Here is a 1,130,834-nt window from a genome sequence, read left to right on the forward strand (position 1 = left end):
TATATTTAGATTGTAACTCGCTATACTCCACAGCTATGTGTGAGACACTACCCGTGGATGGATTTCGTTGGACTAATGAGATAGACTACAAATACAATCAAAATGATGAGTTTGGATACATTTTAGAAGTTGATTTAAAATATGATAAAAGCTTACATGATTTACATAATGACTATCCATTAGCACCAGAGAAAATGAGTGGCAAATTAATACCTAATTTAAATGACAAAACTAAATATATTTTACATTACAAAGCATTACAAAAATATGAGGAATTGGGTTTGGTTGCTACAAAATACTATAGAATTTTAAAATTTAGACAGTCCAAATGGCTTGCGCCCTATATTAATTTTAATATTGAAAAACGCAAATGGGCTAAAAATGATTTTGAAAAAGACTTTTACAAATTGTTAAATAATAGTCTCTTTGGTCGAACAATTATGAATCAACGAAAGTTTCGTGATATATATCTCAAGGATGAGTCACTATTAACAAAATATGTCACTAATCCAAGGTTTGACTGTAGCAAAAAGTTCGATAACAATTTACATGCTATACATTTAAATAAATTAGTTGTAAAGTTTAATAAACCTATATATTTGGGAATGACAATTTTGGATATTAGTAAAGTAATAATGTATGATTTCCACTATAATTATATGTCAAAATTTAAGAATAAAAGATTTCTAATGACAGATACAGATTCTTTAATGTATTCTATAGTTACAGAGGATTTTTACAAGGAAATAGAATGTGACTTACACTATTTTGATACCTCTGGATATAGTAAAGACCATTTCTTATACTCTGATAAAAATAAAAAAGTCACTGGCAAGTTTAAAGACGAATTAGATGGTCATATTATGTATGAATATTGTGGTTTAAGACCAAAGTTATATTCTTATATTCCTCTAAAATGGTTATATGAAGAAGACAAGCAAGCTTTAGAGGTCAAAAAAGCTAAAGGAGCTGATGGTGCTACAGTTAAACATCTCCTCAGACATCAACATTATTTAAACTGTCTTGCAACTGGGCAAGATTATTATGAGAATGTGACAAGAATTAAATCTACAAATCATCATCTTCAAACCTTAACTATGAATAAGAAAGTACTATCGTTTGACGATGACAAGAGGTTTATTCTGGAAGATGGTATCAATACTCTTGCGCTTGGTCATTATAAAATTGGTCAAACATAAATCTATATTTGCCATTATTCTTTGACCTTTCTTTGTCTATTACGAAAAAACCATATTTAGTTTTATCCCAACATTGATGACAGAGATTTTTAAATTGGTCAAATGAAAAGTCATTACCGACATGATTGTGATATACATGTTTTAAATTTAAATCATCTTGTTTAAATAATATTAGGAAATTTACATTATCACGTAAATGTTTGTGTACTTTGCTATAAGATTGACACAAGTAAAAACAGTTAATATTTTTATGTCGACCCATTGAGAAAAATTGTGTAATATTTGGACTATTTATGTCATCAAATACGACAACTGACTGTGATTCGACATCATTTGGTGTGATTTCACAGTCAGTAAACGTGTGTAATTTTACTTCGTCACACAAACTAAATATTTCAATTATTTTTTTATATTTTTCTTGTTCTAAAGATTTTGATATTAAATATAAATTTGTAAATTTTAATCCTTCCTTTCTTACAATTAAATTATAAATTACAACTGTCTTCCCACTTCCACTTGGACCACAAATAACACATCGAATATTGGTAGGAAAAAGACCCAACTTCTTTGGTATATTTTCCTTAGTATGTACTATTTTAAATTTGTGTTTTTGTTGAATAAAAGACATTTTTTATATAATAAAAATGGTAAAAAATAATAAGAAAACATGTAAAAAGGGCAAAGGTTTATTCTTAAAGCCTTACAGGGGTCGAGGGTTATTGAATACTCTTATAAATAACCTTCCATTTCCACTTCACATACCATCATATCGCTACTGTGGACCTGGAACGAATATACGTGAGAATTTAGCTAAAAATGTACCTCCAAAAAATAAACTAGACTCTTATTGTAAAGAGCATGACATATTCTACATGAATAATCCCGATACCGCTGCTCGGAACAAAGCAGACATGAGATTAGCAGACTTAGCTTGGACTAGAGTAACGGCCAAGGACGCAAATCTTGCTGAAAGAGCAGCTGCTTATGCCGTGACAAATTTGATGAAGGCAAAAGCAAAAATAGGAATGGGATTGAAATTTAATAAAAAAGATGGACAACTACCAGCTGTTAGAGGCCGCAAAAGACGTGCCTCACTTCCGGGGGGTGTACCTAAAAAACGAGCTAAAAAATCTAACACCAAGAGTAAAAGAGTGCGGAATAGTTAATTTAGACAGTTCATCTGGCACACATTGGACAGCATATCGTAAAAATAAAGATATTGTAATTTATTTTGACCCGTTTGGAATCCAACCTCCAAAAGAAGTAATTAAATATTTTGAGGGACATAAAATCTTCTATACTACTGATCAAATACAAGATTTAAATAGTTCTATTTGTGGAATTTTATGTTTATCATTCATAAAAAATTTTTGTTTATAAAAATGGATTCATTTACTATAACATTTTCGGGTACAGAGTCAGAGCTAAAGTCAGTGTTCTTTCCTCCCATAGAATTAAATGATGATTATGTAATTGGATTGGTAGATTTTCAAAGTTATAATTCTATATTTAATGTAAAAAAACCACTTAATACTTTAACATATTACAAAGTAGAGAAAAAAACATTACCAAAGGGAGAGATCTTAGTTGATGATTTAAACCGGTTATTAAATGGCAAACTTAAAGTTATAATAGATAAAAATGGAGAAGCATTAATTAATACTAAATCCAAACTTTTATTTAAAGGGCTTATTCCAAAATTAAATCAACTTAAACGCAACAAATTAACCATTGGAGAAGGTGATGATGTTTTCTATTATGACCACAATGCTCCAGTTACAATAGAAATTTCTGAAGGAACATATGAGGTGGTTGAGCTTGCAAAGGAAATTCAAAAGCAAATTCCAAACTTTTTCCTTACAGCTAATAATAAAACTATGAAAGCGACATTACTTTCTAGCCACGTGTTTGATTTTACAAAACCATGTTTAGGGTCTGTTTTATTGGGATTTAAAGGTGTTTCTACTCCTGGTGTTCAGTTTGAATCTACAAATAAAATAAACATTAATAATGTAAATGTGATTAGAGTAAAATGTAATATTGCAAACGGGTCCTATTTAAATGGAAACAAATCACACACCATACATAGCTTTTATCCAGAAGCTCCTCCTGGCTACAAAATTATTGAAGTTCCAAGAAATATTATATATTTTCCTGTAAATAAGAGAAGTTTGGATGTTGTCAGTATTACGTTTGCCGACCAGCACGACAAGGCAATTGACTTTAACGGAGAAGAAACTACAATTACTTGTCATATAAAAAAGATATGAGAATTTATAAGAATTTATCTATAAGTGTGCAAAATGCTAGGTTCCTACGATCAATAGGACTAAAGTTAAAATTTTCTATTAATAAAAATGGAAGATTTTCTAGACGTTACAGAGAAATCCCAATTCGACGATAGTGTGGTTAAAATTACAAATCACTCCTATGTTCCCCACAACACTTTAGCAATAAATAATTCTGATGAAATTCGAATATGTATTAATAATCAAGATTTGCTAACTCTGCCATGTAGGAGCTATCTGTATATTAAGGGAGAAATTGAAAATCATGATAAAGGTCATTTTATAAATAATGCATTTGCGTTCTTATTTGATGAAATTAGATATGAAGTCGCAGGTAAAGAAATAGACATTGTAAGAAACCCAGGAATTTCTAGTCTTATGAAAATATTGAGCTCTTACAATAAAACTACTAAATTGACAAATGTAGCATTTGATTCTGACACAAATTTAAAAGAGTTCCATAAAGGTGGCAAGTTTAGTACATGTTTGCCATTAGAGTTGTTAATGGGTGTATTTGAGGATTTTAATAAGGTATTAGTAAATGTCAAACAAGAATTGGTGTTGAAAAGATCCAAAAATGATTTGAATTGTATATTAACAACCACTAGTGCTCCAGCGAGTGGCACTGCTGATATGATTCCTAAAATTACACTTAACTCAATTCAATGGGTTATGCCACATGTGATACCATCAGATGGGGAGAAGTTACAATTACAAAAGATGTTATTGCAAAATAAAAATTTGCAAATTGCATTTAGAAGTTTAGAGCTGCATGAACTTCCATCATATCCCAATACTACAAGACATACATGGTCAGTAAAGACGTCTTCAAGTTTGGAGAAGCCTAGGTATATTATATTTGGTTTCCAAACAGCTAGGGATAATAGTGCACGAAAAAGAACTGATGAATTTGATCACTGTAAATTAAAAAATCTCAAAGTATTTCTAAACTCTGAATATTATCCTTATAGTGATTTAAATCTCGACTTTGAAAATGGAGATGTCTCTAAAGCTTATGAGATGTTTATGAGGTTTAGAGAGACTTACTATAATACTATCCCAGATCCTATGATTAGTAGAGCTGAGTTTATGAAGAAATATCCACTAATTGTAATAGACTGTTCTAGACAGAACGAAACAGTGAAGGAAGGAATTGTTGATATTAAATTAGAGATTGAAACTGCAGAAAATGTGCCAGCAAATACATCTGCATATTGTTTGATAATACATGATAAAGTGTTTGAGTACAATCCTTTGTCAAATGAGATAAATAAAATGTAAATAAAAGATGAAAAACATTCAACAAGAATTGGTTGACTCTGCAAATCAAATACGAGAGAAATATAGAGCTTTAAAACGTGGCAAGTTTCTAGAGGCTGAAGAGAGGTTCCAAACATTTCAACCTTTAATTGAGCCATTACAAGAATTAAAAAAAATCACATCAGAGAGGCCTCGAATGGAGATTCTCCCAATGACTCCGTCTAGAATATCAATGATACCAAGATTGCAACCATTACAAACACACACCCCACAGAAATTAGATTTTGGTCTTTTAGCATCAGACTATTTAGGAAATTACCTCAGTAAAAGTAGTATGACAGACACTACATATGGTATTAGACGAGAAGCAAATAAATTTTTTATTGGAAATAAGGAAGTTAATATTGCCAATGATGATGTTACAATTGCAAATAAAACCTACAAGGGGACAAAAGGTTTGTGGCAATTGTTAACTTTAAAAGAACCTGAGGATTATACTCCGGCTGATTTGCAAAATTATAAAGAGATTTTAGAAGCTACAAATGGACATTTAAAGAGTTACAAAGATGGTGCACCAATTTCAAGTAATAGACATACTAAATATCTTAATATAATTAAACCTCTATTTAGATCTGTTGGTGAAGGTTTGAGACAAGTGACTGGTAATAAAATAGACTATATTTATTGGGATGATCCTAATGAGCTTGTAGATAGGTTAAGACTTCTTTGGCTAAGTCGCCAAGCCGGTAACTCAGGAGTGGATAATGAAATAGATTCCATTATTGAGGAATTGAGAGAAAGTGGAATTATTTATTAAATAAAAATATGTTTATAGATAAATTTTATCGTTTATATAATCCATATAATAAGCCTGCAGAACCCAGGGCTAGTAGTGAACCTACTTTAAATTTACAAGACGATAGTTGGAATGGTTTAAACCATAAAATTGGTAATGTTAAAGATGGGGAGTTTGTAGATGATGTATCAACTTTGGGACAGACATTAACTAGAAAAGGTGATGTCTTCTTACAAGGTAAAACTAAATATGAGTTTTTAGAATCCAAGAATAAAAATTGGAATGCTAAAAAACAGAAAATTACTAATGTGGAAAAAGGTGAAAGTTTAGATGATGTGCCCACTTTACAACAGACTTTAATACGTAAAGATGGTGGTACATTTGTACAAGACAATAATAATTATGAATTTTTAGAATCAGAAAATGGTGTTTGGAATGCTAAGAAACGGAAAATTACTAATGTAGAAAAGGGTGAAAATTTAAATGATGTGCCCACTTTACAACAGACTTTAATACGAAAAAAAGATGGTAAATTTATACAAGACGATAATAATTATGAATTTTTAGAATCAGAGAATGGTGTTTGGAATGCTAAGAAACAGAAACTTAGTGATTTGATGGAAGGTACAGATAGTAAAGATGCTGTGAATGTTTCACAAGTTCCAAAAATGGAAGCAGGCTATTGGAATTTTAATAATAAAAAGTTAGTACGTGTTAAACCTGCCATTGATGACACTGACTGTGTTATAAAAGAACAGACTATAACTTATAATAAAAAACTATATTGTTTTGATGCCAGAAATCTATTTATAAGAAATCTACCAAAAGGGGAACATTCGGATGACATTTGTCTAATGTCACAGGCTATGCATTACGATGGATCAAAATTTGTATATGGAGAAAAATTTTTTAATTTGATGGAATATAATCCTGATTTATTAGTTGCTGACCCCACATCTTTGAGTGGATTTAAGTATATAGATAATAGACCATATATACCAGAAAACTATGTATTTAAAAGAATGGAAGATAATCTATTGATTGGGGCTAATGGTGATGTATTTAGAGTTACAGGAAAGGATGATGTTATAAAAAATGAATGAAATTGCATACGAACTTCATAAGCCTGCAAGAAAGAATTTCATTAGAAGGTCTTTTAAAGTATTGGGTATAAACGAAACCATACAAATAGATTTAATTGATATGCAAAACTATGCTAGAGAAAATTCTGGCAATAAATATATTTTAACTTTAATAGATACATTTTCTAAAAAAGCTTATGCTGCTCCACTAAAGAATAAGACAGGGTTAGTGGTTACAGAAGCCATTAAAACAATTCTACCAAAGGGGGTTAAAAACATTCAATCTGACAATGGAAAAGAATTTTTTAATCAATATTTTAGCAAACTAATGAAAAAATTAAATATTAATCACTATCACACATTTTCTACAACTAAGGCTGCAATTGTGGAGAGGTTTCAGAGAACTTTAAAGAATTGGTTATATAGGGAATTTAGTGCTCAGGGGAGTTATAAATGGTTAGATTTACTTCCAAAGTTAATTCGAAAATATAATAATAAGGTGCATAGATCTATAGGAATGAAGCCTAACCAAGTGAATGTTAAGAATAGTAAATATGTGCATGAGAGGTTGCATGAAAGGACTTCTAAAGTAGTGCAAGTTAAAAAACCAAGATATAAGGTAGGTGATAGTGTGAGGATTTCCAAGTATAAACATGTTTTTAGTAAAGGTTATACTCCAAATTGACAGGGGAACTATTTACAATAGCAGAAGTTAAGAATACAAAGCCTGTAACTTATATCTTGAAAGATGAAAATGGCAATATAATCAGAGGAGGTTTCTATACAGAGGAGTTGTTAAAGACCAAGTATAAGGACATGTATTTAGTAGAGAAGGTAATTAGGAGAAAGGGTGATTCGTTGTATGTCAAATGGCTTGGGTTTCCAAGTAGCCAGAACTCATGGATTTCCACTAAGGATGTCCAAGGGAACGCGTCACCACTAGAGACGAGATGTGGGAGCATGGGTCGAGAGCAAGAAGCCTGGAGCATACCCACGCCATGAGCCGGGAGCGCACCCGAGTTCACATACAAACCTCGCACTGTCAAGTTGATGATTTTGAGAATATACTTGTGAATGGATGTGGATTGAAGTTGTACAATGGTATTGAACATTAATATAGGCTTGTATAGGCCAAGAGCTGGATTTTTAAAAAAGTGGTCAAAAAAAGCTCACCATTTCCAGACGTGTTTTTCAGTATTAAAAAAGTAAAAAATTTATATATGGGTGTATAGGTCGAGAGCTAGGTCCTTAAGAAAAGTGGCCAAAAAAAGCTCCTGGGGCTTCGGACATTTTTTTCGCCGAAAATTTTAAAAGTTCTGGGCCAAAAAACGCCGGAAGTGGGGTAAACCCAGCTTATTACCACTACTTTGTTGTAAAAAATGGCGATTGTCATACTTTGTAATAATTTGTACGTATTACTGATATTGCATACACGAGTTTTGCAACGAAGAGTAAATGCAGAAGATTACAGTAGTTCTTTGAAAATACTGTAGACAAAAATTAACATTGTTTTTAGAATCTAAGTTTGACTACTGCAACTAGCTTTCCAAAATCTATTTGAACAACATTTCTATCTTTTTCAAAGCGTAGACAGACTAAATGTGAAAATTGTGGTGAAATCATTGTAATTTTAGTGACCTTTAAATAGATAAATTAGACATATACTATCTTTCTACAACAATTCAACTAACTCAAATGCATTAGACTATTTTGTGATGGAAAACTATCTCTTATTTCCACTAGGGATTGCAACGTACTATACAATTGGTAAAATTTTAAGCTTCAGCAAATTAAGATGCATGCTCCATTACATAGCATGAGATGCAGTACCAGTCCTACAGAATAGCGTAATATTGCACTGAGGAAAAGACAGTTTCAACAAATAAAATACCCCCGCCGCAGCAAACCTGCAGACTAAGCGAATTTCCATTTCCCTGAATGGATTTACACTAAAATGTCTCCTTAAAATTATCACATTTATTCCCTATTTAAATAGAATCAGTTTAAAACATACTTAGGTTTGCTGCAACAGGGAGGGTAATAGTGTTTTTTATGTAAAATGTTAATAGTTAGTAAGAAATAAAAACATTTTCCAAATTTGGGCAAAATATGTTTATAAACAAGCAAACTACAACAGTTTACTTATTCTCCATAAGAATAACATGGGAATTTTAAATTTACAATTTTTTGGAATTTTCTCCGTAACCATTAGGCGCATTATAACGCTTCAATATACTAAATTATTTGTTTTTTTTAAGCTCTACAAAATAGTTTCGAAAGAAATTGCAAAATTTTATGTTTTTTGGGTCAAAAATGGGAAAAACCCATTTTTACCCCATAACAGCCCCCATAAACCCCCGTTCCCATGGTCCGATCATGCTGGTTCGCGAACTCGTTCGAATAAACGTAGGTTTACACATTTGTACCAAATTTCATCAAAATCGGATCATTTTTGCTCGAGTTATCGCGCTAACGGACACATATATATATAAATATATATATATATATAAATATATATATATATATATAAATATATATATATATATGAATTTGAACGGATGATGTTTTTGACCTCTAGGGACCTCAAAACGAAAAAAAAATCGGTCCCGGGTCTAGGTCTTACCGTGAGTACTACGGTAATAGCTTATTCCCTATATGGGAAATTCGCTAAAACAAGGCCACCACAATTTCCATCCCTGATTAAATATCGTTGTTAAATATTTGTGTTAAAGCTATTAAAAAAACTAAAACGTGCCTATGTTATAATCCAGCCAATTTACAATTTGCTGCACAATATAATTAAATTACTTCTAAACTACCACTGCATTTCATTACGTCAATTCCTACACATGGGTATACAAGTGATATCATAGGTGATAAAACGTTACGTTTGTTCACTTTGCTCGTTGTCGACACAACAGGCTGGGCGTAATGTCAACCATCACCATCAATGCAGTTAACCATCTCAGGATACTATTGTCAGGTAATGGAACCAGAGAAAGCATAATAATTACCATTGTTATCGAAATATAAGTGAATTTTAAGTGATTTATGATTTATTGTTCAGTAAGTTTGTTAGTTACCTACTTTGAAAGGAGAAATAAAAACAGGGTTCTTGAAATTATACTATTTATTCGTGTTTGTACGTTTTTGGCACTTTTCAAACTTTTTTTGTAGACATAAATGACATCTGGGTTCAGAGACGCTCTAGTCTGGAATCTAACCAGCGACCTTCAGATTTGAGGGTGAGCACCATGACCCAGGCTAACTAGAATACTGTTTTCATCATAATATTACAATCCCTCAATTTTTATTATACCAAATGGTTGTATACATTGTTTAAACATTGAGTTGGAAATCTAAGTCCATTGTGATGACTAAACCGCTTAAAACGCGACAGGATGATTGTTACAATTAATTTGTACTACAGTATTGATAAGTAAATTTGACTCAACCTGTTTTGTTTTAATAATTTAATTGTTGAAATAATTTACGAAAAATTTATGATTTGAAAACAGCTGATTGTTCTCATCTTACAAATACTTACAACAGTAAAATTCAATCATTATCAATTACTCGTCTAATCCTCTTAGTAAGTGTAATATGTAATATGTAAGCTGTAAGATTATATTAATATAGCGTATGGTTTGTTAAACCTATTGATAAAAGAAATTAAAACATCAAACCCAGAACGATGTAACTAAATAATCCAAATGATAGTATGATCTAGTAGGTCATCCTTACAAAATTAAATAATACAATGATAATACTCAATTCAATGGTCTTTGTACTATATAGAACAATAGTTTATTGAACTAAAATTAGTAATAATTAAACAATAATTTATCAAATGTTTAAGGAATTTTACTATTCTAATTGTAGGGTAGCACTAAAAAATCATTCGTTTATTTTATTATGATAATTAGACTATTCATATCGGGTTGAGTAACATTTAATTTACTTTTTAAAAGAGTTTAATTTTATTGGATGGCTAAAATATATGAAGTTAGTATGAAAACATTACACAAATATTGGTTTTTGTTCTGAATGCAGTTTTCCTTGTGGTATCATTTGTTGTATTACTGTTTATCATTTATTGTACAACGGTCGATCTGTTATCTTTCACCTACTTTCCACACAATATTTCAATGTGTTATACACTTTTGCATTGATTTAAATGAAAATGAATTGTATTTTGAGTGAATGTGTATTAATTTTCTGCTTTGTTTGTAGCTCAATACTTTAAGTCCCCTTTTAATTTGTGTAAAAATAAACTAAACATAATTTTACTCAACTTCATTGTCTCATGGTCAATCATTCATAGCTGATCCATAGCTAATGTTTTAGTAACGTCTGATTTTGGTAATTTACAAAACACGCCTTTTGAACAACTTACACTAGTTTACGCAACACCGCGTTAAGACTTATTACGCGAGTTGCGTACACTACTTTACCTACGACAGATTTTTAATTACTAACAATCACTGAATAACTACTCATAACTTGTAAGAGAGGTTATGTTTTTGTTTATAAACTCTCATTGACACTGACAGTGATGCAACGACTCATTGTACCAACCTATAATTGCACCACTCATTAACAATTAAATTAGACTTAACAGCTGATTAGTTAAATTTCGAAGCATTACAAAATTTCTTCTTCTTTTCTCTCAATCCTTGAATTTCATTGGTCCGTTACTTGTGTTGTCAATAAAACAATGCTGTTCAGTAAACAATGCTGTTAAGTGATTGTTTTTAATTCCCAGAACTGAGTTGAAACGGCTAGTTTAAAAAAGGGTCGTAGGCAAAAGTTAATACTTTTTAATACCTTTACTTTAAAATGGCGTTACAAAACTATTGGACTAAAGTAATAGTACGCTTGATTATACAAAACATAACATCTTAATAATGTTAATATAACATTTTTTATCTTATTAAATGAGGTGATAAACATTTTCAGAAGAAAAATTCCTTTTTCTTGGAAACCCTGCTGATGAGAAACTACTTCAACTCTTTCTCCACTTCACTGATTATGACATCGACAAAGCGTTAGAAAAGGTAAATCAAGCATTTTTAGGACTGTATGAATTCATTTGAGGTCTTTTACCTCAAAGGAAGTGGGTTTAAAAATATATCTTCCGTTGATAAATAATACATGTTTGATTGTGCTTAGGTAAATATTGATTTTTGTGTCTGAAATGACTTATCTGTTCAATTATTGACACAACATTGTTTGGTCACAGTCAACTATTCAGTCTCTTGAATAATCTTCTAAAAAACTATCTTCAGTAAGTTAAAAATATCTCCGTTCAAACAAACCAGCTGTGCTGTATGTTATTCGGTTGCCTTATTGCATTTTTGTACAAAAAACATATTGTGGAACCTCGATAATAATAACAAGTGCAATGTTCAGATCCCCTTGAACTTATTTTACCTTTTATCACATGTTATTGCCAACCTTAATAAGAAGTCAACCTTGATAACAAGTCTTATTTAATAATCCCCACGAGAGTCTTGTTATCGAGGTTCTACTTGTAACCATAAGGAATTTACTCTTAAGCCCTCTATTCTTATAAATAAAGCTTTACTCCCTCCCCATTTAGGTTTGCTGTTACAAGGAACGAAAATTTGGTTTAGGATAAATTTCAACGGCCCAAAGTTGAACCAACGAAATTTGAAAATATTTTTGGGGATACTAAAACAACTAGCAGTAAATATTCGTTCATTTTCCTCCGTAAGGATAGCATGTGAGGAGTACTGTCTAATAAGCATAATTGGAACCTATGGTCATAGGCTACCTAGGTCATATGGCTAAGTCATATGGTTGGTCATAGGGTACTTTTGGACTATTTTTTTAGCTTAACTGTATTGGTTGGTAAAATGTGGTAAAAGGGTATATCTCTGGTGGTACTATCGGTTATAGAATTTAATAGAATAACTATGTAACGTTTTACAATCAATGTATGATAGATTTATTTTTAAATTATTTCATAATTATACATGATCTTACTCAGAGCTATAGTATTTCCGTTCCGTTACAAAGCACATTTTAAGATACTAACATAATAAATATAGTACAGGACAGTTATGCAAAAAAAGGCCCTAACCTAGAACAAATTAGTTCAAAGGTAAACTCTTCTGGAATGTGTTTGGGACACACTCCTTAACATTTCCTGAGAATTCCCAAAAAATCCCACTTCAGCAAAATCCGCCATCTTGGAAAATGGCGGCAAAACAAATCAAACTTGCAAGGTTTTACGGAAAATGTTATAACTACAGATTTATACGACTTATAATAGTCGTATGAAGCTCAAACTACTCTACAGAAAGTTTACTTCAAGAAAATAACACATTTGTTGGTATTTCATAGTTTTAATATATAATAATTGTAGCTTAAATACGATTTTTGTAATTTCAAATGTGCCTAGTTCATTCTTTTTCTGATTTTACGCCGGTAATACATAAATTAGGTATATACCACCCAGTTAGTAAAATGTAGAGCTTTAAATTTCAAACAATATACATATGACTTTTGTGATATTAAGCCAACAATCACGCCAATAATAAGAGTTTGAATGCACCAGTGTGCGCAGCGCGTAGTGCCGTGGCGGCTCGGCACCGCGGCCGACCTACAACAATCATCCGCTAACCACTCCGAATTCGCAGTCAAATATGTGGAAAATGTTGGATGATATGCAATTTTATACAACAATGCATTTTATTATGAACGAAAATATTTTATCACAATCACTAAATACTTCTTATATGATCAATGCTAAGTTTATTGGTTTTTGATCTGCAGGAACCAATTAATTATCAACTATGGTTTTTAAGAGACTTGATGCTAGTGATGGCAATTATACCTTATTACTTGGAATTTTGGAGACATTTACCATTACTTTGTTTGTAATAATTGGCTATGGAAAATGTCTGCAAAATTCCTACTATAATAATTAATTAAGGGAAAATAAGATATTTAATATTTACCTGTAACTGTTGTTATGGTATATTCTTGACAAAGAATTTAGATTTTATTTACATATTTACAATTGAACAGGGTAATTTTAATAGTCTAATTGCCCCAAAGTCCTGCAATAATAACAGTACTAATCCATTAGGCTGAGAAATAATGTTCTTTACATACAAATTTAGTTGAATTTGGGATGAATTAAAGCAAGATTCGAGTTTGGGTTATAAAATGCAGTAGCCAAAATACTGAATGTTTTTAAATAAATCAGACAATGACATATACTAAATTAATTTATTTACCCTGATTGACAACATGCCAGTTTGTTTGTTTTGATTTAACCTCAAAAATTGACATTTGAACATTGAACACATGATCACACTCACTTTCAGCCAAAAAGGTTCATCCTCAAAGATATTTCAACATACCTCAACCGATTCTAGATAAAAAAATTCAACTGTAGGCCTACGTATTTTTGAACGATTTTCGACAACTGGTTAACCTCTAGTGTACAATGATTCAAAGTATCTTTTCATTTTTTATTTAATGTTCAAAATTTGTCTTGCTTTTACAAATAATGTTAATCACTTGGCTTCATGTTGCTTATTAGTTATTTTTCAGTAACCTGTAACAATAACGGTACCTATCCACTATGCTGAGAATATATCATTTTCTTTACTTTTAATTGGATGTCTTGATGCATAAGGGAACCAAGCGACGCAGATGAGAAATTAAGAGTCAAAGTTTAACGTGGGTCCTAAATTTTTTTAAATTTTACAACAATTGTCCTTTGGTTTTTAATAAGTGTAAAAAATCATGAATAAGAAATTCAAATATGAATAAAAATTTTAAATATGAATAAGTTTAATTTTAATAACAATTATTAGACACATTAAGCAATATTTACTAATAAAAATAAACGTATAATTTTATTACAGCTATAAAGGATATTTAAGAAAAACATTAAAACATAGTTCAAAACCGGAACAATAAAGTAGAAAGAAAATTTAAAATACTAAACTTTATTGATTACATGAATGATATTTTTATTCTGTGTGTAGTTTAATCAAGGCAGCTGTCGTAATAATACATCTATAAAAAAAAACATATCATATAACAAATCCCACTGTCATCTTTCATTCATATTCCGGTTAGAATACACAGCCAGTGATGCGTCCCAGTCTTATCTGATAAAATTATCTATGTTGTATTCTTTTTACACGCATTATTGTATAAAATTCACATTATTCACCATAAAGTAATTATTGTATCAAATATCAAAAGATTTAACATGACTAGGACCTATTCTTGTATTTATACAAATAACGTAAATTTATGTTAAATTCAGATTTAAATTTTTAATAGATTTTTTTATTAATCCAAAATGAAAATAAAAGATTAAAGTAAAGAGCATTTATTCTCAGCCTAGTGTATTGGTATCGTTATTATTGCAGGATTTTAGGGCAGTTTTTAACGGCAAGACACAATGAAAATTTTTAACAATGAAAAGATAAAACAAAATTACCCTGTTCAATTAAAATATCTTATTATACGTTAATAAATTATTATAGTAGGAATTTTGCAGACATTTTCCATAGCCAATTATTACAAACAAAGTAATGGTAAATGTCTCCAAAATTCCAAGTAATAAGGTATAATTGCCATCACTAGCATCAAGTCTCTTAAAAACCATAGTTGATAATTAATTGGTTCCTGCAGATCAAAAACCAATAAACTTAGCATTGATCATATAAGAAGTATTTAGTGATTGTGATAAAATATTTTCGTTCATAATAAAATGCATTGTTGTATAAAATTGCATATCATCCAACATTTTCCACATATTTGACTGCGAATTCGGAGTGGTTAGCGGATGATTGTTGTAGGTCGGCCGCGGTGCCGAGCCGCCACGGCACTACGCGCTGCGCACACTGGTGCATTCAATCTCTTATTATTGGCGTGATTGTTGGCTTAATATCACAAAAGTCATATGTATATTGTTTGAAATTTAAAGCTCTACATTTTACTAACTGGGTGGTATATACCTAATTTATGTATTACCGGCGTAAAATCAGAAAAAGAATGAACTAGGCACATTTGAAATTACAAAAATCGTATTTAAGCTACAATTATTATATATTAAAACTATGAAATACCAACAAATGTGTTATTTTCTTGAGGTAAACTTTCTGTAGAGTAGTTTGAGCTTCATACGACTATTATAAGTCGTATAAATCTGTAGTTATAACATTTTCCGTAAAACCTTGCAAGTTTGATTTGTTTCGCCGCCATTTTCCAAGATGGCGGATTTTGCTGAAGTGGGATTTTTTGGGAATTCTCAGGAAATGTTAAGGAGTGTGTCCCAAACACATTCCAGAAGAGTTTACTCTTGAACTAATTTGTTCTAGGTTAATCGCTATCTGTCCTGTACTAATAGAGCTCCTACTCTTACATTGGCAGGTGATATCCTATTACAAGTTAAAAGAAAAGTACAGCGACTTCTACGCATTCAAGAGGGATCCTAAACTACACGATGTGATTCTCAAAAAAGGCATAAACACAATGTTAGAAGATAGAGACCCACTGGGCAGAAGAATATTTGTCTACAAACTTGGTGAGTTTGTTTTGTATATAAATGTGTTCATCTATACTATTATATAAAAATCTAATGGTGTCTGTCTGTATGTGTATTACTAATAGGTGCAAAAACTACTGAACCAACTGGGCTTAAATTTTACAAAAATATATTTACCATACCAAGGACCATTATAGGACTATTCACATTCCGATACTGACCGTGGGCTTTGCCCCTTTGGCCTTAAAAGTTCTGGGGTGAGGATTTTAAAAGTAAATATTGATTGGTCTCCATGGCTGCAATGAGAAAACTCACAATGTTTACATTTGCTTTGACATTTCAATGTAAACAAGAAGAACTGCCAAATTGCATATTTCACATTTTAAGACAGCTGATCCAATGAAATTTAATATAATATTTCATACAATTATGTGGTTGGTTTATTTAATCTAAAAATGTATCAAAGACCATTAATTCAAAAACTATGTCAATGATTATAGAAAAAAAAAATATATTCTAAAAGCATTGCTGCATCAACTCAGGCTCTACTTTCGATTTTTAAGGTGTCTTAAGTGTTATGAAAATAATTTTATTGATATATTTTCATGGAAACAATAAGAAAATTACAATGTATAGATGTTTTATATAAATTTGGAGTCTACTTAAAATATATTCGAACTGCTTAACATCTGTTAGATTAACTTAACATAACTTTCACATCACATTGTTTTTTTTATATGTATATTTAGGTAAATTTAGTTATTGTGTTTTGCTAAACCTATGCTTAAATTAAACTAAAGAATATCATCAATAACTAAATTGTATATTGTTGATTTAAATACTCTTATTTTATCTTAACATAGCTTTCAGTTTACATTTACTTTATTTGATAAATTTATTATTTGTGTTTTGTCACATCACTGATTAAATTAAACCAAGGAAAATATAATTAAACTAAGCAGTACACAGTGTTCTTTTGTTTCTAAAATCAATTAAATATCTGTTACTATGTTTACTTAATGGTAAGTGTGAAAATGTAAAGGCAATAGTCGGTGGAACCATATGGAACTGATTAAAAGAACTGGTATGATATTAAGTTGTTTGTTGATATTTTTGTAGAGTAGAATTAGAGATGCAATGAAGCATATACTGTATTTGCTATTACATTTTGTTGTCATTGGTCCTTGGTGCTTTGATATTCATATTAGTTTTGTCTGCTGTCGTTAATGCTTAATTATTTGTTTAACATTTTTTATAGTACAGATATAGTCTCTTTAATATTTCAAAATACTATCGATAAGGCACAACAATATTTCTAAAGATGATAACAGCTGGCTTAGTTTTGCTAATGATTTATTGTGAGTGAAGAAACTGAATATGGAAGGATATTTGTGATTTAATATAAAGAAGAGTGAAATATAAAAAATGTTCATGGTGGTATCCACTACTTATTAGATTTTAAAGTCATAACTTAAACGTTTCTATTAAGGCCATAATAGTTGAATTTTGTTTCTAAAAGCGTTGGTGGATGTGTAACTATATTATATGCAACAGATGTAAATATACAAATGTTTATATTTTGTGTCCTCTTCCCGTTGCAAAGCACGGGTACAACAGCTAGTATTATATATAGGGTGAAATATGCATGGTTAGTAGCTAACAATTAAATCAGCTGATTGATTTAGCTGACTAGCAGCATTCTAGCAGTAATGTGCACCCTATGAGCGCAAATAGGGCATAAGATATACACAGTATCTTAAACTATTTAGTTTTTTCTCCCTTATTTATAAACAGACTTTCTTGAATTTGGTATCGATAGAATTGTGAGAAAAATTTCTAAAAAAATTAAAAGTATTTTTTCTTACTGGTTTAGTTTTTAACTATACATGACCAATTTTGAAACTAAACACGACCAAAAAAACTTTTCTCAAAATAGGCATTTGCGTTATTAATTCAAACACCAAATTTTAATTCACTACAAAAAGGCGTGTCAGGAATTAAAAACTGGTTTTGTAAAAAAATAGAGGCTGTACTAGTAATTTATTATTTTTGCTCATTTTAAAAGTGATATTTTAGTTTGTCTTTGGTCCAGAAATGATATCTTAAAAGATCAGTACAGAGTTCAGGGGCACCCTGTCATTGCTATACACCTTGTAAGACAATACATTAGATTCGCCATTGGCAATAATATAAAAATTCATGCAGAATTTCTTATGTTGGATTGTTTAATCTTAAATCCTGGGAACTGACCAATGGTTTTAAACCCAAGCCAGGCCCAAGTAGCCAGGAGACACTGGAGACAAGTTCCATCATACAGGCTATAGTGAGAAGGATGTTGCATTCCGGGACCCTCTGGAGTGCCTGTGTTGAGGCAAAGTACAAATTTTGGATGCGTGTGGGAACTTCAGTAAGTAAGAATACATATAACCATAGAATAAAATAATTAAATATAGGCCGACCACTGTGCTGCGGTTAGCATATGTTCTGGCTTACACCGCTGGGAGCGCCGAGTAGTTTCAAAGTACGCGCTACGTAACTACATGACGCTCCCAGTGGTGGATGTCAGAACCAATACTAATCTCAGCACGGCTTTCGGTCTATAGTTCATTCTTTTTAACATTTCAACTATCATTTCGACAGTAAACACTTGAAGGTTTCAGCTAACCTGGTGTACGGCGCTCACGAAGTCCATGAAATGTTCCAAGTGGACGACCTCTGGCTGACCATGGCCTGCGACGAGGAGGAGACCCAGAGGAACGGTCTGGTCATCGTGTTCGACTTGAAGAACTTCCCTTGGAAGTTCCTGAGGAGCTTCACCCCATACAACATTCGGGCGACAACTGCCAAAGCTGAGGTTAGAGGCTGCTAAAGTAGTTCTCAAGAAATTCTAATTGAGCGGAGCGAGCGAAGCTCTTATACGTCGACTTTAATGCATTTCGTAATACGCAAACTCCTCCTAGACGGCTGAATCAATCGTTTTCAAATTTTGGATGATGATAAAGACCATATCGGTGAGTGCCAACATCTATATGGCGTTAAAAATAACTCTCAGGAATCCGCCCCACTGGGTTTCAAAGTTTCAATGTAATCCTTATGGAAGCAGTATTTGACACATAAACAAAGACATATGATCAGCTGTTGACTTTTGAATGCAGTAGATAAATAAATATCTGATAGCATTATTCTACAGATATTAGAACATAAACGGTGGTATGGATCATAAAATAATCAAATGACGACACTAGCTTGAGGTCCGCGACGTAGGAAGTGTTAAAGGAAGTACTAAAGGTGAACAGTCTGGAGTGTGGAAACTGTTTATGACGATTAGATTTAGGTATCTGAATTCCAAAAATTATAAGGGAAGGGAGGAAAACGGGTCCGCGACGTAGGAAGTGATGAAGGAAGTAGTCAAGGCAAGCTGTCCGGAGTGTGGGAACTGCTTATGACCATTATATTAAGGTATCTGCAATCATAAAATGCTATGGAAGGGAGATAAACAGGTCCGTGGCGTAGGAAGTGGTGAAGGAAGTAGTAAGGCGAGCAGTCCGGAGTGTTGGAACTATTTATGACGATTAGATTAAGGTATCTGCAATCATAAAATGCTATGGGAAGGGAGCAAAACGGGTCCGCGACGTAGGTAGTGATGAAGGAAGTAGTCAAGGCAAGCTGTCCGGAGTGTGGGAACTGCTTATGACCATTATATTAAGGTATTTGCAATCCTATGATGCTATGGGAAGGGAGGGAAACATGTCTGTCACGTAGGAAGTGGTGAAGGAAGTAGTAAAGGCGTGCAGTCCGGAGTGTGGGAACTGCTTATGACGATTATATGAAGATATCTGCAATCATAAAATTCTATGGGAAGGAAGGATAACGGGTCCGCGACGTAGGAAGTGATGAAGGAAGTAGTCAAGGCAAGCTGTGCGGAGTGTAGGAACTGTTTATGACAATTATATTAAGGTATCTGCAATCATTAAATTCTATGGAAATGGATGGGAACAGTTCCGTGGCGTAGGAAGTGGCGAAGGAAGTAGTAAAGGCGAGCGGTCCGGAGTGTTGGAACTGTTTATGACGATTACATTGAGGTATCTGCAATCATAAAATGCTATGGGAAGGGAGGGAAACAGTTTCGTGGCGTAGGAAGGGGCGAAGGAAGTAGTAAAGGCGAGCAGTCCGGAGTGTTGGAACTGTTTATGACGATAAGATTAAGGTATCTGCAATCATAAAATGCTATGGGAAAGGAGGAAAACGGGTCCGCGACGTAGGAAGTGATGAAGGAAGTAGTCAAGGCAAGCTGTCCGGAGTGTGGGAACTGCTTATGACCATTATAATAAGGTATTTGCAATCCTATGATGCTATAGGAAGGGAGGGAAACATGTCCGTCACGTAGGAAGTGGTGAAGGAAGTAGTAAAGGCGAGCAGTCCGGAGTGTGGGTATTGTTTATGACGATTAGATGAAGATATCTGCAATCATAAAATACTATGGGAAGGGAGGATAACGGGTCCGCGACGTAGGAAGTGATGAAGGAAGTGGTAAGGCTTGCAGTGCAGAGTGTGGGAACTGTCTTTGGCAATTACATTAATATATCTGCAATCCTAAAATGTTTTGGGAAGAGAGGGAAATAGGTCCACGACGTAGGGGGTGGTGAAGGAAGTAGTAAAGGTGAGCGTGTTGAGTGTGGGAATGGATTAATGTATCAGCAAAGCTAAAACGCTTTAGGAAGAGACTGTAGACTGTAGGTTAAAATAATTTCGAAGCACGAATCGATACATATTTCGATACATGCAATCGTTTATAATAGAAATTTACAACTGAGTTGACAACAGCAGATTTTTTTCCATAGAGGATAAATACTATTTTTACTCCATAGAGGATAAAAACTTTTTTTACTTCCTAAAGAGTAAAATTGCTACTTTAGACCCGCAACGCTTGAATTAAAAACGACTGGTATTACTGCAGTATGACCAAAACAATATAATATAAACCCTTGATGACTCCGCTCAATTTTGTGGATGCCTCTGCGAACGCCACCTAGTAGCTCTTATACGTCGACTCTTATGCATTTCGTAATACGCAAACTCCTCCTAGACGGCTGAATCAATCGTTTTCAAATTTTGCATGGTGATAAATACCATACCGGTGAGTGCCAACATCTATATGGCGTTAAAAAAATCTCTCAGGAATCCGCCCCACTGGGTCTCAAAGTTTCAATGTAATCCTTATGGAAGCAGTATTTGACACAAAAACAAAAACATATGATCAGCTGTTGACTTTTAAATGTAGTAAATAAAGAAATAGCTGATAGCATTATTCCACAGATATTAGAACAGAAACGGTATGGATCATAAATATAATCAAATGACGACACTAGCTTGAGGTCCGTGACGTAGGAAGTGGTGAAGGAAGTAGTAAAGGTGAGCAGTCTGGAGTGTGGAAACTGTTTATGACGATTAGATTAAGGTATCTGCATTCCTAAAATTCTATGGAAAGGGAGGAAAACAGGTCCGTGGCGTAGGAAGTGGTGAAGGAAGTAGTCAAGGTGAGCTGTCCGAAGTTTATGACGATTAGATAAGGTATCTGCAAGCCTAAAATGCTATAGGAGGGGAAGGAAACAGGTCCGCGACGTAGGAAGTGCCGAAGTAGTGAAGTAAGTAGTAAAGGCAAGATGTCCGGACTGTGGGAACTGTTTATGACCAATATATTAAGGTATTTACAATCCTATGATGCTATGGGGAGGGAGGAAAACAGGTCCGTGAAATAGGAAGTGGTGAAGGAAGTAGTAAAGGCGAGTTGTCCGGAGTGTGGAAATTGTTTATGACGATTAGTTTAAGGTATCTGCAATTCTAAAATGCTATGGAAAGGGAGGGAAAGAGGTCCGTGACGTAGGGGGTGGTGAAGGAAGTAGTAAAGGTGGGCTGTCCGGAGTGTGGGAACCGTTTATGACGATTAGATTAAGGTATCTGCAATCCTAAAATGCTATTGGAAGGGATGGAAACAGGTCCGCGACGTTGGAAGTGCTGACGAAGTGGTGAAGTAAGTAGTAAAGGCGAGCTGTTCGGGGTGTGGGATCTGTTTATGACCATTATATTAAGGTATTTGCAATCCTATGATGGTATGGGAAGGGAGGGAAACAGGTCCGTGACGTAGGAAGTGGTAAAGGAAGTATTTAAGGCGAGCTGTCCGGAGTGTGGAAATTGTTTATGACGATTAGTTTAAGGTATCTGCAATTCTAAAATGCTATGGAAAGGGAGGGAAAGAGGTCCGTGACGTAGGGGGTGGTGAAGGAAGTAGTAAAGGCGAGCAGTACGGAGTGTGGGAACTGTTAATGAAGATTAGATTAAGGGATCTGCAATCCTAAAATGCTATGGAAAGGGAGGAAAACAGGTCCGTGGCGTAGTAAGTGGTGAAGGAAGTAGTCAAGGTGAGCTGTCCGGTGTGTGGGAACTGTTAATGAAGATTAGATTAAGGGATCTGCAATCCTAAAATGCTATGGAAAGGGAGGAAAACAGGTCCGTGGCGTAGTAAGTGGTGAAGGAAGTAGTAAAGGTGGGCTGTCCGGAGTGTGGGAACCGTTTATGACGATTAGATTAAGGTATCTGCAATCCTAAAATGCTATTGGAAGGGATGGAAACAGGTCCGCGACGTTGGAAGTGCTGACGAAGTGGTGAAGTAAGTAGTAAAGGCGAGCTGTTCGGGGTGTGGGATCTGTTTATGACCATTATATTAAGGTATTTGCAATCCTATGATGGTATGGGAAGGGAGGGAAACAGGTCCGTGACGTAGGAAGTGGTAAAGGAAGTAGTCAAGGCGAGCTGTCCGGAGTGTGGAAATTGTTTATGACGATTAGTTTAAGGTATCTGCAATTCTAAAATGCTATGGAAAGGGAGGGAAAGAGGTCCGTGACGTAGGGGGTGGTGAAGGAAGTAGTAAAGGCGAGCAGTCCGGAGTGTGGGAACTGTTAATGAAGATTAGATTAAGGGATCTGCAATCCTAAAATGCTATGGGAAGGGAGGGAAACAGGTCCGTGACGTTGGAAGTGGTAAAGGAAGTAGTCAAGGCGAGCTGTCCGGAGTGTGGGAACTGTTTATGACGATTAGATTATGGTATTTGCAATCCTAAAATGCTATGGGATGGGAGGAAAACAGGTCCGCGACGTTGGAAGGGGTGAAGGAAGTAGTCAAGGCGAGTAGTCTGGAGTGTGGGAACTGTTAATGACGATTAGATTAAGGGATCTGCAATCCTAAAATGCTATGGGAAGGGAGGAAAACAGGTCCGGGACGTAGGAAGTGGTGAAGGAGGTAGTCAAGGCGAGCTGTCCGGATTGTGGGAACTGTGAAGGAAGTAGTAAAGGTGAGCAGTGTTGAGTGTGGGAATGGATTAATGTATCTGCAATGGTAAAATGCTATGGGAAGAGACTGTAGACTGTAGGTTAAAATATTTACGAAGCACGAATCTATACATATTTTCGATACATTCAATCGTTTACAATCGAAATTTCCAACTGAGTTGACAACAGCTGATGTTCATTCCATAGAGGCTAAAAACAATTTATACTCCCTAAAGACTAAAAATGCTACTTTAGACCCTCAACGCATGCATTAAAACTATTGTTTTTACTGCAGTATGACAAAAACAATATAATATAAACCCTTGATGACTCCGCTCAATTTTGTGGATGCCTCTGCGAACGCCACCTAGTTTATTTGCACTACTATGTTTACACAAGTTCATTTTGAACCACATACCAGGGAAAGAAGAGCAAATCCCTCAAATTAGTATGTATAAGGTGGGAATTGAACCCATCCCCCTTGCACCGCAGGTCCAAGACACTAAACCAGCTAACATGCCTAGATACCACTGTTTGTCTTGTAATTGGTGGATAGAAACAATAATAAACTGTATCAGATCTTACACATACTTTCTCCCATTCGCTTGTGGACAACCTTTATTGTGAGCAAGCGGAGGGAATAATGAAATTAGGGGAAATGTCAAATGTTGCAATTACTTTAGAACCGTAATTGTTTCAGCAATGGGTTGCACTATTTTTTTGAATTATAAGAATTATAACTCTGTACTCATCCACACATACATACAGACAGACACACACAGACATCACTTCGAAAACTACTTTTTGGGTTCAGGAGGGCCCACAACGGATATATTCCAAAACTCAAACTCTAAAATCTATAGAAAACAATACTTTTTCATGCACTTTGGTATAGGGATGAAAGTTAAATTGAAACTCATATGTTTATTCAAAGTAATAATGCAATAACCATTAAAGGGGTTTTATATTTAGTCTATTGTGTTTTTTGTGATTTTTCAGAGTTTACCTATCGAAAACATACAATACCACGTGATCAACTATGGCTGGGTGGTCGGCTTGTTGGTCAGTCTGGTGTTCCCCTTCCTCAAGGAGGAGACGAAAAACAAGGTTCTTATTCTTATAATGTAAATAGTTCAGAACTATTACTATGGCAAAGCCAAAATACTAGATCGACAAACAGTTCAATAGTTTTAGCTATATTATCGGCTATTATACGGATAACAGAAATAGCTGGTAGTAATACTTTAACTAAAAAATACTTATTCTTTAGGACTTTATTTCCTTCAAAAATTTATTTTTAAGAGAATAAGCATTTTAATTATTTAGGTGGTATATATAACACTTATGTAAAACAAAGTGGTTACCCAATTTAAAACTAAGCATTTTGATAACAAAGGAGTGTAGCTTAAATATTTTTAATATTAAAATATGTGTGGGATAAATTACAGTTAAATGCTAGATATTGTACAAAAAGGAATTAATAATGAACTAAGTATTAACTATATAGGTAATATAGCCATGATCAACAATTCTTGAAACGAATTCTTGAAACGAGAATTGCATGCAATCACATGATTACATCGGTAGTGGTTTTACATTCCTTCAACAATTTTTATCCCCGATTATTCTTTCACCTAATCACGATTTCTTAGTCATTTGTCGTCATGGGCCACCATATCTATGAGTGTTTGATATTAAGTCCAACCTGTTATGATTATTTAAGTCTATATAGTTTTATAGTTTACACACCAAATTTTCCGTCTCAGCTATAACCGTTCCTTGTAGTAGATGATTTGAGGTTTGCTCTTTTTAGCAGGTCCTAATAATTTCCGAATCCCGTGAGGGCCTTTAAATAACCCTTCCTGAAATGTCGTCAAGCATACTCTAAAACACAACACACTCAAAACACGGCATTTACGAAAACTAGGCTTGGATTTTTATAAGCATTCATTATTTTCCCTGATGGTTATGCAGGTATATTTCCACAACTCCATGGAAAGTTTGCACAGTCATGTGTCGCCTTCAGCTTTACCCAGAGAGTACGGGGGTGACAGACCTTCACCAGTGCAGGCGAAGAGGGTAAAAGAATACCTGGACCCTCAAAATACACGATTATCAGGTACAACTTGTTGAAACAAGAACTTTTTAAGTATGGAAAACAAGATCCACCTCTATTTATTTCAAGAGTACTGTACTATTCATCCTAAAAATATTCGTAAGTCTACATTATAATCAGGTATATGAAAATAATAATTAATCGTCTCACTTAAAGTAGGAAACGTTGGTTTTAGATAATTTACCTTTAGCGAAGACGCTATTATCTAGGTGGTATGGTAAGACCTAGACCCAGGACAGATCTTTTTTTCATCTTGCTGCACATAATTTGTAAAATGTGTGTATTTAATTATAATCTATTATTTTTAACCAATATTTCTTTCCTTCCCTGTAGCAGCAAGCCAAATGTTTGTAAATCTAATTTCAAAGGGAATAGGTCTTAAATGTTTACGGAAATGTTTTAGTGAAAATCCAATCAGGCAAATGGAAATTAGTTTAGTTTTGCAGGTTTGCTGTGGTGGGTATGTTTTTCTGTCTAAAATGAAGGAAAATCCGAATAATTTATTTCTTGCAAGTTTGAATGAAATTAAAATGTTGATGGAAAAAAATAACTAAAACTGTTTATATTTCAGATTTATTGTCATACGGATATATGAAGAAACCTGAAGACTTCTAGCGCAAGGCCTTGACGTACTTATTTTCTTATTACAAACTGTAATTGTTAAATGTAATAAATTATTGTTTTTATGTTAACTGTTCCATTTATCTATATTTAAATAAGAATGGGGTTTTGATGTGTTACAAAACACGAATTTGAAGAATGTTTTTACTATGCACATTTCTTTTTTGTGCTTTCTCTTCATACAAATCTCAAGTCCAGGTATAACTAAGGACCATACCATGCTGATATTTTACTATTTATTTAGATTTTTAAAATTTGCTCACATACATTTTGCATGTTTTAAACAAAACTCTGTTTAAGGAAATCGTACACGATTGCAAACACTAGTCAAGGATTTATATTATATTTTATACTACTTTTTCTAATGACGTAAGTAGAAAAAAAATATAAACGCAAAACCCTCCCCTACAATCCTTTATTTTTCTTTATCTCCATTACCTCAAAGTTACTAATTTTATTTTAATTGCTTAAAACTTGCTCACACACGTAATTCTCACATGAATTTAAAAAAAAATATATTTAAATTCATCCGGACAAGTTAAATTAATCAGTCTTATAGCTGTTATAATCCTTCAATATTTTAAGTGTATATTTTTTTCTGTGTCATTGGCAACCTTATTTTTTAAGGCAGTGTTTATTTTTATAAATAAATTCTTTTCTCTTAAGATTTAATTCTTGTCATGCAGCAATAGCATGGATGGATTCGTAATTAAGATTCATAAGTTGTTCTGTTGCGAAATAGAGCGTGGTCATGCGTGTTGATCTTAGAACTTGCTCACTTCAGATTTAATGTTGACAATCACTAAGAATATTGCTCAGTTTACCAGGCTATCACGAAGCGTTGAGAAATCAATGCTAGAATATTAAATTTTCAAACGATTCAGTAGCATAAAAGAAATTTATAAGCTTCGAGTCTAATTTATATTAGCCTTCTTACACAAGTCGGCTATGGGTAAAGCAGATTTTGACGTGCGACATAAAAATACATTATGAAGGTAAAACAGATGTCATACTGTGTATATTTCGTTAATATTTTGACAATGTATCTACAGACTTTTATCAACGGATAAAATGTTTATTACTGTAGCTGTTTACTATATTCAAACGAGGTTTTTTAACTATACATGGTGGACAAATTTATGTGTGGAAGTTTATGAAACGTATTGTCAAAACCCCGTATAATAAGGCTCCATATATATTAGTTTTTGTTATTTTTTATACAATTCTATGTGTGAATGGAGAATGTAATCAAGTATAGTAAAAAATAGTGAAACTACTTCAATATTTGTAGCGTTATTTTCCATTAATTTACTGTACAGTAAACAGTTTTTTTCATTCATATTCTCAGATACGGTATAATCGAACCTAAGGGTAAAACCATTTATTATTTGAAACCATTAAGTGATCGTTAAGTAAACAATAGACTAAATAATCCTTATCTAATTAAAAGTATAAATGAAGAATAGATGACTGTATATAAGATGTTTTATAAACTAATTATTAAAGTGGGGATCACTGTATACTTTATAATACGGAATTTAAAATTTAAAATTCAATTGCGTTAAACTAGTTTTTAAATTATTAACCAAACTTAAGTTAATTTTGAAAAACTCAAGAAACTTGCCCCTTTTTATGCTTTTCAGTTACATCTCTTTGTTGTCTTTAAAATGTCGATTTTGACCCACAACCATGTCTTAGATAACTTTTATTTTATTACACTAACAAAACCTAACTGCACCAACCAAAAATTTAAATTTTCATCAGATCCAAACCATTTTCCAATAACATTTTATGTAAAACTGCTCGACTGTTCATCTCAAAGAAGTCAAAGCCCCGACTGTGGTATGACGCACAGATGGGCCGAGATAGCCCGTGTGTCGCCAGTGTGTAGATAGTGTGACTGGGGGCGGTACTAGTGTTAGTGTTAGTGTGTAGTGGTCACTAGTGGTGTAGTGGACACCATGGCGGGAGAAACGGAGGCTGTGGAAGCTCTCAAGAAACTTGTCGAGGGTAAGTACAAGTTTAAGTTATCATATTTGTATAAAAGCTGAATTAAAATTTACAAGGAAATATTTTAGTCAAAAGCAATTAGTATATATTTTATTGTATTGAACTGCCTGAAAAGATTGTTGAAGATTTGAGTTTTTTATTTGTTACTTAAGTTGTGGATTAGTTGTTCAAAAATCTTGAATTTTACCAGAATATTTTCAAAACTTACTTGATTAAATAGTGTAAAGTTCCAAAACTGTGCATAAATGGGCAAATTGGCAAGTGAAAACCCCTTCTTGGGGCACCCTGTATATTTTCACTTAATAAGGTTTAAAAAAATAATATGCACACTGTTAAGCTGTTTTATAAAATTGTTTTAGAAGGATTGGATTAAGCTTTAAACTCTAAGCCTAAAAAATTAAAATGAAAACTCTTTGGGTAGTGTAGTTAGTGTCTACTGTCTAAAATAATTGTCTCTTGTATGTTTTTTTTTTTTGCAGTATTTTATAGAATCAATTGTAAATTAATACATCGTCAGTTAACAAAGTGCTGATTTCATTAACTTTAAAAGTTGATATTGTAAGACTAAAAAATCCGAAATCAAAATTTGAATTATATTTTACTATACTAAATGAAAACAAAATTTTAATCCTTTTTAAGTACAACTATACTCAATATTACCGAATTTAAATTACATTTATAAACAGCACAGACTATTTTACAACCGGCTGAGATAAATATTGTTTACAATTAAATGAGTGCTATGAACTCACTAGCTCAGCAGAAGTTGTAACAATATAAACAACAATAATCAATTCTATCAATAGGACACATTTAGTCTTGCTGATAAGAGGTTAGATTTCATATCAACTTCAGTTATAATTTTGGCTTGCATGCATTTGTACTATGTGCAATTGTTACCAAAATATCTGCCTCTGCCATGGGTAGCAGGCTAGAGTGGTCTTAAGACTTAGAATACTAACAGTTTATATGTATAGTAGAAATTTATTGAAAATTTTTTTTTGAATCAGATTTTTCAAAATTGGTCACAGAATTGAAGGAAATTAAAAAAAACGTCTACTTTCCCTTGTTTTTTGTTTGTGTTTTCTACTTTGATTTCTTTAACTACGGTTTCAAACCAACAATAACATTGAAGCAATTTATGTTCAGTAATTGGCACTCGTGATTTTTCTTCTTCTTTCTACTACTTAACAAGCCAATTAAGCCACCAAATGAATGTTTGATAAATTAGCTGTTTATGTGTTTTGTTAACTTGAGAATCTTAATTCTCTTCGTGTGGAAAATATATAGCTTTAACCTAACAGCAAACAAAACAAATTGATAAATCCAGCAAAAAGCTTTTGAAATTCAAAGATTTATTATTAATTAGCATTGGAAATTACAAAATAACACATTTGATTAACTCATTAAAGGTATTACAAAATCCAATTAAAAACTTTAAGTTCTAAACTTTTAGTATGATTTTCTAGTCTCTATAGCCATACATTATGAAGATTTCTCTAACTGAACTAAAGTAATCACCAGTGAGTGACCACCATTCATGAGGTAACCTTTTCTTTTAGTATTAAGTAATTCTCACTTACAACACCTGATTAAAACAACACCTGTGTTAAAAAACACCTGATTTACATGACGATGAATTGAAATGTATTTAAATTAGGACAGACTTTGAATGTACAACAACAATCGAAAGTTGGTCAAAGGGTCACTCTGTGGACTTTAAGCTGATAACAGGGTCAAACTAAACGAACCCTAACGATAAAACTGTGTTCTGTCAATATTCTAATTATATAGAAAGAAGAGTTATGTTTACATAAGCTGTTTTTTTAGAGACAATAATAATTTTTTCCTGGGCGCTCACTCATACTGTAGGAGTAGTTTAAAGAAGATTGTTGTAAACAATAAAAATACTCATATCAATGCTGTTTTTAAACTGAATAAGATGGCCTAGTACGGTACAAAAAAACTAAGTACGTAAAATATACAACAGCATTTTAGAAATACCAAAAAATACTAGGCTATTTGATTTATTTTTTATTTTACTTTTTTGTTGTTTTATTTTTATTATTTTTGATTATTTTATATTTTTTTATTTATATAGTAAAAGTTATTGTAAAAAGTTAAAACTAAAACAGCTTCATAGAGTATTTAGAGTGGTAAAGCTGAAACATACACAACCAGAAATAGGTTGATGTTCTGTTTTCAAGGCAAAGATCATTTATTGAATAGGAAAATAAGAATGTCAACACCTTTAACAAATCCATTTGAAAAGTAAAAAAAATCAATATTTTGAATTTTACTGTCTACAAACTGAATTGTAAGCTATATTTTTTTATTCCGTAGAAGCATAGCATTTTATCGTAGAAAGAAAACTATAGGGAAATAGTATAGAAAATTAAATCTTAGAGGATAAATTTAAAAAGAAAAATATCTTTAATTAATATTTACCAAAAATAAAATCTTAATGGAAAGTCAAAATACATGAATAAATACAGTTATAAATAAACTGCAAATATTCATATGTCGGAAAGTACCTACTACCTAAACACAAGTAATAATCCAAATCATCCTAGCAAGCACAACTACATATCAAATATTTCAAAAATTTACTAGGGTATGAAATATCTTGTCCAGTATAACATTTAAGAATTGTGTCAAGTTTTAGAAAAGTGAATACTAAGTTATACACTGCTTTTATATGAAATCGACTTCAGGTCCTCTAAAAGAATGAGCCAGTAAACAGATTCCAACTACTAAATTGTGCTATTTTCTGTCAAATTTTTAAAACTAAGAATAGTAGTGATTTTGACATGTTACAAGTAAACCTTAACTTAAGTATAAGTATGAAAAAATAACCATTATTTTTCTTGTTTAATGTTGCAGGAGAAAACAATTTATACCTCGGAAAAACGACTGATGAGACAATTCTACGGGAGTTCCTCAATTTGACAGACTTTAATATTGACAAAGCATTTGAAAGGGTAAATATAAAACTTATACTATGAACGGTAATAAAAACAATATGATTCCCATATTAAATTTTTTTTGCCGTTTTAGTTATAAATACATACATGAATTACATAGACAAACAGCTCAATTTGAGCTGGAACGAAGTAGAAAGGTATCCCAGGACCAGGTTTGTTTTTTCTTCTTGGGAAGTCTTTTTTCAAACTATTTTTATGAAAGATTACCAAACATAACCCTAGTTAGTTAGTTGTGTATTGGTTACTGTTTTCGTAGTATGAATATGTAAAATTCATAGTGCAAAGTCTATTTGAAGACAGGTTTTATTCAAAATGATCTACTTCAAAACACTTTCAACCGATCCAGATGAGAATAGATTAAAGGTCCAGTTAATATACTAATTTATTACTAATTTATTAATTTTGATACTAATTTATGATACTTTTCAATGACAGAGTAGGGTTCAAACTGTTTCTCATAATGTCACAGGGATAGAAACGAACAAAATATAGTAGATATGGTTTACCAACTGGTTTCAATTTATCATTTTTGTTGACTCAATCCCTCAAGCATCTCCCTGAGTTTAGAGTTCCACTGGCATTCCACATCCCTCTTTTGGCTGATTCTCTCATCAAAATTTCACAAGTCTTTCACTCCATCTTCAAGCCTTCCATCTATGCTTACAATATTTTGAAAATAAGATAGCAGAAAACAGTGTAAAATTAGGGATTGTTGCCTTGGATAAGCTAACGTTCAGTTAAAACTTAAAAGAAGAAACATCAATGTATGAGACACACACCTCGAGATAGGCTGTTTGGCAAAATTTTGCTAAAGAAGTAAAAGAAAGAGTCAAACAGTCTTTTAATTTACTGAATGAGAATGAGCGTCTAGTTAATTTTAAAGTTATTACTTATTCCAGATAAAACTATGGTTCAGACTAAAAGCTCAAAACAACCAGTTCTACGCTTCCAAAAGAGATCCAAATGTTCACGACATAATTTTGAAGAAAGAAGTTCACATGATGCTACCAGACAGGGACCAGCTAGGAAGAAGAGTATATTTGTTTAAACTGGGTGAGTTTTTAAATGTTAAAATAACTACTTCACTTTACACAAAATATTTTTGTTTCTGTTATCCCATCCCAAAAATTAGCCTCTAAAAATGAACTTCCTACTTTATGGGAAGAATATTACTAATCCTATCATTATGTTAAATTTGAAATAATAATTTAGATCAAAAATACTTTCTTAACAAGTAACTGTAATGACTATACACCTCTGAAGCTGCGGACTATACACCAAAGTGCGGAAGCGGTAAGCAGAGTCTCCTCTCCGCTAGTGAATCATCAGTTAACAGAGTTTTAAGAGCAAAACAGTTACACAAATGTAAACTGGGAGTGGTGAGATAAGGTCAATGTAGTATAGACTCTGTGTTTATTAAACTTGGAAGACAAGGAGGAGTAGGAAGAGTTGCTGCTGCATTTAGCGAAGGATCGAACATGTGCAAGTGACTCATTTGTAAGGTGTTAAAATGAAGGAGTGTTCAAGTATCAATAACCATTTAAATTAATGACAAACTTAATTTAGTTTAGTGATTAATTAAGTGATAAATACTTTGGTCCCCGCCTTTTGCTCTCCGCTTTTGCGTCTACAAAACCCCAGCTGTATAGACCGTCAGCTATGTGACACTGACACGAATTTACCAAAATACTTAACTGCACAATAAATCACCCCATAGTTTTCTGGAATGTAAATATGCGATCAGCCAATTTAACAAAAGCAACTGTCGTGCAGGGTACAAGGGAAACCAAGGAGTAACAAAGGGTAACAAAGGACAATGAACTAACTAAAACTTATCTGTTCAGACTGCCTTAGCTGCAGACAGTGACCTGGGTAACATTGTTTGCTACCATGTAACTGTTTCCCTCTGACTGGTTTAAATATGTTAAACAACCTTGAAGTAACCCTTACACTTTTCTGGAAGGACTTTTCCTGCTGAAACTCAAGACTTATTGAGCAGCTCTTGTCATGTTCAGTCGTGAAGCTCTTCGAAACTGTAAAAGACTTCTATTAGCATAGCACATACCATTTTTTCTTAGCCTGGCTTATTGTTTGTTGGATCAATAACTGATTTGGTTTGATTATGTATCCTGTACTAGCTAAACAGCAAATCATTTCATAGCTGGAAGGGTACCAAATGGATCTACTAATTATATTGAAACTGGCATTTACTTGTACCGTAGGTAATCTAGTGTATGGTGCTCACGAGCCCTACGAGATGTTCCAAGTGGACGACATCTGGCTGACCCTGGCTCTCCAAGAAGAGGAGACTCAGAAGAATGGACTAGTGTTTTTGTTTGACATGGACAAGTTCTCTTGGAAGTTCTTGCGATACTTTACTCCACACATCATTCGGTGTTCCACCGCCAAAGCTGAGGTTGGTTCTTGTGAAAACAATGAATTATGTACATTAAATTTCTTCAGTTTTTAATTTCAGACAGGTGTTTTGAAAATGAAAATGTACACTAACGTCTTTCTTTATATTATCGAATCATCTGTGTTTTTTTTTTATTTTGGTAATTGATTACAAGTTAGCAATGAGTGGTTGTCACCCTTTTTCCAAATACCTAACCCATTTTCCATTTATCCATTCCAATTTATCTGACATAAGGACAAGACTATTTGACCAAAACTCCACTTACAACTACTATCCAGTATCTGTTAAGGTATAACCTTTCCAATAGACAATGGTATAACTCAATGTAAACAGCTGAAAGCTACCTTTTGTGTAGTGCAGCACTGCAACCTAGTAGTTAATTTTAGAACTACTCTGCTTCAACTTAGGGTTGAACAGTGTTGTATGTGCAGAAGAAATTATCTGTGGCCGAGCAGTCTAAGTATTGTTTCTCTAGGCAAAAGACTCATCTGTAGATTGAAGGTTTGAATCTAAACTTCGTTTTGATGAGCAACTCTGTAGAGTTCATCTGTTAGTGGCTGAGCTTTATTGATTGATTGATTCTGTCAGGGCGGACCTTGTCCTGATGCACGTCAGCCGCAGATGGGCTTTTTGTGCTCCCCGCTTGGTGCGTCAGAGCCCGTCAAACCTGAGTTGCTTGATGAACTGCAGCATCCTATCTATGAGCTCCTCTTGAGGAAAGTGTGGTGAATGCCCCTTATAATTGTCCCAAGACTGCTTTCCCTTACCTCGTTCAGAGTTGTACAGTCATAGAGTAGATGATCTGCAGTCTCCTCCTACATTTCCTACATGCAGTGTCTTCATTATTGATCTACAAGCGATGCAGGGGCAGTTTCAGGAAGTTATGGCCAGATTCCTGATGACCCTTCCTGGGATCTGTCTAAGTCCTGTCTAATCATAGAGCATTGGAGGCAACTGTTGGGGAAGGGGAGAAGAGAGTGAGCTTGCTTACCCTATATGGTGTTGAAGCCTAACCCATATTTTCCTGTTTTCCTCCTGAGCCATGAAATGACTGAGTGATATGCATACCCACAAGAAGTTCCACAGAAAGGCTGTGGTCTCAAAAAGTCTGAGGCTGACGCGATGTTTGCTAACTTGTCAGCCACCTCGTTCCCTTCTATCTTCTATCCCTGAGTGCATTGCAACCCAACAGATTGTTACCATATTGCAGGGCCCATACTGCAGTGAGGCAGTTCCAGACCACCTTAGACTTGACCTCGCAGGAGCTTCATGGGAAAAACCCACCAAAAATAAACTATGAGAGCTCAGGTGGAGTTGATGCGATGGACACAGATTCAGTGTACATTGCAACTCAAATGAGGCATTTTTCTGCATCTTGCTAATCATTACTGTATGTTTGTGTGTGTATGTGTGTGTGTCTATGTACACTGAAAACTTGTTTTACAGGAATTTAGATCCCTTCAGCGAATTTCCCTGTAGGGAAGAAGCTAATACCGTTTGCGGCAGAGAAAGACCTAGACCTGAAACTGCAAATAAAACATTCAACACTCACACTCACATAACTATCTTAATTTTATAAAATTGAACTATTCGACACCGATGAATATTAGAATTTCAATTGAAATAAATTGGTACCTTTTTGAAATTGTATAGCAACAAATATACACAGTATTTTATACAAACATTGTACAAATGTCTAGGGAGATGCAACTTCGTAATATTATGTAATGTAAGGGAGTTCATAGTTAAGGAGGATTCACCATTAAAATATATGGTTTGTTTCAGAGTATTCCATCGAAGCATATACAATATCACATTATAAAAGCAGGGTTTTGGATCAACACAATTATCACTCTTGTCTTTCCATTCCTAAGTCAAGCAACAAAAGAACAGGCAAGTGAATAATTAACAAGATACATTATTTTTACCATATTTGAACATTATTTTGTATTGAATGTGCTTAGCAATTGACCATATTACAGTATTTTATAAGCAATAAATCTAATTTATCGCCCACAAGCTTAAGCCCATTTTTTATGATAGTGATGGTTAGTTTTTGATAATATTTCAGAATGTATGAAAATATAGTCTTCGAGATTAAACAAAAAAGTAAATTGTTTATGACATTGTAACTTGATTAAAAGAAGTACCGTAGTTGATCAATCAAACTACATTACAAAAATTTTAAGCAGAAGGTTCTATTAATTTACAGGTTAGGTTTATTAAAAAAAGCATTGCCTGAATGATGGGATCCCCAATATCCCACAAACATTTGGGAAGTTGGAACTGCTCGATCTTCAAAGCATTTGTGCATTATTGGTTAAAAATGATTTACTTTGGTTTGGCAAAATAGTTATTTGTGTAACTAGTGGTGAAAGTGGCACTTTGCTGCACACGAGAGCAATGTTTAGGCACGAGCCGCAGGCGAGTGCGGAATGATCTCGAGTGCAGCAAAGGCCTTTTTCACTCGTGTTACACATTATATTTTTCCTACAGTCACTATAAAGCATATAAATAATTAGTCTTTCAAACACTATACAACACGTTTTTAGGTTCAGCTGGCAACACAAATAGGTGCCCTAGAGAAAGTAGTACCCGCGGTCTGTATCACTCCGCTATTTTTCCTCGGCAAGAAATGTGCTCCGCGTTTTGAGAATATAGTTCCGTCTATGTTTTTGTAATTTGAAGTGGTTTCCGCGCCTAAAAAAATGCGTTAAAGGTATTTTCTTGTTTATTAAGATCGTAGGAATGGTTTAAAAACGTTTAAATGAAAAGTCCAGAAAGTTCAGAAATACCTAAACTATAAACACGAAATGACAGGTTAAATCGTAGTTATAATAGTCAATCAGCTGCTCATAGTATTATTATCTTTAAGTGTTGCCAACCTATTTCCAAGCGTACACGGATTACGTGCATAATAGAACCACGCTGTTTTGTGTTGTTTTGTTGGAATCCTGATGTGCGGCAAAGTATAAACCATACGGCAAAGTATAAATATGCAGCAATTAGCAGCTTTCTGTACTATAAACAGTACAAGGAAGCCAACTTTGTTGGGTGACTGTAGGAAAAAAGTATTTCTTCACAGTATTTAGAAATGTTAGCTCTCTCTTCCTTTCTTTTTTACAAACAAATAGTCAACCAACCTCATGTGAAATATAAACTTTGGATTGAATGAGACAGGAATGTTAGCTGTCTATTTTGGCTTGAGATTTCTTACGATCTGTTTACTGTTTCCATCAAATCCATTTTTGTTCACAGAACCTCCTGATGTATTCAAGTTGTACATATACATATACAAAACTTGTTTCTATCTCAAGATAAAAGCTACCTTCCTATTATTATGAGTCAGAAAGCTGAAATAAGGTTATTAAAAAGTGTAAAAGCATTGATCAAATTTTACATAGATTCTTTCTCGTTAGATGCTGCTCATCATGCATACTTTTATTAAATATATGGCTGACCTTATTGCAAATTTTGAATAGACCATCTAACTATCTAGTATCTAACATATGTGATGCAATTTCAATAGGTAAATCAATCAGTTCCCCCAACATTTTATAACCTTTTCCTGAAACAATTCTTTGGGAAAAACTACAAAAGATTATGTTGGAAAACTTATTAACTATTAAAACTTTTTGGAAAATGTGAAACAAGTAATTTATAAACAATCTTATATACTAAAAAACTTTTGCAAAAATTATGACAGCTAGCCTGGCTATACTACTGGACCGAATTACTCACAGTTGATACCAAACAAAAGATAAAATAAGCACAAAAAATGAATTTAAATTAAAAAAAAATAAACATGGGCCTTATGGGTTACCATGTTGGTGACGAAATAACAACAAAACATAAACAGAAAATCAAGACGAATGGAAGAAATTCCAATCACATGTTTTATTTACAGCGTGGGGTGAAAATAGAGAAGTTTGGTACAATACATAGTTTTGGTTGAGTTTTCGAATACGGGGCGAGCTCTCGTAAAAAGCAAAATCACTCCAATACATAGATTTACGACTAACCTAAGTTGACGTTGTTGTCAGGTATTTTTCCACAAGACCAATGAGAGTCTGCACACACACATCACTCCCAGTATACTTCCTCCTGAGTATGGAGGAACTAAACCTCCTCTGGTCCCAGCCCAGCTGGTCAAGGATTACCTCGACCCAAGCACGGACAGACTCAACGGTCAGTTTTGGAAGCAGACTTGTAATTTATTAAGTAATCAGTATAAATCTGAGTTGACCAATGAAATATAAGTTGATTGTTGCGTAATGTTGAACAGAATTGGAAATCCTTGATTGGTGTCACTTGATAGCCAGAGAACCTTTGAGTTTTACTTTTATTTTGTTTTTTTGAGCACATATAAGAATATTAAAGTTCTAGTTCGTATTGCCTTATAGGTGAGCGACTAGCCCTCCCCGGGGGTTAGGGGCACCCATCAGAAAATTCAGTGCTTAAAAAATAATAAAAGGTTAAATATTTGTAGTACTGTCTGTGATCCTGACCTAAATCAGGATCACAAGACAGTACTACAGGTATTCCTTTTATTAGTAAAATACGTGCTACAGAGGCTAAACATGTTAAATAAATTTTTTCAAGACGTTGCACACAAAATGAGAGTAATAATTCATGTTTATTTCAAAAAATATGTCTACATCATACAACATTTTTTTTATTTCTTCCCCCCCCCCCTTATTGTGGCATTCATGTGTTAGTGTGAAGGTTTTATGGGGGTTTGTTTTGGTCATTTGTTTATACTTCTATTGTAGCTCAGTGGTTTTAGTGCTCCCCTAGAAATTATTAAAAAGTCACTGGTTAGATCCTGAGAAAAGTTGGTAGCTTTTTGATGGTTCAAAACTGGACCCAGCTGTTCCTGATCATTGGGCTTTTAATGATCCTGGCTAATGAAACAGCTGATCTTAGTCAGTAACAAAGCTACACAGATCATCTCACTTCATTCTACACTCATCCTTCACTCATGTTTGGTACCTAGGTGGCGTCCCCATCTCTACTAGAAATAATAATAATACTTATTATTATTTTGGTCGTCTATCTCCAGAAAGTTAAGACATCCTTGATAAAATAATTATCTAACTGTTGCAGAGCTTCTTTCTTATGGCTATACTGAGAAGCCCAGTGAATGACCAGAAGAAAGATGGTGCCATAAGAAGCATTCAAGCTGAGAACGACAAACCATCTGTGCCAAATAATTATTACCAAATATGATTTTACTGTATATATTTGATTATATATTTTAAAAGACACTAGATAAGTTTTATATAATGTTATTTGCTAAGTGAAGTGAATTTTGTATCATAGAAATAAATGTAAACAAATTTGGCTTTTTAATTATTTGAAGAAATCTTCCTTAATTTTATTTTTATTTTAAGTTTGCTCTCTTGATAGGGTTATATTGAATCTTTGATTAAAAATACACTCCTCTACTCTGACAATACCTGGCTCGCAACTACCCCCAAGTAGAGGACTCTGGACTTTATTAAACCAGTATCATACCCCGATGGTATAATACCTGGGACAATTTTACCGGGGCCCGGACTGAGCCCCGCCAAACATATACTTATAGGAAAGGGGCGCGGCCCGGCCTAATATCTTTACCGGGGCCTGCAAAAGCTGGGTACGGCCCTGAGTAAAAAACAGGGCTCAGTGATGCAACTGTGGGGTGGCAAAAAACCCTGACAGTGAACGGTTTTGTAAACAACTCTGTTCTTTCCCAGCAGTGGTGTATAGTGGGGCAGGAATACGTCAGATTTTTCCTAAGAAACTATATTGGCCGTGCAGGAAATCTATTATTAAGTGACCCGTATTTTTCTGATACAATAGTTCTTGCACTGGAAAACTTTTGACTACACCAATGCTTACCATGTGGGTTAGGTTGTCTCATCTACAGAAGTAAAAGTTAGGGTTGACTTGGCTTAGATAGCTCTATTCGGCTTTGTAGAAAATGGAACCACATTCTTGCAAACTATTAAATTATTTCAGGTTTTAGCGAATTTCCCAAGTAGGGAATATTTAACGAATTTCCAATTTAGGGAATAAGCTATTACCAAATCCCATGGTAAGACCTATACCCGGGACCGATTTACGTTTTTGTTTTGATCTCCTCAGAGGCCAAAAACGCCATCCATTCAAATTTATTTGTTCATAAAATCAGTCTTTTTTTGTAATTGAAGTAAGAATCATTTTTGCTTGAGTTATCGCCCTAACAGACATATATATATATATATATATAAATGAGCGGATGGTGTTTTTGGCCTCTAGGGACCTCAAAACGGAAAATTAAATCGGTCCCGGGTCCTGTCTTACCATGAGTACTACGGCAATAGCTTATTCCCTATATGGGAAATTCTCTAACACAGCTGATCAAATTAATTACTGATGGTCTATGTAAAATTCCCTTTCAAATGACACCAAGTTAAAAGAAATTAAATAATAAATAGCTGAGAAATAACGATTTTTATTTTTAAGGTCCGGGCCAAAAAAGGCCTTGCAGTCAGGGTTCGCCTCATTTTGCGACAAAAATTGTGATTTCTCAGTTATATTTGTTATTAGATGTTTTTGAACATGGTTATCAGGTGTTGTTAAGATCGGGAATTTTAAATGCTAAATAAAAATGTCCTCAGTATGTTTTTTATAAAATCAGCCTTTTTTTGTAATATAAAAACTAAAAGGGGGAAATGGCCGCCATTTTGAAAGAAAAAAATATTTTGTAATGATTATTTTTCCGTAAAAATTGTATGATAGAAATTCATACCAATTTTCATAAAGATGTCTTAAATAGTTCTTGGGATATAAATTTAAAAACAAAAAACAAAATGGCGGACATCTCACTAAGGAGGATTTTTTTGGAATAATTTTTTATTCTTGATTTTCATCTTATTTTTGACCCAATACACCTATTCCTGGATTCTTGTTCTCAATTTGAGACACCCTGTACATAAAAGCAATAAATATGAGAAGTTATTAGCCAAAAGTTATTCAATAAAGAATCATGAGTAGGCTACATATTGTAGTTGTATTTTGAGGTTATGATTGCTAATCGCGACAATGACACAGCTATAGATATCAGCACTTGACTTATATTGCTGATCCCCAAAATGGGGAGATTTTCAAATCCGATCAACGATCATCCAGAAAAATTACACTATGTAAGAAAATTGCTCTTAACAATGTTAACATCCTGATAAAGAAAACAATATATTATTAGGGTACGAAAGAATGGACCAGATTATCATAAATAATTTAATAATTGATCATGAATCTTAAATATTTTGATGACTTGCACGTTGTATAGTCTTATATAGCTTACTTAATTAAAATGTGTTTTGCGTAAATTAACTGGAATTACAGCTTATTTTTGATTACCGTACGATAGGCCTACTAATTATGGATAGCTACGCTTGACTAAAGTAATAACACAGAAAATACAAAAACAAGTGTAGTCAATGCCTGTAGCCATCGCCTTAACAGTTCCACTAGTTCCAGTTACAATTTCACGAACAAACGAACCAGAGAATCATTGTGTCCACATAACCATCAAAGCCCCAACCTTCTGAACATGCGACGGCAAAGATGTCAAAGTATTCAGGTAGCAGTGGAAATTACAAATCAGCTGATTAACAAAACAAACATAACCTAATTGTAGTTTAAATTCCCGTCACTTGTGACCTCAGGGCCGTCTCTAATCACCAGCTGACCCCTGGTAATCACTAATCACCGATGTTGTTTGTACACCAGACTGGAAGGAAGGGAGGGTAACAATTAGCTCTCAGTACGAGAGTGACAGAGAATCTGCTAGGACATCATGAGATCCCCGCCTTCCGGCGACGAACTTCAGGAGATTGTGAAGGCAGTGAGGAGGCTGGTGGAAGGTAAGCTTTGTTGTTTGTTGTGTGCATTTTAGAGAATTTCCCTATGAAGTAGCTATTACCGTAGGTCTCATGTAAGACTTGAGCCCAGGACAGATTTACTTTTTAATTCATTTTGATGTCCCCAAAGGCCAAAACACTAGGCCTATTCATTCAAATTTGTATATATGTATATGTAAAATATATATGTGTGTGTTCATGAACGTGATAACTTGAGTAATTTTTGTTCGATTTTGATAAAATTTGGTTTAAAGGTGTAAGGCGGAATAAACTTGACTGAGTTCGTGAACCAGCATGATCGGACGATGGGAACGGGGTTTTTATGGGGTAAAAATTGGGTTTTCTAATTTTTTACCATCAAAACACAAAATTTCTCTCAAGAACATTTTAAAGAGCTTAAAAAGACAAATAATTAAGTACATTGAAGTATTATTGTGCAATTATTGATTAAGGAGAAAATTTAAAAAATGGCAAATTTAAAATTCCCATGTTATTCTTATGGATAAGATTGTAAAATGTTGTAGTTTGCTTATTTAAGGATATATTTTGATCAAACTTGGCAATTTTTTAAATTTATACTAAGCTATTAATATTTTACTAAAAAACACACTTTAATAGCCTCCCTGTAGCAGCAAACTTAGGTAGGCCTACTCGTTTAACCTAATGTTATTTAAATAACTGTATATCAATTTAGGCAAATGGAAATCCGCTTAGTCTGCAGGTTTGCTGCGGCGGGGGTATTTGTATTTTGTATAGTAGATGTAAGTTAAAAGTATTTTGGGGGTTGTTTTGGTACCGTGTGATACACATTGCCATTAGCTGTTTGGGCTATTAATTAACAGCTGTGTCTAAGGAATGTCGGTCTTAGTCACTAACAAGACTACAAGATTGTGCCACTCATCCTACACTCATCTCCATTCATACTTGGCTTAAAATACCTACATTGTATGGTCGCCATTTCATAAGAAAGTATAAAGTATAAAGTACCGTTATGCAGTGGTTTTACAGTAGCTCAATGGTAATTAATGGCTGAAAAGTTTAAGAATCCTTGTTAAGTACATATAGTCTGATGCCAATATTTTATTAAATATTTTGCTTATGCTATAATATAATTATTATAAAAATTACTTATTCTAGCTAATTAATTAACTCTTCCTTGGCCCTGATATAATTTGGGAATTAGATGTAAATCTCATCCAATTGTGAGTTTTGTGAGCGATTAATGTCTTTCACTTAAGCCAGTGAAGCAGAGCTTTAGGCATTTTTTTTAGTAGTGTTATTTATTGAGTTGGTTTCCTCATAGACATATTATCCGAGTTGTTGGTTGTTTTTATTGACATTACTGTTAAGATGTGACTCCGTTCTGTGTACTCGAGTACTAAAATGAATAAAGATGATTTGATTTACAGAAGAGCAAACCTTGTCCAATCTCAAATGTTCGACCAGTGATGAGTTTCTTCTTCGTTTTATCCGTGCTAGTCTCTATAACATTGATGCTTCCTTTCATCTGGTAAGAACCACTTATATTTGGCCAGTAAATGATGTGAATCTAGTTTTTAAAATGCAGAATGATGTAGAGGTTTAAACCAAACTAGAAAAATGGTTTTGATACAAAAATCCTGCAAAATATTTATCACCAACAAATTTAGGATCCAGTGTGTTGCTTTAACTCTTGATTAAAACTAAAACATTAGAATTGTATTATGTACATGAGTTAAAAGTCACAATCTTAAACTTTAGTAAGAAAAGAAAAAAATTTAAATGCACAGAATTTTAGAGTACCTACTATAGTGTATGATGGAACTATTGCCCCTTGGTCTACAGCTGGGGACTGGCCAATGGTGTGGCCTGGGCTAGCACCAGTTAGAGCAAACAGGTTTCATCATACAGACTATAATTAAAATAAATATGTATTCACCCATTGAACAGCATTGCATGAAGATTAGCATGAAATTCAAAAGTTGCATCTAAAGGCAAACACATTTTCATAGTTGATAATTAGGAGAAAATACAGCACTTACTGTTGAAGGTGTTTTGAGAGTACGGATAAACAAAAAGTGTTTAAATTTTGATCTTTGATCTTCTTAACTTTTCAAGTGTATGATGTGCTGAGAGCCATAACATAAACTTGAACATGCTGTGATTGCAGGTCAAAAAATACTTCAAAGCGAAGATAGACAACCCGGAGGCCTTCATTGTTCAAAGCCCAGCAGCAAATCTAAAAACGTTGACAAGAAAAGACCTCGGCCTTCCTCTTAAAGACAGGGACAAATGTGGCAGAAGGGTCTTGAATATTAAATTTGGTAAGTTGGAAAACATCGCCAGTTTTTGACATATTATATTCTTTGCAAAACTTGGGGATAAAAGTGTTATGGGTTATTACTATTGAATTTATCTACAACGTAGGTGTACATGGTCATCATTGCTGTAGTATCATCCTAGTCTTGTTACTATCTAGCAATGACCTTTTGTTATATATAACATCATTAATTGATATCCAAATGACAAATAGTATCTGAATCCAGAAACAATCCTGCTTTGAATCAAACCAGCGACCTTCTGGTTTGAAGGGAGAAATATAATCACTCAGTTACAAAATAATCTTAACATAAAAAATGTTTTCACCGGTTAAAAAATTAAAGAGTATGAGTACATTAATCATAGTTTAAACACCTCAAAATAAGGACCAGGAAGTAATGCTGAAAACTGAGGTGAAAGCTTAACACCTGAACTGACAAATAACTCAAAGCTATTTCTCCAGCAGGAAATATAACTGTGAGGACTTTAATGTTGTTGTCAATATTTGGTAACTGTTAATCTAATTGTGTTTATGGCTTGGATAATTATAAGGACTCATTCTACCATTAAGTTACTGCACCACTATAAGTTATTAGATAATAGCAGTTCTAATTTTGAACAAGAATTCTGACATTTTCTACAGGATTTGAAATGTTTATATAACCATTGCACAATGCATGAAACTGTAACAAATTAAAATTGAAGCATTTATTGACAACTATTTTTAGAACACTACCTAGATGAAAATTGTTTGAAGGGAATAGATGCAATGTTACAGAATTTTCCAAACAATGTTCTATGGAAATTTCAAACATTTGTTGTAATTTATATTTGAACTATGTTTGTTTTGTTTAGGCCCACAAATAAGTTTTAACACAGAAAAAAGATTACAAGTTATAAACCAATTTAATTCATAATGTTATACGTATTTATATTATTGGTTGATTTTTTAGAGGTTTTTTATTTGAATGATTATAATATACACTCCCCTGATTATAGACACTCCCATTCTTTTTGAATAAAATGTGATGTTTTCAGTAAAATTTACTGAGAAAAAGCTAAAAACTGGAAAGTCAAGCTCCACGAACAACACGCTTTCTTGCAGACGGTCGCCAAACTACTTGCGAACCGAATATTTGGGGCGCTCAAAGAGCGTAGACTATTTTCCTACCCCATGTCACGTCTAATAGGTTTTAGTAGTCATTGCTGTCACTGTAACCCTGTAACTTATATTACACAGAACATTTATTTGGATACATTTATATTGAACAAACACTGTACTGCAAATTTGTACTTTTCTGCAAAAAAACTTTACCCAGAGTTGATTACACTCAGGACCACGTTTAGGGTTTAGCATTTTTTGACCGCTATGTACCCCGTTTTACTATCAATATTTTTATTTAGTGCCTAGGGGAAATGTTGGCCCTGACAGTATCATGAATTTATTATAAATATCTCAACTCATAAGAGATTCTGTTAAATAATTAAATTAAATCTGAAAAAGCCAAGTATGTTTAAGAATTCCTTTTTACATTAGACAGCTAGACTGTCATTATTTTAGATTGCTTATTCATCCGATATTTGTAGTTCAATTCTGTTAAAAATAGTCATTATTACTGATAAGACGGAAGCAATTAGAGGCAGGATATGGGGATAATCATTTACACAATGTTCCTGGTCCACTGAAAGTTATAGGTTAAAGAGTAAGCAGATAAAAATAATGAGGAAACCTTTTAACTTCATGTTTTGAAGCATAACACCAGGTCAAAGGTGTTAAACTAATACAGTGATATGTAAACACAGTGGAGAAATACTGGAATAACAAATAGTTCTTTAAAACACACTGACATGTTTCACAAACTACTGAAGCTGTCTTCCCCATAAAAAAAGCTTGATTCTTAGCAAATTTTGTACAAAACACATAACAAAGGAAGATTTACTGTTAAAATCGACCCTCATCTTTACTATTTCCCTCTATACATAGTGTATGGAGAAAGTAATGTTTTTGTCAACATTTCTGAGTTTGTGTTATATCCCTGATGGATATTCCTTTTTGGGTAACCCTGAACAAAAAAGAAATTGTTTTTATATTATGTCTAAGTGTGCCTGTCTGTCTGTATGTGGATGTGTATAGAGCTACAGACCACACCTGCAATTTTTCCACAAAACCCATAAAGTAACAAAAAAAAACAAGGTTGAAATTATATAAAATTTTGAAGAAACGGAACGTAAATAAAGATACGTCTTATAACACCTAAAACATATATTTACGCTTATACTGTTACTCACAAGACGGTAAATATACAAAAGATGGTAAGTGGTATAACTGGTATGGCGTACCACTTAAAATCTTTTGTATACTTACCGTCTTGTGAGCAACAGTATAAGCGTAAATATATGTTTTAAGTGTTATAAGACGTATCTTTATTTACTTTCCGTAAATTTAATAACACGTACAATGCAGATCAAGAAGTTATTTAAAATTTTAAACACAATATGTGTCTGGCTCACAAAACTATGTTCTTTCATTGATAAAAAAATTTGTTGGTCCATATGGATCTACAATACTTCAATACCTATCCAAAATAGAATGATAATCAGTAAAATTACTAAGTGGTGCGCATAAATAAGTAAAACGCAATAATTTAATTAAAAATAATTTGTGTCTCTTAGATATTTTCCTAAAATTAGACCAACAGTTGAATTTTGTTTGCTCTTACTCGGTGTATTGTTGTTTTTCCATAAGTTCCAAAAGCTCGTCATATAGATAGGTTAAGTGTTACTGTCCATTTTTTGTATTACAGTACATAGCTTATGTACAGTAATGGAGCTATAAGTACCCGGGACTAGGATTGGAAAAATTATAAAACTAATTGCAGGTGCATTCAATTTATCGAACAACAGACGAGGAGTGGCAGTTATATTATGAATCAATCATTAATTTAATAATGACAAAATTTGTTATATTTATTTTTTTTAATAACCTTACTTTTCTCCCCTCAACCAAAATCAGTTTAATAGAAGTGAGGCTCGCTACCTTAGAAAGTATTACAGAAATCATTACCGGACATGGAATTATCTTTAATCAAGCAAAGCAATAATTAATAAACCAATCAGATTTAGGTACTGAAGAATGTCAGGGGATTTATTTAATTATTTTATATTTCAGGATGTTTAGATCCAGGCAAAGAGAACTGGACGAATATTATTCAATCGATGATGATGTGCCTAGAAGCGTTTTCTTTGGAACAAGATGTTCAAGAAAACGGAGTGGTATTAATCATGGACTGCTCTAACTTTTCTTTAAAAATAATGAAGTGGGCGACTCCTCATAAAATCAGAACAGTGTTGGGGTTTTTCCAGGTAAGAAGATCAAAACAATGCATCAGTTTGGTGTAATTCTTGCAACTTAATGTTGGTTCTGTCATGAGAAAGAAAACGTTTTGTTTTAATAAATGATTTTATTTTCATAACCCATTTTTAAAGGTTTGGCTAAGGGTAATAGATTGATTATTTCAACCCAATCCTTCCTAAAATTGTTTACTGTTCTTCTGTTCGAATATGAAACAAAACTCTTTTACCCATTGAAGAAAAAGAAACGTTATATAAATAAATAAACCCTAAAAGAGTGTGTACTGTATCAAATTTGTGTTCTTGTAAAGTAATAAATTTTAAAATTGCTGTATTACTGATTGTTGAAGTGATAAAAAAATGTATTACTTTTCTTTCTTTAGTGCCTGCAAACATTGAAGGCTTATTTCCACACATTTATGATTCATCGTTGGTATCTAATAACTGTAGGAATGCAAATTTTAACCAACAATTATTACAAGTTAAGTTTAAAATGTTGGCGTTTTTATTGTAGACTGTCACTAGGTATAAAATTAGCTACACCCCTTTCACATTATTTTGCACACACTAAAAAAAAATTATCTTTTGCAATTTTTGTTGGTTTTGTAAAATATTTTCAGAAAACTCCAGATTTTATTTATTTTAGGAGGTTGTTCATAGCCTTAAATTGCTCATCCACATGGGTTTCAGCATTGACTATTCAATGGTTTCAGGTTTAAGTGTTAACCAGGAAAGCAAAACATGTACAGTATTGTAGTTATAATTTACAATGTGTGGCAAGGTTTTTACTGTATGGCTTTGAGGGTCGCCCTGAATAATAAATTCACAAAAAATTCCATTCACAAATGACCAGCAGAAAAACGAGTTAATAACAATTAAAAAACCAAATTGGGATTTGTCACCATACTGGCAACTAAAAAAGGGTTGTAGATACAAGTTTTATTTCTAAAACATACTCTCCAAATTAAGTTCTGACTCAAATACTTGTTACAGGAATGCATCCCACTCAGGTTTGAAGCTGTACATATAATTAACTACCCTTACATATTCAACGTGTTTGCATCTGCGTTGAAACCTTTTATGAACGAGGACACCAAAAGAAAGGTAACTGTAATTGTTTAATCATTTAGAATTTTTATACACAAATTTTTCTTGTGAACTGATAAATAATGTAAAATACATTGATTACAACAAAAAGCTACAATGTCATTAAAAGTGTATTCTGATGAAGTTCAAATGAGGTGCAGCCTTTACTAAATTGAACACTTGTCCAACTCATCACCAAGCACAAACTATGAAAGAAATTTGCTTTCGGTGGTAACGATCTACTTCTTTGTTGTCTATTATCTTAAAATTTCAGATAATTTGGCACAACGAGCTTACATCCCTCGAACAACACATTGACAAACCAAAACTCCCGGTAGATTTGGGAGGAGAACTGAAGCCAGAAGAAGTAGAGAGGTGGTACGAAATGGTTTTAGAAAAAGAAGAACTATTTGCAGGTACAGTTCTCATTTCAATAATTTTCATAAGTGCTATATTGTTAAGTTAGACACCCCCCATTTATTGGTACGTTATTTGGAAATACCAGTACATTATTTGACATCTTAAGAACAGAATATTTATAAATGTTAAAACAGAATTAGTTTTACATGCATTAAAAAAAAATAGATGATGATAAGGTACTTAACTACTCCCTAACTTTCTCCTTAGGCGACTAATTAATCGATTGCAGTACAATCTTAGTGAGGGGTATCTCCAGAACAGAGTTAGTTCTCCTATTCTAAGGGAAGCTGACCTTCCTTTTTTTACTAGACGGACCTACAGTTTAGGGTTGTTTCTAAACCACAGAGTCCAACTTCCAAGCAAAATTGAAGGTGTGTAGAAATTTTTTTTTATCCACCCCTGTGGTGTTTTTAATGGAAGTACAATATCTGATGTATAAAAATGCTATTGGGGCTACAAAATGCTGTAGAATTAATTATAATCCTCCTAATATCTATTTAATAATAGGAAAATTGTTTTAATCTATTGACACAACTTTTCTTTCTATAGTGGTGGTAACATTTTGCTGCAGATTTAATTCATAATTCCTCTTTATCATTGAATTATTTTTCTGTTGAGTTTGAATCCAGGTGGATTTAATTTTATGATTATAACTAGCTTTAACCTGCGTTTCGCCCATGAGGGTATAACCATACAGTAAATAAACAGCGTACAGTATTACAATGCAACTCAAAACAGGTGACACAACTGGGTACTTACCACTATTCTAATTTTTTTTTTAATTTTCACTTTTTATTGCCATTTATGCCTTTAGTTTGGTTACGGTTTTGCTAACAGTTATCTTCAGTGAAGTCATTTTCAATGTTTCAATTTTGAATTGTGTTACAGAGTTCAGAAAAATGGGATACATGAAGTGACTGATTACAATAGTATTAAGAGGAAATCCTCAAATACTCATCTGAGGAAATTACTAAACGGATCGCAAGTTTAAGAATCATGAAGGGATCCTTTAGTAAGGTTTTACTTATTGAAAGCTTTACTGCTATTAGTTTTACTAGTATTGTTTGTTGAAATATCTGTTTTGTAAAAAATAAAGTGTACATTTTTAGATTGGTTGTACTTTACCCTAACTTTAAGCTTTGCTGTGGACTACTCGTATAAAAAAAGTTCTTTAATTTTCTCAAATAGATGCAAACTGTCACTTAAAGATGAATGTAAAAATCACCCTCTCTCTCTATAATGTAGTAAACCTAACTTTCCTGTAATAATTATCCCCTTTATTTTTGAGGTAAAATTCTTTAATGCTTTGAGGGAAGATATCAAATGTTTTCCGGTGTGTGGTTGACTCCCACTAAAACCCCTCACTTCAGGCTGTCATCCAATTTGGAAAAACCTTAAGTTATTAAGCTTTAAAATGGATTCGCTCATGATCCTCGGAGCTACTTCTTCTGAGCCACCCACGGGAAGACCCAGTTTTATGCAGCTTCCAGTTTTTCATCTTGAGAAAGTTAACAACAAAACCCGCTTCCAGTTCTAAAGAGAATTTTCAAACCTTGCCTTCTTAATATTAATTTAATTTATAGTCATCAACAAAACAACAAGAGCGTTAAGGACCTCGTTCTTCTGCATTTCTACAGAATAATGACGCAGCCAATCCCACAGGATTTACAGCAATACAAACAGCGTTACATCATCATTAACTAAAAATGCTAAATAATAGTTGGAAAAAACATCCGGGAATGGAGGAAATATGTATGCATTTAGGAAAATTGCTGCACCTTGAATGAGCCATGAGACTAGAAATAGTAGAGTTGCGCAACTGTTGAAATACGTGGGAAAATTCATTTGCTAATGAATCAGATGCTTGTAGATGCAATGGGACCGGTGTTTTATTGCTTGGCTTGTGTACCAATTAAAAATAACAAGATGGACTTAAGTGGCCGGTTAATTCCTGAGAATTAGGCTAGATTTTATATGTTTAGTAACTAGTCCCGGACCCAGCTTCAAATTAATGATCATCGCTGAACAGATAATTGATCATCTATTTTTAGTAACAAAACAATATATGATCAATCCCTTGTTCATATTTAATTCATATTTGGGCAAATAAATACTCAGTTTTGCTTGATTAAGTAGTTAAATCTGTACAATCTCATAGAATAAAACTGAAATCAGCAGTTGTTTGGATTTTAAATTGATGGTGTTGACTAAAGAATCAGCAATTTTCAACAACCACACATACAAACATCTTTTCAGCCATCCTATAGGCATCCATTGTACCTTCAGTTCCAATTCACTCAAGTATTTCCATACTATTTGTCGTTATATTGATATTGAATATACAAGTTGAGCATGTACGTGATACAAATGTAACCAAGGAATTTTGAGGGTTTGCGCGTATAGCTTCTCAGTTCGCCAGTACACTGCAACCAGGCTCCTCGCTGCTTAATCTGATGTGTACACCCTATGCATGAGAAATTTTTAAAATGATTGAATTTCCCACCGTATGTGAGGCCACTAATACGGTTTTGACCGCAAAAAACATATCCGATGCCGACATTCATCACTAGATGACTGAAGGTAATGGCCCTGATGCAAAAGTGTGGAAATGGGTTAATGAGTGTAAAAAATGGCCAAGAAAACCTTTGAGAAGTTTGGGCATCCATTGAAAACACAATTTATTCAGAAATGGATATTTTTTACAGCCATTTAAAAAATTCCTAACTCTTTTTAGTTTTACTCGCTATAATTGCATTAGTGCTACAAACTTCAATCATCTGGCAATAAAAGTCTGCAGCCAATATGTTTCTTACAGTCAAACTACATTACATATCATTGATATTAACGCAATCGGCAGGAGATTCAATAATTTATAAAAATATGAAGACACACAGCAAAGTGTGCATGTCAACTAAAGAGCTGCAAATGGCAAAATTCTGTTTACAAATCATCCCTGTAAGCGGCGAGGAGCCTTATTGCAGCGTACACAAACTAAGAAGCAATACACACAAACTAAGAAGCAATACACTAACGGCTCTTACTTGAAAAAAACCACTCTAGAAGCTTGGAATAGTTAAAAGAATGGAGGGGGAGAGAAGAGGGCAGTAAGCAAGGTATAAACAAGAACAAACTATTCACTAATTGAAGGAGCTTTTAACAAGAAGTAGGTGATAAAATATAAGTGAAATATAAATCGATAATATTAGTTTAATTAGCAATAGAAAATATGACTTTGAAATGTGTTCGTAAATTCTTTGTGACTACATAGTTTATTACAAAAGAATAAAAACTATCTAGAACTTTGGTGATTTGTATAAGATATAGGCCTACAATAGAAAGGTCATGTACGCCGCCATTTTAGTAGGGAAAAACATTTGTTTTCAATGACAAAATTATTAAAATAAATGTCTTACACTTAATTTTTCATGAGCAAACTATATTAAAAACTGATGAGCACTTGATTTATATACAAATAAAAGCATCCATATTTGATATTTATAAAACTTACGAGAATATTTACAATACATCAAGTGTCAGATTTCTGTTTATCTCTTTTAAAGTTTAAAAAATTAAATAACACTATTTAAATTACAAACCTATTTTTGATATTAATTCTACTTCATTTAGGCTGATCAACATAATTGTTTGTGGGAAATGAGAAATCAAATAGTCTAATACCAAATCTTCTGACAATAACTGCAAAAATAAATCATCAATATACACATATAAATATATCCCAAATTATTTTCTAAATATGAAACTAAAGTGACATATGCAAAGTTTACATTTAATTAAAACAATATCTTTTCACAGTCAAATCATACATCACATACAAAATAGTAAATGCAACACAAATTACACAAACATAACACACGGTTAAAACCATAAGATTCTTTCAATTAAAAAATTTCAAAATATAGGCATACTTTTTGTAAAGAATAAAAACAATAAACAAAGTAAGTCAAGGTATAAATAATGAGTATAAATAGAACACCACAAACATTGAAAACGTTATGTACAAAAATATACAAATTTAATTATCTTTTACAATATCATCTCTAAAGTCTACAGTCTGCTAAGTAAAGATATTATGTACAGAGAAATACTATCAACACCTACAACTAGGTCGTTATTTTGCCAATTTGTGCTGTGTATAACATGAGCTATCTATCATACAATGTTTTTTGAAACAATTAAATTGCTTCTAAATTGTTAATTGATTATCCTAAATAATTAAAATGCGTAAAATCACAATACTTACGATAGTTGTATTTTGTTTACAGTAGGCTCTCGGTACTGTATTCATCTTTTCATCATCCTACTATTTATTCATTTAAGCAACCTGAGAACTTATGTACAAAAGGATCTAGAGACCCTGAACACAAAACTACACCACTTTGTGATCCGTAAATGATGTAAGTTTTAGTTTTGTCCATAAATCACTTTTAATTACAAAGCAATAAACAGAGTGTATATAAATTTTTTTGGCTTGGACAGTGTTTAGTTTTTTAGGATGAAACCAAATTTAATAACACCATCAAAAGCCAAATACGTCTAATTTAATATGTTTTTCCCCCACTTTAAATTTTTAATTGTTACAGTCAACTAGCTGAGTGGTTATAATGCTCGTCTGACAATCAACAGTTTGCAGGTTCGATCCTGAGAAAAGTTAGTAGCTAATCGATAATTCCAAAGTGGACCCAGCTGTTCTTGATCATTGGGATTTCAATAAAATGTTCTCAGCTGAAATAACAGCTGACAGTAACAAAAACTGCACAGATTATCTTACTCCATTCTACACTTGCCTAGCACTCGTATTCAGTTTAAAATACGAACCTTGATAGCGTTGTTGTCTCAAGAGCAATGAAAACAAATTCAATTTCAAACAAAAATTACTTTTCGATCTAAATCCAAACAGATGTAAATGATTTATGTAACTGAACCCTATGCTCATTTTGTTTTAATATACCTAAGTGATTTTTACCGTTCAGATAAAAAGCCATGTTAAAAAGGGAATTTTGACTTAACACGTTGGGTATTATAAGACCCTTGGGTATGACAGGTCATGTAAAAGCTGGGTAAAAGCTAGGCGCAAAAAGAGAGTGCGAAGTAAGCTCTCCTCTTGTCTAAGGTAATTTAATGGTTCTTTTTTCCTAGAAGTAAAGCGGATGACCTATAAAATCACTCCTCCGCTCTGCGCGTTCCAAACCCGCTTATAGGAAAACCTGGCTTAACAGCTAGTGGATGGGTCAACAATGAGTTATTTCATGTTGAATTTGAGTGAGCCAGAATAAAAAATGAATTTAATTTTCGAAAGGTTTAAAAACCCACATAATACTATATACCTGGAACAGAAGGATGGGTAAGGTAGAAAACACTGTAACCTTAAATGAGTCCACTAACTAAATCCCCTGTGGCTGGTTCCATGGCATGTCTGTGATGGCAGGCAGTCTGTCCGCGTGACTATGGTTAGTGGCTCCTCGCATGATGTCGTCTGCTGGGGGACAGTGCGAGCGTGGACCTGGCTCAGGGGTATATGTGAATGTCAGTCCCGTCGCGTAGATGATGCCGTCGTTCCTCACTAGCGAGACAGGGACCTGAGTTGGCTGTCGGACCCACAGCCACTCCCCTCGGAACGATGAGATGTCAGGAACAACACACAGCATGCTCTCTTGGCACCTGGGACAAGAAGAAAATGTCAGTGGTAAATTTGACTTGTTTGGTGGATTGTATATCAAACTTGTTAATAATATGTAAAACGTATTGAAATTAAATTTGCTTGTTTCATACGCCATTATTTCTTGTACACCTCAGAATGTTTTTAAATAGTAATTTCCTTAAGGTGTGTATTGCAGATGTTTTTAGCTAAGACTAATAATACCCTGATAATAACCAATACAAGACAAGAAACAGGTCCTAAATAGGCATTGACATATTCTTAGGTAGGACATATCCAATTAAAATAGGATTAGACACTTGCAATAAGTTACTCTGAGTAAGTTTGGTCCAATTCGATCGGTCTCACACTCAGTAGTTTTATTTTAAATGGTAAAGCTTACCACAGTAGTTGCCTCCTAGGCGTCAAAGCTAATTAAACTTAAATCGGTATTTTAGTGAAATCTAACTAACTGGGACTTTCATTATGTCTATATAAAATGTTAACTAACGAGTTTTTAGGACCTTTATAAACACAAGCGTGCACAATGTTTTTAAAGATTCAAATAACATGTACAGTAGGCCTACTACTTTTCTCTTTAATCTCTATCAACCAACCAAAATCCATCCTTTCTTAAACTAAACTAACCTGTACATAGTCTCGGCCTCGACATCCCCAAACCACACTTGCAGGTTAGGTGTGAAGTTCTCTCCAGACAGCTCCAGCATAGCTACGTCTCCGCCTCCATTCAGGTGCAGACTGTGAACCACAGGAACAGGAGTCACAGGGTCTCTCACAGGGCCCATTCCCTCGTAGAACTGATACTCCGCCTTATCAGTACTGATAATAGTCCAACACGCGCCATCGTTGATCATCTCCTTGTTGGGTTCCTTGGGGCACGGAGTCGCCTGGAACTGGATGATCCTCTCTTGTGACAGACACAGGTACATTCTCTCTGTATCCTTCATGTAGAAGGCGCACTTGTGCAGCTGGGAGACCGGGTCGTCAGCTTCTAACAGTGCCATCTGCTTGTCTACTTTCCGAATAATTAACCTAGGGAGAGCCATACCTGTTACACTACACACTAGTTTAACCGTGCTGCCGTAGTGAACGTAACCGTCGCGAACACTAAACTCTTCACTTTCACTCTCGTCGTCGTCCAGCAAATGAATAGTGAACGCTCCCCACTGAGTGGAACTTGCGTGGAAATTTCCGTTCTCCACGTGCAAATATCGTGTGCTCACCGTTTGAGATCGCAGTCTATTAAACAAAGCGACTTTAGTACCACTGGCTATGCAAAGATCGGCGTTTTTCAACGATTGCTTTTTCTTGGACGGTTTTGAAATCACTTTGATGCGCTTACTGTGAAAGACACCTATGTCGTGGCCGTTGCCGTAGAACATTTTTACAGAGAGCATGAAATGTTTTCGCTTATCTGAGTCCGATATGTACAGAGTTTTAGCGGCACAATACTGTTTACCGTTGTTTAAATCTAGCTGCTGCATGTCTTGGTCGGAATTGCCAATACCGATAAACGCACACAGTTGAGCGGCTTGGTCGGACTCTCCGGTCCGTAGCAGCTTCTCTTGTCTTAGCCGCCAGCCTTCCCCATACAAGTAGATACAAGGCGGGGGACAGAAAAACCTCTTTTCATTTCCATAGGATTTTTGTGCTACTTTGGCGTGTAGGATGACGATGACCATGTCACTTCGCTCCCGCAGATACTTTTCCATCGCATCTCTCGTTAGTCGCTGTCGCTGGTCTTCAGGGCGATAGTAACGTTCAACCGGTGACAAGAGGCTGACTGCCATTCCGTACTGATGAGGCATCCTGTAGAGTATTTTAGGAGATAAGTCTCTTCTTGATCTTCATTATTACAGGTAAGTCAGTAGTAACAGAGTGCTCATTGTTCACAAAAACGTGACTGAAAAAAAAACACTTTAATTATAACATTTAACAACAATCTATAGTTTGTTATATCAACTGTCAACAGATTAAAACTGTAAGAGGTTCGTTCCATATTACCCTAATCATTAGAGAGCATAACATCTCTCCACAAGGGAAATAGGCCCACAAGCAGTGATCCGAGAATAATTTACCAAAACGTTAGAGTCCACATTATCACGTGCTTGGACAGTACCTTAATTCCTTAAAGGAGTAAAAAACAATTTAACTACTTACAGAAATTTATTCTTAAAAAGATGAACCAAAATAGAAACTGGACTGTGTTCAGCTTTCAGCGGAAAAAGGATCTGAGGAAAAATTCCCAAGAAACAATGCCCATTGGCAAGGCCAAGATAAAACAGCATATTATCTTAGGTTTCCCATGGAATAATTAACTGTTCTGTTATCTAAATCACTTCCGCTCCCACGATTTCTACGACAATTGTCCATCTATGGCCTTTTTGAATAACAATTTATTGCACATTTTCCCACAGTTGTACATAGTTGACCTACTGCACAGTTGATTGTTCAGCTTCATTCTTACAGAAATGTCTCAGAAGTTCAGCTGTAGGTTTACTACTTAGAAAACAGTGAGCGGTTGAGATTTACAAAATTTTAGAGTGGGCCTATTGAAACTATCAAATAATCTTTTAAATTAATAGATCCTGGTAATATAAGAGAAGATCTGATACATTGTAAATCTACCTAATAACGCTATTCTTAGAAGGGATTGGATTCGAAAATAAAAAAACATTACGCAACATTAATTACGGTTAGTATGAAGAAACCAGAGGTTGATACCAACATCGTTGTCAATTACATCAAAGTAAAATTCCCAAGCGTTTTTAACAATTTACTGGTAAAACAAAACACCAAAATTTACATGCTTTTTAAAACTAAAGGATAATTCAAGACCCGTGTACTTGAAGCCCTGACCAGTACCTTACGCCCCTTCGAGAAGCTGTTAAGAAATAAACATGTTTCAATATTTGTGTTCATATCTTTTGTATGAATTAAATTTCAGGAGGTGGACAGTTTCAGATTTATTGTATAAATATATTACGTAATTGTTAAAGTGAGACTCTGTTCATAAACATTAGGCCCTTGGTAGCCTATGTATGCTGTATGAATTGTCCCTAGAATTGTAAACTGCCTTTTTAAAAGGTCCACTTGTTTAGACTCCTTTCAAATGGCTAGTGATTAACGCCTTTTCAAATTAATACACATCAATAATTATTTTTGAGCGGAGTGAGCGAAGCTCTTATACGTCGACTCTTATGCAATTCTTAATACGCAAACTCCTCCTAGACGGCAAAACCAATTGTTTTCAAATTTTGCATGGTGCTAAAGACCATATCAGTGAGTGCTAAAAACGCATGTTGTTAAAAAATTCTCCAAGGAATCTGCCTCATCTTCAAAGTTTCAATGTAATCCTTATGGTACCGTAGCAGTATTTGGGACGAAAACAAAGGCATAAGATCAGCTGTTGAGTTTAATTAATTATTGTGACTTTTATCACGGATATTAGAACAGAAATGGATAATAAACAAACATAAAATTGTCTGTGTTTTTGACATAGGCTATTGTTCCTCTTCACTGAGAAACATTTTGTAACTATTTTATCACTCTAAAATGTATCTCTACACAATATTTTATCTATTTGAAATTGTGCCCTAGCGACTCCTCTCAATTTAGTGGACGCGTCTGCGAACGCCACCTAGTAACAAACCTGGGCTACTATGACCCAGCGACTTACATTCTATCTATATTAGGCCTAGTTCATAGAGAGCGACATGCATGGCAATAGGCCTACTGTGATTTCTAAAAATGATTTCTAATGCACAAAAATATTATTAGGCCTACACAATTCACCCAGCACATAATTTTTCTATTTAGTTTTCATAGGCCTACTTATGTCATAAATTACGCTAAGTAAAAGCGAAAATTCTTTATTGAAGAACTAAGTTGTAGCTCAACTTTAAACAAAAGTTTGTGTTTTGGAATGTCTAAATCAGACCGGCTTCTCAAACCATAGGAGATAGGGTGAGACAGATTTTGAAAAAGGTCGATATTTTTCTTAACAAATACAAAACAGTTTAAGATATAGATGGAGGGAAAAGTAAGAATTTTGTAGTTAGCAAAAAGTGTTTTACAGGAAAATGTACGACACTTCTTAAAAACTGTTCTGATGGCTTTCTTTTGTATATAACTTAGTAAAAAAAAAACTCTTTTAGAATTATACACTCACGTCCCCAAACTGCAACTGCATATGAAAGAAAAGGAAAAACCAGTCCGTAGTAAGCCATCACTAGAACTTTAGAGTCCAAAAATGTTGCCAAATTTCTTAATTAGAATATATTAGAACTCAATTTATTACAAACATAATCTTAGAGGTGTGTGAATTTCAACTGGGTGTCGATGTGAACGCACAGGAACTTAGTTTCTAAACAGGACGGAATAAAATGATTGTTGTCTATGAAAATTGCCAGGGGTGCTGTGTTTTCTTTGTTTCTGATATGAGATTTGATCATTTGAGTTTTGGCACTGTTTAAAAACAAGTTATTGCAGCTAAACCGTAATATTGAGCTGATTCGACCAATTGCTTTCATCCTGAGGTCGCGCACGCATGCTGCAGACAACGACAATGAGGTGTCATCAGGAAACAAACATACCCTACCCACAGATTCAGGCACACAACTTGGCAGGTCATTAATAAAAAGGATGAATAAGACTGGACCAAGCACCGAGCCCTAGGGAACCCCTGCAGTGATTGCTAGGGGAGGTGAAAATGCAGATTTTGAACAGTTGTTGTCATCAATGAAAGGAATTTGAACTGCCTGAGTTCTGCCGGTCAGATTTTGATTCATATAACAACAAAATATTCAAATCATTTAACAAATTCTTTAGGTAATGATGATGATGGCAGTTAAATAAAGAGAAGTGATGAAATGTTTTACAAAAAGAAGGTAGCTTACCAACCAGTAGGCCTAATATGAAAAATATATTATGCTAAGGTAAACTCTCTTTCACTGAGTTTAAACTTTAGGACAGAGCAGGGTTATAATCCGCTTTATATGAGCCTTCACTTAGTACTCAAACTTATGCTATGTATAAATGCATTAACTTAGGCCTATGAGAACTTCTTTTCTTGTTGTCTTAATGTTTTTTAAAGATATACACTTTCACAATTGAATAAAGTAGAACCTAGCCTAACTTAGTTTGAAATACGGAATCATAAACATTTCCTGAATTTTAATACATGGGTCTAGGATACGTTGTAATAGGCCTACAATGCCAGTAGCCATCAACAACACCAAGAATCCCACTCAATCAATGTAAGTTAAATCTTGGGACTGGGGAGGTGGTCCAGGGTTGTAAACAGTTACAGGCTAAGTTAGCCTAACTTAACTTATACTGGACCCAGATGTGATTTGACATTTAACCATCAATTAATCACACTATTAAGTAGTCTGTAGGCCTACCTGATAACAATATAAAACAAATGGATATGCAAAGGGTGTATCAGACCTAATAGCCTAATTTGTACCAAACAGGGCTATGCCTAATGCAAGAGATGGATAAGTGTGGTCTTCCAATGGTAAAACTAAGGTATATTACTGAGGTACAGAAGAATGAGTTTTATAAATTAACTAAGGTACAACGGTGTTTAAGGGATTAACTTTAGAAAAGTGAAAAAGTTTACAACTAGTTGAAAGTGTCACTAACATAAAGTGGCATCTCTAGACAGGCATAACCTAACCACAACCGGTGAGTAGCACTACGACTTCATCGGAGAGCTTGGCATTAATTTTAAAGAAAACATAAACACTTTGGTTGAAACATACCTAGAATAAGATAAAATCCACAGTAGCAATGTTTTAATGTAACTTCATTCAACACCAAATGCACTCAGACAGAATCAAAACATTGGAAACACCTGTTCACCCAGAGAATTTTCCGACACTGCTGCCAACACCACAACATCCAAAGCACTAATCGATCCTTCCCCTCACCATAGTTGTTGAGAGGGGGATACTACGACTAGCAAACTCAATTTTTCCGGTGTTGTCACTGTACAAGCGATAGATTTATAAAAACTCAATATTTTATTACCTATTTTGGTCAAAATAACTTTACCAAATAGTTTATTTAGAGAAATGTGTATAATCTAAGAACTTTGAATTAAGCGCGGGGCAATAAGTTAGCCAATGAAATCACAACACCAATCCCCTCTACCACAGTATGCGTACAGCTGTGTGTTCCTACTGGCAGTAGTGAGTGAAGTAGAGTTGCCAACATTGCCTTCCCGAAATCGCGAAGGATGGGTGAGTGAATGATTCAATTCATATGTTATTTTCCCACGGAGTCGTGTGAGAAAGAGAAAGAACATCCGTTCCCTTCATTTGATGCAGTACAGTTCTTCACATTGCTTATCAAATTACTCTCCTTGTTTACTAAAAAAAAATGGCCATCTAGTAATTAATTGATGACTGGAAACCAAAATGTTGGTCTTGCTTCTTGATGAATAATTTTTGTGTGAAAACTAATAACTGTTGGGGAAACTGACTGAAATGTCTGAAATAAGGGTAAATGTATTGTTGAGTTGAAACGTGAAACGTTGAACCGAACCGGCCTTGAGAAGAAAATTAAAGTAGTTGCACCATTTTAACTTGACTGTCACTGTCACTATCTTCTTATGTCATGTCAGAGTCAGATTGTTGTCCTGAGAATTTGCGTGTGTGTTTCGTGATGAGTTAATTTTGGTTTAACCTAACAATATCGATTTGCGCCCGGATTAATTTAGTTACATTTTTACCAAATTAATGAAACTCTAACCTGTAGCTTATGCCACAATGTGAATGTGTCAGCCTGTGAGTGAAGTGTTATAAGAGGTTAGGTAAACAAAAACAATATTTGAGGTTATGATTTCTTTTGAAATAGGACTTGAACTTATCAGTTATCCAAAATATTGCAATGGGTGTTCATGGACTATGGAAACTAATAGAGCCCTCTGGAAAGCCAGTTCCCGTCGAATCGCTTGAAAATAAAGTTTTGGCTGTTGGTATCCTTTTAAGTGAAGTAAATTATGATTTATTTAAGTAGGGCTAGCTGGCAAAACTTTGATCTCCAATTCCATTGGATTATTGAACAACAAGAGCTCACTATCGATTCAATCGATAACCACACTTTAAAGAACTAAGTTAGGGCCTAGGCCTATACAAAACCCAAACTTTCTATAAACTTAGGCCGTTACGCCTAACTTATCGATTGCAACAACCGTTACTTATGGCTCTGGGGAGTGGGCATTTCCACTTTTCCATTGATTCAACAATCAATGATAAGTTAATTTAGGCTTGCGATGGAGTCGAATATAAAATCAAATAAAAATCTGTTTTATTTCAAAAATTGTTTTAATAGGCCTATATCTACTTACATTTTAAATACAAAAAATAAGTCCCGCATCAAAGTTTTGCCAAGTAAGTTAGAATAAATTAGATTAGGATAAGTCATTTGCGCCAGAGACATTACGTGGACATGTCCTCAACTAATGCTTGTTAACTTAGTGAATGTGACCCAAACGTAGAGGTAGATAACCTAGGCTACACATAAAGCACTTCCTTATTTTTTAAAGAACAGCATAGTACATGATGTTCCCGTTTCCCTGAAGCCCTATTATGTAGGTAGTCATTGTGGTTTAGCATTGGGTCAAAACCTAGGATAAGATCCTAACCACTACACTATGGTTTGATCAATAACAACCTGTGATAAGTTAGGTACGCTACTAACTTATAATAGAAGACGTGGTTTCACTGAGGGATATAAGGTACTCAACAGGGTATTTGCTTATTGGGTCTGATGATTAATTGTAGTGTCCAATCATAATCTATCACCACTTACCAGTCGATCTATTTAGGCCTATCATAAGTTAAGTTATGTATTTACAGTCTTGTGAGTCAACAGTTTAAGTTTAAATATTGTATACGGTAAAAAGTGTTATTAAACTTATTGATTTATTTTCCAATAGCCTTAAGTCGATTGACAACACAGTAGGTCCAGGAATATCCAATGCATTTTCTGATCAAAGAACTTCTGTAGCTGTGCTTGGGTGAATGAATGTTTTATGCATTTAATTGTGTAGATATCATTCTTCAATTGCATAAACTGTATTTAAACCTACCTACTTGTTTTAAGTTATATTAATTAATTTATAATAGTGGCCCGATGTTTTCAAGATAGGCCTAACCTAAATCTTTTAGACCTATTGATTTTAATGCAGTTTACTTGATTTTTCTAATATAACTTAACGGTCCATTGATAAAATACAATGGGTTGTAGCTGTACTTTTGAACGTTTTAGGCCTACTTTTTTCTATCAACCGCTTTGATTGTTTTCTTCTGAGTCAAACAGTGAATGGTATTTAGTCAATTAACTGATAACCATACTACCCATGCGGTGCACATTGTATGCACATGACAATAATTTATTTTTGTAAAAAAATACAACCGACTTCAAACCCTCTAAAAAGAATGAAATAATTTCAATAAAGTAAACTTTTTTATTAGACAAGCTCACGTATTTTAAGTCGGAGCGGCTCTATGATGATTTTTGATACAAAATTGAAAGAGGGTGTCCATATTGCAGGTGACTATCTATAACTAAAGATGTGTTAATCTGCATGTCTTTTTCATAGTTATGCGTTAAGTGTTATTTTATTACCGTAATCAGAGATAGGCATTATAGTGGTATTAACGAGTATCTTTAAAAATATAACGCATTTAAATGTTTCTAACTTGGAAAAGTAACGTTTTAATACTAAACTAGCTTCTTTTCCCTATCATAATATCAAACTAAATTATTTTCATATTCATATAGAACATTTGTGTGTGTTATTTTCATAATTCATTTATTCTGAAGTAAACATAAAATACAAGAAAATATTTTCTTTAATATATAAACAAAACAGCTCAGTATGTTTTTTATATATTTATGTTATCCAGCTACAATTTATTGATTTTCAAAATACACACACAATATTTAATTTCAATCATATTTGCAGTTTGAGCCCCGCCGACTTGAAATACGTGAGCTTGCCTAATACAAAAGTTTACTTTATTGAAATTATTTCATTCTTTTTAGAGCGTTTGAAGTCGGTTGTATTTTTTTACAAAAATAAATTATTTCATGATTTTTAGTGACTGTATAATTTTTTATATATTAATTACTTGAGGTTTTTTGATAAGCAAAACTGTTTGAAACAATCAAAAGTTCCACAGAACAATCATTATTTTAAAACTGCTTGAGTCACCTGTTCAGGTTACATAATCAATGGGTATGAAAATAAACATTTTTAGATATTCCTTAGGAAAGAAAGAGTTGTCCATTACATTAGGCCTAATGAAAAACTAATTGTCTTTTCTAGATACATTGAAATATCAGACATCATCGTTTCCTGCAATCGGTGTACTTCTACATTATAAAAATAAATACAGTAACGTCTCAAGCCTTTTGGAACAATATGAAAGTTATTCCTCAGCTACCAGCACTAAAAAATCTCTCAAAAGTGGAAAATGGGTCGTTAACACGTATAGTACCTTTGGAAAATATTATATGAAAGATTGGTTCAGCTAAAAGTGGTGTAAGTCATGTAGGAGTATGGGGTTTTGATTGCTCAAGATATAGCCTAGTCGAAATTGCAAATCATCTTCCTCTAGGACTTTCCGAAGCAGGCATAATAGTATTGATATGATATAGTAACTGGGTAGAGAATATCTATAAACATTCCACATCTGCAAATGCATGTTTAGTAATTAAAATATTTAACACTTTTAAGACAATTGACGATTATGTACTGTCACACTTCTTAGGTCGTATAATTGCATTTAATTTATATTTAGAACTGTTTTACGAATGCTTTGGTTTTCACAATACACCTTTATTTGTCAATATCATACAGCTATTCACTGAAACATATATGTTTTTGTAAGTCAGAATATTCAATACTAAAAACATAATTAGGCCTACTGTATACACAAATCAGGTCAAACGTTAAAATGCCTTTTTTTATAGTAACCAAAACAAAATGCATTTTTCTCAATGTGTCACATTTAGGCTCCATGGCAAGAAATAGTTTATTGATCAATATGAAGCAACTGTTTCATGAAGAATTGTCTGTAGCTTCATTTAAATGGTTTCAACTAACAGCTGTAGGAATGTTATTATTATTTATTGCCTTCTCTGCACAAATGTAAACAATCTGCACAAATGTAAACAAAATAAATGTTGAATATTTAAGGTTTTCAGAATTTTTCACCGAAACAAATATTATACTTAAACATAATATATAAGGTACCAATTAGAAACTCTCCTGGTTATTTTGGTGGTGGAACCACACTGATCGGTAAAAGAATCACAGAGAAATTGGTGAACATACATAGAAAAAAAAAACATCGCCACAAACAAATTGAGAACCTCCTCCTTTTGTTGGTAGTGGGGAAGTCGGTTAAAAACAATAACCCCCCTGTCGAGAAAATCCTGTTTTAACCCCCCTTTTGAATAATTAAATACCCCGTTTTATCTTACATGATTTTTTTTCAATCCCTAAATGTTAATATTTGAGGTACTGAGTGTTTAAATAGTGCTATTATATCGTTCTACAGTAATTTAATCAATTGTGGTTGGTTTTTCTCTAAAATTAACAGAGTGAGTGTTGATACACTAAAGGAGCCTCATATTTCTGCTCTCCCATCCTTTTAACTGGTAAGTTTGGAGGCCTAAACAGAATCTTCTATTTTTTTATGTAGCCTATCGTTACACTTCATAACCACTATAATTGTTTAAATTTTGTTTAAACCTAAAAAAAACAGTACAGTAACTTATTTTTTCCCCCAAGGCCTTCAAAATAAATTTGGACTACAATTTAAAAGTTCTGCTTATTCCACTCTCAAAATTCTTAACTTTTAAATCCTGAATTTTTTTATAGGCCTAGTGTATTTAATTTTTTTAAACTTTGAAATTCAGAGGAGGAAGTGAGCTAGAAGTTTTTAAATAATGAGCAAAAACCCCTTTTTATCTTCAGTAGGGTAGGTAGCCTAATTTTAATTTTTCTTTTAAAAATAAAAATTTGTTAATGTTTTACTATTACAATTAGATAGGAGATAGCAAAGTAAAAAGCGCAATTTAGTAAAATCTTATTGAAGTTTTTAGTTACTATTATAAGAACTATGTAATCATTTCTGTAAATACATATTGATTAAGACATCTCCACAGGTACCACCAAACATCCAATCCATTTAAAATTTAAATCACCAATGTTTTCCCATGGTTGTGGACATTTAAAAATTAAAAACCTCTGTTTACACTCTCCCCTATGTCACGCATGAGGGACTTTCTTGGAGGATGTAGGCATTTTAAATATTTATCAGGTTAATTATTACTAATTGGCATTCATAATGAGTTTGGATGGCAAGCTTGAGTAATTATACAGGGTGCACCACAATGGGTTGTGGGAGCAATTTGAGTTGTAACTGTGGGAGCCAACCACAAGCATTTCCTGAGCTTCCTCTATGGTTCCCACCACAGCTGTTCCCACATTTATAATGCTATCACCATGTGATTATTGCTCTCCATTCAACAACATAACTGGACCAATGTTTTCATGTTTCCTTGCTGTTCTGTAGCTTGAGGTTTCGACATTGTGTGGAAAGTCCGGTCTGCAATTAGATGATTGATGTAGAAATATAACAATAACTTTATTAAGAAACTTATAACTTTAACTTTCCCAGACTGCCTATATAGGCTGTCTATATAGGTTGTAGGCTATAAACACAGCAAAATAATTTTATTTAAATAAAAAATATATTTTTTATATGTATAGTTTATAGAACGTTGTAAACAGTTGACTTACAATTTTGTCCGAAATAATTTTCTTTTATACTTTTTAAATATTTATTTTAATTTTTACATTTTATTTTAACTAAATTTCTTCCGCCCATATTCCGGGAAGGGTCAAGATTTGGTAAGATAAGAAAATTTGAGGGGATTTAAATTTTTATCTAGTTGAATTGTTTTGTTCTGAGGTATTGCCTTTAAATTAATACATTCCCTCTTCAGTTACTGAATAAAACATTCCATAATTTTAAGTTTCATTAACAATACCAGTAACCTTCTTAATAAAATTTAAAAAAATATAATATTGAAAAAACTGAAATACCGGTACGGTAAGTTGTAGATAAAAAAAAACATTTTCCTGTTTTTTACACAGTTATTGCATTTTTATACGTAAAGCCTAAAATTAAAATTACATTGTCAAATTTTGAAGAAAAATGTTACAGTAGCTGGTTATAATTGTTCATCAATGCCTCAACAATCCCTATTTAAAAAAATCAAATGATGACTGGAGCCTGATGGCATCCTTAGATAAATATATAATTTTTTTAATAAATACAATACTCTATATTTTTTGGCCAGAGAGTTCCATAAATTTTCTATGGCCAAGCCTCCATTCATCGACGGTGTTCCATTGGTTCTCTTTTAACGTTGCAAGGAAATCACGGTAGACAACTGTTAATACTGTTCGATGAAATGGCGACCATACATAGTAGGTATTTTAAACAGTATCGCCAAGACCACCAAAACACAGGTGTTTACGCAATTGCTGGAGAAGATCATCGGTGTTTGCTCTTTTCATTGGCCTATGCTAGATTTCAGCAGACCGGAAAAAATCTTCTCGCAGGCCAGGCCTGCAAGCCATAGTTTGGAGACCCCTGGTGTAGTTAAACAAACTCTAATACAAAATATAAATATATTTCATATGGTGTATACCTTAACCAGTAGCCAGACGTGTCAATATGGTTACATCAGCTGATGAAGGGCTACCAAACACCAGCTGGGGCGAGTGTCTCCAACGCATACCTGCTTGGACTCTTCAGCCGAGTCTGCAAACTGCTCTTCACCAATGTCAAACCTGTCTTTGTCTTCGATGGAGGTGTTCCACAGCTCAAAAAGAAAACCATTGTAAGTATGCAAACCACCCACAGTATCTCTTTGTGTGTATAAGAATTCTTATTTGTCATGACAGCCGCAGATCTGAAAGATTCGTAGTCACAACTTGGCTGTAATACGTTTATCTTTGTTATAGGCCTACCTTGTTCCTTTTTCACCTTTTAGTACCTTACTAGTTTTTGAGACATCCAGTCCGCTATCTGAAAACTTCTTGTATTTCCTTAAACCATATATGCCTTCACCTAATGCCTTGTAGTACAACCTGTCTAATTTTGTAATGTTTTGCTAACTTTCAATGGTTGTTTTTTCTTCTTGATAGCAATAAACTCTGTGATATTAGTTTTAGACCTATTAAATAACTTAAAATGCAATTTTTTTTCTTCGTAGACTTCAAAGTACACTTTGTAACACACTTCTCAATTTGACAACTGCTCTGCATGAAAAATTTTTGACTCTTCCAATACATTTGTAATATGTCTTCTGGAAATAAACATGTCTTATGTCTTATGGGAAATTTGCTATAAGTCCTTAAATTGAAAAAAAAAATCCTCCCCAGTTATCGTCCTTGGATTAGTATAGTTTTATCAATAATTGTGGTTGGTACACTATAGTACTGCGTTCGTATTCAAAATTTTTATTTACTATGGGATATATCACTAGGAAAGCTATAGAACATATATACTGGTATATGCTTTATATTTTAGTTAACATTAAAGTGTAAAGTTTTTCCGACATGCCGGGACTGTTCTTTCTCAAAATTATTGATTAAACAAAAATACCTTTAAACAATTAGTAAGATAAACAAATTAAATGCAGCCAAATCGACCATGTAATTTGGTAAAAAAATAATTTATATCAGCACTATTTTCAAATCCCTATTCATTTATATCATAAATTTCTTGACATGTATTTTTTTTTTAAGTACAAAAATTAAAAATACTTTAGTCAAACTTATATTTTAACATCAACAAACAAACAATCGATAATCATGATATGTTATAAGTATTGCATTCAGACTACTACTGTAGCAATAGAACTGTTTTGTACCCTGCTTTCTATTTGCTGCACCGGAGGTGTGACAAATCCTGTGAAGAGGCGTGATATTGATCTTCGTTCCTGCTTTGTACTCTGTGCATTATTTATTTCCTAATTCTCATGCTCTGTGTAAACTGCTTGTTCACTGTCTGAGTGATATTTTCACACATTGCAAAGCCTGGTCTTTAAATATGTCTGAGAATAGCCCTACCTAAATGTAGAAGGGCAGTGATAGTGTCATCTATAGTTGTTGGTTTCACTTTTTTGAATATTGTATTTTTATGTTGAGCAATTATATCCCTTATACTGAATATTTAACTATAAAAATGTGTATCTCATTTTTTGGAGTCCATCTTGTATAAGTTGAGAATTTAAAACAACTAGAAAACTACTATAACTGGGCATTACTTTGGAGATCCAGCAGGAGCAAGTAAACTTAGTCTGGACTAAGCTTTTTAAATTTAATCACAATTATTCGTGAGAATGATCTAATTAACCTATTAACAAAAGATTTTTTTATTAACAGATTTTATCGTGATTACAAAAATATATAAAGCCAAGAAGAGAATTCTATAAGTAAATGAAATAATTAATGAAAAATTTTTAATGTTTGCGTACATTAGGAATTTTAACTGATAGATTGACATGCTACATGCTGCCGTTCTTAGAATTTTGAAATACTTGTAAATTTGCTTATATCCCTTGCTTAGCGTCACTTTTTTATATAGTGCCACACAACGAAATCACCTGCCTTTCCGATCAGCGTGCCTCTTTCGGTCTGCCTATTGCTTTTTCCGAGAAACGGTCAAGGAGCTACGGAATCGAGATTTCCTCCGTCTTGTCTCTCGGCGCCGCTTGTAGGATTAGCTGCCTTCTTCCCTTTTCTCATCTCACCGAAATTCATGCCAACTTAGAAAATAAGATAAATTAAACCCAATCTTCATTAAATTCTGTAACAAAATCAATCCAATTACACGGTCAATGGTATATTTTCAGTTTTCCTTAGCGAAAGTAGGCTAATTGTTTTATCCTGTTACACTGTTCAAAGTTGTATGAAGGAAGGCAGATTGTCTATGTCCCTCTGAAAATTTTACATAAAAATCTATTAATTGAATTAATCATAATATCATGTTGTTTTCCAATCTCAAATAAGACACAAGCAAAAATCACATGAGTATACTGGGAATCGGTGCAATGCCGGGTGTGGGTTTCCCCAGCATTCCTGGTCTTGCATGTTTTGGCTCACCCGCGACCATGAAGGCCGGGTGTCGGGTGACTCGAGACCCGTCTGTCCCAGTTCGGGTTACAAGCTGCATTCCACTGATCATTCATCCAAGGCGATGAAATGTCATTCATTTCATACATGTATGGTATTTGTGAATGGAGATTGTAGAATCCAATAATCCAGAGTTGTTGGTCGTTAATATATACCAGTATATTGTTTTTTGTTGTTGTTTAAAATATTTTTGGTAGTACTTTATTAAATACAATGTATTAATCGCTTTTGTTACTGTTTCTCATTTCCAAGTAAAAGTTCAGGTTAAGGCAGTTTAAGCAGCAGATGAGAGTGTTGTTCAATATAGTTACATACCCTATATTTATATTTCTTCATATTATACTCTGTATACAGGGTGTCTCACGAGAGGTGTCTCAAATTGATTACGGAAAAACGGCTTTACGTAAAAGGATGAAATAAAATTATTTCCCGCTAAATCGACCCCAAGGAATAACGTAAAAATATTTTTAACTTTTTCCCAATACAGGGTGTGCCAAAAACTGAGGGTCACTAGTTCGAATCTCGGAATTTTCAAATGTAAACATATGTCATGTTATACATCATTTTAAAGGTATTTGATAGACAAACATTTTGGCGAAAACAGAAATTACTTTTCTTTTTCCGTTTCGAAATGGCGGCAGTTTTTTTGGAAAAAATCTATATTTTTTTAATACTCTGTGTTTCCTATACCAATGCATTCATCCCTTCTCCGGTTGAATTTTCTTACTCGTTATGAAATTAGCTTTACTTTGTTTATGCTACAAGTAACGGTTTTTTGAAATTAAAAAAATTCAAAAAAAAATTATTTTTGAAAATTTGGAAATGCTCATTTTTCAAAAATTTCAAAAAGCAACATATGTCAAGTGGCACATCATTTTATAGGTTTTTTAATTCCTAACAACTTTGTAATTTACACTTACTTCGTATCTATTTTAGTTTTTGCGTAAATAACAAAAAACCTAATTTTCCTATATCAAATGCATGTAATTTGGGTTTGACGTGGTTTAACACTTCATCAAATTGGGCCTTTGGTGTTAAACCCAAATAACATGCATTTGATATAGGAAAATTAGGTTTTTTGTTATTTACTTAAAAACTAAAAGAGATACGAAGTAAGTGTAAATTACAAAGTTGTTAGGAATTAAAAAAAAACCTATAAAATGATGTGCCACTTGACATATGTTGCTATTTGAAATTTTTGAAAAATGAGCATTTGCAAATTTTCAAAAATAATTTGTTTTTGGAATTTTTATAATTTAAAAAAACCGTTACTTGTAGCATATCAAAGTAAAGCTAATTTCATAACGAGTAAGAAAATTCAACCGGAGAAGGAATAAATGCATTGGAATAGGAAACACAGATAATTAAAAATATATAGATTTTTTCCAAAAAATACTGCCGCCATTTTGAAATGGAAAAAGATAACTTATTTCTGTTTTCACCAAAATGTGTGTCTATCAAATACCTTTAAAATGATGTATAACATGACATATGTTTATATTTGAAATTTCCGAGATTTGAACTAGTGACCCTCAGTTTTTGGCACACCCTGTAGTGGGAAAAAGTTAAAAATATTTTTACGTTATTCCTTGGGGTCGATTTAGCAGGAAATAATTTTATTTCATCCTTTTACGTTAAGCCGTTTTTCCGTAATCAATTTGAGACACCTCTCGTGAGACACCCTGTATATCTTCTCTATATGAATTTAAAACAGATGGTGGTTTTTGACGCTGTAGTAGACATGAAAACTAAAAGGTCTAGGTGTTGCCATGAGACCTAATGGTAATAGCCTATTCCTCTAATGGGAAATTTGCTAATATTCCCTATATGGAAAAATTACTAATACCAAGACAGAAGCTGTGTTTTAGTTTAGTACACCCTATGCTCTCCTAGAGCCTCTGCTCATTCAACTACATTTTCTTTAAATACAACACTAGTAAATGTTGGATTATATGGAAGAGACATCTATTTCACTATATTTAGTTCATGATGAATCAATCTCAGTTTCTTTGTAGGCTTTAAAAACACCTCAAAAGTAGTTCATCCATTTTCCCCTGAACCACCTATCATTGAAATTTGAATACTATTTTGACATTGGTAAAAATAAAATGCATTTTTATAATCTTGCAATATAACGAAAAGACAAGACTACCCATTGTCAATTTATCAGGTTCAGGTACTGTACCACAGTGAATTGTTGATTCCGGGTGCGTTGATGTGTGTAACTTGCAATGCACCCGGTTGTTCCACCCGAACGCACCCGAGCTGTGGGATTGTGCCGCCAAATCGTTCCCAATCACCCGTGTGGATCAGTGGCACAAAAAATCCTCCAGGTCATGGACCCATTGGTACGTTTCACACTACTTCTCACGGTAGTCCTTATCCTCAAGCTGTGTGGAAATACTTTTTACGCCAGTATTTAACTGTGTGAAGGAAATGGTTTGCCAACAATAGTGGTAGAACTGCTAGTCAGACATGTTTAGTCATGTCTTCTCTACAAAAGGTAAAGACAGTGTTGATATGGTACAAGACATGGAAATAATGATCTATTCTAAAGTTGATGATAAAAACAAATAATGAAAATTGTAAATGTAAAGGAATATGAATAGCTTTATTTATTATGAGTAAAAACTATGCTGGAACTGAATAAAATAAATACAGTTTTTTACCACTTGACTATTTACTGTACAAAAGTATTTGTGTGTGTGTTTACATTAATTAATGTTGGTTTTTATTTAAATCAGTAATAAATCTAATAACAGCAACAAGAGAGCAAAATGTGAATTAGGAATATGTCATATGTCTTTCTTTAAATCAGGCCATTATTTTAATCCACTTTAATGGTGCTTTAAAATAATTAGTGATGCCTCAAAACCAAATCTCAAATTTTAAACCACCAAAACTTTGGAAAAGCGAGTTTTGAGATTCAAACTCAAAACCAAAACTGCAGGCATTTTTTAACCGTTTGGCCACAAATTTTGATCACTAAATAAGAGTTTGAATTGATCTCATATTCATATCACTGTTTGCTGTTTAATTGATTTTTTTTTTTTTTTTCTTAAAGTGAATTAGGCCAAGTCACATATTCATGTTATTATTTCAGGGCCATGATTCAGATTTCTTTTAGTTTTGATGGTACATGACACATTTTATTATTATCTGTATTTTTTGCAACCTTAACCAGATGGGTAAAAAAAGTATAGAATTTCGGTTTTGAGATTCAAGATTTCTGGTTTAACCATCACTACTTAAAATTTAGGGTTTGAAGAAGGATGTGAATTAGGCAAGCATATCTATTCACTGTGAGCACTAGTTACCTACTGTACTACAACAAGCTGTGTCAGAAACTGACCCCCCTCATACGGTCTCCCCCTTTAGCTAAAAAACCATTTCAAATATAGGCTACTTCTTGTCAGATTTGCTCTGAAAACCATATTTTTGATTACAAAGAAAAAGAGATAGGTATTGAACAATTTTAATGTATTCACCCACCTTAAGTGTGGGTGAGTCTGATTCTTCCAAAAAGGGATACACTATAGAAACATAGTAAACACTTATTTCTTTTGAATCAAACATTATTTTAGGACAACAAGTTTAATAAGGAAATAGGGAAATAGAAATTCAAGTATCTACAAAAACCTTGTGACAAATTAAAATAATTATTTGGAGACAGTCCATTTCTAACATAGAGAGAATAAAATTGTGATTTTGAGTTTAACACATTTAAAACATGGACTGAAAAATGTCTTCAGATTCTATTTCTCAGTTATACGGCTTTAGGAACTCATTTTAAATTTCTTCCAGGCTGCAAGACAACAGCAGAAAAGCAAGTCTGTCCAGGCGTCGGAAAAGCTGAGAGAGCAGCTTTTGAAGAACTTGTTGAAACAGAAAGCTGTCAGCCAAGTGTTGGAGGAAATCAGAGGACAGACGAGTCCGAAGAAAAAAGCTCCAGACATGTTCGAACTGCCTCCCTTACCCCAAGAAGATTCTGCGTAAGTCTGGTTGTCAGAGTGATACGTTCAAAGAAGTGTTTTTGATCAATTAAATTGAAAAATTAAATTAAATTTTTCATTTTAATTTTATATGGTTGGCTATATTAATTCTTAGTTTTTTTTTTGCTATTTCTTTAAAATATTATGTTTGAGCGGCCTACTAAAAAAAGTTTTATTAGCAGTTCAACTACTTTAATGGTTCAGTATTTCAATTGTATTTCTTTGGCCCCTTGATATTTAAAATATTACAGTAGTTGCACAGGCATTTGGTATACCCCACTGGCTTTAAGTCCAAAATACTGCAACTGTTAAGACTGTTGTAGTGTTTCTGTTTGGATTTCAAGGTTCCCTTAGTTTTAGATATTCATCTGGTCTGATTCATGGGTCATGTTAGATCAGAAGTGGAAGAGATGTCGGAGAGTTCGGAGGAAGATGTGAAGCCAGTGAAGATGAAATACAAGGACCTGCACTGTGTTGATGTCAAGAGTGCAGAGTTCAGAAGTCTTCCTGCAGACATGAGACATGATATCCTGACTGAACTGAAGGAGACTAGGAAGCAGAGCTCATGGGGCCGCATACATGAGATGCCCGAGGTAGAGTAGTTCGATCCTGCCTTTGACTATGAAGAGAAGACTTTTCTTTCCCATGTTTTTTTTACAGTTTTAGTATAAAAATAAACGGTACCAGAAATCTAACGCATACTTTCTCACATTAAATTCAGCTTGTCAACAACCTTTATCATGGGTAAGCGGTGGAAGTAACTGTGATATTTTATAGGGAGAATCACTCATCTTATGTAAAATTGCTCCAAACTTTTTGATCAAAAGATCAGACTGGCAACCTTTTTTATTACTAAGAGAGCTCTCTAAACCACTCGGCTATTACTCAAGACAGCTTGTGCTGAAATACGTATATTCAATATAAATCTGCAGTATAATGTTTTGCTTCTCCGTTAGAATTGTTGTGTTCATAGTCAATTTGTTTTAATGTTAAAATTTTGGACTAATTGGATTGTTTTGTTTGTATACTATTTTTATTGAAATTTCAGGAGTCAACTAATTTCTCAAAATACCAGATGTCCCGTCTGTTGAAGCGGCGCTCAGTTCAAGTGTCTTTGGAGGAGGCAGAGAAGGAGATGGGAGGCCGCACTTTGAGTTTGCACGACGTAGAAGCGCTGATGGCTGAGGGAGGGATCGAAATAAACCCGCAACTGGGCAAAAGGATTGCATCTGACGATGTCACTAGGTTTATATACGTTAGAGGTTAGTGTTTAAATATATATATATATTTTTTTATTGTTATATTAATGATTTGTTTGATGCATACCTAAAATAGAAACTTAAAGTTGCATTTGTATGTAAATACATTATGTATTTCTAATTCATAAAATTGATTACAGAAAGTGACAAGCAGTCCCAAATTCCTACTGGGGAGAATAGTACACAATCTAAAGGTTTCGGAAAAGAAGAAAACTCTCAAGAGCCAAAGAGTGTATCCAATGTGAAGATCAAAGAGGAGATTATAAGCAGTGATGAACTTTCTGATACTGAAATATTGAAGGAAGTAGAAGCAATTGAAACTATACATAGGATAAGGGAAGAAACTGAAAACGTTGCTAATAGAGAAGAAAATAATGAATTTGCAACTGAAGACATCTTTGAAAATGACTCCAGTTCAGAAGAAACGTTTTTAAACGATGTAAACGTAATTTTGAAAGAAAACCGAGGTCTTTCTCAAGAACAAATTTTAGCAATTATCAGAGATCAGAATAGAGACAAGATAAATCAGATTGATCCCAACGCACCATCTACAAGTAAAGAAGGAATTTCAATAGAAGAAAGTTCGTCAGCGCAAGATTTAGAAGTGGGAGATAAAACTACTTCGACAACTTCAGCATCTACAACTAACCCTCAAGAGAAAGCTTCAGACATGCTCTATTTCAAGATGATGGATAGAATGTACGATTTCAAGAATAAAATGAAAAAAGGTAAAAATTCATCGGCCAAAAGAGGAGCAAAAGTTAATAACAGTTTTGTTCCAAATCTTGCTACTGGTAAACGAAAGCCGTCAGATTCAAAACCTGCAGATTTGTCTTCTTTAGCATCAAATACAAGTGATTCTGATAGAGATTCTGATCATAATTTGCCTTGTAATGTCTCGAAGATGGTATCACCAAACATGGCGAGTATTTCTCTCTTTAAGAAAAGACCAGAGAGTAAACTTAACACGGTTGAAGAACACACGGCTACAAACGGAGCAAACAAAGTCGCAGAGTTATCATCTAGTGAATCAGATAATGACTTTGTTGAAGTTAGTCCATCTAAACAAATGGACGAGAGTGTGAACGATACTAAAGAAACTGTTGCTGGAATATCTATTGAAATTCAGCCAAATACGGGTCCTATTGAAAATGACATTTTCGCAGACATATTTTCACAAGAGAATAAAGAACCAGTTAGTTTAGAGAAGAAATTGAATGATAGTAGAATCTTGATCGAAGAACCAACAGAGATACAAATCAAATTAAATCCTATTAAAAGTTCTATTGATGATGATATATTTGTTGATGTACTGACTGAAAATAAAAGTCGTAACAAGGCAAATATGGACTTTGAAAATGTGGATAAAATAGATAATAAAAGCATTGGTGGTACAAATGATACTCTTTTACACAGAAAGAGTATTACACAGAAAAGTATTACACAGAAGAAAAATAACCAAGAGAAGAACAGTGAATCAGAAGAATCCTCAGATGATATGTTACCTGTTACCGAAGATCAGGAGATTGCATCAGAAGCTGAGGAAGAAACTGCATTGCCTAATAAATCAACAGAATACAAATATGACAACCAAAGTGAAACCCAGGACAAAGAAGGAGAGAAAGAAAGGGACAACTCATTAACTTTTCATAGTGACAATCCCCAAGAGTTAGAAGATAGCGAAGTGGTCGATGATCCAGCCCCGAGAGAAGAAATGCCTTCTACTAGTGTTGAAAAACCAAAGAGGAAATTAAATATGAAGCAGTTGGAAAAGTTACAGGTAATTTTGGTTAATCAATCTTTTGTAATTCCTATTTTCTATTTTCTATTGAAAAAGTATTTTCTATTCAGTAAACCTACCAAAGTAACACATATAATGCAATCTGTATTGTTTAATTACTTATAAACAAATATATATATATAGTGGTTTATTTAACTTTACCTCCTGCGATTTATTTTGAAAGCCTCTATTGATGTTTCTGTATGAGACTTACTTTTGGTGTGTCCTGATGTTGTCAAATTATACTCTTCTAATTTTTTGTTCGTTACATTTTGCAGGAAATTTTGGAAACAAAGGAACAAGAAATCGTGTTAGACCAAAACAAAGAAGACCGCATGGCCACTTCTATGACTGATCAAATGTATCAAGAAGCTCAGGTAACTCTTGTTGTTTGGATCAATCAAAGTTTTATAAATTAAAGCTGCACATTTTCAGTAACACCCCATTCTAATAAATGTTTTGTTGTTTGTAACTGTCTTGTTTCATTGCTGTGTCTGTTAGAACAGGAGCAGGATTGTGACTGACTTGTCAATACCCTAACCATGCGGCTTCTGAAATGTTGCTCATGTTGTTAATAAAATTTGGATTTTTGTTCTGCAGGAGTTGTTGCGGTTGTTTGGAGTGCCGTATGTGGTAGCCCCTATGGAGGCAGAGGCCCAGTGTGCATTCATGGACCTAATGGGGCTCACGCAAGGCTCCATCACAGATGACAGTGACATTTGGCTCTTCGGCGGCCGAACTGTCTACAAGAACTTCTTCGACCAGAAGAAGTTTGTTCTGGAGTTTAAAGCAGACAATATTAACCACTATTTCAGTAAGTTGCTTTAGGCCTACAATTTTGTAATAAAATACTTGGAAACTTTCAGTAATGTTTTTGTGTTTGGATAGATTAGTTTTAAACTGCAGAATCACTGCAAAATTGTAGGATTAAACTACAAGATGTATAGCTATTGGTGTAGCAACAGTGAAACTAGCTGCTTTAGCGAGCAAGAATGGGAAGCATGAATGAGCTTTTTTGCGTATTGTTCACAGGTGTGGCAATGTAATCATTTCCATGCAGTGGTAGGAAAAAATGTTATAAGTGTTCAGGGCTGTGCGAATAGTTCGAAAAACGAATCGAATCCGAATCTTTTTAGAGATTCGATTCGGATTCGAGAACGAATCTACTGTTTCTAACTGGATTCGGATTCGGAATCGATATTCGAATTTACTGGTAAGAGATCCGGGTTCGGATTCGATATTCAAATTTCTTGGAAATAGATCCGAGTTGGGATTTGATATTCAAATTTACTAGATTCTGATTGAATATAATTTTCAATATAATTTTTTAGACACTAAAAAACTACTAGTGCACTCCGATTTGCTGTTGACTGGTTCATGTTAGGAACCTGACCAACTTGGTGTTAGGTTTTAGGCACATTAGTGTAGGTCGCATTTGAACCCTATCTTGGCTATCAGTAAACTTAACCTCACAGTGTTAGTTGTTACTTGTAATAGTAATGCAGACATAGGCTAGTGTGGAGGATTAACACCGAGGTGTATAATAGGCTGGGCCTATGTTTTAGACTACACAAATTGGTAGTCCATCACTTTTAGCGAGTAACTTAGGCCTAGGTGGTATGCCTAACTTATGCCAACTTAACCTATTTCAAAACTTCAAATAGGTAGGCCTAAATTTTATAACTTTTTTATTTGGCCCATTTCAAGAAATTTTAAGCAATTCCCTAAGTTATTTCAGCCCCAGAAAATGTGGTCTAAAAATGTGAAAATTGGTACTGCTGACTTTCCTCGGATTTGGATTTGACTCTGAACAGGTTTAAATATTCGGATTCGATAACAGCTTTAAATTTCAGATTCGGATTCGATCCAGGTTCGATAATGGCTGTAAATTTGAGATTCGGATTCGACCCAGATTCGACTCGGGATTAATTAAAATATTCGGATTCGATAAAATCTGTACAGCTATGATTCGGATTCGGATTCGAACTAAAATTTCTGTATTCGCACAGCCCTGTAAGTGTTCATGCTTGCTCCATATCAGGTGCTTTTCGTGTTCCTTTCATGTAGTTTATTTTCTCTGTAGTTTCCTTAAGATGACCTGGAAGTAGGTGTAGCTGGATTTCTCTTTGTTTAGCATAGAATGGTGAATCAGTAGCAGGACTTTGTTACCATTTGTTGTTGTACAAGTGAATTTCTCCTAGTCTTGAGATTGTGAGGATTGTGAGACTTGACATAGGAGGGTAGCCGTACTTCAGGAATGTATAACGGCACAGTAAATATTTTCAGTTCAGGAAAAGGGAAATATTTTCCTTTGGTTATATAAACACCTCAAATAAACCTTTCTTTTAGGCTCTCAATTGTATAAAATTATAACACGCGGAAACCATGCAATGTTCTAGAACTGAACCGTAACGGCCTTGTGTTGCTGGCATTGCTGGTCGGGTCAGACTACACGGAAGGCTTGACGGGGGTTGGCCCCGTCACTGCCCTGGAGATACTGTCCACCTTCCCCCCGCCACAGGGGGACACCCGGGACTGTGGGGAGTTGCTGGCCAGTCTGTTGCAGTTCAAGCGGTGGTGGGAGTCATCAGCACCTGGACATCAGCAGCTGGCCAAGAAACTAAGGAACATTGATCTGCACCAGGGTAAGTGGTGCATCTAGGTATTCTATTACTAACTCATTAGTAAGTAGGCCTACCAAAGAAAGAAGTTTCAAGTTTGTTTACTGTTTTGAGTTGAATGGTGGTTTGAATTGGTGGCCAATAGTCATTGACGAAGCAATCATCTTCTTCATTTAACACCCCTCCTTCAAGTGAAGTCAAGTTGGAGTCAAGTGACTCCACCATGAAAACTTACAACATTTAATGTGTTCACCATAGGTAAATTTTAATATAGTCTAGTAATATAATCTAAACTTTGGCTAGTTTTCTTTCTTTTACAAGTAATGTTTTAGAATTTAAATTCAGTAGATTGTTTTGAACATTTGAATACTTTTAAAAAGTCTATGAAACGTATTTTGACAATATAAGGTATAATCACTGAGACTAATATTTCTGGTAATATAGGCCTACTGTGGTAAAAATTAAAATCATCCTTTAATTCTTTGGAGACTCCTGATTTTCATACTCGTCCTTAAAAAGGTTAAAAACTAAAATAAGTAAATTAATAAAAAATTGTCATACATCAAAAATCTGTCATGAACATACACAGCTTTAAAACACTCTTCCACCATGTTTAGGGTTCCCCAGCCAAGCCGTGGTGTCTGCTTACTTACAGCCGAGAGTCGACGAGTCCAGAGAGCCATTCTCCTGGGGCTCCCCGGACCTCCCCGGACTGCGGGACTACGCTGAGAGAAGGTTTGGCTGGAGTAGGAGCAGAACCGATCAGATATTGCAGCCTGTCATCAACAGACTGTCTCAGAAATCTGTAAGTTTTGAGTTGTCAGTTTTTTTTTTGTGAGATTAGAGGAAGAACAATTTGGCTGGTTTACAAAATGAAATGCACATTTTGGTCTCTTTCTTGTACAAACCTATGACTAGATTAATTCCGCTGTTCCTAGTTTTTTAATGCAGATACTAGTGTTTTCCAATACTGTTAAGATTAAGAGTCTGAAATTCAAGTGGTTAGAGTTCTCACTTTGTAATCTAAAGGAGTTTGGTTCTAGATTGATTCTAAAAATAAAATTAGATACTTTTTGATGGCTTGGAGTTTGACCCATTTGTCCTTAAAGTGCTTAAAGTCTTCAAATAAATTAATCTAGTGAAAGTACTAATTTATTGAGAAAATCATTGAGAAAGCTGTCGCCTCAGTTGTTCAATACTCGTCGATCATCTTTGTCTCAGTGGTTTGTGGCTCGCTTCGTTGGTCTAATTTAGTTCCTTAATTCTAATGATGAAAGGAGGTGCATGAGGTGCAACAAGACATGAGGCGGCTGGGAATTGGAGAGGAGGATGCTGAAGAAAGAGACGGATGGAGGCGCTGTGTTGCTGAGGCCAAGTACCGACTGGGGTACAAATGGCCAGGGCAGTAAGTAAGTAAGTAATCCTAATGATGAAATTCTCACCCTAAACTCAAAAATTTGCTTTGCTTCTTTCAGAGTCAGTTGACCATCCATACATTTTTCGGAGCTGTCCCGAACATAATGGCGCACCGAGAGCAGATGAGTCGAAGAGTTCAGTCAGCTGTGAATAGACTTGAAGGAGGCGGTGAAGACTTTGAACCTACTCAACCTCGACCCAGGCAACCGAGAGGCGGTCGGGGAAGAGGAAGGGGGAGAGGGAGAGGGAGAGGTCAAAGTGAAGAGGCGAGGCCGAGTGAAACAGCTGGTAGAGGGAGAGGCTCTCTGGACATTGACGAGAACTTTGTCAATGGGAAACTACCAGAAGTGATTCCTCAGAGAGAGAAAGACAGGTTGGAAGCTTTGAAGAGGAAGCAGGCAGCAGTGGAGATTTTTAAGAAGCAAAGGAAAGTTAAGAAGAGGAGGAACGTGAGGCAGATTAAACCTGAAGCTGGACTGTCCGAGAGCAGTAGTGAAGAGAATTGAGAAGTTATGTTTCAAACTATAACCATAAAAGCAAAGTTTCTTAGTAGGAGGTTTTAGAGGATCGGCATAACTGTGTGAATCAAATATCAGTATTTTTGCACCAATGGCAATAGCTTAGTATAAAAATTAAGTAGATTTAGGATACTTAAATGTAGATATCTGTGAGGATTATTTTCACTGTGTTTTATAGTTGTTTATTATTGTAAAAAAGTTGTTGGATTCTCTAGATTTAGCTTCTTAAGAATCTAACTGAGATTTGAAACAACTGTTGGATCTCTTAAATAGCAAAAAAGCACAAATGAATAAATATTATCCTACATAAATAACTATAACATAACTGAAACCTGGAATAGCAAATTTTACTTTTTAATAAACGAGTGTTATCTTTTAAAATACCTTTTAAAAGTTTTAATGAGGTTAAAAATTTTACAATTGTTTAATGAGGTTCAATTGCATAATATTATACACAATTGTAACTGTTAACTGTATATTCCTAAAATTTTGATTTTAATTGTTATCTCACATAAACATTTCAGTCATTCAAGTTTTTTGTAAGAACATATTTCCTATTCTTATTTATTTAGTTGAAAGTTATTTATTCAGTGAGAAGGGATGTTTACAAAGTTATTATTCATTGTGTTCAATATGTTATTTGAACAAAAAATATCATCACAATTTTTGTATTTAATATCTTGTAAGATGTTATGTTTGTTCTGGTATTTTTATAAAATAAAATATAGTGTTTGTTAATATTTTATAAATTTGTATGCAAACCCTTGATTATATATCGGCTTTCTCTATTTCATTATTATTCTAATCTTCCTTCTTTTAAACCATTTTGCTATTTACATAGCATAGTATGTTTCATTATAGTCACATTAAATTTGCCCTGGTAGTTTAATAAGTCTATATGTTTTTATTAATTTAATTTTTTTCCAAATTCCTTCTAAACATTTCACAAAACGTAGATGTCAAACGGGAAACTGTGATAAATGATATACCGTACTGTTGCCATAAGTTTTCCGGTGATAAAAATGACAAAAAATCTTATGTAATGTATTGTATTTTTTAACTTTTCTCAAGATTAAAGTCAAGAAATATCCCAGGATAAAAAAATATCAAACACCTTTAACAGGACTTAACATTTAATTTATTTATTGATTCTATGTTTACAGTGAACACTTATTGGAATCTTATTAAATAATTTTCATTAGCAATAACATCTATAGTTAAATTAACACTTAATACATCTTACATTGACTCATAGAAGCTTTAATTTGATTTGGGTGTGAGTACCGCAAACAGATTTGTGAATAATTTTTATTTTTATTATTTTTTATTTTCAAAATTATGGCAATTCTATGGTTTAAAGCTAAGTACTAACCTACCTTTTGGAGTAACAATGAAGAAATAAAACTATTAAAACTTAACAAATCAATTAACACTTATGTTTTACACTAAAATAAGTATTCAGAACATGACTATCACATTCGGTAATGCTACAGAATACTGTACTGCCTCAGATCATTTCTACCTTAGGAGGAATTGTTAACTTATGATACTTGACTGTGAAATAGAAGTAGTATCCTATGTACAGCTATTTACAAGCAGTTGTGCAGTCTTCGTAGTAGGATCAAAACCTGAAACAAGAAACTTTTTATTTAGTTTGAACAAAATTTTGCAGTAAGAAAAAAAAGTTTAAAACATATTTGAGAGCAAAGTTAGATTGATTTCCTGCATTTTACTGACACTAAAAAAGTGTGGTTGTTCTTCAAGTTTCTTATAGTTTAATAATTTTGATTAAAGCATTTTATGACCAAGTAAAATATTAATTCTGGTGTCAATGGCATCAGTTTGAAAACAATAAATAAGTTTAATGAAAAGAAGGTTATTAGAAAGCCTATATCTTCATAACATTCTATTTTATGGTTCTGAATTCTCTGCAGCGGTCAACAGGGATGTCTGTCGCATATGTGCGTCACTTGGTTTGTGGATATGATGATTAGTGACGTCATATGATAGTTGACAAAACTATATTTTTACTTTGCTGCATCACTGGCCCGCAGTCTGCAAGCTGTTAACCAAGTGACACCCGGTCTATGTGTAATATTAAAATGTATACCTCGGGCCGTGCGAATGATTTGAGCTTGAGAGTCACAAATATGTGGCGATCGGTGGCAAACGTGTTAAATGCATGATAATTTAAGTGTATGTGTAGCCAAATGATTACTTACAGTGCTCGCCTTTAAATCTAAACGTCGATGGCTCGATTCCAAGTGCAGTATGAACTTTTCCACACCCAGAAGGCCTTTCATCCGGATATCAATAAATTGTATCAATTAATGATTCTATCTTCCAAAAGCTCAGCGATAGTAGATAAGACCAGTATTTTAACCAATACCTCACAAAAAAAACCTTTAAAATGTTAGTGTGGCTATACACACACTAAAAGAATAATCCTGTATCTTTCTTCAGGACTTGTACTGTTGAAAGCACACTAGAAGTCAGTTATTCAATGCATAAAATTTAGTAAGTAGGCCTAACCTTTGTAACTGCAAATACCTGAATCTTTTTCGGTTACTATTAGTTGCTTAGTACATAATTGTTGGTTATACATTTCGATGCTACATTTCTTACAATTTTTTGTCGTTACTTTAAGTGACAATTTACATACCACTCTTGGTTATACAGAGAAGGCCATGCTGTTCTGTGAGACTGGAGCCAATGTCAGGACACACTGGTCAGTACAGGCTCCGTAGTACATGGTTGGGTTCTCCAGTAGTGGCTTCTTCTGGGTACTCTTTTCACTCTCCACCTCTGCGGGACAGAAATGTCTGCAGGAGAAGTATACCAGGCTGATGACCATCTGGAACAAATTACATTTGATAGAGGTAAAATTATTTGCGATCATCGCATATGGATTTTTTATCATATAATTTGATTTGATCCGTTTTTTCATGCTTTATTTATTTGGGTCATTTACAGCAGTGAGTTGAGTGTAATAAGAGTTATAAAGAAGTAAAACTTTAATATTCATTTTTAAACACCCGATATAAGGATAATTTCAATAATCCATCATCTTGTAACCCAATCGTGCTCCAGATTACAGGTAGCAAAAGATTTATCACTTTAGTACACTACTAAAGTGACGATTGTATGGAATGGTCTTAAAAGGAGACAAAAAGAAATTAACGGATAAATAGGTAAAAAATTTAGTTGAACACATGGTAAAAATTTTTAAATACATAGAACATCAAATTTTTAAATGGCAAGGGACACTAACAGAGTTTTAAACTTGATACTGGAACTCAAAACAGTCTTACCATGATGAAAGTTGAATAAGCCATCCCAGTTGTTAAAATGGGAAATCCATAGTTCTGTAGAGCAAAGCCTCCAACTGTTGGTCCAATCATTTCGCTGAAAACATATTTTATTTAATGAAAGTTAAAATGAAAGTTCTCTGAAATACAATCTAAGAAAAAGTGAGTGTATTTGAAGTCTAAGTTAACACTTGTTATGAGAGTCATAAATGGTTTAGTGTAAGAGTTACCTAATTTGGTTCCTAGGTTCATCAGTCTACCCACTTTTTTTCACACAGTTAATACACACATTAATTTAACACAACTTTTAACAAAGGCATGTATAGCATGTGTAAAGGCAACTGTTCTTGCAATTAATCATAGTGCATGAAGTGTTCAAGGCTTTATAAAGGTGTTCAAAAACACTCAGGCTTATTTGTTTTTCTAATTGACAGATTTTACAAATAGTAGGGTGAATCATGGTTCAGGTGAATTACAAGTTTTCCAACATTATTTTGTGTTGTGTCATTACTTAGCTGCTTTCGTGGAGTAGTATCTACAGCTGTTTTGTATATCACTTGCTGACTATATTCACTACACTAGTTATTCATATGTTTTCACCACACTATGATGTTTTAGCTGTTTTACATACATACATTAATTTGTGGCTGAAAGTAACGTTTTGCTGGCCATGCCAGCTGCCATCGTCATTTGGAGACCGAGCAGGTTTTTACATCCCTAGGGCAGCAAAATCAGCTGCCCACTTACTTTCTTAAAACATGAATGCATATTAAATACACAATCAGTATCCATAGCATTGCAAATTGCAATAGAACTGTTTTATTGTCACCGATGCCTAGCAACTATTCATTATTATTTTTGCTGATTCCTCAAATTATTTCTTCACATAAACTTAGAGTTGTAGCTGTGTTGACTATCAGTGTGCATTATTATAATGGTGAATAGGGTATAGTGGTGAAAAATAGCGTTTGTACCACGGACCGAAATGGTTTTGCAGCCCTAGATCTTTTTTTTTTTGGTGGAAAAACTATCTCGAGCCGGCAAAACCTCATTTTCGGCCCTAGGTACAAAATATGCTATTAAGTACTGTAACTTAGTTTTTTGCTTACCCCAAAGAATACATACAAGACCAAGTTCCGGCAACCAAGCTGTAAGTAGTCACGTGTCTCTTCAGACCTCTCTCCCTAGAGAAACATAATTTTGACATTTAATCTTTCCTTGGTAAACTTTCATCGTAAGTAAATTGCTTACCGTTTATACCTTTGCCTACCTTTTTATTTGTTTTTTATCCACATTATCTAACAAAGATTGCACAAATGTATAGTTGGATGAAAGATCAATTTGATCCCTAACCAAATCGCAGTGTATAGGACATTACCATTACACATTACAAAATAAGTTTGATTCATACATTTATGTACAGTACAAATATTTTAAACACAATTGATACCAGCTGTTATACTACAACTTGTAGCTTAACACCAGTGGCAGTGGCAGATCCATAGAGAGGCGAAAAGAAGCTATAGCTCCCCCCTCGGATGTCCACACACTAGATAAAATTGTATTTTATAGCATAGATTAACTGTGAACTCCCACCTGACCCCTTAGCCACCGTCTGGTATCGATCCTTGTTCAGCCACTGCCCTTTGGAATGTAATTTTGACAAGTCAAACGCTGTTTTTTACATTATAAATTCTAATAGTTTTAGTCATTGTAATGTTTATGTATTTTTTAAATAAACCAACTAGTGGTTCAATTATAAGGTACTCACACTGCAAAGTTGAGAATCGCTTGATAGGTCGGCATCAGAGTCAGAGCCACTGATATCCCCAACACACACAGCGCTACCAGGTCCACCCAGAGGGCGCTGTGACAAACGTTAACATTTAAAATCAATCTAAATGTCTCACGGTACGTCCAGAGTGCACGCCGATTCAGATTTTCCAGGGGAGGAATGGCACTTGCATTCAAATGGGAAGTGACCGTAATGGCTGCTGGTTTGCGAGCCCGTGCAGCCACCTGCTTACCGGAATGAAATCTTTATTCTGGTTTCAGATTCCGATTCAGATTTTGCTCGTACGCATACTATTTGATTAAATAAATTTTGATTTTATGGTAAAATATTACATTTTTTCATCCTTACTTTGTTACTTTTAGGGTTACCACTAAACGCCCTTCAGGAAAATTCTTTTGTAGGTTACAAAAGTTTCTTATAATACAATGTCCAATTTTAATAATAAGTTTCGGTGGTTTCGGGCTTCATTCAAAGCAATATAGAAAGAAGCTCTATGATTCCTATGGGAAAAGATATATACAGGGTGTTTTTTTTAAAAACTTGCATCTTTATTTATGTAAAAACCTCAATAGATAGAAATATGCAGTTTGCGGGAATCATCTATTGAAGTAGGGGGCCCAATTGTTTTGAATTCAACGTTACATTCATATTCCCCCCCTTTCCCCCCCTGCCCCCAACTTATTTTTTTTAAATAGCAAGGTACCCCTTGTGACATATCAAATGAAAGAGCATGAAAAAAGAAAATGTTTGATGAAAAAAAAAATTAAAAATCGGTTAATAAATTTGCAAGATATTTCCCCCCCCTTCCCCGCAACTTGATTATTTTTTTAATAGCAAAGTACCCCTTGTGACATATCAAATGAAAGAGCATGAAAAAAGGAAATTTTTGGTGGAAAAAAATTTAAAATCGGCTCATGAATTTGTGAGATAATCCCCCCCTTTTTCCCCTACCCATAACTTGTTTTTTAATAGCAAGGTACCCGCCCTTGTGACATATCAAATGAAAAATAAATTTCACCAAAAATTTCCTTTTTTCATGCTCTTTCATTTGATATGTCACAAGAGGTACTTTGCTATTAAAAAAAAATCAAGTTCCGGCGAAGGGAGGGGGGGGAATATCTCGCAAATTTATGAACCGATTTTTATTTTTTTTCATCAAACATTTTCTTTTTTTATGCTCTTTCATTTGATATGTCACAAGCTACCTTGCTATTTAAAAAAAATAAGTTGGGGGCAGGGGGGAAAGGGGGGGAATGTGAATGTAACGTTGAATTCAAAACAATTGGGCCCCCTACTTCAATAGATGATTCCCGCAAACTGCATATTTCTATCTATTGCGGTTTTTACATAAATAAAGATGCAAGTTTTTAAAAAAACACCCTGTATAATATCATGAATACAATTTTTCACTGGCTGTAACTTCACAACAGTTTCAGACGTTATGTTAATTCCTCATCCGACAATTCCAAAACAATGACTGACTTGCTTCTTTGCTAACCAAGTCAGTACCGGCGGTGTATTTCCTGCTTCCACTGTGACCACCAACAAAATATCTGACTCAGATTAACCTCGTGCCGAAAATCTAAATATGAATCAGAGTCCACTCTAGACGTACCCTTAGTTTGTTATAAAAAGTTTGAAACTTTTTGCATCCCGTCTATAAGATTTAAGATTTGTTTATCAAATTTGTGTGATTTCATTTTCAACTCTGAAAACATGAAGGGAGCATGAGTGGACGTCTGCTCCCCCATTTTTACAGATCTAACTCTATGCTTTCTTGGAGGTTTTTACCTTCTACCATAGACTAACCAATACAAGTAGACTTTTCATCCCATTGTAAAATTTGAAGCTCGTTTTTCGTGTCTAGTTTATGTATGGTGACACTGGGCAATACAGTGACACTGAGTGTCAACAAAATTTTGATTCTATTATTTGAGGGTTAATTTCTTGATTTGTGGTTTACAGTTAGGTTACATAACCAGGGGACTAAACTAGGGGTTAAACTAGGTTTTAAATGACTGAATTAACAGGAAACAAATTGTAAACAAAACACAACCTCTACAGTGCACTGGACAGAACTGACAATAAAATCGTGTTCAGCTGTTCCAAAAGGATGAGAAATCTACTAAGGGGTCCCTTTACTAAGAAATCTACTGCTTCTACTTCTTAATTCGAATTTCTAACAGTAAGAATGAATTAATTGCAGCTGATGGACTCCTAAAGTTTCAAATTCCTCAACACAAACATGCAATTTATAAAATGTATTAGTTTTTATCAACTTCTGATTTCACATGTCTGCAAGTCTAGACTGTTGTTATTTACATAACAGCAGCGTAAGTGATATTGTTATCAATGTGCACGTTAGACTTGGTTCTAGTGATGATTGTTATGATTTTTTACAACATAACGTTTCATATTATAAATGTTAAATCTGCAACAGTAAATTTTACAAGCAATTTTATATGAAAGCAAATATTTTGGAATATAATGTTATGTTATGTTGGAATATTTTGAATTTTAATGGTAAAAATTCATTCCAAGGCAACATTTATGGAAATGAAGTAACAACACTCTATTGAAAATTAATTGTTCTGTTGACAGGATTAAATTAGTGTTCATAAAAAAAGGAGAAATTGTACTTTTCTTCTGACAAATCGTCGTTTCCAGAGACCTTTTTTTTTCAAGGATGTTTTGTCTCAATTTGGATCACAATATAGCAGCAGCATCAAGCTTAAATAAAAATTATGTGATTTTCAGCTTAAACACATTATAATCATGCATTTGGGACTGTGTTGAATCAATAATCAAAACCATTACGAATATTTCTAATCATTTGCCTTCTCAATCTGCTCAAATCCCTGAACTTTGACTTATTTTGTGTTTATCATTCTCAGATTATGTAAAATTCATGAGTCATGTTATATAAGTGTGTGTTAGAGGCATTTTAAAACTAGGTGAATTATTGGGACTTATACATATTTTTCAAAACTGTAAGGAATATTTAAACATAATGTCCAAAGTTAACAAATTGAATTACTATTACTGTTGGTCTTAAACAAATTACAACACCCCGGGTCCCAGCAAACCTGTACACTTTCATCGCGCAAATTTCAATTTGTCTGATTAGATTTTTAATCAAATATTTCCATAAACAGGTCATATTGATTCCAAGTGTTTTTTTGTATTCAGATTTTTAATGGTGATTATCCTATTAAAACCCATCAAACAACAATGAAAGATCATATTTTCACAAAAACTATTCAAACGATTTCGATTAAAATTTAGAATGTTATGGTCCTTAACTCTAAACAAAACAGTTCAACCCCCAACGCTATAAAATTACGGTTCAAAGTTATTGCAACTTTTGTGATTTCCCCCGTAGAATATCAGTTACACACAAAGCTTAACTATCACTAGGGTTGTTGATAAGCTAATGGAAGAAAGTATGTGATACTGTTTATTTTCTCTACAGTATCAAAGTCAGTAAAGCACTATTTTTCTTCTTGTCGTAGGACAGTATAGGCTCTAGCCAAGTATTGTTTATCATAGTTCTTCAGACTAGGCCTAGGGGTTGCAGCATTATTATTTTTTAGATAAAATCTGTTGGTGATCGGCAGAATTTGAACGCAGGACCTCAGGGACTGAAGTCACTCGCTCTACCTCTAGACTATAACTGGAACTTACTTAGGCTTGGAGGTAAGGTGGGGCGAAGGTCCAAGCACCAGCAGGCTACCTGTTGAAATAGCCAGGCCTACCACCATCATGGACCAATGATTGTTGAGCTTGTCAGCCAGCCAACCCCAGAACAAACTGAACACTGCGTAGACTGAGGAGAACAACAGAAACACAAACCCGACCTGCCGACTGGTCAATGAGAACTGCAACAACATAAACAACACGAACAACAATCATCACAAGAACCACAACAAGACAGATGATTCTGTGTTGTAACATCAGTTGAAAAGTTGTAAAAGCCGTCTGTCTTAAAATAGTTATTGATGGTAAACAAACCACTATATGGCTTTATCTGCTGAAATCATCAAGACTTATCTTTTCAACCTGTCAGTGCAGGGGTTTATTTTCATCTGAGCAAACTAAAGGAGCACATAATCAATGAGTGTTAATTTAATACTTTTCCGTGACATTTGGATTGTTTGCATGACACATGCATGGTGCGGAATGTGTTTTCTGATTGGAACGTGCCTTTGTTCTGTAGATATCCCTGTAGGGCGTCGCCTATAGTGACAGCTACATGGTGAAATCCATTAGAAACTATGTTTTTATGAGTTCTCTGCAAATAAGAGAGCTCTTTCCCTCAACAAAGAATTGAAGTTCATAAAAACACAATTAATAAAAAAGCATTTTAATAATTTTTACATATTCTTGTTTGAAAGAAGTTGATTTATTTTACTTGTTTTGATACTTACCGTCTCTAAATGAGGTTCCAGCACCGGGTCCAAGAATGACCAAACATTAGAGCTGATCACAATGATTATAGAAACAACAAACACAGCTGGGATCTTAACAAGCTTCCAAAAAGATCCTGAAGGGTTGTTTTTTGTTTCAGCTGAAAAAAGGAAAAAAAACAAAAATATCAGTACGATATTTTTTTGGATCAGCGCTAAAGTAGGAGGATAAACAATTTGGGAACCAAGGTATGCATTTTTATACATTAAATATAATAATATATTAATCAATAACCAAGCTTTTTGTCTTTCCTCAATGTTTGTCTACAAAAGTATTGGCTAAAGCTATTTTTATTATGAGTAAGAGAGAATTACATTCCCATTCCATCACTTTTTCTTTTTATAACATCAGTATATCCCTCCCTTCTGAATTCACTCTCCAAATGTGTTTCCCCATGGTAAAAATACACCTCTGTCTTCAAAAATTATCTTCTCCCACCCCCCACCCCCCTCCTGGGAACTCCAATTAAAGTAAGATGGCGACAGAATGTCCCCTTGGTAGAAATCCTACATTCATCTTCCTACAGCAGATATGCATACATATGTTTGTACCTCCAATGTTATTAAAACAACAATAAAACAATGTAAAATTAATTTTTAAGGGTGGTTTACCAGAAGCTGGAGGTAGAACCCATATATCCAGTGGCACAACAATGAACATAATCCCTCCAAGGATGAAAAATGGCAGACCAAACCCTCCAATCTGGAATGTAGACAAAATATAATTACCGTTTTTACAGAAATATCGACTGAAGGATTAAATTAGGCACAGAAGTAAGGTACAGAGGAAATATTCAAGGACACTTTTAAAAGTGATGGTGTCCAGGGCAAAGTCCAACTCCGCCCCTTTCCCTCATGCACTACAACGCTCATGGTGGAGGAAGACCTTTTAGCTGTGCATTATGAATTTCTTTACAGTTCAGGCTCTTCCTTGCGTGTCACAGGTACCTTTCGGGCCCAATATACCAGAGCTGAAAGCGCATGGTCGTCCCATTAGCGTGTTTCCTCGATACCTAACTTCTCGGCGGATTAGTTTACTGCCAAGTGCCAACACATTAGGATACGTTTTGTCAAAAGAAAAGTGAAGGATGAATGTTTACGAATAAGATGTTTTACTGACTAAGATCAGCTGTTTCCTTAAATAGTCCTTTTAACAAGCCCAAAGATCAAGAACAGCTGGGTACTTTTTCAAACCATTAAAAAGTTTGTGACTTTTTCCAGGATGGTAACCTACAGACCACTACGGAAGTGATTGAAAGATGCAAACAATTATTCATCATTAAAAAAATTCCTATTTGCTACATTTATTGATACTTAAGCAAAATCATCAGTGAGTTATAAAAACGCATCAGTGATTAAACCAACTTGACCTGAAACTTGGATAACATGTTATCTACAGGTCAAAATCCTACTGAGCAATCAAGAAATAACAAACATCAGCTCAAACATGTGGTTTTACTGTGTAATAAATTGTTTATTTTAAAAAGAAATATAGAAGTATGGATAATTTTTTTATGAATATTTTGTTTAAGATTGTGTTTAATACAAATTGAAATTGAAAAAGCATTTTGTAAAACACTGGTACTGTACTTGCAATATAAGAGTGGATATCCAATTTTTTTTTACTTACCAACCGTATAGCTTTATAAAATTAATAACAGTTTTGTCTATTTAATATAAGTGTAGTAAGAAGAAGTATGTGGTACTTACCGAGTATAAAATTCCTCCTATTGCTGGTCCTACACTCATCCCTAGACCTATTACTGTCTCCATTACACCCTGCAAAAAATTAATTGGTTAAGTAGAAAAACAAAACCTAATACAATACAATCCGAAGAAGGGGAGGGATGTACCAAAATATGTATTTGTATTTTTAAATTAATCATTCCGATATTAATTTCAACACATTGTTGAAAACATAATAATACGTTTAACACTGATGTTAGACATATTATACAATTTTATCAAACCCAAACAACCTGGATGGGATTTTGCGAGGGTCGTAGAATGACATGAGATGATCAGGAGGTTATAAATCAACACATAGGTACAGATTTTCATAAAATTTGTACCTCAAGTGTGGTCTGTAGCTCTGTACACATTTAGACATATGGATACACATACACACACACTGACTTTTTTCTCTTTCAACTCACCAATATTGTACTTATGTTGTCGGGGAAAGTCTCCACGATGAAGACAAAACTTGAAGTAGAGAAAGCACTTGCGCCCAATGCTTCCATTCCCCGGACTAAGAAAGCCATAACTGTGAAAAGTGTGTAATCCATTATGTGAGGAAGAAGTCTGACAAACAAACAAAAAAACTATTTTATTATTTGAAAATATAACCTTTTTTATTGTTGGAATTATAACCAAATGCAAGTTTGAATATTTTTATCATTAGTATCAAGAAATTGAATTAACTTATATCAGTTTTACCTTCATTGTTGTTCTAGGTAAGGTGTTTGTGTCACCCTATTCATTTCTCCACCTTGAGATGTCTTCAGGGGTCTTCTTGAATTCACCTTCCTATCACCTAGACTATACTGTATTTACAAACATTTTTACTCACACACAGTCATTATAGTATCGTGGTCAGGTCGATCGGATAACATAACGACCACACTAGTGACCTTGAGTATGTGTGTAAATATTTTTGTAGTTATAGTCTAGGGTATAGTTTTAGTGATAAGAAAATGAATTCAAAAAGACCCCTTAAGATGCCAGGTGTACGAATACATTGGTGACACAAAATTCTTACCTAAAAGAACTCAGGCAACAGCAACAAAGGTAAATTTTTTATTATAACCAGAACTTTTTGGTGGGAAACTTATATTACTGTAATTGGAACTAACTCTGTACTCTAGTCTAAACATTATCTTGGTAATTTTAAAGGGTAAAAAAATCACAGTATTGATAAATAATCTTTTAATAATAATAATAAATCAAAAATTTTAAAGAAAATATAAAGATCACATTGACATAGGCGCTTTTAAGAGGCAATAGAGCGTAGCCTAAGGGAGTTATTTCAGCCTCTGTAGAAATCTACACATCAGCAGCACCTAAGAGCTTTCATTTGATACCAATTCAGTACAGTTAATAAATACAGGTTAAAAGGTCAAAATATTGATGAGAAAAATCAATTAATTCTTTCAAAACCGCACCTTAAATAGATTTACAAACAAAATCTCCTTACCCAAACAGAATGTTGCTGGCTGCTGCTAGCATGAGACCCCAGATGTAAAGAGGTTTGGCACCAATCTTAGGTAACTGAAGACAATTGAATTATTTTAGGTTCATTTTCAAGTCTCGGTATTGCCTAAGAAAATTCCCAAACTTAAGAACCTAAAGAAAACTCAGGACAGAGTTGCCAATGCCATCCTCCCTAAAAATTCTAAGAATATAAAACAAAAATCACAAAAGTTTATGATGGTTTTAAATCATAAATTTTATTAATTGATACAAGACATGTGATCAGCTGCATTATTAAAACTGTCAATAAAACATAAAAACAAAATCAAAACAAAACAGAAACAATATTTAAAAGCAACATATATTCTCCCAAGCTAACCTTATCAGAGGAAACTCAACTTTGAGAGAAGCTCCTGCCTAAATATTCGGAAAATGAAAACCACTTTGCAAAACTACAGATCAGGGCCAATCATCAAAATGAGCTTAGTGTATTACGGTATATAAATAGATAGATTTGCATTGGTCTATAGCCTCTTGATACCAATTAATATATTTTCACCACACTATGATGTTTTTGGCTGTATTACATACGTTTATTGGTGGCTGAAAGTTACGTTTTGCTGGCCATGCCAGCTGTCATCGTAATTTGGGGACCGAGCAGGTTTTTACAGGCCGGGGCCGCAAAATCAGCTGTCCGCTTACTTACTTAATGAATGCATTTTAAATACACAATCAAAATCCATAGCATTTTAATAGAATTTTGTCACTGTTGCCTAGCAACTATTTATTTTTATTTTTGCTGATTCCTCAAATTATTTCTTCACATAACCTTAAAGTTGTAGTTGTGTTGACTATAGTGTGCATTATTATAGTGGTGAATAGTGGTAATAGGAAATAGTGTGGTGAAAAATAGCGTTCGAACCACGGACCGAAATGGTTTTGCAGCTCTCGATCGATTTAAGTTCTCGACTTCGTCTCGAACTTAAAAGCTATCTCGAGCCGGCAAAACCTCATTTTCGGCCCTAGGTACGAAATATACTATTTCACCACACTATGATGTTTTTGGCTGTATTACATACGTTAATTGGTGGCTGAAAGTTACGTTTTGCTGGCCATGCCAGCTGTCATCGTAATTTGGGGACCGAGCAGGTTTTTACAGGCCGGGGCCGCAAAATCAGCTGTCCGCTTACTTACTTAAAACATGAATGCATTCTAAATACACAATCGAAATCCATAGCATTGCATAGAATTGTGTTATTCTCACCGTTGCCTAGGAACTATTTATATTTATTTTTGCTGATTCCTCAAATTATTTCTTCACATAACCTTAAAGTTGTAGTTGTGTTGACTATCAGTGTGCATTATTATGGTGGTGAATAGTGGTAATGGAGTATAGTGTGGTGAAAAATAGCGTTCGTACCACGGACCGAAATGGTTTTGCAGCTCTCGATCGATTTAAGTTCTCGACTTCGTCTCGAACTTAAAAACTATCTCGAGCCGGCAAAACCTCATTTTCGGCCCTAGGTACGAAATATACTATTATTGATATTACAAACATCTGATTTACTACCTACCAAAAAAATGCTGAGTTTCTTTTTATAAACAGTTGTTTTTTTTTTTGTTCTATGTAATTCTTTTAGGGAAAAATCTACCTTTGACAGCGCCTCGCGCCCTAAAGAGTAAGAACTTTTAAATTCTAAAACCTTATTGCAAAATTAAAAATTTAGACCTTTTTTTGACCCCTCAAACTTTGAAGTTAGTCCACAAATAAGTGAGAAGTATAGTGTTTAAAAGAAATGGCTTCAACTTACCATCTTGCCCAAAAATGGTGCGGTGAGAGAGACGATGAGAGCATAAAAGCTGAAAACTAGCCCAGAAAGTGATACATCCATTCCTTTCAGGTTTGCCTGGAAAAGATCATTTAATCAAGATTATAATAGTTGTCACACAGACAGTTTCAAGTGTGTTAAATATAATATTTAAAATGAAGATAGTGATGGAACCAAAATTAATGAATAATGAAAATAAGATACAAAGATCATAACTTGTGAACCTAAAATCAAATGTTTCCGTAGCCTGGACCAAAACACAACGATCGAGAACATCTCTGTCTAGTTTACAGTAGATTTGTTTAGATCAAACTTGAAAACCTTCTTAATACAGTAACCTTTTTCTAGAACACCTTAACCACTCAGAGTCCTGCTACCAGAATGTATATTTTCATCCGCATAACCTAAATTTCTTGCCTTTAAACATTGGTTGTTTGACATAGTAAACTGGATAATTTCTAACCTTGAGAAAATAGAATTTATTAATGGTAAATTTACATGGAAAACTAACTGACAATTTAAAAATTGTTATTTTTTGTTTAAGGGCTTCAATTTTACTGAACCTTTTAGTCCTCAAACACAAAAGTTAAAAACCTAAAAAGTAATATAACAGTAAATAAATGATTTGTTTGTTGTATTTAGTTATCTCTTATCTTTCCAATTCACATGGAATAGGTCAGTTGATTAGTCAATGGAACTTTCCTACGATATAGAATAGTAATATTTTATTTATGTTGAGGAAATTGTACAGGACTTTTCTATTTGATAAAGGTGTATTTTATTTTATTTTAATGAAGTCAAAGTGTTAGCCTACAGATGGTTTGGTAGAAAGTTGTAAATAGCCTAAATTAAATATCAATCAAAGAATAGGATTGGTTAAGCAGCAAGGGTTTTATCCAAACAAAACTTAATAAAAACTGTTCTTCAGCAAACAGATGAATTCAATAAACTCACACCCCCACCCCTTCTTTTATAATCTCCCAAACATTTCAAATTTTCCCCTTCTGAAATTTTCTACCTAGAATTTGCTGCTTGAAAACTCACTTAATCATCACCAACAATCAAATTTTATTTTTTTAAACGAACAGCTTACTGCAACACAGTGTAACATAAACTTGTGACAACCATTTACAAAAACCACTCAATCGACGAAGGTGCCATCTTACCTTTTCTATCTTACCTCTTTGGGAAAGAAAGGAGCCAGGATAGACATAGAACAGAAACTGAGAAAGTTCCCTAGAGCTAACGTCAATAACACAAGCACTTGTTGTTTTGAAAACTCGCTAAGCTTCAGGGGTTTTGGTTTGGCTGGGATGTGTTCGTCTTCTTCATCGGGTGTTTGACACACATGATTTTCCGAGGCAGGTTTTAAGACACATTTCGTCTTGACGGAGTGAGTTTTGCAGAACAGTTGTCTCTGAGGAGGTCCGGCCAAGTCAGTCGGAGATCGGATGGACCGTTCCCCAGGGCGGCAGAAATGTGTGAGACGATCGGTAGATTTGGAGTCAACGATCGCTATGACGAGGAGATCATCTCCTCTGTTTGACGTGTTATTGTTTCGGGCTCCATCTTCCACATCACTGTAAAAAAATTATATTAGAAACATTAACTTAAGGATTTTTTTTAAATTAAAATATTGTAGGTGCATTTCCCCCCCCCCCAAAAAAAAACAAAAAAAACTTGCCTACAACAAATCAAATCAAAATACTCTTAATTCCGAAAATCAAACAGTACAATAGAACAATACATTACATGGAATTATTCCCCCGGATAGACTGTTGATCTGTAATCGGGGGAAGAGTTAATTATGTTAGAACATAGCTTTTGATACGGTAGTGCTGTTTCCTAACAAACTTTTTTTGAACAAACCACATTTTCTTAAATGTTATACGCCCATGTAACTGGACGTTTCAACACCTTCATTAGATGGCATTGGAAATAGATTTTGTATTTTCCAAAGTAAACAGTAAAATGGATCATAGTAGAATGAGCATCATGTGTGTATTTTTCACACTTAAACATATTTTCCTACTGTTTTAGGATTGCATACTGAATAGTCAAAGATTTAAGTTTCAAAATTCATTCAAGAGAACTGTGTGTGTGCCTAGGTGTTATGACCTGACCCTTGTACTGTGCTGCCCCCCCCCCCCTCCCACAACCAAAAGGCCATGTGTTCAGCTCCTGGCCGACACAACTAACTGTATGGTTAAACTTGCTCCAACAGAAATGATTATTATATCTATCATTCACTTCTTGTCAATCACACCACTCATCCTACACTCCTTTCATACTTGGCTTGAAATATATTCCTACCCTACATTCCTACATTCGTGTGGTCGCCATTTCAAAGTAAAGTATTAAAGTATTAAAAGTAAATTGAATTATCATTCATCCTCATGTAAAATGAAAACAATTCTTGTTTTTCCATTTTTGATTCCATCTCCAGTTTAAATTCCTAAATTAACAAAGGTTATTTAAAATATTAGCAACCCAGCAGACACACAGGCAGAGTTTGTCTATGTCTGCTGATTTCACAGACAAATGATAAATAGTTACAAAACTATAAAGTTATTATGTTTGTTTTGTTAGTTCTTTTCTATATCATTCAACAAGTTCACAACTTTGTTAATTTTTCTTTCTGTTTTCCTGATTACTTGTTTGTAAAACTTAATAGTTATAGTTAAAATTGTAAACATTTGTACCATGTAGCAAATTTAATGGTAAATCATCCATTCATTCATTCATTTCTTGATCCGTTAGAAAGATTCATTAATTGAAAGCCTGACAAAATGACAAATCTGATTCTAAGATCAGTCATCTTTAGAAACCAGTAACTATGTAGAATTATAGGGTCTTAAAGTGGATACTTAAACCACTCATCGATGTATGCATTGATGAAACCACTATGCCAACTATGACAAACTAAACTCATTTAAACTTAAATTTAAAGTGTTAAGTAATAAAAATGCCATCCAACACCATTTAGGGCTGAATAGGTTTATAACACAGTTTAGTTTGCAAATATTTCAACATAATTTTGGTTTTGTGAATACAATTGTCGTGTTTACTGTCCTATCAGTTCATCAAGTATTTGTACTTTGACACAGTGTTATCATTTGCTCCGAACCTAGAAAACTTTTTACTGTGTTTGATTTTTTTAGCAGTTTACAAATTAACCAGAATTAAGTACAACTAAATTATGCACTGCATATTTAATCATTCTTGCTGTTTAAGAAGGTTGTGATTGATCATTTCAAGTATTCTATTTAGCTTTTGCTTTATGAGTGATGTATTTCCTTATCTATGTTATCATTTATAGTTATAAAATTGCTATTTATCCACTTCAGGTAACACTAGAGTCGCTTATCCTTTGGTCTATTAAGATAAAAACACCGGAAAAGATGTACATAAATTTACAGATATTATTTTGTCATGATGCCAAAAATCAAACCCTTTGTTGTTCAGTTATTACTAATGCATTCAACGCTACTTGTTTGTTTATTTATTAATCTATGAGGGTGCAAATGCTTGAAATTTAACTGTTGGTACACAATACGCATTGACTCAAATTTTCTTTGTTCTTTATTCCCATGAATCTGTAACTGTATTTATTTGAATTGTAAAGAGCTCCTTTCAAAACTGCTCTAGGTCAGTCATATTCTTCTAGCAATCTGACTTGAGTTAATGTGTTATTTAATTTATTAGTCCAATATAATATGGTACATTTTATATTATTTTTAAACATATTTTGAAATATATTTTTTCTTGTAATTCACGATTACATTTATTATTGTGACATAATTAAGCTAGGGAACTTATGACCAGAAGACATTTTGTCGTGGACAGTATTTGTTTTTTTATGTTTTTCTAGAATAACTTAAGTGAAATAAATTGTTGATGAGGGATCCTATATTAAAATGTACCTATATCTTCTATGAGCCATGTCCAACAAAACAGCTATGTTTTCTCTTAATTGTTCATAAGAATTGCAGGGGAATACTATGATTTCTTAACTTGTATTGAGCTAGATTCAAAATTAAAATGTTTCATTATAACATTTGGCTACAAATAATTCAGTTTATCATTCAGACATATTACATAAAATACAAGAGAATACACAATAACTTACTGTGGTATTTTGATGTACATTTTAACACTGACATTGGATGCAAATTATTATTTACAGTGTCTTAAACAGGATTAATCTTGTAAGGCTTCTTATTGTTCTCCCCCTCATACACAGAGAAATCATATCTCACATATGTTATGAAACATATAGAATGAAATATAAAATAAACAGGATTGTTTGTCAATTATGTTACATTTGACTTTGTAATGTATACTAATCCTTTAAACTTTCCTTAAAAACGTAACTCAAAAAGTTTCTCTGATTCAAGTGACATATACTACTAAACAATTAAACATACATACTAAAATCTTTTAGTATGTTTGGTATAATTTTTTATAAATGTATGCATTATATTTTTATTTATTATTGTTGGCTTAGTAAAAAAATACTATCTAGCTCACAGTTAGCTATCACTTTTCATTATTTATCTTAAGCAATTTTCAACCATATCTATATTACTTAAATTCTGATTTTATTACATAATTAATGAATAAGTAAATAAAATATGTCGACCTAATAATCGGTGTGTCCCCAGAAGGCGGCATCTTATACTGTTCAGTTCCACCGTTATCACTCCACTGAAGGCTGCTAAGCACTGAGTAGTACCGTAATCAATAGATAACTATCCACAATGTTCTTCTATGTCTGCTCAAAGCACTGTTGTCTAGTTGTCCATATCATTTGATAACCATTGGTCATTACCGCCCTGACCTTTTTGGAAAAAACTTAACTGATAAGTGAACCCCGAAAACTAGTTAGAGAATATACTGTATTATGTAAATCAAATATTTTCGGTTGGTTTGGTTTTGCAAATGTAATTTTAGGTTAGGAATTCGTTTGTCAATTATTGCTCTGTTGTTTCATATTGATTGAATTTCAATAATTTAAGTTTGATTGTATGGAAACTAGTTTTGAAATATATTGTTCCAAACTTATTAGGTTTCATTTAAATTTGTAGTGTGAGCCAATTGTATTTAATGTATTCAATTAAATTAACTTTGCTATTAATTATTGTACAGTCATACAAAGTTTGATAAACTTTTAATTTCGTTAAGGTTTAATGATTTGTGTGTTTATCAAAACACAATTTAAAACATTTTTGCTCCATATCTGTTAAAAATAAAATTGAGTACCGGGGACTGGTTGGCGTGGTTGAACCATATAGACAAATGGTTGGACGTTGATTGGGTTTAATAGCTTAAAACAATATCATAAATAAAAAGACATATTTTAGAATTTACAAACAACGTTTTATTACAAACCATTTAATTGCTGAAATAAAAACAATTCACATTCAGATTCTTTATTCATCACAATACATTTTCCTCCCCAGCAAGTTAAAACCGGTGGCATATCAAATCAACATCTTAAAACTAAAAGCAAAATAATATTCATGATACAGTATTCTTTTGGCAAATAACTTAATCTTGAATGCCTTAATTTTATATTCATATTTACATCAAAGTGTCACAAGAAATCATTTTATACATTAATATACTTTGTTTAGCAGGAGGAACTGAACTTTATTCTTAAACTTATGATCCTTACCAATATTCTTTATCATGTTTCAATGTTTATGGCAGCTTATTATATATTTTTTCCCAACAAAACTGAGGCAACTTTTCAAAGAAAGTCCTATCTATGAATAGGAAACTGAAAATGACTTCTGTTCATTATTGTGAATATATTGTTGATCTTCCATTATCATATTAAAGTTAGATTTGAAATAAAACGCAGATATTTCTTAATGTACGTGAATGGTAGTGTTGAAGTTTTGAGTTCCTTAAAAATAGATTTACAGAATGTTCTAGAAGTAGAATTGGTCACGAATAGAATAAAATAGAAAAGTGCTTAATAGAATACATATTATGTACAGTGCATTATATCGATTTGATAGTATGATATATAGTGCAAATATTTATTGACAATATTCTTATATGTAAAAGTATGCAATAATAAATATATATGATCCCAAAGGATTACAGAAGTTTTCCTCCCTCTAGTCATCGAACCCTGTGTTGTTCATTTTAATAATTTTCCACGGTTACCAATGACAGCAGATGAAAAAAAAATGTTTTAAAGTAATGTCATCAATAAATACCCCCACCGCAGCAAACCTGCAGACTAAGCGAATTTCCATCTACACATCTGGAATTCCACTAAATTATTTCCTTAAAATTGTCAGATTTATTTCCTATTTAAATATCATTAATATTTAATGAGTACTTAGGTTTGCTGCTACAGGGAAGAAAATAGGGGTTTTTTATTGAAATATTAATAGCTTAGTATGAAGTAAACAAAATTTCATTAAAATATGTCCAAAGACAAGGAAGCTACAACACTTGTATTTATTCTCCATAAGAATAACAATAACATGGTAATTTTAAATTTACACTATTTTGCGATTTGTCCGTAACCGTTAGGCATGCAACAATGCTTCAATATACTAAATTATTTGTTTTTTTGAGCTCTACAAAATGGTTTTGAAAGAAATTGCAAAATGTTATGTTTTCAGGGTGAAAAATTAGAAAAACCCATTTTTACCCCATAAAATCCCCCATAAACCCCTGTTCCCATAGTCCGATCATGCTGGTTCGCGAACTCGTTCGAATAAATGTAGGTTTACACGTTTATATCAAATTTGATCAAAATCGGATCATTTTTGCTCGAGTTATCGCGCTAACGGACACATATATATATGTGAATTTGAACGGATGGTGTTTTTGGCCTCTGGGGACCTCAAAACGAAAAACTAAATCGGTCACGGGTCCAGAGGTCTTACCATGAGACATACGGTAATAGCTTATGCCATATCAAGGAAATTCGCTAAAATCAATAGTTTAAAAACAAACCCAAACAGATCAATGTTAAAAAAATAATAATTTTTAAAAATTTGCAATTGTAGGCCTATACTAGACAATTTTGACGTTTTTAAAAGTGTGTTTTTACTGTAGCATTTTTTAACGAGATTTACATTAACGTAATTTTAAGAGTCCAAAATTAATATTTTTGTGTTATTTGCCATCGTATTTGTATTCTACCATAGGTACCTCGATGCGAAGAGAGACTACCGTCAGCACTTAAGTAGAGTAGATCAGGGAGTATCAGTGAACCTTCGTTTCTTCTGGGGCCACGTAAATTCCATTAGAAACTCTTCCTCGCTGCCCTCACGCATGTTTTACAATGACGCCGAATCCAAGGAGCCCCAAGGGATGTGCGAATTGTTCAGGGATTTTTTCTCCTCAGTGTATGCGAAGCCAGCGGAGGTATTTGTGCCTGCTAGTGGTGATTACCTTGGAAACTCCGCATTTTCAGGATTCTCACACCAAGAAGTATTGAGCAAGTTGAGGAAGCTCGACGAGACCAAAGGGTGGGGCCCTGATGAAATTCCCCCTGTGGTTTTAAAATATTGTGGTGGTCTGTTGGCGGGGCCAATTTGTGACCTTTTCAATGCGTCACTGTCGTCTGGTGTCTTCCCAGAATCTTTGAAGTCGGCATATGTTGTTCCCCTCCACAAAAAAGGGTCCGTTGAAGATGTTGCTAATTATAGACCGATCTCGATTCTACCTGCAATTGCCAAGGTTTTTGAGGACCTCTTCCTTGACCGTTTAAAGCTTAAACTGGCTGGCTTAATTTGCTCACATCAGCACGGTTTCACAAGCGGGAGGTCTACTGTGTCGAACTTAACGTTATTTCATTCCAAAGTACAGGAAGCCTTCACTGTCAATAATCAGTTAGATGCCATATATCTGGACTTCTCCAAGGCTTTCGACACGGTAGACCACACACTACTTTTGAGAAAACTGCTTGATCAAGGATTTGGAAGCACGGAAATTAAGTGGCTGACAAGCTACCTCTCAAACCGGCGGTCATTTATCAAGTTTGCTTCGGCAACTTCATCAGAATTTATTGCATACTCTGGAGTTCCCCAAGGATCGCTGCTGGGACCCTATCTCTTTTCACTCTTCATAAATGACCTACCCGAAGCTCTCCAATGCGATTCACTTCTGTTCGCTGATGATGTGAAACTGTTTTCCATCATATCCACTGAAGAGGACTGCCTACGAATCCAGAAAGATCTGTGTGTGATTGACCGCTGGTGCGAAGATAACAAGATGAAACTCAACACCAAGAAATGTCAAGTGATGACCTTCCACCGGAATCTCTCCCCCATTGTCTACGAGTACAACTTACGCAGTGAGCCCTTAACTCGTGTACTGCAGGTAAAGGATCTCGGTGTCACATTGTTACCTTCATTGAACCCTGAGTTGCATGTGCGAAACATTTGCAGCAGAGCAAACAAAATGCTCGGATTTGTCTTCCGCTTTTCAAAAGGCTTAAGCGACACGGCCTTAAAGACTTTGTACTGCACTTTGGTACGCCAAATCCTTGAATATGGCTCTCCAGTATGGAACCCCCACCAGAAGTTTCTCATAGAGGAACTAGAGTCTATCCAAAGAAGATTTCTCCGAATGGTGGGTGTCAGGAACGGTCTTCCCTATCGTCAGGTTCCCATCGAGGAAGTATCTCGTGATCTCTGGGACTCCAATCTCTTGCTGATCGCAGATTCACGGCTGACGTTGTACTGCTGTCAAAGATCCTTAACGGCATGATCGACTGTCCCGATATGCTGAGCCAGATCCTGTTCAGGACCCCTTCAGCCACTCGCTCCAGAGACCTGTTCGCTAGGCAGCAACATCGTACCAACTATGCAGCAAACGACACGATGTACCGACTCCAGAGATCTGGTAATAGCGTCGCCGACGTCGTTGACTTTTTCTCGGACAGTATACCAGTGCTCAAGAGGAGGATCGCCAGTCTGCATGAGTTGTCTGTCTAGGAGATGCTACAGCGGAGGGAAGACATCTCACTCTGCATAACTTCTTAACTGTAAAGTCAATTGTTAATATTACTATGTTATACATCTCTATGTCAATATCAATCAAATTGCATGTAACCCTTAGGGACCATTGTAATCCCCTATCTGCCCTTCAATAAATATTGCTACATATATATATATATATATATATATATAAAAAAAAAAAAAAAAAGGCAGAAGGCAGAAGGGGACCCCCACAATCACACATTGCTTACTTTATATTTGGCCATATTTAGGCATTTTTAGTTTGGTTAAACATTTATATGCATGTTCGTCAGTATCTTGAGTTCTTTCTTTCTTATTGTTCAAATGTGAAAAAATGGAGTTTTCCGTTGAAATGTAAAATAAAAATAAAATAAAATAAATACCATTGACTTTATATCTCTACACATTCTACCTAGGGCTAGGGTGATTGAACCTGGCCATTCTTTCATATAAAAATAGATAAAATATTATTGAAGAATAATGTTCCCATCGGTCATACCTATATCTCCAGAGAAAATTCTATAATTTTATTCCTTGAGAGATTTATATTCAGTGATCAAAGGTGATACTGTGTATATTGAGTTATATCCTTACTTTATTACGTTGGGTGTCTCCTTACTCTTTGGTAGTTGTTGTCGTTGTCGTCAGTGAGTGATCGTCATTCATGCATGAAAAAGATAACCAAACAGTGAAAGAAAGTGTGTTGGCAGTCGGCAGTGCGATGTTAGTTTTGTGTTAATTTTCGGGTTTAAAATGCCTTTTTAGGCAACATTTTAATTTGTAATAAAAGAATTAATCTAAACACCGTTTGGAAAACTAAACTTTTGAGAGCCAACCCACTGAATATTGTTCTTTGGTGCTGTATTATCTCCCTCGTCGTTTTGTTATAGACTAAAAGAAGAGACGTAATTATGGATAGTAAAGGATCCTCTGTTTATTTTATAATATTGTTATTATATCCTCATTTGTCTCAAGCATTTTATCTTCCCGGTCTGGCTCCTGTTAATTACTGTAAAGTTGGGGAATCATCACCCACTTGCAAAGTAAGTTTTAACATAAGCCTAGCCCTACTTGAATAAGTTATAGGCCTATATAAATAAAGCCCTACAGCTAAATGCTGGTAACTTCCTAGGTAGAGATTGTCACAGGCACAGGCCTCTAGGCCCAATTTTCAGCCTATTTAATCTAAACAGGAATGGGATTGTATAATAGGCCTACCTTAGGCTAGACAGGTCTGATACATGGCCGAACAGTCTCCAATGTTGTCTTCCTGGCCAAGATACTGCAACGTAGAAATAGGGTTCTAATACGGTCTATTATGGTGTGCAACTCAGGAGTTCTCCTGACTGCTTCTTTAGAAATTTTTACTCAAATCAGGCATTTTGCTAATTTATCAAATTTAACTAACTTAAGGTGTGCTATTGAAAACTTATTAGTCTAATAATAGTCAAACGCTAAGATGTTCAGTCAGTGATGCAGCAGTTGCATTATGTAATTTAAATAGGTCTGATTGCTATAGTAAAGTAACTTGCCACACTTCTACACTTCAGAAAGCATAGGACTAGGCTACAGTACAATAAGTTATTTTGTTTAACTTAATTTGCTAAGTAAGTTACTTCCCTGCCACTTATTCAGTGGAAGTATTTATCAATGCAAATACTATTAAAGACGTGCCCCTACAGAATGGTTACCGGTACCTGCTCCTTGAGAATATAGTTTCAGAACTTTAAGTGCGGCGTAAATAATCACATATGTAGGTAACTTAATTCATATTCTAGTAAGTTATCCTTGGGTTTAAGTTACATTTGCTGCTGTACTGTATTTTGTTTTAAAAATAAGTTATAGAGACATTACTCTGTGTTTGTTTTCTTGCAGTCTGATGTTGTGCTGTACGTCAACCGACTAAATACTGAAGACTCTGTTATACCTTATGAGTATCACCAGTAAGTACCTATCCTTGAACTTATTTTTTAAATTAAGTTAATAGGTAGATGGTTTACGTTTTGACTATGGCTTGGAAAAGTTCAGTTACCTTACATGACATAGGGCCTAAGTTACATAACATTCAAAAATTAGTTATTGTTATGAATGCTCAAGTAGTTGTCCCTTCCTGGGTGGGCTATTCAAGTTGAATATGAGTAGGCCTACCTATATTAGGCTATGTAGGCCTACTTACTATTTTTTACCATTGAAACATATTAATAGCCTATCGACACTATCTTTGACCAAGTATGTGTAGCCAACAAGTTTTAAAGTCATGGTACACTAAATATACCATTTTTTCAGCTTCGACTTCTGTGTGACAGATGAAAGTCATTCTCCGGCTGAAAATCTTGGTCAAGTAGTGTTTGGAGAGAGAATAAGACCATCTCCTTATAAGGTAAAGTCTCCTTAAATATAGTTCCATAAAAATATTGATAATAGTATATAGGTATTTGGTAGAAGGCCTAAGGCATGTTAGCATTTGAGAATTATTTTTTATTAGATTTTATAGGCTCCACTTTTGTAAAAAATTGGCTCACTCTAAATCCTTTTTACCACATATCCGAATTTTTCAACTGTGACAAAAGCAATCTGGTGGTAACCATTTGAGTCATTTTCAGGTACACCTGCATGGTTTGTGCATGTTTTCTTGTTTTGTTTTTTGACTAGAGCTTATTTATTTGAATTGTTTGTTGATGGATTTGATTTTGCATGTTTTGTTTATTTAAATGACGAGCCTATTGTACTTGTTGTATTTAATGGCAATAAAGACTTTGACTTTGACTTTAGGCTACCGGTATGTTCATTTTTATTTGCGGAAATTAGCCTAGTTTTAACCCTAGATCTGGCCAAGGCCACACTAAAAAAACAGGCCGTAATGCTCGTCTAGCATGACGTCACGATAGAAGACAGCAATGACGTATTTTTGCCGTTTGTGATCAGCTGCTTGTTTTGATCTTTTCATGGAAAACAAAAATATAACCTTAATTACGTCATTGCCGTCTTCTATCGTGACGTCATGATTGACGAGCATTACGGCCTGTTTTTTAGTGTGGCCTTGATCTGGCGCACTAGAAATTTCCGCCCGGTAGTGGCGGAGTCATTTTATGCACTCGGTACTTGTAACGTATTTTTTGTCGTAACAGATTTATTTATGAATATAAGTACATACATATGTATATATTCTGTTTTAGCATTAAATGTTGAATATAATGATGTAAGAGGTATTTTTTTTAGCAATCCGTTTGGGCACAGTAACAGTTTGTTTGCAAATTTTTGGTTTTTGCAAATTACAAATTTTGAAAGCAACCCACAATAATGCAATCAAAAAAATCCTACACATTTGATTCAAAAGTAAAAGTTGTGGCAAATTTATTTCCCTACGTCAAAATATAAATATATTCTATAAGTTCCAAAAAATAAAAAAAGATATAAAATGTTTTCCAAAACAACTTTTTTCCCCTAAAAAATGAAATTTTTTTCGGCCATAGAAAAAAAAACCATAGAAAATATAAAAGTTTTATCAGAAGTTAATAAATATCATAATTTCTAAAGGAGGATAAAACGGTATCTCAGAAAATATATAGTTTTATACCTTTTGGTTATAAAACAATCAAGATGTCAGAAAGTAAAACGTAAAATTCTTTCTTTCAAAAACGTAAATTTTTGGGCATTTTCAAAAGCGCGTAAAATTTTTATTGGTATTTTTATACAAATTCCAAGATATAGCCTACAAATTGTAGGGAATTTATTGCAGTTTCCAAAAATGTAACATTGTTATGCAAAAAGTGGAATAAAAATGTCTACACGCAAATATATGTAAATGCATACTAAAATTCTGGAAAATGTGTCAGGGAATAATTCCACTATTTTGTAAAATATCATAAAAAATAACAGATTGTAAGTATATATTGTTATACTATCAGAAAGTAAATAAAAAGCTCTTTCAGAAAATATATACTTTCATACATTTGGTTATAAAACCACCGATCTATTGACGTCAGAAAGCAAAACTTCAAACTATAACGCTACCGGTACACAATGAAAGGACACTTCCAAAATGGCGATGGTGACTCGCCAGAGCCAGACTGAACGTCTGTTATTCAAGAAATCAGGGCTGACTTCTCCCATGGCGCAGAACAAAAATACTCGCCGTACAGACCTGCAACTGGTGTCAATTTGACGAACTACTAAATAGCTTTCTTCCCATATAAATATTACTCAGAAATGATTATTTAGCCGAAAGTATAATAGCGTTTTCCATTTGTCAATAAATTGACGAATGCCCATATTCACGTTCGCGAAAATTGACAAAAACATGACATTTTTTGGAATAATATGTCGACCTTATGGGAACGAGATAGACAAAAACGTATAACAGACGAGTTGTAGTTCACGAAATATCCGTTGCTATGATACCACTCTTGTTTTTGTCAGAGAATTCTATAATTTTCTATCAGCCAATGAAAACAGCTGTTTTTTGCCGATTGCACAACTTTTGTCTCCCGCCAGTATACAATTTCAAATCACTAGTTTTTTAGAATACTTTTTTTGGCTAAATAATAATCGCCGGATAATGTTTCATACATGAAAATTAATCCTGAGAACCTCATCTTTCCAATGGTATAAGTTTTATTGCAATTTAAGAGAGTTTACTGGCCGAAAAATTAGGTTGAAACACACCATGTCCTAAACGTCAATTTTTTGACGCTGCCAGTTCACACTTCAATTTCCAACGTCAAAAAATTGACGAATGCCAGATATAGGGTTAATAGGTATGCCCTAGCTGCTGTTACCCGTGCTTCGCAACGGCAAGATGTACTTAAGTTATACCGCGTAGGCCTAATCCAAACACTTGTTAAGTACCCTAGTTCAAATTCATAAACAAAAAGCTACCAAATTTATACAAAAAAGTATTTGAACTACCATTGTAATTGTGGGTACTGTTTTACATCAATAACATTATTTTCATAACTTATAGGCCTACACTTTAATTTAATCAAAAGGGTCAATCCATGTCAAGTGATCAAATACCAATTACCTCACCATTTTTTACAGGATTGATCTTTTTACATTAGATACATCTATGCAAAAGAAGCTTAAATATGAAAAAACAAAATTTTTATCTCATCTCGTTTTTTTGTTATTTTATTTTAAAGTTCCAAAAAAAGCGCGGTTTTGCGCTTTAAGGGATTTACGTTTTATTTAATATTTCAAGAAAGAATAAAGATAGAAAGGTAAAACAAAAACCATTCTTTTCAGGATTAAATTAGCTTTAATTTGATATACAACATGACAGCATTTCAAGTAATTAAAATTTCAACCCCCCAAACTCAAAATTTCAAAAGCCAATCCCAAAAAACGCATATGATTAAAAATTTCCAAAAAAATACCATGGATCCTTAATGTTATTAATAATTTATGTCCAAAAATTCAAGTTGGGATCTCAATGGGATCCATATTAAAATATTTCTTTTGTATAAGCCTGCAATGTAAATAGACAAGTCGTAGGCTACAGGGCTAATAGTTACATTCATTAGCTACCAAAATGTCTAAGTAACGTAACATACAATAAAAAGCTAACAGTCTATAGGCCTAACCAGTTGTACAATACAAGTTCAGTAAGCCTAAAGTGTCTAAAGGCCCCTATTAGACGAGGTAGCCTGGCGACGTCGCCAGCGACAGTAGCTGGCGACGCACTGGCCTGGCCACCAAACCTAGTAGCCAGTTGAGTAGCTAGATCTTTACCGCCGTTACTCATTTTGTTGTGAGTGCTTGTCTTGTACTTGTACTTGTTATGAACGGTATGTTTACAATGAATAATGAGTGATTTAATCTTCTCCTTCTGTCACTTCTGAAGAAAAGGAGGCAGAGGAAGAGAAAAATATACGTTCATCCAATGCTTAGTGCAAGAGAATCGAAAGTGTTATATTACACCCTTTTTGATGAGCTCTGTGCGGACAATATAACATTTTTCAATTATTTTCTTATGTCACAATCCAGTTTCTTCGAGTTTTTAGGTTTCATAAAGGATGATATAACTGGACCTGATACTGCAATGAGCACCTCTACAGCACAGTTTGTTCCAAATACAAGGGTGTTTTTCGATTTCACTAATAAAGTCTTCAGTGTTCAACTTTGTGTCGGCCAACTTCTGACACTTTTTCATGAGCTCTTCTTGCTTTTTATTTGCTTCTTTCTTTTGATCGGCGGCTCTTCTTGCTTTTTCTTTGATTCTTTCTTTTGTTCGCCTTTCGGAGGTTCTTTTTTCTTCATATCTTCGCTAATACCTTCGACTGAATCTGATATAGACATTTTATCAACTGAAGTGAACAATTCACCCACTCACAACACAACAGAACGCAACACAACAGTGTGCAAGTACCCCCGTGATATGAACTGACCGAGTGGCGACTTGATACTGGCGACCTAGTGTAATAAGCTCCATATGCTACAACGCAGCGTCACCAATATGGGTAGCCAGTGGCTACCGCAGTGGCGACGGGGCTCGGTAGCCAGTCGGTCGCCAAAGTGTGGCTGCGTCGCTGGCTACCCTCGTGTAATAACATCCATAAGAATCAATGACCCTTGACAAGCCGAGTAGCCAGTTTGGTCGCTGGCGACGTCGCCAGGCTACCTCGTCTAATAGGGGCCTAAAATTTGGTAACTTCACTTTTTAAATAGGATATCAATTGAAATAAATAGACTGCTATCGAGTCGTGAATCTGCGTAATAATCATTCTGATATTATTACAAAGCTTGTATACTTAATTTCTTCTTTCTCATTGTAATAAACAGCAAATGGAACACAGTAGCTAGGTTATTATTCCAGTGGAAAGACTGTGCCTCGTCTTGGACCACAAAAGAGTAGTTTTCTGAAAAGTCCAAACTTACAACTGCTTCATCCTCTTGAATGTTTTCTTTCAAATCTTTGTAGTAGGTACTTGGATTGCTGACGGGATATGAATGAATGCTTCTTTAGTTCAACAAGCTGTTCACAAAAACTGTACACAAATTCTTCTACAGTCTTGCAAAATGTCTCAAATGTACACCTATCCACAGAAACCCATTGTTTGTGGTCTCTATCATCCCCTCTTCAAAGTGGTTCAGAAGTACTTCTTTTAGTTTTAATACTCCTGGACATTTTACACATTTGTTTAGGTAGCAGTCAGGAGTATTTTCTTGGCACATTATTTGTGACAAACATTGTTTGTAATTGCCGAGATCAGTAGCTTCATCAATCTTCACCTCTTTCAGCTTTCCTCCGACAATCATTAATTTTACATTCTGGTGCGTTTTGCACACGCAAACAGAGTGAGTTCCATTTCCCCCAGCCAAGATACAATTCTTCGGTCTTAAATCAGCGAACTTTGAGAAACCAATTTTCACAGCTGATTCTGTTTTTTTGAACAGTTCAAAGCATTCTTTTAAATTTAACAAAACCAGTCTCTTTTGCACATGTTCTTTCTTTCCATTTACTTTCATCGCTACAAAATCTTTCTTGCCTGGCATAATTCGACTCACATCATCAGAGTTGTAAAACGCTTTGACCTTATCAACAACATTCTGGTCTAAAGTTTTTCCTGGCTTTGGGTCTGGACATGACATTATTCCCTATTCTTTAACTAGCGATTTAGCTATTCTGGCCATCCTATTACTGACACCAAACTCGATTTCAATTTTTTTACAGTCCAACTTTTAGGTAATGTTGTAAGTATCAAGAACTTCTCACTTTTTTTCGTAGTTTTCTGAAATTTTTCTTTCAATTCCGCAATCATTTCTGAATCTGGGTTAACTTGCTCTTCATCCTCAAAGAAGCTTGTATCAAAGGAAATTGATATCTTATTTAAAAAGTGAAGTTACCAAATTGTAGACACTTTAGGCTTACTGTACTTGTATTGTACAACTGGTTAGGCCTATAGACTGTTAGCTTTTTATTGTATGTTACGTTACTCAGACATTTTTGTAGCTAATGAATGTAACTATTGGCCCTGTAGCCTGCGACTTGTCTATTTACATTGCAGGCTTATACAAAAAAATTATTTTAATATGGATCCCATTGAGATCCCAACTTGAATTTTTGGACAGAAATTATTAATAACATTAAGGACCCATGGTATTTTTTGGAAATTTTTAAATCATATGCGTTTTTTGGAATTGGCTTTTAAAATTTTGAATTTGGGGTTGAAAATTTCAATTACTTGAAATACTGTCATGTTGTATATCAAATTAAAGCTAATTTATTTCTGAAAAGAATGGTTTTTGTTTTACCTTTCTATCTTTATTCTTTCTTGAGATATTAAATAAAACCTAAATCCCTTAAAGCGCAAAACCGCGCTTTTTTTGGAACTTTAAAGTAAGATTACAAAAAAACCAAAAGAGATAAAAATATTTTTTTTCTAAATTTTAAATTGGTTTTATGTGTATATTAAATAAACCAAAAACTAACAAGAAAGAAAAACATAAGGGAAAATTTTATTTTTTATTTTGATCACTTGATATGGAATGACCCAAAAGCAGAGCCTGGGTTGATACAGCTATGGAATATTTTTTATTTTGATAATCAATGACATAAGTTTTTGAATAAATAATCTATGACAAAGTTTAAGATTAAATTTAACCTACCCCATAGTTGTGTAAAGCCTAATTTGTTTGTTGCCTGTCTGAAATTGTGAAATAAGCATTTGGCAGTTCTGTTTGTTACATTGGTCAACGCAAAGGTAAACATTGTGAATTAGTCACACATTTGCAATAATGATGAAACAGCATTGTATCTTTGACTATTCACAACTGTATCCAATAGCATAGACTAACCAACACAAGTAGACTTCTCATCCCATTATAAATTTTGAAGCACGTTTTTCGTGTCTAGTTCATGTACGTGACACAAAGGCGCTAGTGTCGATGAAACTTTGTTTCCATTATTTTAGGGTTAATTTCTTGATTTGTGCTTTACTGTTTGGTTATATAACTAGGGGACGAGTTATTGTTTATGATTAGATCGTATTATTTGGTTAAACGAGGTTTTAAATGGCTGTAATAACGGGAAACAAATTGTAAACAAAACACGACCTCTACATAAACCGTACATGTACTAACAATAAAATTGTCTTCAGCTGTTCCATAAGGATGAGAAATCTACTAAGGGAGTATGTTTTATCTATGCCAATAGTCAATTATTGTAACCAGAATTAGAACAGATTAGCAATTTTTTAGTTTTATATCATAAACAAAGAGAAAAAAATATAGACCAACAGCAGTGCTGTGGTTAGCATACCTATGTTCTGGCGTCCACCCCTAGGAGTGCCGTGTAGTTACGGAGCACACCGCTGCAGCGTCTGCTGGTAGCATACGGATCCTCGCCTGCAGCGGTGTGCTCCGTAACTACACGGCACTCCTAATGGCACATCTTGGAACCTTTTTTTGACAGTCTATATTTATTCTATTTGTCTCTTCAAGATAGAATATTTTAACATAGGCCTATTGATATATTTTATTTAAAAAATAAGCTCTATAAAAAAAAGCGAACTTACTTCAATATTTATATTGAAATTAATTAGGAATAGGCCTTTTGCTTACTATGGCTTCAACCTTTGACTTAATTTTAATTAGGCATTTTTTTATTTTGTAAATTTAAGCTGCAGAGAATAACAGCAACATTGTTGGATTGTTTTCAAAGAACCTTTGTTGTTCCAGTTGACTTTTTTGAAAAACGAATCCTGCAAACATTTGTGCACCAAGAGTTACAAATTCGGTGACAAAGATGCGGAGTCAAAACTGAACTTGTTGAAGAAAGGAATGCTTCTGAACTACCAGCACCATTGGATTGTGGGTCAGTATTGCGTTTTTATCACAGAGATGCAAAATAAAGTAGGATACAAGCTTTTGGGACAACCGTGCACTTTACCTCTGGTATGTTTGGACGGAAATATACTAGATTAAGATCAAGCAAGGAAGAGCGCAAACGGCAAAGGCCACATAGAATATTTGTACAGCAGTTGTAGCGCACAGGGTCTTCCTTCTGTGTGAGTGCGGTAGTACGTGATGGTGTGGGTAAAAGAAGAGCGGAAGGGACGACGAATGGAATTTGCTCTAGACACCAGCGACTTGTGCTAGACACCACTTAAGTGTACTATTGAATGTATCCTCTGTGTCTTACAGTACTTCTCTGTGATTTTATGAATGTATCTTAAACTACCCTAAGCAGCAAATCAAGAATTTATATTCTTACCCCTTTGGAATTTGTAGATTTTATAAATAGACACAACATTTTATACTTGCTAGGGACAAATTCAGATTATTGACGGTCCAGATTTTTGACATCCAATCAATTATCGATGTTCTACTGCAATCATTTAAATTATATTTTGATAAATTAAACAGAAATTGTTATAGTGACTAGTAGTTCTCATAGGTTAAATCTCTTTGATTCTCAACAAAATAAATGAACTGCAAGACCATTAGTTTATTTGACCCATTCTATAATTTTAAAAAGAGTAGACCTACTTTTGTATTTAATTTTTTGAATGCTAAATAATTGCTTTTTCCTAAGTGACAACATTTGTGTTTCAATTACGTTACGTTATGTGTTAGAGCCATAACTTGTGACTGCCCACAGACAATATGCCGGTGACTTGGTGTTATCATCTGGACGATGGCCGCCAATACTGCAGTACAGGGTTCCCGATGGGCTGCTACGTCAGGGACCATCGTCACCCTGAAGACATCTGTATGATTAGTGTAAGTTTAAGTTTAATACCTTTTAAAAGGCAAGCAATCTCTTCCTTATTTTTCTCTTTGTTTGTCAACCTAAAACTAGAGTGGTTGTGTTATTCTTGATAAAAAGGGCTATATTTTTTCCCTTGGGTAGGCTGGAAGGGTTAGGCTACTGATTGTAGATTCGTGGTCTTTTACCATGTCAAAATTATATGAAACACTTTCATTCATTGACATTTCAGCCTATGGGTCAGAATTTTAATCTCCGATAGGGTGAAAAATGTTTGACTAAGGGTCTCGAGCCAAATAACACTGCTTTGGAAAGTACTGATTTAATAAATACTAATTGTAATATTACGATAGAATTAATATTTTGCGTAATCTCCCCTATATTGTGGTGAAGCTGTGTCGTGAACATTTTCTGTAGTCACAGCCAAATCAAGAAGATCTGCGGCCACCATAAAATCTTAAACAACTTCTGCGGTTACGGAAAAATATTGATCTTTTTCCAGGTCATAGAAGAATCTAGTACATCTGTGGTCTCGGCGAACTTACTTGTACAAAGACTCTAAGATTTACCTCACTTGAAACTATAAAATTATCACACGGGAAAAATATCAAACCGGCATAAATTAATAGGAACTACTAAAAATTTCTAAGAGGAAGTTAAAATCTGCTCAACACTAACGAGTACTTCAAAAATATTTAATCTTTAGTGATATGTCTATGGCTCTACTCTATGTGAAAATAAATGATTGACTGCCGTGAATGATGTTTAAAGTCAAACATAAAGATTCGTAGTCACATCAGAATTTTAAATTCATTAGCATATGGATTAATATAATTTTTTTTTAACAATTTGTGATCAAGATGCATTTTGTCAAACACTTACACATTAACCTAAAATCATAGTTGCACACTTTTGGGTCTGTAATTGTTTTGTTTGGTTGGAATTGATTTTATCTTGTAACAAGTGGTTGGGTTTGTCCTGAGTTATTATTGCAGCATTGTATAGTTTACACAATGGATGGTCTCAAGAGTGTACTCAGTTTTAGATTAGCCTCTGCCGAAATTGATACTAGAAGACTTGTTTTTTGGGATTGGCTAATCAAGTATTATTTTTTACAAAAATACTACTTTGGTTTACAATAGGCTATACTGCAATAGGTTTACAATAATTATTATGTATTTTTAAAACTTGCTCTGGAGTATTTAAGCCAAGAGTTGTAGGTAGAACCAGAATGCCCAAGACACATTTTGTACTACCTATCTATAGGTACTGTTGATGATCAGAAAATCTTGGTTAGAATTATTAAATTTGTATCTTATGAAACAACTGTTGTGAAACCAAAGATCAGCATTAAAATGATTTATTCTTGACTAAATTGATGCGGATATAGTTAAATTTAGAAGAGGTTTAATAATGATTACAATACAGTGAATAATAGTAATAACTTGTCTATTATCGTGTGATTCCCAGGTTTTTGATTTTCATAATATTCAATGTAAAAAAATCATGTAGGCTATAACACATAATTCAAATAATAATTTCCAACAAAAATTCAAAACAAATAACACAATACAATCAAACTAAATAAATAATTTAAAATTTGAATTAATTTATAGAAAGCTCTTCAAAAAAAGTTCAAGAGCTAATTCATTTAGGAAACATACGATGCCCGTGATAAATCCTTGAGAAAGAAGAGCTTGTTACAGAGTTGCTACAGATAAAAAAACCACATTAAATTTTATTCGGCATCTTGTTGTCCTTCTCGTATTATCTTTCGAGCTACCCTACTGTATAGTATGAAAGTTAGCAGTAGTTCAAACAAAACCGATAGAATCTGAAAAGACTTATCATGGTGAAACTATTTCTTTTGGTAAAAACGTCTTATGAGGTGTTCGGAAAAGAGAAGATCACAGTTTTAAGGGACACTATAAATTAACATGTTAATCACTGGGTGTTAGTTACTACTGTTATAGTTAATTAGGCAGAATTAGACTAATTTTTATTTTATTTATTGCAGAAACTGTACAACCAACCCAACACATATTACATCTTCAACCACGTTGACCTGGTGATAACCTATCATAGTGGGGAGGGGGAGGAGTGGGGCAGCACCTTCAGGAGCAATGGAGGACGGATTGTTTGTAAGTAGACACGGTTACAGATTTTTCAAAAGAATACTCTAAGGTGGAAATATTCATTAACACACAAACCGAAACCCTCGGTCTGTGAGACCCCGCTTTAAAATGCACTAACGCTGGGCTTCTGAGACAGAAATGTTATGAACAAACAACCTGTCAAGGTCATGGCACCCATGCAAAATGAACAAACATTATATCAATAGGTAGGGGAGGAAAAGGGGGGAAGGTATTGGGGGAATGGAATCTACCAAGTTAACAGTGTTGCCAACATGCGTTTTTGAAAATTCCCGTGGGCCTGTCAGACCGGGGTTTCGGTATTAGTGTTAACATGGAAAATGCAAATTAAAAAAAATGTATTGTTTGATTAAAGAACATAATAAAACTTTCTCATCAGTTAAGCCTAGTATAGTAATTTTTAGGTTTGTTGGGTGTTACGTTGACTCTCAGCGAGCAGATTGTAATTTTGTACCCTTTCTTGTCAGCTGTGAAGGTAACACCTCGCAGTATAAAACACGAGAGCTCTGACAGACTCAATTGCAACACGAGAGATGCAGCTCCGATGGCAATACCTGACCACAAACTCAAGGATGGCGAGCCGATCGACATTGTCTACTCGTACAGCATCACATTTGAGGTAAAAATCACTCACTAATGGCAACTTACATACCGCTCAGCGTTGTTTCTGGAAAGGGAGTGTTTTTCAGGTTAGGAACACAGCTCGGTAAATTTTTACACAACAACGATTCACAAAATGTCCCTTTTGTGGCAGTAAATCAGTGATTGACCGGTAATTTGTAACATTATTTTTCCTACAGTCACCTGACAAAGTGGGCTTCCTTGCACAGATTTTAGTACAGAAAACTACTAATTGCTGCATTTACTTAGTTTGGCGCGCAGTTTTTACTTTGTCACACACCAGTATTCTAACCAAACAACACAAAACAGCGTGCTTTAATAATGCACGTAATCCGCTTGGAATGGTTGGCAACACATAAAGATATTACGACTACGATCAGCTGGTGCAGCGTTTACCATTTCGTTTATTGTTTGGATTTAATCTAACCTAAAAACGAGGTGTTCAGTGTTTGAAAGACTAATTATTTATATGATTTATACAGGGTGGCGCAAAAAGGATGGTCGGTTTTAAAATAAATATAACACAAATGATTTTACGCATAAATTTTACTGACTTACGTTTCTGGACACTTTCAAACTCCCAATTACAAAAAAAAACCTTGTAAGTTACAAATTTGCTAGTAGGCTATGTCGATAAAACCATAAAAAAAATTAAAAAAAATATATAAATAGAACGTAGCGGACTTTGAAGTACTGACGCTCATACGGTCTCCATGTTTTGTGGAGTAACTGCCGTCCAGTAGATTTACCACAACGGACCCTGTTGTCCGAGATGCAGTCACCTAACGTGATTTGATCTGCAAACAGGAACCAGTCCCATACAGGCTACGCCAAAATTTTGTCGAAACAGCCGTTTACGAAGAAATAAAAGATTCACTGTTTCTGAAAAAAAAACAAAAAACTGTTCCACAGCTAAAATGCAGTGTTCGACCGTCCACTGCACCATATCGCTACCAATTGGGTACCATGGTCGAGTTACAGACGGCCGGTAGTGGACCCGAACCTTTCCCAACAACCAATACTACGCAGTTCAAAACCGACCATCCTTTTTGCGCCACCCTGTAGTAACTGTAGGAAAAAAATAATGTGTATGACTAGTGCTAACTGCCTTTGCTGCACTCGAGAAACTTGCCACACTTGCCAACGGCTGTTGTGTAAACATTTCTCTCATGTGCAGCAAAGTGCCACTTTGCCCACTAGTTACACAAATAACTATTGGGGGTTTTTACATCATTTCACTATTAATTACATTCCAAACATACACCCCATTTGAACCGCCCTGTCTGAATAGATTAGAAATAGTTCAAGTTGTTCTCATATGAGGAAGTAAATTTTTTTTAAACTTGTTTTTCATACTGATTCTGTGTGTGGCTCTGTAGAAGAACAACACAGTGAAGTGGTCGTCTCGCTGGGACTATATCTTGGAGTCGATGCCGCAGACCAACATTCATTGGTTCAGCATCCTCAACTCCCTCATGATCGTGCTGTTCCTGTCTGGTATGGTGGCTATGATCATCCTGCGGACGCTACACAAGGACATCGCCAGATACAACCAGGTAAGATAAACAGGCTTTAGGATGCTCAGGATAGGTTAATCAGTCATAGGATTTACAAGCTAAGGGTCAGTCATAAAAGATGTTGACGGTGTTTGGAAAAGCAATCCTACATCAGCCCTGAGACTTTAAATGATTTCAGTTTGCTAAGTTAAATTACTCTTTACAGGTATATTTATTTGTACTTTTAGTCTGTAACCAAACTAATCTCATAAAAATTTGCCTGTTGAAGGAAAAAAGTTGAAGACAATAACTTTTCAATTTATTCATAGGGACTTATTAACTATATATTCATATCGACCTGATGGCATTTTGAAAATGGATTTTGATAAGAATTATGACAAATCAACTTACAATATGACATCCATTCACTAATAGAAAAACTAGACTCAAATAAGCTTGAGGCTTGAGTTTTTTTTCCTAAAACCTTAGTTTCCCACACCTCTAAGACAAATATTAGGGTGCACGACATCATCACATCTAAAATTACAATACTTTAAGAGACAGATTTTGTATTTAATTTATTTTCATTATATCTCTTCAGTAATTGCTACTACTGATTGGTAGAATTAGTTCAATCCTTATTGTAAATGCTGTGAGATTAACCAATAATCAATCGTTATTGGTTGTCGATTCTTGATGGCTAAAACCTCCAGTGCTTCTACTACATTTATATGAAACCTTGAAGGATTTAAGCTCAGCTCAAACTCTGCATTTCAGCTCTTCATTGATGTTGCCTCCTATTTTACCTACAAACTGACCTACACACTCTACAGTTCTAGCATAAGCCTAGCTAGAGCAAGGATATCAAATGGACAACTCAATTATTTCAAACAAATATAAACTTACCATCATCGCTAATGACAAATTAAAAAATTAATGAGAATGTAAACTAGACAAGAAGTAACAGTAAATTCCAATAAATGAAATTCAAATGAACATTATGGAACTGGTTCTATCAGTAAGATTGAACCGTCACAAATAGTTTCTAAATTAGTTGAAGTCTTCTTCGATGCTGCTCGATAGTAGAGAGGTTACATTTAGACTCTTAATTAAAGGTTTGACATGTAGATAAAATAATTCTTTTAGCTGGTTTTTGCTATTAAGTCAATAGATTGTAAAACTGTCAATAGTGCCATTGATACCAAAATCAGATGATTTTCAAATAGTTTCCTTTCGAGTCGTTATCAAATTGTATTGTATGTAAAGAGAGAATATGCAAATATATTACAACACAGTTTCTTCAAGGGGAATTCAATTGTAAATCCTTTTAACTTGAGAACACTATATGTCTGCTAGGACCTCCACAATATCCATACACAAGTTGTTGATTATGTAACTTAAGTGTTTTCTATAAAGATTGTGCTCTGGAAGATTACCTTCATTTCATTGTTGTTATTTTCAGTATGTTTCATTCTTGGGGTGTGAAGCAAATTATTCTTTCTACCCTATGTTGCCTTTGGTTAGTACAAGTCTTCTAAAGAGTTCTCTGTGGTTGTGTTTTGTTTTGGTTTTCTCAAGCTTGGAAGGTGAAAGTTTTGTCCTTCTGTAAAAAGTTTGTTTAGGGCTTCTAAGGTTGATGGTTATTTGAAGAAGTCTAGTGAGTGTGCCTGGTAAGAATCGGTTTTTATATGTACATAGGCCTACTGCTTTGTTAGATTATTTTGTTGGATTTTTAACCGACTTCCCCACTACCAACAAAAGGAGGAGGTTCTCAATTTGTTTGTGGCGATGTTTTTTTTTTTCTATGTATGTTCACCAATTTCTCTGTGATTCTTTTACCGATCAGTGTGGTTCCACCACCAAAATAACCAGGAGAGTTTCTATTTGGTACCTTATATATTATGTTTAAGTATAATATTTGTTTCGGTGAAAAATTCTGGAAACCTTAAATATTTAACATTTATTTTGTTTACATTTGTGCAATTGTTTACATTTGTGCAGAGAAGGCAATAAATCATAATAACATTCCTACAGCTGTTAGTTGAAACCATTTAAATGAAGCTACAGACAACTCTTCATGAAACAGTTGCTTCATATTGATCAATAAAATATTTCTTGCCATGGAGCCTAAATGAAATTGAGAAAAATGCATTTTGTTTTGGTTACTATAAAAAATGTATTTTAACGTTTTACCTGATTTGTGTATACAGTAATTCTGTTTTTAGTATTGAATATTCTGACTTACAAAAACATATATGTTTCAGTGAATAGCTGTATGATATTGTTGACAAATAAAGGTGTATTGTGAAAACCAAAGCATTCGTAAAACAGGTCTAAATATAAATCAAATGCAATTATTCCTTACACGACCTAAGAAGTGTGACAGTGCATAATCGTCAATTGTCTTAAAAGTGTTAAATATTTTAATTACTAAACATGTATTTGCAGATGTGGAATGTTTATTGATATTCTCTACCCAGTTACTATATCATATCAATACTATTATGCCTGCTTCGGAAAGTCCTAGAGGAAGATGATTTGCAATTTTGACTAGGCTATATCTTGATCAAACAAAACCACCTACATGGCTTGCACCACTTTTAGCTGAACCAATCTTTCATATACATATTTCATTTGCAGATGTGGAATGTTTATTAATATTCTCTACCCAGTTACTATAACACATCAATACTATTATGCCTGCTTCGGAAAGTCCTAGAGGAAGATGATTTGCAATTTCGACTAGGCTATATCTTGAGCAAACAAAACCCCCTACATGACTTACACCACTTTTAGTTGAACCAATCTTTCATATAATATTTTCCAAAAGGTACTATACGAAAGGTACTATAGTGTTAACGACCAATTTTCCACTTTTGAGAGATTTTTTAGTGCTGGTAGCTGAGGAATAACTTTCATATTGTTCCAAAAGGCTTGAGACGTTACTGTATTTCTTTTTATAATGTAGAAGTACACCGATTGCAGGAAACGATGATGTCTGACATTTCAATGTATCTAGAAAAGACAATTAGTTTTTCATTAGGCCTAATGTAATGGACAACTCTTTCTTTCTTAAGGAATATCTAAAGATGTTTATTTCCATACCCATTGATTATGTAACCTGAACAGGTGACTCAAGCAGTTTTAAAATAATGATTGTTCTGTGGAACTTTTGATTGTTTCAAACAGTTTTGCTTATCGAAAATCCTCAAGCAATTAATATATAAAAAAATATACAGTCACTAAAAATCATGAAATAATTTATTTTTGTAAAAAAATACAACCGACTTCAAACGCTCTAAAAAGAATGAAATAATTTCAATAAAGTAAAAACTTTTGTATTAGGCAAGCTCACGTGTTTCAAGTCGGCGCGGCTCAAACTGCAAATATGATTGATGTGTGTGTATTTTGAAAATCAATAAATTGTAGCTGGATAACATAAATATATAAAAAACATACTGAACTGTTTTATTGTTTATATATTAAAGGAAATATTTTCTTGTATTTTATGTTTACTTCAGAATAAATGCATTATGAAGATAACACACACAAATAAATGTTCTATATGAATAGGAAAATAATTTAGTTTGATATTATGATAGGGAAAAGAAGCTAGTTTAGTATTAAAACGTTACTTTTCCAAGTTAGAAAAATTTAAATGCGTTATAATCTTTTTAAAGATACTCGTTAATACCACTATAATACCGATCTCTGATTACGGTAATAAAATAACACTTAACGCATAACTATGAAAAAGACATGCAGATTAACACCTTTAGTTATAAGTACGTAAGTAGATAGTCACCTGCAATATGGACACCCTCTTTCAATTTTGCATCAAAAATCATCATAGAGCTGCGCCGACTTAAAATACGTGAGCTTGCCTAATACAAAAGTTTTTACTTTATTGAAATTATTTCATTCTTTTTAGAGCGTTTGAAGTCGGTTGTATTTTTTTACAAAAATAAATTATTTCAACACACTTTTCTTAGATTTACTTACGATCATCCATATGTAAATCCCAAAGTACCCATGAAATGTTGAGAAAACTACAAGTCACACCCCCATAAACCATATACTCAAAATGATTATCATGACGAGAAACCTTGCGCAAAACTATCCATTATTTCATATATTGCCCTTTAAGGTATAATTCCTTTTTAAAGGGAACTTTCCATATACCAAATGTTAAAAATACCTCAGCTGTACTTATTTGTTTGTATTACTGTATTCTGTTTTGTTTATTTCAGCTTAACTTAACTAATCAATAGTTTAATAAAACTTATGAAGTCAAACAGGTTGAAGCCCGTGGGTAACAGCTAGTTTACCTCTAAATTCTAATATTCACTAGGGTTTTTCTATTAATGGAGTAAAAAATAAATGTCATCTAAAAATTTAAGAGTTTAAGACTTGGTTTAAGGACTTTAAAGACTGATTAATTTTTGTGTTTTTGTCTTCCCTTAACCCATACATACATTGTAGACCTCCCAAAACTGAATACAATAATATAAGATCCTACATCATGAGTTATGTCAAAATGCCAGTAAATAGAAGCACTTTTAACTCTCTTTCTAAGCACATACTCAATGCTCTGTGGGATTCAGAAGCAAACAATCTGATTGTGTTATAATTCATACACTTGTCTGAAGGAGTCTTGCGGGGACGCAATTTGCACTTTTAATTTCATTTCAATATCTTTTTTTTCAATAATTGTACATTGAATTGTGTCTATATTCTTAACTTAGTATATAAAGTTGTTATAGACAAAAATTACTTTTAAAATTCACTGTACATGCTGGGCTTCATTTGATCACAGATGAAACCTGCAAAAACAAAGTTTTTTGCCAAAGCAAACGAGCTTAAAAGTCTTAAAACATATTTAAAAATTTTCAACTGATTGTGTTTTTGGCCACTGGGGACATAAAAACACAAAAGTAAATTGGTCCCGGGTCTAGCTCTTACCCTGAGACATAATAGCTTATTCCCTATCTGGGAAATTGGCTAGTAATATAAATCCCTCTTTAAGTTTTTTTTTAACTTAAGTTATCTGCATAAAACTTGCTTCAAACAATTGTATCCTTAATATTATACCTGTAAAGACTTATGGAATTCTTAAGTTTGCTAACTTGTGCATTTTGTCCTGATCCAATGTAATGTTTACTTTGTTTCAGATTGACTCTGGGGAAGACGTGCAGGAGGAGTTTGGCTGGAAGCTGGTCCACGGAGATGTGTTCCGTCCCCCCAGGAAGGGAATGTTGCTCTCCGTGTTCCTGGGCTCTGGCATCCAGGTGTTCTTCATGACTCTTGTCACTCTAGGTATTTATTACTCATTGTGTATCTCTGCTTGATTTTGATCAGTTCATACGTGTAAGTTTACAAGGTTTGTTTTTTCTATTGCAGGCGCATTTATTAAATTTAAACCCAAAAATCATGAAGTACCTCAATTCACTGACTTGAGAAAAAAAAGTAAAATATGAAAGAGTTTTTGTGAGTCAGAAACTGCCATTTGAAATACATGGATTATGCACACTCCAAACTGCATGTTGAACGAGGAACGGAGTATAATCCTGCAACTGCCAAACTAAACCGAGCTATTACTCTCCGAACAGCCATCGTCGAAACTAAAGTAGACAGGTCTATTTAAGTGTGAATGGTATCTGTCTAAACAAACATACATTTTAACTGGGAAACAGATGGACTTACACTAACATATGTAAGTTACAAGCTCAATTATTGTTCCACAGTGTTTGCCTGCCTGGGATTCCTGTCGCCAGCCAACCGAGGAGCTCTGATGACTTGTGCGATGGTCCTCTACGTCTGTCTGGGTACTCCGGCAGGCTACGTGTCTGCCAGGGTCTACAAGAGTTTCGGCGGAGAGAAGTGGAAGTCTAACGTTTTGCTGACCTCTATGCTTACACCAGGGTAGGTCTGTTTTGTTTAAGGGCTCTAGGATAGGATTGTGGTTTTTGGATGAAAATGAGCAGCTAGCTTAACTCGGAAAAATCCCGGGTAGAGCCTAAAAGAAAGAACATTTTGTTCTCTTTGTGTGTTTCATGTGTTTTCTGTTTTCATTCTTTATTTTAGTTTATGTTTTTTAACACCAGTTGAATATGAAAGTGTTTTCTTAGGGAATGTTCCAAAACCCTTGTCTTGTTTGTTGTCTATGGCCTACTTGGACTTTCAACTTTCCCTTGTTTTTTTTGTTGTTTTTTTTATTTGTCAAAGGTAGACTAGATATAGAACCACTGCATGTTTCTATACCTGTATGCATAAGATTGTTCTTAATTAAAGTTTTCACTCCGTTTGGCATGCTTTGTACTAAATGTTTGCAACTGCTCCTTATCTCATCATTGTATCACTAATGTTTCAATACAAGTCTTTGTCAAGTCGTAAAATTCTGCGTTTTATATTTTAATTCAAATTCATCTAATTGGTTTTCTTTACACAATTTTAAACTAATATAGGTTTAGATTACCTTGTTTGCTGTCAAAACGACTTGGTGGTAGTCTGGTAGTATGACGACTACAATTTTAAACATAAACAGATTACTAAACAGAAGTTATCAACATCAACCGTATGCCAAGTTTGAGGTTAAAGACCTGTTTAAAAATTATAGCTTTTTGTCGTAAACTCTGTTATAAATGTGTTATACAACAAGTTTACCACTTCCTTTGAAAAACCAAATTTATAATATAAGCAATGAAAAACTGTTAAAACATTTGAAAAACTATTGTTTTTGGATTGTTGTTAAGTTTTAATCTCATAAAACATTAAGCATTCAATCAAGTGACACTTAAACTATGCGGTTTAAATTTTTTCTAAGTTTGACTAAGACTATTATGTTCAATTGATTGCAGGATCGTGTTCATGTTGTTCTTCATCATGAACCTGGTCCTTTGGAGCAAGGACAGTTCTGCCGCTGTACCGTTCTCTACGCTCGTAGCTCTGCTGTCACTTTGGTTCTGTGTATCTGTTCCCCTCACATTCATCGGATCTTTCTTCGGATTCAGAAAGAGGGTGAGTTAAGTTATCTAGAATATTGGTTACAACATACTACTGGTTAAGTTCAACTCCTACTACTTGCAAATGATTTTTTTGTTAAGTGGCAATGTCACATCCTATTTGGCTTTGCCTGAATAACACGAGAAACATATCTAGGCAAGTTTATGATATAAAAATGACATAAAGGTAATCACACTAAAAGGTAAACACAATCATCCCACTACAAAAAAACCTTAGAGGGTGTATCAAAAGATTTTTTTTCAACTATGAAATAGCCTAGTAATTTTTAGCACGTTTGTTTTTAAGTATACTGATAACCGATGTTTCCTTGAAAATTATCATTCACGTTTATTTGACTATTCAGTGGGAATTTTACTTTCATAACTGTAGCCCTAGGATATTTACTGACTTGCCTCAAAATTACGTGGATATACCTAATTTGTGCACAACCAAAGTCAGTGTTAACCGTAATTTGTGTAAACATTAAGAGTTTTATGGCTATCTATGACTTGAGGAGTTTTTTTTTTTTTTTGCAGGCTATTGAACATCCGGTTAGGACTAACCAGATTCCCCGTCAAATCCCGGACCAGAGTGTCTACACACAACCCATCCCCGGTATCATCATGGGCGGAGTGTTGCCCTTTGGGTGTATCTTCATACAACTCTTCTTCATCTTGAACTCCATCTGGTACGTTACACAAAGAAACAATGCTTGCTAGAGATGGGATAGTGAACCAGGAACATTAACTTGTTTAGATACCTGCATTAAAGTTATCCAATTCGTTGCATTATTTGCAACCGGTTTCATCTCCATGGAGTCATCTTCAGGCTTGTAGGGTTATGATTTGTCACTTCATTTGAAGGTCATCATAGTTTAAAAAAATGGATAAACACTTATCACAAACATTGAACATTGAGCACTGATGTTAAACATTTAAAAAACACACACAAAATTACTGAGAAGGGTACTGTGTGTTTTTAAATGTTAAACGTCAGTGCCCAATGTTCAATGTTTGTGATAAGTGTTAATCCGTTTTTAAAAACTATGACGACCTTCAAATGAAGAGACAACTCATAACCTTGCAAGCCTGAAGATGACTCCACCAATTTGAAACCAGTTGCAAATAAAGCAACAAATTGCCAAATTGGATTAATATGCAGGTATCTAAACCACTTTAATTATTATAAAGTAATCCGGAGGCTAACATCCATCAATAGCCTATGAAATTAACTTGTTTGAGGAAGCAATTTTGCGAACTGCGGATTTATTGGAATACCAAATAGCATCGATGAAAATAATCATTTGAGTAAAGTAAATCTGCTTATATGAAAGTCTCATGGAACTGACAATCAATTTTTTACGAAAGATTGGTGGAATTGTCAAACCTTTCTTGGATAAAACTTCTAAGTAAGAGAAACGTTAAACTAGTTATACTTCTGCACACTACATGGTAAACAAGATTTGAGTAATATTCTAGTCAACGTTATTTCAATATTCTGTACCAACCCTAAACAATTGTATCGTCTCCCTATTTGTAAACAAATATGCTGATTATGCTTGTCAAAACACTTAACATAAGTAACGTTAACCTACCAAAAGGTTGACTTATCAGCTATTCACCAATTTTTAAACCACTTTTCCACAGGGAGGGAACATACAAATATTACCATGAACTGCTATAAACTGGTAGTAAATTAGTCTTGATTGTGAGAAGAAATAATTGTAGATTACAGGATAAACAAATAACTAAGTTTTACAGTAGGACTTTTTCATTTCATTTTTATAGCAAATTTGTTTGGGCGTCAAATACAGGACAGGCTGCTGTAGAAATTAATCTCATTAGGGTACTATTATCAGCAAGTTGATATTTTAAACCCTTTACATTTCATTTTGCATGTTCCAGGTCAAATCAGATGTATTACATGTTCGGCTTCTTGTTTCTGGTGTTTGTTATCTTGGTGATAACATGTTCAGAAACTACAATACTGCTTTGCTACTTCCATTTGTGTGCTGAGGTGAGTGTTTAATAATAAGCATTAAAATAAAAATAATAGGACAGATATGTATTTGATTAATCATACTGCACATACATTTTACAACTATTAAGAATTAAGTGAGGGTTTAAAGTTGCAAATTTTTGACTGTAACAATAGCATATAGTGAGTAAAATAATTGAACCTTGGAATAAGTTTATCCTTTTAAGATCCAAAACTATCGCTGGATGCTTTATCTAATTTCCACTATATTTGGTAGTATGGATGTTAATACAATGATCTGAAACGTCTATATAATCAATTTCTGTTTGCTTGTATTATTGATATCACCTTGTTACAACTAACATTAACAAAGTTCTACAAAAATAAATGCTATGTAAATAGGTTTTTACGTGACATTATTCCTTACATACAAGTGTTTTCTGCCCCAAATATTTTTTAGTTCTTGTACCTAATTTAAAATCTTAACTCTAAGGACACAGCACGTAGCATGTAAAACATAAGCTAGATAACAAGATCAGATGTCAAACTCCCTGATATACAAACATGCTAATGAATAAATATAAAGATCTAGTTTGAAATGTGCCTAAAGTTAAAGTAACGTTTGCACCTAAATCGTGACTTCTTAAGTCAACCAGTAACAACTGTAGACGAGAGTTAGTTTTTGGTGACCTTTTTTGTCATGATTGCTATTGGCAGAATAGCAGAATTGATTTAACCAGTGATTTTTACTGTGTTTATTGATTCACAACTTGTTTTTGTGGTTGTCAGGACTATCACTGGTGGTGGAGAAGTTTCCTGACCAGTGGTTTCACGGCCGTCTACCTCTTTCTCTACTGCGTCCACTACTTCGTCACCAAACTGAACATAGAAGATGCAGCGTCTACTTTCCTCTACTTTGGATACACTTTCATCATGGTTTTTCTCTTCTTCCTCTTGACAGGTGAGATGTTTTTGTGTTTTTCTACGTCATGGAATTTTTTCCCTTTTAGGCAAAACTCCAAATTCTGGTCCTGTTACTGTCCAACAGTGCCCACTTGTTACTTTACTTACTTTAATACTTTCTTATGAAATGGCGACCATACGAATGTAGGTATTTTTAGCCAAGTATGATTGGAGATGAGTGTAGGATAGCATCATTAATCGATGCCCAGTAGTGCAGTGGGGCAGAAACACTGTTGCCACTTTTTTCCAGAGAACCTATATGTTAGTAAGCGAACCGTATTTTTTCGCGACAATAGTGGCATTCCCGCACTGAAAAACTTACATCCAAACCACTGAACGAACATTTGGGTGCAGAATCGATCACGCTCAGGAACTAACCAGCAATCTTCAGATTTGATGGTGAGAACAAAGCCGTTTTTAACACCAAAGCTTAAACGATTCTGAACTGGAAATTCTGTGCCAAGAAACAACAATTGGTAGTGGTGTAAATCATTATAAGCACATTGTTAGTACCTATACTTACAGAAGAAACTGATACAAAAACTGAGGATTTGAATAACATGGCCCAGGGCAGGGCCACAGATCAAGAATTCTGAGAATCCCAGAATGATGTGTGAATTTGAAAATTTGACTAGGAAAACCTGATGTCTATGTCATTATTTTTTTAAACGGATTCAAGATGAATTTAGAAGGGTTTAACACCCAGCTATATGTACTGTATTTTCTTGAGCAAACCTCATGAAACTCCACTAGTGCAAAGTGTATATAGTCAATAGTACGAGTGCACTGTTTAAACATCACAAATATCGTATACGGTCTTGTCAAAAATTGTGAACATCTTCCAGAATCATTAAAAAATTTAGCACTTCTTCTGTGGTGATGACGAAATTGAGAACATTTTCTTTTGTCACTACAAAATTAAAAACATCTTCCTTGGTCTCGGTGACATCATCGACTCCCGGGATCACGGCAAAACCGTACACATCACCCAGGATCGTGAAAAAATTGTCAATTTAATCAGTCATCTTCACAAGTGCTTTCCGCTATTGCAGAATTATACGCTCGGCCCTGCTCTACTCCTATTAGAGTTTGGCCAGATAATGAATCCTCGACCCAAATCGATCCCACGGGCCAACCGTTGGCCCGACCCAACCCAAAATATCGAAACCTGTTCACCCCTAGTAAAAAGGTAGGCCTTCACTTGGCGAACGATTTTGCTGTTGGGAAAATGTGGGAAAAAGTCTGAATTTTTTTCCAAGAGCTCTGTGGTCATCCTGAATAACTTCTAACACCTTAAAATATTACAACTTGCAAGTATAGTGAGGCGCTAGTGGGTAAAGGTACGTGAGTAAACCAATTCTCACCTAGATAGTGGGTAGCCATAAAATTACGTACTCCAACAAAATCTAGGTTTTAGTTTTACCATAGTTTTTTATTTGACCATTTCTTTATCATTGTGTCTTTAGATTTGTGACTGCTAACAACTGGTTTACTTGCAGGTTCCATTGGTTTCTTCGCTTGTTTTTGGTTCGTCCGCAAGATTTACAGTGTTGTCAAGGTGGATTGAAGTGCCTAACAAAGACTATTTTACCACCCCTCTATAAACTTGTGTACATAGTTGTGTGAAGTGGATCATCAGGTATGGCTGTAAATATGTTTCATCAGTGATGTCCCGAAAGATCATCTTAATGGCAAATAGCCATTCCTGCTAGTGATAAGCAATTATCTTCATCGAGTAGATCAGCTTTTTATATTCAAAGACAGATCAAATTTGTACATGATAAGTTACAAAGGTTTTGAATTACACTTTGTGGGGAATCATATTGAATACTAGTAAAGTTCATCCTCGAAGTAAAGTAGAATTGTAAAATATAGATTTTATAGTCATGAATTTACAATGCAGTATTGTTGAGTTAGTGTAAATTTTAGAGTTCTAATTATATTTCTGCACTATTGGAATATATAAGTTATATCAAATTATTGATTTTTTCAAACTAATCAAATCAAGTACTTTGTATTTCACTTTTCAATGCTACATTTGCCATAGTTATCTAATGTAACAATATTATGTTCATTATGTGTTTGATTATAAAGATGTTGATTGGTTGAGATGATTGGTTTCAATTGTTTATAAATACTTGTGAATGTGAATGTAAAGTTTAACAACATAAGTGAAATAAAGCATAGAAAATAATGATGGTAACAAAATGATTATAAACCAATTTATTCCATTTAAAAGAGTGATTGATTGATTAAAATTAATTGTTGTGTTTAATTTTTAACCCAAACAGGACAAAGCTTGGGTTGTAGCACAAAATTTATCTATTTTATTTCATGTCATAAGCGTCAGTAACTGTTCTCTAATATAATTTATATTTTTAAGTTATAAAATAACTTATTAATTTTTGCTAAAATAGAATGTCTTATTTATCTTTTTAGGTTTATTCATCCATCATTCCTTTTAAAGCTAGGCCATTTTGATCATGGTTTTCTAACCATTATTCTACTGTCGTAAATGCAATTTCTTACAATCTAATCATTATAGTTATGTTTTGAGATGTATCAAGCATATGTGTGATAATTATCATGTAGCCGTGGTTGATTTTGTAAAAACTAAACAATATACATTTTACAGTACCAACACATTTTATTTCACCCCAATCTGTGAGCTGATCATAAGTTGATTAAGCCTCATTCTCACGACGAACAGTTTGTTAAATCTCCTAACGTGGCTAACATTTTAGTTAGTTTAATTCAAACTCAAATTCTTGATTAGCTCATTACATCGAAGTAACATCTAGATGTAAAGGAGATTCGTCAAGATGAGTTATAACTCCCAAGTTATAACACCAGATTGGTGTTCCTTCATGAAATTTTAAGGGTAGTTTTTAAGAATTTACAGGACAATAAATTTATTTTACTTTGTTACTGATATTTTATAATTTTGTTTTTAATTAGTTTTATTATAATAACAAAAATTTATAAAATATAAAAAAATATAAAAATATAAAATATCAGTAACAAAGTAAAATAAATTTATCGTCCTGTCAATTCTTAAAAACTACCCTTAAAATTTCATGAAGGAACACCAATCTGGTTTGTAACAGGAAAATATCCACTACATTTATGATTTTAACAACAAAAATCAACTAAAAACTAATTATTTTTCATCTCGCCTACCTTTAAAAAAAAGTTTTTTCATGTTACTTTGACTGTAGTCCATACACAGAGGCAAATTCTGTTTGGAAACAATACCTAATCATTTCAGCCCAAAAGTTCCCTCAGTTAAAAATCCCTTCAGCAAAAAACCTAGTTATTTTCCTCCCTTGATTCACAAATTAGCATATTATCTTATAAAATTGTCTTCTTGGATTATCACAAAACCACTTTTTTACAAGTTTAAGGAACTAAATCAGTTTTTACCTCCTTCACGATATTCCCGACTCCCTAAAATACTTGAGTTGCATATTTGTTGTGAGAAACTGGGACTTGTAGATCGTAAATCAAAGTTCTGTCTCGTTGGATTTACGACGTGGTGAGGACCTGATGCTAAATGTAAACACAAGTATGAACCCAAGCTCAGAACCCGTGCATGAATGCAAACAAACTACAATGTGTACAGCTGTGCTGCCAAGTATGTTGTATGAGACACAATCTCAGACTAGAAAATGCAAATAACAGTTTTAGTGTTAACAATCAGTGCTTGAATACTGATGTGGTATGCGATGTGAACAGTTATTACTAGTTTAGAATTTAAAAATGTTTTCAGTCAGTCTTGTATTTTAGCAAATTTCCCATATAGGGAATTAGCTATTATTGTATCAATTATCAATTATCAATTATTTAAGATGGGGACGCCACTATGTGCGTATTTTAACCCAAATTGTAGGTCCCATGTTAATACCTGGACCAGAAAGCAATTATGTTTTTGTTTTGATGTCCCTGGATGCCAAAATTAATACAATACCCATTCAAATTCATTTTTAATATTTGTCCATTAGCCCTATAATTTGAGTAAAAAAAATCATTGGAATTTTATGAAATCTGCTGCAAAGTTTATTCCAAGGATTTTGCAAACCAGCATGATTAAACTAAAGACAGGATTTTATAGGATAAAATTGGTTTTTACATTTTTGACACTCAAAACATAGCATTCAATTTCCCGATTTCTCTCCAAACCTTTTTTTAGAGCGTAACCTAAATCAAATAATTTAGTACTTTTGAAGTGTTCTTGTACCAGTTTTTTTGTTAGACCTACAGAGAAATTTAAAAAATTGTAAATTTAAAATTCCTATGTTATTCTTATCCTACTAATATTATAAATGAGAAAGTTTGGATGTATGTATGTATGTATGGATGTATGTTTGTGACAAGTGAACGCAAAAAATACTGGCCGGATTGGGCTGAAATTTGGCATGATGATAGCTCACATTCCCGATTAACATATAAGCATATTCTTATTTCAAAAATCCTTTCGGGCTCCGCCCCAGTGGCTCTGGAGTTTCCCATGTTAACCTTATGAGAAATGGAATTATTGAATCTTAACAGCTGTTTCAATTAAACAAGTTGGTTCTGTTCTATGATGTTCAATAGCATTAAAGTTACAAGGATTACCAACAGGGTGCAGCACTATTATTTCTTTTACATTTATGACAACAGCTAATTTGCAACCAAAAGGTGAGTGAGCGTAGCGAACGAACTTCAACCTGGAGGCGAGTTAGCGTAGCGAACGAGCTAACCTGAAGGCAAGTGAGCGCAGCGAGCGAGCTCCAACCTAAAGGTGAGTGAGCGTAGCGAACGAGCTCCAACCTAAAGGTGAGTGAGCGTAGCGAACAAACTTCAACCAGGACGTGATTGAGCCATGCGAACGAGATAATCTTGAAAATTAAGAAGTTAAACGGGGCGAAGCCCGCGGGTTACACCTAGTTGAGAATAAGTAAAATGTTGTAGTTTGCTTGTTTATGGATATATTTTGATCAAGCTTGGCAAAGTTATCTATTTTATACTGAGCTATTAATATTTTACCAAAAAACACTTTTTTACCCTCCATAATGTAGTGATCAAACCTTGGTACTCGTTAAACCTAATGTTATTTAAATAGATTTAACTGAAAATCCAACCAGGTAATTCACTTAGTCTGCAGGTTGCTGTAGTGGGGATATTTTATTTTGTCAAGAGTATGCTGTTTTAAAGGGTTGTTCTGTCATGTACCCGTATGCATTGTTTTTATTTTAATTGAGTACGAGTAATGAAACAGCTGGTCTTTGTAACAAAGCTAGACAAGGCTTCTCACTCCATTCTTCTCTCATATTATGGTAAAAATATGCACCTGGGTCCCCATCACAATCGATAATGATAATTATTAATGCTTAACATTTCAATGTTAAAAAACATAATTTTTGTCCCAATGTCTTTAAAAGTTATTTGTGTAACTAGTGGGTGAAGTGGCATTTTGCTGCAGCGAGAGAAATGTTTACTCACGAACCGTAGGCGAGTATTACTATATAAAGCATATAAAAACTGCTTTTTAGTCTTTCAAACACTGAAAAACGTGTTTTTAGGTTAGGTTAAATCCAACAAATGGGAAACACTGCACCAGCTGATCGTAATCGTAATATCTTTGAGTGTTGCTAACTTATTTAAAGCGTACACATATTACGTGCCTATTAAAGTCACGCTGTTTTGTGTTGTTTGGTTGGAATACTGGTGTGCCGCTAAAAAAAACTGTCCAGCAAAAGTAAGTAGATGCAGCAATTAGCAACTTTCTGTGCTTTAATCAGTGCAAGGAAGGCCACTTTATCAGGTGACTGTAGGATTTTTTTACATTTATTGGAGTAGATTAGGTTTGAGAAATCGCAGCTTTAAATCATATTAGAATTCATCGACATTTATTTTAAACATTGTGTAAGTTACATCCATTGTAGATGAGCCCACAGCCTCACGTGTATCACACATTGGCCCTCACAAGCAGCTGACTCGGTAACACCTCCTCACAATTAATTTTGTTTGTATTATTTCTCCCACAAAGCTTATTTTAAGAATACACTGAAAGAATGTAATATTCGTTACTTTTAAACTCACTCGCATTTAAACCTGTTATTGAGAATGTTAGGATCACTGAAAGAAATTATCCTGTTACCACTCCCCCCTCCCCTACTTCATAAGATGACACCTAAATCTTAAAAATCGGTTAAGTGAGAAAAAGGGTTGTTGTAGACTGTAGAGAAAACTTTTGCTGTATTAAATACTGTATATAGATTTATAATCCTACCACATTTATTTACAAAAATCGATGGCATGGCTAAACAGCTGATCAGTAATGTCAATGACATCAGCTGTTCACTTTTATTACTTGGAGAAAAAAAGAACTTTTGCTCTTTAGCACTTAAATTCATGTACTGCAAAGAGAAATTTGACAGCAGCGCAAAAAACATAATACCATTGATTGTTAACCAAACAATGTTAAGACATTTAACTTATACTCTATAAAAAATGGCATTCCAACCATCACAAGTTATGAAAGTCATCGTTGTTATTAGTAAAAGAATTTCAAAACAAAATATTTTCCCTAACAAGTGCAAAAAACGGTGATGCGAAGTTGAGCTTACAAAGGTAAGCTAATGTTTAAATGTGTCAAAGCCCTAGATAGTGATATTTTCAGTACAAAGTAAAAATCCTTTACTGAAAGGGCACAAGAATATGGGTCACACTCGATCCCTTATCAAATGTCTTGTTACCCTAATGGTGCACGACTTCTGTTAGAGAGTAGCCTACTTTCTTAATAAATGGACTGTTTTTATCACTTTACAATAAATCATTTGAATATGTCAAACTATTTCTGAAATTTACTGTGTATCGTCCTTTTGCTAAATCAATATAGTGAATTTTACCTGTTCAAAATGTTTATAGTTTTAGATTGTGTTGGTTTGTAAGAGAATAATTGTGTGATTTTTATTTACTTTTGTACTGAGATTGTATCAAATACATAAAAAATAATGCTTAACTTTGATAAGCAAAGTTTGTATTTACATTAAGTCTTTAATTCCATATTTCTTTGACTAGGCCTTCTGAAATAATTTTGTTATTTGTCTTAAGTTTAATCAGCTTTTTTCAAAACACTTGGTGAAATTCTTATACATAAGAAAACTGTGGTGTAACAGTTTATCTCCAAATTTGCTTTCATCTTAAGAAGCAGGAAACTGATAGTAAATAAGTAGAAATGGTAAAACAAAAGCAAGTGAAGTAAATTGGGGAATTCTATAACAGTCCTTATCTCATTCTCACAAACATCTAAACTTAAAAAAATATAATACTAGTAAGATTATCCCATTATCTAATACGCTAAAAATAATTTATTCTCAAGCATTTACTTCTTAAGGTCAGTGATATAGTGTTTGTGGGAAAAGGAAAACTCATGTTAAATGTATAAATGCCCCCGCCGCAGCAAACCTGCCGTATAAGCAAATTTCCATTTGTCTGAATTGATTTTCAATTAAATCTATTTAAATAACGAGGTTTTACGAGTACCTAGGTTTGCTGCAACAGGGAAACTAATTACGTGTGGTTTTTAGTAAAACATTAATAGCTTAGTATAAAATAAATTAATTTGCCAAGTTTGATCAAAATATATACATAAATAGCTAACTACAACATTTTACAATATTCGTCATAAGAATGACATGGCAATTTTACAATAAAATTTTTTTTCTCTGTAACTAATAACCGCACAAAAACACTTATATATATTAAATTATTTGTTTTTTAAGCTCTTTTAAAAGGTCTAGGGAGAAATTGGGTAATTTTGTGTTTTTATGGTCAAAAACTAGAAAACCAATTTTTACCCCACAAAAATTCCCCGTAAAACCCCGTTCCCATGGTCCGATCATGCTGGTTCGCGAACTCATCCAAGTTTATCCCGGCCTTACACCTTCAAACCAAACTTTATTACAATCGGACAAAAATTACTAAAAATTTGCCAAAACACAAGCAATTTTTAGATTTATTATTGTTAATTTAGACTCTCATTAGGTTTTTAATCTCAACTCCAGCCACGTTTCATTGTTTGTTAATGAAATTAACACTTTGTAGTCAGCACACCCATCAGAAAAATAAACAGGAAATACAGTGGCATTTTTAGGATGATTCGACATTGAAGTAAAAAACACCAATATATATATATATATCTCTCAATACTATAATAGTATAAAACAAAAATTAACAAAAACAACAGCTTAAATGGTGTGGGTTGAAGTTGGGGTTTCAGTTGACTGGCAGACGTAGTAATATGTATTAGTACATGTTATGGACTGCCATGTTAAATCAGTCAAAACTTGCAGACAATGGTACGGAGTTCCATTCGGCTCTCCACTTCTCCAGTTAGTGAAATTAAGGAAGTTTCCATCCGTCACCCAGCGGAATTCTTTATATCTCTCTAAGTCATTACCTCCAAGCCAAAAACTATTACCTGTAACTGAAAGAAAAAGTTTGTTATATATATAATAACAAAATCCACAATAATATTATATATATTATAATTATATTAATATTATATATTTTTTAACAAAATCCATTGTATTTTGTTATCTATTTAAAATCCATTTTAAGATTTATATTTATTCTTGCTCTTCCTCTCCCAAACTTACACTTAAGAGCTTAGTTTTTTGCAAGCCTAACAGTGTCTGAGATACCAATGGGGGCACAGTTAAGTTTTTCACCCTATAAACTGTAAATAAAATACATATAATTGATTTGTAATATTTCTTAAGCTGATTGCAATTAGAACATTTTATTGTCGAGTATTGTGAATGGAAATGTTTGAGTAATAATAATAAACCGAACAGGGAAGTTTAATAATCGTAAAACTCCCTAAAAAGCCATAGATCCTGCAAAATTGTACATTAGTTTGTACTTAAGTCTCATACTGATAATCAATACTATATTTTTATGTGAAATTAGTAAAAAAATGTTATTTCCTACAGTCACCTGACAAAGTGGCCTTCTTTGTACTGATTACAGCACAGAAAGTTGCTAATTGCTGCATCTACTTATTTTTGCCGCACACTTTTTACTTTTGCACGCAAGTTTTTTGCGACACACTAGTATTCCAAACACAAAACAGTGTGTTTTAAGGCACTTAATGAGTTAATACGTGTACGCTTAAAAATAAGTTGGCAACACTTAAAGATATTACGACCAACGATATAGAACACTCCTTCTTGGAGTGTTGTATATTGTTGATTACGACTACAGCTGGTGCAGCGTTTCCCATTTCGTCCAATGTTTGTATTCAACCTAACCCAAAAACGTGTTGTACAGTGTTTGAAAGACTTATTATTTATATGATTGATAGTAACTGTAGGAAAAATATAATGTGTAACGCTATTGCAAAATGCCTTTGCTGAAGCAAAGTACCACTTCGCCCACAACAAAAATAACAACTATTGCCTAGAGCTGTATATGAAAAAATGCCTAGTAAAGAAAAAAAACTCACTGGTGGAATTGTAAGCCGCAATCAGGCTGGTCCATTCATCTTCATTGTTGACTGTTGCCAATTTCATTCCCTGGCTATAGCAGTCGTCGAGAGCATCGAACCAAGATTTCTATAAAAACATGTACGTTAGTACTTCTCAACTTCCCCATACTACCTACCCACTCTTCTACCAGTGAACAAAAATCTTACCCACATTTTCCACAATATAAAATAAAATTCCACTCTAAATTTTTATTTAGAGTTACTTTATGTGATTGAGTGTTTTAATAGTTTTGCAATGCTATATTATTTTGAAATAAGATTTTTTTTTTCGTTGCCGTTTATATATTGTTAAAAATATTGTTTATGGACCTTATAAACATATTGTTTATCAACCTCACCAAAAGGTGTTTTAAAATAATTTTTGTCTTTTGAAATATCTTAAAACTGTTAAAACAAATATTTTGACACTTAAAAAACATACTTCAAGTTGAGGGTGGATATTAAACCTATCATTTTCATAAAATAGTTAATTATATCTAGTGATGTGGGCCGGGTAAATACCCAGTGGGTAGGTAAATATAAATTGGGTATTTACCTGGGTATTTACCCCAGGCCCGGGTAAATACCCAAAAACTGGGTATTTATAATTTGTATTAAAGTTAGAGAAGATTGAGATGTTTTTTTGCAATTATTACCTTGTAAGGATAGCAAAATTATAATAAAATGTTTTAAACAAAATTTCATATGGTCACTACTTGCATTTTACTTCTCGGTATAATATCCATAAATACCCAGGTCTGAGCATAAAGCATAATCGGCATAAATACCCTGGTCGCATGGTCCTGACTACTTATGGTTTTTTAAATTCTATGATAGATAGATGAATTTATTTTATTAAAAGTGAAGAAAAATAATTTGTAAAGTAATAATTATTATTTAGAAAGACAGGAAAATTTAAAACCTAGTAGTGGCCTATGTGTAAACAACTTAAGAAAATAATTTAAATTCAATCTGTAGGATGGCAGGATTTAATAATATTTTTGTTCTAGATCTTTTGTTGGTATAAAAAAAACTAATTTCATAAGCTTGTGATTAAACAAATTTGAATCTATAGCACAATAAATCTTTCCAAATAATAACTTATTATAAGTTAGACCAAAAAACAGGAGATACATTTTTTAGTAGAGGTTTATCCAAATATATTATTGTTTCCAACTAAGCGGTAACACAGAAAAGTTTAATGTAGACTCCCTCTTATCCGGACACCTTTTCACCGGACAATTTTTATCAGCCCATTGGTTTAACCTGACTAGATTGGCAAGAAGTGAGCGGTACTGAAACGACCGTTCTTGTGGGAAAGATTTGAGACCAGTGATCACGTATCTAAATACAATGCTCTCCTAAATTAAAGTCGAATATGACAGTACCGGTACACGGATTCCGTTTTAACAAGTTTTTGGGGACGTCGGTTTAACCAGAAAACCCGTTATCTGGACTAGCCTCGGTCCCGAGGAGTCCGGATAAGAGGGAGTCTACTGTACATTCAATATTCTGCCAATATCAATCAGGCCTTGGGTCTGTCTAGCCTTCCAAGCCATTTACACAATACAAATTTTAACTTTAATAATTTAATAACAGTAGAAGTAGGTTTAGGTTCAATATTTCTCTGATGAGGTGTTGTCTTGATTTCATAAGTGCTAAATCATTAAATAAAAGGTACTAGCAAAGCTTCAAGTTACTGTAAAAGGTGTTATAGACTATCCTAATTTATCATGTAATGATAACAATAACATATTTAGGGGTAAATAAAAATGAATTTCAATCGATTTCATAAATACCCAAAATACCCGGGTATTTATGGATTTTGGGTATTTACCCGGGTAAATACCCAGGGTATTTACCCCGAGTTTTAAATACCTGGGTATTTTACATCACTAATTATATCCCATATCCCTGCAAAGAACAAATATGTTGTTAGTGAATTATGCAATGAATTATTAAATTTAGAATATATACTTATACCAACCGTTGTATTGCTAAAGTGGTAAGTCTTGTTGCCTGTTTTAGATGAACCACCAGAGGGACCTGTGAACAATCATTCTTAAAGTTATTGTAAGAACAAAATATTTTACCATTATTTGGAACTTTTCTTTTAAGAAAAAATTGTTCTTTTAATTTGTTTGGTTTTTACCATAGACAAAATTATCATACATACTATACCATGACGCAAGCAATGCGCAGCATGATTCCCGGCTAGAGCATATTGTCCTAGAAATATCTACTCACCACTGGATTAGCACTTACAGTAAGGCACACACCCGTTGTAGGCGTCCCCGATGAACCCGACCTGGCAAGAGCAGACGGGGTAGTGATTCTTGACATAGCAGTCAGTGTTGTTGCCGCAAACTCTGTCTTCACAAGGATCAACACACTTCTGCAGACGACATGAACGATCGTCTGGGCAGTGGGAGTTAGACTGGCACTCCGGCATGGCTGTGATATGAGAAAACATTACATGAAAACCACACAGAAAACCACCTTAATTTTCTTGTTCATTCGACAATTTGGTCTTTGAGACCCTAGATTTTCTGGGTAGCCAAGTGGTCATAGTGTTAAACCACAGTGTGTGAGGCAGTTTACTTGTGAAGAGTGTCCATCTTTTAGAAAACATTGATCATGTGGTACTATGATATCACTAAAAGTGTTAGCATTTCTTCGAACGTGTTAAGTTAAACTCAGATTATAATTTAGCAAACTCTCTGTTGAAATTGCTATGTACTATGAAAGAAAGTTGATTTATGTTTTAATACAAATTTTTATTCTGTAGCAAATTATTGTGAGTTAGCTTCTTTCAGTGAAAACAAAACAAAAACAAATTAATGTAAACAAAGTCATATGATACATAAAAGAAATTAGGAAACAGTTGTTTGAACACAGCACCTCTCCCCTAAGTTTTAGAATCACATATTCATTCTTGTAACCGGTTGTTTTTTCCTTGAGCTTCTTCTTAAGACAGGGTTTGAGGCTTCACCGTTTGGTAGAGGAGCTAGAGGTTGGTCCTCGTCGCCATCTGCTATGTACTATGAAAGAAAGTTGATTTATGTTTTAATACAAATTTTTATTCTGTAGCAAATTATTGTGAGTTAGCTTCTTTCAGTGAAAACAAAACAAAAACAAATTAATGTAAACAAAGTCATATGATACATAAAAGAAATTAGGAAACAGTTGGTTGAACACAGCAGAAATAGCGTTTCAGACTTCGGTGTTAGGACGGGTTCAATTCCCAGCACATCAACCAAACATTAAATGCGTTTGCACCACTTTCCCTTAATTCGTTTGTGCAGCGTCTTCTATGTGCTTCCAAAATCCATAAGCAACAGGCATAGACGTAATTATATAAACTAAATAGTTAATCTACGGTTAAAAATATCAACAGCACTGACAGTTTCACTCACAAGACGTTGTGCAGCCTTCGTCCATGGTGAAGACAAACCCCGGAAGGCAAGCACACAGGGGACGATGGTTGACCACCCTGCATGCTGTGTTGAGGCCGCAGCCATCTTGGCAAGGGTCTTCACATCTGTTGCTCAAACACATCCGGTCAGAGCTGCAGTCAGAGTTCTTCGTACACTCTCCTGCATTGAACATGAAAAAAACTGAATCTCGACAGATTGATTGCTTTTTTGTTGTAAAGAAGTTACTTTTCGCACTGTATATACCACGTGTGATATTATGGTATTCTATTTTATATAGGTTTTGTTAAACTACATCGTATGTCTTCTGAGAAACTAAATATTTAACTTTATGGTTATGTTCTTATTTTCTATGTAAACACCACAACAATAGATGGTGAGTTTTTCTTAAGTTCTAGAGAGTCCGGGAATTTAACATACTCTTGGACATAGTGAAGAATTCACTGCATCTGGTTGTTTTGTTGTCGCGACACAATAATAGAGGTAAACAAATAATATTGTTAAGTTAAAATGAAATTTCCCAGAAGACATTTCCAAACACAAACACCCGGCTTTATTGAAATGAAACTTTTAAAGAAACTTAATGAAGAACATGTCTAGTATGGCTCAAAATTGAGCTGTACCCTTAACCGTGATTAAGTCCTTTTAGTTTCACCGGACATTCAACGTATATCCTATAAGTTTATCATATAACATAATCATGTCATTTATACACAACTGAAGATTCTTGTATTACTGGCGCTGTCGATAATTTTCCCACACATAATTTTGTGGGGGTAACTTATGAAAAAAATAATTATTTGAGAGTTAAATAACCATCAAAACAAACAAGTCTGTTTAGGTTCAATAGGACATGGAAATTTCTTCCTTAATAAAATAGATAGTTTATTGATAAACTAAATTAATGTGCTGATTGCAATTTATCTCAAATAGTAATTGAAAGTTAACTGATTGAGTGATTGACGTTGATATGTTGAAGTGTACTTAACACTTTACTTAAAACACTTGAAATCCATCTATACTAATTACTGTAAATTCGGCCTCTTAATGGCAGCCATGGACAATGTATTAATAAATCCGAAAATAATTTGAAGCATGTAAGTGTTTTAAGCTTAACTTTTGTATTCGTACATTTGTTTAGTTAGATTCCTTACTACTAATAATGATTGCTGTTATTAATCTGTAATAACTTTGTTTGCTCAGTTAAAAATATAACGATTTTATTTTAGCCAAAATAAGTTTGTTCACTACCTAAAAAGAAAATTGTGACTACAATCTCAAAAGATTTAAATATATATTAGTTTACTTAGATTCTTCCTTAGTACAATTTGGATTAGCATTAATTATGTTTTAAGCTATCGAACATTATCCCTTGATTTATTTGGTTAATTTTTTTTCGAAGAAGGTCTTTTTTAAACCTCTATTACTATATATTCTCCTTAAGTAACAAAATGCAGTACTACCTGGTAATATTGACCTCTTCAGTATTTGGATAGGTACAATAGTGAGACATAACAAGTGTTCTGATACACCTCAAGACATTTGTAACACCGTAAGAAATAATCTTTAATCGTCTCCACGATGGTATATTTCCATAAAACAAAAAATTTTTAAGTTTGTTGAATAAAATAGTACCAAATTGTGAACAAGAAATGTTAAGACATGATTTGCCATTTGCCGGAAAAATGCCATACACCTAATTTTTTGAATTTTCTATAATTATTTTGCTTCGTATTCATGTTATATTTTCTTGCGTGTATTCGATTGGAAAATTGACCGTTAGGCACGAAATAATTGGTTTTGCGATGAAAAATGGAACCACTTGAAGGTGACTGGTGTTTTAAGCTTATATTAAGTATTACTCTATCAGTTTCCTGAAGGTGAGACGATACCTGCTGTACATTCCGTGAAAGGATCTCCCTGATGACCTGGCTTGCAGTAGCACAGAGGTGTGTCGTCTTCATCCACCACACACTCAGTGTTGAGGCCACACACGTTGCAAGGGTCCACACACTGAGAGTCCACACATATCAGGCCTGGGGAACAGTCGTTGTCGTAGGTGCAGTTGCCTGTGGACAAAAATGGCTTCAGAGAAAGAAAACTTTATCAACATTCATTCATACACTCAGCTAAGATCAAGTTGGGTTAGTATTACTGTGTCCTACTTCTATAGACAGTCTATCTTCTAGCATTTTAAAAATCCATTTATGAAATACAGAGCATGCTAGAAGATAGAAAAAGAAAAATCGATAAAAAAAAATCGAAATTGTTCATTGAATATTGTTATTTGTGCAACTGATAAGTAATTTCGTATAGTTCCTTAAAGGAAGATAAAAAATTTACGCTCATGGCTTTTTACGACATGCCAAGTATTTGATTGAAAATCGGTGTTCGGTTAAGAAAACTTAAGTACGCTAAAACAAATAACTTACGCTAGTCAATATAATCAATATATAGCCTTAAAACTATTTTCAACATTAATAATTTCTTAGTCATCATAATCAATTACCGGTACTGTTGTTTAAAGGTTGAGCCGTTGCACTGCCTATGCATACCAACACACATAACCAGATGTACGCCTGCTCCATCGTAGAGGTTAATGGATATTAAGGTAAGTTGAGAGGGTTTAAGTAGCTTTTATTTATATGGTTTCACTTCCTTGTAATTTATATTTTATTATCAATATAAGTAAAATGTCAATCAAATAATCACTTAACTACTCATTCGCTTAGTCGACCCAAGACAAGTATAAGTACCTTAAAAGTGTGTGCAATCTCAAGAAAAAGTCGTTTAATTCATTGCTAAGTGGATTTGCATTGCGAGAAATGATTTGGTAATCACTGATAATTTTCTAGCCGATGCTCCATATTTGACAAGAACATATAAGGGGTTTTTAAAGTTATCAGGTTTTTGTATTCATAAAAACCAATTTAGTTGTTTGTTGGTCCAACAGCAATAATTTTGGTATCCAAAACACATATCAAAAGGAAAATATATAATAGGTATCGTAAAAACATTGTTTTGCAATTTTTATTCTCTCAAAGCCGGGGCCTTTTCCTTTCAGAAAACGTAAACAATAGTGACCTTAAAACGTACAAATAAAAAAAATTATGTTTGAGCAAATGCTGTTTCTCTATTGTGATAATAATTTTTACGATGAGTAAGAAACTTATTTTGGCAGTATTGAAAAAGTTTAACAATTCTTTAACAAATCTCTGAAAACATTTACAGTTGGTGAAATTGAGGGTACATCGACTCGAGAATCAGGCTACTGTCCTTTTGTGATTACATTTCAAATATAACCCGACAAAAACCCTAACCTACCTTAACATCACGTTGTGGTCCCAAGTCTGTTTACAAAGGCTGGTTCTGAATTGTTTACTCAATTCACAAAATACTGCATTCTCGCTTTCTTTATCCAGACATAACGTATTAAGGGTGCTGCTTCATGATAACAATGTTTAAAAATATACGGAACGTTCTACGTTTACAAATAAATTGAAAATGAATTGTATGTAGTTTAATAATGTTTATTTGAGGAAATTCCAGGGTATGAATCTATATATTAATTTGAAACTGTTTTTCTTTGTGAAAGCTATTTTGAGAGAACGGCTGGGCGTAGAAACTCGGTAGGGGTGTCTAAAGAAAGGTCCTGGTCTGTAGATGAGCCATCAAAAGAGAAACATGGAGAATTCCCTCGGGGCTCTGCCCCAGTGGCCTTTAAATTCCCATCCCATGTTATTCTTATGGAGGAAAACGAGGTTTTTGTCACAGCTAATTTGAGAGAACGGCTGGGCGTAGAAACTTGGTAGGGGTGTCTAAAGAAAGGTCTTGGTCTGTAGATGAGCCATCAAAAGAGAAACATGGTGAATTCCCTTGGGGCTCTGCCCCCGTGGCCTTTAAATTCCCATCCCATGTTATTCTTACGACGGAGGAAAACGGGGTTTGTAGGTGAGCCCTCAAAAGAGAAACGATGTAAATTTCCTTGGGGCTCTGCCCCAGAGGCCTTTAAAGTTCACTCTGCAATTTTGTTTACATTTCGACCATATGGATAATTTTACACTACTTTTAATGAACCAGCTGTTAATATTAAAATTGTATTCAAAGGCTTACTAAAACTGTCAAAATTAAATGTTTACATTATTATTTATGATTTTAAATGGATTCTCCACTGCATGGCAAGTTTTTTATAGTTTCAACAAAATGATGAATTTATGATACGTTTGAAATGTTTTGTTCAAAAATCTATGCTTTATTGCTCTTAGAAAATTTTAAATTATGAAATAAGTGTGACTTATCAATTTCAAAGGAACATATAACTATTCCTTATCGGGTTAGCTTATACATATTGTAAGGTTGGCACTTTAAAACCTTTTTTACTACTTTCAATCACCATTTATTTTTAAATTCAAGAAAGAACACCTGAGATTCATTTATTGTTATAACAGTTTTTGATAATCGGGTTGAAAATTGTGTCATAGATGAGTACGTTGAGGATGAGAGCTGTGTTCAAGTTTTGGAATAGACTAACTACGGAGCCTATGATTTTGGTAAAGTAGGTGAACTAATGTCAATTCAGGTATTTAAAAAAAATGTGTACACCGTTTTTACTTTGATGTACACATGTAGCTAGGTTGAACAACGCATCTAAACCTCACTACATACAAAACATTCGGAAACACAACAGTGTTATCACATCTCATCGCATTTGCATAATTTGTTACCAATGCTGGACTAGGTTATGGATTTGGTTCCGCAAATGTTCAAGATTTGTGATACAATTTCCTACAATTATGGTTCATTCCAATCCACGAAATACATGCACAGCTTTATGTGATCTATATGGCCAAGGCAAAACTACCCCATAAGTTAATGAATTATCAAGTAAGAACAGGATGATTACATACATGGGTCGATGTGGCAAGAGAAGGATTTAAAATTGCTGAGATCGAAGTAAGAATGTTACTGCTTTCTGGAGAATCAGATATTTTTATAAAAAAAAAGATGAATATTTACATCTTTTAAGATAAATCCGGATACACTCTGAATGATTTTCCTACAGCAGATGGAATTAGTGGTTAGTAATAAATATTGACTCTTTCCGTAACATTATAGACTAATTATATGAACTCATTCTCCCATATAGTGAAAGTGGCTTTGGTATGAAACAAACTCATGAACAAACAATTATAAGACTCCTAAAAAACCTTTTGGGCAACCTAAAGCCGATAAAAAGAAAGGTAGGAAATATTGTGTTAAACGAATTCATCAATCACGTTTTTTAGGGAACACAATCGTCATAGGCCTACTTATTATTGCTTATCCTCCCTTCATATAACTAAGATTTTAATGACTTTACTCTATCCAACGCAGTTAGCTGAATTTACATAAAACCTCAAGATTAACCGTCGATTTCGACGGGGTTCCACTAGTACCCATTAACTGAAAATTTGGTTTTCACTTGGAAGTATAATATAACTGATTATAAGAGAATGATTTTTAGAGACAACGATAAGTATAACAAAAAACCCTTTCAAAACTGCACTGAAATATAATATGATTTTTATGTAATCATTTTTATGATTTTTATGTATGATTGTATGAATTTTAGTAAATTTATAAGTTTATTAAACTGTACAGAGCTAGCTGTATAGAGAAGTTTAGTATTAACAATAAAGTTACAACATTATAGCTTTGCTTCTGTATCCAATAGTCAATGGTTATAGGCAAATATGAACTAGTTTCTGTAATTGCAGAAAATCGTAAATGTGTATTTGTAATTGCATTGTAGCACAGACAGCTGATTGTGGCAGTATCAGTACCAATTCTGATGGGGACGCCACCTAGATGCGTATTTCAACCCAAATATGAGTAAATACCGAGTGTATGATCATATTTTAGCGAATTTCCCATATAGGGAATAAGCTATTACCGTAGTACTCATGGTAAGACCTGGACCCGAGACCGATCTAATTTTTCATTTTGAGGTCCCTAGAGGCCAAAAACACCATCCGTTCAAATTCATATATATATATATATATTTATATATATATTTATATATATATATATATATATATATATATATGTGTGTCCGTTAGCGCGATAACTCGAGCAAAAATGATCCGATTTTGATGAAATTTGGTACAAACGTGTAAACCTACGTTTATTCGAACGAGTTCGCGATCCAGCATAATCGGACCATGGGAACGGGGGTTTATGGGGGGTTTTATGGGGTAAAAATGGGTTTTTCCCATTTTTCAACCTAAAAACAAAAAATTTTGCGATTTCTTTCTAAACCGTTTTGTAGAGCTTAAAAAAAGAAATAATTTAGTATATTGAAGCGCTGTTGTATGCCTAACGGTCACGGAGAAAATTCAAAAATAGTGTAATTAAAAATTCCCATGTTATTCTTATGGAGAAAATGAAAATTGTTGTAGTTTACTTGTTTATGGGTATATATTGATAAAATTTGGCAAATTTATTTATTTCATCCTATACTATTGACGTATGGTCAAAAAACACTTTTTACCTTCCCCGTAGCAGCAAACCTAAGCACTCGTTAAATCTAATGTTATTTAAATAGGGAATAATATGTCTTATTTATGGAAATATTTTAGTAAAAATGTAATCAGACGAGTTTAAATTCGCTTAGTCTGCAGGTTTGCTGCGGCGGGGGTATTTTTAGTCTATGGTAAAATGGAGTGAGAAGCCTTGTGCAGCTTTGTTACTGACTAATATCAGCTGTTTAATTTAGCCAGGACCATTTCATTAAATCCCCTTGATCCAGGACAGCTGTATAAAAAAATTAAACAATACAATTAGAAAATAACTAATGCAGATAAAATATCTCATTCATAATAAAATCGTAATTTAGAGTGAGTTTCAATACAGAAAACCCAACACAAATTATTGCTGTTTACAACACAATGTGGTGTACAAATTATAATAAGCATTCTTTTAGTGTTGTTCAAAGGTTTATTGCGGACATTTTCCATCACGAATGTAAAAAAACAATACACAACGTTTCGGGATCTGGAATCTGATCCCGTCTTCAGGTGAAAAAACTTAACTAACACATTACAACTAACAATACACAAACGCCCAACCTAAGTTGGAATACACTACCGAGGGTAGTAGTCAAAAAATATGCACTGTATAGCAGTCAAGTCATGATACAACATGCAATTAATAACAAATCACAAAACACTATAATCTATAAAAGGTTTACGTACAAAAAACTCACACAATGGAACACTAACAACACCGTACGCTATGACTCCACCAATGAGACTGAACCAACAAGGCTGACCAATCGGAAACACGGAGACAACAGAAATGGCTTCCGGTCCCTGGAAAAGTAAAACCAACAAAATGGCGGAGCGATGTACGATGCCGCAAGATGGGTGTTAATTATGTTTATTCATATCACGAGTTTTACTACGAGTTAACATAACGTGCGAATTTTGAGGAGAACTCGTTATTTCCCTATTTATTGAACAATTAAGTACTACCCTCGGTAGTGTATTCCAACTTAGGTTGGGCGTTTGTGTATTGTTAGTTGTAATGTGTTAGTTAAGTTTTTTCACCTGAAGACGGGATCAGATTCCAGATCCCGAAACGTTGTGTATTGTTTTTTTACATTCGTGATGGAAAATGTCCGCAATAAACCTTTGAACAACATTAACTCACCATCACCAACAATGAACTTCAAACAAAGAACATTCTTTTAGGTTTTATAGAAATAAGTTTCCAAGTGCCAATAAAAATAAATGTACAACATTCTGTATTGTGTCAAGGACAGATACATCCACAATGTGTACCATTGTTCACATTCGTCAATTTAATTGACCACAAGATACATTCTGTAGGATGAAAAACTGTTGCTGTTCAGCTTATGTAGGTCTACAAAACAAATCCTTCACTTTATGTAAAAAGATTACATGTAGATACGAAAAACTAATACACAGTTGTAATACAGTGATAGCTTGTGAAACAGTGACAGAAAATAGGTTGCCTAATCTATTAAGAGAAAATAGTTATACATTTATTAAGATGCGTAGTAAAAATTATGGATTTCTTAGCAATTAAAAATAAGAAAATCTTTTGACAAACAGTATTACTTGTATTATGATGACATTTTTGAGCAATATTTGAGTTTGAACACAGTAGTCAAGAATTGATTGGGCTGGCACAATAAAAAATATATAAACCTAGGTAAAAAAACGTTAACTGCAGAAAACTAATACAAAATCCCATGTATTGAATGATAGTGCAATATTGTATCGTTCCTACGGTTTAAAAATAAAAAAGTATAAGATCAGTCTATGTTTTCCTAAGGATTTGACGTATTGGTTTTTGAGTTAAATTTTCCAAAATATATTTTTCGTATACTTGTAAATTTTACCGTCACCATTTGAGACTATTCATAACCAATAAATTTCAATATTTTTTTTGACTACAATAATTTATTTACTTACCCCCAAAGAATAACCAAAAATAATTAAGACTAAATCTTACGAAATCAAAATTAAAGAAATTAATTGGATTATATGGGATATTTTGATTTGGGTGGGTATTTGTTTAAAGGAAATTTATACCTTTTTAAAAGTACCTACTGGGATGTGTCCCACTCTGTATAAATGATTCATATTTTTAATCCTATTAAAGTTGTATTGGTTGTATTGTATTGTAACTGCTAAAATTATACAACATACTCTTATTTTAGTACAATAACCCCTAAAACACCACAGGTTTCGGTACAGTCTATAAGCCGTATATAGTACATGTATAAAGTAGCTGTATATAGCCAACATATTCCCTATCGTGAGGTAGCCAATACACTCGGGATCTCTTGTTTTCTGGGGCAGCCTTTAAGGGTGACCCACATTTTTAGAATTGCTTCTAAGTAACTGTTTAAGTGAAACCAGCAGCTTTTGCTCTTCCATTAACTTTATTACTACAGTTTTTAAAATGGGAAATGACAATCATTTTGTTAAAAGTCCAACTTAATACACATAAAAAGTCCAATTGGTTGAAACTATTATACATTTAAATTTCTTATTTATGTGACAGAGATATCTTTTGACAGTCTAGGAAGATGGTAATTTTGAAAAATTGTAACAACACAAATCTCCCAGAAATAATTTTTCATTTAAAACATAAAGTTGTGTTAACAGAATTTGTATGATATTGCAAGCATTATGCAAATTTTCAAGAAAAAAGGGAATTTTATTAAAAAGTAGCACTTACTAATTTGAAATTAAATGAAGTACCCTTACTGTACGCACTTAATTGAGAGGGTTAGTAGGGACATTTGTGGCTCTTTAAATCTTAAAAGCATTTGAGAATGTCTACGACCTTATAAAGGTCTAAATATTTTTTTTCATTTATTGATTGAAAATTTTAATTTGAAAATTGCACCACGCTTAATAGGAGAATTAGAGTATTAAGAGTTTTTAATATTTTTAAAGATTATTTCTTTAATTTCTCTTTAACTAGCTGTAACCCGCGGGCTTTGCCCCGTTTAACTTCTTAATTTTCAAGATGATCTCGTTCGCATGGCTCAATCACGTCCTGACGTCCTGGTTGAAGTTCGTTCGCTACGCTCACTCACTTTTTGGTTGAAGTTCGTTCGCTACGCTCACTCAATTTTAGGTTAGAGCTCGTTCGCTGCGCTCACTTGCCTTCAGGTTAGCTCGTTCGCTACGCTAACTCGCCTCCAGGTTGAAGTTTGTTCACTACGCTAACTCACCTTTTGGTTGCAAATTAGCTGTTGTCATAAATGTAAAAGAAATAATAGTGCTGCATCCTGTTGGTAATCCTTGTAACTTAAATGCTATTGAACATCATAGAACAGAACCAAATTGTTTAATTGAAACAGCTGTTAAGATTCATTAATTCCATTTAAATATGAGTACTCATAAGGTTAACATGGGAAACTCCAGAGCCACTGGGGCGGAGCCCAGAGGTCGGAGGGTAAAATCCTTTCTTAGTGAGCGTCTACTACCCAAAAGGAAGATGCTTCAGGTTCCTAGGTCTTATGGTTTCTGAGATTTCGTGATGAGTGAGTGAGTGAATGAATGAGTCAGTGGTATTTGAGCTTTATATATATATAGATAACTCTAGTAATTAATTTAGGTTCGAATTAAATGGAATTTGGTATGAATGTATAGGGAATGCATACACCTGATCGATTTGGCAATTTTTATTTTACACTATGCTACTGTATTCACATTTGGCCAAACACTTTTTTCCTTTCTTATAACAGCAAACCTAAACCTATGTACTTTTTAAATCTACTATGTTATTTGATTAGAGAATAAATCGTGCTTGTTTGAATCCAATCAGGCAAATTGGAATTCGCTTAGTTTGTAGGTTTGCTGTGGTGGGGGTATTTAATGACTCAAAGTAATTTTACGAGAGCTTACTTCATACATTGTTGTAGCAAATTTGAGAAAATAGCTATCAAGTTATTCAACTATTGTTGAAGCTATTTACAATATACAATGTCAAGGCGTATCTTTCATACGCCTTGATACAATCTACAATAACAGTTTTTACAATATACTTTGACTGAGGGCTAACGGGCTGGAGGGGAGGGGGTTGGAAAAGCCTATGTCAAGGTCGGAGGTTGGTTTCTAGGCCAATGGCGTCACTTGATACCTGAGATGTCTCGTCACTCAAAAAGTCAAGGACGGCGAATCGTGTTACATTGCGGGGAAAAGATTGTTATCTTCATCTACCGAAATATAAGTTACTTTAAATATATGCCATAATGTATAAATAATGTGCTTTCGGGCAATAACTGTGTGTTCATAGGTGCATCTAAAATCATATTATTGTTCTTTCGTGTACAGTAGATGTAAAATATCCAGATTAACCATGGGAATGGTAGTTATTTACTTATTTGATATATTATTTAGGAAATCTTCCATATGTGAAAAACAAAGTTTTTACCAAATTTTTTTACTATAATCGTGGTGGAAATGTCGACAATAATAACGTAAAGTATATAAACTGACAAAAAATAAATTGTAAACCAAGAAATGGTTGTTTTATTAACTGTGCCAGCTGGATGTTACAAAACAAGTTTAGGATTGTAATTTTTAAGGCAATTCTTTAAAGCGACGACTATTTAATGACTCAGCTATAAATATGTTTCATGTATTTATTGTAAAAAAAAAACACACATCTGGTCTATAATGGTACCTTACGTATCACCATTGACTATTTTTAGTCAAAGGTACCACATAGGCTTTTATATTATGACAGTTACCTCGTATTGTATAACATTAGTGATACAACAATATTTCTGTGTACATTCGAAATCGCATTGAGCACATTGACTTGATATCAATCGACAGTTCCTTACTGGAAGTGGAGTATTGGAATTTACTTCATTAATTGTTAAAGCCACCAAACACTTCATCTGAGTTGTTGGATCTGTTAGATGTGTTGATGTAATTATATTTTTGCTTTCAATTAGTTTAGTATCCGTATATAAATCCCAAAGTAGGCCTATCCAAGAGCTTTTGAAAAAAAAACCTAAAAGGCACACCCCCATAATCTATATGCTTAAAATGTTTTTCTTGACGAGAAATCTTGTGCAAAACTTTCCATTATTTCATAAATTGCCCTTTAAGGTCGTAATTCCTTTCTAAAGGGAACTCTCCATATACCTAATGTTAAAAATACCTGAGCTGTACTTATTTGTTTGTTATTCTTTCAGTTATTTATTACCTTATTAAAATCAGGTGTGATTTTTGTTTGTTTGTATTACTGTAATCTGTTTTTTTTTATTTCAGCTTAACTTAAACAATAAATAGTTTTATTAATACTTATGAAGTCAAACGGGTTGAAGCGCGTGGGTAACACCTTATCCTTTAAACTAATGCTATTTAAATAGGGAATAAATGTGACATTTTTAAGGAGACATTTTCGTGTAAATCAAATCAGGCAAATTTAAATTCGCATTGTCTGCAGGTTTACTGCGGTGGGGTTATTTATCCTCATCAGAGAAAAAATTGAAATAATGCTTAACATCACTAACACTTTACTATATACTTGAGTTAAAATTTTAAAGTGGCTTTAAATACAATATATTTGTATGGTTTTTTTTATAAATGTTTCCATAGAAACATAGAAACATTAAATCACTTCGTTGAAAAATCTCAACAATCAACAGAACCAACAATTATCTTAGTAAGTCTCCTTTTTGTCAATTAGTTAACCATGAGTCGCATTCGTAAGGTGGTGGTAGGTGTGGGGGTAGGGATCGCTGTAGGATGGGTAGTGAGGAAAGTATTCGGGGGGCCGCCTCTGCCACCTTTTGGAGGTGTCGGAGTGTTGGTTCCGCGAGTACTTGAACCAATATATCCTCCGACAGTTTCCCTACTCCTGCACCTCCAGCATCCTGGGGGTGGGGCTCTTGGTAGGAAGAAAAGAAGGTGCTAGACGGGGACTAACCACAGCAAAGAATAATAAGGACAAACACAAATGAAAAACAGAAGGAGGCTGCAAACAAGGAAGCCAGGCCTAGGATACGACCCTGGACCCATCACAAGCTCTAAACGGGCATTAAATTCTTATGACTTCGGGTAACTGTAACACCCTCTAGGAATCGAAACAAAAAGAAGATATGCTAGCGGCAAACCAGATAGGCTAGCAACAAACCAGATAGTCTAGCATCAAACTAGATAGGCTAGCAGAAAACAAGATAGTCTAACATCAAACCAGATAAGCTAGCAGCAAACCAGATGGTCTAGCATCATACCAGATAGGCTAGCATAAAACCAGATAGGCTAGCATCAAACCAGATAGGCTAGCATGAAACCAGATAAGCTAGCATCAAACCAGATAAGCTAGCAACAAACCAGATAGTCTAGCATCAAACCAGATAAGCTAGCATCAAACCAGATAAGCTAGCAGCAAACCACATAGGCTAGCATCAAACCAGATAGTCTAGCATCAAACCAGATAGGCTAGCACAAAACTATACCATGGGATTTAATGAAATAACCTTTACAGTAATGACTGGTCAAGACCCACTCGATGAGGGAAATCAAGTGCGGGATGTTGAAAAAACAGAGGAAACCAAAGACTAAGAGGTTGGAATTTAAATACCCAAAGGAATGTCTGGTGGAGGTTCTTAGCTTTGCTGTAGAGTAACCAATAAATACTCCCTTCAATGAACTACATATTTTATTTTTATTTTTGAAGTAGACATAAGTTAAGGGCTCTTTATAAAAAAGGTAATAGAAATGTTTTGAGGATTATCTGAGCATCGTCAACAATTTTAAAATGTGTTTTACAGGTTATGACAAGCTGTAAATATTGAATCATGACCATAATATACTGTTCCTAAATAAATATCACAAATAATTATTATTGTTTCTAATATCATCATCATTATTATTGTTTCTAATATCATCATCATTATTATTGTTCCCCAAAGATGCTGTCTAGTAGAGAACAGTGTTTAAAATTGACCTTGAAAGTGAAAGAACTTGTGTATTGACTGTTAAACAACTCATTCCCAAACACAGACTAATAGTCTACTTGGGAATCATTTTTGCTGTATACACGCTTTTGTATTTACGTAAAAAATTATTCAGGAATAATAATATTTTGATTTCATTTGTACATATACTGTGGAAACGTTAGAGGACTCCATTCTCGGTATATTTACTCTACTATAGACTCTTCTACTGATCGTCACTTATAGCCAGTGAATGCTTTGCATTTTATAGGTATAGATCAAGTTATCGATAGATTCAAAACTAAACAACACAATATTAAATTGTATCTAAAACAATGTAAAATGTAAGATAAATGTAAAAAGTGCCAACATTTATAGTCAAAAATAGTGTATCTAGGTATAATTTTTGATTAAAAGCTAAATTAAATGAGATATTTTGCCATAAGAAACATTTTGCTAGTAGTTTATAAACAGTTATTGAACACCATAAAAACGTATTTTAACATAGTATGCATCCAACTTAACACTAAGGATGCAAAAGCACATGTTATAAGGTTCACATTTTCAATTCGTAAAGGGGGGAAATAATAGAAAGCAGCAAAGCGTATAACTGACCTATATCAAAGCGTCTGCAATTGACAAAGAACCGATGAAGAAAAAGAGAGAAGAGTTGGGCGAACGAGAAAGAGACAAAGTTTTAATGGCTCTCTCTATCAACACACTTGTCAACCTAAGACAATTTCACTTAAAACTTTCAACCTGGCCTGAAAGTGGAGCAAGGATTTTTAACTGTCAACATGTTTGTCGTATATTAGGTGTTTTAGTATGTTATAACCCACTGGTCAAAAGTGTATGACAAGTGGTGTGTTTATTTATCTTATCGTTGGGTTAAACCGTTGAATCAGTGCATAGATTCAACATATCATAAGGAAGTATGTTTTATCTATGCTAATAATCAATCGATAAATAATTTCGATCGATACAATTGCCACAATCGAAATTTACAACTGTTTACATCACCTGATTTTTACTCCCTAGAGACTAAAAATTATTTTTACTCCCCAGAGACTAAAAATGCTGCTTTAGACCCGCAACGCATGCATTAAAACGTATAAACGTATAACGTTCCTACAGTCACCCGACAAGGTTGGCTTCCTTGTACTAATTATAGTACACAAAGCTGCTTATTGCTGAATTTACTTACTTTGTCGCACGGTTTATACTTTGGCGCACACCAGTATTCCAACCAAAAAACACAAAACAGCGTGGTTTTATTATGCACGTAATCCATGTACACTTCGAAATAGGTTGGCAACACTTTAAGATACTTCTAATATGATCAGCTGATTGACTCACTGAGCTATAATAATAACTGGAGTAACCACTCTGTGTTTTAAAAACGTACCACTGTTTTTGCTGGTTTTGTTTCAGAGTTTCGTGTTGTTAGGTTGGCCGGGTGATCGGGTTGGTGGGACTTGTCAAATGAGAGGCAAAATCAAGATGGCGTCATCCTGTTAGTGTTTTGTTGATGATAGTAAAAGTAAACAAAAATCTGCCAACTCCAGAACTCACAACATTATGATTGCAATATAAGTTTATTTATTTATTTTACGAGCAAGAGCAACCCATTTTAACAAGATCATAAACCGATGGTCGTTATTTAATTAAATGCCATAGGGCAATTGGCCTAAACCAATATCTCCAAACCAGGAAACTTGACTAGCCTATTTTCACCACATAGCTTGAAAAGAGGTAAATGAGTTAGTATTTATTTACTATCAAACAAAAACAATGTATAATGTTTCAAAATAACTGTAAATACAGAGGTTTTAACGTGCAATAACTTAAATAAGTTTTTGATACAAGTCCTGAAATAACGGATAGCATAACCCCAAATAAATAGTATGGTTAGGTTAGAATTAATTGGAATTATTTGACAGCATCCCACCAACCGATCACACGGCCAACCTAACAACACGAAACACCAAAAACAACCCAGCCAAAACAGTGGCACGTTTTTCTCTAACGTTTAACCAGAGATTAGTGACTCCAGTTATAATCTATATCTCAATGGATTGACTATTGATACTACAATTTAACCTGTCATTTCGTGTTTATATTATATTTTCGTACAACGCTTAGTTTGAACATAACCTAAAATGTAGTATTTGAAATTATAAACGGGCCTAACATGTTTGAGAATAATAAACTCAGTGATTGTGAATATGTACCTACACCAGAAGAAATATGCAGCAGAAACTGCAAAACATGTTTAATTAAACCTGTTTCCTGAAAAATCAAGTAAGAAGTATGAACGAGCATACGAACTGTTTTCTTCTTGGCACGTAAGTAAGAAAGTAACAAAATTAGTTCTGTTTATACTGATTATTACTGTTTATAAGTGTACTCTTGAAAATAAGTAACACCAACAGATACTACGACTACAATCAAATGGTGATGGTGCAGTGTTTCCCAATCCGTTCAACGCTTGGGTTTATCCTAACCTAAAAACGTATTGTATAGTGTTTGAAAGACTATGTAGGAAAAATAAAATATTTAACACGAGCGCAAATGGCCTTTGCTGCACTCGAGAAACATTCCTCTAAACATCCATCTCGTGTGCAGCAAAGTGCCACTTTGCTCACTAGTTACACAAATAACTATAGAATACACTATGTGACTTGGGGTTTTAATTTATTTTAAGGGCAAGCCACTCATTATATATTGTAGTGTAAAACATGTACGAGTATATTTCTATAATCATACACTAGCTGTTTTCGCATCAGACACGAAATACTGTTTTATTCTAGGCTCATTCATAATCTCGAGGCACGTTAGATAGGACGCTAGTATTAAAAACAAATTAAACAATGAATATTTTCTACACCTAGGGTGAATGACCGAACTGAAACGCACCAATGATAAAACACGGCGGATAGCGGGCGACCAGCCAGACTTGGCTAACTTATTTGTCCGATACGAGGCTGGTGACACAATCCAACAATTTGTTGCCATCGATTTAGCGGCGACAGTGAAAGTTTCGTAAATTCCACCGAAGTTTAAATCCCCCAAAATATTTATCCAACTTCCGAAAACACTGAAAGTTTGTAGAGGCGAGGAAAGTCGTGTTGATGTATTTATTGGTGTAATCTAGTAATTACTACTTTACAAAAGAATTCACGATAGATTTTTTACAATTTTACAAGATAACCAATTTTCATCGGCGTAGCTTTAATTGATTGCTGAATTTCATATTGGCTAAAAAGTTTAACCATTGTTTTCAATATTAGTTAGAAACAATTACGATTTGAGATTGAGTCTATTATTATTACGACCTAGACAATTCTCTTATGTAAAAAATGATTGTGGAATCAAAGTGAATGTAGTTGATTGTGATCTAATGCAAGATATAATTTTCTCCAGACGCTATGTTTAATAACTAATTTAATATTTTACATTTTTTCCTTTTAGCTGGATAAGGTTTAGAATTGTGTAACATGGAAGTTTACATGACCATCATCATTATCATTTGATATTAGCTATATAGACAATCATTAGACATTAGGCCATTTTTATAGCAACACTTTTTGTCAACGCTCTGTAGTGTAAGGTTAGCTGTGCAGTTCTAAATATATAATATAAACTTATCAAATAAATTTCTAAATGAGCGTACATCAAAAAGTTATTTCCGTAACTTAAACCATTTTAAGGGATAAAAGATTAACCAGCACACGAGCTTTGTATCAATATAAGTTCAATCCACCGTAAGTTTAGAATAGTATCTAAAGTACACTAACAGCAAATGACAATGACAATTAGAGATAGTTTGGGGAATTCAACATTTGCGAAAGGGAACACAGTTGAAATCACTTCGTCTAGAAAGAAAACATGTTCGCAGTTTATACAACATCTTTGTATACAACGCAAAAGAGTGCGGATAAATAGATTTGATTTTCGATGGTTTAAAATTAATAACTTCCAACCTCACACAATTTCAACTACTACTAAAACATGAAGAAACCTTTCAGCACATTTGCGTCTGGTATATAAATCCTGGAGACATGTAGTTGCTTTGAACAACGCAGTAACCAACCGTGCAGCAAAGTGAATCATTGAGGCTATCCGTTATAAACTAAAACAGCTGATACACTTATTTGCAATCTAGAACATAAAGCTATCACCGAGGCAAACATCTCATTGCAGTCCTGCAGTCGCATCCGTGGTATTTCTGTGCGGGTCAACCACCGTTTCCCTCCAAAATACACCGAACTCCCGGGGAAATGTCGCCTGCACTCACGGATGTTGATGGTTTAGTATAATTACTTAAAACTCATTCACTTAGGATCTAAACACTTTATGGACCTTGCCTATTCTGGTAAGTTGTCCTATTATGAGCCAAGTTTGCTCATAGAAGCATATTTAAATAGTTGGTGTTTTTGATACGAGGATAGCAAAAAATACAATAAACGACTATTTCTTGAACAGTCTTGTGTTTTTAACATCATCAGAGAAAACTAACTATGAGAAGACATTGTATAAGGGAAAACAATATTAGAAAACACAATATATGAGAATTATCTTGATTTTAACACAACAGAATGTAAGAGGTCATGGATGATTCACGCCCTTACGAGTGTGTGTGTGTATGCGTGTGTAAGTGTGTGTGTGTGAGGATGAGATTACAAAGCAATCTGTCACTGTGGCACTGACGACGAGGACAAGATTTCATTGGGAAAAACTTGCAATGCCTTTATTGCATTTAGCTCGTGTGAATTTACGAGAGAGCACAGAACCGAATTGTAAAGTTATGTCAATGCAAATGACTGTATTTCGTTTGTGTTCATTCTAACACAAAAATTTATTTTGCAACATTTTATTTTCATTTCTACTTTGACTCCAAGACGGATTTTATTTCCAACCACATGGTTAACCACAGATTTTATGGTTAGCCAAATGTTTGGAGATTTAAATAACAATATATTACTCAGTGACCGGGGAGACGGTAGTTCTAGTGGTATAGTGTGGGGCTTCGGAACCCGAGGTCCTGGGCTCAAATCCAGCCAATCACCAATGGATTTTTCCCTGTGATAATGTCGTGACCCTCTAGGACTAGTCTGAAATAATGTTTTAACAGTTCCTAGATAGAATCTAGCGACCTAGGATGTGAAGGTGAAAATTACACTGTGACGAAAAAGTGCACAATGAAACACAGGATTTGAACAAAGACTTCTTATCCAAGTCCCTACTTTCTAATAAGTGTACTGTAAACCCAAGTAAGGTCTTACAATCTTGATGTATACTCCAAAGTGTGATAAATTGATCGATGTATCGATTGCCCAATTATTTGAGTGTGAAAGTATTATAAACGTAAGATTACGTACCCCCTTACCGTTCAACTATTATACACATTCGATGAATATAAGATAACACAATATAAAAGTATCAATATATAATATATAATATATAATATACTATATAATATATTGTATATATTATAATATATACAATATATAATAAAAGTATCAACCGTGATATGTTTTTACTAGAGAACAATCAATAGTAAATAATAGCAAGTGTTCTTTTCGGCCTTGCCCTCTTACGCCGGGTTTACATTTAGCAAAACCTGCTATATAGATTTTGCTATAACATTGCTATATTGCTATAGAGATTTTCCACTTGTGATAAAAACTCAGTTGTGCAACTCATAGAGCAGATAATTGTAATGTTTTTCTCTGCTCTGTGGTGCAACTCCGCGCCGTGCATGCTGCGGTAGGCAAAGTATGTGCAGTATCAATATTGCGATGTGTAAAATGCAGGCGTTGCTCATTCTTTTTGGTCTTATTGTAGCCACAGCAAAAACGGGTGTTTTCAATACGCGTTGCAGGGCTAACGGAGTTACTTTATCCCGTTAAGGTGGAAGATAATCAGCTGGTGTCGTGAACATCAGCTGTACGTTTTTCTGAGTTTGAAGTTGGTTCACTGATTTTGTCGAAGAAGATTGTCCCATTACATTTACATCAAAAAGCTGTTGTGTTTAATATAGCAACACGTTGTTTACCATTGAATTCCGTTGACATTTTGCTTTATCAAATTTTAGACAAATTTGATGAATATGATTTTATTATTGTGTTGCAGAATATTAAGTTTTGGTTCTAAATATCGCTAACAGCTGCTCGTATGTCAATAGCTAAACAAGATGAAAATAATTTCGGGAGCCAACTCCTACTGGTAAAAATAGTTCAAATTGTAAATTTTGTGTAGTTGTTATTTTAAAAAAATTGCAGGATGACAAAAAATATAGTTGAGGCAAAAGTGCCTTTTGGTTTTTAACCTGGGTGTCGATTGTTAAACTTATAATCTCGTGTGGAAAGAGTCACTTTACGCCCTAATGATTTATTACATAAGTTAAATAACATTTATTATAAAAAACACGAAACGGTCTCTATTTTAAAATTTAATCTTTTAAAACATCAGATCGTTTTCTAATTATTCCCTGCTTGGTATTCAACCGAAAATATATTGTGACAATTTATTTCACTTAATTTGTACTGGATATAATAAATGAAATACCGTTGTAAAAATATATTTTATCAATCAAATTATAAAATTTTTAGATTTTATAATTTCAGATTTTCATATTTGGTTACGCTTAAAAAACTACGATAGTTCACAGATTTATTAACATAGTCTTGCTATGTGTTTTAAAGCAAAATGTAGTTTCCGTAACTTTGGTGGATTAAAAAACCCTTTTATTTTTAAGTAGTTGCATTTAGGTTAAAACGAGAGGGATTAGTAACTTAATCTAAGTTTCTTGCCTGATTAACCTCGTAAACGAAAAACTCGGCTAAGTTTTGAAGTTTGCTCAAGTTTTCCCTTTCTTTTTCTTGTTCTCTGTGACCTAAATACTGCAGAAAGTCGTTCTAAGTCTTACAAACATACCGGAGAGAGTCAATTAACTAGATTTGTCAATGTATCAAAGCTAAGTACATCAATGAATGTTGTTTATTAGATATGTAAATGGAAAAACTAACTTTAATAGATACATATTTGTAGGGTATATTTTTGGGTGTTCAATTTTTATAACTTTTAAGCTATACAATGTTTAGGGTTTGAAAAAAACAAGCTTTCTTAGAAATATAATTGGCATTTTATACAAACAATGTTTGAATAGTATTGTCTAACTAAATTACCAACGATGGTATTAAATGTTCTGTTATAATTTAGTGTTTTTTTAAAATTAAGTAAATTTATGAATCGGTATACACAAGAATATTTATAACCAAGATACGAACTTATTTGTGTACTTACATTTTGTGTAAATAATGATGACGTCATCTGAGGTTAGAACGAGACGTAAAACATCCCCCACTACTCTTCCCTATTACTATATCCTAACGCAAACTTTTGTAATGGCTATATAAAATAACAAAAACAATGTTTGTGGAGGATGGGTTATGTAGCTCATGCACTTTCTCCTAGTTACTCTAAATGATTGTATCTATCTCATGTTTACACAATTTTTTCTCAGATGAAAACGTGGTCCTAAATAATATGATAAGTATTAACTTGACATATTTTTCAGGGCCATGTTTTGATCTAAGACAAATTTGTAAACATAAATGTTTACTAATAATTTAAATACAATGTGTAAATACCAGTTTAAGTGCATGACGTGTATGAAGGATCCCCAAGGTGCCTGCTATGTTCCTAAACAGACGAGTTTATTTTATTGAATAAGTCATTCAAGACTACACAATATGTATAATGGTGCAAACTAAACTTGTGGGATGTGTACTCTTGTGTAAATAACTGTCGGTCTATGATTACAGGGAGAAATTATGTAAATTTTTGTGGGGTTAGCTTTCCCAGATATTAAATAAATTTCATACTCGCAATGTTTGAAATCAAATGAATCCTTAAAATAGTGGGGTTTAAGAAAGTTTTAAGGGGCTATAGTTAAATTTATGACGACACCCCTTTGGTCGATAAATCCTTAAACGCTTTTTTATATTTGCTTATGGTTACTTAAACAAGTCTTGTTTTTTTTGTAGGTAATTTAAATTCATTTGTCCTTGTAATTTATTTAAAGAAAAATAGTATAAAATGTAAGAAGGCACATCCAAATTTGTACCTGTGTGCGATGTTAAACCCTTAAAAGAATATTACAAATAATTATCGTATTCATTATTATTTTATAAATATGTGTATACTTTGACAGGTACAAGTTTACAGCTACCACAAAACAAAAATAATTACAGTATTTAATATATTTATCTAAAATTACATCTTTAAAATTAACAATCTACTCTTAAAGAACCAAAGCAATTAGATTACCAAACCAAATTAGAACAACTAAAGCGGACTAATTAAGTTCCTTTCCAACCATAAAGTTAGACACCGAACGTAGATTAAACCAACCAATTAGAGGGGAAAGAAAACAAATCAATTGAAACGAAAGTGAAACTGTCAATGACAAAGCTACCTTGATCGTTTAGGCTTGCTCGTCGCCCCTTGGAAGTGTCGTTGCCCCATGCGTTTGACCTCCCCCCCTCAAAAAACCCTCCACACTTCAACGGATTCTGTTATAAACCGTCCGATATTTCTGCGTTGTTTGCCAATCCATAATAGAAATGTCCCGGAATAAATGTCGGTAATACCTGGATCAGGTTTGTTTGGGTTAGGTATTCGGATTTGAATTGCATTATCTTTAGTATTTTAATGTCAAAGACGTTGATATTTTTGGTTGAATTATATTTAGTTTTGATGTATTTATTAGAACATATTTACGATACAGGTACTACACGGATAGATTATGTTTTAATTAAAATCCATGTAAGTACTAACAACTGTATGAAGAGTGTTAATTATTATGATGTGGCTGTAAATGGTTTTCTGTGAGTTAAAAATTAGATTTATAAATTACATTATCATTTTTAAATTGAAAATTTGTATGGTTTAAAATCATACATGAGGAAATGTACTATACATTTTTGGGGGGGTACTGGATCCTCAAGTATTTGAATTCATTATAATATTTAACAAGGGTAAATTCTATGGTACCCCGTATAAGACGAGAACAGCTCTGAAATACGTATTGTGATAGTTTCATTAATCAGCATAGCAAATATGAAACTATATGTTATTAAAATTAAATCACGGTTTTGACTTTAAGAAGTGTAATACTAGTATAATTACCTGTGAAATTGAAATGTCAATTTATTTTTTTAATCAGTTCAATGTTTATAATTTGTATTTCATTTTAACTGAACAAAAAAAACATAGTGGTCTTTTACAAATATTTACTTATAAATGAGTACAGCTATGGGTTTAAAATCCACAATCGTAAAGACTTACTATACTTACTATAACCATAAGCAGTAAAACAAGTTCACACCAGTCACCTCATTTCTTCATTTCATCTTCAAACCATATTTAACTCCTGGTTTCGTACAGTCAATGGTACTACAGTACTATACAGTATTTATATCTTTAGCATGACAAACTTCCTATTTATTAAACGACTAGCTGTACCCGCGGGCTTTGCCCCGTTTAACTTCATATGTGAGCTCGTTCGCATGGCTCAATCACGTCCTGGTTGAAATTCGTTCGCTACGCTCACTCACGTTTAGGTTGGAGCTCGTTCGCTGCGCTCACACGTCCTGGTTGAAGTTCGTTCGCTACGCTCACTCACCTTTACAGTTGAAGCTCGTTCGCTGCGCTCACTTGCCTTCAGGTTAGCTCGTTCGCTACGCTAACTCGCCTCCAGGTTGAAGTTCGTTCGCTACGCTCACTCACCTTTTGGTTTGAAATTAGCTGTTGTCAAATATTAAAAAAAAAATTATAGTGCTGCACTCTGTTGGTAATCCTTGTAACTTTAATGCTATTGAACATCATAGAACAGAACCAACTTGTTTAATTGAAACAGCTGTTAAGATTCATTAATTCCATTTAAATATGAGTACTCAATAGGTTAACATGGGAAACTCCAGAGCCACTGGGGCGGAGCCCGAGAGTCCGATCAGAATAAAAGCTACTTAGTTTTCCTATTTAATGCCTAAAGAATCAGTGTACCAAATTTCAGCCTCCTAGGTTAGTGGGAAGTGGGAGAATTAGTGATGAGTGAGTGAGTCAGTCAGTGAGGGCTTTGCCTTTTATATATACAGGGTGTCTGGTCATAAGTGTTAAATAAAATTTTGAATTAAACTACATGGTAATGATGACAGAATTTCGCAAATTTGAGGTTCCCAACTTCAACAGTTAGAGAATAACAAATAAATTAAGATTTTTCAAAAATTATTGTAGTTGTTATGAAAAAGGTTATTTTACTCTGTTAAAAATGCACTTACCGTCAGTTTCAATGTCATTTTCAGAATCCTCACAAAATTTTAAATAAATATAACACATAATCGTTGGGGTACGTAAAAATATTCTATTTAAAATTATTCGTTAAACAAATTATTTTTATATCGACGAAAATGTAAATAACATACAGCAATTTATTTCTCGGTTGTTGAGTTCCGGAGAGGTTATCAAATATGACTAAAAACTTCCTTATTTAAAGGGCTTTACAATGATTTATAACAACATTTACCTACTGTCAAATCCATGGTGAATTTTACGCACTATTGTGAAAAATCACGGTCAAGCCAAAACAGATATTGTAAAAAATAATAAAATTTTACTTACTATTTTATGAGCTGACCACTGATGATGAGGGTATGTATAATTTATGATTGACCAGACTACACTTCCATCAAACTAAAGAGTTTTTTTAAGACTTTGGAAAATTTGTAATTAAAAAACAAAACACATTAGTAAAAAACATAATACACACTACAATTTAAATATGAAATGAAAGTTAACCCATTAAACAAATCAATGACATACTTTGTCCGAAGCACAAATCACAGTTTGGGTGTAAAGTGCCCACTGTTTTCCCGCAAGCAGGCCCTAACTCTTTTGCGGATTGCGCCAACTGTGACCTCATACGTCAATTTTTCCCTTACTTTCCCAGCAGCCTCAAAGATTCTCTCCCGTAACTCAACTTCAGAGTTTACAACAGTTGAGTAAACCAGTTTTTTCATGTAACCCCAAACAAAAAAATCTAACGGGCTCAAGTCTGGAGATCGAGGAGGCCATGTCACACTTCCTCCACGTCCAATCCATGTCGGGTAGTTTTGGGATAGCCACAACCGAACGCTTTCAGTAAAATGTGGTGGAGCACCATCCTGCTGAAATATGATTTCAGCTCTTTTTTGAGGATCAATTTCATCCAACAACTGAGGTAGGGAGTGCTGAAGAAAATCTAGATATAAATCACCGTTCAGATTTCCTTCGAAGATATGAGGACCAATTAACCGATCTCCAATCACACCTGCCCACACGTTGATCCCAAACCTTTTTTGAAAAGAAGCTTCTCTGGAGGCTTTTGGATTTTCATTATTCCAAAGATGCATATTGTGAATATTTATCACACCTTCTCTGGTAAAACGGGATTCGTCAGTCCATAGTATTTTTTTAAGGAAGTGATATTCAACAATATCACGTTGAAGAAGCCAGCGGCAGAACTCCTTTCTGGATTCGAAGTCACGAGGCTCCAATCCTTGGACCTTTGTAAAATGATACGGATGGAAGTTATTGTCCTTTAACACTTTATGTACTTTCCACCGGGACATACTAGTTTCAAGGGCAAGCTGCCTAACACTAGTAGTAGGATTATCCATAACTCTCTGAATTACACCCTCTTCAGCTGCAACTTCATGCACAGGTCCTACTTCTTTCTTCTTCTTCTCAACCGATCCTGTTTCCAGCAAACGTTGATGCACTCTAGTAAACACCTGAGTACTGGGGGTGGTGCGATCAGGATACCGATTCTGGTACTCTCTCTGAGCAGCCGACGCATTGCCGTTACACAAACCATAAATAAAATGCATTTCAACATACTCCCGAATCGAAAAAGACATAGTTGACCGATTACTGTCTACATATGACTGATAGATCGTTTTAAAATATGACTACTGGTTCGCTTTGTTTTCTTATCGCTTGGATAAAGTATTGTTATCAGTAAAATACCTGAATCTATTGACTAAATCCATTCAACAAAATAGAAATTCCGGGAGATAATTTAAATCTTATATGAAAATTATACGATAACCGTAACTTTATCACAAACACATTTTACTACTATGTTTCTTTTCTTAGCTGGGTAGTTATAAACAAAGCGTTGCATGCGAGAAAAAAAAATACCAATTATTTGTTGCCTGCACTTAAATGTATTATTCTTCACAATAGATTTTCTTTGCCCTACCATGTTTTTTTCACAATAATGATCGAATTACATTAGGAAATTTGAAATACGGTAAAAACTATTATACACCATTGTAAAGCCCTTTAAATAAGGAAGTTTTTAGTCATATTTGATAACCTCTCCGGAACTCAACAACCGAGAAATAAATTGCTGTATGTTATTTACATTTTCGTCGATATAAAAATAATTTGTTTAACGAAGAATTTTAAATGGAATATTTTTAAGTACCCCAACGATTATGTGTTATATTTATTTAAAATTTTGTGAGGATTCTGAAAATGTCATTGAAATTGACGGTAAGTGCATTTTAAACAGAGTAAAATAACCTTTTTCATAACAACTACAATAATTTTTGAAAAATCTTAATTTATTTGTTATTCTCTAACTGTTGAAGTTGGGAACCTCACATTTGCGACATTCTGTCACCATTACCATGTAGTTTAATGCAAAATTTTATTTAACACTTATGACCGGACACCCTGTATAGATTTAATCGCTCAGCAAACGATAAACAATGGATCACGACAATCTACACGTGAACGTATAAACACGTGAGTAGACACGTCATTCACAGCTGATGTAAACACACACTCAAACCTACAACACATGTACACACCTACACTGACTCACATACAGTAGTTTGTTTATAAAATTATATGCTGCAGTTAGGAGGACCTTTAATAATTTCACTGAGTTTACGTGTTTTGAAACAATAGTAAAATTTGACAGCTGCAATAATTTGTTGTGTAGTTTAATAACAGCTGAAGAACTCATTCCTCACATCTTTAAACGTTCACGTAAGACAATACGTGTAAGAAAATTTTAAATAATTTCTTCAAACCTGTTCTGTACCTGTTCAAATAACCAAATGCTATTACTACATTCGAACCTCGTTATTACAAACATCGGTAAAACACATTCCTCGATAAGACGAATTTTCAGATTTTCCCTTAAAACTATCATAAAGGTAAATGCGAAAAACATCTCTGTACAACGTAGTAATTAAGTTAAAACCCTCGCTAAGACAAATTTGTTTGTGACATGGGCTGGAACTGATTAACCTCTATGCAACAAATATTCTGTGCACAAAACCTCTACAAGACGAGTTCGACCTCTATAAGACAAATTTCTCATTTTTTTACCTCAATACTACGTAGTTTTCAAAACAAACAGGAGCTTGTCTCAACATGAGATGCCCAACCATCCCTCTTCCTTCCTCAGTCATCGTCTCAGAGCGAGAAGAAACCTCTATAAGACGAATAATGACAGTATTAAACCTCGATAAAACGAACCTCTTTATTAAGAATACATCGATAATACGATTTTTCCCTACCCCTTGAAATTATTCTTATAGAGGTTCGACTATTTAGAAAACTTCTTAAGAGTACAAACTATTCACTAGTAACTATTTATAGCTTCATGCTTTCGGTGAAGAATAGAAAGAGAAAGGTGTTTGTACAGTATTTGTACAGTAAGATGGGGCACGCAGCGTTCTCAATGTAAATATTACAGCTTCGTCATCGTTGCCATGACAACCACAACACGTGGCATTGCAGGCAATCAACAAACTTGCAATGTGCAATCCCGGCCTTTGTGTGGATTATTTCCTAGTGTCGATATAACCACAGGTCTACTGCTCTCTCCAGTTTGATTTAATGGTAACATATGATGTGGATTTAAGTGGAAACTCTAATAGAACTTCATCCATAGAAACACATTGAAAAGCAATCGATTTCTATTGGAGAATCCAATTATTCTTCTATCTAATAGGCACAAAGAGTCATGAGGTGTCCTTAATCAATCACGATTGGTTAATAGAAGTCCCAGAAAAGTACTTATCTAAATGTACAACACCTTAGTCTTGACTTAAATTATAAATTTATCTTTTTTACAAATCTTCTAAAATTTAATTTGTTCAGTATTTCTATTTTATTTTATTAATTACTTTTAGATTTTTTAATTATTGTGTGTACGAAGAATATCCTTTATTTATTCAAATGGTTTATATTAATTTAGATGTTTGGCATTTAATCTTCACACACATTTAACAGCTTTCCCAATTGTGATAATCTTTACAAATGAATGGACCTTTTGTAATTTTTTTTATGTAGCCTTTCTTTATGCATTGTACTTAGATGAAATGGTAGTTTTATCACTAGAAGCAAAAGTGGATCTTTTTGGTACGCAATTTGGAAAAACGATTTTCGCTCCGTGTGATGAACAATAATTTTCAAAGTACTGTGAATATAGCCTTTTAATCGTTACAAACCTACACCAAATAATTTGAGGTTATACAAAGTCGTCATTAATGTTTACATTTCTGTTGTTTACAAACATAACTTAATATCGTGTGATTAGTAGCGTTTTCATAATCTGATGCAAGATCTATCACTGAAGAGATTATTGCTCAAGTCATCTATACTTATTTAATACGCAAGCAGATTTTTTGTGACAATTACTCCTCCGAAACTACTGAACCGATTGACATGTTTTTGGTGTCATTGGAAAGAGCGTAACGTGAAGTTGTGCAGGAAACTTTCTTTTTAGGGAAATAATTAGAGAGTGAGGCCCTGGGGCCCTTTAAAATTTCGTATTCCTCCATAAGATTAACATGGGAAACGAACGGTGCCTGACTGCTATCTGACTGTGGCAACCACTGTAGAGACTTCTGGCCCAGACTGTACCGTTGGAGGTTATGAAATTTGGACATTATGAACCGCACTGTTTATTTGGTATCTTAACGTTGGAGTTTGTGAAACTTGGACATTGTGAAACAGTGATTACTTGAATGTTATAGATTTGGAGCTTATGAAATTTGGAGGTTATGAACCGCTCTGTTTATTTAATATATAAACGTTGGAGTTTGTGAAACTTGGACATTGTGAACTAGTGATTATTTGAATGTTATAGTTTTGGAGCTTATGAAATTTGGACATTATGAAACGCGCTGTTCATTTAATATTTTAAGCGTTGGAGTTTATGAAACGCTCCCAAAATAAAGTATTAAAATGTGCACGATGATTTTTGCAGACGATTTAGAGAACGAAAAACGGCTACATTGCGGAAAGTATGATGACAATTATATTCTTCCTTCCTTCTTGATAACGCGGTTACAAGTTTTAATCTTTAAGGTTTTTTGGCTACTCGTAATAAACTTAAGTAATGTACAGAACAGTTTTGAATGGGCTAAAATAAAACTAATAAGTAAATTTTTAATTTCGTTATGGCAAGCACTGAATTGCCACTGATTATTTCTTATTCTGTGTGATTAAAAGTGCAAGACCATTAAATAAAGTAAGAAAGATAATCTTTGAGTATTTGATTTTTTAGGACTTGTATTAATTGGTTTGGTGAAATAATTTGTTATGCATTCTACTTAGATCAAAATATTAAGGCAAATCATGTGCATCCCAAAACTTAACTATGCCTGCCAATTATACTTCTAATGGCTACCCTTATATAAAATCAACATTAAAAAAGCTCTCTTTTGTACAGACTTTCACCAACATTGTTACGTGCAAAAATCTTATTAGAAGCCTTCGTCGTTATTTTTACGTAAGCTAACTCAAAGAATGTGCCCGAGTGGTGCATAACGGTTTCATTACTGAGTTCTTAAAAGGCAATTAAAAAGATTGTCTGCACAAAGAAACTCTCTTACGAAACTGCATTGGATCAACGTGAAAGAGAAGCAGTTTGTCTTCAAAGGAACGTTACATGAACGAAGCTAAAATTGTGGTTTCAAACCAGTTCTATAAGTAGTTTGTAGTAAACCGAATTAAATAGTTTACAATGTTTTGTAGTATTCGCCTATTTGGATAAGGTGAAGTTATTTTAAATCTAAAACTCATTTGACCTTGTTTTATGGAACAAGATTGTCTATGAGGTTGACAATGGAAAGGATTATAAATTAATGGTAATTATAGATTGATAATTTTACTAAACATTACACTACTGTTTTTAATAGCCTATTTACCTTCAGATTTTATTTTTTATTAACTTCTTTGTTGTACTGTATTATATTATACATTCTCTTAGTTACACATCACCCATCCTATGAAATCGTCTATTTGGCCAGTCCGAAACAGTTTCTAAATCTAAACCAACTTAAAAAAATACACAAAAATAACACCGCCATTTTAGTTTAATACAACACTGGCGAACCTTGGAAATTATAAGATGACCATATATACAGGGTGTAGAGAGACATACACATTAGATATACTTAGTTACTTGTTAAAACTATACTTACCTCATCAAACTTGTTTGAAACTCATAATCTTTTTTCTTTCTTCTGTGAACATTAATGCATTGTTTAAATATCAAGGTGAAAATCCTATACATCAATAGGCAAGCATGTTTCTTGAAAACCTTTTTTCTCAGCTCATGTGCATCACAGCTCTACGCACAATTTTATAAAGATATTTTCCTGTAGATGTGCAGGAATTTAAATAGGCTATAAAATAAACACAAAATGAATTTTAAATTTTAGAAATTACATGGGCTTTTTGGGTTGCCATGCTGGTGACAGATTAACAACGAAATATAAACAGAAAATCAAAACAAAATAATGGAAGAAATTCCAATCACATGTTTTATTTACAGCCTTGGGTAAAATAGTGTCTGTACCTTTTTTGGTACTTTCCTGTTAAAGGGAACATTCATTATTATCGATGATTTATTTTCGATATATCGATATTTTTGTTTTACTTCACGATTGGTATTCCTTCCGTTTTAATATCTTCAAACGCATTTCAATTACAAATTAAGAACTAACCTTGTCTAGGCAAAAGCCTATATATTGGATTAGGACATGAAACTGTTCTAAACTAACCTAACATAACTAACCAAACTTGCTGTATAGGCTAAGTTACCGTTTCAAAATTCCATTTGATAACAGAAAAGGCATATGGGGAATAGGCTATCAAACGGATTTGTGAAATGTTACAGCAAGTTTGGTTAGTTAGGTTAATTTAGAACAGTTTCATTTCAATATATTTTTTTTTTAATTGTTTGTTGATATAGAACAATATTTATTTACTGTATCCTATATCGTACTTTTCAGCTGATATGTTTAAATTTGTTACTATCAATATATCGGATGGAAAACAAAACTATCGATATATCGAAAATAAATCATCGATAATAATGAATGTTCCCTTTAACAGGAAAGTACCCATTTTTTTGTAGAATTTTCGCCCACTGTACGACCTAAATGTATTAGAGGAGAAAATGGTGGTGGTAATTAAGGACTTCAGTTTATTTTAATCTAACATTTTATTAATCTAGTAAAATATTTTGTTGATATAGACATTAAAGAAGACTAAATACGTATAGATGCAGTATGATTTAACATGTAGTATTAAAGGAAAACTAATTAGCTAAGTAATTAGAATACTATCTACTTGCAAATAGTGTGTCCAGACGATACGATATATGACAATTATAACTTTAATTCTATTAACATCTGTAACTTAGGTAGTTTCCTTTTTTTCCTCTCTGTACCATATGCCATTGTAACTCAATGCACATTTGTATAAATTTTAATCAAATATTTGTCTGTACATACAATTTGCCAGTAATATGTGCTTTGCTTAAGGTGAATATGAATGTTCAAAAGTGACAAATTTTAGTTTATAAACAAATCAGACAAATTTAAAATTCTTTTAACGTTTGAGTATACAATTCCGTTCTATCCGAAAAAGATTGATAATATGCCTACTTGACTTTAAATGTACTATGCTTTCTAACAAAAATATTGAGTTGTATGCTATATTACCAGACTAGTGGTCACAAACCCCCCGGAGACCCCATAAAAACCCCATTATAAAAGGACAGCAAACACGTGCTCATGGTTATTATTCAAAACATAGTGGTTTACTTGTAGCCTTTAACGAGGGATGTTGTAAAAACATGTAGTTAGCGTAAGTCACATGTTGCGACAGGGGTAGGTTTTGAAGCGACTCTCTGTCACGGGGTATCCACCCTATAGCACGTGAATCTCTCCCACCCCTCCCCTCTAACCGGCATAATCACCCCCTGTTATGATTAACCAAAACGTGGTCCCTGATTAACACAATAACACGTGTTTACGGATGTAACCGTGGAAATTTTCCTATAACGATTATTTTCAGTCCTAATTAGGTTTATGGCTGTACTGCACTCTAATGTTTATAATTGAAACAATTTAGAGGTTATAGAAATATTCATCAGTGTATAATTTCTAGGACGAAAAAATATTGTTAAATAAATCACTGTTATACTTACATTCGCTTTAAACGAAATACTAAAATAAAAATTTTACACACTAGTGCATTCTGTGACTAGTTCACACATCTAAATATGTTCTTTAAAAATCCTATATACTAATAGGCAAGCAGGTTCCTTCAAGACATTTTCTCTCAGCTCGTGTGCATCGCAGGGAAAATATACGCATACTTTTAGAAAGATATTTTCATGGAGATGTGGAGAAGCTCTTAATAATTAAAATAGGCTCAAAATAATAATAAAAACATTTGTTATTAAAAAATAACAAGGGGCCTTATGGGTTGCCATGATGGTGACGAAATAACGATGAAATATAAAGGGGAAATCAAACAAAACGGAAGAAATTTCAGTCACATTTGCAGTAAACAAACAAAAGCGTGGGGTAAAAATAGAAAAGTCCATACATTACATGTTTTTGGTCGAGTTCTTTTTAACACTGGGCGACCTCTAGTAATAATAAATTGTCGACAGCTGGTCCGTAGATGGGATGTCTACTACAGTATCTAATAGTCAATGGTAATACTAAATTATTTGCGTTTCACAAAAAAATACACTTCATTACCTTCCTTAGAAAACCTAATTACTCGTTAAACCTAAGTTTTGTTAGGAATAAATTTGGCTTGTTTAAGGAAGGCAAGTTTAAGGCTGCAGGTTTGCTACGATGGGTGTATTTATACTCTTGTATCAATTTAATTTATTTTAAAGGAATTTCCCTGCTTCGGGTTTACTAAATATTTCGAAATACGAACCAAAGATGTGTGCAGTATTTAATTTTGTACGAATTCCCAAAAAGTCATATACGAAAAACAAACCCAAGATGGACAAACAATAAACATGTCTATGCACTATACAGGTATAACTTATTTTCACAAAAAGTTCCCTAAATATCTACCACGGTTACAAAAAAGCAAACTAAATTATATTTTTCCAAGGCAGTTGAAATGCATTTACGTCCGGACAGTTGGTTACCTGTGGGCGGTGAGGTGGAGTCGGTTTGTGATTGGTTGGGTATAATCTAGTTACCTTGTCCACATTTAGCTCAGCAGTAAATTTAGCACCTACTTTTATTTTAGCGAATTTCCTCATAGGGAAGTAGTTCCCTAAGGAAACTAATAAAGTGTGGTTGAAAAAATATTAATAGCTTATTTATGAAATAAATAAATTTTCCAAGTTTGATCAAAATATATCCATAAACAAGCGAACTACAACATTTTACAATATTCTTCATAAGAATAACATGGGGATTTTTAATGTACTATTTTTCTTTAGACCTTTTTAAAGAGCTTAAAAAAGCAAACTATTTAGTATATCAAAATGTTTTTGTACGGTTTTGGTAACGGAGAAAGTTTAAAACATTGTAAATAAAAAATTCCCATGTTATTCTTATGAAGATTATTGTAAAATGTTGTTGTTTACTTGTTTATGGATATATTTTGATCAAACTTGGCAAATTTATTTTTTTTTGTAGTAAGCTATTAATTAAAAAAAACACACTTTATTAGTATCCTTGTTAGGTACTCGTTAAACCTTATCTTACTTAAATAGTAATTAAAAATCAATTAAGACAAGCGGAAATTCGCTTAGTCGGTAGGTTTGCTGCCGCGGGGGTATTTTAGTCACTACATTAGTCTAATATTATATCATCGCTAAATAAATCAAATGGTTACGATCAGATATTAGGCAAGTTTAAATTACTGTAACACATTATTTTTTATCTAAAAGGAGGAACAAACTTGATCCCACGTTCTACATTACCGATTATGATCATGTATCAGCGTTTCCCGCTATTATAAGGAACACATTTATAATATTAGTAAGATTATCACAACTAATTTAAAAGCTACGGCGCAAATGTCAATATAGATACAGCGAAGCGTTGCGGGAATTGCATATTGTTACGCCTGGAGCTCTGAAACTTTATAGTACACTATTATTTAAAATCGAGCCCCTCTACGGTTGTTTTATTGTGTGTTTGTTTGTCATCGCTTTAAAAGGAGTCAATGTCCTCGTTGTGACTTCATGGGAGTTTCCATTTATTTAGTTACTTTTTCACGTTATCAGGCCATAAGGCGATTTCGACTCGGAATTCATAACGAATACCTAGCCTACTTCTGGATAGATATTTACTAAAACTACATAGCAACTCGTTTATCCTCCTTGTTAAATATAGAATTAAAGACAATGGTTGGAATTTTTAATAGCTGTTAGCCTAATTTACTTAACCGTTTGTAATTTAAGTTAAACTAGTGTACCTGTTGCTCGAATTCGAGCAATTGCGAAGCATTACAGGCGACTCAAAGATTATGGAAATACTCACGATCTACACAACAGTTAGATATAATCTAAATCTTTTGTAAATATCTTATCTTTTTTCGAAAAGGTGATCTTGTTTTTTAGTGTGAAAAAAACATTATTTCTATTACTTCTACTTGGTTGTGTTCTATGACTTTTTCTATGTTTCCATTGTTTGCAAATCGGTTATTTCAATGATTGCTCAAGAAATGTAGCACAGTGTTAATTGAGTTTAATTTTTAGCCTATATCAAATTGTCCAGGATTTATCGCTCTTTTCCATTGTAATAATTACACCAACCCAAGTTTCGTCTACCGATGCAATATGCCAAAGAATATCACCTACGTACAATCTCCAAGAAGTGGTAAAAAGGCAGAAACCAACCCATACAATAGATATAAGTTAACTCCATAAGAAATAATTTTAAAATCTACTCTGATATCAGGATTTTCCACTGATTTGGTAATAGAACATTATATTGCAAAACATGACACGATGCAGAAGAAAATCGATTTTAAAACTGAAAAAAACCATTGCAAATACTTCATTTTGACAAATTCAGTAAATCACAATTTAAACATTAACAGCTGTTTCATTAAAAAGTAGTGTAAAATTATACATATGGTCGTAATGTAAACAAATCTGCTGAGGGAACTTAAAAGGCCTCTGGGGCAGAGCTCCAAGGAAATTTACCTCGTTTATCTTTTCATGGTTCATCTACAGACCAAGACCTTTCTTTAGAGACCCCTACCAAGTTTCTACGCCCAGCCGTTCTCTCAAATTAGCTGTAACAAAAACCCCGTTTTCCTCAATAAGAATAACATGGGATGGGAATTTAAAGGCCACTGGGGCAGAGCCCCAAGGGAATTCACCATGTTTCTCTTTTGATGGCTCATCTACAGACCCAGACCTTTCTTTAGACACCTCTACCGATTTTCTACGCCCAGCCGTTCTCTCAAATTAGCTGTCACAAAGAAAAACAGTTTCAAATTAATATATTACCTTACCTTACCTCCTTGGCCACTCAAACCTAAGAAGGTTTTTGGCCTCGCCAACAAGTTGCCTCCACTGCTGCCGATCTGCCGCCATGTCAAGAGATGCCCCCACTCTGCGTAGGTCCTTCTGGACTTGGTCTCTCCATCTCAACTTCGGTCTTCCTAGCGGGCGAGTGCCTCGTGGTTGTCCATTGGCGATCTTCTTAAGCATACTTTCGTCTTCCCTTCTTTCTACATGGCCTGCCCATCTCAGTCGTCTACTCTTCACTATGGCTACAATGTCCGGTTCTTTGTACAGTTCTCGGAGCTCTCGGTTTTTTCTTATTCACCACATACCTTCTTCATTTATAGGTCCGAAAATCTTCCTCAAAATTTTGTTCTCAAAAATTATAAGTTTGTTTTCATGATTTTTAGTTAATGTCCAGGTTTCCGAACCATATAAAAGCACTGGTTGAATTAAAGTTTTATAGATTCTTAATTTTGTGTTTTTGGATAGTATTTTTGAACTAAATATTTTTGATACGCCCCAGAAACATTTGGTTGCTGCAATCAGTCTCTTTTCTATTTCTGTTCCTCTTTCATTATTCCAGTTAACTGAGACTCCGAGGTATTTAAATTCGTTTACTCTTTCAAAATTATGGTTATTGACCCTAAAAGGTTCAGCTCCTTCAGTTTGGGTTCTTCCGACTTTCAGATATTTTGACTTCTCTTCACTTATTTTAAGTCCAATCTTATTTGCTTCCCTTATAATAATCTCAGTAAGCTTACCTAGGTCCTCTTTTGATTCTGCAACTAATGCAACATCATCCGCAAAAGCAAGTGTGTTTACTATAGATCCGAAGTTTATTCCAGCTTCGATATGTTTAGTGCTTTTTAAGGTTTCTTCTATTGCAATATTGAAAAGAATTGGTGACAGTCCATCCCCTTGTCTAACCCCTGAATGGGTTTGGAAGGTTTCTGAGTATTCATTTTCTATCTTAACTTTACTTTTGGAACCTTCAACACACATCTTTGTCAAATTTATCAGTTTGTCGGGAATTCCAATTTTCTGCATTGTTTCCCAGAGTTTGGGTCTTTTTATGGTATCATAAGCTTTTACAAAGTCAATGAACAGGATATAACACTCTTTATTATATTCCCATTACTTTGATATTATCTCTCTAATCACAAAAATTTGATCCGTTGTTGAGCAAATTAATATATAGATTTAGTTTATTAAGAAAGGAAAAAAATGAAATTTAAAATCACTTGTTGGGATCAGCTGGGTCAACAAATACAGTTTTACTAAATGTGTAATATTACATGTCATTCATTCATCATTAACATTAATTTCTCTTTTATTTTGTATATTTTCTCTCACAATGTCTGTTAATGCCCCTGATAATGTGTTATCAGTTATTTAATTTGTTCCCCTTGTTAATGTGTTATTTTATCCAATTTTGTTCAATGTTATATAATATCCCATCACCCCACAGAAACATCATCCTATTTCATGTTACAATAAAATATTTATGCAAATTCTCTCCATACCTATTAAGTACTCATCAAAAACCAACAATAATCATTTATTTAGAATAATATATAATTGTAAGAAAATTGCAATATAGTAATAACATCTTAAATATAGTATTATTTTTCAAAATTATCCAAAGAAAATCAAAATTACTGTGGCAAGTGTCATTCATGTAAATTTAACCAGCTGTGCATCATTGCAACAATGGACATGGACTTCCTGAGCTTCTACCATTGCCTCTCCCCAGATCCTGCCAACTCTTCACAGTGTGAACATCATTCTATTGGAAATTGTGTTTGATTTAAACTAAAATTTATAATCCCAAAGTAAAACCTATATTTTAAATTTCTCATCATCCAAAAGTATTGGACAAGTGCATTGAAGAGTACCAATTTAGGCTATAAGAAGACAGACACTCCAAATTTGGTAACCATCATCCATCTTATTTAACTAAGGACAAATTTAATCTTCATTGGACATTTAATCAGTACAGCCTACTAGGCCCAAAAACTCAACTCATCAAGATATACATATTTCAAATTGAACTTTTATTCAAAATTTAATCTTCAAATTCTATTTTATTTCATTAAATTCAGTGAAACCATTTGGAATCTTTCTTTGGACATTAACATTATTAGCCTATATTAATAGCATCATGAACCTAGCTTAACTTATTTCAGAACAATAACTAAATTAAATTATTTGCATTTTAAAGAAGCCTAATATATCATTCGAACCGGCACGACCACCCCTCCCTGGATTAAGAGCTCATAGCCTATTTAAATATTAATTAGTGTACTTTAGAAGAAACCAGCCCAATATAAGCCTAGAATCTTTTGATCCACTTTGGAACCCCCACCATTTTGAAAATTTACCATTGTTAACTTACCCTGTAACTAAATTCAACCAATAACTTATCTTATATTTGTATTTCATTAATAAATTTTATATTGTAACTTACCAAATCTATTTATTCTTAAAATAATTCATAATTATAAGATTAAGACAAAGACTTACCTTATTAGATAGAAACAAAACACAAATTAGGAATTATCTTTATTAGAAAGAAAATGACTTTCAGTTCAATGTGGGCTAACTTAGTAGCCAAAGGAATTTTGTAGGCCTAAGTTAATGAATAGCCTATAGGAAGCTTTATGGTGCGTAGCAAATTTGGCGACCCAACGTGTCGGCTTTCGAATGATATATTACGGTAGTCATAAAATATTGCAATTTTCGATTTAAGCTAAGTTAACCTTAAGTTGTACTAGATCGTAAGAACCCATAGCCTATTGTACTGTACGTCCCGTAATTAACATTCCCTAACCCCAATAACAACACAAAGCCGTTATACAAAACATTAATTAATCACGCACAATTTGCATAATTAGTACAATAATTAATCATGGCCGAGAAAGGATATAATTTAAGACCCAACCGGAAAAATTCTAACCTAAATCCGAATTACGAATACAACACTCAAACTGACAGCGAGAGCGAGATTGAAGAAGAAAGTCGCCATCTTGATGACATCACATGCACGGACACAGAACAAAAAACACATCCACAACAGACATCAGAACACACAGAGGAAGAAAACAACGAGTCCATGGACCAATCAGACAATAGTATTCCCATTCCTACAAGCCTGTTTGCAAATGTTGCCACTGAACTGTCTAGTAAACAAAGTCTGAATGTTTCCAAAATGCCAGGTGATAGCCAAGGTCACATTAGCGGATCAATAACTCAGACACCCGCACCCGAACACAGCCGATCGTTACCGAATATAGCCGACGACGACGAACGTCACCTAGACCTACCAACACGGCAACGACTTGACAATCCTAGCGTCACTGTCGGTGAAACAGCGACAACAAATACTACTGTCACGTCAGCACTAATTGCACCATCAGATATTAATACTTTAATTGCTCTCATGACTAAACTAGATACTAAATTGAGCAACAAAATTAACGAATCAAATACGGAAATTAAAGCAGAAATTAATAATAAAATCAACAGCAAACTTAATGAATTAAAAGTTGAACTCACTCAAAGCTTCAATGATAAAATTGATGCTAATAGCCTAGAAATTCAAGCTTGCCGAAATGCACTAGAAACTCATATTTTAGAAAATCGTGAAAGTCAAAGTAAATTCCAGGTCGAAATTAACTCAATTAAGATCACTCAGACAACACAAGCTGAGGAAATGATTAAACTTAATGAAAAACTCACACAAAAAATTGATGAATCACAAGATCAAATGCGACAATTCGTCATTGATAATCTTACACAACAACAATCAATATCTGATAATAAAAATCAACAGAGACAAAATGACATCCTATCTGCTGTCAAAACACAATTGGTAATGCATGAACAGAATTTTGACCAAAAAATTGAAGAACTTTCTCAACGAACCAGGCAAGAATCCGAACAGAATTCTAAAGCTAATTTGGCCATCATACAAAACGAAATTCTCCCAAAACTCACCATCCAAAACAAAACTTTAGAATCTCAGCAAGCTGAAATCCAAAGTTTAAATCAAAATCTGACTAAATGTGAACAAGAAGTGGAAACCCTCAAACAGAGCAAAACATTTGAAAACTTCCAAGGCCCAATCAAAATTATATGCAATGGAAATGAAGAGAAAGACCGACAAATACCAAAATTCAACGGCCGAAGTGGCAACCCAAAAGAATATCTTAATAAATTGAAAAGATATTACGACAGAGGACTTGAGCGAAACAGCAATTATGACCCGATTGAATATCTCAAAGACCTGCTAGAAACTTCATTCGAAGGTCCCGCCTCAAGATGGCTACAACTTGTAAAGACTGACTTAAGTTCCTGGGAACAATTTTCCAACGAATTTGAAGCTAAATACTGGTCAAGAGAAGTACAACGCAGCTTAAGAGCCAAAATCGAATCAGAAAAATACCGGTCAAATGGTACCCTCAGCCGCAGTGAATACCTTACAGAACGTGTAATTTCACTCCAATCTATGAGCCCTGGCCTAACCGAAGAAGAAATTGTGACATTGATGGCAGAGAGATTTGACTCCATCGTACAAGACTGCATCAATGTACAGAACATCACCACCGTACGTGCCTTAGAAAGACTTCTACAACGTGAAGATCTCAAAGAAGGACCGAAGAAGACACGTACCAACAACCAGAATCACAACAGCTCATTCAACAACCGACCGACAACTCCAAATCAACAACCACACACCTATCATCAAAACGGCCGCTACGAGAATCAGAGAGCGTACCAACCCAAGATACCTTCACATCACAACAATCCATACAATAGCAATCACCAATACAGAAGTTATCCAAATCATCAAAATTACCGTCCTAACCACAATCATCCTACTTACGACCGAAACCATGAAAATAAACCATATCAACGAGACAGATATCCTCCACGTAACGGTGACAACAACCAACGGACCTACAGAAACCACCCAACCCAAGAACAAGCTCAGCTCTGCGCAGTAATAAGACAAAATAACTACGTGCCAAGTGCTCCTCCAAATAACCAATCATCACACAGTTACGATCCACAAACTCATCCTGCACCAAATATACAGGAAAACGGTTCGGCGCTGTAAGCGACAACCGAGAGGGTCAATTATCATTAGTTAACTCTAAAATTACAGCGCCTATTTATGAAATTCTCGGTAATGAAATAAATCATCTTCAATCCCAAAGTATAATGTGCGATAAGAACTTCTTATTAGAAAATGATTCAGAAAATAATCAATCTCCAAATTTCACTCAAATAAGTTGCCCAGAAATTAGCATCAAACTTAATAATATTAGAGTAAACGCATTAGTCGACACTGGTTCATCAATAACTTGTATATCAGAATCCTGGTTCAATGAAAACAAATCCAAAATTTCACCATTTGAAGAATTTCCAGTTAATAACACAGTAATCAAAACTGCTACAAATGAGCGATCTAAAAGAGTCTCTCGAATTATTTACGTTCCCACTACAATTGCAGAACACACCTTGCCATTGGAATATCTTATTGTACCAAATCTAATAAAACCTATAATACTAGGAGTAGATGTTTTGTCTAATCTTAAAATGGATCTGAATTTCAACACAAATGAAATAGATATGCAGATAAATAATCACAATGTTACTTTGAAGTTTTGTATGTGCAACCAAGAGGGACAAATATGTCACTTAATAATTAATGATAGCCATAGGCCAAATAATGAATATTTTAATGATGAAACGTTTGATGTATATCACGATGATCCAATATATAATAAATTAAACAGCACAATAAATAACTTCAAAAATAGAAAAACAGATCCAATCGAAGATGAAACATTAACCCAAGAAGAAATTGATAATTCCCTAGCAACAAATACGCACATAACCGCAGAAGAACGTGAAAATTAAGCATTTTATTAAATAAATATCAGCGAAAGAAGATGAAGATGTTTTATACGGCCCCTACCATATATCAGCCCTCAAGAAATATTTGGAACCAACCCGAGCAATAGAAGCTGTGATCGACGAGATAGATAATGATGACCCTACCCTCGAAGACATTCTATATCAATAAATTTCATAATGTGTTTCATCCATCAACAGACTTTTGTGCATCATCATCTCTAACCAAATTGTGCCATGGACCTTAATCGCGAGTGCGTGACCCCATAAATTGTGTTTTCCATAAACTGATACCCAGGTGATAAAGTTTATAAACAATACTCACTTACTAATAAACTGTGATCTCCTTAATAACAAAGAAACAATACAGTTATTTGATATTGAACAGTATGGAACAACAGCCATAATATCCCTTTCTTCCCATGCCAGGCCATGAACACTCTATTCTATTTTCCCCCTTTTAATGTTATTGTCCTACACATTTGTTAATTTATATTATAATTTTATTGTATTATCACCCAATGTTCTATCATCCAGAAAATCAATCATTTAATGTTATTCATACCTATCTGTAAGTATCATTCATATTAATGATTCATGATTCCATTTCATATTTTGTCGAAATCTGTATTTCATTTCATAGCATACAGATTTCTGTGGGGATAATTTGTAATATTACATGTCATTCATTCATCATTAACATTAATTTCTCTTTTATTTTGTATATTTTCTCTCACAATGTCTGTTAATGCCCCTGATAATGTGTTATCAGTTATTTAATTTGTTCCCCTTGTTAATGTGTTATTTTATCCAATTTTGTTCAATGTTATATAATATCCCATCACCCCACAGAAACATCATCCTATTTCATGTTACAATAAAATATTTATGCAAATTCTCTCCATACCTATTAAGTACTCATCAAAAACCAACAATAATCATTTATTTAGAATAATATATAATTGTAAGAAAATTGCAATATAGTAATAACATCTTAAATATAGTATTATTTTTCAAAATTATCCAAAGAAAATCAAAATTACTGTGGCAAGTGTCATTCATGTAAATTTAACCAGCTGTGCATCATTGCAACAATGGACATGGACTTCCTGAGCTTCTACCATTGCCTCTCCCCAGATCCTGCCAACTCTTCACAGTGTGAACATCATTCTATTGGAAATTGTGTTTGATTTAAACTAAAATTTATAATCCCAAAGTAAAACCTATATTTTAAATTTCTCATCATCCAAAAGTATTGGACAAGTGCATTGAAGAGTACCAATTTAGGCTATAAGAAGACAGACACTCCAAATTTGGTAACCATCATCCATCTTATTTAACTAAGGACAAATTTAATCTTCATTGGACATTTAATCAGTACAGCCTACTAGGCCCAAAAACTCAACTCATCAAGATATACATATTTCAAATTGAACTTTTATTCAAAATTTAATCTTCAAATTCTATTTTATTTCATTAAATTCAGTGAAACCATTTGGAATCTTTCTTTGGACATTAACATTATTAGCCTATATTAATAGCATCATGAACCTAGCTTAACTTATTTCAGAACAATAACTAAATTAAATTATTTGCATTTTAAAGAAGCCTAATATATCATTCGAACCGGCACGACCACCCCTCCCTGGATTAAGAGCTCATAGCCTATTTAAATATTAAGTACCTGGGGACCGAGCTTTGCTCGGGGAAAATCATTCCCCCACTCTGCGATGCCAGCATTTACATTCCTTCACCATTTCCTACGTCATGGACCTGTTTACTTCCCTTATCATAGCATTTAAGAATTACAGATACATTAATCTATCTGCCACAAACGGTTCCCAGTTCCCACAATCTGCGATGCTAAACTTTACTACTTCCTACGCCGTGGAACTATTTTCATCTCTTTCCATAGCATTTTAGTATTATAAATACATTAATCTGATTGCCACAAACATTTCCCACACCCCGCACTGCTAGCATTTACTACTTCTTTCACCATTTCCTATGTCTTGGACATGTTTCCATCCCTTCTCATAGCATTTCAGTATTTCAATTTCAGATACATAAATATAACTGTTACAATTGGTTTCCAGTTCCCACACTCCGGACTGCTCGCATTCACTACTTCCTTCACCACTTCCTACGTCTCAGACCTGTTTTCCTCCCTTCCCATAGCATTTTAAGATTGTAGATACCTTAATCTAATTGTCATTAACAGTTCCCACACTCCGGACTGCTCGCCCTTCTTCTTCCTTCACCACTTCCTACGTCTCAGACCTGTTTTCCTCCCTTCCCATAGCATTTTAAGATTGTAGATACCTTAATCTAATTGTCATTAACAGTTCCCAAACTCCGGACTGCTCGTCTTTACTACTGCCTTCACCACTTCCTTCGTCGCGGACCTGTTTCCCTCCCTTCCCATAGCATTTTAGGATTGCAGATACCTTAATCTAATCGTCATAAACAGTTACCACACTCCGGACTACTCGCCTTTACTAATTCCTTCACCACTTCCTACGTCGCGGACCTCTGTTTCCCTCCCTTCCCATAGCATTTTAGGATTGGGTATACCTTAATCTAATCGTCATAAACAGTTCCCACACTCCGTCCCGGTCACCTTTACTATTTCCTTTACCACTTCCTACGTCACGGGCCTGTTTCCTTACCTTCCCTTAGCATTTTATAATTGCAGATACTTTAATCTATTTGTCATAAACAGTTCCCGCACTCAGGATAGCTTGCATTGACTACTTCCTTCACCACTTCCTATGTCGCGGACCTGTTTCCTTACCTTCCCATAGCATTCTAGGATTGCAGATACCTTACCATCCTTATGGAACAGCTGAAGCCACTTTTATTGTTAGTTCTGTCTGGTTTTCTGTAGATGTCGTGTTTTGTTTACAATTTGTTTATATTATTTTTTGGTTAGTTTCTCATTATTTGTGTCTCACTGTTTTGGTTATATAGCCAACGATAGTAATATAGTAATATAGTACGGTAAGATAGTGAACGAGTTATCGTTTATGATTAAATATCTGTATTTGGTTAAACGAGGTTTTAAATTACTGAAATAACAAGAAACAAATTGTAAACAAAGCACGACATCTACAGAAGACGGACAGAACTAACAATAAAATTGGATTCAGCTGTTCCATAAGGATGGGAAATCTACCTTAATCTAATTGTAATAATAGATCCCACACTCCGCACTGCTAAGTTAACATTTCCTACAATGTATCGAATAAGCTTCAGTATAATCATTGCTCAATAGTAACAAGTGATGTTTTTGCTTTTGAACTGTATTTTATAATTTCTACTACACTGTGGGTAGATGCCTTTATGAACACATGTGTTACAACTTACTAGTCTTTTGTTTACTTTTTCCTTGTTATTTCATTCAACCAACATGGTTACTTAGCAACCGATTAGACTAATGTTAAAAAAATGTGACTTTCAGTTTCATTTTTCCACGTAATTAGATTTTTGTTGGCAGTTATAACTGCAGTAAACTTGTTTTTAGGCTAAAAATAAACTATTTACAAAATTTGAAGAAAATCGTCGGAGCCGTTTTCGAGATCTTTGTGCAAGCAAGCATACATACATACATACAGGCAAACATTGCTCGTATTAGAGTATAGGATTAGTGTACTTTAGAAGAAACCAGCCCAATATAAGCCTAGAATCTTTTGATCCACTTTGGAACCCCCACCATTTTGAAAATTTACCATTGTTAACTTACCCTGTAACTAAATTCAACCAATAACTTATCTTATATTTGTATTTCATTAATAAATTTTATATTGTAACTTACCAAATCTATTTATTCTTAAAATAATTCATAATTATAAGATTAAGACAAAGACTTACCTTATTAGATAGAAACAAAACACAAATTAGGAATTATCTTTATTAGAAAGAAAATGACTTTCAGTTCAATGTGGGCTAACTTAGTAGCCAAAGGAATTTTGTAGGCCTAAGTTAATGAATAGCCTATAGGAAGCTTTATGGTGCGTAGCAAATGATTTTCCTACAGTCACCTGACAAAGTGGCCTTCCTTGCCTGATTATAGTACAGAAAGTTGCTAATTGCTGCATCTACTTACTTTTGCCGTACATTTTTTACTTTTGCCATACAATACTTTTTTACCGCACACCAGTATTCCAACCAAACAACACAAAACATCGTGCTTTTATTAGGCACGTACCGGTAATACGTGTACGCTTGAAACTAAGTTGGCAACACTTAAAGATATTAAGAGTAAAATCAGCTGGTGCAGCGCTTCCCATTTAGTTCAATGTTTGGATTTAACCTAAAATCTTGTTGTACAGTGTTTGAAAGACTAATTATTCATATGCTTTATAGTAACTGTAGGATAATATAATGTGTAACGTGAGTGCAAACTGCCCTTGCTGCACTCGAGAAACGTTTCACACTCGCCTACGGCTCGTGCATAAACATTTCTCTCGTGTACAGTAAAGTGCTACTTCACCAGCTAGTTACACAAATGACTATTTCCTATAGTCACCAGACCAAGTGGTCTTCCATAAATAAAAGTCATAAACAAAAACTTATCCTTTAGTTATATAACCAAACAGTAAAACACAAATCATTAAACTAACTCTTAAAAAAATAAACAAAATGTCGTCGACACTAGAAAATAGTATCACCGGACATGAACTAGACACAAAAAAGGAACTTCAAAATGTACAATGGGATGAGAAGTCTACTTGTGTTGGTCAGTCTATGGTTTGATATACATCCCATATTTGTTCCAACGTATGTAAGCCACTAACTAGAACATGTAGCTCTGCCAGTTAGACATCAGATGTCTAAGATGTGGGTCAAGTGATGACCTGGAAAGTTGAGGAGTTGTTGCCAATTGTGTAAATAAAACAACAGTCTGTCATTACAAAGATCGTTTTATTGTTTGCACACTAACAGCAAGATAGTCTACGACCTTTGAGTGAAATGTAATTTTTTTGTCACACTGAATTTTCTTAAATTTGTCCTAGATTATTTTTTATCGACGATGCAACGTGTGTGCTTTGGGTTTTAAAAACATTCAAAGTCTTACGATCTATACTCCATTCACAAGATTTAGGCGATTGTACCCCCCCCACCCCCTACACTGGGCCTTTCTTTAAAATAATAGCTCAACAGCTGATTAAACAATTTATATAAATAAAATTAGAGTTTTGTCTGTACATTGCTCAGAATCATAAATTTTTAGGTTATTTTTACGTTTTATACATTAAAGAGGCCGAAACAAGTCTCATCTAAATTTCTGTCTGTCTGTCTGTAACACTCAAGATGGCATTTTACGCAATCTTCTCCAGGAAAACGAGAGTACCTATCAAGATCCAAGTCATTTTAATGTATTCACTGGATTGGCGAGAGTGTCTTTAGCCATTAAAATATGGCCTCACTACTTACAGACGTTCAAAAATGCAATTTTGTGCGATTTTTGTCAAGTTTTCGTCTAATTTTTATCACATAATCATCTATGAAATAACGAACAGCTGTTCGGATCAAGATTATTTTTTCTAGCTGTCACTGATATGTTTACAAATGTTGTTTACAAATACCGCAACCATTTCCGATCACGTTTGAAGGCAAATCCCATCCAAGTGAGATTAAAAACGTTTTTCTTACATACTGTAAAGGATTTAATTAATCGCAAGTGGAATAATATAGTGTAACCGTAAATTACATTAAATAACTAGGCATCATCCAGGTCAGGAACCAGAGATTCTTTGTGTATAAAATTGTTCTGGAGTTTTGATAACCAGAAAGAAGACATTGAATCAGTGTTGTATACGGCTGGGATACTTAAATTTATTAATGATCGTCGCCAATAGCTTAGAAACAAGGTTCCACTCATTGACAGCGCTTCAATGGTGGTTGTGTAAAGTGTAAAGTTAAAAATCACAACTGCAGTGGGTGGTTGTAACAGAGGTTTTAACTGACTATGATAAGATCCCCGTGCGTAGAACGGGCACACAGCTAGTATACATTAAGCACACAACAAGTTGTAGGGAACTTCCCCTCGAACAACCTAAATTTTGTGAACAGAGTACATATAATAATGAAGTATTCAAAGCTGATGTATCAGGTCTTCCTAACAAGACATAAACAAAAAAATAAATTCATTTAATAAATTCTTAAAGTACATTATTTTGAAAATAAGGTTTCCTTCCTATCATTTGTGACTTTTAAAATTTAAATAGCAGCTGGTTTGTATTATATTTCCTCTTTTAATCTAAAACATTTACAAATTTCAATAAAAACACTTAGTAGAACGTTAAAACCTATTTAGAGTTTGGAAAATTTCATCTTTCACTCTAAACATTTTTGGACAGTTTTTAATCACGAAGTGAAAAGTCATTGAACATGTCAATCGTTGATAAGTTTAGAATGTTGGGGACATTCCACCCATCACCGGCGGTAGGGGAAGAAGGAAAGAGAGTGAGAGAGAGAGAGATTGGGGAGTATGGCAAGGGGGGTGAAGCTTGGATGATTTATTTGAACGTATCAGGTCAAATGTATCAGATCTGTGACCTACTTGAACAAGCAGGTGAAAATAAATGTTTGTTGACCTGTTCCTAGTTAAACCCCACTGTCAATGTATGCATCCGATGAGAGGTCAGTGGAACAGTGTTTGATTCGGTCAACACGGAGAAGTAATCTATTTAATACAATGAGGTTTTCCCTGTAAAATCCTTTTCCCACCTACTTAACAGATTTTTACGATTGCGGCACCATTTTAAAGCTTATGATAGAGGGGCAATCATCAAATATATTAAAACGTGGCAGGGTTTTTTATTACACGATGAATTGAAATGAATCAACCACTCGACGGATTTTCATGATTTTTGTGTTGAACTTTGAGAACTAGGGAATGTCGAAGCCATAATTTTAGTTTAGGGTCCCAGTTTCTTAGAAATTAGGTTTTCATTTTTTTTAAAGTCTAGCAGCCGACGCTAACATTCTAAACTACCTTTTGGTATAAAATAATTTGTTTAATACAACAGCTGTAAACATTCAGCGTTTGTGACACAAATTCAGCATTTGGATAAAAATGTAAAGACATACTTAGGGTTGACTTATTTATACTATGTGTAATACTAATCATTGATACGTTCAATTCTTCTGTAAGAGGATGACAGGTTAACTAGGATTGCTTTCAGAGCGGTGAAAGCCAGTTGAGCGGAGAAAACTTGTTTTAATATTTGTGTAACTAACTAAATAAAAAAAAAACAATATATGTACTAATGCTTGTTTTATTGATTAAAATTATAATAATTTACCTCTTGACTACATCTTGTTGTGATTCAGATAGGCTACCTCTTGCAAAAGTAGATTAAATTATAACGAACGAGATTTTCTTGTTTATTAAAATCATAGGAATGGTTTAAAAACGTTTAAAAGAAAAGTAAATATAGAAAGTTCAGAAATACCTTATGATTCTCTTGTTTACATTTTTAGATAAAAAAGATAAAAATTATATGGTGCAACACAAATAAACAACCCGATCACCTACCTATAACCATAGATAAAACATGTTGGTTAGTCTATGCCCTATGCTATAACGTACAATTTACCTTCCTAATCTAACCTTACTTCAAAACACTTAATGTAGTCACGAATACTCATAAACCCCGACCTACCTCCCCACATGCCTAAATTAGATCAGTGTTCAATCTGCGTTTTATCAATAAGTGTAATAACTTACTTTACGTCGATGTAATTCAACATAATATAACCTATGATGTATTATCGGATTAAATACCGATTTCGATGCGGTTCGATATATCGCTTATTAAATCCTGATTTCTAACATTGGCTGTTTCTAATCAGCTGGCAACACAAATAGGTTCCCAAGAAAGTAGTCACCGGTCCGTATCCCTCCGCTCCTTGTTTATGCTCCGCGCATTGAGAAAGTAGTTCCGTATATTTTCTCGATTTTCAGTGAATTCCTCGCCTTAAAAAAAAGTTTTAACGGCATTTTCTCGTTTATTAAAATCATAGGAATGGTTTAAAAACGTTTAAAAGAAAAGTATAGAAAGTTCAGAAATACCTTATGATTTTCTTGTTTACATTTTTCTTGTAAACAAAAAAACTGTCATAGCTACTTTAGTCCCATAAGCCCAATGTTAAAAATTTGAAATTTTAAGTTCGTTTTAAATTGCATTAGCATTATCTAATTGAAATTTGTTTGTTTACAAACCATCTCATTATTAGTCTAAGTAGTCTTGTTAAGTTTGGCTGAAATGTGTTCAGCCGTTATTGAGTGATGGTGTTATATTGTTTGCATTGAAGTTGATCCCAAAGAGCTTCGCTCGCTTCGCTCGCTCCGCTCAATTAAATATACATAGTCAAACACTAGGATGTAAAATTTTTTTTTAAGCAATCGTTGTAATCTTTGATTTGTAACTAATAGCTGGTTAAAGTTAAAAATATTCTATAGAACTATGAGGTTATTTTATTTACTCTAATTTTTACTATGATTTGATTATAGGAAATAAGTAAGATTAGTAGAGATAAGTAAGACCATTGCTGTACACAAATAAAGGCTCTGTACACGAGTCTTAATAGAAAAGGATTTGCAAACTATTTCACTGCTCGACTATTTAAGTAAAGAGTAGAAAAATAACAATGTTTACATGTTTCAATTCATCTTTGTAGCTTTTTATTTTACAATTAATGTTTGTCTGCTTAAGCTTTGTTTGGATTATGCCTGGAAATATTAATGTTATAAAAAAAGAGATCAAGAATAATCATGAATTACGATTTAAATTACCACCACAACCTCAGCCAGGTTTTATCCAAAGATAAACAGATTGAGGACATAGATTGAACACAACGTCAAAATTTACCTAGGATACTGCAATTAGACAACCCATTCTTTTATGAAATCTAAAAAAAGTTGTTTGGCGTGTGTTCAGTACGTTTGAGGGCACTGATCTCGACAAAATATCAGTTTTATTTAAACTATAAATATATTATAGTTTAAATAAACTAATATGGGAAATTACGATGTACATTGATTCAATGAGGGAGGGTAATTATCAAGGATATTAGAACTGATAACGTTATGTATAATAAACATAGACAATTACGTCACTAGCTTTACTAGCGTGTTAACTTTTTATATTACTTTAATATATGACCAGTTCTTTTTTTCAAATTAATGTTATTTGAACCAAACAGCTGTTCCAAAACAAATTATATTTTAGGGTTTATATACAATATATCATACAATTTTTAAATTGTGTTTCAACAAATCTGATGTAAATGTTGCAAATTTTAGTATAATGAAAACATTTAAATAAATTACTTCAGAAAATACAGCTCAAGTTTGCATAATACATTTCCCTATCTACAGTCAAAGGCTACGCCTTGCTACAGTACATACATTTTATCAACAAAATACACAATCCAGTTTTTTCTTTGTATCTACTCCAAACCACATGTTTACGGTTCTTGACCAACGTACACCAATAGTATCGATTCATTCTTTCACACCGAATCTCACCTTGGTTTCCAAGAACACGATGTTTTAAAGAGTCAGCACTTCGTACCAGAACATCTACTGTAAATCATTGTTAACTCTTACACACCAGTCGTCTAAAAGCGTCTACAACGAGGAAAACTGCAAGTGTATACGAGATAAAACAAAGGCAAGAAGGAAACAGCAATTCGTCAGTTTATGTTGCGCGAATACAACAAACCGTTGACATTGGTAAACATAGAGCGGACTATTGCGGTGTAAACATTGCTAAACATTTATCAAGTTTCACAGTGGATACTTCAAGCTGAATGAGGCATCGGTTTCTTCAGTTAGAACGCACTTGTGGTTGAAGTCTGTGAGGAATATTACAGAAACGTTAGTGTAATTTTAAAGGTTATCGAGATTGTATACTACGAGTTTTGTGTCGTGATATTTGTACAAATATATTTTTTTTATCAATGAAATGGTTTTAATTTTGTCTAACAAGCTTTAGATTTCCTAAACAGCTTTATTTTACACACATTGGGGAGCGAGCTGGTCTATTGGTAGAGAGTGGGACTTCAGTCCCTGGGGTCTTGAGTTCAAATCCCGCCAAATCACCAATGTATTTCATCTGAGTGAAAATGCCACAAACCCAAAGTATGCCATTACCAAATCCTTGATTGCAGCCCATTTCTGGATAATCACTTCAAATGCATTTTCACATACATATTAAATTTACACTATTTACATTGAAGTTAATTTAACGAAATTTTTGTTCGATTAAATATAATTTGGAAGCGATTTTTCAGTTGTGTCTACTTACTAGTTTCCATCATCCAAAAAACTAGCAAGAGACTATTGATTTTTATTCTCAATATTACTTAGTAGCCTGTTTGTAATGTACAAGTTACACTCTGCAATAACTGTTGTCAAAAAAAGCAATTCTGCTTTTCGGGTTACTACTCTGACTCAAAGAGTAATTTGCAAGTTATCTTCGGTACACCCTGTAGAGTACGTAACACTAGTCGTAACAGCGTGGTCCAATGTCATCACAGCCAAGGTCGATTATTCCAGTAGGCTTGGCAGGCATGTCGAAACGTGTCATATTGCTCAGATAAACAACGATGAAAATAATTTAATCATCTCCAAAAATTACGCCGTTGTTAATACTTAGAGCAAAAAATTTGTCATAGTAACCTAATAGTGGCATATCAGTACATCAGTTCAACTTAAATTTTCTGACCTTTCTGAGATCAGAAAAGTTAGAAAAAACGTATAGCATAATTCAGCAATGTCAGTTTAAAAAATAAATATTAATTATTGGTTATATTTACCATTGAATATAAAATGTTTTCTTGCATCCAGTTATTCGGCACAGCCGTAGATGACGTAGAATAAAATGAATTAATAACAATCAAAATCATGTAATTATGTTCAATACCTTACATAACATCTCAAATCAATGTTTAAAAAATATTTAAAAAAGCAGTAAGGGTTGTTTTATTTGGTTAATGGAATTCGGGTGCCCTAAAAAAACCCATGGTTGGTTAATTATTCGAATATAAAATGTTATACGAAATAAAAACGTTGGCTATCCCAGAAAATAAAGCTAAGAACTTTTGATTAATAACAATGGGAATAGCTATATGCGTAATTTTCATGTACAAAACTTTTACAAAATATTTCAGTAATAAATTTTTTGCTAAAAAAGACGTATCAAAAATTACAATATTGAAATTCGTTTCAATATTATTGAAATTTTCATGGGAATCCTAGGAAGTTAGTAAGTAGAATTACCGACCAACAACAATCGTCTGGTGGGCACATCTTGTATGAGTCGCACATTGTGTTGCGATATATTTAGTCTGTTGTCTGATGAAACGGCGCTGGACCGTTTCCCAAAAGTGGGACATTCCTTGTGTAAGGGCATGAAACAGGTCAAAGGGACCTTGCTCGGGATTGTCGGCCAAATTGTGAAACGGGCGCCGAAGAAGCTTTCATACCGGGACAACAAATGGATGATAGTTTTGTGACAAGATTTTAACATTAAGATTACATTTGAATGGTTACATTATAAAATGAATGGTAGATCAACGAATTGTGTGAAATTTGGATATAAAGAATTTATAAATAAGTCGATTTGTTTTTATAACCCAGGTTTATGGTACATCTTTTTAAGTCCGGGCTTTGAATAAAAAACATCCGCCCTATTAAATCAGGTAGTATAGTTAGATATTATATTCCAATGTCGATTTTCTGGGTAGCCGGATGATTATTAGGCCTACCGCACACGAGAGACTTTTTGTCGGCCGACTATTTAGTCGTAGTCGGGAGTCAAAGTCGGCCCCATAGTGGTAAATCTGAGCGCGCACACGGGCCGACCGCAGCAAGACAGTCGGCAGACTGTCTGCAGACTGTCGGGGCAGTTTGGTGCTGACCGATTTTCCCGCCGACTGCTCCCCGACTCAACTGTCGTGTCTTATTAATAAAGGCACGGAGATAAGTTTGAGCGCGCACACTGACGACTAAAAAGTCTGTCTGTCTGACAGTCAAGTGCGTTGTTATCATGTGTATTATTATTGTTATTATGATAAGTATTATTATTTGTGTGTTATTGTTACTATTTTGGCTTCGACAACCACCAGTGCATGTGTTTTGGGGGGAGAAAGTTGATAAACTTATCGATGAAGTTGAGGCACGGTCCCCTCTTTATAAAAAGACTTTTTATAAAGAGTATTTGATCATAATAAAAAAATACCCCCGCTGCAGCAAACCTGCAGACTAAGTGAATTCCCATTTGCCTGATTTAATTTATTATTAAATCTATTTCAATAAATTAGGATAAACGAGTACCTAGGTTTGCTGCTACAGGGAGGGTATTCAGGATGTGTTTTAGTAAAACATTAATAGCTGAGTATAAAATAAATAGTTTTGCCAAGATTGATCAAAATACATCCATAAACAAGCAAACTACAACAGTTTACTTGTTCTACATATAAATTACATGACAATTTTAAATTTAAATATTTTGGGATTTCCCTGTAAGCATTATGATAACAATTAGCATGCTAAATTATTTGTTTTTCAAGCTCTGCAAAATGTTTTCTAAAGAAATTGCGGAATCTTTTGTTTTTATCGTAAAACCCCCCATTTTTAACCGATAAAACCCCCCATAAACCCCCGTTCCCATAGTCATGCTGGTTTGCGAACTCATTCGAATAAAATACATGTAGATTTACACGTTTGTACTAAATTTCATCAAAATCGGAAAATTTTGTTCGATTTATCTTGCTAACGGAGAAATATAGCCTATACAGTATATATGTGTGTGTGTGAATTTGAACTGATAGTGTTTTTGAAACACTATCAGTTTTTATATGTGTGTTTGAAGCTGGGGTATTAACAATTGGTAAAAAAATCAACACTCATTCATGAGCACATGAAAAATTTGTCCGGATATTTCTTCAAATCCGAGTATAGAGGTAAATCTGGCCTTTCAAGGTTCTCGGACTATAAATTAGATGCGCCCAGTATTTTCTCTTAAGTTTTCTTGCACGAAATCTTGTCAGTAACGCACATATGACAGCGGTTTCTGTCAAATACATCCTTTCGACACTCGAAAGACGACTAAACAGTCGTGTCGTGTGCGCACCCATAGTCAACGACCAAACAGTCTTGACGACTTTTCGATTGTCCACCCGACTACAGCCAGACTGATGGCCAACAGTCGGCCGACAAAAAGTCTCTCGTGTGCGGTAGGCCTAGGCTTGCCTTCAAACATGAGAGTCGCTGTTTCGATTACTAGTAGGATCGTTTCTAGACCTAGATGCCATTTGTTATTGGGCTATGAATTAATGATCCAATCTAACAAAAGGTTGACGTTAGATTGTAACAAGACCAGCAGTTGAATCATTCCCTTCAAAACGTCAAACGTTAATGGCGTAAATAGACACATACTAAAAAATTGTAGCCAATTTGAAAATATAATAGTAGTTAAAAATGATATAATAATATACAATTATTTAAACAGTATACAATTAAAAAATATAATAATGAAAATAATAGGTAGGTAGCGCCGATAGAGTGATCTTCAAAATTTATTCTTATACGCCAATGTTTACCATACCAAACAAAATGGCATGAAGAAGAATTAATTATAGGAATTGTATTGTTAAACAAATTATTTTAGTTCTAATAGTTTAATTCTCATAGTCATAGGACTAGCCGGACACAGATACAACTTAGAGAGGATATAATTTTGGTTCAACCTAAGTTAGCTGGGAGTATATAACTGTGATCTCTTTGAATACAATCCTAGTTGTAGTTGCACATATTATGTCTACTTTTGAAGTGCTAAGACAATATCATTGTTAATCTAAACCGTTTACCTGGGTAAAGGTGTACTTCGTTGGGCTTACTGCTAAGTTTTTAATGGTTATCTTGTTTGTACTGCGAACCACCTCATCACTAAAGCAATCAAAGTAATGTTGGAGATGTATCAATCAAATCAGAAGTCCAAAACCTCACTTATATTCCAGCAATACTAATGTTGATAAATCTATATACTCGATTATAATTTTAAACAAGTGGAAGAATACATCAAAGCAGACAGCGTAGTAACGATCGTCAAAAACGCATGTATCTGCACGTGCAACATTGTTATACAACCGTGAACCTGTTAGACAATCAGCTGTGTTTAAAATAAATAATTGGATATCTGATTGTTTTGTAGCAAGTGCGAATTAAAACACTCTTATAAATACTACGTGTTTCAGGAAATAAAACAGTTTCAGACTTTAAACTGTTTAAAAATTTTAGGCTAGAATTGTAATTTGGTGTATGTAATGTTTCGTTACATTTGTTTAACATATATGTCTATGTTTAAAAATTTTATGGTTAATTCCGTTTTTCATTCCACATCGTAGTCCTTGAATTTTATTGTGTGTTATCACTTATTTCCATGTTATTGTTCTTATGCAGTTTTTACTGTACTGAAAAATGTGTGAAAAAAATATAAATATTCAACACCATTGATCACATTTATGAAACAAATTCCCTTTTACATCCGGGAAGATGAGAGATCAATAGTTTTTAAATTACATTCTACCACTAGTTTGCGTTTGGTCTCTTAAGGAGCGTTTTGCCATTGACTATACATTGCATAGACTTCCCATGTAATATAAAAATTGAAACCAAAAACATGGTGCAATCTGTTGAGATGGTCTACCAACTAATAAAAAATTATTCTGTGTTGTGATAAATCAATCAGCTGTTTGCCATGATACTGTGTTGATTTTAATTAATATTTACCAAATACACTAGTACCCTCTGGTTAGATGGTAATAAACTTCATCTATTTTCTTGGCTTCAAATGATTACGTTACATGGGATGTCTAGTTTTAGTGTCCAAATAATACTTTAGTTTATACATTCTAATGGTTATGTTCATTATACACTTTTATTCGACAACCTTGCTCTGCCTATTTCTGTTCACATTCAGATTGTTCAGAAAAAAACATATGGTTTTTAATCATAAAACTTGGTAAAGAAACATTAGTGCGTGAAGTGAGCAAATGGAGAACTTATTGAAAGTAAATTTGGAACAAGAGGAAATCAGCTGATCGTTGTTCCAGTGCTCTAAATTAGAGCTTGGAGAACATTAATTTTCGTTGATATCACCTGTTATCGAAAATAATTACTTTCTGTATGGATAAAAAATATTTTACAACTTTCCAAAGCTCTGCTTAATTTTATTATTTTATTTTTAAACATCGTAACAATTTGAACACACAGTAGCATGTCTACTATGGTTTTAATTTTCACACTGTTCCACACGAGCTACAAGGTAGACTACATTATGTTGAACAGTGAAATCCTATCTACCAAATGTTAACAGCCTATAAACCGAAGTGTAAAAGTGTACAAAGTGAACGCCCATGCTAGAATGTGTCGGCCGGAATGTTCCCATAAATCGACGTTATGGCGGCAGATTAGCCTGTCTGAGTGATGGGTCTCTACAGTTTTGTTGGGTAACCGTGTCTCTAACCGGGCCAGTCGCGGCTGGCCTTAGGCCAACTATGCGTTGCTCAAGTCCAGGCCTTCGGCCGGCGCCTGTGTTTTGACTGTCTCCAAGAGATCTCTATTTTCTCGCAACTTCCATCTCACATTTGTAAAACCTGTTAGGTGATAGAGAGAAATTTGATTTTGGAAGTTTCCTTGGAGTTATAGTTTGTGGTAAAAGAGTGTTGGACATAAATCGGATGATATCTTTACAGTTGGAATCTATATTGATGATGATGATTGATGATACAGAATGTGTCTAATATAAACATTTAAACTTCTACTAGTACATTTTTAGATAAATTTGTTAATATCAAACTTAATTTTGTTCTTGTGTGTTTAAAAACAAAATGTGTAGATACATTTATAAGTTTTTATCACGATGAAGTTGACTAGTTTAAAGCCTGAATTTTGTTCAGTTTTTATAGTCTACATCTAGTGCAATTAATGCTGTATTATTGCAGTAGGCCTAAAAAAGCTTTGTTTTGAACAATAGAGGCTGCCACCTTGTTATTAGAACGTTTAACACACGTATAACAACAATATTAGGTTCTTTTCCGTCACTACCACTACTTTTTTTATTGCAATTGCGATATTTTTGACAGTTAGCCTAGTCTATGAATATATTAATTATAAAATTAAACTATTCTAAACTAACCTAACCAACCAAATTTGCTGATTATGAAAAAAAGTCTGGTAGTGAATAAATGGGAAATCTCAAACTGTTGTCCAAAGTGTTTTATTATGACGTTCGACCAATGCAAATATTTCATTTCACTGTTATTTTTTTTATTTACAATACTTGATAAACTCGTAGCTCGATGGTAAAAATGCAACATAAGGTCCAAACGACTCTAGTAAAATCCATTGTTTTGGAAAGTAAAAGTTTGTGTTTTCCACCATCCACGAATTGTATCATCAAAAAAACAGACTATTATATGTTATGTTAATTGAATAGGTCATATGTGTTAATTGAGTCATATAAAAACTGGTGCCTTGTGGGTTCTATTGCAGTTATTCATTATGAAAACTCTGTCTGCCAACGCAGTGTCCTAATTATTTCACCATGTGTTCTCATCACTTTGAACGCTTTAAGGTAAAAGTTCTGATACTACTTAAAGCCCTGTTCCATTAAACCTAAACTAATTTTTCCTGTTGACTCATTTCATAGCTTATAATACTTGTTACTAGTTTAGTAAATAATCCAATATTCTAAAAATCTAATTTGATTTTATGCAGCTTTATCGTTATTGGAAAATACTATTTATTTCATGCCTGAAAATTAATGTGTTGATTTAAATACAGTAGCTTGTTCGAATCTCAGGAATAGCATCGATGCATTTTAAAGCCTTTAAGAATACGAAACTGGACATAAATAAAAAAAATAGTTCGTATTAAGTAAACCTTCTAGACGTTATTTTTATTTAGTAATATTAGCATCCCTTACTACGGTTTAATTTGTTTATGATTATTTAGTTGGTAAAAAAGTTGTTTGAGAAAATATGATTTCTTAAAATCGCAGCATAAGTGAAAAATTTTGGCGTTTGAGGTTATTAATTATAAAAAAAGACGAAACTTTAAAAATATCCAATCCATTTGGACGGCTTTTTTACGGTAAATTTTTACTTATTGACTTATATAGTGTTACTAGCTGACCCGGCGAACTTCGTATCGCCTAAGTTATAGGTTTCCCCTAAGACAAGACCGATGGAAAGAAAGTACCGTTACGTTTAATTTTCAAGATGATCTCGTTCGCATCGCTCAATCACGTCCTGGTTGAAGTTCGTTCGCTACGCTCACTCACCTTTGGGTTGGAGCTCGTTCGCTACGCTCACTCACCTTTAGGTTGGAGCTCGTTCGCTGCGCTCACTTGCCTTCAGGTTAGCTCGTTCGCTACGCTAACTCGCCTCCAGGTTGAAGTTCGTTCGCTACGCTCACTCACCTTTGGGTTGGAGCTCGTTCGCTACGCTCACTCACCTTTAGGTTGGAGCTCGTTCGCTGCGCTTACTTGCCTTCAGGTTAGCTCGTTCGCTACGCTAACTCGCCTCCAGGTTGAAGTTCGTTCGCTACGCTCACTCACCTTTTGGTTGCAAATTAGCTGTTGTCATAAATGTAAAAGAAATAATAGTGCTGCACCCTGTTGGTAATCCTTGTAACTTTAATGCTATTGAACATCATAGAACAGAACCAACTTGTTTAATTGAAACAGCTGTTAAGATTCATTAATTCCATTTCTCATAAGGTTAACATGGGAAACTCCAGAGCCACTGGGGCGGAGCCCTTTCGAAACGGGAAATAGTTTACGTCCGATTCGCATACCTACAGAATTTACACACCAAATTTCATAACGATCGGTGAAGTCGTTCCGGAGGAGTTTGCAGACAAACACTGTGACACGAGAATTTTATATATTAGATTTCAGATGCAAAACTTTATGGTTTTTTTCTGAACCACACGTAGTTAAAAAATTAAACTAAAAAACAAATATATTAGTCACAGGGTAGCTAATCCTGTTCAAAAAGTTAGATCGAAACATAATATATACCAAGAATATATAAAACAGATTACAATAATTGTATTATTGTCTTTAGTATTTGTTGCACATCAATGAAAGACGAGGCGTTGGCGGCAATGTATTTACAGGCACTTTCAGTTTGTACCTATATTGCTGCTTGTAGATTGTAGGCGCAGTGTGAGTTTGAGGCAATTTAGGACTAAGTACAGTTGGATTTTTTTAGCTAGAAGCAGTTAAGGTGTGATGGAATATCTTTGAAGATGAACCTATTTGGCTGTAGTGCGATCATGTGTTTATATGTGTCAAATTTTGAGGTTAAATCAAAACAAACAAACTGGCATGTTGGCAATCAATAATTAGGCGTTTAGAGGCCGTGTGGTATTACTGACGAAAGATTTAACCTCAAAATTTGACAGGTCTGAACACAAGATCTCACTACTGCCAAATAGGTTCATCTTCAAAGATATTCCACCACACCTTAACTGCTTCTAGCTAAGAAAAATCCAACTGTAAGTTAAAAGGTTATACCAATATTCTAACATAACTTCTTTAAAAAAGTTTAAAATATGCAAATTTTTTAAAAGATTTATTTTTTTATTGTACTGATAAACAACGATAAATTGACTTATTTGTAGAAAGTACAATACTTTCAATTAATTTGCCGTTTATATTAAGAGATATAATAATTCATCCCAAACAATGACAACCGGTTTCTTATTGTTTTCTTGTTTTCTTATGGTTTTCTTATAGATGACAGTTTTAGAAAATTTGAAATTCCATGTCACATTTATATATCTTTATTGCTAGCCTATATAAAAGTGTTCACTTTGACAGCCCATAATCAATAGGGTGGATAATAAATTGTCGAATTAAAGAAATTACCAAATTACTGCCACGAATGTCAGGGGTAAAATTGAAGTCTTCATACAGTTCAATAGAGTTTACGTGGAAACAGACCACGCCAGTGAGTCGAAACCACCAATATCAGAACAGAAAGCGTTATGGGTCATAAACATTAACAAATTATGTGTCCCGAATACTATACTAATAACACTAACGTATGGTTCCATTTAAACAATGTAAAATAATGTTTACTTTTGGGCCAGTAACATTTGTTTATGTTTATGATCCATACCGTGTCTGTTCTAGTATTCGTGGTCGAAACCAGGTCTAGTTCTTGATTACACCCATCTAAATAAAAATTATTCTTTTAAAATAATTAGAACTTTTATTGTGTTTTATAATACTAGTTCTTTGAGCTGGTATATACTCATACTTTTACTTTCTCTGACAAATTTACCTTAAATGTTTGAATGTTTTACTGGTTTGAAAAAGCACGAAAGATACTTTGAAATTTCCTAAATTGTCACTTTAAGACTCATTCCCTGCTACCCTCTCTCTGTTACACGTCGGATTTCCGACGCATTTAGCAAGCGTTCACTTAAATGCCCACCGTTTGCATTTTAATAATTCGACATGATTTTTCACTATTTTAAAGTAGAAATCACAAGTTTTATTATGACAATGATGTATAAACGACTTAGGATTTCTATGCTGAAATTTTATTTTAGTGCCAAGTTAGTGTTATTATTATTATATATTAGTATATCCCTAAATTTGATAGACAAAATTATATACAATAGTTCATACTTATTCCTAATATAAGCTGCAAAATTGTAAGTAAATGAACCCTGCAAAATTGCTAAAATCCGTGTGACATTTAAGGAACTTTTAAGCGACAGAGAGAGAGAGGTGTAACCTAACAGTATATTTTTCATTATTAAACCATACAATGTACCGTAACTGTTTTAGGGTAAAATACCACTTACGCACAGACATAAGCCGCGATAATAAAACTGAAAGAACAAGACAGGAGTTAAGTGTTAGGTTGAAACTCGGGCTTGGAGCCAACCACGCTAGGTTTGATGACTAATATGACACGGGGAAGTGTTTCTTTGACACACACACACACACCCACACACACGCGCACACACACACACACACACACACACACACACACACACACACACACACACACACACACACACAGCGTGGCCCAGTGAGGCGTCCTCTCGCCAAGGGTAAAAGTCGCGACCTAACATTGTCTTCGAGGGCGAACTCGACAGTGTCAATAACTGATCTTTAACAGCTCGCAAACTGAGCTATTTCCACGATGGAGGTTTAGTAAGGTTGTAAATGTGGATGTTATTTTTAAATTTATGAGTTTTTCAGCATTGGTGACAGTGATTATTGATCTACTCGGTGACAGTCACAAGGGTATTTGGGAAATCGTAGGAAAAAAGGTTTGTATGAAATTCTGTGTCACAAACTATTTTTTTGAACAAAATTTTTAACTTGACAGCTTAAGTAGTACCATAAATCTTATATTCTGTACCCTTTAAGTTAATTGTTTGTAATGATATCCACACAATAACTCCCTTATAAGCTATTTTACGTTTAATAATAGAACGATATACAACTAAAAAAATCCAAATAAAATCAACAGTCAGCATAATAATTATTAATTATTACTTAATTTTTTAAATGGCTATAATAAGAGGGACAGACACTAAAATATAGGCCTACAGGAAAGTGAAGGATTAATTTGAAAATTTAAAGTATAATTTTAATAGTCTCTATCTCAGGGTAGGGTGTAGTGCTTACTTGAATGCAATGATTAAACGAGTAGGTACAATTATGTCCAAATACGAAGGATGTAACAATATTCCAACAATGAAATCAAATTTTGATGTCAAAAAGGCAAGTCCAAAATGTGCACTGAATTTACTAATACGTGAGTTCAAAATAAAAGGGTTATACTTTTATTTTAAAGGTGGAGTTAAAAATAAGTCCTCTAGTGGTTAACTTGAATCAATAATCAATTAGATTTTCTTTATGGAATTGGTTTAAGTTGGATAAAATATGCCTTCTTCTTGGGAAATTTCAGTTATGGCTTCCTCATCTCTTGAGAGTCACTATGTGAATGTTCGCAGGAAATAAGTTAAATCAATATTAGGCCTGTCCTCTAATTATTACAGATCAAGGATGACTTTCTAAGAAGTGATTAATGACAAAGAATTTATAAGTAAGTAGGAACAAAATTAACATATTTTAAGAAACTTAGCACTAAACAATGCACGTATTAAATGACAGGTATGAAATACTACATATTGATATAACTGTTTATTACGTTTTTTCAAGTCTACACAGCATAACGAGGGCCTAAGTCTAATACCACGTATGAGGAAAATGCCTACTTTACAGGAGAGCAAAAAAACGTTGTAATTATTATGGTTTTACGAGAAACAGCTCATTACTTTATAGGAATGTACATGTAGTTATTAAATTTGATAAAACAAACCACTTCTTATGTTTATTTATTATTTAAAAAGAGTTATTATATATAAAAAGTAAGATACGAGGTATTGTATTAAACTTTTTTTAAATGTGCCAGTTGGAGGGTTAACTTACGTGGTATTGAAATTGGGTATACGAGTTATTAGAATTACCAATTTGTAAAATACGAGGTATTGCTAGATAAACACTAAGCATTTTTATTATAACAACTTTATTGTTATAACTACTATTTTATTGTATTGCAGAAAAAATTAGAGTATTAAATTATTCCTTAGCAAAAAAGTTAATACAATAATTTTTATAACAAGTTATAACGTATTTTTACAGTAAGAATATTCCTCCTTCTAAGACCCCGTATCTTAACACTGATTTATGACAACGTATTACATAAATTGTAATAAAGCCACAAATAAACTAATTGCATATATACAAAACTGAGTTAATTCTATCTTATATTTACTACATTTTGAACACTGAAATTCTCTTTTTCACTATGAAACTGCATAACAATAACAGACCGGCACAGCTGACCACCTTTTGCACACTGTAAACAATACAAGATACGTGTTGCTAGAAGGACCAATACTGCAAGATACGAGGTCTACATTTCCCATTTTTTTAAATTATTTCCAATTTTTATAGACTTACGAGGTTTTAGAATTAGGTGAGGGACAATGAAATCTATTTTTTTACTATAGATCTCAAAACCCTATATTTTGAAGATACGTGGTATTAGACTTAGGCCCTCGATAAACCACTTGCACAGTGACATTATTAAATTACCTTAAAAATTGGTAAACAAATTTGGAGATTCTGATATCTCTTTAAAGATAATAGACACAGTATACTGTACATAGCACTCCAGTATGAATCCTGAACCTTTTGCCATACTGCGAAAATAAAACAATATGTTTATAAAGTTAAGGTTATGAGAAACCAAATCCTGAAATATAATTTTGAAAACAATAGAAGGCAACAGTTTTCCTCATTCAATCTAGTACCAACAAAGAAAATCTCTGACTTCGGTTAATCTAGTTGTTGTTTTTTTCTTGTTTGCTAACGTAAGGCTAGAATTACATGATTCGCTGGTTCGTGGAATTTCTGTTAATGCAATATGCTTTGTTTTTTCTTTTATATTTTTTTATTATTTTTTAGATTGAATTTTACTTGAATTTTTATTGGATTTTAGCTATTCTAAAACAAGCACAAGGGGATCAATTGCTCGGTTGTGGTTAATTGGGTTAACAGCTGATTGAAAATGTATGATTAAATCCTAATTTTTTGTAAAATAAATATATTTTTACATTTATATTTCACTGCAAAGTATGCCAACAATAAATTGCCTCAGTACTTCAGGGATTAAGTTTTAGTGGGAAAAGGCTAAGTAAAATAATCAGTATTTTGATCTGAACCCCCTATCCTGAATCCTGTATCGAGTAATTTACAGTGTAGTCTTTGCTCAATAGTTACAACTGATGGTTTCCCTTTGTACTGCATTTAGTAATTTGCTATACTCTGTCTGAATTTAATGTGCGGTTGAAGGACAAATTTGTTTTCCCCTGTTTTCTCCCTGGCCCCTGCCACCACCACATATTAGCCTACAGCTGATGCATACTGTTCATAATTTTACAACATGTGTCACTTTGTTTACATTTTAGTAGTAAACAACATTGTGATTATTATGATGATATTTTGTGCAGTTTAATATTATTCAGTCTGGGTTTAATTGATTAGTGTTAATTAGAAATAGCCAAAACAGTGCAAAACTTAACTGGAGAAGGAAACAAATGTATTGCAGCATATAATATGGACTCCGAAGATTGTAATATAGAAAATATATCAAAAGATTATTGTAATGGATAATGCCAGCTACCATTCGAAACGACTTAACAAAATTCTAAGTTCAAAATCAAGAAAGGCAGGACATTATGAAGTGGCTATCAGATAACGGTATTGAACACAAACCAGCCCATACAGTAGCAGAACTCCTTACCACCTTGCGGCAGCACAGGCAAGATTTTCCCCCACGGTACGAACTGGATGAACTTGCGTTGCAGATGGGTTTGAGGTTGTTCGCCTACCCCCTACCATTGTCAATACAATCCCATAGAGCTAATTTAGGCTCAAGTGAATGGGGAGGTAGCGCAAAATAACACGTCTTTTAAAATAAAGGATGTCAGGAACCTTCTTGAAAATGTCATGAACCATGTAACGTAACAGTAGAAGACTGGAAGCAATGCGTAATTCATGCTGAAAATATCCAGGAAGAAGATTTTTTTTAAGAAGGACTGCGTGACGAAATAATGGAACCATTCATTATAAATCTGCAGGGTGACACTGACTCTGGTGGCTAAGCGAAGATGATGATGGTGAACATCTACTTTCCAGTTATGAGAGTGAATGATGTAATGGAACGTCTCCAGTACTTTGTTAACGTTCACATTACATCTAACTTTTGTTAAATTTACATCATTGTGTTCATTTTGTGGTTTAATATATGTTTTATAAATAAAATTATATTTATGTATTTTTACGAGTTTTGTTTTCTATTTGGTGTGTACTCAGGCATATTGGGCTTTTACTATTAGGGATTTGAAATATTTATACAATTAGTAAACAATGAAAAAATGCAAAAACTTAAATATAGCTGTTTCATACAAATGGTTTAATTTTTGTGTATCTTTAAACATAACTCGTTCATTCAAATAGTATGATCAATTTGTTATGTTAGTTTATCCTCAGTAAAAGAAAATTATAGCAAATAATGTATGGTATTTATAATAAAACAAGTTTAATGAAATGACTCCGTTGTTCATCATGAGTAGGCCTACTCTGATGTTGTACACTGATTATTCAGACATAAAGAGGATAACCCAATGGTTTTCATCCTTATCTGACCTTAGGGCTCCGCTAGAGACCTTGACAAAGTTCCCATTGTCGATGGTATTAAAATAATAACTAAATAAGAAGTGAAGAATCGCTTTAGAATTGTGAAACCAGTTCACCATGATATTAACTAATTTAATAATGTATAGTTACATTACCTGAACTGAAATTGTATTTAAAACAATCCATCAAAAGCATAAAGCATAAATGTTAGCCCAAGATTATCTATATTACAACAAAACTTCTAGTGAAATTAAAATTGATACGTAGATTATTTATTTTAAAATAAATCTTCTTTTTTTATTATGTGTGTAGTTCAATCATAATAAACAAATGCTTCCTAAAAACCTGTCTACAATATAAAACAGATGATTGTTACGGGTATTTTAGTGTAGAAAAGGGTAAATGAGAGGGAGATTTACCATAATAGGGAAATCATATGTTGAATTCCAACCGCACAATTATTTTAGACAGACTATAGTATACTGTGGATGGCTTGTCATAAACATGTGACAAGTCTTTTGCTTACTTTTTCCTTGTTATTTTGTTCAACTAACATAGTTACTAGGCAACCCATAAGACCAATGTTATTTTTTTTTATTTTCAAATGAGTGTAGCGAAATGTGGATTTTCCTGAGGTAGTGGCTGTGACGAATCACGTTATAAGAGATATAAGTCCCTAACTCAAAAATTAAGTCAAAATTATTACTATTGATTTAAGATAAATATTACAGACGGACAAAAAACAGACACAGTTCGTGTATAGGATAGGATAATAGGTTAAAAGTAGGATTAAAGTAATGTTTTACAGTTTTAACCTTTATTTACAAGTTATCATCTACAAACATTGGCAAATCATTTAGGTCTTAGATTGAATTGTTTTTTTTTTAATTTGTTTTATTTAGTTAGGCTACCATTTTAAAAATCCATTTACAATCATATGTTCGAAATGAACAAATGGGGGAATGATTTGTCTATGCTAAATCCAAGGTAGTTGTAGATTACCATTCCATAAAAAAATCATAAATTTAAAATGAAGAATCACACTCGAAATTAAATAAAAGAACTTCTTTCCAAACTCCAACCATAACATTCAACAGGAACAAATTAGAACACAGGGTGCATTAACAGTATAGAGTTGCTAGTGTTTTGCCAAGGATCCACGGATCGCCGAAGTTACAGGCCAGGTGATGTGTCAAGTCTAGGCCTGTCAGCCTTAGGCCTAGCAGACTGGACCACCAAAACAAACACCCTTGGCCGACGGCCAGCTCTGCCACCAGGCCTGTGGAATGTCGGGTCGATGACATCTCCTCCCACTAACATATATGGAGATACAAAATATGATTGGAGACAACACTATGATTACATTCTGGTAGTGTTGAGTTGTTTAGACGTTTGTATGTTTGGAGTTGCTCAATTACAAAATACTGGACTGAGCTAATAGACATGTTGTTACAATAGGAATATCATCGATTGGCCTCAATTGTTTTCAAAGGATAAGGCTTTAATGTGCGTTATTGATTTGTTCAAATGGCAAAATAGTAAGAAAAGTAAAGTTTTTATTACATTATAAACTGTTGTACCCAAAATGGCTGTACAACTGACGAAATGAAATATTGTTTATACCATGTCGCGCTCTTAAGTAAATAGTGAAATAACCAAAGCTAACATGTTTAAAACTTTTTACTTCTTATTTGTATTAATATTGGACTACCACTGAAAATAACCACAATGAAATTTGTTTACCAGAGGGTCAAGTAGTTCATGCTGAAGTAAATACGAATCGATGGTTAGGAGAGGTAGTACTTTAATTAAATAACTGCGGTCAAAATCCGTTACGTGCCCACAACTCTTTTCCAATTACACTTCTATAACTTATTGAAAACTTTTATAAACGCATTTTATAAATTATACTATATTATATTATTATATTTATTTATATTATATCATGTTATAATTATATTATATTATTGGGTTAATCAATAATAAAAAAATACAATAGTTAGAAAGGATTTTGATCACACGCTACGGTATATAAATTTGGAGAAAACACAAAATTGTAGAATAACTACAAGTTTTAAGGTGTTGGAGAAGTTTAATTGGTTAGGTTGGGTTATTAGGTTAGGTTAGATGACATTGTTCTAACCTAACCCACCAAAACATATCGAACTCAAAAAACTTTTCTAAATATTATATAGAAGTGTAATAAAAAAAGAGCTGTGGGCACACAACAGATTTTGTCCATAATTTCACCAAGATACTACAAATACGTTTTGGGTTTGTTACCCATTAACTACTTTTTATAATAATAATACCCCCGCCGCAGCAAACCTGCAGACTAAGCGAATTTCAACTTGTCTGATTACATTTTTACTCAAATATTTCCATAAATAAGACATATTTACTCCCTATTTAAATAACATTAGATTTAACAAGTGCTTAGGTTTGCTGCTGCGGGGAAGGTAAAAAGTGTTTTTTGACCATACTGAATAGTATGGGATGAAATAAATAAATTTGCCAAATTTTATCAATATATATCCATAAACAGGTAAACTACAACAATTTTTATTTTCTCCATAGGAATAACATGGGAATTTGAAATTAAACTATTTTTGTATTTTCTCCGTGACCGTTATGCATACAACAGCGCTTCAATATACTAAATTATTTATTTTTTTAAGCTATACAAAACGGTTTAGAAAGAAATTGCAAAATCTATTGTTTAAGGGGAAAAATGGGAAAAACACATTTTTACCCCATAAAACCCCCAACTCGTTCGAATAAACGTAGGTTTACACGTTTGTACCAAATTTCATCAAAATCGGATCATTTTTGCTCGAGATATCGCGCTAACGGACACACACACACACGCACACACACACACACACACACACACACACACACACACACACACATATATATATATATATATAAACTAGCTGTACCCGCGGGCTTTGCCTAGTTTAACTCCTTAAGTATTTCCATGGGTCAATCACGTCCTCGTTGAATTTCGTTCGCTACGCTCACTCACCTTTAGGTTGGAGCTCGTTCGCTGCGCTCACTCGTTTTCAGGTTAACTCGTTCACTACGCTAATTTGCCTCCAGGTTGATGTTCGTTCGCTACGCTCACTCACCTTTTGGTTGCAAATTAGATGTTGTCATATATTTAAAAAAAGTAATCTCTTTTATTGTTTATAATACTTTGATAAAGGTTTTTATGTTTTAATATTTAACATTGGAGAATTTACAACGTTTTTAAGTGCACAGGTGTGCTGCGATTGGGGTTTAATACATTTGGACTTATTCAAAAATAAAATAGTTTTCTGTGCTGCACTCTGTAGAAACACTGTGGCACTATTTCAAATCATGGCTACTAGTGTACCTGTTCCTCGAATTCGAGCAATTGCGAATCATTACAGGCGACTCAAAGATTATGGAAATACTCACAATCTACACAACAGTTAGATATAATCAAAATCTTTTGTAAATATCTTATCTTTTTTCAAAAAGCTGATCTTGTTTTTTTAGTGTTTTTAGTGTAAAAAAACATCATTTCTATTTCGTCTACTTGGTTGTGTTCTATGACTTTTTCTATGTTTCCATTGTTTGCAAATCGGTTATTTCAATGATTGCTCAAGAAATGTAGCACAGAGTTAATTCAGTTTTATTTTTAGCCTATATCAAATTGTCCATGATTTCTCGCTCATTTCCATTGTAATAATTACATTAACCCAAGTTTCGTCTACAGATGCAATATGCCAAAGAATATCAACTACGTACAATCTGCAAGAAGTGGTAAAAAAGGCAGAAACCAAACCATACAATAGATATAAGTTAACTCCATAAGAAATAATTTTAAAAGTTACTGTGATATTAGGATTTTCCACTGATTTGGTAATAGAACATTATATTGCAAAACATGACACGATGCAGAAGAAAATCTATTTTAAAATCAGAAAAATCCATTGCAAATACTACACTTCATTTTGACAAATTTAATAAATCACAATTTAAATATTAACAGCTGTTGCATTAAAAAGTAGTGTAGAATTATGCATATGGTCGTAATGTAAACAAATCTGAAGAGGCAACTTTAAAGGCTTCTGGGGCAGAGCCCCAAGGGTTTACCTCTTTCCTCTTTTGATGGCTCATCTACAGACCAAGACCTTTCTTTAGAGACCCCGACCAAGTTTCTACGCCCAGCCGTTCTCTCAAATTAGCTGTGACAAAGAAAACCAGTTTCAAATTAATATATAATTTTTTAATTTTTAAAAATATTAAGGTATTTTTAAGGTATTTGAAAATATATTTTGAGATGGTAAATAACTTGTAAACAGCCGTTTGAAAATAAATCCAGAAGGCCGCTAGCCTCCAAGAACACTAACTTAACTGTAAAACTAGCTTTGCAAACTTGAGGGCAGCATCCTCCCTAGGCAAACAACGAAAAAGAAAGTCTAGTTGTCTGCACCCCAAGAGCCCTCTAGCACTGCAGCTATGAGTGGCTGGAAGTGAGTTTTCACGGAGAAAAGGTTGTAACCACCCACATACACCCTCCTTTCATATATATATATACAGGTAATATCATAGATAAAACATTATCCATTATTGTTGGTTGGTCTATAGTAATATGCACGTTCCTAATTTGTATTTTGGTAAAATAAAAATAAAATATTTATTAATATTAGGCCTATCATCACAAACATATCAATGGATTAAAAGGCTTGCCAACCTTCTAGATTTTTATGATAATAACTTCAAGATATTTGCTGCCACCCATTCACACTAAATTAACACCAGTGTCTTTAGCTGTCTCACATTTGGTCAATCTAATTAATTTACTTATTTCAATGGTCTCTCGGTGGTCTTGCCGATTAGCTGCCCGTTTAAGCTGAATTATCGAGGGACTGCCACACCAAACAGAAAACTTACTACCAAGCAATACAAAAAACTGCAATTTAAACTGCATTAGTCAACTATATAGATACCATATAGCTGATTAGGTTTTCCAAATATCAGACTATGGTCGCTTTAAGCATAATTTCATCAAACTTAAATGATTTACCAGAGTTATCCCTATGAACGTACAAAATATAAACGTCCTTAACAAATCCTTATCAAAGTCATAAAAAAATACTAAGAAAAATTAGTTTTAATCTGCCTTTGTTATTAATAGCTTCTATAAATTAAACATATACTTATTTTTAAAATGTGAGGTATACTTTTTTATGTTCAATATAAAAAGCTTTAATATTCCTGTTAGTATGTGTAGAGAATGGTACAGTATTTTCATTACTTAAAAAAAATTAACTAAATACACTAAATTAATCATTTCTGATTGTTTAATAGCACCTGCACTTGAAAAAGAAAATAAAAACAAAGAAAATGTTACTGTATTTAAATTAAATACATATCTAACTATAGTACACATTTTAATACATTAATAGGTTTTTATATCTATAACGAACAAAGGTAGTCGTCATGCCATTCTATAAGATTTTAACAATAAAAAAGTACATTATTTTATCAAATCCATAGCAACGATATTTTCATTGCTATTTCTGTGGTCCTTAAAGTCACATCGTATTGCATTTTGTCCAAACTTTTACATTTTTCAACGTCTACACTTTCTAGATTTCATCCATCATGATGATTTTGGACTTCGTCCGGTAAGTAAATACAAGTTTTAATATTTTATTGACAGTATAAGTTTGACTGCTTGATATGGAGGAATAACTGAATTGTTTGTTACCTGACATGCATTTATTCATACTAGTGTCCCTGTTGCTCGAACTCGAGCAATTGCTAAGTAAATATTTGTAGCAAACTGTTATAATACTATATTAGCAAACTTATTGACTGTTTAGGGTTAACCTATGCTCTTCTTCTCACTTTTGATTTCTGACAACAGCTGGAGTTTCATAACAATTTTTGTTTCCAATGTTAATCTTATGGAGAAATACGAAACTTTAAAGGGCTCCAGGGCCTCACTCTCTCATTATTTCCCTAAAAAGAAAGTTTCCTGCACAACTTCATGCTACGCTCTTTCTAATGACACCAAAAACATGACAATCGGTTCAGTAGTTTCGGAGGAGTAATTGTCACAAAAATCCTGCTTGCGTATTAAATAAGTATAGATTTTCCTTGAATATGGGAGTGTATTTTAATGTTTTGCTAAGTGTTTTAAGGTCATAAGATTTAGTATGGCTAAGGTTTGCTAACTGGGTTGAATATCTGTAGGTACGGCATGTTTGCATACACATGTAGTGAATAGGTCTTTGTTAAGTTGTAGACATATATGATTGGTCTGCTTCACTTTAGTAGGTAGTTAGTAAGTTAATAAGTTAAATGAGATTTGAGTTAAGTTTGTGCATTAGCCTACCTTTTTTCATTTTCTAGTTAACAATTCAAAATCTATGTAAAAAAAAAATCCCAGATCAGTTTTTGTGTTGCTCTAAATATACACTAGCCTATTACTTGTTCAATGACCCTTGCTTGCGTTTGGTTTTGAATTACTGTGTAATATTCAGAAAGGATATTCAATCAACCTACCTTTACTATGTGTTTCAAAGCTGCCTTTACCCAAGCCTTGTGAACACTCTGGGATTGATTAGTCTAATGATCCAATGATTGATTTGTTCTCTTCTCCGGTGCTCCACCTCGTTGTGAGTGGCTTCGTCTGTCATCTCTAGGTCGTCACTGAGAAGAAGTGGACCTAGTGTTGACAGATTCACTTTGGATGTTCATATTTCGTTGAGATTAAGGTGCAGGGTTGTGTTGGTTCCGTGGTAAGAATATTTTGTGAGTGAGCAGAACACAAGTAGTTGACCATTGTCAGAGTTCTTATATCAGTGGCTTGCACTCTCTGGCCCTGGGAGCAGTTGTAGCTGTTACTGTTTGATGTGATGATTTATGGCACTTTGTCTATTTCCTCTCCCCCGACTACCTTTGAAAGTCACACCATCCGCAGAACGTTTCTGGTATGAGATCCCTACCTCACTCTTATCTAGGTCCGTCCACAGTAATTAGAGTTCAATATTTTCTGTTGGTTAGTAATTCTTTCTTAATCAAGATTTAGTATCACCTTTCTTTTAAGTTTACGATTTACATTCATTTTAATTTCAAAATAAACAAAAATACAAATAAAAATCACAGCTTTCGCTGCAGACGAAAAGTAAGATCAAAATCAATTTATTACTGAAAGATAAATAAAATACTAAAGGTGTACAACATTTTATAGAAGAAAGTAATTTTCAAAAAGAATCCACGTCTGTGTTTGGAAATGTACCGATACAATCCGACTACGTCTACTAAGGCAAGTAAACACGCAAATACTGGATCCTGACCGTTTGTTTAGTGTTGTCAGACAATAATCTTGTTAGCACCGACTTTCCAATTTTTTTTTTCTCATATGAAGGATGTCTATGGTGGCCAGCTTACAACAAGCTCTAAACAAATATCCCAGGGTATGAAAGATTTGTACATCTCTTTTTAAATTCACCTGCAAATGTTTGAATTTATCTGTTAAGATGGACTTAGCTCAGGATTTTGTATCCAACACGAATTTATTTGTAGCAGCCTACAGTATGTGGATAGCTAAAATATCTATCTATTTCCAAATTGAGTTCAATCATAGGTGCAATATAGGTAACTAAGTATTACTTTCAACTTTATCAAATCCATGGTAACCATCAGGTCAGAGTATTTTCTACAACGTTTGGAACTACTAACATATTTTTATAGCCTCTATTTTTACAAGTTTTATCTGCTGCTTATATACTATTTTCTAATTTTCCACGTTCATGATGGTCCTTAACTTTGTTCGGTGAGTAATGATTTTATCAATATTATAATGTACATTTTAATTATGCTGTTTCATTAAAGATAATTACACGATTTCTTCATTTGGAAATTTCCTCTCCTTGAGTCCACAAAGAGAAGAAAGATAGTATTATATTTTGGTCTACCATATTGTCTTATAATATTAAAAAAACGTGTTTGTAGGATGTTTGTAGTATTGTAAGATGTTAGGATAATTTTGTTTGAGTGTTTTAGTTGTATTGAGTAAAAATGACTCATAACAAACTGTTAACTAAACATAATGCAGTTTCAATCTCCTCAACTAAACTCATTCTAATGGCATTTACGAATGATTGGATGAGTAATTATGTGTCCATGTATAATAATTAATAATAGTATAATAGTGAATTTTAATTAATTAGTAATAGTGTGATAGTGTATTTTAATGGTGTAATAATAGTGTATGTAATTAAGAAACTGAAAGTCTTGTTGTTTCTTGCACTTGATATTTTTTAAATGTTTAAAAGGGTCAATTTTGCACTCATAGTCTGTTGATACTCATAATTAAAGTCTCATTACTGGAAATAGAACACATGGTATTTGGAGTTTAATCTTATGTGCCGATCTTTTTATTTGTTACCAACGATATGTTACTGGATGAACTATGCACTACTTACATGCACCCTCAGTTAAATCTAGTAATTGAATCGATTAAAAGGTTGTCTTTATTAAAATAAATACATTTTCTGGGACCACCCGATCCTCTGTTTGCTCGCTGCCGGCTGCACTGCCTCGCTGGGGTACTTCTGGATGACCAGAGAGCGCCCGCCTGCACCTGCACCGACCCCACCGCCATCACCCGCCCCAACACCAAGCCCCTCCGTCAGCTCCTCGTCCAGCGACAGCCAAATCTTCTATCCTGCGAACGAGGAGCTGGACGTGAGTATTCATATTGATTGAGATTACAAGCGTTAAAAGTGTAGTTTAATTTCTTAGGAAAGCTTTCGCAAAAGATTGAGTTTAAGAATGGAAGTATCATGTAAAGGGTATCATAAAAACCAAAAACACTGTTCGATGAAACAGTAATAGATTGGATATTATTAATGCTATGTATTTAAAAGCAATGGCATGGGGTCTGCCAACAGAAATATTTCAGATTTAAATACGGAAATTTGGCATAATATTATGTATCATAGCATTATGAGTGAAAATAAAAGTGGTTACTCATAATCAAAATACAAACTTTTAGACTTATATTTTTGAGTTTTCCAATGATTATTTTTTTACAATCTAAAGATTAAATTTCAAGTAAATTGATATATTTACTTGACATTTAATCCTTAGATTGTACGTCTCATATTAGAGGATAATCTCAAACAAAGATCCCTTCCATGAACGAGTCTAGCTGGTTATTCTTTAGTTGGAACTCAGAAGTATTCACTATGAGTTCAAGCCAGAAATACAATTTTACTAATGTATGTGCAAATATGTTTACAGGACGTTTGGCCACAGGTGCAGGTGCAGGGCCCCAGCGGGGACCATTAAGATACACAAGCTACAGAGACACAAGCACCCACGACCATCTAGGGTAACAGTGCAGCCGGACAGTAAGGAGGAGTGAACAAACAGGCTAAGGAAGAACCAAAGCGGGCAAAGAAGAAAAGGAAGGGCCATGCCCAAAAGGCGCAAAACACGTGCAAAGAAGAAAAGGAAGGGGCCATGCCCAAAAGGCACAGAACACGCGCAAAAAAGAAAAGGAAGGGGCCGTGCCCAAAAGGCGCAGAACACGCGCAAAGAAGAAAAGGAAGGGGCGTGCCCAAAAGGCGCAGAACACGCGCAAAGAAGAAAAGGAAGGGGCCATGCCCAAAAGGCGCAGAACACGCGCAAAGAAGAAAAGGAAGGGGCCATGCCCAAAAGGCACAGAACACGCGCAAAGAAGAAAAGGAAGGGGCGTGCCCAAAAGGCGCAGAACACGCGCAAAGAAGAAAAGGAAGGGGCCATGCCCAAAAGGCGCAGAACACGCGCGAAGAAGAAAAGGAAGGGGCCATGCCCAAAAGGCGCAGAACACGCGCGAAGAAGAAAAGGAAGGGGCCATGCCCAAAAGGCGCAAAACACGCGCAAAGAAGAAAAGGAAGGGGCGTGCCCAAAAGGCGCAGAACACGCGCAAAGAAGAAAAGGAAGGGGCCATGCCCAAAAGGCGCAGAACACGCGCAAAGAAGAAAAGGAAGGGGCCATGCCCAAAAGGCGCAAAACACGCGCAAAAAAGAAAAGGAAGGGGCCATGCCCAAAAGGCGCAAAACACGCGCAAAAAAGAAAAGGAAGGGGCCATGCCCAAAAGGCGCAGAACACGCGCAAAGAAGAAAAGGAAGGGGCCATGCCCAAAAGGCGCAAAACACGCGCAAAGAAGAAAAGAAAGGGGCCATGCCCAAAAGGCGCAGAACACGCGCAAAGAAGAAAAGAAAGGGGTAGAAAAAACCGGGCCGAAACACACAAAGAAAGAATAAATCGCATCTTACTAAAGGGTTCATGTCCAAAAGGTGCACAACATGCAAAAAGAAGAAAAAAGAAAAGAAAGGGGCAACAACAATAAACTTATAGAAACTCAGGTCCAAACACAGGAAGAAAGTATAAATAACTCAAAATCCCAAGAAGGATGAGCAAAGGAGTCGAAAGACAAGAAAGGGGCAGCAACAAGAAACTTTAAAATCTTCAGACGTAACACACAAAGAAATAAGACTAAATCTCAGGTGACAGCATCGTGCTCAAAAGTCATAGAAGGATGAGCAAAGAAGTTAAATGCAAAGAACGGGGCAGCAACAAGTAACTAACCTATAGAGCAAACAAGATCAAATTGACAAACCTCTGCATTTTTTATCTTGAAGAGTTACATTTGAAAAATAAACTCGATTACAATAAAATATCTCTTTTGTCTTGTTATGAAATTTGGAGGATAAAAAATGTATATATACAAGTTTTGAATTCTTCCCTTAAAAGTGAAAAATTTGAAATTAAAACCGTTGTCACACTAAACTAAAAAAAGTTCACGCAAAAACTTTTCCTAAAAAAATATTTAGTCCCACCAACTTGGGCCCATCAACTTTCTTAGTGGTGATGTTGCTTATAAATGTGAATTCACAATACTTATTCTTATTGAAATCACATTACACTAACACTAAGTTGAGTTTTTAAAAGAATATCACTTGGACAACTTGATTCAAGTTACAGTCAGTAGTAACTCAGAGTAACAAAACAAAATTTTGTTTTATTACTCTGAGGTAGTAATTAACTTGTTTTAAACACACGTTATATCTTCAAGAAAAAATGTTAACATTTTTTTCATTACAATTTTATTTACAATCTGTTCATTTTTAGAACATTCAGCAAATACAATAACAACTATTATTGGTTTGAAAATAATTTAAAATAGAACCTGCACCGATATTTAAAAAAACAACTTATGAGTGCTTTCGCCAGCTATGCTGTCATCATCAGACGTTGTAGTAATAGTCAGGTTGGGCAGCAGGAAAATATTTCAGTTCTGGAGGAGAGGCTGCAATTTTAGGTGATTATAGTATACAAGTTTCTGAACCTAAAACCGTCCAGACCCCAATTTTTAAGGACCTCGGTGGTCCGTAATGACGTCATCAAAATGGCGGCCGTAAGAGGATGCTGGGTCCCCATGAATTGGCTATAACGACCGAATGCCTAAACCGATTTTTATGAAATTTGGCACACAAGTACTTTAATACATTATCTTGGCCCAGGTTGTCAATGGTCGAGTTTGATAAAGTCGTTTCAAAATGGCGGCCGTTAAAAGCTAAAATAAAAAAAAAATCTTTCAGTGTTTTGTGTTCTCAACTCCCTCCAGAGATCTGCAGCAACCTATTCACTTTCCTTGCAATAAAAGGTTGCATTACCGTCCCTGCATTTCATGGGATATGCAAAATACCACCACCACAGCCAACCTGCAGATTAAGTGAGTTTCCATTTCCCTGATTTGATTTAAAATTAAATCAATTTCAATAACATTAGGTTTCATGAGTACCTAGGTTTTCTGCTACAAGGAGATTAATAAAGTGAGTTTTTATTAATATACTAGCTGTAACCCGCGGGCTTTGCCCCGTTTAACTTCTTAATTTTCAAGATTATCTCGTTCGCATGGCTCAATCACGTCCTGGTTGAAGTTTGTTCGCTACGCTCACTCACCTTTAGGTTGGAGCTCGTTCGCTACGCTCACTCACCTTTAGGTTGGAGCTCGTTTGCTACGCTCACTCACCTTTAGGTTGGAGCTCGTTCGCTGCGCTCACTTGCCTTCAGGTTAGCTCGTTCGCTACGCTAACTCGCCTCCAGGTTGAAGTTCGTTCGCTACGCTCACTCACCTTTTGGTTGCAAATTAGCTGTTGTCATAAATGTAAAAGAAATAATAGTGCTGCACCCTGTTGGTAATCCTTGTAACTTTAATGCTATTGAACATCATAGAACAGAACCAACTTGTTTAATTGAAACAGCTGTTAAGATTCAATAATTCCATTTCTCATAAGGTTAACATGGGAAACTCCAGAGCCACTGGGGCGGAGCCCGAAAGGATTTTTGAAATAAGAATATGCCTATATGTTAATCGGGAATGTGAGCTATCATCATGCCAAATTTCAGCCCAATCCGACCAGTATTTTTCGAGTTTACTTTTCCCATACACACATACACACATACAGCAACCACCTCTTTTTTATAATAGTATAGATAGATTAATAGCTTAGTTTAAAATAAATAAATTTGCCAAGTTTCATTAAAATATAATCATAAACAAGCAAACTCCAACAGTTTATGTACTCTCCGTAATAATAACATGGGAATTTGAAGATTACATTTTTTGAAATATACCTTTTGGAATGTACCCCTTTATCAAGTTTCTGAATCATACAGTACTACTGGGATAGTTATGATATGGTATGAATCGATTTTGGTTCCTACTGACACCCTGCAGCTTACTGGTCAGTTTTCTGGAGACCTACTACACCGGTTGACATTTTCATGTGTACTGTATGCAGTCATACTTATATTCAAACATCTAGAAAAGGGTGTATCAACACGTAATAAAGGATTAGGTACTTATACTTAGACGGATTGCATTTTGACAAAACTTGATTATAAGTTTAAAATGTTTAGTTCAAAATTACACAATCTCCTGATAACATAGATCTTTTACGGTAGGTAATAAACTGCATTTTAAAGTGAAATAGTGTGTAGGCAAACTCTGGATCAATATTTTTGTATACAAACAACTTGTAACATAAACATTTCAATTACAGTTAGAAACCAGCTGTTAGTTAAACCACCACTAAAACGACTTTAACTCGTCCGTCGGCTGCTAGACTTTTTGAAAATTAAAACTTAATTTCTAAAAAACTGGGACCCTAAACTAAAATTATGGCTTCGACATTCCCTAGTAATCAAAATTATCTTTCTTTCAACACAAAAATCATGAAAATCCGTCAAGTGGTTGATTCAGAATCGTGAAATAAAAAAACCCTGTTTCGTTTTAATATTATAGATAGATTGCTAATACAGAATGTTGTGACTATTCAAACCTACAAAACAGTTGGTGAAAGTAAACATCTGCTTTTAAATTATATTCATTTGTAAACATTGTAGATCAAAAAGTCTGACAATGGCCCACTTAAAACCCTCTGGGGCAGAGCCCTTTTGACGGATCTGCACCAAACTTCACTCGAACCATCCTTGAAAGATGCTTAATAATGCCTGAAAGTTTCATTACAATCTGTTGAGCGGTTTCGGAGTCCATAACGTATGTACATATATATATATACACACATACATACATAGTTCCTCTTATATATATATATACAGGATGTTTCAGAATTGGTGTCGGATATTTTTGGGTATTGTTCCTGGGTAAGAAACAAATCCAAATATCATATTTAAATCGACCGGAAGTCCTTAGTTACTCACACAGCCGCCATTTTGTTATTTTTTCACTTATTAATTATTTTCTAAAAAATGGTAAAAGATATGAAATTGAAACTTTTCAAAAAACATTTATGAAAGCTACAAAAAAAAATACAAACATTTTTAAAATTCATAAAACAAAATGGCGGCCATTTAAAATTTTGTTTCTTAAATTACTCAAAAACCGTTGGGTTTACAAAAGATTTACAGGAATAACTTTTTAAAGATAAATCAATTACAAATTGATTGACACCTTAATCTTTAAGATTGGATGAATATTAAATTAGATATCTCAGCTTTCGTAATACGTGACCGCTTGACGCTTGATGTAGTGCATGCCGAGGCATGTGGCCTAAGTCTGCCACAACAATGCAACAGTCTGCGTCCGCTTTGAAAGTTATTTTTAAACTATTTTAGATTATTTCAAACAATAATAAAATATTACATAACCCCAAAAGTGTCTTTTTTATCAATTATCAATCATTAGGATGGCTTGAAAATTGCACACCTATTTACTGTTTTTAAAATTCACACTAAACACCCTGATATCTTTAATCAGCTGTGGTGAAAGTCAACGTACTTGTCTACAAACTATTCAGCTGATTTTATTTTGTCTGAAGATGTTATTGTTTATTCAATGTGTTCAGTTCCTCCAACATTTTACACTTACTTTTAACGTTTACTCTCACTATATAAGGTTAAATAAAGTACCTCTAACCTTATACAGTGAGAGTAAACGTTAAAAGTAAGTGTAAAAAGTTGGAGGATTTAAATAATGATATTGGATTTGTTTCTTACCCAAGAACAATACCCTAAAATATCCGACACCAATTCTGAAACACCCTGTATATAATATATATATATGAATTTGAACGGATGGTGTTTTTGGCCTCTAGGGACCTCAAAATGAAAAAAAAAATCGGTCCCGCGGTCTTACCATGACCGAAGGTCTTACCATGAGTACTTCGGTAATAGCTTATTCCCCATATGGGAAATTCGCTAATAAAAACATTCTCGATATTGCGCAATAGATCTTAAGTGAAAGAAATTAGTACTTTGAAATAACCAATTACGTTTGTAACACAATGTTAGTCTATCAATAAATTATTTTGTAAACATGTGCATGTCCATAAGTTCAAATAATACTTCTTTAATTAATTATTACGGTTTCATTGATTTGTTTCTTGTTATTTGATCATAAGGGAGATTAAATATGTACCTTATCTAAGAACAGAGACAATTGGAACACCATTTAACATTAAAGTGTTTGATTTGATGTAAATGAGACAAATGAAATGTTATCTGCGCGAACAGCTTGGCAGGACATCTAAAATAGACAAGGTTTGACTGACATTAGGTAGATTAAGTCTACGAATAGTTTATACAATCGTTTAAAATGATTGACAGACTCATAAATGACAGCGATGGAAATTTATCAACAACTGTAAATTATACATTAATTTCAATAAATAAACCAAAAGCATAATATTATGTTAAAAAGTGTTAATTTTATTGGTCAACTTTTATTGGTTAATCACATTGGTAAATATTATACTTAATGATTTACTAGATTCATTTTAAGTTTTGAAAAATTATGATTTATTTATCACCGTGTCAAGATTATTACTGTGAAAACTATCTTTGCATCCTTTATTTTAAAATTTTACCAATATATGTTAATGCACATAATTTAAAAGATAGTATGAAGCAACAAAAAATACAAAATATTAGTCCTGCTTGAAATAAAGGTATCAAATTACAGGTAAGACCCATAACTGACTGTTTGTAAAACCCCTCTAATTGCCAACCACACTATCAAATAGGATTCACACCCTCAACTATTGGTGAAAGGGCACCTTTGATATGACGTTGCCTGTAGGTGGGGGCGTTTGTTTGCCTTCTAACACATATTATTTGTTTGATAAAATGCTTAACTACTGAAATATTTATCATACTATGGTATTAAGAACCTAAAACTAACACTATTGAAGAGCATTTCCAAAAATGTTAGTTTCTTCACTTGCCTTTATTAGAATTAGCATTTTAAACAGTAATCAAAATAGTAGGCCATAAATTCTGACTTTTCCATACTTCCCCTACTAATTAAAATACGTTTCGACTCAGTCTTTTGTCGGTATGACACGATATGATTAATGAAAATTGTTGTATTGTAAAATAATATTCTTTTAATTTAATAAATCTAGAAAAAAAACTTAGAAGATTGTGAGAACATTTTTTACAGAAGACATGGTTAGGCAAAAATCCTAGCAAATGCAAATCAAGTAAATCTTTATACAATAAGCCAAATGAGCAGTCGTAGCTTTTAAGTATTTGCACTGTTTCAGTTTATTTAGTTTGCAATGACAAAAGTATAGTGTTTTACCTTGCACGTGTTAATAAAATAAAATACAGAAATTGACATACTCTTTTTTACTACATCTTCAGAACATTGTTTAATGATAAAATGTAACAAAGTTTGTAGTTGGAATGGTTTATGCTTCAATGGCTTAGTTGTTGTAAAACACATTAAAAGTCAACCACGAACGAAGATCGTATGACAGCTTCCTCTTCCGTGTGTTCCGAATAATATTTGGGGTCAAACTTGTAAGAAGCATCTCACCGTGAATTTTCTCTTTCTTGCTTGATTGATTTTACAACAGTTGTCTTACATTATTTTGTTCATTCGTTTAACCAATTTTTAAATGGATTTATTGTGGCCACTTGGATTTTAAATATAATTTTTTTAAATACTTAAGTCATTCATGGTGGTAAAGGTTAACCATGAAAATAAACTAGACAATAGTATACCTTGTCATTGTAATTCATTGGCGTTCTAATTCCCCATCTACCAAAGTCTTAGTCAATGAGCTTTAGTTCTAAAATGAACTATACACACAATTATTCGAGACAATAGGATACAACGAGAGTTCGCCCCGTGGTCAAAAACTCTACCGAAAGTATGTATTGTGCAAACTTCTTTATTTTCACCCCACGCTGTAAATAGAACATGTTATTTTGTCACCAACATGGCAACCCATAAGAAACAATGTTAATTTTTTTTAATTTTTAATCAATTTTTGTGCTTCTTAATTTTGAGCCTATTTCAATTTATAAAGGGATTCTGCACAACTACAGGAAAATATCTTTCATTTGGTACCAACCGCATTTAATTGGGTCCAGTAGTATGACCAATAGAATTCAAAGTTTTATTGTGAGCTGTAAACTGATACTCAATGTCTGGTTGGTTACGTGATCAGGTTCAATCCAAGGCCATGGCAAGGTTTTGCGTCATTCGTACAGAAAGTGTCAATGACAGACTCACTGCGGGGTTCTGGGGTATGGTAAAAACTATTACACAATCGTTGTCCAATAACTTCAATAGCATAATTGTATATTTTAATAAGAACTTTGCTAACATAACTCATATGAACATTTAATTCCTTATAGGTTTTTTTACTACGTATAAACAATCATAGCCAATGTTTTGTCATTTCATGTAACTTGGATATTTAAGTGGTTGAACAATTTTTTTGAAATAAAACATAATGTTGACTTACTATATTGTATACTAGTTGCTGTATCCATGCCTCGCAACTGGAAGATGTACTATACCGCCTTATCCAAACACTTGCAAAGTAGTTCGAATGTATAAACAAAGCCACCAAATTTAGACAAAAAAGTATAACCTACATTGTAATTGTCCTACTGTTTACATGAAAATATATCAATAACATATTTTCATAACTTAAAACATTTGAATCTATAGAAGAACCTGGGTTGATACAGCAACGGCTATTGAATCTTTTTTATTTCCAGTATCAATGACAAATATTTCGAATAAATAGTTTTAGAATAAATAATCTATGACAAAGTTTTAAAATAAATAAACCTACCAAATAGTTGTGTGGAACTTCATATTTAATTTGCTTAGATCAGCTGTCTGAAATTGTAAAATACGCATTTAGCAGTTCTGATTGTTTACATTGAAATGCAACGTAAAGGTGGGATTTGGTAATTCAAAACTTAATTATGTTACAGGGTGTCACAGGTCTGGGCGAACCCACGATGTTATTATTGTTAATTTCTTATTTATTTTGTTAACTCTTCTGTGAATAATGTCATCATTGAACCAGAAATAAATGCTGTAAAAAAATCAAAACTTAAACAAAACCATTATGTAGTAAAGTCCAACACTACACTGGATCTTAATTTAATTATCGTATGTTTACAGTTCTCTAAATAATAAAATTACTCTAATCATTGTTGAAGTATCAAGTTGTTAAGGCAAATACCACTTGACCAATGTAATATTCATGATTATAATATGTCAATCTATTTTTTTTTTCATTAGCCATATTTTTATCCATTCCAAAGGTTTAACAGATACGAAACACTAACTGTAGACTTGGAAACTAGCCAACTCATGGAATCCAGCAATATTTCTGGAGACTATTTCTACTAACTAATGTGTTTATCATCCTCGCTCTAAAAGAAAAGGTGATAAAATTGATAAACAGATACATCATATGTAATTTATTGGACCATGTGTTGCAATTTGTTTGGGCTTTGTAATGAAATCGATGTAATTTCAACGCGTTCTCTTCCATTAATGTTTTTTAGTATTACTATTGACTATTGGATACATCATCAATAGTCAAAGGTGTTACTAAGTTTAATGCCAACCGAATTGAAGTTTTAATGCACAGTTTTTACTCGCACAAGATGTTATTTCATAAGTGTTATTGGCTGTAATAGATCAGTGATTATAGTGCTCATCTGGAAATCAACAGGGAGCTAGTTCGACTTTTTGAAAAGTTTGTAGCTTTTAAATGGCTTGAAACTGGACCCAGCTGTCCTTTATCATTGGGCTTTTTATAAGTGGTCCTGGCTAACAAAACAGCTGATCTTATTCGATAACAATGCTACATAACACATCTCACTCTAAACTCATCCTTCACTCTTATTTGGGTTTACAATGCTCTGTGGTTTACATACGCATCTAGGTGGCGTCTCTGGTCTCAATTGATAATCATAATTATATAAAGTAATATTTCAAGAGAAATTAAGAAGGGAGTTTTAGAGGTATCAATTCAAGTGTATTTTGAAGTTGTGCAAACTCAACTCCTGCTATTTGAAAGCCATTCAAAAAGACAAAGACAAAGTACGTAGTGATATTTATTCCTTTGTATCTTACATCATTTAAATACCCCCAAACCTGTTGTAACACTGCCGATCTTCAATGTTGTCTTTTAAAATTAAACTCAAGACATTATAGATGTAAAATATGCCAAATTTGTCGACTTCATTTCACCACAAGCGTAGCATACGTTCTATACAGACGCCTGGACACACAACTTTTCCACACGTCAGCATGTTGATTCATAAAAATACACGTCATTGGTTCTGATTGGACCAGATTGGACGACGTCAGGTGGAAAGTGTTGACCGTGGTGTCTTGGCCGACATCCACCTCATATGACGTCACTGTGTGCAGCAGTTTACTTGATATTTGTATTGGAATCTAAAAGAAACTGCTATGATGTTGCAGAGTAGTTGAGGAAACATCATTTAGGTGTTATAACTAAATCTGCGTGAACTCAACGTGCTATCTTACAATCATAATCCTTTTGTTTATTTCATACTAAGCTATCAACATTTCAATAAAAAAACACACCTCAATACCTTCCCTGTAGCAGCAAACCTATGTACTCATAAAAATTAATGTTATTTAAATAGGAAATAAATCTGACAATTTTCAGGGTATATTTTAGTAGAAATCCAGCCAGGTAAAGGAAATTCGCTTAGTATGCAGGGTTGCTGCGGCGGAGTATTTTTATAGCTATAAAAATGAGGGTTTGATTGAATTAAGAAATAGTGTAGAGGTATATTTTAGTACCTATGCTTGTCTTAAAATTTATAGGTAAAGTTTCACACGTTAATGTACTTTGTATTAATATAGTTTATTACTGCTTGATAAATACTGCTATGTTCTTGTATTGTCTTCAATTCTTCAAGAAACAAAGGTAGATGATAGATATTTCGTATGAATATTAATTTTTGTGTGCTTAGTTTCGTGCAAGTTCCATTAGTTCGAGCTTCATGTTTTTATATCACTTCATTGATTATATCCCTCCGTCTTTTTTTTAATTATTTTGTCTTAATCAGTAATATTTAGATTACGTAGAAGTGAGAGAGAGATGGTAAAGATGGTACTCAGAGGTATACCAGAAGGAAGGAGACCATTAGGTAGACCAAGAATGCGATGGGTTGATGAGGTGACGAAGGACTTGAGAGGAATGGGAGCAGACTTGGAGCTGGCAGAGGATAGAAGAGCTTGGAGGCACATGGTTGGCGAGGCCAAAAACCACCTAGGTTTCCAATGGCCACAGGAGTAAGTAAGTAAGTAATCAGTAATATTTAAGAGTAAACATGTGTCATATGTGTACAATAAGTACAATTTCATAGAAACTGGTCGTTATATAAGTAGACAGGTGCGATTAAAAATTTTGGATAGGTTTTCATCAAACAACCTTCGATCAAAGTTGGATCAAAGTCAGTTGTTGGACTTTGATCGAAGGTTGTTTGATGAAAACCTATCCAAAATTTTTAATCGTACCTGTCTACTTATATAACGACCAGTTTCTATGAAATTGTACTTATTGTGCACTCTCTGACGACCGATGGGCCGAAACAGATCCAGCTATAATATACAGCAATATAGTACTGTAACGGATAATTTAAATCAAATAAAACATTTTTATGAATCCTGATTATTTGTACTCTTAAGATAAGTAGTCAATGGCAGAAATATTTTTCTGCCATTGGAGAAACAGACTGCACCTCAGAACGGGAAAGTTTTATTGTTCCAATGGGGCTTACAGAATGTTTCAACAATTTGTGTCTAATTTTTCGAATACTGTATTTTCTTTTTAGAAGGAGCCATCGATGTGTAGATGATATACATCAATTGATGGAGCATATAAAACTATCCACAGCTACGAGATAACTGATGAATATTTTACTCAAGACTATTATCTATCTATACTATTATAAAAAAGAGGTGGTTGTTGTATGTGTGTATGTGTGTATGGGAAAAGTAAACTCGAAAAATACTGGTCGGATTGGGCTGAAATTTGGCATGATGATAGCTCACATTCCCGATTAACATATAGGCATATTCTTATTTCAAAAATCCTTTCGGGCTCCGCCCCAGTGGCTCTGGAGTTTCCCATGTTAACCTTATGAGAAATGGAATTATTGAATCTTAACAGCTGTTTCAATTAAACAAGTTGGTTCTGTTCTATGATGTTCAATAGCATTAAAGTTACAAGGATTACCAACAGGGTGCAGCACTATTATTTCTTTTACATTTATGACAACAGCTAATTTGCAACCAAAAGGTGAGTGAGCGTAGCGAACGAACTTCAACCTGGAGGCGAGTTAGCGTAGCGAACGAGCTCCAACCTAAAGGTGAGTGAGCGTAGCGAACAAACTTCAACCAGGACGTGATTGAGCCATGCGAACGAGATAATCTTGAAAATTAAGAAGTTAAACGGGGCAAAGCCCGCGGGTTACAGCTAGTGCCTACATAAAAGTGGTTGTAAGTTAGAAATCGTTTACGTAAAAACGATAAGCAAATTCCAGACGTCCTGCAAAACTGTCACTTGCCATAACAGCTGTCTGATCTTGTCTCATTGACTGTCACATTAAACTTGTAGAATTCTCTTTTTATATGAGCGAATTCTCAATCACGTAATGCCATAGACCAACGAACACAAGGCCTATGTTATATATATGGTAATACCCAGAGCTTAAAGTTTGATATTAGTTTGATATTAGCTCCATTTTGATATTGCGGAAACGTATCTAATGTTTTGATGTATCGACATGTGTTTGAGAGATGATCGTTGCGTATTATAGAGTGAATCAGGGAACAATTTACCAATTTACCACTTTTTATTACACATAGTTTTTAGCAGTTTTTTTACAATATCTGGAAAATTGCATGGTAACTATACATCTATTTATGTTCGTATCATCTTAAGCCCATTCTTAAACCAGTATCTGCTCCAATGTTTAATACTTCAATGAATATGCAAACTAGATCCTATTTTGAAGTTGACACTTGACCATATACTAAATTAAATGCTTGTAAACACTTCAGAAAAATCTTTTGAAAAGGGTCAAAGTTCTCTAAATCCAAAATCCTCCCGGCAGCTATTACACCCCTTTCCCTCGTGCATTCACAAATCCCCTCCCCTATTCGTACATGATCGTACATCTCTTTTATCACAGAAACCTGATTAGAACTTATTTTGTGACATTAAATATAGGAAAATAAAATGTCAATATTACATAAACAAACTAACCAAAATAACCAAGTTTTCATTGATTCTAATAACTCAATGTACGTATTCTATGTACTTTGGGCTATGAGTACATAGCCCAAAGTATGTTGCTCCTTACGTGAATATCAAGTATGATATTCACGTAAGGAGCTCAACTTATTTTTAAATTAAATGATTGGGTTTCTGGAAAACGTGTATAACATGATTGTAGACTTAGGCTTGTTTTACAAAGATTTAGAAGAGATTTTAAATGGTTACAAGATTACAACTAAAACGTCCCATGTTCAAAATTCCGATTGATATTTAAAACTCTCTCAGCATGACATTATGTGTATGGGAAATAACTTGTGAAAGAGGAAAATATTAGTACAATACATACTTGAAACTAGATTAGAATTAGTATAATTTATTCTCGAACAACCAATTAACTAACAATAAAAGATTGTGAATGTATTAAACATGTGAGTTTTAGAACTGTAATTCAATATCTGCATGTCATATCACAACATCTTCAATATCACAGCATTGTTCAGCGTTGAAACCGTTTGTATTGAATCCTAAACAATTTTCTCGCACAAGAACCAGCTCCCTCATGTTTGGTTTCGCTCAATTGTCAACAACGTTACGTTTTGATAAGGTGTAAATTGATTTGAAATAGATTCTTGAAGCGATGCATGGATATGGCAACTTGCCATTTAGTGTTTGCGTACGATATCTCCAATTTCCATAGTACATAGTAAGTCAGCCGTAAAATCAATATGTATATAGGCAGGAAATATATACATATGGTTTGGTGTTCTCACGAAAATTAGGGCAAAACGGTATGGATCATAAACATAAAGAAATAACGTCATTGGCCTGAATCTTATACTAATAAACGTAACTGCTGGTTTTGAAGTGTTTTGCCAGTTTAGTTCAAATAAAACATATTACAACATGTTAACGAACATATGATCACACATCATGATAATGATGAAACATGATCTGTTGTTGTTATACAAACATATTTTTACTTTAAGATTAGTGACGTGATTTCTTTACATTTCCTTGTGTCTCATCTCGTGGATAAAATCTGTAAATACTAAATAGTTATCACTTATGCAATCTATAGTACTTGCATAACTACACAATTTAACTTTGTAACTATACTGATGACTAAGTATATACATTCTAATCATATATACATTCTTACCACCAAGATACTATGGGTTAAATTATTAAACATGAATCCTTAGTCGACACTAGTAAGTTTATGATGGAATGGCGTCTAGATCGTCTGATAATACTAGAGGTTTAAATTACCTGGTTTAATTCAAAACAACCACCAAAGATCGTTTTGAGAGTAACCAGGTAATTTAAACCTCTATTAGACCCTAGTAAGGCATAACAACCTTTAAGTACGAAATTATTTTAGTATTATGAACATTTTCATATAATCGGAGCGACTATAATTGTCATAATTAGAAATATGTTTAAAACCAAAGACTTAACTATGAAACTTATTATGAAACTGATACAACACCTTAAATTAACTTTAAGATCTCTTCGGCAACTCTTTTAAAGGCTGTTGTTAATAGCTTAAAGGTATTTAGAACAATTTTAATATAGAAAAAGGCTCGGCACTACGTCGCAAATCACTTTGACATGTCACAGACTCTAGACCAACAAGTAACAGTTTGTAAACGTTGAGTCCCTCTTGATGTGAAGAGACAGTTTACAAATCGTTGGCAGAATTTATCGTCAAGTGCAAATCTGCTCGCCAATTTTTGCAAACTGGGTCGCGATATTCTGGGGATGTTAATGAGCTAGGAGCTGATTAAAGGTAGCAAATGTGACCCACTTAGCAGACCTCGCTCGTCGGAACAATGTTGTTAATTGTTCGATAACAAGGTACAACAGAGCTGTCGTGGGTGTAGAGTGCTGTGACCTGAATATCTGCAGGGGGGCCACTCGAAATCGAGCAATAGTTTGGAGCTTATCTAGTATTATATTAGCGTCTGTTAACTTTATCATACAATGCCAGTTATTAGACTATTATCCATTAAGCAAGTCGGTGTTACGAATTGTTTTATGAATTGTGTTTTGGAAAGGTAGGTATTTTAGAAAGAATCTCTTGTTTTGATCTTTTTTAGGAACTAGTTCATTAAAATTTTGACGAAATGGAATGCGTGAGTTGTAAGATGGTAGCTTGAAAACCCTACTTGGTTATACTTACTACTCAAGAGTATTTTCAAGCAAATACCAAATTTACTGAATTTCGCCCACTTAGCAAGAATTACAACTTAAGGTATAGCACTGACAAGGCAACTCTGATAGAAAATGAAGCGTAATTTTGTTAAGTTGGTACCAACAAGGAGAATCATCCAAGGCCCAGCTAGAAAAACAAGCCATGCTGCAGGATCCATGACGTCACACTTGTGGATAGTTTCACTGCCATATCCCATAGGTTATAGGTAAATTAGCTGGCTGTTTGTCGGATTTTAACAGTACGATTTTAGTGCAGCTATCAAACACTGTGACGTAGTGTTGCGTTGCCCGCGCTGCAGCATGGCATGGTTTTATAGTGGGGCCTTGAATCACCTCATTGGCTCATGGCTTTATGTTTGTAGAATCTCATAATCCCCTAGTTAAAATGAACTAAGTACTTTGTACTATAGGGTAATTTTTTTATTGGTGCGGTTTTTAAAACTAAATAAAAAAATAAAAAACAAACTGCATTGATATAAAAATGCATTTATTTGAACTACAATGTCATGACATTAACGTTTAAAAATGATATCTCTCCATTCCGTTCGCATAGAAAGCCCAATCGAGAAGTCCAATTTTCGAATACTCTATCCAGCAGCTGTGGTTGAATTCCGCCAATAACTCGACGAATGTTAGCTTACGAGTCATTTAAAGTTTGTGGCTTGTCAGCGTATACTTGAGACTTAACATATCCCCACAGAAAGAAGTCGGTTGGCGTGATATCACACGACCGTGGGGGCCAGTTGACACTACCTCCAAATGAGATGATTCGTTCACCAAATGTTTCTGCCAAGAGGCCAATTGTGTCGTTTGCCGTGTGGCACGTCGCACCGTCTTGTTGGAACCAGACATTTTCTAAATCCACTTCAAGTTCGTTTAGCTAAAGAACGAAAAAGTCCCGTAACATTGCGTTGAAACTTTAAATGACTTGGAAGCTAATACTCGTCGAGTTATTGGCGGAATTCAACCACAGCTGCTGGAAAGAGTATTCGAAAATTGGACTTCTCGATTGGGCTTTCTACGCGAACGGAATGGAGCCCATATGCCAGAAATCATTTTTAAACGTTAATGTCATGACACTGTAGTTCAAATAAATGCACTTTTATGACAATGAAGGTTGTTTTTCATTTTTTATTTAGTTTTAAAAACCGCACCAATAAAAAAATCACCCTTTATATACCCTAGTACAAATGGCAGCCTATCGCAATCCAGGGCTACCAACAGGTTGTATCTCTAGCTCAGTGAATCTGCCCTATGCAATGAAGATCATGTAAAGCTAGGCTAGCCTAAGTTATATGTTACTTCAACTCCATTTGCATCGGTCAAATTTTAAGTATCGGCACTCTTATTCAAAATACCATAATAGTAAGTATACTATTTTGCTATTTACTCCTATTGTAGGTTAAGTTAGCTTGGATTTGCGCCCACTCACCACGGTGCGTAATTTCAGACATACTCGTATATGAAGGAAGAATGTATGTTGAGCGTTGTTACTACAGTATTGCCTGTATGATAGAACCTGTCTCCTGACCGGGTCTACTTAGGGCTCCCAATGCCCAGGTAGACGGAGGGAAGGAGATAAGTTTTACCGTACAGAGTATATAGCTAATCTCGAACGTTTTTAAGCTGATGAAATCCCTAGTCTATACTGCACCACCCAAATGGTATTATTTACCATTCCATATCACCAGGTGCCTTGTCTCCCGCGTATTGTGACAACTCCCGCCAAAACAGAACTGTTGTCTCTGGCAGCCGCGCCAACCCAATTAGACGGCGACCCCTCAATGGAGGTCCCTGTTTGGACCGTTCCCTGTCAAAACCATGTGGTTGGCGGTCACAACTTTATACACGGAAATGTGAACGACCATCAACTTAGAATGGAGGACGTTGTACGTCCTTCTGCTACATTTCAACACTCAGTGCCTTAAATAATTGAACAAATTTGAATTTATCTATGATTATTCAATTCATCATTTATCTGAAGGTTTATCATTAGTAATAGTACTAAACGATCTTCGCGAGATTCGTTGATAGTATGATAGGTTTTTAAAACCCTCTACTGCCTGTCAACATAAACTACCTTTTCCTACAATCTGTTATTATTTCTAGAACAGTAAATTGGAACCTAATACAATTTAGAAGAGTAAATTAGACATGATTTAGTTACACTCCAACGAGTGCACTTATATAAAAATATACAAATTAAAGTTATGTTGACATAATAAAGGAGTATCATATCTGCAAAAATAAACACCGTTAGAACAGCTGATTTTGTAAAACAGTTGATTGTAGTAGCGCTATCAGCTGATCTCACAATGGAGTGGTTAACTTTTCATGCGTCCCTAGGGAACCGTTACAACCCCTAGTTCCAGGAAACGTTACTAATTTGTAATTTCCTCATTGCTACCACACGTGATAGTTGTTTACAGTTCTGTTTCATGGAATAACTAACTCTAGGTATCGCGATTTTGATCAATATCGTTAGAAAGAGAGTTTTATTTTGATTTATTTAAGTACAATGGAGCTAGTTACATTTTTTAATCAGTTTCGGTGAGTATATTTAACACACATGTTTTACAGCTAAGAAATTAATGTATGAATATAGTTACTTGTTAACCGAATAATCATTGTAATTAAAATTATCAAAAAAACATTATGGTAGCCTATGTTGTGTAAAACATTTGTAATTGTTCGTAAAAAATTAACACGTTTAGAAAGCATTGGTGTCGTATTTGTTTGATACATTTCAACCTTCAAAAAACTATTTTATCGGAAAGCATACACTTATTTCATTTCATAAATTATTTACTGGAATTCATGTATTACATTTTATTAATTACGTAACAGATTGTAAATAGTTCGATTCAATCCTAACTGTCGATTTAAGACTTTTAGTGCTAAAATAGGATATTTTTGTATAAAAAAAAAACACTTGTTATTTATATAATAACCTAATATTAAGCTTTAACTACCCTTATATGTTACGTACATACATGCTTGCTCGTTTGTTTTCATTTTCATATTAGCTTGTACCTTCATATTGTATTAGGATGTACCTATTTTGCCAACCTGATTTTTATTTTCTCCCCCTATACATCGTATACGGAGAGAGTATTTTTTCGTCAAACCTTTCGAAAATAAGCTTTGGGTGGAAATATTTGTTTTGGGCTACTAAGTTAAAAAAAGAGGTATTGTGATGTCTGTGTGGATGGATGTGTACAGTGCGTGCGAATCTGTAACATGGCATGTTTTAAACTTTTTTTATTTTGGGCTTTAATATTTTTTTCAATAGAAAATAGAAAAACAAAATTGCCAAAAATCTAGTTGACAAGCTAATAGGAGAATGTATGAGTCAGTTTGCTAATACCTTCAATTCCTTATGTAACTCATTGGTAAACCAGTAGTAAAAATAAATAACCAATATACATAATACATTGTTTTGGTTTAAGTTGTTCTACCAAAAGCTAAAAAGAGGGAAACGAGAGTTCAAGCACTGTTTTTGTACATTAAATGACGGTAATTTCTATTACAGATTGTAAAAACAATGTGTTGATACGCACACCCCTAACAATGAATGCGCCCGTCCGCCTAGAAATAGGCCTGAGGGAGCAGCGCCCGAATAATACTGCGGCCTAGCCAAGCCTCAGGCCAAGGTTTCGCTTAAATGGCCAGCTTGCTATCGACATCTCAAATAATGTTCACTATTTTGTATGGTAAATTTTTTATGGACGAATTAGGGTGTAAAAATGGCTTTGCTAATTTTAAGTGGATATAATGTGTGTAGACTATATGTGAATGTTTCAGTTAAAGCCAAACAAAATATCTCGTAAGAAACCTTCAAAGCAGGTGCTGTATTAGGTTCCATATTTTAAAAAAGTTTAATTATTTAAAATTTTACAAGTGGTATATACTAATTAAATAAAAAAAACAAACATTTAACAAAATTTATCTATATAAATAAAATTAGAGTTTTGTCTGTACATTGCTCAGAATTATATATTTTTAGGTTATTTTTACGTCTTATACATTAAATAAGCAGAAACGAGTCTTATCTCAATTTCTGTCTGTCTGTCTGTCTGTCTTTCCCTTTGTCTGCAACACTCAAGATGGCATTTTACGCTATCTTCTCCTGGAAAACGAGAGTACCTATCAAGATCCAAGTCATTTTAATGTATTCACTGGATTGGCGAGATTGTCTTTAGCCATTAAAATATGGCCTCACTACTTTGTAAATAATATTACGAACGTTCAAAAATGTAGTTTTGTGCGATTTATGTCAAGTTTTCGTCCAATTTGTATTGCATAATCATCTATGAAATAACGAACAGCTGTTCGGATCAAGATTATTTTTCCTAGCTGTCACTGATATGTTTACAAATGTTGTTTACAAATACCGCAACCTTTTTCAATCACGTTTTGAATGTAAATCCCAAGTGATTAAAAACGTTTTTCTTACATAACGGATTTAATTAATCGAAAGTGCAATAATATAGTGTAATAGTGTAACCGTGTAAATGAAATTAAATAACTAGGCATCATCCAGTTCAGGAACCAGAGATTCTTTGTGTATAAATTGTTCTTGAGTTTTGATAACCAGAAAGAAGACCTTGAATCAGTGTTGTATAAGGCTGGGAAACTTTAAATTTAATAATGATCGTCGCCAATGGCTTAGAAATATGGTTTCCACTCATTGACACGGCACTTCAATGGCGGTTGTGTAAAGTGTAAAGTAAAAAATCACAACTGCAGTGGGTGATTGTAACAGAGGTTTACGGATGATGCTAAACTCGCTTTTCTAATGTGTTATTTTCTGTTCCTACCATTGACTATATATATATAGTCAATAGTACCTACTCACCGTGTGATGCAATCGCTGGACCATACAGCCAATAGGCCCATAGCCCATCTCTTGGGTACGTACGCCTACCCAATTATTCATAACAAACCGTTCGACGACGATCCTTGATACTGATACTTTTCCCTAGAATACACGGCCTACCTACTTAAGAAATAAAATTACAAACGTCCAAAAACCCAACGTTGTGTGATTTTTGTCACATTTCCTTCTAATGTTATTAGATAGCCTTTACCAATCATTGTTTAGAGAATAGGTAGCCTACGTAATCTTTAAATAACAAAAAGTTGTTTGTATGAGGTTGTTTTTTTTCAAACTGACACCGATAAGTTTACATTAAAAGTTGTTTACAAATAAAGCATTAATGGGAAATAACTTTGATTGCCGTTTTAAAACCTTTTACGAGAAAATCCAAAACCAAGAGATCAATAACCTCGGGACTTGATTAACTACTCATATAATTGGTCGGCTGTACTATAGTTCTCAACTGTGAACGTTGGTTTTTGATACCGGTTCTATTCCTTAGAACCGTTGGTACTGTTGGTAGTAGCAAGAATCATTTTTAAGTACCAACACATCACTGTACTTTACAAATTAGTTATCGCTGGTGTTGCACCTTATTTATTATTACAGGCGTATTCAATTTAATTGATGTCTTAACTGTACAATGTTTGCTTTTTCTTTCTTGATTCCAAAATGTTAGTTTATACTAAGAAAACGATAACGCATTTTAGTAAAACAATTATTCAGAAAACCATCATGAATTGTTTAAACGCTTTACGTTGTTTATGTATCAATAGTTCGTAGCCTATTTTGGTAATATTTACTATAAATTACCAATCGTCTATAGTACTTCATTTCATATAGTAAGCCGTCATTTCGGGTCATCATCGGTCCAAGCAAATATACATTGTTATGATGAAATTTGATGACATTAACAAATATTTCAGATACTAATTTTACAAGTACTTTGTTATGCTTAAAGCGTAGCAAATCCCCTAATTAAGTTCTGTATTTTTGTGTGTATGTCTGTTAGTAAAGCATTAATGTCCTTATTTCTCAGTGTTTCACGGAAAGGACAAAAGTACCTTTATAATGAAAATGTCAACACGAATAAAGTGTTAAATTGGGAGGTTGAGGTAGTACCTTAAATACTTTTAACCATTGTGGAAGGTAACTTTCAATTATAGGCCTACATTAGGGCTATGCCTCATAGATCTATAAAAGCATTTTTTAGTTTAATCATTGGATTTAACATATGGAACAACACGACCCAGGTTACATTTAATTTCGAAGCATTTGTTTTGGCTTGAAACTGTCAGATACTGTATTTGCGAAGGTTTATATATAATAGTTTTGCCAGCATATCTGAAAATATGCAAACCAAATTCTGTTCTTAATAAAAAGGTTTCAATAACTGACCACAATAAGATCCCCGTGCGTAGAACGGGCACACAGCTAGTAAACTAAAAAACTATTTGAAGAAATAATGAAGAGGAGATAGAAATCAGTGAATCTAAAGGGAGTCCAATTTTTTTATTGAATAATTTTGATATTTTTGAAAGGACGCATTAGGCTGGAAATTATTTGGTCCAGCATTAAAGTCAGTTATTCTGATTTCCAGTGGTTGCACAGTTTTTAGACTGCACGAAACGGTCTATCCATAGTAGAAAACTAGGATGAATTTCTTCATAATCTTTTCAAAATGTCCTGTATGACATTTCATATTGTAGATAAACAAAAAGTTTATTTCTAAATGTCAGTGATTATTTCTCGTAGTTTTACATTTGTTACAAAAAAAAAAAAAAAAAAAAAAAAAACTCCTGATGTCTTAACAAAAAAGCTAAATCAATAAACTTCGAGATTATCATTCGTTATATGTGAGTCCAGTTATTAAAATATCCAAGTATTCAGTACAGTAACCACAACATTAAACAACTTTAAACATAGTTCAAACTCAAGTTTACTGTTTGTTCGCATTTCGAACAAATTCAAATACAGTACAGGGTCGTCAAACTTTCAAGGATGGGTTTCAATTTGGGTCGTTTAAAGCAAACTCTGACTTGTGTATCTTTAAATGTTAGGTTTATTTGTGGAGTAGTTTGTGGTGGCAAGCCTTGCTCGTATAGTTCTTATTAAATATTATGATCCATGTGTGGCCTGATGAGGATCAAGTTTTTATACGGAGTAGATTGTATGTATGGCGTCATATCAGCCAAAGCCCACATAAATAAATAGTTGATGTTCGCTTACAAAGATATGCATACGTTTGGGGTGTAAATAGTTATTTGTGTAACTAGTGTGCGAAATGGCACTTTGCTGCACATGAGAGAAATGTTTAAGCTTCTCGAATGCAGCAAAGACACTTTGCGCTCGATTATATTTTTCCTACAGTTTTACAATAAAGCATGGAAATAATTAGTCTTTCAACCCCCAAACAACACATTTTAGGTTGGATTAAATCCAAGCGTTGAACGAATGGGATACACCAGCTGATCGTAGTCATAGTATCTTTAAATGTTGCCAACTTATTTTTAAGCGTACACATATTACGTGCCTAAAAAGCACACTGTTGTGTTGTTTGGTTGAAATACTGGAGTGCGGCAAAAAGTGAGTGCGGCAAAAGTAAGTAAATGCAGAAAGTACTGTAGCTACTTTGCGTGCTATTATCAGTACAAGAAAGCCCGCTTTGTCAGGTAACTGTAGGAAAAGCTATTTTCTTGTTTCAATATTTTAATTTAAAAGGCATTAAAACCGAGTAGAGAATTTTGTTACGGCTGTCCTACATGTACCAATATAAAACTTCACAAGTTTTACAGTTAATGTATTACTTTCCTCAAATGAAATTCAGTACCAACTAATTGTAAGTAATTTGGCAGGATATTGTTTTAGCCAAGTTATAGTTTTATTTTTCAACGGTGACGTCATTGGTTTATAAATTCCCATTGTTCTGTAATTGTTTGTGATACTTCGCGTTTTATAAGGGTTTCAAGGATTTTTACTTTTGGGTTCATGCGTGTTGCCGAACTTGGGTAATCCACAATTGTAATACAATTAATTCATTTGATTTTTGTTGAACGTGAATTGTTCGCTAAGCTTATAATGAATGAATATTTTTATATACAAATAAGTTATTTTTAGATTTTAGGCATTTTAAATGTGCTAAAAATACGACTGCAATTTTTTGATCTGCAATCTGTTTTAAATTCATAGAGATGAAGACTGCACTGTCGGTAGCCTGTCAAGTGCAAGTGCAAGATGCGTTGTAACAGTTGAAGGTAGTCTCATAAGTCTATGGCTTCTGTAAGATAACAAACCTCGCAAAAATACCGTTCTATAATTTTTACAATAAAAAATTTAAAAGTTTTATAAGATTACTCGCTTTAAAAGAAAGTAATTTGAATTAGAAATGTAACAATTTGTAAACTAAACGACTTGTTACCAACTGCAGGACTAATTAAAATAAAATATGTCGTAAAAATAATTACACTACTTAAAACATAGATTTAAAAAAGACAAATTCAGTTCTTTTTCATTTGTTGATTAGTTGAGTATTCCCTTATAGGTGGGAGAAGGTATTTTCTAGAATCATTGGTTATAATCCAGCCAATCACCATAGGGGTTAAGGTATGTATAATGTTTGGTTCTAACCCCACAATTTAGGTACTAAGCCCAACGTAAATAAAATATCTTAGACAAAAATGCTCTGTATTAAAACCAACAAAACCCTCGTATAAAGATCAGAAGCAACAAATTGCTTTAAAAACATTCTAAATTTATATTAATTTGTTTATTGCTTGTTAGGCCAGTCATTTTACATCAAAACCTTGCAATAATGATTCTGGTTTTGTTTTAAATTCTCAGAAACGTTTTTGTATTCATAAATAACGGATTTTCTGTGGAAATAAGGATATACTGAATCTCTAAATATATATGCGATTTTCCAAGTAGAATCGATTAAAAACTGCTTCAATATTCGTACAAACCCAAAGATTTACTAAACTTACATAACTGATTTTCCACCTAAACTCTTATCAGATAATCGTTTTGAATTATTAATCCGATCTTCCGAAAATCTGCTGACGTCGAGATTAGATACAAGGTTTAAGTTTGGGTTTGAGTAATCATTAATCACTTTCTGGTACTGTACTAAGACCACCACTTCATGCTTTAAGTCGGAATAAGGTTTATAAATTTTATAATATAAAAAATGTCGCAGTTAGTTATTTAAAATAAAATTGTTGTGTTTGATGGATAGTTTTAATCAACCTTTCCACGTTTGTTTTAGGTTACAGCATAGTTTAAAGAGTAGAACGCCTACTATTTAATCTGTGGTTACAGGTATGTAGCTCAAACTTTTAATTTTTTTCTAACGAACTGCACTATTATAAACGTTCAACTTTCACAATTGTATATTTCATCACTAGGACGTGAAGTGCCTCTTTTCGACCGAGCTCAAGTTTCACAAGAAAAAATAAGTGAGGGGTGAAAAACATGTGTGCTCGTGTGGGGAGCTATATTTTTCGTCATTTGCACCATCATTTAACTAACTTAGTTTCAAAACAGAAATACAGTACATTTCATGTAAAGATAACCTCTAAAAATGACTTCCAGTTTGTTTTCAATTTTGCTCATGGAAACAAGCAGCTGTTTAGAAAGTGATTCAGACATTTCGTCTGTTAAGATTGTGTTACTGTACATTACTGTACCATCGGTTGAGCTGTTGGCAAAGATGCAAACGATAACCTACAGCCGATTTAAAAAATCGATTATACTTCGATACGAGCGATTTCTCGCAATCGATGTTTTCAACTGAGTTTGCAGATGCTGTTTTTTACTCACTAGGGGGAAAAAGAGCTACTTTAGAGACTTAAGTCCCACATCGTAGTAATAAATACGGCTGTTTTTGCTCCAGTATGACGATAACATTGGTTTGTAAAACTGTTAACAACAAATTATGATCGAAAAAGTTTCAAGTTTCGTTCCTCAAGTGAAAATGCGGGTCACCGGAAGACTGCCCCCTGGGCAACTACCCCCCAAGCAGGTCATGTTGACGTCAGAGATTGGGGGGGGGGGGTAGTTTTCCTATCGCGGGTTCTCAAATTTCGTTGTCATACTGTTCTAAACTAACCTAACAAACCAAACTCGCTGTGACATTTTTAAATTATTTATGATATTCCCCACATGCCTTTTCCGTTATCAAACGGAATTACTCGAATCAAAATTACAATTACATAGCATCACATTTTGCTAGGGGGCAGTATTCCAGTCGCTTACACGGCTCCTATAGTCCCATATTAGTTAGCTGGCAGATTTCGTGACGTCACGTTTCACCTGGGGGGTAGTATTCCGCATCCCCGAAAATGCACGTAAAACCTGAGATACATTCAGCCAGCTCTACAAACATTGTCATGGACCATTGGTAGTACGAGAGATCTGTTCCCACCAACCAATCCGTGGATTTGTGGACAGTAATGTTGTGCTTGGCAAGGTTTGCAGCATTGTACTGAGCCAGACTAAGTCAAGGTCAAGTCGTTAAACTCACAATCAAAGGAATGTTTCATCGGGTTCTGGGTCTGCCCCAAACTTACATTTATCAAGTTCATTGGCTCAAAACAGAATTGTGTTCAAAAGCTATGCTGACCGCCATAAAACTATGAAATAGCGTGTGTGAAGCAATTTTTAGTAATTTCCAAGTTTTCAACTGTTCTAAAGATTAAGCCTGTGTGCTGTGGTAAATTTTGGTTTCAAATAAAAGATGGGCTGCGTTTTAATGTATTAATGTTAGATGAAAGTCAGACCCTGTTAACATTTTATGCCCTACCTATCAACAAATTTTATTTCCTGATATTTAATTTTTTTCATGTTTGCTGTAACTTACCCTAAAATACAAAGCTATCATAACATATACAAATTCTTATAACATAATGGTTTTCTATACATTTTAAGTTTAAAGTATACAGTTTAAGATCACACAGATTTCATTCTGTTTGTATACCATTATTTGTTTAGCTACATTAAGTTAGGTCGTAACATAATAATTAGGTAGAGCAAAAAAATTTGAACAATGTGATACACATTGCGTGACACATACACATGTGATATAAAATCACTGAATAATATTATAGGTAAAGAATTGTTATGCCTAGTAACTTGGTTCAGGGGTTTGTAGGTCTATCCTTATTATTTTTTTAAATATTGAACCGTCCCGGAGCCTTTTTTGCCACCCGAATACCATTTTTTTACATATCTATAATAGGCAAGCATGTTTCTTTAAATCTTTTTTTCTCAGCTCGTGTGCATCACAGGGAAATCTACGCATACTGTAAGAAATATATTTTCCTGTAGATGTGCAGACTCCCTTTATAAATGAAAATAGAATCAAAAATAAGCACAAAGAATTAAATTGAAATAAAAAAATAACATGGGCCTTAGGTCGCCTTATTGATTAGCTTATTGGTGACGCAATAACAACAAATATGAACAGAAAATGAAAATAAATGGAAGAAATTACACATGTTTTATTTACAGCGTGGGGTGAAATTAAAAAAGCCTGTGACTGTACATTACATATTTTTGGTCGAGTTTTCGACCACTGGATGACAATAGGTTCAATTTAAATAGGAACATTACGTGTAAATAAATTTTACAGTGCGTATACCAATTACACAAATGATTATTGTATTTTTAATATTTATGCGGCTTAAGTATTTTTGCCACTCTGTATGGATAAAAAGGAATGTATTTTACAATCCATAATGAAGTAAACAATTTACTAGCAAATTTAAGGTTTTCGGCAATAACATAAAGCCCAATTACTTTACAAGCTAGTAATGTTAAGAAGAACAATCCTCCTCACACTTGATCAGTTCAATTACAGTACAACGTCTTCTAACGAACCAGTTTATTGGATGCGTGGGAAATACTTGACGTAAACAATTATTATGAAAATAGGTCCAAACAATAAAGGGTGCAGAAAGGCTTACTGGAGTGGAAGATTGTTGCTGTTATTGGAAAGGAACTACGCCTTAACCAACGATTGGAGAAAACTGTCAAGATAAATTACCATTCTCCGATATCGTGTCTGTAACAAAACATTATATCATCTGCATGTGTAAATGAATTATTAGCAAACTCGATTTCATTCTTACTTAGCATTTCTGACTATTTTTAGCTCTGATGGCTTGTTATCGGCTTTTGGCACTTATATCGTCGTGTTCGGCCTTAATGTTTGTATACCTATTATTATAATATTTTAGAATGTGTCTGAAAGATAGTACAGGAAAATATAAAATTATACATACTGTATTTACAGCATCGCTTTAAGTATGTGTTAGAGAAGAACGTTTAAAGGCAGTTCGATAATCAAAATACCATTGATTTATTTACATTTCGAGTGGAAATAGTTCTTGTAGATGTTTTTATTCTAGTATAGCGCTATATTTCGCCACAGAGTATGGTATAGGGAAATTGGAATGATCTTTTAACACTTGAATAAAAAGCTTAGCAAGAAATAAGGATACTAAATACATAACTTAAAAATAAGTAAAGCTCTTACCATTAATAAAATAAAATCAAATGTTATTGAACAACATAGCAGTAATGGCATAGAACATCAACTAGATACGATGATTAGATTATTATAATGCATAATGACGTAAGCTCACATAATGCTGTAGGCCAAACTATCAATGAAAACCATTTCTCTATGGCAAGAATCCATATAATAATTTTGGTTATTTAACTTTTCTACCTGCTATTTTAGTGTTTCTCATCTAATAATTTCGCCACAAAGAATAAACTCAAAAGGTAGTTGACAAGAATTATTGTCCATGGATGTATTATCAACTACAAAAAACTATTTAAACAGATAAAAATAACTGTTTAAACTAGTTTGGGTTTGAGTTAACTATTCTAATGAAAGCCTAGGACTAGGTAATTGCATCTCAAGTGGCTTAGCTCTAATTTTGGGAATGTTGACATTGGTAAGAAGTAGGTCAGTAGATTTAATTAAGTTTGGCAAGGACGACTAAGCCTATCTTACTTGCTGACAATAACATGTGCTTATTGAAAGCCACTGAGTCCTTTGCCATGTTAATGCATATTAGCATTGTAATAACTGCATAGTTTCCTGTTCTTAAAAATGTTTGATGACACTGAAATCTAAATTTGTTCGACTGAGTAGGAGAATATTCATTTAAAACAACATACGTTTTATTTGACTTAAAAATCATTACAATTTAATTAATGAAATATTGTAAAAACTCTTACTGGAAATAAAAATTATATATTCCAGGCATCTAATAGTGCAGTGTGGAAAATACGTTTTCATGCCTTAAAACATTTTTATCAAGGCATGTTTGCACTCAAACCATGTTTACAAACCAACGTTTACACTCAAGCCTTTTAAGTTCAACTAACTAAATCGTAAGCAGCCTTTTCCAATTGAGAGGTCAGAGGATAAAATGTAAAAGAGTAGGAACTACTTGTGAATGCAAGATGGGTAGCGAAGAGGATACAGCTGTCAATATCATCAGTTTATGAGAACTTTGACCCTTTCTACCCTTTTCTGAAGAACGTATTATGTGTTATCACTGTATATCAAGATAGGGAAAACATTTTCTCATAATTTATTGTGTGGTTTTCAAGTACAGTATTGGTTAAGATTTTAGTTACATTTACATCCTTCATATAAAACAGTACTTACATTTAAGTTACCAATCATGATTTTCTATATACTTACACCATGAAGTCCTTTCACTTTTTTTATTATTTTTAGTTTCCTAATAAATTTTATCCAGCTTATCTTGATATGTTGATATTCAATTATTAAGCTGTAAGATAACTGAAAACAATATCAAAGTATTGACATTTCAAAATTTCCACACCTATGGTATGGATTCAAAATAACTCTGGTTGCTTTCTCGTCTCAAAAGCAGAATCATCATATTGCCACTATTTTAAGAGGTTGGTAGCCTCTTTTAACCTCAATAAAACCGGCCATTTTAGACTCAAAAGCCTATGTATGGAACGTATCAAGCAGACAAATTATTAACCGGTTCAGAGCAAGATTTAACTGTAATACGTTTCAAGTGTCAGCGTTGGGACTTGAAGGACTTTAGGAGCTTGGTGTTACAGTCAAACCCACATTTAATGTAGTTGAAAACCCCGTCATCACAGTTTTCACGTGGTCTGAGAATCATAATAATCGTCTTTCAAGTCTAGACGCCAATACAAATATCAAGTAACTGCTGCAGTCAATGACGTCATCTGACGTGGATGTCGGCCAAGACACCACGGTCAACACTTTCCACCTGACGTCGTCCAATCAGAACCGAGGATTTTATGTCATAAAAGTTTCATGGAAGCATTTCTTTATGAATGGAAAAGTTGTATCTAGCCTGCTATCAACTACAATCGGATGTGCAGGAGCTGTATCGTTCTTTAAATATAGTAAACATCTGTTTAATATAGTACTACGGAGTATGTTTTATCTATGGTACTACCTACATCTTTCACCCAGTGTAATAATAGTCCGGTGGCTTAGTGTAATTACCGTTACATGGCGGATAAAAGCATCAAATTTGGTATGAAGGTACCTTAGGGTATGCTAATAAATTTTAGCCTAGGAGCCCTTTTGAAAATTTAAATATTTCCACACACGGCACCAAAATCCAAAATGGCCGACAAATACAACAAAAACTACCTTTAAAACAATCCATTCTCCTGTTAACTCTAAAATATAACTTAAATCCAACCAAGACTCTACAATACTAACCGGAGACATACTAAATTATATGAAAGAAATCTTATGTGTGTCTGTGTGTGAGTGGGTAGGGGTATGTGTGTGAGTATTTATGTAACGAAACCTGTACTGGACATTGCGCAAAAATGGGCAAACAAATTTACTGCAAATTTGGTGTGGACTTTGTTAGTATCATATGTCAACATTTGGATCTGTTTCCTTTTATTTATCTATTTTTATAATTTTATTTTGTTTATTTTTACAATTTTCATCTATTTTTTTTTTTTTAGATCTACAGAGTTAGGCAAAAGTATGGAAACCCCCCAGTTAACTTTTAAACGCGTTGCAGTAGGAAAACCAAACTCGGCATATATTTACAAAATAAAAAATTGAACTTTTTCATCAAAGTTACAACTTTGCCCCAGCCCCCAGAATGGGGTATTTTGGGGGCAGCCCCAAATTTTCAAAATTAAATACCTATCATGTGACCACTCATTTTAAAGGGTTTATCAAGAGAAGTTGAATGGTGCAAACCAGAGGTCAATATCCCACTCCAAATCGAAATGGCAGCCATTTTAATTATTTAGGATGATCAAGCAAAAGATAAAGTCTTGATAATCCCAGTTAACTTTAAAAATTGTATATTTTAATACTGGCAAAAAGGTGAATTATCTTTTTTATAAAGGTATGTAGAGTTTAGTGTTCCAGCTATAACCTGTTACAAAGTTAATAAGGTATATTTCAAAATGACCGCCATTTTGATTAGGGGGGAATATGTTGGTGTCATACTGGACCGCACACTGACATTTAAGGCGCATTGTATTGCGACAAGAGGTAAAGTCTCAGCGAGGAACAATATCATCAGGAAGCTCACCAGCAGATGCTGTGGTGCTAACCCTAATGTCCTCAGAACCTTAGCTTTAGCGCTCAGTGTGTCGGCTGCGGAGTACGCTGCACCAGTATGGAATGCATCGTCACATGCAAAAAAGGTTGACATAACAGTCGATGACATGGCTCGGATTGTAACTAGGTCTTTGAAACCAACCCTAGTACACAAACTATCCTATCATAGGGATCGCCCCTCCATCAATCCGACGTGATGTCACTGCCGACCCAGAAAGGACTAAGAAAGAGACAGACCCTCGTCACCCATTACACGGCCACCAACCTGCAGAGTGACAGCTTCGGTCCAGAAAGAGCTTTTTATCACGGACACGAGTCCTGGATGGATCACTCTCAATCAATCGGGTGGCAAGGTGGGAGACCACGTTGACTAACCCTTCCTTACCAGCCAGGGAAGAACTGGCTCCTGGTGGAGGCCTTCATTACACGGTGTGGAAGACCCTAAATCGAATTAGGGTCGAGGTACCAAAATGCAGGACAAACATGCAGAAATGGGGTCTTTTACCAGACAAAGAAAACATCTTGTGCGCGTGTGGTGCTGTCCAGGATCCTGGCCATCTGCTGATCTGCCCACGCCTAGACCAGTCTTGCACATTTGATGATCTTTTACATGCGAATGACAAAGCCATATCGGTAGCTAATTTTTGGAAATGCGAAGTCTGATTTCCGGGCACGGAAAGTAAGTGAGTAGTATTAGGGGGGCGATATTGACTTCTAGTTTGCGCCACTTAATTTGTCTTGAGAAACCCTTTAAAATGAGGGGTCACATGATAGGTGTTTACATTTGAAAATTTGGGACTGCACCCAAACACCCCATTTTGGGAGCCGGGTACAAGTTCTAACTGTAATGAAAAAGTGATTTTTTTTTATTTTGTAAACATGTGCCGAGTTTGGTTTTCCCCTGCCACACGTTATAAAGTTAACTGGAGGTGTCCAGACTTTATCTTTTGCTTGCTCATCTTAAATTAAAATGACTGCCATTTTGATTAGGGGTGCGATATCAACCTCTGGTTTTCACCATTTAATTTATCTTGATAAACCCTTTAAAATGAGTGTAAATATATGCCGAGTTTGGTTTTCCTACTGCAACGCGTTAAAAAGTTAACTGGGGGGTTCCATACTTTTGCATAACCCTGTAGATCTAAAAAAAAAAAAAAAAAAATAGATGAAAATTGTAAAAATAAACAAAATAAAATTATAAAAATAGATAAATACAAGGAAACAGATCAAAATGTTGACATATGATACTAACAAAGTCCACACCAAATTTGCAGTAAATTGGTTTGCCCATTTTTGCGCAATGTCCAGTACAGGTTTCCAGGTTTCGTTACATAAATACTCACACACATACCCCCACACACTCACACACAGACACACATAAGATTTCTTTCATATAATTAAGTATGTCTCCGGTTTGTATTGTAGAGTCTTGGTTGGATGTAAGTTATATTTTTGAGTTAACAGGAGAATGGATTGTTTTAAAGGTAGTTTTTGTCGTATTTGTCGGCCATTTTGAATTTTGGTGCCGTGTGTGGAAATATTTAAAATTTCAAAAGGGCTCCTAGGCTAAAATTTATTAGTATACCTTAAGGTACCTTCATGCCAAATTTGGTGCTTTTATCCACCAGGTAACGGTATTCGTAAATTAAAGCCCTAAGCCACCGGACTATAAAAGGATCATTCGATATGGCATTTAAAATGCATACAAAATACTAACTTCTCCTAGAGTGAAATGTAGGTTTAATGGAGTAGATTGCAAAAATTAATACTTAGGAAAACGTTTTGCACGAGCCGCAGGCGAGTGTGGTCAGGTTTCTCGAGTGCAGCAAAGGCAATTTGCGCTCAGTAATCAAGGTCAAAAAACGGATAATTGTTCAGTTATAAATCTTCTCACTGAGGAAGTAATTTTTTCCGCAGTTATTCGAACCAACGAACTTCAGATTTGGAGGCGAGCACTATAACCACTTTCCTATCCAGACAATTAAGTGTCTGAAATTATTGGATATACCAAAACTAATATACAACAAAAATACCAAAATTATTATGCTCTTTACACCTAATCTTTTATATAAAATGCTTTTATTTACTTACAACATTTACATCTACTGTCTGCATTTTTTATCAATATAGACCACTTCTCCAACATACTACAAGAAACCAGTTAGTATACAATAGTAAAATGCATTTTGTAGTTTATATGAAAACAACCCGTTGTCCAAAGTAGGACGGGGTTAAATCCTCTGAATAGGTGGAGCAGTTCGTAAGAGTGTTATTGCCGTGTCCTAGATCCTTAAGGATTGTTTCGCAGTTTAATTAACTAGTTTGGACTGCGAATTAACACTCCTGCGAAGTCTTAGCGAGTAAGACGGCAAACATTTATTTGTAGGTCAAGAGGTGTTTAGCAAGAGTTCTTGCAAAGTACTCTCAAAATCATCCCAAACTAATTAATATCATAAGCGTTACATGATCGTAAAATGTTAACAATAAATATATTATATATTATAAGTTGAAATCGACCGTTGTTTAATATGCTACATTAATATTGTGATTTTATAATTTCGAAGATGCTCTAGCTAAGCCATTAATTATAAAACCAATCATGTTTCAAGAAGATCTTGAACAATTAATAAGCTTTTACGAGTAGGAATTTCCAGAGATGTTGATTTTTTTTGTTTTATTTCTTTAAACTAGGTTAGCCTATGAACTTCAACTAACAGCTCTCTGTAATCTTTTAACAACCATAACGATTCTTAGATCCATAACTCCAAGGGAATTAATTAGAGGTAAATTGTGTAAGTACTTAAAGTAATTAAGTAGTTATAGCCACACTGCAGTGGAATAATGAAAGCAGTATAATAATATGATTGAAATAAAAGTGTAATTCATAAATTTATTTTATAGCATTTCTTGTTTCTTGAGGTTGCCAAGGTCTGTGGACATGACTGTCTGCTTCTCTTGCAGGGAAATATGTAAAGTAAACATCTCGAAATCTTCTATTCAGTTTTGATCCGTAATCGTAATGATTCAGCATGGTTGGGAAAAATGCTCTCGCATTATCCACCTTTTCCTGTTTGATTGTCGTGTGGTATTTTTTTGTTTCTTTCTTCACCTCAGATTCCAACCATTTTTTCCGATCCCATGTGAGTTTCCTCTCTTCTCGTTTTGAAATCTGGACTTTAGGACCTTTAGTCGATGAACTTAAGTCTACAGATTTCCACATCCCTCTACTAAGGTTCAGTAGCTCATCCTTGGTTTTTTGGGACAATATTCGGTTCTTTCCACGGCGAATCTCTAACCATCTTTGTATTGCTGGAAGTTTATCAATTTTGGGAAGTTGTGCTACAGGATCTCCCATTTCCGATAAGATCTCAATCGCTTTCTTCAGATGTTCCTTTTCATGCAGATCTTGAATGTCTTTCAAAACGCCTTGTAGTGTATCCAGTGACACGCGTGGCTCTTGGCTCATTTTGAGAGACGAGCCTTCAAAGCCTGTGCGAGAAGGTAGGGTTAACTTTGAAGTGTTCGACGCTTCAGTGGCTACCGTTCTTCGTGATAAAGTCCTCTTCCCCTCTCTTCCACCATAGTAGTATTCTGGATAAATATTCTCGTAGTCATCACTATAAATTGGTTCCGGTATGAGATAATCACTTCCCTGTCCTGGCACTTGCTTGGCAGCGTCTGGTGGCGTTTGGATTGTGTAAGTAGACCCATCTTTTTTGGGGAGTGGTAGTGGCTTTGCACTATCTTTGTTCACCATGGAAGTTTTGTTTTCTTCATCCGCCTTCGTCAATGTAGTCTCTGACAAAGTCTTGAATTGCTCTTGTTTATCTAACAAAGAAAAATCGAACAGTTTTTTCTTGCTCTTCCTCTTTCCGATCATGGTCAAACGACGTCCAAATGTTCTTCCCCGCAGGGACTTTTTATCCACATTTACCTTTAAAGAATCCGTTAGCCTCCTCTTTGATAAACAATAGCTTAGTAAAATAGGAATAGTCGAAGAATTGGCGGATACACGAGCGTTTTGATGTTCAAGAAGAGAAGATTTCAATTCTGACGTAACTTGTTCCGAAATTTCTGATTTCTTTTTACCCACCTTATTATCTAATAATATTATAGGGAGTAAAGCGCTACAAATCTTCCCGAAGGCCCAATCGTCGAAATCGACTTTGTTGCGAAAAGGCAAAGGCTCCATGTAGGGTGAGGAATATCTTACGGTCTCGTCATCTAGGTCTCCAAAGAGTAGTTCTTGGAAATACTTGTCCACCGGGTAAGGCTTGGGAGGAGGAAGCACGTAGTGCAACATTGTGAAGAGCGTTGGTAGCTGAAGCACACAGACAGCGGACAACAAGAGGCGTTCGTCAACAGAAAAAGGTCTTTGCAGGTCTCCCTTCTTCTTAACAGTCGCTTGGGCTTTGACTAATTGTGTGTGTGTTTCAAGCAAAAAGTCAACCGGCTCCAGTAGAGACAGCTTCATACACCGCCGTACCTGCTGGGGAGACAGTCGTGTTGTAACTCCTAAATCCAGTAGCCACTGACGAGTTCTCCCGGTCACCTCTTCTTCAAAGTCTGCCACAATCACGTCCCTCAATGTTGTAGCCAAGACAATTTGCTTTGTAGAAGGTTCTTGCCACCACTCTGGCCCACTGCTTTTTAACAACGCACGTCTTTTATCCTTCAGAATCTCTTTCTGAAAGCTTTTCCACAACTTTCTCATTTTCAACGCCTGCTTCTTTTCCTTCTCATATTGTATATTTCGGAGTCTGCGGATTTCCTCTTCAAAATACGTGTTTCCTGACCATTTCTTTGTAGAAAGAGCGTTCATGTGGCGCGTATGAGACGCTCGAATGTCTGAACTGGACTTTCTTACCTCTTTAAACGATATTGAAGTTGCAGTTGGATATCCTGAATGTGCTGGCTCAAGACTCTTAGGATATTCTTCATTCGCGTCATTGGGAGTTTCACTGTATTCTGTTGGTCTGGTTATATTGTCAATGGATACCTCTCGAACTATCAATGTTGTGTCATTCCCACAGAGGGAAAATTCTAGATAATCTTCCTTATTATCACTATTATCAACCATGATAATTTACACACCTAAATAACTATGTGTACAAATTAGTTACACTACACAGTTATGGCAATTTACTAGTGTTTATATGCAAGTTACTATTGATTTTAAAATATTTTAAAACTGGATTTGTTGTAAAAAAAGTACCACAACAAAAACATAGATTTTATTAGTAAGCATGTATAAATTCAGCTGATCCAAACGAATAAGTACAACTGATTCTAGTATTGGCCCTAATTACAGAACAACAGGATTTTGTAGCTAAAAAACTTATAATTTAGATTCATATAGTATAATGAGTAAGCTAAAGCTCGCTTCACCGTGGATTAAATTCTCCTAACCTTGTAGACCCTAACCTAGTCTTTTTTTCATTAATCGTCTAGAGATTATTGTTGTATTTACTCGTCAATATTTTTCGTATCTGAACAAACAGATTCGCGAAATCCACAAAGATTTTAAAAGAAGACTTTAATTTTTTCTATTTTGAATATCTTTAGTTTGGAAATAAAACCCCGGATATACCGACCAGTGTTCTATTTCGAGCAATTGAAACCTTTAATAATACTGCAATAGCATTGAACTATTTTTAGAGACGCAATCTAAACTTTATGTTTTTTGTAGGGCTTTTCTAATTAGAGCTGCAATCAAAGTAAGTTCACTGAAGTTATGATCCAAGATTTTAATTCTCTACAATGGACCATAACTGAAGGGTCTCTTTTCACTGAAACTGATTTGTTTACTTTGTTAGCGACACACCTTTATCAGTTGAAAGGTTCAGCTATTTATGTGGTTAATGTAATGAATCATGGTGGTTGTTTGGCGTTTCTACTCCTACCACAGCCGCAGAGCCAGTATTGATTACATTTAGTTACAACTATAAAGTTAATCTGTGTGTTATGTTGAAGTCGGTTATGTTAGTAGGTAAAATATTGTGTGTTTTACGAGGACAAACAGTCATTGCCGCTCTCGAAATTTCTATTCTACACGTTGATGTATGATCATCAACACTGAGAGCACAAAGTACCTCATTGTCACTCGAACACTGTAGAATCTACAGTTTTCGAGCGGCAATAAGGTACTTTGTACTCTTAACACACAAATAGCTATTTCGGGTACAAAAAAGCCTTCCTGAGTTTGTAGTCAAGTTGGTAAGTGAACACTTTCAAATATTTAGTGGGCTTACTAAATTGTAACTACAATCGGAGGGTAGTGTTTTGATAAAAACTTCTGCAACAAGTCTAAATTACCAATCACACCCCCACACTTCCCTACTTGATTCCATTGTTGATTTTTGTTCACTTCACCATAGCAAACAAGCTCTGACACACATACGCGTCGGCGTCCAAGCAAAATTAATAAATGAATGGTGCTGTTTGACTTGAGTCTACGATCTGTAAGAATAAATTATTTCTAACTAGACAGATTTGACGTTTGTTCTACGCATCTGTCTTCTAGATCGTTGCCAAACGGTCCGACGATTTCCTGCATTTCGAAACTATAGTGTTCTTTATCGAGCTCAGAATCTAAAAATGTATATGATTGTTGTGAGAATGATTTGGGTGTAAAATAAGTTGTAGACACAAAAATGGGATTTAGACATAAACCTTAAAGTAAAAATTAAACTATTGTAGTTCTAGTTCTAGTATATTGGAAATATCTGGAAATTATGGAGTAATTTCTCTACTAATAAATATTGATAGAGCATCCATATTATTTTATTTATATGAAACGTCGATAACTTAGATACAAACTTGGCATGAAACCGTATACCGTTACCTGACATTTTATTTAATAATCTATCCATCTATATACTTAATACAATAAGGGTTTTCTCCGTAACATAAACACAACACGTAACACAAGGTCACGTAACATAAGGTAGGTTTTTCAGCTACCTTATTTTGTCCGATTTTCAAAGTCGAGCGGTTGAGGTGTCTTTTTAAAGCTTATGATCCAGCGCTCTGCAATTGGTGACGAAACAGGTGATTTCCTTAAGAGATTCCCCCTTCCGTTTCAATTACTCCTAGAGTTCATTTTCAAAGATTCAGTGGTGCTGGCAACCTTTATTTATAATGGTTTAAACGAATTGTAATCCAACAGCTGATTCTTCAGTTGATTGTTTAAACACAGTCAGATTGTAAACAAGAGACAGACAAAATTTAAATATGCTATATTTATTTTTGATCATTGCAACCAGGTTGACGTAGATAATTCACTCTACTGTCTTCATGGTGTAGATCCAGATATTTTAATGTAAAGGGGTATTACATTATTATTTTTAACTAGGATCTTTTTTTTCGATCTTATTATGATGCGCAATTTTTCATGGGTCCCATCGTAAAGTGTTTTTTTATTCAGATCTTTGTTTATACTTAAAGACGAAAGCTAAAATCCCACACCAACTAAAACTAAAACGATAGCTTGATTAAGAATTTCCCAAATTTATGCTTGATTCACTAAATTAATCTATAAAATACGTCTGACATCATTTTACTCGATGAATCATAAACATTTAACGAAAATATTGTGCTCAATACCAGAATATACAAATCTCAGCAACCAATAACAACCCGCATACAAACAACCCATTTAAGGTCGTCACATTCTAAATTCGGCCAGCAATCATACAGTAACAGTGGGCCGCTTCCTCGAACGCTGTTTGCGCGGCTAAGAATAACTGGATATGTGGCAAAATAGACACTTATTTTCGCAAATGATGAGTTTCCACCTAATTATATCTCGGACTGAAACCGACGCTCGGTAGACGACGTGACGTCACGGTGACGGGTTTACGGTGCGATCTAGCAGTGAACTCAAGTACTGCGTTTGAAGTTAACGCCGGAAGTGAGAACAACTACGCAATACTGGCAGTCGTGAAGAAAGCACAAGATGAGAAAAGTTTACGTTGCAGATGTTAGGGGGCCTTGGGAAATTCAAAATGTGTTTAAGAAGGGTGATGGGTTTGTCATTGAATACTTTTATTTAACTACCCTTTTTGAAGATAAAGCTATACTACGATTATATACTTATTTTGCATTATGTGCTTATTTATTCTTCTGAGCCCTTGACAAAAGTAAAAAAAAACATTGGCAATTCTATTCACTTTCAAATGTAATTGAAAAAGTAGTTGCGACAATCGTGTTCCAAGTGTGTCCTCGTCGGTTTTTTAAGAAATGTTCGGCAAGATCCAATTGATACTCAGAAAATAACCAATACAATTTAGACCCTAAAATGTTACCATATGTGACAGGATCACTTGTAAATGATATGATCAAACATTGCAATTATTTGATACCTCAAAATACAATTAATATGTTTGTATAAAAACGTAATTTCATAGACGATTCTTTGATAACAGTATAAAAGAATTTATTTCTGTACCAAGGATCAAGGAAATAAAACAGCATTGTGGACATTATTCAAATAAATTACCAGAAGAATTTAACTTAGGGGGTTTAAATACATATTTTCTAGCAATATAAAACAAAATAAATTTAAAAAGGCCTTATTAGTCCTTATTAGTTATTAGTAATTATTTTGGGTAGTTAATTATTAATGATGTCGGGTAGTTAAACACTCAAATATTTAACATTTAACCCGTATTGTACTGTTAATACTGTTAATACTTTTCTATGAAACGGCAACCATACAAAGTAGGTATTTGAAACCAAGTATGAATGGAGATGAGTGTAGGATGAGTGGCGCGATCTTGTAGTCTTGTTAGAGACTAAGTATGTAACGTTATGTTCATTATTATAGCTGAATATATATATAGGTAGTATAAATACATGAGGTAGTATATATATATATCTGTAATATATATGTTTAGGTTGGCTAAACAACCTAAACATATATAGTGTGAACATGTGTGATAGTGTCGATTGTATTGATTCAGCAATACTAAGGTTATTATGATTATGAACGTTAAATCGTCTTAGGTTTACTGAAAATGTATGTTTTTTATTTTTCACTGTAAATTGTTTCAAATAAAAAAAAAAGAGTTTTATTTATTCAAAACACATTATGGACGCTTATAAACGTTTTTTACTTGTTGAATATGATTCTTTTGAGGTGTAAATACTAGTTTGTTCATCCTGAAACTACTATCAAGGCGCGTTTTACTACTTTGGCAGTTATAAACAGAAACTGCACCACAGTAGGCGATGGTTACTTATTTACAACAGTTGGTCGTCGAACCTTGTTGACGGAACTTTGATATTCGCACAACACAATCAAACATCTTTATTGACGTGGAATTCCTCCAATGACGAGATACAGCCACCGGATGTCATATACAGTCAAAGACTGGAAGTTTTTACAGGAATACCAACTTTGACATAAATCTCCGGGGTCTGCATCGGATAAGGAAACGAATTTCACACCAAACATGACGAGAAAATTTGGAAATTGAAAAATATCATGTCAATCAAAATTTTAAAGTACTTAGGTACCGATTTGTATTTATGAAATTGTGACGTAACCGTACATGTAATTTGACATGTAATATGTACATGACACTATACCTACGTTTCACCTTGAATTTACATACATACAATCGAAACTGAATTGGTGAAATTGACAAACTAATCTAGTCCTGCCATACAGTTATTTCTCTTGGGACTACCGTGACTTCGAACTCTATCTGTTTATGTTTACATATAAATGTAAATATAACCATGTGTCACACCATAGGGTCATTCACCTCAAATAAATTAATTTATGTAACGAATTATGTAACAAGTAATATTAGGCGAAATTGTATATTTGATATTACTAGAGGTAATGTAATGTACAATCTTCTCTATTTTCACCCCACGCTGTAAATAAAACATGTGACGATTGGGTACCATTCTTGATTTTCTGTTTACATATTGTTTACATATGTTTACATATGCGTTGTTGATTATTGTTAATGATTTACTATTTATTAATTAATTTTAATTAATTTATTTATTATTATTAATTATTAATGATTATAACCATTGACTGTATAATCAATGTTATAACGTTGTTAATTATTAGGCCTATAGTTGTAATAATCACCAGTATGGCAACCCATAAGGCCCGTGTGTTATTTTTTAGATTTTAAGTTAATTTTTGAATTTATTTTTGAGCCTATTTTAATTTATAATGGGATTCTGCACATCTACAAGAAAATATCTTTCTAACAGTATGCGTAGATTTTACCCACGTTGTACACGAGATGAGAAAGAAGGGTTTAAAGAAATATGATTGCCTATATAGATACCCGTTAAAAGTATCTCTACTAACCTTGCCCGCCAATCACCAATGGATTTTATCATAGCCACCTCTAATTAATTTTTAATGCCTCAAACCTCTAGGACAAGCTGGAAGTAATGTGTACTACAGTTTCAGCTAGAACTTAGAGTCCTAGGATGTGAGGGTGGGAAAAATAGAAACGTCATGCATAAAATAAAGATTAGGTGACAAATTGGCTATTCTACGACTGTAAACACAAAGAATTTGAAACAAAATATTTTTACAGGTGACGGTTGAAACGGTCGTGCATTAATTGCGCCAAAGAGTTCCTTAATTGCGCCAAGCCCTCAAAGGGTCCCAAAAAATGCTCTTTAGGTGCGCTAAGCCAAAGCCAGATAGTGGTGAGCTGCCGGCAGAAATAATGCCATTGTTTACGTGTCGTCTTAGCCTAACCTAACCCATCCTAACTTAGTATAATCCAACCTAACCTTACCTAACCTACTCAATTATACAGTCCAAGAGGGCCGCCACTTGGTGCAGTTAAGGAACTTATCGGGTGGCTCCCTGGATTATTTGGCGCAATTGAGGAATACTCGACTTCCTTACACAGGTCAGTTGGCGCAATTAATGCTCAACCTTCGAAATCTACAAAATAAGCCTAATGCACTAATTCCATGTAGTTAGTGAACACCGATAAGTCAGGGTAAATTGTGTATTGTAACGTCTGCATAAAACTAATAACAAAAGACATTGAGCGTTGAAAGTTTTTCAATTCCAATTAAACTCTGCTGACAAAGTATCAATATCATCACCTTCTACTGAGAGAAGTTAAACTGAAGTGTGTTAATGCATTCTGCTCGGAATTGCATTTTATTACCTTTATCTTTAGTGTTTCTTATCACATAAAATAATTAGTAACTTAAATGAAATCTAGTTTTTCTAACTACTTTCATTAAAATACAAAAGTCGATAATAATAATTACACCTTTTGTAATCGTTATGGTGATGAACACAACGTTTTAGTTTATTGATTAATGCATGTGATATAAATATAACCAATGACATCTCACCTAGACGAACTAACTCGTTGATTGGTTGGTTCGATGTTTGTCCATTGTGTTCTTCATCTTAAACCACTCTCATATTATTCCGAGCTGCAATGATAAAATATTATTATTCTAAACGAGTATGTTTGATGCGTTGAGAAAAAAATCTTTATGTTTTTATAACTACCTACTGTATATAATTCTGTATAATAGGCTACAATAGGGGATTATTTTCTCTCTGGGTACTGTTGTATGTTTCTTTTTAGTCCTAAATTATTATTTACAGCTGATTCTGAATGAAATTGGTATATTTCATAACAAGAGTAGAAAGTGAGTCATTACCATCGATCTATAATACTCTATGTATAATACTCTATCTATTATACATAGAAGAATTCAAGAACACCAAAAATAGTTTCTCAAACTCTACTATAACTTCTTCATCAAACTGATTTCATTTAATTGTTTGGTACAATTTAAAAGTACACAACCTTTCTAAAAGCTATTCCACCAAGTAAATAAACTACACGAACTAATAAGGTGTCGTCCGGTTTCAAAATAAATAGAAAAACACTCCGGGCGGTCAGTTCCACGGAATTTGATGAATATATTAGTAAAACACCGTAGTGCTTAAAAGGTCATATGGAAGTATTTACATTAACTTCTCTATGAGATTCAGTAATGTAGGGATGTTATTGTAACCTTTCTCCTGTCTAAGTTACCAATTGTTTTATCATAGACTGTTTTATTGCTTGTTACTGCAAAAAGGTGAGTCTTGTGCTCTCTTTTAAAACGCACGTTATTGTGATGCAAACTTCAAGTTTAATAAAAACCTTGATTCAAAGGTTTCCTCAAGCGTTAATTTTTCTTAAATTATTGTTTTGTTAAAATTTTGTTAAATGTTAAATGAAGACTGGCTATCTCTAGCTTCAGTTCAAGTAAAATGATTTTTCATTTTATTTTTAACCAAAACTTGATAAAAGAGAAGATATTTCAAAATTCTATTTAGAAAATTCACTAATAGAATATCAAGCCATTTATATTATTGCACCAGATAGTCACTAGGGAGTGTTTTGGCTCTTCTTCAAGGTTTTTTAAGCTTGAACCAATAAATTTTTGCAATTTTGTAATGCTGGTACGAAGCCAATTGGATTCAACTTTGTTTATTTGATTGTGCACGTAGCCACTATACGCTGAAGCCATGTATTTTGAATAAGTGTACCGGCTTAATGCATAGGACAGTAATTTGGTATTATACCGACCACACCTAATAATTATAACATAACCTAACAAAACCTCACCTAACCTATGTTTTACCTATGTGGACTATGTTTTAGGTTAGGTTTAGGAATATTTTGTTATTTAAACCAATTAAAATCTCATTTGTAAGTCGATTTTTTTTAAATAATTTATTTATTAATTCCGTAATTACATGGGAAATTTACAATGCATCTTTCGCAGAATATATTATTTAGGATAATTAGAGGTTTGTTCGTGTTATCATTATCTTGTTATTTAAGATTATTTAAATATGCATTGCAAAATATAATTGAACTATTACATCGGTACGTGAAACTATGTTTATAGCATACAATGAACAGTAGTTATCGAATACTTTATCGTATCGTGCAACTATATTCATAACATACAATGAACAGTAGTTATCGAACAGTTTATCGTATCGCGAAACTATGTTGATAGCATACAATGAACAGTAGTTATCGAATAGTTTATCGTATCGTGAAACAGTAGTATGAACGCATCGTATCATACAATGAACAGTAGTTATCAAACAGTTTATCGTATCGTGAAACTATGTTTATAGCATACAATGAATACTATATTTCGAACAGTTTATCGGATCGTGAAACATGATCGATTACTTTTATGTAGTGTTATATTAAGTACTAGCTGTAACCCGCGGGCTTTGCCCCGTTTAACTTCTTAATTTTCAAGATTATCTCGTTCGCATGGCTCAATCACGTCCTGGTTGAAGTTTGTTCGCTACGCTCACTCACCTTTAGGTTGGAGCTCGTTCGCTGCGCTCACTTGCCTTCAGGTTAGCTCGTTCGCTACGCTAACTCGCCTCCAGGTTGAAGTTCGTTCGCTACGCTCACTCACCTTTTGGTTGCAAATTAGCTGTTGTCATAAATGTAAAAGAAATAATAGTGCTGCACCCTGTTGGTAATCCTTGTAACTTTAATGCTATTGAACATCATAGAACAGAACCAACTTGTTTAATTGAAACAGCTGTTAAGATTCAATAATTCCATTTCTCATAAGGTTAACATGGGAAACTCCAGAGCCACTGGGGCGGAGCCCGAAAGGATTTTTGAAATAAGAATATGCCTATATGTTAATCGGGAATGTGAGCTATCATCATGCCAAATTTCAGCCCAATCCGACCAGTATTTTTCGAGTTTACTTTTCCCATACACACATACAGCAACCACCTCTTTTTAGCGAATTTCCCATATAGGGAATAATAGTCTAGGAGCTAGGCCAACTCCCGTGTGCACTTTAATGTGCCCTCAGTTTTGTTGCGGGGCCTTGTTTAACACCTTTGGGAGCTTAAAAAAATACTGGTCACGTGGTCCAAATCATGGTCGTTTGGCCGCCATATTGGAAAATGGCCGCCAAAACACTAGATTATTTGCTAATACGTATCTCCGCACCCAGCGGTCCGATTTTAATTTTCTAGAGCTCATTTTACTCCATATGTGATTGCAAACAACTTTTGTATTTACACTTTTTTGCTAAACCCATTATTTATTGAGATAAATTAACATTTATAATATTTCCAGTAACGTTGTGGAAATAATTGTTGGTTAATGCGTCCATTCGTTCCAAAAGCTTAAAAGTATCGATAGCCCCAGTATTTCGCTCCGCTACTGTCGCTAGCGATATAAACTGTCAGCTGTTTACATGTCTGATTCATTGTTTACGGTTTCTTGTTTGTTTGTTTAGTTGGTAAAATATGGTTGGTTTTAGTGCAAGGTCGCAGAGAGAAATAGTTTATAAACTGCGATGTGAATAAACTTTAAGTAGGTATTTACTTATACTTATCTTAAGTAAATAGTCCAATGTGAATAAAACATAAGTAATTTCTTTTTTTAAGTGTTTACTTTTTTCTATAAGTACCTATTTACTTTAAGCACACAAAGTTAATTTAATGTAAAATTATACTCACCTCTAAATAAGTATTTAATTTACTTAACAATTAGGTTTTACTTTACTCAATAAGTATTTACTTATAAATAAAGTTTATTCACATCTCAGAAAGAGTAGATAAACTTCAAGTGAAATAAGATGAGTGACACCGTGAATCTGGTCCACCATAGAAAGAGACGTAGAGACGTTGATGAAGACATTGACTTGTGCATTTTCTGTAAAAAAGTCAAACGTCCGTTGCAATTAAGTTCAAGCGAAAAAGGTATAAAAAACATTAAAAGTGCGACTGAAGTTATTAAGGACGATGTGTTGAAAGGCATTAAAGATGAAAATAGCATAAAGTATCATTTAGCCTGCTACAGACCTTACATATTGAAAGGAAAATGATTTAAAGAAAGACAAGAAAAAGACACTCAGTTTCGGAGTGAACGATTTGAAGATAAGTCACTCAGTCTAATGCAACCAATTAAGAGACTAAAAAAAGAGTAGTAAACCCCATAATCCGTTAGAAGAGGACGTAAAGAATGAAACCGCCCATGCTCTGCGTTTAATTGACATTTCACGGTGTCGAGGATATGACATAAATCATCTTTTGTCCTATGAATTAACTTCTACATCTTTGTTTTTGACCAGAAATGGATTTCTGACAAAATCAGATAAATCGCAGCTGGTTCATGAACTTGAAAAAAGTTACAAACACCACCAAATTCCGAAACTCCTCAATCACCTGGCAAAGCAACAGTTATAGATTTTATGGCATTTGCAAGGAAGGTACCAACTAAATCTTTAAAACTGAAGACATATGAAGAATTGGTACGAAGCATTTGGAAAGCTATATCCCAAGCATCTTACAAAAGTGAACGCATCGATATTGTTTTCGACGTTTATAATGAAAAAAGTGTTAAAGGGTTTGAGAGGTCCAAGCGATCAAGGAAACAACCTGTAGAATATGGAGCCCCAAATGACAACACGCCACTTCCTGTGGATACTGACGCTTTCTGGGCCTCATCTAAAAATAAAGAATTGTTGCAAGCTTACTTTTTTGAATGGATATCCCGGAAAGAGGATTCATTCACTGCGTCTTCTATCATTTATCTCGGTGGTGTAGTAAAAGATGGTCAGCCAAGATGTTTTGCTATTGAAAACGGGATAGTTGAAGAAGAGCCTACTTTGGAACCCGAACATGAAGAAGCCGATGACAGGATCTTAAGCCATATTTCTCACATAACATTGTCTTCAAAATTAAGCAACGTAGTTATCTGTTCTACTGATACAGATGTTTTTGTTAGTGCACTCTATCAATACCAACAGAAGTGGAAAAGCTTAGGACTTAAAGAGCTGTGGATTGCTTTTGGAGTAGGCAAAACATCGCGGTACATCCCACTTCACTCCTTTGAAGACAGAGTACCACTTACTGTTTTAACAGCTTTACCAGCCATTCACTCTTTAACTGGCTGCGACACTACAAGCAAGGTTAGTACGAAATTAGCAGCTTTAAAAACAGCTGAATCCTGTGCAGGAGACCTCTTGGTAGAGTTTGGAAAAGGGCCATTAAATGAGGACATGGAAAAAAAGCAGAAGAATTTTTGGTTCGAGCACTTTCTTCAAGTTCATCAACAATGGATAAATTGCGTTTTCATCAGTTCCATCACAAGAAACTACGAAACTTTCAAGATTTAGCACCAACCTCAAGATCTATCCGTCTTCATAAAAAAAGGAGCTACTTGCAATGTTACAAATGGATCCATGCTTTGGAACCATCTGAGAAACTTAATCCCTTGGACTATGGTTATGTAGAGGAAGGTGATTCTCTGATTCCACAAGTGACAAATGATCCAATGTTCCCTGAAGAATTGCCCTAAAAGATGTTTTGAAGATTTCCCTAAGCCATGTAATTGCCAGACGTGTTTCAGAGAAACTGTATGTCCCTGTAGAAGATTGAAAGTAATGTGCTGTGACTTTTGTAAATGTAAGAGTAGTGTTTCAGACAATTGCAAGAACCCTCATACATAATTTTGCAATTCTTGTTCTTGATAAGATTTGAAACCCTAAGTTTTGGAAGACTATGTCTCTATATAACTTTTATTAGTAGGTAAATAGTAATGTCTCTATGTAAGTTAATAGTAAATATATATTTTAAACACACGTTTAAGTCTTTTAATATATTTTTAATTGATAGTTTTAAGCTTTTGTAACGAATGGATGCATTAACCAACAATTATTTCCACAACGTTACTGGAAATATTATAAATATTAATTTATCTCAATAAATAATGGGTTTAGCAAAAAAGTGTAAATACAAAAGTTGTTTGCAATCACATATGGAGTAAAATGAGCTTTAGAAAATTAAAATCGGACCGCTGGGTGCGGAGATACGTATTAGCAAATAATCTAGCGTTTTGGCGGCCATTTTCCAATATGGCGGCCAAACGACCATGATTTGGACCACGTGACCAGTATTTTTTTAAGCTCCCAAAGGTGTTAAATAAAGCCCCACAACAAAACTGAGGGCACATTAAAGTGCACACGGGAGTTGGCCTAGCTCCTTGACTATAAGCTATTACCGTAGTACTCATGGTAAGACCTGGACGCGGGACCGATTTTTTTTTTTCGTTTTGAGGTCCCTAGAGGCCAAAAACACCATCCGTTCAAATTCATATATATATATATATATATTTATATATTTATATATTTATATATATATATACATATATATATATGTGTGTCCGTCAGCACGATAACTCGAGCAAAAATGATCCGATTTTGATGAAAATTGGTACAAACGTGTAAAAGTACGTTTATTCGAACGAGTTCGCAATCCAGCATGATCGGACCATGGGAACGGGGGTTTACGGGGGGTTTTATGGGGTAAAAATAGGTTTTTCTAATTTTTGACCCAAAAAAACATAAAATTTAGCAATTTCTTTCCAAACCATTTTGTAGAGCTTAAAAAAACAAATAATTTAGTATATTGAAGCGTTATTATGCGCCTAATGGTTACGGAGAAAATTCCAAAAAATTTTAAATTTAAAATTCCCATGTTATTCTTATGGAGAATAAGTAAACTGTTGTAGTTTGCTTGTTTGTGAACATATTTTGATCAAATTTGGAAAATGTTTTTATTTCTTACTAACTATTCACATTTTACAAAAAAAAACAGTTTTACCCTCCCTGATGCAGCAAACCTAAGTACTTGTTAAACTTATTCTATTTAAATCAAGAATAAATGTTATATTTTTAAGTAGACATTTCAGTGTAAATCCAATCAGTCAAATGGAAATTCGCTTAGTCTGCAGGTTTGCTGCGGCGGGGGTATTTTATAATAGTATAGATGTAGAAAGTTGGTATAAAATTAATATAAACTGTGGTCGGATGTTTATAATTTCCGAATAAGTGATGATCGTGTCAATTCACTTGTTTGAAGCGTTATTTGATGGCTTCCAGGAAACCAACCTTTCGACCATCAAGCACACGCGATCGAGCGATCAGCTGGCAAATGTTGGTTATATTTCAGGAAAACAATAATCTTTTGACGGAAATTATACTCCAAATTGTTCCACTGTGTGTACCTCAAGGATCTTTATCCTTTAGCTCAACAAGTTCAATGAACTTCTCGAACTCTAGTATAGTGACTCTACCTAATTCATATTATTTTTCAACAAAGAAATGTTCTGTGACTTATACGTTGATAGCTACTTGTGTATTAAGAGTCCGTGGTGCCTCCGCCATCTTGGATTTTTAGTCCCATAAGAATAAGTATAAATTTAACAATGAGAGCGTCATTGTTGTGCTCGTAATACACCTAAGATTTTTCCTACCACCAAGGAAAAATGTAGGTTATTATTAGTTGTGTGTTAACTTATAATAACACATGATAAATTTTCTAGATGTATATAAAATGGCATTTAGGTTAGTTTTTCTTTTTTAGGTTAGGGGTACATTATTTGCTTTGTGTTAAGATACCGGATCCGTAGCTGTGGTTGATGTAAAAATTCTAACTGTGAAATCAGCTGATTTTGAGCAATGAGCTATTTTGCGTACCTAGAGCTGTGGAAATGTGATCATTTACATACAGTGGTAGGAAAAATTGTTGGTTCATTTATATTTTGAAATTACAGTTAATAATCAACAATGATTTTCAGTACTTGTTGTTAGTATTAGTAACATCCTGAATGATATTTCACAGAATCTCCGATAATCTAGGAAATTCTTATTCTTCTTTTTATATTTTTGAATTTCTAAATCAATACAAAATATGTCATCAACATCTATAATTCACATATTTTATAGTTTACATGATAGGAGCTCAATCGTTGTGTCTGTACGTTCAAATTATAGATTTGTGGTTCCGAATTTCGCCAATCTTTAAAAAAGTTACGGAAACCCAATATGGCGGGGTTTTACCTTGATAAACTGGTTGAGGAGTGCCACTGCCACTGATATAGAAACTGTAACTGTAGTAGTCGCGAACACGTGATCAAACAGGCTGTGGTAACTTTAGACGCTACTTCACTGGTCACCCAAGACGAGTGTCATTGAATCCAGGACATCTATAGTAAAAATATTATAGTCACAGATGAAGTAAGGAACATAATTGTAAATTAATTTGCATGAGAAATAGTAAGTAGACTTCTTCATCGAACTACGCACGAATGATATGCACTGTCGGAATTCACAAAATATGCCATGAATGAAGATTATGTTGTTCATTATCATTTTTACTTAGTTATTTATTTTAACAGTAGTTAGTCTACAGTCAAACAAAGTACCATTTTCCTAGTATTAGTTTTCAAAACAGATGATTTTTTTAACTTTACTTCACCTACTATTTTGCTCACTACTTTCCTCACATCAAATGACAACTGAAAAAATACAAACCAAGTGAGCAAAGTAATAGGTTTACGAATTAGCTTTTTTGAAAATTGATTCTAGTGGAAATTGAGATCATTTCGTTTAATCTAACTCAAAGGTTAATCAACTTGTCCTTAGACGTTTGCTCTGTTTTGTCATTTGTATTGAAATCTTATATATTAAAAAAATTTGGTTTTTCTTTTCCGAGTTCGTTTGGCTCTTCTACCCGACCGATTTTCATGATTGAGGTCTCAAATTGAAGGTATGCACGCTCAGATTTGCCATCAAGCATCGGCATATATTTATCTACAATCCTACTCGGCTTATACGTAAAAGAAATTTGCTCCCCATGTTATTCTTATGGGAGTTAAATTTGGTTTATCTTTGCCGAGTTCGATTGGCTCTTCTACCCGACCGATTTTCATGATTGAGGTCTCAAATTGAAGGTATGCACGCACAGATTTGCCATCAATCATCGGAATATAGTTATCTATAATTCCACGCGATTTCTACGTAAAAGAAATTTGCTCCCCATGTTATTCTTATGGGAGTTAAATTTGGTTTATTTTTGCCGAGTTCGATTGGCTCTTCTACCCGACCGATTTTCATGATTGAGGTCTCAAATTGAAGGTATGCACGCACAGATTTGCCATCAAGCATCGGAATATAGTTATCTATAATCCTACTCGGCTTATAAGTAAAAGAAATTTGCTCCCCATGTTATTCTTATGGGAGTTAAATTTGGTTTATCTTTGCCGAGTTCGATTGGCTCTTCTACCCGACCGATTTTCATGATTGAGGTCTCAAATTGAAGTTATGCACGCACAAATTTGCCATCAAGCATCGGCATAAATGTATCTATAATCCCACGTGGATTATACGTAAACGAAATTTGTTCCCCATGTATTTCTTATGAGAGTTAAATTTGGGGTTTCTTTGCCGAGTTCGTTTGGCTCTTCTACCCGACCGATTTTCATGATTGAGGTCTCGAATTGAAGGTATGCACGTACAGATTTGCCATCAAGCATCGGCATCAATGTATCTATAATTCCACGCGATTTCTACGTAAACGAAATTTGCTCCCCATGTATTTCTTATGGGAGTTAAATTTTGTTTCTCTTTGCCGAGTTCGTTTGGTTCATCTACCCGACCGATTTTCATGATTGAGGTCTCGAATTGAAGGTATGCACGCACAGATTTTCCATCAAGCATCGGCAAATATTTATATATAACCCCACTTGGTTTATACGTAAAAAAAATTTCCTCTCCATGTATTTCTTATAGAAGTTAAATTTTGTTTCTCTTTTCCGAGTTCGTTTGGCTCTTCTAACCGACCGATTTTCAAGATTGAGGTCTCAAATTGAGGGTATGTACGCACAGATGTCCCATCAAGCATTGGAATATATGTAGCTACAGTCCAAACCCGGATTATACGTAAAATAAATTTGCTCTATTGGTAGTTAAATTTAGTTTTTCATTTCCCAGTTCGTTTGGCTCTTCTACTCGACCAATTTTCATGGTTGAATTTTCAAATTGAAGTTATGCATGTCCAGATTTCACAAAAAGCATCGGTTTAAGATACAATATACAAAATACAAAAAAAAATTAAAAAATACAAGGTTAAACCCGTCGAAATCAACAGGTACTGTTGAGGTAATTCTATTTTGGAACCATTTGGTTTGTTTGTGATTCAGCACTATGCCAATCTTAATAATCATAATTAATTACACAAATGATGCCGGAATTTTACCGAAGGTTCTTATATGAAAATAAATAGGATAACGTAATTAGAATTGAGTATAGATATCAACTTTAGTTTTTTCGTTTCGTTTAGTTTTTTGTTTTGTTTTTGTCTAAATAATCTACTTTTATTTGGGCTATCGGTATAATATCGGGCTATACTTTTATTCGGGCGGAGGTTATGTTGAGTTGAGCTGACTCTGAACTTAAGTTTCAAAACATTTTCCAATATCTTATCTTAGACAAAATTTGTGATTCCTTCAAAAAATATTTACATCTGTCTTTCGAACATATGATTAAATATTTATTTAATTCCGATAAGGTGTTTACATTTTAAATGCATTTTCGTTTTGTTTACTAACACGTTTACGAGTTTATCTGTGGCATTTATGATGAAACTGCGAATTACGTAAATGAGTCGATTATTATTGTTCGTTTTATTATGTTTTTCCAGTTATTGCTTTTTGTGTGTTTACTCAAATTTATTTGTATCTACGAGTGAGTAATTTAGATGATGGGCACTACGGCGTCCTTGAACATAAAAGTGACAGTTCTTCTTACGTAACACCAATGCACAGTCTTGGGTGTACTGATAAAAATGTTACACCTTCCCAATACCATAATAAAGGGGATCAGATTGTGGTCACAGTTCCTGCAAAGAAGCGTAGGTGCAATTCGACTTTAACAGGAAGGCGTGAGAGAGGTGTCAATTTTACAAGAAAGACTTTAGTTGAAAAACCATTCTTAAAGATGTCTTCAAGCTGTACCTTTTCAGACAAGATTCCAAATGAGTCTAATGTACCTTCCCAATCCCATAGTAAAGCTGATCAGATTGAGGTCACAGTTCATGCAAAGAAGCGAAGGCGCAATTCGACTTTAACAGGAAGGCGTGAGAGAGGTGTCAATTTTACAAGAAAGACTTTAGTTGAAAAACCATTCTTAAAGCCGTCTTCAAGCTGTGCCTTTTTAGACAAGTTTACAAGCGTAGAAATAATGGGAGAACCATAACTAAACGTGCAACTGGAGACGATGTAAATGTTACAAATCAGTTCATTGTACCATACAATCCATTTCTTCTTCTATATTTCCGTGCACATATTAATGTAGAGATCTGCTCCAGTGTACGATCTATAAAGTACATCCATAAGTATGTATATAAAGGTCACGATTGTTGCAATATAGAGGTAGCAAGGGAAAACGATGTACTTGATCACGATGAAATTAATTTATTCCTGAATGCTCGATATGTTGGACCAAGTGAAGCTGCTTGGAGAATGTTTGCATATTGCATGCACGATCAATCTCACACTGTGGTTAGATTGCCAGTCCATTTACCTGATTCTCAGAATGTTTACTTCAGAAACGATGCCCCGTAAGAAGGTTTAATCCAATCACAGTTAAAAACTACCCAATTAGTAGCATGGTTCAAGTTGAACAGCAATCCTTCAACTAGAAGTCCTTATGTATATCCCGAAACACCAGTTCACTATGTATGGAAGAAAAATGAATGGCATAAACGTAAACACTATTCTAGAACGATTGGCCGAATGTATAATGTTTCACCTGCGGATTCCGAGCGATATCATTTACGTATATTATTACTACATGTAATTGGTGCTACCAGTTTTGAAGATTTAAAAACGTATGAAAATTTCACACATCCTACATTTAAGGCAGCAGCAACAGCACGAGGATTAATATTGGATGATATGGAATGGCAGCGAGCCTTACAAGAGGCCTCTTCTTTTCAAATGCCATACCAGCTTCGACAGTTGTTTGCCTACATCTGTATATTTCAGAGTCCATCAAATGTTCTGAATTTGTGGAATCTCTTTAAGGACTCAATGTCTGAAGATTTCCTTAGATCATACCCGACCGAAGTAGCTTACCAATTAGCTCTGAAAGATATTTCAGAAACGTTAAAATTACATGGTTTCTCTCTGAAGTCATTTGATTTACCATCTATTGATGAATTGCCTCAAAATACATGTATAGGAAACTATAGATGAAATCCAACATGATGAACTAGCGAAAATGATCGCTTCATCAAATGAAGAACAACGTGTTGTGATTGATGAAATTCTAAACTTACTTCTAAACAATGATGAGTCTGCAAGTGTTAAGGCATACTTCATAGATGGACCTGGTTGCACCGGAAAAACATTTGTATATAAATGCTTAATCCAGAGCTGCATTAATATTGGAATGCCAATCATATCCGTTGCATGGACTGGGATTGCTGCTATGTTACTTCCCTTTGGCCGCACAGTTCATAGCCGATTTAAATTACCACTGAATTTGAATGAACATTCTGTCTCCGGCTTAAAAGTCAACAGTAAAGAGGCTTCTATAATTCGTTCTGCAAAATTAATAATTTGGGATGAAGCACCTATGGCCAACAAATATGCTCTAATGTGTGTCAACCGGCTACTGAAAGATATAATGGGTAACGATGTGCCATTTGGTGGGAAAATCATTATCTTAGGTGGAGATTTCCGGCAAGTGTTGCCGGTTGTGCCTCATTCATCTAGAGCCTCTACTGTTCAGAATTCAATTAAGTTTTCATACCTATGGCCACTATTCAAAATTTTTAAATTAACAAAAAATATGAGGGCTAAAACTAATGAGTTAGAATTTGCTAACTTTTTGCTCGAAATTGGCAATGGGGAATACCCAACAATTGATGACAAATCTGTGGACTTACCCCCACCACTTATCTCTGATTCAGACATAGTTTCAGAAATTTATGGAAAAAACCTACAAACGCCTATGGACTCATCGTACTTATCAAAATGTGCCATTTTAGCACCAAAGAATGAGCATTGTGAGGAAATCAATAAAAGAGTTTTAGACCTCATCCCAGGCTCAAGCAAAACATATATAAGTGTGAATAAACTAATTACAGATGATGACAGTGAACTATTGCAATTCCCTATTGAATTCCTCAACAGCCTTGAGATGACTGGTTTGCCTTCACACAAATTAGTCTTAAAGGAAAGTGCCATTGTGATGTTATTAAGAAATTTAAACTACACAGCAGGTCTTCTAAACGGAACAAGACTTATTGTCAAGAAAATGTATGAAAACAGTTTAGACTCAGAAATCATAACTGGCACAAATATTGGACAACGTGCACTATTACCCCGCATTGATCTCTCTCCATCAGATCCTACAGTACCATTTTCTTTCAAACGAAGACAATTCCCCATAAAGGTTGCGTTCTGCATGACCATCAACAAGGCGCAGGGCCAAACGATTGATCGAGTTGGTGTGTACTTGCCTGAACCAGTATTTAGTCACGGTCAGTTGTACGTCGCCTTATCGAGAGGGAAATCTTTCGATACTGTAAAAGTAGAAACTAAATCAAAAGGTGGACGAACAGCAAACATTGTTTGGAAGGAAGTATTATAAAAGTCGTAATATTAATAAAGATTACCAGATGGAGGGAACTACTCCTTAGAATATGCGTACATGCAATTCTACCGACAGAGATGTCTATTTTACAAGAAATATTGTTGTTAATAAAACATTCTTAATAAAGCCTCATTCACGCTGTGTTACACATGAGTTAACAAATGTACGTGCTTTCTCTGTAGGTGGTTTTAGGAAGTGTGTGGATATTGTTCTGGATTAATTGATTTTCAAAACGGAAAAAAATACATCGGGACGATTTTCTCTGTGTTATATGGAATGTGTTATACTTTAATTTGGTCATAAGGCGAAATTAATCCAGCAGCCCTATAAGAGTTTAATTCAAGTTGTACCGCCCTTATTAAGTTTAGAATTTTATTTTTTTATTATTAATTTCAATGCTGCGGAGCAGCACGGGTCATCTAGTATTATTTTTAATTTTGTTGTGATTTTGCTTTTTTAGTTCAAATTGTATTTATGCCAGCTTTTTGGTGGTATATTTACATTTCAAAGAAGTAATTAAGTTTGTGAGACACAATTATTAAACAAAGTATTCAAAAATGATATCAATAGAATTAGAACATAGGATCAATATACTATTAATCAGTTTTCACTATCATTTTGCAGAATTGTAAATGTCTTAAACATAGCTAAACGAGTTAGTTTTTAGACTAATAAAAAGGTGAGTAAGACTATTATAGTACAGTTATATTTGTATAACACTGTGTATTTAATCTTACAAAATGAATCAATTTTAACTTTTGGTTGAACTTTATCCATCGGTTATAAGTTTTAAGGGTTCTCTTGGGAAAACCATCGAACACCGTTGCAATATGCTTATATTTGTATTCTAAATATAGTTTATATCAAACGTTAAACATAAACAATTTAAAGTGTACAAAATATAATCAATCGATCAACTTAGCTTCATTAAACTGGAAATTTCCACTGATACAGTTGTTGTTTTGACCTTAATCGATACTGTTTGTCATTTTAGTGTAACATACTGTCCCATGTGCTATTGTAGGTCAGGGTGCCAAGTTTTCATAATCCATATTGCAATACAGGGATCAGATTGAAAAGGCCTTCAGAAAAATATAGTAACCAATTGTCTAAAAGATAGTTAATGTTGACGTATGTTTATTTAAATTATATCTTGAGAATGTTTTTACGTTTTTTGCAAGAGTCTAATATTGATCTAATATTGATACCGTGTCCCAAAAAGAATCGATCAAATCTACAGCTTATACTTGTTACCAAGGATCGTAGAAAAGTCAACTATGGCTAATTTTAAAGCTGGAATCTTTAATTTTGTTAAATTTGTTGAGGTGTAGTAGAACAGGCTTGATTTTTGTAAGCAAATAATGGAGAACACGTAGAGGTTAGGTGAAACCATGGGAGCAAAAACTTATATTAAGGCAAGAAAATATGTTATATGAAGTTAACTTTTTATCTTTAATAATAGAGCGTTTATGAAAGATTACTTTTTATCCATTCTCTGGGATACCCGGTATTTGAAGGGTGAGACTCATGTGACAACAATAATTAAAACACGATACATATTCGTGCTATTAAAATACCTTTGTGCTATTTAAACTATATTGTTACTGTGATCAAAAGTAAATTGATATTACCTATAAGACAGAGCCAGTTTCCATTATTTTGTATTTTTTTCGTACATGTATTTATTTAGCTGTGTGTCATTGCTAGAGTGCATGCAAGAGTTTCCAAATCCTTAAAATCTCTCAATCCTTTTAAGCAAAAAGTAATATATAATTAAACATTGGTAGAGTAACAAACCAAGTTTTTGGCCTCGAGTGAAAACCTTTTAATGGTAACAATGGAACTAGATACGCACTTTGGACTTGTTAAAAAAATTATTCAACTGTAATATTTACTTACGATGACTTAACTAACGTTCATCACACAAATATGTCATAATAAAAAGGTAACAAGAATATATATATATATAAACATACAACAAATAAAAAATACTGAAAGGTTCAGCATACAATATCAAGGGTTTGTAGAAATTGTGCCATTTCGCTAAAATACTTTGTGGAATACTGGGTAGAGGTCAGATGATCGATGGAATTCCATGAAGCTATAAAGAGTAGTCGGTAGGCTACATGTTGAAGTAAATTATATCTCACACTGCTCACACACGCAAACCCCAACACAAGTTTACCATGTGATCGTTGGGCGTGGCACAGCCTTACCATGACAGTTTACCGTGAAACTTTGTTCATAAGGGTAAAATTCCGGTTTTAGTTTTCGCAGAGACCACATTCTTATCTGCTACGAAGTTCTTTATCAGTTAACTGAGATGAAAACGCAACCTTGGTGCGTATTTTAACCCAAATTTATGAATGTAGAATGGAGTGAGATGATCTGTAGCTTTGTTACTAACTAAGATCAGCTGTTTCAGTAGCCAGGATCATAAATGATCGGGACAGCTGGGTCCAGTTTTGAACCATAAAAAAGCTACATACATTTCTCAGGATCGAACCGGCGACCTGAAACGGTGCTTGTCAGGCGAGCACTTTAACCACTCAGCTACCCAGCAAGTTACTAATACTGTAATCAACCTTAAAATTAAGAAAACAATGGAAACTCCATGTACAATATCGAAACTTAAATGTATTTAATTAAAATACAAAATCTATAATATTAAAACGAAACAGGGGTTTTTTATTTCACGATTCTGAATCAACCACTTGACCGATTTTCATGATTTTTGTGTTGAAAGAAAGATAATTTTGAGAACTAGGGAATGTCGAAGCCATAATTTTAATTTAGGGTTCCAGTTTTTTAGAAATTAAGTTTCAATTTTTAAAAAGTCTAGCAGCCGACGCTAGCAATTCAAAGTATTTTCAGTGCAGGTTAAACTAACAGCTGGTTATAAACTGTCATTGAAATGTTTATGTTACAAGTTGTTTGTATACAAAAATATTATTCTTCGGTGTTGGCCTGCATACTATTTCACTTTAAAATTTAGTTTTTTTTTCTACCGTGAAGGATCTGCTTTATCAGGAAATGTGTTATTTTGATCTATACATCTCAAACAGTTTAATCAAGTTTTGTCGTAAATGCAAACTGTGTAAGTAAGTTATTTAGTTTATGCCATGGAAATTTCATCTCATATTTGGGAAATCTTTTTTTCAGAAATTTATTGCCTTTTCGTTTAAGATATAAGTGGTTTAAGTGTTGATACTTCTTTTTCTGTATGTCCGAATGTATGTGAGTCGTACTATAATTTTGGTTAGTACGGTAATGAAAGCACCAATTGGTGTAATAGGTCTCTATAAAACTGTCCAATGAGCTGCAAGGTGCAGTAGAAACCAAAGTCGACTCATACCATACCATAACTATAATACAATACAATACAATATTCTTTATTGTTCATTCGTTAAGAATTACAATAGTGTCAATACAATAGAGAATTGCACCTGTTAATTTCCATAATTTTCATAAAATGACTTTATTGAGTAAAGCAAGTGGTACTACCACTAATGTACTACTACTATGTGGTACTACCATAATGTCCTTCATTGGGTAAAGCTGCTATACACCTTGAACTCTCCCCGTAGTATTGAAAAGTGCAGAGAAAATATACAGACCAGTTCAAGATAACGGAGGTCGAGATAAAAACAAACAGAGAGCTAAGAGAAATGTGTAAACACCCAGATATAGGGGTGCTTTCCAGAAGTAAAAGGCTTGGATGGGCAGGCTATGCGTGGTGGATAGGAGATAAATCAACTTTTAAAAGTATATTCCATAGTACCACGAGATAAAAGACCACTTGGAAGACCAAGAATTAAGTGGAAAGACCAAGTTATGAAATACATCCTCAGACCGAGATCTAAATTAGAAGAGACAGGGGATGGAAGAGAATGGGTGGCCAGAATCCTCATAAGGTGTCAGTCTGTGGTCACGGAGGTAAAGGTGCGGTAAGTACTGTACATATATAAGTGGTATATGCAATTGTAGCAACTCTACTCAATACCAGTGTGTGTGAATCGGTCTCCAATCTCACTTCAAGTCTTTTCAAATCGACGCAACTGCTATTTTATGGTAAAATTATCGAATTTAAAATGCATATTGCTATATTTTAGGTCTATAATAGGATGGAAGAAATAGGTAGTCACGTGACATTTGTTAATAAGGTCAACAACTAAAAAATAACAATTAATTGTTAATTAGGTTGTTTTAGGGGCAGTTGGCCCCCATTAAAACTGCCAGAATTTGTCACTGTGCGTGTAAACTAGATGTTCTGAACTATTCCGTTTTAATTGACTACTCGATTCCCGTACGTAGGACGGGCCAACAGCTCGTTAATAGTAAAAGAAAATAAGGGGTTCACAATCAAGTTTACAATGAGTGGGGAATGAATTTAATAATGAAAGCTTTAGGCTAAGCCTATTACAATAGTTCTAAAGGTTCAGGTGTTATAATTTATTGCATGGATCTTTATCTCAGGTGGGGTGATCGAGCGGCATTTGAATTTAATCTTGTGATTTTATATAGCCTAATTAAAATTTTGTTTGAAATATAAAATAGGTTCAAATTATAGATTGGTTGAATTAATTAAAGTTCTGAATATTAAGCTTCTATTAGTTTCTTGACTTTGAATTTGAGTACAAATGTCCAAAGGTTAGGCCTAAAAATATTTTAATGGCTTCCAAAGGGGAAACGTCTATTGGATTGATCTCACCAAATTGTTGTCTTCTTCGCAGCAAAATTACTTGATGTTGTAACTTAAATATTAATGTTTGTAATAAGGACCGTTCTTTTTCAATCAAATTTCACTAATTTAGGTTCAAATATAGACACTTTTTTTATAAATTTTTATATTAAACTAGGTAGTATCCAATTTACATCTTCATACTAGCTCAGCTCCATTGGAAGTGATGAAGGTCTGATGCATTGTTGCACTCACATATGTCAATGCTGACTTAATCACAGAGAATTGTAAGCCACTGTTCACACATATATATTATAACAAATTTCATTTGCTATAGAGCTATATTTGAATTTTGAAAAGTTATTTAAATAAAATTATATTGAATTAGAAGCAATTTTGTTACAAAAAGTTATAGGCTATTATATATTTACATGAAATTATGTCATTTGAAAATTTCTATATTATATTGTATTAAATTGATTACCTATTGGTCTGCATGGGCAATTAATTACTATATGTGGTTTGAAAAGGGATTGACATCTATATATAAAGCCAAAAGTACCCATGAACTTTTGAGAAAACTACAAGTCACACCCCCATAAACCATATACTTAAAATGTTCGTCATGACGAGAAACCTTGAGCAAAATTATCCATTATTTCATAAATTGCCCTATAAGGTTGTAATTGCTTTCCAAAGGGAACTTTCCATTTACCTAATGTTAAAAATACCTCAGCTGTTATTATTTGTTTGTATTACCATTACTGTATTCTGTTTTTTTTTTTTTTTTTATTTCATCTTAACTTATACAGGGTGGGGCAGAGTGGACTCCCTGATTTGATCGGTTAACTGTATAAAAACCATACAAGATTATTACAAAAGCTTTTTATTTCTGAAATCTAAATACAATGCCATTTATTTTTCATTAAGTTTTTAAAATGATATCGTCCAGGTGAAGACCTTGACGAGCGATGCACATATTCAGCCGTTCAATGAAGTTTTCAAAAACTCTACGCAGCATATCTGGCATTATTCCAGTGATTACATCAACAATTGCTTCTTTAAGGGCTTCCAAGGTCCTTGGTCGAACTTTGTAAACCTCAGTTGCAGATTCGGTCGCCCGTACACTTGTAATCCATTTCCTTAAGGTTTTAGCATCGGGAACACTATCATGACAATTCAAACCAAACCGTCTACGAAATGCACGCTGGGTTGCCACCACACTATCCTTATTTTTAAAGAATGTTTTGACTACAAAACCACGATGCTCGCCAGTTTATGGCATGGTGACTACTAACAATGGCGTCTTTCCCCCCACCACATGAAACCTCTCCCACTCCGCTAACTCGCGCGCACGGTCTTCAGCGACTGATTGAAACTAGGGAGTCCACTCTGCCCTACTCTGCCCCACCCTGTAGTTTTATTAATACTAATGTAGTAAAACGGGGTGGAGCCCGTGGGTAACAGCTAGTTTAGATAAAATGAAAAACATATGGTGAAAATTAAATTATCTATGAAAAATATAAGTGGAAATATTGAATTGTTACAATGCTTAGCTAACCCCTATAATACCCATTTAGTACATAAACTGTTTTGAGGTTATTTTACACTACTCAAATCATCTTACGCCATTTTACACATTCGCCGTATTCACTTATATTTGGGTTAAAATAGTCAGTGGCATCCCCATTTTAATTCATAATGATTTTTTCCCCTAGGACGCTAGGCACGAGCCCGGATTTTTTTTCACATTACTTCAGGCTAGACCTGGCTAGACCTAGGGGTTGCGGCATTATCACTTAGACAAAATCCATTGGTGATTTGGCGGTACTTGAACCCGGGACCTCTTGAACCAAAGTCCCGCGCTCTAACCGGTAGACCAGCTCGCTCAATGATAATTGTTTTATTAATATGCTCAAAGGTACTGAAACAATTAATTGGTGTTCTATTTTAAATACCGTATGTATAATCCATCGATTTTATCTACATCTTCATTTAGGTTATTAACTAGGATTCTTATTTCTTAAATTTTGAATTGTACAATCTTATAATGCATGAATTCCATAGCAAAATTCCTGTAAGTAAAATCATGAAAACAATCCGTCTTCATGAATAGAAGAAAAATATGTCCTGTTGTTGAAATTAATTTTGGTTCTTTATTGAATCCCCTAGCACAACACAGAACAGAATATATATTTATGCTAAATGCCTTTTTTTTATCAACTATTTAATCAATTTTCCTCCTAAACAATAATAGATTGCACTTTTGAGAGTGGGTGATGTCATGCATTTGGTTATGTTTACCTGTATCAATGCGGATGGATTTAAAATGATACAGCACAAACAAATTGTCAGATATTACAGTTAAGTATTCTTTTTGTCAGGTCCATTAAGGTTGATTCATTTAACTACTTTAAATAGTAAACAGATTAAGTGTTTAATGGTTATTTAGCACAAATATATTGTACAACATAATTGTTTGAGCACGTATTGGTTTAATCCTTTCCTAAACTAACCTTTAAAGCTTAATGTTTTCAATTGTATCCATAGTCTTATTGTTGAGTGCCAAAGTAAAAATAGCTTTGCAAAACTCTAATATATACGTTCAACCTAAATTGTCTGTATTAGTATAGGATTCGGGCCAACAACGTCATTTTGTTTATGTTTATAATCCATCCCGGTATTTTTCTGGTAATCGTGGTCTGTAGTAATTTTGTTTCCAAATTGTACGAGTTAAACTCAAAAACATGTTAAAGTTTATCTTGCTGTAAATATTTTTTGTTGCATAACATTTGCGTGAGACATTTGTTATGGAAAGAAAATTCATCGCCTTTGTGTCATATATTATTTCTTAATGGATTCCAAACTGCAAAACTATAACATTATCCCGTAGAAAATTTGCATTAGTGACTGGCGGGACTTGAACGGGAACCACCAGAGCAAGATGCCGCACTCTTTCAACTCCAGCGGGTCCTTCCAATTCACATCAAGGTATATGTGATAATTAACAAGGTTTACATTCCGTCCTACGGTTGTAATTTGTGTTATTGTATTTACTTTGCCTACGGTTTGTACCAATTATCAAAGGTTACAGCCAATTAGACCAATAACATTCATACTCCAACTATTCAGAACACGTGTTAGTACGTTAGGGGAATCCTTTTGGTTATTAAACGTTATTAGTCCACCCACACTAAACCGTATAACATGCGCAGTTTCTTTCAGCATATGATAGTTTATTCAATTCACAAATTCACAGACAATTTAATTAAACTAGTATATCTTTTGCTCGAAATCGAGCAATCAAAGTAACGGTATTATACAGGAATTAGTCATAATTATCGATGAGTGTTATAAATCAAGCAATTGCCAAGTACCGGTATTATACATGAGCTATTTAAAAACGGTAATGATGTTTTATGAGTTAAAAGACTCAACTAATAGCTTAAGTAACTAATGGAAATAATCACGCTGTCAATAACAGTTTGATATAATAAACTTCTTGTACTAAATATTTGTTATTTTTTCAGAAGCTGGTCTTTTTTCTACAAATAAATGTTTCTCGACTTACCCATAGCTGTTACAAGTAAACATTTCTTCGAACTGGCAAATATTAATTCGTCCCTCCAAGTGATTATGTATGTGAATTCCATACTGTTAGACCAAACCTCTCTTCTTTTCCACTACTCTTCTCATTCGCATAAGATTTCTGATTAATTGTCTTCTCCTCCTGTTTTCAATTTCTTCTTTGAACTCGCGGCATTTTCTGTTCTTCCATCAAAACTGAATAACTGTTTACAATATGGTCTATAACCTCATGAAAATTACAAACATCAATATTTACTCCCAAAAGATCTGCTGAGTTTCATTTTATAAACAGCTGATTTTTCTTAATTTTGTTCTATGTAATTGTAATTATTATCATGGGAAAAATCGATCTTTGAGAGCACCTCGTGCCTTTAAGGGTGAGAACTTTTAAATTCTAAAACCTTATTGCAAAACTAAAATTTGAGACGTTCTTTTTGACACCTCAAACCTTGAAATTTGTCCACAAATGTTCTTTCAAACCTTTTTCTCAGCTCGTGTGCATCGCAGGAAAATTAAAACCCAACCCACTTTTTCGTCCCGTTTATAAATCTAAATCTGAAATAAATACAACTCTGTTGTATTACGTTTCCAGAAAGTACTATCACTATCACAGCCACATTTTGTATCGTTATAGTGGTATACACTATTGCATAAGCCAAGTCCTGAGCTAAATTAGTCGTGACAGTGGTAAGATCAACCATGTAGTAGCGGATATTATCAATTAACGTTTACCTGCGCAACTTCAATTGTTGTTGCATCACCCACCCCACGTGACCAGCACCACGTGATCTCGCTATAGGGGATGGAAATGTACCTACAGAATAATTGCAATTATCGAATATAGCTTTCAAAGAACGAGTTCATATCGAGGACTATTTTTTGCACCATCTGATGTGATTGGTTGAAAGTCCTGGAGTAATTCCAGAGGTTGTTTGAGGGGCAACATTTCATCTAATCTATCTGGGCTAGGTCTACTGTTTTTAATAGAGGTAGCTTTGCATCATAATGGGTCGATACCCTATCAGAAATAATTTCTTCTCTGATTTTCTTCAAACTCTTTTGGTCGTGGTTGTTCGTGTACATAGAATAAAATTACGACCAAATAAGTAATGAAAAAGTATTTTAATAAGAGTTAAATTGTGTGTACATTCCTGTAGAAAAACAAAGATCAGACTAACTTAATGCGTTGCTATGACAACGTCATCAGCTGACGCTACACCAGCCCCCCACGGAGAAAAGGAATCTATACATCATTTTGAAAAGTAACCCGTGGTCGGATTTGTCTTCCAGAACGAGTTGTATAAGAATTCGTAGATGGAGTTTGACAAGATGGTGGTAGTTTTGAGGATTCCTCTGCTTGTCCAGTCGGCACCAAACGTTTCGTGGGCTCAGGAATAGGACTTTCATCTGCAATAATATAGGCTGGCTTGACCCTGTCCAAAGATACCTTAGTTTCTTATCCTCTTACAATGATGGTAATTGTCTTTTCGTCACGGCATATGACCTTGTAAGGACCAGAATATGGAGCCTGTAAAGATTTTCTTAAGCTGTCTTGTCGGAGGAATACAAAGTCACAAGTATTGAGGTTCTTGAACACAAACGACCCTGGTTTAATGTGGCGTGATGCGGGTGTAGGTCTTAGTCGATTCATATGCTTACGCAGCCCTGATACAAATTCTTGTGGCTCGTTGCTCTCGTGGGAAGGTATTACGAAAAACTCTCCCGGAAGACGCAGTGGTTCTCCGTACACCAGTTCAGCTGATGAAGCAGTGATGTCCTCCTTGAAGGCAGATCTTATTCCGAGAAGGACAAACGGCAGTACTTCGGTCCAGTCTGATTTGCTGTGAGCCATTATAGCAGCTTTCAACTGGCGGTGGAGTCTTTCAATCATACCGTTGGCTTGTGGATGCCAGCTGGTAGTGAACTGGAGCTTTATGCCCAACTGTCGTGCTAGGTCTTTAAACAAAGTCGATGTGAACTGGGATCCGCGATCACATGTCAACTTTTGTGGGCATCCAAATCGAGCTATCCAAGTAGAGACAAACGCTCCAGTAACAGATTCGGCAGTTATTTGATCAATAGGACAAATTTCAGGCCAACGAGTAAATCTATCTATGATAGTTAGACAGTACCTAGAAGATTTTGATAAGGGAAGTGGGCCAATTAGGTCAATGTGGACATGAGAAAAACGTTCTGTAGGTGTATGAAAATCACCAAGGGGAGTAGAAACATGTCTAGTTATCTTAGATCTTTGGCATGAGAGGCAAGATTGAGTCCATTTGTGGCAATCCTTACGAATGGAAGGCCAGACAAAACGATCGCAGATAAGTTTTGTCGTGGCACGTATTCCAGGATGACTCAGCTTGTGGAACTGGTCGAAAACTCTACGTCGCAGTTCTGATGGCACAAAGGGTCTAGGAGTTCCTGTTGAGGTGTCACAGATAAGGCTCAAATGGGTTCCAGGAATCGGAACTTTCTCCAATCTAAGAGATGTAGTACTTTCTGAAATGAGATTTTGAAGTTCTTCGTCTGACTCTTGTGACTTGGCTAAGGATTCATGATCTAAAACAGTTGAAATGGCTTCAACACGTGACAAAGCATCAGCAACTATATTTTGTGAACCACTGATGTGCTTTATGTCTGTCGAAAACTCAGAGATAAATGAAAGTTGGCGTAACTGAGCTGGAGGCAACTTGTCACGGCGCTGTTGAAAGGCATAAATAAGTGGTTTATGATCTGTGAATATAGTGAAAGAAGTTGTTTCCAAGAGATGACGGAAATGCTGCACAGCTTCATAAATAGCGAGGAGTTCTCTGTAGTATGCAGGCCAGATGCACTGTTTGGATGATAGTTTCTTGGAGAAAAAACCTAGTGGTTGCCAAGAGTCATCGACAAACTGTTGGAGGCAAGCACCTACACTTACTCCAGAGGCGTCTGTAAAGAGACCAAGAGGAGCATCAGGTTTAGGATGAAACAATAGTGTTGCTGATGATAAGCTAGCCTTGCATGCTTGGAAAGCTTCTTCTGTCTCTGGAGTCCAGGGCACAGGGAGGGAACCTTTTGAATCAGCGTCACTAAGTAGGGAGTGCAGAGGTGCTTGAAATTCAGCGGCCTTTGGCAGAAACCTACGATAAAAGTTCATAATTCCCAAGAATCTGCGAAGACCACGCATTGTCTGAGGTAACTGGTAGTCTTGTAGAGCAGTGACTCTCTCCTGAGGTGGACGTGTCCCAGCAGATGAGACTAAGTAACCTAAAAATTTAACTTCTGGTACACCAATTACACATATAGATGGATTTACAACTACTCCATAGTCAGAAAGTCGTTCAAACAACATTCTTAGGTGTTCTTTATGTATTTCTTCAGACTGGGAAAATACTAAAATGTCGTCAATATATGCATAACAAAAATCAAGGCCGTGAATAACTTCATCTATGAATCTTTGAAATGTTTGACCCGCGTTGCGTAAGCCAAAAGTCATGAATGGAAATTCAAACAAACCAAATGGAGTGGTGATTGCTGTTTTTTGGATGTCATCTTCGTGGACGGGAATTTGGTGGTAAGCCTTGGTCAAATCAATGGCAAAGAAATGCGTACAGCCTGCTAAATTGAACGAGAAATCCTGAATATGTGGTACAGGGTATCTGTCAGGAACAGTACGAGCATTTAAAGCGCGGTAATCACCGCAAGGACGCCATCCATTTTCACCTTTAGGCACCATGTGCAAAGGTGAGGACCAGGGGCTTTCAGAGGGTCGAGCAATACCAAGCTTAACCATCTCCTCAAATTCTTTCCGGGCAGCTTTCAATTTTTGAGGATGTAAGCGACGTGGTCGACAGTGAACAGGAGGACCAGGTGTAACATTTATATGATGAACTGTTTTATGTTTCACAGCACGAGGTAAGCCTGGAGGACGAATAATATCAGGGAATTCAGAAAAAACTTCTGCCAATGGCGAAGAGAAAGATATAACTTTAATACTAGTTTGATTGTTGTTAGAAACTATTCCCTCGGCATTCAATCCCGTTTTCTTGTCAACCAAACATTTCATTTTGCAATCGGGTAATAAGTGATAGTGTGAAAGGAAGTCTGAACCTAATATAGGTATTGAAACATCCGCTACCACTAGACTCCAAGGGAAATTACGTCTAAGGCCTAAATTAAGGGTGAGAGGCATGGTACCATAAGTCTTTATTTCACTGTTATTGGCAGCACTTAGTGAATAGCTAGTAGGAAAACGTTTATATTTGATAAGGCGTTTAGGAAAACACGACACATCAGACCCGGTGTCGATAAGGAACCTAGTTCGTGAATTTCTGTCCATCACAAAGAGACGGCCGCCAGCATTTGAACAATCCGTTGCGGCCTCTACGGATTGTTGCTGAGGTTTCCCTGAAAAGAGCACGGAGAAAGACATTTGGTAGCATTGTTTTTGAATTTTCTATGGTACCAGCACCAGTTCTTAGAGGGATTAGGTTCGTTTCCTGATCCACCACGAGACTGGGAACGACCCCTAGGTCTCACCTGTGTATCTCGTACTCTGGTTTCTGATAATGCTTGAACTTGTTTAGAGAGGGATTCTATTGCATTTAATAAAGAAGTGTTACCTGAAGAGACTTCACAAATACCAGGTGTTGAAGGAATGTCAGCTACCTCCATGATCTTATCAGCCAGTTCTGCCAGTTTGTCCAAGGAGAGCTCAAGTTGCGTAGTCAATATGGCTTGTGAATGAGGAGGGAGTCGTCTGAGCCACAGTTGACGAAGCATGTTGTCTTGAAGGGGAGTCGAGCCCGCAAGAGACCTAAGATGCCTCAAAAACTGAGAAGGCTTGCGGTCTCCAAGGTCCTCTTCACTCAGCAGCCGCCGCACACGTTGCTCTTCGGATGCAGAGAGGCGTTCAATCAGTTTCTTTTTTAGATGTCCGTATTTTTCGCCTTGAGGAGGGTTTGTTATGATGTCTTCGACTTCAGCAGCAATTCCTGTGTCCAATTGCGAGACCACGTAGTGAAACTTGGTGTCGTCGTTGGTAATTCCAGATATAAGAAATTGCGAGTCAACTTGACAGAACCACAGACTTGGTCTTTCAGGCCAAAAGGGCGGAAGTTTGACGGCTACTCTGTTCACCGACATGTTTTGAGAAGTGCTGGGTTGTCCAATCCGTTGACGCAGTTCTTCATTCGCAGTTCTAAGTTCGGCGAGTTGAGTCTGCAGGTCTTCTAATGACATCGTTCGAAGGAGGAAACACAAAAGATTTAAACTCTTCAAAGAAAATAAGTCTTTAGATAACGGTTGTAGTCGGGGTCACCATTTTGGTCGTGGTTGTTCGTGTACATAGAATAAAATTACGACCAAATAAGTAATGAAAAAGTATTTTAATAAGAGTTAAATTGTGTGTACATTCCTGTAGAAAAACAAAGATCAGACTAACTTAATGCGTTGCTATGACAACGTCATCAGCTGACGCTACACTCTCATCACATTCTTTCGATCAAATATAGGGTTAGTAAGATAGAGTAGGTTAATCATTGTTGAGGGGTTTGGAAGAGTCCGTTAAAGGAAACAAGGAATTTATTAGTCATAACAATAAGCTAACACGTCCTTATTTTTTTATGGAGGTGACAAATCTTAAAATCGCAAATGCTAACACAATAATGCTACAACTTTACTGTTTGCTGCTTATTAAAGACCAATAGAACGATAGACTTTTAAAGAACAACATAGTCTATATCCGCTATAGACTATAGACTGTGTGGGTTATAATGTGGTTATATTCCACACTACCTTTTCCAGGCTTATCGATTGATGACCAAGCTTGCACAATACCGTTAAAGGTTGGCAACCCCGACAACAAACTTGCTTTAAGTGCAAAGCCAATTCTGATTCTGTACAACAGTTTCCCTGTTATTGAATTTAATTGATAAAACTCAAATTGGCTTCCTGTGGTCAGTGAACTTTGTTGACTGGATAGCTTCAATGTTCAATGATGCAGTTGTGATTCGAAGAATTTGTTTCATAACATCTTTATAACATAAAACCGTTAATTGCAAACAATACTGAAGCTGAAAAAATGTATACTTATATTCTGAAAATTAATACAATTTTTTATCCTCTAATATGTTTAAATTGGGAAAATAGTATACATCATGCTCAAACCATACACATTTGTGTCTTTAAATTATTTTTTTATCAATAAGACTGAAAAGCGTATGAAAAACTAAATGTTTTTAAATTCTATTTTTTAGTCGGATCGATTGATGTGATATTAACAGATTTAATTTTTTCACCATATCCTAACTCACCAAATTAATGGTACGGAATTACAGTAATTTAAAAACCAACAATTGAACAGTAACATTATTATAATTATACATCTCTTGGTCTATACATTATTATTGTACATAAAGTCTTTGATTGGTACAGTATGGTAGCTTAGGGTTATCATACATTCTCCAGATGCAACAATTGCCCAATAATGTCATAAAATTCAAATTCTCTTACCACATTAATCATATATAAACCGTTAGGCTAATACATATCTCCTTTATTTGCCATTGTTTCATGTCTAAGAAATTAATACAAATTGCATTCTAAATTATTATACACCAGCTAATCGTAAACTGTGTGAAATTTAACCATCAATCCTACCAAAGTGTGTATTTATTTCAAATACGTTTTCATGGTAAGTTTCATTGTGAGAGAGAGGTGCTTCATGAATAAATAACTAATGGATCGGGTTTGACATCAAGAAGAAGAAGAAATTGATTCCACGAAGAATGTATCTCAATCAGTATTGTGCAGCTTATAAAACATCTTAATGTCTTTGTCAGATTATTCTTTAAAGCAGAACCTTTTATAATGCATTTATGTTAGTCAAGTATAAATTTTTGCCTTGATTTAATATTGTTTGTAAAATTCGTCGAATAACCTTTGATGTCTCTTGTAGTTCTGAGAGTCTTAAAACTCTCTTCTGTTACTTGTACCGTGTAAGAGTTTAAGAAATAGTTAAGACAGTTATGTTCGATTATTATGTAAAAAAAAAACAACATTTACTCTTCTTGTTAAAAACCGCCAATATGATTAGAAAAAATCGAACGTAACAAGTTTATCAAGTATTACTTTGTATATTTTTTGTCACACCCGCCCCTCCTTATATCCTATCAATATCCCATCAGCAAATTCGAGGGATAGTTTGGAATATGTATTTATTATAAGATTATTGCCAACCACAATCACAAGCTTTATCATATTCGTACTAAAATTACTAGTAAATTTTTCTCGGACCCACCAACTTGACCATTGTGCTGTAGCTTGGGGGGAGGGAGTTGGAAATACAAATAATAAGTATTAGCAACATTTGTTTATATTAAAATATGCTTTAAAAAACTGACACATAATTTCTCCCATTGGCTTGTCGACAACCTTTACAATGGGTAAGTGGTGGGATAGTTTTTAAAGGGGGAAATCACACAGGTTTCAGTAAATTTTGGACTAAAATTTTTACAGCGTTGGGGGTAATATATTTTTAAGTTTTAAAAAGAACATACCGTACTAAATATAATTCAAAATCGCTTGAGTAGTTTTTGTGAAAATCCGATTTTTAACTACTTTATGCGATTTATGGGAAAATCAAAATTAAAATCAAAATTTTAAAACAAGATAAAACCTGGAGATACTACAGACTAGTACCGTACACCAAATTTCACCACACATTACTTCGAACACTTTTTTGGGTCAGGGTGGAACTCAAAACGGACCCCTCCACCCAAAACTTAATCTCGAAATTTTTTACGAAAATAATACTTTCTTCATACAGCACAGCACTATGTATAGGTGGAGAAAGTAATAGTTGGCAATATAGCCAGGTTACAGGCCTGGTGCCAGAAATTGCCAACGCAATAATTATGTTTTACTGATTTTTTAGGAGTGTTTGATCATTAGATTTTACTTGTCTAGCAATAAATAACCAGTAGGTGTACATGGATTTCTGAGCGTGTTAGATAACGCTTGCTGATTGAATCACTGATTGCATTCCTTTACTGGGCCATGACCTAGAAGATAAGACACGGAAGGCAGAAGATGAAGAGGTCAAGAAAACAGACAACGACCTTGAATTACGTGCGTAAGGTCATTTGTTATCTCAAGTCATGATTCATCTCAATGAAACTCCCAAATGTCTCAGTAAAGGCTTACTGTAAACTTTTGATGAGTTTTGAAATTGTTTGGCAATTTGTTACTGTTGTAGATGTTTATGTAAAATTTTCGTTAATTATTACGATTACCGGGGGACCAAGCCGTGGCTCGGTATGGTTGATTTCAAATTTAAAAGCAATATAAAGGAAACCCACGTTTCATGTACAACTAATTTTGGCTTTTATTATGTTTCAGTGAAAGTTCTATTTGTTGTGATGGAAATTTTCCTGAAAACAGCTGTCCAAATTATTTAAACTATAAAAAAATAGTGCAAAAAAATATAAAGGTTGAGTTGATGCCAGTGCACTCAAACGTAACCAACACGAAACACTCATCAACACTGACTGACTTGCTCTATTTTCTCCTATATCTGGTAAATCTTCTGCGTGATCTTTGCTCAATAGTTACAGCTGATATTTTCCCCTTCGTACTGTATTATGTAGTTGGCTATACTGTGGATGTCTTGTTATAAACACATGTTACATTACAACACAAGTCTTTAGTTTACTTTTTCCTTGTTATTTTGTTCAACCAACATAGTTACCTAGCAACCCATAAGATAAATTTTAATTGTTGAAATTTTGAAATGAGTTGTGTGTAGTGAAATATGAATTTTTCTGAGTTAGCGCCTCTCGCCAATCACGTTATTAGGGTTAGAAGTCCCTAATCCCAAAATTTAGTTAAAATCCTTCCTCTGTATTTCGAGATATATTACAGACAAACAAACAGACATAGCTCGTATTAGAATAGAGGATAGGATAACCATTAAGCTCATTTTGGCTCTAAAGGAGCAACATATTGAATACTTTACTCACAAATAAATTCATAAATCATCTCCTTGAAAGAGAAATGGAGTGAGAAAGTGAAATTGCATTTGGCAATACTGTATTGCAAAATACAAGCATGAATGTGGAAGGATCAAGAGACTACGTGTAAATGCAATAAACATGTTTTACACAAAAGAAGCAATAAGACCGATTTTATGTGACACATATTTAATTTAGGTTGACTGAAATATTAAATTTGGTTATAACGTGAAATTTTGCCAATGACTTTTCATAATTTATCTTCGAAATATTTGCATATTTGGGAAACAAATCCTAATTTACTATTTATGTAAAAAATTATTGAGTTGAGTAATAAATAAAACATTCAAAGGTCAAATAATGAGACTATCTCTAGCAAACAAGTTGACTGCAAACAAGTTGACTGCAAACAAGTACTGTTTAAATACTTCTAAAACCAAAATACTTCCAGTAAATACTTCCGTTCGTCCTACTGACGATTGTAAATCTATATTTTCCTCTAGATCGTTTGTACTCAATCAACTTCAGAATTCTTTGAACGCCTACGAAACATGGATCGACAGAGTTGCTGAGTTTATAGATACTTAGCTTTGTTTATTTTAATGAACTAAGCTGCTATTTTCATGACTTTGACGTAGACCCTACAGAACTGCGTTGGTCACAATGTTCTTATTCGGGATGCAGCGGTCATAAATAACTAACAAGTTACGGAAACGATGTGTTTAATGCAGCATGCATGCTTCCCGCCCACCAACTCACTTCTCCTTGGATAGAAATATGAATATCCGTGATGCTGTAGGGGTACAGGTCAATTAGTCTAAAGATGAAAATTAATATTAACTGTGAAATCCTGTAATTTAAAACAAGCACGTATACGGGCAAACTTTTTTTTCGTCTCAGGATATTTGATTTGTTTTTTAAAATAGGGTATTTGGCCACGTAAATCAATTGGAGTTGGTCACAAGGCTGGGATAAATCCAATTTCCGTCCTACCATAGATAAAAAATACTCGCTTGTGTTGGTTAGTCTATGGTCCTACCTTGAAAGTACCCATGTTATCGTCAATACCTTTTTACCTGTAGCTTTAGTCAATGCCTTTAGTTAACTAAAACAGCTGACAAAGGCTATTTTTATTGTTATAATTTGATTTGACGTGTAAACAACAATAACTGTATTGGTTAGTTTGAACTAAAAGTTTTAAGAATGGTTATATTTAGTTGGGTTTAGTAGGTAATTATCAGTGTCCGAACATTTATTCGGAATATGCAAGTAAGAGAAGCTAAAATCGATCGTCAGGGAACAAATTTTACCACTTCGTCTACGACTACAACCAACCCAGTTCCAACCACCTCATACATCTACACAAATGTCTCAGAACCTCGGCATAGTCGCGCATCGAAGAATGGAAGTAGAGAAATAATTTCAAATCTTATAGCCGAGCAATATGATGAAAAACAGGCCGATCATCTAGAGCAGGAGCGTCGACGAATCGCTGGCTTAACGTTTGACATTGACCAAAGACTGCTCTCAGAGTATACTTATGATTTTCTCCAAGCAAAGCTCGGTCCCCAGGTACTTGTACTTTAAAATACTAGTATATAAAAGTAGATATTTGGAGATATGGCGAAGACTTGAATTATCAAAACATAATTGCATTTTTTTAACTCAGGATAGCATTAAGTTTATCTCAACTGTTTTGGGTTCCTCATCGAACTCTTCATCAGCGAATCCAGTTTTACTTTATGGCCAGTTTTTTATAGCCATTTGTTTGCTATATTATAGACAAAAAGAATTAAATGCAGACCGACAGCCTTTCTGTGATTAGCATAGTTTCTGGTGTCCACCGCTGGGAGTGCCGTGTAGTTACGTAGCTCGTACACCGTAACTACACGGCTCCCAGCGTTGGACGCCATCAGAACCTATGGTAACCATAGCACGGCTGACAGTCTAAAGTTAATTCTTTTTGTCTATGGTAACATGTAATACCCTTAGGGTATGCAATCTTCTTTCTTTTCTCCTTCTCATGTATTTTGAGGTACTAAGAGATTTTCAAACGCGTTTGAGAAAGCCCCTTCAAAGCCTGCTAAGTTGTTAAGTTCAACCGGGATTGTCCTACCGAAGTCTAAGACGGTAACATAACCAGAATAGTAACACATTCAGGTTAGTAGTTACAATTTTCTGGTTATTTTCATTACCAGGTTAGTAAAAAACATTTACAGGCTAGCAACATGCCCAAACTAGCAATACACCCAAGCCAGCAATATACCCAGACTAGCAAAATACCCAGACTAGTAACATGTGTTTACAAAATTTTGCCTCTCGCTACGTGTATCGTGTATATACATATAGTGAATCACGTGATCATCTGGAACATTCCACCATTGAGTGGAACACACTTGATCACGTGCCCCATTCATTGTATCACGTGATCATCTGGAACATTCCACCATTGAGTGGAACACACTTGATCATGTGCCCCATTCATTGTATCACGTGATCATCTGGAACATTCCACCATTGAGTGGAACACACTTGATCACGTGCCTCATTCATTGTATCACGTGATCATCTGGAACATTCCACCATTGAGTGGAACACACTTGATCACGTGCCCCATTCATTGTATCACGTGATCATCTGGAACATTCCACCATTGAGTGGAACACACTTGATCACGTGCCCCATTCATTGTATCACGTGATCATCTGGAACATTCCACCATTGAGTGGAACACACTTGATCACGTGCCCCATTCATTGTATCACGTGATCATCTGGAACATTCCACCATTGAGTGGAACACACTTGATCACGTGCCCCATTCATTGTATCACGTGATCATCTGGAACATTCCACCATTGAGTGGAACACACTTGATCACGTGCCCCATTCATTGTATCACGTGATCATCTGGAACATTCCACCATTGAGTGGAACACACTTGATCACGTGCCCCATTCATTGTATCACGTGATCATCTGGAACATTCCACCATTGAGTGGAACACACTTGATCACGTGCCTCATTCATTGTATCACGTGATCATCTGGAATATTCCACCATTGAGTGGAACACACTTGATCACGTGCCCCATTCATTGCATCACGTGATCATCTGGAACATTCCACCATTGAGTGGAACACACTTGATCACGTGCCCCATTCAATGTATCACGTGATCATCTGGAACATTCCACCATTGAGTGGAACACACTTGATCACGTGCCCCATTCATTGTATCACGTGATCATCTGGAACATTCCACCATTGAGTGGAACACACTTGATCACGTGCCCCATTCATTGTATCACGTGATCATCTGGAACATTCCACCATTGAGTGGAACACACTTGATCACGTGCCCCATTCATTGTATCACGTGATCATCCGGAACATTCCACCATTGAGTGGAACACACTTGATCACGTGCCCCATTCATTGCATCACGTGATCATCTGGAACATTCCACCATTGAGTGGAACACACTTGATCACGTGCCCCATTCATTGTATCACGTGATCATCCGGAACATTACACCATTGAGTGGAACACACTTGATCACGTGCCCCATTCATGGTATCACGTGATCATCTGGAACATTCCACCATTGAGTGGAACACACTTGATCACGTGCCCCATTCAATATATCACGTGATCATCTGGAACATTCCACCATTGAGTGGAACACACTTGATCACGTGCCCCATTCATTGTATCACGTGATCATCTGGAACATTCCACCATTGAGTGGAACACACTTGATCACGTGCCCCATTCATTGTATCACGTGATCATCCGGAACATTCCACCATTGAGTGGAACACACTTGATCACGTGCCCCATTCATTGTATCACGTGATCATCTGGAACATTCCACCATTGAGTGGAACACACTTGATCACGTGCCTCATTCATTGTATCACGTGATCATCTGGAATATTCCACCATTGAGTGGAACACACTTGATCACGTGCCCCATTCATTGCATCACGTGATCATCTGGAACATTCCACCATTGAGTGGAACACACTTGATCACGTGCCCCATTCAATGTATCACGTGATCATCTGGAACATTCCACCATTGAGTGGAACACACTTGATCACGTGCCCCATTCATTGTATCACGTGATCATCTGGAACATTCCACCATTGAGTGGAACACACTTGATCACGTGCCCCATTCATTGTATCACGTGATCATCCGGAACATTCCACCATTGAGTGGAACACACTTGATCACGTGCCCCATTCATTGCATCACGTGATCATCTGGAACATTCCACCATTGAGTGGAACACACTTGATCACGTGCCCCATTCATTGTATCACGTGATCATCCGGAACATTACACCATTGAGTGGAACACACTTGATCACGTGCCCCATTCATGGTATCACGTGATCATCTGGAACATTCCACCATTGAGTGGAACACACTTGATCACGTGCCCCATTCAATATATCACGTGATCATCTGGAACATTCCACCATTGAGTGGAACACACTTGATCACGTGCCCCATTCATTGTATCACGTGATCATCTGGAACATTCCACCATTGAGTGGAACACACTTGATCACGTGCCCCATTCATTGTATCACGTGATCATCCGGAACATTCCACCATTGAGTGGAACACACTTGATCACGTGCCCCATTCATTGCATCACGTGATCATCTGGAACATTCCACCATTGAGTGGAACACACTTGATCACGTGCCCCATTCATTGCATCACGTGATCATCTGGAACATTCCACCATTGAGTGGAACACACTTGATCACGTGCCCCATTCATTGTATCACGTGATCATAGAAGCTCACATAGTCCATCAGCTGACTGCTGTTTAACCTACTAACAAACATGTTAGATACTTCAATAATCTATATATATATATATATATAAAAGGCAAAGCCCTCAGTGACTGACTGACTCACTCACTCACTCATCACTAGCCTAATTCTCCCACTTTCCATTTACCTAGAAGGCTGAAATGCTAACTAGATAACACATAATTAAGATTATAAAACATCCAAGGGTACATAATTTGTGATTTTCAAAATGTTTTAATTTTTTTTTAACTTTATAACAAACGGTTGAGGTGGAAATTTTTAAAACTTTCCAAAACATTTTAAAATATTTTTTTGTATTTAAAAAATAAACAATTTTCTATATTGAAGAATTAGTTTTCAATCAAATGTTACGGAGAAAACTTTAATATAAACTGTAACTACAAATATATACACTATAATTGTAGTTAGTTATGATAATGATGACGTTGTTGTTTTCATATTGGTTAAAACATTATTTCAAAACAGGAAGTTTTTCATCTTTGGAAAAACGTATCGTCCCTGACATGAAGTTGTGGTTTCCATGGCAACTCGATATAGGAAACTTTCCTGTAGCAAGTCAATCAGCTGATAGAACGTTCTATTGGTTTACATAATTACTGAAACCCCTGTTGTCAGCTTCTAGACATTTCTGGTGTAGTTTATTATGTAACTTTAGATTCCGTCTTCTCTGGGATCGATGAAAATACGAATATACATCATAACGAATCAACATCAGTATTTAACACTATGCGTAAAGTGATTAAAATCTTAGAATTTCATAAACAATATAAGTGTAACGAGAAATATTTCTATTATTTTTAGTGAATTTCCCTACAATGAAGTAGTTATTACCGTAGGTGGCACGGTAAGACCTAGGCCCGGGACCGATTTACATTTTCATTTTGATATCCTCAGAGGCCAAAAACACAATTCGTTTTTGGCCCTCAAAACACAAAATTTTGCAATTTCTCTCTATACTTTTTAAAGAGCTTTAAAAAACAAATAATTTAGTATGTCAAAGTGTTTTTGTACGGTTATTGATAACGGAGACAATTTAAAAATTTAAAATTTAAAATTCCCACGTTATTCTTATGGAGAATATTGTCAAATGTTGTAGTTTGCTTGTTTATGGATATATTTTGATTAAACCTGGCAAATTTATTTATTTTATACTAAGCTATTAAAATATTTTACAGAAAAAAGTTTTTTTGGTAGAAAATCTAGGTACTTGTTAAACCTAATGTTATTTAAATAGATTTAATTTAAAATCAATTCATACAAATGGAAATTCGATTAGTCGGCAGGTTTGCTGCGGCGTAGTTATTAAGTACAAATGTAAAAGTTAAATTAAACAGTATTTTGAAATATTTTCTTTCTATTCCTTTAGTTATCAAAATTCAAATAATATATATTTTTAAAGTCAATAGTTGATAGACATACTAGCAATGTATATTTTATTCGAGTAAGTTTAAAGAACAGTAGTATGAATTTATTGATAATTCAATTTGTACAATCATCGGCGGTGAGGTATTTTATAAAGTAAGTCAAACAATTGACCTCGTTCATCAAACTTGGCTCATAAGAAAGGTGGTGTTCAAAGAATTGTTTATTAGGAATGTTCCATTCATCGTCTGTCAGTTTGCCATCTTATCAGACAGTCGATTCAAAGTCAAGTGCTGAAAGCTGCTATGATACATGTCTGGCCACAGAAAACATACTACTATGTAACCTTAGTTATAGTAGGTTATAGTAGTATGTTTTCTGTGGTCTGGCGGAGACCGTTTGGAGTGTCAATCTTTTCCTGTATACGACCGCAGAATATTCTATGACTCAGCTACCATTAAATAAGCATATGTAACCATAGATTTTAAAGAGTATACTTTTTAATACTGTCTACTCTTGAATTTATGATGTAAAACAAACATTTGTAGTTGTAGGTTATGCCTCGGTTCCAGCCTAACCTAACCTAACCTAACAAAACCCACCCTAAACAGGATTTTAGATTTTATAACAATTCAACCTTGAGATAACATTGTTAAAGTTATACAAAGGAATAAGTCCGTTTCAGACTATCAGCTGACATTAACAAATAATTAATAAGGTGATGAACAAACAAATAAACAAAATATTTCCAGTGAAATTATACAGACTGTAAACGATTTAAATTCTAAAATACTCCGCTGAAGTATCTCAACAGATTATTGTCCACATATAGAACATTATGTTAAAAGTAGTGTCATTATTTTTTTATTCGAAACAACTAAAAGCAAGGAAAAGAGGATTTTCCAGAAAGGCAAGTTGCTGAGCTCTAATTACCAAGGTACAACTACAAAGCGTGTTAAGCAGGGTCGGGCTTGTTTCAGCTGGGGTCAATGACCTGGGAGTTTCCCTGACAATCTCGCTGTCTCTGTTATCAGTTATCAACTTTATTTCATCGGACAAAATGCACTTCTGGTTTCCAACTTTAGTTTATGACCATTGTTCTATCGCGGAAATGTTTTAGTACCTCAAGTTTATACAGACTAGAAAACTTGTTGTTCAGCACATAGTTGTATAATTATTGTTTTTATTGGCTTTGAGATTTATGTTTATTTATTTATAGTATTTTGTTATTTTATATAATTATTTATGAATTTATTTGAGGTCATTTTAATGGTAAAATTATAATAAAAATTTGAATTTACTTGTTCGTAAAAGTCATCATATAAAATGTATAAGTATATTTATATTTGTTTGTGTATTTATCACCATATCATCACAGGCGTTGATATTAACAGTTAACCAGGTTTGAAAAGGCTTGACAGTTCTGTGCTGCATTAAGGAAAAAACTTACTTTTAAACTGTTTCTTATCCCACAAAATAAGTAGCAAGACAAGTTTTATGATCGCAGTTTTTGTTTCAGCACTGTTTCCAACCGTTAAGATTAAAAGTACTTTTATAAAAATTCTGTTAACGATTTTAGGTGCAAGGTTAAATATTTACTGTTTTATTAATAAATGCATCTCAACTAATAAAAAACTCAGCAAGATCAGAAATTTGTTTTAGCCTTTTTCAATGGTTTGTCACAAGCTACAAACTATATTTTTAACCATAATTTTTTTCGGTTAAAATTGGACTTAAAAGTTTTTTTTCAAAAACTTTCGCCTTGCCAACCCAATACTATGAATGTTATGATTGAACTTTATAGCAGTTCAAAATAAATCCTTTCGAATTTTAATTTGATTTTCGTACCAGTAACCGCTAACGTTTCAATCAAACCCCAACACAAGAAATAACCCCGACGCTCACCTACAGAATTTATATCTTCATACGTAAGTTGAGCTTTGTGGAACGATTAAACTTGTTGATACAACAGGTATATTGGCGCCATAAATATGTCACATTCAGAGAGAGTAATGAAGGTTTTAGCTGACGTCATGCGTGGAGTGGGAGAGGGTTGACACTTGGATTTTACACCCTCAATTTATATCAACGCGTGCTAAACGCCCTGTTTGACGTGTTTGGGTTTCCAATTAATACATACAGTATTTCAATAAGTCGAAACAACATAATGTTTGTATTTAAATAAAATATAAATGTAGGCCAAATTTAGTGATTGGTCGGTACCACTTTTTCAATGTCGGTACCGGTAACGGTTCCTAACCTAAATAATTTCTCGGTTCTCGGTTCCGGTACCATCATTACTTCATTTTAAATTAGGCCACTTAATTGTTTTATTTTTTAAACAAAACAATTAAATGTTGGCTTTATGTGCAGTTCAAGACTACAACTTCACCCTTTAATAGTTTTGTTTATTTGTTCATCAATTAGTTAATTACTGTGGGAGAAAAGTATAAAATTTGGAGTTAGTAAAATTCCACTCTATTCCAAATTTCCAGGAGCACTTTGATGCTATTTAGACTATCGTGTCAATAAATATATTATTAGATTTATGATGCCATTCTAAAGTTAACCATTTAGTATACCGGTAGGAAGGATGGATGATACATTTTATTATTTAGTCAAACTTTGAACTTTCATATAAAACATTATCTACGGTAGTGTGAATATTAATTATTGATTACGAAAAGATGTATGTTTTTCCTTATTTGAGATTTGGAATACAATCCAGTTTCGATAAAATCGTCCTTATCAGTTTAAGTAAGTGTCGTTCAAATTACAAAACACATAACATAGTGTGTGAACTACCCCTGTTTTGGACCTCGATATGTAAAATAAGTTTTTTTTTGTTTTTTTGTCCTAGGTCACACGAGCCCGAGATTGTTTTTCACATTACTTCAGGCTAGACCTAGGGGTTGTGGCATTATCACTTAGATAAAATCCATTGGTGATTTGGCGGATTTGAACCAGGGACCTCGGGCACACCGAAGACCCGCGCTCTATCCACTACACCAGCTCGCTTCCCCAATGTAAAAAACCTAGCCTAGTTTTAACTGTTACGATAGTCTAGGATTTAGATTATTTTTACAACTGATATGTTAAAGTTGTACTCAAAATTTAGAGTGTAACCAGATTCACGTAAAGTTTATTCACCCCATAACTACATTAATTTGATTTAAACCGGGCAATAAACTGTTTTACAGTCCTCTAATTCCTTCGCTGTCCTACTTAAAGCAGATGCTTAAGAGGAAACGTAAATCTTGATCCAAAGGAGTGTAAGTATAATTTACCACCAACTGCTCTCACCAATTAATACCAACTCTCACTATAAAATGCAATAAATCCAATTCAGAACCTTTACAATAATTGCATTTTTGTCAAAACGTTGCCAAACGGTTGTATTGGAATGCGTTGCAGTGTTTAATGACTTCTTCTAGTCCAAGGACCAAAGAATAGTTAGTTGGTGTCAAGCACAAAAACTGTTTAGCTATTTATTTAACATACATAAATTTTGGTCGAGCCTCTACCATTGACTGTTGGATACTGGAGTAGACATTCCATCAATATGGACTTACTAACATTTTTTATAAAAAAGGTCACAGAATGCGCTAGTGTGTAAAATTCTGTATTCTGCATTACTTTTTGTTGCTGGTGGTAGTAGGATACTATATTTTCCCTAGACATTCAGGCAAACCTGTTGCTTGCTTAAGTCTCTGGCCTTAAGAAACCAGGAAACTGGAATACGGTTGATGGTGAATGAGATAAATACAAATCTTGTCATCATCATCGGGACCTTTCACTGATTTTTGTGGATATCTTTTCCGACGTATGAATTGAATTTCCTATTCGTAAAATAAATCTATTTTTTATAAATCTGACTTTTGTGAGCCTTATACAATACACCCTGAACGCTTAATTCCATTGTCTCCTATTACTGTAATGGAAGTTTATTTTCGATTTCAAAAATGTTATTGCATTATATTGTGTTGAAGTTGTTGTATGCTGCCAAATATGCAGCAGAATAAAAAAATAAGACCACTTTTCAATAAATAAATACCAATTAGCCGATGAATTATGTTGTTTTATCTACATTTTGACTCTTTAACTCTTACATAATGAAAACAATGAAACATTTGTAAAAATGTTCAATCAGCATAATATGCTTTTAATTATTCAATTATTGAGGTACAGTGTAATACATTTTGAATTGTGTGTAAACCTTTAATTTGCATGAAACTAAACATACCAAACTAATCAACTTAAGTGCAGTTTAATCATTGATAAGTCTCTAAAGAACAACATAAAAAGAACTGCAAGACCTCTCATTAGTCTATTGAATGGCTGTGGCACGTGGATTCATTTTCCGTATCAGGCTCAATCATTTAAGAAGTTAATCAAACTGACTAAAACACAAAACAAATTACGTAAATATTTTGTTCTACTTATACTCAGCAAGTACATGTTTACTGTGCGTATATCCTACGCATACTTTACGTACATCCTACGTATACTCTACATATATCTTACGTATACTCTACATATATCCTACATATACTTTACAAATATTCAACTTATACTCTACGTATATCCTACGTATACTCTACATATATCCTACGTATATTCAACGTAAATCCTACATATGTGGTTACGGTGTTTATATTTTATTTAGAACGGTGTATACTGCTAAAGTAAGTGGACCTCAAAATATTGATTATTTCGCTAAACACAGCAATTTTTTTAAGTTTGAATAAAATTAAGTAAATCTTCCGCAAATTAAAATATAGAAGATTCTACAAGACTCCACGTGCGGATTTTACCATTTTACACCCGCATTTGCTTTTACCTAATCAAATACTGACCACACTTTTCCTTATATCCTAAGTGTTGGAGGGAAAACATCTTGAAGGTTCGAGGCAAATAGTATTTTAAATGTTACGAGTGTTTTACAAACCATACTGTATAAGATGTCGACTCGTACTGTTGGGGTGAATGAATATGACTAAAAAGGGATGCTGTTCGGATGATTTAATGTATTGGATTTGTATCATGTTTATAGTTCGTTGTATGTTTTAAGAATTTTAAATTAAAATTGTTCGTGTTTAAATTAATTGTAATATAGGTTTGCTTTTCAAAATAGAATAGAATTCGTTTCACCATAGCTCACATTTGGCCACTACCATGGATTGAAGCAGTAGACACTCTAATCTGATAATGTCTAATCCTTTAATCTAAACTACTACTTTTTGACTAGCTCATTGAGAGAGAACCACAGCCATCAATAAATGGATATCATAGGATCTGAATGAATAGTTAAATGCATTACAAGAACTTACCTATTTTATTACACTTTTGTGATTTACAATATATCTATCTAACAGTTGAACAGTTGTAGGATTTTCGATTCCTTGTAATCTAAAAATGTTATCGAACTTTAGTAGTGTGTGATAATCATATTAATCATGTTGTTTTCAACCAACAAATCTTTTTAGTACAAACAAAACTGCTACCATCGTCTCGGACTGTTTCGAGAATCCATGTATTTGTTAAAATTTCATTCATAACCTAAGATTATCAATAGGTTGTTATGATTATGATTATCATGAAGGAAAGTCGGGTCGCCGGAAGACTACCCCCTGGAAAACTACCCCCCCAAACAGGTTCCTACGTCATATTGACGTCAGAGACCGGGGGGGCAGTTTTCCAGTCACGGACACTCAAATTTAGTTGTCAAACAGTTCTAATCTAACCTAACCTAACCAACCAAACTTGCTGTAACATTTCGAAATTCTGTTTTATATTCACCACATGACTTTTCTATTATCCAATGGAATTACTCGAATTAAAATTAAAATTAAATAGCATGATTTGTCTAGGGGGGGGTAGTATTCCAGTCGCGGACACGGCTTCCATATTGGTTAGTTGGCAGATTTTGTGACGTCACGTTTCACCTGGGGGGTAGTTTTCCGGGGGATAGTATTCCGCATCCCCGGAAAGTCACCCATGCGTATTTACCCAAATGAGTGAAGGATGAGTTTAGAACGTCATATGTAGCTTTAGCAGGGTGTAGCTTTGTTACTAACTAAGATCAGCTGTTTCATTAGTCAGGCTCATCTAAAACCTTCGATCAGGAACATGGTTTGAACCTTCAAAAAGTTACTTACTTTTCAGGGTCGATCCTGCAGCCTTTTGATTGTTAAGTGAGCACTGTAACCACTCAGTAACCTAGAGAACGAGTACGTATGTGTAAAAAACAAACGATTATTAATGGTTTAGTTTTAAACCTGATCAATTGTACGGGAAATGAAAGTAATGTTGTTTCACCACCGTATTAATGAAATCTATATAAATAAAATTAGAGTTTTGTCTGTACATTGCTCAGAATTATATATTTTTAGGTTATTTTTACGTTTTATACATTAAAGAAGCAGAAACGAGTCTTATCTCAATTTCTGTCTGTCTGTATGTCTGTCTGTCTGTCTGTCCCTTTGTCTGTAACACTCAAGATGGCATTTTACGCAATCTTCTCCGTGAAAACCAGAGTACATATCAAGATCCAAGCCATTTTAATGTATTCACTGGATTGGCGAGAGTGTCTTTAGTGATTTAAATATAGCCTCACTACTTTGTAAATAAAATTATGGACGTTCAAAAATGCAGTTTTGTGCGATTTTTGTCAAATTTTCGTTCAATTTTTATCACAGAATCGTCTATGAAATAACGAAATAACGAACAGCTGTTCGGATCAAGATTATTTTTTCTAGCTGTCAATGACATGTTTACAAATGCTGTTTACAAATACCGCAACTATTTCGAATCACGTTTTGAAAGCAAATCCCAACCAAGTGAGATTAAACACGTTTTTCTTACATAACGGATTTAATTAATCGCAAGTGCAATAATATAGTCTAATAGTGTAACCGTAAATGAAATTAAATAACTAGACATCGTCCAAATCGGAACCAGAAATTCTTTGAGTATAAAATGTTTCTTGAGTTTTGACAACCAGAAAGAAGAAGACCTTGAATCAGTGTTGTATAGGGCTGTGACACTGAAATGATCGTCGCCAATAGCTTACAAAAAAGGTTTCCACTCATTGACGGCGCTTCAATGGCGATTGTGTAAAGTGTAAAGTAAAAAATCACAACTGCAGTGGGTGATTGTAACAGAGGTTTAACAGAGGAAGTGCTAAACTCGCTTTTCCAATGTGTCACTTTCTGTTTCTACTCACCGTGTGATGCAATCGCTGGACCATACAGCCAATAGGCCCATAGCTCATACCTTGGGTACGTAAGCCTACATATTTATTCATAACAACCTTTTTGACGACGATCCTTGATACCGGTACTTTTCCATAGAATACATGGCCTACCTACTTAAAAAATAAAATTACAAATGACCAAAACCCCAACATTGTGTGATTTTCGTCACATTTCCTTCTAATGTTAATAGATATACTAATCATTGTTTAGAGAATGCGTAATATATTAAATAACAAAAAGTTGTTTGGGTAAAGTTGCTTTTTTTTCAAACTGACACCGATAAGTTTACGCTATAACTTTTTACGAGAAAATCCAAAAGCAAGAGATCAATAACCTCGAAGCTAGATATTAATGTATTTAATTGGTCCGATTTACTGTAATTCTTAGGTAGGTTCTTACGTAGGTACTGGTTCTTTTCCTTAGAACCGGTAGTTTACAAATTAGATATCGTTGGTGTTGCACCTTATTTATTAGAGCCGTCCGTATTCAATTTAAGTGATGTCTTAACTCTGTATAAGTTTAGCTTTTTCTGCCTGGATTCCAAATCTTAGCTTACCCGGTATGCTAAGAAAATGATAACCTATTTGAGTAAAACATTTGTTGGGCAAACCATCATGAATTGTTTACGCCTTTATATTGTTTATGTATCAATAGTTCGTGGCCTTTGTTGGATTGTTGTATTGTGTTGTTTTGTTGTATGTTGGTAACGCATTAATGTCCTTATTTCTCAGTGTTTCACGGAATGGACAAGAGCACCTTTGATACTGAAAATGTCAACCGGAATAAAGTGTTAAATGGTGAGGTTGAGGTAGTACTTTAAATACGTTTAAGTTAACCGATGTGGAAAGTAACTTTCAATTATAGGCCTACTTTAGGGCTACGCTTCATGGATCTATAAAACATTTTTAAGTTTAATCATTGGACATATGGACCAACACGATCCGGGCGACATTTAATTGCGAAGCATTTATTTTGGCTTGAACTGTCAGATACTGTATTTGCGAAGGTTTATATATAATAGTTTTGCCAGCATATCTGCAAATATGCAAACTAATTGCTGCTCTTAATCTTAATATAAGAAGGTTTCAACTGACTACTATAAGATCCCCGTGCGTAGAACGGGCACACAGCTAGTGTTTAATAATCAAGAAAATGTCTATTATAATCGTAAACAAACACAACACATTTGTAATCACCAATCGGATACTCAGCTACATGAACACGATACTAGAGCTAAATCCGTCTATAGTCTATTAGTCATGGCTGATTACAGCATAGTTTGTAATAATACAGTACATGAAACTTTATACTAACCAATTAATGAAATTATATTTTTTTATGTGTCAATAATTGATACATTTTGTATTAGAATTTTTACTACTAGGTTTGTACAATATTAGTTCTTTTAAATATTTTGATAGACATTTTACTAGGATTTATTATTGGCTGATAAATTTCTAGTAATTTGTCTTTTTTAAGTTTGCAAAAAAAACTTATAGGATATTTCATAAAAATAATTAGTGATTAGAATCCTTTTGTTTCTAATCTATTTTATTAATGGTGACTATTTAAGGTTTAAAAGGTATTCATGTTTTTGTAAGTGGGTGGCTCAGTAGCACCACGGACTTCGGGCCCAAGGCAGCGATGTCGTGGGTTCGGATACTGATCATTGCTGCAAACATTTTATCAGTACAGTTCACCTTCGTCCTGTACCGGCTCACCCCTTCTTTGCTGGATACGTTCCACAGACCTCTGTACTCTGTAGGCTATGTGGACGTGCAAATGCAAAATTAACAAAGGCCGCCAACCTTTAACAAAATGTTATGCTCTTTGGGGAAATTGATACTTATTTCTTATTAAGACCTATAATTTGATGTACACATCGAAATATGTTTACTTTTAAGAGTTTTCACTTACTCCTCAGGGGCCTTATGAAAAAATATAGTTCATAAAAAAAGTTGATTTTTATGAGCATAATCTGTAAACCAATTTACGAGTATACCGTTTTATACTCCCTGGTGTGGTAAATGTCCGCACTAGTGAGTACTACGGCTATCCACAGTACTACCCGAACCCGAATAATTAGACCAATTCGTAAATTACAGGGCAAAAATGTGGTTCGGATTCCACTATAAACTATAGGTCCCTTAGATGCCATTGGCTGTATGAGTTTTTATTTAACACAACAATCCTGTCTTGTAGGCCTTAGTCACTGACAAGACTACAAGATATTGCCACTCATTCTACACTCATCTACATTCATTCTTGGCTTAAAATACCTAACTTCGTATATTAAAGTAGTATAATGATTAAAACCTTATCAAACCGTTCAGAAACTTTTATAACACAATTTACAGTGGTATCATTTTATAATTTGAGCCTTTTCACATTATTTACCAGACTCGCATTATACAACTGCAGCTACTGAGACTGAAACTTTGAAACTTAGCCAATGTTTACATTCCTGTAGTTGCCGACGCCGCCGCCGCGGCGCTAGCGACGCCACCCTCTATCGCGCCGCGCGCCGCGCCGATAATGATATACCCGCGCTAGTACTCGCCACTACAGTGTGGCACTAGCTGCAGAGAGTGTGTGTTCGTGTTGTGCGTATACTACCGTGTCGTGCGTCGTGCCGAGTGCTCAGTGCTACAGTGAGTAATGCAATTTCATTTTGTTGTAAAAGGTAATTTAGGTAGATTAATTTGAAATAAAAAAAATATTTTTAAATTGTGAATTTAATTTTAGTATGTTAGTCGGATGAAAAAATTACAACTTTTTTTATTAACTTTGAGTGCAAAAAATTGTCAAAAACGCATAAATGTTAAAATATTGCTTAAACAAACAATTACGTAAACTGAATTCTAAGGTAGTTTACATTATACTTTTTTCTGAGTAAGTTCACGTTACTGAAATAAACCCTTTTTTAATAAAACTTAACTTTAACAAAACTGTTTTCAAGAATTGTTAAATAATATTTTTATAGCCCGAGTATATGGACAGTGAGAGCTTAAATCTCTGGCTTATGTACAGCAAATAATGTATAAACTATAGATCTATTGTTGTTCAAATTTCAGGGCTTGGTGTTTTAAAATAGTTTTAGTCATAATACAAAATTATAATAGCAATTATGGTTACTGTATTTGGTAGATAGGATTAAAATAAGTTTTTTACCCTTTATGTAACGTGTTTGAATTTAACCACACAATAAAATTGAAACCAACAATTAGGATAATTTTGTCTTCACTAAGATTAAATTTATAGTTTAAAATTAATTAGATTTGTCAAGTCATGTTAGTCAAATTTAGGGTTGTTTCCACGATAGTAAGGTGTATACAAAATTAACAGAATAGAATAATATTATTATTTCACATATAATACATGACACAATAATATGTTTACAAATGTGTACTTTATGTATTTTTAATTTTAATTTTATCATAAATATATTTTGCAAAAAATATTTTACTGAAGTAATTACAAACATTGTTTATTATTTTAGAATCAATTTTAAACTGGTATACTTTGTTTTTGGTTAATTTTAACTTACTCACCATTACTTAACACAGACACAAAAACTCGTCAATGTTTTTACATTTAATACTTTTTATTGAAAAGGTATCAAATCAATAAGTCTTAAATAATTACCACGCAGGTAATGATGTTAGTAAATATTTATAATTAATACACCTCATGAATGTAAATAAACACCTAAACAGCAATAACAATGGATATATTGACTAGAGATTCCAAGCAAACTACTCAATCTATATGCTAATGAAAACTGTGATGCTTCAATAGTGTCATTGTTTATCACATGCCCCATTGTTATTGAAGCCATAGGAATTGTTTACTAATAAATTGTCCTTGTTTGCTACCTATATATTCAATCTATTGTAGATTATTTAATTTAGTCCAAAACATATTTGAAGGTTTCGAAATCACTCGAATCAATGGTTTTGCTTGTTTTTTAGGGGCTAAAAGATTTTTTTGGTACATTTGTCGTGTGTGCAGCGTAGTTAAATGTATTTGATTGAAGCGTATAATTTACCTGTTCTTGTAAGTAGAATACTTTTCTGTCTGTAGTAGTTTCACTTAACAGTCGTCAGACTGTGCCACTGTACAAGCACACTTCTTGAGGGGGTTGGGGTAGGTTAAGATTCACTCGTGCAACAGTTGTTCAATTTTTACTTTACTGTTCATCACACAGCTTTGTTCAATTGAAAAGATATTTCAGCCACTTAAAATATAAAACTTGTTTCATCATGAATTCTGAGAATGTTTAATATCAAAGAGTTATTGATTTGACTATTGTATTAGTTATTAGTCGTCTAATGTATTGAGACTACTTAGAAAACTGATAATATAAGAAACTTGTGTCACAATCTTTTGCGGCTTCATTTTACATGCCAGTTAGCACTCGAAAATTGTTACCTACCACTGCACCATTTTTCACTGTAACCGTAACCCAAAAACAGTTTTGCTATGGAAATCATTCATGAGGAACTTATTAAAAAGCTGCATCAAAACATATTTGGTCAGCAACCATTGCACTGTATTTAAAAATTCTTATCGAGGGTTTTATCGTAAGATGTGTGCTTTGTATTATCTTAAAATTTGACAAAACTTTCAGTACAACAATTGTATTCTACTATCCCTTTTTATGTCATGCATAACATAGTTTTTCACTTTTACCACTTTAACAATGCAAACTTACACTAAAAACAACTCAGAGTCTCCTAATATTCCAGCATGTTCGCATCTTGACACACATATCACCCATACAGATGTTCTAGTTCTCATTCACGTTTATTTTGAGCTGTGAAGTTGTAAATACAGCAGGAAAGTGACAATATACGACAGTGTTTGTTTACTCGGTATAATTACAACGCACGTCATTGCTAGTGTCGCTTGACAATTTTGGCGGGGCGGCCAAAAACGCGGGAACCTCTACCAAGGTTCCCTGGCGTCGAGCTGAAACTCCCACTACACTAGTTGAGTTTTCGAAGTGTTTTCCTGTAAATAACCTAAATTTTGAGCTCACGTAAGATTGTGTTCGTGATGGGGGGACCAAGTTACTTGCTTATTTGTATATTGTTCATTCGAACATCTTTTCTGGCGTGTAATATTAAGAAAGAAGTAGGGTAAAATACCAAACTTATGTTGGTAAAGGTATTCAAAAATCTTGAGAATAGTTAAATTTGGTCACAGATTGTTGGATATAAACTTAAACGTGAGTTGTAAATTACAGACCAATCTCTCCAATGAAGTTTGTACTGGAGAACAAAGCCTACTCATGGAAAAATGTTTTGATTTGATTAAATTATTTACTATCTAAATAAAGGGCAAACTGACACATACTTTCTCCCATTAGCTTGTCAACAACCCGTATCATGGGTAAGCGGTGGGAGTTACTAAGAGGAAAAATCACAAAAATTTTAATAACTTTTAAACTGTTATTTTTACAGCATTAAAAATTACACCATTTGTTTTGAGTTGAAAATACTATAACATACTAAATGTTGTTCAAAATGTTTTGTGAAAATACGTTTTTCGTTTTTATGGGTTTTACGGAAATATTTTCATTAACAATAAAAATTTCGAAACAAATTTTAAAATCAAGAGATGCCGTGGATCCCCACATACTAAGCTTCATCAAAATCGGACCATAGGTGTAGTATCTCTATCTGTACACATCCACACACACATACAGACATCACTTAAAAAAACTTTTTTGGTTCAGGAGGCAAAACGTATGTTTCCCAAAACTTAAAATACAAGATTCAAGATTCAAGATTCAAGATTGGCCAAAACAAAAGATTGACAAATTAAACTCATCTCGCTATCTCAGAGAACTTTTCAAACTATTAACTTCTTAATGGCTGTCAATTTAAGTGAAAAACTTACAAGCAAGTACGTAACGTTGTTTGACGTAATTTCCACTCGATTTGTTATAAATGAACAAACAGTGTCAACGTATCTTGTATCACGTTACCGAAACCTTACAATGTGCTACAGACACTGCCTCAATTTGGTAGATATTACCCTGTAATTCGATGAAACCCGATATTTTACGCGGCCCTGAAGCTATTGACGTATAATAACAGTTTATTGTTCACCAGTCTTGTTAAATGGAGCGATGGACCATTCTATTTTCTTTACGATTTTCCTTAAAGCTGCTGTACTCATGCTTCGGGAAGAAAAGTCAGTTTAATAATCATTGACATCGATTTAGAATAAATAATCTATGATAAAGTTTTACATTAAATAAAGCTACCACATAGTTGTGTAAAATCTAATTTATTTGTATCAGCTGTCTAAAATTCTGAAATGAGCATTTGGCAGTTCTTCTTGTTTACATTGAAATGTGCAAAGCAAAGATAAACACTTAGTTTTCTCATTCTACCATGGAGACCAATCAATATTTACTTTTGAAAACCTCATCTCAAAACTTTGGACATCCACGGGGCGAATCGAAGTTAATAGACCTATGAAGTTCCTAGATATGTGAACCATCTTTGTGGATAGTTTTGGCTATATTGGTATAGTATTTTTGTCTCGACAGCCACCCAGACAGAAACCACCTCTATTTTATAATAGTGTAGATTAATTTAATTGGTTTCTGCACGCAATGGGGTGATCTAATTAATTAAAAGTGGGATGTAATCGTGAAATTCATAATGATTAACGTAGCCTAATTACCAACTGATTGCTTGGTTTATTAGGAGTTCTATTTTTAACGAAGCTTTACCAATCATCAGCAATGTCCCATAGAACGTTCACCAAATACATTTAACGGAAATCGAATGTTTTTTAGTCTACCACAGTATAATTTACAGAAGAGTTTATTTTAAAAGTAGGTTGTTTTTAAACTTATTTTATGCAAAAGGCTCTGTTGATATTACCAATAACTTTGACCAGCTGATTCGTAAAACTAAATCCTCGCCTACAAACAGCTGACGCCCACGACACCGAATGACAGATTTTACGACTATTCTTCCGTACGATTATTCAAGCTATAAACACCAACATATATCTTACTTGATTGATACAAGTCGCGTGAAAACCTAGATTCTGAAAAATGTTTACATTCGTGAATTCGCATGTTTCCATCTTCGATTAAGTTGCTTTAGGACTTAAGTAAATAAATTATCTAGATCAGTTGATCTTTTTGGTTTAAAATCGCATTTTCTAAGACACGGTTACCTGATCTTTATGAAAATATTTTTTTTATAGATACTGTATTTGGTAGATGGTAAGGTTATTAACGAGAATTTTTTATGTTACAGGTATGAAGACGGAAGACCGCAACTCCGCTAATTTACCCAAAGTCCGCATCGCTGTTCTAGGCAGGATCAACGTAGGAAAATCTGGTAAGTCAACTACTGTATTGTTTGGATTGAAACTATTTATAGATTATGATATTTTTGTACAAACACAAAACAGTCAGTAAGCTTATTACAACCTTTCTGCGTCACACATCTTTAGCTAGGACCTGCAAAGCTGATGACGATAATATTGTAATGAATGCAACGATATTGTATTAGGCAGTAGTTTTACTTAAAACATTTTGTCTCCCTCTTCAATCATTTATCAGAAAATGTTAGCTGAAACGAAATCCTTCTTTATTTAGGCAAACTTTGTACATCGTGGTCCTTTCTTATATTTAACCTCTAAAAAACTAATAATCACAACAAAACTTAAACAAAAAATGCAATAGAGTTTGTAACATAAAATACCACAAATTTGTTCATCTTCTTTATGTGGTTCTATTTGTACTTTCACACTTCAAACCACTGTTTTGCGAATTACAAATTTCTCAACAACAATATAAAATATCTCAGATACTTCGTTAATGAGTTCATAGATCGAGATAAGTGATAAAAAGTTTCAGTGTTTAACAGAAGATTGGAATTCCCAATGTGGGAGGAAATGTTAAAAATAGAAGCACTTCAATGAGGATTACAGGCATGGACCCTTCCACTCAACTCTGTCTTGGGCTTTTTATACATTTTATCCACAAATGGAACAAATCACTCCACCATCCTACACTGCGAGGACATTTTAAATGGGAAGTTTTAAATGATTTTGACTCGAGCTGAAGAACTTTTCTCGGCGCGTTTTAGTATAAATCCATTAGTCTTCGCACAGTTCGCCAATTTTATCAATGAATAAGTTAAATCTATAAATAGATTTTTCGTTATCTCTGTATATGGACAACGCATAAAAATTTTTAAAAAAAATATTTTTTTATAAATACTGTAATTTGTTGCTAATTCAAGTATATTGAAAATTAATTAATTTTTTTACTGATTACAATTAGGCTACATTGATTTCGTACACAACGCATTTCTGTCTGTAAACAAATTCAATAGTAGACTGTTCAGCGTTTTGTCATAAGCAATTAAATTAGCAACTTTGAAATTAGTTTTTCATGTCTTTTAAATCAAAGCAGAGGTTCAGGAGAGTCCGGGCAACGACCTTAACCTTTTATGTGTTTTCGTTAATTTAATTTAAGTTTATTCATAATTTAAATATACTGTAGTTTTCAGTTTGACATTACAAATGAACAAACAATATGAATGAAGTGATATTTATCAAAAGGTTTGTAGAGGTCATTATCGTCTGAAGAAAACGGCAAAACTTTGTTATGGATACAAAGAGTTTATTTTCGTCTACACAATGATGTCCATTGTTTTGTTCTTAATCAGTGCTATTTTTACTCCTCACATATTTTTATAGAATCTAGTTAAGTTACGTTTATAAGATTTATGGTGTATAAAGGAATGTTTTACACATAATATACATATCCATAATATACTCATCTCCATTCATACTGGGCTTAAAATACCTACTTTGTCTACTTTGTCATTCTTTAGCTAAACAGTGAATTTAACCAATTAACCTTTTAAAGCTACAGTATTAACAATCTTACACTTACGAATCATAAAATAGTGACTCAGAAATAAATAATACGTGTGATCCATTTCTATTTCACCCTATCGTCAACAGACCCAATATTCAATTGGATATCACAAGTTAACACTTACTAACTAACAAGTGTAAAGTCAATAACATTTTACATGCTCAATTCACTTCAACGTGACCAACCATGGCAGCTTTCTATAACAGTTACCCACTTCACTGCCGGACGTGGCCTATCGCATTGTAGTTTAGACGTGTTTGCTTTACCATATGAATGTCACTCTACTCTTATCGTCCATATTCGAGGTCTTTGATCATCAATGTTCATTGCTCTCGTCTCGGTCCAATCCGTGCTGACTGCTGACGCCGTCGCTGAGGCGCCTAGGACGTGTCGGGTTCCGAGAAACACCGGATGTTGCTCAGCAGCTGAGGAAGTCTCAGAACACCGGATCAGCTGACCAGCTGACTTGTCGTTGACCTTTCCAGCGATTGTTGAGACTTTTGTGAATCGAGAGGGTCGCGGGAATTGTGCTTGTACGATTGAATGACGGGTTTCTTCTTATTGAATTCGCATATGCTTAGTTGGTACTGATGCAATACTTCTTGCGAGTGTTAAAATTTTTGATGAGGGCACTCTTCGATCTCAAAATGAACTGTTTGTTAATTGTGTATTAGTTATTATTTAAATAAATAATTTTTTGACGATTTATAAAGTAAAACGTCAAGTACCTGGTTTAGTTTTCACCCAAAGGACAAAGTGAATATTGGAAATACTCTTTAGCTTTAATCTGATTGATTTTCATAAAATACAAACCTACATCAGCAACATACGCACGATGTCAATAATAATAAATCGTGTAATAATCAGCTGTTTACATTGTTTCTTATTTTTAAAGATTCAAGTAGTAATTTAGCTGTAGTCCTAAAGACTCGTTTGGTTCCTAAATCACTCAATCATAAAAGAATATATTAGCAATATTTAAAAAATACTATAAATCTAGGATTTCCAATACCTAAATCGGTTGGTTAAAGTTTCAGTTCCTGAAGTTCCAGGTTCAAATCCCGCCAATCACCAAGGGATTTTATCTGGAAGTAATAATGCCACAACACCTAAGAATATTCTGAAGTTATGTGAAAAACGATCCCGGGCTAGAGCCTAGCCCCCTAGGGAAATAATTATGTCAATATTTTATTCTCAACAATCAACAATGACCCTAACCCAATGTGTTTGTTTCAGCTGTGACAGTCAGATACCTCACCAGAAGATACATTGGCGAATACCGCTCCAACACTGGTGAGTTTCCACCATAAGTTACCAGTTTGTTACCGTCACTACATCACTGTTTATACGACCTTTATAGCTATCGTTATACTTGGCAGTAGGTCAAGGCTAAAGTATCAGTTTTGAGGCGTTTTATAGTTGTTTATGTAGCTTGAAAGCTCGCACGATGTTCAGGGGTCTAAATAGCATCGCAATGTATATTCGTAGTTTGGTTGTTCTGAAACCGAAATGTTATGTAAAATACCCCCGCTGCAGCAAACCTGCCGAATTAGTGAAATTCCGTTTGCCTGAATTGATTTTCAAATCTATTTAAATAACATTAGGTTTAACAAGTACCTAGGTTTGCTACTACAAGGAATCTAATAAAGTATGGTTTTTAGTAAAATATTAATAGCTTATTATAAAATAAATAAATTTACCAAGTTTGATCAAAATATATCCATTAACAAGTAAATTACAAAATTTTACAATATTCTCTATAAGAATAACATGGGAATTTTAAATGAACATTTTTTAATTTTCTCCGTAACCAATTACCGTACAAAAACACTTTGATGTACATAAAATTATTTGTTTTTAAGCTCTTTAAAAAGGTCTGGAGATAAATTGGGAAATGTTGTGTTTTTAGGGTCAAAAATGAGAAAACCCAATTTTTACCCCATAAAACCCCCCGTAAAACCCCGTTCCCATAGTCCGATCATGCTGGTTCGCGAACTCATTCAAGTTTATCCTGCCTTACATCTTTAAACCAAATTTAATCAAAATCGGTATCGGTTTGTCACCTACCGTAATAGCTACTTACCCACTTACCCATAGGGAAGTTCGGTAAAAAAACTGCATTTGACACCTTCTCGTATTTAACACATATATGTTGTTAACCCAAACAACATTACAAGTTTGACAAACCAATAATGTACAATTTAAAAATCCCACTTCCAGAATGCGGTTGCGTCCCACTTGTTACGATAAAAGCAATCATTCCCTCCAATTAGTGGAACGTACTAAGTAGGCTGAACTTTGGTGGCGCATATTATGACCTGACTGACCTTTGCTTTGGCGTAAACCTCATAGAATGCGATTCAATATGCAATGCTATTGTTTCCAACATGAATAGCGTTTTCGTCCACATAAAAACTTGTATGGAGTATCGTGTCTCTTTATGTAATTGAAGTAGCTAGGCTGTTACTATTATGTCATTGGAACATTGACTATAACTTTTCTATTCAGTTCCATTTCAATTCCTTCCATCACTTCAACCAGACCATGTACGGTGTAGAGCGCAAGGGAATGCGTAGTTTATAGTTATTTAGTAATGAATGAGTAGTTAATTACGTCACAGCCAGCTGGCGATCTGTAAACACTCCTACCACAACACAAAACACATCCAGCACGAATACCAGCCTCGCAGATGAAAAAACAAACACCACCACCACGCGTGTTGAAATACATTTAGTATTTTATGTTGTTGTAGTGGTACACTACGCCCTCTTGTTACAGAAACACAAATTTTTGGTCATCTTTTAAAATAAACCTTGTCGTGTTAGTCAATGATTATGGGAGACTCTTTATTTTATTGAGGATTGAATTTGATTAGAAAAATATAGTATTTCGTATCTGTGGAACAAAATTAAAATGTCCTGTAAGATTGTATAATATATTTTAAAAGGGTTAGTACTGCATTTACTTCCCACTGTTTGAGGAAAATAAATAGGCATACTTATTCAGTTTTCAGTACAATGGTGACGAGTTTAGAGAAAAAATTGACTTTTGACTCTTAAACACGTTTCGCCCTTTTTAAAATATTACTTATTTTACTCAAGCATATTAATAAAGGAAGCTCTCATATAAGAGGCTTACAACAAAACAATTCAAATAATCTATATAATTAATACGCTACATGAAATTTTGTCGGTTTAACTCCTCCGCCATTTCTTGACCGATTTTATCCATTGACTTCTCATTGGAAAGAGCGTGTCACGTAGATTTGCAAACTGGCCTTACATTTTTGAAAAAGTCCCTTGGGCTCTGCCCCAGTGGCTTTGAAAGTTCCCATGTTATCCTTATGAAAAACATAATTGTTTACATTTTGATCAGCTGTATAATTTAATTGCTGTTATTTATTTTTCAATTCAATGAAACGCATTGAGTACATTTATTTACTATTTGAGTTTGTGCAAACATAACCCCCAAGACAGATCGTGTTAGTATGATTGTAACTTAAATTTGTGAATTTATCGTTGTTTTGTGTAGCTATAATTTGTTTATTTGTTGTTTTTTCTTTTTAAATGCCTCCGACGCTACGACAACGAAACATAGACATGAGGCGTAATCGTGATAACGACCGCAGCTACAGAAAAGTGACACGTAATAGGCTCAACTATTAGGTTAAAAATGCGCCCTAACACTACCCCAAAACAACTTTTCGTTCTCAATTGGCCCTCTATCAATGACCTGTGTTGCTTGTACAGCGAGGCATTTTGAGAAGGAGAAAACCAGCCGGAATGCTCTAGGTTTATCAATAACGAAGATAAACATGGTCTGAGTTACACACCGGTAATCTTTGAGTTGACTCTTTTAAATTCTTTGTAAATATGACTGTTATTCGTTTTGAAATAACTCCTGTAATACTTTGCAAATGCTCGAATTCGAGCAACATGTACACTAGTATTATATAATTTCTAAATCCCACTTCAAAGAAAACAGCGCCACGTGTTTGCTTATGAACGGATGCATTCATTCATTCCCGCCAATTAGCGAAAAGTAAGACGTAGAGCTGTACTTTTGGCGGTTGTGTCTGACCTTTACTTGTGCGCAAATCTGTTAATTGACACCCGGGGCTGCCCGCTCGAAAACAGCGGAATGCGCACTGCTGCCAACGCTGCGGCGGTTATTTTCAGCCGCTCGTGCCTTTCGTTATTTTCAGTTTGCGACAAAAATGTTGGCAATCCGCTTCCAGGAACTGTGTATTCAAAGTGGGGAAAACATAGTGGAAGAATCATAGGGAAATATCAAATAGTTTATAAATAATACCGTGTGAAATTGGTTTGAATTTGTATAGGACTGGCAATAGGTTATGAAAGGCTTGAGTAAATCGTGTTTTCCGGAAGCGAATTAATTCTAGATACTAAATATTATTCATATTTATTAATTAATGAGGTTAACTGTTCATTCATACCCACGCAGGATCGTTATTGAGATCAGTTACCAGTTAGTTTAATGAATATTGATATCGCCATTAACAATGGAAATCCAATCCATGATGAGTGTGGGGTAGGGTTAACATAAAACAACAACACAACAATAACAACAACAACAACAACAACAACAACAACAATAACAAATGCGAATATCATGACGTCATATTGGCTCTTAAAACTCATCTATTCACAAATATGAACTAAACATTCAAACTTTCATTCCTCGTCAGGCTTATTCGATCTAACGTACACATGACCATGTACCATACCATGACGGCCATCATTCTGGTGGTCATGGTACTATGACCCAAATTAAATAAAGCTTTAAAATCTCACTTTATTGTACAGTTTTACGTAAATAAAAACTTTAAACCCGCAGTACAGGTATTTTGCATAATCAATTTGATATTCTACTTAGTGGTTTTTATATTAATCGGTACACACGCATACATCCAAGAATAAATCTTCGGGTACTATAACAGCTGATTGAGGTATGTCAGGTGCACCAACTGCACGTGCGATACAAAAATATCCCGATATCTAGGTGAAGGCCGGTGCAGAATGGCCAATCGATCAGGTGGGTGATTTATTGCCTAGGTTGTCCCCTTGGTCCCTTGTCGATTGGTCAATGCCTTCACTTAACTGATCAAACAAATGAAATTTGTAATTGCAGAAGGAAATCGAAACTACTCTTAAATTGAAAAAGTAGTACTGTAAAACCATGTGCAAAATGTATAGAAATGGAAATAAATTAATTTAAAATCTTCCCCCCAATATACATTTTTTTCACAAACGAACACTGTTACCTTAGTTTCTTTTTTGGTTTGGCGTTTTTAGTATTTTTTTGCGAAAAAACACACCTAATCATAGAGCGTGGTTTAAAATTCTGAAGATAACTTTACCTTGAAGTAAGTGAATGACAAACCTAAGGTGAAAAACCTACTTGATGTATTAAAAAATTGAACACAAAACCAACAAAATGAAAAATTATAAGCTTTTTAAGAATGAACGACTTTACAGAATATGAATCAGCAACCCCACTATAATACAAGTCAATCATGATTACATTTTTTTACATTACGAACAAAAATAACCCAAAATATAAAAAAAATCCACAACTTTTCACCCATTCCACATCCTAAGTTTCAACGTACGGTGAGAAAATATATTTCTGTGACACAAACAAAAACACCCCTTGAAATACGTATTACACACGAAAACATGCCCACGCGCTTGTACAATTTTCCTTGTACATTCGGAGCTGGTCCACGTGTGTGATTGGGGTTGTAAGGGGGGGGGGGTAATTACCCCCGGGGGGCTTTTCTGCCCCAGGGGGTCCCACGGGTCTAAGCTACACATGCCCGGCTGAGGCCATCTATTTTCAGATAGGGATATGCAATTTTATCCACGCGTAGTATTTTGTCTATGAATATTCAGTTGTACATTTCGTTTGGAGGTTGTCTATGTGTGCTTTTAGTTCAATCAAGGTTTATTGTTTTTTTTAGGTATTTGCAGTTCTGAGATAATTTTATTATTCGAATACTCTATTTTTGGGGGCTTCAGTTTTAAGTAAATGCTTAAGCATGTGTATAGGTAGTTTTGTGTAAAATATTAGGAAGCACCGGGTCAATTTACATTAATGCTAGTTATGATAATTAATTTTGCAAAATATATATTTTTTTTATAATATTCTTTTTTTAACTGCACAAATGTTGGAAAACGTAAATTAATTGTGTAATGGATTTGTATAAGTAAATTTTATAGATCTTAAAAATACATACTCTACACACATTTAAGTTAACAGAATAAAAGAATATTTGTAAAAAATAATTATTGTTTTTCTTCTTTGTTTCTCAATGTTTGATTGGATTTGTATTTAGCCTAGTAAAACTACTAACGTTTAAAAATTAGTAAATGCTGTTTGCATAATATGGGACTCATCTTCTCATGTTTTGTTCATTTAACAGTTTTTCTTATAGAATATAGTTTTTGACAACTTGTTGGAAAGTTGCTGACGTCACTGTTTTGTTGCAGATTTGTTGTACCGCCAGACAGTCACCATCAACAACACACCTGTGGAAGTGGAGATCATAGACGTCTCTGGAGATTCGGTAAGTTTCTTTGGAGATTAACAACAACAGGGTTTACTAAAAGAAATACTAATGTATATAGTACTTTGACATTCATATTCCTCGAACATAATTTATTCTAAACTTATATGCATCGTAAACTAAGGGGTATGATAAATATAAGTCTAGTTAAAAATTTGTTTAGAGATTTTTTTTCATTCTAATTCATTTAAATTTATTATGTTATCAGTGAATTACTAAGACAATTTTATTAGAATTTCTGTTTTCATCCATATAAGTCTAATGGGTACTATCACTGACTATACCTAGAATAGACTTCCCATGTAATGTAAAAGTTTGAAGCAAAAAACGCGGTGCAATCTGTTGAGATGGTCTACTAACTAATGTCAATATTCTGTCTCAATTGATGAATCAATCAGCTGTTTGCTATGATACTGCATTGATTTTAATCAATAACCCAATACATTAGTACCCTCTGATAATCCTGAAATGGCGATGAACTTTATATATTTTCTTGGCTTCAATTTTTTACATTAGATGGGAAGTCTATATAGATGGTACTATATTAAACATACTCCCTTATCAGATTTTCACCCTTATGGCTCAGCTGACAACATTAATGTTAGTTCCATCCGTTGCCGCTAGGATCATGTATTTGTTTACAATTAGATTCTAGTAAATTCAGTTTTTTTTTCAATATCGTACATGCTTAGCAAAAAATAATCTATTATAATGTACTATTTTCTTGCTTGTTCGCCACATTCTAAGAGATTTTCTTTCACATCTATCACGATTACACTCATAGCTCTAGCAAAACCATCACAATCCCGTAGATATATTTTTGCACGCCTATTACGATTTGCAACAGATTTGCAAATCTATCACGATCCAGCTGATTAGCACATCCAACACTCCAAATCCATGGAAATCTTCTTGCAAACTATATTAAAATCAAACGGCCACCTCATTGGACATCCATCAGACCATCACAATCCTATATGCTTGAACAATCAAGCGTAGGCATATTTTTTCTTCACAATTTAACTGATACCTCATACATTTTCTTGCGGATTTACCACCATCTTGACGAGTATTTTTCCCTGTTCACAGCGAGACGCTAGCTTCCCCACAGAGCAGGTGCAATGGGCTGACGGCTGCCTGATCGTATACTCCATCACGGACAAGAAGTCCTTCAACTACGCGATGGACACGCTGGACAACCTTCAGAAGCTGCGACCAAACAGTCTTCCAGTCACGCTGATGGCTAACAAGGCAGACCTGGAGCATCTTAGAGAGGTCAGTGTCTTCTCGGAATAAGAATAACATGTGACATCGGTGCAATTTAGAATGTGTCAAATGTGTCAAATGTAGGTAGAGTGGTTGGTGCTCAAAGATTCAATAGGATAGGAAGTGCAGATTTGGAAACTTATGTAATCGAGAATTCAAATTTGAAATAAGAAATCTACATTATGTGACATCACTGCAATTTAGAATTTTTGTGTCAAATAGGTAGAGTGGTTGGTGCTCAAAGATTCAATAGGATAGGAAGTGCAGATTTGGGAACTTTAGGTAATCCCGAATTCAAATCTGGATTAAGAAATTTTTTCGTGACAATCTTGCGTAGTTTGACCTGTAAAACAAAACACCAAATACACGTTGATTCCCTAAGAAACTTAAACCAATTGTGGCAACTAGGTCAAACTCGCTACCCCAGAAACCGATATCTCACTGGTTTAAATTATCAAACCCTCCAAACGAACACTAAACAGACTCCCCTAAGAATGTAACTTAACTGGGTCAAACATTAAGGAGGCATGCGGTTAAAATTAGTTCATCTGAAGTATCCATTGAAGTGTTGCTGGAATAACTCTCCCTTTTACAAATTGTACTTTCTATAGGTTAAATGAATCTGTAATATAAATTTGAATCGTTCATTAAAATACTTAATTACAGTAACCTTAATTACAGGCACAAACTTATAATGTTTTATTTTACGATGTTTGCAAAAAATATACAATGATTTGTGAAGGATTGAAAAATAAATACTGATTAAGTTTACCATTTGTTTAAGACTATTCCAGACTTTCCATTGTCCTATAAATATTTACTTTCTTTTGTGATTCAAATCTTTAAATTAACTTAAGTAATGATATGTGTATTTTAATTAGGGCATTTGATGTAGAGAATATGTCAATATTTTGTTGTAATAACTTATCATTAAAATATATAACATTCAATTGACAACAAATCATTAACAAAACACATTTGTCTGCAGGTAATGAAAGATGAAGGGAGATCTGCAGCTCTACAAAATGGCTGTTCGTTCTTCGAAGTCTCCGTGGCTGAGAACAGTGAAGACTTGTACACCGCCTTCGAGATGCTGCTGAACGAGTCACGGTGTCAGCAAGGCAACAACAAGACTAGGAAGTTCTCTGTGTCCAAGATGTTCGGAACTCTGATCGGTGGAGGGAACAGCAAGGAGCAGAAGATGGCTCAGGGAGGAACTGTCGTTGTGTGCCACAAATCTGACCTCCACAAGACCCGGGTCCTCAAGAGGCGCCAGAACTTCACCGCCACGGCCTCCTTGTGACTTCCTGGGACCCTGGGGGGAGAGACGACAGCCACGTGAACTTGAAAGAGTCGTCCGGAAAACGACCTTGCAGTTAGTGCCTCAGGAATGAAATTCCCAGGGAGGTTTTGAACGCCTTCTGAGTCCTCTGAATAGGTCCTCTCTAAAGGGAACAGATCTTGAGAACATCTTGATTCAGCTCTTGGAATACCATTATAGGTAACTTTGAATTGAATCTGCGGGAGGACTCCCTAGTGATTCGAAAAAAGGGTGTTCTTTGGTAATGTTTAACAGGAACGATGATGAGCGATTTAGATTGTTTCAGAAAACAACTTATGTTAGAGCTGGAGTTTGTGTCTAAGTGTCTAAAATTGTGCCAATACTGCAGCCACCAACTAGTTCTGCGGCAAAGGCTAATACCGGGCTAAATAGTTGGCTGATGTGTTCTATGATCTCTATTACAGTACTATCGAGTATACATAGTAAATGTTTTTTAACAGTAGAGTCAATAGACCTGAACATATCACCGTTGACTATATATTTTATGGTATATTAAAAGTACCTTATACACTTGAAATCCATAAGTACATTCAGAAAAATACAGTTTTTTAGATCAGAAGTAACTAAACCAAATAATTCATTGTTTACAGAAAAATACTTTCGTTTCCTGAAAATTTAGCGTTGCCCATTCTGATACATAAAAATCATGACTGAATTGTAGACAATACAAGCCTTTATTGTGTTGAATGGTCATAATTTTAGATTGGTAATAAAGTTTAAGTCACTTAGTAATAAGTACTACAGTACTTACTTGTATAATGTGTAATATATTTTTGGAATAATAACTTAATACATAACCAAATGTAATTATTTGATTTGGATGGACATTATGTTCTCCACATGAATCGTGTTTTATATTGATGTTTGTGTGTAAGTATGTAATACAGAAATGCATTTAGGTTAGGGTTACCAATAGTCTCAAATTGAAATACCATACCTGGGAATTTACATTTGCAAAAAACAGCTTCGACACGATAGTCGCTGTCAATTAATTATTTTGCCACTAAATACAATTCAAATAAACAGGAACACATGATTCCATTTTAGTATGGGTCATGGCAGTCATGGACCTGAAATTTGTTAAAGTGTATTGGGGATTATTCAAAATGATTATGTGTAAAATCTGTTTTTTAATAATTTAAAACTCTTAGTTGGATAAATATGAACAATGTTAGCCAGAAATGGTTAATATTTGAAATCAGGCTTCAAGTTTAAGAATACACTACAAAGTAGTACACTTATAGTCCTGACCCCATCTTTGGCATCTGATACAATACAATTGGCGATTTTAACCATATACATAAACTTCTGAATTGGGACATTTTTAAACTTTGATGTAATACAAATCCTCTAGGCCCTATTTAATCTGTAAGTTACCAAAACTTATTTTTTGTATCATTGTGGAGATGAAATGACGTCAATAAGGCTGTGAATAGATTTATCTTAGATGTAATACGATTTGTAAATTTTATATGGGTGTCAAAATATGACCATGTATGTTTTTATTATGTATAGTAATAAATATTTTGTACAAAACACCTTTTTCCTTTACTTTTTAGCCTTACCATCTCTATCAGTAACAGTAAGTAGAGTTATGGGCTTTACATTAAGTAAATCTGTAATTTAACAACTAACCTATTTATAAAGAGATAAGTAATAATTATTTTCATAAAGAAACCCATCTCACAGTCATATCATATTTTTCTGCTTGGGAAGCTGAATCCACAATACAAAGACATTTCTGACAAACCTACTTTTGAGGATGTACTAATACTTTTTATTTCAACGTAACTCAGGTAAGAAAAGAGGTGCATATAATGAAATAATCAAATTCAGTACAAGTTTCTGTGAACAATGGTTATTAATTAAGTTTCAATAAAACTTACATAAATGTTTTAAACGAGTAAAAATAATTATTGGAATCGTCCATTGTAGCTGGTGCAGGTGGTGTGATTTACGTTTTCATAATTTAACAATTTCTTGAAACATGCAGAATTATTTTTATCAAATTTCAATTTACATATTTTACAATCTGCTAAATTCTTTGAACAAGTTGAATACTTAACAAAAAAATTTGTGGAGAGCAAGCATTAACTGAAAGAAATGTGTATTTTGGGTCCAACACATGAAACAACTATTTGATCGTTTTTCACACACTCAAGTCCAGCAGGTAACAGTCAGACTGTAAGGATGGTCTTCAAGATGGTTTTACTTGATGTTTGTAATTTCTTTTTTCACTGTAATTTTGAAATCTTTTCGAATTGCAACATGAACCAAGGTGTTCCAAAAATACAGAGAATACATTGTGAAAGCTTAGACATTCCATCCCCATGTTAAATTTATAGACAGCTTTTTATCAAAATCGTCGTAGTTGATGTGAGCTACCTACAGATTGCGCTGATATAAATTACTAAATTCTGCCGAAAACACAATCTTTTTAACCGAGTCAATCTTGGGAAATGACTTATGATGCGTTATAACAACTGTTATGACCCATCAACCTGGTCAGCAACAAAAAATAAGGTATAAAATGGAATTTTAGACACTATCGCATTCTGTGACTGGCTCACACAACTACATTCTTTTTTAGTAAAGAATCGGCTACTGCTGGTCCATATAGATGGGAAGTCTAGGTGAAATACATTGTGAAAGCTGAGCTGCTAGTTGAGAACAGCTGATTCTTTTGCCAAGTTAGAGAGAAGAAATAGACGTAAAGTTCAGAAACCCGCCTGATTCATATTTAGGCGGGAGTGAGTGGGAGACGACGAGGAATCAAATGGCGGTCTTGAAACAGGTCTCCGGTGATGACTTTTCGCCACCAGGAGAGCAGAAGTTTGAAGCAAGCTTGAACAAATCTACACACTTGAACAGATAACTTCCAGTGACATCTTCTTCATAAACAGTGTGAATAAATTATAAGTCTACATTTTGTTGATTTTTATAAAGTAATTGATAATGGTCAGAAAGTTAAATGCCCTATAGATTGATTTTTAAATCATTTACAATCCAAACTGTTCAAGTGGAGTGGTTAATATTGTTGAAAATCGTATATAGCTTCAGATAAATGAATATTTCAATGTAGAAACAACTACTAGTCTATAGTTCTTGTTTTTGAGCAATTTTCCCTATAGGGAATAATCTATTACCACAGGTCTTATGGTTAGCCATGAACCTAGGACAGATTTAATTTTTCGTTTTTATGCCTAACTGCCAAAAAGACGACCCGTTGAAATGCATAAACATGTAAATTTAATTATTTTACCGTATGTGTATATATTTCTTTGTGAGCATGATAACTCGAGTAACTATCAAATTTTAAACAAACGTGTAAACCTACGATTATTGAACGAGTTCGCGAAACAGCATGATCAAACTATGGGAACGGGGTTTTGTAGGATGAAAATTGGTTTTCACATTCAACCGTCAAAACATAGAATCCTTCCAGTCATCGTGTGGTAAAAGACAAATAATTTGTTATCTGGGAGTGTTTTTGTGTGGTTATTGGTCACAAATAAAATTAAAAAGGTTGTAAGTTATAAGGAGTAAACCATTGTAGCTTGTTTGTTAATGGATATTATTTTATCAAACTTGAAACTTGGGTCCTTGGGATATTTATTTATTTCATACTAAGCTATTATTATTTGACAAAAATACACTTAATTGACAAGATTTGGATTGTTTGATATGATCGATATACTTTTATTCCTTTTACGCCACACTACACTGGTTAAACAAACTTCCCACGCAAGGATTTAGTCCAGAAAACAGCTGTTTGCCGCCAACTTAATCAAATGGGGTTTCACGTATACTGTAATGAATTTTTACCGGACACTAACCAGCTGATTAAATTTAACAATGGGTGGTTATAAACAAACACATAACCTCTCTTAGAGGTTATGACTATTGATTGGTAGTTCTTTTGTCGGTGAAAATATATAAGGATTTGTACAGATTTTTTATTGTTAAGTTATCTTAGAGTAATATGGCGTAAAATATCGTACGTCACTCGTCCAAAATGTGTTTACCGGACTCGTATGGTAATCCAGCACTCGACTTCGTCTCGCACGGGGAGTGTAGGGGCCCCGCCCCGGCCACCGTTCGTAGATTAAGGGGCCATATTTATTTAAAACCTAACCTAACCAAACTTGTATATGCAGATTAGGGCCATAGGTGGCCGGTTCTCTGCTTTCATCCACGGGCACGACCACACTCGTCCGGTAAACACCTATTTTCCTATTACAAATAAAAGCTAATGACTTATTACATTGGGCACTTATTTTACGTGTAGAGTAAAAATTACTCTGTTTTAAAAAATATAAGCAATAATCAGGGGACACTTAGAAATCAAATTCAAATATGCGTTAGGCCTATTTTGAAGAAAAAATATTATATTCTCAAAGCGAATGAATTTATTTCTCCCACAACAGATCGTCAGATCTGATTCAATCAAGATAAACAATCATAGTTAAAGTAAAAACTGTTGAAGATACCAAGCAAAAGTTGATTTACCTATTGTTTTATTTATTGTAATAAATGCTAACATTACCGATAAATAATTGCGCTAAATAAATTAGCACTAATAAATGTAGTGTTTTTTAACTAGTCCTAATTTAACTGCTGAGCTCAAGAGCACCGCAGTAAAAAGGTTTTCACTTAAGGATTACAGTATTGTAATAAACTTTTACATCAAACCACATACTTTACTATTAATGGTCAAGTCTGTGATACAACATAGAAAATAAGCTATTATTATTTTACAAAAATACACTTAATTGGTCAGATTCTGATTATTTGATTTGATCATTTGAGCACGTCGGTCGGGTCGTTCGCAATGTGGCTCGCTAGGAATGTAGGAAAGCTTGCCACAGAGCTGCCGTCGACTTGTCGTGTATCAGGGGGGCAGAATATCACAAGCACTGGCGACGAGCATCACACAGAGGGCATCTCGTCAATGGAACTGAAACTACAAGTAAACTTGACAAGATAACAAAACAATATAAATATACGTATTTGTAACCATTCACTAATTTTCTAAATAATTCTAATGGGGTGAATATTTTTGTTAATACAAATGTGGTTCGAATAAAAACTACTAGATTATTTCATATAAGGTTTAGTAAATTTATATTTTGTAATTTATTCATTTGTTCATCTTCAAGAACAATTATTATAATTTGAACCCATCTAAAACTTATTAAGTACCTATGACATTGCTGTAATTTGGAATAATTACCAAATTAATTATAAAAGTAATAAATGACTGGAATTTAAGCGGTGGTAAGGAAATAAATGTATTTAAACATTAGTTTTTCAAGTTAAGCTAAAATATATTGCGTTCATTTGTCGTGAAAACAGCGCAATAATTTAATTAGGAACAACCAAATCAGTTATCATTAAGTTATTGCATTGTTAAAATTTATAACTAATAGGCCTAAATTAACATTTTTGAAAACTATCCACGATATTTGCCCATTTATATTGAAAGGAATAAGAGTTGATTAATACAAATTACACGTCTAGTTTCATCACGCATCAGTAATCAAAATATAATGATAATTTTTTTGTACAAATGCCAACACAGTGTATTTTGTTAAAACATTGAAGTTGCTAAGTTAGTTTTAAATCGGAAAATAAAAACAACATATTTTTAATATATAGACTTAATATTGAATGGAATACACGTTGAGGAATAAAAATTTCATTTTGTAGTTTAATCATCACGCATCATAATAACTAATTTATGATGATTAAATATTGGCCTAATGATGAATTTTTCGTTCAAATGCCAACACAGTGTATTTTGTAATGTTGAAACATTCAAGTAGATAAGTTATTTTTTTACTAAGTATTTTGACTATTTTTGGCTGTTATTTCGGGCGCACTGATTTCGAGCACGAAAATCCAAAACGCGGTGAAATCGAGCATTGCACTGAAGCGGCAATAATGGGTTCCCTAATCCTATGGTGATTTCGAGCATTTGGCCTTCCTAGAACTTTAAGGATGATTAAATAGGGGAAGATGAGAAACAAATTCAAATCAAACTACCACATTTATTTCCTGACCTTGTGGCCTACACACTTGACAAAAGTTAACAAATTAATGTGCGAGTCCCTCAGTTGTTTTAGTTTCAAATCGATAAACTTTTGCCGTACTAGGGCGACCTTCCTTTGCTCTGCTTCTTCTCTGCGCAACGCACTGTTCAGTCGTATGTACGTTTCGGTTTTGGCACTTTGTAAATATTTCATGAAAACAAAAATGTTTGGATGAGACGACGCACAACCCATGTTGAAACGTGAGTGGAAACTCTCGCACGAGTTGGTCGTCCTACAAAGCTCAGTAAAAGCAGCTGCCCAGATCTGTGGTGGGTAAACGCATCATCCTTGTCGATATATGTCTCCACCAAGTAATCTGCGAAAATGACGAGTTTCTCGCATGTTGGCTGGATGAAAATGAAGTCGCAGAAAGCCTCGTCTTAAGCATTCTTGTAATAAAGTCATACGCTGCATACCGCTGCCGTTCCGGGTGTGTCCCTTACAACGTACGTGCTGTACCTTTGAAACCCTTCTTTGTGTGAATCATTACTAGAAAATTGCAATATGTGTGTAAATATTATCAATTATCAATCATTGAGATGGGGACGCCACCTTGGTGCGTATTTTAACCCAAATATGAGTGAAGGATGAGTGTAGAATGGTGTGAGATGATCTGTGTAGCTTTGTTACCGACTAAGATCAGCCGTTTCATTAGTCAGGATCATTTATTTAAAGCCCAATGATCAGGAACAGCTGGGTCCAGTTTCAAACCATCAAAAAGCTACGGACTTTTCTCAGGATCGAACCGGCGATCTTATGATTAGTTATTATTATATTTATTTTTATTTATTATGTAGGCTATTCCACATTTTTTATTTAGAAGGGGTTTTTAAATCCACGGCGCAGCTAAGCTGTATGTACTAAGTAAATTTCATCCACATTGAATTTAATTTTTCATTGTTAAATAAACAAATATTTATTCCATTCACACTTAAATATCACCTTAAACATGTCAGATGTATTCTCTATTTAGATACCATTACGTTTAACGCGTACTTAGTACTTTTCTGACACGGGAAAGGTAATTTAGAGGGTTTTTTAGTAAAATAATAAAAGCTTAGGATGGAATAAACCAATTTTTCAAATGTGATCAAATATTTCCAAAAACAAGCAAACTAAAACAGTTAACCTATTCTGCAAAAGAATAACTTGAGAGTTTTAGATTTACGATGTTTTGAATTTTTGTCGTATAAATTAAATTGAATCAATTTTCAATTTGAATAATTTGTGTAAAATTGTGTAAAGAGTAATAGGGAAACGGAACCCAAATTTACCCTTTAAAACCACCATAGTTCTCCGTCCACATCGTCAGATCATGCTTGTTCACGAACTCGTTCGAATAAATTTTGATTTAGATATTTATACTCACAACTAGGCACTATACCCGTGCCTTGCAACGGGGCCAGTATGCAAAAGATATAATGTTCAATTCTTGGTTCTTTGAAAATACCTTAAAATGGTTTCACACGCACAATTTAATTAAACAACAAAATTGAACCATATTACTTAAATTTATAATATAGTAGTACGTTTTTGTTAACTCAGACTGTGAACACCTATTTAGGCTACCTAGGATCAAAAACCAATGATAGATGTTAAGGTATTTCATCAATGAACAGTTAGATGCATTGTCCTTCCAGGCCTGGAGGTCCCATGCTCGAAATCACCACAGGATTAGCGATCCTATTACTGCCGCTTCAGTGAGTGCTCGAAATCAGTGCACCGGTTATTTCAACAGGACTAACTCCTTATCAAGCATGATCCCACTTTCTTGGGGGCAAAAGCAAAAGGCAAAGTCAAAAGCCTTTCCCCCTTTCCGCGGAAACCGGGCTTTGTAGGAGCGGCAAAACAAAACTCAAGAATCAGATAGAGGAGAGATCAATGAGAAGACCGAGAGTCTCGATTCAATCTCAATTCTCAATCCAATCTCCTTTCTAGAAATAATTGTTCAAATTATTTCTCATTAGCCTACTTCGAGGATAATCATGCAAAATAATTGAAAACTCGCTAATTTACATCCGACATTTAATAAAATCAGTAATGATATGAACGTCTATATATCGTTACGACTCCAACAATTTTCACTCTATTACTACAACCACTACCTACAACACAACTGTTGAGGGTGATATAGCCAGAAAGACAATGTAACTATTTAACCAGTAGATCAGCCAACAACACAGTTTGGTTGCTGTGGTTGATTTTCGAACTTCTCATTCCAGGCGGATCAACATAGAGAAAGCCAGGAAGCGTTGACAGAACAGAAAAGAGACTACCTGTACCTCTGAGGCCCCCCGCAAGGGGCCCACGCAAGCGTGGGTACGTGGCCTGGCGACCACGCGGACCCTAGCTTTTACCCGTAAGCTCACGGGGACATCTAGAGTGTGGGGGGTTCTCCCTGGAACCTCAATTGAGCTAAGGGTGTCGCCACCTTTGGTGGATAGGTTCATCCGGGTGGGTCCACTTCTATTCCTGCCTCCTTTTGGGAAACCCTGATGGCCTGGCAGTGATGTTGGACTTGATGGGCAAATGAAGTAGATCGGGTGCTGGGTTCAAGCCCGCTGGGGGGGGGGCTCGGTCACCTCTGGTTTCCCAGCAACTGGGTAAGGCCTCGATCGGGCAGTGGTGTAAATAGGTGGTTGGGGGTCCCCCATCAGCTTGCTGGTGGTCCCCTTCTTCCTGGCTTTGACGGCGGGTTCTGCCTGTCGGGGATTGGATAGGTCCCGAGTGTTGCTTGCACTAAATGCGTCAGGGCGCTCCACTATGGTCCTTCTGGGTTTCGCACCTGGGGGAGCCCAGGTGGAGTGACGCCTAAACAAGTAGCCGGTAACCCTGGTTAGGATTGAGGGGCAACTCTCTCTCCGAAGGGTCATGCTTCGGCAGCCAGTGAGCCTGATGACCTTAAATCATCGCTGATATGTGGAGAAAAAATGGAGAGGAGAAAAGAAAAAGGGAGAGTTTGGCCAAATGGCTGTACGCCGGTGCCAAAGGATGTTGTAGAGAGAAAACGGGGTTCTACCCTATCGAATGTACCTCTGAGGCAGTGTACACCCGTACTGTGTACACACAAGAAGTCCATCTTTGTCATGGACTTCATAGACACCTATTATGGGCTAGAACATACTACTACCATCATGCTCACCTCACTGGTACTAACATGGCTAACTAGGACCAGAATAAAAAATTCACACAATCACAGCTTTAGGAGGATTATCACCACATAAGCTTACACAAAGAGTAGTTTCTATTTGATGTTGATCAGAAACGAAACTAGGGGTTAATTTGGTTAGCCTTTCTTTACACTAGTTTAGTTGCGCCTTTACAAAAGGAGTTGAGCTATAAGATGAGAAATAATAACTGGGGCAGGTTACTAAATAATGTGTGATTATAGCACCGTATAAATTCTGGCACATAGATAATTTTATTCTGAGTTTGTTTAAATATTAGGGACTTATGTCCCTACAAGCTACTAGTTATAATAAATCAATTAATTGATCAAGCAGTCATCAGATACTGACATTGGTAGGTGTTTAATCAATTAATCAATAACTTATTGATGAAATATATAATAATAATAGATAATTAAATAATTATGTAATTTTAATAATCAATGCTAGCAGTTAAATGATGAAAAGGTGATCATACAAAATTTTACTCGCCATATCTCCTTGGAAGGAAGATTGGATTGGAGATTGGAGATTGGAGTCATCTTTCCTTAGACAGTCGTAGTAGTATTGGATTGGATTAGACTAGAAGAGAAGATTAGAAGAAGAAATTGGATTGGAATGATTGCCGCCGAATGCAGATTGGATTGGATTGGACATGGTCGGAATGGTCGGACTCGGTCGGAGAAGGAAAGCGAAGCGATAGGAGATGAGATGTCAAGATTCCACTCTGAACTGATTCTAGGAGAAGGAGACTTCGTTGATTCATTTTACAATGTACATGTCATAAATTTAAACATTTCAAATATGTATCTAATCTAACCCATTAACTTAGAGTTTCTGTGGACATAAGGTGCTGCAAAATTGTTCTAAAGGTTAGAGTTGCCACAGAAAGTCGTGAAGATGGAGGCAGTACCTAGGCTACCCATGATAAGCTTCCTATTGAAAGTTAGCCCAGATCGGCAACCTACTGACTTTGGTAAACTTAAACAGGTTGGTTTTTAGTTTTCACCTTAATATAACATTAGGCTATCTTTAGAAATACAAAGGCTGCACTTTACTTGACGTCCTACACTCATTCGAATGAAAATATCGATCGATATATCGATTAATTGATTGCTTCATTCGATGTATCGTTTGGTTAGTTAGGTAAGGTTAACCTAACCTAACTAACCAAACGATATATCGAATGAAAATATCGAATTGAAAAACCAATCGAATGAGTGTAGGACGTCAAGTAAAGTGCAGCCAATACAAAACCCATGCCAGGCTAACTTAAGCACTTTTCTGTTGTGTAATATAAACCCATTATTAGGCCTAGCCTAGGCCTAAATCTGTTATGCCTGTAGCTTAAAGGTAGGCCTAACTTAAATGTGGACCCAGTTTTGGGAATTTGTAAGTTAATTTGTAAAGTAGCCTATAAACTAGAAACAAATAAGTTTTATGCCGTTAGAAAGACGAAATTTCTAAGCAATGTTTTTTAAGTTAATTATTTCGCAGAGGATACGCGTCCGGTAACAGGACGTGGATTAGGTGTCCGGCGGTTACTGTCATAACGTAACCTAACCAACCAAACTTGCTGATAATGAAAAAAATCAAATAAAAGTTCAATTCTCTTCATAACATAAAATTATAAATGCAAAAAATTCTAACAAAAGATGTACCGTACAGTTAAGAAGAAATTACATTCAAAGCAAAATCTGTGACAAAAAGTTAAAGAAACCGATGGGTTTCGAACCAGGGACCTCTTGGATATCAGCCGAGCACTCTGTCCACTACACCACAAACAACGCTGGCCGAACATCGTATCGTTGTGGTAATGGCGTTCCGGGACCCCAGAACCCGGTGACGTCACTACCGGACGCCTAATCCACGTCTGGTTACCGGACGCGTATCCTCTGTGTACTTATTTACACTGATTAAAAAGGCTCAGTGTGTGCCTGCATGGGGGGAGGGCTCTGTACAGCAAACAACTGAGCAATATGTTTATCTGAATTCGTCCCACATAGGCTACAAGACAGCATCTCTTGTGACACTGATTTCTTGAAATCTTCAAAACCAATGCTGAGTGGTCGATATCGGCCTGTGCCTGCTGCGCGCCAGGTAGGCCTACTGAGCGGTCGTTATTGGGGCTGCACTTTACTTTAGGTCCTACACTCATTCGAATGAAAATATCGATCGATATATCGATTAATCGATTGTTTCATTCGATATATTGTTTGGTTAAGTTAGTTAGGTAAGGTTAACCTAGCCTAACTTAACTAACCAAACGATATATTCAATTCAATTCAATTCAATTCAAATTCTCTTTATTCATTCACAGTACAAGTTTTTATACAATGAATAGCGTCAAATAAATATTAAGATGAATTATGCTTTACTTATCGCTAAAACAATCATTATCTTTTCAAAACAAATTTTAAGCTTAAGAATAATAAACAAAACAAAATTAAATCAAATCATCTTTCTAAACTATCATTTATGATTTCTCTTGAATTCCAAAATTCATCCAAAGAATACAAAGACAATGAAAGGAGATAATTTTTCAATCTTTTTTTAAAAACGTCAAAACGTTTTTCCTCTATTATAACTTTAGGTAAATTAAATAAGAATTTTATGCCAATGAAACTACATTTCTTCTCAAAAAACTTTAATTTATGTCGTTCAACCTGCCTAGTATGCCTTAATTTAATTTATAGTGTCAAATATTTGTACTATTAGTTTGGAGGTTTAATTTTTTTACATGTAATATAGTTTCATAAATATACAAGTCATAGACTGTCATAACACCTAATTTAGAAAAAAATGGTTTCATTGATTGGCGTTTATTTTTAATTTTGAAAATAATTCGGAGTGCTTTTTTTTGATGATGAAGAATTTTATCCAAATTTTTCTGGGTAGTTCCTCCATAAATTGCTATACCATAGGATATGTGAGAATTTATTAATGCAAAGTATATGGTTTTTAAAGTATCAATATCACACACCCTTGACATTTGTCGCAGGGCGTATCTACCTTTTGACATTTTATCAATTACATGCTCAACATGCTTATCCCAATTTAGGTTTTGATCCAATATCAATCCGAGAAATTTCGTGTACCTACTCCACTTGACTCAAGTTTGAATTATCAAGGTAAATATTCGGGTTCAATTTACATCTTGATTGTTTTGTGGAGAATGATACAAAATTTGATTTACTGTAATTTATTAGGAGATTTTTGCTACTTGAGAAATCATTAATTGATAAAAGATTTAGAAAAGATTTCAGTTCGACTTCCTCTTGGGAATTGCCTGTAACTGTGATGTTGGTGTCATCAGCATAAAGACACACTGAACTTCCTCCATCGACAGCAAGTGGGAACCCCCTCATATAACAAAGAAATAAAAGAGGGCCCAAAATAGATCCCTGGGGGACACCATATTTAATATTTTTGTATTCAGAGTAAACATTTTGAGTATAAGAGTATTTATTATTTGGATGGCAGATATTATGCTGTATTTGGACACATTGTTGCCTTCCTTGCAAGTATGAACTGTACCACTTAAGCTCTTTATTATTTATATTTTATATATGGAATGAAACAATCGTATAATCAATATTTTCATAGGACCTAAAGTAAAGTGCAGCCGTAATCGGCCGTTCCCATGATTAAACTTCGAACAGTGCTGCTACCCTTGGGTGTTTCAGCGAACTACCACTACTCTCAGGGTAAAGCAGCACAATCACCGCTGCTCTCTTGTGTTTCGTCAGACTGATATATTTGAATACCAATTGCTTTGCCCGGGCCTCACCGCCATTGGCGAGTGCCTGTTTATAAGTTATTGTAGGCCTAAGTAGTGAACGTGTTTTAAGGAAAAGGACCATTGAAGAAAACATGCTTAGTAAGACTCTGGAAAACCTAAAATAGGCTACCGTACAGTATTATTAAATGATGCTAAGTCATCACTCTAACTTAAGTAGGTACCGGTACTGGATTAAATAAAAACAGAGTAAGATGGATCCCCATAGTTTTTTTAAAGTAGGTAGGTAGGCCTACCGTACCTAACATTTATTTTTGATTGAGTTTACTTAATTTAAATAAGTTACTTGACACCTAGTCATGTCAATATTAACATTGTACTTAGTTTACAAACACTGACAAAAGGCGATACGAGACGGCAATGCCATGCCTAGGCAGATGTGCCACAGCTTTTGTTAACGTTTTTAAGAAAATTGTCTTGTCTAGCTTACCTTGGTTAGCCTTAGCCTTTGTGATTTTAATTTTATAGGTTACCGGTACTGCAGATCAGTTGTACGTTAAAATAGTACACTATAATCATTAGGCCTCTAACTTATTACAAGTTTTATTTCAAGAAATCACAAATTAATTGGCCTAGCCTACTTGCTATTTTTACTTTACTTTTATCAGAAACATTCCTAAAACATAGGCTAATGAACTTATTGTTTCCGCCTGAAAAAAAAATATACTTAGGCCTAAAACAACGTCGGATAATCCGAGGGCTCAGGTAAACAGTGCTCGGATACCGGTACTGTATTCTATAGGCTAGCCTATGAGTTGAATGGGTTTATTTGTGTTTTTGTTTTTGCAATCTAAAGGCAGTTTAAACTTGTTCCAGTATATCCGTGACTTTTATCATGATGACCCTGAGACTTATTCAGCAGAGTTTCACAAGCTGGAAGCACTCCGAGCCACGGCTATGCGGCCAGCCAACGACGCCACTGGATGCGCAGTGCTCAAAAAGTATTACTGCCAGTTACATTTCCTCCAAAGCCGATTTCCTATGGGCAAGGATGGAGCTGCAGCCGTAAACTTTACATGGTTAGTTTACTGTCTAGGTATTTATTCATTAGGTTCTAAAATAGTTTATGGTGGAATTTAAATTCATTTGGGTTTGTTTGTTAGACTAACTTAGTTTTTAAATGACTTAGGCTAGTTACTGGGTTAGTTCTAATATTCTCGTAAAATATCTAAATTAGCCTATAACACAAATCTTAAGTAAGTTATATGTAGCCTACTTAAGTACCATCCTAGGTTAGGTTACATTAAGTCAGAATAGGCTCTAGGGAACTTGATGAAACTACAGCAAGCTCTGTTTATGAAATAAGAAGCTAATTTACCATGATTTCATCTTTTGATTCTTATAAGCCCTATGAGTAAGCCTCCTAGGATCATTGCCTTAAGGCATTATAGCCTAAGGCCTTAGGCCTAAGGGTGGATGACAATTTTTTTAGGGACTTTGTCGCCATTGTACCTTGGATTTTTGTCATGAATACCAATTTACACTCATATTGAGCTCGGCAAAACATTAAATATAAACATTTAGATAAATAAGCAATTAAAAAAAAAAGAAAAACTACTTATGCTTTGTCTAAAAATGTTTGCGTGTGTAAATGTTTTGAGGACAAGGATGAAGAAGGCAACATAGTTGCCGAAATGATTGTGATTGACCCTAAGTGGAGGTAGAAGAATCACGAGACAAAATTGTGAAATTAACCTCTTAAAATTTATAGGCTAAATGATTCGAGGCTACACAAAAATTAGATGTATGTTTCTGATTAGTTATTTCAATAGATTTAAAAGTTATTGTGTTGCTAGTAGACTTAAGGTTGCTATTCAAAAATATTCGTAATGAAAAATATCCTTTGTGAGGACACTCAATTTCATAATATTTGCCATAAAATATGTTTAAATGCTTTTTTGCTTCTGTCTTTCATGTGACAATTTTCAATCTTGTTTCATCGATTTTAGAAATAATGTTATATTTAAAGCCCACAGAGTTGTTCTTAATTATCTGGTGATATGTCATTTGCAGGAGAGACACTTACGCTAGCATGGTCTGCACCTTGGCTGATATCAGGTATGAGATGGTCTCCGTGCTATATAACATTGGAGCCTTACACTCTCAGCTTGGCGCAACAGACCCCAGAGCCACCAACGAGGGACTCAAACTGGCCTGCACGCACTTCCAGTGCGCCGCTTACGCCTTCCAGGTACTGGGACTACTTAAACCACATAGGCTACCAGAAAGTTCCAATGTTACTGGAAATGATTGAAAATGTAACCTTAGGGGAAACAAAACCACCTCACATTGTATCTATTTCCACACTTTTGAGTGCGTTTTTGAAATTGATATCCCATGCATTTCTGATAAATAATAATAGGTAGGTCTATCAATGGAGTGGTGCTAAACTAAGCTTCCTGTGCCGATGATCTGATTGACCACATTAACTGATGGTGTGACAAAATCAATCACCATTTTTTATAGGACTAGCAGTTGTGATTTCAAATATAATTTGTTTCTAGATCATTTTTTGAATGTAGTCCTATCCATTGCCATGTTGATCATAACCGCTTAACTAAATGGGTCAGGAGCGCAAAAGGTTTTGGGTTTGTTAGGGTCTAAGGAAGAGAAAAATGCTCTACAAAGAAGGGGGCACAAGTATCTCTTGTTTCCATTTCCAAATTAAACGGCAGGCTCAATGGTGATTTATTTGTTCTACAGACCTACAGTGAAGTTTTATTCAACTGCACAATCATTAGCTAGCCGCACATGAGATTGCCGGACCACAGTACATCTGATGATACTCTCATTAGGAGCAATCAACATTCACAACAAATTAATGATACTATCAGCTACAAAAGCCTTTTAATAAATTGTTTTTTTTCCATCCTTTGGGGAATAGAAGATTATAAATGTTGTGAAATTGATTTTAAAAATATACTAAGCCGCTATTATTTTTTTAGCATCTGAAGGACACATATCCACAGCCCGCTGGGCTGGACCTGGCCCCAGACTTGATGCAGTTCATGTACCAAATCTCTCTGGCGCAAGCTCAAGAGTGCATTCTGGAGAAGAGTATGACTGACAATAGAAAAGCCACCATTAATGGTAATGATACTACTCAACCATTGTAACTTAATTAACTAGTAATATAGTTTTAAACTACTTTTGTACTTTCTCAGCCTTTCATTTAGGGGAAAACCCTCAGATAACTAGAAAACCTGGTAAATCCGAATCCAGTCAAAGAAATGATAATAATTACATGAAAAAATACCAGTCTACTAAAGTAATTCTTTTAAATCAGGCTTTAATGGTTTTTGATAACATTATAGGAAATGTTTTATTAACAAAGCTTGTGATCCCTGTTCTAAATTGGTTAGGCATTATTTATTAGCTAATGGAGGCCAAGGGTTTTGCTAGTTTGGGTTGAGTATGCTCCCAATGATTGGGGGTTCTATTGGGTTATTAAATTATCTTAAATCTCTTTATCATTTGTCATCTTGAATCCTTCAGTCTGAATTGTTTAAATTCCCACTTGAATTCAGTAGGCCTACATGTTGCACCATAATTTGTTGTTTTTGAGTCCTTTTTGTTGGAACATGCTTTTTACCAATAACTCATGCTATATTAACAATGTATAATTTTCTGTTCCTAGCCAAAGTAGCTGCGCAGATTGTGGACTACTACAACATGGCTATGAATGCTCTAACTCGTGGAGGTTCAGATGGTAATTCCGTCTTGGAGACAGTCGGCAACAGCCAGTTTAAGGTAATATATTGACTTAGCAAAGTCTAGTGTAATCATTGTTTGTAAAATAATAATGTAAGATGAAATAGTCTCAGATTTACTAAGAATCTCAATAGATTAGGGTCTCCTTTGAGTCCCCTTTGCGGCTAAGTTGGCTCAATCCAATCTGAGGCAAGCTCTGTATTTTTTACTCCATCTTGTAAAGCTAGCTGGTTCCCAACATACAAGCTTTAGTCTTGTGAAAAATACATGCTTCTGCCTAGGAAAAAGCATGTTCTCTATTTTGGTCATTACCCAACAGCAAGTTCCTTCACTCTATTGGTTTTTCTAACGTTAGCCTAGTGAAAATTTCATGATTCACAGAGCTGGAAACGATACGTTAAGTTCAAGTCTACGTTCTACGGCTGCATCGCCCTGCTGTACCAGGGACAACAGTCGGAGGAGCAGCAGAAGATGGGCGAGAGGGTGGCCTACTACCAGGCAGCGCTTGATAAACTGGCAGAGGCCACTAAACTGACCAAGGGGCTGGACCATCCGGAGGTGAGCGAAACTAAAGAACGGGAAACAGAGCAAATGATGGACACAGGTTTACAAATTGGCAGAAACACTTAGGCCTACTTAAAAATTGGTGGTATGTTTCATATGAAAAAATCACATTTTTAAGGATATCCAAAATTACCTGTAGCCTACAGTCTACTATAAAACATTTAGCCTTTAGACATTCCATCTCCATGTTAGATTTGTAGCAGATTTTTTATCAAAATCGACGTAGTTGATGTGAGCCACCTATAGATTGCGCTGATCTAATTTACTAAATTCTGTTGAATACACACACCTAGTCAAGCTGCTTAGGGAATGATTTATGGTGAGCTAGCGCTAGCCCTATAGCAACTGTTATGACCTATCAACCTAGTCAGCAATAAAAAGTTATGTATAAAATAGAGTTTTAAACACTAGTGACACTGGCTCACACAACTAAGTTTTTTTTTTTTTTTTTTTTTTTTTTAAATTGGCGACAGCTGGTCTAAATTAAATAGATGGGATGTCTACTTCAGAGATTAAGGTTAGGCTAAGATAGGCCATAAAGTAATTTATTAGCACCACAACTTAAATAATGTGATTTTTCCAATTCTCATTTCAATAAATCTGCCATCATGTACAGTGAAATTTGTTAGGGTAGCGGTTTTGGGAGATTGGTAGGAGTTTTTTCAAAAACGATTTTTGCAAACTGAACCCTAAATCTATGATTTTGGTTTTGAGGTTTTCACTTGTCCTTAGATAGTTAGATAGATATGTTTTTCAGGCATATTTGTCCTAATTTCTAGAATTAGTTAAAATACAATTTTATAATCATCTTTATTAGTTTTTATTTGTTTACTTTTGCTAGTCTTAAAAGCTTTTGTCATGAATAATAACAAATTGTATATTTGCTAGTGTTCGTTCAGTTACGTGTATTAAAAAATGTATATTATCGCCTAGTTGACACAACTTAACTAAACAGTATTCTGTTTATCAATAGTGACGCTTTCTTTTATCAGTCTATGAATGCTTAAAGTAAACATCATTGGCGATAGTAAAGAATAAACATTAGATATTCTCAAGTGTTGAATAGCCAAGTTTTGAACCTCAGTGTATTTTCACATACTTCCCAAATTTAAACTACAGTACATCCCTGCAATAGAAATAAGTTATGGTATTACAAAGGACAATTTACTCTGTAAGCTCATCTCATCATAATCCAAATGAAGGAATGAACATGCTTTTGATAAATACATTTAATTCAATTTAAAATTTCTTTTCCACTTCTACCGCGTAGGAAAATACCTATATTGGAGGTAATGATATTGGTTGTGGTGGCAACTAGCTTTGGCTTGTTTTGGTTTTCAACCAATATCAAGCATAACAACGTGAACATCGTTTCTCCTGAAGGTTGCCATATTCCACACACATTAAAAAACAAACACTCAACACGCATAACTAGAGTTTCACGATGCGACTGGTAGGAATTAACATCTAGACTGTCTCCTATATCCCTTGAAGCTTGGATTTAGGTCAAAACAATGCATTTTACGATAAAGGTACGATAACACAATTTAAGCTTTTAACAACACATTCAGTGTGGCATACCTTCAAACAGGCGCTCGCCAATGGCGGCGGGTCCCGGGCAAAGCCACAGCGCACAACCGAATCGGCGAACGCAATTGGCATTAAAATATTTCATTCTGACGTAAAAAAAGAGCAGCGGTGATTGTGCTGCGTTACCCCGAGAGTAGACGTTGTTCACTGAAACACCCAAAGTCAGCAGCACTGCCTGGATCTGTAGCCATGAGTGTCTTTTTAACATGGCTCGAAGAGAGAAAATCCCCGAAACCGGGACAAAAGCATTGCCAGACGGGATTTTACGGTACATTTTAGTTCCAACCTACACCAGAAGAAAGCTCACACTCTAAGCTAGAGGCTGGCAACGATTACAAACGTTCCCCGGCAATGGCTGAGCTCACATTGAAGCAAGGTTGTTGGCATTGGTGATGGACGACATTTCCCGTCCCGCACCAGTATTGTCGGTACCACGGGACGAGAATATCGGCCCCTTGCAATGAACGTGTTAAAATGTTCAATTCAATTCAAAACTACTTTATTCATTTCCTGTACATAATACATTGAATAGTGTCAACAGTTGCAAGTAGGCCTAATAGTTATTAAATACATTTCTAACATAATAAAATAAAAACAAAATTTCCGAACCTTAATTTTTTTTTTCAAGTCTAAACAAAAAATACATAAATTGAATTTGTTTTTTACCTCAAAGACTATTCAACCCTTCAAAAGAAAAAATAGCCTTGCTGATGAGAAATCTTTTTAAGTTATTTTTAAATATTGTTTTGGAAGTCTGATTTAATTTCAATTGGGAGATTATTATAAAGTTTTGATCCCGCATACATTGTTTTTTTCTCAAAAAGTTTTAGACTATGGTGGCCAATTGCAAGGTTTTCCCGATTTCTGGTGAAATAATTATGACTATCCCCAACTCGTTCCAAATCATGAAGTCTGTCCTTTACCGATAAAATTGTTTCATAAACGTACATTCTGTAAATTGTCATTATATTTTCTGATTTAGAATGTTCTTTATTAACAGAAGTTTCAAAATCTAAATTGCATATAATTCTAATAGCTTTCATTTGCTTTTTTAGAATAGAATTCAAATTGTAATCACTAGTTGCACCATAAAGTGAAATCCCAAAAGATATACTTTGAGTGGATATATGAAAAATATATAACTTTTAGAGTTTGTTTTTCACATAAGGGTTTCAATCTAGATAAAGCAAATTATCCTGACGTGATTTTGGCAAGTAACTTTTCAACGTGACTGTTCCATTTCAGATTTTTATCAATTACCAATCCCAAGAATTTCATGTTGTCCATACTTAGAATTTCTGTGTTCTCGAGTCTGATGATTGGTTTATTTTGATCCCCTACTTCTCGAGTTTGAAAACTAATGAAATTTGTCTTATCTGGATGAAGAAGCAAATTATTAGAATTAAAAAAATATTTAAAACTGCGATATCGGAATTTGTCTTAAGTTTAATTTCATCATTTGATTTTGCAGTGATTTTCAAATTAGTATCATCGGCATATAGGCAAAGTTCACTCAAGTCACTGAGTTGGGGAAAGTCTCTAAAGTAACTAATGAATAATAAAGGGCCTAAGATGGACCCCTGAGGCACTCCAAATTTCACATCTCTAATAGAGGATCGATAATGATTTTATAGTTTTTGTTGTTTTGGTGAATTAATTCTACAAACTGTTTTCTGTTGGAAAGGTAAGACTTCAGTAACTTTAATGCATTGTTCTTTATCCCTAATTTGCTTAGCTTTGAAAGTAAAAGGTCATGTGATATTGAATCAAAGGCTTTACTTAAATCCATAAATAATCCTACCACTTTCAATTTACTGTCCAAACTATCAATAATAGATTCAACAAACTTTGTGGCAGCTGTTATTACAGATCTACCACTGCGGAAACCATGTTGACATTCTTCAAAAAGGCAATTCTTTTCAAAAAAATGTACTAGTTGATTATAGATTACTTTTTCATAAATTTTAGAAATAGCGGGAAGCAATGCTATTGGTGAGTCGCAGTCAGGTTGGCACCACGACAGATTGGCACCATGGTGTTTTAGCACCCGGCGTCACATTGGAACCTCGTTGACATGAGGCCATGAAATATCACCCCACGTCAGCTTGGCACCACGACAGATTGGCACCACCCCTTTCTAGAGGTTCCAATCTGTCGTGTACTGTTACGACTGATTGGCACCTCTGCGACCGCCGTCAGCTTGGCACCGCGACAGATTGGCACCACCCCTTTCTCCAGGTTCCAATCTGTCGTGTACGGTTACGACTGATTGGCACCTCTGCGGCCGCCGTCAGCTTGGCACCGCGACAGATTGGCACCACCCCTTTCTTGAATGAGGTTTGAAAATACAACAATGCAGTTTTCTGCGTGCAATATTGAGTGGAGCTGGAATATTAATCCACCAATCCTTCCCAATGAGTAGTTAAATCTCATTCACGAGTAACAGGTGTAGTATTGACTTTTAGATCAATACTACACCTGTTCCTCGTGAATGAGATTTAACTACTTGCAGTATTCAAGTAGAGACGGTAAATGTACAAAAAAGATGGTAAGTGGTAACCATTTACCATCTTTTTTGAGTATTTACCGTCTTGTAACAGTATAATCGTAAATATATGTTTTTAATGTTATAAGACGTTTCTTTTATTTACTTTCCATCTAACTAACGTACATAAATTTAACGTTTTATTTTCATTTTAACTAAATCATAATATACAAAAATAAAATAAAACGTTAAAATGTAGTTCTTTAATTTAAAGTCAATCACTTCAACAGTCATTCTGTAGATTCTTGTGTAAACCATATTAATAATACCGCAAAGGGCAAACGTATCAAACTGTTACGACTTCCCGAAAAAAATAATCAAATTTTAAGTTCATTCTAAAAATATTTTAAGTTTTGGAACGGTCAGAGTGAGGCAGAGAATCTGTCAACTATCACTATTCGTCTTGTTTTCCGGGTCTGACTCCTATTGTTGGGGCGTACGTACATCCACGGAAACAAGAGACACTGACTCATAATAAATGTGTTCAGTATAAATATGTATCTTGTACAACTTTTGATGATTTACAAAAACAAATATCATTACGTTCTTAGTCATGATTTTTTGACATTTTACATTAAATTTCTAGCAAATCGGTTTACGTCTGCCTTGACAAGTAAATACTACAGGTAATGTAGTAAACATATTTTAATAACTAACAAACATACATGTTATTACGTTTTCTACAATGAGATTCTGTGAATTTTGATATAAAATTACAAACAAATCTGTTTACTTTTGCAAGTAACAACTAACTACTGATTGATGTTAACAAATCCGGACAGTTATTATTTCTTGTGAAATTATAATTATAGGTTAAAAATAAGAACAAATAATGTTGCTTTTTAAAAAATTTTTGTTGTTTGGTTGGAATACTAGAATACTGGAGTGCGGCAAAAGGAAGTAAATGCAGCAATTAGCAACTGTCTGTACTATAATCATAATTTGTTAATTGTACAAACAATTGTAGTGATTTTATTTAACTAATCCTGATTAAAAAAATTGTATTTAACATTCTTTTATGGTTAACTAGCAGTCATACCCGTTCTTCGCAACGGGAAGAGAACGCTAAAGAGAATAATTATGTTCCATAGATTTGTCGTATGTAGATACACTTTTAGAGGTCCGAAAAGTATTAACTGATTAAAGTATCAAAATTGATTTCTTAAATTAATAACCTAAACATACCTCAGGAAAAAAATCCTACTTTGACAGTTCTCATTTTGTATCACAGTTTTTTGTTGCTGCTTGGTTAAAATTAGCTGTTGTCATCAATTTAAACAATTAATAGTACTGCACCCTGTTGGTAAACCTTATATCTTTTTAATGTTATTTAATATCATAGAACCAACTTGTGTAGTTGAAACAGGTGGCAATAGTTATTTGTGCAACTAGTGAGAAAAGTGAGCAATTGACTCACTCGAGAGAAATCCTTACTCACGAGCCGTAGGCGAGTGAGGAATGGTTTCTCGAGTGAGGCAATTGCACTTTGCACTCGAGTTGCATATTATATTTTTCCTACAGTTACCATAAAACAAATAAATTGGCAAACAAACGTAACATATTTTTACACAGAAGTGATCTTTTAATATGACATTTAATGTGAAGTGACAAAACAACAGTAGGCTACAACAGCTGACCAGCTGATTTACAGCCAGTGCTGCCAACGTATTTCGCGCACATACGACCTTGTCTGCATGTTGCGCTCACTATTTCGTCCCTTCACGTTGCAAATCTGGAGTGAGACAAAGTAATTAGAGTGAGACAATGTTAACATTGTCTCACTGATGAGTGAATTGGCCACTTTGCTTTCTCAAATCAGTGAGAGAACATGAACATTGTTAGGTGACTGTAGGAAAAACTATTTTATTCCTGATTAACTATAGAAACTAGTGTACCTGTTGCTCGAATTCGAGCAATTGCGAAGCATTACAGTCGACTCACAAAGATTATGGAAATACTCACGATCTACACAACAGTTAGATATAATCAAAATCTTTTGTAAATGTCTTATCTTTTCTCAAAAAGCTGATCTTGTTTTTTTAGTGTTTTCTACAAATTTTTCCCTCTCATAGCCGCATTAGGTTGTCTATGATAACGATTATAAATGAAAAAAACATTATTTCTATTTCTTCTGCTTGGTTGTGTTCTATGACTTTTTCTATGTTTCCATTGTTTGCAAATCGGTTATTTCAATGATTGCTCAAGAAATGTAGAGCAGTGTTAATTCAGTTTTATTTTTAGCCTATATCAAAATGGCCAGGATTTCTCGCTTTTTTCCATTGTAATAATTTCACCAACCCAAGTTTCGTCGAATACCTGTTAATCGCCACCACTGACAATCGCTGCCAACTCAAATTTTGCGACAATCGCTACCAGTTTCTACCTACGGCCGTGAGTCACCACCCTCACCACTACGTGACGGCATACCTTACTCCCCTCCCTTCACTTACCACCCTATTGGAAATGACCACTGAAGTAATACCCCAAGAATGCCCAAGTCTTTAAGTTCCAAATTTGAGTTGGAACTTAAAACAGACTGTTGTTGAACTACGCAGACTGGATCCTAGTTAAGGATTTTTGAAAGTGTTGCCCTTAAATAACCAATAAACACCAAGTAACCATTTGCATGAAATTATTAATCTTTTAAACGACATTCAATTATTTTGTTCAGAACGCAGTAAAACTACGGTTGTGTCATAAGATTTATAGGCCTACTCCTTATAAGGAGATGTTATCCAATGTGTACAGACCGGGGGAAACATGACATGAAAAAGTTCGTTGGTAACTACTTTTATTCATTTTTTTGATCAGGTAAGTTAATTAGATGGAATTTTTAGCTAAAGAGTTAAATTTTTAAGTCATTTTTTTATGTTTAGCTGATGCAATTTGGTTGTAATGTAACTTAAATTGTACGATGGGGGCTCCCGCCGCGCCGCGCCATGCGAATTCCACCTACAATCTCACTTTTAATAAAGATTAGATATTTAACTTTGAAGAAGTACAGACAAGTTCCTAAACTACTTAGAAAAACACGGAGAACATTTAAATGTTTATCGTCTTATTTTTTGTATTCATCTAAAAATGAGTATTGTTAGCTCTTTTATAAAAATCAATATGACAGTCAGAATATAAAGGAGCGTTGTTAAGACGACCTTGTTTCAAAGGAGTTTCAAAAACGATCTTGTGACTTTGAAGATTCGTATATTGTAAACGAAAAGTCAGAACGTTTGATCAAATTTTAATAAAATATAGATACATATTATAAATTAATTTGTATGTTTTCAGAATTTTTCTCACGCCAAAAAGTGTTTGTTGTTCATTATGTAAACTAACTTTTTCTAAGAAGGTTCGGATGTTGGCTGTTGAATATTTGCTTCATTGAATCATGCTCCTTCTTCTGGGTAAATTTTGACTACAGCTCTCCTTTTTATTGGCCGGTAGCCAATAGTATATAAAGGACGCTATTTTGATTCTTGACATTCCCGCATTGGGTCTGATGATGATTGGAGTGTCCAATCGAAATCGATCACCACCATCGATCTCTATTATTACTACAGCTGGATCACGCGCTGTGTGCTGGGGTTTCGGTCCGACCGCTCGCCGCTCCCCCCACTATGTAAGGTTGTTACTGTCTCTCTCTTACTCATTACGTCTTATGGCGTTTCCGCGTTTGCGCTCACAAAATACGCTATATCTCTGTTTATAGTGGCTCGATTGTCAATTTGTTTATACAGTTGTAATCTGCATGAAACTGCGGAGATTATGGTATAGGTTTTATATTAAAATAACTCTTTTTTAGATTATATTAATTATACTGAACAACAATAATGTATACTGACTAAAAACAAATAGTGTAAGAATCAATATAAAAAACGTTAACTATTGCAATCGACTGTCCTTTGAACTTATCGCTAACTCTCCTTTGGATCGGAACTAGCTAATTCTGGTACTAACTATGAAGTAGTCGTGATTATAGAATGACAAGACACAGTCTCGACAACCCCCCCCCCCCTCCACCCAACACCCACGAACCCTCTTTCCAAGAACGGGACGGACTGGTAGCGATTGTCACTGGTGGCGAATGTCACTGGTGGCGATTTACAGGACACCGTTTCGTCGACAGATGCAATACGCCAAAGAATATCACCAAGAAGTGGCAGACGATTTACAATCTCCAATTGGTATTTACAATCTCCAAGAAGTGGTAAAAAAAACAGAAACCAAGCCATACAACAGATATAAGTTAACCCCTTAAATTTTAAGAGTTACTGTGATATTAGGATTTTCCGGTGATTTGGTAATAGAACATTATATTGCAAAACATGACACGATGCAGAATAAAATCGATTTTAAAATCAGAAAAAACCCATTGCAAATACTGTACTTCATTTTGAAAAATTCAATAAATCACAATTTAAATATTAACAGCTGTTTCATTAACAATTAGTGTAGAATTTGCATATGGTAAACAAATTTGAAGAGGCAACTTTAAAGGCTTCTGGGGCAGAGCCCCAAGGGAATTTACCTCGTTCCTCTTTTGATGGCTCATCTATAGACCAAGACCTTTCTTTAGAGACCCCTACCAAGTTTCTACGCCCAGCCGTTCTCTTAAATTAGCTGGGACAAAAACCCAGTTTTTCCTCCATAAGAATAACATGGGATGGGAATTCAAAGGCCACTGGGGCAGAGCCCCAAAGGAATTTACCACGTTCCTCTTTTGATGGCTCATCTACAGACCAAGACCTTTCTTTAGACACCTCTACCGAGTTTCTACGCCCAGCCGTTCTCTCAATTTAGCTATGACAAAGAAAAACAGTTTCAAATTAATATATAGAATATTTCCTGCTCGTAAAAATTCAAACAAATCCCTTTTCGTAGGGAAGAAATCACAACTACTTCTTGAGTGCAAAAACCGCCAAACATCTGCAAGAAACTCGCCGAATGTGTAATGGCCCTTTTAGACTGATTTTTTCACTACGCTTTTGCTACCAGATAGCATGTTTATAGAATGATTTAACTTATTAAGCAATGTACTTTGAATCAGATGTGGCATTAGTGAATAAGGATTCTTTCATTTCGTACTTCGTGGAATATACCAAATATCACAGTCAGGGCCCACAGTAAAATATGTAACAATTGCTACTAAAGATTTTTGCGTAAGACGAACGTACTATTTGTGGTAATCAACAGCTTGAGCGAACAACTGTTAGTAAGAATAATGTTGCTACCTGGTTGCTACTTACTACTGCACTAAAAGAAAGAATCTTCACTTTTCACGTTAATTTTCGCGGTTTTAATAGCTTAATTGTTATTATACTTTTCCGATGAGCTCGGTTATCTACGGAGGCTTGATCAATTGGGGCTCAGATTATCGTGAGTCTGCATATGCTGTATTGGAGAAACCTAACCTCATGTTCAAATTTAATGTTAGAAAAGTCATTATAACACGTACCATACCATATTAACTCAGTGTGTTACTTACAAAAAAAATTATTTCCATATTAAAGTTAATTAAAATCATTGAACCCCCTTTATTGACAGTACAGTGTACAGTACACTTAATACGAGTCCCGTATATCAATTCACTACTGACATAATGTGTGTGCAGCACATTTAATCTAAATCTGGCCTGATGGTTTACCGTAGCTATTATTTCCCTCGTGGTTCAATAACCTGGCTTTAAAGTCGGGGTGTCCTCCCCCCATAACAGGTAGACGGGCAATCCTAATCCCTTGGGCTGCATACAGACTGATCCGCGGTCAGAGGGTAGTTTTGGATCATTCAAACTGACCCAGGGGTCTGGTAGGTAGATAATAGGGTCGCTTGAAACATGTGATCTGACCCGCGAGTCGTTGAGGGAGGACGGGAAATTCTTCAGGCTTCTACGGCGAAAATAAGTTGAGCAACAGACAAAGTCTTTCCTTGTACAACCAGTAATATGATTTAGCCTACAAGCTTATTTTAGCAATTTAGTTCATTTGGCTTAAATATTGCTATAGTTTTTTTTAAATCTTTCACTTAGTAAAAACTAATTGTTATTTAGTACAAACCAACAGAAATACATCAGTGATAACTTACATTGCTATAGGGTTCTATTGAGTGATTATAACTTATGCTAAGTTTTAAACAAATTTTGAAGGTTTTTTGTCATTTTAATCTTTGTAAGCTGATCTCAGTGTGTGGTGAATGCTTCGCCCCAGAGCCAGGCTTAAAGCGCCTATGTTAATCCTATAGAATGCTAACACTTAGATTATTACTCTATTTGTTACAGGGTTCTTTATACTATCCTTAAAAAAAATACATCGTTTGTTGTAAATTATCATTGGTGCCATTTGTTTTGTCTGATGTTGCTTTCTAAAATTTAAAAATATAGGCCTTGTTTTTTTTATTTAAGTTTAGGATATGGTTATGTATTTCTAAGTTCTTGTAAGCTTTTTATGATAACAATATATTTGTTATTAAATTGGTACGTTTGATACTTCCAGAAAGTAATTTGTTAATAATGATGGAAACAATTAGTAATATGATTTATATTTAATTATTAATACACAAGTTATCGTATTACTTTGTAATCATAAAAAAACTAATTCTATTAAATCCCTTGCGCACAATGAAAGTGACGTTTTTACGTACAAGTATTCAGTGCGAATTCCTGTTTCTTGATTCATAATTCGAAAAATAGGTTTACTACAAAGTACAGAGTTGGCTTATATCTTTGACTATTAATAATACAAAAAATCAAGTAAAAAATTGTTAGGCCCTAGTCGCTAGCGCATTATGTGGCTGGCTCACACAACTACGTTATTTTTTTACAAAACACTGGCTACAGAGCTAGATGGGATGTCTACTTCAGTATCCAATAGTCAATGCTTGTATAAAATTTGAGTTATATTACGTAAAAGATATCAAATCTATCAATTTAATTCTGTAAGCGAATCGGTCCCCATTAAATATCCCGAGCTACGTAAAAGGTAGAATGGCTGTTGAGGATTAATTTTAAAACTCAAGGTCCAGGGACTGTGGGAATAAATTATATAAGAATATCTAATACATCAGAAGTGTCAAAAACTACCCATGCTCTACACCACAGGCCGTCAGAGATTCAGTAATTTTCTAATGGAATGGTAATCTGTGCTACTGTACTGCTACAGTTTTTCGATAAGCTGTTTTAAACATACCAGCTGAAAACAATACGTATTTGTGTTTTTATTGTTTTTAGTGTTCTGTTTTTAGGTTAAAATGTTAATGCGGTGTTTAAATGTATCGTATTGGGCGAAGACCGCGACTAAATGTGTAAAAAAGTGTGCATTTATTTTAAATTTGTTCACATAACTATAAAGCAGTAGTTGCTGCTATGGACAACTAGTTGTCTATATTGTATTGACAATATGTTTAAAAGACTAGCGGCGAACTACGCGATACCCATATCAAAATACAATGGCGATTATAAAGTTATTAGTAGTGGGAGGAATATTTAATTCTATTCAAGACCTTCATACCTACCTTGTTTGGTGTGTATACTGTATAAAAAAAAACAACCCTGAATGATAAAATGCTGTAAGATCATCTATAATTTTAGTACAATCTAAACAAAGCTGGAATATTCTTTCTATAGCATTCCAGATTAACTACTATCACGCACATCCATAGTTAATTCATAAAGCTATAAGACCTCCTAGAATATTCCAGATAGTTTTATAAAACCATGAAATAATGAATAAAATATAATATATTCATGTACACGCATATTGTAGGCCTACGTTGCCTTGTCCAAAACACTTTTTGTACCCAAACCATGCGATATAGGATGATTTATATAGGAAGAGGTCATACACAGGTACACTCACCCTATAAGGAATTTGACGTCTTCTCTGTAAAAATGTCTTGCGTAACGATGTCTATTTGGGTGAAGAATTCCGAAAACTCGACCCGGGCGAGACAAAGTATGCAGTTTGAAAAAACTTGATATTGCTGTAAGATGTTGACTTGAGTGTGATTATTAGGATATAATAGTATTAATTTTATGTTTTACTCATTTATATAGTTACTTGTACTCTAAACCGTATTGAACGCTCATAGTCATAGCACTAAGAAAGACTTAAAGAATTTCGTAGCAACTCTCAGTAAATATTTGCAGTAAAATTGAATATTTTAAAAGTAAAGATTTGTAGCCAGAGATCAACTACTCTCTAAAGGTGCGTTACAATTGCAAGGATGGTTTAGTAACGTGTATACGAGATGCTGACAGACAAACGGATATACATACGATTTATTTTATATTTTATTTTACGATTTATTTCTATTTAGGCTATTTTACTTTATGATGATAAGATTATACGTGATCCAGAACTGTTTACTTTTTCAACGCAAACCAAATTGCAATTAAGAAAATTAATTTAATTCCGAAATGCTATCCTCATTGAATACAAAATAATTAACTGGCAACCTTGATACAAATTTAATATGTTGACTTTTTGCCAATTGTAGAAACCGTTTGATATCGAAACTTATAGAAAATTTTGACGGAATTGAATACACACAATAAACTAAATAAAATACCAAACTAGGCTAGCTATATTAAGCCAAATCAATTAAATTTCTAAAATGAGCTAATAGGCTAAATCATATTAGTGAGTATATAAGAAAATACTAAGTCTATTACTCAACTAATTTTCCCGTAGAGGACGGGAAGAATTCCCATGCCTCCCTCAACGACTCGCGGATCAGATCACAGGTTCCAAGCGACGCTATTATCTACCTGCCAGACCCCCGGGTCAGTTTGAATGATCTAAAACTACCCTCTGACCGCGGATCAATTCGAGCACACGCATCCCTTGTTGACAAACAACAGTGTCTTTGTTACGGGCGACCACCAGGGACTGCTGGCATCCTCACGCTATTCAAATTACGGGGATTTCTATATTTGAGTCTGCAAGTTATGTGGCATTTCCAACTGTCAATTTGGTCTTCAACATAAACGTTGACATTGACAAACGAGCGGACGTACAGAGAATTTGAGGAAGCCGGAAAACTCCACGCTGGGAGGGTTTCGAATATTTTTTCAAGCACCTTTTATAAGATGATCCTTTTTTGAAATAGGACAAGGCCATAAATAAAAACTAGCGTCAGTGCTGTGACCCTTGAGGCATTTAGGGGTCGTTTTTTAATTAATGACAGTTCAGTTAACTACACCACACCATCTGTTTCTCAATCCTAATATTTGTAAAGTAGGCCTACTGTTAGGACCAAGCCTTGCTCAGTAGTATTTTGATTTCGACTAGTTTTTGTTATTACTGTTGATCAAGATTCCTTAAATAAAGCGTAGGCCTACTAGGAAAACACATGCGAATTGTTAATGTTAACACGAAAAACAATTAATATAAAACGTATTTTATTGTTATGTTAACAGAAACATTGAGCGAACTGTACATTACAAACTAGATGACCCGGCGAACTTTGTACCCCATAAAAGTTAAAAAAAAACCAAATCAACCGGCCACCTTTATAAGTCTTTTAAAAACAATCACAGACAACATAAAACCGCTGAAAATGACTTTCAATTACATTACCTGTCAAATGTTTAATCAGCTGTTTCTAAAATATATTAAATTAATCTATGCATATGGTCAAAAACCATCATATTTTTCTTCATACGCATAACATACATATGTGGGGCTTAGCTCTAAATTTAAATACTGAACTGAAGATACATGTGTTAATCGGGTTGAAGACGAATCCAACAAATCATAAATCATTAAAAAGATCCAGCCGGTCTCGAGTTACAAACTGCTTAACTAACACGACATCATGGCATGTAGCCTATATCTAGATGCATACTAAGAAAGTGTTTAAAAGTACAGTATTTTCTCTCAAAGTCCTGATATGAGGCAAAAAATCCATCATAGCGACCACTTTCAATTTCCATAGCTATATATATCTTAATCCACGTAAATTTCACGCCTAAATAACCCCATTTCAGAAGATTTGCATATTCAGTGTAACCATACCTCGAGTTATACATTACCTGATTTTAGAGTTTTGGTCCAAGAAGGAAGTACCGGTAATTATTTTATAGGGCAAGCCTACTTGCGTGCAACCGCATCTTGTTTAAAAAAAGGTAAATTATGTAATAAATTACAGCATCTCAAATATATCACAATTTATCACTCTATAATGCATAAAAAATATCATTTCATTGAAATAATATTAGTTAACTGAATGATAAACTGTCATATCTTAGACAAGCTGTAACTTCTGAATGAAAAAAACCTTTTTTAACCAGGTTAACGCACACCCAACTTCCGAAAAATGACTGCAAGGTTTCATTCAATTGTGCCAAATACTTTAGTAGGTATCAGACGTTTTCCAAATTATAAACTTGAGTTTAATGGCATAATATTAAAAGCCTTGAGGAACTGTAACTTTGATTAGATGGACCATTTACGAAGCGGTTTGTGCTGTTAAAGTTAATGTTATTATCAATGTGTATGCATTAATTGACATTAATTGCATCAAGTATTGACAAGTTTCTGTTTTCAAACATCAGACTAGTAAGTAAAACGAACAGGTGGGCCTATTGAGGGCAGCGGTGCCAATCTGTCGTATACTGCTACGACTGATTGGCACCTCTGCGGCCGCCGTCAGCTTGTCACCACGACAGATTGGGACCACTCATTTCTTGAGGTTCCAATCTGTCGTGTACTGTTACGACTGATTGGCACCTCTGCGGCAGCCGTCAGCTTGGCACCACGACAGATTGGCACCACCCCTTTCTCCAGGTTCCAATCTGTCTTGTACTGTTACGACTGATTGGCACCTCTAGGAGCGGTGCCAATCTGTCGCGGTGCCAATCTGACGTGGTGCCAATTAGACGCGTACCCCTATTGGTCTGTAGTTAGAAACTAAGTACTTGTCCCTTTTTTTGAAAAGCGTTTTTAATTTTGCTACGGTACTTTAAGTTTATCATGAAAAATACCAGAAATTAATGAAGAGTTAATGATGTGAGTGATTGGTTTAAGTAATACAAATCTTGCTTTTTTTAGGAGTACCACAGGAATACCATCATATCCCGTACTAAAAGAATTTTTAGGTGGTTTAAAATGTAATCAATTTCTCTCTCATCAACAAAGCTAAATTTAAAATTGTTAGTACTAATTAACAACAAATCATTTTCTGAACTATTTTCTGTCTCAACTTGAGTTTGCTCCATACTGCATATTGAAGTGTCCTCAATTAAATCTGCAAAATAATTATTAAATTGGTTACAAACCAAAGAAGGCTCAGTACATACAATGTCATTTGATTTTAAAATTATGTTTTGTATATCCTTTGCTTTATTTCCTACTTCTGAGTTGATAATCTTCCAAGTGGTTTTATTTACATTATTTGAATGATTAATAACAGATTTATAGTAATTTTTCGTTGCAGTATGTACAATCGTTTTCTGAAATTTTTGTTCATTTCCCTAGTTCTTTTAAACATTTTTTTTACAATTAACTTCTCGAGCCAAATTGCTGAAATTAGTTATATTTTGTTTTTCTAACTTCAATTCATTAGAGATCCATTTTTTGTTAGTATGTTGTCTTATCAAAGTCTCAGGAAAACAATTATCAAAATGATACATAAAAATGTGATGAAATGTATCGTACTTTCTTTCAACCGGTGATGAGTAAAGGTTTGCCCATGATTCAAATTCCAGTGCCCTAATAAATTGATTAATATTTGCATCGCTGAATTTCCTCTTATACTCAAAATGGACCTTTGAACCAATATTTAATTTGGTGGCTTCACTATTATTGATAATTTCAATAATTTGACCATCATGGTCTGAGAGTTGAGTGTTGATTCCTATGACTCTGTAATAATTGCTTTCTAAATTTGTAAAAATATTATCAATTGCGGTTTGAGTTGATTCAGTGATTCTGGTGGGAAAATCAATTAATGACTTAAATCCATTAGCTTTTACAATATGCAATAATCTATTTCTATTATTGTAACTTTTATCCAACATATCAATGTTTATATCACCAACAAAAATTATATGTATAAATTTTGAACTTAGAATTTCAAGCATGGTATTTAATCTTTCAATAAATTCTGATTCGTTTTGTTTTATGGGATTTCTATAACAGCCATTTATAAGTAACTTTTTTTTAAACAAAACTTTTTGAATTTCTACTAAACAAATTTCAAAAATTGTTTCTGAAATAAGATTTTGAATTTCGGGTATTAATATCTCTTAACAGTTAAGGTACGGCTTTGTTAAAACAATTTAAAAATTTTTTTTTTTTGTTAACTTGTAAAGCTTCCAGTAAACCTGTCAAATGATTTTGACCTTTAAAACAGTTGTCTGAGTTTTATTCAAAATAAATAATTATGTGCCAATGATTTTAAATGTCAAATCAAATAAATTTATTGACATAAAAAACAATACCCCCGCCGCAGCAAACCTTCAGACTAAGCGAATTTCAACTTGTCTTATTACATTTTTGCTCAAATATTTCCATAAATAAGATATATTTTTATTCCCTATTTAAATAACATTAGATTTAACGAGTGCTTAGGTTTGCTGCTACGGGGAAGGTAAAAAGTGTTTTTTGACCATATGTCAATAGTATAGGATGAAATAAATAAATTTGCCAAATTTTATCAATATATATCCATAAACAAGTAAACTACAACAATTTTCATTTTCTCCATAAGAATAACATGGGAATTTTAAATTACACTATTTTTGAATTTTCTCCGTGACTGTTAGGCATACAACAGCGCTTCAATATACTAAATTATTTATTTTTTTATGCTCTACAAAACGGTTTAAAAAGAAATTGCAAAATATTTTGTTTTTAGGGTCAAAAATGGGAAAACCCCATTTTTACCCCATAAAACCCCCCATAAACCCCCGTTCCCATAGTCCGATCATGCTGGTTCGCGAACTCGTTCGAATAAACGTAGGTTTACATGTTCGTACCAAATTTCATCAAAATCGGATCATTTTTGCTTGAGTTATCGCGCTAACGGACACATATATAAATATATATATATTATAATAAATAAATAAATATATATAATATATATATATATTTTATATATATATATATGAATTTGAACGATTAGTGTTTTTGGCCTCTGGGGACATCAAAATGAAAAAGTAAATTGGTCCCGCGCCCAGGTCTTACCATGAGACCTACGGTAATAGCTACTTTCCTATAGGGAAATTCGTTAAAAGTTACGTAAAGTGCGTGTAGTATTAACAAAGCAATTTGATAATTATAATACTTTCTTTTGGAAAAGCTCCAAAAATATCAAATAAGATAGATACGAGGCATGTTTTGTAAGTAAGTAGGCTACCGTTTTTAAATTTCTCCGTTCCAGTGCAGCGATTGGCATTTTGGACACTTTCGCTGTATATGTGCATTTATTGGCAAGCTCTAGCCGGAAATGCGACAACAATCGGCCGTGTTTACATCCGGTATCGAGCATTCAAAATGGTACCGCCAATTGAGACTGCCGCAGACTGTGAAGTGCGCGCTGTAATTAGATTTTTAAGTGCTAAAGGTGTGAAAGCCATTGAAATTCATCGACAGATTAGTGAGGTGTATGGTGAGAACATTTATGAGTGACGGAATGGTACGCAAGGGGGTAAGGGCATCTAAAGACGGCCCCACCAACGTTCATGATGAGCAACGCACTGGGCAGCGTCACTGTCCCCATTACCCAGTGTGTTGCTCATCATGAACGTTGGTGGGGCCGTCTTTAGATGCCCTTACCGACTTGCGTACCATTCCGTCACTCATAATGTTCTCGCCATACATTTCAGTAATCTGTCGATGAATTTCAATGGCTTTCACACCTTTAGCACTTAAAAATCTAATTACAGCGCGCACTTCATGGTCGGCGGGAGTCTCAATTGGCGGCACCATTTTGATTGCTCGAAATCGGATGTAAACACGGTCAATTGTTGTCGAATTTCCGGCTAGGGCTTGCCAATAGATGCACATACACAGCGAAAGTGTCCAAAATGCCAATCGCAGCACTGGAACGGAGAAATTTAAATACGGTACTTACTTAAAAAACATGCCTCGTATGTTGTGTCATGAACTTTTTTGGTGGTGCCATCTGCCTGGAACTTTTTTCCTTAGTAGCTTATGTATCTATTCCATCTTTCTTAAAATAGGCTGAGAGAAGTAGCCTATTATAAAGCACCAATGGAAGTCATGAAGCCAGGAGGTTTTTTTTTAAGGGAGAGGTGGGAAAATGCATTTATACACACAGGTGGCTAGCCTGTAGTGTGGGACTCCAACGGGCTTAAGGCCCAGAGACTACCCACTAAAAACCTCCTCTACTCTTCGGACACTAGCCTGGGAACACTTGTCGCACTTCATCAGAACTAGGCCGAGTTTGCCTACGCCCGAGGGGCTTATGCCGTGTCTAGCCGTTTATTTATTATAAAATCTAGACTGTGATCCGATCTAGATCGTTCTTTTTAGCTTGAAGGACATTCCGGACAAAGTGCGACCAACAGTCCCAGTTGTCCTCACCCTTCAGCAAGGTCTCACAAATCGATTCAATCGACAGCACCCCAAGATGTTGATAGGCCTCCTGGCGGAGCATATCCCATCGTGGACAGCGGAAAAAAGTGTGTTCCGCGTCGTCGGGAATGCATGGGCAGTAAATGCCAGGAGGTAGACATATGCAAAATACACTGATATTTTGTCCCACTGTTGGACTCTTTAGATGATAGTTTGATTGGAACTGCCATTTCATACCATTAATCAATTCACGGTTTTGCCTGAAAATCTAACAAGAAACTAATGTCCCAAGGTTATTGAAGACGCAATCACTTTCACCATGGATGTGGTGGAAGGGAAGCGAAAAGCGGCGAAAAATGAGAATGAGTTCATCTACCATGAAGAGGTCCCGGAAAAAGACGCACTGCCGGAAATTAAGAAGGCTTCACTCGTAAAAGGGATTCCCTTTGAAGTGACGGACCCTGAGATCTCTGGTCCAGACATCTTTGGACGACTTGTGCCAATGAAGGCTCATGAGGCTTCGTCCCTGTACAGGTAACAGAGGATTTGTGTAGCTTGAAACTGTACATTGTAATTAGGGTCTAGATTGATACGTGAAATCTTCTTCACTATAGTTTAAGATAAGATCAAGGTTATAACTTGAGTAATGTCCCACTATTTGCCTTACAGCAAGTAATTGTTTGGCCAAATGAATGGTTAGAGCCTAAAAAGAATGCAGGCACGATTTATAATTAAATAATTAAACACTTATTTAGCCTATTGGTCAGTAATGTATATTCGTAAATGCTTGGCTGGTATTTAATAACATGTAATTGCTAGCTGTCAGTTTATTTAACCTTTAGCTACATAAGAAGTGACATCGATGTATTCAAACAAAGTATATTTTTTTGTAGGCAATTACGTTAACAATAGGTGGCAAAGGTGTGTATTGCTTGTGTATGTACATGAATAATGTGACTCAAGCCATGCATGTTACTGTGATTTTACGGCAATAAAGGATATTTGATTTAATTTTATTATTTACCTTATGTTACTTCTTAGATCTTATCAACACATTTTCTTTCAGTACCGGTAAGTGAGGGCTAAACAATTGTAAAAAAAACCAATTTCTTTAATTGAGGTTAAAGATGTAAAAAAGGAGCACAAAGACCTAGGGGTTTAGGATTTTTAGTGAGGATATCCAGGATTACTTGAATGGGAAAGAGTCCAAAATTACACAAGCTTTTCTGTCACAGTTGTCAAGAACCAAAACCTGAGTCAATACTCTCTCTTTCTTAGTTGAGAATTCTGTCTGTGACAGTGAACTACTCTAATGTGTTGTGTATATAGTGTAAAGTTTTGTATTTATCGTCCACAATGACTTTCCTATTCATGTAATACAGGATATCCTCTCTAAAAATCCTAATTTCTCTAAATATTTTCCTAGTAAATTATTTTTTATAGTTTGAATAGTTTCGGAACTAAACTTGAAGCAAAACCTAATCTTAACCTCCTTGCTCCTTTTCAATTCATCTTTAAATTTATTGGTACCACATTTTTATTGAAAGTATATATATAAAAGCTGTAGGCTTTTAAATAAAATCAAAAAAATATCATCCTGCCAATAGGAGCAAACAATCACAGACAAGGAAGAGTGGTTTCGGTAGAAGAAAGAAAACAACGGTCGGAAAGAATGAAGAAGTATTGGGCGGACAAGAAGAAAAGACAGAAATTTAAAAGAATCTAACCATTATATTGACTTAAGTGGTCCAACGCTGGCCATAAATTAGTAATAATAATAGTAATAATTAAGGCTGTAGGCTAGTTTTTTTTATGGACTTAGTTCTTCCTTGTGCTATGTTGTAATGTTTGCAGTGAGGAGAAGGCCAAGTTACTGCGCAGGATGGGGGCCATGATAGATGAGAAGGACCAGCAACTGGTGGCATTCACGTCATCTCTCCAGTTGGAGTGTGTCAATGCACACCTAGAGTCCAACCGACTACCACAGGTGGGTGTGAATGTGTCCTTCCCGCACACACAATGATGTGATGCTTGAGTGTTAGTGTGTATTGAGTTTGTACATGTAACTTAGTAGCCTATTGTGGTAGGCCTGCTACAGTCTACTCTTAAATTACAACATTTGATGAAACAAAACTTTTGATAATTTAAAATAAAAGCTCAGCCCGTGGAAAATCACTTAATATTTCCAAGTTTCTCCATGCATTTCGATACACTCGGTAGTTCAAGCAGAGGGTAAGCTAATTTGGAACACTCATTAAATTGAATGTTCCGTAAGCAGAAATTTCTACAATTTTAAGGTACGGATGTGATTTTATAGATTTTATAGATTTTTTTCTGTCTTTAGTTTGCTGTGATCGTTTAAGCTGTTGTTTGAACTATCAAGAGTTGTATATAACGGTGCGTGAAGAAGTATTTGTTGTATTGTCATGGCAACCAAACATAAACACAAGTCCCTTTAACTGTGGATAAAAGAAGTGATCACAGCAATTGAAAGTGGTAGAGTAAAGCCAGAATGTATCAAATCCCTTCTAAAAGAAAAATAAGTTTTTTACACAATCTTTGCCCTAAACAATGTTGTGATGAGCAAGAGAAAAAAAGTAAACAAAAATAACAGATTTTTTAAAACTAAAATGAGCTGTTTCAGTATAAATTTCTGTACCTTACGTCTTACAGAAGTGAACTCTGTAATTAAAACGATTTCTTTGCCTGGCTCACCAATTTTGAGCTATCAAGAGTCCATGGTACAATGATTTTTTACTCTACTTAACATGCCTTGCAAGTCAAAAATCAAAGGTTTGATCAATGCTGTATCTCGTAATGTTCCAGGACATAGTAGACCGCTGTGCCGCTCTCAGTGCCAAGCCTGATGCCATTCAGAACCTGATAGAGGCCATGGACAAGCTGTCGGACATCTATCATGATGTAGAAGCCATGCTGAAGGAGATAATGGAACTGATTCAGGTGAATCATTCTGAACTGGCCTGTAGTTTGTTCTTGGCCACTTGTAGCATACTGGTAATGTTTTGAATTGTGTTATACTTATCGATCACTAACAAACTCAAATCGTTGTCTGCGATCGCGGCACAATCATGAACATCTTCCGCGGCTGTATAGACATCATCATTGATTCCCGTGGTCATAGAAACGTCATTATCGTAGTCTTTGGTGGTGGCAAAATCATGAACATCTTCTGCAGCAGTGTAGACATCATCGTCGTCTAATGAATATCTCCAGTGGACATGTGGTTGGGTATCAGTATGATTCGGACTATTAACAAACGATTATCAATACTGAACGGCCAATTATCGATAGTACCGAGAATCAACAAAATCCCTAATTTCAAAATATTAATTTTGTATACATAAGAGAAAGTATCCATGACTTCATTCCATGGCCTAGGTATAAAAAAACTGAAAACTAATATACCTTCCTAACTAATTTTTCAATTGTTACCAGAACGAAGAGGTGGAAGAGAAGGAGTATCAGCAGGTGATGGGTAGCCGGCCTCCGTCTATTGTGGCTACAGATCTGACAAGGGAGGCCAAGAAGTACGAGGAGGCTCACAACAAGGCTGCAATGAGTAACCAGACTCTACACAAGGCTATGACTCAACATATAGCAAACCTGAGACTGTTGGAACTGCCTCTTTCAGAGCTTGCTCAGCAAATACCATCCGTCTCAGCACTCAACTGTGAGTAACCATTGCTCTTGTACCCTCTGTGTCAGCTCAGCACTAAACTGTGAGTAAATTATTCTCAAAGTTTTAACCATGTCAGTTAATCTCCTGACATGGTAGAAAATTTGTGATCAACCGCATTTGCTGTAACTTCCATCAAAATATCCTACAATAATGGTGACGACTTGAATTTAAGCAATGTTTTACCACCTGCTAAATATTCCAAAATTCCTTTCTTGAAAAATGTAAAAATCATTCCAATCCCTCTAAAAACCGGTAGGCCTAATACCCCAAAGCAGAACAACGAGCGACGCTGCGACATTGTCGCGGACACGAAACGCCGAGAAACGCGGGCCTGCGGACACATTTACGGAGTCATAACGACGATCGCGCCGTGGCCGCGATTATTGGACCGACGATCGCACCGTGACCGCGATTATTGGACCGACGACCGCACCGTGACCGCAAGTCATAACGACGATCGGGCTGTGACCGCGGAGTCATACCGACAGTCACGCCGTGACCGCGGAGTCATAACGACGATCGCGCCGTGACCGCGAAGTCCTACCGACGATCACGCTGTGACCACGAGTCATACCTTCGATCACGCTGTGACCACGAGTCATACCGACGATCACGCCGTGACCGCGAGTCATACCGACGATCGCGCCGTGACCGCGGAGTCCTACCGACGATCGCGCCGTTACCGCGGAGTCATACTGACGATCACGCCGTGACCGCGGAGTCATAACGACGATCGCGCCGTGACCGCGAAGTCCTACCGACGATCACGCTGTGACCACGAGTCATACCGACGATCACGCCGTGACCGCGAGTCATACCGACGATCACAACGTGACCGCGGAGTCCTACCGACGATCGCGCCGTGACCGCGGAGTCCTACCGACGTTCGCGCCGTGACCGCGGAGTCCTACCGACGATCGCTCCGTGACCGCAGAGTCCTACCGACGATCGCGCCGTGACCGCGGAGTCATACTGACGATCATGCCGTGATGGCGGAGTCATACTGACGATCATGCCGTGATGGCGGAGTCATGCTGACGATCGAGCCGTGACCGCGAGTCATACCGACGATCGCACCGTGACCGTGGAGTCATACCGACGATAACCCCGTGACCGCGGAGTCATACCGACGATCGCGCCGTGACCGCGAGTCATGACGACGATCGCGCCGTGACCGCGAGTCATGACGACGATCGCGCCGTGACCGTGAGTTCTACAGACGATCACCCCGTGACCCGCGAGTCACAAGTTTCTATAGGTACCTGTAAATTGTTACCCATTTTTTGGTTTTTATAGATCAGTGCCACAAATGTTAAAATTGATTTCGTATGTCTTTTTTGGTAACTGCAATACAGTACTTTTTTTATGCACAGAAAAAATCCTGTCCCATCCCGTCCCGAAAATCGGGAAGGAAATAAAAATCCCGTCCCGTCCCGAACTAAAATTTTAATCCCGTCCATCCCTAGTGTGTTCATATGAAGAAACTATAGTACATTTAAAGTTTTACTTCTGAAGACCTTGTTAACTGTAATGACTCAAAATTCAATGTTTATAATTATAGTCCTTATTTTATTTTCAAACTCAATCTGGTTATATTTTCAATATTTATCCATGTCCATTTTTAATATTATTAAAACCATATTGTCTCAACATATATCTAATTTACTATCAAAATTTATTCATTGGCTTATCCAAAATTATTATTCAAAAACAAATCCTCCAATCAGAACACCATCCATCTGGGTTCAAGATTATTAATAAAATACAACCATGTTTTTATTTATGTGAACCCCATAACTTAAAATGAGGTACAACAATGAGATTAACAGTGCAGTGTAAAAGCATCCAAGAAGAACATAAAAGTTTAAACTCTTAATTGTGAAAATAATTGTCATATTATAAAAGAAAGTAGTGTCAAAATTTCCAAATTTTACTGAAGAAAGAAGAATTTAAGCCTTTAAACTAAGAAGAAAATTATTATTACAGAAGATTGGTGAGAACATTCCATTTTTATTAAGTTATTGACTCAGACTAGACTCTTCAAGCATCCATTTGGACCCAATTTACCTCTCTTAATTAAAATCAAAATCCTTCCTATTTAACTCATTGTTTCTAAAAGATTATTTAATTCAAAACTTACCATAACTTACTTATTGAAAATTTAAATTTGAAATCTTTTGATTCGGCCAGCACGAATCCCCACCCCTGAACAATTTTTGTAACCCTATTTTAACCATTTAACTTATGTACCATTAAACCTTGTATTTTAAAGCCTCTGTCCTTGTAATTATTATTGTTTAACCAAATAAGATTAGAATACAAACCATATTAAGGGTTTATTTCATAACACTTGTTAAGGTATGTGTATATATATACGTATTTAAAAAAAAGTAAATTTAAATAACCTGATTATGCCTACCCCTTAATAGTTTTTTAGTTTTTTGTTTTAAAAGTAGGCTATACAAGTTATTGAAATTTACTTATTTTATTTAACTATATTACTAGTAGCCCTAAAGAGTGAATATATATATATACCGGTATATAAGTCATTATTTAGCTTTTTAGTTTTAGCGCTTGCGGACACATTTTGAGGTTTTCACAGGCCGTTGCAGACACGTAGGAACCATTCTGCTTTGGGGGCCTAATATAAATTTTCTGAAACTAATAACTTTGGCCCACAGAGTTAAGTGCTGGCAACTTACCCCTAGCCAGCAATTTATGTTTCTGTAGTTATTGTTAAGAATCTTGATCTGTGTAATCTTAAAGTAGATTAATCTGAAGCTTTTGATAATGTGTAAAGAGCAACTGAAGATAATGTGACGATGTTGTGATTTGTAGTGGGAGAACAGCCTGTGGTGAAGGAGATGCAGATGTTGGTAGGAAAGGTGGAGGAGATGAGGAGACAGAGAGCCATGTTGTCATCACAGCTGAGAGAGAGTGTGTGTGCAGACGATATTACAACACAGCTGGTCACGAGACAACACGACAACCTGGAGGCTATTTTTCAGGAAGAACTGCAGAAGCATGTCAAATATGTTAGTATTAATGTTTAATTTTAAAATATTGCCACTAAACTGAACTATTGTGTTTGATCAAGTGGTTAAATTTTGAGAAATTGTTGTGGAAACATGAAAGGTTCACAAAATGGTTGAAGTAAATGCTATTTCATATTAGATGTTCAATCTTTGTTTCACAAATAAAATTGCAAGTAGTTTGTCAGATAATATATGTATAGGACAGCAATGTACTGTAGTACGTTCTGTACTTAATTAAATAAAGGAGACGAGAATGAGAGGGCCCGTGTGAAAAATGTACATTTTTATAGGTTTGGTTCTTAGGCAAAAGGAATAATGCAATAGGATATTGCATAGGGAATAAAACAACTAATTTTCAATACATTAAATTTGTTACTTTTAGATCTACTTGAAGTGTGATTTACGTGACCTCAATTGAAGTAACCAGACAATCGGGTATAAAAATACTAGGCATATTTTAAATCCATTTTACTGTTTTGTCTCTTGTCTACAATCTATTGTTATTAAACTTTCCACTAACGGATTAGCTGTTAGATTACAATTCACATTTAAACCATGATAAAGGAAGTTGGTAAGCAAAACTGGATCTGTGAAAATCAACTCTAAAACTATATTTGAACCGCAAGGGGTCGAAGCCCTATACGCTTACCGTGCTTTAGACAAATGCACTCGCCTTAATTCCCTTTGCTCAAAGCGCTATGGACGACTATACTTGCCTTAGAATACAGAGTGCATTGGCTGGTCTTGGCAGTTGGGTCAATCCATCTGAAGTGATCCAATATAAAAATTGGCTTGACCATTTTGTATTTTGACAATAATTTTATATGTTATTAACTTTATAATTATGACTTCAAAACAGTTTTTAAAATATTTTTATCTAGTTCTGTTTAGAAGTTGCGGCTATTTTTGTCAGGGCGCGCATGGCGTTTTTGGGCTTTGCAGGCATCAGTATTAAATTAAATATCTTTTTACAGAATAGAGCTAGAACAATGAGACTTGTACCATTATTTTCAGTGAAGTCCCCTCTATACATAAGGTTATTTTAAAATATTCTCTAAAACAAGAACTAATGCCTTAAAATATTCATCTTATTTTGAAAATGCTTTCCAACAAAGTGCTCTTTTTAAGGACTAGTTTTACAAAGAAGGAATGAAATACCATAACTGATGATTTTCATCCTATAAGATGTGGTAAAATATCTGCACATGTCAGAATATTAAGTCTGAATTCAGTCTCCTTAACTTTTTATAAGCTATTAAAAATTTAAATTTTCCAATTTTCAGTGCTATATTTTTGTTGGGGCAAACTATAAAAATCCAAATTTTACATATGTGATGTGCCTATATGGTAGGAACATACAGCACAAATTTCAATTTTGGTATTTGATCTCACAATCTAGTAACAATGCAATGGTAAACTTGTTACAAAATTAAAAGCTAGAATATGTCCAGGAAAAAAGATCAAGAACCAAAGTGGTTATGAATGGAAATAAAATATAAAAACAAAAGCGTTGGGTTCTATCTAAAGGATTTACAGTCAATGGTTCTATGTAACTTAAATGAACTGTATTTTGCGTTTAAGAAGACTCATCCAGTGTGTCAGTGTTATACATATGTTACATTATTAAAACTGGTTTTTATTGTTGTTATATATTATTATAATTACAAAACAATTAGCTTTGGCTTATGGGAAACATATTTTTTAAGTATAAGTAGTGTTACGGTCAAGGCCAACCAACATATCTGTAGCGCGGTAAGGGTTAAATTACCTTTTTAAATACCATTTGCAGGTGCACTATATCACAAGGTTTGAAATGACACCTCAATGGTGAAAATCTGTTAAGCAGGCCTGCTGTAAAAGGGAGGGATGTCACAGAGTAACCCTTGTTGTATTTAATATGCAAATAGATTCTAATATAGTAATTTTCTATTTTTCAGGTTTCATTAATTGAACAGAACCTAACTGCCCAAGATAACATCATAAAAGCTTTAACCGAGACGTATGCTCAGTACGCTCCCGTGCGCAAAGCCACGATGGAAGTGATGAGACAGCGAAACTTGACATTGTCAGCGCTCATATCGTCTTACGATGCGTACGAAGATCTCATAGCAAAGACTAACAAGGGGCAAGAGTTTTACAAGAAACTGGAAACAAACGTAACTAAACTTCACCAAAGGGTAAAGGGAACATGCAAAGTACAGCAGGAAGAGAGAGACACTATTCTGGCAAAGAACTGTAAGACACTTCCGTCAAAAGTGAAATCTTCTGTAGATGATGTCCATCCGTACATTCCTCCAGGGAAAGGACCCTCTGGTGGGCCAAAATTAAAGGATTACCTGGAGAACTATAAGAGAGACAAGTCGGGTGGAATCAATCAAATTCCTGGAGGCCAAATGAATGAACCGTACTACAATCAGAGTATACCAGCCAAGCCTACTGGGTACCCTGACAATGTCACTGCGTATGACCCAACACCACTCTGGGTACCCAGTGTGAGGCCAGCTCCAGTAGGACAGGAAGGAACCACTCCCAGTACCACTTCACAGGACTTGAAACAAGAACTGAGCATGAGCTTGTACTCTTCAAAGAGCTTGTACTCTCCACGTATAAATACAGAAATCATTCATCCCCCTTATGAAAACATGTTTAAGAAATTAGAATATGATCATTCAAAATATGATTATGATGTCCTTCGTGAATATGACATTTCTGATGATGATCCCTCTACACCCAATCCTAAACTGCCCAACACTGGCTACCCTGCTCCAGCTCCCTCTTCCATTGGACAGTCTGTTACAACATATCCTGTCACACCGGCCTCACTGGCACAGAACTATCTAACTTCTTATGACATTTATAAACAGCCTGCTGAAAATGCCTCTCAATACAGCCATTCCACTTGGTATAGTTTACCAACAAGTACGCCTCAGAGTAATGTGAATTCCCAACAAGGATACACCCCGACCAATGTCCCGACTACATTGTCTCAAGAGTATTCAACTCAAACTTATCAGCCTAATCAGCCCCAGAATACAGGTCACGTGCAACAAATGACCCAGTATCCCAGTGGATTTCAAAACTATCCAACTCATAACTATCCTACAGCAACTACTGTCAATCTTCAGCATTATCCGACGACCATTGCAACCCCGCAAGCTACGAGCTATCAAGCAGGTTTCAACCAAAGTTCCTTGTACCCTTATCAAACTCCGTCTACGCAGCCTCAGACGTCTGTAATGCAATCTCAGCAGCCGATTGCTTCAGCATCACCAGCTTCTGGAGGTTACAATTTACAAAACAATCAAGTAGCCAATCCATACACTACTCAGAATTCTGCGGTTGCCCAGGGGACACAAGGGGGACAAGCGATGTATACACAATATTCAAATGCTGCTTACCCTGCTGCGTACTCTACTCTGACAAACCAAGGATCTCACGCATTGGCACAGTCCAGTGATCCGAGTAACCAACAGTATTCACCATACATTCCACAGATGTACTCTGCGTACACCAACGATAAAGTATCTCAAGCTAATACAACACCCTGGGCTAACTCTCAACCTGGTCAAATCCCCCAGAACTACTACAACCAGTACGCTAACTTCTCCCAGAGCACGGAAGCGAAGTACACTCCTGCTACGGCAGCTTCTTATTACTCTCGCGCCGGACAAAGCTCGAACTATCAGACAAGTGCATCCACACCGCAACAGACTAATCAGGTTGGCCAACCTACCTACACTCAGGGCAACTACTACTACCAACCTTACGGGTATCAGTACACATCAGGAACTTTGCAGAATTTGACCGTGGAGTCGCCCTCAAGAGTATACACCCCTAGCCAGACTCAACAAGGACAAATAACACCTCAAAGTCCAATGACGTACATGCAGGCCTCAAGTAACTTGACTCTCACTTCAGTCAACAGCGCCAAGAGCGTTACTGGGGATAAAGACTCTTCTAACGTAGATCTGTTGGCTGGTCTTGATTTTTCTGTCAGTCAAGATCCTCTTGTGCCTCAACAGCAGAAAGAAGTGTCTGTCAAACCTGTGTCAGTGAACTCCATTGTGGAAAAGTTTGCTGCTGTCACTTTGACAGAAACAAGTTCTTCAGAGACTACTGTCCAGTCAAATTCCTCTGTGGAATCAAAAGCATCGGTGGAATCATCAGAATCAGTCTACGTAACTGCCCAATCGGTAAGAATTAGTACTGTAACTAAACATTTCTTACGTTACACTCATTTTTAGGTGTGTTTTCCTTGTGTTTTGGTTTTGACTTTTAATTTTTAATTTCAGTAAGCTCTCAAATAACTAAATAAAATTGCTAATGACCACTTGTACAATCTCAGATAACCCAAAATCACAATTAACTGTCACAAAAATTGTTTATTTGACTTAGAAATATTTGTATTGGGTACAAACTCACTGACGTTAACTACCTACCAACTATACTCAGACCTCAGATACAGAGGAATGTGATGGCTGGTAGAGAACTTATTAAATTTTTGTTCAAACATTCCACTGTTAAATATTTAACTCTTTTTTCTCTTAAATCTGATCGCTAAATCTGTGTGATCCACTTTAAAACACTTAAAATTGTCCATGTACCATAGTAAAAAAGTTTTGAAAATTTATTTGCTCTCTTGACACATATTTTTCAACTATGTATATTATTTTCTCCCTACCTCCCCAGTCCCCAGCTGCCTGTATACTTTGCTCGTAGAGAAGAGATTTTTTGCCCTACAATGTGTTAGTCTTCAAAATTTAATTTGTGTATAAATATCTCATTATTTAATTGTTTCTTCTGAATTTCAGAGCTCGGAAGACAAAGTAGGGAAGAAATTTCAATTAAAAGATCCATTTAACGACACCGAAGCCTTGAACCAGTTTGTCCAGGAAGTAGAGAAGTTTGAAAAATTTGTTGAGAGTTTAACGGTGAAAACTCTCAATGGACCTACACCACTGGATATCAAATGGAAGGAACTGCTAGATTTGAAGGTAATTTGTTTGTATATTTATTTTGTGTTATCGTTGTAAACATTCAGTAACAGATAAACATTTAATTTATTTTTATAAAAAAAAAACATATAGTGAACAATATCTAAACTTCCCAAACCTCAACTAATTTTTTCTGCTGTTTCCTTATAATCAGTGAAATTCTGTTTTTTTTTTTTTGTTTTATATATATATATTTAAGTTATTGCAAGTGACTTTTTACACTTACCAAACATTGTAGAAAATTGAAAAATGGGTTTAAAAAGGCGTGACAAAATATTTTTTCAAAATACAGTTTTAGATCAAAAGACAGATGTAAAGCTACTTTATGATTGTATTAAATACTAAATTGTTGAGATTTGTTCTCAGGAAAAGGACAGTGACAATCACAGTATTTCTGTCGCTCGCTGCTATCCAGTGAAGAACCGGTTCTCTGATATTCTTCCTTATGATAACTCCAGAGTAGAACTGCCGTCCACTAAAGATGATTACATAAACGCATCGTATGTCAAGGTATGAAATATCAATATCATTCATTTCCAAATTCAAGTTTAGCTCAAATATTGGTAACATTTAATATATGTATTTTTTTCTGTTGAAAACTTCAAAAGGTACCTGCAAACAATAAATTGACTAAAAACATTTGTATAAAACTATCAACTAAAACAAAACTATTAATTGTAACTGTAAGATTACTTGATAATTTTATATTCTAGATATGGTAGATTAGTGGTTGTTTCTTGGATTGATACGTTCCCGGGTAAGCGGGACTGGACCCCCCCAGGGCTAAAAATATTTTAATTATTAATTCCCTAATATTTTTTGTATACTTTTGATTGCCTTTAAATATTTTTGATATTTTTTTAAATTTTCCTGGGGGATGCCCCCCCCCCTTAGAAAGACCCTAGCCTTCTGTCTGAACCCCACCCCCAAGCAGTGGCGTTGCTTGGTTAAATTTCAGGGGGGGGGAGAAGCCTCAAATTTCCCAACTGCTTAACATAGATTTCCCAACTATTTTTTTTTTAGAAATCAATTTCTGCAACATTTTTAAAAATCTACAAATTATTATACTACACTGCAGTAACATTCAATTCAGTATTTATAAAATTGCATTAACAAAACATAGCTAATTTTACATATATACAAAATTACTCAATTTCTAAAACTTCTAACAATTCATAATGAAATTTTATGACTTCAAAAACTTGAACAAGTAATGTTTCAAATCCAAAAAAAACTTTACAAACCATTGTGGTAGCAGACGTAGCAGTGTATTTTAGGGATATAAAATAAACCTCAGAGTACAAATTAGTATAGACAAAATATTTTATTACAAAATAATGAAATTAAAATACTTTTAGAAGTTAAGATCAACATTTTAACTTTCATAAAACTTACAACTAGGGTAGGCCTAAACAAGTTTGTAATGATGAAATATTAATATCAGTGTTGTGAATAATATTATTCTAGTCTAGAAAAAAATAAACCTAAAATAAGACTTGTATAAAATAAAAACTTTCAACTTGGTCGATAATAAACTTATACATACAATACAATTGTTAACCTTCATTTTCATCAAACTAGAACTTAAGAAAAAATCAAACTTAGACATGAAAGTCAAACATCAAATTGTACGTCATGTTTTGTCGTTTTGTCCACGTAGATCTGTTTCAGAGTGATTAGTTGATTCATTTTTGTAAATCCTTAATTAGGAATGATAAATGGCTTGTGTGGATTTTTTTAATATATTCAGAGAATAAATATTCCATTTAGGTTATTAAAAAATAAGAGTTTTAAAGGTAATACCGATACACAAAACCTATCTTTAATGTTATTTTAATCTGCTTATTAGCAAGTACTCCGGTCAGTTAGCCTGCTCCAATGCTCCAAATACCACAAAATAAGGTATAAAATATATTTCATGTGACTGACGTGAAAAATATTTTTGAATTTCTTGTAAACACTAACAAACAACATAATTGAACTGAAGAGCTACATTGCTTGCACTTTCAAAATTCAAACTCGCAGTCTCGCAGACGAATAATTCAGAATCATCAACACAGGACAGGATCAAGGTAGCCAACATAAGTCCAATAAGGAACAAAATATCTCGTAAACGAAATTCCAACAAGCTATTCCGCTAATTGATTATTGATTTCTTAAAATAAGGCGTGTTTAGCCTTGTTTAATCAAAGTTAAATGAAATCAAAGAAGCGTCAAGTTTATTTGTCCAAGTCAAAGAAATTTTTATCTTTGATGGATTTTCACAAATATTTAAATTTTGTTTAGTTTAAAAATATGTTTTTCTTGTATCTGACTTCCCAACTGTCCCAACTCGTGGCAAGGAAATTCCCAACTTTTCTCATTCCCAGATTCTAGGGGGGGGAGGCTCCCCCCCCTACCCCCCCCCAAGGCGACGCCCCTGCCCCCAAGGTAAAGTCCTGGGGACGCCACTGCAACCTAATACTTTAGTTAACACACAACAAAACTTCTAGTTGCCTAGTGTATTATATGGTAATTTACAAACGTAACGATTAATTACTAGTTTCCTCTCAGTACACCTCTTTGTCGAAGTTGTGGCAATGATAGTGCCCCAATTTAGAGTTTTTACAAATTCAATGCTATTTAGCCTATATAGTAAGAACCCCCCCCCCCCCAAAAAAAAGTAAAGAATCAACGTAAAGCTTCCAACAATGAAAGCTTCCTACCAAACCTCTTTGGACTTTGAGTTAATGCGACTCACACTCTTTGCTGGTGTACGGAGAGTTTTGCGGATTCTACCGATTATTTCCACGGCTTAAGCTATTTCCTATCATTTTCTAATCTGAAACAGCACCATGTCAACCAAGGGTTGAGTGTAGTCTAAACAATCTCTCTTGAACAAGAAACATTATTTGTTTACATATCATGCGGCAGCTAAAGAAAATTGGGAAGAAACAAAACATTATCCCATCGTGTAGATAGTATGGTAAGAATCACCTTTGTTGTTTGTTCAGGATGTAACACCCAATTTCCCAGACTTCATAGTTACACAGATGCCTCTACAAGCCACTTTTGGGGACTTTTGGACCATGGTGCTGGAGCAGCAGGTGGAGCTGATAGTCTGTCTACTGAATGACACAGAGGTAAATAAAAAGATAGTAAATTGTCTATAGGCTAAGTCCCCAGATATGTAGGTCTATATTAGTGAATTGAAATTACTAATTGTTCTTGATTGGTTATCTATTTTGAGTTATAACTTTCTTTTTCCTTGTCATAGTTATAATTACAGTAAACCCCCACTAATCTGTTGCCTAAGGGACTAGGACTTTAGTTAGAACAGTGAAAAGATTGGATTATCCGAGGAGCAGCATGTTATTGAAATGGCCGCAATCACGGGAGTTGATTATAATGTTTCCATTACTGCAGGAGATATTCAGGAGGTTGCTGGGATCGCAGATATCGACGATAAAGTTTCTATGACGGCAGGAGACAATGATGAGGTCCCCACGAATTTGGGGGATTTTTTATATTTTGCAAGGTTGCAAAAGAGAATAAGTTGTTCTATGATCACAGTATTCAATACAGTCTAACCTTGATATAACGAACCTCAATATAACGAATTCCTTGATATAACGAATTTTTTTTAATCCCCTAGAACTCTCCATAAGAGACTATGTATATTTTACCTCTACATAACGAACAAACCATAACAACGACCTTGATTTAACGAATTTCTCGTGATTTCGGCTAAAATAAGACACCTCAATATAACGAATTTATCATTGTCAGAACCTCTACATTGCGAATTTAACCTCTGCATAACGAATTGTCTACGTCTTTCCCTTGATATAACAAATCCCCCACCCCAGTACTGTTTTTGGAAAATCTGTTTCTTTATCAAATGAAATGGAAAGGTGACGTCATCGCTTGCGCTAACATTCGTCTGCTCCGTTTTACACATCTCTCTGTCTGCTGTCGCTGCGCGCGCTATGTTGCAACTTATAACTGATTTCATTTACTGAGGACTGATGACAACGTAATCTGTAGTAAGCTGTGATTGGGTGATAAGTAAATATGGTGAATTGTACAATTTTCGGATAAAGAGAAATCTAAGAAAGAATATAAAAACAAAAGCAAAGAGAAAGAATAGCAACATCGTTATTTTAACATTCCTCAATTTATGAGTCTTTTATTATCTTTAACTTGGCTATGAATATGCACTTTTATAATGACTTATCTAATAATTTATTGTTTTCAATACGATATGTTTCAACTAGCAACACCAATGCTATAGTTAATGATTATTATTGACATTCCTCTGTTGTGATAAATCAGTACTGTACTAGCCTATCCGCCTATCACAGAGCAGTCAGCAGCTTACAAAACTTTCTACTGTTTTGTTTTGTTATGGTTTATGACTACGCAATGTAGTGTTTGGCTAGGTTTTAGTTTAGGAGGGTTAGAACAAGCTGTGATTTTAATCTTACAGTTTTTAACCTGTACCAGGGTCAATGCCATTGTCATGATTGTGCAATATTCATGATCCCTCACCTTTATTATGCCGGATAATTTAGGTTCTACCATTGACTTTTGGATACAGAAGGTTCTACTGTACAATGAACACTGTACTGTAAAGTATTGTAGCCTATGCTACTTTAATTGTGTTTTAATGAGGTCAAATCCCGGCCTATATTGACCCACGCTGGTTCTGAACCTCGACTTAGCGAAATTCCTGCAAACCTAACCTCTATATAACGAACCTCATTTTAACGAAATCCTTGATATAACGAATATTCAGTTTGGTCCCTTCAGATTCGTTATACTGAGGTTGGACTGTATTTTGTCTCAATTGCAGTGGATGTTAATGTTTCTGTTACCGTAGGAGATGTCGTTGATTTGGCCGCGATTGTGGAAAACGATGATATTTACATGACTGCACTGGATAAAAACATTTGTCGCGATTGCAGGAGACAATAATATCTACACGACCATGGAAAATAGTCACAATATTACTGTGATAACATTTTCACCAATAAGCAATGGTATGGTCAGATTAAGCAAAGGGTCTGATTAGTGGGGTTCTACTGCACTATAACTGGTAATCTAGGATTGATATAGTTTTGTGGCCTTAACAATTATCATGTGTTTGATGATTGGTTATTGCTATGAGATGCAATCCATCTAGAGTCACTCTAAAATCTAAGACAGTTCATATTGCTCATTAGTGATTCAGAACTTTAATCTGAGAACACACTCAGAGTTGTAGACGTACAGAATCTCCCTGAAATTGCACTATATTGGAACTGGTGTACTGGATTAACAATGTTGTTGGAGTAATACAAAGCAGTGAACAATTTGTAAAGAAAAAAAAATATTTTGATTAAAGTAGCCTTTTGTGTATAGTCCTCGCCACCCTAACTTGAGGCAGCCCAAGGCCGCACTTCGTATATCTTGTGTGGCCTTGGGCTGCCTCAAGTTAGGTAGGCGAGGACTATAATTGGGCTTTTTCTGTATTATTGTGGTTCTTAATATTTTAGTCTGTCAGAATAATCTGGGTATCTGAGAGACCCTAGACTTTAAATATTTTGGTCACTTAAACAATTATAAATGATGAAAGTAGGTACTTGACACTATTTTTTTTTTTTTTTTTTTTTTTTTTTTTAGGTAGAGGAGGCTGGGGGCAGATACTGGCCTACAGAGAAGGGAGTGGAGATGATAGTAGGTCGTGTCAAACTGACCCTGCAGACCTGCAACACGTGCAAACATTGGGTGGAGCGAATCATATACGTCACTGACACGAGACTGGCCAAAGTGGTGGTACACCTACAATTCACTGAGTGGCCCGGCAGGTTAGTAAGCATAGAGTTATAGCAGAATTGATTAGCCGAATATTTTGAATTCAGAGAAAACTATAGAACATTTTCAATTTAATGGGTCTTTACGACAAAAGTATTCTACACAGCATGATAGCTTGTCCGTTTACAAAATGATTTTGTGATCTCCCTTGATGTTAGCGATCGTGATCATCTTCTTGTTGTTATGACACCCATCTACATCGCTTACTGCTATAGTTTTATATGACTTAAACTGAATTTTTCATGAAATATATATTTTTTATCAAACATCTTACAATTTTGGGGGTTCTAGCAAAAAGATTGTTTCCTGTCCTGAAGATGTTTTGCAAAAAATTAAATATTGTGTAATTAAAACATTTTTAAAAGTTGTTTATAGGAAAAACTCAAATTACTCAAACAATATTATACCTTGCAAATGGTAAATTTAGGGTGATTGTATCCAGCTCAAGGATTTGTGGGGTAAAATAATGATTGATTTTATGAAAAAACTGTAAATGTGCAAACCAATTATAAGATGACACATCACTCCTTGGTGTTGTACTAGTCAGCTATACATGTACGTTGTGTTGCAGTTCCTTCCCGTCGTCTCCTGGACCATTCCTGTCTCTGGTGTCTGAGTCCCTCAACAATGTTGCTCAACAGAGAGGCGCAGGCCCCGCTGTCGTCCACTGTCTCTCAGGTTAGTCCTCGCCATCTTAGCTAACTTTACAGCAGACAAACAATTCATAGGAAATTGAATTTTTTTTAAAATCCTACAAATGTGTAAACCTACGTTTATTCAAACTAGTTCACAAACCAGCATGATTGGACTATGGAAACGAGGTTTCATGTGGGGTTTTTTACTGAGTAAAATTTGGCTTTTCCTATTTTGACTCTAAAAACATTGAATTTTTCAATTTCTTTCTAAACAATTTTGAGAGATTAAAAATACAAATAAATTTGTACACTAGAACCTCGATAGTTTGACACGTTGTGGACTTATATATTAAGGGATGTCGAACTATAGGGAGTAAATGGAGTTTAATATACAGGAAAGTAAGAACAATATAGAAATCACCCAAATTTATTAAATACCAAAAAGCTTAACAATTTCACTGTTCATTAGTTAAGTCTCAAGTCAACAATAAATGACAAATTAATGTTCAAGTCAGCTTACATCACCCTAACCATTAAATATCACTTGACAAAATAGCTCAGCCTGTGTCCGACTATCGAGAGTCGAACTATCAAAGGTTTACTGTACATTGAAGCGTTGTTCTACGTTTAATGGTTCCTAAAAAATAATAAGTGTTACATTCCCTGTTCCAGCAAACCTAAATAATCATTAGACTTTGTAATTTAAATTGATAAATCTGATATTTTTAAGGAAACATTTTAGTGAAAATCAAATCAGGCGAACGGAAATTTGTTCATTCTGCAGGTTTTATTCAATAATAAAAAGTCATCTTGGCCAAGTGTTAAACTAGTCTGGCCATTAAACGACACAAGTGTTACTCAAATACCAATTACAACTGTTGGTTGTGCCGCAGGTGTGGGCAGGTCAGGTCTGTTCCTGCTCACGGCAGCCTCCATCTGTCACATCCTGAACTGTCGTACTCTCCCGGACCTGGTGATCCTGGCGGCCGTCATAGCCAGGTGGCGCAAGAACCCTCTCCGGGACAGAGAGCACTTCCGCTTCAGCTACCAGACATTGCTGTACTATGCGCAGGACCTACTCATGAAACGTACGTTGAGCGACTACTTTGCTTTTTAACACTAAACTTTTCTTACCTGTTTTACTCAGTTTTTTTTTATTTTAAGTTCCTTCCCTGGATTCAAAAACTCCCATCATAAAGATTGTTACTACCAGTTGACAGGAAAGCAAGCTTACATTTTAATAAGTCCATAGAGACACATAAACATCACATAAGTAGATTTCTCTAAGGTTGACAAGTGTTCAGTGACCACACATAACACAACACAGTAAAGCTTAATATTTGGTCCCTGTTCATCAGAGGGGAGAAGAAAGAAGACTCAGTCCCTCCCTTCTAATAAAGTCCCTAACAGAGACAAAATATTTGTGTGTTACCAAAGCTGGACTCTTATCTACCAGGTAAGCTAGCTGATTCCTATCCTTTTACACATAATAATCCTTTCTTAATGGTTTCTTTGTTATGTCTTCATCTTCTTCCCTATTATATACCTAAGCCAAGTACTCTTAACTCTAGAAACTAGTCATCTTAAAGGTAAGTATCACATATCGGATCAACTGATTCCAGCTTGTCTGCCTGTATTGTTCCAATATTGTTAGACCCAAGGAAATAAACCACAACATTTTTCACTGTTAGGTGGCATTTTAGCGAGCAGATCAAGTTTTGAAGAGAAGCGGACCAAATCTCACACTCGGCACCCTTCAGAGGACTTCTTGCTGGGTCCTCCCAAGGATGTCATGCCACAGGAGAGTCCTGAGAAAAAACAGTCAGGTGTGTATTTCAGTTCAATTCCTTTTAGACAACCAAAACTGAACAGTACATTAGTCATTGTTGTACATACCAACAGTGCGTTCTTATTGGCCTCTTCTCCTTCTGTAATAGTGATGCTTTTTTCACAGTTGTGGACACCTGCTTCCTGCAATCAATAGCATCGCTAAACTTAAGTAGTGCTTTTGCAGCTGGTCTAGAGCAAAAGCAGTGTTTCCTAATCTTCAGGTACAAGAAACCAAGACTGGTGCAGTGCACATGAACACCTAATCTTTTTGGCAGGATTGTTTGAGCTGGTAAACCAGCATTATTTCAGTGCTTAAAATTATTTTTTGATTTAACGTAATAAAACCCAAGTGACTTACGCAAAGTACCTAATATGTGTGAAATAAATATTCTTGTGCACGGTGCTCAATACTTCATCTCTAGTAAAAAATCTTATTCTCGAACAAGGTTCACACTCATAGTTGAAAAATGGGATAGTTAGGTTGGTGAATTAATCAAAACTTTCCTTCCATAGTTACATTCATGCGACTGAGTGGTAGAAAAAATATTTTGGTCTTGTAAACGGGTTTGCCAGAAAAGATTTTGGGGAACATTGGGCTAGAGGATTAGATTGTCCAGCCGACCTAGAAACTGGGAATTTTTATGCAAATTTTGATCACTGGGAAAAATCTGTGAACTATGTAGATAAATTTTGTAGAGAACCAGGAAATATAAATGTTTGAATAATAGCCGAAAAATCTGCGCAAAATCACCAATTATTCTCGTTTTGCTTTTGAATTTTAAACCTGGAAAACCTGGTGTTGTCCTTGAATTTTATTTTGATGGGATGATAGACAACCATGAGTTAAACTGTGGGTTAAAATATAGTAAATATTGTAAATCACAAGACAAAATAAACTACGTAATATCTTGACCTGTTTTGAGCTCATACAGGTGTCTCCATGGTAAATTAACTCTGTTTATGTTTATAGGAATAAGATAATGTTAGATTTTCCTGAGGTCTTCCCTGTGAGCAATGTATACTTTGTACAACACTAATTATACTTAAAGGAAAATACTGTTGACACAGGAAAATATTGTTTTCACTGTTTGCTGAAACATGTACGTAAATGAGTTTTAAGGGCAAAAACAGATTTCGGTACTTAGCGTTTAGCTAAGAATGCATAGCCTAACCATAGCTAGGAATCTGGCTGATAATTTACATCAATATTACTACCTACTTATTCAGGATCATCAACCAGCCCTTCAAAATCACTTAAATCTTCTTATAATGCACCACGTATATCACTACTTTTGATTTTTAACACTAAAAAAATTATAAATGTAATAAAACACATCAGTCATCGGTGCGAGGTTAACCAAGCTGTTTACAAATACGCACGTCATCTGTCTGCTACAATTATGATCGGCTCGAGAAAAAAAAGCGCTTAGAGACAGACCTAGGAAGAAAGCTTAGAATGTGCCAAATAAAACGATACCTAACTCGATCCAGTTCAATCCGATTTTGTCAGTCATAGAGCCTTCGCCGTAAACAGTGTTTGTGAGTCGAAGCTTCGACACAAAACACTACACAAAGTGTGTTATGTGTCGAAGCTTCGACAAATAACACTCGGAGGGTTAATAATATTACTAAACACATTTGCCTCCATCTAATCACTCTACTCGTTGGGTTTCTGTTACAGAAGGTAGTTCCTCAGAAGCAGCTGCCTCCAACTCTTCAGATCCTCTCAGTCAACTTGACCCCCTTTGGTCTCTCAAGAGACCCAAGTAGTTATATTCCTACAACAGTGATTTTATATTGTTTATTAAATATTTCTATGACTATCGATTGCTTATTTGTGAGTTATAAGTATTGTTAAAAAGTATCTTTTAGTTTTATTAACTTATTCATATTTACAGTTTAATAAAGTTTAATCTTAATCCCGACTGTTTATTTACACCCTTAATTTGTTGTATGTGTCGTGTTTTATTTTTCAGTCTCAAAAAACTAAAGGAGATAAGTTAAAACCGAGAGGCTGGTATTTTTTAGGTAATATCAATATAATTGAATTTAAAATACTGAAGTTGATATCCCATGTATAAGGATTAGCTGTAGCCAAATTTGTACTACAGTCCTTGAGGTGGGTGAAGGACTCTAAGGGATTACAGCCCTCACTCACACACAGACACAGACACATGGGTCACGTGCCGTAGAGTAGGTAGGGCTGGCGAGTTTGTCTGGTTGGTGGAAGGGACGTTAATCCCTCAGAGTACTTCGCCTGCATCACAGCACAGCCTATACAAAATTCCACCCATAGAATAGTGTCAAAATTCAATTTGCTTCCTTACTTCCTGTATCTGTAATAAAATAATACATGTAACACTAGAGGTGACATAATTTATCATACATTTTCGTTTCAGTTTTGCCGGGTTAAACAGATGATTAACCTAAATCGGTAATTTCCATCAGCACACTTTGCACTTTGTCGGCAGCCCAATTCAACACCTATGTTAATTTGTATTCTAAAATTGGCCACAACATTAACATGGGGAAACCATTTTGAAAAGTATAAAGAAGCATCTCAAAATCTCGTGTCCAAAGTCCCACTTGGTTTTAGAATCCAATAAGGAACAATGCTCCCAAACTGGCAGAGTAACCAATAGGAGAGGTAGTCCAGTCAAGGAATGAGGTGTACAGTGCGCGAGCAGGTAACTAAGCGATTCCTTCAGAAACTTGTTCCGGGGGCTTAGGGTTTTAACATACCAAAAGTCCTGACTCCTAGGTGGTAGTGAAAACTTACTATCGATATTTTTCGATAGTTTTTTAAAAACTATCGATAGTTACTCAAATGGAGTTTTAATGCATATAATATTGTATATCCTTCCTGCATGGGTTTAATCAATGGTTTCTATCTAGTCGAAGATAAAGCTGTATCAGATTATTAATTTTAACAATTTGTGAGTGACGTACTGGTGCCTCCTTTATGATTTTTTCTTTTCCAAAATATAACATTGGTATAAAATAACAATAAGTTTTAGCATTGACTATATATACCTACAGAGTCAATGGTTTTAGACGAACAGCAGGAAAAATAAGGTTTAGTTAGTAAAAAATTAAAGGAAATGCCTAATTGTGTATTGAGGCAAAATACGTCATTACCGCTCACGAACTGCGGCCATATTTCAAGAGTGGCAATTATGATTCTTCCTACCACCATAATTATTTCATAGTAGCCTATCACACGGATTAACTTTTTAGAAGTATATAAAAATTTCATTTAGGTTGCATCTGCATTTCTAAGGTTATTTGATTTGCTTATCGATTGTTAACTAAGTTAACATATCAGATCTGCGACTGTGGTTGGTGCAGAAACGCTAACTGTGAAATCAGCTGATTAGCGAGCGGGAATGGGCTATTTTGCGTACTGTTTACAGCTATGGAATGTGATCATTTTCATGCACCGGTAGTTTAGGAAAAAAATGTGAGTATAAAATAGTTGTTAAATTAATAATAAAAAGAAATGACAAGAGAATTTTTTACCGTATGCCGGTGTCTACTCTTTAATCCATGCTAAAATCCATAAGGCAAATGTACCCATTAGTCCGGTAGTGAATTAGCAAATGCCCCCTCTTTCAAATGTTTAAGAAGGTACTTTTCTGTAAAGTTTTTCTACAATTAACTTTGAAAAAAAACTTAGGCTATAATATTAACAATAGGTATGCATTAACAGACAAACAATGAAATGTGAGAGTAACAGAAAATGATTTTTTTACATAATTTAACGTAAACAAAAACTATTGATAGTCCAATACTATCGACCCACTATCGATATTTTTAAACTATCGATAGTAAGTTTTCACTACTAGGTGGTGAGCCAGGGGGTGGAGGGGTGAAAGGGGGGGGGGTAAAGGTACAGATTTTTTGATTATGTCTTGAAAACTATCAACTTTTGTAAACTATACTAAATTATAAAATTGAAGAAGATTAAATTTTCCAGAAGAAAATGTAATGAATATGATGAAAAAGAATAGAATGAAAAAGAAAATATAATGTGTTTATTTTGGTTAAACAGATTACGAGTTATTACTTATTTAATTAATATCTTATTAAAATACTCCTTCCATAAGAAATACATGTAAATAAATCTATAGGTCGGCCGCTTAGAAAACTACCTCCTTCAGCATTGGTTTAGCATTAGCATGCAGGTCGTTTTCTAAGCGGCCGAACTATAGATAGTAAAATCTGGAGATAAAAATATTGTTGGTTAGCAAAAATTATGATGCTATGGTTCCTGGAGATGATCAAAAACTTTGCTGCTATTTTAAATAAAATGTTCAAGAGTTTCATTAAAATAAAGTAACTTAAATAATAATGCAAATTGATTTTAATAAAAGGTTTTCTATAGGGTACAAGATTTTACTTGGATTAAAGATATTCTCTCTACTTTTTATCCGACTAAAAAACGTCGATTTGCGTCCTATCACTCAGTCACTCACTCAACGTGCACTCGAGCTGGGACCTCACAGAGCTTCAAGTCAAGAAAATTACTCAACCTTCAAGCGATCAAAATCTAACATGCCTCAAATAATAACATAGATCAGATAAAACCCCTATTTTGGAAGCAATCTGAACCCATAGAACGGACAAAAAAATATTAAAAAATGACAAAGTTAAAAACAAATAGTGCTATTACAATTTTGATATTTTGAACACTTCAGCAATCAGCATCACATTCTAAAAACCTGCATTGCCTGTTAGAAATAGTCTCGGTCTAAAACAGCCTTCAGTCTGAGAATACTGTGCTGCCTATAGTAGTGTACACGGTAGTGTTTAGTCTGCATTCAAGGCGTTATTGAGTGTCGTTGTGCGCTACCGGAGTAACTATAATCATAATCCGTAACTTTTCAGAATGAAATCTGAAAGTTAAAATGAAAATACTTTAATATTGGGGCAAACAAGACCAAAAATAGCAAAGGGCGTTCTCATTAGCTGTGTAGTTAGTTAATATTTTGTGAGGGGGGGGGGGGTCTGTGCCCCAAAAATCAGCATTCAGAGCTATGTTCCCATTTGCGTTAATATTTAAAAAAAAAAATCAATGTGATTACCGTTAAAATTGTCCAATTTTATATTTTCACTAAAAACCTTTGATTTCTTTTAAAATTCATAGTTAATTCGAAAGCACCTCGCAGATATACTGTGTCCTATACTCCTTTTATCTATGGATATACTTTACTGTACTCATCGATTCAAATTACAGTACATTATTAATATTGGGCGTGAACCAAAGTGTATATTTTCACACCGAAGATTTTGATTTTGATTTTAACCAGTTTGAATCATAATTTTGGAAATTGCTTGGTCAGTAGGATTGTAATGAAGAGGGGATATTTTGTTTGCAAGAAATAGGATAGTTACAGTTCCACTTTAATAATATTCCAGTCTTAAAAGATTAAGGAACCCTTAGTAGTGATGGAGAAAAACTTTTATAATATACCACTTTTATACTTTCAAAAAAGCGTAAATCCATATCCAGGGGAGCTTAACCTCCCCCCCCCCCTTTAACTTAAAACGTAATTTTGTTAATTAACTGTTTTTGTTCTATATATTTTGTTAGTTTCCATTATCTTTATGGTCTATTATTAATTAACAGCTAAGGAATATGTCTGCCTTAGTCACTAACAAGACTACACGATCGTGTCACTCATCCTACACTTATCTCCATTCATACTTGGCTTAAAATACCTACTTGGTGTGGTCACCATTTCAATGAAAACTAAAAATGTTATATTTTTTTCTCGGGCTAGGCTGACGAGGCTGATTAGTCATTTTATAAGCGTAACTAGGATGACCGTAAGGGGGTTACACCGGGGGGGGGGCTGGTGGTATGGAAAACCATGAATTTACAGATCTAATTTTCAAAAATTTTCCCGAACCCCCTTTCCCTGGGGGGGGTTTTCCATTCCACCAGCCCCCCCCCCCCCGGTGTAACCCCCTTACGGTCATCCTAGTTACGCTTATAAAATGACTAATCAGCCTAGCCCGAGAAAAAAATATAACATTTTCAATTTCAAGAATCCAAAATTAATTCTACAGGTCCAAACGTGTAACGCATTCTAGCGGTGAGCAGCGGAACTATTTACTGCGCGCCGTGCCGCAGTACGTTGCATTGTTGTGTTCGTATCCCAGAGCCCAGTGCTTGCTCGGCGGCTGCGGCTGATAGGCCAGTAGTTCCTCTTTCCCCAGTTAGCCAGTGATGTTCGTTGATTGCCGAAGGTATGATGGCAGCCGACGTGGAAGTGCGGTCTAAATGCCGGCTTAGCGGGAAAGGTTGTGTGTCTTTGCTAGATATTTTAATTTCGTTCAACGCCCCAATAAACGAAGAACACGCTTGGGCGTTGTGTTTTCAGTGCGCGATTTGTTTTAAAAATGCCCTGCAAACCGAAAGGGCCAAGTGTCGTGTGGTGACGGAATTGGATCAAGTGTTGTTGCATCGGGATGGACATGTGCATTCGGAGAGTATATTATCTGAAGGAAAACATGATCAAGGTAGGCAAACTTCAAACCATAATCTTAAAGTTTATTAAAATTACGCTGTATCTTAAGCTTTGCACATTATATTAAAGCGTTGTGTTTATTATGGCATTGTTTTGCGACTTGTGAGCAATTGAAACGGAATTTGCCCCTTGAGTGATAACGAGCGTAATGTAGGTTACGTGGACTTGAAGTGAGCGTAAATCAATACTCAACTCAGCTGTTTCAGATTCTTCGTTGTGCGATCAACTCATTCCACTCGCCATTCATTTAATCCTTCATTCAAATAAGTTACAGAATGATTTTCAGTTTAGCGAATAGAAACATAGTACTTTCCAAGCTTTAACCTAAAATTTAGTAAAAGTAAATAAACAAACAAATGTTTATCTGTCAGGTGTTGACTATTTCAGCTGGTCCCTAAATTAAAATGCCATTGTAATTGGTTGTCATTGACGCTATGCACTAGAAATAGGCTTTGAGTACTTGTACTAGATTATGCTATGGATTATGTTTTATTGATTAATACAGTAAACAGCGCAATGACAATCGGGCATTGTCAACAATGAACTTATTGTTAACAATTAAGAGCTACTGAGTGACTTGAGTTACACAAATTTAAACATAGATTGTCCAATTGAAGTGTTAAAGGCAAAAACACATTGTAAATTCGGGTCGAGTACCTGGGTTAGATTAAGATTATTTACCAATGACTTTAGCTCATGTGTATTTGTTTTTAACTGGATATACAACATTATTTTTTATGGATTTAAAACTATTTACAGTATGCACAGCACGCAACAAACTCATTGACAAAACTACGAGCTCATGACGATACCCTCGCCGCAACAAACCTGCAGACTTTGCGAATTTCCATTTAGTCCCACTTGGCTGGATTTCAACTAAAATATTCCCATAGTCAGATTTATTTCCTAAATAAATAACATGAATTTTAATAAGTACTTAGGTTTAATGACACAGATAAGGTAATAAGGAGTGTTTTTTTGAATTTTGATAGCTTAAAGTATGAAATAAACAAACTCACCCAATTCGATCAAGATATATCCATCAACAACCAAACTTCAACAGTTAAATTATTCTCAACGAGATTAACATAAAAATTTTAAATTTACATTTTTTTGATTTTGTTTAGAGTAAGCACTTAGTGTATATGGCAAATTTGCTAAAATGCTTGCAAGTTAAATTTTTTAAAGCTAGTTCTATGTTATTCAAGCTGATTTTACCCATCTGATTAACAAAACTGCAAAATCTAGAAATTTAAAATTAACAAAACGATGTGACCTACCTTATTTCTCTGAACACACATCATCCTTCTCGTTGAAATTGGTTCTTATCAAAGACATTCCCCATCTAAGGAATGCTCTGGGTGATTGAGCCTTTTCGCCTTCCACCCCAACGGTTCCTTCCCGCTACTCTCCGGCACCACCTGTCCTAGGGTCCGCACCTGTTCCTTCGCCCCCGATTCTCCGAACCACCCTGACTGTTCACACCTCGCAGACCCCGCATCTTCCCACGACCTAGGTTATAAATTAGGCCTACATCCGCTCAAGCATTCTTGACCATCGGGTGGCAAGTCATGTCTTTCAAGATTTTGGATGTTTTTTAAGCGCGTTTGTTGAAATTGTTTAGTGTTTGGCCAAGAACACGCTTGTCATTTCACAGTGGTTACGAGTTCTAGATTGGAGTTCAGTTAACTTATGAACAATTGTTTGTTTTATTGTTCTTTGTATTCATTTGATAAACAGCAATCATAATATCTTGCTACATGTTAAGTGATCTTTGACGCAATACCAAATTGTATGCTATATGCAATTTGAAGAGTCTATACTGTAGCCTACATAAATACCGATGACAACGATGATGAAAAAGGATTATAGATTCCTATGGCTACTTTGAAGAATCATTATTGTGGGTAAAGTCGAATGTCTGCTAGTTTTCAAAGTGTGAAATCCTTATTCTACTGCTAGCATCACGTAATTTTTGCTTACAAAAAATTCAACCCGGAAGCTTTTTTCTAAAAGTAAAATAAACATATGTGTTTAAGCTACTCTATAATAAAAATTGTAGGTAGCCTATTTTATTCTGCAAGCAGCACAATCAATGTATGCCTAGATGTTTACTGTCAGGTTTTGGAGCTCGTATTTACAAACTTAGAAAACTTAATAAAAAAGCTGTACACTTGTTGGGTTATCTGTCAACAGAACATTACATTCAATAGTTTACACTGTAATTAGAGTAAGTAAGCTGAAAGGAGTGTTTGAGTCTAGCGGTTTAAATTTGTTACGAAACATATTATTTTTAACAATTGTTTGTTTGTCCACTAAAATTATTCACCTTTACGTTCAACAGGCCTATAAGTTCAAGGGTAACGTAGGGTTCAACATGAGGATCAGGCGTGAGGTGCTGGCTTGGTTGCCATGGTAACGGCTTCGATCTCTTCATCAAGGCCGTTCCTATCTGTTAACTTTGAGGAATTCCCAGTAGCTGATATCCTGAACTATAAAAATTGTACATTTTTTGGTCATGTTGTTGATTCATTATATTATGTAAATTTAGCTGAGTTGCTGGGTTACTTTCAACCCCGTAACTTGTATAAAGGAAATAAGAAGGTTAATTACTTTATATTTTATTAAGTAACACAAGATTTTTATATTTTCTTGGACGAATGTACTTTAAAATTTTTAAAAGTACATACGCTAAAGAATGTTCAAAAACAACATTATTATGAAGCAACAATTATTTTAAATAAAATGATAAAATGCCTTAACGCCGCTGGATTCATTGGAATCTTGGTAAGCTAATGTTAATCGTTTGATGTGGCTGTAGAAATACGTTTAACACAATTACGCCTAACACTTGTTAGATATTAAATCTTATAGAAAATCAATATTGCATAACTAAATTATCTACAAGTTTTGTATTTAAAGTTATTTTCTATCTCAACTGTTTTCCAGTTTAAAATCAATTTAAAGTAAAAACTTTCAAAATTGACTTCTCCCTCATGTGTGTGCCTTAAAACAAGGCAGTTCACTTTAAATCACGTTTATTAAACCTTTTATTTCATTAAAGAGAAGCACATTTTTTAAAATAAAAATATATAGGTACGTCATTAAATAAAAAGTGGTTAAAACATATTCTACAAGGTACGCACTTTTTACATTTTAGGAGTTATTGCTCATGCTATATCTTCCGAAACGTGCCAAATAAAACCGGTAACCCCTAAATAAACATTAGACATTTTCCATTCTAAATCATTATTTCAGTGTTAAGTTACCATTAGCATGCCAAACCGTTGTTAAATTTGTTGTATCATAGTAATAATTTTCGTTAAAAATCAATACAGAGATGAGATAAATTATAATAGCAAACCTGCGTTACTCAGCCAATTCGCAGCTGACCAAGATCATAACAGCTGATCAAATGGTTTGTTTACATTTTGATCCATGTCAAAACAAACTGTTCTATTTATTTCATTTTTCAATGATGTGCAGTGTTCTTTTTCAACAGTCTTTTGCAATAATATGAAATCAGGAGCATGTCGAGACGGCCACAGAGAACATAATGTCACAAAATTAAGGTTTTTATGCTTTTCTACTTTGAGATAGTCTATCTAATACTTTTTAGTAAGGTTTTTAGAAAAACAACTGTACCATTAGGTCAGTGAAGTTGGCGTACCCATATTAGCGTATCCACTTTTGATCATACAAATCGTTAGTTCATCGTTAGTTCTCGATAGTTCCCAAATTTTTTCGTTAGTTCTCAAAAAATAAAAAAGTTATAGCCGATTATAAGTGGGTACGCTAACTTCACACTTCCGGGTTCTAGCACGGGCCGTATTCTGAGGAGAAATGTTTACATCTATATACCAATCGTTAGTTCTTCGTTAGTCCTCGATAGTTCCCAAATTTTTTCGTTAGTTCTCAAAAAATAAAAAAGTTATGAGGCATACAAAGTGGGTACGCTAACTTCACAATTGTACAATTTCCAGCGGGAACAGTTTTTTTACTATAAATGCCTATATCTATATACCAATCGTTAGTTCTTCGTTAGTTCTCGATAGTTCTCCAATATTTACGTTAGTTCTCAAAAAATAAAAAAGCTAGGAGGCATACAAAGTGGGTACGCTAACTTCACAACTATACAATTTCCAGCGGGCACCGTTTTCTGACTATAAATGCTTATATCTATACACCAATCGTTAGTTCTTCGTTAGTTCTCGATAGTTCTCCAATATTTACGCTAGTTCTCAAAAAATAAAAAAGCTAGGAGGCATACAAAGTGGGTACGCTAACTTCACAACTATACAATTTCCAGCGGGCACCGTTTTCTGACTATAAATGCTTATATCTATACACCAATCGTTAGTTCTTCGTTAGTTCTCGATAGTTCTCCAATATTTACGTTAGTTCTCAAAAAATAAAAAAGCTACAAGCCATACAAAGTGGGTACGCTAACTTCACAACTATACAATTTCCAGCGGGCACCGTTTTCTGACTATACATGCTTATATCTATATACCAATCGTTAGTTCTTGGATAGTTCTCGATAGTTCTCCAATATTTGCGTTAGTTCTCAAAAAATGAAAAAGTTACGAAGCATAAAAAGTGGGTACGCCAACTTCACAATTATAGAATTTCCAGCGGGCACAGTTTTCTAAATAAAAATGCTTATATTTATATACCAATCGTTAGTTCTTCGTTAGTTCTCGATAGTTCCCTAATATTTACGATAGTTCTCAAAAAATAAAAAGTTACGAAGCATAAAAAGTGGGTATGCCAACATCACAATTATAGAATTTCCAGCGGGCACAGTTTTCTAAATAAAAATGCTTATATTTATATACCAATCGTTAGTTCTTCGTTAGTTCTCGATAGTTCTCCAATATTTACGTTAGTTCTCAAAAAATAAAAAAGTTACGAAGCATAAAAAGTGGGTATGCCAACATCACAATTATAGAATTTCCAGCGGGCACAGTTTTCTAAATAAAAATGCTTATATTTATATACCAATCGTCTTATATTTATATACTGGAAGGTCATACGGACTTGAACAAACTGGAGACTGGAGTGGTGGATGGAATAAATGTGTACAACACATTACTAGCATGGCGTATTGGGTATGGTGGGGTCGAGACAATATTTATTTAGTTGTATAGTAGTATACTGTAAGCATTTTTCGTTGAATGAAGGTGCGCGCTGGAAATCAGAAGTATTAAAAAAGTTTATCTATTCATTACTGGCTATACGTCTATTTATTTAACTTTTTTAGAACTAACAAAAAAAAATCGGTGAGCTATCAAGATCTTACGATTAATATTAGGATATAGGCACTTTTAGTCAGACAAGGGTGCACGCTAGGAATGATTTGGGTGTGAGGTTGGCATAACCACGTTTAAGACCTTATAGCCTTTTTATTTTTTAAGAACTAGTAATAATATTGGGGAACTAACAAGTAATAACGAAGAACTAAAAATTGGCAAATAGATATAAGCGTTTTTAGTCAGAAAACGGTGCCCGCTGGAAATTTTATAATTTTGAAGTCAGCGTACTCACTTTGTACGCCTCGTAACTTTTTATTTTTTTGAGAACTAACGTAAATATTACAGAACTATCGAGAACTAACGAAGAACTAACGATTGGTATATAGATATAGGTATTTATAGTAAAAAAACTGTGCCCGCTGGAAATTCTATAATTGTGAAGTTGGCGTACCCACTTTGTTTGCCTCTTATCTTTTTTATTTTTTGAGAACTAACGTAAATATTGGAGAACTATCGAGAACTAACGAAGAACTAACGATTGGTATATAGATATAGGCATTTATAGTAAAAAAACTGTGCCCGCTGGAAATTCTATAATTGTGAAGTTGGCGTACCCACTTTTTATGCTTCGTAATTTTTTTATTTTTTGAGAACTAACGTAAATATTGGAGAACTATCGAGAACTAACGAAGAACTAACGATTGGTATATAGATATAGGTATTTATAGTAAAAAAACTGTGCCCGCTGGAAATTCTATAATTGTGAAGTTGGCGTACCCACTTTGTTTGCCTCTTATCTTTTTTTTATTTTTTGAGAACTAACGTAAATATTGGAGAACTATCGAGAACTAACGAAGAACTAACGATTGGTATATAGATATAGGCATTTATAGTAAAAAAACTGTGCCCGCTGGAAATTCTATAATTGTGAAGTTGGCGTACCCACTTTTTATGCTTCGTAACTTTTTTATTTTTTGAGAACTAACGTAAATATTGGAGAACTATCGAGAACTAACGAAGAACTAACGATTGGTGTATAGATATAAGCATTTATAGTCAGAAAACGGTGCCCGCTGGAAATTGTATAGTTGTGAAGTTAGCGTACCCACTTTGTATGCCTCCTAGCTTTTTTATTTTTTGAGAACTAACGTAAATATTGGAGAACTATCGAGAACTAACGAAGAACTAACGATTGGTATATAGATATAGGCATTTATAGTAAAAAAACTGTTCCCGCTGGAAATTGTACAATTGTGAAGTTAGCGTACCCACTTTGTATGCCTCATAACTTTTTTATTTTTTGAGAACTAACGTAAATATTGGAGAACTATCGAGAACTAACGAAGAACTAACGATTGGTATATAGATATAGGTATTTATAGTAAAAAAACTGTGCCCGCTGGAAATTCTATAATTGTGAAGTTGGCGTACCCACTTTGTTTGCCTCTTATCTTTTTTTTATTTTTTGAGAACTAACGTAAATATTGGAGAACTATCGAGAACTAACGAAGAACTAACGATTGGTATATAGATATAGGCATTTATAGTAAAAAAACTGTGCCCGCTGGAAATTCTATAATTGTGAAGTTGGCGTACCCACTTTTTATGCTTCGTAACTTTTTTATTTTTTGAGAACTAACGTAAATATTGGAGAACTATCGAGAACTAACGAAGAACTAACGATTGGTGTATAGATATAAGCATTTATAGTCAGAAAACGGTGCCCGCTGGAAATTGTATAGTTGTGAAGTTAGCGTACCCACTTTGTATGCCTCCTAGCTTTTTTATTTTTTGAGAACTAACGTAAATATTGGAGAACTATCGAGAACTAACGAAGAACTAACGATTGGTATATAGATATAGGCATTTATAGTAAAAAAACTGTTCCCGCTGGAAATTGTACAATTGTGAAGTTAGCGTACCCACTTTGTATGCCTCATAACTTTTTTATTTTTTGAGAACTAACGAAAAAATTTGGGAACTATCGAGGACTAACGAAGAACTAACGATTGGTATATAGATGTAAACATTTCTCCTCAGATAACGGTGCGTGCTAGAACCCGGAAGTGTGAAGTTAGCGTACCCACTTATAATCGGCTATAACTTTTTTATTTTTTGAGAACTAACGAAAAAATTTGGGAACTATCGAGAACTAACGATGAACTAACGATTGGTATGATCAAAAGTGGATACGCTAATATGGATACGCTAACTTCACGGACCTTGTACCATTGGCAAAATTGGTTTAAGATATGGTTCTAGACTATTTAAATGGTAGGAGATAGAACGTGAATATACTACTATTTTTTGTAAAAACATCAGGAAGGTTGTCCTAAAGAGAGTAGTTCGTAGCTACTGGTAGAAGGCTGTTAATTTTTCAAATGAAGAACTTCTCCCTTAGTTTGGCCTCAGTATTCCTAGTCCTATATTATATTTTTAGTTGGGTTAGGTGTGGTTAGGGTATATACAAATGGATTTAATCCCTAATAACTGTTATTACACGGAAAATCAACGCAAAAGGTAATTTTAGGTAATAGTGAAGTCGGTGAAGCCATAACTTCAGTGGGTTCATAGTAGCGTATAGTCATTATAGTACGTAGTAATAAAAACCAAAATCGAAGCCGACGGGCAACAGCTACTTTTATTTTACTGTAGTGTTAAAATCTTTGACTATTACCTAATGGTTAAATTCAAGCGACGTGTTTTAAACATGCCGGATGTTTTAGCAACTAAGTTAGCGAGTAGTGCAACATTATTGGAGTCTATTATGAGACAAAACACACAGTTATCAGAGAAAATAATCAAGAACACTTGCAGAGAGTAGCATAATGCCAGGACGCGGTAGCTAGCTGGAATCTACAAAAAGTTAACAAACCGATAAAGTACTCGACATTGGAAACTAGTTCACCTTCGTCGAAGACTGGTTGTTAACAGCTGTGGTTATGATACGCCTATGTGGAGCCGCCAGCGCCGTAGCAGTGAGGTCAAGTTCTAGCTCCCAGCATCGTTTAGTAGTTTCCTATAGGGAAATACACCGCACTTGCCATCGCCTCTTCGAAGGCCTTTTGGTTTGGCAACGTCGCACCGGCCAGCCTGTTGCCATGGCAATAACAGTGATAACAAACGTGAAACATAAACAACGCGGAGAAACTCCATTATGTGATTGTAGTGAGCCTGTGCTGCGGTGTTGCCACTTTTCTTACTTTTCTCTCGCCGCGGCGTTCAAGTTCCAACGGCGTAAGATAAGTTTTAGACAGTTATCTAACATAAAAACTATTTGTCAAAGGTCAAATTCCAGCTTCTTTTAGGTTTCTTATCGAGGTTCCCATAGGAAAATAGACCATTTGCATACTAAGACTACTATAGGGAAATAAACCGCACTTGCCATCGCCTCTTCGAAGGCCTTTTGGTTTGGCAACGTCACACCGGCCAGCCTGTTGCCATGGTAATAACAGTGATAACAAACGTGAAACAAACAACGCGGAGAAACTCCATTGTGATTGTAGTGAGCCTGTGCTGCGGTGTTGCCACTTTTCTTATTTTTCTCTCGCCGCGGCGTTCAATTTCCAACGGCGTAAGATAAGTTTTATACAGTTATCTAACATATAAACTATTTGTCAAAGGTCAAATTCCAGCTTCTTTTAGGTTTCTTATCGAGGTTTTCATAGGAAAATAGACCATTTGCATACTAAGACTAGTTAAGAAATGCAGCTGTTGTAAACAAACAGTATCCGTATGTTTGCAGAACTGTTACGTATATTGTCTGTGGTCAGTCCCAGTGATCCAGTTGTATATCAAATATCAGTTGCATACTCTATGGTCACGTGCGTCGCTTCGTTTGCTCTGCATCGTCTTACTCTATGTCACGTGAAGGTTTGCTCTATGTAATCATGCGATGTTTGCACGTGTGTGACTATTGTTTGTATCGATGCACGGGTGCACAAAAGCATAGTTACATGTTCTAGTTACGTCTAGTTTTGGTGACCTACGTGGTACAACTTTGTATATGAGGCCTATAATATGTTTTCCAGTTCTTTTTTTATCAACTGTTAAATGATTTAAAAGTTTACTTTATCCATAAAAATGAAAATTATCTCATTATCAAAAGAGTATACATGTACAGAGTTATTATTTTCCCTCGGTGTTACTTAACTACAGAATTATTTCTGCCTTTGTGCCCAAAATGAGTTTCGTCTTAGTTTATGTATAAGCACATGCCAATATAAACATAGTCAACAGACGAGCATATTGCCTCTATTTTGTCTTCTAACATTGCCAATAGTTCACCAAACAAGCCCAAAAGTGCAGTAGGGCCTAGCAACGTTACGTATCCTGTCACTGTAAAAAGATGTATAGCTATCATTTTTAGTCACCACAGACCAAAGGCTGTTTTATCCTGAATAGCTACTTCCATTAAGAAAGATTTGATGCAGAAAAATTTCATCCTGGAGCCTGGAGGAGCCGTTTGAACGTGTCCATTCCTAGTCCCTAGTCAATTTTGAAGTTTCAACACTATTAAATAATTACGTAAAAAGTAACTCAATATTTTAAGATATTTACAACATTCTGCATTAAAATTTCAACCTTTTACCATGAATTTGAGCAAACTCCATGGAAACACATACGGGAAACGCAGCAGACAGCTGTGCGAATCACATTCTTGCACAGGTCGCCATTTTAATTACAAAACGGCGACGTGCGTTAGGTCACTTGGCTGCTGCAAGGTGTTTGGTCGGTTTTGGTGCCCCTGAGGAGGTGGGAGGGGGGGGGTGACCTGTAGGCCTACTTCCCACCCGCGGAATGCCAAAGAGATACTCAAGACCGCCGTTGGAAGTTTCCCCATTGATTTCGAACTGGAGACGGTTTTAGCGAGAATTTTTTAAATTCAATGACCCAATGTGTCGTATTTATGTTTAGAGAAAATGGCTCTTGATTGATTCATTTTACAGATTTAAAAAAATTAATTAACACCTGATTAATCTTCAAACCAGACAGTTGCAATGGAAGTTTATGAGCTATATTTGAGTGCAGCCCTTGCTTGATCTTTGGTTAATTTGTCATGCATTTTAATGTGTAGGTGGCTAGTTCAGCTCAAATTTTCATAAAATCGTAATTCTTTTATTTCTCAGATCCTTAGATTTGATATTTCTATATTCCTATTTTGAGTATTCACATTTCCTCCATCCGCGATGCTAGTTTTTACTACTATTTCTTCTCGTACTGACCAAGAACAAATCATACGAAACATTTCGCTAACCACCATTTAAGTTTAGTAAATTTTTTACACTCAGTCTGGTAGATAAAAATAAATCAATTAGGTACTTGAATTTTAAGTTAGGAGCTTCCTTCCCACCATTACCGGGTGAACCGGAGCGTGTACGACGTATTTAGCAGACATTAATTGGCAGGTAGGTGGGGGTGGGAATTGCCTGTGCTACGGTAGGGGGAGTGGGAACAGTTCCTTCGGAAATCGGAACGAACATCACACATTCCGATACAGTAATGAGAAAAAGATTCGTCTATTTTGTTGTGTTTTCTCCCAGCTACACGTTCTTTTAGTAACCTAAGCATGAAGTTTATCTGGCAATGAATTAAGAAAAAATTACAATATGGACTGGAATAGAACCGCGTACCGTATCTGGCACGGCCTTCCGTAGAACGTCCGTATAAGGATTGCAGAAACAGTGCTCTTGACCTGAACCTTCTAGCTGCGAGGATAGTTGTACCTAGTGGGAATAAGAATAGATCAGGACTAGTTTATCCTACTCGGCATACAGGAGTAGGTACTTGTTATGTACCAAGCCAAATTGTTTGACAGTATGTGACGCCTCTGAGCCAAAGCACGCGTGGTAGTTTTAGAACGTGTCTCGGCAAACATTTCGGTAGCAAGACCGAAAGAATCATATTACTTATCGTTCATTCATCGTCATAACTTAGCAGGACCGAGAAATAATCAGAAATTATCGGTTGCTGAGTCGGATCTTTTGAAGTGGAGGTGAACAGAATTCTCCTCGAGTCATTGTAGACCTATTGCTTTTGTAATGACTCAAATGACAATTCTCGCGGGTGCGGCTCGGTTTGTATTATTCTCTAATGAAGACATTCAGTTACAAAGGAGATACGGATGAGTGGCTGCTGCAAGGATGAATGAACGAATGACTGCATGAATGAAGCTCTAGGGGAAATGGAACGTCTTGATTGTGACCATAGTGTGTCTTTTGCCTGTGCATTGTAACTTGAAACTGAAGTGCGTTGACAGCTATCGTTTGAAATATTTTACACGGCTGATTTTGAATGACAGATGAAGAATTTGGCAATGGTTTATGGTGGAAAGGTTGTAAAAAGGTTATGTTAATCACGGTTACCAAAATTGAAGTTTTTTGCCTGTCATACGCGAAACATACTCCATTGTGTATTAATTTTCGTGTCTGTGAGATCTCTAAAAGAACAGGCTATCAATTTTGGAAGAACATTTTTGTAAAGGGAACGTCATGAGGGAATAGGAAAAGAAGAATTGACGCTAATGATTAATCTTCTACATGCTTAACAACATCGATAAACAAACATGCTTCCTTAGTATATTTGTCACCATTATAGACCAGCGGAAGACAACTTATTGTTAGTTCCGTCCGGTGTCGCTTTTGTAGGTTAGTCTATGGTAACGACCACTATGGTGAAATTCCTCTCAGAAATTCATTATTACTAGTGGCTTGTAGGGACATAAGTCCCTAAAAAGCTCAAATGTAAAACAACTTTTTGCAATACCGGTATTTAAACAAACTCAGAATAACATTATCTATGTGTCAGAATAGGCATCCCTACACCATATCTTTTGTGTAAAAACCAGTTTGTTGTTCTTCTTTGTTTGCTTTTGTTGATGTCATTTTCAATAAATAATTTGAATCACTCCAGTGGTTTAACATGAAAAGGCAGCAAACATATCATTGTTTGTGAATAAATACTGGTTTACTAAGGTAGCTTTGGTCTTGTGGTTAATGAGGATAAATAAAAGCTTCCCTGTTTGGAATTTTAAAAATTCATTGGAGGTTCACCTTCAGATGAATTGAAGACGCCTGCAATTTCATCTGCAGTAGGCTTATTATACCTACGACGATCCATATTTATCCTGTCTACAAACCTAAGTTCTAATTCATTGTCACCTTGTACAACCATTTCTTCCGAAGCTCTTTTGTAAATTTGTGCAAATGGATTTTCTAATAGAATTTCAGCTAACGAAGGAATGCAAATACACCATTTTAGAACCAATAACATTTATAGGTTATTTTAGTTGTATATATTAACACAACCTTAACCTTAAAATGTGTAGAAATATAAAGAAAACAACATCATTTAAAATAAACTTGAACATATGATTTAAAAATAAAAACAAAACAGAAGTTAGATTTAATGTCGACTCTTTGATTATTTATACAGAATATTTATTCTATGTCGTTTATTCCTTTAACACGACAATAACGTAAAAGCATGAAAAAATGAAACTTGAGTGTATGATTTAAATATAAACAAAGAATGCAGACGTTTTTCCGACTAATCTTCAATATTTCAGTTTTATTATATATAGTATATGGCAGATTATAGAAGCATGGTCTCAAGTTAAACCGAGAAAAATGCACTGTTCTTCATATTGCTCCGCCCAACTTTGTTCAATTGATCATTGATGGAGACGTGCAGGTAAAACTTGATGACGTGGAGTTGAAGGTGAGCCACACTGCCAGGACTTTGGGCGTAATACTGGACAGTGGTCTTACCTTCTCTGATCACATCACCCATGTTTCCCAGCTGGCGTTGGGTAGATTGCGGGGTCTGTACAAATGCCGAACCATCCTACCTGAGACAGCCAAGATTCAGCTGGTCCAATCAATTGTCTTGTCAGTGCTCTACTACTGTTTTCCTGCATATGGCAACAGCATCACAAATGAGGGCATGGAAAGGATTCAAAAACTTCAGAACACCGTAGTAAGATTTATATATGGTCTGCGGAAACGCGATCATATATCTGAATTTGAAAAAACTGCCGGTCTTTTGCCCTCAGCAGCCGTATGCAGGATCCAAACCTGCACTCTGGTTCATCGGGTGCTGGCCAAAAAAGAACCAGCTTACCTGATGGAAAGACTGGTCTCCCGCGATCGGGTGTCTCGGTGCAATACTCGGCAGAACAAGCAGTTTCACTTCCCGAGAGTGAGGCTGGAGATTGGCAGGAGAGGTTTTTCTTACTTTGGGAAAGTTGTATAACGACCTCCCCTGTGATCTTAAGTTGCTGGGTGTTCCAGCGTTCAGAAATAAAATAAAAGAAATGTATACAGCTGTGAATGAAGTACCTCAAATTTTGTAAATAGATTGAAATAGAAATGTAAATAGAATTTTTTGCTTGTATACTTTCTGATTAGATTATATTTTCTGTTAGTTTTATATAGTATTAGTTAATTGACAAGAGTTATCCTGTAAAGCAGTTTATACTGAGGAACGCTTGCTAAATAAAGGCATTTTTGATTTGATTTGATTTTTTTATACATTTCATAGTTGACTGGCTAAAAGTAAACCAAATGCGTGTATTGATCACTGTTTTCAAATCTGTGGCACAGCTGTTTTAATTTCAAAAGATGTAAACAAATTAAACCCCATGTTGTTTTAATGGGAAAAGTTTTATTCTGTTGCGAATTTATTGTAAAAAAAATAAGAAAAATTAATAGTTTTCCCTCAAAATTCACGTCAAGACCTTTAAAATAAGACCCCTCCCATCCTTCTACGGCCATCCAGTCACTCACAATTTCTTTACAAAAATTTGACTTACGGAATTATATACCAGATGTTCAACCTGAAAATTATTTGCAAATAAACCACGTCCCGGAACAGCGTGCTTTCACCGAGCAAGAGATAGACGCTAAAATATTTCTCATATCTGACATCTGAACACCCGTAGGTGTATTCCGATCATGAGCGGCGAAATGTAAATCAAAATTATCAACCATCGTTGAAGCGAACGGGTGAAGCGGACAAAGGAGTGATTTACCGGTAAATAAGTAGAGTGAGAGAGAGGGCGATTGTGTAGCCCCGCGGTGCGCACGAAGCCTAGGCGCACGCGCGGTCGATCTGCGCCTAATTTGATCCCATCGCTGTCTAATGCAGTGCGCCTGCGCGGAAATGTCGCGACCAGCTGCGCAGCCGGTCTGCGCAACTAGCAAGATCACGCCAAGTTTCAGCATTTAATTATGATTACATCTACATGCGCGCTTGCTTGCGCGATCTTTTCATGTAGGCAGATCTTGTACCGTTCTTCTTGCGCGGGATAGTAAGACTGAGCAGGAAACCCCTTGCAAGATTTGTAGACTCTGAAATAGCCTGCATAAATATTTAATACATTAAGTATAATACTTTGTTTTATATACTTTTCCTTTATACACATATTGTAAGTATGCACGTAATAGTTAAGAGGTGGTTTAAGTTTAGCTTTAACAGTACGATCACGATCAAACTTTTATTCCCGATCAGTCCTCAAACCATTTATAATTTTTATGGAGGTACAAACACAGCAGTACTGTATTTTTTTTTCTATGCAAACTCAAGAGGCATACGTCCGTATGACGGATGAGTCATATTATGATTAGTTTATTAGTCTATTTTATACACTTTATTATATTCAGGTGTGTGCATAAAACCTCAGCCAGCCTCGGCTCTTTTGCAAGCAGTTCTAGCCACTAGCCAGAACAATGCACGAGTGATGAGCCCATGTTAAGATGTGGTGTCCGAGTATGTGGACTTATACGGCCCGGGAACGAGCCTTTGTTCGCGGACCCCCTGTAGTTTATGGTGCGGCCTCCTTTGAATATGGTAGTCGATATGGTAGTCGTGATGGACGGCGCGAACTTGAGGTGGGTCATGGTCAAGAGAAGGACTAGGTGACTGACGAAGACCATGGGAAACTACACAGGAAAGAGGACGTGATTTTTCATCCAGATCTGAGTATGATATGCAATCTGATGTGCAATTGGTTATGTCCAAAGGAAGCAAAGTATTACGGTCCAAGTGGGGAGGAAATGCTGCAACTAATCCCAATATCATACCGACAAATGTTCACAAGGATAAATTCTTCTCGTTGCCGGGAAGGATGAGATTGATTGCAAAGGACTTTGAGTTTGACGAAAGATGGTGAAGGATAAGTAGGCCTATATATTGATAAATATATGTTGCATGCGAAACAGATATGTTGATGGCATAGCAAAGTATTATAAGTATTAAAGCCTGTAACGTTTATGTTGTTAATACCTCTAGCAATATGGGATGCCCTAAATGTATTTTACCTGGCGTTCAGGGACACCCCCATATTGCTAAGGGTATAACTAAACTATTTTATACCCAACTTTTAAGCCTTACACCTTTTTTTCTTTGTAAGCGAGGTCATCTTAAATTCTATCCACCCTTTTACTTAACATGTATTTTCTGGTTTATGTAAGATTCTGCATTTCCAAGTAATTGCATAGTAGTGCAAAACATTCAGAACACACTAGTTTCACCTCATTAATTTGATCCATCGTCCGGCTTTATTGACCTTACTTCGTCATCTTCCTGATAAGAATCTCAGTTGAATCAAAGTTACACGGAAAAATTAACGACGAATTTTACAAGGACACAGAGACAGTCCCGTATTTTACACAATTATTTTCTGCTCAACGCCAATCATACCTGCAGCTTCAGCAGAAGAAACCACAACAAAAACCTCGCATTCCCATAATACCGAGATACCTCGTTGCAGGCAGTTAGCGAACGCAGTGCGTCTGCGTTGTGCGTTAACACGACGCGTTCATTACACAGAGTAATAACCGATGAGGGAAACCTGCGATAATTAACTGCGATCCGTCGCTTACTCTGTGGCTTAGTCACATTCTGTGCCAACGAGCTACTTTCCGTTTCCAGGCTGCCATCTCGATCCTCGACAACGCTTTCGCCACTGAATGATAGACTGGTGTTGAAGCTAGTTTAGTATTTATGGAGTGCTGCAGAATGATTTAGTTGGCTGTGGGCTGTGGCTCGTTGCAAAGATAGCTCTATTGTCCCAGATTGCTTTAGAGTGGTTTAGTTTTTGTGGATTTTACTAGTCGGGTTTCATAGCATGATTTTTTAAACGATACTGTAATAATGGGTTAGGAAGTTGAGTGAATTTGAAAAAAAGTTAGCCTACTTTTGTAACAATTATAATGTGTATTTCTAGTTGATGTCTCTATAGGATTATCGTCGCAGTTATCATGCTAAGACATATGTCAGGGTCGTGAATTAATTGCGCCATAGAGTTGGTTAATTGCGCCAAGCCCACAAAGGGTCCCAGCATGTTCCTTAGTTGCGCCAATCCCAAGCCAGGTAGGGGAGAGTTGCCGGCAGAAGGAATGTCCTTGTTTACGTGCCATCCAATTCTAACCTAACCCATTCTAACCTATCTTAACCTAACCTAATCTACTCATACATACAAAGAGGGCCGCCATCTGGCTTAGCTTAGGGACGTATCGGGTGGTACCCTGGAGTAGTTGGCGCAATTCAGGATATACCCGACTACCTGACTCAGGTCAGTTGGTGCAATTAATCCCCGCCCTAGGTCAGTATCACTAACTTAATATTTTAAGGTTTGCAGAATCGTTGTACCTATGGGTGGCTTACATGAATACTATGCATAACTCTCAAGCAAGAAAATATTTGCATAATTTGTTTGAAACACTTTATAGAAAAGTTCTTTATCGGCAAATTTCATTTAAATCAGTTGATTAGTTTTTGGTCTTTCGTTAATTGATTTTGATGTTTTTTTTCTACAATATGTTTCTGTGAGAAAATCTTTTTATAAAATCTCGTCAGTTGGTATTCAGCCAGGTGGGTTTCCTACACTGCATACACTATACGCACTTTTTTATCAGAAGAAAATTATTCCACTGTTTACTACAAACCAAGTACGTACCGGGTATGAGTCAACATAAGCTTGTTAGCTAACGTATTGGCGGATGTCCAATGTTACATAATAACATAACATAACATTCCAGCTTTGCGTGTGATCTCACTAAGTCACCTTCATTATGTAACAGGGATAAATATCAGGTTTTATGCGGTTAATTAATACTTTTCCGGACGGAAGTGACTGAATTTGCAAGATTATTTTAAATATTTTGTATTTACTGCCGATTTTACAAGACAACGCTTGCCTTAGTCAGTAACGATACTACAAAAGACAATTCATTTCATTCGTCACTCATATTCAGTTTGCAATACACAGAATTACATGTATGTTTTACTGTTACACTAAAATGAAAAAACATGTAATGTTTAGTTTATGTTGATGCTTTAAACCAATTTTGGCCTTAATTTGTTGAACTTTGAGTTTATTGTTAATGTAGAGTGTAGTTTTTGAATGCCATATAGCCTACATTAAAAAATTTTGGTAATTTAGTTTAGGCAGATTGCGAGACAACCGGATGACTGATTTCGATGATTCTTTTTTTGATTTGAAGGTCATTTTGTGTAGAAGGTCGTGACGGAGCCAGAATTTTGATTTAGACCTCAGGGCTCTGACCACGGAACTTCCACGTTCCATGTACAGTATTCATATGGAGGAGATTCATATTTTTTATTTATGGTTTATCAATACCATATACCATCTGTTAGAACATTTTTATTTACAACATGTATCTCAAATGGTTTGTTTTTGTTTATTATTTATTTAGATAAAAATATTTAAGCTGTTTTGGAAAACCATAAACTCCAAATAGTTATGTGCTTGGCTACTATGGTTTATACTACTACTTATACTACTTATTTACTTATAATACTTATTTGACACTACACAGGTTATTTGTGTGTGTAATTTGGGTAATTTTCTATTTTCTTTCAGACATGTGAATCTTGGATTTTTTATCGGATATTTGATCTATGGAAGGTATCTCAATGATTGTATCAAGTACGTCAGTCAACAGATTAATCAAAGTTTTTACAGCTGCATTTTTTATTTATTTTACAAAAAAATGCCCGAGCAAAGAGTGGGCCAAATAGATAGTTTAGAAAAAAAAATACAATTTGTGCTTAAATTTATATATGTACCGCAAGTTTTGTTCTATAATCACTAGTCAGGTGAAAATTCATTTTTCTTTACTACAATTTATTCACATAAACCACCAACCCGCCAGCGGTCTTGGAGTGTATTTCGTACCGTATTTAAGTAATTAATATTTAAGTTTCGAATAATTTATTAGTTTAGTATTAGCTTTGACTATTGAAAGAACTATAAAAAAATCAAAAAAAGAATAGCTGAAATATCACTACAGTAGCCTATATTAGGTTGTAAAATTAGATAGAATAAGGCTAAACTAGGCGGGTTGCACCTAATTTTGTCTTTTACAACTGAACTTGTAATATTTAAGCTATTTTTCATTTGTCATTTTTAAACTTGGTGTAATTTGATAAAAATATTAAGTGCTAAATAAAAGTGTTCTTGGTATTTTGTCATCAGCAATTTTTTTAGATATTTAAAAAATATTTAGTGTTCAGATAGCCGCATCGTTGAAAATTTTAACTACACCAGTTTTTTTACATATGTTTCTTCTAATTTTACATGTATACCAAGTTTCATAAAGATCGATTGGAACAATTCTTAGATAATAGTCTATTTAAATAAGCAATATTGTGGATATCTGTCTAACGAAGCGATTTTGGATTTTCTTGGTGTTCACTCTATTTTGATTCATAGAATTTTCTGGAATTTGGCTTCATTTATGGCATGCCCTGTATAGTCAATGTTTTCACATATATTTTCTTGCAATGGAATACACCTGTTCCAACTCAGTAGTTTCATATTCAATCTGTGGTTGAACCACTCATGGTGGAGTTATTGGAATTTTCGGATGAACGTGGAAGCAGATTATGATTGCTAGGTGAGTCGCACCACAGAAATATGTGTCTGGGTCAACCACAGAAAGTAATTCTCTCCCTCAATACTGTATAACTATTGTGGTGGTTATCTCTCAATCAATGCGTTCGAATTGTTCCCAGCAGTTTTACATTTTATCGCACAATTTAAAATTTAAAATCAGATCCCCCAACAAGTTTCATCAAATTTCCTTTAGGGAATAACCTGGAATGACCTAAGATATTACTGAAGGTTTCATGGTAAGACTCGTTACCGATTAACTTTTTCGTTTTCAGATCCCCAGAGGCCAAAAACACCATCCGTTCATATTCATATAATGTGTGTGTTCGTTAACAAAAATGATCCGATTTTGATGAAACTTGGTAGGAACGTGTAACCTACCTTTATTTGACCGAGTTCGCGAACCAGCATGATCGGACCATCATGAGAACGAGGGAGGGGTTTATGGGGGTAAAATTAGGGGTTCCCATTTCTGACTCCACAAAAATGCAATTTCTTCCTTAACCAGTTAACAAAACAAATAATTTGGTATAATGGAGCGTTTTTATGCGCAAGTTAAGAAGAAAATTCCAAAACGCTGTAAACTTAAACTTCCCATGATATTCTTATGGAGAGTGAGTAAACTGTTGTAGTTGGCTTGTTTATAAAGATATTTTCATCAAATTTGGAAAGTATATTTATTTCATACTAAAATAATAACATTTCTCTAAAAGACTTTATAATCTCCCTGTAGCAGCAAACCAAAGTATTCTTCAAACTAATGTTATTTGAATATGATATAAGTATTTGCTGAAGTCCTTATAACATATTTTTATGTACGTTCTTTGAATAAATTGTCTTGCTATTTTTCTTACTATTTTCTCTATACACTCCTAATATACTTGTTTACACAAATATCAGCGGGTTTATTTAGATTGACTGGCATTTAGGTACAGGGACTAAGGAATTGTCTTAACTTAATTTGACCGAAAGCTTTTTTCCAAAGTCATACTTTCAATTGATAATTTCAAGGAGTGTGTCATCGTTCGTTAGTCTGTGATTGTGACTTGCAGTTATTGTAATGTAATGAAGTGTCTCTGTTGTTGTCTAGTTGCCTGTTGAGGCAGGGCATGACATGTTGAATGACATATAGAAAGCGTTGCTGCGTTGTAGTGTTGTAGTGTTGTTGTGTTGTTGTGCTGTTGTGTTGTTGCGTTGTTGTGTTTCTATGACGTTATGAATATAACTAAGTTGCTTTGTGTGAACATTAACACATTTTAAATCTTTACTTAAACTATGTAAATGTAATTATTTGTTGGTGTTATCGTGCACTTGATCGTGTATTACCACTAGTGTGGTAAAATTGCAAGCGACGCAGATGTTCGTGTTTCGATGCTATTTAAACGCAATTGAATTTATTTTACTGAAAGGGAATGAGTGATAGTATAATTGTCCTTAGTATAACAACAATTAATTGTTTTGGAATTTTCAGGTTTTGAGTGTTTGGCTTTAGGTATGGTAATTCTGGATACATGTTTAGTGTCTTGAAACTTTTCGAATACGCAATATGAGCATCGTTAAAAATAATTATATTACTTTGATTTATATTTTTCACAAAGTTAATTTTACTAAACCAATAATTTCAAAGATCAAGAATTATGATCAACTAACCTGTACCATTCTAGACTACTCGCTATACACGTTTTTACTTGAGGTTCTTTTTATTTTATGTATAATTGCTGATTTGTATTGATCGTTTGATAATACTCAGTCAGTATTCAAAGTTATTCGTGTAGAGTAGAGGTATGCTAATGCAGTCTTCCATAAAACTATTATTTGTAAATTTTCTCAGAGCCTCTATTACACAGTTTCTCATAAAGAAGCCTTTTTTGAACGGTATAGTTTCCTGCACTTCTCTAGACCTCATCACAACTATTATATCATAGCATTAGGGTACTGCAGAAAACAGTATCGTTCAAAGAAGGTTTCTTCTTTATGAGAAATTGGGTAATAGACACTGAGAAAATTCACAAATAATAGTTGTCAAGTAATCGTGATTTTTCAGCGATTTTTCCTGTAGTCTTCTTTAGTATTCAAGCTTCTTCGTCCTCTGTGAGAAAGTGCTTCTCATAGTCCGGTGGCTTAGTGTAATTACCGTTACCTGGTGGATAAAAGCATCAAATTTGGTATGAAGGTACCTTAGGGTATACTAAAAAATTTTAGCCTAGGAGCCCTTTTGAAATTTTCAATATTTCCACACACGGCACCAAAATTCAAAATGGCCGACAAATACGACAAAAATTACCTTTAAAAAAGTCCATTCTCCTGTTAACTTTAAAATATAACTTAAATCCAACCAAGACTCTACAATACAAACCGGAGACATACTAAATTATATGAAAGAAATCTTATGTGTGTCTGTGTGTGAGTGGGTGGGGGTATGTGTGTGAGTATTTATGTAACAAAACCTGTACTGGACATTGCGCAAAAAGGGTCAAACCAATTTACTGCAAATTTGGTGTGGACTTTGTTAGTATCATATGTCAACATTTAGATCTGTTTCCTTTTATTTATCTATTTTTATAATTTAATTTTGTTTATTTTTACAATTTTCATCTAATTTTTTTTTTTTTTTAGAGATACAGGGTTAGGCAAAAGTATGGAACCCCCCAGTTAACTTTTTAACGCGTTGCAGTAGTAAAACCAAACTCAGCATATATTTACAAAATAAAAATTTGCACTTTTTCATCAAAGTTACAACTTTGCCCCAGCCCCCAGAATGGGGTATTTTGGGGGCAGCCCAAATTTTCAAATGTAAACACCTATCATGTGACCACTCATTTTAAAGGGTTTATCAAGAGAAGTTGAATAGTGCAAACCAGAGGTCAACATCCCACTCCAAATCGAAGTGGCAGCCATTTTAATTATTTAAGAAGAGCAAGCAAAAGATAAAGTCTTGACAATCCTAGTTAACTTTAAAAATTTAATATTTTAATACTGGCCAAAAGGTGAATTATCTTTTTTATAAAGGTATGTAGAGTTTAGTTTTCCAGCTATAACCTGTTACAAAGTTAATAAGATATATTTAAAAATGACTGTCATTTTGATTAGGGGGGAATATCTTGGTGTCATACTGGACCGCACACTGACATTTAAGGCGCATTGTATTGCGACAAGAGGTAAAGTCTCAGCGAGGAATAATATCATCAGGAAGCTCACCAGCAGATGCTGGGGTGCTAACCCTAATGTCCTCAGAACCTCAGCTTTAGCGCTCAGTGTGTCGGCTGCGGAGTACGCTGCACCAGTATGGAATGCATCGTCACATGCAAAAAAGGTTGACATTGCAGTCAATGACATGGCTCGGATTGTAACTGGGTCTTTGAAACCAACCCCAGTACACAAACTCTATCCTATCATAGGTATCACCCCTCCATCAATCCGACGAGATGTCGCTGCCGACGCAGAAAGGCCTAAGCAAGAGACAGACCCTCGTCACCCATTACACGGCCACCAACCTGCAGAGTGGCGGCTTCGGTCCAGAAAGAGCTTTTTATCACAGACACGAGTCCTGGATGGATCACTCTCAATCAATCGGGGGGCAAGGTGGGAGGCCACGTTGACTAACCCTTCCTTACCAGCCAGGGAGGAACTGGCTCCTGGTGGAGGCCTTCATTACACGGTGTGGAAGACCCTAAATCGAATTAGGGTCGAGGTACCAAAATGCAAGACAAACATGCAGAAATGGGGTCTCTTACCAGACGAAGAAAACATCTTGTGTGCGTGTGGTGCTGTCCAGGATCCTGGCCATCTGCTGATCTGCCCTCGCCTAGACCAGTCTTGTACGCTAGATGATCTTTTACATGCGAATGACAAAGCCATATCGGTAGCTAACTTAATTTTTGGAAATGCGAAGTCTGATTTCCGGGCACGGAAATTAAGTAAGTAGTATTAGGAAAGCGATATTGACTTCTAGTTTGCGCCATTTAATTTGTCTTGAGAAACCCTTTTGAAATGAGGGGTCACATGATAGGTGTTTACATTTGAACATTTGGGACTGCCCCCACATACCCCATTTTGGGAGCCGGGTACAAGTTCTAACTGTAATGAAAAAGTGAATTTTTTTTATTTTGTAAACATGTGCCGAGTTTGGTTTTCCCCCTACCACAAGTAATCAAGTTAACTGGAGGTGTCCAGACTTTATCTTTTGCTTGCTCATCTTAAATTAAAATGGCTGCCATATTGATTAGGTGTGCGATATTGACCTCTGGTTTTCACCATTCAATTTATCTTGATAAACCCTTTAAAATGAGTGGTCACATGATACGTTTTTAAGTTTGAAAATTTGGGGCTGCCTCCAAAATACCCCATTTTGGGGGCTGAGGCAAAGTTGTAACTTTGATGAAAAAGTGCAATTTTTATTTTGTAAATATATGCCGAGTTTGGTTTTCCTACTGCAAAGCGTTAAAAAGTTAACTGGGGGGTTCCATACTTTTGCCTAACCCTGTAGATCTAAAAAAAAAATAGATGAAAATTGTAAAAATAAACAAAATCTAATATATAAAATTCTCGTGTCACAGTGTTTGTCTGCAAACTCCTCCGGAACGACTTCACCGATCGTTATGAAATTTGGTGTGTAAATTCTGTAGGTATGCGAATCGGACGTAAACTATTTCCCGTTTCGAAATTCTTAAAAGGGCTCCGCCCCAGTGGCTCTGGAGTTTCCCATGTTAACCTTATGAGAAATGGAATTAATGAATCTTAACAGCTGTTTCAATTAAACAAGTTGGTTCTGTTCTATGATGTTCAATAGCATTAAAGTTACAAGGATTACCAACAGGGTGCAGCACTATTATTTCTTTTACATTTATGACAACAGCTAATTTGCAACCAAAAGGTGAGTGAGCGTAGCGAACGAACTTCAACCTGGAGGCGAGTTAGCGTAGCGAACTAGCTAACCTGAAGGCAAGTGAGCGCAGCGAACGAGCTCCAACCTAAAGGTGAGTGAGCGTAGCGAACGAGCTCCAACCCAAAGGTGAGTGAGCGTAGGTTCAACCAGGACGTGATTGAGCGATGCGAACGAGATCATCTTGAAAATTAAACGTAACGGTACTTTCTTTCCATCGGTCTGTCTTAGGGGAAACCTATAACTTAGGCGATACGAAGTTCGCCGGGTCAGCTAGTTAAATTATAAAAATAGATAAATAAAAGGAAACAGATCTAAATGTTGACATATGATACTAACAAAGTCCACACCAAATTAGCAGTAAATTGGTTTGACCATTTTTGCGCAATGTCCAGTACAGGTTTCGTTACATAAATACTCACACACATACCCCCACCCACTCACACACAGACACACTTAAGATTTTTTTCATATAATTAAGTTAAGTCTCCGGTTTGTATTGTAGAGTCTTGGTTGGATTTAAGTTATATTTTAGAGTTAACAGGAGAATGGATTGTTTTAAAGGTAGTTTTTGTCGTTTTTGTCGGCCATTTTGGATTTTGGTGCCGTGTGTGGAAATATTTAAAATTTCAAAAGGGCTCCTAGGCTAAAATTTATTAGTATACCCTAAGGTACCTTCATGCCAAATTTGGTGCTTTTATCCACCAGGTAACGGTATTCGTAAACTAAAGCCCTAAGCCACCGGACTATCATGTCTAGTCCGATATTTACTATAGTTTTATTGAAAGGCTGTTGTCAAGTAAGAAGCCCTTCACAACGAAATTCTCAACTGTCATGAATGTTTATCATGCACGATCATCACTGTAGCGACTGCGCGTAACGCTGCTTGCACAGCCAGGGGGGCGAAGCCCCGACAGGTAATTGCAGGAAGCGCGAGCGCGGAGTCTGTACCATGTAGCATGTGACGGGTTGCTGAACTGGTTGGGGAAACTGGACCTATGATCATGTACTAGTCGAGCAAGAGCGTTTTGCTCTCGAGTTTCCTGCGATATTTCTCGCCATTTTATGTTGTTGTAATTTATAGACTCCATACGTTACGGTGAGATGCCGTTTTTGTGGGAAGAGTGAGAGAGTAAAACGTCATGAATTTTATGTTGTTACTATTCTGGTTGCATGTTTTGTAGCTGATCTGACAAGTTAAATTACTTGAGGATTATTCAATTGCATTTTGTTGCGAATACGCTAATCGAAAATTCGTCGAAATGATCACGATTTTTTATTAATATCTCCGGTTGGTGTAATATTTTTTTGCGATAAGTCAGTTGTCTTATAATCGTAAGATAAGTAAAGTACGTTTATATATTTTCTTAGTTGGTATAAGTTTATTATTATCTGAAAAAAAAAAAACTGTTTGCATCCCTGTTATTTTGTATTGTCTCATTGTTAATTGATATTTTTACTATGAATCAAACGACCAATCGAAGACAGCCTGGATATTCTTCAGTGAATTTTATTCCAGAAAATTGTAGTGGTAAAAACTCAACGAAGGCCGAGTCCAATGGGTAATTAGGAAAAACAGAGATGTTTAATCAACGATATAAACAACTCATGGATCGCTGGCTCAGTGTTGGCCGCGCGGTCGAGCTTCCCCCACCACCTACTGGCAGAAGCCGACGCAGCCCATACATTCACCATTATAAAACACACTTTTTATTTGCTGCACTGTTGAAATTTATAGGGATAAAATATTGCTAACGCTTGTCAAACTCTTTTTACTAGTTAAACCTTTTATGTCTGTTTTGTTTCTTGCAGAAAATAACCCATTTGAATTCTTTAAAACTACAAATTCACTAAACCCGTTTTGTAGAGTTTTTTAGACAACTGATATTGCTAGTTCCAAATTGTACATGGTAAAATAATAAGTGATTACAAAGGAGAAATATAAAGTACAATATTTGTGTTTGAAATTCTATTTTATTAATCGAAAAACTAGTACATAAACATTTAGAATAATTTTGCCAAGTTTTTGCCGCAGTGGTAACGTAAATGTTTGACGTAAACGCGATATTTTTTTCTTTCAATGTTTAATGACAATGTATCTTACAAAATAGGTCATAAAAAAGTATGCCTATCACGTTAATGTCAAGCATAGATTTGCGGTAAAAACTGGACAAATGTAGTAGGGTTTTTAAGAGTTCAAATGTGTTATTTTTTGCACGAAAAGAAGAAGACATAAAGTTTAGAATAGTAAAAGTTTTTGGCATGTATTAGCAATATTTTATATCTATATATTTAAACAGAGCAGCAACTTAAAAAGGCGCGTTTTACAATGGTGAGTGTATGGGCTGCGTCGGCTACTGCCAGTAGATGGTGGGGGGAGCTAGACCGAAAACAGCGCCCGCAGTGCTACTGAGAGCGCAATCCATTGTTTAATTACTGGAAGGGTGTTTGGTGGGATGAGAGGGTAGGGGAGGGGGGAGCTGCGGTTTAGGTTGCTAAGCGACTTCAACCACAACTTGTATACTATTTCCTTCCTTTTAGTATAGTTTGGTCAATTTGTTTATGATAAAACCTAAATATGTGTGACACCGGGAGTAACATCGATTGTACAGTTTACGATTTTAAGCCAATAACTAAATTCTTTTAGACGAGATTACCCCACTAAAAATCAGTTTAATTTGTTTTAGACCAAGTGGATATTCGCCTAGTCTACTGATTGGGCTTACCCCAACTCCGCGCGGTGGTCAGAAATCTGTCAAAACCGACTGCCCAACTCCGCGCAGTGGTCACTTCGGGTCCCTCGCGGCACATGCCCAACTCCGCGCAGTGGTCAATTTTGGCTCTCACAGCCCTGACGGATGAGAGTTTGTGCTCTAAGTTTGAAATTATGATATATTTTAATCATTTATAAGAAAGGGAAAGTAAAAAGGTATATGCCTACCCAAAACAGGAGACGAAGCTTAAAAACCACTAATATAAGAAGTTTTAAAAAGCCCGTGAGAAAGAGTGACTGTAAATTTATATGTTCCAAAGTCTACAATACTCAATCATTCACATTAGCACTGGGCTTATGAGCTTACTGATAAACTTGAGTACCAAATTCAAAAATGTTAGTCTTGTAAACAACCACAGATTGCTTCAACAAATTGGCTGTAATCTCTGTTTCATAAAACAGTTAGCTATACACCTCAAATTGGGGAAAAAATTGGCTGAAATTGGTTTACGAGCATATTTCTTTTACATCTTATTAAAATTGGCAAATTTTACGTCTATGAAGAGGGTTTTCATTGAATCCAGACCCAGGCCAACGTTTTAGCGAATTTCCCATATACAGGGTGATTGATATAAGTGTGCCAGCCGTTTTATTCGAAAACTATAAGAGATATCAAAAAAAGTTAAATGGTAAGTGCCTTGGATTTTTGATTAAAAAAATGGTAGTCAAGTCAAAAAAATTATTTTAGCCACCATTTTTTCAATATGGCCGCCAACTTTGATTTTTCTTATGGAACACCCTGTATTTTATGATGTATTCTGGTAGAAAATGTAATTTTAAGACGATTTTATTCTTGTAATTTTTTTTCATAAACCTAACCGTTTCAAAGTTAATAATGGTTAAGTTTTGAAATTTCTGCATGAGAAAGAGTTTCGATAAAGGCCTAAGCAAGCATGCCAGCTGTTTTATTCTAAAACCATTCAAAATTTCACAACTTAAACCATTATTATCTTTGAAACGGTTAGGTTTATGAAAATAATTACAAGAATAAAATCGTCTTAAAATTACATTTTCTACCAGAATACATCATGAAGGGTGTTCCATAAGAAAAATCAAAGTTGGCGGCCATATTGGAAAAATGGTGGCTAAAATCTTTTTTTGGCTTGACTATAATTTTTTACATAAAAAATCCAAGGCACTTACCTTTTAACTTTTTTTGATATCTCTTATGGTTTTCGAATAAAACGAATGGCACACTTATATCAATCACCCTGTATAGGGAATAGGCTATTACCGTAGGTCTCATGGTAAGACCTGGACTCACTGATTAAATTTTTCGTTTTTATTTCCCAAAGGCCGAAAACACCATCCGTTCAAATTCATATATATATATATATACCGGTATATATATTTTATGTGGATATATGTAAGTCTGTTAGCACGATAACTCGAGCAAAATGATCCGATTTTGATTAAATTTGGTGTGAACGTGTAAACCGTTTATTCGAACGAGTTCACAAACCAGCACGATTGAACCATGTGAACGGGGACTTATGTATATATTATGAAAGTATAACGGTTTGAAATTTCTTTTGAAACCACTTTGTAAAGCTTAAAAACAAATAATTCAGTATATCGAAGCGTAAAAGCGCCATAATAGTTACAGAAAAAATGCCAAAGAATTCTTATTTTTAAATTCTCATGTTATTCTTATGGCGAATAAGTAAACTGTTGTAAATTCCTGTAAAAGGAACATATTTTGATTAAATTGTCAAATGCATTTATTTTACACTTAACTATTGACATTTCACACTTTTTACCCTGTCTCAAACACTTTTTGATGGGTCTGTAATTGACGGGTACCTAACCTTAATATTACAAGTGGCCACCGCGCGGAGTTGGAATCGGCCCTAAAAGTGACCACCGCGCGGAGTTGGGCTGAACCCTTCGGGGGCCATAAAACTTTTCCTCGGATTAAATTTGACCACTGCGCGGAGTTGGGCAATCCCCTACTGATTATGTGATGAGGTTAATTTTTCCTAGTAATGTGTGAAGGATTCATTTTTTTCGATAAATTTTGATTGATAAAATCCACCTTCGCTTTACTAACATGGTTATTTGCTTGTTTCAGGTACGTTGTATTCACGTGGTATCAGTTGCTACGTTGTTAGTGAGTCTTTATTTTCCTTAAGTTATGTTTATGCTATTGCAATTGCAATATTGTGATTCGTGACCACGACTTGACAGTATCATAAAAAATAGAAATTTACAATGAAAAGTGATAAAGTCATATAATATTTGTAATAATATTATTTTCTAGAATTTTTTGTTTTAATGCATTTCAAAGTTTATAAATTGTAAACATGATGTCTAGGGTAGTAAAGACACCTTGCATTAACTATGACAAGTACTTATTAACTTACGAGCGCAAGGCGTAGGCGAGCGAAGTTTTCCAACTTTGATATTACATTTTGAGCACTTTACATGATACGCCTTCACCGCCCACCGTTGAGGACATTCTGGTGGTTAGTCTTGAGTTTCCTTTAAAAGTTATGTTACTAGAACACCATAAAGCCTGGTAGAATGCACTGGCTTAAAGAGACATGTGTACTCTTTATGCTGTGAAGAATTGTATAAAGTCTACTAATTCATGTTAGACTACAATCTAAGACAACATGGTTATTACAAATTGTTAAAGAAACTCGTTTGAAATACTGTAGTCCCGAACTATACTTTGTATGATGGACCTACCTCCTGACCCTTGTTCACCTAGGGACTGGCCACTGGTTTAAGGCCCAGGTCTGGAGGCAGGTTTGCTGGGGACTGGCCACTGGTTTAAGGCCTAGGTCTGGAGGCAGGTTCGCTGGGGACTGGCCACTGGTTTAAGGCCTAGGTCTGGAGGCAGGTTTGCTGGGGACTGGCCACTGGTTTAAGGCCTAGGTCTGGAGGCAGGTTCGCTGGGGACTGGCCACTGGTTTAAGGCCCAGGTCTGGGGGCATGTTCGCTGGGGACTGGCCACTGGTTTAAGGCCCAGGTCTGGGGGCATGTTCGCTGGGGACTGGCCACTGGTTTAAGGCCCAGGTCTGGGGGCATGTTCGCTGGGGACTGGCCACTGGTTTAAGGCCTAGGTCTGGAGGCAGGTTCGCTGGGGACTGGCCACTGGTTTAAGGCCCAGGTCTGGGGGCATGTTCGCTGGGGACTGGCCACTGGTTTAAGGCCCAGGTCTGGGGGCATGTTCGCTGGGGACTGGCCACTGGTTTAAGGCCCAGGTCTGGGGGCATGTTCGCTGGGGACTGGCCACTGGTTTAAGGCCCAGGTCTGGGGGCATGTTCGCTGGGGACTGGCCACTGGTTTAAGGCCCAGGTCTGGGGGCATGTTCGCTGGGGACTGGCCACTGGTTTAAGGCCCAGGTCTGGAGGCAGGTTCGCTGGGGACTGGCCACTGGTTTAAGGCCTAGGTCTGGGGGCATGTTCGCTGGGGACTGGCCACTGGTTTAAGGCCCAGGTCTGGGGGCATGTTCGCTGGGGACTGGCCACTGGTTTAAGGCCCAGGTCTGGAGGCAGGTTCGCTGGGGACTGGCCACTGGTTTAAGGCCCAGGTCTGGGGGCATGTTCGCTGGGGACTGGCCACTGGTTTAAGACCCAGTGTCAATATCCATCATTTACGGCACAGTGGTCTAATTTCCAGTGTGTAAGATTTAACAGATGTTTAATAGCTCCGTGATTACTACATTAAGCAAACAGTCAGTCAAAAATGTATATTTGTTTCCTCTGTTTGGGTATTTGGAACTTTATGAAATTATAATTTTTCCGTCGTTGAGAACCATCTATTGTAGGCTGTAGCTGTAGCTTTAAGAATGCTGCTGGTGATTATAAACCATCCCATTACCATTGCCGGGTTGCCGGCTGCAGGTCGTTCGTGCCGCGTACCGGGACCGGTCACCCGATCAGAACCGGAAGTAGGCCAGATGCACCGGCTGTAAGGTTAGGTTAGGTGCAGCGGCGGGTGTATTCCCGCCAACTGGGTCAGCCGTCGTCTGCAGCCAGACCGTGGGCGATCAGCTGATCGTTTGATTACATGCTCGACGCCATATATCGCGTGCTCTACGCCTTTCGCGTTTAGCGTACTCGCCGTAAACGACTTTTATGAACGATTAGTTTCAACTTGTTTTTTACGAGGGTCTCCTCGCTAATTTACAGCTCTTTAACTCTTAAACTCTTTGCTGCCGTGAGAAAGCAAAGATTACTTGGTGTTTATGAGAGGGCGGCGTTGCGGTGTTCGACTCACGGTTTACTGGTCGAAGTAAACTATCCACTGGTTATTTTTAAACGGAGTATGATTGCTAAATTATACTCCAAGTAAAGTAAATTTAAACTCGTCTTTCGCTAGAGAGAGCCGTTCTACTTCGCTTTCCCAATCAGTGTTTTTGTGCTTTGAAAGATTTTCTACTGTATTTACTAGTGTAGGGCCATGTAAAAAAGCTTTTTTACACTAGAACAAATACACGTTTACACTGTGTGAGTACAAACTCGTAGTGCAATCCTTCAGTTTAAAAAGTTTAACATTCTCTATACATACTTTACCCACAGGGTAGTTAAATGTATGGATAAGTATACAGTATCTTGCATATTATAGGATCTCCCATACCCTATAAATCTAGGGTTAATTTCAGTAATTTTAATTTATGTTTTAACTATACAGTTGGCTGAAATTATTTTCACAACACAACAAGTATATAAACAACTTATTCGCAGTTAGATTTCATAATAAAACCTCCATGAGCCATACCTAGCCAACAGCTGGTCCAAAACTCAATTTAAACAGCTGTCAACCAGAGATGAGACCTAATCAGCTGATGACAAGGTAACCACCATCTGGCGGTCCTTACCTCTGGTTTTGCAACCGAGTCATCCATTGAGGGCTTGAACCCATCACTGGACATCTGGGCAAATGCCAAACCCAAATTGTAGTAATCGCAGACTTTTTAGGTATAGGAAAAACGTTAAGTATCCTCCAAATTGTGGTTTAATTCAGATGAATTATGGTTTTTATTTGAATTACGGTCCTTGTCAGAAGTCAACGGCGGCACGAGGGTTTGAATTGATACCTGCTGCTTGGCGAAATGCTGTTCTCCTTGATATACTACACGTGTTGATTCAATGTAGGTGGGAAAGATTGAGGTTAGGTAATAAATCTTGTTTATTACTCCACGTTGCATGCTCATTGCTTGTAAACATTTTTATTATTTTGTTATTCGTGTCATTAGATTTCTAAAGTTGCTTAATATTGATTTTATGATATTGTGAATTTTTGTAGGCCAACAATCGTCTTTTAATATATTAATATTAGGTCCATTTGGACTTTACAGATAACTCAGAGCGTTAGAATAACATTTTTCATTAATGTCGTGGAAGTTGATTTCTTCCTGAAGTATTTAGAGTAGGTTTGTGATTTGAAAAGTTCATGCAATGAGGGTAAGATTTCCTGCAGGGTTTTAATTTATACTAGAGGTAGCCTCGTGGTCGAAAACTTGACAAAATATTTATTTAATGTGCAAATTTCTCTATTTTCATCCCATGCTGTAAATAAAACATGTGATTGGAATTTCTTCCAATTGTTTTGATTTTCTGTTTATATTTCGTTGTTAATTCGTCACCCATTCGGTAGCCCATAGGACCCATGTTAACTTTTTAAATTTATTTTTGTGCTTATTTTTGAGCTTATTTTAATTTATAAAGGGATTCTGCACATCTACTGGCAAATATCTTTCTAACAGTATGCGTAGATTTTCTTTGCGATGCTCACGAGCTGAGAAAAAAGGTTTAAAGAAACATGCTTGTCTATTATAGATGGAAAACTAGAAACATATATGGGGTGAAATACATAAAACATATATAATTAACAAGAATTTGCAACTGTGTTTTGATACTTCATGTAATTGATAAATATCTTAAATCATTAAGTAATTAAATATACCCAATACAATTTGCAATTCTTTTTTTTTAAATAATTAACTACGAATGGACCAACGATGCAATTCCCTGACAATCTCATTATTTCATCACAACTTAATCTAACATATAACCACTACCTAATCAGCTGTTCTTAAACATGTCCCGCTTGTTGGTTTGGCGGCCGAATTATAACTTTAATTATTTTTCTGACCGCCGGCGCAATTGGATTATAACGGGAGGAGCTAATACTTCCCACAGGTAGCCAACTTAACCAAACCATCCACCATCTACCAGATAGGTTGGTAGACGTGGTTTTACACGCACACACCGGGCAGTGGTGCAAAGGTCAAGCTATTCATCGCTATACCGGATCTGTTGTAACCGTATGAATAATTGTTAGGTTTCCGTTAGTTCCACTACTTTGTGTGTACAATCACGCCGACTCCGGTAAAATTGTTATATACTTTAATAGTTTAACTTATTCCAAAATATGTTAAGTGGTGATTTACAAACAGTGTATCTTGGATATGTCGAACGAGTTACGTTGATATAAAGTGATCATCTGTGGTTGTTTTTCGTGTCTAGTTCATGTCCGGTGATATCGATTGCTGGTGTAGAAGAAATTTTATTGTTGATTTCATGATTTGTGTTTACTATATGCTTATATACCTAAGGACGAGTTGTTTATGATTATATCGTATTATTTGGTTAAAAGAGGTTTTAAATTACTGAAATGGCAAGAAACACATTTTAAACCAAACAAACACGACCCTATACAGTGCACCGCACAAAACTAACAATACGATTTTTAGCTGATCCATAAGGTTGAGAAATTCACTAAAGAGATGTTTTCTTTGATCTATGAAACTCACGCGAATGACACACGAAGCCATCAGAAGTAAGGAAAGTTCTAAAAGTATTTCCAAAAGACATGACGTTGTATGCAACTAGTTTGTTTTCTCTCATGTCTAATGTTTTTTTAGCGCAGTCCTCAATTGATACCCCATGAGTAGTTCAACGTTAACATTAACGAAGGTAAATTTAATACAAATATACTCTTCCTGTACCATAATTTGTTCTCACCTATGAAACTTATGCTCATTTGTGAGTGAAAAATCGCTTGTACAACCGGGCGGGCATTAATTACGCCAACTGAGTCACGTAGTCAGGTATTCCTGAATTGCGCCAACTATTTCACGGAGCCATCCGATACGTTCCTTATCCAACAAGTGGCGGCTCTCTTTGGCTGTATGATTGAGTAGGTTAGGTTAGGTTAGCTTAGGATAGGATAGGTTAGGTTAGGTTAGAAGGACACTTAAACAAGACTTAGACATTACTTCCAAGGACAACTCACACCTACCTGGCTTCGACTTGGCGTAGCTAAGGGACATTTTTGGGACCCTTCTTAGGGCTTGGCGCAATTAAGGAACTCTTTGGCGCAATTAATGTACGACCGCACTACCAGTAGGCTCCAAATTCTCAAAGCCTTTGTCCAACCCTTCAAACCCCCTTTTTGAACCCAACAGACATATCCAGGCCACATAGACGTAGAAAAGACCAACGATGCTCGAATCCTCTGTACAATCAACTAGAGTTCGCCGAAAGAACCGTTGGTGGAGTAATGAGTGGGTCGGAACCCCAGTGACACGCATTCTGTGTATTTTTAGCCAACAAAGGAAGGTGTAATGGGTCCGAGTGTTGAAGGAAGACGAAGAGTCGGAGTCATTGGGTCAAGTCGGTCACACGCAAACAATGTGGTACAAAGTGGAAACTTGCCCGCAGTGCTGCAAAATGAACAACGGATCAGGCTATTCAACACATTGAATTCGTGGGTTTGTTGAAAAGTAATTGTTTGTAACACGATTTTGATGTAAGGATTGAGATGGAAAATTGCTTAGGTCTGTATTACCCAAACGTTATCTATTTATTGATACGTTCAGTAAATGAATTATGGAGTACAGTAACTCGTAGTCATCAAAATAGGATTTGGATTCAATGTTTAGCCAACATTTGGTGTTTGAATAAGTTCGCGAACCATACCGATCAAACTATGGGAAAAGAGGGAAATTTGAGGGAATCGTACCTCCAAAATAGGATTTTTGATTTGCTTGGTAAAAAAGGATTTCAGATATTTAACATTTTTACATTATTCAGATCAACTTAAAAATACAAATAATTTCGCATATTACATCATTATTTTAATCATATTCGTTACTGCAATGTAGGGCAGTGGATCCCCCATGCTGCACTTATGAATAAATTGTCTACTGTAGGTTCTTTGTTTGATGCACTTCACAATATTTAATATTTTGTATATCATTGTGGGCTTATAAAACTCAGCTATTAGATTGGTTTCCATATTTTCTGCAGATGTATTGTTGCTGTACCGTACTACAATTAATTATTGAATTAGCTAGTTTACATGTGTTGTTTACATTTTCATGAGTCGTACTCACAATACATATTCCCACTCAGTTTACAACAGTACGAAAACAATTCACGCATGAATTAATTGTTTTGATATTCGAAATAAAAATGTTAATAGACTTAAATCGCTTGTTGAACAATTTCTTAGCTACGAAGAAAACATTTAATCACAGCAATCAGTGATATAATGATATAGAGAGCGGCGGACGCTTTTCCGCACCTACCGGAAAAGACGATTCCGTTTTTACTTTCATTTAACCGTCCGCAAAACAGTTAATTGTTGCCCAGCTTTTCCGGTTTTGGTAGATTTTTTGCTAATTTCAACTAAATGTCCTCTAATTCTATTCTCATGCTCCGTTTCTTCCTTTTTATATAGGAAATATTTAGGGAATGATATTCTAATACCGGTACCTAAAGTATGTATTCATTAAAGGCTATAAAATTTGAAATGTTGGCCATTGAAATACTGATAAAATTAGTTTACCGGCATATCATCAGCTGATTAGTGATGTACCATTGTTGATAGTCTATATTGTTGACTGAAATACTAAAAATCAATTATAAAAGCAATTATTCAAAATGATGAGCGACTCTATGGTCACTATATTTTAGAAATATCATTGTGAGTAAAATAATAAATCACCTTAAATATTTACATACAGAAACAACTTTGTGTTGCCCGCAGTTTACACAGATATGCCTAAGATTTATCTTATTTATTTAAGGTATCGGTACAAATATTTATGTTCTATTTAAACCAATTTCGGTTACAATTCAATAAAAGAAATGTCAATTCACTGAATAGCAAGTCGCTACAATAAACTAAGTCTATTTGTGTGAAAATACACTAAAAATCAGCCTTAGGCTACTACTAAAATCAAATTCAATACAATTTCTCATTGATCCTGATAACCTACATCTTGTATATCACTTTTATCTCGATCGCTCTGGTTGAGGTGACGCGTCATACTGTGTTACATAACGCGCAACATTTCTTACGTAACGCACGACTTGTCATTCCACGATCGGCACGGTGATTGGCGTGTCCTGTGGTTAGTTTTGGCAGTAATGAGGTCCTTAGCTTGTTTTGTTTCCTGCATGTCGCACGACCAATAACCTGATATGTTTTGGATGTTTGAAAGTTTCGTTTGGCAAAGATTTAGCTATTTTGCCAAGATTTTTGCTACCCTAAATTTGATATGGTTGAGATTTTTTGCTGCAGATGGATATAGACTACAACGTGGTTTTACAAGGCTTAAATGAGGTTATTAGTTAATGGTTATTACGTAATGTATCCAAGCAAAATGCTCGGTTAGCAAATATTGTTAGCAGAATTTTCCTTAACAACTACTGTAATTCAATTAATCAGTTCTAGTTCAGAAATGTTGTGTCTGCTACGTACTTGGATTGACATTGTAGTTTACCAATAATATAATCAAGTCGACTTATCATTGATTTCGCATACTTTACTTCGCCATTGTTCGACTTTGACCCCAAGGTTCTCATAGGAAATGCCTCAATATACAATCTGCTGCTGCAGCTACCAGACAAGGCATTGTCCATATCTGACCGAAGAAAAACTAGTTCGTCGACGTTTCAGGAATGGAATCTGACGCCGTCATCAGGTTCGCGATTTTTGCCTAGGTTTGTGGTTTACCTGTTAACATTGTTGTGAAGTATTTAATGAATTTCCTTTGAGATTCTTTTACTCTAACGCAACGGCGAAATCATTAAACGAGATTTTAACTGCAGTCGTTGGCTAGTATGGTGGGACCACGGAACCTCTGCAACCTGTTTATGATGGGATTTATTTGTGAACCGATAACTTTACAAAGTGAAAGTGAATATAGGAAAGTTAAAACACTAACTAAGGAACCTAACTAAGGAAAGTTAAAACATTTCACCACCTTTAAAACTCCTTAATATTGAATTAGTGTCGAATGCGGACTTTTAAATGTATGCCAAATTCAAGATGCTTATTTATATACGAAAAGAACCTTTAAAACACCATGCAGTGTGCGGGCACCTATGGCGTGCATACATTATTATGCGACAGTTTTGTTTTTGCTGAACAATGGAAATTGTGTGAGTGATAAAATCATACGTAATGTAAAAAAACATACTTTTACATTTTCATTTTCATCTCAGTATTATTAATGCTTACGCATAAAACATTTAACATACTTGGTCATGTCTACTGCATCTCCTCTATCTTGTTGCCAGTTATTGCACAGAATAAAGAAAGATAACTGCCTTTTTCTGTATTCTCTATTGTTGTTGGTACAGTCAAACTGATAAAGATAATGAGACAGAGGTCAAGATTTGTTCATCATTACTACTAGCAGGGCTCAAAAGTTGGGAGTTTAGTTGTCACAGTGCTTGCATTACAATCATGAGGATACCGGTTCAATCCTTAGAGAAGTCATTAACTAGCTTTTTAAGATTTGCAATCGAAGCTCAAGTGTAGTGATTATGTGCAAAGTCATTGATAAGGCCTATTGTTGTGCTACATTATAGGCATATAGTAAAGTGCTCAGTGTTGTCGTATGTTGTAGTGTCGCAGTACTTAGTCTGTTGCAGCCACTAGAACATATCGATCGCCCAGACTGTTGTTAGCTATTTATTTAGACACTGTTTTCCTCAACCATTCACGCTTTCATAATTAAACATTTAGAATCACTAGGATTTGTGTTTAAGGATGTATGTTGTTGTATATTTTTATTTCTTCAGTATTGTCGTATTGCTTTAACGTCGAGTTGTTCGTAACAAAAAAAAACAAGCTGAAAATAACTTTAGTGTAAATCCTTTCGAATAAAGTAGTATATAACTAATAGTAGATGATATTTTAAATTTTTTTCGAATCATATTCTGACAGCTTAGTGCAGTAGACATAGTTTTTGCTAAATTTTGTATTTTGGTGAACGTAGCACAACAATGTAAGGTCAATGTAAATTTTGAAGTATCATTTATGTACGATATTATAAAAAAAAATGTTTTGGACATAAATTAGAAATTATATTATTAGGTGACAGAATTTTCTGGATAGCCTCTGCTGTAGTGTTCGCCTTCAAATCTTAAGGTTGCTGGTTCGTTCCCATATGGGGTCCATTGACCATCCTATACTAAAAAAGGAAAAAAATGCCAATGGTGCTTTAACACCCAAAAAAGCAGTTTTTCTTTACAGTGATGTTTTGAAACGCAAACCACATACTATAGCTCATACTAAGCAGAGGGTAAAACCAACGCCTCTCACTATAACTTCTTTATGGAAATCAACCAATTCCTGACAGTAAATATCCTTCTTAGATAAAAGTTATCAAAATATTTCTGCATTCCAGTGACAAAATCGCGCAACAGTTAATGTAGAGGAAAGGGTGCAACAGGCACCAACAAAATTGGACGGGGATTGATTGCGCCAACTGACCTGAGTCAGGTAGTCGGATACCTGAATTGCGCCAACTACTCTAGGGAGCCACCCGATACGTTTCTTAACCAAGCCAAGTGGCGGCCCTTTTTGACTGTATAATTGAGTAGGTTAGGTTAGGTTAGGTTGGGTTGGGTCAGGTTAGGTTAGGATGGGTTAGGTTAGGTTATGTTAGAATAGCACGTAAACAAGGACATTCCTTCTGTTGGCAACTCAACCCTACCTCGCTTGGGCTTGGTGCAACTAAGGAACATTTTTTAGATTCTTTGAGGGCTTGGCGCAATTCAGGAATTCTTTGGTGCAATTAATCCAAGACCACAAAATTGTCGAGTTTCACTGAGCAAAGCTCGGCCACCCATTGCGCCCTCATTAGTGCGTAGCTCGGTGGCGATTATGAGGCGCAAGAGTGGAAGTCGAGAGTAATTGGCGAGACTTGCTGCCTTGTATGAGTCAACAATTATCAGATGACTATGCAAATGGTCAGTCAGGCTCTGGTTGATTCTAGGCATTGTTCCCTGTTGGCGTGCAAATCTCGATTTTACACTGTAAAATTTTGTTTAGAGCCCTAAATGTTGTATTCAGTGACGTAAGAGGAAAGCATGGTGAACCGGTTGGTTACAGCAGATCTGCCAGTTTGGGTTGTGCAATGATTTGTTTACATTTTTCATTCAGTAAGAAAAGTATGAGTTTGGTTATTATTCATGTATAAATTAAGGTCTGTGCTTTAGTTAGATATAAATTGTATATGCTACTGAGGGGTTATAAGCTTATCATCCCATTTTTTTCCGCTCGTTTATTTGCATCTATGTTTTATTGTTATTGTAAAGAGAATTTAGGAATTGGCACCACAGGCAAGCACCTCGTTTGGCCACTTAAAGGATGTAAACATAAAACTGTTTTGAGTGAATACAAATCTCATATGGCTGTAGAAGAGTTTTGAATGTCAAAGTAGACATCCCACCTATTAGGAACAACCTTAGCATAGCCTCCTCTAAACAGGCCGTGGTGAGGTAGTTGGTATGTGGTAACGTCGCACCGGCCGGCTTTTTCCCATGATGATATCAGTACTGTAATAACAGATTTATGTAAACATTTTGCGAAGACACTCCATGATGAGTAAGTGCAGCAACTGTTTCATTAGGCCGGGTCTACAATGTTGCCACTTTGTCTTTCTACGGTCTTGTTATGGTATTAGGCCTTGGCTGCACTCATTTTCTTATTGCAAACAACCTATTTGACTGAACCACTTACGGTGTGTGGTTCACTCAAAACGCAAAAAATGTTTAAGCGTTTTTAATCTTTGTGTTTGGTTCATCAATTTGATTTGACTTTTCTCCCAACTTCCTTTAACTTCGGCAGGTTTCAAAGGCGTTGTTCCTACAGTCCTGTGGACGTGCGGAACCCGTCAAGGGCGGACACGGTCCTGTCGCGAGACTAGGATCCATTAGCCTCGCACGAGGCGACCGTTACACAATTTATACGCATAACGCGATAACAATTCGCAGGCGGACGACCACAAGTAAACATCAACATGGACCAGTTGTCGGCCCTGGGCTACGGTATAAGGAAATGGCGATAAGTGAGTGATCGAACTGGTTGCGACGTGTCCGCAACACGCGCTGGTTGTCTTAACGGGACTTGATGGCTGAGATGATATTAGGAAAGTGTGCCTACCTTACCAAACAAGGTGGATGGTAGCAACTGATAATGGATAATTGAATGTCAGAAGTAAGAATTTTTAGCGATAGGTGTTATAGTCTGTGTAATGAAACTTGTCTCTTGACCATCCTTCTACCTAGAACAACTGGAAAGGCTCGAGTCAATCCCACACGAAGAGCTAGGACACAGGTTCCATCATACAGACTATAACGAGTCTTCTTAACGTGGTGAGGCTGAAACTGTGTTTAGAGAAGTGTGCATAAGGAGGGTTTAGTTGGAACTGGAGTGGAGTGAAGTCAGAACGAGGCTTCACCAACAGTAGTTCTTAACGTTTCGTCGATGATTTCATGAAGTGCTGTGCAGTTGTATTGTACAGTAAGAGATGGAAAGAAGAAGTTGTCACTCAGAACAAAGAGTTTTTCTTAGTGGATCTTAACAGCCTGTACTTAAAATATATGTATATGGTGAGAATAACTACACTCAAGTCAGCAAGCTAGCATTCAGATTTTGATTATTGGACAAAGTCAGGGTTACCAACTCATTTCAAGCTAATGTCGTAGAATAAGGAACACAATGCTTTCAGCGAGAGGTCAGCTCTACACTTTAAAGGAATGGGCATGTCTCAACCTCAATAGTTCAACTTTGCACAAAATGGGACGGTTTCGAAAGAAATCATGTCGAACAATTCTTCTGGCGCACGACCGACTCTATGTTGTCTAGGTGTCTATAACGTGCTATTATGCAAATTCCGTACCCCTTGACACTGTTTCAGACGAGAAACGATTGTTATTGCGGTCCGGTGCAACATTTCCACTTTCGCCCTAATCCGACCTTCCACGAACGACTGCATTGTTCCTAGAGTTGCATTTGACGGTACTTTACGCTGGTATGTAAATTTGCACGTTTCTTAAGAAAAGAGAGTTGGACATAAAGGAAAATTGATGGGGTTGTTCAGCCTTTTATGTGACCGTGTGCAATTGAAGTGGTCGGTCGATTTGTCCTTTATGCCAGTAGAGTCAGATGAAGCGAGGAGTGGGTAACGGAGATCAGTTTTTAAATTTCCACATTCATAAACTGAATTGCGTACAAAGACTGGATTGGAAGATTAAATGATGTAGTCTAGTAATAAAGTGGGGTCAATAGGTCCACGAAGTAAAACAGTACGCCACCAGTAACCGTTTCCTCAAACGTATTCTGACCGCAAGCGAAGGTCAATGTTGTGGCGATATTTTACACTCGACGATGTAATCGCGCACAGTTGCCCGAGGAGTGCGCAACTGGTAATCCTGTTGATCTTGCCTTGAACTTATTGTACGGGAAGGTCCGGTCCATTACGGGCTATCTGGGACACTAGTTGATGGCTTGTTTGATCTCCGATGGGCCATCTTCCCACCTCGCCGCCCATTGTTACAAACTTTCCAACACTTGACGTTTAGTGGCATCACCTGTAGGATCAGGTCGTTACCATCAAGTGAAACATTCATGGGACTGACAACGGTTGGAGAAGATTGGTTGTAAGAGATTTTTGAAGGCACGTATAGGCCTATAGGCCTGTATAGGCCTAGATAATTTAAAGTGGAATATCTCGTTGAATTAATGACGGAGACTACTTACAAGTGGCCAACTGATCAAATTAGCACCTAAGAAACGTTTTTTCATGTGCGAGGCGAAATTATAAGAAATTAAAAGTGCATTAAGAAGATGATTTCTGACTTTAGTTTTTGAAGCGTAACCCTCCATTGGAAGTATTTCCAAAAACACACGCTCCAAAATATTCAGGTAAAATTCTAGTTTAAAATCATGTTGTAATAATGTTTTAAACGTGAAGGAATGTTAGATCTTTAAGAAACGTTATGATCGTACATGTTGGTATGTATAGGTTGCCTACGATCATCGTTGCTCTTTACCCTAATCCCCTCAACGTCCTTCTTTATGGAATATCCTTACTCGATCGTTCCTTGATTGTTCTTGCATAAATTTTGAGATTTGAACTGTTTTCCTTAACTGTTGAGAAACATCACGATCGTACGTTTTTGTCCGCATTTACTGCTCGAGAACACTCACATCGTCGGCTTTTACTTCTACAGTACATCCTTTTGTTTCTTCGTCGAATGTTTAATCCTGATGTCCGTAGTGTTCTTAAACGAATTTGTTTTTACTTGTTGTAGACATGGTCAGCTGTTGAGGGCTTAAATCCCGGAAGGAAATCCCGCAAGGTATAAAGCAGTAACAGTGGATAGGTCTTTTTTCATTTACTGTACTTTTAGGCTCTCTGGGATTTAGACCTTCCTCTACTGCCCGTTTAGGCCATCAGCAGTATAGCAGTAAGTCCAAAATGCAAATTGTATGCCGATGATCAAATTAGACCTTCCGGGATTTAGACCTTCAGCAACACTCCCCTATAGACATCGATTACTCTATAGTTTTCACCGTGGGAGAACCGCAACATCTCCACCCCGTGGGACGTCAATTTGGCGCGAGATCACGTACTTGGCGCCAAATCGTCCAAACCAGTTGCTCAATGGAGTGCTGGATGATCTATTTGTACGCGGTGCTGACGCAACTCCATTGACAGCCGAGTCATGAGTCATGCCACAATCGTGACTCGAGACCGCAGGTGAACAGCCGCACTGGTCTGCGTAACCACGTTATCCGCACTTCAACATCTCAATCTTCATAGCTAACCGCATCTGGTCCTTCTGTGGGAACTTTCCGTGACTGTGCGATATTGAGTCGATTGCGAATGGAAATGCTTTTGATCCTGTGTCTTCGGTCTCGAGTACCTGAACTCGTTTGGATGTTGCGTTTAAAACATAATTTACTAATTTAGGGTGAAATGTGTTTATACAACATTCTATAGCAAGCCTTCAGGTGAGATATTCTACGAAGTGTTACACAATGTGTGTATCAAGTTGTATTAAATAATGGTAAACACGTAGGTGTCAGATAATCATTGCGTGCGTGAGATTGTTCCCAAATATAAACGTGGCGTAAAATTCTAAGATTTGAGGTGGCAAGTCTATTGACGATTACCCTGTTGTTTTTACACAAACCAAATGTATAGCAATTCATCCATGCTGCACACTAACCCTTAGTGCAGCGATGCCTAGTCAAAATATTTTGAAATAAAACTCTGCGCTGTTGTTTTAACGTTAAGTAAGATGCTCATCAAAAACTAAAACGCTATCCTGATTAGATTCTGTGCTTGTTGAAAACTCTTTAAACAAATATTCCAATAACTCACCACATACTTCTGACAATATTATTATAGTTTAAACCTGTTTTATCCTTATATAGATTAATAGATGCAAACAGCAAATCCTTGACTATTCCTTTTCCTAACGTCCTTTTCCGACTAAAATATGATGGCCAACATATGATTTTCATTGTTTTAGACTGCAGAGCACGCTGCACGGAGGCCTATTTGTAGCTCGTAGCGGAGTAGTTAGTCTCGGACATGGGCCAGTTTCACGGTTATCTGTCCAATGATCTGAAACAGCTGATCGGTACAAGCCCACCGACAAATCCGTGCACCGCCTTGCCGATAATGGAATCACCGCTATGTCTTCATTTCCACTTTTCAGAGCCATATTCTTCTGAAAGATTATTTTTTTGCCGTTTGTCTTTATGGGAATCCTCATAATTGTTAAAGTAGATGAAAGATTTTATTAGTTTCAATCACAATTTTTCACGATTAATGATTGATCTATAGGATTTTTCGTATTATAGAGAGTTTTTAATAAACTCCTACTTTTCAGAAAGATTATAAAAAGATCCCGAGAATGTAGTAGTAGTAGTAGTCGTGTTGGTTATGATTTGATTACAGTACAGTACAGTAGTTGTAAGCTGAAAGCCTCGTATACGCTTGCTTTTATTTCTTTATATTAGATACCTAGGACGACAGAATGTACCAGTGAAGAGAAATTATCAGTACTACTTGCTGCATATTCTAAAGCTGCATAATTTAAAAGAAACTTTTGCAATGCATAGAGCTTTATTTATTTAACTTTTTAAAGAGTCAACTTAATATTTTACCACATAATGTTGATTACAAGTGGCTAAGCCATTAAACAAATCTTTTTCTCAATTGCAAAAGCACACAAAACATGTCCGCATTATAACACGCAATTGAACAGAAAATATTTGTGTAGGCCTATAAACTTTTTCATATTACTTACTCTCCTCACAATCGTAGCCAAACACGATAGAGTCTATTTTCATAAAAAAAACTCCACCCTATTTGGATTCAAAATACGAGCCGGGGACATAACTGCTACAACATTATCTGATGAAAGCAAAACATTTGTTGTGTTGGTACTTGGTGACCAGGTCGAGTATCGTGACCTTTAACCTTTAGATAACATCAGATATGATAAACGTGATATCCACGTCCATGCCGTATGTTAGCAATGTTGACTTTGAACTAGACAAACGGTGACTGTAGGGTGTAGAGGTCGGGGGAGTCACACTCCTCTAAAAAAATATGAAAGTTTAGTTTTTTGTTTATCTATAATCTATTTGTTTTTGTTTTTTTTTTATTTAAGGAACGTTCCAAACCCCATGTCTCTTTATTTGTCGTCGGCCTTTTGTTAACTAGCAATTAAATAATTACCCAATGACGAACGGCATTGGCGTCCAGAAGTGATATGTGGGAATCGAACCAGCGACTTTCAGATTTGATGGCAAACACTACAATCCTCTGTTGAATCATGATGTGAAACTTTCCCGTAAAATATCAGTTTTCGATAAACTCTATCCTAAGGGCACGAACCTAAATTAAAGAGTTGTATTTAGTCACATAAAAAAATATTGAATACAAGTCAGCTGTTACATTTGTTTTATTATTGTTTGTTTACCTTTCCCCTTAGTTAACATTTTGATTCCTATAGATTTTCTATGATTACTTAACGAAAAAAAAACTATTTGATTCTGCCTCACTTGATAATATACGATGTTTTGTTAAAAAGAGCAATAAGTACGATTAAGCTGTGCCAAGTATATATTATTTACCTTTTATATTTACTTGATTTCTCAATCCCTCCTTAAGCCTCGACTGTCATATAACTTTAAGTAATTTGCCACACCGACGTCAAGAGTACAAATCACGTGAAATGTAAACAATCCAAAAAGAAACCGAAACGCCTTTCTACAAACATAAATCGGATAAACAAGGAGTGGTAACCACGACCTACGCTCAGGGCAGTTGTACCAACCTACGATCACTACATATCCGCCTGCAAATCGTGTACTTCCAGAGTAATACTGTGTGTAATAGTGACTAATATACGATATAACATATAGGCTGATACTACGGGATAGTAGGAAAACTGTTTGGTATCGTTGTGCGAGAATTAATCGATATTGAAGCTACAAACGTTGTGTAAAAAGTGGATGTGCTTATTTTGCTCAAGCGTTCAGCTAATACTATTTACTTAAAACTGTTAAAGGTTCGACAATAAAGAAGGGAAATAGTCACCTATTCGGTGTAAACTATAACTAACATTTAATTAGGAATATTGTAGGTTTTCATTTGAATCGACTAACAAATAGGCTTCATAGTTATAAAATAACGTTTCATACTTAAAAGCTAGGATATTTACTGATTGAATAACTAAGTTCAACAATTTTTTAAATAATTTTAATTCGTAGACTTTGATGATATTCCTTTGAACTCCCTACACATTTGTTACTATGAATGTATTACTAAGATCTAAGCGAGAAAAATTGTGTACAGAATTTCTTATGCGATGGATTACATTTGGCATTTGTGATGAATAATTTATAAGCTTAACAATTTATTTATGAACTTAATTTATAACCAGATATGAGGTAAATTATTTTTCAAATTAGGCCATACTCTAAGGTAATTTAATTATCATTTTATGGCAGGAATTGCCTGACTCAAAATCTGCATTACATTCAATACTTAACCTCCCTTTAAATTATAGTGTCACATTTTATCATCCCGTACTTCATGTGTTGTGAAGTATCGTTGTCAGCGTTTTCTTGAATGCTCAACTCTCTTACACTTAAAACCTATAAACCGAGACGGCAAACTCATTCGTTGGCGCAATATCCTGGTCTCGCAGTGAGAACTATGGAAGGAAGCGATGAAGATACGGGGATCCTCGGACCAGAGAAGGCATGATTATGCCCTCAGAAGGCATGATAATGCCCTCAGAAGGCATAGTCACAATGGAGCGAACTCATTATGAAACTAAGTTGCGCCACCTTCCGTCCTTTCTCTAGCGGTCGCTGGGCTGGGGCTCATTTGGATCACGGCAACTCCGATAGACCTCTAATATCTAGTGATTAGGCCATGAGGGGATTAAGGGCGTAATGTGATTGGATTGGATGCCCTTGACCAAGTGGGACAGGGAAGACGGTTTATTGACATTTTGTGTGGTGAATTAATTTCCAACACATGTAAAAGCACTCTTCAATATTCTTGTAGCGGTATTGTTCTTATTATTTTCGGCGTTGATCTACTAGCAAAATCTGGAACGCCAGCCGAAAATAGAACGTTTGCTCATCGCAAACAATTATTTGTGCATTTCAACGTCCTAGAACTAGCGTTGCATACCCGTTTTGTATGTTTGCAAAGACGGCCATTCAAATAACTTCTCCGGTCAGTTTTACCACTAAACGCATTTTTTCATACTGTCCGGGAAACAGCAGTTTTTAGTTCCTAAATCTTCCGCAAAGCCGTCGTTTTCAGGTAACTCCAAACAGGTAACAGGAAAACACATTGGTAAATCTTTAAGTTCGCTAAACTCGAAATTTGTTTATGGCACATTATAAGTGTTGTCTACTATTTTGACAAACGCATTATGAAAATGCCGCTAATCACACGATATTTTTAGCATTTGCAAACAACAAAAATGTGAAAATTTATGACAATTTCGTATAACCTCAAATTATTTGGTCGAATTTTGTAACAATTAACATTTTTTTCACATTATGAGGAAAATAGTTGTTTTATCACACAGAGCGAAAGTGTCTTTTTGGTACTTGATCGTATTTCAGCGACTGCGTGCCAAAAAGAGACTCTTTCGCCCCTAGTGATGAAATATACAATTTTATATAGGGAGAACTATGGTAAGTTGTCATCACAATAATTGATGTATGGAGAAAATATTAATGGGTAGAGATATATCGGAGGGACTTTGTTTGGAGCTTCTAGATTGTTAGAAATGTTTTTCAGCAATCGTGTATCAACTCAGCAATAACTTTACTTATTACACTTTATAGTTTGTAATGTCATTTCCAGTAGAGACGAGAGTATAATGAACACAAAACTCGCCATTATTTAGCGAATGTCAAACTTAGATTGACAAGTCATCTCAAGTGTAGTATCTGACACCTTGACCACTCACAATCTGTAACACTATCACGCACGCGCACACTCGCCACACGTCCGCACGTCCGCACGTCGTCACGTCCGTGTCGCGTCTTCGGAATTTCTTAAAACATTCAGTTGATATTGGTACACTTAAACGTATCCGCACATGAATCACAATCAAATAATTAAAATCGTCGAAGTAGGATAATTGATCGTTCAATATAAAGTGGATTATGTAATTTTGCTTGAGTTAATTCACAAATTAATCAGTTGATTGGTAAGGAAAACACTTACACTAACGGTTAGCCCCCTCTCCCCATGTGGCCGTCTATCGTCTATGAGTTTATTGTACTAAAGATATATTCAACCCCGTCAATAGAATCACTTGGTTAACTTAAACTGAGAAAATATTTATGTTGGCTACACAAATTGAAAAATCGTAAGAATACCCTCTGCAGTTACTACTGATATAAGGATTACAAACTTGCAAGCTTTAGCATTTTATTTCTGTTCAAACATATACATTTCTCGAACGGTTAACATTTTAGCTTTGTGTAATGGATGGATGATTATGTATCAATTTGCGTCGTTATTGGTACATGAAATGGTTGCAAACAAGGAAACCGTGGCCAAATATCAGGTAATGCACCATTGAAGCAGAACCTTTACTGTTACGGGGTTCGCATAACTCGAACAGATTATAACATACGATGTATTGGTGTCAACATGATATAATAGCTGACATGTAATATACAGGGTGAACAAAATTGAGTGGCCATTGGTATCCCAGAAACTATTATGTAGAGAGAGCTTCATTTCCTCATAACCTAAAAAATATGTTTTTACATTTTCAAAAATGGCCGCCATTTTAAAATTCCAATACAGCGGCTAACTTAAAAATTTAGTATGGAACACCTTTTATTTCATGACTGTTTCAAAATGTACATGAAATTTAAATCGTAATTTTTCACATTTCCCCTCTAAAGTTAGTCGTTTGCGGAAATAAGTCTTAAAAATTGCATCTACATTGTAAAAAGATCATAAAATAAAGGGCAGGTGATAATGAGTGAAAGATAAGCTAATGAATTAAACATTTTGGTTGCACAATGATCTAGGACATCTGAGTCCAGTGTTGATCCACACAAAAACTATTACTTTACTCAGGATCGAACTGGCAGACTTCTGATTACAAGGCTAGCACTACGCTATTGTACAGGTGATGGGGAGAACACCCTAACTATCAGGTATTTTTTATATCTACTCGGACTAAAATAGTTCATTGTGTGTAAAATATTGTAAAATGAAAGGACAAAAGTAATACAACATAAATCAAAGGTGTCCTATTCATGTATAGTACTTTCACGTAAAATATTACTATTGGTCGGTAATTTCTCGAAGTAACCACAATCGAGGTGAACGGCAACTGATATATTACCTTTGGAACTATCTTATCTCTCATCAATCTCTAACAACCTATTTAACACTGATGGATGAGTTTCGATCAAACGTTCGGTGATCCATTACTAAAGTGGTGTTTTAGATTGTCTTAGTTGTTGATATTGAATACATATTATTTATAAGATAAACTAACTCAGAATCCATCGAAACTCGAAGGTGTCAGGTGTCTATGTATTTTATTTTGCCATACAAGTGATATTTGTTTTTCTACTAGTGTATTGAGAAAAAGGGTAAACATTTGTAGGAAGATCCACATGTATAACAAAGATACACATTCACCATCAGGTACATATTGTAAATTGATTGTAAGAGGGTGGACTCATGGTCCAAGCACGTCAACCGAAGCTTATTGTGCATTACATATAGGTTATGTATAACAAAGGACCAACCATTAAAATCTCTCTTTAAATTGCACCCAGCCAAATTAGAGCCTATAAAAAGATTTTGAATTAATAAATTTGGTCCTTCGCACCGGATGAAGAGGACCAAGGCTCCTTGAACACAATCTTTTAGTTAAGTCGATTCTCTACTTGAATTTATTTTCCATTTAGAAAAATATTTGAATAATAATAAAGGTAAAAAAAAGATCATGTAGCATCGATCGATTAATCGATCATCTTATGCACATGTACACATCATGCATGCACATGTGCTTAGATCGATTTTCTAAATGTCCGAGATGTTGCTGTGAAAGTATTGTAATCAACTCGAACCTAAATCATATTTCCTACTTCCACTTAAAAAAGAAAAAAAACAACGGTTGCACTTCTCACCTTGGAAGTTCATGAACCAATAAGTGAGGTAACCAATCGGTCAACCCCAGGCTCTGCTAGGAGTCTCTAGTGTTACGGTAACCCAAGAGACTCCAGCGAGTGAGCGCAGTCGATTGGGCGCAGATTTTCCCACGACTGCGCAGCTCAGGTCACCCTGTCCCTGTCACCCACTGTCTCACTGCGCCTGCGCCGTTACAGCGCCACTTGCGCAGTGCACGGTCGCAATACTCACATGCTTCTAATTAGATTTCACTTAGGGTTCTCAATAATCTCTTTGCCTTGCTTTGCCAGAAGAATAAGACTGAGTATTTGTTCAAACCTTGAATGTGTTAATGTAGAGTACTTAATTTCTTTTGATTCAGAGGGGGGGGGGGGTGTAGGGTTACAACAAATACTGTCCACTGCCCATGTTTTTTTGTGATCGGCTTTGCTTCTCTCCAACTTTTTCACTCTTCGTGCAGCTCATCCTTGATTAATATGTTCCATATCCTTTTCCCCTTCTCATTTTCCTACTGCCTTGCAGATTCAGTCCCAAGCTTTACAACTAACTCTGTTGCACTTTTTTAAAGGCGTGGAATGCCTATAACTTATTTCCTTTTCTTATTACGATTTAAACCGGATCCATACAGGATCTGGCGTTTGTAGGTCTTTCTTGCCATCGGAAAAAGACAAGTTACTAATCAAATATTCATAAACCATAATTAGTCATCGTGCGTATGAAGTCGTCATCTATTTTGATACTGAGTGATTAATCCGGAGCTGTAATCACGAGATAATAAATTGAATGACAACGCTAACAAACAACATCCAAATTAGAGCCTAATACGTGACTAGTGGAAACTCGAGTAACTTCCCTAAGATTTAACCGAATGAGTATACCCTTTTCGAGTGCGTCCCAATGTTTTACATTGTACAATTAAATCAGGAATAGTTTTAGTTTATAGGGACCAAAAGGACATAATCAGTTAATCCTGTTTAGAATAGACATTAAATAAAATAATTCGGTAAAAAAGTCAAATTTTCCTGTACATTTGCACCAACCTGTATCCACGCGAAAAACTTCATTAGAAACGTTGGAGATTTCTATGAATTTGCAAGTGAAACCGACCACGTAAGTGTTATGAGAGGAGAGCAAGTCTGACACGAAATGAGAGAAAAGAGAGTAAAGAAACGTAAACAATCAGGGTCCACGCGAGCGCGAGAGACGATGGGAAAGGGAAAGCCTTGTGGGTGGGACAGGGTGCATCGCATACCAGAGTCTTCATCTGCATTCGGGAAATCGGCCCCTCCGGCACCAGAAGGACCAAATCCACGATCGTTTAAATCACTGACTTTTGTTTGCAATTCGTGAATTCGTCTGGGAACTCCCATGGAGAAAGTATAGTGGAAAGGTTAAAAACTGGTGGGAGTTGAATTTTAAAACACTTCTTTGGAAATAATTGGTGAAAGTGATCAATAACAGTATGAATCAAATTTAAAATTAAATCTTTTTTTGTTATTTTTTGTGACACTTAAATCTGTTATTTGGTTTAGTGTTGGATGATGGTACTGCTAACACGATGTTTTATTGTAACGTTTACATTTATTGAATAATTCAATAGTTACCCCTACCATTTATAATAATATGCATTGAATCGTAGTCTAATAAGTTTCTCACAATGACTTCTCACATTTTTCTGCGATTAAAGGCACAAGATCGTTAATCTTCTTTTAAACTAACTAGAGCTCACCCCGTGGTCGAAATCTCACCAAAAGTATGTATTGTGCAAACTTCTCTATTTCACCCAAGCTGTAAATATAACATGTGATTTTAATTTCTCTCACTTGTTTTGATTTTATGTTATCGTCTGTTATTTCGTCACCAGCATGGCAACTCTTAAGGCCAATGTAAATATTTTTAAATTTAAAATTAATTTGTGCTTATTTTTTTGCCTATTTTAATTTGTAAAGATATTCTGCACATCTACAGGAAAATATCTTACAGTATGGGTAGATTTTACCTTCGATTCACACGAGATGAGGAAAAAACTTGTTCAATAAACATGCTTGCCTATTATATAGGATAACACAAAACTTGGGACCTTGACATTGGTCCGATTCCCTTCTCGAGATTCTTCATTTTAGCAGTGTTGCCTACAAAACAATCTGACAGAGCGGGAAAGCTTGGGAACCAGGGAATGCGAACAATGCTGTGACTGACATTGACATTGACGATGTAATCTTATGTTGCAGGGTCTCCGAGGCACGGAGCGCCACCCGAACACAAGGTGAGTTCCATCGTTATTATTCAATCTTAAATATTTGACTATGAATAAAACTAGATATTTTATCTTCGTATTTTGACAGTTTTAAATAAAATTACGTATTTTGATTGAGCCACCGACAATGAGGCAAAGCAGATTACTGATTACTGGCAAATTGAATGAACAACATGCTTCAAACTATCATTTTTTTTCTCATAGACACTAGACAGATCCTGTAACAAGAACTAAGGTAGATAATAATTTTAGTCAGTACCGCATTCTGTGAGTGGTTCTAATACAAAATAGCTTCCTTTACAGGGTGTCCCGTAAGTACAATCAATGTAGGAATAGGTTTCATTGGTGAAAATAGAACTAAAACTATGAATAAATTATATAAAAAAGGTTTGTTAGCAAGATAGTCCATCTGTATTTTTTTATGTATGAGTTAACATATTTTTATCAAACGACTAAAAGTTCAAAAAGATCGACTTACAAATAGCTGAAATATCACGTTTAATTGTACAGGCCGTGCAAAATGAGGCGCTCCCTGACATCTTGGCCTTATTTTCACGACAAAAATCATAATATGGATCTATTTTAAATTTGACTCTTTTGAAAAAAAAAATTATTGACATTATTTTATAAAATCAGCCTTTTTCAGTAATTTAAGTTATACAAATTTTACAACCTCCATGTTTGAACTAAAAACGTTTGTGAGCAAATAGTTCATTGCTATTTCAAATAGTAAACAAAATTTCATAAAGATATCTTAAATGATTTGAAAGACATACATTTTATATTTACATCTCACTAACTAGGTGTTTTGGGAAAATTGTATTCTTGATTTTCTTTTTATTTTGGCACAGAAAACATTTTCCAATTTTTTTTGTTTTTACTAACAGGGCACCCTGTATAGATGGGATGTATGCTTCAGTATTCAAAAGTAATCTTGTTGAGGTGGCATGTATTAATTTTTTAAACATGGTTAATACAATTCAAAATTCTTTTTGGAATGTTTAGTCATTTTATGGTGTTGGTATCAAAAGCCTGGGTTTTGTTGAATTTAGCGAAAGTGATTTGCTGAACTCGTCATTTTAGGGACTACGTGTGCATAACTCAAAAATTGCTACTTAAATTTTAAATTTATAAATCTATAAAAATTCTTGAATTAAAATAGATCGTTGTCACAAGAGGTTTAGAAGATAGTAGTTTTCATTGTGAAACCCCGTTGGGAACTTAAGCAACAGAGTAATGAACTTTTCTAATCGTGAATATGAAGCAAGCAATGCGATTATAACTTGTGTTTGGAATTGTAATTGGACAAGAAAAGTTTAATTTGTTCATAGATTGGTTGTTACTTAGTTTCAAAAGCTGATGTGTTATGTCATAACGGTCATAATATTCTAATATTCGTTTTTGCTTCTTGGATTACATAAATGCAATCTATATATATAAAAGGCAAAGCCCTCACTGACTGACTCACTCACTCACTCATCACTAATTCTCCCACTTCCCATTTACCTAGGAGGCTGAAATTTGGTACACTGATTCTTTAGGCATTAAATAGGAAAACTAAGTGGTTTTTATTCTGATCGGACTCTCGGGCTCCGCCCCAGTGGCTCTGGAATTTCCCATGTTAATCTTATGAGTACTTATATTTAAATGGAATTAATGAATCTTAACAGCTGTTTCAATTAAACAAGTTGGTTCTGTTCTATGATGTTCAATAGCATTAAAGTTACAAGGATTACCAACAGGGTTCAGCACCATTTATTTCTTTTACATTTATGACAACAGCTAATTTGTAACCAAAAGGTGAGTGAGCGTAGCGAACGAACTTCAACCTCAAGGCGAGTGAGCGTAGCGAACGAGCTAACCTGAAGGCAAGTGAGCGCAGCGAACGAGCTCCAACCTAAAGATGAGTGAGCGTAGCGAACGAGCTCCAACCTAAAGGTGAGTGAGCGTAGCGAACGAACTTCAACCAGGACATGATTGAGCCATGCGAACGAGATCATCTTGAAAATTAAGAAGTGAAACGGGGCAAAGCCCGCGGGTTACAGCTAGTTGTATTATAAAACAAAGTTGGACGTTACGATCCAGAAATCTATGCATAATAAAATCCATGCATTTCAATTGAATCCATAACATTTGTAGACTTACAGCGTCAACACAGAGATAAAAAAGTGATCTAAAATGATTCTGAAACTCGCTATAAGTTTGTTGTTAAAATGCAACCATTTTAGTGCAACCCTAAGAGCTTAAGGAAATAGCAAAAATGTTTTTTATCATTATCAATTGAGAGGGGGCGCGACCTAAGTGCGTTTTCTAACCTAAATATGAGTGAATGGTGTGAAATGATCTGTGTAGCTTTGATACTGTCTAAGATCAGCTGTTTCATCAGTCAGGATCATTTAAAACCCAATGATCAGGAACAGCTTTGATTTGAATTATTTTGGTGGCATGTTCTGTTTCGTCAAAACATTATTAGCATTATCTCAATCAATGTGTACGTAATCTATTGGTTGTATAACAGAACAATAACTGGTCAAAATTGTATTATTTATGGCCTTGTTCGTCAATCTTTTAGCAATAGCAAGCAAGGTTTTGATCATCAGCTGCTACACGGCCATCTATTGTGCTGTACCAACCTTACGGAAAACATCTTTTGTTGACTGTATGCTTAGTGTTATCCGAACATGAAAAGCGGTTTTGAATTAGTACATCGGTTGAGGTGCGAAGTAAAATAAACATTGACCTTAATGTTCTTTTTATCTTGTCTACGTTACAAAAATTTTCTGAATTATTGTAATTTAAAAATAATTTATGAATTTGAACTCGTATTCCCCATTTGGATTTCAAAAGTAAGGGATCGTGTTTTAAAAATGCTTTTTTTGTATTTTCTGATTCGGTGCTGAGAGCCTTTTTTTTAATGCTATTAGGGATGTTTGGCAAGAGCTTTAAATTTGTCAGATATGGTTTGGGGGGGGGGGGGTTGTATGTCCAATGTATGACTATTTGCAGTAATTAATGTTAAAGGTATGTCTTATTAGACATTGTCATTTTTGTCTTACGATGTGAGTTTCGTAGACATGCCTCATGTCATGGTTGTAGTTGAAGTTACGCCTAATTCCATTTATAGATTTTCGTAGCTACGCTCTATAAAATTTGTGTAATAGCTACGCCTTGCCTGAGATTCGAGTTTCGTAGTTATGACTTGTTTGAGTTGTGAATTTCGTATTTATGCCCAGGACTTATTGATTTTCGCAGCTACCCATAGTCCGAGTCTTGAGTGTCAAAGTTACCCCTCGTCTCAGTTTTGATTGTCTTAGTTGTGACTTATCTGTTCAAGTGTCGTAGTTACTCCTCGTGTGTGTTGAGATTGTCGTAGTTACGCCCGTGAGTGAGCGACTGGTCGCCCATCCAGCAGCGTCACCCAGTGGGCGCAGTGGGCGATGGTCAAGGCGACTTCAACCATTGTTTCGTATTTATAGCAACCCATCAAAGGCCATCTAACACTTTTATGATTTCCGTTACCACATCACTTCCACTGATTGAATCATAGTGATGGAAAAATACCTAAACATTGTTGTTAACTTTTTGTCCAAATAATTTTTTTCGTTTGATCATTTTGTGGCCAAAGACGAAAATCCTAATTTGCTACCAATGTAAAGGACATTAATTGGAATACTTCAATTATTCTTACCCTAAATGCGTATATCCAACAAACAGGTACATTCTTTATTAGCGTTTCCTTACGCTTAGACTACTCTCGTTTCAGTACATAGTTCTGTGGTTGTTAACCAGACAGAAGTACCAGTTGTGCTCTGAAACAAATCTCACAGTTTATTTGAAACTGCTTTTTAAGTGAACAAGTTCTATCAATCTTCATCTTGTTATTTAAATGTAGTACTTGTTACTATTCACTGTGGTTGCAATGGGCGGCTCAACCTGTTCTACTGATTGCGTGATTATACCTGCTTCTGGGATCAGAACCTGAACATTGATCATTAATTACAATTCGAGAAGCATATTACGATGCTGTATGAAGAATTTGGTTTCTTAATAGTTTACCAAATAATATTGCTGAGATCCCTAATATTTACGAATATATTACTTTCAAGCTTAAATTTTCAGAGACTTCATAATTCACTCCTGACTTCAAATTCCATGTTTGTGGCAAATATTTTAGAAACTTCAACAAAAATACTTTCTCTGTTGTTATCAACATTTGGTGTCAAATTGCATCTGAAAAGGACCAATCACTAGTGACTTGGACACTAGTTGACTATTGACGACTTATTCACAAGTGATTTATCTTTAGTTGTTACCCTTTTAATATTGGTGATTCAACTTATGCCTCAAATGTGCATACCCGAAAGAAACCGACCCCCTCCTCCAACTGTGACCTCCCTTAATTACCATCTTCGGGAATGGTGGTTTCCATTACATTTACCGTAGCAAGATAATCTACAATGTATCATAGAATTGTGAATTATCTAGCAGGGATAAATTTCCATCATCTTCCACGTTCATATGGAATGTTCCTTTACATTAAGGGATTTCGCTACAACAAGGGATTTTATTCCTTCAAGAAGGGGTTTCGCCTCTCAAGAATTTAGAATAATATAGCCCCCCGAGCAGAAATTTAACTGTTCAAAAGCAGATTTAAAAATTAAAGAAGAATTTACCTTCTCAGGAGGTTTCGATTTTGAAAGAAGAGATTTCACCCCTTCAAGAAATTTTGTTGCTCCCAAGGGATTTCATGGCTCAAGAAGACATTTGGCAGAAGAAATAATTTCGCCTCTCCAGAAGGTATTTCGTCCCATGCCGGGGTTCGTGTGTGAGACACTTCGCCCCCGCGTGGGAATTATTCCCCCGTGTCCAGCAGGTGTGTAAGTGTGTAAGGTATGGAAGTATGGGACAGGTGGTTGCCGCAGGGCCCAGGACCGCTAGCCGGCTTCTTGCCCCCGATACCAACGAGGCCCACTCCCACCTCTGCCCGTTGACTTTTCATTTTTGCCCTTTGGCCTTCCATGGTGACGTCTGCGACGGCTTTTGTACAGAGAATAACGCAGTATGTAACCTAGTGAGGAGGTCATTTTTGTACAATGGTATTTCTCGCTGTTTTCACAAGGGAGCTGTTTTAACCCTAGTTTTGTTACTAATACCAACGTCGACATTGTAATAGAAAGTGTTCATAGGTAATTTGTCGTAATGTTGGATCGTGTTATGCTGGGAATATGTAATGGTAGGAGATAGTGACAAAGTAAGATAGTTTACCCTTGAAATTGGCGTATTTTTATAATCGTTTCGAAATACCCTAAACTGAGTATTTTGAGCTTCCATAGGGGTTTTTATAGGTAAAGTAAAGACAATATGCCCATGCAGGATGAAGTCTTTAAAGAGTATAAAGTTGGACATATTTATTTGCAGCTAAATATACAGGGTGAATATAAAGTCAAGACCCCCCCCCCTTTAATATTTTCCCCATTAAATATAAAGAGATATACTTTTGGTGGTCGTGCAATCTTAGCAGGAAGTTTCATTTTATGATTTTGAAATTTTTGAATGTCCCCCCAAAAGGGGGGATTTGGGGGACAACTAAACATTTTTCAATGTAAACCCCCATCAAGTTATAACTCATTTTGAAGTGTTTACAAAAACTTAAAGAATGGCGAAAACCAGAGTTCGCTATCTCTTCTCTATCCAAAATGGTAGCCAATATTACCATTGCGAACCAATTTTACCATTGATTTTCTACAACATTTGACGGGCTACCATTTTGGATAGAGAAGTGATAGCAACCTCTAGTTTTCACCATTCTTTAAGTTTTTGTAAACACTTCAAAATGAGATATAACTTGAAGGGGGTTTACATTTAAAATGTTTGAGTTACCCCCAAATCCCCCCTTTTGGGGGGACACTCAAAAATTTCAAAATCTTAAAATGAAACTTCCTGCTAAGGTTGCACGACCACCAAAAGGATATCTCTGTATATTTACTTGGAAAAATATTAGAGGGGGGGGGGTCTTGACTTTTTATTCACCCTGTATTTAGGACACATTCCAAATCCAAGGTAGCTAAGAATCGCGACCGTAAATTATGATAATGCCATGTCACCCGTGTGTGCAGCTTGTAGGAATTCGTGGCTCTTTCTGTTTTATCACTTACTCTTGATGTTTGTGTCATATGTCTGTAACTGTTAACCTTTCTTAACAGATAACGCAGTTCAAGGTCAAGGACCTCTAGGGGTTAACTATATTGGTGTCATTTTATCGCAAATTCTAGTCGTAAGTTATCAGTTTAAATTCTGAATTGCCCCGAACGTTTCAAAATGTTTTGCCAAAAGGCTTCGATCATGACGATTAAGAAATAAGTCTATCCATCTACAAAACTAAGATGGTGGATATGTATGGATTCTTCATTCTTTAACAAAATCAGCTCATCATAACGTACTGAATGTTTCGAAAGAGTTCTTAAAGTGGACTCACAATGCATTGCATGAAAAAGAACCATAGTAATTTGGAGAGAAATGTTGTAATTGTGTTTAGTTTTTTAAACATTTCAACACATTGGTGTGAGTTTTTACAGATGGAACTTATTTGTACAATGATTTAGAACATTTTACTCTGAAATTTAATTTGTTATTTTCATTGTTCGCTACATCTCTTAAGGGATAGCTAAAAAACCAAACATTTACATAACGTGTTTGATTTTACTACCACAATAAAGTTACCGTCTAGTTATGATTGCCTGTGTGACTTTAACGGTCGTCAAGACAGAAGACGTTAATGTCTTTGTACCAATGTCTCTGTTATGTCTGTCCAATGTCTCTCTCTCTCTCTTCTCTCTTCCCCCCTTCTCCTGCTACGACATACTTACACTCATGAATAACTTGTCCGTGTTACGTTTTCCCCAGCATAATCAATTAGTGTTCATTCCCCGGCTATGTGGCTATATATAGCGTTTCACCTCACCCAAGGCACACACGATGTACCAATTACAAATGTTTGCCGGTAACTCTGCTAGTTCCACTGGTGGTTCCGTCGGTAGTTCCTGTGGTAATTTATGTGGTAATTTTGTTGGTAGTTCCAAGGTTCGTGTGAGATGGCTCAATGCCTACGGATCTCCAAAATTATGCGTTCCTTTTGGAAAAGTGTGTATGATTTCGTGTGCTTCCTATAGGGTAGTTTATTTTTTTTTAATATCATAGGATTTGTACAGTTAAGTCGTATGAGTTTTTACACCCTAAATATTGCTTGGGCATGTCATACCAATATTTTCTATACATAAAAAGGAGGATACGTATATGATAGCTTTATCGCCATCATGGTTCATTTTTGAAATACTTTACTTTTTAGGTTATGGCTAAATATTTTCAACAGGTATTTTTAATTCCATAAAAGAATGTGTCGTTTAGCCCCCATTTAATGTAAGGTATATGGTTTGTACTTATTGTTTAAATGTGCCTATGTTTATGTAAAAATTAATTTTAGGTGAGAGGAATGACTCAAAGTAAAAAAGTATGAGCTGCAACGAAATTCAATCTATGATTCACGTATATCCATGTAAAATTCCTAACTGAATAATCATTTCCTTTACCCCTTAAAAGTAAAGTAATGGGGAGCTAGTAAGCTGGTGGATTAGGTGCTATTGTTCTATAGTGTTGCACATTTGACAAGAGTAAAAGAATAGTAAATAAATTAATATTACGATCGCGAGTGCTTGTAAAAGTTTTGCGAAAGTTGCTCCAAGTTGTCACCATCCTAAGTAAAGATAGAGCCAAAAGCACGTAAGTGAATGTCGTGGTATCCCTAAAAGCTTTCTTGTCGGAAATGATCCGGGAATAAAAAAACTTGTTTAGTTTTCCCAAACCTAATGGATAACGGAATGTCTTAATTTGAAAACTAGTTTCTTTCGTATCTTAATGCAGTTTGGCCATAAATGGGAACCAAGCGGGCGCATTTACAGATATAAGCTTTCCAAATTTCCTCATCATTTATTTTACGAACGGTGTTGCAACCTTTTTAGATTTTTGGACATATTTAACTATGCAGGTTTGTTGTCTAATCAAATGCATAGTGTATTAATTCAATTTTTATTTTTAAGAAGGAATCAAACTAATTTCCACTAATGTGTAATGTTGCTTATCTCATTAGTTTGAAACCATAGAATTTTTATATTTGTTTGCTCATCAACACCACGATAGAAATCGCCTTATGTAAATTTCAACTTGTGCATAGAGATTTTGTATCGAGAACAAATACTTTAAAGTTGGTTAATGTTGTAAATGTCTAGTGATTTAATTGACACTCTACGAAATTTCTAATGATATATAATAGCTTTTAAATCTATTCTTTCGTAGATAAAATTCGATATTGTAGACCTTGATACCTACCATGGTTTATTAGTACCAGTTCAAAATTTTAAATAAGAACCCTAATGTTTTATTTTAAAACTTGGAATGATGTGAGTACCTACGCTGTACGTTATAGAATTATAGTTATTACTTCTAAAGCAGCAACATTCCGTCTTTTAAGCTCAATATAAAAGCATGAAGTGTGTAAAGCAGAGTAAAATGCCCCTTGTAGTTTTTTTGTCTCTGTATACAATCAGCTGTTTCTATCCATGGACCATTAGAAGCCCAATGATCAATACAGCTGGTTAAATAACAGAAGTTGCCTTCCTTAGTTGATTTTACACATACAGTATATAACTACAATGTATTCAGTTTGTATTAACACCTTTTTCCGCCTGAAACTCTACTGCCGTGTTAACTACGGCCACCTCACACAAACAGCAAGCTTCGTATGTCGTCTGCAGGTAACGGTGGTACATAATTAGCAGGTTTGCTGTGTAATTGTGCCTAATGTGAGTCTCACGCTGTGGCGCTGCGTCGTCGTATGATGATCACAGCGCATGCTCCATGCTGCCAGCTTGGGCTTCTACACATGCGCCGCGTCGTCGTATGATGATCACAGCGCATGCTCCGTGCTGCCTGCGCTGTGCTTGGGCTTCTACACATGCGCAGCGTCCTGTTATATCCTACTGCACTTCCTATTGAAGAATATTTGGGAAAGCTGTAATCATTTCTCACATATGGATTGAATTAATTTGTAAATGAATAGTTGACCGTTTCACTTTAGGTTATTTTTATTTTTATTTTTTTTTTATAGAGGGCCAGGCTTACAAGTTACCATGGGATTGCATCGCAGCTAGAACAGCTTATTGTGCACCCTCGTTCACAGATCCTCATTCTCCGTCAAATCCCAGGTCTTTGGTGAACCGCGAGAGCCTTTTGACTATGGTGACCTGTTTTCCCCTTTGATCTCCCATCAATAGGCCAAGGGATCTCATACGCAGACCTTGTAGGGCTGGGCACATAAATATACCTTCACAGCTTTCACAAGGTCTCTGGCTGGGGCAAGCCGTAGCGAGATTTCCCCGAAAGGACTCAGCTCCTGAACTTGCTTGACCAGCCAATCCTTTGTGGCTGCGTCAGCACAACCTCCACCTTTCTTCCTGGAGGCTTCAGTAGAGTCAGCTTTGGGGGTACCACCCTTGCCCTGCTTTTTCCCAGCATCCTAGTTCCCGGAGGAACTGGCTTTGCAGGCAGCAGAGTTAGGGTGCTTGGCAGCCCACACCAGCCTCCTCTCACTTCTGGATAGCACCTTTTCGCCTTTGGCTAAAGCATCCGCTATCCTCCGTCTTTGCAACTCACCCCTGGAAAGTCGTTTTTCGTACGAGGGATCTCATACGCAGACCTTATAGGGCTGGGCACATAAATATACCTTCACAGCTTTCACAAGGTCTCTGACTGGGGCAAGCCAAAGCGAGATTTTCCTGAAAGGACTCAGCTCCTGAACTTGCTTGACCAGCCAATCCTTTGTGGCTGCGTCACCACAGCCTCCACCTTTCTTCCTGGAGGCTTCATTAGAGTCAGCTTTGGGGGTACCACCCTTGCTCTGCTTTTTCCCAGCATCCTAGTTCCCGGAGGAACTGGCTTTGCAGGCAGCAGAGTTAGAGTGCTTGGCAGCCCACACCAGCCTCCTCTCACTTCTGGATAGCACCTTTTCGCCTTTGACTTAAGCATCCGCTATCCTCCATCTTTGCAACTCGCCCCTGGAAAGTCGTTTTTCGTTCCTTTCCGGTTTCTGCGAGCTTGTCGTCATCGTCAGATTTCAGTAGACCTTCCTCCTCCATTTGGGTCAGATTGTCTACATTGTTCTCACGAATACCGGGTATTTAAGTCCACCTCCCCAGTGACCCGATTAGAGAGGTAAGGGGTGCGTAAACTGGGTTACCCCTGGTTCCCAGAAGGCTCCGTTAAGACACTGAATATTAGGCCCCCAGTGCCACAAGACTCTTGGCACGGATCGCATTACACCTTAGTCTAGGGCCCCCCTCACTTGGTTCTGTAGGTGGACCAACACCCAGTGGCACTTTAGGTTATGCTATTGTGTCATGCATCACACTAGGATATTATTGCCTTAAGGGATGAAATACGTTGTTTTCACACAGGCAAGTTTTGAGTCAGCCATACATATTGAGATGGTTTTTTTCTGAAATATATAGGTTACCATTGTTAATTATCGTACTTGGGATTTGTGTAATGTTTACTGTCGTATTTTCGGTGGTTTTGACTTGAAATGGATGCCAAATTGCTAAACAAATTAATAAATGACACTGTATGCAATTCTGGAAGGGTTAAAACTAGAAACAAATTTTCGGGTTTAAACTTATCAGTTGAAGCGAATAATATAAATATCAATTAAACTAGTGTTTCCGTTATTTCTTAAACCGTAGTGTACGTGTATGTTTTGTATAAGTTATCAGTTTAACTCTTTGTACTCAATCACTCAAGTACTTAATCACTTCTTGACAATGTCACCTACAAATAAACAGTCAGTGTTAGCAAAATAATAACACTGAACTTTTTAACTGCTGCCGAAGCCCTTCGTTCCTACCACCACCCCTAGCTTAAGTCTGGGACTTATATGCCAGACCGCTTTCCATGAAAAATCTTCTTGGGCCTCGGCCACTTTCAATCCTCTTCCAGACACATTCTGCGTCCCAAAACCCTGAAAGCACGACTACACTCCTACCGCCCTGAGCAGGGATAATTACGAGCTGAAAAACACTGAACTGGAGAAATTTTAATCAGTGTCTCTTGGCTGTGAGAAAACAGTGATTACACCCTCTCAGAATACTAGTGCTTCCAGTCGAATGAGTACTTTACCGTTGGATGTTCCAAAATTTGGATCTTTACGGCCCATAAAACGTGATCGACCCGTAAACCTTAAAGAGGCGTTATCAGTGAGAACATGAAGGTCAGGGCTGAGATACCGTAAATGTTCGCTTAATGAGGGAAGCTCTCGAGAGTCACGGGTTCGTGAGAGAAATCCGAAAACGTCTTGTGTGGACCAGCTGACTGCGAAGTGTCGTCTGCAATGAGGCAATGAGGCACGTAGCGCGGGGGTCGTGATCAACGGAATATAAATAGACTACAAAATAACGTGACGAAGTTCCGATCAAAGCGGCATCGATTCCGCTAGATTGGAAACTAGAAAATGTGTAGGGATTTTTTAAATATTGGGGAGGTATCAGTCGGCGTTGTATGGTAAAACAGTTAATGGTGGATGTAATTCATGTCATACACATACGATTTGTAAACAATGTTATTTATTCTTTTTATAGTTTGTAATTTTTTGAAAGTATTAAGGTTTAAAGCACTTTATATATTTTACTTTATTGGAAATGGTTGAAAATGCACACACACCATTGCTGCTAGTTTATATCAACAAATATCAGGGAATTGCAATACAGTGTTAAGAATTTAGATCGATATGCATTATCATTACTAATATTTTTGAGACAGCAACGCTACCTGTACTATGATACGAGATCAAATAGTTTGATTCTGATTGTTGGGTTAGCACTGTAACCACTTACCTACCCAGCTATTTCACGTTGTTAACTAAAGTAATATTTGGTTATATCAATATATATATAGTCTGTATGGGGCAATTTCTCTCCTAACCCTTCGTCCACGAGCCACGAGGGGACTGGAAAATGGTTTAAGACTGGGATAGTTCCTGGTAGACAGATGATCAGGAGACAGGTTCCTTCATACAGTCTATAAATTTGCATATACAATACCTCTTGTTGGTTACTTGATGTTTGAACTACTGTATACACTTTTTCCATCGCTGTGTCGGTGTCAAGTTGTATAATTAATTGATACACACTGACACAACTCATATCAATAGAGCACAATATGGCGGGTGATATGAAGCCTTCGTAGTGTCCACCCAATGATAAATGATACTGTAGATCATAATATGACACAACCACATCATATTATACAGCACGAGGCGTAGTCGTGGGCCACCAAGCAAGGTCTGGGTCTAGGACTAGAATAGTGTAACAGCATTGCTTTGTTTACCTTCTGGAATACAATGCTGTAGACTTTGTATAAAGGGTAGCTAGTGAAGACAATCTGAGAAATGTCCTGACTCACAGGGAAAGATACAGAATTCTCTCATACTTTGAATTATTTGGATTAGTTATATTGCTCACCGGAAGAGTTCCCTGGTTCGCTCCTGAGAACGGTCAGTAGCTTTTTTATCCTTTAAAACTGGAAGGTTTTGGCTAAATAATCCGCTGGATCTTCGTCAGCAACAAAACTAGGTTACACAATCATTATATTCCAATCCACACTATTGTTCTTAATTCATATTAAGGTGGTAAAAGACCACGTCCAATAACGACCTTTTCTATGTTGGTCGAGATTATTCTTCGTCTTGCAGAAATGTTGAAATTTCCGAAAGGAGATGTTTTTGGATACACTCCTAGCCATAGCAGGCTGTACATGTAGCTTCTATGATATCCGCGTTAGTATAGTGAAGGTCGGTAGACGGCCTTGACGACATCCGACAGTTGACGTTCAATCGTTTGACAGTTGACGGACGATAAATGGCGTGACTGATCGCGCCGACACTGGACAAACAACACGTTGGGGCTTTGTACCATACGATACAGCGACGGGTGAACAGCTCACAACAGCTGCTTGATAGTGCTCTTCATTTTGTTGTAAGAAAATGTGCTATGAGTGTAAAAAGAAACGAATATGGTCATGAATGAAAATGCAAACTCTTCAGGTTGGAAAGTGAAGAAGGTCTTCGCCATCACAGTTTTCAGATACATCAGAGCATACTTTTGAACTTTAGGTGCATGTGCCCATCGATGTATATGTGCCTAATAACACAGAGATCCATCCTCAAGGAGTATAGTGCATAAGAAAGGAGTATAAGGTATTAGGGAGACATCCAAAATGAGTCGAAAACAATTTAGAAGCTGCTTGGCTATACAGTTTTATCTAGTTTTCCTTTTTTTAGTCCAATGTTGGTTTATTTAGACAGTTTTTAGTATATTTAGGGTGAAATGCACAAGGAATATGTGTTATTGAAATGTCACTTATTAAATTAATTTTATATGCTAATTTCTTTAATGAAAAACAAATTTTAGTACAATAGAACTGAAATTTTCTGTGAAATTTCAAGATCCACCGCTTCTATACTTCCGATTCAACGTTAAAATTACGTTCAAATTGGTAGTGCAACGGCTCATAAGAAGAAAAAAATAAACCCATTCACTAAATCTTCACTCGGGAGTTGGCCCTCAATAGTCCCTAGCTGTTGATTCAAACTGCACGAAGAGTCTTCTGAACTCAGCTATTTCAACTGGTTCCTCAAAAATGCCTTCCACGTAGAGGACTGTTGGCAAGTTTGATGGATTGCCGCGACAAGTGCCTCTCATACATCACAATGGAGAGGAGTGTTTGTCTTTTGACTTGCTAAACGGCGCGTTGTGTGAAATCTGAGACCGACTTCCACAGATGAGGCCTCGTAGGTGGTCCACGGTGGCCGCTGGGGTCGCTGCTCAAACAACGGTGGATGAAAAAATGTCTCATTTATTGTGCGGCTTCTTCCTTCAGTCAGCTACGATATTAATTTATTCATGCATCATTCAAGACGTAAAAAATCCTTGAGTGCAATTTACTTTGATCATTAGATCTGAAAAGACCTTCTCAAAGTTAAATCCAAGGTAGCATAGCCAAACTATGAGGAAGATTGATCAAAGGACAATTATTGACTATGTCAATCATTGTCTGTGACCCCGCATCAATTACACGGCAGATCGTCTGTCATTTCCCATTTCAACCTCCAGTAGTACAACAGGGGAGCGAGCTGGCCTGCGTGGGACTTGAGTTCCTGAGTTCCCGAGTTCAAATCCAGCCAAATCACTAATTGATTTTATCCACGTGATAATGCCGTAACCCCTAGGTCTAGCCTGAAGTAATGTGAAAAACCATTCATTCATAGCGTCCTAGGTGAAAAAGTACAAAAGATTAGACCATACCTCAGTGAAAATGTGACTAAGCAACGCTCACTAATTGGAAGGTTTGTTCTGATTGGTAAGGAACACTCAAAAGACTTCTAGGAGGAAGACTGCAAATCTTTATAGAAAAATTGAGTTTTATTGAGTTGGTAGGTCGTTTGCAATGTTTTCGTTTCTCTTTTCCTGAAAAAGATAATCATAAATGTGTAGTGTTTGAGTTATTGTGGACATTTTCAATCACGACCAGTAAGAAACAAGATTACATGTTTCGGGATATGGAATTCGATCCCGTTCAGAGATGAAAAAGTGCTTAAAACGTGTGAAGAATAGTAATTAGTAAGCTGGATAATCACATTGAATAATCATACAGAAAACTGTAAGGCAGTCAGATCAACATACAAATATGCAAATACAGTTTAGAAAATGTCTGCAACAATACCTCAAAACCCATTAACACACCAAATGAACTTCATAAAAAGGATGAATGTATAGCTTAATCACAAATAAGAACCTTTTTCAATGTCAATGAACGTTATTGATTATAAGAGATTCAAACAAACAACACAAGGTAATCCAGGACAAAAATAAAGGAGCGAATTAAAACTAGAACCACGGATGGGATCGTGAGGAATGGGACCGATAAATGTATACAATTAGGTGCGACTGGCACCCGACTGTAATAACGCACCTGTGTAGGCTTATGTGGGGCCTTGGCATTGTGTTCTGGACTAATGGGGGCATCTGGAGTACGTGAGGGTACTGGTAATGCTGGACACCCTGTGTGGTAGGTTAGGGATTGTGGTTTGTAGTACTGTGGTACTTTACCAGATTTCATGGTTAGGTTATAGCAAGGGTTGAACATTACCAGCTGGATATTACCTTCCCCGTGTTTTCACTTGGACAACTTCAGAAGTAAAAGAAGAGAAGAGAAGGAGTAAACTTGTGAAAATTTGAACTTCAACTAATCAGCTGTTCAGGCTAATTTAATTGTCGAGTGGTGCAATTAGTGTTTGGTACAATGTAGTCCAGTCAATGAATGCTCAAAAGAGGGGTGTAGAGGACATGGAGAGGGGGAAAATTTTTTCCTGCGGGAATGTGTTCGGGGTAGTTAGAAGATAAAAATACCAAAAGTCCCCGCCCCTGGCCCTGCTGCCATTTTTTAGTTTTTTACTTCTACACTGAAAACCGTGCATCGTACGGAAAATATGTAAATTATAAAAAGAAAGCTGATAAAATTCTCTACAAGAATAGTTATATTCATTTCTTATGTATATGCATTAGTTTTAAAGATATTCTCAAAATAATATAAAATTTATTTTCTAAATTGATTTTTCAGACGTTTTTTTTTTTCAAATAAATTCATATAATCGAATAGCCTGCTGTTGTTTTACATTAATAAGGATAGAAAACAGGTGTTGGAGCACTAACCTATATAATATAATATATCCATCGAATATATTGTGTTAAAAATAGTTTATATAAATTTAAATAAGTTATGTACATTTGTCATGGAAACAAGTAATTTTGGCATAATTATTACACTAAAAATGAAAAAGATTATGTTTGCAGCTACATTTGTCCAGGTTTATTTATAACAACTACCGAAACCAAGACTTTTAATACTATTGTTCATGATCTGACTCACTTGGGACGAGAGGGTCCGACTACTGTCCCAAAAACATGTGCCATCTGGAACTGAGAACCACCATCTAGGACATGTCGATCATTCAATTCCTGTTGATAAGACTCAATATTGGCTATCGAAGTGATAATGCTGTGTAGTCCTATATATTCTTCATCTTCCTCATTCATCAGAATGGGCATTCCATGTATAAAGTTCCCTTAGCAGTTCTGGCATAACGGCCAACGAGGAACAATTAATGGACATTTAATTGCATGTACATCTTTTATTGCTACAATCTTTAGTATATTTGCAAAAAACAAGCCCAACATTTCTCGTGAGTTAGGTGGTTCATTGGTTAATAATGGGAACGGATTACCTTTTTGCGCTCCCAACCCCACATTTCTGAGGGTAGTTGGTTTTCCAAACAGAGTTGTCCTTGATGAAATTATACAAATGATGAAATGTCATATTTCTAAACTGACAGCAATGTTTGAAAATCACCCACTTTTCCCCGAAACTCAAGACATCATGTCAATAGCATCTGGGCGTTGTAGGAGACGAATCTGTTAACTGTTACGATGCTTTATTACGTGGTCAGCAAGTAACTAATCAAATGGTAATCATCTTCGGACAACAAGCTGTCACGGGAAAATATGGCTCCCCCTTTGTCTTCTGCGAGTTCAAACATTGATATTGCAATGATTAAAACGTTGTAGCAAAACCTTTAAGTCTGTTTCAAAGGATTTGTATAAGTTAAAAAAGTTATCAAGATTTAAAGGATTGTTACGATTTGAACTTGCTCCATTTCCATTTATTTAATGAGAGTGGTATGATAAAGACCATAAAGGCTGCACTGTTCAATCAATACTATAGATATTCAGAAAACAGCACGAAGATGGCAGACCAAGAAAGACGCTACAGATTGAAAAAGTCAGTAGCAGTGGGGGTCCCAGCATTTAATTTGGAAGTTAAAGCATAATAACGTAGTTTTATATGTATTTGAGCTCTAAAATATCTTCAAGCTAATAGTATTTATGTTAGGTAATAAAATATTTCGGAGAGGATATACCTCCCTACCCATCCCCCCCACACCAGGGACCGCCACTGGTCAGTAACTATTCATTTGAACAGAGACACCAAAATTATAGTAACCAGGAACAGTAAATCTCCTAACCAAGTTTTTTGAAAATGTACTAAAGATTATAACAGTGCCACATGTGCAATTTGTGCATGCAAGAAAATGTCCAATTGTTCCCCGTTATGCCAGAACTGCTAAGGGAACTTTTTACATGGAATGCCCATTCTGATGAATGAGGAAGATGAAGAATATATAGGACTACACCGCATTATCACTTCGATAGCCAATATTGAGTCTAATCAACAAGAGTTGAATGATGGACATGTCCTGGATGGTCGTTCTCAGTTCCAGATGGCACATGTTTTGGGAGAGAAGTCGGACCCTCTCGTCCCAAGTGAGTCAGATCATGAACAATAGTATTAAAAGTCTTGGTTTCGGTAGTTGTTATGAATAAACCTGGACAAATGTAGCTGCAAACATAATCTTTTTCATTTTTAGTGTAATAATTATGCCAAAATTACTTGTTTCCATGACAAATGTACATAACTTATTTAAATTTATATAAACTATTTTTAACACAATATATTCGATGGATATATTATATTATATAGGTTAGTGCTCCAACACCTGTTTTCTATCCTTATTAATGTAAAACAACAGCAGGCTATTCGATTATATGAATTTATTTGAAAAAAAAAACGTCTGAAAAATCAATTTAGAAAATAAATTTTATATTATTTTGAGAATATCTTTAAAACTAATGCATATACATAAGAAATGAATATAACTATTCTTGTAGAGAATTTTATCAGCTTTCTTTTTATAATTTACATTTTTTCCGTATGATGCACGGTTTTCAGTGTAGAAGTAAAAAACTAAAAAATGGGGTCTTTCCTCCCCTGCCCCCGCTGAAGCAGCAGGGCCTGGGGCGGGGACTTTTGGTATTTTTATCTTGTAACTACCCCGAACACATTCCCGCAGAAAAAGGTTTTCCCCCTCTCCATGTCCTCTACAATCCCTTTATTGACTGGACTAATGTTTCGTTGCACGACTGTCAGTGGCAATGAGAGGTTATAAACGAAAACATAACTTCTCTTAGAAGTTATGAGTAGCGATTTTTAGTAATTAAAACACTGTCGTAGGCAAAGTAGTGTACGCAACTCGCGTAAATAGTGTTAACGACACTCGTAGAAGTTTTTAAGGCACTTACCAAGGCTCGTACCTTAAATTTTCTTCTCGTGTTATTAACACTATCTTTACGCAATCGTTGCGTAAACTACTATTAAACAATCGCCTAACATTAAATATAATCCTAATACCGAATATCTTTGTTCTACCCAATCCAGATAAAATGGACGACAAATTTTACCAGGCCGTGTAAGATCTACTCCGACTCAAAGCTGAACTATTCTCGCAAGAGTTTCCTCCGCCATAAACTGGAGACAAAGGTCGTTGATATTAATGGCGGTATCGACCAGGCCAGAGATAACATCGGTTAGCGGTCGCGGCAACAGAGGCGAGGCAAGTGAGCTTATTTATGAGTTCCATTCTGAACACAGGACACTCGTCATAAATACACCTATCTTGATCGTACATCGTGGAAACTGCAGCAAGTGGCGTTAGTGGCGTTAGCGTTCCACTGAGAACACCTATTGTCGACCTTGCCAAATTATTAGGTATGGAGCGATATCTAGGTGATGTTTAAGTGATTTTTGCATGATCTGCTCATATAGTATCTTTATCATCCATACACTCAGTTGGTAAAGTTACACCAAAACACCTGTTCACCTCATTCTCATGAGGTTCAGGGAACGAGCTTAGTGGTTCGAGCGGACTTTGGTGCCTGAGGTCCCGGGTTCAAATCCCGCCCAATCACCTATGGATTTTAAGTGATAATGTAGCAACCTTAATGTGAAAAACAATCCCGGGCTCGTGTTAGCATCCTGGGACAAAAAAAATCTTAGGAGGTTCAGAAACAGTCAAGTTATAGAATACCTTCTGTACCTTAGCTCCTAGTTAGAAAAACACCCTTTGCAAGAAAATTATGAACTTTCTTTTACTGTGAAGCTAAGAACAAGAAGTCTTGTCTGGTGTTGGATGTAAATTGTGCGTTTAGTTTATATTTAGGTAGCTCTTAGGTCTTTCAAGTTGAACATTTTTATGCCTGCATGAATTGCCAATAATATTCTGTCTACAGAAATAGGATGTACTTTGAAACCATTGTACGTACTAAGTTAATTCTTAATTTTCGTTATATTTATTATTTTGACCTATTGAATCTATTCCAAAATTGTTGGTGCTCACTTACGGGACACACTGTATAGATTATGCCTTTCGGTTAAACTGGCCAGTGTTGTATGTGAGAGTGAGAGATATAAAGTAATTGTGTCATAGTAACTGATACTTCTCGGTCTGCCGCGACTGCGCACTGACCTTAAATGAGACTTGCAAAGATAATGTTGCATGTCAAAGGACTTAAATAAACTTAGCCGTATCCTACCTGTTAATATTAATTGTGTTTTTAACATGAAACGGCCTAAAATAGTATTGAAATTTGATACCACGTTTATGGGACGAGGGACGTCATAGTACTGAAGAGAATGAAAATCTTCTAGAAATGTTGTCTTGAGAGGAGGAAACAAACTATAATCTATGATAGACCAAACACTCGTATCCCTTCACTTTAAAACCCCTAATGCTGATTATAGGGTCAACTCTGTAAATTTCACTTAATTTGTTGCTTATTTTGAAATTTCCGTAGCAACTAATAATGAACCGACATAACTGACAGTGTTTGCATACCAATACAAGTTGAAGTCTGCAATAATTTCAAAATAAAATTCATTGCATGCACATTGGTTTCAGTAACGTTTGTTGTGCAATATTGGAATATCGGTATTGACTTGATTGCACATGCTGTGCATTAATATTTTATGACTTCCAGTTGTTGCAAATTTGAAATGGAATGCATACCTCTATAGAAATATTATATACACGATTCGTTGAGTATTTTTGAAAGCATGGTTGTTGAACAAAGAAATATCCCAGTTCGTGGTTTCATTGGACCAACCAATGAACGCTTCTATCGATGTAATCAATGTTAAGAGAACCCTGGTAAATATCATAAGATAAAGACGAAATCTCTGTACTCATGGAAGAATTTCTCTATCAATCGAATCAGAAGTTTCGGTTTCGTCAAAGGTCAAAAGGAATCCAAATCACTCGGACCGCGAAATCGTTTCTGAGCGTCAGAAACTGTTCTCATAAACGTAGAACCTCCAATTGGCGATGAGTTATCTGAGGGGCGGTCACGACTCTGGGAACAGACCTTATCACACTGATAACAGAACAGATGTAACCGAGGCACGACCGTTGTTGTTGCAACCCGATGTTGTGGTCCAGGGACTGTTGCTGTTGGTCATCTCTGCGAACCACGACGGTGGTCAGTTGTGTAACTCGTGGGGCCCTCTACAGTTCCATTTATTATGTTGAACCTCGATAACAAGACTCTCGGGAGTGTTGAACAAGACTTGTTATCAAGGGTGACTGGTGACTTCCTAATAGTCCTTGGGCTTCCTGCTTGACCGGCCATCTTGGTTAGTTTCAAATAGCTGCTGAGAGTTATTTATCATCGAAAGGTATTTTTACCACACTATGATTTTTTTTAGCTGTTTAACATACGTCAATTGGTGGCTGAAAGTTACGTTTTGCTTGCCATACCAGCTGTCATCGTCATTTGGGGACCGAGCAGGTTTTTACATCCCTAGGGCTGCAAAATCAGCTGCGCGCTTACTACAATCAGTATCCATAGCATTGCAATAGAAGTGTTTTACTGTCACCGCTGTCTAGCAACTATTTATTATTATTTTTGCTGATTCCTCAAATTATTTCTTCACATAACCCTAAAGTTGTAGTTGTGTTGACTATCAGTGTGCATTATTATTGTGGTGAATAGTGGTAATAGGGTATAGTGTGGTGAAAAATAGCGTTCGTACCACGGACCGAAATGGTTTTGCAGCTCTCGATCGTTTTATGTCCTAAAAAGATTCAAAAGATTCAAAAGCTTTATTCACCATTCAATACAAAATGTACAATAGGCTTTGTCTCATACATTAAATAACTTAACTGCTAAAATAAATAAATCATAAATAAATAATTTCATAACTTAAACAGTTAATCACTGTGTTACGATAAGTTAATAACTTATTCACTTAAAAGGTGATACGAAACATCTTGTGTGTATTACGATCACAAACAGTCATTGCCGCTCTTTGCGTTCTTACACAAATAGCTATAATATCTGTTTTTACCTACGGGGTAATTTTGAACGCAGCTTTAAACAAACTATTAGCTCCCTGTCTGCCTACAGCAGTGAGTTCTGCTCAGTCCGCATGCTACCACGCAGTCACGGTTGGAGAACTGTTTTATGTTCTTTATCAGATATCCAACCAAGGTCAACGGAGTCAGTGGACGCTTCCCACATATCTCTACGTTATTGGCGAATCAACTCCTGGGATGGGGGTTTATGCGGTCACTCACTTCACTGCTTACTTAGTTCCCCAATTAGGCTGGGAGTTTGCCTGCAATTATCTTGATAGGCTTATCATTTTAGAGATTTTAAGTTGTTCATCCCATAATGATTTGTTGAAATATCGTTTATTGCTTTAATGTTGTGTATTAATTTCCACAATTGCAATAGGATCTAATATTACCTCTGAAGGAATTGCACAACCGATTTCTGCTGCATTGAGATTATTGTTTTTGGTAAAGGAGATTTCTGTATCCCTTCCGAAATTAAAAGATCTAAATTCAATTTGTTTGTTTTGTTGATAGGTCGGTATATAAATTACATGCATTTTGAAATGTCGGGATATCACCTGTGAGCAAATTTCGTAAGATTTGTAACCGACCTTTAAGAACGACCCGCACGCTCCATAGTCACTAAACCATCCGTGCCTATCTTTGCTTGGTGCTCAAGTTTCTCATAAGCAAATTGTCGTTCAATACAAATTTAAGTTTCGTTTCAATTCCAGAAAAGGGAAGCTACAACCCAGCTAATAAAAAAATTTATCTCAATTCTTGAATGGTTTACTTATCAACTTGACCTACATTGTCAATATTACAGGTGGTGGCCGGCCTGGGCCTGGTGGTGTTCCGAGCCCTCGACTTCGGCCTGGAAGATGAGGAGGAGAGACATCTTCACCCTGACTTGGACCAACTCATCAGCGACATGACGAGGACGTGTAAGTTTCTGTAACCCATTGTTTTTTTTTTTACTTCAAAATGTGAATGTTGAACGTCTCAAACAATTTTCTACCAGTTGGCCATGAATTCTACCATGGTTTTGTTTATTTTCCATCATAAATAATTAAGTTCATTGGCTTAAGAATGTTTTACCAGCTGATCGCACTCAATACTAGGTCATTGATTACTTTGATTTAAAAGCGTAGCGTTCATTGGTTCAAAAAGGTGAAGACCAGTTGATCGAGTTGCCACTTGATCGCCGATTCGACTGATGTCGACCAAGTTGCTTGTCGATCAAGTGGCATTTACATTTTTATAGATACATTACTCTTTAAAACTTATCACTGACACATGTAAGCACATTCTTATTTATTTAGTCGTTATTTATAATAAGATAAACAATAAATAAGGTAAACAATGTTTGAAAACGCAATCGACATCCGTACGAAACATTACTATCCTCATCATAGTCAACGTATTTAATTACATCAGTTGCTAAACAACATCACGGTGGCCCATCTCTGCTCGCTTTGATTGAAAGCCTGCCAAACAAATTAGATTTCAGCATTTGGAATCTAATTTGTATTTGGTAAACTGGCCGAATGCTACTTCGTTCTCTGAGTAAAATATGTGAGCAAACGCTGAAGCAAACACTATTTAAAACCTCTTAATACTATACAGTAACACATAAGCATAAGCCATTCGACCTATTACAGTTAACTTTTACTTTAAGACTAATCTTCAATTGATAATTTAACTTTATGTAGGTTACAGGCAACACCCTGGTTGTTCTTGATAGTTTTGTCGCAAAAAACCCTCAATAGCTGTTTTTTCAACGTAATTTTTCTCAATAGACCATTGAAAAAAACATGTCTCCGTTCGTGATGAAAGATGATGAAAAACTCTAGAGCTCTCGCTAGCAACATCTTCACCCTCAAAGTTGTCTTTAGTTATTTTAAATATGAGCTTTGGATAGAGATTTCTATAAACAGAGATTCCACTCCACACGTTTTCAATTAACATGAATTGTACAATTTTGGCTCAGGATTTCCTAGTCTTACAATTCGATGGATGAAACCTCCTCGACTATTCATGCAAACAAGACTACTCCAGTAGCCTACATGGTGTCTGGAGTTCCCAGCCTCCGTTATCACACCTCGCTCAGTGACCTGGAGACTTGGGTTGTAGTCATAAACCACGTCGAGCAATGCCTGGGCAAACTTCCTGTGTTTAACACCGGTATATAACTGCTATCTTGGGTCGTTGTCCCGGCTAATCTTAGCGATAACGGCAAACTGCCGTCGTATATTGTCTCGACTCCAGACGAGAAGTTCTGGAGAGATATTTGTTGCAAATTAATTGGTTGTTTGTGCCGGTCATGGAGGATGATGGTTATACTCATGGGTCATGTCCAGTGAGATCTTGGATGTTTTCAATTACAGTTCCTAGGTCCGTATTTGCTTACAATTCGATATTTTTGATGTTCTGGAGTATGTGAGCGTGTTTTGGAGCGTATGTGTGTACTGGAGTACTGGAGGCGGAAGTGGTGCGGCACTGGTAGTGCATAGTTCCGGTGTACCCAGGGGGGCGGAGGCATGCATCAAGCCCTCCATCCATCCATACATCCATATTGTACAATGTACAGCATCCATATTGTACCCATCCAGTCCCCACAATGGATCTCGAGACCATTATTCAGTTCTTCCTGGGAGAGTACGTTCTTGTGTAATCTGTTACAGCTGTGTTTGTTAGTTAAAAACCCTCGAATTCGCCAGTAAAACTCGTATAAAGATCTTACAAATGTCGTCTAAAAATTGTATTGCATTTGCATTCGTTTATGCAAAGCTTAATGTCACTATAGTCTGTATGAAGGAACTTGTCTCCTGATAAGTCTACTGGGACTGACAGACCCAGGCTAAACTGGCCAGTCCCCTGGTAGAAAGAGTCTCATGAGACAGGCTCCGTCACAGTTTAGGCATTTTGAGGCAGTTTCAATTTTTTAAATGTATTCAACCCAAACTTTTATTTTTTGAAGCTTATAAACTAAAGTCAGAACAATAAATGTCATCCCTATAAACTTTTTTAACTTAATTCAGATTGTGAATAAAAGAACACCATTAAAGTCAAGATTTAAATTAGAAATTTGTTTAACTGTTAAGCGTCGGTTCATACGCAATTGCATTGCTAGTCTTATAGTAAATTTGTAGTTTTTTAAGCGATACACCTCTATGTTCTTCTGAACAGAGTTTTACCAGGTCTATTATGGAATTGATTACGGTGTCAAAGTTCCACAGCTTAAACTGGTCAGTAATAGACTTGTAGTATTACAAAATAGCAAAATCGTGCAAACCTTCTGATGTAATTACATATCCACTTAGTGTTCGTTGATTTCTATACAAAACACAATAAATTGCTGACGTTCTAACAAGAGAATCGTCGTGTTTGCATGCAATCTGAAATTGAATATCTTCGCAGTATCAAAAAGGTTTGCCTAAAATCTGCAATTCAACATTTTATTTCTCAAATTTGCAGCAGATTATTTATTACCTTGACTCCAGCCCCTCCAGTTCTCTATTCCAGTCCTGTCCCGGAACTCCCGCCCCCATCTCTCATCTCAGTCCGGTCGGTTGGGTTATGAATAAAGATGTATTTAGGAAACAAAACATGCTTGACCTGGCCTAACCTAACCCGGCTCTTGACTATGACAGCATCAAGTTCTTGCGGGGAAAGTATTCTGGTATTGTCCTTTCCCTTCTTTCCCTTATGGCGATCGTTCCTTTCATCAGCAACAACAGCTGTTTAACTGTTGCAAAGGCTTACAAATTGCATAAATATAAGTGAAACTTATTAAACATTCTGATGTATAGATTGCTACTAGATAGTTTAGTGTGTGTTTCTGCTACTTTACTTTTCCTTCTTTCGCTTCAAGCGAGTTTTGCCTTCCAACAGCTGTATGAAATCCTTGTAAAGCCTGATGATGCATCCAAACTGAAACTAGTTGCCACAGCAATATTTGAATTTACTTACAAACAGCCATTTTTAGTCAAATTTGCGTTAAAGGCCGAATCACACCGAGCTAACGCAGCGGCTAGTGAATGTTTAGTTTAATTTTACAAACTTCACATTGAAATGTTTGAGCAGTGCCAAAGTGTATACATGAAGGATAGTGAAAGCAAACCCAGTTATTCAGCATTAATAGTGTAATCATAGAAGCTCAATTTTATTTCAAAATAGTCCATTATGAACTATCTTGCATTTCTCATCTTCAGACGGGATTACACGATCAAGTCAAAATATTAAGATCAATCCACGGGGAAGCATTGGACTTTGTTATTAGGGACACACTAATCTTCTCTTAAGATTTTCGTTTATAATTTACTTCGCAACTATAGAGATGGATAGCGCCAAAGTGTAATTGCTTCACTTCGCCGTCCTTGAATGTTAAGTAGCAATTTGCCAGTTTTTCATCTCTTCAGAATGGAAACGGGTGTGGAAGCGCCTACGGGGTATTTAAATTTTAAATCCATTTTCAGTTTGCAAACAAGACATACATGTTCCACGACAGTTTGAGGAGTGTAGGAAAATTGTTTGTTATTTAAATCAATGCGTGTAAATAGTATTGTGAGTGAATGTTGTGTAAATTGGAAAAAATAATAGTTTGTGTTCTTCGAAAAAAAGAAACTATATGAATCCTGGTGTTAAGTGGTTTCTTAAGGCCTTTTCTGCATATTTGTTTTGCCACATGGTCATTCTTGTTCAATCTAACTTAATGTAATATTGACGTTTGTATAATTTTGTCCTAATATCCTAAATATATGATTTTAACAGTTTTTATTAAACCCTGTTATTTATATTAAATTTTGCTGTCGTTAAAAGGTTTTTAAAATAGATCAAATGGTTGCCACTGAGCTAGAAATATAACTGGTTAGCACCGTCATGGCAATTCTGCTAGAAAATCAAAAGGCTATAATTTTGTTATGTTGGCACCAACTTGGGGAATCCACTCATTGACATTATGTTGTACAGTCCCACAATCCCTTAAATATACTTCATCCCTATAGTACAAACGACGGCCAACATCTCCCGTCTCGAAATCTCCCATTCAGAGTTTAATCTCCAGTTGTATCTCTAGCTCAGTGGTAGCAAATCATACAGTTGGAAATTAATACATGACGCATGTATAATAAATAGACGTCGGGAACCAGCTGGTCTAGTGGTAGATCGCAGGGTTTAGGTGCCCGAGGCCTTGGGTTCAAATCCCGCCAATGAACAATGGATTTTATCCATGTGATAATGCCGGAACCCTCTATGACTTGAAGTAACGTGTAAAACAGTTCTGGGCTAGAATTAGCGTCCTAGGACGTAAGGGTGGGGCAGGAAAATTTTAAATAATATAAATATACATTGCTTTGTAGACAGTAACTATTTCTTTACGATACAGTCGAACCTCGTTAGTACGAGTCTCGATAAAAAGAATTCCTCGATAAAACGATTTGTTTAAATCCCCTAGAAACTTACATAAAGGTCAATGCTAAAATCACCTCTGTACAACGTAGTAATTAGTTTAAAACCCTCCATAAGACGAATTTGTTTGTGACATGGGCTCGAATGTGTTGTGACTGATTAACCTTTATACAACGAATATTCTCAGCACAAAACCTCTACAAGACGAATGCAATTTCTATAATACGAATTTCTCATGATCTTTACCTCCATAGTAGTATAGTACGCAATTTTCAAAACATCCCCAACCATCCCTCTTCCTTCCTCAGTCATTGTCTTTCTCTTAGAGGGAGGAGATACCTATATAAGACGAATAACGGCAGTATTAAACTTCGATAAAACGAACCTCTTTATTAAGAATACCTCTATAATACGAGTTTTCCCCCTACCCCATAAAATTCGTCTTATAGAGGTTCGAATTTTACACTAAATCGATTGTAAGTTAAGCAAAAGCTACTTTAAAGCGGTTTCACTACTTGTAATCATTATTTTTCAATTACAACTTGTCCAACCCAAGAGCGCTAGGGGCTATAAATTGAACAAGTGCAATGCGATACACTTTCTATGGCGGTGTGGGTAACTTGGGCAAAACTAATCGTACTTTCACAGCTGATCGCGCAAAGAGTAATAAAGTGTGGAATCTATTAAACATAGAGTTAACAGTGAAAGTGCACACGATATCGAGCCTTATTGGTAATGTGTAATCATGGGAATGCAGAACTAGCCGAAGCCGACTTGTTTATTTATCACTTTATGGCAAGTAGTTATCTGTATTTAATTGGTTGTAACCAATGTGAATATAATAAGTGTAAAACAGTTTTATGGTTGATTGCGTCGTAAAGTAGTCGTTATTATCTTTATTGCACGGGGCTAATTATTAAGGAGTTACTGAGGTAATTCGCATACTGTACTTTGATATTTTTTCTTATGTACGTCTTCGGTTCGTGGAATTTTTATGCTTTGAGCGTTATTTAGATTTATAGTTTTTTGTTTTACTTTCATGTATATTTTGGTATTTAGACCTAACAGACCTTATGTAAGTAATTGTTTTAAACTGGACCATAAGATAAAAATTCAAAATTCAATTTTTTTGTATTTGTCAATATCTAGTCAATGGCTTGGACCAATAATCCTCAGTGTTAGGTTTCTTGGTTTACCTTTGAATGAAAATTAAAATCTGATTGAAGTGCAATCGGTGAACCATGTAAACCCTTTATTTTGTTATATTTAGTAACACATGTTTTTAGTCATAACTAGCCACGTTTTCTAAAGTCGTGGTGTGACACCGATATTATAATTTTGACATAATCCTGAATTTTAAAATTTATTCAAATGTATTTAAACGCATATCATCGTAATTTTTGGGCTGATTTTTTTATGTTACGTAGCTAGCTAAAATAATGTTACAAAAAAGCTATCGTAGTGCTAAATGTTTACAATACGGCCCTTCGTCAATTATAATATTTTTTTTTATAATGCAACTAAATATTTGATTATTCTTAAGAGGGATTCCCACTACACAAAACGTGGAACCTTCTGTTAGTTTAGGAGCGAAAGTATCACTTTATGGTACGCAATCGTGTTTGTTTACGATTAATAACCACTTTCGCTACGTGTGACGAAAAACTATTTTCATCATATATAACATTCTAATCGTTGCAAAATTAGACCACATTGTTTGAGGTCAACCAAAGTCGTCATCAAAGTTTACATTTCTGTTGTTTACAAACATAACTTTAAATATCGTGTGATTAACAACGATTTCATAATGCACTGATAAAATTTAGAGGTAAGCGAACTGAACAATTTACCTTAAGTTTTTCTCTGATTCTTATTTGAAGTTGCTCGAAACTATGAATTTGTGGATGATTTAGGATAACTAAACCGGGATGGATTATACTGTTTCACACCATACTCTCGATGACGTCATCAAGTGAAGTACCTAACGTTGGGTTTGCGTGTAGTTCACTTTCATGTGTTGGCGCCGCTGTTCAGCGAAAGTGTTATAAGTCTCCGTCACCCAACATACATTCTAGGCAAGTACGGGAGAAACCGTGGAAGATAGCATCTGGCAACACCGCAAGTTCACAAATAATCACTTCCAAATGAGGCGAAGTACGTAGAATGTACGGCCAGGGTTGTCTTCGTGCCACAAACTTGTGAAGAAACTTACAAAAACATTCCCCCAATCATGTTGTGTCACTGGAGTTTTAAATAGGCTCTCTGTTTCATGATTTGTTGGATGCTTGGCCAAGTGGAAATGACTAAAGATGTGCAAAAGTGCCTGATCCTACTGAATAGGTCAAAGACGGTATAGAAATTGGCGGTTATTGTAATCATAAGGACCACACGTAACAAACCAACCAGGCATAATGTATTGTATTTAAACCACTTTAATCGCCCAGATTAGTAGCTTCAACGATTTGCAAACATCGGTCTCGTAAACCCAAATGCATCTCTAATCCAAATTAGCGCTGCTTTGTGCTGTAGAACTGCTTGGTTATGCTAGTGAAGGTTCATTATTCGTTCTTCTAATTATGTGTGATTTAAATGAGATAAATAAGCAATTTCAGCCCCACATTCGCGTAAGTGATATGATCGTATCCTAAATGGGATTTCGAGTTGCACCTTCCTTCATATTCGTGATCCTACTCGTTAGTCGAAGTTGCAACGTCATTTGTTTGTGGTGTGAACTAGTTACTTGCCTCTGCATCATATCCAAAGAGATTTAAAAATCTTACTGGAAAGCTAATGTTTAATCAGTCAGACAAAAAATCTATAAGTCGCTAAAAGGTCCAATTAAACTTATTTGGACAAGAAACGAAAATGCAGACTTACGAACTGACCAAACGGAATTCACGTGGTACTTATAATAGTAACTTGAGCCTATTTCTCTCTCTACTTTAATATACTATACATAATTATACTTTAAACTTTATAAATATTAACAAGATGAATGGAAAGTAAAAAGTTCCAAAACCAACCAATAGGCCAGAGTCAGGTTGTCAGGTATTCCTGAATTGCGCCAACTATTTCAGGGAGCCACCCGATACGTTCATTATCGGCTGTCAGCCGTATTTGACTGGATGATTGAGTAGGTTAGGTTTAGGTTAGGTTAGGATTGGTTAGGATAGGTCAAGTTAGGATAGGTTTGGTTAGGTTAGGATATATTAGGATGACACGTAAACAAGGACATTCCTTCTGCCAGGAACTCACCCCTACCTGACTTGGGATTGGCGCACCTAAGGAACATTTGTTGGGACCCTTTGAGTTCTTGGCGCAATTCAGGAACTCTTTGGCGCAATTAATGCAGGACCAAAAGGATTACTTCTCTGTGGTATGACCTAAGAGAAAAAATCCTGACCACGCCATTTATCAAAGACAAGCCGTATGAAATAATATTTGCTCTCTTTGGTCTGTCCACGTTGCCGCCAACTGACAGTTAGTGACAGAACAGTGTAGTGCAGAGGTCCATTGTCAGATTGTCAGCTACAAACTACACCCTGCACAAGACCTGACATGAGAGCAACTCCTAATGAGTTGGTAAGCACGACCGTGACGAGCGTGCACGTTTGTGTGTGTGTTTGTCGTATCCTTTGTGGCTGGAGTCAACATTGCAGTAATGTAAATTGTGTTGCTATTCACTATTCAGCTTACGAATAAGACAGAACTTAGTAATAGTAGTATGTTCCTTACCGTTTAATAGCCACACTAATGGTAAGACTTATTTTGCCCTTAGCAATATAACCACCACTATGTATGTAGCATAGCATGGTTGGGGGTTTATTTAGCCCCTATCAATGTTTCGGTTGAATTTGCTCCTAGCAATATTAGGTTTGCTTTTTAGGTTTACTTGGCCCTTAAGAGGTAGTCGACCCCTCGCAATGTTTTCCTTTGTGGATGCGATACTCCCTGGTGTGGATTAACGTCCGCACGGGTGAGTACTACGACTATCCGCAGTACTATTCTGATAATTAGACCAATTCGTATATACCAAAGGCAAAAATGTGGTTCGGATCCACTATAAACTGTAGGTCCCTTAGTTGCCATTAGCTGTATGGGCTGTTAATTAACAGCTGTGTCTAAGGAATATCGGCCTTAGTCACTAACAAGACTACATGATCCCACTCATCCTACACTCATCTCCATTCATACTTAGTTTAAAATACCTATTTTGTATGGTCGTTATTTCATTGAAAAGTATTAAAGTATTAAAAAGTAATATGTGAATCTCGAATCTTCGCCACTGCATATTTTTAGTATAGCAGAAAACCGAAATCTTATTAAGCCTTTCCATGCGATCTGTCGCACGACAAAAGATAATCATCTTAGACTTTGTGGTTTCATGAGTGAATCAATAACCTCATATACACGTCTTACTCATTCAAATAATTTAGTTCCAACAGACTGTATTTCACGTGTGCTTTAAGAAGATTAAGTTGTCATGTCATCTTGTAACGTTGACAATCATTGTTTTATGATTAGTTTTCTATGACCAAGTGGTGTAATAAACTTCATACCCATTTCACTTCCTCCCGTTCATTCACAACCTAACCTAACCTTTACTAGATGTGGTCAATCACGGTTTATGTGCCACAACTCTGGTTCAGCTCATAATTGCTGTGTCATTTCTCACCGGCGAGTGAGTGGTTAACACTGAGTTATGTACTAGTTATGATATAGAGTTAACTACCGCAGTTAACTATAGAGATGGCATGTAATGAGTTTTAAGAGGTGAAAGTAAGTCAGTCTATAAAGAATTGTTATGAGATTGGTTTATTAGAGTTGAGTTAATTGTTTTGGACTGGTTTTATTGTTTTTGTGCTTGCCCGTTCATTTTTTAGTTACAAGATTTATTATTTTGTGTACGGTACACAATTGTTTATTTTGGTCTGTATGAAATTCAAAATTATACACACAAAGAAATACGCAACATAATTTAAATCATACAACATTTAAATCATAATCCATTCCATTTGAGTATCGAAAACGTTAAGTACAACTTTTCAACGGTATAAACAAGTGCCTTTGTATTCTTATTTCGTGAATAAATCAAGGGTAAATAAATAATCTTCTATATCTATAAAAGAGGAACTATGTATGTATGTATGTATGTGTGTGTGTATATACGTTATGGACTCCGAAACCGCTCGACAGATTGTAATGAAACTTTCAGGCATTATTAAGCATCTTTCAAGGATGGTTCGAGTGAAGTTTGGTGCAGATCTGTCAAAAGGGCTCTGCCCCAGAGGGTTTTAAGTGGGCCAATGTCAGACCTTTTGATCTACAATGTTTACAAATAAATATAATTTAAAAGCAGATGTTTACTTTCACCAACTGTTTTGTAGGTTTGAATAATCACAACATTCTGTATTAGCATTAGTCATGATTTGAAATAGTGCCACAGTGTTACTACAGAGTGCAGCACAGAGAACTATTTTACTTTTTAATAAGTCCAAATGTATTAAACCCCAATCGCAGCACACCTGTGCAGTCAACAACGTTTAAATTCTCCAATGTTAAATATTAAAACATAAAAACCTTTAGCAAACAATTTATGACAACCGCTAATTTGCAACCAAAAGGTGAGTGAGCGTAGCGAACGAACATCAACCTGGAGGCGAGTAAGCGTAGCGAACGAGCTAACCTGAAAACATGTGAGCGCAGCGAACGATTTCCAACCTGAAGGTGAGTGAGCGTAGCGAACGAACTTCAACCAGGACGTGATTGAGCCATGCGAATACTTATGAAGTTAAGCGGGGCAAAGCCCGCGGGTACAGCTAGTAATAAATAAAGGAAAAAAAATTATATAAATGGATTACTTATTGGATCAAAAGGAACGATTCCTAAACAAGTCCAGCAATTTTGGAAGAAATTCAATTTGGAAAACCAAGTGTTTAATATCTATGTCATTTTCATAAGAATAATCATAATTCATTAGGTTTGGACAAACTTGTAAAATTGTTATGTTATATCATTCTTTGTTCTACTATAGGACCATTAGACCCTATTTCTTTTCACTTACGTAAATGAGTTTCTACATCAAGCTAGAACACCAAAAGTGTTTTAGTTCTAAATTTGTTTGTTGAACTTAGAGTTTGCCATTTTCAAAATGTCTATAAAATTAAATACAGTATATAAAAGATACAGGGTTGCAAAAAATATCTTTCATCACTGAATTAACTTACTTAAACCTCAAATTTTTTGTGAGTCTGAAAAGTTAAACATCCTTCTAGTTCAGTTCCCAGTTTTATTCCATGTCAACATTAAGTGATGCTAAACCTAATGTCAGGTACGCATTCATAATATCACTCTACGATGAAGAGATCTCATAGAGTGTGGATATACGACCACGGATATAGAGTGTGGCCACGGCACCACCACATGTACAATGCCAGTTGGACAATTGTAGCTACTGCATAACAATTCCTCTACGCATCGGCTGAACCTTTTGGACGCACTACAAAACTACATCCGTAATTACCATTCCCAAGGTCATATCTGTTTGCTTTCTACGAGGAGAAAGTCCACCCTGATGATCGGGTCTAGGGGGTAATTTGAGCATTACTTACTCTATGGATGCGCGGTCCTGTATCGTGTGTGCTCTGTGGTGAAATCTCCCGGCACGACATTTGTCGATAATTGGAGGGAAATGTTAACAAGGGATTGCGTTTGGGTTTACGTTAATCGGTTTGGTGTCTAAGAATAATATGGTTAAAGAGTCAAACAATTTTACAACCTATCTACTTTTCTATATACTTAGGCTGGTACGTTAAGGAGTTTCCCTGTTTACACCCCTTTGCCATCCTACTTAACCGATTGCTGCGATTGTGATGTCTTTCTACAGCTTATAATCTCGTGGATTGACGATTGGCAACTAAAATATTTATTTAAGTGCTTCGCCCACTAGTGTTTAGTTAATTGGAGTTCGCTTTCAAAGATCCAGTGCTGCTGACCAACTTTCTTAGTAGTTTTTAAATATATTAACTGTGATTTAACAGCTGATCCTTCATTTGAGTTGCACAGTAAGATTGCAAGCAAGAGTCGAAACAGTTTGAGAAAATAAATTAAAATAGGCTACTTTTATTAATAGTTGTAACTTGATTAAAGTAGGAGAATTATTCTACAATCAACAAATTTAATAGACATTACAGTAGGCCTATTGTAAATAAGTAATTTTGTTTGCCAAATAACTACTTAAACAAACGTAATCTATGGCATGCAAACGGGTTTTGCATTGTTGATTTATCTTTGGAAGTTTGGAAAGATGTTTTGAACTAAGGACTCTATTGAAATACGCAACTTGCACACGGGTCCCTCGTATTTATTATTTTTGTATCGCAAGCATTTAATCTCATATTTTTGGGAAAAGTTGGTTTCGTTTAATCAACGCTCAACGATTTTATTTCATTATCATAATACGTTATCATAAAACATATTATAATGGATGGTGTTTTTATGACGATACACCAAAGTGTGTATTTAAAAGCAAAGATGAGAGAATTATGAGTGTGAAATGACTTTGTTCTTTAGCCAGAACCATCGATCAAAAGTCCAACGATCAAGGACAACTCGGTCCATCTTTGAACCATTAAACAATTTTTCACTTCTTACAGGATCGAACCGGTGACCTCCTGATCATAAGGTATGGAGTACTACTCAGCTATTTAAACGTTATTATTGTTGCACCGCAGTATGATCGATACGACGGAAGTCATGAATATGATGAATGAATGCGGTGCTAAGCATGAGGCCGCTGTAGGACGAAGCCTTCAATAGAGGTCAAACTGATTGTCAAAAGATGAATATATGATTTGGTAAAATTAAATCTTAACAATGTTGTATTTTGTTTAGCGTGAAAACTGAACGTTATCACACAATACAGTTTAGAACTCTGCTGTCTCCATACTTACGTTAGACGAACGACACCTAAAATACGAATATGTTTGATGGTAATTAATTAAATGTATGTTAAAATATCTAAAACTCTCCATAAGTAGCATTTCTTCTTCTTCGAGTTCCAATTCACGTTCATACAAAAAATTACGATATAATTTTCATCTCGCATTTAATATTTAACATGTATTATAGTCTGTATCAGCGAACCTGTTCCCTGGCCAGGTCTACGTGAGACTGCCTATACCATTGTCTAATGGTCAGGAGACAAGTTCCGTCATACAGACTATACACCACCCTTTCGGTTCATAACCGCTTAAACATTCAAAACCGTTTCTAATCCATATAAAACAGAGTGCAATATTTTAAACGTTTTTCGATGTCCACAACCATTACGTACGATGTGTACATCTGCAGGAAACCACTATAGCACATTATGATGCACCATGCGGACGATCCTTCCATCAGATAAGAACAATTACAGCTTGCTGTAATTGTAGGTGACATTGACCTTGGGTGTTTACATAACTCTATCACTTTCCCCGGTCAGTCCTCGAGTTTCACGGCTAATTATTGCTTCGTGACGGAGTCTTCAGACTTCACAGCGACGGGATCGTCTCTACACCCTCGGCCACATCACCGGAGTTAACATGGGAATTAAACATCCTGACCTTTTCTGGAAGTTCACTTTCTGGTGGTTTAAAAACGGTCGTGCAATTGCGCCAAACAGTTCCTTAATTGCGCCAAGCCCTCAAAAGGTCCCTAGTGTTCCTTAGTTGCGCCAAGTCCAAGCCAGGTAGGGGTGAGTTGATGGCAGACGAAATGGCCTTGTTTACGTGTCATCCTAACCTAACTTAACCTAACCTAACTTAACCTAACCTAACTTAACTTAACCTAACCTAACCTAACTTAACCAAACCTAACCTAACCTACTAAATTATGCAGTCAAAGACGGCCACTTGGTGCAGTTAATGAACGTATCGGGTGGCTCCCTGGAGTAGTTGGCGCAATTCAGGAACTACCCGACTACCCGACTCAAGTCAGTTGGCGCAGCCCGCCCCTGCAGCCAAATAACAAAGTTTGTACTCATTGGCCGCAGGCAGGCCCCATCCCCGACCACCTTCGTCAAGCTATATTTCCTTGAGTAGGTAAAAGTGACGTTCTCATCGTCGCACGGTGATGGTTGGCCGAGCAGTGGAGCGTGTAGGGACGCGTCTCTCCCGTGGTTCACAGCACTCCTCGGCACACTTTATCACTACATTTGCAAACAATGCGGCAATTGGACCGGTGAGAAGCACTGTGAACTGGTGTACACACCAAGGGCAAGGTTGTGTTCTCCACAAGTAGCGAACTCTTGCTGCATGCTTGGAGGGGAAGCACTGTGAACTGGTGTACACACCAAGGGCAAGGTTGTGTTCTCCACAAGTAGCGAACTCTTGATGCATGCTTGGAGGGGAAGCACTGTGAACTGGTGTACACACCAAGGACAAGGTTGTGTTCTCCACAAGTAGCGAACTCTTGATGCATGCTTGGAGGGGAAGCACTGTGAACTGGTGTACACACCAAGGACAAGGTTGTGTTCTCCACAAGTAGCGAACTCTTGATGCATGCTTGGAGGGGAAGCACTGTGAACTGGTGTACACACCAAGGGCAAGGTTGTGTTCTCCACAAGTAGCGAACTCTTTAAGTGCTTGAAAAAAAATCTGCTACTTGACGTCTCAGGTATAGTCTTGGAAACTCTGGAGGTCGTACACAAAAAGTAAGACCAGCACATTTACATGGACACCCCTAATTTCTAATAAATAATATTAAATTTTTGCTTCGTCAATACTTATTTCTATGTGGTTTTACTGTAATTTTGAAGTGAAGTTTACATTCCCAGTTATCAGAAGTTTACATGTCAGGTTAAGTTTGGTTAGGTTAAGTTAGGTTGGGATAGGTTAGGATGACATTTAAACAAGGACATTCCTTCTGCCGACAACTTATCCCTACCTGGCTTGGTCTTGGTGCAACTAAGGAACATTTTTCGGGACCATTTGACGACTTGAGGAACTCTTTAGGGCAATTAATGCACGACCATCTAATTTACTTCATCTAATTCAATTTGCCCTTACAATGCCAGGATATCTAGACCTCACTATCGCTCGGCAGGTCCATTGACCTCCCCGGTTGTGTTTTTGCACACACTCGCGGTGTTGGTCTGTAATTGGCCGAGAACGTTGTGTTGGTTGTGTGTTGACGTCGAGTGGAAAAACGGACGGACGTGCATGAATGGGCACGGGGCTTGGTTTTGTACGTTTAGAAGTTTTATTTACTGGTTAAAACGTTCCCGAGTTCAGTTATTTGTGGTTATTAGGTGCTGAGCTTTATTTCAGTTACTTTATGTTCGGGGTTTTCACGAAGGACAATATTGTGATTTTGATTATCTTTTGTGCGTCTTGCTCATCTTCTGGCTATAGAACACAATGTTCTTGAAAAGTTTACTGGTTAAAACGTTCCCAAGTTCAGTTATTTGTGGTTATTAGGTGCTAACTGAGCTTTAATTCAGTTACTATGAGAATATGTTAACGAGGGGTTTTCCACGGATATTTGGATTTTGTTTAGCTTTTGTGGGTCTTGCTCATTTGCTGGCTATGGAGCACAATGTTCTTGAACAGCTGTTAGCTCATCGCTCAATGTAAATGCTACCAATTTTATGATTGGCCGTAATACAATTTGTACGTCAAGTGTAATTTGCATGTAACAGTTAGTACTGATAGGTAATGCATTATCTGTTCTTGGTTTATGAATGATAAATATTACCAACCAAACTATTCATTGTTATTTTAATTTCATTAAATTTCACTCACAAGTTCAAATATTTGTTATGTTATCTATACTCAAAAGGTCACTGAATGTTTGAGACCATTCGTAAAGAACTAATGAAAATCTATTTGAAAATTGCTTCAAAATATATTTAAAATCAAATACCTCCGAATCAATGGTTTTGCATCTTACTTAAACCCTCTGAAAAGTTGCCTATATTATTTAGCCTATTTTATTTGATATTTTTGTCTATCAAATCATGTTCGAATCAGACTTATCAACCTCACAAATGATGCCATTTTCTAAGAATATCTCTGATAAAAGTTACTGCACGGAAAGTATACTTGCCAGTAAGGTACGCAGGTCTTACCTTGCTAATGAGGATTTATAATTCCCACCACTATCGGTTTCTCTCCCGCGCAAGTGACAAGGGCAAGGCTATGCGCGTGTGCAAGTGCAAATGCTAAGTAAACAGTCGGTAATGACAATAATCAAACGTAGGGTCAACTTTCCCGTGTGAGCTATGGACTGTAGGCCGCATTGCTCGGGTGAAACTGGAGAGACGAGGAAACGGTCCAAACTCTAGACTGGCGCCCATCCTCCCGCAACGTGTACCTTGGACTGTGTATGAATCTCTCATTAGCTTAGCTATTTTTTTCAATACAAATGAATCTAGTGGAATCGATTATCAGACATAGTGAGTTATGGTATCTGTTGTATAGGTGCGCAATGTTTTAAACCAAGCTAAACTGAAAAATCACCATGTTGTCAACTATATAATCTATCTATACTGTATAAAATATATGTTAGAAAACATGTAATTTTGACAGTGGCTTTCACTGTGGGTAGCCATTACAATGTTATATTTTATTTTTGTTGGCTACTTTAGGTCCATAGGTTACATAGCTATCTTGGTATTTGATGAAAAAGGCATTTCCTTAAGGTCCTCTTTCTCTCCCTTTGCGTTTCAATTATTTCCAGGGTTCCCTTTCAAAGATCCTAACAAGAAAAGTTGCTGACAAACTTTCTTTATAACGGTTTAAATATGAATTGTAATCAAACAGACAATCCTTCAGTTGAATGTGTACCCACAGTCAGATAGTAAACAAGATACAGACGGAACAGTTTACGAAAATTGATTTTTAAATAGGTTGTTTTTCCATAATTTCAACCTGATTGAGGTAGGTAAATCACTCGTCAATCTTTATGCTGTAAATCTAGAAGAAAAGTAAAAAGGTATTGAATTTTAGCGAATTTCCCATATAGGGAATAAGCTATTACCGTAGTACTCATGGTAAGACCTGGACCCGGGACCGATTTTTTTTCGTTTTGAGGTCCCTAGAGGCCAAAAACACCATCCGTTCAAATTCATATATATATATATATTTATATATGTGTCCGTTAGCGCGATAACTCGAGCAAAAACGATCCGATTTTGATGAAATTCGGTACAAACGTGTAAACCTACGTTTATTCGAACGAGTTCGCGAACCAGCATGATCGGACCGTGGGATCGGGGGTTTATGGGGGGTTTTATGGGGTAAAAATGGGTTTTTCCCATTTTTGACTCAAAATACATAAAATTTTGCAATTTCTTTCTAAACTATTTTGTAGAGCTTAAAAAAACAAATAATTTAGTATATTGAAGCGTTATAATGCACCTAATCGTTACGGAGAAAATTCCAAAAAATTGTAAATTTAAAATTCCCATGTTATTCTTATGGAGAATAAGTAAACTGTTGTAGTTTGCTTGTTTATTAACATATTTTGCCCAAATTTGGAAAATGTTTTTATTTCTTACTAACTATTAACATTTTACATAAAAAAACACTTTTACCCTCCCTGTTGCAGCAAACCTAAGTATGTGTTAAACTGATTCTATTTAAATAAGGAATGTGATATTTTTAAGGAGACGTTTTAGTGTAAATCCAATCAGGCAAATGGAAATTCGCTTAGTCTGCAGGTTTGCTGCGGCGGGGGTATTTATTTTTACTTTGGAATTAGTTACAGATTAGTACGATAATATTCGGGGCTACATCAAAATTCATCAAAGGACAGTATGCTTTCACCATAACGGAGAGACACACCTAACTTAAGGTTAATAGTTTTAAAATTCTACAATACGATTACAGAATGAATTACAGAGCTGTTGCAGTGAGTGCAACGAACGGTTGTACCTGGCCATGTTAACATTGCCAAGTTCCAAGTTCAGTTCCCACCCTGGGAGCGTTCACACTTACAACAATGCTTCACTTTCCCCACATCCTGATATCGCCGATTTAATGTTCCACCCATTTAAACCCGTCTACGAGTAATTTGTTACTTTAATAGCGCGCCGAACGGTGTAATTCAATCTGCCACTATGGGCTGTACGAAAGTGTGTGGGATTTTACATTTTATTGTAGTTTAATTCCGTCGAGTCATGTTAATTTTCTCCCTCATTAAAAATTTGTTGCTGACAGACACAATTAGTTTAAATAACAAAACCTTCCTAACCTAACCTAAAACATAGTTTACCCTTAGGTTAAGTCATGTTATGCTAGGTATTATTAGTCGTGGTCGGTAAAATACCAAAGTACCTAAAGTACATATGCTGAGGGCAAAACTTCTTGTGGGAAACACCACAAACAATACTCCAAGGATGATTACAAATTCAACATTTAAACCTTTGTGTTTCGCATGTAAACCAACTGTGATTCTAACTAATATTTTGAAGGAATATTTAGCTATATTCATCATCATATCAGCTGCCAAATTAGGTATGAAGAACTCAGAGAGAAGAACGATTGTCGACAATAACACATTAAGAAAGTGTTGAAATACGTTCATGTTGGACCAAAACATAGATTCATCATTGACTGCGCCAAGTGGCAGCCCTCTTTGACTGTATATTTAAGTAGGTTAGGTTAGGTTTGGTAGGTAAGGATGACACGTAAACAAGGGCATTCCTTCTGCCGGTAACTCACCCCTACCTGGCCTTGGGCTTGGCGCAACTAAGGAACTTTTTGGGACCCTTTGAGGGCCTGGCGCAATTAGTGCACGACCAAACTGGCCACAGCTTGACCATAGACAAGAGTTCTTCAGCACTCAATGATTTGTTAACTATTTTCCAAATTTTATTTTATTTGCCATTACTTTCACAGTCTGACATTGTGTTTCTGTTTCAGATGAACGAGCCAGTTCCCAACACGCGGAGACTGATGACGAAGGTATCGAGAGAGATTCGGGAGACTGCGATGACGACATCCCCCACATCTCTCTCGACCAAGTCATTCAGGTACCACATGAAGAGCCTATTTCAAAATTGTCTCACTTGCCTAAAATAATACAAAAGCATAAGATAAATGATCACAGTTAACCAAACCGGTTATCAGCGTATCCAAACTGTGTGGATCTTGAAGTAGTTTTTACTTGTCAATGAACTAACTGGAGAGATACGTTCACTCTATTGGGTTATTCAATGATTTTTTGGGCATAAAGCCCGTTAGGTTTTTTATTAGAGTTTTGAACTATTTTCATTATAATTTTTCAATAGTAGTAACTTACCGGTCGTATGTCATCTACTGCCCTCAAATTTGCCATGTTCTCTTCCTTTACCCATCACTATCTTGCACCAAGTTCCTTATCATTATCCCCCACTTCCAATTATATCCGTACTCTCTTCAAATTTGCCATGTCCTCTTCATTTACCCATCACTATCTTGCACCAAGTTCCTTATCATTATCTCTCACTTCCAATTATATCCGTACTCTCTTCAAATTTGCCATGTCCTCTTCATTTACCCATCACTATCTTGCACCAAGTTCCTTATCATTATCCCTCACTTTCAATTACATCCTCCACTGTCCACAAACTTTGCCGTGTCTTCTTCCTTTACCCATCACTATCTTGCACCAAGTTCCTTATCATTATCCCTCACTTTCAATTACATCCGTACTCTCCTCAAATTTGCCATGTCCTCTTCCTTTACCCATCACTATCTTGAACCAAGTTCCTTATCATTATCCCTCACTTTCAATTACATCCGTACTCTCCTCAAATTTGCCATGTCCTCTTCCTTTACCCATCACTATCTTGCACCAAGTTCCTTATCATTATCCCTCACTTAAAATTATATCACATACTCTCCTCAAATTTGCCATGTCCTCTTCCTTTACCCATCACTATCTTGCACCAAGTTCCTTATCATTATCCCTCACTTTCAATTACATCCTCTACTGTCCCCAAACTTTGCCGTGTCTTCTTCCTTTACCCATCACTATCTTGTACCAAGTTCCTTATCATTATGCCTCACTTTCAATTATATCCTCTTCTGTCCCCAAACTTTGCCGTATCTTCTTCCTTTACCCATCACTATCTTGCACCAAGTTCCTTATCATTATCCCTCACTTTCAATTACATCCTCTACTGTCCCCAAACTTTGCCGTATCTTCTTCCTTTACCCATCACTATCTTCTACCAAGTTCCTTATCATTATCCCTCACTTCCAATTATATCCCATACCCTTCTCAAATTTGCCATGTCCTCTTCCTTTACCCATCAATATCTTGCACCAAGTTCCTTATCATTAACCCTCACTTCCAATTATATCCCATACTCTTCTCAAATTTGCCATGTCCTCTTCCTTTACCCATCACTATCTTGCACCAGGTTCCTTATCATTATCCCTCACTTTCAATTATATCCCATACTCTTCTCAAATTTGCCATGTCCTCTTCCTTTACCCATCACTATCTTGCACCAAGTTCGTTATCATTATCCCTCACTTTCAATTATATCCTCTTCTGTCCCCAAACTTTGCCATGTCCTCTTCCTTTACCCATCACTATCTTGCACCAAGTTCCTTATCATTATCCCTCACTTTCAATTATATCCTCTTCTGTCCCCAAACTTTGCCATGTCCTCTTCCTTTACCTATCATTATCTTGCACCAAGTTCCTTATCATTATCCCTCACTTTCAATTATATCCTCTACTGTCCCCAAACTTTGCCGTGTCTTCCTCCTTTACCTATCACTATCGTACCAGGATCCTTGTTGTTACCTCCCACTTAAATCCTCGGCTCCCTTGGCTATATCATATTTTTGTCCTTTTTCTCTACTCTGCAATTTTCTTTACCCTTGTTGCACTCCCTTCATCGTCTTCCCCTTTAACCTAACCACACATCTTCGCCAACTCCGTGTCCTCTTCTTTCCTCATCCCCTCTCACCATCTACACGTGTTCTCTAGACTCCGCCCTCTAACTCGTCCAATGTGCTCCACAGAAGTGCAGATCCCACCTGGCCCAGCAGGCCGAGTCTCACTATCGGAATGTCTGTAGAGCTCTGGTCGCCGAGGCTCTGGAGCTCTCCTCCTTCCTGGACAAAGTCTCAGAGGGGAAGGTTCAGACGGACGCGGCACAGACTTCCACTGACCTACAAAACCTACACATATCCGACTGGGTAAGTTTTGAAGTTGAGTGTGGAAAAAGTTGATGTACAGAGTGGCAAGATCTTCTGAGGAATTATAAAATACAGTGCTTACAACGTTATTGGTACTTTCTTGGTACTACGGGAAAAAATGTAATGGTTCTATGTGAAGGCGCTGTTTAGTGAATTATATATAGATATTTTGCCAAAGAACAACCGGGTAGGGGTGCAACTTAGAAATTATAAGTACAGCGTGCAGAAGCTGTTCAATGTTGAATATTGTCTCGGGACTGGGTTTACAAAACGACGTAATTGTTGTGATTTTTGATTCAAACGAAGTGATATTTTTAGTTATTTGATCAGGAAAAAAGATAGTTCCTAGTATAAGTGTAAATTTTCTCCTGTGTGATTGTGCGTTTATAATTTTCTCCTGTGTGATTGTGTATTCCATTAAATAGTTGCCTCAAGCGATCAACGTATGATTAAATGCCATTTGGAATCTACACCATAGGACGAAATAAAAAAGAGGCTAATTCGGTAAATCTTAGCTTTGTGTACAATCCGAATTGCTCACTTCTTTCTCCTCATAAACTGGATTGAAACTATACTAAATCGTTGGAAAGCAAAACCAAATTTATAAACACTGGTGAATTTTAAAGTAACCAAGTTTACGCAGAAGGCTGATGCCTACTTTAATATTATTGTTAGATGATGTATATTCTTTGTTTGGCCATAGAAAATCTAAAAATTGATATTTGTGTTTCTTAAAGACTGGCAAATAATACAATATATAGATTTTCATCAAGACAGATTTTCTTTTAAGTTTCTAATTTACAAAATAACCATCGCTGAGTTCATACTACACTCAATATTTTGAGTTCTTTTAAATATAAATTCTAAACCTAGTGTGTCTTTCTCGTTCTGTTGTTTTTCAACGTATGTAGGAACGTTTTTACTGTGTAATTGTCACATTACCATCTCCTTTGTTGTACTGTCACACTGGACACTATGCAGATGTGTGCTACTCTAGTCTCTCCCTCGAATACGGGAGAGAAGAATAAGTAATTTGCTCCAGTATTATTCATGTTTTTGTCCCGATAATGGGATTTATTCGTTGTTTAGATTGTGGGTTTCGATTGAATCCGTGCGAAACCCGAGAGACAACCTCATAATTTGGTGAAACCTATTTATTATATTTTTTTTAAACCTATTTTATTATTTGATAGGTTCATTGGATGGGTTGTAAAAATTTTCGTGGATCATCAAAATTATCGTATTCTGTAGTACAGTCAAAGGAGTAAATTATATTTCTTTCGTCGTTTTTAACTACACCTACCACAAAAAATTATTTATTGTGCCAATTGTGATGTGTCAAGTTTTATTTCGGTTTCTATTTTTAATTTTGTTAGTATATTATGTGGATTTTGTTTTGTATGTATACAGCTCCTATACGTTAAATACTTTTGCAGTAGCACGTAGGTTCAGTTACAATAAGTGTGAATTTTCTAAAAGTTTACCATTAAAGTTGTCGTTTCATTGCGAAACATGATGTGTTTTAGTAAAAAGGTTACTTTTTATTTGCCATAGATAAAAGTTAAACGCTGCAATAGTTGGTAAACATGTACTCAATAGTGCGCAATGAGTTTAAATAGCTCATTATCTTTGTAATATGCTTACTTAAATCTTTTGTTATCAAAGTTTCAATAAATCATTTCTACTTATCACGAAAGCTTCGAATCAAAGTTTATTTACGTTGTTGTGTAAAATTCTCTCGTTTTTCAATGTTATTCATATAAAGATTTTAGGATTAACAAAAATATTAGGGTTTTTTACAATAAATAACATGAACGTTTTAGAATTTTAAAATAGTGTTTATTTACTAGTTTATTTTGTACTGCATTAGCAATGACAGTGCTGTTAGTTTTTATTAATGGAATTGTGTTTAAAAAAATCTTCATCGTAGTTCTTTTTAATGCCAATTAATATTTAATGCACTGAAACCACTTCTTAAATATAGGGCTAGGGCCGCAAAATCAACTGTTCGCTTATTTACTTAAAACATTAATGAATATTAAATACACAATCAGTATCCATAGCATTGCAATAGAATAGTTTTATTGTCACCGCTGCCTAGCAACTGTTTATTGTCATTTTTGCTGATTCCTCAAATTATTTTTTTCACATAACCTTAAATTTGTAGTTGTGATTTCTATTAGTGTGCATTTACTTTGATGAGTAGTAGTAATATGGCACAGTGTGGTGAAAAATAGCTTTCGTACCATGAACCGAAATAGTTTTGCAGCTCTCGATCGTTGATCGTTCTCGACTTCGTCTCGTACTCAAAAACTATCTTGAGCCGGCAAAACCTCATTTTCGGCCCTAGGTACGAAATATACAATCCCATATAATTCCTGTCCTTGACATTTCAACATCAATAACTGCTACTACGCTAAGACCCGTTTGCGGGATCACGAGATATTTCGTGACTAAAGATATTCAGAACTTTTTGCCGGGTGAAACTTGAAAACATATCGTATAAAGGCGTCAGCTGATTATTGTCAGCTGATCCAACAATCAGCTGATTGTAAAGCGTGGAATGCAGCCGTGGGCGTGATAACGTGGTACAATGGACGTTTCGAAGTGTCGACAGCTCTAGTCGTACCTTCATCATGTTATCAGCTTCCGCTTTCTATAGGATATCTTCTCCGTACGGCGAAAGTGCCGCCTCCGCCCACTTGCATAATTAGTGGCTCCTAGTGGGCTGCTGTTTTGGAACAGTTTTTGTGCTGAATTGTCGTGGTATAAAACTAAGTTGTAAGAGAATATAAGACTTTTAACTGAAAGTCTCTTCCGTACTTGTCTAGTTTCTTTGGGGTTTTCACAGTAAGGAGGTTTAACGTATTTTGTAAGGATTAAGGAACGGTTCAAATCCTTGTCTTTTTACTATCTAACATCGACATTTTGCTAGAAAACATTAATTGACAGTCAAATGACAAATTGCAGCACGATCAAAGTTCATGATCATCTAACAACACAAATATTTGTTAATAATGTAAATTTAAATTAGAGTAATTTAAATGTTGTTTTCAAATATTTGCCACAAAATACAATTTAAAAATAATGTTTAATAGCAGTTGCCTATTGGTCATTTTTACCAATTTTCTTATTTACTGACAAGAGTCTTGTACAATAGGTTCACGATGAAACACGAATACATTTTAAATATAAACTCAGATCTGGAAATTAATAATGTCTTGTTGTATAAAACATTACCTGAAATAATTGATCGTAAATTGTATTTTTCTTGTAAAACACCCCTCTTTGGGAAATTCAATTATAAAACCCGTACAGAGTCGATATTATTTCAAATTATTTGTACACTTGACTAAATCACGTTGATAAGTCAAAATTAAATCAAGCCTAAGTCATGTCTAATATTAGTGTGTAATTGTATTTTGCTCATTCCAAATGCTATGGGGAAAATTATTAGTTGATTTGATTACCCCTGAACTGTAAATAAAGAGTTCGTTATCCGAATAGTTTATAAACTGGTATTTATTATTATATAATGACACATTGCACAATCATAAAGTCAGTGCTGAATTGAAACAAATTCAATGATACAACTCACGTTGTACAACAAACTCACGTTGATAATATAGATATTTCATACAGCATCGTTAACACAAGTGTTCGATTGACTAGCACAATAATGTAATGAATCCTATTCGGATCCATGTATTTACAGAGAACAGATCAACAATGTTGGGAGGGATGTGCGATAGACAACGTTTTATCCCCCAACATGTTTATTGTCTGACACGTCGATTTAGTTGTTTACAAACATTCATTTTTCATCTCAAATATGTTTACGAATTCATGTGTTTATGAATAACTGAAAATGAGATTTGATAGTCTAATCTTTTAAACAAATCCGTTATTGCTATAATTTGAGTGTATAGGGCGTAGAATTTATTCAACGATCAAATTTATTACATATCCACCAAATACATGGGGATTATTGTAATGCTAATAACAATAACAACACGATCAAATAAGTCAACCGTCGACTACTCGAGCCACAGAGCAAAATAAATAAAATACACCTAGATGAATGAACCGAAACTATACATATAGTTTTCATTACATACAGTAATTTCACTCTATCGAATTGGACTGTGAAATGCTCTCCAAAGATCAACGTATTTAGGGTTTAGGATACAATGTTTGTGACTTGTACTACCATAAGAAAACGGGTATTTTGTGATTGATTTTTATAATTGTCCAGCATCCTTGAACTGAACTAAAAAATTCAAATTGTAATAAATCACTATTTTATTATTACATTCCACTCGTTTGAAAGAGTTAACTTAATCTTACCTCTTGCTAAGTGGGCGACTTCTCTAAGGTTTTCAAAAATTATAACTACTATAGTTTCTGATAGACTAAAACAATGATGGTATGTTTGTGGTTATGTACATAAAGCTAAATAACAAAACATGAATATTTAATAGTCACAGGTTATGTGAATTGTATTTTCACTCAAAACCTACTAATAAATGAAAGACAATATTTTACTGGTAGGCCTGGTAAAAGTATAATAACATAATATGATATACAATATTATCTAAATTGTGAAAGACAAATATACATGCTCCAGACTGGTTTCGACTTCTATTCTATCCGAACTGTCCATCATATGAGCCATTTTAATGTAGATGCAAAGGCTAGGAGTCTTTGCCAAAACCAGACGGACCCCTGTGGAGTATAAGATCAATGGCTGGTCTAATGGGCGTTTTTTTATAGTCCCAAAACCTAAACCAACACATCTATCCCGTGTGGGCCCGTCGACTGGGGTCAAAAGTCCCATTTGGCTACGAAATTGCATCATTGAGTTTTTTAACAATGAAAATAGGACCACGTTGGTCCTTTCAAAGGAAGAACAGTGATTTCCAATAGAATATTTAAGTTATATATTTTTATCTTAGTAAATTAATTTTAAATTGGTTCTTGGAACCTACAGAAGGTAAAATAAATAAATAAATATTATTAGAAAATGTTAACGGGTTTTTAAACGTTTTGATTGTCATGTTTTAGGGTATATAACTTCACGACAAATATTCATTATTTTTTTGTTCTTGCCTTCAATTTATTATCTTAATTAATTTCTAATAGGCTATGCAAACAAAGGGTTTAGTGTAATTAAGTATTTTTAAATCTGTCCCGATTCATTATGTCCTTGATGCTCGATTATTTTTACCCACAACTTGTTTGTAGTGAAGATAAAAATATTCAGAGAACATGAATCCAAACTAATACTTTTAATTAAGCGTTTCCGGTTTTTAAGTGGAGAGTTTTAAAAAATTTTACAAAATACAGCAATATAAAAAGTAATCATCTCAACGATCTATAAAACAAACAAAACATTAACGAGATTTTGTCTTAAACTTTTCGATTTGTTTCTTATAAACCCCCAAATAAATAATATGTAGATTTTAAAAACAAGTACAGAACTACTTCCACAACAACAAAATCCTGACACATATACAAAAAGAAGCGCCGCAACAATAGATACATTCACGTGAAATCAGTGACGTGGTCAAGTAAACAGCTGATAGTGGCCATTGTTGATCAGCTGATTCGACTGTGCATACTCAATTAGAAAGCATCAGCTGGTCTTGTCAATCTGATACTTAAGACTGACTCTTCCTGAATGAGACAGCTGATAGATTTCATCACTAGCATTCGTCTTCTACGATTCACTGGGAAGACAATGGAAGAAATTTGCATTCCAGATAAAACTAACATTAGCTCTTCTCCTACTCAGGTTTTCTGTGTTTGACTTGGCGTGCTTGCAAGATTGACAGATGTTGGTGATACAAAGTAGATGGAATTCAAGTGGGTTCGTTATCGAAGAATATTTTGTAGTATTCTTGTTGGACTAGTTCAGTATTTTGTTGAGTGTAATACATTTTTCGGAAAGAAAATAAAAATCTAATACTTGGAACATATATTTACACTTATCCCATTCAATGACACGGTAGTTATATATATTTAAATATGGTTAGTGGTGGTCGATTTCGAATACGTAAGGAGTTTTTCATATATTGTTGTACTAAATGGTTAGTGGGTAATTATAATTTTAGCATTTTGAAATCTACGATTTAATTAATTAATGAAATAAAATTAAAACCTATTTTTGTAAATATAATGCCTTTGTTGAAAGTGATCTTCAGTAAAAACAGGTTTTCAAACACAACTCAAGTAATAAACAATTCAGTTACATACAATAATTACCAATACAAGAAGATGTAATAAAGCGAAACTAAACTAGCTTAAATTTGGCCTTAAACGAATCACATGACAGACTTGTCATGTTTCTTGGGAGGGTTAAATTGTTTTAATTGAAGATTATTTTGAATGTATTTTAAATTATAAGCACAAATTTAATTTCGTGGCTCTAAAAGTTTACAAAAGAACAACTAATCAACTAATGAACAACTAATTAAACAACTATGAAAATGTTGTGTGTATTTACAGTTAATCGCGAACTAAAATTGCTTTGCATCCATTTGTACAACATTCCTTTGATGTTGTTCACTGTGTTATCTTAATTGGTATAATAACAATAATTCTAATTTGTGCTGATACGTGGACTAGTTATGGAAAACAGTTTTGACTGATAAACCCGACATTTGTAGTGGTAATTTATTTTCATCTATGTAAGATATATTGGGGATATTTAAATATTTAAAGATCTTCTGTAACTAACTGCAACTGAAAGCTAATGTTTCCAATTGTATCCTAAGTAAAAATATTTTAACTAAACATACCAACTTCTCTCCTTTATCAGATTTTGTATATTCAGCTCAAGAAGTATTTTACATCAATAAAATACCTCCTACTCCAGTTAACCTTTTTTGGAAACACTCAATTAGAGCGTTTACTTCGGTGGGATTGGACTCCGGAGCTGTTTCACATCAATCGTCCCGGTCCACTTTCATTTGGCAACGTCTGACGGTCCATGTCTAGTCAGAGATGACTGATGCTGGGGCGGTAGTACGGTCGCGTGGCCCGACGAGCATGCGCGGCCAGTTGAGATGACTGGCCATTAATTGACACCCACTTTCCCGCCGGATTTGAACAGCTGATTATCCTTGACAGTCAGCTGATTACTTAATCATTGTTGGAGTTTTCACTGTCACATGGTGATTTGTTATGAATGACGTTTTGTTAATTGTAAGTAATTACGTTCACTTTCGGATAGGTTTTGTTGATAGTTCAACATTTTATTGAGTCATGGATTTGATTTTTCAAGGATTATACTTGGAATTTGAACCAAACTAGGTACTGCAAACTTTGAAGGCTTGGTTTGTTTAATTTTTTTGGAGAGTACTAAGGAAATAAATTTTTACATTTGTAAATCTTTAATAATTAATCCTGTTTTTATTGATATTATGTGTATTGATTTCAGAAGAGTTTTTAAGGGAATTGCTTCCTGGTAATTAGTTTTGAAAGTCCTATGGACCTTTTTCCCAATCAGTAGTCGAAAAAACTGTCAATGGCAAATGTATAACTTTACCATTTTAATTAATCTTGGATTAAACTATGCCATTTTAAATGTTTAACTATACAGTTAAAATGCTGTGCATACATATATCCCTAGTTAATGTTAGAAATGTTAAGTACAGGATGAAGTTAAGGCACGAAGGAAATAGTTTGGGACTCAAATATACACATCAATTATATACAAATATTTGTGCACAACTACAAGACCTCCCAAGCAAAATATCAAACTATAACTTTTTTTGTCACAGAATTTACAGTTTATGTCATTGATAAAGAACTCGTATTCCCCTACTTATTATACAGCAGTAATATTAGCGCCACAGTATAGTAGGTTGCTAACAAGATACTGCGTACACCCATGGCGGGGTGCTCCAGTAACGCCCTGATGTGCGCAGTTACCACGCAGATTATCCCCGGCGCGGCGCCTGCGCAGATTGCACACCGGCCACCATTGTTACGGCTAATGGCGATGCTAATGGGCGAGTTAATGGCGGAAGTGTCTTATTCGTGTAACACCTCTGTTGGTAATGGCCAACGGTTCTGTACTTCGGGTCAAGTAGTCAAGTCATGTTTGGTGGGAAAATTCGTTATGGATTGGAACAGTTTCTTTTGGTTTAGTGATTAAGATTGCTGATTTGATTACGATACATTGGTGATAATTGGGGTTGCTGTGGGTTTCAAACTAAGTATGTGCAAATTATCTATATTGTTAAAATAATTTGTTGAATTGTTTTATTCTGCAAATCGACCCCTAGATCTATTTATTTCTATAGGCGTTTTGGAAGGAGATCTATAAACTTGTTATCACCTCTATATACAACCTTTGACTATTTTTCCATCCCCATGTTAAATTTGTAGCCAGATTTTTTTAAATCTTAGTAGTTGATATGAGCCACCTACAGATTGCGCTGATCGAAATTACTAAATTCTATCAAATACACAAATTTTTTACCAAGTCAAACCTAGATAATGACTTAGAGGTAGCAACTGTTATGACCCCTCAACCTGGTCAGCAACAAAAAGTAAGATATAAAATACTAGCAGAGGACCCGTCCTTCGTCCGGGGTTGATGTATGTTTAAATGGTGCTTTTTGAAATCTGACATGAAAAAAGAGTAAAATAAGATTAAATTCCAATAAATGTACCTATCAAAAACTATTAACTTACTAATTACATAAAAAAATTTTCAAACAATTAAACAAATAAAAAAAACTCAAAGCTTTTACTTACTTTTAAATGATAAAATCAAACATAGACAAAAAATAATTTACAACATCTGGTTAATATTACGGGTTGAATTAAATTAAACATGTGATTTTGTTTCTAAAAAGCATTGCTCACTAAGCATTGATTATAAAAATATCGCATTATATACTATGTGAGCAAACAAAAACAACTCTCTTACTACTAAAACAGTACAGAAACATCTTAGCCCTAATATTTATAACTCCTACTGTTCATGTACCAAAGGCAAGTGCATATAAAACTTAGCTTTTTTTATTGTTCTTTTTAAATTGAAATATTTGTATATAGCTTAGAATTAGGAAATTTAACGTCATTCAAACAATGATTATGTCAAGGGTCGGTTAAGTTAAGAGGAACTTGGTTGAAAATTTACATGTAATGACCATGGAACGCTCGTAAAAAGTTATTCATTATTAGAATAGAATGTGAAATCTACAGGAAGTGCCAAAAGTTATACCAGTAGCTACCACTGGATTAGAAAACATCACAACTAATCTATAGGTAGTAATTAGGAATATGAAATTATGATTTTAAAATGTGTGAAAAGGCAAATGGTGTGAACAATATTTCTCTCAAAATGGAAAAAAATGTACAATTAATTATCTCCTTGAGAAAAAAGTTTCAATTTTTAAGGTGTGTGTGTGCCCTACTCTAAACACAATTTAAGTGTTCAAAAATGTTAAAATGATTCAAGTAAATGTGACTTTATAATTTTACTATTTTTTACACCAAAATCTTTCAATACAATCATTCACATTAGCAAAATTTTAAATAATTAATTAGGGTTGGATACAGCACCAGATATACAATCACACTTATTTCATGAAACCAATAATCAATGAACCATCAAATATAAGAATAAATAAACATGTCACATGATTGTACAGAATATTATATGCCTATTTATAAACCAGCTGTGGAATTGTAAATTAATGTGGTTTGACAGTTCAGCTTATTTACATTTGGGTGGGATAGAAAATTGTAAACATTGTGTGTGTTTTAATGGCAGCCATGGAGACCAATCAATATTTCCTTTTAAAATCCTCACCTCAGAACTTTTAAAGCCAAAGGGGCAAAGCCCACGGTCAGTATCAAAGTGTGAATAGTCCTATAATGGTCCTTGGTATGGTAGCTATACTTTTGTAAAATTTAAGCCCAGTCAGTTCAGTAGTTTATGTGCCTATTAGTAACACACATACAGACAGACACCACTAGATTTTTATATAATAGTATAGATAATTTTAGACACTAGCGCATTCTATGACTGGCTCACACAACTACGTTCTTTTTAAATAAAAAAAAATGGCTACAGCTGGTCCATATAGATGGGAGGTCTACTTCACTATCCAATAGTCAATGATACAACTCACTCGATATTTTTAATTGAAATTTTTTTATCGTTATAAGATATAGACACTTGCTGAAGAAATATTATTTGGTAGATTTACGATCGGCCTCATCACAAACCCACGTTTACCTCGGGCTCGCTGAAGCGACAAGACCAAAAGCTATTTAACTCAAATCATTCTGATTGGTGTTCCTAGTTGAAATTGATTTTCGAAATTTATTTTCTCAAATAATCATAAAATACGTCGTGGCACTAAGCAACGTTCGGGGATAAATAGATTAAAAAGTTATTGTAGACGTAAAATGGCCTCTTAATTGTTTGAAACGAATTTTGTAATGGCCTAATACTATTTAACGTGTTCTAAAGTGGCCAAATGGAATTTTTTAGATGACAACTGTGAACAATTGATTGTTAATGTTAACTCAAAATGTCAACGTTGAGCTTTTAAATATTAAAATTGACTGTAAAAGATAAGAGAAAATTATCGACCCCCCCATAGCTGTTAAAATTACGGTTCAAAAGTTATTGTAACTTATGTTAAGTATTTTCCCATAAAAACCGTGAAACCACGAAAAGTTTTTTTTTTAGAAAGCCCGATTCTGATAGGAATTTGTCTTTTATGATCCTAATAATTCCAAAACTGTGCATCCCCTGTAAAAATATATATGTATAGTTCAACAGTTAACGCAACTTTTGTGATTTTACTAGTTAAATTTCATAGTTACTCTCATCGCTTACACATAATAAATGTTGTTGACAAGCTAATGGTAGAAAGTATGTATCAGATTGCTGATACCGTTCATTTTATAATAGACGCAATAATAGACAAATACACCTTCAAAATGTTTATTCATATACTGTATTAAACTTTTACTACTTTTCTCTATTGAATGTAAATTACCGGGGTCAAAGAACACTACTAGAATACGTTGGCTTGTTACTTGACGTTTTATTACAATTATCAGATAGCACTAAAGGTAAGGCTAGTCGTGGTGTTTCGCCCACACTGATGGTATTCATCGATGTCCTTGTGGGGAAAGCGCAATCAGGCCTACGTGTTTATTGATCCTGGATAAAAGTTACGCAAGAAATACCTAGCAATAATACCTAGCGACTAGACTTTGGTATACCTAATGGTACTTTGTCACTGTTAATACCTTGATTTAAATTGTGTATTGGGTAGCGTTAGTTAGAAAATTTGTTTTATTTGGCAGTTTTGTACATTTGCTTTTCTAAAATAGTGTACTTTGAATGCATTGTTGTAGAGTTGTGGGAGTACATTTTTTTAATTTATTTCAAGTTAGTTACGTTTTAAGTGCCTTGTTGATTTGAATTTATTTGCCAACGACCATATTTGAACTCGATCACCGTATACTTGTAGTTTCTCTTATATTTTAGACAAGTTTTACGAATTGTGGTATATTGTTACTTTATTATGTTTGAGGACAAGCTTTTGTTTAAAATTAAACAGTAGGTCTACTTAATTGGGATACTGTTAGAATGGGTCAAATAAAACTAAATATTAAACAAAAAAACGCTCTTCAAACTGGACGAAACTATGTTAGAATAGGTGATTGTATTTAAAGTGCTCACCTTTGAATCTGAGGATCGCTGGTTCAATTCCAAGTGAGAACGATTTTGGACTTTGACTCTATTTGTCAGTGGGCTATGAATGCTGTCTAACATGAGGACTACATTATAGTCTGTGTAATCTAACCTGTTTTAGGCTTGGGTCATCGCAGAGTGAGGGTTAGTCCCACGTAGACTGGGGTCAGGAGTCAGGTTTTACCATACAGACTATAGACAGAAAACAAAACCAGGATTTAGACCGATCCCTAAAAATGGCAACAAGTGTTGAAACACAAATATAAATAACTAGCAGAGTACCCGTCCTTCGTACGGGGTTGGCATATAAGTTTAAATTGCTTATTGCAGTTATACTCAAGCTTTGCGTTTGCAATGGGGGAGGACAAAGTTTGATCAAATTTGCTTCTTTAAATTGACGGTATACTATGGAAACATAACTGTAAACAATCCTACTTTGACAGTTCTCATTGCGTATCACAGTCGTTTGTTGCTGCTTAGTTCAAATTAGCTGTTTACACGAATGCAAAAAATATAGTGCTGCACCCTGTTGCTAAATATATTAACTTTTTAATGCTTTTGTGTATCATAGAACCAACTTTTTTAGTTGAAACATCTGACTAAATTCTTTAATTCCCTTTAAATATGAATACTCATAAGGTTAACATGGGGAACTACAGAGCCACTGGGGCGGAGCCCGAAGGGATTTTTGAGATAAGAATATGCCTATATGTTAATCGGGAATGTGAGCTATCAACATGCCAAATTTCAGCCCAATCCGTCCAGTGGTTTATGCGTGATTGACCTTCAAACACACAAACAAACAAACAAACACACAAACTTTCACATTTATAATATTAGTAAGATGGATTTTCCAAAATTTTAGAAATTTGCGGAGAATTGTGAATCAGTAATAGCATATATCCCCTTAGTACATTTCCCTTAGATTTCTCATCCTTATGGAGCAGCTGAAACCAATTGTATTGTTAGTTCTGTCCCGTTCACTGTAGAGGTTGTGTTTTGTTTACAATTTGTTGTTTACAGTCATTTAAAACCACGTTTAATCAAATAAAAACGATCTAATCCAAAACAATAACTCGTCCCCTAGTAATAGAACCAAACAGTACAGCACAAATCATGAAATTAACCATAAAATAATAGTTACTAAATTTCGTCGACACTAGCAATAAGTGTCACCGGACATAAACTAGACACGAAAAACGAGCTTCAAAATGTAGGCTACAATAGGTTGAGAAGTCTACTTTTGTTGGTTTGGTTAACTGCAGTTTTTTAACATGTTTTACTAATTAATCAAAGAAATTAAATCAATCATAAAGTTCTGCTACATTTTACACTTAAAGTGTTCAAGCTGCGTATAAACTGAAGGCCAATCAATGTGAATTCTTTGTAGAGCAGTGCTAACACGATGTCTAGAAGGGGTGTCTATCGTTGCACAACTCGGGCACGATATCCGAATTATGATCCCTTTTGTTTGTTCTACTTGACCCGCGTTTATCACGAATCAAGCTTTACCTCCTCATTTACTGTAATGGCCAAATCGATTCGGTTTCAAAAAGTAATATGTCGAAATAGTGTAATTATTTACGCGTGTAGTTTTGAACTCGTGTTGGTTGATCTAAGATTATAATAACTATATTTTAAAACATTTTGAATAGCTCCTTAAAAATGGCTACACTTATTGGAAATAAGGTGATATCGTTTAGTTTCGATTGCATTTGTACATTTCTTCTTTGTCCATTTTCTTCTTTGTTCATATTCTACGTTTTATAGACTACATGTGCCTGTTGCAAATGGCAAATAGTACATAAAACTTATTCAGTATAACCTAATTTTGAGGCTTAGTTACCATATATAAATCCCAAAGCACCCATGAACTTTTGAGAAAACTAAAAGTCCCACCCCCCATAAACCTTATACTTAAAACGTTCGTCATGACGAGAAATCTTGCGCAAAATTCCGTTATTTCATAAATTGCCCTTTAAGGTTGTAATTCCTTTGTAAATAGAACTTTCCACATACCTAATGTTAAAAATACCTCAGCTGTACTTATTTGTTTGTTATTCTTTCAATGTATTACCTTATTGAAATTAGGTGTGATTATTTGTTTGAATTACTGTATTCTTTTTTGTTTATTTCAGCTTAACTTAACCAACCATTAGTGTTATTAATACTTATGAAGTCAATCAGTGCAGTAGAACCTTTATAACAAAACTATTGGGGATTATTGAATAAGACTTTTTATCAAGGTTAACTTCTTACCAAGGTTAGCAATAACACGTGATTAGAGGTAGAATAAGTTCTAGGGGATTTTAAAATGACACTTGTTTTCAAGGGTGACTTGTTATCGAGGGTCTTCTTATCGAGGTTCCTCTTAATAAGTCATTCAATAAAAAAAACTTTTTGATGTACGAACAAAGTATTTAAGTAAACACTTTCCTCACATAGGTTTGCCTGTTCTAACCTACTCGATTGTTAACATAAAGGTGTAATACTGTATGCTGTGAACAGGTGCAAGATCCTATGATAATATTACCAGTGTGTTTTGAGAGGTTCTCCCCCCTTTCCCTCCCCCTAACATCCCTTTAAAACTCTCAACCACTTACCATAGTTTGTGTAATGATGTTACCCAGTTACCCTTCTTTGTTCTCAGCTAATGTAAGTCTAATGGAAAACTCATAATGGTGTACATTATGTTATAGGCAATATTTATGAAGTCAAAAGTTAAGGAAGTTTTCCAAACAACTTCCATCAATTTTGCTGCAAACTCTTTACATGCTTTTATGTTGTGTTATAGGAAATATTCTGTAAAAAGGTACAAACTACACTCATTAATTTGCTTTTCCAATTTATAATTACCCTGTTAAAGTTTTATGAGGTTGAATGTTTAACTTTAATATTTTTCATCTTTTTGCCTTTTCTATTTATACTTTTCCCACTGTAAGTATCGTAGTAAGGTGATGAATACAACATAGGTATTCTTCTTAATAAAATGTACAACTAAATTTAGGATAAACCGTAGGATTTAGTCAATAATATCTCTCAATATTAAACAAAATCAAATAACTTTATCTCGCCCCTTATTGGAAACAAAATTAAAAAGTATTAAGCTGCTATTTATTGCTTATGTCAGATATTGTCTATACTCTATACAAAAACACCTAAAATTTGATATTTCATTACTTTTACTTTTTTATTGATTGAACCTACAAAATTATTTCTGTTAAAGAATTTTGGAGTCTATTTGTTCAGTTGTATAACTAACCTAGTGTTCAGTGTCAAACGTAAACCTATCCTATCCCTTTGTTAAAGTTTTCGCCAGTTTTTTTTTTCATCAAAATCGTTGTAGTTAATGTGAGCCACCGACAGATTGTGCTGATCTAAATCACTTATTTCTGTCAAATACAACTTTTTACTAAGTTTAACTAGTGCGGTGACTTATTGTGAGCTATAGCAACTGTTATGACCCATCAACTTAATCAGCAACATAAAATAGGGGAGAAAATATAATTTTAAATCTTAGCGAATTCTGTGACTGGCTCATATAACTATGTTCTTTTTTATAATTGGCGACAGCCATTATAGATAGGGTCCATATAGATGGTCCATATAGATAGGGTGTCTACTTCAGTATCCAATAATTTATGGTTCAACAATACAGTATTTAAAAACTGTACTACATTATTGATTTTAACCGTTCTACATTTTTGTATGAGGATTAAATCAGAGTACCTGGGGACCGAGCTTTGCTCGGGGAAAATCATTAGTTCACTCTGAAAGCAGTCTTGGTATTGGAGATACATAAATCCATTCCCAAACTCCACACGGTTTGCCTTTACTACGTCCTACACCATTTCCTACGTCATGGACCTGTTTCCCTGCATTCCCATAGCACTTTAGGATTGTAGATACCTTAATCTAATCGTTACTAACAGATCCCACACTCCGGACAGCTCGCCTTGACTACTTCCTTCACCGCTTCCAACGTAGCGGACCTGTTTTCCTCCCTTCCCATAGCATTTCAGAATTGCAGACACCTTAATCTAATCGTCATAAACAGTTCTCATGCTCCATACTACTTGCCTTTACTACTTCCTTCACCACTTCCTACGTCGCAAACCTGTTTCCCTCCCTTCCCATTGCATTTAAAGATTGCAGATACCTTAATCTAATCGTCATAAACAGTTCCCACACTCCGGACTACTCGCCTTGACTACTTCCTTCACCACTTCCTACGTCGCGGACCTGTTTCCCTCCCTTCCTATAGCATTTTAGGATTGCAAATACCTTAATCTAATCGTCATAAACAGTTCCCACACTCCGGACAGCTCGCCTTGAATACTTCCTTCACCACTTCCTACGTCGTGGACCTGTTTCCCTCCCTTCCCAAAGCATTTTAGGATTGCAAATACCTTAATCTAATCATCATAAACAGTTCCCACGCTCCAGACAGCTCGCCTTAACTACTTCCTTCACCACTTCCTACGTCACTGACCTGTTTCCCTCCCTTCCCATAGCATTTCAGGATTGCCCATACCCTTATCTAATCGTCATAAACAATTCCCACACTCCGGACAGCTCACCTTGACTTCACCACTTCCTTCACCACTTCCTACGTCACGGACCTGTTTCCCTCCCTTCCCATAGCATTTTAGGATTGCCCATACCCTTATCTAATCGTCATAAACAGTTCCCACACTTCGGACAGCTCGCCTTGACTACTTCCTTCACCACTTCCTACGTCACGGACCTGTTTCCCTCCCTTCCCATAGCATTTTAGGATTGCCCATACCCTTATCTAATCGTCATAAACAGTTCCCACACTCCGGACAGCTCGCTTTGACTACTTCCTTCACCACTTCCTACGTCGCGGACCTGTTTTCCTTCCTTCCCATAGCATTTTAGGATTGCAGATACCTTAATCTAATCAACATAAACAGTTCCCACACTCCGGACTACTCGCCTTGACTACTTCCTTCATCACTTCCTACGTCACGGACCTTTTTCCCTCCATTCCCATATTATTTTATGATTGCCTTTACTACTTCTCTCACCACTTCCTACGTCGCGGACCTGTTTCCTTCCCTTCCCATAGCATTTTAGGATTGCAGATACCTTAATCTATTCGTCATAAACAGATTCCAGACTTCGCACTGCTACCCTTGACTACAATGTATCGAGTAATCTTCAGTATAATCTTTGCTAAATATTAACAAGTGATGTTTTTCCTTTTGTACTGTATTTGCAATTTGCTAGTATACTGTGGGTAGTTGGCTTATGAACACATGCTACAACTTCAAGTCTTTTGTTTACTTTTTCCTTGTTATTTAATTCAACCAACATGGTTACCTAGCAACCCATAAGACTAATGTTAAAAAATGTGATTTTCAGTTTCATTTTTCTACGTAATTAGATTTTTGTTGGCAGTTCTGACTGCAGTAAACTCGTTTTTAGGCCAGAAATAAACTATTTACAACATTTGAAGAAAATCGTCGGAGCCGTTTTCGAGATCTTGTTTGCAAGCAAGCAAGCATACATACATACATACATACAAGCAAACATTGCTCGTATTAGAGTATAGGATTCGACTGTGCATCACGTGCTCATTCTGTACTACATTTGAGTCCTGTGCGTGTGTGAGTCGTTTACAGACATTGGTGTGCGTGTGTGAGTGTACCATGTCCAATCCGTGATAGATGTTAGCCAGGTGAGAGTAAAGATCATGTGCAACTGATGTATTGCTAATGTTCCCATTTGCCCCTAGCCTAACCTCCGGATATGGAGAACGTTGCAAGTAGGTATCGCACGCTTACTGTCTGCTGTAGTTGTGTAGTCTTAGTGCATGTACACTGTAGTTCGTTAGAACTTTGTCTTCCTAAGGACAGTTTAAGAGTTAAGTGCTTTCTTCCAAGCAATTCGTCCTTGAAAGCCAAAGAAGCCCTTTTCGTCATCCAAAAGAATTTATGTGTCAATGTTTCCCAAAAGTTAACGGTAGCTCTTCAAAGTCATCCAGCTACATTTTTAATACAATGTATATGACAGTAGTGTTTGTTATCCAAAATACTTTATGTGTGCTAATTATCAACAAAACCTGTAGGTATAGTTCTTCCTTAATATATTTTCTAAATCCTCTAGCTACACTTTTGAAACAACTGTGTCTGCAAGACCTCTTTGACCACCAAAAGATACGAATTCGTGTTAATTATTCCAAAATCATCCAGGCACTTTTACGTTTAAGGTTTCAAGCAAAGTAAAAACTTAATCTGGTCCACATAGCTTTAAAAATGCTTGAAGACCAAAAATATAGAAACGATATGTCACAAATGCCCTACAATAACCATTGTTTTATGTGAAAGATCCTAAGCTCCTAGGTAAATTTTCCTCGCAGGTTTTCAACTTCAAACTTCAGATTTGAATAAATATACAAATTCTTTATAGTATCGGAAAACAAAAAGGCTAAACCAATGTTTCTGCTTCGTGACACTTTCTTAATGATCATGTTGAAGATTTCCCCAGGGAAATTTTCCAAGTTGAATCCAACTTAAGTATTTTACAAAATGTTCTAACTTTTGTTATTAGAAGGATTCCCCTTTTTAGAAGTACTATTATTTTACACTTCATTTAGTATCATGTTGATGGCATGAAAGCATTTTTTACTAATACAAAATTGTTATGGCTTTCACTACATTCATTCAGGGATTTCAGACGTAGTTTTATGTAAATACACCCTGAATTCTCGTGAAGCTCAGGGCTTCCTTAGTACAAGTACAGACTGAACACCAACCCTTCTTTGAGACCCTCCCTAGCTCTTCTGTGGCTTCTGTTCTCACAACTAATCAATCGAATCGTTTATCCTCAAACATAAAATAACTCCATAAAGTAGTGAAACTATGTTAGTTAGGGGTTGAAATCCAGCAATTTTGTAAATTAGAATGTGTATAATGAAACAGTTTTATTGAGTTGTGTCTTGAAGGAAGTGGACTCGAACAATATTAACTGGTCTTTGGTGCTAAAGTGCTGTGCGAAAAACATTGTTATCTCTATATAAAAAATTCAATTTTTTTTTTTTTTCTAAACGTAGATGTAAACTTTTTTACAATCTCATCTCTATAGATAGTAATGTGATCGTAGTATGTTTATAGATATAAATGCATCCACAATGATTTATGAATTTATTCTTACTATTGTATAACTATGAAAATAGCTATACCATCATCTATCGTACAGCATACAATAAAGAAGTCTCTCCTTTGTACGAAAGCGAATATTTACTTGAGTTTTTATATTTTTTAAGAGTGTTTTTTGTTGCTGTATTCCATCAGACAAACACACAACATTGCAAAGTACTATTAAATAGGTTTATAATCTAATTCTACATACCTGAGTTAATTGTAGTTTCATAACCAAATTTAAAATAAAAATACCCCCGCCGCAGCAAACCTGCCGTCTAAGCGAATTTCCATTTGGCTGAATTGATTTTCAATCGATCTATTTAAATAACATTAGGTTTAACGAGTACCTAGGTTTGCTGCTACAAGGAAACTAATAAAGTGTGTGTTTTAAGTAAAATAATTATTTCTTAGTAGAAAATGAATATATTTGCCAAGTTTGATCAAAAGATATCCATAAACAAGCAAACTACAACATTTTACAATATTCTCCATAAGAATAACATGGGAATTTTAAATTTACAATTTTTTTAGTTTTCTCCGTAACCAATAACCCTACAAAAACACTTTGATATACTGAATTGTTTGTTTTTTTAAGCTCTTTAAGAAGGTTTAGAGGAAAATTGGGAAATTTTGTGTTTTGAGGGTCAAAAGTGAGAAAAACCAATTTTTACCCCATAAAACCCCCCATAAAACCCTGTTCCCATGGTCCGATCATGCTGGATCGCGAACTCATTCAAGTTTATCCCGCCTTACACCTTCAAACCAAATTTCATCAAAATCGGATAAAAATTACTCAAGTTATCGTGTTCACGGACACATATATATATATATATATATATATATATATATATATATACATATATAAAAATTTTAACGAATGGTGTTTTTGGCCTCTGGGGACATCAAAATGAAAAAGTAAATCGGTCCCGGGCCTAAGTCTTACCATGAGACCTACGGTAATAGCTACTTCCCTATAGGGAAATTCGCTAAAAAAATAATTTCTATACCCATCGCAATATGGGGCCCCCAAAAAATAAGAATAGTTCTAGGTTTAAAGTTTTAAACTATACACAGAAGATCACCATTGAATCCTTTTATTTCCCAGCAGATGGTCATATTTTTATCACACATGATCACGCTTATTGTATAAACATAGTTTGGTAGACTTTAAATTTCAAACCAAACACAATGGTAGACTTCCTCTGACTAGGCTTCTTTATCATGTAGCCTACAATCTACATCCACAAGCTGCCATGTAGCTTAACAAGTTGACTCGCAGCCAGAAGAAAGCGAGAGTAAATGTGTGGTGCTTGTAGTGGTCTGACCCCATTGTGTCACCAGTGCAAGTGTTGTTGCTTTCCTTCAACGTTTGTGTCAAGTTTTCTTACAATTGGAGTTGTAAATAGTGAACTTAAGTGGTGTTAGCTAACTGTAACTGTTGATATTAAAGAATATGGGAGGGGTTGTTAGCTAACTATAACTGTTGTAGTATATTTAACATTATGGGAGGAGTTTCGATTGAGGTAGGCAGGCTGAGAAAGACAAAATGGGTGAAAAAGTATAATTGGTAACGGCAATCCCTTTATGTGTGGTTTACGTAATTATAAAGTTTTTTTACCTACGACCGTTTTAAAGTAGCCGTTTAAGTACAGATCTTAGAATTGAAAAGTTTCTCATAACAGCATTTTTTACTTTCATAACAGCATAGTTTTACTCATAACAACACGGGTAACGGACCAATGAGGTTCAAGGATTGAGAGAGAAGAAGTAAAATTGTAATGATTCAAACTTCAACTAATCAGCTGTTCAGGCCAATTTAATTGTTGAGTGGTGCAATGTTTGGTACAATGTTTCGTTGCATCACTGTCAGTGGCAATGAGAGGTTATAAACGAAAACATAACCCCTCTTAGAAATCATGAGTAGTGATTTTAGTAATTAAAACACTGTCGTAGGTAAAGTAGTGTACGCAACTCGCGTAAATAGTGTTAACGACACGAGTAGGAATTTAAGGTACGAGCCTTACTATTCAAGACAATTCGTGGAGATAAAAAAGATAAGATCGAAAACAATGAGCAAGAAACGACCTGAATCGCTAACGTCTACTAAGTTAAGTGCTCCAAGGGTCAAAATGGTTTGTGTACTGTACTATACCAGCAGTTTTCAAAATATGGTCCTAAATGAGAATATTGCAGTATCGGTCATGCATGTGCATTTTCAAAATAGCCCATTAGAAAACCTGGTAATGGACCACAGACAAGGGAATAAATAATAATTCCATTGTCTGTAATATTACGTAAATAAATACTTCTGACACAGCGATATGTTTGTGGTATATTATCGTCCCAATGCCAATACGAGGATATACTCAGAAATTGCATGTGATCGCTGGATATACCTCAACTTACAGCATTGCTATGTGCTCCTCACCCCAACGCTGTGTAAAAAAAGAAATTACTAATTAGAAGAATGTTACACAAAATTGTAAAATCCTCTGAAAACGTCAATATGCTAACAATAATAATGAAACTTACCCGTTGAAATAGGTAATTAAAATCGTTGGTGTAAAATATTGTCTCTATTTTACAATGCACTTTTGGTACCCTCCTTCATTATACAATATTCGCAAATGCCTCACCCCAACGATACACAATACAATATACATTGTTGAACCACACGCACCATGTTGTAGGGATACATAGCTCCAGTGTATGCTATACCTATATCCTGGAACTGATGTCTTCAACAATGTCAGAAGGTGTGATGTGATAGGTGATTGTGTGCGTGTGTGTGTGTGTGAGTGATAAACCCGTATACCCACGGTTGTGTGAGATGCCTGTTTGCTGGTAATCAACACTTAACCCGGTATTTTCGTGTTCCGTTCACACGCTTCGCTCCGCCTGATTACTTTTTGATAAACGTTGACCCGTGATTTGAGATTGGGTTTTTGGAATGTAATTCTCAGGATTCCTCGGCAATCAGTTTATCTAGACATATTCTCTCGTTTGGTCGCTGTTTAGGAAATCCTTAATATTTAGATACAATATTTTTGGTCTTGGATGATTAAGTGCTGGATATCCTTTTGGTTCCCATTACATAATATTTTAATATTTTAGTTAATATTAGTTTTCGAAAATTCTATAGTTTCTAGAACAAGTCGTATGCCTACTGTAGATAAGAGTGAAACTTAACCGATTTTTGCACTTGAATTCTATTTTAGCTTGATCTTAGTTTGCCAATCAACACACATAACCTTCCCATGTGGTAATTCCATTGATTGATTGGAGTCAAAAGTTGTTGGTTTACAAACGTAAATAAGACTCAGGCTAACAACCTTGTATTGGAGATGTACTATGGTATATTAGCTCCACGCTGTCGCCATATGGAGGTATGCTGTGCTGTGGACGACCCACATGCAAATGCAAGTCCAGTCGTGCTGCGTGCTTCTCTGCTATCTGGAGATCTGCCCTGGCCTAGTTCATTGTAACTGCTGTCTTCTGTCCTACAATCGACACAAGGAGTTTTGGCGTGACAAAATCCCTTGTTTACCCATGTTTCTTTTTCCGTTTGTGGTTTTGTGAAAAATTTATTTCTCTCTAAATATCAGGAGTCATGAGGTTACTTGTTTAGGTATGTGAACACCTCAGAGTAGAAATTAGAAGGTTTGCTTTTACAATCAAGGTGGACTGTGGATTTCCTGTCTTCGGGAAGATGTGCGAGTCTTGTTAAATGGTGATTATAGTTGTGCGTTACTTGCGCCAAAGAGTTCCTCAATTGCGCCAAGCCCTTAAAGGGTCCCAAAATTGTTCCTTAGTTGCGCCAAGCCCAAGCCAGGGGGTGAATTGCCAGCAGAAGGTTCTTGTTTATATGTCATACTAACCTAACATAACCTAACCAAACCTATTCAATAATACGGTCATCGAAGGCCGCCACTTGGTGCAGTTAATGAACTGAAAGTATTGGGTGGCTCCCTGGAGTAGTTGGCGCAATTCAGGAATACCCGACTACCTGGCGCAATTAATGCCCACCCGGCAAGTTCCGAATGCACTGATACAACCTTCGAGACAAGCAGTAGAACCTCGAAAACAAGACTCATGGGAACTAAATAAGACTTGTAATCAAGGTGGACTTCTTATCGAAGTCTAAAATAACATGTGTTTAGGGGTAAAATAAATTCTTGCAGATTTGAAAATGACACTAATCATCAAAGTTTGACTTACTATTGAGAGTCTTATTGAGGTTCCACTGCACAATCATATAATGAATACACATTCTTTGCTACAATTCCACTCAAGACCAAGGTTTGCCGATATAGATTGTTCCTCTCAGATCAAAGTGCTACAACCAAATTATGCGATAGTGGGAAAATAGGGTATTTGGAAACTGTTTTTATTGCAAATTTAGCACAAGAAAACAAAATATTGTATTATGAGCCTATACTTTTACGAGAAAAGTTTTAAGTTCCACGTATACAGTTTTTACAGATACAAAAGTACTAGGTTACAATTACTGGGTAGTAATTACTTGTAATTACATAAACAGTAAACACTTGGTAGAATTAATGTTTAAGAACGGATCGATTCTTCGAACAAACTCAAAGGTTGTAGCCATTGATTATAATATTACTAGATCATCTTCATACATATTATTAACCTGCGACATCGTTATAGTTTCGTAGCAGGTGTCAGTTTCGAACATGTGGTTATTTAGTAAGCAATGACCCCTTTCAAACCGCAATTTTGACACGTAAGTTTATAGAATAAATTTCCGGCAACTTAGTTCTCTTATTTCCTGTTTAAACAGTATAATAAAAATTTATAGTTTTAGATTGGCTGCTGTATTTTATTGGAAGTACCACATCTCTCCCAAATCGTAGAAGATTTACAATATAAACCCACCATTCTATGTAGATACTCCTATCTACATAGAACATGTTTTTCTTCTTTCTCTCTCTTTTTTCCTAGCCTCCAATTTCTTCCACGTTACTTCACACTATGTCTGAAGGGGGTCGCGGCATTATCACTGTGATAAAATCCATTGGTGATTTTCAGGATTTGAACCCGTGACCTCCGGAACCGAACGCTCAACCACGAGACCAGCTCGTTCCCTGAAACAGCACTCGGGTTTCTCTTCAAAATGGATGAATCTTACGCATTTCAGTTTAACATTTAATGCGAATTTACGAAGATTAATGCTATGAAGTATTTTAACATATTGTGTTCATTTTCAGGCTCGCCTCTGGGTCCAGGTGATCCGCGAGTTGAGGCATGGAGTACAACTTAAGAAGGTGTGCTACAGCAGAACTCCCATAGAGTACGAACTGACGCCGTACGAGATTCTGATGGACGACATCCGCAGTAGGAGGTATAAGTTGAACAAAGTTATGGTGGACGGAACAATTCCCCATAGGGTGAAGAAGGACGCACATGCGGTCATACTGGAGTTCATCAGGTCCAGGCCACCACTGAGAAAGGTGAGGGATAGTGGAGGGTGAGGAAATGGGGGAGGGTAACAGGTGAGGAATCTAAGGGTAACGAGGAGAAGGTGGGGAATTGGGTGAGGGAGTAGGGGGAAAATCATAGGTCGGGGTAAGACATCGAGTTAAAGGAAGTTGGACACAAGGAAAAATTGTAGGTAAAGAAGAATAAGGTGTAGAATAATACAAGGTCGAAAAATAGAGATAGATAACGGTAAGATGTTAAGCAAAGGAATATGTTCATGAGGGAAAATTCTGGGTGAAGGTTACAGAAGATAGGATGTAAGGTAGACGTTTTACAAATTAAGACTAAAGGTGAGATAGGATACGGTAAAGAGGAAAATAGGAAGGAAAGAATATAGTTCCTGGTAGGACTTTAGGTAAGAAAAATGGCCTCAAATGAAATTTGAAGGAAAAGTTTATTGTGGAAGTGGGTATAGTAGTGGAAGTGGATAAGGGTAAGACCCAATGTCGGGGTAAAGGGTTATTGCAAGGGAGGGATAACTCAAAATGGCCAAACAAGATATTTGAGGTGATGTAGAAGAAGGATGTGGTAATGGTAAGACATATGCAGAGGTAAGGCGATAGGTCAGTGAGAAGTACAAGTTTAAAGGACAAGAAAGGCGAGGGAAAGAGAGACATAGGGAGAATGATAGGTGAATTTAAAGTAAAGGGAAATTGCCATAAATGATAAATTTAAAGGAAATTGTGAGGGCGAGGGATGAGAAAACGGTGAAAAAATTGAAAAAGGATTATAGGTGGGTGTAAGACATTAATCTAAGCGAGAAGGCAAAATAATTAAATTGAGGATAAGTGTGGAAGTTATACATTGACAGTGTAAAGATGATGAGACTGTTATTATGTGTATAAAACTACTAAATAACAATTAATTCAACGAATTCGGAGTAAGCATGAAAAAGTATAATTCCGCACTATCATTGCCAAATATTTTACTAATTTTTAATTTTTGTTGGCTATTGTAATCGTTTTACAGTATTTTAATATTTTTAAATAGGTTAAGTTCGACCAGGTTCAATGGTCTAGCTTAAAGTCTAACTTAAACTTCAATATGATATAGTAAGTAAGTTAATCCTTATGCATCAATATCGTAAGCGATAAAAGAAATATTACGTAATAATTATCAAAATATTTAAGCATAATCCCTACCGCACCATCCTAAACTACAACCATAAACAGGTCGTTAGTTTTTAGAAATCACAGGTTCCATCGTATTATCGACATAAATAATACGTTTCCTCGGCATTTCCTTGGTTGCCCGCAGAAATTCGGCTCTTGAAATATAGAAAGTAGTTGGGACTAGTTTTATAGCTTAACCACGGCCCACTACTAATTCGGGGACGCAGTTAAAACCGTTGTAAATTTGAGGGTGGACACTCACTTTCTAAGCTTTTTAAGCTAAATTATCCTCTTGGTCCTTTGTCGCCGAGTAGGAGGACGTTTTGCCACTACTTTAACGGCCTCTTTGTGTAAAAAGACTTTCGAAAACGTAAAATTATACAACTAACGTACCGTTTTTATAACCAAGTTTGGAACGTGTAGTTTCTAATGCTAATTTCGAATTTCTCATTTATTGTTTTAATTGTTTATTGTTGAATAATTTGTCTACTCGTGTTGTGGTTTTCTAATATTTCCATGTTAGTTGCGGTAATTTTCACATTATTCTTGCTATTGTTAGCTTTAATTTTTCATGGATTTTGATTTTTCTTAGGCCTACAGTGTAGATGTTTTTGTTTAATGCTTTTTATCCCATGTAAATTATATGTACTCATATTATTTTACTATATAAATATAGTAGAAGGATATTTACACTTATATAAAATATATATATTTACACAAAACGAAATTTTATTTTACAACCCAACATATTATTACAAGGACTTAACAAAGTGGGGATTCACTAAAGTTAGTACAGTGAAGTAAAATTATAATATAATAAAGAAATAATTTTAACAATAGAAGTTTATTTGTGCAATTGAACTAGTAAACAAAAATAATTAGCAATGAACTTGATGACTAAAAGTTTATTTCCTACTGTAGAGAAAACTTTTTCGTGACATATCATATTAAATATTAACAACACAGCAATAAAATCAACCATTGTTAGACAACTCTACTGACATCACGTAAAATTTTAAAAGACCAAAAGTTAAGATCATATTCTAAAAATAGAGTTAAGATGAAGTTGGTTATGAAGTGTTGTGGCCAGGAGTAGGAATTGTGGTTCTTAGATTATGTAACAAATTAACTTTTATTTTGTTAATTCATTCAGATCTAATTGCTATGTTCTTGGCAGGCGTCGGAGAGGAAATTGGCTCCAAAAGCCTACCAGACGGCGACACCAAGAGAAAAACTCCTAGAATCAATAAAACAAGGCCAAGCCAAGCTGAGGCCTTCGGCCAGTCCGCTCAAGAAAAAAGGTAAGTTTATTTGTGTGTATAAAATAGAAATAATTGGTGTATTTCTGCATGTGTAGGACGTAGATACGAGCTTCTGATTGCGAAGGAAAGGTATACAGCACCACAGAAATAAAAAGGTGAACTTAACACTTAATAAAGAAAATAATTATGTTAAGACTTTTAAAGACAATTAAATTGTATAAGGCTACGTGATTCACTTTACAATTAAATAGTTTTAGGCCGGGGCCACACGTGGCGGATCGTCCGCGTGGCTTATGATCGCGCGATCATAAGCCGCGCGAAGGTGTCCCGGCCACACGGGGCGGATGAACCGCTTCCGGTTCGGGGTTGAGGTTTCCCAGCCTACGTACTGAGCTTATAACATGGTTTAATTCACTCGTTCTCGTTGTAGTCATGGAAGAAACTCGTATTTAGTTTGTGCATTAGAAGCGTGTGGTGAGCTAGATCCTAAGGCAAACCGAAATCATTGGGTCCATCATTTCATAACCGATAAACCATTTGTGTTCCAAACCTTTTACGAGCACATGCGAAACCATAGTTCGGAGTCTTTTTACTTTCTCCCCCTATACCATAGTATATGGAGAAAGTATTGTTTTCGTCAAAATTTTCGAGTTTGAGTTTTGAGTGGATATATTCGTTTTGGGTCCCCCTGGACCCAAAAAAGTGGTTTTCGAAGTGATGTCTGTGTGTGTGTGTGTGTGTGTGTGTCTGTGTGTCTGTGTGTCTGTGTGTCTGTGTGTCTGGATGTGTACAGAGCTAGAGACTACACCTGTGGTCCGATTTCGATGAAATTTGGTATGTAGGTTCTAATCCATGGTATCTCCAGGCGTTTTTTTCATTTTTTTGAAATTTTGATTTTTAATGGGGATTTTCCCATAAAAACCCATAAAAAACCGGAAAAATCTGATTTTCTCAAAAATGGCCCGAACGATTTTTATAAAAATTTAGTATGTTGTAGCCCTTTAAATTCTGAACAAAATGGTACAAATCCCATTTCTGTAAAAATTACGGTTCAAAAGTTATGGTAAATTATGTTATTTTCCCATAAAAATCCCATAAAATAACGAAAAATAGGATTTTAGACAAAAAATCCGTTTTTATTTAACATAGTATGTTATGATCCTTACAATTTTGATAGTTTTTCTCATTTCTTAGAAACTTTTATTTTTAATGGGTATTTTCCCATAAAACCCCATAAAATGACGGAAAAAAAAGATTTTCCCAAAAATGGCCTGAACGATTTTGATAAAAATTTAGTATGTTATAGTCCTTTATATTCTGAACAAAATGGTACAAATCCCATCTCTGTAAAAATTACGGTTCAAAAGTTATTGTAAATTATGTTATTTCCCCATAAAAACCCCATAAAACAACGGAAAATCATATTTTCCCAATATTGGCTCGAACGATTTTGATAAAAATTTAGTATGTTATATTCCTTTAAATTCTGAAGAAAATCTTACAAATCCCATTTCCGTATATTTACTCTCACCGCTTACACGTGATAAAGGTTGTTGACTAACTTACGGGAGAAAGTATGTGTCAGAATGCTGATACCGTTTATTTTTTGTTGTTATTTTCGCATGTAGATAGAATCGTTTGACGAGCTACTTCAATTGCTTTGACCGCATATAACTAAGGAAGATATACTCATGAGAAATGTACAACATGAGAAATCCCACATTATCATTAACAAGTTCTATTGATTTGTCTGTATCGAACATTTTACACCTATAAACCGAAATGCACAAGCACAAACTAAAAAAAACCACTACAAATGCTTGAAAATGAGCTCCAACGGCGCGGACAATCCGCATCGTGTGGCCACTCTCATAAGACTACGTGTGTCATCCCCTCCAACGCGGCTTATGATCGCGCGGACAATCCGCGACATGGCGCGGACAATCCGCCCAGGCGGCTTAGGATCGCCCCGTGTGGCCACTCTCATTTGATCCAATGTGTTGTCGGACCACGCGGATCATCCGCGTGGTCCGTCCGCGCGGATGATCCGCGTCGTGTGGCCCCGGCCTGGAATCAGAATTTTTATCAAGTCGGTTGTATCATCCGTAAACACGTTTTAGAAAGAAAATGTTCCAAAAACGTTCTAGAAGGCTAGATACTGTAACTACAAATTATTACTACGGAACTGTAATTAGCTTTGACTGTTAATTACAGCTCTCTTGGCAGTCAGAACTGTTAATTAATGTAATTAATGAAAGCTTAATCACTGTTCTATTGGCATTAAAAGCTGAAACCATGGGCAACTCGATTTATTCTATTGTGTCTATCTACGTTAGTGGCATTTAAGTTATATTAACTTTTTTGTTACAAACTCACTGGGAATCGAACCAGCGACCTTCAGATTTGAAGGCGAACACTTTTAATCTTCTCGGCTACCCAAACAATATTCATATAGACCATGATCTGTTGGATATTTTGATGTTACTAAATTGATATTCTACTCAAATTATTGCTACGAGTGCTAAAAACGTTGCATAAGGTGATTAAGTGTCACTTTTTTGATAATGTAAAATGTTTTAACTTTAAATTATGGTATTCATTTGACAATAAAAATATAGTTTTGACTTTTATCTGGTAATAGTACAGTTTTGTTTACAGTACAGTTTTGTATGCTTGTTCCGATGGATCACACAACTAACAAATTACTTTCGTACAGATGCAAATTGACACATTTACAGAATCATTTATTGTCAAATCTACCAGTGAAGAACCCTTATAAACAAAGTTTACATAACTATACAGCTTAACTATCACATCTTACATCAGCAGAAGCTGATAGCGCCACTTAACCTTTCACCTTACATCCAGCGAGGTCATCAGGAAGTTAGGAAGTTCCGTTGGAAAGTTCTCAACAGAATGTGGAAGTTCAGTTGATTGTTGACAAATTAATGATGTCCTGGCGTGAAAGTGCAAGTGCATTCATACTTTATCTAGCTATGTCATGTAGCTGGAATTTTTTTCTCTCAGGTTTTATATACAGTACATGTGGATTAACACTGAAATCTGCTTGGTATCTAGAGATTATTTTTTAACTATTTTTTTTTTTATCCGTCACAGTGGCATAAAATTTGTGTATAGGCTTATGCTTGCTCATTGTTTGAAAATGTTATGGGATAATGTGGAGATGATAATAGGAATTAAGTATGTAGTAATAAGAACACCAACTACTTATTAATCTTATTATCTTGTAATAATATTATTACCATTATTTGAATTATTATCTTGTAATTTCGTTTTTATCAATTACCCCTCACCACCCAATTAGAGACATCATCATTTGGAGATGTTTTCCTTACTCCCAAAAATATTAGGATACCTAGTTTTTTGGAGTTGTATATATTTTAAATTGGCCTCCTTATGCACTAGGCCTAACTCTAGCTCAAAATTGTATAGCCTTTTTGTAACACTACATTTTACAGGGTTTTTTTTTAGTTTTTGTTGTTGGAGTACATAACAGTTTACATTGTAACTTAACTAAAAAACATTCTTTTAGTTACTGTTGAAAGAGTTTATACATTGTGATGCTTCAAATTCAAATATTGAAGGTTTCAAATATTAGTTGTTAGTCCGTCGAATTGTTACATTGATTGACATGTTGTAGGAAAGTAGAAATAGCTGAATTTAACAAAACAATGGTTTTTAATAAATTCGAAGATAAGAATCTTATTTATACTGTATATGCTAAAATATTCCGATTAACTTTGTCAAACATAAAAACAAATATTATAGCAAATGTTGAATGCAACTGTTTTAGCCTACTAAAAATGTATATCCTTAGTTTATTTTGACTTTTAACTAGAATAATGTATTGTAAATTTCAATAAATAATAATTTATAAATATAGTTAAATTAAATTTCTCCACCCGCTCTATAAAAAAAATACATTAATGCCGATGAGAAATGAAGCCTTCAACAGTTGGTGCGCAACTTGATAAGCAAGTATGTACTGCGGCGGGCCGTCATGGTTCGAAGGAACTACAAATGTACATAGTTGTCAAAATGAAATGTTGCTAAATTAAACTTCGTTTCACGTTTTGAAATCAAACAAGCTTTTTAATGAAAAGTAAAAATGCCCTTGGGATATTTACTACTTTTGTACTAGTGGATAAATTGTAGTTTAACTCATATTTAAAAGTTTTTTTAAACGGAACTTTTTTTTGTTTTAGTATACAGACTTGTAACGGCCAAGCGAGTACGGGATGCACTGGGGCAAAGCAAACTATCCTGAATTGAAAGACGAAATTTTACGTTACCATTTGTTTGTCGACACAGAAACTACTAAATGATCAGTTGTAATTGGAATCAATAAAATTATAGTTCAGTTAATTACTGGGTTATTATTTTAATTTATGAGGGGTGTTAAGTACGTAATAATTTGAATTCACAATTGCATTATATTTTCAATGAAAAATTTACCCTTCTTAGGAATATCCAACATTAAACTTTGTCGGATTCCTATTAACAAACATTAAAAACCTTTATTTACGGAATTTGAATTTATTTCAAACTTTTGTCACCAAGAATACGTTTTAAATTGAACTAAAACTTAGGTTTCTGCCAAAATCAAACTGTACTGCAATTGCATTGAAACTATATTTTTATTAGCAATTTTATTTATGAATCCGATTCTGATATTGGTAGTAAGATTTGCTTGTATGGTTAATTTTTTCCCATAAATGTACCAACATTATCTTTTACATGTTTATAAATTATAATATATATTGGAGTTGGTCTTATACAGTTGAAATATGCAAACAAGTTATAGCTGGCCTAAACCAAGATTGATCCGCATAATGATGCATATTTAATTTCGAGTTATTTGTAGACAAACAGAGTTCCGTCTGAATTGTATCTGAATCCATTGATCAACATACTGTGCATAGAGGAATAATAAGTTTGTCATAAAGATATAGGTTTTAGATCAAATTTATGAAATCATTAAAAAAATAATTTTCCTTGAAAAATCGCGAATGTCCAAATACAGGATCGGTAAAAATATTTAAAAGTTGATTTATTTCAAGTATTACACAAAATCTTACTTTTTAGTACCCAAAACATGTCTATGATCGTGAATTACCAAAACGAAACGTTTTATTACAGAAAATACTTTTTTATTTCCACTTTTGTCTTAACATGTTTGAAAGTGTTCTGCACTATTGCTCGCTCTGTAATTTCTGTATAAAACATTCGAATCTTCATATACCAATATAGTTTGGAAAAAGTATAAATAATATGATTAGTACCTAATTATTTATTTTATGAATTTGCTTCTTCATGTAATCATTCAAAATTGTCAGTATTATTTCGATAAAAGTGATTAGGCTAAAATCTCTTATAACATTCGTACCAGGCACTCAATTAATCATCATTTTGTCGTTATTTAGAATTATTTTGTAAAACGATTTAATAAGTCTTTCCTTCCTACAAAAGTAGACTAACAAAATGCCTTCAGTATGCCGCATAGACGTGTCAATGCATGTTTGGGCAGCGTGTTGTGGTTGCATTTTGAAGGCGTTATTAGATTGAATAATCTGGTTTTGCACAGCGGGTGGCGCAAAAAGGTTTTGTTTTTTGCATAGAATAAACAATCACAGTATTTTATATGATTATTAAGTCAACAATATCATTGAATTAAATTTCAATTTTTCTTCCAACATTTTGGTTGAGAGTTTATTGTGTTAAATTGTTGTCGGTGTGAATTAATTATATTCCAACCAAACCTGTGGTTAAACTGTTGTAGTATAGTAATTTTGATTGAGATTAACTTTAATTGTTTCCTCTGCTATCCATTGATTTAAATTATATTACAAATTCTAATTGTTTTGTGTTTAATGTTTATTTATGCTTGCTTTTGTTGAAAAAAAAACTCGTAAAGTTAAGGAGTACAGATGTAAAATCAAGAATAACTTTGCAGTAGAAATAACAATGCAGTTAATGGCGTGCCACTGCCAAGATTAACCATATAAACACTGCAGCTTGCAGATAAATGTTTCTTGCAGTCAAACCCAAGATTGCGAACTTTTTATTGAGGAGATTATATGGGTTTAACTGGAAACTTGTGTAAAAGCTGAAGTTGGAGTAATTCGGAACTTCTGAAAGCTTGAGTCTTTTTCTAACGTCGTATCTTGGTATATTCCTGTTTTTATAGATTTTATAAAAGTCTTCATAGTAATAAACAGCGTTTAAACTTATTTATTATCTGGTTAATAACATCAAAATGAGTTTAGATAATAGACAATTAATTGTAAGTAACCTTTTAGAGTTGGTCAGATAAATTCTACGTCCAGCTACTCAAAATGTGTGGTTATACAATTAAACCTAAATTACTGTAGTCAAAATAATCGAAAACATTTTTGCTCTTTGTTTGGTAAAATTTTACTGCCGTTGACAATTTAATTTTAAAACTGACATGATGAAAAACATCATGACATGTTTCAAGCTCATCATTGGTAATTATGTCATATAAAACATCTATTATACGACCATTAGAATTTTTAAGGGGACAAATAATGAAGTTCTTGTGGTTTGTTATAATCCATAAAACGCTCTTGGGCTTAAACTTATTTATTAATTTTACTGGGAAATATTCATTTAGTTAAAGATTTAAGTTCAAAGCTGCTTAGAAAAAATGAATTAATACGTAATATTAATATTTTGTAAATACTGTTAATGGCATCTCTACTAACAGCGCCTGCTAATAATAGAAGTACGCTAGCCTCAACACATTCTTGTATAGTACTACGCCTAACGCTAGAAGGCGCTCCTACAATATCTGTACAAGTGTACGTTCAATCGAAGCGGTTCTTTACGTAAATGTTTTGAATTCTGTTATTATTAATAATTATTTATTATTATAATTGTATTACCTGGCTATTTTTACGACGAACCATTCACAAACTTCTTCGTAAACTGACATTTAAAATACAAATTGACATTAAAGTTCTTTCAGTGTGGAGTATCATGACCGATCCTGTGTAAGTAATTGTCATTCAATTTAACCAATTAATTATTATTTATTAAAATGGGGACGCCACCTATGTGCATATTTTAGTCCAAATATGAGTAGAGGATGAATGTAGAATTGTGTTACATGATTTGTGTAGCATTGTTGTTGAGATCAGCTGTTTTTATCAGCCAGGATCATGATCAGGAACAGTTAGGTAAAGTTTCGAGACATCAAAAAGCTACTGACTTTTCTCAAAATCGAACCGGCAACCTTTTGATTGTCAGGCGAGCACTATAACTGTATAACTATAATGTCTTGTTACATCAAGTGTTAATCGTGCTGCAACCATCGTATAACAATGTTACGACTCATTCGGTATAAGGACACATTGCAATATCTGGCTTTGATTGTTGTCGTTGGATATTAGTAACAGTTTACTTAAGAAAAATATTCACGAACTATCATCACAGATAACTTAAATATTCAGTACAATTCTCTGGTAACATGTGATACAAAGAGAAGATTTTGAAGTCGTTCATAAATTATAGTAGATGACATGTAGCAGCATATTTTCGGATAAATCACTTTTGAAATTGTTGTCACAAAAATATCTACGTTTAATTTGTTTCCTAAATGTATTTTGATTGTTATTTACCCTTATGCACGCCATGGATAAATACTTATTGTGTACATATACACTTACCAAACTAAGATGTGATTGGATTTTGTTCTAAATATCTTCCTGTTTAGCCTTGTTGTAAGGAAAGTGTTGGATATTACGATAAAATGTCTTGCTGGTTTATAGCAGTTCTGTACAAGGTTTTGGGCTGATAAGTTTACGGTTTGAGACGAGCTGATTTGCACTATCTTGCCGCTACAGTCACCATTGACTTTTCCATGTTATTTATACCTGAAAGGTTTTATTTGCATGGTGACGGGCGTTTGTAGATGTTATAACACAAAGAAAATGTTCGACGTGGTCTCGAAAATATACACTTATTGTTCCCTAGCACAATGTACAATGAATTAAATGTTACAAAGGTTCAAAATATTGTATTTTTATATTAATGTTTCATTTGTTTTAATTGCATTATCAGTTTTAGCTAATTTCCCATACATACAAGTAATAATCTCTTACACCGTGGTAATCATGGTAAGACCTCAACCCGGGATCGATTAACTTTTTCGTTTTGAGGTCCCTAGAGGCCAAAAACACCATCTTGTTGTAGTTTGCTTGCTTATGAACATATTTTGATCAAATTTGGAAAATACATTCGTTTCTTACTAAACTATTAACATTTTACAACAAAACACTTTTTTACCCTCCCTGTTGCAGCAAACCTAAGTACTGTTGAACTAATTCTATTTAAATAGGGAATAAATGTGATATTTTTAAGGAGACGTTTTAGTGTAAATCTAATTAGGCAAATAGAAATTCGCTTAGTCTGCAGGTTTGCTGCGGCGGAGGTATTTATGTTATATCACTACATCTTAATTGATAACGTATTAATTTCAATCAGAATTTATTTACTCAAACATAAACTTCTGATTTCCTTACAATTAGCTTTACTATACATCTTGCAGAACGTTAGGCAAGAAGCGTTTATTCTAATGTGTTTCTGTGGTGAGCTCACAATCTCACACTCACGACAAACCGACAGACACGTGAGCCAAGGCCTTGGTACAGTTCGTGCTGAAATAAGGCCACCCTCGTATCCTTCACCTATACCTTCACCGCTGTACACCTCTACACCATTACACGCCCTGCTTAGCTACTGTACGATTTTGATGGTGTTTCATATTCGAGTTTTTGTCAAATTGTCAGTAGATACTCAGTATATCAGTGTAGGGCGTTTAATATTACTCTAAATAAGTTCTATTATAACACAATATCTTGTGTGAAGTGAATGTTAACTTGGGTTAAGATTGGACATTGTTCTGATAAAGAGGTGAAATTAAGGGAGGCATTTCCTTAGCACTTTTATAGATTTTTAACTGATATAACAAAAATCAGACAATTTACGTGGATGCTGTAGATACAATAACTTCGTGTTAAATATTTATAAGGCAATGTAATGAAATTGGTCTATAAAAATTTTCTTAAATGTAAAAAATCTATAATGTGTTACACAAATTGAAAAATGTGTCAATATCCTATATCCCTGTTTTGTTTATTAAGTTATTTCGTTACAACTTTGAACAATCTCAATATACAAATAAAACTTTCGAAACGTGGTCAAACTTTTTTATTTTTAGCGAATTTCCCATATAGGGAATAAGCTATTACCGTAGTAATCATGGTAAGACCTGGACGCGGGACCGATTTTTTTTTCGTTTTGAGGTCCCTAGAGGCCAAAAACACCATCTGTTCAAATTCATATATATATATATGTCCGTCAGCACGATAACTCGAGCAAAAATGATCCGATTTTGATGAAATTTGGTACAAACGTGTAAACCTACGTTTATTTGAACGAGTTCGCGATCCAGCATGATCGGACCATGGGAACGGGGTTTTATGGGGTAAAAATAGGTTTTTCCCATTTTTGACCCAAAAAACATAAAATTTAGCAATTTATTTCCAAACCATTTTGTAGAGCTTCAAAAAACAAATAATTTAGTATATTGAAGCGTTATTATGCGCCTAATGGTTACGGAGAAAATTTCAAAAAATTGTAAATTTAAAATTCCCATGTTATTCTTTTGGAGAATGAGTAAACTGTCGTAGTTTGCTTGTTTATGAACATATTTTGATCAAATTTGGAAAATGTTTTTATTTCTTACTAACTATTAACATTTTACAAAAAAAACAGTTTTACCCTCCCTGATGCAGCAAACCTAAGTACTTGTTAAACTAATTCTATTAAATCGGGAATAAATGTTATATTTTTAAGTAGACATTTCAGTGTAAATCCAATCAGTCAAATGGAAATTCGCTTAGTCTGCAGGTTTGCTGCGGCGGGGGTATTTATTTTTATGACGGAACAGTTTGAAGAAGAAGTCTTCCAGGGTATTTCAATCTGATCATAGGTCCATGTCAATATACCTTTCCATAATAAATACACTGAATACCTATTATTTACGTCGATTTGAACTGTTACTATCTAATGGTAAAGGCTTAATTTAACATATAATAAAACAGGAGCAAGACATACTACACGTAGTAGAAAGAACATAATAATAGAACAGGCAAGTAGAACATAACTAACTTATTGTTGGATCTTGGTTATCGGAATATGAACACGTCGTTAAACTTGTGAAACGGTCAATCTTACATCTTCTGAATACCAAGATCGACAATCTAATTTGATCACGAAAGCATACGATTTTGTTTTATTAACTCGGTGTTTACAAAATCGACGTATGTGATGTGCCACCGTAAGAAACACATGGCATCGCTATGGAACTCCATAGAAAAAGTAGGGGGATTTAAATGGAAGTTATGCTGTTGTTTGAATCTCCCAATGTTTGCAATTATATACAACGGCCGCACACATCGACCACTTAATATGTGCACATATCTAAGAAAAAACCTGCATTGCAAAGTTTGTAAATATGATTTAAAGTTGTACAATAACAAATGCTAGAATTTCAAACTTTTATAAAATTGATTTTCAACTATTACCTAAGAGATCTAAACATCCGAAACAAATGTACAATCAATTTTTTAACATGAATGAGTGGTCCTTTACCTTACAACTACCTAAGAGAGAGAATAAAACAAATGTGCAATCATCCTTTTTCAACGTGAATGAGTCCTTTATCCCTCTTGGTGTTTGTCCATTATTTACAACGAGTAGAAAGTTTAACGAAATTATCTAAATAGCCTCGGTTAACTCATTGTATTACCTTCACTTGGACCACAATAAGCTGGTAGTTGTAACCAGTTAACCAGCTCAACTGGTTGCTTTCTTTCCGGTGTCCCGGGACCCATGAAGACGCACTTCCTCCCATCATATTGCGTCACCCGTGTGTCACACGTTGTCACATCATATTTGTCACGCTGGTCTTCATCTTGGTGACAATCTTGGATCATGTGCGGAAGTCAGATATTTTCGAAGGAATTTCTTGAGACAAACGGTAAACTGAATAAAATACCCCCACCGTAGCAAACCTGCAGACTAAGTGAATTTCAATTTACCTGGCTAGATTTCAACTATATTCCTTACCACTGTCAGATTTATTTCCTATTTAAATAGCAATAATTTTGATGAGTACTTAGGTTTGCTGCTAGAGTGCCGATTACCGGTATGTGTTTCTTGAAATGTGGCCTGTACACATCCACACATACAGACATCACTTCGAAAACCACTTGTTTGGGTTCAGGGGTGCCGAAAACTAATGTATCAACAGAAAACTGAAACTCGAAAGTTTAGATGACAATCATTTCCATGTTATGACAAAAATGACACGTTATGGAAATTATGACACATTTTTACGTTGCGCTAAGTACCGTGATACGCGCCGCGCAGGGAAGTATGAGCGAATGTGGGATAATGAATTATTTAAGGTGAAGTTTAACTAGCGACCGGTTAGAGGTCTTGGTGTGTGTGTGTGTTTGTGTGCGTGTGATGTAGGTATCTCACCATACTGCAACTCTGACCTTCCGCAATCCCAGCCAAGTCCGGGTATACCTCTTGGCATTTCACACAGCTGTTGCCTTCCCATTTGCTGCCTCTGCAGTGGTATTTTTTATATTCAAGCACAGAACTAAGGCAGCAGTGAATTGAATTTTAAGGGAATTTTGCGTTTAAATTTACGTATTTTAAGTCACTGGAAGCTTTTTAGGTTTCAGAGAGAAATATTTAACACTTGTACATTGCTTGATTTGTAAAAATACGGCTCCATTTAATCTCAAAGTGGTGTGCTGATAGTTCTGTGAAGTGGACTAATTACAAGGCTAATACAAATGGCAATCAATTTGTTTGTTGACGCTACATAGCTAATCACAAAGTGAATCAGTAAGATTATAAGTACCAACTGATTCCATAATATTGCTCCATTCAAACATATCAATCTTTAGTAATTATAGATTAGCAAAGATTCATACTTCGTCAATGATTGTAGTTTGCATGTGTCATAACTACCATAAATAAGAATGTTATGCACTACATGTTTCTACTAATATTCAGATAGCCTGGTTGGCAGATTTGTAATTTTGATAATATTTGCATTATATGCATTATTTTCTACACGTATTAGACGACTTTTTCATATTTTAACGAGACTTTTAACGGTTTTCTACAACTATAGGTGTTATTTTGGCACTTGGCACTTGGTACTATACCGACCACACTGATAAATTGTCTTACAAATACGATGTTAATAAGTTTAAATAACAAAATCTTCCTAACCTAACCTAACCTAAAACATAGTCCACCTGTCCACCCTTAGGTTAGATTAGGTTAGGTTAGTTTAGGTTATAATTATGAGGTGTGGTATGTATAATTAATACCATAGTATCATTTTGTTATTAAAATGTTCATATGCTGACTATACACGTTGTATTACATTATCTCGTCTCAATTTTAGTTTCAAAGCTATTAACTACAACCCTCGTGGATCGTAAACTATCTTCTAATGTTCTATCTTTTATTTTTTCTTTAGAAATTGATGCAAAAAGTTTCTATCTTGAAACATTTTACAACAACAGTTCTAGGCTGCACTTTAGTACCTGTCCTACACTCATTCGAATGAAAAATATCGATATATAGATTGTTCGATATATCGATTATTTCATTTGGTTAGTTAGGTTAGGTTAACCTAACCAACCAAACTTGATAAATCGAATGAAATAATAGGTATATTGATCGATTAATTCGAGTGAGTGTAGGACAGATACTAAAGTGCAGCCCAGTTCCACTGACCCTTTTAAATATAATTCTTTAACCTCCAAGATTACTTATGTTACAATTTTCCAAGTCAACCTTTCTTGACCTTTCCCCACACAGTCACATTCTTGAAACATATGTACTATTCTCTACTGTTCAATCCAATCCCACAAACTACAGACAGTATTAGGTTCCTCACATATTCATCAGATGATGCCATCACGTCCAGAGTTGACACGTAAAATATTGTTGGCCACGTCGCAGATCGTGGAGGAACGTCACTGACTTGTGGAATAATAACCCCCCCCCCCCCGAGCGCGTGCCCCCCCCCCCTCGTAACCCCCCTTTAAGTCAGTTACAGTGTAAAGAGATTCATCGTGACACTGCAAAACCCTTTCACCTCGTGCAAATAGGGTAAATTAGCCGAATTCTTCGTTGGTGGTATTAATTCCGACTTCAATGCCATGCTTTCATCACCGCAGGCGAGTTAGACACACTATTTATGTTGGGACTTTTTAAGACGAAATTCAAATTGAGAATGTAAATTAATTGGAACTGTCTATTCGGTTCTTTAGGCGATGTTTATTTGATGGAAAATGTATTAGCTGTTTTCACATGACAGATTTAGTGCGAACGAGCATGGACTACATCATTTGTTTTGTATTTTAACGACTTTAGACTATTGCTCCATAGTTCAAAATCATGTTTGCTGTCATCAAGATTATTTTGTTTTCATCTGTTGTTTGTGTAATACATTTACGAATCTTCATCTTTATGGTATAAATGGCCAAACGATATCCAAAATAATACTCACATTTTTTCCATAAATTTAGCATCATTGATACGGGAAAACATTATATTCATATACCAACAATCCCTATAAAATGCATACCCTCACCAATTTGTCATTCATATTTTTTACAAAGTTTTTCGTGAGCCTCTATATTCCCGTTAGATATAAAAACACCTCGGCACAGTATGAACACGACAACATTATAGTGACCAACCAGGCATAACTCGTCCATCTACGTCTTTATAAAAAACCATCCGTGTGAAGGAAAATACACAGTTTCCCTTCAAAACTATTTCATACGCTGTGCAATTTCCCTTGTATTGAATGGAGCAATGCAGCTGACAATAAGGTATGAATTAACACCATTGCATTTATTTTCCATGGTTTAAGTACAGAGAAATTATAACTAAACTATTGTTCGCACAACTTAAACTATTTTTCATCTATGTAGTACAAGTGTATTCACAGTACACTTAAACACACGGTTTGTGAGCCACGACATTATACAAGGGTCTTGTATTTATATATGTTGATGTAAATTATCGGTATTCTTATACCACGAAAGTGTCAAACAAATAAAATTTGTGCTTTTTCACAGTTCAAATTTTAAGGAGAGAAACCTGCAAAGAATGGTAGCAATACTGTATTATGTGTTCTGTGGACTAAATTATACTACAAGATTTCACGTCTTCAAAAAATCTACTCTTACCAATTTTTAACTTTAGTTTTTGTTGATAACATTAGTTAAGCTAGATTGTAGAATAAGCTGCAAGTTACCGAGTTCTTAAAAACCAACAACTTTCATTAAAAGATCGGAAACTTAAAAGTATGAACATGTATGGAATACAAAGTGACTCTTTACCCGTTTTGAAATCGGGTCTGAGGAGCCAGTGAACTACATTACGAAGATTTTGACGCCGATATGAATCCAAATCCACGATAGGTTGTTTAGGCTCTACCTATACTTTCGAAATGTTCGAACGCCGCGCCCAGAGCGATGCAACTCTTGATTGTATCCGAGGTTGCATCATTCAACCTCGTTCATAGTTTGTGGCGTTGTGACATTGGAATAGTTTAGAATTACTGACATTTCATCTGTGGTTTGAAAATGTAAATCAAGTTTTTGTCAATGTACAGAGATAAAGAGAGTTTCTAAAATCAAAATGTATTGTGTAACCAACGTGTGCCGATTGTCAAACAATCGCATTCCTGATTCGTTGATTTTAGTCTGATTACATTTAATCGTGCATTAACTTTTTCTCAATAGTGTATTGTTATTTAGGTTTTATTCATCATATATTCGTTATGAGGGTTTTCACTTTTTTAATTTACTTCTTTATTATTCTAAGTTCTAGCCAGGAATTGTTTTCCACATTACTTTGGGCTAGGTATCGAAAGGGTCTTGGCATCATCACTTAGATTAAATCCATTGGTGATTGATTGGTGGGATTTGAACCCAGGCCCTCTGGGACTGAAGTCTCTCACTCTACCACTAGACTAGGTCGGCCGTCCTTAATTTACTATTGGAGTCTTTTTCTAAAATAACACTTGAGATCAAATTGAATTTGCAAAATAGAGATTGTTATTGGTTGGAACTTTTCCATGAGACCGAAACGTGTTTGGAAAACAACATTAGAGAATCTAGAATTGTGTACGATGGATCAAAGATAGAACAACAATAAAAATATCCTTGCAAAAAGGTTTTTTTTCGAATACATAAGTTAAAGGCATGATTAGGTTTATAGGTTAGCAGAAAACAAAAGTGCCCACTTTGGTATAGGTATTGGTGCCAAAAGAAAGTGTGTTGGGGTCTTCCACAGCACTACGGGCCGCGGGCCAAAATTCAAACCACGAGGATCCTACTGAACCGATGAACCGAATAAAATATCCCAATATATGCTCTGACATTGGCAAATCCGGTAGGAGTTTTAGTTCACGGAAACGCTATGGTGGTGTGCAATCGGAAGAAATTTCTTATTTTATACGTAGAAGTGTAATTAAACATAAAACCACGTTTGGTAAATGGAAGGCTTAGTTTGTGAGTATTTATATATTTTATGATGTCAAATTATGTTTGTTCGGATATACAGTTTTCTTGTAGTCTACATAATTTATGTTTTGGAAAATTAAATCAATACTTAAGCTTGAAAATGGTAAATTGTGCGTTTAGACTTGTTTATTCCGTATGCACATAACAGATAATATACCAAACATTTGACAGAAAAATGTACAGTACAGTGTGACATATATTTTAGTTTTAATTTCCTTGATACTATTTTTTCCCTCTGTATACAAAAGTGAGATGAATTACACTGACAGAGGAGAAACAAACAAGATTTGTTAACGTAATGAGGGCAAAAGTGTTCCTTGTCAATAGCTTAATATGTCTTCTGATAGTGCTACAGTATTCGCACTGTGATTCTAATAATCCAATGTTTAATGCACGTTGTACTTTACTTAACTCACACTCTAATTCAGTAACTTACCTGGGGACCGAGCTTTGCTACGTGAAAATAGTCCAGTAGTCATTAGTGAGAGCAGTCTTCGTTTGATGTCATGATCCAAATCTTCTTTTCTAGGCTATCTGTAATATTTTAAAATTTTAAAATCGTAGGTAGTCAAAAGTTAAGTCGAAAGTTTTAAATATTTAACCTTAATAAGTCAAATTGTACAGTTTATGTTCAATAATGCTTATATTCTTTAAAGTTTCTCGTTCTTGACCCTCAATAACTCGAAGTTTAGTTTTCATGGTGTAAAGTTAACTCCAGCTGCAAGATGAAGCAACCTCACTTCGTGAGACAGCTGTTAAGCCGTCGATTGCTAAGGGAAGCCGCGCACAACGTGATGTAGGGATTATCTTGTGATTAGGGGGGCGGAGTCCCCCTGCCACGGCCCGCTAGAGTCGCCGTCAGTCGGAGTGCGGAGCGCGGCTCTAGCGGTTGTTGCCCGGTTGTTCGGAATCTACGTGTGCTTTACGCGATCTGTGTGTGGTGTGTGAGCTCATTTAGTGTGTAGTTGGTTCAATACTAGTGTGATTTCTGAGGATTTTAGTTTAGTGAGTAAATTATTGGGAACCTTGTATGATTTGTATTTTTAAAATTATGATTTAGTTTAAAATGGTGTATAGCTTGCAAATTTATGTTTCCTTTGCTCATTTAAACATATTTATTTGTTCCGTATTTTACCGGTCAGTAAACGTAATAGTCAGACAAAAAGAAATTACCACTACTATATAAAAGAAAATTAATCTCTGAAGATGTATTATTTTGTTTAAATTTAGTAGACAGGACAGCATAAAAGTGCAAAACTAACCACGTTCTTCGGTATTCGTATATTTTAAACATTTATCAGATTTATTACACTCCTATAAAATAATACCTTGAAATAAATTGTGGACTTTACTTGGAATAAATTGATCTTGTGGTTTCCATTAAAATGTATGTTTTCTTTAAAGATATTTCCATTTCGTCTTTGACTTTAAAATGAAATAAGCCTCTTGGTTTTGGTCATATCTTTGTTATTTAAAACAACTATTTCAGACCCTCAAGGTTATTTGTAAAAAAATCAAAATACATGCTAATTTAGTAAACAAAACTTCAGTAGCTCTTAGAATAATTTTGACCGATATTAATATCATTATTATTCACTTACGAAATTTATTGTTTTCGATCGTGTAGTAATTTTATAAATTTTACTATGTAGGACTAGGTATTTATGAAAGACCACGAGTAATTTCAATGTTGACAATGTCGTGCCGAGTGATGCAAACAGTCACAGTTAGCTTATCAAAGCTTATCAGTTAGCTTAAGCTTGTGCTAAGCCACCGTCCTTGTGTCTGCCCGCACGAATGTTGTGGATTTCAGATTGTTATGTACTTGAGATAAACGTTTCATTGTCATCGCGAACAATTGTTGTTTCAACACGGTAGTTGCAACTCGAATTGAGAAACTTTTGTTTGGAACGGTGGTAATGTTTTCTGTGTTGAAATTTACATTTTGCGTTCTTTAAGCAATGTTTCCTGAAGGCATCCTTTTGATGTTCTATTTATCGTCCTAATATAAAATAACTAACTTTACTATTAGTTTTACTAGCATTCCTTTTGCGACAGTTTGACACTAGAACTGATTATACTGTCAAAATACTTTAGAACTCTCCTCAATAAGATTACATGCCTTTTTAATGTAGGTAACATTATGGCTACTTGCATTTTCTTATAACAAAATTAATTGCAAAACTCATTTTAGATGTTTAACACCTACGACAACCAATTTAAAATAAAACGCCAAAAAATATCTACTAAAAATTTAAGGAATGTTTTACTAAATAGGTAACAAAAGTTAAATTTAGCTCTTCCGACAATCATTAATCGGCTCTTTAAAGACAGTGGCGCACACATATATACATTTGCACACATATACAAAAATACATTTGGTATTTTTTATCTGAATATAAATTAAGAGTGAATGTAGATTGTAGTGAGATGATCCTATTATTGCGTTGTCACTAAGATCAGCTGTTTATTTTTTATACTTATAAAAGATGAAGTTTCGAATCTCAAAAAGCTTCTGACCTTTCTCATGATCGAACCGGTATCCTTTTGTCAGGCGACCACTATAACCACTCAGCTACCCAGTTAACTCCTCTATTTGTACGAATTTATGTAAAATTTGTATGAATGTTACCTTTTTAAATTTCTTCAGGTTGTCTAAGGATAGTCCATTATCAGCTGATCGACCCCCCCCCCTCATTGTTAGTTGAGCTCCCCCCACCAGAGCGCTTGTTAGTATCTCGTGCACCGTCATTGTAGTGATAAGAACTTGACTGTACGCGGCAAGATTAATCCCGTGTGCTATTTTGTGTGTTACCCGGACTTAAAATGAAGATAACTACGGAACCAGGTATTTGTCACATTATTTATTTTGAATAGACCTTTGAAATGTTGCAGATTTATTTAATTTTAGTCTGTTTAAAAGTTCTATAAGCCTAACGCAGTTATCTGTCATCTCAGAAATTTTGTGTTTTCATCTAGTATAGTTGATAAGGTTCTTGTTTTTTATTAATTCTTGTTTTAATTACGACCACTATGTTACCAAAAAGTTTGTACATTTCATTTAAATTAAGAATTTCGGTGTTTACCATATTGTACAAACATACAAGGCTTCGTTTCCATTTCCAGCAGCCAATGTTGGCATTCTAAAATGCATTTAAAGTTGTTCTGCAAAATGGAGGAAAATAAAAATGTCATATAATCATAGTATCCGCATATCATATTTTGCTATCAGGCCAGGGTGACGACTTAGTGCAAGTGGTATTTATAGCTTACATACTAATAACATTGTTTTAATAGTCACACCATATGATTGACCTACTGTTATTGTAAGCTAGTGGCTAGTGTATTGATTTTGCTAAAGATTTGTCTTGTAATAATCACGATACTTCATTAAAATTATTAGCGGTTTGCATTTAACTAACTACAACAAAACGAACTCGTTATTCGAAAACTAGTCTACAATGTTGAACTATCAAAATAACTTTGTTACGTCGGTCATTACTAAATCGTGCAACAGTTTGTGCAAACAGCTGATTAAGTTTCGAATCAGGTGTTACAAGATCAGCTGATCAAAGGTCACATGATCAATGTCATTGACCGCTGATGTTGAGTTGGTCAAAATTACAGGTTGACTAACTGGTTTTAGCCTAGCACTTGACTTTTAGGGGTCAGTGGAGGCCGTGCTAGAAAGAATACTCAAGTATTTTTATGTCGAATATTATTAGGCCAACAATTAAAGTATTCAATGATGTAAAATACAGTTTTTTTTCAATTGTATTTTGTCATCAATATCTTATTTTAATACAACATGTAATTATGTGAGTTGTTAGCAACTAATCATGCATGAGACGTAGCTTGTTTAAAATGTTGTTTTGAATCGTAAAGAAGCTCTAGAAAAACATGTCCTGAATTGGGAGTAATCATCTTTATTTCTGTTAGATAATCCTAAAACCTATCTTGCGTAGTTTCTTCAGGCTTATTAGCACTAATCTCAGAATTGAACTAAGACAGCTTTCTTAATATATTAAGCAAGCAAGTGTTTCCCTTACTTTCGTCTGTTCAAATCCTTGAAGTAAACATTCCATTTTTAAGTGCATCTTCTCTACTTGTCTTATAAAAAAAAGAATGAATGTGGGTCTATACATTTTCTTGACCATTTAAAGTGTTCGATAAATCTCGCACCACAAACATGGTCTCAAATATGTAATGACTCACATTCTTCATTTCAAGTCCATCTTAGTGAACGAAATGTTCACACAATTTAAATCAGTTAAAGAAGTATCTCAGTAAATAATATTTCCTTACAATTCCAGTCAGCTAAGGGACCTTCTCAGTGAACTATATTTCCATACAATTCCAGTCAGCTAAGGGACCATCTCAGTGAACGATATTTCCATACAATTCCAGTCAGCTAAGGGACCTTCTCAGTGAACGATATTTCCATACAATTCCTGTCAGCCAAGGGACCATCTCAGTGAACGATATTTCCATACAATTCCTGTCAGCTAAGGGGCCATCTCAGTGAACGATATTTCCATACAATTCCTGTCAGCTAAGGGGCCATCTCAGTGAACGATATTTCCATACAATTCCAGTCAGCTAAGGGACCTTCTCAGTGAACGATATTTACATACAATTCCTGTCAGCTAAGGGGCCATCTCAGTGAACGATATTTCCATACAATTCCTGTCAGCTAAGGGACCATCTCAGTGAACGAAATTTCCATACAATTCCTGTCAGCTAAGGGACCATCTCAGTGAACGATATTTCCATACAATTCCTGTCAGCTAAGGGGCCATCTCAGTGAACGATATTTCCCTCCAATTCCAGTCAGCCAAGGGACCATCTCAGTGAACGATATATTCTTACAATTCCAGTCAGCCAAGGGACCTTCTCAGTGAACAATATTCCCTTACAATTCCAGTCAGCTAAGGGGCCACCTCAGTGAACGATATTTCCTTACAATTCCAGTCAGCTAAGGGGCCACCTCAGTGAACGATATTTCCTTACAATTCAAGTCAGCTAAGGGACCATCTCAGTGAACGATATTTCCCTCCAATTCCAGTCAACTGAGGGATTATCTCAGTGAACGATATCTCCTTACAATTCCAGTCAGCTAAGGGACCATCTCAGTGAACGATATTTCCTTACAATTCCAGTCACCCAAGGGACCATCTCAGTGAACGATATTTCCCTCCAATTCCAGTCAGCTAAGGGACCTACTCAGTGAACATTATTTCCTTACAATTCAAGTCAGCCAAGGGACCTTCTCAGTGAACAATATTTCCTTACAATACCAGTCAGCTAAGGGACCATCTCAGTGAACGATATTCTTACAATTCCAGTCAGCCAAGGAACCTTCTCAGTGACAATTCCTTGGTACATACGGTACTCGGTTCCAGTGTTTGCATAGTGAGGAGAATCGCCCAGATTGCGTAGCGGTGCTGGACATCATATAATTGACTGATGGTGAGTCGCAGCGGCGTTTCGCTTGTCCAAGCTCGCCGCGTCATCAAGCCAGCCTCGGTCGTTGATCTGAGGGACATTCTTGTCGCCATTCCGTGGAGAATAGTGCGCGTGATTGCCGAGGAAAACGATGGGTAACAGACTTACTGTTATGTTTCAAGTTGTATTTTATTGAGCGAGGGGAAAGCGCAAGTTCGAAACAGGAATCTGTGGCGACAACTTACTGTAGAATGTAGATCTAGACCACAAAGCGGTTGTAAGAAAAACAGTCACGATTGAAATTCCGAGATTGATCAAGGGTATTAATCAATTCTCAGTCGAAAGTTAGACTATTGAGTGGTAGGCTAATGTATATACATCTTGTATGATTATGGAAACGTAATGCAAACTAACGGTAATGAAGTGGGCTTTGACTGGTTTCTAGGATTAAGCTTTAGTTGTAGTCTTGTAAAATTATTCGTAATCATAGTGTAATATGTATTTTAACTGGTGTTTTCAAAACTCTGTTTAATCAATTTAGTTTAAGAACGGTTTCTCAGTTTAATAATAGGCTATATAATTATTTTGAAGCAAAATATTGGCAAAAAGTGTGGAGAGGAAGAATACTAGTAGGGGAGTTTATTATTTGGGATTGCACTTCTTTAACTAACATAAAACTTTTAGGCCTAGATACAATTTTTTAATTACTTAGAAACGCTGAACTCGTTAGTTATAGCTAAAACCTATTTGCTTACAATTTTGGTAATAAGTTGTTTACAAGTTAAAGCAGTTTGTATAAAGGTAAATGAGATGACGGTATCAGCAAGTATATACGGTATAGTTAAGAGTGTTGATCGTAAATATTGTGAGAGGTTTTATTGTGTTTAAGTTGGCTTGTCCTTGTAACGAAGATATACGGTTCTCTTGAGGACTTTGCCTTTCACTAGATGAAGACAACAAGCTTTCATTTGCAGCTTATTGTCTACTTTGATTACTCAAGAAGAGGTTTATTGCATTGTCAATTTTAATGTTGGATCAAGTTACATTGGGCAACATAAAGTTTTATGATCGAGGTTAAGATCGTTTATAAAAATGAAGGCGCTTTTGGAAATAATCCTAATTTAAAATACGAGTTGTTGTTCCTTCTACTGAGATATTGTTCAGATATTGCATTAGATTACAATTTTAATCAAGCCATGGGAGTGCAATTTTGCTTGGCAAATCCTTAAAGCTATGTCACTTGTAAATTGAAAATGGTAAATAAACTGTTGCAATAAACGTCATGCTACGTGAATACAGCGATTTAAAAAACGAATTTGAACATCATACTCTCATTTGTATGTCAGTAAGTTGAACAAGTAGCACCGATTGTTATGAAATCGTTACAATTAACCGTGCGATCTCGGTTAAATGAAGCTAGAGAGATCAAGAGAAAGAGAGAGGGCATAGAATGGATTGATGATGGATAGAGTGAAAGGACTTTGATTATGTAACTCTTGGACCTAATGGACCACGATCTGTGTTGCAAGGGTCCAAGAGTGATATTTTGCCTAAGGGTGTAATTGTTTTTGAATAAATACATCATTAGTAACTTGAATTCATACTCAAGTCACACTAGAAGAAATATGCAATCACATCTTCTAACTTCAAACAAACATAAAACTTCTGTCACACTGAACCTACGTACGCACACCGTTTAGTTTTCGCAATTTCCCACTCAAAAGAACTATTTGTAGGCTAGGATACCACGAGTTTCTCCTTGGATGAAAGGATGTCCCATTATTTACCTCTACATTCTTCGTCGACGTTGAGAAAGTAATTGTTGGTGCGTTTACCAGTCCATCAAGAATCATTAGATCATCATGTTTGGTTGTTAAACTGTGAACACACACTAGGAACTAATAGATAACAATTACCAAACACGTCAATGTTGAGTGCTTCTTCACGTCAGACATTTTCAATCATTCGCTGAAGACTTACATGAAGAGGCAAGGGGAACATTCCATCCTGTAGTCTACTTCAGCTATACTTATACTGAACTGAACAGAAATAACCATTTATTATATAACTGTTTAAAGTTTTTACTGGCATTGAAACGAATATCAGAAATATTTTAGAACTTCAACTATATTTTCATAGGTTTTGATCTGAATCTAGACGTAGTTCATAGGTTTAGTCCTTGCAAATGGGTCTCTTCGGATGAGACAGAATCAAGCCTCAGATCCAAAATGTCTTAAAAATGTGACCTGTATAATGTATACTACATTTACTTCAAATGTTCTTGAAAAAAAGATGAACGTGACACGACAAGACTTTTCCTCGGCCATACCATTCTTTTTTTCTTCATTATGTTCCAACGATTTTCCCCATTGTTTTAGTTCTGTCCTGTCATCGAGGTAATCCTTGTCTGTACTTTGTTTCCTCTAGTTTCGTCTCTTCTTCTACCCTTGTGAACGGATGCGGTACGTTACCTACACTCCAGTCTAGTTCCAGGATGACTTGGATGGGAAAGTGTAGTAATCCTTTGGACAATATCCTCAATACTCGACTCTCAATGCGGGCGGAACAACCGGGTTGCTCGGTTTGCGGCTTTCTCTACGTTTAATATCCATAAAACCCGCATTATTTGCTCAACAATTCTCAGGAGGAAGATTTCCCTACGCTTATTTAGTTTGAGAGTGTCCTGACATTTTCCCACTCCTAGGAAGTGCACTTATGGTTGTTCGAAAGGTTTATTTGCTGGCACTCAAACAATGGTAAGCTAGGTTGTTTGGGATGCTCGGGTGGGAATTGAATAATGATTTTTACTGAAGGAGGCGTAAAAAATCACTTATGTTGGAGATTCGTGACAAATGCTGCTCAAAATTACACCTCATTAAATTAAAACAAGCCATTTCTTGTAATCGCTTACTGACTGCACGATGTTTTGACTCTCTTGTGAACTGAAAATTACCACCATTATTTGAAACTTTGGAATGCAAATATAAATGCACATGAAATGTAAATTAATGAAACATGCAAATATAAATGCAAGATGAGTGTAGAATGGAATGAAAACTGTGTGCTTTGCTTCTCTCCAAGATCAGCTGTTTCATAGGCAAGCCCAATTGAAGCCATGCCCCATGATCAAAAACATCCTGGATCATTCTGAACCATAATTGAGCTAATGCCATTTCTCAGAATTAATTTCAAAGAATCGTTCTAAAACACTGAACACCACGTCGCCACTGTCAGCCACGCTACGTGCTCTTGTCAAACCACGTGATTCACGTTCCGCACGTTACTTGCTGGACGTGTCCTCGCTGTCAATTGCACCTCGCCAACGACCATCTTTGTCACTTTGTCGCCGATTCACCGTTGTCGCTCTTGCTTTCTCGGTTCTTCGGCTCTATATGTCAGTTCTTCTGAACCGAGGTCGGAGGAACGATAAAACCAAACGTGTTTCGCCCTGAGACTCGTTCAATGTTCACTTGCTCAGAGTTTACAAATCCGTTTTGAAGTTTTATTCTTGTTTGTGTGTCGAGGAGAAGATTTAGAAGAGACATAAAGTACGGAAACGCTTCATTAAGTCGGCTTTACTCTGATCCAGCTTTACGGTGCAGTAAAATCCGCTCAAGAGATGAAGTCGCAAACTTTATTGATTTCTGGGAACTACTTCGGTAGTAAACACATACTCGGTTGTGGATGGAATCTGAAAATTTAATCAACAGCTTGGTATACATTTGTGATACTCCTGTGTTAGTGTTTTCAATTAGTAGTGTACCATAGAGAACATAATGAAAATAGTGTACTGTATTTTGTTTTCTAATAACTTTACTTTTAAATATTCAAGTACTTATTATCAATCGTAAAATGACATTCCTCAAGAAGTATTTTGAGTTTACTTCTATAATTTACGTAACGCCAATCAGAATTTCGTTTCAAACCTTTAACAATTGTGTGTTTTTTGATTGTTTGTTTATTTAACACCAGGGTAATGTTTAGGATTGTTTGGGAGTTCAAGTTCAAATTTTGGTCTAGTCAACTAGATATTGGAAATCGTATAATTACAAATGGTAACTCGATCCAAAATTGACCCTTTTGTTGAGCCTTTTACGTCGAAATAGTGAACTCTCTATTTACTTGGCTACCCAATATTTGGCAATTTTGTGAATGCATGACAACCGCTTTTCTCTTCTCAGTGGTTTTGTGAGGAACAATTCAACTTTGGCGATGAAAATCACTTGCTTGCCAACCACAGAGACGCCAGTCATGGTACAAAACATGTGGTAATAGTGTGGCTCATTGTAAACCCTACGGTGAAGCACAATGCTTTCTGTGTGTCATTTCTGTCGTACGGTTACAGCAAATACCTCCCCAGTGTCACTTTTACCGGTAATGATGATTCGATTTTCATTGCATCATTTGATGCGGGTCCTTTTGCTCTTGTTGGTGTTGTTTCTGTTGAAGAAGCTGTAAGAAATGTTAAGTGAAGATGTTCAGAAATGTAGAGTGTTGGGTTGAAGAAGAGGATTTAAATTGAAATGTTTGTTTGGCTGGGAAATGTTAAAATAAACACGCAACTCAATTATTTTTCAAGTAAATTCCGCAATCAAACAGTTATCGGCTTGATGTCTTAGAAACGCCAATATAACAAAAAATTCTGGTTTTGACATTTTAACAAATGTCTATATTTCAAAAGAAGATTTTGTTACACATTTTGAAGATTCAAGGTAGTTCATGTTAATTTGTACATTAGGCCTTAGGAATGTCATTTTTTCTTAACTGTTTGCTTAATCAATCATTCATTATTATGTTTTATTATCTTCGTTTCGCCTTACAATACTAATGTAATGATGCTATCTACCAAATATTTGACGTAAATAGTAACAGGACCAGGGTTTGGACCGTTCCCGTACAATAAAATGCTATAGCTTTGAAACTTGAATAATAGTGGTGATCCTAAACGCATTCTTACTCTGTACTAAAAGCTCAAACTACAACTGAAACAGCCATTGTGTTTTCAACATAGAAAGTGAAATTCGTCTTGAATTAAAGAAATTTCCTTACCCTGTTTTTGTTTAAACACACGTTTCACGCGTAAAAAATAAAATCACAGGATAGAAATTAACGTAAACAAAATAAAAGAGTTACATTGCCCAGAGTAAGTGATGATAATCAGCAATTCAGCAACAATTCTGCATAACCTGATTTGACGTTTTGAACAGCTGCATGACAACACAACAGCACAACCCATCTAACACATTGACACCAGTTTCCTCTACAGCCATTTTAGTGAATTCATGAGGTGAAAGTAAGATCAAAGTGGTTGATCCCAATAAACCTTCACACGCGACCAGACTGGAGTGAGTTGCGGATTCAACAATTCAACAATCGGTCCTGCTTTACATCTTTACATCCCAGCCGGCTTCCGATCTTGTAAACTAGAGTGTGTTGAATCGATTGGCGAGTCAGGGACAGTCTTGTGCTCTCTCCTACTTTCACTGAGGCCTCTGGTCTCTGGTCAATCTACTACAGCGTCTGGAATGTGTGGTACAGAAATCAGATACTTAACCGATGCCATACGTTTTTTCAATCGCAATCAGCAAATTTCATATCTTTTGTTCTTAGAATACTTTTAAAGGTTCGGCAAAATGTTGAGTGGTAGAGTGGGTTTCTTCTCGGTGGTAACACACATGATCGAATATCAGAGGCTGGTCATACCAAAAGATACGGAATTTGATTAAACTTGTCATTGAATGGATAAACTAACTGTTTTGACGAACCAAGGTTGGGCAGTACGAAAGCGACCTTTTGTCAAGCAAAGAATGTGAATCATCATGGTTCAAAATCGCCCTATAAGTTTTCTTCTCAAGTATCCAATATGTGGAAAATTTTGTTCAACTCAACCAGCATTGAACATTCAAGACACAATAGTGTTATTTTTCCATTCGTGGCGCTGAAGGTTTTGTGTGTCAGTCAGTCTTGTGTTGTATTGATGTTGAAAATTAACTTCGCCTTAGTCTATAAATGAAATCATGTGCTATTGAAATTATTTTCGAAGCCCTGTGTTTATCTAATCAATGGACATCTTTGGCACTATTCTTACAGTTCATTTTAAAAGTCTTTTAACACTCACCACGTACAACAAAGCTAAATTACTTATAAGTTAAATTTAATATGTACCATTTTACTGTAAACATCTTCTTGGTCGTAAATTTTTGATCACATTTAAATGCCTGTACATTGTTTTTCAAACATTTCCCTCCTCTACAAATTAGAAAACACAATAAACACTCCTGAATTGGCATCAGACCCTGGTTAGTAGTCGCTCCGTTAACACACTGAACGGATACATTAATCAACATAATGAAAAAATTATCCGTCACTTATAGTTTGACCGAGCAGGACGTAGTCACAGTTTACGAGAGAACTGGGGGTGATCGTATGAAGTATTCACAACTGTGGAAGGAAGCAGTCTCAAACCTTATCAATGATGCAAGTACAGAAGTAGAGTTTGGCACTGAAGCGATGACTCCTTCAGCAACAGGCTAGTCCAGTCGTCAGTCAACGTTTTAGTACATTTCTCTAAACATTTTTACCTTTCGGAATGATTAACAAGAATATTTTGTTTATCTTAGTAAATAATAATTACAGAGTATGGGTTTGGTAACAAGGAATACTGATTGCAACACATGTTTAACTTAACGCTCCTACTTACGCATTTGGTAAAAAACCCATTTGGTTTAGGAGTAATGACAAAAATATTTATTTGTAAGATGGAGCTAAAATACTTTTTATAGGCAAATATTCCTACAAATCTGTGAGTGCCTTCGATTGTTTTGATGTGCACTTATTTCTTTCTTCTAATCAGAGTTAGTTGGTTTTTTAAGGGAGGGTGGATTATTTCTATAGAAAATTTGTACTAACTAGTCAACTATAAAATGCAGGGTCTTAATTTGTATGAGAAGAGAACGTCTTAAAAGGCTGCATTTGTTTCTAAGCACTTCTTTATCGCAATTGCATATTTGACGCTAGTATAGCAAGTCCTCAGACATTATAACGCTCGGAAGCTCGAGAAAGTAGAGAACTCTGCCGTAATTGGCGGAGAGTCGTGAAGTCACTTTCCTCTGGATGATTGGACGATTGGTAACATTGGGCGGGAAGTGTACATATTATGGCGGGAGTGTATGCATAACATTACAACATCTTACAGGTGTTACAACGGTGTTGTTGAGATAAAACCCCAGTTACTGCTTCATTTCTGCAGCTTTAGTTTTTTGGTTATAAGGTTCGGTTAGGAATGATATCGTCGGAGATGTTGAGATTTTCAACAGATTCTAAAGAGGTTTCGCTTTTTAAATGGAAATTCCTTCAACATTTCAACCACAGTACAATTAACTGACATAGACAATTTAAACCATGAACGAATTCCGCGATCACGTTCTGATCTATCGTCTTCTACGACTTTCCTTTTGAGACCCAAGCATTCCTGGGAAGATTCTTCCAAGATTCTATTTTGCTTAAACATGCATACACACGTTATTCCCAACCGTTGGGGTTATAATTTTTTCCCCAAACCTAGCTATTAATAGAAACGAGAGATCGTCCAGTGGTCGAAACTCGACCAAAGATATGTAATGTACTCACTTCTCTATTTTCATTCCACACTGTAAATAAAACATGTGATTCGAGTTTCTTCCATTTGTTTTGATTTTCTGTTTATATCTCGTTGTTATTTCGTCACCAGCATGGCAACGCATAAGATCCATGTTAATTTTTTCAAATTTTTAAACTCATTTTTTGTGCTTATCTTTGAGCCTATTTAAATTTATAAAGGGATTCTGCACACCTACAGGAAAATTTCTTTCTAACGGTATGCGCAGATTTACCCCACGATGCACACATTTTACATTTACATTTTACATTTATTGTTGTCATGAGAGCCGAAGCCCCCTGACTGCATACCCGGTACCTATCCTTTAGGACATACCCGGGCCCCATGATGTAGGCCGAAGCTTATGCATCAACCTTTAGCACATCATGGGCGGATGACTTAAGGTCATCAGGCTCGCCGGCTGCCGAAGCAGACCCTTCGGAAAGAGGGTTGCCCCTCAATCCTAACCAGGGATTCCGGCTGCTTGTTTAAGCGTCACTCCACCTGGGTTCCACTAGGTCGGGACCTAGAGGTCCATGGTAGAGCGCCCCGACGCATTTAGTGCAAGCAACACTCGGGACCTATCTAATCCCTGACAGGCAGAACCCGCCATCAATAGCCAGGAGGAAGGGGACCATCAGCACGCTGACGGGGGGAACCCCAACCTCCCATTTACACCGCTGCCCGATCGAGGCCTTACCCATTGCTGGGAAACCAGAGATAACCAGAGCGATAGATCCCCAGATACCCCTGGCGGGCTCGGACCCAGCACCCGATCTACTTCGTTTGCCCGTCAGACCCAACATCACTGCCAGGCCATCAGGGTTTCCCAAAAGGAGGCAGGTATAGAAGTGGGACCCACCCGGATGAACCTATCCACCAGAGGTGGCGACACCCTTGACTCAATTGAGGTTCCGGAAAGAACCCCCCACACTCAAGATAACCATACCGTCCGTGCTCAGAGACAGGGATTGGTTTGCATAAGTACCTACAAACCGTTGCCCTCACACTGCGGAAAGTTACGTTGCCCTTGAGTGTCCCCGTGAGCTGCGGGTACTTGCCCGTTTTCACCTCCAGGAAAAAGATGCACACAAGCTGAGAAAAAAGGTTTTAAAGAAACATGCTTGCCTATTAATATATAGATAGATACCCATGGTTTAATTTCTTGTTCAGCTTGCCAACTAGTTCTGATCGTTCTCATCATAACACTAACTGCTCCAAGTGATTATTGCTATGATTACCTCTACAGTATTAACACCCGAATTTGTGGCAAAATAATCTAAGCAATTTAAACATACGCCTGCTTAAATAAATATGTATATAAATACTTTCTGAGTGACTTGGTTCAGAGTCCATCCCACTATAGATCTATACATGAATGAGTGACGAAGATATTAGATTAAACCATTAAACCATTGCTGAAATACATGTATTTATATACTGCGTGGGTCACTGCCCCAACCCAGTTAGGCTTGTGTCACCCGGGCGGCTGAGCTCAGCTGTGACGTCACGTGTAGGTAGGCGCAGGTCACGTCAATGTAGCCGCGCAGGCGCTCCAACCACCCTTGTGTTGTCAGTCACATTCAACCCCGCGCGTGACTCGTGACTCATCCTGTGGTGTTATGTGACCAAGTTCGAGTCACAGGTTGTTTTAGGGTGATTTAGGTTGAGTTTGGAGTGTGGGAACTGTGGGGATCTGGGTTACAAATTTGGGGTAGTGAATGTGATAAGAGGGTGTTCTGTAAGCGTCAACGATGTTTGTTTTTGAAATTTTGGATATGATTTGATTTATGTTGATTAAATTTCACTTTTGCGTTTCTTTCTTGATGTGTCAGCAAAATAAGTAAACATTGTTTGATTGAAATGTGAACATTTAAGTTGTACAACGCAATATAAGTCAGACGTTCTTGCACTTAAATTGTACAACTATAAGTCTAAAATCCTTATTAGTACTGTTGTCCTATTTTAATACTTGAGTTTAAAATTTTACTTATTGCATTTTCTTCAAGGTTTTCTTCAGGATAAATAAGATACAACAACTAAATCATATATAGAGTCAAATTTTGTATGTAGTACCTCAACATTGAGATAATTATTTAATTGTCAAACTATTGTACGAGCGATGCAGTAAAATCACTAGTATTTCGAAACTATTGATCTAAATTATTTACGATAGATTTTGATTTTAGTTCGACAACGTATAATTTCTCCGTTTGTAAATATAAGACTTCATCTTTGCCTTGTTTGTGTATATAGGTTATGACTATTGTAGCCAAAATTTTTGACTAGAAGTCAAAGGTTTTGGATAGTCAAAAGTTATAACCATAAATACGTAGGAACTTTAGGGTCATCAACATTATTCTCACATAGGACTGTCGCAATGCTCGGGGAATCTCCAATGTTTGATGCTTGTTCGCACTCTCTACCTTGTGTGTCAGTGTTCGTGTCCCGGGTTGTAAGGTAGACCTCCTCATGATCGTCAGTAGTGGATCCATCGTAGCAGGGGTCGTCCCCCCGGAGGAGTCACCCGTGGACCAGGAAGAAGCTCAGGACGCGGAGTCCTGGCACAGCAAGTTCACAGGTACAACCAGTGTTCTAAGGAATCCTAATTGTTTTACTTCTAAGATGCCATTTCTAGCTAACGCTCCTAAGAAAGTTTTTAATCGTCCATCCTTCTATAAAGGTGGTTCACCTCAACCTCTTCCTTTAGAAATTGCCCTGGACGTCTTATTTTTAAGCGGTACACAAAAGACAAAAGCACTCCTTAAACGCAGAATGTAACCTCAGGATTCTTGTTTTTCCAAACTTGAATGTCAACGTTCATTACATTATTAAGTTAATTCCTCCCTATGCATGGAGTTGCATCAAAATGCCTTTAACGCAAGTTATAGTTATGCTAAATTAATTTCACCATTCGTGAATTTCATTTATGATGTCTAAGTGTAATAGTTTGTGCAAAACTCCTGACAAACTGTGATAGGAAATTTATTATTCATTCCAACACAGCCAACTAAGTACCTTAGCGCGCATGTATAGTGCTGAGGTAGTTTCCGGTGTTCTGTTACTCTTGCATCTTTAAACGTCACACAGCTAAATTGTACATTTTATGCACCGTTAGATCATGGTGTTTCTGCTTATGTCAACTGGGGTCACAGTAATGTACCTTCGACTGATGTGAATGCGACTTCGACCGTTTGACCTTGTCAACCGCTGATTGGACTTGTCTGCTACTTTAGGTAGGTTGTTCAGCAGATATTATGGAAATTTTTAGTAAAACAATGAAAATCACTATAACCTAAATTACGTTCTTACTCACACGGGAGACAAACTAATTACAACACAATTTTAAAATTACCTATTAATTTCCAATAGAAAAATACCTTTTTATGTTAAAACATCTTGCCTACGTCATTGAGCTACTCGTCCACTTAAGATAATTTCTCCCTAACATTTAACCTTCGTTCTTTCAAACGTAAAAAGACCATTGGTGTTGAAAGACATAGCGAACAATAGTCTTGCACGTAAATGCAGAAACGCATCTCGCAACTTCATGTGACCAGGAAACACAGGGTGTTCCGTGAGTACAGATCCATGTTGTAAGCTGATGAGAATGCCCCAGTTGCTAGACGCTACACTGGGGCACTGGACAATACGAATGTGGGGCATGTCCAGATAACTCTTGGTACATAGTGAAAGTCGTTTGTTTAGTATGTTTGTCTGACTGTGTCTATCATGAGATGTCACCCGTCAATAGATACGTACTGCTGTTTTGTTCTCTGAGTTGTTAGCGAAAGTGGTTACGTGCCGAATGATGCTGGAAAATATGATTGCGGTCGTATATTTGTATTAGGTATGCAATCGTCAAAAGAATGTATTGCAACAGTTGCTAGAAACTAAACAATATTGTATTTTCCATCTTGCAAAGGGAGAACCATTTCGTATGACCCAAGAAGGATGTACCTATTATACGTATAATCAGTGTTTCATAGAGTTAAATTTTGTTCAAAGCATTACTGTTGTACTATGTTGTTTAATGTGTATAATCTTTAAAAATGGCAATGCAACTCAAATATATTTTAAAATTTTACAATTTTAGATAGAGTTTTTAACGTTTTAAAAATAAAGGCGATTCCAATCCGTTATCAATAAACAATTACAATTCATTTACCATGGTGCAACGTTATTTCCATATCGTTATCCGTATATGCATAGTGTCTATAATGCTGTATATCATAAGTTATGACTACAGCAGGGGCGTTACTCAGGTAGTACAGGTCACCTAATCTGTATGGATGTTTCCCTCAAGAAATGTTTCTCATTGAAGCTTTTAGGTACTTATTCTCTTTACCGCCATATCTATACATCCCTTACATGAGTTACTTTTAAACTAAAAAAAGAGGCACTGCGCACTTTTTTCGTAAACATTTTCTAGATTGAGCTGTGGATGGATATATCCGTTTTGGGTACTCTGAACACAAAAAAGTAGTTTTCAAAGGGATATCTTTATGTTTGGATGTGTATTAGATACAGACTATACCTGTAGTCTAATTTTGATAAATCAATTGTAAAATCTTTTTTTAATATAAACACTTTGAACGATTTTGATTTTAATTTAGTACCTATGTTATAATCCTTTTAAATTTAATTAAAATAGTTTACGGTTTAAAAGTTATTACAATTTTTGGTATTTTACCTATAAAACGTCATAGTTACTCCCACCGTATATGGCATAAATCATTGAATGGATACGGACTGTAATCAGAAGTAGTGTTAAATGAAATATTCAACAATCTATCTCAAACTATAATAATGTGTTTAAAATCTAATTCAAATGTGATTTCAAATATTCACGTTTTGCATTTATCTCTCTACTTATGTCCAACTACATAATTTAGCTAGCTGAGTTGGTTCAACTACGAAATGTAGGCCAAAAGCTCTTCTTGTTGGTTATGTGTTGCCAAAATCAATACTGGCGTATACACCACTTGTCCAAACATTGTTAGTGTCATAGAACGATCGATAACATCCTAGAAACGTTCTAGAATAAGACGTTTCAAGATGTTTTTGGATTCTGTTTGTTTCATTCTGCATTTTCTAATTTATTAAAAATACTTGTTTTAGATTCTTCCAAAAAAAATGGTGCGCGTTTTATATAAATAACCTACTTCTATCCTAAAAGTAACTCAATTTTTGTTTTCAAATAGTATTCTTCTTGTAATATGTTACTGTATAGCTGCTTATTACGCGTTTTAGTTTACTTCGTCTTTTTGCAAAGAGTACCTATTTATTAATACGTTATAATTTCGTATTCAAAATTCTTGATTTATACTTTTCCAAAATCATATTTTCATATCATGTTTCCTGGGGAGATGATTTTTCACGCCCGGACATCATTGTAAGCTGAGGCATTCAGCTGTCATGTGAACAAATGTCTTTATCGATTCCAGATTTGTCTACTTCATCGTCTAGCTCAACTCACAAATTGTCGTTAAAGATTCATGGTACAGAGTACAGAGACGGGCCGTGGTGTGTACACTACTGTATATTATTATCTGGAGTATCACTTATACACTACATAATACATAATCACAGGATGTAAAATGTATTTTTAGTCATGAAAATGTTATAACCTTGACTAACCTTCAATAATATGTGAAAACCCAGTGAATCATCTTTACTAATCGCTGTAGGCGTAAATGTTTACTGTCCAAATAGTACTATCTTTATCTTTCGTTATAAATAAACAGCGAGACACATAGAAATGTTTACCACATGCTAAATCAACTTAATAAATGTATTATATTGATCTACATTAAGAATTATAAGGGTTAACTAATGGGTTTAAAGCACTTTTACACATAGAAATCTTGTGTGAGGAAAGAGAAAAACACTAGAGACATTACGTGTTATATCATAAGCTTCTGCGCAATGTTTATGTGTACACCTTTGTAATTATGGTTATTACAGTGGCAATAGGCCACCCACCAACGCCACGGCCTTAAAGTTGGCTATGGCTTAGCTTTTCTGTAAGTTTGTAATTATAACTTCACAATCAGCTGTTAAATCTTCCTTAGTGTCACGTAACAATAGGACGAATCAGCTGTTTAGTATATGTTTTTTTTTCATTATTTTGACACTTTTGTTTGGCCCAAACAAGAGGTTTAAACAGTTATATTCTTCTTTAAATACTTAGATCGACTATCCTATAGGCACAGGTACAATGATTGAGACTTCACAATCAGCTGTTGCCAGGTGGCGGGTATGACGTCACACACGACCTCGTGACTCCAGCTGTGGCAGTTCCGTTACTCCAGTAATCTGTTACTCTCTTCTCAGCCTCCGGGAGGACTTTCGCGGCGGAGTGTTTTGTGCATTTCACTTGATTGTATATTTTCGTCACTCTTGTTACGAAATCTCCGGTTTTGATGTTGTTTGTTTTTGTTAACTCGTTAGAAGCTTAAGATGAACTTACGTTTTCCTTCTATTAAGAACCTTTAATGGAGTCGTGTTAATCGTTTCGCATTATCACTCTTTGAGATTTATTTAATATAAAATTACTGTATATATTTAAAAAATTGAAAAAATAGAAATTTTCCAAACATTAGTTCTTTAACAATCGTGTTGGAAAATGTCCGTAATGACGACATAGTCTGTATAAATGGGACGGGATTCAGCATTCAAAAGTCGACGTTACACGCTTTGAAATGGTTGAACGTTGCAAAAAGTGCAATATGCGAGAGAGATATATTGGAAATATTACATAGAATATATTATATTCTAGGGTTTATTACTATTTCCAATACAATAAAGGAAATACGGTTAAGCTTCTGTCGATCACACAGCTCTTCCTTTGATCTTTCCCTCACTCAATGTCGCTTGACCTCACATTGATCTACTTCTGGAATCGCTCAGTTTCCCTTTGATCAGTAGGAACCGTTTGCCTTTAATACTACAGTATTGGGTTTACTTAGTTCTGTGTTCAGGGCCGTCCCTAGGGTAAGCGGCGCCCGGGGCAAATGTGGTCGTGGTGCCCCCCCCCCCCCCCAGTAATAGTCGCATTCACATATTTTAATACTATGTTAATACGGGATGGACAGGATTGAATTTTTAGTTCGGGACGGGATTTTTCCTGTGCATAAACGACAGTTTTGAGTATTGCAGTTACCAAAAAAGACAAACGAAATTAATTTTTACCATTTATGGCACTGATCTATCAAAACAAAAAAAGGGTAAAAATTTACAGGTATAGAAAATTGTGACTCGCGGTCGAAATGTCTCGCGGTCACAGCGTGATCATCGGTATGACTCGCGGTCACAGCGTGATCATCGGTATGACTCGCGGTCACGGCGTTATCGTCGGTATGACTCGCGGTCACAGCGTGATCATCGGTATGACTCGCGGTCACAGCGTGATCATCGGTATGACTCGCGGTCACGGCGTTATCGTCGGTATGACTCGCGGTCACAGCGTGATCATCGGTATGACTCGCGGTCACAGCGTGATCATCGGTATGACTCGCGGTCACGGCGGAATCGTCGGTATGACTCGCGGTCACAGCGTGATCATCGGTATGACTCGCGGTCACAGCGTGATCATCGGTATGACTCGCGGTCACGGCGGAATCGTCGGTATGACTCGCGGTCACAGCGTGATCATCGGTATGACTCGCGGTCACGGCGGAATCGTCGGTATGACTCGCGTTTACGGCGGAATCGTCGGAATGACTAGCGGTCATGGCGTTATCGTCGGTATGACTCGCGGTCACGGCGTTATCGTCGGTATGACTCGCGGTCACGGCGGAATCGTCGGAATGACTAGCGGTCATGGCGTGATCATCGGTATGACTCGCGGTCACAGCGTGATCATCGGTATGACTCGCGGTCACGGCGTTATCGTCGGTATGACTCGCGGTCACGGCGGAATCGTCGGTATGACTCGCGGTCACGGCGGAATCGTCGGTATGACTCGCGTTTACGGCGGAATCGTCGGAATGACTAGCGGTCATGGCGTTATCGTCGGTATGACTCGCGGTCACGGCGTTATCGTCGGTATGACTCGTGGTCACGGCGGAATCGTCGGTATGACTCGCGGTCACGGCGGAATCGTCGATATGACTTGCGGTCACGGCGCGATTGTCTGTATGACTCCGCGGTCACGATGCAATCGTCGGTATGACTCCGCGATCACGGCGCGATCGTCCAAATGACTTCGCCTCCTGCGTTCGTGGAATTACCGTGAACATCGCTCGCGATAGCGGCGTCATCGTCACTCGCGAAGCGGCAAAATTGCCGATGATCGGATCAAATCCCGTCCCAAAAAATTCCCGAATCAAATGTAATCATGTCCTGATAATCGGGATTTTTCCCGAAAATTTCCCGAAATTTCGGGTTATTACCAATAGCCGCTGCGCGGAGCCACCTCAGCCGCGGCGCCCGGGGCAGCTTGCCCCGGTTGCCCCCCCCTTCGGACGGCCCTGTCTGTGTTATGTGAGGTTTCAAACCATACAACTATGAGGGAAAAAGTTGTCAGTTAGGTTACAAATGAATCTCTACGTTTCCAACTTTCGAGTTTTGCATTGTTTAGTAAGTTGTCAATTGTTTCCGTTGTGATCTAAGCTTTAGAATGCCTCCACTTTAAGGCAGTGTATTGTTGTGTACTTGGTTTAAATGCTGTATTAGCTAGGATAAACCTAAATAATAAACTAGAATTCAATATTCTACTTTTTAACTTAATATCTTCAACGTATGACAAATTGCTTTTTAAAAGTACACACTTTGATTATTCAACCAAGTAAGTTAATCTAAGGCTGTCGCTCCTAAAACGCCATAAGACTAATGACTACACGTAGATCGATTTCCTTTGATAACCTTTCAATGACAAGTAAATGCAGCAAATTGCGTTTTAAGTCAATTTTGTCTGTACTTGTTGGCCTATTGTTATCACGTCTAATCTAAATTATATTCGAGTTTTCCAGGGATTAAAGATTTAGATTGAAAGTAGAAACCTAATACCAGGAGCAAAGTTAGAAAGGTTATATTAGGTTTAAATTACTGCCATAATTATTCTGTCCTTGAACTTTGCTCTACCGAATAACTCAGTGACCGGACCCATTGCACAACGTAGGGCGTGTCTATGTGAATGTAATTATAACGTGCGCAAGATTGCGCCGTCGAGAGCAATAGCGCAATCCTTTGTTGCGCCGATTGCTAGCTACAAACGCAACAATTAACACCAGTCGCTTCCTAGTTGCCGTTAACAGCAACGCAATAACGGTTTGTCAATAATTGCGTGTTTTGCTGGATTTGACTGGATTATTATCTATAGGAATTTCCTAAACATGAGTGCGTTTCTTGTAATTAGTTGCGTATGACGAGAAGATTCAGTTATATCCCACGGTTATAGTCGCCGATGTTTTGATGCATCTGCATAGTTGAATTAGTTGGACATACATACGGTGCTGCATTCATTCAAGCCCATTGCTTTGTCTGTAGTGTCTTTCTGTGGGTGTTTAAATCATTACATTCCTTGAATAGTGTCATTTTTTATGTATGAGGTAAATTAATTGTTTTATTCATAAAGAAATCAACTTCTAAATTATATTTCAATTTTCGTAACGTACAAAAAAAAGCTTGAAACTTCCTTTTAAACCATATCCTTTTGGAATACAAAGGTTTTGGAACTAACTTTATCTGGGCTGCTAATGGCTTAGTGATAAACCATCTACAAACAGTTATGTTAATGTGATGTTGTGATAGAAGGTACCCGGAAGAGGAATTAAATGATGATGATAAGTGAAGACAAAGGTTATTTTCAGTTTAGGATTTCCATCTAATGGATCTTTAAGACAAAAGTCCTCCCAATTTTAAATTGTTATTTATATCGTAATTCTACGACTTATTCTTAGTACAATAGGTCTAGTAACACACTTGGCTAAGAATAGTGTAGTTTAACATTTCCCAGCTGGTACAATACTAGACAAAAATAATTAAATATAGATGAACAGCCGTGCTGCGGTTAGCATAGGTTCTGGCGTCCACCACTGGGAGCGTTTTGTCTATGGTATAATATAGTGCCTAATCAAAAATCAAAGCGTACAAGCTAATCAATGACTTGTAGTATTTTTGACATCAAATCCGACACAATTTAGCTACACGCAATCCTCTAGCCCTGACCAACGCTTGCTTTTTGCTTGATAATCTGATTATTGGATTGAAATGCATTTCTCAGGCTTCTTGCGTGCCTTGTCGCATTACCTTACTTTAACGCCTCCATAGACAGTTCTATGTTGACCTTTTGTACCCAGTTACGCCTGATATATTCGTTTTTAACGGTGAATATTCGCAACTTTAAATATTTTTTTGTAATTTGTGAAACCTCGCTATTTTCTAACAAGTTTACAAAACTGGTTCCTTCCTCTGCATGATATCACGTTTCAGTTGGCAAACGTGATATTATATTTCGCTTGTCGCAGAACCCGTCGTAACAACCTCAATAACGAGTTCGCAAAACTTCTTTGCCGAATCCAGGATGACTGCAACTTGTACGTGTTAGCATTGACTATACACAGAATAGAATTACCATGTAATGTAAACTTTTGAAGCCAAGAAAATAGATGAAGTTCAGGACCATCTCACCAGGGGGTACTAGTTTATAGGATTAAATATTAATTTAAATCAATGCATAGAATTGTAGCAAACAACTGATTGATTAATCACTTGACACAGAATATCGTCATTAGTTGGAATACCATCTCAACCACATTTGTTGGCTTCAAATATTTACATTACATAGGAAGTCTGGTGTTAGTATAAATGAGTAATGCATTGGAATGTATTTGAAATTCCCAGTCAGATTTGGTTGGTTACTTCTTAGTTTTTCCTCAGCTGGGTTTATTTATAGTTTAACACACAGTACCTAGTTAAAATGGTAATTGAAGGGTGTTTATCTATTGTTTAGGTTATTAATGGTATTGACAATTGAAACACATAAAATGACAAATTAATTGACTGTTCAATTGTATTAAAAACGTGTATGTATATGCGTTATTTAATTAATCATTGCCTCCAGGATTGAATATTGACAATATAAAATAGGTTTACATACCTTAATTACGTCATCAATCCTAAATTACAACGTAATTTTTTTTAGTTTGGGCGACTAGTTTCGAAACTATATTGCGTTATTTAAGTTCAAGCACCTAAACTCTACGATTCATGCAATAATACAAAATACACAGATCATGTGACGATTATCTGCCCCATCTCTGACACAAGTCGCCTTGTTACTAACTGCCTTCACAAGATGGCAAAGTCATCGTCCTTGTTCTGTAACTTGACATTTCCAGACCGATTTACGACTACATTCGCTCGTTTGGCGGCCAACTCCCGCACCACACTGGCCTTCTATATCGATAGTGTGTCTTGTATAACAATACATTGAAATGCCAATTTTGATATTAAAGTAATTATTTTATTAAAGGGGAGACTTATACGGCTACGCACCATATCACTGTCGTGATATTTAGGGAATTTCAGAGTCGCATCGACGTTTTGACGTTTTACACAGTTTTGACGTTTCGGCATAGTTGCTGATGCCATCTTCAGAGCTGCAGCTTCTCAGTGGTATTCCGTTAGACGTTCTACGTCAGCTCACCGTTTCTGTGATGTGTTGTGGTTTTATCCCAAAGAGTAATTTGTTGAAGTGTTTATAATTTATTGTTCCAAGCCTATTCTTCGTTATCTCGCATTAAAATGTGGTTTGAGAACTCTCGGTGTTTCGTGGATATAAATATAAACGTTTTCTTGAAATACCAGGGATGTTTATACAACGGTTTTAAATCAAATTCAAAAATTGCAAAGTTCGACCAAATATTATAGATCTCATCCATTTTCTTAAATAATTCACAGCTTTTTCCCTAGTCACGTTTTTATTGTTGGAGGGGGGGGGGGGTAGCTTGGGTATGTTGGTTTCCTGCGTAAAATCATGTAATTTACAATTATTTATACCACTGAAGTATAAATCATATATAAATGGATTACATTTCTCAGGTCATTCAAAAGTGATCACCACTGCCAACTGAATATAGACTGAGAGTGGATGGGGTTACACTCGGCTGGCTTCTATTAAGATTAACTACTTCCATTTCGCAAGATCTTGATTGAGTAGATGTTCAGAGGGAATCTAGAATACTTTTACATCGATTCTTTCTTTGAGAAATAAATCACATACTCTGTAAGCAATAAAATTCAAAATCACACCTCTTTTAAAAATTACACAACTAAAATACCTCTTTTTATGAAATAATTACTTATAAAAAACTAGCAGAGTACCCGTCCTTCGTACGGGGTTGGCATGTAAGTATAAAGTGACATTAGCGTATGGTTTGACAGCTCCATTTAAATAATGTTAAATAATGTTTTCATTCAGGATAGTGACATCATTATTTTAAATATGATCCTTACCCTCTCTGTTCTAATATTCATGCAGTATTTAAATGAATGTTTGAACCAGCTGTATGGAATTGTGAAATCAAAATCAATTTGACAGTTAGTACTGCTTGTTTACATTTTAAACTTTGTAGGTTTGTTCTTTGTTGTCATGGATACCATCAATCAAAATTTACTTTAAAATCTCTCACCTCCGATTTTTGAAAGCCCACGGGGCAGAGCCCTAGGACAATATCGAAGCGGGAATAGTTCTATATGTATCCTCGGAGCTGTAGCTTCATTTGTGTGCAATTTGAGCCCAATAGGTTCAGTAGTTTTTGAGATTACCTCATACAAACACAGACACCACCTCTTCTTTATAATAGTATAGATAGATAAATCCATACAGATCAGCTGTTTAGCAAAAGAACACAACAATGGAGGTATAATCCACCAGCTTTCGTTGAAACAATAAATAATCTCATTTATTAATTATCAGTTAATTAACTCTCTTGTCTATTTTCTGCTTTCAACTCTAGATAATTTACATCGTCAACAGCAGCGTTGAGTATTTAATTACACAGCAGAATGAAGTTGGTAAAAATACAATAATCAAGTTAAAAAAATTCGGCTGACACTCTTGAAAAAATGGTATAAACTTTATATCTCTTTGGATGCACGATTTTATTGTGCTTTGTAACTTTGGTTTGTATAAAATTAACAGCTGGTGCTATTTTGGCAAATCATCAGCTTCTACTTGATTACAAAAATTCAAAAATAAATTTTTCAAATAACTTGTTTTATTTTAATATACAATGCAATGTTAAAATAAGTTTTTTTTTAAAAATTTTTTTACGTTTGTGCACCAGGTTAGGTGTAAAAAGTGGGCAAATAAATTTTAGTCGCATATCTCTACAATGACAGGTTCAGTTTTAATTAATTTCGCAAACCCAACCGTAACTAAAAAGTAGGATGGTTATTTAGTTTGTAAGGTTTAGTTATGATCTCTGTGTACTATACTAGGTATTAACTACTACTAGGTACTAGGAATTACTAAGTATTTCACTATTTATTTAAATTAAACATCATACGTGTTTTTGATTCTCCTTCATATTGTGTGTCGTAGTCAGTTAGGTTAATTCGTTGCATTATTCCTAACCGAGTGAATCCAGCAGTATTTCACAATAGGGTAGACTTCTGTATCTGTTGGCACAAACAACCGAATGAAAATATAGATTATTCTATTGTTTCGTTCGATATATCGATCGATATTTGATCGATTGATATTTTCATTCGGTTGTTTGTGCCAACAAAAACGGAAGTCTACCCTTCACGATAATTTTCATATAGGCCTACATCACGTATTCCTTTTTTTAAGTTTTTACCTGTTAAGTTCTGTTTTTTTCTGTAAAGGTCCTCAATTTTTTAGGTCGTTTCTGGCATCTAGTATTTTCGTGAATTTAATTTATGTCGTGCTCGTTACAAGATATATTACTAATTGGGTTCTCCAAGTATCAGTGTTCTTTTTTGATCCTTTGCAATTTTTAAAGCTTTGTTTATATTGTATGTATTTACGTTTTCCCATTGTTACAGTTGTTCCGTTCGATGAGTCGATGCAGCCGGACTCGACGACTCCTCTCAAAGCTACAAGACGACTCATCAAAGTCGACTTCTCAGCAATCGAGGTAAACAAACAATAATCACGTTTATCTCAGTAATCTTCATAACAATTTTGGTAAACAAATCCTATCAGTAGTAAACTTCCTAAGCTTCCACAGACAATCAGTAAATGCATTAAGAGTATGTTTAAGCATTGAATTCGAACAGTGGTAGTAAACTGGTCTTAATATAATCTACAAACCATGTTTGAATGTTTCATTTTGATTACGTAATCGCTTGAAATTGGGTTACAAACAACGAAGAAAATACTACAACAGCAAAATTCCCTCTATATAATAAACTGAAAATATCTCCTTAAAATTGAGTTCATCTGATCCTTAAGGATGGACATTCTATAAGTGAGAATGTCAAATCCAACATTTTAGAACCAAAACTGGCTTCAAAAGAATGTACCCTGGTGTGTTGTTTTAGCACAACATTTCAATATACAGTAGTTTAGATTATTAGTGACCCGATATATTACAACATCTACTCTACAACATCACCTTATACCACATGGGTGGGGTTGCACCAGAGGCAAGAACAATGCTTGGGTGGATACCATATGTCGTCCTTTATATACAGGATGTACCAAAATTACACGTGATCCAAAAACATAAGACGTGATTGTATGGAAGAAACGGTAGATTTTTTGCTAATTGAAATTAGTGTCATAATTGATCGTTAAAGTTTGCTTTACCAATTTATCTGTAACGTAAATCTATGTATAGTAGGCAAGCATGTTTCTTGGAAACCTTTTTTTCCAGCTCGTGTGCATCGCAGGGGAAATCTACGCATACTGTTAGAATTTGTCTGTAGATGTGCAGAATCCCTTTATAAATTGAAATAGGCTAAAAAATAATCACAAAATAAATATAAAATACCCCCGCCGCAGCAAACCTGCATACTAAGCGAATTTCCATTTGACTGATTGGATTTACACTGAAATGTCTAGTTAAAAATATAACATTTATTTATTCTTGATTTAAATAAAATTAGTTTAACAAGTACTTAGGTTTGCTGCATCAGGGAGGATAAAACTGTTTTTTTTTTTTTTTTTTTTTTGGAAAATGTGAATAGTTAGTAAGAAATAAAAACATTTTCCAAATTTGATCAAAATATGTTCACAAACAAGCAAACTACAACAGTTTACTTTTTCTCCATAAGAATAACATGGGAATTTTAAATTTACAATTTTTTGGAATTTTCTCCGTAACTATTAGGCGCATAATAACGCTTCAATATACCAAATTATTTGTTTTTTTAAGCTCTACAAAATGGTTTGGAAAGAAATTGCAAAATTTTATGTGTTTTGGGTCAAAAATGGGAAAAACCTATTTTTACCCCATAAAACTCCCCGTAAACCCCAGTTCCCATGGTCCGATCATGCTGGATCGCGAACTCGTTCATATATATATATAATAATAATATATATATAAGTAGGGTACGCTGTACTTGGGCCCGCCAATCAGAGAGCAGCATTTCATCCCCACCCCTCCCCTAGGCCACGCCCATCAGCCAATCAGAGCGCAGCCCTTTCTCTAGGCCACGCCCCCTAGCTAATCAGAGCGCAGCCCTATCTCTAGGCCACGCCCCCTAGCCAATCAGAGAGCAGCATTCTCTCTAGGCCAATCAGAGAGAAACATTTCCTCTAGGCCAATCAGAGAGCAGTATTTTCCTTAAGCCGTACCCTAGAATTTCCACGTGGTCTAACCTCACATGTGTTCTAACCTCACTTTTTATTTTCCCGCCAAATAACATAACCTCACTTCCCCCAGCAAATATTGTAAATGTGATTGGTAAGGATTGAACCAGTGAACCTCTTAGATCAACGACTAATGCTACTCCTACTATGATACAACACCATACTAAAAATCAACACATCACCCCGACTGGAAATGAAACGTTTGGCAATTGGTAAGAATCGAACCTGTGAACCTCTGGCTCATACACAGTCTTATACACAACCAACTGCTAGGAAGAAACATTATTCAGATTAACCATCATTCCAACAATACATAATATCTATGAAATGTTTATTATATGTTCAACAATTGGTGGCCTTTAGAAAGGCCATTTTTGTTCTCTATGATAAAGTTCTGCTTAAGCCTTTTTCCAGTCGGTTAAACAATGGATATGGGAATTATAATTTGCTTTGTCATTGTTATGGACTGTAGTATATAGGTATATGTAAATAAAACTCAGCAAATACTGTAAATGTGACTGGTAAGGATCGAACCCGTGAACCTCTGGCTCATACACAGCCTCATACACAAGTAGGGGTGGCAGTACTTGAGGTGAAATCACGTGACACCCTCAGGTAAACCATCTGATCAGCTGATCCTACCATAACCTTATTTGTATGTATGCTTTCCCGCCAGTCGTTCCCGCCAGCTGACGTAGCCTTATTTGTTTATATAGGTACTTAACAAACCAAATTAATTATAGGATAAAAAGTGTGACCGGGTATCGACCCCGGACCTCCTAGGTGATGGATAATGTCTAAGCCATCCAGCTATGGAAGTAGTTGTAACATATATTGTAGTCGTCAACTGTTCAACAACCTTAATTGTGACCACATAAGCAGCTGTGAAACATAATTTCAAGGTGAAATCCTTCCTGCCATAACCTCACACTACGTATTGTATACGTATCTCGCCAATTAACCTCTCCCCAACTGTATTTCCAAATCACATTAACCTCACTCTTGTGCCATCTGCTTTCCCGCCATGACCTCACTTTACGTAAATGTAGTTATTTCTATTCAATTATTAAACACAGTTACAGATACAGTGTTTATAGTGGTAAATGACAACCTTACTTTACATATACAGGGTGTGTAAAAAAACATTATATTTTTATTTTATTTCATACATATCTAAATGTAGTAGTCCATAACAAATGTGTACCAATGATAATTCATGTATCCAATGTTAAAAATAGCTGAAAGAGGGCTTAAGCGGAACTTTACCGTTGAGTATAAAAAACGGCCTTTGTAAAGGCCACCAAATGTTGGATGTTAAATTTACACTTCATAGATGTAATGTACTCTTGGTATGTCCAATGGGGTAACGGATTGTGTAAATGGTTCTTCCTAGCAGTGGGCTATGTATGAGGTTGTGTATGAGCCAGAGGTTTGCGGGTTCAATCCTAACTATTCGCAAAATACCAAGTAACTATCACCAAACGTTTCGTTTTCGGTTGGGGTGTTTTTTGTATAGTGTTGTAACGTAGTGGGAGTAGTATGAGTAGTAGTATGAGTCCTTGATCTCAGAGGTTTGCGGGTTCGATCCCTACCAACCACCAACTGCTTCCCTTCTGGTTAGGGTGATATTTTGAGTTTTAGTATCGTAGTAGGAGTAGTTACAGTAACTTGTTTAGAATGTGGACCTATGATCCTGGAGGTTCATGAGTCCGATCCTTACCAATCACCAATCGTGTCATTCCCGGTTGGGGTGTTTTTTTTGTTGGTATGGTGATGTATTATAGTTAACCTTTTGTATATAAACCTATGGTCCCAGAGGTTGAAGGGTTTGATCCTTACCAATCACCAACTGCTTCCCTTTTTGTCAGGTTGATATTTTTATTTTTAGTATGTTGTTGTAGTGTAACGGGAGTAGCGTGAGTCATTTATCTCAGAGGTTCACGGTTTTGATCCTTACCAACCATAGTTTGTATCATATCCTGTTGGCGTGATCTTTTGTAATGTATTGTAGTTAACTGTTTGTATATGAGCCTAAGGTTGTGGGTTCAATCCTAACTATTCACTTAACGTTTCATTTCTGGTTGTGGTGTTTTTTTTCTTGTATGGTGTTGTGTTGTAGTAGGAGTAGTGTGAGTCCTTGATGCTAGAGGTTCACAGGTTCGACTCTAACCAACCACAAAACATGTTATTTCCGGTTGGGTTAGCGCTAGAGGTTTACGGGTTCAATTCTAACCCGATTGGAATGGTTAATGGGTTCGATTTTAACCCGATTGGGTTAGTTTTAGAGGTTTACGGGTTCGATTTTAACCCGAATGGGTTAGTTTTAGAGGTTAACGGGTTCGATTTTAATCTGATTGGGTTAGCGCTGTAGGTTCACGGGTTCAATTCTATCCCGGTTGGGTTAGTTAACGGGTTCGATTATAACTCGAATGGGTTAGTTTTAGAGGTTCACGGGTTCAATTCTAACCTGATTGGGTTAGTTTTAGAGGTTCACGAGTTGGATCTTAACTCGGCTGGGTTGGTTAATGGGTTCGATCCTAACCTGATTGGGTTAGTTTTAGAGGTTCACGGGTTCAATTCTAACCTGATTGGGTTAGTTTTAGAGATTCACGAGTTGGATCTTAACTCGGTTGGGTTGGTTAATGGGTTCGATCCTAACCTGATTGGGTTAGTTTTTGAGGTTCACGAGTTCGATTATAACCCGGGTGGGTTAGTTTTAGAGGTTAACGGGTTCAATTCTAATTCGACTGGGTTGGTTAAATGGTTTGATCCTAACCTTATTTGGTTAATTTTAGAGGTTCACGAGTTGTATTTTAACTCGGTTGGGTTGGTTAATGGGTTCGATTCTAACCTAATTGGGTTAGTTTTAGAGGTTCACGAGTTCGATTCTAACTTAGTTGGGTTGGTTAACGGGTTCGATCCTAACCTGATTGGGTTAGTTTTAGAGGTTCACGAGTTCGATTTTAATCTGATTGGGTTAGTTTTAGAGGTTCACGGGTTCAATTTTTACCCGGTTGGGTTAGTTTTAGAGGTTCACGGGTTCAATTTTAACCCGGTTGGGTTAGTTTTAGAGGTTAACGGGTTCGATTTTAATCCTGTTGGGTTAGCGCTGTATGTTCACGGGTTCGATTCTAACCTGATTGGGGTTAGCTCAGAGGTTAATGGGTTCGATACTTAGCTGATTACATGATCTTGTATATGTGATATAACCTCTGTTTTCCCACCAAGTAACATAACCTCACTTTATGTTTTACTCTGAGTTGTATCAGTTGTTATAGTTTCAAATTCTCCACCAGGTTGCAGCTCCAGCGTCTTTCCAACTACTGTTAAAGCTTAGCTGATCACGTGACCTCGTACTGTATATGCATACGTAACATAACCTCACTTTTTACCTAAACAAGTTTATTAATTCATTACTGGAGTGCTAGTGTCGATGGTATTTAATTTAAAATAACAAGTCCCTAGTAATGAATGTATAAAACATACTTGATATAAGTTTCACTATAATGGTTATACTGTTAATTCTATATATGAGTGTATTAAATGTTTGATGTCTAACTATGCTCTGTATAGTTCTTAATATGCAAGTTAAATTGCCTTCCTGCTAACTGTTCTCTCCAAATAACATAACCTCACTGTATGTATCTGTAACATAACCTCACTTGTGCACGTAGGAACTGTCATAGGCTTTCCCACCAACTGTTACCGCTAAGTGACCTAACCTCACTTTTTCGCCAAGATCGTAATGCATACGTATCATTACCTCACTTTTTACTAAAACAAGTCTATTAATTTACACTGGAGCGCTAGTGTCGACGAAACATGCCTTGGGCTATGTATATTGATGTATTGAATAACAGAATAGCTAGTAAAAATGATTCTATAGTAATGATAACCTTACTTAAACGATTTAATCAACGGTAACTTTTAATAACCTACCCGTATCCCTGTAACTTGTAATTTATCTATTAAACGGATTACATTAATGTATTAAAACTTAAGCACCGTACTTTCACTATTACATGTACTGTATTTTAAAACATCCAACTAATATACCATCACATTTGTAGAGTGTTGTTTATCCGATATACGAGTGACGTCATCTTTTCGGCATAACACCTGTTGATAGCTACCTTTGCATGTAAACATATTTATGTACTACCTTAACTCAGAGGTACTGGGTTTAAAACCCTATCAGTTACCGATTGTTTTATATCCGGTTGGGGTAATACTTCAAAAATGGTAGTGTAATATGTCCCCACCAAATTAATCAGCTTTAATGTAATGCCATATATCAGAACAAGTTTATTGTAAAATCTGAAGTTTGTTTAGTTAGAACACCGGAGCACTAGTGTGTATGACATTTTATTTCTATGGTTTGTAGCCTTCTTTTTGTGATTGGATGAATTATTGTTCTGAATAACTAAAACGACAAGAAACAAAACAAGACCTCTATAAAACATTTGAAGGATGAGTAATTTACCAAGTTAATTTCATACCTTACTTAACTAGTTTAATCAATGGCAATTTCCAAAGACTCACCTTCTGACTGTGGAATACTATCCACTTGAAACTAACTAACTGACACTGGGATTCACTTAATGTTTCACTACAACAGACTACATTAATGTATTAAAACACTGATCATACTTATTAACTGTGTCTTCACTACTACCTGTTACCAAAACAGATTACACTAATGTAGTAAAATATGAGAACTGTATACATCTTTCACTATTACACCATCACATTTGTTGAGTATACCCTACAATAAGTTCATCTTACAACTGAGATCTGTGAGGCTCTTATCAGAGTGCGTTTTCCTTTCTGACGTAACAGGAAGTATTATTTTGTTGAATTATTTAACTTACAGTTACTTTTCAACGGATCAATAAACACATTTTACGTAACTTATGCACTACCTCACAACCAGGTCCTTGTTTACTCATCACTGAGTACCTTGCATACCTATTTCTATCCCATTTATTATTCTGTATATCTAGATTGTTTATTCATTCCATCACCCTGTTGAGACACCTATTGCCTAAATTAAAACCTTTTATAATCAACGCTCTTAAGCGGGTAAATAATTTACTAACCATATTTAACTAGGTATAATCCTGTCTCTTTCACTTTGTCCTCGATGATGGGTAACCTGTAAACTAGCCTTTACTGTAGATATTTAACGAGGATTTACTTGTTTCTTTGAAACCTAAAGGCTTTATGCCTCTGAAATTACAACCATTTCATCATTCAAAGTAAATAGTACGCTTACAGTAAATGTTTCTGTAGTTAAAGGTGTATTTTAATGACCAAGAAATGGGAAAAGTAACCACTGACAACCTCTAGTTGGTAATGCCTAACAAACCTATGGCATATATGCGATAGACAATATAACTAATGCATGTGTTGAAAAAGGTTCCAGACAGACTCAAAGAAATAACCATAAAATAAGACAATAGTTAAATTGCCTTTGTCCACTGGTTGAGTATCCCTTTACAGTACATGAAATTGATTAATTATATCAACAGTACTTGAACTTATGAGCAGGTAGACATGTACACAAAAAGTAACATTAATGAAAATAGCTGTGTGGAGGTAGGCCTAATTTAGGGATATTTAGATGTGTGTTGGTTGTGTGTTGTGAATAATATGGGTTGGGATGTGAAACCGGTACTGTATTGAGTGAGAAATCAAATTCTAGCCCACATTTAATAAAAGGTACAATGGTGACGTTATCACTGATACCCAGAGTGTTATCCTGTGATAGTAATATTAAACAGTACAGCTGTCTATGAGAACACCCTACCAAGGATTTATGAGTGTAATGTGTAGGTACAAAGCCCCCTGATTGACCCTCAAGTGATTGACTTCCGTTGAAAAACAGATATTCTTGACAACGGTACATCTTGATGTAACAGACGTTGAAACCTTAGTTATATTAAATAACAACTAAATCGGACCGGGTAAGGTAAATTAACCCATTATCATGGGCAAACCACAACAGCTAGTAAAATATTAACATATGTTGAAAGGTAGATATGTTTTAATTCTGATAAAAAATATCAAATACACTCTGCCGTTATACTGCAAGATCTATGTTATTCATACAGTAGAACCTCCGTAACTCCATAATCCGAACACCCACTAATTTGAATGCCCCGTTGTTGTTTAAAATACAGCAGTTCTTTCCATACTGTATGTCACCATAACAAACAGGCAATTATTTTAAAATACAAAATATTAGAGTGTGATTTCTACCATGTACTACAATTTAAATCAACCCGAAAACATACTACACAGAGCTATAACACATGTTTGAAGGCTAAAATCAGTGTAGACAAAGATAGTTCGAGAATCACATGCGTTTGGAGGTAATTTTGATAGTGGTTAAGCTTATTTCCTGTATATAATTGCTATTGTCGTACAGTCCTTAAACTACATTACTCTCTTATTGTGTAACCGAACACGTTTTCTATACGTAAAGTCAAATATTTATACATGCTTTGATAGTTAATTCATAAACCTACATTTAAACCACCGATCACCAATAACATATAACTGTAGTACAACAACGAGCTCGCTATGATAGCTAAATCTTGAAGATTTCTCTGGAAACTTGTATATGCATAATAATAATAATATGTAAGTTAGTATAGTCATCACAAAAACGTCGACTCCTACGGCCATGAAAACGTAGTCTTCTGCGCTCGCGAAAATGTCATTATCGTCTTGTGCAATAGCAGAGTCCAGTCTTTGGAGACATGTGTTTTATTAACTAAAATCTAGTTATTCGGCATTTTCACTAAGCCCTTTATTTGCCCCGAGTCCGATTAAATATGTTTGTTTTAGTCAAGAACCTTTACGAATGTAATGTAGTCCACGTTTATTGATAAATGGGTGGGTTTCTATTACTTTTAACCCATTTACCATAAGGGTTGTGAAGCCTATCGTAAACACATTCTCCTATAGCATTTTGTACCGAATGTTCAAAGTATTGAAAACGGCTATTTGCTATGAATGTATTATAGCTATAGTCTACGACTCTTTTAAGTTGACACTGTGTTGAAAAATACTTAATGTTAAGCAATAGTTTTAACGGAGATGTCTTTTAGATTGATATGTATTCTATGAAATAGGTACACTTGAAGTCCTATGTAAAGCTCCTTTTACTGTTATCGAGGTTCTAATATACTTTGAATAAATAAAAAAGCCTCTTTTACAACACAAAAACTACTGATATTCAACGTATACTCTAAAGATGTAAAAAGAACTGCTTATCAAATGATAACTTTCAATTATATTACCCGATGTGAATGAAAAGCAGTGCATTTACCTTTAATTGTTAGCCATATGGTATCTAGTCATGCTAAATCTTTCATAATGGTACCTACTACTATTGAGGACTATCTAGCTACACTCCTCCAAATCGAAATGTAATGACCAAACTACGTCCATGATACGTTTGGCTACGTAATAATTGTACGATAAGACACCAATTACTATATGTCAGATGTACCTTCCAGTTTAGTGTTTCTGGTTCGTACTTATGTTTGTTATGACTAATAGTATAATTACTGTGTAGGCTTACTTTGTTATACATTCACAGACATATGATCTCTACCATACTCTTAATCCCAAAAACAAAACTGTAAATGTTTACCAATACTTTGGCGTAGTTATGACAGTATAATGACTATTATAGTTATGATTTATACTGCTAATAAGACTCATCTTACACTCATCTCCAAAGGTTTAAAATACCTACGTTTGTATGGTCCCTATCTCAACATAATGTCACTAGAAAAGTAACCGTGAAATACACTTTACATCAATTCTAGTTTAACATCTAGAAGTGGAGGAGAGTACCATAATTGAGGGCGTGAAAGGTATCACGTGTATGTTGGTTTTATAGGTTTATTTACGAATGAACTGGGATATGTTGGTCAATACGCTACATTATACCTATAACCTCTGGCTAGTATGTTTGCTGAGGTGTCAAGGGTGTTGTGCTAACTTACGAGTCTTTAAAATTGTTTTGTGTTGGTTTTATTCCTGTATGTTTATATATCAAGCTTATTAATGTAGAGCTTACCCGATGGTGTTCATCTTATTTGGCTTGGGTTGGAGCTGATGGTAACAGCGAATTAAACAAAAACTATGTATATTATGGCGATGTGCCGCTTTATCCTCTTTGGATTATGTCTCAATGTAAAAAAAAACCTGATGCCTGCAGTTTCCGAACGTGATAAGCTCAAAAGGCCTTTTGTATACAAGAGCTAACATATGGGGATGATATGTAAAATTATCAGTACTAGATGGATTTTTACTGTATTCAGTTTATATTCGAACAAGTTACTACAACTACGGTAAGAAAACTGTCGGTTTTACTTAATGCCAATACATATACCGTTTTGACATACTGCAGCAAAAACAGCCAATTTGAACGGTTATTTGTGTTTTCTAAGCTGTTGATACATGTTGTCTAAACATGCATGTTAGCATTTGTTTGTACGGAAAAATTCAACTGCACCACTTTAATTTCAATGATTATACATGTTTTGTATATTATATATAAAAATTTGAAAGACAACTTTTACAGTAGCGTATGGTATATAAAAAAGTCTAAGAAGTCGAAAAAAACTTAATTCTATAAAATGAATTTTCTGGTTTCTTTTTAAGGCATATAGTGTTTTGACGGTAAATTAAACACGTGTGAATGTGAAAGCAGTTTAATAAACTTCTTAAATGTTTCTATACCTGTTAGACTCAGCCAAAACGTTTGTCGTTAAAATCAATTCCGTAATGAAAAAATACATTTAGAAATTAACTCACACTAGAAAATTAACCAAGGATTATGACATCCACCTACCTACGTTGGTCAAAGCTATCACTACGTTACATCGCATTACAACCATAACTAATTTGCTACACGAGTATGAAGTTACATATGGCTTTATAATCAAGAGAACCCATTCTTATTTCCTACATACTATTTTTTATGTTTGGAAGTTGATAGATTTATTTTCTTTCATTTGTGTTGTCGTAAGGTACTATTTTAGCTAATGAGTAAAATAACGAATGGTTTTATGTTAAGTAGCATTTTAAATGCATGGACAAGTAGTCTTGCTTTAGACATCTCTCCTTTTTTATTCCTCAGGCCAAGTACTATTAAGGTTTCCGAACCCAGGGTTATGTCAAAACTATTATGTAGCAGATTAAAAATAGTAATTGGCGGGAGTTGACCCCAGGGGCTGAAGTTACATGGTTTTCATTTTATGTGGATGTCATAATCCTTGGTTAATTTTCTAGTGTGAGTTAATTTCTAAATGTATTTTTTCATTGGGTCAATTCCGTACAAACAAATGCTAACATGCATGTTTAAAAAACATGTATCAACAGCTTAGAAAACACAAATAACCGTTCAAATTGGCTGTTTTTGCTGCAGTATGTCAAAACGGTATATGTATTGGCATTAAGTAAAACCGACAGTTTTCTTACCGTTGTTGTAGTAACTTGTTCGAATATAAACTGAATACAGTAAAAATCCATCTAGTACTGATAATTTTACATATCATCCCCATATGTTAGCTCTTGTATACAAAAGGCCTTTTGAGCTTATCACGTTCGGAAACTGCAGGCATCAGGTTTTTTTTTACATTGAGACATAATCCAAAGAGGATAAAGCGGCACATCGCCATAATATACATAGTTTTTGTTTAATTCGCTGTTACCATCAGCTCCAACCCAAGCCAAATAAGATGAACACCATCGGGTAAGCTCTACATTAATAAGCTTGATATATAAACATACAGGAATAAAACCAACACAAAACAATTTCAAAGACTCGTAAGTTAGCACAACACCCTTGACACCTCAGCAAACATACTAGCCAGAGCTTATAGGTATAATGTAGCGTATTGACCAACATATCCCAGTTCATTCGTAAATAAACCTATAAAACCAACATACACGTGATACCTTTCACGCCCTCAATTATGGTACTCTCCTCCACTTCTAGATGTTAAACTAGAATTGATGTAAAGTGTATTTCACGGTTACTTTTCTAGTGACATTATGTTGAGATAGGGACCATACAAACGTAGGTATTTTAAACCTTTGGAGATGAGTGTAAGATGAGTCTTATTAGCAGTATAAATCATAACTATAATAGTCATTATACTGTCATAACTACGCCAAAGTATTGGTAAACATTTACAGTTTTGTTTTTGGGATTAAGAGTATGGTAGAGATCATATGTCTGTGAATGTATAACAAAGTAAGCCTACACAGTAATTATACTATTAGTCATAACAAACATAAGTACGAACCAGAAACACTAAACTGGAAGGTACATCTGACATATAGTAATTGGTGTCTTATCGTACAATTATTACGTAGCCAAACGTATCATGGACGTAGTTTGGTCATTACATTTCGATTTGGAGGAGTGTAGCTAGATAGTCCTCAATAGTAGTAGGTACCATTATGAAAGATTTAGCATGACTAGATACCATATGGCTAACAATTAAAGGTAAATGCACTGCTTTTCATTCACATCGGGTAATATAATTGAAAGTTATCATTTGATAAGCAGTTCTTTTTACATCTTTAGAGTATACGTTGAATATCAGTAGTTTTTGTGTTGTAAAAGAGGCTTTTTTATTTATTCAAAGTATATTAGAACCTCGATAACAGTAAAAGGAGCTTTACATAGGACTTCAAGTGTACCTATTTCATAGAATACATATCAATCTAAAAGACATCTCCGTTAAAACTATTGCTTAACATTAAGTATTTTTCAACACAGTGTCAACTTAAAAGAGTCGTAGACTATAGCTATAATACATTCATAGCAAATAGCCGTTTTCAATACTTTGAACATTCGGTACAAAATGCTATAGGAGAATGTGTTTACGATAGGCTTCACAACCCTTATGGTAAATGGGTTAAAAGTAATAGAAACCCACCCATTTATCAATAAACGTGGACTACATTACATTCGTAAAGGTTCTTGACTAAAACAAACATATTTAATCGGACTCGGGGCAAATAAAGGGCTTAGTGAAAATGCCGAATAACTAGATTTTAGTTAATAAAACACATGTCTCCAAAGACTGGACTCTGCTATTGCACAAGACGATAATGACATTTTCGCGAGCGCAGAAGACTACGTTTTCATGGCCGTAGGAGTCGACGTTTTTGTGATGACTATACTAACTTACATATTATTATTATTATGCATATACAAGTTTCCAGAGAAATCTTCAAGATTTAGCTATCATAGCGAGCTCGTTGTTGTACTACAGTTATATGTTATTGGTGATCGGTGGTTTAAATGTAGGTTTATGAATTAACTATCAAAGCATGTATAAATATTTGACTTTACGTATAGAAAACGTGTTCGGTTACACAATAAGAGAGTAATGTAGTTTAAGGACTGTACGACAATAGCAATTATATACAGGAAATAAGCTTAACCACTATCAAAATTACCTCCAAACGCATGTGATTCTCGAACTATCTTTGTCTACACTGATTTTAGCCTTCAAACATGTGTTATAGCTCTGTGTAGTATGTTTTCGGGTTGATTTAAATTGTAGTACATGGTAGAAATCACACTCTAATATTTTGTATTTTAAAATAATTGCCTGTTTGTTATGGTGACATACAGTATGGAAAGAACTGCTGTATTGTAAACAACATGGGGCATTCAAATTAGTGGGTGTTCGGATTATGGAGTTACGGAGGTTCTACTGTATGAATAACATAGATCTTGCAGTATAACGGCAGAGTGTATTTGATATTTTTTATCAGAATTAAAACATATCTACCTTTCAACATATGTTAATATTTTACTAGCTGTTGTGGTTTGCCCATGATAATGGGTTAATTTACCTTACCCGGTCCGATTTAGTTGTTATTTAATATAACTAAGGTTTCAACGTCTGTTACATCAAGATGTACCGTTGTCAAGAATATCTGTTTTTCAACGGAAGTCAATCACTTGAGGGTCAATCAGGGGGCTTTGTACCTACACATTACACTCATAAATCCTTGGTAGGGTGTTCTCATAGACAGCTGTACTGTTTAATATTACTATCACAGGATAACACTCTGGGTATCAGTGATAACGTCACCATTGTACCTTTTATTAAATGTGGGCTAGAATTTGATTTCTCACTCAATACAGTACCGGTTTCACATCCCAACCCATATTATTCACAACACACAACCAACACACATCTAAATATCCCTAAATTAGGCCTACCTCCACACAGCTATTTTCATTAATGTTACTTTTTGTGTACATGTCTACCTGCTCATAAGTTCAAGTACTGTTGATATAATTAATCAATTTCATGTACTGTAAAGGGATACTCAACCAGTGGACAAAGGCAATTTAACTATTGTCTTATTTTATGGTTATTTCTTTGAGTCTGTCTGGAACCTTTTTCAACACATGCATTAGTTATATTGTCTATCGCATATATGCCATAGGTTTGTTAGGCATTACCAACTAGAGGTTGTCAGTGGTTACTTTTCCCATTTCTTGGTCATTAAAATACACCTTTAACTACAGAAACATTTACTGTAAGCGTAATATTTACTTTGAATGATGAAATGGTTGTAATTTCAGAGGCATAAAGCCTTTTGGTTTCAAAGAAACAAGTAAATCCTCGTTAAATATCTACAGTAAAGGCTAGTTTACAGGTTACCCATCATCGAGGACAAAGTGAAAGAGACAGGATTATACCTAGTTAAATATGGTTAGTAAATTATTTACCCGCTTAAGAGCGTTGATTATAAAAGGTTTTAATGTAGGCAATAGGTGTCTCAACAGGGTGATGGAATGAATAAACAATCTAGATATACAGAATAATAAATGGGATAGAAATAGGTATGCAAGGTACTCAGTGATGAGTAAACAAGGACCTGGTTGTGAGGTAGTGCATAAGTTACGTAAAATGTGTTTATTGATCCGTTGAAAAGTAACTGTAAGTTAAATAATTCAACAAAATAATACTTCCTGTTACGTCAGAAAGGAAAACGCACTCTGATAAGAGCCTCACAGATCTCAGTTGTAAGATGAACTTATTGTAGGGTATACTCAACAAATGTGATGGTGTAATAGTGAAAGATGTATACAGTTCTCATATTTTACTACATTAGTGTAATCTGTTTTGGTAACAGGTAGTAGTGAAGACACAGTTAATAAGTATGATCAGTGTTTTAATACATTAATGTAGTCTGTTGTAGTGAAACATTAAGTGAATCCCAGTGTCAGTTAGTTAGTTTCAAGTGGATAGTATTCCACAGTCAGAAGGTGAGTCTTTGGAAATTGCCATTGATTAAACTAGTTAAGTAAGGTATGAAATTAACTTGGTAAATTACTCATCCTTCAAATGTTTTATAGAGGTCATGTTTTGTTTCTTGTCGTTTCAGTTATTCAGAACAATAATTCATCCAATCACAAAAAGAAGGCTACAAACCATAGAAATAAAATGTCATACACACTAGTGCTCCGGTGTTCTAACTAAACAAACTTCAGATTTTACAATAAACTTGTTCTGATATATGGCATTACATTAAAGCTGATTAATTTGGTGGGGATATATTGCACTACCATTGTTGAAGTATTACCCCAACCGGATATAAAACAATCGGTAACTGATAGGGTTTTAAACCCAGTACTTCTGAGTTAAGGTAGTACATAAATATGTTTACATGTAGCTATCAACAGGTGTTATGCCGAAAAGATGACGTCACTCGTATATCGGATAAACAACACTCTACAAATGTGATGGTATATTAGTTGGATGTTTTAAAATACAGTACATGTAATAGTGAAAGTACGGTGCTTAAGTTTTAATACATTAATGTAATCCGTTTAATAGATAAATGACAAGTAACAGGGATACGGGTAGGTTATTAAAAGTTACCGTTGATTAAATCGTTTAAGTAAGGTTATCATTACTATAGAATCATTTTTACTAGCTATTCTGTTATTCAATACATCAATATAAATAGCCCAAGGCATGTTTCGTCGACACTAGCGCTCCAGTGTAAATTATTAGACTTGTTTTGGTAAAAATTGAGGTAATGATACGTATGAATTACGATCTTGGCGAAAAAGTGAGGTTAGGTCACTTAGCGGTAACAGTTGGTGGGAATGCCTATGACAGTTCCTACGTGCACAAGTGAGGTTATGTTACAGATACATACAGTGAGGTTATGTTATTTGGAGAGAACAGTTAGCAGGAAGGCAATTTAACTTGCATATTAAGAACTATACAGAGCATAGTTAGACATCAAACATTTAATACACTCATATATGGGTAATCAACTCAAGGAGGCCATCATTGGGATATCGGAAACGGTAAGAATTAGAGAAAACTTTAAATGGGGGACATTCCTTTTTTTTGTGGCAATTAAAAATATGATTCTAGTTTTTCAAAATTCAGCCGCCATTTTCCAAAATGGCGGCCAACTTTGATATTTTTAATGGAACACCCTGTATTTTATCATGTTTTCGGATGGAACATGCGATTTAAAAACTTTTTTATTCTTGACATTTTTTCAATAAACCCACTCGTTTAGGAGATACATCCTATGGAAAAATGACTTCCGGTGTACATTTTACATCATGTAGCTGCAAAAAAGTAGGTTTATGGCGAAAATGCGAGGAGAAAATAAGTCAAATAAGTCTTAAAACTGCATCCACATTCCAAAAAGTCCATAAAATTCGTTAAAAATATTAATTATATTATTTTAAAATGGCGGCCATTTTCCAAAATGTCGGCAAACTTGAAAAGTGGAAAACTGTGTATTTTATGGTCCTAATGGAATGTGGATGCAATTTTAAGACTTATTTGACTTATTTTCTCTTCGCATTTTCGCTATAAACCTACTTTTTTGGAGCTACATGATGTAAAATGTACACTGGAAGTCATTTTTCCATAGGCTCTAACTCCTAAACGAGTGGGTTTATCGAAAAAATGTCAAGAATAAAAAAGTTTTTTAATTGCATGTTTTATCCGTAAACATGATAAAATACAGGGTGTTATATAAAAAATTTCAAAGTTGGCCGCCATTTTGGAAAATGGCGGCTGAATTTTGAAAAACTAGAATCATATTTTTATTTGCCACAAAAAAAAGGAATGTCCCCCATTTAAAGTTTTCTCTAATTCTTACCGTTTCCGATATCCCAATGATGGCCTCCTTGAGTTGATCACCCTGTAGAATTAACAGTATAGTAACCATTATAGTGAATCTTATATCAAGTATGTTTTATACATTCATTACTAGGGACTTGTTATTTTAAATTAAATACCATCGACACTAGCACTCCAGTAATGAATTAATAAACTTGTTTAGGTAAAAAGTGAGGTTATGTTACGTATGCATATACAGTACGAGGTCACGTGATCAGCTAAACTTTAACAGTAGTTGGAAAGACGCTGGAGATGCAACCTGGTGGAGAATTTGAAACTATAACAACTGATACAACTCAGAGTAAAACATAAAGTGAGGTTATGTTACTTGGTGGGAAAACAGAGGTTATATCACATATACAAGATCATGTAATCAGCTAAGTATCGAACCCATTAACCTCTGAGCTAACCCCAATCAGGTTAGAATCGAACCCGTGAACATACAGCGCTAACCCAACAGGATTAAAATCGAACCCGTTAACCTCTAAAACTAACTCAACCGGGTTAAAATTGAACCCGTGAACCTCTAAAACTAACCCAACCGGGTAAAAATTGAACCCGTGAACCTCTAAAACTAACCCAATCAGATTAAAATCGAACTCGTGAACCTCTAAAACTAACCCAATCAGGTTAGGATCGAACCCGTTAACCAACCCAACTAAGTTAGAATCAAACTCGTGAACCTCTAAAACTAACCCAATTAGGTTAGGATCGAACCCATTAACCAACCCAACCGAGTTAAAATCCAACTCGTGGACCTCTAAAATTAACCCAATCAGGTTAGGATCAAACCACTTAACCAACCCAGTCGAATTAGAATTGAACCCGTTAACCTCTAAAACTAACCCACCCGGGTTAAAATCGAACTCGTGAACCTCAAAAACTAACCCAATCAGGTTAGAATTGAACCCGTGAACCCCTAAAACTAACCCAATCAGGTTAGGATCGAACCCATTAACCAACCCAACCGAGTTAAGATCCAACTCGTGAATCTCTAAAACTAACCCAATCAGGTTAGAATTGAACCCGCGAACCTCTAAAACTAACCCAATCAGGTTAGGATCGAACCCATTAACCAACCCAACCGAGTTAAGATCCAACTCGTGAACCTCTAAAACTAACCCAATCAGGTTAGAATTGAACCCGTGAACCTCTAAAACTAACCCATTCGAGTTATAATCGAACCCGTTAACTAACCCAACCGGGATAGAATTGAACTCGTGAACCTACAGCGCTAACCCAATCAGATTAAAATCGAACCCGTTAACCTCTAAAACTAACCCATTCGGGTTAAAATCGAACCCGTAAACCTCTAAAACTAACCCAATCGGGTTAAAATCGAACCCATTAACCATTCCAATCGGGTTAGAATTGAACCCGTAAACCTCTAGCGCTAACCCAACCGGAAATAACATGTTTTGTGGTTGGTTAGAGTCGAACCTGTGAACCTCTAGCATCAAGGACTCACACTACTCCTACTACAACACAACACCATACAAGAAAAAAAACACCACAACCAGAAATGAAACGTTAAGTGAATAGTTAGGATTGAACCCACAACCTTAGGCTCATATACAAACAGTTAACTACAACATACATTACAAAAGATCACGCCAACCGGATATGATACAAACTATGGTTGGTAAGGATCAAAACCGTGAACCTCTGAGATAAATGACTCACGCTACTCCCGTTACACTACAACAACATACTAAAAATAAAAATATCAACCTGACAAAAAGGGAAGCAGTTGGTGATTGGTAAGGATCAAACCCTTCAACCTCTGGGACCATAGGTTTATATACAAAAGGTTAACTATAATACATCACCATACCAACAAAAGAAAACACCCCAACCGGGAATGACACGATTGGTGATTGGTAAGGATCGGACTCATGAACCTCCAGGATCATAGGTCCACATTCTAAACAAGTTACTGTAACTACTCCTACTACGATACTAAAACTCAAAATATCACCCTAACCAGAAGGGAAGCAGTTGGTGGTTGGTAGGGATCGAACCCGCAAACCTCTGAGATCAAGGACTCATACTACTACTCATACTACTCCCACTACGTTACAACACTATACAAAAAACACCCCAACCGAAAACGAAACGTTTGGTGATAGTTACTTGGTATTTTGCGAATAGTTAGGATTGAACCCGCAAACCTCTGGCTCATACACAACCTCATACATAGCCCACTGCTAGGAAGAACCATTTACACAATCCGTTACCCCATTGGACATACCAAGAGTACATTACATCTATGAAGTGTAAATTTAACATCCAACATTTGGTGGCCTTTACAAAGGCCGTTTTTTATACTCAACGGTAAAGTTCCGCTTAAGCCCTCTTTCAGCTATTTTTAACATTGGATACATGAATTATCATTTGTTTCACATTTGTTATGGACTACTACATTTAGATATGTATGAAATAAAATAAAAATATAATGTTTTTTTACACACCCTGTATATGTAAAGTAAGGTTGTCATTTACCACTATAAACACTGTATCTGTAACTGTGTTTAATAATTGAATAGAAATAACTACATTTACGTAAAGTGAGGTCATGGCGGGAAAGCAGATGGCACAAGAGTGAGGTTATGTGATTTGGAAATACAGTTGGGGAGAGGTTAATTGGCGAGATACGTATACAATACGTAGTGTGAGGTTATGGCAGGAAGGATTTCACCTTGAAATTATGTTTCACAGCTGCGTATGTGGTCACAATTAAGGTTGTTGAACAGTTGACGACTACAATATATGTTACAACTACTTCCATAGCTGGATGGCTTAGACATTATCCATCACCTAGGAGGTCCGGGGTCGATACCCGGTCACACTTTTTATCCTATAATTAATTTGGTTTGTTAAGTACCTATATAAACAAATAAGGCTACGTCAGCTGGCGGGAACGACTGGCGGGAAAGCATACATACAAATAAGGTTATGGTAGGATCAGCTGATCAGATGGTTTACCTGAGGGTGTCACGTGATTTCACCTCAAGTACTGCCACCCCTACTTGTGTATGAGGCTGTGTATGAGCCAGAGGTTCACGGGTTCGATCCTTACCAGTCACATTTACAGTATTTGCTGAGTTTTATTTACATATACCTATATACTACAGTCCATAACAATGACAAAGCAAATTATAATTCCCATATCCATTGTTTAACCGACTGGAAAAAGGCTTAAGCAGAACTTTATCATAGAGAACAAAAATGGCCTTTCTAAAGGCCACCAATTGTTGAACATATAATAAACATTTCATAGATATTATGTATTGTTGGAATGATGGTTAATCTGAATAATGTTTCTTCCTAGCAGTTGGTTGTGTATAAGACTGTGTATGAGCCAGAGGTTCACAGGTTCGATTCTTACCAATTGCCAAACGTTTCATTTCCAGTCGGGGTGATGTGTTGATTTTTAGTATGGTGTTGTATCATAGTAGGAGTAGCATTAGTCGTTGATCTAAGAGGTTCACTGGTTCAATCCTTACCAATCACATTTACAATATTTGCTGGGGGAAGTGAGGTTATGTTATTTGGCGGGAAAATAAAAAGTGAGGTTAGAACACATGTGAGGATAGACCACGTGGAAATTCTAGGGCACGGCTTAAGGAAAATACTGCTCTCTGATTGGCCTAGAGGAAATGTTTCTCTCTGATTGGCCTAGAGGGAATGCTGCTCTCTGATTGGCTAGGGGGCGTGGCCTAGAGAAAGGGCTGCGCTCTGATTGGCTAGGGGGCGTGGCCTAGGGGGAATGCTACTCTCTGATTGGCTGATGGGCGTGGCCTAGGGGAGGGGTGGGGATGAAATGCTGCTCTCTGATTGGCGGGCCCAAGTACAGCGTACCCTACTTATATATATAAATATATAAATATATATATATATATGAATTTGAACGGATGGTGTTTTTGGCCTCTAGGGACCTCAAAATGAAAAAAAAAAATCGGTCCCGCGTCCAGGTCTTACCATGAGTACTACGGTAATAGCTTATTCCCTATATGGGAAATTCGCTAAAAAAAAATGGGTCTTATGTGTTGCTATGCTGGTGATGAAATATAAACATAAAACTAAAACAAATGGAATAAATTCCAATCACGTGTTTTATTTACAGCGTGGGGTGAAATTAGAGATGCACAATTAATATTTTTGGTCGAGTTTTCGACCTCGGAGCGACCTCTAGTATTGTTAAACCGTCGTATTCCCCGTTACCTAAATTAAACCCAAAACAAAACTTCAAATAAATGTAAATCGTGCTATTAGAAAGATTATTAAGTTTATTATCAACATAATGTTAACAGCAATGACAGTTTTTTTAATCTAAGAACCCGCATGCCTATAGGTTTAATCGAAACTCTATTCGTATCTCAAAATATTGTTAGTTTTGTTGAACACTTGTTTTAGGGCAGAATAGTCCACTATGGTAGGTCTAACGTAATTAGTTACTGATTCAGTTAATTGTTTGCCCTCACTCAAGTGAAGTGGCTTCCATTGATACCAAAGCAAATGCACTGTACAAAGTCCATGTACTTTCATTTTAACTCGTTTTCCTATCATGTGCCCAAGGTATTGAAAGACCTATCAGCAAAAATCCGAATGATGACAAATTCTTAATCGTAAATAATTTCCAATACTTAGTGTTTTCTCTCAAACCACCATCTGTTATGAGATAGGGTTTTCTAACCTAGGTCAAGTACACGAACACATGATCAAACGATATCATCATTCTGACACATACTTTCTTCCTTTACTGTTGCGCGTCAACAATCTTTATCATGGGTATGCGGTGGAAGTAACTTTAATATTTTATAGGGGAAAATCGAAAATCACAACGGTTGTAATAAATTTTGAATCATTTTTTCAGCAATGGGGGGGGCTGCACATTTTTCAAAATTTTAAGGACTATAAAATACAACATTTCTCAACATCGTTTGGGCCATTTTGGAGAAAATTCATTTACTCGTGTTTTTATGGGTTTTATAGGAAAATCATCATTAAAAATCGAATTTAAAAAAATGGAAAAGAACTCCTAGAGACACTATGGATTTGTACCTACATACAAAATTTAATCAAAATCGGACTACAGGTGTGGCCTGTAGCTCTGCATGCATCCATACATACAGAATACAGACATCACTACGAAAACGACTTTTTAGGTTCAGGGGGGCCCAAAACAAATATAACCACTCAAAACTGAAACTCGAAAATGTCGACGAAAACAATACATTCTCCATATACCATGGTAATGGTAAAAATTAATAAACGTCAGTTTACCACCTTATCTTATTAACTGAGTGTCGTCTGTCTTCGTACGTCCCAATCTCGTTATTTTAACATCGTCACTGTTGTAAAACAGGTAAAAATTCTTTTAGCTGTTATTTGTGCTACTCCTCTCATGATAACGCAACTTAGACTATGTAAAATTAATCATTCACGCATATTTTAAGTGACTTTCAAAAATGTATGTATAAACATGAATTTTCATTTCCAAACACACAAACTTGAAACTATTCGTTGTTTTGAACGTTGGCCGATGTGTATGGAAAAACTAAAATCGACAGATTCAAATCCGCTGACCACTCGGGTTCTTTTCACTGACCGTGACTAAAGACGTTTTGAATGCGTTTCCATTTATCGCGAAGCAGTGACGGCAGACGGACGAGAACCATGTCAGGTGCTATGGATGGGTGGTTGAGGAAAGGGGTCCTTGGCAGGACAATACTTGATACTCCACTGGGGTGGAAATCCTCCTTCGACCATCCAGGAGAGTTACTTCCGGTGTAAACGTTTTATCGTGATGAATTGGAGGTTTATCCGAGATACTGTGGCAGGAACTACGTGTTTTTGGTTACGGTATTTTTGTAATTGGAAATATATTACAAAGTTTACTCTACATTTGGATAGATTTGTCCTGTTTTTCATTGATTTGACTTGTTAAGCGTTTATAGGCTACCTTTATACCATGTATCCATCGTTGACCAGGAGTGACTGGATAGATTTCGTCAAAAGACAATTTTTTTAATACTTAAGATATTTAACGGTTAACATGGCTGTAGTTACATGGCTTCAACAACCCCCCCCCCCCCTATTTTGACCCCTATTTACCTCTATTATTAACAATAACCTGAAGAAAAGTAACAAAATATAATGACTTTGTATTTTCAAAGATAATCTATTTAATTATTGAACTCATTTATATCTTTTTTATTTTACGCAATGATGCGTGGATTTTATTTGACGAGCCATTTTAATAGTTTAACCATAAATTTGCGAAGGCCTTGGTGGAAATTTTATGTTCATACGAAACTAATTTCGTCTTAAGGATTTGTACAAATTATAACATACCAATTGTGAGAATAATCATAGTTCTTTGTACCCTTATGTGAATTTGTACAACTATTTAAAAAGACTGTTTACAAAGTGATCTATCAAGACCATTTTAAGTTTATTTGAATAACTAACACCTTTTCCTAGTGCACTGTTACACTTATGGACGAAAAAGTCTAACAAATGGGTTTTAATGGGAACTTTATCGTCAACAGGCTCAAACTTAAGACTTCAGGGGCCCTGGGAAAATTTTCCAATGTTGTCAAACTTAATTTGCAAAAGAGTTGTCATTGAATGATTAACACATCACATGGCTTCACTCCGAGTGTACAATGAAAACCTTTATAGACGTATATTAAGACTCGTGTGGCATTAGTAGGTTCTCCTCAAGATGTGATAGACAGTTTATAAACGTGATAACCAATTTCTGCGTCAACGAATTTTTACAACGCTAATTTTTCCATTGAAGGTTTCCCCTGTCTAGTGTAGTGTTTTTGGACACTCCAATCACCATCAGACCCAATAGGCGAATCGTATATTTCAATCATTAACTGTAACTGCGATGATTTCTGTACCTGCTTTGCTGACAAAAACAATTGTGATGATTCGTTAGATTTTGACATCGATGAATAGAAATTAAAATCATCATATCAAATGAAAAATAAGTAAAAGAGGTTTTTTACAAAATGCATTAATATCTTGACCGGAATTAATGTCACTTTTAATCTGCATGCTTGAGATAAACATAAAATTCTAGGAAATTCAGGGAAAAACGTGACTAACATCACATGACATGCAACCTATAGCAAATCAACCCATTATCATTTCTGTGAATAAAACAGTATATTTATATACTTGTAGTTTTTACACCAGGTTTCTTCATCAGTCTTTCATATATGCGGTGCAAATAGTTTTTGTATTTTAAATATTTTGTTTTTCTCATCTAATGTTCTTTAAATGGTAAAAATACCAAATGAAGTGGGCATAGCCTCAGTAGAGTTTCGGCTTCCTGGACTGAAACATTACGAAACAACACATAGAAATTTCTAAAGGCCTGTTGCTATTTAGAATTTGCGGAGTGAACGTTCTGTAGCCTACTTCCTGCAAAACAAACCTACCAACTCAAAAAATGACACTATTTTACATAATATTTAAAACATCTGAAATTTGTAAATTCAATTTCCGTTTGTAACACTGTTCAAAAATTACCTCAATGAGGTTAATGCTTGTACAGTGATAAATCTATCCTTCCCAGTCGTTGTTTGTGGATGAGGGAGAATGTAAATGCCTCCCCCAAAGTTAGGGGGGTTGCGCATGCCCATCCCCCTCCACCAATCCCCCCTTAAGGTGTTGCGTGAAGGTCAAAGGTGTTGAATGAAGGTAAGGCAAAGGTCAGTCGGGATTCGGACATGCGCCGTTTCATAGATTTTGAACACAGAGCCTCCACCCCCAAAACACCTATTGCATCTCCCCCTCCCCCTGCTGTAAAAAGCAATTGCGGTTATAGCACGTAAATTCCCCCTCCCTCTCCCCTAGTGAGTCATCACACCTGGGTCGGTAAATAGAGACTTGAAGTTACGTGCGCAGTAATGTTGCAGTAGTGGAAGATTTACATCTATTTATGTACTAGAGTGTTTTTTCTATTTCTGAACCCTTGCCCTAGTTTGGGCATCAATTAGATCTTTACTTGTTAGGGTAATTTTGTTTAGTGCAGAATATGAGGTAAACAATTTTGTCGATGAATAATTTTACAAATTTGTTGCAAACTATTTTTTTTTTTAGAAATTAACTCGTAGCACTTAGTAAATTTTACATAATTTATCTTCAATCGAGTGCTCGGAGTTTTAATGCAGAAGATAATGACGTTAGACACCGTCGAATAATGGTTTGAACTTAAATTAATAGAGCTGGACTTTCATTTATACGTCTGACTAATCAAATTAATAACGCGAAATGTTAACAACAATCATGTGGTACAGTGATTACTCTGTTGTCATTGCAGTGGTAACAATACACGTTTAGTATTTTTCAAAACCTCGCTTAAGAGCTGTGAAGGCCTGGGAAAAAAATCCTGTATATCTACAACTTGGTATACGTTTGTTTGCATTGATTTCATCTAAAGCGGTCATCTATTTTTTGTGCAGTGGAAGGACAGACAAACAATATACAGTATTTTTTATAGTATCAAATTTAAATTCATCAGGCACTGTATGAATTGGTCTGTACTAATGAGATATTTTTATCGACTTTTGGCTGTTTTAGCATTGTGTCTACAGTCAACATGTATATGATTTTGTTATAGTAATGTGAGGTCTTTGTGAACAGTTGGTTCAAAGTAGGTGCCTATTTGCCTATTTCCCTCGTAAACACTAGTGCCTTCCGTATGAGAACACTTTCCCGCAAGACACAACGGTGTTACATAACACACAGAAGCTGAAGGAGTCGTCTTTTAAATGAAAATAAAAAATAATCGGTTTTGTAAATTTGAAGCTTGGACTTGTTAAGTAAAGCTCTTTACGTTTCATTTTTATATAATTGTAATTTTAAGACGAGTTTATATTGTAATAGTATGGATTTTAAAAGATAGATTTTTAAATTATTTTCTAAATTCTGTGGTTATTTTTTAAAAGTAAATTACCTGGTAAATGCATTTCACAATTTATATACCAGGTCTTTTACTTTTAGAATAGTTTTGGTGACTATCCGTCATAAAGTTTACAAGTGGGTATAGGTATAGGGTCTTGGCTAAAATATTTTGCTTTCAATTTGCAAGTGTTTAGTGAGTGTTTTCAATCATTATGGCTTGACCCCGAGTAGGGTTAGTGGGGCAAGGAACAGGAAAATGATTGATAGTGCTTTCCCTTTGTGGCTGCATAATGGAATGGTGCTTTACAAATCATGGCTCATGCTATTGTACCACAGAGAAGTAAGGTACAGAACATTCAATGGTACACATAAGTGGTGTCTGGCACTAGTCACTGGTGTCTAGGGCAAATTTCAACACTGTCCCCTTTGCCATCATTTATTTTTTATTTATTTATTTATTTTTTACCGCAAACACCATTTTTACAATCGTTTTACATTGTGATACGTGCGACAAGATTTTGATACTACAACGCTCACGGTGGATTAAAACCCTGTGTGATAGCAGTGGCGGTCCCAGGATTTCATTTCGGGGGGGGGGGGGGGATGTCCACTGGGGGTATGGAATATCACTTTGAAAAAGGGGGGTCTGGGGGACCTGGTAAGAAAAGTGGAATTTAAAGCCTAAAAACGTTTTTTTATATACGTATTTGAGCTCTAAAATATGCTCAAGCTATTTATGAGCATACATAACTACATAAATACAAATAGTAGTTATGTTAGCTAATAAAATGTCAAATATTTCGGGGGGATATATCCCCCTGGGACCGCATGTTTTGTTTAACAGTAATTTCCGCACAGGGCTCGCCACTCAGATTCTTCCTTGCTCATCACAAGTATACTGGCAAAACATACTGTACTAGAGCTGAGAGCGCACGGTCCCATAAGCTAGTTTCTTTTATACTTACTTCTCTGTGCCCCGCCTAATACCAATGATAATTGAGATTAATTTTTTCTTCAATCTTATTTTCTTCCTCATTTCTTCTTTATCCACATTCTCAACCCCTTAGGGCTGATCTGAAAACATCCTAATCTCTGTGCTCTGATTGACAGGACGATGACGACGAGGAGCTCAGTGACGGGGACAGCCGAGAGCCAGACCGTAGCGCCAGGACCCCGTGGCACCGTACAGGTAGAGGCAGCGCCGCGACGCTAACCCACGACCAGTACCATCACTACTGCGACTCCGCGTTAGAGTGTACGCTGCCCCCTCAGAATGCTTGCCGTGTCACGAATGGTTGTCAAATACTATAGCTCGCTCAATTCTTGACGGATTCACTTTTGTATGGGTTTCAAAATTAGGTAACAAATTCCCGTTTTAAGTTTTGGAGTGTTCTCACAGTTCTTTTCAGTTGAGACGGATTTAAGGCTTAGTTTCCGAGGAGGATGTTGAATATTGATTGATTCTTAAACTAAATGATTTTGCACAGTTAACCAAAATAGATGTAGACATACAGATTTAATAATCCTGCCTTATTGCCGTTGAGACACTATATAAGACTTTGTGCCTTTCAAAGGACACTTTTCTTTACCATCACGTGGTGTCTTAGTCATTTCATTGTAAATTTGGTCAATACAGATGATTTAATATAATCCCACCTTTTTGACTAGAACCACTATCAAATACCAACTGCCTTTAAGGGGAAACTGTAATTGAATCTTAAAAACTTTTTGACTGAACTGTGTCTGAAATTGTGTAGATAGATTGTTAAATTGAAATGAATGAAAAATTAAATTACCCTCTCATTCTGACAAAATACCATCAGTAAACATGGTATGATGTAAAATGAAAAACAAGAAGAAAAATCTTGTTGGGAGATGTGTTTTGACATAAGGAGTTCAATATGTATGAAATGACAGAGATGCTTAAGGAAACCAAAAACTCCTAAATATTTTGTGGTTATAATGGAAATTGTTATATAGATTATAAAAGTGAATCCTATCTTGAATAGAGGCATGGAATATTAGTATTTTTGTTTTGCTTTTTTTATCGAACTAGTCCTTTCTTCCTAAAACTACTAAATAATAATACTTTTGTATCGTGAATTAAAAATTAATATAATAATTTTGATTCTGATGAATGTTTTTTTCACAAATCTTTCTCATTCATTATACATTATTATTAAACTTATTTAAGTTAAATAATAATGAAGAACTTTTTGACAATCAGCAAAAAAGAGTTAAGTTTTATGCTCTTTGTCAGGGAATAGTTTTTTACGGAATTCTCTTAATTCAAATCAAATATGCAACAACTATGCCCTTTTTAACCCAGTAACAAAAAAACACTTGGTTAATTTTTTTATCAATTTTGGACTGCACCATTTTTAAATCTTAAACTTCAGAGTTTGTTTTATAAAATTTACAACTAGAGCACAAACCTTTTTTTACTCGACCGGCTTAAGCTAAAGTGGCCAGAATGCATGAATTTTTATTTAATTTTTATTTTAAGCTTGCCTGACTAAGATGTGTTAGTTTCTTGAAATGCTGTCTGCATGAAGTACTCTAATTTCTTATTATGTCCTTCTTTCCTATAAGAAATTGTTTGGTAAGTTTAGAAACTTTGAAATTCAATAATTGGTTCCCAAACCATAGAATGCCCAAATTCTGTTTTGTTGAAATTTTGCTACAACTATGGCATGTTGTTTAGTATTTTTATTAGATGTTTAATGCAAAATAAATATCCCTTTATTCCTACCTTTTAAATAACTTTGAATTATGAATTTGTTAAAAGGAGATATCGTTCGTTTATCTAATTTTCAACTTCACTAACATGCATACTTTTTTCTGAAACTAATTTTTCCACAAACAAGTCAAACAATACGCATTCTGGTAACTTATGTTCTGAGGAGGAAAATGTACGTACTAGTGCCTTAACATGCCTTTATACTTAAAAAGTTATGTATGTGGTAGTTTTTAAGGGTTTGACCTGGTTAATATTCCTTTTAATAAAATCAAAAGGCTTACAATAACTACTATTTCTGTGTAGACAACAGTAATCTAATTCCCATAAGAGACTGATGTTGACATTACTAACTAGTATAGGTATAAGGAAGAAAACTGAATGAACTGGACCCAAGTTTTAATAGGGTTTTAGTTTGTCTTGTCAATATCCAACTAAATTACACTCTAATAGTTCATAGCTGTAGTCATTATGATAGATTTTTAATATATGTTATGTTCGGCTTACCTGCTTATAACTATTTAAGGACGATAACAAATCAAAACTGTTATAACAATTTCTTGTTTGTATATATTAACTTGTTAATGTAACTTCTACGTGTTTTATATTGTAAATAGCAATTTTAGAATCACAAGCACATGATGTAAAAGATTCAATAAACATGTAAACTGTTTATAGTTTTGTTATTAGCTTATAGTTCCCTTAAAAATTCATTTTAACGATAGTTTTGTGTTATGATACGTTTTTGGAAAATAAAACCAAAAGAAGTACAAAAGGTTCAAAAATATAGGTAATTGCACAAAAAAATTTACCAAAAGAAATATGACAAAATAAAAAATTAACATTCAAGTCAAGTGTATCCAGTGAAGTGTTTGAAGATTTCTTCGAGTCTGGCTGGCATCGGAAGGTGAGCCCAGTGCTTGAAGGGTGGTGGAACATCATTTAACAGAGACATAAAAACCTATAACAAATCCATAGATAGATTCACGCACTCAATTGTTAGACTAAGCTTCACTTTATTCATATTCTGTTATTTTTTTTGCTAGAAACCTTTTTGCATTTTGAGAGTGAACATCAAAGACTTTTCTGCATGGAAGTTTATTAATTTAAGTAAATTAGTGTTTGCTATTTTTCATGTGCTGTGTGATAGTGTGTTAGTGTAAGATGTATTTCATTGTAAAATGTAATTTAAATTGAATGTGATTTTGTCATTGTTCAAAAAATTATTAGTGTCACTTAAAGTTTTTAGTGGTTTGATTATTTGTGCATGAATTGAGTGTAGTTTCATTTAACTTTTAACCAGACATACCATTTAATATAAGATACTAATCAACATTCAATTAAATATTTTACTATATAAACTATAGCTCATTGGCTTTTGAACTGCTTGTGATTTTTAGTAATTTTTTAATTGAGATTATACTGTACATACAGTAATTAACCTCATAAAAATGCCTTTAATGGATATCTCCTTGTGATGTACGGAGCCTTAACACAATGTGTCAAAAGAATTTTTTGACTAAACATAGATAATCAATGTAAAACTATTTTATTAGGAAACAAGACTTCAACTAAAAATAGTAATTTATTATTAATGTCTTTCAATTTCTCACAAAGATCTTAATGAGATTAGATCAAGTATGTACACTTATTTATGTGAAGATATCAATTTCATATCTTTATATCACGAGTGATTGAATATTATAGTTTACGGTAGTGAAGACTGGGTGCCCCTGATTCAGCAGAGTGTATGAGGTTTTATACAAGTATTTGACCTTTTAGCAATTTTACTGTTATTTTATTCCAAATATAAATTTCACAATGGTTCTAACAAGATTTAAAAATCTAAAAGGTGTTAAACTTATAATTCATTCCATATCACTGATGTTTACAGTATGAATCAGTATGAATTTTGAACGGCAAGTTAGAGCATGTAGAGAAATATTTGCTCCCCAAGTATTTAGTTTAAAGTAAAGCCATTGTTTTTTAACTTCAGAATTATTTTACCTCACTTACATGAGTTTCAATGAATTTGTCTCTTAATTCTTGAAGTTTTCAAAGCCTATTTTAGTCCAATACCATTAGATAGACATTTTTAGATTGTTCAGTTCTGTCCTATATTACTGTAAACACTTTATAGAACATTACTAGTAGTGATAAATCAATCATTTTTACTGAATTCCACCTAAAGATATACAATTTGCTACAAAACAATCGTAGTTCACTCCAGCATGCGCTGTTCCTAACCTAACCTAACCTCGTTTGTTCTACAGCCTATGACCTGGCTACTCAGTGTCCCAGCCGCAGAGCATCCATGCGCCGCCACACCATCGTCGTGTGTGATCCGAGTAACAGCGGCTCGGTATCTGTACCTCAGTCTCGACCGGCCTCACGTCAGACGGCCTCGACTCCGAGTGATGAGTCCATCGCTGGCACACTTCCGGAAATGTCCTGGTCCAGGAGCTCACTGCAGGACGATCTCCTTCACTCCGTAAGTTAATTATTTTAAACTTTTGTCTATCTTAAATTCATTCTAAATTTGTTTAGTTTTTGTTCATAAAACCGGGAATGACTTACTTTGCTGGGGAGAGAGAATTGGATAGGTCCACTCGACCACTCGATGTGTATAGTCAATGATATTGGTAAGCGACCTGCATTTTTCTGCAACAATGGTGAACGTTCCCGCATTGGAAATTATTTTATCACACCATGGTCTAAAGATCAGCTGGATCACAACAGCTGATCAAATCAGCTGGCTCTTGATCTTTGTCAGTAATCTCATTCATTTAGTTCTTGTGTTTGCCTTGAAATATGCAACCTTATGTGTTGGCATCATAAAAATCTAACCAAATCTAAACTTTACACTCGGTTTGTGAATCCAAATAGTACAGGGATGCACCTAGTAGAGTTTAGACACAGTCATTGTTTCAATTTTGGATGGTAGTTCTGCTAGATCAATGCTTACACTTACAAGGCTAAGCCAAACCATCACATCCGATCCCATCAGTACGTGAACAAATTACACAGAGAGGAAAGTTTCATAGAACAAGGAGAAAAGAAGTGTAGAGGTTGGTGCGGCTACCTGGTAGGCATTTTGAAAACTGTGAAATAAAGTAATACCTCATTCTCTGTAATCATAGTTCTACCGATTCTACATAGTGAGCCAAATTGAAAAATTCCCCTCACTAAATGCAGGATTTTGCCAAAACAAAACAAAATAGTCACTAAGATACAATAAAAAAAGGATTTGCGAAATCGCTACAGTATGCCAGTAGGGTAACACATTTGAAAGTTCTGAGTGTTTATTATAAAGTAGGTCATTGGATCCAGAACGAGTTTGCTTTAAATGGGGTAATTTTCTTCGATCTTTTATATTCTCTATGTTTCCTCAATAGTCGTGACGGCTAAGATTCTAAGCAAAAATGTTTTCATAATGTAATAGTATATTTCGTACCTAGGGCCGAAAATGAGGTTTTGCCGGCTCGAGATAGTTTTTAAGTTCGAGACGAAGTCGAGAACTTAAATCGATCGAGAGCCGCAAAACCATTTCGGTCCGTGGTACGAACGCTATTTTTCACCACACTATACCCTATTACCACTATTCACCACAATAATAATGCACACTGATAGTCAACACAACTACAACTTTAAGGTTATGTGAAGAAATAATTTGAGGAATCAGCAAAAATAAAAATATATAGTTGCTAGGCAACGGTGACAATAACACAATTCTATTGAAATGATATGGATTTTGATTATGTATTTAAAATGCATTCATGTTTTAAGTAAGTAAGCGGACAGCTGATTTTGCGGCCCCGGCCTGTAAAAACCTGCTCGGTCCCCAAATTATGGACAGCTGGCATCGCCAGCAAAACGTAACTTTCGGCCACCAATTAACGTATGTAATACAGCCAAAAACATGATAGTGTGGTGAAAAATCAGTTATGGGACAGACATACTAGTTTACCATGGAGGAGGTAATATACAATAACCTTCGGTTGAAGTGCCAAATAAACTAGAGTCCATAAGGGGATGTTTAGTTTCTTTCCTGTTATAAGCTTTTTATTATTTATCCACGATTTCAGATCATCTTATACAATTCCTAGTTAAGTAAAACTTGTGTTATTCTTTACTCTTATGGGAACCTTACTTTGGCAGCAGAGCCATTCCAGTTGACAGGGAAATTAATTGAAATTGACAGTCAAAGACAATTTCCCTTCATCAAAATCAATCAGTCAATTCCCATTGGGGAATGGCCAATTTGACATTTTGAAGCTCTCAAAAGTGTACATTCACAGAATTGATTTAGAGAAGCCCTCCACTGGTTGGTAGGCAGAACACTCCTTGCTCAGACTGTACTTCCCTTGTGACTCAGAATTGCCCTCCCACCACCCACTTTTCACTCCCTCCCCTTCAGTCTTTCTGCCACTACCATTGGTTCATTGATGCTTTCAGACAGTTTTTCTCGTATGAATTTATATTTAATCGGTTGCATTACCAATGCCTATAACAATTGCAAAGGTGAGTAGATAGACCGCTTCTTTATCAATTTTTGTTTTTATTCTTGATTTATCAATTAAAATGTAAACTTAACCTTATACGTTTTAGGTTAGGTTTAACATTTAGAATTAAGGTTACAAATTATACTCTGAAAATTACCAACTAAATAAACAAGTTAATTCCTTGCTACTAAAAATGCTGTTATACTTGTTTCAACAAAATATTTGATCATTATCATTATTTAATTAACTATAAGAAATTCTAGAAATCAATAATGATATCAACAGTTGTTCAGTTGAGACATACTAGTTTTGTATTTTTTTTTTTTTTTTTTCAATCAAATATAAAACTGTTTGTCCCAGTCTTCTTCATTTAATCTTTGAGAAATCACACAAGTTTTAAAGACAGGAGAGGGCATACTTAGAGTATGCGGTCCAGAGCATTGTGCAGATTTTGTGATACACTTTATTTTAAGTTTCAGCAACAAAGATGACATTAATGATTAAAAGTAAACAAAATATAAAATCACTTACCTACAACCATTTTTAAACTAGTATTTTCAATTCAATTTTAAGAATTGAAAAGATTCACTTTGTTAACTTACTTTAGAGCACTTGTGTGGACAGCATTTGTATCGTTACAGCTAGTAAATCAATTTTGTTATGATCTGCGGATTTCTGCCAGAAACTTACACATTTTTTAACCTAAGGTGTACTAAACAATTTGCTAACCAACAGTTGCAGGAAGGCTTATTGAAAAATTTTTAAGATGTCAGATAACTTAGTTCTAGAGAAATACAGTCGTAGGTAAAGTAAATAGTGTGAACAACTCGCGTAATTAGCCTTTACGACACTCGTAGAAGTTTTTAAGGCACTCGCCAAAGCTCGTGTTATAAAGACTACCTTTACACGATCGTTGCGTAAACCACCACTAAAAAATCAAAACTGTTAAATAAATGTTGCCTTAGTTGTTTACCTGTATCTCTTGTACTTGCAGAAGACATGGCAGGAGGAGTGTCTGTCTCTAACACTGGAGGAGATTGTTCACATTCTGTTGCCTTAGTTGTTTACCTGTATCTCTTGTACTTGCAGAAGACATGGCAGGAGGAGTGTCTGTCTCTAACACTGGAGGAGATTGTTCACATTCTGTTGCCTTAGTTGTTTACCTGTATCTCTTGTACTTGCAGAAGACATGGCAGGAGGAGTGTCTGTCTCTAACACTGGAGGAGATTGTTCACATTCTGTTGCCTTAGTTGTTTACCTGTATCTCTTGTATTTGCAGAAGACATGGCAGGAGGAGTGTCTGTCTCTAACACTGGAGGAGATTGTTCACATTCTGTTGCCTTAGTTATTTACCTGTATCTCTTGTACTTGCAGAAGACATGGCAGGAGGAGTGTCTGTCTCTAACACTGGAGGAGATTGTTCACATTCTGTTGCCTTAGTTGTTTACCTGTATCTCTTGTACTTGCAGAAGACATGGCAGGAGGAGTGTCTGTCTCTAACACTGGAGGAGATTGTTCACATTCTGTTGCCTTAGTTGTTTACCTGTATCTCTTGTACTTGCAGAAGACATGGCAGGAGGAGTGTCTGTCTCTAACACTGGAGGAGATTGTTCACATTCTGTTGCCTTAGTTATTTACCTGTATCTCTTGTACTTGCAGAAGACATGGCAGCTGTCTCTAACACTGGAGGAGATTGTTCACATTCTGTTGCCTTAGTTGTTTACCTGTATCTCTTGTACTTGCAGAAGACTTGGCAGGAGGAGTGTCTGTCTCTAACACTGGAGGAGATTGTTCACATTCTGTTGCCTTAGTTGTTTACCTGTATCTCTTGTACTTGCAGAAGACATGGCAGGAGGAGTGTCTGTCTCTAACACTGGAGGAGATTGTTCACATTCTGTTGCCTTAGTTATTTACCTGTATCTCTTGTACTTGCAGAAGACATGGCAGGAGGAGTGTCTGTCTCTAACACTAGAGGAGATTGTTCACATTCTGTTGCCTTAGTTGTTTACCTGTATCTCTTGTACTTGCAGAAGACTTGGCAGGAGGAGTGTCTGTCTCTAACTCTGGAGGAGATTGTTCACATTCTGTTGCCTTAGTTGTTTACCTGTATCTCTTGTACTTGCAGAAGACATGGCAGGAGGAGTGTCTGTCTCTAACACTGGAGGAGATTGTTCACATTCTGTTGCCTTAGTTGTTTACCTGTATCTCTTGTACTTGCAGAAGACTTGGCAGGAGGAGTGTCTGTCTCTAACACTGGAGGAGATTGTTCACATTCTGTTGCCTTAGTTGTTTACCTGTATCTCTTGTACTTGCAGAAGACGTGGCAGGAAGAGTGTCTGTCTCTAACACTGGAGGAGATTGTTCACATTCTGTTGCCTTAGTTATTTACCTGTATCTCTTGTACTTGCAGAAGACTTGGCAGGAGGAGTGTCTGTCTCTAACACTGGAGGAGATTGTTCACATTCTGTTGCCTTAGTTGTTTACCTGTATCTCTTGTACTTGCAGAAGACATGGCAGGAGGAGTGTCTGTCTCTAACACTGGAGGAGATTGTTCACATTCGCAGCGTCTTGACTAAGGCAGAGCTGGAAAGTCTTCCAGTCGAGGGACATGTCAAGGAGGACGCAGAGAAACGGAAAGTAAGTTTACCTAAATTACCTACATGGATATTTAATCAAATCATAACTTTAAAAAATAATGTTTGGGGTTTTATTGGTTATTTTTGTTCCTAGTGGTCAAAGCTCTAGCCCTGGATTGTTTTTCACATTACTTCCAGCTTTCCCTAGGGGTTGTGGCATTCACATATAAAATGAAATAAGCTAACAATGAAATGAGCTTTCGCTTGGTGTTTGGCGGGATTTGTACCCGGGCCCTCAGGGACCAGCTCGCTACACGCAAATTATCGGGTTTGGCAACTTAGGTAGGTATAAAGAGAGTTCAGTGGGCTTAGAGTGGAAAAAGATATAAAAATGACACTACAAAATATATCTTCTACTTAATGTTCTCACACATAAGGTCTCAAGGTATATGTAAAACTTAGGTAGTGAGAATTTCAAAGGAACGCTGGATGTTAAACAAAGAGTTCCTTAATCTTTTATTTTTTGCTTAAGGACATGTAAACCTAGGACTATATATGTTTGCTTCATTGATTCACCTGACTCAAAATTAGTCAAATAAAAAGTCAACTACTACATGTCCATGAGTGGATGGTTTGGACATTGCCAAAAGTGATGATTTCTGTACAGCGTGCTGAAATCAATAAGAAGGTATTAATTGATTTTTTTATTAATGTTTTATTTGATTATACATATTATCTATCCTTACAGGTATGTTTCCTGTGTATGAAAACCAGATTCAGCATATTTGGACCTTGGGGCCAGATTTGCAAGCTGTGTAAACGAACTGTCTGCTGCAAATGTTATTCAAAGGTCAGTGATAATTAAAACTATAATTTGAATTAAGATTTCTTCAGAAAATGTTTAAATTTGTCAGTTAAGATTTCATGATAAAGGTTATGAAGTAATTTAGGTTGTTCTGGCAGTTAAGGTCTATTATGACTAGGGTACTTAACACACAAAATCATGTGTTTTCCCCCCAGTTTTCAGTCACTCTGTGCTTATTCTTATGATATCGTCTCTGTAAATCCTTTAAACTTATTCAACATGTTTTAGAAAGAGGGTCTTGCTTAATGCTTCAATTAGTTTTTGCATACTTGGCTCTACTTGGCTGTGCTACTTTTAAATGGAATTTATTGACATATTGTAAGAGTGTGTTAATCAGCCACTTATTTTCTTATTCTCTAACAATTAGAATACAAGAGGAGAATGTAGTTGATAAAATTATAACCAGGTCCAGAAGACAAGTACTCCTCAAAACTGGCTTCAGATGAGTCAGAGCATGAATATTAGTTGGGTCAGATTCGGCCTCCACGGGACCAAGCCTCTGGCCGGATAACGATTTGGCCAGATAAACTCTGGCCAACTACTACCATATGAATTGGCTCTACTACTATAAAAAAGACAATTCGTACCTGATAATAAAGTGTAATCAATATATGTAGTCTTTTGTATTGTTCAAGTCTGTCCAGGGATTATTTTTAGAAGTACACAGGTTTTGTAGAAGAACAAAAAGAAAAAAAGAAGAAATTTATTTGCAGGTTAAAGTTGTTAAATAATAAACAAACAAAAAAATGATTCCAGATATCTAAAAACTATTCAATAATGATGAAAGTTAAAATAACAATAAATTGAGATGAAGTTCTTAAAGGACTTAAATGGGACACAAATTTCTTATCAATTTTGTTCTTACAAAATACAACAATTAATGTACTACACTAACCCCGTTTTGGAAATACTCAACCAACTGTTCAGAGGTTTGGCCTACAGTGAGATAGCTCAAGTCACAAAAACTAGTGCTTGCGTCTACATGTCTGTAAGCAATGAGAAAAAAATTTCTTGGAAGGGCCCGAATAAACTGAGGCCGGATATCATGGGTTCTACTACATTAGGACACACTAAATTTCCAAATTCATACATTTGACTTAGTTACCCATTTATCCTGACTCCTGTCACAATGTTGCAGATGAGGATACCAACAGAGCACTTCTCTCATGTACCGGTGGTGGCGTTGAGTCCCGGACTGCTATCTCCGGACTCAGACGACTCGTTCCCTCGTGCGCTCTACAACAGACTAGTGGTTCCGGACCGCAAGGCTGTAGGCAGCGCTCCCTCCAGTCCCAAGATGAACCGCTCGGCCCCGCCCAGCCAGATGTCTACCAGTATGATATCAGACTCCGGACATATGAGTCTTCCTCCCATCAGCACCATGTCTACACCCACCGGCACTCTCAGGTACCAATATGTAGACATCCCATCTACTTAGAATCTACCGTTACTCTTCTATGGTGAAGAACGTTCCTTAGCTATTTGGTAATAGGTGAAATAATAATCATTTTTGTCACCTATTACTCCCTCGTGAAGGACGTTTAAGGTCGATTGTGATAGCAAGCAGGCAGTTTTACTTCACTCGCTCGTCCTAACAGTTCAGACGACGTTACAAAAATAATTGTACCAAGAGACTATATTATTTTGCAATAGTCGTCATTTTATAAGGAGACATTTAGTTATTACGTTATTAAACACAGTTCAGATGACATTAAAATAATAGGGTAGGGTATCCTCAGTAATCTATTACCAAGGTAATAGATGACACTTTAGTAATGGTATTATTTATCCTATTACATTACTACAGTCGGGACCACGTAAGTTTGCAGTTAAGGGAGGAGCCTATTTACCATGTGGTTTTGAATGAACCAATGAGAACCGTGCAGTGTTGCCAAATCTAATAATACCAGCTGATTTGAAAATATTGCTTGGTATATTTTAATTAGTGTTGTCAACGGGCAATGTGGCAACGTCCCACTAGCCTTTGTCTTGTGATTGGCTGCCACCAACTGCAAACTTACGTGGTCCCGACTTTAGTGATCCTGTGCGGCTCTACACCCCACAAAATAACATAATGAATTAAAAAAAAACAAATTCATGTTGTCATATTAACTCTTAATATGTCAAAAATAAAATACAGTAGTAAAACCTTTGCAGGGTAGCAGTCCAGCCATATTCTTGTTCTTTTTTTAAGATTTAAAACCAATTTAATAAAGAAAATTATTATATAAAACATCAAACCAAGATGTACCATATTTGAAGGACATAAAAATGCTGCAAAAGAAGATAGCTGCTAGCTTACCTTAGAAGATATACAGAAGTATGATATAGAACGTGCAGAAGACACATAAAAAAACATAACTTTTTGTATCCAGGGGGAAAAAGAGAATTCCTAAGCGTTGGAACTCTCTCTCTACACTTGACTTGGGGCTCCAAGAAGTTCCTTGGTTTACTTTGTATTAGGTATAACGAGTGTGAAGTCCTAAAGATGACTCAATCATCTGATAATTCTGATATAAAGTCACTGATCAATCATGAGCGATGTTTTTACACTTTATTCTTGTCCACAGACGATTCACCCGCTCAAAGACGCTAGGTCGACCCGAGGAGAAGGCTGAAAAATTGAAGGGTCTAGAGATGATCGTCTGCCACGACTGTAAGACGATGGTCATTCAGATCATCAAGTCGTCGCGCACAAGTCGCAACAACGCGATCCGCAACCTAACCCTAGACCTTTCACCGGTCTATTGATCATTTTATCATTCCAACCCAGCCTACCATTGTGTTTAGTTCTACGATGCAACAATAGTTTTAATATTTTGTGTGATATTAATTTAAATTTTGTTTACAAACATGTATATATGTGTAATACGGTTATTGTAGATATCACGGATATTTTAGTATTTGTAAATTGATAATGTTATATAACGTGTAAATTTAGTTTTGATATGTTCGCTTTGTTAAGTTAGATTGCACAATATAAATTCCTAAGGAAAATACGTTTGATATTAGTGTTAACGTGGATTCCTGTATGAAAACAGGTTCTTCCATCTGAAATCAAATTAAATTTAGGGCATTTAGCTTTAATTAGGACAATGTTAAATATTGGATGTATATTAAAAGTATGGAGTTAAATATTTAGTGAAAAGTAGACATTGTATAGAGTCTGAAAGATTTGAATATTTTTAATAACCGTCTTGGTGCAAATTCTATGTAATATAATCTCATTACTAGTTATTGTAACGACAACAATAATTACTGTTGAAATACAATTTTATGAAGTGTTCTTATAGTCTTTTCTATTTGTAAATTATTTATTAGTTAGTTTCTTATAAAAATATTTCAATAATACAGAATATATAATGCCGGAAACTGTTTCCATTTTACTATCCTAAAGAATTCTGTTACCATTTTACACTTTTAAATTTTGTTGAATCTCTACATAAACTAGGCCTAATCCTTCTCTATGATGATGGTGCAGACTAAAAAAAAAATTATTTGTTGTTCTTGGGCTTATTTTCCTTGTGAAATGAAATGAACTTGCGGAAAAATTAGTGATTTTATGTATTAACAACAAATATTGTTATTGTAATTTTTATACTTTGGGAAATCTAGTTTTGTCCGGATAGTATATTAAAATTGTGATGTTCAATAAATATTAAATAGAAAAGCAGCTGTTTCTGTTATTTGTCTTATAAGAAACATCTATGTAGACCAGTTGTGCTAATCCTTTCTATCTGTTCTCAGAATAAAATCCTATGAGGGAGCAAAAAAATAGTATATTTCGTACCTAGGGCCGAAAATGAGGTTTTGCCGGCTCGAGATAGTTTTTAAGTTCGAGACGAAGTCGAGAACTTAAATCGATCGAGAGCCGCAAAACCATTTCGGTCCGCGGTACGAACGCTATTTTTCACCACACTATACCCTATTACCACTATTCACCACAATAATAATGCACACTGATAGTCAACACAACTACAACTTTAAGGTTATGTGAAGAAATAATTTGAGGAATCAGCAAAAATAAAAATATATAGTTGCTAGGCAACGGTGACAATAACACAATTCTATTGAAATGCTATGGATTTTGATTATGTATTTAAAATGCATTCAAGTTTTAAGTAAGTAAGCGGACAGCTGATTTTGCGGCCCCGGCCTGTAAAAACCTGCTCGGTCCCCAAATTATGGACAGCTGGCATCGCCAGCAAAACGTAACTTTCGGCCACCAATTAACGTATGTAATACAGCCAAAAACATGATAGTGTGGTGAAAAATGTATTGTTGCCTATAAAATGTTGTTTTAAAGTCAGTTTAATTTTGCCTTACCAATGATTAGTGAATACAATGATTCAGGATTAGACTTGTTGACATCAAATCGACAATCATGTGAGAAGGTATTATTACAAGCATCTGTTTCTAGAAATTCTTTTAATTATTTTATTCAGAAGTTTTAACAATGTATCACAAACTGTTAACAATTAATCATTTACTTGTAATATGTAATGGTTTATTCTGAATTGTAATAAATATTTTGGAATGTAAGAAATTATATGTCGGGTATAATAATATTTGCAAATATGCCTTTAAAAGTTTGTTTTTGCAGCTTTGAATATTTTTATTGACTTACACACAGTTTGAAATGTATTTTTTAGTGTATTTTTTACAATTAATTGTCAAAGCTGTGTATCTTCATTATAATCAATTGGAGCATTATACATTTCTAATTTTTTCTAAGCAAAAGTCCCTAAATTTTATTTAGGTATGAAACTCTTCAAAAGTAAACTAAATCATATTACCAGCCCCAAACTTTTTCGACGATTGTTGTAATTGATTTTTATTTTTAAATATATAAAACTGTTCAAACCTAATAGAACTTCATTCTTTGTAATATTATCCTTGATAACAATTTGTAACAAATTACCCTTCCAACTTATCTGTAAATGTTTCAGTAAGAAATATTCACTAAGCAATAAGAAATTTTCCAAATATTTACTTTTGTCATCGAGTATTAACTCACCCGGACTATAAAGCAATTGCAACAATTAAGGTGCCTAGTAACTTTATAAATAATTTAAATTTTTTAAATTGTAAGTTTCAGGATGAGAAATGCTGAAGAGTTTTATGACATATTTTACTAAGAGTAAAACAATCCCTGGGGCCCATTTCATAATAAACTACAAGTTACAAGTTTACAACTTGTAACTTGTAATTTCCATAAGATTTGCATTGGGCGATCAGCTGATTTACTAATAATATTAGTTTGTACTTTATTATGAAATGGGCCCCAGATGAGATAAATAACAAAAAAAATTATAAAAATGTATTACATATATTTTATAAGTTCAAATTATTTGAATTTAAATCCAAATCTCATTGTCTTGGTTTATAAAAAGATTTTTTTTTTTAGATAAGGTAGATCCTAACAGGTCTGGCAGTTAAATTTTATAAAATACTGCTGTAAAATTTGTTTTAAAAACTTTCGTTGGCATTATAGCTTAAAAATATGTAAAAAAAAATACTTCATAGAGTTTAGTCAAATAATACTTTTTGAAATCCATTTTTATTCCGAGATCCTAATGTCTCAACCTGAATGAAAAAGAAGTATGTATAACATTTTAACATAATTTTGGCAAAATTTGACCAAAAATGTCTACTTAAGGTAAAGAAAGGTTTTAAATGTTTTTTCCCATCATTACATAAGAAAAATCTATCCAAACTCAAATTAAAGCATACATTAGAAATTTAACCTTTTAATGTTATCTTTTTCCAATAATTTCCTATTTTTTATTTGCATAAATCTATTTTCAATCTGCTTAAAGTCTATATTAGATGTTTATAGTGACTGTACATAATGGTAAATATAACTAACTTATGACCAAATGCATCTTTATTTCTCCTTCCCCTTACGGATTTGCATAGATAGAATGAATAGAAGTCGATGAGTGCAAAGTCTACAGGTTGGTTGACAAAAATAGCCGATGGGAGGGGTGTGTCTACAAGAGTTTTACGAAAAAACCGAGAAGAGAAAAAATTCACACAGGCTCAAGGTTATACAGTGAAACTCTTCGTTGTTTAAACTTATTATATTCATTAATTTGGTCAGCACTTGATATTTTTTCAGGTAACTTTTCAAAATAGGCTAAACTGTTCTATCTAGTTCTCCCAAAATTTTGAAATCTCCCGAAACCCTCCAAATAATTTTAGATACATTTGTGTTGGAATGATTTAGAAATATAAGTGGGTTACAATCAAAATGGGCATAGAAAGCAGAAGTAAGCAAACTTTTGAATAGGATAAATTTTTGTCTAATATAATGAATTTGTTGGCTTCATTCATGTCTATAAGCTTGGGCTTGTAGACAATTTGACCACATTTTAGTTATTTTCAAAAGATGATAACAAAAAGCAAAAATATAATATTTCATATTTCATAACATAATTTTGATTATTTTCATTCTGTTAATAATTTTTTTACTAATATACATTAGAGACTACAACAAATAAATTGATATGTTACTTGAGCGATTGAGCTATTCAAGTTAGCGATTGAAATATACAAGTAGATATGAATCTCTATTACCCTCAATTTGTAGTAGGAAAATCCAACAGAAATGAACTCTTGATGTCAGCAAGCCTCAAGTGGTTGACTTAAATTCTGATTGGTCAAGTGTTGACACTAGCGGGAACTGTTGACAAATGATTCAGTTATTATTGATACTGCAGTGTGGTTACCGTTTGTCTATTTATTTGTTTGAGTGACTAAATATGAAACCAACCACTAAAGAAATACTGAACTCTATAATTTTAGGAATCATATTTATGTTATTGTATTCAGCATTTTACACTTTATCGAATTTGGAGGTAAGTGTTTTTAAATTTTAATCATCGTAACTGATACTTTTTAACAATTTAATTTGTAAGTAAGTTTTACTTCAGAATTAATCAATTTTTAACATGGATTTTAGCTTTTAGGATTCTATCCATAGAATAGGTTACTGAACGCTGGACAAAATCAAGTTTAATAATGTTTTGTTTACATGTGAAAGATATTCAAGAAGACTAAACGGACTAAACAACTATGAAATCTAGTAGGCCTACTTAATCAGACAACTCATTTTCACTTTACAAATAAAGTAAACATTTACAGTTTACATTTACAGTTTCATGAATATGGACCGAGGCGTCCCTTGAACATTAATAGTTGATTCTGGTCAAAAGAAACAACTGATTGTTGTCAGTAACAACACAGGTCACAACATAACACAACAACAGTAATAACACAGGTCATTTAATTTCACTTCGTTTTACACTGAACGAACTATTTAATTTCCCAGCACATTCATTAAATATTCAGCAAGAAATATGCACGTCAGAGTTTGTCACTGATTCAAGGAAGTTAAGTAGATGTTTCAGCGCCATCGAAAGATCTAAGTTACTCTTCTCTGTTTTTCCAACTATCTATATACCGGTAATTAATACGCTACCGGTACATGAAGAGTTTGTGTAAACATAACCGAAACCTAACAAACCCCTTTTGACCTAAGACGAATCGTGTTAGTATGGTTGTACCTTAAATTTGTGTATTTATCGTTGTTTTGTGACGCTATGGCGGATCGTGTTAGCATGATTGTAACTTAAATTTGTGCATTTATTGTTGTTTAGTGTAGCTATAATTTGTTTATTTGTTGTTTTTTCTTTTAAATGCATCCGACGCGACGACAACGAAACATAAACAGGAGGCGTAATCTTGATAACGACCGCAGCTACAAAACAGTGGCGTGAAATAGGCTTAACTCATCACAGTCAGCACCTGACCCTGGACAATCTCAACTATTAGGTTACAAATGCGCCCTAACACTACCCTAAAACGACTTTCCGTACACCATAGGCCCTCTATCAATGACCTGTGTTGCCTGTACAGCGAGGCATTTTGAGAAGGAGAAAACCGGCTGGAATGCTTTAGGTTTATCAATAACGAAGATAAATATGGTCTGAGTTACACACCGGTAATCTTTGAGTTGACTCTTTTAAACTCATTCAAACTTAAAACTGATTCTGATTCTGATTCTGACATACTCTTATCTCAAAGATCCTTTTGGACTCAGCCCCAGTAGCTCTGTAGATTCCCATGATAACCTTATCAGTATTCACATTTACAAAAAATTAAAGAATTTTTCCAGCTGTTTCAACTAACTACACACTGTAACACAATTGTAATAGACAAACCGATTGAATCACTTACTAAACAGCTGATTGTTTCTGTTAGCAAATTAAACTAACAAGTTAGAAGTAGTTTTTAGAGATTACTCTAAATGAAGTTTTGTAACAGTTTGTTCAAATAATGGTGCAATATCACGAAAAATATAGTTCACCACACGGGCAAAAAGTTACTTTTAACCCTCACTCATTTTCCAACCTCGGCTTCGCCTCGATCGCAAAACTTGACCTCTGGTCAAAAAGAGTCACTTTAGGCCCTAGTGATGTACTACTATATGATTTTATAAGATGAATCATTTATGATATATATCATCTTGACAATTCTTTTTGTGAATTTCAGGAAATTCTAATACACAGTATACAACAGGAAGTAATTGGATTCAAAGGGGATGGCTATACCAATTTGTTACTATTATACACATCTTTTGCTGTGTTTATTTGGTTTGTTCCACCAATTGTTAATGTAATTGGACCAAAATGGGCACTGGCGTTAGGATCTGTTGGATATTGGTAACTATTGTAACACTTCTTTGAATTTGGGATACTGAACTAGATATCGCATCTATATGGACCAGCTGTCGCCAAATTGTTATTAGATAAACGGTATCACCAATCTGACATATACTTTCTCACATTAGCTTGTCAAGTTATCAACAACCATTAATCATGGGTATGTAATGGGAGTAGCTATAATATTTTATTTATTATTTTATAGGGAAAATCACAAAAGTTGCAATAATTTTTGAACCGTAGTTTTTACAGCACCATTAGTAGTGGGGGTGCACTATTTCGTTTAGAATTGTAAGGACCATAAATGGTTGGTTTCAAAAATATCAAACTAGACTTGAAAGAATGCAGCGGATGCTCAGTCATCCCACGATCGCAACAAAAGATGAATTCAAAATCTCTGGGCTACTTTTTGATAATTTCCGTTTAAATTATTCAATTTATTGATAATTCCTATAACACTTTGCACAAATTAATCAAATTTGTTATTGTAAGAAAATCTAAGATTTAAGAGCATTCACCTCTTCTACAAGGACTAGGTGTGGAACATTTTGTATTTCATTATAACGAGGTAAATGAGCCATGAGCCACTCATATTATGTTAATCATTGTAAAAGTGTTATTTTGCCTTTTATTTTCTATCGATTGTTAATTTATATGGTTTAAAAGTCAATGATAAGTAAATATTAAAGTTTGGTTTGTTTAAACAGTACAACAGGAATCACTAATTTAACAACTCACTCTGATCTGAGATAGGTCAATGCAACTACGTTAAATTAAACAAAATCTAAAATAAGCTATTTATTCGTTCTTCAAGCTATTTAAGTATAATGTATATCCACATATACATATTCAACAAGAAGCTTAAAAATATTGTGTTTCAGACCTAGATGCACATAAACATCTGTTGTTTATCTCATCAGAAAAACGTAAAGAGAAAATAAGATCTACTGTACCGTAATTACACGCAATCAGATGTTGTATTTGACCTAGAATATTTGTTAGGTCATGATGCTGCCTTCTTGATGTAGTCAACAAACCAGAGCCGGCCTTAAGCATGTGGGAAAGATGCGGTTGCACAGGCCCCGCGCTGTGGGGAAGAACACACAAAAAATATTATGTCTTGGTAAATTTTGTTTATCCTTTCTCGTGTCAAGTAAAATATCACGATCAATGAACATGATAAAGATTGTTTCCTTACTGACGGGATTCGTTGTAATTGTAAAAGTCAACATGAATGTTGGCAGGATCGTGAGTAGCCTACTTACAATGGATGTTGCCGCGATCGCAGATATTATAATCCTACGAGCATGAGCAACAATATGGAGATTTAAGAGGGAGATCTTTTTAGTATATATTAATAGCTTTTAAATCTTGACTTATTTTGTAACACTCTGTGAATGTTGTCCCAGCGTACCCCTTGTGGCACTCCTACAACAGCAGAGTTGGTTCGTCTACTTCAGTTCCGTGTGTATTGGAGGATCAGCAGCCGTGCTGTGGACCTCCCAGGCTGTCTACATCATGTACAACTCTACTTCAGCAACCATCGGCCGCAACACCGCTATATTCTCTGGGATCTGCCATTCCTCGTTTGTATTTGAGCCTAATTTGAAAAAAATTGTAGAGTAAAAGAAGAGAACCAAACTAAGCTTAGATCAGTGACCATCAATAAATACGGTATTCTAAATTTTTTAGGTGTTGACTACTTTACCTAACAATTTTATAGTCTACTATTCTAGAGGTTAAATATCTTGTTGCCAATGTAATTCTTCGTTGTCTGAATGGCGACCGGTTTTGAGACTCTTGAGGTGTCATTATCAAGCCCTAGACCTACACCCTGAACCCACAACCGCGCAGCGAATCTTAGTTGTGTGGCTATACAGTATTTTTTGTAACGTTTATTAATATTTGTGTTTCACTTTTGTGTATGTGTTTTGAAGACTTCTTGACCTCCTAGGAGCGACAACCATAGGGCTTGATAATGATACCCTAAGAGTATGGAAACCAGTTGCCATTCAGACCAAGGATTACATTGGCAAGAAGGTATTTAACCTCTGGAATAGTATAATTGTGAATATAATACCTTAGAGTACAGAAAGGAGGACTATTATAAGGTGTATGTGTTATTAAGCATTGGTAAGGTTATACTCTTAACTTTGGGTAATTACTGCAAATGAAAATTTTGCCAGTCTTTAATTATAAGGAGATGTCGAATGAAAGAAGAAACTGCTCCAAAATATTGTTTATATAGCTATTGTGTATTTGTCACCGGCTTAACTTTAACTCTGGTCTCTTATATTGTGCTACAGGATAGAACTACCCTGTAACTGAAGATGGCAATAATCATCAGTAGTGTAATCAGAAAGATTTGAGATAGTTCATTGTTTAAAAAAAATTATAAAAAGCACCTATGGAGTTTTCCAAATTCAATAAAAAGATGTTTAAATATCTTATGTACACTACATTGAAAATAGTTTGTACAGTAATCACATCCTGAACGAGGAAAATTCAATCATAAAAAGGGGTATGAACAGAGTATAATTATATAATTCAATTAAATAAATGTTACAGAATGATTTACGGAAATGTGTTCGTGTACTTCTGCTTTGAGGGAAAGACTGTGATTGACGAAAAGACCCGAACATCTGTGTTGTTTGGTCTGTTAGGACTGACTGTCTTTGCGGCAATAATGTCAACACTCTTGCCATCACCTGCCTACATCAAGGAGAACAGCGGATATCAAGGATCTGCTCTGGAAGTCATGAAGCAATCCTGGGCAGTGGCTAAGACGAAGGAGATGACCATGTTGATTCCTATGTTCCTGTATTGTGGTTAGTAGGTATAATTCGGCACATTCTGGAGTTCCAAATTTTTGGGTAGAACCATTGCGATGATAGTGGAAACAGGTAAGATAGGGTCAAAAAGGGGAAGTATCAGGCCACTTTTTCAGCATTCTAATGTAATTCGGTGATTTGGATGAGTACACTTACCTATCAATTACACACAAACTCTGTTGAACGCACATATGTCTCAGACCGAAGCCAGATCATTGAAAGAGCAAAGAGCTGAACATGTTTTCATACAATCTACTGGCACCGTAATGCAAGGGAATATATTGGTAAGAATCTTCCAAAATGCTGTGCAGGATTGGCCGTACCAGCTGATATCAGCAAAGCAACCCAAAGTTGCGATGTTCTCCGGGTAACTCAGATTTTATTCCTTGTGCTGTCTATCTGAAGGATTATTTGAAAGTGTTTGTTATGCCTCTCCCTTCTTTGGCAGTTAAGAGAAAGGATTGTTGCTGCAACTGATAGTATATTGCTCGGCTAACTCTTTGAAGTAATTGGTCCGCACTCAAATATAAGACAGACTCATTACATCTACATGTGAACTTGATGTATATTGAAACTTGGTGATATATTGAAAATGTTCCACCTATGAGGAAACTTGATACAGTATCTACTCTCTGAAAATTTAAGTTCCATAAATTCTCCTTGTAATTAAAACATAGCTGTGCCTGTATTTGACCAACAAAGTGGTTTATTTTTTATAATCACCATGTGTTCTAAACTGATTTAGGTGTACAATTGTCCTACCTATCTGGAATATTTGGTGCAGCGGTAGGTTTCACATCCTACTCTGATGGATTTCCAGCCAACCAATTGGTCACTATAACAGGACTTTGTTCTGGAATTGGAGAAATTCTAGGTAAATGAAAGAATTAAACTCTGTCCTAAATCCAAACCCTTACAACCACGCTTAAAACAACACTTTAACTTTAACACTTTTTTTTATTTTTATGTTTAGCGTAAAACAACGCTTTTATTTTCTGACCTAAATAAATATGTAAACTGAATAACCTTTTAACTTACGTCTTTATGTGGTCACATGTTATTCAACTAATAAAGTTATGTGAAAATTAATCATAAGGTGATAAATACTTGATTTTTCCTAACATTTTTTCTGGCAACTATGACAGGAGTGAACTCCAAAAAAAAGTGAGGACCATCTAGAAACTGGATAAAATACAGTGTTAGACTCGGATTCATAACTAGCTCATTTGAACACAAACCTAGCTTAACAGAGACCTCAATTAGTGGACAACCCTCTTATTAAATCTTTCAATCATGTGCATTGGTATAACACCCCTTAAATGAATTAAAATATATTACCAGAGTTACTAAAGCACACCAGTCTTGAATTGAATGACTAGCTTACAGATATAAGTACCAATTTGAAACATGTAGCCAATCGCTGGAAGCTTTGAGAGATCTAAGACGATGGCAGTCTTAATGCCAAGTAAAGGTATGCAGAAATCTTTCACCATATAGCCCCTATTAAAAGTGGGGGAGCGAGCTGGTCTAGTGGTTAGAGCAGCGGGTTCAAATCCCGCCAAATCCCCAATGGATTAAAGATTTTATCTAAGTGATAATGCCGCAACCCCTAGGTCTAGCCTGAAGTAATGTGAAAAACAATCCCGGGCTAGTGCCTAGCGTCCTAAGACAAAAACAAATTAATTTAAAAGTGTGCTGAATGCTAATAACTACTTACTACTCATTACTGTCAAGGATACTTTTTTTGTATAGAGGAGAGTTTCGAAGAATTAAAAATCTCTTCAGATAGAGTTGGTTTTTGAACAGTAGTCATTGTATTAGCTAGGTTCGATTTGTAATAAATTATTTCATTTAATTTTCCAGGAGGGGTGTTTCTATTTGTAGTGAACCCCTTGCTGAGAAGTAGAACTTGGTCTGTGATTGTTGCGATTGGAATATTTTCTGAATGCATCGCGTATCTTCTCTCATTTCTCAACTACTCAAATGATTCTGTATTCCATCCCACAAATGAACCTACAATTATTAGCAGCAGGTCAGTAAATCATTAATAGCTACTCCTGCTTACAATAACAAAATAAAAAGTGAGATAGTAGACAAATTTGCACAGATTTTTGCTTCACTACTATAAATGACCGGTTTTCATTACATGTTAATCACCTGTGAAAATTCATCATTACATTGTTTACTTTGAAAAAAGAATGTTTACTATGCAAAACTAATGTTTACTATCTTTTTTGGATTTTGCTGAAGTAAACAAACAAAGATTCCAGATTTGTTATCGTTTTGTCAACTGCTTCAATTTTCAACAACAAAAACTGTACATACAACGTAAATATTAAAATTTAATTGAATGCATAACCTAAAAATGCTTTGAGTTTTGTAATGTTGCTAACCTGAAATAAAGAAATCCAATGTCTTAAAATTAAGAAAATTTGTAGTGTAGCGAAAAATAACGTTCAAAACACGAATGAAAGTTGGTCTATACATATTCCCGATAGTGATGTGCGTATCGATACAGATATCGATACAAGGACCTCAAAATATCGATATTTTGTATCGATACGTGGGAGTGTATCGATATGCCCGTATCGATACACCTATAGCTAATATCGTATCGAATATCGTAATGTTTATATATTAATATAAATCTTATTTTTATGGTAAGAAATTTGTCTTCCCATCTTCCTCCCCTCAAAAGTAGTAGTGGAAATTTGATATTTTACCCTTGCATCTTCAAAAACACTGATAAAACATGTATTTTCAGCTATGTTTTGCCATAGATAAAACTTGTGTTGGTTAGTCTATGGTTTTGAAAAAAACCTCAAAACTAGGGCACGGCCGCCTTAACTCCAGGCCGCGGCCTTCGAACTGGCAACGTCGCAAGTGGTGTTATAACAGCTTTTTTTGTTTGGAAGTAGCTAATGGTATTATTTGTGTATTTACGAAAGATTGGTTACTGGACTATGACAATATTGACTCCTCTTAACCCTTTGAGTGCCAACGTCCGGGGAACCAGACGTTTTTAAAACGAGCCAAAAGTGCCGACGTCCGGCCGACCGGACGTTTTTAGAACGAGCCAAAAGTGCCAACGTCCGGCTGACCGGACGTTTCGTAATGATCGAACAGTTGTCATAACAACCGAATGGATACTCGGATTCTTTTAACCCATATATTAACATTGAGTCGAAAGTTACTAGATGCGATACATCAATTTTCGTTGGTCAAAATATCAAAAATTTGATTTTTACAAAATTTTAACCTAAAAATCGCCAGATCGCGCTCGGCATTTTTAGCGCGACCTTCGGGAAAAATCATCGGCATTTTTTGAGCGTTACTTTTATTTCTCGCCTGGCACTCTAAGGGTTAAAAATGTACAGATATAGATTTTAATTCATATTGTTTCGGGTTTCAATTCTGTATGTTTTATTTTCAATATTTTAATAAATTTATGTTTATAAATTTAAATTTAAATCATTAAAGTGTGAATTAATGAGCTGATGTCACCTGTCTGCCATGTTATCTTATGGGACGTCTGTCACTGAACAACATACCACTTGCGATGTTGCCAATTCTACCAGGCCGCGGCCTGTAGTTAAAGGCGGCCGTGGAGGGCCACCATTAATGGAAGTGGGGACCCTCATTATCCATATTATACTATTTAATGTGTAAGTGGCATACCCACCATCATTATTAGTACGTTTTGGTTCAATTAATTATCCCTGTGTAAAAACTAGGAAAACAATAACAAAATGTTTTCCAAATTTGAGGGTTTACCGGCATTTGGAGGTTATGTATGTATGTTTGATACAAATAAAAAGACACAGGAAGGAAACGGCTTTTCTGAGGTAAGATTACAAGCACTAACCCTCTTTTCAAGCTTGTAAGTAACATAGTATTTGTCTATGCAGCTTGAATATTTGTGATATTTAAATGTTTAAAAAAATTATAAATTAACAATACGATACAATATTTTATCCGATAAAGATAAAAATCGATACATGAGGATACGATACGATACACTTATCGATACTAGGGATGGACGGGATTGAATTTTTAGTTCGGGACGGGACGGGACGGGATTTTTATTTCCTTCCCGATTTTCGGGACGGGACGGGATTTTTTTCTGTACATAAAAAGAAAGTACTGTATTGTAGTTACCAAAAAAGACATACGACATCAATTTTAACCATTTGTGGCACTGATCTATAAAAACAAAAAAATGTGTAACAATTTACATGTACCTATAGAAACTTGTGACTCGCGGGTCACGGGGTGATCGTCTGTATGACTCACGGTCACGGCGCGATCGTCGTCATGACTCGGTCACGGCGCGATCGTCGTCATGACTCGCGGTCACGGCGCGATCGTTGGTATGACTCGCGGTCACGGCGAGATCGTCGGTATGATTCCGCGGTCACGGCATTATCGTCGGTATGACTCGCGATCACGGCTCGATCGTCATCATGACTCCGCGGTCACGGCGCGATCGTCGTCATGACTCGCGGTCACGGCGCGATCGTCTGTATGACTCCGTGGTCACGGGGTTATCGTTGGTATGACTAGCGGTCACGGCATGATCGTCGGTATGACTCGCGGTCACGGCGCGATCGTCGGTATGACTCCGCGGTCACGGGGTTATCGTTGGTATGACTCGCGGTCACGGCATTATCGTCGGTATGACTCGCGATCACGGCTCGATCGTCAGCATGACTCCGCGGTCACGGCGCGATCGTCGTCATGACTCGCGGTCACGGCGCGATCGTCGGTATGACTCGCGGTATCGGCGCGATCGTCGGTATGACTCGTAGGTGGTCACAGCCCGATCGTCGTTATGACTCGCGGGCACGGCGTAATCGTCGAAATGACTTCGTCTCCTGCGTTCGCGGACCTATCGCTCGCAATAACGGCGTTATCGGAACCCGCGAAGCGGAAAAATCGCCGTCGATCGGACCAAATCCCGTCCCGAAAAATTCCCGAAATTTCGGGACCCGTCCATCCCTAATCGATACCTACACCACGTCCCGATACGAATCGATACGCAGTATCGATACATTGACCCGTATCGTCCATCACTAATTCCCGACCATTTAATAAAGTGCTTGATTCCCGAATATGTAACGACCCACTTTCTTCTCTTGTTATGAAATATACAATTACAATAGGAAAACATGATTTTGCATGAATGCAGAAAAAATCACACTTTTCTTATATCTATGTATTTCTAGGCATAAATTAGAATCATCTGACTCCAAGTATTTTGACCTTATTATTGAGAGGTGTTTGAAATAATGTGTGAGTAGAACTTAAAACTTAGTGAAAAAGTGCATAGTGGAACAAGTAATGTTAAGCACTTTAAATTTAACAAGTAAATTGTGAATAGTCTAATTGAAAAAATGTAATAGATTGAATGTTCTACAATCCGCTTTAATAATTCTTCATAAATCTTTTGACAGTGTGGTTATATCAATTCTAAAACACCATCTGAACGGTTCATCTTTATGCTTTTAACTAGAATATAGTCTTAACTATCTATTATTAGGTGTAAGATTTTACCTATTTAAGTAATTAGTATATATCAATGTGAAGTTGTCTCAAAAACATAAAAGTTATTTCTTCCAACCAATTGAATGCGTTTACTACAACGATGTTCCCAGATGGTGGATAGCAGCTGTTTCAGCATTACTGCTCGGTTTTGGAGATGCAATCTTCATGCCAATGCTGATGTCGGTTATCAAGAAAATATACTCCAACGGAAATGCTTCTACATTGACTGTCTACACTTTTTGTTTTGTGAGTTGTAACCTTATTTAAACTTTGAAATATATCCAAACCAATTTGTTAATTACAAGGCAAAAATGTGGTTCGGATTCCACTATAAACTGTAGGTCCCTTAGTTGCCATTAGCTGTATGGGCTATTAATTAACAGCTGTGTCTAAGGAACATATCGGCCTTAGTCACTAACAAGACTACAAGATCACTCATCCCCATTCATACTTGGCTTAAAATACCTACATTTGTTTGATCGCCATTTCAGAATAAAGTATTATTTTTCTGGATAATTAAGATTATCCAAATATTACCTAATCAATGAAACTATCTGTTTAGGGTGGCGTTGGACCTTAAAATTTTTATTTTTATTATTGTTTCATACTAAGGTGTTTAGTATTTTACTTGTAGCAATTTATATTAATTTATTTTGAACTGTTAAAAATCACTAACTGCTATTCTTAAACAGTTATTTACTGAAGTTAGTTGTTATTTACAAACAGATATTACGTTAAAATAGCCAGACAGTAGCCAATCAAGAAGAATAAAAGGTTTGATAATGTTCAAAACTGGAAAGACCTGTACAATGCATTTAGATTATATTCTTATTACAACATTTATATCTTACATATCCTTACACATTTCCAGAGCCTGGGCGCTGCTGTGAGTTTTTCCTACAGTGAACTTGTGGGTTTACATTGGCAGCTTCTGATAAACACGGTTGCGGCATTGTTAGCTTTGATATCTTATTGTTATGTTAGTATTATAAAAGTACCCAAATAAAAATAAAAACTGTTTTGTAATTTTGACTTCAACGTTTCTTTAGAAAGCACGAGTTTGCTTCTGTTTTAAAACATTCTGGATTGCCAGAGTTCAAAGTATTGGGCACCCTGCCTACTTGGCCCTTCACATTAATATGCACGTGATTTAAACTCAAACACCTGCAGGTAGAAAAGCATTAAAACACAAGTACACTTGTTAAAATAACTTTTTTATTAGAAACTTGATATATTTATGTTTTATGAAGACATACAATAGAAATGAGAAGATAACAAACGTAGATCCCCTGCGACTTGGCACTTGCGACGAGACGACCCACTTCGACCCAAACCAAAAATATAGACCAATCTCTCAATACGACTATTTACACTTCTAAAAAAATACACTCTTATTTCAAGACCGAAACTTAGTAGACAGTATATACCCTAGAACATTTACACTTATATACAAGCTTAAGACGCTATCCAGGCCTATTTATAAGTTAAAAGTCGGTAAGTACAGGGCCGAGCAAACCTAACAACTAACCAATAAACAAACAAATTCTGATAACAATTCCGCAAACAAATGGTCAAGAACAACACAGATGAAATTGCTGTATTATAAAACCCCAAAATAAACATATAAACAATCTTCTCAATTTTGAGTCGACTGTAGTAAAGTAAGAATTTAAGTAAATGATGGAGGTTATAATTATGAGTAAAGATGAAATTGACTTTTAGCACTTAATTGTAATTAAAATGTTATACTTTTAAGGATATTTGGAAGCTGAGTTATGATTACTGAGAAAGTTTCTAGTATTCTAACAAGTCTGAAGAAAACAATTAACTGACATACATCAAATCACATAGATTGGATTAAAGGTTTTATGTGTCTAGGACTCCTTAATTCTTTTATAATACTTCAATTTGTTGATAGAGTTTAATATAAAATAGATTTAGTTCCACATCCAATTAAAAAAAACCAGGTACAGGTCATTCTACTTTTAATCTTCTCAAGACCAGCTTGGAAGATTGATTAAGTTCAATTGTTCAGCAAAATCTGCTCACAATGAAGAAATAATCAATGATTTAGGGTTATGGAACTGATAATCAGACATAATATCTCTTGCTCATGTGGCTAAAATTATACTTCCCACAAAAAATAAATCCTTTAACATATTCAAAGTTTTATGTAGATAAGAACATTTAATTCAGAACTTTTCAACAGTGTTTTGAGAACTTGCAAACACTTCAGCAACCGCAGATGTAAGAGAAAAATAGAATAAATATAAAGTAAGCTATAAAAAAAACCACACCAGCAGCTAAAGGACATAAACCAAGTCCTAACTGAAAGCAATTTACAAAATGTGTTGTTCTTGGTATGCAGAGCTAAGGCTAACTAATATCACCTGTTTAAACTAAAGGGCCTTGGAGGCCGTAGAACTACAGAACTAACAGAACTAACCTGGTACTAATAGTTCTCAAATTCAAGTAAGGTTAAGTAGTCAGTGGTTAGTGCAGTAGAGTTGAATGATTCGAGTCTACAAAACCACTAACGACACAGCAGAATGCAGCAATCCTACGACTAAGTATTTGTTGTCTTAGTTTGTCATGAGACGTCTAGAAACGGCTAAAGTATGATTTAGATAATCTGACGGTTAAGCAAGAGAGAAATCTGAATATTCCTGGTTTTGAGGTTAAAGAAGTGAGTAGAGGTTAAAGATATGAGAACTGATTACAAAACAGGTAAAAGTAATTTTATGAATTTATCATCTCTAGCTAGACTAAATTTGCACTCTAAGATAAATTTTATGTTTTATCAAGGTACAGAAAGATATTTTGACAATTAATGAGTGATCACTTAAACGACAGTATAAACAGAAAATGGTATATTTTCAAAACAATTACCAGAAAATTATAATCGCAAATGTAATAATGATTTAATAACATTTTCATAAAACAAAACTATCTCATTACTATATACTCTTCTTTATGTTGAAATAAAATCCGCTTAAATTATTACAACCTAATTAATTAACAACAATTCAACATCAAGCAATTCCAAAAATTAAAAAAAATCATTGAACACAACAAAAAATAGGAAAGAGCGTGGTCAGAAAAAGAAAATAAATAAGTTAGATTTGTAAAAGGAAACAGGTAGAGGAATATGATTTCATAAAATAAAATACTGACTATAGAAATTTACCGTCGAAAAACAATATAGGTACCCTGTATACAACAATCATGGGTGGCACGCTTATACAACTATACATAAAATATATACAGCTATATGTAACAATATGTGTTTAGAATGTATAGTGTATAATCTCATCAATTTGTATACATTTGTACAAGAACGAACGTTTCCGTGTCAAGGCATGATCGGGCCTGTAGACGTGAGAAGGATGCTTTGTCTTGGCGGCTACCTACGATCCATCCCTGCAACAGAGGGCAAGTAAAAATATAATGCAACATGTTGTAGCTAATGCTCGTAATACCTCATAATAATTTGCTGGTAATCCTTGTTAGAGTTGGTAACAAACTGAAATGTCAAGATTAGTGGATTATGTACAGCGACATCAATGACATCATAATATCAGTAACTATGTGGAAAAAAATTAAACCTTAGTTTAAATGCAGCAAAATATAGCTATATATAATCTAGAAATGTTTTATGATCAGTGATAACTTGTTATCTTAACCACAAAGAATAGAGAGAGGAGAGATTATTTATAAAAGGAAAGATCTTTGTTACTTAGTATTTATTTCTTGTTTTTTTTTCATCTACCTGGATTTTTCTTCACATGTACAAATTCATATGGCTACTACTGCTATACAAAAAAACTTATGCTAACAAAATTGATTGAAAAATCGAAAAATGTATCATATTGAATCTTTATAGAATACGTTGAGCATCGAGTTGATTGAGGAACTACAGTAGAACCTCTATAACAAGACTATTATGGGGATTATTTAATTATACTTCTTATCAAGGTTGACTTCTAATCGAGATGTGCATCAACATGAGATTTTTTTGTCCTAGGACGCTAGGCACAAGCCCGGAATTGTTTTTCACATTACTTCAGGCTAGACCTAGGGGTTACGGCATTATCACTTAGATAAAATCCATTGGTGATTTGGTGGGATTTGAACCCGGGACCCCAGGAACTGGAGTCCCACGCTCTAACCACTATACCAGATCGCTCCCCCATCACTACAATCAACATGTGATTAGGGGTAAGATCAATTCTAAAGGATATAAAAATGACACTTATTGTCAAGATTGTTATCGAGGTTCCACTGTATTGAGATTACTTTTAACTCATTTAACCTATTGACAGAAAAAAAAATTAAATTAATAATTTTTTGAGGTTATACGCCTTTTTAAGTCTTTATATTTTATCATAAATGTATTTCAACACAATTTCAATTTTTTACTAAAATAAAATGCAAAAAACTCAAATCTGTGTCTTCTCTATATCAATGCAAAAAGAAACAAAACAGGTGATGTTTTATGAACTTAATGCTGTCAACTTCCACTCAAGTCGGACACTGTTTATGTAACCACTTGTAACCATTCTAGCCAAGCCACACATTAGTAAGCTAAATATGGATTGCACATGAACGGGATTTGAACCCGCACATGTAGAAAGACTTCAACGCTACACTTGTCAGTGTAACACCTAATTGGATCTGACCTGGTGATTCTATCCATGATATTCTTGAGCCTAGGTTCTGACGTAGCGGGTAGCAGTTTCTGCACCATCTCCTTGACAAACTGATCACTGATGCCAGGACTCGCTCTCTCTGCCAGTTCAAAAGCGTTCTTCAGTTCCTCGATGGCGTCTGTCTTGTGGCCTGAGTCCACTCGCGAAGTGTACTGATGCCTCCTTTGCAGCTGTTGAATAAATGTTATATTGTTACGAAACATGATAACTGAGGCAACGCCACAGTAAGACTGATACATTATCATGATACACTTGTAGGACTATAAGTTATTTACAAGCATTGCACTGCCAGTAAAACCCCATACCAGTAGTTTAAAGAGAAAAAAAGAATTAAACATCCATAAATCAAATTAGACTATTGCTTGTACTTATAATATTTTTAAATGGTTATATTGTAAACTAAAGTAATTTCTAGTAAATATCGAAAATTTTTTGCACATAGTTCGTCCATGTGTTTCTTTAGAATGATTTATAGCAAAGTCTATAATAATACAAATTACTACCACACCTATTACTGTAATTGTGAAATAACCCTCTAATCCAACATTTGTTAAAGTGACGAATTTAATAATCGTCAGAATAGTTGTTTTCTTAAGCCTGGCATGCATTTCTTAAGCCTGGCATGCATGATCGTAAAAGTATAGACGGTTTAGTAACGATTACAAAGGCTGAGCTGAGGTCAGATGTACTCAACAATCACAACAGCTGATAGCATAATAATCACCCTTTTAACTATCTACTCAGTATTGGCTAGGCTTGATGATCAAGCCTCCCACACACCTCTAATAAAATAATTAACTTGACTAAAGAGCTTGGCCTGAAAATTGTTCTGGTCTGATTATGATAATGATACCATGATAATAAGGTTCTCTTGGGTAGTTTTCTATACAGAAACTGTCTTGTTAAAATAAATACCATATGAGAAATAATCAGGTCCAATAGTAATTTTATGCGTCACACAAGACCACAGTGGGTGTCGATAAAAAAAACCCTATATAGATGCAACACATTATGCATGAGTTGCTTCCACCAAATTAGCAGCAAATTAGGTCTATCTATGTTTGAGTATATACAGGGTTGCCACCAGCCATGAAAACCTTGAATTATGCATGAATTCTTGTGACCATGAAAAAAGGCATGGATTATGCATGAATTTCTCCATTGGACCATGAATTTTAAAGATCAGGATTAATTATTCAATTAGTACAATTAAATTGGCCAAATAATTTTTTTTTTCATATTTAAAAACGGTTCAGAGAAACCAACACCAAGAGAATACTGTCTGGAAATGATTATTTAACATGTTCCACGATCAGAAACAATTGCTTAGTTAGTTCATTCCAAATCATTCGAGGTTAGATGCTGATGTGAGCTGAGTCTTTCTGAAGACTTAATATGGTTTGAAAAATCATTAGTAGGCCAACTTCTGCGTATGTATAAAGGGACATGGCAATCACAAAAACAGAAGTTTTAGACCATGCTCGGAATTGAAACGGGGTGTGCAATAAAACAAAATTTCCGACTCTTGACGCCTGATTTTAATAGCTTTGTGGATAAACCAATCATATCTTAGTACGTTGAGTAATAAGATAAACCAGTAAACATAAAGAATATTTTATGACATTCATGTGGAGGGATAAAAAAGGACTTTTTGGCCAGGTGTGCGGGATCTTTGTTTTATTCCGGTGGAAAGACTGAATTAGACCTATACTTATATATAGATATTTTACAATTCTTCTCCAATGTGTCATATAGAATAGCTGGACCCATTTTTTTTTCATCTTTGTTTTGAATGTATAGTTATGAATTACTCTAAAATAGTTGAATTTCATGTATGGAAAGGTTATTCAATAGTAACACGCAAAGAAACTGCCTCTTTAACAATTTCTTATGTCAGCAAAAATGAGCGCACCGACCATGTTTTTTTTTTTTTTTTAACTGCCCATGAAAACCATGAATCTTGCATAGATTTTTTCATCCCACTATGGTGGCAACCCTATGTAACCTTTTCCAGTGTTTGAAGGAAAACAACTCCCAAACAGGAATATTTTGAGTTAGGAATAGTTTTCCAGAAACATTGATAAACTGGCCTACCTGATTCTAAAATATTTCTAGGAATTTTATAAATGAGCTAAACAATGTACAGAGACGTAACATAATATCATTATGAGTAACGCATTTATTTACTCCATAAAATAATATGGTGATTAAATTTTTTTTAATTTGTATTTTTTTTTATGTCTTCTATTCCATATCTTCCAACTCCATGTCTTCCAACTCCATGTCTTCTATTCCACATCTTCCAACTCCATGTCTTCAAATTCCATATCTTCAAATTCCATATCTTCCAAATCCATGTCTTCAAATTCTATATCTTCCAACTCCATGTCTTCTATTCCACACCTTCCATCACCATGTCTTCTATTCCACATCTTCCAACTCCATGTCTTCAAAATTCCATATCTTCCAAATCCATGTATTCAAATTCCATATCTTCCAACTCCATGTCTTCTATTCTACATCTTCCAACTGCATGTCTTCTATTCTACATCTTCCAACTCCATGTCTTCTATTACACATCTTCCAGCTCCATGTCTTCAAATTCCATACCTTCCAACTCCATGTCTTCAAATCCCATATCTTCCATCTCCATGTCTTCAAATTCCATATCTTCCAATTACGTGTCTTACAGGTTGATCACGTTAAAAAAATGTCACGTTAGTTTATACCAGGTATATATATAGTCAATTCTTTTAACAAAGTCTGCAGTTGAAATAACAGTTTGCAAAGTTTAAATGAATTTATTATTTTTAATATCCATGGCAACATAAATCAATAATAGTTTAAATAAGATAAAACACAACGGCAAAAGCTATAAAAATTAGGGATGGTCAAGTCTCGAAATTTCGGGAAATTTTCGGGAAATTTTTAATCTCGTTACACGAGACGAGATTACTTTTTGGCCGAGATTTTTATCGAGACGAGAATAAAAAAAAAAAAAAAAAAAAAAAAAAAAAAAAAAAAAATTAAAAACGCCTGCAGAAAGTCAATGCAATACCCGCAATACAGGAGCGTGTTGTAGTTGCGTTTCCTTTTCGAAGGCGTTCTTATTTAATTAATTCTTTTAATGTAAATATTACTTTAATTCTTTTAATGTAAATATTACTTTCATTATTTTAATAATATTACTTTAATAACATTTGAGAAGTTTTTTTAAGTGTAAGCAGTGTGAGGAATGTTTTATTACTATAAAAAAAGTCAAAACAAGTAACTATTTTATAAAAATTAATATTGCTTTTATTTTATGATTTATTTTATTTTAGGATAAGTTGAACTCTATCCTAACTGATATCACCATGTTTCCTAATCGTAGGCATTTTTAATAAGTTAGGCGTGATTAATAAAAAATGTTATGCTGATGTTATTTAATGAAAGATTGTAAATTAATATTCTTGCCTATTATCATTATTTTAGTATTTAAACAGTCATCTAACAATGTTACAAAATCAGGTAAAAATTTCGAACGTGCATTTCCCGTTGTGTATGAGAAGAGAAATCTCGTCTCGATCTCGTCTCAAAATTTTATGAGAAATAAAAAATCTCGTCTCGTCTCGTCTCGAACTAAAAATCCAATCTCGTCCATCCCTAATAAAAATGTTATAAAAGATTCATTTGTTGACCTTTAATACTCTGTGTTAAAAATTCTTTTTCTAGACTAGCTGTGGTCCCGTTCTACGCACGGATAGTGTAGTCAGTCTCTTGGTGTTGGTTTCTCTGAACCGTTTTTAAATATGAAAAAAAAATTATTTTACCAATTTAATTGTACTAATTGAATAATTAATCCTGATCTTTAAAATTCATGGTCCAATGGAGAAATTCATGCATAATCCATGCCTTTTTTCATGGTCACAAGAATTCATGCATAATTCAAGCTTTTCAAGGTTTTCATGGCTGGTGGCAACCCTGATATAACATAAACTCACCTCTGAGATGAGAGGGTAGATGAGTTGAGCGAGGCAGGGTGACCGAGGCGTAGAGGATATCTTGACCTCAGACCTGGGTCTAGGTTGTTTCTTCTCCAGCTGAGGTGTGTCAGAGTCCTTGCTTCTTTTCTCAGGTAGCTGAGTACTAGGAGGTGATGGTGCGGCTGACAACGGTCTCCCCTACACAATATGTCATCTTTATATTTACAACAATACAGTATCAACCCTTCATGGGTGTCTTAGACTTTCAAACACGATTGTTTTTTTTTTTTTTTTTTACTTTATTTAATTTACAAAGCAAATGATATAAATAATACAAAAATAACTTGAAGAACATGAGCTAGTGATTGACCACTGTCAACACTAGCTAACAAAGAGAATTTTGATAAGACTTAGCCGAATCTGAATGGTAGGTCCAATATCGTATGTCGCTTCAGTCTGTAAATGGTGTTGTGATTGTCCAATAAATTAAGTGCAAGATGATTTGAATGATTTTCCAATTTTATAATGTATTTTTCACTAGATTTTGTAATTTCTTCTTTGACTGTTCGAATTTGAAGATCATTGTGAAGTGTTCTGTTGGTAACAAACCAAGGAGCGTTGACAATTTTACGTAATAATTTTGATTGGTAACGTTGAATAATTTCAATGTTTGAGGTACTTGCTGATCCCCAAAGCTGAATACCATAAGTCCAAATTGGTTTTAGAACTGTTTTGTACAGTAACAAAACATGATTGGTGAAACAAAGACTTCTTCCAAGTATTGAAACATGTGCATAAAGGAAAATTTCATCAGGACACATATGAAGGATAAAGAAAACTATGATGGCTGTCCAGAAAGTAACTGATGATTTGGTCCACCACCTAAGAATCAATGTAAAATGGGGTTTTAAAAAAATATTACCACAAAAATTCCATCAGTTGTGTAGTGTTGTACAGCTTGCATTGGAAAAATAAAAGAGCAGAACTGATCAAAAGTTATACACACGTCATATTACTCCAATAACTTAACTTACACGTTAATTATAAACAATTAGGTTCTAAAATTTACTTAAATTAGTCAGGAACATGACAAAACCTGCGCAAACACAATTTTTTTACAATATAAGGGAATGTACCTATATCTCTAGATTCCTAAAAAAATATCGGTAAAGTTAATCTAACCAATTTTAAAATATACGCTGAATAAACATTGCTCTATTCTTCCTGGGCAGAGGAAGTTAACCTGAGTGGCAATCAATCCACATTTAAAAGGTCAACTGCAAAAAGACCCCTTTACGTATTGACATCTACTCACGTACTAAGTTGGTTGTTATGACTCACCGAGGGTGTTTTGTCAGGTTGGCGGTTGCGGAAGTGGTTCTCCTGTATGATAGTCTTGCTGGGAGTCTGAGGTCCCGAGCCGTTCTGAGACACTTTCTTGACCGGGACGACGTGGTTCTCTAACGGCTCAGACACTGGACTCTTGACTCCGTGAGGACCCTTCACCGTCATGATCCACGACGGCTCTTCCATGTCACTGTCTGGCTTGCCTGACTCCTCACTGCGCAAACCAACAGTGCTGACTTAACAAAGCATCTATAGTTACCTATTAGTCAAGTCATTTTAGGGCTTTAGGTGGAAATTTTTCCCTAAACGGGGAAACTTTGCATTTGTGTAGTACCAACAGCATCCAGTAACAACATATAAAAAATAAACATTGATGCATGCTGTGCTACGGCCACCATCTTCGAAAATAACTTAATGTAGATTTAATTGGAAATCCAATCAGACAAATGGAAATTTGCTTAGTCTGCAGGTTTGCTGCGGCGGTGGGGGTATTGTTTATACATTACAATACACTTTAATCAGCATGTTAGTTACTAACAGTTATTGGGGACACAGTTTATTCTGTAGTTAACCTAATCGCAGTACATTTAAAAAATTTTGTATTTCCAAAGGTTTGCGATATCTGGTAAAAAAAGTGAAAATCGGCTGCCATTTTCCAAGGTGGTGGTCGTATCACAGCATGAATGAATGTTTATTTGTTTTATGATGTTATTGGGTACTAGTACTACACATGTGCAAATTTTCACTGTTTAGGGAATTATTTTCAGGTAGACGGACGGGTATTTTCCCCTAAAATGACTGGACTGTATTTAACTTGACATGTAGCACAAAAATGCTATTGTTTATTAATATTGAAGATGTTATTTGAAAGTTAGAAGAAATCCATTAAGAACAGAAGACATACATTATCAACTAAAAATTCTTAAGATTCCTTTCAAAATCACAACCAGATTTTGTAACATGTGCAGCTAAAGCTTGCATTGTGAATTTTAACTTTTAAGACGAGGTTTCATGTTCAAAATTTAATAAAATAAAGGAGATACTTACGAATCTGAATTCTCGGATTCCGTTTCACTCTCTTCACTTCTTGACGACTTCCATTTCTTATACCTATCTATAAGGTCTATTAAATAAGAATTTTTCTTTGCTTTCCTAATGAAGGGAAACTTGAGCAATTCTTTTGCTGTGGGCCTCTGAAAACAAAGCAACAGGAAGATCCATAAAGACCATGAAGGACAAGTGTTATTAGAAATTAACAAACATGCACCGGTACAACTTAAATTGATATAGGGCTATGTTATTGAAATCTTTAGGAAAAAACATTGTTTTGATAAAGGAAAACTGAAAACACATTTTAATTGTTTTAAATATATCAGTAACTAATTTTTATACAGTTATTAAGTTTTGTGTAGCATGAAATGAAAGTGCTCTGACTAAAACACTCACAATTCTGAAGCACCTACCATTTTAAAGGAGAAACTTACAAAATATTGAACACATCAAGATAATATTCAAATTTTAGTGAACTGTGTCACTTCTGACTAGCGCCTTATAACCAACATGCACTTTTGGCATCCTAAGAATATTTGCATTGTTGTTACAGAGTTGATTTTGCACAGAACTGAATATATTCCTCCACTTACATGAAACAACTTGAAATGTAACTGAATCTCAGTAAAAAACCAAGAGCATTGTAGGTCATATAGCAGTAACTATTGATTTAAACAGATCTTTTTTAAAATAGTCTGTGTTACCATACTATCAGTTGTTTGAGAATGGTATCACATCTAAGAAACCTTACATTTTTGCTTGATAGGTGGAGTCTTAAATTCAAACCAATGGATCACAGAATTATCTACAGTAAGCCCCCCCCCCCCCCAGGGGCTAATCCGACCTCGGACTTGGTGACTTCACCATCTCACACAATCGCAACTGAAGGTTATCCCCGAACTTCATCATTGTTTTCTGTGATTGTGGCAAAACCTGGAGCATGCTCAGTAGTAACGGAAACATAATCACGGAAAACTTATCACTATTTCCTAGAATCACAGCAAAATCTAGGAAATCTGCTGTAATAGAAACATTATCATCCTCTTCCCCAATCGTGGAAAAATCCTAGACAAATCTCATAGTCATGGAATAAAAATCATTATCACATATTTTTTCTTTGGCGATCGCGGCAAAATATTTAACATCTTGCGAACTGGCAAAGATATCATCATTGTCTCCCACATTCACGGAAACTTTATCGTTGTTATCTGCAATCTCATCAAACTCTTTAATATCTTCAAAATCGTCAATTTCGTCTCCTGCGATTGCAGCAAAATCCTAAGCAACTGCTCCTAGGATAATCCAAACTTTTCACTGATCCAGCCAAGGTACCAGTTCCGTAGAAGACGGATTAGCAGGGTTAAACTGTAATTGCTAAAGGCGACTAAACGACTAAAGGCCATCGGTACATTCACAATTTTGAATCTGAGCTCCGCCAAGGCAATAATCCCGTGATCCAGACATTAGACCAGACGATTTCTTCCTACTTATATTAAAGAATAAATTAATAAATGAATTTATTTCCCATATTACAAAACATTTTACAATCATAATAATTGTTGAGAAATGTAAACTGGTCACTTTTTCAAGTAGTGTGACCAGTTAAAAGGTTAATCATACATAATAAATAATAAATTGTTGAGCCTAGCATCAGATGACAAATATTTTATCCGCCTGCTGTAACATCTGGGCAAAACTTAAACTAAGAAAGTGATAACAAAATATAAAGTACATTCATACATAAATTGCTTCATATAACAAACTAATACTGCTTACATTCTCGGGATCCTTGTTTAGACAAGCTTCAACAAACTCTTTGAACTGTTTGGTATAGTTGCCAGTCAACTGAGGAGGGTTGTTTTTTGGTATGAGGAACAACACCCTCATAGGATGCAGCTCAGAGTTGGGAGGTTCTCCCTTAGCCAACTCTATAGCAGTGATTCCTAGTGACCAGATGTCAGCCTGTCAAACAAAACTGGATTAGTTAAACTATACAACTTGGATTTGATATTTCTGAAATAAACTTAAGTCTCAGTAAGTCAGCACCCAAAAACTCAACCGTTTGCCTTTCTTAAAAATACACGGAACTCTTAACCAGTGTTATTTGTGAGCTTGTAGCTTCAATGATTGCATCGCCTTTGCCATTTGGACCTAGCGCTAATTGTTATTAAGACCGAAACTTGTAATGCTACCAGATTACTAGTCCGTCAGTCAACTCTTCAACAGTGTGAATTTTAAAAAAAAGTAATACATTTTCTTCAAGTGAAATTAGAGGATTTCAATGTTATTGTTAGTAGTTATTGTAAAGTACATATGTAAACTTTAAGGAAAATTTCTAATGTTTTAGTTTCTGGTCTAATTCCTGGTTACCTGGCATTTATAAAAAACTGTAGACATCTGAGGCCAGATACTTTAGACTTTGAACCTAACCCATGTAAATGGTGTAGAGGTCCTTAGATCACACTGGGTTTGTGAAGTTTCAGTGATAATACAAGGCAACCTTGATAACAAACAATGTTAAGATTTAATATATTCAGAAAACGCAAAAAACCTTCTGGCCGCCCCAATACCAACACAGCCAGTTTCCCGCACATTCAATCGATTGTAAATCCTGCCAGCCTGTATATATTTACAAACAAAATATCTCATGCAGTAAAGAATGTCATTCGCTTTGTTGTCCTTTAAAAATCCACAATTTCACAAAATATGTTGTTTGCAACGTTGTTTTTAATGAATTTAAACTAACAGATATTTATTACCTTGGAGTCATAAGCGCTTTGCTTGATGACCTCTGGCGCCATCCAGAAAGGTGTTCCTACGAAGGTGTTCCGTTTGCTTGTGGTGTTTGTCAGCTGTCCGGCGACTCCAAAGTCTGCCAACTTTACATCTCCCATCTCGCTCAACAGAACGTTTGCCGCTGCAACAAATATTTTAAGTTATAAAAATATATGTAGTAAAGTAATTTGTAATTATAAAATAAGGTAGAGTTGAGCAATTCTTAAAAAGCACGATCTTGTGGAAAAATACAATTATTTGTACATCTATGATTAAATTTATGTAAGTTGTCTCATTAATTAAATATTCTTCACATGCAATATGAATGGGTGTTTTCTTTTAGGCAATTATTTTTAACATAAATAATTTATTTGAAAATGTTTAAACAACATTTGATCTGTCCAAAATAGACAGTGATTGTATACATAGCATTCTGAAACTACCCACGAGCTAACACAGCTGTTTTAGGAGCACATTTACTGCCTCATAAATATTAACGATTCCAAGAAGCTATTGGCTCTGTCTGTAAATCTATATTTTACTTTAGGTATTACCTTCGACTATTGATAGAAATAAACTCATTGAAACGTTAAAGTTATCCCAGTTTTTAAATCAAACTCGACGTAGTTGAAGTGAGCCACCAACAGATTGTCAATTACGGATTTCAATCGCATATGGGGAATTTTTAACCAAGTTGAACTAATAGGATGAAGTTACACATTTTTTTGTTACGACAAATATCTCCCTAACCAAATCAAGTTAGAAAATATAACTTTAGACACTAGCCCAATGTGACTAGCTCATTCGCTTCCTTCTTTATTTTTAACGAAAAATTGGTGACAGCTGGTCGATATAGATGGACTTTCCACTTCAATATCTAAAAGTCAATGGTATTACCTATTTGTAATACCACTTAAAACACCTGTCACTTTACCACTTTATCACATAAATAGTTTTCAATGTGAGTAAACTTAACAATATTTCTAAATACCAAAACTGGATACAATTGGTCAACACCATAAAACTCAGTGTGATAATACTTAGTCGTTAAAAACTGCTTTGAAAATCTAAAAGTATATTTTTGACATTTTTTAAAAATAAAATACATGAAAGCACTGTGTAAAATAATAAAATTTTTTAAATTAAAAATTTCTTCCGGGAAGAAAAATGTATTTATGAAAGAGTTTTAATTAAAATATAAACATCGGTATTTGTGTCAGATCAGCTTAAACAATGCTGTCCAGCAAACACTTTAGCTTGTAGCCTTTGTCAAAACCAATTTTGCCGGCAGTAATTTTGTGGTTTTTCACCCAAACCACCTGATTGCCGCCCCATGCTTCTACCACAGCATTGTGTTTGGTTGATATATCTGACCAGAATTGCTGTAGGCTAGTTTAACCTCCTTCCGAGTGATTTGGTAAATATACCTAGGTTGATGGGTTTGTTTAAAACAAAATATAAAATCCATCTATTTACTTATAACGTATTGACAATTTTGTTCAATATCACAGAAATCAGTCCATCAAACATTTATAACAATAAAAAAACTTAATAATCTAGCAACCTCTGAAAAAACAACTGAAATTGTATCTGTATTTATCTTTTGACCTACAAAGACACAAAATTAGATAAAGATTTAGTTTCATATTTTATTAATTGAAATTAGTTTTTAAAAGTCAGTTGAAGTATTATTATCTTAACTAGCCTAGTTAGAAACACTTGACAATGATTGTTACAGATTTTAAAGAGATTATTCTTTGAAGTTTCTTATATTTTCAAAGAACATTATTTCAGGTCCTTTTCCATTTCAAAGATCTATAATCTTTTGTCAATAAGCTAACTTTGTTCTTAACTTCAAATCATTCAGAGAACAATGTTTTTCAGTAGAATTCTTAGAGGTTTTCAAAATTAAGTTAATTGTTTTCCTGGGTAAATTAATAATGTCCCACATTAATTTTATCGTGTTCTTTCTTTAAATGTATAGTGTAAAGTAAAACATTTAGTTTTTAGAAGGTACGTAAAATTTCTTTATAGTATGTTTATAGTTAATGTCCATTATGCCTAAAATCACAAACAAAGTACGGTAATAGAGTATTACTATTGACTATTGGATACTGAAATGGACACGCTGTCGCCAATTTTTATTTAAAAAGAACATAGTTTTGCGAGCTAGTCACAGAATGTGCTAATATCTGAAATACTATTTTCCACTTTATTTTTGGTTGCTGACCAGGATAATGGGACATAACAGTTTCTATAGCTCACAATAAGTCGTTGCATCAGTTTGACTTGGTAACAAAGTTTGTGTATTTGACATAAATCAGTAATTTTCATTATTGATTCAACCAACTAATTGACCGAGTGGTTGTAAGGTTTACCATCATATCTAAAGGTTGCTGGTTCAATCCCAAACAATATGTCCTGAACGCAATTGCAATTTCTCAATGGTAAAATATAATCTAATTTAATTATACTTTTAAACAAATGATGTGCTTGATTATATCAAAAAATATATCAAATGCAGTACCAAGATTATCGTTTGGATTGTTTCTTTACAAAACTTTGTTTCTGAGCTTTATATTTGAAAAATTGAACCATGAATTAAGACTGTAATATTAGGATTAGGTTCCATCTATATTTGGGACTCCTAATTAAGTTGTGTTCCGTGCTGTTAGCTCCATTCGGTGCTCCACATACAAGCCGGCACCATTATTGTCCATAATGCAGTAATAATCACCACAATTGGTCATGGACCGGTAGACAGCCTTTCCAAAATGGTAAAACAATGTAACTAATCAGCTAATATTGTTTCTACTACTTCAACTGTGTTTATTGTTTCAATTATAATCAAACAAATCTTCATCAGATGTTAATTGATTAACAGGGCAGCAGAAATGTAACACCCCCTTAACTTATTAACCACATTTGAAATCGTTTTGAAGCAGCCTTCTTAGATATGAGGGGCTACGTAGCTACAATAATGATACTGTAGTTAATTTTGAAAACTTTGCCCATCAGTGGAGCTGGGGGCTGGCTCCAAATTTTCAAATGGTAAGTATAGTCTAGTTTAATATCATTTAACATGTGTAGGTGAAACTAAAAGATTAACCTAAGGAAAATGAAAACTGGTCCATTAATAACAGCTAATGAGCTATAAGCAAGTTATCTCTGTACATTGCTTCTCTGTAGTTTTTATCATACCCTATTATTAGAGAGTCAATTTACTTAATGTTAAAACAATTTAATGCCTTCTGAAAAATGTTATCTTCTAACACTCTGTGGTAATCTCTGTGACGCCACTCGTAAACACAGTGACATCTTTAAGAACCCATTTGCATTTCGTGATGACAAGAATTGCAGAAGTTACATCGGAATCTCAGAGGTAACTGATTTGTTCATTAGTCTCAGAATTCTCTTTTGAAGAGTAAACATATTTGGGGCTTTTATTAAGTGAAACATTCCACTTACGAAGGTTAACCAGTGTATTCAATCACCTTTTATGTCCCTGTGGAGTTTCCGCTCGCTATGCAGGTAGTCCAACCCCTTGAGTACTTCTCTAAGGATGATGGCGATGTGCATCTCCTCAAAACTGCCGGCCTTCATCAGGTCCAGGGCCGAGCCGCCGCCCAGGTACTCCATGATGATCCATAGCTTCGTACCCTACAACATCACGTTAGGTTAGATTTATACAACTGACACATCAGCGTAAGGCGAAGATGAGTGACAAATGAGAGTTGAATGAAAGACTGCTTTGTTACTAATAAAATCAGGTGTTCCTTTGACGAGGACCATTAAGTTGCTCAATGATCAGAGATAACTAGTTTTCAGTTTCGAATGATCAAAAACATTGTCTTTTCTCGGGATCAAACCTTCAGATTATTAGCTAAGCAATATACCTTCAGCTACATATTGACTTAAAGACTGAGTTCTGTGAGGACAGGTTTTAATATCCTTCATGCTAAATATCCATTTACTCAAATAACAATTTAATCGTAAGTCTAGCTACAGTATAATAAGTTTAAATACACCATTAATGACATTGAAATTGAACTACAGGTGACTGTAAAACTGCATCCAAATAGATATGTTCAAATCATCAAGTAATAAGCGATGACGTTGTTCAACATTTGTAGACACATTACAGTACTTAATAACCTTTTGTTGAGAATCCTCTATACAGAACATCAACCATATAATTAAGAAAATATGGACAATAAGTTTAGTATTTTGGGAAGGAAGCAGAATATTTATGCGACCAGCAAGGCTCAGATAATCAAATGATTCTGAATCCCATAATCTGAATGCCTTCAAGATAAATATTTCCAAAACAACTTTTCCTGCAAGTAAACAATTGAACAGACCCTTTCAAAATTGCAATGATTACCAAATTGATGACATTTTTCAAACTGACATTATTAAATTCCATTTTGTTACCCCTGAACTGCGTAGTATAGACTAAACTATTACCTCGTAATTGAACTGCAAGATGAGGTACGTAATAGTTTAGTCTGACATTATTGATTTGTCAATCTTACAAAAGCGCTTCACCAAAAGAGTGATAAAAAGATTGCAATTAGCGAGAGTTACAGACACTAAGACAAAATGACAAGATTGAGATGTAGTGCCATTTAGCTAATGCAAGGTGTGGTCCGACGGCTGATACACGGACCAACTAAGTCATTCTTCGTCACAAGCTTGTCCCACTTTAATGACTAGCCATTTGATAAGTGTCAGCATCTAATTCAGAGTCAATTAAAATGACTAAATTAAATCAATTCCTTCAATCTATGCATTAAACGACAGTCTTTTTGTTGCTTAACTTAGCTAGTTTTTGTTTAGTTACAATTTAAAAGCTATGTGATTCAGCAAAATAATTGCTTTGTAAGTAAGTTCTCTGAATTATAATTTCCTGTTCCTATTCTTATAATTTTGGTCAGATAGTTTAACCAAAATGTCTTGATATGTTTTTTTTTTTTTTTACTTTTTGAGATAAAAATTGTTAACTCCTTAAGTATGTACTTCAGTGAATGTGAGCAATTTTAACTATACGCTGAAATAGTATAAAATTTACCATGATAAACAGTGAAGTCGCTTATAAAAATACAAAACTTTGAGTTTACGGTGTACAAATAAAATATAACTATTCCAAAATAAAAGCTTTTCAAACTTTACATGTTTAGCAATGCAAAAGTATTTTAACGAGCTAATAATACAAAATGTTGCTCGTATAAACTCCTTCAGTCTTTGAGAATAAAATGATTGGGAACAAGGTTGTTTGTTACTTGAGACACATGACAGCAAGGACATTAACAGTGGCGTGGCGCTGGACTATTGTATTGTCCTACGAGACAATTGTCTGAATGGAGGAAACAGCAAATTTTCTGGTCATTGTCCTCACTAGGATTACATTACATCTTAGCTATCCATCTATCATGGACCAGTTTACCATCTACCATGGAGCGTTTAATCATCTCTACCATGGAATGGTCTACCGCATATCAAGGAACAGGTTACCATCTACAATGGAGTGTTTTTAATCATCTCTACCATGGAATGGTCTACCACATATCATGGAACAGGTTACCATCTACAATGGAGTGTTTTTAATCATCTCTACCATGGAATGGTCTACCACATATCATGGAACAGGTTACCATCTACAATGGACCGTTTTATCATCTCTACCATGGAACGGTCTACTACCACATGGAGCAGATTACCATCTACCGTTCGAGAAATCTACCATCGCAATAGAGCGGTTCGCTTCCTATCATTGACCAGTACAAGATATACGCTGTCCATCATCTAAAATTTAATGAATAGATTAGGTGTCTTCATAGAATATATCACGGCAGTTGTGTCGTCTATTTTAAAAAAGAAAAATTATACTGAAACCCCACTTATTGCAAGGAGCTTAGGTAATGTGGTTTGTTCAACAAGATAAACAGATTGGGGACAAGTTGTTCAATAAAAACTGGATTTTTGGGTGAATGTGCATTATATGAAGTTCTTGAAGGTCAATCAGTAACTTGTGGTATATTTTATCATTTTATTTCAGTATAGTACAAGTAAAAAAATAATTTTAAGATTCTTCAACATATTTTTTCAACTAGGTTAAAATTTTAACTAGAGAAACATTTTAAAATCCAACCCAATTACACAAATAATAGGCAAGGTCTGAATAGACTTGGATAGAATATGGTAGTCAGTAACTGAGCACAAATCACCACTTGACAACATTGGCAAAACTATAGAAAAAGATGGGATGTGTGCCAGTACCAGGTGTTATCTAAGAGCAAAGAAGATTCCACAACAGCCTTCTTGAAAGTTATCTTTGCTTTCATGAATTGAATAAATAACACCACATCATACATCGGGTTTTTTAATTGATAATTATTATTATCTATTCTAAAGCATTGGTTTCATCATACAAATGTAGCCTACAGTATTTTTTCAAAACTGTTTGGTCAACAGAATGAAGAATTAATTTTTACAGTTTTTCCATGGAATATAGGGTGAAAAAGTTCTATATCTCTCATTATTATTGTTGTTTTGGATGTTAAATATGTTACATAGAGCTTTGAAGATTGTTGAAAAAAGTTACACAATGTTGTTGAAAAATTTAATTTAAACCATGATACTAATGGCAGTATATTTAAACTTTACATGACTGCAATGTGTATTTAATATTTTGTTTACAGTTAAGAATTTAGGCAAAAGCAATCTTAGTTGAAAACTAGAGCTTGCTCCGTGGTCGAAAACTTGACCACGTAACCTATATGTAACTTATTGTACAAACTTATCTATTTTCTCCCAACGCTGTAAATAAAACATGTGTTTGGAATTTCTTCCATTGTTTTGATTTTATGTTTATATTTTGTTGTTATTTTGTCACCAACATAGCAACCCATAAGGCCCATGTCAATTTTTAAAATTTTAAATTCATTTTTTGTGCTTATTTTTTAGCCTATTTTAATTTTTAAAGGGATGCCTATCTACAGGCATATCTTTCTAACAGTATGCGTAGATTATCCCTTCGATGCACACGACCTGAGAAAAAAGGTTATCAATAAACATGCTTGTCTATTAATATATCAAATTGTTAAAATCTCCATTAGAAAAGTTCAATTTCCATTTTTGACCCAATTATCATAAATATTCTCAAAGGACCGATAACCTTTCTTTTGGTACAACCCGCGTGTACTTCGGTCAGTAGTATGGTCAGGCTAGCTGTGATAAGTTTTGCAAAAGATTTTAATACATAAGATTGGGTTATGAAGGAAAAAATAATCTAGCAAAATATTTCAGGAAACCCCTTTAACCTTCAACCTTATGAGAAAACTGATAAATAAAATATTTAACTCTTTAAACACAGTCTTAGGGAGAAAAAAACTCTTCTCAGAGTGTATATATAAATACCCCCGCCGCAGCAAACCTGCTGACTAAGCAAATTTCCATTTCTCCGAATGATTTTCAATTGAATCTATTTAGGTTTAACGAGTACCTAGGTTTGCTGCCACAAGGAAACTGAAACTAATAAAGCGTGTTTTAGTAAAATATTAATAGCTTAGTATAAAATAAATAAATTTGCCTAGTTTTATCAAAATATATCCATAAACAAACAAACTACAACATTTTCAATATTCTCTATAAGAATAACATGGGAATTTTTAATTTACAATTTTTTGAATTTTCTCCGTTACCAATAACCGTACAAAAACACTTTGATATACTAAATTATTTGTTTTTTTAAGCTCTTTAATATGGTCTAGAGATAAATTGGAAAATTTTGTGTTTTGGGGGTCAAAAATGAGAAAAACAAATTTTTACCCCATAAAACCCACCGGGAAACCCCGTTCCCATGGTCCGATCATGCTGGTTCGCGAACTCATTCAAGTTTATCTCGCCTTACACCTTGAAACAAAATTTCATCAAAATCGGACAAAAATTACTCAAGTTATCGCGTTCACGGACACATATATAAAAATTTGAACGAATGGTGTTTTTGGCCTCTTGGAACATCAAAATGAAATAGTAAATCGGTCCCGGGCCTAGGTTTTACCGTGCCACCTACGGTAATAGCTACTTCCCTATAGGGAAATTCGCTAAAAGTCGCAAATGAAAATGTTACTTATAGATCTGTCAGAACAAAATCAAAAGCCAAGTTTTTACGTAGCGCTGTTTGATAAATTTCATTCAACAAGATCTTACTTTGCGGAGATTGTCAGAGACAGAGGTAGGCTTCTATCTCATTTTCATCAAATAAAGAAACCCCGCTGTGCGGCTCTTAAACAAAATCTCTCATAAACTGAGGCAGATCCAGACTTGATTATTCTGACTTATCTGCGCTTCTATATCTTGGAGAATTGACATTTCATTGGAGTTTCAACTTATTTCCATACAAGTTAATTTACCCAACAGTGAATTACATTTACCAATATTTTCACTAAGGTTTGTCTTCTCAGTTTGTCTTCTATGTTGATATTCAAAAATTAAAGTTATATTTGATTGCATTTCAAGTTTTGTTATTTTCATTGGTATTATATATATATATATATAGAACTTCTTAAATTGCCACTCATTTCAAGTACTGTACTACTTTAGTGCATTCTTTATAATAAATCTTGAAAAACAAATTACTGTATTATTAAAGCACTGGTTTGATTCCAAGAAAGATCTTCCAGACCCAGATGCAATTTGTCATTTGGCTACGAATTAATGATGCTATCTAAGAAAAGACCAAAATTAGTAACAAGACCAGGGTTTGGACAGTTCGTAATAAGATACTCTAATCACAAATTAAAGCTTATTCTAATGTACTAGAAACAGTTTTTTTTTTTTACTGCAACATTACATTTATTAAATTCAGTACACACATTTTAAAAGACAAATTTAAGACAGTTGTTGAAACCCAATCAGGTAAGAGATTACGAATATCGATGGTAAAAAACTTAAAAACTTCCAAAACTAGTTTAAAGTTTCATTTCGTAACTTTAACAAAAGTTGAAAAAGTGAAAACCCGATAAATTCGAGTGTGAACTGAGCTGTGGTGTGCACAAAGAATAACATTTTTAGCTTTTATTTTAAACTGTTGCTATTTATTACACTTGTTTATTCTATGCTCGGTGGTGATGTGGTAGGTGTCAACGTATGACGAGCGCCGCCACAGGAAGTAACAGGTAGCCGGTGACCGCCCGTCGCGCACTTCCTGTGGAGCTGGAGGTGTTGCACCTGTGCAGCTGACCGAGCGACGGGTGATGTGACACTGACAGGCGCGCCGGTGCAGGTGTCACTAGCGAGGGAGGGAACAGCTCAAAGCTAGTCGAGTGATGAAAATATTTTTAGCGAATTTCCCTATAGGGAAGTAGCTATTACCGTAGGTCTCATGGTAAGACTTAGGCCCGGGACCGATTTACTTTTTCATTTTAATGTCCCCAGAGGCCAAAAACACCATTCGTTCAAATTTATATATATATATATATATATATATATATATATATATATAGATTTATATATATATGTGTCCGTGAACACGATAACTTGAGTAATTTTTATCCGATTTTGATGAAATTTGGTTTTAAGGTGTAAGGCGGGATAAACTTGAATGAGTTCGCGATCCAGCATGATCGGACTATGGGAACAGGGTTTTATGGGGGGTTTTATGGGGTAAAAATTGGTTTTTCTCACTTCTTACCCTCAAAACACAAAATTTCCCAATTTTTCTCTAAACCTTCTTAAAGAGCTTAAAAAACAAACAATTCAGTATATCAAAGGGTTTTTGTACGGTTATTCGTTACGGAGAAAACTAAAAAAATGGTAAATTTAAAATTACCATGTTAATCTTATGGAGAATATTGTAAAATGTTGTAGTTTGCTTGTTTATGGATATATTTTGATCAAACTTGGCAAATTTATTTATTTTATAGTAAGCTATAAATATTTTACTAAAAACACACTACTTTATTAGTTTCCTTGTAGCAGCAAACCTAGGTACTCGTTAAACCTAATGTTATTTAAATAGATCAATTGAAAATCAATTCGGCCAAATGGAAATTCGCTTAGACGGCAGGTTTGCTGCGGCGGGGGTATTTATATTAATGAACAATCGGTTAACGTTACGTTAAGGTAATAAGTTAGGTTTGATGATAGTCAAATTACGTCTGGACACATATAAACAAAAAGGTTGTAATTATTCGTAATTAAATAGTTATAGAGGTACGACACTGGCACAAAAGAAGCGCTGTAAGAATGGCACTCGAATGAGTTGAATGAATGAGCTTTGCTGAACGAAAGTATGAGGACAACGGAGTCCATCTTGCCGAGAACAAGCCCTTTAAAACGATCCCAGTACCGAACCGGCCACCATTGTTATTAAAATATACAGTAGAGTAACCAATTAAATATTTTAAACATTTGTAAACCAGAAAAATACTTGTATGAAAAAGCGACACACACTAACTAACAAGCATTATTTGGACAATGGGTTTTCAACTGATTAAAAATACATTAATTGGCACACACGAAAATACTATTCATTGCTTCTCCTCCACCCGTGACTTCAAAGATTGAAGATTATTGTGAATATAGTTATGGAGAAGTTTATTACGGCTTAACCAATTAAGCAATTCATAATAGAGAATCTATATATAAAGCCAAAAGTACCCATGAACTTTTGAGAAAACTACAAGTCACACCCCCATAAACCATATACTTAAAATGTTCGTCATGACGAGAAACCTTGCGCAAAATTATCCATTTGTCATAATTGCCCTTTAAGGTCGTAATTCCTTTCTAAAGGGAACTTTTCATATACCTAATGTTAAAAATACCTCAGCTGTACTTATTTGTTTGTTATTCTTTCAATTTATTACCTTATTAAAATCAGGTGTGATTATTTGTTTCTTTTACTGTATTTTGTTTATTTCAGGTTAACTTAACCAATCAATAGTTTTATTAATACTTATGATGTCAAACGGGGCGAAGCCCGTGGGTAACAGCTAGTATACATAAAGGTAAGCGTGTTACACATATTGTATACGCAACATCCTTTCTCAACAAAGCCATTAATTTACACACAAGTTATGACGAAACGCCAATTTTGTAGTAGGAATCCTTGGTAGAAATACTGTTAACACAGGGCGCGTGTGGGGGCGGTAGTTTCCGTCGCAACTCGCGCAACACCAGCTGATTAGAAAGAAAGCAACAGCTGACTAGCTGAGACAATCGCTGTGTTTCGATAGCCAAGTGTCACGAGTTGATATAACAATATCAGCAATCTGACCTGACGTATACTTTCCCCTTATACAACAACTCTTATGAGTGGTGGTAGTAACCATGATATTATATGGGGAAAATCACAAAAGTTGCAAACACTGTTTAACCGCAGGTTTACAGCAATGGGGGTTCTACAATTTCGTCTAGAGTTATAAGGACTATAATATGCTAAATGTTTATCAAATTGAATTAATCTAGTTTTGTTCAAATAAAATTATTTCTTTATTTCATGATCGCTAAAATCAAGATAAAAAAATGAATAAGTAAAATTGTAATCGGACGTTGTCCAAATAATACCAAATAAACGTTATAAAAATTTGTTCTAGTATAATAAAATGTAATGGGAATCATTTTAAAACTATCTTTATTTAAGAGCCCTGAGTGAACCGAAAAGAAAAAGTACAAAAAACTAATCGAAAAGAAAGTGTGGAAACACGTTTTGGTTCAAAGATAACGAATTTATGGGTTTGAGCAAAATGTATAGTAACAATAACATTATATCCCTTGAAAAAAACAACATTAAGTTACTTAAAACAATGAATGAGAATGCTGAACTGACCTCTTTCAATTATAAAAATTTTACCAACTTTAAAAGTAAAGAAATACATAAATTATTCCTACAGTTCATATATAATACATAGGCCTACCACTATCCAAGAACAATTTGTTTTGTGTGAATAAACGACTAGAGAAAGTCCAATGACCATGGACCCACGGAAGACACTTTTTAAATTCATAAAAAAAACGTCATGAATCAAACTGAAGTAGGAAACTAAAAACTATAATTTACTTTTTCATTATGATGTCCCCAGAGGCCAAAACCACCATTCGTTCAAATTTATATATATATATATATATATATATATTAAATATTTAAGTAAATAAGTACAACTGAGCACCCTGTATATTATATTTTATAAAAAGAAGTGACATGTTTCGGACATTATATAAATTTTTGTTTTGAGATGAGTTATTGAAATTACTAGATAAAATACTGTTGATTTTAGGAACAGTATTTTATCTAGTAATTTCAATAACTCATCTAAAAAAAAAAACATTATATTTATTTACAAACAAACAATATAAACAACAGTTAAGTGTTTAATGTATTTTGAAGTTTGAAAATGGACTAATGTCCGAAACATGTCACTTCTTTTTATAAAATATAATATACAGGGTGCTCAGTTGTACTTATTTACTTAAATATTTAATATATCAGCAGCCCTATTAAGTGAACACCTAAATTAATATATATGTATATATATATGTGTGTCCATCCGCACGATAACTTGAGTAATTTTTGTCCGATTTTGGTAAAATTTGGTTTGAAGGTGTAAGGCGGGATAAACTTGAATGAGTTCGCGAACCAGCATGATCGGACTATGAGAACGGGGGTTTATGGGGGGTTTTATGGGGTAAAAATAGGGTTTTCCCATTTTTGACCCTAAAAACACAAAATTTCAAAATTTCTTTTTAAACCATTTTGTAGAGCTTAAAAAAACAAATAATTTAGTATATTGAAGCGTTATTATGCGCCAAATTGTTACGGAGAAAATTCAAAAAAATTGTAATTTTAAAATTCCCATGTTATTCTTATGGAGGATAAGTCAACTGTTGTAGTTTGTCTGTTTATGAACATATTTTGATCAAATTTGGATTATACATTAATTTCTTACTAAACCACAGTACCTTTTAACATTTTACATAAAAAAAAACTTTTACCCTCCCTGTTGCAGCAAACCTAAGTACTCATTAAACTAATTCTGTTTAAATAGGGAATAAATGTGATATTTTTAAGGAGGCATTTTAGTTTAAATCCAATCAGGCAAATGGAAATTCGCTAAGTCTGCAGGTTTGCTGCGGCGGGGGTATTTTTCTCCACTGGAAGCTATTTTTAGACTTCATAGAAAGGTATCCATTGTGTTTGCCCATCACAACAATGGCCACAAGAAGAGTGAACTTAGAAGATGGAGGTTTAGAGTGTAGAGGACTCTTAAACGTCTTTGTTGACATCTTCTGTCTTTGTCTCGCCTAGAGGACTCTCGAGGCGACCTACCGCCGTGGGTCACTCGAGATAGAGGGCAGATAACTCCGAGGTGTGGTAACACTTCGGTCAAAATAAAATTTATTAGACAAACGGCAGCACTTCCCGCCCAACTCACTTTTACAGTTGATTTAATTCAGTAACATTTCGATTTCGGCCCGACGAAAAATTTACAAGGGGAAAGCAGTTGAGGTAGTAAGAGGCCCCATTACCTGATACTTTGCAGCCTAATGGTAACCTAACCTGACCTAACCTAACCTGACCAAACCTAACCTTACGTAACCTAACGCAGTTTGTGGTGAGTCGATTTTAAATATAATGTTTGTTCGTTTTTATGTGTAGTTTAATATCCTCCCAAAGACCTGTCAAATATTTTTGGGACGAAGTGATAGACGGTTGGACCGCAGGCCACATCTGAGGATTTTGGGCCGAAATATCTCTTTCGCCCTCCTAATCCTTTCTATCATGCGAGCTTTAAAACTCGTTTAGTTATAATTTTCTCCTTAACAAAAATATCAATAATTTAAATAATTTAACCTAACCTAACCTAAACTGTGAAAGAAAGAATTAGGAGGAGAGCGAAAGAGAGGATTTGGGGGAAGGAGAGTGCAGCCCCCTCTCTCACGAAACAAGACAGATCTCCACGGAACAGAAGGTATGTTTCGGCCAGCTTTGAAATCTACCTGCTGACCCCGGAACAAAAGCGATGTGAAGAAATTAGCCTTCAACCATGGAACAAAAGCGACACACGCTGGAGATGAAGGTGATATAATAGTGGTTAGGTTAGGTTAGGTCGGAAAGGAACACAGGTTATGGTTCCACCAAACTGTCGTTGTATATTTTTTAGTTACTTATTTTTGAGTTCTTTATTACGATACCATCTATAAATTTTCCAAATAAAAATCGGTACACCATAAATACTAAAGATCATAAAAATCAACATGAGTGATTAACAGATACGGCATAGCCGATTTCTTCCACGGTTAGCTTCAGTATGTCTGCCAAATGTAAGAATAAATTATGTAAATAAAATCGAAACCCAATTTTAATAAGGAATTCAAGTAGTAAAACTGAGATGAAAATCGGCAATATCTCCTAGTGAAATTCCAATTTGCGAATCTGATGAAATTTATGTTTTCATTACTGTGTTTCCTATCGATGCCGACGATTTGTATTTCCTTCAAAATTCTTTTACGTAAATTGGACAATTTTAATGTATTCGTGCTTACAAAATCTTTACCGATGTATTACAGTATGCAATTAGAGCAGGGGCTGTAAATTTAGTTTTGGACAAATGTAGTTGTAATTAAGTTTTACAAATGCCATTATTAAACTGCATAAAACAACCCATTGGAATTAACAGCTGATGTGCATGTTTTGGCGTCTGATTTGTATATGAGTTTCTCAAAATTAGGATGAAAAGAACGTGGCACGATTAAAAGTACGAACAATTTATTCCAAACATTTTCCAAAACAATAGTTGTAGTCCAGTCAAGGAATGAGGTGTAGAGTGCGTGAGCAGGTAACTAAGCGATTCCTTCAGAAACTTGTTCTGGGGGCTTAGGGTGTTAACATACCAAAAGTCCTGACTCCTAAGTGGTGAGCCAGGGGGTGGAGGGGGGGAAAAGGGGGGGAAAAAGGTACGCATTTTGGGTTTTTTGATTATATCTCGAAAACTATCAACTTTTTGTATACTATAGTAAATTATAAAATTGAAGAAGATTAAATTTTCTACAAGAAAAGTATATAATGTGTTTATTTTGGTTCAACAGATTACGAGTTATAACTTATTTAATTGATATCTTATTAAAATACTCCTTCCATAAGAAATACATGTAAATTAGTATGCGAAATGGGGCGAATCCTATCCGCCCAAAGGAAATATAACTGATATTCTGGAAATCTAGACAAAATTTTCAGTAATTTGACACTTTAATCATTAAAATTGATCCAAAATTAAGGCGAGGGCGAGGTAACAAAATGTCGAGTTTTGGTGTTTTTTATTGGAAATATAAAAAAAAACCTTAAATCATCCCATTTTTAAACGCTCACCCTCGCTTTAATTTTTGACAAAATTTCATTATTAAAGTGTCAAATTACTGGAAATTTGGTCAAAATTTCCAGAATATCAGTTATATTTCCTTTGGGCGGATAGGATTCGCCCCATTTCGCATACTAATTTACATGTATTTCTTATGGAAGGAGTATTTTAATAAGATATCAATTAAATAAGTTATAACTCGTAATCTGTTGAACCAAAATAAACACATTATATACTTTTCTTGTAGAAAATTTAATCTTCTTCAATTTTATAATTTACTATGGTATACAAAAAGTTGATAGTTTTCGAGATATAATCAAAAAACCCAAAATGCGTACCTTTTTCCCCCCCACTGACCCTTAGACCCCCCCCACCCTCCAAATGTCTTTTTTTGATTGAACTGGCTTTGGTTGTCGTCGCCAACATTCTCTACCACATTTCAGTTTTCTTTTAAATAATTAAGGAAAAAAATCTCCCATTTTCAGTTTTTGCCCTTAAAATTTCGCAGACTGATAACAACCAGGCCTACGCGCAGGAACCATGGCAGGAACCTGCCCATGTAGGCCTATCCCATAAGTAGGCTATGGCAGATTCGTATAACAATTATAGTTGTACTACTGTAGTTAATCTTGCTCTCTGTTTTCATTTATCTTTATCTTTCTGTAATAATATTGGGATAAATAAACGTATTTCATTTCATTTAATTTAGCAGCAGCTAACCTTACATTTAGAAAAGTAGGTGCACAGTGTCACACGTCATTTTAATCAACTTAATGGCTGTTGTATTAATAATAAAAGGCAATTTCTGTGCGATACACGCTCAGTAACATATCAGGAAAGGGGTTTTACACAGTTTTATCAGCACCACTTAACATTATCTTACCAGTACCTTGAAACGTTGCGTAATTTCTTTTAATGCGACCACTATTCTTGCGGAGAACAGTTAACGTCTAAGATAAAGCACGTATTGTACAGTGCCTATCTTGGTACCATTTACTGTTGCTATAAACAAGTTTGCTGAAACAGGTATTTTCTAGAATTATGAATCATTCTTGTAATTCATCAATTGGGTATGTTGCTAGCCAAGTGGTTAGGGTCTCGGTTTCAGTGTGGGGTGGACAGGTTCCATTCCCAGCATCCAGAAAACTTTATTTTCACGTCGACCTATTGTAAAATGCCACTGGCGTAGAAATGAAAATTGTTAATGGTCAATAGTATATGATTATTTCAAATTGAAGATCATCTATGCGTATGAAATACTAATTTGCTAAAAATATTCAAGGTTCAAATGCGGATAATACCATAGTTCTTAAAATGGACGGGCACTACTCCGACAGGGAGCCACCCGATACGTTACGTTCATTTACTGCGCCAAGTGGCGGCCCTATTTGGCTGTATAATTGAGTAGGTTAGGTTAGGTTCAGTTAGGTTAGGTTAGGTTAAGTTAGAAGTTAAGTTAGGATAGGATAGATTAGGATGAATCGTTAAAGGACATTCCGACAACTCACCTCTGACTTGCCAACGCTCTGGCTTGGGCTTGGCGCAATTAAGGAACTCTTTGAAGCAATTAATTCGCGATCCTTAAAAATTCTTAAAAAAATATCAAATTTCTTTTCAATTTTATCCATTAACTTCCTGCCTTTTGTAGGTGTTTCAAACTGAATAACCTATTACATTCAGTATGAAGTAAACTTATTTTTACCTTAAAATAAAACAAATTACAAAACGGTTGCGGGTAGAACCACCTGGACGAGATCAATGCAATACACCAATCTCTGATATTACCGCATCAATTTAAACGCGGCGCACGGCACGGCGCTAACAGGTGATTAACAGCTGGTGTCCTCAGTGATTATGGCGCCAACCGGTTAAATATGGCGGCAAATTAGCAACCCCATCCCCACCTCTCGCAGGGTGTGAAATAGACTAATTACAGTCTCCCCACCACGTACCGTATGCATCAATCGATTGGGCGTTTTTAAATATCATTCGATATGTTGATTATCGATGATGGGATCGTATTTGGCCATTTTCTGTGTTCATGGTTACATTTAATGGCTGTACAATCTGTGATACCTGATATAATGAGTAATTCGCTTCTCGTGTTGCTTTTCGTTCCATACTTCAAGCAAAGGATTAAAATATCCATAAATAAGTCAAACTAAACTCAAACCTTACTATTGTAATACGTTTTATCAACACATCTCATACGCATCCAGTAGAACACTTAGGTTTTGGATTGGTTTAAAAATACTCCTTTATTATCGTCCCTTAATGTATCAGCTGAATACGAGTTTACGTAAGGGTCAGAACGAACCCTAAAATGTAATGGAAACTCGGTAAAAATGATGTTTACAAATGGTATATAAAAGGCAAATTATGTACCTACTTTTTGCAGCCTTATTTTACTCCTTTATTGGACAACGATTACTATTAACCATGAGGCAACTCTTTGATCAATTAAAGAAGATCTTTCTTGAAGTCTTGAATAAACGATTTCTTCTTATTTTATTACTAACAATGACCTACTAAATACAGTGGACATTCTATGTTTGCAGCAATACAGTTTGCAGCAAACAAAATTGAAGTTTGTCAAGTCAAAATCATACCTAAATTTAAACACTTTAAAAATGCTTCTTATACTCCCTCTAACCTATAGATCACGAGAATGTGTTTTTTTATATTATCATTGTTTAAGTATTAATTTATTACTAGAGGTCGTCCAGTGGTCGAAATCTCGACCAAAACTATATAATGAACAGACTTCTCTATTTTCACCCCACACTGTAAATAAAACATATTATGATTGGGATTTCTTCGATTTTTATTTTCATTTTATATTTCTTTGTTATTTCGTACTAGCATGGCGACCCATAAAGCCCATGTTAAAATTTTAAAATCATTTTACGACCTCTTTTTTGAGCCTATTTTTATTTATAAAGGGATTCTGCACACCTACAGGAAAATATCTTTCAAACAATAAGCGCATTTTCCCTGCGATGCACACGAGCTGAGAAAAAACGTTTTAAAGAAACATGCTTGCCTATTAATATATAGATACGACTTAACCAATCTATATTTTGTTCATAAATAATGCATTTAAAACACTTTAATTTTTATTTCAATTTAATTTTAACATCAGCACTCTGGCATAACGAAACAAAATGCAAATAATGCAATAATGGATAGATGCAATAATGGATTCAATTAAATCTTGTAAATTTTTTATAATCGTCCATACGTTTTATAAATAAACTCAAATTTCAAACGAGCAAAAACACTCGCATAATACCAATTAGTTTAATTTTTAATTATTAGAATAGCTGACACAATTGATATTTCAACATTTAATGAACGAGCGAGGAATGACCGTGTACAGATTTAATCAGTCTGTGATGCAATATACAGTTAGAACAATACTCGCAGATACACCATATTGGTTACGTACTTGGGTTTCATTCCTGTGAAATACCGAGAAGCAAAAACACCATCTGTTATGTGAAACAACATTATGTTTATATTGGTTTGCGTCATATTGTCTTTATATTGCAATTTCAATTTTAATTTAAAAGAAAGGGTTGAATATCTTAAAATATATTGAAAAACGTGAATTAGGAAAAACATTTATAATTTAGTGAAACAAAATTTTGGTATTGATGCAGGGGCTAGTTTTTACAAATTCATAATACAGTAACTTAGTACGTCATGGCGCCACGCAGTCGAAGCTCACGATAAGTTTAGACAGTTTGAATATAGTTATTCCAACTTAAAGGGAAGAGCCGAGCTGGTATAGTACAACGGTAGAACGCGGTGCTTCGGAGCCAGTAGTCCTGGGTTCAAATCCCGCCAATCACCAATGGATTATATCAATGTGGTAATACCGCAACCCTCTAGGACTACTTGAAGTAATCTGAGAAACAGTTCCAGGCTAGACATAGCGTACTAGGATGTGAAGGTGGGAGGGACTAAAAAATAGAACCTAAAAGACACTCCAACATGGCCATACCGTACCATTTTCTACGAAAAAATAATTTTAATAACGAATCAATCTCAAATATTCAAAGTTTTAAGCGTTATAATCTCATCGCAGTTTTAGTTTAAGTGCCTGAAAGGTCGTGCATTGATTGCGCCAAGCCCTCAAAGGGTCCCACAAAATGTTCCTTGGTTCCGACAAGCCCTAGCCAGGTGGTAGGGGCGAGTTGCCGGCAGAAGGAATGCCCTTGTTTACGTGTCATCCATCCTAACCTAGCCTAACCCAACCTACTCCCTGGGAGTATTTAACGTAATTCAGGAACACCCGATTACAAAACGTCCCACATTCCCAAGTTCTGGACGGACTTGCCACTGTATTCAAGCTGAGACTGACCTTGAGGTATGATCCGAAGTACTTGGTGACGAAGGGACTGTCGCACTGGGACAGCACCATGATCTCCTGCTGAATATCCTCGATCTCATCTTCAGCCTCCTCTAGGTCTATGATCTTGATGGCCACCACCTGCTGCGTGCGGTTGTCGATTCCTTTGAACACCTCACCGAACGACCCCTTGCCGATCCTCTCCTGTTTCGTGAATATCAGCTCGGGGTCCACTTTCTGAAACAGACAAATACAATTATTACACAAGGTAGCTTGGGTGTACCGCGAAAATGACAGCTGGGGATGAAACGTAGATTCAAGTAGTCTCTTTTTCTGAAAGCTAATAAAGTTTGTGGTTTGAAACTTAAGGGACATAAGGGAGTTTAGATAATGGACTCCTTCCGCAATGGGTAGTAGGACGCTAAGATTAGACCATACGATTGAATTGAAAGAACGAAGAACTGCACAAGAATAACAAATAATTAAGTCTTTTCATGTAGACTAGGGATAGTCATTTTGGCCTAAGAAGCCTATAACTTTCCTCCAAAAGCGAAAATAAGTGAGGTGGATTCCAAACCACTAGGACATGGCATATTATATTGGCATTGTTGATTAGTGGGATTTGAACTCGTTCGTTCAGTATAAATGTTGCACGCTCTTATTCCTAGACAACAGGGAACATCCGTTTACATCATGATTAGGCAATCGTAATATTTTTATATAATTGCGAATATTTAGTATATTTTATCATACAATTCCGGCCATCGAAGATTAACTACACTGTACTTGAGATCTAAGGGTTTAAAACAAATTGTTTGTCACAACAATGAAGAATATTGTTTCCGATATTTTATTATCATAAATTAACAATAGTTATAAACAAACTGACAAAAGAGATGAACACTACTATAGCATCACTTCATCAACAAGAGTTTTCCTGAGGGTAGAAACTCATTAATTTCAACTCCAATAATCCAATCCTAACAAGAAGTGAACGAGTATAATTTTACAAGACTGATAATGTCCAATCAAGTACAGTAGCACTGTCCAACGAACCTTCCCTGGGAAAGAGCAACCTGACTAGGGAAAAATGCAAGTTGTTTTAATCTTCCTCCGGTAGTGAATTACGTGGTAGAACATTCCACTAGTGATGTCTCTGGAACCGGTTGTTTAGGCGCGCCAATATCGCGAACCGGTTGTCGTGCCAGTGGGCTATCAGCACAAGGTCGATGTCCGCTGATAACCAAGTCCTCGCTATCACTACGACAGTTTGGTGGAACCGGTTGTAGTGTTAGCAAGCTATCAGCACAAGGTAAATGGTCCACTGATAACCAAATCTTCACTATCACTACTACAGTTTGGGGAAACCGGGTGTAGTGTTAGCAAGCTACATATCAGCACAAGGTAAATGGTCCGCTGATAACCAAGTCCTCACTATCACTACGAATGTTCGGTGGAACCGGTTGTAGTGTTAGCAAGCTATCAGCACAAGGTCGATGTCCGCTGATAACCAAGTCCTCACTATCACTACGAATGTTCGGTGGAACCGGTTGTAGTGTTAGCAAGCTATCAGCACAAGGTCGATGTCCGCTGATAACCAAGTCCTCACTATCACTACGAATGTTCGGTGGAACCGGTTGTAGTGTTAGCAAGCTATCAGCACAAGGTCGATGTCCGCTGATAACCAAGTCCTCACTATCACTACGACAGTTTGGGGAAACCGGGTGTAGTGTTAGCAAGCTATCAGCACAAGGTCGATGTCTGCTGATAACCAAGTCCTCACTATCACTACGAATGTTCGGTGGAACCGGTTGTAGTGTTAGCAAGCTATCAGCACAAGGTCGATGTCTGCTGATAACCAAGTCCTCACTATCACTACGAATGTTCGGTGGAACCGGTTGTAGTGTTAGCAAGCTATCAGCACAAGGTCGATGTCCGCTGATAACCAAGTCCTCACTATCACTACTACAGTTTGGGGAAACCGGGTGTAGTGTTAGCAAGCTACATATCAGCACAAGGTAAATGGTCCGCTGATAACCAAGTCCTCACTATCACTACGACAGTTTGGTGGAACCGGTTGTAGTGTTAGTAAGCTATCAGCACAAGGTCGATGTCCGATGATAACCAAGTCCTCGCTATCACTACGACAATTTGGTGGAACCCGTTATAGTGTTAGTTAGTTATCAGCACAAGGTCGATATCCGCTGATAACCAAGTCCTCGCTATCACTGATAACCATGTCCTCACTATCACTACGACAGTTTGGGGAAACCGGTTATAGTGTTAGTTAGTTATCAGCACAAGGTCGATGTCCGCTGATAACCAAGTCCTCACTATCACTACGACAGTTCGGTGGAACCGGTTGTAGTGTTAGCAAGCTATCAGCACAAGGTCGATGTCCGCTGATAACCAAGTCCTCACTATCACTACGACAGTTCGGTGGAACCGGTTGTAGTGTTAGCAAGCTATCAGCACAAGGTCGATGTCCGCTGATAACCAAGTCCTCACTATCACTACGACAGTTCGGTGGAACCGGTTGTAGTGTTAGCAAGCTATCAGCACAAGGTCGATGTCCGCTGATAACCAAGTCCTCGCTATCACTACGACAGTTTGGGGAAACCGGTTGTAGTGTTAGCAAGCTATCAGCACAAGGTCGATGTCCGCTGATAACCAAGTCCTCACTATCACTACGACAGTTTGGGGAAACCGGTTGTAGTGTTAGCAAGCTATCAGCACAAGGTAAATGGTCCGCAGATAACCAAATCTTCACTATCACTACGACAGTTCGGTGGAACCGGTTGTAGTGTTAGCAAGCTATCAGCACAAGGTCGATGTCCGCTGATAACCAAGTCCTCACTATCACTACGACAGTTTGGGGAAACCGGTTGTAGTGTTAGCAAGCTATCAGCACAAGGTCGATGTCCGCTGATAACCAAGTCCTCACTATCACTACGACAGTTTGGGGAAACCGGTTGTAGTGTTAGCAAGCTATCAGCACAAGGTAAATGGTCCGCAGATAACCAAATCTTCACTATCACTACGACAGTTCGGTGGAACCGGTTGTAGTGTTAGCAAGCTATCAGCACAAGGTCGATGTCCGCTGATAACCAAGTCCTCGCTATCACTACGGCAGTTTGGTGGAATCGGTTGTAGTGTTAGCAGGCGATCAGCACTTCCTAACAAGTTCCTAATAATCAAATTGATCAACAAACATCCAATATATCCATAAGACGCTGAGTGATACCGTCCACGTTCGTTTTGTACTAGTTTATTCTAGGGTAGGTTGTCTAGGCCTAACTAATTGAAAAACAGCAAACTCACAAGTGTATCAACTTCCCTATACAAAAAAAACCTTTACAAGACTAACAGCTTGTGAATATAGGGTACAAAGTATTCAGCCAAATGTGAGAAGGTGGCTACAGTACGTTGTCTCCTACATCACTGGTGTGAAAGCTGGCGTCACAGCAGCAACACTTGAGAAATGTATAAGGTCAAACCCGGACTGTGTTGAAACTGGCGGCGCCGATAATCGCCTTTCATGTCACTACAGATTGCGAGTTCCGCGACATTGCTAACCTACATGTTAAACGAGGGGTTGAAGGATACCCATCAGTCATCACTCGTGCAAAAGGTTCAGCCAAAGACAAATTGTTGACTCCTTTTTTCTTTAAGGGTAAAATTTCCACCTCAGAAGAGGTGTCTACGTCTAACACAATCGCTCTAATTATCACGAGAAAAGATTCAATGAATCTTTTAGCCAACGTTAGGGACATAATCTTGAAGAAGTCAATACAGTAATACAGGTTATCATAAAATATTGTATTAGTAAGGTGGAGAAGATAACAAAATAGGGTCCTGAAAAATATCAGTAAAAACATTAAAATCAAAATGAACGTTTCATGCATATTTCACATAGGCTCTAAGTAAATAATACCTTATTCCTCTTGACCTTTTACATAGGCTATCCCTCTAAATTCGCATTCCATTTAGAAGATTACAGAAATACTGAAGTTTAATTTTACCGATAAATAACGGAAAACCCCCTCATATTTTTTTTACTTGATCAAAACTAAGCCAACTAAATTAAATCATTAGAACGAGAAATCCTTCAACATCAAATGCAGAAGATGAAGAACCAGATCGATTGCGCAAACATTATTAGCGCATGAAAAACATGTTTTTCTCGAGATTCATAACTAGAACATGAGCAATAGTAGGGGGAGAAGAGGGTATCCTCTGAGACTCAATTATGTCTGATACTTTATAAGGTCGGAACAGTGCTTTAGATCAGTTTCTACTGTATCTACAATTTAAACCCGTGTCGTAGCTTTACAAAAATTGAAATAATATGGCAACTTCTTCATGCATGTTAAATAGAGTACATCACAAAGCCTTAAGAGGTATTGTATTGGGTAACAATTTCAAATTAAATATTGCACTGAACAGTAGAATATAATAATACTATTGCCACAGAACTCGAGGGATAATCCGATAAAAAAAAAAAAAACCAGGCCGAGTGGTCTTAAAAACCATATCAATAAAACTAGAGTTCATAGATACAATCGGCACTGACGTTCTATTGAACTATCGAATTCTATAGACGTCCAATGGTTCAATGCAGTTCAAAACTGAACAAATACAATTCTAAAACAGTTTCAACTAAATTAACCAGACTGTTGACGGCACGACAAGCTGCATATTGCAGTAGGATGACCTTGATATCGACCCACGTCCACTGAAGGTCACTGATATGACTTATCATGCAAACCCTTGCCTTCACAACTCTCCACTTTTAGTAATTGTTGGAAGTTATTCTAATTAAAAGCCTGTTCAATCTATTAACAATTTAAATACTGTACAAAGTAGGTGATGCATATAAGCATCCTATTGATCAAGTAGGTAGTGCAATAAATAATAGTGGGAAATTAACAACAATTGATAATTACATACTGGCAAAAACTTTTGTGAAAGTTAGCAAATTTAAAATACAGGTAAAATTAAAAGTAGTTGTGTAAAATGTTGACTAAATGCGTTTTAACCAGCGAACACAGAATACAAATTTATTCTGTGTTCGCTGGTTTTAACCGACATATGACACTTCATAGAATTCACCAAAGTCGTAGATACGTTTTAAGCCGGATAATACCTTTCTCGAATCATTAAAGCTATCAAAAACATTCAAATAAATACACTATGCCAAAATTAGCATCCTAAACTCTTTGGAAAAAGGTGAATAAGTTGGAAAAGGTGTTCTAGATTTCTGATATGCTTTTTATATTTTCTGATTTTGTCTCAATTATTATAGTGGCACACAATTCTGGAACAATTTGTAGTGTTAAACGTATTTTACCCAATTACTAAAGTATTGGTAGTCTACAGCTAAACGGTAAATCCTCAATTCCTTTTGTCAAAGCTCTCCACTAGCACCACAGGATTATAACCTCGAGTCGGGTTTTCACATGAGCTATGCGTGTATACATTGTTGTGCTGGTGATGCAACTTAGCACAGATGGCCAGGATAGTCTCCGAGTCCTTTGTCCTTCCACCCACACTGACGTGTCCTGCGGTCCTGCGTGGGGCTAGCGCGTGTCATAACCGTGTCATACACTAGCATGGCAGAGTAGCTCATTCAGATGGTAACATCACCAACAGGGGCCGGAGAAGAGGAGTTATTGAAGTGGCATTTATAAAAGCATGTATGAAAAGTATTCTCCAACCATTGCATGGAAATTATCACTTTGCTATACCTCAACAGTACGCAAAATAGCTCATCTACGCTACAGAGTGGGATTAAAACATTCCCGCTAGCTAAATCAGCTGATTTCACAGTTTTCGTTTCTAGACCAACCACGGTCGCAGATCCGATACGTTAGTTAACAACCGGTAAGTAAATACCACAACCTTTACTATAACAACCTTAAAATACTCCCGCCGCAGCAAACCTGCAGACTTAGCGAATTTCCATCTGCCTGATTGGATTTAGACTAAAATGTCTCCTTAAAAATATCATATTTATTCCCTATTTAAACAGAATTAGTTTAATGAGTACTTAGGTTTGCTGCAACAGGGAGGGTAAAAGAGTTGTTTTTATGTAAAATGTTTAAAGGTACTGGTGGTTTAGTAAGAAATTAATGAATTTTCCAAATTTGATCAAAATATGTTTCATAAACAAGCAAACTACAACAGTTGACTTTATTCTCCATAAGAATAACATGGAAATTTTAAAATTAAATTTTTTTTTAATTTTAACCGTAACAATTAGGCACATAATAACGCTTCAATATACTAAATTATTTGTTTTTTTAAGCTCTACAAAATGGTTTACAAAGAAATTGTGAAATTTTGTGTTTTTAGGGTCAAAAATGGGAAAAACCCATTTTTACCACATAAAACCCCCCATAAACCCCCGTTCCCATAGTCCGATCATGCTGGTTCGCGAACTCATTCAAGTTTATCCCGCCTTACACCTTCACACCAAATTTTATCAAAATCGGACAAAAATTACTCAAGTTATCGTGCGGATGGACACACATATATATATATATATATAAAAATTTGAACGAATGGTGTTTTTGGCCTCTGGGGACATCAAAATGAAAAAGTAAATCGGTCCCGGGCTTAGGTCTTACCATGAGACCTACGGTAATAGCTACTTCCCTATAGGGAAATTCGCTAAAAGCAAACATAAGTTAAATTAAGTTCCATATCCATCTAAAAATGTAATCTTTGTGTTATTACAATTTAATTTATGGTGGTAGGAAAAATCATGCATGTATTACGAGCACAATCATTGCCACTCTCGAAATGTATGGCCGCACTCAGCTAAAGCAGCATATGTATTTGCGCTCTAAATAAACCAATAAAAACAGTTATTTCAACGACGAATATAGGTTATGTTTATGATCCATACAGTTTCTTATCTAATAATCGTGATATGAAGATAGTAACAATGAAGGAAGTGGTAATAAGGAAGGAGACGAGTAGAAAGGAGAGAGACTGAGAAAACTAATGGTTGGCAATAGCTAACAATTCTGCCCATTGACAATTAATTTTCAGTTAATTTTAATTGTCAACCCAGCGCCTTGCCGAGCCTTCCGAATTTACAAAATCAAAACTCATAGATAAATGACGGCTAAAACAACTCAACGATGATTTCAGATCTCTAGACCAAGCATTATTTGTCTGCAAAGTCTACAGAAGGATAAGAGACAATGGTGCTGGCAGTTTGACGAATGAGAGCGATTCAAGTCCAACTCATTCAGCTCCATTACATGCTCCAGATTATGAGATAGAGTTAACACAAAATCATTATACATCTCTTTTACACAGGGTGTCCCGTAAATAAACAGCCAAACGTACATAATAGAGGGGCCAAAATAAATAGAACATAACATATATACAGGGTGATTTGTACTCAGTGTGACAAAAATTTTTTGGTGTAAGTACAAAGTAAATGAAGTGTGATGATGCATATCAAATGTTCCAAGTCTCAAAATTAGCTTCCAAAAAAATTATTTTATGTTTTTAAAAAATAACCATGTTTTTATACTTAATACAGCGATTTCTCAAATACCTGTATATGGATTTGAGTAGATAATGTAATTTTCGTGTTCTACATTAAATTTTGAACAAGAATAATATAAAATGACGGAGGATCAGTTGTAAAAACTCCATAGTAAATAGATTCAAAGATAAAAATTAAGATGTTTGATAAAAATTTAAAAAACAATGGTCTATTGCATTTTTCACACCCTGTATACAAGAAAGTGTCGGACTATGTTAAAAACTGCGCTATTTAATAAGCTTTCCAACCATATGCTACACTATTGAGGTTTAGATATGTTTTTGTTTGTTTTAGTGGTTTGAATACCAGAAAACAGGGAAATTGTTTACTGTTTTACTGTTCAAGCTGAAACAAAAATACAACATTTGCTTAATACATGCCGACTTTCTATGTTTTAAATGTTAAAGACACCATGCTTTGCAATCTTCAAACCATTAAAGCGTACATTAGCAGACATAAAACTCAATAGTGTAGCATATGGTTGGAAAGCTTATAAAATGGCGCAGTTTTTAACATAGTCCGACACTTTCTTGTATACAGGGTGTGAAAAATGCATTAGACCATTGTTTTTTTAATTTTTATCAAACATCTTAATTTTTATCTTTGAATCTATTTACTATGGAGTGTTTACAACTGATCCTCCGTCATTTTATATTATTCTTGTTCAAAATTTAATGTAGAACACGAAAATTACATTATCTACTCAAATCCATATACAGGTAATTGAGAAATCGCTGTGTTAAGTTTAAAAACATGGTTATTTTTTAAAAACATAAAATAATTTTTTTTAAGCTAATTTTGAGACTTGGAACATTTGATATGCATCATCACACTCCATTTACTTTGTACTTACACCAAAAAATTTTTGTCACACTGAGTACAAATCACCCTGTATAGGATAAGACTAAAAACTCAGGTTTGCCTAATTTTAAAACTAAAAATCGTGAAATTCAGTTATACATTATTCGATCTTGTTGAACTTGGTGTCGTTTGATAGGGAATATTGAACGCTAAATAAAAGTGTTCTAGACAATGTTGAATAAAATTAGCCATTTTCTTGACATTTGAACATTTAAAATTAAACCGGCAAACATTTTAAAATTTTAAATTGGATCAAGATTTTTTTCTAACTTGGGTCTCATCTATTTTAGCATGCATAACAAGTTTCATACAGATCAGTTGGAATACCTAATCCAAAGATAAAAATGTTTATGTGAAAAATACTAAACGGTGGAAATCTGGTTAACAAAGCCATTTGAGTAAAAAACTGTAATTGGTAATTTTCTCTATTTTGGCCCACTAAACCGTTCCCCGGAGTTTGACTGTTTACCTACGGGACACTCTCTATTTTTAATCAGAGTAGAATACAGAAACCGTCGTTGAATTACAACTAGATTTGTTTTTAACTAATAAACCTTATTTAAATCGCACTTGCAAATGCTTTGATTGGATATTGACGTAACCAAACTTGAGCTCATTCTATTATAAAAATCCTGGCACGTAGAATGTTAGCGTGTTCATTGTGATCAAGAATAATGCAAAAAACTAAAATGATCTGAAGGCCACGACGTTTACTTATTGCGTTAGTCACATCTGCTTACATAAATGACATTACACACAGCCCACGTCACGTAGGCCTAATGTTACTACTGTACAAGTACAACCAGAATGTGAGGTTTCTTGTATTGCACAACGTTATTGGTGTTAGATAACAATAATCCTAATTCGATTTAGCTGAATCATACAATGAATTTAACGATAAGAATGTGACTTACATGGTCAATACTAGTGTTATTTTGGTTTGTTTATAGTTTAATTAGGTCAAGCACGTTATTACTTCTGTAAGAACTCCTATATTGAAATATACTTATTTGTATTTAAATGATAACTTACGAGAAGGTGAACAGCATAATTGTCATTGCCAAGCAAGATAAATCTGATTCATTTTTGCTCGTACTCTAACATAGCTAGCAATGTGTTTTATCGTTGTTTTTTAATGTAAAGTACCTAAATTCGTATTGTCATGTATCTCGTTTGTAAAACCGGTGCTTACCGTGTGAATAAATTATTACCAAAATAAACCTTATTGTTCAAAACTTAAAAACGTCCAGAGCATATGTCGATTACAACAGCCAATTTGTATTTATAGAAAGATGCAATTAAAATGTTGTACCAAGATAAACAACAGGAATGATCTATTAGAACATAGGATCAAATAAGATGATCCAAGATGAATAAAAACAAAAATAAGAACTAATTAAAAGGGGGGTGGGGGGAGGGGTTAAATAACCAATCTTAACTTAACTACTGACTGACATGGTCTTGATAGCATTGGCATTACCATAGAGAAAGAAGTAATGTGTGCAATAGTTTACAATAGTAAGACATTAAGTTTCAATAGTACGTGTATATACCAAGGTGGTAACAGTCACAATATGCATAAAGTAAATATTTAGAAAATAACTTTTGTATGTGGCGAAAGCTTATTTTTTAAAGTTGAAAACACTACCAAAGGTTGATACTTACATAATATGTTTTAGACAATCCCTTGCTAAACGCACAGCATAAGGAACTAAACAATACTGCCACATTGAGTACGTTCAAAACGTGCAAGAATGAACTCCAGGTAAGGTAATGGGTTACCCTCCTAAACACAGTCCTAGTCCATCTGTCTACCGAGAGAAACACAGAGTACACGGTCATAGTTGTGACAAAAAACACACAATAAACACACACTTTGTAGGCGAAAGCTTCGAGTTCTACATCACGGGAATTTGAAGAATGGAAAGTGTACAATGTAGGAATTTTATTTTGTTCAAAGTACATGTATCATCCTAGCTTGTTTGCCAACTCAGGTGTTTATCATTTTGAAGTTTCATCACGAACAGCTGGGCAATGTAACAAAAGTTTTATTTTTACCGTAGTTGAAGAGAATACGAAATGCCATTACATCCAATATGTACTATATTCAACGACTTAACATAACAAAATTAAATCAAAACGATGACACACGTTTCCATGTAATCCAAATACAATATAGGTTAACATTTCGAGAATAAATTACGTACAAATAGAATTAAACAAATCGATTAGCAGTTTTGTCTTCGCCAAGATCATCAGACCAATCGTCAACGTCTGCCAACACCAACTCACACAGACCGGCTACATCCAGATTGGACTAATTGAATTCGGTTTGACGCGTTTAATAGTGGTTAGTCGGCTTAACAGATGTTTTGGCCGTTCAACAGGAGCAGTTGTGTTGTGATAAGCAAGGAGAGTTAAGTTGTGAAAAAATAAATAAATAGTACGTGTAAACGTGAAGCTATCAAATATTAATGGTGGATTAGGAAGTTCCCAGATCAACTTTCTGTTAATTGTCCCGAGATTGACAACCTACGTGTCAAAGATCATTAAGATTGACAAATACAGCACCATTCACCCCTACAACCCCTTTAAGCTTATGCTTTATCAATATATAAGGGTTGAAAAATATAGGTACAACTCTAAACTGAACGAGTGTAGCGTGTAGCGTGTAGTGTTTAAAGTAAATAAACTGCATCAGTCAAATGACACTCTCTCTCCCATTATTATTGTCAACAACGCTTATAATGTGTAAGTGATGGAAGTTATGATACTTTGTAGATAAAATCATAAAATTGCAACTTCTGTTACTTGTGAACCGTAATTTTTACAGCATTGATGATTTATCGTTCTAGCAGTTTTTAGTTGTTGTAGAATCTATTTCCGTTATTTTATTGTTTTTTATGAAAAAAATCAATTCAAATAATAATATATTGTCTAGAGATACCATGGATTAGTACCCATATACCAAATTCCATCAAAATCAAACCACAGATGTAGCACTGTGCACTTTGTATTCTGTGCTCTCTGATATCCACACAAACGCAGACATCACTTCAAAAACCAAAACATCAATTCAAAAACCACATCGTGTTCAACTTACTTACTTACTCCCATGGCGATTTGTACCCCAAGTGGTACTTGGCCTCACCAACACACTGTCTCCACGTCGCCCTGTCTCTTGCGGTATCTTCATTAACTTCCATCCTGGTCATATCTTTCTTTACTTCATCCGTAAATCTTTACATCGTGTTCAAGGAGACCCAAAATGGATATTCCACGCAAAAACTGAACTCGAAAACCTAGACGAAAACAATACTTTCTCCATATATCCTAGCAGGCAATACATGGAGAAAGTAAAAAAGAGAATACATAGCCAGCAGTAAAAACTAAACCTAGTGTTGATAAATATTGTAAGCAAAAGCAGCAAAAGTATACAAAGTTTACCAAGTGTCATCTTTAAAACCTCAGATACACAAGTAAAAAAGGATTGTTTTTATGGAAACATTTAGACGCAACACTTTACTCTGCATATTCTGAGATGGTCTTTACCAACGGAACTACCATATTCCCACCCCGCCCATGCTATTGTACCGAGGCACCGAGCACACGTACACCGTTTGTCTTGACAGTTATTTTGCTAGAGCCCATTTGTTTTCACACAAAGATTTAAAACATAACGGTTTCACACCACTTGAGGTGGATCCAACATTCTACAGGAAACGTTATTTAAGCTGTTGAAACTAAATATACATTGAACCGATTTCGTTTTAAATTTACAAATCCAATAACCTACATCGATAAATTATTATTACACGTAAAACCGTAGATTTCTGCATACAAGGTGACCCTCAATGGATGACTAGCGGTTTACAGCTGAGTAAAATTTATTTTAATGAAAATTTAAAAAAATATTGGAGTAACACTAGTGTTATTACACAGTTTCCTAATGCATAATTCAAATATGAAACTATACAAATCCCTTTGTAAGCAGTGGATAGTTCCTCAATGACCCGTGCAAAGCAATTTTATATCCACATTCGCTTGTCAGGGGTCAGGTTATCAAACTGGATAACCCTTGTTTTGGTTGGTTTACTTTTTTATTCGAGTCAGTAAATTTATGGAAAATTATGAATGCAATGTTATTCCTGTTGATAATGCGATTTGATGAGTGTTGTTTTGATCATTTAGAGCATATGGTACGTTGTAAAACATTTGTATTGAACTGCAAATTTACTCTAGTATGAGAGTAAAGGCGGAGATAGTGAATGATTTACACTGCGCATGCAGATCGCTGAATAACTTATACTACTGCAAACCTGCAAACTTTGCATCCAACCCTACTTGACTATTTTAGCACTTCTAAGTAAACTTGCACACATGTTGTGCGTTTTACCTTCGACTTTACACACACCATAGTAGTTGATATTTTCACACTGACACATGAGATAGTGCGAGAGGACCCGTGCGTTAAATCACACATTTTCATAGAGTTTAAACTCTGTTTCTGAAGCAAAACGAACAAATCAATTGCCTTTTTCTCTCAAAGATGATGTTTGTTTAAAACGGTGATTAAGTTAATGATACTACTAATTATCAATAAATAATTAATATTATTAATGTAGTTGTAATAAAGAGTGATTAAACTAACCTAAATTAAGTTAAAATCGTCACTAACAATTAGTCTAATTAAAATCAATTTTCTTCCAAATCTTTCGTGTCTTGTAAGTTCTGACGAACTGTATCTAAACATTCAACTGAAGGATCAGCTTTATTACAATTCGCATAGTATCGATAGCTTTAAAAGAAGAGCTTTACAAATAAATTAAATACTTCAGGGGGCGAAGCCCTAAATAAAATTACCTTCTTAGTCACCATTCATCCCTCCGATGGACCATAAGCTTTTAAAATGACAAAACCGTAAGAGTCGATAAATGTAGGACGGGCGAAAAAAGGATATTACAGCAACCTTAATTTATATTAAGTAGGATTATATAATTTCTTAACTATTGACGTATTGTATTTCCTCACGAACTGAATAATGTCTTACAAAACTTGATTTAATAATAACAATTTTCCCATCAACGAATACTTGGTCAAACATTTATAAAGAAGATTGGGTGACCGAGGGTCGTCGCCTCTGTGTTGACATTTCACGATCGAAGGTCGCTTATGAAAACACTCTGTCCTTTGCCTGCTGGATAACTTTGGCAAACGCAGGTTTAAAACATAGTTTAGAATATCAATAACATTTGAAATAACAATTACAAGTTTAGAACTATACTAAAGGTGGACTTCAATAGTATGGCTACGTTCTTACAACTCAATTTCAATCTTTTTGTAGGCTATTAACTTTGTTTGTAACATTTAATTCATCTTTCTTGTAAGCGATTTATAACGTTAATACGTTTTGCGAGAGGAGTGTTATAACCCATTAATGTCAAAAATGGCAATGTGATCTAAGAATAAATAATCCACCAATTGTCTTGTGAAATATTGAAAGTGGGACCAGAAATCATAGTTCCAGGAATAACCACACGTTGGAGACGATTATTCCAACGACAATATCCAATGTTCTATTTCTTTACATGCAACATAACAAAATTAAGGTTTGATACCTTCCCATTGTGTTACTCTCAATTACAATACATCTAAAGTACACTACGACTAACTTAACTAAAGTGAGTAACTTAACTCAATTCACATGACATATTTTTCCTGAAATCTAAAATATCCAATTACACAACCGCATACAGCAATTGAAATTGAAAATGGTATCTTGGATGAAAGCTTCACATTATCTTACAACAATTCTTACATAGAACTAATTCCATTTCTTTTACCAAAAATTTCCTGTTTTCCCCTGTCGCAGAAATTTCTCGCTATCAAATATCACGTACAGTACTTTTGACGTCCAATGGCTACTTATTAGGTCCTTGATGTTTGATTACCCATGTACCACACAAAAGCCGCTGTGACCCTCAACACCGTACTACACAGGCAAGACTCGATAATGCCCTAGATACACGGACGAGGTGTAATGTACGTAGGCAATACATAGTCAGCAATACATTCCGACGACCTTTGTATCCAGCATTGCAACGACAGCTATACTGGCACATTATACTTGATATTAGACCATTGTTGCTTAGAAATACGAGTATGTATACCTACTGTAGTGTTGTGAATTCAATTTTAATTTTATTCCAGAAATGGGACGTTTAAGTGGAGAGAACCTATTTATGATTTGTGTTCATAAAATATACGCCACTTAAAAACAAAATAGTTTAATTACTTTTCTGGTAGAAAAACATCCTTGTGGTAAATTGTTGTAAACAACCTTTTTTTATGTGTAAAATGAGTTACGACAAAAATTGAACTACAATATTTTTATAAACCATTGGAAATGTATACCTTTAAAAAATACCATCTTTGTGAAATTTCCCTTATTTAATTATTTTCAAAAATTAAGTTCGTTTGATCATTACTTCAAACAAAGAATACAAACGAACGCTTGATTATTTGTTCACCACGTCAAACTCTAAATAAATCTGACTAAATTAAAATAACTTCCACAAGAATGTCACCTTCTGCTGTTTGCAGAACATTATATAATTAACAAAAATAATGTTTTCATCACTCAGTACACCTAAGTAAATTGTTGTTCTAAATTTAGATTTTGTAGCCTGACGAGGAAAAATATAAATCTGCGGAAAAGCTCACAAACTCTCGAAGTTGAAACAGGATCGCAAACTTCCTTAACTTCACTTCTCTTCCAGGAAAATATGGTATTCGAATCAGGAATTTTAGGTTGAACATAAACTTTAACCAAAAAATTAAAGACGGAAGATATGAATTCCAACATCTACCCCCACCACAGTTTTCCATTTATTAGCGAATTTCCCTATAGGGAAGTAGCTATTACCGTAGGTGGCACGGTAAGACCTAGACCCGGGACCAATTTACTTTTTCATTTTGATGTCCCCAGAGGCCAAAAACACCATTCGTTCAAATTTTTATATATGTGTATATATATATATATATATATATAGACTTATATATATATACGTCCGTGAACGCGATAACTTGAGTAATTTTTGTCCGATTTTGATGAAATTTGGTTTAAAGGTGTAAAGCGGGATAAACTTGAATGAGTTCGCGAACCAGCACGATCGGACCATGAGAACGGGGCTTTACGGGGGGGTTTTATGGGGTAAAAATTGGTTTTCTCACTTTTGACCCTCAAAACACAAAATTTTCCGATTTCTCTTTAGACCTTTTTAAAGAGCTTAAAAAAACAAATAACTTAGTATATAAAAGTATTTTTGTTCGATTATTGGTAACGGAGAAAATTAAAGAAATTGTAAATTTAAAATTCCCATGTTATTCTTATGGAGAATATTGTTAAATGTTGTAGTTTGCTTGTTTATGGATATATTTTGATCAAACTTGGCAAATTTATTTATTTTATACTAAGCTATCAATATTTTACTCAAAAACACACTTTATTAGTTTCCTTGTAGCAGCAAACCTAGGTACTCGTTAAAACTAATGTTATTAAAATATATTTAACTGAAAATCAATTCAGACAAATGGAAATTCGCTTAGTCGGCAGGTTTGCTGCGGCGGAGGTATTTTTTATATTCATCAACCACAATACAAAATATTCACCACAAGATCTACAGTTTTTAATCTCACATAGTGGCAGTAACAGGGACGAGATCGTAAGTCAGATGTGTAATGGCGACATTACTTTCTACATATAAATCGCAGCCAACTGAGCGTCGCACGTAGTACATCTCGTGGTAACCGGTCGACGGTACAGCGAGACAGTGATTAGACGGGTAAATAGACAAGCAAGATAGACACAAAGTAGTAGTGCTGTGTAGCAAAGAGTGTATGGTACAGAAGTAAGAGAGATTATGCATACACAGATTATGCATTTTGTATAGGTATAGAATAGTTTGATTTTTAGAATTTCTGTAGTATCGGATATAGAAGATAAAAATAATATAAATGGGGTTTTAAGGGAATTGTTGGATTAATATAGCTACCTAAATTGCAACATTATAAACATTATTACTACCCGTAAATGTATTAATTACAGATCAATATCACAAAGAGTGAATTACTCACCTAAAACAGTTAAATCAATAAAATACAAATTTTAAACATATTTTTCCTACTACTGCATGGAAATGATCGCATTGCCTTGCGTGTAAACAGCAGCTTATTTACGCCTTAGGGCGGAAATAGATAATTCCCACTCGCTAAATCCGCCGATCTCAGTTGGTATTTCATTTCCACACCAACAGCCGCGGATCAGGTTTAAGCTCTCGCTAACAACGGGTAAGCAAATAACATAACCTAAAATAGACATTTAATATGCAACTAAAAAGTTCGTCTGTGTTATGATACCTCATTATGGTAGGGAAAGCTTGTGTATTACGAGCACAAACAGTCATTGCCGCACTTTGCGCTCTTAATTCACAAATAGCTATTTCAAACACTGTTTCTTTTCTTCTTTTACAATCCGACTATGGTTTAACACTCAAGTGAATTATATAATGCTGTAAAATTACAATTCAGGTTTTAAATCGTTGTGAAACAAGTTGGTCAGCAGCTCTGGACCTTTATAAGAGCCCTTAAATAAATCAAAGGCTTAGGGGGCGAAGCCCTAAATGAAATAATCTTTTTTATCACGAGTCGACTCTCCGCTAGATAAGCTTTACACACCTCAGTCGTAAAAATCGGTTAGGTAGAACTAACGTAATAAGGATGTTATAGAGGAAACCCTTAATAGGCAAGTAGATAGATACATGGTTAGATTTACTAGTATCTACCAATAGTGTGGATAGAAATTTCTCTTGATCTATTTAAACGTCCTAAAAAACACACAATATTTTAATCCAATTGATGTTTTGAGCCGATCACGATCAACACTATATATTCTGGCGTTGGGCCAAGTTTCATTAACCCACATACAGACTACAGGGCGTCCCGTTAGTGATGGGCCATTTACTTGCAAACCTGCGGTTTTATATTCAAGAGTGTTATATATGGAGAGCATTACTTCACTGGTCGTAACCCAGCCAGATCACGTTTTAGGTGGTTCCCGAAATGGCGATTCGAAGGAGGAGCCGGTAGTGAGTCTCTTTAATAAATTATGTAGATTTCAAACACCACGATACGTTTTTACAGGTTGTACTAAGCCCACTTCCTTATCAAAGTAAAATTATTTTATCTACATAAACAGCAGAAATCATTCATTTAAAACTCAACCCCTTTATTAGTTCGTTCGACAATGTCTATGTTAGAAGTTCTTAGCATACATATACAGGGTGTTTTTGCATTGTTGTCTACATGGTTGCATGTTATTAGGAATTTATTGCAAATAAAATTCAACATTTTTTTCGCAAGCTCAAAATGTATTGTAAAAAATAACATTAAAGAGGTAATCTTTCATTTTGCCATATGTCAAGAATGGTCAAGAAAGGGTTAAGTTTCCACGTAATATTAATAGTACCTAATAAATCAACCATAAGTAAAAAAAATATGGATGATTCGAGACCTAATCTTTTCATAACTGTGCATTAATTAACCTTAAACATAGATTACGTTTTAGAGAAAAAAGTTGAGTCGTATTAACAATAAATTCCCAATAACACTTTAAAAAACATGTCGAGAAAAATGCATACCAGCTGATCGGTTATGAAATAAGAAAGCAGGGCTACCAACCTTAAACTTGTTTTGTCTCGTCTTAACAATGACTTGAAATATGGGTTGCATAATTTAATAAAAAAATAAACAAAATACACCCTGTGCAAACGTTAAGATGACAGATGAATAAGTTATAAGTAACCAATATCTATATTGAAACCCCTTGAACAGAATTTGGTAGGTTCCAAAAACTCGTACATTTTGTATAAAAAAAAATCGCTCTTGAATAATTTGCTCAATGGTCATCAACAAAGAAGTGTATAAGCTTTCAACTAAAACGACCACATAGATTCTGACTTACATACTGGTAGAGACAGCAAAAGCATTTACCTGAAACAAAAAAGAGAACAATGAATTTAACGAATTTCAATTTGTAATTATAAATCACACAAGTAGGAAAAATTCATGTTAATGTCCAGCAAGAACCAAAGTGCAATAAAACTGTGTATTTTTACGTCAAGAAATGAATTTTTCGTTAACTACTTCAACTGGTTAAATAAGGGCGCAGAGCGGCAGAGGTTGACAGAGATGGGACGAGACGGCACCGTCTATCGACTGAGTCCAGACTACCCTTACAGTCTACAGTCTAGACAACCCGAGGATTGGCAACAAGCATACATAACCTTACAAGTAACTTCAGTTCGGCTTCAATAACTGTATACACTACATCCTATTTAATTGACACAACTATGTACAACTATAGCAAATTATTAAACAGCTAATACCAATTTGAACTACACAAGAAAACCAACAAATCGATATCAAAGAATTTAAACGATGTTCTTAGGAAGTTTAGCGATTTATCTTTTTAGCTAAGCACTTTTAACACATTTCAAAAACTTATCACATTCGGTTGTAAGACAAATATGTACGAACTGTTGTTTATTGGTTCAAACATGTTCCATCATAATGATAGTGATAAACATGTCTACAACATTAACTCACCATCATCAACAATGAACTAAGAGCAAAAAATTAAGGAAATCACACAACGTCACTGAAAGACTGTACAGTATTTTAATGGGTCTGATCTTACTTAGTTTAGTTTTAGCATTGACTATTGGATGACAGTCAAAGGTTTTAGTGACTTTTGTCCTGTACCTTTTTCCATTTATGGCAATAAACAAATTCTGATTCTGTATGAGTAATTTGGGTCCTATCCACTAAGGCCGCGGCTCCACTTGCCGTAGGGTACGTCCACAATGCACGCTGGTTTAAGCAGGCAGTCAGATTCAGATTTTCGGCGCCGATTGTCTGACTCCGGTGGGGTGTCCATGATGCAAGCAGGTTGTAAGCGCTACCTGTCTGTATCTGGCACTAAAGTGAACAGTCTATCATGGAGCTAACAAGAGAACAGGCAGCAGCGTTATTGCTGCTTAGTGACAATGTTTCGACAAAATTGAAACCAGTGAAAAGTGAAGTGCATGTGATTAATAAGTTGAGAGCTACTTACGGTGAATACGTACATCTTTTTCCGCAACTCCTTGCAGACGAGAAACGGTTTTTTGAATACTTCAGAATGAGCACAGACACATTTTATTTTATCCTTTCAAAAATCGAACACAAGCTCACCAAAAACTGGGCGAACTATCACAAGATTCCAATTCTACCGGAAGAGAAACTGCATGTCACATTGAGGTAAGTAAATACACATACATAATTAATTATTTTTATTTAGAAAAATTGAAATATTGAAAAATATGTAATGAAATTACACTTTAACAGATAATATTTGAATCATTGTTGTTAACATTTTGAAAACTGATGTTTATCTCGTTTACAATTTTAGGCTAGTAAAAGAGTAAAATGCATTGAATCTAAGTATCGTTAATTGTTGTATTGTTCAAAAGTAGAACTAAACAAGTTTTGTAACGGAGCCAAGCTCGCACTCGCACCTCCTGAGAACGCTTCTTCATTTGGTGGAAATGTCCCTTGCATATTTTGACCGTAGTTGTTGACTGATCGCCCCGGAATGCTGTGATATGAACCTACCGATGATGGTGTGCTGTCGTATGAAGACCCTGTTGATAGAGATGTAGGTGGTCTGCTTCTTGTGGCCGTTTCTGATGTTTGCAGCGAATAATCTCCAGAAAAAGCAAACTCGTCTACAACTTCCTGAATCCGGGTACGGAAGCGAAGTTTTTTTTCTTGGGGAATTTTGGAGGTAAAAGGTAATAAGCTTTTAAAAAACATCAAGTCGTCATTTTCCGGTTCTTTTTGAAATGCAGTGAGAATTGTATCAATTTTTTGCTGCTCCAGTTGCAATATTTTTTCATTATATGCAGAATTGGCCAACACTCGTTTTCTTTTTTTCACTGGACCTTCAGAGGGTTGAGCTGTCTCATTTGGTAGGCCTCCTGCAGCAAGCTGGGTCTGATTCACATTGTCTGTAGATGTCTCTTCTACTCTTCCGGAAACATTCAAATCTATGTCCTCAGTTTCCTGGAACTCCACTTCAACTATTTCTTCAGTTATGTCCTCCTCTATGTCTTCCAAGACGCGAGTTGTTTTTTTTAAATTGCTAGTTGAAGCTCTTGGTCTTATAACATCTTTTAAAAAAAGCATACTTTTGTAGTACGGCCATTTAGGTTCGTTTGTGTCGGCTGCATCCCCCGATCTCGGTGGTTTTATCTTGCTGCATTCGACGCTGAACTGGTCTCTCAGGTATTTCCATTTCTTTCGAAGCACAGACCCTAAAATAAATAGGATATTTATAATGTTTTGCCTTTATGACGTTGACATAGGAAATTTGTTTCAGGTTCTTGTCAACTGGTATGTCATTTCGAGGGTTGGCATTCAGTTTTAGAATGGGGAAATCAACTGTGGCTAATATTGTGAAAGAGACAGTTACTGCAATATGGGAAGAATTACAACCACTGTATATGCCGGCTCCATCGAAAGAAGGTTTTAGTAAAATAGCTGAGGAATTCGCTGAACTTTGGAATTTCCCACACGTAATAGGGTGTCTTGATGGCAAACATATCCGAATAAAATGCCCAGATGGTTCGGCATCAATGTTTTTCAACTATAAGAAGTATTATTCCATTGTTCTACAAGGTCTAGTGGATGCATCCTACAAATTTATTACTGTTGACGTTGGAGGATATGGAAAGCAGAGTGATGGCGGAACTTTCCTTGCATCTCACCTACACGAGTTTATTGAATCTGGAGATATAACATTTCCGGAGCCGAAAATGTTGCCTAATACAAATGTCGAAGTGCCATTTGTAATGTTGGCTGATGAGGCATATCCCCTACTGCCTCATATCATGACACCCTACAAACGGAAAACCTTAACCGCTAGGAGAAGGAATTTCAATAACAGGCTATCAAGAGCTCGGAAAACCGTTGAATGTGCGTTTGGCATTCTATATGCAAAATGGAGAATCCTCTCAAAAGAACTGGAAACGGGGGTTGATTTGACAGAAATGATGATTAAGTGTATTTGCGTTCTGCATAACACTATTCTAGAACGTGATGGATTCCAACGACATATGACAGAGGTTGAGGTTGGAAATGAATCAGTGGTATGGCAGAGGGAAGGCCGGCAACTGGATTCAGCAAAGAAAATCAGGAACACTTTCGCAATGTTTATGGAGATACACCCGCTCTCTTACAAAGACAATGAATAGGTCTAATTTGAGAATGTACATAGTATTAATGTGTGTGTGTGTGTTTTGTTTTTTTTTTTTTTGCTGAAACTACTCTTAAAATGTATGAATTACAATGGAAACCACAACAGTATGTGTTGTAATTATTTTATCCTTCGTGTTATTTTTTGTTTGTTAGTAGATATAATAGGAGAATATGACCCCACTTTCGGCGTTTTAGAGGCACTTTTAGGGCACTTTTTATAGGGGAAAAATGAGAAAAAAATGGAAGAGCTTTTTTTGGCCACTTTTTTCAAAGACCCAGCTCTCGACCTATACACCCCTATATAAATTTTCTACTTTTGTTAATACTAAAAATCACGTCTGGAATATGGCTCATTTTTTTTGGCCACTTTTTTAAAGACTGGCTATATTTAGATCTCGTCCAATACAAGCCTATATAAATGTTCAAACTCCATTAAAATTTCAAATCCACATCCATTCCCATGTATATTCTCAAAATCATGTGAGGTTTGTGCGTGAACTCGGGCATGCTCCCGGCTCATGATGTGCTCCCTTGGACATCCTTAGTGGAAATCCATGAGTTCTGGCTACTTGGGAACCCAAGCCATTTGACATACAACGAATCACCCTTTCTCCTAATTATCTTCTCTACCAAATACATGTCCTTATACTTTGTCTTTAACAACTCCTCTGTATAGAAGCCTCCCCTGATTATATTGCCATTTTCATCTTTCAAGATATAAGTCACAGGCTTTGTATTCTTAACTTCTGCTATTGTAAATAGTTCCCCTGTCCAATTTGGAGTATAACCTTTACTAAAAACATGTTTATACTTGGAAATCCTTACGCTATCACCTACCTTATATCTTGGCTTTTTAACTTGCTCTACTTTAGAAGTCAACCTCTCATGTACATATTTACTATTCTTAACATTTACTTGGTTAGGCTTCATTCCTATAGATCTATGCACTTTATTATTATATTTTCGAATTAACTTTGGAAGTAAATCCAACCATTTATAACTCCCCTGAGCACTAAATTCCCTATATAACCAATTCTTTAAAGTTCTCTGAAACCTCTCCACAATTGCAGCCTTAGTTGTAGAAAATGTGTGATAGTGATTAATATTTAATTTTTTCATTAGTTTGCTAAAATATTGATTAAAAAATTCTTTTCCATTGTCAGATTGAATGTTTTTAACCCCCTTTGGTAGAATGGTTTTAATGGCTTCTGTAACCACTAACCCTGTCTTATTCTTTAGTGGAGCAGCATAAGCTTTTTTAGAAAATGTATCTATTAAAGTTAAAATATATTTATTGCCAGAATTTTCTCTAGCATAGTTTTGCATATCAATTAAATCTATTTGTACGGTTTCATTTATACCTAATACTTTGAAAGACCTTCTAATGAAATTCTTTCTTGCAGGTTTATGAAGTTCGTATGCAATTTCATTCATTTTTTATAACATCATCCTTTCCTGTAACTCTAAATACATCACCATTAGCCCCAATCAATAGATTATCTTCCATTCTTTTAAATACATAGTTTTCTGGTATATATGGTCTATTATCTATATACTTAAATCCACTCAAAGATGTGGGGTCAGCAACTAATAAATCAGGATTATATTCCATCAAATTAAATTTTTTTTCTCCATATACAAATTTTGATCCATCATAATGCATAGATTGTGACATTAGACAAATATCATCCAAATGTTCCCCCTCTGGTAGATTTCTTATGAATTGTTTTTTGGCATCCCAACATTTTTCTTTTTTATCAAAAGTTATAGTCTGTTCTTTTATAACACAGTCAGTGTCATCAATGGCAGGTTTAACACGTACTAACCTTTTACTATTAAAACTCCAATAGCCTGCTTCCATTTTTGGAACTTGTGAAACATTCACAGCATCTTTACTATCTGTACCTTCCATCAAATTACTAATTTTCTGTTTCTTCGCATTCCAAACACCATTCTCTGATTCTAAAAATTCATAATTATTATTGTCTTGTACAAATTTACCATCTTCTTTTCGTATTAAAGTCTGTTGTAAAGTGGGCACATCATCTAAACTTTTACCCTTTTCCACATTAGTAATTTTCCGTTTCTTAGCATTCCAAATACCATTCTCTGATTCTAAAAATTCATAATTATTATTGTCTTGTACAAATGTACCACCAGCTGTTCGTATTAAAGTCTGTTGTAAAGTGGGCACATCATCTAAACTTTCACCCTTTTCCACATTAGTAATTTTCCGTTTTTTAGCATTCCAATTTTTATTCTTGGATTCTAAAAACTCATATTTAGTTTTACCTTGTAAGAAGACATCACCTTTTCTAGTTAATGTCTGTCCCAAAGTTGATACATCATCTACAAACTCCCCATCTTTAACATTACCAAGTTTACGGTTTAAACCATTCCAACTATCGTCTTGTAAATTTAAAGTAGGTTCACTACTAGCCCTGGGTTCTGCAGGCTTATTATATGGATTATATAAACGATAAAATTTATCTATAAACATATTTTTATTTAATAAATAATTCCACTTTCTCTCAATTCCTCAATAATGGAATCTATTTCATTATCCACTCCTGAGTTACCGGCTTGGCGACTTAGCCAAAGAAGTCTTAACCTATCTACAAGCTCATTAGGATCATCCCAATAAATATAGTCTATTTTCTTACCAGTCACTTGTCTCAAACCTTCACCAACAGATTTAAAAAGAGGTTTAATTATATTAAGATATTTAGTATGTCTATTACTTGAAATTGGTGCACCATCTTTGTAACTCTTTAAATGTCCATTTGTAGCTTCCAAAATTTCTTTATAATTTTGCAAATCAGCCGGAGTATAATCCTCAGGTTCTTTTAAAGTTAACAATTGCCACAAACCTTTTGTCCCCTTGTAGGTTTTATTTGCAATTGTAACATCATCATTGGCAATATCAACTTCCTTATTTCCAATAAAAAATTTATTTGCTTCTCGTCTAATACCATATGTAGTGTCTGTCATACTACTTTTACTGAGGTAATTTCCTAAATAGTCTGATGCTAAAAGACCAAAATCTAATTTCTGTGGAGTAGATTGTTGTAATGGTTGTAATCTTGGTATTATTGGTATTCTAGATGGAGTCATTGGGAGAATCTCCATTCGAGGCCTCTCTGTTTTGGCGATTTTTTTTAATTCTTGTAATGGCTCTATTAAAGGTTGGAATGTTTGGAACCTCTCTTCAGCCTCTAGAAACTTGCCACGTTTTAAAGCTCTATATTTCTCTCGTATTTGATTTGCAGAGTCAACCAATTCTTGTTGAATGTTTTTCATCTTTTATTTACATTTTATTTATCTCATTTGACAAAGGATTGTACTCAAACACTTTATCATGTATTATCAAACAATATGCAAATGTATTTGCTGGCACATTTTCTGCAGTTTCAATCTCTAATTTAATATCAACAATTCCTTCCTTCACTGTTTCGTTCTGTCTAGAACAGTCTATTACAATTAGTGGATATTTCTTCATAAACTCAGCCCTACTAATCATAGGATCTGGGATAGTATTATAGTAAGTCTCTCTAAACCTCATAAACATCTCATAAGCTTTAGAGACATCTCCATTTTCAAAGTCGAGATTTAAATCACTATAAGGATAATATTCAGAGTTTAGAAATACTTTGAGATTTTTTAACTTACAGTGATCAAATTCATCAGTTCTTTTTCGTGCACTATTATCCCTAGCTGTTTGGAAACCAAATATAATATACCTAGGCTTCTCCAAACTTGAAGATGTCTTTACTGACCATGTATGTCTTGTAGTATTGGGATATGATGGAAGTTCATGCAACTCTAAGCTTCTAAATGCAATTTGCAAATTTTTATTTTGCAGTAACATCTTTTGTAATTGTAACTTTTCCCCATCTGATGGTATTACATGTGGCATCACCCATTGAATTGAGTTAAGTGTAATTTTAGGAATCATATCAGCAGTACCACTGGCTGGAGCACTAGTGGTTGTTAATATACAATTCAAATCATTTTTGGATCTTTTCAACACCAATTCTTGTTTGACATTTACTAATACCTTATTAAAATCCTCAAATACACCCATTAACAGTTCTAATGGCAAACAAGTACTAAACTTGCCACTTTTATGGAACTCTTTTAAATTCGTGTCAGAATCAAATGCCACATTTGACAATTTAGTAGTTTTATTGTAAGAGCTCAATATTTTCATAAGACTAGAAATTCCTGGGTTTCTTACAATGTCTATTTCTTTACCTGCGACTTCATATCTAATTTCATCAAATAAGAATGCAAATGCATTATTTATAAAATGACCTTTATCATGATTTTCAATTTCTCCCTTAATATACAGATAACTCCTACACGGGAGAGTTAGCAAATCTTGATTATTAATACATATTCGAATTTCATCGGAATTATTTATTGCCAAAGTGTTGTGGGGAACATAGGAGTGATTTGTAATTTTAACCACACTATCGTCGAATTGGGATTTCCCTGTAACGTCTAGAAAATCTTCCATTTTTATTAATAGAAAATTTTAACTTTAGTCCTATTGATCGTAGGAACCTAGCATTTTGTACACTTATAGATAAATTCTTATAAATTCTCATATCTTTTTTATATGACAAGTAATTGTAGTTTCTTCTCCATTAAAGTCAATTGCCTTGTCATGCTGATCGGCAAATGTAATACTGACAACATCTAAACTTCTCTTATTTACAGGAAAATATATAATATTTCTTGGAACTTCAATAATTTTGTAGCCAGGAGGAGCTTCTGGATAAAAGCTATGTATGGTGTGTGATTTGTTTCCGTTTAAATAGGACCCGTTTGCAATATTACATTTTACTCTAATCACATTTACATTATTAATGTTTATTTTATTTGTAGATTCAAACTGAACACCAGGAGTAGAAACACCTTTAAATCCCAATAAAACAGACCCTAAACATGGTTTTGTAAAATCAAACACGTGGCTAGAAAGTAATGTCGCTTTCATAGTTTTATTATTAGCTGTAAGGAAAAAGTCTGGGATTTGCTTTTGAATTTCCTTTGCAAGCTCAACCACCTCATATGTTCCTTCAGAAATTTCTATTGTAACTGGAGCTTTGTGGTCATAATAGAAAACATCATCACCTTCTTCAATGGTTAATTTGTTGCCTTTAAGTTGATTTAATTTTGGAATAAGCCCTTTGAATAAAAGTTTGACTTTGGTATTAATTAATGCTTCTCCATTCTTATGTATTATAACTTTAAGTTTACCATCTAATAACTGGTTTAAATCATCAACTAAGATCTCTCCCTTTGGTAATGTTTTTTTCTCTACTTTGTAATATGTTAAAGTATTAAGTGGTTTTTTTACATTAAATATAGAATTATAACTTTGAAAATCTACTAATCCAATTACATAATCATCATTTAATTCTATGGGAGGAAAGAACACTGACTTTAGCTCTGGCTCTGTACCCGAAAATGTTATAGTAAATGAATCCATTTTTATAAACAAAAATTTTTTATGAATGATAAACATAAAATTCCACAAATAGAACTATTTAAATCTTGTATTTGATTGGTTGTATAGAATATTTTATGTCCCTCAAAATATTTAATTACTTCTTTTGGAGGTTGGATTCCAAATGGGTCAAAATAAATTACAATATCTTTATTTTTACGATATGCTGTCCAATGTGTGCCAGATGAACTGTCTAAATTAACTATTCCGCACTCTTTTACTTTTGGTGTTAGATTTTTTAGCTCGTTTTTTAGGTACACCCCCCGGAAGTGAGGCACGTCTTTTGCGGCCTCTAACAGCTGGTAGTTGTCCATCTTTTTTATTAAATTTTAATCCCATTCCCATTTTTGCTTTTGCCTTCATCAAATTTGTCACCGCATAAGCTGCAGCTCTTTCAGCAAGATTTGCGTCATTTGCCGTTACTCTAGTCCAAGCTAAGTCTGCTAATCTCATGTCTGCTTTGTTCCGAGCAGCGGTATCGGGATTATTCATGTAGAATATGTCATGCTCTTTACAATAAGAGTCTAGCTTATTTTTTGGAGGTACATTTTTGGCTAAATTTTGACGTATATTCGTTCCAGGTCCACAGTACCGATATGATGGTATGTGAAGTGGAAATGGAAGATTATTTATAAGAGTATTCAATAACCCTCGACCCCTGTAAGGCTTTAAGAATAAACCTTTGCCCTTTTTACATGTTTTCTTATTATTTTTCACCATTTTTTATATAATAAAAAATGTCTTTTATTCAACAAAAACATAAATTTAAAATAGTACATACTAAGGAAAATATACCAAAGAAGTTGGGTCTATTTCCTACCAATATTCGATGTGTTATTTGTGGTCCAAGTGGAAGTGGGAAGACGGTTGTAATTTACAATTTAATTGTGAAAAAGGAAGGATTAAAATTTACAAACTTATATTTAATATCTAAATCTTTAGAACAAGAAAAATATAAAAAAATAATTGAAATATTTAGTTTGTGTGATGAAGTGAAATTACACACGTTTACTGACTGTGAAATCACACCAAATGATGTAAAATCACAGTCAGTTGTTGTATTTGATGATATAAATAGTCAAAATATTACACAATTTTTTTCAATGGGTCGACATAAAAATATTAACTGTTTTTACTTGTGTCAATCTTACAGCAAAGTACACAAACATTTACGTGATAATGTAAATTTCCTAATATTATTTAAACAAGATGATTTAAATTTAAAACATGTATATAACAATCATGTTGGTAATGACTTTTCATTTAACCAATTTAGAAATCTCTGCCACCAATGCTGGGATAAAACTAAATATGGCTTTTTTTGTAATAGACAAAGAAAGGTCAAAGAATAATGGCAAATATAGATTTATGTTTGATCAATTTTATAGTGACCAAGCGCAAGCGTATTGATGCCATCTTCTAGAATAAACCTCTTGTCATCGTCAAACGATAGTACTTTCTTGTTCATGGTCAAGGTTTGAAGATGATGATTTGTAGATTTAATTCTTGTCACATTCTCATAGTAATCTTGCCCAGTTGCAAGACAGTTTAAATAATGTTGATGTCTGAGAAGATGTTTAACTGTAGCACCATCAGCTCCTTTAGCTTTCTTCACCTCTAAAGCTTGTTTGTCTTCTTCATATAACCATTTTAGAGGAATATAAGAATATAACTTTGGTCTTAAACCACAATATTCATACATAATATGACCATCTAATTCGTCTTTAAACTTGCCAGTGACTTTTTTATTTTTATCAGAGTATAAGAAATGGTCTTTACTATATCCAGAGGTATCAAAATAGTGCAAGTCACATTCTATTTCCTTGTAAAAGTCCTCTGTAACTATAGAATACATTAAAGAATCTGTATCTGTCATAAGAAATATTTTGTTCTTAAATTTTGACATATAATTATAGTGGAAATCATACATTATTACTTTACTAATATCCAAAATGGTCATTCCCAAATATATAGGTTTATTAAACTTTACAACTAATTTATTTAAATGTATAGCATGTAAATTGTTATCGAACTGTTTGCTACAGTCAAACCTTGGATTAGTGACATATTTTGTTAATAGTGACTCATCCTTAAGATATATATCACGAAACTTGCGTTGGTTCATAATTGTTCGACCAAAGAGACTATTATTTAACAATTTGTAAAAGTCTTTTTCAAAATCATTTTTAGCACATTTGCGTTTTTCAATATTAAAATTAATATAGGGTGCAAGCCATTTTAATTGTCTAAATTTTAAAATTCTATGGTATTTTGTAGCAACCAAACCCAATTCCTCATATTTTTGTAATGCTTTATAATGTAAAATATATTTAGTTTTGTCATTTAAATTAGGTATTAATTTGCCATTCATTTTCTCAGGTGCTAATGGATAGTCATTATGTAAATCATGTAAGTTTTTATCATATTTTAAATCAACTTCTAAAATGTATCCAAACTCATCATTTTGATTGTATTTGTAGTCTATCTCATTCGTCCAACGAAATCCATCCACGGGTAGTGTCTCACACATAGCTGTAGAGTATAGCGAGTTACAATCTAAATATATTAAATACACACTTTCTTGATTGGGATCATAATGTTCGCCCATATATCTATTATTGGCTTTAGCATAACGTGTGGAAATCATACTGACTCCTCCTCTGATTGCACTTTCTATGAACAAATGCATGTCAATATCTTGAAATAATTGTAATTTTATACCAGTCATTCTAAGACAAGCTTCCCATGTTAATCCAGGGAGTGAATACATATGTACGGGGTCAAGTTTGTAATCCTTTAAACACAGGTCTCTAAATGTCTCAAACACATCAGCCAGTAGCAATACATCTGTTTTAAGATATAAATCATGATATTCTTGTAAATTATTTATATTGAAATGGGTCCAGACATTTTTAGCATGTTCATATTCGATGGGAGAGATATGTTCTTTAGTTAAAGTACTGTAAAATTTTTCAATTGGAGGTAGAGACTCTGCAAACTTATCTGGTCCTGTCATATATTCATAGGGAAATACGCCTTTGCGTTGTAGTAGTGGATTGTCTATGAATCTAAATGTATTTAAATTGGAAGCTAATTTGTATAATGGAAGGGACAGAAAGTTATAGGAATCTAAAAATACTAAATCATCAACAGAGAATGAAATGTACTTTTCCATATCTTTGGCTATGCAATTTAATTTACGATTATATTTTCCCAAGTGTTGCATTATTAAATGTCCATCGTAATTTTTCAAGTTATGGAAGAATACTGGTATTTTCTTTGTTACTTTATAGTTTAAATTACAATCATTATGGGCAGCTCCACGGTATTGGCCATTTGAATGACAATGTTCTCGTACCCTATCAAAATATAGAGGCTTTTCACAAATGTGACAATGTGTTGAGTTTTGGAAAGATGCCTCTTGCTCAGGAGTCATTACAAGGGGAATATATATCACCATTTGACTTTTAATAAAGTCATAAGTCTCAAATAATCTTTCGAAAAACACATCCATAACATTTTCGCCACTATATAACTCTTCAGAAATAATCTTAGAATCTTTTACTACGACAAATGCAAATCCCGATGGAATATGTATATTGGAGTTTATAAAGCACTCAAAATCAGCATAAATCACAAATGGGGCTTTAAGTTGATATTTATAATTTTTAAATTGTAATGTATCTTGTTTAGACATTTCCACTCTTTGAGCATCAAAGTTCTTACAATATGTTATATGATGTTCTAATTTATCTTTGGTGTAAAAATGTTGTAAACAAAACTTGCAAAAATACTTCTTATTGTTATGTTTTGTAGACCGCAGCATTAACATATTAAAATTACGAATTAAACAGTAATGCGATTTACGACCTTGTTGTAATAATAATAGATCTATATGAGTATTACTATTTAGTTTGGTTCTTCTTAATGGATATATAAATTTTTGGTCTTCAACTCCAAATACATTAACACTTATATTATTCTTTCTTTCAAATTGATCTATGTCAGATATTTTTACGGGATATTTTATATTTGTCATGTTCAACTTACCTACATAGGGTGCATAGTTAGAGACTCTATTAGCATGTTTAGCATTCCTTGGATATAAAGCTGCTAAAATTGACCAAAGGAAGCATTTATTATCAACATTCTTTATATTTAAAACTGCTTTTGTCAATTTAATGCTTTCTGGTGTAGGAATGTATGACTTTGGAGTTAGGGGCTTATACTTGTAAACGTGCAACTGCCAATATTTAGTGTGGTCATATATCCATCCACTACCTTCGGCTTGATATTTGTGTATGGAAGTGTCAATCTTTAAAAGAGCATTTTCAATTTGAGGCTTTAAATCTCTCTTCTCAATGGTTAGTATAGTAAGGCTTCTGAAATCTGCAATACATTCTTTCTCATTAACTAATTTTCCATTTTGATCTATTGTATATTTTATAAATTTGATTCTCCTTACTAAAGTCCATTTTATTGGTAGAGGACAAGATTGAAGAGTACTTTTAAGTTCAGTTTTAATCGATTCACCAACAAATTTAATCATTGTATATGGACATTTGTTACAAGAATTTACGTGTCTTTTAAAATGACCAACAACATTTCTTTTACAGAAATTACAAGTCTTATGAGTTTGTAATATATGAGATTTTAGAGCTATATTACTATCACAGATTAAATCACAAACTTTGCACAGTTTCACCTTCATTTTATGTATTACCTTGTAGTGGCGAATAAGGTTGCTTTTTTTGGAGAGCGATGCAAAACAATGTTGACATGTGGTCTTCATTTTTATATATGAAATTAAAAAATAGGTTGGCATCTTCTATATAGTAGAAATTACATTTTTACAATTTAAATTAATGAGAAGTAATAATTCAAATCATAATTTTATATTTTAATATTCAAAACAATTTCATACAATAAGATTTGGCAATTGTAATTTTCTAAATCAAAACTAAATCCTAAATCTTAAATAAAAACTCTTTTTAGCAGAATGCTGAGTCTACATTTATACAGAGTAAGTGTTAGTTATTTTAAAGGAGACTTGACAAAATTATATAGTGAATATAATTCGGCTAAGTTTTTAAATAATAACTTGTGCACACTTTTGACTCAAAGTCCCCAGTGATTGAGATTCGGCTAAGTTTTAAAAAATAACTTGTACACTTTTGACTCAAAGTCCCCAGTGATTGAGATTCGGCTAAGTTTAAAAAAAATAACTTGTACACTTTTGACTCAAAGTCCCCAGTGATTGAGATTCGGCTAAGTTTTAAAAAAATAACTTGTACACTTTTGACTCAAAGTCCCCAGTGATTGAGATTCGGCTAAGTTTAAAAAAAATAACTTGTACACTTTTGACTCAAAGTCCCCAGTGATTGAGATTCGGCTAAGTTTTTAAATAATAACTTGTACACACTTTTGACTCAAAGTCCCCCCCATGAGTGAATTTGGCTAAGTTTTAAAAAAATAACTTGTATATATTTTTGACTCACTTAAAAATTGTAATAACAAAATAAGTTACTTTTTTGGATAGAGAAGCAGCACACAGTTGACATGTAACTAAAAAACAAAGTTAGCATCTTCTATATGGTGGAAATTACATTTTAGACAATTTCAATTAATGGGAAATAATAATTTAAATCAGAATTTTAAATTTTAATATTCAAAACAATTTCATACAATAAGATTTGGCAATTGTAATTTTCTAAATCAAAACTAAATCCAAAATCTTAAATAAAAATACTTTTTAGCAATTCAGATTGCTGAGTCTACATATATACAGAGTGAGTGTTAGTTATAGAGAAGACTATGTTACCTATGTTAAAAGGGACTCGACAAAATTATATAGTGAGTATAATTCGGCTAAGTTTTTAAATAATAACTTGTGCAAACTTTTGACTCAAAGTCCCCTAGTGCGTGAAGTTTGGCTAAGTTTTTAAATAATAACTTGTGCAAACTTTTGACTCAAAGTCCCCCATGAGTGAATTTGGCTAAGTTTTTTAAAATAGACTTATATACATTTTAAGTTCCTTAGTGACTGTTCAAAATACTCTAAGTGTTTAAAAATAGATTTATATACATTTTAAGTTCCTTAGTGACTGTTCAAAATACTCTAAGTGTTTAAAAATAGACTTATATACATTTTTTTACAAGTTCCTTAGTGACTCAATTCGGCTAAGTTTTGAAAAATGGACTCGGGAAATTAGCTACACTCCTAAGTTAAAAGAAATACAGGGTATGAGTACAAGCATCAATTACGTCACCAATTGATCCCATGACCCGACACGCGACAACATATTACAATAGTCTAGCTTAGATGTCAAAGACTTACCATAACAAGAAGATCCAGGTGGAAGAGTGAGTGATGATTCCATAGAATGCCCCCCTTATATACCACAAAATTGTCTAAATTAATTTAGAACTTGACAATGGAAATTGAACAAACTGAAATTGAACAATTGAATAATTGAGGTCAATCAAATCAAACATATTTGCTAATTGTCTAAACCTGCCCCAGACAGACTGGCGCCAGACAGGCAGAGAATGTTGACAATTGGTTTTGATTGGGGTCATTAGGTTACACTCTCAGTCATTCATTTGAGTCAGGCATAGTTTACACATAGCCATAAGCATGCCCGAGTTCACGCGCAAACCTCGCATATACATGGGAATGGATGTGAATTTGAAATTTTAATGGAGTTTGAACATTTGTATGGGCTTGTATTGGACGAGATCTAAATATAGCCGGTCTTTAAAAAAGTGGCCAAAAAAAGCTCACCATTTTCAGACGTGATTTTTAGTATTAAAAAAGTAGAAAATTTTTGGGGGTGTATAGGTCGAGAGCTGGGTCTTTGAAAAAAGTGGCCAAAAAAAGCTCTTCCATTTTTTTCTCATTTTTCCCCTATAAAAAGTGCCCTAAAAGTGCCTCTAAAACGCCGAAAGTGGGGTCATATTCTCCTATTATATCTACTTTTGTTTTTAAAAAGCTGACGAAATTTTACTATTGTTCAGATACCAAAATGTGAATAGTCTTATAATGGTCCTTGGTATGGTAGCTATATTTTTGTAAAATTTAAGCCCAGTTGGTTCAGTAGTTTTTGCACCTATTAGTAACACACATACAGAGAGACGCCATTAGATTTTTATATAATAGTATGGATTTCATAACAAGAGTACCCGTGTTTTGAACGTAACTTTTCGTAACACTACAAAGAATAATTATTTTTTGAATTAAAAGAGACATTAGATATTTTCTCATTACAATTATGAACATGACAAAACACATTGCATTTTTAGTTTATGCCTTCAATTTAAAGTTCATACAGTATTTACTTTGGTTATAAAATTGAACAGTTGACAAAACAATAACAAATCTTTGTTTGTTTACGTCGGCAAAAATCCAAAAATATATAGTATTCATTACTTTCGCATAGTAAACATGCTTTTGCCATAGTAAACAATGTAGCCTAATGATGAATTTTTGCAGATGACAACAGGTAATTTCAAAGCAGTGTAACGAAAACATATTTTATGGTCAATTAGTATAATATCCAATGTTTGATAACATTTATTCAAATTAATATCATATTTCAGCCAGAGGTTTGTGGTATCCGAGGTATTCTTGGACCCGAAGACGTCGGATAATCGGGACTGAACTTTATTCATGATTCATGTAAACTACCTCATGCATTAAAAGTAATCTAAATTTACTGATATCACACAATGTACCTACCATCAATCTTCATTTCCAAGGATATTTTCTTCCAACAGGCATCGACGATGTTCCTATTGGCATGTCCTTTGATACGCTTATCCCATATTGGTGGACTGAGATGCACTTTTGATATCAACTCTTCGATATCCATACTTGTGATGAACAAAACACTTCAACACTTGTTCACAGGAGTAAAAATTATAAGTCCAACTAGCAGGTTGTCTGAAACCAGAATGAAAAATTCATTCCGGTAAAAATCTGAGTCAGACTGCCTGCGCGCAGGAAATCAGCGCGCTGGTGCACTATGGACACTTCCGTTTACTAGCGTGGGAAGATAGGCGCGCCGAGTCTGACTCTATCGGCGCCGACTGTCTGACTCAGAAAACCAGCGTGCATTGTGGACGTACCCGTAGATTGCCGCGCTGCAAATTGTAGCTGGTCAGTTGAAGAAATGGGAAGGCAGCGATCAAACGAAGGTGGCTCCACTAGCGACAGTCTGCAGCGCGCTACATTTTTCTCTTAGTTTGGTATACTTCGTCTTCAAACGTGTTGATACTGCTTCTATTAAGTAATCAAAAGTGTTTTGGGACATTCGATAATATATAAAAAAATACTTGTCTGAATACTTTGGTACAGTTAAGTATGCAATGTGTGGAACATCCCTTCGGACTTTCTGTTGCTTAATTTAATATTGGACGGATCCACCATTTACACCAGTACTCGACTATTCGCAGTGCTATCCTGATAATTAGACCAATTCGTTAAATACCAAGGAGAAAATGTGGTTCGGATTCCACTCTAAATCGTAGGTCCCTTAGTTGTCATTAGCTGTATGGGCTATTAATTAACAGCTGTGTCTAAGGAACATGTCGACCTTAGTCACTAACAAGACTACAAGATCGCGCCACTCATCCTACACTCATCCTCCACTCATATTTGGGTTAAAATACGCACATAGTGGCGTCCCCATCTTAAATAATTGATAATTGATAATAAATGATAAATAAATAAATTTTCGCTGCTGCGATCAGCGTAGTCTTGATAAAAGATTAAAAAAATATAAAAGATTAAAAGATAAAAGATTAAAATTACACTGATAACAACACTATGAATGTTAATTTGTGGCATGATCCAGGGCCAAGTTGACCGCGGCGCGACACTAAACTGCTAGTGGAGCCACGGTGCATGTGAGGACGCTGCAGATTGTAGTTCGTACTCTGCTGCTAGTGGAGCCACCTACTGTCGCGTGTAGCGCGCTACAATTTGTAGCGCGACAATTTACGGCAAGTGGAGCCGCAGCCTAAAACATAACACTCCATCCCCATGTTAAAATGGTGAGTATTTTTTTAGTCAAAATCATCATAGTTGATGTGAGCCACCGACAGATTTTGCTGATTAAAATTACTAAATTCTGCCCAATACACGACCTTTTGTAACAAGTTAAACTTATGTAATGACCTCTGGTGTGCTCTATCACCTGTTATAACCCATCAAGTTTTTCATTTTTAGTAAAATTTAGCGACAGCTTGTCCCTATAGATAGGATGTCTACTTCAGTATCCAATAATCATAACACTCAATCTTCCTAAAATTAAGGATGGTAACATTTTCGACGAAAGCTACACCATTCTTGCAACTCTTCACTTAAATAACTTCAGTTGCCAAGGTCAAGAAGCGATTAAAAGATCCTTTAGGTTATTATTCATACACGTGTACACAGATGAGAACCCAGATATTAATCCTCAGTTTGATTCCCTGTTCCGCCTCCGCAACATATGCGGTCGTCCTTGCCATCAGCTGACTGCATCAGCTGACTGCGGATCACAATTGCTAATGGCGCAATTAACCAATCAGCTGAAGGTAGACAACCGTCCACTTCCTTCATACAACCTCTAGAAATGCCTTACGTAACACCACAGATAAAACATACGCCCCTGTTTCTCATCCTTATGGATCAGCTGACAATTTTATCGTCAGTTCCGTCCGCTGCACTGTAGAGGTCGTGTTTTGTTTACAATTTGTTTCTCGTTATTTCAGTAGCCTAATTTAAAACCTCGGTTAGGCAAATCTCACCAAAACAATAACTTGTACCGTAGTTATATAACCAAACTAAAGCATAAATAATGAAACCAACTCTAAGTCAATAGAAACAAAATTTCGTCGACACTAGCGACCAGTGTCACCGGACATGAACTTTACACTAACAACGAGCTTCGAAATTTACAATGGGACGAGAAGTATTTTTGTGTTGGTTAGTCTATGCTAACACCCTTTGTTGATATCGTGCATAACTCTTAATTGGGTTATTTTAGATTTGGCAACCCACAATTGCTATTGCCGACTTGGCAAAGGGAGAACATTGCTTTACAACCATTTCGGGCTTGGGGAATTGGCGTTATGAATGTGGCAATAAATGTAATAGGTAATTGTATGTTTAGTTGTTTGTGTAGAACATTTCAACAATAGACTATCTTAGTAGGAAATTCTATGGATAAATTGTCTGAGTAAAAAAATTAATTATGTAAGACTAAATTTATTTACGTAATCCCGTCACAGCCCAATAAAATATGTCAATTCAGGACATGTTTCGGTGTTGAAACACCATCGTCAGCTTCAGGTAGGCCTACATTTTTTTTCAACACCAAAACATGTCCTGAATTGACATATATTTTATTGAGCTGTGACGGGATTACGTAAGTAATTTAGTCTTACATTATTATGTCCAACAGATTAGGGGCTACAAACATGGAGTTTAATTTTAAAAATAGTACAAAAATTTATATAACGTACAATTTTCTCCATAAGAATAGCATTAGAAGCAGTTTACTGCAGATTTGTGTTTTCTAAAATACAGCTGATCGTGATTTATCATTAAGCCAGTAAGCAATATTAAATTTGGATTACTGTACTTATTTGCCAGTCAATTAAGCATAATATATAAAACCAGGAATAACGTTACCTATAATAATTAAGAACTTTCTCTGTAAGCATTCACAAACATGGAGGACTTTAAAAAATGTTCGGGGTCGAATATTGAAAAGTTTTAGTTTTAAAATGATAACTATCTCACTACAATTATTTGACATGGTTTATAATTGTAAGTAATGAACACACAATACTTTGATGCGATTTATAGCAATTTAAACTTTAAACATACTGCTTATTCTATTTGACACGTGCAATTAAAATATGCTATCAACTACAATAATGTATATTTAAGCAATATTTGTTAAAAGATCACAAAATCCAGAGCCAGGAACTTTGCACCACTGTTGAATCTAGTTAATAACGAAAAATGGTCGGTAGACAGTCAATTAAATTGTATTCTATGATTACTTTATAAACATTTAGCACAAACAAACATTGTATCAAAAACCTTTGACTTTCAAAAGAAGTTGTCATTTTACTTCACGTTGAGGACAGTTTTTGTATCCAGTTTTGGAGTAAAACCCCACGTAATTAAATTAAAACACAGAAAAGAGAGAGCTCGTGTAATTTCCTGAATACTGTCAAATACAACAACCATTTAATTTGGATAGAAACCTTTTTGTAATATAAAATTTTGTAAAATAGATCCGTTTTTATTCCACAATGACTACCATAGTTTCAAAAACTATCGGGAAAATATAGTTTTAGTAGCAAAACTATCAGAGGCTTGCTAATGTTTGTTTTTAATAGCATAATGATTACAGTTGGTCAATGTGTTTGTATTTAATCTAGAATCTAAAGTTTAAGCAAAAAGATTGATCGATATATTTCCAACTATACAATACTTTAGTAAAATTAAATCCACCAGCTCTTCTAAGATGTGCAATATTGGAAACGTCACCCCGCACCCTCTAGAAATCTCCCCAGAGAAGCTGACGGATTGGATTTTCTCCATTACTGACAACGAACGATATAAAAGAGCTCGAGATAGATTGTATTTTCACACTTCCATTAGGGTTTAGAAATTATATCCATCAGAACAAAATACTCCTGCCGCAGCAAACCTGCAGTGAGCAATTTTCCATTTAGCCTACCTGTCTACTAAAATATTCCCTTAAAACGGGGAAATGTATTTCCTATTTAAATAACACTAATTTTAATGTGTACATAGGTTTGCTTCTACAGGGGAGGTAATAAAGTGTGTTTTATTGAAATGTTTATCCCTCAGTATGAAATACACGAATTTCCCGAATTCAATTAAAATATATCAATGAACAATCAAACTAAAACAGTTAATTTATTCCCTATGAGAAAAACATTAGAATTTTAAATTTACTTTTTTTATGTTCTCCGTAGACGTTAAGCATACAACCACTCTTCAATGTACCTAATTGCTAAATTTTATTTTTTTGGTCAAAAATGGGGAAAACCAGTTTTTACCACATAAACCCCCCCCCCCATACAACCCCACAACCCCGTTCTCATAGTCCATCATGCTGGTTCGCAAACTCGTTCGAAGTCGATTAAACCACTCCAACATTTGTTCAACCAAATAAAATATTACGATAAAAGCAGCCTTCCTAAAGACAATAAACATAATTAAATATCGTTTAAGGCAAACAAACCGGGGTAGCTTTTAATGCGACGTTTGTATGCAAGGTAGATAAAAATAATACACGAACGCTCTAAACTTTAACACTCCGAATAGGCTAGTCTGAACACCCCTCTTTATAAAATTGTCGCCATTATGACTTTTTTTGCACTATATAACAGTGAGTGTGACATAATCAATTTTTATCTTTGAACAGAATAAGTAACTAAAAAACTTAATAGGCTAGGCCTATAATATGCCTAATTGTTCAGAACGAAAATCACTACAACCTGGATATGAAAAAAGGAATTTGGTTCAGAGGATTAATTGTTAACTTCAAACAATATACATAGGTTTAGTACATACATATTACCAGCGATTAAAAACATTTTCATGTCATAACACATCAAGTGCCATCATAAAGCAGATATAAAATCCTAAATTTTATTACATACTAAATTTGTATTACTGGTTTGATATGAGAATTGGTTAAAATTATAACGTTATTAACTTGTAATACTTGAAGTTTCCGTCCGTAGTCTAGGGCAGGAATTGGACAGGTCAATAGGTTAAGGTCTAATAATAATAAAAAATAACTTACTGTATAATAAGAAAATCACATCCTAGGCCAAAGGTTTTGTGAAATTTAGAAATTCTTCCACATCATAAAAACCATTTTTTGTCAGGAAAGATTTGATTTCTGTTTTGAATTTTGAGATTTTTTGAATGTTTTGAAGTTGTTTTGGCAGTGCCTGAAAATTTTTTTAACCGGACTGTAATATATCCAAGGAGATGTTGGTTTTCTTATACAGAAACGTTCACTAACCATATATGCCATGGATAGCCAAAACTATGATAGAAAACTGTTTTTGAGAAATAATTTGATGGTATACTTAACTTTTAGACTATTAGACAAATACGTTAGAATGATAAAAAGTTAAAAATAGTGACATGCATAATATTTCTGACGGAGAACTTAAGGAAAATCGAGTGCGAGCCAAGAAAAATAAAACAATGCATACATCAATTTTTACTTATACTTATATTTAATCTGTTTATTCATGTAAACCAAAACTGACGTTTTCAAGTAAAAGTGGCCTAAAACCATCAAACCTAGCAGGTAAGTCCAGGCACATCTAGTAAAAATCCAACTGTACCTAACAAAAAATATAAAAAATGTACAACACACAAACTTTTAGAGCTACCCTTATGTTCTGTAACGGGAAAAATTAAAGTGATTGAAATTGAAGAGCTAGGCGACGTCGATACAGACACACACGTTATGGGAGGGCCCTGCAATAACTATCACAATCTACCGTCCATGTACTCCGGCGGACATGGGCTGTATTGCTGTATATGAAACTCATGTAGAATATACACTATAGTTATACACTTTGCACTGCACTCGGATAACTTAGAGCGTTCTAGCTAAGCTCGGATTATAACTTAGATTATATGTTTTATTTTAATGTTTATAATTTTTTTTTACAAATTTGATTAAGTAAACCTGAACCACTGTACGAATGTTTAATAATAAGTACAAGATAACATTTTATATTTTGAATTACATTTCTTAGATACAAACTAAGATGTGCGTTGGTAATATTAAGTTAAATAAGCAAATAGGAGAAAATAAGTGCTGCAAGAAAAACATTAACAATTAATCTTTTTAACAAGTTTGATCAACATTCTGCATATACAGGGTGTCACAAAAAAGTGTGATGGGCTATACAGGACCTAATTCTACATGCAAAAATAAGTCAAAAATGAAGAATAAAATTTTTTTGATTTCGGCTTAGTTTAGCCGTAATCCGCCATTTTGTTTTTTGGGGAAAATATTTATTATTTCAAAATCCCTTTGAGATATTTTTACGAAACTTGGCAAAATTGTTTACACTATAGTAAGTAACATTTATAAAAAAATTATTATTTTAACTTTCCAAATTTAAAAATGGCGGCCGTTTGAATTTTTTAATGCCAAATTTCATGAAAACCGGTACCTAAATCAAAATTTTGTAAGACACAAAAGTTTTAGTATTTATTATGACAAATCCAACAAAACAAAAATGAATAAAATCGGTTCATAAATAAAGAAGCTGTGTTTATTTTAGTAATTTAGACTGAAATTACTTAATACGTTACATTGATTATTACATTACATTTAATACATTTTAATATTAATAATTTCAGTCTAAATTACTAAAATAAACACAGCTTCTTTATTTATGAACCGATTTTATTCATTTTTGTTTTGTTGGATTTGTCATAATAAATACTAAAACTTTTGTGTCTTACAAAATTTTGATTTAGGTACCGGTTTTCATGAAATTTGGCATTAAGAAATTCAAACGGCCGCCATTTTTAAATTTGGAAAGTTAAAATAATAATTTTTTTTATAAATGTTACTTACTATAGTGTAAACAATTTTGCCAAGTTTCGTAAAAATATCTCAAAGGGATTTTGAAATAATAAATATTTTCCCCAAAAAACAAAATGGCGGATTACGGCTAAACTAAGCCGAAATAAAAAAAAAATTATTCTTCATTTTTGACTTATTTTTGCATGTAGAATTAGGTCCTGTATAGCCCATCACACTTTTTTGTGACACCCTGTATTTGTTAGCAATAAGAATCACTAGTGGAACCCCGTCGAAATCGACGGTTAATCTTGAGGTTTTATGTAAATTCAGCTAACTGAGATAGATATAGTGAAGTCATTAAAATCTTAGTTAAATGAAGGGAGGATAAGCATAATAATAAGTATGACGATTGTGTTCCTTAAAAAACTTGATTGTTGAATTCGTTGAACACAATGTCCTACCTTTTTATCATCTTAGGTTGCCCAAAAGGTTTTTTAGGAGTCTTTATAATTATTTGTTCATGAGTTTGTTTCATGTCAAAGCCACTTTCACTATATGGGAGAATGAGTTCATATAATTAGTCTATTATGTTACGGAAAGAGTCAATATTTATTACTAACAACTAATTCCATCTGCTTTAGAAAAATCATTCAGATTGTATCCAGATTTATAAGTAAATCTTCATCTTTGGTCATAAAAATACAGAATTTTATCAGCATTTAAATAAGTTTTTTTTTGTATTTGATAAAAATATCTGATTCTCCAGATAGCAGTAACATTCTTACTTCGATCTAAGCAATTTCAATTCCTTCTCTTAGGTACCACATCGACCCATGTATTTAATCATCCTGTTCTTACTTGATAATTCACTAACTTATGGGGTAATTTTGCCTGGCCATATCGACCACATATAAAGCTGTGCATGTTTTTCGTGGATGGAATGAACCATAATTGTAGGAAATTTGATCACCAATCTTCAACATTTGGGGAACCAAATCCATCCAGCATTGATAACAAATTATGCAAATGCGATGAGATGTGATGACACTGTTGTGTTTCCGAAATGTTTTGTATGTAGTGAGGTTTAGATGCGTTGTTCGACCTAGCTACATGTGTACATCAAAGTCCCCCCCCCCCCCTGTACCCTGAAGGCCTACACTTTTTTTTTAAATACCTGAATTGACATTAGTTCACCTACTTCACCAAAACCATAGATGAAACATACTCCGTAGTTAGTCTATTCCAAAACTTGAACACAGCTCTCATCCTCAACGTAAGTTACTCATCTATGACACAATTTTCAACCCGATTATCGAAAACTGTCATTCCAATAAATGAATTTCTGGTGTTCTTTCTTGAATTTCAACCTTACAATATATATAAGATAACCCGATAAGGAATAATTATATGTTCCTTTGAAAATGATATGTCACACTTATTTCATAATTTAAAATTTTCTAAGAGCAATAAAGCATAGATTTTTTAACAACCCCTTTAAAACGAATCATAAATTCATCATTTTGTAGAAACTATAAAAAACTTGCCATGCAGTGGAGAATCAATTTAAAATCATAAATAATAATGTTAACATTTAATTTTGACAGTTTCAGTAGACCTTTGAATACAGTTTTAATATTAACAGCTGGTTTATTAATAGCTGGTAGTGTAAAATTATCCATATGGTCATAATGTAAATACAATTGCTGAGTGAACTTTAAAGGCCTCTGGGGCAGAGCCCCAAGGAAATTTACCTCGTTTCTCTTTTGAGGGCTCACCTACAGACCAATACCTTTCTTTAGACACCCCTACCAAGTTTCTACACCCAGCTGTTCTCTCAAATTAGCTGTGACAAAATACCCGTTTTCCTCCTTAAGAATAACATGGGATGGGACTTTAAAGGCCACTGGGGCAGAGCCCCGAGGGGATTCACCACTTTTCTCTTTTGATGGCTCATCTACAGACCAAGACCTTTCCTTAGACACCCCTACCGAGTTTCTACGTCCAGCCGTTCTCTCAAAATAGCTATGACAAAGAAAAACAGTTTCAAATTAATATATAGATACTACACAAAGATAGCATTCGGGATGAACCATAGGGTTAAGTTGATTTCATTATGTACCGGAGATTGAATACACAGTAATTACTACGGAAATTTCTAAAATTGTTTTTTATATGCCATATTCTGTAACACATATTATGCTCGTTAAAACCTATTTACTTGTTTAAAAATCTTTAAAATTAAACGTATAACACATTTAATGGTTTTATTTAAATTTATCTTTACATTTTACCTCATAAGTACCCAAACTGTGAGTTTGCTTTTTTCTGATTAATTGATCATGCAATTTAATATGTTAACTCAAATAGTTACGAAAATGTATTTCGCAAAATTCAATAACCAGTTTTGGAGTGATGTTGGTTATATCAGAATTACTTCAACAATCAAAAAATCCATGTTAGGACTATGAAGGCATCAAAAGCTATTTTAGATTAATAAAGAGGCTTAGATGCACCAAGGGCCTACTAACATAATAAACGTTTTCCAGAGTGGTGATGAAGTCACTAACATTCATTCTTATCTTGCAGTAAAGTCACTAACGATGACAATGTCGCAGCCCCGCAATGTCTGAGCGTCCCTTGAGATGAGGACCCCCTCCCCTGCATCGTCCTTCTACAGGCCAAACTGCTCCGAGAGTACCGTATAGTACTGTGTGGACTACAGTATTTTTTCTACAGTAACATGACAAAGGAAGCATCCTTGCACTGATCATATGACGCAAATTAGCTGCAATTACTTACTTTGATCCCTCTCACTTTTTTGCCGCACTCCAGTATTCCAACCAAACAACACAAAATAGTGTGCTTTTTTTAGGCACGTAATACGTGTACTTTTGAAAATAAGTTGGCAACACTTAAACTACGAATACAATCAGCTAATGCAATGTTTCCCAATTTTTCCAACGCTCGAATTTAACATAACCTAAAAACGTAATGTATAGTGTATAGTGCCTTACTACACTCGAGAAACTTTTCTCTCATGTGCAGCAAAGTGCCACTTCACATAAAGAGAAAAGTACACAAATAACTATTTTGTTACTTCAGTAATTGTTTTCGCAACATGCATTACGGAGCTTTGGCAGTTCTTTGTACCTTTAAAAGATTGAAGAGTGAGCTGAAATAAACAATCATAAGGTATTTAAAGGGTGCAAATTGATAGTAATAATTAGTGTTTTAAAGATATTATAAAGACGTTCAGTAATTTGATTCTGTATTTCGTTGGCTGAGTAATAAACAGATGTAAATTTACTGTACATACACAACAGTAAAAGCTGTTCTAATGTACTGTAGTAGCAAAACAAGAGGGAACCTTCTTGGAACACAGTTAGTTTATTATAAAGTTAAAAAATAACTCGACTCGAAGCTCTAGCGATGAAAATTACACTATTAGGCCTACTGAATACAGCTGGTCTTAGTCAGTAACAAAGCTACAGAAGGCGTCTCACTCTATTCTACACTCATCCTTTACTCAAAAGGTTGAAAACCGCACCTAGGTGGCGTCCCTTCAGTTGATAATGATCTAGGATCAACACGCTGTATCGACTAACAGTTGGTTGAAGTTTAGAAAATTTTGGTAAATGTATAAAATCAATAGCGCCTCACCATAAACCATTAACCTATACATCGCACATCTTACTTCATGCACTGTCCATATTATATTCCCCCCACCAAGTTTCTCTAGCACCATTGCCAGAGGTGACGCGTGATGTCCCGCGTTTACAGTTATCAATCGACAATCCTCCCACGTCACGCTGCAACACGTGACGACGCTCCCACAGTCTGGGGACTCCGCCACAGGACAACGGAACATGCGCTGTCTAGTGCTGCTGGACTTGTACAACAATGATATGTACGATACTTTAGTGATTGTATATGTCACAGGCTAAATATATAATCAGACATTCCATACATTGCCAAAAATGAACAAAAGTATTAAATATAGCTCAATATACTTTGCACAGTCTTTCTATAGACTACCCGTTGGTATTGCAGGTACTGTAAATAATAAAACACGCAGCTTTAGGAGTTTTTACACTTTTTGTGAACTTGTTTGGCATTAACGTATCTAATATAATATAAACTAGCCTAAGCATAATATATTCTAGGGAATTTTACTTTTTGATTTCCTTTTTAGGCATAAGCCAATCCAACCAACCAACCTAACCTAACCATACAAAAAATCAATATTGATAAGTAAATGACACTTTCACAAATACATTTATTATATACTTTGCCTACACATATGGGCATTTAAGGAAAGTCTAGGCATTATACACAATACCTAGGCAAACTATATAGAATCCTATCGTTTACTCCAATTCATAATTTGTCCAATTCTTAGATTCATTCTTTAGAACGCCTCTACTGTATTATATACTTTGTTGACAATGCAGCATGCAGCGTAGACTAAGAGGGATAGGTGTTCCGTTGTATTTGAAGAAAGTCACCAATTCAGATTCCCAATGGTCAATGACAACTGGATCCAGTTTCGACCGATACGTAACTGACGAAAGCATTCTACTATCTGTACAGCCAGGAGCCAGTTAAACAGGTTAAAACACAACGGAGTTCCAACAGCGTCGTCTCCCAAAGCAACGAAATTATACGTTTGATTCCGAGATGTTATGTTTTAATCGTTTTAAAATTGCATCACCGATACATTGCAAAAACTGTGTACACTATACGGATACATTGTAAAACGTTAGTAAAGTTTGAGAAATTCGTCGCTCGTATCTTCTAGATGTTTGGTTTCTAGAAATGTGAACCACATATGTAAATGCAAACGCCATTCATAAGTGATGGAAGTTGTAGGTATAAACAACTTGTGTTCCACAGGCTATGTATACCAGATCGCAAATAAAATATTACGATCTATAGAACCTGAAAGTACAAAAATACAAATAACACTTAATCACAAGATAGTGGTGGTGGTTCCTCTATTGGGCCTGATGATGATTGGAGTGTCTAATCGAAATCGATCACCACTTACCATCTTTTGTATATTTACCGTTTTGTGAGTAAACAGTATTATTAGTGTAAATATAAAAGTGTTCTTTGACGTGTCTTGTACTTTAAGGTAATTTAATAACGCGTAATTAAAGGACTGAACGCCCGTGGAACTTAACAGCAGTGAGTACGACACATAAGTGTTGCGTTAATAACCAACAAAACAAAATACTGGGACGGGTGGCGTCGTCCTGTAATCCAGCTACTAGGTCACGAATTGTGGATCTTTATAGGAATGCACTGTGGATGCAATACCTGGTGTGGATTAACGTCCGCACTAGTGACTACTACGACTATACGCAGTACTATCATGATAATCAGACCAATTCGTTAATACCAAGGCAAATATGTGGTAAGGATTCCACTATAAACTGTAGGTCCCTTAGCCATTAGCTGTATGGACTATTAATTATTAACAGCTATGTCTAAGGAATATGTCGGCCTTAGTCACTAACAAGACTACAAGATCGCACCACTCATCCTACACTCTCCATTCATACTTGGCTTAAAATACCTACTTTGTATGGTCGCCATTTCAATGAAAAGTATTAACAAAGTATTAAAGTATACTACACGAAACATAATCACTTAAATATCATAGGTAATCTACCGGGTTTTCAGACTTTTCTATTAGCCTTATGAGGTACTCTGGTCGGTCAAGTTCGGACTAAAGTGTCTAAGAGAGCCGATGTTATTGGATTAGGGAGCCCTCACATGGACGAGCGGTTCAAAACACTTTACGCCAAGTGCTTTTGGCGCTTCTCTGGGGAGTATTGGATGTCAAGATACTGCGTGAAAAAATAACTGACAAAACAACACTAGAGAAACTTCAAAACAGTACGCCTGATGAAAATTATTTCTTTAAAACTCATACATAAACCATACATTCACAACAATTTTATCCGCTAAAATATATTAGAGGTGATGTTAGAAATGACCATCACAATTGAACAGACAACTTTACAACCTCAAACTAAACAAGAAAATAAAGCTCAGACTGTAATCAAATGATACGTGGTAGTAAATCGACTGCAGTGACGTAGTAAACAAGGGTGTGGAATAGAGTCATAAAACTGAGGGAGAGATGGGGAAAACTCAGCCATATTGCGGTTATTCGCCACCCGTACCAGACTCAGCTGTATAAAGCATTTTATGAATATTGTTATCATGTGGTTCGTGGGATAAAGCAAAAACACAAAATCGTCGACTAAACATAAACTGTAATATTTTAAACATTGAAACGGTACAGTGATGTAATTTTATCAGTGAAAACAGGGGGGTTTGAAAGAACATTATAGAGCCCCCCTTTCATATATATCCCACGCCCACAAGCACGAATTAAGTTAATTTATACACCAGTAATCTTTACTGATACCTCATTAAAACAATGGCTTCATTTAAAGTGCATTGATTTAAAATAAAGGTTAGTAAATAATAAAGAAAAATATAAGCAGACACGTAGATCAAGAGTATCTATAAATCATTCACAGTTTTACATTCGATTATGAGGCTATTAATTCCATACTTTTTAGTTTTTACCCAGCTAAATCAACTAAACTGACCCAACTAATTTAGTAACAATTTTTTTTTTTAATTAAACTTTTTAGGCACAAAAAACTTCCAAAATTTTAATAGTTTTAACTTATGATCAAACCTTACCGAAGGACGGTGTCCGATTTTGACAAAATCACACGGTAAACTCCACCTTTGGGCCCAACTGCGCTGGCACATGCCACTGACACCACAACCAGGCATGACACTGTGACACACAACACTATGACACTTGACACACGACTGGCCACTGTCAGCCAAGTCCAGGCATCCGCTGACCTACAAGCCAATGCATATCGCACTGTCAGCGACAGGGACGCCTCACGTATGCCGAATTGACATTAATCTCACAAGTCAGCCATTAAACACCTACAATTAAGCTACAATAATATTTTTTACTACTGCATGGAAATGATCACATTGTCACACCCTTAAACAGTGCGCAATATACCATTTACGCTCTAGAGCGGTAATGACTAATCACTAAATCAGCTAATTTAATTGTTGGAGTTTCTATAAAACACTAACATTCTGTAAGCAGCATATCCTTAAAAAAGGTCACTTTAGGCCCTAGTGATGAAATATACTATTTACTAGTTCAAACCAGTGATAATACTAGACATAATAATATATTTAAAAAACGCCTTCACTCAAAATGCAATAAATACAATGATAGGGTAGATCAATTTGACTTAAACATCAACAATATGAACTTTACACCTACGGACCGATTTAAATTAGCGCATCTAATTATTGACAGCTACTACACCAGCTAAGCCATATCTCCTCGTACATGTTCTGCAGTATATTGACGGGCTGAAATATCGCTACTGCACCAACGGTTCAATTATGCGTCACCCTGTTAAACGAGTTATGTGTTAACTAACGTTGAATTCGTAAGTTAACTTACATTTCACAACGGGGTTGTGTTAGAAGAATACTACAGTAAAACGTGTCTTAAATTAAATTTTACAGTGGTGTTAATTACTGTAGAATACTATAAGCGGAATGTTAATGTAAATTATTAGTAAATAAGCAATTATTCCTTAAGCAAAATATTACGATGATATTTGATAATTAATAGTAACAGATGATTTCAATTCTTCTATAAGTTCTGATGTGTTTAAGGTTCTGCAAAAAAACCTATTAGTGTACCGGTAACTTATAGATATAGGCTAATATCTAGAAGGTTTAGTAACAGGAGATTATATACTCTAATACAAACAAATTAACAAAGCAAACCAATAAAAAAAAATAAAATAAATAAAAAGTACGGTTACGTAAAACTTTAAACACATAAATGCATTACTTGGTCGAATGGTTTTTATTTCGCGGCGTTTGGAAGTTAAGAAATTATTTGTTGCAGTGCAGTTCGACGACTAACGGAAAACTGCGAATAAAGAACATACAGCACAACACATATTTTAGGTGTGCTACATGTAAAAAGTTGACTTAACTTCTTCAGTTGTGTAGTATTCAGTTGTGTAGTTATTAGTTAAGTGGTTTGTTTGAACAGATTTTTTTAGGGAGTTGGATATTTTGAAACTGCATTATATGTCCTACTGTCGTTGACCTGCCGTGGTTGTCGAGCTCTAATGGGATAAAATGGCGAGGCTTCACTGAGCAGTGTTAGCTGATGACACATCACACCTGCAGTGACAAGGCAACTTGGACACAAGAATAACACACGAAACATTCTGTGTACTGTATTTACCTCAAGTAACAATGTCAATGACAATGTTTCTGATAAATTAAACTTACTGTTCCTACCACTGCATGGAAATGATAACATTGCCACAGTCGTTAACAGTACAAAAAATCGCTAATTTACGCTCTAGATCGGGATGGATACTCTCCGCTCTAGAACAGAAATGAATCATTCCCGCTCGCTAATCGGTTTATTTCAATTTTGGCGTTACTACACCAATCATAGCCGCAGATCAGGTTAACAACAGTTTAATAAAGCAAATAACATAACCTAAATGACAATTGATATACAACTAAAAAGTTAATCCGTGTACTATGATAACTTAATTATGGTGGTAGGAAAAATCTTGTCTGTATTACGTGCACAAACGGCCATTGCGCTCTTAAAACATAAATATATCAATTCCAATCGTAAGCGCAAGGTATGTAGTTTTTCTAACGTTTTTGGAGTGCATAAAATATACAGGTGAAGATACTATGTACAAGCTTTCACTGAGCCGAATTATTTACTGAGGCCCTAGAGTGAAATAACTTCCCAAACCAACACGCTAAATGCAATAAATACATTAACTATCCATTTCCAACGTGATACTTAATAAGTTCGCATGCTGTACTAATTAAATTACGAGGCAGTTTTGGGCATAGGTACCATTCTGTATTACTAGTTTCCTCAAGCTACAACGCCAATGATAATTAATTTCCCGAGTGAAGGGTTTTACACAAAACCAATTTCAAGTGTGTTTAAGAACTACTACGCATGCAGTCATGCGTTTCAAATGACGTATAAAATTAAAACGTGAACATTCTCACTAATTTTATGGTTAAATAACTTTCGAAACACATTAACAACGTGTATTTTGTGACTTCACATATTTCGCCCAAAACGTTGTACGTGCAAGAGCTTAAATTTCATTACAGTTTTCACAAACTCTTAACTTTATATTGCAACAAAATTTGATTACTCCTACAAAATTGTCCATCAAAACCCACAATGGCTAGACAATATTCAACAACAATCAGCAAACAAACACAAATCGTACAAACACGATTGACAGACGAGTGCGACAAAGTGAGAGAGTGAGATAGAGATTGTGTGTGAGAGAGACAGATATACGAGGAAGGGTAACGAACTGATCAAGAGGGGGCGACCAGAGACCAGAGACCGCCTGTATTAGTCATGCCACGGCCTTGGAGCACATCGCCGCACTGTACTACAATACAATACAATACACTGACACTGTACTGCTAAACTGTAGTCTGTACTTGAAGGAACAAGAAGCGTTACGGATGTACACCATAGTGAAAAACACACACTATAAGTACCATGCTGATTGTACGAAAAAAACTACTGAAAACGTGAAATGTTGAGATAAACCAAATTTTTTTCATGACTGAGGAGGATTTTTGAATGTATCTTCTTGGGACGCAACTATCAAGAAACCAGTGACCATTCATACACATCGCCAGGATTATACTGTATGTACAATCTACCGACCATCTTTCCAAAAAGTCTTAAAAACCCCTCAAATACTCTTTTACTTTTACTTTAAGATTCCATGCCCATGTTAAATGTGTAGCCAGCTTTTTTTTTATCAAAATCGTCGTAGTTGATGTGAGCCACCTACAGATTGCGCTGATCTAAATTACTAAATTCTGCCGAATACACGATCTTTTTAAACAAAGTCAAACTTAGGGAATGACTTATGATGAGTTATAGCAACTATTATGGCCCATCAACCTGGTCAGAAACAAAAAATAAGGTATAAAATAGAATTTTAGACACTAGAGCATTCTGTGACTGGCTCACACAACTAGATTCTTTTTTAATAAAAAATTGGCTACAGCTGGTCCATATAGATGGGAAGTCTATAATATTTTACAAAAACTTAAAAAGAGCATTCTTTCTGGTTGGAAATAAGGGGTTTCCATTTGTTCATTCATAAAATACAAAAAAACCGGTTTCATCCAATTTTGTATCTATAAATGGAAATCGATGCTTTAAGGATTTTTCCGCAAAGTAAACAAATATATTTAACAATTTATTTTAGGTATTATGACACAGGCCATGTCCTCACAAACAAACTCGATTTCGATTATGTCATTGGTTATAGTATACCACCTAAAATGTAGTATGGTACTGTATTTAATCACACTTGTGGGCAATTTTTACGCAACCAAGTACAGCAATAAGATATTTTAGGGGCGAGTACCAATATCCAAACAAAATATAACAACAATAAAGAGGGCTATGAGAATTTTCGTTCATTCCTGTAATGAGATGTCCCCCGGGGTACAACAGACTAATTTACGAGATTCCCTAATGTTTAATTTCCAGGTAAGTCTCGTATCGGAAGGTCGGCAAGGTGTTGTGCGCTTCTAATTAGAATCCCAAAGTTTACAACATTACTAGCTGCCAGCTGCTCCTGCTAACTTTCTTTGTTGAGACTTCATTTAATTCATTAAATACGGCCATAAAATTAGTAAAGTTAACAGCTGTGTACCTGTATTGGATATAGAGATATTACTTAAAAGTACACACAGTCAATTTAAATTTTTCAATTTTGAACCAGTTAAATTCTATTTGGGCCTGCATTAAGCAAACTAAAAGGTAAATAAATTAACAACTTATGAGAAACAAATGCCCTAATGTATTTTAAATAATAATCGAGACCAACTTTTACAATAGGGATTTACTGTTGCTCAATTCTAAGTGGAGAATTCACATAGATAATGTACTATTATCAACAACTTTAACTGAATCGGATGCAAGAATTCGGATTAAAACAATGGTTAAACAAACTTAAATTCGTTCAAGGTCTTAAAAAATCCAAGTCAATTTAACAAAATAAAAAAATTTTGTCAACATTTTTTTAATGAAGCAACTTAAGGTAAGTTTTGCACAGTAGCCAATAATAACCATATTCAAACGATCTATCACATCACAACATGCATCACAACCAGCTTCTGTACCAACCGAGGCTACAACATCCATGCTTTGTAGAGGAGGTCCGTTACTAAATCGTAATTCCTGTATCCAATGCAGTGGCCGCGTCCGCTCCGGACAGTCCGTCTGACTCCTCAACACTATAAACAATTGGAAAACTATTTTTCGAAATCATGGTGGATAGTTTAGAACAATTTTCCCCAATAAATGTTCCATACGAAAAAACAAATGTATAGTAGTTGACGAATCGATCGCGTAAAGATAGTCTTTAAGACACGAGTAGAAAATTTAAGGTACAATCGTTGGCCAGTACCTTATACGAACCCCCCCCCCTTATACCAAGGACAAGGAAAGACCTAAATTCTGGTAAATAGTACTGCATTCGAACCTAAAAATCTTCGTTTTTAGCAAGAAATTAGCATTGGTACTCATATAGCAGTCTCTGGAACGACTTATTCCCTCAATCGGCTTACGTTATGGCAAACACCCGATTTTATCGTAGGTTCTATTGTGGGTAAAATCTTTTGGCGACCATTTACCAGTGAATAAACTTAAATTTTCCATAATGACAGTTTATATTTTGTAAAAAGGTGGAGAATGAATAAGTTTGTCCAAATTAAGCATACACACTAGGTGATATAACGATAGTACAGTTAAAAAACACCCCTTATTGTAATCGGAATTGTTTTTAACACCAAAGGCAAAGTGAAATTCCCGCGAATGTGTTTGTTTAGCTAATTACGCGGGCCTAATCAGTTTGTTTACATGTTTGTTTGCAAAAGTAATCAAGCAAACAAATTAAACCCCTTGATTCTAAATGCAGCGTAACTTTCGTGAAAATTTAATTAAATAAGCTAGAATGTAAGAAACAGTTACAAAGTCAACATAAAACACCAGCTGAAGATTGGAGGGAATTTAACGTTTTAATCAAGCGGGTATTTGAATGCGAGGACCAGTTTGAGGAGACGAGACTGTCCTCGGACTTACGACGTCGTAAATCTAGCGTCGTAAAAGTGACAATTGTCCGCCGGTCTCCTTACGACGCGGACACTCTGTTTGTCGTAAGGGTGCAAACACATTGCGACGTAGTATACGCGTCATTACGAGCGTCTAGGTTACACACAGGGGGTCGAGTGACTTGGATAATCTCACTATCATCAAGCAATTTATGTTTGTTTCAAACCCGTAAATTAAAATGGTAAAGTAAAATGAGTGCGACAAAGTGAAATGAGTGCGGGAAAGTAAGTAAATGCAGGAATCAGCTACCTTGCGTGCTACAATCGGTTCAAGAAAGCCCGCTTTGTCAAGTAAATACTTCCTTAAAAACTTAAAAAAGTTCAGAAAAACTATACCAAACACAACAACGTTGGTTTATATTTTTCGGATGTACATTTAAGATTCAGTACGCAATTTGGCAATGAATACAAAATCGTTCCAAACGTGAAGTCGAGAAAAAAAAACTAAATTGTTCCTAATGAAGAAATCAGAGTTATGCTCGATATGTTTCACAGTTCAGCTTAAAGTTTATTTTTGGAACGTCATTTAGTTTCGTCCTTAATGTGCCCATAATGCCTTAAGAGTTTTAAGAACTTGCAAAAAGTTAATGGTTTATACACAAAGATTAGAACAGGTTTAGGACTTTGGGAGGCATTCGAAGCTGGCAATCGTCATAGCTTTTCACTACGTAAGTTCATTGATCTACCTACAGTTTAATACTTTGGGCTGCTTAGAAAATTTTTACTTTTATCACTTTGAGGCTATACATAATTTGTACATTAAAACATAATTATTACGTGTTCTTTGTATATAATACCTCACAACATTGAAATAGTTTTCTACATAGTGCTTTTAGTATAATTTTATTATAATCAACAAGCCATTATAAACTAATACTTCAATTGCGACAAAAATCTAACGCACACGGATGTAAACACCTTCCAATCGATGAAAACGAATAATTTGCCGGAAAACTAAGTTAGGATTCTAATGTGAAACCGAATTCACCACAACATAATATGGAATCTGTGGTTTTTCCAATTTGGGAGCCGAAATTAGTTGCTTTAAAATCTTGAATCCTCATTAAAAGTATATTTACACCATGGTAACCACGAAGCTACAGAACTTCATCAATCTTCACAACCATTGAGGATGATTTCATCAGAGTCCACAAATTGCCAAAACCGCCGTTTTGTCGCCAAATGCGACGTTTTGTACACAGACGTCATCGTTCAACATGTTGATGACAGCGCGTCATCAGTTGAGTACACACACACTATACTCACGCCACTGTCCAAGGTCAACACTGATAACAGTGTCGAGACTTGCGTAACCAACAACTGCGACACTCAACAAATTAACAAATTGTATTGTCAAAAATCTTATAGGCCTTATTGAAGTGGGACTCGAGGAAAAACAGCACAGAGCTTTGCACTGATTTCTTTTATTATTTAGAATACAGGGTTGTCTCTATTTTAGTACCTACTTGAACTTATCCACCCTAAGTAGCTGAGTGGCGGGATCTCTTGCTGAACAAAGAGTGGCCAGGCCTATTGTGATTATTCTATGGATTTTACGGTTTAAAAGAAAAACATTCAGGCTTTTAACTTATGATCCTGGCCTAAAAAAAAAAAAAAAAAAAAAAAAACAGGGCTACAACATCAAAATTTATTATTAGCTTTTTTAATATTATAGCATATATACACAGTTGCTTTTTCTGATCGAGAAATGTGTAACATTTACCTAGAATAATAGTGCATATCCTATTTAATTACTAGTAGCGAAATTGGTATTTTCCAGTGCGCGCTCAAGTTTCATGTTTAAAGAAATCCGATAACAGAAACACCAATTAGAGAAATCCGGTAACAGGAACACCAAATTTTAGGTAAGGCGAAGCCAAAGACCGGAATAATTGGAGCAAGTGCCAGAAAATGACGTTTGGTATAAGTTAGAAGTTGAGTGTTAATGTTATGTACTAAACATACAATATAAGCTAAAACACGGCAAAACTAGCTAACTTAATGCGTATTTCTGTTTATATTTGTAGGATTGTTGAACAAATATCTTATTTCAATAATATAAATAAATTGTAAACACATACTAGATAATGTAGTGGGAAGATGGAGGACTGATTGAAAGCAGGGGAAAGTTGAGAGCAAACAGAAAATCAGCGGATCGTTTCCCTTGCTCTAAATTAGAGTTTGGGAAACAATTACTTTCTTTGATAGCAGCCTGTTGTCAAAGATAACGATTTCATACGGAGCGATGAAAAAACGTCACTACTAACTCAATATTGGAGATAATACGAGCCAATTCTCTACATCAACCGATTCAAGTATAAAACTTAGTTTAAACGTTTCAATAATGAGTGAATAAGTTGTCAAGGGACGACTTGTAAACTTTTACAGGATTTCGTTGGACTCTTCATTAACTTCTAAATGGGAAGCACGTTCAAAGTTTGTATAAAATATACGTATAATACCAATACCATAGACTAAGGAACCAATATAATACCAAATCCAATTCCCAGCGTTGCAGTATTGGACACGCGACATTATTCTCTCACAAATATCAGTATCAGTATTGATTTCACCACTGCACAGTAGCAAACATGAAGGTCAGCTACAAGGAAGGCAACGAAGCAATTCCTGAATATCCTTACACGGTAATACATCTCCAACACCTGAGTACAAGCCTCTTCTGCATATGCTGAACACGATCCACCTGTAATTCCCTTCGATCTCTGATACTTGATGTGAATTCAAGACAGGATCGTTTGTGACTGTGAATAGAAGCTTCTTGTTCCCCAGTACCAGTTATCTTGTTTTATATTTCTCCACCGTTTCGTGTTCTTTGGCTTAACAACTAGAGTGCGGGAAAGTAAGTAAATGCAGGAATTGGCTACTTTGCGTGCTACAATCAGTTCAAAAAAGTCCTTGCCAGGTAAAAACGAAAACATTATCAACATGTTGTAACGACTACGTGGGTCTGAAAAGTTACTCAAACTAGCAAAGCCAAAGTGGAACATAGCCGAAGAAGGCAGTAATGGTTGGTGACAGGCTGGAGGATACACGAGCGAACGTTGCGCCTAATGATCCAGAATGTCTAACGGTAGACAGATGAGTACAGGAGTCTGTGTCGTGACGTAACAGACACGAGCGACTATTAGTTCACTCTCAGTGATACTTGCGGTGGCAATTAGATAAAATCCAGTACAAAACAATATACTGACGTCGAAGAACTTCAGATTATCTGGATTGAATGTAAATTGATGGTTTGTACTAACCGGTAGGATATGCTGTATGATAGTGTTCTGAGATTGATCATTGACTACTGAAAGAAGCGAACACCCCATTTCCATTTGAAATCTCTAGCTGGCTTTTAAATGGAAGTAGTAGAATAGAACAATAGAATATAAAATTATGTCAACTACTTATTACCGTCCAATATGTAAAAAGTTGTTAACTAATCCATAAATTAAAAGAATGACACAGTATATGAGTTTAGCTTTCTTTATGACACATCATTATCATAACATCAAAAATTGAAGGAGAAAATCGGAATCCTTCAGAATTCTTTGTTTGTCCTAGGACTGTTTTTTGCACGAGCCTAGTATTGTTTTCCACATTAATTCATGGTAGACCTATGGGTTGCGGAATTATCACTAAGGATTTGGCAGGATTTGAACCCCGGACCCTAGTGACTTAAGTACCGCGAACTACCACTAGACCAACTCGTTACCCTTCGGAATACTATAAGAAGCAATCAACTAAGATGTGTGTGCTATTTAAACCCCTTGGAGACTACATACTACTATTCCTTCGAAGGTATAGTTTTTACAGCAACAGAGAGATCTATCGATAGCCTGGCGGTAGTACGTAACTCAATAATGAACCAATTCCAACAGCGGTGGGGGCTTCGTCACGCAGCGTGGACGGAGATCACGAAACATCGCCGAACGTCACGACTGCCAAGACGTCACAAGACCGCGATCGCTCATTCCCTGCATGCGGGCACAACACACGATATCGCTAAGGGTACATTCAAACTTCTACGCGGATGTCTAGCGAGATTATGGACGCCCACGGCAACAGTGTCCATGATCGCAATGTGGAAAAGCGTCTTATCAAGGATAAACTTTTGATTCCCTCCTTTTCTGATCGATGGATGGAAATGGGTGGACTCTAGCTGCAGGCTCTTAACAACGATATATTACCCAACGATAGTATACATGGTTGGTCACGTCAACCATAGCTTATTGTGTATTAACTCCTCAGGCCGTCTTTTGTTTGCGATTGATCAAACGATTCGAATTCAAACAAAATTGAAATCGTGATCTGTCGCATGCAAACGTTTTCTCTGGATATTCTTCCTCTGAGTAGCATTCCTTGAATGACCTGATGATGGTTAAGTGTCGTTTCTAAATTATATATCTGATATTAAGTTAACATTATAAGATCGGGATGGCAAACTGGTCGTTTGCGCCAAGCCCTCAAAGGGTCCCACAAATGTTTCTTAGTTGCGCCAATCCCAAAGCCAGTTAGGGGTGTGTTGCCGGCAGAAGGGATGTCCTTGTTTACGTGTCCTAACCTAACCTAACCAACTCAATTATACAGTCAAACAAAGCCGCCACTTGGATTCGGAACGTATCGGCTGGCTCCCTGGAGTAGATGGCGCAATTCAGAAAAACCCGACAACCTGACTCAATTGGCGCAATTAATGCCCACCCGCCAAACTAGTGACGTAAAAATATTAGTCACATCACATTTTGATGGCACCATATCTGATAATCTGACCACGACTATTAATACACAATGATGACCAAGCTAAGCTAAGCTAGCTACCGTGCTTTCTCGTGATCCAACATGGTAGAAGATGGCTATCACGATAGCCCAAGGAAATGTGTCCCGCGCAACTTTCATGTTACGTGGTTTCAAACTCTTAATTAAAATTTTGCCGATAGTTCACAATTATCACTCATTACGTCCCCATGTTGTACCAACCATCGATGTATATGACTTTATCCGCCATATATCTTTCTCACACCCACAACGTCGCGGTCTCGCCCCATTGGTCAAACCGCTTCACCGATACGCATCTCAGACTACGGAGCGTGACGGGTTCTTTCACCGTCGGAGCGATGTTTCCAGCAGTTTAGTGTGTCTCAAGGTTAATAACGCTAAAAAAGCGTTGTATTCCACAGTATCAGAGATGTATAACAGTTTCAGCTGAAATTCGTCAATAATTTGAAGCAATCACAACACAGCCTGTTAGGTACACTGTATGTTTATCACACCCACACTATAGCCTCGTCCGATATCTAAAACCAACGAAATATTGCAATATTGTTCGATGTACGTTTCCCGATTAATCCGAAAGGAGTATAAATACACCTGCATATTCAAGGAGCCAAAACAATAGCTGTAAGGTTTTCTGAGGGTGTACGAAATAAAATATCACGTTTTAGGAACACCTTCCGACATCCTGATCAATACCGGTTGTAACCAAAACCTCATAACACATACAAAGTGACAAATAAAATGTCAAGTCTCCTAACGGCAAAATATATTTAAAATCTAATTAAAGATACCACCCCTTAACAGGAACTTTTGTGACTCAATCAAAATGAAACCCCACAATGCCCTAGAAATAATTTAATTTTAGACACCGGTATAAAACTACTCATTTGTTGATTTTTTTCTACATATCGTAGTGTAATCAAATTTCATTCTATTAGGGATACATTTTTATTCTAAGAGTTTCTTCCAACCAAAATCCACCAATAATTTGGTATTGCCGTAGCTTAAACTAGGCCGCAGCTCGCAACACAACCAGTGTGAACTTATCCGGCTTTCCTGTGTTGATCCGTTTTCTGTTTTTCGATATTTTCGAATGCATGCTATATCCCTATTCAAGGGACCGAACCAATTTTCTTGTGGATGTGTCTACGAGTACGAAGTACGAAGTTTACTTGAGTTACCTCCAAAACCCTCACCACCTCGTTGACGACCACAAACCACATAAAAGTCACAAATAAAATTTAGTTACCGCCTAACCAAAATATCATTAGAGTCCAAAATGTCAATTAAAGCCACCATAACTAAACACGAGTTTGTGTAACTAATTTGAGAACAAAACTCATAATGCAGTACTGCACTCAGTAAATAATTCCGACACTATAGGAATAAAACTGTGCCAAAGGAATCTATACCACTTGTAACTCGATTGTTTTTGGTTTTTTTTCCGACAAATCATGGTGTAACCAAAATTTCACCCTAATATTTTCAGGCGAAGTGAGGTTACTCTTGAAGACGTCGTCTCTAAAGCGGATTACTCGGCGTGGAGGCGAAGAGGTGCGGAGTGGAGACAATTTCCCGACGGAAGCGTCGTTTCCTCCGTCGATGTAGCGGGAACGCGACCAACCCGCCACAATCCCCACAATCCTCGCTGATTGAAACATTCGCACGCTCTCCTCTCTAACTACTCGTTTGTTTATCTTTCCGAATCAAAGTGGAGTGGTAAAAAGGTCCGTGTCCAATCTCCTGCTAGCGAGAGATCCGACATTTTGAGGTATCGGTCTCAAACCACCTAGAAAATTCCCAAAAGTGATATTTTGAAATTCAAACCCCACAAAAAATTCAAAACGGCGGACTTTTGAAAAAGAACGGCTATAACTAAAAAACCTGGAAGAGTAGCAGCTTGGTTTCAAAATTGTTTCAACGATTTGAAATAATTTTGATGGTTATGAATTAAATTTTCCACAAAAACCCTCATGGGTATTTTGCGAGAATCACGCCCTTTCAGCCCCAAAAAACGCCCTATTTCTTAAACTTGACATTTCTTGGAATTCTTAAAATTATTTTTCAGACATAATATTTTAACTTTTAATGCTCCGACATTAGTAGGAAAATCCCTAAAGTAACTCTTCTCTTATGGGAGAATAAGCATACGTGCGGAAAGCTTAACCATAGTTACCCTACACCCCTAAAAATGGCGATCTACAGGCGAGTTATTTTTAGTGTAGAAGACAAAAAATTATTGTCTACGTCGAATCTTTGTAATGAAAGGAGAATGAATGTATTTACAACAAATTGTTAAACATTTAGCCAAAATAGTACATACAAGGAAATAAACTGACTGCGTTTTGCAGTAGGCGTGATCCGGTGTAATCAGTGTCCACAACACACCAGTGGAATTGACCATTTCCAACATAAAAACCCGAGTCCAGTCTTATTAGTCCTTCACTAAAATTATCAGTCTAAGGCTATCTTTAAGACTAAACTAGCTAGCCTTCTATCCAACCTAACAAAACTCCACTTGGCAAAGAACTATCTCAGTTGGATTCACGAACGAAAACCCCACACCAAAACATTATTTACTTGGGCATTATTTTCTTTGATTTTAAGTCATTCTCAATTCATATACTTTCTGGTTTGGTGGGGATACTTTTAAGTTTGTTCAAATTAAACAGCTTTTTTCGATTCCATAGTGTTAATAATTTAAAAATGCATTTTTAGCATTACATAAATGCATTTGATCCGATATCAAGCAGTTTCATTCCAAAAGGAATAAAAAAGATGAACATCGTACGTCTTATATAGGAGAAAATACAAGTTTGTTTAAAAAGTGCAAAGCACCAATAGCGAACTGATTCACATCACCATTTCATACCCAAACTACAGAAAAAGAGAAATGCCTAAATGTTGTGTACACAGAAGTGTCCAAATACAATAGTTACAACACAACAGTTGATTTCTTCAGTTGCACTTATAAAACCGCGTGCCTTGCATTATTAAACTTAGGGCGCATCAAGTATTAAGCATACTAAAAATGCAATAACACTTATCGTGCACTCAACAAAGTTTTAATTAAAAAACTTGTTGAACCAACTTAAATTACACTGTTTAAAAGTGCCTAATGCAATATGCAAGCTGAACACTTTTATCGGCACTGCAAGAGGTGAGGCGTTGATCGCTGCAATGATCACTACACTACGCAATTTTATTCTTTCCGTAGTATACTCACTCACTTAGGTTTATAAATAAAGTTGATACTAAAATATTATTTAAAGTTAGGGGTTTTCGATTATGCTGCTTTTAACTATTTGGCACTTAAGGGGAGCACTTGGCCCTATACCCAACCATGTTAACAAAAGTACCTTTTTCTTAAAAACTATATGAGATATCATTATGATTATTTAAATCTTTAAACCTTATACTTTGTAACACAAATAGAAGTAAACTAGTTACCCATTAAATATTAGAAGTAATTTTTTTTGTATCCATAGAAACGTCCAAAAAAAGTATTATTTTTTATATTTCTTTAATTTTTAAATTTATTATTATATGACTTATGACATTAATTTTACTTACAATTATACATTTCATATAGATGTACTTGGGGGAAAAATTTCAAGGAAATGGCATAAGTGGTTTTTGAGAAAAAGGTACATAAAGTTTGAAAATATCGATTTTCGGAAAACGAACAATAAAAGAGCCACTGCAACGACCCTTGAGGGCCCTTGAGCACAAAAATCGACCCTGCATAAATTTGTAAAAAAAAAAATTATTTTTAGCACTTTTAATTGAGATATCGTAATAAAATAAACGCCATTTTATTCAGAAAAGTCCATTCTTTTAAATAAAAAATAAATAAATAAATTTAATATTTTTCCTATTTTTAGCCAAGTGCTCCCCTTAAGTAAATAAAGAAAAACAATTTAATTCATAAGCAATATTTTCTCACAAATGAAACCTTAAACGATTATTTAATTTAAAAACTGAGCCACACAAAAATCACAATATCAGTTTAGTCACGGTAACTTCGTACGATGCAAAAATGAAAGAAGTTTTTCCCCGTGGATATGTGTGCTATGTCATAACAGTTCTAGTATTAAGGCCGTTTGTTTGTTGTTGTGACGTTTAAAAATTTGTACGATCGAAAATCATTATAAATAAGCCTAAGAATATTAATTTACAAAAAAAACTTACAGACCTTTATTTGCTTTACTATTTTAAAACATTTCAATACATTACCGCATTCCTAATATTCTTTTAGCATTTGAATTAAGTGGGCAATATTCATGTAATACGTTTAAAATCATACATTTTATTGGAAAAAAACATTATTAAATACAACAGAACCTCGATAACATGACTTTCGTGGAGATGATTAAATATGACTTGTTATCAAGGTTTCTTATCGAGGTTGGCAATACGATAAGGTAGGCAATAACGATCGAGGTAGGTGGGATAAGGGGCAAAATAAATTAAATGGGATTTCATAATTACATTTATATATGGTGACTTGTTATTGAGGTTCCACTATAACAAGTGACACAATTAAAAAAATGCCAAAACGTACTGCACTAATTGCATTGGCTACACTAATCTACCATATTAAAACCCACCGTAATTCACAATAAAACATCAGTAATAGTCTATCAAACGAAATCAAAAGTGAGGACGAACAAAACCCGCAAACCTATCATTGATCCCGCCGACGCGGAGTCGCAATGGTCGGAGAAACCCTTCATGTGGGAATATGTACAAGGGTTACACAACCCCCTTGCTGACGTCATCATACAACCCCTTGCGTAACACTCCTACACACTCTGCCGTGCTAGACGCTAGGGATCATCAGAAACTGGTGGAAAATGACGGTAACACAATCTGTCAAGCGTTTCATCCCACAACAAAGACATGATATTGGTTTGAATGTTAATTTTATGTCCGGGAATATAAATTTTACTTACGTGGCTAGGTAAAAAAACACCAACATACCTGTAACATAAATACAATTGTAATTCACACTGGAGTAAAATAACACAAAAGTGTACTACAAAAATAATGTGTAATAGCTATCACGATTATTGTCTAGTGTTCAAATTCACATATTGTATCACAGCACTATGTAATAATCCTAACAAGAGCTTGTCCAGTAGTCGAAAACTTGACCAAAATGTGTAAATGTAACAGACTTCTCTATTTTCACCCCATGCTGTAAATAATTAACCACGTGATTGGAATTCCTTCCATTTGTTTTATTTACCTACCCTTAAGGCCCGTGTTATTTTTTTATTTTTAATTCATTTTTGTGTTTTTTTTTTCCTAATTTATAGTGTTAAGTGATTCTGCACATCTACAGGATAATATCTTCCTAACAGTATGCGTGGACTTTCCCTGCGATGCACACGAGCAGAGAAAAAAGATTTTCAAGAAACATGCTTGCCTATTAATAAAGGGTGTGGCAAAAAACCGATCTATTTTCTGTAGAGCACTGATCAGCGACAGGTCGCCTGAGGGTGGTGGGGATAGGTTTGTTGGAAAGCCTACACGAAGCCATTATCTGTAGTCAGTTTGGTTTTTTTATATTATTGGGAGAGAGATTTATTTTTGCCATATGATAATTAATTTATACAATTTAAATAATTTATTTTTATTTAGTGGTTACGAGCAACTAGCGTTTGTTGTAGACACGTTTAAAAAAAAGTAATGATTTAGTCATTGCAACTCAGCGGCATTTCCACGCATTCTTTAAATTAGATCGACATGAGGAGGTTCCGTCATAAGAATAATATATACAAAATATGCCAACAGAATAGATTCACAATATAGATTTGCAATTTGTTTTTTGCATTGCGGCCCTGAATGAGTTAAGATTTTGAACTCTGAATATTTTCAGGGAGGCCATTGTACAACCGCTGGCCGAAATATCTTCTTCCAAACTCAAGCCTCACTTTAGGAAAATGAAGCCTGAGGTCGCAGCGAGTACTACGCAGACAGATCTCCCCCCTGTACTTCAGCCTCTCGCTGAGGTAATGAGGCTCTCCCAGCGTGAGCACTTTGTGGACCAGACAGCAGGTCAGCCTCCTGCACATGTCATCCATTGGGATGAGCTTAGCATCATTTCGGAAGGAGGACATGTGGCCAAAGCGATTAAGGCCAAAATGAACCTTATGGCAGAATTTTGAATTCTCTGAACTTTTGCTAAATCCTCTTTAAATATGCTGTTTTCATGCAGGAAAGCAATATGTGAAGACTGGAAGGACTAAGGACCGCATGAGTTGGGGTTTGGCATATTCTGGAAGGAGAGTTTTAAATCTGCAATATCATTGAGTCAATATTGATTGATCATTGTGACAATATTGATCGTGTAAGGTCTGCAAAAGGGGGTGAGGTATACTCAGAGACAATCCATTTCCTTGGGACTTATCTAGTACAGAACATAGTATTGCAGACAACTACGGTACTGAACCGTGTACTGCCGCCTCCACGGTGACTCATGGACCGGTGCCTCCGCCCTCCAAGGTCGCCTCCCTCGCCCGACCTTCGCCTCCGCCCCCGACGTAACGGCAGTGCCGGGTACACGCCCCGAGACATGTCTCAGACATAGCGTGCAGCGATATAGCGTGTGGGACCTTTTAAAGTAAACAATAGGGTTGGGTTGGGTTCTTACATTTGCAAAAGCATACAAAGCATACGATTTTAAAAAAGACATGGTTTATGTGCTGTAGCTGCTGTATTTTATGCAAAGCAAAATGTTGCTATAGGGCAACCAAATCTATTACAAGTCAATAAAAGGTTGTTGACACAAATAATAATTGGTTCACACACACAGGTTTTCGGATATAAACACCCACACTATTCAAAAATAGAAGATGTAGGTAAACGGTACACGATTTGATGGAAGTAGTTGCCTATGATTGCCATATAGACACATTTTGGATGCCGTACATACGGCGTAATGTTATAAAATACATTTTATGTAAATACATATATCGTAGGCTTAAAATTAAATACTAAATTACGTATTATCATTGTATTGACTATTCGTCTTTCATTCAGTTCATCACTCAAGCATTAAGGTAACATTTTGGTAGTCATAGAAAAAAAATGTTTACTTCAAAGACCCATATACGGCCTCCAAAGGTAATAAATAAGCTGGAATTGGATGTTGCCCAGCATGTCTTAGCAAGAACTGTACAAGTGGAAGCCAAAAAGGAACGGATATGCCAAGCTACAGTTGCATAGAATCATTTTCCATACACAGAATAGACTTCCCAAGTAATGTAAAAATTATAAGCCAAGAAAATGGATGAAGTTCAGGACCATCTCACCAGATGGGACTGGTGTATAGGGTTACACAAGGTTAAATATTGATTCAAACCAATGCAGTATCATAGCAAACAGCTGATTGATTCATCACTTGGCACAGAATATTTTCATTAGTGGAAGACCATCTCACCAGAGGGTACTAGTGTATTGGGTTAAATATTAATTGAAACCAATGCAGTATCATAGCAAACAGCTGATTGATTCATCACTTGGCACAGAATATTTTCATTAGTTGGTAGACCATCTCAACAGATTGCACCACGTTTTTGGCTTCAAATTTTTACTTTAACGGGAAGTCTAAATTTACTGTCTGTACTCTCCATATTTCGTTAATTTATTGTCACGTATAAGCTATTTGTATAATCATAGATTCATTTTCTTATTGATGAGTCTGTGATTTTAAGCATCAACATTACGAGTACTCCCACCGCATTTAAAAACAGCCTTTATTTAGATAATGGTTTGATCAATTCCATGCCTCAACAGTCTATTCTCTTGCGACTAATATCACGCAAGCAAGGTGTGACGCAAGCAGAATTCTTTCTCCGACCCGAGAAAATATTTCTACTAGACAAGAACGCCTTATATTGGTCTGGGCGATCAAAACTATATTTTCTCAATCAATATTTCGTTTTCCTGGATATAACAATGATAATTAAGAAAATAACTTCTTGCCAAAATACAAAGTTAGCATGATAGAAAAATGAATGTTAAAATTTTACAATGATTTTCCTCCTTAGTGAAAAAATCTAGTACCTATAACTGTAACCATAAAAATATCGCATTTTCGTGATAAATAATTAGTTATATCTAATTGATACTAAGGTAAAATATTCTAAAGTAAAAAATCAGTAAATTGTGTTTTTCACCAATCAAGAGCTTTTAAAGATGACGTTATAAGGAAATGACCAAAATAAGTCTTCAATTAGAGCATGAAACACTCTAAATGTAGGTCACAAAGACTATCCGTGTGTCGGAAAAGGAACTCAACACTTAAGCTCAAAGTTGTTAATAGAAAACTGTCCATTACTGGCAGTTTAAAGTTAACAGCTGAACCAGCTTACTTTGGATAAGTTCTATCTTGTCTTAAGGACGGTAAATGTTGTTTATGGAAACAACTGTAGTCTGAAAGATTTAAGAACTTGCATGTGTAATGCGGCAATGCAATTGAATCGTTTAAATACTATATTCACAATTTGGTCTAAGATAGTTAATGGTGAAGACGAGTGCATGTAGAGTGAAAAATTGCTTTGAGGATTTTCAAAAAAAATAATTATCCCCCTACGACCAAGCACAACTAAATTCAAAATCTAGATTATTTTTATCGAAACTACTGTGCTCTCAATTTCAGTTATTAAAAAAGTTATCACACACATACATTACTCTAGTGACTATCGTTCCTTATTCTTGTTTTATTGCACGATTGCACGGTTCCTGCATCACATAATTGCGTGCAAGGAATGAGGAAGACCGGTGTAGCCAACGTCAGTGGTTAACTCTGTTATTGCAACGGTGGAGCACACACGTCTCATAATGTAAGTAATATAGGCATAGGGTTGTGGTTATTGATGAGTCGCTCTCTGACAAAGGGAATCAATAAACAATTTCCATGAGACTAACATGACAGCTTTGAAGACTCGTAGCCCACAGTCTTAGGCCAAGATTATGACAGCATGTTATGCGCTTAAGCAATTTTCACTGACTAACTGTTAAAATACTGTAAATAATTAATTGCAAACCTTAAAACCCCCAACTGACAACAAACGTGTGTTTTAGTCCTTCGAGCCGGATTGTACAAATGTTTCCGGAAATAGTTTGTATAAAAAGACGTGTAATCTACTTTTATACAAACATTCTCAGCCTGATAAATCCTATATTTCTCACGTGTTCGAGTTACGAAAATCCAAATAATATTGAGAAGACCGGCGAAAATGTACAGCCGTGCCCGACAACAATAGACTAGTGTAGACCATCTGGACCAGACTGTACCGCGGACATCGTGGGTGGTGCAGAGAATACGCTTGGAACACCAACAAAGCTGTCTCTTCCCTAGACGATGATCCGTGACGACGACAAAGAGAAACATTTACGCACAATACTTGAATAGAAATAGCCTTACATAACAAAAAATAATGAAAAAACATCGGCCTTATTGTAAAAGTAGTAAGAGAAAATCGGCCATAATCGCCAGCTTTAACTAAGCCACTAACGACACTTTTAGTACTCCGTGTTATTACTTGTTCGTGGTATCGCATTTACAATCAAGCGTGTAATATTCTTTTCGAGCCCTAGACCTGTACCAATATTCCCCTGTACAGCAAATATTTAATCCGATTAAAAAGTGTACTTGCAAATAGAACGTTCATTAGAATTTTGTAAAATATTCAAATTTCAAAGATGCCTGTACATGTACTTAGCGACAATATAATTTCAGAGTTGCTGTTGACGGTGGGCCATTACACACACTACACTCAAAATGCATTTAAGAGGATAAAGTAAAGTGTTGGTGAACACTGTGTACACTGACAAGATAATACATGTTTATTTGACAAACAAAATGTGAAACGCACTGTACAGCTGTTGACCACGACCTTGTCAAACCCACGATGACGTCACTGTTGGTCCTCAGTACCGGGGTCTCTGGCCGTGTCGGAATTCTCGCTGAATTTTGATGAACTTGTCTAGTGAAGATCGCCAAGTAATTTACCTGCGATTCGGATACAACCGGTTAAGCGTTCGCTCTTGAGCAAATCTTTGGTTAATATTGCATGAAACCTCTAATATATTTAGAAGAAAAACAACTGTTAACTATTTGTATTTGCAATATACAATTAAATTATCACGATTGCAAAGTGTCTAAAAATCGACGATATCGGAAAATAAATTAAAAGGAACAATATTTCAACGTAAACATAGCAAATGAAAGGTTTCACAATGGTAATTTAATAATTCAGTACATGTTAACTGTCTCGAAATAAATCATACCATTCGTTCACTATTCCCAAAATCGGAAGCGTCTCTGACAAAGTACAAGCAAAATGATAGCGAAAGCCTTTGCCGAATAGTTTTAACTAGAAAAAATAGGCCTACGTTGTTATAGTATACATTCCAATTACATTTACCTTTGGCATTCTACTTTTAGCACAATGTCGTGTCTGTTTAAAATTCGAACCACCGAATTCACTTCCATTGCCGCGTTTACAGTGTCAATACAGTCAATACACGGAAATGTACATAAAAACTAGATAGCGGTTCGAAGCTCGATTTTCTGAGCAAACAAATCTGTCCGTGTGTTGCGGTGAGTCAACATGCTACACTCACACAGAAGGTAAACACACACCATGACACGAGCAGATGGAGATACTCGGGTTTACAACATTCGGAACCCCATTTCTACATTTCAATCAGATGGTATGGTTACTACACGGCTGTTTTGTGTCTAGGGAGAAAAATTATTTATTCGTATAGACACACAACAACGAGTATTCGAGCACAATGTTGTGCGTATTCGAGAGCACACCGACAATTAATTCAAACTAGCTGTTACCCACGGGCTCCACCCCGTTTACTACATAAGTATTAATAAAACTATTGATTGGTTAAGTTAAGCTGAAATAAACAAAGCAGAATACAGTAATGGTAATACAAACAAATAATAACAGCTGAGGTATTTTTAACATTAGGTAAATGGAAAGTTCCCTTTGGAAAGCAATTACGACCTTATTGGGCAATTTATGAAATAATGGATAAATTTGCGCAAGGTTTCTCGTCATGACGAACATTATAAGTATATGGTTTATGGGGGTGTGACTTGTAGTTTTCTCAAAAGTTCATGGGTACTTTTGGCTTTATATATAGATACAGTAGAACTAGAACCTTGATAACAAGTCTTTCATGGGGATGATCGAATAGGACTCATCAAGGTTGACTCTTAATCGAGGTTTGCAATAACATGTAATTGAGGGTAATATAAAATCGAGAACATTATATCTTATTCACATTATAAAAAATATTTTATCTTACACTTATTATTTAAAGAAAATTACTACACTTGTTTTCGATCATCTTTTAAACCACTGTATACTCGTATGCTTTTAAATGTAACTAAAATATGTCACCGTAATACAATCTGATCTGCATTGATGATAAACTACTCAACTCAAAGCAAAGGATAAGAAACAAAAACTGAACACAGTAATAGCATTGTGGATGAGCATTCAGAAAGTAATTTCAAACCTGAAATGAAAGGAGATTATATGGGTCTGATTTTATGCATAGTGGTGTCAATATGGTTTATTTTATACCACCAAGTTAGACAGTTTTAAATATTTAGTATATGTTTTCGGAAATAGATTTGTGTTTACATAATTGTCAGTACATTAGCAGAGCGCATAAAAACTTTAAGAATACTTCATTTACGTAGTCGCTTTCTAACACTACCCCTTAAAAACTATTTACATTATCATGGCTACAGTTCAGTTCTTCAGATGGCCAAACAAGCTTAAAACAATCGCATCATCTCAATACGATATCAAGTTGAGGATTTGGTGGAAATAGTTCCAAGAACTGTGGGGTGGCAAGTAACAAAACTCATAATAAGTCTTAACGTTATCGTGTCTACACTTACGGGTAAGTTCTTCACGAGGTAAAGCATACTTATAACAATCGTACCATAGGAACTTTCAACACACTGTGTGTAAGTAAGTAAATGATTGGTAGAAATTGTTCCAAGAATTGTGGGGTGGCAAGTGGCAGAACTCGTAATAAGTGTTGTACGAAGTTGGTAATTTAGTTGGAAGCCGGCAGTTGCGTGACGTCTAAGATAAGCAGGCCCTCCTAGTATGTAGATGAGGTCGGGCTTTGCTCGGCAACCGTACACCCTACACACCTCGGCCACTTCACCTGCCTAGGCCCTAGAGTCTAATGTTATACAACTGGGATTGAATTTTCGAGTAATAAAATCTTGTTTTAGGGACGAAATGGTATATTTCATCACTAGGCCGCAAAGTGATTATTTTCGACCACAGCACAAGTTGAACGTTTAAAGAAAATGTGGGAGCGTTGAAAAATGTTTACCCGTGTGATGAACCATATTTTTCGTCATTGTACCCTTATTTATTGCAAACTAAGTTACAAAACAAAAATACTTTTCATGCAACGATAACTTCCAAAAAGACTTTCAACTTGTTTCCAATTTTCCTAATGCAAACAAGCAGCTGATTAGGAAGTGTAATCTTGTGTAAGTTACAAAACAAAAATACTTTTCATGCAAAGATTACTTCCAAAAAGACTTACAACTTGTTTCCAATTTTCCTAATGCAAATAAGCAGCTGTGTAGGAAGTGTAATCTTGTGTAAGTTACAAAACAAAAATACTTTTCATGCAAAGATAACTTCCAAAAAGACTTTCAACTTGTTTCCAATTTTCCTAATGCAAACAAGCAGCTGTTTAGGAAGTGTAATCTTGTGTAGTATATCGTACTATTGACAAGGATGCAACAATACGCTACAAACTATTAAAACAATCGATACATTCTTTCGATACAGGAGAATTCTTATTGCAATCGTAATTTACAACCAAGTTAACAGCAGAATTCTACTCCCTATGGACTAAAAAGCGTTTTACTCCCTAGGGCGAAAAGAGCTAGAGACTCGCAACACATATTTCTAAAGGCTGTTTTTGTTGCAGCATGACAAAAACAATTATGCGGATAACTGTGAAAAGGAAAGGATAGTTTCGTGGATAATTTATTGCTGGGACTTTTGGCTACAGAATCAGCTAATAGTATCTAGTAAGAAAAATTACATATCGTACATTCTCATCTTGTCCTTTTCTCAACTTCGCTACGAATCCAATATCCAGTATCGGCGAACACTAAATACATCAGTATAAAACCACTATAAAATTCAGTTATGATATTGAGCTTACAAGCTCTTAAAGTTACCGACATAACCCTAATAAAGCTCTCTGTCTCTGGTACACATTTCAACGACGAAAATACGTCACTGCGCTTAAAATCAAAGTAAAATATCGAATTGATGAAGTATAAAAGAGAAGCCTCACAGTTTTAATATTAGCAGTTTAAGACTACTTCTATCAATGATGATCATGAATGAAAGAATGAATGAGGCAATCGAGTTAAATTGAGGACAAATCAACATTTATCAATCAAATAATGTAAGAGATAACACATTTAAATGCAGTCGTAAAACAGATAAGATCAGCTGTTTAACACCGTAACCACAAGGTCATTGCCACGTTAGCGTCCCCAGCTGTTCTCAAGGCCGCGTCAGGAAATGTCAAAAACACTCGCTGAATTAAATGTTCAGGCTTTTTATTTTATTTAGGAATTTTATTTTGTTAATTTTTATTTTGCGTTACATTGGACTAGTAATGAAGAATAGCAAATGCGTTATCTGTTTATATACCGTACTTGTGGTGTTTAAAATTTATTTTTCGTTCGGCGTTACATCTGAAGAAAATAACAGCTGTCACAATATAGCTTCTTCAACACATCTGTACAATATGTGCTGCTTTGGAATTCGATCGTCTGTTAAAGTAACCACCATCACGAAATTGGAACACAGTACAATACTTGAATGGCCTATTTAAACGTTTTCAAATAAAAAAATTATCCAAAAAACCATTTGGAATACACTACGTGTACTAAACCATCATTTTTTTACCAGTTGGTTTATAAACATTACAAACCAGTGTTTTGACCAATTTGAGAATTCTATTGACAAACTTAGTCACCCCTCCATGATGAATCTATATATTGTATCGAATAAATAAGAAAATATTGTCTCTTTTTCAGCGTTGTCTCTTTCCATAAAGGATTAAACTAATTTATTGTGTCAATAAACTCAGAAAATCATGCCTCTTTTTCATAGTTTGTTCTTGATTTCAGGAACAATAGAATTAATTTTATAAAAGAGTCAAGTTTTTGCCAACCACAAAGGCAACGTGAAGGGTCGCAGGAAAGCTGGAGGGTTTAATTTGGGCGAAGAACGCGGGTGTAAGAGCAGCTCCATGGGCAGAAAATACGTGACTACTGTCTAATTACACTCACTTGGGGGGGACAAGCTCGACTATAATGGTCATCTTGTCACAATATAAGCAAAATTCAACTATAGCAAGTATTTTTTACATTTTTCTAGCATCCTGGTTAGTAATCTTGTTATCAAATTTATTCTAATTAGACATGACATAAGGAAAGTGATCGCCACTGTGATGAAAGAAATACACTTTTATATGGACTACGTTAGAGACTGTTTTAGAAAAACAAATCTAACCAACATACTAAATATTATTAGGCATGTTACGTCATCACGGCCCCTGTCGAACTATCACTGCTTCTGTTAACCACAGCTTCGGTTGCATATGGCGTGACCAATGATAAGAACCTTGTTGACGATTGTCTCTTGCAGAGTTGCAGCAGAACTCGCTTGAAGTAGTAGCCGAGTGCTCGAAATCGTTAGTAAATTTAATATAGTTGAAATCTGGGACGAATTCACATTAACTGTTACTAGGCAAATAGTGTTAACAGGGACATATCCTGAAGTTGTCACCGCTTTGAAATATAAACTCTGGTAATTCTTCGAAAACAATATCAGCAATAACCCCCCTTTATAACAACGTGCCAACACTAAGCCTTGACATTATAGTCTGTATGATTGAATCTGTCTCCTGGCCCTTCGTCTACTTTGGAATGGAGGGGCATGAGGCAAATTTCATCATACAGAGTATATTACTACGAACTCTCAACAACAAATACTTACCCAAGTAGTAGTTGTCAGTTGGGGCGCGGGGGCGGGGGGGACGGCCACTCGGTTTTGTCGGGAACGGCTGTTGTGGCATTTCGTCAGCACCATGGCTAGCTTCGAGTCGTCCCCGCACCCGCAGATGTAGTAGAGCACCCTCGTGATGGGGCTCCAACCACCGAGTCACAGGTCGGCGTCGTAGCGGTTACGATACACAAACTGTTCCCCACTTTGTCACTGGTTACCGGAGTCACAGTTGTAGTGCTTTTTCATTAGAATGGTCGGAGCAGGAACTGTTCCGCGGTATACGTTACTTCTGTGTCACTGGTTGGCTTTGTAGCAGTTACGAAAAAGTAACAGTTCCACTTTGAGTATTCCTCCACTGGACGCGGTTAAATCCAAGAAACGTTTTAAAGAACATATTAAAACTAGATGATCAAATCGAAAGGGTATAAATTATTTGATGTAATTTACTGTACGAGTACTTATAGGATATCACTATAGGTATTAAAAAATACTCCAGGTGGTTAAAAAATACAAAATTTAGCTCGGTTCTATATTATTTTTCACTCTATAATTGGCTCTTATTTCTAGAAGCAAAAGCATATAGTTGTGGGTGTTGTAGTATGTAAAATGGAACCTGTCTCCATCCGTCAGTCCCCAGATAGACGGTGGGGAGGGGTCAGGGGACAGGTTTCACCATACATACTACAGTATATTTAAGAGCCAGTTACTGCTGAACTGGCTGAATCGCTGAATTTTCAAGTTTCACTCGAACTACGATTTCACCGATTGATACACCACTCTATCACGCGTATCCGTGTTGATGTACCTCTTGTAAAATATTTAGAACGAGTACTTCTTATTACTATACGAATACGGTTTTCAATATATAAAGGCTATTCTACACAATCGATTCAAAATCAAAATGTCTACAAAGTTTAAAAATTGTCCTGAAAAATCCGAACTGCGTGTGACATTCCTCAGAGTGTTCAATAACTATATTAACGATCGCGTCGAGAGAGCGCTACCTAGTTTCAAATGAGATGGCGAGGAGCCAAAATGTTGGCAAAACCTGACCTCAGCATGCTAATGTAGCATCTGTACCACGGTCAAGGACGGTCGAAAGTGAGCAATTCTTTGCTTTGCCTTGCATTCCGACCAGCCCCACTGATTCATGAGTGTTAAAAAAAACTTCGGAATAGGCGGAATTGTAATCAGGGTATGAGGGTTCGAATTACCATAAAAACAACTCACTTCAGCAGAAAACACTACTCGTGGTGTCAAATTAATATCACCTACAACGAAAGGAACCAAAATCCAAATTAATTGTTGATGAATATATGGTAATATAACTATTTTCATTCCAAAAGTTCCTACTGTATACCGGTATGTATTTTCCTGGTAATATTTCCCTTTTCAATCATTGTGCAATTATATTTCATAGTCAAAGACATTCATTCCCTAACCAATTTCACTTTTTACATCCGTTGCAGGACCAAACCTATTTAAAATCAATTCATTCTTCACGTCATACCATAAATTATGTATCTACAATCCTTTTTACTGGGAATTTTGGGAGTAAATATATTTTCCTCATACATTCAGTTAACTTCCAACAATACACATCGATGTATGATTTGCTGCATCTAAAATCGAAGCTACTTAATACAGGGTTGGTACTAAATTTGGAAAATAAAATTCCCTGACTTTTCCAGGGTTTCCAGACTGATATTATACTTTTTCCAGGTATGTCAATATCGACTAATCAAAATCAAGAAATATTAGATAAAATGTAAATACTAAACTTATTTAATCACTTCCAAATACCAACTTGTTTCAACCTATCTACACATCGATTCCTCCCCGTACCGATAACTTAACTATCGATATAAAAATGTGCATCAACCCTAACAAATCTGTAAAAAGGTGGTTTTTCATGAGAAATTCCAGAATTTTTTCATAGTTCCCTGACTTTTCCAGGTTTTCCCTGACTGTACCAACCCTTGATAATCAAACCACCCAAACCCGTAATTGTCTGCGTATCACCATTCAGTTAACTTCCAACATCCCACGACGATGTATGATTTGCTGCATCTAAAATTGAAGCTACTCGATATAGCAATATCGACTAATCAAAATCAATGAATATTAGAAAAAATTAAACATTTCACTTATTTAATCACTTCCAAATACAAAACTTGTTTCAAACTACTGTATCTACATATTGATTCCTCCCCCGTACCGATGACTAACTATCGATATAAAAATATGCACCAACCCTAACAACAAACATTTTTAGAGCAAAATGTAGCATATCTGTAAGGGGTAAAAGGTGGTCTTTCAGGAGAAGTTCTAGAATTTTTTCATAATTCCCTGACTTTTCCAGGTTTTCCCTGACTGTACCAACCCTTGATAATCAAACCACCCAAAAAATTAAATAATCTGCGTATCACCATTCTACACGTTATTTAGCTCTATGAAAATGTATACAAATTTCGAATTAACTACGATGAAAAAAGAATATCGGAGCTCAATATTACAAATCTATTTCATCAGAATAGAATGCTATTCCGTCTCAGACGGTATTTAGATGAGACTGCATGCAGAAGAGGTACAGATTACAGCTGAGAAAGCTTTTCTCACTTGACAAAAAGCCATCCATTCTCTGCAGAGAATATTGCTTCTAATGCCCGTCTCTCGGAACTGTCGAACATAGTGTTTCAGAATAATCTTTCCAACAATCACGGAGATCAACCCTTAGTCCAACACTGTATGCCGCATCAAATCGGTTCAACTAAATGAAACATTTTTCTTTTTAGCCTATATTTATCGTCTTACGTTTTTCAAATTAAAACAAAATCACAATGGGTTCAGGAAATATTTATTATCAAAACCCGTTAATAACTTATTTACACGATTTCCAATCGATCTAATTTTTTTTTTCAAGGAAAATTCATATGCAAATACGAGTAAAAAAATTCACTCACATTTAGTGACAAAGATTTTTATGTATGGTAACACTTTCTAAAGTACCAAAGATAACCCCCATGAGAAACACAACCAAATGAACAGCAATCAATAATATTTTACAAATGTGTCAGTAAATAATATCGCGAAGTTATAAGTAGGCTACTGCATATCCGTGTTTAAACAATTAAATAGGCCTACAACCACAACAAAAGTTGCATAAAATGTGAATATAAAATAATCAAAATTTCCGTGGAATTAAAAACTAGCACATAACTTCAAATCCAATGACTAAAATAACTATTCATTTAACAAAATCACCAATCACGAGATGACAAGTTTCCACTACATCAAAAACTTGTAAAACAATATTTCACATTCCAAAAAACCAGTATCAAATATTTGTACTGGACAAATACAAACTTTTACACCAAGAATAACTAAAGTTAAAATTCACATCAACGTAAAGCCGGTTAAAGTCCGCGAACCCACGAGCGGATCCCACAGCGCGGTGGCGGCGTCGCTGCGCGTAGCGGCGAACTGACTGTAAGGGTAGACTGTCTATCGACCCCTACACCCCCCTTACACCCTACACCTTTACACCTTACACTCAATAAAGGTGAGGTGATAAAGGTGTTCACCTGGTACCCGCATAATCATTTATGTACACATATACGCCAGAGGTTCCACGTTTGTAAGGGTACAAACCCTAAAATCGCTCACGTGGGGTTGAGAATTGTGTCATATTTGCGTCAGGATGTAAAATGTAAGAATATAAAACCCCGTCACAGCAAACCTGCAGACTAAGCAAATTTACATTTGCCTGATTCGATTTACACTAAAATGTCTCCTTAAAATATTATATTCAAATAGCATTAAATTAACGAGGCTTTGCTGCAATATTAAGGGTAAATGTTTTTTTTTCATGTTAATAGTTAGTAAGAATTACAAATATTCCAAATTTGATCAAAATATGTTCCTAAACAAGCAAACTACATCAGTTTACTTATTCTCCGTAAGAATAACATGGAAATTTTAAATTTACAATTTTTGGGAATTTTCTCCGTAACCATTAAGCGCATGATAACGCTTCAATATACTAAATTATTAGTTTTTTAAGCTCTACAAAATGGTTTGGAAAAAATTGATAAATGTGATTTTATTTTGTCAAAAATGGGAAAATCCAATTTTTACCCCATAACCCCCCCCCCCCCTCCCACAAGTCCGATCGTGTGCTGGTTTCACGAACTCGTTCGAATAAAATGTACGTTTACACGTTTGTACCAAATTTCATCAAAATCAGATAATTTTTGCTCGAGTTATCGTGCTAACGGACACATAATATATATATTATATGAATTTGAACGGATGGTGTTTTTGACCTCTAGGGACCTCAAAACGAAAAAGTAAATCGATCCCGGGTCCAGGTCTTACCATGAGTACTACGGTAATAGCTTATTCCCTATATGGGAAATTCGCTAATAGTGAATAGTATTGAAATGTTACAGGTTTTAACATAGATTGATTTAAAAAGTAATACTAGTTTAAATAATCATTGACCAAGCAATATTGCAATAGATGTTGACACAATTAACTCCGGCTTGGTTCTACAATTTCCTATTTCAACAACCAGTTTGCATATCATTGTCATCAGAATACGAGTAGAGGATTCGTGTATATGTCGGCACGTAATACTATGATCAAGTTGTAGTAGTATTTATATTCTGATTATGCATCTGTACATAAATTACTCTACTGAATGTTATACTACCCTATTATATTATACTGAATGAATGAGTGGACGAAATCATCTGTAAAGTAAATACGAGACGAAGTAATAAAAATGTTTTAAATTACGAAATGAATTTTCCTAAATAATTAAGTAAATATATCAACGCACTTAAAGCCCCTATATTTACGGTTATGCAATTCATAACCATTAAATGAGAAAAGAGGAAATATATTTTGGTAAAACCTTAACCGTTCATCATTAACTCTAATTGTTATTTTCACTACGTATTACATGGAAACAGACCAACTCGATGTAGTGATAAGCTTGACAATAACGAGGAGCATTTTAATTCAACTATAGTAAACTTAGAAGAAATGTACACCAAAGTAAATAAAATTAAGCACTATTAATTTTCCCAAAAAAACAGTCCCTACCATATAGATGTATTAACTACAACGGATATGTGCTCTAAAAACAAAACAACACTCATCAAATCGCATCAAAAGGAAAAACACTGCATTCATACTTTTCCATAAATTTACTGACTCGAAGAAAAAAACAAACGAACCAAAACAAGGGTTATCCACTTTGATAACCTGACCCTTGACAAGCGAATAAAGATATAAAATTGCTTTGCACGGGTCGTTGCGGAATGGACTATTCACTTCAATATTATGCAGCAGTTACTGACAGTAAGACCATTACCTACCTCAGCAGGCAAGAATATGGTGTTTGACACCATTTTTGCCATCAAGGTCATATTTTACTGCAACGGGTGTACACAGAGTGACCCGTTTAGGGATACGTTAAATTGGTCAAAATCCTACGTCTAGTTAGTGAGCTATCCGCCAGTATTGTGATTTTATTTCATACCTTTAAGCCAATTACAAATTAATATGTTTTGTTAACAATTTAAAAGATAGCTATTTTACGAAAAAAGCCAAGAACACTTTTATTTATCATATAATCTTTGTTATAAAAAAAAAACACCAATTTTAAAAAGAAGACTAAATAGCAGAAAATAATGTTTGTTTTTTTATTGTACAGATCACGCACGTCGCACAATAAGGCCAAGCAGTGAGCTCTCCTCATCCACGGTCTAAAATTGGTGATTTCTCAGTTTTTTTTTTTATATTTCCTTCATTTTAAACTTAACGAGGTGTTAGCCCGTCCTACGTACGGGAATTCAGTAGTCAGTTAAAACCGTGTACAATTCAGATCAGCTAGATTACACATATAAAGACAAAGTTTCTTTATGTGTATGCAGTTTTAATATGAAAAATCATCTTGTTAACAAATGTTGTGTGACCAAATATGTTTTTATTCCATCATAGGCCTATACGATATGCATTTTAAATCCGATAATTTTACAATAAAACAGCAATTCTGCAATTTTTACGATGTGAAAAGCATTGAAGTGAGATTTGCAGCCGATTCTCACAGACGCACACTGATTATAAGTAGCCTACAGTAGAGAGAGTAATAGTCAATTGAGAAGTGTATAGACCTAGTCAACGATACCAACTTGCATAGCATACCTGCCTCTTCCATAATTATTATCACCACAATACAACTACTATACACAATTTCCAGTAGGTCTGAATAGACACGACCTAAAATAAAACGATAATATCCCATAAAATTCACAGTACACATAATTTAACTTTGGTGTCCTAACATCAAAAATAATCGTCACACCTATCCTTTATATCAATTTCACTGCATTAATTGCTAAATAAATAAGTGTAAACAAAGAAAAGTAAAAACAATAACAGTTTGTTTTGAAACAGCTGTTTGTTTCAAATAACATTCCTTTGAAAAAAGAACTGGTCACATGTAGCAGGAATATAAAAAGTAAACACGCTAGTAAAGCTAATGACGTAATTGTCAATGTTTATTATCCATACCGTTATCAGTTCTATCCTTGATAATTACCCACCCTCATTGAATAAATGTACATCGTAATTTCCCATATTAGTTAATTTAAACTACAATATATTCATAGTTGAAATAAAAGTGATATTTTCACGTTTGGGGGCGCTGATATAGGCACCCCAAAACGTAACCAAAACTGAACACGATTTCATAAAAGGATGGTTTGTCTAATTGCAGTATCCTAGGTCAATGTTGACGTTGTGTTCAATCTATGTCATCCATCTGTTTATCTTTGTATAAAACCCGGCTAAGGTTGTGGTGGTAATTTAAAATCGTGATTCCTGATTATCCATGATCTTCTTTTTATGACATCAATATTTTCGGGCCTAATCCAAACAAAGTTAAAGCAGACAAACATTAATTGTAAACAAAAATCTACCATGAATAATTAAAACATGTAAACATTGTTATTTTTCTAATCTTTCCTTGAAAAGTGGAGCAGTAAAATAATTTGCATTTATCCTTTTTTTATTAAGACTCGTGTACAGAGCCTCGATTTGAACTGTGGTTTAATTTTTTTTTTTTTTTTTTTATAAAAAAGAGGTTGGCGGCCTCTTTTAACCTTGCATTTGCCCGTCCACATGGACTACAGATCTGTGCGTGGAACGTATCCAGCAAAGCAAGGGGTGAGCCGGTACAGTACAAAGGTGAACTGTACTGATAAAAGTTAGTGGCAGTGACCAGGACCCGAACCCACGACACTACTGCCTTGGGCCCGAAGTCCGCGACGCTACCGACTGAGCCACCGACTCACTTAATCAGAATTAATTAATTTTTGTCTAAACTATTTTAAACTGTGGTCTAATTATCTCTACTAATCTTACTTATTTCCCATAATCAATGACAAAATAAGAGTAAATAAAATAACCTCATAGTTCCATAGTTTATATTTAACCAGCTGTTAGTTAAAACAAATTATATTGCTCTAAGACAAATCGAAGATTACAAAGATTGCGTTAAAAAATATTTTTGAAGATCCTAGTATTTTACTATGTATATTTAATTAATCTGTCATCCTCTTATAGAAGAATTGAACGTATCAATTATTAGCATTTCACATAGTATAAATAAGTCAGCCCTAAGTATGTCTTTACATTTTTATCCAAATGCTGAATTTGTGACACAAAAGCTGAATGTTTACAGCTGTTATGTTAAGAAAATTATTTTATGCCAAAAGCTAGTTTAGAATCTTAGCGTCGGCTGCTAGACTTTTTAAAAATTAAAACTTAATTTCTAAAAAACTGGGACCCTAAACTAAAATTATGGCTTCGACATTCCCTAGTTCTCAAAATTATTTTTCTTTCAACACAAAAATCATGAAAATCCGTCGAGTGGTTGATTCAGAATCGTGAAATAAAAAAACACTGTTTCGTTTTAATATTATAGATGTTGTTCGATAGGAAATTTTAATATAGGCTAAGTTTTAAAAAATTGAATGGCTGCCATTTCTACAAAAACATATTTATTATGATCATATTATATTTATTTAAGTACTTAATGACTTTTAAAAATCGTATTCCAAATTGCATACGCAAACTAGCTGTACCTGCGGGATTTGCCCCGTTTAACTTCATATGTATTAATAAAGGAGCTCGTTCGCTGCGCTCACTTGCCTTCAGGTTAGCTCGTTCGCTACGCTGACTCGCCTCCGGGTTGAAGTTCGTTCGCTCCGCTCACTCACCTTTTGGTTGCAAGCTGTTGTCATAAATGTAAAAAAATAATAGTGCTGCTCCCTGTTGGTAAACCTATTAACTCTTTAATGCTATTGAACATCACAGAATCAACTTGTTTAGTTGAACCAGCTGTTAAGATTCTTTAATTTCATTTAAATATAAGTACTCATAAGGTTAACACGTTAACCTTATGAGTACTTATATTTAAATGAAATTAAAGAATTCACCTTATGAGTACTTATATTTAAATGAAATTAAAGAATCTTAACAGCTGGTTCAACTAAACAAGTTGATTCTGTGATGTTCAATAGCATTAAAGAGTTAATAGGTTTACCAACAGGGAGCAGCACTATTATTTTTTTACATTAATTTGGAATACGATTTTTAAAAGTCATTAAGTACTTAAATAAATATAATATGATCATATGGGAAACTCCAGAGCCACTGGGGCGGAGCCCGAAACACCGATACAACCGAACACCGGTCAAATAAAAACTACTAAGTTTTCCTATTTAATGCCCAAAGAATCGGTGTACCGAATTTCAGCCTCATAGGTAAATGGGAAGTGGGAGAATTAGTGATGAGTGAGTGAGTGAGTGAGTCAGTGAAGGCTTTGCCTTTTATAAGTATAGATATTTAATAATTGAATTTAAACTCAAGAAGAGAAAATGGCAGATATAAAAACTATTCTTGACTTTTATTTTATTTTGACCCATTAAAGCTATTTCTAAATTTTTGTAGCCTACTTTGGGACACCCTTTATTTTTTTACAAATTTAAACATCCCTGGAAAATAGGCCTAAGTAGTTTTCAACATACTAGGAATGAATAAGGGTGTGTATGACTTTATTGTGGAAAAGAATTTACTTAACTTTCAAAGATATCTTCAAACATACGAAGTCTTAAATAAAATAAAAAAAACTCGTCCATTTTGTGATGGTGAGAGAAAAGAAATTCGACTACGATTTTTGAAGGTTACAAAAGCTAACTGAAATTATCAAATTGTAAATCATAAATAATTTCAAACTAACATCTATATATATAATACGCCAAGCCGATTTTTGTAAACATAACTCCTCCCTCATTTTTGGACCGATTTTCATTATTAAAGTGTCAAAAGAATGGCCCTGATCTGTAGTTATGCAAAGTGTTTTTATTTTTTGGAAACCTTTATTAGTTCAGGCTGGATCTCCCATCAAAGTTGGGTTTTCTCCCATAAGATTAACATGGGGGAATCCAAATATTTAATTGGAAACTTTGTCTCCACTAATTTAAGAGAACGACTGGGCGTAGAAACTTGGTAGAGGTGTCCAAAGAAATGTCTTGGTCTAAAGATGAGTTATCAAAAGAAAAACGAAGTAAACTCCCTTAGGGCTCTGCCCCAGAAGCCTTTAAAAGATACCTCCACAGATTTGTTTACATTTTGGCCATGTAGATAATACTTTTTAATTAAACAGCTGTTTATTTTTAAATACAGTAGTATTTTAAACAAAACACATTTATTGAGAGTTACTGAATTGTCCAAAGGAAGTATTTGCAATGTTATTTTCTTGAACTCTTAGAGAGCCTTTGAATGTTATTGGGCTAACGAAAAAGCATTGTGCATGTTTACTAGCGCTACTCAGCAACAAAAATAATTTAATTTATCTCTAAAAAACATATTTTTAAAGTGCACTGAGCAGCAGTCTAAAAAATACTATGTAACTTTCTCATATAGTTACAAAATGCTCAAACTCGCATTGTGACATTAATTTATGAATCGGCTTATATTTCTCCAACAGTTATTCATCTGCAGAAGAAGTTCAGTGTGCTCTTATCGTGTCTAATAACATCCAAACACAAAAACCTTGCCTAAAATGGTACCTATCTTGACACATTATTTGTAGTGGCCTATATTACGGACCGTGGCCCACTGGGTTGGTAACATCATTGAAAGTAACACGATATTTTGGCTGGAAGAATAAATACTATTTAAGCAGCTACTGTCATGACAGAAAGGTCATATTCCTTTTAAACTAGATCACATCATCCTTTATAAGATACGTTGATTAACAATGCATGTAAACGTCAATATTTACGTAACAGCCAATTTACAGTATGTTTTTCTCTTTGGAAATGCCATTTTGCTATTTGATTTGCATTATTTGTTACCAATGAAGCCACACGACCATATAAACGAGGAGGCCCCCAATCGTCGATTTCGACGGGTTTCACCTAGTATAATATTATTTTGGAACCAAACATATTTAAAACTATACTTACAGAATATAGTACTTCTAAATAGGATTATCTGCATACCTGTAAAATAAAATATTGATTCAGTACAAACGACAATGATTAAGTAACAAAAATAGCTTTGAACGTCACATTGTCTTCTGGAGTCTTACAATACTCTTGGAGATAACAGGGAGTGTTAAAAATGCGCAGCTCTGATTAGGATTAAACCACTTAATAATCCAAAATAAACTATACGTAGAGCACCTCCGGATGTATCCTGCTATGTTACATACAATAGTATTACATACATGCGATTATATATCACGTACAGGGCCAGCTTAATTGTGAAGAATAAACAAACAGATCAAAAGAGGTTTGAGCACTTTACTTTGATCGAGATCTAAAGTGTCCTTTGATCAAACTGGGCGGCTCCGAAGATCAAAAGACGTACCATCAGACCCGAGCATTTGTTTATCGTTTCAAGAGCATTACAAAATAACCCTTCGAATCGACAACAGGGTTATAGAAGATCACAAAGACTTTCTCTGTGTGTTGGTTGAAAAAGTCTACGAAAATTTGAAGACAGTCAAATATGTTTGAGAACTCAAATTAACGATTCCGTAAAAGTTTAATTTAATGGGCTTATCCCAACTCCGCGCGGTGGTCAATTTTTGCTCTACCAGTCCTGACGGCTGTGAGTTTGTATTTTAAGTTTGAAATTGTTATAAATATACATAATTTAGAACTGTACGAAACCACAGCAACTAATAAAATAAAGTTAATTAGTACAAAATAGAATACTTATGTTTGAATTTGCCTATTATTAACCTAATTTTGCCTATTATTATCCTAATCTAACCTAACCTAACCTAATCTAACCTAACCTAACCTAACCTAATCTAATCTAACCTAACCAAACCTAACCTAACATAACCTGTCACATGAATTAAAAAGCTATGAACAAATAAAAGTGTAACATATATAGAATATTTTACCAACACATCATATCTCATACGAAAGCACAACAAGGTAGCGTAGAGATTAGATGTAGCCACCGCGTGGAGTTAGACTTCATCTATACACTAAAAGTGACCACCGCGCGGAGTTGGACATGTGCCACGAGGGACCCGAAGTGACCACCGCGCGGAGTTGGACAGTCGGTTTTGACATATTTCTGACCGACGCGCGGAGTTGGGATAAGCCCGACTATACACTAAAAGTGACCACCGCGCGGAGTTTGACTCGATCCATCGGGGGCCATAACAATTTTCCTCGGCTTAAATTTGACCACTGCGCGGAGTTGGGCTATCCCCCAATTTAATAAATAGAAATTTCGTGGACATTACAATGGCTTTTCAACCAAGTATAGTCGAAGAAAATTTTAACCGAAAATATACTCTATTTAAGACAAATTGTATTTTAAATTAAACTGCTAAGGGATTGTGTGTTTTTTACCTTATTTTTAAAAATATTTCTTCATGCTGAGTTGCAATTAAAGATGACTAGACAACAGAACAATAATAAACAACAACAATAACAATAAAAATTAGATTCGATTTTAGAGTTAATTTGATGGTGGTTAGACAATAAAAATCGTACGCGATAAACGACCCTTTATAATACGGGAATACAGAAGAAATATTTAAACTACTTATTTAAAAAAAAAACAGTTTGAAACACGACTTCCTCTAAACTGAAAAATCGCATTTAACGATTATATAGTACTAATCACAAAGTAACTCTCTACAGATCTTTCACGTATATCCTTCTAATGAGCATTTGCCCTTTACACATATATAAGAGTATTTATTTATGTCACAACTATACTGTAATCTATTGTAATACTGTACATAATTTTACACAATTATTATCCCGCACAAATAAATACGACAAAGAAATCTATTGAAAATGGATTTGCTTTGTTGGAAAAAACAAAAGAATTTTAAAGCGCAGTCTGTTTAAAGCGAGTTTTAAGAATCACTTTGACTTAAGTTATTTTCTTTGGCGGAGTTTATTAAATTAATTACTGGCGTTCCTAACAGGCTTTGAGTTTTGACGGACTTTTATTCTTCATTCTTTAACTTTTGACCTCGGTTGAAGAATTAAATACTTTGTGTCCCCTCTAGTTAATTCTTTACATTTTCAAGATGCCAATTAAAATATTTTACAATTGATTGTAAATGGTATTCATTCATTTTTTAAGATAAAGTTAATACTAGAATATTGTCAAAATATACATACTATAAATTACATGAAAAATACTGCATTGGCATTACTTATTATTGTTCACATTGAGAGGCATACCCTTCTTCAATGTAGTTACTGAATGAAAAAAAAACATTTTATTTAAACCACTTGTTCGAGAAACTATCAACGTTACGTGACGTGACGTTCAACGTCGTGCGTTGAAATCAATATTTTTTACAAACATAAGTTTTCATTTTTAAATAAGTGTAAGTTTTACAAAAACTTATCAAAATCAGCAAATCAACAAAATTTAAAAATATTTAGCTGACAAAATTTATCTTATTATTTACTAAAAAAATCAACTACAACAATTATTTCGGCAATCAGTAAGTGTTAATTTTAACACACCCCAAAACATTTTGCACGTAAGTTTACATCTAAACCTCACACACCACGTTGCATCCCGTAGAGACAGACATAACATGGTAGAAAGTGCAAGTGTAATGTGTACGGCCAACGCCGCGGTACAGATGTAGTTTGTTGTACTTGGCCCACGGCCAGGGACCCCATATTGGTTTTTGTCCCGATGACACAAACTTGGCCGTTTTGTCCCATATTGTGACCCAACTTTGCTCATCGTCGTACTTTAAAAACAATAACCAGCACAGTTTAACCTTCATCAACTGGTGTAAAATCACACCATATGGAGTAATTTTGGTAGTACATTTGACAATGACTAGATCTAGATATTTAATTTTCATGTTTAGGTTATAGCATGGTCTTAAACACAAGTTTAGTAGACTTCTTGCCTCATTGTTAAGTACGTATTACCATAGATTAAACATACAAGGGAGTATGTTTAATCTATGGTATTACACTGAGTTATTTGTGTAACTAGTAGGCGAAGTGGCACTTTTCTGCACACGAAAGAAATGTTTACTCGAGTTTCTCGAGTGCAGCAAAGACAGTTTGCACTCGTGTTCTACATTACATTATTCCTACAGTTAAAGCATATAAATAGTTAGTCTTTCAAACACTATATGACACGTTTTTACGTTAGGTGAAATCCAAACATTGAACGAAATGGAAAACGCTGCTGCAGCTGATCTTAGTCATAATATCTTTAATTGATGCCAACTTATTTTCAAGCGTACGCTTGCGCTTGGATTACGCGCTTGCGCTTGCACGGATTACGTGCATGAAAAGCACACTGTTTTGTGTTGCTTGGTTGGAATACTGGTGTGCGGAAAAAAGCGTGCGGTAAAAGTAAATAAATGCACCTCTTAGCAACTTTCTGTACTATAACCAGTGCAAGGAATTCCACTTTAACGGGTAACAGTAAGAAAAAATAAAATATTTTCCTAAAATATACACCTAAAATCTGAAACTTGTTTTAAATTTCCTGTATAGTTAACAATATTGCCACTAAGCCCTATTGTAGATGAAATTTGTCCCCTATTACTTTAGGGTTAATTTGATGATTTGTGCTGCTACTCTTATGGTATAACTAGGGGTCGAGCTATTTGTTAATGATTCGATAGTTGTATTCGGTTACAAAATGAAAAAAAAAACACATAATAAAGCTTAAGGCGCACATCGACTTAGGTGATAATACTCTTTACAAAAGATATAATTAAACACAAAGTTATGTTAGAATAATAGATTATAAATACAATTTTTTGAGCGCAAAAATGTTTATAACTCCAAATAAATAACCAATGCGTCGTTAGGAGTTGTGGTTGCTAAGCAACGACAACAATACACATTAAGAAGTTACCACTAACCTGTGCTTTTGAACGTAATGAACATGGTTGCAATTTTATTTAGGCCTACCAGTGTTTTAGACCTGCCTGAACAATTTATTTTGGTGAGACAACAACATATTTTGAGTGAGAAAAGACTTTTTCTTCCCTTTCGTTTTCTCTTAAGTGCTTTCTGAACATCAGTAGGCTTATTAGTTTCTATAATGAATATTTCAATTGAATGGTGTATTTTACTTCTCTCTCACATAAATTGACTTCCACTAATATGTTAATTAAGTATGAAGACGTTCGTATTACAGGCTATTTCAAATGTATTTAAAATGTAAGCGAAGCAGATATTTATTAGCTACAATAAAATTACAGCAATCGTTAAAGTCTTAGCTAAATGCAAAACAAGCTTCGTAAAAGGGTTAAGCGATACAAACAAATCGTCAATAGCAAACGGTGTTGACCCATTTAGTTCTTGAATGAGTTTGCTTAACGCAAATTGAGGACTTATAAAGTTTTACTGCAATGCCAAAATAGCCAACTTTTACGTTTTTCCCCTTCGTTTAACCTCTCCAATAACGGAACAGTAAAGTTGATACAAATTCATAAAAAAGTATACTATAGTAAAAAAGAATTTCTAGAATGGTTTGTTCTTTAAGTAGAAGCATATTTTAATGAAAAATGTGATTATTTTACCTACCATTTAAACGTGTTAATAGGGAACATTTTTAATAATTTTAATATTCGTTACACAATTGAAAATTGGCTAAAACAAGTCCCTGCAGAATGATAAAATTGCTTTAAAAGCTAGAACCTCTACCACTAGCATTCATTGGCGTTATTGTTTTCCAATTTGGACAAAACTATTTGAAATTCTAATTTGTACATAGTGAAGTGTTTATAATTTTATAGGACAGCACCTTATATGTTTTTTTGCCTTAGAACCTTTTAAAATACATTTTAAGTACATTGACGATGACCTTTAATAAACGAATACTAACATTATTTAACTGTAAAACTTCACATTTGAAACACAAAATCACAAAACTATAAATATAAAAACGTTAATGAAATGAAAACAGAGAAAATTATAACAGTATCTGAAATACAATAGTAATTCACTGTAGAATATTTCTAAAAAATAGGTTAGGTAAAGAAAGAAAATATTAAACTAATCAAAACGTCATCACACTTCGGAAGAGAAAAGTAGTTTGATCGGAAATCACTTTGAGCTTACTTTGTTGTGTTAGCTAGAGATAAAAAAAAGTTGAGTTTCTCTAGGAAAGGGGTTTTGGGTTTTCCTACATTTTCTAATAAATATAATATACAATAGTCATTTAGGAGTGATGGATGTTATACATCTTAATTTTGTGTATTGCCTTCCACCCAATAGTCAATGCTTCCACATTACTTCACGAATTGTATAAAAAGGTCAAGTTGTTTACCTTTTTCTGTCAAAATTATTCCTTTAAATCACCATTAATACTTCTGATTGGTTTTTGCAAAGGCATGACAAAAGGCAGTAATTGTAGGCTATCAAAAATAGTATCTTGTACACATGTTACAAATCAATAAATAACTTATTTAAGACTCATACATTTGAGGACTAGGCCTACGTAAAACACCCCTTTTGCAATGAAATAAGAAAGTTTTTGACAAGTGATGACGGCATGTTACTTTTCATTTTTTTCCATAGAAGTGACATTTAAAATTACAATTGTAGGCCTTATCAACGATCTAGCCTACATCCATATGTTAGAAATAAACGTCACTTTAAAATAAGCACTACCTTAAAAGAAAATGTAAAATATCGATTAGGCCTACCAATAAGTTTTATAACCCAATAAACTGAGAAAATTAACTGATAATAGTTACGAACCCCAAGCACAAAATATGTGTTAAAACAAGTTTTTAATCTCAAATGTGAACTAAAAGGTAAGCAGCAGTAACTGTTTATATTTAGAATTTCCCGCCAATTTCGCAGCGTAAAGGCAGTAAAGGCGGTAAACACGCCATCACATGCATTGGTTATGAACATTAAGAGCTTACTGCTTTCAGTGCACGGTTGGCTTACAAAAAGGGGATTTTACTCTACACAGAATCCCTTTGTTAAGTATTGATATAAAATAATGATGCAGCTTTTAGTGTTGATATTTAAGTTTAAACATTGAAGGATATATGGACAATATGCGAAGGGGGGAAGTGGAGAATACCGTAAAATAGAGAACTCAGTAATCTGTACAGAAAGCCAGATATTGTGGCGATGATACTTAGAATTAGGTGCCTGGTCATGTGAGAATAAGAGAAGAGGATGCAGCAATGTGGGTGTGGAGAGGTCTACCAGAAGGTAGGTGCCTATTGCGAAGACTAAGATTATAATGGACGATTATTACATGAAGGCCAGATGTAAGAGGAATTATTAAATATTAATTTACTACTAACCCAATTTTCTAACATAATAAATTGGAAGTGTAAATTAGGCTATATAAAAATACTAACATGACTTAGCCAACATTGTACATCACTTCAAACGTTAAAAGGATCAAGAGTAGATAACATCAACAATCTTCAAAGATAACCGTAGTGGTTACTTATTTAATCAATACTATCTTAAAAGTGTTAACTGATAAGTTATATTAATAACACACTCCATATACTCATCTACACCATACATTTAAGTGCAAAAACTGTCAAGTAAAAGCACGTTCGATGTTTAAGAAAATGGCTGACAAGATAAATTAGTACTAGTTGAATAACTAGAATACAATGTCAAAACCCAAAAAAAATTGCACACTTTCACACTAAGTATCAGATAATGTAGTACGCATAGATTATTTTATTAATTTGATTCAATGTGATCTTTGTATACCGAAAACGCCCATCATTCATTTAAAAGCGATTTTTTTTACACGAGACCGAAACAAATTGTTATACATGACACGTCGACTCCTTTGTAAGTAAAAGTAGAAAAGTGTGAATTGTTTTGCACAAGCTGTCGCAGAAGACGCGATTTGTCACAGAGAATAATTAATTATTGTTAACACTCCAACAGAACAAACTTTTTATATGTTTTACATGCGTTATCAATCATAAGTAAGACAATATTTGCTGATTCAATCCGTGCACGAATATATTATAGCTTTATAAGAGCATGAATGCTGGCTCAAACGCAGGAATCTCCGAACACTGCATAGATGTAATATTTCGGGAGTGTTGCACGACGTCCAAGTGCCACGACGTCCAATAATATTTTTTCAGTGCCACGACGTCCAAAACATAATTTTTTAGTTGTTGCACGACGTCCAAGTGCCACGACGTCCAAAAGTACAGTACCTGCCAAAAATATAGTCTTTCTACAAGCTTTGGACGTGGTGGCACTTGGACGTCGTGAAACAGCGCACTGTAGAATTGTAAAACAGTATCATTTGCACCACGTCCAAAGCCTCTGCCAGTTGCACGACGTCCAAGTGCCACGACGTCCAATCAATATTTGACTGTTGCACGACATCCAAGTGCCACGACGTCCAAAGTGCCTGCTCACTGTGAACACTGTTTGCCGACCTCAGTGCATACAGTTCGCATTGCAATTATTGAAGGCAACTAGGCCTAGTCAACTGTTTGAAAGTTGTCAACCGCTTCGTCTTCGATTAATGTTTAAATTATTCATGTCACCGTAAAATGTAATGATGCAGTATTTCTGTTGTTATGATTGCATAATTGATTTCTACAAAATCGAGCTATGTCATAGAAACGAGATAAATAAATGACTACACTATTCACTATATTGTATGATTAATACAATAAATTAATAACTAGCCCAAAAGTAAATATGGTAGGTTTAATGTGAGTAGTGGTAGAATTCTAAGTACTGCAGTAGAATAGAATTGTGGTACTAGCCTACATCAATTTGGTAGCGAATTTACTCGTAAGACAAAATGTATGCACAGTTTTATAACAGCTGTAAGACTTCCTATTCCTAGTACCAGTATCATTGAAATTGCATCGCTTCCATTGAACAGAAATGAGATAAGTAGATATTGATACACAGATATATGAATTTTCATACACTTATAATATGACGAATTCAAAAAAGGTTTATCCGTCAAATGTGCCAAATATTATGTGAACTATCACTTATCAACTTGTTAAGCTATAATGGTGTTACTATAATGGTTATTTGTTTCCTATGAAACATGTATTTTTTGAACTAAAAGAAGGTTTTCTTTTAGTACAAACCTTGCCCTATTAGTGTATACGAAAAATAATTTCACTATTTTACGAGATCAATGTTTGACAACAAAAGGTTGAAGCAGATATTCAGAGAGTGTCTCCAGCTGATGCAGTAATAAAAACGTATTTTAGCCATAGCACAGACAATATGCTGATTCCACAAGACCATTCAATTATAACTAGCTACAAAATTACAAGTTTATTATGTTCGTTTTGCTAGTTTTAGTATAATTCAACATTAAGTTCACAACTTTGTTATTTCTTGTTTTGTTTTTGATGGTTTCATGTTGTAAACTTAATATTATAGTAAAAAGGTAATATTGTACTTTGTAGCAAATTTGACGGAATAAATCATTCATTCATTCATTCATTCATTCATTCATTCATTCATTCATATATAATATTATAATAGTAATCTATCTATCCATCTATACTATTATAAAGAAGAGGTGGTGTCTGTGTGTCTGTGTGTTTGTATGAGATAATCTCAAAAAGTACTGAACCGACTGGTCTCAAATTGCACGCAAATGAAGCTACAGCTCCGAGGATAATATTATGCAACTATTCCCTCTTCGTTATTGTCCTAGGGCTCTGCCCCGTGGGCTTTAAAAATTTGAGGTGAGAGATTGTAAAATATTGATTGATGGTATCCATGGTAACAAGAGCAAACCTACAAAATTTAATATTTTTTTAACAAGTATTTATTTACAGTCTATTCTATACTAGAACAATAAGTAAATTTCATGACCATTTTAACATGGGTTAGATACACTCCATCAAGTGCACTAACATACAAAAAATTTTAAAAAATCTAACTAAAAACGATTTGGAAGGTCTATTGGATTAACTCTTTTGAGCTTATATGTAGCTTCACTATTATCGAGGAGGTTAACTGCCAGGAAATTTTGATGGATTTCTAATCTTCTTTGATATTTTTCACTTCGTTTTTTTATTTCTTCTCTAACATAGGGTAATTTTGTATCTTGATGGATAACTTTATTTGTGACAAACCAAAATGCTTGTAAAATCTTTCTTAGTGTTTTAGATTGAAATCGTTGAACTATTTCTATGTTCGAGTTTGAAGTGGTTCCCCAGAGTTGGATACCGAAGGTCCAAATAGGTTTCAATATAATTTTTTATAGAAGTAATTTATTTTCAACAGATAATTTAGAATTTCGACCAATAAGCCAATTTAGTTTTTTTTTTTTTTTATTTAAATGAAGTCGCTTGTTCCAAATGTGTGAATGCCATGTAAGCCGTCTGTCGAGATGCATACCAAGGTACTTAACTTTGTTGGATTGTGGAAGCACCACATTATTCAATGTTACTGGGGGGCAAGTTCTTGTAGACATAGTAAATGTAACTTGAACGGATTTGTTTCATTTACTTTAATTTTCCAATTCTGTAGCCACTGAGACAAATCGTCTAACGCAGCCTGAAGGTTTTGATGCTAGAATAGGATCCTGATTTGATGACAAAAAAGTAGTGTCGTCTGCAAATGTTGCAACTGTAATACCCTGAGTACTTGGAAGGTCATACGTGAACAAAATATACAAAATAGGTCCAAGAACACTGCCTTGTGGTACACCTGATTCAATTTCATGCACATCTGTAACTACATCTTGATATTTAATTTGAAAAAAGCGTTTGGACAAATATGATTTCAACACTCCATAGTGTGTATGGGGCAGCGAAGTTTTAATTTTGAACAATAGTCCTGTGTGCCAGACTTTATCAAACGCCTCGGCTACGTCCAAAAAGCAGATGAACAAAAACGTTTATTTTCAAGATCTTCCTTGATTACATTCACTATTCTATGCACTTGCTCAATGGTGAATTTGCTTTCGGCGGAATCCAAACTGATGGGAAGGCAACAATTCTTTTTAGTCAATTATTATTTGGAAGTTTTTCAAAAACTTTTGAGAAACTGAGGAGAAGAGATGTAGGCCGATACGAGGATGCTTGATTTAAAGGTTTACCATGTTTCGGAATAACAAAATTTGTGAAACCTTCCACTGTATTGGGAAGTATTCGAGGCGTAAAACTGCATTGAAAAGTACTGTAAGGAATACTATTCCTTTTCTAGGCAGCTCTTTCAACACTTTACCTGTTATCAGATCATAACCGGGGGCTTTTTTGCCGTTTAAATCGTCTTTTATTACTTTAGCAACTTCGGATGGTGTAAACAATTTTACCGGTAAATCAAGTTGATTTGGAGAATCGAGGAATTCCAAAATTTCTTGTTCAACGTTTGAATTTATATTATATGGTTTTAACACTTCTTTGAAGTATGAAGCAAAGACATATGCTTTCTCGATGTTGATTTTGGCCCAAGAACCGTCTTCTTTTAGAATAGGTGGAATGCAAATTTGTAGACGTTTTAAGTTTTTTGTAACTTTCCAAAGGGAGTACAGTAGTCACTAGCTTCAGATGGAGAAATGTTTGATTAAAAATCTTGAAATCTGTCATTGTTTAATTTAAACAGTAACCTTTTTAGTTGTTGAGTGGCCCTGTTTAGATTTCTTTTATCCGTCTGATCTCTAGAGTTTTGACTTATTCTACGGAGTCGGCGTTTTTCGGCAATTTTCCTATTAATTTCAATTGGATAGCTTATTCCGGAGTTGCTTTCCAAGCGGAGTCTTGAACTGTTTTGTTGAAATGTTCAACAGCAAGATTCAAATCTTCTTCGCTCTTCAAACACACAGAAATCTTTAAATTTTGATCCATTAATTCACGAAAATAATTCCAATCTGTATTTCTTTTACATAAATGTGGTGGAATAGGTTTGAATATAACAGTTGAAGCGATAGCTAAAATTACAGGTGAGTGGTCTGAGGAAAGGACCAGAGATTGCTCGATTGTCACACAATCTCGGGATACACCTTTCGTAACGAAAAAATCAAGAAGGTCTGGTATTTTTTGACGATAAGAGGGCCAATATGTCGGTTCACCTAATTTAAATTTTAAAATGTAAACAACCAGAACTAACTGTCAAATGTTTTTTGATTTCACAATTCCACACAGCTGGTTCAAACATATAAAATAATGCACGAATATTAGAACAGAGACGGTAAGGATTATAAATTTTAAATAATGATGTTACTAGCCCGAATGTAAACATTATTTTACATGACTTAAATGTAGCTGTCAAACAATTATGTTAATGTAATTTAATTAGTATATGATTCTTTGAGATACTTCATTTGTTTATGTATATGATCTATTATACTGAGTCTGTTCTATTTTTGTGAAATGCTGTAATAATATTTTACTGGGAATAATTCGTTTTAAAAGAAATCATTCATCATGGATATAGGAAATAATTAAGATTCTATAATCGTTGCCCTATCAACCTAGGCCCTTTTCCTGAGTGTTATGAGGTTTATGTTTTGATTTATTTTTGTGTAAACCGTAATATAATCCCCCTGCCACAGCAAACCTGTAGACTGAATTTCCATTTGCCTGATTATATAATTTCACTAAAATATGTTAAAAAATTACCCTGTTTTCCATATTTATTTATATTTTCCTATTTTTCTACTTGTCGGTTTGGAAATATTGTGATAGCTTTATGTTTACAGTGCAAACCATGGATGTATGGATGGATACATGGATGTTTGTGACAAGCAAACGCGAAAAATACTAAACCGACAAGGTTGAAATTTGGTATGATGATAGATGACATCCCCGATTGACATATTCTTACCTCAACAATTCTTTCAGTCTCCGCCCCGGTGGCTTTGGCTCTGGACTTTCTCATGTTAACCTTATGAGTATTCATATTAAAAGGGAAATTAAAGAATTTTGTCAGCCGTTTTAACTGTACAAGTTGGTTCTATGATATTAAACAGCATTAAAAAGTTATAAGGCTTGCCAAACAGGGTGCAGCACTATTATGTTGTTTGTTTGCATTAATGACCACAGCTAATTTGAACCAACTAGCAAAAAAAAAAGTTGTGGTACACAATGAGAACTTTACTTTTTCCATGTTTTAGGTGCAGTGGTAGAATATCAGGACTATGGTAGATGTGTGCTACACTATATGATACCGTATAAATTAAAAGACAATTTTTTTTTTTAAATCGTGTCCTCTCCCATAACTGCAATAAGCATTTATACTTATATGCCAACCCCGTACGAAGGACAGGTACTCTGCTAGTAACACAATAATACAAATACAGTATACTAATACAATAATACTGTAGGTTTCCGTAGTCTGTGGCCATAGGTTCGTCTGAACTGTCAATAAATTGTGAGAAATTCATAGTTGTAAATTCTTACTACTCTTTTTCTAAGTCCACCTTTCACTCGCAATTAGTTCGGATATTTTATCTAGGAAAGCAGGTATGCCCTAAGTCATAGCATTCGTAGGTTAAGTATAATAATAACAAACATGCTTATCGCAGGTTTGTACGCATACTTGTTCAAGAATATGCCGTGGTAGGTTTTGTTTAAAAATTGTATTTCTTAATTCTTGTCTAATGACGATATTGATTTGTATTTGTGCGAAAATGTTAATTTATTTGTCAAGGGCATGAGCGGCCCTCTAGTCTATGTATGTTACATGAAGCACAACATGAAAAAGAATAAATTAAAGGAAGGTAAAAAACGGATCAGTTGCTGAAGGTCTAAATCTCGGAAGGTCTAATCAGACCTTCGACACACATTTTGCAGTTTGTACTTGATGCTGAGGATCCCATGAATCCTGTACAAAATAAAAAAAAATGTTTCATTCAAACTACAATTGTATTATTTTATTACTTTTCCGAGAACCAGCCTTTATCAGGACTTCCGCTCCCACGCTAGTTGGCAACGTCAACTGTGCTATATGAAAACAATAATCTTGAGTATATATACTGTAATGTTGAATTTTGAGGCTGTGGTGTTCCTTCGTAAACACATTCAATTATAATCTAGGAATATGTAAATTTATTATTATAAGTTAACTTTATTGATATTCGATTTGCTACAGTACTATTAAAACCTATAACATTTTCAATTCATGTGCGTTGTATTTTAGAGTTGGGGAAACAAAAGAACCCTGTGTACCACTTATTTATATGATATTCTCATTGGTTGCAATTTAAATTAAATAAATTTAAATTTTGGGTTTTTTTTGTTGCAGTGGTGTAGCAAAACATAAACTCAAAATTTATTGAAATAAAATTAAGTCAATGTTAAGTGAATACTATTAATAAACATATTTGCGACATAAGAACATTTAATTAAAGCCTAAAAACTGTTCGAAAAAGGCATTCTATTCTTTATACTAGTAAAAATTAAAATGAGGGTATAACAAATAGTTTTCAAAGATCATGTTGATCAATGTACATTCATCTAGTCTTGAAAAAATAAGTATCTAAAAGCTTACTCCAAATATAATGAAGTTTATCGGTTGTTAACAAAATGTCATCATTTTTCAAACCATGTAAACCTTATAGTTTTCCAACTGTTGCCTTGTTTATTTTTTTTCTTTTTATGTTTTTTTTTTACTTTATGATGTTTCAATTAATGGTACAAATATTCATAGTATAGTATATTTCTGAACAAGAACATATACCCATGTATATATAACTAATAAAGGTTCCATAAGCATTTTACACGAGATAACACTGTTCGGCAAGTAGCCGGTCATCGTAACCGGTCATCATGAAGGAGCTTGGACGTCGTGCAACAGCGCTGAGCTATATTGGACGTCGTGGCACTTGGACGTCGTGCAACAGCGCTGAGCTATATTGGACGTCGTGCAACAGTCAAATATTTATTGGACGTCGTGGCACTTGGACGTCGTGCAACTGGCAGTGACTTTGGATGTCGTGCAAATGTTACTTTTTTACAATTCTATAGTGCGCTGTTTCACGACGTCCAAGTGCCATGACGTCCAAAGCTTGTAGAAAGACTATATTTTTGGCAGTTACTGTACTTTTGGACGTCGTGGCACTTGGACGTCGTGCAACAACTCAAAAATTATGTTTTGGACGTCGTGGCACTGAATAAATGTTATTGGACGTCGTGGCACTTGGACGTCGTGCAATGCATCCAATATTTCTATAGGGACTCGTCAGTCTGAAGTAATGTGAAAAACAATCCCAGACTCGTGCCTAGCGTCCTAGGACAAAACAAATAGGGACTCGTCAGTGGCCTCTTGGATGGTCGTGCATTAATTGCGCCAAAGAGTTCCTTAATTTCGCCAAACCCTCAAAGGGTTCAAAAAATTCTCCCTAGTTGCAATTAATCCAAGCCAGGTAGGGGTGACTGGGGTAAGTTTCCGGCAGAAGAAATATCCTTGTTTACGTGTCATCCTAACCTAACCTAATCTATATCCCAACCTAATCTAATCTAACCTTACCTATCTAACCTTACATAATCTAACCTATCCTAACCTAACATATTCAATTATACAGACAAAGACGGCCGTCACTTGGAAGGAACGTATCGGGTGGCTCCCTGGAGTAGTTGGCGCAATTTAGGAATACCCGACTCAGATCAGTTGGCGCAATTAATACCCGCCCTCTTGAATACCCTAAGTTAAAAGTAACACCTTGTCCGATATATAAAATGTCTGATTATTATATAATTGTTTTTAATACATTGTTTAATACATCTAGATGTTTCAATGTCTTACAACACGCTAAAAATAACCCTTTTCTTTCATTGTCTGACGTTATAAATGTTTTTTTATTATTTTAAGTTGCACGCTGAATACAAAAACAGTTAAAATAAATTACCTTCGACCGTTAGCAGTTATTGCTCTCTCCGAACGAGCTTCCAACAATGTGGATCTAATGAACAACATACATCTTGCTTGTCGATTATGTAAAATATCCACGCATTCCCGACGCATTAATAAACGGATTGTGTTGACAGGGAGTTCGATTCTACCTAGCTCGAATATTATACTTCAGCGCTCTGCTACTCTGTAAATGACATTGAGATAAACGAAATAATAAAAAAAACCTACCTCGTTTTTGTCTTGTCCTAAGAAGCTAGACACGAGTCCTAAATTGTTTTTCACATTAATTCAAGCTGTAGGGGTTGTGGCATTATCTCTTAAACACCCAATGGTGATTTGGCGGGGTTTGAATACAGGACCTCACGGACCGAAGTCCCGCGCTCTACCACTATAGCAGCTTGCTCCTCCTAACCTAATAACCCTACCTAGCAACATTAACGTAAACAAGGATAACAACTCGCAACATTTTAATCAAGCACCAAAAATGTTATAGAACATACATTTTTATTCTACTAAAACCTCTTGTAACGCCAAAATCGCACATCGTAAAACAAAACAATAAAAATATTTGCACCGAGCCATTTGTCCCGCAGCAAACGACGCATTCTTGGCAAGGCACGCCCGTGTGACGTACGGCAGCCCTATGGCCGTTAAAGGGGTGAGGGTTACTCGTCGCTGCCAAATTTACAACCACAAAACAACGTATGTGTTGTTTGCGTGTTAGCTTTTCAGGCGATTTCTCTTATGATTTACAATAGCGTGGTTTTTGCATGGCTTGTGTTGCAGGAAAATTTCATGAAACAATGTATTGCGTTCGTTGATCAAAACTGTGAAATATTTCACACATGATTGTTTTACAATGTATATTTTAGTGGATAAGATGTTTTACTGGTCATATGGTAAGGAACCTGTACTAAATAAACGTTATCAGCATTCTGACACATACTTTCTCCCATAAGCTTGTAAACAACCCTTAAGGATGGGTAAGCGGTGAGAGTAAATATGATATTTTGTAGATAAAATCGCAAATCGTGTTTTACTATTTTTTTTTTTTTTTTTTAGAATTATTAGGACCATAACATATCAATTTTGATCAAAACCAGTTTTTCTCCAAAAATTAAATGTTGTTGTTGTTTCATGTGTTTTTTATCTAGGAAAATAACATAAGTTACAATAACTTTTGAACTGTAATTTTTACGGAAATGGGATTCGTAGCATTTTGTTCGGAATTGAGAGGACATACTAATTGTTTTTTAGAAAATCGGTCGGACCATTTTCGAGAAAATCCGATTTTTCCGTTATCTTATGGGTTTTTATGGGAAAATCAACATAAAAAGTCAAAATTAAAAAAAAATAAAATAAATAACCACTGGAGATACCATGAATTAGATTCTACACACCAAATTGCATCGAAATCGGACCACAAGTGTAGTCCCCTAGCTCTATACACATCCAGACACACAGACATCACTTCGAAAATCACTTTTTTGGGTCCAGGCGGGCCTAAAACGGACATATCTACTCAAAACTCAAACCCGAAAATTTTGACGAAAACAATACTTTCTTCATATAATATGGTATAGCCCGAGAAATTAAAAAAATAAAGCCAATAGAAACATTTGTTTAGACTCTTTGGAAGAAGACTTTTAAGCTTAATTAAAGTTGGTACTCTAAAATTATAATAATATTTACCCTAAGACAATTTAGTTATCACCAATCTTTGCTGAAATGTCTATTTCCGCAAAACTGTAAGGAACCGAAAGAAAACGAACTCCTGAAAACCGTTTATTATTGTAAAGGACGTTTAAAATTTTGCATATCTATTAAGGTTAACACTTAACGGACTTTTGGACGGACTTAATGACTTTTTAACAATACCTATAGTATTCATTTGAATTGAATCGAGTATTTATAGCCACTAATCGTTAATGAAATAGTACTGATTTACTAGGCACATATCTGGATCAAACCATTTAGGAGCCATTCACATAGACGGTAGCGTTAGGATGAAAGTGGAAAGTATACAAGTCGTGTGGAAACATTCAGCTCATTTGCATACTAACCAGTAGCTAGTAGTAGAGAAGTGAATGTGTGATAGTTGTGGGAAAACGACGCCATCTGCTGGATTAGGACTTTGACAAGAAATTTAGATAATGTGCATGTTAGAGAAAACATACTCATTCTACATAACCTTGTACCAAGGAACTTTTAACTCAATTTATATTTTAACAAAACCTCCTACTTAACATTTAGATTTTTTTTCGTGAAAGTATTTAAAAGCTTTAATATTCCAGAATAGTCATGTAAACTACATACGTAATCTAACACATACGTTCTACCAGCTTGTCAAACACCATTTATCATGAAAAGCGGTGGGAGAAACTATGACGTTTTATGGGGGAAATCACAAAAGTTGCAATAAATGTTGAACCATTATTTATACAGCAATAAGGGTTATCTAGATTTGTTAAGCGTTAAAAGGAATATATCATAAACAATTTTAATCTAAATTATTCAAGGAGTTTCTTTGAATAGTATATTTCTCCGCTACTTTATTGGTTTTATGGAAAATCCCAATTAAAAATCGAAATTTAAAAAACAATAATAAACTCTTGGATATACGCATAGATTATTACCCATATAAGCCACGGACCACTTTATAGCCTACATATACAACGCACATAAGAGACAGACAGACATCACCTCGAAAACAACTTTTTCTTGTTTAGAGGGAGCCATAACGGATTATTATAATATACAAAAAAACTCAAAAGTCGAAAATTTTGTCAAAACAATACTTTTTTGAGAGAAAGAAAATATCAGACAAAATTGAATATATCCTACATCAAAACGTCATCAATTGCGTTCACGAGAAATCGGCAAACCGAGAAAAATTCTTAATCCACTGTTTGAAATAGAAACACTGTGAATTGGTTGTAAAATCAACTAATTATAACAGATAATTATCAAACTCGTGCTAAACGAATATTTATAACACATTTAAAGATACAAAGACTCGTAAAACAATATTATTCATCCCACGAAAAGTGCGCAATAAATTTACCTTAAAACATGTTAAAAGACTCTGAGGTACCTCTACCTACTGGTATTTAGAAATAGAAAAAACACTTGTTGTCATGTTTGATCAAATTACAATGGTTTCCAGGAGTTACTTTAATATTACAAATGTGCTTTACACTAAAACTCACAATAGACTGACAAGGTTAAAAACTAGATAAATGTTTGGGTGGAAAGATGCAAGTTACAATGCATCGTTAGCTCAGAGCGCTCACAGCTGATCATTCATCATTGTTGTAACGGATTACTTTGTTTGTCACGTAACTGGGAGGAAAAGTCCTGTTACTGACTCAACCTTGTTAATACGTTGATCCATGTCGTGTACGGTGTCAGCATTACAAGGTTTAAAGATGAAAGTTACAATGCATCGTTAGCCCAGAGCGCTCACAGCTGATCATTCATCATTGTTGTAACGGATTACTTTGTTTGTCACGTAACTGGGAGGAAAAGTCCTGTTACTGACTCAACCTTGTTAATACGTTGATCCATGTCGTGTACGGTGTCAGCATTACAAGGTTTAAAGATGAAAGTTACAATGCATCGTTAGCCCAGAGCGCTCACAGCTGATCATTCATCATTGTTGTAACGGATTACTTTGTTTGTCACGTAACTGGGAGGAAAAGTCCTGTTACTGACTCAACCTTGTTAATACGTTGATCCATGTCGTGTACGATGTCAGCATTACAAGGTTTAAAGATGAAAGTTACAATGCATCGTTAGCCCAGAGCGCTCACAGCTGATCATTCATCATTGTTGTAACGGATTACTTTGTTTGTCACGTAACTGGGAGGAAAAGTCCTGTTACTGACTCAACCTTGTTAATACGTTGATCCATGTCGTGTACGATGTCAGCATTACAAGGTTTAAAGATGAAAGTTACAATGCATCGTTAGCCCAGAGCGCTCACAGCTGACCATTCATCATTGTTGTAACGGATTACTTTGTTTGTCACGTAACTGGGAGGAAAAGTCCTGTTACTGACTCAACCTTGTTAATACATTGATCCATGTCGTGTACGGTGTCAGCATTACAAGGTTTAAAGATGCAAGTTACAATGCATCGTTAGCCCAGAGCGCTCACAGCTGATCATTCATCATTGTTGTAACGGATTACTTTGTTTGTCACGTAACTGGGAGGAAAAGTCCTGTTACTGACTCAACCTTGTTAATACGTTGATCCATGTCGTGTACGATGTCAGCATTACAAGGTTTAAAGATGAAAGTTACAATGCATCGTTAGCCCAGAGCGCTCACAGCTGACCATTCATCATTGTTGTAACGGATTACTTTGTTTGTCACGTAACTGGGAGGAAAAGTCCTGTTACTGACTGAACCTTGTTAATACATTGATCCATGTCGTGTACGGTGTCAGCATTACAAGGATTTAACATGGTGTCGTAATGTTTCTTTACCTACGACCGTTTTTTAAAGTAGCCGTTTCAGTTCAGTTCTTAGAATTTAAAAGTTTCTCATAACAGCATAGTCTTACTCATAACAACACTTCAACTAATCAGCTGTTCAGGGCAATTTAATTATTGAGTGGTGCAATACCACTTTTATTCGTATGCAAACAATCGCCTTGGACAGAATTCTATTGAATTCAAAATCGACAAACACAATTGTGTTTTGGACTATCGATCACAAATGATGACAAATGAAGTAACGATGCATTTACCTTGCATGATTGACGATGTGGCGAATAATGAACACAGTTGCGACAGTAATGAATAGTAACAGTTGCTACTTGTTAATGTCATAGACAGAATGGCAGAGCGCTCAGTGTTACGTTTTGCTACTTAAAAAATTACCCTGCGATCTGAAAACGCATCAATATTTATCAAAGAATAAATATTGATTGAATCAATAATCGTTCCGCTTAAACCAAACTTTTTTTACACTTAATTCCAGGAGAATATGAATTATGTAGTAATTGTTTGACTTTGTGTGGGCGGAACTATTGAACTGACCTTAATATTTTCTTTGTGCAATACGGAAAATTAACCTATATGGGACCATGTTAAATTTATGGCTATTTCTTTTTAACACACACACATATTTAAAATCAAACATGTAATTCTTAAAGGATATACAGAATACTTTTGTTAAAAGAGCAATAAATTCTTCGCAACCGTACAGTTCGGAAGGATTTAAAGTGAGCTTCAGTTACTTCGCGTTTAGACAGCTGATCTGTTACCCAGACAGCTGTCAATGTGAGCCCATATTCAAAACACCATCAATCTTGTATCAATTGAGTCGTGAACGGTTCAATACAGCGTTTACATTAGAAGATCACATTAATGCGTATTTTTTGTATACATTCGAACACAAAATTGGCAAAAGATTGTTATTAAAAGTTACAAACAGAAATAATGTATCATTTCGTAATACTGCAAAAAACAACCGTTTTTATGTTCGTTGCGGATCTAATGAAGCTCTTTTACTCCCTAAGAATCCCGAGGGAGTAAAAGTCAGCTGGTGTATACTCAGTTGTAAACTAAGCAATCGCATTATTAGTCTAGAAATCATGTACCAATTGATTTCGTCGGTTGTAGCCTGTTGTTTTCTTTTCGGTACTTCGACATATCGATAGTATAATGAACACTAACCCAATCGTAATAAAGTACTGTAAATCATCTAATCACTTACTAAACAGCTGCTTGTTAATCAGCAGAAATAAAAACATTTTGGTAGTCGTTTTAAGAGGTTATATTTACATGAAAGTATTTCCGATTTGTTACTTAGTTTGCTAAATAATGTTACGTTACGAAAATCATAGTTCATTACACGGGTGGAAAAGAGTCACTTTACGCCCTCGTGAAGAATATACTATAACATACGTATAGCATACCTATAGTGCTAGGCACGTATTTTATACATGTAGCCTATCTGAACATATTTGTTACATTGTATTCAAAATGTTCACAAACTTTAAACACACGTAAACTTCCCAAATCGTTACAATTGTGTAGAAAACAAAGACACCGACTCATCCTACTCAATCCCCGACAATACAACGCCTTGACATTTTCACGTGAGTCGCTTCATACAGTTGTTTGCTTTGTGAGACTGACCTTTACAAACAATGACTCCTCCGTCACACAATGTTACAAAGGCATTTCACACTTGAAAGGATAAACACTACTTTTACACTGATATCGCACCAGTCAACAATTAGGGTATGGCTGATAGTGGGTCAAGGAATTACTCAATGTTTGACTATGACTAAAAAAGTCCTTGATTAGTTCGCGCTAATTTTAACTTTTTAAACTTTTGTTGGGATTTTTGACCTAAAGAAAAGATACTCAGATTTTTAAAGCTATGTGCTGGAAAACACAAAATTAAAGGGAGAGACATATTGTACGTAAATTTTCTTAATCTTTTCTTATTATTATGTGCTAAAAGGTATCACTAGTAAAAGAGTATATGTAATACATTTACTCCGTATTCAGTTTGGCAAGTTTTGGCATTTAAAACATTTTACAATATCGATGTACATACTGAACGTCTTTAATTTGAAAGGTCTTTGAATTGGAAACCCCTAGTAAAAACTTTTATTTGTTTTAACTGGATGATTTCACTACCATAGCCTAAACTACTGCTGAGTATTGAATTCTTATTGAATACTAATCATTAATATTCTTAAAGATAATGTGGCTAATAAAACAGTGCATAGGAGAAGTCTTACTGATTCAAAATAGTTGAAAACTCCAAATCCTGTCTCACCTGAAATTTCTTTCAGGTGAGAGTAAATACTCACCTTCAGGTATAATAGAAATTGTATAACGACTAATTGTTTTTATTTTCATAAAAACAATTAGTCGTTATACAATTTCTATTATACAAAACAAACCTAACAAGTTTATATTGCAATAATACAGCTAAAATCCATCACTAAAGCATATCGAATAGAATATCAAATAATCTGAAAAGGAGCTATTGATAGATAACCACTGATTTTCTTGTACGGCTGTAAAGACATTTCTGAATCTTATTCGTTTACCAGAGAAAAAAGACTGAGACGACACTCTCTCTTTACTCTCTTTGTTGCCTTTCTCTATTATTTTGTGGTTTTACGTAACTGGTCAGTATACGAGGAAGGAGTCTGAGTGTCTATTTTATTTTGAATGTAAATTTGTCATAGGAAAATATGACCAATACCGCACAACAACTTTCGGTTAGGCCTAAATGCACCAAGAAAACTTCACATAATACTACCCCATGTTAACGACGATGACGTTTAACATGCAGGCTCAGGTAGAAGATTTAGGGGTGCATTACTGTTGTACAACCCTCGCCGTACTTATGTAGACTTGTAACTTGTAATGTGTTGGGGCTTGTATTGTGTGTTAGACGTCATTTACTATCATAACATACAGCAGCGAAATCATTTGTCCACCACACTATGAGTATTTTAATCCTATTGTGATATTACACAATTTTTTGTCGATATACTATAGTATTAGACATAATGAAAAATTAAACAGTGCATTTTGGTGGTATCCCTAAATCAATAGTAATTTAATTTAGTTAAGTTTTTTTTTTTTTGTATGGTTTAATGTAGGATCAATTTCGCAACTATACGAACTTTGACATTGGGCAATTAATAATTGATGCTATCTTAACAAAAGGTATAAGTCTACGTTAAGATAGTAAGAAGGTCAAGGTTTAGTAGACTGTTCTCGAAAAAAACCAAAATGGACCAAAAAGATTCCAATGAATTAGACAAATTCAAATAGTAACTCGTCACAAGAGAAACACCAAGAAACGCCCATAAAAAATATCAAAATTTGAAGACTATTCAATTCTGTGTGTATTCATGGTAATGTACACATGTACATTGCCTTAGATGCAAAATGAGTTGAAGTTTTCACGAAGGTGCGATATAGGTAAATATGCAAAACTATCAAATTTATAATTTTTTTTGGAAAGTGAGTAAATTATTTAAGTATTTTAAGCATGTGCACAGCGACTGGTATGATTTCCCACAAAGCCCTGATCTAAGTAGCGCACGCGTGTATATGCGGGTGTAGCGGCGCGCTGATAACGTTATCACCTACAGTAAACAGGTCTACTACCGGTCTCGACACCGCTACTTACCTTTAATGATAAACGAACATAAGGCCATGTCACACCGACATCCGCCGCGGGAGTACCGCGCGCGGATGTTTTTCCTCGAGCCATGTCACACCAAAAGTTCGCGTCCGCGGCGGGAGTTTTGACATGAGTTCATTACAATTCGTTTTACATAAGAAAAAGAAACTCATCTTACCTGTTTAGTATGCCATGTAAATTTGCAGGTTTTAAGTAAAGTGTTTAAGAAGCAATTGAATGTTTATTAATTTGTTAGTGTAGGGCTACTTAAAAAAGTGAATAACTATTTTTTAAATTTAATTTAGACCTTGTGTTTGAAGCATTTTAAATATGGTTGTGGATAAATTATCCACTTTCAGCTTTTGAACGTTATTTTTCGCTACACTACAAAGACTATTTACTTTTTAAATAAAAACATATGACCATTTCAAAACTAATGTAATTTTTTGCTAAGCCTTCTATTGAAAGTTCAAGTTTACATTGATTGTAAAGTTTTGGTTGTTGCTAATCGAAAAGGTTGATGAAACAATAAAAAAATTGTTTACGTCGGCAATATAAAAATGTTCATGGGAAACATTAAATGTTTACCGTACACATTATTTTTGCATGGTAAACAAAACTGATTTTTTTCTGGTGATAAACATAATTACGAAAATAATACAAAACAACATAGACTACATCATCAAACAAAATAAACATGTTAAATTTAATTTAAAACTGTATTACTTTTAAACTTTAAATAGCTTGGGCATTCCTTTGCGCATGCGCTAGACAAAACTCCCGCCGCGGTAGTCTCAAAAAATCGCTCAGCAGGCGGACGTGGCGGACACTACCGCACGCCCGCGGGCGCGCGGTAGTGCGGTGTGACTTGGCACATTTGATAACATGGTGAGCGATTTTTCAAAATTCGCTCCCGCCGCGGGAGCGAGCTCCGTGTGACTTGGCCTATAGGCTACTTCCTTTGTAGTAAGCAGTACAGCAAGTGTACATACATAATACAATCGCCAACACGTAAATGAATGCCGAAATATTGTATGACAAATGTGAAAGAGTTTCTGGAAACTCTGCTTGCACATCATGATTCACGACAAACTATAACTTACTGCATAGAAGCTTTTGGCAACAATCGTTTTAAAACATATCAGTCTGTGCTGGAAGCAGGCACGTCAATGGAAAGCTAATTCATGTATTTGTTTCTGTACACGCCAACCTCATAAACTAGCGATTTTCGCTAACATTCGCGTACAAATAATCTGCTGTTCAATATTTACCACAAAACCCAACTTAGAAACAATGATTTTAGCACATTTTTAAAGATACAAATCAACGGACGTTTTCGCAAACCCGATTCTAACAGACACATAATATCTAGAGCCCAAAAACATCGTTCACGCCGAATGTTACCTTTTAATGCTGCATACTAAATTCTATGCTTAGTTCTTCCTTTATAGTTTTCCGTAAGGATTTACACTGAGCTAGAACTGGAGGTAGCACTGACAAGGCAAAGTTGCCTTCTAGTTCTGCTAAATAATCGAGACGATGTAATTTTGCTAGGTTTGTACCAACTAGGGGATCAGCTCATTCAATGGCTCATGACTTGTATGTGCAATCTTCGTCCCATTGTCAACATACCATTTTCCAACTAGCTTGAATCTTTTTAAACTTTCTCCAGGTCAACAGCGGGAGACAATTACGGTAATGTGTAATGTGAGAAAACCCACGACAACAGTAAAACCCGGTGAAACCGGCACGGACTTCCGGCTCTTAGGATCAGCTGATGGGAGGATCCGCGCACTTCCGGTCGCCATATTGTTTCAGCTGACTGGTCGCTGTGGCTGTACCGACCACCGACCATCCGACCGATACCGACGCCGTCACGGTACCGATAGTGATACCGATAAGGTATATGCATTGATATGATTGGAAGTTTCACTTAAGACAACCAGACATTCTCAAGGAAATCAATTATCATGAACGTTATCACAAAAACTAATCATAATGTCAATTCCTCAATCTTCGTCTGCAATTAAGTGTATCAGAAATTTTCTTCAAAAACATGAGTTGTTAATTCAACAAAAATGTCGATATGTGCACGAAACGCATGACCTATCAAAGGTTGAATGTTATTCTATCCGGTTATTTCAGGCAAACATTTATATTTATTGTTGTACATTGGAGTGGTGCCACAATCTCTGTTTGTATCAAATGTTAAAAGTCAGAAAAAAGACCAACTTAGGTTGGTTAAAATATTAATTGTCTATAGGTTCTATCACTGGGGGTTCTCACTGGGGGGAGCGAGCTGGTGTAGTGGTTAGAGCGTTGGACTTCAATCCCTGGAGGTCCCGGGTTCAAATCCCGCTAAGTCACCAGTGGATTTTATCTAAATGATAATGCCGCAACCCCTAGGTCTAGCCTGAAATAATGTGAAAAACAATTCCGGGCTCGTGCCTAGCGTCCTAGGGGGAAATGGGTTCTATCACAATTATCTTAGAATAAATAGACGCTTTCCCTTTATTCTGCGCTAATGTTAAACAATGTATGTAGAATATACATGTTGTCACGTATTTGAACACCCTGTATGCTTCAGGTTCAAGACAACCTTTGAGCACAGGAAATTTCCAATCCAATGTCACTAACCTTTGAGGATTCAATATGACTAAACGTCCAGAAAATTAGAAACCACCAAGCAGAGTAAAAACCCGCACGAAGACACGCGGGCCCCATTACTTTTTGTGGTCCGCACTTAGTTGACTTTTTCACCACACCACGACAGAGGAACGTGATGTGTTCAACATACAACATTCACTTGACCGACCCTACTAGACACCGCTGCAAGAAACTGACAAACTTGTACACAACTTTCTGTTGCATAGAATATCGTAAGAGCATAATTATAATTAGGGGGGTTTGTGTGGCAAGTCGTTTATATCTACCGACGAACACAATTTAAATTACTGATTTTAATAGCTTTCCTGCATTTCAGTAAGAAGTGCAGCATTTTCCCGCTACATATGGATTTATAATTTATCATAAATAATTACGATTATTACATAATTTTTAACATGGTCAAGTTATAAATTAGAGAGCATGATGTTATGTTAATTGATAATGTAGGCTAAAACCTAACTACTAAGTATAATAAACACAAAAGAAGAAACAAATAGCAATGTGCATTATAAGTTTCCACGACAGTGTTTCATTTACTACAGGGATTACATAACATTACAGAAACGTTCAACTAAGAATAAGTAATTCTGAAGTATTTTGAAATCTGCTGTCAGCAAGAAAAGGCAAACGTCTATTATTCAGGTATACCGTGCATTCCTGTCTATCACTGTATAATGTCCAAATATGTATCTTAATGTCACTGATACGTCTTAAAAGGAACGTAATGTGTGTCTTAACATTGTCACTTACCATCGTCATATTAAATGTCTGTACCGACAAACTTCTACCCACAATGGGTTAATGCGACAGTAGAGGTTTAAATTAATTAAATATTGTTTCCAAATGAGTTTTTCAATTTTTATTTGCCACATGAGTTGCGTGATTGAATACAAATTATAAATTTCACTTCAAACGGTAATTCACAACGGATGAATTTGTCGATCTCTCTTACAACCACCTGCTAGACAATCCTTAAACGATTTTCCTGTTGACCACACTGGTGATAGCGGTCGGCGAACTCTTCGGTTTGTTTACAAACACATTTAGCGGCCAAGGGCCTTCACCTTGGACCACATAAACATCCAGAAGTGTTTACACTCCACCATTGACTTACATCTGCTCGCGACCAATCGTAACCATCCGGATCTCCAAGTAAGAATGATTTTAATTGGTAGGTCGCAATTCTTTCACTACCTGAGTTAAAATTTAACTCCCAGAAATTATCTTCACTTTTTTATTCTTAAGTTTCAAAATGAGATTGTTTAATGCTACACCAGTTAGAATCACAATTTAAATTTCTATGAGCGCAATATTTGGTAAAAGTTCCATTTAAATGGCTAGACCAAATGTAAATAGCAAACCAATTATGTTCGATTGAACAATTCAATCTAAAAAGGTATGTCTATTTAAAACTATGCGGTTTAATGAAAATCAACGATGGCAATTTACAGAACTAATCATGTCTATTAACCGAGACATTTGTGACAAAATTTTCAATGAAATTACTCAATCCCATTTTTAAATACGATACAATTTCAGAGATGCATACAGAATCTAGATTAACAAAGTTGCATGATTAGGTCAAGCAGTTCATTTACCATTTTTACTAAATCAATTTAGAATCGGTGTGAACAAGTTTTTGTTCGTACCCACCTTTGTCAACTTTGTCCTAACCTGTTAAGTATTGTCTCAGGTTTCATTTGGGTTCATACATGTTGTTCTGACTACTATAATATGCTACAGTAGTTTACTGTGTGATATCCTATGTGATTTTACAGCTTTAGCTGGGTTTGTTTACTAATAGTGTTATGTTTAGGTACTGCCTCACCTGAAGACGGCATCAGATTCAAGATCACGAAACGTCGTAAATACGTTTACTTATCGTGATGGAAGATTTCCGCAATCATCCATCAAACGCTATAAGCCTCAGCTTTTACGTGTTATTAAATTTAGTGAATGTAAATAAAATTCGTCTTATAACGAATGCCTATTTGGTCTGATAATAAACCGTCACCAATGAACTTCAAAACCAATCCTTTAGAACCATCAGGTACAGTACAAACGAAACTAGGTTCGCTTCCTTGTCAAATAATGACTCATCACTATATTATTTCCAGACATTCCAGAGCATGGCTTCTAACTTCTAAGAGGTTATTATTCCTGTCGTTAGAACGGTAGGTGATGTGTCAAGAGCTATATCCACCTCATACCTCAACAAAGCCTACTTGGTCGTGGTGACTCAGCAAATGCCGGGAACCTCACGTTAAACAACGTTGCGACATACGCAAAGAAATCACCGTGTTGCCAGCAACTACACATGCATTAATGGCCAACACAAAATCTCATTTTCAGGTGTATCATAAGAATAAAATACACTAAGTGAATTATAATGAATGATGCTCACAATTTATTTAGACTAGAGGTCGTCCAGTGGTCGAGAATTCCACCAAAAATATGTAATGTACAGACTTCTCTATATTCACACCACAGTGTAAATAAAGCAGTGATTGAAATGTCTTCCATTTCTTTTGATTTTCTGTTTACATTTAGTTGTTATTTCGTCACCAGCATAGCAACCCATAAGGCCCACGCTATTGTTTATGAATTGTTGTGCTTATTTTTGAGCATATTTTCATTTGTAAAGGAATTCTGCACATCTGCAGGAAAATATATTTCTACAGTATGCGTAGATTTTCCCTGCGATGCACACGAGCAGAAAAAAGGTTTTAAAGAAACATGCTTGCCTATTAATATATAGGATTCATCACTGTTTGAGCACTGGAATGAAGCAAAGTAACAACGAATTGGAGATAAGTAGTGAGTATGTAAATTGAGGCTATTGAATGCTGAATCTCTGTGTTCCTAATTTGATAGCAAAGAAGCAACTATCTAAAATACACAGATAGATACTGTACAGAACGCACACTAGTTTGCCACAGTAGGTTAATACGTTCCTACTACTTAAATAATGACAAAAACATAAATAAATGGTATGCATATTTTCAAAATGTCAATTAAATACCAGCACTGCCACTTGGCAACTATATTGACCTTCTACAAGCCGCCCGTATATCTGCAGCAATCGACTCAAGTTGGTAATCGTTCTCCAACTAGTTAACTTGGCAGAGGTGGCAAGTGCTCTTAAACTTATGCGACGATCCAGTTCATAACTTGGCAAAACTTTGCAGTATACTAACTTAAACACTCACTGTATTTAAATTGGCGTATTTTGTGGTAAACGCAGAGCGACGACCTTTTGGTCAATTGACAAATAATGTTTTCATTTCATTTTGGAAACCGGTATAGTCTGGGTAGCTTGGTTATCCTGTTCGTCTTTAAATCTAAAGCTGCTGATTTGATGCCAACCTTTTGATGTCATCGATTATGAACAAAAAGGGCACTTTAGTTAGTTAAACTACACCTCAAATTTCGTTTCGTCTAATGTTCAAAATTCATAACAATTGAAAATCTTATAGGCTAGTGATATTTTAACAATTTTATGAAAACTTAACTGGATTTTAGGCATTTTACAACAATTATATTTGCAATGCTATTATCACAAAGTTCCAACTTAAAAAAAATTATTGTTGCTTAACTGTGAGAATCCGACAACCTTCGTACATTCATTGGTGTAAAACATAGAAAACGTTGCCTATACCACAGTAAACTTGAGATTTGTACAACTAAGTATTTGCTTTGACTATTAATACAACTAAACATTCCATCCAAATGTTAAATTTGTAGCCAGTTTTTTTCTTCTTCAAAATCGTCGTAGTTGATGTGAACCACCTGCAGGTTGCGCTGATCTAAACTACTAAATTTTGTCAAATACGTACAAACATTTTTACCAAGTCAAACTTAGGGAATGACTTATGATGAGTAATGGCATAGACAAAAAGAATTAAGTCTATGGTAATAGCAACTGTTATGGCCCATCAACCTGGTCAGCAACAAAAAATAAGGCATAAACTAGAATTTTAAACACTTGCACATTTTGTGACTGGCTCACACAACTACGTTCTTTTTAATAAAAAATTGGCTACAGCTGGTCCATGTAGATGTTAAGTGTATTGGTCATGAGCTTTGTAAAGCGGATGTATGTTGTGACTACGCTTAAAACAATCCAGCGTGTTTTCCTGTACCATTTTCACAGGCCTCAGGCCACCTTTCATATTTGATTGTTTGCTTTGGACCGTGATGCCATACAGGTTTACAAATCCAAAATATTGGTCCCACAATATCCTTACCACGAACATGGCCCAATCACGGCTATTTGTCCGGGATTGTGTTTACAGTTCTAAACCTATGTCGTGTATCGTTTATGTCACGTAATGGCCGATGCTGTCTCAGTTAATCGTGAGAACAGACAACGATCTCACGAGACTTGTGCAACTAAAGGTATCTTACGTCTTCATCACTCCTCGAGAGGACAACGCGAATTACGTTCATTTTGTTTCAACAAACTTTACACTTTTAGGTACTTAGGCAGACTTTCAGAGACTGTGATGCAATAAAGATGGAGATTATTAGTGTGCCAAACATAGATGAGATACGAAACACAAAATGTAAATGTATCTACTTTTTAAACCATCTAGGAATGCTCATTCTCCGAGTCTCCACTTTCCATATGCCTCAGCCATACGCTCTAGAAAGCAGGCCGGTATACAATAGGGTTTAACATTGTCTACAGGTTATTGTTTGTAAATGACCGTCTCGCCAATGGGAGTCCAACACCACAGAGTCATAGTGCCTTGAACCACAGACAAGAAGTTATGTTACTAGCTTTGTGCTTCAACGTTGCTCTGGCTCACTGTAGCGATTTGTCACGCCTCTCGACGCATTCAGAACTGAAAAACGCCGAACATAACCCCCAAGGGCATCCGTACGAGTAATAGAAATGTTTATTTATTATAATAAGAACAAAAAAAGAAAGTGAAACAAGATGTAAGAGAAACATCAAACCGTTACAAAATAGCTAATTGATGATAGTTTACACGCGTAACACGTGATTTACGTTGTGTAGGAAATATAGTATGGTACCGAAATCACGTATAGAGCCTCTTTTTCTCATAATGAGTGTTAAAATAATATCAATTGGAACATTCGATGCTTTGACAAATTGCGAAAAATATTCTTAGTAGCAGGTCAGCATTGACACAGTGACAGTATATTGGATCGATGTACCAACCCAAGGTCACGTATGATACTACCTTCACCCTTACTGCTCGGTCACCAGGGTAATGTCTACACCGACGTGATATCACAAGCAGTAAGTGGTAGGTCAGCAGTAGAGATACAGCAGTGACACAGTGACAGTGGTGCAATGCGTTGGATCGATGCACCAACCCAAGGTCACATGTGATACTGACTTCACCCTTACTGCTGTGTCACCAGGGTAATGTCTACACTGACGTGATATCACAAGCAGTAAGTGGTAGGTCAGCAGTAGAGATACAGCAGTGACACAGTGACAGTGGTGCAATGCGTTGGATCGATGTGCCAACCCAAGGTCACGTGTGATACTGCCTTCACCCTTACTGCTGTGTCACCAGGGTAATGTCTACACTGACGTGATATCACAAGCAGTAAGTGGTAGGTCAGCAGTAGAGATACAGCAGTGACACAGTGACAGTGGTGCAATGCGTTGGATCGATGTGCCAACCCAAGGTCACGTGTGATACTGCCTTCACCCTTACTGCTGTGTCACCAGGGTAATGTCTACACTGACGTGATATCACAAGCAGTAAGTGGTATGTCAGCAGTAGAGATACAGCAGTGACACAGTGACAGTGGTGCAATGCGTTGGATCGATGTACCAACCCAAGGTCACATGTGATACTGACTTCACCCTTACTGCTGTGTCACCAGGGTAATGTCTACACTGACGTGATATCACAAGCAGTAAGTGGTAGGTCAGCAGTAGAGATACAGCAGTGACACAGTGACAGTGGTGCAATGCGTTGGATCGATGTACCAACCCAAGGTCACATGTGATACTGACTTCACCCTTACTGCTGTGTCACCAGGGTAATGTCTACACTGACGTGATATCACAAGCAGTAAGTGGTAGGTCAGCAGTAGAGATACAGCAGTGACACAGTGACAGTGGTGCAATGCGTTGGATCGATGTGCCAACCCAAGGTCACGTATGATACTGCCTTCACCCTTACTGCTGTGTCACCAGGGTAATGTCTACACTGACGTGATATCACAAGCAGTAAGTGGTAGGTCAGCAGTAGAGATACAGCAGTGACACAGTGACAGTGGTGCAATGCGTTGGATCGATGTACCAACCCAAGGTCACGTGTGATACTGCCTTCACCCTTACTGCTGTGTCACCAGGGTAATGTCTACACTGACGTGATATCACAAGCAGTAAGTGGTATGTCAGCAGTAGAGATACAGCAGTGACACAGTGACAGTGGTGCAATGCGTTGGATCGATGTGCCAACCCAAGGTCACGTGTGATACTGCCTTCACCCTTACTGCTGTGTCACCATGGTAATGTCTACACTGACGTGATATCACAAGTAGTAAGTGGTAGGTCAGCAGTAGAGATACAGCAGTGACACAGTGACAGTGGTGCAATGCGTTGGATCGATGTGCCAACCCAAGGTCACGTGTGATACTGCCTTCACCCTTACTGCTGTGTCACCAGGGTAATGTCTACACTGACGTGATATCACAAGCAGTAAGTGGTATGTCAGCAGTAGAGATACAGCAGTGACACAGTGACAGTGGTGCAATGCGTTGGATCGATGTGCCAACCCAAGGTCACGTGTGATACTGCCTTCATCCTTACTGCTGTGTCACCATGGTAATGTCTACACTGACGTGATATCACAAGTAGTAAGTGGTAGGTCAGCAGTAGAGATACAGCAGTGACACAGTGACAGTGGTGCAATGCGTTGGATCGATGCACCAACCCAAGGTCACGTGTGATACTGCCTTCACCCTTACTGCTGTGTCACCAGGGTAATGTCTACACTAACGTGATATCACAAGCAGTAAGTGGTAGGTTAGCAGTAGAGATACAGCAGTGACACAGTGACAGTGGTGCAATGCGTTGGATCGATGTACCAACCACAGGTCACGTGTGATACTGCCTTCACCCTTACTGCTGTGTCACCAGGGTAATGTCTACACTGACGTGATATCACAAGCAGTAAGTGGTAGGTCAGCAGTAGAGATACAGCAGTGACACAGTGACAGTGGTGCAATGCGTTGGATCGATGCACCAACCCAAGGTCACGTGTGATACTGCCTTCACCCTTACTGCTCGGTCACCAGGGTAATGTCTACACTGACGTGATATCACAAGCAGTAAGTGGTAGGTCAGCAGTAGAGATACAGCAGTGACACAGTGACAGTGGTGCAATGCGTTGGATCGATGCACCAACCCAAGGTCACGTGTGATACTGCCTTCATCTTTACTGCTCGGTCACCAGGGTAATGTCTACACTGGTCTACACTGACGTGCTGACGTGATATCACAAGCAGTAAGTGGTAGGTCAGCAGTAGAGATATACAGCAGTGACACAGTGACAGTGGTGCAATACGTTGGATCGATGTACCAACCCAAGGTCACATGTGATACTGCCTTCACCCTTACTGCTCGGTCACCAGGGTAATGTCTACACTGACGTGATATCACAAGCAGTAAGTGGTAGGTCAGCAGTAGAGATACAGCAGTGACACAGTGACAGTGGTGCAATGCGTTGGATCGATGCACCAACCCAAGGTCACGTGTGATACTGCCCTCACCCTTACTGCTGTGTCACCAGGGTAATGTCTACACTAACGTGATATCACAAGCAGTAAGTGGTAGGTTAGCAGTAGAGATACAGCAGTGACACAGTGACAGTGGTGCAATGCGTTGGATCGATGCACCAACCCAAGGTCACGTGTGATACTGCCCTCACCCTTACTGCTGTGTCACCAGGGTAATGTCTACACTAACGTGATATCACAAGCAGTAAGTGGTAGGTTAGCAGTAGAGATACAGCAGTGACACAGTGACAGTGGTGCAATGCGTTGGATCGATGCACCAACCCAAGGTCACGTGTGATACTGCCCTCACCCTTACTGCTGTGTCACCAGGGTAATGTCTACACTGACGTGATATCACAAGCAGTAAGTGGTAGGTCAGCAGTAGAGATATACAGCAGTGACAGTGGTGCAATGCGTTGGATCGATGTATCAACCCAAGGTCACGTGTGATACTGCCTTCATCTTTACTGCTCGGTCACCAGGGTAATGTCTACACTGGTCTACACTGACGTGCTGACGTGATATCACAAGCAGTAAGTGGTAGGTCAGCAGTAGAGATATACAGCAGTGACACAGTGACAGTGGTGCAATGCGTTGGATCGATGTACCAACCCAAGGTCACGTGTGATACTGCCTTCGCCCTTACTGCTCGGTCACCAGGGTAAGGTCTACACACACTAAAATAGCTAGATCATCAATATCGTGAAACTTACTTAAAAAATTATTTTCATAAAATTTAATTCAACACATTTAACCATTAAAAAAACCTTCTTTTTATGTAGGATACATTCAAATAATGTAAGGGTTTTATTATTCCGCGGTATTACCACGTGTTAACAGAGGATAAAATAATTCAAGGAGAGAAAATAAACACAACTTCTTGACCTCGTAGGAACTACAATAAACTTTTTGTTTGAGAAACAAAAGTAGGCTCTAATTAAATTTTTTAATCCAAAATCTTAAAAATTATCGACAATGAAATACGGACATGATATTTATTTGGGTAAAGCACATACCGCTTGTTCACCAGCGTAGCATTGCGCTACCACAACATGTGTTGGAATATTGCCGCATTCTTTATTTCGTTGTATCCCACCGCCACCGCTGCGGACTACATGAAAATACATTCCTAGAATTTTTATCTTAACTCTGTTACACATTTGAATTCTTTATATATTCTATTTTTAGGTAAAATACTGATTGATAGATTCACAATAATTCTTATAGGCCTAATTTAAAACGAGAAAACCTTTCATAAAATTGGTAAATTCTGAAACATCTCTAATAGGATTCATGATACATCAAGAACGTATAAACCAACAAGTTTTTGTTTTTTTGTGAAACCAATAAATGACTTTAGCAACTTAAAATTTAATTAGGCTATAGGGCCTACCTTATTTTATACACTCTTCCATACGTTCTGCTGAATAAATTTTAAATTAATCCCCCATATGCTGCTGTTATTTTAATTTATCAGAAAACACGTGACAAGAGGGTAAGTACGGTACATTCTGATTTGACAAAAAATACAGGATGCTTACTTGCAATTTGCATAACCGACATTGAAGATAAATAAAATCAAAAACTATTTGATTATGCCTTACTTCTGCGTACATTTCTATAACCTGAAAAATCTTATAGAAATTATGCAAAATCCAACTGTAGACTATGCTAATGAAACGTAATTCTCTAATCTCTAAAAACCAACATTGCATCTATTAAAGCTTGTGATTCTAAAACCAAAGAGGGTTATTTTTATCGTCAAACCACTCCAAAGTCTTGTGTCATAATTTTTACTAAAATCGCCCACTTAGCCGTCGTTTATGACTCAAACACACCTATTGTCACAGATAAGAAAACACAGCAAATAAAAGTACGGTAATCCCAAAAGCAAACACAATGTCGAAACAGAAACAACTTAATCGTCGCGGCTGTGGCGTTATCATTGTGATATCAGCTGTAAGTTGTTATCAATGAGTCACTTAATTGTTGCAGACTAGCGTTTGACGTCTGATGAAACGCAGAACGTGACACACAGTACGAGCTACGAGTTTATTTATCAAATCATATCGTTGAACCGAGTCTCCGTATTAAGTACATGCCCAACACAATAACTAAGTTACTGTAACAAGTTTTTCATCATACTGTCCGCAAAGCAGCCATTTTGAGTTCTCTTAAGTAAATCGTGCGCAAAATCATCGTTTTACTTCAAATAGGGAACGGAAAAAACGAAACCTCAAAATGTTATCATTGCATCATGAAAATGCTGACTATTCACACGATATTTAAAGTTAAGTATTTTTGCTAACAACAGAAATGAAAACATTGATGACGACTTTGTGTAAGGCCTAACCTCAAATTATGTGGCCTCATTTTGAAACGATTAGAAGGTTATATTCACAGTATGATGATTAGTTGTTCATAACACGGAGCTAATGTGCTTTTTGGTACTAAATCGTAAAACAGGATTGCATACCGGTACCAAAAAGAGCCTCTTTCCCTCCTAGGGAGGAAAACTACTATTTTTACAAAATTATATTTTAAAATTTGTTGTAAATTAATGTTTAATACTTTCATACTTTTCACTGAGATGGCGACCATACAAAGTAGGTACTTTAAGCCAAGTATGAATGGAGATAAGTGTAGGATGAGTGGCGCGATCTTGTAGTCTTGTTAGTGACTAAGGCCGACATATTCCTTATACACAGCTGTTAATTAATATCCCATACAGCTAATGGCAACTAAGGGACCTACAGTTTATACTGGAATCCGAACCACATTTTTGCCTTGGTATATACGAATTGGTCTAATTATCAGGATAGTACTGCGGATAGTCGTAGTACTCACTCGTGCGGACGTTAATCCACACCAGAGAGTATCGCATTCACAGTGCATGCCTAGCCTATAAATATCCACAATTCGTGACCTCCTAGTAGCTGGATTACAGGACGACACCACCCGTCCCAGTCAATAGTTTTTCAACTATCTTAAACAAAAATGCTCCGCTCATTAAAACATTGTTAGAAATTGTACCACGACACAAACGCCCTCCGAATACTTTATTACATATCACAGGATTCCTACTGAAGTAACAACATACATCACATCTCCGGAAAAGCAGTTTATAATGAAAGGATGAAAAATAAAAATTTGCCTATATAGCTAGACTTTGATTTTGGAGCCACAAAACCAACCAAGTACTAGTAGACCAACAATACTATACAGAAAAGTTGGGTACCGGTACAGCACTAAATATAGTGAAAGCATATTAGGTACATTAGACTAACATCTCTGTTTTCTAAATAATTGTGTGCAAAAGAACCACCAGTGATGATGAATGGGGTAACGATTCTACCAACTCGGGACTTTAGAGGGTAAAAGCAGCTCTAAACGCTCATAACCCATGTATGGGATTGTCTGTTTATTGCTCTCACTGAACTGCGAAACCAGTGAGAAACAGTTCACGGTATATTTGGCTCTTTTATTTATTCTCTGCATTACTAGTAAAAGCACTAAACTGAAATTTTTATTATATTTATGAAGCGAAATGAACAAAGGAGTAAGCTAGTATGATGAATATAACAGTCAGAGCTTTTAATATGTAGCATTGTGGGTGGGGTAACCTAGTAACCTCTGTCTGATGTTGCATAACCCTTGTAGCATTGACTATTGGATGCTGAAATAGACATCCCATCTATAGACCAGCTGTCGCCAATTTTTATTTAAGATGAACATAGTTGTGTGATCCAGGCACAGAATGCACTGGACATTAGTGATGTGTCAAAACCATCAAAACTTTGGAAAATTTTCGGTTTCGAGATTCAATAGGCAAATTTTGAGATTCAAAAGTTTTGGGATTGAAAATTTTGACAATTTTATTATTGAAACTGCTGTCATTTTTTGTGTCATTGTAAGCTGGTAACTGGTAGCAATGGAGCAAACACATCTCCATTGATTAACACTAATGAAACAAGTAGGGCCTAAATTGTATTCTAGTAATTGTATTAGACTGCAAAAGGCATCTAATTCAGTTTCATATCGATGTTTATTAAACACAAAGAAATATTGACCACTAAATGTTCTAATTAGTGTAATATTCATGTCGGTTTATATTAATGTCAGGAGATTCATTTATTTTAATGATTGTTGTTTGTAAAAAAATGTTATTTTGGGTTTTAAGTTTATCCGTCACATTTATGTTATTATGTCCGGATCAGGAGTCAATCTCGTTTCAGTTTTGATCGCATAATCATAATGAAAATGTTATCATTAGCTACCTGTATTTTTAGCAACCTTGTTCAGGTAACGGTAACAAAAAATTTCCGCGTTTAGGTTTTCAGATTCGGATAAGACTTTTTTAGTTTCGGTTTTGGTTTTGAGATTCGAAATTTCTGGTTTTGACCATCACTACTGGACATAGTGTCTAAAATTAGGTATATTTTCTACCTTATTTTTTGTTGCTGCAGTGTTTATGGGTCATAACGTTGCTATGGCTCACATTAAATTGTTTCATCAGTTTGACTCGGTAAAAGAAATCATACATTTGACAGATATTGGTAATTTAGATCAGAACTATCTCTAGGTTGCTCACATCAACTAGGTAGGCTACGACAGTTTTGACAAAGAAACTGGCAACAACTATGGGGATGGAATGTTTAGTTGCATCAATAGTCAATGGTTGTAGTCTATATAGCTGGATATAACTGAAGGAATATTAAACAACCTTATTTCGGGATAACGTAGGAGATTACTTGATCGGCCTCGAGAAGAGAAGAGTCACCTATCCGTCAAATCATTAGAACCACCCCCAAATCCCACCCATCTATGTTTTTCAGTAATGAAAAACGTAAATTGAAATGAAATTATTTATCTCTTTCAAAGAACATGTTTTTGTTAATGGAGAACCGGGTGAACATCTAGTCTCATGGGTAAAAATTCCCAGACCGTCGCATAGGAAATTAGAAAACAAGAAGAAAAACCTGAAGGTAATTTAACCTTTTGTTTTATCAACTATTTACCTTTACCGGTTCTTCATCATTGCCCGGCCATAACTGGATAGATTGCGTTACAAAAAATTAAAACTTTGACTAAGCTATGGGTAAAAATTCCCAGACCGTCGCATAGGTAATTAGAAAACAAGAAGAAAAACCTGAAGGTAATTTAACCTTTTGTTTTATCAACTATTTACCTTTACCGGTTCTTCATCATTGCCCAGCCATAACTGGATAGATTGCGTTATAAAAAATAAAACTTTGACTAAGAAGCTATGGGTAAAAATTCCCAGACCGTCGCATAGGTACAGTAATTAGAAAACAAGAAGAAAAACCTGTAGGTAATTTAACCTTTTGTTTTATCAACTATTTACCTTTACCGGTTCTTCATCACTGCCCAGCCATAACTGGATAGATTGCGTTATAAAAAATTAAAACTTTGACTAAGCTATATAGCCTAGGTACACTACATGGCGGTGGATCATGATGTCCAAACTGAGTCAGGAGTAAAAAAAAAAAAAAAAAAAAAAACTAGCCATGATATTGAATCTTTTTAAACAGCAGAAGTGTATATGACAGACAGTACAAACAATTGAATCAAAGTTGTAGGTACCTAGTAATGTACATTAGGCCTATACAATTTCCCTGCATCTAGGAGCAAAATAAATTCATACCCAATCCTAGTTTTAATTGTAATCAGGATATATTGTGTGCACATTGAGACATACTACATGACAAGTTCTATGATAGCCAACTTCTGTTACTGAATGAATTAAAGTGGCGGAAAATGAGTCGGACCAACATATACAGGATCTCTAGACTAGTGTATGACTGCAGAGAAGTGAGGTAGGGCCAACAGAAGAAACTTGCTTATGGGACGACTTATTGTGCGCTTGCATCTCTACTTTACTACTGTAGTATGTTGTGCCTGAAATACCTCACTTGTGACGAGCAAGGAAGAGCCTGAGCAGCGAGGACTGTGCAGTAATTCCTATCGCACTGGACACAGGGTCTTACTCCACCGTGAGTGTTGTAGTAGGCTTTATGAGGAGAGCGTTTGTCCTAGACCTAAACACAAGCGACTATAGTCCGTTCACAAAATTTAGGCGGTTTAAGGGGAAGTTCTCCTACCGTAACGGTAGCCTACCACTTTTTTCTGCTTAGAGTAGGCCTATGTTGCAGCTGGCGTTTTCACAAATCTCAGCTGTTGAGCTAACTAATGCTTTAATGGAAGGATCAAGACCAAGGGGATAGGCCTACTAGATTTCTTTCCGTAAAACCCCCTTAATTTTGTGAATAGTGCTGACCACCACTTAAGTGTTACCTACCAATGAAATTTTCTCTGTGGCAGGCCAAACTTAGACCTATCTTAAATTTGAACGAATTGTGTTTTTGGCCTCTGAGGACCTCAAAACTAAAAGTAGGTAAATCGGTCGCAGGTCCAGATCTTAAACCATGGGACATACAGTGAGTTAATAGTTTATTCACTAGGCCTACATGGTAAATTGGTTCAAACTTACTAGGCCTAGAGATTTCATCAGTTAAGAGTAAAAAAATTACATAGGCCTAACTTGAAAGTAGGCCTCCTGTCAAGTCTTAAGTTATTTGTTTATTTTGTTTAGAGGCTAACTTGTAAATAAGCCTATGATGATTCTGTTAATTATTTCAGGAGTACCCTAAGCCATGTACGGTATTAATTTCTTCTTCGTTGTTTTAAAATTTTATTTAGCCTAAATCTATTCTCTATTAAATTGTAGATTCTTAAGAACAGATTTTAAATAGGCTAGCCTACATTCAGGGGGGGAAATTCTTTTGAGACACTCTTTAACGTAACAATTGGTGTGTAAAGAAGGTTGTTTATGAGACGGAAAACATCTTCCACTACTCTTCCCCTGAGACCCACAACGTAGACCATTAAATTAAATCTAAAGGTGATTTTTTAGATGGACTGTGTCGCATACATGACAAGAGCAATGACGAACCGCTCGCCACTGTAAAAATTCAATCCATAGACCCAGTTAGGGCCTACATTTCAAATTTCAACCCATGAGACTATGAGTTGCATTACTGGTAGGCATACATTTTCTTTTGTTTAGAAATTAATGAGTTAAAATGCATCCAAGCAATTACTGGAGTCTAAACCTTCGCTAAATCATCACGATGTTGTCCCCTGGCGCTGCGGAGTGGGGGAAATGGTTCTCCCTCCACCTCCCCTTTAGACGGCGTCCAAACAAGCCCGCGTTGTTTTACATGCATAAACCTATGCTGCAGTTTTTCAATAAGTTAAAAAATGAATATTTATAAAATTAAACTGTCATAAACTAACCTAACCAACCAAACATGCTGATTATATAAAAAAATATATAAAATAATAATCGAATGAAGGTTTACTAATCGAAAAAATAGTTCTGTTCATAAAATAAAATTGTTAATGCCTTGAATTCAATTTTAGAATTTATTAATTATAAAATTAAACTGTCATAACCTAACCAAACCAACCAAACTTGCTGATAATGAAAAATCGAACAAGGTTTACTGATAGAAAAAAAATAGTTCTAAAATTATAATAGCTCAAATTGAATTTTATAATGTTTTAATTAACAAATTAAACTGTCATAACCTAACCAAACTAACCAAACTTGCTGATAATGCAAAAAACTTAGACAAAAAGTTAGTGCTACCGAGAAGATTCGAACCTGGTACCTTCAGATCATCAGCCCGGCACGTTATCCATTAGGCCACCGAGGCCGGTGACTACAAACCGTATCGTTGCGGTAATGGTGTTTTCTCAGCCAATAGAATGCTTTGCTTCCCCCACTCCGCAGTGCCAGGGGACAACATCGTGATGATTTAGCGAAGGTTTAGACTCTAGTCAAGCAATTAAGCTAAATTCTTACTGTAGCCTAGGTAACTTCTAGGTAGGTAGGTAGTGATGATGAAAATTTGTTTCCTTTCCTAGTTGTTAGGCTAAATATTGAAAAAAAGATGTTTTTGCAACACAAGCCACATTTAAACTAAGTAGGCCTAATCTTAATATGGATAGGACAAACAGGAATCGGAATAACACAGGTATAATGACCTCAGAGTCATACTCATGTGCACTTAGTGCAACGTCAACCAGTGGATGGGTTCAGTCGGGTTTAAGGAGGATGCATAATTAAAAGATCCTAGTGTTTGTGTGCAGGATGCTCACGCATTTTTGATATTGTTAATTCATTGTGTTTTGCCCACTACCGTACCTATGTAATTGTGCAAAAAAAGTCTGGAAGTAGCATAAATTCATGAGTCGGTTCATTATAACCTAACCTTTACCTTCTTAATCTAACCTCACTTCAAAACAAAACACAGTCACGAATCCGCAAAACCTACCCGACCTACCTCCCCCACATGCCTAATAAGAGCTGATTAGGCCTAGGCCTATTTGGTTTCAAAACTAATTGATTTCATTCCGCTATTAAGTCGAGTATAAGCAGCTGTTTGCTTTCCTCACTCAGTCCTCAGTCCACATTAGGACCCGTCCAGACCACGCTATATTAGCCAACCATCAGTAACTTACCGCTCAATGAACCTTAGATTCGTAATTTTAACCTTCGTTTTACAGCCACTTCTCTCCGAAACTGATTGCATTTTTGGATTCAGCGTGAAAAAAATGTAAGTTAAGTTGACATAAAAAATTAGGTACCGTACATGATATTGCGTTATAGATGTATAAATAATTGCCAAGAGCTGATTTAATCTTATCGTTCTGAACAATTATTAGTTCAGAACGAATTGATTGTATTTCGCATTAAGTCGGGGAAAATTTACTGTTTGCACTTCTCAGTTCACATAGGTCTACAGACCCATCCAGGGGTACACTTCCATATCCGTTGGCACAAACAACAGAATTAGTATATAGGCTAGATTATTCGATTGTTTATCCTTAATTCAATATATTGTTTGGTTAGTTAGGTTAGCTTAAGTAACGTTACCTAACTAACCAAATGATATATTGATAATCGATAAGCCCTATATCGATAGTTATTTTCATTCGGTTGTTTGTGCCAATACTTGGATATGGAAGTGTGTACCCCCTGATCCCCATCCAGACCACCACAATATAGGGTAAATTACACTCAGTAGGCCAAAATTAACTTACTGCTCAATGAACCTTAAAATTGTAATTTCAACCGTTTAGTTTTACAGCCACTTAAGAATCTCTCCAACAAAAACTGACATTGTAGACTAGATATGGAATTTATTCCGTATAGGTGCCTCCAAACTAATTTTTAATTTTGTTATCTTACTTTTTATTTTTTTACCTCCTGAATCCAAATATAACTTACCATTAATTTTCACCACTGATGAATATTTATCTGATGATATTGTCGTAATAATATACAACATTACAATAAACAAGATAGGATGGATGATATTCACAAGTGGAATAAACTGTAGGTTAACTAAGCCTTAAGCCTACTTACAGCTGATTGTTTTCAACCAACCACACGACAAGAACTGGAAGTAACAACTTTTGAACTTCATTAACTCACTCTGATTCTGTCGCCGGCAATATGCCTATACTAGTGACGTCATTTTACTTCACTACTAAATAAAATACAAAACAAAAATACTCATTTATACTCATACGTGTTGCGTAGTGCTATTCTGCTACTCCGTCTCCGTCACAAGTTACATTATAACCTAAACTTTAACTTACGATCTAAGTTAACCTACCTTCAAAGGACTTGAAATGCAGCCACCAATTCACATAAAGCATGACCTACCACCCTGACATGCCTTTTCTTACATATCAAAAGGAGTTTGCTTACATTCTAGAGGTTTGGTTGGGTTAGAGCACCATTTAATTATGTAATTTTTAAACGGTGAAATAGCCTATAGGGTCATTCCATATCAAATCAACAAGGCTCTCAACCTGACCATCTTGGATTTTGATGAAATTTTGCATACTTGTAGTATTTTGAGTCCTGAATCCAAATATGCTTTTTAAAAAAATCTATCTTTTATAGTTTTTATGATATAAATATTTGAAAATGGTAAAAATTGGCGTTTTTTACCGTGCGCGCAAATCTAAAATGTTGTCTAGGATGAGTTCTATTGGTCCTATCAAGTTGTACAATGGCTCATTTTAAAGAGGATTCAAATGCCTTTAATCTGATACCAAACTCAACCTACTTTGGTAAAAATTAATTTTTTTTGAAAATTTCAAAATATGTTTTTGAAAAAAAATTTAAGATAGTGTTTTTTGAAAAATTTGAAAATTAGATATGTTAAAGAATGTAATCTAGTAAGTACATTATAAAAATTTCAAAATGGGATGATGATGGGATCAGCAGTTATGATAAAAATACTTGACTATGGTTCACTGTTTCCAAGCGTTTTGGCGCATACAGCGTGTAAGTACTAACCTAAATGTATCTTTAAATAAGAGTCTATTAATTATATGATTAAAATTAAAAATATCTGCCTATATTTGAACTGTGTATGTCATATTTTGCTATAATATAAACTAAATCTAGCAAATAAACAACATTATTCAAGTTAACAGAGTTTCCGTCAACCTTTGAACATGGGGGCTACTTTGAACAAACTTTCCACTTTTCATATTTGATTTTTTTTCATATTAATTTTATCTTTAAATGATAATGTTTATTATAATTTTCTATTCCCAGATAAATACTCTACTTAAAAAAAATATATAATAGTGCATACTATGGTTCTACAAAAAATTGAAAATACTTATTTTTCACTGAAATTTTTTAGTAAAAAAAAGTCGTCCAAAGTTCCATGTCTACAGCAAACCCAGTAAGTTTATGATTTATGACTTAAAACCATAATTGAATAATAACTTAAAAAAAGAAAGAAAAAATTACCCAATTTGCTGACCCTTACTTATGGCGTCGCGACCCTTAGTTCTGGAGCAAAATTTCCCGGACATGAAAAAAAAAATACTTGGGTTTTAAGTGTTATTTTTTTAAATGATTTTTCTAATGAAAACAGATGTTTTGAGCTTTAGTTATTATTAGCAGCCATAATTTAATTCCTTTATTTGACTGCTATGATATTTAAAAAATACCCTTGCAAAGTTAAAAATTAACCGGACGGACATTTTGAAAATTCTCCGTAACTTTTTTTAATTTTTGACATATCAAAATAGAAGTTATACAGAAATGTGGTATGTGGTTTGTGGTATTTAAATCCACAAATCAGTTTTCACTAAAAAATTTTAATTGTTAAAGTAAGAATACATTATTTATACTTATGAGCAGACATTTCCCCAAAACTAAATAATTAGGCTATCATGGAATATTATCTATGTATCAATAATAAGGTTACTACAGGATTTAAATAGATTGATCACAGTAGCCTATATTGTGTGACAAAATTATCAATGCTTGTTTGTCTCTCTCTCTTGTCACAAGAGGAAAGACAGACAAACATGGACCTATGGGTTTTGGCTCAGGTTCCTCAGTATTTTCCAGTTGTACCTCGGCAGTAGCGACCCGGTCTTGAGAAGTTGTAATTTGTTTGACAGGTACACAGGTCTAACTTATGTTTGTCAGTCTTTCCTCTTGTCTCAAGACCGAGTCGATACAGCCGAGATGGGTCGCTGCAACCTGATAGTGTAAACGTAAAGTGCTTCACAATGTGATTTTGCACAGATATAGTGGCTGACTAGTGTCTCCAGCCTAGTGAAAAGGCAGACTTAAAGATTGATTACAGTAAATCGTTGCAACACAACTAACTGGAAAAGACTGAGGAACCTGAACCAAAACCCATTGGTCCATGTTTGTTCAAAGGTTGACGGAAACTCTGTTAACTTGAATAATGTTGTTTACTTGCTAGATTTAGTTTATATATAGCAAAATATGACATACATAATTCAAATATAGGCAGATATTTTTAATTTTAATCATATAATTAATAGACTCTTATTTAATGATACATTTAGGTTAGTACTTACACGCTGTAAGCGCCAAAATGCTTGGAAACGGTGAACCATAGTCAAGTATTTTTATCATAACAGCTGATCCCATCATCATCCCATTTTGAAATTTTTATAATGTACTTACTAGATTACATTCTTTAACATATCTAATTTTCAAATTTTTCAAAAAACACTATCTTAAATTTTTTTTCAAAAACATATTTTGAAATCTTAAAAAAAAATTAATTTTTACCAAAGTAGGTTGAGTTTGGTATCAGATTAAAGGCATTTGAATCCTCTTTAAAATGAGCCATTGTACAACTTGATAGGACCAATAGAACTCATCCTAGACAACATTTTAGATTTGCGCGCACGGTAAAAAACGCCAATTTTTACCATTTTCAAATATTTATAGGCTATCATAAAAACTATAAAAGATAGATTTCTTTAAAAAGCATATTTGGATTCAGGACTCAAAATACTACAAGTATGCAAAATTTCATCAAAATCCAAGATGGTCAGGTTGAAAATAATTTTTTATTGGTTGATTTTATATGGAATGACCCTATAAATCAATAATAAGAATAAAATACTGGTAACAATACTTCATACATTTTATTAAATGTGTTAACTTATTGGTCTTAGAAAGTGTAAAGTGTAACTTAATCAGGTGATTTTCATATTGCAGAATCAGAGGTTTAGCTAATAAAGTTGTCACTTCCATTTGCTTGACTATGATTGAAAACAATCAGCTATTGGCTTACTTAACCCATAGCTCATTCCACTTGTAAATGTCATCCATCCTACCTTGTTTATTGTAATTTTGTATATTATTATGGCGATATCATGAGAAATATTCATCAGCGGTGAAAACTAATGGAATATTTAGATTCAGGAGGTAAAAAACTATAAAGATATCAAAATTAAAAATTCGTTTGGAGGCACCTGTACGGAATAATTAGGCCTACCCTAGATACAAAATAATTGTTCCTTTCTTATCCACCCTTTAAATAACAGTAGGTAGCCTAAGTTAAGTAAGGCTAAGTTTGAATATTTTCTTAGCCATTAATTTTATGGCCCAATTGAGCATCGAATCAGGTGACCCTTCCACTGCGTTTCATGTTCTCGCTCAAGTTATTTGTCCATCCCTATCAAAGTTCACTTTGTCATTAATACGCTGTATGCTAGGCCAAGGTTAGGCTTGAGCAGCTTCATCACCCTCTAAATAATTCACCAAGATTTAAGAAAGTTTGTAGGCTAGCCTACTTAGGCCTATCCAAATTATCGAGGTTTGCCATACAAGTTAAATACTAATTAACTCAGGCCTTCCCAATCATGCAAATCCCAATTAAAACTTAATCTAGGCCTATGTAAGTTAGCCTACCGTAAACTTACACTTAGGTTATCCTAATTCAAAACGAAATGGATCTTACCTCATTAAAAGCCATCCTTCTCTATTATGATTGTAGTTTCAGAAGATGATTGACATAACACAACTTATCACTTTACACAACCAAGAACACAAGCCTAGCCAATTTTAAGATACAATAACCTGTACCTGTACCCTTTTTATAACTGCGGTATTAAGTTAACTTAAGTATGACAAATCAGGCCTTGACTTGCATATCAATTTGAAACCGAATTCATTTTCACTTAGGCTATGTGACGTGCAAACGTAAACTTCCTATATTATTACGATAAATTCACTTTTCCATCACTAAAACTGTATAACACTCAATATTATATTCCTCAGGTGGGATGTTGGAGACTGAACGGTAATCACAGGTGAGCTGACTTCCACTTATCGATAACCCAGAATAACGATAGGGTAATCCACACACGATAACACCTTTCGTTAAAGTTAACTAAATAAACAAATTATTTAAACTAAATATTTCTGGGAAATATTCAAAATAAACACAAACCAATGAAAACAAATAAAGAGACACTAGATACGCACTCACGGCAAGGCGCCATTTTGGCACTACACCTGTTTCAAGTTTCATTCAGTGATGCAGTATGTATCCTGTGGTAAAAAAAAACTAAAGACGTGGCTTGACTAACAAATTGAATTTATTGGATTACTACAAAATATGATTTAGACTTTAAGAAAATAGAGCTAAAGGTGTTCAAGGAAACAACTAATTTGTTAATAATTTCTTATTGTATCAATAGTAGGAATTATCTAATGAAATGAGTTCAGTGTATTCAGCCTTTTTTTAATTCATGTTTTTTTTTTTTTTTATGTGAAGGTTGGTAGCATTGGTAGTGGCACATACATTCTATTGGTTGATGTGCAAGGCCATTACATTTGAAATATTAATATGATATATATGAAAATTAAAAACATTCTTAAGAGAAAAGAACAATTGATTATTCATATTTTTCGAACCTAGATCAGATGATCAGATAATCCATACATTTACGTTTTATCTCCTAATTGAGCGGAGCGAAGCGAAGCTCTTTGGGATCAACTTCAATACAATCTTTATAACACGTTATTGGAAGTGGTGAAGGAAGTAGTAAAGACTAGCAGTGCTGGCAGGGTGTGGGCACGTTATAGGGCAGTTATATTAATGTATCTAAAATATTAAAATGCTATGGGAAGGGAGGGAAACAGGTCCAAGACGTAGGAAAGTGGTGAATGAAGTAGTAAAAGCCAGCAGTGCGGTGTGTGGGAACCGTCTGTGGCAGTTAGATTAATGTATCTGCAATCTTAAAATACTCTATGAAGGGAAGGAAACAGGTCCACGTAGGAAGTGGTGAAGGAAGTAGCAAAGGCTCTAGGAGGTGTTGAGTGTAAGGGAACCGTTTGTGGCAGAGGGGGGGGGGGGGTTAAATTCACAAAAACGCCTAAGTGGAGTGGAGGTCCCTTACTTGATATTTCTTGGTAATAATATTACAATAATATATATTGTTACTCCAGATTCCAGTTGCAAAGGTGGGCTCTTTTTGCTGGCCACAGTATAGAGTCTATTTCGTGTATTGTGAATTGTGATGAACTATTTAAGTCAGAACATCTTCTTTATGAAATTATGCTATGAAAATCAGCCAAAATATACAGTAACTATTCTTATGGAGGATTTCCTTCAAGACTAGCTTCTGTAGCCTTAGCCTACATCAGATAAATAACATTATTTGTTATTTATAATTACAACTAATGTGACTGTCATCCCACTTAAGATATGTGGAGCCCTCTTCTTGATGACCCATTCACAAATCAGGAATGATATCAATTGAAAAGAATCAATAAATCAAAATCTACATTAAAGGTTGGGTCTCGTTGGGATTCCATAGTTAGATACTGTAGTAACAATGTTAGGTACCTACATAAGGGTTCCAATAGACATCTCTACATCAATCTCTTTGTTAATCATACCCTTGTATTTGAGATACACCTACTAAACTGCAGCTTTTATCTTTCACCAAATTGTATAGATTCACCCAGTACCAATCACTTTCTGACTCTTTTTATCTCCAAGAAGAAAGTTATCAGAAGAACATGGCCAGTATAGTGTAGTCGTATTCTAGCATGTTTTGGAAATATACTTGTGAAGAGCAAGGAACAGCCAGAGCCGCAAGCACATCGTGGAAATTCCTATCACTTCCTATACACAGGGTCTTCCTCCACCATGAACACTGTAGTACATGAAGTCGAGGAGAGTGGAATTGGACTTTGCCCTAGACACTTACATTACTTACTTGATATTTGGTGATCTCCCCCAAACACAGCTGCACCGTGGTCGTCAATTTATGGCCTATTTTTCCTACAGATATTCTTCAAAAGAATAATATGGCCTCTTTAGTAAATATAATCTTTGAATTTCCTCTTGAATTAATTTTTATCTTCAATGTTTTTTTATATTTAAGGGGACTGGGGACCGAGTTGTAGATTTTGCTTGATAAAAACTTTGGCCCATCTTTTACTAAACTTGAATTGATTTGATCTAGATATATGTTGTTTTTTTGCCTCGATGAGTAGTTGTGTATTTGTATTGTTTTGAGGAAACGTGTTCGGGTTCTTCTTAACTATGAGGGCAGATTCCAAAATAAATATTGAAAAAAAAAATAAATAAATAAAATAAATAAATAAATAAAATAAATAAATAAAATAAATAAATAAAATAAATAAATAAAATAAATAAAATAAAATAAATAAATAAATAAATAAACAAAATAAATAAATAAATAAAATAAATAAATAAAATAAATACTGGCACTGTAAGGACTTTTTCTTCAACAAAAATGGTTTTACAACGGGCAAGGTATAGCATTATAAAATGGTTCTTATTATTCTTTTGAAGACACCAATGAATATTTAGGGCTAGAGACTCCAGTTAAACTAGGTATACTGTGTTACCTTACTTCTCATTGGAACAAATAGAACTAGTAGGTTAAATTTCTTAAAAGCTTAGTTTAATCTTTTCAGTTTACAATTCAAAGGCTTGTGTTTTTGTCATTTCAACACTTTACAAATACCAACGAAACTACAAGAACATTTTAGAACTGATGAATCACAATTTAGGTTGTGAATCATGAGTTATGGCAAAATATTAGTCTAGTTTTAAGACAATATTGTTTTACCACACACTATTGTTGTATATGAGTTTATTTCAGTTTTCATAAGCTTGTTGTGACCTCCTGTGTACATAGGTTTATAACAAATTTATTTAACTGTCAGTTATGTTTATTTATTAAAATCTATATACCAATTACAGCTTAAATTACTTCTTTTAATTATAATATTATTAATAAAGGGATAATAATCAGGACACAGTGGTTTTCATTTTTATTTTACATTAAAACATAACAATAATACTCTATTTTTAAAGTTACGTTATAATATAGTACAGTACAACAAAATAGCTCACTTATTTTGGTGTTATTAAATCATCTGGTGACCTCAGACGGTAGTTTCGCTCCCGTTGTCCGTGTAGAAGTCATTTCTGTGCTCCAACGTCTTTAGATTCCTCGCTTTGTCAACCTGTAATATTTGATATTTTATCAAAATGTGTGATTTTTACTTGCTTAAGGCATTTCCTACCAGGCATGCCACTCATATCTCAGGTATTTTGAAGGTAGTGAATGTGATGGGGTTTTTTTTTCATTCGACCAAAATAACTTTCATCGAACAGTTGTTAACTATGGTCTAAAGCTGAACCATCCCTGGTGAAAATAAAAGTTAAAGTGGTTTAGTATACGAAATTTTTGACATCAGCATGACTAAAAAGGAACAGAGCGATGTATTTAATAGGCTCATGCAAATTTAAGTAGATAATTATTTTAGAGGAAATAAAATGCGGTCATTTTGGGGTACATGATTATATTGTAATGAGAATAGTTGTCATATTTGGTTTCGGAATCATCAATCTTATCTTATGTTGATGGTTTGCAGTATTTTTACTAGATTTATTTTTTAAACTCTAAGAATGGATGAATGAAGCTATCACCGAATTTCTATAAAACAACAAAAAGCTAAATTATAATCATAAAACTAGGATTATATTAATGAAACTAATATGCTGCATTGCAAAGAATTACACTTAGCAGAATCTAAAAAATGTTTATAAAATCAATAACTATACTCTTAACAGCAAAGAACAATTCCAGTTTAAGCCTGTACCATAGATTAGTTCTAGATGTTATGATTTGTAACCAAAAGCCTGCTGCATACGTTCAATTTGGATTTTCATTTCAGCTTATCATATGGAATTTTAAGTCAAATTGAATCTATGTGCAGGCATTAGGTTTTTTTAAGAAAACTTTTTAATCATTGTCAATAGCAAAAAACTACATAAACTGATGCTTATTTTAAGATGAAGAATGCTTACAGGAATAAAAACGGATCATGAAAACTTTCCAAGAAAAATTCTTTCATTGGTGAAGTGTTTATTTAAGGTATGGTGTAAGAAAGGACCGTGAACAGCTGTACCCAAAACACCCTCCAAAACCAGAAACCAAGAGACAGAAGAAGAGACATCAAACAAGCGTCAGCGGCGAAGCGGTAGAAGCTGCTGCGCTCTGGAGGGACAAACAGACTCTACTCACAATCAGAATCATCCCTTGTGTTAGGGGTCTGACCCCACCTTGATTGTCACCCTCCCATCATCCTCTTCCTGTTCCGCCATCGGAGCCAACCTCACTTTCTCTTCATCCGTCGCCGCCTCCTTCGACAATGACCTCTTCTTCAGTTTTATCCTGAAAATTATTAGTTTTTGGTGAAAATATAAAACTAAAAACGTTCAAACTATTTCTCACTCTACACACTAGGGAACCCCGGTTTAAGATGGCAAAGGTTTTATGGCACTGGGCAAATTGTAGGAGCGGCGACCATAAGAACAAAACGGTAAAAAACTTAACTTTCCATTAACCCAGGAAGGAAGGGTTAATTAATCAGGTGGTGACTGCTGACATCAAAGAAGTGACTGTTCCAACTTCTTTACTATCCTGCCTAGGATCTTTACTTCCTACTTCTTTCCACTTCTTTCTACTTCTTTCTTTTGTTTCTACTTCTTTACTATCTGTGTTCCACCTATCGTAGTGGAGGGAGGAATCCACCATTATAGTCTCTAGGTGCTTAAATTCGTCCTTGACATTAGACAGTTTTGCACTGTGTGCAAATATGTTGCATTCAGCACTGGACCGCCGACCAGGTCAACCCAGTCTTTGAGCTCATTGTTTCATTTCTCAGTAGCAGATCTGACTCATTGACATTGTATTGTATTGAGAAAATTAATTTCCAATAGTTAAAAGAAATTGCAAACAGTAAAGAATACGCAACTTACAATTTTTGGCAAGTAATCAAACAAATCAAACAGAATAAAGAAATTTCTTCATGTACATAAACATATGTTAACTCATCACCACTTTCCCATAACTTGAAATCCATTATCACAAACATCAAAATAGATATTTTCCTACAGTCACCCGACAAAGTTGGCTTCCTTGTACTGTTTATAGTACAGAAAGCTGCTAATTGCTGCATATTTATACTTTGCCGTACGGTTTATACTTTGTCGTACGGTTTATACTTTGTCGCACATCAGGATTCCAACGAAACAACACAAAACAGCGTGGTTCTATTATGCACGTAATCCATGTACGCTTGGAAATAGGTTGGCAACACTTAAAGATAATAATACTATGAGCAGCTGATTGACTATTATAACTACTATTTAACCTGTCATTTCGTGTTTATAGTTTCGGTATTTCTGAACTTTCTGGACTTTTCTTTTAAACGTTTTTAAAACATTCCTATGATCTTAATAAACAAGAAAATACCATTAAAGCTTTTTTTTAGGCGCGGAAACCACTTAAAATTAAAAAAAACATATGGAACTATATTCTCAAAACGCGGAGCACATTTCTTGCCGAGGAAAAATAGCGGAGTGATACGGACCGCGGGTACTACTTTCTCTAGGGCACCATTTGTGTTGCCAGCTGAACCTAAAAACGTGTTGTATAGTGTTTGAAAGACTAATTATTTATACGCTTTATAGTGACTGTAGGAAAAATATAATGTGTAACACGAGTGAAGAAGGCCTTTGCTGCACTCGAGATCATTCCGCACGAGCCGCTTGCTCTCGTGTGCAGCAAAGTGCCACTTTCACCACTAGTTACACAAATAACTATTTAAATACTTACGAATTGTGTTTCTTTTCACTTTTGTTCATGTTTACTTGTTTCCAAATGCCAGTTTTGGGAACCTCTTCAGATATGTTAATGGAAGTTAGAGGTATCTTCATTATATTTCCGTTTGCTAAAGGAATTTGTAGGTTGTCATCCATTCCTTGTTTTTCTTCCTAAAATCAAAGTCACTTATGAAGGGAATGCCATAGGGTGTTTGCAAGTTGTAAATCTTTTAATTTAATTACTTAATCATGGTTAAAAAAATAATTTTTGAATGCACAATTTTGGTAACAACTAACCCAGTACATATGGCTTCTTATGGTACTTCTTATGGCTTTTTAGAAATTATTTATGAGGGACACTTTACCTCAGGGCCTAATTCCTTCTCATCTTCTTCCGTCCTTTTTATAGTTTCTGGCATCACGTCATCCAGAATCTTGAGCTCCCTCTGAGTGAAGATGAAATCCAACGATTTTCTTATTCCAATCATTACAACCAACTGAAAAAGATAATTTCAATTTGTTTAGATGAAGAACACATTTTTATCTTTATCAATTATAAATTAAATAAGTCAAATTATATATCCACTCTAAGGTGTTCCCATAAAGTACAGGAAATGATTAACATGGTTACAGATGATTGATTTCGGTTAAAGACTCCACTCATAATCAGACCCAATAAATAAGAAAAAACAATTCTATTAAAAAGGTTCAATACTATATTTGAAAGATTCTTTTTATTCTTGCCCTTACCATACAAATGAATTGAGTGAATGAGTGCTATTGAAATACACATCCTCTAATCAAATAAAATTTCCACTACATTATACTGTGTTATCTGTCAAGGCCTGTAACATTTTAAAACAGTTTATCAATCAGTCCGTGTGGGCTTTTTGTTACCATCCAAGTAAAATTGTATACAGGTGTTTCAGTTTCACAGGCACTACAAACAGAAGTGTTTCCTAAAAAAATATATAAAACAGCAAAAAAGGATTCAATGCTCTAGAGTATACACGGTTTAACTTATTTTCTGGTAAGAAATTCTATTCTATCAAGCATCAAAAAAGAACAGCTTGAACGTCAAAATGCTGTTAGAAAGCATTATTGGATGCTGTAACTGAATCAATAACTGATACTTATCCTCAAAGGGCAACCTTAATATATATATTTTTTTTTATTTGAACCCTTCTCTTTTATTATTTTGCTACCTAGCCAATGATAAAAATTAACACTAATTTGACATTACAGCAGGGTCTCTCTAGTAAATAAGCCCAGCGGGCCTGGGCCCAGCGGTGCAGGAGGTTTAAGGTTCGTTGGGGGCGTTTCCGAGCGAGGAAAGGGGGGCAATTATCTCTTGGGACCATAGTGTGTCCCATGTAAACCCCGGGCCTGCATTATCAGCAATTCAATTACACAGAAATTAACAGATGCAAAATTCACTGCTACAAGACTTTTCCATTATTGGTATTTGATTCTTTCATTTAAATAAAAACAGACAAAACTGTTTTGCTAATAAGTACACTAAGGAGCTAGAGAAAATCAAAAACTTACCATGAGAGGGAAGAGAATGGAAGTTTTCTGGAAAGACTTGATGAGCCAGAGCATGACCAAGCATGCAAACTGTATACACGTGAACATGTGAACCCTCTTTATTGGTACCTGAAAATATTCATGAAAGATATTAATAAAACATAAGATTAGACATAAAGTCTTCTTAAAAATCAATTCTTGCAGTTTCTTAACCCCAGCAATAGAGGCTTGATACTAACAATTGTAGTAAATTCCTGCACAATCTGTATTCTTTATTGTACTACTGTATAATACGTCCCACCATGTAAGCTGGAAACAAAACTCAGCTTGGATGTTCTGTCATTAGAGTTCCTTTATATGTTTCATATTTTACCTGTATGTGATATCACAGAGAATTAAGGTACGGAGGAGACACGCTTCAGAGACAACCGTGCGCTTTCATATCTTGTATGTCATGAAGAAAAGAAGAGCCAGAGCAGCGATTGTGCAAAATTTCTTATCTCACAAGGTACAGGGTCTTTCCCCATCGTGAACGTTGTAGTGCATGAGGCAATGAGGCGGTGGTTGCGGATTATGCCCTAGACCCCAGCACTAGTGCTAGACATTACAATTATATACAATTTAAAGTTTCCTCTGCAACATACTTCTCTATGGCAATACATAGATGAATCATCTTTTACAGTTACAAAAATCCACCAACCTTCCTCAAGAACATGTAGTCTGGCTGATACTTGGCTGGCATGAACATGATGAGTATCCTGTCAAAGAACTGTAGACCCTTGAGGGAAGCTACGCCCATGTAGAGGAACACTCCGAACAACACCGGCATGGGGATGTGACGCAACACGGGCGTGATGGTCACTGATAGGCCGATCATCAGGAAGATCAGGATGTGAGTCACTCGCTGTTCCCTGGCAACACATAGTGAGAGAAACTGTGCGTAATCTTTAACAGAGGATTTCACTGTAAACAAGCCTTTGTAAGAGGAAGAAAATGAACAAGCTGTCACAATGTCAGCAAGTCCTTTGCTGTCTAATCTGAACAGCTTCCGGGCTTTATGTCTTTGGACTATGGTGCCACTCAATTTGGTCTGTACTCTTCTTGAATGAGTGCAGACAGGGTCGAAGTAAGTGGGGTCAAATGTTTGGTATGAAACAATTTTTGAAACCACAATTGAATATTAAAAAAAAAACAGCCAATCATGCTTACCTACATTATTGAATGCATAATTGACCAATAGTAAAGCCAATCGGCTGTTACATTTACTGGAATCCACTCACTCTCTTATTTATTTATAATTCTAAAACATTTACTTGTAGTCTAGTAACTAGAATCATAGACTAAAGAGAATTCTCCTTAGCCTATGCTAGAATCTAGTAGATTCTCAATTCTCATTATAATTGTTCTCTTATCTGCCAAGAAAGAGTAGTTTACTATGCATAGGGTGTAATAGTTTAATGTACTTTTCTATTTAATGGGTTCTATTTAATGGGTTTGGGGTGAAATTGAACTGGAGTCTGTAGAGCTTTTGGATATTCAAATGTTGGAACTAGTGAATCGTACACATTTTACCATCTATAACCTAGCATTGTCAGACTGACTCTAAACTTAGCATTCTCTAAACAATTCATTCTCCACTACAGCAGAGTTATAAAAGCGTTAATTGAATTCATGGTTGAATATTTACAACTTTTACTGTCCATCACCTTCATTTACTTTATCAAAAATTTACCCATATCATAACCTTCAACCAACCTGACTCCTAGGAACTGTGGTTTGTCCCCAGGCGCAGCACACTCAGACTCCAGCTTGAGTGAGTTGACGTGATTGATGGACAATACGGTGGCCGCCACGAACCATGGCAGACCCATGATAGAGCATACAGCAATCAGGATGCAGAGCACAAACAGGTCTAGATGATACCCACATCCTTTCTGGAACATTTCCAGATACAACTTAGATGCAACGGTAACATGGTTGTTTGAATATGATGTTTACATTAGTAAAGTGTTCTGGGTGACATGTTCAATATTTAAGATAAGGTACATGTCGTAGTTATATATTGCTTAATCAAGATTTAGAGTTTGTTTCGGTATTAAAAAAACATTCTAACATATCAGACTATCTTTTTTGTTGTTGCCGGTGTTCTTGAGTAGGTAAGATTTTTGTTGTCACCCTATACATTTTGCTAACTATAAAAACCCTGGGAACACAGCAACAAACCGGCAACACTATAGAGATTAAAGCACCCGACGATCACAAACCAGGAAAGTTCAAACTACCCTCATGGCCCAAGCATTCTAAAATTCCATTAGTCTAAGAAATGAAACAAAAGGAAAATAGACCTCCCGCCGTGACTTCACCACAAGTCTGTGGTCACGTAATCCGATCGACCCAATCACGATACTAGTGGGGTGTGAGTAAATATTTTTTTAAATATAGACATAATGATAATATGTTAACTTAAGAAGACTCCTGAATACCCCACAAAAGCTAGAAAATGCATACAGAGACACAAATATCTTACCTACTCAACAACACAGGCAACAAACCAAGGTAATCTAATATATCTCAAGTTCTTGAAACTGGGATTGCAACAATAATATTCTAACATATAAAATAGATGAACACAGAACACTTTCAATGATACACAGTTACAATGACTAACAATCATAGTTCTAATGTTTCAAGGTTATGCTTGATTGAAAATCTTATTAGGACACATTGGAAAGTCTTCTTGTTTAAAGACATCTTATTAGGTTGAGGAATTCTTATTCAAGGAAAAAATGATTGATTCCGTACCTTGAGCTTGTTTTCCTTGCGGTTAACTATAACAGCAGTGATCTGTTGGTCCATGAAGATGAGGATGGTGCCCAGAAGGGCAGGAAGCACGGCCAGAGGGATGGTCCAGATGGGGTTCTTCCAGGGAGAGACAACCCAGCCTCGACCAGGCAGAGTTGGTTTGAACTCACTCGGCACCTGAGCAAAAACACTCCTTAAATACTGTGGTGCCAACGTATTTAAAAATGCCAGAGTAAACAAACAAAACAATAATCCTTGTAGGGTAGAAAACCCTAACGTATTTCAAATTACCTGAGGCAGGTAACCTGTGCTACTGGCTTTGTGTAAACACGGCTTTAACGTACTTTGAAGACACATCTACATTTACATTAGTGTGAAATCATTGACTATTTTAATCATATAACGGATGGGAGAACTCATATGGTACAAAGAGAAGTGGGTTTATCAAACCAAACATGAACAAAATATTGGGAAATCTACTAGCTGTTCAGTATAATCTATCCACCCATGTTATTTTGTATATTTTAATCCTAGTGAATGCACAATTAACAAGTTATGATAGCTTTCCCCGATCTTTGGGGCTTAATAAATAGAGGTGGCAAAAAAAACAGCTGATTTGAGTAACACAGCTGTGCTGGGAATTTCACTCCATTCCCAGGGCCGGATTTCCCAATAGGCCCGGTAGGCCCGGGCCTATGGGCGCAAGGTCCCAGAGGGCGCACGGCCGAGAGTATTTTTTTTTATACCTAGGCTATCTAAAAATAAAAACAATAAATAGTCACAGTTGATAAAAAAACTCCAAAGCATTGTGATTCTGAAGTTCATAAGAAGAAATAATTGTTACGAAATCTAAACTATTTTTCAGAATTACGCATCAATTTCGTTTCAAAATTGGTAACGAACATTGGTTATACGGGAGTAGGCTGTAGGGATGTTGACGTTTACGAACGCCCAAGGAGTACGCATCGTATTGCCACTGCACTGCCACTATGCTGGTTTGGGCTCGGCACTACTGATCAGAGTGATTAGGGGCGCATGCGTGCTAGACATTGTTACTACCCTCACCTCACAAAACAAAAGTTATTAACTAATCTTTTGATTAGTTTACAACAATCTGCAGGATCAAGTTAATAAGTTGTGTTGAATATTAATACAACGATGAATTTACCATTAAAATTAACCAAAAAATATTAATCTCAGTTTGCATTAGAAAAATTCAATACCCTCCAAAGCACCAATAATGCTGTCATTTTCTCCTCAGACCTAAGGATCGACGGTTGGCCGGAATATTTCTCTCTTTTGCTTTGGACATATATAACCTACATGCAGTACGACCATAGATTAAATATAACTCAAGTCGACTTCTTATGACATTGTTAATTCAAAATTTTTTCATGTCTAGTTCATGTTGGTGACACTGGACGTTAGTTTTGACGTAATTTTGTTTCCATTATTTTAGGGTTAGTTCTATGATGTGTGTTTCAATTTCTTGTAATATAACCAGGAGACGACCTATTGTTGATGATTAGATCGTTTTAGCGAATTTCCCTATAGGGAAGTAGCTATTACCGTAGGTGGCACGGTAAGACCTAGACCCGGGACCGATTTACTTTTTCATTTTGATGTCCCCAGAGGCCAAAAACACTATTCGTTCAAATTTTTATATATGTATATATATATATATATATATATATATATATATACTTTTGTGCCCACCCGGTTTGGCAGTCAGTGCGCTGGTAATTTACTCGGTGTGGCAGTCACCCGCCCGAAAGCCAGTCAGCTCTCCCATAAGCCAGTCAGGTATGGCTTCCCGTGCACTTTATACGTATGAAAACAGCAAACCGGTGCTGCTGCCTGTGACGATAAGCGTAACTGCAATACCAATGCGGAGACTGTCTCATCGTGTGTTCTATCGTGGAGTAGTGTACGGCACCCTCATCGCCTACTTTGTAGCGGTAACACCCAGCGGTCTGTAACCATCGTTTACTCCTTGTTACTATTTTTGTTGGGATAGTGATTAACTACGTGTTAATGTTTAAACACGTTCATACTCCAAATAAATATGATGCACCTCTAATAAGGATCGTCGAATATTAATTAATTATAATTGGTTGAATCTTGATCCTACCAATTCATCATCTCATATTTTAAGTTATTTGAATTTTTTTTTACCTTCAGTTGAAATTTTACTCAACTTCTCTTTTATACAATATTTTATATCCTAGTACAATATTTACAGTGTTTCCACGGACCGGGAACTATACGGATTTTCTTTATCTCGAGAAATATACGTGAATCTTGTCCGAGATACGGGAACTGTTTTTTACGCAATTGCGTAACGCGAAGGAGTAACTATTTCAAATGGCAACGATATTATTCTATCTGATAAGAATAACCATGAAACTACACTCGAAAGATAAAAGGTTTTTAAAATAATTTTAATTTTACAAACAAACTATTACAGGAATTCTATTTTGGGACGGAATGAAGGAAGCAACAAAAAGTGGTCACGAGTGCAAATGCGGGGGGGGGGGGGGAGGGGGGTACAATATAACAAACGCCAGAAACGATTATTTGTTTACTTTTCAGATTCCTTATCAAATCTCTCTCTCTCTCTCTGGCTCTCTAACGATGTACAGATTTGGTGACTTTACGATTTAAGTTTTCCTACAATTATTTCAGTTCAATCACATGCCTATCCTTATGGTTTCCTATCTATTATTTTTCAAAATAAATAGTAAAGCTGGTTAAACTATTTTTTATTTTATTTTCTTGAAACCAAACACTCTTTACCATCCGGTATTCTGCAGAGTCATATGTTTAACACTGTGTTTATAAAAATTGAATGGCCACACAATTTCGTGTTTTTTTTTTAAGTAATAGTAACTGGAATATTTATATATACCAATAAGTGCTGCAAGCTGTAATAAATGCTTCTGATTTATATCAAAATAAGTTATAATTTATTTTGTATAATACATCGGTCATTGAATACAAACCATAATGGGTTTTCTATTTGCAACTTTAACTTGCAAATACTGTACAGTAGAACCTCGCTTAACTGGAGTCGCATCATCATGATGCCTATATATTATATAACCTCACAAATCCCAAGAAAATGTTTTATGAAATGTGTTTTTCAGTATAATATTTCGATATGAACAATATATTTAACTATTTACGGTAATGTTTATGTGCAGTAGGTTCCCAATTATTGAAATATTACAGTTCATTTGACAAAATTAAGATGGAAGCAAAACGGAGAAATATCGATCAGTAGCGTCAAGGTCAAGCTATACGCTCGCATTTACAGACTGACAATCTTGCACTGACACTGACATACTGACAATCGTCTGCTCCTGTCTGCTATCACAACACTACAACATTTTGTGGTTGGGTCGTTGGGTGATTAGTAACCATGACAACTTGTGGATGGAGAGAAACCAAAGAAAGAATAGAACAAAGAGGGTAGATTGAGTTTATTTGATATCTAGTCCTAAGCTTATAGCCGTCTTAAGGCAAACATAACCAAAACCTAACCACAGAGATATAAATATAAGTGATATAAATATAAACACTCATTCTCTGTAGGCCTAAAGCTACCTATCTATATTTTTTTGGGTTAGGATTAATACTTTTTTGAGAGAGTGTCATTATGTACTGAGCACACTTAGATGATACAGGGTATCAGTGATTTATGAAATTATTTATTTATAAAAAGCAACCTAACGGAGTTACCTTAATGATGCACCCAGTATTTAATACAAAAATTAAAGCTTATGCCTATGTATATTAGTTTTAAAACGGAGTAGAATAAGGCACGTATAATCTAGATTAGGCATTGATTAGTGTTTATAAACTTAACATGGATGAACCACTAAGTCAAGCTACTAATCCAGTTGTTCAGGCTAGGCTAAACTGAGCTCTGAAAGCATCCATCTCAAAACGGCCACAACTTAAGAACAGATCCTAGAATTTGATTTATTTTAAACTTTATTTTTCTGAAATAGGTAGCTAAACTGTCCAGTGCAATCATCCCACACTGCAAATAGCAACACTCAAAAAAACGCAGATTTTAATTTAAACGAATCTTCTGAAAGTGACGAAGATGACTTTTAATTTTTGTTTAGACGTTACGACATTAAAGTGATTTTTCGGTGTTATGCTATCAGATACCTACATGTAATATATCAAGTTGAAGAGAATTTATTACACTACATATGTAGTCTGTTTTATAGCTTGAATATACATATAACTCTTAAATAATCTATTAATAAAATTGGTTTTGACATAAAAATTAGAAAAACAATTGATATTCCCTTTATTACTAACTAACGGTTAATTTTATCGAACTAGTGTATATGACGACATTTGTAGCACATATATAGAGCTTTAGTTCAAAAAAAGAAACAATGAAATAGGGTGGATAGTTCCAGAGATATAGTTGGTTTTCTAAAACTCGACATCCGCCATTTTGGATTGGCCGCCATTTCTATTAGCTACCACTTTGAGATGGCAATCATGATTTTTTGACATCCTAATAGACCCGTATAACTTTGGTGAAAAGGAAAATTAGTACCCCCAAATTATACCATATCCTTCAATTTGGCTAGTTGGCCCATGGACTATTAGTTAGGTAAGCTAGTGGTAGGTTACAACTAATTATTATCCCTGTGACCGATTCAGTGTAACATCTGACATCAGTCAGAATCAGACGACATTATTGACAATGACACAACTCGATAACTGACGAAAAGAGTAATTTAGTGATAATAATTATCATAAAAAGCGTTGGTACGTTACAACTAATTATTATCCCTGTGACCGATTCAGTGTAACATCTGACATCAGTCAGAATCTGACGACATTATTGACAACGACACGACTCGATAACTGACGAAAAGAGTGATTTAGTGATAATAATTATTATAAAAAGCGTTAAAAATAAAAAATAAAATGTATCGCTCGTTTATATTGGCAAAAGTATTGAATAAACAGTAATACAGCTGAGGATAATGTAAGAATATTCTTTTAATGGATTAGAAACTCATTACTCTAGAAAGTTTTATAATGTAATACAAATTCTTATACATCAAACTATTTAATGAAGTGGAGCAAAGTCGAGTCGTCCTCTTTCTCTCTGTCTCGAGTTGACAAAATTGTATGTCAGAAGCTAATACACATCAGAAGTACAACAGTTACCTCGGAAAGTGCTTCAAGAGCTTTCTGCGCATGCGCAAGCTGAGGTGCCCGTGGGTACAGAACGCCGAGTTATGTCTTAAAATGTAAACAAATGACAATAATGGCGGAATGTTTTCTCATAAGGCCCATGTTAAATTTTCAAAAGTTTGTACTAATATTATGGCGAAAATAGAATTTTCCCGGCTATACCACTGGTCTAGAACTTATTTTTGACCCAGAACTTAGTTATTCCGTAAAAATAAACGTTTTTGTTACTGCGAACTTGCGTTTGCTATTTTATATTCAGGTTGGATTTATTTAAAACTAAACATAACAAACTCATTCGTGGTCAAAAATCCCCCTCTTCCAAGTAAGGCTCTAACGGCACATTGCAAAACGAGAAAGTTGAAATTCTCAGAAGTCATCTGAATGTTCCTCTCCCTTTGCGCGCATCCCTTGCAGTGATTCAATGGTGTCAGATTCAGACCAGCTTGTCGAGCAACTCTGTCGAGTGCTTGAAACTGTGCAAATGTAGTCTTCTTCTATAGAAATAAAATTACAGTTTTGTCTGTCCATTGCGTAGAATCATGCAGTTTTTGGTTATTTTTACGTTTCTAGGCTATGAAGGCTCAAACGAGTCTCATCTCAATTTCTGTCTGTCTGTCTTTCTGTCTGTACCAACAAAATGTAAATTTACGCTGCCTACTCCGAGAAAACTATATTACCGATTATGATTCAAATCTTTTTCCTGCATTCACTGGATTGGTTATAGTGAGTTTGGCTATTAAAATATGGCCTCGCTACTTTGGCGGTGGTATTTCACTGTTAGTAGGGTAGTGATTAATATTAAAAAAAGTATCACAATTTAAAACTTATCTTGCCTGCCATAGTTAGTAAATAATCAAAAATAGGATTTTTCAAGATATGTTTGGCCTACAGGATGTTTTAGCGAATTGTATCACTCAGTTTATAGTCCTACGTAAACCAAATTTACTCCCATGTGCCTATGGGAGTTTTGGTTTTTCTTATCCGAGTTCGTTTCGCTCTTCCACCCGACCGATTTTCATGATTGAAGCCTCAAATTGAAGGTATGCACGCAGAGATTTCACATCAAGTATCAGCATATTGATATTTATTTATTTAATAATGGTATTTATTTCAATACTGCGGGGCAGCATAGGTCCTCTAGTCTTATATATATGTATTTTTAAAAAATGGTTTTTATTTTCCGAGTTCGTTTGGCTCTTCTACCCGACCGATTTCCATGATTGAGGTCTTATGTTTAAGGAATGCTCGCACAGATTTCACATAAAGTATCGGCAATATTTATCTAATGTATTACTCCACCAAAAATATATATTTGACTTTTTTAAATTTCTACTTCGATTTAAGATGCATTTCACCAGTTACAATTTTATCTAATCCTATATATTTTGGTCTAAGAACCTTCAGTGAAATACCGGCTTTAATTTAAGCTATTAGTTATTGAAATCGGACGAGTTTCAAGCAAACACAAGATGAATAACCAAAATATAGCTTATTTTTCATAAGGTTTTTCTATGGTTAAAAACCAATAGTTCCACTATTATTTATGTAATAGATTTAAAATAATCCGTGAATTATATTAATTTGAGCTATTAATCTTTGGCTTTAATTTTAACTAACTATTAATCTTTTGAAACAGTTAAGTCCAAGATACTGTATTACTCGATAAAAAATCTTAAATTTGACATAAATCAAAGGCATATCTTTTAGTGGAGACCTAGGTTTCTACGTCAAATCGTTATCGTCAGTCCTGTTGTATCATAAATTTGATTATTTCTAGGATATGCTATGTTATTTTAAAGCTGCGTAGCAGCACGAGTCCGCTAGTTTTGTTTAAATTTCAAATCACACTTAATTTTATATAGTTAACCCTCTTTCTAGTATTTGTCCAAAAAAGGACACGAAAAGTTGACGTGTGGGATAGCAATGTCATGTTTTTACATTTCGGACATTGGACAAAACAATTAAATATTGTAACCAGCAAACGGCCTCAAACCGTAAAAAGAAAATTCAACGCTGGATGACACGTGTTGAGAACATTTGGTTTTTCTTTAATTTACGGTATAATATAGTATAAAACATCTACCATATCCATAATAATGTTATAATCCATAATAATGTTATGTCCATAATAATGTCAGAACACTGAGTCAATGTCTTTTCCCCGGTTATCAATCCAAAACTCAATAGAAATTGTATACACAAAGAAGCTCTATTTTCATTTACGGTTACCCTACACATTATTGCACTTGCGATTAATTAAATCCGTTATGTAAGGAAAAATGGTTTTAATCCAACTTGGTTTGGATTTGCTTTTGAAACTTCATCTGAAATGATTGCGGTATTTGTAAACAATATTCAATGTAAACATATCAGTGACAGTTAGAGAAAAATAATCTTGATCCGAACAGCTGTTCGCTATTTCATATGATGATTATGTGATAAACATTGTGAGAAAACTTGACAAAAACGCACAAAATTGGGTTTTAAACGTCCGTAAGTTTTTTTACAAAGTAGTGAGGCCATATTTTAATAGCTAAAGACACTTTCGCCAATCCAGTGAATACATTAAAATGATTCGAGGATCTTAATAGGTACTCTCGTTTTTCAGGAGAAGGCCGCGTAAAATGGCCTTTGGACCGTGACAGACGGAAGATAGACAACAACGGAATTGAGATAATAATTGATGATTGAGATAATAACGGAATTGAGATGAAACTTTTTTCGTATTCTTGAATGTTTAAAACGTAAAAATAATCTAAAAATTGATGATTCTGAGCAATGTACAGACAAAACTCTAATTTTATTTATATAGATTAGTACCTGTGGTGATTTTTATTAGAAATTTATTGAAGTAAATAAACAGCAAAGTTAAAAACCATCCGACCAGTGTTTTTATTTAAAAAGTACGTAGGCCTATTTGATTGGCTTTGTTTTCTGAACTAAAATATCTATTTCCTGATCTATTTTTAGTTCCTGGTTTCGAAACATAATTTGGCAAAACAATTATTTATTCATTAAACAACTTGATCGAAAAATAATTTCTAAACATTGGAGGACAATTAAAAAACTTTTGAATTCTAATAAACCTAGCTGCCGTACCTGTGTTTTACATCAGAGAGTATTTTGAAGAGAAAAAGTTTGATACACGTCACATATTTCAAATCCCACTCCAAACACGTCATGTTAAAACGTTTACATCCTTAAATTAAGAAAGTCACAATCTCCAATTAACAGGCCCGTAGCAAAAGTTAAAGTTTCACAAATCGAATCGTTTCTACCTTTTGGACCGCAAAATCAAAGCACTGCATTAACAGCATTTACAGCTGACTTCGTTAAACATTCTGTTATCTACATTCTTCAAAAATGTAAACATTGTGAAACTTTGGAATCCCATGGGGCGTAACTCAAAGAAAACACAGTAAATGTAATCGGTATATTTGATAACCAGGTACAGGGCTACCTCTTGAATTGATATAGATAATAAATCGAAAAATAAAGAAATATAAGTTGATTGATTATTGGCTCTTACAAAAGGGTAAACAATCAAGGAAAATGATTTAATTAAGTAACCACACATCACTGAGTCTATATCTTCATTCTTTCTTGTAAAAATCGCTTTGATTGTGGCTATATAAAATAGGGAAGTAAGATTTCACTGTACAACGAGCTCAAAAAGCTCGAGAACCAGCAATAAGATGGAAATAACCGGCAGAACCTTTAACCATCCACTGGCTCGCTAGTCGCTACCCCAGGTCGGTCGGTAGCCGGGTAGCCCATCAATGGAACCCGTTAGGCCCGCCCCGACCTCTCGCCGCAAGAGAGACAAGAATTTTGCCTTGTTCCACGCGCCTTTGATTGTTTGAGGCGGGAAAACTATTTGTGTGCTATGGCCCGTGCAACACAGTATATTGTTTTCGTATTACTTGGCCTTTTTCCAAGATTACGGTGACCGTTAACTTATTTTATGGACTCCCTTGGAGAATAATTCAAAACTACAAAGAACATTTCTAATCCCACAGTATACTGGCTATTTAAATTATAAACACTTTGGTGTTTGAAAAATATTTTTGGACGATAAATTTTGCAGCTATTTAAAATCATCCAAGATGGCCGCTTGCCTCCAAGGACTCAACAATAGGCCTAATTGTGCGACTATGAAGCAATAACTTCCCACCTTGCGCTTGCGAATTAGTTCGGTACATATTTGTATCCACAGTTGCCAGGACGACTATTAAGACGACCAAAGATTACATTGACATTTAGGTATTTAATCTGTAGAATAGTAATTGTTAAGTAATCTGGAAGACAACAAAATAAAATGAAGTGCGAAAGATGGGTTATGAGAGTGCTCAATTCCTGAAGCATAATCCGTTTGTTTGAGATGCGAATTTTCAAGCTTGTGGAACAAATAAATATCACAAAGTAGAAGGGCAGGGGTGAAAGTGACTGAAGTGACAGGATACCCGGTGGATTTTCAGTGACTGGATTCCAGTGGTATGCGGTAAAATATATAGTGACTGGCTTAGCAGCACAAATTTTACGTGACTGGCTCTCCCATGCAAATGCGGTGGTGACTGCATTAGCATAGCATTTTTTACGTAATTATATTTTAGTATTTTTAAGAAAAAAAGAGATATATACGTTCAGATATGTCTAGGCTTAAGATATTTACCAATATATATAATATATATATCATAGTCTTGAAATATATTGGGGGGTGCAACTGACTGACTTCCAGTGTATATTTTATGTGACTGGCTTCCCGGGCGTGGCCGTGTATATATATATATATATATATATATATATATAGACTTATATATATCCCTCCGAGTGTCACGTGTTTTGGCCTTAATGTCAGCCTATTTTTTGCTCATTTGCAAGGTTTTATTAAAACTGATCTGAGAAGCTTAAAAACAATGTTAATTATACTGTTCTATATACCATTTTGTTTGGAAAATCTTGGGCTTCAATATTATATATAAAACATAAGGAAGATTTAAAAAAAAAAATTTTTTTAGGTAAAAAAATGTATAATTTCGAAAATTTTCAAAAAAAAATAAGTTTGCGCTCAATGAAATTGTATAAATTATAGGCCTATAAATATTTGAAAATAGCCACTTTGTTCTAAATTTTATGAGGATTACAAATCTATAATAATATAAGGAAGTAGATTTGCAAATAAAAAAGTTATGGGCAAAAAACAGATTTCAGTACATAGCGTTTAGCTAAGAATGCATATATATATATATATACGTCCGTGAACGCGATAACTTGAGTAATTTTTGTCCGATTTTGATGAAATTTGGTTTAAAGGTGTAAAGCGGGATAAACTTGAATGAGTTCGCGAACCAGCACGATCGGACCATGGGAACGGGGCTTTACGGGGGGTTTTATGGGGTAAAAATTGGTTTTTCTCACTTTTGCCCCTCAAAACACAAAATTTCCCAATTTCTCTTTAGACCTTTTTAAAGAGCTTAAAAAAACAAATAATTTAGTATATAAAAGTATTTTTTTTCAATTATTAGTAACGGGGAAAATTAAAAAAATTGTAAATTTAAAATTCCCACGTTATTCTTATGGAGAATATTGTCAAATGTTGTAGTTTGCTTGTTTATGAATATATTTTGATCAAACTTGTCAAATTTATTTATTTTGTACTAAGCTATCAATATTTTACTCAAAAACACACTTTATTTGTTTCCTTGTAGCAGCAAACCTAGGTACTCGTTAAACCTAATGTTATTAAAATATAATTTAACTGAAAATCAATTCAGACAAATGGAAATTCGCTTAGTCAGCAGGTTTGCTGCGGCGGGGGTATTATTTTAGATAAACTAGGTTTAAACGTGGTTTAAACATAGATCAAACATACTAGGTACTATTAAATAACAAGAATTGTTTTCAGCTAATCCAAAATGATGACAAATCTACTAAAGGAGTATGTTTAATCTATGGTATCACGTACTGTTTGGAGATCATGTTTTTTTGGCCTGGAATTGGAATCAATGGCCATGTTTTTTTTTTTCAGGAATGCTCGGTGGGTTGAGTTGTTTTGTTTTAGTCCCACGGCCACAAACGTGAGCATTTATTAAAAGCATAAAATTGCTAAAAGTGTTTAAGGCGGCATTTTGTTAAGACTATAATAAACAAGTCAATTCTTAAAAAAAAACTTGCAATGATTCCAACGAGGAGTGGTATTTAAGCAATAAACTTAGGTCAATGGGCATGATATAGTTTTTAATAAAGGTTTGAAGGAAAGTAACTGTGACCAGACTAGGGGGCGGAAAATTATTTGGGCCTAGGGGCGCAAAAATGCTAAATCCGGCCCTGTCCATTCCACTCTACAACCATGCAACATATTCAGCACACCCAAACAACGCGCATTGTTGTCTTAATGATTGATTGGTCTCATAAGTTGAATGGTAATCATCAATCTAATGTGGATGAAAACAACTATAAATTGAAAATTCCAATGATTTCTCAAAATCTGGTGTGTATTAAGCTTGTTTGATACAACCATAGGTAAAACATACCCTTAGTAGATTTCCCATCCTTATGGAACAGCTGAAGCCAATTTTATTGTTAGTTCTGTCCAATGCACTGTAGATATCGTGTTTTGTTTACAATTTGTTTCTAGTTATTCCAGTCATTTAAAACCCCGTTTAACCAAATAAAACGATATGATCATAAACAATAACTCATCCTCTAGTTATATAACCAAACGGTAAAGCACAAACATGAAACTACCTCTAAAAAAATAGAAACAAAATGTTGTCGACACTAGCCACCAGTGTCACCGGACATGAACTAGACACAAAAAACGAGCTTCAAAATTTATTATGCGATGGGAAGTCTATTTGTGTTGGTTAGTCTATGATACAACAAAAATTTTTAACAACCCTGTAGATTACCTTAACAAAACCAAAGCCTGACACTTTGCTAAAAAGTTTGATTTAGATTATTTTTTCTTTTTTCTCTTTTGGTCTAAGTATAAGCTGATACTCACCTCTAGTTTTGGAGTTGGTATGTTTGATAAGTAGTCGATAAATGTCATAGAAACTATGGCGATTATCACTGCAAAGTCACTGATGAATTGACGTACCTGTAAAATAAAATTTTTTATATGGTTGACTTTTGATATAGAATGGCAATATTTAGGAATACATTGATATTTGATGGAAACTTACTTTAGTTGGGAAAAACAAAGCTGTTTTGAAATCCTTCAGGATGATTGAGATTGTGAAGGTTCCAAAGAAGAGAAGGATGGACATTAGGAATACATCAGGTACATGTCTTGTGTTGACGCAGCCATCGCCAACATAGGATCCGTTCAAGGCCTGAAGAAAATGCACACAAGTTATAAACAGGCTCTTTCAAAATAATAATTATTATTGTTCACCTTTTCTAGGTGATATTTTACAAAAATTCACTAGTTGACAACATTCATTATTACAAACTGTTTTACACCAATCACCAAACACAGTAACGGCAGTAGTTTGCTTCTATTACTGATGTCACAGATTTTTTCTATTTTGAGACCGGCTGTTTCCACTATCATATCATATCACTTGCCTAGTGATTTAAAACCATCTGTCTTAAGATCAGCATAAAGATCCACATGTCTATGGGCAGTTGACGTTTTGTTAAGAACAAACTCAATTTGCCTCAATATTGCTAATTTATTTCATACATTACCAACAACTAATAACAACCAGATCTTTATCGTTTATCTTATGAAACTTTGAGATGTCACAATTAAAAAACTCGGGATCTCTCTGATCAGCTGATGGTCTTTCAGCCAGGATAATTCATTAAAAGCCCAAAAATCAAGGAGCGCTTTGTCCCAAATCAAGCTCAATGAACCTTTAGATTTTCAATCAAACAGCTGCTCGACTACCCAGAAAATAAATTAATTGTTTTTGTTAAAAGAACTACTCTTTTAACAATGATTTCTTCTTTGTTTATTCTAGGACGCTAGGCTATAATAGCCCGGGATTGTTTTTTACATTACTCTGGCTAGACCTAAGTTTGCGGCATTATCACTCTAATAAAACCATTTGGTGATTTGACAAGATTTGAACCCAGGACCTCGGGGACGAAAGTCATGTGCACTACCACTAAACCAGCTCCCTCCTCACTTTGGTTTCGATTGAAAACAAATTAATCTTTCGCCTTTCCCAATGGTAAGATTAATGAATATACACTCACAACGCACGCCTCCCTCTCCAGAGTGGTCCAGTTGAAGCCCTCCACCGAGACGAGGAGTGGGGGAGGCTCACACATACAATGTGTCAGGTGCTGATCTCCTCTATGGCTGTCTATGGGGAACTTCTTGCCTATCCTCAGCACATTCTCTACAGCCTGTAACATGAGACAATGGCAAAGATTTAGGTGATTTAATTACTCTCTGGATACCAGTACCTATGGAATGCCCATTCTCTTCACACTCAAAGGCTGAAACTAGAGAACAAGTCAGGTGGTCTACTCTTTGACTATTAGTTTCTGCCTTTGTATCAAGGTCACTATCAGAGTGCTGGTATCTGGAAATGTTAGTAGACTTATCAGAGTAGACATGATAGAAGCTCAGTAGGCTGATGGCAGTAGGTAGGATGATGTTTTCATCATCTCTGATTGCAATGTGACCAGTAAGCAATAATATGTGACGCAGTCTAACTTTGGGGTCGCCCAAAAAACACAAATCGTGGCACAAACTGTTGACCTTTTTGTTATGACTTGTTGATAGTTTCTTCAGTTTCTTATTTTATAATGAGATTGCCTTTGGATCACTAAATATTAACTAAAAGGTTTAACAACCTGATCTTTCAGTGATCCTAAGATTAGAAGTGACTTTGAACTATAAAGTCAATTTTAAATGTAACAATAGTAATTAATTATGAATTGTAGGTACAGTACCAAATGTAAATATCCTGTCAACACTCTTAAAGGATTTATTGCTCCTTATTTAGGATCACTAATAGAGCAGGTATAGTTAAAACATTGAAACCATTTAGCTTCAGTATGAGGACCAAATGTGAAAATGAGTAGTTTTAGGAGTTAGTCTATTATAATATAGCCTATACTGTATAGCTTACAAACCAGTGTAAAGTGTTTGTAACAGATTATGTAAACACATTATTTGTGTGTTCAAACAAGGGGTTAATTTATTCCTATCCATCCCTCAAACACACCCTTCTTAACTCACTTATGGTTATGCAAAAATATTAACAAATTATCTACCCCAAACAAAAGCAGTTTTGTTCTTTTTCGGCTAGACTACTTTAAGGCGACAAAACTCACCTTATATATAAAAATAAATGCAATAAGCGTAGCAAAATTTTCTTCTGTGAACCTCGTAATATAACAGACGAGTGCACTTGCGTCTATGGCAACAAGGACGAATAAAATGAATGCAACCCAAAGGCCGATCCACAGCCGGAACGACATGTAGTCCCAACCTGCATTCCTGTCGACAAATACAGCTGATATAGTTGTACCAATAGAAACAACAGATCAAGTTAGCATTGGTGTATGATGCAGAATTACTTAAGATGATTTAGCAAAAATGGTAGGTAAGAACTAGTGACTTGGAAGTAAGGAATGTTTTGGAATAAAGTAAAAAGTTTGTAAAAAAATATGTTTATCATATACCGGTACATTTAAAAGAGCAAATAAAATACTACTTCACCTCATATCTGCCAAACGGATTGAGGCATTTATCAAAGTGGCAGATGAGCTTTGAAATTCAATTGTAGTATTCTGCCACCTGGGCCCTATATCATAAAAATACTAGACTATTATTTTTATGAAACAGGGTACTACGTGCTCAGCCATTTGGAACATGCAATTGGTGGTCCTCGTCATATTCAAAGCGCTGTGCTGCTAACCAGGTCTTTATTTTGATGCACAAAACAAGTAAAAGTCACTCAGAGCTCATTCCGGAAGACGGAAAATCTTCCACTTGAATGATCGAAGGAGATCGTGTGTGGTATTTGACAACTGAGGTCAGTCATTGTCATTCAAAAACAACATTTTGGACGTCAACTTTTTATCTAGCCATTTTGAAACTAAATGCACCGTTTCTGGACAGAACTTTTAATTATTATGTTATGTTGTTTTCCTATACTTCACACCCTAGAAGATAAATTTCAGTTCAAGTGTGCGGCCAGCTTATTATTTAATTAAGCTTATTATTTAATAATTTATTTATTAAAACCTTATTACAGATGGCAGGATTTTCAATTGCAGTACACTTTTCAACTTAAATTTTGCGATGACAGGCAGCACAATGATGCTTCTACTGTGTTGGCTGGACAATCATTGAGCAGGTAATTAGGCTTCTAAGTTCTTACCTAATGTAGGTAAGAACTTTAAAGTTCCAGAGATGGATAGAAAAAAAACGTAAAAGACAGCAGCACACTTAGTGACCGAATTCCACTACATTGTTGTTCAATCTTAAAGTGACTATATCGTTAACACAAAAAAGGGATGTCTGTCTATGTCACTGCATTTTTTCTAAGGGTAACCTTATAGCTATTTACATTACAAGTGTAGTAAGAGCGTTTTTACATCACACAGGAGCGGAAGCGAGTTGCATAATTCTCCTAAGTGATGTAAACAAGCTCTTGCGTAACATGTAACGTACAAGATTTTACCTGACCCGACAATATACAGGAGGTTACGAACAATATTTTTTACTATCCATTTCACTTATCTTCTAACAGTAACGTTCATTTACAAACAAAAGCTAGGTTAGGAAAATTCTTCAAAGGATAACAATAAAATTCAAGCGCACAGCTGATTTCTAGCGCTAAACGTCGTTACCTCCATAGAGGTATATTTTTTAAGTTAAGCAATCAATGTTATTTAAATGGGTTTCATTACCTCACTGAGTGAGTTTTTTCAACTTTACACCACTCGTGAAGTAAAGAAGTTGTATACATCACGCTTGGGATAGGGAAGTTTAACATGGCAGGTTAGGTAAACAATCTTACCCACAGAAATCATAAACAATGGTCTCGAAGACCAGGACAGGTCCGGTGGATCCGAGGATAGTGAGAGGCTGACCGGAGAAAAACCCGTATCCCATGCCACAGACGAACCCAGAGATGAGGGACTCCATAGCGGCCATGTTCTTGCCTGTGGCTTCACTGAGCAAACCACCGAACGTGATGATTGGGGAGAGACAGGCGAAGTAGAGGAAGATCCACGACGCGACACACTGCATTGCTAAGGCATCCTTGAAGTCTGACCAATACCTGGACAAAACTATACATCATTATTAACTCAGACTAGTTGAATATTTGAATGTACCAAATATTTCTTGTTATTTTTACAATAAGGAATATTTAAGACACAATAAGGTTTTCTTCATTATGATGTATCACTTGTTTTGATGTCAAATTATGGGCGAATTGTGAAACAAAAAAACATTTCACCTGTTGTATTAACGGTACCTTTCCAAAGATGGAAATCATTATAGGGTAGAAATGAATGAAGCTGTATGAACCCACCAAAGCTGATTTTAGACTAAAACTAACAATCTGTTTGGTCCCTACATCATTTTGGGACAAATACAACTTTTAATAGAGGAATGGGTATATGTAAAAAAAAAAAAAATACTAATAGTGGTTGAATAAAAAAAAAAACTTTATTAGTAGAGGTGTATGGGATTTTTTTTAAATCAGTAGGATTGATAATAAGATCAATAGTTCTGAATGCAAATTAAATTAAAACCTATCAATATCACTAATATCAGTTCTGATAAAAACCAGCCATGACTATCTGACTCAAACTGAAATTTATCTGTAAACCACAAGACCTCTAGTTATTATTATAGTTAACAAACTAAGCCTTTGGTGACATGGTGACTAACCCCTTGCAAACCTTTTGGGCTGGCAGTTAATATTTAATTGTATACATAAATTAATAACCAACAATGTCCAATGCATCATCTTTGTATGCCTAATGAATCACAAATTACAATATTGAAACTTAATAAAGATTCCCTGTACAAAGGCCGATTTCCCTACCAGCAAAGAGAAGTCCAGGTATAAAAGGAAACTCGCTCAAGGGACGACCGTACGCTTTTAGCCCTAGAATTTGTGTTGGAAATATAATTGTGACGAGTGAGGGAGAGCCTTAGCAACGAGTACTAACTGCCTTGCGGAAATTCCTATCGCACAGGGCACAGGGTCTTCCTTCACAATGAGTATTGTAGTACATGAGAGTAAGGTAAGTGGGACTTTACCCTAGACACTTTTTTTTGTTCTAGGATGCTAAGCATGAGCTTGGGATTGTTTTTCTTGTTACTTCAGGCTATACCTACGGGTTGCGGCATTAGCACTTAGATAAAATCCATTGGTGGTTCGGCTGGATTTGAACCCAGGACCTCGGGCACCGAAGTCCCGCGCACTATCCACTAGACCAGCTCACTCCCCCTTACCCTAGACACTAGCAACTATAGTGATAGACACCACTTAAGCATACCATTAAGTTAAATGTTTCCCCTGTGCCTTACTTCTCTGTGACTAGAGTTAATAACCAGTTTTTATAACCAGTGACTAAAGTTGTGTAAAACATGGCTACATTAGGTTTTTTTTTTAACTAAGGAATTCCACCATACCAAGCTGAATGGTTGTAAATAATTCCATTACACCTTCTAACTTGTTTCAAATAAGCTCACACCTCACACTCTAAGCAGTTCCTAGTTGTACGTTTTATTTAGATCCTTACTTTTAATTTCACTCTATTATGTACTCACTCACCAAGGCGCTTTCCTCTTGAGGTCATTGACCAGTCCTCCGAACAATCTTCCAGTCCGGGAAAGTCCAGACTCTTCTCTCAATTTCTGCTCCAGGATTTCAGGGTCAACGTACTCTATAGGCTTCTCTGGCCTCTTCCTGGGATCCTGAGGAAAGAAAAGTCCTGTTAATTATTATCATGTTAAAACCATATTTGAATATTTTGTTGGAGAAAACTCCTAAAATCCAGCGAAACCACTGAAACTTATGTGGAAAGATTTTGAAAGAAAGATTTTCATTTGTTGTATTTTGGTTATCAACCTTTCAGTGCAAAAAGAAGGCTTCTGGTGGACTTACAAACCGCATCATCTGGGCAAAATATTCTTGGTCGATTACCTGCTGCACTCACTATGCTGATAAATTTGCAACTCCTAATCCTTGAAATATTTGATATTCCTCAAAAGCTTACATGGAAAGAAAACGTGAATGGAAGAAAACTTCCTCTGGACAGCTAGAGAAGATGTGAAAGGAATTTGCAGACATTAAAATAAAAATGTACGGCTTTTGAGGGTTTTGCCTTAAAAAAAAAAAAAAAAAAAAAAAACTTAAGTTATTTAGGCAGAAATAATTTAGGCGAGTTAAACAAAATAAGTCAAAAGCTTCATACTAAACTTAATTTCTGGTCCGGTCCCATTTTCCCATGATAAGTTTCTTACTAATTTATACACATTTAAATAAGTCAGGAAATCAGAATTACACTATTACCTCCGATAACACAAACAAATACCATCGAGCACAAAATAAGGTGAGTAGCAAATTATTTTATATATATACCTGTGAAGGCACTGCAGCGGGCGGCTCTATGCGTATGCTGGGGTCCCACTCGCCAGGTGGCAGCACTGTCACTGCGTCTAAGAACTCGTCCACCGCGGCCAACAGATGTGTGCGGTTACGAGCTCTGTACGCTACCTCGTGGAACACTTCGTCACTCATGAGTGTTGCCATCGCACGACCAATCTCGTGGAAACTGGCGATGCCTCCCTACAGTCAGTTGGTTCCGTGAGGTTTTGTGAGGTGGTAATATGTGTCACAAATGTCTGGTAAAATACACTTAAATAACAGTAATTAATCAAATTGAATAATTAATAATTTATTGAACATGAGTGGTTGAATGGTTTACAAACATATGGTTTACCTTTCCTACCATCTTAGTGTCACAGATCTATTTCACATAGCTTTTCAATCCTTTATGGAATGACTAAAGGCCCGTGTACAAGTGGCTAGTTTACAAGCAGATAATATTATATTAGCACAAGCAGGGCACACTGGCGCAAAAACTTCCATCCTTGTGTGGCTTCTGTTACTTTAAATCGCAATGGAGTTGTGTGAAAAGGAATACAATGAAAAGAGACAAAGACAAGAGACTTTGTGGCGAGTTAAGGCGAGAACTTCTTGGTGCATCGAATAATCTTTTAAGGGAGCAGGCTGTGGAAGAACAGTTTACTACCTATCTACTTCACAATCAGCAACTAGGCCTACTGGCGAGTACCGATTAGCACTAGCGCTCCCATAGAGGTGCACCGACCCCGCTAGTGGCAAGCTGATTTGCAAGCGCTAGTGGTCACGTGACCACCCCCTCCACTGTTAGCACTTGTATTATCAAACATGTTAAAAGCAACTAGCAGCGAGTAAAATGCTTGAGTGCTAGTTGATATTTTCCCCTATGAAGTTTATTTGGGGCTAATTTATAAGCGATAATCAATTAGAAGCTACTAGCCTTGTGTACCCGAGCCTTAATGATTATTTACTAATAATCTATCTTATTGAAAAAAACATTCCATCATTGATTGGTTCATCTTTGTGTGAGACCTACCGTAGGTCCTAGCAGGATAAACATGAAGCGTGTAGGTACCGGGACTTCCGTCAGATCACCAAACACTGTAGACGTCTTTAGTCGGATGAAGGCAGACAAAGGTTTCTCCAGGAAGTCAACTTCTCCCACCAGGATGTTGGAGGCTTCTGCTCCTGGTGGAATCTTCCTCATGAACCCCAAGTTTCCCTTGAAATATAACAGTAAATATTACTTAAAAAAAATTAATTTTTAGTAAATTGATTAAGTAACAAAGTAGTTTTGTTTTTTAGAAAAATTGTTTGGGTACAGTTTTATTGATTGTTTCAAAAGTATTTTTGAACAAATAACTCCAAAATCTAGCTTATGTTTAATCATATTTCTAAACTATGACTAAAGAAATATTAAAAGGATTTTGCATGTCTATACAACAATTTTTATCGTTCATTAAACTGTAGCACCCAAAAGGTTGCTTAAAATAGTTTTCCTCCGCCCCAAAGTATTAACCATGTATTCTCATTTAAGAGGGGTCTTCTCGCCAACTCTACCACATATGAGTTAATCTCCCATGAGCACATCTGAACTAAACAGACGGAATCAATCCTCCTCAATCATCTACAGTACTAGTTCCTGACTAGAGAGACAATGTTTGAATGGTTAGCCAATAAACTGAATGTTCTAGTATTTATCCTGGGGTTTCCATAAATTACACAGCTCGTTAAATTTCTAAAAATCAATTCTCTTAGGTTTCTTATTTACATTGTTAAAACACAACATGTTGACATACTCACTTTGTGTTCACCGATGATATCACTAAAGCTGTGGTTTCTGCTCATAGACACAGAGCTCGGACTTCGCTCAATTCCCTCACCCCCTCCACCTCCCCCTGCTGGAGCTCCTGCACAAGATGTAAAAAGATTAGACAGGTTACAAAAGAGAATAGGGAATATACACTTCCATCATCTTCCTGATAAATAAAGATAGGATAGTTACTGGTATTTCTTTTATCTATATGAGTTTCAAGAGTGTCAAAAATCCCAACTCTAATTGAGTGGTAAGTCAATCATTTTACAGTAAGCTGAAGTAGTTAATCAACATTTTGAAGTTGATAAATCCCATGAAAATGCTGGTAAGTAACCAATTACGCTTCTCAGCTCAGCATATAAATTCATATAATTCTTTTATATTGGTAATTTTTTTATCGACTAGCTAAAATTGTATGCCACTAAACATGAAAATAATGTTGTTCATGCTATTGAGAATGTTTTAAAAATTACATTTTGTTGTTTTAGCTAAAAAAACAATTAAGTATTTACATTGTTTAGGTTTTGTATTGTCTTGCTCTTAATACAGGTTGTAGAAGAATCGGGAAATATTTATAGGATTAATAAGACTACCATACAGATTATCCTAAGTAGCTTTTAGTATCTAGAAAGAATATTAAGAGACAAAGCGGGTTATAATTAGATTGATAAGACCGACACAGTGAAGCGGCAATTATTATAGCTTACTCACTTACTATCGTGGTACCTGTACCTGACTGGAATCAGTTGGATAATCCTCTACGGTAAGTGCATACTAGCTTAGTCGCTTGTTCCAATTCATTATGTTTAAAAAAACTCATTATTTTCACAAGAAATTTAAAAAAAATTGAGTTAAAAACATCGATAGGTTTTAAATAATCTTTGTTTAGAAAACTGAAACCCTTAATGAATTTGTTTGTTCCAGCTCATTGCATATAAGAGTTTCTAATTCTCGTGGACCACACAAATAATTTACACTAACAAAAGTCATAAACTTGCTTGTGATACTAAATGTGGCAGTAGACATTTTCAAGCATTTTCAAACCGCTTTGACCAGGTTCGGTTTAAGGGGTAAAAAAATACCCGGTTGCATAGGGCGCCTAAGCGCTCTCCATTGTTCAGTGGTTATAGTGCTCGCCTAACAATAAAAAGGTCGCCGGTTCGATCCTGATAAAAGTCAGTATAGCTTTTTGATGTTCAAAACTGGACCCAGCTGTTCCGGATAATTGCGGTTAAATAAATGAAACAGCTGATCTTAGATACTGACTAAAATCAGATAAAGCTACCTTTGACTCTGACTATTAATACAACAACTGTATCCAATAGTCAATGATGCTACACAGATCATCTCACACCATTTTACACTCATCCTTCACTCGTATTTGGATTAAAAAATGCACCTAAGTAGCATCCAAATTTCAATGCTTGATAATAATTGATTGATTAACAATTGATAATTGTTACACAGCTGTAAGCGAGTAAGCTAATTAAGATCCTTGCCAGCGTATATCGCCACTTCACTGTGTAGGTAGGCTAAGAATAAGAATACAGCTACATAGATAAAGTAAGAAATAGGATTAGAGGTATTGTGCAGAAAAACATCAGAGCTAAGTGAACAATTTACAAAACAAACCTTTACAAGCTGCTTGACGTCCAATGGTTCATTAAAAGAATCAACCATAGATTACATTGGCCTTATGTCTCTATTTAAACTTTTATTTTGTGATTATTTTAAAAGCAGCAGCTTTGCTTAACTAATGCATAGCCAACTACCAGGTGTCCATAATATTTACTACTGTTACTACACTTTTGGAAATTTCGGATGTTGAAAACAATTGTAGCTACATGATTACTAGTTAGTAAGTTTAATTGGTATGTCCATATAAACATTTTTGTCACTTTCCAATATAGCCTTTTAGGGATTGTTAATTTTTGATGAGTAGAATGGGAATAAATTAGTACTGTTTATAATTTACTTTACCTTAATATTGAAGCGGAGAAATTTAATCAACGGTCTTCTACATTACCAGCATATTTATTAATTACCAAGATTAATCATTGGAACGCTTCTCTTCTTTTTAAATCATAAACTCAGAAATCTTTTTTAATTAAAACTATGCGGTTAGATAGTTAGTGGTTTCCATGTGTAGCCAATGCAAATATTATCTAAAAAAAAAACTTGAAGCTTTAAAACCTTTGACCATTGATCAGGGGGATGTGGTTCATGAGAGATATTCAAATTTGTATTTACAAATATTCAATTTTGTATCTACAAATATTCAATTCTGTAGACAACTCATGGACACCTGGTGTTAAGAGTGTACAAAAGGCGGAGAATTACCCATAGTTTGAGGGGGAATGAGGAACTTCGCAGAGTCAAGTCTAGGTGCGGAAGCCGAGGTGTGATCTTCCACTGTGTAGCATGTAAGCAAACTAGGGCTATAGCGAGCTTCACGTTTGGTGCAAACAATACTTAAAACTTTGGTTCAAACCATAATTTTCAGGTTATTCAATATTTTCATTACGGTATGGTACTGATACCGTTGATTGAAATTGCTATAGTTATAGATGAAATAGTACCTCTATTATTTCATCTATAGTATAACTGTCTTCATCTTACATAAGTTAGAGGTAATGTTAAAATCAAAAGTGTTTCTATTATTATACAAAATTATGGCTGATTCTACTGAATTTAGTTCAACGTGTAAATACATGCAAGAGACTTATTTTTTTGAATATAGTTTTAAAAAACTTTGCTGAACTTACAAGGTGATAGTTCATCATCAAGTGTAATTATGAGAAACTTTTAAGTCCAGGTCAAATATTTTTAATCAAATTATCGTACCAAAACGTGAAGCAAACTCAATACCAGCAAGGCTCGCAATCTACAGCTTTCATAAGAATAATGTTGTGCCTAAATGTTACAGTGTACATATTTGCTATAAACAACAAGTGTAAATAATAAGTACCTAATAATGTGTTATGCCTTTGTTTTCAAACCAAAATTGATTCAAACATCCTATAAATATTACGAGTAAATTAATTAAAAACAAGTTAAGTTTATTGTTGTAGCTTATCGTCAAAGTGGCAATAAAGCTGGTATAAACTCACCTTACATAACCTTACCTTTCATTATAAATCATATGATACAACGATACAAGTCTATACAAAGTAAAATACAGTATTTTGAAAACACATCAAGTTTTAGAGAAGAGCAGTACAGACATACAATCCAGTAGAAAACTTGAAGGCTAGATGAAGAAAGATTGAGCACAAGGGAAGTAGCAAAAGAAGAATGCGATTTGTGATGAAAACCTCAAAAAAGACGTGAACACATATGGAGAGAGAACAGATGGCAGTGCTAACAGGTGGTTGCTTAAGCTAGAATCTGTTTTGTTAAAAGAATGGTTTATCTGTTAACAGATGGTAAAATAAGTTAAGGTTAAGAGATCTATGAGGTTCCTCAAGATCTAAAGCCAGAAAGAGTTGTTATATTGTATCAATTGTAGTTCATTCTAAGTTAAAACTTGTAGGTGTGTACTGATCGAAAGTCCCTGCATAACCTCCTCTATATAAGGCGACCAAAACAGTGGGAACTCCAAAATCCCCAACTCGCCTCCCTACTAGCCACAGTCACACCTCAACTGCAAATGTACATATTTTGTCATAAGCTCTGTTCCATCAATGTTACCCAATTAAGCCCATTGACATAAATCTCTTCTAATGTAAGATGTACAATGTACATGTAAATTTTAGGTATTGTGTGTAATTTATGCAGGGTATGTTAATCCCGTTGTGTTCGAATTTTCAACACTAAAAAACAGCAAATGTGTAAACATTGTACAGACGACCATTAAAAATTAGTGCTACAGCAGCTTAGCAGCTTGGTGGGTCAAGATTGTAAAATTGTCATGTTTCTATTGCCGCAGCCTTATTAGAGGAGGCTATTGACGCTTCTATTACCGATTAATATTTAGAAAAATCTTAATCTTGAGTTTAAGTGGTTGGTACCAACCTTTTTTCAATCTATGATAAATATGTATCAAATGTCCATTAAAAAATGTAAAAATCAAATAAACCAGTTACTAGTGTTACACTACTTTGTTTCAAGGGTCACCCTTTATTATAAAAATCATAATATATTTGTAAAAGAGTTTGAACATTTTATAGTGATACTATAAACAAAACAGATTCTGCCCACTGGAAGAGGAACACCAAAAACTAGTAAAAGTCGAACCTGAAGCCAACGGACACAAGGCAAACCATGTGGTGAAGCCAACCACCATTGGCATTGGATCATCTGAGAAACACCATAGAGAAATCAACCAATGGCAGTCATGTTACACAATTACTTCTTACAGGGAGTGTGTTGTTCATTTTAGAATTTGTTACAACTAATCACTACGTTAAAATAATATAATCCGTTGAAACTGAATAATATAATAATAATAAATAATATAACATGCTGAAACTGAACCAATGAATTATTTATTTTAGTTGTTGAGAGACTGTGTTTTCAAATAAATACTCCTTACTCCATGGCATAATTTATAAAAATTATAGACTATAGTTCCTCTTTGTGTTTGTGAAATGGAAATTTTTATTTCTTTCTGCCAATTTAACAATTCTCTAAGGTTTAGGTGTTTTAGCAAGTAAAAGGTAAAATATAGAATGGTGGTAATGTATGAACCATGTTACATTTTGGTAATTCAGTTTATGCAGTTTATCCCGCACCTCGTAAATTATATGGTCATAAATACATTGCAATGGTTCAGTCGATGTAAATATTAAACATTGCTGTTACCAAACACAATCAAATTCAGCCTCAGCTGTTAAAATGTGATGAAAATTCTTAATATACTTAGATAGTTTCAGTTTCAAAGGTGTGCTGTTGTATAATACTTTAAAGCACGAAATTCACTCACTACCAAACAAAAGCAATCACACAGGTGACTACAATACTCACTTGAAAGAGCAAAAACTCTCTACAATCCTTGGGAGGGTTGAAAACCATTATTGTTACACTACGCTTAAACTCTTCAACAATGTTACACTTTGTGTTACTTAGTGTCACTTACTCAAAGCTATAAAAAAAAAAAACAACTACGTAGTGATTATTGCAACTACAGTTTCATCATCAATGTTTGCCACCCACAACTACGGTGCTACAATTCACTCGGGCACCTGGCACGGTGAGAAACCGTTGTCCCGTGGTTGTAGTTGGTGCTGGAAACGGTTCCTGAGGGGTGGGGAGGCTGCTTGTGCGAGCCACGGATCTATCCGACCCACTCCGCTGCATGTCTAACCATAACCATGATACCTCATATAAGTTATGGAGTGGAAACCGAGTAGAATATTGAGATTGGGATAGACATGAACTGAAATTGTTTGAGACTGGAGGTACTGGAACGATACTCATCACAAAAGTGCCAAAATATAGTTTTACTTCATTTGATGGTAGCTTATTCACCATAAAAAGTATTAACTGTTTTGTATTTCAACATCCTACTGGGGGGTGGGTCTAGTTAGTATGGAATACCCTCATAACACTTGGTAAAAATACCTTGTGAGTAAAGTAACCCCTTTGAAAAGTAGAAGAGATGTATTTTTATTTAGATTTTTATTGTTGGTTGACTACTAAAATTAACTACACTTTTTATGTTGGGAGGGCACGTGCCAGGGGGGCACCCCCATATCTGCACTGCATATCTTAATCAGAGATATTCTTTAGACTTTAAAAACTACTTGTTTTCCAAAATTTCCAAACGGTTATATTTTTTCATGGTCTCTAATTTGAAAAAAAAAACGTTTACAAATCACCCTTCAGCAATCAATTGTTTGCAAAATATGATAAATTCTGTGTTTTATCCATTCAAACACTAAAAATACTGACTTTTTGAGGAGGAATGACTCCGGCCGATGTCTGCAAGAGATCGTATGATCGGAAGGCCTCTCATGTTGCTCTCCTTACGTCTCTCGTGGAGATGCCTGTGCCTCTGTAGTAATATGTCTCTCACCTGCAAATCATTGAAAAATATGAGAACTTGTAGGTAAGGAATATGTCCAACCCTTGTCTAGATTCGCTGAGGCTCCGACATAAAACAACTAAAACAAGCTTTTGATTGTACCGCTTGTCCCAAAGAATGGATCAGAAGTAAACTGGCATAAACACTTTATTTTAAAAGATAAAAATTTAACTTTACTAACAATTTTTTCCTCATCTTCCTAAGTTTTTCCTATCATGGTTTCACCGCCTAACCTCTGTTCCATATCCTCTGTTATTTGCTTGAAGAAGAACAAGTCAGTGTTCCAGCTCTCACACATTGTGGCACATTTAATTAGATATATTTTCAAAGGCTTCCCTTTGCTTCATCTTTGTTTTTAGTTTAGCTATGTTTGAAATCAGTGAGTGATACACTTGATCTTTCACAAACTTCCAGAAAAAAAAATCACACCACAGATTTTGTCTCTATAAACCATTCAATACACTGTGCTTTTAACTACAGCTCCATATTGCTATGAACATTCAAACATGCAAACAAATATGGAAAAGCTGATTACTGTTGAAGGGTAAAAAAACAGCTTTTAAATAAGCTTTCCTACAACCCTTTATTTTTACCCTTTTCACTTGGTAACACATAGCTGTAAATTTGATCCATTCTTTTTGGGAAACGGTGTATTAAATAATTTAATATATCAATATTTATCAACATTCATTTGAAATTGTTAAGCAAATTTGAAAAAGTGTTGCAAGTCAAACTCAGATCAAACAAAAAAATCAAACAGTAAAAAAGCCCAATCACCATTAAAAGCTTAATAAATAAAGTTCAACGAAGAAAAAATATTACATCTACTCTAAACAGATGTCTTGACAATGTCAATTGTAATATTTATTGTTTAAAGACTGGAATAAAAAACGATTTATTTGGTACGAAGGTGCAACTATACATTTACTTAGATAATCTCTGTCAAGTTTAGTGGCAACGTTAAGTGTTTATTTCTGCTTTTGCAAAATTATTATTTACTAAAACTGCAATAAGATTAGTTATTTCCTGGCAGCTATCTGGCAAAGAGTTTCAGAGTTTGAGCCAAGTTGATGATACTTAGTTTTATAAAAGTGTACATTCATCTACAGATCTTCTTCAAGATCAAAAGAAAAGTGGGATTTCTTAAAATCTATGTAATGAAGGCTAATTTTATATATTGAGCTGATTAAGCCATAAAATTCAAATAGTAATGTATTTCAGCTCTGTTTATCCTCAAAAACATCGCTGTATGTATAATACAATCGGGGAAAGTTTTCTTCACAATGTCTGTACTGTACCATATATAAATAATCTACAATAAAACGTCAACTCTATCAAATTAAGTGCATTGAGGTTTCAAGACAACAGAAGATTTCAAAGAAAATTAAAAGATCCTTTGTAATTTTCAAACTTCCTTTTCTCAAACAAAAGACAACGAGAAATTTCCATACACTTGGTGATTCAATGCAGCCACAAAGAAAGTGAAAAGAGTCAATGAATCTGCTCTAGAAAATCGCTCTTCAGTCTTCACTTTCATCTTTGAATTTTCTTCTTTTTTTGTCAGTCTTCTCAATACTAATTGCCTAATTAATCTGTAATCTACAACCTAAGGACTTTGGTTGGTTTTTTCCTGTTTAAATTTAGTAGTGCTATCATTATGACTAGTGAATGGTAAAAAAAAACTTCTTTTGGTTTGCCACTGTAAATCTACTTACAAAAAAAAGTGTATTTATTTTAGGAATGTCCGATAGTGATTTTCTGTGGTTATGTAAAGAACAAATACTTTTATTACAGTAAAGCCACATTTCACAAGCCAGTCGTCAGGCAAATTACCTGCCTCAGGTAACTTGAAATATACTGGAGGCAAGTAGTATATTGCTATAGAAGTAGTATATATTGTAGTACACAAGACTGGCCTTTGTAAACACAGCTCATGGACCATCTGAAGCCACTTTATAAATAAAATTAAAATCTATAGTTAAATGAGTTACTCACAGAATATCCTATGGTCTAATGATATTTTCTTAAATTTTGCTACTGTGATATATTATGTGAGGTAAAACACCCTATAACAGCTTTCAAAAGCTGTAATTTTAGCTTCACTTGAAAAAGTTGGCATATGCAATAGACACCAGTATTTGATATCAGCAAACTCTGTTGGTGGTTTAACACAACTATGTTCACCATTAGAGATTATTCTAAAATTTCAGCATGGGAATGGATTGCCAGGTTCAGCCCATTGTTAACACCATTAAACGAGACAAAGAATTAACTTAAAACTCACTTTTTCCCGAGCATCTTCATGGAGCGCACCGGAGTTAACCATATGGTCGAGTGTTAAGTCTGCTACTTGTTCGAGCGTACAAGCCTCCATGTCGAGCACCACGGTTCCGTTGAGCAGCAGACTACGCAGCTCAAACAACGAGTGTAGGCTGAGAGTCGCAACGTGAGGTTTGGACCACCGGTTTCCACCCTCTTCCACATCCTCTTCAAACTTTATCCACCTTTGGTAAAAAAATAAGTTTTTATTTTATTGCTGTATATGTAACTAAATGTATATAATAAAGGTATTTTCAGTAGTTTTTGCTTTGCAGATGTCTAACCTCTTGTCACACTAAAACTCAACAAACTGAAGCATTGATAGCAAGAGTAACACATTACAAAATCGTGTGTTTTTTTTTATTGTTGTCAATTAAACGTGATTTACTTGTAAATGTCAAATGAAATGTTAAAAAAACAATCTTAACTTTACTTCTTTCACACAACAACACTCAAAATTGTTATGTTTTTAACAAAAACAATTGAAACGTGTAATATGATTTTTTATTTAGGTGTAATCAGTCTTTTACCAAAGTAACAGTCAAAGATATATTGATGTTTTTAGTAAATTATTATTCATAGTACAGTACATCAAACTTTCTTTAAAGATTTGAAGATTAAATGTTTTGTAAGGAATTCTTGCTTGGTAAATTGATCTTGGTGGTGTCTTCATTAAGTGGTTCAAGCATATTAAAACCTTTTAAAAAAATATTACATTTTCCTTTGTCGTTGTTCATGAACAAGACAAAAATAATGAGTTAAGAATGTAATGTTGTAGGTACAAATAAAATAGCTAAGTAAAATTATATATGACAAAATGGCAAACTATAAAATAAGATGCTACCAATAAACAAACTTGGAATTTAAATACCAATTTTATGTAATTCTAAGAATGTGTAGGGGTATCTACTCTCAACACTATGTTGTTATGTTTTTTTTTTCAATTTTCTATAGTAAATATTCTGCTCTACTGTAGAAAATTTTTTATTGACTATTGATACAACATCACCATCCAATCAGGGGTTAAACACCACAAAATATTATTAACATACAGTAATTTGGTTACAGTTTTAAAATCTCAAGATATTTATAAAAAAAGGGTACTTTCCTGTTAAAGGGAACATTTATTATTATCGATGATTTTATTCTCGATATATCGATATTAACAAATTGAATTGAAACATATCAGCCAACAACTACGATAAATATAAATATTGTTCAGTATCAACAAACAATAATGAAATGAAACTGTTCTAAAAAAAATAACCTAACATAACTAACCAAACTTGCTGAGTAACATTCCATGTTTAACCTTTTCTGTTATCAAAAGGAATTTTTAAATAGTACAGCAAGTTTGGGTGGTTATGTTAGGTTAGCTTACAACAGTTTCATTTCTTAATCCATATAATAGACTATTTTAGCCTAAACAAGATCAGTTGTCAATATGTAATGAATCGGTAAACAAAAGTATCGATATATCGAGAGAAAAATCATCGATAATAATGAATGTTCCCTTTAACAGGAAAGTACCAAAAAAAGTTCTAAAACTATACATGTTTATTTCAAAGGAAAATGTTATACAAAGCAAATTACTAGACTGTAAAAGTTGTGCACAATTGTGAAAAAAGAAATGTTAAAAGCTTGAGTCAACATTCAACCAATTAGCATGATTATGGAAAACTCAATGCACAGTGCATAAAAGATGCGAGTATGAATAAATGACTGTGAGCTCAACCTCTCTAGTGTATGAAATGGTAAATACCTGAGCTCTTTTAGTCTTTCCTTTAACACATTGAACTGAATACGTTTAACGATTTTCCAACCCCCATTGCAAAGGTTTATTGAACTAAGATATTAAATGCATAGGTGTACTTGCCGTAATTTATGGATTCATTTAATTACTGTACAAAGTAAATACTAAAACAAGGTTTCAGCATACAAAATACAGGGTTATTACAAATGATGTTCATGATTTCATACATACATAAAATATAGTTTTATTTGTTATACAAAGAAATAAAATGGTTACAACTTTTGAAAAACTCAAAAAGTTTCGACACAGATACATAGAAATATAAATGCTCGATTCGGGAACCCCTTGTGGTACGACAGATGTCAATAATGTAGTCAAGCTCTTGCTAGACTTTGAAAAGTGTGTCTAGGTCTATTGTTTCGATAGCATTGGTAATCTGTTGCTGGATCTCAAGTATGCTATCTGATAATAGTGGTGTGTACGCATTATCTTTGATGTATCCCCACAATAAAAAAATCAGGGGGTGATGTCCGGAGATCTTGTAGGCCAGTTCAGGGGTGTGTCATTATTCGGACCACCGAGCTCGTTCCATATCTCAGTTCAGCCCGACTACAAGTAACATTCAAATGCAGCCATTTCTCTTTAATTCCAAGTGTCACTTGCCTATATAGTGGTTACTAGGAGGATAATCGTTAAACCTGGTTCTAATGTGTCGTTGCACACCAATAACAGATTGGTTAATGTAATATTCCAACTGGCAAAAAGCTTTCCTGCCTTCAAATTCAGCCATTACACAACACTTACAACATTTGACTTGACAAACAGCTGATATGCACCCAAACCAATGTAAATGAAACTTAATGAGTTTTTCTTTCCAATGGTACCAACTAAAATAGTCTTGAGACAAATTAACCCAGTAATATTTATAATCAAAATCAGGAACATCATTTGTAATAACCCTAATATACAGGGCAGTTGGTGTTTGAACTTTCAGGGTTGTAAATGTTTCCCTACAGCTATCTCTGTATTGTAGACCAGATATATGGTTCTTACAGCTCTTTTTTGCATGGCAAAACATATCGATCCACCCCAGACTATTATATATATATATATATATCAGACCGTATCTTGGGTGGGATTCGAACAGAGCATAATATGCAGTCAGTACTGTGGCCTTGGGGTCACTCATGTGCTTAAAATTTTTTAAGACAGCGGCAGGAGTCAAGTTTTTTGGACGATTTAGGGAACTAAAAAACAGCTGTTTTGTAGATAGTATGATGAAAAAGTACCATTACCATCTTTGTAGCTTTTTATTTACCATTGTTGTTTAATGTGTGCTGCACTGTTGGTGGTTTCATTGGTTAAAACTACAACTAACACTCAACGATTTTAACTCAACCCGTCGAAATCGACGGTTACTTTCAAGGCTTACGTTAATTCATCTAACTGCAATAAATTGGGTGAAATATATATATTACACCTTAAAAGTGAGTAAAAATATCAACAGACCGCTTAACTATTGACATAAAACAAAACTTAGCTACTGAGTTGGGAAAGCAAGACCAAATAAAACATGAAGTTATTTGTTTTACATATTAAAAATAAAAAATCGAATAAATTGAATTGATTGATTTGAAGCTATTTAAATTGAGCTAACAGGTGATTATTTTACTAAAAACATTTTCAACTCAACTATACCTTGCAGTTTCTCTCCACTCAAGACAGTCGTCTTCTCGGAACAGTTCTTCCATTTCCGAAAACAACGGATGAACTTCATGAGTATTGTTGTCTCCATCTTCTCCGAGAATGAACTGGACCCTTTGTGCAGGAGGTGTGACTGAAAATGACAGTTTTGTTGTAATTATATCACTTTTACAGAACTTCTATCACTTACTCTCCATAGTTTGTCAGTTGATGTTTAGTGAATGACTGACCAGAGCAGAAGTGGATGTAATAATTGTACATACAGGGTTCTCAAAAAAGGTGGGGACATAGTTTACGTCCTTGGGTAAAATTAAGCATAAAAGTTTGCATTACCAATAAACATAATCTTATCTTGTTTTGTTTATCATCTGTCATGTCTGTATGTGTTTTACAAAAATATTCATAACTCCTTAACGGTTTGAGCTACAGCATTTAGATTCTTAAAAAATGTCCATCTTATTACCTACTATCTTTGTGTAATTTGAAATTAAAAACCCCTACACTGTTTTGAACCGGCGGCTATTTGAAATATTTGGTGCCAATCTTGACAGTTAATTTTACCAAACATTTTCATGATACATAAAATTTAGTAAATTTAATGGAGATCTCAATAATATCATACTAAGCTTAGTTTGGATAAGGAATAACTGAGAAATTAAATCATTTCTTGATACACCTACAGTTTTCATAATTTAAAGAATATTAAAACTATGGAGCAAACTGTATGTATAACTAGCGAGAATTGCCTCAGTTATTTTTTTCACACACTCTGTATATCTGTAAAAGCTAACCTTTGAAAATATAAAGAAATATGATCCATGTTGTAAACCAAAACTATTAATGGTAAACAGCGCTCAGATTTCACATATTGGTGAGGTGTAAGATTTTGTGAGCAATATAAAAGGTAAGGGTTCATCACATGGCCCAAATGTAACTCGCTATTTTTCCTTGTCTCTGGTTGTTAAACTTCAGTCGATCCTATCAAAAAGTGTCACTTTTGGCACTAGTATTTAAAAAATTATTATTTCAGATAGGTTTTAACTTCACTATGGTTGAGAAAATGAAGTTACTTAACAAATATATTTAGTTTGAATTATATATACTTGACTTGTCCATCTAAAGTATTATTCTCTGAATGTTTTTTTATATGATAGCTAAATTAACAAGTTAATCATTGGACCTGTGATTAAATAATAAAAAAATAGAGCAAAATAAAGTCTACAACAATTTGACTACATAGAACAATAAACATTTAGAAAGCGACGTGCTATCAACATCTGTTGTGTGAAAACAAAATAAAGCAAGCATAACAAAATAACAAATCTATAACGACTTCTGGGTTGATGGGTTGAACCGTGTGGTCTGGGAGATGAAAGATTGTGAACTTTCAGAGACATTACAGTCATTCATATTCAGGGCAAACACTACAACTTACGTGAACAATCTTATGATCTGTTTATGTCTCTCAAACGTCAGCATCTTACATCTAGACATTCCATCCCCGTGTTAAATTTGTAGCCAGGTTTTTGTTAAAATTTTCGTAGTTCATGTTAGCCACCTACAGATTGCGCTGATCTAAATAACTAAAAATTCAGTCGAGTACACAAACTTTTTTACCGAGTCAAACTTAGAGAATGACTTATGGTGAGCTATACCAACTGTCCCCCACCCACCAACCCCACCAACCTGATCAGCAACAAAAAATAAGGTATAAAATAGAATTTTAGACACTAGCGCATTCTGTGACTGGTTCACACAACTAAGTTCTTTTTTAGTAAAAAATTGACGACAGCTGGATGTGATTGGACAGATGGGATGTCTACTTCAGTATCCAATAGTCAATGTTGGATCGCCCAGACATGGTTCAACTAAAAACTCAAAATGATTACTGTATAGGAAGTCTGCGATCTTTATTGAACATGATTGTAATTGATTGAAAAAAAAAACAAGCTGTACACTAATAACACCAAGAACATCAAAAGCCGCAGCCATGCTGGCTTACAGGTTTCTCCGTCATCGGTGATACTGGCCAGCCTGGACAGGCGACGACCCATCGCAAACTGTCCTGGAATAAACATCTCAGTTTGTACAAATAACCCTAAAATTTAAGGAGGGCTGCGCTTTAGTTTACGTCCTACACTCATTCGAATGAATATCGATCGATATATCGATTTTTTTCATTTGATATATCAAGTTTGGTTAGTTAGGTTATAACCTAACCTAAATAACCAAATGAAATAATCGATATATCGAATAATCTATATATCGATATTTTTCATTCGAATGAGTGTAGGACGTAAACCAAAGTGCAGCCTTAAGGAGTTCCAAGATTCACAGAAGAATACAAGGTGATAAATTCATGCACTATTAGCTATATTCCAACATCCAATAAAAAATGTGAAGTAATTAAGTAATAATAATTATTTATCTATACTATAATATGAGTACCGTAACGTTTGCGCACAATGATTTCAAAACGGATCCTATGATTTCCTACAAATTGTTAGAAATACCTTAGTTTTAGGCTATAAACAATATCCATGCTAGGCTCTGTTCTGAAAAAATTCACTTTTCGTTAAAACTGAAAATGTAATTTTTATATTTTTAAAATTACTCTTATGGACTGTCAAATAGCTATATCAGTTGTTCGAAAATGTAAACAAATGAATTGTAACATATGCTTGTAACAAAACATCTACAGTACAGTAGCAAATTACAAAATACAGTACAAAGGAAAAGGACATTCCTATGTATGCTATTGAGCATTGATTATATAATACATTTGGGGTGTACGATGTATTACTAACCAAATGGGTAATTACGACTGTTCAAAAACGTTAAGTCTTTTACAGCAAATTATTATACGCTGACATTGAACTGAAAGTCTAGAGGAAAGGCCAAGGACGTTTTGTAATTTCCGACGATACTCCGCCGGAATTGATGCGTTGTTCCACAATCCCGTAGTTAGTTGCGACGTTTCACGATCCCAGTGACTAACGCAATAACGGTCAACATATGTTATGTATCATGAGTTTTTATATTAGTTTATTGTAGAAATTTTCAATATAGATTGCTCGTTCACATGAAAAAGTTTGTTAGGTAAAGTAAGAATGAATGTATGTCTACCGAAAACAAATTGACTTTACAACTTACTTATTCGTAGCAAAATTGAAAATATTTTAAGGCTTATAGGTTTTATTTTTTTAACACCTTGAGCAAATCAATCACCTCGAGCAATTCTCGGTCCCCAGTACTTAATAACTAATACTCATTAGAATAAGACTCTAATGCACTAAAAGAGCCACGCAAATCAAATTTGATTGATCACAAAACAAATTTAAAACTTTATCTCAGCTTTACTAAATAGAGTTTGGAACTGTAATAACTTTCCATCTTAGTATCTTGTTCAGCTATTATATATAATTGGAGTTTCAAACAGTGTTTAAGGCAAATGTCTTAGAAGCTAGGAATACTAAGTATTTTCTTAGAATAATTTCAGTGCTAACTTAGAAGTTGAAATAAGGTAAATATCATAAACTTTCACCACACACACATTTTACAAGCTAAAACTTTAACATGTAAAAATTTAACAAGCTTTATTGAAATTCTCTACACACGTTTTATAGTTTAAGAGCTGGTTTTATGCAAGTAATCCCTCAAATACTGAAATTTCTATGTCTGTATATGTATTTAAAATATATATTAAATATATGATATTGTATTTTTAGTTTTAAATGATTATTTAAATTAATTAATTGTAAAATATTGCTTATATTTCATAATATTAAAACAAATAAGATTTTAAACAAAAATCTGAAATATTGCCGTAAAACTATTTAATTAATACCAATGATTCAAAATGTTATTGCTTTTAACATTCTCAATAAAATGTAACATTCCAAAACAATTAAACGCAAAATAAGTCCTTAGTTTTAAATACTAGTCTACTTCCAATAAATAAATTGTAATTTGGAGAGAGTATACCATTTTGTTTTATTTTTTAATCAAAGTAAAACTAATTGTTTTTCCAAAGATGAGAGAAGTTAAAAGAGAAAACCGTAAAAGTGACGTAGAAACAATTCAACAAGTGTTTCAACAAGAGTTACCGAGAAATTGCAGTATTTGGCAAAAATCCAGACACCTGTCAATACAAAACTGTTGAATCGACTTCTACAATCAGCTGTTTAGTGCTACTGTCAACCACACTGCAAACTTGTAACAAACTGTTTCTTTCAAACAGCTGATATTTATAGCTCAGCTCAACATCATTGGTTGTCAGGTACAGATTGGACCTATCTTGGCATTTAAATACTAACTCATAAACCGAAAGTTCATTCGATAATGTTGATAGGTGTTATGTTTTTGTTTTAGATTAACGATATTACCCATTTCAATTAGGTTACATTACAAAAATAAATCCATTATTAATACTTTTTGCTCCAGTTATATCGGTACTTTAGGTTTATCATGCATTATAGAAATTATGTGGTTTCCATCAGTGGCATTTAAATCTTCGCAAGGAAATTGAACAGAACTCTAGTTTTACTTTAAACATATTATTTTGAAAATATTGTACCATTTATACAAAAATTTAATCTAAAAACTCCATTGATGTGTACAGTTACTAAATTAGTACACACCAATGGGTCTAATATATTATTCTCATTAATAGCTAAAACTTTATCAAATACAAATTTTTCCTCATAATCTATGTCAGTAATTAAATATTTTATAGCTCAAATGGGTTACTTTTGATCAATTTTTTACACCATTCTGTTTAAGCTGTTAAGTTGTTTGGTATAATTTTATTTTAGATTTTTTTTATTTAGTTACTTTTAACTGAAAAATATGCAGATACCTTCTACAGATGTCTAAGTTAGTAGATAATACTGAAACATAATCAAGGGATAACAGAAAGGGTTGGTACAATTTATTGGCCAACGAGAAAGCTTTTCATGGTTATTTCCCAGTAGACAGAGCCTCTATTGGATACCTCCAGTAATAGGAACATCAATAGAGACTCGCTCTATTCTAGTAGACCTATATAATGTCTTGGTAAGTCAGTTTAATCTGGCTAAGTAACATCCAATTTTCAAGTAGGTATCCATGGCTATACTACAATGTATTACCAATATCTACAATAGGAATAGTACCTACTCTAAATATTCTTACAATAAAAAAAATAATGTCATAAAAAGGTTTTGAAAACTAATTTTTAATGTATACTTAAAGTGAATTTTCTGAAGTGGTATATAATTATCAATAGGTAACCATAACTTATGGATAAAGTATTTTGAAAATTAATTGAAGGTTTCATTTTGGTGTTGTTTTCAATCACTTACAGAGGTTTACCTAGATTTTGTCTAGCGATTCTAGTGCCATCATCATAAGCAAAACACAACATACCATACATGACAATTAATTTGAAGACAGAATGATGTGTATGTTATCATGACACTTACTGGACGTATCTAGATTTTTAATGTTTTGTATAAATATTTTTAATAATTAGAATCAGATCATATGTAGATGCTAACTGCTTATATATTAGTTATGTCCAGTATTTGATCAGATAACGGAATTAAATAAGAATAATATTTGTTCTGCAAAAAATATGTTCAAAAACATTTAGAGGTTAATTTTGTATTGAACGCCATTGACAGTTATTTATTTACTCTGAGGTTGTGCTAATAATACACAAAATTTATATTCACCACATATAGTTGCTATTTAATTTCAAACTTATTCAAAACCATAACAAGAAAACAGGAATTTTTACAAATTTAACACAGCTTATTTATTAATGTTTACCTGAATCAGTTGAGGATCCTCGTATTAACCGAATTTCCGGAATAATTTCACTTAAAGGAACCACAGCCATATTTAATTCTTTGTAAAATAAATGTGAGAAACAACACAACACAGAGTATACAGTGACACTAGCACTAAGTCCGAAGTATAGAAGATAACCTCTTGAAGTAAATTAGTAGAAGCCAAACTCATGAGACAAACTCGCGAGGTAAACTAACGGAAGACGAACTCATGAGATAAACTAGAAGAAAACTCATGAGATAATCTCTAAGAAGACTAACTCCCAAGGTAAACTAATAGAAGACAAGAGAGGTAACTATATAACGGAAGACTCGGCCAGTATCCGAGGGGATATTTCAGCTCTGAGGTGAGAGTTTAGTTTGCACTTGGCAGAGGCTCGAGTCGCCAACGTCACAGCCAAGCTGCAGCTATACCAAGTGTCTTTGCTTTGGCAAATCGATGTATTGGAACCGAAATGAAGGAGATTTCTATTTTAAGAACCTAATGGTTAAGTTTGAGATAATTCGTGTGTGATAGTTGGTAATATTTGGAAAATTAACTTGTGTTACCAGCTGGATCTCTACGCCTCAATGTTTTCTTGTTTTGTTATTGTTTCGCATAAAAATTGAGATTTTCAATTTTCTAATGGTAATAATATATACTACTTCCTATATCTTATACATTTCGTCCTTTATCAAAGAAGATTAAAATTTAAAGTAATGGGTCAAATTTAAATATTTCTTTTAGTCCATCCTCGACTAATTCTGGCTTATGTATGGTATTTTTAATATCCTAGGATGGTATTCCAAAACTAGAGCTTCAGAGAAAGAACATTTAGTCAAGTGCCATTCCTCTATAATCTCAAGGAAAAAGCTATTGTTTGAGTAATAATCCAACTTCCAACTCATTATGTAAAAATGCAATCTTCCTCATCTCAGCTTCAATCTCAAATAGTTACTTTGTTTCCATGAATGAGCAGCGGAAACTGTTTCAGTGTAAATTACAGTTGGCAAATGTAAGAGCTGCCAACTAAATGACTGTTGGCAACTTAACTAGTTTCCCTTGTCAATTGTCTGGAAAATAAACAAATAAATTGCTAAAAACAAAACATTTTACCTGTACTCAGGGTATGAACACAGAACTAAATACTTTCCTTTTCTCAATACGAGAGAAGATAGAGAAGTAATGTATTAAATTATAACATTGTTTACATTACTGTCAGTTATAAGCTTGAGTATTATTTGAATGATATGGAAAGAATGTTGGTACGTTTACAAAATAAAAATAAAACTATTGTCTTCCAAACAAAGCTTCCCCACCTGTGATATTAAATGTAGAGACAATGTTTATAGCATTGATTACTCGCTGTCTGGCTTACAGCCAGGTATTTGGCAATTTGGCTAAAGTGAAAGTTATTTGTGTTTCAACAATGCAAATTTTTTTATTATGTTGATGTTTTTGTTTGTTTAGTCACTACAAAAATATATTTTATAACTCATTTTTGGAAAGTGAACAGGATTAATGCTAGTAACTAGAGTAATGGGTTTTGTATCAAAAAGAGGTAACTATGTTTGTTTTGTTTGCAGTTCTGTGTAAATTTTATTTTAGATAGTTTCCCATATATGGAATAAGCTATTAACGTAGGTCATGGTAAGACCTGGACCCGGGACTGATAACATATTTGTTTTTAGGTCCTAAGAGGCCAAAAACACCAGCCGTTCAAATTCATATATATGAGTCAATAGCGTGATAAATCAAGCAAAAATGATCCGATTTAAAAGAAATCACAGCTTAATTACAATGTTTTCCACAACTAGAATATTTTTCCCTAACTATAATACAAAATTGTAAAGGTGCCAACAGCATTCAAAGTTAAATGATCATCTAGTTCCTGAAATATTAACTGGCATGATGACAAAAATGGCGATGCTATTTTATTTTTATCTTCTTTCCTCAGACTAAAAGTCACTTCCACGTGTTTACTGATGCTGATGTGGTGAATTTATTTAATGTCGGTTGACATGTTAAATGTAGCTTTAAGTCAAATTATTCAAAATGTAACAAAGTAGTTTGGCTGCTAGGATAAAATAAATAGGGTAAATGGGTAAATGCTAGGGTAAATAGGGTAAATGCTAGGGTAAATGTTTGATATGCGTCATGTAATAACGAATTTATTATATGAATATTTTTGTTTTCCTTCTTGTCTTTGAGTGCATTAATAATATTGAACATTTGTTTACTCTCCATGAGAATAACATGGGACTTCAACACTCGGTGTTAACACTTGGAATAACTCGACTTTGACTATGGTCAGAACAAGATATTCCAATTATATTCATAAAAGCTGCAACCAGTTTTAGAATATACATGAATGTACCACCAAAAAATTGTTCTCTTGTAAATTAAAAATTCTGGGAATACACAAATATTTTGGAAAATAGTATTTACAACATTTTAATTAGTTTATTAATTAAGTAACAATTGTGAAACAAATACAGTATTTCAAATATATTGATAAAGTAAGGAAGAAAATATTATTTTAAACTGTAGTACACTCTTTGATAGGTTGGTCCTACTATGTTCTTTTTAGATTAAAAAAAATTATGTCCGATTAAGATTACATTTTGTTTATTGGGTCTGATGATTGGATTGTCGAATCGAAATCGATTACCACTTACCATCGTTTATATATATATATATATATTTACCGTCTTGTGAGTAAGCAGTATCCTGTAGCCTAAGTGTATATATATTTTTACAATTGTTATTTGACAAATCTTTGTACTTTCAGGCGATTTAATAACACGTACGCTGATCAAGAAGTTATTTAAAAACATATTATCGTAGCAAAAACCGATCTATGTATATAAAATGTATACTACAGTATCCAAAAATCAATCATCTCTATAACTATATAGCATTTTAAAATAATGAAATATATTAAATTGATTACTATTTGTACTGAGTTGAATGGTGAAAATATTTTTTATGTGAAAATAATTTGGTACAACCCCTGAAACTCGTAATATTAAGGACGTTCCCTTTATGTGCTATTTCTCTGAGGTGCTATTATGCATATATACAAGTGCCAACTTATGATAAATGCTATCTCTCTGAGGTAAGTATAGTGCCAACCGATGGTGGTACTCACTAGGTCTGTCCTCTTCGTCGGAGTCGCGGCTGTTCGCTCTGGAGTGTTTGTGTTTGCGGTGTCGCTTCTCTCCGGGTAGATGCACCCCCACGTACATCGTGTGAGCCCTGTGACCTGCAAAACAACCATTGCTGTAGTCGATGGAAAGTAAAGTAATCTCAGTCTGTGAAACATTAGAAAAAATTGTCATAACATTGACCCTTGTGTGTTGCCAAAAGACTTAATCCATCTTAGAAAATGTATTTTGATACCAATATTATATTTAAGAAACTATAAACTCTTCAATAATATTTTATCTTGATCATTCCATTGACACAGAAACACATTGCAGTGTGTTTTTTTATAAAATGGCCGACCGCCATTTTGAAATTTTAAGTTGAATTAAGATGATTTTTTTTCCTAACATGGGTCTTTTCTACCTTAACATACATACCAAGTTCAATAACGATCGGTTGAAAATGTTTAAAGATAAAAATGTTGAAGTAAAATATACAAAATGGTGGATATCTGGTTAACGAAGCGATTTTGGAAAACATGTTAGGCCTAATCTTGATATTCTCTTTATTTTTACCCAAGGAATCGCTACGTAAATTATGTCCCCACCTTTTTTGAACACCCTGTACATTAAAAAGGTATTAAACACTCAAATGTTACTGATAGTTTAATTTTTGTTGTGTTGTATCTTTTTATAATACATTTCTTAATATATATTTTCTATAAAGGTGTGTTAAAACTGAATGGTAGCTTAAGTGTGTTTTGTTTGTGAATTATTTCCTACAGAAAGTATAATAGACTGCTATTTAAACCGGATAAAAAGTATACTAATTTATTTACAAATTACTAGTGTTATACTCATAATTGACTCACATGACTAATTAACTATTGAAACTCAAACTTATAGCTATGTCATTCAAGGACTTGTTTTGGACAACCTTTTTAACAAAAAAAGAAAAAAAGAAGAAGAAAAAGGTTATCATTGGCAACTCCCCAAGTAACAATCAACTTGCATGTTGAATTTAACAAATGATCAAAAGCTAAATCCAATTTTATTCTTACAATGCTTATTACGAGATGGCTACCGGATGCGAAATTGAAAAGTAATCAGTCAGAATATATTAGCAGAGTAACTCGGCGGAGGCGCAGGATTAGAACAGGATATTGCTGCACCTGGAATAGGTAATATCCCTTTCTCACTGAAACTGCGGATGTGTAAGTAAATGTAAACAGCACTTCTTCACGAGAACCTTTCACTTATATTTATATGAACATTGATTGTTGAGGCTAAATACAACGGTCTCTAGAAAAATAGTACACAATATATGCTTCCACGAATGCGAATTGTAAACAAATAAAAAATTGTGAAAAAATATCGTGTATTTGACATCTGAAAAGAAAATTGTACAGGGACACCGTAGTAGGGCTGTGTTTTCTATTTAGCTGGGGAAGCTGTCTATAAGGCTAATCCCCTTAGAGAAGAACTGTTTCCAAGACAATCTTGGGACGAGAAACGAAACTGAGGCTTAACCGTCAACCATATAACCTCAAACTTTCGTCAAACTGTATTATAAATTTTCGTATCTCCCTACCAATATGTTTTGTAGTTTTTTTGCAACAAAAATATAAAATATTGTATTAAAATCGTCCTAAAACAACTCTTTTTCCAACACAGCCGTGTTTTTGTTTGTGTATCAAAATGTTTTGTACCTCCTAATATTAATGTTTAATACTGTTCATTTATATTTTTACGATACTTTAATATTTACGGGGTTCTTACTTCAACTCTTGTGATGGAGGTAATTTTAAATTTGGTATCAACAAAAGTGGGAAAATTTACTTGCAAATTTAATCAAATCCAACTTAAAGTTTACAATAAACCGTGGAGCTATTGAGTTACGTTAAAAATGTGAATACCCCCGCCGCAGCAAACCTGCAGACTAAGTGAATTTCCATTTGCCTGATTTGATTTACACTATATTATCTCCTTTAAAATATAACATTTATTCCCTATTTAAATAGCATTAACTTAACAAGTACTTAGGTTTGCTGCAACAGGAAGGGTAAACGTGTTTTTTTTATGTTTGGTATGAAATAAATGTAATTTTCAAATTTGACCAAAACATGTTCATAAACAAGCAAACTACTTTATTCTCCATAAGATACAGTTGTATTATGCCATTTTTATCTGATATCTTTAGTACAAAATGCAGGTAAATATCTATTGTTACTGTTCTTCGTTGGTGAGTTACGACTTTAGTGGAATGTAGTTAAACAAGCGTTATTATTCAATATAATGTACCCACCGGGTTAGGGTAACATTAGAGTAACAGTTTAAAATTAGAGTATTTTACAATTGGATCACCAGAGTTGATCGTATTGTTATTTTGAATGTCTCAGATACATTATTCTCAAACAAACGTGGAATGTATTGCATCGATACGTGACCCCTCAACATGTTAATTACCATCGATTGGCACATGATATCGATTAATCTTTTAAAGTTAAAACTATTTAGCATTTACCCGTAAACAATAAAAAAGTTGAACGTAAATGTTTTATGTACATTACCATTTATAAGAGATTATAAGATTATTCGGTTTAAAAACGATTTCTTGTATCATGGCTTATTAAAATTTTTACAGATGAAAGTTTGTTATCATTTTTGTTTTTAAGAGTATAAACAATATTTTTACTTACACAAATCAATTACGCATCATCATGTATATCATAAATATTTGGTTGTAATCAATAATCAATAGTTGCAGTAATCAATAGTTGCAACAATAATCGTATTGAGATGCGTAAGACATCATGGACTTGTGATTGCATCTCTGGTCCGATATGTTTCAATTATCAATCTTTTATCAATGGCCACTAATGTGAGTATTTTAACCCAAATATGAGTTAGTTAAGATGAGTGTGGAATGGTGTGAGATGATCTGTGTAGCAAACAACTGGGTCCAGTTTAGAACCATCAAAAAGCTATTGCCTTTTCTCAGGATCGAACCGATGACCTTTTGTTTGTTAGCTGAACACTATAACCACTCAGCTACCTCTACCCATACCCAGTCGTTTGATATTCAAGCTAAAACAAATTTACATTATCAACAATTTTACCAATTTACCATTTAGCAACACTGAAATCGTTAAAATATTTTAACATTTAGGACTTCCAACAACACTAGCGCACTTCCGATTAGGTCTATTATGAATATAGTAGTTATTTTGATCTTTTTCTGTCTATTATCCATATTTATTATAGACTGGACACGTGTCAGGAGCGTGCCAGACGTGCGTGTTAAACACATTTTGACACGATTACAATGTACCTGACTACCATTAACTTTAATTGGAATTGATTAAACTTGTAACTGCGGTATTCATATCCGGGACTATTTTTTTTATCCTAGAATGTTATTAGTGGAATAATTGCGTTTGCGGGCAATTTCCATCGCGATAAATAACTAACAATATTTTAACGTTCAAAAAACAACGTAAAACTATATTTTCTTAAATAAAATTTACATTTTCAACATCAATGAACAAATGTGAAAAAATATTCTGAACATATTTTAGCATAAAGGAAATACAAATACGTCTAATAGAATTTGAAACATAAAATTTTAAACTTTTGTTTCAAGTGTTTTGACGTATTTCTTTTTAACTTCGAAAAATTTAAGAACCTGTACAATCTGATCAAGAAGTTAATCCTTTTGAGTGCAAAAGCTAGCACATCTTAAACAACGAAAATACACATTTTTATCCATTATATCAACCAAAAATATAAATGCTATAAGTTCCAAAAAATCTAAGCCTATTATAAACTAACTAGCTTTATCAACTCGTAAGGGGCTTGGATACAAATCCAAGTTGGCCGTAGATGAAATATGGATATCCAGCTGTCATTGTATTGCAATACAAACACCAACCCAATCCACCCCTCTTGCGGAGCTTACATCCCTTAGCACAATGGCTTAATGTCCGCACTAGTGAGTACTTCGACTATCCGTAGTACTATCCTGATAATTAGACCAATTCGTAAATTACAAGGAAAAAATGTGGTTCGGATTCCACAATAAACTGTAGGTCCCTTAGTTGCCATTAGCTGTATGGGCTATTAATTAACAGCTGTGTCTAAGGAACATGTCGGCCTTAGTCACTAACAAGACTACAAGATCGCGCCAATCATCCTACACTCATCCTTCACTCATATTTGGGTTAAAATACGCACATAGTGGCGTCCCTATCTTAAATAATCGATATTATTAATCGAATAATTCAACTTAAATGTTTGATTTTCGAAATGTTGATTTCAATGACTTTTTCTTTTTCTATGTGATACCTAAAGTGATATGCAGGCCTACTATTTTTAAACAACGTTCATATTACGAGGAAATAAATATTACCATTGACTATTAGTCAAAGATATTACCAATAACAATGTAAACTGGTACATTAGTAAGGTCTGTACATATTAACCTGTGTACCTTAAATCTAAAAGATTTGTCCAACAATGTTGTTGACAAAGCAAACTATAAACAATCACAGTATCGATCGTATAGTCAACATGTCATACGATATCACAGCAATTGTATCGGCAATGGTTTGTGTTTTGGTTGTCGGATCCATATATCATACAGGGTATTTCTATTCTGCGAGATTAGGAATTCTAAAAGGCCGTAATTAAATTTGTCAAAAAATTACATTTGTTTGAAATTTATTGCTTAACTGTTAGTATTCCAAGGGAACAGCAAAGATTATGTGTTTGAAAATTATTGGGAAACAAACATTACTAATTTTTAAACATTAAACAAATTCATTAAAATTAGTATATTCATTAAATTAATATTCATTAAAAATTAGTTTAAAATAAAGTAATATCATTTGAATATTGCAAGATTTAAGCTATATTTTATGCAACTTACATGTCAAACTTATAAAATAAGGAATTTGCACAAAAGGAAGTATAAACATAAGCCGACTTTTACAAAAGTTTGTGTTAATTGGCTATTTTGCACTTTTGGGGAAAACACCGTTTCTACCCTGAAGTTCTGATTTAACGTTACCTTATTTCTAGGCATGTGAAGATGGTAGGTCGAGTCGGACTTTATGTGAGTTTGGAGCTGTATTTAGTATTTTACGTTAGGTTAGATTAGGAAGGTAAATAATAGGCGATTGAAAGTTAGTTTTTGTAACCTGTACTGATTTTGTACAAGTAAAATACTGAGGAAACACTGCAAGATAATATTAAAAAAATACTTGCATTTTATTGATAATAATTCAGATTCATTTTGTGATTTTTAACAATTCTGATCATACTTTACTGAATTTTTATTTTATTCATTAAATATTTATCGTAGGAATAGTTTGTATGCATTCAAACTTTTTGTATTGCAATAAACAAAACAAAAATTGTAAAAGGTAATTAAGCCAGTGATACGTTCAATTTATCTACAATAAATGTGTGTAGGGGGTCATTCATTACTGATAAACTTGTGTAAAATTGTAACACATAAAATACTTGGTATTCCATGTAACTAGCAAACCATAGGACACTCAGACGATTTACCATACAAACGTTAAGTATCCCACTATAGTTTATTGGCTAACCCGGTGTATGTCAAATTCACCTTACTCACGTGTGTTGTCCGAGTGTATGCTCTATGTACCACAGGCCAACTGAGGAACTGACCAACGGCCAGTGAGTATATCGACCCAGGGGCTTCTCACTCGCCGCTAACAAGATTGCCGCGATACGCTCCTTTGTTATCGTCATGATTCCCTAACTTTTAAACAATCCTTTCGTCACCATTCTGATTTTAAATTCAACATCGAAGACTCTACACTAAAACACCTCTTAGATTTTTGATAAAGTAGGTATGATTAGATTAAGAACGTAGTATTAGATAGTATGATTTGTTAATGTGAGACAAATGGTTCGCACCGATTCTTCAAATTGTAATAAAATAAATTTTTCATAGTCTATGTGATAATTGTTGGCCCACAATTGTAACTAATATTGCACGTGTTAAAGAGAATATTGTAATTTTCCGTCATAGCTTTAGAATTAAGGGTATTAACTAATTTGAAAGGTGGTATTGATCAAATCTTCTATATATATAAAATCCAATGTATGTATGTATGTTTGTTTGTCCTTAATGGACTCCGAAACCGCTCAACAGATTGTAATGAAACTTTCATGTATTATTAAGCATTATTCAAGGATGGTTTGTGTGAAGTTTGGTGCAGATCCGTCAAAAGGGCTCCGCCCCAGTGGCTCTGGAGTTTCCCATGTTAACCTTATGAGTACTCATATTTAAATGGAATTAAAAATCTTTGATATGATGTTCAATAGCATTAAAAAGTGAACAGGTTTACCAACAGGGTGCAGCACGAGCTCCAACCTAAAGGTGAGTGAGCGTAGCGAACGAACTTCAACCAGTACGTGATTGAGCCATGCGAACGAGCTCATCTTGAAAATGAACGAGCATTTGACATAAAACCACATTAGGACAGGACGACGTCTGTCGGGCCAGCTAGTATTACATACAGGGAACCCATGTACAAATAGAGCATTTTAATAGTGTTCAAAACTTAATTCCAATGTCAAAATGACAACTCAATTTTAACTTTTCAAAGATCTTGATCTACACTATCATGAGTGAAGAGTGATTCAGGCATACCTACAATAACCAGGTTGTAATTATCAATAAAGTAGCCTATTTAAAATTCATTATCATAAACTGTTTCGTCTGTCTCTTGTTTACTATCTGACTATGGTTAAACATTCAACTGAAGGATCATCAGCTGTTGAATTAAAATTCATATTATGTAAACCGTATGAAAAGAAAGTTTTCAACACTAGTTCTTTAAAAGTGAACACTAAAAATAATAGAAACGCAAGGGGAAATTACATTTTTTGTTAACATTCGCAGTTGCACTGGATCGTAAGCTTTAAAATGACACCTCATTCGTGGAAATTAGTTAAGTAGGACTGCTGGAAAAGGGATGTAACAGAGTGTATTTGTAGATTGATTAACCTATTAATATTTTAAGAGACGCATTGTTACAACGAAGGCATGTCAATGTTGCAAATTGTGTTACATTCGTTTTCGTTTTTTTCCTTGCTTTGGATTCTACTGGAAAATCATGGACAAAAGTAATTCAACGTGAATATTTACAATTGTAAAATACTATTTTATGTACAAAGATAGACCGTAACAAAGTTATATTATACGAGTGAACTTAATTTTAATTACTAAAACCGTAACATATGGCTTATAAAGTTATGAATAGCAATGAAATATCAGAATGTATTAAATCCTTATTCAATTTATAAGTTCCTTTGCAGGAACTGAATATGTAAAACTACCCCTGTACCGTTACGCCGTACTTCAACACTCTTAATCCCACTTTTAACTTCTCGCCTCCCTTAATCACTTCACATTTCCCTCTTGCATCGTGGGCCCTTACGTCTCTCCCTTAACCTTATTTACCCTTTCCTTCATTGTATATCTTAACTTAGTCCTTCATTATCACATAGCGTTAGCAATTTAAAAAATCCATTTTTTTAAGCCCCAAAGATTATAATACTTTTTAAAACCCTAACTACATTCTAAAATATTTATTTATGATTATTTCCTCTATTTGTGTCATTTTAGTAAACTGGGTTCATTGTTATCTTCCTTGGGTTTTTTATTAATTTAACCTCTTGTTTACTTATTTATAGATGAGTGAACGAAGTGAACGAATCTATGTATCGTGTATAGCGGAGTCGGAGAAAAGTTGTCCGCTTGTCTGTGAGTCTGTGAGTCCGTGAGTCCGTGAGTCCGTGAGTGTGTTCGCACCAAAAACTCAAGAACCGTTGCACTTATAGCGTTCAAATTTTGCACAAATAATTATGACACCAGTGGGAAGACCTCATTAAAATTCTAGACGATTCCGTTCAGTAGTAATTATAAAAACCTTAAAAACATTTTTAAATTTGTCCCATAAGAATAACATTAGGAGCTACCTTCTTCTTCTTTTTATTTGTTTACGTTTTGCGACCAACAATTTTGCTGTCTACTTAAGACAGAGAGAACGACTTTTACTCTGGGCTATTTCATTCATGGAGTAAACAGTTTGGCGTCTATGAATATATACCATTATAATTTCACAGGTTTCAGAATAATGTTGTTTGAGTTAATTAAATTTCACAACTTTCTGAATAATAAATTGAACTTGAACTACAATATTAATCGGCAGTTATATACAGTTTATGTTCAGTATTAAAATTCAACTTTAAATTAAAAATATATATGTATATATTAGCAGCTTTTTACATTATTCAATTTAATGTGGGCATTGAATATTAAATATTCAAAGATGTTAGTAATACTAAAATGCTATGCGAAGGGGGGGGGGGAAACAGGTCCACGACGTAGAGAGTGGTAAAGGCAGCGGAAAGGTGAGCAGTGGAGAGTGTGGAAATCCTTTGTGACTGTTAAATTAATATATCTGTAATACTTAAATGCTATGGAAAGAGATGGAAACAGGTCTACGATGTAGGAAGTAGTGAAGGAAGTAGTCAAGGCGAGCGCTCCGGAGTGTGGAAAGCATTTGTGACAGTTATAATAATGTATCTACAATTCTAAAAACGCAATAGGAAGGGAGAGAAACAGGTCCACGATGTAGGAAGTGGTGAAGGAAGTAGTCGAGGCGAGCAGTCCGGAGTGTGGGAACCCTTTGTGACAGTTAGATTAATGGATCTGCAATGATAAAATGCTAAAGGAAGCTAGGGAAACAGGTCCACGACGTAGGAAGTGGTGAATAAGTAGTCAAGGCGAGCAGTCCGGAGTGTGGAAACCCGTTGTGACAGTTAGATTAATGAATCTGTAATAAAAAAATGCTAAAGGATGGGATGGAAACAGGTCGACGACATAGGAAGTGGTGAAGGGAGTAGTCAAGGCGAGCAGTCCGGAGTGTGGGAACCCTTTATGACAGTTAGATTAATGTATCTGCAATAATAAAATGCTAAAGGAAGGGAGGGAAACAGGTCCACGACTTAGGAAGTGGTGAAGGAAGTAGTCAAGGCGAGCAGTCCGGAGTGTGGGAACCCGTTGTGACAGTTAGATTAATGGATCTGCAATAATAAATGCTAAAGGAAGGGAGGGAAACAGATCCACGACGTAGGAAGTGGTGAAGGAAGTAGTCAAGGCGAGCAGTCCGGAGTGTGGGAACCTGTTGTGACAGTTCGATTAATGGATCTGTAATAAAAAAATGCTAAAGGAAGGGAGGGAAACAGGTCCACGACATAGGAAGTGGTGAAGGAAGTAGTCAAGGTGAGCAGTCCGGAGTGTGGGAACCCTTTGTGACAGTTAGATTAATGTATCTGCAATAATAAAATGCTAAAGGAAGGGAGGGAAACAGGTCCACGACGTAGGAAGTGGTGAAGGAAGTTGTCAAAGCGAGCAGTCCGGAGTGTGGGGACCCTTTGTGAGAGTTAGGTTAATGTACCTGCAATACTAAAATGCTATGGGAAGGGAGGGAAGTGTCCCTCTACGACGTAGGAAGTGGTGATGGAAGTAGTCAAGGCGAGCAGTCCGAAGTGTTGGGAACCCTATGTGACAGTTAGGTTAATGTACCTGCAATACTAAAATGCTATGGGAAGGGAGGGAAACATGTCCACGACGTAGGAAGTGGTGATGGAAGTAGTTGAGGCGAGCAGTCCGGAGTGTGGGGACCCTTCATTAGTTAGATAAACATATATTGGATTTTTAATCATTTTTAGATGATATAATTACGATATCGTTGTTTTAAATCATCATTGTAAGCCATACGATATTTTTAGGAGATTCCTTGCATCGTGCTTTGGCAATTAGGTTTAGTTAGATTAGTTCAGTTTGGCTTAGTTTTGTTTATGATAGGCCTTTAACAAATATGGAAATAGGCTTCATTTAATCAAAAGACATGTTGTACAGGTACGATGGATTTACCTCCTATCGATAACTGTTGGAAATCCATTACGTATATTACCAATGACTTTGGTTAATTAATGGATGAGAAGTTAGGATTGTTGTTGACTAAGATTTGGTTGATTTGCCCATACAAATAACATTGTATTCACCAGTGACACCAGTAAGTAGGCTATAATAGGTGTGGGTGGACTCTTTCATTACTGCGCTCATGTTCACTCATCCCGTTACGCGCAGAATAAGCGTACTACTAGTATTTTATAACTCACAACTCCAGTGTTGATCAAATTTGCAGAAAAATTAAAATTTATCCAGTTTTGTACAGTAAAAAATCAACTCATTAGCGGCTCGTACAATAATAAACCCCAAAATACACACATAGAAACATAGTACTTATCCAAAATCTAATTCATAAACCTACTAAACATTAGTTAACATTGCTCGAATCTGAACTGAATGTCAAAATAACTCACGGTATAAAGCTTACTGAGGCGATTATATGTAGAACGTGAGTTGCCTAGTCGTTTTTTATTCATGTGAATTACGTTCACCCTATTGTTAGCCCACCACGCCCTTCTGTACATCGATAATGAATCTTTACCTAGACATTATAAATAAACACCACACTGATATTTTTGTATTTGTTTACTTTTGGATTTTTAACATAGATAGCTATGTATACTAACCAAACTGAAAATATTTTTAAAATTCGGGTCTGTCAGAAAACTCAAACTTGAGAAAGGATTTTTTATGTTGATTTCAAATTTTTTTAAAGGTACTCAATGAAAATATTGGTGCGCGATGGAAAAAATAAGTAATTTTTATCACTTTTCATTAAGGGTCTTGCGATATAAAATGTCCATCACACAGAGAGCAAAATACTAGGTAGGCTACTATATAAAATAGATGTACCGGAAAAAAAACGCTAGCACCTGAAAAAAGTTGTTTTCCTAACTGTTTTCCCTAGAGATAGATTACGTCTTATTAATTTAAATAACATATACGAGTGTTCATATTTAAAAACTCTATCAATGTGTATAATTATAACGTAATAAGTTTTATAGCATAATTTTTGTTTGCCATGAAAGTATTAAGTATTTTGATCACTTTTTCACTGAGGACTCTTGATATCAAATTCTCATCACGTCGAAGGCTTGAGTCAGCGAAGGAGTGGGAATTACCTTCTTAAGCTGACGTCTTAAAAACCAATAATCTTACTCAAGAAAGAGTAAGTTTAGCTTTCGTTTTGCTTAAATAAACAATTATTAATAAAAAAAATGCTTATTAGTTGTTAACGTTAATTCTTGAAAAGATTTCAGAAGTAAAAAAAATCAAAAATTCAAATTCAAAATGGTGATTGAAATTTGTTTTTTAATTAAAAAAATAAACAAATTCCAAAATTCAAATTCAAATTGGTGATTCACAAATTCACCGAATACCTCTTATGTCATACGATTACTTTTTAGAAAGCCATTTCAACACTTTTAGCTTGACAATCACATAAAAGACCATGTACAACCAAGTGGATATATTTAATCCACTTTGATACTTTCCCTACATAAAAGTAGCCTACTGTATGTAAAACTACAATTTCATCATATTATCTATAAAACACCTTATGAAGAAGAAACCATATATCATGAAATACAATTCTAGAGCTTCAAATTGAAACCTCTTAGGTGTATAAGTGGGTTAAATGTATCTTTTGCATAGCTCATGAGTTTTGTTTATTCTTGAATATTGACATTTTAATATTTTTAAGCATTAAACTAATACACCTATAGGGTATTTTTCAGAAGAGTGCAGCAGTATTTAAACTGTGGGGAAAATCCAGAGTTTAGGTTAGGTCATTTTTGATTTTGTGATTATTTCTGTTCAGTAAATAGCACAAAACGTTTGGTTAAAGCTTTAACTAACCTAACCTCACCGAAACTGTGGTTACTCCACAGTGGTTGCAACCCTCTTGTAAAAAAAAAACCAATAAAACAGTGGGTGAAAAAATTCTTAGTTTGAAAAACAGCTATTCAAACTTTATTACTCAGCTTAAACAGTAATTTTTTTTATTATAAATCTCTTTGCATGACATATAATTTCGGTGCGAAGAAAGTACCAACAGCAAGAAAATCCATAGATCAAAACACGAGAAAGTTGGGTCTAATTCCAATTCACTGTAAAATTCGATATTTTTCGAGTCTCCAAACTTTTAGATTGCACAAAGGAAATTACCTACTGGCGAAACAAAACTGCTGCTGAGTTGCTGATGTTAATGAGACAACTGGAATGTTGCCTGTTGCAACTAAGTTGCTGAGAAATCAATACAGTAGTTGCCGTAGTTGTAATTAACCTCACTGCTGTTGTTACATTGTGATTGTTGGTATTGTTAGTACCAGCTGATCTTTATCGATACCTCACATAAATGTCGTTTAAAAACAGCTGATCTTTAGTTGTTTATTATGAGCTTATGAATAAACACTGTCTTGTCCAAAATGTAACTAGGCATATTTAATTAAAATAGTTTAATTAATACATAAAAGAACACTACTGGCAAGATTGGAGATGAACTAAATTCAAAGATACATATGGAATCGCAGACTAAAAGCAAAAAAAGAAAAAAATACAAGAAAATGAATACATGCGTTGTAGGGCCTGTTAATTTTATTTACGCCACACTACATTATTTTGACGAACTTCCTACTCAAGGATTTAGTCCAGATAACAGCTGTTTGCCACCAGCTATGAGTTTTACCGGACACCAATCAGCTGATTATACTGTATTTAGGTGGCAGTGAGTAAACATAACCTCTCTTAGAGGTTATGACTAGTGATTTTTAGTCCTTTAGTTGGTGGAAATATATAAGGATTTGTACGGATTTAGTAGTATGGTGTAAACTATCGTACGTAACTCGTCCAAAATGTGTGTACCAGACTCGTGTGGTAATCCCGTACTCGACTTCGTCTCGCACGGGAACGACCACACTCGTCCGTTAAACACTGATTTTCAGGACTAGTAACGTAATATACTATTTCGTATGCTGGTAATTGTAAAATGTGTTCGTGTTTTGTGTTTCTACTGTGACGACGCTGCTTCAGCTGAAGAGCTGAAGATATCTGATGATGGCATGCAAGTTACAACTGATTGAGCTGTAGACGAAAAGTAAAACCTATTTTTAGTTACATTACAGCTCAGGCTAAAATATGGATTACAATACATGCATTTGGATCCACTCAAAGTTGGGCAAAAGTATTGATACAGAATATACCAGACATGAAAACAAAACCATGGACGCCTGGAGTAATAGTGCCACTAGATCAGTTGAGAACTTACTATGTACTGCATCAATTTATCAAGGAAGACTATTCATGTTCTAACATGAGTACGGGATCACATTCCCGGATCCCGAAACGTCATGAAAACGAATTATACTAACTTGTTATTATACTAATAGAAGATGTATGCAATAACCCCTTAAGCACTACAAGCTGTCTTTAACATTAATATTAAATAAACAACAAATAATTTAATTTTATCATTACAAAATATCAACATGTCTTTATATTTGTTAGGTTTGTCTGGATAAAGGCATAACATTCTGAGCGAAACATTCGACACATACTTAGAATATTTATTACATATTACAGACATACATAAAGCAAGATGTGGCAGTAAAATTATACATAATGTTGAGAAAATTGCAGCAGGTTCGTGCACGTTATGGTGAACCTGTAATGTACCCGCAAAGGATTTACAACTTTTTGTAAACCATTTCTATCCATACACTGTAAAACAAAAATCAAATCAAATCAAATCAAACATACTTTATTTCCAAAAAATAATACAGAATATAAATTATAACATAACTTCCAGTTGACAGACACCCTACTTGCTATTGCATAGATAAAAATACCTAATTAAATATAAAAATAAAAATAAACTTAATAATAAAGACCCCCGCCGCAGCAAACCTGCAGACTAAGCGAATTTCCATTTGACTGATTGGATTTACACTGAAATGTCTACTTAAAAATATAACATTTATTCTTGATTTAAATAGAATTAGTTTAACAAGTATTTAGGTTTGCTGCATCAGGGAGGGTAAAACTGTTTTTTTTTTTGTAAAATGTGAATAGTTAGTAAGAAATAAAAACATTTTCCAAATTTGATCAAAATATGTTCACAAACAAGCAAACTACAACAGTTTACTTATTCTCCATAAGAATAACATGGGAATTTTAAATGTACAATTTTTTGGTATTTTCTCCGTAACCATTAGGCGCATAATAACGCTTCAATATACTAAATTATTTGTTTTTTTAAGCTCTACAAAATGGTTTGGAAAGAAATTGCTAAATTTTATGTTTTTTGGGTCAAAAATGGGAAAAACCTATTTTTACCCCATAAAACCCCCCGTAAACCCCCGTTCCCATGGTCCGATCATGCTGGATCGCGAACTCGTTCGAATAAACGTACGTTTACACGTTTGTACCAAATTTCATCAAAATCGGATCATTTTTGCTCGAGTTATCGTGCTGACGGACACATATATATATATATATATATATATATATATATATATATATAAATATAAATATATAAATATATATATATGAATTTGAACGGATGGTGTTTTTGGCCTCTAGGGACCTCAAAACGAAAAAAAAAATCGGTCCCGCGTCCAGGTCTTACCATGAGTACTACGGTAATAGCTTATTCCCTATATGGGAAATTCGCTAAAACAAAGGATGTAAGGTCTCAGAGAAGCTATGTTAAACATATGCATTAAGGAAATAAGCCTACATGGGCTGGAAGCCTGTGCGTAGGCTCAGTCGCTATCAGTGACTGACGTATTTGTTGGAAAAATAAATAAAATGGAAAATAATATGAATATAAATAATATTTATATTCATAGATATTCAGAGAATCTTAAAAACAAATGATTTAATATAATTGTAAAACTATTCTGATTCTAAATTGGTGAAATGAGCAATTTAAGGAATGAGGCAAGGCGGAGGGCACATACATATAAATATAGTTAAGAATGTTCGATGTTAGTAATTCAGTTATTCAGTAATAATTACGAGAGAATAAAGTAGGGTCAAGTCTGTCTGTACTCTGCTTTGATTAGGAGTTCTGATTCATCTACACCCCACTCTATCAGACAGCCAGTGATGCATTTTTTGAAAATAGTAATCGATGGAGAATTAGTCCAGGAGCTGAGGGGGGTTGAGCATGCATGAAAGTAGTACGCAATGTTATTGCTGATTATTGTAATATGGACTGTGGTGATCAAAATTACGTATGTCGCCTATTTCAAAAGTGGTCGATAAGGTGGGGGGGAGGGGGCAAACATGGCGGTTTGCGCTATGCGTTAAAACGCTGATAGTTCGAAAACGGTAAAAGATAGAACATCGGTTAAAACGTCGTTGTAATCCTAAAAATGTGGACAACAATAATGGTTATTGAGTCCGAGGTCGTATCTCTATAAATAAACAAGTTATTGTATAAAATATGTAAAAATGGACTTTTCGTGTAGATTTTTTACCGAAAGTATAATTAATTTGTGAGTGTCGCAAAGAAGTAATATCAAATATCTTTGCTGATAGTTGTAATATGGACTGTGGTGATACAAAATACGCATGTCGCCTACTTTTCAGGTGGTCGAGAACTTGGGGGGAGGGGGGCAAAGATGGCGGAACGCGCTATACATCGAAATGACTGTAGCTCGAGAACGGTACGAGATAGGACATCGGTTAAAACGTAGTTTTAATCCAAAAAATATTACCAATAGAAAAGGTCATTGGGTAAAAAGTCGTATCTTAACTAATAAAAAAGTTATAACAATAATAAGTTTAACAAAATCTACATCGTACAGCTATTTTTTTCGAAAATCGTATGGATTGTTGATAAATAATAGTGTAATTACTTAATTACTCGGCTAAATATTAACTAGATGCATTTTCTTATAAGAAAAAAATATATTATTACGAATAAATTTGGTTTAAAATGTAAAACACGGCCTCCAAACTACATATAATACTTGGGGTTTGGCCGCAATCAAATGCATAATACAGACTACCACTAAAAATCCAATTTTTATTATTATAATGTTGTAGGTTATTACAATATGATAATGTAACAGATTCTTATTTAATACAGTTATATGAAATAAAAAACATAACTACAAAAGTAAATACCTTATAATAAAAAATACGCCAAATCTCTCCATTCTATCCATAACAATTTCACTGGTTGTTCATATTATTTGTTAAATTTAAATAGGTACCTTTTTAATTTCTCTTAGCACCTGTAATACAAATAAAAAAAATTGTAAATATTTTCTTTGATACAAATGTATATACATCTATATATAATTAATGCATGAGAGCGGTCAAGAAATTTTAAGTTTATGGTGTTTATATTTACAATGGAATTAAACTACTATATATTATATTTCATATTTAATTATTATCTTATTTGTTTGATTATTTATTTATCATTATTTCATTTATATACTCAGTGTATAATGAAATACAAAATACAAGCAATCATTATTTTAAAAACAGCAGCAATTATAACGCAACCTAACGGACGAACCCCAAGGCGTTTGGAGGCCGTGTTTTACATTTTAAACCATATGTATTCGTAATAATATATTTTTTTCTTATAAGAAAATGCATCTAGTTAATATTTAGCCGAGTAATTAAGTAATTACACTATTATTTATCAACAATCCATACGATTTTCGAAAAAAATAGCTGTACGATGTAGATTTTGTTAAACTTATTATTGTTATAACTTTTTTATTAGTTAAGATACGACTTTTTACCCAATGACCTTTTCTATTGGTAATATTTTTTGGATTAAAACTACGTTTTAACCGATGTCCTATCTCGTACCGTTCTCGAGCTACAGTCATTTCGATGTATAGCGCGTTCCGCCATCTTTGCCCCCCTCCCCCCAAGTTCTCGACCACCTGAAAAGTAGGCGACATGCGTATTTTGTATCACCACAGTCCATATTACAACTATCAGCAAAGATATTTGATATTACTTCTTTGCGACACTCACAAATTAATTATACTTTCGGTAAAAAATCTACACGAAAAGTCCATTTTTACATATTTTATACAATAACTTGTTTATTTATAGAGATACGACCTCGGACCCAATAACCATTATTGTTGTCCACATTTTTAGGATTACAACGACGTTTTAACCGATGTTCTATCTTTTACCGTTTTCGAACTATCAGCGTTTTAACGCATAGCGCAAACCACCATGTTTGCCCCCTCCCCCCCACCTTATCGACCACTTTTGAAATAGGCGACATACGTAATTTTGATCACCACAGTCCATATTACAATAATCAGCAATAACATTGCGTACTACTTTCATGCATGCTCAACCCCCCTCAGCTCCTGGACTAAATGGAACAAATGATAAGAATTACAACGGGAGATAACATTACGATATAAAACTTCAGAAATGTAAGAGGAATTTGTTAATGAGTAAGACTTGGCTAAATGGGAGGTAGTTATTCCAACATTCTGTGCATATCGGGTATTATAAGAATGTGATGTTTGGTTAAAAATAGAATCGAAGTTCTTGAAAATATGAATTGAAAGAAATTTGATAAATAACCGTCTGACACTGAGTAAGGATAGTTCACGAAATAATGTGTTAGTGGGGTATCGAATTGGCTTATTGAAACAAACTTTGAGTAACAACTTCTGAAGGACAAGAGAGGTTCTAAAACAGTGGGAAAAGCTCCGCCCCATACAATAATGCCAAATGAAAGTAACGACTGGACATAGGCGTAATATGCTAGCTTCATTTCCTGTGTTGTTAATATGTCACGAAGTTTCCTAAATGCAAAGATATATTTACGTAATTTAGAGGTTAAAAAATGTATGTGGTCAGACCACTTCATACGATTGTCAAAAATCACACCTAAATATTTATAGGAACTTACTTTCTCAATTTGCTCACAAGAGCACAATCTATTTAAAAAGTTGCCACAAGAGTGAATTGAAATATTTTCCAAGTTATAATCAGTAGTATCTCTTAGTGAAATTGGTAAGAATTTGGTTTTTGAAACATTTAAGGATAGAACATTTTGGTCAAACCATTTTTGTATTAAAAGAAGATCATTAGCATCTGATGATTAGCATCATCACGGACGTTTTCCCAACTTGTCCCGTTTTCAAGAATGACGGTATCATCGGCAAATAAAAACAGTTTGCCTTTAATTGAAAGTTTTGTGATATTATTTATATAAATTAAGAACAGGACAGGCCCAAGAGTGCTTCCTTGAATTACCCCATAGTTTATGGGTTTTTCGTCACTGGAAATTCCGTTAATCACCACACTTTGCTTTCTGTCGGATAAATAGCTTTGAAACCACTGATGAGCGGTGCCACAAATGCCAATGTTTTCTAGTTTAACTAATAGCTTTGTTCGATCAACAGAATCAAATGCCTTTTTTAAATCTAGGAATACTAGCATACTCCGTCTGTTGTGAGAGATATCATCATTTATGTTTTTACTTACTTCGAATAGAGCGTCAGATATATTTTTTTCTTTTACAAACCGTACTGTTCTTTGCTTAAAATTTCGTTTGTTTCAAGGTAATTAACAAGCTGATCTTTCACAATGCGTTCTAAAATTTTTGAGAAAACACTCAGCATAGATATGGGGCGGAAGTTATTGACGTCTGAAAAATCGTTGGATTTGTAAAGAGGATATACTTTGGCTGTCTTAAAGGGGGTTGGAAAAGTGCCTGATGTTAAACTTAGATTGATCAAATGAGTTAGCGGTAGGAGAAAAATATGTATTTGTTGTTTTAGAAAATCAGCAGATATATTGTCAAAGCCAGGTGCAGACCCTCCCCTAAGTGAGTTAACGTAACGTGTGACGTCATGTTCAGTGACTGTGTGTAGCGTGAGCTGCGAGTCATGTCTGTAGTCAGCGTCGTTCAGTATTGGGGTTCCTCCAGAGTCAATATTATTGGCCAGATTTTGACCAACAAGAGAGAAAAAAGTATTGAAATCACTAGCAATTCGCTTTAATGTTACATCGTTAAAAACATGTGATTGAGGTAAAAACTTCTGTACAGGAAACGCATCTCGAGATTTGACTCTCCCAGACAGCTCATTGATAACACCCCAAAGCACTTTGGGATCTTTATTCCCCTGATTAATTTTTCTTCTGTAATAATCTCTCTTTGCATTTTTTAACGATCGACTTAAATTGCTTCTAACTATGATAAAGCGAATTTTTTAGTAGAGAAACAATATATGATTTAGCCAAAATAATTAGGTGTACCTAAAACTACTTTTATTGCGATAATTTATTAAGGTAAAAGATTTTTAATAACAAGTTAAATAGTAGTTAATCTTTCAAATTTTATTTTGCTGTTATATTTTTATTTTAGTAGAGAACTATTCCAATTATATGAATAACTGTAACACAATAGTCTAAACTAATTATGTATAAAAATCACAAAATAAATTGTATACAGTAGTATAAGCACAAAATCAATTTTATATCAGCATTTTGGTAAGTTGGACAGGTTTAGAGTTTACATAATAATCAAAAAATGTGAATATACTACCTACTATATTTCGATTTGTTTGAAGTAAGTAACACCTTAAAATTTGATTAGTAAATAATATACAGTACTATCATTTCGTAAAATATATGTTTTCGTATAAAATATATGCCGATGTTTACCATAATAAATATAATCATCTGTAAAAATCATTCTATAACACATTTTTAATGATTAACATCATATGAACATTAGCAAACAACCTAATGTACCGAAATCATTAATCTTTAAAACAAACTCTTGATTAATGGTACTTTAAATCACCAACCACTACAAAATCTTGACGTTCGTGATTTAAAAGATAACCATTACCAACTTAATAGAAACAACTTTTTTGAAGACTTAAAAGAAATAAACGGTGGAAGTGGTAGATATGTGTGGTTGGGTATTGTCTAGTGTGATAGATTTTATTCTCTTAGCTACCGTAACAAGTGTTTAAGTCAAATTTTGTCTAGGATAAACTCTTTTTAAACATGTTCAAATACAAATGCAGTATTCTCCAAAGAATTAGCCAATTTCGTTGATTACAAGTATTTCGCAATAGCAGATTCAGCTTAGTGAAAATCTACAGCAGTAAAAGAGGAGTTATTTAAACAATATTCTGGAATAACACTCCAGAGAAAGAGCGCGGAAACATCAAATTAAAAGCGGGAGAAAAGAAGTAGGGTGAATTGAGGATTGTTACAGTATTTTTGTGTGTCATGTAAATGAAAACTTTATTCCTATAGCAAGATGTTTTGTATAGCAACAATATTGCAATATTAACATTGTAACTCAATATGTGTAACCATAAACAAACTACAGTATTTTATTTTGTTATATTGAGTATAACTAGCATTGCATCATACTGCGTTTAACACTATTAATATTTCGGTACTATGGGAAGTAAATAAATAATCGAAAGGCTTTTGGTGAGGGGAATTATTGGGAAATAGAGAGTTTTTCCACGTCTTTGATGCATAGGCCTAGTATCGTTAAAATCATAAACATGAGGCTCTGACCACCTCATTGGTGTTTGGCAAGATTTAAACCCGGTACCACAGATCCTCGTACATTAACCCCAACAAAATCCGTCTAAATATTGGTATAGAGAACACTGACGAAATAGTAAATATCCCTCTTTTTAAGCTTAATACTTTGATGAAAAATGAAAAATTTTGACAAAAAGTCAACCCCTCCCAATCCCTTTTCCAACATAATTTCATGGACTTGTGAATATGGATTTATCTGTCAATACCAATTTGATTAAAATTACTTAGACAAACAATCGCAAAGGTGCGAAAAAACATTCAGTTATGCAGTGTTTTTACAGGTTTTCTATGTAGACAACTTAAAACAAGGTTTCATTACACACAAAGCGAACATTGTGATGATAAACTGTTAATTAATGTAAGTTCCTTGTCCTACAGGCTCAGAAGTTTGTTTACAAGTCGTTGGCCGAGGTGGCGCCGAGTGCTGTAATAAGATCAGCATTCATAAAGGCGTAGAGACCTCGAGCGTCTGAGAATTCCTCCCCGACTTTGTTGTTTGCATTAATAATAAGATGCAATGTTCATATTGCACTTAATAAACTATTCGAATGCTTTCTATGGAAATATAATGTGAATTTTATAAGCGAGAAGGTTATCTAAGTAGCACTTTTAAGTTGGTTTTCGTTGTATAGCTTTTCGTGGAGGGAGATCTCAATAAAAAAGACAATTCTCCTAGTCTACTATCCCTGAACCAATAACTTAAAGTGGACAATAAATCTCCATTACAAAAATCATTTAGCTTGAATCTATTGGTGATTTGTCGGATTTCAGGGTCGCCGGATTTCTACCCCCGGATATTTACCCCCATGAAAAAACGCCTACGTCATTTTGACGTCACGAGGGGGGGGGGCTTATAAATGGTCGAGAAACAGCCCGCGACTGGAAATCTACCCCCGGACATCTACCCCCAGACATCTACCCCCGGACATCTACCCCCGGAAATCTACCCCCAGTGGTCAGCTCTGCCACGTATCGGCCAAAATTCATTGTTGTAATTGATTTTATTAATTGTTTTATGTAAATCAACGTCTCTTCGATTAATCATTACCCTCTAATATCTAGTATTAAGCATGTGATATGTCATTGCCTTGTTTAACATCATCTATCTTCCTAATAAAAATAAGTTGTAACAGCCCTTTTTCACCCGAACTACTTCACTGATATTTATGATTGAGGTCTAATTTTAAATCTTAAGATCCAGCTCAACACAAAATGGTATTTAAAACCATATGTTGATAAAGGGCTTCAAAAGTGTGACCCTTAAGCATTTGATTCATTTCCAGACAGTGATTTAAATGGTTGACAAACTTTCACATACAGTAACAGCTAACGGCGCATGCATGAGCGCGGATCGGAAGTGTTTATCACAAAAGATTGACCAATACGATTTTAATACTATTTAAAGGTTCTTCCAAAAGAAGAGAAACCGGTTAACATTGTAATAATAACTCTTATGACGTACGGTATGGGAAATATTTTATTCATTGAATGATCAACCATATTTTGTAACTAACGCAATAGTCATTATTGCTTTTACACTTATTACTCATCAAAAAAGCTAAAGAGCTAAATGCTCAAAATTTGTATTACTTCAATCTATTTATCGCAGTTATATGAATTAGCATAAGCCTTGAAAGTAACCGTCAGTGTCGACGGGTTTAACCTAATTCTGTTCTGTATGCTACCTTAGGTATTATACTTAAAATGCCTCATTTTAACATTTTACTGGCAGGAAACCTGCTTATTCACTTCCTATATGGTATTCTTATGAATGCATCTTTTGAACACTTATTTATGGACATAAGTTGACAAGTTTTGTTTTAAGGCAGGATTTTCCAATAAGACTTTATACATGCTCTGAATATGCGAATGTGCTGCAATGGGGGTATTTAGGCGTATATATATATATTAAAAGATATTAGGCTATGCTTAAAAAATTGAATGTGGCCATTATTTAGAATTTGAATAATTGTCTTATTTTAGGTATTTAAGAGAAAATACTTTAAATCCTTTCTTAGTACGCATTTAAATCTTAGAAACTATTTTTTTTTACTAAGTGATATGAAAAATTTAATATTATACACCTGACTTTTATTGATCCTCTTTCTCAATTTAACAGTTTACAACTGAGTTTTGGTTTACTAAACAATTATCCTACTAGGCCTACATTGAATAAACCGGAAGTTCACCACAGTTTATTCACTTTATCCTTTAAGAAATGTGTGTAAGAACAATGGTTCAGTACGATGTAACACTTGACCATGTGAAAAGTGCGCAATATTATATTATTATTATTTTCATAACTTTTTCATCTCCTGTTTACAGTTGCAGACGATCATTCATGTTTTCACAACCTGACCTTAAAATTGATCTCATGAGTACTCCTCACATTTCACTTTTAAACTGTTACTGTATAGTGTAAAAGTTGGTCAACCATTGGAAGCACCTTCTAGCAATAAATCAAAGGCTTAGGGGTCAACCTTTTGAAGCCATAATCGAAATATCCTTTTAATTACCATTTTGTGCTGCGCTAGATCTTAAGCTTTTAAAAGACACCTCAATCGTAAAAATCAGTGAAGTAGGTCGGGTTGAAAAGGACTGTTACAACTTATTGAATTATAAATATGGATAATGTTAAAACAGACATCGACATATCGCATGTTTACTAATGGATATAAGAAGGTAAAGCAATTTATAAAATCAATTATACAACACAATGAATATTGGCCGATACGCGGCAGAGCTGACCATGGGGGGTAGATTTCCGGGGGTAGATGTCCGGGGGTAGATGTCTGGGGGTAGATGTCTGGGGGTAGATGTCCGGGGGTAGATTTCCAGTCGCGGGCTGTTTCTCGAACGTGTATAAGCCCCGCCCCTCGTGACGTCAAAATGACGTAGGCGTTTTTTCATGGGGGTAAATATCCAGGGGTAGAAATCCGCTACCCCGAACACTAGACCCAGGGCTGCGTTGTTATCACTAGACCAACTGTGATAATCCGCAACTTCTTTGAAAAAATTAGGCTTTAGATCGTAAAACTTTGAATTTACGTAAAATATTACAATTTAGTTAACTTTATTCATAAAATGGTCGTAAATTTAATTCCAAATGACTATCACTCACTGTTTTTCTATAGATTTTAACAAACAGATATTCCGATCTCATTGTACCTTAAATATTTTGTAATTAGGCATTTAATAAAGAAAATGTTAACTTTACAAACTAAAAGCTATATAAGCGTGGGAATGAATTCTAAAAATTATAGTATTCGGAATATTTTAGGCAAAACCATCCTTACAACAAAGCTAACAATATTTTCACCCTGTGTTTTTTTTTTTTTAAGTTTTTGACGAAAGACATAATGCGACGATGAGCCTAATGCTATCCCAATATGAAATCAATTACAAGGAACTTATATAAATAACACACTAATGATTTATCAACAAACAACTCACGGTGCACCTTTGGTGAAGCGTGAATAATCTAAGTTACCTCTAAAGCATTGAAATATGGAGGGATTATAGCCTAAGTGGGCGTCAGCTGTTACACTCAATCGCTTTTATTTCCACTCCAATTAAAAGCGCAACATTTAAACCCATTCGAGATTAAACCCTTCTGGAAGATTAGTTTATAACTTCTAGTTTAATCGATCAGTAGCTTACTTAGGAAAACAGAGGTAAAGCTTTAGTTTTAATATGAGTCTGTAGATACACCCAATAGATAATTAATAATGTAGACTAATTTAGCGTGTACTAATTTACCCTTGTTTTAGAAATCAACACTTATTAATATTATTTATGCATTAGTTTTTTTTTATTTTTTCCAATATAATATATTTTTACAGAATAAAATATACAGTGTCTTACAAATTCTCACGATCCATTTGAAATTATTTTATCAGAAAGTTTGTGTATAATGTAAAATTTTAAATTTGCTTTCAACTGGCAGCAAGTTCACCACCAGGAAAGACGAATAAGTAGATCGAAGCACGATGATGAATATTTTCGTATAAAATAATCATAATTTTCAGTCTAACTACAACATAGATCCAAAAAGCCGAAATATGTTCTCAGATTTGTTCGTTGAATCAATTATTTTAGGCACAACTAACTTTTGTGACCATCCTGAGCACACGGAAGTATACTAGGTTGCTTTATTAGTCAATTTTTTTTTATTTACCATAAACTGGTGTAACAACTCACCTAGTTTAAGATAAACTATACATTATTTTTTATGTTTGGTTAACGTATAGAACGTTAGTCTGCGTAAAATTAAAAATTAACTTATAAGCAAAAGTACTTACTTTAAGCTAATGCTTGTGTTGGAATTGTTGTACGTTTATGAAAATGTGAAATAACTTAAAGCTTTAACCATCCAATAGTATTGAATATTAGATAGTCAAAGCTTTAAGTTTCACATTTTCATAAACGAAGAACAATATTCAACTGAACTTTCAATGTAGTAAGGTGGGAAGAAGTAAGGTGGGAAGAGCTTAAGAAAGGTAGAGAAGAAAATGATTGTTTAAGAGGTAATTCTCTAAAGGGTAAGGGGGGAAGTATGGTTGAACGCGCAAGGAAGTGCAATCTTTAAACCACTGTGGGAGAAAATAACACTATTGAACAAATATGATCACTGACATTTCTGATTACATGCAATGTATAATAAATGCCAAGTCGAAAATACAACAGAGCTAGTCAGTAGATAAAATTATACTAAAATTATAAAATTATATTATTATATTATAATAAATAGTAACTAATAATAATAGTAATAATAACTATTTAATAGTTCACTGACTTTTATCTACTGTGGCCCTATGGTTGATCACTTTTAAGTTTGAGGTTTTACTTATTTATTTTATTTATTCTTATTTTATTTTTTATTAATTTATTTTGGTAGTAAACAGCCGCTTTGCCACATTTAACCGCTTTGCTCCTATTTACTTTTAAAACCAGAAAAGTGACTTAATTTTAACAATTTTTGCTTAGTACATTCAAACACGACTATCTAGACGTGCATTTAACGTACATTCATGTTTTGGTGTCAGTTCTATAGATGTTAAATTACCTTAATACTTTTAGTATGTTGGGCACGTTGGTTACAAACTAACAACAAAATGTATACAGTACAAGAAATTCATATAAGCTGCTCACTGAAACTACAAAATTACCATTTTAACAGATTATAGATGGATTAAAAGTGAAAATTAGGATACATGACATTGACTAAAGACTGCTCTCAGCGTATTCTAATGATTTTCCTCGAGGAAAGCTCGGTCCCTACGTATTTCACTTTAAATACTGAATGTTTGCTTCGTATCCTCAAACATGACTATCTAGACGTGTATTTAACGTATATTTTTTTAAGGGGTCATTTTTATGGATAGCAATTTACCTTACGAAACATGTAAATAAAACAGCAGATTATTTATAATCCAACATATATTTTTCCTGTAAAATTAAAACCTAATCCTCTTACCAACAGAATAGTGTTTAAACCTATCATCAAATAAAGTAGTTTTATTGTTGTAGGGAATCAACCAAGATTAAAACACACATCGACTCTTTCCCCTGACAAATCTTTACTTAATCTATTGGTAACTCCATAAAACTTGGTCCCTTCCTTTCTTAGTCTGTTTTATTCGACGAAAGAAAGCTGAGTTAGAAGACAGAGTCTAACCATCCGCATTTACAACGGTAATTTCCTTTTACTGTCAGCTAACTAACTTGGAAAGCTAACAGCTGAAACTGCCTCGAGGACTTTACTGCTGTAGATTTATGTTGTTTATTCAACAGAAAAATAAATGTATTTTAATACATACATTTTTGTTCTATTTTAATGCTTCATATTTTAAGTGTTATGTATATCTTGTGAGCTAAAGGAACGTAAGACGGTAAGTAAAAAGAATCCTTTTCCAATATTTTGGGCTAGGAAAAGTACCTCAATTTAGCGTTCACAGTTTTTGTAAAGTGATTTAAATTTAATCTTTTCAGGGTAGGCCTATTTAGGAGCAGAAATTATTATTTCTTTATAGTTTTTCTATGTGCTCAAGAGTTGGTGGTGATTCAAAAGCAGAATTACTGTGTATTCAAGAGGTAGTAACTTTGAGGATTAAAACTTAGATCCATGAGTGAACTTGCACGCAATCTTTGCTCATGAGTATTTAAACTGTCTCATTACCTCTTTTACATTTAAAACTTGGTTGGTCTGAAAAGGTTATGGTTCACGATTATGAAGTAATCTCTGTTTATGATGTAATCGAGGTATGAAATGTGGACCTTCTTGAATCAAAGAAATGCCCCAGCCGCAGCAAACCTGCAGCCTAAGCGAATTTCAACTTGTCTGGTCAAGTTTTACTAAATATTATTCATCAATAAGACGTATTTATTCCCCATTTAAATAACATTAGATTTAACAAGTGTAGGTTTGCTGCTATGGGGAAAGTAAAACGTGTTTTTGACCAAACATTAATAGCAATGGATAAAATAAATACATTTCCCAAATTTGGTCAACATATATCCATAAACAAGTAATTTATAACATTTTCATTTTCTCCATAAGTATTCTTATGGGAATTCTTATAAAGTATTCTTCTAATGGGAATTTTAAAAATACACTTTTTTACTTTCCCAGTAACTAAATAAATTCTTGTAGATGCTAAATATATAGATTTAAATGTTTAAAGGAACGAATTTCTTACAAGCACGTCTCTTAACAACCACAGCATTATTTAGAAGAATAAATCTAATACAGAGTACCCAACCTCTGGCATTACGTAATAAATGAGGTTGTTTATCCCCTATGTCCGTGGGGAGTAATAGTCAAAACATGTAGCCATACGATAACACATCTCTAGCTAATTTAATATATGAACAACCAAATTATTTATCGTCGAATTAATGTGTTTTAGATGATTAATTAAACTATAAATATTTTGCTCAAACAATTTATCTATTTCCAATTGAAAATCTGATAGCAACGATCAAAGTTTAACTTATTTCGGGAATAATAATGAGTTACTGTTGTAAATTCAGACTGTTGTAAACTAAAAACTGCCAAAAGATCATTTTATGACCAAGTAAAAACCTATTTCAGACGTTGTATAAAACCGGCGGTTGGAACTGTAAGAGATGTCATCAAATTAAAATAACGACAAAATAATGCACCTAATGAGGAAGGAAAATAATATAACAACCCACCTGAACATCTCGTTGAATCTCTGCAGGATGTTTCCTCGCAAGATTATAAATTTATTTGAGACAACATTGGAAGGAAGGAACAGCGTCTTTGAGGTTATGAAATATTGAGACCCTACTTCCTCGTTGGAAACACAGGGAACGTTTTACCAAGAGCATATTGTTCACACCACAATTAACGTTTTCATACTCAAGTTTAGTGTAGTAGGCCTAATGCTCGATTTTCTAGTGACGATCACAGAATAAAATGTCTTCATGGTGTCATTTGAAGATAATTTTTTTTCTGCATTGAGTTTTTGCATTTTATATCACATGTTTCCAGCACCGATTTGATTCAAACGTTTTGATCAGATCAGACCAAACAAGTTTTACAGTTTTCTTTCAATTCTACGAGTCTTTAATCAGTTAGTACGAATATTCTAAATCAACAAAATCCCTACACGCATTGATAACCGCTTTGTTTTATAATACAGAAATTAATAAATCTTTTATTTTTATTACCATAGGGGACGCCACCTGCGCATTTAAACCCAAATATGAGTGAAATATGAGTGTAGAATGGTGTGAGATGATCTGTGTAGCTTTGTTACTGACTGATCAGCTGATTCATTAGTCAGGACAATTGAAAGCCCAATGATCAAGGACAGCTGGGTCCAGTTTTTAATCATCAAAAAGCTTCTGACTTTACTCAGCATTGAACCGGCACCCTTTTGATTACCATGCGACAATATAACCACTGAACACTGATGAATTCTAATGGTAATACAGAAAACAATTGTTGAATTCTTTGATTAACATGTGATTTTAGGCCTACTTCTGATTGAAATCGTTTTAATTCACCCTGGTTTACCTTTGATTGAGAGTTGAAAAATAGTTCAATGCAAAGAGTAAATTGAATTTAGAATGCGTTTCAAATAAGCAAATATAAATGGCACGAAAAAGAATTACTATACACCGATGTGTAACATTATAATAAATTTGTCATAAAATTTACAACGTTTTATAACAAAAAATCTACATATTTTCATACTTCGTATACAGTTTAGATTATTGATACTTTCCTAACGTGAAATGTGGGGCTACAGCGGATGATCCTAAACTATTTGCAACCAATGCTCCGGCATTGGTTGCAAATAGTTTAGGATTTTCCTAGACATTTTTTTTACCATATTATTATCCGTTATTGATGTGGATTTTCCTTCTTTGTATTCTGCAATCCATTATTGAACCCCAATCGTTCTCCTTTCCTTACTGTAGATTGAGCAAGTAACTGGACAACACAGGATAACGAATTAGTTCCAGTAGATATTGTTTTAAATAGATTTGAAATTAAGCTTTACCGAAAACACAAATTGATCGTATACAAACAAATTATACAACACATTACCTTTTTCGAACACCATTATGTACACATATTAATCTAAGGAGGTACTGTAATTGAAGTTTGGCATTGATATATACTTGTATTGAGGTAGATCCAACAGCCGTATCTGCAGCTGAACTAGCAATTTGCCAGAATCACGACAGTCGCTATCGCAAACCAAGTCAATTGACGTACATTGCCCAATCTATCCTGGCCAATCCATTTTGTAGCCAATCTAGGCCACACTAGATATACAACCAATCCTCAACAAACTCTATTATGCGTATAAGAGGGTAGCGTTATATGGACACTTAATATATGTGTTGTATTATTACATGGAAATAAAGAAGTATTGTTGGAGAAGATTGAGTACAACTTATTCCTAAATATAATTTTCAAACTTTACAGAGTAATCTTATATATTAGAGTGATACAGTCAAATTTGTGCGTTAAAGGTCTTTACCAAAAAAATGAAGCTCAGAGTGTGTAGATTAGCAAAAAAGGATTGGTATGAACGAATTCCCAAAGGGGTTTTTGTATTTATTTAGTTTGTGTTGTGTATTATGTATAAAAATTCAATTCAAAAGACAATTTTCATCCACATCAAATCGTAGTTCCTTCGACATATTGCCATCATTCTTGTACATATAATCAATTCTGAAACCCATTTTAGGCAACAATAAACGTTTGCTCTTCAGATGGAAAAGCCACATAAGATTATAAAAGAGCTGAACTATACAAAACACGTTTTCAAATCACTCAGGATCAGAAGCAAACCAACCTTGACCTTTCAGACACGTTTTTTAACACATTCACCAACACGTTTGGCCATGCATGTTAAAACTTACGTCGACTCATGAGAATATCTAGCGAGAAGTAGAGTTTTATTTTATCGCAGTTCAGTTCCCAGCTGAGAAAGGAGAGTAAACGTAGGTTGCACGAGTTGTGTGGTTTGCCTCTGATTGGATATCGCAATGTTGATTCAATCGTTATTGTATTTCTTTCCAATTACGGATTTAACAATACAGTTTTCTATCGAACAACGTGCATTTGTTAAATATTTCTTACTCTTATACATTAGCCAGTTATGTCGTGTTAAAAATACTACATATAAAACTTTATGTGTCCTTGATGACCTATTGTCAAATTCATCACAAGGTGCAGGGTTAATCATGAAGTATTTTACAGCATGACGTGCTAATCAAGAAGTTTTAACTTGTTTTTAATACTATTGAATATTTGAAATATTTAAAACTAACAATATTTGAAAATTCATCAAATATGTCAAGTCAAATAATCCTCAGAGTGATAAAAGTGTATTAAGGTGATAAAGCCTCCGAAGTATCAGTAAATAATGAATATACCTGTAAATCCTTTAGTTTCGGAACCAAAGTTGCACCACCATCAAACTCTACAATTACACAATGCTGTCAGTTCGTTAAAATACGTAACCGATCACAAATAGTACGGAAACACGAAAAATCAGCTGATAGACACGAACCCAGCGAATGTTGAGTCTAGACTGCAGGTGGTCAGTGTGGACGTGCTGACGGTCAGCGCATTTTGCTATCTTATCACTCCAGTTTGCGTTCTTGTATTTTCCTCACCTCTCTTTCTTTTCAAATCGGTATCAGAAATCAAACTAGATAGAGAGTTTGTAATTTAATATATTTTGTTGTTTTGGTTTAATGACTTTTAAACTCAATTCCATAATGATTTCTTTTTCTAAGAAAATTTTAATTCATCTTAATGTTTGTTTAGTTCTGAGATTGATATTAAATTTTAAATTAAGATGTCAGATATAAAAATGTTTTGCAAAATGTTTGTTAGGATTATTTTTTAGGCAAAGGTTCCTAAAATTTCCAAGATGAAAGTGACGTTTGGGCAATTAAGTAATTTGCTATTCGACGTAATAAATGGGTTTTTGTCTATGTGTGTTCCTTTATGAATTCTTTTATGTTGTAGTTTAGCCTAGTGGTTAGGTAAGGTTTTATTTTTTTTAAAGTTCGATGTGTTAAATTTTATATGTTGGGGCATTTGATTATATAACAATAATCCAGAGTATATGTGTGTATATTGGTGCGTAATAGCACCAAAGAAATTCGAAACACTTCTTATAACCCCGGAATAGTTCGGATCCTTGGGATGTAAATTTAATTTATTTGGCGCTTTGGAATTTACTATAAACAATTTTTTTTCATTTTTATTTTGTCAGGTGTACTAGATTGACGATAAGTTTCTGTTTTCACATGTTTTTAAAGGTAATCTAAAATACGTCCTTAGTTGAATAAACTACTGTATATGTTTTTTCCAATATTAACTTCAATTTTAAAGTGTTCCAAGTTGACTCACCCTCAAAGTCGTTGGCGGTGAATGCTCTTGGCGGAGGTCGGATCACCCCAGGGTCCCGAGGGGCGAACTCCTCGTCGCCCTCCATCAGCCAGGGACTGTAACACAAGGGCATGGGATGTTGGATACACATTCGAGACTTGGAAACACTAATTTTCAACTAAAATGTTCTATAACCTAAGGCCTATAAGAAGAAAAACTACATGATTTTGACGGCCTCTATAGACTTTTCATACACCCTTTCCCATAAGCTTCGGGTTCGTGCGTATAAGAATGCATAGCAAAGCAAGGGGTGAACAGGTGCATGATGAAACAAAACTTGTACAAGTAAAAGTTGTTTAGCGATAAACTTACCTAAACCTAGCAAAAATGTTACGAGTACGCTTAAGATACTTGCTGATTCCGTGGATACTATCTGCACATAATCCTATTTCAGAAAAGAAACGAGAGAATACTCTTTCAATGGATCCTGCAAGACGATTTGCTGTGCTTGTCAACGATATTACCTAATGTTTAATGAAGTATTAATGTTAACAGGCTAAGGTTTGTTTACTGTGACCAGTAAAATAGCCATTCTATTATTTAAAGAGGTTGACAATTTTGGAGTAAACTATTTCAAACTTCTTAGAGTAGGGACGAAAGTAATACAAACTTATAAATGATTTAAGAGTTACGTTTATATTCTAAGTGTAGCATTATTCTTAGTCATAATGCTACGCACTGAAGAACTTCACTAGTATCAGCTATTTATAATGTCTTGACATCAAATGTACAAATTTGCCTACCAAATTTTTCTCTCACTCACCGAATAAAAGTTTTATACCATACTAGAAACAAAACCAATCGTTTGGCATTCATAGGGTTTTATGCAGATTGCTTTTACGTAATTACAAACGTACAATACCTAGTTTTACTTCTGGTTATTCCCAAACAATTTCCATTAGGCTATTTTAAAGTGGACGAGTTTTCAGAGTGCTCTTGTCAGTTATAATTAGGTATTTCCCAAGGGAAAATGTGAATGGCTTCAACTTTATGACATGAACTTTAAGAAACTTGTTTATAAACTGTTTACTTAACACATCCTCTGAAAATACGTCATAACTTGTGGCTTTTATTTCATTTAGTCTTGTTGGATAAGGCTTATTAGTTGCACATATTTTGGTCTACAACTATTACAATTCAAACCACTAGTGAGCGTAGCGAACGAACTTCCACCAGGACGTGATTGAGACATGCGAACGAGATCATCTTGAAAATTAAGAAGTTAAACGGGACAAAGCCCGCGGGTTACAGCTAGTACAATTAAAAAAATAATACAAATATATAATTTGTTACTATAAATAATTATTTTACTGGTTGATTCATTGAAATTAACTTGTGAAACCGCTAGTTGTAAGATCATTCCTTTTTTTTAACATATAAAAACGTTTCCTTAAATTTTAGTACCACCATAATGTTAGGAAATTATTCGAAGGAATGAGATCCCATATCGTGTATAAAGAAATAGCTTTTCAACTAAATTATCCAATGTTTCATTTCTAACCCTGTATTTCTATCTGTAAACAATCTTGTATCATATATTACTTTGTTAAGTTATAAAGAATTGGTTTAAGAAGAAAGCATTCCAAACAAGGATAAAACAAATGAGATTGTAACTAATTGAGTCTAGAGGCAGCCTTTAAAGCTAACATATGGCCCTTTGAGATTTAAAGGGGAGAAAACAGCCCTAGCTGATGTAGTCAGTGTATGGTCATTAACTCTGGACTGTTCAACTTGGTAACACACTGCCAAATCTTTACTGTAGTTAAATAGTTTTAAGCTTCGTTTTTTTTATTTTACTCTTTTTGCTTAGTTACATCATGGATCAATTGCTTCATTTATTACTTAATTGCTTCATTTATAGTTACATAAAATGACGATTTGTGTTAGAAGTACCATTTAATGCTAAAAATACCACCTTAGGAGTGATTTTAATTTTGAGAGTAAGAGTATGAAAAATAAGGATAGGGTGGTTTTTAAATTAAATTTCATAGAATCATCATCAATCAATACATTATACTTATATTAGAATCTACATAGAATTTTTGTTAGCTAAAGATGCAGAACATTGGGTGCCTAGATTAATTGTTTAATATAATTCTGTTAAAAATATTATTATTGGTATTTCCATAGTTATTTATTTGAACTCCATTTCACTGACAGTGAAAATTTGGTGTTGCATTATATATAAGCCCTCAATACGTATTCAAATAATGTTACTATGACTTACTGAAATTAAACAAATTTATTTGTAATTTTGTTTCTTATGACATAATTGAAATATAAAATTGAATTTAAGGTGTATATACTCGTACAATTAGGGTTTGTTTGTCCAATTAGTGTATTAAAAAATCAATATGCTCAACTATCAACCCGACCTTCTAGTTTGAATTCTAACTAAACAATTATTCTTAATTTTTCCTTAACACATTTTTTTACAACATAGATGCTTAAAAGTTTTAAAATTAAACCCAAACGCAATTAATTGCATTTCTACTTAATTATTAACTTTCTGCCAAATTAATTATTTTTTAACAACAATATACAAACGTATTCCATTCCAGCTTATGTAGTTAGTTAACAAACGGCCTCAGATGCATATAACATATCTTGTTTATATCTTGTTAGAATTGCCCTGCAGTTAGCACGTGCTCCCAGAAACTATGAAACTAATATTAAGTCCAAGTTTGCAATGCATGCAGATGGCGTTACAAACTTGAGTAGTTCTGCCCACACAGTTTTGAGTTTGAAGTTACGAGTAGCGGAACAATCGTAACGTAGGTACTACAACAACACTAACGCCTCTATGTTAACTCAGTACATTAGAGTTGTGAGGTTGAAATTACATCTGTTATTTTAACCCTCAATTAACCAAATAAAACAATCTAATCAAACACAAAAACTCGTCTTCTAGTTATATAACCAAATAGTAAAGCACAAATCATAAAAATGAAATAATTGAAGTAAAATTTTATCGACATTAGCGATCAGTGTCACCGGACATGAACTAGACACAAAATACCCCCGCCGCAGCAAACCTGCCGTCTAAGCGAATTTCCATTTGGCTGAATTGATTTTCAATTGGTCTATTTAAATAACATTAGGTTTAACGAGTACCTAGGTTTGCTACTACAAGGAAACTAATAAATAGTGTGTTTTAAGTAAAATAATTATTGCTTAGTATAAAATGAATATATTTGCCAAGTTTGATCAAAAGATATCCATAAACAAGCAAACTACAACATTTTACAATATTCTCCATAAGGATAACATGGGAATTTTAAATTTAATTTTTTTTTGTTTTCTCCGTAACCAATAACCGTACAAAAACACTTTGATATACTGAATTGTTTGTTTTTTTAAGCTCTTTAAGAAGGTTTAGAGAAAAATTGGAAAATTTTGTGTTTTGAGGGTCAAAAGTGAGAAAAACCAATTTTTACCCCATAAAACCCCCCATAAAATCCTGTTCCCATGGTCCGATCATGCTGGATCGCGAACTCATTCAAGTTTATCCCGCCTTACACCTTCAAACCAAATTTCATCAAAATCGGATAAAAATTACTCAAGTTATCGTGTTCACGGACACATATATATATAAATCTATATATATACATATATAAAAATTTGAACGAATGGTGTTTTTGGCCTCTGGGGACATCAAAATTAAAAAGTAAATCGGTCCCGGGCCTAAGTCTTACCATGAGACCTACGGTAATAGCTACTTCCCTATAGGGAAATTCGCTAAAAAGCTTCAAAATTAACAATGGGATGAGAAGTCTACTTGTGTTGGTTAGTCTATGGTTACGAGTTGAAAGTTACAACTGTAGCAAAACAACAACCATAAGTTGTTACAGCTGCTACAACATAAAAACTTCTCTTTATATCAGCTGTTAATCAAACAATGGCAAACAATAAACAACAAAACATGAGTATTAAACAAATAGCTATGGGAATTGAACAGCTGGCTGAATAATGAATTGATTAAACTGTTAAATTTATTAGAAAACTAGCAAAATATAGGGATTGTGTGAATTAATGATTAGGAATGGAACTTTATTTTATACAATTAAAAGTGACATAAAAAGCCTATTGTTATAAACTAATAATAAACTAATAATATCATTTTTAAAATGCAATTTTACCTATGAGTAACAATTACCTATGAGTACTCGTACAATTACGGATTCAAAACTTATTCTCTGTATGAAACATTCATTCACTCTCCGCAATACTAATGATTATTGTCTATATGATTATATTCTATTATCTCTGTTTGTATATTCTTTATAATCAATTTTAATATCATTATTATTTTTTTACGCGCCAACAAATTAATATCACCTTCTATTGGCTGTGAATTCCATAAAAATTTGTGAAACTCACATAGATCTTTATTAGGCATAATTTAGAGTACGTTTTTTTATAGAGATTTTTTTTAGAGTATGTAGTGTATGTTTTTCATCCTAATAAAACCGTATACAGTTTTTGAGAAAAATAATGATATTTTCATTTCAGCTTTCCGGAGCCAACAATTGAATATGTTGTTTTATAAGATCAAACAATAAAATAAAACTTAAATTGAATTCGCTAGATTGAGAGAAGCGAAAAGACAGGAACACACATTAATCTCTTAAACCAAAGCTCTCAAAGCTGTCGATATAGGCGTAGTTTCCCTTATACTCACTTGATTTTCCTGGAATCATTTAACATGAACTCGTATTTTCTTATATGATTAATTATTTGATTACATATTTGTAATTTTGTTAATAATAATTTGTAATTTCTTTTTATAATTTAATCATGAAAACTGAAAAAGAAACGTTATACTAAATAAATGTAAACAAACTGTGATCAAACTATTATTACTGGGGTTTTCGAAACAATAGAGATGGGTACGAATTTTCCTTGAGCTCAGAGAGAAGGCCAAACTTAAATCCCCCATTGATTGCTTCTCAATCCAAAGTTCTTGATCAACGTTGATCAACAAATACCGATAAAGATTTCAATTTCCATTGCCTTACATTGTAGTGTCAATTATTTTGACGTACTAATACACTTTGTAATTGAAAAAAGTATATACCTGTACACGTTTTTAACATTGCGCAACTGGGTATTGTGAATTGAAACACAGTTAAATTTACAAGGATTGTAAGAAATGTTTCATATTAATGATTAAAGCAAATATATCATATACCATAGTATAATGTTGTCTACTAGGTATTAATGTTAATTCTTGCAAATAAGTTAATAACATTAAGTTTAGTTCGCTTATGTTATTTATAAAATTCATTCTACATGTGTAAGATAAGTGTATAAACTTAAAATAATGTTTTGAAATTTGTTAGTACATTTACTACTTCACCAGATTAATTATATTCTAAGACAAATAATATAATCGTTTAAAGAGTGTCATTCAAACGAGTTAAAATGTCTATAGTTTATTTCTGTATCAATTATTTTATTCAAACAATGTTGTATTTTTATATAGTTCGATCAATGTGTTAACTAAACAACAACAAATGTTTATTTGGAGTTAAGCATTTTCTGTTAACTCTTTGCTTCTATAAGCATTTTGTGTTTACTCTTTGCTTCTAACATTTTTCAGTAATACTTTAAATTTTTTTATTTAAAAAAAATGTTACCAAACTTTCCATAAACTTTTTTTCAACAAGTTGTTTGTCAACCATTTAACATGTAATATGATAAGCTATGCATCAAGGTCTGACATTTCAACATGAAGCAATGTCAAAATGTTAACTGGATACTCAAGTATTGATTTCTGTGGTGTGTCTCCGGTTACGATGACAAGTTCAACTTAAGCAATCATATGATTACGCTTGTAACAATCACGTGGCGAGCTACTTGTTCATGTTTTTTTTTTATAAGAAGTTAGTACAATTTTAGAAGAAACGAGAAGCAATACACTGCAAAAATTAGCATATGTTATAGCTCCTTACAAATAAATGCTGTGAAAACACGAAATATAAAAGGCCTTCGATATATAAAACACACCGAGTTTTAACTTAAAACTGATTTTAAGTGCTCATTTAAAAAAAAAATGGGGGAAGCAATTGTTTTTTGTGATAAAAGGTCATTCTACTTAATTCGTCCAATTAAAACGATTTAAGTCGTCAAATCGTGTTATATATGCTCTTTGAACTTTGGAATTGATTTTTTCGGCATATTTTCCCAATTCAAATATTATAACTTCAAATGTAACTTCCGTTATGGAGTAGGTTTATGATTCTCTTTAAAGAGCGACTGTATGTAATAATGCTAACTAGAGGTCGTCCAGTGGTCGAAAAATCGACCAAAAATATTTAAATGAAATGAAAAAAAATAAATTAAATGAAAAATTATTTATTTATTCAGGCAAAGTTAGGGCCACATGGTCGTTTCTTACACTATGTAATGTACATTATTAAGCCCACACTGTAAATAAAACATGTGATAGGAATTTGTTTTGATTTTCTGTTTATATTTTGTTGTTATTTCGTCACCATCATGGCAACCCATAACTCCCATGTTATCTTTTTTAAGTTTTCAAATTCATTTTTTGTGCTTATTTTTCAGCCAATATTAATTTATAAAGGTATTCTGCACATCTACAGGAAAATATCTTTCCAACAGTATGCGTAGATTTTCCCTGCGATGCACACGAGCTGAGAAAAAAGGTTTTAAAGAAACATGCTTGCCTATTAATATATAGATAGATCGCTCAGGGACAGCTGGTTTTAGTCAGTAACAAATCCACACGAATTATCTCAACCATTATACATTCACCTTAATATTCGCATTAAGCTTAAATTTTGCGCCAAAGTGAGCATATAAAAATAGAATGAAATATTAATACATTAGAAAAATCACATTTAAAATCATACAAGAAAGACCAAAGTATTTAGACTGAGCGTCTGTCCCCATGAGCTAAGTGTTGCAATTCGTGGCATCAAAACAATTTTGCATTTAGCCAACGAGCCAAAATCTATCGGTAACTTTATATCGCTACAACATTCCTGGTCCATTTATCAACTAAGCGGTTGTACAAAAATGTTATTAATAACAGTGACTGACAGGTAGCGGGCGCGAGGCTTCAAGTGATATATGAAGCTTGTTTATAACTTTCAACTAAAAACATGTTATTTATATATTTTAAATTAATGTTTACGTAAAATTTGTTAGTATAAATATTTTGGAAAATGGCTATTTTGTTGATTGTTATAATTTACAACAATATGCTGAAATAATCAATGGCAAAACCCATTTTAAAACGTTTCTATTAGCTCGCTTTCTTGTCCGGTACAAATTTTGCAATCAATTTTATACTAACTTCCCGATGAGCTAGAGAATTGAAACTTGAAAAATAGCTCACAAATGGAAGACAATGCAATATTATATCATTTAATTTTCATATTTCCCTTGGGCTACGCAATTTTTTTTGTATAATTTGGGTAAATAACAACTCGATATTAAATTGACTTAAACCTTGCCTGTGGTCCATTAATGAAGAAAATATACGTCTTTTATTAGGTGTAGATGTTTTTCTGTGTTGAAAACTCTCCCAGCTGAAATCCATACAAATATTCATCTATCTGTATACTTTGTACAATAATGGGTTTCATAAAGAACGGTTGGAAAAATCCAAAGATAAAAATTTTTATGTAAAAAATACTAACTCATTTGCTTAACAAAGTGATTTTGGATTTTAGGAAACATTATGTTTTAATTTCTCTTTATTTTTACCTATAACGCTGTTTCCCGGAGTTTGGCTGTTTACTTGCTGGATACCCTGTCATTGCTATGATTGGACCACTTTGTCATGTAAAATGCAGCGAGTTTAGCAAGATAGCCAGGTAATGGTAATGCTTCTCCAGGGTTTCTCAAGCGAGCGACTTCATTGTTGCTGGGTAATTCTGGGCCGAGGCAGGTGAATTTGGGTAATGGGGTAAACCAGAACATTAAATACTCCATTCAGGATTCCCTCCTACTCTGAACGCTTAACTACCTAAACTCGTCAGCTTTAGCTTATTTGCAAAATAAGCTGACATTCCTAAGTAATAAGGGATACTACTGTAACATGATTGTTTAATTTGGTAACAAACATTTGCATAACTACAACCTTAAACAATCTATAACATTAGTAAAATGTGGAGGCTGTAATTAAAAGATAACGCGTAAACTACAGAACCGATTGCTTACAAAAATATAGCTAACACACCGAGGATTTGTTCATGTTACAATTCACATTTCGATATTGACCACAGACTCTGCCCCGTGGGCTTTCAAAGCTATAAGCTAAAGGGATTTAAGAGTAAATATTGATTGGTTTCCATGGCACCAACGAAAAACTCACAATATTTAGGTTTGCGTTGACATTTAAATGTAAACAAGCAGAACCGTCAAATACACTCTTTATTTCACGATCCCACACCACTGATCAAAAAAATATTAAATTTTTTATTTTGTACAACTATGTGGTAGGTTTATTTATTCCAAGGATGGGTAATTGATTTGGGAAACTAAAAAAGATTTCAGAACCATTGCTGTATCAACTTAGGTTTTGATCCTAAGTATTTAGGTTACGCTTATGGGAAAATATTCAGAAAATTACAATGCTTACAAGTATTGAAGTAGTTATATACTTTTTTGTTTACAAATGCACAAACAACTTCAAAATACACGTTTTAAGGTAAATACTATTTCCCTTAAACGAAATAATATTGATTTAGAAGTAGCCTTGCACTGACCAACTATTTTGGAATGCAATAATTTGAACACTCAATTCTATCTAACTTTCTAAGAACTTCTTTCGGAAATGTTAACAAATACTAATGATAACAGGGAAAACAAATTCCAAACCAAACATCGGATCACATGATACTTGGTTCAGGTATAAACCTGAAGTTACTACAATAAATATTTGTATATTTTTTTACATTTCACTAACAAAATCCATCAACCTATTCAAATGATTCCCAAGCTGCAAATGCGCCCGATATTCTCAGTAGCCTCTGTTTGGAAGAAGTGAGACAGATGACCTTCCATGGGAAAAGTGAGGCTGTAACTCACTTTAACACCCTTCATATGTTGTAAGTTTCCTTCCAGTTTTGTATAGTACGAGTTTCTTGAATGAATACAAAAGAATTGGAAGTATTTAATATTTTTGCAGATAAAAACCTTTAAATTTGAAACGTTAAAATGAATATGTTAAAAAATATTGGTTTTCCTTTACCGAGTCGGTTTGGCTCTTCTACTCGACCGATTTTCATAATTTTTGTCTTAAATGAAAGGTATGCACGCACAGATTTGCCATCAAGCATCGGCATTCTATTTCGAGCTATACACAAAAGCAACTTCTTCCCTGTACATTTCTTATGGCAGATAAATTTTGATTTTCTTTTCAAATTCGTTTGTCTCTTTTACTCGACTGATCTTCATAATTTTGGTCTTAAATTAAAGGTATGCAAGCACAAATTTTCCATCAATCATCATTATTCATTTATCTACTGTGTTACTTGTCCAAAAAACATAAATTAGATTTTTTCAAATTCTTACTTCAATTAAAGATGTATTTCACTAGTTTTAATTGTTTGGTTAAAGGGCCTGTGAAATACCAGCTATCATTTGAGCTATTGATTAATTAATATCGGATGTACCTGAAGCACGCTGCTGAATCACGAATCAATTATAATGATTTTAGGACTTATCTGCAGTCAATGATACGTAACTCACATTTTTATTTGAGTTTTTCTATATTCGTCTTAAAATAGGGGTAAATGATATTACTTCATGTATGCTAGTAAGATTGGGGGAGCGAGCTGGTCTAGTGGATAGAGCTCGGGACTTCGTTTCCAGAGGTCCCGGGTTCTAATTCCTCCAAATCATCAATGGATTTTATCCATATGATAATGCCGCAACCCCTAGGTCTAGCCTGAAGTAATTTGAAAAACGATTCCGGGCTCGTGCCTGGCGTCCTAGGAAAAAAGTATGTTATTTAAGTTTAAAAGGGTTACAGTACTGTCCCCATCAATAGAAGAGCAAGCCAACCTCTTGAAGATATTACATTTATAACGAGTGACGTATCTGATCCTACAAAGATGCTTTATTAGATTTTGACTTCATATAACTCGTTTTGGCCTTACCTTTGACGTCGCATTGCCATTTTCGTGCATTAACTAATATGTTTTACTGTGAAACACAGACTATCAAAAATTTATCACGGTGGTAAACCTGGACAAAAAGTCTCGATCTCAATTTTAAAAATGTATTCTTATTTTAATTCGGTTGTAAAATATACTGTCGAGCAATATGTCGCACTCAAAGATCTTTTTATTAATCCGTTCAGTAAGATTACTTTGTGAAAACGAATATTGCATCAACTTAACTAATTTATTAGTTACTTGTAGGGCAATCAAATGTATTAATCAACAAATGATGATAAAATGTACATATATTGTAAACTATAAATTACTTATTCTTGATTTTCCTGCCATATTTAAATTTTTTTGTCCTAGGACGCTAGGCACGTGCCCGGAATTGTTTTTCACATTACTTCAGGCTAGACCTAGTGGTTGCGGCATTATCACATGGATAAAATCCATTATTAATTTGGCGGGATTTGAACCCGGGACCTCTGTAACCGAAGTCCCGCGCCTTAACCACGAGAGACCAACTCGCTCCCCAGATTTTCCTGCCATTGGGATTGGTAGCATACTAAAAAAAAGTTATAAAACATATTGAATTTAACTATTAAAATCAGTTTTGTACTAAAGTACTTCAGAACAATTTACAAGTTTGTTCACTAATATAATATTACTGAAAAAGAAACACCGAAGTATTAATTCTTTTCAGATACTTAAGCCAGCTTATTTTGTGGAACTGACGCAAAATGTTTGATAAAATCCTCTTATATTCTCAATATAACCCCGTGTTTCTAAGCAACGTCAAAATAATAGGATAAACTTCGCTGGAAAATATCGTTCAGGATAATTGCACACGTGGAAAACTCCATTTTTTTTATTCAATTCTATCACCTTTGACAGTCATAATACATTTCGAACGTAAATAAGTTTCAAACACCTTGCTAATAACAATATCAAACATCAAACACATACAATATCTAACTAACAACAAATATCTGATCTCGGATTCCAAAGTACACAAACATCTTCATTACCTATTTGTACGAAAATGTAGAAGAAATAATTCTTCAATATGACTAAATTGTGACCTTTTATCGTCCATTTGACATTTTATTTTGTTTTCAACGAACCTGAATCCTTTGTATTATTTATAGTGGTGGTCTTTGCTTGTAAAATATTATAGTCAGACGTTCGTTATTTATATAAAAATTATTCAGTATATTTACAGTACCGCAGTATCAATACGCAGATAAAAATGTTTACCTTTATTTATTGTTTTGAGTAATTAATATAGCGAAAGTCTGCATTTCTTTTAACTTCTAATTTTTTAGTAGTCAAAGTAAAATAATATTTACCTTATATTTTTAAATGAGATGTCCTGGTATCCACACTCACATGAATCGTAGTCGGTTTTGAATAATATGCATACTAGTATTATTTTTAACTAATCACCAAATAGGCAATCCGTGTAAAACGTACTACATTAACAATTATTTGTTCATTAAAATATTTACGAGAGATATTTATACTATTTTCATTGACAAATACTATAATTCAAATACGAATTCAAACTTTTAGAGGAAAATCCGATTTCTGTCGTAATAAACATAAATCTGTTGGAAACCTAATAAAAAAATTAAACAATGATTTACATTATGTTTAAAATTCGCAATCCTGTCAATTCGCAGAGACCTTGTGTTGATCCCACAAACAATTATGGCAAAACAATCAATTAACGGCTCCAGAGACATAAATAAACACACCCGCTGTGGCGTACGTCATTAATCAATGGGTCATTGTTGTTCTCTTCATCTGTCAAAGTCAATAATTGAATCCACGAGGGCAATATTGTAACTGTATGACTTGGTGCTTAGAAATGCTTCTTAATAGCGAGAGACTTTATAAATCAAAATATCCATAAATTAATAGGCAAGCGTGTTTCTTCAAAACTTTTTTTCAGCTCGTGTGCATCGCAGGGAAAATCTACGCATACATAGAAAGATATTTTCCTATAGATGTGCAGAATCCCTTTATAAATTAAAATAGGATCAAAAATTAGCACAAAAATTAATTTAAAATTTTAAAAAATTAACATTGGTTGCCATAATGGTGACGAAATATGAACAGAAAATCAAAGCAAATAAAAGAAATTCCAATCATATGTTTTATTTACAGCATGGGGTGAAAATAGAGAAGTCTGTACATTAGCATATTTTTGGTCGAATTTTCGACCACTGGATGACCTCTAGTTCTAGAGCTTTGTATAAAACTATCAATTACTTGGTCTCGACTGGTAAAGTGATTCAAGAGACAGACTTTCCATAGCAGTGTATGTTAAAATCTTGCCATCAAATGGCAATTCACCACGTAGTATATACCATGCCTACCCTATGGTTACCCTATCGTTTGACACCTATCAGGGAACATTGAAAAACATCACGATAAGTACTCTGCACTTATATACATTTTCCTATGGAAATAAAAAAAATAATCAGTAATATAATAGGCCAAGTAGATGTTTAAATTGTTTAAAACATGGTTAAATAGCTTATATTTGGAGATATTAGCAATGAATGATGAAATGTATAACTAATTAAGTTCAAAAAGGCCAATATATAATAAATTGTTTTAATCACAAGCGCTTTCGGAAACTATGTTTCCATCTTCAGGCTGTGTTTTTTGTACCAGTTTGAACACAGCTGAAGATGAAAACATAGTTCCGCGCTTGTGATTAAAACAATTTATTATATATTGGCCTTTTTGAACTTTTAAAATTAGTTATACATTTCATCATGTTAGGTACAATTTAATTACAATGGTCAATGCTATTGAAATAATTGACTATTTTGTTCATTTAATTGTTTTATATTTTTTGCTCTCTAACTCTTGATCTCTAACTCTGACTATCACAGTCAGAAAACATTCAAACGTTTATTATTATTTTTAATATGTACAAAAAAGCCATGAAGCAAAGCCCATACTTTACGATTTTCCCACGTAAAGTGAGTATTCAAATCAAAAGAAGGTTTTCTCAAAGAGAGTAAGGTAAGAAACGCAAGAAACCCTCAGAATTGTAAGCAGCTTTGATACCCGTATCTATTGGAATATTCAATGAATCAATTCACACTATTTCACAGCACCTCTGTCGATTGTATTATCCAATTATGTTCTTATTCGTTTGATGAAGAAAATTGGAATTGTTTATTGAGAAATTTTAGGAAAATTTGTCTGTAACACGCTCTCGCTACACATTCATTTTCAATTCTAATTTAGTAAAGATTTTTTACATTTATTATTTTGTATTACGTAACTAATAACGTAAAAGTGTACAAGTTAATTTTACTTTATCATCTTACACCTATCATTTTCACACTTAAATTGATTAGTCTCCGTAACAATTAGCCTGATTTATAGCTAACATAACATTTTGAGTTTACATTATTAAATTCATCAATTAAGTTTAGTTTATTGATTTGGTATTTGGTGTCAGAACCAAATTTCATCAGAAAATGTGTTACAACTTTCAAAGAAAAAATATGAATAGTATGGTACAACCTTTACATGTTATAGTTTTTATTGGAATAGTTTCAAAACTTCAAACGATTTTTTTCTCTAAAAAAGTTATTTACAACATATTTCTTTATTTAGATTTGTTCTTATATTTTATTACAAACTTACAAAAAATAACGATAATTTTTTGTTGTAGTTTTTTATAGAAACTATTATAGTTGAAAATTGTAGTTAGGTCCAAGCCTTTCAGTTTTACAATTTCTAGTCTCATAATGTTATATATTCAAGGATAGTACACATCACCAAACTGCAGAAGAGACGTTTGGAACAAAGAACAATGTTTATAATGCGTGTGGATTCATTTTGGTGCCCAATAAAAAAATTTATTCCATCGAAGTCCGAAAGGAAAAATACATTAAACTGTCAGAAGGGTTAATTTGAATAACATTTCGTAGATTTGATCAATTAATTTCTCATAGCCATGTGAGATGAGGTTTAAATATAAAAATTGTGTTATTATACATTATCTCCACAAAACTGTCTCGTAAGATTCAGCATCATGTTTATGACCCTGTTCCACTTACAGGGGACGTGACGTTACCTTCTCATCTTAATGGTGATTGCTCCCGTGTTCCCGAGTCTTCCGTCAATAACGCAAATACGAGAAAATTTTACTGCACTGTCTTAAACTGTCATCAGTTTTATTAAATTTGCCCTGGAAAGTGGTGTGATAAATTAAAAGTCTTTTAGTACAAATTATTTTATAAACTATCATCCGATTTCTCGTGGTTTAAAATCTTTGTACGTTAATTTCATACAAAATGTTTACGGTAAGAATTATTGGGGTGCCCTCAAGGAAGGATTTCAATTGCAACTTTTGTGTCCTCAAAATTCTAAAACAAGTAAGGATAGACTAAATTGATGCAAATTTCCTCAACCACGACTTAGGATGTTCGTCAAGCCATAAAATAATCGATTATTGACTTAATATTGCAATAAACTTATGTTTTATCAATTGATCGTTACAGAGTAGGCCTACCAAGTATAATGTGATCTGATATGTTAAACAATTATATTAAACTTGTTGAGGTAAAACCGTCACTAAAACCTAATTTTGTTTGGCATTGGAAAATAAACTATTTTTTCTGAATCTATGTTGTACTCAAATCTAAAAGCGAAAGCATAGGCCTACTTTTCACACAAGAAACTATATCATTATTCTATTGACTGATGGTTTACAAATATTTTATCATCTTAAAAATCAAATTAATTTTAACTTCGTATTATCGTTCCAATCTGCCTTTGTTTAAAATTAAGGAGCTCACTAACCATTGTTAAATTTCCTCTTTGACAACATCTTCAATTAAAGAGGCGGAAACGCGTTGGCGCTGTACTTGACTTAGTGAGTAGAGCGCTCTAGAGGGTTGGGATGGTAATACGGTCAATCACTGCCTTAAATCCTTTTACACCTACATTAATTATGAAAATATCTTCTTGATAACTCTAAATTGAACCATGCAAGCGTTAGAATAAAAAGTTTGCTTATCTTTGTCGACCCGATAGTTATATTTATTGGTTGACTAACTTAGCTCTTGAACTTATTACCTTTGTCTATTAATGCAACTAGAAATTCCATCCCCAAACTCGTCGAAGTTGATGTGAGCCACCGACAGATTGCGCTGATCTAAACTACTAAATTCTGTCAAATTCACAAACTTTTTTACCAAGTCAAACTTAGGATGACTTAGGGAATAAGCTATGGCAACTGTTATAACCCATCAACCTGGTCAGCAAAGAAAAAATAAGGTATAAAATAGAATTTTAGACACTAGCGCATTCTGTGACTGGCTCACATAACTACGTTATTTTTTAATGAAAAATTTGCGACAGCTGATCGATATACATGGGGTTTCAACTTCAGTAATACTTTGCTTTAGTATCCAACTAGCAGAGTACCCGTCCTTCGTACGGGGTTGGAATATAAGTATAAAATGCTTATTGCAGTTATACTTAAGCTTTGCGATTGCAATGGGTGGAGGACACAGTTTGATAAAATTTGCTTCTTTAAATTTACAGTATTCTATAGTATTACACATCTACCATAGCCATAATGTTCTACCATTTCACCTAAACAATAGAGAAAAATAAATTATCAATTCGCAAAATATCACAAATTATTCATGAAATGAAAAACATAAACATAACTGTAAACAATCCTACTTTGACAGTTCTCATTGCGAATCACAGTTTTTTGTTGCTGCTTAGTTCAAATTAGCTGTTTTCATAAATGCAAAAAAAATATAGTGCTGCACCCACCCTGTTGGTAAATCTTATAACTTTTTAATGCTTTTCCATATCATAGAACCAACTTTTTTAGTTGAAACAGCTGACTAAATTCTTTAATTCCCTTTAAATATGAATACTTATAAGGTTAACATGGGGAATTGCAGAGCCACTGGGGCGGAGCCCGAAAGGATTTTTGAGATAAGAATATGCCTATATGTTAATCGGGAATGTAAGCTATCATCATGCCGAATTTCAGCCCAATCCGTCCAGTGGTTTATGCGTGATTGAACTTCAAACAAACAAACAAACAAACAAACAAACAAACTTTCACATTTATAATATTAGTAAGATTACTGTGTTATGTACTTATGTTCTATCTCATTATAAGCTAAACAACGGAAATCTTCAGATTACAAACATCACGACACTGATCATTAAATGCATGTTAAATATTTTTAACTAAATTAAACCACAAATTAACCCACTTATTAATCTATTAATTTTGAACATTTCATTTGGAAAACTCTAAATTTCATTGCAGTAGTTCAGTAGTATTTTTTTACGATACAGTGTTGTAGTTTGTTAAACATTTCGTAACCATCCATTGGTTGAAAATAATAATGGTATAGCAAGCCAATCAAAGTTCAAACATTTATTTTACTCATTTCAGATCAGAATCACAATTAATAAAAGCTCCGAACCAAACAAACGTGATCAAATCAGAAATAAGCTATCTCTGATTAGCTATTTAATTATTTATGTTTGGTTTCACAAATTCAAATTTTTGTCATTAGAATTCATTGAAATTTGAATATTCAACCATAAAGTTAGCCCTAAAAGAGCAAAAGTACATCGACTCTCTCATGTATAATAAACCAATATTATGTTACTAGTCACGTGGTCAGTTCACCCCCTCCCTCCCCCACCCCTTCATTCTGTTGACGAGGTAGAGTGTGAATTATTCATGTTGCTGTGTAATTATATTTACTTTAACGTTTTAATTTAGGCGAGAGTTTATTTACCCGCAAATGACACGTCATGGAATGGTTACCAAGTTATTACTTTGTGAAATTTGCAATTATACGTAGAGGATTATGTTGATATCGTTGTACATAGTGAGTATACAACCTGCTAGATACATAGACAACTATAGAATTGTATCTATAATGTTATTTAATGAGAATGTTACATGTGTTTCTATAACTAAATGCACGTCAATGCATCGAAATGGGCTATAGTAAAACTAATCGATACATAAATAAATTAATTCTCGTCATGATGATATTCTACGGTCTAAAATCAACCAAACAATCATTAAATGTGGGGAACCGGAGTTTTGCCAACGGGTGTCAGGTAGATGGGGGGGATGCCTTCGGCCACCTCTTGGTGCGGAGATTTGCCAACGGTGGTGGTGGGAGAAAGAGTGTGACGGAGGGAGGGAGAGCGATTGTCAGGGTTGTCTACGCTTGGCAGTTATGCGCTTGTCGCAGTGGGTTAGCTTAGGTTAGGTTAGGTTAGGTTAGGTTAGGTTAGGTTAGGTTAGGTTAGGTTAGGTTAGGTTAGGTTATGTTAAAAATTCAATACATTTCCTTTCACAGTCAGAGGTGCATAACTCCATTACTTTGAATACAGTCAGCATCCTGCCTGGTTTGTCCACCCCTAGCGGAAGCCACTCTCACGGTCACGTGTAATCGCTCTCGCTCAACCCACAACCGTTGGCAAAACTCCGCAGTATGTGGAATTCATGGATGGGGACCCTTTCTACCTGATACCCGTTGGCAAAAATCCTACACTCTTAAATGTGTATGTACTGTATGTAGCTTGGAAAAGTAGGCAAAAGTAGTTTTGGGTTCTGTGTGGTTTTTAGCTAACGGCTAATGTAATGTCCAACGTAACTACATTAAATTCTTGTGACAAGTCATTATTTTAGCCACTACATACTCGGGGATGAGTCTGAAAATGTAAAATTCTCTAAACACCAAGCTTGTACCATTTCAGGTTCATTTAATTCCATGCTTAGTCAGCCAGTTTGGATAGTTTTAGGCTTGGCCTGTTCCAGATGTAGACAATTTTAGGCTTCGCCAGTTCCACATTTTGACAATTTCAGGCTTGGTCAGTTCCAGATTTTGACGATTTCAGGCTTGTTTAATTCCATATTTGAATAATTTGAGGCTTGTCTGTTTCCAGATTTGGACGATTTCAAGCGCAGTCAGTTCCACTCTTTGACAATTCATAACCCTCAAAATCCCAGACTTAGTTTATAACAATCATAATTGTATTCAAAAATTTCCATTCTCTTTCCAATTATGTATTCCGCTCTGGTTAATATATTGGTGCTCTGCCCAGAAGGATATTCAATGATACTCGGGTTACATAATAACCATTTATGTAATGCACTCAATTCAATACTGTATGTGCATTGATATTAGATATCCCCAGGTGATATTGTACACTAGGTAACATAGTGACATCAATGTTACCATGGTAACGGTATACGTCTCACACCTTACTGCCGAACAAAATGTGCTGTGGTGAGATTTTTACAGAAAAAATAGCCACGTGATTCTTTTACTTTATTACTTTTTATTCTAGCTCCTGAAGGGGCCAAATAGTTATTATATTGAATAAAATACTTAAATATCCCGACTTGTCATTTTGAGTCAAAATACATTCACTTCATCGAGACCGAGAATTTAATCGGGTCGTCCTATTGATTCGGAATAATTAAAAACATTTGCTGTCAGTTTTCTTAGGGGTGTTAGAATTTTGTTCCATTTTAAATAATGTTATGATTAAATAATATGTTGATGCCTTTCTGCTATACAGGGTGTCCCGGAACTCTCTACCAATATTTTAGGGCATTGTTCCTGGGTAAGAAACATATCTAGATATCATATTTAAATTGTCCGGAAGTCCTTATTTACTCAGATAGCCGCCATTTTGTTTTTTTCACTTATTAATTTTTTTCTGAAGATTGGTTAAACATACGAAGTTGAAACTTTGCACAAACATTTATGACAACTAGACAAAGCTACAAAAAAATTATGATGATTTTTCAAATTCATAAAACAAAATGGCGGCTGTTTAAAATTTTGTTTCTTAAATTAATCGAAAACCGTTGATTTTACAAATATTTTACAAAAATAACCTTTTTAAGGCAATTTTATTACAAATCGATCGACATCTTAATCTTTAAGATCGGACGAGTATTAACTGAGATATGGCAGTTTTAGTTATACGTGACCGCTTTCAGCATGCGCTGCAACTAATATCCGGCGGTCACGTATCACTGAAACTGCCATATCTCAGTTAATACTCCTTAAAGATTAAGGTGTCGATTGATTTGTAATAAAATTGCCTTAAAAAAGTTATTCTTGTAAAATTTTTGTAAAATCAACGGTTTTCATGTAATTTAAGAAACAAAATTTTAAACAGCCGCCATTTTGTTTTATGAATTTGAAAAATCGTCATAATTTTTAACCAATTTTCAGAAAAAAATTAATAAATGAAAAAAAAACAAAATGGCGGCTATCTTAGTAACTAAGGACTTCCGGACAATTTAAATATGATATTTAGATATGTTTCTTACCCAGGAACAATGCCCTAAAATATTGGTAGAGAGTTCTGGGACACCCTGTATACTTTAATCAGACAAAATTTACATAACAACAACGTATGGGTATCTCTGACGATTTACGTGGGCCTACTGTACTTTTGAAAAGCAGCAGAGTACATACTGCAAAATAAACTAGATTCTGTAATATTTTAAAGACTTACTTCTCGGAACGTTCCAATATTGTTCAAAATAATATTTACTTCTTAGCTCAAACTATTATGAAAATTGTTCGTAATAAACAAAAACGTCCAGAAAACAAAACTTCTATAGGTCTTAATCATTAGTGTAAATACAAGTGTACAACTGCGTTCAAAATTCTATGTTTTATAAATTAACACAGAATTAATTAATTTAGGATGCTATATAAATACACAGGTTTAGATAACGTACTCATTTCATGTCATTTTAGATACGGAATCGTAATTTAATATGTCCAATAACACTTAAGAATGTTATTATTGGTACAACGATTACAAGGGATCAGATAATTTTACTCTCTTTAATTCACGTTAGCATAGCGAGTAGGATAAAGTGGTATCAACTATTATAACGGGGGTGAAAATGATGATGATGACTGAATTTCATTAAAATTTCATAAAGTTCGCCCTTTCATAAACAGTGTTGGAATTGTTCTACCAACCCCAACCAACATAATAATGAAACTCTGGACAATGCTGTTTATGACCTTCCTCTGTCAAACCCTGCTCACAAGAATCTCCTTTATTTCTCAGTATTAGCATGGCCGTAATTAGTATTGCGATAGTAATGAGAATTACATTCAATGTGTGTTGTTCATAATATTTACATATACTGCTATAAAATATACGTTATATATAGTAGGCCTATCGATTTCCCACAACAAGAAGATTCTCGAGTTTGACAGTTAAGTATAAAACTCCAAAATTCTAGTAACAACACGAAAAAATGTTTGCGAATACATTTATTCTTATGATTTTTGTATGATTCTATATACATTTGTACTTTTCAGTACAAGATGTTATTCTCAGTATTTTCATTTTCCTATTTTATATTGTTTCCTTTATAAAAAACCTGCTGTGACCTTTCGATGTAAAAACTATGATGAGACATGGTGCCTTGATAACTTTAAACTAACGTACCGGATTCGTGACTGTGGTTGGTCTAGAAACGACATCTGGGAAATCAGCTGATTAGTGGCCGGGAGTGATCCATTCCTGCTCTAGAGCGGCAATGAGATATTTTGCGCACTGTTTACAGCTATGGCAATGGGATTATTTCCATGCAGTGGTAGGAAAAATAAATTACGGCCACAATAAGTTAAGAGTTTCACAGCTTGCAGAGACTTTATTTATTATGTTTAAACTCAATTACTTAAGAATACTGGCCTAGGATCAATGTTGTAATATTTTTAGGGATTTCCATTTTTTTATCAAACATTTTTTTAGTTTTCTTTATTATGGACAAATTTCAAATATTTTAGACATTATCATCACGACACTAAACCTATTGTTTTTTAATAATGTGAGTTGAGCAATACATTATTTACTTGAGAATAAAGGCAACATGTAAAAAAAAACTAAGTATTAGTAGTCAAATTTGGACCGCCTACGGAACAACACCCTTTCCACCCATTACGAATATTTCGTGATATTCCGTAATAACCGAAGTTCCTGACACGATTTTCACAAGGAAGTAATGTTTCACAGGCCAAGTCAAAAATAAACTTCCAAAACTTGTTTTGCCACAACAACGAGAAACAAGGAGGGTGGGGTGTGAACTAATTAATTGTTCAATCAATTCTAACTTGAATTAGAATAGTTTGGGTATAGAATGTCTGTCACAAACGTTACAAAGCAGTCCATGTACTTATACAAACTTTCCTGACAACTATTAAAGGCAATATAATAAAAAGGGTTTTTATATAGGGTGCTTTGATAATGGGGGCTTAATAAGTAACTATTGAAAACTATTATGAAACCATCTCAATTGGAATAATGTATGATGGTTTTTAACACTAATAATGAAAATTCTAAACATAATTTTTGTTATGTCTCATTTACAGTTAATGATTGAAATAGTATGTTCAAATGTTTTGCAACATGTTGAGTGGTGAAAATGCTCGGTTAAATTAAACTATTTTCGACTAATTAAGACCATGATGAAAATATTATGTAGACATGTAAGTATAAGCATTGGAATGAGATTTACGTGATTAAAATCTATATTACATTTATTTATAAATGTTGATAAGTAATACAGCAATGTACTAAAATAGTTTTGTTTCAGTATTTAATGATACTTATCAAATTTAGTCGTTTTATAAAGTAACACAACACTCCATTATTGGGATATGACTTAAAAAACCACAGGTTTTTCAACAGAAAATCAAGAATGGGTAGTTAAGAAATTATGTCAGTACTCTCATCTTCCAATCATGGGTCGTGATTTAATTACTTCTCCCTTTAGCTCATAAACTATTTTATTAGTTGTTTTAATAAAACACTAATGCTAATTATGCAACTAGAATTTAAATCTCATATCATTGTAACATTGTAGGCTGATTATAACCTTCTCTTATTGTTGATGTCTTTAAAGTGTCTGCGAAAACATCACATTAATACTTTTTTACTGATAATACAAGGCGAGATTCTGATAGGAAAATACCTGAGGATAGGTATGGAATTCAAGAAGGATAAAATAGGAACAAATATACTGTGAGTATGATTATAACATAATTTTTTGTGCAGACTTTTTAAATAATTTCTTACCTATGCGAGATGACAACACGTTATTCCGTTCAATGTTTTTAGGTTCCAGTAAGCTTAGGTTCAGTCATTTATTGTTTTGTTCAAACCCAACCTTCCAACTTTAAAGTTCAATACTTATTTGTTTTGTAAACTTCCTTCAAAAAAATTTTTAACCCCCAAATAGGCTTTTTTAAGGAGACAACCAACCCTTTTCTCCATCTTAACCACAAAACGCTGTTACAAATCGACCTAAATAAACCCTTTTACATCAATTAACTAATTAATTGTATTGTTTTCCGATATCAGTTACTGTATTTAAGTTTCGCACATGGGTTTGGTCAGATACTGCTCATATCTGACATCATGTTGACAATATGTAACATTAAACAACAAAAGCACACCAACACATGTGACAACAGCTGACTGACCTGCACTACAGACTACAGACTACCTAGGAAGGACGAATCATATAAGGACGGCCAGGATAAGGACGGTACTAAGGACCACGGCGTTGAAGCGCCAACTAAACAGACAGTGTTTCCCGCCCTTGGAATTTCCCCTGTGAAAACGCGAATTTCCCTTTTTCCCCTATTTCCTGTTCATCACGATTTTCCGAAACGTTTCGATGAAAACTACTATTTCATTGCTAGTCTCGAAAGTGACTTATTGCGGTGAGAGATTGCATTTACACGCGAGGCGAAGCCGAGTGTGGTAAAAACAATCGAGCACTTTTGCACTTTTGTTTAATGGCACTTTTGAGATGAGTATTGAACATTATTTTTCATTACGATATCGAAAAGCTTGTAAGCAACATGAATATTTATGTTTATTCAACTTAGTATCAACATAGACTAACCAACGTATCAATAAAAAGCTCATAACGCTGAGTTTCCGTGCTTATGTCGAGGTGCAAAATAATGCAACAGCTGCTCGGTCTGCACCACAAAATCCCATAACGGTTACTTTCCGTGCACCGCAAATGCACAGAAAGTTAACGTTATGCTATTTTGCCATGCAGTAGCGGGAATAACATATTTTCTTTAGAAATACTCATTTTAAGTTTAGAAAGTGTTCTTTCGTGTGTAGAGTAATGAAAACATCTTGAAATGCACATAGCGAAATCCATCATGATAGCAAATATTTAGTATAGCATTTGCACTTGGAACCCTTTCATAAACCTTTTTTCATGTAAGGAAATCCATCGTTGTTCAATATATTTCAGTAATTGCTTATGAGGTAGAGCATTCTTTCCCAAATTATTTATTTAAATTGATTTATAAATACCGAACAATTAGGTTTTAATTTAACTCAAATAAAGGTAATGTAAGACACTGTTTTACGACAAAACACGGTAATTCATTGGTATCCCTGTCTTCTCTATTTCATCGCCAATCAAATTATATACGTGTATACTCAATGTCATCACATATCATTATTCATCGCCAAAGAAGTAAGAAGAAAAGGATTAGCTTGTTTACCCGAGTGTCCACAGTACTTTTACTTTGGATTGTGTAAAAAAACACCTTGTATTCAGTCAACCGATTATCTTTCATCCAATTTCCCTAATCTGGGAAAATTTCCCAGCAAATAGCAACATTGTGACGACTGCTCCATCCCTTATATCGATCAATGTAAAGCGCACACTCCGTCTATTAGGGTTGCCGGGAATAACAGAACATTCGTGCCTATCTGCAAATCAAACATTAATTAGGACGGGATTTTTGAAAGCTTGAATCGAATCAAGGATCACTGTTCGTCAAGCAATTATGGAACTCTAGTTATAATCTTTTTATGGCTCTAAAATTCAAATTTACTAATTTAAACAATGTTTCTTAGAGCAGTGCTGACGAAATAGTATTTAGTCTGCGCCTTTTTGAAAGGAAAATTTGATTCGTAAACAGCTTAATAACAAAAAGTATAATTTAAAAGTTTGATGGTAAATTTTGAAAAAAGGTATTGATGACATAATTTGACGGTATTTGATTGATTGACGTTTATGAGGAGAATTTAGAGTTTGATGAACAATTTCCACGTTCAAATAGTCAATGTTAATAAAGACAATCATTTATTGAATTTAACTTATAATAATATATTCTCACGCAATCTGCCCCACTCAAGAATTATTAAGAATTATTATTATAATTTAACTTTCCATTGCCCACATTGTGTAACGTCTTTAATTTTTTTTTAAACATAAACTAAAATTATTTATTAACTAATATGTTTTATAGCTTTTATACGAAGCACTTAAGTGATTAACGACAGATTTAAATCACTTTAGTGTTTAAGTGCTGTTAATAAGTGTCCGAGTTTACATTCTTAATCTTAGCTCAACGTACTAAGAATATCTGTGAATTTCTTATAGATATGCTTTTATAGATATGTAGATAGGACATTCTTATACCAGGGACTCGAATGTCCAATATAAATTTTATTGTAACGACAAAAGCGTTACTAATGAAATTAATAATATTCGCCAATACCAAACAGCAAAAACCGGCAACCGCGGGCAACCAGCGAATGATTTAATTACGAAACACAATTTCCTATTTCATTTTGTAGAATTGACTCTCAGAAAAAAAACCAAACTCTTAATTTAACAAAAAAATTAAAATACGTCATTTATTATTTTAGCGTTAATTTTGGTCTGTGGTGCATATTTTTCCAACCTTTAATAAAAGAATGTTGTTTTAAAGTCAATAACACCCTTATTATGACCACGCAGTATTGAAAATAAATTGTATTTAGAAATATAGCAAAACATAAAAACTGGTTAATTTAAATAACCAATACGTTACAATTTCACACCCTTCATTTTATCACAGAATTCCATTTATCTTTGTTTTGATTGCATTTTTTACTATTTGGTTAGTCAAACCAATTTGTATTTGTAAAATCTTAACACATAATAAAATCTTTACATAATAAAATGATTTTTAATTTACATTCATAACACCATAACATGCATAATTTACATAACAACTAGATTGTTTTGGTCCAAGTTTTTAAATTTGAAACAAATATAACTTATGGTGTGGTAATTCAATGTTTATATAAATAAACTGTTAAATTTAACGGTGTTACAAAAGGAAGAGTATAACTTGATACTCACCAGTATCCATCCTCGTCTTTGTAGCTTTGCTTTGTGTCCTCCGAAAACGTCACTTTGGGCCTCCTGGAATAAAATAAGACAATGTACTGAGAATTGAGTTAAGGATTATGAAATTCAAGCAATTTCTATAGGTATTAAAAACGTTATAAGTTTCTACTCACATCAGTAAAGAAAGGTCCCATAAAGTATACTATATATTAATAGGCGAGCATGTTTCTTGGAACCCTTTTTTCTCAGCTTGTGTGCATCACAGGGAAAATCTACGGATGCTGTTTGAAATATATTTTCCTGTAGATTTGCAGAATCCCTTTATTAACTAAAATAGGCTCAATAGTAATCACAAAAAAAAAGAATTTAAAATGTAAAAAAAATTACATGGGCCTTATAGGCTTCCATGATTGTGACGAAATAACAACAAATAAATTAACAATAAATTAAAGAAATTCCAATTTACATGTTTTATATACAGCATGGGGTGAAAATAGAGAAGACTGTACATTACATATTTTTGGTCGAGTTTTCGACCACTGGACCTCTAGTTCTGAGCTAGCCATTAACTAAATTTTACCAATATAGATTAGATTTGAAAAAAAGAATAGTTAGAAATCTAAATTTCATATTTACAGTAAATTTTGAAGTTAAATAAAAACAATTAAGAATATAGATTTTAAATTCACTTACAGCAAGCATGTTAAAGAATGCACAATAAAATTAACTAATTTCATTTAATAACTAATCTTACAATTACAAATTAGCCAAACGTTCTGTTATTACTTACATGGTAACACACAAATGACCAATGGCCTTATCTTTCGTGTTTTTCAATTACAATATTGAAAATTCCGACGAAAACCGGCCGGATCCAAACATGATCCAAATCACATCTGGTTGAAATAAATCTCATCATCATTTAACCAGAACTTGACGAATATCTACACAACACTGCAGAAACAAACACTAGTGTATGTGAATACTAATAAAGTATACTACCGAAATCAAGTCAAGTGACAAAATAATGTGTAATACTCAAAAGATATTCTGGCAAATAAGATAGAATGGAATTTTACTTATAGAATATTGCCTTCTTGTGAATGAGTCATATTGGATTTCTTTCTACGATTAATTTATTAATCTACCTAGATCGAACAATTCGTCAATATTGTGAATCAAAAGAGACGAGAAAACTACATTCGTTTTCAAAGTGAACTGAACCAATAAGAAACAGGCAATAAAAAGCCAAGATATAAAAAGTTTGACAATTCATATTGGAAAAAGAATTGTGATCAATTAAAACTCTTTCACAATGCAGTTAGTGGCGGTATTTTAAATTGCGAGTTTGAAACTCCAAACACGTGTATATGATAGGCAATCCAGCTTTGTGAAAACTTGTTAGCATTTATCGACCTAAAGGCACTACAATTGACTACTTCCCTTACCCTACTTACATTATTTTACATTTTGTTATACATTGAAAGTATTGGTATATCTATATTTATAAAAGAGGAACTATGTATATATGTATGTACCTTATGGAGTCCGAAACCGCTCGACAGATTGTAATGAAACTTTCAGGCATTGTTAAGCATTATTCAAGAATGGTTCGTGTGAAGTTTGGTGCAGATCCGTCAAAAGGGCACCACCCCAGAGGGTTTAAGGGGTCCAATGTCAGACTTTTTTAAATACAATGTTTAAAAATAAAAATAATTTAAAAGCAGATGTTTAATTTCACCAACTGTTTTGTGGGTTTGAATCAAAACATTCTGTATTAGTCATAATTTGAAATAGTGCCACAATGTTTCCACAGAATGCAGAACAGAAAATTATTTTACTTTTGGACGAGTCCAAATATATTAAAACCCAATCGCAGCAACCCTGTGCACTCAACAAAGTTTAAATTCTCCACTACTGCATTAAATATGTTAACATAAAAAGTAAAATCCTGTATCAAAGTATTATAAATAATAAAATATATGACAATGCCTTAATATTTTTATCTTTTTTTATACCCACACAATCTAACATAAATTAAGTGAATAATAATCGTGCGTGCTATCTCAGGTATTCAAAGGCCTCCCAATTTGTCATTAGGCCTAACCCACCACATCACTGTCATTGAAAGAAGGAACTCCAATACTTATAGTCGGGTAAATATAGGATATGACCTTACAAAAATTGCAAGAAAACGTTTTATGGTTTTATTTTGTAGAGTTGGGTTTGCAGAATGACATACTAAAAGTTGCCAAAAATCGGTGCACGAGAAAACCACTAAAATCACAATTTAAAATGGCGGCTTTTTTCAACATTGGACAAATTAAAAAAACATATTTCACATGTATTTGTTATGTACATTTTTCGAGATATTGACTTGGGACCACCGCCTGTATTTATTGAGTGGTTAGTACTTCATTTTGATAGGGAACATGTTTTTGGCCGCCATCTTGGATCCGCCATATTGGACATAGATATTTTTTTTCAATGTAATGATAGTGTTGTGACACATCATTACCAACTACATTTTTACACTGATTTCAATGCCGAAATCCGGTTTTAAATATCTTTATTCATTTAGAAGATATATACAAAAGAAAACTCTGCACCATACATTTCTTATGGACGTTTCGTAGTTTGATATTTTTTTTAATTATTTTTCTTATATCTCCAGTTCTTATTAACGCTTGTAGTTCGTTCTAGGCTTAAAATATTCAGTAATGTAAGGGCTTTCATTTGAGCTCTTGATCATTAAAATCAGACGAGTTAAAGACCTGCTACGAACCTCAGAACAATATTAAATTTAACTTTTTAGAAATATATTTTTATTAAAAGATTTATAACTCGGGTTGTTAATACGTCACCGAGTTCTTTCTGGTCTCAAATTACTCAGTAAATGTTTGGCTTTAATTTTATTGATCATTAAACAAAATCTGACAATTTTAAAATGAGCCATGGACCCTAATTTAACATTAGAATGTATTTATATTGAAATTTGTCTTTAGTTAAAGACGTATATTCCTAATTCTAAATAACTCCCAAAACTCTTTATAGTCTTAAATAATTCGCCAAAATATTGACTTTTATTTTAGCTATGGATTACTTTCCAGGAGTTATTAGGGTTTGGGATATATGTCCTTAACTAAAGACAAATTTCAAAATAAATACATTTTAATGTTAAATTATGGTCCATGGCTCATTTTAAAATTGTCAGATTTTGTTTAGTGATTAATAAAATCAAAGCTAAACATTCACTGAGTAATTTGAGACAAGAAAGAACTTGGTGACGTATTAACAACCCGAGTTATAAATATTTTAATAAAAATATATTTCTAAAAAGTTAAATTTAATACTGTTCTGAGGTTCGTAGCAGGTCTTTAACTCGTCTGATTTTAATGATCAAGAGCTCAAATGAAAGCCCTTACATTACTGAATATTTTAAGCCTAGAACGAACTACAAGCGTTAATAAGAACTGGAGATATAAGAAAAATAATTAAAAAAAATATCAAACTACGAAACGTCCATAAGAAATGTATGGTGCAGAGTTTTCTTTTGTATATATCTTCTAAATGAATAAATATATTTAAAAACGGATTTCGGCATTGAAATCAGTGTAAAAATGTAGTTGGTAATGATGTGTCACAACACTATCATTACATTGAAAAAAAATTATCTATGTCCAATATGGCGGATCCAAGATGGCGGCCAAAAACATGTTCCCTATCAAAATGAAGTACTAACCACTCAATAAATACAGGCGGTGGTCCCAAGTCAATATCTCGAAAAATGTGCATAGCAAATGCATGTGAAATATGTTTTTTTAATTTGTCCAATGTTGAAAAAAGCCGCCATTTTAAATTGTGATTTTAGTGGTTTTCTCGTGCACCGATTTTTGGCAACTTTTAGTATGTCATTCTGCAAACCCAACTCTACAAAATAAAACCATAAAACGTTTTCTTGCAATTTTTTTAACGGTCCCTATGTAAGTTTGTTTAGTTTGCCTGGACTATTATACTAATACTATTTATCGTAAAGAACATACAATTTAAAATAACAGTTAGCGCAGCAGCGAATTTCGAATAGAAAAAGATAGCGAACTCTGGTTTTCACAATTCTGTAACTTTTTGTAAAGACTTCAAAATAAGGTGCCATTTAAAGGGGGCTTGCATTTAACAAATTTTGTTGCCCCCAGTAGCGCCGGTAACTGCTAGTATTAATTAATTTGTCAAAAACTCCTTCAGTGTGTAGTCAAGAGAAGTTTGGACTCCCACAAATTAATTTTAAAGATTGTAAAGATTGTAAGATAATTTATCTCGAAACGCAATTTTAATTTGGACCTTACAAAACCAAGAAAGGTCTTGTAACTAGGTCAGCCATTGAAGTTTCAGCCATTGAAGTTACCGACCTCACTGCGGCGTTAAGAAGACGTGGGATTGACAAATTAATGGCAGGATTTCAACGATTAACCTATAAGAAGACAGGACGCATTTTATTGTCTGCACAGTACTGAAGTAACCTACAAACTACGGACTGTTTGGCCATACCATGTATTCGTATCACAGCAAGGCTTGGTGATTAAAAGTAAGGAATCGTCAAAAAAGTATCTAGTTATTAAAGTACTGAGTTATAAATTAATACGATTATCTGTAAAATTAAAGTTGCAAATTTTTTTGTTAATTGTAAGATAACTGCTTGGATATTTTAATATCTATACACTAAATTATAAAGTTTGGACTTAAATGTTTTATGACCACTTTAAACCTAAAGCAAAAGTCGTTGTGTACATGCATATCGATTTCGTATTAATCTCAAGGTTCTGAAGAATCAGTTTAATAATTTTTATCCTATGTATAAACCAGACAAAGAAATTACAATTTGGAAACTAAGAGGGTCTTTTAAGGGATCTACAAATTATAGTTACTACAGATGAAGCATCTAAGGAATATCCGATTAATCATATGATGGGATTATAAAACAAGATATAATGAGCAGTAGTTACATAAAACCAGCATTACTCTTTTTATATACTTTTTACCTACGACCGTTTTTCAAAGTAGCCATTTCAGTTCAGTTCTTAGAATTGAAAAGTAACAGCATTGTTTACTTTCATAACAGCATAGTTTTACTCATAACAACATGGGTAACGGACCAATGAGGTTCAAGGATTGAGAGAGAAGAAGTAAAATTGTAATGCTTCGAACCTCAACTAATCAGCTGTTCAGGTCAATTTAATTGTTGAGTTGTATAATTATTGTTTGGTACGTTTCGTTGCATCACTGTCAGTGGCAATGAGAGGTTATAAACGAAAACATAACCTCTCTTAGAAGAGTAATGAATAGTAATTTTTAGTAATTAAAACACTGTCGTAGGTATAGTAGAGTACGCAACTCGAGTAAACAGTCTTAACTCGATCGTTGCGTTAACTACTAACATCATCTCATTGATGTGTTCAAACTAAACTATACTGACCCAAAAAGTTGAAACCCCTGAGCATTCTAAACCCAATAATAAAATGAGATTCACCGGGTGCAAACCACGGACCAAAGCTCTGAAGCGCCCACGTTTGATCCCTCAGTGATGTCTCATTTAAATGCATAGCCACCCTCTCCTTAAAACACCCCTAGAGGGGAAAACTTTGAAATTATTTCCTCATAAAATTGTGTACATGTACATCAGCAATTATAATACAATATGTAGTTGATGATTTTTTACTGCGGCACTTAAAGATATTTTGTGTAAGTGTTAAAGAAATTAATATTAACTTTGAGTTTCAAACAATCTTTTTGAATCAATATCGTCGTGTTTAAAGCCAGTGTTCTAAGGTAATATGATATAGTCCCTTGGAAACCTCCCTTACTCTTTCCTCCCCTACAACTCCACCCCTCTTCCTACATAATGGATATTACTCTTTGGTATCGGTTACACAACATAAAACACAACTGACCTTGAAGATGCCTCACATTGTTGTCGTAGGTTTTATATAAAACTGTTACATTAATTACAAAATGTTAACTTATTTTCTGGGTTTAAAAATGCTATGTTAACTTAAAATGTTATATGTTCTCAGGCATTAAATTTTTCAGGGTTATTTAATGGTATCGAGATATTTTTATCTGAACAAATTATTTAAAGGGAATGAGCAATGTATATTTCTAAATAGGTTAACTAGTAGGCCTATATAGTCTAGCTTTATGAAATTTAGTTTCAACAGTATTTTTTTTGTCAATTTAAGCCTAGAGTAAAATCATCGTTTTACCAATACATGTAGACAAATTTAACAAATTTTAACTTATTTGTGTTTTGCTTATGTGTTTGCCCTGGTTGAATTTTTATACATATTCATTCATATACCAAGGGTTTAATATATATATTTTAAAGTTGAAATTTTATCTAAATAACAATCACACTCCTCTTAACTACTTAAATGAGAGATGTAATTTTCACAACTATATAAATGAACGTACATTTATTCACGGTATTAATTAATTAAATCACTTTAACTCACAAAAATTAATAAATAAACTTAATAAATTAATAAAAAACAAATATTAATTAAATTGATGATGTTACTTGATAACAAAGAAACTAAGATACCCCTACTTAATGAATCCCATTGTTTTATACAAGAATGAAAAATCCAAAAATACCACCATGATTAATATTAATGTGGTAAAAATGCAATAATGAATTATTTTGACAAGTATTATTTTGACTTTATTTTTTACTAACAATTTCCTTGCAAAAAAAAACATGCCATCGTCATGTAAGTTAGTAGACAAGCAAACATGTAAATATCAAATGTTTTTGTTCAAAAACCGCCAAAACACCTGAAAAATTGATTTTACAAGACGTGTTTTTCCGTGTTGGTAAGCAAACATGTTTACAGTTATATTCTTGATGAAAAACACGGAAAACTATTGAACAATTAACAATTGATATCAACAAGTTGTAAACCAGAATTATATAAAGAAATCACGAATGGTGTTAACTTCAGACGGTTAAGTCACTCACACTTCTTGCATATCTTTATCGTGACCTATTTTAAACATAACGTCTTTCAAAAATTAATTAAAATCACTAAATGAGTTATCTCATTGAATATCGATGCATTAAAGACGTATCCTAATACGAAAAACGGGATGGGGTGGATAGGTAAAGTTTATTACAGATATCAAAATTAATTACGATTTATACCGGTAATGTTGTTGTTTCATATGAAAATAAAATAAATATTTTACAACAATTGATTGGTACTTGACTGTACTATTTTTTAGAATTTCGTTAAGACGTTTACCAACGAAACATAACAATTGGTTAAAATGGGATCCTACTACTAGTAGTAATTTCCGGTACTTATTAGTATGTTAGTATTTTTTGGTCGATTCTCTTCCCTACTACACCCTGCTCTAATCATCTACATCAACAAGAACAGACTACATAATTGTTAACATAACAGTGTTTATATTTTCCTTGAAAATTAAATTTTACAGTCTCATCGAGATAAAACTATCACATCGGCAGTCGTCAAAACACTTTTTTTTCTAAATTCCCATTTATAAATCGATTTACAGTATTCACAAATAACCGTATATTGTCATCTTTTAGTATTTTGATAATGGTGAATTATAAATGGTGTAAGCTATTGAATAACAAGCGAAATACAATAATGACTTAACCTTAGGCTTACATAAATACCAATAAATTGACACAAAACCTAGTTTTAATTAATGGAACACCACAATAGTTATCTTTTCGCAACCGGATGGAACCGGACCCGGGTGTTTTATGCCACAGAGGCAACTGATAAGAGCTGTCTGATAATGAACTGTTTGTGTTTGTGTGGAGAAGTTGAGTCATCATGAATCACCTACTCTTTTATAGTTTTGTAACTTGACAATTTTTCACAAGTTTTTAAAATCAAGCTATTAGACAGAGTAGTTTTGAAAGTTGTTGATGCACAGTTGCCCTTGAATTTGTAATTCTAGGTTTAAAATTTATTAACGGTTCGTTCGATGTTTCCCTTCTAAAACCGTCAACACATCAATATGTTTCGTGTTGTAACTAACTGGTTGTCAACATAGGAACAAACAAACAACTACAACACCACAACATCAACCAGATGAAAGACAACATCGCAACAATACAGAATCTATATCGACCAACCTGACGTGGTATTTGAGTTTAGGAAAGATGGGGACAAGGAAAGTTAGGGACACGGAAAGTTAGGGCCAAATAGGGGTTCGACCGGGGGGGAGGGAGAGATTAGCTGAACGAGGCTCTGAAACGACTCTTTTAGAACGAATCGTTCTCCTGTTTCAGTTCACAGAGAGCTATAGTAACGGGATTGACTTCAAAATCATAATTTGAATATTTCCAAACAGTAAACCTAAAAATGTTAAAATCAGTCCAGTACTGATTGATCCAGGCCTAATCACCTAGGTTTGCTAGCTTTTTTTTGCCCATTTTGGGTAAGTTAAATATATATTTCAGAAAATATAAACGCATTCTATGCAATAATTTTGCAGTTAGTATTTGCGAAGTTTTATACATATTAGTTTTGCCAGCATATCTGTAAATATGCAAACCAACTACTGTTCTTAATATAAGAAGGTTTCAACTGACTACGATAAGATCCCCGTGCGTAAAACGGGCATACAGCTAGTACTCTAATTCGAGCTTTGTCTGTTTGTGTGTGTGTCTGTAATATCATAGACAAATAAATAGAATTAATATATTTCTCAATATTCAGCGAAAACATTTAGCTAAAGAAATATTTTTGTATATTGAAGCGTGGTTGTATGTCTAACGGTTACGAAGATAATTCAAAAAATTGTAAATTTATAAGTCCCATGTTATTCTTATGGAGAACACATAAACTGTTGTAGTTTGCTTGTTTATGGATATATTTTAATCAAGTTTTGCAATTTTGTTTATTTAATACCAAGCTATCAACATTTTGATTAAAAAAACACCCCCTCAATTTCTTCCCCGTAGCAGCAAACCTAAGTACTTACTAAAATTAATGTTAAATAAATAGGAAACAAATCTGACAAATTTGTATAATATTTTAGTAGAAATCAAGCCAGGTAAATGGAAATTAGCTTAGTCTGCAGGTTTGCTGCGGCGGGGATATTTTAATTTAGTTTCGCGCCTCGCGGCACTACCGGAGTGCACAGCGAAAGATATACGGTAAGTAAGAAGATTATTCCTATGCTTGGCGTTATAACTATAAGCCTACTATTGCCTTATGCAACAACATACCTTGCATGTTAGGCTGCCAACTGACTGAATTCGTTGTTACTCATGGTTTTGGCATAATCAATGTTTTAAATGTAGGCCTACTGTTCGATGTTTTTTCCCAAAATATCATTGTTGCTGGTTAAATTAATTTGATAGTTTCATCCTGAGATCATTAGTTCACCTTATTTAGATTAACAAGTTATTGTCAATTGACAAAAAATTGATCAAATTGTATTTCTTTTTTAAGACTCAGTACTATTGATTCACTCTGATTCGTATTCCTTTGACCCTTACGAGTTATTCTTGCCCGCGAGTCTGTGACATGAGTTAGTTATGTACCGATTGTACTGGTTACTGGTACTTTGAACCAATAATACTTTTTTTTCAGAAACCTGTACCGATAACGAACGTGTAAAATTTGTCACTAAATTAATTGTCCTGGAAGTGATTCCAAAACACGTCACTGATTGTAAATGACTTATAACTTAAAGATACAAGGGCAAGTTTTTAGGAAGAACACATTTCTAAACAGATCGGCATTTGTTTTTAGACGAAATATTATATCGTCACATTATTGGTATTTGGTAAGTGACGTTTGCAGTAAAGAATTGAAGAAAACGTGTCCAATATCATACAAATCAGTGTTTTGGATAATCAGTATATATCGACGTCAAAGGAATAAATTAGGCCTAAACTACCACCACTTTTAAGAATTCAGAAAAAATAGTTTTATCAACAGCTGATCCTTAGAGTTCCTCTTTTGCGATTGCCAGGTAAAACCAAAACAATATTTAGGTTGTAAATTGGAGGTCGATCACACTCTCGCAACTACACAAAAGTTTACTGACCCGAGTGACCTGACACCCCAATAACTGGCCTGTTCGAAAGGAAAATCTAAGAAATAGCAAATGAAGTCGATTCGGAGAAACGTGCAAGGGGATTAACGGGACATCGCTGTATTCTGTTCACTCATATTTCCTTTACCTTTCCAAGTACTGAATGTTTATGGGCTTGCTTGGATTAAACAATAGGTGGAATACTTTGTACCGTACATTTTACAACAGGTATTTCTTTAATCTTTCTCAGTAATAGCTAGTCACGGGTTGTTCCTGAATTATATTGTATTATTGTTCTAATACAAACGAGAGAAATTCGTCCATGTTCACGGTCGAATAACATAAATTGGAGGCTATAACATCCTCACGAAGTTGAAGCTACTGTTTTAGAAATATTCAAGTGCATTTTTTATTTAAAAAATTTATGCTTAAATAATCATTTACAACTCGGGTTTACTCCGTGATTAATAAAATAAGCCTACAAATACACTTCAATGTACTAAATCTGTTGTCCCTAAGCTCTACAAATAGTAACCATTCAAACAAGGTGAAAAATGTAAGGGGAGGTAGAACTAGATATAAATACAACAAGTCGTAGTTACAACTAGACCTAGGTACAATAACAATAGAGAACGAGTCGATTTAAAGAGTCGTTCTCAGAGCTTAGTCAGCCTCCGTTTGCCTCCCCCTCGGCTCAAAACCCGATTTGTCCCCAAGTTTCCGTGTCCCTAAGTTTCCTCGTCCCCATCTTTCCGGACACCGTGGTATTTGACACTATTCCGAACAAATAATTACCTCCTTGGTCGACTAACTCTTGCAATGTCTAGTATTAGAGTGAACTGCATGGAGTGAACTGTTAGTTAATCACGCCCATCGAAGTATATAACACAACTTGTGTTGTGTTGTGTTACAGTATATACTTCAATGACCATGCCTAACGCTACGACTTGCAATCGAATACTTCAATCCTAAAATTATATAATCCCTTGTTACTGAGTCCTAATTTTTTGAGCAGCAAAATTATGTTTTTTTTATGATTTACCATATCTACTATAATATAATTGTAGGAGGTTAATTGTTTCCAAATGAAATGTTGTCTCATCTCATTGGAGTAATAATGAAGTGGGCTTTAAACAAATAAACCGGAGTATTTGTGTCTCGTAGGAATTATAACCTAAACAATTATATATCCTCAGATTTTATAAAACAAATTCGTATAAAACAAGTTTTGTAAACGGTTTTTTCTACTCCTAAGATTATTTCAGTAGCATATTAGTACGAAAATAACAAACTGTAAGTTTGACTCATTATACAAAATATTGACTTAAACAATTATTTAAGAAGAAGTCAAACTTTCATTTCAAGGGCACGTGTTTCATTCTTGATAATAAATTAGAATATTTCTTCTAAAATGTTTAAGAGAAATATTAGTGAAACTTTGAGATCAATACAACATAGATTTGGTGTTTTTGAATTGACATACTATTGAAAAGTGCACAAACATTTAGCATCACCGATTTAATTTTGTTTTTATTTATAATTAAGTCAGCATTTTTAGTTTGAATATCAAACTGAAAAGACACTTAGCTAATTTTACTTGCATAAATGAAATGGCTCAAACTCAAAATTAGTAATCACGAGTCCCAAAAATTATAAAAATATATGTGGTTTCGATTTATTTGACAATCAACCACGGTGTGCACCAAATTCAATGGGCAACATTTATTAATTCCAAAAGCATATTTTCAGCTAAAAAAAATCTTTGTAATTTTTTTTTAAATTTAAACTCAAACGAACCAAAAGAGTATCACATAAAATTATTTCCATACAAATTTTACACCACTACTACTCCACAAACGCAACACTTTTTCGCAAAAAAAAAGTGTGGAAACAATGTGAAACTAATATAAAATAAAAAACCATAAACCTAACACGCAACAAACACTTACCTCTCACTGCCATCTTCATTTAGACCCATTGATTCACACAATCACAACACAATTAAAACTCGCACAGAAGGTAACGCTTCCAAAGTCGGCGTGATACTGACTGATAAGGAGGGCGGTTACTGATATCGCCAAGGACGCAGCTCCAGCCAAGGTCATTGACTTGGCCGGATACGTATTATATCCCCCTTGTCTATATTGGGCCGCTGAGCAACAGTTGCATAATCCAATAGAAGGGTCGGCGTCAAGATGCTCCTTTAGATATGACGATCTTCTAAGACGTTTTTAAGATTTTTACACGAATATTAGAACAGTAACGGTGTGTATCGTAAACATAAACAAATGACGTCACTGCATCAAATGTCTATACTCTATACTAGCCGTAACAGATGGTTTGAACGTTATTATTGACAGTTACATTCGAATATAAATAATACCTACACCGCAGCAAACCTCCAGACTAAGCCAATTTTAATTTACCTGGCTCGATTTCCTCTATAATACTCCCAAATTGTCAGTTTTTTAAATTAATTTTTACGAGTACTTAGGTTTGCTACTAAAGGGGTGATAGTGAGGATTATTTTTAATTGAAATGTTGATTGATTCTTGAATACTAAATTACTTATTTTTTAAGCTCTACAAAATGGTTTAGAAAGAAATTGCTAAATCTATGTTTTTAGTGTCGAAAATGGGAATACCCAATTCTTACCCCATAAAATCCCTTAGTCCGTTTCCTTAGTCTAATCATGGTGGTTCTCGAACTTGTTCGAATAAATGTTGGTTTACTCGTGCCAACCAAATTTCATCAAACGTATTTGCTCGAGTTATCGTGCTAACCCACACACCAGAGAGCACAGGATAGAAATTCTATTTTCGAAATTTTCTATTTTCTAAATTCTAATTTCTATTCAGTGCTCTTTGACACACACACATAAAATATATGGAACGATGGTGTTTTTGGCCTCTGGGGACCTCAAAACGAAAAGGTCCCGGGTCAGGGTCTTTACTATGAGACCTACAGTATTAGCTTATTCCATATATGGGAAATTCGCTAAAAACCTGTTTACTTTCAGGTCAGTGACATCGATTGTTTATGTTAATGATCCATACTGTTTCTCTTCATCCGTGGATTTTCAGTTAGGTTTACTCCTTGATATTTAATCAGTTATGCATGATTTTGGTATATAAGTTCTGAAATAATTAATAGTTCAAGTAATTAAACAAGTAATTAGTTATTAATTAGTAATTAGTAATTAGTTCAAGTAATTAGTTAAGTAATTCAACTGACAACTAATTACAAACTGACCACGTGAATCAAACAATTTTCACTGTATAGAGCATGACATTACGTTGAACAGAAGGCTGACAAGTCAATACACAAACAATAATTAAACTTATAAATTAAAACTATTACGAATATGTGAGTTAAAATTTGCAATTGTATTACCTACCTTCGCTACTTCTACTGTACCATTACATTTTGGTGACGAAATTTACTATGTTATGATACAATTTGATCAAGTATTACAGTTGGAATATGTTTCTTTGGGTGCAATTTCTTAACTGGGCTTCCCTAAAATAGATTCAAAATATCGATTAAAATCGATTTTATCATACCGATTGGAGAACTATCACAACAAGTTTGGTTTAGTAATAACGTTTAATAATCGAAATATCGATTGTTAATCGATATTTAAAATCGATATTTGGGTAGCCCAGTTAAGAAACTGCTACCGTTATTTTAAATCTAAACAAAAATTATTTGTGGTCAAAGTTATCCTAAACTATATTAATATGATACAACATTAGGTTTGGTGGTTCGATTCTCTCAGGGCCAGTCCTAAACCGAGATGCCTTTTACCACTGAGTCATAAATGAATGATGCTATTACAGTCTACGTTATATTGTTTCAAGACCAGTGTTTGCAGCATTGCCTTGCAAAAACGTAAAAAAATGCAAATGCCGCAGAGATAGGCACAAAACCAATAATTTACATCGAGATCACGATTATAATTCATAAATTAAACATACAGACTACAAATTGCAAAATCGGTCTTTATCATTAAACTCTTCCTCTCCCACTTGTCCAGAATTGCACTTCACTTTCTATTCTTAGACTAATTCGCAGGTCGTAAACCGTTTGCTAACCAACCAGCTGATTTAGGACCCGAAGGGGCGCGCGACTACCGCACTAGAACGGATACTCCAGTTGAAGTTTATTATTTAATGACAGGTTCTCTGAAGGTGTTGTCATAAGGCTCGTGTTTCCAAGGGCGAGCCAAGGTCATGGCTACAATCATCTGTGACCAGCGGCTGTAGATGACGTTTTGTCATCAGTTGTACTACTGAATGGTTGACATAAGAGGCTATCAGATTTTCTCAGAAAATGCCATAATTTGAAGCTGGACATGAGATCAAGATGGGTGATTATTTGAGATGGGTCGCAGCTTGGTGCACTTAAACCAAAGGGTGAGTGAAGGATGAGTGTAGAATGGGGAAATATAATGTAGCTTTGTTACTAAAATCAGCTGTTTCATTAGTCAGGACCAATAATAAGCCCAATAAATAATGACAGCTGGGTCCAGTTTTAAACCATTAAAAACTACTCTCTTCTCAGGATCGAACCGGTAGCTTTAAATTGTAAGGCGAGCGCTCCAACTCATCTTCCCAGCTATGAAAAGGTTTAAGACCAATTGTAAAGTCTCGTAATTTTCTGAACAATGTTCACAGGAAGTCAAATTAAGTTTGTAATTCGACATCTGTATGCTACTCGTATTTAAGATGACAATTTAATTCTACAGCCACGTTGTTAGTGCGTTGACATGTTCAATGTTGATGTCTCTTTCAACTGTGTTCAGCTGTTCTTTTAAAACGCAGATAGATTGATCTATGATGGGGTTTGTGTTAACGCTATGGAGATGATTTTGGTAGCACTATAATGTGAAAATAAAACATTTAGATCGATAGTGACAAATCGCAACTAGTGAATAAATATCAAATTGTATCCTATCCTGCAATATTTTATAAGTGCTTACATACTGCCGATCAATGTAAACACTGTTTCGGTAACTTTTGACTTTTTTTGTTTCAAACTTAAAAATGATGAAAGCATTTTGGTGGCTTCGGGAATTGGTCACAACTTACAAACGGTGGAATCGTGTCGTCTGCGTAAGATTGTTTTTGTTTTTTTTTAATTTGTTCTGTTAACTATGGTAAACATGATTGGCAATACCTGTCCAGCGATCCGAACTGCCTTGTCTATCTGATATTGAAAACACTCCGACATATTTAATTGCTACCAGAGGTGCCAAATTCATTGAAAACACGTGTAACTAAGTTGCGAAATTGTGCACATCAACAACCAAACACAATCGGACTACAGAGGTATATATTTAGCAAATGTTTCTTCTTTGGTTTACTAACCTCTCACAACAACACGTGCAGAGGTGCAGAGCACTTGGCTAACGTGAGAAATTAAGACCCAGGATATAAAATAGAAATGCAAATAAACTATTTGTCAACAACCTTCCCATTACATCTGCAAATATTGTAAATGAGAGATCATGCTCGTAAAAATGACGTTTTACGATAATATTAAATGTAGTTAATGAAAATCGTTTTCGGTTGGATCGAGTTCTTTCGTACATTTCACTTCAGTAGATGATTATTTATGACGTAAATCTCGAAAAATATATCTTACTTCGGATGAACATGAACATTTAAGTTAGCGTTCATAGGGAAGAAAGATTTACTACCTCCTTAGCTAATCTCAAGATGTATTTTTACAATGATTAGAAGATTTAGGATTTGTGTGCCTTTCTGATTTATATTCTTTATAGCTATGCAGCCAAAATACCGCTGATAAAGCCTTCGCTTGGATTTAGAATGATTTTAAAACTCCTTATATCAGAATTTTGAAAGGGCCTATTAGTCTTTAGGAAATTAGAAATATAAAATACTTGCATAGGAGTCTCTGTGTTTAACTGAGGTTATTATATTACATTGATTCTACTTAAACCTTGTATGCTATAAGCATTGTGATGTTAACTTATCAAAAGTGCTCAAATAATCACTGAAAATGCCATTTGGTACCAAGTTATTAATACTTCTCCAATATTTGAAAACAATATTTCTTTCTAGCTTTAGTGGAATTATAAGTTGCCAATGAGAATGAAAGACTACAAATCAGTGGTTTTGTCGAAAAATATATTTTTAGGAGTTAGGAGCGTTGAAAACGACCCATTGTTGTAATCTTAAGAATAACTTATGCAATGTCACAGAGACGCGTTGTTTAAAGTGTATACTTAATACAGTAATGTATTGTATTCTTTACAGTAACAAAATCTAGAGTAAACTTACCTACTGTGTATTGTGAATGCAGTTCAGCAAGACAAAATTGTTTACAAATAAATGTTGTATTAAAAACGTAGGCTATTCAGTACATTTGCATGTCGATTAATTATTAAAAAGTCATCAACTTCATTGTAAAACTACTCAGTAACAAAACCGAATTAATCTGATGTTTACACACAAATAGATCGACGCCCTGTGTAACTATAAGAATGAAATTTATTTCAAATTTCGTACAAGAATTCTAGAAAACGGGATATAATTTTTTTAGATCCATATTATTTTACGAAATTTTAAACTTACTTTGCTGGTTTATTAATTTCAAAGGTGCAAATCAAACTAAATTCATAGGAATTATTTAAAATTATGTGAACCAATTAGTTTCACAACTAATTAAAATAAGTTGTAAAATAAATAATCAAACTAAATCACTCACTCGTGCATTGGGAGTAGCTCGCTGAAGAAGCATCTCCTGGCATCCATAGCACAGCTGAGGCCCACTACTAATACAACTAGTCTAGGTACAGCTGTGTACTGCCGGCTGTCCTGCGACGTCACGTGGCCGGCGTAACTCCTACAAACCCTAACCCTGACAAGACAGTACTCCGACAAACTCTGACTCTGACGAGGTAGGACAAACTATAAGCCTGACATGGAAACGACAAACTCTAACCCTGACAAGATAGTACTCCTACAAATCCTACCCCTGACAAGGCAATACTCCGGCAAACTCTGACCCTGACGAGTTAGTCTCGAACAAACTATAAGCCTGACAAGACAGTACCGTACTCCAACAAATCCTACCCCTGACATGGCAGTACTCCTACAAATCCTACCCCTGACGAGTTAGTCTCCGACAAACTCTGGCCCTGACGAGGTAGTCTCGTACAAACTCTAATCCTCACAAGACAGTACTCCTGCAAATCCTACCCCTGACAAGGCAATACTCCGACAAACTCTGACCCTGGCGAGGTAGTCTCGAACAAACTATAAGCCTGACAAGGCAGTACTCCAACAAATCCTACCCCTGACATGGCAGTTTTACTCCTACAAATCCTACCCCTGACAAGGCAATACTCCTACAAATCCTACCCCTGACGAGGTAGTCTCCGACAAACTCTAACCCTGACAAGACAGTACTCTCCTACAAATCCTACCCCTGACATGACAGTACCTACTCAGACAAGACAAACCATAACCCCAACAATGCAGTTCTTCAGCAAAACCTAAGCCTAAAACGAATTGCTTCGACAACCACTGATTCCAAACTAGCATTTATTTGACAAAAATTGCTCCGACAAGGCATTGTTCCAAAAAACCCTAGAACCTAACCCCTACAAGACTTTGATAAGACGAATCCTAGTCCCAAAAATGCATTCCAAAAATGTCGTGTGCTCCTTACAAGATATTGTTACAAATATGAAACATCGCACTTTATAAAAAGAAAATGTTATAACCAATCAGACGAGGCCTACTGTATAAATCGATATTTCAAATACATGTTCGCTTGTATCCATATTTAGATTAGTTTTAATTACGAAGGTAAATACAACACATACTCGTTTTGCAAATTAGATGTAGAAATGGTAATTTATATGGGTTATAGCCTTTAGAGGGAGAACGTATGTGACAGTTTCTGTTACCGATTCTCCAGTAGTCTACTCTTATATATTTCTGGGAGTGCAACATAACTTAACTTTAACTTGTACTTGGAGAATCATATTTCTCTCGAATGTATAAGAATTAATTGTATTTTGACCACTTTTGTAATCAATCCTTAATTTATAGGTAGGGCCTACAAACAATCACATCCCCCTCACCCCCTGTACTTTGAAGGTACAACCAAGATAACTTAAAGTTGGTTCGCAGCTTACCTTTATTTGCATCTTTTCCCTTCGCGTGGTCGGCCAGTAGTTTATTTCAATGCTCCGTGTCATTCAAGTTCGTGTTTTATGGCGATTTTCTTCACCATGATGAACTCAAAAATTAGACACACTGTATATTTATGTAAACGTTATTAAACTTATGAAGTGTTTGCAAGATGAAACAGCTGTAGTTAAATACCTAGCTCCTTTCTTCGTTCGGTCATTACAGACAGCTCGTAGTTGAAACTTTACTTTGTATAGTATAATAGAATAGCTTATTGATTTTAGCTTCATAATGGCGAAATCCACCATAACCTCACAGTGTGTATCTTCAGTTGGCGGTTTTAAGGACGCCGCCGTTACTTTAACATTCATGTGTTGGCGCAAGCAATGAATATGAAGACTATGTATTCATTGGCACCGAACTACCAGTCATATTAATTGACACATTACAAGAGTACGAGTCCCGTGTAAGACTACAAACGAGTTGTGTAGTTTTCTATTACAGTTTCACAACATTGTATTCACTGGACCAAAGCCAACTGGCAGTTCCTAGGACTTGTGTCTTGATGCACATCATTTAGCATCAATAGTTATACGGTTAATTTAATCTACAAGTTATACCGTCACTTGTTGCTGCTATGTTTTGTATTTTTATGTAACTAAAGCGCCAAAATTGACACTTTTCCACTTTAAAGAAATGTTTGATCGCCTGTGGCACTTTCATAAGAGTTTTACGACTGCAGTAGGCCTAAATATTACTGCCATTACCGAATTCCAATACTGGTACAGAAAGTGGCAGTTTTCGGTGTGCGCTCAACACAAAATTCCACGTGCGAGGCGAAGCCGAGCGTGTGAGGGTTATTTTCACGTACAAACCGAAGATGGGATTAATTGGAGCAAGTGCTGCGAAATCACTTCCTGTAGACTAAGACTACAAGTTATAAACGATACTTTCCATCACAACAAAAAATACTCCTTTACAGAATAACATACTTCAGTAGAATAGAAACTATTATAGGGTACATATTTTCTAATAACATTATTTCATCATACAAATAAAACCAAAAAGGTTATAGCATACCTGCATAACAACGTAAAAGTCAGACGTTCATGTCCAAGGTTATGTTCATTTTGCAGTTAACATGCAGTACAAGCTAAACGCAGCAAACTGGCTTATACAATACATTATTCTGTTCACATTTGTATTGTTATACAGCTGATTTCAATAATAGAAACTAACTGTAAAAAACACCAACGCACGTACTACGTATTGACCAAATGAAGAACTGATTGAGTTGAGAGCAAGAAAAAGTAATTTAGGGGAAATCAGCTGATAGTATTGCTTGCTCAAAATTGAGCTTGGGAAACAATAACTTGGTATCAGGTTTTATCAAAAAATAGCTACTTTCAGTACTATACGGAGGGATGAAAAATATTTGTCTGATAGTATTAAAATTGTTTTCATTTTGCTAACCACACGCAACAAGGGGATAACAGTCCATACTTACGCTGGGATTGTTTTTTATGCTTACTGTATCTATGCCTACGGTGAGCGAGGCTCTTTAGTCCTCGAGGTCCTGGGTTCAAATCCAGCCAATCACAAGAAGATTTAATCAAAGTGATAATGCCACTACTTTAGCTCTACCCTCAAGTAATATGAAAAACAATCCCGTGCTTGAGCTTAGAGTCCTAGGATGGGTGGGGCAACTGTATCATGTTTTAGGTTTATTTTTTTTCTATGCTCCCCACAATTGCATGGCTTTTTGATGTGTGTATTACCATAGATTAAACATACTCCCTTGGTATTACAATAATCACTTTCACAAGTAAGTAGTGTATAGGAGTAGGTTTAAAGAAGCATTCTTATGGCTATTTCAAGCAACTACGTGTCCAACGTGATTAGTATAAATTTTGACTAAAGCAAATATAACTCTTTTACTTACCAGATTTACAGAGATCTATAATTATCGACAGTCAGAAAATAGCACGTTGTGTTGTCATGAGTTTAAACCCGTCTGCCAACAATAGCAGTGCAACAATTAATGCATTGATCTACAATATTTGCAGCCAATGTTGCCAACTTGTTTTTACGATCTCGCCTAGCTGTTTTATATGTTTGTTGTTTTGTAATTTTAAACTGAATTTTGGAACGCAGCATTTTCGGATTTGACCTGTGGGAATAATGTTGAACTCTGGTAGAGAGACAAATGCTATGAAGAAACAACCACTTTCTATATAATGCTGATTGGGGCTTTGTCTTGAGTTGTTTACTAACCAAGAAATGGACCTGATAGGTCAATTATATTCTCTAAATGTTGAATTTCTTCCAAGATCCCTAGTGCAAAAGTATTATTTAGAGACTATTCATACTTGGCCTAAAATACCTACTTTTGTATGGTCGCCATTTGAATGTCAATGTAAAGTACTAAAAGTACAATTAAATTCAATTACGATTATGATCTTGGTTGATTCAAAGATGTACAGTCCCTCTATAACTAACAAGTTCTATAAAAAGTGGTAAAAATAGTCAATAGAAATTGTTAGAGCTATTCATAGCTTGTAAGCCTTAACTCTCTAATTCTTCAGTAATTGAATCAAGTTTTGGAAAATCACTTTTTCCTACAGTTACCTAACAATGTACATGTTCTCTCACTGATTTGAGAAAGCAAAGTGGCCAATTCGCTCATCAGTGAGACAATGTTAACATTGTCTCACTCTAATTACTTTGTCTCACTCACTCCAGATTTGCAACGTGAAGGCACGAAATAGTGAGCGTGTAACATGCAGACAAGGTCGTATACGCGCAAAATACGTTTGGCAGCACTGGCTGTAAATCAGCTGGCCAGCTGTAGTTCTGTTGTATCATTAAATGTCATTTTAAAAGTTCACTTCTGTGTAAAAATATGTCACGTTTCTTTACCAATTTATTTGTTTTATGGTAACTGTAGGAAAAATATAATGTGCAGCTCGAGTGCAAAGTGCAATTGCCTCACTTGAGAAACCATTCCTCACAAGCCTTAAGTATTTCTCTCGAGTGAGTCAATTGCTCCCTTTGCTCACTAGTTCCACAAATAACTATTGGTTAATGTTATTAACAATACTTTTCATGTCTATTTCTACAAACAGTTAAATTGTTCAACAATGAAAACAGCTGATTTAATTTTTTTTAATGAATGGTAAAGAGATACTAGTAAGCTGACAACAAGAGTACTGATTGAGAGCAAGGGAAAGTAAATTTAGAAATTTCTATACAAAGCTGGCAAAAATAAACCTCCCACAATCCCAGTTGGCTAATACAAATACTAAAAGATTTCAAAAATTGTTGATAGAACCAAATCTTTTTTGCTGTTCCAACCAAGGGCCGGTCCTGTCATGGCCAGATAAGAGGGTTTCTTCTGTAAACTAAAGGTGGCAGAACACAGAACACAAACGCGTGTACTGGCAAATAATGTAGGACCAATTACTTATTGTCGGGACCACATAAGTTTGCAGTTAAGGGAGGAGCCTATTTACCATATTGTTTTGAATGAACCAATGAGAACGGTGCGGTGTTGCCAAATCTGATAATACCAGCTGATTTGAAAATATTGCTTTTATATTTTAATTAGTGTTGTCAATGGGCGATGTGGCAACGTCGCACTAGCCTTGTCTTGTGATTGGCTGCCACCAACTGCAAACTTACGTGGTCCCGACTTTAGATGTAATACCATACTTATTCTTAATGATGGTGGAGCCTATAATACAGAATTGGATAGTTCATTGTATTGTTATTATTCTATGGGATATTGTAATTGTGTTGTTAAATATCGTCTGCTGAAATTAATTAAATAAATAGTAAAGTCTTACCTTAGCAATCCTTATTAAAGGAATGCATATGAATAAGGATTGCTAAGGTAAGACTTTACTATTTATTTGATTATATAAGCAATCCAGAGGCTGAAATGATAGATGAAATTAATTATTGTAGTGGAGAATAGCTCCAAAAAACGAACCAGTAAGATACATTAAACCCTACATTAAACCCTGGTTCTTATTTCCCAGAATTGTTGTCTAAAGAGACATTTTTAGGTTCTTTAGACAGTTCTTTAGAACTCTTTACAGTTCTATGGTAATTGCCAGATACGAAGGGTGATATAATTAGATACCAGATATCATCATCAGCCAAACTAAGGGTTGGCTAGCTAAACATTCTGACTTTTACTCACAAATTCTGTCTATTTCAATTTGAACGTCCCCAACTGGAAATGAGAGACCTTGAAATGATTTACTCCTCACAGTAAAGGAGCATATCTCCCTGGACAACAGGTGAAATGTTTAAAAATTATTTTATTACAAAGGGAATTAACGTTTTCAAAGTGTCCACCCAATACCTCAACGGCAAAGAAATAAGAAACACATTTTTAGTTAGCATTTATAACAAAAAGAAGTTTATTGATGAATATAAATTAAAGCGACACGACTGTTCTAGAAGTCCATGACTCTGGCCAGTTTCTTGAGTCGGTTGAGGAGGATGTCTCCTCGCTTGACGGTTGTCTGGTAGAGAATGTTCCTGTCCAGGCTAGCCTCGGGAGCTTCCTTGCTGCGCACTGAGTCGTCCAGATGAGCACTTGTGATCACTGTCCCGGCCACCGAATCTATCTTGCACTGAAGTCTCCCAGCAGCGGCAAACCTGGCCACCTCTCGCTCGATAAACTCACTGGTCACACCGAAGGACTGGGCCATGTAGTCCAGACTGGAAATGGACAGAGATTACAGATTAAATTTGAATAAAAACACTTCTACCACCATAGGCTTAACTGGTTCTGACTAAATTTAACGTTCAAACGTAGTAGTAAAAACAAATCAGCGAAAAAATGATAAGAGAACTCTTTTAAGGGTACACATTTTTGGTGGCCCTCGTTTTAGTAGCCTAATTAAAAAAATAACAACATAAAAACAAGTACCTCCACCTCCGACCTCATATACAACAACTACTTATTACAGCTTTTTAATTTTTATAAATAGCACAAACAAATCTTGGTAAAAAAATTACCACAAAATTAATTTAACTAATATTCTCAAACACTATTAGATTTGACTGAATAAAATGGCACACAAAATACATTGATGGATCAAAAATAAGTTTTCTGATAGTCCCCTGTAAGTACATAAGAAACCAAGATTACATTCATGTCATGGCATGATCAATTTTTATTTGATCTGATAAGCTCCTAAAATCAGTTACCTGAGAGAGCGGTAAGCCTGTAATATCTGTTTGTAGGCTCGCAGCCTCATCTCCTGGACGTAGTGACGGTAGTGGGGATGCAGCAACGGATCCCTCTTCATCTCAACCTCAATACGAGCCAAGCAAACGAGGAAGTCTGAGTAGCGACCGTCATACAGTGACACGAAATACTCCCTTAGGTCCTGGATAGAAGAATCAAACATAGTGCTTAGTAGAACTTATAAATCTGATACTTTGTACAAAGGTTGGTCCTATTTGTCTTTACTTATGCACTAGGCTTGAAGTCAATTGCTTAGCAGGTTTAAAAGTTATGGATACATTTGTGAGAATCACAAACAGATAGAAAACCAGGCATTTTAGACCCATTTTGTTTGTATGTTTTTTCATTGTTTCGACCTAAGGAACAAATATACAAAAGCGTTCCAGAGAGTTTGTATACACGCTGTACATCCTTGCAGTGATCTTTAGACAGTGTTTTACTATTACATTATAAATCAAACGGGCAGTGGTGGCCGCAGTGTTATGATAAAGTAGGCAGCTTGTCTCAAACCAGCAATGTCAGACTTATTCTCTCTAAGGCACTATCACTATACCTTGTTCGGAGGAGTTCATCAATAATTTCCCACAAAAATAAGAAATAGTGCCACAAAAATCAAATACCTGATACTGAGAATGAAGAGCTTGCGCCATAACTCCGTGCAGCATGAGCTTCTTCCTCAGGTCACACCGGGGCAGAGCGATCATACAAGACAGCACGGTGTAGCGGATAATGGTACCAAAGTCAGCCAGCTCGTACGACTCAAATGTGGGAACTACGTCGACGAACAGATGAGCAGCACGGGTGAAGTCTCTGATGGCCAAACTCCAAACACCCTCGTAGGCCTTCAGCTTATTACGAGCACTCCAGTCCCCACCGCTGATACCTTGGTAAAATAACAATAAATTAATGGAAACTGTTAAAAGGATTTAAACAACGGACACCTTGGCCACAAGTTGCGGTTTGTTAGGCAAATGGAATGAGAAAGTTGAAATATAGGTTTATGATGTGTGCTGCATTTTTTCCCTATAGGTTCTAGCCTAGAATTGTCCACATTACTTCAGGCTAGGACTAAAGGTAGTATATAAGGTAGTATATAAGGTGGCATTATCACTTAGATCAAATCTATTGGTGATTGGCGGGATTCGAAACCAGGACCTCAGAGACCCAAGTCCCTGCCCTACTACTAGACCAGCTCACACCCCCCTGTGTGGCTGCATTTTACTGTTAGGTATTCAAATTAAAATGTTGGATGACTGGAAGAGTAAGGTATGTATATGATTTTTTTAAATGTAGGCCTATGTAAAAGACAATGAGGAGCAATGTTAAAAATGCATAAGATATATTGTTAATGGCTCACTTGTCAAAAATGTAGAATGATTACAGTGTGTGACTGCAGCCTATTTGAAATATAAGCTTTAGCTTTCCAAATAGCCTATCATATCATTTATAATTTATAACATTTTGTCATGTTATAACTTTATACATACAGTAGGCCTAATGACAATCGCTAACTACATCAATCAAGAAATGGGACAGTGGCCTATGTAGGATTTAAAATTCTCTCCTGTGTTATGAATTCTGTTTTACACATATTCTGTAGGTAATCAGGTTAATGTAAATTTCTGTCTTTTTGGCCAAATTTAATGTTTTCCATGTACTGAACAATAAGTATATTTTCCTCCCTCACTTTTTATAGCCTACTTGTGTGATTTAATTAAATTTACTTAAGAGATGCATTCTACACCCTTACCTTCAATTAGTTCAGTAGCCTTTTCAATCGCTGTGCTCATTCCCTTAATGTTACATCCGTGGAAAAAGGAGATTCTGAACAGTGAGAAGACAGCATCGATCCTGTGACTCTTGGGCACAGTCTTGTCATCAACCTTGGAGTTGGCCAGGGTCTGAGGAAATGTATAAGTACCGGTACATCAGAAGATGATTTCCACATCAATGCAATTTAATCTTGGATTTTACTCTAAATTCTGTATACAGTCCAAAAGGCAGTCTCTGCACAGTGCGACCAAATATTCTGGGTAACTAAGTGATAAGAGATCTAATTTCAATCGATCAATTTCAGGGTCGTTGGTTTAACCCTGAGGGATAGATTTTGATTTTAGATACCATTAATCAAGGTATCGTTGAAGCGATTGAATTAATAAAGTTTTAATAGAATCACGTTGCACATCAACATAACCATAGTAGACTAATGCCACTGATGTAAAAATATATGACAGAATCTTATATATTAAAAAAATTTGGTTTTTCTTTTCCGAGTTCGTTTGGCTCTTCTACCCGACCGATTTTCATTATTGAGGTCTCAAATTGAAGGTATGCACGCACAGATTTGCCATCAAGCATCGGCATATATTTATCTATAATCCCACTCAGTTTATACGTAAACGAAATTTGCTCCCCATGTATTTCTTATGGGAGTTAAATTTGGCTTTTCTTTGCCGAGTTCGATGGGCTCTTCTACCCGACTGATTTTCATGATTGAGGTCTCAAATTGAAGGTATGCACGCACGAATTTGCCATCAAGTATCGGCATATAATTATCTATAGTATTACTCGGTTTATACGTAAACGAAATTTGCTCCTCATGTATTTCTTATGGGAGTTAAATTTGGTTTTTCTTTGCCGAGTTCGTTTGGCTCTTCTACCCGACCGATTTTCATGATTGAGGTCTCAAATCGAAGGTATGCACGCACAGATTTGCCATCAAGCATCGGCATATATTTATCTATAATCCCACTCAGTTTATACGTAAACGTAATTTGCTCCCCATGTATTTCTTATGGGAGTTAAATTTGGTTTTTCTTTGCCGAGTTCGTTTGGCTCTTCTACCCGACCGATTTTCATGATTGAGGTCTCAAATCGAAGGTATGCACGCACAGATTTGCCATCAAGCATCGGCATATATTTATCTATAATCCCACTAGGCTTATACGTAAACAAAATTTGCTCCACATGTATTTCTTATGGGAGTTAAATTTGGCTTTTCTTTGCCGAGTTCGTTGGGCTCTTCTACCCGACCGATTTTCATGATTTAGGTCTCAAATTGAAGGTATGCACGCACAGATTTACCATCAAGCATCGACATATATTTATCTATAATCCCACTCGGTGTATACGCAAATGAAAATTTGCTCCCCATGTATTTCTTATGGAAGTTAAATTTGGTTTTTCTTTGCCGAGTTCGTTTGGCTCTTCTACCCGACCGATTTTCATGATTGAGGTCTCGAATTGAAGGTATGCACGCACAAATTTGCCATCAATCATCTACAAATATTTACCTACAGTATTACACGACCAGAACACATAATTTGATTTATTTTATATTTCTTACTTCAAATTAAGATGTACCTTTACCAGTTATAGATTTATAATCCCATATATTTAAGTCTAAGAACCTTCAGTTAAATACTGGTTTTCATTTAATTAAGTTATTCAAATCCGACGAGTTTCAAGCAAATGCAAGGTGAATAACCAATATAAAAATTATTTTTCATAATGTTTTAATATGGTTAAAAATCAATAGCTCCAGTATTGTTCCTGTTTTTCTATATGTTTTAGACACAAAATAATCAGTAAATTATAGGATTTAAATTGAGCTATTGATTGTTTGAATCAGTTAAGCTCAAGATACCGTATTACTCAATAAAAAATTATAAATTTGATTATTTCTCGGATATAATAATTAATTTAACGCTGCGGAGCAGCATGGGTCCTCTAGTAAACATTGAACACTAACCGTTGCGTTCTCCCTGTCCCCGATGGAGCACAGATAGTCCAGTTTGCTTTGCCACACTCCACACAGCTGGCTTTGGTCTTCCTCGTCCATTACATTGTTTTCATGTTCCTTCTCCAACTCCTCAAGTCGCTTGGTATTGGCTACACTCATCTCGTCATACAGCTTGGTGTCAAACTCCCAGCCTAGGTCTGCACATACCTGTAACAGCCATCAAAAAACAATTTTAGTTTTTCTAAATTTGTTTGCATATATTAATCTTTTAAGACAAATTAGTTTCTTTGAATGTAAAATGTTTTTCTTGGTATTGAAATCAGAGAATTGCTTCAAAAATAGGCTAAGTTTTGAGAAAAATAAAGAGTTAGGTAGCCTGTCCTCAATTACTGTATAATTTGTTTACGTAAGACCTAGCAGTACAAAATTTAAACGGTTAGTAGCACTGAGATGTAAGTATGAAATGCTATCGGTAATGGTTGATAAATGATTTAAGTTTCACCACCTAGAATTAAATGATAAGTAAAATTAATTAAAGAAAAGTTCCATGGTATTTACATAAATTTACTCACCTCTTTGTAATATGGAGCCATGTTTCCCTGTTTTATTCCAGTCATCAGCTTCTCCTTGAGTTCTTTATCTCCCTGGTACTCTGGCAACTTGAGAGTGAAGCGCCAATGGGCCATCTGCATGTACGCCGGGGTGACTCCTTCTCCTTCCACCATCTAAACAGAGGGTTCCATCATAAATCGAGGCCTCACAAAATCACAAAAAATTATAATATACATAAGGTACAGTACCGAATTTTACATTGTCAATGACCTTGATAAATTCAGAATTTGTTATAAGCCACAATCTTAAAGCCGTCAGGGGCTTCAACTTATCAATCTGCACACGTAGAACACAACACACACACAACACAAGGCATAACAAAAGCTAGGCTTTGATTTATTTATACTAGCAGTGTAAAGGGAGCGTTTTGCAACGGGCAGTAACAGTGCACTGCTGGTCCAGGTGATGTGAAAGTTATTACAGTGTGCTGTAAGGCACAAAGGGTAAAAGTGAGAAACAGTAAATAAAAATTGAGGTAGGCCTAACTTAGGCCTACACATAACCTCAAGACTTGCGGTGGTATGCTGTCTTATGCGCAGAATGCTAAATATAGTGAAACATCATATCTTGATGAAAGTATATTATGGCTGCTTTCATAGCGTATTGAGTTATGGCATCGTACTTTGGGGCAACAGCAGTGAAGCAAACAGAGTCTTTCTACTACAAAAGATAATTATTAGAATAATATGTAGGCCTAGAACCCATCTTTTAGAACATTGCAGACCGCTTTTTATTAATCTTAAAGTTCCCACCCTTACCTCTGTTTATATATCGAAGTATATAGCGAAGTCTTCAAACGCAACCACGAAATAATTTAAGTTAAATAATTATAATACCAGAACAAAACCATAAATAGCCTAGGCTAAGTTTAGTTATGTCCTACACCTGAATTGTCACCAAACATCATTGGTAATAGCTGGACCACACCACTCAGCAAGTAAAATATTTAATAAATTGACAGAAGACATAAGAAGCTGCCAAGACAAAACTTATTCAAGAAAAAACTCAAAAATTACTTAGAAGTAATTTTTAGAAAAGGCCTACAAAGTGGAAGAATTTTTGGAGGAGTAAGAGAAGATAGGCCCTACCTGAAAATTAAATACCTTTGACGACCACAGCTGGAAAGCTACTAGTGGGATCATCACAAGTAGGCCTAGGCCTAAGTAAGGCTAATTTTACCAAATCTTTGTGTTTCTTACCTTTTAAATCAAGGTTAAGTTTACTTGAATAGGCCTACCTATCTAACTCAAAATACTTCCAACAGGTTTTAGCCAAACAAATATAGGACCAGTTTTAACATAATCTTGAATTAGGCTAGCCTATTTGTAATTAAAAGCTTGTTCAAGAACTAAGCTAACCTATAGCACAGCAAAGCTGCAAATTATCTAATTCAAATTATTTAAATATTAGGGCCTTAAATAGATTGGTTAAAAAATGGCAATGAATACTCTATCATTTGCGGGGAAAGTACTTACAGTAAATTGTTAAGATGTCTTTTGTTATTTTAATATAAAATAAAGATTATCCTTTCTTTAGTAGTTGACAGAAGAGAAGGTACAATAAACGACAGTCATGCAACTTATCATAGACAAACAAACAAACTATGTAAAGAAAGGTAAAAAGAAGAACAGAGTAGCTTTGAACTTCCTATATGTCATATATGACAGGCATGTATCGTGGATTATCACTACCATGGATTAAATCTCTCTTGAATATTGTTACTCCTAAACGAGTTTACAGGACCATGATGAGTTTACAGTATATGCTTTCTACTTCAAACCTTCAATATTTTCACTACAAGTAGGCTTCTCGTTCGGTTACAAAATCTGAAGCCTGTTTTACGTGTGATGCTATTGGAGACGTTAGAGCATAATGAACAACTAAACAACCTCTGGATGGCAGGTGAACGAGGCAGCTACCAAAAGGGCTTTTACGCCACTATGTCAACGGGTCCATGGGTGTCAAGTTACTTTGCTTTGTCCAAATTGAAACTCTCAATCACCAAATCATTGGAAAAGCGATTTCGTTGACTTGAGAGAGCAGTTGCAATCAATATAACTTAGCCTATATTGATTGCAACTCTCTCAAGTCACCGAATCGCTTTTCCAATGCTTTGGTGATTGAGATAACGACATGTAAGCATTCCGCGATCGTAGCAAAATCTGGGATCTTCCGTTTGCCACGGCAGCGACGCCTGAAGCTGTAAGTCATTCTCCCATGGTCGTGGACCACTTCGTCATCACTCCCGTGATCACAATTTAGTTTCTTGATGCGACGACGTGAATAAAATAACCGCCGTCGATGTTTGAACGTACGCTTGGTCCGGGACTAATGACTCTGATTGTCATACAACACAGTAACACGCGGTCATACCATGGCATGGGTCCTACACAGAATTATTTATCTTTTTTTTTCAAGATCATATTTCTGTGTTATAAATTTGATAACAAGGGATTACAAACTATGATTAAACCCCTGGAGGAACAAGAATCGTGGACGTCCGCTAAACAAGGTAGGATTGCTGTTTTGACAGTGAGTTTTTACTAAGGTATTGTTGCAGTTTCCGGAATTCCTGAATTTATGATAGGTTCCTACTTATATTAGAAAATCCTGGTCACCAGTCACCACAATATACAACTGTAAATAAATTAAAGTCATTTTTCCCTTAAAGAGACAAGTGCAAATAAAATGTGTTTTTCACATTAATCGCATATTAAATCTTACTTACATTTGAAAACATAGAGGTGGAGGCCTCCTTTAATGCATTTATTGATTTCTCAATAGCTTCCTGCATTGCTAATAGAGAATTTTTTACACCAATATTTGGTAGCAATGCATTTATGTCTTCACAGTTAATACCCTTTTCTTTTTGGTCTAATGCAGCAAATTTATTTTCAAGTAGATGAATTTTATCTTTTATTTCCTTTTCCAACTTTAAACACTCTTCCTCTAAATTCTTAACATATTCTGCACTCTGCCTGAGCTTTAAGGAAGAATGTTCTAAATCTTCTCTAAGCTCGTTTACTTGGGTTACAAGTTTTCCATAAACATGATTCCAATTTGTGTCATTTACAAGAGTATCCTGGTTTTCTTGCATGAATTTGAAATCTCTTTCAGTCTCATCATTGGACCGATCTATTGCAGCACTTTCTAGGGGGTTGTCCTCACATTTTTGTTCATTGCTTGTTCTAATAGTTTTATCATTGTCAGTAACAGAGCCATTATTTTCATCAAACTGCATGAATTTGAAATCTCTTCCAGCCTCATCATTGGACCGATCTACTGCAGCACTTTCTAGGGGGTTGTCCTCACATTTTTGTTCATTGCTTGTTTTAATAGTTTTATCATTGTCAGTAACAGAGCCATTATTTTCATCAAACTGCATGAATTTGAAATCTCTTCCAGCCTCATCATTGGACCGATCTATTGCAGCACTTTCTAGGGGGTTGTCCTCACATTTTTGTTCATTGCTTGTTTTAATCATTTTATCATTGTCAGTAACAGAGCCATTATTTTCATCAAACTTATGTGAAATATTTCTTCCTTGGTCAAATGTTACAGATTCCTCAGCAACACTACTCTTAAATCCTACATCAAATGATTTTTCACATTTTGTTTTAGTGTAATCAGCTAGGTCACTTGTTAGACATTTGCTTTTACTTTTATCAGTAATTGAAGTTAATTTTGCATTTGATAAGTGAAGATCTACTGACCTCTCAGTTTTCATACTATTATGGCCTTTATTATAGCTTCCACAGCTTTGTTCAGTGTGTTCAATTATAGTTTTGGGAATTCCTCCTTTACATTTCCTTCCACTATCTTTAGTTTGTAATTGATTTTCTTCTGTTCCTTTTTCTAGGTGTTCAGCTTCAATGCTGTAAATTTCTTTTTGGATAGTTGAATCATAAATATTATCTGCAAGATCAAATTTTTCAAAGATTCTCTCATTGGTAAACATACTAGTATATGAATCTGGCTGATAATTTAACAATGTTTCCAGCTCTTCTATTCTTTTCCTTATGACGGTTTCTTCATCTTTCACCACCTCTATTGACTGTCTAATATCTCTTAAAATTCTTTTAAGTCGGTCTAATTTTTCCCTTGCCTTTTCTGTTTCTTGCTGAGGAGCTTGCATTTCTCTAGTTTGAATTACTTTTGATATGTACCATATCGTTGCTGTTGATATGAGATTTTCTATAATTTCCAGTTCCCTGGTCAGATCTTCTTCCCTCCTGGCTAGATCTGCTGCGTCAGCTCTATATCTAGAAATCAGCATTCTTAAAGTTCTGATCTTTTCCATCTTGTTATTTCTGACTTCGGTGAAACCAAAACCACAACACATAGAATTCAAATTAGAATTAGACACACGACAACTCTTTTTATTTAAATGAATTCACATCCCTCTTTGGCATAAATCTGTTTAAGGCACAAAGGAATTGTAAAAAATATGGAATATTTGGCTATGATAGTTAACTACACAATTAAAAGTTAAGATTTTGAATTAACCCCAAAAATTGATTGTTTACTAACTAATAAAGAAAAACAAATCATTCCAACTGTTGATAAACAGTTCAACATACATCAACACCATAACCTAATACCTCTTATACAGTAGTGTGATTTAGTGGTGTTTTTTTTTCTGTTACTCTATTGGGTGTTTTTATTGGTAGACAGATGAAAAATGGACTAGTAAGTTACTGATAACATTCAATGGAAATAGATTTTTTTGCAGGGGTTAACTTAACCTCCTTCTCACAGAAACATAACATAATCATAGTGGTACTTTTTTTATTTTTTATTATTTTTTTTTAATATCACGCTACTTATCTCCATTCATACTTGGCTTAAAATACCTACATTCATATGGTCGCCTCGCCATTTTATAAAAAAGTATTATAAAGTTCATAAATGTTTATTGTTTAGGTACTTTTTCCCTCACATTGTTTTAGGCTATGATAAGACTAACCATCACACAGGGGTGCCAACAGGCTACAATGGAAGCGGATGAATTTAAGTGATAGTCTCAATTTGAACAAGCTCAATGGCTGCAACCAGGGCCGGCCGAAGGGGGGGTAACCGGGGCAAGCTGCTGTGGATGAGGGGGCGTGGCGCCGCGGCTATTTGTATTAACCTAAGTATTAAAATATGCGACTGCAACTTCTACTGATGGGGAGGGGGCGCCGCCAACCCTAGGGACGGCCCTGGGTGCAAAATGACATTAATTTAGGTATAGCCATTGAAGAATCGCAACACTGTTTAGTGTACACTATTTTAACAGAATATTCAACTTTTTTAAAGATACATAAAAATTTGAAATCTTTTCAATATTTATTTTGACATCAAACATTTTCAGTTACTATATCCGTGTTTTTTATCATCACTGTGTGACCATGAACTGTGTTTACGAAAAACATATTTTTCCTTGTACAATTCAAATTGTTGTTTCAACTAGAACTTTGTAGAGGTTACTAAGAAATGTAAATTTTTCTAGGCATATTCACCCTTCTTTCTTTTAATTTGGCGGTGACAACTTTTGCTGAGCTCTATCTCAAAATCGGACGAAGGTGAGGTCTGTAGCTCTGTACACATTCACATACTCAGGGGAACCCAAAACGTAGATGTCCACCCAAAACTTTAACTACAAAGTTTTGACAAAAACGATACCTTCTCCATTTAACTATGTATAGGGGAGAAAGTAAAATTTATTTTATTGTTTATTTATCACTTTTTACAACTTTTAAGTTTTTTATGATTTTTGGAAGGGAACAGTTCAAAATCTGGTGATTTTAATATTAAACTACCACAACTACTGCTGTTAGAGCAAAATATATAGCCCAATTACAAAACTGGAATGGGTCGAGAAACTACCCAACATCCTTCAGATTTGAAATTGAGATTCACAACCACTGAGCTAAACAAACAACAATGTATTTATGTAAACAGCATACACTTGACATTTGTTGTACTTTTGCTGCAGCAATTATTGAGGGTGGTTAGTAATTCACAGTCATACGAGTATTTAACAATTTCTTTATTACGTAAAGACAACTTATAAATCATACTGATTTACAAAGACAAATATTTACACTATCATGCAAATGACTGTACGAGTCACATGAAAAAAATTAAATCGTAATTCCAAATTATCTAAATAAGCTGTATATTTAGAGGTCATATACATAAATATTTCCATACCAATTTTCAATCAAATTGAGTTAAAAACTACCAAAACCGATAAAATGTCCAATTTCTAGACATAAAATTATATGTATAAATTTTATTAGTAGGTACATATGAAGATTGCCTTACGATAAACTTTATTTCTTTATTTAGATTTGTATCCCACAACAATATACTTTTATCAAGACAAAAAATTCAATACAATTATTTAAAATGTAATTATAAAAGCCTACCTATATCATCAACAATGAAAATAAGAGGCAAGCTTACTTATTAAAAAAATAAAACCTAAACAAATTTATAATGTACCTTTTATATTTATTTACAGGAGATAACATATAAATTAAAACTAAAAATAAAACAGTGTGTAGTTTAGTGGTGATATTTTTGCCACCAGTATTTGCTTCTCATAAGGGACTACTGACCGTCTCCATTGAACTTCTCTGTTCGTCCAGTGCTCTGAAAAGGGAATGAAGAATAAATTAATAATGTTTACCGTAAGGATAATAATTTGCTAGCAAGATTGTAAAAAAATTATAATATCGGCACAAAAATACTTCCCTTATGAACCTTTAGTTAACCTTCAACTATTGATAAGTTAACTCATCCCATTCCTATGTTAAAGAGTTGTAGCAAGTTTTAGATTGGAAATGTTCATTGATGGATCAAGCCACCAACAGAGTGCACCCTCAATCACTAGTTTCTATCGAATACGGAAACTCAATGGGTAACACATGATATTTCAATTAGGTCTGTGTTCATTCGTGTGATACTTCCAACTCTTCCTACTTGAAACAAGTAATTAGCGAGGGGGAAAACCAACATACTGACCTTAATGCCGCCTTCGCTTGTCATCCTTGCGATCCCTCTCATAGTTGGGTCGCTTAGACGACCGCTTGGCTTGTGTTAAGAACTGATCCAGACCGAAGGGATCTTCTTCTTCTTCCTTCTCAAACTGGACAGGTCCACTGCGGCCAGCCTGAGCAGCAGAGCGATCTGTCCCACTGAACTCTTTATCAGGCACAAATCTGTAAAGAGATAACTGTAGATAGACCAAAAGAAGAACTATCAGTGAAGAAAAACTATAAAAAGCATTATAATGTGGGAAACAAAAAAGGGAACAGGTTCTTTCCATATGGACAGAAAAATTGGGTATGCCATTTACAAAAATGTTCCCACTAGTGTAAAATGAAAATAAAATTTAAAGTGCATCTATTGACAAGTAGTGTTTATTTTGCAATGAAAGCTTCAATCAGAAAATATTTAAGAGACTCCGTTTTTGTAATCATATTCAAAATCAGAGACCTTGGAATGTGGAGGAGAGCTAGGTCGATGAAACGTAGTCAGGTGTACAGTTTATGTTTAAACACTAAGTACTTGATTAGACTAATAAATTTGCCATTAACCAGAACATTTTTTATATTAATGAAAAACTCTTTCAAAACGACATTGATTTGGTCACTTGAATAATACGTCGGGGTATGACACTTGATTAGTTGTCAAAAGAACCCAAAACACATCACATAACCAACATCATTCAACTGACCTATTTGTTTTCACAATCTTTTCCAAGTCGTCTCCATAAATGTCCTTATCGACATTCTTGCTCGGCCGGTACAAATGCTGACCCAAACTGCTGGAGTCACGCCACGGCTTGTCGTAAACATTGTAGGCTTCATCATCACCGTAGCCCGAGTCCATGCCCTGTGGCCAGAAACGAGACTTTTAGCAAAAATGTGGAAATTCATCTCACAAAATACCTTTTAGGGATTAATTTTACTTACAGATAAGAGATAAAATTATTTGATAAAACATGAGCTGCTTATAATCTGTCCTGGTTATTATGTCTTGCTACAAGAGGCAAAATCAGTAACCTTAATTCCATCTGAGTGTTTTAAACAAAATTGTAATAGTTTAGTTTGATCTTATACTGTGTATCCATACATTCTCTAGCATGTCGTTAAACATGCTTCCCTAATTCTCTACCTTTATGTACCCTTAAGAACTCACACGGGGAAATATCTAGGAAACGACGCAACCATTGTGTTGGCCCTTTCCTCCATAGTATTGACCAGTCAACAATTCAAACTGCAGTATACAATATCTGTTTGTATTAATAAACTTGGTATAATTGTTACCAAAACTAAGCTTTGGCCAATAAACAGATGGAACATCATACGTTGTAAGCTGAGCATGGCCTATGTTCAAAATTGTAGGATGCTAACCATTTATGACCACCACATTTATGAACACCATTCATCCCACTCGCAGGTAATGATCACACAGATTGTTACCTTGCTGGTGTTCATCAGCCTTTGATCAAACTGCACCTCTCCTCCGGTGATGGTCTTGGCTGGTAGCCCAAGTGCTATCTGCTCAGTGATATCTCTCTCTCAGGCTACTAACCATTTATGAACACTATACTATCCCACTCGCAGGTAATGATCACACAGATTGTTACCTTGCTGGTGTTCATCAGCCTTTGATCAAACTGCACCTCTCCTCCAGTGATGGTCTTGGCTGGCAGACCAAGTGCTATCTGCTCACTGATATCTCTCTCTCTGTCCCTCTGCAGCTTTGACCTGGCGATACACAAAACATACACATTAGCCTCTACTGTCTAAAAAATTGCAATCACATAGTCTTGACCAAAATGAGTTATATTGTGTACAAATTAGCAATCTAGTCTAACATGAGTTAATAAATAGGGGGAGCGAGCTGGTCTAGTGGTTAGAGTGCGGGATTTCAGTCCCTGTGGAGCCAGGTTCAAATCCCTCCAAATCACCAATGGACTTTATCTAAGTGATAATGCCACAACCATTAGATCTAGCCTGAAGTAATGTAGAAAACAATCCCAGACTGGTGCCTAGCGTCTTAGGGGGAAAAAGAAAAAGTGTTATTTCAGTTAATAACTCAACAAGTATTCTAAATACGTAAGGCTCAACTGAATGGGGAAGAGCCTACTCTAAGACAAGAAACCCCAAAGATTCTATTCACACAATATACAGTGTGTAAATTAAGTCTTGATATGTAGCATTGATTCTTAACTAAGGTTCCGCTATTTTTTTAACGAAAATGTTATAACCAACAGGGTACCTAGGGGGTGACTTATTTTTTTCAAATAGCAGCCCCTATTGAGTGAAGGGTTTGTCAAAAGAAATACAATGACGCAAACCCGAGGTAGATATTCCATCCCTAGCCTTAATGGCGGGTATTCCAAAATTTGAGTTAAATGTGAAAAAGCACCCATTTTGGAATACCCACCATTTTGGCTAGGGGTGAGATATTCACCTCGGATTTGCATAATTGTTTTTCTATTAACAAACCCACTCAATAGGGGTTGTTATTAAAAAATAAATCACCCCATCCCCTACCCTGTTAAAGAAGTTAAAAAATATTGTTTATTTTAAAAATTACGGAGCCTATGTTAACAATCAATTCCACAAACAGAATATTTCTAATTATTATTATTACGGTTTTAAAAATACAGATTTGTTTCCATATTTGTGAAATTTGTGCTTTTTCACAAACAGTAAATCAAATTTTTGGATACCTGCCATTTTGGCTAGGTGTGAGATATCCATCTCGGTTTGCGTCACTGTGTTTCTTTTAACAAATCCTTCAAAATGAGGGGACACTCAAAAGGGGTTGCTAAATGAAAAAAGTCACCCCCTACCCTGTTAGGGGGGTTAAAATATTTTATATGTAAAAAATTACGGAACCTTTTTTAACAGTCAATGCCACAAACAGAATATTTCTATCTATTTCAGTTTAAAAAATACAGATTTGTTTCAAGACTTAATTTACACACTGTATAGAACATTTCACTGTCACTGACAGCATTTCAAACCAAGGAAAGTTTGTGTTCCCTGTGCCAGTATGGACACTTTCCTAAGTCTGCTATCCTAGCGATGTTACCTTTTATCAGGAGCAGCTCTAGCCAAGTTCCTCTCCCTGGCTCTGTCCTTGTGTCTCTCGTACCTAAGCTGATCTCTCTCTCTAGCCTCCTCGTCCTTATCTACAACAATCAAAATCATTGTTACCAAATGGAAGTGGTCTTACATTTTATTTTCGTATTAATGAAACTTTTTATTTAAAATCATGTTTGTTTATCCTCATTTCTATTTATCACCTACATACTGTTTATTAGGTCCATGCATAGTATAAGGTTCAAAATAACAAGATGGTTATTTACAGTAAAACTCCAACCATCCAAACTCCAAAAATCCATATCACCTCAAGGAATGAATAATAAAGTCAACCAGAAAAACTATTTTCATTGCAGTAATTTGTTATGCCCCTGAGGCTGCAAGGTTTTTGTACTGTCAAATCAATCGGTCCGCAAAGAGTCATCTGCCTCAAACAACTGTCTTATACCATTGTTTATTAACTAGGTAGGGTCTGGTCCCTATTGATTTGGATGGTTAGAATCCTTTATTCTAATGCAATTATTTTAGAAAATTTATTTTAGCACACAAGATAGGTGAAGCTCACTTGTTTACAGGCTTGAATCTAATTATAATTGCCAGGAAACATTGTATGCCATTTTATTTATTCTGGATTCCCAACAGGAAAGATAAACATTCTTTCCACCAAGACTGAGAGTACGAATATATTATATGTTACGTATGGACTATTTTTATGTTGGAAGGAATTGAATATTCGGGAAGATAGTTACCAAGAGCAGCCGCAGTCCTGATGCCCGCTCGCTCCTCTCTCGCTTTCTGCGCCAACAATCGCAAGTGTTCTTCCTTCTTCTCCTTCTCTTTCTGGGCGAGTTTCTTCTCCAATTGGGCTCTTGTTTCAACAGCTTCTCGGGCCTACAATTAAAAGTCCATTATGTTATCAAAAATAACAAAGCAGGTTTAGTTTTTATAGGTAAAATTCTTAGGTGAACTAACAAAAAAAATTTTGATCTGTTGTCATATGGATGACTTTGCAGACAACACGTTGAAAAATCATTTCAGAAAGATGGTGATTAAAACTAGGCATACAGTATTGGTCTTACATGTGTGAATTTCTTGAAGACTTTAACATTTGATGAATGTGTTGATTGACACCCGACATCAGACATGGCATCTTTATGGATGCATTAACATAAAATCAATTGAAAATATGACCCTATAGTATCATACAGCCTGAAAGGATACCTGAATATCCTTTTAGTTTTAATTGATTTAGCAAATACTAAATTTAACAAATTAAACTAGAGGGTGAGTATAATTTAAGCAAGTTGAATGAATTACCTTTCTGTCAGCAATGTACAGGGCCTCAGCCAGTTTGGCAAAGTTCTCGTTGATGTGTACTTGCTGCAACCCTCGACCATCCGCAGCCAATCTCTTGTCTAGGGGAATCGTGTAACCCTAAACAACCATTAAATCTTTCACAGACGTGACAAATTAATATACTATTCAGTCCGAAGCATGTTATGCTAAGTGAACAAAATATAAGGTGATTCTTTAGACTAATGGTAGAACAAGACACTCTGTGTCTCTATCTGTGTTTAAGTTTTGCCTGGTTTTAACCCTACGAGTGTCCCTTGTTTTGGCCTTAATGTCTGCCTATTTTTTGCTCATTTGCAAGGTTTTATTAAAACGGATCTGAGAAGCTTGAAAACAATGTTAATTATACTGTTCTATATACCATTTTGTTTGGAAAATCATGGGCTTCAATATTATACATAGAACATAAGGAACATTTGTTTCTAAAAAAATTTTTAGGTAAAAAAAAATATTTTGGAAAATTAAAAAAAAAAAAAGTTCGTGCTCAATGAAATTGTATAAATTATAGGCCTATAAATATTTGAAAATAGCCACTTTGTTCTAAATTTTATGAGGATTACAAATATATAATAATATAAGGAAGTAGATTTGCAAATAAATAAGTTATGGGCAAAAAACAGATTTCAGTACATAGCGTTTAGCTAAGAATGCATAGCCTAACCATAGCTAGGAATCTGGCTGATAATTTACATCAATATCACTACCTACTTCTTCAGGATCATCAACCAGCCCTTAAAAATCACTTAAATCTTCTTATAATGCACCACGTATATCACTACTTTTGATTTTTAACACTAAAACAATGATAAACGTAATAAAACACATCAGTCATCGGTCCGAGGTTAATCAAGCTGTTTACAAATACGCACGTCAGCTGTCTGCTACAATATTTTCGGAACTAAAATGAATAGCGCTTAGAGACAGACCTCCGGAGAAAGCTCTGAATCTGTAAAATAAAACGATACCTAACTCGATCCAGTTCAATCCGATTTTGTCAGTCATAGAGCCTTCGCCGTAAACAGTGTTTGTGAGTCGCTGCAGCGACAAATAACACTCGGAGGGTTAAATCAATATCGACATAATTGATCTTGCGCCACGTAAAAAACGCCAAATATTTAACCAAGATGATATGTTACACCAGCCATCTCAGTAACAAAGGCAGAAAAAAATTAGACAACTGCACATTCTGTGAGTGGCACATTCAACTATTTTCCTTTTTAATAAAAATAGGCTTGGTATAGAGCTGGTCCATGTAGATAGGAAGTCTACTTCAGGATCCAAAATTAAATAGTCATACATATGATTGCCCAGTCCAAAAAAATTGATTATGATACACCCCAGTTTGCCAACTTTGGCTAGGGAATAATCTGGATGGCCCCTCTTCCCAGGATAAAATTAAACGTAAACCTGTGCAAACCATCAAAGGGTTCGCCTTTCCACATGTGGTTAGGACTGGTGGCAACCCTGATTCCACATTTTTTACTGGAAAGAAAAACCGAGTTAGAATATAAGGTTTGGTTTTGTTGCACAAACTGAAGGATGTTAACTTGAAATTCAACTATTCTAAGTAGTTATAAAACCTAAGGTTAACAGCAATTTCACGTTTAACTAGCAAGTGGACAAACCACAAACTGGTACTAAAAAGTTAAAAAAAAAAAATAATTTATTGTTTATCTGTAAAGCAAAATTTCTCTACAGTTAAAAACAGTTATATGAACCTGAAGTACAAATAGTGTTTGTCGTTAGCCTACATACACTACTACAGTTACTTTTAATTGTGTGTAATAATTTCAAATACTGTAATAGTGCTTACTGTAGTAAAAGCAGCTTGTAGGCAGATTTGTGTTATTAAGTAGAAAGTGTAATTCCTAAAAACTAGGTACATAAATAATATTTTATAAATAACCAATGAAGATGAAACACTTACTTTGGCGTTCTTCCAATTTGATATGCAAGGGGGTATTTTCCATTCTTTTTGTTCCTTGACGGTAACCTGCAAAAAACAATGACTAAAGATAAAAACAATGATAGGATACAGACGCATTATTAGCATGTTTCAAATAATTTAATTCTTATTAAGCTACCTAAAAATTATTTTATATGAAAAAATATCTACTGTAAATGAAAATAAAATAGCATCTTTTAAAGTCTTTCTAGGCTACAAAACTTGTTCTAATTCACATTTTTAACACTGAAAATGAGTTTTCTTAAACCATTAGTAATAAATATACCCTACATAAAAAATGTTAATATTAATTAATTAATATTAATTGTAAATAATTAATGAGTTAGTAGGGAAACAATAATCAACTTTCAACCAGACGTGTATTAACTAATTCTGCCAAACCAAAGCTGTTGGCCACATAAAAACACAGAAAAACATTGGCGAATTTCTGTTGTGTCGAGCCAGTTAAAATTTAGAGTATTGTGCTATATTAAAGAGTAATTTAGTGTTTGTAATGTAATAACAAGCCTAGTATAGTAATCAATAAGTTTCGACTCACATCCGTACTTATACTTATTCAGTGTGACTTTGGATCTTAAATATTCCTAACTCACTTTTCTTGTCGGAGAGTGCATGACAGGTGCAGGAGGGGACGGCGGACCTCTTGGAATTTTCTTGTTGATTCTGAAATAAAAGAGAGTATCTATTAAACAGGATAATTAGTAGCTGTTCATAATTCTAAATAAATCCCCTCTCGTAAAAAGTTGCAAAAGCAATATTGATTGTAGAAATTCTGTAAAAAACTTTGTTCAATAGCACCGTTTATATCCAGCCTAGGCTTTATCAATCTTCGCCAAACAATGTGGTTAATACAGTACAACTGTATCTGTTTATGTTTCATCAAAAGATAAAAAATAGGCAAGAAAGTTTAGCAAAGAATTACAGACTATTTTAAGGTATTATAGCCGATTTATTGTGACTAATTTTTACCTGCATCTTTTTTTACTTGTTAGTTAGTTAAATATAAACCCACAGTACTTTTTATTTTAATTAGGTACTGAACCACTATTTCCTGCAGATTATTTTACAAACATGTGTATTTAAAAAAGTACCAAAAGAGACTTTATGTATAAATTCTTGTTTTTACAATAGGTTGGGTTGTTATTCAGTCAGGGGCTTAGTCCCATTATAGCCAAATAACTTAGGTACTAGGGATTCTACTGCACACACACTAAAAAAGAAGCAATTATAAAACCAAAAACTAGTAGTTTGAACTTGGAAACTCCCAGGATTAAAATAAAAGCCTACCTCTTTTTCTGGACTAAAAAAATCCCTCAAAAATTTACAAAAACAAAGTGAAAATATTCATGATTTTCTTTTGTTATGCATAAAAACATCTATATCCACCTGCTAACCCGTGTGGACCTAAAACATCCTAATCCACAATAATTGAAGTCCTCAAATAAATTAGGATTATCTTTGTAGCCTACATAACACATTTTTTGTGTCTACAATGCTAATAAAATAATACAAAAGTGGGGACTGTCAAATAATACATAAATTACATTCCATTAAAAAAAGATAAAGAAAGATTGCTAAGAATTTGGCTTGAGAAGAAGAAAGAATGCAAATAGTAAGAAACTTTCAGTAGGCCTACAGAAGAACATGTAAAATTTAACAGTGTTCTGTCATAGATTTAAATAAATCTCCAAGTTAAAAAATCTTTAGTTACACACTAACACAGCTACATATTATTAATCTCACTTGAACTTTGGAGGTTCGATGGGATCTTTCTGTGCCTCTATCATCCGAATGACTCTCTGCTTGGCTCCAGAGTTGAACGCAGAACCTTGCTGAGAGGGTGTATATCGGATGTATTGTGCTGGAGCCTACAACAAGATGCAACTATGTCTGACTGTGGATTGACGATTGTAGCAAAGAAGGCTTATTATGTTAGGTCAAGGATTAAAACATAGCACAAACTGTTCGTCTACCAAAAAATAGTATGGTTTCTGCAAATGTATGAAAAATTCAGACAACCAACGGAGCACATCATCAAACTAAGGTATCATCGCTTTTCTAAGGTAGCATTAGGAATCAATTTACAGTACCTCACACTTTTAAAAGAAAGTTATTTTGTTTCAAAGTACTAACACACAATGAAAGTACAGTAACCTAGTTGTATTTTCACTAACAGAATCAAACATAAAAGTTATCTCAATGAACCTGTATCCCATCAAACCCAAATATTTACCATCATATATATTTTTTTTAATCCGATAAAAACTTTTTAAATTTGATATACATTCTGTATGGTAATTTATTAGTTATTGAGTACACTTGTCCCATGGGAAAAAGTACACATGCCCCAAATAGGTTTTAACACAGGGTAAGTGTACTCTAACTCCCCAAAATTGACATTCTAGGGCCATAACAATGTTATTTTTGAATTCCCCTTCAAAAAATAAGTAAGATTACCAAATTTTAGATAATTATCATTGTATTTCACTTTTTAGTAATTTTTTGAATTTTCCAAGGGGCATTTGCGTTTTGAGTAGAAGCGCAAGATGTTTTTAAACACGTCTAAGCTCATAGAAATAGTAACAAGAGAATTTTATAGTGTATTTTAAAAAAGCATAGTTTAAAGTATTTTTGGCCAATTTTTCATATTTTTTGTTAATAAGCAAATTTATAAGTTAAGCTGGAAGTACACTTGCCCCACTTGACCTTACCTATCATTTGGATTAATACCAAACTCATCCATGCAGCGCATTAGCCACTGGCAGCAGCCGGCCATCGCGTGATCGCATTGAACTCAACCAAACTAACCAATATATATTTTCTAGGCAATGCTCATTCAATTGGGTAAATATAATTTGTATGTAAACTAGCTAGACATGTTAAACTCACAACTTTGTCAGCACATCGGACAGGCATGGCAGCTGCAATTTTACTACTTGTAAGTTTTTCTAGAGCCAATCGAGTTTTCTCTGTTGTTTCGTCAATCAATTCAGAGTCTGGTCTCTGCAAACTTGGGTCGTCCTCAGTCTTTACCTCGGCCGGCAGCAAATCACTCAGTTTTGAGTAAATTATCTGGAAAAATTGTAAAATTATAGTAGAAAAGTAAAACCCATGTTTATCTAATTAATTTAAGGTACTCCATTAAGTCTATCTAAATAATCTAAAGGTACTCTACAAATGAAATAGGAGTTGCCAGCACAATAACGTAATAAAAACTAAAAAATTTACCAATGCATTTAAATGTGTCTTACCTTATCTTTGGAGTGGCCTTGTCGAGCTATCATATCATATTTGACTTTTCCCTGAGCATCCAGTTGGACTGCCAAGGCGTTTGATGTTGACTCCTTGCCCTCTTTGCCCATGTTGAGGGGGTACTGGGCGACAGAAATCTCAGGGAACGCCCCACCATCGCCAAAGTCCTGCAAGAATATTGATTTATTAGAAAAGTTGGCAATATAAGTACCATAGCTTTTTATTCTAAATTGGTCTATTTCCCCAAGCTCCCTGGCATGTAGGTTATTATCAAGTATGTGGTGTTACACATTGACAGGTAACTTAATTCTTTTTAGGCTAGTAGAAATTTTAAAGCTTTAAGACAAAACTTGATGGCCTATAAATCATGCAAAACTATACTCATGACCTCGCTTCAAGCAAACAAGTGATTCGATGAAATTTTTTTGTATCCTCGATTCTCACGCCGCATGGTAGTTAAGTTACGGTCTGTGATACGTTTTTGTTTATAACTAGAAACATAGTCATGCCGACATTCATTGCCAGATCACTGAAGGCTAGTTATCCATAATGCAATGAGTGAGAGTAAAGTAGGCTAAGGAAATTGGTTAAGTGCGCCTAAAATATAAAAAAAAAATGGCCCTGAAAACCTATTTTATCCTTTCTGGTCTTCTGTGAGAAGTGTGGGTACCCAACAAAATCACAATTCATTCCAAAATTTTTTTTTCAAAAACCATGTTTTAAATCCTAAACCTGTTTCTATGCACTTTCCCCATATTCATTGCATTATATTCATTGGCTAAACTTGAATATGTTCATCAGCATTGAATATGTTTCTTGTGGTAAAAACCGTATCACTGACTTTATCTCGCACGCGGCGGGAGATTCAATGATTTAAAAAAATGTAAAAACACACAGCTAAGCCTACATTTTAGCTGCAGAGCTACAAATTGTGTCATTCTGTTCAAACCCTAACGCCAGTAAGGGCGAGGAGCCTCGTTGAGGCGTAGGTACAAGTTAACTTCGGATCCATACGACCAACCGGTCCTTAATTAAAAACCGCTCTCGCTCGCATATAAGACTCAGAACTGGTATGCATAAGTTACATGTTAACTTATCTGGGGTTTAAAGAAATAGGGATGTCCATATAAGATAGGAATTTACCTTTAGTTGGAACTCAAAGTTCTAGCTTTTAACTTAGGCCTAAGTTAACGAACAAAAATAAAAATTTCATAATTTAAACGTCCTAACTTATATTTTTTCTGTAAGTCCCAGGGCTTAAGTTATAGGCTAGTGCACTAGGATAAAAGAAGCTTAAACCAACACCACAACTTTTGAAAGTCTACATCTATTATACCTAACCCTCCCAGTGTTACTTGACGAAAATTCGGCAAGCACCACACTTTGTATAGTGTTACTTGCCGATTTTTCGACAAGCAGACATCGTTTACGGCGAAGGCTCTATAACTGACTGAATCGGATTGAACTGGATCGAGTTAGGTATCGTTCTTTCCGTTACATTCTAAGCTGTCTCCAGATGTCTGTCTCTAAGCGCTATTCATTTTAGTTCTGAAAATATTGTAGCAGACAGCTGACGTGCGTGTATTTGTAAACAGCTAGGTTCCCCCGGACCGATGACTGATGTGTTTTATTACGTTTATCATTGTTTTAGTGTTAAAAATCAAAAGTAGTGATATACGTGGTGCATTATAAGAAGATTTAAGTGGTTTTGAAGTGCTGGTTGATGATCCTGAAGAAGTAGGTAGTGATATTGATGTAAATTATCAGCCAGATTCCTAGCTATGGTTAGGCTATGCATTCTTAGCTAAACGCTATGTACTGAAATCAGTTTTTTGCCCATAACTTATTTATTTGCAAATATACTTCCTTATATTATTATATATTTGTAATCCTCATAGAATTTAGAACAAAGTGGCTATTTTCAAATATTTATAGGCCTATAATTTATACAATTTCATTAGGCGCGAACTTATTTTTTTTTTGAAAATTTTTGAAATTATATTTTTTTTACCTAAAAAATTTTTTTTTTTAAAAAATGTTCCTTATGTTTTATATATAATATTGAAGCCCATGATTTTCCAAACAAAATGGTATATAGAACATTAGAATTAACATTGTTTTAAGCTTCTCAGATCCGTTTTAATAAAACCTTGCAAATGCGCCAAAAATAGGTGGACATTAAGGCCTAAACTATGGACACTTGGAGGGCTAAAGCAAACTAGACCCTAAGTAAAGCCCCCCATACACGGGCGAGCATGTTCGCGAGCATGTTGGAGAACATGTTTGCGAACATGCTCGGCGTTGGCAACAGACGGACGAGCATGCTCTCGAACATGCTTGGCGTTTCCAAGAGACGGACGAGCATGCTCCCGAACATGTTCGCGAACATGCTCGTCGCTCGGTAGCGGTTCCTAGGCCTATTCTTGCTTCTCTTGTCTTGTATCTTGACTCTGTGACAGTCAAGTTGTGTGTAGGCCTATTTAGCCTACTCCTGCTTTTTTGCTGCAATTACAGCATTTAGTTTTTTTTTACAACATACGCATTATTTCTTAGACATAAATCAGGGGCGTTTTATTTTTAGCCGATTTTGTAATCGGCCGATCTAAAAATCGACCGTTTGTGCCAGGCCTTAAGTTATCGGATTAAATTCATCCGTCATGGTTTGAAAATAATGTTGGTTAAAATTCCATAGTTGTGCAATAACATTTCTCGTGGTTTTGCTTATTCTAGCCTTTCTTAGAATTACAGTATTTAATTGTGACAAATTACTACAGAATTGATTGTACACATTTGTGTATTAATATACATGAACCCTCTATTTTGGAAACTCATTTAAATTTGTATCTATTGCGTTACAAACACAAATAAATATTTATTTAGCTTCTGTAAACATTGATTCTAAATCTATTACTGTAACTGGAATACATCAATTCAATTCAATTCAAATTATCTTTATTCATAAAGTACATTAGAAATATATACATGAATAGTGTCACATTTCTTATAAGTTATAATAAAACATACATGCTTATAGTAAATGGGAAAAATTGTAAAAGAACATAAAACTAACAGTTAAAACATACTTTGATTAGTAGGGAAAGAAAAGTCAATTACAGTTCATCAAATGAATAAATAGCCCTGCTAATAAGAAATTTCTTAAGTTTATTTTTAAATTTTTTTATATTTACTTCTTAACTTACTTTTTATATTATCTTCTTAATCAGAGTATCAACACCATGATGATTACAAGTGCAATCTGTCTATTGCGGCTACTTTGTAATGGCGGTAACGAAGTAATCGTTTCGAACCGGAACGGTTACTTGTAATGAGTCCACGAGTGTAACTGGAATCATAGTAGCGGCTACTTTGATGGAATCATTTAGCCTATCTCTACCCAAGTTGCAGCGGCAAACATGCTCTCGAACATATGGTCGTCCCCACAGACGGGCGAGCATGTTCGCGAGCATGTTCGTGTTCGGGCTCGTCAAGGCCGACGAGCCGAGTGCCGAGCCCAACATGCTCGCCGCGACGGATCCCACACACGGGCGAGCATGTTTGTTGCCAACACCGTCACGAGCATGCTCGCGAACATGCTCGCCCGTGTATGGGGGGCTTTAAGCTACGAGATTAGAGAATACTGTGTCAGCCTACCTCGTTTGACCTTGGTATCCAACCTCTTCGCTGGCCATATGGAGGTGCAGTGGGACTAGCCGATACCAAAGCTGTCACCGGGCGGACCTTGGCGCGCTCTTCATCTCTGTCCCATACTGGCTGAGTAGGCGCTGGTAGTAAGCTGAAACATTAGGCTAAGTTACAAATTTTGATTAGCCTCTTAACAGACTCCATGGTCTAACTTAAGCAATTTGAGTAGGCAGTATGAAGCTTAGTAAGTTAGTTGTAGGTTGTAGGTACCGAGGTAAATTAATTAAATTGAAATGACCTAATCAAAATTAAATTATTTAATCATTGGCAAGAGTAAGCTTAAGAAATAGTGTCCTAGATTTTAAAAGATTTAACTTTGTAGGTTGGTAGTGGTATCAGAAGATTCAAGTTTTGTCAGTTAAGTTCACTGGAAAAGATGGTCTATTGAAAGTGGTTGCTGTAGAAATTACTGATATCAACCACTTCTTGGTCCAGTACCTTGTTTGTAGGGTGAAGTGGGGTAAGTGTGACCTAAAAATCATAAAGTTCATCTTTACAATTTTTTCCCTCGGTTATTTCTAAAGCTTGGTAAAAAAAAACCAATGTGATAAACTTATGCTTTCACTATTTTTTTTACTTATAAAAAATGCCTGCCAGCTGTCACACTTGTTCCATGGGGTTGGGGCAAGTGTGATAGCGGCCTCTATAAAATTCTGTATCTCTTTTAATGGTAAATGGGGCAATTGTGATAAATACCCAGTTAGTGCTCTTTCAGGAACATTTTAATTTAAGTCCCCATCATTCTTACTTTTTGAGATATTTACAAATGAAATAAAGACGTAAAAATCTGCGGAAATTTGTAAAAACTTGCATCAGATCACACAGATTAACATCAGATTACATCAGATCACACTTGCCCCGGGTGTCGGTGTCACACTTGCCCCAACCATTGAAAATTTCAGGGGTAAGTGTGACATGTGGTTTTAAATTTAATGATAAATTTGTACACGTTTTAAATATTTTTTTTCTAAAAGTGTAGCTTTTAGGCTCTTTAAAAATCTGAGTTTGATATAAATTGGTCAAAATTTAAAATAACTACAAATTAAACAAAATTTCCGAACAAACTTTGATTTTGACTTAAAATGTCGGACTTATAAAAACCAATAAAATCATCATACAGTACCGGTAGTTACTAAATTGATAAAAAAACTATGTAGGCTAACTAGATACCTTATATGTCAAACATCATTTCTATGACAAAACCAATTTTTTTCAGCGATTCCCAAAAACAAGATGGCCGGCTATCACACTTACCCCACTCCACCCTACCACTTCTAGTTGCATGGTAACTGCTAGTGCCAGTTATGACCATTTAACCCAGTGTCATTGATTAAAATAAGACCTTTCCAGTTTTTATTATTTAGTAGAATATTTGGAAGTAATAGGCTAATAAGAGAGTAATTGAGTTTTATTAGGAGAGTGTATTTTGTGAAATTTGAGAGCTATAAAATTATATGTCTTTAGCCTACTTTGTCTTTTAATTCATCTCACTTCTACTACCAGCATAAATTAAATTCATCCTAAATTAAAGTAAACTACCTAATTGGCTACATAGTAGGGGTATAAGGTCTATTTTGATGGCTGCACTTTACTTTAGGTCCTACACTCATTCGAATGAAAATATCGATCGATATATCGATTGTTTCATTCGATATATCATTTGGTTAGTTAGGTAAGGTTAACCTAACCTAACTTACCAAACGATATATCATTCGGTTAGTTAGGTAAGGTAAGGTTAACCTAACCTAACTTACCAAACGATATATCGAATGAAACAATCGAATAATCGATACTTTCATTCGAATGAGTGTAGGACCTAAAGTAAAGTGCAGCCATTTTGATTGATCCTACTAATATTATAAATGAGAAAGTTTGGATGTATGGATGTATGTGTTTGTGACAAGTGAACGCATTAACCACTGGACGGATTTTGCTGAAATTTGGCATGATGATAGCTCACATTCCCGATTAACATATAGGCATATTCTTATCTCAAAAATCCTTTCGGGCTCCATCCCAGTGGCTCTATAGTTCCCCATGTTAACCTTATGAGTATTCATTTTAAAAGGGAATTAAATAATTTAGTCAGCTGTTTCAACTAAAAAGTTGATTCTATGATATGCAAAATCTTGAGTTATCTTGAGTAACTTAACTCATGCCCTACCTAGGCTGTTACTGGTACTTAAGTTAGGCGTAGCCAAATTAAGAAGAATGTGTTGAAATTTATTAGGCTATGTATGGTACCTAAAACTGGCTAAAAAAGGTTGCTAATAATATAGTAGGCCTACATTAACCCTAGCAGTGGCCGATCGTCGTCTGGTGACGATCTGACGTTGATGCTTAGAATGGCCAAAGTTGTCTGGTGACGATCTGGGCCGAAATTTTTTTAGCGGTAAAAAAACACTTAGGCCTAATCAACTCAGATGAGAATGATATTATACCATTCGAAAGATCACATTCTGAACTTTCATTTTATTACATAAACAAACCCTGTAGCAGGTATATAACAATGTCACGACGATTAGAAATCAAATGAATTTTTGACGCGGCCCGACTTTTGAAGCTGACACTTGGGAACTGGCAAAACACGTCTTGTTTGGCATTACCCTGCTCGGATAATTTTTGTCGTGGGATGTTGCGGGTGGTACCACTGGATAGCCATTGATTTTATCTTCATTGTGGTAGTAATATTTAGAACGAAATATTGATTGCACAACCGGTACGATATGAAAACAGCTGTTTTCGAAATTTTTAACAAATAAGTTAGCCAATGGTTGTCAGGTGACGATGTGGAAAATACGAATTAAGTTTTACATACACTGGAAGTTATTATTACTAGTCATATAATATGTCATTTTGAAGAGGAAGAAATATAGATTGTGAGAGTGGCAGTCCTGCGCTCAGGGTTATTTACGTCTGCTCACATATGAAGACGACAGAAGTGAGTCATTAAACTTACTGCTACAGCTGTCTTGTGTATTCGCCATTGTTTGTTGTTGCCGTGAGTGTTCGCTCTGGTGTTATCTGCGATTTATTACTAAATACGTTATTAGTTCGTAGTGTTAGTGTTAGTGAAGTTTGTGTGTGTGTATAACAGTAATCTTCATGCATTTTATTATGCATAAATATTACTGAATTGTGTGAAATAGTGTTCATAAAAGGTTGTATTTTATTAAACATAATTACAAAACAATTTAGAACACATTAGGCCTAACTTTATGCTAACCAGTTTTGTTAGGCCTAAATGCATGAACAGCAAGATGACACTAGGATGTTAGGCCTATAGAAACTTAAATCAAAACTGTCGAGGCATTCATTCAGTAAGTCTAATGTAAAATAAGACTGGCCTAGGTAAAATAAATAAAACTATTGTCAAACTTAACTAACCTTGATAAAGGAATTGCCATCTTCTCTCTCTCTCTCTCTCTCACTAAAACTTTTGGCCGATTTCACAGTTCACCAGACTAATTTGTAGGCTTGAAAATGTTACGTTGTTTTCAATTATATTATGGTCTACATAAATATGTAAAAAGCTACAAAAACCTAATTCCTCTTCGTAAGTTATAAAGGAAATGTGGAAAATAATATGATAAATAATTATCCAAGACTCATGACAAACACATAAAGTTGAGGTTCGCCATTTTAACGATTGATTGGGGCTGGACTGGACTGGAGTGGAGTGGAGACTGGACTAAGTCCAGAGGGAGTGGTTGGGATTGGGTCCCTGGACTAAACTGGACTGACTAACTGGAGTCTGTCTGAAGTCTGGGCACGGGCTGCTGAATTTTTATTTCAGGATTAGTGTTGCCTACAGTATTATTTTGAGGCTTCTGATTGGCTGAGGGAACATCATTACCGCGACGATACGGTTGATGCCATCGGCCTCGGTGGTGTAGTGGATAGAGTGCTGGGCTGATGATCCGTAGGACCTGGGTTCGAATCCCACCCGTAGCACTATTTTTTTGTATTGGATTTTTTTCATTATCAACAAGTTTGGTTGGTTTGGTTAGGTTATGACGGTTTAATTTTATAATTAAAACATTATGAAATTGAATTTGACCCATTTATAGTTTTATTTTATGAACAGATTTTTTTTTTCGGTTAAGCCTTCATTTGATTTTTCATTATAAGCAAGTCTGGTTAGTTTGGTTAGGTTATGATAGTTTAATTTTAGAATAAAAAAATTATAAAATAGGATTTGAGGCATTTATAATTTTATTTTATGAACAGAACTATTTTTTCGATTAATAAACCTTCATTAGATTTTTTCATTGTCAGCACGTTTGGTTGGTTAGGTTAGGTTATGACGGTTTAATTTCATAATAAAAAAATATAAAATTGAATTTGAGGCATTTATAATTTTATTCTATGAACAAAAATAATTTTTCAATTACTAAACCTTCGTTATAGTCAATCAGAAGCCTCTAAATGACACTGTTGGCAAAATTAATCCTGAAAAACAAATTGTGCGCACGGGCTGGGCAAAAGCGGCCAAAAGCAAGAAAGCAAGGCCATTTTTAAGTGTGGCCTTACACTGGCGTTACACTGGGCTGAACGTGGCTGAACTAGATCAAGATGTATGGAGTAAAAGTAAGTAATAGTAGTTTACTACGCAACGATTGCGTAAAGATAGTGTTAACGACACGAGTAGAAAATTTCTACGAGTGTCGTTAATACTATTTACCTACGACCGTTTTTTAAAGTAGCCGTTTCAGTACAGTTCTTAGAATTGAAAAGTATCTCATAACAGCATTGTTTACTTTCATAACAGCATAATTTTACTCATAACAACACGGGTAACGGACCAATGAGGTTCAAGGATTGAGAGAGGAGAAGCAAAATTGTAATGATTCGAAATTCAACTAATCAGCTGTTCGGGCCAATTTAATTGTTGATTGGTGCAATTAGTGTTTGATACAATGTTTCTTTGCATCACTGTCAGTGGCAATGAGAGGTTATAAACAAAAACATAACATCTCTTAGAAGTTATGAGTAGTGATTTTTAGTAATTAAAACACCGTCGTAGGTAAAGTAGTGTACGCAACTTGCGAAATAGTTATTTGTGTAACTAGTGGTGAAAGTGGCACTTTGCTGGACACGAGAGCAATGTTTACTCGGAATGATCTCGAGTGCAGCAAAGGCCTTTTTCACCCGTGTTTACACATTATAATTTTCCTACAATCACTATAAAGCATATAAATAATTAGTCTTTCAAACACTATACAACACGTTTTATAGGTTCAGCTGGCAACACAAATGGTGCCCTAGAGAAAGTAGTACCCGCGGTCCGTATCACTCCGCTATTTTTCCTCGGCAAGAAATGTGCTCCGCGTTTTTAGAATATAGTTCCGTATGTTTTTGTAATTTGGAGTGGTTTCCGCGCCTAAAAAAATGCTTTAAAGGTATTTTCTTGTTTATTAAGATCGTAGGAATGTTTTAAAAACGTTTAAAAGACAAGTCCAGAAAGTTTAGAAATACCGAAACTGTAAACACGAAATGACAGGTTAAATCGTAGTTATAACAGTCAATCAGCTGCTCATAGTATTATTATCTTTAAGTGTTGCCAACCTATTTCCAAGCGTACACAGATTACGTGCATTATAGAACCACGCTGTTTTGTGTTGTTTCGTTGGAATCCTGATGTGCGGCAAAGTATAAACCGTACGACAAAGTATAAACCGTACGGCAAAGTATAAATATGCAGCAATTAGCAGCTTTCTGTACTATAAACAGTACAAGGAAGCCAACTTTGTCGGGTGACTGTAGGAAAAAGTATTTTACTCCATACATCTTGGAACTAAGATAGGCAGTCTTCCTTCACGTAGGCCACAGTACAATGGCATTGACATTTGACAGAGTGAGTGGAGGCATTGAGTGCACACGCATCCTCAATTATTAATGAATGTACATATTGACTCAATGGTGGAGACGAAGGAGTGCAGCCGCAGCAATAACCACTTTTTGCAGCAGTTAGTTGTAGTTGTGGACTTGTGGATTGAAGTGTAGGCATATACTAGGGAAGCCATAGAAGATTTATTCAATCAATTGTCAAATTATATCAATTGTTTGAGGGGAACGACACTCTGTGCGTATTTTAACCGTATATTAAGATCATCATAGGTTCTTGAGATTATTGTCATACATGCTTTCAATCATTGGAAAAATCTTCGATTGTGTAAAACAAAACAAAATAATACAATTGCAGAAGGGCACGGTGCCAATTTGAGCCGTGTCCATATTTTGTTAAATAATTGGTGGTTTACAGCAACTGGATAAAACATTTTACAATATTTATGTAGAAATATGTGCATGATTTAGAAAGTCATTAAGCTGGAAAACTGCAATATACTGCAGACTTTTCAGAGAGGTTACTTCGATGTATTCATTAAGCTTAGTGAAAACATAATATAGATACTGTATATATACAAATAAGAACTTGAACTCTTAGAGAGCCTTTAATGTTATTAGACTAACAAAAAGGGTTGTGCATGTTTACTAGCGCTACTCAGCAACAAAAACCATTTAATTTATCTCTAAAATATATATTCTTAAAGTGCACTGAGCACCAACCTAAAAAATCTATGTAACTTACCCATATAATATAGTTACAAAATGCTCAAACTCACATTGTGACATTTATAATTTGGCAACATATTTCTCCAACAGAAAATTCATCTGCAGAAGAATTTTATTGTGCTCTTACTATGTAATTCGCATTATTTGTTGCCAATGAAGCTGCACGACCATATAAATGAGGAGGCCCCTAACACTTCAAGAACAAAAGCCAACTTCACTTCAAGTATATTCCAAAACACCAAGTATTTTAACCCAAATATGAGTTAAGGATAAGTGTAGGATGAGTGGTCTTTTTATTGACTAATGCCAACATGTTCTTTAGACAGCTGTTAATTAATGGATACAGCCAATGGCAACTAGGGACCTACAGTTTTATAGTGGAATCCGAACCACATTTTTCCCTTGTAATAATTAACGAATTGGTCTAATTATCACTTTAGTACTGCGGATAGTCGTAGCACTAACTAGTGCGGACATTAATCCACACCAGGGGGCATCGCATCCACAGTGCATGCCTATAAATCAGCGAGCAAGATCCACAATTCGTGATCTCCTAGTACTGTAGCTGGATTACAGGACGACGCTACCGTCCCAGTCATTCCGAAGGAGAGCAACTGCCAACTGCGCGACCGGACGTTAATAAATTATCATTATAGCGGATTGTCCAGATGTTACGTCTTGAATTCCCCAAAGGCCCAAAACACAATCCGTTTACATTTCACATTCATAATACGAATGAAATATATATAATACCGGTAATGTATATATAAATGTTTATGTGTATGCATCCCTTAGCGCGAAACTTGAGCAAGAATTATCCCATTTTATGAAATCTGGTAAGGTGTGCTAGCATTGACTACATAAACACTAGTGTTTTTAAAGTAGCAAGTAGCCGTTTCAGTTTAGTTCTTAAATTTGAAAAATTTCACATAACAGCATTGTTTACTTACAGCATAGTTTTACTCATAACAACCAAACGGGTAACGTACCAATGAGGTTCAAGGGTTGAGAGAGAAGAAGTAAAATTGTAATGTTTCGAACTTCAACTAATCAGCTGTATAGGCCAATTTCATTGTTGGATGGTGCAATTAGTGTTTGGTTTGGTACAACGTAACGTTTGTTGCATCACTGAGCAGAGGTTATAAACGAAAACATAACCTCTTAGAACTTATGAGTAGTGATTTTTAGTAATTAAAACACTGTCGTAGGTAAAGTAGTGTACGCAACTCGCGTAAATAGTGTTAACGACACTCGTAGAAGTTTTTAAGGCACTCGCCAAGGCTTGTACCTTAAAATTTCTAACTCGTGTCGCACTATCATTACGCTATCGTTGCGTAAACTACTTAGCTAGCCTGCGTTCTGCATGAAACAACAACACGCGCAGCAATGCAAGTCGAATGCCTACTCGAGTATGAAGGAGTTACTTCATTTAGAAATTTGTGAAGGGAAATAAGCCAGACAGTGACCGTAAATACAATTTCTTAAATAGAAACTTAATAAATGACGTGTTTATTTTGTAATAATTTCAACTTAGCCTGGCTGAGAAGGGTATGCTAAAACTCCAAAGTATCTGCAGATAAATACATCACACCATTGGCTATATAAACACTAGTGTTTATTTAGTCAATGATTACACGTAACATACCACTTACTATTGTGATGTTACTTTACTCGGTCTAGATTCCTACCGCGTCCTCATCTCCTGATACTCGGTGCTCGCTTTGGCCGCCTCACGCTGTTGGATTATCCGTTTCCGGTATCATCCGAGACCGAGACACGTCCAACAGATCAGAGATAAAAATGGGATTTTAGTCGAATGAAGTATGTTCTCAGTCCAAAAATATTTATTTGCTCCTTGACAGAAAGCATTGAATTATCCCTGTTTGGACGAGTTTTTAAACTGCAATTACTGTACTTCAGTTCATTTGCATGCATAGTCATACAGTACTTCCAGATCAATTTAAACATGTCGAGTCGATTGTTTCGTAGAAGTCAAAGGAAGAATGCCTGAATGCACTGTTTGGTTGTAAACACATTCATAATCATTCCTACTTATAATCGAATACAGGTTTATGTCTGCCTTCTTGAGACAGACAGCTCATCGCCCATCGGAACTGGAACTTGTCTTAGTCTTCTGAGTTTTGAGCATCGTTTTGAGTTTGGAAACTTGTTGAACGGATCGGATGAAGATCGGTTTTAGGTTGGATTCGACTGATTCTGCTCCGGGAACTACAACCATCACCCTTGGGATCCGAACTGCACAACTTGGTATCAGGATTACAGAGAGTCGTAGAACCTTACTCCATCGAACACCGATGAAGAGTGCTTGAGTATCGATACTTACTTGACTATCGAGTGGCCTCCAATTCCCTTCAATTGCAGCATAATAATAAATAGTCTCTTTAGAAAAATTGAAATGCGAACACATTCTCTAGATACTGTAGCTGAAATTTTAAGAAAATAGTTATACGTTAGAGCTTATACTACACAAACTAACGGACTAGACCTGTTTAGCGCTAAACTGAAATGAAATAGAGTATTCTAAACCTCGTCGTTCTTTACGTCATTGTTGATTTTGGTTAACTTACTGAGTTGTATTGTACAGGGTACGTATAACGTGCAGGATGAGAGCTGTCAAATCGACTTGTTCATAACGTACTAGGTTATGTTATCGTTATATGCAATCATGTACCGTACCTGTTATTCTACACCCACCTCGTCTTTCCGTTTCTCAGTCTTGATTGAGTCTAATTCTTTGTTCACGTGCAATCTAAAAAGCCCCCACAGATTGATATTATAGTCTATCTTCGATTAGATGCATTACATCTAAAGGTAAACGTTCCGTTTTAACTATTTTTTTTTGTCGAAAGATTTCGCAGGCAGAATATGGAATGGATGGAAAAGTCCACTCAACACTCAACACTTCGGTTCGGTGCGCAAGTGTGCGCGTGAAACGCTCAGTTTGAAACCACATTTTCAATCTTGGTATCAGGAGAGGAGAATGTAGTAGGAAGTCGTGTATGGCTTTCAGCTCAGAATATATCTTGATTGTACTGTACATTCTTATAGTTAAAGAGTGTCTAATTAATTGTTGTAAAGAAAATGTACTATATATATTATATTGTAATATAATATCAGGGGTGAGCCATCCCCCAATCATCTTTGAAAAGTGCAAAAGTTGGACATTTTTGGGTATTTGAAGGTATGAGTTGGGATTTTGGGAAGTTTGAAACTGTTGTTAAAATTTCAACTTAAAAGTTAATTTCAAACTAAGCAGATATTTACCTTTATAAACTAATAATTAAAGTAAAAGTTGGAAATTTCAATGTTGAGTAACATGGTACGTTGCGATGCGTTAACCGTTACGAATCTGCAGTACTCAGTAATTCAAGGGAAATTTATTTATGAGCTGCACGCGTGGAGAGCCGTATCCACTTGAGTTTTTATTGTAAATTTATTTTAACAGGCTGAAAACTTGATGTATTATTTATTGATCAGTAGACCTACAGTGTGAACTTTTGTTGAGACACTTAAGACTCAATCAACATTTCAGATTGACAGTTAAACCAATTTAATTTGAACGTGAATTTAATTAACGTGAAAGAAACCTTAATTTCTGTTTACTTGTGTAAGTCAGCTATAAAGAGGATTTAAAGGTAAAATATCCTTTTTGCTGTTAAAACTTAATATTAATAAGTTGGGAAATCTGAGTAATAGTTGAACATTTGAGTAGTATAGTTGGGAAATCCGTGTAATATAGTTGGGAAATTCGAGTAATATAGTTGGCAAATCGGCGTAAAATTGCGTAAAATTGTTGGGAGATTTGAAAGTGCTTCCGGCCCCCCAATATTTTTTTCGTGCGACGCCCCTGTAAAATATATAATATAATATTTAAATATGCTGATCTTCACTTTCCTTGACAACTTGAATCCCTAATTAGTCCAGATTGCAACAGTTGGTATATGTAGTTCCTACATAGTATATACCCCAAAACCATCTTTAGACATAGTCCTGTAGAAAAATTTAGGGTAAAGGTGTTTGGTCGAAAATGTTATTGTCTAATTTTTTGTAATTGTTCAATTGTACTAAAAATTAGAGATACAAAAATATAAGAAAACATTTTTATTTTGAATACTAAGCGAGATGTTGAGCTTGAAAGTAGTACATTTTTTATCTTTGGTACCACTTCACAGGGAGAATGGATAATGCGATTCTCACCAAAATTGGCATTCAGGTGTGGAAAAATAAGGTAATAATCACTAGCTATTAAAAATTATACATTATTAAAAACATTTTAAAATTAGTTTTTATAAAAAAAATGTTTAAATTAAAAATTTTTTAAATTTTAAAAATAGCTGTTTGTTTTTGGGAAAAATTTATCTGTATGTTGGAATTTAAAAAATGTGATATGTTAACTCGTTTGTGCTGTGAATTCGTACCTTTGATGCCTCGCGCCGTCGGATCATTTCTCGTTGAGAGTGTGTATACTAACAACGGGGCTGTAGAATGCTTTTACATCACGTAATTATTAAAATCTTTTTTAACATTTAAAGAATACGTTTATCGTTGTATTCTACAGCCCCGGTGTTAGTGTACAAACTCTCAACGAGTAGTGCTCCGACAGCGCAAGGCATCAAAGGTACGAATTCACAGCCCAAACGAGTTATCATATCACTTTTTTTAAATTCCAAAATACAGATAAATTTTACCCAAAAAACAGCTATCTATTTTTAACATTTTAAAATAATCTTTTTTATAAAAAGCAAAATTGTAAATTTTAAAAAATTTATGATTTTAAATATCTAGTTATTATTATCTTATTTTTCCACACCTGAATTCTAATTTTTGTGAGAATTGCATTACCCATTCTTCCTTTGAACTGGCACCAAAGATGAAAAATTTACTACTTTCAAGCTCAATATCTCGCTTAATATTAAAAATAGAAAATTTTGTCTTATATTTTTGTATCTCTAATTATTAGTACAATTGAACAATAAGAAAAAATAAGTGTTGTGTACCTGGCCGAGTGTGTGGTCGCTGGCGGTCGTAGGGTTGGGAGCTACGAAGTTGTGGTCTGACACCTCGGATGGTGAGTGTCACGAGGATAAAAATACGACGTAAAATGAAAAGAGTTTATTTTATAACAATTTAAAACTTGCATCTCACAATTTAAAAATAGGCTACCATTTAATAAAACCACTTTTAAAAATAAACACTTATTAATTTGGACTACTGAATTTTACATCATCAACCAACGCGGAATGCTAAACTGGCCTAGCACTGGCAGTCAGCAGTGACTGATACTCAAGTGCCTCAATTCCTAGCAAAAAGTGTTAGCTTAATTGTTAAACAAGCTCATCTCTTAAAAGTGTTTTTTTGTGGCTTACTCATGGTCTACAGAATACTAACGAAATTTCTTTTTATTTGTTGAACAATAATATTTATTTATATGTATAATTGAATATTAATACCTAATTATAAGTTACTATTCAACATAAGACATCAAATTTTTGACCAAAACAAATACATCGCTATTAATTCCTTTCAAACAACCGTCTCCATTGCTCTGCTGTTTTCTGCCCTCCGGATACACAGCAAGTCGACGGCAACTTTGTGACAAGCTTCGCATTCCAGTCATTCGCCGCATCTTGCTGGCATTTCTGTTTTCCTGTCTCCTGGACTATACCAGTAAAAATAATCTGCCCCTTTGCAAATTGCAATCAGCTTGCTGACGTATTCTCAGCAAATGTTCGTATTCTCTTCTTCACATAAAAACACAATAATTTTTGTCCAAACAACACTATAATGAATTTTTTTTAGATGGTAATGTCTTTCGACCTGCTATGGTGCCATTTTTAGACCAACTGATGATATAACAGGTTCTCAAGACGTTTAGTTATCTTTGACCTGACAAAATAACAGAACCTATAGGGAATAAGCAACGATACTGAGAACTTCATGTTTTCCGCAACCACCACACTGTGTGACACCGTGTCTTGACTTAAATACTGGAATCTGTAATATTTAGAGTAGTCTATGGACAATGGTATGTCCATTATTTAGCTGGTGTAAGCATTGAGTAAATAAATATAAAAGCAACAATATTGTCGCTATCACCTCAACCCACTGATAAGTAAACAAACTACAACTACATTCGACTAGGTCAGTCTCTATCATGTTTGTCGTAGAACCAACAATATTAGACAGCGACAGAAAAGCTATTGTGTCGTTAATTGCTGCTACGGTGTTATGAACCCCTGATACATAGCCAGTCAACGGCAACTCTGTGGCAAGCTTTCTGGCTTATACTGGTCCCGCGCGGAGCGGACCACTTTTTTCACAGTTGCGGAAAACATGAAGTTCTCAGTATCGTTGCTTATTCCCCATAGGTTCTGTTGGCAAGGTCTGCCAGTACACTGACCAAATAGAAAACAATAATATTTTCTGTTTAAACTGTGTGTTTCTCAAATAATATTTATACTACAAGAAAGAAGAAGAAACTCAGGTGGGCATGGGGCTTCTGAAGTCGTCCGTGATTTCAAGATTCTCTGTATTTTGTCAATTTTATTTTACTATACAGTATTGGCCTCTCGTCCCTGATGATAACTCAATCATTGTATAAATACACTATTTATAAAAAGCATAAATTTTCTGGAAGATGTTTTATTTTTCTTTCGGACATAATTCAATTTATTTATTTCAACCTCAGGGACATTTCTCATTTGGTATAAGGGTAGAAAAATACAATTAAAAAAATAACATTGTTTTTATAAAAATATACATAAATATATTTCCAATAATCCAATATTGCGATTAACGTTCTAGATTGATGTAAATAGATACTTTTAGGCCAGAGTTCATGTTTTAACTAACGACTCATTTAGAGGAATTTACTATACTTAATACTTAATTGTATAATAGTACAATGAAGTAGTCAGATAAACTATATTTCGTCAACAATTTTAAAGTCCCACTACAAATGTTGATAATGGATTATATGATGACATAAATGCATTTCATCGATGATTAAAAATTAAAATAGTCGTTTGCCTCTAAATTAATCTTTGCATTTTGCAGATAGTTTACTTTATTAGCCTATATGTGGTTAATTCTCCATGTAGCCTTCCTTCATTTTTGTTGCTGAAGTTTTCTGATCTCCTAGTAAACAGCGATCTCTGACCAAGACCTGTTGAAGAACCGTCGTCGTCCTCTTGTTTCCCTGACGATTTCTCTCCGCGAGTCCGCGCGGTCTGTTAAAATGCGGTCTAAAGTTTGTATAAATGAGCAAATGATTCTAGAAACAAAGAAGCACACATTGGCGTGATATTTAAGAATCACAGTCAAATTCACTCCCTCGAAAGCGGGAAGCCACTTTGAGGCATTAAATCACAGGCACTCTTGCTGATTCACATGAGAGGATCATGATCATGCTAGTAACAACCGCCATAACGTTGTACAATTTCATATCACATACAACTTCCAATACTTACAGTTTTTCTGTCGTATACGAATCGCGTGTAACATAAAGGCCATTGTAATCTACATATTCACCAACTTATTCATTTTATTTCTCTAATCAGCTGACTTCACAGGTTTCACTCCCCTTGCGAGTTAAAAAACAGAAACAAGAAAAACATCCCGGTCACATTTTAAACAGTCTGCTAGTAACAGGAGAGCAGAAGCTGGTAGGAACTACACTTCTACAGTGGCCGCCAATGCCTGCCCTCCGCCATTCCGTTCAGTCGTGAAACGCCATTTCTAGTCGCCTCTCATTTGATCGGCGTCGGCGATCGCTGCCTCGTCGTGATGATGATGATGATGTCCTCGTCAGCTGTTGAGCTGCTCTGTACCAGGGAGGCTGCACACAGAGATGTGGGTGGAATGTCCCACGGGACTCAGGTCCTCGCACGGGATCGCTGAGTATCAGGAGGCCAGAACGTGGTAGTCGCTTTTCGACAAGACGATGGCATGCGCATACAGACAATTTCTATCAATGGTAATAAAAGGCAAGTATTTATTTTTCCGCCTTATGGGGTTTGTATCATTTTTATTTTTGCAATTTAGTGTTCATTTTCACTTTCTGATCCGGCGGATTTAATACTTTTTTGTGAGTGAATTATGTGAATGAATTAAATTGTTGTTTTAGGCCTACTACTTTGATAATATATTTTACGAGTATATATTTTTTATCATTAGTAGTAAATCCAGTGCTGTCTACGACGAGTAAAGACCAATTATTAAAATATAAGTCTAATTCGTACATTTTAAATTAGGCCTACTTACTTACCTAAAGTTTATGATTATTTATGTCAGTCTCTGCTACATAAGTAAACAGATTACGCATCAATGCTTGTTTTAAACATTTGGTATTTTTAGTTATTGTTAAAAAAAGCGTTTGAATCACCAAAAAAGACTCACTTTACATTCCAGCTAACCATCCATCTTAAATGTACATTTATACTTTAGTATATTGTCTGATTAAAACCACAAAACTGTTATAAGTAATACTGTTAAGGCCCACTCAATATCCAATGATATAGTCTATAATCAACCCCAATACACTTTTAAAATATAGGCTCCTGTATACAAACACAAAGAGGAAATCAAAACATATGTTAACAAGAACAAAACAACAACTACAAGAATTACAATAATGAGAATGAAGAACAAAAAGTGAAGTGAGTAGTTTCAAACATGTACACTAAAAACCCGGGGTTTCCTAGGCGCGGAGTCGGCGAGCGGAGAGCGGACTCCACTTGTCTTATAGGCAATTTAATGTTACTGTTTTCCTAGAAGCGGAGCGGAATGCCATGTTAATTTCAATTCCGCTCTCCGCGTTCCTCTCTCCGCTCTCCGCTTCCGCGCCTAGGACAACCCAGCTTAACAAAACTTAACTAAATAAATACACTTACATTTTTTCGCATAGTCAATCTCTTAGCATAATTTTAATCTCTTTAGCTACTTAATTTAACCTAACAGTCGTTTTATTTACCAGACAAGAAGATAATTGTGTAGAATATATTCCATCTTGTACTGTATTGTAGTTAACCCTATGGAAGGTCTTAGTTATTTAATTACGTAAACAAACTGTCGACTATTAGAGTGGCGGATGATGTTAAATAATAATAGGCAATATTAATACACTTTAAATCTCATCTTAGTGGAGCACCGGCCTTAGGCTTCTTATAACGTTTAGTTTTATTGCAACAAATTTTCGCTCAACTGATGCATTATTTCGGAGTCTTCGTAAAATGTTCTATAGATCTCTGGCCGCCTGATATCCTGCGACTCTCGCGTCTCCGGAATGACAGGCGTCTTCGTCTCGGACCAGACCGAGTGTTGGCCTCCACTCCAAACTCAATCCAAACCAACTCTGAACAAATCCACAATTTCCGCATCGCGATCAAAGAAAATTAAAAATCTTTTCAGGATGTGAATTTCCACAGTTGTTCAGCTTTCTTGATAAAGGTGGTCGCAACCAAAGTGTGTGTAGGGTGTAAAAAGGTTTTAATGAAGATAAAAAGTTAGTCCATTGAACGGGAAGTACGCCACGATGGCGCGAGGTCGAGTCGCACCACTTCGGTCCGTCCTCACCTTGCTGCTATTCGCTTCAGTGTCGCTTAGTATTAGGAGAACAGAACACGTTGGGAGAATAGAACACGTTAGTTAATGATGATTTGTCTGAAAGTATTGGAAATAGAAATACAGCATTTCAATCCAGTATAACGGTTAACATTTACTTTATAACAGTTACTTTATAAAGTCAATGATTCTATTTAAACTAGAGATCGTCTAATGCTCGATAACTCGACCGAAAATAATATGTAATGTACATACTTGTTTATTTTTACCCCACACTGTAAATAAAACACGTGATTGGAATTTCTTCCATTTGTTTTGATTTTCTGTTTATATTTCATTGTTATTTCGTCATCGGCTACCCATAAGGGCTTTTTAAAATTTTAAATTCTATTGTTTATTTTTTAGCTTGTTTTAATTTATAACGGGATTCTGCACATCTACAGGAAAATATCTTTCCAACAGTACAGTATACTGTATGCATAGATTTTACCTGCACCTGCGATGCACAAGAGCTGAGAAAAAATGTTTTAAAGAAACATGCTTATCTATTAGACTAATATAGATTCACGTTTATCTGCTAAACTGTGAATTTTTGGTACTGTATTTTAAACTAATATTCCCTCATAGTTGAAACATGGCATATAAAATTAAACAAGAACAAGTTTATTAGCTAGGGTCTACATTACTTCAAAGCTTTACAAACACTATTTGAAATTAGCTCGAAACGGCAACTTTGCACATATTAGCATTTACTTTATGTTATATAGTAAATGCTATTAGCACAGAAAATATAATACTGTAATAGTCAGAGGGGTTTCAGTAATCATTAATACTATGCTTAACAAACACTGCGTATGAGTAGGACTACCGAGCACAGGCAGCGAGCCCAGAATATAAAACAAATTATCATCATAAGGAAAAGTCATTCTTCATAGCCTAGTATTTCACCGATATGCATTAATCGAACTACATTAATCGATTTTCAGCATAGCCTACTTTAAAGGGTTAACGTCTCAGACATTTACCGATTGCAAATTGTCTCAACAAGTGGGGTAACAACGAATCAAACACAAAAATAAAATAAGACGTAATTAGACTGTCTGGTCGAATTTTCCATATTCTTAACATATTATGCTCCAAAACTGGAGTGTTGAAAGAGGAGTGGTGGCCGTATTCGGTTGTATTATCCCTGCTTTAAGCCATTCATACGCTTCAGATAGAAGTGTGACGGAGGAACAGGAGCGGATTAGCGGAACGGTGACGGGAAGCGTTGGACGGCGGCGGAACACGTTCAGCAAACGGCTCACGGATGTGACAAGCGCGGCGCATTTCTACCAGGAGACCAGAAAGTATCAGCAGCCAGTGGCTATAGAGATTGATACTACTGTATCACGTACAATAAATATGTTTCAATAGAAAAATATTGTACCCAGAGGAGTTCGATTGTCTAATTCAACTTCAATCCCACAACTTTACTTGCCCGTCGAAGAACTTTGAGGTTTGGAGAAAATCAGTTGCGTTCGGTGGCAGCGTTACCGCCCAGGTTACCGCCTATCACCCCAGCTCCCGCTCGCTCCCGATACAGCGTCGAAAAGATTGGACGATTCTCCTTTATGTTTTAGTACTGTACTCTTGTAGATCTTGAGTAGCTGGGAAAGTTTTAAAATACGTTATGTCCGGCAACTGTTAAGTTATTTAAAAGGTTTTCAGACATAGGTATATTTACTATTATTTGTTATTGTTTAACGAACTTAAAAACATTAAACTATGATATCTCGACTCAAAAGTATAGCCTAACTACATAAAATCACCGCACTAAAACTTTACTACTTTAATATGAAACGCGCCACAAAATATGCTACGGATTATAGGCTACGACAGAATAATCTATATATACTAGTTAACCGCCCGTGCTCCGCCACGGGAATATTGTCAGCAATAAAAGACGTAATAATTAACAAATACTGTTTATTTTTGTATTTTATTTAGGGGCTGCTTAATTTTTTACATGAAACAGAACTGGTAGTTGGCCTGTATAAACTATTTTATGTTAATCAAACAAACGATATATTAGTTTAACCAAATAAATGTTTTAGTACCTGGGGACCGAGCTTTGCTCGGGAAACCTTATCACTACACTATACTTTGAGAGTATTCTTTGGTCAATGTAAATCTATCCCAAAAATATTAATTTGCGGTCAATTGTTTCATGACATTAATTGATATCATAGTTTACTGAAATGATGAGATAGTAGAGTTTTTAACAAATTGTTTGGTTCCTCATAAACGGCCAAAACTATAGAAAATACAGTATTTTTCACGCTGAATTCGAAAAAGGCTATCAGCAGTAAGAAAATCTTCTCACCTTCCTTCCTTTGAAGTATTAGTCACTGCAAGAACTTGGACCGGAACCTTAATAAGCAGCAACTTATAATATGGAGATAATTTATTCATGTAGATCCTATATTCGTTGTTTTTTTGTTCATTACATTTGTTGTATGGAATAAAGATAGTCACTTACATGTAAATCACGCATCAGCAGTTGATCGCATTTCATGAATCTTTGATTCATTCTGTGAGTAAAAGATCTGTGTATACGTCGTATATTTAAAGTTGGACATACTTTGGTTCAATATTAGAGGGTATTGACATTCCAATCCGATGGTAAAAGGAGTCCCGGATCTTAAGATTATATAGACTACCTCTACCAGAAAGATGTTGATGCAAGTGAGACTTAGAACTCGCCATTTCAAATGCAGAATTGTATGAGATTATATTATTCAAAAAGTGTTTTTTTGTTTCTTTTGACCCTTAATATTTTATTTAAAGTCGCTGTAGCCCCGTTGATAAGATTTTCCATAAACTCAAAATGTTGATAAGGAGCTCATTTTACCTTCCCCTTGTGTGCATATTTGTGTGCATGTTAGTCTGTTCTGACCATCGATGTATAATAACTCTACGTTCTGACTCAAAATTCATAGATTTGCAGTAGTGACAAATCCAATTTAACGACCCCAATTCAAAAGAGTTGGTGTTTTTTTAGGGACTTATTAAATAGCAAACAACATCACTGTTCTTTACTTTTTTAGTTCGATGGTTCTCTACGTGTTTTTTTCGTTCTATATGTATCTTTACGCCCGGTTAAGGATTACCTTTTCTTTTTCTTTTTGTACATTTCACACCCTGGGGTTAATGATAAAGTTTTATAACGCTGTGACCCGAGTCAACATTGCCTCAAATCACATACTTCTTCGCCAGAACCGAAATCATAAGTGTCACAGTTTCTCAAGCAACTTCCCTGTGTACTCGAAAAAAATATTTAGGCTATAGTTCACTGATAAATTGTAGTTCCACGTATCCCAGCGTACTCCCCATCTCAAAAAGGTAAAGTTTGGTACTGTTGAACGTCAAACATTGATCTTGATTAAGATCAATCACTTAAGATAAAATGTTTGTATGTTTCCCACTCATTAGCAATTATATCTGTACAAATTGCAAGCGGATTTCCCTATGATTGTTCTGGTGGCTATAGAGAATAAATTATATTGATAAAAACAATAAGTTTCCGTCCCCTACTATGGGTTTCACATTCCATACTCAAACTTAAACTCAATTACCAATTTCCTTCAGATCACTTCGCAGGAAAACTAAAACATTGAAAAAATACAAAATTTACACCAAAACATACAAATAATATTCAAATACATTTATAAATAATACATTGTGGTATTAAAAGTTAACACATACACTTTTACTTGATCAAAATCGTGTGTTTATAAACAGGAACTCCTAGATTAATAATGACATACTGAAAGTAAGGTTATGAAAATAATAACAAATGTCTGACAAACATTAAACAGCTGACGAATAATTTATTAACTGTGTATTATATTCTTCAATAAGAATTGCATTGACTCGGCCTTTGAAGGGCTGTAGGTCTTAACCCTTAGAAAAAACGTGAATTCTAATGAAGTTCGGCAAATCTCTGCATTATCCCCTTTAATTTGACACATAGATATTGTGGATCGGTCCAGTAATTACTGAGAAAACACTGTTACAACTGTGTATTAAATATATAAATAAAAGGCAAAGCCCTCACTGACTCACTCATCACTAATTCTCCCACTTCTCATTTACCTAGGAAGCTGAAATTTGGTACACTGATTCTTTAGGCATTAAATAGGAAAACTAAGCTATTTTATTCTGATCGGACTCTCGGGCTCCGCCCCAGTGGCTCTGGAGTTTCCCATGTTAACCTTATGAGTACTCATATTTAAATGGAATTAATGAATCTTAACAGCTGTTTCAATTAAACAAGTTGGTTCTGTTCTATGATGTGCAATTAGCGTTACAAGGATTACCAACAGGGTGCAGCACACTATTATTTTTTTATTTATGACTACAGACATCTAATTTGCAACCAAAAGGTGAGTGAGCGTAGCGAACGAACTTCAACCTGGAGGCGAGTTAGCGTAGCAAACGAGCTAACCTGAAGACAAGTGAGCGCAGCGAACGAGCTCCAACCAGGACGTGATTGAGCCATGCGAATGAGCTCACTTATGAAGTAAAACGGGGCAAAGCCCGCGGGTACAGCTAGTCATTATAGAAAGGAAAGTTTGTAGCCTGCAGCAATGTCACTATTGTACTTTCGTTCGTTATGATGCGACTTCTATAAATTTCATACATATGCATTCAGATATTATAGTCAACAAATACTTAAATATTTTACTTAAAAATGGTGACTATACGAATGAAGGTATTTTGCCAAGTATGGATGGACATAAAGATGAGAGTAGTCCTATAGGTAGATGAGTGGTGCGATCTTGGAGCCTTGTCAGTGACTAAGGCTGACATATTCCTTGGGACTAAGGAAATATGTCCCAAAGATATAGGCCTACCCTAAGATAGACCCAAGGAATATGTTGGCCTTCTGACAAGGACTGGGACCTACAGTTTATAGTGGAATCCGAACCACATTTTTGCCTTGTAATCAACGAATCCGTCTAATATTCTCAGGGTAGTACTCATTAGTGCGGAGGTTAACCGAGTAAGGTGAGTATCGAATACTCATTTTGATTTTATTTGATCCAAATATCTAACCATTTTGATTTTATTTATTAAAAACCCATTCAATAAATGATATTCTTAAAAACCTACCCAGCACAAGTAAAACACAAAATTGCATTCTAAACGTTGCCAATATGAAACCATATATTAATTATTAGATTATAATTGGGAGAATAACTATCTTAAATGACATAAATACATGCTCCAGTTACAGTTGAAAATTTTGTACTGTATTCAAACGATGGAACTAATTTGACAACAAATCTGCAATAGTGCGACAAGAAACGTAGTACAGTAGTTATATATCGATGCAAGAAACTCAACTCCTGGTACCTGGTATGTTCTGTTCTCCTGGTAGCGCGGTGCTCGGATGGAGCACCATGTGACCTGCCCCGTGACCGCTGAGACCCGCTGTACTAGTCTGACAACGGTAATCAGTATTTTGTAACCAGTTCTGGTCAGTATCGTATCTGTTACTCAAAATACAAAGTATCAGGTACAAAGTAATCACTAAGCATGTGTACCTCAACCCAGACAGCACACTTTATCCCAGGGACATCCCATAGTAGTCCCATATGTCTTGAGAATGTCTCGGGATATGTACGCTATCCTCAGGATATCCCGCAAAATCCCGGGATGAGTACGAAATCCACAGGATATCCTACAATATACCGTAATGTCCCGGGATTTGTAAGTTAACCTCAGGATATCCTGTAAAGTCCCATGATATGTACGAATGCCATAGGATATCCCAGAATGTCCCATGACATCCCGGGACATGTACAAAATCCACTGGATATCCTGTAATGTCCCGGTAACAAACTGAAGAAAAAAAATACTACCACTGATGAAATGTATGTATTTAAATTTAAATGTTCAACAAGGCCAATATATAATAATTTGTTTTTTTCACTAGCGCTTTCAGAAACTAGGTTTCCATCTTCAGGCTGTGTTTACAATAGTACAAAAAGTAAATATTTACTTAATAAATTAATTTTAAACAAAGTTAAAACAGATGATTTAAAGGATATTGGAAAAATAAAAAATAATATTAGAAAAAATATTCTTTTGAATTTTGGATATACAGTGTTGTTCTTGATGTAACTATTATCAGTAATTCCGAATTTATAATTGGGCCGTCTTCATTATTTAACAAATAATTTTGGTCTGTTTTTTTTCTAAAAATAAGATTCCCACACATTAAGATGTTGAGGTTTTATAATTTGTTTTAAAAGTTTAAGGTTTCCCAGATTGAAAATACAGTGGCTAGCAAGGGCTGACTTAACTTTACTGACATATTACTACTGTACCACTGAGTTCAGGAAAACTAGAGTTCTGTCATAGTTGTGTGAAATGAGAATTTAATTCTAACTTTAAATTAATAAAACAATCAAAAACTAATTTTAATCATATAACAATCAATATATAACAGTGCTAATCTAATGGTAATTAAATAATCTATATTCAAATACCAGTATCCTCTCCAACTACCAGAAAAACAATTCAACTACTTGAGGCCTAAACAGATTAACAGAATCGTATTATATACTGTAGTATCAAAAATATTTTAAGTATTGCGACCATTGCAACTGTCGGCTACTCTTTCACCACTTGAAAGCACCCATAATCATCAGGCGCAGATAGCTCAGGAGGTAAGGTAAGAGGCTCATTAGGCGAAGGTACCAGGTTCGAGACCCGTCTGGGCCAAAAACTTTTTTCTCGTTTTTTTCTTCAAAATTTGTGTTTATTAACTATTTAATCAATTTACTAAACTTATAATTAAGCTTTTCATACTAAATCTATATTATTTTGTGTTATTTATGTTCAGGCCCAGACCACACTTTATCCCAGGGACATCCCATAGTAGTCCCATATGTCCTGAGAATGTCCTGAGGACTACCCTGGGATGACCTCGGATGTCCCACGGATAAGCTCACAGCATATCCGTGGGACATCCCCGGGCGGGGACATTACGCATTCCTGTGGATATCCTGGGGTATCCCAGGTTGACCATAGGACCACTATGGGATATCTTGCATATCCTGTCGCAATATCCGTGGGATGTCCTGAGGAGAAAGTGTGCTGTCTGGGAAGGAGTGTCTTACGTCGTCCAAGACTTACGACAGTATCACAAGTAACGAATAACAGCAGAGACATAAACTGGTCTGAACTAGGTAGTTTAGGGCCAATAGGAGCGCTTCATAAAGGAACCGAGTACTACAGAGCCAATCGAATCGCTAGTTCTGTCGTCACGTGACTTGACGAGTACAGTACAGAGTATATACAGAAGCAATCGGTAATAAATGGTTCATTGTTACAGAGTATAAGGATGAGTAAACAGAGTAATCATCATGATACTTAATCAGCATCATGATAGTAATCAGTATTTGTAACCAGTACGAAAGAGTACTTGTATCAATTGTATCTAGTACTCGAAAGTAATCATTTAGCACATCGTCTCTGAATCTGACTGAACACAAAGATTACAATATTGCGTGTATCCACTCCAAAGAGTAACTGTTAACCTTTACATTGCTGGAAACTATACGATTTCCTCTTGCATCAAACACTTTCATCACTTTAGAAGGTAATGATTTCACTATTCACAAACAGGTGACTTACATTTGGCCTGACATAAACCCGATCCCGACGTGAGTAAAATTTAATAATAGGCAAGTAAAGAAGAGCAAGCAACTCTAGAAGAACAACTACGATAAAAAACCATTGTCATTGCTGAGCTGCAATTTATAAAAAAATTGTGGTGGAATTAGTTGAAATGTGGTTGAAGTTGATGAACCTGCAAATTTATGTTCTCCTGGTCTCGCGTGAGCAAAGGAGGAACCTGTGCGGGCTCAACGGTGTTCATTGTTGCTTTCGTCTCTGCTATAAACCGAAATACGGAAGAATTCTTCTGAAAGCCCACTTGTGGACAGACTGTTTTTGTGGAATCAGTACCACAAAGGCAAAATATACATCGATGGACAAAACACATCGGTCCAAATGTTTTATAGCAGATTTAAGTACCGTTTATGTATAAACAAGGTAAAGCCAATGTTTGGAAACGTATTAATTGACATATTCAAACGTATGTACTTTGATCAAACGTATTGTATTCATGACAACTAAAATGAATGAATGAAAATAGTTATTTGTGTAACTAGTGGTGAAAGTGGCACTTTGCTGCACACGAGAGCAATGTTTACGCACGAGCCGCAGGCGAGTGTGGAATGATCTCGAGTGCAGCAAAGGCCTTTTTCACTCGTGTTACACATTATATTTTTCCTACAGTCACTATAAAGCATATAAATAATTAGTCTTTCAAACACTATGCAACACGTTTTTAGGTTCAGCTGGCAACACAAATGGTGCCCTAGAGAAAGTAGTACCCGCGGTCCATATATACTATTTTTCCTCGGCAAGAAATGTGCTCCGCGTTTTGAGAATATAGTTCCGTATGTTTTTGTAATTTGAAATGGTTTCCGCGCCTAAAAAAATGCTTAAAAGGTATTTTCTTGTTTATTAAGATCGTAGGAAGGTTTTAAAAACGTTTAAAAGAAAAGTCCAGAAAGTTCAGAAATACCGAAACTATAAACACGAAATGACAGGTTAAATCGTAGTTATAATAGTCAATCAGCTGCTCATAGTATAATTATCTTTAAGTGTTGCCAACCTATTTCCAAGCGTACACGGATTACGTGCATAATGGAACCACGCTGTTTGTGTTGTTTCGTTGGAATCCTGATGTGCGGCAAAGTATAAACCGTACGGCAAAGTATAAACCGTACGGCAAAGTATAAATATGCAGCAATTAGCAGCTTTCTGTACTATAAACAGTACAAGGAAGCCAACTTTGTCGGGTGACTGTAGGAAAAGTCCTTTTATTTACAAAATTTAGAACAATTGACACTCTAGCACTAGATTCAATGATCTGTTGTATAGTAGCTTATAATTATTAATATTCAAATATACATATAAATAATATATTATTGTTCAACAACTAAAAATAAATTTTGTTAGTATTCTGTAGACGATGAAAAGTAAGCCATTTAAACACCATTAAGAGATGAGTTTGTTTAGCAATTAAGCTAACACTTTTGAACAGCACTTGGTTACATCATTGTTGTCATAGTAGTTACCAATAGTTATCAATAACGAACCATCAAGAATCTTCCAGAAACTTCTAGGCTTTGTGTCATCATTGTAATTGTTGCCAAAATTTTTGTTATTGTTCAATAGTATTAAAAATTTGAGATACAAATATATTAGAACAAATTATTTATTTTGAATATCAAGCGAGATATGGAGCTTGAAAGTAGTACATTTTTCATCGTTGGTACCAATTCACAGGGAGAATGGAATGGGTAATGCGATTCTCACCAAAATTGGCATTCGGGTGTGGAAAAATAAGATAATGATCACTAGCTATTGAAAATTATACATTTAAAAAAATATTTTTATTTTTTATTAAGTATTTTAAAAATAAAAAAAATTAAATTTTGAACTAGCTGTTTGTTTTTGGGGGAATTTATCTGTATTTTGGAGTTTAAAAAAATGTGATATGTTAACACGTTTAGGCTGTGAATTCGTACCTTCGATGCCTTGCGATGTCGGAGCACTACTCGTTGAGTGTGTGTACACTAACACCGGGGCTTTAGAATACAACGATAAACGTATTCTTTCAATGTTAAAAAATGTTAATAATTAAGTTTAAAATTTTTTTTAATAAAGTTTTAAAAAAATTATAATTTAAAATAGCTAGTTATTATTATCTTATTTTTCCACACGTGAATTCTAATTTTGGTAAGAATCGCATTACCCATTCTCCCTGTGAATTGGTACCAAAGATGAAAAAATTACTACTTCCAAGCTCTATATCTCGCTTAATATTCAAAATAAAACATTTTTTCTTATATATTTGTATCTCTAATTTTTAGTACAATTGAACAATAACAAAAAATCAGACATGCAAATTTACGACCAAACACCCTTAACTAAACCTGATAAAAACATAGGAATTAAGGCACTGAGTATCAGCATAGGCATATTCTTATCTAAAAAATCCTTGCGGGCTCCGCCCCAGTGACTCAGTATCTCCCCATGTTAACCTTATGAGTATTCATATTTAATGGGAATTAAAGAATTTAGTCAGCTGTTTCAACTAAAAAAGTTGGTTCTATGAAATGCAAAAGCATTAAAAAGTTATAATTATAAGATTTATCAATACAGGGTGCAGCACTAATATTTTTTTGCATTTATGAAAACAGCTAATCTATATAAATAAAATTAGAGTTTTGTCTGTACATTGCTCAGAATTATATATATTAAGGTTATTTTTATGTTTTATACATTAAAGAAGCAGAAACAAGTCTTATCTCTATTTCTGTCTGTCTGTCTGTCTTTCTGTCTGTCTGTAACACTCAAGATGGCATTTTACGCTATCTTCACCATGAAAACGAGAGTACCTATCAAGATCCAAGTCATTTAATGTATTCACTGGATTGGTGAGAGTGTCTTTAGCCATTAAAATATGGCCTCACTACTTTGTAAATAAAATTACGGACGTTCAAAAATGCAGTTTTGTGCGATTTTTGTCAAGTATTAGTCCAATTTTTATCACATAATCATCTATGAAATAACGAACAGCTGTTCGGATCAAGATTACTTTTTATAGCTGCCATTGATATGTTTACAAATGTTGTTTACAAATACTGCAACAATTTTCGATCACGTTTTGAAAGCAAATCCCAACCAAGTGAGATTAAAAACGTTTTTCTTACATAACGGATTTAATTATTCGCAATTGCAATAATATAGTGTAATAGTGTAACTGTAAATGAAATTAAATAACTAGGCATCATCCAGACCAGGAACCAGAGATTCTTTGTGTATAATATTGTTCTTGAGTTTTGATAACCAGAAAGAAGACCTTGAATCAGTGTTGTATAAGGCTGGGAAACTTAAATTTAATAATGATCGTCGCCAATAGCTTACAAACAAGGTTTCCACTCATTGACGGCGCTTCAATGGTGGTTGTGTAAAGTGTAAAGTAAAAGATCACAATTGCAGTGGGTGATTGTAACAGAGGTTTACGGATGATGCCAAACTCGCTTTTCCTGTGTCACTTTCTGTTTCTACTCACCGTGTGAAGCAATGGCTGGACCATACAGCCAATAGGCCCATAGCCCATCTCTAGGGTACGTACGCCTACCTATTTATTCATAACAACCTTTTCGACGACGATCCTTGATATCGGTACTATTCCATAGAATAGTATTCTATGGCTACCTTTTCGATTATGGCCTACCTACTTAAGAAAAAAAATTACAATAATTGTCCAAAATCCAACATTGTCTGATTTTTGTCACATTTCCCTCTAATATTAATAGATATACTAATCACTGTTTAGAGAATACGTAATCCATTAAATAACAACAAGTTGTTTGGATAAGGTTTTTTTTTTCAAACTGACACCGATAAGTTTACATTAAAAGTTATAACTTTTTACAAGAAAATCCAAAACCGAGAGATCAATAACCTTGGGACTAATTAATGCATTTAATTGGTCGGATGTACTATAGTTCTTAAATTCCTTAATTAAATTCTGTATTTTTGTGTGTATGTCTGTTGGTAACGCATTAATGTCCTTATTTCTCAGTGTTTCACGGAATAGACAAGAGCACCTTTGATAATGAAAATGTCAACCGGAATAAAATGTTAAATGGTGAGGTTGTCTACCAGTTACTGGGACATAGATATAAAGTGAAAAGCATCTTCTTTTTCTTATAATTTACAAAGTGTTAATAAATTATGTAAACTGTAGCTGAATAGGCTTTAAACACTCAAGACGGTGTGTGTGCAAATTATTGGTCATTATCTCCCATAGCTAGGTTTAATCAAGGTTTAATAAACTCCCGCCACGAAACCACTTCATAAACTTGGTGGGACCTGAGAGTCTCTGCTGCCCTGATACTGAGTGAGGACAGGGAGACGTTGCGTCAGCCGGTGACGTCACCTGATGTGACAAATCAGCTGATTGTCACCGACACGGTGACATCTCTTCATTGTTGTCGGATTCTTCCCTCTTTTACTTTCCATTTCATCGCTTAGACATTTAAAACGGGATGTTGACGTCATTGAAGATTCGTTACAGAGTTGTCACTATTTACAAACACAGTTAAAAAACTAAATCTGCAAGAGTGCAACATGGTTCTACAGAATGTTGTCTATTTAATTTTTAACCAGTGTTAAATACTTAAACGCATTTGACATTACTGCATTGAAATGTCAAATCACATGATTTTTATTATAACATGAAATAGGTTAAGGCACGGCCTCCAGTTGCCATTTTTAGTTGCTGCGATTAAAAAAATCGTCGCCGCAGAATCAACCTTCAATCCAATCATGGTATATTGTTTGGTAAGCATCTGCTTATGCCTTCTGAATTAAATCGTAACAAATAATAAATCTTCTGGTTATATATATATACATGAAGTTGAAATTAACTTTAAATTAAATTAAATCATAACAAATAATAAATCTTCTGGTTATACATAGCCTACATTGAAATTCACTTCATAACAACTTTTATACGTATGTTGTATTGATTTATAAAGTCCATGGTATTTACTCCACTTGCAAAACTTTGATAAGAGAATTTGTTTGTTTTGAGCTCTTCAAATTAATTTAATTTTCACAGTCGTTGAAAATAATTACCAATAGATCAGTGACATAAAATAGAAGTGTAGTTCTATTTTTGAAACACAAATGTTTCGTGAAATTTCAAAGATATTGTAGAGTGTAGAACATATTGATATATTTATTAGATAATTTAACATCATGCATGTAATGCATGTAATAGATTGTCAGTTAGTGGAACCATTGACCATATTTATATAATCAATTGTAGAACCAGTAACACACATGCAAGCAATTATTGTAAAACAGGTTTACATGTGAGATATTCGATGGCAAGATCAACGTTTCGTATACCAGCTGAGCTATGTTAGCATGGTAACCCAATGATTATTGTTAGAGTTACATTAATTGACATCCATCGGTTCGCCAGCAAAAACGTCTGTTTCACGAATACGGAGTTCGTTAAATCTCCTAATCAAGTCTTGAATGTGAACATTCACAGGTACTGTATGTAGAGGTTAAACTCATTTCCCCTTTGAAAACGAAGTTGGTTCGGCTCTGAAATCCGCAGATTGGAATAAAGTGTGGCAAGACAACGTCAAAGTTCACATCAATAAGTCCGAGAACACTTGCTCCGGACGAAAATTGCCTGTTTTCTCCATAATTGTTAAAATCTATGTCCATAGGTTCAACATTTTCTAATTGCCTGTTTGCATCACAATTGTCAAAACCTATGTCCATAGGTTCAACATTTTCTAATTGCCTGTTTGCATCACAATTGTCAAAACCTATGTCCATAGGTTCAACATTTTCTAATTTCATGTTTGCTCCACAATTGTCAAAATCTATGTCCATAGGTTCAACATTTTCTAATTTCATGTTTGCTCCACAATTGTCAAAATCTATGTCCATAGGTTCAACCTTTTCTAATTGCATGTTTGCTCCACAATTGTCAAAATATATGTCCATAGGTTCAACATTTTCTATTCTAGAAACGTTCATTCTCCTCCTGAATGCATCATCGCTTATTTCACTATGAGTAGGTGGAGGATAGTTGGCGTTTGTTTCAGATGCAGGTGTATAAAGAACCAGTCTTCTGTTTGCCATCGCCATCGCCTCTATATAGAGAACAGTATTTTCGCAGTCAAATGAATTATTCAGCCGGTTAGCAGAAAGCTATTTCAGAGATTGCTGTAACTATTTCGGTTGCAGATAAAATATCAACTTGAACCTTGCACGATAAGAAGTTCTTGAGTTCACACTACTGTAGACTGTGCACAGTCGCGGTAGCACACTTCACTGGCGCTGTCGCAACACAAGTGTCAGCTCAAGCAGACGACGCGCATTATATAGGGAACTGTGATCGTGGTCACTGTGACCGGGAAAATTTTAAAGCATTGGGTTAGTGCCTGACTAAGTGACAGCGACAGCCCTTGGGTCGAGTCGTGCACAATAGCCAGTTTTACACCCAGCACACCAGATCTGAGCAATAACAATTTACAAAAGTTCTCCAACACATTGGCAAGATCTGTACATTTAACTAGTCTAAATACATAATGCAGTAATAGTGTTACACTATGAGCTATAAGGTTTTATAGTAATGTCCAAAGTGTACCGACCGGTCGCACAGTATTCTGTAGTGTATAATTCCAAATGAACTCAACATATTGCACAACATTACACCTCAAGCCGTAGGACAGTAGCCAGACTATGAATGTGTTTAGTGTAACAACATGTGGTGTTGTCCATTCTTCATCATTGACACCACTCCTACTATACAGCCCAGCACACCAGAACAAACCAACCGCCTTTTACAAAAGTTCTCTCTCATATATCAGCTAGATCCGTACATTAAACTAACCTAGATACACAGTGTAGCAATGGTGTTACACTACTAGCTATAAGGTTTTATGCTTGTCCACAGTGTACCGACCAGTCGCACAGTATTCTGTGGTGTATAATTCCAAATTAACTCGACATATTGCACAACATTACACCTCAAGCCGTAGGACAGTAGCCAGACTATGAATGTGTTTAGTGTAACAACATGTGGTGTTGTCCATTCTTCATCATTGACACCACTCATACCATACAGCTCAGCACTCCTGAACAAACCATCAACCTTTTACAAAAGTTCTCTCTAATATATCAGCTAGATCCGTACATTAAACTAACCTAGATACACAGTGTAGCAATGGTGTTACACTACTAGCTACAAGGTTTTATGCTTGTCTACAGTGTACCGACCAGTCGCACAGTATTCTGTGGTGTATAATTCCAAATTAACTCGACATATTGCACAACATTACACCTCAAGCCGTAGGACAGTAGCCAGACTATGAATGTGTTTAGTGTAACAACATGTGGTGTTGTCCATTCTTCATCATTGACACCACTCATACCGCACAGCCCAGTACACCGGAACAAACCAACCGCCTTTTACAAAAGTTCTCTCTAATATATCAGCTCGATCCGTGCATTAAACTAACCTAGATACACAGTGTAGCAATGGTGTTACACTACTAGCTATAAGGTTATATGCTTGTCTACAGTGTACCGACCAGTCGCACAGTATTCTGTGGTGTATAATTCCAAATTAACTCGACATATTGCACAACATTACACCTCAAGCCGTAGGACAGTAGCCAGACTATGAATGTGTTTAGTGTAACAACATGTGGTGTTGTCCATTCTTCATCATTGACACCACTCATACCGCACAGCCCAGTACACCGGAACAAACCATCAACCTTTTACAAAAGTTCTCTCTAATATATCAGCTAGATGCGTACATTAAACTAACCTAGATACACAGTGTAGCAATGGTGTTACACTACTAGCTATAAGGTTTTATGCTTGTCCATAGTGTACCGACCGGTGTCCACCGTCACCGTAACAGCATGTGGTGTTGTGTATTCTTCATCATTGACACCACTCCTACCATATAGTCCAGCACACCAGAACAAACCAACCCGCCTTTTACAAAAGTTATTGAGCTGGTAGAAAATCAAAATCAATACTAAAGTTTATGTAGAAAGATTTCAATATTTAGTCTTAAGAAAAATAATATTGCTGTTATTGAGGGATTGTTCTGGGGCCCTCTGAGCTACAAACCTGTCAGAGACCCTTCAAAAAAAATTTAAACCAAGAAACACGTCCGTTGCCGCTTTACTACCAGGGCACTAGAGGTGGACAGGAATACAAATCTCACTTTATAGAGAAACACTACAACACAAAGGCTAGTCACTGGCAAATCTTCCTAGCACTCTCTGTTCTCCTGGTACTTTGTATGACAAGAGAGAACCAAGACTGCAGTATCTACGTTCCTTGTGAACCCAAGGTTGAAGTTGAAATTTGTATTTACTCGAGAATCTCTTGAGTCTTCTTTGGTACAGCATTTATTGTTTTTAACGAAAGCCACAACAACTAACAAGTTGGCATTCCCAGATCTCGATGCTACAGTACAGTAATTTTATTATTAATGCATCTACAGGTACATTCTGCACATTTTGTCGCCACGCCGTCATTTCAACGAAGGCGTGTTACATTCACTTTACTTTAAAATCATCGACTAATCCCTTTGGCATCATTGAAATAGTTTTTATGCTTGCAAAAAGATATTAATTTAGCTGGAAAATTAATGGTATTAAAAAAACCTTTTCTAGTTCTTTTTGTGATATAATAAGAAATAAATTAGCTCTTCAGTTCTTCACGGCCACTCCAACGCCTCACTCATTTCACTCATTTGGTTGAAATGAATCGAAGGCATAAAAACAAAACAAGTCGCATTGAAGAAGCACATACAATCCTCATCACTATCTCTCTCTCTTCCATCGTTGTCGTTCTCGTTCCCCAGACAGTCTACACATCAACACATCCAAACGCCAATCGTAAATCGTATGCCGTCTCGCCACGGTCGGTCTTGGTCCGTTCTCTGCCGAATCGACAAATCGGATCGTCCCAAACGCTCGGCTCTCCCTCTAGAACCAATCACAGACCGCTGATCCGAGCCGCGAGTGCAACAGAACCAATCCTGACCGGTCTGTGATCAGGAGAACAGGGGACAGAAGAAACGCGGCTGCAAAGAGTCCGTTTTCACCACATTCTACTTTGTCAGGACACCATTGATTGGGTATAGGCAATGAATAAAGTTACTTGTTATTAAAATAGTGGTCTATATTCATTGGTATAGGACGACTAGGACTAAGAATTTAATTTGTATTGACAATATTTCTAAGGAGATTATTTTCTGTCTAACGATTAACTCTTCTGTAGTGTTCGTAGCATAATAATCTAATAATTATTTATGATAAGTTTTATTAGGTACACATCTTAGTAAATTCCTGTTGTAGGCTACAACGGGAAAAGTGTTTATTACAAGTTAAACAATCACATGCACACACAACATGCGCAAGTTCCCAATTTTTTTACACTTAGCTAATTCATGTGTTTACTTGCATATAGTATTTGTATTTCTGCAAATTATGACCGTTTTGTTAATGAAAGTACAATTAATTAGTAGACCCTACCACTGTCCTATTAACTGTATTTTTTCAATTAAGGAACGTTATTAGATAATATGATTGTGTTAACTTTATATGATAACTCACTAAATAGCTTTTTAAACTAAATTAGGTGATACAAGTTGGTTATAGGTTTAAAGTGTAAAATATGATTGATTTCGAGTTTAGTAATTTATCATACTTTGGACTTGATTTTGTTTATTGTTGTTGAGAAAAACTGGCAGAATTTTTCTTTTACAATTAATTGTTGAATCGAGCACAAACTTTTAATTCGCTTATTCCAATCTATCAATCCAAATTTGTCAATAAACTTGTTGTTTCACTTCTAGTACTTCTACCAATTAATTATATAAAATAGCCGAATTTACAACCTCATTTAGCTAGGCCTACTTGGACCCCTTGAAACCTCACTCGTTCTAGTTTGATTGGATTATAGCAAGAATAGTAAGTGATGTTAAAATTTATATTAACCTCAATAGCAGTATAAATGCTACCACTTTTTGCTTTGTAAAGAAGGATTTGATTACAAAACGTTTAGTAACACATCTTCTCAGTTTCTGTCAGCGCTCATTGAACGCATTCAAAGTAACGGAAGTAGAGCCAATTGTAGTATCCAAAAGTAATACTAAAATATAGTAACTTTCACTACTAGTCACGAAAGTGACTCACTTCGGGGCACGGGGCGAAATAGCTTTTCCCATGCTCGTCTTCGACTCACATGCAAAACATTACTGTATCTCGTCCCGAAATGGGACTTTCGTGACGAGTTTTGAACGATACTTTTTATCACGATGAAAAAAATTCCTTCATGAAACTTCTGATATTTCGTAATCTATTCATTTTTCTAATACAAACACAGCTTTCTTCAGTTGTAACCACGATTACTAGAAAAATACTGGTATGGATCATAAACATAAACAAATGACGATTTTGGCTTGAAAATAAACATTATTTAACATTGCTTAAATGGAACTGCCAAAACATGTTCAATGCTATTAGTATAGGATTCGGGCCAACAACGTCATTTGTTTATGTTTATGATCCATACCGGTATTTTTCTAGTAATCGTGGTTGTAACTTTGTTGATGTCAGGCAAAGTAATTGTGTTAGTGAAAGTAAAGTTTATGTCAGGAAAAGTCAGCTGATCACTATTTGTTTTTTGTGTATGGAAATTGACGATTTTCGAAGAGCTCAGCTGTATGGAACTGGGCTGTTTTCGAATATCTACAGAGTGATAAAAGTTAATTCTAACCCCGTTTTTATTCCAAACGCAATATGATAACCCAAACAAAAGTGCCAATGTTATGTTTATATATGTGAAAAGATAAATAAATAAAATATTAAATAAATAAGAATAACCTAAATAAAAAAAAATACAAACAGTTTTCATCCTGACTTTTAAGACTTAAAAAATACTAACTAATGTAATTTTTTGCATGCTTAATTTGAGTTGACAGATAAGTACTGTGATGGGAGTTAAACATGTGGTTGAAGACGGAGAGTTTTAAATGTCCGCCTGTGACCGTTCCGCTGCTACCATTGGCGGACCGGGAGAATGCGGGCCAATCACCATGCAGCAAGTTTATAAATGACCGGGAGGACGCGCTCAGAGCCAATGTGTGACGCGTTGGTATCAGGATGGCAGAGGTGCGTAGCGGCCCGCAACAGCTGTTCGTTACAGCGCGCCACAAGTCATAGCCCGACCCATCCACGGTAATTTTTCACAGATTACATAGGATAGGATTACACATTGATTCTGAAAACGACGATCCTCGCTGGGTGATAAATATCTAGGAAAGTCAGAAAACGCAATACTTGTACCTACCTACATAAAGGTGGACGTACCAAGTGAAGCTGGTAAGTGTGTGTTTTGCAATTAAAATTTGAATTTGAATTTAAAAATTGATCATCATCATCAGTCTTGTTTAGTAAAATAATGCATTAAAATAAATGCATTTCAACAACAATTCAAAAGCTTTACATTTACCCTATTCTCAAAATAAGTTTCCACTGTAGGCCACAGTAGAGTAGGGGGGTAGGAAGTGCACTAGGTTTACAACTGTACTTATTCAGAGGCAATTTTTGGCTGCCTTCATTGAGTATTGTCAAGAAATGCGTAAAGTAAATTGTAGAAAATTGTATTACAGTATCTTTCGGAATATTATCTTTAACTTTGGTCGATTTCCTTACCACTTAAAAGTTATTTGCAAAAACGTTAAGCAACCTCAGAATTTATTATTGTGGTGAAAAAAGTTGGCGATTTCTTTTTAACTTTGTTTTGTATAGTTAAATTTAAAGTTCTATTGGGTAGATTTTGTTAATGTTTCGCTGGAAGGCAAGGCATTGCTTTTTCATTTGATGTGTAGTTTATAGCGGTAAGTTTAATGGTTTAATAGTATAAAAGCACAGAAAACATAATATCATTGACTATTATTTATTTATTTATTCCAACGGCAACACTATTGGACTATTGGATACTTACTATGTACTAGAAGTTATAAAGCTTTAAAACCCCAATATTCATGTATAAACACCCAGTACATACAGACATTGACTATATAACTATGACTGTAATCTGTGGGTAATTTTTGGTGAAAGTGGTTACTTTACTTTAGGCTATCGATCTCGATCTCTATTACGCCATAACCGCCATTGTTGCTTAGTTGTATATATATATATATATATATATGTGTGTTTAGTGTTTTTAATGTTTTTTAATGTAAATAAGACGAAATCAATCCAACTTTGTTGGTCAAGGATGAAGTAACCAAGTATCAAGTAAGTAAGTACAATTAAATAGAGATCGATGCTTTGCTTTAGGCAGTTTGGCAGGTTCAGTGGACTAGTGATTCAAAGATTCAAAGATTTTATTAGGCCATTAAGTTTGTACAATAGGCTACGTCAAAGTACAATAAAAATTCAATAAAACTAAATATAAAAAGGAAAACAAACCAAACAAAACTGCAAATCAAAACAGCAAACCATGCAAAGGTAAATAAAAATTAGGCATACCTTTTTTATCATCGGGTCCATGCACTACATGATATTTCAACCCTTCAAAGCCACAAAATATTCGTCACATTTATAGAAAGGATTTGTTAATAGCCAATTCTTTAACACTTTCATAAACTTCAATTTTGGTAAATTTCTAATGGTAACAGGCAGAGCATTGAAAAATTTGAAACCTGAAACAGGGAAACACTTTTGACTTTTACTTAGCCTGTTGCTAGGAGTATGTACATCATCACAAGTTCTAGTGCTATACGGATGGATGTCTCTATTGAAAATAAGATCATTTTCCATCGATTTGATAGCTTCTAAGCACTGGTAAATATATACATTGATGACACTCATGATCTGCATATCAACAAAAAATGTTCTACAATGTGCTCTAAAAGGCAAATTACACATCACACGAATTGCTCTTTTTTGTAGCAAGAGGACCTTCTGAACCTGTGGGGAGTGACCCCAAAGCCTGGTTCCATACACAACATGTGACTGAAAAAAAGAGAAAAATGCTAGTCTCACAAAGTCAGGAGGCAATTCAGATGTTAATTTCCTCAAAAGACAAATTACTCTGTTAAGTTTAGTACATAGGGCGTTGACATGTTCATCCCACACAGCTCAGAGTCCAAAGTAAAGCCCAAGAGTTTGACAGAGTCACAAACAGAATTAGTTTTACTTAAGCTAAACATTATTTCTTGGGTTTTCTTGTCAGAGCCAGTTTGTTCCCTGAAAACCATTCAGAAGCTATGTTAAACAATCTTTTTGCGGTGTTACTGGCAATTACAGGATCAATGTGCTTTGCAAACAAGGTTGTGTCATCAGCATAGAGCAGTACATAGTTTGAAACAGAAAAACAGAGGTAATTCATTGCTATAATAAACAAAAAAGGCCCCAGTACTGAGCCCTGGGGCACCCCGTGTTTGACTGGCAGGGCGCCTGAATGAACACCTGACCAACTTACAATTTGGAATCTATCTGCAAGATATGATTTGACCACCTTGAGGGCACTCTCGCCAAACCCATATTTTTGTAGTTTTTTAAGTAAAATATCATGTGGTATACAATCAAATGCACGAGACAAATCACACAGCAAAACAGAAACAGAAGATTTGCTTTCAAATGCCTCCAGTATGACCCTCACAAGGGAGTCAACTGCCGAAACAGTCGACAAACCCCTCCGAAAGCCATGCTGGGCAGGAACAAGGAGATTGTGCTCCTCAAAGTGGTTACTCAGCTGCTGCAACATCACAGCCTCAAACACTTTACCTAAAACAGGTATCAAAGACACTGGTCTATAGCTAGAAAGATCTTTTTTGGGGCCCTTTTTATATACGGGAACAGTTCTGGATGTTTTTAGCACATCAGGGTAAACACCTTGCAACAAACAACAGTTAATCAAATGAGCCAACAAAGGTGCAATCACATTTACAATTTTTTTCAAAAACTCAGTCGACATGTCAAAGATATCCTTACTTTTTGAGGATTTGAAACCGTTTACGATTTTGACAATATCGACAGCATTGACCATACTCCATTCATAATTTACATCTACAACAGGTATGTTATCAAGATAATCAGTATTATTTACAGGAATACCATCAACAATACTATCCACTGAGTCCAAGAAGTAGCTGTTGAAGTCATCCGCCGTGGCGAAGTCAAGGTCAGCGGCAACTCTGGTACTGGGCCTGCTCTGGTTGATCAGGTCCCAAGCTGCCTTGCATGGGTTTGCAGCAGTGGAGATCATGTCAGCCGCTGCACGCTGCTTTGCCTCGCGGAGTTGGAGTCGATACTCTCTCCTCAATTCCCGAAGATATGGGATAAGATCAGGCCTATCCTTAGACATGTCAAGCACTAGCAAAATGTACCTTTTTAAACCAGCAAGCTCCTCAGAATACCAATTCTTGATCTTTCCTTTGGCACCGTCAGATACTCTATCAGTTGACTTAACTGTTTTTTTCTTTAATGGGAAGTAAAAATCAAATTTGTCCTTAAATTTAGAAAAGAAATTTGAAAATGCAGTGTTTGGTGGGAGCGCACAAACTTCATTGAACCACAGATCCATATGGTTAGCAATGTCATCACAAAATAAACCCAAGCGAACATCGTTGAACAATCTAAACTTTACAGATATCAGCTTAGGGCTTTCACAGTCTTTTTGTCCATTACAGAGCTTTAACTTTAAGAAAATGTGCTTGTGATCTGCAATTTGGTCGTTACTGACAGTTACTTCATAGTTCCACGAATCTAAGTTAGTGATGAAAGAGTCTAAAGAGGCATTCATTCTGGTTGGTTCAATAACACTACTATAGAAACCAAAACTACGCAATGTGTTCAGGAAGTCAGCGGCATCACCATTTGACTTCAGTAAATCAATGTTATGATCTGTACCTACCACAACTGACAGATTCAGAGAAATCAAATATGTCAAACAGAGTTCGAGTAACAGAAGAAAACGTTCAACAGATCCATTAGGAGACCGATACATGGCTACAACTACAAGGTCAAACTCATGCATTAAAACCGCAGCAAACTCACCTTCATACTCTTCACAGAAGTCACTTAGGTCCAAACAGGTATACCTCATATCGGATTTGACGTATATAGCCACCCCACCAGTAGGTGCTTTTCTACAGAAATATGTGGCGAGATCAAGGTTAAAGATGTTGTTATAGTATTGTACCTCGTCCAAAACTAGCCAGTGTTCAGCCACACACAATACTTCTATTTTGTTTAGGTCACATAACAGTTCAAGTTCATTCAGTTTATTTCTCAAGCATTGCACATTAATGGAGCACAGGTGCAGATGGTCGGTAGATGAATCTAGGGTCAGGGTCGAACTGAGTTTTGATGGGTTCTCGGTAAAAAAGTCTGAGATTTGACTATGGCACTTCTTTTGGGGGTCTCTACAAATTCCCTAACCAATGTTCCGACTGGCCAGAAAGTGTCACTCAAAATTAGTGTTGTTTCGGAGGGTTTTACACCCAATTTAAACGATTTGTAGGAGTTGTGTTTGGTTTTTAATTCAACACATTCAACATCCACGCTAGCGTCCTTAGCATAACTCACAACATCATCCCTACTCACATCCGTGCAGAGTCTGGAAACAAATATCCAGCTCTTCTTTTCAACAGCTCGTATCTTAAGAGAGTCCGTTTTAGTTCCTATAATCGACGCGCTCGGTCGTTTACTGTTTCCCGCGCTATTCCGATTTCGCCTGTGTTGAACCGTATTCCACCCTTTGTTACGACTATTTTGCGCTATCTCGGGGAAATGTTCATCATATTCATCAGTGAGATCTATGTTTCGGTCATTCTGACGACTTTGACTCAGGTTGAAGTTTTGTGGTTTGTTTACTTGTCTTTGGACAGTCTCGATAGTTGGGCTTACCGATAGATCGATGTCCACATTCGATTGTTGGTTTCCAAGTCGATTGGAATCGTTCGGGTTGTTATCGTTATCGATAGCAGACGATTGCAGACGACGCTTAATCTGGTTATTATGTTACCAGGCTGAAGTTAGCTGACGAGCATCTGACGAATGCTAGGCCATAAAACTGACCAGGCTGAAGATAGCTGACGTTCCATCTGACGGCCTGTTTTTTTGCCCATTTGATTTATGACAGGCCGAGTGGTAACTGGATGGAATTCAAAATATAGTAGACCTCCATGTGGATACCTTTGGAAATGTAGTTTGCTATTTTATATTTTGATTAAAATAAACATTATTAATTTCATCGGTTAGACCACGTTGTATGTATGTATCTGTAAAACTGATGTACGTTTTCGTGTTAAATATGTACCGGTAAATTGTTTAGGACTACTTCACTTCTACATAATAATTCAGATATTATTATTTATATAAGAATCTTATGGGAGAAAGTATGTGTCAGAATGCTGATACCGTTTATTATTTATATTAGAAATGATGAAATACATTTGGTATTCAAAAGAATCCAGGTCCCAGGTAGAGTAGGGAGTAGAAATTGCAATGCGCCCTAAGCCTAAGTGGAATGTAAAGATTCAAAACATCCAACTCGAGATGCATACCACTTAGGTGAACGCTGAACTCCCAAAACATATGAGTAAGAATTTACCTGGAAAGGTGGATGGCCTTATTGAAATTCACCCAGAACTGAAAATTAGCTTGAACTTAAATTATAAACGTACACCTCCCAACTAACTAAAATATTATTTAGCATTCTTAATTTTGGTATTTTAAGTCGATACGGGTATTGTTTTTGGCTACCAGTAAATAAGTAAAAAAAAATGTATTACAATTATTATTGTATGTAAATTACATTATGATTATTATTACATTATGTGTGACATTATTATTATATGTAAAGGAATTTATGTATTAAATAACAAACAATCGGTACCAATATGTGACTATCACAATATTATAGATATCAGTGTTTACTACTGATATATATTATCAAAACCCTTGACACTTTCCAGAAAGTTGATTTATCAAGCGTTGAAAATTAGGTTTTGACTCGTGATCCGACATGTGCGGGTCTCGGGATCTGCGAGTTAAAAAGTTGTCATTTTCGATTAGTTATTACGCAAGAACAAACTATGGTACCAATATGTGACTATCACACAATTATAGATATCAGTGTTTACTACTGATATATATTATCAAAACTCTTGACACTTTCCAGAAAGTTGATTTATGAAGCGATGAAAATTAGGTTTTGACTCGTGATCCGACATGTGCGGGTCTCGGGATCTGCGAGTTAAAGTTGTCATTTTCGATTAGTTATTACGTAAGAACAAACAATGGTACCAATATGTGACTATCACACAATTATAGATATCAGTGTTTAATACACTGATATCTATATATATATATGACACTTTCCAGGAAGTTGATTTATCAAGCGTTGAAAATAGGTTTTAGCCGGCGATACGGCATGTGCGGGTTTTGGGATCTGCGAGTTAAAAAGTTCTCATTTTCGATTTGTTATTACGTAAGAACAAACAATGGTACCAATATGTGACTATCACACAATTGTAGATATCAGTGTTTACTACTGATATATATTATCAAAACTCTTGACACTTTCCAGAAAATTGATTTATCAAGCGTTGAAAATTAGGTTTTGACTCGTGATCCGACATGTGCGGGTCTCGGGATCTGCGAGTTAAAAAGTTGTCATTTTCGATTAGTTATTACGCAAGAACAAACAATGGTACCAATATGTGACGATCACACAATTGTAGATATCAGTGTTAACTACTGATATATATTATCAAAACTCTTGACACTTTCCAGAAAGTTGATTTATCAAGCGTTGAAAATATGTTTTAGCCGGCGATACGGCATGTGCGGGTTTTGGGATCTGCGAGTTAAAAAGTTGTCATTTTCAATTTGTTATTACGTAAGAACAAACAATGGTACCAATATGTGACTATCACACAATTGTAGATATCAGTGTTTACTACTGATATATATTATCAAAACTCTTGACACTTTCCAGAAAATTGATTTGTCAAGCGATGAAAATTAGGTTTTGACTCGTGATCCGACATGTGCGGGTCTCGGGATCTGCGAGTTAAAAAGTTGTCATTTTCGATTACGTTTTTGATATAATTTTATATTTCAAAACAATTGTCCAATATGACTCAAATTTTAACCTTGCAAAAACTTTGCCTTTATCGCTTTGTGGGGGGAAACGCTTATTGGTCCATACTGCGATTGGGGCGTGGTTTGTGGGGGAGTAGGGGTAGCTGCTCCACATGCCTCTGGACCATTTACTTTACACAGATTGACAGATTTGTAAGTTAGTTAGTGTATGTGCGGGCCGCGACTAGGATCAGTTCGTGAGTTAGTTGTTCGGTGTTTCCGATGGTGACGATCGAGGTTTGGCGAGGAAGAATCGGACGCTTCTCAGGAGGACGTCCACGTTTGCGTAAGACTGGTAAGTACCAACCGTTTTTGTGTTACATTAAAATTTAAGTTCAAAAGATAAAAAACCCTGTTTAAATAGGGTCCAATACGTATGTTAGCACCTATATTGCAATATTTTTTTTTAATAAATATTATAAAATCTACGTAGGCCTAATCATTAACCAAAATACACAGTAGTCATGTAGGGGCCTACTAAAATTTGATTAAATTTTAATTTAGATAGATCATGATTTAATTTAATAAGAAAAAAAACGTCTACAAGCATCGTTGGTAAAAAACTGTCCTCACAATTCAAGTGAATAAATTATTTAGCATGACAAATATTGTTTTGTCGGTGATTCGGGTTTGGTTTTCGGGTAGCCCAATATTGTACGTTTAGAATACGTTTTTGCGTAATAAATAACAAACGAGATAAAGTAAAAATACGTTTTATGAATTATGTATCGTTTGAAAAAGGATAATTATCCGTTAAACATTTTGTATTTGTTTCCACAACAATTCAAATTGTTTACTCTTTAAGCGTTAACTCGTGCAACAGTAGATTACATAGACAGGTAGAACTAAACAATATAGAATTAAAAAGAAAACTGTATGTGTGATATTATAAATATATCTTATATAGTCCAGGAAATATAGATTTTGACTAGGGAAAAATAAATAAATCTTACAAGTATTTATACTCTCCACATATTTATAAAATTATATAATTATTATAAAATTATACAAAACAAATGGCAAATGGCAAACACATGTAGAACTATATTTCCAACCTTAAATAAATATGAAAACCTGTCAGACAAATTAACCCAAAGATGAATTTTCAGGGTATTATGTGCTGAAAAATAAGATTTTTTACCTCAAAAATAAGTTTTTCTAATATTTTTTACAAAGTTTGTTATAATTTCAAATTTATTTTTTCACCATTAGATTCAACACAAAAACCTGACAATTTAGTATATTGAATCTTTGTTCTGCTTCAATTTGTTACAGAGATATTGAAAGTAATAACTTTAGTATGTTTTCTTGCCGAGATAACTCAATGTTAGTCTTATGGAGAACAAGCATAAATATTAATATTATTTTTCATTAAAATTATATAGATAAGACTTTTTGTTCCGCTTCATATTATCTGTTTTAATATTTGTTTACTAAAAATTCCTTTTTTGGCAGTTACCATTGCAGCAAACCTACGTATTCATTAACCTACGTTTTAATCATAAAGAAAATAAGCAAAAATCAATTTCTTATTAGTCCGAGATATAAATCATTTAATAAAAACTGATTTATAAAAAGTTAAATTTACGGACCGCGGGTAGGCCTACTACTTTCTCTAGGGCACCATTTGCGTTGAAAATATTTTCAGGTTAACTGTTTTAAGACTACTGTTAAAGCTGAAATACCTTGACACGGGGATGTCAGTTAGTTGTCTCTAAGGATGATGTGATCTAGTTTAAAAGGAATGTGAACTTTCTGTCATGACAGTAGCTGCTTAAATAGTATTTACTAATTGGGCTATTATGCCCTGATTATGAGAACACTCTTGTATTTTTTATGGTTGCTGTGGTAAATGTTTAGTATGTTATTCCGGAAATAAAATTCAACATACGTACCAATTTTTACACTTATAAGAGTTTTTTTTGTAATTTCTCAAATATGACTAGACTATTATGATCATAAAACGGTGTGGCAAAATAAGTACGCCCCATGAAGGCACCTAATAGCAGTCAGGTATTCTATTAAAACCTCGACCGTTCTAAGCTATGAGCCGCCAAAGACACTTTCCAAGAAGTGTAAATAGAAAGGTCCGGTTAATAGCATCTCACCCTTCAGCCAGGTTACAGTAGTATGTTTTCTGTGCTTCAGCTCACAATGATACAAATGTTTTGACAGCGTTAATCGGGCATGGTGATGGGCGAGCTAAGGGAAAGTAGCCCCAAACCCATTGAGTAAAGGATTTATCGTCGGGTGTACTAAATGGAATACGGTGTCCTGCTAATTGCTCCCGATAGGATCAGTTCCCGGAATTACCGCCTTGGCCGTTCCTGGTGTACCTCAACCGGTGTAGTCCAAGATTTTTAGGGATAAAATTGCGGAACATCGTGTTCTATTAAAGTTACCCCTCTTTCACCAAAAACATCTTTTAACCTGACAAAAATATCGGTCTGCTTACTTCACTCACTAACACACATCGGGGATTTATTGGGGGAAGGGGTAGCATAAAGGTATTAGACTTCCGTCATAGTGGTGCATTTTGAAGGTAGGAGAGACTTTCGCTTCGAAACCCCAAATACACCACATTCATTGATGCTAAGAGCGTTGCAAGTATTTGCTGTTTTTGACCTGTACAGTGAAGTGATGCATTGTTTAGAGCTTTGAGATGAGATGATGACCTGGCGAGGTAACTCCAAAATAATTTACAACATTCTTTGACTAGGATAGGATTAAAAGTATTTATTTTTTGGGGGCAGACTCAACTGGTCCCGTAAGCCAGGTACCCTACTTCTACTGGTCCCAGTCTCAAGTAAGGTCTCTTAATCCTCACTTCCACTGGTCCCGTCGGCAGCCCCTTTGTAATTTGTCTAACAGGATTACGGCTAGTGTTTGTATAGCTATCAATGCCCATTCATCAGTAGGAGGAAGGGGCCTGATGTGTTTTGCTGTCTCTAAAAACACATTTTTGGAGAGTGTTGATAGATTTAGATAGTGTTACCAGTAACATTAAAAAGTACAGCATTAATGTTTATATACTTGTGAGTGTTTAAATAGTGATTCAGCGAATGAGTTTCAGTAATATGGCAGGTTATAGAGTTCATTGGGTTTTAATTCCTAGGGATACTAATACACAGTGTTGTGAATAATTTTCAATTATTTCGTGCTGAAAATATTTATTATAAAATACAAATGCTAGAAAACTAGAGTTTTGTCTTTACATTGCTCAGAATCATAATTTTTTTATGTTTTTTTTTCGTGTTATACATTAAAGAAGCCGAAATCAGTAGTATCTTACCTGATAAAATATGGCCTCACTACTTTTTAAATAAACTTACGGACGTTTAACACCCCAATTTTGTGCGATTTTTGTCTCAAGTTTTCTCCCAATTTTTATCACATAATCATCTATGAAATAGCGAACAGCTGTTCGGATCAAGATTATTTTTCTTTAGATTCTTTAGATGTCACTGATATGTTTACATTGAATGTTGTTTACAAATACCGCAATCATTTCCGATCACGTTTCAAAAGCAAATCCAAACCAAGTTGGATTAAAACCGTTTTTCCTTACATAACCGATATAATTAATAGCAAACTCAATAATTTGTAGGGTAACCGTAAATGAAAATAGAGATTCTTTGTGTATAAAAGTTTTCTTGAGTTTTGATAACCGGGAAAAAGACCTTAAATCAGTGTTTTATATTGCTGGGAAACTTACATTTTTACATAAGCGTTACCAATAGCTTACATAAAAGGTTTGAACTCATTGACGGCACTTCAATGGTGGTTGAGTAAAGTGACAACATCGAAGTATTGACAACTGCAGTGGGTGATTGTAACAGAGGTTTACGGATTATGCTCAAATCGCTTTTCCAATGTGTCTTCTCAACGCTATGTGCTGCTGGTTTTACACTAAAATGTCTCCTTAAAAATTGTCACATTTATTCCCTATTTAAATTACATTAGTATAACGAGTACTTAGGTTTGCTGCAACAGGGAGGGTAACAATGTGTTTTTTTGTAAAATGTTAATAGTTTAGTTTAATGCATTTTCCAAATTTGATCAAAATATGTGCATAAACAAGCAAACTACAACAGTTAACTTATTCTCAATAAGAATAACATGGGAATTATAAAATAACAGATTTTTGGAATTTTCTCCGTAACAATTAGGCGCATAATAACGCTTTAATATACTAAATTATTTGTTTTTTTAAGCTTTACAAAATGGTTTGAAAAGAAATTGCTAAATTTTAAGTTTTTAGGGTCAAAAATGGGAAAACCCAATTTTTACCCCATAAAACCCCCTATAGACCCCTGTTCCCATAGTCCGATCATGCTGGTTCGCCTCGTTCAAATAAACATAAGTTTACACGTTTGTACCGAATTTCATCAAAATTGGAACATTTTTGCTCGAGTTATCGCGCTAACGGACGGTGTGGTGTTAATATATGAACAAGAGGTTCTACCCGCGAATTCACGGGTGTACAGAAGCCACCATTTAACTTCGACTTTATATTTCATTTAAAGGGCCCAAGTTCGAGATATTGTCTTCTGAAAGTAGGTTTGAAGCAGTGGAACCTTCATACCTTACGTCCTAAGGTGGCCGAGGTGGGTACGGTTGTACCTGAACTCGCCGCCCTCTTTCACGACGTCTTTATTACTTTAAAACTTTTCAATGAACTGGCGACCTATTAATGATGCGTGACAACCTCTTAGAACCAACAACATGGTTTGTTAATCTCATATTCATCGTGTTTCGAACACCTATATTCACTCACTCATATTCGTAACCCTTTGGAAATCAGCCTGTGGGGCAGATCCCTTAGGGAATTCGTCCATATCAATACTTTTCGGCAAATCTACACTCCGAACTTAATTTTGATATGCCATATGCCTATATTTTTATTTGGTAAATAGCCTTAACCGTTTACATAAAATTTGATTGTATCACTTTAATAATATGATAGATTTGAACGGATGGTGTTTTTGGCCTCTATGGACCTCAAAACGGAAAAATAAATCGGTCCCGGGTCCAGGTCTCACCATGAGTACTACGGTAATAGCTTATTCCCTATAGGGGAAATTCGCTAAAAGTGACCAGGTCGATCTCCTCTGTTGAAAGAGATTCTAGCTTTTGTCGATAAAGTATTTCATTGCTACAGTCTTCTTTTCCTCCACGTCCTTCTCTCCCCTTAACATTTGATTTTGAACATAAATATCCCTACTAACTTTCAACCCTAATTTTCAACGCTTGATAAATCAATTTTCTGGAAAGTGTCAAGAGTTTTGATATATTATATCAGTAGTAAACACTGATATCTACAATTGTGTGATAGTCACATATTGGTACCATTGTTTGTTCTTGCGTAATAACTAATCGAAAATGACAACTTCTTAACTCGCAGGTCCCGAGACCCGCACATGTCGGATCACGAGTCAAAACCTAATTTTCAACGCTTGATAAATCAATTTTCTGGAAAGTGTCAAGAGTTTTGATATATTATATCAGTAGTAAACACTGATATCTACAATTGTGTGATAGTCACATATTGGTACCATTGTTTCTTCTTACGTAATAACAAATCGAAAATGACAACTTTTTAACTCGCAGATCCCGAGACCCGCACATGCCGTATCGCCGGCTAAAACCTATTTTCAACGCTTGATAAATCAACTTCCTGGAAAGTGTCAAGAGTTTTGATTATATATAACAGTATTAAACACTGATATCTATAATTGTGTGATAGTCACATATTGGTACCAGTGTTTGTTCTTACGTAATAACTAATCGAAAATGACAACTTTTTAACTCGCAGATCCCGGGACCCGCACATGTCGGATCACGAGTCAAAACCTAATTTTCAACGCTTGATAAATCAACTTTCTGGAAAGTGTCAAGATTTTTGATAATATATATCAGTAGTAAACACTGATATCTACAATTGTGTGATAGTCACTTATTGGTACCATTGTTTGTTCTTACGTAATAACAAATCGAAAATGACAACTTTTTAACTCGCAGATCCCGAGACCCGCACATGCCGTTTCGCCGGCTAAAACCTATTTTCAACGCTTGATAAATCAACTTCCTGGAAAGTGTCAAGAGTTTTGATTATATATAACAGTATTAAACACTGATATCTATAATTGTGTGATAGTCACATATTGGTACCAGTGTTTGTTCTTACGTAATAACTAATCGAAAATGACAACTTTTTAACTCGCAGATCCCGGGACCCGCACATGTCGGATCACGAGTCAAAACCTAATTTTCAACGCTTGATAAATCAACTTTCTGGAAAGTGTCAAGATTTTTGATAATATATATCAGTAGTAAACACTGATATCTACAATTGTGTGATAGTCACTTATTGGTACCATTGTTTGTTCTTACGTAATAACAAATCGAAAATGACAACTTTTTAACTCGCAGATCCCGAGACCCGCACATGCCGTATCGCCGGCTAAAACCTATTTTCAACGCTTGATAAATCAACTTCCTGGAAAGTGTCAAGAGTTTTGATTATATATAACAGTATTAAACACTGATATCTATAATTGTGTGATAGTCACATATTGGTACCAGCGTTTGTTCTTACGTAATAACTAATCGAAAATGACAACTTTTTAACTCGCAGATCCCGGGACCCGCACATGTCGGATCACGAGTCAAAACCTAATTTTCAACGCTTGATAAATCAACTTTCTGGAAAGTGTCAAGATTTTTGATAATATATATCAGTAGTAAACACTGATATCTACAATTGTGTGATAGTCACTTATTGGTACCATTGTTTGTTCTTACGTAATAACAAATCGAAAATGACAACTTTTTAACTCGCAGATCCCAAAACCCGCACATGCCGTATCGCCGGCTAAAACCTATTTTCAACGCTTGATAAATCAACTTTCTGGAAAGTGTCAAGAGTTTTGATAATATATATCAGTAGTAAACACTGATATCTACAATTGTGTGATAGTCACATATTGGTACCATTGTTTGTTCTTGCGTAATAACTAATCGAAAATGACAACTTTTTTACTCGCAGATCCCGAGACCCGCACATGTCGGATCACGAGTCAAAACCTAATTTTCAACGCTTGATAAATCAATTTTCTGGAAAGTGTCAAGAGTTTTGATATATTATATCAGTAGTAAACACTGATATCTACAATTGTGTGATAGTCACATATTGGTACCATTGTTTGTTCTTACGTAATAACAAATCGAAAATGACAACTTTTTAACTCGCAGATCCCGAGACCCGCACATGCCGTATCGCCGGCTAAAACCTATTTTCAACGCTTGATAAATCAACTTCCTGGAAAGTGTCAAGAGTTTTGATTATATATAACAGTATTAAACACTGATATCTATAATTGTGTGATAGTCACATATTGGTACCAGTGTTTGTTCTTACGTAATAACTAATCGAAAATGACAACTTTTTAACTCGCAGATCCCGGGACCCGCACATGTCGGATCACGAGTCAAAACCTAATTTTCAACGCTTGATAAATCAACTTTCTGGAAAGTGTCAAGATTTTTGATAATATATATCAGTAGTAAACACTGATATCTACAATTGTGTGATAGTCACTTATTGGTACCATTGTTCGTTCTTACGTAATAACAAATCGAAAATGACAACTTTTTAACTCGCAGATCCCGAGACCCGCACATGCCGTTTCGCCGGCTAAAACCTATTTTCAACGCTTGATGAATCAACTTTCTGGAAAGTGTCAAGAGTTTTGATAATATATATCAGTAGTAAACACTGATATATCTAATTGTGTGATAGTCACATATCAACAAATCGAAACTGATAGATTTAAAAGTGTAAAATGGTAAAGTGAAAGCAGCTATTCCAGTTGATCTGGCATTAGAATTTTTCACTAAACTCCGAAGTCTTGTACATTAAAATTAAGTGTTTGTCTATGACTTTTGTACTGAATAGGCTAGTTATTAATAACTTTTCCAATAAGTCTGTTTAAGTTATTGTAAGACAAACATTTTTCGGGTCAATATTATCACCAGTCTACTCACACTAAGACTGAACCATGGACAGAACCAGGACCAAGCACTGGTCTGTTGTAAGTTGAAGCGAGTGTTCCTATTGTTCCCTCCTGACAGTTTTATGACCTAGCATTCGTCAGATGCTCGACAGCTAACTTCAGCCTGGTAGGCTGAAGTTAGCTGACGGTCCATCTGACGACCTGTTTTTTTGCCCATTTGATTTATGACAGGCCGAGTGGTAACTGGACGGAATTCAAAACATAGTAGACCTCCATATGGATAGGATACATTTGAAAAAATGTAGTTTGCTATTTTATATTTTGATTAAATTAAACATTATTAATTTCATCGTTTAGACCACGTTGTATGTATGTATCTGTATAACTGATGTATGTTTTCGTGTTAAATATGTAAATTGTTTAGGACTACTTCACTTCTACATAATAATTCACATATTATTATTTATATTAGAAACTTATGGGAGAAAGTATGTGTCAGAATGCTGATACCGTTTATTATTTATATTAGAAATGATGAAAAACATTTGGTATTGAAAAGAATCCAGGTCCCAGGTAGGGTAGGGAGGAGAAATAGCAATGCGACCTAAGCCTAAGTGGAATGTAAAGATTCAAAACATCCAACTCGAGATGCATACCACTTAGCTGAACGCTGAACTCCCAAAACATATGAGTAAGAATTTACCTGGATAGGTGGATGGCCTTATTGAAATACACCCAGAACTGAAAATTAGCTTGAACTTAAATTAGAAATGTACAGCTCCCAACTAACTAAATTATTATTTATCATTCATAATTTTGGTATTTTTAGTTGATACGGGTATTGTTTTGGCTACCAGTAAATAAGTTAAAAAAATGTATTACAACAATTATTGTATGTAAATTACATTATGATTATTATTACATTATGTGTGACATTATTAATTATAACTTTCTGGAAAGTGTCAAGAGTTTTGATATCAAAACCCCTGCTCCTTTTATGGTCCAATCATGCTGGTTCGCCAACTCATAATGAAGTGTATCCCAACCTACATCTCAAAAACCAAATGTTATCAAAGTCGGACAAAGATTACTCAAGTTATTGCGTTCACGTACGTGTATACACACATACAACAATTCAAACGAATTGTGGTTTTATGTCGAGTTCTTAACCGTGCCACGTACCGTAAGTAAGGTAATAGGCATTTGCCCTATGAACAAATGCACTAAATTATACCCTTAAAAAGGTCTAAAGACTTCAAAAACAGTATAGAGATTGACTAACAAATGGGTAATATTATTAACACATAAACCATTTTATTAGTAAAGGAATAACACATCAAACAACTATAAATCATTTCTATATGTGGAGAACCTTGGAAAACCCCGTGTGAACATTTCGTGTTAAGTGATACACGGGTGGACAGTGCGCTAATAGAATAAATCGTACATTTTAACTACTTCTATAGCAACAACCTAGGTGGTGGCAGATGTTAGATGTAAAATATGTTATTAATAGTTATTGGAACTAGACCATGAAAGAATTAAAAATGATTTATATAGGTGGAGAGCCTTGGATAATCCCGTCTGAACACGACGTGTTAAGTGATACAACGATGAGCTAATTGAATAAGTCCGAAGTTTCGACGACTTCTACAACAACAACCTAGGTGGTGGCAGATCTAAGCTTAAAATATGTCTTAAATAGTTATTGGAACTAGACCATGAAACAATTAAAATTGATTTCTAGAGGTGGAGAGCCTTGGATAATCCCTTTTGAACATGGCGTGTTAAGTGATACAACGATTAGTTATTAAATAAACCTAAAGTTTCGACCACTTCTATAGCAACAACCTAGGTGGTGGCAGATCTATGGTTAAAATATGTCATTAATAGTTATTAAAACTAGACTATGAAACAATTAAAAATAATTTCCATTGGTGGAGAGCCTTGGATAATCGCGTCTGAACATGGCGTGTTAAGCGATACAACGATGAGCTAATTGAATAAATCATAAGTTTCGGCGACTTCTACAGTAACAACCTAGGTGGTGGCAGGTCTAAGCTTAAATAAGGATATTAATGGTTATTGAAACTAGACTTTGAAACAAATATAAATGATTTCTATAGGTGGAGAGTCTTGGATAATCGCGTCTGAACATGGCGTGTTAAGTGATAGACGGTAAGCTTAACACTCAAGAGGTAAATTACTAGTTTCCCCGTCTCACATTGAGACGACTAAATAATCTATTTGATATCATCCTTCCGATTAAATTATGTTTCAAAAACTAAGAACTTATGAAATGTAATGTTAAAATTGTTATAGTCTTGACATTTTTGAAAGCGTATTTTAAACATGTTGTGATGGCATAACTCAGTGAGAACATTGCGTGTTAAGTCATAGACTGGTGGCGACGGTGCGCTAATAGAATAAATCGTAAGTTTTAACGACTTCTATTGCAATAACCTAGGTGGTGGCAGATGTTGTAAAATATGTTATTAATAGTTATTGGAACTAGACCATTAAAAAATTAAAAATGATTTCTATAGGTGGAGAGCCTTGGATAATCCCGACTGAACATGGCGTGGTTAGCGATACAACGATGAGCTAATTGAATAAATCCTAAGAATGTCATGTTCTACGCTTGAATTGCAGGTCTGCACAACTGCACACTAAAGAAATTAGCAACGTTTTTTTCACAGGATTTTAGAAACCATAACTTAGTGGCTCATTTCAGTACTAAAATTACAACATTATCAACACGTATTTTTTTTAAGATAACGTGTTTTCTAATAGATAATGAGCTGATGGGGAACTGTATTAAATAAGTAAAGATAATTGATTAAACTATACTCCTTTGTTATTTTATAACAGATACCACAACCATTTGTTATTAGAAATTAACAAATCATATACAACAGTTGTTGAGACGCATACGAATCGTCACTGTGGGAATTCCGGGAATTGACCCTCAATTCTAAATAAAAATAATGTCAGTATGAGCAAAACAGGACGCCGATTCAATTTAACACTAAAAAAACCTCCACAGACACTGTCGTTCATATCCGTCATGACAAATCTAACATGCGAGGCACCAGTCTCGCAATTCAACCATTCGTCATCAGAAAAATTGCACATAATTCCCGTACATTAACATTTTGGTCATGTTTGAATAAAAAACCCTATTGCCAGTGAAGCAGTGTGAAAGTCCTGTTTAACTACGAGAAGACAATTGAAAACGTATGATCATTACGGTAAATTGGTTTTATATGTAGAAAATCCCGCTCATTTGATCCAGTAGTTTTCACTTTATTTAAAAAGAATTTCACGTAAAGCGTAACTTTCACATCCATAATGTTATTTCCTTCTATCCCAGACTTTTACCCATTGACTTGGTCAGTAATCCACTAAATACAGGCTACTCACAGACATTCTATTTTATATCAAAATTGCAAAACACTGATAACAATTTCTATGTTATACTTAGTTTTCCTTGTCCCCGATGATTATTATATGAATTTATATGAGCTCTCTGCAATATTTCATATGATTAAGTAGTCTTAAACAAAAATGACTGTGGATGTTTTGACAGGTCATGGCCCTCTTGGCGTCCAAAAATGCAAACCGGGGATGCTTCACTAAAACATCCAGAGAGACCAGCCCTTCGTGGAAATGCCTTCGACACTTATAGCATTATTAAAGCATGACTAATAGGTGTGCGTCCTGCCCGTGTATTTTACGTAATAGGCTTATTTAAAGTGTTATTCGTAATGTCTTCGTTCCTTCCGTGTATGTGTGTTTGTGTATGTACTTTCAGTAGAAAACAATGACAGGATTTCATTATCCTACTGCAACGTTTTGACAATGGCCGATATAAGCCGAAACATGTAAACGACCCTAAAAAATGAGCTGTATGTCGGATTTATAAAGTTGTATAACCTATTTATCATATTGATTATAACAGCTCTGGATCTAGACTGGAAATTAATTTTAAAACATAACTGTTGAACTACTTTCGTGACTGCTATTTTCCATTAATTTGGATTTTCAATTTTAAATCTTAAAGTGTCATACTAATATACATTTAAAGAAATAGCTTTATACATGTGTTTAATATAACATTTACGCAGAAATAGTTTAAACATAAAACCTCTACACGTATAACATCTATTATAGTATCTATTATGCATTCTTTAAATTATTTTACAATAAAAATACCTGCTTTAATTTTTCATTGAAACTCACCAGTTTCAATGACAAGTGTTCAGAGAATTCATATGAAGATAACTAATACCCACAACCTATCCAGGCGGCCCTGAACTGGCTATATGGAAATTTATTTTTTCCCAACAAGAATCCTTGAAGGAGAGGGGGCAGATGTAAGATTAAAATGTGTGCGTATAAATAGTTTTGAAACGAGACAGTGGAACAAATATAAATGATTTCTATAGGTGAAATCTATAGGTGGGCCTTGGATAATCCCGTGTGAACATGCTGTGTTAAGTGATAGACGGCGTCCTAATGGAATAAGTTCTAAGTTTTGACCACTTCTACGGTAACAACCTAGGTGGTGGTAGATCTAAGCTTAAAATATGTTACTAATGGTCATTGAAACTAGACTTTTAAACAAATATAAATGATTTCTATAGGTGGAGAGCCTTGGATAATCCCGTGTGAATATGCTGTGTTAAGTGAAAGACGGCGTGCTGATAGAATAAGTTGTAAGTTTCTACCACTTCTACGATAACAACCTAGGTGGTGGCAGATCTATGCTTAAAATATGTCATTAATATTGATTAAAACTAGACTATGAAATAATTAAAAATTATTTCTATTGGTGGAGAGCCTAGGATAATCGCGTCTGAACATGGCGTGTTAAGCGATACAACGATGAGACGGCGTGCTAATAGAATAAGTTGTACATTTCGACCACTTCTAATATATACAATATTAATTATAAATCAGAGCTTTCAAAATATTTCAGGAATTCTTGGACGCTATAACAGGTTATACTTTGCAATTTATGTTTGTATTGTTTTTTGAATTTTGAAAGGCTTAGTTCCAACTTAAGGGATAATGGAAGTGAATTGAAAAGCTTTATGCCAATGTACAATGTGAGTTTTTTGAAAAAAGAAGCTTTGTGTTTAGGAATTGGCAAGTTAAATGAATTGCGCAATGTGTATTTATTTTTGGCAGAAAAGTCAAATTCAGGAAAGTTTTGTTTCAAAAAGGTCACAGTTTCTAGAATGTAGATGGAGGGAAAAGTCAAGATTTTTGAATTGAAAAAGTACTCTCTGCAGGATTGACGCTTACGCAAGGAGAAAATAGTTCTCAAAATCTCTATGTTTAATCCTATTTAAGGTTTAAATTTCATCTCAAAATTTAAATGGAAATTTATTCTTTATGATAAATAATAAATTACCCCGTCACAGCAAACTTGCAGACTAAGCGAGTTTCCATTTGCCTGATAAAATTGACACTACAATGTCTCCTTAAAAATATAACATTTATTCCCTACTAGTGTACATGTTGCTCGAAATCGAGCAATCGCAAGGAAGTAAATGAGTTATTTAAAAGCAAATAAGTTATTTAAGAACAAATGTATGTCATAAATGCCGATGAGTTTAAAATAGTCAACTCAAATATTACGGAACTAATGATAATACTCACGATGTACTTAATAGTTCATTATAATCAACATTTCTTGTAAATATTTTACCATTTTTCAAAAGCTGATCTGGCTTTTAGTGTATTGTAGAAATGTTTCCTACTTATAGCCGCAATAGGTTGTCCATGTTGGTATTTGTCAATGATAATGTAGTCTGCATGGTATCACCCATTGTCGCCAGTACGTTTACGAATTCCAGTCTTTGTTGTAATAGCACCAATTCTATCTACATGTATCTATACTGTACTAAGGTCCATAGCAGTTGGTGTCGCGAAGTTTGCGTACACACTTTGTTGGTACATTTTTGTTACCTTTTAATGCTATTGATAATTACAGAATCAAATTGTTTAGTTATTTGTACTCAAATATGAGTACTCATAAGGTTAACATGGGAAACTCCTGAGCCACTGGGATTGCAATAGCTATGTTAGAGTATAACTGCAATACGCTTTTTACACTAATAAATTTTATTTATTTGTAAATAATGTAGTATAAAAAATCTGAGTGAACTTGTAAAAGAGAATGTAATTTAGGGTAGAAAAGTATGCAGGTAAATGGCAGTGGCATATATTTGCAAATATTTCAGCCGATCTCAGTAGGGTAGAAAAGAATGTAGCCTGGCAAGTGGTGACTAATTACAAATATTTACCCAGTTCGTAAGGGTTTGTTTACAAATAGTTTGTATGGTGGTGAATACCGTCACGTTGGCTACCTGGCCCCAATAAAGAGCAAACCAGAACGGGAATAAGTGACCCTCGCTAATCCTTTTGGGGGACCCGGATCAGTGCGCGGAAGCAGTACAACTAAAGTAATAATGGCGGTTTCTATGTTAAAGACATACTTTCAAAATAACACTTGACTGTTATGGGAACTCAGATTAAATGTCGTTGACGTAGGCCTGCCATTTTTGGTTTAGCATTTGAGAGGTTTTTATGCACTGATCAAAAACAGTATGTTTCATAATATATTATAATCTTAGAACTTAGGCTGACCGTTCTTCACCTAGTCAATGTTTTACTGTATATAAAAGTGTTCATAACGACGGCTATTAAAAAAAAAACCTATAGATTATCTCTATTTGTTCTAATTAGCTTTCCAGCACCTTTCTGTTACTCAGTCATTTACAAATCGGATCTTTTGATGATCGGTCGAGAAATATGTCAATGCGAAAATTAAGTTTACGCTAATTAAATTCGTTGAGTTAGTAATAATTGTTTCTACTTGTGGGAGTCAAGGGTATATTGATCCTTCAGGTAGCACGGACCGCATTTTCGTCTATCACTTCTTAGAATTGTACACGCTGTTAGAAAAGGGGGTTGAATGGGTGTTAAATGAGACGTAAAACTGCTTTGCAAACACCTAAGAGGGGGGTTCTGTTTTTGTTCCCAGTGGCATTACCAGTGTGGTCAGTTCCAGGAATTGTCAACTTCACCGTAACGATTGGCCTCAACCTTTGTTGTAGGCGACCCGTTGTTGTATAACCATTGGTTGAAGTTATAACTCTAGTTCCAACTGAGATTATTTCGGTAATTTCTTGCACCATATAGTTCATGCAATAAACAGCTCATTTTATAGTCCCAACATCACGAAACGGCAAGTAGGCATATGTTGTCTATTATATTATTTATAGGCCTTTTTACAACATAACCATCTTCACGTACCGTATGAAATGTACCAATTCTAAAAGTGCACTATCTAGTACAAAACACATCTTATGTAATTAAGGGCTCAGAACAAACTAATGTTCTAATAAATCATAGTGTAATTCTAAGTTATATGCCCCAAAGCCCTGGTTTCCAATTACTGCGAATACCCAATGCAAAGTTATCTTCAGTGATAATTTCGATGATACACGCAATGCATCAATTTTTAAATTTAAGTTTTAGCAACATAATCTTAGGAAACATAAATTAGGCAGACATCGGGACGGGTGTAGGCACATGACCGAGGCTGTAATCCTCTTAATCACGGTTGGTTGGCCTGTCAGTTCTAGGTTGGTGTCGAACCCTTCCGCATCATACCGTTCATAGCCCGTCTCCCGATCGGGACATATGACATCAAAAAGCAAATGTTATAATCTCAGCGTAAGACGCTCTCCACCTATAGAAATAATTTGTTATTGTTTCATGGTCTAGTATTAATAGCCATTAATGACATATTTTACGTTTTTTAAGTCTTATTAAGTTAATTTTTAGTTTAGATCAGCCACCATCTAAGCTTAAAACCTTAGCGCTCCGTCCACCCGTCTATGACTTAACACGCAATGTTCACACTGAGTTATGCTATCACATAACATGTTAAAAAACGATTTAAAAAATGTCACAGACTATAACTATTTTCAACATTACATTTAATAAGTTCTTGTTTTTTGAAACATGATTTAGTCGGAAGTATGATATCTAATATATTATTTAGTCGTCTTAATGTGAGACGGGGAAACTAATAATTAACCTTGAGTGTTTAGCTCACCGGGTATTTATATCACTCAACACGCCATGTTCACACGGGATTATCAAAGGGTCTCCACCTATATAAATCATTTATATTGATTTCAAAGTCTAGTTTCAATAACTATTAATGGCATGTTTTAAGCTTAGACCTGCCACCACCTAGGTTGTTGCTGTATAAGTCGTTGAAACTTATGATTTATTCAATTAACTCATCGTTGTATCGCTTAACACGCCATGTTCAGACGCGATTATCCAAGGCTCTCCGCCTATAGAAATAATTATTAATTGTTTCATAGTCTAGTTTTAATAACTATTAATGACATATTTTAAGCATAGATCTGCCACCACCTAGGTTGTTACCGTAGAAGTGGTCGAAACTTACAACTTATTCTATTAGCACGCCGTATATCAGTTAACACAGCATGTTCACACGGGATTTTCCAAGGCTCTCCACCTACAGAAATCATTTATATTTGTTTTAAAGTCTAGTTTTAATGACCATTAGTAACATATTTTAAGCTTAGATCTGCCACCACCTAGGTTGTTACCGTAGAAGTGGTCGAAACTTACAACTTATGCTATTAGCACGCCGTCTATCAGTTAACACAGCATGTTCACACGGGATTTTCCAAGGCTCTCCACCTATAGAAATCATTTATATTTGTTTTAAAGTCTAGTTTTAATGACCATTAGTAACATATTTTAAGCTTAGATCTGCCACCACCTAGGTTGTTATCGTAGAAGTGGACGAAACTTACAACTTATTCTACAAGCACGCCGCCCAAGTAGCACACATCGTTGGCCCAACGTTGGGAAATGGTCGGCACGGTAGGGAAATGGTTGGCAGAAATGTTAACGATTTGCCAACGTTGGCCCAACGGAAACTGGTATTCGTTGGCCCTACAAAGGAAAGAATCGTTGGGCCTTCGTTGGGCATTCGTTGGGTTTAAGTATAAAACATTCTAAAACAACAAATTGATTTATTTAAAAGTACATAAATGTTATGGCAGCAGAATAAGACAAATATTGTAAAAATTTGGATCAATAATGAATGTAGTCAGATGATGTTGTGATACTAGATACAGTGGGGAACACCTGCTTAACATATAATAATTAAATTATTATAATTCTTTTTTTTAAATATTCTTTAACTTATTTAATCAAGTTTTTAATAGTTATAGAGAAAAGATTAATTAATTATATAACAATCAATTATAACAGTAGCCTACTAATCTAATGGTAATTAAATAATCTATATTCAAATACTAGTATCCTCTCCAACTACCAGAAAAACAATTCAACTACTTGAGGCCTAAACAGATTAACAGAATCATATTATACTGTAGCATCAAAAATATTTAAAGTATTAATTGTGACCATTGCACCTGTCGGCTACTCTTTCACCACTTGAAAACACTCTCTATCAACAAGCACAGTAGCTCAGAGGTAAGGCGTGAGCTCATATGTCGAAGGTACCAGGTTCGAGACCCGTCCCGGCCAGAAAAATTTTATCTCGTTTTATTTCCAAAATAAGTTTTTGAACTATTTAATCAATTTACTCAACTCATAATTATGCTTTTCATACAAAATCTTTATTATTTTGTGTTTTTTATGTTTATGCCCAATGGGATGGTTGGCCCTTCCGCAAAAATTGGTTGGTTGGCCAACCGTAAGACTGAGTGCCAAAACATACCGTTGGCCAACGATCGACAGAAACGTTGGGCCAACGATTTGCCAACGATTTTTGCTACTTGGGCGTATATCACTGCTAGACTAACAAGGTTTCTCAAGGTTATCCACTGACAGAAATCCTTTTAAGTTTTCAGATTTTGTGTCCTGCTAGTTTTATTGAATTAAGTTCAGTATATATTTAGATCAGATATACAGACGCGTAAGTCCTTCAACCCATAAAAGAAACAAAATTACCTTCTAGCAAATCAGCCGGTTTAATAAAGAAATTATAGCGGTTTCAAATTATTTTTTCGATTTATTCATTATAAGCTCATCGTTGTATCGCTTAACACGCCATGTTCACAAGAAGTTATCCAATGCTCTCCACCTATAGAAATTGTTTTTAGTTGTTTCATAGTATAGTTTTAATAACTATAAATGACATATTTTAAGCTTAGACCTGCCACCACCTAGGTTGTTGCCGTAGACGTGGTCGAAACTTAGGATTTATTCAATTAGCTCATCGTTGTATCGCTTAACACGCAATGTTCACACGGGATTATCCAAGGCTCTCCACCTATATAAATCATTTTTAATTGTTTTATGGTCTAGCTTCAATAACTATTAAAGCCATATTTTATTCTTAGGTCTGCCACCACCTAGGTTGTTACTGTATAAGTAGTTGAAACCTGTAATTTATTCAATTAGCTCATCGTTGTATCGCTTAACACGCAATGTTCACACGGGATTATACAAGGCTCTCCACCTATAGAAATCATTTTTAATTGTTTAATGGTCTAGCTTCAATAACTATTAAAGCCATATTTTATTCTTAGGTCTGCCACCACCTAGGTTGTTACTGTATAAGTAGTTGAAACCTGTAATTTATTCAATTAGCTCATCGCTATAGCGTTTCAGACGTCATGTTTAGAAGGCAATTTTTCGTTCTAATCCTTATTGATATCATTGACACATTTTAATTATATGTCACCACCTATGTGGTTACGTTATAAATAGTAGAAAATACAATTTATTCAGATATCTCATCGTTGTATCGTGTAACACGCAATATAAGGCTTTTCCAATGTCTACTAGAAACGAGACAGGACCGGGACCAAGCACTGGTCTGTTGTAAGTTGCAGCGAGTGTTCCTATTGTTTCGTCCTGGCGGTTTTATACCAGGCTGAAGTTAGCTGTCGAGCATCTGACGAATGCTAGGTCATAAAACTGTCAGGAGGGAACAATAGGAACACTCGCTTCAACTTACAACAGACCAGTGCTTGGTCCTGGTTCTGTCCATGGTTCAGTCTTAGTGTGAGTAGACTGGTGATAATATTGACCCGAAAAATGTTTGTCTTACAATAACTTAAACAGACTTATTGGAAAAGTTATTAATAACTAGCCTATTCAGTACAAAAGTCATAGACAAACACTTAATTTTAATGTACAAGACTTCGGAGTTTAGTGAAAAATTCTAATGCCAGATCAACTGGAATAGCTGCTTTCACTTTACCATTTTACACTTTTAAATCTATCAGTTTCGATTTGTTGATATGTGACTATCACACAATTAGATATATCAGTGTTTACTACTGATATATATTATCAAAACTCTTGACACTTTCCAGAAAGTTGATTCATCAAGCGTTGAAAATAGGTTTTAGCCGGCGAAACGGCATGTGCGGGTCTCGGGATCTGCGAGTTAAAAAGTTGTCATTTTCGATTTGTTATTACGTAAGAACGAACAATGGTACCAATAAGTGACTATCACACAATTGTAGATATCAGTGTTTACTACTGATATATATTATCAAAAATCTTGACACTTTCCAGAAAGTTGATTTATCAAGCGTTGAAAATTAGGTTTTGACTCGTGATCCGACATGTGCGGGTCCCGGGATCTGCGAGTTAAAAAGTTGTCATTTTCGATTAGTTATTACGTAAGAACAAACACTGGTACCAATATGTGACTATCACACAATTATAGATATCAGTGTTTAATACTGTTATATATAATCAAAACTCTTGACACTTTCCAGGAAGTTGATTTATCAAGCGTTGAAAATAGGTTTTAGCCGGCGATACGGCATGTGCGGGTCTCGGGATCTGCGAGTTAAAAAGTTGTCATTTTCGATTTGTTATTACGTAAGAACAAACAATGGTACCAATATGTGACTATCACACAATTGTAGATATCAGTGTTTACTACTGATATAATATATCAAAACTCTTGACACTTTCCAGAAAATTGATTTATCAAGCGTTGAAAATTAGGTTTTGACTCGTGATCCGACATGTGCGGGTCTCGGGATCTGCGAGTAAAAAAGTTGTCATTTTCGATTAGTTATTACGCAAGAACAAACAATGGTACCAATATGTGACTATCACACAATTGTAGATATCAGTGTTTACTACTGATATATATTATCAAAACTCTTGACACTTTCCAGAAAGTTGATTTATCAAGCGTTGAAAATAGGTTTTAGCCGGCGATACGGCATGTGCGGGTTTTGGGATCTGCGAGTTAAAAAGTTGTCATTTTCGATTTGTTATTACGTAAGAACAAACAATGGTACCAATAAGTGACTATCACACAATTGTAGATATCAGTGTTTACTACTGATATATATTATCAAAAATCTTGACACTTTCCAGAAAGTTGATTTATCAAGCGTTGAAAATTAGGTTTTGACTCGTGATCCGACATGTGCGGGTCCCGGGATCTGCGAGTTAAAAAGTTGTCATTTTCGATTAGTTATTACGTAAGAACAAACACTGGTACCAATATGTGACTATCACACAATTATAGATATCAGTGTTTAATACTGTTATATATAATCAAAACTCTTGACACTTTCCAGGAAGTTGATTTATCAAGCGTTGAAAATAGGTTTTAGCCGGCGAAACGGCATGTGCGGGTCTCGGGATCTGCGAGTTAAAAAGTTGTCATTTTCGATTTGTTATTACGTAAGAACAAACAATGGTACCAATAAGTGACTATCACACAATTGTAGATATCAGTGTTTACTACTGATATATATTATCAAAAATCTTGACACTTTCCAGAAAGTTGATTTATCAAGCGTTGAAAATTAGGTTTTGACTCGTGATCCGACATGTGCGGGTCCCGGGATCTGCGAGTTAAAAAGTTGTCATTTTCGATTAGTTATTACGTAAGAACAAACACTGGTACCAATATGTGACTATCACACAATTATAGATATCAGTGTTTAATACTGTTATATATAATCAAAACTCTTGACACTTTCCAGGAAGTTGATTTATCAAGCGTTGAAAATAGGTTTTAGCCGGCGATACGGCATGTGCGGGTCTCGGGATCTGCGAGTTAAAAAGTTGTCATTTTCGATTTGTTATTACGTAAGAAGAAACAATGGTACCAATATGTGACTATCACACAATTGTAGATATCAGTGTTTACTACTGATATAATATATCAAAACTCTTGACACTTTCCAGAAAATTGATTTATCAAGCGTTGAAAATTAGGTTTTGACTCGTGATCCGACATGTGCGGGTCTCGGGATCTGCGAGTAAAAAAGTTGTCATTTTCGATTAGTTATTACGCAAGAACAAACAATGGTACCAATATGTGACTATCACACAATTGTAGATATTAGTGTTTACTACTGATATATATTATCAAAACTCTTGACACTTTCCAGAAAGTTGATTTATCAAGCGTTGAAAATAGGTTTTAGCCGGCGATACGGCATGTGCGGGTTTTGGGATCTGCGAGTTAAAAAGTTGTCATTTTCGATTTGTTATTACGTAAGAACAAACAATGGTACCAATATGTGACTATCACACAATTGTAGATATCAGTGTTTACTACTGATATATATTATCAAAACTCTTGACACTTTCCAGAAAATTGATTTATCAAGCGTTGAAAATTAGGTTTTGACTCGTGATCCGACATGTGCGGGTCTCGGGACCTGCGAGTTAAGAAGTTGTCATTTTCGATTAGTTATTACGCAAGAACAAACAATAGTACCAATATGTGACTATCACACAATTGTAGATATCAGTGTTTACTACTGATATAATATATCAAAACTCTTGACACTTTCCAGAAAATTGATTTATCAAGCGTTGAAAATTAGGGTTGAAAGTTAGTAGGGATATTTATGTTCAAAATCAAATGTTAAGGGGAGAGAAGGACGTGGAGGAAAAGAAGACTGTAGCAATGAAATACTTTATCGACAAAAGCTAGAATCTCTTTCAACAGAGGAGATCGACCTGGTCACTTTTAGCGAATTTCCCCTATAGGGAATAAGCTATTACCGTAGTACTCATGGTGAGACCTGGACCCGGGACCGATTTATTTTTCCGTTTTGAGGTCCATAGAGGCCAAAAACACCATCCGTTCAAATCTATCATATTATTAAAGTGATACAATCAAATTTTATGTAAACGGTTAAGGCTATTTACCAAATAAAAATATAGGCATATGGCATATCAAAATTAAGTTCGGAGTGTAGATTTGCCGAAAAGTATTGATATGGACGAATTCCCTAAGGGATCTGCCCCACAGGCTGATTTCCAAAGGGTTACGAATATGAGTGAGTGAATATAGGTGTTCGAAACACGATGAATATGAGATTAACAAACCATGTTGTTGGTTCTAAGAGGTTGTCACGCATCATTAATAGGTCGCCAGTTCATTGAAAAGTTTTAAAGTAATAAAGACGTCGTGAAAGAGGGCGGCGAGTTCAGGTACAACCGTACCCACCTCGGCCACCTTAGGACGTAAGGTATGAAGGTTCCACTGCTTCAAACCTACTTTCAGAAGACAATATCTCGAACTTGGGCCCTTTAAATGAAATATAAAGTCGAAGTTAAATGGTGGCTTCTGTACACCCGTGAATTCGCGGGTAGAACCTCTTGTTCATATATTAACACCACACCGTCCGTTAGCGCGATAACTCGAGCAAAAATGTTCCAATTTTGATGAAATTCGGTACAAACGTGTAAACTTATGTTTATTTGAACGAGGCGAACCAGCATGATCGGACTATGGGAACAGGGGTCTATAGGGGGTTTTATGGGGTAAAAATTGGGTTTTCCCATTTTTGACCCTAAAAACTTAAAATTTAGCAATTTCTTTTCAAACCATTTTGTAAAGCTTAAAAAAACAAATAATTTAGTATATTAAAGCGTTATTATGCGCCTAATTGTTACGGAGAAAATTCCAAAAATCTGTTATTTTATAATTCCCATGTTATTCTTATTGAGAATAAGTTAACTGTTGTAGTTTGCTTGTTTATGCACATATTTTGATCAAATTTGGAAAATGCATTAAACTAAACTATTAACATTTTACAAAAAAACACATTGTTACCCTCCCTGTTGCAGCAAACCTAAGTACTCGTTATACTAATGTAATTTAAATAGGGAATAAATGTGACAATTTTTAAGGAGACATTTTAGTGTAAAACCAGCAGCACATAGCGTTGAGAAGACACATTGGAAAAGCGATTTGAGCATAATCCGTAAACCTCTGTTACAATCACCCACTGCAGTTGTCAATACTTCGATGTTGTCACTTTACTCAACCACCATTGAAGTGCCGTCAATGAGTTCAAACCTTTTATGTAAGCTATTGGTAACGCTTATGTAAAAATGTAAGTTTCCCAGCAATATAAAACACTGATTTAAGGTCTTTTTCCCGGTTATCAAAACTCAAGAAAACTTTTATACACAAAGAATCTCTATTTTCATTTACGGTTACCCTACAAATTATTGAGTTTGCTATTAATTATATCGGTTATGTAAGGAAAAACGGTTTTAATCCAACTTGGTTTGGATTTGCTTTTGAAACGTGATCGGAAATGATTGCGGTATTTGTAAACAACATTCAATGTAAACATATCAGTGACATCTAAAGAATCTAAAGAAAAATAATCTTGATCCGAACAGCTGTTCGCTATTTCATAGATGATTATGTGATAAAAATTGGGAGAAAACTTGAGACAAAAATCGCACAAAATTGGGGTGTTAAACGTCCGTAAGTTTATTTAAAAAGTAGTGAGGCCATATTTTATCAGGTAAGATACTACTGATTTCGGCTTCTTTAATGTATAACACGAAAAAAAAACATAAAAAAATTATGATTCTGAGCAATGTAAAGACAAAACTCTAGTTTTCTAGCATTTGTATTTTATAATAAATATTTTCAGCACGAAATAATTGAAAATTATTCACAACACTGTGTATTAGTATCCCTAGGAATTAAAACCCAATGAACTCTATAACCTGCCATATTACTGAAACTCATTCGCTGAATCACTATTTAAACACTCACAAGTATATAAACATTAATGCTGTACTTTTTAATGTTACTGGTAACACTATCTAAATCTATCAACACTCTCCAAAAATGTGTTTTTAGAGACAGCAAAACACATCAGGCCCCTTCCTCCTACTGATGAATGGGCATTGATAGCTATACAAACACTAGCCGTAATCCTGTTAGACAAATTACAAAGGGGCTGCCGACGGGACCAGTGGAAGTGAGGATTAAGAGACCTTACTTGAGACTGGGACCAGTAGAAGTAGGGTACCTGGCTTACGGGACCAGTTGAGTCTGCCCCCAAAAAATAAATACTTTTAATCCTATCCTAGTCAAAGAATGTTGTAAATTATTTTGGAGTTACCTCGCCAGGTCATCATCTCATCTCAAAGCTCTAAACAATGCATCACTTCACTGTACAGGTCAAAAACAGCAAATACTTGCAACGCTCTTAGCATCAATGAATGTGGTGTATTTGGGGTTTCGAAGCGAAAGTCTCTCCTACCTTCAAAATGCACCACTATGACGGAAGTCTAATACCTTTATGCTACCCCTTCCCCCAATAAATCCCCGATGTGTGTTAGTGAGTGAAGTAAGCAGACCGATATTTTTGTCAGGTTAAAAGATGTTTTTGGTGAAAGAGGGGTAACTTTAATAGAACACGATGTTCCGCAATTTTATCCCTAAAAATCTTGGACTACACCGGTTGAGGTACACCAGGAACGGCCAAGGCGGTAATTCCGGGAACTGATCCTATCGGGAGCAATTAGCAGGACACCGTATTCCATTTAGTACACCCGACGATAAATCCTTTACTCAATGGGTTTGGGGCTACTTTCCCTTAGCTCGCCCATCACCATGCCCGATTAACGCTGTCAAAACATTTGTATCATTGTGAGCTGAAGCACAGAAAACATACTACTGTAACCTGGCTGAAGGGTGAGATGCTATTAACCGGACCTTTCTATTTACACTTCTTGGAAAGTGTCTTTGGCGGCTCATAGCTTAGAACGGTCGAGGTTTTAATAGAATACCTGACTGCTATTAGGTGCCTTCATGGGGCGTACTTATTTTGCCACACCGTTTTATGATCATAATAGTCTAGTCATATTTGAGAAATTACAAAAAAAACTCTTATAAGTGTAAAAATTGGTACGTATGTTGAATTTTATTTCCGGAATAACATACTAAACATTTACCACAGCAACCATAAAAAATACAAGAGTGTTCTCATAATCAGGGCATAATAGCCCAATTAGTAAATACTATTTAAGCAGCTACTGTCATGACAGAAAGTTCACATTCCTTTTAAACTAGATCACATCATCCTTAGAGACAACTAACTGACATCCCCGTGTCAAGGTATTTCAGCTTTAACAGTAGTCTTAAAACAGTTAACCTGAAAATATTTTCAACGCAAATGGTGCCCTAGAGAAAGTAGTAGGCCTACCCGCGGTCCGTAAATTTAACTTTTTATAAATCAGTTTTTATTAAATGATTTATATCTCGGACTAATAAGAAATTGATTTTTGCTTATTTTCTTTATGATTAAAACGTAGGTTAATGAATACGTAGGTTTGCTGCAATGGTAACTGCCAAAAAAGGAATTTTTAGTAAACAAATATTAAAACAGATAATATGAAGCGGAACAAAAAGTCTTATCTATATAATTTTAATGAAAAATAATATTAATATTTATGCTTGTTCTCCATAAGACTAACATTGAGTTATCTCGGCAAGAAAACATACTAAAGTTATTACTTTCAATATCTCTGTAACAAATTGAAGCAGAACAAAGATTCAATATACTAAATTGTCAGGTTTTTGTGTTGAATCTAATGGTGAAAAAATAAATTTGAAATTATAACAAACTTTGTAAAAAATATTAGAAAAACTTATTTTTGAGGTAAAAAATCTTATTTTTCAGCACATAATACCCTGAAAATTCATCTTTGGGTTAATTTGTCTGACAGGTTTTCATATTTATTTAAGGTTGGAAATATAGTTCTACATGTGTTTGCCATTTGCCATTTGTTTTGTATAATTTTATAATAATTATATAATTTTATAAATATGTGGAGAGTATAAATACTTGTAAGATTTATTTATTTTTCCCTAGTCAAAATCTATATTTCCTGGACTATATAAGATATATTTATAATATCACACATACAGTTTTCTTTTTAATTCTATATTGTTTAGTTCTACCTGTCTATGTAATCTACTGTTGCACGAGTTAACGCTTAAAGAGTAAACAATTTGAATTGTTGTGGAAACAAATACAAAATGTTTAACGGATAATTATCCTTTTTCAAACGATACATAATTCATAAAACGTATTTTTACTTTATCTCGTTTGTTATTTATTACGCAAAAACGTATTCTAAACGTACAATATTGGGCTACCCGAAAACCAAACCCGAATCACCGACAAAACAATATTTGTCATGCTAAATAATTTATTCACTTGAATTGTGAGGACAGTTTTTTACCAACGATGCTTGTAGACGTTTTTTTTCTTATTAAATTAAATCATGATCTATCTAAATTAAAATTTAATCAAATTTTAGTAGGCCCCTACATGACTACTGTGTATTTTGGTTAATGATTAGGCCTACGTAGATTTTATAATATTTATTAAAAAAAAATATTGCAATATAGGTGCTAACATACGTATTGGACCCTATTTAAACAGGGTTTTTTATCTTTTGAACTTAAATTTTAATGTAACACAAAAACGGTTGGTACTTACCAGTCTTACGCAAACGTGGACGTCCTCCTGAGAAGCGTCCGATTCTTCCTCGCCAAACCTCGATCGTCACCATCGGAAACACCGAACAACTAACTCACGAACTGATCCTAGTCGCGGCCCGCACATACACTAACTAACTTACAAATCTGTCAATCTGTGTAAAGTAAATGGTCCAGAGGCATGTGGAGCAGCTACCCCTACTCCCCCACAAACCACGCCCCAATCGCAGTATGGACCAATAAGCGTTTCCCCCCACAAAGCGATAAAGGCAAAGTTTTTGCAAGGTTAAAATTTGAGTCATATTGGACAATTGTTTTGAAATATAAAATTATATCAAAAACGTAATCGAAAATGACAACTTTTTAACTCGCAGATCCCGAGACCCGCACATGTCGGATCACGAGTCAAAACCTAATTTTCATCGCTTGACAAATCAATTTTCTGGAAAGTGTCAAGAGTTTTGATAATATATATCAGTAGTAAACACTGATATCTACAATTGTGTGATAGTCACATATTGGTACCATTGTTTGTTCTTACGTAATAACAAATTGAAAATGACAACTTTTTAACTCGCAGATCCCAAAACCCGCACATGCCGTATCGCCGGCTAAAACATATTTTCAACGCTTGATAAATCAACTTTCTGGAAAGTGTCAAGAGTTTTGATAATATATATCAGTAGTTAACACTGATATCTACAATTGTGTGATCGTCACATATTGGTACCATTGTTTGTTCTTGCGTAATAACTAATCGAAAATGACAACTTTTTAACTCGCAGATCCCGAGACCCGCACATGTCGGATCACGAGTCAAAACCTAATTTTCAACGCTTGATAAATCAATTTTCTGGAAAGTGTCAAGAGTTTTGATAATATATATCAGTAGTAAACACTGATATCTACAATTGTGTGATAGTCACATATTGGTACCATTGTTTGTTCTTACGTAATAACAAATCGAAAATGAGAACTTTTTAACTCGCAGATCCCAAAACCCGCACATGCCGTATCGCCGGCTAAAACCTATTTTCAACGCTTGATAAATCAACTTCCTGGAAAGTGTCATATATATATATAGATATCAGTGTATTAAACACTGATATCTATAATTGTGTGATAGTCACATATTGGTACCATTGTTTGTTCTTACGTAATAACTAATCGAAAATGACAACTTTAACTCGCAGATCCCGAGACCCGCACATGTCGGATCACGAGTCAAAACCTAATTTTCATCGCTTCATAAATCAACTTTCTGGAAAGTGTCAAGAGTTTTGATAATATATATCAGTAGTAAACACTGATATCTATAATTGTGTGATAGTCACATATTGGTACCATAGTTTGTTCTTGCGTAATAACTAATCGAAAATGACAACTTTTTAACTCGCAGATCCCGAGACCCGCACATGTCGGATCACGAGTCAAAACCTAATTTTCAACGCTTGATAAATCAACTTTCTGGAAAGTGTCAAGGGTTTTGATAATATATATCAGTAGTAAACACTGATATCTATAATATTGTGATAGTCACATATTGGTACCGATTGTTTGTTATTTAATACATAAATTCCTTTACATATAATAATAATGTCACACATAATGTAATAATAATCATAATGTAATTTACATACAATAATAATTGTAATACATTTTTTTTTACTTATTTACTGGTAGCCAAAAACAATACCCGTATCGACTTAAAATACCAAAATTAAGAATGCTAAATAATATTTTAGTTAGTTGGGAGGTGTACGTTTATAATTTAAGTTCAAGCTAATTTTCAGTTCTGGGTGAATTTCAATAAGGCCATCCACCTTTCCAGGTAAATTCTTACTCATATGTTTTGGGAGTTCAGCGTTCACCTAAGTGGTATGCATCTCGAGTTGGATGTTTTGAATCTTTACATTCCACTTAGGCTTAGGGCGCATTGCAATTTCTACTCCCTACTCTACCTGGGACCTGGATTCTTTTGAATACCAAATGTATTTCATCATTTCTAATATAAATAATAAACGGTATCAGCATTCTGACACATACTTTCTCCCATAAGATTCTTATATAAATAATAATATCTGAATTATTATGTAGAAGTGAAGTAGTCCTAAACAATTTACCGGTACATATTTAACACGAAAACGTACATCAGTTTTACAGATACATACATACAACGTGGTCTAACCGATGAAATTAATAATGTTTATTTTAATCAAAATATAAAATAGCAAACTACATTTCCAAAGGTATCCACATGGAGGTCTACTATATTTTGAATTCCATCCAGTTACCACTCGGCCTGTCATAAATCAAATGGGCAAAAAAACAGGCCGTCAGATGGAACGTCAGCTATCTTCAGCCTGGTCAGTTTTATGGCCTAGCATTCGTCAGATGCTCGTCAGCTAACTTCAGCCTGGTAACATAATAACCAGATTAAGCGTCGTCTGCAATCGTCTGCTATCGATAACGATAACAACCCGAACGATTCCAATCGACTTGGAAACCAACAATCGAATGTGGACATCGATCTATCGGTAAGCCCAACTATCGAGACTGTCCAAAGACAAGTAAACAAACCACAAAACTTCAACCTGAGTCAAAGTCGTCAGAATGACCGAAACATAGATCTCACTGATGAATATGATGAACATTTCCCCGAGATAGCGCAAAATAGTCGTAACAAAGGGTGGAATACGGTTCAACACAGGCGAAATCGGAATAGCGCGGGAAACAGTAAACGACCGAGCGCGTCGATTATAGGAACTAAAACGGACTCTCTTAAGATACGAGCTGTTGAAAAGAAGAGCTGGATATTTGTTTCCAGACTCTGCACGGATGTGAGTAGGGATGATGTTGTGAGTTATGCTAAGGACGCTAGCGTGGATGTTGAATGTGTTGAATTAAAAACCAAACACAACTCCTACAAATCGTTTAAATTGGGTGTAAAACCCTCCGAAACAACACTAATTTTGAGTGACACTTTCTGGCCAGTCGGAACATTGGTTAGGGAATTTGTAGAGACCCCCAAAAGAAGTGCCATAGTCAAATCTCAGACTTTTTTACCGAGAACCCATCAAAACTCAGTTCGACCCTGACCCTAGATTCATCTACCGACCATCTGCACCTGTGCTCCATTAATGTGCAATGCTTGAGAAATAAACTGAATGAACTTGAACTGTTATGTGACCTAAACAAAATAGAAGTATTGTGTGTGGCTGAACACTGGCTAGTTTTGGACGAGGTACAATACTATAACAACATCTTTAACCTTGATCTCGCCACATATTTCTGTAGAAAAGCACCTACTGGTGGGGTGGCTATATACGTCAAATCCGATATGAGGTATACCTGTTTGGACCTAAGTGACTTCTGTGAAGAGTATGAAGGTGAGTTTGCTGCGGTTTTAATGCATGAGTTTGACCTTGTAGTTGTAGCCATGTATCGGTCTCCTAATGGATCTGTTGAACGTTTTCTTCTGTTACTCGAACTCTGTTTGACATATTTGATTTCTCTGAATCTGTCAGTTGTGGTAGGTACAGATCATAACATTGATTTACTGAAGTCAAATGGTGATGCCGCTGACTTCCTGAACACATTGCGTAGTTTTGGTTTCTATAGTAGTGTTATTGAACCAACCAGAATGAATGCCTCTTTAGACTCTTTCATCACTAACTTAGATTCGTGGAACTATGAAGTAACTGTCAGTAACGACCAAATTGCAGATCACAAGCACATTTTCTTAAAGTTAAAGCTCTGTAATGGACAAAAAGACTGTGAAAGCCCTAAGCTGATATCTGTAAAGTTTAGATTGTTCAACGTATTCCACCCTTTGTTACGACTATTTTGCGCTATCTCGGGGAAATGTTCATCATATTCATCAGTGAGATCTATGTTTCGGTCATTCTGACGACTTTGACTCAGGTTGAAGTTTTGTGGTTTGTTTACTTGTCTTTGGACAGTCTCGATAGTTGGGCTTACCGATAGATCGATGTCCACATTCGATTGTTGGTTTCCAAGTCGATTGGAATCGTTCGGGTTGTTATCGTTATCGATAGCAGACGATTGCAGACGACGCTTAATCTGGTTATTATGTTACCAGGCTGAAGTTAGCTGACGAGCATCTGACGAATGCTAGGCCATAAAACTGACCAGGCTGAAGATAGCTGACGTTCCATCTGACGGCCTGTTTTTTTGCCCATTTGATTTATGACAGGCCGAGTGGTAACTGGATGGAATTCAAAATATAGTAGACCTCCATGTGGATACCTTTGGAAATGTAGTTTGCTATTTTATATTTTGATTAAAATAAACATTATTAATTTCATCGGTTAGACCACGTTGTATGTATGTATCTGTAAAACTGATGTACGTTTTCGTGTTAAATATGTACCGGTAAATTGTTTAGGACTACTTCACTTCTACATAATAATTCAGATATTATTATTTATATAAGAATCTTATGGGAGAAAGTATGTGTCAGAATGCTGATACCGTTTATTATTTATATTAGAAATGATGAAATACATTTGGTATTCAAAAGAATCCAGGTCCCAGGTAGAGTAGGGAGTAGAAATTGCAATGCGCCCTAAGCCTAAGTGGAATGTAAAGATTCAAAACATCCAACTCGAGATGCATACCACTTAGGTGAACGCTGAACTCCCAAAACATATGAGTAAGAATTTACCTGGAAAGGTGGATGGCCTTATTGAAATTCACCCAGAACTGAAAATTAGCTTGAACTTAAATTATAAACGTACACCTCCCAACTAACTAAAATATTATTTAGCATTCTTAATTTTGGTATTTTAAGTCGATACGGGTATTGTTTTTGGCTACCAGTAAATAAGTAAAAAAAATGTATTACAATTATTATTGTATGTAAATTACATTATGATTATTATTACATTATGTGTGACATTATTATTATATGTAAAGGAATTTATGTATTAAATAACAAACAATCGGTACCAATATGTGACTATCACAATATTATAGATATCAGTGTTTACTACTGATATATATTATCAAAACCCTTGACACTTTCCAGAAAGTTGATTTATCAAGCGTTGAAAATTAGGTTTTGACTCGTGATCCGACATGTGCGGGTCTCGGGATCTGCGAGTTAAAAAGTTGTCATTTTCGATTAGTTATTACGCAAGAACAAACTATGGTACCAATATGTGACTATCACACAATTATAGATATCAGTGTTTACTACTGATATATATTATCAAAACTCTTGACACTTTCCAGAAAGTTGATTTATGAAGCGATGAAAATTAGGTTTTGACTCGTGATCCGACATGTGCGGGTCTCGGGATCTGCGAGTTAAAGTTGTCATTTTCGATTAGTTATTACGTAAGAACAAACAATGGTACCAATATGTGACTATCACACAATTATAGATATCAGTGTTTAATACACTGATATCTATATATATATATGACACTTTCCAGGAAGTTGATTTATCAAGCGTTGAAAATAGGTTTTAGCCGGCGATACGGCATGTGCGGGTTTTGGGATCTGCGAGTTAAAAAGTTCTCATTTTCGATTTGTTATTACGTAAGAACAAACAATGGTACCAATATGTGACTATCACACAATTGTAGATATCAGTGTTTACTACTGATATATATTATCAAAACTCTTGACACTTTCCAGAAAATTGATTTATCAAGCGTTGAAAATTAGGTTTTGACTCGTGATCCGACATGTGCGGGTCTCGGGATCTGCGAGTTAAAAAGTTGTCATTTTCGATTAGTTATTACGCAAGAACAAACAATGGTACCAATATGTGACGATCACACAATTGTAGATATCAGTGTTAACTACTGATATATATTATCAAAACTCTTGACACTTTCCAGAAAGTTGATTTATCAAGCGTTGAAAATATGTTTTAGCCGGCGATACGGCATGTGCGGGTTTTGGGATCTGCGAGTTAAAAAGTTGTCATTTTCAATTTGTTATTACGTAAGAACAAACAATGGTACCAATATGTGACTATCACACAATTGTAGATATCAGTGTTTACTACTGATATATATTATCAAAACTCTTGACACTTTCCAGAAAATTGATTTGTCAAGCGATGAAAATTAGGTTTTGACTCGTGATCCGACATGTGCGGGTCTCGGGATCTGCGAGTTAAAAAGTTGTCATTTTCGATTACGTTTTTGATATAATTTTATATTTCAAAACAATTGTCCAATATGACTCAAATTTTAACCTTGCAAAAACTTTGCCTTTATCGCTTTGTGGGGGGAAACGCTTATTGGTCCATACTGCGATTGGGGCGTGGTTTGTGGGGGAGTAGGGGTAGCTGCTCCACATGCCTCTGGACCATTTACTTTACACAGATTGACAGATTTGTAAGTTAGTTAGTGTATGTGCGGGCCGCGACTAGGATCAGTTCGTGAGTTAGTTGTTCGGTGTTTCCGATGGTGACGATCGAGGTTTGGCGAGGAAGAATCGGACGCTTCTCAGGAGGACGTCCACGTTTGCGTAAGACTGGTAAGTACCAACCGTTTTTGTGTTACATTAAAATTTAAGTTCAAAAGATAAAAAACCCTGTTTAAATAGGGTCCAATACGTATGTTAGCACCTATATTGCAATATTTTTTTTTAATAAATATTATAAAATCTACGTAGGCCTAATCATTAACCAAAATACACAGTAGTCATGTAGGGGCCTACTAAAATTTGATTAAATTTTAATTTAGATAGATCATGATTTAATTTAATAAGAAAAAAAACGTCTACAAGCATCGTTGGTAAAAAACTGTCCTCACAATTCAAGTGAATAAATTATTTAGCATGACAAATATTGTTTTGTCGGTGATTCGGGTTTGGTTTTCGGGTAGCCCAATATTGTACGTTTAGAATACGTTTTTGCGTAATAAATAACAAACGAGATAAAGTAAAAATACGTTTTATGAATTATGTATCGTTTGAAAAAGGATAATTATCCGTTAAACATTTTGTATTTGTTTCCACAACAATTCAAATTGTTTACTCTTTAAGCGTTAACTCGTGCAACAGTAGATTACATAGACAGGTAGAACTAAACAATATAGAATTAAAAAGAAAACTGTATGTGTGATATTATAAATATATCTTATATAGTCCAGGAAATATAGATTTTGACTAGGGAAAAATAAATAAATCTTACAAGTATTTATACTCTCCACATATTTATAAAATTATATAATTATTATAAAATTATACAAAACAAATGGCAAATGGCAAACACATGTAGAACTATATTTCCAACCTTAAATAAATATGAAAACCTGTCAGACAAATTAACCCAAAGATGAATTTTCAGGGTATTATGTGCTGAAAAATAAGATTTTTTACCTCAAAAATAAGTTTTTCTAATATTTTTTACAAAGTTTGTTATAATTTCAAATTTATTTTTTCACCATTAGATTCAACACAAAAACCTGACAATTTAGTATATTGAATCTTTGTTCTGCTTCAATTTGTTACAGAGATATTGAAAGTAATAACTTTAGTATGTTTTCTTGCCGAGATAACTCAATGTTAGTCTTATGGAGAACAAGCATAAATATTAATATTATTTTTCATTAAAATTATATAGATAAGACTTTTTGTTCCGCTTCATATTATCTGTTTTAATATTTGTTTACTAAAAATTCCTTTTTTGGCAGTTACCATTGCAGCAAACCTACGTATTCATTAACCTACGTTTTAATCATAAAGAAAATAAGCAAAAATCAATTTCTTATTAGTCCGAGATATAAATCATTTAATAAAAACTGATTTATAAAAAGTTAAATTTACGGACCGCGGGTAGGCCTACTACTTTCTCTAGGGCACCATTTGCGTTGAAAATATTTTCAGGTTAACTGTTTTAAGACTACTGTTAAAGCTGAAATACCTTGACACGGGGATGTCAGTTAGTTGTCTCTAAGGATGATGTGATCTAGTTTAAAAGGAATGTGAACTTTCTGTCATGACAGTAGCTGCTTAAATAGTATTTACTAATTGGGCTATTATGCCCTGATTATGAGAACACTCTTGTATTTTTTATGGTTGCTGTGGTAAATGTTTAGTATGTTATTCCGGAAATAAAATTCAACATACGTACCAATTTTTACACTTATAAGAGTTTTTTTTGTAATTTCTCAAATATGACTAGACTATTATGATCATAAAACGGTGTGGCAAAATAAGTACGCCCCATGAAGGCACCTAATAGCAGTCAGGTATTCTATTAAAACCTCGACCGTTCTAAGCTATGAGCCGCCAAAGACACTTTCCAAGAAGTGTAAATAGAAAGGTCCGGTTAATAGCATCTCACCCTTCAGCCAGGTTACAGTAGTATGTTTTCTGTGCTTCAGCTCACAATGATACAAATGTTTTGACAGCGTTAATCGGGCATGGTGATGGGCGAGCTAAGGGAAAGTAGCCCCAAACCCATTGAGTAAAGGATTTATCGTCGGGTGTACTAAATGGAATACGGTGTCCTGCTAATTGCTCCCGATAGGATCAGTTCCCGGAATTACCGCCTTGGCCGTTCCTGGTGTACCTCAACCGGTGTAGTCCAAGATTTTTAGGGATAAAATTGCGGAACATCGTGTTCTATTAAAGTTACCCCTCTTTCACCAAAAACATCTTTTAACCTGACAAAAATATCGGTCTGCTTACTTCACTCACTAACACACATCGGGGATTTATTGGGGGAAGGGGTAGCATAAAGGTATTAGACTTCCGTCATAGTGGTGCATTTTGAAGGTAGGAGAGACTTTCGCTTCGAAACCCCAAATACACCACATTCATTGATGCTAAGAGCGTTGCAAGTATTTGCTGTTTTTGACCTGTACAGTGAAGTGATGCATTGTTTAGAGCTTTGAGATGAGATGATGACCTGGCGAGGTAACTCCAAAATAATTTACAACATTCTTTGACTAGGATAGGATTAAAAGTATTTATTTTTTGGGGGCAGACTCAACTGGTCCCGTAAGCCAGGTACCCTACTTCTACTGGTCCCAGTCTCAAGTAAGGTCTCTTAATCCTCACTTCCACTGGTCCCGTCGGCAGCCCCTTTGTAATTTGTCTAACAGGATTACGGCTAGTGTTTGTATAGCTATCAATGCCCATTCATCAGTAGGAGGAAGGGGCCTGATGTGTTTTGCTGTCTCTAAAAACACATTTTTGGAGAGTGTTGATAGATTTAGATAGTGTTACCAGTAACATTAAAAAGTACAGCATTAATGTTTATATACTTGTGAGTGTTTAAATAGTGATTCAGCGAATGAGTTTCAGTAATATGGCAGGTTATAGAGTTCATTGGGTTTTAATTCCTAGGGATACTAATACACAGTGTTGTGAATAATTTTCAATTATTTCGTGCTGAAAATATTTATTATAAAATACAAATGCTAGAAAACTAGAGTTTTGTCTTTACATTGCTCAGAATCATAATTTTTTTATGTTTTTTTTTCGTGTTATACATTAAAGAAGCCGAAATCAGTAGTATCTTACCTGATAAAATATGGCCTCACTACTTTTTAAATAAACTTACGGACGTTTAACACCCCAATTTTGTGCGATTTTTGTCTCAAGTTTTCTCCCAATTTTTATCACATAATCATCTATGAAATAGCGAACAGCTGTTCGGATCAAGATTATTTTTCTTTAGATTCTTTAGATGTCACTGATATGTTTACATTGAATGTTGTTTACAAATACCGCAATCATTTCCGATCACGTTTCAAAAGCAAATCCAAACCAAGTTGGATTAAAACCGTTTTTCCTTACATAACCGATATAATTAATAGCAAACTCAATAATTTGTAGGGTAACCGTAAATGAAAATAGAGATTCTTTGTGTATAAAAGTTTTCTTGAGTTTTGATAACCGGGAAAAAGACCTTAAATCAGTGTTTTATATTGCTGGGAAACTTACATTTTTACATAAGCGTTACCAATAGCTTACATAAAAGGTTTGAACTCATTGACGGCACTTCAATGGTGGTTGAGTAAAGTGACAACATCGAAGTATTGACAACTGCAGTGGGTGATTGTAACAGAGGTTTACGGATTATGCTCAAATCGCTTTTCCAATGTGTCTTCTCAACGCTATGTGCTGCTGGTTTTACACTAAAATGTCTCCTTAAAAATTGTCACATTTATTCCCTATTTAAATTACATTAGTATAACGAGTACTTAGGTTTGCTGCAACAGGGAGGGTAACAATGTGTTTTTTTGTAAAATGTTAATAGTTTAGTTTAATGCATTTTCCAAATTTGATCAAAATATGTGCATAAACAAGCAAACTACAACAGTTAACTTATTCTCAATAAGAATAACATGGGAATTATAAAATAACAGATTTTTGGAATTTTCTCCGTAACAATTAGGCGCATAATAACGCTTTAATATACTAAATTATTTGTTTTTTTAAGCTTTACAAAATGGTTTGAAAAGAAATTGCTAAATTTTAAGTTTTTAGGGTCAAAAATGGGAAAACCCAATTTTTACCCCATAAAACCCCCTATAGACCCCTGTTCCCATAGTCCGATCATGCTGGTTCGCCTCGTTCAAATAAACATAAGTTTACACGTTTGTACCGAATTTCATCAAAATTGGAACATTTTTGCTCGAGTTATCGCGCTAACGGACGGTGTGGTGTTAATATATGAACAAGAGGTTCTACCCGCGAATTCACGGGTGTACAGAAGCCACCATTTAACTTCGACTTTATATTTCATTTAAAGGGCCCAAGTTCGAGATATTGTCTTCTGAAAGTAGGTTTGAAGCAGTGGAACCTTCATACCTTACGTCCTAAGGTGGCCGAGGTGGGTACGGTTGTACCTGAACTCGCCGCCCTCTTTCACGACGTCTTTATTACTTTAAAACTTTTCAATGAACTGGCGACCTATTAATGATGCGTGACAACCTCTTAGAACCAACAACATGGTTTGTTAATCTCATATTCATCGTGTTTCGAACACCTATATTCACTCACTCATATTCGTAACCCTTTGGAAATCAGCCTGTGGGGCAGATCCCTTAGGGAATTCGTCCATATCAATACTTTTCGGCAAATCTACACTCCGAACTTAATTTTGATATGCCATATGCCTATATTTTTATTTGGTAAATAGCCTTAACCGTTTACATAAAATTTGATTGTATCACTTTAATAATATGATAGATTTGAACGGATGGTGTTTTTGGCCTCTATGGACCTCAAAACGGAAAAATAAATCGGTCCCGGGTCCAGGTCTCACCATGAGTACTACGGTAATAGCTTATTCCCTATAGGGGAAATTCGCTAAAAGTGACCAGGTCGATCTCCTCTGTTGAAAGAGATTCTAGCTTTTGTCGATAAAGTATTTCATTGCTACAGTCTTCTTTTCCTCCACGTCCTTCTCTCCCCTTAACATTTGATTTTGAACATAAATATCCCTACTAACTTTCAACCCTAATTTTCAACGCTTGATAAATCAATTTTCTGGAAAGTGTCAAGAGTTTTGATATATTATATCAGTAGTAAACACTGATATCTACAATTGTGTGATAGTCACATATTGGTACCATTGTTTGTTCTTGCGTAATAACTAATCGAAAATGACAACTTCTTAACTCGCAGGTCCCGAGACCCGCACATGTCGGATCACGAGTCAAAACCTAATTTTCAACGCTTGATAAATCAATTTTCTGGAAAGTGTCAAGAGTTTTGATAATATATATCAGTAGTAAACACTGATATCTACAATTGTGTGATAGTCACATATTGGTACCATTGTTTGTTCTTACGTAATAACAAATCGAAAATGACAACTTTTTAACTCGCAGATCCCAAAACCCGCACATGCCGTATCGCCGGCTAAAACCTATTTTCAACGCTTGATAAATCAACTTTCTGGAAAGTGTCAAGAGTTTTGATAATATATATCAGTAGTAAACACTAATATCTACAATTGTGTGATAGTCACATATTGGTACCATTGTTTGTTCTTGCGTAATAACTAATCGAAAATGACAACTTTTTTACTCGCAGATCCCGAGACCCGCACATGTCGGATCACGAGTCAAAACCTAATTTTCAACGCTTGATAAATCAATTTTCTGGAAAGTGTCAAGAGTTTTGATATATTATATCAGTAGTAAACACTGATATCTACAATTGTGTGATAGTCACATATTGGTACCATTGTTTCTTCTTACGTAATAACAAATCGAAAATGACAACTTTTTAACTCGCAGATCCCGAGACCCGCACATGCCGTATCGCCGGCTAAAACCTATTTTCAACGCTTGATAAATCAACTTCCTGGAAAGTGTCAAGAGTTTTGATTATATATAACAGTATTAAACACTGATATCTATAATTGTGTGATAGTCACATATTGGTACCAGTGTTTGTTCTTACGTAATAACTAATCGAAAATGACAACTTTTTAACTCGCAGATCCCGGGACCCGCACATGTCGGATCACGAGTCAAAACCTAATTTTCAACGCTTGATAAATCAACTTTCTGGAAAGTGTCAAGATTTTTGATAATATATATCAGTAGTAAACACTGATATCTACAATTGTGTGATAGTCACTTATTGGTACCATTGTTTGTTCTTACGTAATAACAAATCGAAAATGACAACTTTTTAACTCGCAGATCCCGAGACCCGCACATGCCGTTTCGCCGGCTAAAACCTATTTTCAACGCTTGATAAATCAACTTCCTGGAAAGTGTCAAGAGTTTTGATTATATATAACAGTATTAAACACTGATATCTATAATTGTGTGATAGTCACATATTGGTACCAGTGTTTGTTCTTACGTAATAACTAATCGAAAATGACAACTTTTTAACTCGCAGATCCCGGGACCCGCACATGTCGGATCACGAGTCAAAACCTAATTTTCAACGCTTGATAAATCAACTTTCTGGAAAGTGTCAAGATTTTTGATAATATATATCAGTAGTAAACACTGATATCTACAATTGTGTGATAGTCACTTATTGGTACCATTGTTTGTTCTTACGTAATAACAAATCGAAAATGACAACTTTTTAACTCGCAGATCCCGAGACCCGCACATGCCGTATCGCCGGCTAAAACCTATTTTCAACGCTTGATAAATCAACTTCCTGGAAAGTGTCAAGAGTTTTGATTATATATAACAGTATTAAACACTGATATCTATAATTGTGTGATAGTCACATATTGGTACCAGTGTTTGTTCTTACGTAATAACTAATCGAAAATGACAACTTTTTAACTCGCAGATCCCGGGACCCGCACATGTCGGATCACGAGTCAAAACCTAATTTTCAACGCTTGATAAATCAACTTTCTGGAAAGTGTCAAGATTTTTGATAATATATATCAGTAGTAAACACTGATATCTACAATTGTGTGATAGTCACTTATTGGTACCATTGTTTGTTCTTACGTAATAACAAATCGAAAATGACAACTTTTTAACTCGCAGATCCCAAAACCCGCACATGCCGTATCGCCGGCTAAAACCTATTTTCAACGCTTGATAAATCAACTTTCTGGAAAGTGTCAAGAGTTTTGATAATATATATCAGTAGTAAACACTGATATCTACAATTGTGTGATAGTCACATATTGGTACCATTGTTTGTTCTTGCGTAATAACTAATCGAAAATGACAACTTTTTTACTCGCAGATCCCGAGACCCGCACATGTCGGATCACGAGTCAAAACCTAATTTTCAACGCTTGATAAATCAATTTTCTGGAAAGTGTCAAGAGTTTTGATATATTATATCAGTAGTAAACACTGATATCTACAATTGTGTGATAGTCACATATTGGTACCATTGTTTGTTCTTACGTAATAACAAATCGAAAATGACAACTTTTTAACTCGCAGATCCCGAGACCCGCACATGCCGTATCGCCGGCTAAAACCTATTTTCAACGCTTGATAAATCAACTTCCTGGAAAGTGTCAAGAGTTTTGATTATATATAACAGTATTAAACACTGATATCTATAATTGTGTGATAGTCACATATTGGTACCAGTGTTTGTTCTTACGTAATAACTAATCGAAAATGACAACTTTTTAACTCGCAGATCCCGGGACCCGCACATGTCGGATCACGAGTCAAAACCTAATTTTCAACGCTTGATAAATCAACTTTCTGGAAAGTGTCAAGATTTTTGATAATATATATCAGTAGTAAACACTGATATCTACAATTGTGTGATAGTCACTTATTGGTACCATTGTTCGTTCTTACGTAATAACAAATCGAAAATGACAACTTTTTAACTCGCAGATCCCGAGACCCGCACATGCCGTTTCGCCGGCTAAAACCTATTTTCAACGCTTGATGAATCAACTTTCTGGAAAGTGTCAAGAGTTTTGATAATATATATCAGTAGTAAACACTGATATATCTAATTGTGTGATAGTCACATATCAACAAATCGAAACTGATAGATTTAAAAGTGTAAAATGGTAAAGTGAAAGCAGCTATTCCAGTTGATCTGGCATTAGAATTTTTCACTAAACTCCGAAGTCTTGTACATTAAAATTAAGTGTTTGTCTATGACTTTTGTACTGAATAGGCTAGTTATTAATAACTTTTCCAATAAGTCTGTTTAAGTTATTGTAAGACAAACATTTTTCGGGTCAATATTATCACCAGTCTACTCACACTAAGACTGAACCATGGACAGAACCAGGACCAAGCACTGGTCTGTTGTAAGTTGAAGCGAGTGTTCCTATTGTTCCCTCCTGACAGTTTTATGACCTAGCATTCGTCAGATGCTCGACAGCTAACTTCAGCCTGGTTGAAGATAGCTGACGTTCCATCTGACGGCCTGTTTTTTTGCCCATTTGATTTATGACAGGCCGAGTGGTAACTGGATGGAATTCAAAATATAGTAGACCTCCATGTGGATACCTTTGGAAATGTAGTTTGCTATTTTATATTTTGATTAAAATAAACATTATTAATTTCATCGGTTAGACCACGTTGTATGTATGTATCTGTAAAACTGATGTACGTTTTCGTGTTAAATATGTACCGGTAAATTGTTTAGGACTACTTCACTTCTACATAATAATTCAGATATTATTATTTATATAAGAATCTTATGGGAGAAAGTATGTGTCAGAATGCTGATACCGTTTATTATTTATATTAGAAATGATGAAATACATTTGGTATTCAAAAGAATCCAGGTCCCAGGTAGAGTAGGGAGTAGAAATTGCAATGCGCCCTAAGCCTAAGTGGAATGTAAAGATTCAAAACATCCAACTCGAGATGCATACCACTTAGGTGAACGCTGAACTCCCAAAACATATGAGTAAGAATTTACCTGGAAAGGTGGATGGCCTTATTGAAATTCACCCAGAACTGAAAATTAGCTTGAACTTAAATTATAAACGTACACCTCCCAACTAACTAAAATATTATTTAGCATTCTTAATTTTGGTATTTTAAGTCGATACGGGTATTGTTTTTGGCTACCAGTAAATAAGTAAAAAAAAATGTATTACAATTATTATTGTATGTAAATTACATTATGATTATTATTACATTATGTGTGACATTATTATTATATGTAAAGGAATTTATGTATTAAATAACAAACAATCGGTACCAATATGTGACTATCACAATATTATAGATATCAGTGTTTACTACTGATATATATTATCAAAACCCTTGACACTTTCCAGAAAGTTGATTTATCAAGCGTTGAAAATTAGGTTTTGACTCGTGATCCGACATGTGCGGGTCTCGGGATCTGCGAGTTAAAAAGTTGTCATTTTCGATTAGTTATTACGCAAGAACAAACTATGGTACCAATATGTGACTATCACACAATTATAGATATCAGTGTTTACTACTGATATATATTATCAAAACTCTTGACACTTTCCAGAAAGTTGATTTATGAAGCGATGAAAATTAGGTTTTGACTCGTGATCCGACATGTGCGGGTCTCGGGATCTGCGAGTTAAAGTTGTCATTTTCGATTAGTTATTACGTAAGAACAAACAATGGTACCAATATGTGACTATCACACAATTATAGATATCAGTGTTTAATACACTGATATCTATATATATATATGACACTTTCCAGGAAGTTGATTTATCAAGCGTTGAAAATAGGTTTTAGCCGGCGATACGGCATGTGCGGGTTTTGGGATCTGCGAGTTAAAAAGTTCTCATTTTCGATTTGTTATTACGTAAGAACAAACAATGGTACCAATATGTGACTATCACACAATTGTAGATATCAGTGTTTACTACTGATATATATTATCAAAACTCTTGACACTTTCCAGAAAATTGATTTATCAAGCGTTGAAAATTAGGTTTTGACTCGTGATCCGACATGTGCGGGTCTCGGGATCTGCGAGTTAAAAAGTTGTCATTTTCGATTAGTTATTACGCAAGAACAAACAATGGTACCAATATGTGACGATCACACAATTGTAGATATCAGTGTTAACTACTGATATATATTATCAAAACTCTTGACACTTTCCAGAAAGTTGATTTATCAAGCGTTGAAAATATGTTTTAGCCGGCGATACGGCATGTGCGGGTTTTGGGATCTGCGAGTTAAAAAGTTGTCATTTTCAATTTGTTATTACGTAAGAACAAACAATGGTACCAATATGTGACTATCACACAATTGTAGATATCAGTGTTTACTACTGATATATATTATCAAAACTCTTGACACTTTCCAGAAAATTGATTTGTCAAGCGATGAAAATTAGGTTTTGACTCGTGATCCGACATGTGCGGGTCTCGGGATCTGCGAGTTAAAAAGTTGTCATTTTCGATTACGTTTTTGATATAATTTTATATTTCAAAACAATTGTCCAATATGACTCAAATTTTAACCTTGCAAAAACTTTGCCTTTATCGCTTTGTGGGGGGAAACGCTTATTGGTCCATACTGCGATTGGGGCGTGGTTTGTGGGGGAGTAGGGGTAGCTGCTCCACATGCCTCTGGACCATTTACTTTACACAGATTGACAGATTTGTAAGTTAGTTAGTGTATGTGCGGGCCGCGACTAGGATCAGTTCGTGAGTTAGTTGTTCGGTGTTTCCGATGGTGACGATCGAGGTTTGGCGAGGAAGAATCGGACGCTTCTCAGGAGGACGTCCACGTTTGCGTAAGACTGGTAAGTACCAACCGTTTTTGTGTTACATTAAAATTTAAGTTCAAAAGATAAAAAACCCTGTTTAAATAGGGTCCAATACGTATGTTAGCACCTATATTGCAATATTTTTTTTTAATAAATATTATAAAATCTACGTAGGCCTAATCATTAACCAAAATACACAGTAGTCATGTAGGGGCCTACTAAAATTTGATTAAATTTTAATTTAGATAGATCATGATTTAATTTAATAAGAAAAAAAACGTCTACAAGCATCGTTGGTAAAAAACTGTCCTCACAATTCAAGTGAATAAATTATTTAGCATGACAAATATTGTTTTGTCGGTGATTCGGGTTTGGTTTTCGGGTAGCCCAATATTGTACGTTTAGAATACGTTTTTGCGTAATAAATAACAAACGAGATAAAGTAAAAATACGTTTTATGAATTATGTATCGTTTGAAAAAGGATAATTATCCGTTAAACATTTTGTATTTGTTTCCACAACAATTCAAATTGTTTACTCTTTAAGCGTTAACTCGTGCAACAGTAGATTACATAGACAGGTAGAACTAAACAATATAGAATTAAAAAGAAAACTGTATGTGTGATATTATAAATATATCTTATATAGTCCAGGAAATATAGATTTTGACTAGGGAAAAATAAATAAATCTTACAAGTATTTATACTCTCCACATATTTATAAAATTATATAATTATTATAAAATTATACAAAACAAATGGCAAATGGCAAACACATGTAGAACTATATTTCCAACCTTAAATAAATATGAAAACCTGTCAGACAAATTAACCCAAAGATGAATTTTCAGGGTATTATGTGCTGAAAAATAAGATTTTTTACCTCAAAAATAAGTTTTTCTAATATTTTTTACAAAGTTTGTTATAATTTCAAATTTATTTTTTCACCATTAGATTCAACACAAAAACCTGACAATTTAGTATATTGAATCTTTGTTCTGCTTCAATTTGTTACAGAGATATTGAAAGTAATAACTTTAGTATGTTTTCTTGCCGAGATAACTCAATGTTAGTCTTATGGAGAACAAGCATAAATATTAATATTATTTTTCATTAAAATTATATAGATAAGACTTTTTGTTCCGCTTCATATTATCTGTTTTAATATTTGTTTACTAAAAATTCCTTTTTTGGCAGTTACCATTGCAGCAAACCTACGTATTCATTAACCTACGTTTTAATCATAAAGAAAATAAGCAAAAATCAATTTCTTATTAGTCCGAGATATAAATCATTTAATAAAAACTGATTTATAAAAAGTTAAATTTACGGACCGCGGGTAGGCCTACTACTTTCTCTAGGGCACCATTTGCGTTGAAAATATTTTCAGGTTAACTGTTTTAAGACTACTGTTAAAGCTGAAATACCTTGACACGGGGATGTCAGTTAGTTGTCTCTAAGGATGATGTGATCTAGTTTAAAAGGAATGTGAACTTTCTGTCATGACAGTAGCTGCTTAAATAGTATTTACTAATTGGGCTATTATGCCCTGATTATGAGAACACTCTTGTATTTTTTATGGTTGCTGTGGTAAATGTTTAGTATGTTATTCCGGAAATAAAATTCAACATACGTACCAATTTTTACACTTATAAGAGTTTTTTTTGTAATTTCTCAAATATGACTAGACTATTATGATCATAAAACGGTGTGGCAAAATAAGTACGCCCCATGAAGGCACCTAATAGCAGTCAGGTATTCTATTAAAACCTCGACCGTTCTAAGCTATGAGCCGCCAAAGACACTTTCCAAGAAGTGTAAATAGAAAGGTCCGGTTAATAGCATCTCACCCTTCAGCCAGGTTACAGTAGTATGTTTTCTGTGCTTCAGCTCACAATGATACAAATGTTTTGACAGCGTTAATCGGGCATGGTGATGGGCGAGCTAAGGGAAAGTAGCCCCAAACCCATTGAGTAAAGGATTTATCGTCGGGTGTACTAAATGGAATACGGTGTCCTGCTAATTGCTCCCGATAGGATCAGTTCCCGGAATTACCGCCTTGGCCGTTCCTGGTGTACCTCAACCGGTGTAGTCCAAGATTTTTAGGGATAAAATTGCGGAACATCGTGTTCTATTAAAGTTACCCCTCTTTCACCAAAAACATCTTTTAACCTGACAAAAATATCGGTCTGCTTACTTCACTCACTAACACACATCGGGGATTTATTGGGGGAAGGGGTAGCATAAAGGTATTAGACTTCCGTCATAGTGGTGCATTTTGAAGGTAGGAGAGACTTTCGCTTCGAAACCCCAAATACACCACATTCATTGATGCTAAGAGCGTTGCAAGTATTTGCTGTTTTTGACCTGTACAGTGAAGTGATGCATTGTTTAGAGCTTTGAGATGAGATGATGACCTGGCGAGGTAACTCCAAAATAATTTACAACATTCTTTGACTAGGATAGGATTAAAAGTATTTATTTTTTGGGGGCAGACTCAACTGGTCCCGTAAGCCAGGTACCCTACTTCTACTGGTCCCAGTCTCAAGTAAGGTCTCTTAATCCTCACTTCCACTGGTCCCGTCGGCAGCCCCTTTGTAATTTGTCTAACAGGATTACGGCTAGTGTTTGTATAGCTATCAATGCCCATTCATCAGTAGGAGGAAGGGGCCTGATGTGTTTTGCTGTCTCTAAAAACACATTTTTGGAGAGTGTTGATAGATTTAGATAGTGTTACCAGTAACATTAAAAAGTACAGCATTAATGTTTATATACTTGTGAGTGTTTAAATAGTGATTCAGCGAATGAGTTTCAGTAATATGGCAGGTTATAGAGTTCATTGGGTTTTAATTCCTAGGGATACTAATACACAGTGTTGTGAATAATTTTCAATTATTTCGTGCTGAAAATATTTATTATAAAATACAAATGCTAGAAAACTAGAGTTTTGTCTTTACATTGCTCAGAATCATAATTTTTTTATGTTTTTTTTTCGTGTTATACATTAAAGAAGCCGAAATCAGTAGTATCTTACCTGATAAAATATGGCCTCACTACTTTTTAAATAAACTTACGGACGTTTAACACCCCAATTTTGTGCGATTTTTGTCTCAAGTTTTCTCCCAATTTTTATCACATAATCATCTATGAAATAGCGAACAGCTGTTCGGATCAAGATTATTTTTCTTTAGATTCTTTAGATGTCACTGATATGTTTACATTGAATGTTGTTTACAAATACCGCAATCATTTCCGATCACGTTTCAAAAGCAAATCCAAACCAAGTTGGATTAAAACCGTTTTTCCTTACATAACCGATATAATTAATAGCAAACTCAATAATTTGTAGGGTAACCGTAAATGAAAATAGAGATTCTTTGTGTATAAAAGTTTTCTTGAGTTTTGATAACCGGGAAAAAGACCTTAAATCAGTGTTTTATATTGCTGGGAAACTTACATTTTTACATAAGCGTTACCAATAGCTTACATAAAAGGTTTGAACTCATTGACGGCACTTCAATGGTGGTTGAGTAAAGTGACAACATCGAAGTATTGACAACTGCAGTGGGTGATTGTAACAGAGGTTTACGGATTATGCTCAAATCGCTTTTCCAATGTGTCTTCTCAACGCTATGTGCTGCTGGTTTTACACTAAAATGTCTCCTTAAAAATTGTCACATTTATTCCCTATTTAAATTACATTAGTATAACGAGTACTTAGGTTTGCTGCAACAGGGAGGGTAACAATGTGTTTTTTTGTAAAATGTTAATAGTTTAGTTTAATGCATTTTCCAAATTTGATCAAAATATGTGCATAAACAAGCAAACTACAACAGTTAACTTATTCTCAATAAGAATAACATGGGAATTATAAAATAACAGATTTTTGGAATTTTCTCCGTAACAATTAGGCGCATAATAACGCTTTAATATACTAAATTATTTGTTTTTTTAAGCTTTACAAAATGGTTTGAAAAGAAATTGCTAAATTTTAAGTTTTTAGGGTCAAAAATGGGAAAACCCAATTTTTACCCCATAAAACCCCCTATAGACCCCTGTTCCCATAGTCCGATCATGCTGGTTCGCCTCGTTCAAATAAACATAAGTTTACACGTTTGTACCGAATTTCATCAAAATTGGAACATTTTTGCTCGAGTTATCGCGCTAACGGACGGTGTGGTGTTAATATATGAACAAGAGGTTCTACCCGCGAATTCACGGGTGTACAGAAGCCACCATTTAACTTCGACTTTATATTTCATTTAAAGGGCCCAAGTTCGAGATATTGTCTTCTGAAAGTAGGTTTGAAGCAGTGGAACCTTCATACCTTACGTCCTAAGGTGGCCGAGGTGGGTACGGTTGTACCTGAACTCGCCGCCCTCTTTCACGACGTCTTTATTACTTTAAAACTTTTCAATGAACTGGCGACCTATTAATGATGCGTGACAACCTCTTAGAACCAACAACATGGTTTGTTAATCTCATATTCATCGTGTTTCGAACACCTATATTCACTCACTCATATTCGTAACCCTTTGGAAATCAGCCTGTGGGGCAGATCCCTTAGGGAATTCGTCCATATCAATACTTTTCGGCAAATCTACACTCCGAACTTAATTTTGATATGCCATATGCCTATATTTTTATTTGGTAAATAGCCTTAACCGTTTACATAAAATTTGATTGTATCACTTTAATAATATGATAGATTTGAACGGATGGTGTTTTTGGCCTCTATGGACCTCAAAACGGAAAAATAAATCGGTCCCGGGTCCAGGTCTCACCATGAGTACTACGGTAATAGCTTATTCCCTATAGGGGAAATTCGCTAAAAGTGACCAGGTCGATCTCCTCTGTTGAAAGAGATTCTAGCTTTTGTCGATAAAGTATTTCATTGCTACAGTCTTCTTTTCCTCCACGTCCTTCTCTCCCCTTAACATTTGATTTTGAACATAAATATCCCTACTAACTTTCAACCCTAATTTTCAACGCTTGATAAATCAATTTTCTGGAAAGTGTCAAGAGTTTTGATATATTATATCAGTAGTAAACACTGATATCTACAATTGTGTGATAGTCACATATTGGTACCATTGTTTGTTCTTGCGTAATAACTAATCGAAAATGACAACTTCTTAACTCGCAGGTCCCGAGACCCGCACATGTCGGATCACGAGTCAAAACCTAATTTTCAACGCTTGATAAATCAATTTTCTGGAAAGTGTCAAGAGTTTTGATAATATATATCAGTAGTAAACACTGATATCTACAATTGTGTGATAGTCACATATTGGTACCATTGTTTGTTCTTACGTAATAACAAATCGAAAATGACAACTTTTTAACTCGCAGATCCCAAAACCCGCACATGCCGTATCGCCGGCTAAAACCTATTTTCAACGCTTGATAAATCAACTTTCTGGAAAGTGTCAAGAGTTTTGATAATATATATCAGTAGTAAACACTAATATCTACAATTGTGTGATAGTCACATATTGGTACCATTGTTTGTTCTTGCGTAATAACTAATCGAAAATGACAACTTTTTTACTCGCAGATCCCGAGACCCGCACATGTCGGATCACGAGTCAAAACCTAATTTTCAACGCTTGATAAATCAATTTTCTGGAAAGTGTCAAGAGTTTTGATATATTATATCAGTAGTAAACACTGATATCTACAATTGTGTGATAGTCACATATTGGTACCATTGTTTCTTCTTACGTAATAACAAATCGAAAATGACAACTTTTTAACTCGCAGATCCCGAGACCCGCACATGCCGTATCGCCGGCTAAAACCTATTTTCAACGCTTGATAAATCAACTTCCTGGAAAGTGTCAAGAGTTTTGATTATATATAACAGTATTAAACACTGATATCTATAATTGTGTGATAGTCACATATTGGTACCAGTGTTTGTTCTTACGTAATAACTAATCGAAAATGACAACTTTTTAACTCGCAGATCCCGGGACCCGCACATGTCGGATCACGAGTCAAAACCTAATTTTCAACGCTTGATAAATCAACTTTCTGGAAAGTGTCAAGATTTTTGATAATATATATCAGTAGTAAACACTGATATCTACAATTGTGTGATAGTCACTTATTGGTACCATTGTTTGTTCTTACGTAATAACAAATCGAAAATGACAACTTTTTAACTCGCAGATCCCGAGACCCGCACATGCCGTTTCGCCGGCTAAAACCTATTTTCAACGCTTGATAAATCAACTTCCTGGAAAGTGTCAAGAGTTTTGATTATATATAACAGTATTAAACACTGATATCTATAATTGTGTGATAGTCACATATTGGTACCAGTGTTTGTTCTTACGTAATAACTAATCGAAAATGACAACTTTTTAACTCGCAGATCCCGGGACCCGCACATGTCGGATCACGAGTCAAAACCTAATTTTCAACGCTTGATAAATCAACTTTCTGGAAAGTGTCAAGATTTTTGATAATATATATCAGTAGTAAACACTGATATCTACAATTGTGTGATAGTCACTTATTGGTACCATTGTTTGTTCTTACGTAATAACAAATCGAAAATGACAACTTTTTAACTCGCAGATCCCGAGACCCGCACATGCCGTATCGCCGGCTAAAACCTATTTTCAACGCTTGATAAATCAACTTCCTGGAAAGTGTCAAGAGTTTTGATTATATATAACAGTATTAAACACTGATATCTATAATTGTGTGATAGTCACATATTGGTACCAGTGTTTGTTCTTACGTAATAACTAATCGAAAATGACAACTTTTTAACTCGCAGATCCCGGGACCCGCACATGTCGGATCACGAGTCAAAACCTAATTTTCAACGCTTGATAAATCAACTTTCTGGAAAGTGTCAAGATTTTTGATAATATATATCAGTAGTAAACACTGATATCTACAATTGTGTGATAGTCACTTATTGGTACCATTGTTTGTTCTTACGTAATAACAAATCGAAAATGACAACTTTTTAACTCGCAGATCCCAAAACCCGCACATGCCGTATCGCCGGCTAAAACCTATTTTCAACGCTTGATAAATCAACTTTCTGGAAAGTGTCAAGAGTTTTGATAATATATATCAGTAGTAAACACTGATATCTACAATTGTGTGATAGTCACATATTGGTACCATTGTTTGTTCTTGCGTAATAACTAATCGAAAATGACAACTTTTTTACTCGCAGATCCCGAGACCCGCACATGTCGGATCACGAGTCAAAACCTAATTTTCAACGCTTGATAAATCAATTTTCTGGAAAGTGTCAAGAGTTTTGATATATTATATCAGTAGTAAACACTGATATCTACAATTGTGTGATAGTCACATATTGGTACCATTGTTTGTTCTTACGTAATAACAAATCGAAAATGACAACTTTTTAACTCGCAGATCCCGAGACCCGCACATGCCGTATCGCCGGCTAAAACCTATTTTCAACGCTTGATAAATCAACTTCCTGGAAAGTGTCAAGAGTTTTGATTATATATAACAGTATTAAACACTGATATCTATAATTGTGTGATAGTCACATATTGGTACCAGTGTTTGTTCTTACGTAATAACTAATCGAAAATGACAACTTTTTAACTCGCAGATCCCGGGACCCGCACATGTCGGATCACGAGTCAAAACCTAATTTTCAACGCTTGATAAATCAACTTTCTGGAAAGTGTCAAGATTTTTGATAATATATATCAGTAGTAAACACTGATATCTACAATTGTGTGATAGTCACTTATTGGTACCATTGTTCGTTCTTACGTAATAACAAATCGAAAATGACAACTTTTTAACTCGCAGATCCCGAGACCCGCACATGCCGTTTCGCCGGCTAAAACCTATTTTCAACGCTTGATGAATCAACTTTCTGGAAAGTGTCAAGAGTTTTGATAATATATATCAGTAGTAAACACTGATATATCTAATTGTGTGATAGTCACATATCAACAAATCGAAACTGATAGATTTAAAAGTGTAAAATGGTAAAGTGAAAGCAGCTATTCCAGTTGATCTGGCATTAGAATTTTTCACTAAACTCCGAAGTCTTGTACATTAAAATTAAGTGTTTGTCTATGACTTTTGTACTGAATAGGCTAGTTATTAATAACTTTTCCAATAAGTCTGTTTAAGTTATTGTAAGACAAACATTTTTCGGGTCAATATTATCACCAGTCTACTCACACTAAGACTGAACCATGGACAGAACCAGGACCAAGCACTGGTCTGTTGTAAGTTGAAGCGAGTGTTCCTATTGTTCCCTCCTGACAGTTTTATGACCTAGCATTCGTCAGATGCTCGACAGCTAACTTCAGCCTGGTATAAAACTGCCAGGACGAAACAATAGGAACACTCGCTGCAACTTACAACAGACCAGTGCTTGGTCCCGGTCCTGTCTCGTTTCTAGTAGACATTGGAAAAGCCTTATATTGCGTGTTACACGATACAACGATGAGATATCTGAATAAATTGTATTTTCTACTATTTATAACGTAACCACATAGGTGGTGACATATAATTAAAATGTGTCAATGATATCAATAAGGATTAGAACGAAAAATTGCCTTCTAAACATGACGTCTGAAACGCTATAGCGATGAGCTAATTGAATAAATTACAGGTTTCAACTACTTATACAGTAACAACCTAGGTGGTGGCAGACCTAAGAATAAAATATGGCTTTAATAGTTATTGAAGCTAGACCATTAAACAATTAAAAATGATTTCTATAGGTGGAGAGCCTTGGATAATCCCGTGTGAACATTGCGTGTTAAGCGATACAACGATGAGCTAATTGAATAAATTACAGGTTTCAACTACTTATACAGTAACAACCTAGGTGGTGGCAGACCTAAGAATAAAATATGGCTTTAATAGTTATTGAAGCTAGACCATAAAACAATTAAAAATGATTTATATAGGTGGAGAGCCTTGGATAATCCCGTGTGAACATTGCGTGTTAAGCGATACAACGATGAGCTAATTGAATAAATCCTAAGTTTCGACCACGTCTACGGCAACAACCTAGGTGGTGGCAGGTCTAAGCTTAAAATATGTCATTTATAGTTATTAAAACTATACTATGAAACAACTAAAAACAATTTCTATAGGTGGAGAGCATTGGATAACTTCTTGTGAACATGGCGTGTTAAGCGATACAACGATGAGCTTATAATGAATAAATCGAAAAAATAATTTGAAACCGCTATAATTTCTTTATTAAACCGGCTGATTTGCTAGAAGGTAATTTTGTTTCTTTTATGGGTTGAAGGACTTACGCGTCTGTATATCTGATCTAAATATATACTGAACTTAATTCAATAAAACTAGCAGGACACAAAATCTGAAAACTTAAAAGGATTTCTGTCAGTGGATAACCTTGAGAAACCTTGTTAGTCTAGCAGTGATATACGCCCAAGTAGCAAAAATCGTTGGCAAATCGTTGGCCCAACGTTTCTGTCGATCGTTGGCCAACGGTATGTTTTGGCACTCAGTCTTACGGTTGGCCAACCAACCAATTTTTGCGGAAGGGCCAACCATCCCATTGGGCATAAACATAAAAAACACAAAATAATAAAGATTTTGTATGAAAAGCATAATTATGAGTTGAGTAAATTGATTAAATAGTTCAAAAACTTATTTTGGAAATAAAACGAGATAAAATTTTTCTGGCCGGGACGGGTCTCGAACCTGGTACCTTCGACATATGAGCTCACGCCTTACCTCTGAGCTACTGTGCTTGTTGATAGAGAGTGTTTTCAAGTGGTGAAAGAGTAGCCGACAGGTGCAATGGTCACAATTAATACTTTAAATATTTTTGATGCTACAGTATAATATGATTCTGTTAATCTGTTTAGGCCTCAAGTAGTTGAATTGTTTTTCTGGTAGTTGGAGAGGATACTAGTATTTGAATATAGATTATTTAATTACCATTAGATTAGTAGGCTACTGTTATAATTGATTGTTATATAATTAATTAATCTTTTCTCTATAACTATTAAAAACTTGATTAAATAAGTTAAAGAATATTTAAAAAAAAGAATTATAATAATTTAATTATTATATGTTAAGCAGGTGTTCCCCACTGTATCTAGTATCACAACATCATCTGACTACATTCATTATTGATCCAAATTTTTACAATATTTGTCTTATTCTGCTGCCATAACATTTATGTACTTTTAAATAAATCAATTTGTTGTTTTAGAATGTTTTATACTTAAACCCAACGAATGCCCAACGAAGGCCCAACGATTCTTTCCTTTGTAGGGCCAACGAATACCAGTTTCCGTTGGGCCAACGTTGGCAAATCGTTAACATTTCTGCCAACCATTTCCCTACCGTGCCGACCATTTCCCAACGTTGGGCCAACGATGTGTGCTACTTGGGCGGCGTGCTTGTAGAATAAGTTGTAAGTTTCGTCCACTTCTACGATAACAACCTAGGTGGTGGCAGATCTAAGCTTAAAATATGTTACTAATGGTCATTAAAACTAGACTTTAAAACAAATATAAATGATTTCTATAGGTGGAGAGCCTTGGAAAATCCCGTGTGAACATGCTGTGTTAACTGATAGACGGCGTGCTAATAGCATAAGTTGTAAGTTTCGACCACTTCTACGGTAACAACCTAGGTGGTGGCAGATCTAAGCTTAAAATATGTTACTAATGGTCATTAAAACTAGACTTTAAAACAAATATAAATGATTTCTGTAGGTGGAGAGCCTTGGAAAATCCCGTGTGAACATGCTGTGTTAACTGATATACGGCGTGCTAATAGAATAAGTTGTAAGTTTCGACCACTTCTACGGTAACAACCTAGGTGGTGGCAGATCTATACTTAAAATATGTCATTAATAGTTATTAAAACTAGACTATGAAACAATTAATAATTATTTCTATAGGCGGAGAGCCTTGGATAATCGCGTCTGAACATGGCGTGTTAAGCGATACAACGATGAGTTAATTGAATAAATCATAAGTTTCAACGACTTATACAGCAACAACCTAGGTGGTGGCAGGTCTAAGCTTAAAACATGCCATTAATAGTTATTGAAACTAGACTTTGAAATCAATATAAATGATTTATATAGGTGGAGACCCTTTGATAATCCCGTGTGAACATGGCGTGTTGAGTGATATAAATACCCGGTGAGCTAAACACTCAAGGTTAATTATTAGTTTCCCCGTCTCACATTAAGACGACTAAATAATATATTAGATATCATACTTCCGACTAAATCATGTTTCAAAAAACAAGAACTTATTAAATGTAATGTTGAAAATAGTTATAGTCTGTGACATTTTTTAAATCGTTTTTTAACATGTTATGTGATAGCATAACTCAGTGTGAACATTGCGTGTTAAGTCATAGACGGGTGGACGGAGCGCTAAGGTTTTAAGCTTAGATGGTGGCTGATCTAAACTAAAAATTAACTTAATAAGACTTAAAAAACGTAAAATATGTCATTAATGGCTATTAATACTAGACCATGAAACAATAACAAATTATTTCTATAGGTGGAGAGCGTCTTACGCTGAGATTATAACATTTGCTTTTTGATGTCATATGTCCCGATCGGGAGACGGGCTATGAACGGTATGATGCGGAAGGGTTCGACACCAACCTAGAACTGACAGGCCAACCAACCGTGATTAAGAGGATTACAGCCTCGGTCATGTGCCTACACCCGTCCCGATGTCTGCCTAATTTATGTTTCCTAAGATTATGTTGCTAAAACTTAAATTTAAAAATTGATGCATTGCGTGTATCATCGAAATTATCACTGAAGATAACTTTGCATTGGGTATTCGCAGTAATTAGAAACCAGGGCTTTGGGGCATATAACTTAGAATTACACTATGATTTATTAGAACATTAGTTTGTTCTGAGCCCTTAATTACATAAGATGTGTTTTGTACTAGATAGTGCACTTTTAGAATTGGTACATTTCATACGGTACGTGAAGATGGTTATGTTGTAAAAAGGCCTATAAATAATATAATAGACAACATATGCCTACTTGCCGTTTCGTGATGTTGGGACTATAAAATGAGCTGTTTATTGCATGAACTATATGGTGCAAGAAATTACCGAAATAATCTCAGTTGGAACTAGAGTTATAACTTCAACCAATGGTTATACAACAACGGGTCGCCTACAACAAAGGTTGAGGCCAATCGTTACGGTGAAGTTGACAATTCCTGGAACTGACCACACTGGTAATGCCACTGGGAACAAAAACAGAACCCCCCTCTTAGGTGTTTGCAAAGCAGTTTTACGTCTCATTTAACACCCATTCAACCCCCTTTTCTAACAGCGTGTACAATTCTAAGAAGTGATAGACGAAAATGCGGTCCGTGCTACCTGAAGGATCAATATACCCTTGACTCCCACAAGTAGAAACAATTATTACTAACTCAACGAATTTAATTAGCGTAAACTTAATTTTCGCATTGACATATTTCTCGACCGATCATCAAAAGATCCGATTTGTAAATGACTGAGTAACAGAAAGGTGCTGGAAAGCTAATTAGAACAAATAGAGATAATCTATAGGTTTTTTTTTTAATAGCCGTCGTTATGAACACTTTTATATACAGTAAAACATTGACTAGGTGAAGAACGGTCAGCCTAAGTTCTAAGATTATAATATATTATGAAACATACTGTTTTTGATCAGTGCATAAAAACCTCTCAAATGCTAAACCAAAAATGGCAGGCCTACGTCAACGACATTTAATCTGAGTTCCCATAACAGTCAAGTGTTATTTTGAAAGTATGTCTTTAACATAGAAACCGCCATTATTACTTTAGTTGTACTGCTTCCGCGCACTGATCCGGGTCCCCCAAAAGGATTAGCGAGGGTCACTTATTCCCGTTCTGGTTTGCTCTTTATTGGGGCCAGGTAGCCAACGTGACGGTATTCACCACCATACAACTATTTGTAAACAAACCCTTACGAACTGGGTAAATATTTGTAATTAGTCACCACTTGCCAGGCTACATTCTTTTCTACCCTACTGAGATCGGCTGAAATATTTGCAAATATATGCCACTGCCATTTACCTGCATACTTTTCTACCCTAAATTACATTCTCTTTTACAAGTTCACTCAGATTTTTTATACTACATTATTTACAAATAAATAAAATTTATTAGTGTAAAAAGCGTATTGCAGTTATACTCTAACATAGCTATTGCAATCCCAGTGGCTCAGGAGTTTCCCATGTTAACCTTATGAGTACTCATATTTGAGTACAAATAACTAAACAATTTGATTCTGTAATTATCAATAGCATTAAAAGGTAACAAAAATGTACCAACAAAGTGTGTACGCAAACTTCGCGACACCAACTGCTATGGACCTTAGTACAGTATAGATACATGTAGATAGAATTGGTGCTATTACAACAAAGACTGGAATTCGTAAACGTACTGGCGACAATGGGTGATACCATGCAGACTACATTATCATTGACAAATACCAACATGGACAACCTATTGCGGCTATAAGTAGGAAACATTTCTACAATACACTAAAAGCCAGATCAGCTTTTGAAAAATGGTAAAATATTTACAAGAAATGTTGATTATAATGAACTATTAAGTACATCGTGAGTATTATCATTAGTTCCGTAATATTTGAGTTGACTATTTTAAACTCATCGGCATTTATGACATACATTTGTTCTTAAATAACTTATTTGCTTTTAAATAACTCATTTACTTCCTTGCGATTGCTCGATTTCGAGCAACATGTACACTAGTAGGGAATAAATGTTATATTTTTAAGGAGACATTGTAGTGTCAATTTTATCAGGCAAATGGAAACTCGCTTAGTCTGCAAGTTTGCTGTGACGGGGTAATTTATTATTTATCATAAAGAATAAATTTCCATTTAAATTTTGAGATGAAATTTAAACCTTAAATAGGATTAAACATAGAGATTTTGAGAACTATTTTCTCCTTGCGTAAGCGTCAATCCTGCAGAGAGTACTTTTTCAATTCAAAAATCTTGACTTTTCCCTCCATCTACATTCTAGAAACTGTGACCTTTTTGAAACAAAACTTTCCTGAATTTGACTTTTCTGCCAAAAATAAATACACATTGCGCAATTCATTTAACTTGCCAATTCCTAAACACAAAGCTTCTTTTTTCAAAAAACTCACATTGTACATTGGCATAAAGCTTTTCAATTCACTTCCATTATCCCTTAAGTTGGAACTAAGCCTTTCAAAATTCAAAAAACAATACAAACATAAATTGCAAAGTATAACCTGTTATAGCGTCCAAGAATTCCTGAAATATTTTGAAAGCTCTGATTTATAATTAATATTGTATATATTAGAAGTGGTCGAAATGTACAACTTATTCTATTAGCACGCCGTCTCATCGTTGTATCGCTTAACACGCCATGTTCAGACGCGATTATCCTAGGCTCTCCACCAATAGAAATAATTTTTAATTATTTCATAGTCTAGTTTTAATCAATATTAATGACATATTTTAAGCATAGATCTGCCACCACCTAGGTTGTTATCGTAGAAGTGGTAGAAACTTACAACTTATTCTATCAGCACGCCGTCTTTCACTTAACACAGCATATTCACACGGGATTATCCAAGGCTCTCCACCTATAGAAATCATTTATATTTGTTTAAAAGTCTAGTTTCAATGACCATTAGTAACATATTTTAAGCTTAGATCTACCACCACCTAGGTTGTTACCGTAGAAGTGGTCAAAACTTAGAACTTATTCCATTAGGACGCCGTCTATCACTTAACACAGCATGTTCACACGGGATTATCCAAGGCCCACCTATAGATTTCACCTATAGAAATCATTTATATTTGTTCCACTGTCTCGTTTCAAAACTATTTATACGCACACATTTTAATCTTACATCTGCCCCCTCTCCTTCAAGGATTCTTGTTGGGAAAAAATAAATTTCCATATAGCCAGTTCAGGGCCGCCTGGATAGGTTGTGGGTATTAGTTATCTTCATATGAATTCTCTGAACACTTGTCATTGAAACTGGTGAGTTTCAATGAAAAATTAAAGCAGGTATTTTTATTGTAAAATAATTTAAAGAATGCATAATAGATACTATAATAGATGTTATACGTGTAGAGGTTTTATGTTTAAACTATTTCTGCGTAAATGTTATATTAAACACATGTATAAAGCTATTTCTTTAAATGTATATTAGTATGACACTTTAAGATTTAAAATTGAAAATCCAAATTAATGGAAAATAGCAGTCACGAAAGTAGTTCAACAGTTATGTTTTAAAATTAATTTCCAGTCTAGATCCAGAGCTGTTATAATCAATATGATAAATAGGTTATACAACTTTATAAATCCGACATACAGCTCATTTTTTAGGGTCGTTTACATGTTTCGGCTTATATCGGCCATTGTCAAAACGTTGCAGTAGGATAATGAAATCCTGTCATTGTTTTCTACTGAAAGTACATACACAAACACACATACACGGAAGGAACGAAGACATTACGAATAACACTTTAAATAAGCCTATTACGTAAAATACACGGGCAGGACGCACACCTATTAGTCATGCTTTAATAATGCTATAAGTGTCGAAGGCATTTCCACGAAGGGCTGGTCTCTCTGGATGTTTTAGTGAAGCATCCCCGGTTTGCATTTTTGGACGCCAAGAGGGCCATGACCTGTCAAAACATCCACAGTCATTTTTGTTTAAGACTACTTAATCATATGAAATATTGCAGAGAGCTCATATAAATTCATATAATAATCATCGGGGACAAGGAAAACTAAGTATAACATAGAAATTGTTATCAGTGTTTTGCAATTTTGATATAAAATAGAATGTCTGTGAGTAGCCTGTATTTAGTGGATTACTGACCAAGTCAATGGGTAAAAGTCTGGGATAGAAGGAAATAACATTATGGATGTGAAAGTTACGCTTTACGTGAAATTCTTTTTAAATAAAGTGAAAACTACTGGATCAAATGAGCGGGATTTTCTACATATAAAACCAATTTACCGTAATGATCATACGTTTTCAATTGTCTTCTCGTAGTTAAACAGGACTTTCACACTGCTTCACTGGCAATAGGGTTTTTTATTCAAACATGACCAAAATGTTAATGTACGGGAATTATGTGCAATTTTTCTGATGACGAATGGTTGAATTGCGAGACTGGTGCCTCGCATGTTAGATTTGTCATGACGGATATGAACGACAGTGTCTGTGGAGGTTTTTTTAGTGTTAAATTGAATCGGCGTCCTGTTTTGCTCATACTGACATTATTTTTATTTAGAATTGAGGGTCAATTCCCGGAATTCCCACAGTGACGATTCGTATGCGTCTCAACAACTGTTGTATATGATTTGTTAATTTCTAATAACAAATGGTTGTGGTATCTGTTATAAAATAACAAAGGAGTATAGTTTAATCAATTATCTTTACTTATTTAATACAGTTCCCCATCAGCTCATTATCTATTAGAAAACACGTTATCTTAAAAAAAATACGTGTTGATAATGTTGTAATTTTAGTACTGAAATGAGCCACTAAGTTATGGTTTCTAAAATCCTGTGAAAAAAACGTTGCTAATTTCTTTAGTGTGCAGTTGTGCAGACCTGCAATTCAAGCGTAGAACATGACATTCTTAGGATTTATTCAATTAGCTCATCGTTGTATCGCTAACCACGCCATGTTCAGTCGGGATTATCCAAGGCTCTCCACCTATAGAAATCATTTTTAATTTTTTAATGGTCTAGTTCCAATAACTATTAATAACATATTTTACAACATCTGCCACCACCTAGGTTATTGCAATAGAAGTCGTTAAAACTTACGATTTATTCTATTAGCGCACCGTCGCCACCAGTCTATGACTTAACACGCAATGTTCTCACTGAGTTATGCCATCACAACATGTTTAAAATACGCTTTCAAAAATGTCAAGACTATAACAATTTTAACATTACATTTCATAAGTTCTTAGTTTTTGAAACATAATTTAATCGGAAGGATGATATCAAATAGATTATTTAGTCGTCTCAATGTGAGACGGGGAAACTAGTAATTTACCTCTTGAGTGTTAAGCTTACCGTCTATCACTTAACACGCCATGTTCAGACGCGATTATCCAAGACTCTCCACCTATAGAAATCATTTATATTTGTTTCAAAGTCTAGTTTCAATAACCATTAATATCCTTATTTAAGCTTAGACCTGCCACCACCTAGGTTGTTACTGTAGAAGTCGCCGAAACTTATGATTTATTCAATTAGCTCATCGTTGTATCGCTTAACACGCCATGTTCAGACGCGATTATCCAAGGCTCTCCACCAATGGAAATTATTTTTAATTGTTTCATAGTCTAGTTTTAATAACTATTAATGACATATTTTAACCATAGATCTGCCACCACCTAGGTTGTTGCTATAGAAGTGGTCGAAACTTTAGGTTTATTTAATAACTAATCGTTGTATCACTTAACACGCCATGTTCAAAAGGGATTATCCAAGGCTCTCCACCTCTAGAAATCAATTTTAATTGTTTCATGGTCTAGTTCCAATAACTATTTAAGACATATTTTAAGCTTAGATCTGCCACCACCTAGGTTGTTGTTGTAGAAGTCGTCGAAACTTCGGACTTATTCAATTAGCTCATCGTTGTATCACTTAACACGTCGTGTTCAGACGGGATTATCCAAGGCTCTCCACCTATATAAATCATTTTTAATTCTTTCATGGTCTAGTTCCAATAACTATTAATAACATATTTTACATCTAACATCTGCCACCACCTAGGTTGTTGCTATAGAAGTAGTTAAAATGTACGATTTATTCTATTAGCGCACTGTCCACCCGTGTATCACTTAACACGAAATGTTCACACGGGGTTTTCCAAGGTTCTCCACATATAGAAATGATTTATAGTTGTTTGATGTGTTATTCCTTTACTAATAAAATGGTTTATGTGTTAATAATATTACCCATTTGTTAGTCAATCTCTATACTGTTTTTGAAGTCTTTAGACCTTTTTAAGGGTATAATTTAGTGCATTTGTTCATAGGGCAAATGCCTATTACCTTACTTACGGTACGTGGCACGGTTAAGAACTCGACATAAAACCACAATTCGTTTGAATTGTTGTATGTGTGTATACACGTACGTGAACGCAATAACTTGAGTAATCTTTGTCCGACTTTGATAACATTTGGTTTTTGAGATGTAGGTTGGGATACACTTCATTATGAGTTGGCGAACCAGCATGATTGGACCATAAAAGGAGCAGGGGTTTTGATATCAAAACTCTTGACACTTTCCAGAAAGTTATAATTAATAATGTCACACATAATGTAATAATAATCATAATGTAATTTACATACAATAATTGTTGTAATACATTTTTTTAACTTATTTACTGGTAGCCAAAACAATACCCGTATCAACTAAAAATACCAAAATTATGAATGATAAATAATAATTTAGTTAGTTGGGAGCTGTACATTTCTAATTTAAGTTCAAGCTAATTTTCAGTTCTGGGTGTATTTCAATAAGGCCATCCACCTATCCAGGTAAATTCTTACTCATATGTTTTGGGAGTTCAGCGTTCAGCTAAGTGGTATGCATCTCGAGTTGGATGTTTTGAATCTTTACATTCCACTTAGGCTTAGGTCGCATTGCTATTTCTCCTCCCTACCCTACCTGGGACCTGGATTCTTTTCAATACCAAATGTTTTTCATCATTTCTAATATAAATAATAAACGGTATCAGCATTCTGACACATACTTTCTCCCATAAGTTTCTAATATAAATAATAATATGTGAATTATTATGTAGAAGTGAAGTAGTCCTAAACAATTTACATATTTAACACGAAAACATACATCAGTTATACAGATACATACATACAACGTGGTCTAAACGATGAAATTAATAATGTTTAATTTAATCAAAATATAAAATAGCAAACTACATTTTTTCAAATGTATCCTATCCATATGGAGGTCTACTATGTTTTGAATTCCGTCCAGTTACCACTCGGCCTGTCATAAATCAAATGGGCAAAAAAACAGGTCGTCAGATGGACCGTCAGCTAACTTCAGCCTGGTTATTATGTTGGAGATTAGTTAACTTATCATTACAAACAGCAAGTTCGTCCATACGCTTATTCAACAGAATATTGTCATTCACAACACCTTTCACAATTTCAAGTAAGTTGTCTACTGTCTTATGCAATTTGTCGATGTCTTCAATGTCCCAGTTCTTTGAAACCAGCCGGTCTATTCTTGAAGCACAGGATGTACAGTACCACTTTACTTCGTCCGCTAAACTGTTAATTAAAGCATACTTTTCTAAATCTATATCAACACACTCAGGATGGTACCACTTACGACAAAACCCATCACAGAAAAGGCCGTTGCCGTCCCTGGGAATAGTTTTTAAACAAATATTACACGGTGCGTCGTCTTGATCAACTTCAATCACCATATCGATATCGATACTCCTAGTGGAGGAGTTGGCAAACCTGACCAACAATTGCGTCTGCGCCGTCTGCTGACTAACCGACTGACAAAAGTTTGAAAAAAGAGTATATGTATTTGTTTACTGTCACACTCACAACACAAGTAAGTTAGTTATTGGAAAGCAAAACAAGACATAAGTTAGAAAATTTACTTAATCGTTTGTATATTTGCTGAAATGATAAAATAACCTCACCATAAACATTTGCAGTCTTATATTTTCTTTGGAAAGAAGGTTATCTAGCATCAAGTCAAGTGATAAACAAGTTAGATCTGTTGGTTGTGTGTGTATCATAACAAGACATGTAAGTAAGATTAAGGTCTATTCATGTCACACTTTATGCACGTTAATTATCAACATACTATCTTACACGATTACTAGAAAAATACCGGTATGGATCATAAACATCAACAAATGACGTTTTTGGCCCGCTATCTTATAGTCCTACTATAAATTTCTATTACAATCAATATAGTTTAAGTTTTATTTAGGCAAAGTTTCCTTGTTGATCAAATCAATACTTTTATGTTCGATTAGGGGCCTATGGAGTCGGATAATCGAATATCAAAGTTTTGCCACTTTGATTTACAAGATGGGGTAAGTTACAGTTTCTTAACTGGGCTACGCTAATATCTATTGAAATTATCGATTAATAATCGATATATTTAACTATATCAATTATAAAATGAAACTGTCATAACCTAACCTAACTAACCAAACTTGCTGATAATGAAAAAATCGAATGAAGGTTTACTAATCGAATTGATAGTTTCAATCGATATTAGCGTAGCCCAGTTAAGAAACTGTACCCCATACACTAGATCAAACAAAAATATCATAATTTCATGAAAATATTTAACCTAAACCAGTTGATATTTTCAATTACGACTAGGGCCTTCTCAACTGTTAAAAGTGTCATAAAATGCTTTATATCCTAACCCAACCACCTTGAATTGCAATAAAAACTATAAAGTAGGCTATGAAGAGTTTTTAGTACAGTAGTCCTATTATTCATCAACGGATTCACCATTTACAAATAATATAGGCCTACATGTTTTACACACAAGAGCAGAATGAAATGATAAGTTATCAATTGCATTGCAAATAACAAAAACAGTAAGTTATATATAAGCTTTGAAAAAAAAAACAACATTGCAACAAAAATAGCAACAACAAGACATCAACATTGTCAATTTGGCTAAATATTGAGTTATTAATCACAGTATCGAAGTTCTGCTAAAAATGACCAAACCTACTTTCTGAAGTTTATATGAGTTCAGAAAAGTCTAGTAGGCCTAAGTAATTATCTTGTAGGGCCTAGATCAAGAACTCTTTTGGTTATTCAATTATCATCTCTTATTCTATTGAACTTTAAGCTCCGTAAGTTAAACTACAGGTACCTAAACTTACTTAGGTCGAGAACACTGATCATGTGTATTTACGAAGATTATTGTGGGCTTCACTCACCTTTATTTTTGTCTGTGATGTTCAGGACTCGTTAAAACACATATATACACACAACACGAAATCGTCCATGGCTTAAAAAATCCGATGTTTAGTGGAACTCAAAAGAAACGTTCCGCTCCCTCAGGGTTGGAAAACACTATTTTTATCCCGCACGCGAGTCGAACGCCTAACCACGACTCAGAACAAGATCAGAAACAGAACTGATCATGTGGTTGTAAGTTAGGTGATAATTACCAGAACTGTAAAAAGAAAAACAATGTTTGGGAAGTTAGGCTCTATAGTTTTAATGTTTGAAAAATCAAATGTAATTTAGGCCTAGACGTAAATTTACTTATGTTTTATTAAAATAGAATAGGCCTAAGAAACGTTGTTGCTAAAAACAACGACTCCCGTTTTTTTGTAAACAATCAAGTATTATTTAAATTATTTTATAGTACTTTGCCTGTTTTATTCGAAGAAATTTTTTCCTGGTATAAAATTGACTTCTAAAAGGGTGCTCTTAACCCCCTTTTTTCCAGGATTGACACACTAATGTAGACAAAGTAGCGGTAACCTATTTTTAAATCCCAATATAATCCGCACTAGTACGGGCTGGGCTGTCCAGTAAGTAATCTTGCAGTCAGAGATTCAGATTTTTAGTCTATTAATAGTAATTTTCATGTCATCGGATGTCTGTACATCTTCCAGTCCAGTTGTGTTGCTTTTCAAAAAAGTTGTGAAATATTATGTCAAAAGGTTAAACTTAAATGTGTGTTCAGCTTCACTTTTGAGCAGAGCCTAAAAGCTCAAATGATTGAAAAGCTTAGACAGAAAATCAAGCCAGCTTTTTCTCACAATGTCAAAACTTATTGCGATTGCAGAAACCATCAGCAGAAATTGCACAGTAAATTCACAAAATGTCTCTGCTATCAGGGGTAATTGTTATGTTTTGTCGTGATCTATATAACTTACCCAATTTTTACATTTTCCTACAACATTTTCCAAACAAGTCGTCAGCTTTTTAAAGTATATTGTACAGAGTAATATTTAGGTTGTGAACTGTCTTTGTACAGAACATACATTAACATGATGTTGAATAGGTAATCCATTTGAGAGATTAAACTAAACAGGTTCAATTTATTTTTTATTTTTCAGGAATACAGAAGGAAAACATAATTTTGACACAAGCTTCGTCTGTGTTCAGTACCCAGGAGTTGTAAAAAATGATGATAAAATGCTGGAGTCTATGGGAGGTATAAAAAAAATCTCTAAGGTAAGAGTTGAAAATTATTAACGTTAAGTTTAACTGTTTCTGTGAGGGTAGAAGTTAAGGTAGCCTTCTTAGCCTAGGTGTTCTACGGATACGTGGTATTATGCATGGTCCACCTGCATTTTTATGGCTCTCGATGAATTTGGGGAATCACTGGAGATGTCTACCCAAGACGTTGAATTTTCCATAGGAAATCCTACCATCCCTTCAAAATGGCTGGCTTGAGCATTATTAGAACTTAAACATAATTGTTTGAGGTTATACAGTCAAAGGTACAGCATAATACCGGTACGGCAATTAAAAATACAGACTAGGCAACTTCTAAAGCTATTTTTTTTTAAGATTTGTTCACAAATTGGTTTTGTCAGTACCTTTTTGGTTAATTCCTTTGATACCTAGTCAAAAATTACCAGCAAAGAGAATGTTATTATATACCTAATATATTTTAATAAAAAAAAAGCTTTGGGGAGCAAACTCGTCTAGTTGGGGTTTCGATTCTTGAGGTCCTGGGTTCAAATCCTACCAATCACCAGATGCTCTGGTGTGTTTGCAACAATCTGATATTTTGATGAAGCACCTTAAGACCTTGGTCCACCCTTTATAGAAAAGAGGTCTTTTATTTTGACCATTACTATTTAATGTTTTCTCTTGTGATTGTATGTATCAACAGAAAGATGTAGCTGATAACAGTATGTTTTACCAGGTTTATTCAGAGAGAAATCGCAGGCTAGAGCTTCGGTTTCGCCCAGACGATGTGTATTGTCGACCCGCTTGTGCTGATAGACAGAAGGTCACAGGACTTTTGATGTCCGTCAAAGTAAGAAGAAAAAAGAATAGTGGAGAAATAATAAATATAACTCCCACTGTGTTAGGCAAAGTCTGTGTAGCGTTCAAATTCACAAGTAAGTTAAATCTTTTATTGTTGTATAGGATTATAGGCTTTAGGGCTCTGTTGGTCTTCACTAGGATGTATATTTTGGACTCAAATAAATTAATTAGACAACAGCTCAAGTTGTTGAATCTAATTTTAGACATTTTAGAAAACATTGAATGTCCCCCTTAAATTGCAGTAATATCATTCATTAGAATGAAGTTTATTATGGACTGAATTCTACAACTGAATCCTAGATAAATAGGTTAATAGGGATTATTGTTTGTTTTAGGTTTATGTGACTTTCAATACCTGGCTATGGACAACTCGAGTGGTCAAATGGAATGTATTTATGACAAGTTGGTTCCCAAAGGTATTTTGACTCCCGAATGGTTCACACAACCAGCCCCGTATTTCCTACCACCTGCTACGTTCTCCAGAATGGACACCGTACAGGTAAACCAATGCTCGTTAGATTTAGTGTTCAACATTTTTTGAGCTTTAACTTTTCACCACTTGGCCGCTTTGAACAGTATGAGTTAGTCATTTTCCCATAAAAACCTGGGATTACTAAAATAAAAAGTTATGATCAGTATGTAGCAGCCTATGTAGAGTTGTATTGAAAGCCAGGAGTAGACACATCGTCTAAGTTTAAGTAAGTAATAACCAAAACTAGTGATCAGCTAGCTTACCTGGAAGAGAGTCCAGATTAGCTTTGGTAATATACACAAAACCAAAAACAGTAAAACTTTATATTTCCCATTTAGGGACTTCCATCAGAAGGAAGAAGAAGGAAGGTTAAAGTTCAAATTTAAAAAATCCACAACTCCAGGGACGAAATATTAAGTTTTACTGTTTTGTGTGTGTTACCAAAGCTAATCTGGACTCTTATCTGCCATCAGGTAGAGCTGATCCCTATCCTTGTACATAATAATCCTAATCAGCCAATTGGCTTTTCCTTCATTTCTAATAATCAAAACTGACTTTAAAACGGTCTTTATTGGGAAATAAATAGATAGCTCAGTCAAGTTTTAAACTGGAAGAAATTCGTTAGGAAAAGTAAAATCACACAGAAAATTATTACATCCAACAACGTAAAATTACTCAGAAAAACATTACATCCAACAACACACTTAAAATATTGGTTTGGAGACATTGTGATGAGACCGAGTCACTAAAAGTGCTTTGCCCTTGGAATGAGTAGCCTGTTTATCTATCTACAGTATTTTCCCAGGAGAAATTATTTACAATGTACTAGGAACAAATAGCTTTTACAAAAGCAAAACACACTTAGATGGGAATGCCATTAAAACAATTGGAGATTATACTGTTCTGTCCGATTTTAAACAGCTATTTTCTTTTTACAAGTTCCTTTTACTTTGCTCCCTAATCGTTGGTGTCATAATAAACCTGGTAAAATATGTCCCATGATAAATATTTTGAGGTGAATAATGAACCCTCTGTCACCAGAACTACCAATATCGCCAGGAGAGTGTTGACACCAACACCAGTGTCCAACCTTACCACATCGGCCGCACCAGACGACGCCGCTCAGGTCACGCCATCTTTGTCACCTTCTCTACTGCCTCACTCCCTCTCAAACCTCGGCCTTCAGCGCTCAAGTTTCTTGAAATCAAGTTCTTGTGTGGAGACCACTTTAAGAGGATAAAAGAGGTTGGTGTGTAAACATTTTACTTGCATTATCACTGGGTGTAAGGTGTTTCAGGGTAAAAGCAATAAACTTCACTAGTGTCTTGAGATCAAGAGTAACAAAAACATACAGACACATGTCAGTTTCGCAACTGTAAGGTGTGGTAATGTTTTGACCATGTTTGTTGTTATTTAGCTAAATTAATTGTAGAGCCTTACTCATTAAGACAAAATTTGAGAAACAATTGAAATTTCCAAAGATGGGAAAGGTTTTATAAAAGGGAAATTGTTCCTATTGGTGACAAAATAAGGGTTGATGTTGCTTTATTGGTTAAAAACGTTTTATACTCATGATTTATTCAGCCGTTTCCTTGGTTTAACAAACAAGACCATTCTTCCATTCATAAACTGTTACTGATATACCTCCGTATACGAGGGTTGTCCGCAGATTAAGGTCTCTAAGCTCATGTCACAGCCGAGGAAGCCAGTTCAAATGTGAAACCAATAGTTTGTCGTGTTCCTTCCTTCATTCCAACTATTATAGCTGGTCCCACCCTTATGGGACGGTTAGTTTCTTTACAGTGTTGAAAAACAAAATTAAGGACAACTGATGCTCTTGCCCAGTATGAATCGTGTTCCGTGATAGTCTTTTTTTAGAAATGGCCGAAATGGGTCAATCCGTGTTGACATATGTGTATGCACAGCATAAGTGGCCTAGGTAGCTCACAGCACCGTACTGATCTTCACACAGAGAGTGTTCATCCGTTTCCACTGCCACAATGATAGAACTTAAAGGAAACTGAATGTGATGTTCGATATGTTTCTGACTGAAGGACAAACTTTAATCCTTGATAGTCTTATATTGACGTCCCTATTAGTTCGCCAGTTTCTCTCATTTAGGAAAACCGCCATCTGAAGGCAAAATTCCCTTAACGAGACTGACACAATCTACCTTCACCTTTGTGAAAATTGTTAAGACTACCTCCAAATTTCCTTCACTCCTTGCACAAATTTCCTACATTAATTCATTCACGTCCATTAATTCGCGGTGAACTTAGTGGTTGACGATTGAGACATAAGAAATCTAATCTCAGTATGCAATTTTCGCTTGGCGGGAGCATCAATTGTTTTTCACACCATTTCCGAATACCTTAAGCCAAACTAAGCCAAATACTACTAAGCCAATTGAAGTGGAAACCTCACTACAATCACAAAAAAGTAGGAAAATAGTAGGAAGAGTAGGAAAATAGTTACTAAGCCAATTGAAGTGGAAACCTGTTAGGAGTGAATGCAATAAGCAACTTGACGTTGGTCTCAGATTTTGAGGTTTGAACAAGCTTGCTTGGATGCAACAGGAAGTCTATGAAGATCTTAATTTAGTAACAAACCATGTATAAGCCCATCATAAACCACCACATCTAATTTCTACACTGTAACTAACACTGATTTCATTTTGTGTAGATGTTTCAAGAGCGCCCAGTATGGTCCAAGGTTGCTCTGATGTGTGTCACTGGCTACAATCAAGAGCAGATGAAGTACTTGTTGCCGTCCGTTGCATACTATTTTGTTACTGGACCATTCCGCATTATGTGGGTCCGTTTTGGATTTGACCCTCGCAAAGACCCAAGTGCTCGGATTTACCAATCCATCGACTACCGTATTAGAATACAAGGTAAGAAGGCATGTGTTCTTTGTGGGTAGAAATATTTGAACTTAGACAAAGTAATAAAAGGTTGCTAATTAATTCCTGAGAAAGGTTTGATGCATTTCTTGATGATAAAAACATGGATCCAACTTTTTGTAGTTATTTGGGGTTTTAGTTAGTAATTGAGACTTCACAATCATTTATTATTTTTCAATCAGTTTATCAACTACAAGGATTTCATGTCACTCATTGTACAATATCACTAATTATAACTAAGATGGGGATGCAAGCAACTTGTGTATTAGAACCCAAACATGAAAGATGCGTATAATAGAGATGCGGTGCTCAGATTACTAAGATACCAGTAGTATCTTTTGGCACGACCATCTATTTATTTATTCTTATGATCCAACAGCTGCACCCAGTTTTAAACCACAATCCTTGATTCATCATCTTCATCTTAACTAAGTATGGGGTCAGCATTGTAGTTGGTGATTCATCGCCTTTTACAGGTGGTGGAACAAACTACGTGAAAGCTAAGCGCAGCTACACACAGTACTTGTTGCCATACAAGTCCACGCCGGCCAGTCGACCGAAGACAGCTGTCATCTCTCAACAGGCCGAGGAGAAACCTGCGGAACCGAATGTAGTTCATGAGAACCAATATGTCTTTCGGCCTGGAACCATCCCTCCTTCTAGGCAGATGTTCTATCAGGTGATTTTTGTTAATGTCGGATCAACACTATATTCTGGCATTTCACATGCTTTTTTGTTTTTATCATCTATGCAGAGCTACAGTCTCAATATCTGCCTTGTGTATTCCATGAAAGATACAATAGTAATAAAAACGCAATGTTTTTGTACCTTGAATTCCAATATAGGCTGGCCTTTGGTGAATCAATGTCCTTTGGGGGTCCTAATTGCATGAAATAAAATTTATATGTTGATGTCAATTTACTGATTTCTGTTGAATATACAAACTTTTAAACAAAGCCGTTGTCAACCAGACGTAGTGGTAACACTTATTCTCTGTTTGCATGTGACAGCTGTGTGATATCAAGGTGCCAGAGATTGAAGCCATGGTTGAAAGGTTACCACGGTTGCCACCCAGCTCCAAATGTCACGAGAGGCTTGGCTGGTTGCCACCCGGGTTTGCGGAACAATGCCGAGACATCATGAACAGCCTGGTGTCCCAACAGATACAAAGAGAGCAGGCTGCAGGTAATCAAACTATTGGCTACGTTGTAAATGATCGTTTGGTTATTCATTTTAAAATTTACTTTTGTTCCAGTTAGAGTTTACGTTACATTATATAGGGGTTAGTGATGTAAAATAACCGGGTATTTACCCGGGTAAATACCCAAAATCCATAAATACCCGGGTATTTTGGGTATTTATGAAATCGATTGGAATTCATTTATATTTACCCCTAAATATGTTATTGTTATTATAACACGATAAATTAGGATAGTCTAACACCTTTTACAGTAACTTTAAGCTTTGCTAGTACCTTTTATTTAATGATTCAGCAATTTTTTTTTTAAATATTACATTTAAAGTTTCTAAATAAGCATTTAGTTTTGTGTCTTAAATCGAGTAACATCAGTTAAATTTTTAAAAACTTGCTAAAAGATAGGATATTAAAAAAGGCTGTGACTATTTCAATTGTTATAATTTTATAAATTTATAACCAATTAAATCACATAAACAAAATTATTTTAATTTATAAATATCCAGGAATTGTTGGGTACCTATTTATGATGCAATAAAAACAGTTGAACTTGCCATGAATAGTTTTATTAACAATACATTATTGCGTAGGCCAAAAACATTTTAGAATACTCCAAATTCCTAAGGCCTGATTGACATAGGCAGAATACTAAAAGTAATTATAATTAAACTTTTCTGTGTTACCGCTTGGTTGGAAACAATAATATATTTGGATAAACCTACTAAAAAAATGTATCTCCTGTTTTTTGGCCTAACTTAATATAATTTTGAAATATTTATTGTGCTACAGATTAAAATGTTTTGTATCACAAGTTTATGAAAATAGTTTTTTTTATTTTGATACCATTGATACTAACAAAAGATCTAGAACAAAAATATTATTAAATCCTGCCATACTACTGATTGGTTTTTAATTATTTTCTTCTTAACCCTTTTAACCCCAGCTACTTTTTTAATAGAGTAGCCAAGATGCCCAAGGGAAAATATATGCGGAACGCTGAATTTTACTTAAAATGCTATAACTTTTTTATTTATTACTGTAATTGAATAATTTTTTTTTTAATTTGATTCCCAAAAATTCCTCTACTTAATATATGTAACAACAAACAAAACATAATTTTAAAAAATAAAAAAAATTAGTCAGTTTACTAATTTTTATTTATTTTTGTTTTTATTTTTTGAAAGTAGACCAAGATAACACAAAATAAAAGTCTTCCCATCACCACAATATTGTTGTCATCTGATAGCAAATTTATTTCTCTACATAGAAAATAAATATTATCAACATACCTTGGAAAATAATGAAGAACAATTCGTTCAAAGAAAATGCTGCACTTCCGCGGCTTTCCAACAAATATCACAAAATGTTCTCTATCAATGACATATTGCAAACAAGACATCTTTACTCCCAAAAATTGTTCTCACTGTCACTACACACACTATTTATGCACTTACACTATTTTATACACTTATAAAAGTTCAATATTTACTATATACAACAATAAAAAAAATAAAAAAGTTAGCATTTGTGTTGATTGAAACAGACGGCATGCACGCCTTTTTTACATCTTATGCAGACTGTCCTGCTTTTTTTCCTAGTGCCACCAGCTGCTGTGCTTACTTTGCTGCAAACACTACAATTCCTTTCTTTTCTATCTGGTAAATATTCCATTCCAAAATGGTTCTGCATACCATCATCGCCACCAGCGCCAGCCATATTGGGCGGTCGAGCTTTGCTGTTCAACCATTCACGAGCCAACTCCTCAACAATTTCAATAGTGAACTGCAGTCTTGTAAGCTGTTTTCCAGTACAATTTTCTTTGTATATAATGTAGGCATTTAGTACCATCCTGGCAAATATATTGAAAACTACCTTTTTCCAATATTTTACAGTTCTTCTCTCATCCAGGTAGCAATACAGCATCTGATCTGATGAGTCAACACCTCCCATGTACATATTATAGGTGTTGATAAGTTCTGGTTTTGTTTTTATAACATTTTCATTGCCTCTTCTCTTCACTTTTTCGACAGATTTTGCAGTTCCCTTAGTTGACAACAAAATCACTGGTTTTTTCTGGCTCTTCTTTTCACGGTAGGATAAAAATAAATTAGGCCCATTTCGCACATACTTCTTTTCCCCTACATCTAGGTTTTCTTTGATTTCTTCTGGAATCCCTTTTCTGTTTCTTCGCACTGTGCCAGTCAAGAAGGTACATTTACTGTACAGATATTCAGCTAACGGTAGACTCACAAAAAAATTATCCAGGAATATGTGGTAACCTTTATTCAAATACTGACAAATCAAAAGTAAATTTTTCACAACTTTGTAAGCCAGACCATGTTCTTTTTTTCCATCATTACTTTTAGAACCTTTATAACAATCAAAGGCTAAGCAGTACTTTGTCACAGAATCACATAACATCCACAATTTTATCCCCCATTTATGGTGGTGTTTATTAAGTAAGTACTGTAGGATTTTTGAATGACTTTTTGTGCCTACAAGGCTTTCATCTACAGAAAGTTCACGATGCGGTGTGTAGTAGGTTCGAAATACACGATTTGCATGCTCCATTACTGGTAAAAATTTACCACAGGGATTATAATTTGGTTCGTTAGGCTTCGGAAGAGTTCTATTATCGGCAACATGGAAGAACTGCAAAAGGCTTTCAAAACGGTTCCGGCTAAACATTTCACGGAACCAAGGGGTTGCTTGAGACGTACATGTGGACCAATAACTCCTTATTGTTGGTTTTCTGATAATGCCCATGTTCAAAATAACTGCTATGAACCCTTTCATTTCGGTCAGATTTACTGGCTTCCAGTTACGAGCACTCGAGTGAGGCGACATGTTGGCTAGTGAATTTATGTACTGATTTGCGTACTGATTTGTCCGCAGCACAAATGTGCTCAGCAGTCCAACAGTGAAAAATAAATTGAAATATTCAATAGGCTTGGCGTCTGAATTTGGTACATGTTTTGGACCAGGGATCTCATTGTACGTAAAGTTGTGGTCGTAACCAGGATCGTTATCGTCATCAACCTGAGTCCATTTTATCACATTTTCAGTGGGCTCAGGCTCTAGAGGATTCTCATTTGGGGGAATTCCATTTTCTATGAGTTGTTCTGGTATGTTGTGATCAAATAGGCCTTGTATGACATCATTTATAATGCGATCAACATTTTCTAGGCCTAGGCCTACATCATTTGTTACACTAGGTATAGGCCTCTGACTTTCAATCTGGGGAGGTTCGATATTGTTTGAATTATTGACTAAATTATTGTCAGCTGATGGGCCTATGGATTCCGAAAGATTTTCATTTGGCCCTGATAAACCTTGACCTAGGCCTTCATGACCAAGAACTGTATTTTCATTTGAGGCCTGGTCCTCGTCAACATTTGTATCATTTACATTTTGAGACTGTAAAACCTCATCTATAACTATATTTTTGTTGTGTTCAACAACTGAGGTCAGTTTCATAAACCTAGGCCTACCTAGAGTCTTGCCCTTTGATGTTGATTGGACTTCGTCTTCTGAAGATTCTTCAGACATAACTGTGGATGGATCGAAGTCTGGATCTTCATCCGTATCATCCCCAAAAATATCCTCACTATCACTGTGAGTTTCATTTTCGGAAGAACTTGATTCATTATCAGAATCAGAACTTTCAATATTGTCAACAAAAGAATCACTCAACTCATCATCGTTTACTTCGACGTTTTCCACCCCACGAAGATTCCTGAGCAGCGAATTTTCACTAACAGGAGATTTCTCTCTTTTTCTTTTGTTCATTTTCAAAAGATTAACACTAAATTTCGCGAAATGAAACACGAAATAAAGTTGGAAACATTCACTGAGGTTACGCGATACAGACGACAACGTAAACAAACAGATAAACAGAACCTAGCGCCGGCCGGCAATACGACAGCTGACGACAGCCAATAGCGACAGTACACAGAGTACGAAAATCTTGTGAAACCACGACAAACTACACTTCTATGTGTAGTCCAATTCGTCGAAAGGCGTTACCCCGAATTCGAAGGCGTTTGGATTGCTAGGTGGTCAGTAAATGATGAAATAACAGACGTCCGATATATCGGACGTCGGGGATTTTCGCAAAACACCTTACGTCCGATATATCGGACGCTGGGGTTAAAAGGGTTAAAAGTTGTTAACACATAGGCCACTACTAGGTTAAATTTTCCTGTCTTTCTAAATAATAATTATTACTTTACAAATTATGTTTTTCATTTCAGAATTTAGCCTCCGGATTACGTTGAATATATTAAAATGGTGTAAATACCTGCTTCGTGGTAATGCTATTGTTGCTAGTGTCGCGACTAGTTTCGACTTTCTACAAAGTCATCTTCAGGCGAAGGCGTCAAGGATGTCAAATGGTGGTCACTTCATATGAAGGTCGTCATTACACATAAAGTACATAAAAACACGAACACGAACATTAACACGTAAAAACGGTACATTTAACACGATTAAACGAACAACGGTAATTGTAAAGAGATGATGTGACACGACCGGGATGGATGCAAGGTCTAGACAAATGTACCATTTTTACGTGTTAATGTCCGTGTTCGTGTTCGTGTTTTTATGTACTTTATGTGTAATGACGACCTTCATATGTGGTGACCACCATTTGACATCCTTGAAGCCTTCGCCTGAAGATGACTTTGTAGAAAGTCGAAACTAGTTGCGACACTAGCAACAATAGGATTACCACGAAGCAGGTATTTACACCATTTTAATACATTATTTTTCTTCGCTTTCAATAAAATAAATTCATCTCTCTATCATAGAAATTTAAAAATCATAAGTAGTCAGGACCAGTGCAACCATGCGACCAGGGTATTTATGCCGATTATGCTTTATGCTGAGACCTGGGTATTTATGGCGATAATACCCATAAGTAAAATGCTAGTAGTGACCATATGAAATGTTGTTTAACACATTTTATTATCATTTGACTATCTTTACAGGGTAATAATTAATTGCAAAAAAAAATCTCAATCTTTTCTAACTTTAATACAGGGTGGCGCAGATGGATCGGGTGGTTTTAAAATACTTGTCAAACTGTCAATTTTAAAGATATTGGATTGAAATAAAGTGTAAAACGTGTAGTTACAATGGAAGTTTATTGAAAAAAATTTGTTAAGTTAGTTTTTAAAAATTACATCCATCAAATGCCTTCCTTCTCGAGCGACGCATTCTTGGAGTCGGTCCTTGAGGTTCCGCATTGCTCGCTCAAGCACATCACCAGGAATTGATGTGATTTCGTTGTGAATTGCAGCCTTCAATTCCTGAAGCAAGGGTCTACATGAAACCCCGGACCATTCAGGAATTGAAGGCTGCAATTCACAACGAAATCACATCAATTCCTGGTGATGTGCTTAAGCGAGCAATGCGAAACCTCAAGGACCGACTCCAAGAATGCGTCGCTCGAGAAGGAAGGCATTTGATGGATGTAATTTTTAAAAACTAACTTAACAAATTTTTTTTCAATAAACTTCCATTGTAACTACACGTTTTGCACTTTATTTCAATCCAATACCTTTAAAATTGACAGTTTGACAAGTATTTTAAAACCACCCGATCCATCTGCGCCACCCTGTACAAATTATAAATACCCAGTTTATGGGTATTTACCCGGGCCTGGGGTAAATACCCAATTTATATTTACCTACCCACTGGGTATTTACCCGGCCCACATCACTAATAGGGGTGCATCTGTGAATGACCGTTATAAAAGCTTTTGGGTCAGAAAAAATTACACACTGTTAGATTTGGTAAAAATTCTCTTAACTCTGTCCAAAATACAAAGTTTTTCTGTACAGCTGGTAAATTCATCGTAAATATTCGGTATTATTATATCAATGAATGACCGATCATCAAAAATGTGCAACGTCGATGTGTCCAACATTGTTTTGTATGAAAATGCCATGAATCACATAAAATGAAACTTTATTCAACTTGAAAAGAATAACATGACTTGATTGTAAAAACTATAAACATACATTGACCTACTGTTTTTGTTTTGAAAAAAAAAAAAATTATTTTAAATAATTAGTATCACAATATTGTGTTACTTTAAATACAGTTGTAAGAGATTGAACATGATTAACTGGTAGATCGGCAGTCATTTACTTGTGCACATATCCCACTATAGCATAACCCACTAATAGACAATAGGCAATAGACAATTCCTTTATTACAATTTCATCAAGAAATGTTACAGCTTAAAATTTCTGTTTAAATTTCTGATTGTTACAGCGATCAAATGTTACAACTAAGTTGTATAATTAGGAAGTACAGGCAATATGTTCATATTCCCTTCACTGTAGATTAAATTGTTGTTTTTTCTAACCCTCTGTTTGGACATAACATAACCCACTAAGTTTTATAGTTAGGAAGTACAGTCAATATGTTCATACGTTTCCCTTCATTGTGAAAACTTAACCTTAAAGAATCATTCACTGGTACACTCATCCTATTGAATTACATTCCCAACATCTCACTCAAGAATTTTTCATCTAATTACCTGATATCACTTGATACAATATAAACAACTTTCCAAAACGAATCTGTTTCTTTGTCAACAGATTCCCAATCTGGAACCAGTGAAGCGTATGACGATCAAGGAGATTCTCAAGATGAAGATCAATATAATGAAGATGACGTTGACTGGGAAGACTATGAGTAAACCAATGTCTGGTTGTTATGTAAATAAACGATTTTTTAAAAGTGTAATACATGATTCCATCTACATTTTAAATGTGTAGGTTCTGTGAAAAGTACTATGATATTTTTTTTTTAATTTATAAGTGTCTGAGTAGGTATAAGACAAAAGATATAGGTTACTTAAAGTAACTGTGAAGACTTTGAAAGTGAACACTCTACAAAATGTTATCAGCCACAGATGACTTAGTGGTATCGTTTTAGACTCAAGCTAAATCCCTGGGATCTTGACCCTTTGCATGGATTGATAATTAACCAAAGGAGTTTCAATATTGTCTGTACAATTCGGACTGTATTGACTTTATGCAATAATGAATACGTCAAGGAAGAAAGAATGGATATTGAATACACAACTAACTTAAAGAAAAGAGTTCTGGGTAGTTGAAAGCACACAACAAAAATCTTAACACAATAAACTTGATATTTCAAAAGATAGAAGTTGAAGGCCTTGTTTCATGTGCTGTGAACTTTTTTGTGTGCTTTCAACTACTTGGAACTCTATAATTTTTCCTCCAAAATCTTGGCTTAAGGTGATTTGAACAAGAATGACATCCCAAAAACAACTTACAAAACGAGATATTTTATTATAATACAAGAATGTGCAACATGGAAAAAATCGTACACATAATAAAAAAACCTACCAAAGTCCTTAGGTCTCAAATTGAACACAAATTTACATTTGAGGTAAAAGTTCGATCGGAGTAGAGAACTTGAAGTCTTCCGGGAACAGTTTGATTGCGTGGGGATACATCAGTTTGTAGGATTGTCTGATTGTGACATCCGCCACACCTGCTATGTCTCCGATCTCCTTCTGACACTTTTTGTCGTCTGAGGCCTACAACCATAGAGAGGATCGTAGAAACATAATCAGAAATATTTTATACTACCATCACAATAATTCTGTAACAAGTTGTATATTACATCATCGATTTCTACAAAAAAATAATTTCAAAGCTCGCACACTGCTCAATTCGTTTGGCTATATAGAAAAGAAGAATTTTGTTTCTCTTGTGTCACATTTTTTTCCTGGACGAATTTTCTAAACGTTAACTATTTCCTCAATAACTTTCATGAACAAAATTACAGTGAGGCAAAATATTCATTGACGGACAAAAACACAAACTGAACAAATCATAGATTAAATACACCAGAATAATTGACTCTAGCGGAAGCCGAGAATGTTCCATTACCTGAGAGGCCATGTAGATAGCAGCAGCTGCTACAGAGATGGGTGACCGACCAGGCACAATATCCAACTCTACGGCCTTCCTGGCAATGTGTGTGGCTGCCCTCTGCACCATGTTGGGTAGTCCTACAAACATACATCACATTACACTACAAACCTCCAGTGACATTGCACATTATTGTCAATACTAAGACTAGCTAACTAAACGTTTTATTTAAACACTCAAATTTTATTTTTTAGTACTGACTACAATACTTGGAAAAAGGCCTCAAGCTTTAGATTATAACTGGGAAAAAATTACTGCCTAATAGTGATTCTTGTTTCCACCATCTTGGCATTCATCAATTTTTTTATAGATTCATTTAGCCTAAATTGTTACGATTGCAAACTTTGAATTTGATTTTGTAAGCTGTATAAACAAGCTGAAAAAACAAATTTTTTGTCGTCCGTTTAAAATTAACCCTTCTTGTCGTCCGTTTGAACCCCCCTTCTTGGGCGACTTTGATTAAAAAACCAGATATTACTGGGATTTTTCCTGGGAAATGAAATAATAGTCGAAAATGAGTGTGAATGGATATATGAACATTTTAAATCTACTTACTTAGCCTATACAGTTTAGGTTAATGAAATGAGTATGAACTATTGTAACAGAAAACTAAACAAAGGAGGTGACACACGGAACTGAACTCAGGAGGCTATACGCGGTGACAGCACCAGTAATCAAACTATTCATTAGCCGCAGGCTAACTATGTAATTTAATCTACATTGTCGAAACAGGCCAGTTATATTTTGTGTCCATCTATTTCATATTCATATTTGTGTTTTGCCTTGTGATTAATGACAAATCCCTTGGAACTTCACATTCCCCTGAACTTCACATTAACTAGCTGATGATGCCATCATTGTGGCAAAACATTTACTAACCTCCACATGTAATGTGTAAACAGATAATATGAAGAAGAAATTACCCAAATTAGAACAGAATCTTGACATGAAGTCTCCTGTTGTTATGAGATCCACACTGGTCTCCAAAGCCTTCAGAATCAACTTGAAACATCTTCCAATCTCCTTCTTACTGATCTTGCTGACAGCACAAATTTCCTGGTAAATTCATTAAGTTAAGTAACCACAAATAAAACTGAGTTGATAACAAGGTTGTATTTTAACCGCCAAATGATCTACCATAATTTCTACACACCAATAAAAATTGCACTGAAATAGTTTAAACCTCAAGTTTACCAACACTTGCATTTTAATTTAAAACTAATCACACCTCATTGATACACAACCTAAGACATATGAACTGTTAAGATTACTGCTTAGCGGTTATAGCAAGAATATATTATTTATTATGTATTTTTTGTTACTCTATCTCCAGAGTAAGTTTAAAAGCTACTATCTGGTAAATGTACAAAGACTGACTACTTGCGTTTGAGCAATGTTGCCAGCATACTAACTGGCAACAGCAGACTGGTCACAGTAGGCCTAACCGATCGTCAGTTTTGTTTAATATATAAGGCTGCTAATGACTCTCAGAGCAGTTTCTATTTAAATGTCGACTGGCAACTTGCTAAATTAATATTATCAAAGAATTGTGGACAGTTCAATTTCATAATACCGACCTTAAAAGTACGAGGAACACCCTCCTGACGACAAGCTATATACAGACAGGCAGAAGCGATCGCATCATTGGCTCTTCCCTTGAGATTTTTGCCGTCATGAACCTGTTTAAACAAGTTGTTTGCTCGGTCGACAATCGTCTTAGGCAGATTGATGCGGTCTGCCATGCTGTTGATCTCACGGAATGAGTTGATCAATGCTCTATCTGAACTACTCATCTGGAAAAAAATTGTTTTACATTAGTTAAAAGTAATTATCAAAGATGGCTGGATCCAGTTTTGAACCATGGATTACATTTTTTGACTTTTCAAAGATTTGAAACAGTGACCCTATGTTTATCCATTCAGCTAGGAAGGTATGTAGTAAATTATTAGTAGTGGAATGCATACAGCTTATTCAAGGATATGATCAATGAAAGATATAAGTTAAGATAGTTCTGTAAGTTGTAGACAAAAATCAAATACCTACAATATATTTTACAAAAACGATCAGGGAAGGAAATTATTTAAGGAAAAGGAGGCCTACTTACAGTACGACGATTTTGGTATTTGGATACACCAAATTCATCAAACGAAGCATCACCCCTGCCCGGTCCAATCATTGTAGAGAGATCAGATCCGTTCAACAGTGGGTTCTCAGGACCTCCAACACGAGAAGGGTCGACTCCATTTTTCTCATTACTGAAGGTTCGCCATTCTGAACCAACGTCTATCACACTGTAAGGGTAAGAAGTGTTATAGACTAATACACATAGCCCAACTAAAATCCTACTAATTCTACCATAGGAAACGACAGGTATATTCCTGCATCACCAAGTATATGTACGCTTCTCATGATTAAGTTGTGAATAAAATTATTATCTACCACCTACAAATTGTAAACTTTTAGCAAACTTACCGATCACCTACAACAAGACCACATTCAGAACAAATCTGATCACCAGCTCTATAATCCTCAATGAGGGGAGCGTCCGGATGCTGATTGCAGCATACTTTGTTAACATCCATTCTGAAAAATAAAACATTTAAATTAGCTTTTAACTTAGCTTGAATAAAATAAAATAAACTTATAGGCCTTGGCCTAATTATTCTCAACAATATTTGAACAGCATCATAGGCAATATTGATTAAACTTATTCGATTGTTTAATTCGATATATCATTTGGTTAGGTTAACCTTACCTAACTAACCAGGACGATATATCGAATAGGCTATAATCATAAGGCTATAATCATATAGCTTATCGATCAATATTTTCATTCGGTAGTTTGTGCCAACAGATATGGAAGTGTATCCCCTATACAACCGAATATGGTTTGAATATGCTATATTGCGTAGAATCTCATGTATTTTAATGAATTTGGCTTTGGTTTGATTTAGCCTTTAATTTGGCCTAATGCCTATTGACTAGGTTACCAACTAGGAAGGTGGACATAAGTTATTTAATTCAAAGTTACAAGTATAATAATCCCAAGTGTTTATTGCCAAATAAATCAAGGTCTAAAACTTATTGACTGCTCTTTATTTCTCGAACTAGCCTAGGGGGTACAGTTTCTTAACTGGGCTACTCTAATATCAATTGAAACTATCGATTCGATTAGTAAACCTTCATGCGATTTTAATTTCACCATCAGCAAGTTTGGTTGGTTAGGTTAAGTTATGATAGTTTTATTTTATAATAGATCTATTTTAAAATATCGATTATTAATCAATATTTTCAATTCGATAGTATCAATCAATATTAGCATAGCCCAGTTATGAAACTGTACCCAGCCTAGGCCTAGGTCTAATGAATGTGTTTATTGACTCTCTTACAAAGGCATTACTTTATGTTATCCTATTCAAGGCCAGTGGATTATTAGCATAACAGGGCCTAGGCCTATTAGAGTTTAGGATTTATGCTAATAGTAATGCAGAATCCTACCTGTAAGAAGCCATCGTAATCTTATTCAATCTGTTAGCCTATTTTGACTTTGAAAAGCACAGTTGCAAAACAGACTATAAAAACTATATAGGCTAATTTTTAAAATACACGGGAAAAAGTTAGATCTAAACAATTCAGTCTGAGTCTTGTACCAATGAAACGACACCGAAAAAATTAATTGCAAGTATTTGTTAGCATAATAACATAAACGCAAAAACACAGTTTTCACAATAAAGGTTGTCTTTCTTTGACAAATTGACAGATGGAGATGATCAGATGATATTCTGGTTGGTCGGTTTGTGGTATGGATGGTAATGGCATGACACCTCAGTCGAGTCTTTTTCTAACGTACTGGATTGAGTGACAGAAGTGTGTCGAGTGCCGCTGGAGCGTTTTGGTTCAATCCAGAGTGACTAAAACCATTGACTACGGAGATGTACAATAATCATAAACCATAGATTAATAGCTCAAGCTCAGTTAATCAATGATATAAGTTACTATTAGAATAAAATTGCATTCTAGAGTTTATGGTAAATACGAGGGTTGTTTTTTTTCAACCTCCGATAAGCTATGAACAAAAGACAAGCTCATATAAAACATTAAATTTATTACCAAAAGTTTGGTCCATTTATGGTTACTTTTTGACATAATCACCAAAGAGATTGAGACATTTGCTATATCTGTGCACCAGCTTTTTAATACCCTCTTCAAGAAAAGTGGCCGCCAGTACATTCAAAAAACAAAAAAAATCCAAAAAAAACAAAAATGTCAAAACAAAATAAAAAAGTCAAGAAAAAATAACAAAAGGACTTTAAAATTTCTAGAAATTCAGTAAACAAAGCAATAATGGTGAATCTGTGGTTTATTTAACCATCCTGTCAAACTGTTGAACCAAGTCATCTGAAACGACAGTAATGAGCTGGTTCAACAAGTTTGCAGAATGGTTAAATAAACCACAGATTCACCATTATTGATTTGTTTACTGAATTTCTAGACATTTTAAAGTCTTTTTTTATTTTTTCTTGATTTTTTAATTTTTTTGACATTTTTTGAATTTTTTTTGTTTTTTTGAATGTACTGGCGGCCACTTTTCTTGAAGAGGGTATTAAAAAGCTGGTGCACAGATATAGCAAATGTCTCAATCTCTTTGGTGATTATGTCAAAAAGTAACCATAAATGGACCAAACTTTTGGTAATAAATTTAATGTTTTATATGAACTTGTCTTTTGTTCATAGCCTATCGGAGGTTGAAAAAAAACAACCCTCATAGATCAATGTTCAAAACAATTTACACATATCCCGTGGAACTTTTTTTCAATCCTCAGTTGCAGTTTCTTTTAATATTGATTTTGGATAGAAAAGGGATATGTTACAAATCTGAGTTGTTACACTATGTAAAGTGTCAAAACATTGCAGCTATTCAACCAAGAGGGGGAGGGGGGTTTATTTGGCAATAATAAGTAATTCTAGTCATAATAGTAAAGATAAGATTCTTAAAACAGCAAATAGGAATCTACCACCAAATGTACAAACACTCCTAATGGAAAAAAAATTGCAAGCTATGGCCACCATTACTAAAATTTCTAAAAGAAACAGTTATCCAATTTTAATAATAGCCCAACAAGACATAAAAATTAAAATTCACAAACTAGCATTGTTTTGACATTTCAAAAAAACACCGGGAAAATTTACTTAGGAAGTAGTGTGGCATAGTTCGTTGGGCTGTTTGTACGTGGTTGTTTGGTTTTAAACCAAGCCAGCTTTTAAAAAGCGAACTAGAAGAAGAAGAAGAAGATAAGATTCTCTAAAACGTTTTGAACAAGGTTTCCAAGTTAGCTAAGTTAACACAGTTGTCTCCACACCACCTCATTACCTCCTCCTTTACTTACGACCAAATGTATTTAATAAGCAGCGTCAAAAGAATAATTATTGTAACATATTAGCAATATTTACACACTTCCGTCAATTCTGATTAACACCACAAATCCGCTTTTACAATCAAAGTAATGATAATGACTAATGAGTGATAGTAACTAACTACTTGAGTAGGACAATCAGTGGCAGGGATTGACCATTTGTAGCAGAGGAGCGTCGAACATTACATTAATTTACCCTACTACAGGTTGGGGCAATAATAAGGGCACCCCAATTTTCCTTCACTGTCACATGCTTATAAGTAACCTAATGTAACAATGAATGAACAGCGTGTAACATTAATAATTTAACTACTTTGTGTAATTTTAGTAAACAATGAGCTGTAGGGTTTGGTTGTTAACACTGTGATTTGGGGCCCATTTCATAATAAACTACAAGTTACAACTTGTAACTTGTAATTCCTATTAGATTTGCATTGGGCGATCAGCTGATTTACTAATAATATTAGTTTGTACTTTATTATGAAATGGGCCCCTGGCCGTGGAAACCTATTTTAAAATTACGTGCAAACACTCGAAGATTGTTTAGGACCACATTACATCCTTGATTGGCTTGGTGCTGTTCCAGATTGGAAAAATATAGGGAACCGGGTAAAACTATTTAGGATAACATCTTAGACCCTAAAATAATCAAAACTCTTTGTACACTAGCAAAATGTCAAAATATTGCCTAGTAAACTTTAAGTCCAAAAAGAGGCTTACCAGGAAGCTTTTACTTGGCTCTTTTCTTTCTTTGTGTGTTCTCAGAGAGAACCGTTCTCCCTTTATTCTATTTAGTTCAAAATTTTTCAAAGTCCCCAGAGATTTGTTTGAACTGAAAGCTAAGAGGAATAAAAATAAAATTATCCAAGAAATTAAAGTGATTTTTGAAGAAATGCTGAAATGAGTAACCGATGGAATTTTTAAGGGCTTACAAAGAAATGTCATGTATGTTATTTATTTGAAGTTCGCGAACCAGCACTATGGGAACGGGGGTTTATGGTGGGTTTTATGGGGTAAAAATTGATTTTTCCCATTTTTAACCCTTAAATCACAAAATATCATAATTTCTCCCCGAACCCATTTGTAAAGCTTAAAAAAAGAAATAGTTTTGTATATTGAAGCATGGTTGTATGCGCAAAACGGTTACAAAGATAATTTAAAAAATTGTAAATTAAAAATTACCATGTTATTCTTATGGAGAATAAACAACCTGTTGTAGTTTCCTTGATTAAAGATATTTTAACCAAATTTGGAATTTTTTTAAATTTAACACTAAGCAATCAACATTAACATTGCAATAAAAAAACACACCTCCATATGTCCCCTGTAGCAGCAAATATAAGTACTCACTAAATGCTATTTTTTAATAGGAAACAAATCTGACAATTTTTAGGTAATATTTTAGTAGAAATTCAGCCAGGTAAATGGAAATTCGCTTAGTCTGCAGGTTTGCTGCGACAGGGGTATTTATAAATCCAGGGTAAATAATATTGAATTTGACTATTCATTAATTGGGGTGCTGTCATTGCCTCACTCTGTATATCCCTCTAAAAATGGGGGGGTGGGGTTGATAACCACCATGCAAAACCTAGTTGTCTAATCGCCCCCACTTAAAATTTGTTAGAAAAAAAACAAACAAGAATAGGTAATAACACTTTCAAAGTAACTGTTTAAACTCATAAATATTTCTGTTAATGGATTTCAATTTTCCCTTTTGAACTAAACATAGTAAAAATGTGGTTAACAAGCTAAGGCTTAATATTAGGGCAGAGCTTGACAAAAATTACCGTGACATACAAGTCAACAGAAATTACTTAAAATGATCAGATAAGTTGTCAAAATGATATCATTATTCAACAATGTATTCTTCTGTAAATTGAATGTTAAGAAGACTATTTTAATCTTAGTGGAACTTTTACCTGGCCACTCTCAAAGTAAAAGTTACACTCATACCTCAAATAAAAACTACCTTCCTACAGTCATGACACTTTCAGTCTTTCAAATACAAACTTACCTCAGAGATTTTAAACCAACATAAAATTTAAGTTTAGACTATACTCAGTCATTGATCTGACTCAGAGCCCTACTGCACTAACAAAAGTGGTAATCCCGAGGCTGGCACATGTCCAGAACAAATAATAGAAGAAAATGGTTGATTATGTTAATCTTGATGGCCAATAGAATATATTGGTGCTATACTTTAAGGTTTGTTGGGAAAGAGATACCCTCCAATTATGGTTCACGTTGATTGTTTCAGTTTTTTGTAGTATTCGATTGCCCCACATTGGAAAGGTGCACCACTCATTTTACTATCTATCTTCATATGACCGAAATCATAGTTAATTTAAAAAGGGAACTGGACCATATACAAAATATCTTACGATAAAAACATTCAAATTTGAAGGTAAGCACTCTCATACTTGGGTACCTTGTCAGTCATATCAAGGTTTAGATTGTCAGATATGATGAGGCTATTTTTATACAAGATCCATAAAGAGACACTTCAGACAATTATTAGCAAATGTTAACTATTCAATTTAAATCATGTGTCTGTGTACACTAAAATAAAAATAGGAAAATATAATTTCACAGGTGGATGAAAATACAAAGCTGGATCTACATCAGTTTATTAGCCTCAAAAAATGTACAAAATGTGATTTTACTGGTTGCAAACAATCTCAAGATTTACTACCACAGCCGAAGAAATTGTTGTTGACGACGTAGCGTACACACTGAAGAATAGCGGTCCTTTCATGACGTATCTCATTTTGCAGGAGCTACAAGAGAAAAGACATGCATGAATTTAACAATCACATACAACAATCAAGACAACTGAACATTCGATTTTGTTAATATCAACAATTGAGGCGGATTAGTAAAATAAAATTTAAAGAAACAATGACTGTTGAATGAAATATTAAGCCAAACTGACGAGCCAATTTAAAAGCGTGTCGCTGGCTTTGGGAATATTTTTGAAATTTCTATCCGTATCGTAAAACTCACATATTGTATGGCTAATTTTATTTTAACCCTAGCAGTGGCCAATGGTCCTGGCGGGACCATTTCACCATGCACCCTTAGAATGGCCATGGTCCCGCCGGGACCATTTATGTCCAAACATTTTTTAACGCTAAAAACTAATTGATAACTATCTCTAAAGTGGATAATTCATATACCATTCGAAAGATGACATTCTAAACTTTAATTTTATTATATAAACGAACCTTCTAGCGTCAATATGTCAATGTTATTGCAATTTAAATTTGAATGAAAATTTCCGCGCGAATCTACTTCCACTTGTAGTGTTGCGTAAGCGCTAAAACACATAAAGTTTAGAAAATCATAGCGAGGTTAGTTTGCTCCCTATCTGGATGCGAGTTATACCACTAGATAGCAGTAGGGTTACTGAATATTTTGGCATAGATTATTTTATCAATACATCGATAGCAAAGAACATATGATTTTTAGAAAACTTGTAATTTCACAAAAATTAACAAATGGCCAATGGTCCCGCAAGGACCATTTCTAAAGTCGAAATATATATATAATGGAATATTTATAACTATTCAAATATAATATCCTTTTGTAGCGTAGGAAACGTAGAATAATTTAGTGTTGAGAAATGGCAGCCCTGCTCACTGTAATTTCTGTGTTCTGTCAGCAACAAAAGAAAATTGCCATCTGACCAAGTTACTCTGTTTGTTTTGTGCAGATCAGCTGACTACGTTTTGAAAGTAAATATTGATCGGCGAATATCTTGGGAATCATTCTAATTTCGGATATTGTAGTTATGTAGTGTTTTTTGTTAGTAATGTTTATGTGTTTTAGGCCTAACAGTAATCTTTATGCATGAATATAAACTGGAAAGTCTAATATCTGAATTTCTTTTTACATAAACGGTAAATTTTTAGTTTTTTTGTATCATAAACGGGTAATAAAAAATTTTTTACTGCCTACAATGTGACATATTTGTATTCCTTAGTTTATAACTTACAAGAATATGTGTACTATATTATTATCACTAATTACCTTACACGAGTTATCTCCTAGTTACTAATTATTCGTCTCACGTGACAAACCTTGCGATTTTTTGTATTTTCTTACATAACACATGTAAATAAAAATATTTCCCCCATGTGTTATACATTTCTATAAAGAGAATTGAATGTACTATAACATTTTTACAATATGTTTGGCCTACAAAAATCTGTAAAAATTTTTTTTACAAAAATGTCTTTGAATTTTTTTCTATGTAAACGCCAAACGGTAAATTTTTGGCTTTTTGTATTATAAACGGGTAATCAACATTTTTTTACTGCCTACAATGTGACATATTTGTATTCCTTAGTTTATGACCTACAAGAATATGTGTACTATATTATTATCACTAATTACCTTGAGTTATCTCAGAGTTACTAATTACTCGTCTTATGCGACAAAATTTGAATTTTCTTCATTTTCTTACATAACATTTGTAAAAAAAAATATTTCCCCCATGTGTTATACATTTCTATGTAGGGAATTGAATTTACTACAAAATGTAATGAATACAAACATTGATAGGTTGAGTCCATATTTGTAATTTTGACAGATTTTTAAAAAAAAGGTCTGCAAAATCGCCAAAATGGGTTGGCCATTCCCCACTTCTAACATTGGCCACTGCTAGGGTTAAGATAATATACAAATTATTAATGCCCTATAGGCCTAATGTAGAACAAAACTAGCAATTTTGAACCTGGATGTTTAAATACTTCTAACATAAAAACTTACCTTTTCCAAAAGTGAGAGCTGTATCCTTTTCATTGGTGGTCGAACTGGAGGTTTGGGCCTTGTGATAGTTTTTACTGCCTCGTTTTTGGATTTCACAGTTTTGTCCTCTTGAGGCCTGTCAGTTTGTGTATTTAACTTTGGGATCGGGGCATTCGTAGTGTCCTCTCTGTGAATAACAGTTTCCTCTGGCCCACTTTCTGGATTGTCTTTCTCTTGTGTTATTTCTTCAGATTTTATTATACCAGTCTCTTCTGGTCCACTATCTGAATCGTCTTTCTCTGGTTTGATTACGTCAGCTTTTAATCTTAGAAAACTATCACAAGGCAATCCTTGTTGGTTGAATATGGGTCTGTTTGTTTCATTCTTCGAAACTGTAGGAGCTGCAGGAACGTTGTCTTTACATTCATCTGTAAATAGTTTACTGTGTAAACACAAAGAATACGAAGACTAAGAATAAGCACTACAACATTAGGATCTAATGATGTACAGTCACTAATAATAATTTTCAGAAAATATACAACAAAATACGGAAACTGGTGCCAGATGTCTTCAATTATTGAGTTTTATCTAAAATGATGAAAAAATTTGACGAAGATTAACTTGAGTCCAGTTATACAGTAGAGTTCCAGTAATTCAAATACATTGAACCCAAATCTACAGGTTTTAAAAGAATTTGTAATTTGTAAACTAACAGGGAAGTGTTTTTCTAAACCAAACAATCAAGCACTTCCAAGTTTGAATTTGAGCGTAAAACTCTTTTGTATAGGTTTGATCAACCTTATCTAGTTTGACACAGGGAAAAAATAACACAAACTTACAAGTGTGACTCCCTCAACAACACTTACTTTACAAAACATTTTATCCAACTAGGACCACAATTCATTCTAAGGTTTGGCTAGACACACATTTTTGACAAAATAATCGTAGCGTTTTGTACCAAGGTGTGGAGTTCAACACCACAATAGTTTGAATGTCCCGCCGAGAAGGCAAACATACTTTAAGCCAAGCCATTGTACAACCGAGGACGGTGCTCGCGCATGCGCAGCGGGCACATCCGATCAGGCTAGAGAACCACAGTGTCCGTCATGCCGCATCCAATAAACTTATTCTTTGCATATTTTAGCCATCAACAACAACATAAGTAGTTTCTAACGTCAGTTTTTTAATTCCAATATTACTTCAATTAATACCTCATGTTGTGTCCGGTCACTTGATCTGTAATTATTATATTCGTTGAGGGATAATAGTATTTCTGTAGGGAAAAATTTATTAATTAGTATTACCAATCATCAAAGCTTGCTCTTTGAGCCTGTGATTCATGGTAACCTGAATCCTCTGATTAAATTTAAGGGTTCAGTCATCGTTTTTCAACATGAATGGTTATGTCGTAAAAGTCAATCAATCAACAATAATCACCAATTTGTAGCCTCACCGCCACAAGGGTATACTCAGGACTGGAATGACTAGCCAAAAAACATCCAATTAAATACAATTATTATAATACACCTTAGAAAACATCAGGCCTTCATAATTATTGAAGTAAATTAAATCTATGTTGCTTTGTTGTTTTAATGTTTCTTCATTACTTACTAAGAAGTACATAAAAATATCATAATCAATCTTTGTGCAAACATAAGAAAAAATTACCATCGGTGTCAGACCCATAATTCATCATTAGGGAAGCCAAAACACTGCTGAACAAGGGTTTGGAAACTGCCACATCTTGCATGGTGTTTGGCTCAGATTCATCGTCGCTTATATGTTTTTCTTCTCCAACACCCATAGGTTCATCGTTGACTACAAGGAAAGCACCTGAAAAGTATTATGATATGTTATAACAGGCAATTAGTTACCAATGCAACATAATAAAATCAAACAAAACGGCAACCTCAAGCATTTCCTAGGTTTAGGTGTAGTATTAGATTGTCTACAAATCGTAAAATATGTTAGACCTAGGTGGATAAGCACACACTTATTAGGCACACGGGGAAGCAATTATTACAAGGAGTCACAATAATGAACACGACAAACTACATCACACTAGAATATCGGTAAAAAAAAAACACTCATAAATATAAAACAATACAAATTACTTTGAATTACACAGTATAATATTGACTAGGCCTATATAACTAAGTATAAATCACTCGGCCAAGAAAATAGCAGGCAGAGACACCAGAGCAGGCAGAGGCTGGAGAGATTTAGCTTCTCCAGAAAATTTCACCATCTTCCATTGCCAAAACTGGGTTTCAATCATCATTCTAAGCTATAACTCTCAATCAAGATTGACTTAGCCTCAGGCCCGCTTTTATAAACGGGCAGACTGGGCATAATGCCCAGGGGCGCCGGTGGTTTAAGGGCGCCCGCTGGGTGCCCCCAAACCTCCGCCCGCCAGCACTAGGAAAAAAAAGGGGGGCGCTGCTCTTGGGTTTACCAAGGGCTCCACTGACCCTTAATGCGGCCCTGCTTAGCCTAAATAATTTAGGTATTTTAAAAACACATTTAGACTCAGATTTAATCTTCAGTTTATTTGAGGGGTAGCCTACCTACATATTTTGTACATTTTACTCACCAGTTCCAGGGAATTTGGGTAAGTCTCCCCTCCACGCATCTGGATCTTTCCACTTGGTTTCATTGTTAGTAACATGTTTGTCCCTTTGTTTCTGACGATTACCATCTACATTATTTTTGTTCTGGTTTCGCCGTCTCTTCTTCCGGTCTTGCCAACTATCGTGCCTCTTATCTGAAAAAACAACAAATTTTGTAAAATACAAGTGGTTAGATTTGAGGTATAGGAAGTAGGAAGGATAGTGTTTGCATAAACAACATATGATGAACATATGTCCATTGGATTAGGAAGGAAATGTAGTATAACAGAGTGATCTCTGTTGAAACAAAAACAGGAATCGTCTCTATTATTTTAAGATTTTGAGCATGTAACGATGCAATTAGTTAATGATAATAATTGATAATTCCTTGACTAGTACAGTGGTTTGGAACCCATCGTAAGCTGTAAGAAAAGTCTCTAAGGCAGTACGAACTATACAGCTGTGGTTACGACATCTTGCCATAAAAAGCAATTTGTTAGTACAGTAAAAGTTCATAGACCGGTATCTGCTGGTCCAGTACTATCTATTATCCGGTGTCGGAATACAGATAAAAAAGTTTTATAATGCTGTTTTAAGCCACCTTAACGCATTTGAAAAAACTATGGGAGCGATTGATTACACTGTACCCAGATACAAAACGGTATTATTATTACAAAGGATGGTAACAAATTATTATTTGGACAAAACTAACGATAAGAAAGAGATGGAAGAGGTCATTTATTATCGTAACTTGAATTCAACAAACTTCTCAGTGCAGATTTTTTCTTAAAAGTTTTAATTGATTGCGAATATATAATTTGTCAAGTGTATTTAATCACATTATTTATTATTTCTACCCTTATACCTAATTGTTTTATGCCTCGCTATTGTTTTACAGAAAGGTAGTTCAACAATCAGATAGTATGTATTTTAGGATTAATGTTCAATTTTATCACTAGAAAATTCAAACTTACGGCGGGAGTTTCCTTCCGTAGGCATTCTTTCACCGCGCTGGATCATTTCCGATTGTTGAGCCTCTTTCCTCTCCACATTTACTTTAGTAGGGTAACGACTGAAATGCAAACATACCAATCAGAATTATTAATACCCCTGCTGCAGCAAACTTGCCGACTAAGCAAATGCTGAAATCCCATTTGTCTTAATTGATTTTCATTCAAGTCTATTTAAATAACATTAGGTTTTTTGCTACTACCAGGAAACTAATAATGTGTTTTTTTAGTAAATTAGCTTAGTATAAAATATAAAAAATTTTTCAAGTTAGATAAAAATATTTCCATTCACAAGCAAACTACAATATTTTACACAAAAATAACATTGTAATTTTAAATTTAAAATTTTTTTGAATTTTCTCAGTTACTAACAACCGCGCAAAAACACTTTGATATAGTAAATTATTTGTTTTTTCTAAGCTTTTTAAAAAGGTCTAAAGAAAAATTGGAAATGTTTGTGTTTTGAGGGTCAAAAATGAGAAAAACAATTTTTTACGCCATAAAACCCCCCGTAAAACCCCATTCTTAAACTTGAATGAGTTAGGAAACCAGCAAGATCGGACCATGGATCTTGCTGGTTTGCTAACTCATTCAAGTTTATCCCACCTTATACCTTTAAACCAAATTTCATCAAAATCTGACAAAAATTACTCAAGTTTTCGCGTTGATGGACGTATATTATATACATAAATAAAAATTTGAGCGAATGGTGTTTTTGGCCTCTGGGTATATCACAATGAAAAAGTAAATCCGTCCCGGGCCTAGGTCTTACCGTGCTGCCTACGGTAATAGCTACTTCCCTAAAGGGAAATTTGCTAAAACATGGAACTTTGGCTAAGAACAAAAACCAGCACCAAACCAACCAAGTTTACCACAGTCAAAGATCATCAAGGTTTAAGCTAAGGTTTTCTCAGGAAACTGGTACCATGGTGGTTAGGAAAATCTTATACAGGGTGGGAAAAAATGTCCAGGAAAGTTAAATATTCCAAAAAAATAACACAGAGAGAGCTTGGCACAAAGTTACTGGGCATCAAAACAATTTTAACACTTTATTCAGTGTTTTTCTACTTCCTCAGGCGGACTTAAGTCAGAAGAAAATCTTTAAAAGTAAGGATAGGTTGATATGCACATTAAAATTAAAGGTCTTTGTTAGTCAAATACAATGCCGCAAACCTAAACTCATAAGAACAACGGAGTCTAAAATGGCAGCCAAGATTACTTAAATTTGCTATTTAGAATTTTTGAATGGCGACAATTTTTGACTCAGTTGTTCTTTTATTTATTTAAAGCCTAGTGACCAAAAACAGCTGGATCTTGGTAAGAACCTTAAAAAAATCTCTTGACATTTCTCAAGATCAAACTGGTAACCCCACTAATTACTCAGCGAGCCTAATGAACACTTGAGTAACCAACTTTTTATAACCAAACACTAACCTCAGTTAGTCTCCGTCCGACTTTTTCCAAAACTCACCTTTTTCTAGCAGCGATCCACTTAGCAACCTCCTCTGGGCTTTGAGAGAAGACAATACTCTTGTACAGCCCTGTGTCGTGTTGTAACTTGACGTGTTTATCCACGACCTTCGGATGAGCAGTAAACACACACCCGTCTCTTCCGCAGACAACATGTTCCGCAACATGGGCGTCCAGCAGTTCCTGGCTTTTGAAGGTACGATCACAAGCTTCACAGAAAAATTCACCCTAAAAATCAAAATGAAATGTTACAAACTCGATCGTCTTGGAATATAGGGAGAAGGATTTGGAAAACAAACACCTAACTGGGCAACAATTGCTTTACTTATTGGCCTTAAACAATCTACGATATAAACTAACATAATTGGAACTAAAATATTCATATTACTAAAGCTTAGTTGCCAGATAATACTTTTAAATGATGTGTTTCGTGTAAAAAGGATATTATGTTATGTTTGTTAATAAATGTTTTCAGTGGATATTATTATGGTACCTACCACCACTAAGAGTTTTATTTTTTATTTTTATAGGAAAGAACCAAACCCTGGCCTTATCAATATTCAATGTCAACCTGATCATTGAATACAGAAATGAAAAATGGGTCATTACAGTGGCCTACTAAGGATGTTATATATATATTTTTTTAATTCTGTAAGTAATTTTATTTATGACCAGACATGTTCATCACAGCATTGTATTTTTTTAAGTTAGTTATCAGACATCATTATTATAGTTTGGAGTTATGAATTAAATCGTCACACTCAATACTTCAATGCTTAACATTTCTTTGTACCCATGGGCACAGAAAAAATTATTTTCGGCCAATCCTTGATCGACCTTACCAAAACAAACACACTCAAGCAAGAATTTTGTCTTAAAGAATAACATTCTAGCTGAACAAAAAAGTTGAATAGCATCAATGAAATTATCTTTAGAAGACTAATATGAGATTGAATTATACAAAAATATTGTTAGGAAAAATTTAAACTAAAAAAAAACTGATCATTGAAATAACCAGTAATGATTTTTAAAGTTAAAACTTTTGAAAAACAAAAATATGTTTAATTTAAACAAAATATACTTTTATAGTTACCTGGTCATCCAAATACTCAGCTATCTGGTGCCATTCCGTCAGGAATTTCAAAAATTATGAAACTTTACAGCAATCAAATTGTACAACAGAATCCAAAATTCCGTTGCAACAGCTTTAACATAAGACATTGAAAAGTTTTTGTGATCTTGTAAATTAATTACTCTTTCAACAGAATGGTATCTCTGTTGATGAATCCAAATGGACTGAAATGTATTGCTAGAATAGGATATACGCAATGGTGTCCATTCGTATCACCAATGCTTTCTATAAAATCAAAATTAATTGTAATGATAAGTAAATCCAAGACATTCAAATTGAATTTAGCTTTAAAATCAGTACAAACAACAGTGATTGTAAAACAGAAACAAATTATACTTTGAAAACTTAATGAATTTTGTAATTTGAAAAGTTTTCCCAAAGGATTTAATCTTGAAAATATTCAAACTTGAAAAAAACATTTTGCATGCTTATCTAGTTTCATGTAGTTAAAAGTTTAATACACTTTTAGTTTAACATGTCTATTAGCTGTGGAATGTAATTATATGATACATTTTTGTTTAGTAAATTATGTCCTTCTGATTTGATGAACTGTTGATTTGATTTTGTATTATTCGATAATTTACAGGAAAAAGTAGCCTACTTGTTCAACGCTGAGTTGTAGCAACTGTACAACAAACATTAAGAGATTGTACTGGGATTTGTTTAAAATTTGTACAATATTTCCACTAAGACAGACTATAAATTTTAAGTTTAAAGAGTTTCATTTTTTTTCGGTACAAAAATGTACGCCTAATTTATTGGTTTTAACTGCCAGTGGTTGGAAATGAAAACTGTGATTAATACAAATTTTACAAGCATTTTGGGAATATGGGACATGGGTGAATAATCAAATCCATCAAAAATATATTAGATTGTCTACATGTATTTTACTACAATTAACAAATCTTATCGGCTTAATTTACAATGAGATTTTATATACCCTGAAGATATTTATTTGTACTTATTGAGATTGTGTTGGATTTCAGTTAATTTTTATAGCTAAACCAGTTATTAACAAAATTTTTGCCATACTGCAGCAGAAACAGCCGTTAAAGGGGGGTCTACATGCAAGGATTTTGCGAACGTTTTATCTGCGCAGGTAAAACGTTGCAGTCAAGTCGTTGCAAAGAAATGCGTCCACACGGTACAGGTTTCAGCTACAACTTTTAGTGTAGTTTTGTGATAACTTTCAGTGTATGTGCATGTAATATCATGGAAGATGTGTTTCTGTGGTCGATTTCTGCAGCCAGTGTTACAAGAAAGCAAAGAAATAAGTCTGAGAGACTACGGCGCTCACTATGGTCAAGACGTTGGTTACTAAAAAGACAACCAATTTCATAATAGTATCTCTGTTCACATTTGAATCTACTGCTTTGTATTTTTCAAAAGTATCTAAGTCTTTTTCTTATCACAGTCACTATGTTCCTTACTCTTGACCCTCCATAAATTAAGGAAAACATCTGTACAGTTCGATGAATTCATCAATAAAATCACAGGAACATTGGTGAAGATCTGCGATCGTAATTAAAAAACACACTTATACCTCTTGACAGCACGTGAAGACAACACTACATATTGGGGTTTTGAGTGTGAAGACGGAGTTGAAACGGATGACGACTTGTCTGAAAACGTTGTCAAAACTATGCTCTCCCCAATAGTTTTATCGCTCCGTCTCTCGTCTCCGCGCAGTTCTCAAAAATGCACAGTTTTGCGGTACACACGCAACGATTTGACTGCAACGACTTACTTGCGCAGGTAAAACGTTCAGGTAAATCCTTGCGTGTAGACCGGCCTTTATACATGCGTTGCGGGTCTAAAGTAGCTCTTTTCTCCCTAGGGAGTAAAAAGTGTGTTTAGAGAATGCCCCGGAATGAAGAGAGTAGGAGTTTGTTCCGTTATTTATCCATGTTTTAAACATTTCTGGGGATTAAAAAATAAAATGGTCTTTTCGGTTAAAATCACAGGATTTACTCATATTGAAAAGTACCCGTATTAGCAAAATTGAAAAGAATTTGGAAGTAGTTTTTTGGGGTTATCTTAACATGATTGTTTTCTAACATGGTTTGCTGGTGCAATATGACAAAAAAGTCTATCACAGGGGCAAAATGTATCTTTTCAACCCTCGCTCATTTTCCAACTTCTGCTTTGCCTCGGTCATTAATCTTGAGCTGTGATCGAAAAGAGTAACTTTACACCCTAGTGACGAAATATACTATTACGTATCAGCTGTACATCAACTGTGCAAAACTTTGTTAAATGGCAGTGAGTGGTTCTCATTTGTACTTTAGACATACCGTTCATTCACAAGTAAATAGGTTGATACATGTGTGTAATAACATGTCGAATAATGTCCGTATCTTGTCATGTATTTTAGTTATTTTCAGCCTTATTATTTATTGCAAAGGCATCTAGCTAAAAATAACTTTTGTTAAAATTTTTAAACAAATAAGTCAATATATAATAAGTTCAAAGTCATTAAATGTAAAAGATTATGAACACACTGCATATAATGGACTGATTCACAGAAGAAATCCAGTAAAAAATTTAATATAGTACTTCTAAATAAAGAATTGTAGAAGCCCTGAGTCTACAACTGATAAATATACTTGTTTAACACATTGAAATGGTATTTGATTTTTTATATGAACAAAACCGCAATTCACACATTTAGTTTTAATACTAAACAAAATATCATCTGAATTAATTTAGAACTGAAATAATTTTCAATTCTTCTATTATTAACTATATTATTGTAAAATTAAAAATACAAAACGATGCTTTACTTCACGTCATTTCAGAATTTTCGAGTATACAACAAACTGATTAATTATTAAAATGATTAAATGTTATTTTATATTAATAAGAACACAGTACACACACATAGTTTTAATACCTCAACTAAACCACGTATTGTATAAATTAGGATACTTAAGAACAAAAATAATTTTCCTATTTTGAACTATAATTTTTTTAGGTTTATAAATAACTGAGGTAGTTCTCAACTTACACACAAAGTCAAATGCTAAAATCCTAAATGGCTTGATTAAACATTAAAATACTTTTAATTTTCACAGTAACAGTGAAAATATATATTTAATTAAAACACAGAAATGATATTAGAAACCATCAACTACATTTACGAATGATTACATCAACCCTTGGCCTTTAAAAGCAATACTTCACATCATAAGCAATCCACAGTTAAAACTAGATTTATAGATAAATCTAAGAAAATCACTTTAATTACTTCTCCTCCGTTTTATCCTTTGGGCGTTGCTCCAAACATGATTTGATCAACATCCTGCAAAAAATAGATTATGTTAGTAAGATTTCAAGATGGGTAGAAGATTTAGAATACAGAAACAAATCAATGAAAATAATTGACCTGGTCCTAATTACAGAATCATAAACAAACTAGTTGTACAATGCATATGTCTGCTTGCAATATTGAGCGGAACAAGTTATTATTATTTCGTAATTATTATTAGTTTTTTAGAGGCTAACTGTAAGAAAGGACCATGTGGTTCTAAGTTCGCCTCAATAAAGAAGCATTTTCATTTCAACAAGTTTATTAATTTAGGAAATGTAACCACAAATTGATTGTTCCCAATAAACTCGGGTTCACATAAATGGGAAGTATAATTACAGTACCCAAAGTCAATGGGAGGTCTACATGCAGTATCTACAATGATACAACTGGTTCACTTCTATGGAATATCTAATTGCAGTATCTAAATTCAATGCTGCATATGTTTCACATAAATAGAAAGTCTAATTGCAGCCAATGATCTGATTCACGTAAATGAGATGTCTACTTGCACAGATTTTGAATTCATTAATTAGTACATCTGGTTCACGTGGGTAGGATGTTTAATTGCAGTGGTACACATATGGTTCACGACAATAGGACATCAACTTGCAGTATACAAAGTCAATGATGTATATCTGTTTCACGTCTATGGCATTTCTACTTGCAGTATCAAAAGTCAATTTCACATCTGATTCCAAGTAAAATACCCCCTCTGCAGCAAACCTGCAGACTAAGCGAATTTCAACTTGTCTGATTACATATTTACAAAAATATTTCCATAAATAAGAAATATTTATTCTGAATTTAAATAACATTAGATTTAACGAGTGCTTAGGTTTCCTGCTACGGGGAAGGTAAACAGTGTTTTTTGACCAAACGTCAATAGTATATAGGATGAAATAAATAAATTTGCCAAATTTAATCAAAATATAGGCTATCCATAAACAAGTCAACTACAACAGTTTTCATTTTCTCCGTAAAAATAACATGGGAATTTTAAATTTGTCCTTTTTTTAATTTTCTCCGTAACCCTTAGGTATACAACAATGCTTCAATATACTAAATAATTTCTTTTTTTAAGCTCTACAAAATGGTTGGGAAAGAAATTCCAAAATTTTATGTTTTTAGAGTCTAAAATGGGAAAAACCCATTTTTACCCCATAAACCCCCATTCCCATGGTCCGATCATGCTGGTTCGCGAACTCGTTCAAATGAATGTAGGTTTACACGTTTATACCAAATTAAAACAAAATCGGATGATTTTTTTTCGCGTTATCGTGCTAACGGACACACACACATATATAAAGGGTGTCCCAATAAGAACGCCGGATTTGAAATGTTAACTAACCATATATTTTCATGCTAAATTTTCAATATGAAACATGAATCTTAAAGCATAGTATCTCCGATTAGTAATTGAGTATTATGTCTTGTAAGTGCCAACCTGCTAAATACTGACAGGCCCGACATCTCTTAACAAAGTTTTCCATCACTTTTTCACACACTTCCTGTTGAATTCCATTAATGGCACGAAAAATTTCTCCTTCAAGTCTTGGATTGGTTGAGGATTATTGGCGAAAACAAGCGACTTTAAATATCCCCAGAATAGAACTGAGCCCATTTATTCGAACTTATAAATCAATCTTCGGACAGATGGATCATTTGGTGCATTGTCCCGGCCGTAAATAGCGCGCAGCTTCCGTACTTGTAGTGCACTTTAACTATGACCACGCGTTGGTCCGTCGTGTAGCGATTCATGACTACAAATGGGACCTAATACTGATAACATCGCTGATAATTTGGGAATTCCTATTGAAATACAGATAAGGATAAGACGCTCCTCAAATCCGGCGTTCTTACTGGGACACCCTTTATATATATAAATATGGCCAATATATATATGAATTTGAACGGATGGTGTTTTTGGCCCCTGGGGACCTCAAAACAAAAAAGTAAATCGGTCCCGGGTCCACCCTTACCATGAGACTACGGTAATAGCTTATTCCCTATGGGAAATTCGCTAAAAGGATGTCTACTTGCAATATCCAAAGTCAATCGGCACATCTGGTTAAGTGAATGGGATGTCTCCTTGCAGTATATAAAGACAATGGTACATCTGGTTGACGTAATTGGGATTTCTACTTGCAGTTTCCAAAGTCAATGGTATACGTGTTTCATATAAATGGGATGTCTATTTGCAGTAAGTCAATGGTGCATAGGCTCTATATAGTTTTTCATTTAAAGGTTTTTCTGTAGTGGATTGTGGGATTGTGTTCAACGCCAACGGCATTGATCCAATCGTTTTTTACTTTTGTTCTGTATTTGTAATGTTCTTGTTTAAATTGCTTGAAATTTGTTACGACTCTTGTAATTACGGTTTTATTGTTATATTGCAAAAGCTGTCATGGCAACCAATTTACCCAGAAGGCCTGTGTTCAATTTCTAAAAGGTTAAAATTTACATAGGGAAAATCCCCTGTAGTCTGATTTGTACCATTTCAGATTTATACCTTCTCGTCGTTGTTTACTACGGCTGACGTAAATTTTGAATGGATCACTTCAGCCGTTCAGGAGGAGTATGTAGAAAACAAAACCAGGAGTGTGGTATAAGAGCTTTGCTTGCTCTACGCAAAAAAACAAATTAATATTGAGTTACCATTTCATCAGATTACAATAAATTCAAGTTTATTTATTTATATTATTTATAGTTTTGGGTAGGCTTACCTATATGTATTGGTTAATCAGTGGCAAAACCAAAGTTGAATATTAGCGAAGCCAAACATAATTTAAAATAACAGTTCAAGTTGCTAAATGTTTGTTAGAGAAAAAACAACAACAGCTTGTCAAAAGTTAACATCAAGCAAAACAGGCTGCCTGAAAAAATTTTAAGTTACCAGTTGATGAAACTAAATATCAGTGACATTAGGCAAGACCTGAGCTAACGATTGCCTGCTCTCAAAATATGTCCGCTCTCTCACTAATTCTGCAATTAATTATTAAGCCTAATTTATTTTGTGTCTACGCCATTAGCATTTAAAAATTGTTTAGTTAAGGGAATGGTGTAAACCTTTATTAGTATCTAACGTCAACCTTTTATTTAGTTAGCTATATTAATTCCAATGAAAAATTACATCTTACTCCAGTAACAATCACACAAAGAATGGAACCAGCACTGAATTAAATCACAGTCTGCATTCTTTCAGAATCGTGCAAAAAAGGCAGGGTCTGAGAGCTTTTTTTTTAGGTTTGATTTTTTCTGTGACTAATAGGACCTTAAAATGTAAAACCGTTACTTTTCACGACATCGGTGACCCCTTAGTAAATCAGAGACTTTAATGATTTCCGTGACTGGTAGAAACCCTGTAAATACAATAACACAGCACTCCTACTCAAAGTGAAAAAATTCAAAAGCAAACATAGTGGACTCGTAAAGCTAAACGAAGGTGTATATTTTCAATACATAGGCCTAGGTAACTAATATCATACCACATTAAAAATAGCGGGCAATACTTACAGCTTCAGGATGAGATCCCACATACTCCAACTTGGCAGTGTTAGTCATTTTACCAACAAGTATTCTTTGATCTTTGTAAGCTTGCCAATCACTTTCGGTTTTCTTTTCTTTAGCAGTTTCTAACAGCTGATATTTCTTTTGTATTTCGACTTTCAATGCTTCCGTTACCCACGGTTTATTCAGCTCCATTTCCTAAATTATTAATGGACCAATAAAAAACTCAAGATCCAAACGTTAGGACCATATACGAAAACTAAACTGCCTTTTACTAGACCGATTATAATGATTATTAAATATGCATTAAGGTGTCTACGAGGATCATAGACAATGTTGTAGCTGCTGACAAATTGCTTTGAAATAGTCTACTATTTTTCAGTACAGGATTAGGCTTGGATATGACATAATATTGGTTTTTAAAGAGTTTAAGGGGGTTCTACTCAGTCAATTCAAGATGGCGGCTAAACATGCTACTGTTCCTGAATATGCCTCTACGGTACAAGCTCTCAACATTCTAAATTTAACTAATTTGTTTCCAATGATTGTGTGCTTGTTGTGCTCATAACATAGCCTATCAGAGCTTGCAGTGGGTGGAGTAAAAATAATTTTCAACTATTATTTAGAAGTTAAAATTCAACAATTGCATATGGAAAAGACTAATTTAGCCTACAGATTTTCAGAATGATTAAGTAAACTTAAAATACCATACTTAAAGAAACAATTATGAAGTTTTAGTTCAACCAGTGCATAGTTCCTTTGTGAATATTATACACTGTATTTCAACTTGATTAACACTTTAATAATGCCAGGAGGTTTTTTTTGTAGGACCATGTTTACGTGGTAAACAGCCGGCGGGTGGAACCCTCTTAACAAGATTTTGTCATTGCTTTTCAACTTTCGAGATTACTCATTCAAATTGTATACTCTTCGAGCTTGGGTTGTTGGGCTTACTTTTGTAAACATAAAAAGAAATAGCCTAATTTACGACCAGCAAATGAGGTGACCGAGGGGATTTAAATGATGGAAAAAAGGTAAATGGGGTTCAAAAACTTTCTTTGACTGTATGATTTTCCATACCTAAAATACACAAAGGCAGTATCCATTCATTGCCATAATAGAGGCACAAAGCTTGTCAACATTATTTGATGAAAATTCCCCTATGTTTTAACATTGAAGCCGTAGGTTCTGATGATGCCCCTCCGTCAAACCAGTTGTTAATCTAAAAATCAATAAACTTATGCCCTAATTCATTGTCATAACTTAAGCGGTGAGTTTTGAACACCTTAGACCCTATACCAGCAACTTCTGGTCACACAATAAGTTAGGCTATGGATGAAATTAATTCCATTTCCATGGTACCACCAATTCAAACCTTGCCAATCTGCACTAATTTAAGTTACTTAACTTCGTCCAGCTTGACTTATCCAAATGGATGTGAAAATTCCAATAAATCAACATTAAGTTAAGCCACCTTGTCCAAACCATATTTTGGAAGAGGGAAATTAAGTTAAGTCACTGAACTAAAATAGCCTAAACATAAAATTAAACTAGGCTACCGTAATTTAAATTAAAGGCCTTTTTTAAGTGTGTGTTTTAGGAAAATACTAAGTACCGGTACCGTAACATAAAGTCTAGCCTGTATTACCGGTACTTGACAACTGGGCAATTATTTAGTATAGGTGCCTCCAAAGGAATTTTCTATTTCGATACTTTTTAAGTTTTTTTACCTCCTGAATCCAAATATACCATTATTTGTCACAACAAATAAATACTATTGAATATATCACCGTTTAAAAATACAACTTTTGTATAAACAAAGTAGCAAGGATAAGATTTACAAGAGGAATGATCTGAGACTAATTCCATGTATAACTTAAACTTAGTTCTTATTTAGGAATGTCAAGGTGGTGGGTCGAGCTGTTAAACGTATTTGGGGGCTGTATTAAGTGTTTTGAAGTTAGGTTGGATTAGGAAGAGTAGGGTTTAGGTTATAATGAATCAAGTTGTTGGTTTAAGCTACCTAAAGACTGTTTTTATACAATTAAAACCCTGAAAAAACCCTTCAAAATAGCATTCATAATAGTGTTTTGGAGTGTTTTTATGGGTTTTGATTGTATAAAAACAGTCTTTAGGTAGCTTAAACCAACAACTTGATTCATTATAACCTAAACTTAAACTCTACCTTACCGGTACCTAATCCAACCTACCCTACCTTCAATGAATAAATACAGTCACAAATTCACATAACTTAAAGCCCGGCCGACCACCCTGACATGCCTTTTCTGACATCAAAAGGAGTTTGCTGACGTTCTAGAAGTTTGGTTCAAGGTTATGTTAGAACAGCAGCACCATTTTCTTACATAATCCCATTGTAGACAATTTACTATGAGGATTAACTTCTTATATTGTGATTCCACTCTAGTAAATGTTGCCTGTCTTATACCGCACCTTGTTTAAACATTGAAATACATTTCGACAGCTAGGATCTTACTTAATATTCAATTGCTGTGAAAAATAACTTGGTGGGCCTATGTATTCCAGTTATACTTAACTTTTAGATTCATGACGTAAAAAACTAAAATAAAGTTTAACATCAAAATTAAAAATTTGTTTGGGGACATCTAAGTTAGGCTACTAACTTAGGCCTAGGCCCTACTATAAATAATTACCGACAGCTGACTGGGAAACCAGGAGTTTTAAGAGAATTTTGTTGACTGGGAAAATGTCCATGAATCATGCAAGAAAAATTTGAAATTTTGGAATGATGGCTAAAAGCATTAGGCAAACGTCGATTCATCACACGACACTACGTTGATTCTATTTTAAGTTATAAGGTCATTGAGAGTACGAACACAACCACAGGAGATAATTAGGTAGCCTATCCATGTAACTTAGGCTAAGTTAGGCCTAGGCTTGACTTAATATTTGTTAAGTTAATTTAGAACTAAGTTAAAGTGAACCAACACTAACTTAAGTAACTCAAATTGTGAGACTAACCTCAGTCTTCTCTTTCCGTTTGGGATTCTTCTTTGCCCGTCCATTGGCAGTAGGTCCCAGCCTCTTCACTCCTCTTCTCGCAACACCTCCTCTCCCTCTAACAAAGGGCTGGCCTGGATGCATTGGTGGAGGTCTTCTGAGTGGTGGCATGGGGGCCATTGGCAAAGGTGGCATTCTAACACCAGGTCTATGAAGCATCGGAGGTGGAGGGAGTGGTCTTCTACCCATGGGAGGAGGTAAATCTCTGGGAGGAAGAGGGGGACGATGTGGTAGAGGTAATCTTCTTGGAGGTAGGCCTAGTGGAGGTGGAAGGCCTAGGCCAGGTGGAGGTGGTGGAGCTGGACCCATTCTGGGAGGTGGCAATCTAGGTGGACCTGGCCTTACTGGATGTCCTCTAAATGGTCTACCTCTATGCATTCCAAATGGAGGCATGATAGGTTCAGGTCTCATATGCATAGGCATCGGTCTCCCCATTCCTCTGCCTGGTGGCCCTGGTCTCGGCATACCTCTTAACCTTACCATGTCAGAAGCTCGTGCCTTAGCCTAACTATCCGAGGAAACAAATACCTTAACAATAGTTTGTATATTTAAATATGTAAAATTAATATTAAAATACACAGAAACAAATTTTATGCTTGAGAACACAACGAATCTCACACTTCACAATAACTGATCAAATAAATATAAAACAATGGTGAAGCATTACATTTATTTACTAAAGGTTAACAAGATGGCGTCGTTGACTGTCGTTGTCGTTCGTCGTGCCAAGCCAAGCCAATGCCAAATAAATTAGATGCCTAGTTATTCACACTACTTTCTTGCCATCTTTTCCTTTGAGCATAGATTAAACATACTCTTGTGAGTCTTGATCTCAGTGTCTACGATAGAGGTGTATAGTCAATGCTACGATCTAATCTTATTGGGCTTGGGCTACAGTTATGACCACCTTTGGTCATAACTGTAGGTAATATAAATTGAAAATGTATTTCAGTACATGTAAAATGGAGTCAATATTTTCTGTTCCAGTAACCAAGCTTTCGCATTCGTAAATACGCATAAGCTGCCACCGCATTTAGCTGCTAGCTAGTTACATCGATCTCTAATTATTACAACAATAGAGATCGATGGCTAGTTATAGCCTCCAAACAAAAACAGCTGTAACAGCACTAATTACAGTGCTGTTAATTCACTAGGTTAAGAATGTTGACTCAATTCAATGTACAATTAAAGATATTGATGAAAGGGTCAAAATCCATTACGTGCCAGCAACTCTATTTTTTCCTCAATTACACGTCTATAACTTATTGAAACCTTTTATAGGTAATAAATAATGAAAAATATAAAATTCAGAAAATGCTTTTGATAAAACGCTTTCTAGATTTGGAGAATACACACAAAATAGTAGGATAACTACTGCAAATTTTAAGCTTCGAGAAGTTTTTGGTTGGTTGGGTTAAGATTACACTGTTCCAACCAAACTTCACAGATAAGATAAGACCTTAAACAATGCCTTCGTAAATGCATGGAAATGATTCCATTTCACAAAGTACTCTGTCATTGAAAGCTACGTTTTTTACACTTTAATTTTCATATTAACAAGTTTTATGGAGTTGTGGGCACGTAACGGATAATACCACTTCAAAGGTCGCCGCGGTAGAATTGGCAACGTCGCAATGATGTTTAGCACCATTCGTGCACCTCCTATAAGCTAACAAATATAGACCGATTATACAATTAATTCATCGTTCAGTAATGTACACAATTACAATGGATTTCGTCAAAAAAGAATATATGCAAAGGCTAATTTTTAAAATCTAGATCATTGTTTATGAATTTAACAAAAAAAATATATATCGTACTCGGACATTGGATCGATTTTAAGCCACTACAGTTTGTTAGAAAATACATTTAAAGGCAAAGAGCTGAAATCAATCAACAGGAAGCTCATTATTAAATATTTTAAGACCCAAGTACGTATGATAATTTTGAGTTCTTGACAGCCTTACTCTATCTAAATCGAATGTACCTCCATTTCTTGTTTGGCAGTTATGGATACTACAGTAACTCTAATTATATAGGCCTAGTTGTGGTATTTTTTATATCGAAAATAGACACTTCATTTATGTACTAATTACTGTTAATATGGTAGACAGTGTTAAACAACACTACTGACAGTGTCACCACTTCAAACGCCAAGCTCTTCACGAGACTAAAGGTATTAAATTATATGATATCTGAGCACGGCCACCTTTAACTCCAGCCCGCGGCCGTGAGACAGGAAGCTTTCTTAAGGGGACGTCTGTCACTAAACAACTCTACTTGCGACGTAACAAATTCAACAAAGTCACATTATTTTCCTTCCACCATGGCCACGGTCTATAGTTAAAAGTGGTCGTGCATCTGAGGTTTGTTCATTGGTTTTGGTCTCTTCTTTGACCTGTGTTTAGACAGAGCTACTGGACTGCTGAGGTCTTTGTCTTTGTTTCTGAATTTTTTTTTGTTAACCAGAGACCAGCCGAAATCAGACCCAGCCGTGGAGGCGTGACAGCTAATGGTTGAATGGTTCTTATGGTTGTGAATATTTATGTAAAGTGTCAAGTCAATGTAGTCAAACTCATCGAAGTCATCTAACTACGATGGAAGAATCAAAACAAAATGTTTTACCTGAATTCAGCCTGCTGTTATTCCTGCAAAGTGTAAGAATTTTAACTTAGGATTTTTTTGATTATAAATTGCTTTGTAACAAAATAATTGTTGAATTCAAAAGGCTAGGTTAAATTAGTTGTAAAAATACAATTTCATAAGTCCTATGTTCATTTGGGGTTGATAGGGCCTATGTTGAATAAAATCTGGGCTTTAAGAAGTATTCGAGGGTTATTTGTGTAAGTTAATGTAAGTTATTTGTGTCAAAATAATATAGGGATCGATACCTAACTATATAGTCGTCATTAATATACAAACAATACACAATGTTAAATAGTAACTTTGATTTATGATTTAATAATATATGTTTTTAAAACATTAACAATCTTGTACCCTAGGCTGCAATGACGATTTGTCAATATCCTTGTCATATCCTTTGATCATAGGCTATTCTTATCTCAATCTTAGGTCTAAGTAGGCCTTAATCCTCAATGATTTTAAACCAAGTAAAAACTTTGGACCTATTTTTGCCATTTTGCTTTAAATCATTATCATCCCCTGTTGTGATGAGTTAGACAAAACTTGACACATGCTCCATTATCGATTGTTTCAATCAGTAGCCTATACAAAGTTTGGTATGTTGTTTTGCTAAGTTAGGGCCCTATTGATTAATTTGATACTTTTATGTTCAATATTAAAGGACAATGTAGTCGGAAGTCAGATATATTAAAGTTTCGCCATAAATATTATAATTTATCTTCAAGCTTTTTATTTTTTTTCATAGGGGATGTGTAGCCTATGGTTTATCTGAGTGCCTCCTCACTACGTTTGCAGCCTGGCTGCCCGGAGCATGAACTAAGAGTCTTTTGCTGGATCTCTCTCATTATTAAATTTATTCTCCAGTATAGGCCAATTCAATTCAAAATATCTTTATTGATTCAACAATACAACAAAATAACAATTGACAAATAATATAGGCTACATTAGATAGAACACAAGACATAGTTAAAACCAATACAAATTGAGACTGAATAGTTACTAGTTAGGTTCCTCATTTTCTCGTGTTGAGAAACTATAACAATCTAAAAGAGGTACTGGAGAACAAAAACAAATAATAAATTATGCTATGAATAAAAATAAAACATAAATAATGGCAAATTTGAATTCAAACAATTTAAGTATATACAACAATTTATAATATAATCAATTAATTAAGACAGATCTGACGTTTTCTTCCTGAAAACATTGATGTTCTCACAACGTATTGGTACATTGATGGTTGACCTGTCGATGCTCATCCCTACTTCATACCAATGGGATAGTTTTAGAAGAAATTAATATATGGTTGGTAGCTTATTAATATATGGAATACTTGAACAGAACTGGTAGCCTATAGCCCCTGCCCCCCCCCCCCTCGCAAGTTTGTTTGCCCCCTCACCCGATAATCTTTAAAAACATGTTCACATGTATTACCACCTAAACTTGCATTTTTGCATTAAACTTGACAAGGCATCTCCCAGGGTCCCGAAGCGTCATCATCGTTTTCCATGATCGAGAATCCCGGTCAAGGCTCACGGGTCCCCCTAGTTGCTGGCCCGAATCCTATAGGGTACTAATATCATTAACATATGATTTTGACAATTCCATTTTAGCAATGTTAAATAATGTTTATTTTTGGGCCAGTAACATCATTTGTGATGTGGAAAGCGAATAAGGACCTCTTGTCGGGAATGTTCGATTTTGAGTTATATACATATTTGAATTCCTTATTTAATTCTGAATCACTTGGTGCAAGTCCCATGCACCTGCCATTCTTAGCGAATTTCCCATATAGGGAATAAGCTATTACCGTAGTACTCATGGTAAGACCTGGACGCGGGACCGATTTTTTTTTCGTTTTTAGGTCCCTAGAGGCCAAAAACACCATCTGTTCAAATTCATATATATATATATATTTATATATTTATATATAGGCATGTGTCCGTCAACACGATAACTCGAGCAAAAATGATCCGATTTTGATGAAATTTGGTACAAACGTGTAAACCTACGTTTATTCGAATGAGTTCGCGATCCAGCATGATCAAACCATGGGAACGGGGGTTTACGGGGGGTTTTATGGGGTAAAAATAGGGTTTTCCCATTTTTGACCCAAAAACATAAAATTTAGCAATTTCTTTCCAAACCATTTTGTAGAGCTTAAAAAAACAAATAATTTAGTATATTGAAGCGTTATTATGCGCCTAATGGTTACGGAGAAAATTCCAAAAAATTTTAAATTTAAAATTCCCATGTTATTCTTATGGAGAATAAGTAAACTGTTGTAGTTTGCTTGTTTATGAACATATTTTGATCAAATTTGGAAAATGTTTTTTTTCTTACTATTGAAATTAAAAAAAAAACTGTTTTACCCTCCCTGATGCAGCAAACCTAAGTACTTGTTAAACTAATTCTATTTAAATAGGGAATAAATGTTATATTTTTAAGTAGACATTTCAGTGTAAATCCAATCAGTCAAATGGAAATTCGCTTAGTCTGCAGGTTTGCTGCGGCGGGGTTATTTTTGTTAAAGTTATTGGACTTTGAAATTTTGTTATTGAGAAGGGTCATTTTGAGAAAAACACTTTTTAACATTTCAAGTACGCATTAAAACAGTTTTTTTTTGTATTTAAGAAGAGATTTTGGTATCAAAAGAAAGCTTATAATATCCCCTTTGGAGGCAAAACCAATTTTTGTCTTAACTCTCGGTAGTTTTCATTTAAATAATTGTTTTATAGAAGCATGTCGTAAAAATCGCATTTCAGAAAAGGGACCTCTTGTCGGCCCTATGATATTTCTCCATAAGATAAGAAAAGGTACCTCTTGTCGGGACTGCAAAATTTGTGAGATATTTTGTTCTCCGTACACTGAACTTTGTTGTAGTTCTCTAAGTTTCCTCTGGAATGCAGGACAATTCATTTTTTGGACTAAAAGCTGTTAATAAAGTGAATATTAGAAATGGGACCTCTTGTCGTTATGGCGAAATAACATTGAGCGACAAGAGGTACCTTTTCTCAGACCGTGCAGAGGCTAACAAAATTATTTATTTCGACCTTTTATGTCTTCAATTCGACATTTTAACCAATACTGTCCTGTTCTATGATAAATGAGGTATAACAATCGATAAAAACCCGAATTTCGATATTTTCGACCTTAATTACTTAGGCCTATATCGGCCGTACTGAAAATTTTGTATCGCCGACAAGAGGTCCCTTTTCGCTTTCCACATCACATTTATGTTTATAATCCATACCGAGGTCTGTTTAAGTATTTGTAGTTTGTAGTGTTTATGATATTTTAAAAATTAACACATTAGGAAAAAATTGAACAATTTATCATTTAAAAAAATATAAATTTTAATTGTACATTGCTCTTAATTGTACATTGCTCTTAGTATTTTTAAGTCAAGCTTTAATGTTTCAGATTGAATGGCGAGACCCTTGGTTAATAGGTTTAGTCATGTTCCACATCACTATCACCGTTATGGCCATCCTTACCAGGAATCACAGCAACTTCCAAGTTGTCCTATTTCTGATGTTATGTAAGTTTCGGAATTTTAGTTTATATTTAAAACTCAAAATAATTATAAAAATCAAGGATGGAGATTTTTAGCTGTTTGGAAATTATTCTTCAATATTTCCTTCATAACATTTTTGTGATTTTGTGTTTATAAGCAATACCAAATTTATAGTTGTCATGAGATTATTTTTTTCCAATCAGACACTGTATTTGAACATTGTCTTATTAGGGAGACTATGGTTTTGGCTGCAATGGCTTTATTCAGCTATGTAACATGCTAATTTGCTATGGATATAAATATGAAAATAAAGTTTAGTCTAGGTAAAATTTGATAAAATTGTTAATCCAAACTTATGCATTATATGTCTTATAATTTTTGGGTCTAGTCTTTACTAAAGCCACACCCAATTTTTCCACTCTAATGCTAGAAACTCACAAGATAGTGCTATTCATATTCAGTCACTGCTCGTTAGCTAATTGTGGTAAAATTGTTAATCCAAACTTATGCATTATATGTCTTATAATTTTTGGGTCTAGTCTTTACTAAAGCCACACCCAATTTTTCCACTCTAATGCTAGAAACTCACAAGATAGTGCTATTCATATTCAGTCACTGCTCGTTAGCTAATTGTGTATAGGCCCTAACTGTATCTTTTGTGAGTGGTCTAAATTTTAAAATTTTATTGGAGAGTACTCACTATTGATGCGTGATGAGTCCAGTATGTTTCCGACTTGATTGACTCACCTTGCAAGCTGCCGCTTACTCGAGTTACGAATTGAGTCAGGCTCGACTTGGATCCGTCAGCTGGTTCTGAGTTTGTGTGTGTTCTTCTTCTCTGTGATTGTTCGTAGTTTAACAAGCTGCAAGTTGAGTCAGACCCAACTTTAATAAAATAAGTCTTGTGTCATTTTGGTTCTTGATATTGGCCAAAAGTGTACAGTAGTACAGTTTTGTGAGTCGGACTAGCTTTTTTTCAATAACGGTTCAGGTTTGCGAGTCAAGTTAGCTGTAGTCTAGAGTTCAGATAACTTCAGACGTTCTTTGCGTGAGCTCTTTAGATTGTAGATTGTAGATTGTTGTAGATTGTACATTTCTGCTTCCTTCAGATTTACTAGTCAGATTTTACTCGTAATAGGCTTCTTCACTCGAGTTGAAAACAAACTGACTTGAGTCCGTAGCCTACTCAACTTAATAACTCGACTTGTCACGTCACTAGTGCTCTCAACTTATCAGACTGGCGTAGTGATAGACCTAACAAATCGTGTAAGGACAAGGTTATACGTAATGTAAATTAAATTGAATATAATAATGTTAAAACTTAAAAAATTGTATTATAAAATGTATATTGCAAAAGATGTTATCATTGCTTCTAAATATTCAATGGGAAAAACAAGAATAAATACCTCTACGTTTTTACTATTTACAAAATGCAGGACCAACATAGAACATTTTAATACAAAAATAATCAAAAAAAAAAAAGGTTAAAAGGTCTGATTTACTTAGGAATTCCGTTACGTTGAGGGTTTTTGTTTAGGAATTCCTATATTAGGTTACCGGTAATAAAGATCACTTTAAGAAAACAATAATAATAATTCAAAAAAAGGTTTAAATTACCTGCATCCGTCAAGTGATCCTAGATTGTATTTTGTTGACTACAACTGTTTAGTGTTTTTAAACACATCTTCAGGTCACACCTTCTACCGGCGCCGCGCACGTCCGATGTCTTTTTTATACTTCACGTTTTTTATATTTGTGTTTTGGCCAATTAATGTTTAATGTTTTGTGTACGTGTTATTTGTGAACTTTCAACCTCTTGATGACCGTTCCATGGAATAAATCAATGTAACATTTGACCTGAAGATGTGTTTATGAATACGAAACTGCTGTAGTCAACCAACTACAATCTAGGATCGCTTGACAGATACAGGTAATTTAAACTTTTTGTTCAAAAATCTGTGATCCAGAGGCTATACCATGAAAATAAAACAATAATGACTGGTATTTAAAAGTCAATTTACAAGTAAATTTTTTAAGACTTGCACTAATAACATTATAATATTGTTTTCAGTGCTGCTGGTGTACTTCTCAGAAAATATTAATGAAGTGGCTTCAAATCATTGGAGGTAACTAACTATAAATCAATGTTGCGATTTTCTTTATTATCTTAATAGCTGAATTTATCTATACTTAACTTATCTTGAGTGTGAGAGTGAATTAAGTACAAATAATTGTACCCGGGTGATTGCATGAACAATAGCACAATTTGTTATCAGGAGCACTCCATAATGCTCCATGGAATAATGCATGGAAGCATAATGCTTGGGCAATATTATTTTGAGATTAAATTTTAATAACACTTTTATACAGGGTGTTTTTTATGCAACCTAAATGAAAAGTTCTGTGTGACACGGTTTAGTGACAAAACTAGCTTAAATGTTGGCACCCCTGTTTAATTCAATTCATCACTAATCTGCTGATATGCATTGTTGCATAATTATCCATGAGGTTTAGTGTTGCAGTAAACCCCCTCTTAACGGGCTTCACATTAACCAATCTGCCCTCACTTGTAAAATATTACAGTTTGTTTTAACCGACCTTGCCCATCGATGGGAACAGTACGCTCAAATCTACAGGATGTTACTATAAATAAACATCCTGTCTCTTAAAGAAATTGATGCTTGTATCTTTAATTTCTACAACACGTTCTGTACTGTTTTACGATAGAATTTGAAAGCATGAATTAATATTACTAAAGGTATTAAAATAAGTATTTTTATCAAAATAAGGGGTTTATTTGTGAATTTGCTACTATCAATACAATAGAAAAAAGGAGAAGAGTGCAGATTATTTTGTAAATAAAGCACACACGACTTCAGAATAATGATTATAAAATGTATAGCACTTAATTGTTTTAAGTTTTTAGGGGTTGCCCATTTTAACTGACCTTTTGATTATCCGACCTATGTCTGGTCCCAGGAAGGACGGTTATGAGGGTGTGTACTGTATCGGGACTTTATTACAAAAGACTCAACGCAATGTTTTTGCTAGCTCACATAGAGTATGGTTTGTAGGCTAGGTCTAAGTTTTTTGTTTTTCACAAATCTAGTTTCTGAGCATTTTTGAAAAGTCTATAATGGAGGTATTGTTACTGGAACCACACCTAGAAATTTAATATGAAACCTTTCTTGTTGATATCTTTTTTTAAACCTCTTTTTCAGTAACCCCCAATATGAAAGTACATTTATGAAGATTTCTTGTTAAATGTTAAACTCATTATATTTCTGTTTTGTTTCAGAACATTTTCTAGACAGCAATACTTTGACAATAAAGGACTATTTATTTCACTGGTCTTTTCAGTTCCTATACTTTTGAACTGCATGCTCATGGTTGTAAGTATGAATTCATAAAATTCTTAATTGTTTTTTACACACCCATTGCAGTTATGCTGGTGATGCAGTGGCGTAGCGACATTGAATAACTTGAGATTGAGTGGTGCGGTTTCTCCAGAGCGGTAGGCTCTGGGGTCGGCACATCTCAAGAAAATAACATTGTCTTTGTTCCAAATGTTGGATATGTTTACACTTTATATATCTATATATATAAAAGTTTAGCGATTTGATGAACATATAATATTTATGAGCAATTAAAGCAGTTATGAAACGAAGTGTCAATATTCTTAGGCTGCTGGAATTTTCTCGGCCAACTATTGGTTTTTGACATCCCGGGTGTTCACACATCTAGGCCCCTATCCCTGTGGGATGTAATATTTTTTCCATTTTCACCCCCCTGCAGGTCTTTTATGTATTTCAAAATCATCAAACTAGAATTGCAATAGTATTCTTTGAAGATTCAATTTCTTGAGTCAGTTGATCTAAAGATGGCAGGAACTAACTCCTATGTAACTTGTAATTTAATGTAAAATTAGGTGTTGTTAAAATTGGTTGTATTTTTTATGCTGATCAACATTACGTGTGGAATGAGTAGATAAGCAGTATTAACATCAGTTATCATAAATTTTGAGTAGTGGGCATTTATTATGACATTACCATGTCTATAATCCGTGTTCATGGCACTATTGTGATCATATTTCCCAATAGTGCAGGAATTTTGGTCTCCCACAATTGTGAGGGCTTCATCATCAACCTCCGTGATCTCAGAAAAATCTTGAACATCCCCCACATAGCGAAGACATCATTGTTGTATCCAATTATCGTGAAAAAGTGTTAACCATCTAAAGCGATCCAAAGACATCACTATTGTCTGCTGCAATTGTGGCAAAACCTTGAACATGCCCCACTATGGTAAATACATCATCTTCGTATCCCAAGATCGCTGCAAAATTGAGAGCATCTTCCCTTATTGCGAAGAGATGATCTACTCCAGTTGTAGTCAAATCTTGAACATCTGCCGTGATTGCGGCAAAATCATTACATTAACGTCTCACGCGATCAGGGAAACATGATCGTGTCTTGTGATTGCAGTGAAATGATTGCATAACATCCGACAAACCAAAACTGATTATCCATCAATCCTCGGTTTCAGTCTTGATGAAAACCAGTAAACCAACAATCGGCTTTAAATCGGCTGAAAACTGACTCGACTCTTTAACAAGGTATTTATGTATACAACTGGGTGATACATAAATAGTTTGTGGGGAGGGGGGGGGGGGGCTTGGGGTGTTTACTGCTTCAGGGTGCTCCAGACCTGGCTACGCCACTGTCGTGATAGTAGTTGTCACTGAATACCTGTGACCATTTTGCTGATAAATTACTTTATTACGTATTTATTATAATCATGTCTAATAACAGCAATTGTATGGAAATCAGAAGTGAATCAGAGCACTTAGTTCTATAAAACCTTGACAGGTAGCAGCATAATGTGCTATTTGTATGCTTGTTAAGAACTATAGTCCGTTCATAAAATTTAGGCGGTTAAGGGGAAGACTTCCTGGTTTTTTTTTGCTTGATATATACATCAGCTGATCAGCTTTGGCGTTTTATAATTAGGTTGAAGTGGAGGGGATGGAAGCACTTTCCCGCAAACCACATACATTTTGTGAATGGAATATAGTTTGATAAATGGTATCTAGACTTCATTTAGTAAATTTAAAATGTATTTGATAAATAGTCAGAGTAGTCAACTATTTAAAGTGCTTGCAGTCTTCAGATTCAAAGAATTCAATTTCATATAGTCATTGTAGTGTGTCAGTAGTTCCAGTGAATGCCCTGAAAAAATTTGTCTGCAACTAGACCAAAACGTCAGTTCTCGGTATGGATTAAATAGCATATTAAATCATTTTCAGAACATAGATAAGCACACTCCCTTAGTAGATTAGTCATCCTTATGGATCAGCTGAAGACAATGTTCCATCTCGTGCTGTTGGGGAAGTGTTTTTGTTTGCAATTTGTTTCTTATTGATTCAGTTATGTAAAACATGGTTTAACAAAAAAATAAAACAATCTAATCATAAAATTAACCCTAATTTTCTCGACACTAGCCCTCAGTGTCACCAACATGAACTAGATATGAAAAACAAGCTTTAGATTTTACAATGGGTTGAGAAATCTACTGTATGTGGTAAGAAGTTTCCATCTGACACAGTTGTAATCAAAAGACCTTGTTTGCTACTAAAACCTTCTACTTCCAGCCACTACTAACAAAAAGGTTAACTGTGAAATCTGGCTTATTCTTCAGAATAATTTCATATGCTCTTCTTAAGTAGGCCTTCGCGGCCAGTGTCATGAGAGTTCATGGTGGTGTTTTTTTGGTGTCAACTGTGTTGCCACCTAGGATGCCACTTCACAGAAACGGCGAATCGTCTGGCAACAGTCTATTAGTGACACAGTTGACGTTATAAAACAAAAAGCACCACCGTGAACTCTCATGACTTTATATTATGTGTTCCACTTCAATTTGATACTTTTTTTTAGGTCTACTGTATTTACAAAAATTTATAAATAAAAATACTTTTTAAAAATAACATGTTTTTAAACGCACTAAAAAGTATAAAATAATTTATAAAATGTTAAGAGAATAAATACTTGTAAGATTTAAAATGAAAAACGTGGGGCGCATGCTGATTTACAATTAACTTCACCTATTGAACTATTATGATCTATCATCTATTGCATGCGTCCCACGTTTTTCGTTTTAAATCTTACAAGTATTTATTCTCTCAACATTTTATAAATTATTTTTTACTTTTTAGTGCGTTTAAAAAAGTGTTATTTTTAAAAAGTATTTTTATTTATAAATTATTATCTAGTTTTTAGTCTTTAATGTGTAAATATGTTAAATCTATTTTATATAGCCTCTTAATGCATAACCAAAACCTAAAACCTTATTATCTGTAATCAGATGTTTTATCTTTACTTTGAAATGATTGTTTTATATTTTTAGAATATCTCGGGAGCAGAACCTGTACCTCTTAACCTCTGCTCTTCTAACTGTCAAATTTAAGTATTTACAGCTGACTTAAATTAATTTATATGTTTACATTCTTTTAAAATGTAAACATGGAAAATTTGGAAGCCAAAGGGGCGTAGCCCAAGGGAAATATGAAAATTAAATTATATAATATTGCATTGTCATCCATTTGTGAGCTATGTTTCAAGTTTCAAGCCTCTAGCTCATCGGAAACTTCGTTTAGAATTGATATCAAAATTTGTAGGAAAGCGAGCTAATAAAAACAAGCCCTTGGGCCGTAGTCCAATGGAAATATGAAAATTAAATGATATAATATTGCATTGTCATCCATTTATGAGCTATGTTTCAAATTTCAAGTCTTTAGCTCATCGGGAAGTATCACAATTTGCAAGAAAGCGATTTAATAAAAACAAGCCCATGGGGCGTAGCCCAAGGGAAATATGAAAATTAAATGATATAACATTGCATTGTCTTCCATTTGAGAGCCATGTTTCAAGTTTCAAGTCTCTAGCTCGTCGGGAAGTAAGTATAAAATTGATTTCAAAATTTGTACCGGACAAGAAAGCGAGCTAATAAAAACGTTTTAAAATTGAATGAAACTGAGTTTGATTTTGACATGTGTTTACAGAGCAGCTGGTTGTATCAGTCCAGTCAGCTGATGACACAGTTGAAGCAGGCTCAGTTGCGCCAACATCAGCGAAGAATAACACCAACAAACAACTCTGCAGACGACGCTCGGCTCAAGTCTGACTAACCTCACTCTCAGTGCCTGTCAATCTTGCCGTAAACGTCACGAATTGTTAAACTGATTTCAATCACAAATTTGATGCCTCGATTGAAAACAGTCATTTGTTACTGTATCTTTGTAAACGTAGATGTGTTTATACTCGAAAGGTAGGTAGTGAATTGTGTCGATTTTGTGAATTTTTACCGACTGGAGTTTTTATAATGTTTTGCATCGTAGAAATGTTAGTCATTTAAAGACTGGTTTTGTCTGTAATAAACTTTGATGTTTACTTACTGTAACTTTTAAAATTCTGGTTTTGACTAGTTTTTAAATTTGTTCTAAATTAGTTTTAAAATCTGTTAATGACCAAAACATCCTTGATCGCTAATAGACATGGTTTGGAGTAAAGAGTTGGACATGGAAGTCTGATCCAAAGGTGTTTTACAGTAAAACCTCTAATAACTGTCATCCATGGGGGAAACTGAATAGGCTGATGATAGGAATTCCTTTATAAACCCTATTTTTTTGGAAAATTACAATAATGTTAAAAATAAATAACAGTCAACAGTGTACACATGAATTAAACATACAGTATACTCCCGATCATGCAAACCCTGGTTATCCGAGCTATGGGTCAGGGTTATCCTAGGTTGCTAAAGACCTATATATACATTTTTTTAAATCAATAACTAATTTTTTAATTTACTACAGTATTTTCCTGTTTATTGTAAAGTAAAAATTTCATGTCATTATGATTTGTTTAAAAGAATAATTGAAATAACCTTAAGGTATTATTTTAACTTAAGAATGATTCGCAATAACCTAGAAAATAAAAATCACCCAGTACTCAACTTGCTGTCGACCATTGGCAAGCTGGACGTTTCGAAGAGTGACCAGCTAATCAGTTAATTGAGGTTCCACTGTACCTTTTATAACATTTCTTACTTTATTTCTATTCAACTTAGATTTGGAACCTAACCAGTATTTCGTGACAAGAAATAACAACTATCCGTGATTGTAATTAGCTTTTGAGACTCCAAAAATAATAATTAGGTATAAACACTCGACTTAATTTTTAAGAGACTACACACTTTTGAAAACCAAATTTTTAAGAAACCTAATTGTTTTTATCAATTGTGGGAAGAATTTGTGTAGATTATAATAATCTTCTTTCTCTCTTCCTTTACTGTCATAAATATAATTATTGTTTAATGCACTACTTGTTCAACTACTTAGATTTGTCAGATAAACACATCACAAAATATATAATTTGTAAGTCTCTAAAACATTACCAGTAAGGTACCTGAAACACAGGATTTAACTTGTATTTATTACATTAAAAAATTTACATCCGATTTACATTCAGTCAGTTTAATCACATAATATTTTATAATGAAAAGCAATTTTTGTTGTTAAAATACTTGATTAAGAGGTTTGTACGCATGAATGAATATCTATATAGGTTAGAAAATGAAAATTGTATACAACCAGGCTATGTTCGGTTTTAACGTATAATGTATTACCGAAGCTCCTGATGCAGGTAAATACCGTTGCGATATTGAAGCACTATCAAAAAACTTGCCCTCGTCTTAAGATTCACCCCATTTCCTAAAATATGTCATTTCAGTGCCTATTTTTGTGCTTTAGAAACTTTTTTAGTACTTTTGACTCTATCAATACTTAGGAAATCAACTATCCGCATTAGTTGTAGGATAAAGCTTACCAATGTTTAGTTTATAAAGTAGTGTAGATAATCATTCAAACTTTTTATGTAAATCGGATGTTCATCGAAAGTTTATGAATCGATATTTAAGTCAAAAACATTTTGTGAGATTATTTGCCTTAAACATCAATTTTATAATGCATGACAATTGGTTGCCATTTTGACCACGGTTTTTTCTTTCCAGAATCTTAAGTGCTATCTAATTTTGTAAAGACTTTTTGAGTTTTGAGTAAGCCAGTTTTTTGGAACTTATGGTAAATCTTTTTTATACACTGTGATATTAAGATCTAGTTTTACTATGGTGGAATTGATTTTGATGTGGTCCAGTAAAACAGCATTTATTTTTATTTTTTATTTTCATAATACATTTTTTCATTTACATAAGCTCCACTAACAGCCTGGGCTATGGGAACTGATACAGAAAGTAAAAAAGGCAATCAACACAAAACTTATTGTACAATTGATGGGTTGTTGCCTTATTAGTGTTTTTACTAGTTTTTCGCTTAGTCAATATTTTCTCTTTGAAATGCCAGTAATATTTTAGCTTTGAAATAATTTTTAATCACTACTTTTGAATAAAGTGCAAATAATATACTGAAATGCCAAAGGGTATTTTCTTTAGTACAAAAATATAAATGTAAAATAGAATGTTGATATTTTCAAATAGTCGATACTTTGTGAATTTATTTTTATCCCTGTCCCGTAATTATCCTAAAATGAACCTTGAATCTGCCTTATAATTTCTTGACAAAACAAAAAATCTATTTTTAGTCTTATAGTAGTTATCTCCAATGATCCATATATAAATAAATATAATGATAAAGTATATGAACAGGTTTGCAACATTTTAATGCTCTTTGACTTTGTTAAACCTAATGGTATGTTTCTTTCTAGATCGTCTTTAGATTATTTCTTTGTTGTAAGTGCTTAATTATTTATATTGCATTCCTCTTTGCCTTATGTTAGAAACCTTGAGTATTTTGTTAATGTTAGTGTATACGTAATAACTCCTTGTAATACTAATTTTGGTGTTGTAACCAGGAGTTAAGTGTAAATAAAGAGTGTTGATATTGATAATGAATAATTTTTTCCACCCTTTATTACACTGAAAAATGATGTTATAGGTACCCATATTTATTGACCTATTGGTGGATTTTTTAAATGAATGATTTTTTATGAATGAACGGAAAGATCTTGATAAAAAACCGACCAAAACCTCACTTTGGTTCATGATAATTATTTACTTCCACTACCATTGATTTCCAATTCAAAAGGAAAGTTGACTGTTCATTGCTAGTAAAAGCTTCAGACAATATAATAGTTAAGAATTGAAATGGCAAAATATTCAATTTGTTTTTGTAACTATCTACTGTACTTAACTAGTTTAATTTGTCAATTTGAACGCTTGTTCTTATTTGACAAATTAAAAAGGATATACTTTTTGCATCATGAAAATGTATTTGAATTATTATACTACTAAAACTAATGGTTAAATATCTTAAATCTATAACTAAAAATTTACAAACAAAATAAATTTAGGCCCCTACCCATTTCACTCCTAATTGAACACTGTAGCCTATATGAAACTTTTACTTGCGATGGATTGGTATTGAAATTAGGTATGATCTTTGGTTGAATGGTTTATAACTTTATTTTACAGGAGACATCGTCAAGGGGGGGATTTGGTCAAGGGTTCGATCCTGTCTAAGTGTGTTGATGAGTCGGTGGCTCAGTTTAGTATCACGGACTTCAAGCCCAAGGCAGCGATGTCGTGGGTTCGGATCCTGGTTACTGCCGCAAACATTTTATCAGTACAGTTCACCTTAGTACTGTACCAGCTCATCCCCTTGCTTTGCTGGATACGTTCCACGCACAGATCTGTAGTCTATGTAGACAGGCAAATGCAAGGTTAAAAGAGGCCGCCAACCTCTTAAAAAAAGTCAAGATTGGTAAGTAGCCTATGAGGAGGTAATGATATAAACCATAAGGTTGGTGATGACCACCTATAGTCTGTATGATGGTACCTGTCCACCTTGGGGGTACTTGCTAATGGTTATATGGTTACCAAACGAGCCGGGTAGTTGGAGGATCAGGAGACAGGTTTCTTTAAACAGACTGTCATTAGATTAATTATTAAATAATTGTACTGAAATAGTGAAAGGTTGTGTATTTCTATTTGAACAAAACCCCAATCAAAATCTAAAACAATAACTCAAAACATATGTTGAACAATTACCATATGTTATCATTATAACTACTACTGTCACATACTATAGTGGATTACATGTGTTGTTTGTCTGAACTTATTCCGTTATTATTACGAACTTTCCCCAACACAAACTTGAATAATGTTCAATGCTTTTCACTGTTTATGTGACAATGTGTTTTGTATTTTATTTTAACTGTAATTATCCAACAAATGGTGTCCTGGCAAATATTGATGACACATTTTTAAATGGTAGGCCTACTTTAAAATAAACATAGTCCCTAATTGTTCTATCTGAATCTTATAGTTAAGTTTATAAATTAATTACACGAATTACAGTATTAATAATATCTTAAAAATAAGGAACTTTATGTCTGCTGGTATGACGACAAAGAAAAAGATTGAAGAAAACATTCCTACAGAAAATATTCCCCATTACTTCATGAACGCTCCTTTTCAATTTTACTGACAATTACTTATAAATTATAGGTTTATAATTGACTTGATCTCATAGTAAACTTTTAGATGGATCAAATGTACCGATTCCATACAGGATGGAACCTTTTAAATGTAATAAACTATTGAATGTAAATTTGAACGAGTGTCAGAGTGCAATTTTTCGACAGTTTTATTTATGTGGTGCCTGGCAGACATGCTGACTCCTCAGACGAACGACCTTGACCTGACCACATGGCTTCTGACGTCACCAAGTCAGCATTGTTGCTGAAGATATTGTCATATGATGAAACCAACGACTGGCTTCAACTTCCAAATGCATGCGAGATTACAGTATTATGTATTATGATTATGTAGTCAGTTACAAACTCCAAACCAGAATAATCGGCAAGTCGAAGGCTAGTTAATCGCTAGTTAGAGATAGTGAAGATAATTAAATTGTATGATACATCAGGTATATTTAGATAAATATTTAGTATACATGGTTGATTTACAGTTTTTAATGAGTAAGTTCAGCCAAGTAAATTTTTGTTCCATTTGCTTTTTCGCACACTCTGAAGGGCTTCGGACACCCGCACCTCCACCCACTGAAGAAACAATCCCTCTAGGGTACATTATTAAAAATGGGACTCCATTGCCATTTGAGGAAACTTGAGATAACTTGTCCCTTGAACCACTACTGATAAAGGTAGATAAGGTTTACTAGGCAAAACTCTCCAGTTGTGAAGTTTTTACAACCGTTAAGTGGTTCCATTTTTGTAATAGGCCTAAAGCAAATTTTTTAGTTCAAAACCCTATCCAACGCAAAGTAGGAGTAGGCCTACAGAATAATTATTAACATAAAAAACGAACTGTCCATAATTTTCCTACGGATTTTAAGCTACATTTAGTCCCTCGTTTGCTCCGTTTCTTGGTTGCAAAAGTAATAGAGTTGCGATATGACGAAATCAGCTACTTAGAAAAGAGAATAGAATAAGATCTCTTCTTACTCTGATAGATATTTCTACAGAAATAAGGCAATATTTGACTTAATAGGCCATCCAAGGGTCTTATAAATATTGAATTGAATGTTCACAAATTAATATAGGCTAAATTTGATTTTTTGGTTTTTCAAACTTCACAAAAACGCTCGTTCGTTTTTGATTAAAATTGGGTATGCTATGGCCGTTCAACTGCAAACAAAATATGATCAACTCCCTATAGTGTAAGAACCGTAATTCTTACACAGTAATAATTACGGTTCAAAGGCTACCAATGTAATTTTTTGTGAATTTCCCTACATCAGTTACTCCCAGAACACCCACCTATTTTCTTTTTTTTATATAAGGGTTGTTGACAAGCTAATGGGAGAAAGTATGTGTCAGTTTCTGGTTCTGATACAGTTTATTTAATACTGTACAAGTTGTTGGTTGAAAAACGTGTAATGCGTTAATGTATTTATTTCTAGGCACGAGATTCATTTGAAGTGCAGATTGCTTATTTATAACAAGTTACAATTCCAACACGCTACCAGGCATAGTAATTTAGATCTGTAGAAAAACACAACAAAATTATAATATGTATATATTATTCATGGACATGAGTTAGAATCTTGAATAACATGACCTCTATATTACATAACCTTTTCAAAACGATTCGGTGAATCACTCCCACGGTTAAAATACGAGGGAATAAATATTTTTCTTTTTAATATGAGACAAATTTGTTTGTCTTATTTATCGACAACGATAGACACGGTTTATATGGCTAATCAAATATTAATTTTTGATATCGCCCGTGAGAAAGTCTACAGATAGTACATAATATTAGTGTGGATTACGGTAAACTATGTTTCATAAAATCCATTATCACTATTTTGGGACATCATACCATCCTTATAATAATACGGGAAGGCGATTTATACGAAACACCACTCCTCCGTTAATAATGGACAGATTTTTACAAACGATGTCACAAAAGTAAGTATTTTTTTGTGAAGATATCCCCTTTCACCAATTCCTGTAATAGAAGTCCTCAGGCTTTGCCCCACAGGCCATCAAAAAACCCAAATGTATTTCTTATGAAGAAAAGATTATCTTTACTTAAACAGACGAATAATTTGTATTAGGTAACAAATTGCATACTAAATCAGCTGTTGGTAAACACATGATACACAAGAGCGTTTGTTTTCATTCACGATAACTGGAGTGGAGTTATTGATTATATTATCTTTGAGTTGACACTTTTAAGTCATCGGAAGTTATGACTGATATTTGTTTTGAAATACTTTGCAATTGCTCGAATTCGAGCAACATGTGCACTAGTAATGATAAATAGGTGCGTACTTTGGACTAAATGCGAACGCAATATTGTAGAATGGAGTGAGATTATCTGGGTAACATCAGTTTCCCTAAATATCAGATGTTTCTTGAGCCATAAACATTTAAGTCCAATGATCAAAAACAGCTGGGCCCAGTTTCGAACCCTCTAAATAGCTATCGGCCTTACTCGTGAACAAACTGGTGACCTTTTTGATTGACAGTTGAGCACTACTCACCACTCATATACTTATCTATATTATTTATTTTAAACATATAATGCACAAAGCAGTTATGATTCGATCAATGTCAGTAGCCTGATTAAAATGAGTTTATTTTATTTCATAAAGACAATTTTTCATGGTAAAATGGAACCTCTTACATTTTGTTGTATCATACGAATATAAGAAGCATAACGATATCACAATTATTTGCAAAATGTTGAAAGCTTTAAACGCTGATTTTTCGATGAACATAGGCCCAAATGGGAAAGGTGTAGGAAACAAGTTGTTTACACTAATGCAATCTATCTTACTGCTTCAGCAGGTGAAATTTCCTTTTGAGCTTAGCTAACTATAGGTCGGCCGCTTAGAAAACGACCTCCTCCAGCATTGGTTTAGCATTAGCGCGCAGGTCGTTTTCTAAGCGGCCGAACTATAGTTCAAATTGCAGAATGATAAATTACTTAAACTAGATTTATATGAAAAAATAAAACCGTCACTACTTTTGCTTAATGTTACTTAATGTACAGTATTATCGGTGCAACCTTTTGAGAAATGCCTATCGTTAAACATCGGTTCGAGCTGGGTAAATAGTTATATATAGTGCTCGCCTGCCAGTCAGAAGGCCACTGGTTCGATTCTTAGAATGACCAGGCTTTTTGATGGCTTAAAAATAATCCCAGCTGTAATTAATAATTGTCTTTTTATAAATGATCCTAGCTAAAATAAACGGGTTCCACTGTTAGACCGACATGCCACTTGTTCGTCAAGCCAGTTGACCGACATTTTATGACATTTGTCGACCAAATGACATGTCGGTCAAATGGCAGGCACTCACACCATATGTAACAACCATGCTTCTCAGATTACCCTCTCTATTCCACACCCAATATAGCTTAAAACATGAACATAATTACGTCACTGACAGTAAAGTGATTAATCCGAATTCTTGTACTAAAAACCTCTTCTCTTAAATTACAAAGTACCTGTGCCATTTAAGCACAACAAAGCACTATCAAGTCCGTTAGATGAGTCGCACCTTATCAGTTCAAAGGTTGGCACGCGCGTGAGATTAGGCGCTTTTCAGGTGGACGAAGTCCCTTGTCACAAGCTATAAACAAAGAAACCGACAAGTAAATATACGGGATATCAGCTGTATCGTCGTTCACATTGCATTGTCGTGGCTTCCGAGCAACATCACAGCATGGAGGCAGGTATGTAAAGATATTTTTTTAAGTTTTAAACCTTATTATCTGCTAAATTGGAAGCAAAGTTTTATTTTAAGACTGGGGAAGATGATAATTTTTACGATAACATGCATGTATTTGTTCGATAACATGCATATGGTTCTATTTGGGTTTGTGATAACCTGTGCGGAGTTTTTAAAGAAAATATTTGTCTATAGGTTTACTAGCTTCAAAATATAATTGCACCGATTTCGGAAGAATTGATTTATCTAATTTCATTACACTTATAACGAGGTACGATTAAAGTAGTATAGGTAATTTAGCCAAAATGGCTGAAATTTTATCTTGATTGTAAAATGAAGTCTTCATCAAAGTTTGGAAGAAGAATGTAATTTAATGATTTTGTTCCTTAAAATCAAAGAACCAACCCTAAAGTGAAAGATTCTTGGGGTTTAGAATGTAATAAAATTGAAAAATATTATAAAAAAAAACTATTATCTGGGGAGGTATTATTTTGAATAACTTCTTGATCAGCATCACGTTATTAAATTACCTGAAAAACAAATAAAAAGATATACGTCTAATAACACTAGTATTAATATATTTACATTTATACTGTTGACTCACAAGACGGTAATTACATATGAAAGATGGTAAGTGGTGATCGATTTCGATTGGACACTCCAATCATCATCAAACCCAATAGGCACTTACCATTTATGAATTGAACTCGAACCTTTATGATGGTTGAAATTATCAACATTTTATGTGAACTAAATACTACATAATAAAACAATTTACCAAGTCTTAAATGTTTTTAATAGTTCAAATATTTAAATACTCAACGTTATTTTTATTTAATATGTGTAAAAATACTTCGAAATACGTAATCAATCATGACAAATATTATTATTGACTGACATTACATATCTTATCTTTTACCATGGTAAAAAACTTGTAGATTTTTAGATCAACTGAGCAGCTATTGTTGATTGTAAAAAAAACCTGTTTCCCAACTCTTTTGACCTCAAAGATAATCGTCAAACTTTATCACGATTATGCGCATCGGATCATTTTATGACGTAAACATGAGACAATGAGTGTAATCATTTTTTGATTAGTTTTTTTAAATTACCTTTCTACTTAATTAATATACTTCTCCCAAAAGGTTTAGTTTCTATAAAGACGATTTGTGAATTCAATTTAGTAGGGGATATCCTTAAAGCTAGAGTCGTGTTATGGAAAATAGTGTTAGTAGAGTTATTCAAGAGATTTCTTCCACGTCTCTCCCAAAATTAACAGTTTTGCCCTAAATTTATCACAGTTGCCTAAACTTGATATAAGTTTACTTATCTACACGCACTTGCTTTTATGACGTAAATTTCGGACGTTGACCAACGACGCATTTCTAGATCTTTTTTTAGGACAACAAAACAAAAATGGTCTGGTTTTTGATAAGCTATAGCAGCACAAAATTTCGTTATGTCTCAAAGTTTGTTTCTCTACAAATTTTAGAAAGGTTCATATTTTCAAAAGAACTTTTTAACCCTGTTGTTATTTTGGATAGTTTTTAGATTAAATTATTCCTAGATTTAAGTCCAAAAATACTAATTTAAACTAGATGTTATTGATTAATTTAATCTACATGGCTTACAGTACTTGTTGTCCATAGTTGGGTGCTACCTTTTTGAAACAATATCTATATGTTAATAGGCAAGCATGTTTCTTTAAACAATACAATATAAAGAAACCTAGGTATTTTTTGTATGAATGTTAAAAAAAAATATTTGCACAGTCAAAACAATGGCTAATACAATGCCCCTTTCAAGTCAATGAAACTTTTTACTACGAAATGATAATGGCGTCTTTGTCTGTTATCTTAAAACTCGCCAAAAGAAAAATTAAAACAAAAAATCTTAGATAAGTACTAAAAGTCTAATGACCTTACGAGCCAAAAGGAGATTTTCATTTGTTTTCGAATGTTACTCGTGAATGCCTTTATTGATTTACCTAATTTCCTATCCTGTGTTCAAGCGCATGATTAGCATAATCTGTTACTGAAATTAATTGTTGAGACGCAATCATAATTTTATATGGGGTGTGTCAGAACTGTCTACCAATATGTTACCATCTGTTTCTAGGTTAAAATCCATTGCTAATTTCAGAATATCACAAACAAATTTTACGAAAGTCTCAAACCATTTGCAGAATCGCCATTTTGTCTTTCCAAATAGTATCATGCTTGGTATCTACTAAATAATGTTCTCGATACTTCTTTACAAAACCTGTTGTCTCAGGATAATCAAGATTCTTATAGTAGTAATATTCATAAGAATCCCTAGCTTAAAAACTATAAGTAATTCCAGGTTACTTCTTAATAAATGATTCGAATTTTTAAAAGGTAAACGTTAAAAGTTGACAAAACTAGGGCATATACCTTAGAAAATGCAGTGATAAGTATTTGTCATCATTGATGTTGCTATCTAACAAAAGTTATTGATTGTTCAGTCACTAGACCAAGGTTTGGACAACCCTCTTACAAAATTGAAATACCCCCGTTGCCGCAAATCTGCAGACTAAGTGAATTTCTATTTAACTAGCTGGATTTCTACAAAAATATCCTCTGAGAGTGGTCAGATTTTTTCCTATTTAAATAAGATAAATTTTAATGAGTACATAGGTTTGCTGCTACAGGTTATTGAGATGTGTTTTTTTTTATTTAAATGTTGATAATTAGCCTAGTATGAAATAATCAAAATTGCCCAATTTGATAAAAATATATCCATAAACAAGCAAACTACAACAGTTTATTCATTCTCGTTTCGGGATCTGGAATCCGACCCCGTCATCCGGTGAAAAATTATCTAAACAAATATTAGGTACAAGAAAAGTACACAACTCCAACCAAAGCTGGGGAAATCAATAAAAGCCACCCACAAACCAGTCAAATACAGATAGAACAAACATAAAACCTTAAAAGTCCTTAAATTGAACCCTTAAACAAAACACTATGATATGTGGGTCAATGATACAATGTGTTCTATTTAAAAAAAAATAGTCCAAAATACCAAGCGCTTATTAATTTACTTATCACCTAAAATTATGCTGGATTTAAGTTACAAGCCGGGTAAACAAACATATTGCACACTCTGAAATCATGCAATTTCAAGAAACTTAACAAAAATCCCTGTGTAAACAAACGGGTGCTTATCAGTCTGCTGATAAGCTATAAGACGATGCTGCGAAGCGTCGCGGTCAGTCGGTCTGTATCTCCCGGACTCTCACCATGTCTCCCCGCCCTCTAGCCCCCTTGGACAACAACTCCGACATGAGGATGAGGTGTGCTGCAAACATGTCGGGGGTGGACCCTAGGTTCCGGATACAGACGGAGCCGCTGGACCAGGAGGGACAGAGGGTAGCGGAACTACAGCTGCGCGAGACCCCGGCCAGGGTGCGCGAGGCTACAGAGCAGCTCAGGAGTCTGATGAGAGGTTAGTCGAACAGAGAGTAATACAGTAATGTAGTAAAAGTTCCTAGAAAAAATTATCTGCAGTGTTTAAATTTCAACCACAGTAACTTGACTAAATATATTTACCTAAAAAAATCTTGTAACAACAGTAGTGGAAAAACTCCCCCGCTTCCATTATAAGATTACCGTAATCTGCAGGGTGTTCTAAAAATCGTAGAGTGCTAGGCCTACTCTTGATTGAATTTGACACAACAAATAAGATCAAAATCGACATTTTTTAGATTTTGGATTAGGTAAGTACCTAATTCTATCCATAGTCAATGTTTTATCCAACTGTTTTCCTGTTTCCATTACTAGTACATTCCCATAATCTGCAGGGTGTCCCCTACAGTTCAGCAACATAAGACAAAGATCAAAATGTAAAAATAAGTCGAAAAAGTTAGGTAAAATTCGTTTTATTTCGGATTAATTTAGCTAATCCGCCACTTTGTATTAAGATAATTTAGGAACCCTATAAGGATGTTTATACACTTGGCAAAAATAGTAATGTAGATATTTGGGTGCGTACAAATTACTACAAAAATATTCTTCAAACTAATGTTTTTGTTTATATTTTGAAAGACCTGAACATATTTTAAAGCTCAGGAAAATCCGGATAAAAGTGACTAATCATTTGTAGGCTATATGTCAGTTATTAAATAACGTAAAAAATTACGCAATTCAGTAAAAAAATAAAAACTACTGAGCTACGTTAAACAATTCGTAAAAATCACAGAAGAATTTTCATTTTTGATCGTTTTAAGAGATAGAATGTAGGTTTGTTACTGACTAAGATCAGCTGTTTACCACGTAAACATAGTCTTACAAAAAAGAACCTCGTGGCATTATTAAAGTGTTTGTCAAGTTGAAATAAACTGTAAAATATTCACAAAGATCCAACCTATGCCATGGATGAACTGAAACTTCGTAATTGTTTCTTTAAGTATTTACAAAATCATTTTGAAAATCAATAAATTAGTCTTTTCACATGTGGTTTTAACTTCTAAATAATGGCATAGACAAATAGAATAATAATAGTAAACATAAATTTATCCCCATCCATTGCAAACTCTGATATGTTAAGAGCACAAAAAGCTCACAATCATTGGAAATAAATTAGTTTTAGAAAGTTGAAAGCTTGTACCGTAGAGGCATGTTTAGCCGCCATCTTGAACTGAACGGGTAGAACCCTCTAAAGAATACGAATTTTAATAAATCACTGCGTTATTATATGGCAACACATCCAGCAGATTATAGGAGTGTAGTAATGGAAGCGGTAAGTGGGTAAGAAAGAAAGTGCGTCAGGGTAGATGTCCTTTTCCAGGTGACTTGAGCAATAAAGATATATGTTGTAAAGAAAATGTTTTCTGGAAAATTTGTAGAGATAAATAGGTTTATAATAGGTCAAGTTTAAAATTATTAAAATTAACATAGCAAAACTTTTATTTTCATAGATTTAATTTACACACAAAGATTACAAATGAATGAAATTCAATGAATAAGTCAAAAATAAGCTACAGCCCCTTAGCTTTACGAAAAAAATTGCTGAGCTGTTTAAAACTACAACTTCATACCAAGTTTTATAAAAGAGGAGTTTTTCAATAACGACAGAATTACTGAATTAATAAGATTTAACACTTTAAAGTCCTTATCCTTATATATAATACGTGAAGGCGATTTCTATGAAACACTACTCATCCGTTAATAATGGACGGATTTTTACAAACGAGGTGTCAAAATGAAGTATGTTTTGTGTAGACGCCCCCTTTCACCAATTTCTGTAATAAAAGTCTTCGGGCTTCGCCCCACAGGCCATCAAAACCCCAATGTATTTCTTATGAAGAAAAGACTTTGTTTACTTAAACAGACGAATAATTGGTATTACTTACAGCTGTTTATAGTAAACACATGATACACACAAGAGCGTTCGTTTTCAGAGTGAGTTCGTTTTCAGAGTGAGTTCGTTTCCAGAGTGAGTTCGTTTCCAGAGTGAGTTCGTTTTCAGTGTCAATAACTGGAGTAGAGTGATTGATCACATCATCTTGTAGTTGACTCTTTTAAGTAATCGGAAATTGTGACTGTGCAATTACTCGAATTCTATCACCAGGTGCACTAGTAGTTATTATTAGATGTATTTTTTTGTTCTAAATAAATTAAGTTAAAGTCTACTCTGTTGTTTTGAAACAATTAGTGTGTGGCTAGTATTTTCTTAAAATAAGCATTTAAAACTTTTAAATTGTCACTTAACACAGATTGATATTTAAATCAATGACAAATTGTTTTCTTTCGTAACAAAAGAAACAAAATCAAGAAGCAATTGCGCGCTTGGTTGATCCAAGGAGTGACCCAGAACTTTGTTTGCGACACCATTGTTTTCATCAAGAGTTCAACTTATTTATGTCTAAACCTTTGCGCCCGATAAGTCATAAACAGCTGATTTATAACCACAACAATAGACAAGACTCACTGAATTGATTTGGCTTTATCTAATTGAAAACTGCTTACTCGAGTTGATTAATGGGTTTAATAATTAAAAAAACTTGGTCGACCTTCTGTTTTTCTTCTATATTATTAGATATAATGTTTAACATTTAATTGATAGGGTTTAGTATATTTTTCAATTTAGCTAGGTACCGGTATGTTCTGACAGCTCAGTTTAGTCAATAAAAAGAAATGTGTGAAATTGGCTGATTTTTAAACCATAGCTATTTCTCAGATGTATGGTAAATAAACATACCTATCACGTTAGTGTTTAAATGTTCTGTTATATTGACTGCATCTAAAAATAAATAGCCTTTATTTTATTAATCTTTGGTACATTTCTAATGCACTATGGCTGATTTTGATCTACGATTTTACACTTATTAAATATGTTAATTGTTTCATACCTGAATAAAAATATTTTGTTGAAATTGGCCCAACTTTTATAACTTTTAAACAATATCTATTTCTCAGATGTTGTTTGGTAAATAAATATATAGGGTATAAACTTTGTATTATATTGGCTGCATGTAAAATAAAATATCCTATAGTAAATATCTATGGTTGAATTTTGATTAACGATTTTACTTTTAGATTTATTTCAACTGTTTCAGAGGAAGGCAACCTGAATTTCAGAGACGACGATGAAATTCTCCTCATCTTCCTCAGGCCGACCAAGTTTTATCCTGAAAGTGCGCTTGCTTTGGTAAATATTTACATGCTTGGTTACAGGCCTCTGATTATTTATTAAGGCATGATCTTGCATTCCAAACAACTCCCATAAAATTACATTTAAAACAAACTAGCTGTTTACCCACGAGCTTTGCCCCGTTTGACTTCATAAGTATTAATAAAACTATGGGATGGTTAAGTTAAGCTGAAATAAACATAACAGAATACAGTAATACAAACAAATAATCATTCCTGATTTTAATAAGTTAACAATTGAAAGAATAACAAAACATAAGTATATCTGAGGTATTTTTAACATTAGGTATATGAAAAGTTTCCTTTAGAAAGAAATTACGACCTTAAAAGGCAATTTATGAAGTAATGGATAGTTTTGCACAAGGTTTCTCGCAACGAACATTTTAAGTATATGGTTTATCGGGCGTGACTTGTAGTTTTCTCAAAAGTGCATGGGTACTTTGTGATTTATATATGGATAACCTGTAAGTAAAGAGGAAATATCAACAAAATTAAGTGATGCTGAACGTAAACAGGCAATAATATTGTCTTTAGCTAATCCTTAAGAGTGGTGGTACATCTTGAAGGGAAGTTGTTTAATGTGTATGTTATAAATGGAAGGTGGGTTAGTTATACCATAGATAAAACATACTCATTGTGTTGGTAGTCTAAGGTTATACTTGTTCTGTTCTGCTCATAACCAAACAATCAGTTTCAACCACATCTTGTCTGTTATCAGATGAAGAGGGTGGCGCAGTTCAAGGAGAAGAACTCAAACATTCTGTCCGAACTCTCGTCGTCCTCCGAGAGGGAAGCTCTACAGAAGTCTAGGGTAGTGAACGTCCTGACTGACCGAGACCATCTGGGGAGGAGGATACTGGTGGCCAACGTAGGAGGTGAGCACATCATGCAGGAGTAACGTTGTATCATAAACTAATTGAAAAAGTATATTTCACCACTAGGGCGTAAAGTGACACTTTTCGACCCGAGTTCCCGTTTCATGACCAATACAAACAGGTTGAAAAGACACTTTTTCCCTGTGTATGTATATTTTTCGTCTTATTGCTAAGACAGAAAACGAAAATACTTTTCATGCAAGGATAACCTCTCAAAACAACCTCCAATTTGTTTTCAATTTTGCGAATAATCAGCTGTTTAATAAGTGATATACGCTGTTTACAATCATCACTAATGCTAGAATATTTAAAATCAATGAACAGTTTCTTCTCTTGTTTATTATCTGACTGTGATTAAACATTCAACTAAAGTATCACCTGTTAAATTTACAGTTCACATTAAAACCTGTATAAAGAAAGTTTGGCAGCATCACTGGATCTTTAAAAGTGAACCCTAGAAATAAAATTAACGCTAGGGGGGTGAAGCCCTGAATGCAATCTTTTTTACTCACCATTCATCACTCTACTAGATCATAAGCTTTAAAATGACACCTAAATCGTAAAAATTGGTTTAGTACGACAAAAAAGGGGAGTAACAGAGAAACTCCTTGTATCAAGTAAATGTATTAAGACCAGTTTTGAACAAAAAGTTTGTTAATTTAATCTCATGGTTACAATGATTGTTTCCGGGCTACACGCACTGACCCTCTAATAATAATTAATTCTCGGTATAGATACAGCTGACACCCAATAAACCAATTATATATGGAGTAGTTTAGTTGCTAATTCTGGGAACATCACTTTCATAACATCTTTGTTAGACAAAGGGGCTCCTAGCCAAGGTCAAATACGAGACCTCCGTTATCAATCAAACTTTGGTTTTTCAAATTGTGTGGAATCGATGGCTGAACGTTCTCACTTTGTTCCCTTATCCGTAGGATATCTGGTGAACTTGGACTTGGCCTGTAGGAAATGCATAAATCAACGTGTTATCAATTGAATCGTTAATTAAATTAATGCGTCGCGTCGCAGTAATTGATTTATCAAAGAAAGGTTGCATTCACTGAGTTAGACTGTGATCTTTGTGGGTGCAGATATTTGCACTTTGGTGTAAAAGTACAGTTTTGAAATAAAATAAAATCTCGATGTGTGTTTTCGAAGGTTATTTACGTGAAATTTTAACAAAATGTTATGTAAAATAGAAATTACTGTAGTATGGAAAAATTTTAGAGTGGATATTAAAATTGTAAGAAATCTACGTACTAAATATTATTTTGAGTTTAATGCATGGGTAAATTAATCCATGGTTCTATTATACTATACCTGTGCACAATTTTTAGATATAGCTGTATGATAGCGAAAATTAAAAATACCAGTGTGGCGTGAATATTATTTCAACTACTGTATACTAACACATGCCTGTTGAGGGAAATACAGCCTACCAACTTTCCAACATCATCACAATTGACTCATTGGTAATTGCCCTTATCGTCTGTCATTACAAAATGAAATTCAAATACTAAGTATGAATTCAATAAAAAATCTCTAGTATCTAATTTATGTACGGACAGCCACAGGCGTTTCAAATGCTAGCTTTAGCATGGAGTATAGGTTCTGTATGGTACTCTAAATGGACGGTAAAAGACCGTCAGCTGTGCTGCGGTTCCTATAGGTTCTGGCGCACACCGTTGGGAGCGCCATGAAGTTACGGCCTAGCGCTACGTAATTATACGGCTCCCAGTGGTGTGCGCCAGAACCTATGGTAACCACTGCACGGTGGTAAAACCTAACTCAATGAAAGCGACATTTAACCCTTTTAACAAATGTAAATTACTTAGCGGGTTATCTAGTCAATAGTGTAAAGTTGAAATGTTTCTCCTTAGCTGCCTGGGACACGAACATCCTGAGCTCCGACGCGCTGTTCCGTCTGTTCTACATGATCCATCTGGCAGCCATCTTGGAGCCCGAGACACAAGTTCGAGGGGTCGTAGTCATCTTGGACTTTGAGAACTTGGGGATGAAGCAGATTGCAGCGATGAGCCCATCATTCTCATACAACCTGCTGACTTTCATACAGGTATTGTAAATTTCAACGTAAAATATTATAATTTTAATTTATTCTGAGATTAGTGTTATAATCTTTACTAGGCTACACAGGGTCTTCTATACATTGTGAATAACTCCACTTTTATCGAAACCTTAGTGAAATTACCTTTCCCTACAATTGAGCAACCCTCTCTCTTTTAAGTTATGAAATGTTGGTTAACCATTAAGAAACACTTACATCAAGCTCGTATGATATAAAAGTACAAGCTGGTATATTACTGGTTGGTTTTGATTTTTAAATACAAACTCCTATTTAGGGGTGGATGAGTTGATGATGAAATTCAAAATCATGTTAAAAAGTGCGTGACATCACCCTGGTCACGTGTACTGAATGTTATTTGAAAATTTACAGCCATAAAAAGAACAAAAGTGATGGAACGCAAAGTTCCAGTTAAATTAACGTTTAACATTTCTTGTCATAGCTTTTATCGGATTTGCGGCATTAATTTACTTTTTGAAGTTCTTAAAAATGATGTGTTACTTGTGGTTGTCATTTAAATATTTTTAACTACCCCCAGCAACCCCTATTGGGGGCGGGGTGAATTTTAAAATGCTACCAAAAAGTACTTTACATTACCCTGGTAAAGTGTATCAAACCTCGTTTGAATATAAACCAAAATTGGTGCTTGTCCAAACCTTGGGGTGGATTTTGACTCACAGGCAACTTACTGTCACAACTGTACTGTACTTACATAGATACATTTAGTTTCCACCCTACTACCATTGACTATTGGATACAGAAGTATTAATAGTCAAAGCTACTACCAACTGAGCAAACCGGTCACGTGTGACAGGCACTTGACAAGCATATAATAATTTTACACAAAATTGGTCAACTCTACGCGCAAATGAAGGTGCAATTAGTCATCAAATTTATTTCTAGTGATCAAAAGTTTAGTCAGAGCAAAACCACGTCCCAGTCTAGAACAGTACGACCAGTCATGACTTGACTGCGTGCTTATCAAAGGACTTTGGTCAGTTCGTCAGACGATCGCTGATACAGCTCTGTGTTCATCCACTAGCCAATCTGCGAATGACGTAGCAGGATTTGGCCTAGTTATCGCTATTCAAAATTGAATTATCATCGGGTATCTGCTGATTTTGGGTCGCAATGGTGTCTTTTGGGAGATTTCTTAAATGGAGGTACTAAATTAGACGAATTTTCTCGTTGAAAAAAATCTGCACGGTAAAAAATTCAAGAAACTTTTTTTGTCAATTTGTTGTTTTTGAAAAAAATCATAAAGTAAATTTTAGTTGACATCCAAAACAAACCGTAATAAAAAGAATAAAAAACTTAAAATGAGTGCTTTATGTATAGGCCTACATCGAAATAAAAATGGCTTCATTTCTTTGAAGATCGATATAAAAATGTGGATTGATTAGTATCTTATCATCTGTACCTATTGGCATAGACAAAAAAGAATTAAATATAGCCCGCCAGCCGTGCTGCGGTTACCATAGGTTCTGGCACACACCGCTGGGAGCGCCATCTAGTTACGGCGTACGCGCTACGTTCTTTTTGTCTATACTATTGGTAACTTGGACAACGTAACCCGTTTAGATTTCTGATCTCAGCCCCTAATAGGCGTAGATTAACAGTAAAACATAGGTACTGAACTGTATCTAAGTAAAAAAAATGGTTTTTTTTTTAACTATCACAGTCTTAAGTCTTTTTTTGTAAAGATTTTGATTAAATATTTACCGCTCTCAAGTACAACAAATATGTGTTTCTGGTCGTTGATCGAGAAAAAAATTGAAGGTAACACGTTGTAATGTATTTATAATAGGTTTTTCATTAATAGTTGTTCGCCGGTTACCGTGACAATATTAGTTAGCTTAAGTTAATTTTCTTCCCTATTATCAAATATTTTTTTGTAATTATATACTGAAGAGTATGCGAACATTTATTTTAAAATATCAACCATACAAACAATATTGATTAAAAGTCGACCCATTCGCTATAAGTCTTGGACAACTCATACCTCTCAAATGATACGTTGTAAGATTTTAAAAGGTTAAAATCGCAAACAATTAATAAACATTGTAAAAATTCTTTAAAATAAAACGGTTCACAATTAAATTGAAAACGAAGTCAAACACGGGTTTAACCAGTACAACTGTAATAACACAAGGTTATCTCGTGTTGGCGCAAAAACTGCGCTCGTAGCGTGAAATTCGCGTAATTAGCACCAAGGGTCGGCGCAAGGCGGGTTATCTAAGGTTCAGACGTCTTTTAAACTCACACAAAGTCTCTGTCGAGCAATTGAGAAATAATCTTAGTGAATACAAAGCTAAAACTATAATTTTACAGGTACGTTTTAGCAGAAACTAATCTATATTCCTTAAAAATTGATTACTATAGTTTTGTGATAAAATATGTAACATGAAACCAGATTTAAGCGTGTAATAAAAAAAATATTTTTCAAGAATTTGCTAAAAACGGGCCTTATTGCTACAAGTATAAACATGCAATGTCAGTGGTATAGAGTTTCAAGCTCGTTAGAAATCGGATGTATAATTTAAATTGCCATATATGGTCTAGAAACTAAAATGAACAAGTTCGTTATCATTTCTCGAAGTTTAAATTACAACTAGATTCTACTGAAGAATCTGATTCTGAACTGTGTCTTATCATATAAAAAAAATTATAGACCATATGTACACTTTGATAATTTAATTGAACAGCTGATTTTACAAATATGTTTTTCTGTTTTTGTTCTTTGTTATTGTTTCGATTTTGTAACCAAATACAATGTTTAGTGCTCTTGAGTTTTCAATATTTAATTAGTGATATTATGAAAAATACTTGGAGTTAAAATGAATACTATCAAGGAGAAAAGTGAATATGAATATTTTAAGATTAGACAGATTTCATTAGGAATAAATCATTAGTTCTGAACACACGCAATATCGAAGTTCAGCTGTTGTAAAAGTTGATGGACGGGAGTTCTGTTCGAAAGTCATGTATTCGAATCCCGTCAATCATTACGTTTTTTAAGCTACATAGCAATTCCATAACGTGGTTCGGTTACCACCCAAAAATATCTATATTTTGGATAAAGCTCTTTTGGAAAATAATCCACTTAAAATAAAATGTCAACTAATTCAAATGTTTTGTTTGTTTGTGGTCAGAATGCGTCACATATTAATTTACATACAACCCTTATCAGATTGTCCGCATTGCTGATAAAAGTTTGTGTACATCAATATTGAATGCATTCCGTCTGATTGTACACGTTCAACACCTTAACTACGCTCAATTAAAGATTATTTTAAATTTATTCTTTGTTTATGGAAGAATGAAATAATCAACGAGTTCGAGTTAGTAAAAGGTTAAAACAAAAGTTTATGCTAACAAATTTTTGATAGCATACTAAATTATTTATTAGGACTTTACAAAGGGGTATGCGTGTAGATGGGGTTAATGTGGTATCATTATTGGCTCATGGAAAATGTGACGTTGCTGGGATAGCCTATCTATTCCAATGACATCATTGAAACAATATATTCTACGCTCATCTGATTGTATTTCTGATTAATTTTACAGGAAGCGATGCCATTGCGTCTAAAAGAGGTGCACATCGTGAAGGAACCATTCTTGTTCAAAGTTGTCTGGAAGCTCTTCAAGCCTTTGGTGAAAGAGAAGCTAAGAAATAGAGTAAGTTACGTCAATTGAATGTAGATTTAAGATCTGAACGCACCCCGAATAGAGATTCTAAACAAATTTAATACTGTGTTTGTCTTCGGAAATATTACAATGGATTCCACACAATTTTCACAAAGGTATAGCTTGTCAGTGGCAAAGATGCAAAGGATTCTTTTGCTGTGTCCGAAAGCTAGAATTCAAGATTAAAATTTCAATTCACAATTAAATTTATGATTGATATTCAATAGACTTGTGTGCCATTTGAACGACATGTAAATTGTTCGACGAGCCAGTTCATCGACATAAAAGGTTTTCGGTCAACTGGCTTGTTTACAAAATGACTTGTCGGTCAAGTAGTCTACACCTTGTGACACGAGTGGAGGCTTTAATTTTATTAAACAATCTTTGATACTTTAGTAATATATTCTAAGTAAAAAAATTAGGTAACTATATTTTGCTGGTGTTTACAATGTACCTCACATGTTCAACGATGTAAACATGAAGCACATTTCAAAACTCCACACTCATAGAACAAATAGCGGAGTGAAAGAAAACAATTTGCTTATCTTTGTGTGCTTTGTGTCTTGCTAAATTAGCTAAAAATAAAACTGAATACAATGAGTCAGTTTTCTGTGTAGTTTCACCGTTTACTCCCAGAAAACCTTGGGTAATACCCGAAAATGAATCACAGTTTTTAATAGAAACTGACATACTAAGACTGAAATAATGGTTTATACTTGCACACTTACTTCTTTTTTAATAGGGATATCAGTAATTTTTTTCAGCTTACATTAGGCTCACGATTCTTTACTAAAATATCATGCCACTAAAAATACCAGATATTATTTTGAATAATTATACCGTCTAAAATTCCTAAGAAGGGTAACATTTTGCCTCCCATGGTTAATAGGCTAATATGCCTTTCGTGTGTATCATAATGCCATAATTTAATTAATTCTATTATAATGACATAGTATTTACCATGTAAACGTAAAAAAACCTGCCAAAATTTTGTTCATTGCAGCTTTTGAAAAACATGGGTAGAAATCTTGCCTTGGTAAACTGTTTTTGTTGCCACATTCTTCTAAAGTGAATTAGTTTCATCGCCATATCGATGTACGAGTCATATTGTATCGTGTGTAGACAAGGATGCTTCTAAAAACTTTAAAAGACACGTGTTAAAATGAAAATAATTACCATTGGCTTGAAGCTATATGGTAATGAATTCCCTCAATGGATCAAATGCCATGGTGTTAATTTGCAGATCCACCTATCTAAAGAAAGGACACTACTAAGGTAAGTACTCCCTTCACTAAAATAATTAACGCGGAATAGAGTACAAGGTCAAAGGTGAACATTTGGCTTTCTGGTTCAAATTTATTTGTATTTTAACTTCACAAGCACTAAATATCATGTTTACTTTACAAAAAATGATTTGATTTAAACATGTATGAATCACTAACGAAAATATTTTTTTTTTCAGTTGTACATGCACGGGTCCAAGATGGCGTCACTTCACAAGCACCTGGAACCCAAGTGTCTGCCAGAGAACTATGGCGGAACTCTGCCAATGATTGACTACAGCAGTGCGGACTGGTATCCTGCATTGGTTGCCATCGAACCACATCTCAGAGGTAAGGGGGGGGGGGGGGGGTTTGGGGGGGTTTAGTTCTTGGGATTTTGGTTTAAGGTATAGATAGTACCATAGATAAAACATACTCCCATAGCATATTTATCATCCTTATGGAACAGCTGAAGCCAATGTTATTGTTAGCTCCGTCCAATGCACTGTAGAGGTCGTGTTTAGTTTACAATTTTTTTCTTGTCATTTAAGTAATTTGCTACCTCGTTTAGCCAAATAAAACGATCTAATAATAAACAATAACTCGTCTCCTTGTTATATTGCCAAACAGTAAGCATAAATCATTAAATGAACCCTAAAATAATATAAACAATATTTCTTCGACACTAGTGAACAGTGTCCCAAATATGAACTAGATACGAAAAACGAGCTTCAAAATTTACAATGATAAGAAGGCTTCTTGTGTTGGTTAGTCGATCATGGTACTTCATAGATTTCCTTAGGAACAGCTTAAAACGTATAGGTTATCTAGAACGAATGAAAGAGGGTGAAAAGAGACTTTTTGCCCGTATGACGAACTATATATTTCAAAATATCTTTCTTTTTTATTTTATCGTGCAAATAAGCAGCTGCTTTTTATAAATGATTTAATTATTTCGTCTATAACGATTGCATTAACTGTAGTGTATATTATCCTATGTCGAACTATTGACTAAAATGCAACAATAAGCTACAACCAATCATTCTAAACACGATTGATTACAATCGAAATTTACAACATTGTTTACAACATCTGACTTTTACTCCCTAGGGACTAAAAAGCCTTGTATAGACTACTTTAGACCCTACTACTTTAGACCCGCAACGTATGTATTAAAAACAGCTGTTTTTGCTGCAGTATGACATTAAAGTTTTGGTTACGCGACGTAATTAATTGTGTTACTTTTAATTAAACAAAAACATCTCAGTGGGGAAATTAGGGGTTTTTTCAGATCCCTAGTCTGTTACCCTACTTATATTCCAAGATATATTTATAGTGAAAAATGTTTTTTCAGAATGGAACTCATTTGGATACAGGAGAAACTAAACTGCCAGATCACATAAATCGTCCTAATGGATCAACCTTCAAAAGAATATTTATAATACTACTCAGAAACATATTGTGATAATGGTTTGTGATCTCTCAAAAAACTAACTATAGTATTTACGCCTATGATTGTTAATTTTTATAATTACTGTAATTTGGTAATTGATAATATTTTTAAAGAAAAGGCATTATTATTCCGTTGATGTCCGTATTATTATAGTGGAGGGGAGAAGATCTGTAATGAAATAGTCAAACATAAATTCTTTGTAAAATTATAGTCTTAGACTTAGTTGATTTTTGAGTGGGTTTGACACCTCGCTTTTCATTGCATTTATTGTTGATTTAGAATTAAGAAAATTGCTTGTTTTATTCAATTTATGATTGATTTATACCAACTACTGTTGTGAGAATAATTAATTTTAGTATTTTTATAAGGTTTAAGATAAAGATAAGTGTAAATATATTTATATACTTAGTTGTGTTGAAAATGCATTTAAAGTTTTAGTAGATATTAGTAACATTAAATTTGATTTTAGATTTATCTATTTAGATCAATTTGACTTAGACTTTTTTAAATTTTCTTTTTAATATTTCAACAATTTTAAGACATTGTAGCTTTCATTAACACCTTATTGTTCCTTTTATAGTTTGATAATCTCGTTGCATGTGACATTTCGAATTTACAATGTGATACTTGGTGTTTTATATGTAAGAGATTAGTTTTATACTATTTGTACTCAGTCAATGTAAAACAATAAAAATAAAATGCACTTAACTACAAAAATTTATTTAATTTATTAGAAGTCATACAAGACATGTATGGGGTAGATATGAACTCTTACCTTAAATACAGACGGACCTTGCTTAGGTTTTGGTGTTCAATAATCATGTGGTTGCTAAAAAATCTTTATATGGCAGTAGTATCTGTAATGAATACAAATTAATCCACTATAAAATAGCTATAAACAATCCTTTAAAACTACACTTATCATTACGAAAAATTAACGATAAACAATGAGTGCTATCACGTGCTACTTAGAACCCAAAAAAACTATCAATAAATTAAGTATTTCCTTTTTCCAAGCGAAATCACATCAAACTTATTAAAAATGTTGTCGAACGGTTGGTTACTTCAATATATTTTTAATTGGGAGTTTCTCATGTTAAAGTTCTGAAACAATTCTAAATTTGATCTACAGTATTTTAAGACAGAATATTTAGTATAATGACATATTTTTCCCTCAATAGGTATGGAATGGAAATGAGTATAGCCAGGGCAGGGTCTATTTAAATTATATACACTAGCAGAGTACCCGTCTTTCACACGGGGTTGATGTATGTTTGGATTTAAAATTGTAAAAAGATATCAAAATAATTCAAGTAATGTACTACTTATAGGATATATTGTACAGTATGTGTTTGGATTTTCATCCACAGGTTAAGTGTATGAGAGGTCCATGTGGCCCTAACTTTGACTGTTTAAATAATCATAATCATATTCATTTTATTTTTTTTATTTTCATTTCATAACTTTAATAATTTTTTACAAAAAAGTTGTTAATACAGCACCTATTACTGTATACACTCTTACTTGATTCCAATAGGCAATAATCAATGAACCATAAAAATATAAATAAAAATACCTGCCACTTGCTTGTATAGAATATAATTTTATGCATATTTGATTTTTATACCAGCTGTGTGTGATTGTGAATTAATTAATGTGCATTTGACAGTTCTGCTTGTTTTCATTGAAATGTCATATCAAAATTTAAACATGGTGAATTCATAGAGACGAATGGATTATAACTGTAGGTGAGTTTTCTCATTCACCAATCAATATTTACTTTTAAACGCCTCACCTCAGATTTTAAAGCCAAAGGGGTGAAGCCCTTGGTCAGTATTGAATAGTCATAATCGCATCCTTGGTAGCTATATTTTTGTAAAATTTAAGCCCAATAGGTTCAGTAGTGTTACGTAATTGAGTAACACACACAGACGGACAACATTCGATTTTTATATAATACAGTAGTATAGATTACTACCGTATCTAGCCAGATGTACCAAAAAGAGGAAACAGTTTTTTACTTTACATTAATTCAACCATCTGCGATACATTATGTACGTATAGATACACATTAGATAAAAGTTATAAACTTGAAAGAATATTATGAAAAATGTTATTGAAATATAAAAGAAAATCGCCAAAGATTTTCGAATACGTAGATATGACAATAACTTCTTTATATCGATCAAAATTTGTGAAACTTAGTTTATAAAGTACTAAACTATTAAAAAAAGTTCCAGTTGATTTTCATTAGTTTCTTAAGATCAAAGCAACTTCAACTGCGTAGAAAGTAGAAATTGGCTGGATCCTTAACCGCAGTGCCAGAAAACACATATTCTGCCTGATACATCTATCAGAATTCATTGAGTTGTTCGTTTCATTGAGAAAAGCGACAAATTAAATAGCTATACAGGGTGTCCCGTAAGTAAGTACAAAGAATTTAGGATTAGTTTTATTGGGTCAAAATAAAACGTAAAATCAAGAATGACATTTTTTTTTCCTGAATGCCTTGTTAGTGAGATATTTGACACTTTGTTTTTGTGTTTAAAATTCATTTCTCAAAAACTATTTAAAATATCTAAAATTTGGTATACAATTAATTGTATCAAGTCATAACATATTTTAAAAATAACCATTACAAGATATGTTTCATTTCAAAATGGTGGCTATATTAGATTTTATAATTAACTAGCTGTTACACGTAGGCATCGCCCCGTTTGACTTCATAAGTATTGTAATAAAACTATAGATTGCCGTACCAGGTTGCGTGGCATTTCGAGTGGCTTTTCATGGTTACTTCAAAGAACAACATTGAAATTAATAAGCTGTCAGTGCAGAGCTCTAGAAGAGTATTAAAATAAACGATGACTATCTCCATTAAGTCTGTGGTTATATTGGCTCTATCCATGAAAAGATTCTGCTCAATTGGTCAAGTAGTTTTCACGTTATTGACATACTCCAAACATTCATTCGATAATATTAGTTCATTCCACCCAAGTCATTGACTTCATCAGTAATGGGCTAAAATTATTAACACGCTACTCCGTTTCCCAGACTCTATTTTTGGGGGAAGACAAACACGATACTTTTTTTATAAATAACTAATAGTTACCTGGCACGCGTTGCTGCGCTTAACAATTATTATTGTAAATGGTAATTTGTTCTTTACGACGAATAATAAGAGTGTGTACCAAAAATAAAAATAGAATATTTTACTTAATTATTATTATGTTTTATGTTTTTTCTATAAGTTTTTAGGCGTACCTACCACCACGTGAGCACGCAACATACAGCTGCCCGTGTGAAAAGCATGCATTTTCAAAATTTAAACCTACGATAGTCAGGGATTGTCCTAGTGCCTTATAATGGCCATTGCGAAAGCAAGACAAAAAAAGCAATTTGTAGTTGCTTAAATTCAGAGGGTAATTCAGATTAAGTCATCAGTATTCTTGGGATTAAGACTATTTCTCCTTTAAACTTACATCTGATAATTTTTGTTTCAATCAATTTTGGTCTCATTTTTTTAATCGTCAGTCTGGTAACGTTGCACAGCTTCGGTGGATTTAAGTTTCGCATTAGTATTATTGGAGTTCCTTCTTTTAATGCCAGTAATGTGGTGGGTAAATGACAAATTGAGAGGCATTTGAATACCTGAGATAGCACGCACGATTATTATTCACTTAATAATTTATGTTAGATTGTGTGGGTATAGAACAAAAGATAAAAATATTAAGGCATTGCCATCCCTTTTATTGTTTATAATACTTTGATCAAGGTTTTCATGTTTACATATTTAACATTGGAGAGACTAATACAGCATGTTGTGGTTATTCAAACCAACAAAACAGTTGGTGAAAGTAAACATCTGCCTTTAAATTATATTTATTTGTAACTATTGTAGTTTAAAAAGTCTGACATTGTCCCACTTAAAACCATCTGGGGCGGAGCCCTTTTGACGGATCTGCACCAGACTTCACACAAACCATCCTTGAAAGATGCTTAATAACTCCTGAAAGTTTCATTACAATCTGTCGAGCAGTTTCGGAGTCCATAACGTTCAAACATATATATATACATACATACAAACTTCCTCTTTTATAAATAGATGGAAAAAAATAAAGTCAATAAGTTGATGAATTATGCACTTGAAAATAAAATTACCCTATTTGCACAATAATACAGCAATTTAGTATTTGATAGTCATCATTGTGTATCACAGCTTTTTGATGAGCTGTTATAATAAATTCAAACAAAAATTTAATAGTGCTGCACCCTGTTGGTAAACCTTGTAACTTTATAATGGTACTGAACATGAGAGAACCAACTTGTTTAATTGAAACAGCTGTTAAGATTCTCCTTAAATATGAAAAATCATAAGGTCAACATGGAAACTAACTGAAACCTACTGGAAACTTACTGGTGGGAGGGGGGGGGGGTGGAGCCCAAAAGTCAGGTCAGAATAAAAACATCCTAGTTTTTCTATTTAATACCTAAAGAATCAGTGTACCAAATTTCAGTAAAGAGAATTAGTGATGAGTGAGTGAGTCAGTCAGTCAGGGCTTTGCATTTCATAGGTATAAGTGTGTTATTAATTTTACGATGAGTAAATAAAAATACGTCTAAAACACTTAAACGTAATTTTACTGTTATTGTACGCATTTATATTTAATCTTCGGACTAAATATAAGTTTCACCCCTTATTGTCTACAGTTGAGACCAATAAAACAGGTCAATGAACAGAACAAAGAAAAGATAAATTGAAAGACTAATAGTGAAGAATTAATCAATTATAAACAAATGATAACTTATCCAAGTCAAGTAGTGCCTACAAGATACGAAACGCTGTCTTCAACACAGAGAAGTGTTGTGGTGTTGCGGAGAATTTTCCAAGCGACTACCTCTACAAAGATCAGCGTTGTATTTTTGTTATCATGACTATATAAAGTATATCATGAATACATGGTATTTGTCCAACTTATGTACGCACACAGCTACCCAACCATTGGCATGACACATTAGAAAACTGATTAACTTGTTTAATCTTGTCTATCTGAATGGCTGAATTTGATTGAAGAGTTTGCGAAAATGATGAATCAATGTTTTAATTGAGAATATATTTGATACAACTACGGGAAAAACAATACTAGTTATAGTAACTTGAGTAAATCGCATGGTTTTTAATGAGTAAAGACAATAATTTAGACCTGTTAGCGAACAATGATTTTAAGAATAGTTAGGCATAACTTTCCCATGGTTCATTCTCGTTTATCTAAATTTATTATACAAATTATAGCTTACTTACCCTTTGCAAGAATTTAGCAAGTAATTTGAAAAAAAATAAGTCCACAAAAAGTAAAGTGCAGGTAAAAATTAAACCTAAACAAATAAAAATAACCAAATAAAATGAGTACAAATAAAATGGGTTTTGTTAATAAGATTGGTTACATTTGGAATATTGGATGTATATTTTTAACTTCTCACCAAGTTTGTGGTTTACTTTAACGTCTAATTAGGTTTAAATTACCACGGGCTTTAGAGAGAGGCTGAACGTAATTTGCAGTATGTTGTTGTTAAGTAACAGTTTTGTCTCTTGTTTTGTACATAAAATGGTTAAATCCCCGAGCGAAGGATGACGAGGATTTTTAAAAATAAACTGTTAGGATTTTTCTGAACAGTTTATTTGATATTAGGTTCATAACCCGTATATTGGTTTATATTAATTACTTGGTATTAATAAACTTGGTTCTAGTTAAGTCGATTGTAACATTACTTATTTGGCTAATTGATCAATTACTTCATTAGACCCATGTTCCTGGTAGAAGGACCTTGTGTTTATTTTTTGCTCAGTTACCGTCAAGGTTATTGCAAAACACATGAAATCACATGGATACATCCAGTAATATGAACACTTTACAAATTCAACGCCCCAATAAATTAAATAAAAACCAATTAACACTTTGTTTTGATCACATTCACTAATTATCTCAGTAGCCGGGTGTTAATATGTTTACTAACTGTGGGGGAGCGAGCTGGTCTAGTGGTTAAGAGCGCGGGACTTCGGTTCCTGAGGTCCCGGGTTCAAATCCCGCCAATCATCAATGGATTTTATCTAAGTGATAAAGCCGCAACGCCTAGGTCTAGCCTGAAGTAATCTGAAAAACAATCCCGGGCTCGTGCCTAGCGTTTTTGAAAATAATATATGTTTACCAACAAATCTGAAGGTAGCTGCTTCGATTCCAAGCTAGACCGTTTCCATACCGAGATATAATTTGTTATTAGGAAATTAATTATGCTATCTAGCACGAGGTCAAAGTTGGCAAGTAACAAGATCAGGAGTTGGACCGTTCCTTTTAAAAAATGTTAAAAATACAAAATAGGTATATTATTATACCGTATACAAAATTATATAATGATAATACAAATCCGCATTAACGCCAAAATCAACATCCATAATAAATCCAACAACTTTTGGGGCGATGGTTTATCCCACAGAAAATTATCATTGGTGATGAACGGGTTTGAACCCAAGGCCTCCTTGATAGAAGTCATACTTTCTATCAACTAGCTCGCCAACTGAACGTTGAATAGCAGTATTCTATTGTCCAGAGAGGTAAAATTAGATTTTTACTGCGACTAGCTTTTAGTACAGTAATCTATAAATGTAAGTTACCTATGTGAACTGGTAAAACGACAGTAGAAGTCGATGGTATTATCTATGAAACTCTAAAGATGTAAGAGGGTTTTTGAGTGGTTTTAGAGGAAGCTAACCAAGCAGATCCCTCGATCGAAGAGGGTGGATGATTTGAATTTGCAACAGTATAACAAAGCAGATCCTATAAGGATTCATAGTCAATGCTATAACCTAAATAGGGGATACGCAGGATGTCGCAGTATTAACAACTAAACATAGAGTGACAGTAGAATCTAGGATGACCCATGACCTAAAAAGGTAACATAACAATGTTTTGAATCTGAAGTTTCTTAATCAACCAAACATTGAGTAAGATCAGAACTTGTTGAATTGAATTGGATAATTTGTTTTGTTTGATGTGTCAAGTTCAAATGAACATAGAACGACATTAGCACCTAGTGGCTACTACCATAGATAACTACTACATTGTGTCATAGATAAAAGGAGTATAGACATATGTCTACTTCTTTTAATCCATGATTGGTTATGTCTACTAAAGATGATATATTGGGATATGTGTTTTCTGCTTCTATATCAACTAAACACAGAACGACAGTAGAATCTAGTGGCTCCTATGACCTAAAGAAGGATTTCTGTTCACAGTTTCTATATCAACTAAACACAGAACGACAGTAGAACCTAGTGGCTTCTATGGCCTAAAGAGGGGACATGTGGATGTTTCTGCTCGCAGTTTCTATGCTAATGGAGATGTGACCTGTTATTCAACAGTCTAGACATTTCCCTTTCTACGTATAGAAACTGAAGATGTTTAAAGAACTTTGAATATTTATCGTAAACATAAATCTTTGGGTAAAAACAAGAATTTCTTAGTTTGATGAAATAACTTCCACTTTGGGTTGATATTAAAGTGTATTAAAGTGTTGCGTCATTTGATCTACCGGATTCTAAAGCGTAACTAAAAAATATAATTTAGAACATTTTTTGAAGTATCATATTTTGGTGGATCCCCATTTACAATTTTTTTACAGGTTTCTTAGAAGTCAAGCCAAATGAATGTCATTTTAAATATCAACCCGTTTTACTTAAGATTAGTCTACATTATTTAGGAACAACCGGCTAGCAGCTATGGCGAGTTCATATTATTGCAACATTTATTACTCATGAAGCCAACAAAACGAACACTCAAACCAATATTAAATAGTAAATGTTTGCAAGCCTTACTCATACAAATGTCCTTCCACTCCCACATATGCATCCTGTTACATATTTACTTTATGGGTGAAACGAAAAGAATATTACTTTACAGCCCAATTAATAAAGGTTACATAAAAAAATGGTCTTCTTTTGAAATATTGTTACTAGAGAGAATATGAAATATTGAGTCTTGTCAAAAGTACTTAAAAAACAAACTACCTACACAACAAGGTACAAACCCACTAAATGTCTAGTAAGGTCAGAAGCTTTTCGATGATTTGAAACTGGAACCAGCTGTTTTTAATAATTTAGATTTTAATAATGAATCAGCTGATCTTATTCAGCAACAAAGCTATTTCACTAATTTATTATTCATCCTTAACTTATTGGTGAGTCGGCGTCGTATAATAGTCAATAGTTTCTAATGTAATGTAAAATAGACTCATAAGATTGTAATGTGTTAAAACTGTGATGAAAAAGTTAAATAACAAAATACAATGAACGAACTTATGGAAGCAAACTTTAGGGGTTAGTGATTCTTGTGAGCTAGTGAAAATATCAACCTAGTAAACCAGTAAAAAGTGTCTTGCTCCCAAATCTATTAAGTAGAAAAAAATCCCCCGAGATTAACCAACAAACAAAATACCCGATATAACATTAAAATCAAAATTGTATTGTAGATTTCGTAAAATGTATTATGCCATATAGATAAATGACGTTTTACTTTCAAAGTGTCCAACTATGTCCAACTACTACGAAATAACTAACTATTAACCAATATATTTTGAACTTCACAAATGCGTTCAAAACGGTCTTGATGTAAGGTGCTTAATTAAAAAGGAAAATACTAAATAACACGCCACAAAACCCACAAATGGTTGTGAATGTTCAGAATAATTTTCGCCAATTTTCGTTTGTCAATCAAAACAGTCTTTGTCCATTCCCAGATGTGCAAAAACGTTACAGTTGAAAATTCAGTTTTAAATGAAAATGTATTATATTTATATAGTGATACAGTCAAATTTGTGATCATCGTTTAAGGCCATAAACCAAATAAAAATGTAGGCATATGGCATATCAAATAAAGCTCGGAGTGTGTAGATTTGTCAAAAAAACTATTTGCATTAACGAATTCCCAAAGGGCTCTGTCCCACAGGCCGGTTTCCAAAGGGCTTAGAATTACATGCTTTCAAGTTTATATTATTTTTCATTGATTAAATTAATAACAGCTGGCCTATGAAATTAACAGCTGTTTGTTTATTTACTTGAAAAGGTTTTTGATGGTGCTTTATTTACAGGAAACGTGTGCTATTTACTAAGAAGGTTATGTTTAGTTATAAAAAGATAGTAAATATTTGAGAGAATTTTATGAATTGAAATGAAATAATTTTACTACAATAAGTGGTAAGTACAATAAGTATACAATATATGTGTAACTATTCCATACAGAAGATCTGAAAAGGCAGAATTATTTCCTTTCTTGTATTCCCCCCCCCGTGTCGAAACACGTGTATAGCAGCTAGTACATCATACTAAAGGCATACACTCATAAAAGTTAACTTTACCTTACAAACAAGTAAAACTTTTCCCTCACAACTCCCGTCTAAAATAACAAACAAAATACTCACAAGCTCATTTACGATCTTCGCGACTTTTGCAGAGGCGTCCGCGATGTTTACAAGTGAGTCAACCCCGTGACCTCGGAAGGCCGTCGACGGAGGGGGAGTCACTGACGGCGGAGGCAGTCAGTACAGTGCGGACACCCGGAGCCAGCGAGGCGAAGCACCCAGCACCATGGAGGTAAAGTGTATCCACATGGGAGAGTACACCCTGAAGTTCGAGGATGGGCCGGAGCTGGGGGAGTCGTTCGAACAACGAGCCTTACAGGAGCTCAGGGAAACTCCAGAGCGTAAAGAAGAGGCTTTGGAAAAACTCCGGGACTTATTGAGGAGTGAGTAATTTTTTTGTCTATTTGTGATTACGATGTTAACATTTTAGGTTTTTTGGGAATGGTCCAAACCCTGGTTTTGTTGTAACGTGTTGTCTGATAGTATTTGATCAAATGGAAAATCTTATCTGGGCCCAGCATCGGTTTAACATCTTTTTAGAAACGGAATATATAAATGTATTGTATCAGTTTAAATAGTACTTGGATTCTAGCATAAAAATATTGTACAAATTTAGGTTTTTAATATTCCCACAAAACTTGTGTCACTACAAAAAAAGTTACCAAGTAACATTGTATATAAGTTTTAAAGTCCTGTAATTAATATTCTTCTTCGTACGAATTTTTTAAAGTCAAAAATAGTTTACGGATCACTTAAAAACCGTTTACTAATTTTCCATAAATTTTTAACCTAAACCTATTTAATGGAACGTAGAAAATGCTAAAATTTCATGCATAAACGGTAAAAGTCGGATCACTTATAGGAACGGACAGTAAATAATAGTATTTTTTATATAATACTATAGTTTTCATAGAAATAGTTTTCAATTAATTCACTAAAATAAATTATGACACATTTATACTAACCAATGCACGTTGGTGCTATGTTAGTAGATTTAACTGTATTTTATTTGTTATTTCGAGAAAATACTGGGTAGTATATGCTTGATCTAGCGATTTTCCTTTAAGTCTTTGTATGTTTTAAGTTGTAAGGATTAGTTAAAATGATTACCTTTTTATGCAGATACTTTAAACCGTTTTAATATATTGAACAGTTATCCGGACGTTGCACAACTCTTTTTGAAACTGAAATGTCGATACATTCGGAAATAATACTTAACTCTTAAATAATCCGTACTATCCAACGAAACCAATACCACGGAAATTTGATGAGCAGATCTAATTACGAAACCCCCTTAGATCATTTAATAAGCATATAATTTTATATTAAAATAATAGTGTTTTATTTATTCTCTTTATTTATTTCTAATTATTTATTCAAGTGATAAAAACGAGATTACAAGAGTTTAAAAAGAAATACATTTTATATCTTTAGAATAAAATAAGCTATAGTTATTTTAAAAGTTTAATCAATTCATACAGATAACAAATATTACTGTAAAAGTTACAACAATCACAAAATTAATCAATTGGAAATTGCTAAAAACAAGCGAAAATGTTATAAAATATACAACTAAAATGTTGCGCCACGAAGCGTAGATCTAATGTTAAATACTAATAATTTATTAATGTTGTGAACATTGCAAACTAAATAAAATACAGTAATAGACATACTTTCAGTGAAGCTCCAGGTATGCATGATAGCTAAGGAAAATAACAGAACAGTTTCACAATACAGCGACTCAATTGCGAAAAAAATATAATTAAATCACGATGTTGCAACGTCTGTTCAAGATAATAGAATTTAATTATATTGAAAACAATGGTGAATAAATGTTTGTGTGATTAACCATAATTTACCAAGCAGGATTCCTTCTAATCATACCCGTTGTTTTACCTAACGACGACAAATCTATGTTATTTGTACTTACGAAAGGCATTATTGTATATATAGCCAATTATTATTACTATACCAACGAATGGGGAGCGAGATGGTTTAGTTGTAGAGCGCGGGGCTTCGGTCCCCGAGTTTCTGGGTTCAAATCCCGCCAATCACCAATGGATTTTACCCATGTGATAATTCCACGACCCTCTAGGACTAGCCAGAAGTAATGTGTTGTACAGTCCCGGGTTAGAACATAGCGTCCCTAATGTACAGATGGGATATAGAAAAATGTACAAAGTAATATCAACTCAGTAGAAAGAAATGTGCCACTTTGTGCATTAGAGGTTTGTAAAAATGATTTTAAAGACTGAAATTTAATTCCCCCGCCTCAGCAAACTTACAGACGAAGCGAATTGGATTTTTACTAAAATATTTCCATAAACAAGAGAATTTATTCCCATTAAATTAACACTAGTTTTCTCTATAAAAATAACATTAGAATTAAAATGTAGTTTTTTTTGTTACCTTTAATGTACCGGTACAACACTGCAATATACAAAATTGTTTTTTTAAACTCTACACTATGTTTGTAATGAAAATTGGGCATTTCCAAGTTTCAAAGAAAATTTTTAGAAACCCAATTTTTGAAAATTTTTAACTCCATAATAATCCGTTGCCAAGACCCGTTCTTGCTGATTCGCGAACTCATTCAAGTTTATCCTACCCTACACCTTCGAGCCTAATTTAATCTAAATCGGACCAAATTACTCAAGTTATCGCGTTCACAGACGTATATAAGGCATATAAATATCTGTATATATTTTTTAACGAATAATACTTTTGAACTCTGGACACATCGAAATGAAAAATGAAATAGGTCCCGGGTCTAGGTCCTACTGTGCCACCTACGGTAATAGCTACTTCCCCAGAGGGAAATTAGATAAAAAAATATAAATGTTTAAATCAAATCAATTCACGTGATCTAGCTATTAACGTTAAACCAGTAGCATTTCAACATCTCGGCTAGAAGTTGCACTGCCATATCAGTTGAAACTGTACCTCATGCTCCAATTACAGTAATACGGGTTTCCATTCACAATCTGCAGTGAGTTTTTGGATCAAGGTCAGAAAAGCTTTATAGCTCATCTTTACAACTATGGAAAAACATGACCGTCTTAACCTGGCCAGGCTTGATTCAACAAAGCTTTTTAATACAGGGTGATTTGTACTCAGTGTGACAAAATTTTTTTGTTTTAAGTACAAAGTAAATGAAGTGTGATGATGCATATAAAATGTTCCAAGTCTCAAAATTAGCGTCCCAAAAAATTATTTTATGTTTTTCAAAAATAACCATGCTTTTAAACTTAATACAGCGATTTCTTAATTACCTGTATATAGATTTGAGTAGATAATGTCATTTTCGTGTTCTACATTAAATTTTGAACAAGAATAATAGAAAATGACGGAGGATCAGTTGTAAAAACTCCATCGTAAATAGATTCAAAGATAAAAATTAAGATATTTGATAAACATTTTAAAAACAATGGTCTATTGAATTTTTCACACCCTGTATACAAGAAAGTGTCGGAATATGTTAAAAACTGCGCCATTTTATAAGCTTTCCAACCATATGCTACACTATTGAGGTTTAGATATATTTTTTTTTGGTGGTTTGAATTCCAGAAAACAGGGAACTTTTTTACTGTTTTTACTGTTCAAGCTGAATCAAAAATACAACTTTTGCTTAAAACATGCCGACTTTCTATGTTTTAAATGTTAAAGACACCATGCTTTGTAGTCTTCAAACCATTAAAGCGTACATAAGCAGACATAAACCTCAAACATCATAATTTTTATCTTTGAATCTATTTACAATGGAGTTTTTACAACTGATCCTCCGTCATTTTCTATTATTCTTGTTCAAAATTTAATGTAGAACACGAAAATTACATTATCTACTCAAATCCATATTCAGGTAATTGAGAAATCGCTGTATTAAGTTTAAAAACATGGTTATTTTTGAAAAAACATAAAATATTTTTTTGGGAAGCTAATTTTTAGACTTGGAATATTTGATATGCATCAACACACTTCATTTACTTTGTACTTACACCAAAAAAATTTTGTCACACTGAGTACAAATCACCCTGTATAAGTGTAACAGATAATTGAAAATGTTTCAAACATTGCATGAAGTATTAAACACATTTAATGTATTATCTTTTAGTAAAAAATACTGGTAAATTTATTTAGATAAAATATTGAAGAGGCAAAAATAAATAATGTTATAATGTTGAAATGTTGAATGTAATGTAAGTTACCAGCTATTGCCACATAATATAACAAAGCTCTGCGGACAGGATTTCATAAGTTGACGATTATTGGTTGTAAATTGGATTAGGATTTATTATCTTTTTACAACAATTAAATAATACTCAAGATGGATGCTCATTTTCAAGTGAACGGCCATTTAGTGTAGCCATACGCGACATTCTTTTAACAGCATATAAAAGTTATTACAAATTACTATTTAGAAAGCTAAGTACAACAGTGCACTAGAGCCTTATTTCGACCATAAAACTAAATATATTGGGTTTAAAATGTAAAAATACGGCTTAAAGAATAGTAGAGTAGGTATGAATATAACTTAATTCTTCTTAGGAAGACAGATATATTTCTCACACTCATCTATCTTAAGTAGATAATATTCTATGTGGGTCAACAAGTAGCTTCCCTACTGCTGGTTGTGATAAATTAAGATAATGTTTGAAAAGCTTGATTTCAAATGTATTTCATATAAAAATTAACACGAATTAAAACAAAACTGCACTGAAATAAGGTTGAAGCAAATTAGATTTGGATGCGAGGTTATATTTTACCAGTGAAGTGTGGTTAGTTTCCGAGACATTACAATTTATTTGTACAATGTACTTTTATCCTTTAATGCATCAATGTGAATGTAAATCTTTGACTTTTAACAAAGGAAGCGTTTAATGACATCTACTAAACTATCCAACCGATGTATATTACTTTGGAGTTAAAAAATCTGGTTGTGCAATCAAAATATTGTTTAAATTAAATGTTAAAAACACTCGAAAGAAAATCTTCCTTGCAAAGATCTTGCGCTAATTTTTATTTCTTCGTGAGATTTTAAAAGAACGATAATATACATACTTAGGGACATTTATACATAGGCCTGAATGGAAAAATCTCAACGGACCCAAACAAGAAGGTAAACATACAAGTACAACCAAATAGCACATGATTACTTTTTCATTTCGTCACCACCATATCACTACTGACAACCATAGACGGTAGACAGTAGACCTAACATAATTCACGATTGTTTCCAAACCGAGTCAAAACATCGCCGACAACACAGGATTAATTAAGGTCACTTGGAGCCAAATCAGTTTAATGTATGCTGGGAAATCGTATCGTATTGCAACAGTACCACAATGGACTTATAAGTCACCGGTGACACTACTTAACATCAGGTCATTGTATTCCAGCACGATATAAGGTCACGTGACCTGTCACAATTTCCTGTAGCCAGATCAGCTGACTGCTGGTTCCGGTGGGCGAACAGCTGATAAGCCAGCTGATATCCATGAGGCTGTGAACGACCTAGATTGTCACCGTGTTGCAAACGCAATACTACTTTCGCTGTATTTTTCAAGTAGCCTAGTTATTTGATTGATTGACTAGTTCATATCTTGAACGCCAGATAAAGTTGGTTTCAATAATTTCTAGGTTATCATATTAAAGTGCCTGTTGTGTTCTTTTCAATTTGAGTTTTGTTTTGGTCTTCGTTTTCGAGTGACAATCTAAACACGCGTGAGAAACAATGTAGGCTATTCGTGTAATATCATAGAGTAGCATATGATTTTTTCATATGTGTTTTACTTAATTTGACGGGTATTGCAAGAGAACCGTTTACGTTATATTAGTGTAAATACTTCATCCACCTTCTATCATAAACCACCGTTAAAAGAATCAAAACCTAAGATGGAAACTCGTCCAAACCGGTCCTTTTCGGTATAAATTCAGCATAATTCTAATTTGAGCCTGGATTTTATCGGTCGTGCATTAATTGCGCCAAAGAGTTCCTTAATTGTGCCAAGCCACCTAAGGGTCCCAAAACATGTTCCAGTTGCGCCAAGTTTAAGCAAGTTAGGGGTGAGTTGCCGGCAGAAGGAATAACCTTGTTTACGTGTCATACTAACCTATCCTAACCTAACCTAACTAAACCTTACCTAACCTACTCAATTATAATACACAGTAAAAGAGTGCCACCACTAGTGGCCCCGTTGATTAACCTTATCGGGTGGCTCCCTGGAGTAGTTGGCGCAATTCAGGAAACCCCGACTACCTAACTCGGGTCAGTTGGCGCAATTAATGCCCGCCCATGTTCACTACCATGATTGTAACATTTTCGCTATCAACTGTACTGTTTCTCAATCGATTATGTTTATGGTTAGAAAATACGACTAATTGAAGCAACAAAAATCAAATAATTTCAACATATGTCAAAACAACGTTAATATTATTCAACCATATAGCCTATTGTGCAACGAAGCTTCTGTGGCGTATTTTCCACGTTTAAACTGGTACCTGTTAGAAACGCCTCGAATGGCCAAAGGCAACGATTTTATCTACGCTGCCACATTCGGTAGCTATGCTTGTGTCGTAAGGTTTTGATGCTATCTTTCCTTAGGTAAACGGACAAACCCAACAATTTATAGGTTGGAGCTGAAATAAAGTCACATCTAGTTTTCTTTAGGGATGGTTAATGACTCAAGCTATATAAAAACTATATACTCAAAACCATATAAAATAGGTTAAAACAATGCTCACAGTTTTAATCCCTTGCCCGTCTCTATTAATTTTGTATATATTCTCGTCTAAATACTGAAACTTGCACGTTTGAAATATACTAACATATTGCATAGTACACAATACACAATACACAAAGTTAACAGCCTCATTCGTTGAAGACTCGTATATTAATTATTTTTGTTGCAAACGTTTTCTAAGTGCTGTAAATAAAATTACCCTGGTCATTTTGTAAGCGGTTAGAAAATTTTTCAAAATCTCTCACCTTATGGCCATGTGGCAGGTTTGGTGTAGGGTGAATTCTTTAACATAACTTTGTTTCCTCGATCAATTGTCAAAAAATGCTAGATCAAAGTGTAGCAGTACTTAGTTGAAATTACTAGAAAATAAAAATGTAAAAATATTTTACACGAACAGAAAAATAACATATAGTTCGATTCAGCTAACTCCACACTTAAAAAATCATTTCTATCAATATTTAACCTAACCAAACAATAAAGAGTTGCTTTTGAGCCGTTACGCAAACACGTCACATTTTGGATAAGATTGTATCACATTAACGGACACTAGTGATCTTTGACATTATTTACACTGATAGGACGGTTTTCTGTTGGTAAAGCAGTTTTTACGCGATCGTAATTCTGGTAGAAAGTAGGTCGCAGTAGTGGTCGAACTAGTGTGAGAATGTTGTCTCTCATGGGGACATACGCTGCACTAGGCTTTACTGGTGCACTGTATGGAAAACTAGGTGAATTACTTTCTAGCTATTGCACATGTGGATAAAAACGTGACACTACAGGTGTATTGGTGTGATTAGTAAAACATTGTCATGAAAGCAAAACACTTCGCTATGTTTGACACACACTGTATTTATAAGCAACATGCTTTGTATTCGCAAAGTCCAGGTAAACAAATTTACGCATCTTATCTAATTACAGTATCTATAGGTGAATAACTGAAATGAGTAGGCACGTTGTTCGTAAGGCTACGGCCACACGGGCGTTTTTTCACGCAAGAACGCAGCGTGAAAAAACGCGAGAAATATGAGCAGCATTAAATGTAATGAGGTATGCCACACGCAGTGTGTTTTCCCGCAGAAGCGGGCGCCCATTTGTTTCAATGCTACTCTAATTTTTCGCGTGTTTTCACGCTGCGTTTGTGCGTGAAAAAAAACGCCCGTGTGGCAGCAGCCTCATGGAACTTGTTCACTCTGACTGTCAATGACCAATCAATGACTAAGTACAAAAGCTATTATACCACTTTAAATCTTTTATAACAAAGCATTGAGTTACAAGGGTTTTTTTCATTGTGAAGTGTACCAAGTGGTTAACTAAGCAAACGTTTTACAACAGAAGATTGAAATGTTTATTTCAAGGACAATGCCATTGGCATGTGTAAGAAAAACACAGCAATTATGTAGACATGCCATTCCCATCTCAATTGCATGCTAGTTTTAAAATGAGAAGGATGTGCTCCCTAAAATGTAGTTTCCTTTACAACTTTTTTTAACGCTACTCATATATAATCATTTACTAATCAGAAGGTCGTAGTCTCGATTCCAAGAAAAATCAGTAGCTTTTGACGGTTCGAAATTGGACCCAGCTTTCCTTTGTTATTGGGTTAAATAAAGATCCTGGCTCTATAATATAAAGCTCTATAATAAAGGCAAGCTGTTCCTTTTTGTTCGTTAACCAAACTACACGAGACATCTTACAACATTGTTAATGATTGTACACTCATCTTTTACTAGGTAAAATACATAATTAGGAAAACAAACAGGAACAAATGACGGAGACGATTTTGTTGAGGCGTTACCAAATTCAGTCATGACGTCACTTGGATTCCAATTTCCACTTGAGATTAATTCACTGATGAAATTTAACATGGGTAATCCTATCACCACTACCACAGAAATCTTGAAGAAATCCTTTGAGTTTCATCTCAATAAGCTTACGAAATTCCTCCGGGGAATGGCACATGACTGCAGGTCTCCGCTTAGCACCGGAGCCAGTTTTGTTACACAACACACATACACACACGCACACACACACACACACATTCACCACATCCAGGTGTAGCAAAGACAGGTCCATCGATGGACAGGTCCTGGTCCTACCAACGATCCTGCCAACTTGAAACTGGGTCGTCTGGTCCAAGTTCAATGGCGAATCTTTTGTTGCCTGACTAACCAGTCGTCAAGTTATCAATGGATATTGCCACCTCCAAAAAGAGCTGAAAATCTTTGCTGGGAAAATATCGAATCCGAAAACTAAAATAGTACTGTAGTAAGAAGGATGTGGTGAATTATCAGTATCCAGTTTCCTATCAAATAAAGTCTTTACTCTATCCACATACTCAATCTGGGACTGGTGGCGTCGTCCTGTAATCCAGCTACTAGGAGGTCACGAATTGTGGATATTTATAGGCATGCACTGTGGATGCGATACTCCCTGGTGTGGATTAACGTCCGCACGAGTGAGTACAACTATCCGCAGTACTATCCTGATAATTAGACCAATTCGTAATACACCAAGATAAAAATGTGGTTCGGATTCCACAATAAACTGTAGGTCCCTTAGTTGCTGTATGGCTGTATGGGCTATTAATTAACAGCTGTGTCTAAGGAATGTCGACCTTAGTAACTAACAAGACTACAAGATCGCGCCACTCATCTCCATTCATACTTGGCTTAAAATACCTACTTTGTATGGTCGCCATTTAATAATAAAGTATTAAAGTATAAAGTATTAAAGTAATCCAGTAAACAGGTGTTGAAGTATTGCAAACGCTAGGTAATTAAGTAGGATATTGTTCAGGTACTATTTTTACCGATGCAATTAACAGGAATGTGAAAATAAAGAATAACTATTTACTTTGTTGGAGTAATAACATCGTTTGTGTACAAAACTGCCAGCGGTTAGTTAAGGAAGAATAACAAATTAGACGAAAGTCCTAATGACAGTAATTGTTACATTATTGTTTAACTGGTATGTTGACGCCTCTAATTATGTTGTGCTAATTGTCAAGTTATACCACACCCTTCTGGTTGAGTTCTTTGAAATTTTATTGAGATGTTCAGTATTAGCCTAGATGTTGCACATGCCGTTGCGAACGATATATTCAAACGAACAATCAATCATAATGCTAGGTATTTGCCAAACCCTTGAGAAAAGAAAGTGACTTCCGTCCCTCACAGTGCTTCAAGAGTCAAATTTCAAAAGCCCAGTTGTGAACTATTCTCCACATGTCGTGTTTTGCAACGTCATCCTAGCCAATGGGATGTCTTAGAAAATAATTTGACAACTCCTACAGAGTGCAATAATGTATTTGCGAACCATACACAAAGGACGGATTGTGAACATCTCGCAGTGAAAGTACTTCCTTGAGAGATTTTTGAATCATCAAAGTTCATTTTAGGTTAGGCGCGAACAATTAGCTTGAAGGAATAGTTTTACGTAGCACTTTGAGGGCTTAATTACCACTACTGATTCACCTAAATAGATTTTATTTTTTTACTTAAGTTATCCGTCCACAGTACTCCTTTTTAGGAACCAAATAGATTTTAAATCACATCAATCACACTTGATACTGAGTGTTTAAAGCACATTTCACTGAATGAACCATTTACAAATATTGTTACTCCACGGCCGTGAACCTATCCCTGCACTGTTTGTAGCATAACACATGACCTTAGAACACTAACTCAGGGAAGGCTCCTACAAGGTCAAGGCCGCCGAAACAGATGACTGGAGGTTTTGTCTGACAGCTAGACTGATCAGCTGTCTACAAGTCAGTTAGTCAGCTGATTGTATACGTAACAGCCAGAAACAGCTGTATCAGTTCCGCTGACTTGGTATTGTAGATTCCAATCCAACACTGTTGTCAGCGGATTCCAAATCGTACAAGCACATCACAAACGTTTTCCGTCCTTGGGAGGCAATGCTTTTCTTTGAAGAATTATAATTCTTTAAATTACATTAAATTATTTAGTCAAGTTGATAATGGACTGTTCCAGTTTGTTTGGGGAATCAACTGCTTTTTCAAAAAATAAGTAACAGAGTAGAAACCAACTGTTTAAAAATCGGAAATCACGTAAAAGAGTGTATACTGAAAGAAACACTCTATATCACAAAACATAACATATACAGATGTTTCTACCTAGAAGTTTATTTTCTATTTCTTGCCGATTCCTCGTTGAGTATCTTATAAGTATTTTTGTGCCTACAATTTAATTTAACTGATTTATATGGTAAAAAAAAACATTTACGTAGACGTAGACCATAAAAGCTGAAAATGGTCAGTGTATCTATTTCTATTTTACATTTTTCACCATCCTAAAAGATTCGTGTTGGTAGAAAGTGAGTTAGAAATACCCCAAAACAATTTTCCGGCCTCCTACGTTGTGAAGCTACGCATACAGAGTATCAGTATGCTCTCTAGATAAAAATAATACAAAAAAAGATAAATGATCAATATATAATCTATTTGAAATAACTTTTTGAAGTATGACTTCTTTGAGAAGGAAAATCAAAAAGCTCAGAATGATAATAAGACCGTTTCAGTACTTGACAAATTGGGAAAAATTTTAGCTGTATGTTCCCAAGACACAAACAGTCCTATAAATTATTGCAGCGCCCTACAGCCTCGAGCTCTGCGCAACCAAGCAACAGGCAGCCGCGCAACCAGGCAGCCGCGCAACCAGGCAGCCGCGCAGTGTAGGCGAGAGTGCGCGTGCGTGTTAAGTTGCGCATAAATATCCGAGGGCTGCGCGACCGAGCAGTAATTATATGACGCAACATTCTCGGGTCAATCTGCGAAAACGATTACACATTCTCGAATCCAAACGAGTTAAAAGATTTGGGTCAGACATGATTGAATCTTTACCTACCAAATCAATCTTGACCAACGCTGATGAATTGGACTGGATGTTTTAGGTTTGATATGGTCGTGGTTTACATTTTTTTGAGGATGCTACGTTGCCTGGATGGTTTTTCACCGAGTTCTCAAATGGATGCC

General features: G+C 34.8%; 24 protein-coding genes and 2 long non-coding RNA genes across 40 annotated transcripts; 16 read left to right on the forward strand and 10 right to left on the reverse strand.

The window, feature by feature from the left end:
• The first annotated feature begins 9,539 nt into the window (after positions 1–9,539).
• Positions 9,540–19,035, forward strand: LOC129000510 (alpha-tocopherol transfer protein-like). Its single transcript, XM_054427473.1, has 4 exons — positions 9,540–9,608; positions 11,585–11,682; positions 16,052–16,205; positions 18,827–19,035. Exons 1-4 carry the CDS (start codon positions 9,557–9,559, stop codon positions 19,033–19,035), a joined length of 513 nt encoding a protein of 170 aa, XP_054283448.1. The 5' UTR covers positions 9,540–9,556.
• A 5,459-nt stretch (positions 19,036–24,494) lies between these two features.
• On the forward strand, positions 24,495–26,299 carry LOC128999602 (uncharacterized). Its single transcript, XR_008491306.1, has 3 exons — positions 24,495–24,598; positions 25,466–25,610; positions 26,179–26,299. It is a non-coding gene; the product is annotated as an uncharacterized LOC128999602 (long non-coding RNA).
• A 1,842-nt stretch (positions 26,300–28,141) lies between these two features.
• Positions 28,142–38,990, forward strand: LOC129001082 (clavesin-1-like). The gene is made up of 7 exons (XM_054428252.1): positions 28,142–28,238; positions 31,122–31,219; positions 32,122–32,275; positions 33,445–33,638; positions 35,424–35,531; positions 37,682–37,826; positions 38,745–38,990. The coding sequence occupies exons 1-7, from the start codon at positions 28,190–28,192 to the stop codon at positions 38,783–38,785; spliced, it is 789 nt and encodes a 262-aa protein (XP_054284227.1). The 5' UTR covers positions 28,142–28,189; the 3' UTR covers positions 38,786–38,990.
• A 2,394-nt stretch (positions 38,991–41,384) lies between these two features.
• Positions 41,385–49,790, forward strand: LOC129001397 (clavesin-1-like). The gene is made up of 7 exons (XM_054428651.1): positions 41,385–41,530; positions 42,937–43,037; positions 43,677–43,830; positions 46,995–47,188; positions 48,170–48,280; positions 48,537–48,678; positions 49,571–49,790. Exons 1-7 carry the CDS (start codon positions 41,464–41,466, stop codon positions 49,597–49,599), a joined length of 798 nt encoding a protein of 265 aa, XP_054284626.1. The 5' UTR covers positions 41,385–41,463; the 3' UTR covers positions 49,600–49,790.
• Positions 49,791–51,879: 2,089 nt separating this feature from the next.
• LOC129001428 (suppressor of hairless protein-like) lies at positions 51,880–60,434 on the reverse strand. The gene is made up of 3 exons (XM_054428686.1): positions 60,128–60,434; positions 54,987–56,262; positions 51,880–54,361 (listed from the first exon to the last, which is right to left on the reverse strand). Exons 2-3 carry the CDS (start codon positions 56,165–56,167, stop codon positions 54,085–54,087), a joined length of 1,458 nt encoding a protein of 485 aa, XP_054284661.1. The 5' UTR covers positions 56,168–56,262; positions 60,128–60,434; the 3' UTR covers positions 51,880–54,084.
• A 759-nt stretch (positions 60,435–61,193) lies between these two features.
• On the forward strand, positions 61,194–81,868 carry LOC129001657 (DNA excision repair protein ERCC-5-like). 2 transcript variants are annotated; one of them, XM_054429029.1, is made up of 11 exons: positions 61,194–61,344; positions 67,120–67,295; positions 73,399–73,586; positions 73,981–74,179; positions 74,635–74,848; positions 74,986–76,625; positions 76,904–77,002; positions 77,226–77,439; positions 79,025–79,270; positions 79,864–80,051; positions 80,722–81,868. In XM_054429029.1, the coding sequence occupies exons 1-11, from the start codon at positions 61,257–61,259 to the stop codon at positions 81,166–81,168; spliced, it is 3,699 nt and encodes a 1,232-aa protein (XP_054285004.1). In that variant the 5' UTR covers positions 61,194–61,256; the 3' UTR covers positions 81,169–81,868. The 2 variants fall into 2 exon arrangements, with proteins under 2 accessions (XP_054285004.1, XP_054285005.1); XM_054429030.1 differs by lacking the exons at positions 61,194–61,344; positions 67,120–67,295 and having other exon boundaries at positions 73,455–73,586; positions 73,986–74,179.
• A 464-nt stretch (positions 81,869–82,332) lies between these two features.
• On the reverse strand, positions 82,333–100,558 carry LOC129000007 (MFS-type transporter SLC18B1-like). Of its 2 annotated transcripts, none has more exons than XM_054426848.1 (14): positions 100,413–100,558; positions 96,951–97,350; positions 95,753–95,848; positions 93,946–94,019; positions 92,906–93,053; positions 92,460–92,528; positions 91,362–91,452; positions 90,711–90,850; positions 89,968–90,161; positions 86,260–86,355; positions 85,598–85,672; positions 84,492–84,585; positions 83,843–84,034; positions 82,333–82,808 (listed from the first exon to the last, which is right to left on the reverse strand). In XM_054426848.1, the coding sequence occupies exons 1-13, from the start codon at positions 100,442–100,444 to the stop codon at positions 83,852–83,854; spliced, it is 1,692 nt and encodes a 563-aa protein (XP_054282823.1). In that variant the 5' UTR covers positions 100,445–100,558; the 3' UTR covers positions 82,333–82,808; positions 83,843–83,851. The 2 variants fall into 2 exon arrangements, with proteins under 2 accessions (XP_054282823.1, XP_054282824.1); XM_054426849.1 differs by lacking the exon at positions 100,413–100,558 and adding an exon at positions 99,900–99,954.
• LOC129000008 (uncharacterized) lies at positions 83,935–92,051 on the forward strand. Its single transcript, XR_008491331.1, has 3 exons — positions 83,935–84,059; positions 90,851–90,938; positions 91,971–92,051. It is a non-coding gene; the product is annotated as an uncharacterized LOC129000008 (long non-coding RNA).
• Positions 100,559–105,442: 4,884 nt separating the features above from the next.
• Positions 105,443–132,320, forward strand: LOC129001086 (transmembrane 9 superfamily member 2-like). Its single transcript, XM_054428257.1, has 15 exons — positions 105,443–105,806; positions 106,639–106,706; positions 107,050–107,143; positions 114,442–114,577; positions 115,364–115,485; positions 117,489–117,612; positions 118,092–118,243; positions 119,625–119,801; positions 124,913–125,057; positions 125,486–125,663; positions 126,599–126,758; positions 127,280–127,431; positions 128,648–128,759; positions 129,510–129,681; positions 131,183–132,320. The coding sequence occupies exons 1-15, from the start codon at positions 105,675–105,677 to the stop codon at positions 131,248–131,250; spliced, it is 1,992 nt and encodes a 663-aa protein (XP_054284232.1). The 5' UTR covers positions 105,443–105,674; the 3' UTR covers positions 131,251–132,320.
• Positions 132,321–137,863: 5,543 nt separating this feature from the next.
• LOC129001167 (versican core protein-like) lies at positions 137,864–145,262 on the reverse strand. Its single transcript, XM_054428379.1, has 7 exons — positions 145,138–145,262; positions 144,521–144,697; positions 142,611–142,790; positions 141,460–141,648; positions 141,182–141,240; positions 139,174–139,282; positions 137,864–138,153 (listed from the first exon to the last, which is right to left on the reverse strand). Exons 1-7 carry the CDS (start codon positions 145,214–145,216, stop codon positions 137,915–137,917), a joined length of 1,032 nt encoding a protein of 343 aa, XP_054284354.1. The 5' UTR covers positions 145,217–145,262; the 3' UTR covers positions 137,864–137,914.
• A 35,616-nt stretch (positions 145,263–180,878) lies between these two features.
• Positions 180,879–183,089, forward strand: LOC129000511 (uncharacterized). The gene has a single exon (XM_054427474.1). The coding sequence runs from the start codon at positions 180,879–180,881 to the stop codon at positions 183,087–183,089; it is 2,211 nt and encodes a 736-aa protein (XP_054283449.1).
• A 34,770-nt stretch (positions 183,090–217,859) lies between these two features.
• Positions 217,860–218,504, forward strand: LOC129000512 (axoneme-associated protein mst101(2)-like). Its single transcript, XM_054427475.1, has one exon. It carries the CDS (start codon positions 217,860–217,862, stop codon positions 218,502–218,504), a length of 645 nt encoding a protein of 214 aa, XP_054283450.1.
• A 32,426-nt stretch (positions 218,505–250,930) lies between these two features.
• Positions 250,931–253,269, reverse strand: LOC129000815 (uncharacterized). The gene has a single exon (XM_054427839.1). It carries the CDS (start codon positions 253,143–253,145, stop codon positions 250,956–250,958), a length of 2,190 nt encoding a protein of 729 aa, XP_054283814.1. The 5' UTR covers positions 253,146–253,269; the 3' UTR covers positions 250,931–250,955.
• A 52,604-nt stretch (positions 253,270–305,873) lies between these two features.
• On the forward strand, positions 305,874–322,930 carry LOC129000704 (ras-like protein family member 11B). 2 transcript variants are annotated; one of them, XM_054427667.1, is made up of 6 exons: positions 305,874–305,962; positions 310,598–310,681; positions 313,471–313,527; positions 318,747–318,823; positions 319,913–320,098; positions 321,078–322,930. In XM_054427667.1, the coding sequence occupies exons 2-6, from the start codon at positions 310,600–310,602 to the stop codon at positions 321,390–321,392; spliced, it is 717 nt and encodes a 238-aa protein (XP_054283642.1). In that variant the 5' UTR covers positions 305,874–305,962; positions 310,598–310,599; the 3' UTR covers positions 321,393–322,930. The 2 variants fall into 2 exon arrangements, with proteins under 2 accessions (XP_054283642.1, XP_054283641.1); XM_054427666.1 differs by having other exon boundaries at positions 305,890–305,994.
• Positions 322,931–331,414: 8,484 nt separating this feature from the next.
• Positions 331,415–379,378, forward strand: LOC128999766 (tyrosine-protein phosphatase non-receptor type 23-like). The gene is made up of 20 exons (XM_054426434.1): positions 331,415–331,680; positions 335,306–335,508; positions 336,503–336,680; positions 337,435–337,579; positions 338,127–338,239; positions 338,582–338,758; positions 357,723–357,964; positions 359,285–359,417; positions 360,257–360,391; positions 360,887–361,121; positions 363,969–364,165; positions 366,103–368,358; positions 368,977–369,159; positions 369,526–369,669; positions 372,153–372,281; positions 374,803–374,987; positions 375,566–375,672; positions 376,523–376,717; positions 377,321–377,455; positions 379,141–379,378. Exons 1-20 carry the CDS (start codon positions 331,591–331,593, stop codon positions 379,227–379,229), a joined length of 5,271 nt encoding a protein of 1,756 aa, XP_054282409.1. The 5' UTR covers positions 331,415–331,590; the 3' UTR covers positions 379,230–379,378.
• A 4,265-nt stretch (positions 379,379–383,643) lies between these two features.
• Positions 383,644–588,847, forward strand: LOC128999463 (protein spire-like). Of its 3 annotated transcripts, none has more exons than XM_054426000.1 (15): positions 383,644–383,984; positions 436,030–436,064; positions 458,267–458,384; positions 476,757–476,866; positions 478,854–479,030; positions 496,526–496,555; positions 503,162–503,404; positions 505,722–505,845; positions 548,587–548,678; positions 575,608–575,752; positions 579,508–579,725; positions 584,242–584,373; positions 585,061–585,162; positions 586,316–586,584; positions 587,748–588,847. In XM_054426000.1, the coding sequence occupies exons 1-15, from the start codon at positions 383,714–383,716 to the stop codon at positions 587,926–587,928; spliced, it is 2,247 nt and encodes a 748-aa protein (XP_054281975.1). In that variant the 5' UTR covers positions 383,644–383,713; the 3' UTR covers positions 587,929–588,847. The 3 variants fall into 3 exon arrangements, with proteins under 3 accessions (XP_054281975.1, XP_054281977.1, XP_054281976.1); XM_054426002.1 differs by having other exon boundaries at positions 575,608–575,686; XM_054426001.1 differs by lacking the exon at positions 496,526–496,555.
• A 3,029-nt stretch (positions 588,848–591,876) lies between these two features.
• Positions 591,877–603,284, forward strand: LOC129000513 (UNC93-like protein MFSD11). The gene is made up of 8 exons (XM_054427476.1): positions 591,877–592,037; positions 593,734–593,903; positions 595,313–595,489; positions 596,472–596,731; positions 597,480–597,608; positions 598,598–598,766; positions 602,389–602,524; positions 603,150–603,284. The coding sequence occupies exons 1-8, from the start codon at positions 591,942–591,944 to the stop codon at positions 603,282–603,284; spliced, it is 1,272 nt and encodes a 423-aa protein (XP_054283451.1). The 5' UTR covers positions 591,877–591,941.
• Positions 603,285–603,471: 187 nt separating this feature from the next.
• LOC129001268 (serine/threonine-protein kinase 26-like) lies at positions 603,472–767,808 on the reverse strand. 2 transcript variants are annotated; one of them, XM_054428510.1, is made up of 10 exons: positions 767,253–767,808; positions 635,850–636,074; positions 619,619–619,784; positions 616,109–616,266; positions 615,126–615,311; positions 613,347–613,492; positions 612,294–612,513; positions 610,971–611,150; positions 606,958–607,157; positions 603,472–605,698 (listed from the first exon to the last, which is right to left on the reverse strand). In XM_054428510.1, the coding sequence occupies exons 1-10, from the start codon at positions 767,265–767,267 to the stop codon at positions 605,686–605,688; spliced, it is 1,509 nt and encodes a 502-aa protein (XP_054284485.1). In that variant the 5' UTR covers positions 767,268–767,808; the 3' UTR covers positions 603,472–605,685. The 2 variants fall into 2 exon arrangements, with proteins under 2 accessions (XP_054284485.1, XP_054284484.1); XM_054428509.1 differs by lacking the exon at positions 767,253–767,808 and adding an exon at positions 709,887–710,238.
• Positions 767,809–770,601: 2,793 nt separating this feature from the next.
• Positions 770,602–892,947, reverse strand: LOC129001267 (sodium bicarbonate cotransporter 3-like). 7 transcript variants are annotated; one of them, XM_054428504.1, is made up of 26 exons: positions 892,890–892,947; positions 876,093–876,155; positions 850,668–850,762; positions 819,168–819,281; positions 812,208–812,270; positions 810,200–810,338; positions 806,714–806,933; positions 804,297–804,420; positions 800,745–800,816; positions 798,392–798,498; positions 797,625–797,810; positions 796,586–796,792; positions 795,776–795,918; positions 794,003–794,266; positions 792,309–792,474; positions 791,220–791,372; positions 790,199–790,348; positions 790,018–790,113; positions 777,780–777,956; positions 776,733–776,911; positions 775,678–775,888; positions 774,999–775,106; positions 773,816–773,947; positions 773,464–773,621; positions 771,906–772,017; positions 770,602–770,803 (listed from the first exon to the last, which is right to left on the reverse strand). In XM_054428504.1, the coding sequence occupies exons 1-26, from the start codon at positions 892,934–892,936 to the stop codon at positions 770,723–770,725; spliced, it is 3,567 nt and encodes a 1,188-aa protein (XP_054284479.1). In that variant the 5' UTR covers positions 892,937–892,947; the 3' UTR covers positions 770,602–770,722. The 7 variants fall into 7 exon arrangements, with proteins under 7 accessions (XP_054284479.1, XP_054284477.1, XP_054284478.1 ...); XM_054428502.1 differs by lacking the exon at positions 800,745–800,816 and adding an exon at positions 803,588–803,704; XM_054428503.1 differs by lacking the exons at positions 800,745–800,816; positions 892,890–892,947 and adding exons at positions 803,588–803,704; positions 888,107–888,169.
• A 5,771-nt stretch (positions 892,948–898,718) lies between these two features.
• LOC128999999 (26S proteasome non-ATPase regulatory subunit 6-like) lies at positions 898,719–907,650 on the reverse strand. Of its 2 annotated transcripts, none has more exons than XM_054426831.1 (7): positions 906,668–907,650; positions 903,900–904,052; positions 903,337–903,534; positions 901,336–901,486; positions 900,206–900,468; positions 899,546–899,727; positions 898,719–899,053 (listed from the first exon to the last, which is right to left on the reverse strand). In XM_054426831.1, exons 1-7 carry the CDS (start codon positions 907,421–907,423, stop codon positions 898,786–898,788), a joined length of 1,971 nt encoding a protein of 656 aa, XP_054282806.1. In that variant the 5' UTR covers positions 907,424–907,650; the 3' UTR covers positions 898,719–898,785. The 2 variants fall into 2 exon arrangements, with proteins under 2 accessions (XP_054282806.1, XP_054282807.1); XM_054426832.1 differs by lacking the exon at positions 906,668–907,650 and adding an exon at positions 905,415–905,521.
• Positions 907,651–910,013: 2,363 nt separating this feature from the next.
• Positions 910,014–927,966, reverse strand: LOC129001594 (puff-specific protein Bx42-like). The gene is made up of 14 exons (XM_054428948.1): positions 927,709–927,966; positions 924,271–924,412; positions 920,619–920,786; positions 920,257–920,439; positions 919,111–919,235; positions 917,961–918,030; positions 917,329–917,394; positions 915,366–915,482; positions 914,798–914,939; positions 914,038–914,137; positions 912,581–912,701; positions 911,666–911,823; positions 910,951–911,147; positions 910,014–910,578 (listed from the first exon to the last, which is right to left on the reverse strand). The coding sequence occupies exons 1-13, from the start codon at positions 927,726–927,728 to the stop codon at positions 910,952–910,954; spliced, it is 1,608 nt and encodes a 535-aa protein (XP_054284923.1). The 5' UTR covers positions 927,729–927,966; the 3' UTR covers positions 910,014–910,578; position 910,951.
• Positions 927,967–1,029,999: 102,033 nt separating this feature from the next.
• Positions 1,030,000–1,044,722, forward strand: LOC129001828 (general transcription factor 3C polypeptide 5-like). The gene is made up of 9 exons (XM_054429277.1): positions 1,030,000–1,030,193; positions 1,032,491–1,032,608; positions 1,033,309–1,033,507; positions 1,033,769–1,033,932; positions 1,034,947–1,035,150; positions 1,036,588–1,036,798; positions 1,037,284–1,037,486; positions 1,037,818–1,037,992; positions 1,044,611–1,044,722. Coding segments are annotated over exons 1-9 (1,377 nt in total). The 5' UTR covers positions 1,030,000–1,030,191; the 3' UTR covers positions 1,044,712–1,044,722.
• A 603-nt stretch (positions 1,044,723–1,045,325) lies between these two features.
• On the reverse strand, positions 1,045,326–1,049,757 carry LOC129000757 (transcription initiation factor IIB). Its single transcript, XM_054427742.1, has 7 exons — positions 1,049,477–1,049,757; positions 1,048,451–1,048,561; positions 1,048,083–1,048,269; positions 1,047,556–1,047,771; positions 1,046,902–1,047,034; positions 1,045,937–1,046,058; positions 1,045,326–1,045,581 (listed from the first exon to the last, which is right to left on the reverse strand). Exons 1-7 carry the CDS (start codon positions 1,049,488–1,049,490, stop codon positions 1,045,420–1,045,422), a joined length of 945 nt encoding a protein of 314 aa, XP_054283717.1. The 5' UTR covers positions 1,049,491–1,049,757; the 3' UTR covers positions 1,045,326–1,045,419.
• Positions 1,049,758–1,054,008: 4,251 nt separating this feature from the next.
• Positions 1,054,009–1,072,904, reverse strand: LOC129000916 (FMR1-interacting protein NUFIP1-like). Its single transcript, XM_054428000.1, has 7 exons — positions 1,072,180–1,072,904; positions 1,061,232–1,061,458; positions 1,059,725–1,059,822; positions 1,058,735–1,058,905; positions 1,057,810–1,057,974; positions 1,056,163–1,056,569; positions 1,054,009–1,054,169 (listed from the first exon to the last, which is right to left on the reverse strand). Exons 1-7 carry the CDS (start codon positions 1,072,699–1,072,701, stop codon positions 1,054,071–1,054,073), a joined length of 1,689 nt encoding a protein of 562 aa, XP_054283975.1. The 5' UTR covers positions 1,072,702–1,072,904; the 3' UTR covers positions 1,054,009–1,054,070.
• A 1,803-nt stretch (positions 1,072,905–1,074,707) lies between these two features.
• Positions 1,074,708–1,088,334, forward strand: LOC129001510 (transmembrane protein 18-like). The gene is made up of 5 exons (XM_054428829.1): positions 1,074,708–1,074,875; positions 1,078,285–1,078,402; positions 1,080,450–1,080,504; positions 1,081,677–1,081,770; positions 1,085,436–1,088,334. The coding sequence occupies exons 1-5, from the start codon at positions 1,074,816–1,074,818 to the stop codon at positions 1,085,559–1,085,561; spliced, it is 453 nt and encodes a 150-aa protein (XP_054284804.1). The 5' UTR covers positions 1,074,708–1,074,815; the 3' UTR covers positions 1,085,562–1,088,334.
• Positions 1,088,335–1,093,623: 5,289 nt separating this feature from the next.
• On the forward strand, positions 1,093,624–1,110,410 carry LOC128999874 (clavesin-1-like). 2 transcript variants are annotated; one of them, XM_054426611.1, is made up of 8 exons: positions 1,093,624–1,093,651; positions 1,096,930–1,097,115; positions 1,100,228–1,100,319; positions 1,101,040–1,101,196; positions 1,103,080–1,103,273; positions 1,106,850–1,106,960; positions 1,108,432–1,108,582; positions 1,109,586–1,110,410. In XM_054426611.1, exons 1-8 carry the CDS (start codon positions 1,093,642–1,093,644, stop codon positions 1,109,615–1,109,617), a joined length of 933 nt encoding a protein of 310 aa, XP_054282586.1. In that variant the 5' UTR covers positions 1,093,624–1,093,641; the 3' UTR covers positions 1,109,618–1,110,410. The 2 variants fall into 2 exon arrangements, with proteins under 2 accessions (XP_054282586.1, XP_054282585.1); XM_054426610.1 differs by lacking the exon at positions 1,093,624–1,093,651 and having other exon boundaries at positions 1,096,860–1,097,115.
• The last annotated feature ends 20,424 nt before the right edge of the window (positions 1,110,411–1,130,834 follow it).

The sequence above is a fragment of the Macrosteles quadrilineatus genome, unplaced genomic scaffold (genome assembly GCF_028750875.1).
Source record: "Macrosteles quadrilineatus isolate MER2022 unplaced genomic scaffold, UCM_ALF_1.0 Scaffold_8__2_contigs__length_117827958, whole genome shotgun sequence".
Lineage (NCBI taxonomy): Eukaryota > Metazoa > Arthropoda > Insecta > Hemiptera > Cicadellidae > Macrosteles > Macrosteles quadrilineatus.

Coding starts and splice junctions, on each gene's coding strand:
- LOC129000510 (XM_054427473.1), top strand. CDS start 9,557: ATGTCAACCATCACCATCAATGCAGTTAACCATCTCAGGATACTATTG. Junction 9,609..11,584: donor TCTCAGGATACTATTGTCAG/GTAATGGAACCA, acceptor AAACATTTTCAG/AAGAAAAATTCCTTTTTCTT. Junction 11,683..16,051: donor TCGACAAAGCGTTAGAAAAG/GTAAATCAAGCA, acceptor TTACATTGGCAG/GTGATATCCTATTACAAGTT.
- LOC129001082 (XM_054428252.1), top strand. CDS start 28,190: ATGGCGGGAGAAACGGAGGCTGTGGAAGCTCTCAAGAAACTTGTCGAG. Junction 32,276..33,444: donor AGTATATTTGTTTAAACTGG/GTGAGTTTTTAA, acceptor CTTGTACCGTAG/GTAATCTAGTGTATGGTGCT. Junction 37,827..38,744: donor AAGCACGGACAGACTCAACG/GTCAGTTTTGGA, acceptor TAACTGTTGCAG/AGCTTCTTTCTTATGGCTAT.
- LOC129001397 (XM_054428651.1), top strand. CDS start 41,464: ATGAGATCCCCGCCTTCCGGCGACGAACTTCAGGAGATTGTGAAGGCA. Junction 43,831..46,994: donor GGTCTTGAATATTAAATTTG/GTAAGTTGGAAA, acceptor TTTATATTTCAG/GATGTTTAGATCCAGGCAAA. Junction 48,281..48,536: donor ACGAGGACACCAAAAGAAAG/GTAACTGTAATT, acceptor TTAAAATTTCAG/ATAATTTGGCACAACGAGCT.
- LOC129001428 (XM_054428686.1), bottom strand. CDS start 56,167: ATGCCTCATCAGTACGGAATGGCAGTCAGCCTCTTGTCACCGGTTGAA. Junction 54,362..54,986: donor GAGGCCGAGACTATGTACAG/GTTAGTTTAGTT, acceptor TTCTTGTCCCAG/GTGCCAAGAGAGCATGCTGT.
- LOC129001657 (XM_054429029.1), top strand. CDS start 61,257: ATGGGTGTTCATGGACTATGGAAACTAATAGAGCCCTCTGGAAAGCCA. Junction 74,849..74,985: donor TAGGTTTATATACGTTAGAG/GTTAGTGTTTAA, acceptor AATTGATTACAG/AAAGTGACAAGCAGTCCCAA. Junction 79,271..79,863: donor GAACATTGATCTGCACCAGG/GTAAGTGGTGCA, acceptor CACCATGTTTAG/GGTTCCCCAGCCAAGCCGTG.
- LOC129000007 (XM_054426848.1), bottom strand. CDS start 100,444: ATGCCGCCTTCTGGGGACACACCGATTATTAG. Junction 95,849..96,950: donor CTCCTTTCTTTCCCAAAGAG/GTAAGATAGAAA, acceptor GATCTTTTCCAG/GCAAACCTGAAAGGAATGGA. Junction 90,162..90,710: donor TGGAACCTCATTTAGAGACG/GTAAGTATCAAA, acceptor ATGTTGTTGCAG/TTCTCATTGACCAGTCGGCA.
- LOC129001086 (XM_054428257.1), top strand. CDS start 105,675: ATGGATAGTAAAGGATCCTCTGTTTATTTTATAATATTGTTATTATAT. Junction 119,802..124,912: donor ACATCGCCAGATACAACCAG/GTAAGATAAACA, acceptor ACTTTGTTTCAG/ATTGACTCTGGGGAAGACGT. Junction 127,432..128,647: donor TTCATCTTGAACTCCATCTG/GTACGTTACACA, acceptor TGCATGTTCCAG/GTCAAATCAGATGTATTACA.
- LOC129001167 (XM_054428379.1), bottom strand. CDS start 145,216: ATGGAGCAGGCGTACATCTGGTTATGTGTGTTGGTATGCATAGGCAGT. Junction 139,283..141,181: donor ACCACTTTAGCAATACAACG/GTTGGTATAAGT, acceptor ATGTTTTTATAG/AAATCTTGGTTCGATGCTCT. Junction 138,154..139,173: donor TGCGGCTTACAATTCCACCA/GTGAGTTTTTTT, acceptor TTTTTCTTTCAG/TTACAGGTAATAGTTTTTGG.
- LOC129000511 (XM_054427474.1), top strand. CDS start 180,879: ATGGCCGAGAAAGGATATAATTTAAGACCCAACCGGAAAAATTCTAAC.
- LOC129000512 (XM_054427475.1), top strand. CDS start 217,860: ATGCCCAAAAGGCGCAGAACACGCGCAAAGAAGAAAAGGAAGGGGCCA.
- LOC129000815 (XM_054427839.1), bottom strand. CDS start 253,145: ATGGTTGATAATAGTGATAATAAGGAAGATTATCTAGAATTTTCCCTC.
- LOC129000704 (XM_054427666.1), top strand. CDS start 305,970: ATGCAATTTCATTTTGTTGTAAAAG. Junction 310,682..313,470: donor GATCAACGTAGGAAAATCTG/GTAAGTCAACTA, acceptor TGTTTGTTTCAG/CTGTGACAGTCAGATACCTC. Junction 320,099..321,077: donor ACCTGGAGCATCTTAGAGAG/GTCAGTGTCTTC, acceptor ATTTGTCTGCAG/GTAATGAAAGATGAAGGGAG.
- LOC128999766 (XM_054426434.1), top strand. CDS start 331,591: ATGGAGGCAGTACCTAGGCTACCCATGATAAGCTTCCTATTGAAAGTT. Junction 374,988..375,565: donor TTCACTGAGTGGCCCGGCAG/GTTAGTAAGCAT, acceptor GTTGTGTTGCAG/TTCCTTCCCGTCGTCTCCTG. Junction 376,718..377,320: donor GCAGGACCTACTCATGAAAC/GTACGTTGAGCG, acceptor TTTCACTGTTAG/GTGGCATTTTAGCGAGCAGA.
- LOC128999463 (XM_054426000.1), top strand. CDS start 383,714: ATGATGGCAGCCGACGTGGAAGTGCGGTCTAAATGCCGGCTTAGCGGG. Junction 575,753..579,507: donor CTGCGACTCCGCGTTAGAGT/GTACGCTGCCCC, acceptor TTTGTTCTACAG/CCTATGACCTGGCTACTCAG. Junction 585,163..586,315: donor GCTGCAAATGTTATTCAAAG/GTCAGTGATAAT, acceptor ACAATGTTGCAG/ATGAGGATACCAACAGAGCA.
- LOC129000513 (XM_054427476.1), top strand. CDS start 591,942: ATGAAACCAACCACTAAAGAAATACTGAACTCTATAATTTTAGGAATC. Junction 593,904..595,312: donor TTAGGATCTGTTGGATATTG/GTAACTATTGTA, acceptor ATGTTGTCCCAG/CGTACCCCTTGTGGCACTCC. Junction 595,490..596,471: donor TCTGGGATCTGCCATTCCTC/GTTTGTATTTGA, acceptor TAAATGTTACAG/AATGATTTACGGAAATGTGT.
- LOC129001268 (XM_054428509.1), bottom strand. CDS start 709,979: ATGGTGCTGACGAAATGCCACAACAGCCGTTCCCGACAAAACCGAGTG. Junction 636,075..709,886: donor AACTGACAACTACTACTTGG/GTAAGTATTTGT, acceptor TGTCTGTTTCAG/AAAGTGGACCCCGAGCTGAT. Junction 613,493..615,125: donor TAAACAAGGATCCCGAGAAT/GTAAGCAGTATT, acceptor CTTTGTTTTCAG/AGGCCCACAGCAAAAGAATT.
- LOC129001267 (XM_054428502.1), bottom strand. CDS start 892,936: ATGGATGCCAGGAGATGCTTCTTCAGCGAGCTACTCCCAATGCACGA. Junction 819,282..850,667: donor CACCGCCAACGACTTTGAGG/GTGAGTCAACTT, acceptor GTTGTTTTGCAG/GTCACAGGGCTCACACGATG. Junction 806,934..810,199: donor GAGTGGAGAGAAACTGCAAG/GTATAGTTGAGT, acceptor TTTTTACCAAAG/GTGGATAAAGTTTGAAGAGG.
- LOC128999999 (XM_054426831.1), bottom strand. CDS start 907,423: ATGATTAAAACAAGCAATGAACAAAAATGTGAGGACAACCCCCTAGAA. Junction 904,053..906,667: donor CCACCTCTATGTTTTCAAAT/GTAAGTAAGATT, acceptor CCCTCTGTTTAG/ATGGTGGAAGGAGAAGGAGT. Junction 899,054..899,545: donor CAGGCTTACCGCTCTCTCAG/GTAACTGATTTT, acceptor GTCCATTTCCAG/TCTGGACTACATGGCCCAGT.
- LOC129001594 (XM_054428948.1), bottom strand. CDS start 927,728: ATGGCAATTCCTTTATCAAG. Junction 920,440..920,618: donor AAGGCCACTCCAAAGATAAG/GTAAGACACATT, acceptor CAATTTTTCCAG/ATAATTTACTCAAAACTGAG. Junction 915,483..917,328: donor CAAATTGGAAGAACGCCAAA/GTAAGTGTTTCA, acceptor ATGGTTGTTTAG/GGTTACACGATTCCCCTAGA.
- LOC129001828 (XM_054429277.1), top strand. Junction 1,033,933..1,034,946: donor CCAGAATGGACACCGTACAG/GTAAACCAATGC, acceptor CTCTGTCACCAG/AACTACCAATATCGCCAGGA. Junction 1,035,151..1,036,587: donor ACTTTAAGAGGATAAAAGAG/GTTGGTGTGTAA, acceptor CATTTTGTGTAG/ATGTTTCAAGAGCGCCCAGT.
- LOC129000757 (XM_054427742.1), bottom strand. Junction 1,047,772..1,048,082: donor AATACCAAAATCGTCGTACT/GTAAGTAGGCCT, acceptor ATTTTTTTCCAG/ATGAGTAGTTCAGATAGAGC. Junction 1,046,059..1,046,901: donor AAGATTCTGTTCTAATTTGG/GTAATTTCTTCT, acceptor GTATGTTTGTAG/GACTACCCAACATGGTGCAG.
- LOC129000916 (XM_054428000.1), bottom strand. CDS start 1,072,701: ATGGTAAGGTTAAGAGGTATGCCGAGACCAGGGCCACCAGGCAGAGGA. Junction 1,057,975..1,058,734: donor ACCCAAATTCCCTGGAACTG/GTGAGTAAAATG, acceptor AATACTTTTCAG/GTGCTTTCCTTGTAGTCAAC. Junction 1,056,570..1,057,809: donor TTATGGGTCTGACACCGATG/GTAATTTTTTCT, acceptor AACTATTTACAG/ATGAATGTAAAGACAACGTT.
- LOC129001510 (XM_054428829.1), top strand. CDS start 1,074,816: ATGGAAGAATCAAAACAAAATGTTTTACCTGAATTCAGCCTGCTGTTA. Junction 1,078,403..1,080,449: donor TGTCCTATTTCTGATGTTAT/GTAAGTTTCGGA, acceptor TATTGTTTTCAG/TGCTGCTGGTGTACTTCTCA. Junction 1,080,505..1,081,676: donor GTGGCTTCAAATCATTGGAG/GTAACTAACTAT, acceptor GTTTTGTTTCAG/AACATTTTCTAGACAGCAAT.
- LOC128999874 (XM_054426610.1), top strand. CDS start 1,096,911: ATGTCTCCCCGCCCTCTAGCCCCCTTGGACAACAACTCCGACATGAGG. Junction 1,103,274..1,106,849: donor ACCTGCTGACTTTCATACAG/GTATTGTAAATT, acceptor TTAATTTTACAG/GAAGCGATGCCATTGCGTCT. Junction 1,106,961..1,108,431: donor AAGAGAAGCTAAGAAATAGA/GTAAGTTACGTC, acceptor TTTTTTTTTCAG/TTGTACATGCACGGGTCCAA.